This window comes from Bos grunniens, chromosome 2, assembly GCF_055505025.1.
Source record: "Bos grunniens cultivar Pamir isolate PY7600 chromosome 2, Bosgru_T2T1.0, whole genome shotgun sequence".
Taxonomy (NCBI): domain Eukaryota; kingdom Metazoa; phylum Chordata; class Mammalia; order Artiodactyla; family Bovidae; genus Bos; species Bos grunniens.
In genome coordinates, this window is record NC_141166.1 from 119125757 (window position 1) to 120045672 (window position 919916).

General features: G+C 38.8%; 2 protein-coding genes, 3 long non-coding RNA genes, 2 other non-coding genes and 2 pseudogenes across 48 annotated transcripts; 4 read left to right on the top strand and 5 right to left on the bottom strand.

Moving 5' to 3' along the window:
* Positions 1-14396: 14396 nt before the first annotated feature.
* SESTD1 (SEC14 and spectrin domain containing 1) lies at positions 14397-169462 on the bottom strand. 18 transcript variants are annotated; one of them, XM_086361001.1, is made up of 19 exons: positions 168604-168893; positions 132487-132791; positions 117946-118037; positions 113534-113642; positions 96440-96530; positions 92477-92590; positions 71006-71119; positions 69626-69723; positions 64566-64621; positions 60492-60703; positions 46406-46528; positions 39176-39370; positions 38538-38652; positions 36916-37075; positions 32054-32135; positions 31219-31341; positions 30224-30415; positions 27434-27555; positions 14397-15192 (listed from the first exon to the last, which is right to left on the bottom strand). In XM_086361001.1, exons 3-19 carry the CDS (start codon positions 117998-118000, stop codon positions 15060-15062), a joined length of 2094 nt encoding a protein of 697 aa, XP_086217127.1. In that variant the 5' UTR covers positions 118001-118037; positions 132487-132791; positions 168604-168893; the 3' UTR covers positions 14397-15059. The 18 variants fall into 18 exon arrangements, with proteins under 18 accessions (XP_086217127.1, XP_086217136.1, XP_086217107.1 ...); XM_086361010.1 differs by lacking the exon at positions 168604-168893 and adding an exon at positions 168201-168463; XM_086361020.1 differs by lacking the exon at positions 14397-15192 and adding an exon at positions 16989-24925.
* A 69289-nt stretch (positions 169463-238751) lies between these two features.
* LOC147378654 (uncharacterized) lies at positions 238752-328915 on the bottom strand. Of its 12 annotated transcripts, none has more exons than XR_015148428.1 (5): positions 327404-327651; positions 322280-322407; positions 321251-321428; positions 239634-239774; positions 238752-238898 (listed from the first exon to the last, which is right to left on the bottom strand). It is a non-coding gene; the product is annotated as an uncharacterized LOC147378654 (long non-coding RNA). The 12 variants fall into 12 exon arrangements; XR_015148426.1 differs by lacking the exons at positions 238752-238898; positions 239634-239774 and adding exons at positions 320798-321101; positions 325408-325453 and having other exon boundaries at positions 327404-327649; XR_015148429.1 differs by lacking the exons at positions 238752-238898; positions 239634-239774 and adding exons at positions 320798-321101; positions 325408-325453 and having other exon boundaries at positions 327275-327404.
* On the top strand, positions 239214-282173 carry LOC147378655 (uncharacterized). Its single transcript, XR_015148467.1, has 3 exons — positions 239214-239420; positions 273895-273998; positions 281781-282173. It is a non-coding gene; the product is annotated as an uncharacterized LOC147378655 (long non-coding RNA).
* Positions 328916-334927: 6012 nt separating the features above from the next.
* On the bottom strand, positions 334928-335389 carry LOC147378656 (uncharacterized). Its single transcript, XR_015148476.1, has 2 exons — positions 335315-335389; positions 334928-335061 (listed from the first exon to the last, which is right to left on the bottom strand). It is a non-coding gene; the product is annotated as an uncharacterized LOC147378656 (long non-coding RNA).
* An 11940-nt stretch (positions 335390-347329) lies between these two features.
* On the bottom strand, positions 347330-839142 carry ZNF385B (zinc finger protein 385B). Of its 13 annotated transcripts, XM_086361044.1 has the most exons (12): positions 839006-839142; positions 827706-827884; positions 720842-720993; positions 719825-720145; positions 452977-453119; positions 432310-432348; positions 427990-428100; positions 385700-385862; positions 352605-352850; positions 351405-351583; positions 350221-350322; positions 347330-348812 (listed from the first exon to the last, which is right to left on the bottom strand). In XM_086361044.1, exons 4-12 carry the CDS (start codon positions 720141-720143, stop codon positions 348594-348596), a joined length of 1521 nt encoding a protein of 506 aa, XP_086217170.1. In that variant the 5' UTR covers positions 720144-720145; positions 720842-720993; positions 827706-827884; positions 839006-839142; the 3' UTR covers positions 347330-348593. The 13 variants fall into 13 exon arrangements, 12 of the variants coding, with proteins under 12 accessions (XP_086217170.1, XP_086217171.1, XP_086217175.1 ...); XM_086361045.1 differs by lacking the exon at positions 432310-432348; XM_086361049.1 differs by lacking the exons at positions 719825-720145; positions 720842-720993; positions 827706-827884; positions 839006-839142 and adding exons at positions 465219-465421; positions 468891-469084.
* Positions 411797-412375, top strand: LOC147378658 (putative ANKRD40 C-terminal-like protein pseudogene; annotated as a pseudogene).
* Positions 585985-589910, top strand: LOC147378659 (phosphatidylinositol 4-kinase beta pseudogene; annotated as a pseudogene). The gene has a single exon (XR_015148549.1). The product of XR_015148549.1 is annotated as a phosphatidylinositol 4-kinase beta pseudogene (transcript).
* TRNAC-ACA (transfer RNA cysteine (anticodon ACA)) lies at positions 714352-714423 on the top strand. The gene has a single exon. It is a non-coding gene; the product is annotated as a tRNA-Cys (tRNA).
* LOC147378661 (U8 small nucleolar RNA) lies at positions 831242-831377 on the bottom strand. The gene has a single exon (XR_015153710.1). It is a non-coding gene; the product is annotated as a U8 small nucleolar RNA (small nucleolar RNA).
* Positions 839143-919916: the final 80774 nt, after the last annotated feature.

The window sequence follows — 919916 nt, forward strand, 5'->3', positions numbered from 1 at the left end:
TTGATGACATCGCCATTAAATGGGCTTCTTGAGTACCTACAGTGCATAGGCTCTGATTTTTTTTATAAGCCCCTTCCTCATTAGCTCCCTTTCGATTTGTAAAACGTATAACCAATTCATCTGGTTGGACCTCTCGACAACCTCGTGCAGTCGGCCCTCCATATCTGAAGATTTTATATAAGGGACTTAAGCATCTGTAGATTTTGGTATCCGCAGGAGGTCCAGGAAGCAATCCCCTGTGGATAAGAAAAGGATGATTGCACTACAGTCAGGGCAGGACTGTTAATTCTGCCATATGTGTTGGAGAATTGAGGCAAGAGAAGTTAAGTGGCTTATTCAAGTTCAAGAGGAGTCTAGAACTCACTTCCCTCTTACTCTCTTGCTCCAATGCCCCAGGGAGTAAGTTCTATCCTAATGTGAGATAAAAAATTATACAGAGGTCCATACAAACCCATCATTCAGCTGGTCCACAAAGGTTGAGCATTTCCTGGACAGAGTTCTCTGAGTCAGAATACCAAGCACCCTTAAAAGGCAACAGCAGAAGTACAAAATAACATCTCTATCCTCAGCTTTCTCTGTTAGAAAACTAGATAAAATACACACATGAAGCAATTTGACCAGAAAGTCATATAACACAGGAAATGCACCAAACTAAAATGTCCCGGAAACAAAGTCCCTTTTAAAGAATTTTCCAAATCAAGGTGAAAAAGCATTAGAACATTTTTCTGGACAGATGTAAATTCATGTGATAATAAAACTATTTGAGTTTCTGTCAAAGTTCTTTTTGGGTTGTTGTTGTTAAAATGTAATCACATTATTAAGGATTAATCACATAGAATAATGGAAATCAATTCTTCTAGTAACATATATTGTAAGATTGTTTAATGATTTGTATATGAATTTACATTCATATATGCCATTTATATGAATTATGCATTGATATTCATCTTTCTTGGACCTAAAACATGAAATAAAGTATCTGCTTTCCAACAGGTCTGTTTAAAATCAAAATTTGTGTATTTTCAACTTCTCAGATTCCTAATTCTATTTTATTCATTTCTCCATACTTTACACAGGTAAATGTAAATACTTAAAATAAGATGTGATTTCCTTGGATTTTCTTTTTCCATTTACTTCACTGATACGTAAGAAAAAAAATTTATGGGGAAAGGAAATAGCTGTATTTAGTATTCATTTTTAACTTTACCAGTATGCTGAATATTCAGTCTATCTTTACTTGCTATTTCCTTGGATTATGTTAGAAAGATAGAAAATTTAATACAGATTTAAAATAAAGGCATATAAGACCAAGTTTAAACGTAGGGTGACTCTCTGAATGTCTATCTGAATCCACTCACTTTGGCCTTTCCATGAATTTTTAAGAACATATTTTAATAATTTCCAACCTTCTTTAATGTACCACACTCTGGTTTAATCTGTGAAATTACTAACCCACCACTTCCTTCTTCTTGCCAATGGTATATTATGGAGTAAATTTCGTTAATAAGTTTTAAAACGTGCCTTGGAAAAAATATTTAAAATTTCTGTGGAGACGTTTAAAGATACTTTGAGTTATCACAAATTTTAGGCTTAGAGATATTACTACCCTGTGTATTTTTTCCAGGCTTACTGAGATATATTTGACATATAATACTGTGTAAATTTAAGAATTGCAATGTGTTAATGTACTTACATATTACAAAATAATTACCTTGACACCAAAAGCTAGCAACTCTTATCACATCAGTACCATTTCTCTTTTGTTTTGAGAATATTCAAGATTTACTTTTTAAGAAATTTTCAAGTATATAATATTGTTAACCATAATTACCATGTTGTACATTAGATCTCCAGAATGTATTCATGTTCTACGTGGAAGTTTGTACAATTTAACCAATTGTTGCTGTCTTTCAGTCCCTGGTAACTATCATCTGTCCTCTGTGTCTATGAATTTGGATTTTGAAGATTCCACATGTAAGTGACGTCACACAGTATCTGTCTTACTCTGGCTTATTTCACTTAACATGATACCCTCATGGTCTATCCATGTTGTTGCAAATGGAAGGATTTCCTTCTTTCTCATCATTGAATAATATTAATACACACATGCTGTGTGTGTATACACACATACGGGCTTCCTAGGTGGTGCTAGTGGTAAAGAACCTGCCCGTCAGTGCAAGAGACATAAGAGATGTGGGTTCAATACCTGGGTCAGGAAAATCCCAGGGAGGAGGGCACGGCAACCCACTCCAGTATTCTTGTCTGGAGAATCCTAAGGACAGAGGAGCCTGGCAGACTACAGTCTGTAGGGTCGCAGAGAGTCAGACACGACTGAAGTGCATATGTGTGTGTGTGTTTATATACCACGTCTTCTTTATTCCTTCATCCACTGACAGACACATAGGTTGTTCTCAGATTTTGGCTATTATTCATAGTAAGACAATAAATATGGGAGTAAAGATCTCTGTGAAATCCTGGTTTTTATTTCCTTTAGTTTTATATCCAAAGTGGGATTGCTGAGTCATTTGGTAGTTCTGTTTTTAATTTTCTGAGGAGCCTCCATACCATCTTTCATCAGCTGTATTACTTACATTTCCACCAATGGTACACACGGACTTGCTTTTCTCCAAATCCTTGCTAACACTTGCTCTCTCTTGTCTTTTTGATGATGGTTGTTCTAACAGGCGTGAGGTGATATTTCACTGTGGTTTTGTGTTGCATTTCCCTGATGATGAGAGATGCTAAGCACATTTTCATATATTTGCTGGCCATCGTATGTCTTCTTTGGAAAAATGTCTATTCAATTTCACTATTTTTTAATTGGGTTAGTTTTTGTCTTGCTATTGAATTGTATGAGTTCTTTATGTACTTTGTATATTAACCACTTATCAGATATATGCTTCGTGTATAATTTCTCCCATTTCATAGGCTTATTTTGTTGGTTGCTTGTTTTGCTGTGCAGAAACTTTTCATTTTGATGCCATCCCACTTTTTTCTTGGTGCCATATCTAAAAATCATTGCCAAGACCAATGTCAAGGAGACTTTTCCCTATGTTTTCTTAGTATTTTTATGGTTTTAGGTCTTATGTTTAACTGTTCAGTCCATTTTAACTTTTGTGAGGTGTGTATGGTAGGAGTGTAACTTCATTTTTATGCCTATAGTTATCTCAATTATCAACTATTAAGGAGACTATCTATTGATAGTCCCTTAATAGTTGTCCCCCACTGAATCTTCTTAGCTTCCTTGTCAAACATGTGTTGATCATATATGGGATAGTTTATTTCTGGGCTCTCAACTCTGTTCCATTGGTCTACTGTTTGATTACTACAGCTTTATAGTATACTTTGAAATGAGGAAATGTGATGCCTCTGGGTTTGTTCTTCTTTCTCAGGATTTCTTTGGTTATTCAGAGTCTTTTGGAGTTATACAAATTTTAGATTTGTTCTACTTCCATGAAATAAGCCATTAAAATTTTGATAGAGATTGCACTACATCTAGTGAGGGCTTTGCGTATTATGGACATTTTAACAATACTGATTCTTCCAATACATGAACACAAGATATATTTCCACTTGTTTGTATCTCAATTTCAGTCTTACAGTTTACAGTGTAACCAAAATCTTTCACATCGGTTAAATTTACTATTACTTTTGATGTAATTGTAAATGGAATTATTTTTTCATGTTCTTTGTTCATGTATAGAAATGGAATTGATTTCTGTATGCCGATTTTATATTATGCAAATTTACTAAATTCGTTGATTACTTCTAATTTTTTTTTTGGTGGAGTTATTGTAACTTTCTGTGCACAAGATCATGTCATCTGCAACAGAGACATTTTTACTTCTTCCTTTCCGATTGAAATATTTTCTCTCTTTCCATCACCTTGCCTGATTGCTGTGGTTGGACTTCCAGTACTATGTTGAATAAGAGCGGTGAGAGTTGGCACCCTGCCTTGATTTTGAATTTAACAGAGAAGTTTTCAATATTTCATCACTGAGTATCATGCTGTGTTCCCCAAGTGGTGCCAGTGGTAAAGAATCTGCTTGCCAATTACAGATTATGTTAGCCGTGGAATTGTTATATATGGTCTTTGTTAAGGTATATCCCATCGATATTCAATGTTAAAAGCTTTTATCATGAAAGGATGTTCTATTTTGTCAAATACACTTTATGCATCTATTGAGACAATCATGTGGTTTTTATATTTCATTCTATCAATGTGGTGTATTGCATTTATTGATTTGCATAAGCTGAGATGCTTGCATTCCAGAGATAAACCCTGCTTGATCATGATATATGATCCTTTTAATGTGCTCTTGAATTGTTTGCCAATATTTTATTGAGAAATTTTATACTTACATTTTTTACACTTCATGCTGGGCTGGATGAAGCACAAGCTGGAATCAAGATTGCCAGGAGAAATATCAATAACCCCAGATATGCAGATGACATCACCCTTATGGCAGACAGCAAAGAGGAACTAAAGAGCCTCTTGATGAAAGTGAGAGAGGAGAGTGAAAAAGCTGGCTTAAAATTCAACATTCAAAAAACTAAGATCATGGCATCTGGTCTCATCACTTCCTGGCAAATAGATAGGGAAACAGTGGAAACAGTGGCAGACTTTATTTTTTTGTCTCCAAAATCACTGCAGATGGTGACTGCAGCCATGAAATTGAAAGATGCTCCTTGGAAGAAAAGCTATGACAAACCTAGACAGCATATTAAAGACCTCTGCCAACAAGTTCCGTACAGTCAAAGCTATGCTTTTTCCAGTTGTTATGCACAGATGTTAGAATTGGCCCATAAAGAAAGCTGAGCACTAAAGAATTGATGCTTTCGAACTGTGGTGTTGGGAAAACTCTTTGAGAGTTCCCTGGACTGCAAGGAGATCAAACCAGTCCATCCTAAAGGAAATCAGTCCTGAATATTCATTGGAAGGACTGATGCTGAAGCTGAAGCTCCAATACTTTGGACACCTGATGAGAAGAACTGACTCATTGGAAAAGACCCTGATTTGGGGAAAGACTAAAGGCAGGAGGAGAAGGGGACGACAGAGGATTAGATGGTTGGATGGCATCACCGACTTGACAGACATGAGTTTGAGCAAGCTCCGGGAGTTGGTGATGGACAAGGAAGCCTGGCATGCTGCAGTCCATGGGGTAGCAAAGAGTTAGACACAACTGAGCAACTGAACTGAATTCAGTTTGTCAATATTTTATTGAGATTTTACACTTATATGCATACTTTGTATTATTACATAGGTTTCAGGTACGCAGCATTTTAATTATCTGTTTACATTTCAAAGCAATCACCACCACAAGTCTAAGTAGCATCTCTCAATGTGAGACCCATTTTGTCCACCCCCACAAACCTCTTCCCCTCTGATAACCACTAATCTGATTTCTGCATTTGAGTTTTATTTGCATGCTTGCCTGCTTTGTTAGACCCTACATATAAGTGAAATGATATAGTATTTGTCTTTCTTCATATGACTTACTTTACATTGCTTCATTTCATTCACGTGGTTGCAAATGGTAGGATTTAATTATTTTTATGGTTAAGTAGTATTCCATTGGGTATGTGTGTACACCTCCCATCTTCTTTATCCAGTCATCTAGCAATGAGCACTTAGATTGTTTCCATATTTTGACTATTATAATTGAGTCTTCAATGAACACAGTTCAGTTCAGTTGCTTGACTCTTTGCGACCCCATGGACTGCAGCACGCCAGGCTTCCTTGTCCATCTCCAATTCCCAGAGCCTACTCAAACTCATGTCCACTGCATCAGTGATGCCATCCAACTATCTCATCCTCTGTTGTCCCCTGCTCCTCCCACTTTTGATTATTTCCATCTCAGGGTCTTTTCCAATGAGTTGGTTCTTTGCATCAGGTGGCCAAAGTACTGGAGTTTCAGCTTCAGCATCAGTCCTTCCAATGAATATTTAGGACTGATTTCCTTTGGGATTAACTGGTTTGATCTCCTTGCAGTCCAAGGAACTCTCAAAGAGTCTTCTCCAACACCACAGTTCAAAAGCATCAGTTCTTCAGTGCTCAGCTTTCTTTATAGTCCAACCCTCACATCCATACATGACTACTGGAAAAACCATAGCTTTGACTAGACAGACCTCTGTTGGTAAAGTAATGTCTCTGCTTTTCAATATGCTATCTAGGATGGTCATAGATTTTCTTCCAAGGAGCAAGCATCTTTTAATTTCATGGCTGCACTGACCATCTGCAGTGATTTTGGAGTCCAAAAAAATAAAGTCTGTCACTGTTTCCACGTTTCCCTATCTATTTCCCATGAAGGGATGGGACCGAATGCCATGATCTCAGTTTTCTGAATTTTGAGCTTTAAGCCAACTTTTTCACTCTCCTCTTTCACTTTCAACAAGAGGCTCTTTAGTTCTTCTTCATTTTCTGCATAAGGGTGGTGTCATCTGCGTATTTGAGGTTATTGATTATCTCTCCCAGCAATCTTGATTCCAGCTTGTGCTTCTTTCAGCCCAGGACTTCACATGATGTACTCTGCATATAAGTTAAATAAACAGGGTGACAATATACAGCCTTGATGTACTCCTTTCCCTATTTGGAATCAGTCTGTTCTTCCATGTCCAGTTCTAATGGTTGCTTCCTGACCTGCACACAGGTTTCTCAAGAGGCGGGTCAGGTGGTCTGGCATGCCCATCTCTTGAAGAATTTTCCACAGTTTATTGTGACCCACACAGTCAAAGGCTTTGGCATAGTCAATAAAGCAGATGTTTTTCTGGAACTCTCTTGCTTTTTCCATGATCCAGCGGATGTTGGCAATTTGATCTCTGGTTCCTCTGCCTTTTCTAAAACCACCTGGAAGTTCATGGTTCACGTATTACTAAAGCCTGGCTTGGAGAATTTTGAGAGTTACTTTACTAATGTGTGAGATGAGTGCAATTGTGCGGTAGTTTGAGCATTCTTTGGCACTGCCTTTCTTAGGGATTGGAATGAAAACTGACCTCTTCCAGTCCTGTGGCCACTGATGAGCTTTCCAACTTTGCTAACATATTGAGTGCAGCACTTTCACAGCATCATCTTTTAGGATTTGAAATAGCTCAACTGGAATTCCATCACCTCCACTAGCTTTGTTCGTAGTGATGCTTCCTAAGGCCCACTTGACTTCACATTCCAGGATGTCTGGCTCTAGGTGAGTGATCACACCATCATGATTATCTGGGTCGTGAAGATCTTTTTTGTACAGTTCTTCCTCTGTGTATTCTTGCCACCTCTTCTTAATATCTTCTGCTTCTGTTTAGTTCAGTTCAGTCACTCAGTCATGTCCAACTCCTTGTGACCCCATGAATCACAGTACGCCAGGCTTCCCTGTCCATCACCAACTCCCGGAGTCCACCCAAACTCATGTGCCTTGAGTGAGTGATACCATCCAGCCATCTCATCCTCTGTCGTTCCCCTCTTCTCCAGCCCCCAATCTCTCCCAGCATCAGAGTCTTTTCCAATGAGTCAACTCTTCACATGAGGTGGCCAAAGTATTGGAGTTTCAGCCTCAGCATCAGTCCTTCCAGTGAACACCCAGGACTGGTCTCCTTTAGGATGGACTGGTTGGATCTCCTTGCAGTCCAAGGGACTCTCAAGAGTCTTCTCCAACACCATAGTTCAAAAGCATCAATTCTTCGGTGCTCAGCCTTCTTCACAGTGCAACTCTCACATCCATACATGACCACTGGAAAAACCATAGCCTTGACTAGACAGACCTTTGTTGGCAAAGTAATATCTCTACTTTTTAATATGCTATCTAGGTTGGTCATAACTTTCCTTCCAAGGAGTAAGTCCATACCATTTCTGTCCTTTATTGTGCCCATCTTTGCATGAAATGTTTCCTTCATAACTCTAATTTTCTTGAGATCTCTAGTATTTCCCATTCTATTGTTTTCCTCTATTTCTTTGCATTGATCACCGAGGAAGGCTTTCTTATCTCTCCTTGCTATTCTTTGGAACTCTGCATTCAAATGGGTATATCTTTCCTTTTCACTTCTCTTCTTTACACAGCTATTTGTAAGGCCTTCTCAGACAGCCATTTTGCTTTTTTATATTTTTCTTGGGGATGGTCTTGATTCCTATCTCCTATACAATGACACAAACCTCCATCTATAGTTCATCAGGCACTCTATCAGATCTAGTCCCTTAAATCTATTTCTCACTTCCACTGTATAATCATAAGGGATTTGATTTAGGTCATACCTGAATGGCCTAGTGGTTTTCCCCACTTTCTTCAATTTAAGTCTGAATTTGGCAATAAGGAGTTCATGATCTGAGCCACAGTCAGCTCCCAGTCTTGTTTTTGCTGACTGTATAGAGCGTCTCCATCTTTGGCTGCAAAGAATATAATGAATTGGAGTTTTGTGTTGACCATCTGGTGAGGTACATGTGTAAAGTCTTCTCTTGTGTTGTTGGAAGAGGGTGTTTGCTATGACCAGTGGGTTCTCTTGGCAAAACTCTATTAGCCTTTGCCTCGCTTCATTCTGTACTCCAAGGCCAAATTTCCTGTTACTCCAGGTGTTTCTCAACTTCCTACTTTTGCATTACAGTCCCCTCTAATGAAAAGGACATCTTTTTTTGGGTGTTAGTTCTAAAAGGTCTTGTAGGTCTTCACAGAACCGTTCAACTTCAGCTTCTTCAGTGTTACTGGTTGGGGCATAGACTTGGATTACCATGATATTGAATGGTTTGCCTTGGAAACGAACAGATATCATTGTGTCGTTTTTGAGATTGCATCAAGTACTGCATTTTGGACTCTTTTATTGACTGTGATGGCTACTCCATTTCTTCTAAGGGATTCCTGCCCACAGTAGTAGATATAATGGTCATCTGAGTTAAATTCACCCATTCCAGTCCATCGTAATTCCCTGATTCCTAGAATGTCGACGTTCTTGCCTAGAATGTCACTCTTGCCATCTCATGGTTGACCACTTCCAATCTACCTTGATTCATGGACCTAACATTCCACATTCCTAGGCAATATTGCTGTTTACAGCGTTGGACCTTGCTTCTATCATCAGTCACATCCACAATTGGGTGTTGTTTTTGCTTTGGCTCCATCCCTTCATTCTTTCTGGAGTTATTTATCCACTGATCTCCAGTAGCATTAATATAGTATCATTTGTTTATTTCTGTTTCCCTTGCCTTTGGAGTCGGAGCCACAAAATATCACTAAGCCTGATGTCAATGAGGTTATTGCTTATGTTTTTCTTCTAGGAATTTAATGATTTAAAGTACTACATTCAAATCTTTAATCCACTTTGAGTTAACTTTTGTATATTGTGTAAGATAGGCTTCTAGGTTTTATTCTTTTGCATGTAGCTGTCCAGTTTCCTAAAGCCATTTATTGAAAAGACCGAACTTTCTTCATTGTATGCTCTTTGCTCCTTTGTCATAAATCATCCATAATGTGTGAGTTTCTTTGGGGTTCTCAATTCTGTTCCACTGAGCTGTTTTTGTGCCAGTACCAGACTATTTTGATTACTATAGTTATATAGTAAAATTTGAAATCAGGGAGCATAATACCTAGTTTTATTCTTTCTCAGGATTGTTTTGGCCATTTGGCATCTTTTGTGGTTCCATAGAAATTTTAGATTTATTCTAGTTCTGTGAAACATGCTCTTGGAATTTTGATAGGGATTGTATTTAATTTACAGATTTACTTTGAGTAGAATGGACATTTTAATAGTATCAATTCTTCCAATCCAGGAGCATGAAATCTCTCCATTTGTTTTGGTCGTCTTCAATTTCTGTCATCAATGTTGTATTGTTTTCAGTGTACAGGTCTTTCACCTCCTTGGTTAAATGTATTCTTGGGTATTTTATTCTTTTTGATGCAACTGTAAATGTAATTGTTTCTCTTTCTGATAGTTGTAACTTCTGTTTAGTATTTTCTAAGACTCTTAAGCATCCCTTGCACTGCAAGGACTAGTCAATCCTAAAGAAAATCAACCCTGAATATTCATTGGAAGGACTGGTGTTGAAGCTGAAGCTTCAAGATTTTGACCACCTGATGTGAAGAGCCAACTCACTAGAAAAGATTCTGAAGCTGGGAAAGACTGAAGGCAAAAGGAGAAAGGGGCGGCAGAGAATGAGATGATTAGATAGCATCACCAACTCAATGGACATGAATTTGAGCAAACTCTAGGAGATAGTGGAGGACATAGGAGCATGGTGTGCTGCAGTCCATGGAGTCGCAGAGAGTCAGACACAATTAAGCAACTGAACAACAATATTCTCTATCTCTGTTGTAGTTCTGTGTTCATCCATTCTTGAGTTCAGTAAGTCTCTTTATGACCATTATTTTGAATCCTTTATCAGGTAGATTGCTTATTTCCATTTCATGTAGGTCTTTTTCTGAGGCTTTGTCTTGTTCTTTCTATTGGATAATACTCCTCTGTATTTTCATGTTACCTAAATGTGTGTTTGCTCCTTCGATTTAGGTAAATCAGCAATCTCTCCCAGTCTTGAAGGAGTGGCTTAATTTAGAAGATGTCCTCAGGGTTTAGAGGTGCAATCCTACTTACACCAGGCATCCTCTGTGGGTTCTATGTGCCTTCCTGTTGTAATGAAGACACAGCTACTGGTGTGATGCCTGGTTAGTGAGGCTGGACCTCAGACAAGCTGCAGGGTCCAGCCACTGCTACTGCACATGATGGTGGGCAAGCCTACTGTTTGGCTGGCTGTGAGGCCCAGCTGAGGTGCAGATGTGGGGGGTGCCCTCAGTGTGGCATGCCCACTGGCATTAACAGGTTAGAGAGAGAATTTTACTATTTTGCCAGCCAGTGCTGACATTACACAACCTGGGGTCACAAAAAATGGCTCCCACCCAGTGTCTCAGTCCAAAGGGAGCATCCCAACTGGTTCTTTCCTCTCTGGCAGATGCTTCTAAATTAGTAAGTGAATCCCTTTTACCTATGATCTATGTACTTTTCCACCTGATGGGTTTTTTGCTGGTTTTCAGGTTGAGTGAGTCTGCAGGTATGTCATTTAAGAGCGAGTTTTCCATTCCCTGTAGTTCTATAGCTTTCCTAAACATATTCCCTATTGATTTTCATATCCAAAGGTATTTGGGGGGCTCATTTCTCCTACACAGAATTTAGAGGTTCTGCTGCACCACCCTGCCCCCTCCATATTTTCAAGGAAATAAGAGGTTGGATGGGGCTTCCTTGGTAGTTCAGCTGGTAAAGAATCCGCCTGCAATGCAGGAGACCCCGGTTTGATTCCTGGGTCGGGAAAATCCCCTGGAAAAGGGATAGGCTACCAACTCTAGTATTCTTGGGTTTCTCTTGTGGCTCAGCTGGTAAAGAATCTGCCTGCAATGTGGGAGATCTGGGTTTGATCCCTGGGTGGGGAAGATCCCCTGGAGAATGAAAGGCTACCCACTTCAGAATTCTGGACTAGAGAATTCCACGGATTGTATAGTCCACAGGGTCATATAGAGTCAGACATGACTGACTTTCACTCACCCACTCAATGCAATGTGACACTGGCCATTAGCATCCAGAGTGGTTAGGCTTGAAGACATCCAAGTTATATAATAGTTTCCTTAATTTGAATAGTTTCCTTAATTTCCTCCTTCATGGCCAGGAAGCCTGCATAAGTAACAAAGCTGAAGCAAAGGCACATTTTAATCAAACTCAAGCCGGAATTTAAACTCATTTCTTTAAAAAAATTGTTGAGATTAAGGAATTGGAAGGAAGCTTTGTGGTTCAGAAGGTATGCTCCAGAAGAATAAGTAGGATGCATTTTATTTAGACCCTCTTCACAGAATTCCACCTCCTAAGTACATTTGGATGTGAAAATTTTGCAGAATAAAATAGATAAGAGTAGCTCATGGGGAACTGAAAGATAACAGGTTCATTTTTGTACCCTCACACTCTCTGTTCCTTTCTGATCTCCTTTGCCCACCACCTGCAATGGGCCCCTAGCCTCTGTGCCACCCACTCCTGCCCTTACTGGTTATTAGTCCACATCAGAGGGCTCTTATCCTAATGTGTTAGTTGATGCTAGCCTAAACGACAGCCCGTTCTTGATGAAGTTGCATTTAGAGGAGACTCCTGACAAGAGGAGATGGCACTTTCACATTCAGAGAGCGGGCCTGCAGAAAGCAGACCTGTGGTTGTGGCCTCTCTTCTCCTGTCATCATACTTGTATCCCTGAGGGAAAAGCCCTCTAAAGGATCAAATGTGTTCAAAACTAATATTGGCACAGCAAAACATCAGGGAAGGAGGTGGAGTATCTGCCCTCAAGGAGTTTGCAGTCAGCAAATTTACAGATAAAATTTTCAATATAGGGTGCTGCTTATATCTCAACTTACCTCTTGAAGAATTTATGATCTCATGTAACTACCAGAGAAACATTTTCAGGTATTTTCCATTACTAATCTCATTTTATTAAGGAAATTGACCTAGATACACTAAACACGCAAAATTATAAGGTTTATGAAGTTTAACTCATGTCAATCCAACACCAAAAACAAGACTGCTAACCGCCAGCTTTAAACTGTAGAGTCAAAGCTTATATAACTCCACAGCAAACTTACAAATTGAAAAATTATACAGTTAACCCATAAACAACATGGGTTTGAACTGCATGAGTCCACTTACATGTGGATTTTTCAATAAATATGTACTATAATATTACAAAATCAGCACTTAGTTGAATCCACAGAGGTGATACTATGGATATGGAGGTTTGACTGTAAAATTATATGTGGAATTTTAACTGCAGCAGAAGGCTGGTGCCCCTAACCCCCACGTTTTCCAAGGGTCAACTGTAAATTAATAATTTCAAGTATTTAAAGTATATCCAAGTAAGCTCTACACTTGCAAATTCTTTTTACCATAAATCTGATCACATGAGAGAACTGGCTCTCTAAGGACAGTCTAAGGACCTGGGTCTTCTCTCAGTCTGATTCATTTGTCATCAATGTTGATACAACATGCTCTTCCTGTACATCTCTATTTACCCCACGGGTTGGGCCTTGTTTTGTATTTTACATTTTATATAGAAATATACTATTGCAAACATACTTCATATATTTATACTATAATACTACAGCCATTATTCTCTTCTTGCAAAACTTCATCTTGTTTCTCCATTTTCTCCTACCCTTCCATTTTCACTATTTTCTGGCTGTTTTGTACTTATCTTATACTTTTTATTCTCTAAATTCTGCATCCCATTTTCTCCCTCCATTTTGCATACTGTGCCCATTCAAGTAATACACTTTTCAGCTACTGCTCTTCCCTTACCTCCTTCTTTTGTCTTAATCTATCTTTAAGCATATAGCCCTTCGTCTTCACCCCACTAAATTTGCTGACACCTACACCTATACTCAGCCAGGGATTTTATTAACTTATGTGACAAAAATATTCTTTCAGTAGGAAACAGCTAATTTTTGTAATGCTCCTACAAGGAACTTCTGGTTTTTGTTTTGTTTTGAAAGCAGTCTTAAAGACAGTGTGGGACTGGCAAAGGACAGACATACCAATCAATGGAACAGAACAGCAAGCTCAGAAGCAGACCCAGGAAACTTAAGAACTCAATATATTTTCACGGAAGTATCAGAAATCAGTGGGAGGGACAGGTTATTCAATAAGTAATGGTGACAACAGGTGATGTTTGGGAAAATCTATCATATTAGATCATTATCTCATATAGTGCATCAAAATTGCTTTTGGATTTAAAAGTGAAAAATAAAACTTTACAAGAGGAAAAAAAATTAAGCTGAAGGAGAGAATTTTTCTATGCTCTGAGGCTATGTAAGAATTCAAAAAGACTGGTTAGTAGATTTCACCATAAAAATAAACATGCTAACATCATCAAAATTCATAAAGATTTAAAAAAGTGACAAACTAGGAGCAATACTGCTCCAATATAATTATTATCCTTCCTGTATAAAAATTTTCTATGAACAAATAGAAAAAAAGGCTAAGATGCCAGAGGAAAAATACAAAAAACAAACAAACAAACAAACACAGGCAAGCCATCAAGGGGAAATACAATGAATAATACCAAATTATTAAATTATTTTAAGCATCATGGCAGTTAAAGAAATGCAAAATAAATTTTTTTTTTTAATTTGCAAAGACTTTTTATAAATAATACTTCATGCTAGAAGGAAAGCCATGAAATGTACACTTTTGATGCAAAGCATAAATTTGCTTCTGGAAAACAATTTAGTCACAGCTATCAAAAATCTTAAAATATGGATACATTCTAATCCAATATTTTTACTTTAAGGAATCAATCTCAAGGGTAGACACAATTACAATTAAGTACAAGGACGTTCACTGTAGCATTATTTATCAAAGCATTAAGAAGGAAAGAGAAAAAGGAATGAAGTAAAACATTTTACCTAATAGTAATAATAGTTATGGTATCTATTTATTATTGAATATTACACAGTTATTGACTAGCACTGAGAAAAATTAATACAGGGAAATTTTTATGTTACATTGACTATAAAGAGCAGAAAATAAAAGTTGAGTAATGATATATAATATTGTTAGGATAAGGGAGGGCATCAAATATTAACCGTATATTTTCTGCCTTATGGGCAGTTTTAGTTTTAATATTTTTCTTACTTCCTAAAATACTATTTAAAAACAATAACTATACTTTATTCTGATATTTAACAGAATTTTAAGGAATAAAGCAAAAAAGGACAGTTGACCACAATTAGTTTCCAACTAATAAATATGTTCTAAAAATCTGTTGGTAGGTCAGTTGTTCACAACTTGCAACAAATGATAAATTAATACTAACTAAATTTCTAGGTCATCGAACTGAGTAGCTTGATTAATCCACAATGTAGCTGAAGACGACCTATTGCATTTTAATCGTTCTTCTGGGAAAATGTGTCCCCAGTTCTAACAGAATACTCCAAGGAAAGCCTGGCCCTTATAGACTCCCCTGTAGACTCAACTGTGTAGACAAGTGGGTACAGCTAACAGTCCTATTCTGAGAGTGTTCTAGATAAAGAATAAAATGGGTTAGAAAGAGAGGAAAGTCTGCTATTGACTCATTCATGTTCTCTTCCAGTCTTTATTTTGACTAAGAATAGATACTTATCTTGAGGGATTTGGAGTAAGTCAGCATCCTGGGACAGAGGAACGTGACCCTTCCAATACAGGCATGGCTTCATTAGTATCAACCTGCAGCAACAGAGTTATTATTGAAATCTTCAGAGTATTTACTTTGCTTGTCCATTCTTAAAATGGAGCATTGTCCATACAAAATAACTTGCTTGAAACAGACCTGAAAAGAGGGATGTAAGCAGACTTTAATGCACATATTCTTAAGGTATTTAAATCCATGGTGTTATCTTCTACATATCTCCGATACTAAGACTTCAGTGAGATGTACTTTTTGTAGCATTTGAAAATAAAGAGAGTATACTGAGTTTAAAGATTCCATCCCCCCTGATTTTCATATCTATTTTTGCCTACTTCACCTTGTTGCAACAGATACTTCAGAATATACTTGCTAGGCATTTTATATTTAGAACATCTTTACAAATACCCATTTGAAGAGAAAAATCAGAAAAGTAACAAACATAAGAAAATTATGATGATCAATTCATTTCAAAGATAACTTATTTAAGTTCTATAGTTATTTTTATTTTTAAATGGGTTATAACATTTCTATAGTTTTAGAACTTTTTCCACTCAATAATATATCATAAATACCTTTCTAATATTTTAATTTCAAAAAATGTATTTCTGAAACAACATAGTATTCTAAACTTACAAGATAAATTTATTCAAATCTTTGGGTTGTTGTCAATTTTTTACTCTTATAAACATATTTATAATTAAATCTTTTCAAGATTAGACACTTTAAGTGGAAGTTAAACTTCCAGGTAAGTAAGTTATGCTTTGGTGCAGTACAAGACTATTTAATATGGGAGTATGGTTTGCTAACCATTATATTTTCGTTAATTATGGTCACAGACTAGCTTTTTGCTTATTGTTCACTTTCAGTTTTTCCACCTTTTTTGCTGTTGCTGTTGTTAGATACTATCTCTTCTATAGTCCCAGCAAAAACTGGGTATTTCTTACTCTCCTTTTAGCTTTCACCTAAGAGTTTGTTTATGAGAATACCTTTGTGTAGATTTTATGAACAATGTGGAACAACTCTGTGAATCCATCATGTCCAAAGGGAAATCTAGAGACGGGGTGGACACTAGTTGGGAAAATGAACTTTTTCATATATATATATATATATGTATATATGTATATATATATATAAAACTCTTGCTCGTATGTTGAACTATCACTCAAATACACTTAATTTCATCCAACAAGACTTGCCAACTTCCAAATTCTGGCAACTATGAATTCCTGGCAACTATGAATTTCTGGCAACTATGAATGGCAGCCATTCTGGAGCTGCTATTATGTACAGCATAATAAGAATGTGTCATATGAAGTACAGCTAACTTTCTTCTAACATGCATTCCCCAACCCCAAATACACTCTATCCTTCTTAGTCTTAAAAATGGACTTATTGGTAGGAACAAAGGAAATGTAACCACTACCATTGTGATGAGAACCTAACAATTTCTGACAACGTGGGACTTACAGGAAGTCCTGAGTTTTTGTGCTAAGCCTGTGGGAAGGCAGGATGGGAGTCTGACAAGGGAAAGAGGCACACAGGTAAAGTGTGTTTAGTCTCTATCTTCTAAGACCCCAGATAACTTCAGAACAAAGGAGTTGAATTTTTGTCTTAATAAAATATTTTATAGACTATTGATAGGAAAAAAAAGGTAATGTAAAAAAATCTAATTTGAATGATTAAAAAAATGCAGAATTCATCAGATTATCTTATAGAGACCAGTATGACTTAATTCTCTCTGGATGTCATGAAAAATCATTAGTAACAGAAACCAAATTTATTGTCCAAAGTGATAACATATCAAAGAAATACATATCAAATCTGTTGCCATTAATTAGTTTTTAACATCTTTATTGCATTTACAATGTGTGTGGAACATTATTAGGATTTACAGTAGAAGCCAAATATCCCAGCCCTTAAAAATCAAATAAGAAAGATTGAATGAACCATACATAAATATCTGTGAACACAAGCACTGGAAACGTACATATGATTATAATTTTACAGGCTTAGACAGGTAACTGCTGTATGTAACAGAACAGGTGGGAAGGGTAAGACAAAGTAGATAAAAGTCACTAGGGGTGCGAAATAACTGTAGCTGGGTGGTATTGAATAAAAAGACAATATTGAAAATACAATTTGATTTGTAAAGGCTAAAATGTCCTGCAAAAACATATCTACTTCCTAAGCACAATTGTGAGGTAGAATTCTCCCCACCCCGTTTTCTGGTTTCTTGACCACCGTTTGGGGGATTTTCCGTCCAGATGCTTCTCTTCACGCTGCCGTACCTGGGACTAACCAGTAGGACATGTTCTTTAATACCCCTTCCATCCCCATTGAACAGAATGAATCTTTTCTGTTCAATTATCAGTCTTATTTTGCCTACTGAAAACGGGTGGCAAAAGTTAGTAATGTAACAAACCAATGCTGTTTCTTCTAGCTAATATTATCACCATGCTTGGCTAAGTACTTTAATCATTCAAGGAGTTACACTAAAATTTCAGGGATAGGTACCATTTGGGGAGCTGTTTTGGGCAGACAGGCATTTGTGTCCTTCAACACTAACTGCCAACTGTGAAGAATGCCATTTCTATTCCAAATCCACTTCTAATACTTCAGATTATGGGTCATAAAAATAGTTTACAGTTTTCTACACACTCAAAATATATGAAAATCCAGGACACAGCACACCCACATTGAAAAAAAGATATGCAAGTTTCTTTCAAAACTACCGTATGACACAGAAACTCTAATCCTAGGTATTCACCCGAGAGAGATGAAAGCCTATGTTCACATAAGACTTATGTTAAGAATAACCATAGCAGCTTCACTTATAATCGCCAGTACTGCAAACAGCCCAGGTATTTATAAATAGGAAAATGAATAAATAAACTGTAATACAGTCATACAATGGAATACTACTCAGCAATAAAAAAGGAATTAACTATTAATACACACAACCACATGGATAAATCTCCAAACCATGGTAAGTGAAGAAGTCTTCAAGAAAGATACATGCTGTGCGGCTCTATTTACACAAAGATCTAGAACATGAGATCCGATTTAAGGTAGAACAAAGAATAGAGGCTGCCTGTGGAGGAGGATGTGGTTGTAGAGGACTGACTGGAAATGGCACCATGGGAATTGTTTTAATAGCATTTTATATTTTGACAGCACTGTATGCATTTACCAAAACCCAGCAGATACACATTTAAGACTTCCACATTCGTTGTATGCTAATTTTAAATAAAAGTACAATTGCAAGCAAATACCGAATTCTAGCTAATGACTGAAGTATTCAGCAGGAAGTGTGTAGATTTCTTCAATTTAAAATGCATCAGAAACAATCTGAATTGGTGAACTGATGGATGGATAGATATGTGACAAAGCACAGTTAATGCTAACTAGCATCCAGGTGGTGAGTATACTATAAAATTTTAACTTTTTTATATGCTTGAAAAATTTTATAATAAAATATTGGGGAAAAAATTCAGGGCACACTGCTTCCAAAATAATGCTGCTGAGAATTTCATTACTGATTTCATAATCATAAATTCTTCCCAACAGTGTCAACTTAGAAACTTAAGAGCTTGTGAAAGGATATTCCTGTGTGAGGTAAGAAATCAGTTCTTGGATCTGTGCTGACTTAAAATTGTCAAGGTGATTTTTCATCTCCTCACACTTACATGCATTGATGGTTATTTTGAGCAAATTTGTTGGTTGTGTAGACTAACAGAGTTAAGATGAAAAAAACATTCTAAAGGGAAAAATCAAGCACATTTTTTTTAACTGATTTTTAAAACTAAAAAAGAACCAGAGTAACTATAATAGAAACAATGTGTAGACCCAAAACACGATGTGAGGCTTGATCATAGTGAATAGGTCCCCACCAGTCAAGTGGAAGGACACCGGAGTCATTCTCCTGTCTCTCCAGGAATGACACATTTAGAGACACCATCTAGAGATGGCATCTGACTTGTAAATACTTCTAAGGGGACACTGAGAGGATAAGAATGGCTTCAGACTCCTATAGCCTTTTGTCAGAAATATTTAGTATTCCACAAGACTGACTTAAGATTCATAACAATGCTACTCTAATATTGAAAGCTGGTAACTATTTTTAGTTATGGTGACTCAGTGGTAAAGAATCCACCGCCAATGCAGGAGAAACAGGAGTCACGGGTTTGATCCCTGGTCAGGAAGATTCCCTGGGAAAGGAAATGGTAACCCACTCCAGTATTCTTGCCTGGGAAATTCCATGGACAGAGGAGCCTGGCAGCCTACAGTCCAAAGGGTCACAAAGAGTTGGACATGACTTTGCGACTGAGTACCCAGCACAAGAATTTCTGTATAATTACCTACGGTATTATGTGTTGCCTCCTAAAAATTTTCTAACCTTGATTCTTTTATAATTTTGCCTACTGCTTTCACAGTGTGTAGTTAACAGTTCTGGCTCTTCCTGTGATCTCTAAGTTCATGTTCTAGCACAGGCTCTGCCTTTTCCTCAAGCACATGGACTAGTTTTGTCATGTTTTCAAGTCTGCTTTAAAACATTACAGTCACGTTACTCAGCATTGTATCTATGAGCCTTTTTCAGTATTAAACATTCCCATGTACTTATGCTGTTTCATGAAGCACCCATAGCTCCATCAGCCTCTATTATAGTCTTTTTCTCTTATTATCACTGCCCAAGTTTACCAGGATTGCTCTTCTCTAACCATAACAGCACCAATGGTGGTCAGATTCATGCTCCTGTTTCTACAGGTTGGTGCTGACTCACTAAGATCATGAGCAGGACTTTTACTTACTTTCTTACTTTTCAATGGACTTGTATTCATGTCCTGTTAACCTCAAAGTAGAGGATACTCCTCCCGTGTCCTCCATCTGGCTGGCCTATCATCCTGCCACAACAGAGTTAATTTGTCAGGTTTAAAAATCTTGCTGTTTACTGCAGAGCCCACTGGCCCCACCCTCAGTATTTTCAGTACACCGAATGGAGGGGAAATGGGAGTGTTGGGAGGTGAGCAGACAAGGTTCCCTTTCTCCCAAGACCCCGTGCTTGGGACAAGAACACAATTAAAGAATGCTCCCCATTCTATTCTGGAAAAATAATCATCCTTCTATTTTGAATAATATTTTTTCAACAGACTTTTAACATAATTATACTTCATTCTTAAAATTACTTGGTATGATTTCTCTATTTTACAAGTTCAGAGAAGTTTAATGATTTTTCACCCAGGTTAGTAAATGCCAAAGCCAGATTCTAAAGTATTTAAACTCTACCTCTTTTCATTATATTCACTAGAGTTCTTATTTTAGCCTAAGTTTACAACCTTTCCTGTACTATTCTTGCCATTATTTATGTTTCTTGGCTAAACCTAGGTTTTCTGCAGCACACACATAAGTCAACTAATGTCAGGAGTTAAACCTGCACTTCCTTTTCCCTCATCAAAGTGACTGTTGCCCCTCTATATACCAGGAGCGAAAATTTCCACATCCAACTGGAGCTCTTTATTTTTTGAACTGAAAGTTAGCTCTAGCTAAGTTTTGCTGATTAGGTTAACTGGTCAGCTATATTCTAATCCACCTTCTTAATCCTAGATAATTTTTCCTTTTGAGGTTTAAAAAAATATATCCCAAACATACATCTCTTGTCACTGATATTTACCAATGTTAACTTCCTATAGCGTTTTCAATAGACTCAAGAATGGGGACGATTTTAACAACTACAGTTATGTTCAGTTTTTAGTAATCACAGTATTTTACCATGGTCCTGTGGGGGTGGGAAAAGTACATAGTAATTTCCAATCTTTCTGGCAAGGAACTTAAAATGTAGTAGAGAATTACGAAGTCTTTCTTCAAACAAAGCCAGTACAGAGACAGGTTCAACTAATCTCACCATCACGCCATTTGTCACAGTGGGCTTATGTATGATTTACTCAGCACTATCAGAAAAATAACTGCCATATTCACATTAAGGAGAATGCACTAACAATAATACGCTGGATAGCACACCCCACACATCAACTGATAGTGAAACGAGCACGTTAATACCAGGTAATGCTTTGGAGCACTGGCCAACATAAAGACCTATAAGGTGAGAGAAGTATCCAATCCTCTACAGAGCAAGGAAGCCTAGAACTGCCGACATCTTAGCTGGCAGACTACGCAATTTTATCACCCATGAGTTACCATGGTAGAATCAGGTGACCAACAATGAAGACTGGGAATACCGTCAATTTTATCTGAAAGGAAGTTATCATCTTCACATCATAATTTTGCTGGGTTAGACATGTGTGAATAGATGCCTAAACTGTCCATAAGATACTTCGCTTACACAGGAGCAAATTTATGACATGAAGACAAAAGAAAAACTCGAAGCAAAACAAAAAATTAAGCTAGCCTAATTAACATTCAATAACTCCCTGAGATGAGTTAAGATAATGTGAAAGTTGTAGCATGCGTGCTAAGTCGCTTCAATCATGTCTACCTCTTTGCGACCTATGGACTGTAGCCTGCCTGGCGTCTCTGTCCATGGGACTCTCCAGGCAAAAATACTGGAGTGGGCTGCCATGCCTCCTCCAGGCAATCTTCCTGGCCCAGGGATCAAACTCGATGTCTCCTGTGGTTCCTGCATCGCAGGCAGATTCTTTATTGCTGAGCCACAGGGGAAGCCCAAGTTGTAGCCTATATTGTACCGATTAAAAATGATGGTTCTTTATTTGCAGGCCAATGTTAATTTATTACAAAGAACTTGTCTTTTCAAACAGATTGAAGTCACTTCCTTCACAGGTATTCTAGTGAGCTATGATCCTATGAATAAAAATCACATTCGGGCATTGTTGGTTTTCATTCATAACTATGTCTATGGGTATTTGGATACACATATAGAAAGCAGGAGCAAAGTTACAAATGAAAAGCAACAATATTTACTATGTGTTAAAAGCAGAATCCATCTTCACTTGAAATACTCAAACCACAAATATTTCCAGATATGCCTTACTTCACTCTTGCTGTAGGCAGGGCAGATTAAGGCACATAAAATTAACTCATTTGACAGTAAGTAGGGGAGTTGATGGTAGAATTAGAGAGTCTCTTTACTTACAACCCAGTTCCTTTCTGGCAAAGTCTTAATAAATTCAGTATGAGAGATATTGAGTACAACTATCTCAATTACTTCAGTATCTAAAACTATCAAATGACTTCCTGATGAGAAGATTCACTCAGTCAGTTCTAACTTTAGGAAATCTGTTTAAAACATACTTCAGACTACAGTACAAGAGGAATTATTACTAACCCTTACAACAGACATACAGGGGAACTGAGCAACTATTGTTGTTCAGTTGCTACGGCATGTCTGATTCTTTGTGACCCTACAGACTGCAGCACGCCAGGCTTCCCTGTCCTTCATTATCTCCCAGAGTTTGCTCAAACTCATGTCCATTGAGTTAGCGATGCCATCCAACCATCTCATCCTCTGTCATGTTCTCCTCCTGCCCTCAATCTTTCCCAGCATCAGGAGCTTTTCCAGAGTAACTATTATGCCATGAGCAAAATGCTGGGAATAGGAGAAGTCAGGCCCACAAGTTTCCTTCCCTCCAAAGAGCTCATAGTGTAGCAGGCACAGACATAAATAGCTGCAGCATGTGGTTAGCACCGTCATGAGGACTGAAATGAAGAATCACAAACGTTCATACTCATAGAAGTTAAACCTTAAAAGACTAAGGATTAACAAATAAAGAAAAAGCCTTTCTGGATGTTCTCAGAAGCAGTGGCAGCATAAAAGGGAGCAGTTAAATGTAGCCCCCAGATTTTCTGGCATGTCCATTAAAAAAGACTGTATCTCAAACCAAAATTACTCTGAGAAAGGTGAAAAAAAATATGATAAATAACTTCACCTAAGCTGAAAATGTCAAGCAGGTAGCTGAAAATACAGGTTGAGACGTTCGGACCAGATACATAACACAGGACACTGGGATAAAATAAGATACCCTAAGGACAGGATACATCCAGAATCATTCCGAAGACAGAATCTGAGAGAGCACATTTTAGTAGATGCATTTTAAATAACAGTTATGTGACTACACTGAGTTACAACAGAAGATAACATCGTCAAGGGAGGAAACACCATAGGAGAGGCTGCTCCATGGTAGGAATGCTGCAGAGGCAGAAAAGGAGAGAGGAATGCAAAGTGGAAAAAAAAGAAACCATTCAATTCAGTAACTGGATCCCACTGCACACCTCTGCACTGCAGGGCTCTGTACAGCCAGGCTGCAAGGCGCTGAGCAGCGAGTGCTGGGGACGCAGGGGCAGGGGATATGGGATTCTGCAAGAAGTCTGGCAGTGAAGAAGGCTGGAAAAACCAGCAGGCTCAAAAGGAGCTTTTTCCACTGGAAGTATGATACATGGACATTTCAGTAGACAATGGAAAGAAAAGAGCATACTTTGCATAATTTTGTATTGATCACAGACTATAAAATTGCTTTAATCTTTCTCAAAAACATTTTCTGAAACAAAGATGAACACAAAATTATATGTATTTTACCATTTAAACTTAATATAAACTTAAAAGCATTAACATTTTATATATTTAATTTCTAAAAGATGTGTACAATTTTTGTTATTATACTACACCAGAATCTTGCATCTAGTCTATCATGACAAATTAAATGTTATTAACAATTGCTATTTTAGCTCCTGAAAGATTACTCTGATATAGAGGATGACATTTAAGTAACTATGTATGCCTTTCCCAGCCCTCCTCTCCCAAAGACAAAATATTTTCAGAACAGTAATTTGGATAACATTTTTCAAGTTGAAGAAGAGAAAAATGAGAGTGTTCCACTAACATCTAAACTTTTCTTCACAATAATTTTTTTTGATAAAACATGCTTATTTATTATATATACATGCTTACATATGAATTTCCTGGCTAAAATACATGCAACCAACATGAAAAAACAAATATTAAACCATCCTCACAAGCCTAAGAATGCCCTTTTAATTAAGGCACTCATGTTTGGAAACAGGATATAACCACCAAATTAAATAAGGTGTTTAAAAGAAGCCTTTTATTAAGCACAAACAACTTTTAATACATTATCAATACAAATAGGAAAATGTCTTTTAATGAATATGATATATCAAAAATCTGAAGGTTTTTCTTCATACGGACACAATAAAAATAATCAAATTTGAAGGAGAATTACAAAGCAAAATTTTGAGGACACCACTGTCTACTAATAACAGTTGAGCTATAGTCTAAATTTACTACATCACCTGGGGAGGAAGGGCAACCATTTTTTATAGAGAGAATTCTAAACTCTTATTAGCACCATTCAAAGCTTATTATCAGTTGTTCATCTACAAACTGACAGGTCAGGTAAAGCTTTAAAGCAAGTTTTCAGTGCAATGTTTACAGTTCCTTCTTTTACGATACTTGGAGTCTATGATCTCAAAGCATGTTAAACAATTCTGCCTTGGTAATTACAAGGTGTTAACATGTGGAGAGAAATGTGTAATGGAAAGAAATGAGGCTTATCCTGGCTGTGAAACGCATCTTAACGTATTGTAGCTAATGCTGGAGTATGCTGATGACATGCGGGACTATGAACAGCAGGTCTCTGGGAAGAAGGCAGCTATTAGCTCTCTGTAGTCATCATTTCTGGATGTCTCAGCTGCTGCCTTTTGAGACTAACTAGTTTCATCCTGTCTCTGATGTGTTCTGCAGTAGAAGCCATGTCACTTGGGCTCCCAAAATATTGTTCAGTTCTAAAAAATCAAAACAGAAAAAGCTCAATCAGATTAATACAAACCCATTGACTGTGCAGTGAATGCAAAAGGAAGCAAAAATTACCATAAAAATTACCTACGTGGTATGCCGTTAGTTCATTTGCAGACCATACTGTTTATCTTTGAGTAGCAATTCAGTAGGAGAAACATTTTTTTAAATGGCATAAAACATTTTTTAAAATGGAAAAAAATATATTAATGGTATAAATATCCTATCACGTATACTTCTGATAATCTCAATAAACCAAACAATGCAACAAATAAACAGTGCAACAGCAACAACGCTCTGCTTTCAGCTTGGGAGCCAGACCAGACACAAATATAAAGTCTGTGTGAGTACTTCGGTGCTAAGGACTGTGGTCATCAGATGTTTAATATAGCTGGCAAGTAAAATATCCATTTAATGTTAAGCCATCATTTGGGACATTAATAGGCAAAATCATTTAATTTTATCCTATTTGCAAAGACACAGTATTCAGAGTCATAGAATCTTTTAGAGCTCCAAGAGTTGTTGAAAATAATCTGGTTTAGCTTTGTCTTTTCAGATCAGAAAACTAAGACCTATAAAAACAAATGACTGAACTACAATCACACAGTGGAAAAAACAGAATCTGAATGTGGGTCTTCAAGCAGGGAATCCAGAGAGACCGCCTTATTTCTTTCGTTGTTCTAGGAGAATGGTACAAAAGGTAAGTGTGACTGAGCTCACTGTCACATTTTACACAGTATAAACAAATTACCATACAACAGGGAATGGAATAATAACTGCAAATATTAAAGTTGTGAAATCTGAAAATAGAGCACTAACTGACTCTTCCATTTTAAAAACGAAAATGACACGTGAACTATTTGTAGAACCTGGGAGAAGCAGCCCATGCGAAACAACCAGGGGGAGATGCTCCTGGGAGGACTTGAGTAGAATGAGACTGACTTTGTGACAACTGGCTGTGAAACACAGAAATGAGGTTTTGGTGGAGTGATGTCCTAAATGGACCAACCAGAAGCACCCTACTAACACTGTTACCAGCTGGATTTATAAAACTTTTAGATTTTATTCTCTTTTATACACTGGAGATACACACGACTTTAAAAGCTACTTCTGATTATTTAAGTTTAGGTATGACTAGAGATTATCTAAGCATAGACTATGAATAACATTATATCTTCTCAATATCAATTCCAAATAATCCTTTGAAGTTCATGACACATTAGCTGTGGCACTTATCACGTGTGAGATAATCGTTTTAAGTAGTTTATATACATTTAGCTCATTTAACACCCTCACACATAACCCAAGGAGGTATGGAAAATATATTCCTATTTTTAGATGAGGGAATGAGGCACAGAAAAGGTGAAGTGGCTTGCCCAAGAAGTCACAGCTAGTAAGTGGTGGAGCTGACATTTAAACCCAACAAACCAGGCTCCAGAGTCCACAATCAAACCTACTACACTATATTACAGTGTTGGCGTTTCTGTTTAGTTGCTCAGTTGTGTCCGACTCTTTGTGACCCCATGGACTAGCCCACCAGGCTCCTCTGTCCATGGGATTTCCCAGGCAAGAACACTGAAGTGGGTTGCCACTTCCTTCTCCAGGGGATCTTCCCAACCCAGGGACTGAACACACGTCTCTTGCCCTGGCAGGCGGATTCCACTGAACTACCAGGAAAGCCCTATATTACAATGTAAGGACAGTACATTCAGTGGTTTGGTTTCTCTATTGTTTGAATTAAATATCCTCTGAATTACCACCAAACTGTTTTCCTTGAGAAGATCTAGCTCCCTGGGGATAAAGCTACTATGATTCATTTACTGGACCATTTATTTGCAAGAGGTTAATTCTTATTTTTATCATCAACTATGTGAAATGGAAAGGAATGTGGAAATCATGACCCCATCATTTTACAAATGAAGAAATTAGGACTCTACATAGCACAGTGAAAAAGAGAATGGATTTGGTGCCAGACAGACCTGAAACTATGTTCTAATTTCACTTAGAAGCTGTGATATCCTGACACCTTACTTAATCTTTCTGAGCTTCAGTTTCTTCATCTGTAAATCACAATAATCGTACTGGCCTAGCACTGTTTGGTCAAAAGCCTATAGGTGAAATGTTTAGCTTTGCGCTGGGTATGTATTTTGAGCACACTGAACATTCCCCTCCCCATCCATTCCCTGAATGAAGTTCAAAGTTACCTGACTCCTTATCATCACAGTCAAGGCTAGAACCCAGTATGTCAACCTACTCAATGATCTTTCTTCTACAATAAGCTATCGAGGGCAATACATTTGATAGCAGCAAGTACCAACTGCTACCACTGTTAAAAACCCAGTAGGGATTTCTTTTCATTTTAAACTCATTTATTACAGATACTGAAGATGTCAACCAAAGCTAATTTACTAGGACTTTTTAGAAACAGATCTTCTTCTCTTGATATTACTTTAAGACCTTACTGATAAAAGCACAAATTGTAAGAACATGCAGCATACCCATCAGGATAAACTACAGGAACAGTTAGTCTATCTAAAAGTGATTTCCCAACCGCTTCAACTTCATCAAACTGCTCCTCATCATTAATAGCTTCAGGCTCTTCTGGACAGTCTTGTAAAATCTGCAACAAATAAAAGTGCAACATCAATCAAGAGACACAGAAGGAAATCAAGTTCATTAAAATTTAGTAGATTGACGGTGTTTCTGTTCTGTTCCTAGAATCTTCATGTATGTCATAGAAGACTGATGATTGACAAAGCTGACCCAAGAAATTCAAATAAAATCAAACACATAATCCACACTAATAATATTAGAATTGGAATAAGAAGAGTTCTATAGTGATTTCCAAAAAAAAAAAAATACTAGACTATTATTTGGAATTAAACTGAAACTGTGCTTAAGAAGTAGTATTCTTTCATACATTAAGTAACAATTTATTGAATACTCACTTTATGTTTATGTAGTGGCTTGGGATATGAATGAGAAACAGATTTTGACCTCAAAGAGCTTACAAACTTCACAAATGAAAAGATATATATAAATACATAACATATACCCAGAGTACAAACACATAACAAGGTGATTCCCTAGCTAGAAACTTTACAGTTATTTTAAAAACAGATCTGCTGACTTGAGTTACATGATATAAACTAAAAAACAAAATATAAATAGATATGGTTTTAATTCAAATTTGGAATTTCTATAGTCCTTGATATTATTTTTTCCTTAATTATCACTATTTAAATTTAAATGGTATGAAAGAAAGAAAAAATTGCTGTGATTTGAAATAGTTAAGGCTGTAAGTACAGACCCACAGAGTAGCCGCTAGGGACACGTGGTTAGTGAGCTCTTGAAGTGTGTCTAGTCTCAGGTGCAGACGTGCTATCAGTCCAAGATACACTTTAGATTTAAAACAGTAATACTAATTTTAAAAATTTACCTCCAAAAAAAAAATCAGCAAATTTGAGACAGAATAAAAATAATTTATTTTTGCAACTCTGTTTGCATACTTTTCTGAATCCAATTATGTTTATTTTGGCATTACTCATAAAGGATATTTTCATATAATAAAACTCCAGATTTAATTTAAATATTTTCCTAATCACTATAATTTGCTATGTAGTTTGCTTATAGTTGTGGCTTGCTGGTATGAAACAGAACCCACCCAAGAGAAAAATAACATCTAATAACAAAAGGTTTTACATAAGTTGACATAATAAAATAACCTTAAGCAGAGTTTATTATAAGCATGATAAAGGCCAAGAACCAGAAAAAATAGGAACATTAATATTTTATGAAAAAATTCTCAATCATATTCATTCTTGGGCTTCCTGGTGGCTCAGATGGTAAACAGTCCCCCTGCAATGCAGGAGACCCAGGTTTGATCCCTGGGCTGGGAAGATTCCCTAGAGAAAGGATTGGCTACCCACTCTGGTATTCTTGCCTGGATAATTCCATGGACAGAGGAGCCTGGCAGGCTCCATGGGGTCACAAAGACTTGGACACAACCAAGCAACTAATATATATTCATTATTACATAACTTCTTAAAGAGATCTAGATTTTTAAATGTCTTTGCAGATAAATTTTAAGAGTAGTATCCTAAAAAATTATCAGTGGTGTTAAGAGATTGGGCCAGTGGTCATGCTGGGATGGGCAGCAGAAGCACTGTGATTAAAAGAGGATGGGGAACAACCTCTGGGTGCTGGTAACATTCTGTTATTTGAATAGTGCGCTAATTACACAGGCGTTCTCACTCTGAAAATTCAGTGAGCAGAACATTTGAGCTGCACATTTTTCTATGTTAGTAGTATAGTTCAATAAAAAGTTTTCACTGAAACAATCAATAGATAAATAAGTCAAGCCATTTGGATACTTTAATTCATCAACAGTCGGCCCATCTTACACTAAAAAAATGACCTGTAGAGTTCAGTAACCGGCTCAGTGAGAGTTAATGTGGACATTTCCCAACAGATGTACTGCATAACACAGACAGAAACTGCTTAATCCCTGAGGCTCCTGGCAGTATCTCTTCTGTCTTATAGACCAAGGCTATCTTAGGTTTCTCATATCTTAACTTGCATTGAATATCCCCTACATATAAACTTTCATCTTTAAGAAATCAAAACAAAGTTAACTACTTAGTAAGGCTCCTCTTTGGAATGGAAATAGAAGACTTGGATGCTATCAATTTTCACTGTGGAGCTGAGAAAAAGGTTCAATTGAAAATTTGCCCAAATAAAACACCGCATATTAACTTTTTAGTTTCTGAGATTAATGAATTCATTAAATAGTAAATTCTAGAATGATTCTTTAAAGATAACACATGAGAAAAAAAGGTTTCATTTTTATCCTTACTCTTGTAATTTTAGCTGGAGAGGCTCAAAAGATTATACAAATCACAAAGTGACCTTTTAAAAAATTTATGACAATTAGTAGTATTTGAGAACACAAAGTTTCCTTTCTTGGCATAATGAAACAGTGGGAGTCACGACACTCGAAAGAACAGACAGTACATTCTGGGCACCAGGTCGGGTGAGGAGAGACATGGTGCTGAGCAAAGACTACTGGACGGTTTCAGTTCCTCTAACCACAGTACTCCAACCCTGGTATGGCTTACCAAGAATCTGATGTGAACTTTCCAAGACAATACGTTATACCTAAACAAACTTTAAACAATGGAATGCATATAAATTTTTAAAGAACAGACTAATCATAAAATTACAAGGTAAACACATTTTAAACATACATAACACACACAACTGAAACTACATTTTTAAAAAAAGCGAACCTTTTCAGCATTTGAGTGAAAGGCAATAGCCATCTCCAGCCTATGCACCCTCTCTTCAGATGCGACTGTGAACTGCTTCCACACTCTGTTCAGCCGAGGAAGCGTATCCCCAGATGACCGAGAGGTGCAGCGCAAAGACTGGCACAGCACCACTGTGGCCTGCAGCAGCTGTCTGCCGTAGTCGTAAGTGCTCTGAAGAAGAGAAGGTGAACGCAAAGTTATAACAACAGAAGTCTAAAGAGAGGGGCAGGAAAGTGAACAGGAGGACTGGAGCGGCAATTAAGTAACACTGCTAGAAGTCAATAATGAATGAGTCCACTGGCGCTTACTACTGCAAGTCGCCTGCATGCATAAATAATTAAGCGGAAGCAATACTACCAGTTAATTTTTATTAAGTTTATTTCTTGTTAGGCTTTCCTCTCTTACTCTGCTTTCCTCTCAGCCTGCTCAATTTCACCAGCCCAAAAAATTAAAAAAAAGAAAAGAAAGAAATCAATTAAAAAAAAATCTGCTCACCCATTAATTAAAACAAATGGGTGGAAAGGGGCATTTAATATTCCACATAGGAAACCACACTGTTAACAACATGAACTCAGTAATTAGGGAAAATAAGATAACTTTTCACATGAAAAAAAACCCATGTTGTTATAATGCTGACACTGTTGAGATGCAGAAACTAGGGTTTCTAATTGACTGATATTAACTTATACTTCATAGTAACTTTTACAAATGAATGGTTACTGCCTTAAAATTACCATAATATATTAATATATCATAAATCAGAGGGAGCTACAGAACCTGTATTCAGGAAAACTTAAACCCTCTCAAATTTATACAGGCTAGTTTTGATTCATCAGCTGACATTTTCTTAGTTCTATATTTCTGGATTAATATAACTAACCTTCTTGGACTTGGGGGGCTAAGTTACATTACAAACATGTAGAAAACTATTTTAACACTGAGCTTGTAGAAAAGGAAGATAACCAGTTCTGCACCTGTGCAACATCAACAAATTTTCTATGCTTCTCCAGCAGAACTTTCGTTTCCTGAGCGTCATCCCCCAATCTGGTGTGTGTCTTAAGAAGAGCATCCAGAAGTTCACTGAGCCATTCTACTGCCTGAATGAAAATAAGTCACAGTCAACCTGGAGTCGTAACTTTTTACCTTATATATCAAAACACCATATTAATAAAAAGAAAGATTACTATCATGTGATTAATTAACCCATTTGTTATAATCGTAATAGCTTATTTCAGTGCCAAGCTACATGAGTTAATAATCTCTCCTCTTCCTTAAAATTTTTAAAATCTAAAGACAAGACCTATTAAAGAGAAGTACTCATTTAAAATTAACATCACATGATTTATATTAATAAAATCCATGTGTCTATGTAATATAGATCTTATTGGAATCACATTACAGACTTAATGTTACAACTTAAAATTCTAAGTTTCTTCTATGTTAAGTTGTAACTATGTTTTTTGATATTGACTACGCAAAATAGCAAACTGTTTATCTAGCTACAAAACCCTCTTGTGGGTTAAAAGGCAGTAAACTACACCAGCCTTCATCCTGGGATGTAACTGACAACCAAATCACAATAATAAATAATTCCAATTTCTAGCTCAATAGAGCATTTCATTGAGAAGTAAGTCAAATGAGACCAGTAAGATTATTGGAAATATAAAACTTTATTACTGCAACAGGATAAATGAGAATCTGATTTAATGAATTTACTTAGGACCATGAAAAGAACACTTCTGTTTACAGTTAGGTGAAATCAATTTTCTAAGTAAAGACAAGTACATAATAGGCTTGACTTATCTTTACCTGGGCAGCATCTTCTTCACATTTAAACAACTGTACCATCTGAAGCATCTTTAATCTTCGCACATCTACCATGTCTTCACATCTAATAAACCCAAACATGAATTTAGGGAAACATTTCAGTTTTGTGGATAACTAGTATAACACCACCATCTGCACACATATTTTACAGTATATTAAAATACTTAGTCTTACACTATGGAGACTGTAACTATTTTGTATTGGTTTGCAAGAATTTTAAGGATATCTGTATCTGTGTTCCATTAAAACCTCAAAATACCTGAAAGATACTAAATCACAAACCCTCTTGAGTATTGTATGGATTGTGCAAAATACTGAAGCAAAGCACAAACACAGGAGTACACTAGAGCCTGAAGAGACAGTAACTGCCAATTAGCATTAAACGAACTTCAAAGACAAAAACATAAAGTTTCTAAAATACTAGAGAATGATGCTCCAAGGAAATTTAAAAAAAAAATTAAAGCTTTTCATTATATTACATTACCAGAGTAATATCTAATTTTGAATTAAAAAAAAAAAAGCTCCCATCTATGCTCTTAAAAAAGAAAAAAAAATTCTGTTGATCTCTGGATAGAAAGAAACACAATTCAGAGTATTTTTAGATTTTAATGTGGTCTCCCTGGATAACATACAGATCAAAAATTTAAGCTGACTTGATCAATTAAGCTCTGATCCATCCATCCCCTTCATTTCCATGCAATTCCATGTACTTCAGATGGGAAGGAGAGAATCTCATGGCAGTACTGAATACCACTAACAAGCCACCCAGGAGGCACTGGGCTCCACTAGAGTTGATATTCTTAAGGAAGCTTGATAACAATAGCTAAGTCATTGTCACAGGCTATTTTTTTTTTTTTCAAGAATGCCCTCACCACAATCTATAACATATTTTTAAAGGGCAATTTGGTTAAATAATCCTACAAGGGACTGAAGAGAAGTGATTTATTTTTCAAATCTGAAGCTAAAAGACAAGGTAAGACATGTCAATGATGAAGACAGTATCATACTTAACATATATTTTCAGGTACTGGAGACTGTGCTTGAAAATACAAGACATGGTTTCTACTTACTGGTTAGAATAAGATGGTCCCACTTGGGAAGATGGACTTTTAAAAAAACAATGTGATAAATACTGATGTGGAGCTATATGAGAATAGGCAGGAACAAGTAAAAACTTGCCCAAGAAATCTAAAAAGGCTTCCAAGGATAAGTACCCCAGAGTCTTGAATAATAAGTAGGAATACACTAGGCAGAAAATGAGGGAAGAAGTATTCTGAGTACTCTGGATGCTTGAAACGACATGATGCATTCAGGAAAGTGAAAATAAGTGTGTGGTTTTGTAGGAAAGTTAAAGGAGGTAAGATTATACAGGACTGGGTTATGAAGGGTCTCCTACACTATTGCAAGGAGACTGAACTTCATCTGAGGAAACAGGAAGTAACTGAGAGGGGTTCACACAAGAAGTTAGGTAATTGGATGAGTGCTTTACAAAGATGGTGCTCATGCACAACAGACTGTAGAGGAGCAAGGAAGGAAGCAGGTAAGAGCTAAGATCATGAAAAAAGGATTTGGAGACAGCAGAACTTGGGCATCTGATGAGGCTGTAAGAGACGATTTTGGTAAATCCTTTGGACAAATCCCAAGTTTGGTAACTGATGGTATTTTTAACTGGGACAGGAAACTAAAGGAGAAAAGCCAGGTTTGGAGGACAATGATTCCAATCCATACAAGTGAGTTTTAAGTATCGTATGGGGCACCCAGGTGGAGATGCTCAGTAGGTAAGAGGAATTACAGGTCCAAAGTATAAGGGAGGGATCTGTGTCAGAGCTGTAACTATTCAATCATGGTGATACTGAAGAAAGTCATTGAAGTGGTGAGACTGTGCGGGGAGACGACAATGAGTGAGAAGAGGATTTGGCCTCAGAACAAACCCTGAAAGCAGTGAAATTAGCTAAAAGACAAGAAATCAGTGCAGAAAACCAAGAAGAAACAGAGTGCCCAGGAGAATCATAAAGGTGTTTTTAATGTATATAAAGTTGTCAGGGAGTTTCAAACAGAAAAAAAAAAATGTCAGTTGTCCCTAATGCTATTCAGAGTGGTCAAGCAATGTCAGAACCGAAAGTATTCCCTGGATTTTGAGCAAGATGAAGGGTTTATTTAAATGTGGCAAGTACAGTCACTGATGACATCAGTAAGAGCAAGTTCAGTGAAGTGGTGAGGGGAGAGGTCAGACGAAGAAGGGTTGAAAAGTAAACTGGAGACAGTGAGGAAGTATGAATGCAGATTAGATCTTCAATGACAGCTGTCGAGGAGAGCTCAAGGCAGAGAAAGAACCGTTGGAAGAGGAGGTGGTAATTTCACACACTAGATGAGCACTAGAAAGGACAGAAACGATATGGACCTAACAGAAGCAGAGGTATTAAGAAGAGGTGGTAAGAATACACAGAGGAACTGTACAAAAAAGGTCTTTATGACCAGGTAAACACAATGGTGTGATCACTCACCTAGAGCCAGACATCCTGGAGTGAGAGGTCAAATGGGCCTTAGGAAGCATCACTATGAACAAAGCTAGCAGAAGCGATGGAATTCAGCTGAACTATTCCAAATCCTAAAAGATGATGCTATAAAAGTGCTGCACTCAATATGCCAACAAATTTGGAAAACTCAGCAGTGGCCACAGGATTAGAAGAGGTCAGTTTTCAATCAAATCCCAAAGAAGGGCAATGCCAAAGAATGTTCAAACTACCACACAACTGCACTCATTTCACATGCAAGCAAGGTCATGCTCAAAACCCTCCAAGCAAAGCTTCAATAGTACATGAACCAAGAACTTTCAGATGTACAAGCTGGATTTAGAAAAGGCAGAGGAACCAGAGATCAAACTGCCAACATCCATTGGATCATAGAAGAAGCAACAGAAAAAAAATCTACTTCTGCTTCATTGACTATGCTAAATCCTTTACTGTGCACATCACAACAAACTGTGGAAAATCCTTAAAATGAATACCAGACCACCTTACCTGTCTCCTGAGAAACCTGTATGTAGGTCAAGAAGCAACAGTTAGAGCCAGACACAGAACAATAGACTGGTTTAAAATTGGAAAAGGAGTGTGTCAAGGCTGTATACTGTCACCCTGATTATTTAACTTATATACAGAGTACATCATACAAAATGTCAGGCTGGATGAAGCACAAGCTGGAATCAAGATTGCCAGGATAAATATTAATAACCTCAGATATGCAGATGGCACCACCCTTGTGGCAGAAAGCAAAAAACAATTAAAGAGCCTCTTGATGAAGGTAAAAAAGGAGAGTGAAAAAGCTGGCTTAAAACTCAACATTCAAAAAATGAAGGTCATGGCATCTGGTCCCATCAGTTCATGGCAAAAAGATGGAGAAACAATGGAAACAGCAACAGACTTTATATTCTTGGGCTCCAAAATCACTCCAGACGGTGAGTGTAGCCATGAAATTAAAAGATAGTTGCTCCTTGGAAGAAATGTTATGACAAACCTAGACATTATATTAAAAAGCAGAGACATGATTTTGCCCACAAAGGTCCGTCTAGTCAAAGCTATGGTGTTTCCAGTAGTCATGTATGAATGTGAGAGTTGGACCATAAAGAAAGCTGAGTGCTGAAGAATTGATGCTGTTGGAGAAGACTCTTCAGAGTCCCTTGGACAAAGCAAGAAGATCAAACCAGTCAATCTTACAAGGAAATCAACCATGAATGTTCATAGGAAGGACTGATGTTGAAGCTGAAACTCCAATACTTTGGCCACCTGACTCTAAGAGCCAACTCACTGGAAAAGACCCTGATGCTGGGAAAGATGCAAGGAGAAGGGGATGACAGAGGACAAGATGGTTGGATGGCATCACCAGTTCAATGGACACGAGTCTGAGCAAGCTCTGGGAGATGATGAAGGACAGGGAGGCCTGGGGTGCTGCAGTCCATGGGGTCGCAGAGTTGGACATGACTGGGGACTGAACAATAACAAAGTATTTGAACGAAAGGCAGGGATTAAAGAGCGGGAACTGACTGAGTGAGGAGACATGGGGGTACACAGTTTTCATAAGAGCAGAGCTTTTTTCATCCTTCTGATGAAAATAATGTAATGGATAAGTTTGCAGATATGAGGATAGAAGGAATCTCTATCTAATGACTGTTTTTTCTGTGATGCAGAGGGAAGTTTCTGTGAGGTTTTGTTGATGCCCTTGAAATTTCTAAGTGCACCAAAATTTCATACAACCATGATAGTCTGTATGTACTAGCATATATTAATTTAATCCTTTATTTTGCAATATCCTGCAATTGCTATTGCAAGTTGAGTTTTCAAAGAACCCTTTAAATTTCTAGTTCTACCATATAACAAATGAAACTAAACATTACCTGACCCAGAATTTACTGTCTAACCCTTCGACAGCAAATATGAGAACAACGGATGAGTGACAATTTGTGTGAGGTTTAGATGAAGAAACAGATCAACGTATGATAAATTTAACAGCAACTCTAACCTAAATGAAAATGGAAACGCCAGATTCTCCCGAGTCTTAAAAGAGAGACGAGTCACAGGCTATACTGGGGATAAAGAATGTGATGCACTTGAATGGAAATGAAATTTTTATCACTCAGTAAAAAGGCGAAAGGTACCCATCATATGAATGAATTGCCATTATTTGTTAGTACAATTATACACAATAACCATTACATTTACCGAAAACTTACTACATGCCTACTATGTAATAGGTAAGAATTTCTACTTTGTATGGAAAATGTATCAATTTTCATTTTAATAAATATTATGTTGTCTCAGCAAAAATTAACATGAATAGTCAAACTTTGCCTTTGTTTTCTAAGCTGCATATCTTCCATCACTCCTTGTATGTGGTCCACATTTTCCTTATTCTCAATGGTTACATCCTTTCCATAGGCCCAGGATGCCTGATTGGAGATCTGATCCAGAAGACCTTGACCTTTTTCACGCAAACCTTGCAATCCTACATCTAAAACAAAAGTTACCAGATTTAATCTCTTAAACAAGAGAAGCTTTCCCTCCCTTAATTAAATCCTCTCAGCAGATACTGTACTTGGATTGCTAGGATAACAGCTTTGTACATTAAACTACTTTGGTCTGGAGCCCTCTGAATATTTCAATCAATAAAACCCATTTAAACGTGGCTCAAATTGGAGCTCCCTCTCATTCAAATTCTCCCTAATGAGAATTTCTAAAAGGTGAACTTCCGTAGACAACTAATTACTTTTCAAAATTGCAAGTAGAAAGTGTGAGAATTCCTGTCTTGATGAGTAAGATTTTCAATTCTTTCCTTTCTGTTTTTACATAGTTCAGTTTTTAGGAGAACATAGAAGGCAAATGCTTTGTTCAAAAAATATATCAGAGCCACAAGACATTAAAACAGTCAAGCACTGTGTTCTCACCATAAAAGGACACTGAACATTTTGAAAATAGGTGCTATCAGCTTATACTCAACAAGAAGCAACACTTAGGATGTATTTATAAGACTTTAAATTAGGTATGTATATTGGAATTCCTTTAGCATTTTTAAAGGAAAAACATTGCTCAAGAAAACTTGTGACATTTTTGAAATAAATTTCATTTGGCAAATTAGATACTAAACATGTAATTACACCATCCATTAAAATAACAAAGACTATAAGCAAGTAAAATGCCAATACAAACATGATTTTTCAAACCCATTCCCTCAAGTCCTTTTCAAAATTAATTAAATTGGTTCAGTCACATGCCACCATTTCCCACTAAATCGCTGCCTTAAGTTTCTGCTTCCTACTCCATTTTCCTTTGCCCGATGTCCCACTCAGTACACACACCCTCCACCCCCATTTTCACATCCACTATTCACTTCTCCCGGTCATGACCTAGGAAACCTCTCTGCATTTTCTACTTGTAGTAAAAGTCAAAAGGCTATGGTGTCAAGTAAGGGTACTAGCTTAATAAAACTGAACCACCCTCTCCTTGGAGAGTATGTAACCTTGGCAATGTTCCCAGTTTGGAGAAACAAATGCACAGAACCAAACCAACTCTTCTTTTCACAAGGTTAGGGTATAGCAACAACAAAAATCATTGCATAAAACACAATGTGGGGCATACAGGGTTTACCACAGAACACTTCACAGCTAAATACAGGTTACGCATGCACTACAGGTAACTGCTCATAGAATATGCAAGACACAGCACTTGTAGATTCGGCTGGGTAAACAGGAAAGGCTGAAGGCCTTCTGGAGGAAGGGTGACGGGCCACCAATGAAAGATAACAACTGCAGCATAAATTACACCTTTTACGGGGATAAAAACTTTTTATACTAATTTCTCCTGTGCTCCCTGTACATGATTATAATTAGATCAGTATAAGTTGACTTGTCTAACCATGGTAATGATATTTTTAAAAAAAGAACCCTTATGTTTCAGCATTTTTTAAATCTGCTTACCAACACTTTTCAGCTTCTCTTCAAGCAGTTTTAAAGTTTGCTGAATCGATGCTCCATCAGCTGGTGCTACATCTACGCACAACATCCCTAATAAGCCATCCAACTGCTGAGACAACTAAAGCAGAGGGACACCAAAGAGATAACCCTGATATAATCAGCATCTACAGTGTTTAATGATTAATGAGGTTTGTATCTAATGAAGTTACCACGATTATACTTGAAAAAACTCTGCTGTTAAAAGACAAGGACACATAATTAGAATACACGTTATCTGAAAGACAGAACACACAGATGCATGCACCAGGAAGACAGTACGTCTAGGTCGGCAGAATGCAGACAAGTGTTGAAACTTTCATTTCTATCTATGTTATAAAACATGAACATCAAAAAACTATCCAAACGAAATCTAGCAATTACATTGGGACACTCTATTTAGACAAAAAAAAAGTTTAGTTGCATGCAGAATAATGTAACATAAAATTAAAAAAAAAATCAAAAAGGTCTATCTTGTTTCCCCCACCAATAAATTTTACTGTTCCAGAAAAATAATTAAGAGACATGCAAACCTGCAAAACTGATGTGCAGATAAGTACTCAGATAATCTGAAGCAAAGAAAAGCAATCAGAGTAATCACTTACATCTTGGGCAACACCATGAAATTCAAGAGCTGCTTGTAGCAGATTCTGCCTAAATTCCAGCTGACTGGCCTGTCGATAACAAACATCACTAAGTTGTTGCTGGAGTGACTTCAGTTCCACAAGATCTTCCTCATCCCCAGCATTTAAGAGTGCTGCAATTTGCTGATTCAGTTCCACATAAACTGCAAACCATTCCTGTAATAGAGACATTGTAAATTAATGATCAAATCAGCTCCTGAAGAACACACTACATTTTACAGTATCTCCAGATATACTAAGTAACATATATGAGATTTTTTAAAATCAAAATAATTTGAGGATAAAAAGTCCCAGTGTTCAAATCCTTTCACTGAGATCCCTGGAATAACTCCTGCCAACAGCAAAATCTATTTCCTCATGGCTGGCCTCTAAACGTTCCCTTCTCTCTCCTGTTCTCTGTGGAACCCATCACCCTCAGAGAGAGCAGTGAGCCCTGCCACTCTGCTGACCGCTGCTGCTGTGTCCACAGGTGACCGACCACAAGCCCGGAGGGAGATGGCTGCCCCACTCCTATTTCCAAACCATTTCTTCCATCCTTCTCTCAAAAACCACATCTCCTGCGAAGTGCATGTTGTTGGACTCCACCCTGCCAACTCTTCCTGCCGCGTGCCCTCATCTCAGTCAGCAGACTTCTCGGCCTTCCTCTCAGCGTCAGCCTTCTTCCTGACTTTCACCATGCAGACATCCGACCAACACTGCACTCTTAGCTCCTTGACCCCCTCCCTCACTTCCACCTGTCCTGCCCCCAGCTACACCTCAGCTACCTACTCCAGCAGACACAAAATCTGTTATTAATATCCTGTACTACTGTACAGCCCACTCTCTGACCACCGGTTACTGACTGTCCCATTCACATCCTTTAGTATGCTGGCTCCTACAGCCCCATGCGGTTCACCCATCCACTGGCCTCAGCATGTTCTCAGCTCATGAGTCTAGCACTCAAGAGCCTCCTGTCCTCACTTCTACACTGTGTCAGAGGCACAGCCTATGCTCATGCCATACTCTGTTCCTCCATCAGATTCACCTGTCAAAAATGAAGACCAGATGCTGAAAAACCTTTGGATAAAACTCGGCATCCATTCATGAGAAAAAAATTTCCAGAAACTCTACTCAACACTCTATAATGGCCTACGTGGGAAAATAAACTTAAAAAGAGTAGATATATGTATATGTATAACTGATTCAATTTGCTGTACAGCAGAAACTAACACAACATTGCAAATCAAGTACAATAAAAATATTTTAAAAGACCTACTTTTGAAACAAGCGAAAAAGAAAAAACAAAAAACCCTCAACAAATTACTAGCAAGCCTAATCCAATACTTTAAGTGGATTGTACACTGTGATCAAGTGGCATTTATCCCAGGAGTGCAAGGATTTTTCAGTATCCACAAATTAATCAGTACAATTCATCACACCAACAAATTAAAAAATAAAAACCGTATGATCATCTCAATTGATGCAGAAAATTCTTTTGACAAAATTCGATATCCATTTATGTTAAAAAAAAAAAAAAAAACTTTCCAGGAAGTAGGCATAGAGGGGACAAACCTCAACATAATAAAGACCACAAAGGAAAAACCCAGAGCTAACATCATATTCAATGGTGAAAAGCTGAAAGCATTTCCTCTAAGATCAAAAGCAAGACAAGGATGCTCATTCTCACTGCTCTTATTCAACAAAGTTTTGGAAGTCCTAGCCATAGCAATCAGAGAAGAAAAAGAAATAAAAGAATCCAAATTGGAAAAGAAGTAGTAAAAGTGTCACGTTTTGTAGATGACATAATACTCTACACAGAATATCCTAAAGACACCACCAGAAAACCACTAGAGCTCATCAACGAATTTGGTAAAGTTGAAAGATATGAAACTGTTAGCAGTGGTCAACTAATTTGCAAACTATTAGCCAAAAGATGTTATTTAAAGGCATGGGACTAGATGAAATTATCCAAACACAAACAGTATTGGTTCAGAAGAAAAGAGCCTTTGGAAAGCTGAACCCTGGGTCACTCCTAAATTCAGAGGGCAAGGAGAGGAAAGAGATCGAGCACAAGAGGCCAAAAAGGAGCTGCGTGTTTCAGGAAAGAAGTAAAAAAGGAGGGAGAAGTGGTCACCTTTATTAAAATTTACTGAGAGGTCCAATAAAATAAGGACTGAAATTCTGATAAGAGTGGGAAGGACATAAATCCTGATCAGAGTGAATTAAAAAAAGAATGGGAATTGGGAAGATAGAGTATAGCCAAAGGGAAGATTTTTAAAATGTTAATTTATATTAATTTATATATTAATTATATTACTTTATATTAAAATGCACATATCTTGAGCATATATTTTGTTTTTAATGTAAAATACAATATTTGTACATCGATGGAAATAATCCAGCTGAAAACAGAGTCTTCTCCAACACCACAGTTCAAAAGCATCAATTCTTCGGTGCTCAGCTTTCTTCACAGTCCAACTCTCACATCCATACATGACCACTGGAAAAACCATAGTCCTGACTAGATGGACCTTTGTTTGCAAAGCAATGTCTCTGCGTTTGAATATGCTATCTAGGTTGGACATAACTTTCCTTCCAAGGAGTAAGCGTCTTTTAATTTCATGGCTGCAATCACCATCTGCAGTGATCTTGGAGCCCCAAAAAATAAAGTCTGACACTGTTTCCCCATCTATTTGCCAAGAAGTGATGGGACCAGATGCCATGATCTTAGTTTTATGAATGTTAAGCTTTAAGCCATCATTTTTACTCTCTTCTTTCACTTTCATCAAGAGGCTTTTTAGTTCTTCACTTTCTGCCATAAGGGTGGTGTCATCTGCATATCTGAGGTTATTGATATTCCCCCCGGCAATCTTGATTCCAGCTTGTGCTTCTTCCAGCCCAGCATTTCTCAAGACGTACTCTGTATATAAGCTAAATAAGCAGGGTGACAATATACAGCCTTGATGTGCTCCTTTTCCTATTTGGAACCAGTCTGTTGTTCCATGTCCAGTTCTAACTGTTGCTTCCTGACCTGCATACAGGTTTCTCAAGAGGCAGGTCAGGTGGTCTGGTATTCCCATCTCTTTCAGAATTTCCCACAGTTTATTGTGATCCACACAGTCAAAGGCTTTGGCATAGTCAATAAAGCAGAAACAGATGTTTTCCTGAACTCTCTTGCTTTTTCCATGATCCAGCGGATGTTGGCAATTTGATCTCTAGTTCCTCTGTCTTTTCTAAAGCCATCTTGAACATCTGGAAGTTCATGGTTCACATATTGCTGAAGCCTGGCTTGGAGAATTTTGAGCATTACTTTACTAGCATGTGAGATGAGTGCAACTGTGTGGTAGTTTGAATGTTCTTTGGCGTTGCTCTTCTTTGGGACTGGAATGAAAACTGACCTTTTCCAGTCCTGTGGCCACTGCTGAGTTTTCCAAATTTGCTGGCATATTGAGTGCAGCACTTTCACAGCATCATCTTTCAAGATTTGAAATAGCTCAACTGGAATTCCATCACCTCCACTAGCTTTGTTCGTAGTGATGCTTTCTAAGGCCTACTTGACTTCACACTCCAGGATGTCTGGCTCTAGGTGAGTGATCACACCATCGTGATTATCTGGGTCGTGAAGATCTTTTTTGTATAGTTCTTCTGTGTATTCTTGCCACCTCTTCTTAATATCTTCTGCTTCTGTTAGGTCTTATCATTTCTGTCCTTTAAGGAGCCCATCTTTGCATGAAATGTTCCCTTGGTATCTCTGATGTTCTTGAAGAGATCTCTAGTCTTTCCCATTCTGTTGTTTTCCTCTATTTCTTTGCATTGATTGCTGAGGAAGACTTTCTTATCTCTCCTTGCTATTCTTTGGAACTCTGCATTCAGATGCTTATATCTTTCCTTTGCTCCTTTGCTTTTTGCTTCTCTTCTTTTCACAGCTATTTGTAAGGCCTCCCCATCCAGCCATTTTGCTTTTTTGCATTTCTTTTCCATGGGGATGGTCTTGATCCCTGTCTCCTGTATAATGTCATAAACCTCCGTCCATAGTTTATCAGGCACTCTGTCTATCAGATCTAGTCTCTTAAATCTATTTCTCACTTCCACTGTATAATCATAACAGATTTGATTTAGGTCATACCTGAATGGTCTAGTGGTTTTTCCCTACTTTCTTCAATTTAAGTCTGCGTTTGGCAACAAGGAGTTCATGATCTGAGCCACAGTCAACTCCCAGTGTTGTTTTTGCTGACTGTATGGAGCGTCTCCATCTTTGGCTGCAAAGAAGATAATCAATCTGATTTTTGTGTTGACCATCTGGTGATGTCCATGTGTAGAGTCTTCTCTCGTGTTGTTGGAAGAGGGTGTTTGCTATGACCAGTGCATTCTCTTGGCAAAACTCTATTAGCCTTTGCCCTGCTTCATTCTGTATCCCAAGACCAAATTTGCCTGTTACTCCAGGTGTTTCTTGACTTCCTATTTTTGCATTCCAGTCCTCTATAATGAAAAGGACATCCTTTTTTGGATGTTAGTTCTAAAAGGTCTTGTAGGTCTTCATAGAACCATTCAACTTCAGCTTCTTCAGTGTTACTGGTTGGGGCATAGACTTGGATTACTGTGATATTTGCCTTGGAAATGAAGAGAGATCATTCTGTCATTTTTGAGATTGCATCCAAGTACTGCATTTCGGATTCTTTTGTTGACCATCATGGCTACTCCATTTCTTCTAAGGGATTCCTGCCCACAGTAGTAGATATAATGGTCATCTGAGTTAAATTCACCCATTCCAGGCCATTTTAGTTCACTGATTCCTAGAATGTCGATGTTCACTCTTGCGATCTCCTCTTTGACCACTTCCAATTTGCCTTGATTCATGGACCTAACATTCCAGGTTCCTATGCAATATTGCTCTTTACAGCATCAGACCTTGCTTCTATCACCAGTCACATCCACAACTGGGTATTGCTTTTGCTTTGGCTCCATCCCTTCATTCTTTCTGGAGTTGTTTCTCCACTGATCTCCAGTAGCATACTGGGCACCTACCAACATGGGGAGTTCTTCTTTCAGTATCCTATCATTTTGCCTTTTCATAGTGTTCATGGGGTTCTCAAGGCAAGAATACTGAAGTGGTTTGCCATTCCCTTATCCAGTGGACCACATTCTGTCATATTAGTAGGATTTTACTACTAATATTAGTAATTAATATTTACTACTAATAGGATTTAACTACGTATTAGTAGGATTTTAATTTTCCATATATTAGTACTGAAAATCCTTATTGATTTGGGATTGTTTTAGCTTTATTTCTAAATTATGCTTTTATAAAGAATCTAAAATTTAGTGTTTAACAGATTGCTTTAACCCAAAATGGGATATTAAAAGTTTCTCCAACTTCTACCCATATTAAGCAATCAATATACTAGAAATCTGTCAGTTTCAGAAGACCTGAACAATTCCAATATATCCTTTAAAGTGCTGACTTTTATTTACCCAAAGAAAATTTTTAATATTAGAACATCTTAAACATCATAAGCTAATCTTTGCATCTTGCATCAACCAACTAGTTCTCAAGGTGACAATGCAGTGCCACCTATTGGTTAAAACACTGCAATTCAAGTTTTGCTTTTTATAACTAAGGATTTTTTTTTTCTTAGTATTTTCGATCTCTGGTTGGTTGACTCCTCAGATGTATGTGGAACCTGTGAATATGGAAGGGAACCCCACTCCAGTACTCTTGCCTGGAGAATCCCATGGACGGAGGAGCCTGGTGGGCTGCAGTCCATGGGGTTGCTAGGAGTCAGACACGACTGAGTGACTTCACTTTCACTTTTCACTTTCATGCATTAGAGAAGGAAATGGCAACCCACTCCAGTGTTCTTGCCTGGAGAATCCCAGGGACCGGGGAACCTGGTGGGCTGCTATCTATGGGGTCACGCAGAGTCGGACACGACTAAAGCGACTTTGCAGCAGCAGTACAGTATATATCTTGTCTTTGCAATGTTCCTAATTAGTACATGAAAGTGACCTAAAAATAAAATTCTATAATTGAAAAATCTAAATATTTGCAGATGAAACCACCCTTATGGCAGAAAGTGAAGAAGAATTACAGAGCCCCTTGATGAAAGTGAAAGAGGAGAGTGAAAAAGTTGACTTAAAACTCAGAAAACTAAGATCATGGCACTGTCCTATCACTTCATGGCAAATAGATGGGGAAACACTGGAAACAGTGGCTGACTTTATTTTGCGGGGGGGAGGTCCAAAATCACTGCAGATGGTGACTGCAGCCAGTTAAAAGACACTTATTCCTTGGAAGGAAAGTTATAACCAACCTAGACAGCATATTAAAAATCAGAGATGTTACTGTGTCAACAAAGATCCGTCTAGTCAAGGCTATGGTTTTTCCAGTGGTCATTTATGGGTGTGAGAGTTGGACTGTGAAGAACAGCTGAGCGGTGAAGAATTGATGCTTTTGAACTGTAGTGTTGGAGAAGACTCTTGAGAGTCCCTTGGACTGCAAGGAGATTCAACCAGTCCATCCTAAAGGAAATCAGTCCTGAATATTCATTGGAAGGACTGATGCTGAAGCTGAAACTCTAATACTTTGGCCACCTGATGGGAAGAACTGACTCATTTGAAAAGACCCTGATGCTGGGAAAGATTGAGGACAGGAGGAGAAGGGGATGACAGAGGAACAGATAGTTGGATGGCATCACTGACTCAGTGGACATTGAGTTTGGGTAAACTCTGGCAGTTGGTGACGGACTGGGAAGCCTGGCGTGCTGCGGTTCCTGGGGTCGCAAACAGTCGGAGACGACTGCGCAACTGAACTGAATGGAACTATTTTATGCATTTCATAGGTTCCAACGTGATTTTTTTCCTTTTATGCTGAAGAAAAAATGTTCAATGATTTGTATTTAACTTACAGCTCCTGTTCCTAATACTTTTAAAATTCAAGACTACAGATGAAGGTTCTATTTATGTACTATGACTCTTTCTTCTGTTATTGTAGTCTTAAAAATTCCACATGAATTGTGTTTCTAAACTGAAAACCGAAACCAAACATCTAATGAATATGTACAGAGTGATCAAGTGCTATCAATGTACTTGATAACCATACTGTACTTTATGACCCTAAATCAAAGTATATAGCAACTTGTCACTCAGCACCACACATGCTATGAATTATCGTTGACAACAGCACTGTAACTTGCAGAGGAAAGAGCGTCTCACACTGTGCTGGCTCTCGATCTCTTCGTGCTTCTGCTGCAGGGCTTGGGAAGCTCGGATGGAGTCTCCAATTCCCCACTGGGCTCTCAGCTGCTCTGATCCAGGCCCTTCAAGCCAATTCACAACCTATGAATGGAAGTTGAGATGAAATTTTAAAATAATCAAAAACCTTTCAAGCTTTCATTCTAATTGGTTTACCCCTCCCAAAGTTCCTCAAGTATTTTTAATTTAAATTCTATTTTATTGAACATTGCATTTTATTGTATATAGTAAATGTTTCTTTTGGAACTATACAGCTATAATGTGACAACTTTCCCAAACTTAAATTTGATAAAATGTACACCAGAGCATCGTAGGCTTTCAGCTACCTGATTATCTGCCAGTTAAAAAAATCTGGGATGCTCCCATAAGATAGGATTAAAAACTAACTTATGATGATAAGAAAATCAGAGAACTACAGGATTTAAAATTGGAAGGGGCATCAAAAATGACATTTGTGAAATTTTTTATCTAATAAGAAAAGTGACTTTCAGAAAGATTAAGTGACTTGTTCAAGGTAATAGAACTCATTATTTAGTAACTAAGAGTCACATGTCTTGACTCATCATCTAGAGTTCTTTCCAAAGCATCGAAAAAACAGAATGAATTAACTGATAAAAAGATAAAATATTTTTCTCACTTTGAAAATTAAAAACAGAATTATACTACTGCAATGCACTCTAGGTGTCTGAAAGACCATCTAAAGTCCCGTTGGCACCAAGTCTACTCAGAAAGATATAGGGAGGGGACTAGTTTGCCAAAAGAGCAGCACTGGGTGTTTCTCTTTTGCTAGGTCCCTGAAGCAGTCCATCAGTTCAGGAGATGAGATCCATATGGGATAGATATGGGAGACACTCTATTAAAAACTCACACCACACAAGTGTCATGCCCATTGTAAAAGTCACTGAGATCAAAGATGTGCAAAGTTATGCCTTCCATCAAGTTATTAACAGATCTTCCAGTCCAGATCCAGAATAATTTTTATTACAAACAATATTGCTGACATAATAACACAGCTGACATTGTAATTTTCATCAAGTTTTCAAGAGAACAGAGCTAGACAGTTAAGATCAAAATCTCATGCAGAAGAAGATCAAATTCACATGCAGAAGAAAAATGGGTTTTGCTTACTCTACCCACAAACACATATACTCTAAAACCAGATAGACACAGTGAAGTAATTCTAACAGAAAAAAATATTACCCAGCTCTACCAAGCTAAATTATTATTTAGAAAGCTAAATTCAAAACAGAAATTCAACAGATACATGGTTATGTCCTAAATCTTAACTCAGCATAGCTCCCCAGAAATGAATGAGTCAAACATGCTTAAGAGACTAAGCAGGCATGCACACACACACGCATGCACACACACACAGCAAAGTAATACTAGAGACTCAGTGAGACAGGCTTATCTAATCACAGACCTATAGTGCATTCCATAGCTGCTACCAGGCTAATATGTATTTATTTTAAAATCTAAGAATTTATGTAGTTTTAATAATTATATAAAAGCACCGCATCATACCTGCCCCCTGAGAAACCTGTATGCAGGTCAAGAAGCAACAGTCAGACCAGACATGGAACAACGGACTGGTTCAAAATTGGGAAAGGAGTACGTCAGGGCTGTATATTGTCATCTTACTTATTTAACTTATATGCAGAGTACATCATGTGAAATGCCAGGCTAGATGAAGCTCAAGTTGAAATCAAGACTGCTGGGAGAAATACCAATAACCTCAGATATGCAGATGACACCATCCTTGTGGCAGAACATGAAGAGGAACTAAAGAGACTCTTGATGAAGGTGAAAGAGGAGAGTGAAAAAGCTGGCTTAAAACTCAACATTCACAAAACAAAGATCATGGCATCTTGTACCATCACTTCATGGTAAACAGATGGAGAAAAATGGAAAACAGTGACAGATTTTATTTTCTTGGGACTCCAAAATCACTGAGGATGGTGACTGAAGCCATGAAATTAAAAGACACTTGCTCCTTGCAAGAAAAGCTGTGACAATTCTAGACAGGGTATTAAAAGGCAGAGACATCACTTTGCCCAATAGGTCCATATAGTTAAAGCTATGCTTTTTCCAGTAGTCAGGTACATATGTGAGAGGTGGACGATAAAGAAGGCTGAGTGCTGAAGAGATGCTTTTGAACTGTGGTCCTAGAGAAGACTCCTGAGAGTCCCCTGGACAGCAAGGAGATTCAACCAATCCATCCTAAAGGAAATCAGTCCTGAATATTCATTGGAAGGACTGATGCTGAAGCTCCAATACTCTGGCCACCTAATGTGAAGAGGTGATTCATTGGAAAAGACCCTGATACTGGGAAAGACTAAAGGCAGGAGAAGAAGGTGAGATGGTTGGATGGCATTACCGACTCAATGGACATGAGTTTGAACAAACTCCAGGATCTAGTGAAAGACAGGGAAGCCTGGCGTGCTGCAGTCCATGGGATTGCAAAGAGTCAGACACGACTGAGCGACTGAACAATAACAACAACCCCAACCTGAGGAATAATCATGTGTATTTCCTTTCATTAACTTTTCACATGCATTTCATTTTCATGTGCTACTCCAGATTTAAGTGCTGTAGTTGATTCTCATAGAATACAAGAAATCTCTCTCTTGGGCTCTTCACTTTCATGTGGCTATAGTTGTTATAATTTTCAGTGGCTCTAAACCTCTTTCTTAAGACGGCCAACCTCCTTGTCTGTCTCACCCTCTTGGTCTCTCATTTGTCCAACCAAACCATCCAATCAACCAATACTACTAAGAGCTAAGCAGGTAATGTCCTACATCAAATAACTATTACACCTGTTTTCACAGCACCAGTTCTCTACTGTTGAGCATCTAAGTAATTTAAACATGAGTGTTATACAGCAGTTATGCAACAGAATTTTTCTCCAATCCTCTATTGTTTCCTTAGAAAATGTTTTCATTGACATCCTGGGTCCAATGATCTTGTAATGTTAACGGCTAATATACATTATAAAATTACTCTCTAAAACACTTCTGTATGAAACATTCATGTCATGAAAGCTTTAACTGAAAATAAACATTCACAACATATATATATACTATTGCTTTAATTTGTTTATAATTTTTATTTTCTGAGATTCTTAGTGCAATTTATTGAGAAACACCTACACAGGAGCTCTGGGAGAAATAGTATCTGACAACCAAAATATTTTTTGCCATTTCCAAAAATCTCTTGTAATGGGGTTCTTGCCCTCAGTTACTTCAACCTTAATGGAAGAGATGAGATGGGTAAATAGTCAAGCAAAACAATGTAGCAATGATTACATTTAATTTGAAATCATTTATGTTTATCACACAACTGGGTTAGAGATGGTAACTAAGAAAAAAACTAGTTAGAGCATAAGAATGTTGGTAAATTCCTAGGTGTATGATACTAAGTTGACTAAAATTAGGGGAAAGTTAAGTAGATGTGATTTATTTTTTGATTTTATATTTTTCTAACATAGATTGGTTTGAAAAAAAAAAAAAGAGTAAGACTTACTGTTTGTTAATAACCAGAGGGGAAAAGCAGAACAACATACTAAATAAAAATCTTTTCATGTGGACTGAATACTCATCTTTGTTGGAATCTCTCTCCCAGTGTGGCTCTGTGTAGCATTCAGGATGCAATGTGGCTGGCTGGCATGGCCTACGATGGCATACGATGTCATGGACAATGGGCCCTTGCCTATGCGTCACCATCTCCTCCTTCACCCGAGCCCAGCCTGTGCGTCCAGTGCTCCTCAAGGGTGCTGCTCTCTCACTGGTCTTGCTTTAATATGGGCTGTCCTGCTGCCTGAAATCTTTGAGCCCCTTCTCTTCCTGACCTCTTTCTCATCTTTCAAGATTCATCTCATTCTGATGATTTTGGTCTTACGTTTTCTACTGAACTGTTTATTTTTCTTTTGATCTATTTTTAAAAATGAGTTGTTTTTCATTTCCAAGGGCCTGGATGCTTCTGATTTGTCTGAACTTACACTGTTGATTTCTGGATGTCAAACAAATCCAAATAAAAACACTATTCTTGCGATTACTCTTGTTATTTCTTTTTAATTTTGAAACTTCCTACATAATAAAAATACTTTAAAAAGCATTATTATAAATTACACATTTTAAAGTTATAATGTGGAGCAATATTCTCAAGCCAAAATCCCTCAGAGTCATTTTTTGCTCCTTTTTTTCCTCTTATATCCTGTGTATCTGATACCCTTAGAATCCTGTTGTTTTGACTTTCAAAATAAAACTGCATCTAAGCCTGTTTCAGGCCTTACCGAGATCCCTGTGGCAGCCTCCCAACCAGGCTTTCTGTTTCTGGTTTTGCACTCTACGTAGCTGACTATCGCTTTTAAAATACTTCCATCAAGTTCAAAAGAAAAATCTCTTTAGGTGTGTTTCTAAATATTAGAATAAATAAATTGTGAATGTTTGCTTACTAATAATATGCCATTCTTTCAGGATTTATCTTTTGGTGCCTGTCCCCTTTTTTGTCCTAGTATCTTAAATATTAATATATTCGTAGCTTCCACCTTTTCTACAAGGTTTTAGTACTAGAGAGCAAAAACTCAAAAACAAAAAAAGTTTAAGTATTATTTTTGACTCACTGGAATAATCTTGCGGCCATGATTTTCTTTGTTAAATTCATGCTTTCAGAGTCCTAAATTCATCTACAAACCCCTAGCAGCAGAAGCTCTTTATAATACAATGTTCCTCAACATCTCCACTTTCTCTGCTTTACTCTTTTGTATGAGCTGGTTTTGAAGGGGCAGGGTACTAGGCTCCTGTTTGTGTCCACCAGCCTGTGCAAAGTATCCCTCTTTCATGAGAGACAGATAAGCAGTTCAGTCTGGAGAAAGCACTGAACATGACTCTGAAATCTGAATTCTGGCTCTGCCCCAGGAAGTGAAAGACTCTGGTCCATCACATCTAAGACGTGTCAATGCTACCTACTGTACAGGACTGTTGTCACGATTACAGTCATTATACATAAGATACTTGAGCACAGAGGATGGTATGAACAGTGTTAGTCTCTTCGCTTTTCTCACTTGTTCTGAAGGAAAAAGTTCCTTCTGTTAATCATTCTTTATAAACTTTGTCTCACATCTACATTTTTACAATAAAATCCATGTATTTCTTAAGCAAATCCCTGAATTGTTTTATTCTATGCTTTTAAAAAACGGAAAGAAGAAGAGAAAGTTTTGGGCTTCCTTGGTGGTTCAGTGGTTAAAAAGCTGCCTTGCAATGCAAGGGACACCAGTGCGATCCCTGGTCCAGGAAGAAGCCTGAGCACAACTACTAACTCCACACTCTAGAGCCGGTGAACCTGGACTACTGAGCTCGCGTGCTGCGACTGCTGAGGCATATGCACCCAGACCTTGTCTGCAACAAGAGGAGCCCCTGCAATGAGCAGCGCGCACACGACAAGGAGTAGCTGTCGCTCCCTGCAGCTAGAGGAAGACCGAGTGCGGCAATGAAGACTCCATAACATCCTCCCCCTAAATAAATAAATCTAAAAAAAAAAAAGAGAGAGAGTAAGTTTTAAGTAAGAGCATTTAAGTAAGTTTTAAGTAAGTGCATGTAAACACTTTGAAACAGGTTTCCATTCGCTTGGGGGGACTCATCTGCTTCTCATTTATTATGATGTATTATGAATATAAAAGCTATATAATAGCATTTAAGTATTTTAAACAAGTGGTAAATTATTTCACTGAAAATACCTAAATTCTAAAAAATAAGGATGGAATGAAAATAACTCAAAAATTTTAACTGTTAAAATGTACATTATTTTTAAAAACCTAAGACAATATTAAACATTTAAACTTAAAGACTCTAGAAAACATGTAAACTCTAGAAACAAAAGAAGCAGGTTAATATAAATGATGATAACTTGGGAAAAACAACTCACCAGCAGAGAACTTTCAAAGGGCCATAAATTTAAAAATAAACTTTAAGTAGAGCAAAGACATCTCTTTGGCATGCACACACACACAAACTCAGTTACACAGTCACATGTATATATAGTTTTAATGTATGCTCAAAGTAATTTCCCTTAGAATGCACCATAAGTAACAGGCACACCATAAATGTATGACTATTTCTAATAAAAATGATGCAAACTGAGGTTGATGCCCCAGTAAACAAGTGTATTTAAATCCATTAATGATGGCGGTTTGCCAAAATGGGTTTGTAAAACTTCATTTCAATCAGGACCTATTGCTCAGTTGATATGAATATTAAAGCAAGCACAGTTTCATGTACAATCCTTATCAATGTAACCTCTCAAATGGTTATGTTTATACGCAAAGTATAACCTTGGAGATGTGCTCTTAAAATCCACCATGATAAGTGTCTGAAGAGGCCAAAAATGCATGTGACTATTTAACATTTATTCCCAGCCAGGCTGACTTCCAAAAACCACATGAGAGAATTTCTAGATGTATGTGAGGTTAAAACAGGCAGAAGAGCATATCAAGCAAATGTGAAGCATCTGGCCAGAAGAAAGAATACAGAGAACTGGGATCACAGCCTCCAGTGGCATACTTATGCAACTGAGAGTGCAGCCTATTTGCATCTATGGTCCCTTTCTACAAAGGAAGAAAATCACACGGATGATTCTAGAAACATTTGCAATGCTAGTCAAAATTACTGCCGTAATCAATAATCAGAATAACGATAGCTTATTTCAGTGATATGGTATCACCTCCTATCCAGAAGCATGTGAAATCTCATTTTAAAATGTAGTGGCAGCAACACAGAATACTTCTGCATTCCATATGAAGTCTAATGCTACCAATCTGAACTGTGGAGAATAAGTGACAGATAACTGCAATGGCTACTACTTATCATACAGTTCATCTACTATAGCTTTGGTTTCTTTTTCATTATGTTCTGTTTTCAGTGATAAGTCACTAAAAAAAGAAATCTGGAAAATGTCAACTGTCATTAATTCTACATAAGCAGAGGTAGTCACCTTTATGATTATTTTTACATAAACAAGAAATTTCATTTCCCCCAAATTTGCAAGGTTGAAGATGGTAGTTTATACTGCGTGTGCTGACATGATATGTTACTAAATAGCTAAACTTAAGTAATCATTTTGGCAAGAAAAATAGATCTTTCCCTAAAATGTTACCTGTGAAAAACAAAATGTAGAAAACATCACATGATGAATATTAATTTTCTAATTTACCTGTAATGCTCATAAAAAAAACGGAATTGAAATGAGGTTGTTTTTAACAACAATCTCATTGCCATCATCACCATCATTTTAAGAATCCTCATCTCTTTTCTCTAGTTTCTTTACTCTTTATCCATTTGAGCTGGTCCATCATTTCAAAAATGCACTAACACCTTTGCCTCTGATCCCACAGAGCAAAGCACAATGCTGGAGGAATCCCATCATCCACATTCTCTGGTGCCTGCATGTTAACAGCCAGCCACGTATTCACAGGAACAGGCCAGAAAGTTTCCACCATAAAGTTAAGGCCAACACTACCTAAAAACACATCTATACTTCCATGGTAATTTCACTCTTACAATCTCCACCAAAAAAAAAAAAAAATTCTCAATCATTTCCACTCCATTTAAACCTCTAATCATCTTTAACCACTGTCCTTTCCAACCCTGCCCTGCCTCCAAACCTCTACCACAAAGCAGATCACATTTGTCTCTTACCTTAAAAAACACACTTCATCACTCAGGAACTCAGTCATCTTCTTAATGCCTGACATATACAGAGGCAACTCTGAATTCATCCCACCCACTTCCCTCCTGTTACAATGGAGTTCTCTCTCTTCCATTCTAAAGCTAATCCCTTCAGTTCTGCTTTGGAGTCCATTCACTTCCACCTTGTCACAAATTTGATAGTATTAATTATTCTTTCTCTCTTTCATATTCAACTCCTCCCTCCAAACAGAAACTCTCCTCCTCCAAACTAAGCCTCTTAGTTTTCTGTATTACAAAAACAGACAAACGAACTGCACTTGATTCCCGCTGGAGGCTGAACTGTGCCCTCAAGCCACCCCCCCCCCCAATACGGTGACGTCCTAAGCCCCAGTACTTCAGGATGTAACGAGTATTTATTTGAAGACAGGGTTCTTTAAAGAGGCAGTTAAATTAAAATAAGGTTATTAAAGTGGGCCCTAATCTGACTGGTGTTCTTAAAAGGCAACAAAGTTCAAACAGAGGCAGGTATAGAAGGAAGATGATGAGAGGAAACGGAGAAGAAGGCTACAGCATGCCAAGGAGAGGGGCCTGGCACAGATCATTCCCTCACGGTCCTCAGGTAGAATCAACACTACTAACTCCCTGATCTTGGGCTGTTAGCCTCTAGAACAAAGAGAAAACAAATTTCTCAAGTCCGCTAGTCTGTAGTATTTCAATACAGCACACCTAGCTAATTAACACACTCCCGCTTCTAGTCATTGCTCTATTTCTCATCTTTCCTCCAGAGAAAACATTCTCCATGAGTTCTCTACACTCGGCGTCTACCACATTCCACTCTCATACCTGAGTTCACTCCAATGTGCTCCTGGCCCTGCCACTGCCAGCGCTGCCATCACCAACAACCTGGATCTTACGGATTCTTAGTGGATGCGTTAAGTCTTCCTCTTATTCCGGCCTTTCAGCAGCATTTGAGAGGGATCCCAACTCCTTCCCTGACATATTTTCTTCTTTGGGCTTTCACGATACACAGCTCTTTATAATTTTCTTCTTCATCTGTGACCAATCCTTCACTGCCTTCTCTTCAGGAATATGCTCCTCTATCTTGTCATTAAATGCTGGAGTTTCTCAAAGCTCAGTTAAAAAGCCCTCCTCTCATCTACTCAGCTCTTTTCCGGGACAACTCTCACCCCATGAATGTTTTAATTACTATTCATACACAGATAACACACAAGCCGAGATTTCTCATTTCTGGACCTGTTTGGGACCAGTCGTGTCCGACTCTGTGCAACCCCATAGACGGCAGCCCACTAGGCTCCCCCATCCCTGGCATTGTCCAGGCAAGAACACTAAACATGTCTAAAATCAAACTCATGATTTTCCACACCTTTTCCCTCTGCACACAAACCCAAGCCCTGTCCAATGTTCCCTAACTAGAGGACACCACCATCCATTAAGTCCTGCAAGTCAGAAATGCTTCATCTCTGATACTGTCTTCTTTCTCAACCTTCCTCCCTTCACTGTCCTTGGGACTTGGCATGGTTGCAGTTTTACAATTATTTCTGTAATTATGTAACCATGTACCAAAAAGTGGGACCCTGTCTGTTTTTACTCACCATTACATTCCACCGGGCACAATGTCACACTACTGTATAATAGGTACTCATTTTCTTTTAATGGATGAGAAAATGCTATTATTAATAAAAACTCATCATGTGCCAAGCACTAAATACTTATTAAATCTTCTTAATCTCTGTTAACAGCCCTATTAAGTAGGTATTATTATTACTGTTGCTGTTCTCCTCAGTTTACTGAGGAGGAAGCTAGGGCGCTGAGAGTACACATCCTTCCCAAGATCACACAACTTGGATGTGGTAGAAGAAGGCAGACCCAGGTGACCAGGGCACTTTATACCGCTATGCTATTTCATCTTTATGGTTTTCAAAGCTACTCTCAAGCTACTTCGCTAAACTTTATCTGAGTTTAATAAAAGGTATCTTTAATTTATGAATATATCACATAGAAAAAGTTATATATAATTAACACACACTTCCCTGGTGGCTCAGAGGTTAAAGCGTCTGCCTGGAAAGCAGGAGACCTGGGTTCGATCCCTCGGTCGGGAAGATCCCCTGGAGAAGGAAAAGGCAACCCACTCCAGTACTCTTGCCTGGAGAATCTCATGGAGGGAGGAGCCTGGTAGACTACAGTCCATGGGGTCGCAAAGAGTCAGACATGACTGAGCAACTTCACTTTCTTTCAGAAATCTTCAGTTTGTATGTCATTATCATGAGATAAAGCCAAAATCATTTTGCCTGGAATTCAAGATCGTCCATGATCCAATTCTGTCCTTCCTTTCAAGCCTTCTTCCCTGTGATTCCCTAATGCTCTAGTCAGGGGTCAGCAAACTAGTGCCTGCAGGACAATTCTAGCCTGCCACTTCTTTTTACTTTTTAATAATCTAATCTTACTTTTTATTTATTTTTTATTTTGGCCACATCCATGATATGTAGGATCTTAGTTCCTTGCATTTTGGCCACACCCATGACATGCAGGATCTTAGTTCCTTGACCAGGGATCAAACCGGTGCCCTGGGCACTAGAAGCACAGAGTCTTAACCACTGGACTGTCAAGCAAGTCCCCACTTGTTCTTATAAATAAAGTTTTTCTAGAGCACAGCCAAACACATTTGTTTACATAATGAATATGCATTACAACAGCAGTTAAACAGCCACAGCTGCAAGAAAACTATATGAACCAAACAGCCTAAACATTTACTATTTGGCCCTTCACAGAACAAGTTTTCCAACAGCTGAACGAGAATTCTAGACTAGAATCTAGTTCACTGGGAATAAATGAAATAGATACCACTAGCTGAGTGCTGGGTTCTTTCAACAAAACTTTCAAAAGAGGTCCTGTTATCCCCGTTTTATATGTGAAAGAAAGAAGGAAGAGAAAGAGAGAGAGGAAGGGGAAAAAGAAAGAAGGAAGTGAAACAGGTTCAGGTCGTAAAAAGGTGACCAGGCTCTCACAGCAAATACATGGAGGAACGGGGATTCAACTCATGCTCACGGACCATGCTTCATGATTACGGGCCGAACAGGTCCTAGGACCTACGGCTGGCTTTTTCTTCAGCAGATCCTGGGATTTAATGCTGTTATTATTTACTAATGCGATCCTTTCTCCTCCACAGGATGTCAATGCTCCTTTAAAACTTAAAGTAGAGGTTACCCATTCTTGGGGATAAACTCACGCACTGCCTTTTTCCACTAAGTCTTACCAGATCTCCTACTACCAGAGGAATGATCCACCCTATGAATGCACTGCAGTCATTTCCTCAGGACACCTAACTCTCTCGCCCCTCTTAAACTTAGTATAGCAAAACCCAAATTTATATCCTTCAGAAAAAACACAAGGTGTTTTATATAATAAATACTTAACAAATACTTATCTAATGAATGAATCCATATTAAAAACACTGGGACACTTCTAATCTGGATTGTCAAAGTGGAAAATTTAAGATTTACTTCTTAATAATTCAGCAAATGAAAATCCAAAATGTAGCCTAAATACAGAAATATCTTCCTAAGTACTGATTTTTAGTGTTTTTAGCCTACTTATAAAAATCAATTTGAAAAAGAAATAAAACTTTCTAAGTATTAAATATAGTTCATGCTATCAGTACCATACAGTAACGAAATAATATTACAGTTAATACATCACACATCACCATTTCAGTAGGACAGAAAACCTCTTCATAACGCCCAAATTAACAACAAAAAAAAACAATGTTATTAGAAATTTAAAGTAAATTCACGGCGAACAATAAAATGTTATTTATTACAAGACTACAAAGACCACAACAGATGTTCTGAATACCTAGTTATTTTTGAAGCTCATTCTGATACAGTAACCTGAGTGCTCAACATCATCACTGTAGAAATAATATGATTTAAATGTCAATACTAATTGACCAAAGGGTCAATACTGAAATCAAATTGATTATATGCTTTTCAGCCAAAGATGGACAAGTTCTATACAGTCAGCAAAATCAAGACCAGGAGCTGACGGTGGCACAGATCATGAACTCATTGCCAAATTCAGACTTAAATTGAAGAAAGTAGGGAAAACCACTAGACCATTCAGGTATGACCTAAACCAAATCCCTTATGATTATACAGTGGAAGTGGGAAATAGATTCAAGGGATTAGATCTGACAGAGTGCCAGATGAACTATGGACAGAGGTTCATGACATTGTACAGGAGGCAGGGATCAAGACCATCCCCATGGAAAAGAAATGCAAAAAAGCAAAATGGCTGTCTGGGGAGGCCTTACAAATAGCTGTGAAGAGAAGAGAAGTGAAAGGCAAAGGAGAAAAGGAAAGATATAAGCATCTGAATGCAGAGTTCCAAAGAATAGCAAGGAGAGATAAGAAAGCCTTCCTCAGCAGTCAATGCAAAAAATAGAGGAAAACAATAGAATGGGAAAGTCTAGAGATCTCTTCAAGAAAATTAGATACAAAGGGAACATTTCATGCAAAGATGGGCTCAATAAAGGACAGAAATGGTATGGACCTAACAGAAGCAAAAGATATTCAGAAGAGGTGGCAAGAATACACAGAACTATACAAAAAAGATCTTCATGACCCAGATAATCACAATGGTGTGATCACCAACCCAGAGCCAGACATCCTGGAATGTGAAGTCAAGTGGGCCTTAGGAAGCATCACTATGAACAAAGGTAGCAGAGGTGATGGAGTTCCAGTTGAGCTAATTCAAATTCTAAAAGATGATGCTGTGAAAGTGCTGCATCCAATATGCCAGCAAATTTGGAGAACTCAGCAATGGCCACAGGACTGGAAAAGGTCAGTTTTCATTCCAATCCCAAAAAAAGGCAACGCTAAAGAATGCTCAAACTACTGGACAATTGCAGTCATCTCAAACGCTAGCAAAGTAATGCTCAAAATTCTCCAAGCCAGTCTTCAATAGTATGGAACCATGAACTTCCAGAGGTTCAAGCTGGATTTGAAAAGGAAGAGGAACCAGAGATCAAATTGCCAACATTGTTGGATCATCGAAAAAGCAAGAGAATTCTAGAAAAACATCTACTTCTGCTTTATTGACTATGCCAAAGCCTTTGACTGTGTGGATCACAAAACACTATGGAAAATTCTTAAAGAGATGGAAATACCACACCATCTGAAATGCCTCTTGAGAAATGTGTATGCAGGTCAGGAAGGAACAGTTAGAACTGGACATGGAACAACAGACTAGTTTCAAATAGGGAAAGGAGTGTGTCAAGGCTGTATATTGTCACCTTGCTTATTTAATTTCTATGCAGAGTACATCATGAGAAATGCTGGGCTGGAAGAAGCACAAGCTAGAATCAAGATTGCTGGGAGAAATATCAATAACCTCAGATAGGCAGAGGAACTCACCCTTATGGCAGAAAGTGAAGAAGAACTAAAGAGCCTCTTGATGAAAGTGAAAGAGGAGAGTGAAAAAGTTGGCTTAAAGCTCAACATTCAGAAAACTAAGATCATGGCATCTGGTCCCATCACTTCATGGGAAATAGATGGGGAAACAGTGGAAACGGTGACAGCCTTATTTTTTTTGGACTTTATTTTTTTAGTTTTTGGACTCCCAAATCACTGCAGATGGTGACTGAAGCTATGAAATTAAAAGACGCTTGCTCCTTGGAAGAAAAGCTATGACCAATCGAGACAGCATATTAAAGAGCAGAGACATTACTTTGCCAACAAAGGTCCGTCTAGTCAAAGCTATGGTTTTTCCAGTAGTCATGTATGGATGTGAGAGTTGGACTGTAAAGAAAGTTGAGTGCCGAAGAACTGATGCTTTTGAAATGTGGTGTTGGAGAAGACTCTTGAGAGTCCCTTGGACTGCAAGGAGATCCAACCAGTCCATTCTAAAGGAGATCAGCCCTGGGATTTTTTTGGAAGGAATGATGCTGAAGCTGAAACTCCAGTACTTTAGCCACCTCATGTGAAGAGTTGACTCATTGGAAAAGACCTTGATGCTGGGAGGGATTGGGGGCAGGAGGAGAAGGGGACGACAGAGGATGAGATGGCTGGACGGCATCACTGACTCGATGGACGTGAGTCCGAGTGAACTCCGGGAGTTGGTGATGGACAGGGAGGCCTGGCGTGCTGCAATTCATGGGGTCACAGAGTCGGACATGACTGAGCGACTGAACTGAATTGTAAAAACAGTTTGAATGTCTGGTTTGACATATAAAGCTCTCTATATAGTGTAAATAAGGCTTAGTATAAAATCAGGTACAGAGTAGGAATTACAAAAGAAAACAATTTAGATTTTTTAAAAAATTTAATATATTCAAAACAGACACCTACCTGCATCACCTTCTGCTGAATCTCTTCTAACTGTGTACGCTTACTTCGTTGCCTACAAACTTCCTGGTAGCGGGTATATTGCTCTCGCAGTGAATCTAATAATTTCATAACCTGTGGCTGTGCAAGCAGTTCATCATCCATAGGAGACCATGAGACCCCTCCATCTGAGCCATTAAATCGACGCTGCTGTAATTCGGATAACAATTCATGCCCTTTACAAATGAAAGATACTTACAATTAATATCCATAAAGAAATACAAATCTTATTTCTCAATCTTCTCAATTTTAGTCGCTTGTTTTTAGAATATACCTATGTTTACCTAACAGGTCTTAAGTACTAAAAAGCAATTTTTCAATTTATATAGAAATAAACAGGAAAACTGCATGTATATATACACATATGGATATACACAATGTAGTTTATCTATACACTATGTTCTGTATCATAACTGTATCATATACAGACAGTCCTTGACTTAGTGATGGTCTGACTTACAATTTTCTGACTTTACAATGTTGCATTCAGTTGAACCCATATTTCAAATTTTGAATTTTTTCTTTTTCTGGGCTAGCAACACGCAGTATGATACTTCTGTGATGCTGGGCAGTGGCAGTGAGCCACAGCTTGCAGTCAGCTACACCATCACGAGGGTAAACACCCGATACACTGACAACCATTCTGTACTCGCACAACTCTTCTGTTTCTCACTTTCAGTACACTGTTCAATAAATTACATAAGATATTAAACACTGTATTGTTTTTTTCAATGCCATTCTCCCAAATCTTCCCACCCTCTCCCTCTCCCACAGAGTCCATAAGACTGTTCTATACATCAGTGTCTCTTTTGCTGTCTCATATACAGGGTTAGTGTTACCATCTTTCTAAATTCCATATATATGCGTTAATATACTGTATTGGTGTTTTTCCTTCTGGCTTACTTCACTCTGTATAATAGGCTCCAGTTTCATCCACCTCATTAGAACTGATTCAAATGTGTTCTTTTTAATGGCTGAGTAATACTCCATTGTGTATATGTACCACAGCTTTCTTATCCATTCATCTGCTGATGGACATCTAGGTTGCTTCCATGTCCTGGCTATTATAAACAGTGCTGCGATGAACATTGGGGTACACATGTCTCTTTCCCTTCTGGTTTCCTCAGTGTGTATGCCCAGCAGTGGGATTGCTGGATCATAAGGCAGTTCTATTTCCAGTTTTTTAAGGAATCTCCACACTGTTCTCCATAGTGGCTGTACTAGTTTGCATTCCCACCAACAGTGTAAGAGGGTTCCCTTTTCTCCACACCCTCTCCAGCATTTATTGCTTGTAGACTTTTGGATCGCAGCCATTCTGACTGGTGTGAAATGGTACCTAAACATATGTACTTTTATTTTTTGGTGGTGAAATGGACTGATGATTTTCCCTTTCTTCGCTGGACTGTTGTGCCAACTGCCAGGCTGCCTCCTGCCTTGATGGCCCTGAAGTGGCTGCCTTCTTTCCATCAACTCCCTAACTGCTTCCAGTGAAGCTTAATTGTCCCTCTTCCCCCCTCCAGACCCCTCCAATCACTCCCGAGAAGCCTGACTCAGTTAAACACTGTATTATAAAATGGGCTTTGCTTTAGATGATTCCATCCAACTGTAGGGTAATGTAAGTGTTCTGAACATGTTTAAGGTAGGCCAGACTAAGCTATGACGCTTGGTACTTTAGGTGTATTAAATGCATTTCGACATGATATTTTCAACTTATGATGGGTTTATCAGGATGCAACCACGCTGCAACTCGGGGAAGACCAGTGTCATAAATACATACATACCATATACGTCATACTATATAGTAAATATATAGTATACATATAGCATATATATTTTCTAGATCTAACAATCTTTCTATCACATTCTTGTTATTATTGGATTCACTGCTCAGGATACTGTGCCATCCAACATTCTTTCCCTTCAGAGCACAATTACAATCTGGGACTTCGTGTCTGATGGTACCAATTAGCATGTTTGTCTGATGGTACTAAACAATACTAAGTAATATGTTGTAGGATTTCAGTATTAATTCATACCCTTAATCATAGCACCTTAGAGAAATGTTGGTGTGTAACAAATGAATGATTAAAGGGACTAAGTCTTCACTACTGGTACAAAATAATATTCAAATAATCTCTACATAAATCTCTACAACATATTAACTGTGAATCATGAGGGGCTATATTAGTGTAAAAATTAAATTCAAAGTTCTTTGATTATAGCAACCTCATGAAGAAAAACAACTCATGCAAAAGAAATTAAAATTATAGAATGTGCAACATCTAAAGCTATACATATAATATTAACAATTTTAAAAGTGAATAAACTATAAATTGTTTTTCTAGGATAATATAACTATAATTATTACTAAGAAGCACAAAATATAGACATTTAAATTCTTTCCTCTTCAATTTTATTAAAGAAAGTGTCCTAAATTTAAATGGCTTTAAATAATATAAACATTTTTTCTTATGATTTAGAGGTTTTTACCAATTTCTGAAAAATATCCAAGATTGTTTTAAATGTCTCCATTTTATATTTTCTGTCTTTGCTTTATGAGCCAATAACAAACAAAAAGGATTCAGTGACATATAAAGATAATTCTAAAATACAAGTGTAACAGGTGTCTTAATTCAATGGCTTAAGCAACTTTTAAAATATTAAATATAAACATATTAGGTATTTTTAATCTAAAGCAATATTTTTACTGACAGTCTATTTTACCGTCTAAACATGTAGTTACTCAGATTACAATTATTTCTTTGTTCTTTCAGGAAGTAAGACCCAAATCATAATAAAAAAACTTAGGAAAACGGAATCTATACAATAAAGATATTCAGAATTTATTTCTTTACTCTTTATCACACTTTATAATTGGAAAAACACCTGTTTTAAAGACTTACGCAAAGTCTTTCTATATATATACACACACATTCTTTACATATATATATGCATTAAAGTCATCAAGTTCAGAATACATATTATTTTTCCCATTTTGATGACTGCTACCTTTAATGTTCTCCTTGTGGATATCAATTCCATTACAGAAGCAGCACTATATAATGGTTTCAAAGACCACAGGTGGAAACCAAACTGCCTTGGTTGGAGTACCAAATTTAGCATTGTCAATTGTGCAATCTGCGTAAGTCACTAATCCTATTGCCTCAGTTTCCCCACCTTAACGCTGGGATGACAAGAGTGGTGAAGGATAAGTGAGTTAGCGCACTTCAAGTGCTTAAAACATTACCTGCTAGAGGACTAGAAGTATGCCCTATTACTAGAAAAATACGTTATAAATACAATTAAGGTATTTTCATTGGAAACAATTCCAACGCATTCCAGACTTCGTGGAACTCCTATTTGGGCTGGATACACAAATCACGCAGCTATGTGCAAGTGCACACGCACCGCGTGCAAGGCCACTGTGGTGCTGCATGCTTCTACAGACGAATGGCCAGCACGACAAGCGGCTTTGGATTTATACCTTGTTGTTAGTGTTATGCTGATAGAACTTAGTAATCATCTCATCTTGAGCAAGTTTTTTAATATCTATAAGCCCTGGCTTCCTCAAATACAAATACAGAAAATAATACTTATTTTTTCTAGGAGTTGTTACGGGAATGAAATATGAAAATGTATAAAAATACAATGTTAGTAACATAATCCATATTCAATAATCCTCATAGCAACCCAATGAAACAGTAGTTTTTATCTTCAAGTCACAGATAAATAAATTCAAATATTTCAAGATAACTGATAATTATTAATAATTTTTAATATTATAGAGTATATTAATATACTGTTAGGTTAAATCAGGGGCAGGGGAGCCTGGTGGGCTGCCATCTATGGGGTCGCACAGAGTCGGATACGACTGAAGTGACTTAGTAGTAGTAGTAGGTTAAACCAAAGAGTAGTTTGAAAAATTTCTTGAGTTTCTACAACATAATACATACTCAATTCATGTTTATCTTACTGATTAATATACGGCTGATTTAATAGATTATGATTATCAATAATGAATACATTGTCTCATCTTACCTGTCTGAAGAACAGTTTCAGGATCAACTGATGGAAGAAAGTTTAAATCCACAGACCTGGCAAGCACCAAAAGAGTAGTTTTTTAAAACTACATGTATTTCTATTTATTAATATATAACTTAAGGAAATCCTTTATATATACTTACCAAAACAGGGACATATAAGTATGAAAATCTGAAGTATATTGGCCTACCAGGCTAATTTCTCTTAACTATCAGGAAGTCCATTAGAGATAATTAAACACTAGCAAGCAAAGAAACATCTATGTGATAAATCATAAAATACAATACTTGGAAACTACAATTTATTGCTATTAACTACAGTATTATTTCAAGTATATCAGAGGAATCCATTTTGTTATTTTCTACTGGATACGTGCTTTAAACTGAAATTTGTCACTATACAGTAACCCAAGAACATTAACATTAAAAACATGCACGCAGCCATCCTCCAATCAGAAGTTTCTTAGCTACAGCAATCCCTGAGAGCTGCAAATAGCCTCTGATAATCGTATGTGTGTCCCCTAGCACACGTGCTCTCTTCCCTGTACTAATCACATTTCATTTGCAGTTGAACTATGGCCTTCATTTTTTTAAACATATACGGTCAGTGGAGATGATAAAGGAGAGATGCACGGCAAGTCAAAGCCGGGGCCTAGCTTCTGTAACAGGTCCAGCTCTAGACCTTGCACTTCTGTCAGCTGATCTAGGGCTTTCCCTCTTGTATAGACCAGGTGCTTCCTAAGGACTGAAATAAGTGATGAAAATTTCCAAGAGGGATTTTGTTATACGGAGTTTAAAAGAGACTATGTAATAACACCTGAGTTCCTTGGGAAGAGATTGGCAAATACAAGATTTCACCTGACACTTTCTGCAGTCACAAGCTATGGTTTCCTAGTGTTTTCCAAAGCACTGAAGGAGATTACTATTAGGTAGGAAAAAAACAGGGTTCCAGTGGCACGTAAGTACAGGAAAATGTAAGAAAGCAATTAAACAGGTTTCTTTACTGCAACACTTTCTCAGAACCCATGCATGCGTGCTACGTTGCTTCAGCTGTGTCCTTCAGCTTTGTGACTACCAGGCTCCTCTGTCCATGGAATTTTTCAGGCAAGAGTACTGGAGTGGGCTGCCATTCCCTTCTCCAGAGGATCTTGCCCACCCAGGGATCAAAACCGTGTCTCTCTTGTCTCCTCTACTGGCCCTTCACCACTAGCACTACCTGGGAGCCCGTATTCTGTGAATATTCACAGTGATTCCCAGAGAGGGGAACAGAGAACAGCACTAAACTCTGTGACTACCAACTCTTTTTCTACCAGTGCCCTCTTAGGATGTCTTACCTAAGAACATGTTTCCGAGAAACACCAGACTTAACTGTTAGACTATTCAGAAATAAAGAGGTTTGGCAAACTTTTGTCAAGTAACTTGCGTGATATTTTCAATTACATAGCACGTGTGTGTGATATCTATACACACATTCACATGTTTACATATATGTAAAATTTTTACATTTTTATATGGTCTCTAAGGTAGGAATGTTACTAAATGTTAGTTCTTACTTTAGACTTATATTCAAACCACTTGTTTTACTTTGTTTTAAATCAAGATTTGGCATTAAACTATGACCTTCTCATAGCTGTCCTACCTTATCTCACTTAATCGGTCTGTGACTATTTTGGATTAACAGAGTAACAATGCATTTTGTCAAAGTTTCATTATATTTATAAGGTCAGATTCAAAAGAGACAGACAAGGTAAGTGTTGATCCTTTCAAATTTCCTAATGAAAAATTACTGTCTAGTGACTACTTTATTACTGAGGATTACTTTGCTTCCTACAGTGCTTTTCACCTGGGGAAAGGAAATTGGTCTGCAAATTGTTAAGGCTGAAAAGTTCAATGGAAATCTCTTAAAATGATACATCTAGGTAGTTACATTTAGATAATACACATGAACAATTACTTCATCCAGTGTCATAAAACAGTATAAATTCCCCAAGCTGAACTCATGAATATTTTACAAGGACACAGGAGTTCTACAAGATAGGCATTTAAGTGCTAATGTATTTAAATAAGGTTATAATGATTTTATTTCAAGCTGCAAGCTTTTCTGCACTCTTTACAAGCAAAGTAAAACTCTAAAAAGGAAGGTAAGTCTTTCAGTTTGAAAATATTTCTTGCAAATTATTATACACAGAGTCTGAAAAAAGTATATTTCTATTCAACAAAAAACTCTTTTGTAAAGAAACCTGGATTCAAATCAATAAATTTTACATGTAATCAAATTCTCAAGAATTAAAAAATAAATTTAACACAACTTTTGTATGCTAAGTTTGATGGAGATGTGCTTACCTTAGTTCTCTTGGCTTGCATTAACAGAGGTTATCTTCTTTTTTTTTTTTTTCTCTAATTTTATTTTATTTTTAAACTTTACATAATTGTATTAGTTTTGCCAAATATCAAAATGAATCCGCCACAGGTATACATGTGTTCCCCATCCCGAACCCTCCTCCCTCCTCCCTCCCCATACCATCCCTCTGGGCCGTCCCAGTGCACCAGCCCCAAGCATCCAGCATCATGCATCGAACCTGGACTGGCAACTCGTTTCCTACATGATATTTTACATGTTTCATTGCCATTCTCCCAAATCTTCCCACCCTCTCCCTCTCCCACAGAGTCCATAAGACTGTTCTATACATCAGTGTCTCTTTTGCTGTCTCGTACACCGGGTTATTGTTACCATCTTTCTAAATTCCATATATATGCCAGAGGTTATCTTCTAACAGATAACTTATAGCTTTGTGAAAATAAAGTAATTGCATGAATAGATTCAAGGATTTGATCTGACAGAGTGACTGAAGAACTATGCATGGAGGTTTGTAACACTATACAGGAGGTGGTGACCAAAACCTTCCCCCAAAAAAGAAATACAAGAAGGCAAAGTGGTTGTCTGCAGAGACCTTACAGATAGCTGAGAAAAGAGAAGTGAAAGGCAAAGGAGAAAGGGAAAGATATACCGAACTGAATGCAGAGTTCCAGAGAATAGCAAGAAGAGTTAAGAAATCCTTCCTAGGGAACAATGCAAAGAAACAGAGGAAAACAGTAGAATGAGAAAGACTAGAGTTCTCTTTAAAAAAACTGGAAATATCAAGGGAACATTTCATGCAAAGATGGGCACAATAAAGGACAGAAATGGTATGTACCTAACAGAAGCAAAAGAGTTTAAGAAGAAGTGGCAAGAATACAGAGAACTATACTAAAAAGGTCTAAATGACCCAGGTAGCCATGATAGTGTGATCACTCATCTAGACCCAGACATCCTGGAGCGTGAAGTCAAGTGGACCTTAGGAGGAATCACTATAAACAAAGCTAACAGAGGTGATGGAATTCTAGCTGGGCTATTTCAAATCCTAAAAAATTATACAGTTACAGTGCTACACTCAATATGTCAGAAAATTTGTAAAAATCAGCAGTGGCTACAGGACTAGAAAAGGTCAGTTTTCATTTCAATCCCAAAGAAAGGCAATGCCAAAGAATGTTCAAACTACTGTATAATTGAGCTCATTTCACATGCTAGCAAGGTAATGCTCAAAATCCTTCAAGTTAAGCTTCAGAACCAAGAACTTCCAGATGTGCAAGCTGGATTTAGAAAAGGCAGAGAAATCAGAGATCAAATTGCCAATATCTACTGGCTTCCTGGTGGCTCAGATGGTAAAGCGTCTGCCTGCAATGCAGGAGACCCAGGTTCGATTCCCGGATCAGGAAGATCCCCTGGAGAAGGAAATGGCAATCCACTCCAGTACTCTTGCCTAGAAAATTCCATGGATGTAAGGAGCCTGGTGGGCTACAGTCCATGGGGTCGCAAAGAGTCGGACATGACTAAGCGACTTCACTTTCACTGGATCACAGAAAAAGCAAGTAATTCCAGAAAAACACTTACTTCTGCTTCCTTGACTATAACAAAGCTTTGACTGTGGATCACAATAAACTGTGAAAAATTCTTAAAGAGATGGGAATACCAGACCACCTTACCTGTCTCCTGAGAAACCTGTATACAGGACAAGAAGCAACAGTTACAACTGGACATGGAACAATGGACTGGTTCAAAGTTGAGAAGGGAATATGTCAAGGCTGTATACTGTCACCCTGTTTATTTAACTTATGTGCAGAATACATCATATGAAATGCAGACTGGATGAAGCACAAGCTGGAATTAAGACTGCCAGGAGAAATATCAATAACCTCAGATATACAGATGATACCTCTCTAACGGCAGAAAGTGAAGAGAAACTAAAGAGCCTCTTGATGAGGGTGAAAGAACAAAGTGAAAGACTCGTGTAAAATCCAACATTCAAAAAATTAAGATCATGGCATCCGGTTCCATCACTTCATGGCAAACAGATGAGTGAAAAGTGGAAACAAGTGATAGATTTTATATTCTTGGGCTCCAAAATCACTGCAGATGGTGACTGTAGCCATGAAATTAAAAGATGTTAGCTCCTTGGAAGAGAAGCTATGATAAATCTAGACAGGGTATGAAAAAGCCGAGACATCACTTTGCCAACAAAGGCCCGTATAGTCAGAGCCATGCTTTTTCCAGTAGCCAGGTACAGATTTAAGAGTTGGACCATAATGAAGGCTGAGCGCTGAAGAATGGATGCTTTTGAATAGTGGTGCTGAAGAAGACTCTTGAGAGTCCCTTGGACAGCAGAGATCAAACCAGTCAATCCTAAAGGAAATCAACCTTGAATATTCACTGGAAGGACTGATGTTGAAGCTCCAATACTTTGGCCACCTGTTGCAAAGGGCTGACTCACTAGAAAAGACCCTGATGCTGGGAAAGATTGAGGGCAGGAGGAGAAGGGGCAACAGAGGATGAGATTGTTAGATGGCATCACCAACTCAATGGACATGAATTTGAGCAAACCCCCGGAGATCCTGAAGGACAGGAAAGCCTGGCGCGCTGTAGTTCATGGGGTCACAGAGTCAGACAAGACTCAGTGACTAAAAAACAAACAAACAAACAAAAACAAAAGCTTAGTGACTGAACAACAACAAGCCACTTACCTTTCTTTCTCTTGCTGATTTCCTTTATCACTTCCATTGTTAATCAATGCAAGTTCATCTAATAATGATGTAGATTCCTTTGTAAACTTCTCAAAAACCTACAGTATGAGATTTTATTAACATATTAAGAATAACCTTAAAAGTTGATATGAACAGAAGGATTTCCAACAAAGAGCAACATAATTATCCAGGCGGGATTCTGGTTCCAGCTCTGGATATCAGAGTCCACAAGTCAATCACTAGAGCCCAGCAGTATAAAAGACAAAAACCACCTGCTTCTTACAACTAAGAAGACAAAACTGCTTCCTAAAACAGTGAATAGTTTTAATGGATAAGGAATTTTTATAATTTAAATACACTAAGAAATTATTTTGTTCCTCAATCAGATCAGTTTATATTTATTCCCGTTTCCTTAAGAAACATCTGCACCAACAATCATTTTCACTATATGAACATTATTTAGACCAGTTCTAAGCCTCTAATTTCAGTTAAAAGAATATTTCTTTATGTTATTCTATTAATCATTCTGACTGTATGTAACAGTTTAAAAGTCTTATGTACAAGCATGTAGCAGGAGAATAAATTAGTTATAATCTTAACATGATTTCTTCATTTCGATATTTGGCAAAACCAATACAATATTGTAAAGTTTAAAAATGAAATAAAATTTAAAAAAAAGTCAAATAAATAAATAAAAGTTTTATGTACAAGCATGTAGCAGGAGAATAAATTAGTTATAATCTTAACATGATTTCTTAAGATATTTCTAAAAAGGGACTTGGGCAAGTCTGTTTATAACAAAATAGACACTTATTTGTCTCATATCATTATTCAAAATACAGTGAAAAAAGAACTGGTTATCCATTCTGAAATATCCATTAACTCATCGTTCTCCAAAACATTAGCATATAGTCTAAACTGAGTTAACTTAAATTTGTTCTTTTAGTCCCCAGCTGTTCAATTAAGCAGTAATGTATTTGTGTACAGAATAGCAGATTTCCAAAGTCTGTCCTGGGAAAGAAGATATATTTTCAGAAATAAACACCTTAACCTTGCTTTTCAACTCAAATTGATGTCTAAATATTTCTCTGAAAATGGTGTATCAACTAGATTATCTCTCAGGAAATTATGCTACTATTATTCAACTCAAAAGATTTACAACTTTAATACTGCTACTAATGACACCAGTAATGGTTAACACTTGTGAGTCTGTCTCCAGAGTATCTGCTTTCAAGCATAATGCTATCACGTGGTACATGTTATATTTCTTTAGTTTTTTACAATGAAAAACAATCTGCATTTTAGTGGATTAAAATGAAATAGCTATCAAAATGTCTTATTTATATGTAATAACATGTTATCTCATTGTAATATACCAACCAGCCTCTTATTTAACCAATCCATGTGATCATAGGTGAGACTCCCACCAAAATCTTCCGTTAACTGGCATGGTTCTATATAACGAGTCAATTTATTGGCAGATACTAAAATAACCTATAAAGGTAAAAAAAAAAAAAAAAGAAAAAAAACTTAATGAGCCACTATTAATGTCAAGAAAAGTGATGAGGAGGTAATATCCAATACTGTTTCCAATATGATTAAATATTATATAAATATTTAATAATACAACAGCATTTAAAAGCAATTCAATAAACTGTCAGTATCTGTTAAGAAAAGAGCTACCATAATCCATTTCTAAAATCTCATTTTAAAAAAAGAGACTAGCAGCTCAGTTTAAATATTTTCAAAATCTGATCGATATGAGTAATTTCTTGGTGTAAAAATCAATCCCTTTATAGTTGTTGTTCAGTCACCAAGTCGTGTCCGACTCTTTGTGACCCCATGAACTGCATCACACCAGGCTTCCCTGTCCTTCACTGTCTCCCAGAGTTTGCTCAAATTCATGTCCATTGAGTCGGTGATGCCATCCAATCATCTCATCTTCTGTCACCCCTTCTCCTCCTGCCCTCAATCTTCCTTTATTTGGCACAATATTCAAACAGTGAAAACATATCTCCTGAGAAATTGGTATCATATACCCCTTATAACTTTTTAATGATATGTTTTTCATTTGTTCAACATTCACTGTTTTGTGTCTGACTCTCTGCGACCCCATGGACTGTAGCCCGCCAGGCTCCTCCGCCCATAGGATTTTCCAGGCAAGAATACTGGAGTGGATTGTCATTTCCTTCTCCACAGTGGACACTACATTTATTTATTAGAAGTATTATTTATTAGAAGTGACATACTCTAGAGCTGGGAATATAAGGATGAATAAGATGCTTCTACAAAGTAAAGCAGCTCTTTATTTTGCTTTTTTTTTAATTTATTTTTTTATTGAAGGATAATTGCTTTACAGAATTTTGTTGCTTTCTGTCAAACCTCAACAGGAATCAGCCATAGGTTATTTCTATAATATTCCAGAGAGTTTTGCACATTTTTATAAAAAGAAGTAGATTAAAGGTTTTCCATTTTGTTTCTAAAACCTTTACTGAAAATACTCTAACTAAATCTAAATGTTTTCTCTTTGGTCATGGTAGCACAGAGGGCCAAAAGCTTTACCAGGATATTCCAAATGATTTCAAATCCCTTTCCTAGGTTAAACATTATTATATGATAATTGGAAGGATACTAAGCCAGGGGCCAATTATTCCAGGTTTCTGTCCTAGCTCTGCCACAAATCACTGACTTGTAGAAAACAACCTAAACGAATTCACTCCAGGCTTATCCATGTGCCAAAGAAGGCAGCTGCATTAAATTATCTATGAAGTCTCTTTAAGCTCTAAGAGGTTATAATTCTAATGAGTTGTCATCCTATACATTTAATTTGGGTCCTTTTCTCTAATAAATAACCTATCTTGCCCAGTGAAGACAACAGTTGTCATCTTCTATCCACTCTGGTTAATCTCACTATGTACACCTAAATACACTAAGTTCATTTGCAGTTGTAGTTCCTAAATACCTTAAAGTTTACTAGCAACAGATTTCAAGTTTAATAAGCCAAAGGGAGGGACTTCCTTGGTGGCTGAGTGGTAAAGAATCTGCCTGCTAATACAGGAGATGCGGGTTCAACCCCTGGGTCAGGAAGATTCCCTGGAGAAGGAAATAGCAACCCACTCCAATATTCTTGCTTGGGAAATCCCATGGAGAGAGGAGCCTAGCGGGCTACAGTCCATGGTGTCGCAAAGAGTAGGACACGATTTAGTAATTAATAACAACAAAAGCCAAAGGGAAAATTCGCAGTTATTTTCTGCGAATTTATAAGTTCTGAATATTTCTTGTTTTTCCTAAAAATCAATTTAAATGTAATTAGTAGATTCACTTTCTTTCATGATGTAAAATATATTTGAGAATATACTATCTCTTACTAAATATAATTTTTTAAATAGTTGGCTAAGATTACTGCTATTATGATATTTTTATTTATGCAAAACAAATGTAAACAAAGGAACGTGATAATTATGGCAATTTGCATAAAACAAATTTTCTCCATCACTACAAAAATTTTTATAGTATCCATATTCTTATAAAATTCATTGGTGGCTGTTCAAAGTGAAAACAGTAGATCTGCTATGTAGATATACCAAATTGTATCAACAGCAAAGGCATCTCAAAGCTAAACAAAGTCAACAAAAAAACAACGGTTTAAACAGTCAGGTGATCTGACTCAAAACCACCATCACTTCAAATTAACAATTTAAAGAACTATCTACCATGGTGAAATATCTCTATTTCCGCTGCAATAATCTCATTTTTATTGAGATGGCGAGAGTGAGGAGAAAGTGCAGATGAGGCTGGCAAAACAGCCATAACTGTTTCTATTTTATTGCATAATATATGTTTCAAAAAGAATGAGGGAAACAACATTATAGGAGAAGCCTGCAACAGTAGGAAAGAACCTTATTGTATGAAAATGCTTGGAACTAAGAATCATCTTTTCAAGTGAGTCAGGAGTGGCATCCTAAGGAGGAAGGAGAAGCCTTCCTCTCAGCACACAGCTGGTGTTGTTTTCAATTGCCTTTGGAAAATGACACCACTTGCCAGAATGCAACATAAGAACTATACAGACAACTGCTTCTAAGAGGACAAATCACCTTTTAACAGACAGCAAAATGAACTCTAAGTGACAGCAACCATCACAGAGGAATGGGATTTCACAAACACAGTAATTTCAAATACACAAGCAAAAATATGATACTACATTTTTCAGGGCTGAGCATGGGGAAGTGAGGCTTTAGGTCTGAGATGAAATCAGAATGCTAATTCTATTCTGAAGGAGATCAGCCCTGGGATTTCCTTGGAAGGAATGATACTAAAGCTGAAACTCCAGTACTTTTGCCACCTCATGCGAAGAGTTGACTCATTGGAAAAGACTCTGATGCCGGGAGGGATTGGGGGCAAGAGGAGAAGGGGACGACAGAGGATGAGATGGCTGGATGGCATCACTGACTCGATGAACGTGAGTCTGAGTGAACTCCCAGAGTTGGTGATGGACAGGGAGGCCTGGCGTTCTGCGATTCATGGGGTCGCAAAGAGTCAGAAACGACTGAGTGACTGAACTGAACTGAACCCTAATTTTAAAAACGGAAATCGTTTAGAGAAAGATTTCTGGACACTAGTAAATTACAGAAACATATTAGAAACTAAATTTTATATATATATATATATATACATATATATATATATATAAAAGAACACATTTGGGATCAATGTGGTAAAACAAATTTGGATTCCTACGCTAGGTTATTTTCTCTAAAACCATTCACTGCAGCTTCTTAAATTACAAAAATTTATACTAGGAAAATTTCCTATATTCCCTTTTCTTACAGTTCTTAAAGAAATCACTAATATACCAAACCTGCACAAAAGTTAAAATATAAAACAATGCAAATCAGGGAGTCATTTTATCTTATGGGAGATGTTTTATTACCTGGCAAAGAGGAAAATAAGAATAATTAAACAAAAATTCAGTCCTCCAAAGCAGTGATCACCAAAATTAAAAAGAAAACTAGAAAATAAGAGTTCAAAACATATTGAGGTCACATGTATTATGTGTGACCCCTTTTTACCCTAAGATTCTAAATATGAAAACAGAGAAATAATGATACAACTGCTGAAATTTCTAATACAAAGTACAAAAGACACAAAAAGACACAGACTCTCCTAGCAGCTCAGACAGTAAAGAATCCACTTGCAATGCAGGAGACATGGGTTCAGTTCCTGAGTCAGGAAGAAGGGAAGGCTACCCACTCCAGTATTCCTGCCTGGATAATCCCATGGACAGAGAAGCCTGGCAGGTTTATAGTCCATGGGTGCCAGGAGCCAGCACGGGAGTCCCCACCCATGACAAGGTCATGCAGGAGAGCTCTGATGGGCAAGGTGAGTCAGAACTCAAGGGGCTCCCCCCAGGACCTGCCTGAGCATCTACCCCAAAACCAGAATCTGTCTTACTATTTTATGACTTAGTCACCAACTCCTTTGACATTCATGGGGGGCTATCCCCGATCACTTTTCTCTGTAAGAAAATCAACTTAGAGCTCTAGTTAATAAGTCTCCAGGGTATAATAAGGTGTGTTCCAATTCAAATCCCTCAGAAAGCTTTCTAACCCGCCTGGCAGGTTTCCAGACTCTTACAGCTACGCATGTGATTGTTCGCAGCCTCCCAACCACAAGAGGCACAGGAGGCTTTCTAACAATGCAGAGCCTCTCGGGGAGTTAGAAATTGTTAAAATAGAACTAATAGAGGAATTCTTTGTTGAGCCGATGCTTGCTGCCAAGTTTCCATATCCCTTACACATTGTGTCCCTGGGAGTGTATTGATTAATATAGTTGGTATATAGAAATATAAGTAGAAGCCTTAATGTTAACAATAACCCTAGACCCTTGAGCTACTAAATTCTTCCCTTGATTATCCCCACTGCACCTTTGCCCTATAGGAATGCAACTCTATCTAGTGCTTTCAGGGAGTGGCACCAAACTTAAGAAAAATCACCTCTGGAGAAAATAAGTTTTTCTGGTTGACTAACCTTTATCAGAAGAAAAATGTTAGCAGGTCTCCTGACCAGAAGATGATGTAAATCACCTAAAGCCTTTGTATCTGATAAGTTTGCAGAAAAAAAGCCTGGTTTCAATAAGGGTCAAGGACTGCTGACCTTGCATGACTCTGCACCCCCTATTACCTTCTATGTACAACTTAGGGTATAAAAGATCCCTTTGAAAATAAAGCTACGGGCCTTGCTCACCGAAGCTTGGTCTCCCCATGTCATTCTTTCTCTTTCCTTTTCCTTTTCAGGCTGATTCCCTGGAGCACAGAGGCCCTCTGTGTTCACTTTCCTGCCTGGGCTTCTAAGACCCACTAGAGAAGGTGCCTAAGGTGGGGCACCTTCAGCTGTTCGAGAGGGTACCTGCGGCCTACGTGAACAGAGCAAGTCCTGTGCTGGGGCTTTATTGGCTTTCTGCGTAAACCAAGGAATATCAGCCTCTTTTCTCTCCTCTATTTTCTTAACTGCAGAATTCTTTCCTTATCTCTTTCATCTATCTCTTTCAGTCGCCGACGCCATCCTCCTGAGGGAATCCCTGGATCCAACCGGGGCTGGACCCCGGTGCATGGGGTCACAAAAAAGTCAGACACGACTGAGTGATGAACACACAAAAAGACACAAGTGCATAATAGTATTAGAACATTGATTTAAACATACTATTATCAGTTCTTTATTATCTATAAAGTTTATTATCTATTATCTATAAAGTTCTTTATATTATCTAAAAAACTTCCATATCTATTGACATTTTCATGTACTCGAAAATGGTTAATTAATAAAAAGACCCATTTTGCTAGCTCAAAAGCAAATCTTCTTAAAAATCAAACAACGCCTACTTGTGGAGAAGATGTAACCATGAATTTGACATTTCATTTTTCAAAAAATACTTAATACCATTCTCAGAGGAATGGAACATTTCAGAAAATAACCCACTGAATCACTCTAAATCAGCACTTCCCAGTTACAAAAATCTTGTTATCATTCTACAGGAATTTTATTGCTTTGTCCAGAATATATTGTAGAAATAATATGCAATGAGTTTGTTTTAAGTTTAAAAAGAAAATTCACTAAACTATTACAATTATAAAATACTGCATCAAAGTGAACTTCATAATACTATCTTAACATATACCAAAGTAAAAAGACCAGTTTTGACTTTTCTCATCCACAAATGGAATTCATAATCTTTAATTTTAAAATAGTTATGTAAGACAAAGAATGAATCGTAAATCATCTTTAAAATTATCTATTTTCATGTTCGATAAAATTACATATAAATTAGGATGAAAAGTGGCATTATGCCATCACAAACAAGGGGAAAATTATTTTTATAACCTGATCTTTGAAATTTTACTTTTATACTAAAAAAAAAATTCAGCTGGTTTACTTTCATACTTTTTTATATTTCCTTTTAAGCAATTATGTGAGTACAGATTTGTAAGCCTAGCCTGGTAGACCACTCTGTGTAGAAAGTCTTTCAGTTCCCATAATGAAGATCCAAATTTGATCTAATCACATTATATACTATCTTTTTTACCATAATTTTTAGAGTACTAAAGACATTATGATAAAGAAATAATAATTTTGGTGAAATGAGTACAATTTTTTTATCAGGGTAATTGCTCTGAGTCAAATTTTTAGGATTATTACCATTCTTATGCTCCTTATTAAGTTGTTATATGTAACAACTAACAGTAAATCTTACGGTTTCTGTTATTGCCAAGTGTTTCTTTTCAGTAAAACAACCATATCATTTATAATTTCCAGCTTAGTAATAAATCTTAAATGACTGATAGATTTCCAAATGATTGACAGATTTCCACCTAACTAGTCAATTGATAATATTAGAAAGATTTTAAACTCAATTAAGCTTAAGTTAACTCAAAAGAGCTCAAAGATTTGAGCATAAGACCTGGAACCTTAAAACCCCTAGAAGAAAATACAGGCTGTAAACTACTTGACAGAGGTCTTGGCATTGATTTTTTTTAATCTTACACTAAAAGTAAAAGCAATAAAAGTAAAAATAAATAAGTAGGACTACGTCATACTAAAAAGCTTCTGCACAGCAAAAGGAACCATCAACAAAATGAAAAGGCAAACAAACTCAACGGAAGACAGTACTTGGAAATCATATATCTGGTAAGGAGCTAATATCCAAAACTGTATAAAGAACTCAGAACTCAACAGCAAAAAACAAACATCCAATTCAAAAATGGGCAGACAGCAAACACATGAAAATGTGTTCAACATCACTAATTATTAGAGAAATGCAAACCGAAACAGTGAGGTATCACCTCACACCAGTCAGATGGCCATCATCAAAAAATCTACAAACAGTAAATGCTGGAGAGGAGGTGGAGAACAGGGAACAGTCCTACACTGCTGGCGGGAATGTAAACTGATACAGCCATTATGGAGAACAGTATGGAGATTCCTTCAAAAATGAGGAATAAACCTGCCATATGACCCAGCAACTGCACTATGGGTGTATACTCTGAGAAAGCCGTAAACAAAGAAGACACATGTATTCCAATGTTCACAGCTGCGCTGTTTACAGTCATCAGGACATGGAAGCAACCTAGATGTTGATCAACTGATGAATGGATAAAGAAGATCTGGTACATATATACAGTGAAATATTACTCAACTATAAAAAAGAACGAATCTGAGTCAGTTCTAGTGAGGTGGATGAACTTAGAGCCTGTTATCATAGTGAAGTAAGTCAGAAAGAGAAAAACAAATACACTATATTAACATATATATGTAATCTAGAAAAGTTATATTGATGAACCTATTTTCAGGGAAGGAAAGGAGATGCACAGGCAGAGAACAGACTTGTGGACACAGTAGGGGAGGAAGAGAATGGGACGGATGGAGAACGTGGCATCAATATACATATACTATCGGGTGTAAGATGGACAGCTAGTGAGGAGTCGCTGTGTAGCATAGGGAGCTTAGTCTGAAGCTTTGTGATGACTTGGAGGGAGGGAAGGCGGGAGGGGAGGAGAGGAAATGGAGGGAATGTATGTATAATTATGGCTGATTTGCCTTACTGTATGGCAGAAACCAACAAAAAAATTTTTTTAAATCTAAATAAAAACAGCATGGAAGTTTCTCCAAAACCTCTTTACCTTCTGGCTAAGTCAGAAGGAGAAAGATAAATAGCATCTCATATGGGGAACCTTGAAAGTTGGCAAACAAAAACAAGCTCATAAGTACAGAGAACTACTAGGTGGGGTGGGGTGTGAAGAAATGTGTTAAGGGGATCAAAAGATATAAAGAAAAAAAAAGCTAGTGTATTATTGGGAAAGGTGTACATCAAAGCTGTATACTGTCACTCTGTTTATTTAACATATATGCAGAGTACATCATGCGAAATTCTGGGCTGGATGAAGCTCAAGCTGGAATCAAGATTGCCAGAAGAGATATTAATAACCTCAGATATACAGATGACATCACCCTTATGGCAGAAAGCAAAGAGGAACTAAAGAGTCTTTGATAAAGGTGAAAGAGAAGAGTGAAAAAGCTGGCTTAGAACTAAGTTCATGGCATCTAGTCCCATCATTTCAAGGCAAATAAACGCGGAAAAAAATACAAACAGTGACAGACTTTATTTTCTTGGGCTTTAAAATCACTGTGTATGGTAACCGCAGCCATGAAATTAAAAGATGATTGCTCCTTGGAAAAAAAGCTACGACAAACCTAGACAGTGTATTACAAAGCAGAGACGTCACTTTGCCGACAAAGGTCCGTATGGTTTTCCAGTAGTCAGGTACAGAGTTGGCCATGAAGAAGGCTGAGTGCCGCAGAACTGATGCTTTTGAACTATGGTGCTGAAGAAGACTCTTGAGAGTCTTGGACAGCAAAAGAGATCAAGCCAGTCATCCTAAAGAAAATTAAACCAGAATATTCACTGGAAGGATGGATGTTAAAGCTCAAGCTCCAATACTTTGGCCACCTGATGCAAAGAGCCGACTCATTGGAGAAGACCCTGATGCTGGGAAAGACTGAGGGCAGGAGAAGAAGGGAATGACAGAGGATGAGATGGTTGGATGGCATCACCAACTCAATGGGTGTGAGTTTGAACAAACTCAGGGAGATAAGGAAGCCTGGCATGCTGCCGTTCATGGGGTCGCAAAGAGTCATATACAACTGAGCAACTGGACAACAGCAACACTTTAAATGAAAAAGAAACTGCTTATATTTTTGAAAAGGGGAAATTTTAAAAAATGAATTCTTCCTTTAAGCATTTAATAATTTGAAAAATAATATGGGAAAACATTAAAAAAAAAAAAAAACCACTAGTCTTGGTTAGGATTACAAAGCTTAAAGAGAGATTGATACTAAAATCAGTAGTATCAAATTTCAGAAAGTAAGCTTCTATTATTCTGCAATGATTTGAATGTTCAGGAAGACTCTTGAGAGTCCCCTGGACTGCAAGGATATCCAACCAGTCCATCCTAAAGCAGATTAGTCTTGGGTGTTCACTGGAAGGACTGATGTTGAAGCTGAAACTCCAATACTTTGGCCACCTCATGCGAAGAGCTGACTCATTGGAAAAGACCCTGATGCTGGGAAAGATTGAGGGCAGGAGAAGGGGATGACAGAGGATGAGATGGTTGGATGGCATCACCAACTCAATGGACATAGGTTTGGGTAGACTCCCGCAGTTGGTGACTGACAGGGAAGCCTGGAGTGCTGTGGGTCATGGGGTCACAAAGAGTCGAACACGGCTGAGAGACTGAACTGAACTGATGTCACTAATGTTCAAATTTTACAAAATATAATTCTATTAAAAATGTACTTCACATATCAGAAACACTATCTAAATCTTAGGGAATGGACAAAAGATATTCTTGGGCATTCGTTCATGCAGAGCTAGACTCATGACTTTAACTGACTTTCTATGGACTAATCAATAGGTACTAACCTCGGTAGGGACAAGGGGTAAATTTTAGATTTTGTTCAAGAGAAATGCAAATAATGTATGATCGGTGGATTTTTAAAAATTTTATTTATGCTAAAATAATTTTATTTATGTGTGCAAGATCTAAAATGAAAATGTGTCTCTGTGTGCTTAGTACAAATTCATGTGGATACTATATGTTATACACATACTATTTCAATAGTATAAATTTCTGTTCAGTAGGGTAACAGAATCTCAAAGTTTATAATTTATGGATTAGGACATTAGCTAATATTGTGTCTACTTTGGCAATCTTATCTGTCTATAAAAATCCTAAATTCCTCAAGTGCTCTTTGAATCACACCTCACAAATTACTAATAACTTCATTAGTTAATGAGTTGCATGATGTGTTTCACTTATGGTTATTTTATGGTTACATGGGTGTCATGACTTTAGCCTTATGAAAATCACTCTTTAGCATATGCTTTATCTTATCTATTCAGGGATGTGGTGGGGATCATATCCTAATTTTTAAGATCCTCTGGAGGAGAAAATGGCAACCCACTACAGTATTCCTGCCAGGAGAATCCCATGAACAGAGGAGCCTGGAGGGCTACAGTCCATGGGTTGCAAAGAGGCAGGCATGACTGAGCAACTGCGTACGCACAGGCAATGTTAATTATCCTCAAATATTCATCTCCATGAATATCTCAGTATGTATGGATATAACTAAAATCTTAACAAAAAGGGTTATTGGTTATATTTAAAGTAGTTATCACTTTAATAAGCAGAAATTTAAACTTTAGACCCATCTCCAGGGAAATCTGATACCTGGTAACAAGTCCAGAGTGAACCGGAGTAAAATGGGAGAACCGCAAGATGGAGGGAAAAATACTACCTAAGGTTTTCAAACTTCTGCCAAGTCCTTTCAAAGGAAATAAAAACATAACATTTTAAAAATAGTGATGTCCTACATAAATAATATTTTTTCCTTTATTTTACATGTTAGAGAGAGGTTGCTGCTGCTGCTGCTGCTAAATCACTTCAGTCATGTCCGACTCAGTGCGACCCCATAGAAGGCAGCCCACCAGGCTCCCCCGTCCCTGGGATTCTCCAGGCAAGAACACTGGAGTGGGTTGCCATTTCCTTCTCCAATGCATGAAAGTGAAAAGTGAAAGTGAAGTCACTCAGTCATGTCCGACTCTTAGCGACCCCATGGACTGCAGCCCACCAGGCTCCTCCGTCCATGGGATTTTCCAGGCAAGAGTACTGGAGTGGGGTGCCATTGCCTTCTCCGTAGAGAGAGGTTAAGATAAGACAAATTAAACAACTAAACCACAATATTTTACTAACTAGTACATACCATTGTTCAACAAGTTTGAGGAAAAAGGTATTCACCATATGGTTTTTAATCAAACATTTATGAAGGTTTTCTGGAATCTAATTTACAGAAAGACCCAAAATTTATTTCTCCTTTACTCCCACTCTTCCATCTATAGCTAAAATACTTATCCTTCCCTAATAAAATATTCTCAAAGAATCTAACACTGAACCTTTCACTCTGTAGGCACTCAGATGCTTTTAAACTTTTATTCATGCTAACAATGTGTGTGCAAGATCTAAAATGAAAGTGTGTCTCTGAGTGCTTAATACAGATTCATGTGTATGTTATCTGTTATACTATTTCAATGTGTGTATTTGGTTGTATCTGTTGGCTGGGGAATATTTTTCTCACTAAAGAAAATAATTTTCTGCAAAAACCAGAAAGAAGTCAGAAGTGATGGTACCAGAGGTATTCTTGACAGAATCATGAAGGAAGTCTGGTCCTGGAGCCCAACACTGGTAAGGCCTCAAAAAGAGAAAAGGATCAGATGCAGTAATAGAAGAAATAAGACAAGAAAACAACTTAGAATGGTGGTTAACATTACTGGTGGTTAACATTACTGCTCTTACTGGTTAACATTACCAGTAAAAAGAAAAAAAATTTTTTTGACCTTCATGAATGACAATAAAGAATGAGAAAATAAGATCCTTTTGATTATTAGTTTCACAATTTAAGATCAATGCCAGCACTACTTCAATTTTACCTTGTCATTAGACAGACTATATAGCTACTATCAACTACCCAGCAAAAGGTACCAAAGTACCAGGTACAATGCTACTGAAGGTCAGAAAGCACTGGAATACCTGAGTTGCTAAAAAGGAAAACGAACAGGTAGGTACCTATTTCAGAGACAGGAAGGATATACAAAGAAATATTTAGATGACCAATGAGATGTCCTGAGATGAGGAATATTCAATGGCTGATGAAAAACACTAGGAAATTGAACAAGAGGAAGGCCATCCAGAGGGAAAAAAAAATAGAAAGCATAATAGGCAGGAAAATATGAAATCATGGGAACAGGCTGTCATTAAAATGACAACTGGATATTTATTTGATGAACATTGTGGACAGCTGGTAATAAATCTTTGTGATGAATAATCCAATAAGGTAAAACATAAACTTTTGCTTGTAGGAATACCAGTACTTCTAACAGTTATTCTTTTAAAAGTATTTAGAATATATACAAAAATATAAGCTCAATTATGACAATTCAAATGATCCAAAATAACATCAAGGAAAGTAACTGTTAATCAAACAAACATCTATAATGATATGTAGTTCTAAGTATCATTTAATGACTGGTTTTGAATTGCCTCTTAAAGCAGATTATGTTCGGTGGTATATTACCCACCATTTGAAATTACTCTCATCTCATTAGGACATTAGGCTTTTAAATAAGTGTCTAGTGCTTAGTTACTTATCCAGCTAGAAAAATAGCTGGATCTCTTCAATATCTGAAAGAAATATACTGATACAATAAGCTGCAAAACCACAGTTTTAAAACTAAGTTAAAACTAAACTATCTATGATATCAGTCCAAGGCAGATAGGAATTCTCTGTCTTCCATTTTATCCTCCAAGATGCAAGGTATTTAGCCATAGGCATACCATTTCTGAGCAGATGCCTCACTTAAGCAGGATGTGACAAGTTCCTCACGAAAGGGATCTTTGATCCTACTTGGTGTTCACAGTGTTAGCTTCTGCACTACTGGCCTCCGTCCACTTTGCAGGCCATCAGAATAACATTTCCGGCATGGCCCTGGCAAAAAAGGTAGACTTCCTTGCCTGAATGAAATCCTCGCTCACCATGGCTACATGCATTCAGCTTTTACTATCTTTCCTCAGTACACTTTTGACTCTCCCCCATGGGATGCAGTTTTCCATCTAGCAATTAGGCTAACACCTTTCCTAACATAATCCAACAGCCAGGGCTGCCTTCGCTTACAGTGCTGGCAAACAGTTTCTAGTAAGTCTACATCACAGTCAAATCAACCCATGACAAAAGTTTGCCAGATAACACTGAAAAACAAAACATCTGTCTTCTGCTTAGGATATGTAGAAAGATGGAAAGAGCATTGCTCCAATTCTAACAAGAACAACAAAGTAATGCAAATTAATCTGGAAAATGAAATTTTTTAAATACATCATAGAGTTAAGTCCACAGGAAAACCAGTAAAGACCATCCTTCAAGGACAAATGGAGCTGGAACACTTGCTTATCTGGGGAAAATACCAGGTATGATACAAGTCAGATTAAGAATTCAGCCAAATTTTCCAGTGAATTGCTAAAGGCCGAATGTGGTTTGTATAAAGGTACTGAACCTGTTGGAAACAAAGACACAAGAAGAATTCAAACGCGCCTGCAGATTCTTCTCCACAGACCTCTCAGAGACCATGAGAAAGACTGTGGGGAGGTAGGTAAGGAATTACAAAAAAGACTGGGGGAAGGGAACAGCAACCACCAAGGGAAAGGCAGGAAGCTGAAGCACAGCCCAGATTCCTCAACTCTGTCATTCCTAGGGGACAAGAACTTTCAGGTGCTGAGGGAAGCCAGTGAGACAGGATGACCTTTGCTGTTTTGTTTTTTAATCACTCAATTGTGTCAGATTCTCTGCAACCCCATAGACCATAGCCCGCCAAGGCTCCTCTGTCCATGGGATTTCCCAGGCAAGAATACCGGAGTAGGTTGCCATTTCTTTCTTCAGGGGACCTTTCCAATCCAGGGGTCAAACCCACCTCTCCTTCTTGGCAGGTAGATTCTTTAGCACTGAGCCACCTGGGAAGCCCTTAGAACACAAATAAAACCCACTGCAGCTGGAAGAAGGGGAAAGAAAGGCCTTCTATCCTAGTGGCTGCTAAGTCACATCAGTCGTGTCCGACTCTGTGCAACCCCATAGACAGCAGCCCACCAGGCTCCCCCGTCCCTGGGATTCTCCAGGCAAGAACACTGGAGTGGGTTGCCATTTCCATCTCCAATGCATGAAAGTGAAAAGTGAAAGTGAAGTCGCTCAGTCGTGTCCAACCCTAAGCGACCCCATGGACTGCAGCCTACTAGGCTCCTCCATCCCTGGGATTTTCCAGGCAAGAGTACTGGGGTGGAGTGCCATTGCCTTCTCCTATCCTAGTGGAGGCAGGGATATATTATGAACCCAGACTGCTAGTCTTCCTAAAGCTGGGAAAGCGGGTCCTAGACCCTCTAGACCCTGGGTCCCAAAGCGTTCCTAAGACCGAAGCTGAATCAGAACAAGAAAAAAATGAACCACTGACAAACGCTGAGTAACAAGTAACGGCAGTCTATTGCTGAGGGACGTGTAAAGAGAAACCTTTTCTGAGACACAGGCACAAAGGAAAGATCTACAGCTGAGGGTGAAACAAACACCAACCCTAGAGGAGTCTGAAGCCTGTCATCCCCTGAGGAAAAGAAGAGCAACAGCCGAAGCCAAAGCCAGTTCAAGTCCTGTCTAGACTAAATCAAGCCCTCCCCTGTCCCAACAAGAGCCCAGCAAAAACAAGAGTGGCTCACGTGCAAGTACAAATATGGTTTATCTCAATATTTACTGTCCTAAACAAGATGTCCAACATGCAACACACAAAAAGCAAGACTGGAAAAACAAACTGCCAAGAACAAAAACCAAATGATCTAACTAGAGGAAGAGAGACCCAGATATTGCAACTATTAGGTAAGGAACTAAGATAACTATTATTTATGCTTAAAGTTCTCATGGAAGATCTGCAAGACAACAGGCAAAACAGACAGGGATTACAGCAAAGAGACAGAGACCATCAGAAAGAATCCAGAAGAAATACTACAAACCAAAAAACATGATAAAAGAGATAAAGTCCATTTACCAATGGCTCATCAACAGACTCAACACAGCTAAGGAAGCAGGCAGTGAACTTGAAAACAGATCAACAGAAAATATCCAAACTGAAACACAAAAAGAAAAAAATAAAATAGAACACCAACCTAGAATGGTGAGAAATTTTCATATCGTCTAACATACATGCAATAGGAGTTCTAGAAAGAGTAGAAAATAAAATGAGGCAAAGGAAATATTTGAAAAGAAAATGTCTTAAATTTTCCAAAACTAATGGCAGAAGTCAAACCAGAGACCCAAAAAGTGCAGCAAACAACTAACAGAATTAACACCAAATAAAACATTACAAAATAAAACTGCTGAAAATTAAAAATGAAGCAAAAAATTTAAAGGTGGCTAAGGAGATTAAAAACAAAAAAGGTATATAACCTATAGAAGACCAAAGATACAGTAACAGCAGAGTTCTCAGAAACCAAGGAAATGAGAAGGCAATGATACAGACATGCTATATAGCAGGTGTGATATAGTTAACATGCTAAAAGAAAAAAAAAATCAAATAGTGAAAAAAAACTATACCAACTGAAAATAATTTTCAGACCTGAAACAGAAATAAACATTTTTTTTTAGGCAAACAAAATCTAAGAAACTTCAAAGCCAACAGACCTGTGATGCTAATATGTTTAAAGGAAGTTCTTTAGGCAGAAGGACTACACCAGCCAAAAAGCTGAAATGAGTAATACTGGAAATATCACAACTGAAGACATATGAAATTAATTTTTTATTTTAATTGTTATAAAGATATTATAGCAAAAATAGTAGCAGTATATTGTGTGCTTACAGTCTAGTGAAAGCAAAATGTATGAAAGCAATGGAGGAAAGTGTTAGAGAGATACTGTACTAAGGGATTACCAGTGTTAAATGCTATATTATTTGAAGATAAGACTCCATGAATTAAAGATGTATATGATAAACCCAGGGCAACCACTGGAAAAAATAAAGAGAGATAAATTACCAGCCAAGTCTATGCCCCAACCAGTGACGCTGAAGAAGCTGAAGTTAAACGGTTCTATGAAGACCTACAAGACCTTTTAGAACTAACACCCAAAAAAGATGTCCTTTTCATTATAGAGCACTGGAATGCAAAAGTAGGAAGTCAAAAAACACCTGGAGTAACAGGCAAATTTGGCCTTGGAATACGGAATGAAGTAGGGCAAAGGCTAATAGAATTTTGCCAAGAGAACCCACTGGTCATAGCAAACACCCTCTTCCAACAACAAAACAGAAGACTCTACACATCTGGACATCACCAGATGGTCAACACCAAAATCAGACTGATTATATTTTTTGCAGCCAAAGATGGAGAGGCTCTACACAGCCAGCAAAAACAAGACCGGAAGCTGACTGTGGCTCAGATCATGAGTTCCTTATTGCCAAATTCAGACTTAAATTGAAGAAAGTAGGGAAAACCACTAGACCATTCAGGTATGACCTAAATCAAATCCCTTATGATTATACAGTGGAAGTGAGAAATTGATTTAAGGGACTAGATCTGATAGACAGAGTGCCTGATGAACTATGGACTGAGGTTCGTGACACTGTACAGGAGACAGGGATCAAGACCATCCTCATGGAAAAGAAATGCAAAAAAGCAAAATGGCTGTCTGGGGAGACTTTACAAATAGCTGTGAAAAGAAGAGAAGCGAAAAGCAAAGGAGAAAAGGAATGATATAAGCATCTGAATGCAGAGTTCCAAAGAATAGTAAGAAGAGATAAACAAGCTTCCTCAGAGATCAATGCAAAGAAATAGAGGAAAACAACAGAATGGGAAAGACTAGAGATCCCTTCAAGAAAATTACAGATACCAAGGGAACATTTCATGCAAAGATGGGCTCGATAAAGGATAGAAATGGTATGGACCTAACAGAAGCAGAAGACATTAAGAAGAAGTGGCAAGAATACACAGAAGAACTGTACATAAAAGATCTTCAGGACCAAGATAATCATGATGGTATGATCACTGACCTAGAGCCAGACATCCTGGAATGTGAAGTCAAGTGGGCCTTAGAAAGCATCACTACAAACAAAGCTAGTGGAGGTGATGGAATTCCAGTTGAGCTATTCCAAATCCTGAAAGATGATGCTGTGAAAGTGCTACACTCATTATGCCAGCAAATTTGGAAAACTCAGCAGTGGCCTCAGGACTGGAAAAGGTCAGTTTTCATTCCAATCCCAAAGAAAGGCAATGCCAAAGAATGCTCAAACTACCGCACAATTGCACTCATCTCACATGCTAGTAAAGTAATGCTCAAAATTCTCCAAGCCAGGCTTCAGCAATACGTGAACCGTGAACTTCCAGATGTTCAAGTCGGTTTTAGAAAAGGCAGAGGAACCAGAGATCAAATTGCCAACATCCGCTGGATCATCGAAAAAGCAAGAGTTCCAGAAAAATATCTATTTCTGCTTTATTGACTATGCCAAAGCCTTTGACTGTATGGATCATTTGAACCAGAACTTGGTTCAGATAAAGAAAGTAATGGGATCCTAGGAGATAACACTATCCTTATGGCAGAAAGTGAAGAGGAACTAAAAAGCCTCTTGATGAAAGTGAAAGAGAAGAGTAAAAAAGTTGGCTTAAAGCTCAACATTCAGAAAACAAAGATCATGGCATCTGGTTCCATCACTTCATGGGAAACAGATGGGGAAACAGTGGAAACAGAGTCAGACTTTTATTTTTTGGGCTCCAAAATCACTGCAGATGGTAACTGCAGCCATGAAATCAAAAGATGCTTACTCCTCGGAAGAAAAGTTATGACCAACATAGATAGCATATTAAAAAGCAGAGACATTACTTTGCCAACAAAGGTCCGTCTAGTCAAGGCTATGGTTTTCCCAGTAGTCACGTATGGATGCGAGAGTTGGACTGTGAAGAAGGCTGAGCGCTGAAGAATTGATGCTTTTGAACTGTGGTGTTGGAGAAGACTCTTGAGAGTCCTTTGGACTGCAAGGAGATCCAACCAGTCCATTCTAAAGGAGATCAGCCCTGGGTGTTCTTTGGAAGGAATGATGCTGAAGCTGAAACTCCAGTACCTTGGTCACCTCATGCGAAGAGTTGACTCATTGGAAAAGACTCTGATGCTGGGAGGGATTGGGGGCAGGAGGAGAAGGGGACAACACAGGATGAGATGGCTGGATGGCATCACCGACTCGATGGACATGAGTTTGGGTGAACTCCAGGAGATGGTTATGGACAGGGAGACCTGGCGTGCTGCGATTCATGGGGTCGCAGAGTCGGACACGACTGAGCGACTGAATTGAACTGAACTGAACTGAATGAAGATAAAATGTAATTATAAAAATAATCCAAAAGAAGGCATAAAAACTACATAAAATCCAGCAAGATAGAAGATTTTAATCCAAACATATTAAGAATTAATTAAATATAAATGGTCTTACAAACCACTAAAAAGACAGAGACTGTCAGATTGGATATGAAAACAAGACCCAACTATACTAAGTCTATTAAAAAAAAAAACAACAACCACTGTAAATGTAAATGAAAAGAAGCTGGGATAGCTTCAGTAGTAACGGTAGTATCAGACAATGTGTACCTCAGAACCAGATGTATCATCATGGATAAAAAAAAGGACATGTAATAATGAAATCTTAACTAGTCACCTCAGTAAGAACTTCAAAATACAAAAAGCAAAAACCAATAGAAATGACAGGACAAATAAACACACAATTATATTTGGAGAGTGTAATATTCCTCTTTTATTAATTGGTAGAATAAGCAGACAGAACACTACAAAGCCCATGAACAACACCATGAACAATCTTGACGGTTGCAAATCACACCACCCACAGAGGCAGAATACACATGCACAGGACATGGAGAATACAGGCGCGTGAGGAAATCAGCAAAGAGAGCAGCTACTGGCTCCAAAACCAAATCTTAACAAATGTAAAATAAGTGAAGTCATTAAATATATGTCAGACAATAATTCACAAGTATTAACTCAAAACAGATCACAGATCTAAATATAAAACTTAAAATTATACAACATCTAAAACAAAACATAAAATCTTTGTGACCTTGGCTAAGGCAAAGATCTCTCAGCTATGATATCAAAAACCTGATTCATAAAAGGAAAAATTTTAAATCCAGATTTCATCAGAATTAAAAATCTTCTCTAAAAATGCTGTTGAGAATGAAAAGGCAAACAACAAACTGAGATGCAATTTTTGCATACAGCATATCTGACAAAGGACTTCTATCCAAAACACATACATAATGCTCAAAAGCCTTAATTACTTTTTAAAAAATGAGTAGAGTTGAACAGACATCATGAAAGAAAGTATATGGATGGCTAACGAGTACTTGAAAATATACTCACATCATTAACCATTAGAGAAATGCAAAGTAAAACAATACTGATAAACATCTAGACACATACTAGAGTAACTATAATTTAGAAACAAAATCTGATAATACTAAGTGCTGCTAAGATGCAACTGGAACTTCACACAATTTATGGGAATGCAAGATGATACAGCCACCTTGAAACTGCTGGTTTGGAAGTTTCTTAGAAAGTAAATAAACATACACTTACCATATGATCCAACATCCCACTCCTAGATATTTTAGCTCTTAAAAAAATTTCACACAAGACCTATACACAATATTTACAGTGACTATTTGTAATCACCAAAACCTGAACACAATCCCAAATGTCCTTCAATCAGGGAATGAATAAACAGACTGTGGTGCATCTACACAGTGGATTACTACCTACCAATAAGAAAGGAACCACCAATACACCCAACAACACAGATGAATCCCAAATGCAAGTATGTATGTGAAAGAAGTAAATTTAAAATGCTACAGACTTTGTCATTTTCCTTATATGGGATTCTGAAAAAGGCAAAAAACACAGAACATAAAACAGATGGGTGGCTGTCAGGGACTAAAGATGGAAGGAGGAGTTGACTAAAGAACATGATAGAATTTTTGGAGTTGACGTAATATTCCCTGGATTTCTTGACTGTGGTGATTACAGACCAGTTTGCGTTTATCAGAACTCTCAGAACTGTACACTAAAATGGATGAATCTCATACTTAACTTTAAAGTGCAGGAAAAATGTTACACATTTTTAAGATATTTCAGGCTACCTCATTTAAAAAAAAATTTAACTAGACTTTATTAAATCTTAGACACCTTGGAGACTTCCTCCATACCAAAAATACATTGATTTTATTGAAAATAAAAATGAGTATTGTAGTATGGCAAAGTCCACAATGTGTCTTCATTGCCTGACTCTTGGAAACATTGCAAGGCTCCAGATTTTACAGGGCTGGGTTAGGCTTTGGCACCCTTCAGTGCTTCCACACTTTAGCTAACGTAAAGGTTAACATCTATGGACTCTCCAACTAGGAAGCTGGATTAATAGGCTGTGGAGGGAAAATGTGACAGAATTGTTCAAATTTGCATTCTACCTTAAGACTTCTTTCTGACCCACAGTAATAATACGTAAGCCTTCCCTCAGTGTCCACAGGGGACTGGTTCTAGGACACTCCACTGACACCAAAATCCACGGTGCTCAAGTCCCTTTCACAAAATGGCAAAGTACAATGAATGGCCCTCTCTATCTGTGCACGTTAAACCTGAAAATACGGAGGGTCGACGTGTACTTATTAAAAAACTCCACTTGTAAACAGACCTGTGCAGTTCAAACCCATGCTGTCCATGGGTCAACTGAAGTTTCACACAAGCAAAGTAAGAGGGAGAGCGTACTGTAAACAGGGAAGGATGAAGAACTTCTTATATATCAAAACCAAACCAGATACTAAGAAATAATTATGACATCATACCAAACAGGCTCTGACTTCAATTTCTAAATGTCTAGGATTTCCTGCTGCTTCTGCTAAGTCACGTCAGTCGTGTCCAACTCTGTGCGACCCCATAGACGGCAGCCCACCAGGCTCCTCTGTCCCTGGGATTCTCCAGGCAAGAACACTGGAGTGGGTTGCCATTTCTTTCTCCAAGGCATGAAAGTGAAAAGTGAAAGTGAAGTCACTCAGTCGTGTCCGACTCAGTGACCCCATAGACGGCAGCCCACCAGGCTCCCCTGTCCCTGGGATTCTCCAGGCAAGAACACTGGAGTGGGTTGCCATTTCCTTCTCCAAGGCATGAAAGTCCGCCTCTTAGTGACCCCATGGACTGCAGCCTACCAGGCTCCTCCGCCCATGGGATTTTCCAGGCAAGAGTACTGGAGAGGGGTGCCATTGCCTTCTCCCTAGGATTTCCTAGTATTAGCTAAATGTCTTCTTGGTGATGTTATATATATATATATTTGCCATGTTGCACAGCCTATGGGATCTCAGTTCCCCAACCAGAGATCAAGGAGCACAAAGTCTTAACCACTGAAACAACAAGAAAGTCCCCCAAAAACGTTTTTAATGGAAAGGTTCTACTTATTCAAAAGAATTCACAAAGATTAATAAAAATGAAAACAAGAAAGCATTCGTGGCCTTGACAAAGAATAATTCATTCAACAAGAATGCTGACTAAATATTAATCATTACTTAGGCTGAGCGCTGTGTAAGCACTGCACAGTATCCAATGCTGAACAAACAAAATAATACCAGCAAAACGCTGTTTTTAAAGACATAGCACACTTCTGCTTTTTCATAGAGTATATTTACCTCAAAGCCAAGTCTATCCTTTTCTTTCCAAAAACAAAAATGTGTTACTTTCTTATCCCAGAATTCATCTGGCTTCACTACACAAACCAGGGACACTTCAGCTGGAACAACATTCTATAAAATACAAAAAAAGAAAAAATTATACATGTAAAGTTAGTAATTTACTGAAGTTGTAAATTATTAGGTATTCATGATTGAGCAGAGTAAGTAAGAGACCTCTGGAAAATAATTAAAGAGATAACATACAAGAAATGTTGCAAACCGCAAAACATACATGGCAATAAATAAATATTTGAAAGAATCTGATTCAGAAAACAATGTTTAAAGACAGCACATGTGAATTATTTTTGTGTTTTACTGAATCTCTAATAGGAATATATTTAAACTGCAAGATAATTTTTAGTTGAGAAATTATTAAATTTGGCTTTTCTATGCTATGAAAAAAATTTTTTCTAACACAATCATCTTAGAGAATTTCTTCCAATAATGTAAATCAATTTTCTAACAAATAAGCTTCTTATACCATTATACAAAGAAGCCAAGATTCTACATGATTATTAACTTGAAGAAGAGGACAAAGCTAAACCTCCACAAATACAATTTCACATTTGCTAGATACAGTTATTCACATCATCACCTAAAGAATGGAAATTAACATTTACTGAGCTAATATATATTCCATATATATCTTATCAGCAAGTCCCATAGAGTCTATTTTTAAAATATATCTTAATTAAACTTACCCATTTCTACCACCTACATTGCTAATATCCCCAAACAAATCAGCTTTTTGAAACCCTCTTAGCAGGCCTCCCACTTTTGCATTTTTTCATACTCAGAATAAAATTCAAACCCCTTAGCAAAGCCAAGAAGCCCGCCCAGCTCAAGGCCCCATGACCTCAGACCTCATCACACACCTCTCCCCTCTTAGCTCACTGCTCTACCACAGCCACGCTGACCTTCTTGCCGCTCCTGGAATGTGACAAATCTGTTCCCAGCTCAAGACTACGCCCTGATGTTTCCTCTGCCTGGAATGCTCTTTGCCCTATACCTAGAAGCACTTTCTCAGTTTATTTAGGATTCTACTCAAATAGTCCCTCCTCTTTAGAGACTTTCTCTGACCATCCTATATAAAGCAGCAACATTTGACTCAGTCTCCTTTCACCAATTTATTTTTCTAAATAGCATTTATCAGTATATGATGTTACATTACTTAGTAATTTGCCTAATGGCTTATAGTCTGACTCCTCAGACAGAACATAGGCTTCCCAAGGTCAGGTACCTCATCTATCATGGCACTCCTGTATCTCCAGGGCCTATGACAGTGCCTGGCATACAGAAGATACTCCATGAGTCTCTGTTGAATAAATGAATTCACATTAACAAGTGGATCTCATCCTTCCAATGTTACAGAAGCATAAACTAAGCTTGAGAGAACTAAAGGAACTTGTCTAAAGGAACAGAGTTTGAAGGAATAGTACTAGAACAAAAACCAGGTCGGTCTGACTCTCAAGTTTTACCATAACATTCCAAACATTCTAGACCAGGGGTCAGTAAATTCTTTCTCTAGGTCCAGATAAAAAATATTTTAGGTTTTTAAGCCTATACAGTCTCTGTTGCAACTATTTTTATTCTGTCCACATAGTGTGAAAGATGCCATAAACAATACGTAAACAAAACTCTGTTTACAAGCTCTAGGGGTCAACCACTGTTCTAGACCATAACACTACTGAATAATAATAATGCTATATGATAATAAGTATTATTAGTATTGATCAGGGGAAAACAGAAAACCTTTCAATTTAAATATCTCACTGGACATGCCACAAATCTAGTGCCCCCTGCAATGACTGGGTTATGAATAAAGTTAAAAAAAACCCTCAGTGCTATCAAAACTTGTATCAGAGGGGGTGGGAAATTTAGAGTAAAATGAGGTTTATTTATATAATGACTATGGAAATCAAACATTCAAAATCACTGAGTATTAAAGCTGTTAGGAACAAAAGAAAACAAGCCAGTCATGTCAGAGAATATTGTACAGGCAGAGCTCTGGGCTCCCAAACAGCTGGTTCCAGCAACTTCTGAAATAAAAGCAACATAACTTTGTATGCAGAAACTATTTGACGAGGAGTAAACAACAAGCCATCGCAATTTCTGAAAAGGTAACTATTAACAAAATCCAAAAGTTGTTAAAACACCTATCAGAATAGAAATCACAAGAGGGGATTAAATCATCCATTGATTGTTCTTCAAAACTGCCACTGATCAAAGTCCAGTTCATACAGCAAGTCCCAAACAGCTCACTGGTGAAACAGTTGAATGGAAGAACCCAAGGTCGTAATTAATGCGTTTCTAACAATTTGTACAGAGAAGAGTTTATCTCCAGGGTTTAGAATTTAAAAGCGCTGGGAATATATTTAACAGGAAGAGTTACTAATGGGACACCAATCTGCGTTCCCTTAAAAACTGACCCACTGGAGCCTATGTCCTTTCCAATCCAAAGGAGGGAGTCTAATGATGAAGGTTTAGGCCAACCAATCAAGAATAAGGTACTGGGCAGAAAATTTGGGAACCATCTCAGACACATCCCAGTGCTAAATATACACTTTTAAAGGGGCTTAGGCTGCTCCAGGTTCCAACTGTGATTTTCTCCCATGTTCACCACAAGAACATAGGTTAAGTTATTTAAAATCCTTGAAGACTTTTGAGGATAACAGAACTTGTTTCCCAAGTTTGTGAGGATGAAATTAAACGAGATCATTTATATAACAAGCTTAGTACATAGCACCTGAACCATACTAAGCACTAAAACTAAAATTATGAGTACCCATTCTTTGAGATTCTTTTTCTAAGAATTCTTTATCTTAAACAAAAAATAATCCATTAACAATCATTCTCCCTAGTTGTCATTTAAAATTTTAAATTATATTCCTTTTCACAGAACCCTAAAGTAGTTACTAATTATTTCCCAGGTCATTTAAAATTCTTGATTTTTCTTTCAATATCACTGATACTTAATTGAATGTTCACCCGCCATGTAACAGCCAACATACCTTCCCCAAACTAGCCTGCCATCAGTTCCTTTTACTGTATTCACTTAATTTTTGAGCTATCACTAAATCAGCCAGGAATTCCCTTTTCACTTTCTTTATTTTAAATTAGATAATCTCTTTAACTCACTTAACTTTAACTTTCTACATAAGCCCTTCTTAAGGAAACCCAGGTACATGAGAGCAATCTGTCCCCTTTTGCTCACTCAATTGTTGTATTTTTCTCAATATCCTCAATACTCTCATAATAAATCAACAAATAACTACTAGGAACCTACTACATGCAAGGGATTACAGAAACATTCTGTGAGGAACACAAGGAAGTATAAGCAAAAGACTAGGACCCACCCAGACCAGGGATTCTGTAGCCACAGCTGTTTATGAAATGCTTGTCTGTGAGCTGCTGAAGTCCCCAAGGACACAGCTACAGTTGAGTACATTTCTTCTAGATTAGAAACAGATATGACTATCACGAACCCTGATGATTCTTAGAGGAAAGAGGGAAACAAAGGGAGAAACCTATCAGAATTCTCAGCTTAGACTTACCCAGTCCTATTCCCTCCTTGAGGTGGGATAATGCAAATACTACAGCGTGAAGAGCGCCCAGATGAGTCTGATAGCCTCTGCCCTCACATTGTGAAACTCACTGGCTTCAATGCTTAAATTACTTAAACATGACGTAGTATTTTTGGTAATTTACTTATCTTTAGAATAGGGCTGAAATTTATTTTACTACTTAAGCAAAACCTATGAAGATCAAATCTGAACAATTCAACACTGATCTGTGCATTTCAGAACAAAGTCACTGCTTAGAAGCTTGGGCACAGTCCAATAAATGAAATGCATTTGCCACTATCATCTAATCTGTTGCTGTAAAATAAAACCATTTCCTGATAGCCAAAAATAAAATTACCTGTAGCATTAAGACTACTGTTTTCACCACATTCCACTGGGATTTTCTGCCATCCACAATCACGGTAAATCCTCTAGCCTTACACTTCTCACTGAAACAAAACAAAATTACAGAGTATATTAAAATAAGCTTCCTATTTTATTCTTCAAAATCCTAAATAAAGCTTACACTGAGTCATACATGGCACAGCATTAATTTCACTTGATTTGGTTTGCATGGTCAACACAATTCTTCAGGGTGTCCTTTCAGTTTTCTCAAGCAATTTACTTTTCTCACTTCAGGAAACATAGGCAATTTATAAGCTAATCTGGTGAGAAAATTACTCTAAAAGCATGTAAATTCAACATCTTAATATGAGAAAAAAACCGGAACCAACATTCAAATAGCCTCACTGGCCCCTCAACCTCCTCATCTGTAAAATGGGATCACAGTGATAGGTAACTGATGCCTGCCAAGTGTGGATGTACTTCTTATCTCTCCTTCCTGCCAAGAGTATAAGGTTGCAAAGTGATATTTCAAAACCAGGTAGAAAATAAAGTAAGCTATTATTAAACCTTTAAAAAGAAGAAACATTACTTTGCCAACAAAGGTCCGTCTAGTCAAAGCTATGGTTTTTCCAGGAGTCATGTATGGATGTGAGAGTTGGATCATAAGGAAAGCTGAGCGCCAAAGAACTGATGCTTTTGAACTGTGGTTTTGGAGAAGACTCTTGAGAGTCCCTTGGACTGCAAGGAGATCAAACCAGTCAATCCTAAAGGAAATCAACCCCGAATATTCATTGAAAGGACTGATGCTAAAGCTCCAATACTCTGGCCACCTGATGCGAAGAACTGACTCACTGGAAAAGACTTGATGCTGAGAAAGATTGAAGGCAGGAGGAGAAGGGGATGACAGAGGATGAGATGACTGGATGGCATCATTGACTCACTGGACACGAGTTTGAGCAAGCTCCAGGAATTGCTGAAGGACATGGAAGCCTGGCGTGCTGCAGTCCATGGAGATGCAAAGAGTCGGACATGACTGAGCTACTGAACTGAACTGATTATTAAACCATTGGAAATGAGGTTCTTGTGTTCTTTGGGAGAAACTTAAAGAGGTGAAAATTTAGTGTATATAATAATTCAAAGCTTGAATACACCATATCGGACCTACCTCTGTTCTTACTTTTGCCTCTTAGTTGTTGACCAGAAAATCTTGAGTGCTGGAAAATGTGTTATTGCTATATATCATACCGAATTATTCAAGTACCAACTAAACACCTCCCAGGAGCCTGCCCTAGTAAAATCCAACAACTACATGGAAAAACTCTATCATAAGTGGAAAACTATATAGCTTTATTATTATTACTATTTGTTTTACTATAAAATCAAATTAATGCAAGGATCTCAACTGCCCTCCCTCTAACATAGTGGAAGAAACTGCAGATTTGCCTAGCAGAACAAGGATTTGGTAGTGAAATTTCTCCCCAAAGTTATCCCAATTGCCTACATTACAGAAAAGGTTAATAGGAGGTCTCTCCTGAGATTTAAATCCAACAGTCCATGGAATTTTACTAATTCTCTTTACTTTCTCCAAGCACTCATACTAACCTCTATAGGATTACTGGAGAAGTGATATCCAATTCTACTGAGAAACAGTAAGATCACAAGAATGAGGACAATATTGCTAAAGACCCAGAAGAAGAACAGGTGCTTCAGTAAGTGGGGACAGAAGCTGAGCTTTCAAAGAGAAGAGAGAAATGTTCAAGAGGTGAGGCAAATGCAAACACATGTCCATACAAAACACTTGCCCACAGATGTTCACAGCAGTACAGTTCATAAGAGCCAAAATCCGAAACAACTCAAATCTTCAAAAACTGATGAATGGAAAAACAAAATGTTTTTGTTTACTCCATTCAATAGAGTATTATTCAATCATAAAAAGAAATGAAGTGCTGATATGTACTACAACATGGATAAACCCTGAAAACATCATGCTAAGTGAAAAGAAAGCCAGACCAAAAGTCCATATATTGGATGATTCCATTTATATGAAATTTCCAGAATGGGTAAATCCATAGAGACAGAAAGTAGATTAGTGGGTACCAAGGGCTGGGAGGAGGGGAGAACGGGATGAGGAGTGACTGCCAATGGGTACAGGTTTTCTTTTGGGGTTGATGGCAATGTTCTAGTAGTAGAGTGATGGTTATGCAATCCTGTGAAAATAACGAAAAACCACTGAAATAAACACTTTAAAAAAGTGATAGGTATGTGACTTGGATTTTGCATTATAAAATAAAAGATCCACTAACCACTCTTGAAGGGTGGGGGTGAGGGAATACAATGATCACTTTCATATTGGCAACATAAAGCCTTGCTGGGGAAGCAACTCTGATTATCTAATTGCTAGCTGTGGGACCAGGTAGGAAGAAAGACCACTGTGACTGAGGGGGGATACAAGCGTTAGAAGGACCAGCCTAACAGAGTAACTGTCAGCAAGGGGTCACCAGAGGAGTGGCAGGGACTCTACCAGTGCAGAATGGAAGTTTGCAGGAAGGGGAGCTAAAGACATGTGGAGCTTCCCAGTGAAGGGCCTTCCCTGCTTGGGACTGGAGCCAAGAAAAATGTGTCATCCTCATAATTTGGCACTTTCTTGTCACTGGCATCTGTATCTCTGAGGCACAGGTTGCACAATCAATTTGTTGAACAAGCAAGTTTTATACAAACACATTTATATTTCAAAGCACAATAAATTAATCTGTATACTAAGACAAAGTAATGAAGCTTGCAAATACCATCTGTAGGAACTTAAGGGCATAAAATACTCTATATTTATCTTTTAGAGTACTTAAAAACAGCCTTAATCATATTTTTTTCACATTTTACTAAGATAGATAAAGAAAATACACACAATGCAAAGATACTACATATGTGAAAACTGCAAGACCAACTGATACTACAAACTACTTGAAAGGAATTCTTTTAAAAATTTCAATCCTACAAGTGGACTGATAGTTTCAACTGTGTTTAATGAGAATATACGTAGATTTAGAAGTACATTATGTCCCTTACAAATGTTGTATTGGAGTAGCTGAAGTGCTACATTAGTAAATTCCTATACTACTATTAACATGTTCATAGTTTTAAGACCAATATACAAAAAAAAAAAATCTATTAAGACCCTACCTTGTTGTTCATACTCCATTAGAGCCTTTCAAGGGTCTGGTGGCTGAATTAAAACAGCTTTTAAAAGAGAAGTGGCTCCTTAACTAGTTCATTCACTTTGGCAAGAAAGAGTCTATCAGTGGATTTTCTGGGGTCAGTATTCTGTAGCTCTTTACTAATTTCTTTGATTACAACCAAGGGCTCCTTTTTTCCCACTCCAAGAGCTCTGCTTATACTTCCACCATGGCACTAATTTCACTTATGCTTTTCTTATAATTGCTTGCTTATAATTCATCTTCATTGGATAACATGCAAGGATATTACTGTCTTACTGGCATCTGGGAAGCTTCCAGCTCAATGCTTTAAATACAGAGGGCCCCTAAAAATGTCAGAAGCCACACATAGCACTCCCTGGTCAGAACATAACAACGGTTCCTTCTCATCAGGCCCTCTAAGGTCTGACTCCAGCCCCTCTGGACGTTCTCCCCAAACCAACCCTGGCCCTCTCTCAAACTGCTCCACCCACACAACCCTCCTTACTGACCCCACAACGCACTGAGCCTGCACTGCCTCAGTGTCCTTCTTTCCACTTACTGCTCCTTCTGTCTAAAACAGTCTTTCTTAAATGCTCTTTCATCAGCTATCTATATAGCCTGGCCCTCACTTCACTCATCTCTGGTAAAATGTTATCTTTTGTACAATATTGCCACACACTCCTCCCCACTCCATCCCTCCCTCAGCTCCTTTCATGCTCTGTTCCCCAGTACTTATGGACAGCCAATGCACTGTGAAGAACAGTCATTTCATCATTCGCATATAAGGCCCATACACGCAAGGACTGAGCCTTTGTTCACCCATTACCTCAGCATCTAGAAAGATGAGGAACTCATTACAGGATCTCATGTATTTACTGAGTGACTGAAGACTTATGAGCTTAATTTCTGTGTGACTCTTGACAAGTCATTCATTAAACCCTTGTATGATGAAGCTTTTTTCTGTAATATAAATGAGTTTTTCTACAATTAGGAAGAATAGACCTAAAATTCAATTTCAAAAAAAAACCAAAACAAAACTTGAGAGAAACAGAAAGGTAACTTCTATAAATGGTGACTCTACAGAATTAGATTAATCTGGGCAATTACTTGGCAGCATTTCTATAGAGAGGATTTAGGTATGGGTAAAGTGTTAGTCTAGATGATAGAAGATGTTGGTCTAGATCACTGTTAAGGTACCTTCCAATCTTGACATTCCATGATTCTATAACTGGATGACCAACAATTTCCCTGTGAGCTAGGAAAATGCTATGATTTTAAATGTACCTTGAATACATGGTTGAAAGAAAATATTAAAACAAAAAAGATCTAAAAGATTTCCATTATGTTCCACTAGGTTCACCACAGTTATCTTTATATGTCAACTCTAAGTTGTAATAGATGCAGGCTAAATGTAAATGATTTTAGAGTTTTCAATCGCAATGGCATTGTGATTATAACAGAGGTGAGTACAACAGTGACTAGAAACACAGGCTTTAGTTAGGCCACCAGGTCCAAATCCTAATGTGCTACAGGTTCTTGATCAAGATACTTAAATTCCACACACTTTCTAAGCCTCAGTTCCCTTATATGTAAGACAGGGCAAGCCAAGGAAAACAGTGATCATCTAATAGGGCTGTTACGAGAATTAAATGACTTAATGTTATCTATTATTTCTTTAAGTACAGAATATTCTTTTCACATAGGCATCCCAATCATCCATAAGTAAACTAATGCACTTTATCATCCATAAGTAAATTCTCAGGTCCATTTCAAATTTAGTGTTCTCAAAGGAAAGCAAGATGAGCCTAGACAGAGTTGTTTCCAACAAAATGGCTTCTACTGAGCTGCAACTTCTACATGATTGATTTTTCCAACAAAACGTGTGATGCTGTGAGAATGCTCAGTCAGCCTGAGTACAAAGACCTCTGAAGAAAGTGAAGTAGTCAGATAAGAGCAGAAACCCACATCCACTGGCTATGGATCACTAAGTATGAGGTACTGCACAGGGCTATGAAAAAATACGTAAGACAGTTTCTCCCATGAAGAAGCTTAAGATCATTTAGAAAGATGAAAAGGTGGGGAGCAAGTATTTTAATTAGTGTCCAATCTCTGTTCACTGACATTACCTTTTTAATGTTACAAGGGAAGCAACATACACCTTTGAAATGTTTTAAAATATAAGACAAATAAATGGAAAATTTCAAGAATTATCACCAAACACATTATGATTGATGTCTTAAGAGTCAGAAACGGCAAGTGCTATAAGTCTGAAGAAATGCTGGCAGATTCTGGGAAATACCTATATAAGCAGCTAATGAAAATTAACACAAAAGGAAACAGAGCAAGAGGAATATAAGCAAAGGAACCTCATCAATTTGGGAAAATTTCTTAATTTCTCTGCCCTCAATTTTTTCATGTATGAAATAGAAATAATATCATTTTGAAGACTGAGTTAATGCAAGTGCTATAAAAGTGTCTTGCGTGATAAATAAGCACTCAAGAAACAGGAACTGAAAGGGTGGGTTAAACCACACAAAGTCTTGGCAGAGCAGTTGAGAAGACTGAAAGACCCTCATCGAGAGTGCAGTCATAGTCTTTTTTGTCTTCACAAAGCATGGTGAACAATGTCTGCACTTTGTATCAACAAAATAAACAGACTATTGCATTAAAGTTCATTGTGTGAAAGAAGAGGTCTAGAAAACTGAGAAGGATGACAGAACTGTTGTTTTAGCGAAATTAATTTTGCTCTTGTGTACAAATGGGGGAGAGACTGGAGATAAGAGAAATTAGCCTGGATACTGCTGTACTAGCCCAGCCTGACAACTAAGCCATCCCTTGACGTGAACTTAAGCATAAGGGAACAGAAAAGACAACACATTTAAAAATTCATGGCAAAGAAAGGAAATGCTAACTTAGCTCTCACATTTTAAAATGGGACAATGTAAGTTTTCAATACATAGTCATTGAACAAATGAAATTAATCTTTAAAAAGCACTCATCAACAGCATAAAGCATGTCCGGAGCACTTAACTACAATAGGTCAACACAATTATACTTCATTTGCCGGAAATGCTTTTGCTAAGGAGGAAAGGAAGGCATTGGCTCAAACTTTCTTAGAAGCATGCCCCATAAAAAACAGAAATAGAGAAGAGCCATCCAAGGCACACTCGCAGACTATACTGAGCTTTCTAAAGTCTAAGACAAACCAATGACCAATCAGTGTTACATACATATTCAAGTCATCTTCTAAGTGCTCTGTAAGGGGCCACTGCAGTAGAAGTGGAGTCTGAGAAGGCAGGGATGAGCAGAAAAGGTTGTGAGCCTCAACTTCTAACTCTTTCGTAAATTTAGATTCTCTGTAAGATCTTCTTTGAATAAAAATGCCCAAAGATATTTTTTCATTCTGAATGCATAGAATATACAGTCCATAGAATTCTGGCAATTGTGCAACTACCTATATGGGATTCAAATTATAATTTCACTATTCTAAATAAGAACTACCCAGCTGTTATAGCTCCTTTCATGATGTATTTTAGGTAGTTTTCATGACTTCATTCTGGTTGGTTCCTTCAGTATCCACATAAGAAACACCTAAGGTATCCAAATCATTTTTATTGGCATTGTGGATATGGGGATAAAGAAAACATAACTTTGCAATCTAATAACTAACTGATTAAACAGTGAACTCTATGACATCAAGCAGACGTGAATAGGAAAAACTATTTAAAAGGGCTCCTCACAAAGACAACAGTAACAAAAAGTGGCTGAGAAACACTGATATATATGTTTTGTCACACGTTTCTAAAACACATGCATGCGTGCTCAGTGGCTCTGTCATGTCCGACTCTCTGTGACCCCATGGACTGTAGCCGTCCAGGCTCCTCTGTCTATGGAATTTTCTAGGCAAGAATACTGGGGTGGGTTGCCATTTCCTTCTCCAGGAGATCTTTCCCAGCCAGGGATTTAACCTAGGTCTCCTGTATTATAGGTGGATTGTTTATCACTAAGTCACCTGGGAAACCCTTTTAAAAAACATGCAGTCTCAATATCTATTATCATACTTTGTGTAATAGTACTGAAACAAATTTCATTTTATACTTTGAAAGTAAACATGCTTCTGATGTAAAATTTTGAAATATAAAAAGAAATAATTTCTCCTTTCATACTTGTTAGCATTTGTCTTACATATCACGGCGCTCCCGTGTTGGATGCATATATATTTATAATTGTTATATCTTCTTCTTGGATTGATCCTTTGATCATTATGTAGTGACCATCTTTGTCTCTTTTCACAGCCTTTGTTTTAAAGTCTATTTTATCTGATATAAGTATTGCTACTCCTGCTTTCTTTTGGTCCCTATTTGCATGGAAAATCTTTTTCCAGCCCTTCACTTTCAGTCTGTATGTGTCCCCTGTTTTGAGGTGGGTCTCTTGTAGACAATATATGTAGGGGTCTTGTTTTTGTATCCATTCAGCCAGTCTTTGTCTTTTGGTTGGGGCATTCAACCCATTTACGTTTAAGGTAATTACTGATAAGTATGATCCCGTTGCCATTTACTTTATTGTTTTGGGTTCCAGTTTATACACCGTTTTTGTGTTTCCTGTCTAGAGAATATCCTTTAGTATTTGTTGGAGAGCTGGTTTGGTGGTGCTGAATTCTCTCAGCTTTTGCTTGTCTGAGAAGCTTTTGATTTCTCCTTCATATTTGAATGAGATCCTTGCTGGGTACAATAATATGGGCTGTAGGTTATTTTCTTTCATCACTTTAAGTATGTCTTGCCATTCCCTCCTGGCTTGAAGAGTTTCTATTGAAAGATCAGCTGTTATCCTAATGGGAATTCCCTTGTGTGTTATTTGTTGTTTTTCCCTTGCTGCTTTTAATATTTGTTCTTTGTGTTTGATCTTTGTTAATTTGATTAATATGTGTCTTGGGGTGTTTTGCCTTGGGTTTATCCTGTTTGGGACTCTCTGGATTTCTTGGACTTGGGTGATTATTTCCTTTCCCATTTTAGGGAAGTTTTCAACTATTATCTCTTCAAGTATTTTCTCATGGTCTTTCTTTTTGTCTTCTTCTTCTGGGACCCCTATGATTCGAATGTTGTAGTGTTTAATATTGTCCTGGAGGTCTCTGAGATTGTCCTCATTTATTTTAATTCGTTTTTCTTTTATCCTCTCTGATTCATTTATTTCTACCATTCTATCTTCTAATTCATTAATCCTATCTTCTGCCTCTGTTATTCTATTTGTTGCCTCCAGAGTGTTTTTAATTTCATTTATTGCATTATTCATTATATATTGACTCTCTTTTATTTCTTCTAGGTCCTTCTTAAACCTTTCTTGCATCTTCTCAATCTTTGTCTCCAGGCTATTTATCTGTGATTCCATTTTGATTTCAAGATTTTGGATCAATTTCACTATCATTATTCGGAATTCTTTATCAGGTAGATTCCCTATCTCTTCCTCTTTTGTTTGGTTTGGTGGGCATTTATCCTGTTCTTTATCTGCTGGGTATTCCTCTGTCTCTTCATCTTATTTAAATTGCTGAGTTTGGGGTGTCCTTTCTGTATTCTGGCAGTTTGTGGAGTTCTCATTATTGTGGCGTTTCCTCACTCTGTGTGGGTTTGTATAGGTGGTTTGTCAAGGTTTCTTGGTTAGGGAAGCTTGTGTCGGTGTTCTGGTGGGTGGAGCTGTATTTCTTCTCTCTCCTTTCAAAGACTTGGGTTGCTTTTCTGGGTGCCTGATGTCCTCTGCCGGCATTCAGAAGTTGTTTTGTGGAATTTACTTGGCGTTTGGGAGACTTTAATACCCCACTCACACCTATGGATAGATCAACTAAACAGAAAATTAACAAGGAAACACAAACGTTAAATGATACAATAGACCAGTTAGACCTAATTGATATCTATAGGACATTTCATCCCAAAACAATGAATTTCACTTCTTTCTCAAGCGCACATGGAACCTTCTCCAGGATAGATCACATCCTGGGCCATAAATCTAGCCTTGGTAAATTCAAAAAAATAGAAATCATTCCAAGCATCTTTTCCGACCACAATGCAGTAAGATTAGATCTCAATTACAGGAGAAAAACTATTAAAAATTCCAACATATGGAGGCTGAACAACACGCTGCTGAATAACCAACAAATCACAGAAGAAATCAAAAAAGAAATAAAAATTTGCATAGAAACGAATGAAAATGAAAACACAACAACCCAAAACCTGTGGCACACTGTAAAAGCAGTCCTAAGGGGAAAGTTCATAGCAATACAGGCATACCTCAAGAAACAAGAAAAAAGTCAAATAAATAACCTAACCCTACACCTAAAGCAACTAGAAAAGGAAGAAATGAAGAACCCCAGGGTTAGTAGAAGGAAAGAAATCTTAAAAATTAGGGCAGAAATAAATGCAAAAGAAACAAAAGAGACCATAGCAAAAATCAACAAAGCCAAAAGCTGGTTCTTTGAAAGGATAAATAAAATGGACAAACCATTAGCCAGACTCATCAAGAAACAAAGGGAGAAAAATCAAATCAATAAAATTAGAAATGAAAATGGAGAGATCACAACAGACAACACAGAAATACAAAGGATCATAAGAGACTACTATCAACAATTATATGCCAATAAAATGGACAACGTGGAAGAAATGGACAAATTTTTAGAAAGTACAACTTTCCAAAACTTGACCAGGAAGAAATAGAAAATCTTAACAGACCCATCACAAGCATGGAAATTGAAACTGTAACCAGAAATCTTCCAGCAAACAAAAGCCCAGGTCCAGACGGCTTCACAGCTGAATTCTACCAAAAATTTAGAGAAGAGCTAACACCTATCCTGCTCAAACTCTTCCAGAAAACTGCAGAGGAAGGTAAACTTCCAAACTCATTCTATGAGTCCACCATCACCCTAATACCAAAACCTGACAAAGATGCCACAAAAAAAGAAAACTACAGGCCAATATCACTGATGAACATAGATGCAAAAATCCTTAACAAAATTCTAGCAATCAGAATCCAACAACACATTAAAAAGATCATACACCATGACCAAGTGGGCTTTATCCCAGGGATGCAAGGATTCTTCAATATCTGCAAATCAATCAATGTAATACACCACATTAACAAATTGAAAAATAAAAACCATATGATTATCTCAATAGATGCAGAGAAAGCCTTTGACAAAATTCAACATCCATTTATGATAAGAACTCTCCAGAAAGCAGGAATAGAAGGAACATACCTCAACATAATAAAAGCTATATATGACAAACCCACAGCAAACATTATCCTCAATGGTGAAAAATTGAAAGCATTTCCTCTAAAGTCAGGAACAAGACAAGGGTGCCCACTTTCACCATTACTATTCAACATAGTTTTGGAAGTTTTGGCCACAGCAGTCAGAGCAGAAAAGAAATAAAAGGAATCCAAATTGGAAAAGAAGAAGTAAAACTCTCACTATTTGCAGATGACATGATCCTCTACATAGAAAACCCTAAAGACTCCACCAAAAAATTACTAGAACTACTCAATGATTATAGTAAAGTTGCAGGATATAAAATCAACACACAGAAATCCCTTGCATTCCTATACACTAATAATGAGAAAACAGAAAGAGAAATTAAGGAAACAATTCCATTCACCATTGCAACGGAAAGAATAAAATACTTAGGAATATATCTACCTAAAGAAACTAAAGACCTATATATAGAAAACTATAAAACACTGGTGAAAGAAATCAAAGAGGACACTAATAGATGGAGAAATATACCATGTTCATGGATTGGAAGAATCAATATAGTGAAAATGAGTATACTACCCAAAGCAATTTATAGATTCAATGCAATCCCTATCAAGCTACCAACAGTATTCTTCACAGAGCTAGAACAAATAATTTCACAATTTGTATGGAAATACAAAAAACCTCGAATAGCCAAAGCTATCTTGAGAAAGAAGAATGGAACTGGAGGAATCAACCTACCTGACTTCAGGCTCTACTACAAAGCCACAGTTATCAAGACAGTATGGTACTGGCACAAAGACAAAAATATAGATCAATGGAACAAAATAGAAAGCCCAGAGATAAATCCACGCACCTATGGACACCTTATCTTTGACAAAGGAGGCAAGAATATACAATGGATTAAAAACAATCTCTTTAACAAGTGGTGCTGGGAAAACTGGTCAACCACTTGTAAAAGAATGAAACTAGAACACTTTCTAACACCATACACAAAAATAAACTCAAAATGGATTAAAGATCTCAACGTAAGACCAGAAACTATAAAACTCCTAGAGGAGAACATAGGCAAAACACTCTCCGACATACATCACAGCAGGATCCTCTATGACCCACCTCCCAGAATATTGGAAATAAAAGCAAAAATAAACAAATGGGACCTAATTAACCTTAAAAGCTTCTGCACAACAAAGGAAACTATTAGCAAGGTGAAAAGGCAGCCTTCAGAATGGGAGAAAATAATAGCAAATGAAGCAACTGACAAACAACTAATCTCAAAAATATACAAGCAACTCCTACAGCTCAATTCCAGAAAAATAAATGACCCAATCAAAAAATGGGCCAAAGAACTAAATAGACATTTCTCCAAAGAAGACATACAGATGACTAACAAACACATGAAAAGATGCTCAACATCACTCATTATAAGAGAAATGCAAATCAAAACCACTATGAGGTACCATTTCATGCCAGTCAGAATGGCTGTGATCCAAAAGTCTACAAGCAATAAATGGTGGAGAGGGTGTGGAGAAAAGGGAACTCTCTTACACTGTTGGTGGGAATGCAAACTAGTACAGCCACTATGGAGAACAGTGTGGAGATTCCTTAAAAAACTGGAAATAGAACTGCCTTATGACCCAGCAATCCCACTGCTGGGCATACACACTGAGGAAACCAGAAGGGAAAGAGACACATGTACCCCAGTGTTCATCGCAGCACTGTTTATAATAGCCAGGACATGGAAGCAACCTAGATGCCCATCAGCAGATGAATGGATAAGAAAGCTGTGGTGCATATACACAATGGAGTATTACTCAGCCATTAAAAAGAAAACATTTGAATCAGTTCTAATGAGGTGGATGAAACTGGAACCTATTATACAGAGTGAAGTAAGCCAGAAAGAAAAACATCAATACAGTATACTAACGCATATATATGGAATTTAGAAAGATGGTAACAATAACCCTGTGTACGAGACAGCAAAAGAGACACTGATGTATAGATCAGTCTTATGGACTCTGTGGGAGAGGGAGAGGGTGGGGAGATTGGGAGAATGGCATTGAAACATGTATAATATCATGTATGAAACGAGTCGCCAGTCCAGGTTCGATACACGATACTGGATGCTTGGGGCTGGTGCACTGGGACGATCCAGAGGGAGGGTATGGGGAGGGAGGAGGGAGGAGGGTTCAGGATGGGGAACACAGGTATACCTGTGGCAGATTCATTTTGATATTTGGCAAAACTAATACAATATTGTAAAGTTTAAAAATAAAATAAAATTAAAAAAAAATAAGATAAAGCTAATCTCAGTATTTACTTTTTTAATGAAAAGATTTGCAAATTAATTTATATGTCATGTCTCTACCTCCGTAAGGGAATCTTGAATTTGATTATGCTTTCTGAATCATGGATTCAATTTCTGATCATGTTGTTTATTTTTAAAATGTACAGCAATTGCTGGAAAAACAAACAAAAAACTCCATTTACCTCTCCTAAAACTTAGCACTCAGGTTGGTCCAACGGTTTCAGTCTATATTATTTTTCATTAAAAATCCTTTCTAGAAAATGGGGCAGTAATAGTCAGTCTTGAACTTCACAAAGACCTGAACATAAACTTATATTCAGGTCATGACAGTGTGCTCAGTTGCTAGGCTGTGTTCAACTCTTTGCAAGCCTGTGGACTGAAGCCTGACAGGCTCCTCTATCCATGGAATTTTCCAGGCAAGAACACTAGGGTAGGTTGCCACGGCCTCCTCCAGGGGATCTTCCCAACCCAGGGATCAATCCACATCTCCTGTGTCTCCTACACTGGCAGGTGGATTCTTTATCACTGCGCCACCTGGGAAGTCAATGATGAACCTGAACCTCTCCTTTCTTCTCAGCCCCTCTGATCAAGAGTCTGGAACAAAAAACAAGCTTTTAGGGCCAAACTGTGTGTGACAAAGAATAAGGAAATGTTCTCATTTTCAGTGGTGCTGGGTTACCCATTTGAAATAGGCAGGTATCACACCCTGCCCCTGGTCGTTAAAATAGGCATAAAATATGAATAAGGGCTTCCTTTGTGGCTCAGCTGGTAAAGAATCCACCTGCAATGCAGGAAACCTGGGTTCAGTCCCTGGCTTGGGAAGATTCCCTGGACAAGGGAAAGGGTACCCACTCCAGTATTCTGGCCTAGAGAATTCCATGGACTGTATAGTCATGGGGTCACAAGGAGTTGGACACAACTGAGCGACTTTAACTTTCATAGACAAGAAACTGAATAGTTCCTTTCCATTTTTAAATAACTTTTAGTAATATTCAAAATGCTAACATTTTCACTGCAAAGACAGACTCCTTTTGGACATCTCCTACAAAGAAGATGCCACATTAGCTAGTTACATTGCTGAAGCTGTCCGGAGACATCAGCAATCGAAAGGAGCTAAACTTTAACAGCAGGGGCTTGGAGAAACAAGCAAGTCACACACATAAAAATGCAGATATACTAAAAAAAGGAAAACCCTTCTAGCCCGAGGCTGAGCCTGATCTGATAGGGTAAACTTAAAAACAGTTCTGGGATGGAAAGAGGGATGGATCAACACATAGACACGTGATAAAGTATCACAACACAGGGTGCAGGCTTCTGAGTGATGGGCGTAATGATGTTTACTGCACAGTTCCTTCAACTTTTCTGTATATTTGAAACTTCTCATAACACAACTTAAAAGTAGTTTTGAATAGTAGGCATTCTGAAGGAGAAAAACCACTTTTTAGGATTACACCTAATAAATTATTCTTAGGGCTTGCAAAGAAGACCTCAAAAACACTTGAGCTCACTAATGAAAACACTTGAGCTCACTAATGAAATAGCAAGTACTGATTAAAGTTGCCAACGATGTTTTTAAAAGCCAAAGTTATAGGAGGTTGGTCCAGAAAAGCAGAAGGCTAAAAATTCAGAGCCATTTGCAAATACTTGAGAAGGTCAAAATTTAGAACAATTATCAAAAATAAAGTATCCAGATCTCTATTTTGTCTTGCTAAATTGAATTCTTTCACCTTATTTCAACTTATATTTTCTCTGTTAGCTGGCAGGTGTATGTATGTGTATGTATGCAGAAACTGATTCATAATTTACACTGCAATAGTATTATACATGGGCTTCTCAGGTAGAGCTAGTGGTAAAGAACCCATCTACCAATTCAAGAGACTAAGAGACACGGGTTTGATCCCTGGGTCAGAAAGATGCCCTGGAGGAGGGCAGGGCAACCCATTCCAATATTCTTGCCTGGAGAATCACATGGACAGAGAAGCCTGGCAGGCTACGATCTATAGGGTCACAAAGAGTTGGACACAACTAAAGGGCCTCAGCATGCACAGTATTATATGTATTGTTGTTTAGTTTCAACGTCATGTCCGACTCTATGTGACCCCATGAATAGTAGGCTGCCAGGCTCCTCTGTCTATGGGATTTCCCAGGCAAGAATACTGGGATGGGTTGCTATTTCCTTCTCCAGAGGATCTTCTCGACCCAGCGATCACACCTGGGTGTCTTGCACTGGCAGGTGGATTCTTGACCGCTGAGCCACCATACCTATACAAGAATGAAAGAGAGAAAGAGAATGTTTAAATAGTGTAGGCTATTTTGCCCTCTACTGTACTTCTTGTTTGCACACCCAGAGTGAACAGACAGGAGACATGAGTGAAACCGCTGGTCCCTTAGCCTCAGTTACCCAGTGCCTCGTATAGTATGAGCATCCTGGGAGGCTGAGTGTGATCTAGTATATACCAGCATGCACATTCTTATCACAGACCTAACCACAAGCCAACTGTGTCTTCTGGAACTTAGTCTCCATGACATGTTCTAATGCTGGAAGAAAACCTAGCATATTCACAAAATAACAGTTCATCTAAGTCTCTAATTCTTCCTTAGACATTTTTCAAGGGTGATTTTGACTATCAGTAATTTTTGCATTACATTCTATACTTTAGAACCTCACCTCAGGTAAGATGAAACTACACTGTATTCTATTCATTTGAAGTATGAAGATCTCTGGCTTGCTGTCAGGAACTGCGGATTCTAACCCCAGATCTACTGCTAACTGACTGTGTAATCCTGGGCAAGTAACTAACTTCTGAGTCTCAATCCCCTCAAGTGGAAAAATAAGGCAGTTGGTTCAGATGGTCTCTAAGTTCCCTCAGCACTTTTAACCACCTATGAAACCATGAATTTTTTTTTTGATAATTTGCCAGTTATATGTTTAACCAGTGTTGTTTACCTAAAAAGCAGTTCACAATCTAATGAAGAATAATATAAATTAGCAGTCAGCAGCTCAGAGAATTAGCAAGGTTATTTAGTACTAATCCATTGTGAGGTCTGATAACTTTCCTTTCCAGAAAGCAAAAACAAAAAAATTGAAAGTTTTTACCTGGAGACCTCTGTTCCTCTAATACTGAAAAAACATTCAGCAATAGAATCATTACATTATAGACCAATATTGGAAGCAGATGGGATTAAAGTCAGCTGTTCTAAAATACAATTTTAACTTTGTATTCTGCAAAGTGGTTTAAAATTAAATAATTTATTATGTCAATAATTCAAGTACAGGAAAAAGATATAAAGAATTGTCTGCTCTGACTAAAATGTTTAAAATGCATCTGAAGCTTACCAGCATTATTTAAGAGATAACTTTGTTCCTTTTACCACCTCTACATTCTACAAACACACATAAAAAATCTGGCCTCATTACTGCAATGGTTTGCAACTCTGACTGCATATAAAAATTGTCTGGGAAACTTAAAAGAATTTTTTTTTCTGATAAGCAGGATTCCCAGGAACAACTGGATCAGACTCTCTGGAGGTGGATGCTCAGGCATAAAAATTTTGAAAAAAATCTCCAGATGAGTCTAATGTGCAGTCCGACTTCAGCCCCCAAATATCACATGTGGGAAGGGAAGCTGGGGAGGGGTGTGTCTGTTGCTGCTGTAGTGACGGGTAGGCTCAAGCATATACAAAGGGTTAAGGTTTGTCTTCACCCAAGAAATATAAAAATTAAAAATCCAACCTCTCTGGATTAAAATATAAACATTTTTGCATTTTTAAAAAAACATTTTAAACTCCAAACAGCCTTCATCCAATATATTAAAAAACACAGATATATTTATATCTATATAGTTATATCTAAAGAAAGTGAAAGTGAAGTCGCTCAGTCGTGTCTGACACTTTGCAACCCCATGTCCATGGGATTCTCCAGGTAAGAATACTGGAGTGGGTTGCAATTTCCTTCTCCAGAGGATCTTCCCGACACAGGGATCAAACTCAGCTCTCCTGCACTGCAGGCAGACTCTACTGTCTGAGCCACCAGAGGCTCAGTTATATATAAATGGCTTCCTAAATACAAGATTCACTTCTCTAAGTTTTCTCAAATTACATGGTATATAGACAGATGCTCAATCTTGTATTCCTTAAAAGGTAACAGCACATACATTTTAGAAATCTGTTATCATTCAGTGCACCAGGAATATAAAATGTCTTTATTTCATCTGCTATGGCATTATATAGTATTGATTCTCGTGTTTTGACTATAACTTCACTGATAATAAAAGCAAATAAGACAACAAACTACAGTTTAACAATGGCAGGAATCATTAGTAAGTAAATGAAAACATACTGAATTTTAAGAAAAGACACCTTTAGAGTCACCTTGGAATGCTGAGTAGGTAGTCTAAGGTGACACTCAGCTCATCCATATTTGTCTGTTCTAGGCATAATGGAATTGTCAGAATGAGGCCACTTCGTCTGTCCTTTCCTCCTATTAAAGAAAAAAATATGTAAATTTAACATGTAAGAGATACTGAAGCACTAAATGAATAATATATACTTGAGTTCAAAGTTACAAAAACAATTTCAAGGTTAAGACATAAGTAAAAAACTATATAATGGCTGTTTATTTTATATGTTATAAATGCTTATAGTAGTGCAGTAAAATTGTACAAAATTTACAAAAAAAATAAGAGGAAAAAAATTCACTCGTGAAGTCTTCACCTAAACATAGCAATTACCATTTTGTTTAATTTCTTCCATTCAGTGTACTCCTGATTGTAATCAATTCATCAAACACCTATTGTGTGCCCAGCACAGTAAGCATTTACAAGTAAAACAAAATAAATTTCTAATCAATCTAGGAAGAAAAACTTTAAGTCATAAGAAATAATAGTATGAAATATGACAGCTTGCTGGGCTGTGCTGTACAAAATATAAAATATTATAAATAGGGATTTAGAAATTGGAGAACATAAGAGCCATAATAAATGTATAAAGGTACATAGAAAAGTTAAAAAACTTAAGAAAAATGTATAGAATTTATAAACCTAGCCAAAAGAGCATTCTGTGACAAGGAATGATCTGAGGTAACTCACAAAGGTCATATAGGATTCTCTGTTCATGAGGCAATAAAGGGAAAACGCTGTCCAGCTGAGAAGAGTGTACGGGACCTGCTTACAGAAGCCTGAAAGCCAGGAAGTGGAGTGTATGTGCATTTCATGGACGTTCACGTCCTCATTGATTTCCATAAACATGAAAACATAACTAGTACTTTATATACACATAGCTTCTTTCAAAGCTCCCCACGTGACTGGTTTTCACACTGAAGTCCATCTTTTAACCCAACTGACATTTATGACAATTTTAGAAATGTAAAAGCCAGTAAATACTAAAGGAAACAGTTTCATATGATCTCTTTCACTAAAAACTGAAAGAAGTGAAAAAAAAAAAAAAAAATGGTTCCTAGGAATAAAGTGTAGTGTTAGTAGCTCAGTCATGTCTGACCCCGTGTCTTTGCATGTCTTTGCGACCCCGTGGGCTCTGGTCTGCCAGGCTCCTCTGACCATGGAATTCTCCAGCAGGAATACTGGAGTGGGCTGCCATTTCCTTCTCCATCCTATGAGTAACATGGATACAACTGACGAAGTACAAAACATAAATGATCTTTTATCAGGTTAACCATATAAATTACTGATATTCAAGTACTTTGTTTAATCTCAATAAACAGCAATTTCAAATGGTTAACTTAATAGATAATCAATAGTGCCTTAGTGCAAATGTTTTTTGTTTAGAATATGTTGTTTAGTTTTTTTCTTTTTTTTTTTTTTAAAAGAACTGCACCCATAGTTTTCAAACTGTATTCCCTGAAGGACTTTGTTGGTTTGAAAAGTTTTTGTCTATTATTCAAAAAGCTTGAATATTACTGACTGAAATAATTAACAGTCAGTAGCAATGGCACCCCACTCCAGTACTCTGGCCTGGAAAATCCCATGGACGGAGGAGCCTGGTAGGCTGCAGTCCATAGGATCGCTAAGAGTCAGACAGGACTGAGCGACTTCACTTTCACTTTTCACTTTCATGCATTGGAGAAGGAAATGGCAACCCACTCCAGTGTTCTTGCTTGGAGAATCCCAGGGATGGGGGAGCCTAGCGGGCTGCCGTCTATGGGGTCGCAGGGTTGGACACGACTGAAGTGACTTAGCAGCAGCAGAGAAAGTCAGGAAAGAGGGACTGGGTTCAGAAAAGTTTCATCTGCTCCTCAAAAACCGCTAAGCTTTATCCCTGCATTAAACCAAATCTGCAAAAAGGTTCATATCTGAAGTGCAGCACTCTAAACCACTGTGAAATTGCCTGCAGACGATAGGTCTAACATTTAGCACTACATTTAACCTTATGCCCTCAGCTTTCACTAAGGGACAATAAAATAATCACCAGTGTAAACACAAAAGAAGGCAGATGCCAAGAAGAAAAATCCTTGCAAGTTGGGTATGGTAACCAGGGTCAAATGCTGCAGAGACAAGTGTAATAAGAATGCAAAAATATCACTGACAAAGATTTTTTTTTTTTTGCAACAGTATGGGCAAATAAGCATTTTTTTAATTTAAATATAGTTGATGTACAGTGTTTTAGACACACAGCCAAGTGATTTAGTTATATACATATAGATCTATTCTCTTTCAGATTATTTTCCCGTATGCTGCTGCTAAGTCGCTTCAGTTGTGTCCGACTCTGTGAGACCCCATAGACGGCAGCCCACCAGGCTCCCCCATCCCTGGGATTCTCCAGGCAAGAACACTGGAGTGGGTTGCCATTTCCTTCTCCAATGCATGAAAGTGAAAAGTGAAAGTGAAGTCGCTTTAGTCGTGTCCGACTCTGTGCGACTCCATGGACGGCAGCCCACCAGGCTCTGCCGTCCTTGGGATTCTCCAGGCAAAACACTGGAGTGGGTTGCCATTTCCTTCTCCAATGCATGAAAGTGAAAAGTGAAAGTGAAGTTGCTCAGTCGTGTCGGACTCCTAGCGACCCCATGGACTGCAGCCCACCAGGCTCCTCCGTCCATGGGATTTTCCAGGCAAGAGTACGGTTATTTTAAAATATTGAATATAGTTCCCTGGGCCACACAGTAGGAGCTTGTCTTTATGTATTTCATACATAGTAGTGTGTATCTGTTAATTCCAAATTTCAAACTTCTCCCTCCCCTTTCTCTTTTGGTAACTGCAAGTTTATTTTTTTAAATCTGTGGGTCTATTTTTATGTCTGTGGGTCTATTCTATTTTCATACACTAATGGGAGAAAAGAAATAACAATTGAAACAATATTCTTAAAGGGCAATCTGACTAGATATAACACAAATTTAAATGTAAATTCTCTTTAATACTTCCACTTGGAGGAATTTATAGTGCTGAACTTGCACAAAACTCACAAACTGTTAAGAATGCTTCCTACAACACCATTAATATCATAAAAAAAAAAAAATGTAGAAAACATCTAAGTGTCAACTGATAAGGGAGGAAGTTTATTTTTTTAAAAAAGAAACACATATTAGAGAAGCAATATTACTAATGAAATTCAGTATCTTTGTCCTTTATTTTTTTTTTTTTTTCAGTTACTTGGCACACAAAAATTTATATGAATCCTCTGTGGTACTGGGCAACTTTCTAAGGCAGCTGTCATCCACATGATGACTCAGCAATTCAGACCACTTTAATCTTTTTGTCTGTGAAGTCCATGTAAGACCTCCATGTTCTTGGATGAAAAGAGAATCTTAGCATTGTGTAGAGGTTTTTCATGGCTTCAGGCTGAAAGTGACAAATATAGCATGTCTGCTCTCATTTCACTGGCTGGAAGTTTCCATGTGGCTGTGTGTGACTGCAGGGATCTTGGAGGGACAGTCTTCCACGTGCCCAGAAAGAAGAGGACTAGATGTTGGTGAGCACTGATCATGGCTGCCATAGCCATGTTGTCCCCTCAAGCTTGCTAGACATCAACAGAATCCAAACGATGTGTGATCCAAATAACGTACACTAGAAAAACATGCCAATCACAGAGATACAATATACATTGAAAAAGGACATTGTAGTCTCAATATCAAGACAATTCTGATAGAACCTAAAGAGAATAAGACAGAAAAAACAAAATAATTTAACTAATCTTCAACAGGTGGGCCACAGTACCTATTCTACAGCATGTGCAAATTTACTCAATGATCCAAAATTCCATGAAGTTGCTACACCCAGTGTTACCACTGCCTTCACACTAGTAAAACATCTCAAAGCTTCTCTCTGTCTCTTCTTTGTTGATGCAGCCTTTGGGTTAATAACTGAAGGTAAACTCAAGCCTGTATAAACCAAGTTCAAGTAGTGAAAAGAGAAAACCATGTAACATATTTCATAACTCTTCTTCCTAGAAAGACGGAAGATAAAAGCTAGGACAGAGGATATCACAAAAATGAATTACTCTGTATTTCAGAAACGGTAAGTCAGATGCTGGCTAGTCATTATTCTCAGCCTGTATTAATTATTTCATTTTTCATATGAGAAGTGAGACATCATGGTATCTGCCTTATAGAGGTCATTTTAATCAAATTAAAGAAGAGAATAAAAACTGGCCTGCCAAGCACCGAAAGTGACAGAGCTGGCTTGCACCGCTGTCCATTCTGAGTAACAGGTATCTCAGAAACACCTTTAAAACACAACTTTCCTAGAAAAAGGAAGTGGGGTTTTGCATTATCAAAGAAACAAGATTAAGCAAGTTTATACATCAAACACTTCCAATTTTAAGAAGAAACATACCTGAAAGGAAAGCTAGTTTTTTCTTCAGAATGGGTAATATCACTGAGGCCTCCATTTTACTCCAGTAAACTTCCTCCAATAAATTTTCCTCTCTGAAAACACAGAAAGTTAAATGTCAACTGCATAGCAATAATTACTCTATGAAATATATACAGGCATACATTTTTATTATGCTTCACTTTATTGTATTTTTTTACAAATTGAATGCTTGTGGTAACCCTGTAATTAAGCAAGTCTATTGATGCCATTTTTCCACAAGATTTGCTTATTTCCTGACTGCTGTGTCACATTTTGGCAATTCCTGCAACATTTCAAAGTTTCTCACTATTACTAAATTTTCTCGCCATTACTATTATTTCTCACTATTACTAATTTATAATGGTGGTCTGTGATCAGTGATCTTTGATGTTATCACTGCAAAAAGATTACAGTTCGCTGAAGGCTCAGATGATGGTTAGCCGTTTTCAGCAATAAAATATTTTTAATTAAGGCACACAGTTTTTCTGGACATGTTACTGCACACTTAAAAGACTATAATATTGTGTAAATGTAACTTTTATAAGTACTGGAAAACCAAAACATTACTTATTTAACAAATACTTGCTATAAACCTATTCCATTTCAAGCTCTGTGCTTTCAGCTAAAGCTAAAAATTCAATTCACAGCCTTGCCCTGAAAAAAATGTAGTCTTTTGAAAAGAAATAGTATTTTACAGCTTTTGCATATACAACTAAAAAAAAAAAGTCACTACTATTGGCACCTGCCTACAAAAGAAAACATGTTGTCAAAGTAACATGATATGTTCTCTTCAAGTTTTATCCTTGAATATTTGTTTGCAATTTGGCCATTCATTTTTGTTCTACATCAGCCCAGGGTAACATACAAATAGTAGGAAGAATGAGGGAAAAGTTCATGTTTTACATTTTTAACCTAAAATAATAGCACTTCATGTTTCTAGATCAGTATCTTGATCTGATGAGGCTTTTCTTCAGCTCTACAAGAACCAGACAGCTCAGGCTCATGTCTAAGCTCCTTTCTCTTGTGACCAGCTTGTCAAAGATCAGATGTGAACATTGGATAATAATGATTATGAATGCTAACATTTAGCAAGTGGTTATTACAAGGCATACACTGTTCTAATTCACTTGTATTAACTTGATTACTCCTCACATTTCTGTAAGGTAACTACTATTATTAATCCCATTTTACAGAAAAGTAAACTGGAGTTAAGAGAAGTTAAATGTGGCCCAACATCTGAAACCTAGTTAAGTGGAGATGTTAGGACTCACACCCTGGGAATCTGGTTCCAGTAACACTGTTCTCATATCACATCATCACCTTACCAATAAAACAGGCCTGAAAATATCCAGTGACATTTGGCCAAGTGAACAAGATGGAGTCTAGCTTTTGTATCATCAGTGCAAATGTCAATGCAGTGAAAGGCCATTATTAAGACGTACTAAAAATTATTTAAAAAATAATTTTGAACACACAGACACCCTGAAACCTAGAAAAAACAGAACTGCTGATTGAGGCTGTCAGTGGGATGCCCTCACAAAGGAATTTCAAACATGAGGGAGTAATGAAGTTACAGGAGCAACTTTTGTCACAGAAGTATCAACAGAACTGGCTTCCTAACCAGACTTTCCCTATGGGATAAGCACAGACAACTTCTCAACTACCTTTGGGTCCTTCCTACTTTTCTGAGCCTCATAAATTCTGTGAGTTATACAGCATTCTCCTAATAAATCCATTTCTGCTTAAGTTATCAAAGCAGACTTCTCTTTTAGTCAATGGAGAAACTTGACCGGTACAGGAAGCAAAACTGCAGCTTACAGTCTGGTAGGTCATATATGCAATCACTCAATGCCACCGATTGCTCTTTGTGGGTTCCCCCCCAACAATCTGCTGTTATCTATTCTGAATGAACACTGACGTTTTAAGCCTTGTCACACTAAAGCTCAACAAATCAGGGCTTCCCTGGTGGCTCAGTGGTAAAGAATCTGCCTGTCAATGAAGGGGACACGGGTTCAGTCCTCGGTCCAGGAAGATCCCACATGCTGTGGGACAACTAAGCCCGTGCACCACAGCTCATGAGCCAGCACTCTAGAGCCTATGAGCCACAACTACTGAGCCCACGTGCCTAAAGCCCATTTTCCGCAACAAGAGAAACCACTGCGCCGGGAAGCCACCTGCAACAACTAGAGAATGGCCCCACTCACCCCAACTAGAGAAAGCCCACATGCAGCAACGAAGATGCAGCACAGCCAGAGATAAATACATAAAGCTTTAAAATATCAATTAATCAGTACCCAAGAAAAAAAGAATATCTGGACTTCTTAAGGCATAAGAAATAATAGCTGAAGGTGACCCTTTGAGTAAATCTGTGTTATGTGAGCTTTGCGAGTCGGGTTATCAATTTTATGCCAATAAGTGCAAAATTTTGCACCACTGTGTTCTCCACATACTTAAAGCACAAAAGGGAGATGGTTCAATCTCTGGTATAGATTTATCTTGGAAAACTGTAATATCCAGAAGCAATAGTACATTTCATCACTCTCCTGAGACATAGATGCAGTATCTACACTTTCCATGACTTCACAAAACCATCTCAGCATGGCAAAATACTGATTTTCGTTTAATCCAACAGCCTTTTTCTCTAAAGAACATCTTGAAAGTGATGAAAAAGTAATCTAAAGTAATGAGAAATGTAGGTTTTGGATGTGTGGGCCAAGATCAAACTGACGAATAAAATGTGAAGCAGTCAAAGAGATGAAAGCTGTAATGTTTACTTTTTATATATTCCTCCCTTCTAGAGTCTCCTTTCCATCAATCTTTCATTGTTAGCATAAAAGAGGTGGATAATGAAAAGTCATGATTACTGTACTACTAGTTCCAATTAAATTTAATTTTACAGAAGTCATTTAAGATTTTTCAAGTCCTTAGCACAGTCATCATAAACAAACAAACAAAAAAACTAAATCTGCCTATCTGTAGTTATCTTATATATAGTTCATAAAATAGTTAACGTATTGGGTTGGCCAAAAAGATTGTTCAGGTTATTAATGCAACACAAAACAAAATAAAGAGAAAATCCTGCAAAATATCACTGTCCACTGCTATCACCACAGTAAGTGTTAAATATGGGGTATCTGCTCCTACTTTTCTCCAGTGGGTAGATCCAGATCACTGATTTTTCACTAGAAACTTAGTGAACCTAAACATATCTGAGTGAAATATTTCTGTAACAAGGAATGAAGTCAATGACAGGCATATACCTGATATGAGTTAATGGAAAGTAGCAAGGAAAGTAAGTTTTTTTAAAAAACTTGCCAAGTGAAGCAGGCTAAAAAAAATAGCAAAAAATTCAACAATTCACAAAGTGCTTAAGACAAACATGTCATAGTTCATATATGCTATTTAAAACAATCTGGATAAATTAAGTCACAATTTATTATTCATAAAGGAAGCAGAAAGCCAGTTCATAGCAGGTGAGATGCCTTGGAGAGTGGTGAATACACAGGAAAATGTGCAACCATGACTGCATGTTGCCACCAACCAAAAGCAAGAAATATCAAAGTAAATTCTCATTCCTGAGTGCAAAATAAATCCTATCTGAAAACAGCCTGTCTACAGTTAGAAATGATGAATTCTGAGAAATTCTGAAAAATATAGAGAGACTAGGTTTCAATGGAAATTTGAATCTGTCTTCTAGTTTGAACATCTTTCTCAAGATCTTGAAGAGGTAAAAAAAAAAAAAAAAAAAAGGAAAGCTGGGGCAACTAAGTAGTTAAAGTGATATTTTGCCTCCCCAAAGGAGAGACTTGTCCTATTTATTTTCATATTTATTTATTCACTCATTCACTCATTTAACAAATCTACAATAAGCATCTACTAGAGTGAATCATGGAGAAGGCAACGGCACCCCACTCCAGTACTCTTGCCTGGAGAATCCCATGGGCGGAGGAGCCTGGTAGGCTGCAGTCCATGGGGTCGCTAAGAGTCGGGCATGACTGAGCGACTTCCCTTTCACTTTTCACTTTCATGCACTGGAGGAGGAAATGGCAACCCACTCCAGTGTTCTTGCCTGGAGAATCCCAGGGACGGTGGGGCCTGGTGGGCTGCCGTCTATAGGGTCACACAGAGTCGGACATGACTGAAGTGACTTAGCAGCAGCAGTAGAGTGAATCAAGCCAAGATGCTCTGGATATCCTTGGCATTAGTAATATATTTCATTGATGAATGGATGAATCAACAAGCAAATGAACAAACGTATGTGACTAACAGTAAAGTGAGACACACACCCTAGGAGTCCTAACATCATCACAGCTACCTGACCATCCACACCTCGTGGTGTGATCACAGATCACATGTGCACACTTTTCCTTCAAAGCAGCTCCTTCAGCTTCTTCTACTGGGACAGTTTCCCAGGGATCCAGCAGCTACATAATCACCAGATGCTGGAGAAAGGCAGGTCTATGATGCTAAGGGGGACCACGATGGGTTCTACCAATGGGCAGCCGTTAGAGGGCAGCAGAGGATGTGTTAAGCAGCAGTCAAAGAGCATTTCGGGCCTTTTAATCAAGACTGGGCAAACTACACTTCATAAGAGATTGTAACTGATGATATGAATGGGTGCACTGGAACTCCTCTTTCAATGAGTATAAATCAACCAGTTTATTTGGAAAATTTAGTTATTCTTCGAAGAGCATTTTTAACAACCAGTGAAAACCCATTAGGATAGCCGAAGGCTAACTAAATCATCTCTAATGAGTCTACATCATGTAGACACACAATGGCAATGAGCAAAATCAGAATGCAGGCTCGCTCCCTTCACCTTCTATTTCCAGAAGAAATACTACAGTTGTCCTTAAATTCAGATTACAAATACTTTCAACTAGTGTTACAGAGCAAGAGCAACCTTAGATGAAGACAAGGAAGCACACACAGAAGTACTAAGTATTGCCCAGCTGGGCACATCGCCCACATATCCATATGTAAAGTTATGCAGAAGGAAACATCCCTCAACTTTACAAAAATATATCAATAAAGCAGATCAACAGTTAAAAACGTGTGTCATTTTTGTTACTGTAGGTGCCAATGTATGATTATTAATCTGGGTTTACAATAACATTGACAATTCTGAAAGAAAACCAAGCCTTTGGGATAGACTTCAAATGAAAATGATAAAATGCTTAACTTTCACAACAGTACAGATCTATCCAAAACAGTAATTCTTCTAAATAAAATTGAAACCTGAAGTATCCTCGTTTGACACCATTTTTACAGATGGGTCAGGACCGAGTTTATTCCATGAGGGAGGGAGAAAAGAAGAAAGGGATGAAGGAAACAGAAAAAGTTCCAAGTTTTCCATGAAAACATAACCTACTTTAAAAGACAAGAAAATTCTACAGAAAAGGTCCAATGGGACATGAGAAGTCCTACACTGCATTTAAATGTCAAAAAATTTAAAGCTAATGGTAATGATATTCTGCCACTTAAAAACCCTTTTCAAAAACAATACAAGCAAGTACCCCTACATCATCACCCTTGCTGCCCCTTCTCCTCAGGAGCCAGACATGCGTATGTTCAAAAGCAAAAGGGAACTCAGTTCTTTAAGGACTTCCTCACCTCTTGAGCTAGTCTACCAAGTCCTTAGCAACTGCAAACCTTCATTTTTTGAAGGTTCAGCTTCAGAAGGTCCTTTATTGTATGACTTTTTCAAATTTTTGGCTTTTCCTATCTGTGTTAATTTATAAGTAAATCTTTCCTCGCCAAAACCAGGGCAGCAAAAGGAATACTACTTTAGAGAAGTGAATGAGGCTGATGGAATTCCAGTAAAGACATTTCTGGCATCCCCAGCTCTAGAGTACCCCATGGCTAGAGAGTCTTTACCTGATACGAGAGCTCTCTGAAGTGAACTCTCTTCATGCACAGCTTTTGCATCTGAGTATCACACTGAGCTCCAAAAAGCCTGCACCACTTCCTTCCCCAGGGCAATGGATGTGCCCACCGAGTCCACCTGCTGCGGAACAGGTCTGTCTCAATCATCAGGGGAAGCACGTGATAACAAACTCATAATCATATTTCTAGATCCCATCCTCTCTTTATCTCAAAATTTCTCTGGGTCATCATTAAATCTGTTCTCTACTGACCTTTATCCTAGAAAGAAGTGTTCCTACTCTATACTCAGCAAAGACATACATACTTTTCATTGAGATAATCTCAGGCTTTTAAATCTAATTCAGACATATAACTGTCTAACAGACTGAATAAAAGTATCATCCGGTTCCTAATTTTTGTTTATATAATGAAAATATTTGGTACATCAAACAGCACACTGGAAAAAAGTTAAAAATGTGTAATAGTACAAAACAAAAGTTTAAAAAACCTAAGTTAACTAAAGATATGGAAAACTATTCACAAAATGGAAATTATTATGGCATTACCCAAGTAGAAAGAAGCCAGTGGAACATGTGAAAGTTATTTTCCATCAGACAAAAAGTCCATTAAAAAAAAAACATAACAATGTATTTTTGAGCCAGAAACACAAAAACAATACTGACCATACTGCAAATCCCTTAACTTGTTCAGTAACTAAACAGTCACATCACAGTTATACATGCAGCCAAGTAACTCAAGACATATGGAAAACTACGTACAAGATGAGCACCTCTTTTTCCCTCAGAAGGCCTGCTAGCAATACTAGGTATCTTTCCCAAGCAGAGTCCTCCCCCACTGAACACCTTTCTGCCCTGGGACTCTGTCCCTGGGAGGTGTTCTCTCAGAAAGGCGGTCTGGTGCAGTGATAAACATCATGCCCCAGGGCAAGGGTGTGACTAGGAGGAGCCACTTACTAGCTAGGTGGTTTGGACAATTCCTTAACTTTTCTTTCATGGGCATAGTCACTGAATCTAACTCATCAGACCCAGGATTCGGTGAGCTAATACATGTGCAGTGTTTAGTATACTCTAGAATGGTAAGCACTCAATGGCATCTATTATTAACAGCTCAATTTTCCTTCCTCCACCAGCTACTGTTTAGCTTTCTACCACTGATTCTCCACAGAGGCCACAGCCAAAGCATTCCCACTGAGGTCTTCTTGGTACAACATACTAAAACGGGAACAAACATATTCCAAGTAGCTTAACACATCTTGGCATTTTTTTCAAGTTTCAAGAACATAATTTCCCCCTCAAAACAACATAATTATATGCATTGCAGGTAGATTCTTTACCGTCTGAGCCACCAGGGAAGCCATAATTACATTAATATCCCCATTTTTTCTGATGAGACTGAGGCACAGAGAAATTAAGTAATTTGCCCAAGGTCAGACAAAAACTAAAAATAGATTCAGAACCAGTGATTAGAACCATAGAGGGCATCTACTTCAACTTTTTCACCTTACTGATAAGGAAACTGTCTTAGTACACGTGGGCTGTTATAACAGAAATATCATAGATTGAATGGCTTATAAACAACAGAAATTTATTTTTCACAGTTTCATTCAGGCTGCTAAAACAAAAATACCCTAACGTGGGTGCTTATAAATAAATTTATCTCCCATGGTTCTAGAGTCTGAGAAGTCCAAGATCAAGGCACAGATAGATCCAGTGTCTGATGAGGGCCCCTTCCTGGTTCTTGGGGGGCCATCCTCTACGTCCTTACTTGGTAGGAGGGCAAGGGAGCTCCCCGGGGTTTCTCTTAGAAGTGTACTAATCACCTTCTAAAAAGTAAAGTGAAGTGAAGTCGCTCAGTCGTGTCCGACTCTTAGCAACCCCATGGACTGCAGCCAATCAGGCTCCACCGTCCATGGGATTTTCCAGGCCTACCCAAATACTATCGCACTGGCAATTAGTTTTCAACATATGAATTTGGGGAAGGATACAAAAATTCAATCTAGAGCAGAAACTGAGATCTATAAACATAGATTCACTGTTCTAACACTGAACAGCACATTGAGTAATAACATGAAACCCAGACTCCTAAAACCCTGCACAGGGCTTCTCTCCTCTATACTGTCACATAATAAAATCAAAATTAAAAATACATGAATTAACAGAGAACCATTATTTCTACATATGTGAATAATTTCTTAAAATAAATGTCCCCACAAAAACTTACTCACAAACATTCACAGCAGTATTATTCATAACACTAAAGACATGAAAACAACTCAAATGTCCATCAATTCTGAATGAATAAACAAAATAAGGCACATCCATACAACAGAACATTACTAAGCAATTAAAAAAGGACTGAAATATAGATACATGATACAACATGGATGAACCATAAAACATTATGTGAAAAAAAATTATGCTAAGTGAAAGAAGCCAGACACAAAAGGTCACAAATTGTATGATTCCATTTATATGAAATATCCAAAACAGGCAAATGCACAGACACAAAGCAAATTAATGGTTGCCTGGATCTGGGTTAGGTATGGGGAATGACTGGTGATGGGCACAAGGATTCTTTCTTGGGGTGACGGAAATGTGAAATCAAATTGCAGTGATGACTCTATAACTCTTTTAACATATTATTGATCAGAGATGTATTACTACATCTTTTGTTACCCCAACGTTATTGACCACAGACATTTCAATATTCACTTTCATAACAAATCACCAGCCACAGGCATTAGTTTCTGCAAAAATCCCCTAGTCAAAAAATGTGTTACAGAATCATTGAATTGCAGCCTTCGAATGGGTGAATTTTATGACCATAAATTTTATTTTAATAAAGCTATAAAAAAATAATTGAAAAACCAGAATTGAACATTTTATAAATCAGGAAAATCTGAATGAAAGTGATGTGCACTTCAAGTATCAAAAAATAAAAACTAAAAATACGTAAGCATTTGTTCCAGAAAGTCTATGAACTGAACTGTTTATGCTGAACAATTTATCCCCAACTTTTACTATAATTAGAATACCCTGCTATGAAAGAACTTCAGCTACAAAGACAAATTTCTTTCAACATTGTACATTCTGGATGGTGTAAAATAAGAAAAGATTAAATGGATTAAATAGAGGGGAGAAAGGAGAGCGTAAGCAATAATACTGATACCATTTTTACTTTACAGTTGCCCAAACTATCACTTTAAGGAAATTGGCACTACAAAAGGGCATTTAGATCTGCTTTTTATTTTTAAGCTACGGGGAGATTTATAAACACTGGTCTCTTGGACTTCCCTGGTGGCGCCGTGGTAAGAATCCACCTGCCAGTGCAGGGAACATAGGTTCAGTCCCTGGTCCGGGAGGATCCCTCATACTACGAAGCAACTAAGTCCCTGTGCCACGACTGAGCCTGTGCTCACCAGCCCACAAGCCACCGCTACTGAGCCACATGCTGCAAGTATTGAAGCCCGTGCGCCTAAAGCCTGTGCTCTGCAACACGAGAAGCCACAGCAATGAGAAGCCTGAGCACTGCGATGAAGAGTAGCACCTGTTCGCTGCGACTACAGAAAACAATGGAGATATAGTGTAACCAAAATAAATAAATGAACAAAATTTTAAAAATAAAAAATGGTCTCTTAGGGCATCTCAAAGCTTTCATACAAATATACATAAAAACATCCAAGATTTGAGTAAAGATTAAATACGTATTCCTTTCAACAGTATCATATGTCCTAAAACAAATCATCTGCTTTTGAGAAAAGTGTAAAATATGCCTCTGAATTAAAATAATACTAAGACTTTTCAGCATCCCATAAAAATCAGAGGCTTAGAGGATCAATGAATGCAAATCACCTTAAAACATCACCTACACTTGAAAGGTGGAATGTGAAATTAGTTATCTGTATATTTCCTTATGCACGCTCTGTCGTGTCCAACTCTCTGCAACCCCATGGACTGCAGACTGCCAGGTTCCTCTGTCCATGGGACTCTACAGGCAAAAATACTGGAGTGGGTTGCCACTTACTACTCCAGGGGATCTTCCCAACCCAGGGACTGATCCCATTAACTCCTGCGTCTCCTTCACTGGCAGGCAGATTCTTTACCACTGAGCCACCTGGGAAGCCTAGGTAGATAAGGTACATTTCCTTATATCTCCAAATAAAATAACAATGACTAGTATTATTGAAAATGTTCTATATATAATAGTAAAACAATATTCGAGTCACTTCACCTTCACTGCTTCATTTGTAACTCACAACTCTGAGACGAGGATTACTGTTATTTCCATTTAACAGCTAAGGAAACTGAGGCTAAGTGAGATGAAGAGAGCTTAACCAGCCCAAGCTCATGCAGTTAAAAAGCAGCAAAACTGGCATTTAAACCTAACGCTGCATCCAAGGCCTAAGTGCCGTTACTTCTCACGCTCTTGCTTAACACAGTGACCTATATTATGGTATGAGTAAGGAGGGCCTTCAGCATCTCTCAAATAGAACTGCTCATTTTTTTTTAGATGTAATGACAGTAAATTTATGTCTATTAAAAACAGTGCCTTATCTTTTATTGATGACACTTTAACATTTACAAACACAGTATGTCTGGGATCTGCATCAATGATGGGGAGGGGGATATGCATGGAGTAGGATTGGTCATATTGACAACTGTTGACAGTCAACAGATAACGGGTAAACAGTGGTTCATTTTACTACTCTCTCTGCTCTTGCATCTTTGAAAATGTCCAAGATACAATTAAGAAAACTAAGTCTTTAAACATACCAATACTGTAAAAGAGGAAGACACAATCTTTAACAACTTTTTTTACATTCAGCAATATTTTCCTTATTTCAAAGTCAAGAGACAGGAAACAGGCTACCCATAATTTTAAAAAATTTTCACATATTCACCATCATATCCTAAAGTTCTTCATGTAGAAAGATCTGAGTATTTGGTCTCCAGCTAAGACTGCTGAGGAGGAAGAGACCAATTCTGACACATGCAATAACCAGAAGATAAAAAGAAGACGGCAGGCAGGCAGAATGCCTACTTTCACCACTGCGTTGGAACTGCAGACTTAATTCCTGTCCCTATACATTTGTCTCACTTTGTGACTGGAGGCATTTTTTCAGAAGTCTCCCTCTCACTGTATCATACTCTTTTATAAGTAATTAAAATTATTAAGAAAAGCAAAATTTATGTCCACAATAGGCATTTGCTGTGATGGATGAACAGAATGGCTGGTCAGAAGACAGGAAGAGCTCTTTGGTGGAGACTCAATTAACTACCATATTGTTTGACTCAGAAAAGAATGAGAGTCCAAAGGTTTTGCGTATAACATATTAACACATAAGAGCATATTTCAAATTTAATAACAACTTGTTTTACCTATACAGTCAATAGAGCCAAAAAAACTTACTTCTAAAGTCTAAAGTAGGTATTAGCTAGCTCAGCCGTTTGAATGTGTCTACTTGTTTGCCCAGGACAAAGCATGGCACATGACCAACGCACAATAAATATTCGTTGAATAAACTCCCTTCTTACAGTCCTGCCAGCTTTCTCATTTAGGTGTAACTGGGCAAAATAATTAGGAAGGAGGAGAAGCAGCAAGGGAAAAACAAGCTTAATAATTTTACCTGACAAAGCACTATGAACAGAGCATGCATTTGCTCTGTAGAGAATATTAAATTACATAGTTCAGGGACCTTTACTGAAACATCTTGGGGCCTGGCCCATCGGGATCATGAATGAAGAGAGACATTTTATAAAGCCTTCTTTATGCTGAGCCAACTCTTAATTTTGGCTTTTAGAAATGGCTTGTTTAACTTTACTACATTTATAGTCCAAGTGAGTTTTCATTATCTATTTTCAACACTTGGGAAAAGTTACTATTTAACATGAACACTTTTTCATTTTCGGAAGTTGCATCTCCACTTTAATCACAGCATTCATCATCAGCCCCTCCTCCACCTTACCTTCTCCCTTTAACATCTATAAAATACTTCGCAGTTCCTAGTTCTTTCTTGCTATATTTAAATGGCTCCTGACTTGGCACCCACATCTTACCTGGCAGATCATCTGATCTGTAGAACCCACAAAACAACCACAGAAGAAACTTCAGACTCCTCTGGATAGCCAAAGAAGAAGCTTTTGACAGCAAGTATTTCTAATAATTGAAACAATATCATGTCTGCCATCAACAAATACTATATTCTGGAAGGGAGATGATGGCAACACCAATTAGAAAGAATACTATTTTTCTGTTGGGACACACAACATACAAAATTAATTTTTTTAAAGTGAGAAGCTATATCAATTATTTACTTTACAGAAAAAAGATGTAAGTTTAAAAGGGCTTTCTTGAACTGGCCGCTACTTCTAATACAAAGTTAGGTAAGGAGGCAACAAAGCAGCCACTTCCCATTTTTAATGACTTCTGCACTGTGTGTCTGGAAGCCCTGAAAACAAGCAGAGGCAGCAGGGTATCATGAGGAAGAACTACAGTCAGACTGAGCTGGGGTCAAATCCTAACTCTGCTCCTTATTAGCTGTGTGACCTTAAGCAGGTGGCTTCACCACTCACCCTGGCTTCATACCTCAAGAGGGCCCAGCTGCCATTCTGTATAAGGCGAAATCCCAGAATTCTCTCAATAAATCCCTTTTTAGCTTACAGTCAATACAATGGCTTCAATCCTTAAAATTACAGGGACTAAAACTAAGACAATCACCCTCCTGAACTCTCTCCTAAGAGCCTCCCCACTCCCAGGAATCTCCCTTGATACCCATCAACCCAACACCGAGGCAAACTGAGGGACGGACAATCCTTTCCCCTACAAGAGGAAATAAAGACAGAGGGAAAAAAGCGTGCTTTGCAACAGTAACAGAGGGAGTATTCTTAAAGTAGGATTCTCGTAAGTCCCTAAGACATCAGCCTTGCTTACAGAAATGCAGAACCATGAGCAATCATCATCTATATAAAACTACTACAAAATTAAATCAGAACAATTATGCTGATGAAAAATACCTCTCCAAATCAGTAAAAAGCAAAAAACCTTAATAAACATTCCAGGCTCAACTATATCTCCTTAAACACGAATTTGATATACAACAACAACAAAAAAACCCACTTTGGATCACAAATTTAAAGCTGAAAAACAGAATGAACAAAAGCTAACAGAAATGAAAAAAAAGGTGAAGAAGATAAAATTCTATCAGAATTGAAGATCAAATCACAAGGTGCTCAAGAATAAATACAAATAAAACCTATAAAAGGCATTGAAGAAAACAGTAAAAGAAGAGAATGAAAATGACATGATGCAGTAAAAAACAGAAAGCTTTTGAAATGAAAGATAGACAAAGAAGATATAATTATGTGTAACTTGAGTACCAACAGAAGAGAAACAGAACATTAGAATATTTAAACCTATAATCCAAATGAAAGTGTCTCAGAAACAAAAGGCGCAACAAGACATAATAAAAGAATCCAGTAGGCAGAACACTGACCTGCTACAGGGAACTCCAAGACAACAGTCACAATGAAACTATTCAGACTGTAAAAATAAAAGGGAAAATAAAACCAGGAATTTCAAACAAAAGGATCGAATGACTTGTAAGTGCAAGAAAATTAAGACTGGGATCAGATTTCTTAAAAAAACGACATAAAGAACAAGACCACATTTGTAAGCAAGGAAACAAAGTGTGAACCGAGCTGTCCTTCCAGTGTCAAGGCTACAGAAAAACAACTTTAAATATGTAAGAACAGGGAAATTGTGTTCACAAGCTCTTCTTTAAAAATCTACTAAAAATTGAGATAGATCTAACCAGTAGGTGACTGGGAAACTGCAGCCAAAGATGATAGTGAGGACTTAACAAATTTAACTGTAAACCTAAGTGCAAAAACAAATCTGCGGTTAGGTTTGAAGGCAAACTAGGTATAGTTCAACTAAAAACATGGGAGAAGAGAAAAAAAGAAAAGCACAGAATAAACTCATTGATTATTGAAACAGCAATAAGGTAAGGATCAAAGCACACCATTAAAAACTAAAATAAAGGACAGTAGAAAGTTAAACATGAAAACAAGGAAGAGGATGTTTTTAAAAGGAGTAAGCACATAAGTAGCTTCTATAACAAAAACAAAAAGTCCAAAATGTCCAAAGACATTTTTAAAACGGAAATGCAAGTAAAGCATATTGGCAGCTAAACGAATGGCTAACCGCGATGGTGGTGGGGGACAGCCCCCAGTAAAAGCACATCATAAAGAAAATACAACAATGCCCGTGAAACGCACTCAGTGGCGCATGAGTCTTCGTGACCCCATGCCAGGCTCAATGCATACGGGAGTACATAACACGCAATGACAAAACTGAGATCGAATTCAACAATCACTAACAGAAAATCATTTTTTAATACAGCTCCTAAAAAGGAACTAATGCTTTATGCAAGAGATAACCTAAGAAAGGTGGAGTAAAATAAAGGTGGAGGATTAAAAGGTACAAACTATTATGTATAAAATAAGCTACAAGGATATATTGTATAGCACAAAGACTAGACCATTATTTTTTAACAACCATAAATGGAATATAACCTTTAAAAATTGTGAATCACTGTTCTACATCTAAAATTTACATAATATTATACATCAACTATACCTCAATTAACGGAGAAGGCAATGGCAACCCACTCCGGTACTCTTGCCTGGAAAATCCCATGGACGGAGGAGTCTGGTAGGCTGCAGTCCATGGGGTCGCTAAGACTCGGACACGACTGAGTGACTTCACTTTCACTTTTCACTTTCATGCATTGGAGAAGGAAATGGCAACCCACTCCAGTGTTCTTGCCTGGAGAATCCCAGGGACAGGAGCCTGGTGGGCTGCCGTCTATGGGGTTGCACAGAGTCGGACACGACTGAAGTGACTTAGCAGCAGCATACGTCAATTAAAAAAAAAAAGATAACCTGAAACAAAGTAAATCAAAAAGACTAAAAATTAAAGAGAGGCCACGGCATATCAAAAAAAATAGAGTAAAAAAGAAAGAGAAAAAAAAAGCAAAAGTAGTAATCCTGATACTGAAGAATTCAAATCAAAAAGGCAGCTGAAACATGACAAAAAAAACCATCTAATGTTAGCAGCCATATTATACAATTAAAATATAAAATTAAGAATGCTTATGCATCAAATACCAGAGCAACCACCTTCAAATGCAAAAACTACAAGTAATGCAGTAAAACTCAGAAAAATAACTTGAGTAATATGTAAAACTAACGCTCATGAGTTTAGCTGAGAATACAAACAACTGACATAACATAAAAAGATAAATCTTATATATTACACTTTGTTATTGGTGGTGTTTAGTTGCTAAGTCATTTCTGACTCTTTGCAACTCCTTGGACTGTAGCCCTGCAGGCTCCTCTGTCCCTGGGATTTCCCAAGCCAAGAATACTGGAGTGGGTTACCATTTCCTTCTCCACGGGATGTTCCTAACCCAGGGATGGAACCCATGTCTCCTGCATTGGCAGGTAGATTCTTTACCAGTGAGCCACCAGGAAAGCCCATCAAACTTTATACCTTGATAATAAACTCATTCTCAGGTGGATCTGAATAATGACCAAAAAAAGAGGGGGAGGGAATCATATACTCTTCTCAAAGAAATGAGGAAGAAATAATGCAATGGCAGATCACAAGTCTAATAAAATCAAACATTACTAACAGAATCGAAAAACAAAAGGTCATTCCACTCTAAAAATTTTTAATTGTCTACTATTAAAACTTTTGATTGACACAGCAAAATACAAACCAAAATTATGATTTTCTAAAAAATGATACATTTAATTCACTGAAAAAAGGAAAACCTATTACATTTAAAATAAACATTCACAATAATAAAAATAAATTCCTCATTCAACAAGAACAATAAACTAAAGCAAAACACAAGGATGGAAACAGAAATTAATGAGGTAATTTCTAAATAAATCAAAACCTTAGAGTTCTTTAAGGAAACAGACAAAATACATATGGGGGAAAAAAGGAGAAAACAAATATACAAAATAACTGGGATGATACACTTTCAACACGTTTTGCAAGATTATTCATTTCAATATTACTTGTCATTAGAAAATACAGTTAGAAATAACATGAACTTCCACAGTGTAAGAACAACTAAGTAAACAGTTGGTAAAGCCATACAACCTGCTACCTGCTAAGTCTCTTCAGTCGTGTCCGACTCTGTGCGATCCTAGATACGGCCTCCTACCAGGCTCCCCCGTCCCTGGGATTCTCCAGGCAAGAACACTGGAGTGGGTTGCCATTTCCTTCTCCAATGCATGAAAGTGAAAAGTGAAAGTCAAGTCGTACAACAGTCACACTCTAAAAATGAACGGAGATCCCCATGAAATAATACAGATTCCCAGTCTAAGTGGAAGAGACAAAGTGCAAAAGAATAACTGCAGTGCGCTACTTTTTGTACAAAGAGAAAAGAAGAATATATACACGTACATGCTCATCTTGTGCAAAGACGAATTTAGACTAACTGCCTATGGGAAGGAAGAGAGAATGAGTAGAAAGGATGGGGGACTAGAAAAGGAGCAGAAGAGAATGGAGGGAAAACTAACACTCCTCTTTCTGTATAGTTCTAAATGTGTATAAGTTCTAAATTTGCATACTCAAATAACAAAATTTGGAGAAGGCAATGGCACCCCACTCCAGTACTCTTGCCTGGAAGATCCCATGGATGGAGGAGCCTGGTGGGCTGCAGTCCATGGGGTCGCTGACGGTCGGACACGACTGAGCGCCTCCGCTTTCACTTTTCACTTTCATGCATTGGAGAAGGAAATGGCAACCCACTCCAGTGTTCTTGCCTGGAGAATCCCAGGGACGGGGGAGCCTGGTGGGCTGCTGTCTATGGGGTCGCACAGAGTCGGACACGACTGAAGTGACTTAGCAGCAGCAGTAGCAGCAATAACAAAATTAATAACAATGACAGAAAAAAAAAAAAAAAACCCTAAAAGAGAAACTGAACAAAGAGATGTCTCTAATGGCATTTGAAATGATGAACATCACACTACAGAGGAAAGGGGGCAGGGAGAACTAATCCAAGTAACTTTAAGGCTAAACACTCTCAGGTTATAAAGAAAACAAACAAAACACCCAAATGAACACTGAATTCCAATACATGTTTTTTCACTGTGTTAAAGATAAGCAATTCTGGGGACTTCCCTGGTGGTCCAGTAGTAAGGATCTGCCTTGCAGTGCCAAGGATGTGGTCCACTCCCTGGTCAGAGAACTACCACATGCCTCTGAGCAACTAAGCCCTTGCACCACAACTAGAGAGTCTATGGGCGGCAACAAAACACCCCGCAAGTTGCAATGAAGATCCTGTGTGCTGCAACTGAGACCCAACAACTAACCCTAATCTTCAACCTCACACAGCCAAACGAATATTAAAAAAAAAAAGATTAACAATTCTGAATTGCTTGATGTGTATTCCAAGATGGAACAAATAAGTAAGTAAATTGTGGATAACAGGACCTACAATTTTCACTGTCAAAGAAGGGAGTTACAAATATGGAAACTAGCGAGGGAGATTCGGAGAAGGCAATGGCACCCCACTCCAGTACTCTTGCCTGGAAAATCCCATGGACGGAGGAGCCTGGTGGGCTGCAGTCCATGGGGTCGCTAGAGTTGGACACGACTGAGCGACTTCACTTTCACTTTTCACTTTCATGCATTGGAGAAGGAAATGGCAACCCACTCCAGTGTTCTTGCCTCAAGAATCCTGCAGACGGCGGAGCCTGGTGGGCTGCCGTCTATGGGGTCCCACAGAGTCGGACACGACTGAAGCGACTTAGCAGCAGTAGCAGTAGCAGCAGGGAGGGAGATTACAATGAACCTCATAATGACGGCTGGAAAAAAGTAGTATGTACTCATAGTTTTCACTTAATATAGGGGATGTCTATGTGTGTCCCCTAGCTCTACCCACTGGGAAGGCTCTGACAGTTGACTTTATGTGTCAATTGGCCCAGAGTGGCCAGATGTTTGATGAAACATTATTTTGTTTCTGCAAGGATGTTTTTAGATGTGATGAACATTTCAATCAATAATGTAAAGCAGACTGCCCTTCATATCACCAGTGGGCCTCATACAACCAGCTGAAGGCCTAAACAGAACAAAGAGACCGACTCTCTCCTAACATGAAAGAATTCTCCAATTAGACTGCCTTTGGACTTAACTTGCAACATCATTTCTTCTTGCCTAATGGCCTTGGCACATTAGTTCAATGGACCAGCAAACATTAGTTCTCCCTGGGTCTCTCAGCTGCCAGCTCACCCTACAGGTTAGATTTGCCAATTTAATCACATGAACCAATTCCTGGTGATAAATCTCCTTATACCTCTTTCCTATGAGTTCTGTTCCTCTGGAAAATCCTAACAGGGGCCTAAAATCTATGACCTCTCAGTAGCAATGAGCACAAATGTCTAGATCATGATTTCTATTTACTACTGCTACTATAAAGAATCAAGCTTCCTTGAAAAATGGCAAATTCCAAGGCAGGAATCTGCACAGAGTACAAAAGAACCCTGAAATATCTTGATTTATGAGTACACATCAGAAGGACACAGAATGATTCAGGTAAAAAATATTGTCATTTGTTAAAATTATTAAGCAAGATTTTATGAGACACAGGGTATTTACAGAGTCTCAAAGTATTTCCCCAAAAGATGCCTATTAATTACAAAGAAAAAAACTGATTTTTTAGTGGAAAAACCTGGAGGACATCACACCAGGTGACTGAAAATTACATTACCAGTAATGAAACAATAGTACGGACCTTCAGATACTGTATGCTGATACACTTGTATAGCACATGCTCAATTGCTCAGTCATGTTCGACTCTTTGCAATCCCATGGACTGTGTAGCCTCACCAGGTTCCTCTGTATATGGAATTTTCCAGGCAAGAATACTCCAGTGGGTTGCCATTTCCTACTCCAGGGGATCTTCTCAACTGGAGATCAAATCTGCATCTCATGCATTAGCAGGCGAATTCTTTACCACTGAGCCACCTGCAAAGCTCTCAATTGTGTAATATTCCAGTCAAAAATGCACAGCCTAAATCTAATCAGGAGGAGACATCAGACAAATCCAAATGGTGGGATATTTTTACAAAATAATTAAACTGTATTCTTCAAAAATTTTTTTATCAAGAAACAAAGACCAAGGAAGTGTTCTAGATTAAAGGAGATTAAAGACATATGGCAATTAAAAGCAACAAATGATCCTAGACTGAACCATTTACCCAGAAAACAAGTTTTTTTTTCTCTTTTAATCAAAAGGACATTAGGAAATTCAGAAAATTTTTAATAAAACTGACATAGTGTTATATCAATGTCAATTTCCCAATTTTGATGATGGTACTGTGATTATATAAGAAAATATCCTTGTTTTTTGTTAAGTATAAATGGAAGGATTTAGGGGCAAAGGGCCATAAAGTTAGCAAATTGCTCTCAAATGGTTCAGGAAAAAAAAAAAACTACTTATTGCTTTATGAAAAGCAACTGTGGCAAAAAGTTAACACTTGGGGAATCTATGGTGAAGAAAGAGTACATGGCAATTCTTTGGATTATTTTTGCAACTTTTCTCCAAGTTTGAAATTACCTAAATATTTTTATTTGGGTAAAAATACAGTAGTGTTTGATAACAATGCTTTTTTACATTATTCCCCAACCATATGTGTGCACCCACACACACATATTAAAGCCAAAGCCAAAAACCTGAGAGGTTTTTCTCTTCTTATAACCTCTAGCCAAATGGCCACATAATCTGCTGAATCCATCTCCTCTTCTTTTCAACAGCACTATTGATTATCATATAACCTCTAAATGATTTCCTGACTCTGCACTCTACCCTTTCACACACTTGCAAAATAAACCACCTCACTGCTGCTGCTGCTAAGTCGATTCAGTCGTGTCCAACTCTGTGCAATCCTATAGATGGCAGCCCACCAGGCTCCACTGACCCTGGGATTCTCCAGGCAAGAGTACTGGAGTGGGTTGCCATTTCCTTCTCCAATGCAGGAAAGTGAAAAGTGAAAGTGAAGTCGCTCAGTCGTGTCTGACTCTTCGCGACCCAATGTACCGCAGCCTACCAGGCTCCTCTGCTCATGGGATTTTCCAGGCAAGAGTACTGCAGTGGGGTGCCATTGCCTTCTCCGTCTCACTTCTCTACTTTAAAATCTTAAATGGTCTCCATGGCAACCCTTCTACATAGACTTAAGTTTTCTGCAGCTCATGCCCTTGCCTCTCTATTTTGTGCCCTTCTCATGTGGAAGAAAGCAAATGCAGTGCTTTGAACCTGCAATGCACTTGTACTGTTTGTGCTTTGGTATATGCTCTCTATGCTGAAATATCCTTATCTATCCAATCAAAGAAATTCCTATTTATTCTTTAAACCTTATCTTAGCTTCCCTTCCCTGTGAAACCTTCCCTGACACAATACACAGTGTGAAGATATAACCACTCTCTGGTTCCTTAGTGCTAATATTTACTCTTATACTATAATATCTCTATTACAAATAGCTCCACTAAAAATTCATTTTATTGGGTTCCAGAATCACTGTGGAGGGCGACTACAGCCATGGAATTCAAAGACATTTACTTGCTCCTTGGAAGGAAAGCTATGACAAACCTAGACAGCATATTAAAAGGCACAGACATCACTTTGCTGACAAACGTGCACACAGTCAAAACTATGATCTTTCCAGTAGTCATATATGGATGTGAGAGTTGGACCACAAAAAAGGCTGAGCACCAAAGACTTGATGCTTTTGAACTTCGGTGCTGGAGAAGACTCTTGAGAGTCCCTTGGATTGCAAGGAGATTAAACCAGTCAATCCTCAAGGAAATCAACCCTGAATATTCATCAGAAGGACTGATGCTGAAGCTGAAGTTTCAATACTTTGGCCACCTGATGCGAAGAGCTGACTCACTGGAAAAGATCCTGATGCTGGGAAAGACTGAAGGCAAAAGGAGAAGAGGGCAGCAGAGGATGAGATGATTAGACACAATCACCGACTCAATAGACATGAATTTGAGCAAACTGAGGACAGAGCAGCATGGTGTAATGAAGTCTGTGGGGTCTGCAAAGAACTGGACACTACTTATGACTGAACAACAGCAAATCTCTATTACCTTATCACACAGTATAACTCCCATTCTGAGGTGAGTGGGGATTCACTGACAGAGGGACCAAGTCATATTTATTTGCTGAACTACTTAGACTAGACTAGGTCCTCAAGAGTAGGAAATGTTAAGAAAGTCTCTATCTACATGTTGAAAAGTAAAAGCTAAAAAAAGAAAGAAAATGAAATTTTAAGACTAATATACCTTTCACAGGGAGATGACATATGTTTTTGCTTGTTATATAAGTTAGAACAAGCCCTAGACTTAACTTTTATGCAGTCATCTCTGGAAAACAAATAATCTGACACAATTTTCCAATTTTTTATTTTTTATAGTTTGATGATAAAGAACACATGTTGTTCACAGCCTTTTAAGTTATGAACTGTGACTAAAATAAAGTTATAGATATACAACAGTACAAAACCAAAAATAGTTTCACTTTATAATACTTAAGTACAAGAAATATCGTTTTGGTCAAAGTGCTTTAAATGCAGTAGTTTCTGATTTAAACTGAATTGTATAAAAAATCTAATCACTGCTTAATCTTACTTTTCCTGATATGAAACTAAGCCAATTACATAATTTTCTATCAGAAAGTTTAAAGGAAAATATTACAGAAGATTGGTTCATTCGTCCTCCTTTCCAATATAAACATTACAGGGATAAATAAAATTACTTTCTTAAGAAATGGATCCTTAATCACATAATAATACATGTGAAAGCTTCCATGAAGAAAATAGTATCATGTACAAATATGCAAAATCCTGACTGTTCCTGACGTCTTCCATACCTCATGCTCCCGGTTTTTCTAACAGCAATCACTTTGTCTTGGAGACCTAGCACGTGACCAACCCTTGACTGCCTTGCCATTCCTACATGTTTCTACCATAGCCTGCATTTCCAAATATAAAATTTAACATCTACTAAAGTATATATTCCAGAACGTCAGGGACTGAGGCACTTTAACTTTCTATTATGCAACCACCCTTTTTCTACAAGTACCAAGTACAGCATCTAGAGCACACAGGAACTCAGTAAATGGAAGACAAATGGCTGAGTTAGTCTGGAAGGATAACAAGCACTGGTAATCAGACATATATGGCAAAAATGGAAACGGGCTATAAGGAATAAATCTTCAATCTCCCCCAGGGCTTAGGAGTACAAAGATGTCCCCCAGGCCTGCTCACCAGACAAAAGTGTCCATGGGAGTTGGCATCTTTATTTCCTACCAGAAAGAATCAAGATACAACCATGGTAAATAGATTTTGAAGTGAATCTATATGTATAATGATATTAACAAGCCTCTAGAAAGCTGTTGGCATTATGATAAAGACTAGTATCTTCTCTTGATTTTCCCTTAGATATCCTAGAATCCTTCATTATTTTCCTTCAAAATTCTTAGATCCCATTAAAATATACACGAAATAAGACATTATATTTACAGAATAAACTACATTTAGAAAACAGACCTGACAGGTACTAATTTGAAAATGAACCAATAACTTCGTCACCATCATTCATTAAAATGAACTTAATAAAGTATAAGTTCTTTTGCAGTAGTGCCCTCAGTCACACCAGTTCCTATATGAAACTGCAAATTTATTACTTAATAAATTACTAACTGTAGGAGAAAAGTCAATGTTATTTTATAATTCTTTTGATATTCTTCTTATAGAGTAAGTGTAAGTAAGTTTTAGTCGCTCAGTCGTGCCCAACTCTTTGCGACCCCACAGACTGCAGCCCACCAGGCTCCTGTCCATGAGATTTTCCAGGCAAGGATCTGGAGTGGGTTGCCATTTCCTTCTCCAGGGCATCTTCCCAACCCAGGGATCAAACCCTGGTCTCCTGCACTGCAGGCAGATTCTTTACTGACTGAGCTACAAGGGAAGGCCTATATTCTTCTTATAGAGGTCATACATAATAAGCCAAACTGAGTAAGTGTCCTTAAAATAAAGAATGAACTAGAGCACCTAATTTCTTCTTCCTCAGAGAAAAGGCTTTGTTGTCACAAAAGTTAATTGAATTCTTGTCTTTGATCCTATTTTTTTTTCTCTGTATTCTCTATTAACTGACCTCTTTTTTTTTTTCCTTCCTTTGAGTTGCTTTTCTTTTCCTTAGTTGTAACCACTTTTATTATTGAAATTAAAAGCCCTGTTAACCATTTTAGTCAAGCATACTAACTACCTAAATGTCAAATGTCTACATCAATTTTAACATAGGACATTCAAGACTGCTATGCTTCCCAATCACTACGAATATCTGATTTTTCAGTTCTAGTACAAATTCCTTGTTTACAATCAGGCTAAGATACTATATTCTTTCTATGTATCTTAGTTTGACCCCCCCCCCCAAAAAAAAAAAAAAAACAACTCAAAGTCAGATTAATACTATTAATTTAATAAACAACTCTAGTTTAAATGGACTGTATAACAGGATGCTACATTATCTCACTGTTCTTAAAACAATCCTTTGTTTAAAAAAAAAGTGAACTAAATCTTCAAAAACATCTTAGACCTAGTAATTCTAAGTGCCTTAAGGAAATATTTTCACAAAGTATCATCTTCTCTTTGTAAACTAGATATTTCATATAATGTTTTATACCGTAATCACATCCATGAGTCATTTGCAGGATGTACAACATGCTTTTTAAAACTCTGCTAAGGTTAAAACACTGAAAGACAAGGTTCAAAGCTACATAACTGGAAACATCCCAGGACAAAACCTTAACAGTGACTGAAATCACTGATGTCCACTTATATTTTTTGATAATCTAATTCTAGACCAGACCAGTGGTTCTTTTTTTTTTTTTTTTTGCCTCAGAGGACTTCTTTAATGGTCATATGCACAGTTCTTTCTTTTTTTTTTTTCAATGTCATCATCTCCTTTATTTCATTTTCTTCTTTTTTTTTTTTAAATTTTATTTAATTTTTAAACTTTACATAATTGTATTAGTTTTGCCAAATATCAAACACAGCTATGTATTAGGACCACTATGGGACCTTTTAAAAAATATCCACTCCAAGCTAACTGAATCAGAATCTCTACACTTTGGAGAAGGCAATGGCACCCCACTCCAGTACTCTTGCCTGGAAAATCCAATGGACGGAGGAGCCTGGTAGTCTGCAGTCCATGGGGTCGCACAGAGTCGGACACGACTGAAGAGACTCAGCAGCAGCAGCAGACTTTGTTCATAGGAAAAAGGTTTACAAACCTCCCCAGCTGACCGTAATATGCAGTTAAGATTCAAAACCATTGGCCAGGTCTTTATAATTATTAACACAGACTAAAATATAAAGTATCATTTAGCACTAATAATATTGTATTTTAAAAGAAATATCATTCAAAATATACCAATATTTAAGTCCATTATTCAACAAAGAGTAAGTCTCTCACAATCATTTGCTGGTGTTGCAGATATTTTTAACAATTAAAATTATAACAATTACCTTACTTTAGCAGGAATACATAATTAGTATAACATAGAACATACAACGTTTTATAATCATTTCAGCTTCAAATCCTCTGAAAGAACTGATGATGCAGTCAACCACCTAGCAGAGTTTGCAAGTTACAAAGTAGCCATGAGATGAAAGATTGGGGCATTTCAGGCTGAGAACAAACTGGTGAAGACCATGGTATAAGCCATTGCTGGTGGCTCAGATGGTAAAGAATCTGCCTGCAATGTCGGAGACTGGGGTTTGATCCCTGGGTCAGGAAGATCCCCTAGAGAAGGGAATGGCTACTAACTCCAGTATTCTTGCCTGGAAAATTCCAATGACAGAGGAGCCTGGCTACAGTCCAAGGGGTCACAAAGTGTCGAGACAGGACTGAGTGACTAATACTTTCACTTTCCTGGCATAAAGACAGTAGGTGCAGAATCTGTTTATAACGGAGGGGAGAATTCAATATGATGGTGTGCTGGAGACAAACAGGAGTGGTTGGAAATGGAAAGAAAAGCTATGACTGTGTATGGACTGGAAAGGTCTCTGACCAAAGAAGAAACTTAAATATTCATCTAAAAGGCAATGGAGTCATTGGAAGTTTTTAAAAAGAAATGACAGGATGTTTCACTTCCAAGACGATGGAATAAAGTACTTTCCTCTGTTCTTCTAGGGCAATTGAAAGCCCTAGACATTACAAACATTACACATAAAACTACTATTAGAAATCTGTAAAAGGTAAAGAGAAGAAGGAAGACTGCCCAGGAACCTCAAGACCTGAGGAACAAGTCATATGGTGAGATCTCTGAGTTTTCTTTTTGCCCCATGTATCTCAGACTCGCAGCTGAAAATCTGACAATGTAGAAATACCAACAGGCAAAGACAAAAAGAAACGCAAAAAAGTTTGTTCTCTTTAGCCAAAAGACCAGGTAGGGACAGTCTAGTAAGACAGAAAACTTTTAGGCAATAACAGTACTACTCCAGCTAACCACTATGCAAAAACCCATGACCCCATCCCCACTCATGCCAGCAAAGGCTGAATGGGAAGCCCAGGCTCCCACCCTCACCAGGCTGTAATGAGGCATATTCAGCACTAGTGTCATGGAAGGTCAAGGAGGGATTCAAGACTGTCACCTCATAATGAGCCCCTGTATTCCAGCACCCCTCACCCTTGCTGTGTCACTGGAGGCCACGTGGAAAGCTGCCAGAATTATCTGACAAAGATCTTGGAGCAGCCATGAGGAAAAGGCTTCAACAAGCAACTATGCACAAAAGTACCAGAAAAACAGAAAGCCGCAGAAAAAGAAACAGAAAAGCTCAGCAAAGAAATAGAAGATATAAAGAACCGAACAGAAATTTTAGAATAGAAAAATATAATAACTGAATAAAAAAGCTAAGTATATGGACTCAAAGCAGAATGGTGGGGACAGAAGGAAGAATCAATAAAGTAGAAGAGAGTAGAAATGACCCAATCTTAACAACAGAAATAAAACAGAATGTAAAATAAATGAAGGGATCCTCAGGGATATGTGGGACTACAACAAAAGGTATTTGTGTCACTGGGATCCCAGAAGTAAAGGGGAAAAGGGGCAACGGGTGCCTGAAGTAGTACTGGGCTGCCCAAAAAGTATGTTGGGTTTTTCCATAAAGTATGGAAGTACTTTCACATAAAGTACTTTTTTTTTTTTTTTTTACATAAAGTACTTTTTCCAAAAGTATGTTTAGGTTTTTCCATAAGCTTATGGAAATCTTATGGAAGATTGGAAAGATATGGAAAAACCCAACAAAATTTTGGCCTAACCAATCTTTGAAGAAATATGGCAAGAGACAGAAACCTACAGGTTCAAGAAGTTGAGTGAACCCTAAGGTGGATAAACCTAAAGAAGTATACACCAAGTCACAAGTCCTTTAGTCATGAGGAAGAAATCAAGAGCTTTTGATATGAAAAAACTAAGCCAATTCATCCCCCACAAACGAACCCTAAGATAATAACTACAATAAGTTCTCTGAAGAGAAGAAAATAATAAAAGAAGGAACTTCCAAATATTAGGAAAGGGAAAATAGTAACCAGAACTACGGTAGTGGATTTCCCTGGCAGTCCAGTTGTTAAGACTCTATGGTTCCACTGCAGGGGGCAAAGGTTTGATCCCTTGTCAGGGAGATCCCACATGCCATGCAGCAGGGCAAAAATTAAAAAAAACACACACACATACATATATGTATATGTGGGTAGATACAATAGGCTTTCCTTATCCTCTTCAGTTTCCTAAATTATGCTTGATAGTTGAAAGAAAAGTTATAACCGTCTGATGTTGTTCTAAATGAACATACAGGAAACACTTTAAGACAATTATATAATAAAAGGGAGGGTGTACAGGGATACAAAGGAATTTAAGGTTTTAATACTTCACTGGCAAAATGATAACAGCAGAATGTAATAAGTTATGCATATATAATACCTATAACAAACACCAAACATCCAATATATAGAGATAAATCCAAAACACAACAGATAAATCAAAATGGAATTCTAAAATATGTTAACCCACAGAAAGAGAATAAAAGAAAGTAAAAATACAGAGATAAAGAGAAAACAAAAAATAAAATGGCATATTTAAGCCCTAATAAATCTAAAGATACATAAAACATAAAAGCCTAAATATATTAAGACATATTAGCAGAGTGAATTAAAAAACATGATCCAACTATATGATGTCTACAAGGAACTATGTATGTCTATAGGAAACTTACTTCAAATATAACTATAAAGGCAGACTGAGAGTAAAAGGACTGAAAAAGATAAACCATATAAACATTAATCAAAGGAAAACAGGAATTGCTATATTAGCATCAGATAAAGTAGACTTTGGAGCAAAGAAAATGATCAGAGAAGGACAAGCATGTTATTGAATGACAAAAGAGTCAATCCATCAAGAAGACACAACAATCCTAAATGTATCAACTGAAGAATTAAAAAATATGTGAAGCAAAAACTAAAAGAACTGAAAAGACAGATAACTCTACCGTCTTAGTTGGAGACTGACATCCTTCTCTCAGCAACGGGTAGAACTAGAGAGAAATCAGCAAGGCTACAGAACTCAACAGCACTACCAACCAACAGGACAGTCACGTGTACAGAACACTCCACCAAACAGTAACAGAACACATATTTCTTTCCAAAACCGCATGGAATGTGTACTAAGATAAACCGTATTAATGTAGATCCTGGGCCACAGAACACATCCCAACAAATTAAAACGTAACTGAAATCACACAAAGTATTATGTTGGTGCAAAAGTAACTGCGATTTGGCATTGTTGAATTTTGCTGTTTGATTCAAATACATTCTTAAATAAATGCGGTTATGTCATACATCATTTTAATGTGCATTTCTTGCTTTTTTTGCTAATGACTTACTACTTGATGTCTATTTTATATTTATTTTAGACTAGGGAAATGATGCTAACAAAAAGCAAATTCCAGTAATTTTCTTATTCAAGTTCAAAATGGGTTGTAAGCAGCAGAGACAACTTACAACATCAATAACACATTTGGTCCAGGAATTGCTAAAGAACATATAGTGCAGTGTTGGTTCAAGAAGTTTTGCAAAGACGATGAGAGCCTTGAAGGTAAGGAGCACAGTGGTCAGCCTTAGGAAGTTGACAATAACCCAGAGGATCATCAAAGCTGGTCCTCTTCCAACTACATGAGAAGTTGCCAAAGAACTCAACACTGACCATTCTACAGACATTCAGCATGTGAAGCAGACTGGAAAAGTGAAAAGGCTTGAAAAGTGGGTGCCTAATGAACTGACTGCAAATCAAAAAATCGTTTTGAAGAGTTGTCTTCTCTTATTCTATGCAATAACGAACTATATCTCGATCAGATTGTGACCCGAGATGAAAAGTGGATTTTATACAACAATCAGGGACAACAAGCTCGGTGGCTGGACCAAGAAGCTCCAAAGCACTTCCCAAAGCCTAACTTGCACCAAAAAGAGACCATGGTTACTGTTTGGCAGTCTGGTGCCACTCTGATCCACTACAGCTTTCTGAATCCCAGCGAAACCACAGCATCTGAGGAGTATGCCCAGCAAGTCAATGAGATGCAGCAAAAACTGCAACACCTGCAGCCAATACTGGTGAAGAGACTGGGCCTCAACAAGAACGTCTGACAGCACATCACACAACCAATGCTTCAAAATAACAAATCTAGGAAGTTCTGCATCATTTGCCATATTAACCTGACCTCTAGCTAACAGACTACCACTTCTTCAAGCATCTCAACAACTTTTGCAGGGAAAAATGCTTCCACAGCCAGCAGGAGGCAGAAAATACTTTCCAAGAGTTCCTGGAATCCTGAAGCACAGATTTTTATGCTACAAGAATAAACAAACTTATTTCTCATTGGGAACAATGTGTTGATTATAATGGCTCCTACTTCGATTAATAAAGATGTGTTTGTGCCTAATTAAAAGATTTAAAATTCACAGGTGGAAACTGTAATTACTTTTTTTAACAACCTAATATCTTCTCTGATCACAACAGACATCAAACTGGAAATAACAGATAAAAGGAAAACTCTTGACCACTTGGAAACTACACAACACATTTCTAAATAACCCTTGGGGTCAATAGGAAGTCACAAGGGAAATTAAAGAAAAAAAAATACACTGAACTAAATGAAGACAAAAATACAATGTATCAAAAACGCTGAACATCACACTAAAGAAGTGTTGCAGGGAAAATTATTAAATGCATAAATTAGAAGAGGAAAAATCTCAGATCAATAATCTAAGCTCAAAAGAAGATATCTCAAAAGAAGACCAAAAAACTTTAAAAAACAGTAAAAATGAGCAAAAACAGAAAAATCACAAATTACCTGTATCAGGAGTGAATGAGGGATATCACTATAGACTGTAGAGAGCAAAAAGAATAAGGGAATACCATGAACACATCACAGAATCATACCAATTGTTGCAAGAAACACAACTGGCAAATTTCAATATTGATACATGATCAAACTCTAAAAACAATGAAAAGAGCAGAACACACTCAACTTGATAAAGAGCTTATACAAAAAAACTTACAGCTAACATACTTATGGAGGAAGACTGAGTAAGTTCTTCCCTAAGATAAGGAAGACAGCAAGTATGCCTACTCTCACCAATCTTATTCAATACTGCACTGAAAGCTCCAATCAGTGCAAGACAAGAAAAAGAAAGATAAAGCATTCAGATCAAAAAGGAAAAAAGATTGCCCCTCTCTGCAGATGATATCTATGTAGGAAATTCCAAGGAATCTACTGAAAATTCCTAGAACTAATAAATGAGTCCAGCAAGGTTGTGGGGTACAAGATTAACACACAAAAACCAACTATATTCTATATACTAGCAGTAACATGGAACACTGAAAAACACCACCATTTATAATGACCCCCAAAATGGCATAGTGTATAGTACAGTGAAGTCGCTCAGTCGTGTCCTACTCTTTGCAACCCCATGGACTGTAGCCTACCAGGCTTCTCTGTCCATGGGATTCTCCAGGCAAGAATACTGGAATGGGTTACCATTTCCTTCTACAGGGGATCTTCCCAATCCAGGGATCAAACCCACGTGTCCTGCATTGGAGGCAGAGGCTTTAACCTCTGAGCCACCAGGGAAGCCCTCAAAATGGAATACTTAGGTATAAATCTAAAAAAACACATATAATACTTTTATGCTGAACACTCATAAGAGAAATCAAAGAAGATCTACAAAACATGGAGAAACTTATCTCTGTTCATGGACTGGACAACTCAATATAATTAAGATATCCCTTTATCCTTTCCCTTCTCCAGGGGATCTTCCCAACCCAGGGATCCAACCGTACTGCAGGCAGATTCTCTACCAGCTGAGCCACAAGGGAAGCCCAATAAAGATATCTGCTGCTCCTCCTAAGTCGCTTCAGTTGTGTCCGACTCCATGCAACCCCATAGACGGCAGTCCACCAGGCTCCGCCGTTGCTGGGATTCTCCAGGCAAGAACACTGGAGTGGGTTGCCACTTCCTTCTCCAATGCATGAAAGTGAAAGTGAAGTGGCTCATTCCGACTCTTCTCGACCCCATGGACTGCAGCCTACCAGGCTCCTCTGTCCATGGGATTTTCCAGGCAAGAGTACTGGAGTGGGGTGCCATTGCCTTCTCCGAATAAAGATATCAATTCTCCCCAAATTGATACTGTGCCTGTGCATGCTGAGTCATGTCCAACTCTTTGTGACCTCATGGACTATAGCCTGCCAGGCTCCTCTGCCCGTGGAACTTTCCAGACAAGAATACTGGAGTGGTTGCCATTTCCTTCTCCAGGGGATCTTCCCGACCCAGGGATGAAACCAGCCTCTTGTGTCTCCTGCATTGGCAGGTGGGTTCTTTACCAGTTGAGCCATGGGGGAAGCCAACTGATACTGAGTTTTCATGCACTTTCTAACAAAATCCTTCCCATTAAGATTCTTTGTAGATACAGAAATTATTCTAAAATTTATATAGAAAGGCAAACAAACTAGAATAGTTAAAATAATCTTAGAATAAAACAGAAGGAATCAATCTACCAGATTTCAAGACTTATTACACACCTATAGCAGCCACAGATGGAGAAGCACCAGACAGTCAGCAAAAACAAGACCGGAAGCTGACTGTGGCTGAGATTATGAACTCCTTATTACCAAATTCAGACTTAAATTGAAGAAAGTAGGGAAAACCACTAGGCCATTCAGGTATGACCTAAATCAAATCCCTTATGATTATACAGTGGACGTGAGAAATAGATTTAAGGGACTCTATCTGATAGATAGAGTGCCTGATGAACTAGGGACAGAGGTTCCTGACATTGTACAGGAGACAGGGATCAAGACCATCCCCATGAAAAAGAAATGCAAAAAAGGAAAATGGCTGTCAGGGGAGGCCTTACAAATAGCTGTGAAAAGAAGAGAAGCGAAAAGCAAAGGAGAAAAGGAAGGATATAAGCATCTGAATGCAGAGTTCCAAAGAATATCTAGGAGAGATAAGAAAGCCTTCCTCAGGGATCAATGCAAAGAAATAGAGGAAAACAACAGAATGGGAAAACACTAGGGATCTCTTCAAGAAAATTAGAGATACCAAGGGAACATTTCATGCAAAGATGGGCTCAATAAAGGACAGAAATGGTATGAACCTAACAGAAAGAGAAGATATTAAGAAGAGGCGGTAAGAATACACAGAAGAACTGTACAAAAATGACCTTCATGACCCAGATAATCATGATGGTGTGATCACTGACCTCCAGCCAGACATCCTGGAATGTGAAGTCAAGTGGGCCTTAGAAAGCATCACTACAAACAAAGCTAGTGGAGGTGATGGAATTCCAGTTGAGCTATTTCAAATCCTGAAAGATGATGCTGTGAAAGTACTGCACTCAATATGCCAGCAAATTTGGAAAACTCAGCAGTGGCCTCAGGACTGGAAAAGGTGGGTTTTCATTCCAATCCCAAAGAAAGGCAATGCCTAAGAATGCTCAACCTACCGCACAATTGCACTCATCTCACATGCTAGTAAAGTAATGCTCAAAATTCTCCAAGCCAGGCTTCAGCAATATGTGAACCGTAAACTTCCAGATGTTCAAGCTGGTTTTAGAAAAGGCAGAGGAACCAGAGATCAAATTGCCAACATCCGCTGGATCATGGAAAAAGCAAGAGAGTTCCAGAAAAACATCTATTTCTGCTTTATTGACTATGCCAAAACCTTTGACTATGTGGATCACAATAAACTGTGGAAAATTCTGAAAGAGATGGGAATACCAGACCACCTGACCTGCCTCTTGAGAAATCTGTATGCAGGACAGGAAGCAACAGTTAGAACTGGACATGGAACAACAGACTGGTTCCAAATAGGAAAAGGAGTACTTCAAGGCTATATATTGTCACCCTGCTTATTTAACTTATATGCAGAGTACATCATGAGAAATGCTGGGCTGGAGGAAGCACAAGCTGGAATCAAGATTGCCGGGAGAAATATCAATAACCTCAGATATGCAGATGACGCCACCCTTATGGCAGAAAGTGAAGAGGAACTCAAAAGCCTCTTGATGAAAGTGAAAGAGGAGAGTTAAAAAGTTGGCTTAAAGCTCAACATTCAGAAAACTAAGATCATGGCATCTGGTCCCATCACTTCATGGCAAATAGATCGGGAAACACTGGAAACAGTTTCAGACTTTATTTTGGGGGGCTCCAAAATCACTGCAGATGGTGATTGCAGCCACGAAATTAAAAGACACTTACTCCTTGGAAGGAAAGTTATGACCAACCTAGACAGTATATTAAAAAGCAGAGACATCACTTTGCCAACAAAGGTCTATCTAGTCAAGGCTATGGTGTTTCCAGTGGTCATGTATGGATGTGAGAGTTGGACTGTGAAGAAAGCTGAGCGCCGAAGAATTGATGCTTTTGAACTGTGGTGTTGGAGAAGACTCTTGAGAGTCCCTTGGACTGCAAGGAGATCCAACCAGTCCATTCTAAAGGAGATCAGCCCTGGGTGTTCTTTGGAAGGATTGATGCTAAAGCTGAAACTGCAATACTTTGGCCACCTCATGCGAAGAGCTGACTCATTGGAAAAGACTCTGATGCTGGGAGGGACTGGGGGCAGGAGGAGAAGGGACGACAGAGGATGAGATGGCTAGATGGCATCACTGACTCAATGGACACGAGTTTGAGTGAACTCCGGGAGTTGGTGATGGACAGGGAGGCCTGGCATGCTGCGATTCATGGGGTTGCAAAGAGTTGGACAGGACTGAGCGACTGAACTGAAGTGATAGCAGCCATTCTGTGATCTTGGCAGAGGGATAAACACATAGCTCAATGAACAGAACAGAGAACCTAGAAATACAATACAAATATGCTCAACTGTTTGTTGACAAAGGTTCAAAAACAATTCAATGAAGACTGCCTTTCCCACAAGTGATGGTGGAACAACTGGGTATGCACAGGTAAAAGTAAGAAACCTTCATCACATCTTATACAAAAATCAACAAAAAATGGATCATGGACTTACATAAGTAGAAAACTGTAACACTTCTCTCTTCAAAAAGTTTTCTAAAACTGTAGGAATCAATTTTCAAGATCTAGAGGTAGGCTAGATTTGATGCCAAAACCACATATCTGACAAAGGACTTGTATATAAAATATATGAAAGAATGCGTGAAATTCAACAGTAAAATGACAAGAACAACAGACAATCCAAACAGAAAATGAACAAAAAACATGAACATCAGATCACATCAGTCGCTCAGTCGTGTCCAACTCTTTGCCACCCCATGAATTGCAGCACGCCAGGCCTCCCTGTCCATCACCAACTCTCGGAGTTCACTGAGACTCACGTCCATCGAGTCAGTGATGCCATCCAGCCATCTCATCCTCTGTCGTCCCCTTCTCCTCCTGCCCCCAATCCCTCCCAGCATCAGAGTCTTTTCCAGTGAGTCAACTCTTCGCATGAGGTGGCCAAAGGACTGGAGTTTCAGCTTTAGCATCATTCGTTTCCCAAAAAGGACCTACAGATGATGAGTAAGTACATGCAGAATTTGTCAGTATCGTGGGCCATTAGGAAAATGCAAATTAAAACTACAATGAAGCATCACTGTAGAACAATTAAAATTCAAAAAAACAAATGCTGACAAGGATGCAAAAAAAAAAAAAAAAAAACTAGATCCCTCACTGTATTAGTCTGCTAGGGCCATGACAGTTTGGAGGCTGGAAGTCCAAAACCAAAATTTCTCTTTCTTATAAGGACATCAGTCAAACTGGACTAGGGCCTCCTCTAAAGACCTCTTACACACCTCTTTAAATGCGTACCTGCAAATACAGTCACCTTGTGATGTGTTTGGGAGTTAGGCTTTCAACCTATGAATTGAGGGGGAGACAAAATACAGCCCGTAACGCTCACGCCTTCTACTGGCAATGTAAAATAGCGCCACCACTCTGGAAAACATTCTGGAAATTTATTTTAAAAAGTAAACAAGCAACTCAGCAATTATATTTTTCTCAGAAAAAGGAAGACCTGCAGTCACAAAAAAAAAAAAAAAAAAAAAAAAACCAATCCACAGATGTTTACAGCAGCTTTAGTCAGAGCAACCTATAACTAGGAACAACCTAGACGTCCTTCAAGGGTGAATGTTTAAACAAACTGTGGCACAGCCATACGATGGAATACTACTCAGCAATTAAAAGCAAACTATTTAAATATGGAAGAATGCAAATGACTATCCACAAAATTATGCTGAATGAAAAAAAAAAAGTCAATCCCAAAAGGTTACATCTGGTAGATTCCATTTATACAACACTCTTGAGATAATAAAATTACAGAAATGGAAACTGGATTAATGGTTGCTGGGTGTTAAGGAGAAAGGGGGTAGGTGGGAAGGAAGCAGTAGGTATGGCTACAAAAGGGAACTCTTTATGTCTTGCTACAGATGGGTAAGAAACTTCACTGAACCTTTTTCCACTTTCTAATATCTGAATGATGTGCTCTAAAATAAATTAGACAACAACAATCAAATGGGCTGGATGGGGAGATATTAGTTACCATATGTGGAATGATTAAGGAGTGCCACTGCTAAGCTGCTGCTAAGTCACCAGTCGTGTCCGACTCTGTGCGACCCCATAGACAGCAGCCCACCAGGCTCCCCCGTCCCTGGGATTCTCCAGGCAAGAACACTGGAGTGGGGTGTCATTTCCTTCTCCAATGCATGAACGTGAAAGTGAAGTCGCTCAGTCGTGTCCAACTCTTAGTGACCCCATGGACTGCAGCCCACCAGGCTCCTCTATCCATGGAATTTTCCAGGCAAGAGTACTGGAATGGGTTGCCATTGCCTTCTCAAGGAATGCCAGGCTCTGTGCTAATTCAGACTTAGGCTGGCTCCAACACTGTGCTTGACTTCATCAAGCTACACTCAATTGTTAAATGTCACCCAAAGATAACAACTGCAATGTCCAGCATGATCCAGGACAAAAGATGTAAATTATAAAATTGCCTCTCCTACCAACATGGTTATTTTCTATCTGAGCTCAGTCAAGTATTAATGAGAAAAGCAATAATCATCTGCTTAAATGTTTCACACTTAAGGTATAAGCAACTGAGAGATTTAAGTATCATCAAAATGTACAAAACAAGGTTAACTCAAACGGGATTTTAACAAAAATTGTATGTTTAAGACAGAATTAAACTGTAGACCAAGTGTTGTCATCTGTTTAATTCAGATGCCCTAAAGCATCACTCCCCATCCTAATCATGGAGTTTTTAGGTATTCTGGAGGTTAAGTGGATACAAATTGTAAGTAGTAGTAATAGTTTTCATCTCACCACAATTCAAGATGCCTATCTGTTGGGTGCTTGGCCTAGAAGGAGAAAATATTTCTAACAGCTTTTTTTGTCTTTGAGTAAAGATAACCCAGGACCAATGAAACTTGTAACAATCCACGTCTGTCTTTACAGCTGCCTTTAAGTGTTCCTTTCTCCTGCCTTCCAACTTCTCTACATTCCCGGGTATCCTTCCTTCCAGAGGCCACCTCTTTCAGCTGCCCGAACACGGTGAAGGACTTCAGCAAGCACTGAGCTCAGCCTTTCAAAAGTCTTGTTTACAGTTTAAGGCAGTCAGGAGAAATGTCCACCTTTCGGTTGACCTGGGCTGACTGAGGGCTGGAGAGCTTTGTTTTTATTTTGCAGAGGCCACTAGGAAGACTGCTTGAGTCTTCCTGACTGATATCATGGAATCAAGGCTGATAACATGCCTGGGGGAACCGGGTCAAAAGAGTTAACAGGTCACTTGAGCTCTCCTTTGCCCTGCTCACTCTACTAACTTTAATTATTCAGAGTCCAAGAATCTCAAATTCCAAAGATTCAGATTCCATTTTCAAGGTGTCCACTATTTCCTTCTCCTGGTTTAATATCCCTTCTTTCTTTCAGAACAGTGGTCATTTTCTCCTGCCCTCCACCTCCCAGCAATCTGCTCTCACACCCCAGAGTTCTAGCAGCCTCCAGTGCATAAGAGGTAAAGAAATTATTAACCTGGAATGGGTAGGCTGGGCTGATGGACTCCAGAACAGGAAACTCAAACTAAGGAAAACAGCTAAGGACCATCACGGCACTACCATCCCCTATCCAGCTCATGTAAGGGCTTCTCTGGTGGCTCAGACGGTAAAGAATCCGCCTGCAACGTGGGAGACCTGGGTTCGATCCCCGGGTTGGGAAGATCCCCTGGAGGAGGGCATGGCAACCCAATCTAGTATTCTTGCCTGGACAATCCCATGGACAGAGGAGCCTGGCACGCTACACCCCATGGGGTTGCAAAGAGTCGGACGCAACTGAGCGACTAAGCACAGCACAGCGCATCCAGCTCATGTAAAGTTAAGATTTAACACTTCTGTTTTTCACACTGCAGTTGTGGGGGAAGGGGAAGCATTTTATTAACAACAACAAGAGTACACAATACATGATATTAGGAAAAAACTACCAACAAGCAATGACTACATACTGAAGAACAGACTGAGAAAGAAAAGCCTCTAAAACATGATGTTAATTACAATTATATGTGTGACCTGCTTTTAATTTCTGCCTCATCATTATACAATAAGCATGCATATCATAAAACAATGTGTCAGATTAACTTTCAATTTTATTTTAATGCAACTATAGTCTTTCTTTCCAACCTCCACCCGTGCACCTTCATTCATCGCTGGCTACAAATGTAAGATGGTGATTCCTTCCACAACAATTACCAAGACACCATGCTGTCACACCAGAAGAGAGGCCAGCAGTTTGGTATCCCACTTCACACACTGTCCATCTTTCAACAGCAGTACTTCCTCTAGTCTCTCCCAGGGCCAAAAACCTCCTTTTCTAGTTACTATATTTCCTCCAAACAACTTTTATCACTTCCTAGTCGATGGAGCACAAGTTGTTTCACAACAAAAAGATGGTCAAATGAATTCATAATATGTGCTATAAAATGGACGGGCAAAGATCAAATAATATGGTAAAAGGGAGATAGAAACAGATGTTTTCATCTATTCTGGGTGAAGGTGCAGAATGGTACAACCTCTATGGAGAGAAATTTGGCAATATCTATCAAAATTGCAAACACAAGTACTCATTTCTAGGGATTTATCTTATAGTATACTTGCCTGTCCCACCACTGCATTGAAATAACAAGTTACTCATTGCAATATTATTATAAGAACAAAAAAAAATTAATAATGATGATAGCAAAAAATTATCTAGCACTTAGTACAGTACCAAACACTGTTCCAAGCACTTAACACATATGCTCTTTAATCTTCGGAACAATCCTGAGGCAGGTGCTATTAACATTCATATTGTACAGATGGAAAAACTAAGAAGCCAAATAAAAGTAGCCCAAGACCGCATAGCTAGTGTGAGCCAAGGCTTGAACCTAGGCAGTGTAGCTCCAGAGCCTGTTCTCTTAACTATTACGATATACTAAATCATCTCAATACTGGGTTGGGTAAAAAGTTTGTTCTCATCGTCCCATAAGATGTTATGGGAAAACCCAAACTTTTTGGCCAACCTAAAACATCAATAAAGAGAAGAGCTGACTATAGGATACACCCATCTGTTGTTAGGTAGTTAGGAAAAAAGAGTAGGAAAAAAGAGTCCAAAATGGTGGTGGTTAAAAGACAAAGGGAAAATCCCAGAAAAGGGAACAAAGGAAAATTCCGTGGATCTGAGTGAGAACCTCAGGTGAAACAAGCACACCCCCTTCCTGGCTAGCCCTAATTTGCATCGGACAGGCTCAGGGGGAAGGAGACAAAACATAAAAAAAGAGGGAGCCAAGATGAGTTGGGGCCTCTCCTTTGGGGTCGGCCTGCCCTCACACCTCAAGGGTATAGTGTCCTTTGTTTACTGAATAAAACGCTGAGCTCTAACCTTGCTGTAACACTGGTCCACCGTTTCAAATCTTTGTTGCAGCGAGACAGTTCCGAGGAAATTACACACTCTCTCAACACATCCAAAGGAATATTACATTTTTTTAAAAAGTTCCTTTAATTCCCTCTTTCACTTTGAGGGTAGGCTAAAGCTTAGTAATTCACCTATAATTGAAAGGGAAAAACAGCAATTTTACAGTGCAGAAATCTGGCAAACACTATGATAACCAAAGGATCCAAGTAAAACACCACCAGTGATGTCTTGTAAATATCATGTAGTACTCCCTCACGGAGATATGAGTAAGACAACTCAACTCCGCAGTATTTCCAAAAGTCCATAGCCCCATGCTAATGAGGAAAACATCAGACAAACCCATGTTGAGAGACAGCCTATAGACCAGTACTCCCAAAAACTGTCAAGGTCATAAAAAGCTTTGAAAAGCTGTCAGAGGAGACTAAGGAGAGATGACAACTAAATGGAATTATAGTATTCTGGATGGGATCATGGAACAGAAAAAGAATGGAAAAACTGGTGATATCTAATAAACTCTGTTAACAGTAACAGACCGTCAGTTTCTTAGTTTTGACTATGTACCACGGTAAGATGACAGCATTAAAGGGAAATGAAACTGGGTGAGGTGTATATGGAAACTTTTTTGCAATTTTTCTGTAAGTCTAAAATTATTCCAAAGTAAAAAGTTTATTTAAAACAGAAAAGGAACAAAGGACTTCCCCAGCAGTGCAGTGGTTAAGACTCTGCACTTCCACAGCAGGGGGCACAAATTCCACCCCTGGGCAGACAACTAAGATCCCTCACACCATGCTGAGTAGTGGGGCCAAAACAGTAAATTTAAAAATGTTTTTAAAAGAAGGAATAAAGCTCTTTGTGCACTGCTATGAAAAAAAAAAAAAAAAACCTCTAAAAAGTGAAAGATTAAGGTAAAGAATAGAGTGTCTAGTACGGAAGGAGCAGTATACGCATAGGTATAGAAACACCATTTGTGTAAAACAGTTGGGAAAGCACATATACATACGAAAACTATTTCTGGAAGGATACATAAGAATCTAATAACAATGGTTGACTTTGTAGAGAGAGCTCAGTAGCTGAGGAACAGAAATAAAAGACTTTTTACTGTGTTCTCTTACACTTTTTAAATTTTGAAACGAGTGAATTACCTACTCAATTAACTTTTTTTTCAATTAACTTTTAAAATTACAAATGAACTCAGGCAAAGCCCTGAAAATAACATAGGGGAATAATTAGAATTTTAGAAGATTTTAAAAAATCTAATCTCATCCATCTACCAGGTAAAGCTTCCCACATCCCCGTCCTCACTTTTCCCACAGCCTCGTTTCTCCTTTATGCAAACATTTTATTCTAACCAAACCAACCCCAACAAGTCAGCTTCTTCCCCAATTTCACATCCCTCCTAGCAAAACCGTGCTATAAACTTCAAAGCCACCCACCTATGGAGCTACTCAGCACCCCGCATACTTTGTAACAGAGATGCGAACACAGGCACTCAGACCATCACTACTCCTACACCGCTGACAACACTGCTCTGCGATCACAGCAGCCTTTCCCACCCTTTTTTAAAATTTTGATTGTAAGATCATGAATGTACTTTATATTCTAAGTATTTAAATCTTTTGCTGCATTTGTAAATGCTTTGTTTGTTCGGGGCTTATTCACTTATTTTATACTGGAGTATAGTTGATTAACAACGTTATGTTAGTTTCAGGTGTACGGCAAAGTGATTCAGTTATACTTGTATCTATTTTTTTTCAAATTATTTTCCCATTTATGTTGTTACATAATATTTCAGCAGTTTCCTATGCTATACAGTACGTATAGTTGGTTATCCATTTTCAAACATAGCAATCTGAACACGTCAATCCCAAACTCCCTATCTTCCCCTCCCCCACCTCACGACCATTAAGTTGGTTCTCTGATTATTATGTGCTTAGTTGCTCAGTGGTGTCCAACTCTAGCCTGCCAGGCTCCTCTGCCTGTGGAATTTCCCAGGCAAGAATACTGGAGTCGGGGTACCATATCCTACTCCAGGGGATCTTCCGGACTCAGGAAATAAGCCTGCACCTCTTGCGTCTCCTGCACTGACAGACGGATTCTTTAGCACTGCACCATCTAGGAATCCCCAAGTCTAATTATTAAAGAAATGCAAATCAGAACTACTAGGAGTTATCATCTCACACCTTCAGGATGACTATCATCAAAAATCTGCAAACAATAAATGCTGGAAATCGTGTAGAGATAAGGCAACCCTCCTACACTGTTGGTGGGAATGTGAATTGGTACACCCACTATGGAGAACAGTACGGAGGGTCCTTAAAAGAGAAAAAAAACTAAAAATAGAGCTACCATATAGTTCTGCAATCCCTAGGTATATATCCAAAGAAAAACATCATCTGAAAGGATACATGCACCCCAATGTTCATGCAGCACTGTTTACAGTAATCCTGGAGAAGGAAATGGCACCCCACTCCAGTACTCTTGCCTGGAAAATCCCATGGATGGAGGAACCTGGTAGGCTATAGTCCATGGGGTCGAAAAGAGTCGGACACAACTGAGCAACTTCACTTTTCACTTCACAGTAATCAGGACATGGAATCAACCTAAATGACCATCAACAGATGACTGGATAAAGAATATGTGGTACACATACACAATGGGCTATTACTCAGCCATTAAAAACAATGAAATAATGCCATCTGCAGCAACACTGATGGACCCAGAGATTGTTATACTGAGTGAAGTCAGAGAAAGAGAAATATCACTGATGTGAGGAATCCAGAAAGAAATGACACAAATGCACTTATTCACAAAACAGAAACAGACCCCAGCTACTGATACTTCTCAATGCAGGGCTCCAGGCAGCCATCGTTATCAATCTCAGCAGGCCCGTGAAATAAAACCTATTTGTCATATTGATTTGTTTGCCTTGATAAGTTCCTCCATGAATTTCACATATATTTATTACATTTACTCCTACTTTGTTCTGAAAGGATTAATGAAACTTACAGGAATACATGAACTATAAAAAATTCATAGATATAAAATAATAGAAAAGAATAAGGAAAACACCAAAAATGATGCCAGGAAAAAAGTTGAAAAAATATACAGCATACAATCTATAAGGCTGCTCTGGGGTAGGCTACAAATCTGGTCTGGCTTTCTAACAGCCATCACCTAAGGGACAATCCAGTCCACAGTTCAGGAGATAAACAGAAAAGCACTCAGAAGGGGAACTATTCTTGGTACTAAGATCAAACAGTAATTTTTGCAAAGCAAAGAGAAAACTATACAGAGAAAGAACACGATATACAACTATCAGTTTTCAAGGGTTGGGGTGTTTCATTAGAATCTATGACATCTCACCAAAGCTCACTGCAGCGTAACTGATTTTACAAGGAGCAGATACAAGCTTTAAGAACTCTGTGTCCTTTTGCTTGGTTTCCTCCTTCACTGCCTCCCTGACTAAATATAAACTCTTTGAAGACAAGAACCATGTTCGGTAACTCTTACACAGCCCACAATGCTTCGTATTCTGCAAAATAGCAAGCATTCAGTAACAGTGAGATTTACCAAGCGCAATTCAAGCCCACTCTGAAAAATTCTCTAATCTAAACATAGGAATTCCCACTCCTACCAAATAGAATAAAAATGATATCTGAAGCCTTAAGAGATAATCTCTAAAACCTTCTATACTATTACTGAATCACAATTTATTTGTGATGTTCCAACATCATTTTTCTTTTGCATATCCCTGGCACAAGGCTTGCAGAAATGCCAAATCAATATCATTGAATCTATCAAATAAAATGGCAACTCCTATAAAAGGAAAGACATTACTATCTTTCAAGAATATAATCAATAGCTCTTTACAAACCAGCTGAGAAAGGCAGGTTCATATTTTAAATGACTCTGCAAGTCCTCTAGCAGACAATGAATTATAATGCAAATTCTCTCTACTTCTTTCCAAGAACCTGGAGCTTCTGTAAATGCCAAACTGCCAGGGAACTGTACTTCCCAACTCTTCCATACATGCATCCATGCATAAATACAGACACACATGCCGCTATCAAACAGCGGTTATCTTTTCCTGTTAGTAGTAGAGCTGCTAGTAGTAGAGCAACTACTCCCTACCCCCTCTTCTTTACCTGGTCAAATTGGAAATGAATGAAGCCTAATAAATTATTTAGGTAAAGCGATCATGAGCAACGCAAGTATTATAAAACTTAAATTACTATTCTTAAGCAGAGGCATTAGGACACATTAACAATTCTGTTTGTATTTTATTAATGGAAATCATTAATAAATAAGTAGTTTGATCCTACACTGGCCTAGCTTTTTAATACATCTAGTATTTCAGTTTGCAGAAAGTTCCTCATTTGGTATTCCCTGTATGCAGGGGAACACCCTACCACCCCAGAAGGAAATAGCTGTAATGAGTGAAGGAACGTGGACAGGACTGGGGGTAGGGGTTGGGGAGTCCACCAAGTGGACTTCAGAAAGTCTAATCCCTGTGCCTTTGTTTCTTCACCTATAAAACTTGAGAAATGACAGTAATCTCTATAGGATTATTGGGAGGATTAAATATTATTTGTAATCTATTTAGTAAACTGTAAGCCCTTGTGGCTCAGAGGGTCAAGAATCCGCCTGCAATGCAGGAGACCTGGGTTTGATCCCTGGGTTGGGAAGATCCCCTGGAGAAGGGAAAGGCTACCCACTCCAGTATTCTGGCCTGCAGAATTCCATGGACTCCATGGGGTTGCAAAGAGTTGGACATGACTGAGCGACTTTCACTTTAGTAAACTGTATGTAAAACAGGTCCTCAGTAAGTGTCCAGGTAAGGAAACAGAAGCTTAGCAGGTGCCTTGTCCAAGGTCAATGCCTAGTCAGTGTGATATACAGGCTAAATTTAGGGACCAAGGCTCTAATTTAGGGACTAAGGTTCTTGTCACTACATCAAGCAGTCTTAAAATAGCAGAACCCAACACTTCATGTTCATCACTGTTGGGCACTCATTACATGCAAAGAAAAAACTAACCAGTTGTACATCTATTAGATGCCAAGCACTATCTTAACCTCTTTCCTCATGACCACCCTGCAAAGTAGGTACATTCATCCAATTTCACTGAGAGAAATTAATTTATCAAAGTCACATGTGATAATACAAAATTAATCCAGGTCTATTTAGTCTACTACTTTCTCCTACTATCCTGCCTCAAAAGCATACAAGTATTTAGAAATAACTGTCTACCAAAATTAAATTCTAAATGGCCTGGAAATTTTTATAGATCTTTCCAATGTATTAGTGGAAATTGTCTCTAACACCACCATCTATTCTCCTTAAATTTATCTGTATTAGGCTAAAACAATTTATAATAACCACAGTGACAAATTTACATTTATGTAGCATGCTATAGGTTAGCATTATAAATTTTTTCATTCTTATTGGATTCAACCACTGAAATTTTTCACATATTAGCTCACATCTCATTTAATACTTCTAAGATTTCTGTGATATAGGGATTATCACCATTTTACAGATAAACAAGTTTTAAAAAGGTAAGTTGCTTAGGCTATACAATTACTAACAGCAGGACTCTGCCTTGGATCTTTCTAAGAGAAAAGCACACACTCCTGCACGCAATGATTCACGTAATCATTTGCGTGTGCTTTTGTCAATTTACTCATCAGAGGTGGGGAAGGGGTGGGTTGGGGGGAAGGACTTCTTTAACCAAAAATGGAACAGAAAATAAGGGCCAAAACCTGATAAAACAATAAAAACAGAAAAATATCACAGAAAGGTTGCCCTAGAGCTCTCTTCCCTCCCTGCAAGACTGTTAGGTGATTGTCAATAAATGTTTATAGGGCAAATATTCCAGAGCAGAGAGGAAAAAAAAGTTTCCCAATTTATGCTCAGAGACTAGCTTAATCTTGATACCAAATGAGTCAAGAAAAGCAAACTAAAACTGAAACATAAATATTATGTTTACCTTTTGTGATCGCATATGCAAAGGTCTTTAATAGGTTGAATGAAAAACTATGTGTAGTATGATCTCTTTTGTATAAGAAAAACCACTGAATATACGTGCATGTACTAAGTACGGCTGGGTACGTAAATATGTATTTGTACATACAAATACTCATCTCTCACGCTAGTAAAGTAATGCTCAAAATTCTCCAAGCCAGGCTTCAGCAATACGTGAACTTCCAGATGTTCAAGCTGGTTTTAGACAAGGCAGAGGAACCAGAGACCAAATTGCCAACATCCTCTGGATCATGGAAAAAGCAAGAGAGTTCCAGAAAAACATCTATTTCTGCTTTATTGATTATGCCAAAGCCTTTGACTGTGTGGATCACAATAAACTGTGGAAAATTCTGAAAGACATGGGAATACCAGACCACCTGACCTGCCTCTTGAGAACCTGTATGCAGGACAGGAAGCAACAGTTAGAACTGAACGTGGAACAACAGACTGATTCCAAATAGGAAAAGGAGTACGTCAAGGCTGAATATTGTCACCCTACTTATTTAACTTATATGCAGAGTACATCATGAGAAACGAAATATCAATAACCTCAGATATGCAGATGACACCATCCTTATGGCAGAAAGTGAAGAGGAACAAAAAAGCATCTTGATGAAGGTGAAAGAGGAGAGTGAAAAAGTTGGCTTAAAGCTCAACATTCAGAAAACAAAGATCATGGCATCCGGTCCCATCACTTCATGGGAAACAGATGGGAAAACAGTGGAAACAGTGTCAGACTTTATTCTTCTGGGCTCCAAAATCACTGCAGATGGTGATTGCAGCCATGAAATTTAAAGACACTTGCTTCCTGGAAGCAAAGTTATGACCAACCTAGATAGCATATTCAAAAGCAGAGACATTACTTTGCCAACAAAGGTCCATCTAGTCAAGGCTATGCTTTTTCCAGTAGTCATGTATGGATGTGAAAGCTGGACTGTGAAGAAAGCTGAGCACCGAAGAATTGATGCTTTTGAACTGTGGTGTTGGAGAAGACTCTTGAGAGTCCCTTGGCCTGCAAGGAGATCCAACCAGTCCATCCTAAAGGAGATCAGTCCTGGGTGTTCTTTGGAAGGAATGATGCTAAAGCTGAAACTCCAATACTTTGGCCACCTCATGCGAAGAGTTGACTCATTGGAAAAGACTCTGATGCTGGGAGGGATTGGGGGCAGGAGGAGAAGGGGAAGACAGAGGATGAGATGGCTGGATGGCATCACCGACTCAATGGACAAGAGTTTGGGTGAACTCCGGGAGTTGGTGATGGACAGGGAGGCCTGGCATGCTGCGATTCATGGGGTCGCAAAGAGTCGGACACGACTGAGCGACCGAACTGAACTGATACACATAAATGCAAACGTGTACATTTGGAAATATAAACCCCAAACTGCTAACAAGGTGACCTGTGACAGTAGTCGTCTTTGGGGTGAAGGAAGGGATGTGGACAAATAGTGAAGTGACATTTTTGCCTTTTACTCTACATGTGCTTAGTTGCTCAGTCATGTCCGACTCTTTGTGACCGCATGGACTGACTATAGCCCGCCAGGCTCCTCTGTCCGTGAGGATTCTCCAGGCAAGATTACTGGAGTGGGTTACCATGCCTACCTCCAGGGGATTCTCCCCATCCAGGAATTGAACCCAGGTCTCCCACACTGCAGGTGGATTCTTTACCATCTGAGCCACCAGGAAAGGCCTTTACTCTATACCCCTGTATATTATTTGAATTTTTTATAATTAACATGTATCATATTTGACAATTAAAATATACAAATGAAAAGCAGGACCTGATAGCCATTTGACGTACCTCCTCTAGCTATCACAGTCAAAACTAATTATTTTATTCACTCACTGTGCATTCATTTATCTAACACACACGCAAGGTATAACCCTATGTGTGGGCACTGAGCATTTGTGCCAGCCTCCAGATACCTGCAGCCAATTTTTTTCAACCTGCAGCATTGAACATTTACTTTCTTCCATCAGATAGTGCTGTTTTAAGTCAAGTTTTAATTATCATTTATTATTTTTCAGGTCATACGCGAGGGATAAGAAATTCTTTAGAATTTGTACTGCCTTTATTTTTATTCTAAAAATGACTTTTATTGGATTTGATTTGGGGGGGGCAAGTGGAAAAAATACATTTGTATTCATTCGTCCAACAAAGGTTAGAGTCCTTCTTACATGTCTGGGCACAATGGTAGACAATGGATAAGCAAAGACAAATAAGTAACATATGGCCTCTACCTACCCTCTAGGGAGACAAGAATTTCAGAGTACGTAACACATAAAAACTGAAGTACACACCTTAGTAATCCTACACTTCAAAGTGAATCTGGCAAACTGCCCTGTTCAAAAACAAAAATTAATTTCAGTGTAACCTAGAAATAACTTGATGTTTATGAAAACTGTGAAATTATTCAATTACTCTATGGTTAAAGGGTATAAATTAGTGGGAAAATACAGAACATGGAAGCTCCAGGGGAACAGAAAGTGCAATGTCTCAGTGAACAAGTTCTAGGTTTAGCAGTGCCACTAAGAAGCTGTTTTTAGGTTTGTTTCCCCAAAGAAAATATGGAAATGATATCTACCTTATAAGGATAGGAGAAATCAAAGAATTTATTTGAAAAAGCATAACAAAATCTGGAGAACATGAGGCAGTGTGGACGCAACACCTGCTTTTTGTTGTTTGGTTTCATTGATTTATTTATTTTACCCCTACTCCTGTCGATGATTAACCAAGCAAAGCTGCAAACACAATTTAACTTCTGTATGCCTCATAAAGTGGAAAGAATGCAGGAAGCAGAGTCAGAAGATCTGAGTATACATTCAGACCTTGACTCTTACTAACTCCATAAGATTAAAAAATGAACAAATTATTTAACCTCTTTAAACCTCAGTGTCCCAGCAGCAAAATAGGAGTAAACCTATTTAACTGGGTTATTTCAAAGACTAAACGAGAAAAATACATGTGAAAACATAAACTGAAAAATTATAAATCAAACATTTTTTCCAAAGATATATAAATGGCCAATAAGAATTTAAAGATGCTCAACATTATTAGCCATTACAGAAATGCAAACAAAAACCGTAAGATACCACCTCCACACACTGGAATAGCTATCATCAAAAAGACAACAAGGCTGGAGAAAGTGTAACACTCATACTTTAATGATGAGAATGTACAATGAAGTCACTACAGAAAATAATTTGGCAGTTCCTCAAATAGTTAGAGTTACCTTAGAACCAAGCAACTCCACATCTAACTATATACTCAAGATCACTGAAAACATAAGTCCACACAAAAACCTGTAAATGAACAGTCACAGCAGCATTACTCATAATAGCCAAAAAGTGGAAACAACCTAAATTTCCATCAACTGATGAACAGATAAACAAAACGTGGCATATCCATACAGTGGAATATTACTGAGCCATAAAAAGGAGGTATCTTAATACATGCGTAATATGCATGAACTCCGGAAACACTACACTTAGTGAAAGACACAAAAGGCCACGTATTATGTGATTCCATTTATAGGAAATGTCCTAAATCAGCAAATCCACCGAGACAGAAAGTAGACCGGTGCCTGCCAAGTGTCAATGAGGGGGAATGGGAGTGGCAGTTAATGGTATGAGGGTTTTCCTGTTAGGATGTTGAAAATGCTCGTTGATTAGTGATGATGTTTGCACTCCCTTATGAATAAACTAAAACCACTGAATTGTACATGTTAAAAGGGTGAATTCTACAGTATACGAGTTCTATTTTAATAAAACTATTGTAGAAATTTAAGTTTCTCCTACATTTTGATAGTAAAGACATTACTTTTTTCAGGAGATTATTCCTGTTGCTTGTAACAGCTATGAAAGCTCTTTGAACTTAGATGTTACACAGATAAATGGTATTTTTAGTAAAGTGAAACTACTAATTATGTCAGAAAAACTTTCTACAGATCAGATTAATTTGGCCTTAGCTTATTTCTTCAAAAGAAAATCCTTATTAGTATCATTTGTTTTTAGGGAGTAGAGACAAGTGTGAAGGAATCTTTATAGAGTACATTTTAAAAAATAGGTCAAAATGTAGTATTTTGTTTTTAAATTAGTGGACATTTAGTTTTCAGATATACCCATCAATCAACTAAAACCTAAGTAGATGGAACTTCGCAAGCTTCATCTACCTGTTTCCATGTTCTGCATTCTGCTGTCATATTTCTAGGTCCATCACCAGCTCCTTCCAACACAGAGATCAAAATGCTTGGTAAATTCTTTAAATGCAGTCAATTCATTCCCTAATGCTGGGGAATTTACAGAGTAGGCCCAATTTTTAAGGTTAAATTTAGTCTAGCTTGTTTGACTAAATATACAACAAAATGATTTCCTGGAATTTGGAATATAAAAACAATCTATAGAGCTGGGTAATGCTTTCTAAGTCCTTTGGGTATTTTTTCACGAATTTGGTCACGGGGTAAAGACAGTCACTAACTTTTGGCCACACAAAGTATTATGTATAAAAGCTTCCTGGTTCTAGAACAAAGAAGTATTTTATTGCTCAAAGCAAAAGGAAGATATTTTCCTTCCATTTAGTATTGTTATACTAAAATAGCATACCAATGAAACCAGCTAGGTAACAGCAGGACCCAAGGTATGTAAACAAAGATAAATTGTTCTTTACTTTGTATTCTTTCTTTGGGGGTAAAAAAAAAAAAAAGTTTCTCACAACTAAGAAAATAAGGTTCATCAAGCCAAAGTAAACCATACAGGTTAATATTTCCCAATATGGGGGTATTTTTGAGCGGTGATCTCAATTTGAGGGTTTGCCAACCTATGCTAGCATACACGGTGGGTTTACTTGGTACAGACAAAACGTGAAGAGACGGAAGACCTGTCAAACAGCTGTATCGAGTTACTCAACAGCATTTCCAACTTCTCAGGTGATACCTGTTTAAGAAAGATGTCAAAGCACCAAGAGGAGAACCACGGGGGAGTCGCAGCAGCTGCCATGTCCAAATGGTGCATCGCGGGGTGAAATGCCACAGAAACCCTCAAGAGCCTGCCAGACTGCGGTTCCTTTCCAATACAAGTCTACCTCACATATAAAAATAAATACCATCCAGATATCCCTGCCAACTCGCTCTCCCTTCCTTTTGTGACTCCTGCAAAGGCTGGAGGGATGTTAACGGCCAGCATACCCGGGGTAAGCCAAGCCCCCACGCCCCAAGAGAGCCGTCCAGAAGGCTCCTGCAGCCCGGGGGTCTCTGGCCGGCGTCCCGCACCCGCCGGCCAGGGCCGGTCACCGGCCACACAAAGGAGCCAGCCGCGGGCGCTGGACGCGGGGACTCGCCCCGGAGCCGGCCGCCACATCTGGTCCCCGCACGCCGGGCGGACCGGACCCGCCGGAAAATAATGATTAACGCCCGTACCTGTTGCACGTTTCGGGTCCCTTTCACCCAGAAATGAACAAGGGCGCCCGGGAGGCGAGACGCGGGCCGCCCAGGCTCGGCGGGCCGCGGCCGCACCCGGCAGGCGGCGCGGAGGCAAGGGCTGCCCGCGGGACTCCCACCTCGGGCGCTTTGTCTGCGGTGGCGGCGGGGGCTGCGGCGGGGGCGACGGGGCGGGGGCCCCCCTCCCGCAGTCGCGCGGCCGCGCGGGGGTTAGAAAGCTGGGCCCACCGCCGCCTCCACCCGCCCACGATCCCCGCCTGGCCCCGGGGCCTGCGCGGTCCTCCCGCCCAGGCAGCCCGGGCCGCGCGGCGGCCACACTCACCTGGCTGGCGCTGGGGGCCGGCGGCTCCGGGGCGGTGGGAAGGACGCGGGGACGCGAGTGAGGCGCGGGCGGAGGCGGAGGGCGAGGCGGGAGGAAGGCGGGCTGGGGGCGGAGCGGGCCCGGGCGGCGGTGGCTCCGGTCACCCGTGGCAAATGCGTCCCGGCCCCTCTGCGCGTCAGGCCAGGGGCTGCGGCGCGGGCGGCCTGGCGAGACCTCCCGGAACCCTCGGCCCGACCCGAGTCCGCGCTGCCCAGCGCGCGCCCGGGGAGCGGCGGCGCGGCGACCCCGCCCGGCACGGGAAGGGGGCGGGGCTGGCAGTCCCGCTGGGGCTGGGGCTGGGGGGGTTGGGGGCTGGGCGAGGAGTGGGCCTCCCCCGCCACCAGGCCCACCCGGTGATCCTTACCAGGCGCGGAGCTCCAGCCTCCCAAGCCCACAGGCACCGCGGGGTGGTGGAAGGAGGACTGGGCCTAGAGTCGGGAAGCCTGGGCTTAAGGAAGGACACCCCCACGACCACTTGACGCCTCGCAAGTCATTTGTTGTCTCTGCCCTCATACGGAAATATGAATATGGTATCCAAGATTTTCAAAATTCTGACACTGTCATCCTAGGTTTGTTGGGATTCCTTTAGTTCCAAGTACTCACTGCCAGGAGACGACTCTCCCACACAAGAGGTGTGTGATGTAGCTGAAGGGTAAGGCAGTTGGAGGGAATGGGTTGTAGTGAGAAAGGGCTGGATTCAAGGTATTTGGTTTCCTTTGGGGAGCTTTCCTTTGGGCAGTCCAGAATTTATCCACAAATGGCCCTCTGACAACGGCTGCTTGCCCATCTTCACCATCCCTAGTTATTTTTCTCCCAGTGTAATGACTTCAGAGTCCTTGTTCTTCCAGTTTTCTTGCGCAAATTGTTTTTATGTCATTTCCTGAATTCAGTTCAAAAGAGTCATCAGCTAATACAAGCTCAGGGCAGCCATGTGGTCCCAATCTCAGGCCTTACTTATTACTCACTGTGCCACTCACTTCAGTATCACCTAATTCCACTGGGGTGAAAAAAAGTACCATTCCAACAACTAGGCAACTAAATCTCTCTACTAATGTTCTCTGATTGAAAGTCCCAAGGATGAATATTTCCTCTTACTTCTGTGACTGATAATCTGTCTCCATGACTTTAGCCTCTTTGCCACCCTTTAGGTCAAGCCTTGTCAACTGTTTCTGCTTCTAGTCCTAAGGACCACTAGGAATGCTTCAAAAACACAGAACTTCCCGCTTTAAAGTCTTTCAGAGGCTTGTCACGTGGATAATCAGGTTCAAGCAATTACTGTGATATCCAAGGTCATTTATGATCTGATCCCCAGACCTTTTCAACTCCAGCTTTAATTCCCACCACATCTCACGTTCAGGCTCCATTTTTGTGCCTTTGTATGCTTTCCTCCATCTGAAATTCATCCCTCATTTAACCAGTGAATGTCTACTGTGCTTCAGGATAATAAAGATAGTGCGTCTTTTCCTCTTAGAGTCTTCCCTGACATCCTGTCCTTTTTCCACAACCACATCCTCACCTGACACACTTATACTGAATTACTCTTTCCTTTCTGCTTTCATGGAAATTTTGATCTATTCTCTACAATAATCCTTAGCGCTTTCTATTTTTCCTACTGCTTTGATTGGTGGTCTTTTCTTACTAGACTGGGAATTCCTTAAAAGGGTAGAGATTTTTGTCTAGTTCATTTTTGGCTCCTGGACATGGCGCAATACTCAGCACTAGGAAGGTTCTCTTTAAATATTTGTTCAAGTACTATTCATTCTGATAAATACATGTTGAGCATCTACTCAACAAGAGGGAAATACAGTGCAATCCACAGTCCCTGCCTTCCTTACTTAACCTTCCACAGTATTCTTTCCTTTACCATATGGCATTCTCTGTTTATCATTTCAAACCCTCTCCCACTACCACTAGCATTCTTTGCTTGTTTTAATAAAGCAGGATCATGCCAAACAATCTATTATAGTAAGTCACCAAACATCCCTGCCCTTCCTCTTTCCATACCCACTAGTTCCACAACAGTGAGGACCCAGTTTTTAGATAAAGGACAACTATTGCAACAGGAAACACATTGGACTATAAATGCTGGTGTTTGGGTGCTATATTTTCCAATGACAACAGATTGAACATAGTTCAATCACTTAAATCCACTAGGCCTCCCCTCTGGAGTTCCTTTGGCTCTATTCGTTTTTAGTATTTTGTTAAGGTAAACATATCCTTCTTTATATATCTATAAAGTGAAGGGACAGCCAGATCCTTGCAAAGCAGCTATGCAGCACATGCTTGAACTCTGAGTGACAGGGAACCACTCCTGCCTCACAATAGTGTTCATCCTTGAACAGCCCTGCCAGTCCCTACTTTGAAATGTGTCTCCCTGTAAACTTGGTAGGTAACAATGGAATTAGTAGAAAACACCACTGGATTTAAACTCTGAAGTAGTGTGGTCAAGTCCTAGTTCTATAACTTCCATCTGTATGACCTTGGACAAGCACAAAACAGCTCCAAGTATTAGTTTGCTTGACTTTAAAAGAGGAAAATAATAACATGTTAAATCATTAGCATTAATAGGAATACAATTGAATTAAAACATCCAGAGAATGTAAATGTAGTACTTAGATGTACTGAGTACAGAAGAGTCCAATTCCCCTTCCATACATAGCCTTTTATACCGCCTAAGTCAGCAAACAGGGTGTGCCTTCTCACACAGCCTTGACGCACATGCCCTTTGCATCTCCTCCACACACTCACCTCTAAACATACCCTAGTGCCTCTTAAAAGGTGGCATCTAGAACCAAGTCCAGCCTTCCAGGTATAAAGAGAAAAGAGAGAAATACAACTTTATACATTCTTATGATGATGTTTCAAAATTCAGCTTGATATCACATTTATATTTTTCTACCAACCCGCACTATTCATAAATATCATGTTCTTTTTTGCCAACTAAAAACAAAAACTCAAACCTTTTCTAGGACTTTAACACATACATACATATTTAAGCATACTCCTCAAAACTGAATTTGTGCAATTTGTTTTTGGAGACTGAGCGTGCACTTTTGCATGTATTCATCTTAAATATCACTTTGGAAATTATGTATCAGGATCCCCTGCCAAACAGAGAATAATGTGAAATAAGAATAACATTTGAAAGGCATTCAGGACTGGAGGGGCAGAGAGAATCCCCAAAGCACTTTAAGCAACTTGTTCCTAAATTCCTAATTTCTCCCCTACAACTTAATTATAAATTATATAACTTCTCCCCTAAAATTATATAACTTCTCACATTCATTTTGCTTCATTATAAGCTAGTATTTTATGTGCGTATGTTTCCCAAACATCATTCTCTGGAACTTCTGAAGAACTCACTGAGATAAGGTAGACCTACACTGAAGCTCAGCTGAGTCAGGTAATTGCTGAACACTCATTGCCTCAAAATAGGCTTCTTGGAGAAACTGCTCCACCCTCAGGCCCTGTTGAAGGGATGGCCCCAGGCAGTACTCTTTCCTGCCCTGTAATCCCTGAATCACTGTGGATTACCCCTGGAAGGGTACCTGACCTGTAAACAGTCAATGCACACTCATTCAAAATGACCTGGGAAAAATCTCAATCCAAAAAACCAGTCCAGTCAGACAATCAACTGGGGAAGCTGGATCCAAAAAGAGGCAGAGAGGGTGGCCACATGTGAGAAGGGCACTGACACATCTCCAGTGAACAGAAGATAACATAAGCCAATGACTACGCAGAAACCACCCATTCGCACATCCGTTCGCTCATGTGCACAAGGAATACTTATCAAGAGTTTCCTATTTTAGGACCTGGGAATACTGTATGTAGGGAGAAAATACACAAAAATTCTGCAAGGATTATGTGTTTTGGTGGATGGGACAAGCAATAAAAAAAAATTAATATACCAAACACTGTATTCCTGCTAAGCTAAGTCGCTTCAGTCATGTCCAACTCTGTGCAACCCCATAGACGCCAGCCCACCAGGCTCCCCTGTCCCTGGGATCCTCCAGGCAAGAATACTAGAGTGGGTTGCCATTTCCTTCTCCAATGCATGAAAGTGAAAAGTGAAAGTGAAGTCACTCAGTCGTGTCCGACTCTTAGGGACCCCATGGACTGCAGCCTACCAGGCTCCTCTGTCCATGGGATTTTCCAGGCAAGAGTACTGGAGTGGGTTGCCATTGCCTTTTCCAAACACTGTAATAGAAGGTGGCAAATGTTGGATAAACATTATGCAGGGGAGAGAACTAGAAAGTGCCAGAGGCTGGGGTGCAACTTTCTATCACAGTCTCAGTTGAAGGTTCAGTTCAGTTCAGTTCAGCTCAGTCGCTCATTCGTATCCGACTCTTTGCCACCCCATGAATCGCAGCACGCCAGGCCTCCCTGTCCATCACCAACTCCCGGAGTTCACTCAAACTCACGTCCATCAAGTCAGTGATGCCATCCAGCCATCTTATCCTCTGTTGTCCCCTTCTCCTCCTGCCCCCAATCCCTCCCAGCATCAGAGTCTTTTCCAATAAGTCAACTCTTTGCATGAGGTGGCCAAAGTACTGGAGTTTCAGCTTTAGCATCATTCCTTCAAAGAACACCCAGGGCTGATCTCCTTTAGAATGGACTGGTTGGATCTCCTTGCAGTCCAAGGGACTCTCAAGAGTCTTCTCCTGGAGCTAAGGCTTGAAGGAAGTGAGGCGCTGAGCCCTTAGTAAAGAAGCTGGGGGAGTCAACAGGTAGTATGCTAATCAGGAAGCAGACACCAAGTGCAGGGCAAAACTAGGCAAGCCAGAGAGCAGGGCATTCAAAATCTTCTTGTTGTTCTGTCACTAAGTCATGTTTGACTCTTTGCAACCCCATGGACTCCAACTTCCCTGTCCTTCAATAACTCCCAGAGTTTGCTCAAACTCATGTCCATTGAGTTAGTGATGTCTTCCAACCATCTTATCGTCTGTTGCCCCCTCCTCCTCCTGCTCTCAGTCTTTCTCAGCTTCATGGTCTTTTCCATTGAGTCTGCTCTTTGTATCAAGTGGTCAAAGTATTGGAGCTTCAGTATCAGACCTTACAATAAATATCAGGGTTGATTTCCTTTATGATAGACTGCTGTCCAAGGGACTCTCAAGAGTCTTCTCCAGCACCACAATCAAAAGCATTAATTCTTTGTCAGTCAGCATTCTTTATGGTTCAACTCATGTATATGACTACTGGAAAAACCATAGCTTTGACTATATGGACCTTTGTGGGCAAAGTGATGTCTCTAGGTTTGCCTAGAGACCCTAGCTAGGTTTGCCATAGCTTTCCTTTCAAGGAGCAAGAGTCTTAATTTCATGGCTGCAGTCACCATTCACAGTGATCTGGACCCCAAGAAAATACAATCTGTCACAGTTTCCACTTTTTCTCCATCTATTTGCCATGAAGTGATGGGACTGGATGCTATGATCCTAGTCTTTTGAGTGTTGAGTTTTAAGCCAGCTTTTTCACTCTCCTCTTTCACCTTCATCAAGAGGCTCTTTAGTTCCTCTTCACTTTCTCCCATTACAATGGTATCATCTGCATTTTGAGATTGTTGATATTTCTCCCGGCAATCTTGATTCCAACTTCATCTAGCCTGGCATTTCACATGATGTACTCTGCATAGAAGTTAATAAGCAGGGTGACAATATGTAGTCTTGACGTACTCCTTTCCCAATTTTGAATCGGTCCATTGTTCCATGTCCAATTCTAACTGTTTCTTCTTGACCTGCATACAATTTTCTCAGGAGACAGGTAAAGTGGTCTGGTATTCCCATCTCTAAGAATTTTCCATAGTTTGTTGTGATCCACACAGTCAAAAGCTTTAGTGTAGTCAATGAAGCAGATGTTTTTCTGCAATTCCTTTGCTTTTTCTATGTTGGCAATTTGATCTCTGGTTCCTCTGCCATTTTTAAATCCAGCTTATACATCTGGAAGTTCTTGGTTCACATTCTGCTGAAGCCTAACTTGAAGGATTTTGAGTATTACCTTGCTAGCATGTGAGATGAATGCAACTGTATAGTAGTTTGAACATTCTTTGGAGATGCCTTTCCTTGGGACTGGAATGAAAACTGACCTTGTTCCAGTCCTGTGGCCAATACTGAGTTAGTAATGCTTCCTAAGGCCCACTTGACTTCACACTCCAGGATGTCTGGCTCTACGTGAGTGGTCACACCATTGTGGTTATCCAGGTCATTAAGACCTTTCTTGCACAGTTCTTCTGTGTATTCTTGCTACCTCCTGTTAATGTCTTCTGCTTTTATTAGGTCCTTTCCTTTCCTGCCCTTTATTAGGCCCATCCTTGCATGAAATGTTTCCTTGATATTGTCAGTTTTCTTAAAGAGATCTCTAGTTTTTCCTGTTCTATTGTTTTCCTCTATTTCTTTGCACTTAGGAAGGCCTTCTTATCTCTCCTTGCTATTGTCTGGAATGATGCATTCAATTGGATATATCTTTCCTTTTCTCCTTTACTTCTCTTCCTTTCTCAGCTATTTCTAGCTGGGGTCTTTTTAAATACAAAACATTCCCAGCACTTTCCCAGGTATATTGGACCAGATCTTGGCAGAGGGGGCCTCTAAATCTGTATTTTTTAAAACAGTCCTCAGGTGATTGGGATGTTCCAGCAGGATGAGAACTCTGGCTCTTAAAATCCACAAAATTCCTACTGATACACTGGGTCCTGAATCTCCTTCAAATTCTGTGTTCCAAAAAGATCAACTCAATCTGCACCCCTCTCCTCCTAAGAGGCTTTATTGTTGAACCTTCCTGTTATTCCTAGGAAGGAAAGCTAATATCATGGCTGAGATTTCAATTTTTCTTATTAACATATGTATTCTTCACAAACCCAACAGACAAGAACCAAACCCTAGCACCCTATTCCCTGAGGTCACATGTTTGAGTTTCCATATCTTGCAAGTAGAATTGCCTAACAAACCACAGTCACAAAGCTGTGAGATGGTGCCAGAGCTGTAGCAATGAGCTCGTATTCATTCTGCAACTCTTGCCTTTGGGAGTATTTAGCATTTCAAAATCAATATTAGAAAAATTATCAAGGTATTGTATTTTTAAATCTAAAGGAATATAACATTTATTTTTAATAAAGTACATTTAATACATTAGTGAATTTTTAGGAAAGATCTTTAATAATTTTCTTTTCTTTTCTTTTAATTTAATTTTATTTTTTAACTTTACAATATTGTATTGGTTTTGCCATATATCAAAATGAATCCGCCACAGGTATACATGTGTTCCCCATCCTGAACCCTCCTCCCTCCTCCTATGAGTACTTATTTCATCAGCTTTTGGCAGTTTAATTCCAAGCGCAAGACTTCTGTCTTTCACTGAGAAAGTTAAAAAGATATGGCTTTTGAAAAATGTACTTTCATGTTTCTGAAATTATAAAAATAACACTTTAAAGAGCGGAGTTGTTTTTTGTTGTTGTTTGTTTGTTTTGGTTTGTTGCTTTGTTTTGTTTTGCCACCTATTAGTCCATCATCTAGGCCAATGTATTTCGAGTCCTTTAGACAACAGAACTTTTTCCAAGGCCAGCATAGTTTGTATTCATTTGTACCGGGTAGGACTTTTTCCCCCAATGACACTTTCATACAATGTTTTTAGTAAACAGACCAAAGGAAAGAGTAAAAAGTGATTTTTTTTTTTTTAATGAAATCAGCAGGTTTTTTCTTTCTAATAGGACTGTTTCTTCTTCTAGTGAGATCTTAGGATTTTAAAGCTGGAAGACACCCTCACCCCACCCCCGCCCCATCTGTCCCAACATCCTCATTTTCCTGTGACCTGGACAAATTAAGCAACATACCTAATACTAGACTTAGTTAACACAACGTCTAGAGTCCAGGTCTCTGGACTACTAGCTGCTATAAGCTAAAAGTGTATGAATATGTGCAATACCATCTGTACGTGTGTAAATAGACGTGGTACATAATTGAGGCATGATACAAGTTTATTTCTTGAATATCAATAGTGCTTTCAAAGTATTCTGAGTAATAGAAAATGAAATAAAATTTCAGACTAAGGAAAAGTCCCTAATTTTAGCAATCAATTTACTGTCAATCCTAATTAATATAAACTTTGTAATAGCAATTAACAGAGGAGGTCAAGTTAAAGGCAAATTGTTTTAAATGCTTCTGGCAATATACAATACATTCCATAATAGAGTACAGTAAACTGGCTATGAAATTTTTATAGTTCTGTCCAATAAATTTCCTTCCGATCAGTACCATTAAATGTCAGTACAGTATACGCTCCAATAGGTGTCAGAACTCTTTGGTTGCAAGTATGAGAGCCAATCTGAACTGGATTGGGGTGGAGGCATGATGGATTTTCTGGATATAGCTTAAGGGCACGGACAGAAGAACAGCATTTCTGAGGACTTCTGAGCCAGAACCAGAAACCAAATCAAAGTCAACATCTTTCTCAGAGCCCCTTCTCCCAATCCAGTTTCTTTCTGGCCTGTCTTCAGTCTGTACAGCTTCAAACTAGTTTGTTTTAGGTTACAAGGAGAAGAGCTACGATTGCACTGAGTGGGCATCCTTCTGATGGATTGTTCATGTAGAATAATATCAGGGGGGTGAAAATTTGGGGTCATATGAATGGTCAAACACTGAGCAGTAGAACAACCTCCTAGAGGGTGGAGGCCTGGGTATCATCACAGGCAGCTCCCATCATGGGAGGAAGTCTCCTTCAAAAAAAGATGAGGCATTACCAGTAAAAGGGGAGAATGGGGAACCAGGCTGACAAAAAAGAATAGTCACTGCAGGATGTGTGCTTCTCTAAACCTCAGACTAAAAGGGCAGTTTTTGTGAAATATCTTATTACCCACCCAAATACTAAATTATAATGTTAATCACTTCTAGTCTCATCACTGTATATTAAAAACACATATTCAAGTACCTTATTTTCTGGTTTGTTGATGCACCTTTAAAACCCTACCCTGTAATAATTCTTCAGTTTATTCATGATTCAGTTCCGTTGTTCAGTCATGTCCGACTCTTTGCAACCCCATGGACTGCAGCACGCCAGGCTTCCCTGTCCATCACCAGCTCCCGGAGCTTGCTCAAACTCATGTCCATCAAGTCAGTGATGCCATCCAACTATCTCATCCTCAGTTGTCCCCTTTTCCTTCTGCCTTCAATCTTTCCCAGCATCAGGGTCTTTTTCAATGAATCAGTTCTTCACATGGCCAAAGTATTAGCCAGGTGGCCAAAGTATTGGAGCTTCAGCATCAGTCCTTCCAATGAATATTCAGGACTGATTTCCTTTATGATTGACTGATTTAGTCCAAGGGACTCTCAAGAGTCTTCTCCACCACCACAGTTCCAAACCATCAATTCTTCGGCGCTCAGCTTTCTTTATGGTCCAACTCTCACAACCACACATGACTACTGGAAAAACCATAGCTTTGACTAGATGGACCTTTGTTGGCAAAGTAATGTCTCTGCTTTTTAATATGCTGTCTAGGTTGGTCATAGCTTTTCTTTGAAGGAGCAAGTATCTTTTAATTTCATGGCTGCAATCACCATCTGCAGTGATTTTGGAGCCCAAGAAAAGAAAGTCTGTCACTGTTTCCCCATCTATTTGCCATAAAGTGATGGGACCAGATGCCATGATCTTAGTTTTTTTAATGTTTAGGATTCATGATTATTCATGATTAGGATAGAAAAATACAATTTTGCTTGATCAGAATATTTTTACTTATTATGTGCATTATAAGGACTAAAAAATTTACATCTAAAAATATTTTATTCAAAGCTGAAGAGGTAAAAGCACTTGATTGTCAAGTTTAATCTGCATAGTGAAAGAATCAGGTCTCATTTAGATGGCATTATTATTTAAGTTATGGAGAAAGTTCTAAAGTTTGTGTTACATGGTATTTCAGTATGGGGCTAGATCCTACTTATTAGTAAGACAGAAAAGAATGCTAAAAACAAGCTTGGTCCAAGTCATAAGATTTACTTTTGTTTTTCAGTGTGTTTCAGTCATCAGCCTGACTACAAATGTCAACATTTACCTCAGCAATCAAGTAATGTGTTTTGCTCTGGACTCTCAAAATCTGAGGCCAGAGACCAAAGTGTTCCCTCTGAGCTTCAGTTCTTCCATGATCAGAAAAGGCTCTCTTGCCTGTGTGTTTGCTTCTTGTGTATGTGTGTGTTTTAATTCTGTGTTCTTGAACAAAATAGGGACAAACCACATTTAAAAATAATCTCCAGCCATCGTCCAGGATCCTTCCACTCTGTTACTGTCCAGTTGGTCTGGAGAGGTGGAGAAACTCGGCTCTGACTTTAGCAGCTGAATGGCAGCTTGGGAGAAGGCCCATTGCATAAAGTTGGAGGAGGCACTAGCAATACTAAAGCAAAGGATTGATTTGCTTGTGGGATAAAGTGGGAAATGGAAAGAATTGCCTTTTGTATCAATCCAACTTTTCCTCTCCTTCTGGCTCTCCTTCTGAATAAAACATTATTATACAACAAAGGGCCTTTAAACAATTTCTTTTTTTTTTTAATTGGCAAGTTGACAAATACAGATTGTGTCATCCTGGGTTACAGCCACTTCTTAGGGTGTGGAGTTACTTGATTCTGGCACTGTGGATCAGTGCTCAAAACATGTTACACAATCTAGGTTCATGCCTCATTAATATTGTCTTAGATTTAGAAGAAAAGAATAAAGGCATGTTTCCCTTTGGGTACTTGAAGAAAGGGAGCCACACAATTCTAGTTGACCATTTTATTCTGAAACCTTAACTTTTTATATCAGTTCAGTTCAGTCGCTCAGTTGTGTCCAACTCTTTGTGACCCCATGAATCGCAGCACGCCAGGCCTTCCTGTCCATCACCATCTCCTGGAGTTCACTCAAACTCACGTCCATCGAGTCGGTGATGCCATCCAGCCATCTCATCCTCTGTCGTCCCCTTCTCCTCCTGCCCCCAATCCCTCCCAGCATCAGAGTCTTTTCCAATGAGTCAACTCTTTGCAAGAGGTGGCCAAAGTACTGGCCAACTATTTATATAAAAATATGCAAATAAGCCAATAAATCTGATTACTGTAAGATACTGATAAGATATCTTATCACTGTTCTGAAGATGAAAACAATTCCAGTTTATACTTTTTCAATCAAAGTATGGCAGCAAATCTGGCACAGGAGCTGTTTCTGGCACTCAGCTTACGCTTCTGAGAAACAACCCTAGGTATCTGATCTGTATTGAAATTATGCTAAGATGCTTCCATGGTCATTTTAATGTCATACAAGCAACTTTCAAGCATTTTAGGTGGAAAAAAGGTGGGCATGAACAGAAATACGGGAAAAGATATTCAATGATGTTTTTTCAGGCAACCAAATCTGTAGCGCCAACCCCAGGGAAGGACAGGGAAGCCTGGTTTGCTGTAGCCCAAGGAGTCGCAAAAAGGCAGACAAGACTTAGCGATTGAACAACAGCAACAATCCTGCTTTAGAGTCCCGGAGACGAGGTTGAAAACATAAGTTTGTGTTCAGTCTCATGGGGAGACAGGAACCCAACCAAACACTCAATGCAATGCAACACATGCTAGAGTTATCATTAAATTCTACACAAACGTTATATGGATCCAGAAAAGAGCCACTGCCAAGGTGTCTAGTGAAGGCTTCTGGAGGCTTTGACACCTGAACTAAGTCTAGAAGAAAGAGCGGGCAGTGTCTAGGCTGGAAACAGAAGAAAAAGCAGAAGAAACAACAAATTCAGTGGCTCATGCTCAGTTGTGTCTGATTCTTTGCAACCCTAAAGGGTTGCAAAAGCTGACTGTAACCCGCCAGCTCCTCTGTCCATGAGATTTCCCAGGCAAGCATACTGGAGTGTGTTGCCATTTCCTTCTCCAGAGGATCTTCTGGACGCAGAGATCAAACCTGTGTCTCCTGCATTGCAGGTGGGTTCTTTACCACTGAGCCACCGAGGAAGCCCCATATACAGTGGCTGCTGCTGCTGCTGCTGCTAAGTCACTTCAGTCGTGTCCGACTCTTAGCGACCCCAAGGACTGCAGCCCACCAGGCTCCTCCGTCCATGGGATTTTCCAGGCAAGAGTACTGGAGTGGGGTGCCATTGCCTTCTCCTATACAGTGGCTAAGAGGCACTAAAGAACATGCTACTTGAAGAATTTTGACTGTTCTTACTGTGGCTACATGAGCAGAGAGAAGGTCAATTAAGGGAAGATGGAAATGAAAAACAACTGTGGGCCGAGGGGGGCGAATGCAACAACTGCACAGGCCAGGCAGGTAATGAAAATAATAGAAGCTGAGCAGGTCTAGGTGCAAATGTATTCACTGTGAGTGAACGGCTCACTGCAGAGTGGAAACCTCTAAAAATATGGCACCAAATTATACTTACCTCCTCAATGTGACAGATTGCATCTTTCCCCATACCTTTGCCAAGAATGGGTATTTACGGCAATATTTTTCATTCATTCAACAAATATTTATTGAGTGTCTCCTATTATGAGGGATGGTATTTAGAAACTGAGGATACAGCAGTGAATAAAGCAAAATTCTTATCCTTATTGAACTGATGCTCTAGTTGAAGGGCAGACAGACAAAATAAAGTAAAATGTGTAGTTGCTAGATGAATGCCACGGAGAAAAATAAAGGAAGGATGACAAATAGAGGATGGGAGATATGCTGGGTTTTACACAGATAACCAGGAAGGCGTGTCACCAAGGAAGTGGCCATGAAAGAAAGACTGGAAAAGTTGAAAGAGGGCACTGCAGAAATCTGCGGGAAAAGCGTTTCAAGCAGCAGAAACAACAAAGCACCTGCCAGCGCAGAGAGGGAAGGGAATAAGGTGAGAGGGAGAGAGATTGTGCTGGGTCTTTCAGGGAATTGATTGCAGCTCTTCCTCTGAGCAAATTGCAAAAGCTTCAGAGTTTTGAGCAGAGGAGTGATAGGTGGGGTTTGTACTTTTAAAGACTCATTCTGGCTGTTGAGTGCAGAGTGCCTTAAGGGACGGGTATAAGCCCAGAGATCAGCAGAGAGACAAGAACTACTGGGTTGGTCAAAAAGTTCCTTTGGGGGGAGCAGGGAGGAGAGGAAAGGAAAGATATAATGTATCAAGCTAGAAGGTATTCCTTTACTGTGGAGTTTTTTTGTTGTATGTTGTTAAAAAGTTGATTTTTCCCTGGTGGCCCAGTGGTTAAGAATCTACCTGCTAATGCTGGGGACATGGCTTCCATCCCCTGGTCTGGGAAGATCCCACATGCTATGGGGCAATTAAGCCTGTGTGCCACAACTTCTGAAGCCTGCACCTAGAGTCCCGGAGAAGGCAGTGGCACCCCACTCCAGTACTCTTGCCTGGAAAATCCCATGGATGGAGGAGCCTGGTAGGCTGCAGTCCATGGGGTCGCTAAGAGTCGGACACGACTGAGCGACTTCACTTTCACTTTTCACTTTCATGCATTGGAGAAGGAAATGGCAACCCACTCCATTATTCTTGCCTGGAGAATCCCAGGGACAGGGGAGCCTGGTGGGCTGCCGTCTATGGGATCGCACAGACTCGGACAGGACTGAAGCGACTTAGCAGCAGCAGCAGCACGTAGAGTCCATGCTCTGCAACAAGAGAATCACCGCAATGAGAAGCCTGCACACAGCAACCAAAAGTACCCCCTGCTCACTGAAACTACAGAAATCCCACAGCAACAAAGATCCAGCACAGCCAAAAATAAACACAAATAAATAAATCTTAAAAAACAAACAAAAAGAGTTCCTTTGGATTTTTTGGTAATATCTGATGGAAAAACCCAAGCGAGCTTTTTTGGCCTACCCCATACTTGGGACTAATGTGACTATGGCTTGTCACAGTGTGGGGAAAGCAGGTGGTAAGTAGTGGTTAGATTCTGGTTATCAGATAAAAGCAGGGCACCAGGATTCCATAACAGATTAGATGTAGGGGTTTAGGACGAAAAGAATCCAGCAATAACTCATGGGTTTGGGGCCTGAGCAATTAGAACAGTAATATTCTATATTTACTGTGTGGAAATTGTAGGGAGGAGCAGTTTGGCTTGAGGGGGATGGAAAGAGAGGATGCTTAATAATTTGGTTTTGAAAATGTTAACTTTGAGATACGTATCAGATAATAAGCATAAATTTAGAATTAGGCAGCTGGAAATATGAGTTAAGAGGTCTGGACTAGAAACATACATTTGGAATATGTTGATATATCAGTGTAAAGGTAATGTTACAACTATGAGACTTGATGAGGTTAATGAGAACAAGTGTAGAGAAGAGATCTAAAGCCTCCGCTGTCCATTCTGGAACATCCAACATTTAGAGACTGGGAAGATGAGCCAGAATCAACGAAGGAAACTTAACCACCACGAGGCTGTAAAAAAAAAAAATTTATATATATATATATATATATATATATATATATCAGGAGCATATATTAGTATGGAAATCAAGTAAAGAAATATTTTTAAAAGAGGAGAATGACCAACTCAATCTAATACTACTAATAGGGTGAGTGTATTAGTTGGGGTTTTCAGAGAATGAGAACCCATAGGTAGGATAGATGTAAGTATTGTGTTTGTTTTTTAAAAAATTGGCTTATACAATTACTGAGTTTGGCATGTCCAAAATTTGCAGAGGGAACTGGTAATTTAGAGACCCAAGCAGCATTGATGCTGCAGTTCAAGTCCCTGGGCCTTCTGCTATGGAATCCCTCTTGTTGGGGGAAATGTCAGTCTTTTGCTCTGTTCAGGGGTTCAGCTGAATGGATGAAGCCCGCCCACATTATGGAGGGCAATCTGCTTTACTCAAAGTCCACCAATTTAAATGTAAATCTTTTCCCAAAACACTTTCACCAAAACATCTAAATAAATGTGTGACCAAATACCTGGGTACTATGACCCAGATAAGGTGACACATAAAACTGTCACAGCAACAGAGATGAGGCTGAGAAATGGCAGGTGTAATGAGTAACAACCAGGCTATTGGCAACCCAAGGAAGAGCAGGTTTGATAGAATGACGGGAGAAAGCTTGACTGGAAGGAGTCTACAAGAAAACAGGAGGGGGAATATCATGTACTTCTGGGTTCATTGGACATGGGGGAAAGAAAACACAGCAGTGTTAAGCCACCAAGGCAGACTGACCTGGTGCTGGTTGCCAGCACCCAGAGGAGCAACCTAGGGACAAAACAGGGACCTAAAGGAGATCAGCTCTCTCCTGAAGCTGGAGACCTGAAAAGAAGTTCCAGTGGTCCCAGGTCAGTGGCACATGTGGTTTCACACAGAAGAGGATTTTTGGAGAAACACATCTTTTGTTTAAAACTTTGAGAATCCCACAAATTAATATCAACTAAATCAGTCAGTATAAGAAATATATAAGCAAACAAATGCATGAGAGAATCAGAAGCAGCAAACATCAGATCTAGTCTCCCAAAAGTTTCAAATATTCATGTTACCGAACAAACACAAAATTTACCATAACATGTTGAAAAATTAAAAAATGATAAATAAAGTGAGTAAGTAATAAGAGGCTTCACGTCTAAAACCAGAAACATTTGGGGGAAAAAAAACAGACAAAACTTTACGAGATAGAAATAGAACTGTAAGCAATGCTCTGCAATAACCTATGTGGGAAAAGAATCTAAAAAAAAGTACATGTATACATACAACTGATTCACTTTGCTCTACAGCAGAAACTAACACAACATTATAATCCAGCTATATTCCAATAAAAATTTTGAAAAATACAACCGTTAAAAAAGTCTCAATTGATTAGTTAAAACACATATTATGCACAGTGGAATAAAAATACTGGTAACTTTAAAGGACAGATCTGAAGAAATTTTACAGAAGATAAGCAGATGGAAAATATAAAAGGTTAACAGATATAGAAATAGTCATATGATATTGCTAGGAAGAAAGGAAGAGAAAGCTTGTTTGTTCCACATACCTAGCACCAAGTAGACAAGAAGATACATAAAACCCGCAGGGTTCATAATCACTGACTCTGAACCTGACTGGTACCATCAAATGTTAGACTGATCTGATTAGTATTTCTTCCTTTGGGGGCGGCTGGGAAAAGGGTTGGGAAAATGACAGAGCCAACAAGAGTTCCTCATCCTACTTACCAATAATAAATGTAATGCACAAACTATGGAGTCACTCACTATACTACTACTACTAAGTCACCTCAGTTGTGTCCGACTCTGTGTGACCCCATAGATGGCAGCCCACCAGGCTCCCCCGTCCCTGGGATTCTCCAGGCAAGAACACTGGAGTGGGTTGCCATTTCCTTCTCCAATGCATGAAAGTGAAAAGTGAAAGTGAAGTCGCTCAGTCGTGTCCGACTCTCATTGACCCCATGGACTGCAGCCTACCAGGCTCCTCCATCCACGGGATTTTCCAGGCAAGAGTACTGGAGTGGGGTGCCATTGCCTTCTCCGGTCACTCACTATACTCGTATTTTAATATCAGACTAATCTTGCCATGTGCCAGAACTTTCATTTGGCTGTAGTTTCTTCTTCTTTGCCTGCAAACGTACTTACATTTCTATTTATTTATAAAAAACAAAATTCAAATAATTTTTTTAAGTTATTATCTTTCTTTCCCCTTCCATTCAATAATAAGTCTCTTGGGAAAAAATGAAATCATCTAGACTTGAAATGATTATTTGTTCTCTATTCATTCACTACTTGCTGCCTCCCAGCTAATCAACTGAAACAGTTCTTTCAGAGTTAACAATGACTGCTTATCATATTCAACAAATTTTCTTCCTCTTTTCCCTCTATGTAGTATTTGATAACTCATTCCCTTCTTTTTTTAAAATCTACAAATGTTAAACTAGGTCCTGAAAATAAAAAGAGAATTCTCTGATGTCAAGTGGTTTACAGTTTACTTATCAAAGAAGACACACAACAAAATGAAATAAAGCACTAATAAGGGAGTGATCACTTCTGTCTGGTGGGGGTGGGGGGGGTTGGAAGTAGGAGAAGGGGAATCAGGAAAGACTCTACACTTGAGTTTTTGAAAGACAGTGTGTGTTGATTAGGTGACTGTGTGCAGACTCAGGCATCATTCAAGGCAGACTAAACATATGAGCATTAAACATTCAAGTGAGTTGAGGGTACTAAAAACAGGTCAGTTAGCATGAGACAGAAAACACAAGTTGACCATTAAGGCCAGAATGAAAAGCAATACAAAATCACAGAAGACTCTAAACTTTCCAAGGAGTCTGGACTGTTACCAGCATTCAACAAAGTGCTGAAGGATTCTCCTCCTTCTTTTTTCTTCTTTTTACTATGTGTATAATTTAGAAAGAACACCCTAGCAGGAAGAAGGAGGCTTAACTGGAAGGCTGTAAAACTGGAGGAAGGAGACATTGAGAATATTGACCCGCTGATGAACACTGAGATTAACTTCCGTTTTGCCATCTGATATAATGTTGTAAAATAACATTAGCATTATATCACTCTGATTATTTCCTTGGTAGAAATTCCTGGAAGTAGAAATTGCAGTATCAAATTTGTTAACAATTACAAAGTTGCTTGATACATATTGACAAACTGCTTTCCAAATAACTGTCTCAGTAGATGTTTCCATTAGCACTGAGACTTGCATTAAATTTAAGAAAAATTTTCTAAGTGTATAGTCAAACATTTCCTCTATGTTTAATTTGAATTTCCAGAATTACAAGTTAATACATTTACTGGAAATTTGTATTTTCTTGTTTTAGGAATTATCCATTCATATTCTTTGATCGTTTTTCTATTAGAATGTTGTTTTTTCTTGATCTATGTTAAGTATACTGATCTTTTCTAATACGCCATCCTTTTTTGCATATATTAATATACAAAGTATTATAGCTATTTTATAGCTAAATATATAGATCTTTTCCTTTTCAAACACTATTCTTTCATTGTCTGTGACACTGTTTTATTGTTTTCTATTTCCTAGTCCATTTTGCTATAGTGTCTAGCTGATACGTCTCCCTCCTTCAAATAGATGTTTGTCACGGCCTTTTGCTTTCTTATGTTAATGTCGTTATACTCAGAGATCTAACCTATTTCAAATCTTTCACTGGTTTTAAATATTGACCCTCTTAATCTACATTTTTTTTTTTCTGAGTAATGTACATAGTATCAAATTCAAAAGTACAAAGTAATTTTAAGTGAAAAAAAATCTATTTTTCTCCTTGACCCATACTCATCCAATTTATCTCCTAGAAGGCAACCATAATTATAGTCTCTTGCAGAACCTTCTCGGAATAGGCTGTGTGTGTCATCACCATATGGACTGTAGCCCACCAGGCTCCTCTGTCCATGGGATTCTCCAGGCAAGAATACTGGAGTGGGTTTCCATTTCCTCCTCCAGGGAATCTTCCTGACCCAGGGATCAAACCTGTGTCTCCTGCATCTCCGCATTGCAGGCAGATATTTTACTGCTGAGCCACCAGGAAAGCCTGTAATTATAATATGTATAATTATATTATATATATAATACATATAATTTCCCCCCACATGTTAATATGTTGTGTACCCTGTTCTACATGTTACTTTTTGCACTTAATAGATTTTGGAGATATTTTACCAGTACACATGAGACACATTGAATTTCATTATTTAAATATATATTTTTTAAACCAGTCTTCGAATGCTAAACATTTAGTCTGCTTTAAGTATACTACAATCTTTTATAAACATCATTTTGTACTTACAGAATAGGTACTTAGGACTAGAATTGCTAAGAGTATTGCTATTTAGTCGCTCAGTCGTGTCTAACTCTTCGGGACCCCACAGACGGCAGCATGCCAGACTTTTCTGGCTTTCACTGTCTCCCTAAGTTTGCTCAAATCCATATCCATTGTATCAATGATGCCATCCAACTATCTTATGCTCTGTCACCCGCTTCTCCTTCTGCCTTCAATCTTTCCCAGCATCAAGGTCTTTCCCAATGAGTAACCCCTTCCCCATCAGGTGGCCAAAGTATTGGAGCTGAAGTTTTAGCATAAGTCCTTTCAATGAATATTCAGGGATGATTTCCTTTAGGTCTGACTGGTTGGATCTCCTTGCAGTCCAAGGGACTCTCAAGGGTCTTCTCCAGCACCACAGTTCAAAAACATTGATTCTTAGGTGCTCAGCCTTCTTTATGGTCCAGCTCTCACATCTGTACATGACTATTAGAAAAACCAAAACTTTGAGTAGACAGACCTTTGTTGGCAAAGTAATGTCTTTGCTTTTTAATATGCTGTCTAGGTTTGTCATAGCTTTCCTTCCAAGGAGCAAACGCCTTTTAATTTCATGGCTGCAGTCACAGTCTGCAATGATTTTGGAGCCCAAGAAAATAAAATCTGTCACTGTTTCCACTTTCCCCGCTTCTTTTTGCCATGAAGTGATGGGACCAGATGCCATGATCTTAGTTTTTTGAGTGTTGAGTTTCAAACCAGATTTTTCCCTCTCCTCTCTCATCCTCATCAAGAGGCTCTTTAGTTTCTCTTCACTTTCTGCCATTACAGTGGTATCAGCTGCATTATCTGAGGTTATTGATATTTCTCCCAGCAATCTAGATTCCAGCTTGGGATTCATCCAGCCTGGCATTTTGCATGATGTGCTCTGCATATAAGTTAAAGAAACAGGATGACAATATATAGCTTTGATTTTCCCAATTTTGAACCAGTCTGTTGTTCCATGTCCAGTTCTAACAGTTGCTTCATGATCTGCATACAGATTTCTCAGGAGACAGGTAAGGTGGTCTGGTATTTCTATCTCTTTTTGAATTTTCCACAGTTTATTGTGATCTATACAGTCAAAGGCTTTAGTGTATTTAATGAAGCCAAAGTAGAGGATTTTCTGGAATTCCCTTGCTTTCTCTATGAAGAGTAAGAGAATGTGCATTTGTTATTTTAACTGACTCCTGTGAAACTGCCTTTTATTGAGGTTATTCCAATTACAACCCCTCCAGCAATGCTTGGTAACTCTATTATAATTTTTTTTTTTTTGCCAGTCTGATAAGTGAAATGTGGCTTCTAATGTAGTATATAAATGGGTGAGGATTGGTATACATTTAAGAGCAATTTGTATTTCCTTCTTAATAAACTACTTTTTCATTCCTTTCCCCCCCTTACTCCTATTTTGTATGAATAGTTGGCCTTTTTTCCTACGAATTATAGGTATTTGCTTCTAATATGTGTTGCATATATTCTCAAATTTTAGTTTGTGCTAGATATGTTGTGTTTTGTTTCCTATAAACTTTCTGATTATTATGGAAACAAATTCACCGATCATTGCTTTATGGCTTCTGTGTTTTATGTTATACTTGTAAAACCCTTCCCATGCTGATATTTAGAGCAAACTTTCCCAAGTTTTACATTTGTACTTTTATGAGTTTATTTTTATGTCTAGGTCTTTGATCTATTTGGAACTCATTTACATGCAAAGTGTAAGGTAGGAATCCAAGTTTTATTTTTTCCCAACTGCTATCCACTCACTGCAAAACCATTTGTTGAATAATTTTACTTTCCTCCTTAATTTGAAACGCTGGTTTTTTTAAAATCACTTCCTTGCATTTTTTGGCCTATTTCTGGACATTCTATTGTGTTTTACTGATGAACATGCTCCAACCTAGTTTAATTAGTGTACTTTTAAACAGGGAGTACTTTTATATAATAGGGAATCCTCTCTCATTTTCCTTATTTTCTGAAATTTTCCTCTTTATTCTTGCTCATGTATTTTTACATATAAACTTTAGAATCAGCTTGTCTAGTTCTAAAATTTAAACATTCTTATCGTTATACAGATTGGGATCAGGTTTAATTTACAGATTAATTTAGGAAGATTTGACATTTTTATTATGCTGATTATTTCCATCAAGAACATAGAATGTTTTTGATTTAAAGTCTTCTTTTGTGTCTTTCAGTAGTGTTTTTCATGGAAATGGTACACAGTTATTTTAAAGTTTATCCTTATATGTTTCATCTTTTCACTGTTACTATAACATCTATTGTTTCTATGACTTCCCTGGTGGCTCAGACGGTAAACCATCTGTCTACCATGCGGGAGACCCGGGTTCTATGCAAATGACTTTCAAATTGATATGTTTACCTTCATGTCTTTTAAAAACACCACACATACATGGCCAGCTGTTTTTTAGACTGTTTTCACTGGAAGGTTCTCCTGTTATTTCAACAAGTGTCAAATCTGGTTCATCATTCTCCAGCAGCCAAATAATCTGTGTTCTTCACTTCTGCATCAGAGCCTAATACAGGGGCACATGCCTAGCACATAGTAGGTTTATATACAGCTTCTGAGTGGACACACTTGCATATGTGCTTCCTCTCTTTATCTTTCCCTACTTCTCTTTCTCTTTGTCATACAGACACACACATAGTAAAAGCCAGCTACATAATTTGTGGGGCCTAGTGCAAAATAAAAATGAAGGATTCCTTGTTGGAAAGCAGGAAAAAAGTACTATTAAAGTTGCTAAAATAAAGTTTTTCCTTTTTTCCCTTGCTCTCTCTTTTAATTTGTGTGTTTTTGTTTGACATTTAACATCATCCAACAGAAAGAAAAATCAAAACTTTTAATAATTAGTGTGCATTTTACCATTCATCTTTATGTTGTGCAATGTCAGTTTCGAACAGAAATAGAGCATTTAATGTATGCAGAATCACAGAAAGGACACAATTTGCACATTCTATTCTTAACAGAACAGTGGAAATACTGCACAAAACTAACCCAACTGTTTTTATTTCACTTCTTGATACTCATGCATCCTTCCCCCATGGTGTACTTTGGGCATACTGATATGTAAGGAAGGAGTACAAAGGAAAGGAACTATGGATCACCCTGTCTTTGCCTTTCCTTTTACATCATCATTTTCAGCTGAAGTAGTTGGTTAATAAGGCAAGTAATGGGAATAAGAACGGTTTCCAAGTCATGCTCACATCTGTGAATACGTGTACCCAGTTCTGAGATAGATAGCAGGCATACATGCTAAGTCGCTTCAGTCGTATCTGACTCTTTGCGACCCTATGGGCTATAGACCACCAGGCTCCTCGGTCCATGGGATTCTCCAGGCAAGAATACTGGAGTGGGGAGTCATGTCCTCCTCCAGGAGATCTTCCTGACTCAGGGATAGAACCTGCATCTCTTAGGGTTCTCTCTTTAGAGATAGACAGAGTAGGAACCAGTCCTATTAAATTGATAAGGTAGCCAAGGCTCTGAAAGATTAAGGGATTTACTAGAGGGAGGAGCCTGGTAGGCTGCAGACCATGGGACTGAGCAGCTTCACTTTCACTTTTCACTTTCATGCATTGGAGAGGGAAATGGCAACCCACTCCAGTGTTTTTGCCTGGAGAATCCCAGGGACAGCAGAGCCTGGTGGGCAGCAGTCATGGGGTCACACAGAGTCAGACATGACTGAAACGACTTAGCAGCAGCAGCAGCAGTAGATCTGTTTAGTGAGCCCCAGAATCCACACTTGGGTCCCCACCACCATCTACTTTTTAAATTCAATTCATGTGGAAGAGGGGATTCCCTGGTCACTCAGTGTCAAGAGTCTGCCTGCCAATGCAGGAGACACAAGTTCAATCCCTCATCCAGGAGGCTCCCACTTGCTGCAGAGCAGCTAAGCCCCGGAGCCATAACTGATGAAACTCATGCACCCTAGAGCTCCCGCTCTGCAACAAGAGAAGCCCCATAGTGAGAAGCCCACGCAGCGCAAGAGAGTGGCCCTCGCTTGCCCAAACTAGAGGAAAGCCTGCAAAGCAATGACAATGCAGCACAGTCAAAAACAAATAAATAAATACAGTTGTTTTTTAAAAATGCATGTGAAAGATTCATTCAAAACCTGCTTGATTTTTTTAGAACCTCGTTGTGTTACAGGACCTCTCCCCTCTAAGATCTGTCACACCTAAAGCAGTTTTAGAGTCAGGAATAAATTCAGATCTACTTTCAAAGAACTGTACTTTTCACAGCTTTATAAATGTTTATCAAGCAAAACATCTTTTTTTTTTTTCACTTCTGAATCGGAATAGCTAAGACCGTACACACAGACCATAAACACAATTAACCATAGTCCATCTCTAAAAAATTTTAATCATATAGAAAATTCACACATCCTCAGGAAAAATTCATATGTCAGGGAGACTTTTACACTGAACAAGTTTGTTAAAAACAACATTTGAACTGTGGGACAAAGGGCCTCTTCATACACAAGATGAAGAATGGAGCTACCACCTACTTAATATTTTCCTAGTCATTGTTTTCCTACGTAATATGAATTTGGAGCCTATTGTTGGCCTACAGTGAAGCCTGAAATATGAAAATGCTGGACATAATAAATACACCTAATACATGTCCTGGGTAGCTGGACATTTAAGTGGCTGTGTGTAACTAGAAAGGAGATCATTGTTTTCCCATTTGATATTTCCTCGTCTCCCCAACCACTACCTACTACTGCTGGCTCCACAGGAAATTAAGGTCCTGAGGTATGCTGGAGTAAGCCATTTATTATTGAACAGTTTCAATACAGTGGATCAGAGAGAGTAGAATAAAATCCTTGAGGGCAAAGATTTCCCTTTTGCTTGTTTCACTTTGGTGTACCTACTTTATTTAAAACAGCCACCACAGTCCCAATAACACAATGGAATTCAATGTATGATGTAACTCATCTAGGAATATATGGGTTGGTCCTCCCACTGCTCACATGTCGAAACAAAGGGGGAAATGCCAACCATTCAGCAAATCTACAATTTCCACTTGGGTTATAGCCCAGTTCTCCCACCCTCTGCAATAACCACAACAAAGTTCAAAAGAATAATCTGAAATAGGCAACTAAGAAAGCTCTGTACTCTTTCATGACTAATGAGAGAGAGAGAAGAGAAACTATTTCCGCTTTCAGTTTCTTTCAAAAGCCTTCAGAGGTTTTACCTGTCTCTCAAAATCACTTTCAAGTCCTGTCTTAGCTTAGGTTTGTTTGACACAGATATTACAATGGAGACGCAGCTGGAAAGCTTACTGAGGAGTGCTCTCAGGAAACCCACCTGTAAGGAACTGAAAAGAAAAGTGAAATTGTTAGTTGTGTCCGACTCTTTGTGACCCCATGGACTGTAGCCCACCAGACTCCTCTGTCCATGGGATTCCCCAGGCAAGAATACTAGAGAGGTAGCTATTTTCCTCCCTAGGGTATCTTCCTGACTCAGGGATCGAACATGCATCTCCTGCACTGTAGGCAGATTCTTCACCATCTGAGGCACCAGGGTAAGGAACTGAGGCAAAGGGAAAAGCTGAATTGCAGTTGGTTACAGATGAGGCCTCAATCAATTTTAGGGGCAAATCTAGGCTGAGTTGAGCCAGGTTGAGGACAGGGGGCCAGGCCATTGTAGTCCCATCTTAGCCAGTTATCATTAGTCATGGGCTGCTCCCTCAAAGAAACACCAACTTGGAGGAGGCAAGTCTTTACAGCTGATGGCAAGACCCCTGAAAAGAACATGGGCAAGCCCATCAGCAGCATCTGGGGTTGAGTGCATCAAGGCTGAGGAGTGGATTCAGGCGGCATGGCATCCATGACCAGGCGCTGAACAATGAGATCCCTTCCCATGACAGAACTCATCTCTCTAGCCACACTGGCCTCCTTACTAGACGCTGAAACTGCCAGACATGCCCTCCTCTCAGGACCTTTGTCTTCTTCTTCCTCTCTCTGGAACACACCTCAGGTAGTCAATTGTCTGGTTTGCCTAGGCTGGGACGGCCCTGGTTTTAGCAACAGGATGCATCCTGGGAAACCATTAGTCCCAGACAAGTCAGGATGGTAGGTCAGCTGTACCTCCTCCAGAAGCCCACATGTCTCACTCATCTTTTCTGAACATCCTACTTATAATTGTACCCTCTAAATCTCACATACATATTCCAAGTTCCCCTTTCTGACTTTTATTATTTTCTGTACCACTTAATACCTTCTAATATATCACTTATTTCTATCATTTAGCTTAGGAAAATAAACTTGAGGACAATTTTGGCACATAATAGACATTTCAAAAGTATGCACTGAATGGGTGAAATAAGTGTTTCTAATATTTTGTAGAAAACAGTTCCTGGCTTGTACCAAGTGTATGCCATCCTTTAATGATTACTTAAAATTTAGATGGTAATCATTTATCATTGTTAATTACTTGGCAATTATGCTGATGAAAGGTCAAATTGATCACAGAATCATTTCTTCAGTAAGTGAATGGAGAAGGGATTTAAAATTAAATCATTCTACTTGGTGGTTGATGGTAATGACATGCTATTTTTAAATTATGTGAAATAATTTAACAGACTACTTATTTAGAATTTGCAACTTGAAAAAATAGACTGGAAAAAAATAGGGCAGTCTAACTGACTGACAGCTTTGCCCACTGTGAAGTTAACATATGGTAGCAGCCAAACACATCTTTATAAACAAGTGTTTAAACAAGCACACAGGATAGTTGCTGCTGCTGCTGCTCCTGCTAAGTCGCTTCAGTCATATCTGACTCTGTGCGACCCAATAGACATCAGCCCACCAGGCTCCGCCATCCCTGGGATTCTCCAGGCAAGAACACTGGAGTGGGTTGCTATTTCCTTCTCCAATGCATGAAAGTGAAAAGTGAAAGTGAAGTCACTCAGTCATGTCTGACTCTTTGCGACCCCATGGACTGCAGCCTACCAGGCTCCTCCGTCCATGGGATTTTCCAGGCAAGAGTACTGGAGTGGGGTGCCATTGCCTTCTCTGACACAGGATAGCTATGAGACTGAAATTCCAAAGTCAAAGCATCAGATTTTGCAGTGAGCCATAGGTTTCTTCAAAGAGAAGGGCAGAGGAAAATTAACAGTACCTTTTGGAGAGATAAATATTTATTTGTACTTGAAAGAAAAAATTTTAGAAAATATAATAGATACTCAAACACACATTTCTATTTCCATAAAATGTAATAAATGTTTTGACTTCTATTCCTAAGAACTTACCCCAAATTATAATTCCACAAAACTATAATGCTCCACAAAAAAGTGAAATATAATAAGAAATATGAATTGGTTTCACACAGTATTTTAAATGAGCTTTTTTTTTTTTTTTTTACTTTGGTTTTAGTAAAGAATTAAGATCCTTCCAAATTAGTTTATCAGCCTATCTTTGATATAGACATAATTATTATTCTCAACCTGTGAAGAATTTTTAAAACCAAATATGTAGAAAATTCTCTTTTAATTTTATTTCTGAAACATTTTATCTTAAGACCACGTAATAAATGAGATCTAACTGAACACACTGTATCATGATAGGAATTATTTATGCATTTAGTTTCCCATGATTTATACATGTGTTCACATATAATATTGTGGATTTAAAGTATATTCTATATCTTTGTTCTGTTTACAGAACAATCAGATCAGATCAGTTGCTCAGTTGTGTCCGACTCTTTGCGACCCCATGAATCGCAGCACGCCAGGCCTCCCTGTCCATCACCAACTCCCAGAGTTCACTCAGACTCACGTCCATCAAGTCAGTGATGCCATCCAGCCATCTCATCCTCTGTCGTCCTCTTCTCCTCCTGCCCCCAATCCCTCCCAGCATCAGTCTTTTCCAATGAGTCAACTCTTCGCATGAGGTGGCCAAAGTACTGGAGTTTCAGCTTTAGCATCATTCCTTCCAAAGAAATCCCAGGGCTGATCTCCTTCAGAATGGACTGGTTGGATCTCTTTGCAGTCCAAGGGACTCTCAAGAGTCTTCTCCAACACCACAGTTCAAAAGCATCAATTCTTCGGCACTCAGCCTTCTTCACAATCCAACTCTCACATCCATACATGACCACAGGAAAAACCATAGACTTAACTAGATGAACTTTTGTTGGCAAAGTAATGTCTCTGCTTTTGAATATGCTATCTAGGTTGGTCATAACTTTCCTTCCAAGGAGTAAACGTCTTTTAATTTCATGGCTGCAGTCACCATCTGTAGTGATTTTGGAGCTCAGAAAAATAAACTCTGACACTGTTTCCACTGTTTCCCCATCTATTTCCCATGAAGTGGTGGGACCAGATGCCATGATCTTCGTTTTCTGAATGTTGAGCTTTAAGCCAACTTTTTCACTCTCCACTTTCACTTTCATCAAGAGGCTTTTTCGTTCCTCTTCACTTTCTGCCATAAGGGTGGTGTCATCTGCATATCTGAGGTTATTGATATTTCTCCCGGCAATCTTGATTCCAGCTTGTGTTTCCTCCAGTTCAGCGTTTCTCATGATGTACTCTGCATAGAAGTTAAATAAGCAGGGTTACAGTATACAGTCTTGACGTCCTCCTTTTCCTATTTGGAACCAGTCTGTTGTTCCATGTCCAGTTCTAACTGTTGCTTCCTGACCTGCATACAAATTTCTCAAGAGGCAGATCAGGTGTTCTGGTATTCCCATCTCTTTCAGAATTTTCCACAGTTTATTGTGATCCACACAGTCAAAGGCTTTGGCATAGTCAATAAAGCAGAAATAGATGTTTTTCTGGAACTCTCTTGCTTTTTCCATGATTCAGCGGATGTTGGCAATTTGATCTCTGGTTCCTCTGCCTTTTCTAAAACCAGGTTGAACATCAGGAAGTTCACGGTTCACATATTGCTGAAGCCTGGCTTGGAGAATTTTGAGCATTACTTTACTAGCATGTGAGATGAGTGCAATTGCGCGGTAGTTTGAGCATTCTTTGGCATTGCCTTTCTTTGGGATTGGAATGAAAACTGACCTTTTCCAGTCCTGAGGCCACTGCTGAGTTTTCCAAATTTGCTGGCATATTGAGTGTAGCACTTTCACAGCATCATCTTTCAGGATTTGGAATAGCTCAACTGGAATTCCATCACCTCCACTAGCTTTGTTTGTAGTGATGCTTTCTAAGGCCCACTTGACTTCACATTCCAGGATGTCTGGCTCTAGGTCAGTGATCACCATCGTGATTATCTGGGTCATGAAGATCTTTTTTGTACAGTTCTTCTGTGTATTCTTGCCATCTCTTCTTAATATCTTCTCCTTCTGTTAGGTCCATACCATTTCTGTCCTTTATCAAGCTCATCTTTGCATGAAATGTTCCTTTGGTATCTCTGATTTTCTTGAAGAGATCCCTAGTCTTTCCCATTCTGTTGTTTTCCTCTATTTCTTTGCATTGATCACTGAGGAAGGCTTTCTTATCTCTTCTTGCTATTCTTTGGAACTCTGCATTCAGATGTTTATATCTTTCCTTTTCTCCTTTGCTTTTAGCTTCTCTTCTTTTCACAGCTATTTGTAAGGCCTCCCCAGACAGCCATTTTGCTTTTTTGCATTTCTTTTCTATGGGAATAATAGAAGGTATTAATTAACCTAAGTACTTTACTTGAAAAACCTATGGTTATAACACATGGCCTGAATCAGGCTCATTTTGCTAATCAAACTTTTGTTTCCTAGTGATGAAAAGGTAGTAAGTTCAAATAATGTTTATTGTGTATTTGTTGCAACTCTACTAAAGACTATTTTACGGTATATTTAATTAATAAGCTTTGCTGGTGTTGTTCAGTCGCTATCGTGTCCAGCCCTTAGCAACACCACGGACTGCAGCACGCTAGGCTCCTCTGTCCTTCACTATCTCCAGGAGTTTGTTCCAATTCACGTCCACTGGGTTGGTGATGTTATCTAACCATCTCATTCTCTGCATTCTTTTTAAAGTTTTAAACTCCAACATGGATTAAAGGAATATACGAAGAATTTTTTAAATATTAAATGAAATTGCATAAGTATTGTCACGGATTGAATTGTGTCTTCATAAGAAGAGGCAGTTTTGACACACAGAAGGCCACGAAAGATTCATGAGTCAAAGGAAACACCACATGAGAACCCAGTAAGACAGTCACTTGCAAGCCAAAGAGCAAAGCCCGGAAGTCAGCCTGGCCAGCATCTTGATCTTAAGACTTCCAGCCTCCAGAACTGAGAGAAAATGAATTTCTCTTTTTTAACTATATAGTCTGTGGTACTTTGTAACGGCTGTCCTAGCAAATTAATACATTATACTTTTAAAGTGTGGTAGTTGTTAACCCTGAGTGTAACAGCTACATCCCTTTCCGTTTAGTTCCTGATTAAATGCAATCTGAAGTCAGTGTTTGCTTGCTTGTTTGTGGACCCTGGCGTGAGGGCGGGATGAGTCTTGCTTGCCCATCCCCTTCACCAAACCTCCCTTGTTTCTTTCCTCCCGCCCATTCTTCCCTCCTTTTCATCTTGCCCTTTGTTTCACATCAGCGCTTCCCCTTCTCGTGCCTTAAAAATGCCCCACATGCTGCAACCAGATGTCTGGATTATGAAAAGGGGAAAGGTCAAGTCTTATTTTCATGGAATGTAGAGAAAAGGTAAGGGAAAATAGATGGAACAGAGCTCTTAAAGGAACTGGGATGGCATTCTCCACCATCTTATACACAAATTTCTTGATATTGAATAAAATAGACATTTAATTAAAAGACCTTTTTAATAACCACTTAATGATTTTCCATTTTACTATAAGTGTTTCTGTCTCTTATTTCCTTCTCTTTGAAGAAGACAATTCAGTTTTTTCTTTCATACCTCATTTTTTCCTATGAATCTTTCTAGACACATTTCTGACCATTTCTGCCCCATTGGCAGCCATGACAAATAGAAGACATTCAATGAGAGCTTGATAAATGAATTTACAAATATCAAAATGCATCCTGACATTCTCCACCATCTGTACTGCTGTACTCCTGCTCTGAGCCTCATCATCTCTCTTCTGGCTCATGGTGGAGGCTTTCAGCTGGTCACCCTTCTCCTCTTATTCCTGATGGTCTGTTTTCAACACAGCAGCTGGTGACTTGGAATATAAAGTAAATGTGTCAAACAGACATAGAGAATAGGCTTATGGACATGGGGAGAGGGGAGGAGAGGATGAGATGTATGGAAAGAGTAACATGAAAACTTACATTACCATATGTAAAATAGATAGCCAACGGGAATTTGCTGTATGACTCAGGAAACTCACACAGGGGCTCTGTATCAACCTAGAGGGGTGGGATGGGGAGGGAAATGGGAGGGAGGTTCAAAAGGGAGGGGATATATGTATACCTATGGCTGATTCATGTTGAGGTTTGACAGAAAACAACAAAATTCTGTAAAGCAATTATCCTTCAATTTAAAAATAAATTAATTAAAAAAATAAAGTACATGTGTCACTATCTCACTGAAAGTGCGGTCATGATTTTCCGTTTCACTCAGAGGAACACACAAAGATCTTAAAATGGTGTGCAATGCCCACCCAAGCTGCCTTTCCCTCACCCTCACCCATTCCACTCCATGCTTGTCCCTGCTGTCCCTCGAGGACCTCTTGTAAATCCCTACTTTAGAGCCTTTGAACTAGCTGTTTCCTTTGTGGAATATCCCTCCTATGGACTGAATTTGTGTCTCTCTCAAATTCATGTGTTAAGTTCTAAGCCCCTGTGCATGTGTGCATGCTAAGCCGCTTCAGTCATGTCTGACTCGGTGCGACCCTCTGGACTGTAGCCCTCCAGGCTCGTCTGCCCAAGGGATTCTCCAGGCAAGAATACTGGAGTGGGTTTCCATGCCCTCCTCCAGGGGATCTTCCCAACCCCGGGATTGAACCCGCCTCTCTTAGGTCTCCTGCACTGGCAAGTGGGTTCTTTACTACTAGCGCCACCTGGGAAGCCTCCTAGTCCCCTAAAGTACCTCAAAATGTGACTGGGGATAGGACCTTTAAAGATGTAATTAAGTTAAAATGAGGCAAATAAGGTGGACCCTAATCCACCGATGAGAGGACATTTGGACACAGGCATGCAGTTTGAAGGCCATGTCAGAGCGTGGGGAGAACATGGCCATCTATAAGCCGAGCAGAGAGGCCAAGAAAAAACAACTCTGCAGACACTTTGATCTTGGACTTCTAACCTCCTGAATTGTGAGAAAATAAATTTCTGTAGTTTGAGGGGCTTAGTCTGTGGTACTTTGTTTTGGCACTGCTAGCAATCTATATAATCCCCAAGGGTCACTTTCTCATGGTTTGTTTTTTTTTTTTCTTTTTAATGTTACCATTTCAATAAGACATACTCTGATTATTTAATTTTTTTAAAAGCTATATAGAGCTTAGTTTTTGGTATCTTAAAAATTGAATAAAGTGGATATTTGATATTATTTAGTTTCAGGTATACTCCATAATGATTTGATATTTGCATACAATCATTATGAAATGGAGTTTCCTAGAGGCTCAGTGGTAAAGAATCTGCCTGACAATGCAGGACCCACAGGAGACCCAGATTTGATCCCTGGGTCAGGAAGACCCCCTGGAGAAGGAAATGGCAACCCACTCCAGTATTCTTGCCTGGGAAATTCCATGGACAGAGGAGCCTTGTGGGCTACAGTCCATGCGATCGCAAAGAGTCAGACACGACTGAGGTGACTGAGAATGCATACACACTTTACGAAATGATCACTGTAGTAAGTTTAGACCATACACATTACTTATGTTTATATTACATCCCCATGAGTTATTTATTATGTAACTGGAAGTTTGTACACCTTAATCTCCTTCACCTACTTTGCCCACTCTCCAATTTCCCTCTCTTCTGGCAACCACCTATTTGTTCTCTCTATGAGTCTATTTTCATTTTGGTTTATCTGTTTTGTTTTTAGATTCCACTTATAAGTGAGATCATGCAATATTTGTCTTTCTCTATCTGACTTATTTTCCTTAACCTAGTACCCTCTAGATTCATCGGTATCGTCCCAAACAGCAAATTTCATTTTTTATAGCTGAGTAATATTCCTGTGTGTATATGTGTGTGTGTGTGTGTGTGTGTGTGCAAGCGTGCTCCACATCTTCTCTATCCATTCACCTATGGATGGACACTTGGGTTGGCTATTATAATGATGCTGCATATATGTGCTGAAGTGCAAATATCTTTCAGTATTAGTGTTTTTGGTGCTTTGGGGGTTAAATGCCCAGAAGTAAAATTGCTAGATCATATGGCAGTTCTATTTTTAATCTTTCAGGGACCCTCCACACTGTTTTCCGTATAGTGGATGCACCAACTTGCAACCCCACCAATACTGCATGAAGCTTTCCTTTTCTCCACATCCTTTCAACATATATCTCCTGTCTTTTTGATGATAGTCCTTCTGATAAGTGTGAGGCAGTATCTTACTGTGGTCTTAATTTGCATTTCCTTGATGATTAATGATGTGAGCAACTTTTCATGTCTGCTTGCTGTTTGTGTGTCTACTTTGGAAAAATATTCAGTTCCTCTGCCCATTTTTTAATCACAATGATCCTACTTGAAATCACAACTTTCCTTTGTTCCCTGTCTGTTCTCAACCTTCCAATCCCCACTCATAATCCCCTATACCCTACATTTTTTTTACTTTAATAATATTAATCACCTTCCAACACACTCTAAAATTACTCATTTACTGTGTTCATTTTTTATTTCCTATCTCTCCCTGATAGAATTTAAGCTCCATAACAACAGGGGTATTTGGGGGGTTTTTTGTTTGTTTTTGTTGTTGTTATTCTCTGATTTCTCCTCTGTGCCAAACATTTGGAATATATTTGATTCATAATAGCTAGTCAATAAATATTTGTTGAATATTGAATGACTAAATGAAACAGGATTTTTGCCTCTCATTGATAGCTGACAGTGTATTTTTTTTATAAACAATGTATGTTCTAAAATTTTATCTGTTTGAAAATGTATCTCCTATCCCATAAGAATATCTATATTGTTTAGTCCAGAAATTGGAAAAAAATTCAAAAGTTTATTCTAGCATTTATCGAGTACTTACAAAGTATCATGGGTTATCTTATTTAATTTCCATAAAACCCAATGAGATATATGCTATTTAAATTACATTTTACAGATTAGAAAACAGAATGACAAAGAAATTAAATAACTTGTTTAAGGTTCTTGTTCTAGAAATGAGAATGTGAACCCAGGCAATCTGACCCCACAGCCTGTTCTCATAACTGCTATCTTATACAGTCTTTTAGATGAATATTGATTTTCAAGCCACTGTGTTACAGCCCCATAAGCAACTGGCCGCTCATCTCAACTTTTTTAAGATCCCCAAAGTTGCAGTACATCTATATCCTACTGCAACTTTGGGTATCTTAAAAAAGTTGAGATGAGCGGCCAGTTGCAGTAGGATGTACATCTATATAGGAGAAGGCGATGGCACCCCACTCTGTACTCTTACCTGGAAAATCCCATGGACGGAGGAGCCTGGTAGGCTGCAGTCCATGGGGTTGCTAAGAGTCAGACACGACTGAGCGACTTCACTTTCACTTTTCACTTTCATGCATTGGAGAAGGAAATGGCAACCCACTCCAGTGTTCTTGCCTGGAGAATCCCAAGGACGGGGGAGCCTGGTGGGCTGCCGTCTATGGGGTCGCACAGAGTCGGACACGACTGAAGCGACTTAGCAGCAGCAGCAGCAGTACATCTATATATACATTGTTTATTTACATTAATAATAAACAATAGATTCTGATTTTAATGGGAGTGTAATTAATGCCTTATTTGAAAATTTCTTTCATTTAGTGTCAAGTTTCCCCCTTAAGTGGACTTTCTTATTCTTCATTGCTTTAATTGCCCCACAAATGTAATCATGTCTAAAAGCTTTAATACATTCTTTAATGTTTCCAGTTTATATTTTAGAGTCTAGTTACAGCTGAAAAAACGAAACAAGCCTCTTATCAGAAAATAATTTTCACATGATTAACTTTTAGGTTTATAGTATTCAACAAGGAAAGTAAAAATATCAATCAGCTGATCAGATAATGTCACAATCCAATGAAATATATTATCCTGAGATTATGACCCTTGGCTAACTTTGATCTCCAAGTTCACAGGATTTAGTCTACATACTTCCTGCTCTGCACTCAGACCACAGTTCAGGTAACAGGAGTATCAAGTAAATAGTGCTGTTTTGAGTTATGATTGCTTGCCTCTATTGTCCAGGCTTACCTGTGATGTGGGTAATTAACCCAAAGGAAGACTAGTCCAGAAGCTCATCAGTTCTCTATAAAAATGAGCTCTTTTCTTAAATGTCAATGTTTGTCTCTTATACATTTGAAAAGAATGAACCAATAAGAATCCACTTTTCAATGCAGGAGACACAGGTCCGATCCCTGGTCTGGGAAGATCCCATATGCTGTGGGGCAACTGAGCCTGTGTGCCACAACTGGAAAGAAACCCATTAGCCTCAGGGAGGATCCCATGTGCTGCAGCTAAGACCCTACAGCCAAATAAACAAATGAATAAATAAATAAAAAGAATGAATCAGTGCCCCCTTAGCGTCTTGGAGTTCCATTTTAGCTGGACCAGTAATGGTGCACGCCAGTCATTCCATGACACCACTCTGGATGACTCCCTCATTCATTCCCCACGACATTTATCTGTAACTCTTCCCTAGTCCAGTTAAATCCTCTCAAGTACAATACCCCCTCTTTGTTTCAGAAAATAAACTTGCTTCTATTTTGTAGAGAAAAAAATACAATTTTCAGGGGGAAAAATTCCTCAATTTCCTGCCCACACATAAAGTTGACACATAAAGTCAACTTTATGAGTGACCCTACCACTTTGAATCTTTCTGTATTTCCCAGCCAACTCCAGAATTGTACCTTTCTCCTGCACTTCCTAAATCTCTGTTTTCTTTACCTGCTTATACCTCAATTCCAGAGCTTTTAGTTTATACATCCACAGACCTTTCAGCTCTCATCCCACATCACTGTCATCTCTTGGCTCATTCTTAGGTCTCCTCGGTTGGCGTCTCCTATTTTTCCTGCCCTCCATATTCTGTATCTTGAACTTATCCTTTTTTCGGTGCATGTTCTCTGGAAAGAATCTCATCCATTTAATAAGCTTAAACACAGTACCTATACTATATGCTTAGGATTTCCAGATTAATATCTCTAGGCCAAACCTCTCCTCTGCATCCAACATACATATATCCAATTGTCAACTTGCCACACTCTTAAGTGTCTTACTTAACATGTCCAAACATTTCCTCCTAATCCTGCTTGTCTCCTATTTCTGTAACTCAGATCAGGGCCATTCTACTTCGATGCTTAAGCCAGCACTGTAAGTTATCTTCAGCTCCCCCTTCTCTGGGTCCAGGCCCACATCATCTAGTCCAATAGCCATCTCCAAGACAAGCTGCACCCCAATCCACTCTCCGTTTGCACTTTCGTCTCCTAGTTCCAGGCCACATTCATTCTCTTGAGAGGAGAGGCTCTCTTTCTATTCTTACTTGCATGTCATATTTCAGGCCCTCATCACTTTTTCCTTGGACCCCTGCCATAGCCTCTTGCCTTCTTTCACTCTAATCCTTTCTCTTCATTGCTGCCAGCTGGATCTTTCTAACATGTGAGATCCAGATCATTAGCATTGGATACAAGGCCTTCCATGATCTGGTGTTTCTCTGTGTGTCCAAACTTATTTCCCTGCTACACTCCTATCAGCAGACACACTACACACTTTCCCTGCTTTAGCTGTGCTGCTCTCAGAACAACCATCCATTATCTACCTTACACCTATCTGCCCTCAAAGAGATTCAGTTAAGGTTTTGTCCCTTCTAGAAAATCTCTCTTTACTTCTCACAATGCAAGAAATATGGTCCTTGAGTGTGTGCTCACTGAATGTTTACTGAATAAATTTACAGATGAACAATATACTTTTGGATAAATTAGAGAAGTACAGAAACCTGGGCACAAAATAAAAAGGCAACAAAACTATTAACTCTGGAGAGAGCTGTGGAATAAAGGACTGAGTAAAGAAAGCATCTTCGATGAAAGTGAAAGAGGAGAGTGAAAAAGCTAGTTTAAAACTTAACATTCAAAAAACTAAGATCATGGCATCTGGTCCCATCACTTCATGGCAAATAGATGGGGAAATAATGGGAACAGTGACAAATTTTATTTTCTTGAGCTCCAAAATCACTGCAGATGGTGACTGCAGCCATGAAATTAAAAGATGCTTGCTCCTTGGAAGAAAAGCTATGACCAACCTAGACAGCATATTAAAAAGCAGAGACATTACTTTGCCAACAAAGGTCTGTATAGTCAAAGTTTTTCTTTTTATAGTAGTCATGTGCAGATGTGAGAGTTGGACCATAAAGAAAGCTGAGCACTGAAGAATTGATGCTTTTGAACTGTGGTGTTGGATAAGACTCTTGAGAGTCCCTTGGACTGCAAAGGAGATCTGACCAGTCAATCCCAAAGGAAATCAATCTTGAATATTCATTGGAAGGACTGATGCTGAAGCTGAAACTCCAATACTTTGGCCACCTTATTCAAGAACTGACTCCTTGGAAAAGACCCTGATGCTGGGAAAGATTGAAGGCAGGAGAAGGGGATGATAGAGGATGAGATGGTTGGATGGCATCAATGACTCAGTGGACATGAGTTTAAGCAAGCTCTGGGAGTTGGTAATGGACAGGGAAGCCTGGTGTGCTGCAGTCCATGGGGTCACAAAGAGTCAGACATGACTGAGTGACTGAACTGACCTGAACTGAATGGAAGAATTTTAACTTTTCTCTTTATGTGTTTTAATTAAAAACAAAACAAACAAACAAAAAAAAACTGACCTGTTGTGTGGGAGTTATCAGACGAAGAGAACATGGAATGAGTGCAATTAGAACCAAGCTCTCATCCCACACTAGAGTTCTAACTAACTGAATAATCCTGGACAAACCACTTTACTGATCTGGGCCTCAATTTCCTCATCTGGAAAATCAGACAATTGGCTAAATGAGGTGTTATTTTAAGATCTTTCTGAGGTTTAAAATTCAATTTAACAAATGGAAAAAATGAACTACTTTATTATGGAAACCTGAGTTCCCTTCTTCTGTTTTAATTTTTATATGCTCTTTGGATATTATAAAGTTATTCCACAATTTCCTAGAACCAGTGTCCCAAAATTTCTGTCTGCAAGGTATCAAAGAAAGTTTTCATTTGTTCTCATGGCATGCTTGACTTTTTGGGGAAAAATGTCTGAATGACTACATGTTTCTTTTTAGATTCATTCTCCAAACCAGTGTTCCAGGAGATTGAAATAGGTCACCTCAGTAGAGATTAAGTTTGGGAAACTGTTGCCTCCTAAAACTCTTTTTGAGGTGCACAATCTATCATGGACTATTGAAGGCTCAGAGGGGTCTTGCAATATAGCTATGTGCTTAGCAATATAAATAGGCACTTAGGGCCTCCCTGGTGGCTCAGATGGTAAAGCATCTGCCTGCAATGCAGGAGACTCAGGTTTGATCCCTGGGTCGGGAAGATGCCCTGGAGAAGGAAACGGCAACCCACTCCAGTACTCTTGCCTTCCCATGGACAGAGGAGGCTGGTAGATTACAGTCCATGGCATTGCAAAGAGTCAGACATGACTGAGCAGCTTCACTTTCTTTCACTTTAGCATTTCTCTAGATACATTAGCATGAAACGCTTGTTTCATGTCACATGTGCTCATATCCTGTGGTAATTTGTTCTGATGGAACCATCTTGGGAAACTGACTTAGAGCAACCTTTCTACTGCTTATTTTTGCTTTTCTTCCCATGAAGTTCCTGTGACTTTATAATATAAGCACAGGACTAAGCAAATACAATATGTATAAATATATTGACATTAAGTATATTAAGCAGCTTGACTTAAGCTACAACTGTTTCATGGCTCAAAGAATGTCCTTGATGATTCCTTTCCAATCTGATTGTTATCCCCACGTAATCCATTTTTCTGTTTGGGGCTGCCTCAATGTAAAAGTTAATTTCTATGGAATTTCTTAAAGTTAGTTACACAACACTTCTTAAGTCTTCCATTTTACTTTCTTGCTACTGATTAGAGTGGCTATAACTTTACAACGTTTTAAAACACATTTTTATAAATGTATAGTTATGGAACATTTCCAAGCTAATCTAGTTGGCACTTAAGCTTTTCTAAAAAATACATGATCTTAGAAATTGCTTGAATTTCTTTTCTTATCACACTTGAACCATATCTTATTGGTAGTTAAAGCACTTAAAGTATGGAATATATTCTTTCCATATCTCTTTGCACATAACAGATGCTATTCTGAGAAGTCCATTGAACTCTGAGTATGGTATATCATCCAGATGTCAGCAGTACAGACTTAAAATCTTTCAAAACATCTCTCTTATGTTTTATTATTCAAACAACAGCTTTTCACTTCTTTTCTAAGCAGATCTACTAATGCTTCATCAACTTAAGATCTGATTCGAGTCCCCAAGTAGAAAAATTGCAAAACATCAATTACTTGTTCTACTTGATAGGGATTTATTTTTAAAGCAGGCGGAGAACAGCTTTTTGATGGTCTGTGCTGCTGGACCTCACATGCTCAGCATGACTGCAGACAGCTGCAACCAAAGTTAGCAAGAGGCTAACCGGCTCTGACCTGACTGCAGAACGCCATCAATAATCTGCAGCAAACTCTGTGGGCTGCAGCCGAAGGAGTGGACAGCTGTCTCCTTGGGAGCATTTCAGGAAAATTTCAGAGAGCCTTATTGTAACCTCTTTTTAAAAATCCTCTGGTTTCAAATTTTTGGAGACAGAGTAGTTGAATGTGAGTAATCTGAATAATGAATGTCATAATAGTTCTGTATAGAACTCAACTGAAACAATACATTTGAAGGAGCTGAGAAATAAATACTGTTTTAAAGCAAGGTTTCACTATTAGTAGTATTGTTTTTGAATAACAGACTCAGCTCTAAAAAGGATTTCATGGTTATAAGACACATGGGTAAAAACAGACTGACCCACCCAAGTGAAAAAAAGAAAGTCATAAGTATTTAAACATATTTGTAGTTAGGTTGCTTTATAGGTATGATAACATAGAACACTGGCCTAAGTATATATAGATTAATGGAACAATAAATAAAACAGAAATTAATGATATGAGATTTAATATCAGATACCAGCAGCAGCACAAATCTAAATGGGATGGGAAAAAAATTAAATAATTAGTATCATGGTTACTGGATAGCCATAAAGTTAATTATCCTCATCTTGTACTATATAGTAGTGTTTCTAGTACAGATGATTGAATTAAAACTAAGGAGTTTTAAGAGCTAAATATATAAATTAATTAATGCCAACTTAAACATTTAATAAGGGGGAATTGCATATATAAACTGTGGCAAATTTATGAGATGAAATTGTAAACAGCCATCAAAAATTATGATTACTGTCTTAATCTGTTCAGGCTGCTATAACAAAATACTATAGATTGAATGGTTTATAAACATCAGAAATTTATTTCTCACAATTCCAGATGCCGCCAAGGTCAATGATGGAAGTGGTGAAGGCACTCTCTGGGGTCCCTTTTATAATGGCACTAATCCCATTCATGAGAATTGCTCGTGACCTAATCACATCCCCAAAGCCCCACCTTTTAATGCATCACACTGGGGTTAGGATTTCAGCAGATGAGTTGTGGGGGACACAGCCATTCAGTCTATAGCAGTTGCAAACAATATTGGCAATAAAAATGTATGATACATTGTTAAGTGAAAAGGGTGGATTATAGCAAAATCTATGCAACTACATTACTTAAGTACAAATGTGTGTGAAGAAACTTCTAAATACCATGGGTTAGAGTAAGTAGAAGCCGATTTTTCTGTTAAATGAAAGTCTATTTGGCTGTCTAAGGCTGGTACGGTATAATATATAATATTTCAGTATATAATTTATGAGACCACACAGATGCTACTGCTGTTGTTTTGCTATACATGGACTCAACCTCAAAGCTGAAGGTGGAAATGTCTCTATCTCAGGCAGTAGGATGAAGAAAGAAATGAAGGGGAAAAAAAGGAAAGCGCACTCATGCTGTCTCTGAGGCATGATTCCCAAAAGTTGTCACATGACTCTTTCTCCTGCTTAGATCCCTCTGTCCTGAACTCTCTGTCAAATGACCCCTCCTCACTGCAAGGAGAGGTGGGAAGTGTTGTTTCTAATCTAGATGGCCATATGTGTAGCCAAAAGTCAGGGGCTCTATCACCATAGAAGAAAGAAAAGAGATTTTGGAGGACAACAAAAAGTCTACATCTTAACATCATCTTGGTGGCTCAGAGGTTAAAGCGTCTGCCTGCAATGTGGGAGACCTGGGTTCGATCCCTGGTTCGGGAAGATCCCCTGAAGAAGGAAATGGCAACCCACTCCAGTATTCTTGCCTGGAGAATCCCATGGACGGAGGAGGCTGGTGGGCTACAGTCCACGGGGTCGCAAAGAGTTGAACAGGACTGAGCGACTTCACTTTCACTTTATAAAAAAGTAAAAAAACAGAGTGAAAAGAATGGAAGGAAATGAACCCAGAGAAGAGAGTATGTCACTGACAAAAACAAGACACTCAATTCCTACTTTTGCTTTTTTTGTTTGTTGGTTTTGAAGTTCCTTCCTTGGTTGTGCTGCCAAGAAGAGTTCCTCTTTCCTGCATCCTTCTCTTCACACTGTCCTTACCTTCTCTAGTTTCCATCTTCTGGGTTTCCCTCCCTAAATACTCAAATCCTGTGTGCCTTCTCTCTTTTATTGGCACAGAAGTTAAGCTCTGCCTTGGGTTTGGCCTTCAGTAGGTATACAGGAGCTAAACAACAAAAAGAGCTGGGAGGCGGGGAGGGTAAGGGAATTCACAAGGGAATTCATGTAACTGTCTTCACAAGGCAATGGCATTTTGTTATTTCAGTCTACAGACAGTATTTTCCCTAAAAGGAAGCTTATGGCAAGTCACAGGGGTGGTATGACACCCATTACTCACTGAGCCCAGTTTACCTACAAACTCTGTTTGAGGAAACCGTCCTGCTGCTCATCTGGAGCTGAGGCAGCAGTTTATAGGTCTTGGACCCCATTTCTTCCAAGTCGCAACCAGTTGGACCAGAGATAAGCATCTGATCTAAGAACACCCTGGAGATAATAGTACAGCCCAAAGAGGTGATATTCAATGTGAGCTGGGCCAGTAGGAAAACATTGTGAAGGCAAGAAGAAAGCCCTAAGCAAGGAAGTTATGAGGTCCAGTAAAGATGCATCAATAGAAAGAGGAAGACTGGCTGATTTCATATTTCCTTCTGGAAATTCCTACCCAGCATTTCTGAGGAAATCGGTATTTTTCTTAATGCTGAATTCCAAGAAAAATCACCTGAGAAATGAGAAAACAGGGACAGGCACTACAATTATGCTGTGAGAATTAAAGCAGAGAAATCAACCTGGAAACATCATTGGATCCATACAAGCTAGTGAGGTCAAGGTGAATAAAAGGAACAGGAAATGTTGACATGAGGAAACAAAGGTTTAGGTTAGCATTAGAATAGGACAGGAACATACAGAAGTGGCCTGGTTACAATCCAGCCAGTCACTTCTGCTTGCTGCTGTGGCTATGTTGTGAGTGTATTTCTGTGACCCCATTTCTTGTTCCTGATGAGTTATTATTGCAAATAGAAAGAAATTAAGAAGTTTACGTGTATAGTACACTTAATAAAAATTCTGTGAATAGCATTCCAAAAAATAAGTTTTGGAAGAAAATGAGTCCTTAAATTGGCAATTTTCATGCACAATCCAATGAAGTGTTATGAACTTTGCTAGGAGATCTGAATGCTAAATTATTTAAATGTGCTGTTGTGCTCAGTCGCTCAGTCATATCTGACTCTTGGGACCCTTTGGACTGTAGTCCACCAGGCTCCTCTGTCCATGGGATTTTCCAGGCAAGAATACTGGAGTGGGTTGCATTTCCTCCTCCAGGGGATCTTCCCGGCCCAGCGATCAAAACTGAATCTCCCATGTCTCCTGTATTATAGGCAGATTCTTTTACCATAGAACCATCAGGAAGCCTCAAATTATTTGCTCATTGGTGTTGGAATATTTACCATAAGCTACAGGGGCTTCCCTGGTAGCTCAGTTGGTAAATAATTCACCTGCAATGCTGGAGACCTCAGTTTGATATCTGGGTTGGAAAGATCTGCTGGTGAAAGAATAGGTTACCCACTCCAGTATTCTTGGGCTACCCTGGTGGCTCAGCTGGTAAAGAATCCACCTGCAATGTGGGAGACCTGGGTTCAATCACTGGATTGGGAAGATCCCCTGGAGAAGGGAAAGGCTACCCACTCCAGTATTCTGGCCTGGAGAATTCCATGGATTATATGGTCCATGGGGTCTCAAAGAGTCAGATATGACTGAGCAACTTTCATAGATCTTTGCAAATTCTATAAGAGAAAAATACAGTGAGAAAAAGATGTATATGTTGTGGAATACTAGTATGAAATTAGAAAAAGATCTAAGATCTGAATTATCAAAAGCAATATTGATTTCAACAGCAAAGCCAAAACCAAGGCAAGAAGATAAAATATTATCATCATTAAACAAATTTTATGAAACAGAAGTACCCAATTTGAGGACACTTTTGCACACACTTTTAGCAATTTGACAACAGCAATGTAAAGTAAATGAAAGATTTCTGAGTTGAGCAGGCAATTAATTCTAGGTGCATTTTGAAGTTTTAAGAATAATAATCTCAAATATTAGATATTTATATAATTCTATTTAATTTTCAAAATTACTTTGACATTTATTTTGTTTTTGCTTTCTTTTAATGTCTTTTTTTATTATATAATCAGGTAGAGATTATTTTCACATGCTTAATATATTTGCATATTAATATATATTTATGTATATTGATATTTTATATACTTACATATTATATGTTTGCCTGTTAGTAAATATTTACATGTTATACTTATTTATATACTAGTATATTTGTTGTTTATTAGTATATTAGTTACTGTGGGTGTTCTGGTTAGCCAAGCCTCTCTTGTCTCCTTGAGGCCCTCCTGTGATGCTGCTCTTATTCCTGCAGTGAGAGTCCTGTTCTCTATTGCCATATGTTACCTTACTGTAAATTATTGAAGGTAATCTGAGTATGTCTGAAGACCAGAAAAGGTTGGTTTTCATTTCAATACCAGAGAAGGGCAGTGTCAAAGAATGTTCAAACTCCTGGACAGGTGCTCTCATTTCCCATGCTAGTGAGGTTACGCTTAAAATCCTTCAAGCTAGGTTTCAACAGTATGTATTCCAAGAACTTCCAGATGTACAGGCTGGGTTTAGAAAAGGCAGAGGAACCAGAGACCAAATTGCCGACATTTGTTGGATTATACAGAAAGCAAGGGAGTTCCAGAAAAATGTCTACTTCTGCTTCATTGACTACAAGAAAGCCTTTGACTGTGTGGATCACAGCAATCTGTGGAAAATTCTTAAAGAGACAGGAATACTAGACCACATTACCTGTCTCCTGAAAAAGCTGCATGCAGGTCAAAAAGCAACAGTTTGAACCTTACATGGGATAACAGACTGGTTCCAAATTGGGAAAGGAGTACATCAAGGCTATATACTGTCACCCTGTTTATTTAAAGTATATGAAGAGTACATCATGCACAATACTAGGCTGGATGAGTCACAAGCCCGAATCAAGATTGCCAGGAGAAATATCGACAACTTCAGATGTGCAGATGGTACCACTGTAATGGCAGAAAGCAAAGGGAAACTAAAGAGCCTCTTGATAAGGGTGAAAAAGATGAGTGAAAAGCCTGGCTTAAAACTCAACATTCAAAAAACTAAGTTCATGGCATCTGGCCCCATCACTTCATGGCATATAGAAGGGGGAAAGAGTTGAAACAGTGACAGATTTTATTTTTCTTGGGCTCCAAAATGACTGCAGATGCTGGCTGCAGCCATGAAATTAAAAGATGTTTGCTCCTTGGATGGAAACCTATGACAAATCTAGACAGCATATTAAAAAGCAGAGATATCACTTGTCTGACAAAGGTCTATATAGTCAAAGGTGTGGTTTTGCCAGTAGTCATGTATGGATGTAAGAGTTGGACCATAAACAAAGCTGAGCGTCAAAGAATTGATGCTTTTGAACTGTCCTGGAGAAGACTTTTGAGAGTCCCTTGGACTGCAAGGAAATCAAACCAGTCAATCCTAAAGGAAACCAACCCTGAATATTCATTGGAAGGACTGATGCTAAAGCTGAAGCTCCAATCCTTTGGCCACCTGATGCAAAGAGCTGACTCATTGGAAAAGACCCTGATGCTGGGAAAGACTGAAGGCAAAAGGAGAAGAGGGTGGCAGAGGATGAGACAGTTAGATAGCCTCATTGGCTCAATGGACATGAACTTGAGCCAACTCCAGGGAATAGTAGAGGACCGGGAAGCCCGGCATGACACAGTCTGCTGGGGGGCAAAGAGTCAGACACGACTTAGCTACTGAACAACAACAAAAGACCAGAACACGCACAAGACATTTAGAACGAAAGGATCCCGTTATGGTGTGACTGATGAAATGCTAACATTTATTTTCAAGCAAGTATAGTCAATGAACAAGAAGTGATCTTATTTCCCCTCCTGATTCACTAACCTTCCTTGCATTAAAATACATATAATTCTAAACTCTGTTATCTCATACTGCTCTACCTCAGAAGCCCAAGTGTGGCCTCAGCCTAATGTCAGTCTCATTAAATAGACTAAGGAATCACACCAATTATCCAGATAGCACTGTAAAATCCCTCTATACTTAGCAGGATACAAAATTATTTCTTTAGTCTGTAGTCATCAAAAAGAATGCCAACACTTCCAAAATAGAACCAAACAATGAAAAACTGTGTAGATGAATGAAATTCAGGAGGCATTTAATAACTTAACTAAATATGTTTCCTCTACTATAACTCACTAATTGGGTTTCTGATTATATTATAATTTCTCTCTCCATATTTTGGAGTTATTTCTTTACTGATTTTTTTCTGTCCTTTGCTTGATTTACAGCTAAAAGAAATTTGTATCATAAATTAAAGTGTTCCAAAATGAAAATGATGTATAGATTCAATCCACATCTATTTATAAAGTATTTTTATTTTATTAAAAGGTGAATTAACTTCATTTTAAATCACTTACTATCTCAACATGTATCTTTTCTCTTTAGACTATTAGATTTTCTATGTCTATATAATTTAAACATATTTCAATCTCAGACAACTTTATTATATTTTATATTTTATTTTAATCAAACATGAATACTGTTTTTCATTGTTGGACTATTTACTGTTGGGATGCAAATCACCTCATATATTATATATAAGGTTTCAGCAAATATTTTTGGTAAAGGGTCAGCTGGTAAATATTTTAGGTTTTACAAGTCATACAGTTTCTGTCAAAATTACTCATTTCTACTTTTGTAGCATGAAAGCAGCCATGGAAACATTATATAAACAAGGACTATGGCTCTATGCCAATAAAACATTTTTATGGACAATTAAATTTAAATTTCATAGAATTTTTTTTATGTGTGACAAAATATTACTCTTCTGTCAAATTTTCTCAAACATTAAAAAGTATATGGACACATTTGTGAGCCATACAAAAGCAAATGATGGGCTGGATTTGACTGGCAGGCCATAGTTATGACAACTCATATATTAATACTATGACATACATACATACTCTAAATATTTTCAACATAATGTTTCTATTCATTCCTATTGGGAAAGAATGAACTTTACAGTGTTAGCAGACAGAAATCTCATTTCATAGGCATGCTTTTGACAGTTTTTAATTCACCTATTTATATGTTCCAACACCGTGTATCAGGATGATAGAGAGAAAATAACTATCTTTCATTTGAGTCAAAGTGGTTTATGTTAATCACATATAGAAACAAAATTGGATTAATAATGCTTCTATCTCAACCTCAAAGGAGAACTGGACGAAGTAATTAGTGATTTTCCATCAAAGAAGTAAAATTTCTACACAAATGTGGAATTTAATAAGGCACATGGACCTAGCTTTAATCAAACTCAATTAGGAATGTCTATATTCCCACAAAGGAGACTGCAGAGTGATTGCTGACTTTACTGAAGAATACATGCTTGTATCTCTTTGTTCAACTCGCTCAGTGAGTGCATTTAAAGTATAATTTGGTTTGCACACAGTTTTCCCACAATTTATCACATAAAATGAAGAACTGTAAGATGATACAAAAGCATCTATAAAATTTTCATCCACCCACTCTCGACCCCACACACTGAAAAGCACAAGTTGAAATTAAAAGAATATTATCATCCGGTTCTTACTTCCAAACCATCAGTGGAACCCTAAAAGGCCTCTAGCTATCACCTTACAAAGATATTTCTCCAAGTGTCAGAGAAGCCATTGGTATCCATGAAGCAGAGTTGACCTTTCAACAGCATAGGGGTTAAGGGTGCAGACTTTCTGCCCACTCGAAAATCCAAGTGCAATTTATAGTCTGCCCTCCTTATCTGTGGGTTCGATCAACTGGGAATTATATAATAGTACCCATTAATGGTAAATGTAGTGCCTACTAATGGAAAAAAGAACCCTCATGTAAGTGGACCCATGCCGTCCAAACTCGTGTTGTTCAAGGCTCAGTTGTATGTTGAATTTTCAAATTTAGAAAATTTAAAAATGCTAGAAAACAACCCTTTTAGTCATTACTCTGAAGTCTGTCTTCTTGACCAGCCTTTCCTCTCTTCTGAACTCTGCTTCAGCCATTGTTTAACTCAAAAATCTCTTGAGCATGGTTTGAACTACAAACCAGGGGCTGAACTTCAAACCATGGATGGTTTATTTGCTCCCTTTACCTCTGGGAACTTAAGGTTTGCAGCAGCCTCTAGACACCACATGTGGGTGCTTGCTAAGAACTAGATGCTTTCTCAGTGGTGGCAAAATCTTGGCTCCTCTTTTATGATTTTACCATGAATTGTAAAGTGGAAACTCCTATACATATTAAGTGTGAGTATAAAGTGACTAGTTTGAATTTGGGCTGGGCTCCACATGTTCCTATGTGGTAAAGGAGCCATTAGGTGTGACTTGGTGGTTTTGGAGTCAAACTCTGCCACAAATCTTGAGTTTAATTCTAGTGGAAAAATCTCAAACATCATAAATTTCCTAGCATGCTTCCAATTAGATACTTTGTATTTGCTTTGTTGAGTCTAATTGTTTCAATTCTCTTGGTTTCTGGCTTAGCTATGACTAGGATCATGCCAATAAAAAACTGATCTAGTCTCCAGTGGGATATTAATTTCCTTTCTAAAGGAAAATTAGATTTTAAAATTCCAGATTTCCATAGTTTTCCACAAAACACTTTATCGGACACTGAAGCTTACCTTTATTAAAGTCCTTACTGGCAAATAATTTTACAGATGTGCAATGTATCACAGGAAAATAGAGTAACTTTCCTAAAAGTTGTCAGGGAAACATAGGTTCCTTGAATTTGAATATTTTGCTTATTCCTTTGAGTTTTTCCCCATTTAGATTTTAAAAATCACTTTAAATTATTGTTAAGTTAAATAGATTTTCCTTAAGGCTGAGTCTAATCTCTCTGGACATTACAGAACATTTCAAAAACACTGCTATAAATAGTAGAAATTTTTTTCCTCTTTAAAGTTTTATACTAAATTTTCATCTTTTACCTTAAAGGATATCCTCTTAAGTATAGTTTCCTCAATTGGAATTTGACTATTTTCCTCTTATCTTCTATTTAAAATGATATTTCAGATGGTTTTGGAAATGTTCAGCATCACATCAACTATTCAACAGGAGTCACTTTTCATTTTTCAGATGAAGTCAATTATACAGCATGAGCTTCAGAAACAGACTTAAAAGTCAGTTCTTATACTCAAAGCTTAGATCACTGAACCATATAGTCCTATAAAGAATATAGAAAATGATGTACATAGTAAAGTAGTTTCCTTAAATACTTCTGATGTTTCTCTAATGCCTGTATAAAAGGCAAAGTTCTCAATTTTTAATTCATAAATTAGCACTAGTGTTAATATTCAAATATATCTCCAGATTCAAAAAATGATTAGATATTAAGCCTCTTACTAGATCAAGGATAAGAGAATGTGATACACAGATACCTAACTTTACAAAACTTAGGGAAGAGAGGAAACTGTTATATAAAACTAACCAAAGAAACATGGAGATGAGCAACATGACCTAAAATATTAGTGTTAATCTGAAGACTAAACCAGTGAAAGGCAGGCAAGAACTAGATTTGTGAGTCCTAACTGCAGTGTGTTTTTCTAAGTAGCAAACTGAACAGCAACTATTCTATTCCTTCTTTCCATCAAGAAATAAGGATTTCTTGGACATCTACCCTGAGTGAGGCACTGGAATTTCAGAGTCACATGTTGCCCTTCATGGACTCATGACTAAACGAGAGCTCCTAATCTGTAAGAACAAGGCATCTCCTACCATTTGTAATGAAATACTTCTTATTGCCCAATTCAAAGTTTCAAAAGATTTCTTAACCATATTAACAAAAACATATCAAGTGTTCATAGCAGTTGCTTTGGGTGTAATATAAAATGACAACTTTCCAGTCTCAGTGGTTAAGGGTAAGATGCTTTACTGCATTCAGATGTGCCAGTTATTGCATCTAGGACTAGAAAACTGTTTAGATGTATTGAGGTAAATTCAAGGAGGAGAAATGTATGTCTTGCCTGACAATAAAAATATTGGCTATCATTTCTGGATCCATCACGGAAGCATTCTACTTGGGCTCTTGGTGCTTCAGTTTCCTCTTCTATAAACAATATAACTGGACTAAATATTTAAAATATCTAGAATTTAGTTCAAGAATTTTAAAATGGGAAGAAGTTGGTTTATTCACCTGCCTGATATGAACTGAATAACAACAAGTTCTAGGGTGAAAATAATCAAGGAACTATGATAAGCAGAAAGAAAGGAAACGACATAGAGCATTTGCTGCCAAGAATTAAAAGCCAGACAGAAGGCATAAATAGCAATCCATAGCAACTTGGCTGCACTATGCTTGAGTTGAGTTTGTAGGACATGCATTTTAACCAAACCAAACCAAACCAAAAACTCTTGACTATATAATCCATTCCTGCCTAATCTTTCATCTAGTCCTGTCCAGTTCTACCTCCAAAATATATCCCAAATTCATTGATGTTCCTTCATCTTCAGTATGACCATACTTTTAATGTTCAAGCCACCCCATCTTTCACATGGGATAAGGAATAACCCAACTGGTTTCCCTGCTTCTATACTTATCAATCCAAGTAATTGTTTTTTCATTGAAAAGTTCAAAATTTTATTAGTTTCTTGAACTGTGGGTCATACTCAACATATTTTGATTCCTCCATGTCTTATTGCCAAGAAATAAGTTATTAATATGTCAACTTAAAAATTTTATTTTGAAATACTTTATTTACAGATGAGTTGCAAAAAGAGTAGACAGAGTTCCTCTACACTTCACTCAGCATTTCCTAATGTCAGCATCTTATACATAACCCTAATACATTTATCAAAACTGAGAAATCAACCTTGATGCAAGACTATTTTACTAAACTACAGACTTTACTCAGATTTCACCAGTTTCTATTCCAGGTTCCTATCCAGAATATCACCTTGTATTTAGTCATCACATCACCTCAGTCTCCTCAAATCTTTTCTGACATATATCTGAGACATATTTTCACAGTCTTGTCTTACTTTTAATGACTTTGACACTTTTGAAGAATGTTAGTCAGGGGTTGGATCATTGGAAAAGCGAGAGAGTTCCAGAAAAACATCTATTTCTGCTTTACTGACTATGCCAAAGCCTTTGAGTGTGTGGATCACAACAAACTGTGGGAAATTCTAAAGAGATGGGAATACCAGAACATCTGACCTGCCTCTTGAGAAATCTGTGTGCAGGTCAAGAAGCAACAGTTAGAACTGGACATGGAACAACAGACTGGTTCCAAATAGGAAAAAGAGTACGTCAAGGCTGTATATTGTCACCTGATTATTTAAGTTATATGCAAATCACATCATGAGAAATGCTGGACTGGATGAAGCACAAGCTGGAATCAAGATTGCTGGGAGAAATATCAATAAATCAGATATGCAGATGATACCACCCTTATGGCAGAAAGTGAAGAACCAAAGAGCCTCTTGATGAAAGTGAAAGTGGAGAGTGAAAAAGTTGGCTTAAAACTTAAGATTCAGAAAACTAAGATCACTGCATCTGGTCCCATCATTTCATGGCAAATAGATGGGGAAACAGTAGAAACAGTGACAGACTTTATTTTGGGGGGCTCCAAAATCACTGCAGATGGTGACTGCAGACATGAAATTAAAAGGTGCTTGCTCCTTGGACTGCAAGGAGATCCAACCAGTACATCCTAAAGGAAATCAGTCCTGAATATTCATTGGAAGGACTGATGCTGAAGCTGAAACTCCAATACTTTGGCCACCTGATGTGAAGAACTGACTCATTTTAAAAGACCCTAATGCTGGGAAAGATTGAAGGTGGGAGGAGAAGGGGACGACAGAGGATGAGATGGTTGGATGGCATCACTGACTCAATGGACATGCTGCTGCTGCTGCTGCTAAGTCGCTTGTTGAGTCCGACTCTGTGCGACCCCATAGACGGCAGCCCACCAGGCTCTGCCATCCCTGGGATTCTCCAGGCAAGAACACTGGAGTGGGTTGCCATTTCCTTCTCCAATGCATGAAAGTGAAAAGTGAAAGTGAAGTCGCTCACTCGTGTCCGACTCTTTGCGACCCCATGGACTGCAGCCTACTGCAGGCTCCTCTGTCCATGGGATTTTCCAGGCAAGAGTACTACATGAGTTTGAGTAAACTCCGGGAATTGGTGAAGGACAGGGATGCCTGGTGTGTTGCAATCCATGGGGTCACAAATAGTCAGACACGACTGAGCAAGTGAACTGAGTCAGCTGTTTGGTGAAATGTCCCATGGCCCTCAATTTGAGTGTTTCATATTTCTCATGATTGGACTGGAGTTCTATGAATTTGGAGGAAGGCTATCACGGAAGTGAAGCACACTTGGTCTTCTTAATCTCCAAATATACTAAGCTCAGTTCTACTCAGGGCTTACATACTAGCTGCTTGTTCATCCTAGAGTGTTTATTTCCTTAAGTATATGTATGGCTGACTCTGGCTTGTCATTGGTATAACTGCTCAAGTGTCATTGCCTTTATAGTTTATCCCTTATTTCTCTCAGATTACCTTCCATTCACCTTGCAGTTGACAAGAACAACAGGGGTTTAAATTGTGAGTTCTTACTTACACAGAATTTTTTTCAATAGTAAATAGAACAGTACCACACAATGCCTGGTTGGTTGAATCTGCAGATGTAGAGGAACCCAGGATACAAAGGAACTATGGATCCAGAGGGCCAACTATACGTTATGTGCAGATTTTCAACTGTGAGGAGGGTCAGCACTTCTAACCTACAGGTTGTTCAAGGGTCAACTGTATTTTATTTTTCTTTTCCTTTCATCTTACCTGTTACTATTTTCAATTATATATATTTAACTTGTTTATTGTTGATTTCTCCTTCTAGAATGTAACTCAACAACTTGTTCCTTATTATAATCCATATCTTAAACAGTGTTTGGCACATATTGATAATTAATAGTTGTTAAGTAAATAAATGAATATCACAGAGACACATAGATCTCAGACTTTAGAGTTTTAAGAGACTTTAATCATTTCTACTTCTGCATATTATAGATGGGTTAAGTTCCGGAGAAGGCAATGGCACCCTACTCCAGTACTCTTGCCTGGAAAATCCCATGGACGGAGGAGCCTGGTAGGCTGCAGTCCATGGGGTTGCTAAGAGTTGGACATGACTGAGCGACTTCACTTTCACTTTTCACTTTCATGCATTGGAGAAGGAAATGGCAACCCACTCCAGTGTTCTTGCCTGGAGAATCCCAGGGATGGGGGAGCCTGGTGGGCTGCTGTCTATGGGGTCACACAGAGTCAGACACGACTGAAGTGACTTACCTTACCTTAAGTTCCAGAAAGGTGAAGGGCAGGCAAGCTAGTCACTTAACCTAGTCAGTCACAAAGCTAGTTAATGGCAGAGTCAGTGACAGAATCCAGGTTACTTGATTTATAATTTAAAGTATACTCCATACTTCTTTGATATTTTTGAATAGAATTTTAGTTTTGACTTTGGCTGTAACTGGTTTCCAATCCATTTTTTAAAAATTACTTTTTATTTGATTTGGCTGTGCTGGGTTTTTCTTGCTGCAGGAATAGGAGCTGCTCTTCAGTGCGGTGGATGGGCTTCTCTCACTGCCATGGTTTCTCTTGCTGCGGACCACGGGCTCCAGGGCACACAGGCTTCAGTAGTTGTAGTTCCTGGGCTGTAGAGCACAGGCTCTGTAGTTACAGAGCATGGGCTTAGTTGCTCCGTGGCATGTGGGATCTTCCCAGACTAGGGATTGAACCCGTGTCTCCTACACTGGCAGACAGATTCTTTACCACTGGGCCATCAGGGAAGCCCCTTCAATCCATTTTTTGAAGTCAGTGTGTTATAAGTAAGGATGAACTCATTCTGATCTTTGCCTGTTGTTGTGTGCCCCCGAGCTGTTAGAGAAACTAGTGTGGCAACATAATTGGTGCCACTGCAATTTGTCTCTAGCCTTACTTGGGTTTCAAAGCTCTCTAAAATATTTCTGCTTATTCCTACTTGTCTCTTTTTTTCCATCTGCATTGCAGCTGTCCCAAGCTTTCATAATTCACTCCAAGAATATTTATTAAATGACTTTACCTTCAATTTCTCATGAAAATGGATGCATTGCAATAAATAATTTCTCAGCTTCCCACAATTCTAACTATAAGTGTCTCTATTTTCTTTGGTACTTCCTTTCTTTATAGTCTCAATTTGAGCCTGTTATACATTTAGTTTTCTATTAAAAAGATGTTTTCATAGGGTGAGTCCCTTTCTCCTTCTTGGAACTCTTTTTCCCTTGAGTTCCCTTTCTCCGTTGCCTACTGCCTTTCTTCTTACCCCTCAGACTACGTCTCAGACTCTTTGTCTGAGCTAATCTACCGATGAAAACGTTTCACTCTGAGATGACCATGTGGCCATTTTCCAATGTTTAACATACACACACTCTTTCTCTCTTCAATCTTACTCATTCTATATCTTTGCATAATACTTATAGGTATGGTCCATATCTCCTGCAGGGATGTGAAGGTGATCAAGCTATACTTTCAGCTCTCATATTTCTATCTGAACTTCATATTTAGATTTCCAACCACATAGTTACAAGACAGGTCTGCTTATCACATGGTAATTGGCCACTCAAAGCACTATTTTGACCACATCTTACTGAGATTTACCTGGATATACATCTTTTACTTAAATAAGCTACAGGATATATTATACAACACAAGGAATGTAGTACATAAGTATACATGAAGTATAACCTTTAAAAATTGTGAATCACTATGTTGTACACTTGAAATTTATATAATATTATAAATCAACCATACCCCAATAAAAATAAGAAAGAAAGGAAGGAAACAAGGAAGAAAGGAGGAAAGAAGGGAAGAGAAAACAAAGGGAGAAAAATCAAATCAATAAAATTAGAAATGACAATGGAGAGATCACAACAGACAGCACAGAAATACAAAGGATCATAAGAGACTACTATCAGCAATTGTATGCAAATACAATGGACAACATGGAAGAAATGGACAAATTCTTAGAAAAGTACAACTTTCCAAAACTCGACCAGGAAGAAATAGAAAATCATAACAGACCCATCACAAGCAAGGAAATTGAAACTGTAATCAGAAATCTTCCAGCAAACAAAAGCCCAGGCCCAGATGGCTTCTCAGCTGAATTCTACCAAAAATTTAGAGAAGAGCTAACACCTATCCTACTCAAACTCTTCCAGAAGATTGCAGAGGAAGGTAAACTTCCAAACTCATTCTATGAGGCCACCATCACCCTAATACCAAAACCTGACAAAGATGCCACAAAAAAAGAAAACTACAGGCCAATATCACTGATGAACATAGATGCAAAAATCCTTAACAAAATTCTAGCAATCAGAATCCAACAACACATTAAAAAGATCATACACCATGACCAAGTGGGCTTTATCCCAGGGATGCAAGGATTCTTCAATATTTGCAAATCAATGTAATACACCACATTAACAAGTTGAAAAATAAAAACCATATGATTATCTCAATAGATGCAGAGAAAGCCTTTGACAAAATTCAACATCCATTTATGATAAAAACTCTCCAGAAAGCAGGAATAGAAGGAACATACCTCAACATAATAAAAGCTATATATGATAAACCCACAGCAAACATTATCCTCAATGGTGAAAAGTTGAAAGCATTTCCTCTAAAGTCAGGAACAAGACAAGGGTGCCCACTTTCACCATTACTATTCAACATAGTTTTGGAAGTTTTGGCCACAGCAATCAGAGCAGAAAAAGAAATAAAAGGAATCCAAACTGGAAAAGAAGAAGTAAAACTCTCACTGTTTGCAGATGACATGATCCTCTACGTAGAAAACCCTAAAGACTCCACAAGAAAATTACTAGAGCTAATCAATGAATATAGTAAAGTTGCAGGATATAAAATCAACACACAGAAATCCCTTGCATTCCTATACACTAATAATGAGAAAATAGAAATTAAGGAAACAATGCCATTTACCATTGCAATGAAAAGAATAAAATACTTAGGAATACATCTACCTAAAGAAACTAAAGACCTATATATAGAAAACTATAAAACACTGGTGAAAGAAATTAAAGAGGACACTAATCAGATCAGATCAGATCAGTTGCTCAGTCGTGTCCGACTCTTTGTGACCCCATGAACCGCAGCACGCCAGGCCTCCCTGTCCATCACCAATTCCCGTAGTTCACTGAGACTCACATCCATCAAGTCAGTGATGCCATCCAGCCATCTCATCCTCTGTCTTCCCCTTCTCCTCTTGCCTCCAATCCCTCCCAGCATCAGAGTCTTTTCCAAAGAGTCAACTCTTTACATGAGGTGTCCAAAGTACTGGAGTTTCAGCTTTAGCATCATTCCATCCCAAGAAATCCCAGGGCTGATCTCCTTCAGAATGGACTGGTTGGATCTCCTTGCTGTCCAAGGGACTCTCAAGAGTCTTCTCCAACACCACAGTTCAAAAGCATCAATTCTTTGGTGCTCAGCCTTCTTCACAGTCCAACTCTCATATCTGTACATGACCACAGGAAAAACTATAGCCTTGACTAGATGAACCTTGGTTGACAAAGTAAGGTCTCTGCTTTTGAATACGCTATCTAGGTTGGTCATAACTTTCCTTCCAAGGAGTAAGCGTCTTTTAATTTCATGGCGGCAGTCACCATCTGTAGTGATTTTGGAGCCGAGAAAAATAAAGTCGGACACTTTTTCCACTGTTTCCCCATCTATTTCCCAAATAGATGGAGAAATATACCATGTTCATGGATTGGAAGAATCAATATAGTAAAAATGAATATATTACCCAAAGCAATTTATATATTCAATACAATCCCTATCAAACTACCAATGGTATTCTTCACAGAGCTAGAACAAATAATTTCACAATTTGTATGGAAATACAAAAAACCTCGAATAGCCAAAGCAATCTTGAGAAAGAAGAATGGAACTGGAGGAATCAACCTGCCTGACTTCAGGCTCTACTACAAAGCCACAGTCATCAAGACAGTATGGTCCTGGCAGAAAGAAATATAGATCAATGGAACAAAATAGAAAGCCCAGAGATAAATCCACGCACCTATGGACACCTTATCTTTGACAAAGGAGGCAAGAATATACAATGGATTAAAGACAATCTCTTTAACAAGTGGTGCTGGGAAAACTGGTCAACCACTTGTAAAAGAATGAAACTAGAACACTTTCTAACACCATACACAAAAATAAACTCAAAATGGATTAAAGATCTCAACATAAGACCAGAAACTATAAAACTCCTAGAGGAGAACATAGGCAAAACACTCTCTGACATACATCACAGCAGGATCCTCTATGACCCACCTCCCAGAATATTGGAAATAAAAGCAAAAATAAACAAATGGGACCTAATTAACCTTAAAAGCTTCTGCACAACAAAGGAAATTATAAGCAAGGTGAAAAGACAGCCTTCAGAATGGGAGAAAATAATAGCAGATGAAGCAACTGACAAACAACTAATCTCAAAAATATACAAGCAACTCCTACAGCTCAATTCCAGAAAAATAAATGACCCAATCAAAAAATGGGTCAAAGAACTAAATAGACATTTCTCCAAAGAAGACATAACAGATGGCTAACAAACATGTGAAAAGATGCTTAACATCACTCATTATCAGAGAAATGCAAATCAAAACCACTTTGAGGTACCATTTCACGCCAGTCAGAATGGCTGCGATCCAAAAGTCTACAAGCAATAAATACTGGAGAGGGTGTGGAGAAAAGGGAACCCTCTTACACTGTTGGTGGGAATGCAAACTAGCACAGCCACTATGGAGAACAGTGTGGAGATTCCTTAAAAAACTGGAAATAGAACTGCCTTATGACCCAGCAATCCCACTGCTGGGCATACACACTGAGGAAACCAGAATGGAAAGAGACACGTGTACCCCAGTGTTCATTGCAGCACTGTTTATAATAGCCAGGACATGGAAGCAACCTAGATGTCCATCAGCAGATGAATGGATAAGAAAGCTGTGGTACATATACACAATGGAGTATTACTCAGCCATTAAAAAGAATACATTTGAATCAGTTCTAATGAGGTGGATGAAACTGGAGCCTATTATACAGAGTGAAGTAAGCCAGAAAGAAAAACACCAATACAGTATACTAACGCATATATATGGAATTTAGAAAGATGGTAACACTAACCCTGTATACGAGACAGCAAAAGAGACACTGATGTATAGAACAGTCTTTTGGACTCTGTGGGAGAGGGAGAGGGTGGGAAGATTTGGGAGAATGGCATTGAAACATGTATAATATCATATATGAAACGAGTCGCCAGTCCAGGTTTGATGCACGATACTGGATGCTTGGGGCTGGTGCACTGGGACGACCCAGAGGGATGGTATGGGGAGGGAGGAGGGTTCAGGATGGGGAACACATGTATACCTGTGGGGGATTCATTTTGATATATGGCAAAACCAATACAATATTGTAAATTTAAAAAATAAAATTAAATTAAAAAAAAAAAAAAAGAAGGGAAGAAAAGAATCAGCAACAATTCCAGTAGGATCTGCTGGACTTTGCCAAAATTAATAAAACTAGTTGGAACTTTGATAAAATTGATGTAAAGGAAAAGAACACATATAAAACTCCAAATTAAGTGCTGGAAATATTTGTCCTTTTCCCACCACAATTTGTTATGAGGGAAAATTGACATGGTTTGCATCGTTGCTAAATGAACTCTAAAGAAGTTTCCATATTCTGACCTGAGCAATGAGCACATTATAAGAACATCAGAGGGACAGTGATTCGATTGCTTTCAAAATGTTCTAAGAATGCATGAATCAGGTACATACAAAAGATAGAAAGATCTAAGACTGCATGTTTACCTTGTACTTCTCATTCCATGTTTTCACTTACAAAATTCTTAGATTAAACTTTTGCCCATTCCTTTTAAGGTGCAAAACAAACCACAAGATTGGAATTTCTATTGGAAATTCCATGAAGGATTGGCAAAAAGATTTATGCTGAGATTGCTTTAGTAGCAGATGCTCTTTTGTGGCATTGAATTCCAAGTTTAAAAACAGGCTGAACAGGAAGGATCAATGAGTGATGCTTGCTTTGGGTGTGGAGCTGAGGATTGATAGCACCCACCCATATATTTACCAACCTGAGTTTAAGGGCATCATCATGCTGAAAGGCAGTCTGGTGCTTGGGATGTAAACATGATTCCTGAAAATGGAAGGAAAAAGACTTATTTTACAACCCCCACAAAATGGGTAAAACATTGATTAGATAAAAGACAATGTCTGCCATGGGAAGAGATAATTAATAGCCCTTGAAGGAAATGCTACATTTTAGTAATGGCTGGGATTTGTGAACATTGATATTGTTGAAATAGCATGATATAAGAGGTAAATTATCAAATAAGGAACAGAGAATCTAGGTATCAAAACAAGGAAAATGCACATTCCTATCATCCAGAGATGCATGACCTAAACATCACTGATTCGTTCCACTAAACCTAACATAAGCCCAAAGTTTAAGCAAATACTTGATGTTCAGGTTCTTCTAGTTTGTCTTTATTTTAATGCTGATTCAAAGTAGAGCTTTTCTCCCAACTTGTCAATCAGGCTATCTCTCTACTTTTCTCTTTCAGTTTAATTAGGTTTATTTTATATACAACTCTGAGATGAAATGTAATAGAAAACAAAGAAAAGACAAAGGAAATTAAATGACTAGTCACCTATTTAAATTAAAGGCTTATCTCCTATCTCTTTCCTTCTAGTTGGCCGGCACCTTTGCAAAACAATAATGCCATAGTTAAGCTATTCCGTTTGTTTCACTGCTGGCTAAGTAGAAGCATCTAGGAAATAGATGTCTCCTACCACATTTTATGTGGCTTAATTTATGCATTTGAACTGGCTATTTTCTTAAAATGGGGAAAAGAAAATGTCTATTTTCTTAAAACTTTTCTTTTCTTAAAAAGTTTTAATGCGCCATCTTTGATAAATAAAATTTCAACTCTTTTCTAGAACTCAGACATAATCTGTTCTTTTCATTTCATGAAACTTTCTAAAAAGTCAATTTACTAAAGAGTCAAGCTTAGTAAAATTAACTCTGTGCTCAACCTTTCTCTACATCATTGATTTGTGCCTTCTCTCTTCTTTAAGGAAGAAGGTAGAAATCCAACTTTTGAGAAGGCAGGTTTGTTTCAGAAAGGGCAGGGTCTTTGCCTCTTGAAGCAAATCCTCAAGGGACAAGTGAAAACACAGCTCTGAGATGATACTTCTTACAGAAGATATGGAAAGGTCTCCCCAAATTACTTGATTAGTTCTCATAATACCAGCATGCTGTGATTAACCATTTGGGGAAAAGAAGTGTATTAACAAACGTGATTAAATAAATATTTATTGAACACCTACTTCAGTGTGTGCAAGATACTATAGAGAAATACCTGGATAAATAAAAGAAAGACTTTGTTATCAAAGAAGTCATGGCTAGTGGGAGACTTAACCATTCACATAGATTTATCCATCTCTATCAAAAATTTGATAAGGATAAACAAAATATACCCAGAGACATAAGGTCAGAGAATTATCTTCCTTAAGGTGATTTATTTGGCCCGTGGTAGAGGTGGGTGTTGACTCCAGATTTACTAATTGTAACCACACCTCTTCACAACTTAAAAAAATACTCATTAGGCATGCATGTATTGGAAAGAACCCCATTAAATGGTAGCAGGGAGATGGGAGTGGAGGTGTGGGGGAGGGAAACAATGAAATTAGATGACACTGTTATGTGATTTACTTGGAACAGTAATTAGGGGGAAAAAAATCCCAGTTTGTAAACAAGAGAATGGTAGTACATTATACACGTGTGTATATTTACTATGTGTGCTAAGAGGCTTCAGGAGTGTCTGACTCTTTGCTACCCTATGGACAGCAGCCCGCCAGGCTCCTCTGTCCAAGGGATTCTGCAGGCAAGAATACTGGAGTAGGTTGCCATGTCCTACTCCATGGATATATACATGTGTGTGTGTGTGTGTGTGTATATATGCATATATATATATATACACTCATATATATATTTGGCTTTCCTGGTGGCTCAGACAGTAAAGAATCTGCCTGCAATGTGGGAGGCCTGGGTTCTTTCCCTGAATTGGGAAGATCCCCTAGAAGAGGGCATGGCAATCCACTCCAGGATTCTTGCCTGGAGAATCCCCATGGACAGAGGAGCCTGGCGGGCTGCTGTCCATAGGGTCGCAAAGAGTCAGACACAACTGAGTGTCTAAGTACACACATATGTGTAGTATTTTCTTGGTTCTAATCTGCATGTTTTTCCAGTTTAATATTTCTGAATTCAAGATTCATCTTCCAATTATCATCTCCACTTAAGCTGTTATTAAGTTGATGTTACTTCTCATAATCAATGACATTGTCTATGAAGAAACCTTGGTTCTGCTACCCACTGAGCGTATGATCTGGGCTCCCTGAGTCTCATCTCAGCTTCCTCATCTACACAACGGGAGTGATTGTGTCTCATAGAGTTTATGGGGATTTACCAGATACTGTATATCAATCACTGAGCAGTGCCTGGCACACAATAGGCCCACAGCTGAAGTCACAGTTATTGTCATTTTTATTGTTACTGATGTATATCAATTCACAGACTGAGAATCAATCATGGTGAAGCATCTACAAAATAACTTCACTTTCTGTCAGAATGTAATCATTGTACACAAAACATGACCATACTCTAGCCACAAACCTACTTATTGAAAGAAAGGGATTATGAGAGGGGTTGTAAAGAGGAGGCAAATTAGAGAGGGAGGGTTGCCAAGTGCTGAAAGCCTTCGTTTGGAACGTGACCTCTAAGAGAGGAACTCTTTCTCTGAAAGCACACAGATGCATCATAAGAACATGTCAAATTTCTATTCTGTGGAAGGATGAGCAAATTGTGGCTTCTCATCACTGAATTCAATAGTGAGAATAACAGGATGACAGTTATCTGATGACAATGGCAGCCAGGAATGGGAAAAAAGTTTCAGAAGAAAAGCAATTATATTTTGACCACAAGAAGGAAGCGGGAAGAATGATGAAAGTAGAGGGCTACATACAAAATTGCCAAGGTTACCTAGCAACAGAGTAACATTTTGTTGTTCTTGTTAGAAAATGGCAAAATAGAATCGCAAGAATAGGATGTACCACTGATCTCAGGAGGGCTAAAATGCATGACTATTATCAATGAGTTTAGAATTACATCAGTATAAAATGGTGCTTTGTGGCACACCCTTCAGGGGATTGATTGCATGAACAGGTGTGTGCAAATGTGTGTTAAAATTTTACAGGCAAGTCTATAGGAAGGAGTGAAAGTGAAAGTTGCTCAGTCATGTCCGACTCTTTGCAACCCCATGGACTATACAGGCCATAGAATTCTCCAGGCCAGAATACTAGAGTGGGTTGCCATGCCCTCTTCCAGGGGATCTTCCCAACCCAGGGATTGAACCCAGATCTCCCATATTGCAGGGAGATTCTTTACCAGCTGAGCCACAAGAGCAGCCCATAGGAAGGAGGAGCAACTCAAATATAAAGAATTCAGATAGAATGGGGGAAAAAAAAATCTTAGGTACCACCCTCAGATGGAATGTGTAAGGCAACAAATGGAAACTCCAGACATTCTATATAAACCAGATGTGAGTTGGCTAAATATAAGAATTTTGCCAGTAATATTTGCATTTTAGAAGGCAACTCTTAGAAGTTGCCTTCATTTTCTTAAAAGAAAATTAATTCTTCTAAGCTGTGAGGTATGCTACTGCTAAGTCGTTTCACTCATGTCCAACTCTGTGCGACCCCATAGACAGCAGCCCAGCAGGCTCCCCTGTCCCTGGGATTCTCCAGGCAAGAACACTGGAGTGGGTTGCCATTTCCTTCTCCAATGCATGAAAGTGAAAAGTGAAAGTGAAGTCACTCAGTCCTGTCTGACTCTTAGCGACCCCATGGACTGCAGCCTACCAGGCTCCTCCGTCCATGGGATTTTCCAGGCAAGAGTACTGGAGTGGGGTGCCATTGCCTTCTCCGAAGCTGTGAGGAATATGGGTAGTGATTTTAGCACCTTCAAGGCAGGCATTTTTGAAGTAGAGAATCTCTGCAGCAGCTGAGATGAGTTTACAGCCCAGTCTATTCTTCTGTCAAAGGTCAGGGTGTCAGGTGAAAAACTGACTTCTTTCAGAAAAGGCTGCTGCTGCTGCTAAGTCACTTCAGTTGTGTCCGACTCTGTGCGACCCCATGGACAGCAGCCCACCAGGCTCCTCTGTCTACAGGATTTTCTAGGCAAGAATACTGGAGTGGGTTGCCATTTCCTTTTCTGTCAGAGAAGGCTAATACAGTCTAAAGCAGCAGCTACAGAATAGCATGTGCTGTAAATCTGAACCAGCATGATGAAGATTATTCAAATCAACCAATTAAAAACAAACTCACATACATAATGCATTTGCCACCCAACTTTGTCCTGTTTTTCTGGCTGAGTTCATAATCAAGGGAGTTAACATTCTTTAAAATGCAAAAACTCATGTCTTTAATCTTTGGAGACCTTGCTAAATAGACAATAAATTTCTACCAGGTGTAGTTCATGGAAGACTTTAGAAGGAGAGCATTGGCCAGACAGATTTCAGTGTAAGTCAAAAGGAGATCTTTCATGAAAGTGAAATATTCTCCATCTCCCCCTGTTATCGAGTCCAGGGTCTCCTGAGTCTTAAAAACTTCACCTTTATTATTTTTTAGTTTTCTTCACTGTGCTAAAGCAAATACAAACCAAATCCTCTCATTCACCTCTAGCAGGGCTCCAGCCACATATGTATGCTCTTTAGTCAGCAGCAATAGACAGCTACTCTATAGTCCCCATGCAAATCCCTAAGCACACTGAATCTCTACATCTGGAAAATATTGCTTGCTGCTTGAAGCATCACTCCAACTGTGCACTGCTGGGAGGCTTCCTGCTGCTCCAACTTTGCTATTTCATTGGGAGAACCCCATGTATGGGTGCAAGGATGCCCAGAGGGAGTCCTGGAGAATCCTTTGCAGCTCCCCAGCTGGGCTCCCTTTTTAGGCTGTACAGCTGGTATATGTAGGCAACGTGCCTTAGCTTCTGTCTGTGGGGATGAGAAGCCAGCCCCTGTGCTGTCCCAAGACTGTCAAACTCTTCAGCACCCACCTGCCGTCTTCATGAGAATTCTTGAGTTTACTGGTTCTCAAATGCTTTCAAATTGCTCATTAACACTTAGTTCTAAGTATAGTAGGTTTCACTAAAAAAAAAATACTATAGCTTAAATTGGTATTATTTAACTCTGAGAAAATGGAATTGTTAAATTTAAGATGATTTTATTATATACCAGCTATGGAAAGAGAATTAAAACTAAATTTTCTTGACTAGTCACTGAAATTTGAGTGGACCTAGAATTCATTCCTGAAACTCTTCCAGAAGCCAAAGTTCAGGAAGCTTGTTAGATCTTATCCTCCCTGGCTCCCTTAATACTATTCTGCCTCAGTAGGCTTGACTCCTGGGTTTCCCTGTTGGTTCAGATGGTAAAGAATCTGCCTACAATGCAAAAGACCAGGTTCAATCCCTGGGTCAGGAAGATCCCCTGGAAAAGGGGATGGCTACCCACTCCAGTATTCCTGCCTGGAGAATTCCATGGACAGAGGAATCTGGCGGGCTACAGTCCATGGGATTGCAAAGAGTCAGAAACAGTTGAGCGACTTTCACATTTCTCTTTCAGGCTTGACTCCATTTCCAGGTACAGGGCTTAGACCTGATATAGCTAAACCAGTTGGAGTAATCCTGTTCCCTTGACACCTTTATTAGTCCAGGTAACTCAGGCCTAGGTGATCAGCACATGACCTTTGTCTTGTTAAGTGGCTGGGGAAGCCTGCCTCTTCCCTTTCCTTGGGTGTGAATGAGGAACAGCAGCTGAGGCTGGCAGCCAACCTGAGGGAAGGCAGGAACTTGAAGAACCATCTCTCGAAGGTTCCTGTACCCTGAATCTTGCCTCAACCCCCACACAATCTCTGGATGAAGATTTAGCCTTTTGAGCCCCAAATTCCCGTTTACTGTTTAATTCAGTTTGGGTTGAGGTTTTTTGCTGTCTCCATCCAAAAGCATTTCAGCTGACACAATCTAGGGTGCAATCTGAGCGCATACAAACTTCTCCTACCTTCTGGAGGCATTCTTTCCTTTAATACCGTAAAGGAAATTTCCTTTAATAACGTAAAGGCCCTCATCCCGGGAGGCTGCTAGAATTGCCGTGCGGTTTCCGAATGCTCTGAGGATGGCTAGGAAATGGTTCTCTGTGGGGTGTTCTCTCGTCACTGTCTCTCTCATGGCTGGGGCCCCTCTCATTATCTAAATTTTCTCTTTCCCTCTTTAGTTTCATGATGACAACTCTGTTTCTAGGACAACTACAACCCCAGCCAGGAAGTTCCAAATTAGTTACTATAACAATCTTTACATTTGTGGAAGACAGCCTTTTATTTAATTACAGAGAGAATTACTGTCTCTCCGTAATACCTCATTACCTGAATACGCCCACGACCTCAAAAGTACCATATTAGCACCAAGTTTTGGGCCTTATCTTGAATAACCAGAGATCCATTAAAATATTTCTCTAAGGAAATGGACAATTTTCCCCAAAGAAGTTGCACTCACCCTCATTAATATAGAATACACTTCAGTTTTTTATGCTATTACATACATTAAAATTATGCAAAAAATAGTGATTATGGCAGAACGTTTTCTAATGTCTAAAACTGCTCGGGCATTTTAAATTAAACTGAATAAAATTTGCAAAAACTAATAGAGGGTATGACCTATGTCTTGTTGACTAACTTGCAGAACAGCGCAATGAAATGCAGAAATTTAATAAATATTATTTAATGTTTAGATATAAAATGAGCAAAAAAACTTATTTTACTGTCATATTCTTTTGAATGTAATTTAGTAGGTACAATTCTTTTTGTACTTTCTATTACATTATTTTTTCATTAAGAAAGGTTTTTGTTAAATCTCCCTACTCACCAAAATGCCTTTATCCAATTTTATTTTTGCATTTCATCAGCTAAGTTCTAGACAAGTAAACATCATTGAGGAAGTATTTGAGTCTGGAAGATAGTCTTATGATTAATATTATGCTTTAATTAAGTTACATTGACATTCATAATAGATCTCTATCTGGCTAACAAAAACTAATATTTTCTTGGATAAAGAGCAATGCAAATTATAGATAGACAGTGATCAACTACTTGTGTTTGATTTTAGCACTTCAGATAAAATGGATCATATTCTACAGGGAAATTATAGAACTAATTATGAAGAGTAATGATGCTCTGAAAAAATACAGATTTTCAGCAGGAGCTAATTATAACAGTTACTGATAGGTCTCAAAAATGTAATATCCAAAACTTTTCATGAGTGGGTTGGAATTTTATATTGCAGTTTTCTCTTTAAGAGCCACCATGATCGAGCAGCTTCCAAAATAACTCAGTGTGCAAAGTAACAACATAAATTGATAGGATAAGACACCAGTGCGGCTCATGATGAAGACTGTTCCAATAGGTCCACTTCTGAGCATCAACAAAACTCAAGTCAACCCAGCCCCAGTAATGCAAAGCATCTTTCTTTCCCTACAACCACTAATTAAGCACAGGAGTATGAACAAGTAGAATCACAGCAGAGCCTGGGCCTTCTGGGCTCATTACACTGTGCTATAGAGTATCTCCACATTCCCTATACCCTCCACTACACATAAATGTATCTGTTCACTGAACTTTCGTGAGTATATTTTTATACATACCACTCTTGACCTTAATCGATTTGATACAGACATACTTTGATATTCTTTTTCTTCCTCAAACATGCTGAACCAGATCTTCTTGCCTTGGGAATTTTTTGTAGCTGATCTCTACTAGAAGACTCTTCCAGCAAGGCTTGCTCTGCTAACTCCCATTCGAGTTTTGGAGCAAATGTCACATTCTCAGAGTCTTTGCCTGTTGGTTCATTCTAAGTTTGCACATGTTCCACATGTACAATCACATTACCCAGCTTTTCCTTCTTCTGTAACTAATAGAATTAATCTTTGTTTCTTTGGCTGTTGTCTCTCTCCTCTTTCGCATTCTAGATGTCAGTTTCCCCAGAGCAGAGACTTTGTCTTTTTTGTTCTATATCCCTAGCATTTAGCAGGTACTCAAAACTATTTGTTGAATGAATGAGTGGATGAATGCAACAATGAAATGAAAGAAAAATCACAGGGTTGCAGCTTTAGAAAGGAGGAAGGGGTACCACATTGCTGTTGCTACTGCTACTAAGTCACTTCAGTTGTGGCAGCCCACCAGGTTCCTCCATCCATGGGATTTTCCAGGCAAGAGTACTGGAGTGGGTGCCATTGCCTTCTCCGGTACCACATTACTTAGGCTTTAAGAGTAGGGACAGTTTTATGCACTGGTTTTATGGTTGGGGTTATGAAAACCTCCCTCTTGAGTTGCTGGCTAGTTACTCTGTAAAGTTTTAAGGATGGAGCTTGGGAGCTTCACCTCAGTCCAGGAATAACCCCATCAATTAGACTTCTCTTTCCTCTCAATATATTTCGGCACCAGAACTAATGGAGAAACCATTCAACTGTAAATTGATTTGTAGTGGGTGAATGGAAAACACACAAAGCCTATAGAGGCAAGAGGCCTTATATTTTAGACTTTTTGAATCATTCTACTGCTTTCTCAATATCCTGCACTTGTACCTATTAAAAGGGAAAATGCTGAAAGTATTCTTTTAGTATTTTACTAAAAGCTCTACTCCCCAAAGTATACAAGTCATTTTTAATATTTTTCTGGAATAACCTATTGATTTTTAGGCAAGGAAACACAAGTGGGTTTTATTCTTTTACTTCAATTTCCCTAAGGCCTAGATGGTCTAAAACCTATAACATGATCAGAATGTGAACCCTTTCTTTCAAACTCTGCTTGTCTCAAGCTGTACATGGCTTGCACACCCGGGATCTTATATTAGCAGGAGCAGATATCAGAATATGGAGGAAAGCCCTGGGAAAGCTCATCCGAATGTGCCAGAAACCTTTGAACAGATATGTGTACATGTGGGAACATTTACTTCCTATCTCGTTACAAAAAGATTTAAAGCAGTTGATACTAAAATACACAAATAAACCCTCATCTTCCATCAAACTGACAAAATAAAGGATGGCAGGAACACAGAAACTCTGTTAGGAAATATGATTTCTCTGTCTGAATGGTTTATTCATTTATCCATCCATTTGTTGAGCATCTGTTCATTAAAGAAATGTTATAAGTATTGGAAATGCAGTTTTTCACCCAAATGCTACTGTGAGAGGAGGAACTGAGATTCAAACATAAATAATCTGACAACATCATAGTAGACTCCGTGGCAAATGTACTTCTTCAAAATTATAACCAGGTCAGCCCTGTTCCACAGCAGGAAGAGTAGCCAAAAGAGACCCAAAACTCTGAGCCAAAGTCAGTACTTTTCAAACTCTAATGTGCATAAAGAAGGCTGAGTGCCAAAGAATCCATGCTTTTAAACTGTGGTGTTGGAGAAGACTCTTGAGAGTCCCTTGAACTGCAAGGAGATCAAACAAGTCAATTCTAAAGGAAATCAACCCTGAATGTTCTTTGGAAGGACTGACGTCGAAGCTGAAGCTCCAATACTTTGGCCATTTGATGCGAAGAGCTGACTCATTGGAAAAGACCCTGAGGCAGGGAAAGATTGAAGACAGAAGAGGGGGATGACAGAGGAAGAGATGGTTGGATGGCTTCACCAATTCGATGGGCATGAATGTGAACAAGCTCCAGGAGTTGGTGATGGACAGGGCAGTCTGGCGTGCTGCAGCCCATGGGGTTGCAGAGTTGGACACAACAGAGCAACTGAACTGAACTGAATGTGCATAAGAATTAAGTAGGAATCTCATTAGAATGCATATCTGATTCAGTAGTCCAGGGATGAGGCCAGAGACACTACCTTTCCAATAAGCTCTCAGGTGATGTTTATGCTGCTGGTCTGTGGACCACACTTTGAGGAACAAGGGCTTGGGTAAGGAAGACATACTGACCAAACTGGCTTTACAGCCACTGATCCACTGCCCTCTTGTGGCTCCTGAAGTAATTACCCTCTGCGCTAGCAATTTCTTTAGTCTTGAATTTAAATTATTCTTGCAGTCATTCTCTAGTTACTCCAGGTAAAAGCTTTAGTCTTCTCCAAACACTTTCATGTTTTTTCCTTCTTCATATACCACTACATATGGCCTCATAATTTTTAACATCCATGCATAATCCTTTCTCCAAACGAATTACTCTTTGGCTTGATTTTGTTTTCCTTAAATAGATTTGCTTTCGAAGGAAATTTCATATTATTTCCTAATTATCATTACCTAAAATGGAAAGACCAATTTTTAAAAAATCAATTAGTTCATTTTTGGCTGTGCTGGGTCTCCATTGCTGCACAGGCTTTTCTTCAGTTATTGAAAGCAGAGGTTACTCTCCAGTTTCAGTGAATGGGCTTCTCATTGCAGAGGCTTCTCTTGTTGCAGAGCACAGGCTTTAGGACTTCAGTGATTGCAGCACATGGGCTCAGTAGTTGCGGCTCCCAGACTTTAGAGCACAGGTTCAATAGTTGTGGCACATGGGTTTAGTTGCTTCATGGCATGTGGGATCTCGAATGAACTCCAGATCAGGAACGAACCCCTGTCTCCTGTATCGGCAGGTGGTTTCTTTACCACTGAGCCACCAGGGAAGCCCCAGGACCAATATTGTTTATCACAAATACAAAGTAACTGAAAACCTATTTGAAAGGAAGACAAAACAATGTTTAAAAGTCCAGGTGATGTCCTTCAAAGCTCTAAGCCTGTCTTTGTTAAAGGGAGATTTACACCTGTTAGAAAGTGTTGCAGACTAAGAGCATTAAACTGGCTTTTGCTCTGATAGTATCAGAAGGAGTCAGTCTTCTGTAATTCAATGTTATTTAAGGCAGTAAATGTGTACCACCTAAATCATCTTGTGGGGAACCAGCTATAGATAACGTGTTAAGGGTATTGTTTTTCGTCTGTGTCATCCGTCCTTGAGAAGTATATTTAGAGGTCTAAGTTAATCAGTGTCACAACAGAATTGATCTAAAGCAAAAATGTGTTAAAGGGCTTACTCTTACCACTCCTTTCTGCATAACCAATGGCATGAAGGCATTTTGGGCCCTGAAATCAAATAGACTTAGTTTACTTCTGTGACAATTCACCATCTCTTTTCTGGATATTACTAGAGTTTCCACCTGTACTCATAAATAAGCTTGTTCTTTCACTCACTGAGATTTACAGTATAAAACTTTGGGGAGGGGAGTGGACAAATTCTACTTCCCTTCAGGTGATGAATCAAATCAATCCTGAAAATTCACCTCCCTTTACCAGTGACTGGTTCGGCAAGGAAAGATTAGCTGATTGACGGCTGTAGAACCATAGTGAGATGGCCTTTCTTTCCTCTCAGATATAAATGAAATGTGATTACTTCTGGGTACTGTAGGCAACCATAGGCCTTTTCACCAGGGAGGGTAACAAGCCTTAGGGTGAAGCAGATTCTGTCCATCATGGAGCAGAAAGATTCCAGCTCTTTAATGACATTGTCAACTGTTGAATCAGCCACCCCTCAAGGCTGCCCTGACCATCCTCCTATGTGAGATAATTGATTTCCTTCCTGTTTAACTCAGCATAAATTTAGTTTCCAGAACATGTAATCAATAGCATGCTGACACAAGGAGGTTATAAAGGAATATGAGCCATAGATTTTTTTTTTTTTTGGTGGGGGAACTAGAACACATATAAAGAATTTTATTTTATTTTTTTAAGAATTTTAATACTGGAGCATTTTAGTGTAAGTAAAGGATGATATGGCCATATTCTTATACTTATTAAGCAATTAGTATGAGCCAGATACTGGCCCATGTTTTAAATATATTATCTCATTTAATGGTTTTAACATTAGGTAGGCATTGTTATCCATATTTTAGACCTGAGGAAATTAAAGCCTGGACAGCTATGTACCATCACTGGTTATACAGTGAATGATTAAGGAATACAGCTCCAAACTTTACACTTTTTCCATAGAATGACTGCAAGTAGGAAGTTAGACAGAGATCAGTGTAGCAGATTAGCCAGCCAAACAATGGAAATAGAGTGGCTTTGAGTTCAGCTAGGCCAGGCATCCGTTTCTACTGTCTCGTAATTTTAGACAAATTACCTGACTTTTATGAGCCTCAGTTTTCTTATTGGAAATATGAGCTAATTATACCTACCTCATATGGTTCTAACCAGGATGGGTAAGATAATATATTTATAATGAGACCATGTACTCAAATGGTAGCTGTGTGATGATTTGGATACGGGAAGGGTTTGAAACAGAGAAGGCAATGGCAACCCACTCCAGTACTCTTGCCTGGAAAATCCCATGGACGGAGGAGCCTGGTAGGCTGCAGTCCATGAGGTTGCTAAGAGTCGGACAAGACTGAGTGACTTCACTTTCACTTTTCACTTTCATGCATTGGAGAAGGAAATAGCAACCCACTCCAGTGTTCTTGCCTGGAGAATCCCAGGGACTGGGGAGCCTGGTAGGAGGCGGTGTCTGGGGTCGCACAGAGTCGGACACGACTGAAGCGACATAGCAGCAGCAGCAGCATCAGGGTTTGAAAAGGAGGCTGTGGAAATATCACACACATTACTGTATGGGAAGCCACCCTGAGTTTGGGTAGGGCTAATAATCATTTTTAAACTGTTTTTATTTTGCGATATTTTTGATTCACAAGAAATTGCCATCAGTCTCCATTTTAAAAGCTTTATAGTGTTAGAATTTTCCTGTATATCCTGCCCACTTCATTCTCAAACAGTTTAATTCAGTAGCCTTTGAGAAATACAAAATAAAAAGTTCAAATGTACCTAGACTGATTTTGAAGCAGTGGATATTTGAAGATCAACAGTCAAATTCAGGTGTCCCAAAACTCAGAACTCCCATACACTCAGTCTGTCGGTACCCTTCTCTTACAGTAGGAGCAGAGGTCATCTTCCCATTGAACTGGTGAAAAACTGAAAGGCAGAGGCCAGAAAGGAAGGCTAAGAACTCAAGAGAACTCTCTGCAATCCCAGCCCAGGGCTGATGCACTACCCCGCTGCTGCAAAATAAAGGAATTTTCCACTCGCTCCTTTTTCATTTATGAAAGATGATCTTCCACAGACTATGTGAAAAGGACTTTGTACCTTTCACCCTGAACGAACTTCTTGCCCACTTTTCGAATTTGCTCACTCTTGAAAGTACCCTTTTAAGTCCTGGGAAATGATTCTGTTTTCTCAGTTGACTACTGCTGCCCACAGAATGTCTCTTCCTCCCTTCAGTGACTCAGCACTTTAGAGAGAAAAATTGTTCTGGAGAGAATGTTAAGACAGGCCACACTGCTGTTTACAGGAAAGAAAGAGATCAAGTGCTGCCTCCAGGGGAAGGTGAAACACCTTACTTAAAGACTGAATGGAAAAAAACATCAGATGATGGAAATCCTGCGAGGACAAGGTAATGAGGAAAGCAACTGCAGAAGCTGTTTCACGTGTGAGCAGGTAAATTTATTGGTACCGGGAGCAAGAGTGCTCTGCTCAAGTGATCAGACTGTTGTTGTGGGGAAGGCAGAGCCTGCATGCCTTTGTTCTCATATGGGGCTTTGTGTTCACTTTTCTGAAGTTGAAAGTTTGTAAGTACAGGAGCTTGTGAAACAACTGGATGCAATGTAGAATTTGAGCTTGTAAAATTACAGAGGAACAAGTCACTCCTACCTGCCTTTCTGATTTGTCCACTTGAGATCAAAGCAGTTGGCCTGTTTCCTGAGAAAACAGTTCCTGTTAGGGTGCTCCCAGTGTCACAGTGGATCTTGTCAGAGCAGTACATGAACCCGGGACTTGACCTCTGTCATTTTTCTTTAAAACAAATAGTGGTGGGGAAAATCATGTCACCAACTCTTGAATCTCTGTAAATTGTTCTAGAAAAACAGATGAAGGGAGAAAACTCTCATGCTCATTGTGCTGATTTGAAATCAGCCATAAGTTCTCAACACAAATTTGCTTTTATTCATTTATCTATCCATTTATTTCTTCTCTCCCCTTCCTCATATGGTTTGAAGGAGCACATAAAAATGAAAAGAAAAAAAAAAAAAAGGAGAAAGTCAATGCCAGAAGAAAATCAGAGATCAGTTCAACAAACAAGCATCTGGACATTTGTTGGAGGAACACCATGTATCTGGCCCAGGACTTTACAGCAGCTAAGACAGAGGGTTATTTGTGGTCTGTGATTTTTAAGTTGATGATACAAATTATAGTGTCCATAAGATTAAAACAAATCTATTGCTTAGAAAGATCATGATGACTTTTGACTTGGGAAAAATTCCCTTTTATAATGTAATGATATGGTGAACAACTATTTCAACAGTTCTTCTACATTTAATGCAATAGGGCTCTTACTTATAAGATTCTTCACTGCAAGCACATGGTTTTGGGGCTAAACTCAGCTCAGCAAACGTAATTTTGTGAGGAGCTCGGCAAGGTGGTTGTAGGATACAGTTGTAAGGATCAATGATAAAATGTTAAGTCCCAGAGAAATAGACAATATGGCCATCTGGGAGTTTTATCTGAATATATAATATATATTCAGATATAATAATACACATGAATATAATATATAAACATATATAAAGTAATGAAGCTCTCTGTTTGGGACAGCAGAGTTCAAGGTTATCCTCTGTGGAGAGATGCTCGAGTATAGATAATCTATGAGGACAATGAAGGACACATGTATCAGTGTCAGCTGAGCTGGTGGTAGAATTGACATTTTCTTATGAAAATTAAGGAGTCTAATCCAGACAAAGGTCTGGATAAGAGGCCACATACCTCTGGGTACAGGTGGACATCACTGTCTCAGACAAAACAGAAATGGACTCCTTTTTCTTCAACGCTAGAAATTAGGAGAAGCGAATTTCAGACATTTTCATGCTTCACTATACCTTAATTTTTGGATATATGACCACTTCCACAGGGTTGGGAAGATCCCCCAGAGAAGGGAGCAGCTACCCACTCCAGTTTCTGGTCTGGAGAATTCCATGGACCGTATAGTCCATGGGGTTGCAAAGAGTTGGACATGACTGAGCTCGCTTACCTGATAATGGCCACTTCCAAAAATTTAGAAGATACAGAGAAGCATAAAGAAAAAACTAAAATCAGCTTTCATCCAATTTCTAGAGATAATCAACATTGGCATTCTATTATCTATTTTTCTTAAGTACAAAATTGAGATTTTACTGTGCAGCCCTTTTTCATTTAATGTTACATTTTAACATTTTCTCATACCATTGCATATTCATAAAACTATTATTTTGTTTTATTATTACCTGATATTTCATTGCATGGGTAAACCATAATTTATTCAGTCATCCTACAACTTGGAGCATTTAATTTTTTTCCCAGACATTCTGGTCAGGGGATTACACCTTACTTGACTTTTACAGAGATACAGTTTCTGCAGTTACACTGCTTGGGTTCAAGTCTCAGTTCAACCACTGTGTGACCTTGGGATAGTAACTTAATCTCTCTGATTCTGTTTAATCATCTGTATAGTAGGGCTAATATTAGTGCCTGTCTCCCAGAATTTCTGTGACAAATGATGTCTGTAAAAGAGCTACCACATAGGAAGAGCTCACCGAATGCTAGTTATTATTATGATCATCTTCCAGAGGAGTCTACCAAGAGTTGTGACATCAAAAATCTAAGTTCATGTTCCAATGTAACTACAAATTAAATTGGCTGATCTATTCTGAAAATTGGAGAAGGAAATGGCAACCCACTCCAGTGTTCTTGCCTTGAGAATCCCAGAGATGGGGGAGCCTGGTGGGCTGCTGTCTATGGGGTCCCACAGAGTCAGACACAACTGAAGAGACTTAGCAGCAGCATTCTGAAAATAGATCACATAAAGGATTCAAATGTTTCAGGAATATAAACAACTGAGGGTTGAGGGCCATGGAAGTCCAATGGATCAGCAATAACTGACAAATATCCTTGGGAGACTCAACTCTACTGAGTCTATCCTATTCGTAGTCATTCTTCTTAACTACCAAGTAATAGGGTCATGATTCAGGTTAAATCATCCACGGATTTACAGAACTGCAGAATCTAAAGGGGCATTCATTAATTGTGGAAACAGCAAACAAAGAACTACTGAAAATGCGCTCAGAGCTGAGTTCTCGCATCTTTGAAGATGGTTAGGCACTGATAGGAGTTAGGCACTCAGTCTCTAGTGTTCTTGCTTTAATTCCCAGTCTCAAAGCTCATGGACTCTGAAACAATGACAGACCTAAAAGCTGCTCCTGTGGATCAGATTCCTGACTTCACTTGCAGCAGTTGTCCACAGGCTAGTGTCTAGGATCTCCCTGGTCTGGGCAAGAATTCGGCTCGTTACAATAGTCACGGAAGCATTTTCCCTGAAACAGTGGCCAGCATTCTCCAGAAGCAGATTGAAAAACGGAAGTACTTGCAGAAAGCACAGGAAACTGGAAGCAGGACAGCACTTGAGAGCATGTTTGTCTCAGTGGCTTTTGGTGTGTTGTCAGATGTTGTGGAAATTTCCAGTTTGAGCAGTTTTAATGTTTTGTGGCCTCTTTGGTTGAAATATAGTTTCCTCCTTTTTTAAACATCAAAGGGTGAGGTCACCAGCCTTCTAAGCCATTTAGGATCAAGGCTGAGAAGTAGGTTTTCGGTAATGTTTCACCCTGAGTTTGATAGACATGGATGGCAGCAAATTGTAGTTCTTCCTGAGAAATGTTTGCTTTTGTATTTGGCTTCCAAACTGCCATCAGTTCTGATGTATGCAAACATGGAGGCTGTTGGAGAATCATATTACTTCTAAAACAAACTTCTTCTTGGTTTAGTAATAAGCCAAATACCCAGATACCATCTCTTAGCCTTTGAAATGATATTTATAAATACCTCATGATTTATCTCAAATGCAAAAAAAATTAGTAGATGGGCAATTTAAATTTCCTCACCAGAAGACTCAAATGCAGAGGGATCTACTTGAATTTTAGTTTCACGTCTGTGATAGAAACACACACAGAAGGCTATATAAACAAATGGGCATGAGTAATTCCATGCCATAAATATTTTATTCTCACATTTATATTTCTCTCTCCATCACATACACTTGTGGTATATGGCTGAAATATGTTCAGATGCATGGACACGACTTAGCAACTGAACAGCAACAAATGCATCTGAACAAACCCTTCTAGCAGGTGCTTGATCTGAGTAGTGAAAATGGCTTGCTGAGTTAGTTTAGTTTTTGTTAGTTTTTTTGGTAAGGTTATCAAAAAAAAACTAATTAAAAAATTAGTTTGAACAAAAAAGGATTCAGACTTTGATTACTGAAAAATTGGTCACTGCAGTCTTAATATATTAAAGAAAAAGTTAGCTATTGTCTCTTTCTTGAAAATCAACTTTACAATGTCTTTCCCCTAGTAATTTGTATCATCCTATGATGATGTATCATCCTAAATAGTATTTGCTATTAACAAAGAACTGACCTACTTCCTCTTTTTAACCAAGAGATAAAAAGTAACTGACTTTCCAATTACTGAGTAGTGCTCTTGCTATCAGCTTGTCTTGTTTCATAAATATGTAGAAAGAATTTACATTCTAAATCTAGGGGGAGAAACAGGTGGACTTAAAAATCCCTGGCTTTCTTATCAGGATGAGCAGGACAGTATGCCTACTACTATAACTGGCTCCTTGGCATTATAGCTCCAGAGGAAATATGTGGATGTTTTCAATTAAAACCTAACAAAAAATAAATTGCAGCATGAATGACAGAGAACATCAAATGCCAGTTTTATTAGAAGGACCCCATTAGGGAGATCCATCAAAACTAGGAACTTCTGGCAACTTGTGGTTCTAGGGAGACAGGAAGTAGGTCTATTGTCACTCAGAAAATATTTCACAGCAATATAAAATTAATTTGACAAACACAGATAATGCAATTAGACATCTCCGTTCTTTGGATTGCTAGTGAAACAAGCTGTACTGATCAGTTGTATCACACTGGGGTTCATACCTTCATTCTGTGCACTGTGAGCTCCCCAAGGGCAAGAGGTAGATTTCTGAAGTTCCAGAGGAAAGAAATATATCCTTTTTTGTGAGAATTCAAGAACAGGACAGAAAGCCTGGAAGTAAACCCACACACTCACCATCAATTAATCTATGACAAAGGAGGTGAGAATAAACAATGGAAAAAAACAGTCTCTGGTTCAGATGGTAAAGAATGCCTGCAATGAACGAGGCCTGGGTTTGATACCTGGGTCAGGAAGACCTTTGGAGAAGGGCATGGCTACCCACTCCAGTATTCTTGCTGGAGAATTCCATGGACAGAGGAGCCTGGCAGGCAATACAGTCCATAGGGTCAAAAAGAGTCGGATGTGACTGAGTGACTAACACTGAGTAAGTGGTGCTGGAAAAACTGGATAACCACATGTAACAGAATGAAATCTGAACATTCTCTGACCCCATACACAAAAATAAACTCAAAATGGATTAAAGGCCTAAATGTAAGACTTGATACTATAAAGCCATTAGAGAAAAACATGCGCAGCATACTCTTTGACATTAAGTGCAGCAATGTTTTTTGAATTCGCCTCCTAGAGTAACGAAAATAAAAGCAAAAATAAACAAATGGGACCTAATTAAACTTAGAAGCTTTTACAGGGCAAAGGAAATCATAAACAAAACAAAAGTATAACCCACAGAATGGGAAAAAATATTTGCAAATGAGGCAATTGACAAGGGATTAATCTCTAATATACACAAACAGCTCATGCCGCTCAATATTAAAAAAGCAAACAACTCAAATCAACAAATGGATACAAGAGCTAAATAAACATTTCTTCAGAGAAGACATATAGATGGCCAAAAATCACATGAAAAGATGCCTAAGACCTTAATTAATGACTGAGTTGAAAGGTGAACCCTTAGAGTGATTGGCCAAGATGTGATACCCAGAGAACAGGGAAGAACTGCTCTGTGTGAGACAAGGAGAGTTCTTTTTTCATTTAAACATTGGCAGAGGGAAGGGTGGAGAAGAAATAATCAGGGGGAAATAAATGAGGGGGAGGAGAAAGGAGACTGTGAGAATATACAAGGAGGAGTTAAGAGAGTCCACGGTGCTGAGGTACCAAGAAGCACAGAGACCAGGGTCTCTCATGGGGGCTTCATGTCATTTGTATGCAGTGGTGATGCCACCTCTTCCATGACTCCTAGTGGTATAGTAAAGATTGTTAGATCCACAGAATGCTTGGTGTGAATCAGCTTTCCTTGTGAGAACAGGTCCTGGGGCTGAGTGTCAAAGCCATGTTGAGGCTAGGCAGAGGGAGTCCAATGGCACCCCACTCCAGTACTCTTGCCTAGAAAATCCCATGGACGGAGGAGCCTGGTAGGCTGCAGTCCATGGAGTCGCAAAGAGTCAGACATGACTGAGAGACTTCACTTTCACTTTTCACTTTCATGCACTGGAGAAGGAAATGGCAACCCACTCCATTGTTCTTGCCTGGAGAATCCCAGGAATGGGGGAGCCTGGTGGGCTGCCGTCTATGGGGTCACACAGAGTCAGACACGACTGAAGCAGCTTAGCAGCAGCAGCAGAGGGAGTCCACACTAGAGGGAGCCATGAGTTGTAAGTCCCTTCTTTCCTGCCTTATCCCCTTGAATTCACAGAACCTTTGGGACAGTTTTGAAATCTACCGGACTTGACATCGAAGCTGGGTGTTGAACCATCTTTAAAGGTCAGAAAGACCCAAGATAATATCTGGATTAAAATTATTCTAATCCAAACCGTGATGGTGGGACCTCTCCCCAAGCTTCTCAGTGATGAAGAAGAATCTCCTGCAAAGACTGTTTCTCATATGTTTCTAATGGTTTTCGGTACCTAACATCTTCTAAAGAACATGTCCCTGAGGTTCTTCCCTTCTGGTCCTCTCTTCCTGTTAAACTGCCCCTCTCTGCTCTGGAGATGAAACTCACCATCTTTACTGCACAGGACATGGGAGCTCTTTGGCAGTTACCACTGTCCACTAGCATGGACACAGCCTCTCCAATAATTTTTCTTCAGCCTGCTGACCTTATAGAAGGACAGGGACAAATGGAAGGGAAGTCCGATATGAAAAATAAATTGCTGCTACAGCTCGTGTCTAGCCTTCTTTGGGTCCTCTATGGGTTGAACCACCTTCCTAAGTGAAGTGAAGTGAAGTGAAGTTGCTCAGCTGTGTCTGACTCTTTGTGATCCCATGGACTGTAGTCTATCAGGCTTCTCTGTCCATGGGATTTTCCAGGTAAGAGTACCAGAGTGGGTTGCCATTTCCTTCTCCAGGGGATCTTCCTGACCCAGGGATCGAACCCAGGTCTCCCACATTGCAGGCAGATGCTTTACCCTCTGAGGCACCAGAGAAGACACCTTCCTAACTTGTCATCAAATTGTCTCCATATGATAGAGCACAAGGGCAGGGCTCCTAGTCTGGCAATTCTCAAGCCCAGAGAAAGGAGGAAAATATTTTCCTTATCACAGTCTAATTAATTCTTGCTCACTATGTCCCCATTTTCTGTCCCTGGATGAATCAATCTCTTCCTAGTATGATTGACAGCAGAGAATATTCATTGCTTACAGGAAACCCAACTCATAGGTACAAGAGTGCGATCTGACTCCATATTTCCAAGAAGACAATCACAAAGGTGATTTTTCTATCATATAGTTTAGATAGACTTACCCTTGGTTAACTGGATGTATCATTATTTTATAAAAGAAATATATAAAACAACTATAATGCAATTTCCACTTCCATTTCTTCATTTCACTTCACAATGCATTTTGTACATCATTCCAAGTATCAACACTCTATGCAGTCAAAAATCCATGTGTAACTTATATTTGGCCCTCCATATCCAAGTTTCCTCCATATTGCCATTTCACATCCACAGATTTAACCAACCGCAGATAATGCAGTACTGCAGTATTTACTACTGAAAAAAAAAATTCATGTATAAATGGACCCTGCTGCTGCTGCTAAGTCACTTCAGTCGTGTCCGACTCTGTGTGACCCCATAGACGGCAGCCACCAGGCTCCCCCATCCTGGGATTCTCCAGGCAGGAACACTGGAGTGGGTTGCCATTTCCTTCTCCAATGCAGGGAAGTGAAAAGTGAAAGTGAAGTCGCTCAGTTGTGTCTGACTCTTCTCGACCCTATGGACTGCAGCCCACCAGGCTCCTCCATCCATGGGATTTTCCAGGCAAGAGTACTGGAGTGGGGTGCCATTGCCTTCTCCGATAAATGGACCCAGGCAATTCAAATCTGTGTTGTTCAGGGTCAAACTGTAATATATTTTATTTATCCATTCACAGATGGACACTTGGATTGTCTTTACCTTTGGCAGTTGAGAATAATGCTTGAACATGGGTGTACAAGCATCTGAGTCCCTGCTTTCATGGTTTTTTTGGGTATATGCCCAGAAGTGGAATTGCTAGATCATGTGAAATTACCATGTTATATTAAGTTACTACGTTTATTTATTTATCTTTAGGAGGACATGCCATACTTTCTTCCACAGTGGTATTTGGGTCATTTTTTAATAATATAAAGACAGCTTTATACATATATCTCTGAATATTCATGTGAAGTATTTCTGTAGAATAAAGTCCTAAAATTGTAGAAGTGAAATAACTGAGTCAGAAACATTTTAATAAATATTGCCAACTTTACCCCCCAAAATATTATATTAATTTACATTCCTACTTACAGTGCCGAAATTCACTACGTTAAACATTCTGCATTACCAACTCTTTTCATCTTTTCCAAGTTGATCAGATGAGATTTTTAAGCTTATTTAGATTTGTGTTTCTGTATTCATTAGTGAAGTGGTGCAAGATTTTTCATTGTTTTCAGTTCATTTATATTTGTTCATCTGTGGTTTTCTGATTTAAATACTTTGCCAATTTTTCTATTGGGTTTTCTTTCTCTTAGTGACAAAAGAGAGCTCTTTGTAAATTAGAAAATTAGCACTTTGTCTTCACAAACATGAATGTTTCTCCAGTTTTGGACTTCTGACTATAATTATGAAATATTTTTATGAATAAGTCCAACAATTAAATATATGCAGTAGTATATTTACAGATATTTTTCTTTATGGTCTCTGGGTTTCACATGCTCATAAATGCCTTCCTAACTCCAAGACTTACTAAAATACTAATTCTTATTTATTTCTAGTATTTTGTCTTTCAAAATTTAACTCATAGATCTAACGGGAATATATTTTGATGTGAAGAGAAAAGAAGGAAGATTTTGTAGTTTTTCTCCAAATAGTTGTTTTAATCCTTCTTTGTTCACCAATTCAAAATGTCAGTATTAGCATTTACTAAAATATCACTGTTTGTTTTTCCTATTCCACTGATACCCGTCTCTTTTAGCAGGCTCATAACATGCTTTTTTTCATTACAGCTTCATATCATATTCAAACACATTAAATCTAGTCCTTCCCTCTAGTATCCTTATTTTAATTTTGCTCTTCTTGGCTATTTTCATTTGCATATTCTTTCAGATAAACTTTAGAAACATACATAAATACTTTGGTCAAAATATACTTTGATCAAAGTATATTAACATTCTACTGGATTGTCAATTAATTTATGGATTAATCTAGGAAAATTGATATCTCAAAATACTGAGTCTTTTTTATCCAGAAACAAGACATTTTTATCTATTTATTAAAGTCATTTTAATTTATGGTTATCTCTTGATTACTCTCAGTTGCAGACAACTCTTAATTTCAAGTTTTTGTTGAGAACCACCTGTTCTGCTTGTCTCCTTTATTTTTCTTAACTGTCTTTATTCTCATCATCTATATACAAACTGTAACTGATTAGGAATTTGAAAGCAAGAAGTTTAGAAGAAAATACCTAATTAAATTTTTACCTGAGAAGAATGTAGACAGAGACATAGCAACAATCTTGGCAGATGTTCTTTCAAAATGTGTATTTATCCTCAATTTAAAAAATGTTCCCTTGTCCTTTTTGGGGTGGAGAAGGCAGAGTGGAAAAGGAAGGAGTGACAAATTCCTAGTTCCTGTAGAATCAGAAGTTCCATGGGTGGCTTCCTTATTTAATTTCAAATGTGAATTCTTAGAAAATGAGATGTACTCATGACTAAGTATGAGTAAAGAAGGACTCTAAACCAAAATATAATGACATTTTGGGATATGTAGAAGTCTATATATACTTCCTCCAGTGGTGTGAATAACTGCTTACTGACTATTCCAAATGGAAGAGAAGAATAAGACATATATTTAAAATTGGAATAAAACTGGAGTATATGAAATGTGAGGAAAATGGATCAATCTATAAACCTATTTTTGATGTATTTATAAACACTAAATGTAATGCAAATGATTTACATTTTTTGTATCTTGACAGGGGAGCCTGGTGGGCTGCTGTCTATGGGGTCGCACAGAGTCAGATATGACTGAAGTGACTTAGCAGCAGCAGCAGCAGCAGCATAGATTGATAAATTTCTTTTATACTGTACAGTTTACAGTATAAAGTCAAAGAATCATATACATATATTTTAAAGTAAATATATAGCAAGTTTATAGGAAAAGGGCAAAGAATGCAATAAAAATATTTTTAAGAATGTCACAATCACCACTAGAGGGTATAATAAGCAACCTTTCTTCCATATAGTGGAGCAGAAGCATATTACTGAGAAATAAAAGGCAATTTAGAATCTCAGTACTGGAAGCAACCTCCATAGGTCATTTGAAAGAGAAATGGCTTTTAGAAATGTTCATCAGATTTGACATCTAACCAAGGGCAAAAGGTATCAAGTGATTTTCAAGGGCAGTGTTTATCTTAGGTAAAAGTGAAGTCAGTTTATCAAGGCATACAGAACTATTTCTAAGGTAATTAAAAAGGAAAAAAAAAGGCCTTTTATATTTACATGTAACTGAGCATCCATCTCACTTGGCAAGCCTGTTGATTAAAGCTTCTTCTAGAATGATATTACCTTGAAAAAATACTCTATGAGGACTTAGAAAACAAAACAATTCTTATGGAATCTGTGGGAGAGGGAGAGGGTGGGAAGATTTGGGAGAATGGCATTGAAACATGTAAAATATCATGTATGAAACGAGATGCCAGTCCAGGTTCAATGCACAATACTGGATGCTTGGGGCTAGTGCACTGGGATGACCCAGAGGGATGGTATGGGGAGGGAGGAGGGAGGAGGGTTCAGGATGGGGAGCACATGTATACCTGTGATGGATTCATTTTGATATTTGGCAAAACTAATACAATTATGTAAAGTTTAAAAATAAAATAAAATTAAAAAAAAAAAAACAATTACACAGACTTTCAGAACCTCAGCAAGATCCACGTTGTCAATAAAAGAAAGGAGAGGCAGCATTTTCAAACCAGCTAGTGATGACTGGCATGAGCCAGATGCAGAGCATGAATTCCTTACTTCAAATAGTTCACCAGGCTAGTGGAGCCTATGTTGTGAAAGATAAACACATTCCTCCTTAGAATTCCAAGTGCAGTTTTTTAAGCTGGACCATCTCATCCAGTAAACCACCTAATCTGCTATAATGGGTCTTTGAAAAAACAATCCCTTCTTTAATATAGGATTTCCCTATCTCCCATTGTAAACATGTCCCCAACCTTAAATTTTTTACAAATTTATTTTTAATTGGAGGATAATTGTTTTACAATATTGTGTTGGCTTCTTCCATACAACAATGAGAATCAGCCATAATACATATATTTCCTCCTTCTTGAACCTCCCTTCACCTCTCACCACAACCTACCCCATCAGGCTGTTGCAAACTTCCCACCAGCTATCTATTTTGTTGTTGTTGTGTAGTTGCTAAGTCATGTACAACTCTTTGCAACTCTGTGGACTGCAGCATGCCAGGCTTCTTTGCCCTTCAATATCTCCTGGGGTTTGTTCAAATTCATGTCCATTGAATCGGTGATGCCATCCAACCATCTTATCCTCTGTTGTCCCCTTCTCCTCATGCCCTCAATCCTTCCCAGCAACAGGGTCTTTTATAATGAGTCAGCTTTTCCCATCAGGTGGCCAAAGTTTTGGAGCTTCAGCATCAGTCATTCTAATAAGTATTCAGGGCTGATTTCCTTTAGGATTGACTGTTTTGATTTCCTTGCAGTCCAAGGGACTCTCAAGTCTTTTCCAGTACCACAGTTCAAAATCATTAATTCCTCAGTGCTTAGCCTTCTTGATGGTCCAACTATCACATTTGTACATGACTACTGGAAAAACCATAGCTTTGACTACATGGACCTTTGTCAGTAAAGTGATGTCTTTGCTTTTCAATGCACTGTCGAGATTTGTCATAGTTTTCTTTCCAAGGAGCAACCGTCTTTTAATTTCATGGCTGCAGTCACCGCAGTGGTGATTTTGGAAACCAGGTAACTAAAATCTGTCTCTGTTTCTACTTTTTCCCCTTCTGCTTTTCCATGACATGATGGGACCAGATGCCATGATCTTAGGTTTTCAAATGTTGAGTTTTAAACCAGCTTTTTCACTCTCCTCTTTCACCCTCATCAAGAGGCTCTTTAGTTCCTCTTTGCTTTCTGCCACTAGAGTGGTATCATCTGCATATCTGAGGTTGTTGGTATTTTTCCTGGCAATCTTGATTCCAGCTTGTAATTCATCCAGTCTGGCCTTTCATATGATGTACTCTGCATATAAGTAAAATCAACAGGGTGATGATATACAGCCTTGTCTTACTCCTCTCCCAATTTTGAACCAGTCCTCTCTTCCATGTCTGGTTCTGTTGCTTTTTGACCCGCATACAGGTTTCTCAGTTCAGTTCAGTTCAGTCACTCATTCGTGTCCTACTCTTTGTGACCCCATGGACTGCAGCATGCCGGACTTCCCTGTCAATCACCAACTCCCGGAGCTTACTCAAACTCATGTCCATCGAGTCGGTGATGCCATCCAGCCATCTCATCCTCTATTGTCCCTTCTCCTACTGCCTTCAATCTTTCCCAGCATCAGGGTCTTTTCCAATGAGTCAGTTCTTCACATCAGGTGACCAGAGTATTGGAGTTTCAGCTTCAGCACCAGTCCTTCCAATGAATATTCAGGACTAATTTCCTTTAGGATGTTCTGGTCGCATCTCCTTGCAGTCCAAGGGACAGTCAAGAGTCTTCTCCATCACCACAGTTCAAAAGCATCAATTCTTTGGCGCTCAGCTTTAGGAGACATGTAAGGTGGTGTGGTATTCCCATCACTTTAACAATGTTCTGCAGTTTGTTATGATCTGCACAGTCAAAAGCTTTTGCCTGCTTTACATATGATAATGTATAAGTTTCCATGCTACTCTCCCAACTTTCAAATTTTGAGTGCTATTCTGTGTTCCAGAATAATTGCCCTTCTTAAAAGAAATACACCAATAGGAGACAGTAAGGCAAGTAAAGCTCATTATAAGGAAGAAAACGTAAGCCTTCTTTTAAACTATTTTTCTAAGCATAACGTTGCTTAGCAGGTAGCACATCACAATGTAAAATGGACTTTAACAATAATCTTTTGACCTAAGCATGTAGATATTTTTATTCATGGCTTCTGATACAATGAAATGGAGACTTCAGATGATGAAAGCTTTACCCAAAGACTCTCAGTAGAAGATGGAACTAGGAGAATAGAATCAGGACTGCTTCTTAATCTGGTCCTATGCCACTATACTCTGGCCCCCATGCATCTAAGCATTCAGTGTCAGAAATCCCCTTCATTGCACATTTCAGTCTGAAGGATATTCAGACATAATATGAGAAGAATATTCTATTTGGCTGAAAATGTTCCTGTGGTTTGTGTTCAGATTGTTGGTAACTAACCATTTTGGTTTCTTGGTCATTTTCGTTTTCCAGATCCATTTCATCATTTGAGTATGACACACCAGGCATATCACTGAAGGATTATTATATTTCTTTAGAAGTTGAAGCCCCTTGACCTTCGTTATAACATTACCCTGTCTTATTATTTACCTGGAAACCATTCTCAAAATGTTCAAAGTTTTTGAGTCTTTTTAATATCTGCTAAAACTTTAGAACAGTTTATAGTGTTTGCTTATATTATTACTCAAAAATTTTGATGCACTTGTATTAGATGCAGAGAAATATTGTATTTTTGTATTTTAATATCTTTAATAGCAATGACACTAGTGAAATTTAGAAAAAAATGTGACAATGCTTTTTATATATGAACCATTTCAACATAATATGGAGACAGACTTCTTGCCTAACATATTTAGTTTACATCCAAATCTGAATTTAATATGGCCACTGGATCACTTTTGAACAGATTTTCAAGATGTTTATCATTTCACAGGAACTTGATATGAACTTGATGAAAGTTTGAAATTTCAATCATCTCTTTAAGATTTTTGTCATATCTACATGCCATCTGTACTATTATTTACTATATACATGTATATATATATATATTCACTAAGATCTGATTCTAATTATTTTTCTAATATATTAAAGTAAATGTGTAACTTTATAAAATATTTCTTCATAATATATTTAAAATAATCTTGGATAGCATATATTTAATCAATGTACTGTATTTTGTGAGTCACTCGTGTCATTGAAAAAGTTTTGAACTAAGAAATAGAGATGTAGATTACATGTAAACATTAACATTTTCTAACTTGGATCATTGAACAAGCCAATGGACCTCCCTGAGTCTGAACCTTACAAAGTCGTGAGGACTAAAGAACTAATGATGTTAAGATCTTTGCACATGCAATTGTACTTAAATGGTAGTTTCCATTCCTTAAAGGGAGTTCAACTGATTAAAGACAATATTTGCTCAAGTTAAAACAGTGTGATTTGAGTTCAAATACCTTCTTCTCTGTGTAATTCTTATCCACAAGAAAAGCAAAAAATGTGGATAAAAGGCAAAGAGGACACTAATAGATGGAGAAATATACCATGTTCATGGATTGGAAGAATCAATATAGTGAAAATGAGTATACTACCCAAAGCAATCTATAGATTCAATGCAATCCCTATCAAGCTACCAACAGTATTCTTCACAGAGCTAGAACAAATAATTTCACAATTTGTATGGAAATACAAAAAACCTCGAATAGCCAAAGCGATCCTGAGAAAGAAGAATGGAACTGGAGGAATCAACCTACCTGACTTCAGGCTCTACTACAAAGCCACAGTTATCAAGACAGTATGGTACTGGCACAAAGACAGAAATATAGATCAATGGAACAAAATAGAAAGCCCAGAGATAAATCCACACACATATGGATACCTTATCTTTGACAAAGGAGGCAAAATTATACAATGGATTAAAGACAATCTCTTTAACAAGTGGTGCTGGGAAATCTGGTCAACCACTTGTAAAAGAATGAAACTAGAACACTTTCTAACACCATACACAAAAATAAACTCAAAATGGATTAAAGATCTAAACGTAAGACTAGAAACTATAAAACTGCTAGAGGAGAACATAGGCAAAACACTCTCTGACATACATCACAGCAGGATCCTCTATGACCCACCTCCCAGAATATTGGAAATAAAAGCAAAAATAAACAAATGGGACCTAATTAACCTTAAAAGCTTCTGCACAACAAAGGAAACTATTAGCAAGGTGAAAAGACAGCCTTCAGAATGGGAGAACATAATAGCAAATGAAGCAACTGACAAACAACTAACCTCAAAAATATACAAGCAACTCCTACAGCTCAACTCCAGAAAAATAAATGACCCAATCAAAAAATGGGCCAAAGAACTAAATAGACATTTCTCCAAAAAAGACATACAGATGGCTAACAAACACATGAAAAGATGCTCAACATCACTCATTATCAGAGAAATGCAAATCAAAACCACTATGAGGTGCCATTTCACACCAGTCAGAATGGCTGTGATCCAAAAGTCTACAAATAATAAATGCTGGAGAGGGTGTGGAGAAAAGGGAACCCTCTTACACTGTTGGTGGGAATGCAAACTAGCACAGCCACTATGGAGAACAGTGTGGAGATTCCTTAAAAAACTGGAAATAGAACTGCCTTATGACCCAGCAATCCCACTGCTGGGCATACACACTGAGGAAACCATAAGGGAAAGAGACACGTGTACCCCAATGTTCATCGCAGCACTGTTTATAATAGCCAGGACATGGAAGCAACCTAGATGCCCATCAGCAGATGAATGGATAAGAAAGCTGTGGTACATATACACAATGGAGTATTACTCAGCCATTAAAAAGAATGCATCTGAATCAGTTCTAATGAGGTGGATGAAACTGGAGCCTATTATACAGAGTGAAATAAGCCAGAAGGAAAAACACCAATACAGTATACTAATGCATATATATGGAATTTAGAAAGATGGTAACAATAACCCTGTGTATGAGACAGCAAAAGATGTATAGAACAGTCTTATGGACTCTGTGGGAGAGGGAGAGGGTGGGAAGATTTGGGAGAATGGCATTGAAACATGTAAAATATCATGTATGAAACAAGATGCCAGTCCAGGTTCAATGCACGATACTGGATGCTTGGGGCTGGTGCACTGGGACAACCCAGAGGGATGGTATGGGGAGGGAGGAGGGAGGAGGGTTCAGGATGGGGAACACATGTATACCTGTGGCAGATTCATTTTGATATTTGGCAAAACTAATACAATTATGTAAAATTTAAAAAAAAAAAAAAAAAAAAAAAAAAAGGCCCAGGAGATAGGTCAGAGAGGCCAGGCTGTTCATGAAGCAGAGTAAAGTGGCAGATTCCCATTGTAAATAGTTTGTAACACAATTATTCATCATATTCTGTAAGGGACCCTATTTTTCTTTTCCAGGTTGTAAGAACAGAGATCCAATAAATAGCTCACATCAAAGGAACAAAAGGGGAATAGGGCTACTCAGAGGTCTCATGGAATACAAGAACACCTACCGGCATTCAGCTGGGGCTCATGTCAACTAGAGCTAGAAAATCAACCTAAGTCTTTCAGAGGCTTTGCGGCCTCTTCTCTGTCTCTGTCTCATGTCTGCTCTCTTGGGGCTTTTTCTCATTGCAGTTTCCTCTGCACACTCATTTTTCTCGTGACCCCAAATTGGCACTAAGTACAATCTGTTCGAGCTTATTGGCTAACCAATGGATCAACACTTCCGGGAATCCACTTCAGTAACAATGAGTTTGGGAGGGAAGAGAAATCTACTTCATTTATTCAGTCATGAATATATAAATTCCTTTCACTATGCACCCCTGCTGCCCAAAGAATTAATAACATCTTGCTAGGAGTCATGGGATGTGATAAAAAGACCTATAGGGGAGCATGGCTTTTAAGATTGGTGTTTTTATATGATATCTCACATGTCTGGAAAAATATCCTGTCAGTATATCATACTTTACTCTTTTTAATGATGTTACCCCAGGTTGTTTTGGATCTCAAGTTAAATCAAGAATCCTTTCCTGGGTCAGGACACATTCCTACTTTAAAAGAAAAAAAATGTTTTCCAGAGGAACCATATTTGTGAATCAGATTTCTCTGTCTAGAGAAACACACCCCCACCAAACTCTTCTAAAGGGAACTGAAGAAATAGTATTAAAACCCACCACGATGGCTCCTGGCTTTGCCAAATTTTATAATGAAATATTTTATTTCTTAAGCAAAGAATCAGTAGTTGTTTCCCTCTGCCAAATGTTGATGTTCCATCATGTAAACATAGCTAATAACACTCAGTACTGTTACCAAAGCGAGGTCTGGTGGCTCGTTGCTCGAAAATCAATATCCGAGAGGCAAGTGCTAGTGAAAACAGAAACCACTGCTCTCAATCATAAAGCCAGCAGTTTGGAAAGAAGGTGTTCCAAAGAAGGAGGAACTCCATGTTCCTCAAAATGAACTCCAGATAATCTGCTCAGTCATGAACGTTTTTAAAGAGAAAAGAGAAGTAATCTCAGTTAATCATTGCAATAAGGGGTCAGAGTCATCACCATCCTTAACTGCGTGCAAGCTTGTCAGTCTTCTATGATGTTTCTTTAGCTGGCATCTTGTCCACACAATTTGTGAGGTAACTGAAGGGGAAGCTAGGGAAGAGATCTGATTATCTGTTAATTAGTTATTCTTCATTTCTACTTCTTTGATCAATGAAAAGTCAGGTAAGGTATTGTATGACTGAAAGATTTGGAAGGTGTGCGTGGGTTAGAGATGAGTGAAACATGGGGGTGCCTGTAACTAAGCTGAAGGTTAGTTACAATACAGCTTTGCTAAAGTCACAAAACAAATGGTTCTCCTGCAGAGAACTCTTTCCCATATAGAGTTCTTTCCTGCTAAATGCTTTCAAGGGGCTTCCCAGGTGGCGCTAGTGGTGAAGAATCTGCAAGAGACATAAGAGACAAAAGAGACTCAGGTTTGATCCCTGGATTGGGAAGATCCCCTGGAGTAGGAAATGGGAACACACTCCTCCAGTATTCTTGCCTGGAAAGTCCCATGGACAGAGGAGTCTGTCAGGCTACAGTCCATGGGGTTGCAAACACAACTGAGCACGCTCACGCACACTGCTTACAAATCCCCACTTGTCAGCACCATTCCGTTCCTATGGGGCTATGGACAAAGATTCATCTTCCATAATTTCTTCATGCTGACATATGGTGCCATACTCTTAGACTGTAAGATGCTGTGATATGGGTCTGTAGCATCTCTTTGCTGGCAGTTTTAGTTGCCCGTTTACATTTATAGGCAGAACAACTTAAGAGTTATTTTGATGCTCAACAAAGACAGAAATTATTATGGGCAATAGTGTTAATCTCATTCTGTAAAACCCAGTTCTTGGAACTGTTCTAGCTATAGATTCAGTATGGCTCAAAATGGAGCAGCTGATGTCATGGCTGCAGTCTGGTCATCATGCAGTTATTTTTCTCCCTCTGGTGGCAGTTATAATATCTGTAAAACAGCTCAGGAATGTGCATCAGACAGTGAGACTGTGACTCTATTGTCCTAATTATTAATTGCTTGAGTCTACTCTTCTGTGACTCAGGAGGCCTGGGAGACTTCAGCTTTTCTACAAACAAGAGGCAGGGGACACAAAAGGCCTTCATACGAGGGTGGGGTGGGTGGGTGGGAGCGGTGTGCTGTAGGGTTCTAACACCATTAGTTAAAGAAGCAAATATTCATTTTTTCAGTACTATTTTATATATATTGAGTGAATTCAATGCAAAATAAGTAACTTTCTTATGCAACTTTTTTCTGGACTTTTGATTAAGATATGGGTCTTAAACTTTAACATGCCTAAGAATCAACTTAAATATACCTATCCACTAGGTCTGAGACAGCACAAAAGAAACTTTTAATAAAGTCTTGCACTCAGATTTTATGAGTGCAAGTGGTCTGAGGACCAGACTTTGAGAAACATTTTTGAGGAATCTAGATGAACTCTTTGGAGCATGATCTGGTTTCTGCTTTCTGCAGAGATCATCACATCATGTACTTTGTATTTGGGACACTCAAGTACTAGTTTTATTTGCATAAGTCCCACTTACCTACTTTGAAATCATTATATAACAACTGATTTTTCAAAACCAGGGTTTCTTGGTGCCTAGGGAGAGATCCTGGATCCTACTAGTTGAGCATAACCAGGCCAACCTGGTGCAGTGGGTTTCTGGTGTTGGTTCTGTGTTAGTCCACAACCCTTTATCATATACCACTTCAGTGATATTCCATGCTTTCAGAATATGCTGTAAAGAAAGAAGCTTTGTTCCACTTTGAAACAGGTGTTTTGCCAAGGGAAATGTGTCTTTTGAAATCAAGTACATTTTCTTGGGTGTTAGAATACATCACTGCAGCAAATGATTATAAAAATGTGATGATAGTCTTTGGGCCTATTTAAAAATGTCATACCATATGATTTTTGAATCATAAAAATGTACTAGTGATACCACTTCAAATTGAATATTGTATGACTAAAGTCCTTAAGATATTCTGAAGTCCACAGGGGGTTTTTTGTGTCTCTAAAGGGAAAATGTGAGGAAATTGAAGGCATGTGATAGCATAAGAGGCTTTAGGTTGTTTATCATAAAGATCCCCTGGGTTCTAAGTGGAATTTTAAAAATGATTGTTCCAACCTGAAAAAGAATTTAACAACAACAAAGGCAAACTTATTTTCCAGAGTTAAACCTGTGCTTTTACATCTAATGCTTCCTACATGCTGGTTGCAATGTTCCTTTATTCTGTACCCTTACATTTAATGCTGATTTGGGGTCCTTAAAAAGATTTAAAGCATTTTAATGCAATGCTTTAAATCTCTTCTTAGCCATATCCTATATTGTTTTCATGCTTTTTATTTCTCTAGACCATGAATAAAGTTTGATTCTGAACTTCTTTTCCTTGATTTTCTCCTTGGAGATATATATTATCAGCCATACTTTCCCCAAACAAAATTTCAGAAGCCTGTAATGACTTTAGATATGATTTAAGTCCTAATTGTTCCATATACTATTAAAAGAAATCATAATTTATTTTCCAAAACTAATTAGTTTTGTACACCAACTATGCTTTTTCATGGTGTCCCTGCTATAAAGTCTGTTACTCTCCAGCATCCAGTCTAAAATATTTCTACTTAGCCATACAGTTTCATCCCAGAGCTCTTTTCTTTTAAATTCTCTCCTGTGACTGAATTTTAAATTCTTTGCTGACTTTGGTGTTCCTTGTCCTGTTTTCCAGTATCTAGTCCTACAATTATCCTATGGTAATGTGATTGTTGACCAGTCTATCTCCAAGTTAGACGGTAGCCCAGAGAAGGCAGTGAACTTACTCTGAAATCCCCAGTGCCTAGGCATTGCCTATTGCATATAAAATGCCAAATAAATACATGAAAAACATGCATCTTAATGAATCAGACTCAAACCCACCCATTCCAATCGACATAAACATTTAAACTTTTATTTTGTACAAGAAACATTTCTCTTCAAAGGTAAGAAGTTATATTTGCTTGAGAAATGTATTGCCAACCACTTTTTCAATGTAATCACCTGTGGTATCTTAGAACACAGTTCTTGAGCTCTGGGACTATTGATAATTTGGGCTTGAAAATTCTGTGTTACGGGGGACTGGTCCTGTGCATCTTAAGATGTTTAGTAGCATCCCTAGTCTCTACCCACTAGAAGCCAATAGCACCCCTAAGCCCAGTTGTGACAATTAAACATATCTCTAGACATGGCCAAGTGTCCTCTGGAGGGCAAAATTGCCCTTAGTTGAGATGTACCACCCTAGAATGATGAGTTTACCAACTTCAGAGACTTCAAATATTATTGGAAATGTAACCCTATAATCTTATTAACTTCGCAAAATATTCATTTTTAAGTTTTAATTGCCCCTTTAAACTTCCAACTCACAATGTAAACAATGGTTCCTTAGCTTATATGACTGGTGTATGGGCTGGTATGGAGAAGAAAATGGCAACCCACTCCAGTATCCTTGTCTGGAGAATCCCATGGACAGAAGAGCCTGGCAAGCCCCAGTCCATTGGGTTGCAAAGAGTCAGACATAACTGAGCAACTAACACTTCATGGGCTGGTATGGCTGGAAGTGGGTGGACGGCTGGGCATCTGTCTCTGCATGAGGCCAGTTTGTGCCTCTTTACAGCATGAGAATCTTGGTGTAGCCAGATGTTTTACATTTTCCCCAGAGCAGGTATTTTAAGAGACCTGAACAGAAGCTGTAACACTTATTATGACCTAGTCTTAGAAGTACTGGAATGTCACTTTTGTGGCATTTTTTTTTATATTTATTTTTTAAAACTTCTTATTTTGTATTGGGGAATAGCTGATTCCAAATAGGAAAAGGAGTACATCAAGGCTGTATATTATCACCCTGCTTATTTAACATATGCAGAGTATATCATGAGAAACGCTGGACTGGAAGAAACACAAGCTGGAATCAAGATTGCCAGGAGAAATATCAATAACCTCAGATATGCAGATGACACCACCCTTATGGCAGAAAGTGAAGAGGAACGAAAAAGCCTCTTGATGAAAGTGAAAGTGGAGAGTGAAAAAGTTGGCTTAAAGCTCAACATTCAGAAAACGAAGATCATGGCATCCTGTCCCATCACTTCATGGGAAATAGATGGGGAAACAGTGGAAACAGTGTCAGACTTTATTTTCTGGGGGCTCCAAAATCACTGCAGTTGGTGACTGCAGCCATGAAATTAAAAGAAGCTTGCTCTTTGGAAGGAAAGTTATGACCAACCTAGATACCATATTCAAAAGCAGAGACATTACTTTGCCAACAAAGGTCTGTCTAGTCAAGGCTATGGTTTTTCCTGTGGTCATGTATGGACGTGAGAGTTGGACTGTGAAGAAGGCTGAGCGCCAAAGAATTGATACTTTTGAACTGTGGTGTTGGAGAAGACTCTTGAGAGTCCCTTGGACTGCAAGGAGATCCAACCAGTCCATTCTGGAGGAGATCAGCCCTGGGATTTCTTTGGAGGGAATGATGCTAAAGCTGAAACTTCAGTACTTTGGCCACCTCATGCGAAGAGTTGACTCATTGGAAAAGACTCTGATGCTGGGAGGGATTGGGGGCAGGAGGAGAAGGGGACGACAGAGGATGAGATGGCTGGATGGCATCACTGACTCGATTGACGTGAGTCTGAGTGAAGTCCGGGAGCTGGTGATGGACAGGGAGGCCTGACGTGCTGCGATTCACGGGGTTGCGAAGAGTCGGACGCGACTGAGTGACTGAACTGAACTGATAGCTGATTCACAATGTTGTAAAATTTCAAGTGAGTAGCAAAGGGATTCAGCCACACATGCACAATTATTTATTTATTTGGCTGTGTCAGGTCTTAGGTGAAGCATTTGGGATATAGTTCCCTGACCTGGGATTAAACTTCGTCCCCCTGCTTTGGGAGTCCAGAGTCTTAGCCATTGGAAACCAGGGAGATCCCTGTTGCATTTTTCTATAAAAGAATTCAGTAAGTTCAGCTCAGACTCAAGGCGGGGGGGGGGGGGTAGAAAAAGAGGAACAGACACTACTTCCCTTGAGAGCAGTGAAACACGTATACAGGGAGGGAAGAAACTGATGGCAGCCCTCCTAGAAACAGGTTTACAAAATCTGCCCAGGTTAAAGCAAAATGCTCTCTTCTCTTCCATCCTTCCAGGATAGGTTTTTCTACTCTTCACAGGTTTGTGGCAATTCAATTTTGTGAAAAGACAAATGCTCCATTTGGATTCCTAGGATATTCCTTCACTTTGTTTTTTGTTTTTTTTTTTTTTTTTGAGGTATTCATTTTATTTTTTATTTTTATTTTTTTTATTTAATTTTTTTAATTTTTTAATTTTTTTTTTTAATTTCAGGTATACATGTGCTCCCCATCCTGAACCCTCCTCCCTCCCCCCTCCCCATACCATCCCCCTGGGCCGTCCCAGCGCACCAGCCCCAAGCATCCAGCATCGTGCACTGAACCTGGACTGGCATCTCGTTTCATACATGACATTTCACATGTTTCAATGCCATTCTCCCAAATCTTCCCACCCTCTCCCTCTCCCACAGAGTCCATAAGACTGTTCTATACATCAGTGTCTCTTTTGCTGTCTGGTACACAGGGTTATCGTTACCATCTTTCTAAATTCCATATATATGCGTTAGTATACTGTATTTATGTTTTTCCTTCTGGCTTACTTCACTCTGTATAATAGGCTCCAGTTTCATCCACCTCATTAGAACTGATTCAAATGTATTCTTTTTAATGGCTGAGTAATACTCCATTGTGTATATGTACCACAGCTTTCTTATCCATTCATCTGCTGATGGACATCTAGGTTGCTTCCATGTCCTGGCTATTATAAACAGTGCTGCGATGAACATTGGGGTACACGTGTCTCTTTCCCTTCTGGTTTCCTCAGTGTGTATGTATCCGCAAATCAATCAATGTAATACACCACATTAACAAATTGAAAAACAAAAACCATATGATTATCTCAATAGATGCAGAGAAAGCCTTTGACAAAATTCAACACCCATTTATGATAAAAACTCTGCAGAAAGCAGGAATAGAAGGAACATACCTCAACATAATAAAAGCTATATATGACAAACCCACAGCAAACATTATCCTCAATGGTGAAAAATTGAAAGCATTTCCTCTAAAGTCAGGAACAAGACAAGGGTGCCCACTTTCACCATTACTATTCAACATAGTTTTGGAAGTTTTGGCTACAGCAATCAGAGCAGAAAAAGAAATAAAAGGAATCCAAATTGGAAAAGAAGAAGTAAAACTCTCACTATTTGCAGATGACATGATACTCTACATAGAAAACCCTAAAGACTCCACCAGAAAATTACTAGAACTGATCAATGATTATAGTAAAGTTGCAGGATATAAAATCAACACACAGAAATCCCTTGCATTCCTATACACTAATAATGAGAAAACAGAAAGAGAAATTAAGGAAACAATTCCATTCACCATTGCAATGAAAAGAATAAAATACTTAGGAATATATCTACCTAAAGAAACTAAAGACCTATATATAGAAAACTATAAAACACTGGTGAAAGAAATCAAAGAGGACACTAATAGATGGAGAAATATACCATGTTCATGGATTGGAAGAATCAATATAGTGAAAATGAGTATACTACCCAAAGCAATTTATAGATTCAATGCAATCCCTATCAAGCTACCAACAGTATTCTTCACAGAGCTAGAACAAATAATTTCACAATTTGTATGGAAATACAAAAAACCTCAAATAGCCAAAGCGATCTTGAGAAAGAAAAATGGAACTGGAGGAATCAACCTACCTGACTTCAGGCTCTACTACAAAGCCACAGTTATCAAGACAGTATGGTACTGGCACAAAGACAGAAATATAGATCAATGGAACCAAATAGAAAGCCCAGAGATAAATCCACGCACATATGGACACCTTATCTTTGACAAAGGAGGCAAGAATATACAGCGGATTAAAGACAATCTCTTTAACAAGTGGTACTGAGAAATCTGGTCAACCACTTGTAAAAGAATGAAACTAGAACACTTTCTAACACCATATACAAAAATAAACTCAAAATGGATTAAAGATCTCAACGTAAGACCAGAAACTATAAAACTCCTAGAGGAGAACATAGGCAAAACACTCTCTGACATACATCACAGCAGGATCCTCTATGACCCACCTCCCAGAATATTGGAAATAAAAGCAAAAATAAACAAATGGGACCTAATTAACCTTAAAAGCTTCTGCACATCAAAGGAAACTATTAGCAAGGTGAAAAGACAGCCTTCAGAATGGGAGAAAATAATAGCAAATGAAGCAACCGACAAACAACTAATCTCAAAAATATACAAGCAACTCCTACAGCTCAACTCCAGAAAAATAAATGACCCAATCAAAAAATGGGCCAAAGATCTAAATAGACATTTCTCCAAAGAAGACATACAGATGGCTAACAAACACATGAAAAGATGCTCAACATCACTCATTATCAGAGAAATGCAAATCAAAACCACTATGAGGTACCATTTCACACCAGTCAGAATGGCTGCGATCCAAAAGTCTACAAATAATAAACGCTGGAGAGGGTGTGGAGAAAAGGGAACCCTCTTACACTGTTGGTGGGAATGCAAACTAGCACAGCCACTATGGAGAACAGTGTGGAGATTCCTTAAAAAACTGGAAATATTCCTTCACTTTGGACAACGTCTCTTTCTTTTCCCTCTGCCTTCTGATGACAAGTAAAATTTGGGGTCCTACTGTAGAGACATCTCACTTAGGGGAGGCATGCTAAATTCATTTATAAAGTTTTGGTTTAGTTCTTCTGAAGTATCTTTCAGGAAATAATGTTTGTCATCCTGGGGAACATGGTAAGCCGATAGAAATTTTCCTCTGGAAGAATTCAATCATGACTTTTGGCTTGTCATAAACATTGACCATAATCAGGCATGGATCTTGGGAGTGGTTTGATGGGCAGAAGGCATGGAAGGAGTCATGTTTAGGTATAAATTCCAACTGTACCACTGTGGGGCCTAGCATGAATTCCTTCGCTTCTTTGACCCTGACTTTAATTCTCTGGAAAGTGAGTGAAATGTGCCTATCTTGAAGGTTTGTTTTCAGTCAAGTACTGATTATTGGTCCACAGTCCGCTATGGGTTCCACATTGTTATACATCTTTGTACATCTGGGATAGTAAGACAATGTTTATCTCCTGGGTGAAGGTCAGACAGGTCCACTGTCCATTATAAAGGATTCTGGTTTTCTAAGCTTGGAAGTGCAGTCAACTACATTGCTGGAGTGAGGTGGCCATTCCTGTCACACTGTGGGCATTCAGGCTTGAGGTATTTATGCAAATACTGAAATTTTGGTTAATGCTATTGCTGTGATGAATAAGTCCTTTTCTTCTAATCTAGGAGTCTGTGAGGCAGTGAGGGTGTCAGACTTGATGCTTCTTTTGCTCCCTCTTCTTCCTACTGTCTACAGTACTTCTGATCAGCCAGGCCTAGAATGGGTTTGTTTTCTCCATCTTCCTCTCCTTGTGTTGATGGCAACTCCATTATACAAAACACCATGACTAGAATTATCAATCTCGGCTTTTTAAAGGAGGAGACAAAGCAGTGTAGAGACTGTGTGCACTAAAAAAACTTGCTGAATTTTGGTGTCAAAAACTGAATAGTAACACTATTTTTTCCTCTTTCCATTTCTGTTTTAACAATTCTAAATCTCCCCTAGGCAAATTTTTGGCAGAATGGAAGCAAGATTAGGACAAGAAAATCAAAACAGAAAATCTCATGAATATTTTTTGTAAGTTCCCATTATTACTAGCTCTCAAGAATTGCAATGGAGTGAATCCTACTTCCTAGTAACAGAGTCATTCAGTACATTGTGGTTAAATTTGGTAGCACCCCCTATACTTTTTTTTTTGGCAGTTGGCTATTTCAAATCTTACATTTCCACCCTTTAAAAAATCTCAGTGTCTTCCATGCCATATAAAGGAACTCAACTTGTAGAAACTTATTGAGCATTACAAAGGCATTCCACATAGGTGCTCTCTCCTGCTCTGAGAGCTGGAAGAGAAATCTTACCTAAATTCTCAATGCCATGGTAAGTTCCCTTAAGCACAGCTTAGACTGGTTGCAAAGCAGTTGAAAGAGAAAGGAAACTCTCTGGCAAAGTGATAAAGTACATTTTATTCCTATTTTCAGAAAGGTGCCACCTCAGATTTTCACCAGGATGAAGTTAGATTCATTCTCCCCATTTCATGTGTATCATTCAAAATAGAAGTCACATCACCTGGGACTGAAATTTCTTTCATGGGCTCGACACTGCATCCTTTCCCTAGACCTAAAGCAAATCAATTCATTTTTTCACAAGGTGAAAATAAGGGCAGCCAGTCAGTATGTCTACTGACAACACTGAATCACCTTCTCCCTTCTTTACTGAAAGTCATTTGAGTAGTTATTATTGTTCTCAATTTATCTCAGTTCAAAATATTGATCATTTACTAGCCAATTAGCATGGGTCTGAGCATGGTGTAGAATATTAAATAAATACCTGGAGCTTATAACCTTGTTGTGTCAACTTGACACTTGAATGGAAAACAATACAAATTAACAATTGTGGTGAAACATGTAGTAAAACAAAAGAAATGAAAAAAAAAATATATATCTGGAGGAGGAAAATGGCAACTTACTTCAGTATTCTTGCCCAGATAATACCGTCGACAGAGGAGCCAGGAGGGCTATAGTTTATGGGGTCGCAAAGAGTCGCACATGACTGAGCACAAGCGCACATATGTATGTATGCTGCTGCTAAGTCACTTCAGTCGTGTTCAACCCTGTGTGACCCCATAGATGGTAGCCCACCAGGCTCCGACATCCCTGGGATTCTCCAGGCAAGAACACTGGAGTGGGTTGCCATTTCCTTCTCCAATGCATGAAAGTGAAAAGTGAAAGTGAAGTCGCTCAGTCGTGTCCAACCCTCAGCGACCCCATGGACTGCAGCCTTCCAGGCTCGTCCCTCCATGGGATTTTCCAGGCAAGAGTACTGGAGTGGGGTGCCATCGCCTTCTCCACACACGCAAATGTTTCTATACAAATATTCATAGCAGCTTGACTTGCAATAGCCCCAAGGCTGAAACAACTTATATTAGTTTCCTGTTGCTATGTAACAGAGGATCTGTAATTTTAGTGACTTCAAACAACAAACATTTATTGTCTCACAGTTTCTGTGGATCAAGAATTTGGGAGCAGCTTCACCAGGTAGTTCTGGTTCTGGGTCACCTGTGAAGTTGCAGCCAAAGTGTCAAGGGGTTACAGTCATCAGAAGTCTGGGCTGAAATTGGATTAGCTTCCAACGTGGCTTACTTATGGCTGTTGTCAGGAGACTACAGTTTCCTATTACATAGGTTTCTCTATAGGGCTGCTTGAGTTGCTTCACAGAATGGCAACTGGCTTCCCCCAGAGCAGGTGATCCAAGAGAGAGGAAGGTGGAAGTCCAAAATTCTTATAAAACCCAGTTTCCAAAGCTACAGGCCATCACTTCTGCTTTATTCTATGAAATAGAAATGAGTCACTAAATCCAGTTCATGTTGGAAAGGAAAGTGAAATTAGGCTCTATGTCTTGAAGACAACAGTGTCAAAGAATTTGTGGACATATTTTAAAACCATCACACAACCTAAGTGTCCATCAACAAGAGAATCTATAAATTGTGTGTATATAACACAATGAAATATTGCACAGCAATAAAAATAAGTGAAGTTTTGATATATGCAACATGGGTAAATGTCAAAGAAGTAAGACACGAAAGAAGACATACTGTAGGATTTCATTTACATAAAATTCTAAAAGCTGCACTGAATTCTAAAAGTTGCCATATATAGAGAAAGTAAATCAGTGGTTGCCTGGGGCCTGGGTTTGGGGGGATGGAGTGATAAAGTCGGGGAGGGAGGGATTTCAATGGAATCAAAGAAACTTTTGGAGGAGATGGGTATACTCTTCTGATTTGTGGTGACAATTTTACAGATGTATAAATATCTATAAATACATCAAATTGTAGATTTTAAATTTGTGCAATTTATTGTATGTCAATTATACCTTAATAAAGCTCAAAAAATCTATTGTAAAGATAAGAAAAATTTTTCATTCATATGCCAGTTATATTTTCCATTACTTTTCAATTCTGATGCTTTAGTAACCAAATATAATAAATAAGTCTGGAACTTTTATCTACTGCAAGATAGTTCTCAGAAAGGAAGGAACTTATTAACTTCTTTTAACATACGGTAATACTATTGGGACTCTGGGTTCTTATTTGGCCAATCAACACACTTCAGGTTATTTTCATTTTTAAAATACTCCTTGAAGCATTTTTATAAAGCCAAGAGTAACTATTTTGCTTTGTGCATTTGTCCAAAATCAAACTAATTTCTTCCTCCAAAAATATGCTCCTTTAGCTCAGTTTATTAAGTCACCATTTACCCAACACCATGCCCTAGAAGTATCTGCTTCTCCTTCATTGATATCCTCCCCAACCCATTTCTCACAATTTTATTCACTCAACTAACATTCATTGAGGAACTACCACATGCCAGATATTGTACTAGTGTTAGGTGTACAGTGGTGGGTAGTTAACCCGCCTCCTCGCCTTATGCATCCTCCATATTTTAGTGGAGGATACAGTCTCTGAGTCTGGTCCTGCTATGCTGGACATGTATCTTGTGTCCCTTATGTCTTCCATTCTCATTGCTACTGGTTCAGTTTACGCAGTCATCATTTCTTGCTTAAACTGATGTTCTAATTGGTCTCTGTCCTTTTCTTTCCTCAAACTAGTTTGTTCTCCATATGGCTGCCAGAATCTCCCTTTTGAAACTCAGATCTGATTATGGTATTCTCTGACTCAAATAATTTTTGATGGATCCATAGTACCAGCTGCATAAAGTCCAGGCTTTTTCATGACTTGACTGCTGCCATCTGACAACCTCAATTTCACCAACTCAGTTCATTATAGCATACTGCAGTGCTCAAAGTTCCCCATCATGCTGCGTGTACCCACATCTGCCTGCACATTTTGCTTCTGCTTGGAAATGACCTCTGACCTCTCTTTTACCAAGTAAATTCCTGTGCATCCTTCAAGACCCTGTTCACATTAACCACTTTTTCAGGAACATCCATTTGCAAGCAGAATTTATCAGTCTTTTAACTCCCACATCTGTATATTCTTCTCGTTTAGCACTTATCGAGGCATAGTGTAAGTTAGTAATGAGAAAGAAAAAAGCAGCCTTATCCCCCAGCAGGCCATGATGTTTTCCTGCTGAACATAACTTATGCACAGAACACCCAGATCGTTTGAGGTTATTTTGTAGCGAATCCACTTAATGGGTTGAAACAAAAACAAGATCCCTCCATAAGGACATCTAAGCACAAACAAAAACAACAACACCATGTTAACCACAAAAATGGCCACATCTCTCTCTTTCCCAGCTACTGTGACTTGCTGCTGCTTCTTAACCAATTATAAGTTTAACCTCATTCCATTCCTCTCTGCTCCTAAAGAGTATGAAGATAACCAACCATAGAATTGCTCCCTTTTTTGGCAGCATGCAATCCAGAACAATCACCTGATTCCCTGAGTCTTCCCCTCAATGAACATGGCCAACATCCTATATCTAGTCTCCCTAACATCCTGTAAGACTCTCCTTTGTTACACATGGTGTGAGGTTGAGATCTCCCTTGCTGCTGTAAATAATACACCCCATTTTGTTTAAATGTAGGTATATTCCTGGTAGTGTTTTGCATGTAGAGTTGTGATTATGAAATGAAGTAGCATATAAAAATCTTTCTTGGCACATAAAATTTTAGCTCAAAAAGTATAGTTGTAAATGTAAAGATCATTTACATATTTGATCTTTATACTAGACTCTAAAGATTTAAAGATCTGATACTTTTATCTATGTCTTTCTAGGCATCCTTGTACAAAGTATAGTACCTATCTAGATACTAAGTACATGTTTACAGGCTAAACAAATGAATGTGTATTTTATGGTTGAAGGCATACATTTTAACAAACAGAAGAAGCTGCTTTAATAAAACATACTATTTTTCATCAAAGTACACTGCTAGTCTGCTACTGACTGAGTTTGCTTTTACATGTGAAGGCGCTCCTGTGGCTTTGATGTTATTGCCTTTGGTTAGTTCCCACCATCAGCAGAGCTGATGTCTTCGTTTTGAAGTGATGATGGCTTGTGTTCTACCTCCAGAGTTCCTCATGATCCTTACAATTCCCAGCATGCACTGCTACACAGCCCACTAGGTATGAGGATGCTGTTATTCCAACCGTACATTACCAGAAATAAGTCACAGTAGGAAAGCAGATTAGGATACTTTAAAGTATGGGGAAAGAGAAACTATGAAAAACTAGGAAGAAAATTGATTTCTAACTACAGTTAGCCCTCATACTCGCTTTGACTTCATGGATGATTCAAGGTACAGTATAGTCCTCTCTCTCCAGGATTTATTTCTATCTATAGATTTCCAGAACTCTCTCAACCTTAATCTTACAGATCTTTCTATTTTGTGCTTTAGTAACATATTTTTCAAAATGGAATAAAAATACTAGTTTTGTTCAAGGTGTTTACCTCATTTTTGTCCCATATAGCAGAGTGTTTAAGAACTCAGGTTTTTGCATCAGAAAGATACAGATTGGAATCCAGGGTCACCAGCTTCCTGAATATGTGACTTTCATGTCACTTAACCTTTCTCAACCTTAATTTTCTCATCTATAAAATAGAGATATCAATAATAAGTAACATGCAGAGTTGTGGTGATTATGAAATGAGATACCATATAAAAATCTTTCTGGGCACATAAAATTTTAGCTCAAAAAGTATAGCTGTAAGTATACAGCTTATGAGTAAGTAATAATGAGTAAGTAACTCATTATTCTTCATTAGCAGAGTTTACATTTATAAATCCAAGGTAGAAGTTGGATACTTAATACCATGCAAAGTTAAATTATATAATACACTATTCTTTTACATATTATTGATATGTAATATATTATGAATATTAAATAACAAACTAAAATAGAGCAGTTTGTATTTCAGGGTTTAGTCAAACTCATTATGTCAGTGAAAAAGAAAACGACTGCAAAACTGACTTGTGCATAGTATATCTTGCCTGAAATAAACTTTTAAATTTAGAAAAATAAGATAAGCTCTTTATAATACCTATCACAATGGGAATTTTAGTGATTGAATTGGATGACTTTTAAGGTTCCCTGTTGTCAGAGAGAGAACAGTGAATTTGATAAACAGCAGGACAGACTAAACCAAGTAGGAAAAAAAGTAGAAACTATACTGGCCTTTGGGAAGGATAAGCATTATCATATCTAGCTGCAAATGACAAAAGGAAGTTCAATCAAGCTGGAGGTGTTGGTGAGAATGATGACAGGTAATTGGTTGGTCTAAGTAGGCAGATAGTAGCTAATAAATCAAGAGAGTTGGAACACAGCAAAGCAACTAGGGGAAATATGTAAATAAGATATATTATGTTGTCAGGGAGGAAGAAATTTTCCTCTACCTTTCTAGGTTCTTATAGATGGATGAAGAATTAAATTGACCTGAGACAGATTAACAGGAAAAAAAACAAGTTTAATAATATGTATACATGGGAAAGACCCAGGGAAACTGAGAAATTTGTCCTTGCCAACATGGCCAAAGCCCTCACCTTAAATACCATCTTCAGCTAAAGACAAAAATGCTGGGGTAGTGGTTTAAGACTTTAAAGATGAGGAAGGTAATTCACATGGAGATGGAAATGCAAATGTTTGGTAAACAAATATTCACCATGCCATGTAGAGACAATGGGACACAGAGTGGACCTTGCCAAGTTTTTCTCCCAACCACATCTAGTCCATATCTTTTGTAGCTCTCTCTGATTATAGCTCTATTCCTAGAAGAGACTCTTCAAATTCTTTTAGGCAGTTAAGGGGGAGGTAACAAGAAAAACTTTGAGTCTTCTGTTTTTTAAAAATAATCAGTCTAAATTAATCCTCATGCCAGAGAGAAACACTTTGAGGTGGCAAATATTGCTCCCCTACACTATTATTAGTAGCTAATATTAATGAGTTATTTTTAGATGGGAAGTGTTGCTTTGAGTTACATTTATTAGCTCACTTAATTGTTAAAACAATCAATATAGTGGATATTACTAATGGGCACATTATGAGGAAATGGAGTTAATGTGGATAATGGTGGAAACTGATTCCATATAAAGGTATTATTTGTCATATTACTTTGGGTTGCAATTTCTTTCAGGTATGTTTAATCTCTGATGCTGTATTGTTTATATCTAAAAGATCAGTTTGGCTCATTGTAATATATTTCATGTTTTTCCTTAACATATTTATGTTTCTCTACATTTGTGATAGCATATTAAAAAGCAGAGACAGTACTTTGGCAACAAAGGTCTGTCTAGTCAAGGCTATGGTTTTTCCAGTACTCATGTGTGGATGTGAGAGTTGGACTGTGAAGAAAGCTGAGTGCCAAAGAATTGATGCTTTTGAACTGTGGTGTTGGAGAAGACTCTTGAGAGTCCCTTGAACTACAAGGAAATCCAACCACTCCATACTAAAGGAGATGAGTCCCAGGTGTTCATTGGTAGGACTGATGTTGAAGCTGAAACTCCAATACTTTGGCCACCTGATGCAAAGAGCTGATTCATTTGAAAAGACCCTGATGCTGGGAAAGATTGAGGGCAGGAGGAGAAGGGAATGACAGAGGATGAGATGGTTAGAGAGCATCACCAACTCAATGGACATGGGTTTGGGTGGACTCTGGGAGTTGGTGATGGACAGGGAGGCCTGGCGTGCTATGGTTCATGGGATTGCAAAGAGTCAGAGACAACTGAATGACTGAACTGAACTACGTTTGTGAACAAATGGAATATAGCGGTGATGTGCTCTGCTTAGTCATCAGTTGTGTCTGACTCTTTGTGACCCTTTGGCCTGTAGCCCACAAGGCTCCTCTGTTCGTGGGATTTTCCAGGCAAAAATACTGGCATGGAAATACTGGCCATTTCCTTCTCCAGGGTGTCTTCCCAACCCCAGAATTGAACCTGTGTCTCGTGTCCCCTGCATTGCAGGTGGATCCTTTACCCACTGAGCCATCAGGGAAGCTCATAGATGTGACAGGCATTTTCACGTTCATGTTTACTAATTCTATCATTTGTGACATTTCTGTTTCCATTTTGATTGATTTCTTGATTTTCTGTTTATTAAAGGTCCTATTCCTGCCTCTCTGCATGAAATTTTACTTTGCTGGCTGCTGAATATTCATATATATATATATAGTTAAAAGTGTTCTTGATTTTACTGGGTCAGATTAATTGTTAATAGATGAATGTTGTAACAGTGTCATCTTCGGAGGCTTGTTTTTAAACTCTATTAGGTAGAAACATTAGCATTTAATTTAGGGCTAATTTTTTCCCACTAGTGGTCAGTGTTTTTTTGAGTATTATGTCTGATGCCCCATGCGTTTTGCCATTTGTCTACTCTGACTGGAGGAGATACCAACTATTCTTGGTGCAAGGTCCTATCACTGGGTCTACTTGCTCCCTTCAGGTGTTTTTTTTTTTTTTTCAGGACATTAGGGAATTTCCTCATATACATATAATGATCAGGACTCAGGTGAAGTTTTGGTATTGGGGGGAGCTCTTTTTTAATTGCAGTTCTCCTTATTCCCAGTGCTCTGCCAAAACTCTAGCTTCCTTGGCCTCTGTGAACCTTGTTTTGTGTTTCTAACTCAGGAGAATGCTGGGTTCTTCTTCCTCTCCACAGCACATCCTGGAAACTCAATCTAGGCAGTATGCCACAGGAGTCTTACAATTTACTTCACTGAGTTTTTTTTTCTTTTGGAATTACTATCCTGTGTTGCCTGCTGTTCAATGTGTGAAAAGTATTGTTTCTTTTCTTTTTGTTCTTATTTTTCAGCTATATGAGGCAAGAGGACAATTCTAGTGTACGGTATTTCATTGTGGCCAGAAGCAGAAGTCCCAGGTATCTTTTTCACAAAGGTCCCAGAAGCTACAGCCTGGGTAAGCACATGATTTATATCCCCAAACAAAACGTACACAAGTTTAATCAACTGTTTCATGACCACATATCATTCCACCTGGACTCAGTCAACTCCTCAATTTAAGGCCTATTGCCTGCCACATTCCATTTTCATGTACAAATTTATGTATTAGCCATGGCTGTTTCAGTGACAGTAAAAGAAATTCCACTCAAACCACAGAAGGGAAAAATTCTTTTAGGTTATTTAGCTAAAAGTCCATAGAACAAGAATAATTTTAGGCATGATAAGATAGGAAATTTCAATGATATTATAAAGGTTCTATATTTCTAGTTCTTGGAAATTTTCTCTCAAATGACTCTCAAAGGCAGGCAGAATGTCTGTCAGCATTAGAAAACTTATATCCTAGCTGTTAACTACTTCACAACACATATCTTATGAGTTTAAAACCTCTCAAAGACAATATCTTTTTTTTTGGTAGCACTTATATTAATAGAAAAGCTTTCATGTTGGGTTAGATTAACCAACCTTGGGTCACTTAATCATTTTTGATCCAATCACTTTTTCCTGGGGCAAGAGTTTTTTTCATTGGCCAGGACAAGTCATGTGGCCTCCAGTTATATATAATGGGTTATCCATAGGAAAGTAGGCTCTATTTTCAGAAGAAATTGATGAGACCATGTGTAAGACAAGGATGCCCATGAGCTGGGGGATAAAGCAGCAGTTTCATTTTGGGAATGATGTAGAAACCCAATACTACATCTAGTACACAACATAGAGATTTGCCTCAAGGTGAATGTATCAATTGAACTATTGAATTAAAGCCTAAATCTCTTGGACTGAGAATAGATAGGTCAAAGAATATTGGGTGTGGTGAAGTCTACTAACTGAAGTCAGGAAATCTCATCTATGAAAACAGCAGGAATAGCATATTTTCACTTTTAATACTGAGACTCTATAATTCTGTTACAACAAAATATAGAAATACTACTTTCATTAGCAAACTAGGGCATATAAATTCTCATAGGTGAAATGTTATTACTGATTTTCAAATGAGAGAAAGACATCACTCTTGTCTTGCAATATGAGTTGACTTACATCAAATAAATAGGTTATTAAAAATAATTTTCAATATTAAAATGAGTTAGAAATCTCACTCTTAGGAATGGGGTTAATAATTGTATTCCTTATTATTCAATGGAACTTTCTGATCAAATATAGCTTTTCTTTAGAAACTCTAAGAAATTAGTAGTGAATGCCTGATGTATTGAGTAAAAGGATTCTGAGGTTGTGTTTGGATAAAGCTGGAAAGAATGACTCTTCCACTGTGACTTTTTGTTGTAGTTCTAGCTCTTGTGAGTATTAACATGACATGTTCTGAATTGAGTTTCTCTGGTAGCTCAGTGCTAAGCCTGCGATGCAGGAGACACAGGGAACACGGCTTTGATCCCTGAGTTGGGAAGATCGTCTGGAGGAGGGCATGACAACTCATTCCAGTATTCTTGCCTGGAGAATCCCCTGGACAGAGAAGCCTGAGGGACTATGGTCCATAGGGTCGCAAAGAGTTGGACATGATTGAAGCGACTGAGCACACGTGTACACATATTCTGAATCAAGAAAGAGTAACTATATTTGGCTCTGGTTTCAGTTGGTTTTCTTGGCCTTGGGTAAATCACACAGTCACCTAAGTTGATATTTCTACAAAGGAAAATGGCTTATAACACTCCCATATCCCACAGAGATCAACTAAAGATTAAATAATATGTTGTTTAGGGACATATATGTATATTATAAAACTAGTTTTTTAATCAAGGGAAAAATTAAATTTGGGATAGTAATCATCACTAGGGAGAGGGTGAGTCAGGATAATAATGGGGGGGGTCTCATAGTTATTATAGATGCAAAAATATTAATAACCATATAGTTCTTAAACTGGGTGGAGGACACATGAGTATTTATTTTCTTCATAAATTATAACATATAAATAATACAATTACATATACCTTTTGATTGAATCAAGTATTGAATAAAAGCAAAATAATAATGAAATAAATTTGGAAAAAACACTCCAGCACTTTGAATAAAGGACATTCATAAGAGAAACATGATTCCATTCAATTTCCAAACCCTATATATTTGAACTCTAAACAAGACTCTTTTCTAGTTTAGTATCTACTAAAGAGGTTGCGCAAGGTACCATTGGAGATGGCTGACACAAGCTGACTCTGACTTTCTTGTGGACACAATTTATTTAAAACACAAAATGCACATATGTCTGGATCTTCAAGTAGAGGGATATGAAAGCCAGAGCAAACAGGATTTCTATACTTACTGTTTCTGCTTTCTTACTATTCCATTCTAACTTCTTAGTCTGAATTCCCCACCACTCCACTGAGTAACTCATATCAAGATCACAATTTCCATCTTGCCAAATTCAATGGTTGTTTCTCTGATTTCATGGTATTTGATCTCTCTGTGGCTCCTACCACAGATGAACATCACTTCTTTCTGGAAATACTTTGTTTTTGGAATTTTTTTTCCACCTTAATTGTTGCTATTTCTGAATGCCTTTAGCTGGCCCAGCTTCTCCTCTTGATTTCTAAAAGTGGAGTGACTTAAGCCTTGTCCTCAGTTCTCTTCTTTTTATATAGTTTTTTCAGTAGGCAATCTCCAAATGTGCTGGTTACCCTAGATCTCTCTCTTTAACTGGGGCCTCTCTCATCAGCTCCAAACTTGCGTATCCAACTACTAAACTGATATACTCATTTGGGCATTGGGCAACCTCTAAAAGGCTGCTCATCCACCAGATTTTCCCCACTCAGAAAATGCTACCTCCATCATGCCAGTATGTCAGGCCACAAACATTTCTGAATCCTGGTTTTCTTTTATGTCTCAAAACCCATCCTTTATCAAGTACTATAAGCTCTATCTGTAAAATATATTCTAAACATGATCACTTCTCATCTATTCCAATGATACAATTGTGGTCTAGGCTTCCATCATATCTCACTTGGACCCTGCTGGTCCCACACAGCAGCCAGAGTTGATTTTTTAAAGCATAAATCTGATTATACCACATCTTTCTACTGGTTTCCTGTTGGAATGACTGTTATTTTCCAGTGCCTTGCCATGGCCAAAGAGGCCTCCTTGCTAGCTCTTAGACTCATCTCACACCACTCTTCCTCTCTTCCCCTGCCACCAATCACGTTGGCCTTTGCTATACCCCACAAATGCACATAGCTCTATCACTTCTTGGGGTTTCTGCATTTGCTCTTCTCTTTGTTTGGAATATCTCCCTTATCTCTAACCCATTCCACACTGTCACATGGTTTTTCCTTTGGTATTTCAAGTCTAAACTCAAATGCCAACTCTTCAGAGAGAACTTTCCTGAGGAGCCAGCCAAAGTAGAACTTCCTCTCGTCCCTACCACCAGTCACTTTCTGTCTCACTGCACTGTTACATCTTCTTCATGGCACTTAACACTATCTGCAGTGATCTTAGAAGGCAATGGCATCCCACTCCAGTACTCTTGCCTGGAAAATCCCATGGATGGAGGAACCTGGAACGCTGCAGTCCATGGAGTTGCTAAGAGTCGGACACGACTGAGCGACTTCACTTTCACTTTTCACTTTCATGCATTGGAGAAGGAAATGGCAACCTACTCCAGTGTTCTTGCCTGGAGAATCCCAGGGACGGGGGAGCCTGGTGGGCTGCCGTCTATGGGGTCGCACAGAGTCGGACACAAGTGAAGCAACTTGGCAGCAGCAGCAGTGATCTTATTTATTTGTTTCCCTATGTGAGTATTTTCTGCATATCTCCTCATTATTATGTCAACTACGTGAACACAAAGAATCTGACAGCCTGTTTTACTTTGCCTTATTCCCAGGACCTTGAGTAGAGCCCAGCATATGCTAGGTGATCAATAAATACTTATTGATTGAATTGTTGGTTGTTGAATGAATAAATGAGTAAATAGCTTCAAGTCACATAGGCCTTGTCTGTCACCCAGACTCAGATTATATTACATATTATGTAATTTGATAAGATAAGTCTCAGAGTATGATTATTTTAAATAAACATTGACTGAAAGTGAAAGTTGCTCAGTTGTATCTGACTCTTTGCGACCCCATAGACTATACAGTCCATGGAATTTTCCAGGCCAGAATACTGGAGTGGGTAGCCTTTCCTTTCTCCAGGGGACCTTCCCAACCCAGGAATCGAACCCAGTTCTTCCACACTGCGGGCAGATTCTTTACCAGCTGAGCCACCAGGGAAGCCCTGAGTACATGCATAATTTTTATTTCATGTAAAACAGGTAGGTTTCACCAGAAATCTACCAGTCTTTGTCCTTCACTTTTTCATGCTATTTAATCTCACTTTGATGAGATTTCCTACAAGATATTTAGTGAAGTGAAAGTCGCTCAGCCATGTCCTATTCTTTGCTACTGCATGAACTGTAGCCTGCCAGGCTCCTCTGTCCATGGGGATTTTCCAGGCAAGAATACTGGAGTGGGTTGCCATGCCCTCTTCCAGGGGCTCTTCCCAACCCAGGGATCGAACCCAGGTCTCTCGCATTGCAGGCGGAATCTTTACCGTCTGAGCCACCACGGAAGCTCAAGAATACTGGAGTGGGTAGCCTATCCCTTCCCCAGGGGATCTTCCTGACCCAGGGATCAAACCAGGGTCTCATTCATTGCAGGTGGATTCTTTACCAGCTGAGCTATCAGGAAAGCCTAAACCAAAAGAAGGAATTCTGCTTCCAGCCAGATTTATTCTCTGTTTGAAACAACTAAAAAAAAAAAAAAAAAAAAAAGGGTGGGGTCGGGGGGGGTGAGTAAAGAAGGAAGAAAGAACAAATCAAAGAAAAACAGACAAACAATTTATAAAAACCAGGTTTCAGTTTCCAAGATGTTAGAGATGAGGCACTGAAACTCAGTGATCCCTGAGACAGAAAATAAAAGTTGTCCAGCCCTTTGACCACCCAGCTTCTGCCCTGAGAATTCTAGGCTAGGGCGCAGAGAGGCAGAATCTGGCAGATTCCCTGAGAAATGCCAGATTACTCCTTAGAAATATTTTGGTTTATCTATTTAACAACTGGGTTATGCTGAAGATTTAATGGGAATAATCTACTGTTAGATAAAGTGTGTCTTTTTTTTTTTTTTTTTTAATAAGAAGATCCCTTTTTCTGACCTTGGGCGGAGAGGATGGGTACATGGAGGGTGGGAATGATTTACCCATGAGGAATGTAAAGTATACCCCATCACTAACACTAGTTAAGCAGGGGTTTATACTTCTAAACATCACTCTTCCTGAGAGCTGCTGGGTAGGAACAGTTAGAAACAGCCAAAGAGTTGAAGGTAAAAGATAAAAAGTTTCAATCTCATAACCTTTTTGGCTAAATCATTTTGGTCTGTTTTTTCTACCCAAGGCAACTGGATATTTCTGCAGAGGCTTTGGAGGAGCCTTGAAAGGGGGCAGGGTAATGGAAAGGAATCAGCAATTTTGTGTTTTCCCAGAGATATAATGTATCATAGATGGACTTGCTCTCCCCAGGAGGGTAGCATCATGGCAGGAATTTGCCAAGCTAATATACTTTTGCCATGTAATCCTCAGATTTAAATACATCACCTCTCTTCAGACCCTCCAAAGAAACCTAAAAGATTTATAGCTTTTTCTGTCTGAGGGATTTGGAGTATTTTCTGACCTAAATTCCTGGTCTATGGGAGATTACTTTGACAATTTCTTAAATTTAGGATTTGTGAGTCTAAAAACCCACAAGACTTCAAGGAGCTAACAAATTCTCAGGGCCTCGTAACTGTGGGGTACCAAGTGCTTTGCTAACAGAGCCAGCAGCTGTACAAATCTTATATTACAATCCTGTCATAGACACTCAGTAAAGAACCAGAGGAAATTAAGTGAGACATAAATAGATTATGCTGATGGAATCAACAGAAGCATCTTGTCTTTAAATACTTAGTATTTTGCTTGCTTAGCCATAAACCAAAGGAGTCCGACAACATGGCTCATCTCCAGAGCACTAGTAAACAAATGCAGCTCAAGTTAGCAAGATAGGTATCAAAAGATCTGGGCATCATTTTGCTTTAAAACCTTGTTATTTTAAAAATATTTACTGAGAAAGTCAAAATCAATAATATATGCAGTTGGTTTAAAAATTAAAAAAGTACCATTAAACTTGAAAAGTAAGACCCTGACCAACATTCATTATTTGCTACTCAAATATAATCTTTTGACTTTTTAAGCTGTTTCTTCTGTTCTTAAGTCCATATTTCTACATGACACACTTATGCTACTGTTTCTTCAAGTCATTAATTTTAGGCATCCTGTTATGACAGATGTTATACAACCTTCCTCCTACCCATCTTCTCTTACAAGCTACTATTTTAAATTAAATCAATATTTAGTGTAAAATCATTATAACCTTATAAATACCATTTACTGTAGAGCTAAAACATATGCTGTGATTCATTTTCCCTTTTTGCAGCAGTTTTTCTACCTTGTCAAATTTTTCACTTGTAGCACTTGCTACCTATGTATCTGCCCCAAACCAAAATGCTCCATAGCAAAAACTAAGCTATTGAATCGTTTTTTCCAGAAGACACCTGACTGCAGTCTCTGTTCTCTCACGCCAGTATGTGCTGCAGGGTCAGTTACCTCAGAGTCCTCTTTGATGCTTTACTGATTGTTTCCATTTCCCTGCATAGTTCATATTTTCTTCTTTTTCATTTTGTACCCCCAACCCCCCCCCCTTTTTTTTGGCTGGATATCATTCCTCAGTGACTCATTTTTGAAAGAGAGCATGGAAGGTAAAATGCCTTGTCCTCTGTATATCCGAATTTGTCTTTATTCTTATTCTCATCTTTGAATGATAATTTGAGACTAAAAATTATTTTGCTTTATCACTGAAGGTGTTGCTCCACTGTCTTTTAATTTAGGATGCTATTTATTGAAAAGTCAATGCCACTCTCGGCCCCAGTCTTTTATATGTGACTCAAAGTCTTTTCACTTTCATGCATTGGAGAAGGAAATGGCAACCCACTCCAGTGTTCTTGCCTGGAGAATCCTAGGGACAGGGGAGCCTGGTGGGCTGCCGTCTATGGGGTCGCACAGAGTTGGACACAACTGAAGTGACTTCGCAGCAAAGTTTGTACATTGAAAACTTTTACTATCTTCTCTATTCCTGGTGCATTGTTGTGAGTCATTTTCCATTTAATGTGCCATGCATTTGGTGACCTCTTTAAAATGAAGACTCATATCCTTTCATTGCAGGAAATACTCTTATATTGTTTCTTAGAGTATTTCTTTCACAGTTTCCTCTGATCTCTCAGGAATTCATCTCAGTTGGATATAGACATTTCTAGCTTGAACCTCTGTATTTACTTCTTTTTTAAATGTTTTCAGTGTTTTTGCTTGTTCAAGGTTCTGAGAGTTTTCAATTACTTTATATTTCTGTTCCTCAAATTTTGATAATTATATTTATAATTTCCAATATTTTTGTCTTTGTTTCTTTTTTCTTATGATTCTTTGTTGTTTTATGTGTGTTTTGATTTCTTATTTTTGGAAGATTCTAATTAGTTTTTTTGTTTTGTTTTGTTTTTGTTCTCTGTATACTGTTTTCTTTATACAATTTAAAAAATGTTTTATTTTAATTTAATTTTTTTTTTTTTTTTACTTTGGAGATGTCTTAACCATCTGGTTATCTTTTAGTTTACATTTCTATTTAAGAGTGAAGCATTACAAAATCTGACTAAAAGATTCTAAAATTGTGGCCATTATCTTTTGGCAGGTTTTTATCAAACAAACCAGTCAAAAGTGGGCCAAACACCTAAATGGACATGGATCCCAAAGAAGACATATAGAAGACCAAAAGTACATGAAAAGATATTCAACATCACTAATTACTAGAGAAATGCAAATCAAAACTACAATAATGGTTGCCTCATGCCAGTGAGAATGGCCATCATCAAAAATTGTACAAGCAGTAAATGCTAGAGAGGGTGTGGAGAAAAGTGAACGCTCTTATGCTGTTGATGGTAATGTAAATTGGTACAATCATAGTAGAGAATATCATGGAGTTTCCTTACAAAACTAAAAATAGAACTACCCTATGATCCAGCAGTCCTACTCTTGAGCATATATTCAGAGAAAACTATGATTCAAAAATATACATGTACCCCAATGTTTATTGCAGCATTATTTACAATAGCCAAGACATGGATGCAACCTAAACGTCCATTGACAGAGGAATGGGTAAGGAAGATGTGGCACATATATACAATGGGATATTACCCGGCCATAAAAGGAATGACATAATGCCATCTTCAGCAACATGCCTGGACCTAGAGATACCATATTAAGTGAAGTAAGTCATATGGAGAAAGACAAATATCATGTGATTGGTGGAATCTAAAGAGAACGATATGAATGAACTTATTTACAAAACAGAAAAAGACTGACAGGCTTAGGAAACAATTTATGTTTACCAAAGGGGGAAAGTGAGGAGGAGGGATAATTTAGGAATTTGGGTTAACACAGACACACTACTATATATGAAATAGATAATTACCAAGGACCTACTGTATAGAATAGTGAACTCCATTCAGTACTCTGTATTGACCTACAAGGGAAAAGACTGAAAAAGAATGGGTGTGTGTGTATATATATATAACTGAATTACTTTGCTTACACTTGAAACTAACACAGCACCATGAATCAACTATGCACGTGTGCCTGCTTAGTCGCTCAGTCGTGTCCAACTCTTTGTGACCCCATGGACTGTAGTCCACCAGGCTTCTCTCTGTCCGTGGGATTCTCCAGGCAACAATACTGGAGTGGGTTATCATGCCTTCCTCCCAGGGATCTTCCCCACCCAGGGATCGAAACTACATCTCCTGTGGCTCCTGCATTGGCAGTTGGATTCTTTTTACCCTTGGGTCACCTTGGAAGCCCTATTACAATACAAAATAAAAATTAAACAACAGCAAAAAAGAAAGTGTTTATAAAGTAGTAGAAAGAAGAAAGCAATGGCAAAAAGTAGAAATGCTGGGCCAATGGAACTTTGATGGTGAAGGAAAATGAATTTTGAGTACAGAATAAAGATAGGTCATTCTTTCTTGGATTTGTGTCTAGGCCATATTTTGAATGTAGACAATGCTTTGATTAAGGTTAATTTCTTTTATAAGATGCTTCCCTCACCTGCCAAGAAGTGAATAGTGAAGGGAATTTTTATTTGCTGGTCTCTCCAAGGGGCATACACAAGAATGATGGCTACTTGGGGAATTGATATCTAAACCACACTTTATTTGTAATAGAGAAAGGAAATATATTCTTTGAAAGAAAGGGGTAAATATTTTCAGTGCTCTGGAAATAGAGTTCTAATTAATTTATAGATTTAAAAGGCCACTCTGACTTAGCCTCATAATTTGAGCAATAAAACTCTTCTAATGGCTTTACAACAGATTTATAAAATAAAAGAGCAAATTTAATCAAGCCACAGTGCTTGGCCAGTACAAATGTTTCTTTTGTCAGCAATTTACTCTATCAATTGAGAGATTTAGCCATGAATTTGGGTGGCTACATGCCTCATGTTCTGTGAATACACTTGTTAGATCTTTATAAATGCATTCTCTATAGTAAGTTAAAAGGCATACACTTAGTAATCAGCTGAAGTTTAAAAAATTTTCTATAATATTAAATAATTTATTTGAAATTCCATATATATATATAATTATTAAAAAAAAAAACCCTAAGGGGACCTCCCTGGTGGTCCAGTGGTTAAGACTCTACACTGCCAATGCAGGGGTTTGACCCCTGGTCATTATCCATGCCACAGTGAAGATCCTGTATGCAGCAATGAAGATGCCACATGCCACAACTAAGACCTGGGGCAGCAAAAAATTAAATTAATTAGAAAAGTTCAAAAAAAATCTCCAGAATATTATATTTAAAGGAGTTAATGTTTCACCATTTATAATCATGTCAGTTGACTAGAGGAAGCATATAGAAGTGTCCATTTATTAGATACTTTATGTATCTGTGGTTTTTACCAGAAAACTGACAAAGGCAGACAAGGTTATTGATTTATAATTTACATTTAAAATTATAGAGCAGAAATATGTTTCATTTATGTTCTATAGTTGTTTATGGCCAAAAGTGAAGAGGAACTAAAAAGCCTCTTGATGAAAGTGAAAGAGGAGAGTGAAAAAGTTGGCTTAAACCTCAACATTCAGAAAACGAAGATCATGGCATCGGGTCCCATCACTTCATGGGAAATATATGGGGAGACAGTGGAAACAGTGTCAGACTTTATTTTTGGGGGCTCCAAAATCACTGCAGATGGTGATTGCAGCCATGAAATTAAAAGACGCTTACTCCTTGGAAGAAAAGTTATGACCAACCTAGATAGCATATTCAAAAGCAGAGACATTACTTTGCCAACAAAGGTTCGTCTAGTCAAGGCTATGGTTTTTCCTGTGGTCACGTATGGATGTGAGAGTTGGACTGTGAAGAAAGCTGAGCGCCGAAGAATTGATGCTTTTGAACTGTGGTGTTGGAGAAGACTCTTGAGAGTCCCTTGGACTGCAAGGAGATCCTACCAGTCCATTCTAAAGGAGATCAGCCCTGGGTGTTCTTTGGAAAGAATGATGCTAAAGCTGAAACTCCAGTACTTTGGCCACCTCATGTGAAGAGTTGACTCGTTGGAAAAGACTCTGATGCTGTGAGGGATTGGGGGCAGGAGGAAAAGGGGACGACAGAGGATGAGATGGCTGGATGGCATCACTGACGTGATGGACGTGAGTTTGAGTGGACTCCAGGAGATGGTGATGGACAGGGAGGCCTGGTGTGCTGCGATTCATGGGGCTGCAAAGAGTCGGACATGACTGAGTGACTGAACTGAACTGAACTGATAGTGTTTCCTTGAATAAATAAATGCAGACTATGCAAGGGGGCTCTACTGTGAGGGAGAGATATTAAGGAACCTTCCTGCCCATCCAGCTCCACTGGAGCTGACCTAATCCATATGCACCTGACATTTATCCCATAAGCAAAAAGTTGGTTATATGATTATTAAAGGGTCATGGAATTCTCTGAGAATCTAATGGACATCACAGACAGTCCATCTAGTATAATACACATATGGTTACTTCAGGTCACTTCAGGTCACTTCACACACCTCACACATCAGGTCACTTCAGTTGCTCAGTCATGTCTGACTCTTTGCAACCCCATGGACTGCAGCACGCCAGGCTACCCTGTCCATCACAAACTCCCAAAGCTTGCTCAAACTCATGTCCATCAAGTCAGTGATGCCATCATATATACACACATGGCATATATAATTTCTGAAAGTCAGCTAGGAGACCCAGAATTTTGGGATTAGACTAAATTTTTTCATGTGCAGAACCAAAAAATAGATATTTCCTTTAGAATATGTGTTGAAATGAACATGTAAGATAGACCAAAGAGGACACGTAGATTAATATACCTATTTTATTTGGGAAGTCACTTCTGTAAAAATTTGAATAATTTTATTCACAAGAGAATTCCCTTTAATAAAAAGAGCTAGAAAGGAGCAGCGGGGGGAGGCGGGGAAGCCACATTTATTTAGTGGTTGTGACATTTTCCACCGTAGAGTCAAGGGAAAATTGGAGGGAGCAGAGCTGACCACCTACCCCTCCTACGCTAGATGGTTCCAGCCTGGAGAAGTAGAAGACTTGGAGGATGGTGACAAGGCTGTGTGGAGACCTAGGGGTTGGGGCTCGAGAGTAGGAGAGATTATCTGGGGAAAGTCTGCAGTGCGTGTGGAAACTACTGGGAGGGAAGCAAAGGCGAGAGAGAATTGGTGTTTATTGTGCATAAAGGATGCACTACCTGTACATTTTATATAACTTTGAAAAAATTTTCAGCGTTTAATAATTCTAAAAATGTAAGGATTCTATGGATTCCCTGGTGGTTCAGCTGTAAAGAATCCACTTGCCAATGCAGAAGATGCAGGAGACATGAGTTAAGTCCCTGGGTCAGGGAGATCCCCTGGAGAGTCCAATATTCTTGCCTGGAAAATCCCATGGACAGAGGAGCCTGGTGGACTACGGTCCATGGGGTTACAGAGTCAGACAAGACTGAGCGACTGAACGACAAAGGCTCTATAGCTTAGCACAGCTAGTCCTATGGAAAGTCTTGTGAACATACACAGAAAAATGTTTAGAGCAGCATTGTCGATAGTGGCAAAAAAGTGGAAAGATAAATATCCATCAATATCGGTGAACATAAATCAAATTGTGATGGTCACAAAAAGGAACACTACATACCAGTGAAAATTAATAAAATGGAACTATATATATATATATAAACATGACACAATCTGAAAACAAAGAATTGAGCAAAAACAGCAACTTAATATACATATACACATATATTAAGCTTAAAATTCACACAACTATGTCATTAGGGATACTTATGTAAATAGTAAAGGAACAAACAATGGGGAAACAATGGAAACACTGAGAGATTTTATTTTCTTGGGCTCCAAAATCATTTCAGATTCTGACTGCTGCCATGAAATTAAAAGACACTTTCTCCTTGGAAGAAAAACTATGACCAATCTAGATAGCATATTTAAAAGCAGAGACACTACTTTGCCAACAACGGTCCATCTAGTCAAAGCTATCGTTTTTCCAGTAGTCATGTATGGATGTGAGAGTTGGACTATAAAGAAAGCCAAGCACCAAAGAATTGATGCTTTTGAACTGTGGTGTTGGAGAAGACTCTTGAGTCCCTTGGACTGCAAGGAGATCCAACCAGTTCATCCCAAAGGAAATCAGTCCTGAGTGTTCATTGGAAGGACTGATGTTGAAACTGAAACTCCAATACTTCGGCCACCTCATGTGAAGAACTGACTCATCGGAAAAGACCCCAGTGCTAGGAAAGATTGAGGGCAGGAGGAGAAGGGGACGACAGAGGATGAGATGGTTGGATGGCATCATCGACTTGATGGACATGAGTTTGAGTAAACTCTGGGAGTTGGTGATGGACAGGGAAGCCTGGTGTGCTGCAGTCCTTGAGGTCGCAAAGAGTTGGATACGACTGAGACTGAACTGTGGAAACAGTGTCAGACTTTATTTTTCTGGGCTCCAAAATCACTGCAGATGGTGACTGCAGCCATGAAATTAAAAGACGCTTACTCCTTGGAAGGAAAGTTATGACCAACCTAGATAGCATATTCAAAAGCAGAGACATTGCCAACAAAGGTTTGTCTAGTCAAGGCAATGGTTTTTCCTGTGGTCATGTATGGATGTGAGAGTTGGACTGTGAAGAAGGCTGAGTGCCAAAGAATTGATGCTTTTGAACTGTGGTGTGGGAGAAGACTCTTGAGTCCCTTGGACTGCAAGGAGATCCAACCAGTCCATTCTGAAGGCGATCAGCCCTGGGATTTCTTTGGAAGGAATGATGCTAAAGCTGAAACTCCAGTACTTTGGCCACCTCATGCGAAGAGTTGATTCATTGGAAAAGACTCTGATGCTGGGAGGGATTGGGGGCAGGAGGAGAAGGGGACAACAGAGGATGAGATGGCTGGATGGCATCACTGACTTGATGGATGTGAGTCTCAGTGAACTCCAGGAGATGGTGATGGACAGGGAGGCCTGGCGTGCTGCGATTCATGGGGTCGCAAAGAGTCGGACACGATTGAGTGACTGATCTGATCTGATCTGAGACTGAACTGAATTTAAAGGAACAAAGAAAAGCATGTGAACAGTCAGCATGAATTCATGAAAGGGGTTTCCTCTGGGAGGGAGGAAAGATATTCCATCAGTGTTAAGTGCACAGGTAGCTTCAGCTTTATTAGTATTTTTTTTTTAAGATGAAGAGTGGGTACATTTTGGTTTGTTGTATCAGTCTTTGTTCCTTTATGTATTCATTACTTATTTTGTATGGAAAATTAAAGATAAACTAGCAACACCATAAGAATGAATGAGAATTAAAAAGGAAAAAAAGAAAAAAAAATGGAATTCTCTGGTGATATTTTTAACAACTTTGTGGACTAAGTTAACATAGACAAGTCACCATAATATAACTCATAAAAAGGTACATTTTAAGAATTTGTGAGTATATAATCAAGCGCAACACAAAGAAAAGGAAGTCTTCAGGTGCCAGACATGAAGGAAAAAAAAAAAAAAAGTTAAAGCAGTGAGCAAAGGCTGGAGTGAAACTGGAGCCATCAGCTGGGCTTCTACTGACCTGTTGGAACACGAGTGGCCTCAGTCCTGAGAACATACAGAAAATGCAACTGAGACTGCGGGGTAAAGTTTGGACCTTGGATAAACGGATCCATTTGTGAAAAGAAGATCAAACTGCTGCCCACTGATTGAGGTGAAATAGTAAAGGTGTTTCTAACTGTCCAGTACCTCAAGTGGAAAAGAAAAGGCATACATGAGAAATGATTATTCTAAGCTTGTACCACACCCAGACATGGAATATAAATTATAATACTTCATGGTTCAGGAACTCACAAACAGAAATGCCATAACATTGTATTTAGGATCTTTGAAACCCGTTGGATTTCAGGAGAACCAGATATAGAACTATTTTGTAAGACACTTTCATGACAAAAGAAACTCCAAAATAACAATAAAAATTTCTCTGGAAATTAATTCACAATAAGAAATGCACATCACACAGAAAATAAGCTGAGTAAACATCAACAAATGAGAATTGCAGACAACATAGAACAATCTAAAAAAAATAAAATAGAATTATTCAAATTGTATAAAGAGATTTTAAAAAAAGGAATTGGAACTTTCATGAATACGGGTATCATGAAAAAGAGAAGAGGTTGTAATTTAAAAAAAGAACCAATTAGGACATCTAGAAATTAAAAACATAGCCATATAAATGGAAAACTCAAAACATGGAATAAAATATCAGGTTAGACACAAGTGAAGTGATAATGGTAATCTGGAGATGAAACGTAAGGAAATTTTTCAAATAGAAGCAGAAAGGGAGAAAAATATCAAATGGAAACTAAGGTAAATAGAGAATAGAATAAAGTACAACTATATTGAATTTTGGGCTTCCCTTGTGGCTCAGCTGGTAAAGAATCCACCTGCAATGTGGGATACCTGGGTCCAATCCCTGAGTTGGGAAAATCCCCTGGAGAAGGGAAAGGCTACCCACTCCGGTATTCTGGCCTGGACAATTCCATGGACTGTAAAGTCCATGGGGTTGGAAAGAGTCGGACACGACTGAGTGACTTGCATTTTCACTTTCATGTTGAATATTAAAAATTATTCTGAAGTGATAAAAAACATGATATCCCAAGATTAAATATACCCAGGTTGTGAGCAGAATAGAACAAATTCATTTAAGCACATCTTGAAACTATAGAATACAAACAGAAAATTCAGCTGAAAGAAAACAGATTATTCATAAAGAGATAAAAAGTTGACAGCAGGTTCTCATCAGCAATAAAAAATGATAGAAGATGAAACAATACTTTCAATGTTCTGAGGAGAACTGTCAGCCTAGAATTCCACACTCAGCTAAACTACCATTCAAGAGAAATAAATACATAGAAAATCTATTTCAAGAGAAAGAAATTAAACTCAAAAAGGAGTGGAATGAAGAAGCAATGGTTAGCAAATACAGTAGTAATTCTAAAACATCTTCAACTAGAAATCAACAATGAAAAGAATAATTTAAATACTAGATAACAAGAAAATGGAGGGGCAGTTATCAGTGTGACAGTATTTCTTTTCTTTGCAAGAAAGAAATTTTGAGAGAGAGAAGAAACAAACAAACAAAAAGAAACACCAAAAACCAAAAAACATGAGTAACAGAAAAAATAAGATGGCAGAAGTAAATTCAAATGTATCTGTTAATGCAGCAACTGTATAGCATAATCTTTAAGAAGCTAGAGCTCTTTATTTAGTTTTAAAATGTATGTTCTTAAAAGAGACATATCTGAGGCAAAATAAAACAGGGAAGTTGAAAGTAAATGGATGGAAAAAAATACACCAAATAAATTCAGAAGGAAAGGACGCTAATGATATCAGCATCACACTCTGTTGTTGTCGTTCAGTTGCTAAATCATGGCTGGCTCTTTGCCACCCCATGGACTGCAGCACGTCAGGCTTCCCTGTCCTTCACTGTCTCCCGGAGTTTACTCAAACTCAGGTCCATTGAGTCGGTGAGGCCATCCAACTATCTCATCCTCTGTCGTCCCCTTCTCCTCCCGCCTTCAATCTTCCCCAGCATCAGGGTCTTTTCCAATGAGTCAGCTCTTTACATCAGGTGGCCAAAGGATTGGAGCTTCAGCATCAGTCCTTCCAGTGACTATTCAGGGTTGATTTTCTTTAGGATTGCCTGGTTTGATCTCCTTGCTGTCCAAAGGACTCTCAAGAGTATTCTCCAGCACCACAGTTCAAAAGTATCAATTCTTCAGTGCTCAGCTTTCTTCATGGTCCAACTGTCACATCCGTACATGACTACTGGAAAAACCATAGCTTTGACTAGACAGACCTTTATTGGCAAAGTGATGTCTCTGCTTTTTGATTTGCTGTCTAGGTTTGTCATAGCTTTTCTTCCAAGGAGCAAGTGTCTTTTAATTCCATGTCTGCAGTCACTGTCCACAGTGATTTTGGAGCCTAAGAAAATAAAATCTGCCACCGTTTCCACTTTTTTCCCATCTCTTTGCTGTGAAGTAATGGGGTCACACTAAATAAACTAAGACCAAAACCTTTTTTTTTAGGGCCAATAGGGTTATTAGTTTAAAAAAAATAATTTTATCTATGCGTTTGGTTGTACAATATGATTTTTAAAGGTATAAAATGTGATGATTTAATATGCATATACAATGTGAAATGATTACCATGAATTAGCACATTTATCACCTCACATAGTATCATTTCGTATGTGTTTAAGATTCATAAAAGAAGGTTACTATTTTATAATAAAAGGAAGATTTTCTCAAGAAGTTATAAGATACCTAAGAAGACTGTGTGGACCTAGGAATGCCACTCCACTTTGGTATACTTTTCACGTTGGAGAAGACTCTTGAGAGTCCCAGGGACTGCAAGGAGATCCAACAGTCCATTCTAAAGGAGATCAGTCCTGGGTGTTCTTTGGAGGGACTGATGCTAAAGCTAAAACTCCAGTACTTTGGCCACCTCATGCGAAGAGTTGACTCATTGGAAAAGACTCTGATGCTGGGAGGGATTGGGGGCAGGAGGAAAAGGGGACGACAGAGGATGAGATGGCTGGATGGCATCACTGACTCGATGGACGTGAGTCTCAGTGAACTCCAGGAGATGGTGATGGACAGGGAGGCCTGGCGTGCTGCGATTCATGGGGTCGCAAAGAGTCGGACATGACTGAGTGACTGAACTGAACTGAACTGATGCTTAATTACTTTTTATTTCCTAACTATTTACTTGAATGTAACATTGCATCTTGACTGCTTTTCCTTGGGATCCTTGATTTATTTGCACTACATTTTAAAAACTCTCATCTGAGATTTTGGACCTAGGCTGCCCTTTGGATTAAAATCATTACTGAATCCCAAAGCAAGAATAAAATTTCACTGTGTCTATCTTAATTACCTTTCACATTCAAGTCTTTAATTCATTTTAATGGATTTTTGTGTGCACTGAGAGGTAGAGATAAAATTTCTTTTAAACTGGATATCCAGTCATCCCAGTACCATTTACTGAATGGTTTATTCCTTCCCCAGTCATCTGCAGTACTAACTCTGTCACATCACTTTCAAATATATGTTAGAGGTCTCTTTCTGGGCTCTTCTCGGTTACATTGTCAATTTGCCAATCATTCTTTGGCTTCCTGATAAATTTGAAATGGCAAGTCTTCTACTGCCTCCCTTTCTCCTCCTTTCCTTAGAACATCTAGGTGATCCCTGGCTTTGACTTATCCTTGGAATTTTAAGATTTGAAAACTTTCTAGAAAAATCTTTAGGGAAATTTGATTGTAATGAATGGAATCTATACATTAGTTAGATACTGTTGGGACTTTAGGATTTGAGTTTTCCTATCTACTAAGGTATCCTCTTTACTTATTTAGATGTTCTTTAATGATTTGTAATAAAGTTTTATAATTTTCTCCATAAAAGTTTTAAACATACTTTATTACATTAATTACTAGGTACTTAATTGCTTAAAGGTCTAATATGTTTGAAAGACTAATTGCTACAAAAATCAGTCTCTTCTAAAAATGCACACTTTCTAAAATTTTGGTTTTTGGTGGCATACAGAAAAACAATTGATTCTTTATCCATTCATTTTGCTATATTCTTATTAATTTGACTTAAGAACTTCTTATATTTTAATATCATCTGTGAATAAATAGGTTTCTTCTTTTGCAGTCCTTATCTTTTAATTTTTTACCTTTACTTGCTGACTGGGATAAACAAAATACATGTGGGCTAGGATGGGGTATGCCAATGTGCAAGAAAAGAAGTACCACGTTGAATGTAAGTAGTTATAGTTGTCTTTTTCCCAATGCTGATTTTTCAAGGAAAATTTCTAAAATTTCTCCATTAAGAATGACATGGCTGTAGTTTTGGGTAGATACCCTGTATCAGATAAGGGAGAACAATTTTTTAAATAGGAATTTTCTAGTATCTGGTTTATTCTAGTGGTGTAGAGGGTGGGCTTTAGTCAAAACACTTGGATATTCATTTTTTTATTACCCAAACACCACCATCTAGTTCTTAAGGGAGTCATTCGTGTAAGGGTTAAGGAGGTCAGCGACTGAACTGCTCTTGTAATTTGAAGTCTCTGGCCAGTCTCACTGCTGAGGACAGGATCCTCTAGACCCTCAGTGGTTGCTGTTGTCCCCAGTAATTGCTGCTCAGAAGTTTTTGCAAGTAGCTTGCCAGGGACTAGAGAGTTGGTCTTTCTGTGGGCAATAGAAACGTCAATAAAAAACATGGTGGTAGAAAACCCTGATGATTAAGATACATTGACAGCTAAGTGAGAGTCTAAACTGCCCAATTTACAGCAAAATACTTTACTGCTCTAGAGAGAGTATATATGTTAGGGTGGTCATTTACTGGGATTCATATATCAAATGAATATCCAAGCTCAGAGAAATACTCCACCTAGGTGTTAGCAAGGATAAACTGTTACACCGTCATCCACCAGGGGGCAATAGTGTGATGTTTGGAGTTCTGAAGTTTCTGAATGCCTATGAGGAAAACTGGAACTGGGATCCAAACAACAGTAGCACTCTGGAGCACAAATAAGGCTGGTTTTCCTTCCCTCCACTTGACATGACAGGGAAGCCTGGTGTGCTGCAGTGCATGGGGTCACAAAGAGTCGAACAGAACTGAACGACTGAAAAACAATAACCCTTGACATGAGGCTCCCAGAAAATAGTGTCAGCCTCCATCAGGCTGACAGTGGGGCAAGACAGGTCACTGGGGGATCGTAAATTTCCTCTCCACTCCTTACGAGGCATCTTTCAAACCCTCGTAAGGGTGGAACAGATTCATTAACCACTCAGGCTGCCCAGAACTTTGGAGATGGGAAAACAGTGCCAAGCTGGTTTTAACTGTGAAGAGAAACATGACCTATAAGTGAAACTGTTAGTCGCTCAGTCATGTCCTACTCTTTGTGACCCCATGATCTGTAGCCCGCCAGGCTCTTCTGTCCATGGGATTCTCCAGGCAAGAATACTGGACTGGGTAGCCATTCCATTCTCTAGGGGATCTTCCTGACCCAGGGATTGAACCCAGGTCTGCCACATTGCAGGCAGATTCTCTACAGTCTGAGCCACCAGGGAAGCACAACAACTCTAAGGAAACAACCAAATAACTTTCTAGACAGGGCTTGTAGGGCACCAGGATTGCAGCTTCATGACTGCTTCCTGGGAAGTTCCTTTTCTCCCAGCTCCAAAGTTTGTGAGTTGGTGGGGTGTACTGGAGAAGAATTCTGAAAGAATTCAAGAAACCTGAGGAAGAAAAAAGAGAGGAACAGAAACATATAGGTTGAACGTCCCTTTCTGAAAAGAACCACAATTTAACTGGGACACAGTATTTAATTCACCAGATGTTAGTTTTAGACTGAGAGTTCTGAAGGTTGTTCCTCTGTTAATCCCTGCACTAGGTGTGAGGCAGGACACGCCTGTAGATGGGGTGGGATGGCGCACCCCAAAGGGCAGAAACAGAAGCACCCCAAGTATTTTGTTTATCTTTCAAGTGTACTATGGGTACGAGATCAAAGGGTCTGTTCATATTCTTGTTAGAATAATCCTAAAATGTAAATGTGAAGGCATTTAACAAATTCATTCTTTAAAACATGTCAATTACTTTAGCATTTTGAAATTAATTTTGTGTTATAATGTCTACTCCAGTATTCTGGCCTGGAGAATTCCATGGACTCGCAAAGAGTGGGACACAACTGAGAGACTTTCATTTTCACTTGGTTATGAATATTCCTTCTATCTTTTTCAGTTCCTTGGTAACAAGTTGAAACTGGGTGATTGTAGAAGGATAAAGAACCCTGGATTAGTAAATAAATAAGGAAAAAAGGCTCAGTGCAACATGAAAATCTAGATCCTGTTGTTCATAAAGGAGGAAAAAAGTGTAAGAAAGTACTGATATAAAAGCTTTCCCTTTTAAAAAGTATTTTATTACTTATTTGACATAATAGGGATAATCATCATTCTAAGTAAAAAATAAAAATTTTTATTTATTAGCATGAATTTTATCATTAATCATTATATTGTACAGTACCAATTTTTATGTTTTAAACTCATGTGGAATCATATTTTATAGTTCATACTTAAATATGTATTTTGTTCTTTCCTGAACAATTGAAATCACAAACTACTTAATTCATTTCTTATTACCCACACATTGTATCAATACTCACTGTCTTTCGTTCACTAATTAGTAAGGAAGAATTGAAAGGAAAAGGGACTCTGGGTTATCTTAGACTTTCTTTTCTTGTATGTTGTAGCTTCTAGTTAAGTGGCATGGATAAAAAGAATGTAATAGGTCTTTTTAAAAAAATATATATTTGTGTCTCCCAGAATCCCATTACTTTCTTTCTCTGAACCAAGTTCTGGTTCAAATGAAAAGCATGAGCTGTTCGGGCTGTCAAGGTACCCACTTATTCAGTCTTGGATGTATGAAGATAAAACGAGCATACAATTCTGGTGGACTTAGGATGCATGGGAGTTGAGTGAGACCCAAAGTCAGTGCATGTTAAATCTGTTGTGTTCCACATAGTACTAATACTATGTGGAAATGGTTGGCAAAGTTCTGTGGACACATTTGCATTTATCTCCTCTGCTCCAGTGTCTCTTTGAACTTCACTCGCAAAGTACAAATTCAAAGATAAAATTGCTAAGAATTCAGAGCTTTTCAGCAAGTGCAGGGCACTTCTGAGCGTGGGGCTCTGTGTAACTGCATTTGTTGCGTGTCTGTGAACTGGCCCTGGAAGCTACAGATCCAGGCCCAATGTCGTCCTCTCCTTGTCTGATGCTTATAGATTCCATCCTGGCTGTTACTATGTATACATGCTAAGTTGTTTCAGTCGAGTCTAACTATTTGCGACTCTATAGACTATAGCCCTCCAGGCTCCTCTATCCATGAAATTCTCCAGGCAAGAGCACTGGAGTGGGTTGCCATTTCCTGTTCCAGGGCCTCTTCCCAGGTTTGAAACCCACATCTCTTACGTCTCCTGCATTGGCAGGTGGGTTCTTTACCAGTTGCACCATCTGGGAAGTTCCTACGTATACGGGCTACTAAAAGTAAGCTGCTTTCAGACCTGGCTCTTGGCACTGGTGTCCTTAGGGTGAGCACAGATGAAGAACGCCGGTAGACCAGATTCTGCCTGGAATTTGGGGGATGCTCCACTTAGGGGTGCCTTGCTTCTTTCAGCCCAGAAAAACGTCTGAAACATGGAAGAGGTCTTGTAGATGACCCATTGTCCCCTGTGGACAATTGATGTCCTCCACTTATCAGGAACTGCCTGCCAATGAGACAGAACCGAACTTTTCTGGAATATCATACAAGTCTCACCGAAGATTTGGAACTTTCGTGACCTTGACTATCATTTTTATGATGACTACTAATTCTGTATCTCAAGCCCAGGGACTTTCTGTTCGAACTTCAAACCCACAATTCTAACCACATATGTGACTCTCCAGTGGAATGCTTCACTGCCACCTCAGACTCAAAATATCCAACTCAGTTTATTGTGTATGTGTGTGTTCAGTCACTAAGTCGTGTCCGACTCTTTGTGACCCCATGGACTGTAGCCTGCCAGGCTTCTCTGTCCATGGGATTTCCCAGGAAAGAACACTGGAGTGGTTGTTATATCCTTCTCCTGAACCAGGAGGGCATCTTTCTGAACCAGGGATCCAATCCACATCTACTGCACTGGTAGGCAGATTCTTTACCACTGAGCCACTAGGGAAGTCCCAATTTATTGCACTATTCCCCAAATGTTCTCTGGCTCCTTCTTCAGAAATTCCCATTTTGGTAGCAGCTACACAATCCCATTCAATATCACAGTAATCCAAGCCTATGCCCCAACCAGTAACACTGAAGAAGCTGAAGTTGAATGGTTCTGTGAAGACCTACAAGACCTTTTAGAACTAACACCCAAAAAAGATGTCCTTTTCATAATAGGGGACTGAAATGCAAAAGTAGGAAGTCAAGAAACACCTGGAGTAACAGGCAAATTTGGCCTTGGAATACGGAATGAAGCAGGGCAAAGACTAATAGAGTTTTGCCAAGAAAATGCACTGGTCATAGCAAACACCCTCTTCCAACAACACAAGAGAAAACTCTACACATGGACATCACCAGATGGTCAACACCGAAATCAGATTGATTATATTCTTTGCAGCCAAAGATGGAGAAGCTCTATACAGTCAACAAAAACAAGACCAGGAGCTGACTGTGGCTCAGATCATGAATTCCTTATTGCCAAATTCAGACTTAAATTGAAGAAAGTAGGGAAAACCACTAGACCATTCAGGTATGACCTAAATCAAATCCCTTATGATTATACAGTGGAAGTGAGAAATAGATTTAAGGAACTAGATCTGATAGATAGAGTGCCTGATGAACTATGGATGGAGGTTCGTGACATTGTGCAGGAGACAGGGATCAAGACCATCCCCATGGAAAAGAAGTGCAAAAAAGCAAAATGGCTGTCTGAGAGGCCTTACAAATAGCTGTGAAAAGAAGAGAAGTGAAAAGCAAAGGAGAAAAGGAAAGATATAAGCATCTGTACGCAGAGTTCCAAAGAATAGCAAGAAGAGATAAGAAAGCCTTCTTCAGCAATCAATGCAAAGAAATAGAGGAAAAAAAACAGAATGGGAAACACTAGAGATCTCTTCAGGAGAATTAGAGATACCAAGGAAACATTTCATGCAAAGATGGGCTCGATAAAGGACAGAAATGGTATGGACCTAACAGAAGCAGAAGATATTAAGAAGAGGTGGCAGGAATACACCAAAGAACTGTACAAAAAAGATCTTCATGACCAAGATAATCACAATGGTGTGATCACTCACCTAGAGGCAGACATCCTGGAATGTGAAGTCAAGTGGGCCTTAGAAAGCATCACTACGAACAAAACTAGTGGAGGTGATGGAATTACAGTTGAGCTATTTCAAATCCTAAAAGATGATGCTGTGCAAGTGCTGCACTCATTATGCCAGCAAATTTGGAAAACTTTGCAGTGGCCACAGGACTGGAAAAGGTCAGTTTTCATTTCAATCCCAAAGAAAGGCAATGCCAAAGAATGCTCAAACTGATGCACAATTGCACGCATCTCACATGCTAGTAAAGTAATGCTCAAAATTCTCCAAACCAGGCTTCAGCAATACATGAACCGTGAACTTCCAGATGTTCAAGCTGGTTTTAGAAAAGGCAGAGGAACCAGAGATCAAATTGCCAACATCTGCTGGATCATCGAAAAAGCAAGAGAGTTCCAGAAAAACATCTATTTCTGCTTTATTGACTATGCCAAGCCTTTAACTGTGTGGATCACAATAAACTGTGGAAAATTCTGAGAGATGGGGATACCAGACCACCTGACCTACCTCTTGAGAAACCTGTATGTAGGTCAGGAAGCAACAGTTAGAACTGGACATGGGACAACAGACTGCTTCCAGATAGGAAAAGGAGTACGTCAAGGCTGTATATTGTCACTCTGCTTATTTAACTTATATGCAGAGTACATCATGAGAAACGCTGGACTGGAAGAAACACAAGCTGGAATCAAGATTGCCAGGAGAAATATCAAAAACCTCAGATACGCAGATGACACCACCCTTATGGCAGAAAGTGAAGAGGAACGAAAAAGCCTCTTGATGAAAGTGAAAGAGGAGAGTAAAAAAGTTGGCTTAAAGCTCAACATTCAGAAAACGAAGATAATGGCATCCGGTCCCATCACTTCATGGGAAATAGATGGGGCAACAGTGGAAACAGTGTCAGACTTTATTTTTGGGGGCTCCAAAATTACTGCAGATGGTGACTGCAGCCATGAAATTAAAAGACGCTTACTCCTTGGAAGGAAAGTTATGACCAACCTAGATAGCATATTCAAAAGCAGAGACATCACTTTGCCAACAAAGGTCCATCTAGTCAAGGCTATGGTTTTTCCTGTGGTCATGTATGGATGTGAGAGTTGGACTGTGAAGACGGCTGAGTGCCAAAGAATTGATGCTTTTGAACTGTGGTGTTGGAGAAGACTCTTGAGAGTCCCTTGGACTGCAAAGAGATCCAACCAGTCCATTCTGAAGGAGATCAGTCCTGGGTGTTCTTTGGAGGGAATGATGCTGAAGCTGAAACTCTAGTACTTTGGCCACCTCATGCGAAGAGTTGACTCATTGGAAAAGACTCTGATGCTGGGAGGGATTGGGGGCAGGAGGAGAAGGGGATGACAGAGGATGAGATGGCTGGCTGGCATCACTGACTCAATGGACATGAGTCTGAATGAACTCTGGGAGTTGGTGATGGACAGGGAGGCCTGGTGTGCTGCGATTCATGGGGTTGCAAAGAGTCGGACATGACTGAGCAACTGAACTGAACGGACACAATCCCAAGCTATGGTGGAGGTAATGAAAATAATGCTGACCTCCCTCAAAAGATCCCATGCATGTACTGCTATAGACTGTGCCCCCAACCCTGGAGCAGGTCACCACTGACCCACACCTTCACCGGAGACTCCCGGACACCTGCAGGCAAGTCTCCTGTGGGGTCACTGTTCCTTCCTCCTTGGTCCTAGTGCACAAGGTTCTGTTGAGCCCTCCAAAAATCTATTTCCCAGGCCTATGTAAGTGCTGGTGGCTCTATGGTGGGGTTAATGGTGACCTCCTCCAAGAGGACTTACGCCATACCCACACCCAGAGCCCCTGTCCCTGCGGCAGACCACTGTTGACCCGTACCAGATGGAGAAACAGTGAAAACAGTGTCAGACTTTATTTTTTTTTTAGCTCCAAAATCACTGCAGATGGTGATTGCAGCCATTAAATTAAAAGATGCTTACTCCTTGGAATAAAAGTTGTGACCAACCTAGACAGCATATTCAAAAGCAGAGACATTACTTTGCCAACAAAGGTCCATCTAGGTTATGTATGGATGTGAGAGTTGGACCGTGAAGAAAGCTGAGTGCTGAAGAATTGATACTTTTGAATTGTGGTGTTGGAGAAGACTGTTGAGAGTCCCTTGGACTGCAAGGATATCCAACCAGTCTATCCTAAAGGAAATCAGTCCTGAATGTTCATTGGAAGGACTAATGCTGAAGATGAAACTCCAATACTTTGGCCACCTGATGCTAAGAGCTGACTTATTGGAAAAGACTGTGATGCTGGGAAAGATTGAGGGCAGGAGGAGAAGGGGACGACAGAGGATGAGATGGTTGGATGGCATCACCGACTGAATGAACATGAGTTTGAGTAAACTCTGGGAGTTGGTGATGGACAGGGAAGCCTGGCATGCTGCAGTCCATGGGGTTGCAAAGAGTCAGACATGACTGAGCAAATGAACTGAACTGAACTGAATACAATCCCAGTATCCCCTCTGTCTTTACATCACTCATATTCAGTTTGTCACCAAGTATATGGTAACCAGCTTAAAAAGTTTTTTTTTTTTATTGAAGGATATTTGCTATACAAAATTTTGTTGTTTTTGTCAAACCTCAACATGAATCAATCATGTATATCCCCTCTCTTTTGAACCTCCCTCCCCATCCCACCCCTCTAGGTTGATACAGGGCCCCTGTTTGAGTTTCCTGAGCCATATAACAAGTTCCTGTTGGCTATCTATTTTAAATATGGTAATATAAGTTTCCATGTTACTCTTTCCATACATCTCACTCTCTCCTCCCCTCTCTCTGGGTCCATAAGTCTATTCTTTATGTCTGTTTCTCCACTGTTGTCTTGTCAATAAATTTTTTAGTACCATTTTTCTAAATTCCATATATATGCATTAGAATATGATATTTACCTTTCTCTTTCTGACTTCACTCTGTCTAATAGGTTCTAGGTTCATCCACCTCATTAGAACTGACTTGAACCAGTTCCTTTTTATGGCTGAGTAATACTCCATTATGTATATGTACCACAAGTTCTTTATCCATTCATCTGTTGATGGTCATCGAGGTTGCTTCCATGTTCTAGCTATTGTAAACAGGGCTGCAATGAACAATGTTGGTAAAACCAGCTTTTAATTGTCTCTTGCATCCAGGATCCACTCTCCATTTTCAATGCCCCAGCATAATTCGTTCTTCCTTAGCTTTCTTTCTGCCTCCAGACTCATCCCTTCCCAAATATCCCCTAGACTGCTGGAAGAATTTATCTTAGAAAAATATAAAATTTATGATTCAGTTCAAACATTGAAGAATTCTAAAGTAGTTTATAGTATAACCTATAGACCCATCAAGCTTTTCTAAATCTTGTCAAATTTGCTATTTTAAAAAAAGAAATAAAGCTTTGCAAATATGGTAAGTAGTCACTTGTACCGTTAGTTTTCACTTTCATTAGTGATATGACAGTTCTTGTATTCTGACCCATATTTTCTTGTGCAAATTTAAGAATTTTTCTAAAGTACAGTCCTAAAAATGGAACTAAATATTTCACTTTACCCCATGTTGCCAAATTGCTCCTTCTACCCCAGTCCTGTCCATTCCCCGCCCCCTCCGCCCTTGCCCAATGATCACTACATTTGGTGCTTATCCTTCCTGTTTTGGTTTTCATATGTTTATTGTAAATGGATTTTTTCTGTAACACACTATGGTTGTTGTTCAGTTGCTCGGTCGTGTCCACAGTCCATGGCCCCATGGACTACAGCATGCCTGACCTTCACTATCTCTTGGAGCTTGCTCACACTTATGTCCATGGAGTCGATGACCCTAGCCAACTATCTCATCCTGTCACCTCCTTCTCCTGCTGCCCTCATTCTTTCCCAGAATCAAGGTCTTTTCCAATGAGTTGACTCTTTGCATCAAGTGGCCATAACATATTAACATAAATTTAAAAAATTATACATAGATGTTATCGTACTGTACATATTCAACTTTCGTATTTCATTGACTATTGTATTTTTAAATTTAATCATATCAAAGCTTCCCTTTCAGTCATTTATTTCAGCATTTCAATTTCAATTTTTGTCACTTAGTATTTCATTATCTGAATGTACCAAAATTTGGTTATCCAGAATTTATGGTCATATTCAGGTTAGTTTTCACTTTTATTAGTGATATGACAGTTCTTGTATTCTGACCCATATTTCCTTGTGCAAATTCAAGAATTTTTCTAAAGTACAGTCCTAAAAATGGAACTAAATGTTTCACTTTACCCCATGTTGCCAAATTGCTCTCTAAAGTAATTGCACTCCAAAGTAATTGCACTGATACACATTTTTCTCTAGCACTTTTCACTCCTTTCCTTAACATTTCTGTTTATAAGTAGAACTGTCGAGTTACATTTCTTTTTGTCAAAGTGTATATTATTGTCATTTTAATTATTTTCTCTGATTATTAAATATATACCTTCTTTTCTTATGCTTATGGATCATTCAAGTGTTATTTTCTCTAAACTACCTGTTCAGTGGCATTGCTTTTTTTAAACTTATTGGTTTGTAGAAATTTGTAAGGTTTTTTTGTTAGGTGTATGCATTGCAAGTATCTTCTGTCTTTGTCTTTTCATTTTGTTTGAGGCTTTGAGTTACTCCACATCCTTGTCAATATTTGATATTGTCAGTCTTTTCAATTTTGGCCATTCTAAGGACTGTAATCAAGTGGGTTTTATATTTACTTTGTCTTATTCAGAATTTGCTGGGCTTTTTCAATCTGAAGACAAACCTTTCATCAATTGTGCAAATTTTGTCCTTAGCTCTTCAAATATTATTTCTTTCCTATCTCCCACAACTTTCCTTTGGAACCCTTAGATGTATGTTGACATTTTTCATCCTATTCCACAAGTATAAATGTTTTTTCCACATTTTCAAATTCTTTGTATCTCTATACTATGTTCTAGGAAATGTCCTGAAATCTATCTTCTAGTTAACTAGTTTTTTTATTCAACTGTATCTAATTTGTTATGTAACTTATCCATTCAGTTTTCTCTTATTTTGACTCCTTTTCTTCTGCTTTCTGTATTCAAAAAGTCTATCTTTCTGAGGGTGTCTATTTTTAAGTCTCTACCTATCCTTACATTTGTTTGCTGAATCTCACTCAGGGTCTGTTGTTACTCTGTTTATAAGTTTGGATCATGATCCATACCACAAACCTTAACTGCAAGAATTCTATATAACTTGGTTTATTTACTTTTCCTTTTATAGAGGTTTTATAACTTTTAATGCCAGATTCCTCAGGATGTTACTGGGTAGGGACCACTTTTTTTTCAAACTCCTTGTCTGGGTATCTGAACACTACAGAGAATATGTGTTTAACTCCAAATTCATATTAGGGCTGGCCTGAAGTTAAAAACCCTTGGGAGAGATTTTATTCCTTGGAAATACTAGGAAAAGACAATAAACCCACTTTGCTATCCTCTTAGAGGATGGGTATCTTCTGGTCTATCCTGAGAGTGAAGCCCTTCAGGAACCACAGCTTTCTGTGGGATCTCACTTGCAACTCCCTACCTTGATGAAACTCAAACATTATCTCCTATGTTCATGTTGTTATCAGACCCAAGCTCCATGTTGCTGGGACTGATTATTCCTTTCCCTTATGGCACTAGAATCATTACAGTACTTTTCAGTACCTTCCTTATTTTTGGCCTCTAGGGTTTCAATACTTTGTAGAGAGCTCAGATCATTATTTAATAGATGTTTCTTATATATTACTATGTATTTCTAGGTATTTCTAGTAATTAAGAGAGTTTTTTAAATGTTATTGTGGCACATAGCCTCCAAATACAGCAGGCTACAATTCCTCCCATTCTTGCATGCTCATGCTGCCTCTTACATCAATAAGCTGAGTTTATTTTCCCTCTCTTGAATCTTACCAGTAGGATGTTGTAGGAAGAATATTCTGGGACCTCTGAGCCAAGGTCTTAAGTGTTCTGGCAACTTTTACTTTCTTTTTCTTGGAGTCCGGCCACCATGTTACAAGGACATCTAGGCTAGACTAATGAATGACTAGTGACCACAGTCAGAGAAGCCCTGGGGAAGAAGAGCGCATCTCTGGATGTTCCAACTCTGGCCCAGTTCCCAGTTAAACACAGGTACATTAGTAACCCTAACTGACATCATATGAAGCAGAACAAAATAGCTACGCCATGCCAAATTCTTGACTCACAGGATCATGAAAAATAAATTCTTGCTTTAAGCCATTAAATTTTAAGGTCATTTGTTCCACAACAAGAGATAATGAGACAGAGCTACTTACCAGAAAATATGAAGGATCGTTCTAACACGCAAATCTAACATATTATGTTTTGATGCATTTCATACCCATAGTATAGTGCAAAAGACAGACATGAGCACATGTAATTTAAATATGAGTCAATAAATACTATAATAAAAGCACGCACAATACTATGAGGCTCATCCAAGCCAGCCCTGGCAGAGGGGAAAAGGGGGTCATTTATATATAGTTATTAACAATCTCATGTTAGACTAATTTTCCTGTTCTTTTTGGACAAGTTACTATGTTGCATCATTTTTGAATGTCTACAGCCTATTATAGTTTTGGTCACATAGTTGGCATATAATTGGTGAGTGAACTAATGTGGTCTAATTTGGAAAAGCATGTAAATCACATTGTTCCTAATCTCAATTTACTAAGGGTATACAATTGATACAGCATTAAAAGAAATTTTCCATGACTCAGAGCCTGACCGGCCATAACTGCATAGTGACATGGTGTGATGTCAAGTGCCTTATGAAATTAAACCCCTTGCACTCGTTCTCATCCTCTGGCTGGAAGCTCAGATTACAATGTAAGTATGTTATTCCTTTAGCTAAGTTCTTTCAGGCTAGCTGAAATCTACCCCTCTATTGCCAGGGGGAGAGTGTCACTCACATTAAGCTATGATGAGTTATCTTCCCCTAGTATGAATGGGTTTTATATCTTTCCAGAGAGGTTATTTGAATGGAAAAAAGAGGCAGAGGAAATTTTAGGATCTAAAGGAAACTACTAAAAATGATCATTGCCCACTTACCATTAAGCTGAGAAAATGGTCTGGTCCTCTTTTTAACAATAAAACAGAAAAATAATAGAAAGGCAATGTATATTGTCACACTCTGTATATATCCACACATTTGTCCAAACAAAGGACAGAATACTCATTTCTCCTAGGTGTTAAAATCTACTATTTTGTTAAAAAGTACTCCCTATACTCTTTCATAGTTCTTGGTAGGTTAATTTTTCAAAAAATTATTTTAAATGAATTAATGTTTTAAAGAAATTGTGATAAAATATATAACATAAAACTTACCATTTTAAGTGTACAGTTTGTTGGCATTAAGTACATTCACATTATTGTGCAACCATCAACACCGTTCATTTCCAGAACCTTTTTCATCTTGCAGAACTGAAACTCTGCACCCTTTATATAATGATTCCTGGTTTTCCCTCTCCAAGCCCCTTCCAACCACCATTCTAATTTCTGTCTCTGAATTTTACTACTCTAAATACCTTATGAGTAGCATCATACAGTATTTGTCCTTTTATGACAGGTTTGAAAAAGCAGGAAGTCAAGAGATACCTGGAGTTAACAGGCCAAGTTTGGCCTTGGAGTAAAAAATAAAGCAGGGCAAAGGCTAAGAGAGTTGTGCCAAGAGAACGCACTGGTCATAGCAAACATTCTTTTCCAACAAAACAAGAGATGACTGTACACATGGACATCACCAGATGGTCAATACTGAAATCAGGTTGATTATATATTTTTTGCAGACAAAGATAGAGAAGCTCTATAGAGTCAGCAAAAACAAGACTGGGAGATGACTGGCTCAGATCATGAACTCCTTATTGCTAAATTCAGACTCAAATTGAAGAAAGTAGGTAAAACCACTAGACGATTAGTTCAGTTCAGTTAGATGTGTAGTCGTGTCCAACTCTTTGTGACCCCATGAACTGCAGCACACCAGGCCTCCCTATCCATCACCAACTCCCAGAGTTTACCCAAACTCATGTCCATTGAGTTGGTGATGCCATCCAACCTCTCATCCTCTGTCATCCCCTTCTCCTCCTGCCCTCAATCTTTCCCAGGATCAGGATCTTTTCAAATGAGTCAGTTCTTTGCATCAGGTGGCCAAAGTATTGGAGTTTCAGCTTCAACATCAGTCCTTCCAATGAACACCCAGGACTGATCTCTAGGATGGACTGGTTGGATCTCCTTGCAGTCCAAGGGACTCTCAAGAGTCTTCTCCAACACCACAGTTCAAAAGCATCAATTCTTTAGCGCTCAGCTTTCTCTACAGTCCAATTGTCACATCCAAACATGACCACTTGAAAAACCATAGCCTTGACTAGATGGACCTTTGTTGGCAAAGTAATGTCTCCACTTTTTAATATGCAGTGTAGGTTGGTTATAATCTTGCTTCCAAGGAGTAAGCATCTTATAATTTCATGGCTGCAATCACCATCTGCAGTGATTTTGGAGCCCCCCAAAATAAAGTTAGCCACTGTTTCCCCATCTATTTCCCATGAAGTGATGGGACCGGATGCCATGATCTTTGTTTTCTGAATGTTGAGCTTTAAGCCAACTTTTTCACTCTCCTCTTTCACTTTCATCAAGAGGCTCTTTAGTTCTTCTCCACTTTCTGCCATAAGGGTGGTGTCATATGCATATCTGAGGTTATTGATATTTCTCCCGGCAATCTTGATTCCAGCTTGTGCTTCATCCAGCCCAGCATTTCTCATGATGTACTCTGCATAGAAGTTAAACAAGCAGGGTGACAATATATAGCCTTGACGTACTCCTTTTCCTATTTGGAACCAGTCTTGTTCCATGTGCAGTTCTAACTGTTGCTTCCTGATCTGCATACAGGTTTCTCAAGAGGCAGGTCAGGTGGTCTGGTATACCCATCTCTTTAAGAATTTTCCACAGTTTCTTGTGATCCACATAGTCAAACTCTTTGGCATAGTCAATAAAGCAGAAATATTTTTCTGAAACTCTCTTCCTTTTTCCATGATCCATCGGATGTTGGCAACTTGATCTCTGGTTCCTCTGCCTTTCTAAAACCAGCTTGAACATCTGGAAGTTCACAGTTCACATATTGCTGAAGCCAGGCTTGGAGAATTTTGAGCATTATTTTACTAACATGTGAGATGAGTGCAATTGTGTGGTAGTGTGAGCATTCTTTGGCATTGCCCTTCTTTGGGATTGGAATGAAAACTGACCTTTTTCCAGTCCTGTGGCCCCTGCCGAATTTTCCAAATTTGCTGACATATTGAGTACAGCACTTTCACAGCATCATCTTTTAGGATTTGAAATAGCTCAACTGGAATTCCATCACCTCCACTAGCTTTGTCTGTAGTGATGCTTCCTAAGGCCCACTTGACTTCAGGTATGAACCTATTCAGGTATGACCTAAATCAAATCCCTTACAATTATATAGTAGAAGTGGCAAATAGATTCAAGGGATTAGATATAATAGAGTGCCTGAAGAACTATGGATGGAGGTTCATGACATTATATAGGAGGCAGTGATCAAGACCATCCCCAAGTTAAAGAAATGCAAAAATGGCAAAATGGTTGTCTGAGGAGGCTTTGCAAATAGCTGAGAAAAGAAGAGAAGCTAAAGGCAAAGGAGAAAAGAAAAGATGTACCCATCTGAATGCAGAATTCCAAAGAACAGCAAGGAGACTTAAGAAAGCCTTCCTCAGTGATCAATGCAAAGAAATAGAGAAAAACAATAGAATGGGCAAGACTAGAGATCCCTTCAAGAAATTTAGTGATACCAAGGGAACATTTCATGCAGCGATGGGCACAATAAAGGACAGAAAACATATGGATCTAACAGAAGCAGAAGATACTAAGAAGAGGTGACATGAATACACAGAAAAGAAGAAAGAAAGAAAGTTAAGTCACTCAGTCGTGTCCAACTCTTTGCGACCCCATGGACTATAGCCTGCCAAGCTCCTCAGTCCATGGGATTTTCCAGGCAAGGATATCACTGCAAGCTGGCTCTTTACCATCAGGGAATACACAGAAGAACTATACAAAAAAGACCTTCATGAGCCAGATAACCAAGATGGTGTGATCACTCATCTAGAGCCAGACAACCTGGAATGTGAAGTCAAGTGGGCCTTAGGAAGCATCACTATGAACAAAGCTAGTGGAGGTGATGGAGTTCCAGTTGAGCTATTGCAAATCCTAAAAGATGATGCTGTGAAAGTGCTGCACTCAATATGCCAGCAAATTTGGAAAACTTAGCAGTGACCACAGGACTGGAAAAGGTCAGTTTTCATTCCAATCCCAAAGAAAGGCAATGCCAAAGAGTGCTCAAACTACCGCACAATGGCACTCATTTCACATGCTAGCAAAGTAACGCTCAAAATTCTCCAAGCCAGATTTCAACAGTCCGTGAACCAAGAACATCCAGATGTTCAAGCTGGACTTAGAAAAGGCAGAGGAACCAGAGATCAAATTTCCAATATCCATTGGATCATAGAAAAAGCAAGAGAGTTCCAGAAAAACATCTACTTCTGCTTTATTAACTACAAACTGTTTATTAACTATTAACTGTTGGTCAAGGAACAACAGTTAGAACCGGACATGCTACAACAGACTGGTTCCAAATTGAGAAAGGAGTACGTTAAGGCTGTATAGTGTCAATCTGCTTCTTTAACTTATATGCAGAGTACATCATGCAAAATGCCCAGCTGGATGAAGCACAAGCTGGAATCAAGATTGCTGGGAGAAATATCAGTAGCCTCAGATATACAGATGACACCATCCTTATGGTAGAAAGTGAAGAAGAACTAAAGAGCCTCTTGATGAAAGTGAAAAAGGAGAATGAAAAAGCTGGCTTAAAATTCAAAAAACGAAGATCATGGCATCTGGTCTCATCACTTCATGCCAAATAGATGGGCAAACAACAGAAACAGTGAGAGACTTTATTTTGTGGGGCTCCAAAATCACTGCAGATGGTGACTGCTGCCATGAAATTAAAAGACGCTTGATCCTTGGAAGAAAAGCTATGACTAATCTAGACAGCATATTAAAAAGCAGAGACATGACTTTGCCAACAAAGGTCTGTTAGTCAATTTGTGGTTTTTCCAGTAGTCATGTATAGATGTGAGAGTTGGACTATAAAGAAAGCTGATTGCTGAAGAACTGATGCTTTGAACTGTGGTTTTGGAGAAGACTCTTGAGAGACTCTTCCCTTGGACAGCAAGGAGATCCAACCAGTCAATCCTAAGGGAAGTTAGTCCTGAATATTCATTGGAAGGACTGATGCTGAAGCTGAAACTCCAATACTTTGGCCACCTGATGTGAAGAACTGACTCATTGGAAAAGACCGTGATGCTGGGAAAGATCGAAGGCAGGAGAAGTAGGGGACGATAGAGGATGAGATGGCTGGATGGTATCACCGACTTTATGGACATGAATTTGAGTAAGCTCCAGGATTTGGTGATGGACAGGGAAGCCTGGCGTGCTGCAGTCCATGCGGTCACAGAGTCAGACACAACTGTGACTGAACTGAATGACTAGTTTATTTCACTTTGCATGTCTTCAAGTTTCATCCATGCTGTAGCATGTGTCAGAATTGCCTATATTTTGGGGGAGAGAACAAGATGGTGAAGGAGCAGGTGGACGTGGAGTACATCGTTCCCCATGGATACGTCAGGAACACAGCTTCAAACAAAGAAGTGCATGCAGAACACCAGCTGAGAGCGGACAGGAGTACCTGACCAGTAGAAAAGAATATATAGCATCACTCAAAACTTGTAGGATGAAGGAACTAGGGGGAAAAACAGGAGTGTTAGGACTGGGCCTGCCCTCTGCAGGTGGGGGAACTGAATGAGGGGGTATGATCCCCACATCAGGGTGGTTGTCTGAGTCAGAGGAGAAACATTTAAGGCTGAGAGTGAAACAGCTGATCTGTGGCAGCCTAAATGGAATGAGAATCAGATAGTTGCCGCAGCCATACATACCTGGGACAGGAATGCTGGTCCCCTGGAAGGCACAGTGTCTGGGAGCTGGGGTTTAGGGATAGTGGAACAATCCCAGAGCGAGGACTGCTGTTGACTGCAGAGAGAGGGACTGAGGGGATGTGGGGAGGAGATTCTGGGGGGAAATGCCTGTGGAGGAACGCCAGGCAGCCATGGAAGCAAGGAAATACTTCTGAGTCATGCATAGGGGGTGGAACCATCACCATAGCCTCTCTCCCCACATGTCAGCATAGGCAGCTGAACAATAGAGAGGCTGGCCCATCAAACGCCTGATGCACCGAACTACAGAGCAGGACCCCACCCAGGGTTCTCCGTTAAGTGACTGACACACTGAACTACAGAGTAGGGTCCCACCCAGGGTTCTCCGTTAAGTGACTGACACACTGAACTACAGAGTAGGGTCCCACCCAGGGTTCTCCGTTAAGTGACTGACACACTGAACTACAGAGTAGGGTCCCACCCAGGGTGCCCCTTTAAATGTCTGATGTGCCAATCTACACAGTAGGACCCCAGCCAGGGGGCCCCTCTGTGTGCCTGATACACTGAACAACAGAGAAGGACCCCAGGCAAGGGAACTCTCTAAGTGCCTGAATGGACAGAGCTAAAGAGAAAGACTGGCCCAAGAGGCCTTCTGATTGCCAGGTACAAGAAGCTGGAAAAAAGACTCTGATAGGGCCATAATTCCTGCAACAGAGGCAGTCCATGTCCCTGCACACTTGGTGCCGCTAGGGTCCCCACATGCCAAGCAGCTGTGCCACCTTCATGCTCAACTGTCACTGGAGCAGAGCTGCCACAGGCAAAAAATGTCTTGTGTCTATGTGTGCAGGGTCACTTTGGTCGTGTCCAACTCTTTGTGACCCTGTAGACTGTGGCCTGCCAGGCTTCTCTGTTGGGGAGGGGGGTTCTCCAGGCAGGAATATTGGAGTGTATTGGCCAATACTGGTTGCCATATCCTTCTAGAGCACTATATTTCCTGCTTCCCCAGCTGCCAACTCCCCTGAGTACCTGGTGCTGCCAGAACCCTGTGACTCAAGCAGCTGCACCACCTCCACACCTGGCCCTCAGAGGGGCAAACCCAAGTCCTCCAGGGCAGCCCCAGGAGCAAACCCCAGTGGACGACCCATATTGTAGAGATGGAAATAAACCCACAATTGAAACCCAGGGGCAGTTTGGCTAAGGAAGAAGACCTCAAACCTTTCTACCAGCTGTATAAGTTGCAGATTAAATCCACAAGATCAACTAGGCAGACTCTGTGTCTGTGGAATATATAAAAGGTCATTGAGAGCACCCACAAAAGAGAAAGCACTAGTCATGATAGCTGTGGACACTGGAGGCAAGAACACACAGGAGTAGGACCAGATTAGAATCTGAGCTGCCCCCACAGCAGGTCCTGAGATTAGCAGAGTGTTGGAGGGCATCCTAGGGAGGTGAGGGGGACTGTGACTCCCAGAGAGGGAAAGGACTCTGACAGCAGTGACTCAAGAAAAACATTTACTATTCCTATTTTTTGACTTGTCCTGTAGAATCTTTTGGATTTTTCTTTTCCCCTCCTCTAGTTGTCAATTTTATTGGCACTATGAAATCCAATTAAGTTTTTTTTTTCCTCAGTCACATTTTTTATTTTTGTTAGAAACCTGTCTCTACATTGGGTTTTTGCAGTTATGTGGAGTTTTCCTCTTTTTTTTTTCTCTTTAATTTTTTAAAACCTACTATCTTTTTCTACATTTATTCCTTTGTTTGCTTTTCATACTGTTCTTTCCCCTTGCAGTTAATCTTTAATGTATATAAATCTTCTGCATCTACCTCGAATATTTAACTTTGCATATCTATTTTTTCTTTCTCTCCTTTCCTCTCAACATATTTGTTAGTTTTATTTTCTTTGCTTTATTTCCCAATTGACACTTTGCTTTAGTTTTGTTTTCCAGTTTGTGCTTTAGTTAGTTTTGTTCTGGTGGATATTAATTTTTGGTTTCCTTTGTTTGCCAGGTCAATCCATTGTACTTTATTTTTGTTGGACTGTTTTGATTTTGCTTATGGGTGTATATGTATATGCGTATATTCCATTATTTTAATTATTATTTGCCTGATTTTGTAACTGCCATTTGTCTGGGATTCATCTTTGGTTTCTCACTCTGGATATTTGTTTAAATCTCATTTAATGCCATAACAAACCACTTGTGGAATCTTCGTTTCTGACCAGAGATCAAGCCCCGAGGCTTTGGAGTGGGAGCACTGACTCCAAGACCCTAGACTACCAGAGAACTAACTCTAGGGAGTATCAAATAGAGAGAACTCACACAAACAAAACCACCTGAATATAAGACCAAGCCATATCCAACTACCAGTAGCACCCTGGTGCAACCGAAAAACAAAAATACAAATCCAATCACCAGCAGACAGGTTTACCACCTCATTCAGCCTTGTCCATCAGAGGAAAAACAAACAAACAAACAAAAACTCAGCACAAATCTCACCCTATATGAAGCTTACACAGAACACTGGACCAACCTTAGGAGGACAGAAACCAGAAGGAAGAAATAATTCAACCTTCTTCACAGAAAGAATTCAATCTTCCCTTGAAGGCTGGAAAAAGGAGAACTCAAACATAAGTTTAAAAAAATAATGAAAAGGCAGAGTAATACTACACAAATGAAGGAACAAACTAGAAACACAGAAGTCCAAATAAATGAAGAGGAAATATGCAAACTACCTGAAAAAGAGTTCAGAATAATGATAGTAAAGATGATTACAACAAACAAACAAACCTTGAAAACATAATGGAGAAAATGCAAGAATCAATTAAAAAAGACCTAGAAGAATTAAAGAATAAACATACAGAGACAAACAACACAGTTACTGAAGTTAAAAATACTCTAGAAGGAATCAATAGCAGAATATCTGAAGCAGATGAACAAATTAGTGAGCTGGAAGATAAAATGGTGGAAATAACTTCTGAAGAACAGAATAAAGTAAAAAGAATGAAAAGAACTCAGGACAGTTCTCTGGGACCATATCAAATGAACCAACATTCAACTTATAGGGGTCCCAGGAGAAGAAGAGAAAAGGAAAGGGTATGAAAAAATTTTTGAGGAGATTGTAGGTGAAAATTTCTCCAACATGGAAAAGGAAATAGTCAATCAAGTCCAAGAGGCACAAAGAGTCCCATACAAGATAAACCCAAGGAGAAACATGCAAGACACATACTAATCAAACTGACAAAGACTAAACACAAAGAAAGAATATTAAAAGCAGCAAGGGAGAAGCAACAAGTAACATACAAGGGAAACCCCATATGCTTAACAGCTGATCTTTCAGCAGAAACTCTGCAGGCCAGAAGGGAATGGCAGGATATATTTAAAGTACTGAAAAGGAAAAATCTACAACCAAGATTACTGTACCTGGCAAGGATCTCATTCAAAATTTATAGAAAAATAAAAAGCTTTTCAAACAAGCAAAAGTTAAGAGAATTCACTACCACCAAATCAGCTTTACAACGAATGTTAAAGGGACTTATATAGTCAAGAAATACAACAGAAAAAAAAAATCTACAAAATCAACCCCAAACAGTTACAAAAGTGGCAATAGGAACATATACATCAATAATTACTTTAAATGTAAATAGACTGAATGCTCCAAACAAAAGATAGAGAGTGGCTGAATGAATACAAAAACAAGACCCATATATATGCTGTCTGCAAGAAACCCACTTCAGACCTCAAGACACATATAGACTGAAAGTGAGAGGATCGAAAAACATATTCCATGCAAATGGGAAGCAAAAGAAAGCTGGAGTAGCAATCCTCATGTCAGACAAAAGAGACCTTAAAATTTCATGTTGATGTATGGCAAAACCAATACAATATTGTAAAGTAATTAGCCTCTAATTAAAATAAATAAATTTAAATACAAAAATTATGAGAGATAAGGAAGGACACTACATAATGATCAAGTGATCAATCCAAGAGGAAGATATAACAATTGTAAATATCTATGCACCCAACATAGGAGCACCTCAATACATAAGACAAACACTAATAGACATAAAAGAAGAAATTGACAGTCACACAATAATAGTAGGAAACTAACATCCCACTCACACCAATGGACAGATCATCAAAACAGAAAATTAATAAGGAAACACAAGTCTTAAATGATACATGAGATGAGATGGATCTTATTGATATCTTCAGGAAATTCCATCCAAATGCAGAAGAATACACCTTCTTCTCAAGCGCACATGGAACATTCTCCCAGATAGACCCAATTTTGGGTCACAAATCAAACAGTAAATTTAAGAAAATTGAAATCATATCAAGCATCTTCTTTGACCACAATGCTATGAGACTAGATATCAATTAAAAGGAAAAAACTGTAAGAAACACAAACACATGGAGATTAAATAACACATTTCTAAATAACCAACAGGTTACTGAAGAAGTCAAAAGGGAAATCAAAAAATGTCTAGAAACAAATGACAATCAAAACCTATGGGATGCAGAAAAAGCAGTTCTAAGAGGGAAGTTTATAGCAATACGATCCTACCTCACGAAACAAGAAAAACATCGAATAGACAACCTAACTTTACACCTAAAACAATTAGAAAAAGAAGAACAAAAAAAAACCAAAATTAGTAGAAGGAAAGAAATCATAATGATCCAAGCAGAAATAAATGAAAAAGAAATGAAAAAAACAATAGTAAAGATTAATAAAACTAAAAGCTGGTTCTTTGAGAAGATAAACAAAATTGACAAGCCTTTAGCCAGACTCATCAAGAAAAAAAGAAAGAAGAATGAAATCAACAAAATTAGAAATGAAAAAGGAGATGTTACAACAGACATGCAGAAATACAAAGGATTATAAGAGACTATTACGAACAACTATATGGCAATAAAATAGATAACCTGGAAGAAATGGCAGATTCTTAGAAAAGTTCAATCTTCCAAGACTGAACCAGGAAGAAATAGAAATTATGACCAACCCAATTACAAGCACTGAATGTGAAGCTGTGATTAAAAATCTCCCAAAAAACAAAAGCCCGGGACCAGATGGCTTCACAGGAGAATTCTATCAAACATTTAAAGAAGAGCTTAATGCCTATCCTTCTAAAACACTTTCAAAAAATTTCAGAGGGAGGAACAATCCAAACTCATTCTATGAGGCCACCATCACCCTGATACCAAAACCAGACAAAGACAACACACAAAAAGAAAAATACAGGTCAATACCACTGATGAATATAGATGCAAAAGTCTTCAACAAAATTTTAGCAAACAGAATTCAGCAACACATCAAAAAGCTCATACACCATGATCAAGTTGGGTTTATTCCAGGGATGCAAGGGTTCTTCAATATATGCAAATCAATCAATGTGATACTCCATATTAACAAATTGATAGATAAAAACCATATGATAATCTTATTAGATGCAGAAAAAGCCTTTGACAAAATTCAGCACCCATTTATTATTAAAACACTTTGAAAAATGGGCATATAAGGAATCTACCTCAACATAGTAAAGGCCAGGTATGATAAGCCTACAGCAAACATTATTCTCAATGGTGAAAAACTGAAAGCACTCCCTCTAAGATCAGGAACAAGACAAGGGTGTCCATTTTCACCACTATTATGCAACATAATTCTGGAAATCCTAGCTATAGCAATCAGAGAAGAAAAAGAAATAAAAGGAATCCAGATAAGAAAAGAAGTAAAGCTCTCACTGTTTGCAGACAACATGATACTGTACATATAAAACCCTAAAGATAGTCTCAAAAAATTACTAGAGTTAATCAGTGAATTTAGCAAAGTTGCAAGATACAAAATCAATACACAGAAATCACTTGCATTTCTATATACTAACAATGAAACATTAGAAAGAGAAATTAAGGAATCAATCCCATTCATCATTGCAACAAAAAGAATTAGATATCTAGGAATAAACCTACCTACAGAGACAAAAGAACTGTACACAGAAAACTATATGACACTAATGAAAGAAAGAATTGATGCTTTTGAACTGTGGTGTTGGAGAAGACCCTTGAGAGTCCCTTGAACTGCAAGGAGATCCAACCAGTCCATCCTAAACAAAATCAGTCCTGGGTGTTCTTTAGAAGGACTGATGTTGAAGCTGAAACTCCAATACGTTGGCCACCTGATGCAAAGAGCTGACTCATTTGAAATGACCCTGATGCTGGGAAGGATTGAAGGCAGGAGGAGAAGGGGATGACAAAGGGATGAGATGGTTGGATGGCATCACTGACTGAATGGACATGAGTTTGAGTAAACTCTGGGAGTTGGTGATGGACAGGAAGGCCCAGCGTGCTGTGGTCCATGGGGTCACAAAGAGTTGGACATGATTGAGCAACTGAACTGAACTGAATGAAAGAAATCAAAGGCAGCATAAACAGATGGAGAGATATTCCATATTCCTGGGTAGGAAGAATCAATATTGTAAAAATGACTATACTACTAAAGGCAATCTACAGATTCAATGTGATCCCTATCAAATTACCAATGCCATTTTTCACAGACCTAGATAAAAAATTTAACAATTCATATGGAAACACAAAAGACTGTGAATAGCTAAAGGAGTCTTGAGAAAGAAGAATGGAGCTGGAGGAATCAACCTTCCTGACTTCAGATTATACTACAAAGCTACAGTCATTAAGACAGTATGGTACTGGCACAAAAACAGAAATATAGACCAATGGAACATGATAGAAAGCCCATAAATAAACCCATGCACCTATGGGTACCTTATTTTTGACAAAGGAGGCAAGAATATACAATGGGGCAAAGATAGCCTCTTCAATAAATGGTGCTGGGAAAACTGGACAGCTACATGTAAAAGAATGAAACTATAACACTTCCTAACATTAAACACAAAGATAAATTCAAAATGGATTAAAGACCTAAATGTAAGACCAGAAACTATAAAACTTAGAGAAAAACATAGGCAGAACACTTGATGACATAAATCAAAGCAAGATCTACTATGACCCATCTCCTAGAGTAACAGAAATAAAAACAAAAGTAAACAAGTGGGACCGGATTAAACTTAAAAGCTTATGCACAGCAAAGGAATGGGAGAAAATAACAGCAAATGAAACAACTGACAAAGCATTAATTTCCAAAATATATAAGCAGCTCATACAACTCAATACCAGAGAAACAAACAACTTATTCAAAAAGTGGGAAAAAGACCTAAACAGACATTTCTCCAAATAAGACATACAGATGGCTAACAAACACATGAAAATATGCTCAACATCGCTCATTATTAGACAAATGCAAATTAAAACTACCATGAGATATCACCTCACACTGGTCAGAACGGGCATCATTGAAAAGTCTACAAACAATAAATGCTGCAGAGGGTGTGGAGAAAAGGGAACATTCTAGCACTGTTGGTGGGAATGCAAATTGATAGTCACTATGGAAGAAGGTATGGAGATTCTTTGAAAAACTAGAAATAAAACCACATCATGACCCAAGAATCCCACTCCTAGGCATATATCCTGAGAATCAAACCAAAACTGAAAGACACATGTATCCCATTGTTCATTGCAGCCCTATTGACAATAGCTAGAACATGGAAGCAACCTAGATGACCAACAATGGATGAATGGATAAAGAACTTGTGGTACATATACATAATGGAATATTACTCAGCCATAAAAAGGAACTCATTCAATTCAGTTCTAATGAGGTCGATGAACCTAGAACCTATTATACAGAGTGAAGTAAGTCAGAAAGATAAAGATAAATATTGTATTCTAACGCATATGTATGGAATCTAGAAAAATGGTACTGAAGAATTTATTTACAAGGCAACAATGGAGAAACAGACATAGAGAATAGGCTTATGGACATGGGGTGAGGGGAGGAGAGGGTGAGATGTATGGAAAAAGTAACACGGAATTTTACATTACCATATGTAAAATAGATAGCCAACGAGAATTTGCTGTATGGCTCAGGAAACTCAAACAGGGGCTCTGTATCAAACTAGAGGGCTGGGATGGGGAGGGAGATGGGAGGGAGGTTCAAAAGGGAGGGGTTATATGTATACCTATGGCTGATTCATGTTGAGGTTTGACAGAAAACAACAAAATTCTATAAAGCAATTATTATTCAATAAAAAATAAATAAATTAAAAAAAAGAATTGCCTATATTTTTAAGTTTGAATAATGTTCCCTTATATTATATACCACATTTTATTTACTGATTTACTCATTGATGGACATTTAGGTTGTTTCAACCTTTTGGCTATTGTTAATAATGCTGCTATATAAGCATGGGTGTGCAGATATTTATTCAAGTTCCTGCTTTCAGTTCCTCGGGTATATACCCAGAAGTATAATTGCTGGATCACATGATAATGCTATATGCAATTTTTTGAAGAAAAACCATTTTCCATAGCGGCTGCACCCTTTTACATTCTTACCAGCAAGGCACTAGGGTTCCAATTTCTCCATATCCTTACCAACACTAGTTATTCTGTGTTTATTTATGTTTTTTAAATATAGTAGCCATCCTAAAGGGCTTCCCCAGTAGCTCAGCTATAAAGAATCTGCCTGCAATGCAGGAGACCCCAGTTCAATTCTTGGGTCAGCAAGATTCCTGGAGAAGGGGTAGACTACCAAATCCAGAAATCTTGGGCTTCCCTGGTGGATCAGATGGTAAAGACTCTGCCTACAATGTGGGAGACCTGGGTTAGATCCCTAGGTTGAGAGGATCCCCTGGAGGAGGGTATGGCAACCCACTCCCGTATTCCTGCCTGGATAATTTCATGGACAGAGGAGCCTGGTTGGCTACAGTCCATAGAGTTGCACAAGACTTGGACATGTCTGAGTGACTAAGTATGCATTCATGCCATCCTAAAAATCTGAAGTGTTAACTTGTGATTCTGATTTGCCTTTCCCTGGTAGTTGGTTTTTATGACCTTCTTTCTAATATTTAACATTATTCTTTTAAAGGAGTCAGACATCTCAAGGCAGAGAAAGTTAATGAGCATAGAAAGATAATGCCTCTATATGAGAAAAGCAAAATGGATGTTGGTGTCTGATGGTGAACACTAGACATATATATATATATCTAATACAAGTAAGAGCGAGGCTCTGAGTTTCCCTTTATAGCCCTTCGGAGATTAAAGATCCTTGCATGAAGAGGTATGCTACTGGCAGCCTCCAGAGAACACCGGAAGGCTGTGGGTTTGATTGTCTTAGGCCCTGGTCTGCAATCCTTGGCAGTGGGTTCAGGAATAGTAGGCTATCTGGGTTCTGCTTTTGGTCCCATTGATTCTCATTACTACATAAAACTCTAAGCTGGGGAATTTGAGTTATAAAACAGTTTCAGAGAATCCTGTTAATTCTGCTAGGATGTTTGGGGGCAGCAACCAAAATTATAACTCTCTTATATTATGTGAACTCAGTTTAACCCTCAAGAAAATGACATGAAAAACTGAGGACTCTTGAATCACATCAAAGCTATCTGATTTTTCACCACAGGGCCATAGGAGAAGAAATATTTAATATGTGCTAGGCATTGGGCAGCCCCACTCCAGTACTCTTGCTTGGAAAATCCCATGGACGGAGGAGCCTGGAAGGCTGCAGTCCATGGGGTCGCTGAGGGTCATACATGACTGAGCAACTTCACTTTTGCTTTTTACTTTCATGCATTGGAGAAGGAAATGGCAACCCACTCCAGTGTTCTTGCCTGGAGAATCCCAGGGATGGGGGAGCCTGGTGGGCTGCCATATGGGGTCACACAGAGTCGGACACGACTGAAGTGACTCAGCAGCAGCAGCAGGTATTGGGCGGAGAAGGCAATGGCACCCCACTCCAGTACTCCTGCCTGGAAAATCCCATGGACGGAGGAGCCTGGTAGGCTGCAGTCCATGGGGTCGCTGAGGGTCATACATGACTGAGCGTCTTCACTTTCACTTTTCACTTTCATGCATTGGAGAAGGAAATGGCAACCCACTCCAGTGTTCTTGCCTGGAGAATCCCAGGGACAGGGGAGCCTGAAGCGACTTAGCAGCAGCAGCAGCAGGCATTGGGTTAGATTCTTTTCATATAATATCTTATAAATTGTATATTACTATATTTTACAAGCAAACAAACAAAACCCCAAAAACAGGTTAGTGATTTGCTAAGGTCACATACTTAGTGCTAAAACCAGAACTAAAATCCAGGTGTAGTTCTAAACCATGCTACCTCTGGAAATACCTATTACACATTGGACATATTATGGTTATTTTTATATTTCCTTTAGTGACTAAAGTAGGTTATCTTTGCAATTCACAGATTAGGTTTGGTATCCTTGGAAGTATTATGGAATTTTGGAAAGTGAAAGTAAAAGTGTTAGTTGCTCAGTCGTGTCTGATTCTTTGAGACTCCATGGACTTTAGCCCACCAGGCTCATCTGTCCATGGGATTTTCTAGGCAAGAATACTAGAGTGACTAGCCACTCCTTTCTCTAAAGGACCGTCACAACCCAGGGACTGAACTCAGGTCTCCTGCATTGCAGGCAGTTTCTTTACTGTCTGAGCCACCAGGGAAGCCCATGGAATTCTGAAATACTCTAAAAATGGCTCAGTTGAGAAAAGATGCTGATTCTAGCTTGATGCTTATTAAAAAGTGTATAGCTGTGAATAGATATTCTATGATTTACTTACAAATGCTTGAGCTTATCCAAGTCACAGAAAAGACTTGGCATGGCCTTGTTTATCAGAGTCAGATTCCAGAAAATGTAAACCCCAGAAAAATTAGATTTTTTATCTTTCAAACTCTTTGGGCAGTGAATTGCATATAAAGAGGTAGCACAAGCCAAGAGGTGATTATACCACTGTTTCTGAGTTTCTGTTCTAACACCACTTTGTTTACCTCACTCCTGTTGACCAAAAAACCATTTAAAATATATTAAAAATATAAAACCTGCCCTATAATAACACTCAATTGCCTGCCATGTGATAGCAATGCTCAGGGGCACCTTTTATCTAAGGACTTCACAGGGCTTTATAGACTCATCAACTCACAACCCATCTGTTTTACTTCATTTTATAGCAGAGAAACAGAGGCATCATGGAAATCACACAATATGTTGTACAGCAGCTTAATAGGGAATTCTTCAGATTCTGAGTCTTTGGCCTGTTCATTCCTGACTTAATAAGAATTCCCCAGAGATGGAGAGCAAGAAACATCATAGTTAGTATTATTGAGAGTTTATTAAGTTCTCAACTCTGTACTAAATGCTTTGTATGTATCAGTTTGAATGTATGTTTCACCTTACAAATTCTATGAGGTGGAAGCTGTTATTATCAGGTAGAACAACTGAGGACCAGAGAGGTTGTTATTGCTGTCAATTTATAGTAAATGATGGAAACAGGATTCAAACCAGCCAGAGTCCATGTGCTAGGTTCTTGCATGACATTGCCTCTCAACATAACAGAAGGTCTTGTGTTTTAAACATATTAAAGCTTAGTGGTTTCAGAGAAAGCAGCCATCTTGCTCTGAAACATACAAAAGTGTGTATCAGTGTATTAATTGATATTCTGCAGAGAAATAGAACCAACAGGATGTGCATGACTATAAATCTATAAATATTAATAAAAAACTTAAAAAATATATAAAGAGATTGGTTTTAAGGAAACTGGCTTACATGATTGTGGAGGCTTTTGGTCTTTGGTAAGTCCCATATCTTTAATCTGGCAGGCTGGAGGCCAGGAAAAAGCTGCAATCTGAGTCCAAAGGCAGTGTTTTGACAGAATTCCTTCTTGGTGAGGGAGGTCAGTCTTTGTTCTATTAAGGCCTTCAACTCACCAGATGAGGTTGACCTACTTTAGGGAGAGTAATCTGCTTTAACAAAATCCACTAATTTAAATGTTGCTGTTGTCCAAAAAACACATTCACTGAAACATCCAGAGGGTTTGATCAGGTGTCTGGGTACCATGATCTAGCCAAGTCGACATGCAAGACTAATCATGACAAACAGACAGTATCAGGGAAGTTTTTCTGATGATTAATAAGCCATTATCTGATCCTCTAGTCAGAAGGGGGACAGAGATTTCAGTTTCTGTATAAATCAGACCCTAGAACCTCCTTTTATAACCTCGTGGGCTGTGTGAGATACAGGGCAGGTGCCAGGACACACTGTCCCCTGTTGACTTTGCTATCTCGAGTGGACTGGGGGTCTGACCCTGAAGTCAGGGTCCACCCTCCCTCGACTCCTCTTCTGTCATAGCTCTGGGTTACTGAAGACCTTCATTGTGGACTATCTTCGTCATCAGAATCATGTATTGATACCTTCCTTCATCTGAACCCCCCTCTGAAACTCACCTGTCTTTGGTTTCCTGATCTCCATAGTTGGTTCTCTGTACTTTTCAAGGTAACTAACGCAGCACATCTTGAAATTCTAAATGCAATTCCTAACTTCCAAGGAAGCAAAGCTAAATTGTTAGCTTTTTTAAATTTAGGTCTTCTATTTTAAGTCCCTCTGGAGATCATACTGGTTACTTATAGGTTGCTCAGCAAATTGATGGCAAACTTTTTTAGTTTCTCTGTTTCCACCTTTGTAACACTGTGATAATACTACCATGTTCTATGTCGGGTTAGGGTGTGGGTTAGGGGTTAGGGTTAGGAGATACACATGAGAACATTTATATTAAAATGCCTTGAAAAGTAAACTTACAGTGTGTGTGCGATATTTGTAACTTCTAGAAGTAGTTCTTCTCTTATGGCTCCAAAGAGTGACTTATACCTTGTTCATCAAAACAGCCACGGTAGGTATTTCAGACCATGCAGAAGGAAACACTGACCCTGGCAAGAGGATGAGGTGGTTAGAGGTTATAGGTGGTTAGTTATTTTCAGGTAGGACTCTTAGTACCTCCTAAATGTTACTTTAAAGTGCTCAGCAATTTCATTTTCATGGAAGAGTGACTTTGTTCTATGTATATGCTGATCTATTGGCTGGATTCTATTTATGAGCAAAATAAACTACTTAAGATATTATGGACATTTGAGTGATATAAATGGGACAAAAGAACAGTTGCAAATGATATCACAATAAGTATCAGCTTCAAATTATCTCTCAGCCCTTAGCTAAAGATGCAATTAAGCTGGCTATTACAAACTCAAATTTATTAGCCATATTAAATAATTACACAAGTGATAAAATAGAGCCCTCAAGAGATGGATAATAAAACAGTAAAGGAAAGAAATAAAACTAAAAATTAAAAGGAGGCACTGACCCAGTTATGGATTAAATTTAAAAATAAATACAATTAACACTATATTCATTGAGCAGTTATTCTATACCAAACAAACATGGTTTTAAGCTTATTATATGTGACAACTCATTTAATCGTCATAGCAGTCATATGAAGAATTATCATTTCCATTTTACAGATGAGGAAAGATGCACAGAGAGGTTACTACTTTGCCCTAGGTCACACAGCTGGTAAAAGGTACAGCCAAAAGTTGAACCCAAGCAGGCAGTCTGATTCTAGAGCCTGTGTTCTTATTGATCAGGCTAGATTAAATGAGAGAAAGTGATTATCAAAGATCCATACAAAGTGACTATCAAAGATCCATATAAAATTCAAAGTATTATAGTCATGATTATGGTTAGAAGGTTCATTTAAGATAATCTATCAGAGCCCCTCTTCTTGCATCTGAGAGAACAGGCCTGGTTAACTACTCTGTTCAAGTTCACAGGTGAACTCCAGCAGAAGCTAAATTTGCTCTATTTTAGACATCGATACTGTCAGCACCCTACATCACCCTTCCCCCATTACATTGAGAGTGTGGATTCTAATAATTGGGTTGCAATTCTGGCTTTTGCCAATGCTAGCTTAAGATAGTTCAGTGCATTGAAAGAAAAAAAATGATGGCAAACTGGAGTAGGGAGTTAAATAAATTAAAATAGTAGCAAAAAGACAATAACATCTCAATTACTGACACTCTTTTAGGGGCAGATTTATTCCTAAGATTCAGCAAGTCCCCATGACTTTCTGACACTTGAATGAACGTCTGCATATTAAGTGACTGCCTCTCCAACTTTCACCACTTACACACCTATGTGTCCAATCCCACACAGAATTCTGGAGTTGAAAACATTCATCTATCTCACCACAGATCTCCTTCCTGAGAGTTGTGTTCAAAGATGTCTCCTTCAAAGATTGCCTTCAATACTTATTTTAATCATTTTGACAGTATTAAATATGCAAGTGCTAAAAATAAATTAGTTCAATAAAGTGGGGTTTTGAAAGCTTCCCCTCTTTACTCCAGAAATGTTCCTGTCTTTTAGACTCACATTTTCCAGTAACAAACCCCAAATAATAATTTAAGGAATGTAATTATTAGGTATAACTTGAAGGTTCCCAGCCTCACCAGCCTGTGGGAACAAATGAGATCACTGAAGTGTTTATACCCACTTTTCACTGGTGTGGTGCTTGAGTCCCAGCTCCTAAGGCTTTTGCCACCAGAAAAGCCTATTAACAATACTCAAGGAATAAAGATAAAGTCTAACCTTTTTTCCCTTTATGCTTAGCCTAGTTTCACTTGCTCCTAGGGTGCTGTGTGCAGAGGCCATGCACGCAGCACACTTCAGACCAGAGTTCTTAGTGGGAAATGATTGTGCCTGACACTTCAGCTTAGTGGACCGTGTGCAGAAGGGCTGCAGCAAGTCAAGATGGCGGTGGCATACTGTGTGTAGAGAGCTTAGGGGTTCCCTGGGGATGGACAGGTTTCTCTGCATCTGGATCTGTAGCTGTGATCTAATAGTTAGGTCTCTATAAGAAAAGTTGAAAGGAAAGATGATGATCCTTTTGAATAGAATTCAGAATGCAGAGGAGTCTTTTAAGAATTGAAAAAGCAATTACTTCAGGTCCCTGCCCTGGCATCCCCAGATTTAGCTAAACCCTTTGACCTTTATATTCAAGACAGAAGGGTATTAGCCTTGAGGTATATCGCCCTTGAGGTATTAGCTGAAAAACTGGGGCTGCTTACTTGAGTGGTGCTTATTTCTTTAAACACTTAGGTCAAACTGCTAAAGGATGGCCTCCTTGCCTATGGGAAGTAGCTGCTACTATAGCCCAGATAAAAGAGGCTGAAAAGTTAACATCTGGTTAGCTAGTCACTATATGGACTCCCCACCAGGTTCAGGCTTTAGTGAGTTCTAAGGGAGCAGGATGGCTATTTTCCATAATGTTGATTCAAGTTCAGGTTATGCTTTTAGACAACCTAGAGGCTACTATAAACACCTGTCACAAGATAAATCTTGCCACCCCACTGCCCACAGAAATGGGGGTCCCAAGAGTATGACTGTATAGAAACCATCGATGTGATCTATTCCAATTGCCCCAGCCTAAGAAATGAGCCTCTCCGAAATGCTGAATAGGAATGATTCACAGATGGGACCAGTTCTGTGAGAGCAAAAAAGGCTGGCAGGATATACAGTCGCCTCCCAGGCCCAAGTCGTTGAAGCACGCAACCTAATCCCAGGGACTTCTGTTCAAAAGGCCAAGCTTACAGCCCTCACCCAAGCCTTGTAGCTGATTGCAGGGAAGATCTTAAATGCTTATAAAGACTCCTGGTATGCCATTCTACATATACACAGGGCTATTTGAAAGGACAGAGGTATGCTTACTGTGAAAATAAACAGGTGAAACATGGCTTGAGCACACTGAAGTTCTTAGAAGCAGCACAGCTTCCAAAAAAGGTGGCAGTGATTAACTGTAAGGATCACCAAGGGGATGGCAGAGTTAATAAAGGGAAACAAAGCCCTAGAATGACTAACCTGGCAACTACCCCTCATACCTTGAAGGCTAGATCCATCCAGTTGTTCAAAGTCTTCAGTAGAGATCTAGGAGGTCATGTGTGGCTAGTTAGTGAACATGAGCCATGCTTCTTTCCCCAACTGTGGCTTATCAAGCCATCAGGAAAACTCATCAAGGAACTCACTAAGGGAGTGAAGCCTTACATAATTGGTTAGCTGATGTCATGGTAACTCCTGGCATTAAAAGTATCATCAGTCAGAGAGTTGACACAGTCCCCATCTACACAATGAATAACCCTAACACCAGGCCCCCAGAAGCCCCTAGACAAGGCCCAATCGTACCAGAGGGACATATACCGGGGAAGATAGGCTGATTTCACTGTCATGCCTGGATCATCAGGCAGCTTCAGGTAGAAAGATGCTGCCCCTGCATATGTTTTCAGGTTGAGTAGAAACACTCCCCCTTGAACTGAAATTGCAGCCAAAGTGGCTAAGGCCATTACTAAAAGAGATCATATCCAACTGTGGGCGCCTAGGAGCTCTGCAAAGTGATAATGGCCCAGCATTGTGTTCCAACTGACCAAGGAGATAACAAGTGCCCTGGGCATAAAATGGACCTTGCACTTAGCCTAGCGACCCCAATCCTCAGGGAAAGTAGAGAGATATGATCAGACCTTAAAATGAACCTTAGCCAAGCTATGCCAGGAGACTCAAGAAAACTGAATTAAGTTACCCGCAGTTTGCCCTACTCTGCATGTAGTTAGCTCGAAGAGATACGTTAAAGTTAAGTGTGGCGGGATGAGCTAGGAGACGGAAGGGAGGCTCAAGAGAGAGGGGACATATGTATATCTATGGCTCATCCATGTTGATGTATGGAAGAAATCAACACAATATTGTAATTATCCTTCAATTAAAAATAAATAAAAAAGTATAAAAGCTAAAAGTGTAGGGGGTAACACAGAGGCATTAGGCCCATATTTGAGCTTCTAAAAATCATATAAAATATTGCCTTGCTCAATGTGGGAATGCAGGTAATAATTTGCATAAAGTTTTGATTCCTAAAAAAAAATATATATATATATCAAAAGTAAAGTGTATATGAACTTATGTATGGTAGACTCATGCCTCAAGCATAAAATCAATAAAAGTGTGACCAGGGATATTTAAGGATGGAACTTTATTGATTATTGGATCTATCACTTCCAACCTGAAACAGGAAAGGACCATTAGATGAACTGTATTTAAGATGAACCTCAAAAACTGAAAAGAAAGCACTAAATACCACTCTCCTCCTAGCAGGCAATCCCAATATAAACCCAATCACAGCAGTGAGCCTCAGCATCAGGGCACACCAAGATACCTTCATTTTTAGGAAAAATTTGCAGGTCTTTAAAGCCACTCAACAATTGTTGCATACCCTGGTGTCAATCCTACCTGACAGGCAATGTCACCCTTACAACTGGACAGTACAACTTGCAACCTGCAAGGGAAACCATGTCCAAGTTCCAAACTGTAAATAGACTGATGTCAAAACTGGCCCCAGTTATGACACTTAGTCCAAAAGAGAAAAACACAGCTAAGTAGGATATCTAGATGTCCCAGTAAGACCCCAGATGTACCTATGTAGTTAGAATGCCAGGGTACCAGTCCTTCAAGAACTCATGTTAATGGCGTAGGGTTGGTGGGTTTATACGGAGGTTACTTGTTCTTAGGTAAGCACCCAGACTCAACAGGAGGCTGGGTATCCCAATGCTTGGACAATACCAAGGAAAGGGGCTATATCACCATTGGAACAGTGGGGCCAGGTCCGAGGCTGATTGAAGTTTACAATCAGACCATTAACAAAAAGGGGAAGCCACAATGCCCCAAAAGAGTGGCAGTACTCCTTTCAGGAGTCACTGTACTCACAGGCATGCCAGTGACCTTGGCCCAGGAAAACAAATACAACACGTGTCACCATAAAAAGGTAACAGCCCCCATGGAAACAATGGCCGATTAGTCTTGATTTCAATCCGTTATAAAAGTCTGTTGACTCACTGTTCAGGACTGTCATGGAAAACAAAATTGCCCTAGATCAGCTGACCAGATGAGGATCTATACATTAGCCAATATGAAGTGCTGTTTGTACTTCAACGAAACTGGCCTGTCTTGCTGTATCTCACTGTTGGCAGAACCCAGGATAGGCAAGGCGAGAGTGTGGAAGCTGAAGATGCGAGGAGACGTAGAAACTGCAGATATTCTTTATTCACAGCAGCAAGGCAGACATGCTTTACTCTCTAATCGCTGACAGAGCAGAAACAACAATTAGGCAACTGGACTCAAGGCCACTCGCCTAAACTTGATTACAAGAGCTTTTCAGGTGGTGCTTATATAGGTTATGCGCAGTGCTACAAATGATCTCAGCTGTTACATAATCATTATTTACAAAACGTGGGTCAAGAGCTGAGCGGATAGGGACCCAGAGAGCCTGACCACTGCCATATTGGCTAATTTGCTCTTTCCTTACGTGGCCTAATTAAATAAAGTGCAGACAGACTACTGGAAAAAGCCACTTGTCTAGCAGAAATTCAGCAGCCTAATCTGGCTGGATAAATCTGGAGCGGGGCAAAACAGGCCCTCCCTAGCGTCACTTTGTTTCTACTCTTCCTTGGCCCCTTAATGACCATTATTCTCTTGATAATATTTGGGCGATGCATGCTAAATGCTCTCCAAAAGCTTAGAATCCATAAAACTCCAAATGGTGGTTGCTCAGGGATGTGAACAGTTAGGGCTGAGGCCTGATGACAATCAAACACATCTAAAGGAAGCTGGGGAGAAGTTCTGCTCCTCCACCCGGGGGCTATTATTACCCCTAAATCAGCAAGGAGTAGTTACTGAAGAAGGACCTATGCCACTCAGCGCCCCTCAAAAACCAGGAGCAGGACAAGAAAACCAGTAAAGCAGCATTAACAATTCCCAGGGAATAAAAATAGAATCCGGGTAATAAAATAAGAGTCTAACCTTTTTTCCCTTTGTGCTTAATTTAGTTTCAGTTGCTCACGAGGTGCTGCATGCAGAGGCCTTGCCCCAAGAACTTTGGGCTAAAGTTCCCAGTGTGAAAAAGACACCCTGCTATTACTGCTGCTAAGTCGCTTCAGTCGTGTCCGACTCTGTGCGACCCCATAGACGGTAGCCCACCAGGCTCCCCGGTCCCTGGGATTCTCCAGGCAATAACACTGGAGTGGGTTGCCATTGCCTTCTCCAATGCAGGAAAGTGAAAAGTGAAAGTGAAGTCTCTCAGTTATGTCCGACTCTGTGCGACCCCATGGACTGCAGCCTACCAGACTCCTCCGTCCATGGGATTTTCCAGGCAAGAGTACTGGAGTGGGTTGCCATTGCCTTCTCCAGAAAAAGACACCCACTATACCTCAATTCAAGATGTTGTGGCGTGCCCTCTGCCGAGACCTAGACCCAACTGCACAGCTGTGCCTGTCTCTCGAGAGCTCCGTCACCTCACGAGAACTCTGCTGGCCCCGCGAGAACTCTGCTAGTCCCGCGAGAACTCTCCCAACTGCCTGCCCAGATCAGATCAGAACGTTCAGTCGTTCAGTCGTGTCGGACTCTTTGCGACCCCGTGAATTGCAGCACGCCAGGCCTCCCTGTCCATCACCAACTCCCGGAGTTCACCCAGACTCACGTCCATCGAGTCAGTGATGCCATCCAGCCATCTCATCCTCTGTCGTCTCCTTCTCCTCTTGCCCCCAAATCCCTCCCAGCATCAGAGTCTTTTCCAATGAGTCAACTCTTCGCATGAGGTGGCCAAAGTACTGGAGTTTCAGCTTTAGCATCATTCCTTCCAAAGAAATCCCAGGGCTGATCTCCTTCAGAATGGACTGGTTGGATCTCCTTGAAGTCCAAGGGACTCTCAAGAGTCTTCTACAACACCACAGTTCAAAAGCATCAATTCTTTGGCGCTCAGCCTTCTTCACAGTCCAACTCTCACATCCATGCATGACCACAGGAAAAACCATAGCCTTGACTAGACGAACCTTTGTTGGCAAAGTAATGTCTCTGCTTTTGAATATGCTATCTAGGTTGGTCATAGCTTTCCTTCCAAGGAGTAAGCGTCTTTTAATTTCATGGCTGCAATCACCATCTGCAGTGATTTTGGAGCCCAGAAAAATAAAGTCTGACACTGTTTCCACTGTTTCCCCATCTATTTCCCATGAAGTGATGGGACCGGATGCCATGATCTTCATTTTCTGAATGTTGAGCTTTAAGCCAACATTTTCACTCTCCACTTTCACTTTCATCAAGAGGCTTTTTAGTTTCTCTTCACTTTCTGCCATAAGGGTGGTGTCATCTGCGTATCTGAGGTTATTGATATTTCTCCTGGAAATCTTGATTCCAGCTTGTGTTTCTTCCAGTCCAGCGTTTCTCATGATGTACTCTGCATATAAGTTAAATAAACAGGGTGACAATATACAGCCTTGACGTACTTCTTTTCCTATTTGGAAGCAGTCTGTTGTCCCATGTCCAGTTCTAACTGTTGCTTCCTGACCTGCATATAGGTTTCTCAAGAGGCAGGTCAGGTGGTCTGGTAGTCCCATCTCTTTCAGAATTTTCCACAGTTTATTGTGATCCACTCAGTCAAAGGCTTTGGCATAGTCAATAAAGCAGAGATATATATTTTTCTGGAACTCTCTTGCTTTTTCCATGATCTAGCGGATGTTGGCCATTTGATCTCTGGTTCCTCTGCCTTTTCTAAAACCAGCTTGAACATCAGGAAGTTCACGGTTCACATATTGCTGAAGCCTGGCTTGGAGAATTTTGAGCATTACTTTACTAGCGTGTGAGGTGAGTGCAACTGTGTGGTAGTTTGAACGTTCTTTGGTGTTGCTCTTCTTTGGGACTGGAATGAAAACTGACCTTTTCCAGTCCTGTGGCCACTGATGAGTTTTCCAAATTTGCTGGCATATTGAGTTCAGCACTTTCACAGCATCATCTTTCAGGATTTGGAATAGCTCAACTGGAATTCCATTACCTCCACTAGCTTTGTTCGTGGTGATGCTTTCTAAGGCCCACTTGACTTCACATTCCAGGATGTTTGGCTCTAGGTCAGTGATCACACCATTGTGATTATCTTGGTCATGAAGATCTTTTTTGTACAGTTCTTCTGTGTATTCTTGCCATCTCTTCTTAATATCTTCTGCTTCTGTTAGATCCATACCATTTCTGTCCTTTATCGAGCCCATCTTTGCATGAAATGTTCCTTTGGTATCTCTGATTTTCTTGAAGAGATCTCTAGTCTTTCCGATTCTGTTGTTTTCCTCTATTTCTCTGCACTGATTGCTGAAGAAGGCTTTCTTATCTCTTCTTGCTATTCTTTGGAACTCTGCATTCAGATGTTTATATCTTTCCTTTTCTCCTTTGCTTTTCACTTCTCTTCTTTTCACAGCTATTTGTAAGGCCTCCTCAGATAGCCATTTTGCTTTTTTGCATTTCTTTTCCATGGGGATGGCCTTGATCCCTGTCTCCTGTACAATGTCATGAACCTCATTCCATAGTTCATCAGGCACTCTATCTATCAGATCTAGATCCTTAAATCTATTTCTCACTTCCACTGTATAATCATAAGGGATTTGATTTAGGTCATACCTGAATGGTCTAGTGGTTTTCCCTACTTTCTTCAATTTAAGTCTGAATTTGGCAATAAGGAGTTCATGGTCTGAGCCACAGTCAGCTCCTGGTCTTGTTTTTGCTGACTGTATAGAGCTTCTCCATCTTTGGCTGCAAAGAATATAATCAATCTGATTTTGGTGTTGACCATCTGGTGATGTCCATGTGTAGAGTCTTCTCTTGTGTTGTTGGAGCTGCATTTTCTTGGCAAAACTCTATTAGTCTTTGCCGTGCTTCATTCTGTATTCCAAGGCCAAATTTGCCTGTTACTCCAGGTGTTTGTTGACTTCCTACTTTTGCATTCCAGTCCCCTATAATGAAAAGGACATCTTTTTTGGGTGTTAGTTCTAAAAGGTCTTGTAGGTCTTCATAGAACCATTCAACTTCAGCTTCTTCAGTGTTACTGAAGAACGCTGTAGGGCATTGGGGCATAGACTTGGATTACTGTGATATTGAATGGTTTGCCTTGGAAACGAACAGAGATCATTCTGTCGTTTTTGAGATTGCATCCAAATACTGCATTTCGGACTCTTTTGTTGACCATGATGGCTACTCCATTTCTTCTGAGGGATTCCTGCCCGCAGTAGTAGATATAATGGTCATCTGAGTTAAATTCACCCATTCCAGATCCTTATAAAGCAGCCCTATCCGTGTCCTGTCAGTAAAGCCTTTGCTCATACCTTTCTATTCTTTGATTAATGAGTAAATCTGTCCTGTGCTTCTGAACCAAACTGCATCTGGTTCTATTGATGCAAGTGACACTGAGGAGGAGGACCCCTGTTAGGGCTGGACTTGGGAGGGCCAATAGCACTTTGGTAGGCACTCTCATGGGTGGCACTTCCATAGCATCTCTGCTGGGCACAGAGTCCAGTGCTCGTGGCTGTCCTTCAAGTGCCTAGGGTGGAGTGGGTGAAACACTTTCCCCTTGGAATGAAATACAGACACAGGAAGTCAAAGCAGGGTCACTTGGTGGCCAGCGTGTTACAGAATTGAGGATGGTTAGCCTCCTCTGCTCAAGAGCAGGCCTGCGTCCAGTGCATAGGGTATTGGGTGCAGTGCCATTCTTGGTCAATTCTCAAGAAGCAGGAATTTTAAGGAATGCCTCCCTGAGTCCATGAAATCATAGATAAGTTTTCAGGACTCTGAGAATGCCTCTGGAATGGTGTAAGAAATTGAGTGTTGTAGGGGCAAATGGAATTTTTTCTATGGAGAGGGCCCAGTACTTTCAGCAGATCCTCAAAGGGGTCCAAGAAGCTGAAAGACTAAGAACTATCTCCCTCGTCCAAACTTTGTTATGAGGTTATACTCCTTACCCCATTGCTCTGTCCTCTTTCCCAGAAGACTCTTCTTTTTTTCCTTTATTTTTTTAATTGAAGGATAATTGCTTTACATAATTTTGTGGTTTTTTGTCATACATCAACAAGAATCAGCCATAGGTACACCCATGTCCCCTCCCTCCTGAAACTTCCTCCCATCTCCCTCCCCATCCCACCCTTCTAGATTGTCATAGAGCGTCCCAGGGGATTCTTTAGGCCCCCTCCACTTGAGGCAGGCTGCAGGGAGAGAAGTCTGTTTCCTCTGCTCTGCAAATAGACTTTTCTCACGCCTCACCCCCTGCAAAACTCTCTAAACACGCTCAAATATGAGATATGACTATGTTCAAGACTATGGTTCTGAAAGACATCCTTGCTACATGAGTTTAATTAAATTTAGAAAAGGTAAGTTTGCACATCTTATTGCCAGTCCTCCTGCATTTGTAGTAGAGGTTGTATTACCATTTAAAAACAGCCTTGGGGGTGAAAAAACCTCTTAGAGAGAGTGACAACTTATTCTGGGGAAATAGTAGGAGTGGTAACGGAGAGTGTTGATTTAATTAATTTTACTGCCTATCTGCATTGCTCAGGAAGAGGTAAAATAACCAAATAAAATGGCAACATTTCATTTTCATGATCCCTGCAGTTAAGTTCAGGGGGAACTTACTAAACTGCAGAAGCTGCTGTGGAAGGCATGGTTCAAAGAATACGAATGAGATGGGGAGGTCCCAGCATTCAGAGGCAACTTGGGTCTCCTAAAACTGAGCTCAAGTGGGATTGTGGGCACTGGCTTAAAGCAAGGGAATGGCCCTCACCTAGGAGAGGGTACCCTCAGGTTAAGCATGGTGGCGGGAGGGGACTAGGGTAGCCAGTAGGGCATTTGGGAGGAGGTTTTATCTGCAGGGGAGCCTCATACTTCTTTAACATGTGTTGATTCACACTTTATTCCATACTTTTCCTTTTTTTCCCCCTTTTTACCCCTAAGTGGTTCAATTAATTAACAAGTGGCCTGTATATCTTTCCTAGAACATTCCATTTTCTTCTAAGCCTCTTTAGGGATAGCTCCCACTTACTTGTGGGATCAGCAAAACTGCAGACTTCCTTCTTCCTTTGCATCAGTTTGTTGTCATGGTTCCCCTCTGCTCCCCAGAGAAGGAAGTTAAAAACTGCGCTGCACTGGGCACACGGTGGGTCAAGGTTTTCCACTGCGCTTGCGAATGGAGCCGAGCACATCTGCAGTCTCTCCAGACTGCTCCCTTTCTGGACAGAACTGTCCTGAAGATGGGGCTGTGTAGACTGGGCAGGCTTCCCAGCCTTGGAGCCCTTGCAGCTGAAGCAGCATTTGCTCCTCAGACTTCACTTCTGGCCCCCCTAAATGCCAGATTGCTCCTGTCCTTAAGGGTTTTGACTCATTCTAAACTATCAAGTTTCCGCATTGCCTAAGAGCTTGGCTCCACTTTCTCTATTTGCTTGTAACAAGCAGCATTTTACCTACTTTCTGAGACGCTGAGAATGGGTAAGCAGGCCATGAGAATTGAACTCCAAGTGCGGAGGGCTGTGGGCCACTACTTCAGGCCTCAGGAAGTCAGTCCCAGAGCTGTAGCTCCACCCAGCTGGTCACACCCACTGACCTTATTGTGCAAACCCGGTTCACCTCCTCCACACTCACAGATGGCAGGGCTTAGCTTCCAGGTGTGCAGCAATGAAAACATGTGCAGGAGGCCTTCCATTACCTGCTGGTTTCTCTCTTCAATGGCTAATTGAGGCAGAGCTACGCAATGGGAAATTTGGTGAATATGATTGCTTTTCTGCCTGTAATGGAAGTTTTCCAGCTTTGCTCTGGTAAGTGTTGTAAAAGATGCAGAAAAGGGAGCTACGCTTTTTTTCTCTGAGGTGTTCATGGTTGGAGCACATGCTAGTATTCATCAATGGCACCCCTAAATAAGAAAGCCACACCAATTGGCTAGCAAAGTGGGGCAAAATTCAAAAGGAGGAAAGAGAAATTAGAGAGTGCCTCCCTTCTTTTCTCTCTGTCATGGAAAATATGATTCTGGTTCTGTTGCCGTCTTCAGCTGTAGCAGGAGCATTTGACTCTGTGAGGATCCCCCTCTGGCTCAGTTTACAGATTCTGATCATAATGACATATGAGATCTCAGAGGGGAAATTAGATGACATTAGCACACAGAAGAGCCTGGTGGGCTGCCCTCTATGGGTTCGATGCGACTGAAGCCATTTAGCAGCAGTAGCAGCCGCAGACGAAGGCCAGCAAAATTCAAGCTCGTAGCAGATAAAGATCATTTATAACCTTCTAAACACTGTTCAACATATGCCATGGTTCTGAAGCATCCAAGACTTTTCAAGCATTCATGTCTCTAGCTATTATTTATTGTTATTATTTATTAAGTATGTGGGATCATCTTTCCCCACCCTCATTATCTTCATGATATAGCCCAATATCCTACATGGATTTTTGGAGTCAGTCATACAGGAATTTGTGTAGATTGTGGGCAATTAAGTAATTAATATCATTTAGCATCAACAGTCTAACAGATTATTCTGTGTCACTTAAGGAATTTCTAATGTAGATAAGTAATTTTAGGAAGTTTATTTCCAGAGTTTAATTCTTTTCCATCAGAAGTTTAGCAGTAAATGATAACAGTTTTCTCCCCAAATCTCCACGAACATAGTGCCAGATGACAGCTGAAATGCTCCGTAGGTCCATACCTAAGTGGGTTAGATGATGGTTTGATTAAGAAAAAAAAATACATCACTTAACCAAATATTCTTCCATCCCCCACTTAGAAAGCTGGTTTTTTTGTTTGTTGCTCCTCAGACGTACAAAATACATTTGCCTTCAGTAGTGATCAGGACACTAAATTTCTCTCACAGTCATAGGTGTGGTCCCTCTTTAGCTTTAAATAATTAGTAATCAATTAATGTATCTAATAATAAGTAATTAATAATAATGTATCTATACCTGGCTTCTCATTCAGGTCACCTAGAGAGTTTGTTTTCCTGTCAATGCCCACGGCTCATCACCTACATTCTGCTTCAGTTGATATAAGGCTTTGCTATTTTTGAAAGCTCCTCAGGTGATTCTCCTTTCCTGGAGAATCCCAGGGACGGGTCATGAGGTCATGGCTTTGCTATTTTTTGAATGCTCCTCAGGTGATCCTCCTTGCCTGGAAAATCCCAGGGACGGGGGAGCCTGGTGGGCTGCCGTCTATGGGGTCACATAGAGTCAGACACGACTGAAGCGACTTAGCATAGCATAACATAGCAGGTGATCCTCGGCCTGATTCATTTCAGCATTATCAGAAACAAAATAAGTCAAGTTAAAACAAATAGACATATGTGAAAAGGAATCTACTACTCAATTTTTACTTTCCTTGAAGGGCTTAATAAGCTCCTTTAGGGCCTGGTGAGAGTCTCTTTATTTTAGTATTCTTAGCACTAGTGTCTGGCACCTCATGGCTTGTAGAATGAAGATGATTATTTATTCCTATTGTGCAATAGTGGTTTATATGTTTCAGAAGTTATTTCTTGACAACCTCAACTTATAAACACTATGGAACATCTGAAAGTAAAAAAAAAGAAAAATTAAAAAATGCTGCAGTTGAGCAGCTAAAGCATATGTCAAAAAACTAAAAATGGTTCTAATACACTTTATTCCTGGGAGCATCCTTCAGGCTGCTCGGTGAGCTCTGTTCTTATTTTACACACAGTTCTACTGGTCTTACTTCTCTGGTTCTTCATTCACAGAAACTTAGAGGAGTGACTAAGGACAATGACACATCACAAAAGTAAACAATGGAATTCAGAGGATATGATAGTTGGGGGACAATTTAGGATGAAGGCAAATAGCTTTACATACCCAGCAGCCCTGACCAGCCCTGACTTGGTGCCCATCATTCATGTGTTTATTGGGATTCACTAGTACGAGGTACCCTGCTGGATGTATGGGGATGACAAAGGTGAACACTTTCATTGAGTAGGAGTATTTACCTTGGCTGCAGCTTCATTATTCTTGCTCTTGAGCTGCTTAAAACACAGGAGTGTCAAGCTGCCGCTGCTTAGTTTTCACATAGCATTTTTTGCTGTCCAGAGCGTTTCATAATTTTTTATTACTGAGGCCCTAGTTCAGGTCATCCTGTGGCCGCATAACTGTCTCTCTGGTCTACATAGCCTTCTCTAACCCACACTTTATATTTCTACCAAAAAGATCTCTCTAAATGCAAATCTGATCATATGACTCCCAGTTAAAACCCTCGAATGATACCACGGGCCACACGACTTCACTGAGACTTCTGCATGAGGTTCTTCATAACTGATCCACTGACTGAGTCAGCTCATCTCCCAGCTGACTATTACCCTGTTTTTAGTAATAGTAATAGTATTACTATGACCATGTTTCCCATTTTCAGGTTCTATGACCTGCTCATGATTCCCTCCATACACTGTATTTCCCACTTCTGTGCCTTTGCTCACACCATTCCTTCTTTTTGGAAAGATTTTTCTTTTGCCTACTTTAGCTACCCTGTTCTCCAGAAAGTCTTCCTTGACATCTACTCACTCTGCATATGTGCCACCCCCACACACTGGGCTCATTGTCTTCCATGTGCTTTTATTATACACTGAAATAATGTTCACGAGTGTTGTCTTCAAAACCAACTCCTCCCTCTTCCGTCCCCAGGCTTCCCAGCATTTTAAGTAACCTAAAGTCAGGAACTGTTCTTATAATTTCACTGTCTTTCCAGAGTCTGATATCAACAATAAATGACTGCTACAGGAGATTAAACTGAAAGCTCTTTCCCATCCATTTCCCCATTTTTATTACTCGGATGTCATGTCTCAGCAGGAACTTCTGTAAATAGTTCACAAGCCCTGCGTTGCTACAAATGGTTCCCAGGATTTAGATGAGGAGTCTAAAGCTCTGAAAGTAGTGAGCAGTCTTGGAGGCTGTCTGGGATGAATGTGTGAGTTACTTCATCTCTGGAGCTTTGTTACCTCATCTGTTTCCTGGGTGTGTGCCGTGCTTATCAAGCCAACAATATATTAGCTAAAAATTCATTGAGCATTTATTATTTATTGTTTTTATCAGATCTTCACAATACATTTTGATATTTGCAGGGCAAGTAGTATCATCCTCATTTTATAGATGAAGTTATTGAGTCTCAAAGTTGCTTAAGATAAAGTGCCAGTAAGGGTAGGCTCTGGGGACTGGAATTTGGAGTTTCTGATTTTTGTCCATTTTTCTTTCCATAACTATATGACATCTTCTGCATATGTGCCACAAATGATGGCTTTAATGATGAGCTTGAATCATCAAGGAAATATTACAGACAATATATCATGTTTAAGAAGGCAGGACAATAGATTATAACTTTTAGAAAAGGTTCTATCCAAAAGTTCAAATAAAACCAAGAAAATGTGGTTCTGAAGGGACTAAGATTTGCATACGTAAAAAATAAATTTATTTGGACATCATATCCCCTGGTTTATAAGTCAAGCATTATATTAGCTAAATTTTCGTATCAAGGGATAGAGTTTCCTTGAGATGTATCCTAGAGTATTCCCCTATGTTTGCTTAAAGCCATGTTTTTCCTAGTCCACAACAATAAAGGATAAATTTTAAAGATACTTCTTTAAAAGCCACCTTAAAATATCCTCTTACTTTTCTAGAATTGCTACTGAAGATCTAGGAACAATCTTCCATAAACACCTAAAACCTCTTTTCTCTTATTTCTCTTCTTAAATCAGAAGTAACTTGGTTCCTTTATTTGTCTTGAATCGCTAGGTCTTCTTCCATATTACAGATGACTTCTGTTTTGTTTTGCTTTTTTGTTTGCAAGGAGAAAAACAAGTGAATTGATTCCTAGGGCATTTAAAATCTTTGTTTCATTAAAAGTATTTGATTGTTTGAAGATGGACCTCTTGGAGTCTTAATCTGAAGTCTGGTCTGAAAAGAAGTGGAAGTGTTAGTTAGTCATGTTCAACCCATTCCCTTCTCTAGGGTATCTACCCAACCTAGGGATCAAATCCAGGTCTCCTGTATTGCAGACAGATTCTTTACCGTCCAAGCCACCAGGGAAGCCACAGGTCTGGTCTACTCGGTGTAATCTTTGGAAATATTTATTGCTTTAATCTGGCTCAGATGGTAAAGAATCACCTGTGATGCAGGAGACCCAGGTTCAAACTCTGGGTTGAGAAGATCCCCTGGAGAAGGAAATAGCAACCTACGCCAGTATTCCTGCCTGGGAAATTCCATGGACAGAGGAGGCTGGCAGACTGAAGTCCAAGGAGTCACATAGAGTTGGACAAGACCGAGTGACTAACACTCACTTTTCTGGACTTGATATGCAACACTGCCTAGATCCATGAGTCATATATGTATCCTGAGGCCAATAATGCTTTTTTCAGTGTTATGAATCTGTCTGTCTTCTATCTTCTCCATGTTACATTGGGGGTGGGGTGGGAGTGGGTACCTGTTACGATGCAGATTACTGGGCATCACTCCTGCCCTCTGGAATAATAATCTCTAGAGGGAGGGGTGTGGTGCCCAGGAATATGCATTTTAACAAACTTTCCAGGTGATTCTTCTAATATTACTCTTTGAGCATCCATGATCCAGGTGGTCCTTTGAACCTCAGTGAAGGCTCAGCAGTCAGTTCAAATTTTTTTCCTACAGACAAAACAAAGTGGCCATGAAATTAAAAGACATTTGCTTTTTGGAAGAAAAGTTTGACAAACCTAGACAGTGTATTAAAAAGCGGAGACATCACTTTGCCGGCAAAGGTCCGTCTAGTCAAAGCTATGGTCTTTCCAGTAGTCATGTACAGATGTGAGTTGGACCATAAAGCTGAGTACCGAAGAATTGATGCTTTTGAACTGTGGTGTTGGCAAAGACTCTTGAGAGTCCCTTGGACTGCAAGAAGATCAAATAAGTCGATCCTAAAGGAAGTCAACCCTGAATATTCATTGGAAGAACTGATGCTGAAGCTCCAATACTTTGGCCACCTGATGCAAAGAGCTGACTCACTGGAAAAGACCCTGATGGTGGGAAAGATTGAAGGTAGGAGGAGAAGGGGATGACAAAGAATGAGATGGTTGGATGACATCACCGACTCAATGGACATGGGTGTGAGCAAAGGCCGGGAGATGGTGAAGGACAGGGAAGCCTGGCGAGCTGCAGTTCATGGGGTTGCGAAGAGTTGGACACGACTGAGTGATTGAACAACAACAAAAGCAAAGCAACTACCCTATTACAAAAGCACTGCTTTCTAAGGCTTGAGACCAGTGCTACTTTTCTACTCTTGCTTGGTGTTCTGTATTCAAGCCAATTTCAGTGCTTAACTGCTCAGTATATTGATTTAAAATGGGCTCAGCCATACTGTGAATTGTGAGTGAGAATTAAAGCCAGCGTTTTGTTTTAAAGAAGGTGTGAACTTGACTGCGAGCTATCAGTAATGACAATGCACCTCAGGAGAGCCTTCTGTTACCTGGAGCTACACAGAGAAGCCTACTGATCTTTATCTTAGAAAGACAGAAATCAAAGTGCAACGTGTTCCTTCACTACATGGTTTTCCTATTTATCATGCAAGCTTTGATTTTAACGTTTAGTCCCATATGTGCCATGAGTTTATGTGCAGTGGAAAGTGAAATGGTTTTGGCATCCAAATAATGAATTCTCTTAAGGGAAGTGCCTGCATGGGATTCCAACCGCCTGACAGGAAGGAGAGTTTGTGTGTTACATTATCCTTTTATCATTTGAAACTTCTGGGTTCTGTAGGTTAAATGCTGTCAGCTGCTCTTCAAGGAAATTTTACTAGCTCTCCGCTCTTAGTTCTTACGTAGTTTGCACTTTTTATGCATTTGGTTCTTCCCCTCTGCCTAAATTATAGAGGATGAAACATCAGATGATATGCCTAAAATGGCTGTCATCTCAGAGAAGGGAAAAGGAGACTGCCTTTTTTCAGTTGGTGGCCTATTGACTAGATTATGTTTTTTATAATAAAAATGCCCTTCCAGTCAACAGTGAAAGGTGAATTCATTTTGATCTTATAATAATGTCATGGAGTTGAATGAATCTGCTGCTGCTGCTGCTAAGTCGCTTCAGTCGTGTCCGACTCTGTGTGACCCCATAGACAGCAGCCCACCAGGCCCCGCCATCCCTGGGATCCTCTAGGCAAGAACACTGGAGTGGGTTGCCATTTCCTTCTCCAATGCATGAAAGTGAAAAGTGAAAGTGAAGTCACTCAGTTGTGTCTGCCTCTTAGCGACCCCATGGACTGCAGCCCACCAGGCTCCTCCGTCCATGGGATTTTCCAGGCAAGAGTACTGGAGTGGGGTGCCATGAATCTAGGCGTTATTTATGCAATTGCCATAGAATTGGTGTTTAGTAATAAAAGACAGAATTGGTTGAACAACAGAACTTAGAACATGAGATAGATGAGAAGAATCTATATGAGAGGCATTGAGAATCATAGATCTGAAGAGGCTATTTACATTATTTAAATTACTAGGTGTTTCCTTTTTTAAAGTAATCTTATTACAATTTCTCAATATGTCAGCAAAATAGTCTTTCTCAAGGCAGAAAAGAAATCTGAATGGTAAAACTCCTTTTTTGCTTTTTATCATTATTTTTATTTGACATTTATTATGCATTTATTCTCCAATTATAATTTCTTGGGGTCTTTTAAAATTGTCCCTCTGTCATTATATAGTGGAGGTCTATTTTGGTTGTAACAGGGTAACTGATTATATTTACATGATCCTGAAATAACAACATGTGTTCCTTGTAAAAAAAATGCAAAAATTTACCAAAACTTATGAATAAAATATAAATTCACATGAAAATCTACAACTCAGGGGTAACGTCTATCAGTCTGTATAACTCTTTTATCAGACATTTCTCCAAGTATATATACAAATGAACAGATAGTTTAAACTTTAATGCAAATGTGATCAAACTCAACATGTTGTTCTAACCTTTTATTTCCCCCATTAGGACACATATCATCAACATCTTTTCATAATTATAGGATTATGTCATTATGTGGTTTCCCACTCTGTAATTCCGTAATTTATTTACTCGTCTCTATAAATGAACTTTTTTCCGCTATTTTGAAACGTACTTCCAGACTCATAGCACCAATCTCTATATATCAGGTAGCTGAAAAAATAATTTCAATGCTATTAAGAACTCTGCATCAGATTAGCAAACCGAGTCTCAGAAAGGCTAAGTTACAAAAAAGGCACAGAGTAAATGGAAATGCCTATACAAAAAAAAAAAAAAAAAGAACTCTGCATCAGATTTAGATGTAAGCCTTAACCAGCAGTTACAGTAACATTAAGCACTATGACACATGCTATCTCTTCAGCTATTTTTAATAGTCTTCTACTTTCAGCCTTGATAAATAAGGTTGTAAATTTGTGTTGAACCAGACTTAAACTATCATTATCCCATTATTTTTCATCTGAGTGAAATTACTGAGGCAGATATTTTGAGGAGATGAAGAAGGCTGGTATCTTTCAGAGTGCAAAGTGTTTTTGGAATGTAAAGAATTTCCTTGAGTTGAGTTTCACTGAAGTTTGTAACTTACCCATGTTCCTGAACTATGAAACTATGAATATCTGGGCTAAGGAATAGTTTCTCTTGATAAACAAACAATTAAGAAACACTGTAGACACAAATCTTCTTAAATTTACAGGGTTAATGTCCTACAATAGAGCCTTGGATATGGAATTCCTGGCCCCAAGATTATGGGTAATTGACATAATGATACATATAATTCCAGAAAAGTCAAAGCAATATTTATTAATACAAACAGTGCACGAATGTATCTGTTTCCCCACTCTCACTGACATAAGGTTTAGAGAATTTATAATTTGTCAATATGCTAGATCAAAAAAATTTTGATGTAATTTGTATTTTTTAATGATGATAAACATCTCTTCATATTTAATAAGCATTGGTATATATTTTGCCTTTTCTGGGTTGCCTTGTTGCCTGTTTTGCTATTGGACTTCTCATCTTTCTTCTCTGAAAGAGTTTCCTCACTTCATTTTATGACCTCTCTGTATAATAAAGGTATGAAATTATATGTCACACTTATTATAAATATTTTCTTAATTTGTCTTGCATGTTTAAATCCTCCTTATAGTGTCTTTTAATTTTCTATATCAGAAAGGAACTTATTTTTGTAACAGTAGTAATTTTTTAATAACACAAAGAAGATTTTGATTTTCTACAACCTGAAATTCTGTTTTTGTTATATGGAATATAAGATTTATAAACTTCAAACAACTCTGTGATATATAAACACTTTGCATTTATTTTGGCTCTATTATTTTAGTACTATTTCTATTTGCATTATATTCTTGTGAATAAAAGCATCAACTTACAATGAATGGATTTGCTATTCTCCATTACAGATGTATTTTCCTCTGAGTCTAGGTTAACACTAAAAACTCAAAAATTGGCTAATTTGAGAAAATCTTAAAATTTAGAAATTTAAAATGAAAAATTAATTTCATTTATCTACTTACTGTGAAACCTTGTTTAGCAAACTGTAATTTACAGAAACATTTTTACATGTTTAATTTTATTTGCTTCTCAGAATTACCCTGTGAGTTGGGTATCATTGTGTCTGTTTTATATATGTGGAATACTGAGGTGTTGGGAACTTACATAAGATCATTTTCTGACATAAGGTCATAGAACTAACGAGCGTATGAAATGACCAGAGCTTCAGTTCAGGTCTTTCGAGTACAGAATATGTACTATTCTTTTTAATTCTCCTCTAGTCTAACTTTACTTTTCTACTATAATAAAAATGAAAAACAGGTGTTTAATGACAAGCTTGTCCAATCATCTGTAGATAAGTGACTTCTTTAAAATGAATAATGTGACACAAAGATATTTTCATTGCATCCACAGAGGGATTGATCTGACAACCTGAGGTTTGATATAGTCTGAGCATTTAGTGAGGAGTAGAAGAACACATTATATTTTCATTCTGGCTTTAGAAATTTTAGCCAAAGAAATCAGGGCAGTTCCTGACAGTCCCTTTTCATAGTTGCTGAAAACCTGCCTCATATCCCTGATGAATTCTCCTGGGGAGCTAATTACCTGGAGGAAGGAAGGAGGCAAAGATGAGCATCCCCTGTGGACTCTTCTCTTGCAATACTCATTTTCTCCTCAACCCACCACAGTACCAGAAACTGGCATTTTCTCATAGAGGTCATGTCACCTGTAATATTAATTGAGGGCCAACAGATTAAAGAAACAAATATCTGGTAGAAATAAAACTATCAGCAGAGACCAGAATCCACACAGCAGACCTAGAGAGGTGAAATGAAATTCTTCTGCCTGTTACCTGAAGATGCATGTGCTTATCAAGGGGGTATATTTTTATGTGAGTTTTTTTGGTTGTTTGTTTTGGGGGCATGCCATGCGCCATGCAAGATCCTAGTTCCCCAACCAGGGATCGAATCCATGTCCCTGCTTTGGAAGCTCAGAAAGTCTCAACTACCGGACCACCAGGAAGTCCCAAATGTGTATGTCTTGCTGCTGACCTATCTATCAAGGAGTTCCTGCTCATCGTCCCCCTCTTGCCATGATCCCTCTCTCTGACGGCAGCTCAGGCAGTGGGCACCCATTCCTCAAAACACCCCCCCAAACTCATTCTCCTCAGTTAATCTATTTAGACTCCCAAAAGGAGACAGCACAACAGGATTTTTACCTGATGTTCTATCAGTTCTTTCTCCTTCCCCCCCTGCCCCAATGGGAATCCCTTGGTTCTCTGTCTCAGCTACATTAACTGTAGTGTAATTTGCCTTAAAGCACTTTCTGAGAGAAAAATTTACACAACCACAACCATTTCTGCTCCAGAAAATAAGAATTCTTTTAGGGCAGAGAAGGAACAACTCAAGGGTGATATGTTTTGTGCATAATATAAAAGGATTTTTTTTTTTGCTGTCATAATACTTTAATTTTGTTAAACAGGTATCAAAACAGCTTTAAGTTAGAGGCATCTGCAGCTACATATTTCCCTGTCCTGGTCCTATCAATGTCAATATATCATTGACATTTACTTACCGCAAGTTCCTTCCTCTGTCTATTTGTGACTGCGTTTCACAGTGTGCCTTTAAGAATCTCACCATTTAGCTTTTAACACCCAGGAGGTCACTTCTCTCCTGAACGATTATGGTACTTGAGAAGAAGAGGAATACTCCTGAGACAAGTGTTGCCAGATTTAGCAAATAAAAATACAAGCTGTCCACTTAAATATGAATTTCAGATAGACAACAAATATTGTTTGGTATACATATGTTCCAGATACTTATTTATGGAACATACTAGTCTATGTGTAATGTCATAATACAAATTATAAAAATTTATGCTAAAAATTATTCATTACGTATCTGAAAATTTAATGAGGTATTTTTATATTTTATCTGGCAATCCTATGTGAGACCAGTTTTTAGATTCTATAGAGACCAGAGGTGGACCATGTCAGAGTAAGCAGCACATTTTTTGACTTTCTGAATAAGTAGGGGGTAGAATAGTAGTCTTTTCCCACTAGAAATGGCATAGGAAGGGGTACCCCTCAGGATTGATCCATTCTGCCACCTCAGAATCAGGGTGGATGATAAGATATATCTGCTTGATAGTGTTTTATAAATCATTGCTTGAAGCTATCCTTGGCTTCTTTTGCATTTAAATTAATTATTATGCTTTCATACTTCCTCCCTGAGGTGATGTTTTAAAACTTAGACTCTATAATAATCAGTAAATTCCTAGGTCTATTTGTATGTAGATACTTAAAATTTTTTGAGGATTGGTAAAATTTAGTGAGATTTAGAATGATACAAGAGAAATGAAATGTAATTGTCAATGGTGTCTATTAAAAAAAAAAAGCTTCTCTAGAGTTGAACTAAAACACAGTTTCTTCAAAATATGTCTGAGGGTCCAACCAGTGGTGAGAATTCGAAAGAGTCATATTGAAAATAGGCTTCCCTTGTGGCTCAGCGGGTAAAGAATCTGCCTGCAATGCCGGAGACCTGGGTTTGATCCCTGGGTTGGATAGATCGCCTGGAGAAGGGAAAGGCTACCCACTCCAGTATTCTGGACTGGAGAATTCCAGGGACTGTATAGTCCATGTAATAGTAAAGAGTCCGACACAACTGAGCAACTTTCATTTTCACTTTCAAATTGTGAATGTAAAACTGGAATCTTAATAGACATTAACACTGACCTGATTATAAGTCAATTTTCAAACACTGGAGTAACTCTTTGATAGAGGAAGTCTGTTGCCACATTTCAGAGCTGCACAGTCATCCACTGGCCTTAATATCTTAGAAATGAGAATTTAGCTCCTACTTCAACCCCTGTTTTTCTCAACTTAAAAAACTGATATAATCTGGACTTAAGATGGAGGAAAACAGAATCTATAATAGCCACAACGTGGCATTAGTGGTAAAGAATCCACCAATACAGAAGGCACAAGAGATGCGGTTTCAATCCCTGGGTTGGGAAGATCCCTTGGTAGGAAGTGGCAACCCATTCCAGTACTCTTGCCTGGAAAATTTCATGGACAGAGGAGCCTGGCGGGCTACAGTCCATGGGGCCGCAGAGAGTTGGACATGACTGAGCACAATAGCTATAAAGCTACTACCAGTTCAGTTCAGTTCAGTCGCTCAGTTGTGTCCGACTCTTTGTGACCCCATGAACTGCAGCATGCCAGGCCTCCCTGTCCATCACCAACTCCCTGAGTTTACCCAAACTCATGTCCATTGAGTCGGTGACGCCATCTAACCATCGCATCCTCTGTCGTCCCCTTCTCCTCCTGCCTTCAATCTTTCCCAACATCAGGGTCTTTTCAAATGAGTCAGCTCTTCGCGTCAGGTGGCCAAAGTATTGGAGTTTCAGCTTCAACATCAGTCCTTCCAATGAACACCCAGGACTGATTTCCTTTAGGAGGGACTGGTTGGATCACCATGCTACTACCACTTCCCTCAAAATTCTATAACAGATTAGTAGATTAAAGATGGCCAAAAATTCTTTTCTCAAAGTGAATAATCTCCTTCTCTTTGAATCTAGATTGATCTCAGGGACTTGCTTGATCAATAGAATACAGCATAAGTGACATGCTGGGAGTTTTGAGACAATTTTATAAGAAGTCTTTTGACTTCCACCTAGAACTTCTTCAAATGCTCTCTCTGGGAGCCCTGAATTACTAGATAACTACCTGAGACCACTTAGCTGGGAAGACCACCCAAAGGCCCTTGAACTGTTCCAGTAGAGTCTAGCTTCCCAGTCCCTCCATCTAGGCAGACATACAAGCAAAGCTGTTTTGGCCTCCTACCAGCCAAATACTATCCAGGGATCTTTTATTGAGGACTCAGGAACAGAACAGCCCAGCCGAGCCTTGATAGAATTACTGGCCCCCGAGACTGTGATACGATAAAATGGTTTTATCTTAAGCTACTATGTATTAGAGCAGCTAATTAAGCAGATAACCAGAAAAAACCAGGATGTATTGCTCTTTACACTTAAAAACGGAATGAAGTGGAAGAAAAGAGGGGTTGGCTGATTAGAGAAGGTCAAAGGGGAGAGTGGAATCAGTTCCTCTAAAAGGAGATCATTATTGTGTTGGACTTGAATAAAAGATGAGTTTGGGATTTAGAAGACTCAGGGAATGTTTAAAAACTATGTCAACATTTTTGGCAGGCTGCTACTGTGATTTTGGGTCACACTTACAACTCTGGTCCAACTTCTTAGAGATTCAGAGGGAAAACAGCAGTAAAGTCTCACTTCATGCAGATGCTGTGAACAGTAATGAATAAACATGACAAATAAATATGCTGAAAATAAGAAGTGAAAATGCTAAATACGTTAGAAGCAATCTTTACACCTACTGAAAATCCTTCATCAGATGAGTTCAAATTGGAGGTGTCTCAGGAGAAAATAACTTTGAAAATAAACAGATTTTATTTTTTGTACTTTTATTGAAAAGGTACATTTAAAAAAATACACAGACATTTTACCATTTACAGATTGCAGATATAGATGCTCTAAAAGAGTTCATTTTATTTTGCTGTCTTATACCTCTTGCCCCTGATATCACAAACATTCCAGTCTTGTTGATATCAGCTTAGAAACGGGGGCATGGGAGCATAACCTGCAACAGATTCAGTGAACAGAAAGACAGATTGTTCAATTATAAATTTTTTTTTTATCTTCTGTACATTATTGCATTAGGGAGCCACAAAATTATGTAGCATCATTACAAATGAAAACAGGTTAAAAATGAAGATAATGACATAGAAATACATAGATTTATTGTCTTCTTGCAGAGTGCACGAGAGGTGCAAAAATGTGCAATTTAGGAAGCTCTTTTTCTGTTTGTATACATTTGCTTAGCAACTCAAAACTGGTGAGGAAGCTCCAAAATAAGTTAAACAAAAATAGCGGACAGGTAGTAATCAGAGCTATGTTATATGGCTTTCTATTTTGTTTAAATATCACCAAATAAAATGTAAAACAAAGAAAATACATTATCTTTTGTTCTCTCAAAGAGAAAATTCAAAGCTACTTTGCCTCCTAACATTTACACAGCAACTAAAAGTGTTAATTCAGACAAGAAATACAGATCTAGTACTACACAGGATACAACAGCACTTGGGTCTAAAACAGTACACGATCCCTGTCAACAAGAGTACACCAGAAGGAAAACGCGGTGATCCGTTGGTAAGATGGTATCCACAAGCAAGCACTTGTGTTCATCTAGTTTTGTTCCACACTAGAATGTGCCCAGTTGGATTCCAGGATTATTTACAGACGTGTGAGGAAGACCCTAGTTTTCAAGTCTGTCAGGAAAATATTCCATATTGTTTCTAAGCCAGATCACACCCATGGAGAAATTGTCAGAGAATGATATATACGCACATATATATTTTTTTCTGACAAACACATTTGCAAGAAACTCAGTATTTCAAATACACAAATTGAATGGGTTAGGGCAAGGGGAGGAAAGAGAGAGACAAAGCTTGTGCTGCTCAGATTCCGAAATTACAGGAGCGCCCCCCAAAAAAACACTTTTGAATCTCAGTGACTTTCTCTTTGGAGTCAGATGCTGCATTCTGCAGCTGGGTGCGGCACTGCAACTCAAAATGCTCGAATTGCTGAATCCTTTTTTGGCTTTCCTGCTCTACTTCCCTACTGCCTCAACCGTCTGGGGGCTTGCGGAACATCAGTACGGGGCGAAGAGGATGGAGGCGGGGGTCGCGCGGATGGGGCCGTGGCCCGGCCTCAGCAGAGCGGGAGGGATGGCTGCAGCCTGGAAGAGCGAGGCCGACGGCCGGGGCGGCAGAGACAGCGCAGAGGACACGGCCGCCGCCGCCGCCAGGGGCGAGGACAGGAAGGCCGGGGCCAGGGGCTTCATCATATCCTTCTGGAATGCAAGTTTTGCCTAGGAGAGGGAGAAAACCAGGAGTGGGGTGGGGAGAGAGTTTTGAATGGTGGCAGCGCTGATATGTTTTCGTAAGTAAAAACCAACATTCAGAAGTCAAAATTTAAAAATCTTGACCTGTCTAGATTATTTTCACAAAGCTGGTTTCAAAGTCTCTTGGCATACCTTAACTATAATTTGTTTCCATTTCAACTCTTGTCTGGTGGTCCTTGCCCCTGGGCACTAGGTTCAGGGGAAAGCCTCTATGAATAGATACTGAAGCTATTTTATGCTGCTGCTCACAAGGAAAAACCAAATATACCCAGAAGGTTTCCTGTGTAGAGTGTGGAGGAGCTCCATTCAAAATTCTGGCTTATCTTAAGCCACAATGAGGCTTTTAAGAGAATGTGCCTTACCCTTCACCTCACATTAAAAAAGCTGCACTGGGTTGAGGTAACTGGAGTTCGGGACACTGGGGACCCATGAGGAGTCAAGAAGATATAGTCAGTTTATGCCTCTCTGGCTACTTAAAAACTATTCCCTGAAAATCTGCAGCTAACTCAGAGTTGTCATTGGTAATGATTGTAAGTGGGCTAGAAACTATCTCTATTTAAAAGGAATCCCAGGTGGACTCTTCCTGTGAAGTAAGAAATCAATCCTTAATCCCTCTCTTTTGCAATCAGGAGGAGCTTTGCAAGCTGGATTTGCTTAATGCTCGTAACACCTGCTTGCAGCATCCATGGAGCTTCGGAAAAGCTGGGGGTAATGTCAGTATCACCTCCAGCTGGCCAATCCCAGCTTTCAGCCTCAGACAGACCACCACATTGGGCTAAGTCCCAGGGAGACTAGGAAATCCTTCCATCTGGGTATTTATATGACATCTGTTGGTGGAACCCATTGATATTTTTGCAAAGAAACTAAAAATAGCACATACTGAGAGCAGGTAAGACAGGCTGACTCTCAACATGCCTGCTAGACAGGGAAAGAGAGAGGAATATACACAACCCATGTGCTTTCTGGAAAAAGAGAAAAACACCCCAGAAAGGAGGAGGATATTAAATAGATGCACTTCGTTTTTGGAAAGCAGTCCCTTTTCCCTAAAATGCTCCAAGATTCCTCCGGCATCACTGCCCTTCTTCCCAAGACTTGACTTTTCTTTATATGCTAACGAAGGGAATCTTCAGAAAAGGTCCTGTGAACAGTAAGGTACTGGCCCTTACAGAGGTTCAGTTTCTTTCTTCTAAACAATCTATCTTCAAGGTGTCCTATAGAAGGGACTGAGTTCCTTCTAAATTTCCTCTCTATGAGGGCTATTTAAAGTCAAAATGCTTTCAGAACCAATTAGTCCCTAGACCCTCCTTACCCACAGTCTCTGCCCCAGCCAGCAAGGCTGCCCCACAAGACAGGTGAGCAGGCAAGGTGAACTTACTGCTAAAATGCTTGGGCTCCGCTGGAGTTTGTTATAAGGGCTGTATTTCGGCTTTAATGGCTTCCCAGCAACTCGATCCTTATGCCTTCGGCTAGAAATGTGCTGAAAAAAGTTTGATGCGTTAGCTGAATGGATGTGTGAGTCTTATGCTATGTAAAATGTATTTCTTAGACAGAAAAATATGTCTGGTTCCTGGAAATAGGACATACTGAGATCAGGTGAAGAGCTGGTTCCTCCACTCCCAGTTCCAGGTCCCTGGTTCTGTGGTGGTGTGGGTAAGATCACCACTCTCTCTGAATTAAGATTTGCTCCGCATTATATTGCAACACCTCTCTCCCTTCCCTTTCTCTGTGGCACTCCTTGAACTTTGCCTGGTATTAACACTGTGACTAGGGGTTTCCCAGATGGCACTAGTGGTAAAGAATATGCCTGCCAATGTAGGTGATGTAAGAGACACAGGTTTGATCCCTGGGTTGGGAAGATCCCCTGGAGGAGGACATGGCAACCCACTCCAGTGTTCTTGCCTGGAGAATCCCATGGACAGAGGAGCCTGGCGGGATACAGTCCAAAGGGTAGCAAAGAGTCGGATGGGACTGAACAGGCATGCATGCACCACAGTGACTGATGAATCTGTCTCCCTAAGCAGACTTTGGGTCCTTGGAAGACAGACTGAACCTCTCCTATCTTAGAAGTCCCTGTTCAGCTGTAAGTTCCAAGTGACCGCAGTGCTCCTTGGTCTCTAACACCAAGCCTGGAATCTGACATGTGGTAATAGTAAGTGAAAAGTAAAGCATTAGTTGCTCAGTCATGTCCGACTCTTTGTGACCCCATGGACTGTAACCCACCAGGCTCCTCTGTCCACAGGATTCTCCTGGCAAGAATGCTGGAATGGGTTGCCATGCCCTCCTCCAGGGGATCTTCCCAACAGAGAGATCAAACTCAGGTCCCCCTCATTGCAGACAGATTCTTTACCATCTGAGCCACAGGGAAGCCTGTAGTATTAGTAGGCACAGATATTTAGTACTAACTTTTTCTTCCACATAGCACTTCCATGTTGTATATCATAGGCATCCTATAAGGTCAGGAAATTTAACTGTGAGCACAGTGAGAACCATTAATATAGACCAGGGATACAGTCAAAAGGATACCCAAGCAACAGTGACTACTAATTCAGGGTACGTTACCTGTTTGAGTTGAATTTCTGAATTAACGTGAACATCACAGATTTCACAATGAAATGTCTTGTTCTGTAGTCCTGACCCCTTACTGCCATTCTGCATCTTTAATCTTGATCCAGGTCTTGGATAGGACTTAATTGGACCAGCTCCATTACGAGCTTCAACCATAGTCTTGTGTTTTGATCCTAAGACAGAAAGAAACATATAGTAAATAGCTATTTAAGAACTATATGAAGCTCTTGAAAAGTTTATCTTTAGGTTGCATTTCCCAAAACTTTTTGAAATGACTTTTTTAATGCTAATCTGGTGCTTCCCAGGTGGCGCTAGTGGTAAAGAAACTGCCTGCCAATGCAGGAGCTGCAGGAGACTCAGGTTCCATCCCTGGGTTGGGAAGATCCCCTGGAGGAGGGCATGGCAACCCATTCGAGGATTCTTGCCTGGAGAATCCCATGGACAGAGAAGCCTCATGGGCTAGGTCCCCACGGTCGCAAAGAGTTGGACACAGCTGAAGCGACTTGGCATTCACATAGATTTAACATATTTTCATTGAAAAAAAAAAAGGAAACCATGAGTATATAATAAAGAGAATATGAAAATATAGAGAAGCATAAGAAAATAAACATTACCTCTATTTTCACCACCCAGAGATAACCACTGTTATAATTTTAGTGTATTTCTTTTCCGTTTCTTTTCTTAGTATACTAAAAAAATATGTTTTCAAAATTGGGATCATGCAAATTAAATATCCTAAAAATTTCACACATCAAATCATATTTTCTTGTAATTTTACTGTAATGGCTGAGTGATATATTCTATCATCCTGGGTTACTATAATTCGTTCAACATTTCCCTGCTGAGGGACTTTTAGGTTGCTTCCATTTTTTTTCTCTTAGGAGTGTGTTGCAGTGAACCTTGTGCATAGAGAGAGATTTGTCTTCATTTCTGTCATTTCATCATAATGAGTTTGGGGAAGTACTAGATGCTTTTGAGAAAATAAAGAAGAGAACAAATTTTATCTCCAAGCTGCTTCTGCCTTGCTGTTTCTAAAGTTGTTATACCATACTTTCTTAAAATCACTCCTTTGAATCAAAAAAGTAGAGAAGACCGAACAAACCTAATGTCTGAACAACAAAGGATAAGGTATTCTGATGGGAAAAGATGGATCTTGTTAAGAACATTATTTAAATTCAAACAGTAGCTGCTAACCTGTGTTGTGTGCCTCTAGCTGTGACAGGGAGTTCACAGCCACTTTGCATAGTGAACAATAAAGCAGTTTTTTGGCTTTTTCTTCTTCTGATTCTGAAACAGTACCAGGCGCTCCATTCGTGCTCTTGGAGGGAGAAGTGGCTGCTGCAGGTGGCAGGGCTGCTGTGCCAGGCTTGGGAAGAAATAAGCCACCTTCAGAGCTTGATACTTGATTGGAAATGCTGCCTTTTAACTTCCCTTTTTCTTCTAAGAGAGACACACAGAGACAATGTTAAGGCCTCATATACCATAAGGACAGACAAATTGACATAAAGGAATTAAAAATAAAAATCTGATTTATGCATGTAGTTTTTGAAAAAATTTTATTTTATATTGGAGTATAGTTGATTTACAATGTTGTTTTAGTTTCAAGTATACAGCAAGTGGCACCCCGCTCCAGTACTCTTGCCTGGAAAATCCCATGGATGGAGAAGCCTGGTGGGCCGCAGTCCATGGGGTTGCTGAGGGTCGGACATGACGGAGTGACTTCACTTTCAGTTTTCACTTTCATACATTGGAGAAGGAAATGGCAACCCACTCCAGTGTTCTTGCCTGGAGAATCCCAGGGACGGGGGAGCCTGGTGGGCTGCCATCTCTGGGGTTGCACAGAGTCGGACAAGACTGAAGTGACTTAGCAGCAGCAGCAGCATACAGCAAAGTGATTCAGTTATACATATATCCATCCTTTTTCAGGTTCTTTTCCATATAGGTTATTACAGAATACTGAGTAGAGTTTCCTGTGCCATACAGTAGATCCTTGTTGTTTATCTCTTTTATCTATGGTAGTTTGTGTATATGTTAATCCCAAACTCCTAATTTATTCTTCCCTACCCCCCACCTTTCCCTCTGGCAGGCAGAAGTTTGTTTTCTATATGTAGTTCGTGTGTGTGTGTGTGTGTGTGTGTGTGTGTGGTGCAGATTTTCGTTGAGATTGATTGAAGAAAGAACTCCATGGCTTCAGTTCCCATATCAGATCACTGCAAGGTCATGATGACTCCTGAAACATGACTTTGTTCTCCCACTTGCAGCAGGTAACTTTCTGTCTGATACCCCTGAGTTATAAATTTTGTCCCTTTAATATATAGGGAAACCAGCTACCTTCCAATCTGATTAAATGATATGATGGTAACAGGAAATAAGACATGCAATGGCAGTTTCATTTGACTACTCATGTTTTAATTATGACATGGAGAACATAAAGTTAAAATTCAATTTTTATACCAAGTTAAAATTTTAACCTTAGGGAATAGGGCAGAGGGGAGGGAAGAAACATAGTTAATTTTGGTTATGATTGGTTAAGTTTTTGCTGCTCTTTGAATAGCAATGCAGTTTACCCCAAATAAAAGATTCAAAGATTCTACTCATTATACTTATTAACTACTGCCAGTCTGAATCATAAGTTTTAAATAATGACATTAACCAGAAGCACAGTATGAGGATTAGCCAAATCATTTATAGATGTCTTGGAATTTTGATCATGTAGGTACTTAATGTTTATAATCCTCAAGGCCCATGTGCAGGCTATAAGAGGGGTCAAAGTGACTTTAACAGAGTCTAACACTTTGGGGTTCATTTGTTATTCAAGACAGACTCTATTCAGTGGCTCCTTTGAGAAAGAAGGTGGAGCTTCTAAGGCAAGTACAAAATTCGTCACAAGTTTAATCCTAGTAGAGCCTTGCTCTTAGAAAATGTCTGTAGGTATGCTGATAAACTCTCATTAAGAGAGAAAGGGAATTAAAACTGAAAATTTATGTAATTGCCCTAACCATGTACCACGGACTTGGATGACCAAGAAGGAAGGAAGGAAGGATGAAGGAATGATAAGGTTCTGGGTGTCTCTTCTGTATTTGGGGCAAACCAACACTTCCACACACATCAAAAATGAGGGGAGATGGTATTTCTGCTTAATTGATTTAGGGATCAGCAGTTGATTTCCATCTCTTTTCCCGAGTTGGATTCATCAAGGTCAAGACTAGACACAGCAGGGATACTGTAGATACATTTCAACACCTGGGTGGTGTTTGGAATAAAGGAATGCTCAGATCCCTTTTAATCCTTGGTTTCCACAATCTCTAGTCCTTTTTAGAGAGTTTATTAAAACTTCAGGATACCATGAAGTATGATGGAAAAGATCTCAGGCTTTTACTAAACTGACCTCAAATAGTATGAGTGAAGGAAGTAAATCAGTCTTCCTAAATGGTAATAGTAAGTAAGTTAGATTGAAGATTACTTCAAGTCTGGTATTCTCTTGTCTATAAGGATCCCTCAGATTGAATTTGCAATTTTCTAGAACTCACAAAGCAGATATGCAGATAATAATGGCAGAAAGCGAAGAGGAACTAAAGAGGCTCTTGATGAAAGTGAAAGAGAATGAAAAAGCTGGCTTAAAAAGCAACATTCAAAAAACTAAGATCATAGCATCCAGTCCCATCACTTCATGGCAAATGGATGGGGAAACAGTGACAGACTTTATTTTCCTGGACTCCAAAATCAATGTGGATGGTTACTGAAGCCATGAAATTAAAAGATGCTTGCTCTTTGGAAGAAAAGCTATGACAAACCTTGACAGCATATGAAAAAGCAGAGACATTACTTTGCCAACAAAGGTCCATAGAGTCAAAGCTATGCTTTTTCCAGTAGTCATGTATCAATGTGAGAGTTGGGGCATAAAGAAGGCTGAGTGCCAAAGAATCAATGCTTTTGAACTGTGGTATTGAAGAAGATTCTTGAGAGTCCCTTGGACAGCAAGGAGATCAGCCAGTCAATCCTAAAGGAAATCAGGACTAAAATATTCACTAGAAGGACTGATGCTGAAGCTCCAATACTTTGGTCACCTGATGTGAAGAGCAGAGTCATTGGAAAAGACACTGATGCTGGGAAAGATTGAAGGTAGGAGGAGAAGGGGGCAACAAAGGATGAGATGGTTGGCTGGCTTCATTAACTCAATGGACATGAGCTGGAGCAAACTCCAGGAGATAGTGAAGGACGGGGAAGCCTGGTGTGCTGCAGTCCATGGGGCTGCATAGAGTCAGACATGACTTAGTGACTGAATGATACAAAGCAGTGAAATAATTCAGTAATCTTTTAAGATTTGTTCCTACGGTATTACTCAGTTTCTTGTGATGGGAGCTTAAGTTATTGCGTGTAGCAAAATCCTTCTTGGCTTCAAGCAATTCATAAAATATTTATATAAATTCCTAAAGAATCTGACGTGTTTTAGTCATTTAGTCGTCACTCATTCTGTCTTTTATCCATATTATTTTAATTTCCCTTATGTTGACTTCCCTCCTATATTCTTACATAGAACTTTATAATTTACTAAGTACAATCACTTACATTATCTTTTAATCTCTTACAACAAACTTGTGAAAAACGTAAGGCTAAAGATTATTTCTACCTTAAAAATGTGGCAATGGGGGCTCATTAATATTCGAAAATGCCCCACAGATTAGTAGGTAGCATCAATGAGCATGATCTTTTCTGTAACTATTCACCATGTAATGTATTAATCTTCCTGCACAGAGAGGACTTCACGTGGCATTAACATTATAAGAGGCATACATTAGTCACCTGGAGATGTGAAAAAGCTGTTTCTTTGTTTTACAATTATAGGTTAGTTTTAAAGCATGTTTGCCTTAAAAATATTTATGGTATTCAACAATCATCTGATTCAAGCTACATTGAGAAGATGGACAAAACTATATCTTTTTCCTCTGTGTCCCTATTTCTTTAAGAAAAAAGTACACAGATTTCCTTTTTACATCTCCTTTTCAAAAGAGGTCATTTACTCATTAACAAGTGCGTATTTATAATATGCTAACTGCTGACAGTGTGCTAGTTACTGAAGAGCATAGTTCTGATAAATAAAGTAGGTACAGACTTTAAAAAGGGCTTCCCTGGTAGCTCAGCTGGTAAAGAATCTGCCTACAATGCAGGAGACCCTGGTTTGATTCCTGGGTCGGGAAGATCCACTGGAGAAGGGAGAGGCTACCCACTTTAGTGTTCTTGGGCTTTGCTGGTGGCTCAGATGATAAAGAATCTGCCTGCAATGCAGGAGACCTGGGTTTGATCCCTGGGTTGGGAAGATTCCCTGGAGGAGGTCATGGCAACCCACTCCAGTATTCTTGCCTGGAGAATCCCCCTGAACAGAGGAGCCTGGTGGGCTACAGTCCATGGAGTCACAAAGAGTCGGACCTGACTGAGCAACTTAACTTCAAGCATAGCACAGACTTTAAAAAAGTAATAGCTTAGCAGCGGATATAAGAAATTCACTCAGAGATCTCTAATTTATGACACAAACTGGCAAGAGGCATGGGAATCTAGAATTGAAAGTAATTATGTTTGGTTAATTGGAGAAGGAAATGGCAACCCACTCCAGTGTTCTTGCCTGAAGAATCCCGGGGACGGGGGAGCCTGGTGGGCTGCCGTCTATGGGGTCGCACAGAGTCGGACACGGCTGAAGTGACTTAACAGCAGCAGCATGTTTGGTTAGGAAGGAATTTTTCATTAAGGAAGTGACATTCTGTCTAGGTTTTGAAGATGAGTTTTGAAGATCAGATTTAGATAAGCATGGAATGGAGTGGAAAGGAGCAGGGAGTGAATGGTTAGAAGTGGAAATGTGAGGGAATGTTTAGCTGTTGGAAAGCGTGGAGTTTCCTGGTGAGTACCTGGTAGGTCAGCACAGAAAAGGGCAACAGGTGTAATGGGAGATATAAGGATGGATTGAGTCAGAAGGCAGAGAATATTTTAAAACTATTAAAGTAGATACTGCTGCTAAGTCGCGTCAGTCGTCTCCGACTCTGTGCAACCCCATAGACGGCAGCCCACCAGGCTCCCCTGTCCCTGGGATTCTCCAGGCAAGAACACTGGAGTGGGTTGCCATTTCCCTCTCCAATGCATGAAAGTGGAAAGTCAAGTCGCTCAGTCGGGTCCGACTCTTAGCGACCCCATGGACTGCAGCCCACCAGGCCCCTCCGTCCATGGGATTCTCCAGGCAAGAGTACTGGAGTGGGGTGCCATCGCCTTCTCCGAAAGTAGATACTATGAATAGCTGTTTCCCTTTTAAAAAGTTATAGAGTGTTTAAGATTTACACGGTTCACATTTAGATAATTTATGTTTTAGTTTGCATGCCCTAGATAGACTAGAGTCTTAAACTTTGAGAATATTAGGAACATATTGACTTTGGAAATGTGTAAATGGTGTCATCATATTCAGGGGATTCTGCGGCAGGAAAGTCTCTGAGCAATAGTTTAAATTCTGACTTTGTTTTTGGATATGTATACTTATAAGCATCAAAGCCTAATTTTATTATTCTCATTTTAATTGTTAGATATTTTTATCAAAGTGTGTTATTTCTCTTCCCTTACTGACATTTTTACAGCCTTCTTATTTTGTGTATTTGAAAGTTTAATTAATGAACTGTTTACTTCTGTTTCTTTTAATAAAGATGCATGTCATCTGGAACTTCTGGTTAATATGAGTTCCAGTTTCAAGTATTCCCTCACCTAATGTTAATTAGCAGGTTTTCTGACTGTCTTAATTATTTCCTGATTACTCAAACTCCTTTCTTAAGGTTTTATCCTGCAGGATTTTGAAGTAAAATTTGCTGAGCTGCATCAGAATTGCCCTTTATAACAAATATCCATAATTTATGCATCCAAATGAATTTAGTTTTTCAAAGTAGCTTTCTTGAAAGGTCCCACTCTGATTCACTTATTTTCCAAAGCTCAAAACATTTTGAAAATCTCTCTTTTTGGAATGTTTTAATCTCCAGTTGATAAACCAGGTGAAAGAAATCAGTTTTCAATACTTATGTTTCACTATTTTTTTTACTCCAAAAATTTTACTCGAATTGACCCAGCTTAACACTATTTTACTTATATACAGCCTCAGAGCACAAATACTCTGACATGGAAGATGAAAAGAACGTGTAAGAATTCTGAAATCAGTTTTCAGAAACTAATACTGTTGGTAATTAGAAGAGTCATGTCCATTTACAGGTCTTGATTTTCAAAACAAATTAATATTCTAACTATAGCATAAACCTTATTTGAAGTAGAACTTTGGAAGCTATAATCAACTTTTGGTTTACACAAGGTTTACTCTTGAGTTTAATGTTATAAATAAAAGTTTTTTTCTAATCAGGTGTCAATGGCTTCAATAACAGATAACAGATATCAATAACAGATACATGCAGTATTTTATATGATAAATGCTTGATATAGAAAATAAAGTTAGACAAACATTTAAAAAAATTAAAATCGCCCATGATTCTATTATCTAAAATAAAAGTCAACAAACTTTTTTCTGTAAAGCACCGGATAATAAACATAGTGAGCTTTTAAGCCACACAGTCTCTGTTTCAACTTGTGCTAAACTTTGCTGTAATAGCAGGAAAGTAGCCACCTGCACATGTGATTATGGCAACCCACTCCAGTGTTCTTGCCTGGAGAATCCCAGGGACAGGGGAGCCTGGTGGGCTGCCGTCTGTGGGGTCGCATAGAGTCAGACACGACTGACGTGACTTAGCGGCAGCAGCACGTGTGATTGAACAAACTCAGATAAAGAGGCAGCAGGCTAGATTTAGCCTGCAGGTAGCAGTTTGCTGATCCTTGACTTGGACGCTTATGCTTCGATATCTATTACTCCATATTATTGTATATAATAGTGTATATGAATAGACAGTGGAGAAGGCAATGGCACCCCACTCCAGTACTCTTGCCTGGAAAATCCCATGGATGGAGGAGCCTGGTAGGCTGCAGTCCATGGGGTCGCTAAGAGTCGGACACGACTGAGCGACTTCACTTTCACTTTTCACTTTCATGCATTGGAGAAGGAAATGGCAACCCACTCCAGTGTTCTTGCCTGGAGAATCCCAGGGATGAGGGAGCTTGGTGAGATGCCGTCTATGGGGTCACACAGAGTCGGACACAACTGAAGCGACTCAGCAGCAGCAGCATGAATAGACAGAAACATAATGTTCTATTATTAACATTTGTTGCTTAGCAATGTGTCAAGAATATCTTTCCATTTCAATAAATATAGATAGAATTGGATCATAATTTATAACACCAAATGATGTATACTTACATGGATATACTATATTTAACAAATCTTTTGATATTTAGGTTATTTCTGGTTTGCACTTTTACTATTGTTAAAAAGATAGAGTAGGAATTCTTTTACCTGGGAATGAAGCCCACAACCCCAAACTGAAAGCAATTGGTATCAGGTAATTCAGTACCTTAGAAAAGGTCCTCAAAGAACCCCCAGACACATACTGGTAGCATTTAAAAAAAAGATAGTAGACTTATCCTGTTACCAACACCCTATCACCTACCACTTGGACTGTATAAGGATTGGAGGACTTGCTGGCATTGTAAGTTTCTTTTCTGGTTGGAGGCTTCTGAATCCAGACAAATAAGTAAAGCTAGATATGCATGTAACAAGGGGACACTGGTATTTCATTCCCCCATCAAACGACTTTAGGCCTTGGGATCTGTCTCTCATGCCAGGTGAGGTAGAGGAAAGGAAGGCTGGACAGAGATGAAGCTGAGAAAAGGTGGCCAGGCTTGAGCCTTGCTATTGGTATAAACACAAGAGGGCTGATCATCAGGACCCTGGCAGTAAGCCTGAGGAGTAGATCTTTAGTGGTCAGGACTGAGGAAGAATTGAACCACGTGGAGACCTTACTCATGGTCTTTGAGAAGCATCTGGATACCTACCATGCAGAAGGCATCAATAGTTGTCCTTAAGTACCAAAGTATTTGCCCTCCCTTCCATTCCTTCTCCCATCCCTAAAGATTGGAAAGGGTAAGAATCAGAAATGATATAATGGGGAAGAAGGAAAGGGCAAGCTATGCCTCTTCCCGTGGTCCAATCTGAGCCAGGATGAAGGCAGTGTTCAGTTGGATAAGAGCCTAAAGTTGCAGATAAGACCAGACTTTCTTCTGATATCTGACAGTGCCTTTGAGGAATGAGAAAGGAAGATTCAACAGAGTATATAGGCAATCATGTTTGTATGCCACTGAATTCGCATATACTCAATAAACAGCACTGTGTACAGACAGCTCTGTATACTTGTATTATAGTTTCCTCAGGACCTAAACTTTGAAGAGAAATTGTTGAGACAAAAAGCTTGTGATGCACATTGCCAAATTGCCCTCCAGATGGTTATACAAATTAATACTCTTAGAGCTTTGTAAGAAATTGCTGGCTTCCCTGTACCTTTACCAGCCTAAGCATCCATTGTTTTTTGCCAATATGACAGATGTAATACAGTACCTCATTGTCAATTTGATTTTCATTTCTTTTTATACTAAACAGGTTGAATATGTTTTCATGCATTTCAAAGTAATTTTTAAAAAAATTCTTAATTCTAAAAGGGAACAAAACTCTTGAGCTAAATGCATTTTTAGGAGTTAAAATTTTTACACTAAATAAGTAAACTTTACCATAATAACAAGCCTCCTTTTATATACAACCAATATATATACATATCTGTGTGCTCAGTCGCTGATTCATGTCTAACTTTTTGCAACACTATGGACTATAGCCTGCCAGGTCCCGCTGTCCTGGAATTTTCCAGGCAAGAATACTGAAGTGGGTTGTCATTTCCTACTCCAGGGGATCTTCCTGACCCAGGGATCAAACCCAGGTCTCCTAGGTCTCCTGCACTGGCAGGCAGATTCTTTTACCTCTGGGTAGCCTATATATATATATATATATATATATATATATATATATATATATGTTAATTATATATATAATTAATATATATTTATATATATTAATTGAAGCTTGTTGATTTACAAGGTTGTGTTAGTTTCAGGTGTATAGCAAAGTGATTTAGTTATACTTACATATATATATCTATTCTTTTTCAGATTCTTTTCCCTTATAGGATATTACAAAATATTGAGCATAGTTCCCTGTGTTAGACAGTAGGTCCTTGTTGGTTGTCTATTTTACATGTAGTAGTGTGTATATGTTAATCTCAAACTCCTCACTTATCCCCCCACCTTTCTTAACACTTTGGTAGCCATTAGTTTGTTTCCTATGTCTGTATACGTAACTAATACTGTTAAGTTGGTTGGAGCAGTGTTCTTAGAAGCTGAATTCAGAGGCTCAATCCTTATTTCAAGAAGTTTACTTTTATGTAAAACAAACAAAAAGTGATCTAGTAGATGTTCCTGGCAGTTATAGCTTAGAGTGATAGCAAAAGCAGCCATAATAATCACAAATTAATAGCCAATACTAGTTGAATACTCTCTATAGACCAAGCAGTATGGTAAGAACTTATGTTCATTATCTCGTTTATTTTTCATATCCTCTAATGCAGTACTGGTAACTATCTGTACCTATTTATTTCTTTTTTATTGAGATATAACTTATATACTGTAAAGTACACAAAGTTTAATGAATTTATACCTATGTATACATTTGTGTCCCCTTCATGGATCACAGCCTTGTCGTGGTGAAGGGGCTTGCATAACTCAATGAAGCTATGAGCCATGCTGTGCAGGGCCACCTAAGACGCATGGGTCATGGTGGAGAGTTCTGACAAAACATGGTCCACTGGGGAAGGGAATGGAAAACCACTCTGGTTTTCTTGCCGTGAGAACCCCATCAACTGTATAAAAAAGCAAAAAGATATGACACAGAAAGATGAGCCCTCGGGTTGGCAGGTGTCCAATATACTATGGCGGAAGAGCAGAGGAGAGTTACTAATAGCTCCAGAAAGAGTAAAAGAAGAGGGTGGCAGAGGATGAGATGGTTGGATAGCACCACCGACTCAATGGACATGAATCTGGGCAAACCTGGGGAGTTAGTACAGGGAGGCCTGGTGTGCTGCAGTCCATGGGGTCACACTGTTGGATATGACTTAGTGACTGAACAACAAGAACAAATACATTTATGTTAACCTAAGATATACATAAGATATAAAATATTAATATATAAGATATAGAGATATAGAATGTTTCCACCACCCTGGAAAGGTCCACTGAATCCCCAATTAGTTGATACTCCCCTTCCCTTCAAAGATAACCACCATTCTCATCTCTATCAACTTAGATCTGTTTTGCCTGTTTTCGAACTTCATATAAATGGAATTGCCCAATATATATTATTTTATACTTGTCTTCTTTCATACAACATTATGTCTGAGATTCATCCATATTGTTGCACATATTATAGAAGTTTGTACTCTTCCTGATAGTTGGATAGTATTCATTGTATGACTATGCCATAGTTTATTTATCTACGTTAGTATTAATGAGTATTTGAAATGTTTCAATTTTTGGCTATTTTGAGTAATGCTACAATAAACATTCTTAGACATGTTTTTGATAGCCATAAATACTCATTTATGTTTTCTGTCTATCTCTCTACATATATATTTATCTTTGGTAGATTCTTAAGAGTTTTCCAAAATGGCAGTACTGATTTATATTTCTACCAGCAATGTATGAGAATTCCAATAGTTCTACATTCTCTCTAACAATAGTATCACTGTTTTCAGTCCTTTTGACTTTAGCTGTACTGGTGGGTGACTAATGATGTGGAACATCTTTGCATATTATAGGCTAACTGTATATCTTCTTTTGTGAATTGCTTGGTCAAATATTTCCCTCATTAAAAAAAATAGATTGTAAGCTTTTTTCTTAATGATTTATAGGAACAGGAGTCCTTTTTCAGATACATATATTATAGATTATCTCCCCAGAGAGTGGTATGCTTCCCTCTCTCTAATGTTGTGTTATAATTACAATTGTTCATAAATAAAAAATAACCAAGTCTTAGACAGACTAAATAACTTCCCACATTCATCCAGTTACTAAAATGGTAGAGCATGGATTCAACTACAGGCTTCTGAATCCTAAGCCAGTGCTTCTTATTGCTCTTCTGTTTTGAGGGAGTACAGAATAAGAATGTTCAGTCTCAGTAATACTTTTGTGAAGGCCTGACATTGTTGAATAAAGGTAAGTGAGTGGATGGAAATATCTTTGTATATCTTAGTTACATGGTGCCATATAAACATAGCACATTATAGGCAAAATTTGCTGAGAACCAGACAAATAAGTCTGTTTTAATAAAGTTTCTTTAAGGTTGCAAATTTGCATGAAACCTAGGAAACCTTCTTAAAGGCATATCTTTTGCTTCTGTGTTTTCTTCTCTGAGTTCTCACTTGACTAATTTCCCAGAAGGGTTAATGAAGGTTATGATACCCTATGGGAAGTAAAAATGTCCTTGCATTTTTGTTTTTGATAACACATGTGTTGGTTTATAAAGTTGTACAAATAACAACTAAAAATATTTTCTGCCACTGAGAAATGGCAAAGATTTAAAGCTTATCAGAGATGGAAAGATAAGATATAGTACCTGCTTGACTGAAATGTGGAGCAGCAGAACCATTCTGAGACATACGTGAAGTTCACACCACTCTACAAGTAAGTCCCACCTAAGAATACATCATAAGGAAATAACCATCTACCCATCCAACTAATTTAATAATTATTGACTACCTGTGACATTATCCTAGGCACTAAAGTTAGAGGTGAAAAGACCAGATCTTTGAATCAATAAAATTAATTATCTAGTGGTGGAGCCAGAAAAGTATATATATATATATATATTTATACAAATACACATATACTTTTATTACATGTGTATATATTTATAAAATGTATGTTAAATACATATAAGCAGGTATATAGTGTGTTTATATTATATATATATAAGCATATATAAAAATGTATATAATATATACATATATATACATGCATATATATGTATAATGTGTGTGTATATATATATATATAGTCTCATAGTATGACGTGTACTAAGAAAAATAAAGCATGGCATGGTAATAGAGTCATTTCAAGGCTGTCTAAAGAGGTAATATTGACAGACCCTTGAATAAAATAGCAGGAATTCTGGGAAGAAGAGCATTCCAGGAAGAAAGAATAGCAAGTACAAAAACCTTGAAATGAGCAAGATCAAGGTGAATGAGAAGAGTGAATGCAGGCTGTGAGGTGAAGGAGCTGATCAGAGGCCATATAGTCTGATAGAGCATGAGAGAAATTTGGATGTGATCTAAGTGTGATTTCTGAGTCTCCTGAGGGGTGATCCGAGCCATGTTTTCCTAGGATCATTCTCACTGGTATGTGGAGAAGAATTTATGAAATGATAACACAGGGAGGTGAGTTAGGAGACTACTGTAGTTGTCCAAAAGGGAGCCGACGGTTGCTTGGACCAGGGTGGTAGTAGAGAATTGAGCAGTATATTTAGGATATATTTATGGGTAGAAACAACCAGACTTACTGGCTGATTAGATGTAGGGTACCAGAGAAAGGAATCAAGGATTACTACCAAGATTTCAGCATGAACACTTGGTGAATGGTGGGTAGTATCATTCACTGAGATTAGAGATAATGGTATTTAGGAGGGTGACCAAACTTCCTGGTCTCTCAGCCAGGAAAACTTGGGTATTTTTAGTTCTGTTTACTGATGAATAAACCTAAAGCAAGTGACTTAAGTGATTGGTGCCTTAATCTGAACATGTGCAAAATACCATCATTTTCTCCTTGGGCTCTAAGAAACAATAAGATTGTAAAGGTAAGGCAAGGGCTTCAGGCGGAAGACACGATGAAAAGTTAATAGTTTTGGGGCCTATGCTCAAGTGATTCACAGTTAATGAGATCAAGGTCATGTTCTGTTTCACATTTAAAGGCTGTGGATATCTAAATCTGTGTCTTGTGTTGAGTACCGAAAAAAATGAGTACTGAAAAAAAATGTGAACCAGTCTTTAGAAGTAAATCACTGCAAGTGGACAATGCCAGCTCACACCCCAGGCCCCAAAGCAGTGAGTTTTTAGGAGCAATAATATTCATTCAGTTACATAGTATTTTTATCATTATGGCTTCAAAAGACTTAAATTTTGGATAGAATTTTAATATATGAATTTTGCTTTCAGTGAAAATGCAACAGGTTCTCTGTTTATTGTGCTGTCATTTACCATTTGTCAGAGCCTTGCTCACTCACACCTACCAATGTCTTTCCAAGCCAAGCTTTCCAGAATAGCAAAGGAGTTCCAAATTCAGAAAAGTGCTCATGAAAAGAAGACTACAATTTCAATAGAATCGTACTTTGTGCTTTCTGACGTCACTGAAGGATACTGCTTGTCAGTTTTTACAATAATTTCCCTTTTTACACTTGATTCTGCACAAAAAAGATTAGGCACCAGAAGCATGCAGTGAAAGGATGGCTGGTCATACTGTTACCTGTTTTCACAAGTGCCTTGTCCAACATCTCATTTTTATTTCAAAAAAAACACAAAAGAAATGCCCGGATTATAGCTTAACACTCATGAAAGCAAATTAGTTCACTTTGAAACAGAATTCTGAAATCATTCTCTTCATTTTATCCATTTCTCAATGATGAGAAATGAATGGGTGTCAGTCAGAGGACCTACTTTTTTCGTGTGGTCTTGTGAGGAATGAAACTGAAAAGCCCATGGGACTCTGTACCAGACAAAGAAACATGGCGGACCTGTATGTATGTCAACTCATGTGCTGCAGAAGACTTCTTAAGCCTCTGCCCCACTTGTCCACTTCTTATCTATGCTCTGACACAGTACAAATGATAGAAACCACCAACTGATGACACGTTTTAAAGTTTAAGATAGAATTCCATTAAGACAGTTAATGGATGTATGAGGGAGGGGAGGAAGCAGCAGCATATGAACTGCAAGATGAAGAAGCCAATTTGTTACCTTGGAGTTCTTTGCAAAACAAAATGTAATTAGAGATGTACAGATGCTGGAGCATCATCACTGTATCGGTAGATGCACAAAGAAATGAGGATTCATTTGTAGTCTAACAGGACTGCAGCTGTTAAAAGAGCAGGAAGAGAAGACCTACATTGTAGATAATGTTTGGATATAACAGATTGCCTCTCTTTATTTATTAGATGTTTTCTTTTTTTTTTTTAATTAGCATAATCTTTATTTTTTTTATATTTATTAAGTATTCTTGTCCATGGATACTAACTATAGATATAGTTATAAATATAGATATAAATATAGATGTTTTCTTAGAAGGTGACGTGCAAAAAGATCTTGGAAAATCTAGTAATAATTTGAATGCACTATTTAAAAGATTTTTTTTTTTGAAAGTAGAGCTCTTTTGGTAATGGAATAACCACACACACATTTTTAATTTCTGTAAACTTACATATTGCTGCTGCTGCTAAGTTGCTTCAGTCGTGTCTGACTCTGTGCAACACCATAGACGGCAGCCCACCAGGCTCCGCCATCCCTGGGATTCTCCAGGCAAGAACACTGGAGTGGGTTGCCATTTCCTTTTCCAATGCATGAAAGTGAAAAGTGAAAATGAAGTCGCTCAGTCGTGTCCGACTAGTAGTGACCCCATGGACTGCAGCCTACCAAGCTCCTCCGTCCATGAGATTTTCTAGGCTAGAGTACTGGAGTGACTTGCCATTGCCTTCTCCAAACTTACAGATTAGATTTGCTTAATTAGAAACATATATAGTAGAAAAGTTATATACCTGGAGAACATGTCAATAAATCAGACAAGTGGGAAAACAAGTGATTCTACAAAGGAAATATACACAACCAGTCAGCTTGCCCAAGGCAGCTTTAGCCTTTTTCTTAAGTCCTCTATTGATACTGCAAATCTCTCATGAGCAAATGTCTGGCTTTCCATTCCTGAGAAAAATGGCCCAGCTGGATGAATTTACCACTGATGTTACAGTTTCTTCCTTCTGCACCTATTTTGTTTGCATCTCTGAGGAAAGGTGAGTGCTTTCCACCTGGACTATCTATCTTTTAAATCTCTTCTCTCTTTCCTATAGCTCTATTTTGTTTCTATTAGGTTCTTTCTGTTTACAAAATGCTAACATTTTCATGTTCCAAAGCCATTTTCTGACTTGGTTCACTCATGGAGCTTTCCATTTATCTTTTCTTTGGCACTGAACTTGAAGTGGTCCTGTGCAGTGGCTCTTTCCCGTTCCTCTCTCCCTGTCCATCCTTCAGATCAGATCAGATCAGTTGCTCAGTCGTGTCCAACTCTTTGAGACCCCATGAATTGCAGCACGCCAGGCTTCCCTGTCCATCACCAACCCCCGGAGTTCACCGAGACTCATGTCCATCGAGTCAGCGATGCCATCCAGCCATCTCATCCTCTGTCGTCCCTTTTCCTCCTGCCCCCAATCCCTCCCAGCATCAGAGTCTTTTCCAATGAGTCAACTCTTCACATGAGGTGGCCAAAGTACTGGAGTTTCAGCTTTAGCATCAGTCCTTCCAAAGAAATCCCATCCTTACCCACCTGCAAAAGCCAATGGTCTCTCTGTAGCATTCTCTTGCAATGGGTATACAACTTCCTTCCTGAAAAGCTCTACCCACTTGATGTCAACTACCCTGCCCTTGCCTGGTTCTCCTTCAGCCTCAATAAAAGCTCATTCCAGGACTTGTTCATCAGTTCCTCTTCTTCTGCCTGCCTCTAAGTGTTGGCATCCCTCAAGGTCATTTATTGTCCTCTTTGTGCATTATGTAATCTAATTCACTCCAATGACTTCCTCTACCACACTGACAGAGATTCCTAAGGTGAAAGTTCTACAGGTTCATGAACTGCCCCCCTTCTCTTTCCCTAATAGTCTGTGGACATATATTTCTGGGTATTTCCAACTCAACATGCCAGATACTGAATGAATGAGCTGCTCCACAAAGGGACCCTTCCAAGAAGTGCCCACGTCCACTGATGACCTTACGGTTGTATATTAGAATTGTCAGCAAAGACTCCTGAATTCTTCCCTCTTTTATCCTCTACATTTAATGAATGACCAAAATTTATTGATACTACCTCCTAAATACCTCTTCTGTCAGCCTTATTCACCTTTTCATCCCATAGACATTTATTCAGCATCTACCATCTGCCACTGCCTCATTTCAGGCCCCCATTTATCCTCCTTGGATCATCATAAAACTTCTTTAGAGATATTGTTCAGATCAGATCAGATCAGTCGCTCAGTTGTGTCCGACTCTTTGCGACCCCATGAATCGCAGCACTCCAGGCCTCCCTATCCATCACCAACTCCCGAAGTTAACTCAGACTCACGTCCATCGAGTTGGTGATGCCATCCAGCCATCTCATCCTCTGTCGTCCCCTTCTCCTCCTGCCCCCAATCCCTCCCAGCATCAGAGTCTTTTCCAATGAGTCAAATCTTCACATGAGGTGGCCAAAGTACTGGAGTTTCAGCTTTAGCATCATTCCTTCCAAAGAAATCCCAGGGCTGATCTCCTTCAGAATGGACTGGTTGGATCTCCTTGCAGTCCAAGGGACTCTTAAGAGTCTTCTCCAACACCACAGTTCAAAAGCATCAATTCTTCGGCGCTCAGCCTTCTTCACAATCCAACTCTCACATCCATGCATGACCACAGGAAAAACCATAGCCTTGACTAGCCGGACCTTTGCTGGCAAAGTAATGTCTCTGCTTTTGAATATGCTATCTAGGTTGGTCAAGGAGTAAGCGTCTTTTAATTTCATGGCTGCAGTCACCATCTGTAGTGATTTTGGAGCCCAGAAAAATAAAGTCTGACACTGTTTCCCCATCTATTTCCCATGAAGTGGTGGGACCGGATGCCATGATATTGTTACTTCCAGTCTACTCTCCAAGTTTTTCCCTCTCAACCACTGCTCTATGTTCTCATAATCCTCTTCATATAATTATATTTTGATCTCACACTAACTGCAATGTTTCACACTTAAATTTATTACCGGGATAGAGATATTCTTATGCTCTAGAACAATGTTTTAATTAATCTTTGTGTCCGATATTCAGAAAACCATAGGTGGACAATAAGTTTGTTGAGGTAAGGAATATTTAACTCATTGCAGTGTTTTCTAATCTCACAAGTAAAAATACTAGAAAAATCCACTGTTAACAGCCAAATCATAACTAGTGAAATGAATATAGATAGAATGGATAAATACATTTTAGCCATTGATTATGTAAAGTACTTGAATAATTATTTCCAAAGGTTTTATATATGTATATATATATGTTTATATATGCATATCAAATATCAATGCATATATATTTTTAGGAATCCTACACAAACTTACATATAAATAATAAGCATGTACCTTTGCCAGAAAATCTAAAGTACATGTGAAAACACAAATATCACAAAAATATAGCCAGACCTCTTTGCAACTTAACTGGTGTCTGGGTCTCAGGAAGGTTTCTCATGGGCTCTTTGTGTTTGGAAACTCATCAGAGGTTTGTAGCCCAACAACCCACCTGACCAATCAGTAACCGTAAGGAGTCAGTAACAAACTACATCATACTATACTCATCTAACTCAATAGAGGAACTAAAAAGCCTCTTGATGAAAGTAAAAGTGGAGAGTGAAAAAGTTGGCTTAAAGCTCAACATTCAGAAAACGAAGATCATGGCATCTGGTCCCACCACTTCATGGGAAATAGATGGGGAAACAGTGGAAACAGTGTCAGACTTTATTTTTGGGGGCTCCAAAATCACTGCAGATTTTGATTGCAGCCATGAAATTAAAAAACACTTACTCCTTGGAAGGAAAGTTATGACCAACCTAGATAGCATATTCAAAAGCAGAGACATTACTTTGCCAACAAAGGTCCGTCTAGTCAAGGCTATGGTTTTTCCTGTGGTCATGTATGGATGTGAGAGCTGGACTGTGAAGAGAGTTGAGCACCAAAGAATTGATGCTTTTGAGCTGTGGTGTTGGAGAAGACTCTTGAGAGTTCCTGGACTGCAAGGAGATCCAACCAGTCCATTCTAAAGGAATCAGTCCTGGGTGTTCATTGGAAAGACTGATGTTGAAGCTGAAACTCCAATACTTTGGCCACCTTATGCGAACCCATTTGAAAAGATCCTGGTGCTGGGAAAGATTGAGGGCAGGAGGAGAAGGGGACGACAGAGGATGAGATGGCATCACTGACTCAATGGACATGAGTTTGGGTGGACTCCGGGAGTTGGTGATGGACAAGGAGGCCTGGCGTGCTGCGATTCATGGGTTCACAGAGTCTGACATGACTGAGTGACTGAACTGAACTGATACTCATCTGAGTTATCAACAATTACATGATTGATAAACTTACGCAACAATGCTCTTTAAGAAATTCCAAGTACTATGTCTTGTGGTATTATTTAACTTTCCTCACCCTTTTAGATATCAGATGCAGGTTTTGTATCCTAGTGAGGATACCACTCATGACCAACCCAAACCCCTAAGACACATCATCTTTAGCAGGTGGCCTGAGACTGACCCAGTATATTCTGAGTCCTATAGTCGCCCATTTAGGCCTCCTCCACCTAGGAGCCTCATTTGGACTTGATCTAATTCCAAATGTCCAGAAGGGTCACAATACCTGCCAGTTAGCTCACCTGCTTTGACAGTCACAAGACTTCTCGTTGGAAAATGTTGATCTCAGTGCCCCACTTGAGAGTGAATCGCTGGACTGCTTTGAAAGTGGAAAGAATAAGCCATATAGAATTCTCCATATGGCTTATGATATGTAAAACGAAGTAAAGGACTTGCATGACAAGCTCAGAAACACCAAAAAGCTAAGTACCAACGTGGAAATGAAAGCTAGTTTATGAAATTCTTATAGCACTAAAGTATTATACAGTGGGTCAATATGATGCTTGCGGGCCCTTTCCACCTAATGCCATGTTACCACGGCTCTAGCTAAATTCCAGAAATCCTGTCTCTTCAAGCATGGTTTATCACTGTGACGCTTGCTAATTCCTAATTAACTGTGTTTATGTCTAATTTTCATATCTTGGCCTTTAGACTAATCCTGGAAGCACGGGAAATTATCTATAAATAAAAGTGACTCTACTGAATTGGAATGTGCATGCACTTACGATTAAAAAACAAAAAAGCGTATTTAAGTAACTTAGGACCCATCAGTCAGGTGGCTAATTTTATAAATTCAAAACAGGTCCTGTGATGTAATTTTCTGCCAGGCTCAATAGTGACTGAGGACATCCCTGCCCTTTCCATTTGAAAGCCTGTGCCAATCAGGTTCTGGCCAGTGGGCTACACCCCCCTCAGTGATTTTGTGACCCAGTGAAATGATAGTCACTGCCCTCCTTGTCTGAGCACCACATGACACCTGCTCCATCGTCCCTTGTGCCACTTTGTTTGAGAGCAGAAGCTGCCAGTCTCGCACTCAGATAAAACAGTGGCATCTCCAAATACCTCCATGTTGGCAGCTGGCAGCTTACACTCTGTATCAGTGAGCTGGCACTGATGTAGTGAACTTGTCACTTCTAAGTGAGCACAAAACAGGTCTTATTTGCTAGACCTTGAATCTAATGAACAGCTTTCTCCTATTTTGTACAGTTTTCCAGTCATTTGACTTATACAATAGAGAAATCATATTTCGACTTCTTCAGGTTGAAAAATTGCCCCTTTTCTGATTTGTCACCAAGAGATGTGACACAGTTATTTCTGAGGCAGCTTTATTATGGAAAACAGAATAAGTAACTCATGTCACTCAAATCAAATCCCTCGGGGAGTAGGTCCAGTAGCGATTCAAAAGCCAGGAGTAAGATTAAAAACTAATTTTCTAGGTGGAATGAGGAACAGGTTCTTTTTCTTCTAAACTAATGGCCCTTCACAGAGGAAACATTCACAAGGTACAAGGGGGACATTTGAATTCTCCTCCCCCCACCTTCTTCCTTTCTAGACGCAGACTTTAGGCTTAGCTTTGAGGCTCCAGGCAGGGTGAGGAGCACGCCGATGATGGAAAGGTCAGCCTGAGAGGTACTGAGGAAACTGAGTCCTCACCTAAAATGTATATCTTTACCTAATAGAGAATGTATAAAACATTGTCAGCCAACAAGTTTATTGCCTTAGGCTGTTCCAAGAGATAGGTACAGGCTTTTACTCTTCATGGACTTAACTGGGTACTGCCTGCCCTAAGGAGACTGTGTAGACTTTTAGGGGCTGGACTGCCCAGGTATAACCACCAACCCCTTAAAAATACATCGCTAAAAGGCAATCATACTTCTCCATTTCAAATCTAGCATTTGTACCTAAATTCAATCTGCTGCTTTATTGCAAAGTTGTCAAAGCCAGCTTTATATTTAAGACATACAGGTTGCAGGAAGAAGTCTGTCGACCAGAGAAAGTCTCCTTTAAAAAGGTGAGATTGATTTAAGAAGCCTGATCTCTAAAGGGGTTTGTCTAGGGTGTCTCATCATGCTTAGGGGTACTGCAACATAGGGGCTTATGACTGTGACCATGATGAAATTGAGCAAGAAAGAGATACGACATTGTACTACAGACTGTGAGCTTCCCAACTATAATACAAAACAAATGGCTAAGAGTTTCTTTCTTGCCCAGCTTTGCCCCAAGGTATACAAACCTCATTAAGTCATTGGTTGTGGTGGTGGTTTAGCTCTAAGTTGCATCCTACTCTTGTGACCCCATGGACTGTAGTCCACCAGACTCCTCTGTCCATGGGATTTCCCAAGAAAGAATAGTGGAATGGATTGCCATTTCCTTCTCCAGGGGCTCTTCCCCATCCAGGGTTTGAACCAGCATCTTAAACCCGCGTCTCCTGCACTGCAGGCAGATTCTTTACTACTGAGCCACCAAGGACGCTCCATCAACTCATTAGAAGAAATTCCTTTGCAAGTAATATGGTATGTGGAGAATAGAGAGAGGAAAAAGAAAACCCACAATCGTCTTAAACACTAAACAGGAGTTTTTAACCTGGGGTCTGTGGACTTCCAAGGGGTCCATGAGTTCTCAGGATCCATGAAGTTGGATGATAAAAAGATACAGATATTTTCATTTATCTCTAACTGAAATTCACCGTATACTTCAATTATAAATGAAGGCAGTCTTGGTAATACATTTACCTTTGTCACCCATACACGTCAGATATTTTTAAATGAGATATTACAGTTGTCATAGAAAGGTTAAATACTGTTTAGCAACACTTCAAAATTATGGCAGATATGAGACCAGCTGTTAGATCTTATTTAATGCATTTTTGGTATACTACTGTATCATAACAAACATTGACAATGGTATTTTAATACAATTGGTTTCCTTTGTAAAACTATCAATTTCATTTTATGGATTTATTTTTTTTTACTTTTTAACTTTACAATACTGTATTGGTTTTGCCATATATCAAAATGAATCTGCCACAGGTATACACGTATTCCCCATCCTGAACCCTCCTCCCTCCTCCCTCCCCGTACCATCCCTCTGGGTCGTCCCAGTGCACCAGCTCCAAGCATCCAGTATCATGCATCGAACCTGGACAGGCGACTCGTTTCATATATGATATTATACATGTTTCAATGCCGTTCTCCCAAATCATCCCACCCTCTCCCTCTCCCACAGAGTCCAAAAGACTGTTGTATACATCAGTGAAACATCATTCAGAGAACAGGCTTCACTAGTCAGCCACAGGAATACAGTGGCTAAGACTCTGCACTCCCAATGCAGGGAGCCCGGGTTCAGTCCCTGATAAGGGAACTAGATCCCACAAGCTACAACTAAGAGTTTGCATACTGCAACTAAAGATCCCGCATGCCACAACTAAGCCTGAAAGCAGCCAAATAAATAAGTTAATAATAAAATAAAAAATTAAAAGATTAGAAAAAGAACCATTGTGTCTAGGCCCATCACTTCATTATGCCCATACCACCTTCATTTCTGTCCCTAGCCATCATTGCAACTACTCTCTCACCAACATCCTGAGTTCCTTCTCTTGTCCCCAGGTGTTCTTTCATTGTCTCAGATGTTTGAATAGGGCAGTCTTTCACATCTTCCATTGTACGCAGTACTGGTCATTTTTCTGAGAATCCTCTTCCCTCCACCTCTAACCAGAGCCTCTGTGTCTCTCCCAACAGACAGAGACAGCTTCAGCCTCCTGCTTAAGCTCTTCCTTCATTCCCAGACTAGGTCAGCATCCCTTTCTTTCTATCAACCTTGTCATCATCTGTTTAGTATTACCCTTCCAGCTGATATGCTCTAATGAGGGCAAAGCCCACATTGGCCTGGTTCACTATCATGTATCCAGTGTGTAGTGTCAGGCTGGGTACCTATGGAAGCTCAATAAATATGTGTAAATACATGTCCCCCAAAACCATTCTCTAACTTATGCTTTAATATATTTTATAACTTTTTGATTTAATGTATTGTACTCTTGTTTCATGTTGTTACTTTTATTTAAAGTGGCATAATATTCTATGGGGTATAAGTACTTTTTAAAAATAATTTCCCTAAAAATATTTAAAGCGGCATAATATTCTATGGGGTATAAGTACTTTTTAAAAATAATTTCCATCTTGTTTTCAGTTTTTACTAATGCTGTGATGAATGTCTTCATGTATATCATTTTATTTTTCTTGCTTTGTATGTAGGATTATTTCCTTAGTAAAAATTACAGGAAGAGGAGTTAATTCATCTATTGGAATTAACATTTTTATGGTTCTTGATTTATTCTATGACATTGCTTTCCAAAAGGATTCTCTCAATTTAAAATCCCATAAATAACATAAATAGAACATCTGCTAATGATTTTTCAAAGTACTTAAAATAACATTTGCTAGATTGTCATCATTGGATTGGTTAATAATGGGGTAAAATTTTTGTTGAAAAGGATAACATAAAAAACTTTAACTCAAAATGTAGTACACTAATTTCCACATTGAGGAAAATATTTTATTTGTTAACAGAGAAATAAGGACAAAGATATTGTGCTAGGGAAGACAAATTGTTTTACCTTAGACATGGTCATTTTGTTAGTTAAATGGGCAAAATTCATTGAAGACTCTATCTGAAGTTCAAATATTTGAAAGCAAGGAATAAAATAATCTCTATTATGTTATTTCATATTGAAAAGAAAAAGAACATAATTTCTAGAGGCTTAGTAATTAGTATATTAATAGCATACAAGAAACAAAAAATTAAATACTAAGAATTTTTTGCAAGCTGTTTGTTAGAAATAAAACGTATGGACTTACAAATTTCTCCTTATTTACGGACATACATGCCAGCAGGGACTTGTCAGGCAGGGCCGTGTTTCTCCTTCTGATTACACGTTCCCTCCTACTCCTGTCGTCTCAGTAGCCAACCTGGGCTTCAGGCTGGGCTGCTTCTTCACGAGTAGTACCCAATTTCTCCCTCAATAAATGAAGTTGTTTTGGGTTGTCCCTTGTTTTAATACCCTAGCTACACACAGAACAGACTGTTGACTTAGGAGGTGGGGCATCCGTCTTATTGAATATGAAGAGAAAGAGCTAACCAGTGTCTTGCTGCCCTGTTCATATTCTAGGGAGGGTACCAGAGCTTACCCCATTAAATTCTTCTTAATGATAGTAGTCTAATATATGCTAACTATGTGACTGCTGTGTGCAGGATGCAATGCCAGCATCTGCAGGGAACATAATGGATGATACGTTAACCAGTGGGAGACAAGTAGAAAGACATTTCCTGCATTATACAAATATGCACAGGAGAACAAGAAGGGTCCTTCCACATCTTTAAATGTCCCACTGGGAGAGTTCAGGTTCATCAGACCCTAATGTCCTGGAATGAAGACAAAAATGCAAATAATTGAACTGAGCTAATAAATCAAGTGCTTCGCTGAGGCTTAGTGGTAAAGAATCTGCCTGCAGTGAGACTCGGGTTTGATCCCTGGGTTGGGAAGATCCCCTGGAGAAGGAAATGGTAACCCACTCCAGTATTCTTGCTTGGGAAATCCCATGGACAGAGGAGCCTGGTGGGCTACAGTCCATGGGGCTGCAAAAGAGTCAGACTAAACAATAACAACAATAAAAGAAGCACATGAAGGGATGTAAGTGTAGGTCACTGTTGCATGGCGTGAAATGGTCATAAACTCAAAAGGACAGTGTCTTCAGTGAGCCAGGCACATTTATTGACTCAGTACTCCTGATGACAATCATGGGAGGTAGATATCAGCTCCCCCATTTTATAGATGGGGAAAGAGAAGGTCAATGAACATTACTTAGAGTTAAACATTCAGTGAGAGGTGGAAATGATCAAGCTTATGCTCTTTCTACTACATGCTAGGTAGGTAAAGGTACTCAACAATCATACCTTGGTTAATATATCTTTATCCAAAGCTACTCAAAAATTGATTTTTAAAAAACAGTTGTAAAATGGAATGGGGAAAGAAAGAACACACATTTCTGAGATGTCAGACCCAGTGAAAAAGGATCTCAAACAGTCTTCAAAAAGCATGTACAGTAAAGTTTATGAATCTTCATCTAAAGGCAGTGTATCATGGTAGCGAATTTGAGGGATCACCTGGGTGAGACCTTGAAACTACTTTTCATCTGAATGACTCTGAGCCATTATTTTCCCTCTCTAGGTCTCATGTTCTAGTATCCCTCAAAGGATTTTTATAATTAAATAAGATAATCTATATAAAATGTTTAGACATTGGTACTTTGTGCAGATCACAACAAACTGTGGAAAATTCTTAAAGAGATGAAAAAGTTGGCTTAAAACTCAACATTCAGAAAACTAAGATTATGGCATCTGGTCCCATCACTTCATGGCAAATAGATGGGGAAGCACTGTAGATGGTGACTGCAGCCATGAAATTAAAAGATGCTTGCTCCTTGGAAGAAAAGCTATGACCAACCTAGACAGCATATTAAAAAGCAGAGACACTACTCTGCCGACCAAGGCCCATCTAGTCAAAGCTATGGTTTTTCCAGTAATCATGTATGGATGTGAGAGTTGGACTACAAAGAAAGCTGAGCGCCGAAGAATTGATGCTTTTGAACTTTGGTGTTGAAGATTCTTGAGAGTCCCTGTACAGCAAGGAGATCCAATCAGTCAATCCTAAAGCAAGTTAGTCCTGAAGATTCATTGGAAGGACTGAAGCTAAAGCTGAAACACCAATATTTTGGCCACCTGATGTAAAGAACTGACTCATTGGAAAAGACCCTAATGCTGGGAAAGATTGAGGGCGGGAGAAGGGAACGACAAAGGATGAGATTGTTGGATGGCATCACCGAATCAATGGACATGAGTTTAGCAGGCTTTGGGAGTTGGTGATGGACAGAGAAGCCTGGTGTGCTGTAGTCCATGGGGTTGCAAAGAGTCAGACACGACTGAGCGACTGAACTGAATTGAACCAGGCATATAATGATATACTTTAATTATCAGTTGTACTGCTGTTAAAGTTATTTTTTGCATATAAGTCTAATAAGCTTGGATCTGTTTTATCTGTTTTCTAGAATATACTATATTAGGTGCAGCATAATAAAAGATAATGATAGCTGACTACCACAAGGGGCAGCTGTCTCATTGAAAGTAGCTGAGATAAGACCCCACAGGAGGACCAAAAACAAACAACCTCTCCAAAACTGTAAGAACACCAATAACAGTTGTTTTAATTATGCTTTACACTTTGCAAAGTCTTTCTGCAATCATTTCATTTGATTCAGACAACGTTACTGATTGTAGGGAGGGCACTGCTCCCACTTTACCAATGAGAAAAGAGGGTCTCAGAGAATGGAATGCCTTCTCTAGAATCAGAGCTAGTCAAAAGAGCAAAGAGTACCACAGTCTATAGATGTGCTGTGCAATAGGGTAGCCATATGTGGCTACTTAAATAAAATCAAATATGCGGCTCCTCAGGAGCACAAACCACATTCCAAGAGCTGAATAGTTCATGGCACTCATGTTGGACAACCCAGATTACAGACCATTTTCTTCACCATAGAAGGTTTTATTGAGTTATGCTGGCCTATAGAAACGAGAGCACCAAACCATTACTGCGTAATACTATGCCCAGTGTCCATGACAGTGATCCTGATTCTCAGAGAAAGATGTCAGGGAAAAGGAAAATACTTTAGAAATGTTTTTATGAAAAACACTAAACTTTTAACTCTAGAGTTAAATTTGTGTGGCACTAGGCTATAAGCAGGAGAAGGCAATGGCACCCCACTCCAGTACTTTTGCCTGGAAAATCCCGTGGATGGAGGAGCCTGGTAGGCTGTAGTCCATGGGGTCGCAAAGAGTCTGACACGACTGAGCGACTTCACTTCCCTTTTCATTTTCACGCACTGGAGAAGGAAATGGGAACCCACTCCAGTGTTCTTGCCTGGAGAATCCCAGGGATGGGGGAGCCTGGTGGGCTGCCGTCTATGGGGTCGCACAGAGTCGGACACGACTGAAGCGACTTAGCAGCAGCAGCAGCAGCAGGCTATAAGCATCATCAGAACTGCCCAGAATCCCCCAAAGTACCTAGAACCAGTGCTCTGCACACAGAATCTACAAATAGTTATTTAGTAGTTCTATTTCATGATTGACTCATTTCAGGAAAATATGTCAGTGTAAGAGAATTCTTCCCGAAGCAAATAAATTGAATGTCATAAAAATGTAATCTTTGTTAAAATCTCGAGGGAATTTATGTTTGTACATTTATAAAATTTAGTGTCCATACAAAGTCATTTTATATTTCAATATCTATTTGATGCAGAAAAGTTGTAAATAAATGTAATCAAAAGAGATGAATGCCAGTTAAAATAAATGTCTGAAGATGAGAAAAATTTTTAATAATGATATAAGCCTTAAAATAATGGTTTATAACATATCCCCAGTAAGTCATAAGTTAACAGATCCTCAGTAAATCATAAGTTGGTCTTAACTTTTGGTTCATTTTCTTAGAGCAACACTAGGAAATAACTTTCAGAAGTGGAGAGCCTGACAATAAGTGCTCAGTATTACTTCAAAGCAATATAAAATGCTCAGAAGTTTCAGAAGTTAGTTTCCAGAGGATGACAAATACTTGACTACACAAGAGTCATCGGCCTTGCCTGGCAGGATGGTGCTGTCAAATTCAAGGTGCACGGACAAAGATGGAGGCAGTTTCATTTTTTAAATCGACTTTGAACGTCTTAATGATATATGTACGTTTCATGGAAATATGAGCTTTAGTATAATGGTCTGTTCTCTTTAGACAGATGGGACTCAATTTATGTTGTACATGATTGTATCCCAGAATTTCAGCCTTAAGATGTTTGTCATAATATAGTTAATCTATTATTTTATGAGGGCTACTAAATCTTGGCCTCCTGAATTTGGGTAGATGCATGCCAAATTTATGATGGCGCTTGTCTAAAAATGACAGATGCTGCCAAAGCAGAAAACTATCATTTTCTTCTACTCAACAGCACAAGGTCTTGGTGTGAGAGACAGAAATGGGGGAAAGAGGCATTTACAAAGACCTTGCTGGCTAATCAATGGAGTCCTGCAGCAGTCTGTGGAAATGAGAAGCTGTCAGTTGGGAAACTTAGCCCCATTTGTAACAACACATAAAAATTGTGAAACACACAGGGGAACCCATAAAAACGATGAGGCGAGGGTCTCCATTTGTATCTTTGGCAGCAAAACTCTTCAGCAAAATTGAAAAATGCAGTTTCATGAGGTAATAGGATGACCATAAAAAGCTGAACTGTAGCCTTTCCAGGCAAATCGTACTGATGTACTAGTTGATAACTGCTCTGGGTTCACACGTGAGGAATTCCCACCATGCAAAAGCACATTATACTGGAAACTAAAACAGGTTTTGAGATGTCCTCACTTCTTTCCTTCCTTCTTAGGTATTTTCTGGTACTGTCATCTCTATCTCCATGTTATGGTCATGGGTATGGTTAAACAGGGCTTCCCAGGTGCTGCTGGTGGTAAGGAATCTGCCTGCCAATGCAGGAGACACAAGAGACATGGGTTCAGTCCCTGGGTTGGGAAGATCCCATGGAGGAGGGCATGGCAACCCACTCCACTATTCTTGCCTGGAGAACCCCATGGACAGAGGAGGCTGGTGGGCTATGGTCCATAGGATTGCAAAGAGTCAGACAGGACTGAAGTGACTTGCACACACGCATACACATAGGGGATAAACAAAAGAGTGTTTCTGTGCCCAGTAGAAATCTTTTAGAGGGGTGATCCAAATGCTACTGAAATTGTGGACAACATCCAGGAAAATCCCCTGGACCCCTGAGGAGGCAGCCAAGGCTCTGCCATATTGGTGATGCTCTTGCCCTCTGCTGACCTCTATCTAAAGGAGTGTGTCTGCCTCCAGTTACATAAAGTCAACATCTGTCAAGCAGGAGCTTTGAGAACACTTGTCATTTACGTGAAATGAGTGTTTCCATTCAAACTTGTCCTTGAAAAAATCTCTAACTCCTAAAGCTTTGGTCTCTTGCAGTTAAATGAAACAGACAACATATTGCACAGAAACGAAAGATTATCAATAAAACAAAGCCTTAATGGCCCTTTCACTGCCACATCTCCTACTGAAAAATACCGAGAGATAGCAAACAATTTAAAAGTAATACATAATCCTACTCAATAGTCTTTTAAAAAGTGGGTTAGTGGTTTCTGACTTTGCCCATTGGGACACTTGTATTAATTTTTCCGAGTTAGGAAAGTTTAGAAATAATGGGAACAGTGGAATCTGCATGGGACCAGAAGCCCCAAGTTCCTGCTCCGACTCTACTGGGATATGAGTGGTGCAAGCTCACAAAGCATTTCATTTCTCTAAGACCCAGGTACTTCAGTGTTGCCATATTTTGGGGAGCAGCTTGAAGGTGGCTACTGTATGTTATTTTTCTCTGTAGTCCTAAGAGACAATATAGGAAAACGAACAAAACCCCACTACTTTGGAAGCTCCTTGGGAGCAAGAAAGTGTCTTTCTGTTCATTGCTGTACCCTAGAAATGGCAAATGTTATAGATGCACTACACTACTTAGCACAGATAATAAATACTTGCTGAGTGAATAAATGGATATAGAGTTTATTGTGTGCATGTATGAAAGAGGGATACTAGTCTCAGCCTGACCAGTCACAGGGTTGTTGCGGGGGTCATACGAAAATAGTTATGTGACTGGATTTTACAAACTGAACAAACCCAAGGTATTCCTATTGTTATATTTTAAGCAGAACATGTTGGTTCCATCATCTTTTGCTCTTAATTGCATTTATAAATATATCTATAGCATTTTGAATCATTCCATCTGCTATCATCTTTTTAGACAGCAACTGATTAAAAGCTGTTTAGCTTTAAATAGCTTTATATACTTTGAGCTAGACGTGTATTTTCCCCATCTTGATACCTAATTAATTAAAAAAATCTTGTGCTAAAGACTAGACATATGGACCATTAGGTTGAATTATCACAATATTTATCTCTAGGTTGATTATCAAAATATTTCATTATTTTCTCGAAATAAGGTTTTCCAAAGGCTCTGCTATGAGTGGTTAAATGCTGTCACAAAGAGCATTCAACTTGATGTAAGGGGCATATTATCACAGGGAAGTGTACTGTCATATGGCATTATGACACTTGAACTCCAGGGAGAAATTTGGGTAGAATGTCTGGCCAATATGTTCTAGCCATCTTCCTGAAGCTGCCTAATGCTTGCTGTGTCTTGACCTCAATTTTCCCAAAGCACATTTATCCTCCCTCCTGCAAAGTTTTGAACTCCCACTGATACATCATGAAAAGTGGGGATAGATCCTAGAAGACTAGAAAGCTATTTCTTTGGATTTTATGTTTAATTCTATTCTAACTTCTAAAAAGTGAATAGGACAGCTATCCTTGCCTGAAATAAAACATATTTAGTTTTTTTCAATCATGTGGTCAAAGCTTCTTACAATAAATGAAATTCCTGTTACTGTAGTTTAAACTCATTTTCTTTACAGATTTGAAAGAAAAAAAAAAAAAAAGAGAGAGAGAGAGAGAAAGCTTCCAATAATACCCTGAACTTTTTATATCTGATAGTTTCATTATAACAAATCTCAGATCCAGACACAACATGATCAAATTATGTCTCCAAATGCATCATAAAAAATGGCTGCCCCAGTTGTTAAAATAGCAGGTAAAAAGGCTTTTCTAGCTCTTAGAAGATTGTTAGGTCACTTCTTAGAATAAATAATCTGTGTTCTCAGGGAGTAAAGTGAGATCATCTGTCAGTCCCGTACTTGTCAGATTCTTTGAAACGACATTTTTCTCTCAACTGATTTTCAGTGAATCCCCAGATGCTGTACTCCCAGAAGCTCCCTCCCTTAAAAGTTGGCTATTTCCTCTTCCTCAGGATTTGCCCTCATTGGACAATACTCTATTGCTAAGTTATTGCTGCTAAAATATGAGAAAGGAAATTGAATTACTAAATCTTTTGGATGCTCTGAATGCCCGGATTTTGAAATGATAGCTGAGACACCATGTTACTAGCATATTCCCTTTTTACTCAAATATCTCAGAATCACATAGATACTGCTTAAACTCACTTGATAGGAACTCTTCATTCAAAACAAAAAGATCAGTGCTAGTGAATTTCAGTCTTGTAAGAATTATCAGTCAACCATGACTTCTCACTGTGACTGTTACTCTACTTTTTGGCTGACTCCTTAGAGGCAGCGTTGTCTGAAATAAAACACTTCAGTTAATTAAGTACCACACTCCTTCCTATTCCCTCCCCCTTCCCTCTGTGACCCACCTAGACTGTTTATGAAGGTGTGGTCCCTGGGTCTCCTATTCTCTTAAAGTGGGGTTTTAAACAAAATCAAAACCAGTTACCAAAATGTCATGACCGTCTCTCATAATAATGTTATGACAAAAGGAACTTTTTAAGGATTTAGAAATAGGTGGTCAACAATAGGTTTTGTATTACATTATTTAGACCAGATTTCCCATCTGGGCAAACTTTCTAATTTTCTAACTTGAAAATTGTACAAAACACATGTGTAAATTATTGCTTAGAAGCCAACATTTAGTTGAAGGTGGAAAAAAAAAAAAACCATATATCTATTTAGCAAATATAACCTTTATTTTTAAATAGTGCCATTTTCCAACAGCTTTGGTATTGCTTTTATAGATATAATAGGACAAATTAAATGTTTCACTAGTATCAATATTTAAAACATGGAGAAACAAAAAAGTAATCTGAATGACCTAACCAATGACTTGCCTACTAATTTATGAAGATTTTGAGTATGAAGAACATGGAAAAGTGAGGTAACCCTCAAATACATATAGCTTCCATGATTTCTAATCCAAGTCTGGACAATGACATGGTGAGTGAGGTCAATACTGCTGGACCACAGGTATTTTGGGGGGGTACATAGGGGAGTGGCAGAAGCAGCAGAGGATGTAGGATTAAAGACAACCACATAGCTACTGGAGAAGAGACTCTGGGCTTGAGATTTGTTTTTCTCTCCCCACTGTCATCTCTTAGGGTTCTTCTAGATCTCAATTCTCTTTCCTTGTTTATACCACTACTGTGCTTGATCTTGGTGTGTTCCTATTACCCGCTAGGCAAACATGATTATTTGTAAAGTCTTAAATAAGCTGAAGGAATGGAGTGACAATAACCTCCACTGTTTTTTATCATTTGCTTATAAGGACTTCTGTGCATAAGTAGCACAAGTCAGGTAAGAAAACCTTTCTCAGAATATTATTTCATAGAGGCAACAATATCCTGTAGAAAATGAAATCAGGCAGGAAGTCAGAGATGATGGATCCTAGTCTTCCAAACACTGGGTAACATTGGGCAGATAGCGGATGCAATGTGGACCTCACCGTGGCTTGCTGATTTATAAACTGGAGATAATATTTGACTCTAATAACTGATAAGTCTGGGTTAAAGATTAACTTGCTAATATGCAGAAAAAGGTTTTGTTCTTTAGAAGGGGAGAAGTGTGATGTAATAATTTAGTATTTATTATCTGTTCATCAGGTATCACGATTTAGTGATCCTATCACACAGAGAACAAAAGTCTTTTATCACCAAATTTGAATCAGCTCATTCATTCCAGGCTTCAGAGCTTTGGGCACCAGCATCTATGGGACCTCACCAATAATGGTCACATTTTACATAGTCTCTTTGTCCGATGAGGGTTTTCTGAATCCTCCTTTTACAAATGGATTTGTTTTTCTCCCAAGCCCCTGGGCAACCACAGGAAAGCATTCTTAAGTCTCGTCCTCAAATTCTATAATGATTTGGAGAGGAGAAGAAAATCAGAAGAGCAGCGTGTGTCTGTGTGCTTCCAACAACAGAGAGGTACCTAAAGAGAGAGTCGAACAAAGGAGAAAAGGACCACTCTCTCAGTTTTCCTTCATAGATGGTCACTGCAACAGGGAGACTCCTCCATCTTGGGTGCTGACAGGTGGCTGTGAATGTGTGGAAGCCTATTAAACATCCAATTTCATGGCATACCCACTAGAAATACAATTTTTTTTTCTTCTTCCTGAGTCATTCAGTTTGAACCTACTCAGAAAAACTGCTGATTCACTGGGACTATGAAATAGAGACTCTTCTTAAGAGGCCCTTCCATGAGTAGCCCATTTCCGATTATATAAAGTTCTTTTAGTCAGCTCATAACTGTGAAAAGTTCCTTTAAAATCTTTGAGTTCATTTATAACTCTGAGGGGAAGTCTACAAAGACCTTAAAAAATCAATAGCTTTTATTATTGGACACATTTCTAGATTCACTTAATAGTGTTACTCTCTCAAAAAACTTTACTCTGTTGCCCTTCAACTCCTCTTCACTGGGGTAAGAAAATATAAAAATGTCTGTTAATAAACAAGTTTAAGAATTCCTTGACTGAAAGGTCCATTGCAAAAACCAAACATAAAAAGAATAGAGGGGAATAATAAACTCAGTATTTTAGACCCATTTCTTGATTTTTGTCTAAACACAATGTGACCAAGAAGCTTCCACTTATTTTCATGCATATATTTTATATATATATATATTTATACACACACATATATACTTAAAGGTATATATTTAACAACATGGAATGGTAACATATCAAATGCTTAGATTCCGTGCAAACACATAACCTTTCCTGTGAAGGAAATATACTCATATTATAAAAACGAATCATGGAGAGTAACATGCAACAGTGGAGGGGAAGAGAACGAGGTAGGGACAGGACCAGGAGGAACACAGAGAATGTAAAGAACAAAAAGTGTCATTGACCTGATTTGTCAGAGTTGTTGCCTGTGATTGGAGTGATGGAGCAGCTGGGATTAGCCTTTGCGCTGTCCTTGGAAGAAACCATTTTGGGTTTATTTTTCGTTGCCTCTAGTGCTTTGACCTTCTTGGCATGTTTACTTCCTTTGTAGTGGGCCTCGGCCTGGCTCTACAAAGGAGAACAAATCAGGCTCATTGTTTTGCTACTTACAAACACCACAATGGATGATCATGCAGGAAAAAATACATTCAGTCATAGGCACCACAGACATTTATAGCTCAGCACTCAACTACGTTTTTGGCATTTAATGAGTAGCAGACCAGTATCTAAGAGATTTCTGCATACTGAGACCTTTTTTTATACAACACAGAGGACCTGTGTTTTTCAAAACCAGACATTATACAAGTGGACAGAAGGGTTAGGGCAAAACTGGGATGAAGGTGAACTTTGTCATTAATGTCTTCCCACCACTGCCCATCTGGGTTACTTGTCGAATGTTTGGCCGGCAACAAGCACCTTGAGTGTCCTACCTGGGTAAGACCTTACACGACCACTTCATTTAGTTTCCTTTTAGCTACAAATCTGTCTTCCCTGCACCTATATTTCTCTTGGCTCTGCTCTGAGAGCAAGTGATGTGATAAAGCAACCAGCTAGAGAGTGGAAATGGCACTGCATTGTGGAGTCATCTCTATGTGCTTAACGCGTCATTCTGATGACTCCAATTCTAAGAACAGACAATAGAAGCCACAAAGGAAATAGGGACAATGCTTGCTTCTGATCTCAGATGTGATTCTGAAGTCAAAGCAGTTAGTACTACATTCACGTATACTCAAAGCATAGGTGAAACTGTGACTTCAATACTAGATCAAAAAAAAAAAAAAAAGAGTGATCAAGGCAAGTGATTTTTAAAAATTTTCAAAAGACAAAAAACAAGTTATGGAAAAACAAGAAAACATTTAGTCAATTTGCTGATTTTTGGAAAATTTTCCTCTACCTAAAGAACAAGGATTTTACCTTTTTGGCTTCTAGTATAATGCACATGTTAACTGAAGAATTAAGTATATTTGCTCCAATTTCAGAGAAGGCAATGGCACCCCACTCCAGTACTCTTCTTGCCTGGAAAATCCCATGGACGGAGGAGCCTGGTGGGCTGCAGTCCACAGGATTGCTAGGAGTTGGACACGACTGAGCGACTTCACTTTCCCTTTTCACTTTTATGCATTGGAGAAGGAAATGGCAACCCACTCCAATGTTCTTGCCTGGAGAATCCCAGGGACAGCGGAGCCTGGTGGGCTGCCGTCTATGGGGTCGCACAGAGTTGGATATGACTGACGCGACTTAGCAGCAGCGGCTCTAATTTCATTTAAAACAGACCCCCAAAATATAAACAAACTAAAACATATATGGTGTATTAGCTTGGTTAGAAAGGTAAAGATGCTGATAAACCTGTTATATAAAATAAGAAGCGAAAGCGAAAGTTTCTGTTCGAAGATTCCTAAAATAATAACTTTTTTAACTTCAGTTTTCCTTATATACACTTGTGTGTGTTTGAAGATGGTAATACTCATATTTTCATCCATTTTCCTCAGCAAGCAGAATATAGGTTGTGTGTGTGTGTGTGTGTGTATGTGTGTGTGTGTGTAGGTAGATGTGGCAATGGACAGGAGTCAGATTTTACTTCTACATTTCAACTAAATATATGTGATTTTCCTAGCACATAACCTGGATCCCCCAAGGTCAACAGATTTGAATTGACTATACTTAGTCCCTAACTTTCTGAATATGTTTTCATAAATATTATTTTAGACTATCATTGACTTATCATTGTTCTTAGTTGGTTTGCTCAAGGACTTCTCATGCTGTTCTCTGTCAAGTTGAAAAAAATCCAATCCTAAAGGAGGAAAAAGTGTAATATTAAGTTTTATTAACATCTGAGAATGGTTAAATCCAGCAAATACTGTTGGGTAGGCATAAATTAAGAAAATACACAAATAAAACTAAAAATTGATAACATGAAGAAATAACAACAATGACCAATATTATTGAGCCTCTGCCAAGAACATTTCTAAATGAATTATGTGTATTTGCTCATATAATTATCATAATACCCTGTAAGGTAGGTACAATTATTGGTCAACACTTTACAAATAGAACACTGGGCACGAGAAGTTAAATACTTTATCAGAAGTCACACAGGTTGGTGTAGAAGGCACTTTGTGGATCTGAAATGCGTCCACGTGTACCCCTATTTAACTATACATTATTGTTGTTGCTTCAGTCACTGAGTCTTGTTCAACTCTTTTGCCCACGAGGCTCCTCTGCCATGGGATTTGCCAGGCAAGAATACTGGAATGGGTTGCCATTTTCTTCTCCAGGGGATCTTCCTGACCCAGGGATCAAACCCACATCTCCTGGTTGGCAGGTAGATTCTTTAATGGTGAGCCACCAAAGGAGCCCAAATAACTATGTATCCTCATTTTAAACATACACATACACTAAATTAACAATATAATTTTATTAGAAGTAAAAAAATTACATACAAAGCCCACTGCTTTTAATGACTAAGTGAAGGATTATACTTTAGTAGAAGTTTCTATGAGTAGGGACTATCTTCTTAATTCATGGAAATAAATTTATTGGATTGAAAAAGTTCCAATTGAAAATTGGACTTTTATGTATGATGCTATGGAAAAACTCAAACGAACTTTCTGGCCAAACCAACACTAACATAGTATGTTAGGCCTGAACCTTCTGTTGAGTAGCTAAGAAAGGCCCGCTTGTTTGGTATATAACAATTTCTACAAGACATCAGGAGACCGCCTAGTTAATTCATCTTTCCAAGTATACTAAATAGTGAGATGTTACTTTAGTGTCCTTTGGCTAAAGAAACATCAAGTTCTCTAAATAAAACCTCCTAGCACAAGATAAGTGGAGTGTCACTTCCTCATTATTATTTCCTGGCACCCTTGCAGAAAGCTAACAGCATCAATTAGCACTTGGGATTAAAGAGCCAGCTAAGTGACACCTCACTGGATGCCAAGATAGAAAGAGCTCTCTTGAGCCGTGATTCACCTTCCTTTTGAGTTCTGGGGCCTTGAGAAAAGTGAAACAAGCTTTCTTAGCCTCTGCTCGCTGCTGTTTGTGAAAGATCCCGAGTTAAGACAGTGGCAGACCCCACTCACTCATGCTTGGCATCTTTCCAATTCCCTGTGATATTCTTGGTTAGTAGCACTTTGCTGTCCTCAGTACTGTATCTGAGGTGTCAACAGCTTCTAAATCCTGGGCAAATCTTCAAGTGAAACTGAGACATTGTTAAATAGCAACACGATTAACCTGACTTCATTATCTGGGAATCTCCTTAATTGAGGAATGAAAGCAACAAGGACAAGAGCCAGAGAACCTATGAATGAGGCAAGACGATTAAGCCTGATCAGCGATGGTTCTTGTATCCTTTCTGAGAAACTTGGCTAACCAAATGAACTTATTTTATACCTCAGCGAGTAATCAGCAACCTATTTGTCTAGCACTAATGGCTTGCTTTCTGATTCCCTTCCAAAAGTACTTCTATACACCCTAAAGTGGCAGTAATCAAATAAACCCCTTGCCAAGAATTGTCAAAATCAGAGAGTTACCCAAAGCATCATACTGACTTTCACACAGGAATTCATTGATATCTAGGCTCTTACAGAGGTCACTCCAGTAGCTACCTGACCACCCAATGGTAGAGGAATAGCTTGGACAGGAGATGACATCCTGGGATGTTTTTTTCCTTCCATTCATCTCTATCTTTATTACTAAGGCCCCTCACTTTCTGAAATCTCCACTTCTCTTAGGACCCTACTGGTCCAAAGAAAAAAGATAAATAATGAGACAATGCATTACTTTACAAATAAAAATGCTATAATGAGAAATTCGATAATTCGCTGAGCTCCCATATCTGTTTTTTACCTTATTTCTAGTTTGGACTTCAGAGAGGTAGATAGGATCTTGAAAGAAGACACTGAACTATGTTTTCTTTGGGCAGAACGAACAGCCCAAACACAAACTGGCAGGTGGCTGGAGCAAAGTAAAGTCACTGGAGGAAGTCCTCAACTATTTATTTACTAAGAAACCCAATTGTTTTGCATCTTAAAATGTAATTGGAACTGTTCCCTTAATTACAGAAAGTGTATCATTAAAACTGTTGGCACTGATTTTTCTGAGACCTTAGATTTCAATGCCTCAAGCAGTGTTAGTTGGGAAGTAGCAGAGGCCAGTTACTTTTCAGAAAAAAAATGTATATACTCTATATACGAAAATGCCAAATAAAACAGATGTCAAACAAACTACCATAAACCAGCCTAAACTAACAAGGGGAAAAAGACCCCTGATTATTCCACAGGGAATTACACCTGCCATTTGTTAGACATTGTGAAAGATTAAAAACAAAGGCCCCTTGCTCACAAGAACACCAATACAGTATACTAATGCATATATATGGAATTTAGAAAGATGGTAACAATAACCCTGTGTACGAGACAGCAAAAGAGACACTGATGTATAGAACAGTCTTATGGACTCTGTGGGAGAGGGAGAGGGTGGGAAGATTTGGGAGAATGGCATTGAAACATGTAAAATATCATGTATGAAATGAGATGCCAGTCCAGGTTCGATGCACGATACTGGATGCTTGGGGCTAGTGCACTGGGATGACCCAGAGGGATGGTATGGGGAGGGAGGAGGGAGGAGGGTTCAGGATGGGGAACACATGTATACCTGTGGCGGATTCATTTTGATATTTGGCAAAACTAATAGAATTATGTAAAGTTTAAAAAAAAAAAAAAAAGAATGGTAGTTGGAAGAAAAGACGGACGTATAAAAAACTATAACCCAAACAGAGAGTGAAACTATAAAATGGAAGATAAACTGGAACAAAGAAATCTGGGAGTCAGAGGAGAGGTAAATCTCTTTGGATTGGAGGAGGACCGTGGGGGCTTCAAGGAAAAGGAATATCAGAGCTGTGCCCTACTTCTAGGGTGGAGTTCTGAAGAGGCAGTGTGGAGGCAGAGGCATTTCAGGTAGAGGGACCAGCATGTGCTGGGCAAGTGAAGTCCTGTGAATTGTGCAGTGTTTCCCGGGCATAGCTGCTTTTCAGTATCACTAGAACACAGACATATAAAAGGAACAACAGGGAAAGGCTGCCACATCCAACATTATTATCCAGTGTAAAACAGAAAATATCTCATAGTGTTCTACAAGTAAAAAACAATGTTCTACTTGTAGGCATCTTTTATATAGATGGCTATAAGAACGTTGTTGCTTTTAAATCACAGATTTTATCCTCTGCTGCAAACTATAATCCCAAAGCACAACTAAATTATTTATATAGAAGATTTAATAATTTGAGATAAAAGCATGACACTTAAAATACCATAGTTAGATATATTAGAGTTTACTGAACAGTAGCTACATAATTCGGAGAAGGCAATAGCACCCCACTCCAGTACTTTTGCCTGGAAAATCCCATGGACGGAGGAGCCTGGTAGGCTGCAGCCCATGTGGTCGCTAAAAGTAGGACACGACTGAGAGACTTCACTTTCACGCATTGGAGAAGGAAATGGCAACCCACTCCTGTTCTTGCCTGGAGAATCCCAGGGACAGGGGAGCCTTGTGGGCTTCCGTTGGTGGGGTTGCACAGAGTCAGACACGACTGAAGCGACTTAGCAGCAGGAGCAGCTAGATAATTACTTGAATCTTTGCTTTAACATAAGGCTACATTCAACTCTAAACATGCTTTATTTTTTTGCACATTTGTTGCATTGATAAGATCACATCCTCTCAGAGACAATGCTACAACATAAGAAACATAAAATACACCCAAGAGAAAGGCTTACTTAATCCAAAGATAAGTCTTTCTGCTGATATTTGCAATTTTAAGGCCTGCAATATCAGTAATGATGTACTACTGGCTTTGATATTCACTTTGTTTAGTCCTCATCTACTGGGATCTGTTGAAAACAAAGTCCAAACACAATTATAACCGTTAGGAGATTTTCAGCTTAAAAAGATGCAATGACTTTTCTAATTCATATGTTACAGCTAAGTGAAACACTCCAGGGGGCTATAGCCTGTCCAGGGTGGCCACGCTGTGCACTGTGTGTGCTGGGGGGGTGAGGGGGACTACCGTCACACAGACTTTAATGTGAATAGGGTCCTCTGGATTCCTTCAAGGCCAGAACTCTGGCTATGGTGTTTCATATTTACTGGCTTTGTAGTATATATGTATAAAGGCCATCAACTTCAAATATTTCTATATTATTAAAGAGAAAAGTGGTTACTCCAGGAAGAAAATAATGTATGCTCTAGATTGCTGATTCCCTTTGGGCCTAATTCAGATTCTATCAAAATATCACGAAACAGAAGTAGAGATGCTGGATTACAGCTGCTTTTAAAATGCCACTATGTGAATATATGAGCATTACACATGTATGTGTTTATGTTTTCCAAACTTTTCCATGTAGGTAAATTAAGCCATTTCTTAAAAATGCTAAGATTTTTGGTGGGCTTCAAGGTAGTTTTTCAAATGTACTCTCTTAGCTAAGAGTACTGATGTTCAGGCTTCTGGTGCATAATTCACTGGTAGAATTACTTTACACATTGAAATATGGAGAAGCTATAAATGGACCTAACAGCCACAACAGAATTTACATGATGAATTAAAAAAAAAATTGCAGTTTGAGTTTAAAATTACCTAGAATATAGCGAAAAGTGGCTTTTTAAAGAAGGGGCTTTAATCTTTTAAATAAAATTGTTTATGTACAATTCCAAGTGAACAAAAATTGGCCTCATCTTTCCAGTGAGTTTTATATTTCAACTATGTGAAGGCAGATTATTACGTTTAGATGATTCCCACAATCCAAAGTTCTGCCCCTGATTATCCAACTATACTCTATATTTCCAGTTTAGAGTTGAGGAGAATGGGGCATAAAAGAGACAGTTATTGGAGACTGACTATATCAGTTGTGATCTAAGCTCCAAATCCTTTCATTTGCTGAATTCTGCTCTCCCTTCCTGTTATTTCCTTTCTTTCAAAGTAGGCCAAAATTAAAAATAATCTCCTTTTGAAAACAAATTAATCATATATATGGGTCAAGGTAAAGTTCATCCCAGAAAATTAATTTCTTAATTCTATCATGAATACTGTAAATTATAGAGACTATATTTTTTAAATGAGGCCACCATCACCCTAATACCAAAACCTGACAAAGATGCCACAAAAAAAGAAAACTATAGGCCAATATCACTGATGAACATAGATGCAAAATCCTTAACAAAATTCTAGCAATCAGAATCCAGCAACACATTAAAAAGATCATACACCATGACCAAGTGGGCTTTATCCTAGGGATGCAAGGATTCTTCAATATCTGCAAATCAATCAATGTGATACACCACATTAACAAACTGAAAAATAAAAACCATATGATTATCTCAATAGATGCAGAGAAAGCCTTTGACAAAATTCAACATCCATTTATGATTAAAACTCTCCAGAAAGCAGGAACAGAAGGAACATACCTCAACATAATAAAAGCTATATATGACAAACCCACAGCAAACATTATCCTCAATGGTGAAAAATTGAAAGCATTTCCTCTAAAGTCAGGAACAAGACAAGGGTGCCCACTTTCACCATTACTATTCAACATAGTTCTGGAAGTTTTGGCCACAGCAATCAGAGCAGAAAAAGAAATAAAAGGAATCCAAATTGGAAAAGAAGAAGTAAAACTCTCTCTGTTTGCAGATGACATGATCCTCTACATAGAAAACCCTAAAGACTCTACCAGAAAATTACTAGAACTAATCAATGATTATAGTAAAGTTGCAGAATATAAAATCAAGACACAGAAATCCCTTGTATTCCTATACACTAATAATGAGAAAATAGAAAGAGAAATTAAGGAAACAATTTCATTCACCGTTGCAATGAAAAGAATAAAATACTTAGGAATATATCTACCTAAAGAAATTAAAGACCTATATAGAGAAAACTATAAAACATTGGTGAAAGAAATCAAAGAGGAAACTAATAGATGGAGAAATATACCATGTTCATGGATTGGAAGAATCAATATAGTGAAAATGAGTATACTACCCAAAGCAATTTATAGATTCAATGCAATCCCTATCAAGCTACCAACAGTATTCTTCACAGAGCTAGAACAAATAATTTCACAATTTGTATGGAAATACAAAAAACCCCAAATAGCCAAAGCTATCTTGAGAAAGAAGAATGGAACTGGAGGAATCAACCTGCCTAACTTCAGGCTCTACTACAAAGCCACAGTTATCAAGACAGTATGGTACTGGCACAAAAACAGAAATATAGATCAATGGAATAAAATAGAAAGCCCAGAGATAAATCCACGCACATATGGACACCTTATCTTTGACAAAGGAGGCAAGAATATACAATGCATTAAAGACAATCTCTTTAAAAAGTGGTGCTGGGAAAACTGGTCAACCACTTGTAAAAGAATGAAACTAGAGCACTTTCTAACACCATACACAAAAATAAACTCAAAATGGATTAAAGATCTCAACATAAGACCAGAAACTATAAAACTCCTAGAGGAGAACATAGGCAAAACACTGTCTGACATACATCACAGCAGGATCCTCTATGACCCACCTCCCAGAATATTGGAAATAAAAGCAAAAATAAACAAATGGGACCTAATTAACCTTAAAAGCTTCTGCACATCAAAGGAAACTATTAGCAAGGTGAAAAGACAGCCTTCAGAATGGGAGAAAATAATAGCAAATGAAGCAACTGACAAACAACTAATCTCAAATACATACAAGCAACTCCTACAGCTCAATTCCAGAAAAATAAATGACCCAATCAAAAAATGGGCCAAAGAACTAGACATTTCTCCAAAGAAGACATACAGATGGCTAACAAACACATGAAAAGATGCTCAACATCACTCATTATCAGAGAAATGCAAATCAAAACCATTATGAGGTAACATTTCACGCCAGTCAGAATGGCTGCGATCCAAAAGTCTACAAATAATAAATGCTGGAGAGGGTGTGGAGAAAAGGGAACCCTCTTACACTGTTGGTGGGAATGCAAACTAGTACAGCCACTATGGAGAACAGTGTGGAGATTCCTTAAAAAACTGGAAATAGAACTGCCTTATGATCCAGCAATCCCCCTGCTGGGCATACACACTAAGGAAACCAGAAGGGAAAGAGACACGTGTACCCCAATGTTCATCGCAGCACTGTTTATAATAGCCAGGACATGGAAGCAACCTAGATGTCCATCAGCAGATGAATGGATAAGACAGCTGTGGTACATATACACAATGGAGTATTACTCAGCCATTAAAAAGAATACATGTGAATCAGTTCTAATGAGATGGATGAAACTGGAACCTATTATACAGAGTGAAGTAAGCCAGAAAGAAAAACACCAATACAGTATACTAACGCATATATATGGAATTTAGAAAGATGGTAACAATACCCCTGTATACGAGACAGCAAAAGAGACACTGATGTATAGAACAGTCTTTTGGACTCTGTGGGAGAGGGAGAGGGTGGGATGATTTGGGAGAATGGCACTGAAATATGTATAATATCATATATGAAATGAGTCACCAGTCCAGGTTCGATGCACGATACTGGATGCTTGGGGCTGGTGCACTGGGATGACCCAGAGGGATGGTATGGGGAGGGAGGAGGGAGGAGGGTTCAGGATGGGGAACACATGTACACCTGTGGCAGATTCATTTTGATATATGGCAAGACCAATATAATATTGTAAAGTTAAATAAAATAAAATTAAAAAAAACAAAAAAAAAACCAAAAAAAAATAAATTTATTTATTTAATTGGAGGCTAATTACTTTATAATATTGTGGTGGTTTTTGCCATACATTCACATGAATCGGTCATGGGTGTATATGTGTTCCCCATCCTGAACCCCCATCCTACCTCCCTCCCCATCCCATCCCTCTGGGTCATCCCAGTGCACCAGCCCTGAGCACCCTGTCTCATGCATCAAACCTGGACTGGCAATCTATTTTACATATGATAATATACATGTTTCAATGCTATTCTCTCAAATCATCCCACCCTCACCTTCTCCCACAGAGTCCAAAAGTCTGTTCTTTATATCTGTGTCTCTTTCACTGTCTCACATATAGGGTCATCATTACCATCTTTCTAAATTCCATATATATGCGTTAGTATACTGTATTGGTATATTTCTTTTTGACTTACTTCGCTCTGTATAATAGGCTCCAGTTTCATCCACTTCATTAGAATTGATTCAAATGCATTCTTTTTAACAGCTGAGTAATATTTCTGCTTTATTGACTATGCCAAAGCCTTTGACTGTGTGGGTCACAATAAACTGTGGAAAATTCTGAAAGAGATGGGAATACCAGACTACCTGACCTGCCTCTTGAGAAACCTATATGCAGGTCAGGAAGCAACAGTTAGAACTGGACATGGAAAACAGACTGGTTCCAAATAGGAAAAGGAGGACTTCAAGGCTGTATATTGTCACTCTGCTTATTTAACTTATATGCAGAGTACATCATGAGAAACTCTGGGCTAGAAGAAGCACAAGCTGGAATCAAGATTGCCAGGAGAAATATCAATAACCTCACATATGCAGATGACACCACCCTTATGGCAGAAAGTGAAGAGGAACTCAAAAGCCTCTTGATGAAAGTGAAAGAGGAGAGTGAAAAAGTTGGCTTAAAGCTCAACATTTAGAAAACGAAGGTCATGGCATCTGATCCCATCACTTCATGGGAAATAGATGGGGAAACAGTGGAAACAGTGTCAGATTTTATTTTTGGGGGGCTCCAAAATCACTGCAGATGGTGACTGCAGCCATGAAATTAAAATACGCTTATTCCTTGGAAGGAAAGTTATGACCAACCTAGACAGCATATTCAAAAGCAGAGACATTACTTTGCCAACAAAGGTCCATCTGGTCAAGCCTATGGTTTTTCCAGTGGTCATGTATGGATGTGAAACTTGGACTATGAAGAAAGCTGAGTGCTGAAGAATTGATGCTTTTGAACTGTGGTGTTAGAGAAGACTCTTGAGAGTCCCTTGGACTGCAAGGAGATCCAACCAGTCCCTCCTAAAGGAGATCAGTCCTGGGTGTTCTTTGGAAGGACTGATGCTAAAGCTGAAACTGCAATCCTTTGGCCACCTCATGTGAAGAGCTGACTCATTGGAAAAGACTCTGATGCTGGTAGGGATTGGGGGCAGGAGGAGAAGGGGACGACAGAGGATGAGATGTTTGGATGGCATTGTCGACTCGATGGACATGAGTTTGGATGAACTCCAGGAGCTGGTGATGGATAGGGAGGCCTGGCGTGCTGCAGTTCATGGGGTCGCAAAGAATCGGACACGACTGTGCTACTCAACTGAACTGAACTGAATACTCCATTGTGTATATGCACCACAGCTTTCTTATCCATTTGTCTTATGATGGATGAATCAGGTTGCTTCCTGTCCTGGCTATTGTAAACAGTGCTGCAGTGAACACTGGGGTACACTTGTAGAGACTGTATTTTGAAAAAGATTTTTTTCCCTCCATCAACCTAATGGAAATAGGTTTTAAATGAAAATGAAAGTGTTAGTTGCTCAGTTGTGTCTGACTCTTTGTGACCCCAATGGACTGTAGTCTGCCAGGCTCCTCTGTCCATGGGATTCTCCAGGCAATAATACTGGACTGGGTTGCCGTTTCCTTCTCATGGGATCTTCCGAACCTAGGGATTGAACCCAGGTCTCCTGCATTGCAGGTGGATTTTTTACTGTCTGAGATACCAGGAAGCCCTGGAAATAGGTTTAGGTAATTTTTTTCAATATAGATAATGGATAATAAAATGAGTCTTATTTAATGTCACGATTTCTTTAACATCATCACAATTCAGTTAAGAATTAAGCAAAAAGTATCTGAGATGCTTACCCTAAGAAAATAAGGCTGCTTACCTCTCTGATTCATTTACAATTTTTGAAAGGTTTATTTACTTTGTATTTTGGGCTGGGGGTCAACATTTGAGTCAATTTAATGATAAGGTGTGTGCCAACTCCTAGTATCCACTAGGGTTTAACTAAGGCAAGATGGAAGTAAATGAACACAGGGAAAATATGCCTTTAACCTCTCTTCTAAATCATAAGGGGAGTAAATCATGAACTTCACACAGAATACTGATGAAGCATATTCTATAAGTTATTATACTCAAATGAGAAAATTAGCTCTCTGTATATGAACATAATCTTGAATATGTAATAACGGGAACATTTATAATTTATGAAAATACCTAATTGTCTCAGACTTTTGCATAGAGGACCTCATCTGTTAGAACTTCTAAATCTTAGAATTTTTATGAAATACATGGATATCATCTTCTATCTTTATAATATGATATAAAACATTAAGGATTTACTAATAATTACTTACTATTCTTGAGTATCTTATTTTGTGATTTACCCCAAAGCTCTCAAAATTATCCACTTCTCTCAAACTAATTTCAAATTCTATATTAAACTGACACATTTTAGTTAATAATTTTCTACTACCTTGAAATATAAAGAAGAGTTTACAGTGATTTCAGAGTTACATCCCAAGTTCCTAAAGGGTTTGAGAGTGCTGCTATCTTTCAGTGGAGAAATGGATTGCCATTGTGTGCTTTCTAAGAGTGATTTTTGTTACTCAGTGATAAGTAATGCAATATAATTCAAGTCTCCGCATTAAAGCTGTGACTCTACAGCTAACTAATTCAAGTCTTCTGATGGTCCTTTAAATTAGGCTCCCAGGCTTCCATACATTAATTTTTAATCAGTCTAGAAGGTATTACATTTACTTCCATTTACATATTAAAGAAATTTACATAAATGATACAAAATAAATCTAAAATTTGGATTTGCAATGTGTTTCCTTATATTTGGTATATAATATCCTTAATGTAGACAAAAGTGGGAAAATAAGTTTGAAAGTGCTATGCTTGGAAAATTGGCTGAAGAATGGCTTTAGTGATGTTTTATAATATGTTTCATATATTATTTATTTAGCAAGCATTAGTCATTGAAAACCTCTTTTACAAAATAGGTTTTTGTAAAACCCCTACCCCAAAGCATTAAACCAATTTTTAAAGCCCAGTAGACATTTTATAATTTAAAATTAAGTAAAATATGTAAATATTAAGATTAATACCATACCATTTTCAAAACATACAAATACAAGTAAGAGAAAATAATAAAACTGTACATCTTTAGTAGTCACTTAGCTAACCTGAGTCATGTTAATGCTATTTTTACATTAAAGTATCAGATTGAGCTAGAAGTTGCTACTCCAGATTAAGCTGGTCAACCTTCCTCACATATAAGAAACTAGTTTGCCAGAGCAAAAACTAAAATAAAAATGCCCATACTTTTGATTCATTGATAAATACCAAAATATTTCAATATAATCAATGAATGCTAAGTGGCCTTTCATTTTTGATGTCATGCAATATTGTTTTAAAAGTTCTGCTCACCAATAAGAATCACAACAAAAGTCGTTCATATATGATAAGATCAACGTGAACCATGTCTTACTCATCTTTGAATCTTCTGAAGCACCTATTACATGATATCAGTTCAGTTCAGTTCAGTCACTCAGTCGTATCCAACTCTTTGCGACCCCATGAACCACAGCACACCAGGCCTCCCTGTCTATCACCAACTCTCGGAGTCCACCCAAACCCATGTCCATTGAGTTGGTGATGCCATCCAACCATCTCATCCTCTGTCATCCCCTTCTCCTCCTGCCCTCAATCTTTCCCTGCATCAGGGTCTTTTCAAATGAGTCAGCTCTTTGCATCAGGTGGCCAAAATATTGGAGTTTCAGCTTCAACATCAGTCCTTCCAATGAACACCAAGGACTGATTTCCCTTACGATGGACTGGTTGGATCTCCTTGCAGTCCAAGGGACTCTCAAGAGTCTTCTCCAACACCACAGTTCAAAAGTATCAATTCTTCTGCTCTCAGCCCTCTTTATAGTCCAACTCTCACATCCATACATAACCACTGGAAAAACAATAGCCTTGACTAGATGGACTTTTGTTGACAAAGTAATGTCTCTGCTTTTGAATATGCTGTCTACATAGTATAGACTCAATAAAAAGTTCTGAATTGAATATTATATATATATATAGTATCAGAAAGGCTTTAAAAGGATGATTTTCTATTCTTTTCAATCAATAGTTACAATATTTTGGAATATCTGCATTCTTTGAACTTGAATCAGCCATGATTTCTACTGAATTTCATTTTTGTCCAATTAGCTATTACTTTATTTTTTTAAATTTAAATTGTATCTATTTTTTATCCAAGTAGTATAATCACACAGTTTCAAAGTATAAAACAAAAGAACCTACACAGTGAAAAGTCTACCTTTCAGACTTAGCAATTAATTGCTGTCACTTTGTGTATCCTGCCAGAGATAACTGACATGCCTATCAAGAAAATATATATGTATGTATTTTTCCTTTCTTCTATTTCTAGACAAATGCCTACACACCACATATGTTGTTTTGCATTTTGTTTTTTCTATTTAGCAATATATCTTAGAGATTTTTTAAAAAGTCATTAATTAGAAAGTTTTCTAATTTTTAAAATAAGTGTGTATATTTACCCCATTATATGAATGAACCATAATATATCTCAACTGATATTTGGCCTTCCCTTTCTTTGGGATTGGGAGGAAAACTGACCTTTCCCAGTCCTATGGCCACTGTTGAGTTTTCTAAATTTGCTGGTATATTGAGTGCAGCACTTTCACAGCATCGTCTTCTAGGATTTGACATAGCTCAGCTGGAATTCCATCACCTCCACTAGCTTTGTCCGTAGTGATGCTTCCTAAGCCCCACTTGACTTCTCATTCCAGGATGTCTGTCTCTAAGGGAGTTATCACACCACTGTGGTTATCTGGGTCATGAAGATCTTTTTTGTATAGTTCTTCTGTTTATTCTTGCCACCTCTTCTTAATAACCCTGCTTCTGGTAGGTCCATACCATTTCTGTCCTTCATTGTGCCCATCTTTGCATGAAATGTTCCCTTGGAATCATTAATTTTCTTGAAGAGATCTCTAGTCTATCTCATTCTATTGTTTTCCTCTATTTCTTTGCATTGATCACTGAGGAAGTCTTTCTTATCTCTCCTGGCTATTCTTTGGAACTCTGCATTCAGATGGGTATATCTTTCCTTTTTTCCTTTGCCTTTCGCTTCTCTTTTTTCCACAGCTATTTGTAAGGCCTCCTCAGACAACCATTTTGCCTTTTTGCATTTCTTTATCTTGGGGATGGTCTTGATCACTTCCTCTTGAGCAAAGTCAAGAATCTCTGTCCATAATTCTTCAGTCATTCTATCAGATCTAATCCCTTGAATCTACTTGTCACTTCCACTGTACAATTGTAGGGGATTTGATTTAGGTCATACAAGAATGGTCTTGTGGTTTTCCCCACTTTCTTCAATTTAAGTCTGAATTTGGCAATAAGAAGTTCATGATCTGAGCCACAGTCAGCTCCTGGTCTTGTTTTTGCTGACTGTATAGAGCTTCTCCATCTTTGGCTGCAAAGAATATAATCAATCTGATTTCAGTGTTGACCATCTGGTGATGTCCATGTGTAGAGTCTTCGCTTGTGTTGTTGCAACAGGGTGTTTGCTACGACCAGTGCATTCTCTTGGCAAAACTCTGTTAGGCTTTGCCATGCTTCATTTTGTACTCCAAGGCAAAATTTGCCTGTTACTCCAGGTATCTCTTGATTTCCTACTTTTGAATTCTGGTCCCCTATAATGAAAAGGACATCTTTTTTGGGTATTAGTTCTAGAAGGTCTGTAGGTCTTCAAGAATTGTTCAGCTTCTTTGGCATTAGTCGTTGGGGAATAGACTTGGATTAGGGGATGACAAGAGGATGAGATGGCTGGATGGCATCACCGACTTGATGGACATGAGTTTGAGTAAACTCCGGGAGTTGGTGACAGACAGGGAGGCCTGGAATGCCGTGATTCATAGGGTCACAAAGAGTCGGACACGACTGAGTGACTGAACGGAACTGAACTGAACTGTGATACTGAATGGCTTGCTTTGGAAATGAACAAAGATCATTCTGTTGTTTTTGCGACTGCACGCAAGTATTGCATTTTGGACTCTCTTGTTGACTATGAGGGCTACTCCATTTCTTCTAAGGGATTCCTGCCACAGTAGTAGACATAATGGTCATCTGAGTTAAATTCACCCATGCCAGTTCATTTTAGTTTACAATTCCCAAAGAAAGGCAATGCCAAAGAATGTTCAAACTACCGCACAATTGCATTCATCTCACATGCTAGCAAAGTAATACTCAAAATTCTCCAAGCCAGGCTTCAACAGTACATGAATCATGAACTTCCAGATGTTCAAGCTGGATTTAGAAAAGGCAGAGGAACCAGAGAGCAAATTGCCAACATGGGTTGGATCATCAAAAAAGCAAGAGAGTTCCAAAAAAACATCTACTTCTGCTTTATTGACTACACCAAGGCCTTTGACTGTGTAGATCACAACAAACTGTGGGAAGTGATAGGAATACCAGACCACCTTACCTGCCTCCTGAGAAATCTGTATGTGGGTCAAGAAGCAACAGTTAGAACTGGACATAGAACAACAGACTGGTTCCAAATCAGGAAAGGAGTACGTCAAGCCTGTATATTGTCACCCTACTTATTTAACTTATATGCAGAGTATATCATGTGAAATGTTGGGCTGGATGAAGCACAAGCTGGAATCAAGACTGCCAGGAGAAATATCAGTAACCTCAGATATGCAGATGACCCCACCCTTTTGACAGAAAGTGAAGAGAGACTAAAGAGCCTCTTGATGAAAGTGAAAGAAGAGAGTGAAAAAGCTGGCTAAAGCTCAACATTCAGAAAACTAAAATCATGGCATCTGGTCCTGTCACTTTATGGCAAATATATGGGGACACAATGGAAACAGTGACAAACTTTATGTTTTGGGGTTCCAAAATCACTGCAGATGGTGACTGTAGCCATGAAATTAAAAGACACTTGCTCCTTGGAAGAAAAGTTATGATCAACCTAGACAGTATATTAAAAAGCAGAGACATTACTTTGCTGACAAAGGTCCATCTAGTCAAGGCTATGGTTTTTCCAGTAGTCATGTATGGATGTGACAGTTGGACTATAAAGAAAGCTGAGCACTGAAGAATTGATGCTTTTGAACTGTGGTGTTGGACAAGACTCTTGAGAGTACCTTGGACTGCAAGGAGATCCAGCCAGTCCATTCTAAAGGAAACCAGTCCTGAATATTCATTGGAAGGACTGATGCTGAAGCTGAAACTCCAATACTTTGGCCAGGTGCTGCAAAGAACTGACTCACTGGAAAAGACCCCAATGCTCAGAAAGATTGAGGGCAGGAGGGGAAGGGGACGATAGAGGATGAGATGGCTAGATGGCATCACTGACTTGATGGACGAGTTTGAGCAAGTTTCATGAGTTGGTGATGGACAGAGAAGCCTGGGTTGCTGCAGTCCACAGGTCTCAAAGAGTCGGACACCACTGAGTGAGTGTACTGAATTGATATCTCAACTGTACCTTATTTACAGATATATAGGTTGCTTTTCAAAGTTGTCCTGTCACTCATGATGCAAAAATAGGCATTAGATGCTTCAAAAGATTATTTTTCTTCTTTTTATAACTAGAAATGATTTTAAAATGCTTTAATTGAATCAAACCAGACATTTAAAAATTTCCTAATTATTTTCCATACCCTAATTTGTCATTATGGATATATTATAATTATCTGTTTTCCTAAACCTATTTCTGGGAATCAGGCAACAAAATGTGTACATACCTTTTCCTGGGGCTTAATAAAATGGTATGAAAATTTGCAAAAAGAAAGAGTTTTGAAATGGGCCTTCAATAATGGAAAGAATTCCCAAGACAAGAGATATATACTACTACTAATAAAGCTATAAGGAAAGAAATATATGGAAAAATCAATTTTTGTTTAGGGAAATGTGAATAATTCAGTTTGAGTGCAATGTGTGTGGAACAGGAATGGAAAATTATTAGAAGGACAAGTGCCTTATTATTTGGGTGTTAAATACTAGATAGTAGGAAGGTAGCTAACAAATACCATACTTAATTAGGTAGCTAATGAGAAGCCATTGAGGACTTTTGTTCTAGCACAATCTGATCCAGCTAAGACCTAGGAAAAGAAAAAAAAAAAAAAAGACAGTAGAGTAACTAGAAGGTTCTTATCACAGCAAGTCAAAGACAAATGGGGTTCCTAAACACACAGATTTCAAATCTCAGGAGGTTCTATAAACCAACAGTCAGAGCTTTAATAGAGAAGGAGCTATTCCTCCTATCAAGGCAAGTCTCTGTCTATATATTCTGTTTCCTTTTGCCTTCCTCAATGTCTATCACCCCTTCTCCTTTTTAACATTTATACTGGACTCCCCCTTCCCAAACCAAATCTTTATTTTTAAACAAGGCCTGATCTCTCCAACCCAGAAGAGACTGTCCCTCAACCGACTTTCAACATGAGCTTTTCAAACTTTTGGCTTCCTTTTGCAGACAAATCTGTTCAATTAATTGTAGGTGCATCTCCAATTTCTCTTCTCTAATCTAGTCCACCTCAATCCACTGAAACAGACATCACGAAGACACCAGTGCCCTGAGTCCTAAACCAAGAACATTGTTTATTCCTCATCTGGCTTGATCAACCAGTGATCCATGACCCTCCTGATCTCTCACTTCTGGAAGGCACTTTTGACTTAGCTCTTTCTTTGTTTGGTGTTCCCTCATCTACATTTCAGAACGATTTGCAGGCTCATCTTCCCCTGTCCAGTCATTCAATTGTTATTATACCCCAAAGCTCAGTTTTAAGCCTTCTTGTCTTCTCATTCCAAACTTTACTGTCTAATTCCATTCAGTTTTACCCACACAACTTTCCCAGGCACCTAGATCTACACCAATAATTTCCTGGTTTCTACCTTTCTGGTCCAGATTGCTCTCCTGAGCTCTAGATTCATCATATCCACCTGGATATCTCAAAGCACCTTAGACATAAGTTCAAAATCAAACTCCTTGTATCATTTGTTTCTGCTTTATTGCCAAAATCACCTACTCCTTCTAGCATTCCTTTTCTGCTAATGGCACCACTCTACATGTTTTGTAGGAGCCAAACCTAGGGTTCATTCTCATTGTCACACTCTATCTCCACTCCATGTTTAATCACTAAGTCCTATAGATTTTACCTCTTCAATACTTGTCTAATCAAGACAATTCTTAATATGTCAAATACAATCACGCCACAACTTGGTAGAAAAGCAATGACAAGCCTATGAAGTATATTAAAAACCAGAGACATTACTTTGCCTACAAAAGTCCATATAATCAAAGCTATGGTTTTTCCAGTAGTCATGTATGGATGTAAGAGTTGGACAATAACAAAGGCTGAGCACCAAAGAACTGATGCTTTTGAACTGTGGTGTTGGAGAAGACTCTTGAGAGTCCCTTGGACTGCAAGGAGATCAAACCAGTCCATTCTAAAGGAAATCAGTCCTGAATATTCATTGGAAGGACTGATGCTGAAGCTGAAGTTGCAATACTTTGGCTACCTGATGCAAAGAGCAAACTCATAGAAAAAGACCCTGAAGCTGGAAAAGGCTGAAGGCAAGAGGAGAAGGGGGCAACAGAGGATGAGATGGTTGGATGGCATCACCTACCCAATGGACATGAGATTGAGCAAATTCCGAGAGATGTGAAGGACAGGGAAGCCTGGCATGCTGCAGTCCATGGGGTCGCAAAGAGTTAGACATGACTGAGTGACTGAACAAGGACAACCACCTTGGTCCCAACTGCCATTATCTTTTATCTGGACTACTGCAACGGCCTCTTTAGTGATCGCCCAAAGGCCCCTTCCTGCTCACTTATGATCTATTCTCCACATAGTGGCCAAAGTGATATTTTAAAAATGCAAATTAGGGTCGCCAGTCCAGGTTCGATGCACGATACTGGATGCTTGGGGCTGGTGCACTGGGACAACCCAGAGGGATGGTATGGGGAGGGAGGAGGGAGGAGGGTTCAGGATGGGGAACACATGTATACCTGTGGCAGATTCATTTCAATATTTGGCAAAACTAATACAATATTTTAAAGTTTAAAAATAAAATAAAATAATTACGAATAAAAAAATAAATAAAAAGGGTATTATGCAAACATCAAAAAAATGCAAATCTTAACATATCATTCCTCTGTTTAAAATTCTTGACATCTTTTCACTGTTCTTGGTTTAAAATCTAAAATCATCACATTCAAGACCTCTATGTCTTACTCCCTACCTACCTCTAGTTTCATTTGGTAGCTGGCTCTTTGTTTTTCTCGGAGGGACTGAAAGAGAGTGTGGCTGGAGTAGAAGCATAGTGCTGTCTTTTTGCACATGCCTATAATCCTATCTCTTTTCCTAGTTAATCCCTATTTACCTTGAAGAACACAGCCCAAATACTATATTCTTAAGGAGCCTTCCATGATCCCCCAGATTAGGTCACATCTTAACTTTCTGGATGCTTTTCTCTATAGTACTGCTCACAACTTAAACATTATTAAATTTTATAATAATTGTTTTCCACAACTAGACAATAACTTTCATTAATGTTAGGCCAAAAGGAAGGGTGAAGAAGTAGCTTTGCAGCTTTATCAAAATGAAAGAAAGCCATTGTGGCTGAAGGCTGGCCAACAATGGGGTGAGTAATAAAAGCTGGACTAAAGAGGTGAATACTGGTTAGAAACCTGAATTCTGAGAATGTTAAGTGACTAAGAGAGTAAAGATTTTTGGTATCAGGAGTGGTCATAATCAAATAAGTATCTCCTACATACTTCAGTTAAAACTGAACATTCAGAAAATTAAGATCATGGCATCTGGTCCCACCACTTCATGGCAAATAGATGAGGAAACAATGGAACCAGTGACAGACTTTATTTTTTTGAACTCCAAAATCACTGCAGATGGTGACTGCAGCCATGAAATTAAAAGACGCTTGCTTCTTAGAAGAAAAGCTATGACCAACCTAGATAGCATATTAAAAAGCAGAGACATTACTTTGCCATAAAAGGTCCGTCTAGTCAAGGCTATGGTTTTTTCCAGTGGTCATGTATGGATGCGAGAGTTGGACTATAAAGAAAGCTGAACGCCGAAGAGTTGATGCTTTTGAACTGTGGTGTTGAAGAAGACTCTTGAGAGTCCCTTGGACTGCAAGGAGATCCAGCCAGTTCAAGCTAAAGGAAATCAGTCCTGAATATTCATTGGAAGGACTGATGCTGAAGCTGAAACTACAATCCTTTGGCCACCTGATGTGAAGAACTGACTCATTGGTAAAGACCCTGATGCTGGGAAAGATTGAAGGCGGGAGGAGAAGGGGACAACAGAGGATGAGATGGTTGGATGGCATCACCGAATCAATGGACATGAGTTTAGCAGGCTCTGGGAGTTGGTGTTGGACAGGGAGGCCTGGTGTGCTGCCGTATATGGGGTTGCAAAGAGTTGGACACGACTGAGTGGCTGAACTGAACCGAACTTATTTCAAATTCCTGACTGACTTCTGCCTATGGTGAGAAACCGTGGACTGAAGCAGGGGTTACCAGTTGGTATGATTTTTGGGATCTGGCTGCTTGATCCACCTCATTGTGGGATGAACAGATTCCAAACAGACTAATTCCACAATTATTGGAAAGACAATTCTTATATACAGTGGCTCTCTCACTTGTCTATCAAGATTGCCCCAGGTCAGAACACAAAATCAGTGACTTATGGATCATTCATTCAATTTGATCAGTGCAGGTAACTAAATTGGATAAGTCATCCTTCAAAACAATGCTTGTTTGGTCTGAACTATAAAACCTAGATACCCTGTAAGTTCAAACACTTGACTCAAAAGAGTTCCTGGGAAAATACTAACCAAGTCATAGAAATATCATTTGCTTTTAAAAAAAGAGAATGGGATTAGGTATTACTAGATGATTATAATTTTGGAAAAACCTCAACAATGTGGAATAATCTGGGTAAAGGGCATAATGAATGGTAAAAAAAAATTGAAAAGTTGAACATTTTGGAAGAAATGCTGTTAGCTATCAGAGATTCTTAGGTGATGTGTTAAAGTATATAAGAATTATTTTAAATTATATCATTGTTTGCATTTTAATCAGTGCCCTTAAAGTGCTTACATAATCACAGAAGAATTGGTTCTATTGGTATTCTAAATCTCTATGCTTCATCCTTCTTTGTAATACTCATTTGCATTATCTTTGAAGAACAAATTTAGACCAAACAAAAGTACAATTTAGCCCGTACCTGAATTATCACAAATCCCTAATTAGTGTTGTCCAAATTAATAAGAATTTACTGCATTTATAAAAATGGAAATTTATGCAAAAAACAATTATTCAATGTCTAGATCTTCAGAAAACTACCTTGAAAAGAATGCCTTTCAGATATTCAAATTTTGTATTTTTTAATCTATATCTGCACATTCAGTAATTCTTTTTGACATTGTACAAATAGAGACATCCATCATTTCCCAAACATTTACAGATGTTAGTGAATACCCCTTTCTATGACCATCTGTGTAAATGTATAAATTAGATCTTTAAAAGAGATTGTTGGTATTTTTAGTTTAAAAGTGCATATAGGGTATTTTTTTGGCATACATGATTTAATTTACAAAACTAATGAATAACCTAAGTCTCCTTTAATAAATCTATTCTTTCCCATTCCTCTCAAATGGTATAAAAAAAAAGCCAAAAATTCATGATATGAACAAATAAATCATCACAAAAAAAGGATTCCATACGTGTCTCTCAAATAATATAGAATGTTATTTCTTTCCAGAGCAAAAACCAGGTCACCTCAAGTTCACAGGTCAGAGATAATGAAAGCTACATTTCAGAGAATATGCAGTGGGCACTGTTAAAGATAAAAAAGGAAACTATTTGGAGATTACAAGTATAAATTAGCACAACTTTATCTCCAGGCTAAGTTTAACTAGAGTCTGTGCTTCCCAGGTGGCGCTAGCGGTAAAGAATCCGCCTGCCAATGCAGGAGACATAAAAGACACTGGTTTGATCCCTGGGTTGGGCATGGCAACCCGCTCCATATTCTTGCCTGGAGAATCCCATGGACAGAGGAGCCTGGTGGCTATGGTCCTAGGGTGCAAAAAGTCAGACATGACTGAAACAACTTAGCACACATGCCATACATGGTATACTGGAGGGGAGAGGGGAGATGTCCACTTCAGCACAGGAAACAAGGAGTTGCACTGCGTGTAGATAATTTGAAAACAGTAATAAAACTAACTGAAAACAGGTCTGCTTTTTATTATCATTACAGGTGGTAATTCTAAACAGTAATAGAATACTCTACCCTGAAAAATAAAAAAGTGTTGGTCTGTTTTAAACAATTGTGATTATAGCTGAATTATAGTAATATGTATGTAAACTTAAAAGTAGCACTACATGGAGTTAATATACAGAACTTGTAGTTATATTATCAAATACCCAATTCACAATGGCTCTGCTATACTTACTCATTTTGAAAGTAAATTCCTAATGCTTAGGAATTAAGTTTGCAAGCTCTGTGCCACTCATATTTTAGCATTTCAATAACTGATTTTGAAGTAAACAATGATAGCACAGTGATTACTAAAGATAAAGAAAACATAACTTGAAATTCTTCAATTCTCTCATTTTCCATGACTGATTAGCATTTTTATTTGTGTTTAAACTTTAAGGATGAGACAGTGCTAACTATGACATGTACTACTGTTGTTTGGTAAATAAAAATTTTTGCTTATATGTGATGGATTTTACTGACTTTTGTTAATATCTTTGAAATAAAAATTTATGCTTCTTTTTAGGTTCTTCTGTGCTTTAAAACTAAGGAATGAAGAAGAAAATATCAGTGGTACAAGTCAGTGGGTACATAAATTGTACTTTTTATATAATTTTTATTTTATTAAAATTTACTTGTTACTGTAATGTTATGATCATTTCTGTGATAGAATAATATATAGGCTTATGTTTCTCTCATTTAAAAACACATGAATATACTTAAAAAGGATCAATCCTTTACTTTTCTTCCCTTTTTATACTGTTATATTTGTGGTATAATAATATATTGAAACTTTAATAAAAAGCCTCTGCGTTTCTTTCCTGGTTTTTCTTACTATTCATGTAATTTCACAATTATTTCTGAAAATGACTTTGTCCTACAGAGGAGATGTTAAAAATGATCTGCTCTTGGTGTCAGAAATATTAGGTATGCCACTGATAAGAGCTGAAATACATTATACCTGAAGGAAATACACATAAATAAAAGCTGAATCATATTCTCAGTCCCCCCAAATCAGAACCTAAACAGAAAGAAGAATTATTGGGAGCTCTTGTTCATGAGATCTATTTTCTGAGTAGTGAATACCACATTTGTTTCCCATGCGCCCTAGAAGACAGAACGAAAGTGAGGGGGGAAAAAGACCACGGTTCTTTTTCTCTTTCTTTTTTTTTTTTTTTTTAAATAAAGATTTAGGTAAGACGAAATACTAAAAATGATTAAATACTAGAACATGTTGCCAAAGGAAGCTGTGGAACATTTCTCTCAGGAAATGGAAGATTCAATCACTTCAACATCTTTCTAAGTGATTACGGTTTCAGATACACAGACAGACAAAATTGTGCATAATTTTACACAGTTCATGGACCCCCTGCAGCCTATCCGTAGACCACATCCTCAAGAAGCCCTATTTGTTTCAGCTCTACTACTTAATAATTCTTCAATTCTCTCCTTGTCAAATGCTGACCATCTCTCAAGCCTTTCACAGTTTCATTTCCTCCTTGAACCTCACTCAGTACAAATACAGAAATAATATATGTGGAAAGAATCTAATATAGAGCCTGGTGGAAGAAGAGGCATCTGTCAAATGCTAGCTTTCTGCCCATGATACTTCTAGCCTATGTGCTGTCTGCTTTCCCAAATTTATATTAATATCACCTTACAGCAGTTAACACCACACAGTTCAACAAGGTTTCTATGTATATTTGTTTTGTTTCCCTAGCTAATCAGGTCTATGAGGGTAGGGAACCTGTCTTATATTTCTTGAATTTTCCTTTTTAGGCATGAACTATTTTGACCCTCTTCTTCTGTCTCTGGCTAATTTGACAGCTTCTTTACTCTCCTTGAAGAACTAAATTGAGCAGCAACACTATTTTTTCAACAAAAATTCCTAGCTTGAAATCTTAGACATTGGCTAGAGCAATATTTCTTCATATGCTATCTTCTCCCCAGCGACTAGCCATACCTCATAAAGCTCCTTATAGCTGGTCAGGCACTCCTGCCTACCCCACCCCCCACCCTCCAAAAAATTATCTTAATGCTGACCTATCATATCTAAAGGGCTTCCCTTGTGACTCAGCTGGTAAAGAACCCGCCTGTGATGCGGAACACCTGGGTTTGATCCTTGGTCGCGAAGATACCCTGGAGAAGGGAAAGGCTACCCACTCCAGTATTCTGGCCTGGAGAATTCCATGGACTGTACATCTATGGGGTCACAGAGTTGGACACGACTAAGCGACTTTCACTTTCACCATATCTAAAATTCTCTAGCCTTCAGGGCAAATGTTGTCACTTTATTTAAAAAGTTGCTTGAGAAGTAAAAGTGGTTAAAAGTTATCCCTTTCGTACAATGTTTTGAATTGTATTAATTCATCCACTTGCTTGAAAGCAATAGAGTAGGCAAGATTATTTCTTGTTGCATCCAGCTTTTCTGCTTCTGTCTTACATAAGTAATGCTTTTTTTCCTTGTTGTAAAGACTGTGAAAATTATAGCCAATTGCCCACTCAAGCATACAAATGATAAGCTATGGGAAATCAAACACATACTAAATAACACCTGAATATAAACTTTAAACCAGGAACTAAATCATTCAGGAACCCTACAGGTATTCAGCCAAGAAATTCTATCTGATTTCCAATTGTATGCTGCATGTATTTTTTAGCTTAAGAATCTAAACAACAGAGACTACAGAACTTACTCATGGCTGAACTCCAACTGGATGTGAAGAAGCCCTCAGGTGAACATAAACAAGGAGACTCAAATCAACAGTTGCCAACTGACCCAGGTGATAACGCCAAACCTGCTGACACCTGCCCAGAGCTGGTACTTAAAGTCAGAATTCAGAGCCACAAAGAAAATGACTTCATTGAAGTTGAACTGGATAGACAAGAGTTGAGTTACCAAAATCTACTACAAGTAAGCTGCTATGAACTGGGGATTAACCCAGAGCAAGTGGAGAAGATCAGAAAGCTACCAAACACATTGCTCAGAAAGGACAAAGACATTCTAAGACTACAGGACTTTCAGGAAGTAGAACTCATTTTAATGAAAAATGGAAGCTCTGAACTGACAGAATATACAGAACATACACCATCTCTGTTAGAGAAGCCCTGCTACAACAGCAATGCGACAAAAATGACGTATTAGATCGCAGAAATGAAAAACTGGAATCAAAATTTTGTAAATAATGAAGTCTGGATGCATCCAACAGTTTGCTAATTTCATATATGTACTTATTTCCTTGTTGTGCAACTTCTCTAGGCTTGGGAGTAGAGTACGTTTAAAGTACTTTAAAAATTTAAGTATACTTATGAACACAAGTTTAGTTTGTAAAGTTGTACCCCAATCCTGATCAGGCACGGGTATGTACTCCTGATACTCACGACAAATGTTCACAACAACTGTTCACAACAACTCCATTAAGGGCAGGGTGAGCTAACTGGAGCTAGGAAAGCCAGGACCCACTTGACACTCTGGTTTAAAGATCCTAGCTTCTAAAACCATCTCTTACCATCATTTCCATTTTACAACTTTGAAATCTACAAAATGGTGACAGGGTAACAGGCAGGAAGGCTAGGGGTCCCCAAGCGTCAGACTTTTTTTCCTCTCTTAAACGACAGGAGGAAACAACTGTCAGATATAATTTTTTCCCTTCTCTATACAAAATTAAAAGGTTTCTTTAAAAATTCTATGTTGTCATGACACCTGGTTCCACCTGAACTTTTCTCAAACCTTGAGCTAACCAATGTGTTTTTCTTACGGAAATGCTTAAGCTATGTTAATGAACCATGTATTTACCTAAACTCTTTCTTCAGGTCAGTTCCACCTAAGACTCAGAAACAATAATGGCTCAACAAACCAGTTTTACTCATGGAAATGTTCTCTTAAGCTATGTAAATAAAACTATGTATTTGTTCAGAAAAAAAAAAAAAAAGAATCTAAACAACAAAAATTGAGTGAAACATTATCTTATTGTTAAGGATTCCACACCCAATCTTAACTAAAGAAATCTGTACCAAAAAAAGAGAAAAATACACAAGCCTTCAAAGTTTTCCCCAACCCCAAAGTGGGAAGATTGGACAAAAACCAGCAATAAAATGCTTTGGAAATTGTTTCAGAAATCTTTTACTTTTGTCAAAATAGTTATTAACACAGGAATTTTACACAGGGAAGAAAGAAGACCCATAATATTTTTTAAAAGGTGTTATCAATGTTTGATCAGCTAAGCAACATTTAATGAATCCCTTAGAAGAAATGGAGTAGCCCTCAAACTCAACAAAAGAGTCCAAAATGGAGCACTGGGTACAATTTCTAAAATGGCAGAATGATCTCTGTTCGTTTCCAAGGCAAGCCATTCAGTATCACAGTAATACAAGTCTATGCCCTAACCACTAATGCCAAAGAAGGTAAAGTTGAACACTTCCAAGAAGACCTACAGGATCTTCTAGAACTAATGCCAAAAAAAGATGTCCTTTTCATCACAGGGGACTGGAATGCAAAAGTAGGAAATCAAGAGATACCTGGAGTCCAGGAAAGTCTGGCCTTGGAGTACAAAATGAAGCAGGGCAAAGACTCACAGAGTTTTGCCAAGAGAACGCACTGGTCATAGCAAACACCCTCTTCCAACAATGCAAGAGAAGACTCTACACATGGACATCACCAGATGGTCAATACCATCTGAAATCAGATCGATTATATTCTTTGCAGCCAAAGATGGAGAAACTCCACATAGTCAGCAAAAACAAGACCGGGAGCTGACTGTGGCTTAGATCATGAACTTATTGCAAAGTTCAGACTTAAATTGAAGAAAGTAGGGAAAATGACTAGGCCATTCAGGTATAACCTGAATTAAATCCCTTAAAATTATACAGTAGAAGTAATAAATAAATTCAAGGGATTAGATCTGATAGAGTGCTTGAAGAACTATAACAGAGGTTTGTAATATTGTACAGGAGGTGGTGATCAAAACCATCCCCAAGAAAAAAAATGCAAAAAGGCAAAATGGTTATCTGAGGAGGGCTAAGAACAGAAGTGAAAGGCAAAGGAGAAAAGGAAAGATATACACATCTGAATGCATATTTCCAAAGAATAGCAAAGAGCTAAGAAAGCCTTCCTAAATGATCAATGCAAAGAAATAGAGGAAAACAATAAAATGGGAAAGACAAGAGATCTCTTCAATAAAATCAGAGATACCAAGGGAACATTTCATGCAAAGACAGGCACAATAAAGGATAGAAATGGTATAGACCTAACAGAAGCAGGGTTATTAAGAAGAGGTGGCAAGAATACACAGAAGAACTATACAAAAAAGATCTTCATGACCCAGATAACCATGATGGTGTGATCACTCACCTAGAGACAGACATCCTGGAATGCAAAGTCAAGTGGGCCTTAGGAAGCATCACTATGAACAAAGCTAGTGGAGGTGTGGAGGTGATGGAATTCCAGCTGAGCTATGTCAAATCCTAAAAGATGATGCTGTGAAAGTGCTGCACTCAATATGCCAGAAAATTTGGAAAACTCAGCAATGGCCACAGGACTGGAAAACGTCAGTTTTCATTCCAATCCCAAAGAAGGGAAACGCTAAAAAATGTGCAAACTACTGTACAATTGCACTCATTTCACATGCTAGCAAAGTAATGCTCAAAATTCTCTAAGCTAGGCTTCAGTAGTACGTGAACCGAGAATTTGCAGATGTTCAAACTGGATTTAGAAAAGGCAGAGGAACCAGAGATCAAATTGCCAACATCCATTGGATCATAGAAAAAGAAAGAGAATTCCAGAAAAACTTCTACTTCTGCTTCATTGACTACATTAAAGCCTTTGGCTGTGTGGATCACAACAAACTGTGGAAAATTCTTAAAGAGATGAGAATACCAGACTACTTTATCTGCCTCCTGAGAAACCCATATGCTGGTCAAGAAGCAACAGTTAGAACCAGACATGGAACAATGAACTGGTTCCAAATTGGGAAAGGAGTATGTCAAGGCTGTATATTGTCACTCTGCTCATTTAACTTATATGCAAAATACATCATGCAAAATGCCAGGCTGGATGAAGCACAAGCTGGAATCAAGATTGTCAGGAGAAATATTAATAACCTCAGATATGCAGATAATTAACTTATATGCAGAGTACATCATGAGAAACACTGGACTGGAAGAAACACAAACTGGAATCAAGATTGCCGGGAGAAATATCAATAACCTCAGATATGCAGATGACACCACCCTTATGGCAGAAAGTGAAGACGAACTAAAGAGCCTCTTGATGAAAGTGAAAGTGGATAGTGAAAAAGTTGGCTTAAAACTCAACATTCAGAAAACGAAGATCATGGCATCCGGTCCAGTCACTTCATGGGAAATAGATGGGGAAACAGTGGAAACAGTGGCAGACTTTATTTTGGGGGGCTCCATAATCACTGCAGATGGTGACTACAGCCATGAAATTAAAAAGACGCTTACTCCTTGGAAGGAAAGTTAGGACCAACCTAGACAGCATATTCAAAAGCAGAGACATTACTTTGCCAACAAAGGTTCATCTAGTCAAGGCTTTTCCTGTGGTCATGTATGGATGTGAGAGTTGGACTGTGAAGAAGGCTGAGCACTGAAGAATTGATGCTTTTGAACTGTGGGGTTGGAGAAGACTCTTGAGAGTCCCTTGGACTGCAAAGAGATCCAACCAGTCCATTCTGAAGGAGATCAGCCCTGGGATTTCTTTGGAGGAAATGATGCTAAAGCTGAAATTCCAATACTTTGGCCACCTCATGTGAAGAGTTGACTCATTGGAAAAGACCCTGATGCTGGGAGGGATTGGGGGCAGGAGGGGAAGGGGATGACAGAGGATGAGATGGCTGGATGGCATCACTGACTCGATGGACGTGAGTCTGAGTGAAGTCCGGGAGTTGGTGATGGACAGGGAGGCCTGGTGTGCTGCAATTCATGGGGTCGCAAAGAGTCGGACATGACTGAGTGACTGATCTGATCTGATGGCAGAAAATGAAGAGGAACTAAAGAGCCTCTTGATGAAAGTGAAAGAGGAGAGTGAAAAAGCTGGCTTAAAATTCAGCATTCAGAAGACTAAGATCATGACATCTGGTCTCATCACTTCATGGCAAATAGACGGGGAAACAATGGAAACAGTGACAGATTTTACTTTCTTGTTTTCCAAAATCACTGCAGATGGTGACTGTAGCCATGAAATTAAAAGATGCTTGCTCCCTGGAAGAAAAGCTATGATAAACCTAGACAGTATTCAAAAAATAGAGACATACTTTTCCGGCAAAGGTCCATACAGTCAAAACTGGTTTTTCCAGTAGTCATGTATGGATGTGAGAGTTGGACCATGAAAAAGGCTGAGTGCTGAAGAATTGAAGATTTTGAGCTTTGATGCTGGAGAAGACTCTTGAGAGTTCCTTGGACAGCATGAGATTAAACTAGTCAGTCCTAAAGGAAATCAACCCTGATTTTTCACTGGAAGGTATAATGCTGAAACTGAAGCTCCAATACTTTGGTCCATCTGATGTGAAGAGCCGACTCATGGGAAAAGACCCTGATTCTGGGAAAGATTGAAGGCAGGATAAGGGGATGACAGAGGATGAGATGATTGCATGGCATCACCGACTCAATGGACATGAGTTTGAGCAATCTCCAGGAGATGGTGAAGGACAGGGAAGCCTGGCATGTTGCAGTCCATGGGGTTGCAAAGAGTTGGACACAATGGAGAGACTGAACAACACAACCAAAGCTTGAAGGAATTAAGAACAGAAGCTTAATGTTTTTCTGTTGAAAACTTATTCTTATATGGGACAGTGAGTTTTGGTACTTTCCTTGTCCAAACTTTCATATTTTCTGTTCTTCATATCATATTAAGTAGGTCATCAGAACTTTGAATATTATTAAACACATACAAATCTCTAAAGTAACATGTCATACAAGGCACCTATGTGTTCTTAGAGCACCCCAAATGATTGAATTATTTGTTGTATAATTTCCCCATTAGTTAAATATATGTTTTGATGAGTCTTTATAAGTCATAATGCTCACTTAATGGAGTATTACTCAGCCATTAAAAAGAATACATTTCAATCAGTTCTAATGAGGTGGATGAAACTGGAGCCTATTATACAGAGTGAAGTAAGCCAGAAAGAAAAACACCAATACAGTATACTAACACATATATATGGAATTTAGAAAGATGATAATGAAAACCCTGTATGCAAGATAGCAAAAGAGACACAGATGTATAGAACAGTCTTTTGGACTCTGTGGGAGAGGGAGAGGGTGGGATGATTTGGGAGAATGGCATTGAAACATGTATAATATCATATAGGAAATGCATCACCAGTCCAGGTTTGATGCACGATACAGGATGCTTGGGGCTGGTACACTGAGATGACCCAGAGGGATGGTACGGGGAGGGAGGTGGGAGGGGGGTTCAGGATGGGGAACATGTGTATACCCGTGGTGGATTCATGTTGATGTATGGCAAAACCAATACAATATTGTAAAGTAATTAGCCTCCAATTAAAATAAATAAATTTATAATAATAAAAAAAAAAACAGAAAAAAAAATAAAAGATTCTCTTTATCCTGATCTTCCTTTTATTTTCAGTGATGAATTTAAAATCAATTCTAAATGATCAAATGCCCATTTATAATAAGGTAGTTCTGAGAAAGGCTATAACATTTGGTAATGTTACAGGGCTAATTTAAGGCAATTAAAAAAATGCATAAGTAACTACTATATGCCTCCAAAAGGCTGACTAAATTTCTTAAAGAGCTTTCTTAAGCAGCAGCTATTGAAGCAAACTTTTAGTTCACTATGTTCCTTCTCCCTGTAACCACACTATATTTCTGTCATGTTGAAGCAAAAAATGTTCATCATTTTGGCAGCTCTGCCTGCAAAGCGAGAATTACCTTCCCAAGCTCCTGAGATTTATGCTTTTAATTACCTACTATCTGCTTCACTACCCTCCACACCTTAGAATCAATAATAAATAGTCTTATTTATGGGAAAAATGTAAAATGTTTGACAAAAGCAGGCTATCATTTTCTAGACTTCCATTTGATGCTATCGATTCTTTGCATCGTCAGTACCTTCTTTCTTGACAGAATCACTTGGTTTTTCAAACTTATACAATTATTCATTTATCTAATAATTTGTACTGTTTAGCAGCAGATGTAAACTTTACAACTAGCTTTCACTTTCCAACCCAGTAATGAGATTATCATTTCTTTATTTAATGACCAACTGCAGAGTTTAGTTTGAGTGTGACTTTCTCCAAATCCCTTCATCATAAACTCACTTTTTATGAGGACCAACTTCCATGGCTTATTTAATTTCTGAAGGGAAGGCCATTATTAGCATAGGTGAAACTTAGCAGGCTAAGTTCCAGTATTCTTAAAACTCTGCTGCTCACATTTTATCAGCATTGATTCTTAAAAGCACAATTAATGCCAAATGTATAGGAGTAAAGAGGGAGTTAGGAAGTCATCCAAAAAGCATTTTGAGGCAGAACAAGGATCACATTGGCTCTCCGTTCCACAAGCCAAAGTTATAGTGCACATAGCTCAGTAATGTTTTAAAAGAAAAATAAAACAAAACAAAACAAGAAAAGCTATACAGTCCTCACGTTTCTTCCTTTAGAGAGAAGCCAATTTCTCTTAATATTTGGGACAATTCTATAATCGATGAACTTTATGTTGAATTTATGTCTTTTGGCATTTGACATCTTGAATTGTAATAGTAATAACTTCAAATAAAGTTGCTTCAAACAGCAAAAAAAAAAAAATGCAACAAGTTACACATATATACTTATATATAATTGTGTATACTCAGTTTATATGTGACTATATAAATATAGTATAAATTAATAGACTAAAGGAGCTGTTGTCCATCTCAAGGGCTTCAAGAGCGATGGAGTAGGTGTGCATGGGGAGCAGGCAGTGACCGTATACGTATGTCTGAGAGCGGGGAAGAGTTCAGTTGATCTGTGGACCTAACATATGCAGATATTTGTTGGACATGTCTGATGGTGGTGATGTGTATGCTACTTGCTCAGTTGTGTCTGACTCTGTGACCTCATGGACTGTAGCCTGCCAGGCTACTCTGTCCATGAAATTCTCCAGGCAAGAATACTGGAGTGGGTAGTCATTCCCTTCTCCAGGGGATCTTTCCAACCCAGGGATTGAACCCAGGTCTCCTGTACTGTAGGCGGATTCTTTACTGTCTGAGCTATCGAGGAAGGCCAGTGGTGATAAAGAGGGCCAAATATTAGAAAATGACTGTTCAAGGTTTTCCTTGACATATCAGTTATCAAAGGGCCTGAAAGTTCAGGAAATATAGGAAAAATTGTTTTAAACACTACACTGGTTGGAATTTAAATACTATGTTCAATACACTTTAAACAAAACTATCTTCTAGGCAGAAATGAACACAATTCTGTAAAGCAATTATCCTTTAATTAAAAAATAAATTAAAAAATATCTTTTAGGGGCTTTCCAAGTGAAAAGTGCCTCAGAATTTAAAGCAGTGAATCCAGTTATTAAACTTGAAAAAGCTTAATAAAGACATTATGTCCAGGAGAGAAGGAAAGAAGAGTGCACTTGTACCTTTGTGCCAGAGAAGAGCTAGAGGAGAGGGAGAAAGGAAGAGAAGAGAGAATCCAGGAAGGAGGGACATGATGCAAAGAGAACACGTTGTGATGAGGAAAGACAAACACGAATGACTGCGGACAGAATTTCTAGAGTTAAAACCAGAGCTAGGCAGCCAAGAGTGAAATGCAAGTTCCCTAGAAGAGCATTTTTCAAACAAAAAGCTTGATCCTTCAGAAAATTTAAGCAGGTGCCCTTGCAGTTGGGTGCTTATTCCGCTGTTGCTTCAAGAAAGGTCTTCCAAGAAGGTGTGTAAGGGGTTCCTATCTCCCTGCTGCTCTGACCTCCCAGGGAAGGAACCACAGCTGCTGTAGGGACTTGCTGCCTCCTGGCAGCTGGTGGAGAGATGCAGTAAGGCCTGGGGGCCAAAGGAGATGGAGGGTCAGCTAAGAGCACATGGAAAGGGCATTTATATGGGACCCAAAATTGTTGTTTTCTCCCTAATCTCATGACTGCTGAGATCCCTGCTGGATGACAGGGAATGCCAGGGCCTCCAGCAGAAAACACACTAAAGCCTCTTGAGTGGCAGATGGTGGATGGGGGCTGTTTGTTTATACAAGACAGAGAATTTGTACTGTATTATATAAACTGCTAAAGAAATCAGGAAGTGGGCATAAGATTAAAATTTCAAAAAGAGATACAGGCAGAAAGGCCCAGGAGAGCATATTTAAATAACCTTGTCCAAATGAAAACTGCAAAATTGACAAAGATGCAAAATGCAGAGCAAAGAAGCATTACAGATGTATCAATTACACATGAACCAAGGGTGATTGTTGGATGATTGCATTTCCTGAAACCTCAGAGATATTTATAGTAAAGAATAAGAGAGTCAGGTCACTTACAGAAATGTTCACACGAACAGTTGGTCACCTTGCCATTTTAACTTTTGAGCAAATCCTTAACTTTCTGTCCATTTGTACCGTATCAGTCTAATGTAAATTAATGAAATGGCATAAGGTCATCTATCTCCTTATGACTTAAGACATGAGGAAAAAGAACGTAGCAAGGGAAAAGAGCCGTGGGCTAGAATGAGAGAGAGGAGATACTAGGTAATCAAAATCCGAAACAAAGACAAAAGCAACACAAGTAAAAAATTAGAGGAGCCACAGGTAAAATTTGTATAAAAGTGCATGATAGATGATTTGATTTAGAATTCTATTCAAAAAGTAATGCTGTAAATTTAAAAAGTCAAATAGTTTGCTTCAAATGAGTGGGGTTAGCAGTTAGGGACCCTGCATCTCATGCTTAATCAATTGTGATGTTAATGCTGAGTACCAAAATTTCAGGGTCAGTTCCTGAATAAAACTTGATTAAAAAGACCATTATGCTCTCATTTTGATTTGCCCATGAAGTATAAAGGGCTCAGTCACATGTTTAGGGTATTTATGATTAACTCTGCTCTGAGATAACAACAATAAAAGAAGATCATCTCTATTTTTAAGCATTCAAGAGTATTAAGTTGCCTTGATTTTATGTAAAAATCTCTTTAAGGGTCAGTTTTCTTTATCCTTCTGCTACTATTCTCTAAGAAGTTAAAATTAATATGAAAATTAGAAATTATTTGGGATCTGCCAGCTTTCAACCTAGCCAAAATAGAAATGTCGGCCTCAAAAATATTTTAAAAGCTTTTGTTGAAAGTTCTAGTTTCTTGCTTTTCGTATGAAAACCGAAAATCCAATAATTTTGAGAGTCTTTTTAAAAACTGACTATGGAACATATGGAAGACCTATTTCCCTGGCAAGACTTAACTCTAGAAACATATTTCCCAGCTAATGGGAATGATTCAGATTTAAGCTTATCAATTTATAGCCACACTAGAGTTGCAGTGTACTTGTTCACCGGAGAAGAAGGGAGCATTCAAGCCCAGGACGATTTCATTCAGTGCTCAGCCTAAACCATGTTACACAGGGAAAAGGTGGTCAAGAAGAAACAGGGATGTGGGTGACGTACACATTTGAGCCAACGTCTAGGACTCAGTTGGAAAGACATATTATTCCTGGACTGCAACACCTGCCCCTTGGCAAAGTTAATGGCGTCAATTTGCAAAGGTTCACTTGGGAAATGTTTGTGATTAATGCTTGTTCATCTGCATAATGCTGTATCGTGTCAATAAAGCTGTAGCACTTTGTTTTCCAACAGTGGAGTTCTACCGAGATGATAAAAGCTGAACAAAGGGGGTTACTGGACACTTAAACTAGGTCACATTGAATTTTTATGCATGAAGTCTGCCCTGCTACAGTTTATATGGGTAACGGAGAATGGCAGAATGCAGTCTGTTTAACTGTGCAAATCTGCCTTCCAGATTTTTCAATAAACATATTTTCTACACTGAAGAGGAAAGCCAATTCAGTCTTAGGCTGATTTAGAAATGTTATTAAAGAAAATAAGGACGAGCATCTTCTTAATTCTTACATTAAAATGTAAATAGGGTAATTATAAAATAATAAACTCTCCCCCAAATAAAGAACGCTCAGTTTCAGAGCTCAGTTATGCAGATTATAGCACCATTACTAAACACTGAGAACATGTATATGTCACACTTGTGAATTTGCCATCCAGACTTTGTGGCTTTCCTGCCCAGAGTCTAAGCATGACTCAGAAATTTACTTTCATTCTCCATTATCAACAGAGCTTTAGTGATGACAAGAAAGCCAGTGGTCACGTGCTCATGAGTACATCTGTCCATGTCTCTGTTAGTAAATACAAAGAAAATTACTGACATTGAGTGAAGGTCATGTCAAAGACGAATCTGCTCCCAGAGCAATTCTAGGCTGTAGAAAGAAGACTGACATACCTCCCCTCACTCAACCCATGACACAAATAACAAATAAAGTGCATAGTCATTCTTTCTAGGTCTTAGCCATTCCACCTGTAAGATGGAAGTGTTTAAATCCCATCCTTCTAAAGAAATACCATGAAATGATTTTCAATCATTGTGCTGGAATGATCCTCTCAAAGACCATGTAGTCCATTTTAGGTTATGTTACAGAGGAGGAAACTGAGGCACACAGTGGTGAAATGGTTTATCAAAGTTCAAAGTTAGGGGTTAAATCACATTCAAAGACTCTTAATTCCATGTTTTACACTGTGCAGCCTTTCTATGTATAGAATAATGAACATATAGAGCTGAAAACTCAGAACATGTTCTGAGAGGATCCAATAAGGTTAATCCTTGAAAGCTTTCATGCACCCTGTTTACTAGTAAAAGTTGCTGTTGGATTCTGGAGTCTAGTATGTATGCTGTGCTGTGCTTAGTCACGTCTGACTCTTTGCGACCCCACTGACTGGCCCACCAGGCTCCTCTGTCCATGGGGATTCTCCAGGTAAGAATACTGGAGTGGATAGCCGTATCCTCCTCCAGGGATTCTTCCCAACCCAGGGATCGAACCCAGGTCTCCCGCATTGCAGGCAATTCTTTACCATCTGAGTCACCAGGGAAGCCCAAGAATACTGTATGGGGTAGCCTATCCCTTATCCAGGGGATCTTCCCAACCCAGGAGTCAAACTGGGATCTCCTGAATCACAGCCGGATTCTTTACCAGCTGAGCTACGAGGGAAGCCCCTAGTATGTATAGTGTTTGGCGTAAAATAAAATAGGAGCACAGTAAGTGCTAAGAAAATGAGTTAATTTTTAAGGCAACATAAGATAATGGGAGAGTTGTGGACTTATAGGCAAGATACCCAAATTTGTATACTAGCATGCTACGCTAAATCGCTTCAGTTGTGTCCAACTCTTTGTGTCCCCATGGACAGTAGTCTGCCAGGCTCCTCTGTCCATGAGATTCTCCAGGCAAGAAAACTGGACTGTGTTGCCATTTTCTTCTTCAGGGTATCTTCCTGACCCAGGGATCGAACCCACGTCTCTTTTGAAGATCTGCCATTTATTGGTTATGAAAATCTATGTTAACTCCAAAGATAAGAAAAAACCTAAGTGTCCACCAGGAAGGGACTAGTTAAAGAAACCATGGAACATCTACACATAGACTACTGTGTCAGTATTCTGTCGCTCTTATAGAGAATTACCACAAACTCAGTGACTTAAACAACACACATTTATTATCTTACAGTTCTTGAGGTTGGAAGTCCAACATGGGTTTCATTGGGCTGAAACCAAGGTGTCAGCAGGACTGCATTCTCTTTTGGAGGCTCTGAGTCAATTTCCTTGACTTTTCACTTCTAGAAACTTTCCACATTCCTTGGCATGTGGTCCCTTTTTTCACCTTCAAACAAACAATGGCCACTCAATTTGTTCTTATATCGTGTCACTCTAACCTTTTATTTTGCCTCCCTCTTCTACCTTTAAGGGCCTTTGGGCCTGTGGGATAATCCAGGACAGTTATTTTCAGGTCAGCTGATTAGTGCTCTTAATTCCATTTACTACCTCAATTCCCCTTTGCCTTACAAAGTAATATAGTAAGAGAGTCCAGAGACTAGGATGTGGACATCTTTGCCTATCACACCTACGAAAAAACAGTGAGGGGGCTTGCTAGGTTCTGATAGGGAAAATTCTCTAGGATATATTGTTATGTTAAAAAAAATGCAAGGTAAAAGTAAAGCATAAATAGTATACTATCTTGTATGTATAAAAGGAAGGAGATTGAGTATATATTCATATTTGGTTATATCTGCATAAACAAACCCAGGAAAGATAGGCAAGAAATATTAATGTAGTTATGATAGACAGAGAGAGAAAGGCATGGAGAGTGGGAGGATGGGAATAGGATGAAACAATATTCTTCAATGATTCTTTTAAAATTTCTTTTCTTTTTGGACCACATAAATAAATGTTTTCTTTTTTTTAATTCAAGGGATTCATAATTGCAAAAGTTTTTACTATTCGCTTGATAGTTAAAACATTTTACTTTGAGCAGCCTATCATCAACCTTTTAATTTTTCTCTTGTTAAATTAATACTTCTAACAGGCAGATCCTCATTTGTCAGTGACTTTGTATCAAACAGTTCTCCAACATGACAATCATGAGTTCATGAAAATCTGAATCTTTTGCAAGATTTTTGCAATTTTACTTTACAATCTCTTTGCTTTGTATTATGAGATGCTTCAACATCTGGCATCACTGCAGTGGGAATGCTAGAATTAAATATGGAGCATGTCTTCACCTGGGCATTCATTTTGTCAGTGGCCAGTTAAGTAGTGAACATTTTCATTTTATATTTGTAAAGTTACAAAGATGTTAATTTCCCTACATGGCTACATAAATTTGGATAATAACTGGGCAAAAATGTTAAATATACTTGGATCTATTTTCAGTATTTCTTATTCCATCTTTTCTTTAAAAAATTCTTTTAATTATTATACCTTAAATCTAGTAGCAATATTGTAGTTTAATATATCTAGTAGGTATGTTTCTATAGTTAGTCTTCAATTTACAAAATATTTCATGACTCCTATCACATTGATTTTGTTCTCCTAGTCAGGTTTGCTGAGGTATACTTTACATACAGTAAAATTCTTTTTAGGTATTGAGTTCTATGAGTTTTGAAGAAAAAAACAAAACAAAACAAAACAGTTTTGTAATGACCACAGCAACGAAGATTTAGAGTATTTCCATCACCCAAAAAAATTCTCTCATGCCCCTTGGTGATGAATTTCTCAACCCCAACTTCAGTCCCTATTAATTATGGGTCGGATTTCTGTCCCCACAGTTTTGTCTTTTGCAAAAGTTATATAAGTGTAACCATACAGTGTATCGTTTTTGTGTGTAACTTATTTTATTTAGCATACTGCCTTTGAAATTCATCCACACTGTGGGAGGCATTGGTATATAACTTCTTTCACTGCTGAGTCCATTGTAGGGCTATATTTTAGTTTATTTCATCATCAGTTGATAGACATTAGGATCAATTTCAGTTTGGGGCAATTATGAATAAAGCTCCTATGAAGTGAAGTCGCTCAGTCGTGTCCAACTCTTTGCGACCCCATGGACTGTAGCCTACCAGGCTCCATCCCTGAGATTTTCCAGGCAAGAATACTGGAGCCTGGAGTTGCCATTTCCTTCTCCAGAGGATCTTTCCGACCCAGGGATCGAACCCGGGTCTCCCACATTGCAGGCAGACTTACCATCTGAGCCACCTGTTTTCATTTCTCTTGGATAAATTCCTCGAAGTGGGATTGATGGGCTGTATGAGAAATGTATCTATCACTTTATAAAAATTCTTATAAATAGCCATCAAACTGTTTTCTAAAGGATCTGCACTATCTTTTATTTCCAACAACAGTTAATGAGAGTTCCAGTTGGTCCTCATTTTTGCATTTGGTAATATCAATTGGTTTAATTTTTATCATTTTAATAAGTATAGTGGTATCTGATTGTGGTCTGCTTCCCTAACAGCTAATGATGTTGAGAATTGTTTTGCATATTTATCTGTCATGGTAAAGTGCTTATTTAAATCTTTTGCCCATTTATTATTTATTATTGAATTGTAAGTTATTTAAATATCTGCATACAAGACATGTGTCTTACAAATATTGTCTCTCAGTCTGTAGTTTTTCTTTTCAATTTCTTAACAGTTTAATAGTGTCATTTGAAGAGGAGACATTTTTAATTTTGATGAAGTCCAATAATGAGCATTTTTATAATTCACATTTTTTATTTCATATTTTTTTAGACAAAGAAATCTTTGTCTAACTCAAGGTCACATAAGTTTTCTCATTTTTTTTCTAGAAGTTTTATAGTTTTAAGTTTATAGTTATGCATATGATCTATTTGAATTAATTTTTGTATTTTGTGGGAAATAGCACACAAGGTTCTTTTTTAAAAATTTACATGTAGATATCCAATTGCACTATTTGTTGCAAAGACTGACCTTTCTCCATTGAACTATCTTTGCAACTTTGTTGAAGATCAACTGTACAGGTGTGGGTCTATTTTGTTCTATTGATCAATGTGTCTACTACTCTTTCACCAATAATATGATCTTGATTACTATAGATTTTATGGTAAGTATTAAAATCAAAAAGTATAAGTACTCAAACTTTGCTCTTTCCTAAAAAACATTTTGACTATCATAGGCCTTTTCTGTTACATTTAAGAAATGTCTTCGTATTTTCTACGAAAAAAGCCTTCTAGGATTTTTATCGAAGTTGTGTTAGGTGTATGGATCAATAGGGGAAGACATGACATCTTAACAATACCGAGATTTTCTAGTGAATTGGTACTATATATCTCTCAATTTATTTGGGAACATTTTAATTCTTGAATATGGAATTTGAGAAAGATTTTATCAGGTGCCAAAAAAATTCATTGGATTTTTGGTTGAAATTTCATTAAATATACTTTTATAAGTCATGATAGGCATATCTCCTCTTTTCCAATGACTATAATTTTCATTATGTTTCCTAAATAGAATTATGAAAATATCATTTACTGGTACATGCAAAGAAAGGTATTTACTACTTTAGTATTTTTGAAACTCATGAATCTGATAACATACTCTTTGCAAAATAACTTTGATGGTAAAATATCTTGGGAAAAACCACATATAATATATAGTTGCCAGATTCAGATTTGCATTGGTCATTGGCTTACTTGATAATTGAATATTATAAACATTCTAATATTATTTATTGTGATATTGTTATTTTATTTCTACATTCTAAAATTGACTTTCAAAAAATATTAATGTGTATCTTTTTATCATCTTTTTTTTAAACAGGATGGTTATGCTTGCCAGATAAGATAATTTACAAAGCTCTCCCTGTATTTCTATCTTCCCAGAAAATATAAACTGTGCAATAAATTATTCTTTCCGGTGTTTAATATGATTTGGCACACACACTTAAATGTGATACTTGCTATCAAGAATAATAACAATGGTTTTCTTCAACATTCATTGCAGTTTTTCATATTTTCATTGCATTTTAAACTTTTAAAAAATATTTTCTGCTACTCAAGTATTTCTGAAAAGTAAATATAACTGGTAGAATTAAGTATAAAATGATACAGATGAGACTGATTGCATAGAGAAATCCTTGATTTTTGATATTAGCCACTCTGTGGTTCAAGTTTCTAATGTTGAATCTGAATCCCTTTAAAATCGAGCACACTGAAATAAATGGGCCACCGACAGCCCACAATAAATGTGCTTCTAGAGAATACATAATATGAAGAGATGTACATGTTCAGAACAATCAGACTCCAAGCTGACAGACTACAGAGAGCAATGAAAAGGTGATACTCACATCCGAGTTAAAGCGAAGCTGACAGACATTACAAGAAATAACTTGTTTCTTCTTTGGGGGAATGGACACTCCAAATGTGTGGTTAATGACTGCTTTTTGCACAGGATCCATCTGAGGAGCAAATGACAAAACAGTCAATTTATAGCTTCAAAGGACAGACAATAGTGTGTACAAGTAAAAGTAGCTGTATTATTCCTTGAGGTTTTTATCTTTTAGTTCCCAAACAAGGATCATAAAGAATCTCATTCATTAGTAATATGCTTATTTCCAAGAATTAAAAGCAAAAAAAATTTTTTTTTTCAAATAAAAACACACATAAAACAATCACAGGAGAATCACATTTCAAGATATCTTATATTTATATAAGAAACCTTGAAAAATCTTAAAAGATTAATAGAACGAGAAAACTTAAGATCCAAATATCAGGGTTAAAATTAACTTGTTAATGTTTTCTCTATGTGAGGTAATAATACTTAAGATGGTCTGAAATGACCTCAGTGATGACTGTTACAGATATATTTAAATTTCTTAATTTTCTATCTGTGGTAAAGTCATAAATGATAGACATATTACAGACAATTAGACAAATGGAATTTTAAAATAATTTATTATTGTTTATGGACTCTAGATATTCATTTTACTGGAAATGCATGCTACTCAAATGTCCATAACAGAATGGTTAAGATGCAACACTTGTTTAAATATTCAAGGAAAGTTTTGACTTACAGCTTGTGACTTTGCTCTCTTTGGCTTGCATGTACCATACACAGATAGAGAAATATGCAATGATAGTGTAGAAAAAGCATGGCACAAAGCCATGAAAATACTTGGAAAAAGAAAGAACACTATCTGCAGAGCCTATAAAAAGAAATGCAGCAGTGATTCTCCTGTGTACTCCAGATAATAATCCAGCATTAACGTCAGACAACTGGCAGTTCAAAAAACAATGCGGATGATGAACAAAGCATAACTTATCAACAGATGTAATGTGAACAAAGACAGATCTACTGATACCATCGTCTAGGAAATCTCCAGAGGTTAGAGCTTAGGCCTGGATTAGTTGATGATATTTGGTAGAAAGGAAAAATGAATGCTATCCCTGATGAGGACCATAAATCAACCAAGTGTACAATTAGCAATTAGAAGAACTTAAATTCATTAGAAAGGAGAGTGGAACACAGATTTATTGAACAGTACAGCAAAGTAGGTTTTTTTTTTTTTTTTTGCTACAAGTTTAGGATAATATATTCCTACTATAAAGATAAGTTATATGGTTTGAAACACTTACAAATTCAAAGAAGAGAGTAATAGAATTATTTTATACCTTGACTGAAGTGATGGTTACACAAACTTATACATGTATGGAAATTTACAGGACTGTGGGCATTCTCCAAAAGTCAATTTTATTTATGATAACTTAAAAAGTGAAAGAGGAAAAAAAAACTGTTAAGAGTATTACATTTAACTATTTAATGTAAAATATCATTACTGGAAAATCTGGAGATTTGTTTCGCTCAAGGTTGTAGCAAAATTGATTGTATTAAAATTCATTTAACAAGAATTAAAAAAAAAACCTTCTATAGGCAAAAATCTCAAAATATCAGAAAACTAAACCCTAGTCCACTTCCTTAGTATACTCACAGTATAAATACTTAAGTCTCATCAATTTGCAAAACATGAACCTGTAACTTTCTGATTATTACTGCTGCCGCTGCTAAGTCGCTGCAGTTGTGTCTGACTCTGTGAGACTCCATAGAGGGCCTCCTACCAGGCTCCTCTGTCCCTGGGATTCTCCAGGCAAGAACACTGGACTGGGTTGCCATTTCCTTCTCCAATGCATGAAAGTGGAAAGTGAAAGGGAAGTCGCTCAGTCGTGTTGGACTTCTCGCAACCACATGGACTGCAGCCTATCAGGCTCCTCCGTCCATGGGATTTTCCAGGCAAGAGTACTGGAGTGGGGTGCCATTGCCTTTTCTGGGCAAAACAGTTTTAGACAGGCTTAAAAATAAAACAGCCGATCTTTATTGGCAGGATGGAAAACTTTGCACTATTTTGCAAAGCTAAAACAATAAGATAATTTTATTGAGATATTTTCTGTTCTAAGGTTCTAAAAAATACATCTAGTGACATGTAAACTATCTAGAATAAAACAATATGAATATTTCCTAAACACATTTTCCTTTCATCATTTTGTAATATGCCTATACTATTATATATATTATTATTCTAACATTTTTCTTTAAATCATATTAAAATAGACTTTTTAAGAATGCAGCAATGATACTTATGAAATCATAGTTTCACTTCAAAAAATATATTGAAAGTTAAAAATTAAAACTTCCATCATCTAAAATAAATCTGCACATCCTAGTGGTTCCCATACTTCAATATAGAAACATAGACAAAAGATACATCTACAAAAACCTAGTTTCAAATTTTTAGTAAAACAAGATATCTGTTGAGATTTCCAATACAACCTTGGATATAAACATTCCCTTTCAATTTTTGAAACTGTTAGCTGCCTACATAATTTTTCAAGTAACTCCTAATACAAGTGCATTCTACTCAAATTTCATATTTATACCCTAAACCTGAAAATACCGTTTATGTTCCCAAGGCTGAGTGCTCTCTTCCTGAAAGGTGAGTTGTGGCTAAGCATCCCCATATAAAGGCAGGTGAGCTTCCACCCATCTGTTTCATGAGAAGCAAACTAAAGAGGTTCCTTCAAGAAATTCTTAGCTAGAATCGACTTCTCTACTTTATACATGGAATTTGCTCGATTCCTTTGCATCTGTCATTAACTCTGGCTTTCTTGTCATCCTTTGAATGGCTTAACTGCTAATCACATGAAAATTTTAACTTTCATATTTCTCACTTGGAACAAATTTTCTCTATTTTCCACTTGATTCTCTATTTTGTTATAGGTATTTCAAGAAAAGGTCCACTTTTTTTTTTTCTGTCTCAATCTTGTTTCTTTCCCCCTGTTTATCACAGAATTCTATAATTATATTTCTTATTCATATGTCACTTGGGAGGACACAATTTAGTTGAAAGAAGACTTTAAACCGTATAAGAAAGAAGCTTGCCAATTCATCCGATATTTTGAAACAGACACTGCTTATCTGATATTTTCAGTATTTGCCATTTGAAGGGCTATCGGTTGTGCTAGTAGTAAAGAATCTGTCTGCCAATGCAGGAGATGTAAGAGATTCAGGTTTGATCCCTGAGTAGAGAAGATCCCCTGGAGAAGGAAATGGCAACCCACTCCAGCATTCTTGCCTGTAAAATCCCAGAGAGGAGTGTGGCGGGCTACAGTCCATGGGGTTGCAAAGAGTCAGACACAGCTGAAGTGACTTAGCACGCAGTAACTACAAATATCTGGGTCATTTCAGCAGGATCCAGACTTAGCAACAACATAGAAAACGCTTTTACAACTTTCTCTTTCTTTAAAGTATAGAGTAGTAAAATCCTGAATTTTTTCTTGTAGTATTCCTAAAATACTTTAAAATTTAGGTAAAAATAATAACTATAATGTTAATTTATATCAACTTAAATGTTTTCTTCCCCTAATGCAAATTCATTTCTCTCTAATCATAGTGATTTGTCCTTAGTCTCAGTCATGTTCGACTCTTTGTGACCCCATGGACCGTAGCCCAACAGGCTCCTCTGTCCTCGGGGATTCTCCAGGCAAGAATACTGGAGTGGGTTGCCATGCCCTCCTCCAGGGGATCTTCCCAACCCAGGGATACAACCCAGATCTCCCGCATTGCAGGTGGATTCTTAACTGTCTTAGCCACCAGAGATATTTCATATTTCATAAAGAGATATGTATAACTAAATCAATGGCAAGTCTTTTATCCAATCAATTTTCAAGATGAATAAAACAATCAGGCTGAATAAAAACATTCTCATAAATCATAAAATATGATAAATGAAAATGATTCAATTTAGTATAGTCAATACCATATATCTATATCATAATCATTTCATATGTAGAGTACTCAAGAAAATTATTTAAGGTACTGAAATTATAAAACAAACTCTTATTTTTAAAGATTCAATTGGATTTCATACACATTTGATTATTAAAAATGCACAAATGTTTTCAAACACCTTTATTAAAATGTTTACATCACTTTTAAATGAACAAATGCCTTGTTAAATACTCATTAAATTAGCTCATGTTAGTTCACTTTGCACAAGAAAACTGTCTGTGAATTGAGAAGACTGATTCACTGGTAAACAGTACTAAAAAGAGCTTTTCTAGAGAAAAAAAACAACAACAACTACCACATAGCTCTAGCTCCCAATATTCCTTACCTGGCAGAATTTATTGGTCCCAAATAAGCCTCTTCTTTTCTAAAAGAGTAAAAGTCAGAAGTAGTCATCTGGAATTTTGAGGCTAGCAAGCATATTCACATGAAATTTAAAAAAAAATCCATTTGCTTTGCTCATCTCTGATTAAAAAGTCTGAAATATGTACTAACTAAAAAGCAGCAAGAGTTAACACTTGCCACTTTTTATAATGAAAGTCATGCAGAAATGAAAAGTAAAACCTATTAGTGCAATTAACTGGTAGGCAATAAAAATGAAAAATTGGGTTGTGGCTGTTGCCAGGAATTGAGGAGATAACTGGAGGGTATGTATGGACAAATTAACCATTTTATTACAGTACTTATAAAAGGAATTCATGAAGCTAGTCTTATCATACCATCTATTATATTTTCAATATCAAAATAAGAATAAACAGGCATCTTTGGGGGTATTCACAAAGTTTATGGAACTACAAATCTGTATTTGTATGAGTTCTTTTTTAAAAGATCATTACTTTCACTGATTATTCCAAAAAGTAATTTATATCCACACAGTGTAAGCAATCATATAAAAACACATGCAGTTGCAAATAAAACCTAGCCAAGGGGAAAAAAACACACCACAGCACTTCACTAAAGGCAGGATGAAGTCTAGGGGAGGGCAAAGAAGCCAGGGTAGGGAAGACATGAACAAATAACTTAGTACTAAGATGACATTTACATTCGAGATAATTTTCCTGGGTGGAATTTTAGGCAAATAAAATAAAATTACAAACCTTTCACCTATCTCAATAATTTTCAAGGGGATGAAGTTCAAATTGTATGAACTTACAATGAGTCTTACAATGACTTCACCGGCCATCACATGGGGCTGGGTAGGGAAGCAAACCAAGCACTACTTAATTAAATAGCAAAAAAGACTGCTCAAGAATTATACCAGGGTTTCTCATATGTGGCTGGGTATCCATACTATTCTTGAAGATGAGGACATTTCATCTTAAACGTAGCTAACTGCTTTAACCTATGTTCTATGAAGCATTTGGTAACCATTTATACAGTCTAGCAGGTAGTACTAGCTTTCCTACTAAACAGGAGCAGAAATCAGGTTTTTGACTTTAAAAAGTTAAAGATCAGTCATTCAACAAACATTCTGGAGGTCTAATATGTTCCAGATGTTGTCCCAAATTAGATGGGGTAGGATGAGTCAAACCCAAGAAAGGACATTGTAAAAATGAAAAAGGGTGATGATTAAGCAAATCAACGAGGCAAGAGAAGGCCCATGAAGGTCTGTCCCCTCTTGCTCCACCCTGACTTTGAACTTTTTCCCCCTTTTCTGATTTTCTCACACTTTAAGCATCCAGGATCCTCCCTTTAACAGTGACATAAATGTGTTTATACTCCTGCTCTATTTGCCTTTTAATTTTTTTCTCTAAGCTGTTATCCTGGAGAAGGGAATGGCAGCCCACTTCAATATTCTTGCCTGTAGAATCCCATGGATAGAGGAGCCTGGCGGGCTTCAGTCCATGAGGTCACAAAGAGTCGGACACGACTGCATGACTAATACTTTAAGCTGTAATAATAATAATAAACATCTTAATAAGAGCAGGTTAGATTTACAGAACTCTTAGCATGTGCCAGGAACTCTACTGAGGGATTATCTCGTGCAGTCACCACCATCATGTGAGACAGATATCACTGTTACCCTCCTTTTACAAATGAGGAATCTGAAGCTTTGAGAAGCTTAATAACTGGTCGCCCTTGAGTTTGTAGGTCTGAAGTCAGGATTCAAACTCAGGCAGGAGTCTCTCCCGCTACTCTTCCCCGCTAACGGACCACCAAGCAGGGTTATGGATATCGTGTGTAGCACTGCTCTAGGAGGTAAGATTTGCGAAGAAAGGAGGAGTGTTTCTAGAATTCCCTGCAGCCCAGACAAGCTACACAGAAGGCCTGCTTGGTGTTCAAGTAAGTTTCCTGGAGAAGTGAGTCTCAGTCTTTTTCTTTCTGACCAATATATGCCTTTCTAAGGATGAGCCCATTTCTTCTTGGGCTACTTCAGGAAATCCATAAATGAAAATTGGGGCTGCCCTGTTCTCTTTCCCCATTGTAACTGTTGGGCTTGCATACAGAAAAAAAAAAATAAAGTTCCAGAAATACTTAGAGATTACACAGAGCAGGTGATGGCCATCCTTTGCACCTGTCCTTGATTTACTACAAAGCAGACCTCAGCTACTAAATCCTTGTGAGTTACAGCTTTCCAGAAGTTTGGCAAAGATCAGTTTTTTCATCGCAATATTGTCAAATTACAGGAGCACAAAAAGAATGACTATTTTTCATCCTTTCCCTTTCCATTATTGGATTTATGGAAAAGAATGAGACAATAGGGTCTCATTAGAGCTTCAAATATTCAGGAACTGACACTTCTAAAAGAAATAGCTTATGTCACTGAAGAGCAATTTATTTCTATGAAGTTACTACAAAAAAGGTTTTGCCTTTTATATTTAAATACTCTGACCATATGCCTTTATTATTACTGTTTTACTTGTTTCAAATCCTTAAAAACTTAAATAGAAACAAAGCAGACACAACTACTGCAAGACAAATTCCTTTTCTCAAAGATCAGGAAATACAAACACATCATTGGCAGCCTTGTTTCAACCCCACAACTCAGTACTGCTTTGGATTTCAAATCAGAAGTCTCAGTAAAAATAAGCCCCATGGCACGGCATGCTGTGAGACCTGCATTTTTGCCTGGGGGATGTGTAACAGTTGAGACTTGCCGTCCTGTCACTGCTTCTCCTGCCCAGAGCATCCTGACGGGTCCACCTGAATGCCATCAGTGTCACTGGGAGGAACACAAATAGCACACCGCACTCTCCCCAGACTGTTGATTCAACCCAGTGCCATATTTAGCTCTTTGCTAAAACCACACACTGTGACTGGCAAACAAAATCAGCTGTGCTCTTGTACCACAGGCATACCATTACTCCACCAGAAAGTCAGCCAGAATTGGTATAAAGGCTAACATAACACACTTACGAAAATAATAGGTCACACTGATCTAAGTCTCAGACCCACTAAAGCTATTACTATGACTACTAGTACTACTACTACTATTTTTATCAAAACGTTGTAGACCTTTGCAGTTTTTGAGACTGGTTGACAATTAGCAGTATTTTGATAGCTGCAGAAATTAAGGGCCCTTTCCACAGCCTTCCTAGTGGTGGTCAACATTCCTTGTAGAAAATGTGGAGCCAGTCCAGAGACTGGAAGCAACCAAACAGAGTATAGACCAGAATACATTTTTTTTTCTTTCCTTTCCTTTTCCCCTTAAAATGAATTTAGACAGTCTGACATCTTTCACTTGAATTCCATATTGTTAGGCCCTCTTTGAAAAGCTCTGGAATTCATCAAATAAGAATTATCTATTCCATAACACAGTTTGCTTTTGAACTATGGTGCTGGAGAAGACTCTTGAGGGTGCCTTGGACCACAAGGAGATCAAACCAGTCAATCCTAAAGGAAATCAGTCCTGAATATTCATTAGGACTGATGCTGAAGCTCCAATACTTTGGCCACCTGATGCAAAGAGTTGACTCATTAGAAAAGACTCTGATGCTGGGAAAGACTGAGGGCAAGAGGAGAAGGAGGCGCAGAAGATAAGATGGTTGGATGGCATCACTGACTCAATGGACATGAGTTTGAGCAAACTCAGGGAGACAGTGACCCCCAGACAGTTCATGGGGTCACAAAGAGTCAGTCACGACTGAGTGATTGAACAACAACATTCCATGACAAAAAGGATGGCTAGAGTAAGGAAAAAACACCCTGGGATCTATTTTGAAAGTAAACTAAACTGCATTTTAAGAGTAGTGTTTTTTTTTTTGTTTTTTTTTTTTGAGAAATTCCACCTTGGTTTCATTTCTAAAAGAACAAAAAAAGAAACATATATAGAATGTTAGAGATGTCTATTTCTGCCATAAAATAATGTCCTCTTTCTAGAGCACTCTGATAACAAAAAAATGCAAACTTTTCAGATATTAAGTGTTTCACATCAACGTAGACATTTCTGTCCTTGGGAATTTTTGCTCCTTTCCAACACATCACACTTTTAAAAATGTATAATTTTTAGTTTGCACACACACACTGTATTTTCTTGAAAATTGATTCATTTAACAATAGTTTATTAAATGACCGTCATGCACTGTTTTGGGAGCTGGACATACAGCAGAGAAAGCCTTCAAAAATACAACATTCTAGCTAGGGAGGCCTATACAGGTACTCCCTGTTTTTGAAAGTTTGCTTTGCACCACTTGGTTTTAAGAAAGACCTGTATTAGTACCTGTTTTCACTAACTGAAAGAAATCCCAACAGGATTTTTGCTTTTATGATAAAATCTGAAAATTGAAAATAGTGTTTAGCATTTCTTTTGAAATGCTTTTATAGAGAGAGGCAGTGGGCATCTCAAGCAGGGACAGTAGCACCACTAAGCTCCTTCCCCAGGAACTACACTCAGCATCTCAGCGCTCAGCTGCCCAAGCTTTGACTTGTGTCTGGGCTTCTGTGCTTTATCTGGATTTATTTTGTGCATCCATTAACAAGATGTGTCCCTAAGGAAACTGCTTCTTCGCTTTACATTTCAACTTAGGGAAGATTTTATAGTAATTCTCTACTTTCAGATAGGGGAACAAGTATTTCTAAAGTTATAATTATGGTACTTTCAGAGTGTTTTACTATGAAAAAAATAAAACAGGAGAATGGGAAAGAAACACAATTTTACCATGGATAATTCCTAAATACATTTTCACTGCCTTGATACAACCGTGATTCTGATAATTTCACATGTAAAATCATACCAAATACGTAAGGATAAGGACATTATCCCATGATTTAGGGAAGTTCATATAGAATTCAGAATCATACAACTGGTGAAAATGGCAAAGCACATGTTCTTTGGCTTTCCCAGCCATCTGTGAGATCTCCACAGAGAATTTTCTTCAGCTCCCAAGTCCCAAGACAACAGTTGGATCTCAGAGCCACCACTGTCATCGTACCCTCAAAGAGAAAGGGAAACTACAGTGATCTGCTTTCAGAAGTTCTCTAAGGATGAGAGCTAAGTGATGGATGCATCTCACCTGGAAACCTTCCTCATGGGTTTCTGGTACAGTGTGGTTGGCTTGGTACTTTCCAGTGAATAACAAAATGACCACAAGTTACTCCTCATCACTGCAGATGGTGACTGCAGCCAGGAAATTAAAAGATGCCTGCTCCTTGGAAGAAAAGCTATGTCAAACCTAGACAGCATATTGAAAAGCAGAGACGTTACTTTGCCAACAAAGGTCCATCGAGTCCAGTAGTCATGTACAGATGTGAGAGATGGACCATAAAGAAAGTTGAATACCAAAGAATTGATGCTTTCAAACTGTAGTGTTGGAGAAGACTCTTGAGAGTTCCTTACAGCAAGGAGATCAAACCAGTCAATCCTAAAGGAAATTAGTCCTGAATATTCATTAGAAGGACTGATGCTGAAGCTGAAGCTCCAATTCTATAGCCACCTGATGGGAAGAACTGACTCCTTGGAAAAGACCCTGATGCTGGGAAGGATTGAAGGCAGGAGGAGAAGGGGATGAAAAACAGTGAGATGGTTGGATGGCATCACCGACTCAGTGGACATGAGTTTGAGCAATCTCTGGGAGATGGTGAAGGACAGGGAAGCCTGATGTGCTACAGTTGATGAGGTTGCAGAGTCGGACACAACTGAGTGACTGAACAACAACACATATTTTGGCTAAACTCTAACAGTTTTTTGTGAAGGTATTACAAAAAAATAATGTTTTACATTGTTAACACTTCTAGAACTTTGGAGTTTCCAAATGGTACAAGTGAAAAAGCTAAAAAGAAAGGAATGGGTGTTTTTACCATCTCCTTCTCTTTAGTGGTAAACCAGTTTAACACTCTGGTGGATAAGTTTTAAATGGTTCTAGGTTGAAGGAATAAATTTTGAGTTCTTTTCCAGACAGTAGTTATTTTGTTAATGGGAGATGCCCTAAGGCATCTCTGCACCTTACTGAAGCTGAATGTCTAACTCTGACAGTAGATCTTTGTATGCAATCATATGGTCAGTGCAAATGTAAAATGTTCCATTTTCCTGGCTGGCTCCACAGGCCTGGTGATTTTCCACACTGCCAGGGATCAAGAGAGTTGCAGCAAAGCTGTAGTTATGCTGCTGGGTAATTTAAGAAGCCTCTTCAAAGAGCATTTCAAAAGTTCAGTTTAACAAATAAGACTTTCAATTTACATCTGCAATGGGTATGAGATTTAATTGAAGGTTTACTCATACCTCATTGCATGGACACATACATGCCCAGCAATGCTTCAGGTGCTGACGTTTCTATTCAAACATTAGATGAGTAAACTTAAGAACTGAAATTCAATGGCGTATGTACCCATATTCAGATTAAAAATGCATTTTGGAAAGTCTAATTGGCTGATATGATGTATTAAGGAAGCCTGGACCATGCTCAATTCCAATTCAGCTGCTCCTTTCAATGTAGGGAAAAGGCATTTAGGTAATGATCTAAATTATGTCTCTTAAGGAAATCCAGTGTTTTTCTTTGTTTTCATTCTTGAACAAATGAATGGTTAGACATGACTGGAAACCATGAGAAGAGAGAGGTGTTTTTCCATCAAGACACAAAGAAAGTTCTTGAAAGGCTTTCATTTTATCCTTATTATCTCATGTTCCTATAACTAAAATAATTTTTGGCCAATGCATGCATACAGATTTGAAAGTTCAGTAACAACTGTCAAAGACAAGGTAACAAACAGTTTCCGTGAAATTATTAGATGCACTGTTGAGAGAACTTATGAGAAAAGTTATAAAATATTTAAGAAAAAGGAAAAACTACCACGTAGGGTATGAATAAGAATTTAGCTCTATTCTGAATTTTATAATAGCACAGAAGAAGAAATGAAATGATGACAAATGCCATTAATATTTTCTGTGGAAAAGTTACTACCTTCAAAGTATTATACTTTATATTTCTCAATAAGGTATATTCATATTTCAAACAATAACCACAAAAAGCCCAAGGTATACATAGTTGACAATGAACAATCTTATCCAAAGAAACACACTATTCAGAGTGATGGGAAGAGCAACTGGATTCACCAAGAGAAACTAAAAAATAAGTCACCTGTTAGCTATGTTTTATTTACTATTTTGTCTCCTCAGGGTGAAATACAACAAGAAATAAACCATTTCAGGAATCTGGGCTGAAGAATAGGTTTTCAATAGATGTTAAAGTACTAAACAAGATAGGGGTTCACTTGAGGATAGCTTATGAGAAGTGATTATTCTACAGGATATTGAAAGAAGCTACCCAGCTTTGTTTGGAAGAACAGGTTGGTATCCGAGATAGAAGATGGTCACCTGCCTTCCGGCCTTTCCCGCTTTTCTTTTTAAAAGAGTGGCTTGAGAACACTCCAAACTTGGCTCTAGGATTTAAGCTTCTATAACATAAAATTCCACAGAAGGCAATGGCACCCCACTCCAGTACTCTTGCCTGGAAAATCCCATGGACGGAGGAGCCTGGTAGGCTGCAGTCCATGGGGTCGCTAAGAGTCGGACATGACTGAGCGACTTCACTTTCACTTTTCACTTTCATGCATTGGAGATGGAAATGGCAACCCACTCCAGTGTTATTGCCTGGAGAATCCCAGGGACGGGGGAGCCTGGTGGGCTGCCATCTCTAGGATGGCACAGTCGGACACAACTGAAGCGACTTAGCAGCAGCAGCAACATAAAATTCAGAGCCAAAAATAAGTCTGAGAAATATCTTTTTTTTTTAATAGAACTTAAAAAAAACAAAGCAGAACTTTTTATTCTTATTAAAAAAAAGGCATACAAATAACTACACAATACTTGCTCATGATTATAAATGCAATTAAAAAAATTATTGGTGCTAAGTCGCTGAATCTAAATAATAGTGATATATTTGCCTATTTTTCTGGTAAATGGCCTAAAAAAACATCACAAGGCCTTTCTCAGTGACTAGTGATGTAATGAGCTTTCTTGATTTAAAAACCAATATCCCTCCTCAACAGCCAAACGCACTGACTGACATCCTTTCAAAACCTTTCTGTCAAAGCTAAGCTTGAAACGATATTCAGTAACTATCAGATACCTCCTGACACGGAGGCAAAACAGGTCCATGACACAAATTAAAAAGGCTTAAGATGAAAAGAAAACCCCACCAGGCTGGAAGAATTGCAAAATCAGAAATCTGGACCTGTCTGAATGTATTCTTCATTCTGTAAAGGAAAGTGGAAATGAAGTGCTTTTTCCCCCAAGTAGAGGACAACACATTCCTTACTCTTGCACTCAGAAGGAGCCTGACAGGCGAGGACTGCAAGGCTCAATGCAAGGCAGCATATCTGGAATGTTCCAATCCTAAGCATCATTGTGGGCTGTTCCATGTCACATTCTCACAGGACAGCAGTAAAATGTCAGGGAGCATCTATACTTTCAAACTTTTAATTTGCTTTGAGTTTCAGAACCTTCCCCCCACTTTACCCGCAAACAGAATCCTAACTGGAAACACAGTATAATAGAACATGGAAAACAGGTCTGGTTAAAGCATGTAGGTGAGGTCCCAGTCTCACCACTATTATTTTACTCCAACTTTCTCACTTGAAAATGAGAAAAGATTTGCAGAATTTTAGTAACTTGCTTGAACCTCTACAGCTAAGACCAGAACCCAGATCTCCTGCTCTGGTTACCAAGCTTGAAATAAAAATCCTTTTTTTAAAAATATAAATGATGTGCCAAATATTACATAGGATATTCTTATGTTAAAAATACTTCATTGTTTACCTGGAAATCAACTTTAACTGGGTATCTTGCATTTTATCCGTTCCCTTCTCGCATTCCCTTCCAAGGATGTCATGGCTATACCAATGTTGATTCTACTGGTCCTTCTTCATGCAGGCTTACCTGTCACACTTAACATTTTAGGACTTTAGTTAGGAAAGTGGTCCCTGAGTGGTTTTGTGGATGGGTGACATAAAAACTATTATATATTATATGGTCATCTTGCTAGTACCTTTTTGTATGAATGGATATGTATATACATATTTACTCTTCTCAGCAAAAAAAATTTTTGATTCAACTCTGCATTTATATAATACAAAATACACCATACCTGCAAACTAAAATAAATAATTTTAATAAAGTGCCTTCCTCTGCTCTCTGGGGTGATAATCACTTTATTAAATAAGGCTTTATTAAATAAGTACAGCTTGACATTAATATTTATTCATTTGATTTATAATTATTTTTATGAGATGCAAGGAGGCTACATTTCACACCAAAAGTAGTTTAAACTGAACTGCCTTCCTTTCTTTTGAATTTGTAAGGAAATGTAGTGTTTTGAATTTGTAACAAAGGAACATTTACTTCTACATAAAACTATTTTATCCACCAAATTTATTTCAAATATAAAGAAAGTTCTTTCTGTCCCCATGTGTTCAGAGTAAGAGCATCATATGTAAGAGAAAAATGAATATGCAAATAAAATAAAATCATCAGTTAAAAACGTGTCAGTTTCCTTACATTTTGACCATGGACATGGCATCAAGATTTCCTAATCAAGCAAAGGAGAAAGACCTATATGAATTACATAGCAAGTTGTCATGAATCACAAAATCCCTTAGTAATGTTCATGAAGAATCCTAATATGAAGCAAAAATCACTGGTTTTTTAATCTATCTCTGAAGACTTTCACAAACATTTCTGAATTATTCTGTTTTCCATTCTGAAATTCGGTCTTTCAGGATGCTGGCTTCAAAATCTTCACAATAGTAATTTGAAAATTTTTATTTACCCTTCTGTCTCCCTCAACTTCTAACACTTATTAAAATGGAAAAAAATAATGATATCCAATAGCATGAGAAGTTGATATGTCACTTTATTTAAAAGGATTCTTATAATTAGTCAGGAATCACTGAATCTCTGCCTCACATCAGAACCATATCACAGAAACAACCGTTGGCGGTTATCAAACCATTGCAGCCTGAGTGGCCTCCTGAAGCTGGGGTTAAAAGCTGGCCTCTGGAAATCAATTGTTCTCAGCAGAGAAGAATATTTCAGTGATATGGAAGCCGAAATGGAGACTATAATCTTGTGTTATTACCCTTGAGGCCGAAGCAAATACAAAAAGGAAAGTCTATGAATTGCTGATAATTTCCTGTGATGACTGATTCCCAGGAAATTCTGATATTACTCTTGCTTGTAACCAAAATGATGGTTCCCCAGAAAGTGTAGCTTCAAAGAACTCCACATCTGGCTGTCACAATTCTTCTTCAGAGGCTACTCATCCATTTAAGGGGCTGGTCTTGTGAAGTGGCAGCTCTCTCAGAAGACAATGGAGGGTCTGATTGCACAAGAAGTGATGAGCTATGTGCCACAGGCTCTTTCTAGAAAGTTCTTTTAGGAAGGAACTGATTTAAAATGTATCTGTTTTAATCCCTCCCTTCCTGCCCCAGAAGTCTACAGATTGATACATTTCTCTGCTATTCCTGATAGCTATGGAGCTAGAATATCTTGGCTTGTATACTTTTAAAGTTTTATTTAGGCTAATGTTTATATTCTAAGAAAGAACAGTTTTCATACATATGTACATATCTTTAAGGGCTATATAATATTTGGGAATAGAGTATAAACCTACTGGTCGTATTTGAGGAAGCTTTGAGTTTACAGGTAGATGTCACACTGAATTTACAATTAGGTATTACTGCACAGGTTGCATGGGTTCTTCTCGTATGACTGGCAAATTAAATTCAAATTAAATTGGCAAATTAAATAAAAAAAGAAGGCAGTATGGTGAAGAGAGTTCTGTAACGGTCAAAGATCCAAAGAATGTTTAGAATATACTTCCTTTATCAATACAAGAAGGATAAATGAACATGTGGACTATTTTGAGTTTAAAATATGTTTAATTTCCATTTTAACTAACACCAGTTTGATTAATAAATAATGTGAGAATAAAGGTTCTCTATTTGGAAGTCAACAGCAGTGTGAAAATATAACAGAAAACATCTTTGTGTCTTTGGTGTCAATGACCATGTGTCACGGTGCAAAGTTTTTGGGCTCAAAATATCTTTATGCGTGGCCTTTAAAATCTAAATATTATTGAAGATAAATGGAGAAAAAAGGAATCCAGCCAAACTAGTTGTGGTTATTCCCAACCTCCACTTAATATACCTTCTCCCCAGCACTGCTCAAAATTCATTATTCCTCTTCCTTGTTTTCAGGCCGTCAGATGATTCTGGTCTTTAAGTATGCACTACTTTTATAGCATTCGAGCTAACATAAATTGAGCACCTGCTTAGTGCCAGACATGACTTCTTCAAGATGACTGTAAATTTAAAACTCACAAATGAGGTCTTAGCCATATTCTTAGCATTGACCTTAGTTAGGATTGCTCTAACGCACAATTCTAGCCCCAGGGATAAACGTATCTTGATTTATTTAAGGTAACTGGCTAAGAAGATGAGATCAAAGAGATAGAAATATTAATAAAAATATTTATATTATTTATAAGAATACAGCTTTTCTGTTTGGGAATCACCTCATAAACATCTCATTTGAAATTGATGGGTATTTTAAATTACTAAAAATAGGATGGTGGTATGTTATATTGCTTCAGTTTTTTCACATCCACTAAATTCCAGAAATTTTCTCAATCGTCAGTCATATCCTCAATACTCCATAAATATAATAACTCAAATTTTCGTGATGTCATGATATAGACTAGGGAGGTATTAATCATCCCCTAGTTTTAGATTGAGGGAAAGTAGAACCAAGTTGCTTTTTTCAAGATCAAAGAAAACAAGTCCATTGCGGTGTTCTGACTCTTGTCAAGTGCTGCTTCCCTATGTAATGAAATAGCCCGCTCTTCCTTTTTCTCCCCTCCACTCTGGTTCCTGCTCCCCAGGGTGGCACAAAGTAGAGTCCAAGGCCAGGCAGGACTGTTAGAAGACTCACTTTGGAACATGTCAAGAAGCCTTATTTCTCAGATCAGAGGGGATGTTCCAAGTGGTTTTGGGGAGGAAGTGGGATATCAATGCTGACTGACTGACTGACTAAATGAATGAATGCCACTGTCTCCTTTACAAGGTAAGTACTTCAAAGTTGAAACTTAAGTATGTATCATGCGATAATGGCTCTTAGTAATCATTTTAGCATCTAATAGCTTCAGCTCATTTTGGAAATGGACATTTTGTGGATTTGATTATCATGACAATTAACCCTTTTACATACTATGGAAACTTGATGTCTACATAAGGAAAACAAAGAAATTAGACCCACATACAAGTTTTGAATTGTTGGAGACTTTCTGTATATATCTAATTATCTGTAAATCACAAGCCTGTGAAAGAGAACACATATATTTCCTGCTCTACCTCTCAGATCTTCACTTGGCTCTAGAAACTGTCCCTAATAAGAGAAAACAAGTATGAGACTGACAAGACAAATTCATCTTCTGAATAGAATATCCTGCAAAGCCCGATGTTAGGAGCCATGAGGATTTACTGGATACTTTAAATAGTATGCCCCATATGAACAACCTGTGAGAAATACACACATTTAAATTCAGGATACCGTAGGGTGGAAAACCAGCTCTTGCCTGTCTGATAGTTTTTACTTGCCCTCTTTTCATTGGCAGAGCTGTCTATAGGAAGAAATAAGAAGACTAGATTATATTCTACAACCTTCTGCTCTGCAAAAAGGGTACCACAAAGACACACGTAGTCTATTTTAAATATAGGTGTGTTAAAAAAATTTCATTCAATATTGTAAAGTTAAAAAAAAAATTCATTGTAGAATGCCTTTAAAATACACTAAAGCCCTCTGATACTAGAATTCCATGAAAATAAGGTATCATTCACATAATTTATGTTCTTTCATGTTGTCTCAAGCATCAGAATGTACAAAGGAAGGTAAGAAAACTTAAATTGACAGCTAAACCTGTGAAAAAAAAGTATTTTTCCAAGATCCCTACTGATCTCCGCAAAGATGTTGAAACTTCACAGATTGCTAAATAGCACTCCAATTCATCTTTAGTACCCTCAAAAGCCACTATAAAAAATACAGGGATTAGAATATTCTAAAACATGTTTTTCCCTTCCCCAAAGAGATTTGAGATCTAATTCTGAATATAAGAATCTAGAGAGAAGAAAAAAAAAGTCTGTGCTATTGGTGGGTCCCCAAGCTTTTGATAAAGGTTTCTCAAGGAACACCATCATCAATGATTGTTTAGAGAGTAACTGATTTAGAAATACTGCTTGTGGGCTGGAAGCAATGTTTTGTACAATAATATTCTGCCACATTTTGTATTTATTAAGCTCTCCTACTTTACCACAGGTATTAAAAAGGCTTGGTCACTGCAAGAACCTAGGAACAAGGTTGTTGTTGGTTTCTTCTTTTATTTAGCTGGAGATTAGTTAAGAATAAGACACATTTTTTAAAAAGAGGGCCTGACACAGACACTTTTGCCAAGTTGACTCTACTCTAAAAAATGCTGACCTGGGACAGCTCCAAGACTGAAGATCTGTCTTGCCAGAAAATCTGATGTGCCCTCCAAGTACACATAATCCTTGAAACTCTAGCACTGAAGATGAGGCTCCAGAGCCATGTGAGGTTGAGGCTAGGATAATGAAAGGGACACGAAAGAGGACACAGCATGGTGGAACTATGGGTCCCTCTTTTCACATGCTCCTGAAACCTTGTGATTCCTGACCCTGTAAAGGTCCATCAAGGTCTTAACCTGATGTTTCTGGCAGCTTTTATCAACTGACTTCACTATTCATTATAAGCAGAATCCTCTGTTATCTGATGACAAATTAAACAAGAGGAAGAAGTAGTATCTACCAGACAGTGAAAGCAGCTTCTGTCTTATTCACTATTACTCCTCCTTAGCACAAAGACTGGCACATGTAGACATTCTACAACTGGTTGTGAATGCATGTTTTTTTCCTTGGATGCCTTGGACAAGTAATTTCATTAAGGACAGAGCACATATATGGCCACACATTATGTAAGCATACATGGATATACACATACCATATCAATAATATCTATATATTCTAAAAGGATTCCAAGAGTGAAAAGAGAAATGGGATATTTGAACACAATCTAAGGACTTCATTAAATTGATATAGATTTTAAAGGCAGGTTAAAAATGGAATGTTCTAGCTTACTTCAGGTTTCCTTACAGTAACATCTCATGAGAAGCATGGCATGAATTCACAGCAAAGTGAATGTGAGTTTGATTCCTGATTTATTTTGGACCTCCTTGATAAATATATGATTATTTCTACTAAAAGAAATAAAAATTTTAAATAGTCATTGAAATCACAAACTATGAATGATCCAGAATCTCAAAGAATTTAGAACGATAAAATAAATGGTAAACACATTTCTCATTCCACAACTTGTTATGGATGGTTCAAAGAATCATATAGCAATTTGGGACTTTATATAATAGAAATAATCTTTATTCTTCTCCGCATGTTTGTTCATGAGTCAGGAAAAAAATAAATTCAAGGTAGGTAATAAAAATCCATTTTTTTTTCACAAAAATAAGATCACTGAGCCTCTTGCAATAAAGTATCAGTGACCCTCATTGTGCATATCCTTTCCTGGAGGAGATGCAAAAACATGGCAGGACTCACAAAGACATTTGAAATAAACAGGCATGGAAAACATTGCCAATCAGCAGAGAAACTGACAGACGACTCTGGTCTTACGGGGGCTCTTGATTATAGCTATAGCTCTGGAGCATCACACAAATATATCTGTGCATATATCTAATATGTGACTGTCAAAAAGAAACTTGAAAAAGTTGGACATGATTTAGCAAATGAATAACAACAAAAACAAAAACAATATATAGACTGCATATGTGTCTTAGTCTGCTTGAGCTGCCATAACAAAATACCATGGACTGGGTGGCTGAAACAACAGAAATAAATTTCTCAAAATCTTGGAGGCTAAAAGCCCAAGATCAAGGCCACCAGCGAGCTGTCTTTCTGCTTGCAGATGGCTTCCTTTTCACCATGTTCTCACATGGTAGATAAAGGAATAGCTTTCTGGTGTCTCTACTTAAAAGGGCATTAATCACATTATGAGGGCACCACCCTCAAGACCTCATCTAACTAATCATCTCTCAAAGGCCCAATTTCTAAGTATTATCAGGTGTTAGAGCTTCAGTATGTGAATTTGGGGAGGAGGACATATTCAGTCGATAACAGCATGTATATAGGTATGCCTACAAAATGGACCTATTTTATCATATTAAGTTGACATGATCCATCATGGTAAGTATGCAACTTATTTAAAATTTGAAGATGTCTCTTATTAAGGATAACCATGTATTATCCAGATATAGAATACCAAGTATTAAATACCAAGTATTAATCCAGGTAAGAGGAAGATTAAAATGGAATCCACAATAAATAATTGGGAGATTCTGATTCTAATAGGAAGAAATAATTATATACATTTGGCAGCTAAAAAAAATCATGCTCAAAAATTAAAGGATGGCCATGAAGTACTTTGCAAATTGAAGTAAAGTGAATAACAAAGAAAATAGTTCTATTAGGATGCAAAAATTCATTCTTTCTGGCCTTTCTTGAACAATATAAAGTTCAGTAACTATTTTAACTTTATCTATTTTGGGGGGGTTATTATATTATCTTGGAGAAGGCAACGGCACCCCACTCCAGTACTCTTGCCTGGAAAATCCCATGGATGGAGGAACCTGGTGGGCTATAGTCCATGGGGTCGCTAAGAGTCAGACATGACTGAGCGACTTCACTTTCACTTTTCCCTTTCATGCATTGGAGAAGGAAATGGCAACCAACTCCAGTGTTCTTGCCTGGAGAATCCCAGGGACGGGGGAGCCTCGTGGGCTGCTGTCTATGGGGTCGCACAGAGTTGGACACAACTGAAGTGACTTAGCAGCAGCAGCAGCATTATATTTTCTTGCCTTTTCTTACTTATTAATTCTATTTCTTATAAGTTTCTTGGGCACTATGGTACTCTTGTTTTAATTTTTTGTTTATCTCCTTCCCCAAACCCAGTACTCTTTAGTTCATATATTATGTTTTAATATGGAATGTTAATTCTATAACTAATGATCTTGATTTTAAACTAAATGCTCCTAAGACTAGGACCTAGGACAAAGAATGCAGTTGATATTTGTAGAGTTTCCATAACATCCACACAGAGAAAGCCAGAACTATAGCTAGAGAAAAGTTTATATCCAATTACTCCTTTTCAACTAAAAAAGGATGAAAATTCTCAGGAAAATAAAAGTAAACACCTACTCTTATCACCTTGTCTTTAAGGCTCAGAAATGCTGAAATTGCCTTTGCTAGATGGGGTACCAGGGACACTGAAAACTGAGAAACTAGAGCCCTTTCCTCTATCCTTCCTTCAAAAAGTTTTATTGAGCAGCTGTGCCAGACACCAAGCATACAAAGATAAACAAAATATAGCCCCTGTTCTCAAGAGTCTGACATTCCAGTGAAGATTGATGGTTAATCAGGGAGAAGATGGTGCAATTGGGAGTTCCTTTGGGAATACAGAGGATGGGCACTTAAGTCAGACTGGAAGAGTCATAGAAAGTCTCCCGTGAAGGAGGTGCTATCTGTGTTGGCCCCCGAATGACAAATAAACGAAGGCTGGGTAGCATGGCGGAAGTGAGCCTCAGTGACTTGCCTGGCAGGAAAGCCTATCAAGCTTTAGATAAAAAGGTCAAGACCTTTAAAAATTTACATTTTGGTTTGCTCAGTCTTTCACCCGTCAGAGGCTCAAACAGTCCCTCTGTGAAGTCCAACTCCTGAAGAGCAGAGTTAACGTCCTTATTCTCCAGACACGTACCTTTGACATACAGTCCACCACAAAACATCAGTGAGCCAAACCCCATTTTCCCTAGCATGTCTCCTCAGAACTCCCCTTCAAAAGTGTTCTTGAATTTTTTTGCTTATTCTCACCAATAAACACTGAGAGAGATTTTGTCAGTTGTAAGGGAAGATGGCCACTAAACGAATCCTGTGAAGCATGTATCTCCTTTGCATACAATTTAGCATAGAATAGCCACCTATTCTGCTTTCAGATATGACAGAATCCCATTTCATTCTTGCTGTGTTTATTGTGTAACAGTATCATACTCCACTATAAAAACAGGAGGAAATCATTACTTCACATATGTATTTTAAATCCACTTAGAGAAAATAGCAAAACTTGGAATTTAAAAAGCTTTCAGCCATGGTCTCAGAGTACAGTGTTCATTCTTCTGATAATAGTTATGGGTTAAAATATATTTCTTATATTTACTAATATTATTCTTGATTTAAAAATGAAGTGATTATGGTAGCATTCATGTTGGTTCTCAAAGAGCGCATAGACTACTGAGTAGAATATACTTTTAAAATTTGCTAATAAGAAATTATAACTTTTTAAAATACATCCCGCTTCATAGATATTGTTTGCAGAGGTCTATTTTACACATTCAAAAAAAATCCTTTCCTCTTTCTGCTGAAAATTGTCTACCAAGATGCCAAAAAGAGCACAGAAGATTTCTGATTGAGCATTGTTCACACTGAATGAGGTGGGAGGTGACGTGGACCAAAAGAATCCAGGACACTGAAGAGCCAGAACATCAATTTTGAAGTTAGAAGATTGTAATTCAACACTCAGTTCTTCCTTCACTAATGCCTTTGCCTCATGTAGACAATAGGAATAATAATCATGGTCGATTAAAATGTTCTAAGGTCTGAGTCCTTTGAAGAATGTAAAACACCTCAAAATACAATAATCCAGTATAATTATTAGTAGTGATGTAAAACTATTTTCCTAGGAAAGTGTGGACAGTGACTTCTGTGAAATTGCCCTGGGAAGTCTGTTGGGTGAATTAGACATTGGAATGGAAGAGACGATTGGAAAAGGATTAGAGTAATTGAAACTTCAAATCAGTGAAAAATCATAGGTAACCCAATGATCCCATAAATTCAATTTTTTTTGCAAGATGATAGAGGGTCTCAATTAAAAATTAAATGACTTAATTTTTAATACATTACCAGAAGAACTCTCTATCCAATAAATGCCTTGGATATAATATAGAGAGAATAAAATGATCATATCAGGCAGTTCTTTGCTATATTCTTCACTTTCGGGAAAAAATATTTTCATTTGAAAGTTGGAGAAGGAAATGGCAACCCACTCCAGTGTGATTGCCTTGAGAATCCCAGGGACGGGGGACCATGGTGGGCTGCCATCTATGGGGTTGCACAGAGTCAGACACGACTGAAGCGACTTAGCAGCAGTAGCGGCAGCAAGAAGAAAAAACAATGAAATTCTACTAGTACAATTATTCCTTGGATTTTCTCAAATATTAATATGCTGCTGCTAAGTCACTTCAGTCGTGTCCGACTCTGTGCGACCCATGGACTGCAGCCTACCAGGCTCCTTCGTCCATGGGATTTTGCAGGCAATAGTACTGGAGTGGGGTGCCATTGCCTCCTCCCAAATATTAACATATCATATGGTTAATTGCTGTGGTGGCTCAGACAGTAAAGAATCTGCCTGCAATGCAGGAGACCTGGATTCGATCCCTGGGTCAGGAAGATTCTCCTGTATTCTTGCCTGGAGAATCCCATGGACAGAGAAGCCTGGTGGGATCTATGGGGCTGCAAAGAGCTGGGCATGACTGTGACTAACATCAGTGCATCTGTAAGCCCTACACAACATTAACAAGCCACTATAAGGCTGTTTTTTTTTTTTAACTTATAAAATATTCTTTCCACTGTTGCTTTACAGCCATTAAAAACAGAGAAGTATATGTAAGACATTTAGAAGTTCTCTAAAAGTGACTTAGAGAACAGCACTAATCAGATGGTAGGTTCCTGTTATATATGTACATAACATACTTCTAGAAGGGGCTGGAAGAATGCATGCCAGCCGCAGAGAGCACTTTTCTCTAGTGAAGGGAGTGTGTCTACAGCAATAAGGAATGGTGACTTTGACATTTTGCTTTGAACGTTAATGTTTTATTTGAATTTTTGAAATAATTACTACTTGTGTTAAAAAAAAAAAATACAGAGAGGTAAACCACCGTAGGAGACATTTATGCTTACTCACATTTTCAATTCTGCTTTCTGACAGTGACTGGACTTCTGCAGTGGTTATAAATGCTGTCTTTCAAAAATACAGTAATCAAAACATGAATATCTAATAAACGTTTTCAGAAGTACAGCTTAATTCAATTATGCCTGGAATGCATCACCCATGTTTAGACAGAGGATAGAACAGGCGTGCTTCAGTTCATTCGCTGAAATGGCACAACATGTTGCTTTGGCATGGTCACTCCTGATGGATTAATGTGAGCAGGCCAGGTGTGATTTATCTTACTGAGCTGCTCCACTTCACCAGAAACAGTGTTCACCATTTTAGGCCTTTAAAAAAAATTGTGTGACTTGTGTCTGAAAAACCCCAAGAAGATGAAAACATTCAACCATTTACTTGCTAAGTCAAGGCCGGTGCTCTTTAAAAAGCTGGCTGACTAATGACCCTTTAATTACGTTAGCAGGCCTAAGTTACGACAGAAGGCCTGTCAGCAGATTTTATTTACAATCCTTGAGGAAAAGTCCTGTTGCTGTTTTCACTTCATACAGAAGATAAATCTGCAGAAGGAAATATTTGGCAGTGCTTCAGATGTCCCCTGTCTGGTGATACTGATAATGCAGTTCTTTTTCTTGATGATGGTAGCTTCTATTCTATAATGCTGGATCATTCATGTAGACCATCATGCCCCAACCCACTGTATTCATTGACTGAACAGACATAATTTATGCAATTATCTGAATTGGTTAACCTTTTCTTTTACTGTAAGCTTAGAAGTTGGCTATGGGCAGATTTTGGGCAGAATTCTATTGTTGAAGGGTGTCATGCTCCACGTGGCATATCTATAAAAACTGTCTTTCATTCAGATAAAAGGCTAGCTGCCCTGAATAAAGAACATTGGCAATTACAGGTAATTCACTAATATTTATCATGTTTTAAAAGGAATGTTAAAGTATCATGTGGACAACTAACATGTAGATATAAAGTGAATTTTTTCTTTTTACTAATAGCATCAGATTCACATAATCTTTGATAGCTTCCAAATAAAATTTTTGTTTGTGTAAGAGTCTTTATCTAAAAAAATCTTCCAAATAAAAATGTCCCCAGAGAGCTGAAACATACACTTTTTTTTCCCTTCTACTAGCAAGGAAAAATCAATATGACTTGAGATCTCTAAATTGTGCTCCTGAGCATGGGAACAGCATCCCCAAAATAACATAGGTTCTGAAGTCCCTGAAAAGTCTATCAAAATTGCCCAAAGCAACAGGTGAAAGTTGCCTGAATAAATATTTGTAAAGTAAATATGCTGGCTTTGTTTGGACTAATTCTCATGGGTGAAGCATTATCTTGCATAATACAGCTGAGTTGTATAACCAATATATGGTATAAAATTATACACTTGGGCACAGGTCCCATCTACTGCTTATTCACAACTGTAATGAAAGAGATTGAGGAGAAGATTAATAAAATAAAAATGCATGTACTCACTGTGTTAAAATTTGGAAAGAGCCCAACAGCAGAATTACTGTCCACTGGAAATGACATAAACGGTTTGATATCCAGTGAAGGCTGCATCATCAGGGTAGGTGTGCGCACAAGAGCAGGAAGGGTAGTAGTATGGCATGTACTGCCTGCCAAGAACAAAACAAAAATGAATGTAACCTCTTGCTCACATCCATCTCCCTCCCCAACTTAAAGCACAAAAAGAAGACCGCTGAGCTGCAACCTGCAAGCAAGAGCTATGCTAAGTCACTGGACATGACTTAGCAACTAAACCACCACAGAGTTATGCTGGCAGTCAGCAAATGGCACAGGAGGAGAAAATACTGTTAAAAAGGGTCTTCTTGCTCAATGTCTAAGACAGTGATACACGATGCTTCCCTATGGTAAAGGCCAGGGCTGCTAAGACTCTGCTGAAATACACAGTACACAGACCCTGCTGGCATGTGAGGCAGAATATCATCCTCTTGTTCAACTCTTGCCTCCAACTGGCCAAAAAATGTAGGCGAGAGGAGGGGAGGAGCCTCCTGAAGCCAGATGCTCTTTATTGTTCATAATTATTGACTGGCCAGTGGGAGCATTTTATGCAAATCAGAGATAGGCATAGGGTTTTCACCCAAGGAAGAAACCCTGGACTCATAGTTATGGTCTACTTCCAAGAAAGTTATCACTTGGACAATTTGTTCTCTAAAAACACAATTAGAAGGTTGTCCTTAGTCTAGACACTGGAGAGTTAGAGAATCCAAACAGGGTGATGATGTGGCAAGGTTTTGGAGGGACACAGAGGAGTTGGAACCAAATTTTTTATTTCACCTTTTATTTCTAATAAGCCTTGTATTATTTTAGTAACTATCCCTTTAACAATTCTATTAGTTGTCTTTATATAGCTGGTATAACCTGTCTGTAGGAGACTTAAAACACTCCTTTCCACCATTAACACATGTTTTTCTTTAGTCTGTAGTCTCTACATACTGTAGATCAGTAACTGCTGGTGCAGGTGGCTCTCTGGGAGACAGGCTCTGATATGCCCTTTTTAAACAAAATATGACAGGCATGTGAAGATAAAATTCACACACTTAGAGTGCACAATTTAATGATTTTCAGATATTCAGAGTCCTGTGCAACCAGGACCATAATCAATATTAGATTTTCATGATCCCTAAAAGAAACTCCATATTTATCAGCAGTCACTCTCACTTTCTCCCAATGCCTCCAGCTCTTGGTAGCCACTGATCTACTTTCTGTCTCTACAGATCTGTCTTTTCTGGACATTTCACATAAATGAAATCATATGATATGAGGTTTTTTGTGACTGTTTTCTTTTACTTGGCATGCTTTTAAGATGCATTCATGTTGTAGCATGTATCAGAATGTCATTCCTTTTTAATGATTAATAATATTCTATTGTAGATGTACCATTTTTTATTATTTAGTCATCAGTTGATGGATATTTGGGCTGTTTCCACTTTGGGGCCATTATGAATAATGCTGATATGAACGTTTGTTTATAAATTTTTGTGTGACAATGTTTTTAGTTCACTTAGATACACACCTAAGAGTGGAACCGGAGATTGTTGGGTCATATGATAGTCAAATGGTTTAACCTTTGGAGAACTTTCAGGCTGTCTTGCAAAATGGCCAAACCATTTTATACTACCACTAGCAGTGTATGGGAGAAGGCGATGGCACCCCACTCCAGTACTCTTGCCTGGAAAATCCCATGGACGGAGGAGCCTGGTAGGCTGCAGTCCATGGGGTCACCAGGAGTCGGACACGACTGAGTGACTTCACTTTCACTTTTCACTTTCATGCATTGGAGAAGGAAATAGCAACCCACTCCAGTGTTCTTGCCTGGAGAATCCCAGGGACGGGGGAGCCTGGTGGGCTACTGTCTATGGGGTCGCACAGAGTCGGACACGACTGAAGCAACTTAGCAGCAGCAGCAGCAGTGTATGAAGGTTCCAGTTTTCTCTGACATGCTGATAATGTGCTGTGCTTAGTCACTCAGTCATGTCTGACTCTTTGGAACTCCATGGACTGTAGCCTACCAGGCTCCTCTGTCCATGGAGATTCTCCAGGCAAGAACACTGGGTGGGTTGCCATGCCCTCTTTCAGGGACTCTTCCCAACCCAGGGATTGAACCTAGGTATCTCGCATTGTGGGCAGATTCTTTACCATCTGAGCCACCAGGGAAGCCCAAGAATACTGGTCTGGATAGCCTATTCCTTCTCCAGGGCATATTCCCAACCCAGGAATTGAACTGGTGTCTCCTGCATTGCAGGCAGATTCTTTATCAGCTGAGCTACCAGGGAAGTCCTGCTGCTGCTGCTGCTGCTAAGTTGCTTCAGTCGTGTCCGACTCTGTGCGACCCCATAGACAGTAGCCCACCAGGCTCCCCCATTACTGGGATTCTCCAGGCAAGAACACTGGAGTAGGTTGCCATTTCCTTCTCCAATGCATGAAAGTGAAAAGTGAAAGGGAAGTCGCTCAGTCGTGTCCGACTCTTAGAGACCCCATGGACTGTAGCCCACCAGACTTCCCCATCCATGGGATTTTCCAGGCAAGAGTACTGGAGTGGGGTGCCATTGCCTTCTCCGAGGGAAGTCCTATAGGACCACAAATAATTACATGCCTAAAATTGCCCGTTGACTTCAAGGAGAAATGAACAACATGGGAAAATGCTCTGACTATTAAAATTTCCATCAGTCTTTTTTCATAGTGTCTCAGAATAGCTAAAATTTTTATTTCAGTGATTTTTTTTTTTTGGTAATGAATTTCCTTAATAAACTCTGCATCATTTTTCAAATCATTCCAGAACACTATTGGCAATAGTGTTAAAAGACTGTCATTCCTTATTTACATTGATCCTAAAAACAGGAAAAATGAGAAGGGCGTCTAAAGCATTTATCCCTAATGGCAAGTCTTTAGGTCAATCCATGCATTAGGGAATATAGAGTAGGACTCAGCAAACAGAGAATCAGCTAAAAGTATAGATCAAACAGAGATGTTCTTTTTTTCCCTAACGTCAAAGTAAATACTCTATATATTTTTTTCACTTAAAAAAGTTCCTTCTTTATTTGATATATCTTTGACTGTCTGTGATGTGCAAGGCCCTACAAAGTAAATACTTCGATCTCAACCGGGCATTCACATAACCACCTGCATTTAATTACACATCATTCTTCTGATTAGGTAATGTTACATTCCTTGCTAACTTCAGAGCTTGTAGATCCAAGATGATGTATTATATCAATGTGTCAAATGCAACAGAGGCATTTACTAAAATATTTATCTTAAAAGCTTTGCTTCAAAATCTTAGCTAAGTTGAAAGACAGATATTTCTTATATTAGATCAATGGCCTTTTACAATTTATAGCTATTATAGTTGTCAAAAGCCTAAAGTATAAAAGTATACAGTGTACTTATAGCTGCCTGTTAAAAAAGAAAAGACCTAAAATGGAGTCACTTGTGCTAGTACCTAACCTAACTGCAGTTACAACCTAGGAATGTAAACCTACCCAAGAATGTAATCCTAACCAGTTACGGTGGGATCTTCTGGTGAGCACCAGTGAGGCAACTGGTCACATGGGCCCTCTCCATCAACTAAAGGAAGATGCGGTAATCTTTCACACAGACCCCTTCTGTCCCCCATAGATAGGTTATTTAGGTTTGAAATAATCCCTTTTGTTTATGCTTTTCTTGCCATGCCTTTAAAAATCATCAACTACAAATTGTCATTTGCCGTTGGCACTTGCCATCCTCCTCTACAAGGATTAAATCAGGTGCTGGCTGTCGGTGCTAACTTGCAGCATCCCCCTGAAAGAAGCTCAGAGTAGAGAGTAGAAGTGACGTGCTCTGTGCTCTGAGAAAATCTGCCAGAACAGGTCTTCAGACAGACATTTTCAGGACCTGATTTTCTATAAGGCCAATTCTTGCATCTCCTCATAACTAGAAAAGCACTAAAATCCTTCATGGTGATGTTGATTCCTCATGACTAGCAGAAACCTTCTGCAAAAAATATTTATGTGACTGCATGCACTCCCCCTTCACCAAAAGGACATATGCACTGACTTTCCCCCATACCTCTTGGAAGTAGTTTCTCAGAGCTATCTGAATTGCTGTCTCCGGGGCTATAGTCTTCATTTTGCCCCAAATAAAAGTTAACTCACAACTCTCACATTGTGTGTTATTTTTAGGTTAGCAAAATCTTCCCGTTCTTTTGCCTGTTCACTGCGGGGATGCTGTCTGATGCATGAATCGTTCAATAAAACCAATTAGATCTTCAACATTTACTCAGTCGACTTCTGTCTTTTAACATGCCCAATGAACAAATGTATAATTATTTTGCCACTGTGGGTCTCACAAAGGGAAGCAAAATTCTTTCTCTAAGCCCACAATGGTGGCTCTGATAACACAGTAATACATGGCCCCCGAGAGCCTGCAAGAGTCACTTTGTACTAACAAACTCAAATCAAATAGACTGCAGCATGGAACTTGACAAACAGATTGCTGCATCAACAAAGGTCAGAATGCACAATGATCCCCCTTATCCAATCAAATCTCTCTGCTAATAAAGACAGGGCTTGAGAACTACTTAGCTGCCACCATTCATTAGCATAAAAAACTTAGCAGTTGTTTACCATTTCATTAGCATTTTAATGACAGACAATTTGCCATGTTAAACACAGATTGTTTTAAAGTACTGGTAGATCTTCGGAATAAATATTAACTATGCTTTCATCAATTCCCTCACCTCAACCTTGCTGTATTCACTTTTAAAACCTGCTCTTCAATATCACTTTACCAAAATTGATTGCTTCAAAGGATGTTTCTGCAAATGCAAAATGAGTAGAATAAACTGTACATTTTACACAAGTTAGTTTGAGTTTTGACCCCTCTGTCATCTTATTCCAGATTTTGCTGCTGCTGCTGTTGCTGGGAAACATTTCTCCTCACCTCAGGATGTCCAAAAGTCAGTGGGAGACACAAGCGGCAATTGGACCAAAATGCATTGCACCCTGCAAGAAAGTGCTTAATTTTTCTAAAACTCAAGAACTCACTGAGGAACAAAAAGATTGAAAATATAATGAGCAGGTATTTCAACACAAAGGGTGGTATAAAATGTTCCTATTATGATGCTATTCTCATGGGACAGAGCCAATACTGTCTTTTATACCAACAATTTGGCATTTATGTAAAATACTTCCTATGTGTATTTCTGTATCAAAGCTTAGTATATAATCTTACATACATCATAATAAATCGAGTCATAATAGGGATCCACCTTATTTGAAAATAAGGCTTTTTATATCACACTATAAATATACATTTATTTATATCAAATTCCTTTGAACACCTCAAAGATCTAACAGTCACCACTCTCACTGTAGAAATTACACACATCCATATATTCTCCCATAAGAATGCAGTTAGCTCTCTCTCAAAAATTTCATTTTGATGGTAAAAGCCAAGTTGTATTCATTGTACTGTGAAACCAATAATATGTGAAAATCAACTCACTACTGCCTCTGTAACATAATAGGTGCCTTATTATGTCAATGGATTATGCTATAATCCAGCACAATAAAACCTCAGTTGAGGACCTGGTAATACTGGAAATATCTGCTGTAGTCTTTGACCTTTAGAAACAGACCTCTGAAGGTCTATTCAGGTTTTAGCTAGAGGTTCTTCTTTATAGAACAAAATACAAACAAACCAAACACCTAATTTTTAGAGGGTATGCCAGAGACAAAGAAAATCTGCTTGGAGAAGCATTCACAGAATGAAATAAAATCTACGTCTGTAACCTGTAGCAGGAGTTCCCTCTGATGCCATTATTACAATATGTATGCTTGCTTTAGTGAGTACTGAAATAAAAGAGTTCACGTACTATAAAAATCTATTAGGTGGAGACAATGTGGATTATAGAATTCACAAAGATTTCTTTAAAGAAATTAAAAGGAGCGGCATTTCAGATTTTCCACTAAACTCAGATTTTTGTTTCATCTCCTTTCTAGCTTTGGTGCCCCTTATGTTGAGTAATTTTCCCTTTTGCCAGGACAATCACCAATCAACAGCTCCTCCTCTCCTTTCCTCATCATTTCCATTGTTTTATCATTCTGCCGTGTAAGAAAAACAAGAAACAAAGGGTGGAGGAGGGAACAACGTGAATAGTGTATGTGACTGATAAATGATTATGCTTCTGAAAAGGCCACACGGCGTAGTAACAGGGATCACATTTTTATAGTGTCTGTACTAGGCACTATCCTTAGCACATTACATATGTGTTTTACATATAAGTGTATACCATATCCATATATACTCATTTACATATAAAATTATGTATTTATATCATATCACATATCACTCATATATTATTATTAAATATATACTTAATGCATATTAAATGAATATATGCACAATTATGTTCACAAAGGTACTTACAATAATCCCATGAACAAACTACTGTTACTAAGCCCTATTTTATAGATGGGAAACTGAGGTACAAAGAGGTTAAGACCAATCACACATAGTTTGTACAAAAAGGAGCCAGGATTCAGACCCAGGAAAGTTGACTACTTAATTCTGTTTTTACTACTATGCTATGGTAACAGAATTGAATATCTGAGGATATCTCAGTTGTATAGACACTATCTCTAGTTGTAGATAGAAACATCAGCAAACTATGAGATTTAAAATCTAGGATTTCCTTTGCATCTAGGAACTATTTAAAACTTTTATTTGAGCTCAATGTAGTATTAATACTGAAATAACTAAAATATGTAAGATTTTTTAATGCTCTATCAGTTCACTTCAGTCACTAAATCGTGTCCAATTCTTTGCAACCCCATGGATTGCAGCATGCTAGGCTTCCCTGTCCATCACACATTTATCTAAAAATAACCTTCCCCAAATAACAGCATTATTTAATTCAGTAAATACTTATAGAAGATCAACTGTACAGGCATAATGCTGATAGGAAGTATAAATTGAGCCAGAATTTAATTGCAAAGAGATAATAAAAAAAATAATAACTACCATTTAATGAGATTCTACTCTATGCTGGGTACTGTGCTAGTGATTTGTGGTCCTTATTTTATGAAATTATAACACAACTCTATGAGGTTGGCATTATTATCTCCATTATACAGTTGAGAAAGGTAAGGCTTAGAGTGATTAAGATCATTAAATATGTGGTAGGGCCAGAGTCCAAACTCTTGTTTGTTTAACTCTAAAGCCCATGCCATTATTCCAAAGAGTAGGCTATTTATAAAGTTATGTGGAAAAGATTCTTGTCATCAAATACATAGAGAAGATGCTGGTTTCAACAAAATCTGAAATGGTTCTTTGCTAGAAAACATTTTGGAGTTTTTAATACACCAATAGGTACTATGAATGTCTAGGGAGATATAGCTTCTCCCCTCAATTTGAGAATGAATCAACCCTTTTTATTTTCACAGGGGTCTGGGATAACCACGATACTATGGCAAATCCTTTAGGCAACGCTGTTTTGCATACACTAAAAGCACCTATTCAGGAGAACACTGATGACTTTCAGGACTACCATTTTCTTGCTATATGACCTTAGACAAGTGATTTTACTTCTGTAGACCCCTATACCTGCATTGAAGGACTAGTAGGAGAACTAATGGAGATCCTTCTATACAAGGGACTTAACCCTGTGCCTAACACCTATCAAGTGTTCATTAAGCTTCAGTTACTGTAGTTAGGAACCATTCCTATCCCTCTGACACTATGCCATATCTCTGGAGAGCATAAACAGTTAAATCCATCAATACTTATAAAAGGTGAGATATGTCAGTGGTCATATATTATTAACAAAATTTTAAGGAGGCTCCAGTGAGAAAGAAATTAGATCTGGTTAGGAGCTGGGTTCATAAATATTTCCATAGATGAACTATCTCATAAGATAAACCTGAGGAATGGTTAATATTTTGAGAGGTGGGTATGGGAGAATGGTGAAAGGGACCGCATAAACAAAAAGCATAGAAATATGTGTTAAAATTTAAAACTTGCTTAGGCACTCAGGAATTCTTACTGTTTCTGGATCAGAAGGTCAACAGTAAAGAGAAAAGCAGAACATCTTTGTGACCTTGGAGTAAGCAAAAGTTTCTTAAACAGTAAACAAAAAAGTGATAATTATGAATGAAAAACATAAGTATAGTTTATTAAGAATAAGAATGTAAGGATAAGACACAATCAAGGGAATGGGAAGACCATTCAGAGAGTGTGAGATAATATTGACAATATACACATTTTGACAAAAGACTTGAATCTAGAATAAAGAACTCCTACAGATCAGTAAGAAAAAGAACACAGTTGGAAAGCTGGGCATAAGACTTGAATGGACAGTTCACAAAAGTAGACACTAAAACAGCCTATAAACATATAAAAAGCACCTGACTTTATTAGTCATTCAGTTCAGTTCACTTCAGTCGCTCAGTCGTGTCCAACTCTTTGCAACCCCATGAATCACAGCACGCCAGGCCTCCCTGTCCATCACCAACTCCCAGAGTTCATTCAGACTCACGTTCATCGAGTCAGTGATGCCATCCAGCCATCTCATCTTCTGTCATCCCCTTCTCCTCCTGCCCCTAATCCCTCCCAGCATCAGAGTCTTTTCCAATGAGTCAACTCTTTGCATGAGGTGGCCAAAGTACTGGAGTTTCAGCTTTAGCATCATTCCTTCCAAAGAACACCCAGGGCTGATTCCTTTAGAATGGACTGGTTGGATCTCCTTGCAGTCCGAGGGACTCTCAAGAGTCTTCTCCAACACCACAGTTCAAAAGCATCAATTCTTCGGTGATCATCTTTCTTCACAGTCCAACTCTCATATCCATACCTGACCACTGGAAAAACCATAGCCTTGACTAGACAAACCTTTGTTGGCAAAGTAATGTCTCTGCTTTTTAATATGCTCTCTAGGTTGGTCATAACTTTCCTTCCAAGGAGTAAGCGTCTTTTAATTTCATGGCTGCAATCACCATCTGCAGTGATTTTGGAGCCCCCAAAAATAAAGTCTGACACTGTTTCCACTGTTTCCCCATCTATTTCCCATGAAGTGATGGGACCAGATGCCATGATCTTCGTTTTCGGAATGTTGAGCTTTAAGCCAACTTTTTCACTGTCCTCTTTCACTTTCATCAAGAGGCTTTTGAGTTTCTCTTCACTTTCTGCCATAAGGGTGGTGTCATCTGCATATCTGAGGTTATTGATATTTCTCCCAGCAATCTTAATTCCAGCTTGTGCTTCTTCCAGCTCAGCGTTTCTCATGATGTACTCTGCATAGAAGTTAAATAAGCAGGGTGACAATATACAGCCTTGACGTCCTCCTTTTCCTATTTGGAACCAGTCTGTTGTTCCATGTTCAGTTCTAACTGTTGCTTCCTGACCTTAGGGATATTCATTAAACTATGAGATATTTATTCATACCTCATTGTAACCATTGTTACAATGTTTGTTGTAACCATTGTTTCAATGGTTACAATGAAGAAAGAAGATTATCAAGTTCTGAGGAGGATATGGTACAACTAGAACTCTTATTTGTTGTGTAAATTTTTATAATTATGTTGAAAAATGATTTAGCAATGTCTACTAAAACTGAATACACGCTTACGCTATGACTCAGCAATTCTAAGTATATACCTAATAGAAATGATCTGTATAAGAATATTCATAGCAATACTGTATATAATAGTCCCAAACTGAAAATTCACAATTAACCCATTAACAATAAAAAGAATGATTCTGGTATCTTCACATAACCTAACATTCACATAATGGAATATAGCAATAAGAAAAAATGGTACATGGTGATATGAAACAACAAATAAACCTTGTAAATGTCATGCTGAGAAAAAGAACTAAAATAAAGAAGCATATCAACATGCTGTATGGTAGTGTTTATTTAAAGTACACAATCAGGCAACACTAGCCTATGCTGTTTGTTAGAGTCCTGGGTATTCTTGTAGGAAGAGTAGGACGAGGTTAGGGTGTGGTGACTGGACAGGAGTATGAAAGGGTCTTCCGGGATGCTGGGGATGTTCCGTTTAGTTCTGTTTCCCAGGCGTGCATGTCTGTGTACATTCATTCAACTGTACATTTACAGTATGTGCACTTTTCTATATGTTACATTTCAATAGACATTTTAAAAAAGTAATGTGTTCGATGTTATTAATTTTAGTAAACTACTTTGATACATACAGGAAAAATTCCTCCATAAGAACATCTTCAAATACTGTCAAGTCTGCATACTTTTAGGATAAATAAGTTTTTTTAAGTTATTTTTTTCTACCACCAGCTTGATTTTGCTCAAAATAATTTGTGAGAAAATAAAAGTTCCCTTTAATATTGATGCTTCCTTGATGAATTTCATAAGTGGATAGAGGAGACTGACATAGAATCCAGTGATGCCAAAGAGAAAAAACGTGTATCTTAGAACGCTGGGTCTTTAAAATCCTGACAGTTGGCAGTTTTCTGCCTGAATCTCCCCTGGGGCCGCTCAGGCTTCCCTCCAAAGTGCTTCAATAGTAGCAGCATCCTGGCAGAACGGTGAGTTTAAAAATAAATCCTTCTGAGTACCACCTTGAAGTTTATAAGCAATAATGAAGTGCTGCATCACAGAACAGCAGTGAAGCCACATCATGATAGATTTTAAGCCACAGTGTCCTCTGGGTTTAGCAGTAATATGCCAGCTTCTACACAAGATGATGAATCTTGTACTAAGATGCAACGGATGACTTTTTGGATGTGTAGCAAAACAGTACGTACAGCTCAGGGGTGGTTCATTTATATCTGAGTATTTTGTCCATGCACTGAACATCTTATATTTAAACACTGAAAAAATATCAGGAAGATTTATGTACTACAGAGTACAAAATATAATTTGATTAAACGCGTGACATACTTCATTAGCTGCAATCCTTTTTCAAAGCAGCATCAAAAAATCTGAGAATTACAGAATTTAAGTAAAGAAGACAACTAATTCACAAAAAAGTCTTAAAAAGCAATTGTCTTCTTAAGCTAATTTAAATAAGTTTTTCCTGGGTTACAGTGCTCTTCCAATGTAACCCACTATGATTAGCCTGACCACACTAAAAAGGAAACACAAAGGAAAACAGAGCTCTGACAGGTGCTTTGTCAAGGTTTTTGAAATAGTTTTTAATACACCTGACTTATCAAAAGGGAATGTCATATGCTTCATTCCTAAATTACTAAGTCTTTAGAGAGGCCAAAATTATCTCCAGACAGGGCTTTACTAAAATTGTCTGAGGTCGAGACTGGATTGGGAGGTCAGTAGCCTGACGAAATTTTCTGGCAAAAAAAGACGTAGAGAGATGGTCCTGAGCTCCGTTTGCCCAGTGACTCCTGTCTATGGCGTCAAGATGCTTTCATGAGGTCTGACGCCTTTTTCGGTTACAGGATACCAAGGAACTCCTTGCTCTCCCTTTATGGCATGCTAGGGACCTACTGGCAATATGACTTATTTTAGAAACTTTCCTAAAAATACAGACTTTCCTAGGAAAGACAACTTATGTTTCTCAAACTGCTGAATATTTCTAGAGGAACTATATTCCATAAATTCTTAGCAGGAAACAATTTAGGAGTCTATCCTTCATCTTATATGAGGAAAATGGGATTAGGAGAAATTAATCCAGCATGGTAACTGTTTAATGGTAGAATTTAGAGCTCATTGCCCAGAGACACTGTTTTGAATATTTGTCTGTACAAAGATGTACAGGAATCATATACTGAAGTCTTTACATTTTTTACAAATTAGAATAGATTAGTATTCAGGCTGTTTTGTTTTTGTATATAGACTGAAATGTAGAAGCACTCATTTTTCAATGAGATTTTAATTTTAATGGCTTTATTAGTATGAATAATGGAAGAAATTAAGTAAAAGAGAAAAGCCAGTGTGGCCAAGAGCCAACATTTCTTCCCCTTTTAAAGAGCAGCAGAAGATTGGTTACAACACCTAATTTTAAATAATTATTTTAATATTCCCAATGAGTGGGAAAGAAGCGAACAACAAAACCCATTCAAACTATGCTTTAAATCATATTGCTTGGATCAATATAACTAATTAAAATAGCTGCATATAGGAGGTACACACATTTCTGCTGGTAGTTTTTATACTGCATTTCTAGCAGAATTGCTACAAAAATTCTATCTGAAAAGACACATTTTTCCAAAGAGTGGCAACTAACCTTCTATTGGAACAGATCAAAGCAGCGGGGCCTTGCGGCCTCTGGCTCTATCGTTAGGCCTCTCCTCTGCAGCTCACAGGATGGGCCCGCCTGAAGGGGCTGCAAACAGCAACTCAGGAGGTCCACACGCCGAGCTGCTGGTACAAATTCTATAGCTCCAGGACACAAAATGTTTTGCCCTCCAGTTTCAGAGAATTTCAGTCCTTGCATTCAGTGTTTAGGCCAAAGAGGGGAAAAGAAAAGAATAATGATTTACTTAATTGCCCTTTTTAAAAGATATTTTTCTCCCAGAAGCTTGCTTGATTTAAAGAAACAGAGTTAATATTTGTTCTGCCAGTGTTCTCTACTTCCACCTTGGTAGGAAAAAAAAAAAAGGTTTCCTTAGCTTAACTATTAACCAAACATTTCAAAGCTATTCAAAACCCGGTGCCCATACTAAAAAAAAAAGTTAACAGGCCCCTAGAAAACACAATTTGGGAATAAAGAGAACAGTAAAAACTGCACTAAAATCTTGTTCCCTTTTTGCATGCATATGTCATGGCTGCCATAATTATAATACACTGAAGAGAATTCAGAAAAAAAATTCTAGCGGAGGATTATAATCATGGTGACCATCATGGACGAGGCCCCTCTTGGTCCTCTATCAGCCGGAAGCCATTTTTATCCAGGCGCAGAAGAGATGGCTTCTACCTGGCGGTATAAGTATTCCACCTGTGTAAGCAGTTATGAAAGCCACCGTTCTATCCCTGTGGAAACCGGTACGGGGTGACTAAACCTGGCCGTGCAAGGGATAGGGTGAGCAGAAACAGGGCAATGTGGCAACAATGAGGTTAGCATAGGGAAAAGGATGAGGGGGATTTGGACCGGGAAGGAAGAGTGGTAAGTCTGGCTGAATTTTGCCAAGTGGACTAGAATTGGCACCAATGCCCTATTTGGAATTTCCCAACATCTCACTCCTAAAATGATTTACTTCTTTGTCATCTTCAATTATTTGGCAGAAATCTGTATAGAATGAAGGAGATCGAGGCCAAAACTGAGTGAGCAGGAACAACCTAGTTAAGCAGGGCATCTAAGTCCTTCAAACAAAGGAGCTGGGCAACTGGGAGACACCCTTATCCCGAGAAACACAGGGAATCCTCTGACCCAGGGGACGCTCGCTCTCCAAAGCATCTCTAGTACTGAGCAGAATGGCAAACCCCTGGCCTGATTTCTTGGAACTGTGCCACTGTCCGGACATCCTAGAGATTGATGCTACTTGCTTCAGTCATGCAGGCAGCTTCTGGGGCACAAGTGATATGCAAAACAGCATCAGATAAGGTCCTCTGGTGAGAGCCCAAGGAGTTTCTGCACTGGCAGTGATGCACTGTAAATGACTCTGACTGTCCCTGGGTATTATGTTTATCCTGTACCTTTATACTGCTTTCATTCTTTGGAATTTCTTTCTGGCTTCCCAAAGGACTCCTTCTCACTCCCCCAGTGAACACCGGAAGTCAAAGACATAACGCTCTTTTAATAAGGGGCCACACGGAAAGTAGGGAATTTAATTACAGCACTCATCACTTTCCTTTTCAATGATTTGCTTTCTAAGGCAACAAAGGAATGGAAATATTTTCTTTTAGAAGAATATTTGTTTTGACTCTTGGTCGCTTCTGAACTTCAAACAGCCTTTTAAAGCTCCCTTTGCTTTAAAGGACACAAATGGAAAGTAAACATTCCTAAAAATGGATCTGGTGCTCCATGCATTCAATATGACAAAGCATGTTGAAGTTTTAGTTAAAGAAAATGCAAAAGAATCCAAAGTTCCCAAATTGCACAATCTCTATTTCCAAACCTTGACTGACTTGAGTCTCTTTTTTTCCCTAACACCCACTTCCTCTGTTGTTCTCTTCTCTGACTTTGCTCTGTCTCTCTAGTCACCCCCATCCCATCTGTTTATCTTTTCTGCCTCTCACATCATCTCTCTTAGCTCTCTAATGTCTCTGAAATTTTCTGTCTCTGTCTCTGTGTATGTATGTGCCTCTCTCTCTCTTTCATATCTGTCTCTCTCTCTCTCTCTCACTGCAATACTGCCAGAAAACTAGAAACTACTGTCATTTGCCTTATTTTGCAGCTGAAGCACATTTATTTCATTTTCAATATTTGCTTCTATAAATCAAAAGATTAATAGCAAGATGTTGCCAATATCAGGATGAATTTGTCCCCATAACAAGACAAAACAATTAAGGCTGTATCTCCAACTATGTCAAAAGCCGTCGTGTCCGTTGCAACAACTGAGGATCTTTTTACATGTGCTCACACGATATTATCTGCCACCCACATGACAGAATGGCGCAAGTTGAGAACTTAAATCTAACACAGAATTTAACGATACATTTTTACAGAAATTCACCATGTGCCTTGGGTTATACAAATACTATAACTTTTCATTGAGAGGGACAAAGTACTTTTAAGTATATCAAGTAGACTTATAAACTGTTACATGGATTACAATTATCCCATGTTTTCCTGATGAAAAAATGATCCTCAGGGATAAATGATTCCATGACAAAGCAAATATACAAAACAAAGCCAATTATGGACCGAGAGCTAGAAAAAATTTTCTTGCCAAATCAGGTACTAACATAATAGCAAAAGGGACACTGAGCAATAGTATCTACTAAGAGTTCCCATAACACTGGGTCTCTAGGACCTTGGAAAGATTAATACATGTTGGTCTTAATCCACTCATTTTTTAGCAAGAGTCTATCGAACCCTCAGTGTTTATACCCCTAATCTACCAGTGAGGTAGAATAAAAGAAGCTGACGCTCTTTTACTTCCCAAACCACTTGAAATCCCGCTGGGGACAATGAGATAAAAACACCTTCCTCCCACCAAGAGGTTCTAAGCTCTTTCCTAATAGTAGTATTAATTCATGTTTAAAACATGACAAAACTGAAAGAAAAAGGATTTTTTAGGTGAGGCGGACTGAAGTGGTAATACTAAAACAAAAAGGAGAATTTCACAAATGTCTATTGTATCCATACAAAATACATTTATTCTCATGACAGACAACAGTGCCTCTTGAGGAGTTAAACTTACCTGGTTTCCAGAGAGATTGCTATGCTCAATGGTCTAAATAAGCATGAAGCCATTGAGTTTATATTTAAACGAGATGGAACATTAAAAGTTTGAAATGTGCCTATCATAAAAATCTTGTGACAACATACAAATCACCCACGTTACTCAATTTTATTACAGGCTACCAGACACTATTCTATCAATCTCAATGTGAATTCTTGAGCATGTACAATCATCTGCTTAAATATACTTCTTGAAGATAATAGGAAAGAGAGAGAGAAAGGGTTCTAACATAATATGGATCATATTTTTACCTAGTAAAAATGTGAAACCAACATCAAAAGAAAAAGAAAGCATAGTTCATCAGCATAAAGGAAGTGTGGGAAGTCCGTCACATCTTCATTTTACTTATCAAAGTGACCCCGTACAACAATGTAAATAAAACAAGTTAGATATGCCAGGGTGATGTTGGTTGGGGGAGTCACAAATTAGCACATTACTCTGATACATTTTTCCTTTTCTAAACTTGGTTTTAACTGTTTTACATTTTTTGGTCATATTTTTCATGAAAAAGTTCCCAAAGGTGTAAAGGCAGATCAGTCGGCAATGCTTACCTTGGTTTTTAAGATTACAATTCACGTTCACTTCTGCACTCGAGCACTGTACGAGGTAGTAGACTGAGAGATAAATAATTTCATCATTTCAACCTGTGCTCCCATGAAATATGGTGCTAGGAAACAGCCAACACAGTGCGTCTGGACAAATCATACGTCCTGCAATTGCCGCTTAGCTCTAATTACTATTGAGGTTTGCAACTTGATTCCAGGGAGAGGGCAGACTATCTTCTGACGACACTGAACCAAATATATCCTAAAAGACTGACACTTACTTTCTTTCCTGTAATTTTTCTGAGTATCTCCCAGCTACTCAGTAACTACCACTCTGCTATGCTAAAAATTAAACCAAATCATCTGACACCCACCTATCCTTTCCAACAAAGCAATTTAATTCTCTTAGAATATGTACTTATTGCAACAATTTGGAATTTTTAGTATCACTCTGACTTGAAAGGACTGTTTTTGTTTTTTTTTTCTTTTCTAGGTGGGCAACTAGATCTTTATTTTGAAATTGCTTTTTATTTAAAAAAGGAAAATGTTCTCAAAATATGAACTTGACTTATATTCTGCCAGTCCTGAATAATTTATTTGCATATCATTAGATCCAGAAAATTTGTTTTCTTTTCTGTGGAATTTTAGGTTTAAACTAAATATTCACAATGTATAATTTAAAAAGACTAAAGCAGATAATTTGATGTGGATGCCATTAATAGGGATATTTATGCATTTCAACTCAAAAATCTAATTTCACTTATATGGGAGAATTATCATAATGAAACTAACAGTTGTGTAGGCTTGAAACTAAAATGATATATTTATTCATATATCTAACTAATTCTACTCTCCCTCTAGTGACCTCTAACCATACGATCAGAAGAATAAGGCTTCTGATATGTCAGGTTACCCAGTGTGGCTATGACCAAATGGTTATTTTGCTTTGGCACCCTACTCCAGTACTCTTGCCTGGAAAATCCCATGGACAGTGGAGCCTGGTAGGCTGCAGTCCATGGGGTCGCTAAGAGTTGGACACGACTGAGCAACTTCACTTTGACTTTTCACTTCTATGCATTGGAGAAGGAAATGGCAACCCACTCCAGTATTCTTGCCTAGAGAATCCCAGGGATGGGGTCACACAGAGTCGGACACGACTGAAGCGACTTAGCAGCAGCAGCAAGGTGATGGTCACTGATACTGTTTCATTAGCTTAGTGAGTGTTTGGCTGAATGAAAGAAACTAAAAATGACTGATGTTTGCAAACGTCAGGAAGGATTTTGCACCTTTCATTGTGCAACTTGTAGCACATTTGCCAACCATGGCGAATACTTTAGTAATGATGTACAGGACAAATTACACCTACCCAAATTCAGAGATTTGGTGTATCTACTTAAGTCAGATCTGCACGGTAACGATCAGGGACAGGTAAACCCAAGGGAATAATTAGACGCAGCAATCAAGTTGGTATAAAACCAGCTCTTGGAAATGGCACATATCTCTTGGCCTCAGTTGTTATGAATAACAACAACATAGGACTCTAAATGGAACACAGTATGTTAGCCCTATACTTACTTTCCCCTAAATAATAATTGTGGACTTCTTACTCAGATAATACTTAGTTCTTTAGGATTAAAATAAAATTATAGTCACTGCTGTGGTTTTCACTTTATTTTTTATTTTATGATATACCTCTCCTAAGAAAACTCTTTACTTGTAGCAATTATGTTATTTTTCTTTCATGAAGCTAGACAAAACATTTCATTCTTTTTCTGCCTAATCTTAAATCATGCCTGACAGTGTATTCAAAAGCAGAGACAATCGCTTTGCCAACAAAGGCCCCTATAGCCAAAGCTAGGGTTTTTCCAGCAGTCAGGTACGGATGTGAGAGTTGGACCATGAAGAAGGCTGAGCATTGAAGAATTGATACTTTTCAACTGTGGTGCTGGAGAAGACTCTTGAGAGTCCCTTGGACTGCAAGGAGATCAAACCAGTCAATCCTAAAGGAAGTCAACCCTGAATATTCACTGGAAGGACTGACGCTGAAGCTGAAGCTCCAATACTTTGATGGAATAAAGTATTGGGGCATTCCATAAAAAATTGATGGAAGCTCCAATACCTGATGCAAAGAGCTGACCCACTGGAAAAGACTCTGATGCTGGGGAATATTGAGGGCAGAAGGAGAAGGGGGTGACAGAGGATGAAATAGTTGAATAGTATTATTGACTCAATGGACATGAGTTTGAGCAAACTCCAGGAGATAGTGAAGAACAAGGAAGCCTGTCATGCTACAGTCCATGGGGGTCACAAAGAGTTACACACGACTGAGTGACTGAACAACAACAACCAATCATACCTGAAGAGTATTTTTCTAGAACATTTCCAGATCTTGCACACTAGTCCACTGTAAGGTTCCCCAAATTCTTTATTTGTACCTCTCATAGGTCCTTAATTTAGTTCAGTAGTAGTAATATAAAATGTGGTCCCTAGATCAGCAACATCAGTATCATCTGAGAATTTGTAAACAGAGCAAATCCTGACTTCATCCCAGATCTGCAGAGTCACAAATGCTTGGGGTGGGATCCAGCAATCTGTGTTCTAACTGGCCCTCCAAGAGATCTGGAAGCACTCTGATGTTTGAGATCCACTGATCCATGCACGTAGGTACCAAAGGCAACAGGAGAAAGAGATAAGGAACATCTAAGCCTCTGTAGGGAAAACTATAGGAGAGATTGTTGTTTAGTCACTGAGTAGTGTCCAACTCTTTTGTGACCCCTTGGACTGTAGCCTGCCAGGCTCCTCTGTCCATGGAAATCTCCCAGGTGAGAATACTTTGAGAGGCTGCCGTTTCCTTTTCCAGGGGATTGTCTCAGCCCAGGGATCAAACACATATCTCGTGCTTGGCAGGCGGATTCTTTACCACCAAGCCACCAGGAAAGCCCATGGGAGACATACAGACTTATTTATTAACACAGAGATAGTGTTTCAGTGGTGATCTAAAGGATTGGAAGAGTCTGGATGAATCTGAAGGAGGCACCAAGGATCCCTCATCTGCTAACCCATTGTTTGTGCCCTTGAGTTAATGCAGCTGCAGCGATTCCAAGATCTTAGTTCATCAGTCACCATTTTTCTTTAGTCATTCCATTCTTTAGGAAAACAAAGACGTTCCTCATTCTTGTTAGCTGCTTAGTCTACTAACTACTCTCTTTCCCCTTAATTTTTAACTTCTTTTAGAGCAGCCTACACTTCCATTTTCACTTTTTCTTTTTCTTACTATTCCTTCACTTCGCAAATCCCCACTACTTCCCCAAGAGACTTCTCTCCTTTGGTGGTCTTTATTTCACTGCCTGGCACCATGAGTCTTCCAGATACCACAGATGCTAAAACTTGAGGCTCTATTTGACTGTTTCCTCTTCACTGCTCCTGAATTAAGTAGTTACTTTTATGAGCTCTCTCACTTCCTTCCCCTTTTTATACCCATTACTTAATACCTCCATTTAGGTTCTCATAAGCTATTCACTACAATCCTTTAATCATTGTGGTCCCACTGAGTCAACTGAATTCTTAAGAAGGGTAGTTCAAATCAATCATTTTTCTATTCAAATATCTTCCATGACTCAATTCAGTGAGTTATGGGCTTTGAAATCCAATACACCTGTTCAAATCCCTACTCTGATACTTACCAGCTGGCAACATTAAAGGAATTAACTGGCTAAGCCCCAGTTTTCTCAGCTGACAAGTAGGAATAAAAGAGTAATCATATCTCATGAGGAGACCAGAAGGAAATAATGCATGTAAATTCTTAAAGTGCAAAGAACCCTGAAGGACTTAGTGAATAATAAGCATTATTATCATCATCCCCAAAGCCATTGCTGCAGAATACAACCCCAGCACCTCAGTTCAGCATTCAGCGGCATCCTCAAGCTTAACTGAAAACCAATTCCTTACTCACACTTTTAATGTTAAACTGAATTATTCTTTAAGGACAAACACTAAGTCTCAGTTTTCTGTCTCTGGCTCCTCAGGCAGTGTCTTATACCTGGTAATCGCTCCAGAAGTGTCCACTGCATGAAGCACGGGCCTTGTACAAACACACTTTCTTAGTTCCGTTGCTTTGTTTATGCTGCCATGCTTCCCCGGATGCCCTTTCTTCACTGTCCCCTTTCAAATCCTCTCCATTTTCAAGTGGCATTTTAAATACTCTCTTTCAGGAAGTCTTCCCACTTCCATACGAAGGAAATATCTTGCTCTCCTCTGAACCTGCAATACGTTTCATCTACACTTTCCTAATGGTATTTAAGACATTCTACATTCTACATTTAAGATGCATTGTACATGCGTCTTCTTCCCCAAGGAGCTATAAGCTCTTCTTGGTTAGAGAGCAGACTTGACTCACTGCTGTTTGCCTATAGTTCCTTGTCCACAGAAGCACTCAATAAATGTGTTAAATGAATGAATGAGGTATAAGAAATATCTACATTCTCATTATAAGAACTGTGCTACTATATACCACCTGATTAAGTTTTCTTTCTCATTGATAATTATGATGGTCTCCAAAGAGTAAATGGATTATGAAAATTACAGAAATAAGAGGACTCCTAATAACTGGGGTGTGTTCCTGACCTTGGGTTTAAAGTTAGTATTCTAGAACTCAGAAGCATTTTTCACAGAAACAAAGTGATAGATGGTCACTGGATTCCTGGGATAGTTCTCAAAAGGTTGATTAACCCACAAAGGTGTTAGAATATTACCCCAGCAATAGCAACTCAATGCCATCAATATTATAAGGAGTCTTGAAAAACAGTCATTATCCTGTGTTTATGAAAATGCTCATTCTTCCATACAAAACAGAAAACCATGAATTTTGTTTCATTCTTACACTCAGAAAGCTGTAACCAAAAGCCTGTTTTCTTGTGTATTCAAATGATTAACCTTCATTGCTAGAATGAATGTGATCTGGTTAGAGACAAATTTTAACTGTCAATTATAAACTGTAAATTTAGAAAATGGAAGTCCTCTCTATAAATCCGTCTATACGCTTGAATTTTTAGAAATCATAACTTATTTTCTTTTTTACTTACAGCTCTAAATTTCAGCTCCTTTGTCTTCATTTCACATAATTTAAAATTGACTATGGCCCCTGATACTCTAGCTTCAGTTCCTTTACCACATCTCCTAACAAATACATAATGACCTGTTAACAAACTTTTAATTACATTCATTACGGGAAGTCAGTTATTTTAAATTAACTCTTGAGTGAGTAAATAATTCCTTTTTAATGGAAAAATGATTGCATTTCCAATTATCTGAATGGCAATTTTGGATTCCCACAAATTTATTTAAAGTAGGCAGCTTATAAACAAGAAGTTGCCTATGAAAAAAGACATTTTCACTCTTCCTTTTTGCTGCCTCCAGCACTGAGCTAGACGTTCTTGGGGCCCCTGGTTCTTAAGAAGTTGACCATCTATTTGGAAAGCAAAAATAATGTATCTGAAATAATTAGACTAATGCAAAGACACAAAACATTTTGTGTTAATTACAAGCGCTGATAGAGAAGTACAGAAGAGATACAGGGCACGGGTCTTTGTTCTGTTTACAAGGAGATCAAACTGGTCAATCCTAAAGGAAGTCAACCCTGAATATTCATTGGAACGACTGATGGTGAAGGTGAAGTTCCAATATTTTGGTCACCTGATGTGAAGAGCTGACTCACTGGGAAGGACAATGATGCTGGGAAAGACTGAAGGTAAAAGGAGAAGGGGCAGCAGAAGAAGAAATGGTTAGATAGCATCACCGACTCAATAGACAGGAGTTTGAGCAAACTCCAGGAGATAGTGAAGGACAGGGAAGACGTGTGTGCTGCGGTCCATGGGATCGCAAAGAGTTGGACAGGACTTAGTGACTGAACAACAATGTATCCTAAGCACCTGGAGCTGATTATGAGCTCAAAAAAACAACTGTGATACAGAAAGGAGAGACAAACAGGGGTTAGAATGGCTGCAGACAGTTCATTGTGAAGACAGGACATTAGCAAGACCTTAAAATATAGCTGTCTCTTGGTACCTGCTCTGCTTGATACCAAAATCCATGGGTACTCTTTATAATGCTGTACTATTTTCATATAACCTGCGTGTACACCCTCCTGTAAACTTTGAATCATCTCTGCTGCTGCTCCTGCTAAGTTGCTTTAGTCGTGTGTGACTCTGTGCGACCCCATGGACAGCAGCCCACCAGGCTCCCCTGTCCCTGGGATTCTCCAGGCAAAAATACTGGAGTGGGTTGCCATTTCCTTCTCCAATGCATGAAAGTGAAAAGTCAAAGTGAAGTCACTCAGTCGTGTCTGACTCTTAGTGACCCCATGGACTGCAGCCTACCAGACCCCTCCGTCCAAGGGGTTTTCCAGGCAAGAGTACTGGAGTGGGGTGCCATTGCCTTCTCCGTTGAATCATCTCTAGATTACTTATAAAATCTAAAACAATGTAAATGCTATGTAAATAGTTGACAGCCCACAACAAATCCAAATTCTGCTTTTTGGAACTTACTGTAATTTTTTTTTTTTAAGAATATTTCTGATCAGTGGTTGGTTGAATCCACAGATGTGGAACCCAGGGATATGGAGGGCTGACTGCATTTGATTTCTTGGTTCTTCCTTTCACTCAATAACTACATCCAAACTATTAACAAGTTTTGTTACTCCTACCTCCAGCATGTACTGCAAGTCTTTCTACATGTTGCTGCCTCATTCTCGTCCAAGTCATCAACATTTATCTGGACTACAACTAAGGGCTCTTAACAGATCTTTCTGAGACAACTGAGGTACACCGATACTTGGTTCTCTACGCAACAGCCAAACAAATATTTAAAACTACAAATTGTGTTACCTAGTGCATAATGGTTCCTCACTGCACTTTGAATAAAATAAACACCTTACCATGGCCTGTAGTTACTGTACGATTAAGCCCCTGTTTATTTCTAAAACCAACCTGTATCACCTCTCTTTACCACCCCTCTCCCCCATCTCTAAACTTCCGTTCTCTTTCCCAGATGTGGCAAACTCATTCTTATCTCAAAGCTTCTACCTCTTCTGTTCTCTCAGTGTGGAGCTCTCTTCTCCCAACTCAGTTGTGTCTCAGTGCAGCAGAGACACGACTGAGGACTTCAGCAAGGACTTCCCTCAGTTACGCTGTTCTGTTCTATTTACTCCATTCACATATGTCTCTAAGATAATCTCATCCTATTTGGGTTCTGGTTCAGTGTCTCCTTTCACTAGAATATGGGCTCCGTGAGAGCAACAACTGTATTCTAGGTGCTCTATTCCCAGCTTCTAGAGCAGTGCCAGGCCTGTGGTAGGCATTCAAAACATATCTTAAATGAATGAATGGCTATATTTCTCCAGCCTTTTTAAACATGATCACACTTTTCAAGAACCAAATGGTTTGAAGAACTCCTCACATATCATTACCACATTTTCCCCTTAGTATTCATTGATTATATGCAATACTATCATGAAGTCAGTAACATTCGAATAAAGGCACAGACGTTCTTCAGAGATACAGCAGGTTGAGCTCCAGGCTACCACAATAAAGCAAATTTCTCAATAAAGTGAGTCACATGATTTTTTTTTGGTTCCCCAATGCATATACAAGTTATGTTCACACTATATTTAGTCTATTAAGTGTGAAAGTCTTATGTCTAAAGAAACAATGTATATACCTTAATTAAAAATACTTTATTCCTAAAAAATGCAAACCATCACCTGGGTCTTCAGTGAGTCGTGGTGACATCAAAGATCACTGATCACAGGTCATCATAATAAATCATAATAATAATTTAAGAAGATTGAAATATTGTGCAAGTACCAACATGTGGCACAGAGACACAAAGTAAGCAAATGCTATTGGGAAAATGGCCTGGACAGACTTGCTTGACACAGGGTTGCCACAAACCTTCAATTTGTGAAAACAATATTATGTTTTAAGCACAATAAAGCCAAGTGCAATAGAACAAGGTCTGCCCATATTTCATTATCACCACAGGGCTGATATATATTTGGCAAGAGTATGTTGGATATGCACGAGCCATGGCATTTATTTAATCTACCAAATACTTGGTACACCTTCCATTTATTGGGACACAAGGATCTTCAGTCCACAAAAATTAGGGGACCCACTGATTGATATGGAGATGATGTTGAGAGAGAAGAATGGTAGCCATCCTAGTTAAAGTGTCTCGCTTAAGGTCACAAAGCAGGTGAGCAGCATAGCTGGGACTCAGACCCTCTGAGTCTGGTTCCAGAGTTGCTATTTTAACCACTAAGCTATGCTGCCTCACTGATGTAAAGAGGAGGTACCTTCTTTACACTAGTAGAAAACCTCTTGTACCATACATACCAAGTCAGAAAAATAACATATTAGATGTCAGCTACTTCTAACTATGCCCATTTCACTCCCAAACATTTTAAAGTATAGTTTTTTTTTTTTCTCATTACTACCAAATAAAGTTCTGAAATGCTTAGCAGCAAGTGATTTCATGAAGCAATTCCATATCATGTGGAAAATCATAAGGAAAATCTAAATCAAATACCAAATCTCATTGTGCTTCTAGTATCACTATGAAAACAGCGTGATTTTCTAGGACATACTGTGAAGTCAGAGGTGATAAGACAGCCTATCTTAAAATGACTTGAAACCAAAAATGGATTTGCCAGTGTGCTTTTCACCTTACCAAGAATGTTCCATTTTGACAGGTTAGAAATGAGGATACAGATCTCACCCTGATACATAAAGATTTTAAGTGTACAAATCTCAGTGATTTCTGTACAGTGTAGGGTCAGGCTGTTTATGAAGAAAGTTCAACACCAGGTTATAGAACCAAGGCAGGATTCCAATAAGCCTCAGGTTGTTTTGGCATTCATATAAGGCCTTTCATTTATTCTGCCATCTAGTCCCTCTGCTTTAAAGAGATTAATTAGCTATCTTGTGAAATGTGAATGAATCAAGGAGTTGAGTCTCCTGAGCACAGCACATGTTTTGCAACATGACCCTTATGTAATAAATCTCTTGGAAAGCAGCTCTTCTTTTCCAAATGGGGCCTGTCTTCACTTTTCTCATGTGAGACTTGGCAAGTGGGACATTTTGAGTCTGACAGGCCACTTCTCTGCTCTTGGGCTGACAACTCTTTTACAGGATGTCAGCTGAAACCTTTGCTGGGGCACGTAGGGGATCAGAACTTTTGAGTCACATCCAGTCAAGAGAATGCTCAGCTCTTCACAGGCCCCACCTCTTCTCAATAGCAGCTCAGCACTCCTGCAAGTCAGGCCAGCTCCAGTGAGCCAGCACAGAAGCATGGGAGAGGGAAGAATTGGCTGTCAACATGGAGCTGTTTTAGGGCATTCCCTTCTAACAAGTTCACCAAGGAAGACAAATCTCTGCATTTTTGTGATTTTCTCTTTCACAAAGATTTAGGAGCTTGGGGAGAGATGTGAAGGAATTTAGGGCCTTTATCATGGTGCTGGGCTTCCCTGATAGCTCAGTGGGTCAAGAATCCACGTGCAATGCACTGACACAGGAGAAACAGGTTCGATCTCTGGGCTGGGATGATCCCCTGGAGGACAGCATAGCAACCCACTCCAGTATTCTTGTCAGGAAAATCCCATGGACAGCGGAGCCTGGCAGGCTACAGTCCATGGAGTTGCAAAGAGTCAGACACGACTGAAGCGAATGAGCATGCACAGTAGCTTTAGAGTCAGACTCCAGTTTAGATTTTGCTTCTGCTACTTACTAGCAACGTGACTTTGGAGAACTGCATACTATCTGAACCTCAGTTTTCTCATCAGAAATAATACCTATCTTTTTTACACCTGGAAAGGGAAGAACAACACAACACACATAAAATTCTTAGCACAGTGTCTGTCATGGAGGATGCCTTCATAAATGTTAGTCCTCTCTTGCTCTCATCCTGGAAAGGGCCAGGTGTCTTTAGGTCCAATTTCAAAAATGCCTCCAATGTCCTTAGCACATTCCATTTTGTTCTTATTTTGGCTTTATGCCAGAGATTCTTAAATTAGGATCCATGGACCACCCCCCCCCCAAAAATTATATGCAAATATTTGCAACCATGCTCCTTTTTGGGAGAATTGAATCAGAGCTAATCAATTCTCAAAGGCTTATGTGATTCAAAGAGATTTAAAATATCTGCATATGTTCCTGAAAAGTTGCAGGCAAACTCAATGTCTTTTGTAAATCAAATGTGATTTTTAATGTACTAGAAGAGCCAGTGAATAAAGGAATGCTACAATGAATCACAAGTACTTGTTTCATAAACTATACACTGAATCCAGGGTTTTGCAGATTTTACAAAAGATTCACATTTTCAATATCAGACTATTTAAAATAGCTTATATCGTGATATTATATGCAGAGTAGATAGCATCTGTTAACAATTTACAATGTAGCCTGGAGGTCAAGTTCAGGTTTAATGTAAACTGAAGAAGAAAGAACTCCAAAACGTCCCTTGTCTTAACTAGACAGAACCTTAGGTATCCTCCGCTCCAAAGACCTCATTTTATGTATGAAGAAATTGAGGTTCTGAGGTTACATGACTTGCCCAAGGTCATCTCAATAGTTATACACTGTAAGAAATAACAGCTGTAAAAATAATGACAGTGATTATGACGATGATGACAGCACTGTGATCTATTGAGCACTTACTTGATCTAGGCCTTTTAAAGACTTTAACCTCATGTACTTTCACTACGATCCTAGAGGAAGATTTTATTACCTCTACTCAGCAGATGAAGCATTCTGCCCAGGGCTCCACACCAGGAAAGGGACAACACAGGATTCAAACCAAGGCACAACTCAGAGCCTTGTTTTAGCTTGAAAGACTATGCTCTTAGGCACTAAACTGCTTCCCAGAATATAACAGAACAGAGAGTCACGTGGTCTTGTATAGACAATTACAAGGTTACGTAGGAAATATATATCTATGACCTTTAAAGTATGTTTATATACTTGAACGGAGTTTTAAGAATACAGTATTAGATACTTTGCCAATGCTACCCCTCACAGATGTATACAGCAGGAGTATACGTACTGGAATAAATCCAGGTCATCCCCTGCTTACGTCAGCTTCAGACACAACCTCCCCGGCCATGCTTCTCCCAAGCCTGTGGGGCAAGGAGATGAGCCCAGATGGAGCCTACACTCTCCCACTGCCTCTTCTAGGCCACACGGTGGGCACCTGGGATTCCTTATGTCCACGCTCTGGCCTCGGAGTGACTTGCCACCATGTCTCTCTCTGTCATGGACAACAATATCCGGGCCCCATGAGGTGGCCTCTGGATGGCTGCTTTCAGGACATGTAGATTCATTTTCAGGAAATGTAGATGGAGCTTGGCCATGGGGACTGTGGCGTGAACACTCCAGATCCACTTTGTGCTCCCATGTTCTGGTACAGAACTTTGACACGTCGGAAATTCTAAAATAATACCTGGTCTTCTCAGGTTTTTATGCATTTACATTTGTAAAGGCAGGAGGACAGAATATACTTCATTTAGCAGCACAGTGGCTTGATCTTTAACTTTATGATAGATATAGGTGGGCTTCAATCTATATTTTTGTCCGAGGCCTCATGAATGGTAGGCCAGGGCAGGCTTGCCTGATCCCCTCCTTGCCGCTGCTGCTCTCTCTCAGCTTTCCTGGTCCTTCTTTCCCCTTTTCCTGTCTTTACTGGTGATCTGGTATGACCTATCTGAACATCGTCTGGTATCCAATTATGGCATGAAAAAGGAGATTCTTGAATGAGGCTCTCATTTATATTTCCTCTGTCAAAGATAATCATTTGTTTAAAATAGTCAGCCATCATAAAAGTTCCCAGGACAACTCAGTAATGACAATGTGTCTGAATTTCTATAATTATATTTGATTTGGGGTTGTCTCAAATATCACGGCAAGGATTTAGATTTAGTCAATATTTCAAGGTTTTGCCCTCAAACATTGATGTTAACCCAGTAAGTGTTGATCCTCTATAGACAAAGAAAATGAGACAATGACTAATTCATATCCTTTCCTAATATATCTTCTCAGACTTTACACATGCAACTTATAGTATATCTACACCAGAAATTAATCCTTATCACTATATTTGAGTTAAAGTCTTTTCTCAATCTTCAAGTTTTTAATGGGCTATCAATACCAGAAGTAAACATTTTAAGCAATAGCACTCAGATAAAAAATGTAATTTTTATTTTTATTTTTTGCAAGGATAAATGTCAAGTTGATATGCCAACCTTTGTCAAGGTAGCAGCTATCAGGAGAAATATAAACAAAACTAAACAACCTCTAAATGATGGGTTCAGTTCTTAAAAAAAAAAAAAGAAAACTTAAAAGTAAATTATATCAGTTTTCTCAGTACTAATGGATATTACTCTTCATTACTCATTAGCTATATCATATGCCATATAGCTGGGTCTTTTTTAAAAATCTAAAATTTAGGTTTAAAGTCAAATTTAAGAAAGCTAATTTTGAACTTTTTAACAACTGTGCTGTGTGAATTTTTGAAGTTACAAAAATAGAACTCAATACTATGTAAGGGAAAAAAGAAAAACAAATGAGAAAGCGTTCAAGGGCTCCATCAATATTTTAAATAAGCTTGGAGGAAAACCAAGTTGTGGCAGCAGTACCAAGGTCACTCAGAGCTAATGTCTATATAACTTTGGATAAAATATTTAATTTCTTTATGTTTCAGTTTCTTCAGACAGAAAAGAAACAATCAAAACAAACTCACCAAACGCCATAGAAAAGGAAGTTTATAGTGAAATCTAACATTCACTTGATAAAAAGTATAGCATTCTTATCAGATCCATCTTACTTACTTTTTACTCCTATCTGTGTCCTTGTAAACCAAAAGGAATGATTTTAAAAATCACTTCTTTACTTTAATGATCTTTAAGATTGATCACAAAGCCTTTCCCCAGGATATATGTACAAATTTGTTGTTTAGCTGCTCAGTTGTGTCTGACTCTTTTGTGACCTCAAGGACTGAGCCCACCAGGCTCCTCTGTCCATGGGATTCTCCCTTCAAGAATACTGAAGTGGGTTGCCATTTTCTTCTCCAGGGGATCTTCCTGACCCAGGGATTGAACCTGCCTCTCCTGCACTGGTAGGGCTTCCCTGGTGGCTCAGACGGCAAAGCGTCTGTCTACAATGCAGGAAACCCGGGTTCGATCCCTGGGTTAAGAAGATCTGCTGGAGAAGGAAATGGCAGCCCACTCCAGTATTCTTGCCTGGAAAATCCCATGGATGGAGGAGCTTGGTTGGCTACTGTCCATGAGGTCGCAAAGAGTCGGACACGACTGAGTGACTCACTATCACTATCTCCTGCACTGGCAGGCAGATTCTTTACCACTGCACCACCAGGGGAGCCCCAAAGGCACAAATACAAATTAATAAAACGAAGGTCCTTTATAGAAATACTACCCTTGCCTAGGTTAAGGGGTTTGAATCCTACATATAAACTGTATTAGGCAGTGGATGGAACATAGCTACACCACAATCTACTCAGGGAAAAACCACTGCACCTTTTTGTGGATAAAATAAAGACCAAAACTGATGCAAATTGGACATGCAGCATTGTCCTTGTTCAGAATGCAGTACAATAAAATGAACTTCTGTTTATCTTTCTCAAAATTGTTAGGAGTTCTCTTAGTGCAAACAACAAAGCAGAAAGTTCATAGAAGCAGAATCTAAACTGTTTCTATTTGGCTCTGAGCAATGTATTTATCTGTTTCATCCTGCACAAGGAGCAGAGTGGACTGAAAAATATCCCTTAGTAAACAAGGGTAAAATCTGCTGGATAACCACAAAAATAAGAACCATTGCAACACTCGCATTAGAGTTAAATTAATTATATAGCTAACTTACAGGAAAATACCATTAAAAGCCACAAAACCTATAAACAAAATAGATGGAAGTGATACTAAAAGGAGCTAATATAGAGTTATACTTGCACATGGTGGAAATTTTCTTTTCACATGGCAGAAATCATTAACACATATGCACAGCAACAAAGAACCATCATCTCCTCTTATGGTGCAGAAGAGCTGGGTAAGAATGGAGGATGGTGCAGGAAGCAGGTTAAGGAGGCAGGTTGATAAGAGAGAGAAATGCCTTTTGCCCAGAGCTCTTTGCTTCTCTTGCTCTCTCCCTCTTTCCTTCTTTAACTTCTCTTTAGCTCTGCTTTCTGGGACATGACTCTCCTGGCCTCCTCTGGTCTCTCTATTCAAGTTGCCCTTTCTCTGAGGCTTCCTCTTCCTCTTCTGATTCTGTGGATGTGGATGTTTGTGTTCTACCATTGGTTTTCTGCTGGTGGCCCTCTACACCCTCTTACTGGGTCATCCTCGCCTCTCAGGGCACTGTCTCTGCCAGTAACTGCTACTCAGAGCCCCTCTGCCCAAGCCTCAGCTCTTTATATCCAGATATCCATTGGCTATTGCCAACTGGATGCCCCTTAGCCATGTCTAGAACCAAACTTATTTGGGCTGAGAGAGATTACTCTGAAATGGGAGAGGATGAAGTTACTCATCCTAAAGGAATGTGCACGTGTATGCTCAGTCTGGTCCGACTCTTGGCGACCCCGTGGACTGCAGCTCACCAGGCTCCTCTGTCCATGGGATTTTCCAGGCAAGAATACTGGAGTGGATTGCCATTTCTTCCTCCAGGGGATCTTCCCGACCCAGGGATTGAACCCGCGTCTCTTATGCCTTCTGCATTCGCAGGCAGGTTCTTTAACACTAGCGCCACCTGGGAAGCCCCCTGAAGGAATATCCTGAGATAATAAAAGACCTGTTTAGAAGAGGAAGAGAGCTAGTGCCAAAGAGTAAGAAAAAAAACCATGAATATTTCTTACAAACCTTCACTGAACAAGAATTATATATTTTAAGAATACCTTTAACCATCTGAGTACAAGTTAAACTTAACGTTATTTGAACTTTAAGTTCAAATGAAGGATGATTCTTTGTTCTGGTGAGTTTGTTTCACTCCTCATCAAATGTTAAAATCCGACTGAGAGACAGAAATAGAAATGGTGTTCATTTGGAATTTTCCCTGGCCTCCAAGCATTGCTCCTTTTCTATGCAAAGTGGAGAAGTTTTCAAAGGCCACTTGTCTGGGAGCGAGGCTCCAAGGTGGCAGCTGATTCCGCCCCCATCTCCTATGGGGTCAACCCAGGGGAATAATGCCAAACAAAAACAGCAGAAAAAAAGAGGACAGAATTAACACATTTCTCTACCAGAATTTCTGTGTGGAAAATAAGTAGCAATTAGTTATATAAAAATGTTTTGGTGTCATTAAAATAAAAAAGAAAATTTTAAAGGTGAAGTGTTCATGTTTTCAGATTATGTTCTCCATCTAATGCTAATGTAATGTCCACAGGATATTTAAAAATGTTTAAGTGCTACAAGATTTTCATTGAAAACATGTAAGAATTTCATCTTGGGTTCATTTTTAAAGTAAAAGTTGAAACTGAATTATGATAGGTTTTCAGAAGAACTTGAACTTGATTCTTCCCCTAGACAACTCCTCTCCTTATATTCTTCAAGTTAAATGATGGCATCTCTATGGTAACACTTGCCTCTTATCTCTCTTTTTCTTCTCACAGCCACACAACCACCAGCTCCTAGGTGTTCAGCCCTCCAATACGAATCCACCAAATTCATCTCTGACTCTAGTTCAGACTCTCACCTCTTCCCATCATTACTAGTCACCTTCATTCCACTTTTATTCTTCTTAGATCCGTCTCCCAGGCTGCTGCCAGAACAATATAAATTGAAACACACAACTCTTCTGCTTAAAATCTTTATAAGTTCATCTATTTAAGAAATACTTGCTGAGGACCAGGACCTGTGTGTCAGAACAATGAACAATGTTGGGACTGCGGCATGAACAATACCAACGGGTCTCTAAGCCCATAGACCTTTGCCTTCACATGTGATTTACACTAATAGGGCTTAAATGGTCCTCCATGGTGAGACTTCTATCATCTGAGCTTCATCTTGTACCATGCCTGTCTCAAACATTACATCAACAATACACGTCTGTTTCTCATCCTTTGTATCCATCATGCTAAATATTTCTCACCTGTGTGATTGTCTCCCGCTGACCCTTTGCTCTCTTTCTCCGCTTTAATCTGCGTATTTCTATCCATTTTTAGAAAGGGAATCCCTCTTTGAACAGGAAAGGCTGGATGAAGTATCCTTCCACTGTGTTCCTGTAACACTTCATTCCACATCACCGTACCTACCTCTATCTGTCCTCTAACATGCCTCTATCTATCTGTCCATCCACAATCGTGGTAGGTACAACCTAGCTCTGTACAAATATTTATTTAACAACCACCAAACTCAAATATAATGATTTCATAGACAATCAGTGACAAAGAAATGTTAGTAATAGAGAGTTATAATTTGGAGAAGAGGACAGGAGGCAGAAGGTGTTTGGATCTCAGCTCCAATCCTGTATCCATGATGGGTTAAAAAACTCTGGCAGTTCAACAAATACAGATTAAATCCAACTGACTGGATCCAGTAATCTCCTCTATACTAGCATGTTTGCCTTCCTGATGGAGGTATTAAGACTTAAGCTTGTGGTAATAAAGACTTGTCCTTTTGCCAGAGAAAAAGAAATTGAGGAAGAACTCTTTAACAGATGACTTCAAGCATTCTTCATATGGGATATAAGAAGTCCATATGAAAATATATTGAGGCAGTAGAAACTAATCATTACCTATAAATGCACAAATATGACATGCAGAAGTCTTATACCATTGGGCTACTAAAATAAAATTAAGATTTTGAGGCCTTCAGAACACTCCATGAGACAATGAGCAAGCTATTCACTCCCTGTTGGATTAAAGGGATTCTGTTTTTTAAGGTCAGGATTAGTAAGCCAAAGCTCTCTCTTCAGATGAGATATTAGAATATTTTTTTTTCCATTTAAGCTACTTCTAGTTCTAATTTGAGTAGATAATATAAAGTTAATTCTATATAAGACACACAATTTCACAGTGAAACATAGAGTTTCTCTAATAATATACCACAAAGTATACATGAATATAGCTCTTTTTCCATCTGTAAGACCTACAACTGTGAATGTCTAATTACACAGAGCTGGTGTCTACTTTAAATAGTCTCTCTGCCCATGCTATGTCAGTATATTTCTAGTATAAAATGTGGCAACTAGACCTGTATTCATTTATAATACTAATCTTGAGGGATGGGAATCAGGCTAATTTAAGAGTTTATTAAATCCTTATAAGTTTTATAACTTCATATCAGAAAAAAGCCATAATTGATTTTTAACAAATGTGTGGATAATTAGATTTCACTATTTCTCATAAATTACTAAAATGAATAGTATTTCTGTCCACAGTAAGGGAAACAGTAAACAAAATAATTCCTTTGTGGTTTGAACTAAGTCTGTCTTTGTTCCAAAAACACCCTCAAAACTTGTGCCATGAATAAATATGTCAGTGGGCTTGAATTTCTGTCAACGTTCTTGGGATGATATATTTAACACTCATAATGTTTTTCAATTGACATATGTCTATTGCTATCACATTAAGAAACTAGCAAGTTCAAATTTTTTTCCTGCTTCATTATTTAATTACATATTGATAGGTTGTAATTGCTGGCTAAACACCTTAGATATTAATTGCTTAACTAGTGATAATTCTTTGAATATGGTATAAGTTTGTGCATGTATACACATCCATACACACTGATATATTCTTCATTTTATGTTTTTATTTATGTATGTTGCAAATTTAAGGACCACAACTTCCATTCACAAGCTCAAAGCCATTTATACATCTACTATGAAACAGGCTGTGTGTTCATCCTGAGTAAGACATGGTCTCTGCTCTCAAGAAGCTAGTAGGGAAAGTACAATGAGCATATGTTACAAGGGCAATGAGTGAGTTACATACATCCTTTCTGGGTACATACCACAGATTAAACCATATCTTAAAACTGTGACAATTGAACACACAAACAAGCTGATGTCATAGGTTTATCTATCTTGCTTTCTCAAATCAAAACCATGGGGGAATGTGTGGCTGTCTGTGTGTGTACAGTCACTCTGAGGTCATCTATGAGGCAAAGAAAGAAAATAATTTCATGCTCTCATCCACCTTACTCATCCATGTATTCATAGTTGCCCTGACCAGAACTGAGACCCATTTAGGAACAACTCAAGCATCAGGATTATTAATTCTCAATCAAGATGATTCAGAACTGACTAACCTTTGTACCCAAGGCGAAGCAGTTCTTTTACATTTCAAAGTCATTTATTCTGTTCCTGAAGCCTGAAAGTCACACTGGCCCTTCACTGTTTGTTCAGCTGATCACAAATCAGAGGTAATGACATTTACATTGTTAATTGACTTTGCCCCAACTGTTAACTGTGTTAACTCCTGGTTTGGTGTACTTTCTTCTACTTGAGAAAAGCTTATTTGACCTTCTGCATGAAACTTTAACTAGAACTAATTATCTGAACAAGAACATTCCCATACTCATACAACCACAAACATGCATACATATTAAATAGAGAAATGTAGGAAATTCTCTAATTACCTATTCTGTATTCCTAATCCATGAGAAACAGAACTAATGGGCAAAACAAATTAAAGTTTGTGTTATTAATTTACCCATATATAGACATTAAATTACTTGAAAAATCGGGGCATATTAGAGGAGTACCTTTCAGGCAATATGGTTGACCTAAGTCGATGTGATGATGACCTCTTACCTTAGGCTTGTAGAATCAAGACAAATAGAAAAAAGTATACATTTCAATGGATGAAATCCTGAATAATGTGGAGAATAGTCACAAATAATCTGACTTTCCTGTACAGCAAATTTCAAGCAACTAAATCTTTGCTTCTTGAATGTTTCTCTGATCACAGTTATTAGACTATATTGACTATTACTGGTGTGAAATGAAAAATGAGAATTCCAAACTCAGTTTCCTTTATTAATGAGCACTAAATGACCTGAAACCAAAGTCAGATAACTAAAAACATCCCACTGGTTTGCTTAAAGTATAACTGGTAGAGTTTAAAATATCTGCTAATTGTTAACTGTTTTAATCTGTTGCTTGACCAGTCAAGAATAAGTATCAGTTCAGGTCAGTTGCTCAGTCGTGTCCGACCCTTTGTGACCCCATGGACCGCAGCATGCCAGGTTTCCCTGTCCATCACCAGCTCCTGGAGCTTGCTCAAACTCATGTCCATCCAGCTGGTGATGCCACCCACCCATCTCCTCCCCTGTCGTCCCCTTACACACAGATATTGAGGTCACAATTCAGATGCTCACATCTCAATAAAATCCTTACTATGAATTTTAACACTTATAAGTTTGTAAAGTGTTTCGAGATTAGTCAATAGCCTACATAGTTTGAATAACATTTTATTCTAAAGTCTAGTAAAATGTATAAATCGGGTTTGAGTTAAATTCAATGCAATAGGATTTAATGTGTGCTTAAAAATAATAATCAACAATTTGGAATAATTTTCTATGCAGCAGGTGCTGTGCTAAGTGATTTCTGGGCATTATATAATTTAATTTTCATTAGAACCCTATGAGGTGGACTCTCTTATTTCCATGTCACAGAGAAGATTGAGGTATTCTAGTGAGTTAAGTAACTTGCCAACTTAATGTTATTAAGTGACAAATCTTGGATTGAAACCAAATCTAAGTGACTCTAGAGCCAAATTCAAACTTTTATTTGGCCTACTGTGGACTATAAATGAGAAGGCCTGGAATAAAGTCTCAGTGTCAATTAATTATTAGCTCTGAGACCTTAGGAAAAATCACTGAACTTCCCCAAACTTCTGTTTTCTAGTACATAAGACAGAGTCAATAAAATGTTCCAACCATTCTCACAGAGTTACTATGACGATTAAAGAACTAATGTAAGCAAGAAATTTGTGCCTTGTAGAGTGCTTTGTAAATATTTTATTACATTGCAATATCTTAACATTTTATAACTCCTAAAGCATTTTGTGGTGCCAGTCTGATATTAAAATGGTTATCTCATTAGAGAGAGAGACTTAAGGAAGCCACTGGAATAATCTTTATTCTGCCATAGGAAATTTTAGGTAGATAACTTAGGATGACACAAGACAAGTATTTGAAAAAACATTCACCCTTTGTATGTGTCATGATAAATGAAAGAGAGATCTGTGTTATGGACTGATACTTGTATTCTCCCAAAATTCATATGTTGAAGCTTTATTTCTCAGTGTGACTATAGTTGGAGACAGGGCCTATGGAGAGGTGATAGTTAAATGAGGGCATAAAGGTGGGGCCATAATCCAATAGGGCTCATGCCCTTATGCGTGCTGTGCTAAGTTGCTTCAGTTGTGTCCGACTCTTTGTGACCCCATGGACTGTAGCCCACCAGGCTCCTCTGTCCATGGGGATTCTCCAGGCAAGAATACTGGAGGGGGTTGCCACACCCTCCTCCAGAGGATCCTCCCGAGCAGGGATTGAACCCAAGTGTCTCCGTGTCTCCTGCACTGGCAGGCAGGTTCTTTCCCACTAGTGCCATAGGAAGCCCCGATCCCCTTTTAACAAAGGGTAAACACCAGAGCACTATCTATCTGCCTTGGAAGGACACACAGAGAAGGCAACTACTCACAAGCCAGGAAGAGAGTTCTCACCAGAAACAGAATCTGTGGGAACCTTGACCTTGGACTTTCTAGTCTGCAAAACCGTGGGAAATAAATGGCTGTTGTTTAAGTGGCTATAGCATCTTCTCATAGCAACCCAAGCTCATTAACACCATCAGTATCATGCTCATCCTTCATACTGCTGATGTCAACTCAAGGGCAGGGCCAACCAAGCTGTGTCCAGCTACCAAGTGGAGAGCAGTGTGGTCTGAGAGATCACATGAGGGTCTGACAACATGCACTTTGAACTCATGAATGTAAGAATGTCCTAGGTAAGCTTAGCATGAATGGGGCTCTGTATAAACTGCTTTGCCTGGAACCAAACTGTCCAAGTTCAGCATGTTAAAGTAAATATCCTTAGGAAACCAATCAAACTAAATCAATAGAAAAATGGAAAAAAAGTTCCTAAAGATGCAGTCCCACATCTGTAAGTATAAATTATTGTTAAAAGTTTAAAAGTGAACCCATGCTAAAAGTAGAATGTAGAATTCCAATTAACAAAATTACAACTGAACAAATAAAATAATTTCTATATAAAAACAAGTAACATAATTCTACTTTGTATCTTTCTTTTTCCACCGGGACACTGTTCCTAAATTAATCTATCAGTTTCCTGAGCTAGAGGAAAAGCTAGCTGAGACCATTGCATATAAAACAAGTACACTTTGAAATAATTCTGCCACTTATTTTCCTTAGGATGAATATAAATCATTTCTTGGGAGCTGTGTCTTAATTTGAAGAAGATAAACAAATTTTCAAATGCAAACATAGCTTCCCAGAAAGGTCCATCCTAAATCCTGACTAATGGCAAAAGTCATAGTTGATAAAATGTTGCCACCTACCTTATCTTTTTACTCTCCTCCTCTTTCAGATGAGTTAAAGAGAATGTCATTTAGAGAGCATTCATTCCATGCAAGGCACTACTCCAAGTGCTTATGGCAGGCCCTGCTAATTTTCTTGTCAGTCTCCACAATACCAAAATACTAGTTTGGCCAAATTGCTTCCCAGCTAAAAGAAAACATTTCCCAGCTTCCATTACAGTTAGCTGGGGCCACATAACTAGGTTCTACCCAATGAGACGTAAGTGGAAGTGATAACTTCCGGGTCACACCCTTGGAAGGAAAGATGTGTTTCCTTCAGTTTCTCCTTCCTGTGACCTGGAATGTGGAAGTGAGGGCGAGTTGAACACGTGGGGAGAAAAAAAATGGAATGCAGATCAGAGGTGGCTAAGCAACAAGATGGGGTAGCCTGAGTTTCCGAAAAGCTGTTATTCCATTCATGGGTTGTTAGGTAAGAAGAAATAAGCCTCTGGTTTGTGAGAGTCACTGTATTCTTGAGCATTTGTTATAGTAATCTATCTTGTATTTTCATTAGTAAAGGATTGTACATATACTTTGTGAGGTACATTACCTCACTTTTACTAGAGATTGAGGGTTAGAGAGATTTTAAAACTTTCTTATAATCACATATGTAGGAAGTGGTGAGACCAGGATTTTAATCATGTGCCTTACCCATTAGACATTTTTTTATAGTAATAGAGATAAAATGATGAATCTATAGAAGATTAGTACTGGCCACTTTCTAACACCTGATCTATTAATCTCATAGGATTATAAAAAGGCTTCAGTTTTCTTGAATTAGAATCTGTGGCACAAATCTCTATTTTTCTAATAAAGAACCTGACAGTTACCAATCCCTCCAGGATCTTTCTCTCTTATTTTCCTAATGGAACAAACTATTCCTGGACTGTGCAGTGGAGGGCTAATCAGAATGCCCTAATAATTTACAAAATAATACATTGGGAAATCACAATGACTCAGAAACAGATGAGAGGGATTTTTGATGTGCATTTTCTTCCCTAGTGTTATCCTTAGGTTAACACATAAATTTGTTCTCAGAAGGTAATATGCTTGTATTCATTCAACATTTAACAAGCATTTATTGAGTGCCTACTCTATGTCAGGTATTTTAGATATTGGGGAGACATCAGAAAACAAACTAGACAAAGTCTATGCAAGCTTGGAAAATATACTCGATCAAATATACTGGGAACAATGTCCTATACATGTGAGTATGACAGCCTTTCAATATGTGTCAGAAATTTGTATTTTTAAAATAAACTATATTTTGGAATAAATTTGACTTTATAAAAAAATTATGAAGTTAATACAGAGAGTTCCTGTATATTCCTCACCCAACTTCCTCTAATATGAACACCTTATTACATGGTACATTTGTCAAAACTGAGAAATAAATATTGGTACATTTCTATTAACAGAAGTCCAGACTTCATTTATATTTCACTAATATTCTTTCTGCATCCAGAATACAATCCCCAAATACCACGTTACCTTTACTTATCAAGCTTCCTTAGTCTCCTCTAGTCCCTGACAGTTTTCTTAGTTCTTTTTTATCTTGAACTTGAAAAGTTTGAGAAGTACTGGTATTTTGTACATTTCCCTCAATTTGGGTTTGTTCACATGTTTTTTTCATGGTTGATCTGGAGTTATGAGTTTCTTGAAAGAATACCACAGAGGTAAAGTGTCCTTTTCATCACTTCATATCAACGAATAGATGACAGTGATGACTTATTCCTGGTGATGTTAACGCTGATCTCCAAGGACGCCTACTTCTGTTTCCTAGAGAAGGTATTTAGAAATTCAGCTCTGGACACTAGGTGTGCTCAGTGCTACTAAGGTATCACTGTTTCTACCCTTTTCTTAGTAAACAATATGATTATAAAAAATTAAATACATTTTGAATGTCAGAACTAATGATCTCCATTTCTAAATGTCTGCATCAAAACTAGTAAACTTATTTGGGAATACATTCATATGTATGTACACATACTAATTTGGAAGTGGTAAAATAATGTTATAGAATGATAAATTAACTCTTTAAATGCTACATTTCTGTCCTTTAAATTCTAAGATACTAGGTCTTAAGGGAATTTACACAAGAACACACTTACTGTTAGCAGAAATGTGTTTTGGAAGGCTCCTTAAAAGAAAGAGGGCATGACTTTCTTCACCCTACCCTCTAGACTGCTGCCTGGAGAACAGAAGTGGTGAGTGGAGCTCTAGCAGACATTCTAAGTACCAGGGCCATATTTAGGACTGGCAAAATGTTGAGCTAAAAGAGCTGGGTTTCCTTAATGAATTTTTGGAGGCATAATACAAATATTGGATTGTAGACCTCCAGACTTCTTTTGTGTGGGAGAAAAATAAACTACCTTCATAAGCCATTACTATCAGAGTCAAGTGCAATTCATAACTAATACAGGTAGTTTTTAGAAGAGGCAGAAGGAAATGTTTTCCATAACAAGGACTTTAGTCCATGAGATTATCAAAACAACACTATGCTTATAACTGAGAAAATGACACTATTACACTTGCTTAGGTATATAAAACTCAGTATTGAAACTAAGCCAGAATTTAAACCAAGCCCTATTCGCCCATCACAACATGCTAAAACATCTTGCTTACAGTAGGTACCTAGAACTATATCAGTTGCTAGTAATGGGTACAAACATATACATTTTTATATCTCACTCAACTAGTAGTATAGCACAATATTTAAATAAGTAAAATCAAATCTATTTAAATATGCAACAAGACAGAAACATGAATCCATAGTTTGAGCCCTCCTACTGCTCTCCATGATCAGACTTCAAACAGTAGAAGTGGCATCAAGGCTATTTTAGAAGTATAACCTCAGAACCTATTGCCCTCTGTCCACATATGTAGTTTTTCTCTCTGGGTCTGAATGTGACACCATTCAAACCATCCATCAATCTTTCCCACCTGCTTATGCACTTACGTTTACTGAGCATTTACCATTTGCCAAGCAGCTTTTACTTCCTGCATATAGCTGTTAGCTATTGTATGTACAATGTCAGATAAAACACAATTCCTCTTCTCCAAACCTTATAGTTTAGTGAGAGAAATAGAAAAAGAAATAGTATGCAATTACAATACAATGGGTTTTCTCATCCTCAGCTAGTGACATTTAGTACTGAATGATTCTTTGTTGTAGGGGCTTTACATTGTAGGCTATTTAGCAGCATCCTGGCTTCTACTCACCAGGTGCTGGGAGCACCCCAATGCTTTATTACAACCAAGTATCTCTAGACATTGTCAAATGTCCCCAAAGGACAAAAATTACCCTCCTACCTCCCACTCCCACCCTTCTCCCTCCCACCCTAACTGAGAACTGCTATAATAGAGTATAATCCACCATAAAACTACAAAAGATGGGTATTTAATAATGGAGGCCTGAGGTCAAAAATTTTTCTGGAGGAAGTCAGTCTTGCACAGAGGTTTGAATGTTCAGTAAAACTCAGACAGGTAAAGTAAATGATTGCATGTATATATTTATTCTTATGTGTAACAAGAAGGTCTTCTAAGCACGTGCAAAGACTCAGAATTTATAGAGTACAATATATCTGTGAGAAAAAATGAGATTTAACCTGCTTAGCGTGGCAAGCAGGTTAAACGCAAGCAGATGAATGCAGAGATGTAGTCATGACAAGATGAGAGATTGTAATCAGAAAAAGCAAACATTTGAGGAAGGAGGAGTTCACTTTGGGATGTGTTAAATTTGAGTTGCCTGAGGGACAGACAGGTGAAGATGTTTAGTATACAGTTAGATTTTTGTTTCTGGAACATAAGGACATGACCAGGCCCTAGAAGAGACACTAGCTAACACACAGAGGTTGTATGTGTGGATGAATGGCCCAGGGAGAGTAGAGTTCCAGGAAGGAGGAGCCCATGACCCGACAGTGGCAAAGTGGACAGAGGTGAGGGACAACAAGGGTGATCATGATGTCACAGAGGGAAAATGAGAGCATTTCATAATCACGACATAAAGATCAAGTAGGCTGAGGAGGGAGACACTCGACTGGAGCTGGCAACGGAGAAGACACGGTAGCCTTTGTGAGAACCAAGGTGTGTTCTTACAGTGGGCTGGAGTGAATGGGGTGGAATCAAGGAGAGATACCCTCAAGACATTTGCTAAGTGACAAACAGTGAAAAACAAAAGCAAATGGAAGGTGGGTGGGGATGGGTAGGAGGAATTTTCAGCATGAATTCTGACTTCAGGTCAGCTGTGGCTGCTGCTTACAGGCTCTGCTCTTGTTTCTGGCTTTCTGAGTCTCCTGGGTATTCATATTAAGCTATCTCATAGAATTTCTGAATGTGAGCACTTAACCGGACTGTTTTTGCCTCTTCACAATATGCTACATGATTCAGGGTGACTTAACAGTGCCCATTTACTTGTCTATGGTATGTCTTCCGAATAAAGAATCAATTTTTTATACCCTACTCATTCGGCACCAATATTATTAAGTTCCCTTCAAAAACACAGTGATTCTAATAGTTTAAAAGCAAGACAATAAGCCATTTTATCAAGCTCTAAAATATATTTACATTAAGTATGTTTATGAAAATCTTCTTTTGAATTAAGAGGTTTTGACCTAGCAGTCTTGAATAACTGACTCATAGGAGGCAAAAGCTAACAGGATTATAGAGACCTTCATCTTCTTTATTCATCCTTCATCCATTCAGTGATTTTAGACAAATCCCTTTCCTCATGTCTTAGTTTTTTCTCTTCCACTCCATAGCCACTACTCTCTTTCATCACCTCTCCCTGTGCCTCTGTCATAACCTTCTAAGTGGATTTCTTGCATCTAATCTTTTTCATATTTGAATAGAGTGGTCTTCCTAGAACACATTTATGAACAGCTGACAAACTCTACTTGAAACTATCATGGCTTCTCATAAAAATCCAAACTTTTGTGTCAAGTAAAGCCTTTTCCACTTGTTCTAGCTATTTCTTGCATGTTTTATCTCATGCTTGCATTCTACCCACACAGGCTCTCTGTAGGTTTTGAGGCTTTATGCTGACTTAGTCCTATAGTCCTGTGCTCTTATACCTTCTATATCTTGTTCATTTGGTGAATAACATCCAAATTCAGTTCAAATTTATATTATTTATTATTCAGGCCAAATAATATTCAAATTTAAGTTCAGTTCCGTTCTTCTCTGTAGAGTCTTTGTCAATCTCCTTTCTTTCCCCTAAACCCAGACAGAACTAACTATTCTTCTTTTGGTAACCCACCCCAAGACCAAAAACTTGTACCTTACATAAATATCTGTTATTACTATCAAAACCACTTTACTGCAAGATACAGAAAAAGTATTTGGTAAAATTCAACATCCATTCATGATAAAAGTTCTTACCAAAGTAGGCATAGTGGGAACATATTTCAACTTTATGACAAACCTCTAGCCTACATAATACTCAATGATAAAAAGCTGTAAGCCTCCCCACTAAAATCTGGAATAAGACAAGGATATTCATTCTCACCGCGTCTATCAATATAGTATTGGAAATCCTAGCCACAGCAGTCAGACAAGAAACAGAAATAAAGGGTATTCAAATTGGAAGAGAAGAGGTGGAACTTCTACCATATAGAGATGACATGATACTACATAGAGAAAACCTTAAAGACTTCAACAAAAGCTGCTAAAACTGATAAACTAATCCAGCAAGTTAGCAGGATACAAGATTAATGTGCAGAAATCTGTTGCATTTCTTTACTTTAAAAGTGAAATATATGTTCATGGATTGGAAGAATCAATATAGTGAAAATGAGTATACTACCCAAAGCAATTTATAGATTCAATGCAATCCCTATCAAGCTACCAACAGTATTCTTCACAGAGCTAGAACAAATAATTTCACAATTTGTATGGAAATACAAAAAACCTCGAATAGCCAAAGCGATCTTGAGAAAGAAGAATGGAACTGGAGGAATCAACCTACCTGACTTCAGGCTCTACTACAAAGCCACAGTTATCAAGACAGTATGGTACTGGCACAAAGACAGAAATATTGATCAATGGAATAAAATAGAAAGCCCAGAGATAAATCCACGCACATATGGACACCTTATCTTTGACAAAGGAGGTAAGAATATACAATGCATTAAAGACAATCTCTTTAAAAAGTGGTGCTGGGAAAACTGGTCAACCACTTGTAAAAGAATGAAACTAGAGCACTTTCTAACACCATACACAAAAATAAACTCAAAATGGATTAAAGATCTAAACGTAAGACCAGAAACTATAAAACTCCTAGAGGAGAACATAGGCAAAACACTCTCCGACATAGATCACAGCAGGATCCTCTATGATCCACCTCCCAGAATATTGGTAATAAAAGCAAAAATAAACAAGTGGGACCTAATTAACCTTAAAAGCTTCTCCATATCAAAGGAAACTATTAGCAAGGTGAAAAGACAGCCTTCAGAATGGGAGAAAATAATAGCAAATGAAGCAACTGACAAACAACTAATCTCAAAAATATACAAGCAACTCCTACAGCTCAACTCCAGAAAAATAAACGACCCAATCAAAAAATGGGTCAAAGAACTAAATAGACATTTCTCCAAAGAAGACATACAGATGGCTAACAAACACATGAAAAGATGCTCAACATCACTCATTATCAGAGAAATGCAAATCAAAACCACTATGAGGTACCATTTCACACCAGTCAGAATGGCTGCGATCCAAAAGTCTACAAATAATAAATGCTGGAGAGGGTGTGGAGAAAAGGGAACCCTCTTACACTGTTGGTGGGAATGCAAACTAGTACAGCCACTATGGAGAACAGTGTGGAGATTCCTTAAAAAACTGGAAATAGAACTGCCTTATGATCCAGCAATCCCACTGCTGGGCATACACACTGAGGAAACCAGAAGGGAAAGAGACACGTGTACCCCAATGTTCATCACAGCACTGTTTATAATAGCCAGGACATGGAAGCAACCTAGATGTCCATCAGCAGATGAATGGATAAGAAAGCTGTGGTACATATACACAATGGAGTATTACTCAGCCATTAAAAAGAATACATTTGAATCAGTTCTAATGAGGTGGATGAAACTGGAGCCTATTATACAGAGTGAAGTAAGCCAGAAGGAAAAACATCAATACAGTATACTAACGCATATATATGGAATTTAGAAAGATGGTAACAATAACCCAGTGTACGAGACAGCAAAAGAGACACTGATGTATAGAATAGTCTTATGGACTCTGTGGGAGAGGGAGAGGGTGGGAAGATTTGGGAGAATGGCATTGAAACATGTAAAATATCATGTAAGAAACGAGTTGCCAATCCAGGTTCGATGCACGATACTGGATGCTTGGGGCTAGTGCACTGGGACGACCCAGAGGGATGGTATGGGGAGGGAGGAGGGAGGAGGGTTCAGGATGGGGAACACATGTATACCTGTGGCGGATTCATTTTGATATTTGGCAAAACTAATACAATTATGTAAAGTTTAAAAATAAAAGAAAAGAAAAGAAAAAAAAAAGTGAAATATAAAGAAGGAACGTAAAAAAAAAAAAAATCCCTTAAAAATTACATAAAAATACTTAGGAATAAATCTAACCAAGGAGGTGAAAGACTTCTATGCTGAGAACTATGAAACACTAATAAAGGAAATTGAAAATGATCAAAGATATCCCATGCTCTTGGATCGGAAGAATCAATGTTATTAAAATGGCCATACTAAGCAAAGCACTTCCAGATGTACAAGCTGGATTTAGAAAAGGCATAGGAGCCAGAGATCAAATTGCCAACATCCTCTGGATCATAGAAAAAGCAATAGAATTCCAGAAAAACATTTACTTCTTCATTGACTACGCTAAAGCCTTTGACTGTGTGGATCAGAGCAAACTGTGGAAAATTCTTAAAGAAATAGGAATTCCAGACCATCTTACCTGCCCCCTGAGAAATCTGTATGCAGGTCAAGAAGCAAGTTAGAACAGGACATGGAACAACAGACTGGTTCCAAATCGGGAAAGGGGTAGGTCAAGGCTGTATATTGTCACTCTGCTTATTTAACCTATATGCAGAGCACATCATGCAAAATGCCAGGCTGGATGAAGCACAAGCTGAAATAAAGACTGCCAGGAGAAATATCAATGTATACCTGTGGTGGATTCATTTTGATATTTGGCAAAACTAATACAATTATGTAAAGTTAAAAATAAAATAAAATAAAAAAAAATATCAATAACTTCAGCTATGCAGATGATGCCACCCTTATGGTAGAAAGCAAAGAAGAATTAAAGAGCCTCTTGATGAAGGTGAAAGAGGAGAGTGAAAAGTTGGCCTAAAACTCAACATTCAAAAAATGAAGATCATGGCATCTGGTCCCATCACTTCATGGCAAATAGATGGGGAAGCAATGGAAAGAGTGACAGACTTCCTTTGGCTCCAAAATCACTGTGGACAGTGACTGCAGCCATGAAATTAAAAGGCACTCACTCCTTGGAAGAAAAGCAACGTCAAATCTTGACAGCATATTAAAAAGCAGAGATATTACTTTGCCAACGAAGCTCCATCTAGTCAAAACTATGGTTTTTCCAGTAGTCATGTATGGATGTGAGAGCTCGACAATAAAAAAGGCTGAGCACCAAAGAATTGATGCCTTCAAACTCTGGTGCTGGAGAAGACACTTGAGAGTTCCTTGGACAGCAAGGAGATCAAACCAGTCAATCATAAAGGAAATCAACCCTGAATATTCACTGGAAGGACTGATGCTGAGGCTGAAACGCCAATACTTTGGCCACCTCATGTGAAGAGTTGACTCATTGGAAAAGACCCTGATGCTGGGAGGGATTGGGGGCCGGAGGAGAAGGGGACGACAGAGGATGAGATGGCTGGATGGCATCACCGATTCAATGCACATGAGTTTGGGTGAACTCAGGGAGTTGGTGATGGACAGGGAGGCCTGGCATTCTGTGATTCATAGGGTCGCAGAGTCGGACACGACTGAGCGAGTGAACTGAACTGAACTGAAACTAGAGCTCTCAGCATTATACTGGGACACCATCTCATCTGTTTAAAAAGTAGGTACCCAGGGCCCAACTTTATAGGTTTCTACCTTTACTGAACCATGTTTTAATACCAAATATTTGAGTAATTATTTGATGAGAAAATGGTACTTTCAGATTGAGGGAGGAAAGTGAGACAATTTAAAAGTGATGTATTCTTTCTCATTTTCTTTCCTACTCTCTGCCCCTTCTACCTGGTTGATCAGTTAACATCATTTACGTATTTTTAAAGCGTTCAGAATCCCTAAGTACATACCAGCTGAATAAAAATTAAGGATTACCCTCATTCTTCTTATTGACAGAAGAAGAATTTGTCTTAGATTAAGAATTTTCTGTAAGTACTTCATACTAAAATAATCGAGTAGTTTGAAATTGTTTTGTTTGTATTCACTAAATAAATTCTAGACTTCCTTGGAATTATATGATTACATTTCCTTATATGAGGAAACTAAGTTTGTATTAGATGACAACTTTTTTCTAAGTGGCCATGAAAATAACTAGCTTGTCCTTTTCATTCATGATCACAAACAAAACAGAACATTTAACTGGTGAATATGTTTTATTTGGAATGCTTTAATAGTTTCTTAGTATGTAACATTAATATGTAAAGGCCCTAAAGAGCCCATTAAAACTCTGCACAACAAGCTGCATTTTAATAATGCAGAGATGATGTGAGATGAAAGCCAATTTCTGCCATTTAGGTAACATTAGCAAAAAACAATTTCCTGAAAGAGCTGAAGCTTATAAGTAAGACACTTAAAATGAACATGTTCTACAGATGGCAGAACTTAACATTGGCCCCAAAAGCACAGGAAAAAGAGAAGATTAAAAAAGATTCCTTCCAAACCCAGCTTTTCTTTCAAGTCTTCTGCTCAGAAGAGGATCAAGGGTACTAATGAATATTCAATGTCTAGTTTCTTCTAATAATAAATTCCATTTCTAAATCTATTAATATGAAGTAAAGCAAACTTGCCCTATATTTAGTTTCTCTCAAAAGATAAAGTGGTCTTGCATATCCCTTTGGGAGCTGGTAGGGCTTGAACACGATAAGACTTGACTTTCTGGTGGTGGTGGTTTAGTTGCTAAGCTGTGTCCAAGTCTTGCTACCCCATGGACAGTAGCCTGCCAGGCTCCTCTGTCCATGGGATTCTCCAGGCAAGAATACTGGAGTAGGTTGCCATTTCCTTCTCTAGGGGATCTTCCTGAACCAAGAATCGAAACTGGGTCTCCTGCATTGCAGGCAGATTCTTCACCAACTGAGCTGTGAGGGAAGCCCTGACTTTCTGGGGTGAGGTCAAAAGCTGGGTGCCATTTTCTCAATGCCCATCTCTAACCACCATTGGAAAGGTGAGCACTTTGCAGCCCCTTTTCTTTGGATCCACAATGCTTCTGATTTAAATCAGAAATCTTGTTCTGTTTGAGCAAATTTTCATTTCAAAGAGGCAGAATGAATAAGGAAGATGGTTTTTCTCATCTCTGTATTGAACATCCCACAAGTTGAGACCCAGTCCTGCCATCATTCCTCATGCATGTAGAGATAAGAGGTGGGATCTGAGTTCTGTCAGACTTACCCACCATGATTCCTAAAATCATCTTCCAATTTAGTCTCTCTCTCTTGGGAAGGAGCCTGAGGGCATGAAAACCACTCATTCATCACCTGCCACACCAGTGAGTCTTTGAGCAGACATCCTGGGCTGGCATAATTTGCTTGACAGCTCTGAGTTCAACATGCCTAGTGCCTGAAGCCTCTTTTCTTTTCCATATAAATGTTATAGCGCACTGTCCTTTCTGTACATGGATGATGTTCCTGACCCACCATCAATGGTGGTGAATCTGAACAGCAAAATGTGATGATACAGTAGGGCTGAGCTTGAGGGGTAGACAAAGAAGGAAAACGTCACAAAATGACAGAAACTCTTGAAAAACCCTACCTAGCATCTCAGAGAAAGCTCTGCATTAGTCTGCACTTCAGGATTTTAGAACTCCCCACTTTCAGCCACTCTGGTATATTTTTCGTATTTTGGATTAGCTTTCAGGCAAACTCCTATTATCTAAAACAATTTCATATGTTGACTGGCACACCCTATATTTAAGGGACAAAGTAGCATTAAATAATAATCATACTCAAACACTTTGGGGAAAATTAAGGAAGACATGTCAGCTCTAATTTTGAATTTTCTTGTTACTTGTTAGTTTGCTCTTCAGTCTTAATGCCAGGAGGGAATAAAAAACTATCATTACTCTCGAATTGCTCAATGGCTTACACGAAGTGAACAGTGGGCTTGAGTCTGCTCTAACTGTGTTAATTTCTACTTGTATTAGCAGACAGCCCAGCACTGAATGACCCAGCTTCCAGTTCATTCTTCCATCAAATCCAAAGAAGTCAGAGTTGCCCAAATACACACATTCCACAGGGAAAAGAGACCAGTAAAGAAGAGAAGATGAAAGAGAGAGAGAGCATGTGTACATTTCTAAAGTGGGCTAAATGGGAGGCGGTATTGGCACTTCTTTAATCCATAGCAATTTCCTGCACTCCAGAAAAGGGGAGAGAAATAGCAGTTCTCTTCCACCCCAATTAAAGTCCAGATTACATGTCTATTTCCTATCTGTTTATTTCCACTGAAACTGAATCTGATACATGAAGAATGTTTTCTATAGGGTCCAAGAATTTAGAAATAATTGACCAAGCCTTACTCTACCTTACTAGCTCCATGAACACACAGGAAAATGTCACTGAGACATCATCAGTTTAATCACTGGAATACAAGCAAGTTTAGAAGTGTGAGACTGTCCTATGTCAGTGATAGGAATTGATTCCTATGGAAACCTATGTAACAGGCCAATTTGGGAAAAAACAACAAAAAAATAGATGTTACTGTGATATAAATATTTATTGCTAGTGTTGATCTGCTGATTTTTCTTTTGGGAGGCAGATAAAATATAGTCAGATATCGAATTCAAGATTCATTAAACTTTCACCATAAGGACAAAAGTTCTAAAAAGGGGAAATGTAGACTAGTATAGCAGAAAGCACCTGTTTAAAAAGGGCTGGGTTAACTTCCTTGCTATAGAATCTGTGTGTGACCCTAGAGAAGTCACCTAAACTTCCTCTAAACAGGGAAACTAATATCTACATCAGTAGTTGATGCCATATTCCAGGGTTGTCAGAACTGAGTGAGAGAGGGAACAGACTCTGAGGACAGACAGCTGGGGTTTGAACACAAGCTTCACAGCCTCAGGAGAGTCTGGCAAATGAATGAATCTGTGTTTCAGGTCTCTCATTTGTAAGATGGGGATTATGTTAGGATTTATTAATATTTCATGATATAATATGAGACAATGTATCCATGGGTGTTTAGCGCAAAGCCTGGCATCTGAGACTTCTACCTGCATCCATTTACTTGTTTTATCTGTGACTGTTGTTGCTATTATTATCACAATTATTTTTCCATCCAGAATGTGGTAGTGCTCAATAAATAGTAGCTTTATTTCTCCTTTTAAAATCCTCTTTCTGGCCCCTTTGAAGAATTTTACATGGTTACCACTACATAAATATCATTTGATGGTTTCAGCTTTCACTTTAGACACATGCTTTACCAGACACACACACTTGTGATGACTGATGGTAACCACAAACCTAGAAAGTAAAGGTTTACTGAGACTTTGGAGAGTTTCTAATTATCCAGCTACTTATTGCAAAGATAAAACATCTCAGTCCCAAAGTGGCTCATTCCTCACAAGAAACAATCTATGAATATATACTTTATATATTTAATATTTCAATATAAATTATACCTATATATACAAACACATATATATCTATATATATTCAAGCTCTTAGAAACTCTTTTTGTAATCATATGAATTTTTTATGCTAGTATTTTTTTATTCTTTTCACTGTATATTTCCTATTTGTTCCATATAATTAAAACTGCTCACTCAGTCCTTTCTGTATTATCTGTATAGTGTAGCTCTAAAATGAAATTTCTTCAGCTTCCCTGTGGTTCTTGGATTAAGGAAAAATGAGAACATTTCTATTAGAAGATGTTTTACTTTGAGTAGAACATACTTTTGTTGTCTAGGAAAATACAGACTACAATTAAAGTGCTTAGAGGGACATGGCTCTCAAGCAAGCAAATAGAACCCGGTGGGATTCAGGGGATTGGGCTGGCTAATGCTTTTCCTACAAACCTTCTTAAAAGACTTTGTATAATGATCATCCCTAGAAAGTTGCTCCCCTAGTGAACCTTTAACTTAATCCCTTCTAAGCTGGGTTAATTTCTTAGAAGCACCTCAAGACTGTTCCACCCAATGGTGACCTCAGCACCTGCTATGGCTTCAGAGTAGAGAATAAAAGCAACTGGCCCTTCTCCTTCTGCTGTGACTTGTCCGTTGTTCTGTATACTTTACACTAGGAACGTGTTCTCCTTGGGGTTAACATAGATTCTCTCTTGTCCTCGTAAATTGGACATGATGGAATGCGTTGATTGTCCTTAATAGATAAACTGAGGCACAGGCAAAGCCTTTCAGTGATTTATCAAGCATCAGAGCTGTTCGGCTGAAGCTGAGGGTCTTCCTCCAAGTCTATTCCATAAGGCCACTTGGACCCCAAGGTCCCTTCCGCTCCAGCGACTCTAAGTGTCATACAGCTTCTTTTCTTTATCCTCAGTGGAAAACAAGTCCAAGAGCCTATCTCATGCTTCATAATGAGAAAATGTAGTCATGTTAGCAGTAGTGTGGTTAGTTATTTTGAGATCACAAATTGTGTAGGAACAGTATCTTTTCAAAAATTAAATCACTGAAATCTGAGCACACTCCATTTATGAAGAATAAACAGTTATGAATGCTCTCAAAAATGAGGCAAATCTGAGGCTGGCAGATCTCTCTTTCTTTACCTGCTCTTCCCCCCTTTTTCATTTTTTTTTTTTTTTCTGGAAAACACATAGACCTTCCAGCAGTGATGTAGTTAAGAGCGCTCTACATTCTCTAGTTGTTCACACAGGCAAACATAATGTCTACTTAGAAAAAAAAAAAAAACAACCTGTTTCCTTAAATAACTGCCACTTTATTAACTCATAAGTATAGTACTGGACACTGTAATTTAATAGTCTCAGTAAGTTGGACGGCTAAAATACACAATTCAATCATAACAATCATTACACCATCTCCACATTTTTATAGGACGCTTTATTTTGGCAATAAGTATACCTCATTAAAAAAGTGAGCATGGAAGTATGACATTGCGATTAACTCCCTGTTACGCTTACAGCAGCAGCAGAACCCCACAGCAAGTTTCATCCTGGAAAAGTGCTACTATTTGGTAACTGGGGAAAAAAATACTGAATGAAAGTACACTGTAAGATTGTTGGATACTTTTTTCACATACAAAATATAAAATTCTTTGGAATTATGTTTTATTATTTCATGGTCCAGATGGGGTTGTTGCATGACATTAACAAGGTAACAAAATGTTAAACTGAAAGTATGTTGGCTCTAACTGAAAGCTGTATGTCTAAACAGCTTATGGAAGGGTTTTGGCAGTCTAATCACCAGATATTTTACTCTGCTATGTCTTCATTTTTGTTGGTAGCAGACTCTACTGCCATCTCAAAACTCCCTAAAACCTTATACTAAGTATATTGTAAGTAAACATTGTGAATCTTCAAATGGGAATACTGTCTGTTGCAACTTACATGGGGATCCTAAAATCAATTCTTTGCAGTAAGCTTTATTTATTCAACTCACCATAAATAGTTATAATTAGATGGAAAGACAAAGGAAATAACTTGTCTGGGTTCAATTAAATTTCTCCAAAATGTTACTATAAATTATGATAAAAAATGAGTTATTTGCTATTAGTAGGAATGAAAGCCCTGTCTGGGATAAGAAACATTTTCTTTAAACTATAATAAACACTGAAACATAACAAAAATAGCCTTCAAATATTATATATGACAAAGAATATTAAACTACCTGAAAAAGACACCACTCTATTAATTTTATTCTATTTGCTGTAGCATTTTAAATATTTTGCATTTAAACACTTTTTCTTCACTCCAAATTATCAGCAACAATAGTGTCCTCTAAATTTTTTTCAAATCCATGATTTCATTTTATTAAAATTCCATTTATATTTCTAAAATATAATTTCAATAAGAATTTTTGTTAGGAATATTTTTTAAAATTATTGAAAGGAAAAATATCCTCTCATTTATTATAATTCTATAAGAACCTGGGTAGTTCAATTTTCTTGCATATAAACAAGAAAAAAGTGCTTAAATACTTGAAAACACTCCTAAAAGATGACAAAGTTCTGTAGAGTACACAGAGACCCCAGTGCCAAGGAAGGCAACTCCGTCCTTGCTGTTATTAATAACTTGGTTCTACCAAAATTTCAACTATTAAGTTCATACATTTTTATATACCATCATTTAGCCCAGCTTAGTTACAGCTAGGGTGACTATGTAATTTACCATTTAAACCAGGAGAGTTTTGAGAATGAAAGGAGAGGCTATTAATAGGCATAGACTGGGACTGTCCTAAGCGAACTGGGATAAATGATCACCTTAGTTATAGCAATCTTCCTTCAAAATCTTTCTAATATTATTAAGTTAAAGAGCACATGTGTAGTTGTCATATTCTCCAAATATAATTTCCACTACCAGGTCATATAAGTGATGATGGGAAAGGGAGGGGTGGAAGTAAAACAACCAGATGTATTTCAACTTTGAAAAGAAAAAGCTGGCAAAAAGGGACAAAAAGACCAAAGAAAATAAGACCATTTACTAGAAGAAAGTAAAGGTTAAAAAAAGTCACTTTGTTGCTTGAGAGACTTACTTATTTTCTTTTGAGCCCTTTGCCTACTAGTATAGGTTAGTAATTTGTTTAATTTATTATTGTTATTAAGCAATTCTAATTTCAACTTCGTTTGGCAGTAGCACAGATAAATCTGAATAAATATTAGACTAAGAGGTGGTTAATTGTCAGGTTTAATTAATGAACAGAGCTCAAAGCTATTGTAAAGGGTCCGCCACTCTCCAATGGCAGCTCTGCTCACTTAGTCATTGTTATCTCATCAACATACACGTTATCATACCTACTTTTTTTGTATATGGTACAGCAGGGAAGAGATTGTTCACCACCACTGGCTTCTAAGTCTTCTTTGTGACTGCCCACATCTAAGCCCCAATGTTCTGAGTGTAAGTCACAGAAGATAATATCCTAAAATATGACTTGAGCCAGCTACTGGCACTTGGCCTACGGTTGATTCAGTTACTAAAACTACCATCATTGCTGCAAGCCCATTGTAAGCTGATGTTATTTTTGACATTAGTATTTTTTGATGTTATTTTTGACATTACTATTTTTGACATTACTATTTTTGACATTATTTTGAGCTAGTTCAGATAAAGAGGAGGTGCGATGCCAAAACATGCTTGTTAAGTAGCACTCTCATCTCAGGACAACAATATTTTATTCAAACCGTGAATCAAAGCCCTTGTCTGAAGTGATAAAGGTGAACTCTTACTATAAGTTAGAAATGACTCACAGACTGCAGATTTATGATATCACAATAAAACAAATTTTATACAAGCATAAAATAAATGTCAATGAAAAATAATAACCTGATTTTTACCTTCATTTAGCGTTAATCACTAAACAGAGAACTTATACTGTAAAAGTAAAAACTATCATTTAAAAAAATTTAAATCTGAAATTAGGACAGTTCAAAGGAAAAATCATCCTTTAACTATCTGATCTATGTTACTACTTTCAATCTGAAATTAGGACAGTTCAAAGGAAAAATCATCCTTTAACTATCTGATCTATGTTACTACTTTCAAAACAAAGAATTTGGCTTTTTTAAGTAAAAAAGCTTTCCTCGGCCTTTTTAGTTTAAATAGTTAAGCCTCTGTGTGGGAAACTGTGGGCTGTGTAAACTTCCTTTATTCCGTCCTAGAAAGCTTAAAAACTGCATTTCTATAGAAACCATATAGATAGTACAGCATTTAAAAGACATTTCCAGAGCAAATCTTTTGTAAACAGTTTAGGAGTATACATAAAATCTCTAGGAACCATTTTTCCTCTCTTTTGAACTATATGAGCTAAACTCTTTAGAATTTTTTAGAGAATCTAGTGATTAATATCTGTATTAGTTTCTATTGCTACATACCAAATTATCAACAAACTTATGGGCTTAGAACAACACTTATTTATTATCTCATGGTTCCACAGGTAAGAAGTTTGCATGAGCTTGACTGGATTCTGTGCTTGGGATCTGACAAGGCCAGAATCAAGATGTAGTTTCTTATCTAGAAGCTCTTATCTAGAAGCTCTCAGTTCTGGTACCTGGATTACTGGTTCTGCCCTCTGAGTCATCCTGCCTTTTTCATGAACAGTAGCATATGTGTGCAACTGTAGTCTAATGAACCTACTTCCTATAGGTAGAAATTTGGAGTCCAATAGCCTCTTTTCATTTTGTACTCTCTTGTTTCTTTCCATGCAAATTGGTAGTGTCTCTGCTGATATAATTTTCTTAAGAAAGTTGTGGATTTCTTGTGGATGGCACAGCAATACTCTCCATTAGAAAGAAGCTACATTCACAACATTTTTTTGAGATAATCCTTTCTCTATCTTTGGCTCTTGTTGAGATGACTGAGGGCCAAAGAGATTTCTAGAAGATCTCTAATTTAACTGATATATAATGTTAATCTCTTATGACTGAACACTCTGATCTCTTAATCTTTCAAAGGTTACAGCAAAGATGGTTGTATATGGTGGTAGAGCCATACCTTTGGCCTTTTTTTTTTTTAAATATGCCATACTTTCAGAGGTAATCTCTTAATTTTAGTATTTTTTTTTTTCATCTGAATAGGATGAGAAGATCCCAAATTATCATACCCTGGTTCCTTTTTAAGTTCTTCTTTCAACTTATATCTCTCTTCTTGCATTTTGCTTTAATCAGCAAGAAGCAGGGCACATCTTCAACATTTTGCTCAGAATTCTCCTTAATAAGATATACCTACTCACCTTTTACAAGTTTTTAATATAACTGAAGGGCACAATTCCATTGAGCTTTGCCATTATATATCAAAGGTCTCCTGTCTTCTAGTTTCCAATAATATGTTCTCACTTCCTACTGTACCCCCACTAGCAACATGTTCAAAGTCCGTATTTCTAAGAGTCTGTTCAAGGCAATCTAAGATTTTTCTACCATGTTCCTCAAAATTCTTCCAACCTCCAGCCACTTCCTTATTCCAATTCCATTTCTACATTTTCATTTAATTGTAATGGCAGTACCCCATTTCCAGGTATCTAATCTATCCCTTTGTACTAAGTCGCTTCAGTCGTGTCTGACTCTTTGCAACCCTATGGACTGTAGCCTGCCAGGTTCCTCTGTCCATGGGATTCTCCAGGCAAGAACACTGGAGTGGATTTTTATACCCTCTTCCAGGGGATATTCCTGACCCAGGAATTGAACTCACATCTCTTAGGTCTCCTGCATTGGCAGGCAGGTTCTTTATCACTAGAGCCACCCAGGAAAACCTAATCTATCCTTTCAGAAAGATCCTATTTCCCTTGGTTTTTGTTCTTGACTTTTCTTGGTTCTTGTGTTTTTAACCACATCTGGTACTTAGTATTTTTATTGTGGGTTCAGTGCATCATCTTATCTTAAACACACAGCAACACTAACATGGTTCAGTAGTAGTATCTATAAAGTATGTACTACTATGCTTGTATTTTACAGATAAAATGTATACATTAGCACCTATGTTGGATATGGGCATGGCTTAATATGATGCTGATGACAGAAAATGCAACATCGATCTGTATCCTTCACAGTTATCTCGCAAAAGTCAGTACAATACTCTTGAAAATAAGCTTCTATTAGCCTTTCATGTTCCCTCCATTACTTTTCCTTTGGCCACATCATCTCAGCTTATCACACAACTAATATAAAGCTATTTTTGTGCCAGTCTTTCATGGGTCCTCTTGATAAAATCTAAATTTCAACAGCTTGGGCACACTGAAATTTTTCATTAAAAAAATCTTTGTTTTTTTTTTAAATAAATTTTTAAAAATATTATGTTTGTGTCTTACAGTTAGGGGAAAAACTAGATAACATTATTGCTTCATAAGCCTTTTAAAATATTTATGCATTTATTTGGCGTGCTAGGTGTTAGTTGCGGCACTAAGGATCTTCATTGCAGCCTGTGGGAGCTGCAGTTGTGGCATGCGAACCCCAAGTTGCAGCATGTACAACCCAGTTCCTGGACCAGGGATTGAACCTGAGCCTCCTGCATTGGGAGCCTGGAATCTTAGCCACTAGACTATCAGGGAAGTCCCCCATGAGCCTTTGTTTCTTGATTTGACCAGCAAGTTCTAAATTTAAGTATCCTGATACAAAGAATTCAACAAGTACAAAACCCTTTGAAAAAATTAATTCAACTTTTCACAGTGTGAAAAGGTAAAAATCATCTTCACTAGAGCTCAAGCACTGAAAATGTCAGTACGAAGAGAGAATCTTAAAAAAAGATCCAAGTTAGTAAAAGAAAGAGTTCTAATGTAGTTGCCATGGTAACTGCAGTATTACCCTGTTGCAAACTAGTATGTGGTTAGTAAAGTGCTTCTGTATTAGACTGTATTAGATTCTTTGGGATGGAAGGTATTCTATAAATCTAAATTATAAGAACTCAAAATAATATCAGTAAATCTTAAAATGTTTTCAAGAAGATATCTTAAAAATATAACAAAATCTAAAATCCATTACCATGAGCTTGTTTTCTTGACATGCCTGCAACTAACTCAACTGCCTCCTCTGCCATGACTGACTCACCTGTTCCTGGTGATGCCACCCTGGGTACAGTACTGGCTGATTTTTTTCATGAGAGATGCCAACAGTTGTTATACTATGGAGCGCATGATATTACACATTACCATAGTTTTGAATTTGGTTTGTAAAAATAGCTTCAAGTTGTAATAAACGCCATAATGAATTCCATGTACTTAAGGCTCTGTCTGCATAATAACTGGTATCTTCTAATATTGAGCTGTTTGGCACTTTGAAAAACTAGGCTTAGAATTAGTGTTCATCCTTCTAAAAAGAGTTTATTAATTCTTATGGTTCACAATGTTTATTTTGAAAAAAAAAAAAAGACATAGATATAAGCAGGGCTTCCCTGATGGCTTAGCAATAAAGAATCTGCTGGCGATGCAGGAGATAGAAGATACACAGGTTTGATCCCTGGGTAGTAATGATCCCCTGGAGGAGGAAATGGCAACTCCTCCGATATTCTTGCCTGGAAAATTCCATGGATAGAGAAACTTGGAGGGCTATAGTCCAAAGGGTTGCAAAGAGACAAGAATCAGTGAGTGAGCACACATTGCTATAAGGAACAGATTTTTATGTTAAATGCCTTTAGTATTTAGAATGTAAAGAAGGAAATGATTCCTGAGGATACTGTTGTGAAGAATTCTAAAAGATATGAGGAATCATTGTTTATCTGGATTATGGGGAAGCACATTATTTGACAAAAGGTAGAAAGTAAATGAGTAAAAGAATGTTTTAATAATTGTATTAGCAACTACTGTGCATGTGTGTGTTGACAGATAACAAAACACCTCCAAAGGAATGAACAGGTATTTAGACCTTTTGAGTAACAGATGGTATTTGACTTTTCCAACCAACCGCCTAGCTATTACATGTCTATCTTCTATAGAATCTCTTGAGTGATCTAATTACTGGTAAACTGGTTTGTGGTTCAAAAATACTCACTTTATAAATTGAGAAACTGAGCTCCAGAAAGGTTAAGGGATTCGCTCAAAACTATGCTATTTCAAAGCTGAGACTAAACTCAGATTTTCTGATTTAAAAAAACCTAAGGTATTCACTCCTTCATATATCTTAGTGCCAAGTACATGTGGATGGAAAGTATTTAAAATAACAAAAATTAATAGCAATGAAATGAGAATTCCTGATAAGCTTATATTACATGCTGTCATATCAAAGACAGAACATCCAGATGTTTGATTTCAACTAATAGGTAAAATTTCTTAGTCGCAGCTAAACAAATGGGCAGAACTCAGAGCAATTCTTTTTAAACTTCTCTACCTAGTATTTTCCCCAAATAATTAAAAAATAGGAATACTTTTTATAGTTTTGTATGGAACTGTTTCCTACCTAAACTTTCTTTTCTGTTAAAATACCTCCATTAAAGGAGATTCTATATTATTTAAATATTATGGCATTACATGTCAGTATAGTATTTTCTCCAAACTGGGTATCCAATAACTACTTTGGATGATAAAATCAACTCCGTTATTAAACCACAAACTACTATCCAGGTAGTGATTAAATCAACCACAGGATTCAGCAAAGTGGCCTCTTTGGAAATTTAAATACCATTCTGAAGACTGATAGCAGCTGTTTGATGACTCAGTAAAAAAAAAAGAGTAAATGATGGTGATTCAGGAAGAAATTCCTGCTATCATCACAGATAAACACCCTTCTCCTAGCCTCACAGCCTGTGAGAGAAGTTCTGACCTGGTCTGTCTAAGCAGATTCCTCATGGTATGTGGACTGCCTGACCTCTTTGAATAATGGGAAGCATCAGAAAATGTCTCCGCTGACCTGTATCTCAGTCTCACGTTTGTTGTGCTGTTTGCTGGTTCATTAGAAACCTTAAGTGAAAACAATTCTAAACAGAATCTGTCTTCATTTGTGCCAATCTTCCAGCCTAGAGCAGATTTATTGCAAGACCCAGCCACTGTCACTAATGAATGCCTTCCAACCTAAGGGTCAAGAAATAACAGATCCAGTCTGAACTCTAATACTGATCTCAAGAAAGAAACTAACTCCACATCTCAGAAACCAAACACAGCACTTGAAAACTAAGTGGCATTTCTTTAAAATACTATTTTAATATGAAATTAAAGAAAAGTCAATCAGAGGACATTTTAAAATGTTCTAATCAAAGAAGTACTGCATAGCTTCCTTAGGTAGCTACTCCGAATGAGAAAAATATTTATCTGAATATGGGAGTCTGGTGAATTATGTATCTATTTCTATATCTTTTAGATCAAACATTTCCTCTCTCAAATCTTTGCCCAGGAATACTCCTTTAAATTGAAAGCATCAGTAACATAATTTTTTATGTTGGTTCTACAAAGGGGCTACTGCTGCTGCTGCTAAGTCGCTTCAGTCGTGTCCGACTCTGTGCGACCCCATAGATGGCAGCCCACCAGGCTCCCCCGTCCCTGGGATTCTCCAGGCGAGAACACTGGAGTGGGTTGCCATTTCCTTCTCCAATGCATGAAAGTGAAAAGTGAAAGGGAAGTCACTCAGTTGTGTCCGACTGTTCTCGACCCCATGGACTGTGGCCCACCAGGCTCCTCCGTCCATGGGATTTTCCAGGCAAGAGTGCTGGAGTGGGGTGCCATCGCCTTCTCCTACAAAGGGGCAGAGCCATTTAAATTGCTTAACTAAAGTGACTATCTTGCATTTCTTGTTTTGTAGGATGCTGCTTGTTTTTATAGCAATCTTGACGACTACACCAGGAGATACTTTAAGGCAAGAACCAATCTTGTATTATTTCTTTTTCTTCCTCCATCACTGAAACCAGCATGTGGAGAATGCCCAACAAAAGTTTTCAGAATTATACCACTCTCATAGAAAAGACCCATATTCCATTTAGGGAAAATGTTTCCAACTTTCACTTTCCCTACATAATAACAGCAGTTAAACTCCCATTGGAGAAGGAAATGGTGAAGTGCAGCTAAGTTTCTCAAAAGATTCATGACGGTATGTGGATAGAAAGAAAAAAAAATAAATGACAAGGTGAAGGTAAATTATAAACATAGCCATTCTTGGATGAACGAAGGCATATAACCCACTTGGGTATTCCAGTCAGCACCATTTTCTTTGAATACACAAGATAAAATGGCACAGTGTTACGGTCCTTTGAGAGCATTAGAGATTCTGGGCATAATCCTTTGGCAACATTTAGAAACTACATTTAAGTTTGGGGATGCTGCCAGCTCATTTGATAACTGTGTGCTGAGGAAGGGTTAGGTTTCAGTCTGGATAAAGCAAGAAAAAGATTTTGAAGTTCACTAAGTAAATTCTGAAACTATCCCAAAGCAATAATAAAATATTCATTTCATGTATAAAATTCTTGGTTATTATCTAGGATGGCCATTTTTAAGCCTTTATGAAACTAGATAACAGGTATGGAATAAACAATTTTCTGACTTCTAACATAAGTTGTACACAAAGTTTCTAAATCTATGTATGACAACAGTTTTATATTGTTGATTCTGTTTTTTTAAAAGCTCTGGCATTATGTAAAAAAAAGAATCTGATGTAGAAATGTAATTTTGCCTTGTGTCTAAGTGAGTTGAAGAATCTTCTTTCAAACTCACATTCACCATTTGAATTTATGACATAGTTATGACAGATGTGCATAATTCTGAGTTACTTGAAATGTTGTATTAATTGAAATACATCCATTACGAATGTTTCTTGGGATCAGTTGCTACAAGGTCCCTTAGAATCAACAGAGCCATCAATATTGTTATACTAAAATGTCAAAATCAAAAGAAAAAAGTTTTAAAATATCTTTTCTCCCAAATATGCTATTAGGACAATTTGCTTTTTCATTATCTATTTCTCCATTTAAAGCTGTGAACTGCTATATCTGTTATGATGACAAGATCCAAGGAGTCAATAAGAAACAGATTGCTGGGCAGGATCAAAATGATTCCCATTTTTACCACTTTCTTTTTTACCTACAATTCTCATCACATTGATGAGAGGTATACATAAAGTCTATAGCAACAAATAAAACTAAATGTCTCTTTACAGTAAGTTCTAAAACAAAGAAGAAATATAACACAAATATTGTATATAAGGATTTATAGGATTACTGACCACTGACATACTGCCTAGGCTCACTTTAGTAGTACTTATTTTATTTTGTAAACTGTCTGAAACTTCATTAGGAAACATCCTGAGAAGATATTTATGCAATACTTAAAAGTGTCCACTAATAAAATGAGCAATTAGGATCACGCCATTTTTATGTGTTTATTTTTAAGACATTGAAGAATTATGTATTCAGTCTCATTAGCCAAAATAAAACATGCAAGCTTTTTAATATTTTTTAAAAGTGTTACAATAATTATAAATATTCTACTTAGCAAATCACCTGGCTACCAACTTGGACTTGCAATTTTAAATGTTAGAATACATTTCTCTTTTAGCCCACCTAGTTGTAAATTAAATTTTTTGCCTTCTCTATAATGGTAACTACTCTGCAATTTTTCAAGAGAAAATATCATACATATTGCCAATATATGAGAGTCTGGAAAACCAGAATTATTTTTCAACTGGAGTATCATTATTTTCTTAATGGAAGTTATCATAATTCAAATGTTATATTAGAGAACAAAATCTTGATATTATGACATAAATTACATATTTGGAAAATTCATGTATTGCTAATAGGAATGTCTTAAGCAATAACTCATTAAATAAGTTTATTTTGCTATTTAATTTTCCTCATTATTTTTAAAATTCTTTATTTTAAAGATGCCAAAATTTTCCTTAACTACCTCTAAAGATCCATGTGATTCCTTCAGTTCAGTTCAGTCGCTCAGTCGTGTCCAACTCTTTGCGACCCCATGAATCGCAGCACGCCAGGCCTCCCTGTCCATCACCAACTCCCGGAGTTCATTGAGACTCACGTCCATCGAGTCCATGATGCCATCCAGCCATCTCATCCTCTGTCGTCCCCTTCTCCTCCTGCCCCCAATCCTTCCCAGCATCAGAGTCTTTTCCAATGAGTCAACTCTTTGCATGAGGTGGCCAAAGGACTGGAGTTTCAGCTTTAGCATCATTCCTTCCAAAGAAATCCCAGGGCTGATCTTCAGAATTCCTTAGGTATCTTCAAATTAATTTGATATTAAATAATATAATTCTTACTATTTAATTTACTTCCTCATGGATTTGGATTGCTAGAAAATTGATTGGGCTTTAGCTAATAGCATTGCCAGGCCAAAAAAGAACAAATGAGCATTGGTTCAGGAGTAAAACAATTGTGGATTCAGGTTTGGTTCTGCACCTTTTGATCTGTATAGCCTTAGACACATGAGTCTATCTAAGCTACAATTTCCTCACCTACACATTGAATTCAATAATACTGCCCACCTTTATCGGGCGGTATTGAGGATTAAATGAGACAATGTGCCCTAAACTGTCAACCCAGGGCTTAAGAGAGTGCTCTTAAGCACATACTCTGTATGTGTTAGCTGATGTTAGTACAATCTTCCAAAGCAACCTCCTAAAACAATCTGGGTATGCTGCAGTCTAGTTCAAAGTTTGTTGTTGTTTAGTAGCTAAGTCGGAGAAGGCAATGGCAACCCACTCCAGTATTCTTGCCTGGAGAATCCTGTGGACAGAGGAGCCTGGTGGGCTGCTGTCCATGGGGTCACACAGAGTCAGACACAACTGAAGCGACTTAGCATGCATGCATGCATGCATTGGAGAAGGAAATGGCAACCCACTCCAGTATTCTTGCCTGGAGAATCCTGTGGACAGAGGAGCCTGGTGGGCTGCTGTCCATGGGGTCACACAGAGTCAGACACAACTGAAGCGACTTAGCATGCATGCATGCATGCATTGGAGAAGGAAATGGCAACCCACTCCAGTATTCTTGCTTGGAGAATCCTAGGGACAGAGGAGCCTGGCGGGCTGCTGTCTATGGGGTTGCACAGAGTCGGACATGACTGAAGTGACGCAGCAGCAGCAGCAGCAGCAGTAGCTAAGTCGTGTCCAGCTCTTTTGCAACCCCATGGACTACAGCTCACCAGGCTCCTCTGTCCACGGGATTTTCCAGGCAAGAATACTGGAGTGGGGTGCCTTTTTCTTCTTCAAGGGATCTTCCTGACCCAAGGATCAAACCTGTGTCTCCTACATTGGCAGGTGAATTCTTTACCACTGAGCCACCAGGGAAGCCCACAGATCAAAGTATAAGCATTGGTAAATCCTATATCTTTTATTTAAAAAAAATTTTTTCTAGGGTCTCAATTTTTCTAAAGAAAAAGATTTTTTCCATTCCAACATAATGCAATGGCCAAGGACCTTAGAACAACAATATTATTTTATAATGTTCAGTGTGCCATGGTTAAGACATAGTGTAATAATACTGCCTATTTTTATGGCACTTTTTAGTACTCAACGTGTTATCTCATACATTATCTCATGTGACTGTAAGCAACAATCCCATGAAGGAGGCCAAGTAAAGGCGGGGTGACAGCAATTGGTTACTTGGGAAAGCACACAGGACTATTTTCTGATGGAGCCTACTGGAGTTCAGTTCTTCTTAGTCTGGTACTTCTTCCTTACTCCCTCCCTACCTGAACTACAACAACTCTCTTTTAAAAATTCTACAATATACACCAATATTTATCAGAAGTTAAATGCAAGTCTTTCTTTAGAAAATACCTCTTTGGTAATTTGTGATCCATTTTAAAGCTGAGTCCATTCAGAACTCTTTTATTGAAAGCTTTCTCTAAGGACTGGCACTGTGGGAGATATCAATGTGAACTCACAGAGACTTTTAAGTTTAAAAATTAAAAAAAAAAATCCTAAAGGTGTAGGGCAGATTATAAAAATATAAATTAAAAAAGTGGATTTCTAAGAAGGGGTTAATTATGACTAGGAAAAAGATGTAATCTAAATAAATGGTAGAACTGAAAGAAATAATAAAAGTAATTCTATCCCAATAAAAGAACTGCCGTATTAGCTAGAAATTTTTAATTAATTGACAAGAAATAACTAGTTAGAATCCACTTCCATCAACTCTTCCTATAACTAAAAAGTATTTATGTTGGTAATAATTTTTGAATTCTGTTCATCATATAAATTCAAATGCAAATAATAAACCAGCTGTTGTTGTTGTTCAGTCACTCAGTTGTGTCCACCTCTTTGTGACCCCAGGGACGGCAGTACACCAGGCTTCCTTGTCTTTAACTATCTCCCAGAGTTTGCTCAAACTCATGTCCACTGAGTCAGTGATGACATCCAACCATCTAATCCTCTGTTGCCTGCTTCTCCTACAGTAAGTCATAGTATCCAGAGAGTTTTTACAAAGCAAACATTATTATATGTGGTAACAATTTATTACTACAACTATTCTATATGAATATGAATTTTCTATATGAAAAATATATAACTATACTATAGGGTTTATTCTATACATACTTTAATTTGTTGCAAAGTAAAACAGCAAGATTGTTTTTGAGGAAACTTTTGTCTGCTCTCCTTGTCAAAGTGGTTACTGGAGGGAATGTCTCAAAATTTCCAAAGAGTATTCTAACATTTAAAATTGTAAAATGTCACTGAGCCTGTACACATTTTAAAACTCAATTCAAAACAGTTTATACTCTGCAGCAAAAGGGAAATAATATTTTCTTCTTGGACAAGGTACATAATTGTGAAGTGATTTGTTTTCTACATTGCATATTTTAAGAAGTAATCATATTCTGTTTCCAGCTCCATGTCTGTTGAAACAGTGCTCTTTATATCTTTTACATAACAAAGTCCCTTCCCCGTGGCAAGTGCCTGATAGAAGTATGTTTAAAGCACACAGTATGATTTTTTAAAAAATACAATCTATTTTGACATGTTCAGTTCAGTTTGACATGTTAGACATAGTTATTTCAAATATGTAAATCTTTTAATTCCAGCACATACTATTTTATTTACCACTCTTAGGCAGGCTAGAAATACTTTATGATTCTTAATTCTTCAGTGTCCACTTTCCTTTTATTTTTCCTTTTAATTCTGGTTAAAATAGGACATCAAGACAGACTCTGCCTGTGCTTTTTCATCTGTCATAGTGCTTTGGTTTATAAAACAATTTAAGTTAACTACCTATTGAAGAGATATTTTCTAAACATGAAACAACTGAAAATGTCATTAGAATCACCAATTGTTAGTGCTGTGCAGTTGCTAAGTAGTGTCTGACTTTTTATGAGCTCATGGACTGCAGTGTACCAGGCTTCCCTGTCCTTCAGCATCTCCTAGAGCTTGCTCAAACTCATGTCCATTGAGTCAGTGATGCCAACCAACCATCTCATCTTCTGTCATCCCCTTCTCCTGCCTTCAATCTTTCCCAGTATCAGGGTCTTTTCCAATGAGTCGGCTCTTTGCATCAACTGGCAAGAGTATTGGAGCTTCAGCTTCAGCATCAGTCCTTCCAATGAATATTCAGGGTTGATTTCCTTTAGGATTAACTGATCTAATTTTCTTGCATTTCAAGGGACTCTCAAGAGTCTTCTCCAGCACAACAGTTCAAAAGAATCAATTCTTTGGCTCTCAACCATCTTTATGATCCAAATTTCACATCCATACATGACTATTGGAAAAACCATAGCACTAACTAGATGGACCTCAGTTGGCAAAAAATGTCTCTGCTTTTTAATATGCTGTCTAGGTTTGACATTCCTTTTCTTCCAAGGAGCAAGCATCTTTTAATTTCATGGCTGCAGTCACCAACTGCAGTGATTTTGGAGCCCAAGAAAATAAAATCTGTCACTGTTTCCATTGTTTCCCCATCTATTTGCCATGAAGTGATGGGACTGGATGCCATGATCTAAGTTTTCTGAATGTTGAATTTTAAGCCAACTTTTTCACTCTCCACTTTCACCTTCATCAAGAGGCTCTTTAGCTTTTTAGTTCCTCTTCACTTTCTCCCATTAGGGTGGTATCATCTGCATATCTGAAGTTATTGATATTTCCCCCAGCACTCTTTATTCCAGCTTGAGCTTCATCCAGCCTGGCATTTCATATGATGTAGTCTGCATATAAGTTAAATAAGCAGGGTGACAATATACAGCCTTGATGTACTCCTTTACCAATTTGGAACCAGTCTGTTGTTCTATGTCCGGTTCTAACTACTGCTTCTTGACCTGCATACAGATTTCTCAGGAGGCAGGTCAGGTGGTCTGGTATTCTCATCTCTCAGAATTTTCCACAGTTTGTTGTGATCCACACAGTCAAAGGCTTTTGCATAGTCAATGAAGCAGATGTTTTTCTGGAATTCTATTGCTTTTTCTATGATCCAGAGGATGTTGGCAATTTGATCTCTGGTTCCTCTGACTTTTCTAAGTCCAGCTTGTACATTGGAAGTTCTTGGTTCATGTATTGTTAAAGCCTACCTTGAAGAATTTTGAGCATTTCCTTGCTAGTATGTGAAATGAGTGCAATCGCTTGGTAGTTTGAATATTCTTTGGCATTGCCTTTCTTTGGAATTGGAATGAAAACTGACCTTTTCCAGTCCTGTGACCAGTGCTGAGTTTTCCAAATGTGTTGGCATATTGAGTGCAGCACTTTTCACAGCATCATCTTTCAGGATTTGAAATAGCTCAGTTAGAATCCCATCTTCTCCACTAGCCTGGTTCGTAGTGATCCTTCTTAAGGCCCACTTGACTTCAGATTCCAGAATGTCTGGCACTAGGTAAGTGATCACACCATTGTGGTTATCCAGGTCATTAGGATCTTTTTTGCATAGATCTTCTGTGTATTCTTGCCCCCTCTTCTTAACATCTTCTGCTACTGTTAGGTCCCTACCATTTCTGTCCTTTATTGAGCCCATCTTTGCATGAAATGTCCCCTTCGTGCCTCTAATTTTCTTGAAGAGATCTCTAGTCCTTCCCATTCTATTGTTTTCCTGTTTCTTTGCATTGTTCACTTAGGAAGATCTCTCCTTGCTATTCTTTGGAACTCTGCCTTCAGATGAGTATATCTCTCCTTTTCTCCTTTGTCTTCACTTTTCAGCTATTTATAAGGCCTCCTCAACCAATTGTTAGTAAGTAGCTTCTTTTTCCCCCCCAAATGGAAGAGACCAAGAAATGGTCTTGGATTTGAAGTGTATTTATGGGCAGTCAGGCATGAGGGTGGGATATCATACTCCATTTTTTAACCAGGGTGACAGCTGGTCCCAATGCTTAAAAAATCTGTGCACTGGCAAGTACCTGTATAAATACTTATTGAGTGATTTGGTTCAATGTGAAAAATCAGGAATCTACTCCTTATCCCTTAAGATGCATTTATTTTCATACATTATTAAATAAGCTTAATTATTATAGGGAGTACAAGTGGCCGTTACAAATTTATGTCCTTAAGTATAGTATTCTCAAGAGGAATAACTGTTTATACCTAGTAAACATCAACAGTATTAGAGGCCCTAAGCCTCTAGTGTCCCAGTGAACAAGGGCAGCAAAACAGTGAGAAAGCCAACTTTTCCTTCTTCACAGGAATTTCAGCTCAAGATCTGTGAAATCTTCTAAAGAGAACATTGATATTTGGGTCAGGAGGCTTTTTAGTACCAATGAATTTTGAACTGATTTGTAAATCCCCTTTACAAAATAAGGATCTATTATTTTGTAAGTCTGAGTAGAGATGATAGTTTTTTTGTAATAGCATAAGAAGTATAAATAGTAGCTGGGAGTCAATAAATTCTTAGAAATAAACTAATATATCTGTTAAGGGCTTTGCTGATGACATAGTTGGTAAAGAATCTGCCTGCATTGTGGGAGACATGGGTTTGATCCTCAGATTGGGAAGAGCCCCTGGAGAAGGAAATGGCAACTCCCTCCAGTAGACTTGCCTGGAAAATCCCATGGACAGGGGAGCCTGGTGCATTGCAGTCCATGGGGTTGCAAAGAGTTGGATACTACTGAGTAATTAAGCACAATCATATTTGTTTACATTTATACAAAATTACTTCTGATGTGATCAAAACTGATCCAGTGTTCAACTAGTAGAAAGCATACTTCAGCTAATTGTGGAGCCTATAAGTTGAAGTTAAAGTGTGAAGCAGAAATTTGATAAGGACTCTTCTTGCTCAAAAAGAAACACAAAAAACAAAAAACAAATAAAACGGTTAAGAGTATCCTGTGACACTGGGCACCTCCTTAAAAGGTGTTTGGACTTTAGTGCTGCCCACCATCACACCCTGACTCTTTTTTAAGGCTCTTCTCCTTACTGTAGGACTGGGCGGTATTTTCACCAGTACATGAGAGTCACAGACATTTAAGAAATGCTCCATTAGTTCAGTATTGCCTTTAGAAAGGACAATTTCTGCTCTCTGAGTCTTCATCTATTTCTTCTTTTTTGTGGTGAGAAAAAGACATTCCTCCTTTGGATTTTGAGAGCTGTGGAATCTAGATTGCTTTAAACTCTAGACTGGACTTTAGGAGATTTACTGAATGTCTATAAAATATGCAAATAATTTAAAATTTAATGGCTGCTGTGTCATTCTGGTTTTTTGTTAATCTGTTCTTAGAAGAGTTGCCTTGACAAAACAGATTAATTTATAAAAATAATTGAAGAGTTTCTTTCTTATTATAACAGCAATACAACTTTATCAGAGAAAATTTGAAAAGCATAAGAAATGATAAAAATGAAAACTTATATTTCCATTATTTGGGGATAACTACCTATGGCATTTAGGTACTGGCCACGTTTTCACAGTCTCTATAGGTTGCAGACGGAGTAGAATCCGGTTGACCTGGATGAAAGCTTCCCATACTGGGAGCACTCATGGAAGGCACACACCTATCAGAGCATGTACACCAGGCACCTGGGTGTCTCATGGGTCTTGGGCCTGTCTTACTCTGGGGTCTGTGGTTTCTCCTTTGATACCTATTCTAGATTTACTGGCCCAGATTATTTGGTTCTATTTAGACTTGGTTTATAGCTTGTTCAAGGATGAGGATATGGGCACAATGATATCAAACAGACATATATGTGGTGTGGGCCAATATGCCAGATGAGAAGTAATAGACCTGAATATTTGAGACCCAGAAGGTATTGATAAACAAACCACAAGGATCAATAAAAGTGAAGAAGAGTGACCAAAAATCCAGGGAGAGGAAGGAACTAATAAAATAATAGGTATGTGGAGATCCTGAGTGCTGCCAGAGCAATAGAAGGCCATAAAACATGGAAGCAGAGAGTGACTAGGAAACATTAAAAAAGACTTCAGTAACTGTTACTCATGATGACAAAATCTGACATTCAAACTTCCAACATTCAAGTTTCTGTGTTTCTCCTGACTGACAATGTCACTTCTATTCTCTTCTATTACTGAATTTTCTAAATGCATTGTCTTAAGACACGAACTTCATGTCTTATTAAAACTCAACCGCTCCTTTCTTTTTTCTCTTTCTTGGTCTGTGCCCATGCCTCCACTTTCAGGCTTGTACACTGTAACCAAGAAGTACCTGCCAGGGGTGCATGCACGCTAAATCACTTCAGTCATGTCTGAATCTTTGGGACCCTATGGACCATAGCCCACCAGACTCCTCTGTCCATGGGATTCTCCAGGCAAGAACACTGGAGTGGGTTGTGATGCCCTCCTTTAGGGGATCTTCCCGTTGCGGGAAGGTGGGTCCCTTACCACTAGCACCACCTGGGAAGCCCAGTAGCCTGAACCTCAATCAGAAGTGAGCAAGAGTCAGGAGGGATCCTGGTGTGAATCTTTCTGGAGAAGAAGTTCCATGTGCACATGCCAAGTAAGCCTATAATACCTGCTGACCGGGCTGATGTGCCCCTTCCAGACTCAGCAGCCAGCCCAGCACCCCACAGCTTTGCAGCCACCCTTGCCTGTCTTCCCTTTCCCCTTACTTGTGCTCCCCTGGGCTTGAACTCTCAAATGAAATCAGAACTTTAATCCTTGCCTCAGGCTCTGTTTTCTAAAGCAGTGATTCTCAAATTTTAACGTGGATACAAATCACCTGGGGATCTTGTAAAATAAAATACAGATTCTGTGTTGGGAGATTTGGGGTGTAGACTGGGAAGCAGGGTTTCTCAGCACTTCTCAAGTGCCACCTGCACTGCTAGTCCTTGACACAGCAAGTCTTCTAGAAGACACGCTGCTGCTGCTGCTAAGTCGCTTCAGTCGTGTCCGACTCTGTGCGACCCCATAGATGGTAGCCCACCAGGCTCCCCCGTCCCTGGGGTTCTCCAGGCAAGAACACTGGAGTGGGTTGCTATTTCCTTCTCCCATGCATGAAAGTGAAAAGTGAAAGGGAAGTCGCTCAGTCGTGTCTGACTCCTAGCGACCCCATGGACTGCAGCCTACCACACTCCTCCGTCCATGGGATTTTCCAGGCAAGAGTACTGGAGTGGGGTGCCATCGCCTTCTCCGCTAGAAGACATAGAGTAAGACAAAACTCATCACAACTGTAAAGGACACTCCTTGATGGTCAAAGCTGTGTCTCTCTGTCTCTCTCTTTTCATTGTTTTATCCCCTGAACCTATGACAATGCCTGGGATATCGGAAGTGCTCAATAGGTATCTATTGACTGAGTAATAAATGAATGAATTCTCCCAGGTGACTTTAGTAATTCCCAGTTATGGTAAAAATTTCTAATTTTAACATGCAAAATTCTAGGGTAGATTACATTGTCTGGTTGTGGTTTTCTGTATTTCTTGTTACTGACAAATGAATTTTTATATACCCTGGAATGCAGGTAATAGTGTTAGGAGATGGGGCCTTTGGGAGGTGACTAGGTCATGAGGGTAAAGCCCTCATGAATGGAATTAGTACCCTTATCAAAGGGACCCCAGGGACATTCCTTGCTCCTTCAACCATGTGAGATTATAGCAAAAAGACAGCCACGTAGGATACGGCTCTTACCAGACACCAAATCTGCAAGCACCTTGATCCTGAACTTCCTGGCTTCTAGAACTGTGAGAAATAAATTTGTCTTACTGCTAAAAGTTACATGGTGTTCTGTGGTATTTTAACAGCTCAAATGGACCAAGACAATGTTGAATGCCAAATACAGATATACACTTATACTGTCCCAGCATCAAGGAGTTACAGCTAAAAGCCATGAAATCTACAAGGTATGTGTCAGAAACTGGTTGCTGATTTGGAAGCCTGGATAGACCGTGCTGAGGTATCCAGTTCAGGAAAGCTGCTATTGGGTTCCCAAAGGCCAGCCTTCCTTTTAAAGCCTGATTGTCTTCTCTCAGGTGCTAGAGTGCAAAGAGAAGTGTGCTTAAGATCCATTATATTGGCTGCTTCTCATGGTTACTCACCCAGCACTTCACTTTTCATACAATGCCTTCTATTAGAGAGGGTAAATGGCAGTTTTCCACCGAATTTTAAAATGGTGCATCATGTATAATTCATAAAAAGTGCCAGTAGCATCAACATCCTCCTCTGGTATTTGTCCTACTTAAGAAATGTCAGACATTAGCCTTCAGTGATAGGTGCGATGCCTATTATTGGATGTAACTGTCCTTGTCCGACTGTTCCTTCTGTGGCTACCAACGGTCATTTAGACATTTGAGATTTTTTAGCTGACGACCTCAGCAATTATTATTTTCATGTTACAGTTTTACTGTTGTCATAGAGGCACAGAAACAGCTGAATAGTTTTCATATATGGAATTCCTGATAGGGTGATACTAAGCAGGCTACTATATGTCACTGAATTTATTTCTAAACAGGCAAGGTTAGATGTTTGCCCTTGAATTTTAAGGAATTTCTAGAGGCCACGAGAGTTTGTTTTTTTTTAACCAGGAACTCTTGTTTGGAAGTACTCTCTATTACAGTAGTTCTCAAAGTGTGGTCCTGAACCAGTGGCATTTGCATCACGCTTGAATTTGTTAGAAAATTCTGGAGCCCTGTAATGTTTCACCAGCCCAGTCAGCTGGCAAAACATTATTTTGAGGTGTATCTGTGAGCGTGTTTCCGCAAGAGATTAGCATTTGAATCAGCAGACTGAGTAAAGAAAATCTGCCTTCACCAATATGGGCAGGCATCATCCAATCTGCTGAGAGCCTGCACAGAACAAAAGCTGGAGGAAGGGAGCATTCTCTCTCTCTTCCTGAGCCGGGACATTCATCCTCTCCTACCCTCGGACACTAGAGCTCCTGGTTCTCAGGTTCTCAGACTTGGACTGAATTATATCACCAGCTGTCCTGGTTTTCTAGCTTGAAGATGGCAGACTGTGGGACTTCTTAGTCTCCATAACTCTGTGAGCCAATTCCTATAATAAATCTCCTCAAATAGATTCATATATATCCTATTGGTTTTATTTTTGGGGGAGAACCCTGAGTAATAGAAGCCCCATCCCAGGACCATTACATCAGAAACTCTGTGTTTTAACAAATACTTCAGGTGTTTACAATGCATGCTGAAGTTTGAGAACCATTTCTCTACTAGCTATCTTCCTGTCTCTAAAAGATAGTTTTGATGAGAAATACAAAAGCACTCAAGAATTCAGAGGTAAACAGAATGAATGATGTTCTACTTAGGGGTATTTTAAAATCAAAGGTATAGAATAGTATTTTTAGAAGTGAGATTATATTATATACAATACCATGGGAGAGGATTTCTTAAAAATAGGCAAGTCTTAACCCTACCCAGATCTAGTGAATCAGAGTGTCTGGGTCAGAGCTCACTGCCTTTTACAGGGCCCTCCAGCTAGTTCTTTGGCTCCAGGCATGATAAACACAAGAATCAAGTGTAGCTTATGCTAACATCAGTAATCTCTAGGTGATGGGACCAACACTAATATATATTTTCAAATACTTTTTAAAGTTTTTGAGTTGGATGCAATGATTATATTTTACTTTTATAATCATAAAATTGCAAGACAATTATTTAAAAAGGATGGACGCAAACAGGCTAGCACCGAGTCATCTTGAAGACCCAAGAACGTGGGGAATGTATGCATTTTCCTTGTATTACACATATCAGAGTAGTAAAGAGCTCAGATTCTGAATTAGAACTTTCCGAGTTCAAATCCTAGAGGCTTAGTTATTAGCCGTGCAACTTTGGCCCAAAGCCTTAGCTTCCTCACCTCTTGTGATGAGATAGTAATAGCAGTGTCTCTTTCCTAGGATTGTTGTGAAAATCAAATGAGAATACTTAGTACAGTGCTTAGCACATAATGAAAGCTCCAACCGTTAGCTATTAGTAATGCAAGGATGTCTATGTTTCATAGTTACTCTTAGCTCTATTTTCCCTTTTTTTTGATATTTTATTTTATTTTTTTTTCTTTTTATTATTTTTTTTACTTTACAATATTGTATTGGTTTTGCTCTGAGTCACATGTTAATCAATCAATTAATCCGTTTTTATTATAATGCTTAAATTAAAAAACTGACCATGACTTCAAGTGGAAGATGCTCTCTTCATGGATAGTAACTCCTCTGCCTCACCCTGGCCTCCCCCTCCTCTCATCTGACTCTTGTCACTGCCATGACTCTCATCTCTCACGCTCCATCCTCTTGACAAAAAGCTGTATCTTAGCTCTTCTCCCATCCAGTGCCAAACATCTTCATGTTTTTATTTTTCCCTTTTCAGCACGGTGTCTGTTACCTTTACCATCAAATTTATTTGACCCTTAAAGGTTGTAATTGCCAGTTATCTCTATGCATTTAATAAATGTTTACTAAATTTTATTAAAGTTCTGCATCACTAGTTTTTTTTTTTTTTTTCATTCTGTACATAACGATTTGGGTGTCTGAAATTCTGTCAGATAGAACGTTTCTGAGCCTTGGATTAAGAATTGATTTTTAAAAAATCATTCCTGAGTGTGTACGTCCAGGGCAGGGGCTGATGTGGTGCCGATGCAGCCCAGCTGGGTGCTCCTGCGGCTGCCATTCTGTAAGGTCAAAGCCACACTTCTCTTTTTCAAACACAGATTTGAATGTGTCAAAGGCATAGCACCTGTTGGGACAGTTTCTCCCAGAGCTCATCAGAGAATTGTAAATCATTGAGAAAGGGGGTTTAGGAGAGAAATCCACCAACCTTCTCCTTCCTGGAGTTCTTTTCATATTCAAAACAAATACTTTAAGGCAGTAGTTTCCAAACTTTGGAGAATCACCTGCTGCTGCTGCTGCTGCTGCTCAGTCGCTTCAGTCGTGTCCGACTCTGTGCGACCCCAGAGATGGCAGCCCACCAGGCTCTGCCGTCCCTGGGATTCTCCAGGCAAGAACACTGGAGTGGGTTGCCATTTCCTTCTCCAATGCATGAAAGTGAAAAGTGAAAGTGAAGTCGCTCAGTTGTGCCCAACCCTCAGCGACCCCATGGACTGCAGCCTACCAGGCTCCTCCATCCATGGGATTTTCCAGAGAAGAGTACTGGAGTGAGGTGCCATTGCCTTCTCCGGGAGAATCATCTGGAGGTTTGCTATATATGAGATGGTGTGTCCTCCCTTGCCCCAAATTCATACTTTGAAATCTTAGCCTCTAAGGTGAGGGTGTAAGGAGGTAGGGCCTTTGGGCGGTTAGGTCATGAAGACAGAGCCCTCCTAACTGGGATCAGTGCCCTTATAAGAGAGACCCCCACTCCCGAAGCTCCCCAGTCCTTTCTGCTTTGTGAGGCTCCAGTCTGTGAGGAAGTGAACCCTCCCCAGTCACTGAGTCCACCAGGGATCCTGGACTTCTCAGCCTCCAGAATTATGAGAAATAAATTCCTCTTGTTTAAAAGCCACCTAACTAATGGTGCTTTTGTTATAGAGGACCTAATGGACTGAGACAAGGACTTAATAAAACATTTTTCTCTTTCTCTTTTTCTTTTCTTCCTCCCATTGTGCATGTCAGCCACTCAGCCATGTCCAACTCTTTGTGATCCCATGGACTGTAGCCTGCCAGGCTCCTCTGTCTATGGGATTCTCCAGGCAAGAATACTGGAGTGGATTGCCATTCCCTTCTCCAGGGGATCTTCCTGACCCAAGGATCAAACCCAGGTCTCCTGCATAGCAGGCAGATTCTTTATTGTCTGAGCCACCAGGAATAGCCACCGTATTTCTTCCTCTTGCTTACTGAATATTCCTCAGATTTAGCCACTCCAACCTGCAAAAGTGAGCAGTCCTATCGATACTCAGTAAATTCCAGAGAACCTTATCAAAGAAAAATCATAGAAATTTTTAACCTTTGCCTTAGAAAGCTGATACCAGTTTCAGTAAGTATAAATGTTAGTCGCTCAGTCAAGTCCAACTCTTTGCCACACCATGCACTGTAGCCTCTGTGCATGGAATTCTCCAGGTAAGGATACTGGAGTGGGTAGCCATTTCTGTCGCCAGGGGATCTTTCTGACCCAGGGATCAAACCCAGTTCTGCTGCACTGAAGTTGGATTCTTTATTGTCTGAGCCACTGGGGAAGCAAAGTGACTTTTTGTTTCAGGTGTGCGCATGCTTACTTATGTCTGATTTTTTTGTGATCCTTTGGACTGTAACCCACCAAGCTCCTCTGTCTGTGGGATTTTTCAGGCAAGAATACCAGAGTGGGTTGCTCTTTTCCTCCTCCAGAGGATCTTCCCAACCCAGAGATCAAACCTGAATCTCCTGTGTCTCCTGCATCGCACATAAATTCTTTACCCGCTGAGCCATCTGGGAAGCCTGATACCAGCTTACCAACGATTATAATTTTAATAGCAAAATTTAAAATTTAGCTCTCCTGATTCCAACTTCTGTACCTTTTCCTACATATTTATCATCTGAGCATACCTTTCTATAGTCAATATCTGTGGTTCATTCCTACCTTAAGCTTTTGTACATGGAGCTTCCACTGACCTGAGTGTCACGTCATTTCCTGTCTCTCCATGTCCACAACTTCTTTTAAACCAGTTCCCTAAGATTCAATGCCACCAAAATACCTTTCTTTAGAAATTTTGACTCACGCAAATAATTCACTTGCTTTCCAGGGGATAAATACAGTTCATAGCTCCTATATGTATTTTCTATTATTTTCCAGTATCTTCTGGCCAATTTGTCTCCTTATTTTTTATTTTGCTATCTTCCTCTGACCATGGCACTCTTCCCCTAAACCCAGGAGATGACATGGAATCAAAACTAATGATAGTATCTCCTTTCATTGCCTGAGCTGCTCTACAAATGGCTCAGGGGGCAGGGGACGCCCAGGTTATGCTGGAATGGGAGAGGGGTGGGTGGGGCACAGGAAAGCTCTGGACTTGGGTTTCTTGCCTCTAAGTCACAATGTCCACACTCCCACTGCCAGCCATGACAAGGCCCCTAAATATGTTGGCTTCATTGGTCCCCAGACCCTAAAAGTAACCTGCTCATTCTTCGCTCCCACTCAGAGCAGTCACAATAACCATGCTCATGAAGGCCGGGCAGCCAGAAGGGCGACGGCTTTTGTTTTATGCTTAATTTGTACTTCACTGTTCAGAGAATATATCATGCAGCTACTGTGAAACAGCACCTGGTCTGTTTATCAACAAGATATTCTGAAAGTAAAACATCATTTAAAAAAGAAAAAAAAAGAAGAACTGAATGGCTGGGCCCCAGGACAAAACTCAACCACAAATTATCACATCACACTCGTAATTACCACAATGATCTGAGCGTGGAATAGATGCCAAATGATTCAGGCCGGCTAGGTTAGGTTCCCCTGCTTCGCCAGCAACGTATCAGGTACATCTTAACAGTGCATTGCTGTGAGTCTGAAAAGCACAGCGAGGGGCCCAGGAAGCCGGCAACAGCCAGTAAACTCAGAGACCCATAGGTTTCCAGGAGCAGCATATATTTAGCGTTTGTTTTAGAGAAGCAATTTATTCTATTAGGTCAGTTGGTTTTCACATTTTAACTATGTTCTTTAGTGACCTTTACTCTGATGTTCAATGTGTGTAACCCAAAGGGAACTCTGGCAGAAGCTGGGTAACCAAGCTTTACCTCATTTCTGTCCTGACCGTCAATCCAGCCAAGAACTCTGTGAGGCTCTTGAAGCACCTCCTTCAAACTGTTATGGCCCGACAAAGCAGAAGTGAAGAAACAACAGTGATAACCTCATTGATTCACAGCAAGTGAAAGTGTCAGTCACTCAGTCATATCTGACTCTTTGAGACCCCATGGACTATAGTCCACCAGGCTCCTCTGTCCATGGGATTTTCCAGGCAAGAATCATTGAGTAGGTTGCCATTCCCTTCTCCAGGGGATCTTTCCAACCCAGGGATCAAAACTGGGTCTCCCGCACTGCAGGCAGATTTTTTACCATCTGAGCCACCAGACATAATCTCAAATTTTTCTCTACTCATTCACTTGAAAGGTAGATTTATTTATAGGGAAGGAGGCACACTCTTATTATGAATCACTTTGAACAGATTTTTATCAATTCTAAACATTTAGACCTGGTTCTTTGAAGGCTATTCTCTACAGATTTTAAATAGTATGAATGAAAATATAGAAAAAAGTGAAAGTTCCATTAACCTTAGAAATTACTATTAAAGCATTTATTGAGCACAATGTGTATTGCAGCATAATAAAAGGAAAGTCAAAAGAAAGCTATGGAATGAAGTTCTGGTTCTTTATTTACCAGATATGTAGCCTTGGCAAGTCACTCAATCTCTCTGAATGTCAGTTTTGATTTTTTAAAAAGAATTTAAAAAATGCTGATAATAGTGTATTTCAGGGTAGTAAACTATGAGGTTTTGGCTAGTCAATTTCTTGTTCTACATCTTATGAATGATTAGCTAAGATTAGAGTTGCTTTCCCCTAGACTCTGGCTAGACACAGAGAAAAACATTTCCCATTCCTCTAAGATTCTGAGATTTTCCCTGGCTGCAGATCCCAATGGTCTGTCCCCTCATCTCTAACTAGTCTATTCCTTCCTATAAAGACTAAGTGAAAACCCCTCTGCAGAGACATATTCTGATCTGGAGTCCTCTCCATACTGCAGTAGCCTGAATAAAATCAGTTTTCTTACTTTTCTGGTTTTTGTCTTTGATGATATCATACATGTTAAAGTGCCAGACATGTAACTGGTCCTCAGTAATTGGCAGTTTTTACTAAGGACCTTCTATAAACAGCGCTCTGCATATAACCTATGGAGGGCACACAGATAACCAGAATGCATCTTCTGCGTTGGCATCTGCTAAATCTAGTAACAATTCCATACATCTATGTCACTAAAATCTTATTTTTAAGTTTTCCTGACTCCCATGACAGTAAGCTAATTTTGGCAGATCGGTAAACAAAATGAACTAACTTACAAATTACTTTGGTGTGAATGTTATAGTCATCTGCTCATAAAAGCTATAAATAGAGCTGAGATTTAAAATGCATATCAGTTCTTCAAGACATGGTTAAAAAAGTCTCTGTCTCCATGAAGCCTTCTCTAATTTCTGTAGTCAGAAATAATCTGTAGTCTCTGTGGTCTGGCTTGCATTTTTCTTTGCTTTTTCTAATATCATCTTTAACATTATTCTCTACATTAGTCTCAACTGTGTGTGTGTGTGTGTATACATACACACACATATATATATATATCTGATTTTCTTCCTAGATTTTATATGTTTGAATCTAGGTACTGTGCCTTATTTTCTCTGACAATGTCTAAGACATCTGTGATGTCTTAGGCAAAGGAGATATTCAATTAGTGATTGTTAATTGAGTCTATAATACTCTTTGCTTGGATCATACTAACTAGGCACTGTGCATCTGAATACTTCATTACATTTCTATGCTGAGAAGACTAAATAATCAAGGCAGGATAATAGAAAATAGAGTAAAAAAAGATGAGTAGGTGTGAAGAGATAACTTACAATGCATTGAGAAATTCAATGAGGTAAAAACATAGGAAACAGATCCATCCTAACTAATTTTAAATGGAACACTTTATTCCAGTCCTACGTATCTCTAGTGCACAGAGGTCTGGGTAAGACAGACTATAGTCAAGGTTGTTAGAAATATCAGGTACACAGACAAGTCAGAATCAGGAAGTGATCATAATAGTAAGGTTGAGATGAATAATGTTCCCTTCAACAGCAGGTCACCAGAGGAAAGCTAGCAAATGTTAACAAGCTATTCTTGGGGGAGACAGAGCCCTGATTGGTAGCATTGCCAGTTTCTCGGGTTTAAATATCCCCACCATGGCTGATTTTAAGCTATCAACATATTACTTTAATGTAAGTGTGGGAAGAGATGCACACAATTGGCTCTTCCAAGCGAGTGAGAGCTGGTGCCGTCACACTACTGCCAGCTCCCTTTCTCTTCCCCTTCCTTCTTTTACTTCCTTCTAATGATGAGGAAAAGAAGTTACAACAGATGTAGTGGGAAGGACAGCCAAGGAACAGAGCTCCACATGGAGTTTAGCTCCTTGGTTTCCTCTTTGGGATTCTGTTTTGTATCACCTCCAATTCATACCCTCCATCTCACTTTTCAGTGGAACCTGGAATTCCAAGAATCTCTTCAGAAATAAAATGAAAACCTACCATCTTATTTTAGGCCATAGATGAAAATGTTAGAAAGACTTGCTTCATGACAAATGTTACTCTCAATTTGACAAAATGTGTATTTAGTTTCTCTTACAGAAGCTATAAAATTATACATGAAAAAGATTTAAATCACTGAATTATCCGTTTTTTTGCTTCTCCACTTACACTAAGCTGTAACTTTCTAGCTACAAGCTACAGCTCATCAGTTGAGCCAACATTTGCTTATCAAAAATCTATGTGCTTGTTTTCTCTTAACACACACACACACAAAATGCTGAAATAAAATTAGCATGGTTCTGAGCACATATGCAAATAAGTAGAAGCTCAAAGACCCACGGATAGGAATGAATCAGATCTCAAGATGTGCAACTACTAATGAAAATGTAATATAAAACCCTTCGTGGAACTTATTCAGGGTCATCACTATCAGATGTATCATCACCCGGACATCTTTCAGCCTAGCTTGGGCTGATGGAAACAATAAGCCCACAGAGTTTCCTGGATTTATCTTCAAGGATATGCAGAGGAAATCCAGCTTTTTGCAGCATATACTTTGTGGCATTAATGATGCTGAAACATCCCTTAAAAAAAAAAAAATCCTGGAATAACTGAGAGGCACCAAAGTCAAATATAAGTCTTACTTTCTAAAGTTAGGCTAGAAAGACTTGGGAGGGCATGCTCCTAAGAAGGAATAAAGAAGTTATTTTGGCCCCAACCCCATATTATAGAATTTTACAGGAGTTATTTATGTTCTTATTCTGCATTTTCAGAACCTTGTATCACTTTAAACTTATACAGGACTTATACAGGACATTTTAAACTTATATGTACAGTTTATACATATAAAATGTATAAACGTATACATTTTAAACATATACAGGAATAAGAATTTTTGAAAACAACTGGTTGGATAATCTTTCCATGTCCTTGCTTGTGCAACTGTCATACCAGAGTGTGGCCTGGCATGATTGTCTGTAACTAGCATGTCAACTAACAGGAGACAGAAGGAAGACTGGTCTAGAAGAGCAGCAGTACAAAGGACTGGGTGGCTGGCAGAGCACCCATGAAGAGCCATCTGCCTATGTAGTTGGCACCTACAAGGGCCATTTTACATGCTAGCGTCACTGTCGAGGCTTCCCTGGGAGTCCGCAGATGGGCATACACATGGGAAACCCCCAAACATCTAGATTTATTTTCAACTATTCCATTTAAAATACAGTCACCAGCAACAGAAGGAATTTGATGTCAAAATTTAAAACATTGGCACTCAACACCAAGAAGTTGTGATGCATGAGGCTTAACTAGATCCTCAAATTGGCAATGTTCTGGGAAGGTCTGAATCTCATCTTTTAAATTGGACCACAAAATCAAGACTCATTGGGTTGCCTTTTCTAGAGTGACCTGAAGAATTTAGCTTTAAAAACCATTCCAGAACTCAAGAATATATGAGGGTTTGAAAGATTTAGTACAGTTGTCTTCTCTAGGGGAATAAGGGAGCCCAGAATCTAAACCTTATGTCTCTTTGAGGAGTTCACACCTTACTAGTCTTGGCTGGAAGCAAAGTTTGCTCTTCCCTATAAGCACTTGCTATGGATTGAATGTTTATGTCACTCCAAAAGTCATATGTTGAAACTGTACCATTTAATGCAATGGTATCAATAGGTATCATATCATCAAATGTCCGTATAGTCAAAGCTATAGTTTTTCTAGTAGTCACATATGGATGTGAGAGCTGGACCATAAAGAAAGCTGAGCACTAAAGAATTGATGCTTTTGAACTGTGGTGTTGGAGAAGACTTTTGAGAGTCCCTTGGACTGCGAGATCAAACCAGTCGATCCTAAAGGAAATCAGTCCTGAATATTCATTGGAAGGACTGATGTTGAAGCTGAAACTCCAATACTTTGGCCACCTGATGCAAGGAACTGACTCATTGGAAAAGACCCTGATGCTGGGAAAGATTGAAGGCAGGAGGAGAAGGGGACGATAGAGGAGAGATGGTTGGATGCATCACCAACTTGATGAACATGAGTTTGAGCAAGCTCTAAGAATTGCTGATGGACTTGGAAGCCTGGTGTGCTGCAGTCCATGGGGTCGCAAAGAGTCAGACAGGATGAGCAACTGAACTGAACTGAACTGATCATTAGGTAAGATCTTTGGGAAATAATTAGGATTAGATGAAGTCATGGCAGTAGTTCATGGCAGTAGTCCTCATGAACAGGTCTGGAGGTTTTATAAGAGTCACAGGAAAGCTTGCTTCCTCTCTCTGGTCTCTGCCATGTGAAGATACAAGGAGAAATCTGCAGTCTGCAGCCCAGAAGAGGTCTCTCACCAGAGTCTTACTATGCTTGTACTCTGATCTCAGACTTCCAGCCTATAGAACTTTGAGAAAGGAGTGTCTGCAGTATTTCTGTTATGGTAGCCCAAATGGACTAAGAGCCCAAAAGGCCAGATTTTCATTTTCTTAGCCTTCCTTGAGGCTAAGACCAGGTAGATTCCACGGCATGAAACTAAGCTGTTTCTGCTGCTTCCATTTGTCCTGAACCTGGTTCTGCAGACTGTGGCAAGCCTGTGAGCTCCACGATGCTTTTCCAATAGGTTTCTTTTCTGCTGTAAACAGTCAGTTTCATGACGAGCAACTAAGCCCCCTGATTATTATAAAACAAATTAGAGTCAAAAACTTAATTTTTCAAAACAGTTGTCTGTTAGACTTCTCCTCCCCCATACACAATTAAACAACTTTTATTTCCTTCCAAATGATTCACATGCAGCCATATTTAAAAAATAAAATGGCAGTCTGGTAGCTGTTTCATGTTTTCCTGAAAATGACCTTTCCTTAGGTTCAGTAGAACTAGCCCAAAGATATTCTATTTCATCGTCTCTTCCTTACTCTTCCCACCTCTCATTTTTAAGAGCCTACTTTCCCTCCAAGTAAATGAGGAGTAACATTTACCTGATCATTCCTAGACAACTTCTTTCATTCATATTTGCCATTCTTTTGCTTTCCCAAACTGCTCGGAAGCCCTAGTCTAACTCCCTCTATTCCATCCTCTGTGTTTAATCACAGGTTTCATATGAGTCCTCCCAGAGCTGCCTGAACTCTTCCTTGTTACTCCCATGTTTGCAGCCCACCTGCACTTAAGATAATGTTTATTATGGACTTTAAGTTGTAGAAATGATTCTTCTACCACTGTATGAAGTAGATGATTCATAAATATCTGAACATTCTAACAATCCTATTTGGTGCCCCCAAACACTAGGTCCTTGGTGTTTCAAATTCATTTCCAGATTTCTTGTCCACTTTAGTATGAAAACTAACAGGACTCTGTGACATACACAAAGCTTAACAAAATAATATTACTACTAGATTGAACAAAAGCTGGTGATTAGCAGTGCCATAAAGAAAAAACAAGCAAAGCATAGACAAAAACTATTCCCACATATTTTGAAACTGCTTTGGAATGATACTGTGGATTTCAGCCTTGAAAACATTGCACAGAACAGCCCATTATTGTGTGGAGATGAAGTGCCTGACTTGAGATAAGAACCTTGGTAAAGTTACCAATTTCCATCAGGGAATATTGATTTGATCTCTTAATCATAACTTTTTCTAAAGCAGATGGATTTTTTCCAGCCAACAACCCTAATTGCCTATGAGCTCCATGTTTGCCAGAAAATGTAATTGTACACTCTCTACAATCCCATCTAGTTAAAAAAATCTGTCTGGGGTAAATGCTACTCAGGGAGACTGCTTAAATAATCTTCTTATAAATAAATATTCTAAGTATCTTTAGAACAGAAAAAAGATTAACTTATTGGACCACACTTTCCCATCTTTTTACAGATTTAACTTTTGCTGGGTTTTATCACTGAGCCCTTCATCTTTATGGTGGAGCAGAAGTAACAGAAATAAAGTCTATTACCACAGTTTCTTTAGGAGTGGTGGTGCGGATATTTTCTCCTATATGAAACTTCATGTGAGAAATGCCTTTTAGTCATGTTCTTGTGTATACAAAGAAACCTTTGTCTCCTCTGAGGGTGTCTCTTTTTCTTTAGCAATAAAAATTAAGTAACTGACATGGTGCTTCCCGGGTTGCACAGAGGTAAAGAATCTGCCTGACAATGCAGGTTTGATACCTGGGTTGAGAAGATGCCCTGGAGGGGGAAATGGCAACCTACTCCAGTATCCTCACCTGGAGAATCCCATGGACAGAGGAGCCTGGCAGGCTACAGTCCATGAGGTCACAGAGTCAGACACAACTGAGCATGCCTGCAACTGACATACATTCTTTTTCACTTCACCAACCGGGTAGTTCAGATGCAAGAATGAGGCTCAAAGAGAAAATTATGAAGGAACCCAGAGAGTCTGATTATTTACATTTTTCTTCTGACTTTATTTTTATTTATGATAATAAGAATGCATATGTATGTGTGTGTATAAATATGTATTTACAAATGTGTATATGGTATATGATTTTTAATTTATAATTCAGCCACTATTTTTCTGTTCATGCCATAAATTACAGTACATTTTGTGGAAGATACAACATGAATAAATATATAAACATATAAATAAATATGGTCAAATACCATGTTAGGATGTACTTTAGCCATTTAGTCGTGTCTGACTCTGTGTGACCCCATAGATGGCAGCCCACCAGGCTCCCCCATCCCTGGGATTCTCCAGGCAAGAACACTGGAGGGTGTTGCCATTTCCTTCTCCAATGCATGAAAGTGAAAAGTGAAAGGGAAGTTGCTCAGTCGTGTCCGACCCTCAGCGACTCTATGGACTGCAGCCTTCCAGGCTCCTCCATCCATGGGATTTTCCAGGCAAGAGTACTGGAGTGGGGTGCCATTGCCTTCTCCGTCCACTATTAACAGTAATTACTTAAGAAGCATCTGCTACTGTGTGTGCAAGACACATGCTGGGTGAGAAGATAAAGAAAGCTTAAGGCAAAACTCCTTACCTCATAAGTCTTGAAATCTAATTGAGATAATAGGTCTGGTACACAAGACTATAATATAATAAATGCACTCTACTCTAGTAAATTACATATACATATATACATGTGTGTGTGTGCATATATGGACAGGCCAAGTAATAGTATCCTTCCTGCTTAAGAGAGAAAGAAATGAAAGCGGACAGAAGGTTCATCTCCATAAGCACTCCCCCACAAGAGCGCAACTCCCCTCTCCTTACTGACCTGTGTTGTTACCAGTAAGACCCAGGCAGAACCGGGAGACTCACAACTGCTCCAGACCCCACCAAGTCCAGGGTGATTCTATTTAAAGCAACAATAACATTCCAAAAAGATCTGTTAATCTAGATAAATTTTGATATATACTATAAGAGGAAGAGTTATTTTATTTTCAGGATTTTTTTATTGTACATTTTAAAACATTTAAAAATGTTCTCTTTTTGAGGACACTAATAGATGGAGAAATATACCATGTTCATGGATTGGAAGAATCAATATAGTGAAAATGAGTATACTACCCAAAGCAATCTATAGATTCAATGCAATCCCTATCAAGCTACCAACAGTATTCTTCACAGAGCTAGAATAAATAATTTCACAATTTGCATGGAAATACAAAAAACCTCGAATAGCCAAAGCGATCTTGAGAAAGAAGAATGGAACTGGAGGAATCAACCTACCTGACTTCAGGCTCTACTACAAAGCCACAGTTATCAAGACAGTATGGTACTGGCACAAAGACAGAAATATAGATCAATGGAACAAAATAGAAAGCCCAGAGATAAATCCATGCACATATGGACACCTTATCTTTGACAAAGGAGGCAAGAATATACAATGGATTAAAGACAATCTCTTTAACAAGTGGTGCTGGGAAATCTGGTCAACCACTTGTAAAAGAATGAAACTAGAGCACTTTCTAACACCATACACAAAAATAAACTCAAAATGGATTAAAGATCTCAACATAAGACCAGAAACTATAAAAATCCTAGAGGAGAACATAGGCAAAACACTCTCTGACATACATCACAGCAGGATCCTCTATGACCCACCTCCCAGAATATTGGAAATAAAAGCAAAAATAAACAAATGGGACCTAATTAACCTTAAAAGCTTCTGCACATCAAAGGAAACTATTAGCAAGGTGAAAAGGCAGCCTTCAGAATGGGAGAAAATAATAGCAAATGAAGCAACTGACAAACAACTAATCTCAAAAATATACAAGCAACTCCTACAGCTCAACTCCAGAAAAATAAATGACCCAATCAAAAAATGGGCCAAAGATCTAAATAGACATTTCTCCAAAGAAGACATACAGATGGCTAACAAACACATGAAAAGCTGCTCAACATCACTCATTATCAGAGAAATGCAAATCAAAACCACTATGAGGTACCATTTCACGCCAGTCAGAATGGCTGCGATCCAAAAGTCTACAAATAATAAATGCTGGAGAGGGTGTGGAGAAAAGGGAACCCTCTTACACTGTTGGTGGGAATGCAAACTAGTACAGCCACTATGGAAAACAGTGTGGAGATTCCTTAAAAAACTGGAAATAGAACTGCCTTATGATCCAGCAATCCCACTGCTGGTCATACACACCAAGGAAACCAGAAGGGAAAGAGACACGTGCACCCCAATGTTCATCGCAGCACTGTTTACAATAGCCAGGACATGGAAGCAACCTAGATGTCCATCAGCAGATGAATGGATAAGAAAGCTGTGGTACATATACACAATGGAGTATTACTCAGCCATTAAAAAGAATACATTTGAATCAGTTCTAATGAGGTGGATGAAACCGGTGCCTATTATACAGAGTGAAGTAAGCCAGAAAGAAAAACACCAATACAGTATACTAACGCATATATATGGAATTTAGAAAGATGGTAACAATAACCCGGTGTACGAGACAGCAAAAGAGACACTGATGTATAGAATAGTCTTACGGACTCTGTGGGAGAGGGAGAGGGTGGGAAGATTTGGGAGAATGGCATTGAAACATGTAAAATATCATGTAAGAAACGAGTTGCCAATCCAGGTTCGATGCACAATACTGGATGCTTGGGGCTAGTGCACTGGGATGACCCAGAGGGATGGTATGGGGAGGGAGGAGGGAGGAGGGTTCAGGATGGGGAACACATGTATACCTGTGGGGGATTCATATTGATATTTGGCAAAACTAATACAATTATGTAAAGTTTAAAAATAAAATAAAATAAAATGTTTTCTTTTTTACCGCAGCTCACTGAAAAAGAAATTTTACTTCATGACTTAGAATTTAAGAACACATACATATACAATGGAATCCTCAGTTTCAGAAAACACTATTCACACACTATTTTCTACTCTATTTTGTTTCATTTTATTTCTAAAAGCATTCTTATTATGATCTATTAAATTAAATTTAGTATAAATAGCGTTATTTTAAACAAAGAGAAGTTCAAATTTCCAAGGGGCAAAGGTTTTAATTTACTAGAAGAAAACTATTCTTTTAAAGATCAAAGGAGATTGAGTTCATTTCAGATGGATAATACAGCATACTGCTTCTTATCTCATAAGTATTTGCTCAGAAATCTGAAAAATGCAAAGTTATGATTCATGCAACTCTCCTTCAGAGGGAAAAACATACCCCCAAGTTGTATTTCCATTAGAAACACATCACTCTACCCACATAAATCTCATTTCAAACGCCTTTGGTATTCTTGTCTCCACATTCTAAATATGGGCTTGATTCATAATTCAGTTTCTCTCTAGCCTTTGTTATAATGAACTCAAAAAAGATTTTTATATATGCATATAATTCACTAGTTCTGAAAACTGCATCATTACTGTCTAATGAGTGATGACCTTAACTTTAGGTCTCTACACACAAAAAATTAGGATTTCAGGAAACAATGGAAAAATTCCTCTTTCAGTAACTGATACCATGGTTAATCACCAATTTAAATGAAGATTTTGGAAAGTAAAATGCTACTATTATTAATAACAAACAGTCATCAAAATTGTGAATGGAAACATTTCCAATTTGCCAACATAACCCTTATGCTTATTCATGCCAAAGCATCTCAGGATGTCTTAACATTCCCTAAGAGAAGATTAAGCAGGTTATAGACCTTTTACCATGCCAGTTCTAAGATAATACTTAATTCTTCCCATGGATCTGCAGTGCCAGATTACAGTGGACAGAACTACCTGTAACAGATAGTTCTATTCTAGTCACGATTGTGTCACATCAACTTGCCAGCCTACCTAATAATATTCAACCAAATTAGAGCTTGGTGAACTTCTGGCAGTTTTGTGACACTGCACCTGAAATCTGCAATTTTAACTAATTATAGAAATTCTGGGCAGGAAGCCCTCTGAAAAGATGATCCGCTTCATTCCTTTCTTTGGAAACTGTGAAACTACCCCATGTCAGGAGTCCTCTGTTCTATTTTAGCTTGAAGAGAAGAAAGGATAATAACACGAAGGATGTCTCACTGTGTAACTGGAACCACACCAGATTCATTACATGTGTGATCTCTTTTCTGAATGCAGCAGGAATTACCACCTTCATTTAACAAAGGGGAAACCAAGGCTCCAATAGACTAGTAAGATGACCACAGACAGTGCATGTTCGTGTTGGCACCTGACCGAGAGTCTGACTCCAGAAACTAATGCTTTTCTGGCATCTATCCTAGTAGTGGGAGGCACGCAGCTGGCCATAGAGACAACTTATCTCTTTCAAAGTCCACATTCAATGATGTTACACAATAGCTTGAAATCAGCCACGATGGGCAGATTTACACTGTGCAAACTGGCAAACACTACAAATCAGGGTTTTCTTCTTTAGAAGAAAGCCATTTACCAGCACACCACTACCTGTATGTAACACATTTCATACTTCACAAATGTCATTCTATTGGTCAGTTTTTTCATTTTCTGAAACAGTTAATAAGAGTATAGGTATAATATCTTCCATTATGTATTTCCCACATTTATTTCCTGTGTACATTTTCCTACCATTAAGGAAAAACTTCAGGGAAAGGTTTAAAAAATGTCCACATCCAGATTTAACAACAATCAACATATACCAACTTTATCTCATTTATACTCTCCACTTTTTCCTCCCCAGCTATATTATTTTTAAATAAATCTAAGATATTATATACTTTTAAAATTTATTTATTTTAATTGAAGGGTAATTGCTTTACAATATTGTAGTGGTTTTTGCCATACATTGACATGAGTCAGCCATGGGTGTACATGTGTTCTGCATCCTGACCCTCCCCCCCACCTCCCTCACCATCCCATGCCTCTGGGTCATCCCAGTGCATCAGCCCTTAGCACCCAGTCTCATGCATCAAACCTAGATGGGTGATCTATTTCACATATGATAATATACATGTTTCAATGTTATTCTCTCAAATCATCCCACTCTCACTTTCTTCCAGAGTCTAAAAGTCTGTTCTTTACATCTGTGTCTCTTTTGCTGTCTCATATATAGGGCCATCATTACCATTTTTCTAAATTCCATATATATGCGTTAATATACTGTATTAACTGTGTTTTTCTTTCTGACTTATTTCACTCTGTATAATAGGCTTCAGTGTCATCCACCTCATTATAACTGATTCAAATGCATTCTTTTTAATAGCTGGGAAATATTCCATTGTGTATATGTACCACAGCTTTCTTATCCAATCGTCTGCCGATGGACATCTAGGTTGCTTCTATGTCCTGGCTATTGTAAACAGTGCTGTAATGAACACTGGGGTACATGTGTCTCTTTCAATTCTGCTTTCCTCGGTGTATATGCCCAGCAGTGGGATTGCTGGGCCATATATTTATAAACACATCATTTGTATCTCTGAGAAATAAGTTCATTTTAATAATACCATGCTCATACATTAAAATTGTCCATAATTCCTTACTATCATCTAATACTCTTGTCTACATTCAAGTTTCTCCAATTGCCTCAAAGCTGTATTTTACAAAGTTGCTTTGTTCAAATCAAGAACCGAAGTTGACATATTACATATGGATGAAATGTCTCCCAAATATTAAGTCATCACCATATGTTTAATTTTTATAGTTTTACCTGCCTTTTTTCTCTTGATGTTTGTTTATAATAAAAATTGAGTCATGTGTTCTATAGAATATCTTACATTTTGGAATTTGCTCATTGATTCCATGGTTTCATACAACATGTTCCTCTTCTATATTTCTTAAAAATTGGTAGTTAGGTTTAAAGGCTTGAACAGATCAATTTTCTACATTTTGGCAAGTATATTTCATGGGTAGGATAGTGCACTTCCTATGTACCATTAGAAGGTACATAATATCCACTATCTCTATTTTTATAATCAGTGGCTTTTGGTGTTCCCAGTCTAATCCATCTCAGAGGAACCAGAGAACAAATTGCCAACATCTGCTGGATCATGGAAAAAGCAAGAGAGTTCCAGAAAAACATCTATTTCTGCTTTATTGACTATACCAAAGCCTCTGACTATGTGGATCACAATAAACTGTGGAAAATTCTGAAAGAGATAGGAATACCAGACCACCTGACCTGCCTCTGGAGAAATCTTTATGCAGGTCAGGAAGCAACATTAGAACCGGACATGGAACAACAGACTGGCTCCAAATAGGAAAAGGAGTACGTCAAGGCTGTATATTGTCACCCTGCTTATTTAACTTATACGCAGAGTACATCATGAGAAATGCTGGGCTGGAAGAAGCAAGCTGGAATCAAGATTGCCGGGAGAAATCTCAATAACCTCAGATATGCAGATGACACCACCCTTATGGCAGAAAGTAAAGAGGAACTAAAAAGCCTGTTGATGAAAGTGAAAGTGGAGAGTGAAAAAGTTGGCTTAAAGCTCAACATTCAGAAAACGAAGATCATGGCATCCGGTCCCATCACTTCATGGGAAATAGATGTGGAAACAGTGTCAGACTTTATTTTTCTGGGCTCCAAAATCACTGCAGATGATGACTGCAGCCATGGAATTAAAAGATGCTTACTCCTTGGAAGGAAAGTTATGACCAACCTAGACAGCATATTGAAAATCAGAGACATTACTTTGCCAACAAAGGTCTGTCTAGTCAAGGCTATGGTTTTTCCAGTGGTCATGTATGGATGTGAGAGTGGACTGTGAAGAAGGCTGAGAGCTGAAGAATTAATGCTTTTGAACTGTGGTGTTGGATAAGACTCTTGAGATTCCCTTGGACTGCAAGGAGATCCAACCAGTCCATTCTGAAGGAGATCAGCCCTGGGATTTCTTTGGAAGGAATGATGTTAAAGCTGAAACTCCAGTACTTTGGCCACCTCATGCGAAGAGTTGACTCATTGGAAAAGACTCTGATGCTGGGAGGGATTGGGGGCAGGAGGAGAAGGGGACGACAGAGGATGAGATGGCTGGAGGGCATCACTGACTCAATGGACATGAGTCTGAATGAACTCCAGGAGTTGATGATGGACAGGGAGGCCTGGCATGATGTGATTCATGGGGTCTCAAAGAGTTGGACACAACTGAGCGACTGATCTGATCTGATCCAATCTGTTTTTAACTGTTCTGTATACAGCTACTCTAAACATACTCTTAACATTTTCTAAATTGAAGTATGATTGATTTATAATGTTCTGATTCTCTGACATTTTTGATGTAAATATAAACTAGTTATGTGGGGAATACAACTTGAAGTGGAACTGCTTGCTCAAAAAGATGTAAAACATAGTTAGACATAGTTAAAAACGTTTCCTGATGGGGCTGTACTCAGTACCTGAGCACCCCCAAGTGCCCCACAATTTTGCCAACACTTAGTGTTGTCAATGTATTTCATTTTAGTTATTCTAATGACTTTGTACTGGCAATCCTTTCTAGTTTGAATTTTCATCTTCCTAATGAATAATAATTTGAGCACATATTCATTCATACCATTAGAGGTTTATTTTAATGAGCTGTTTTTTTCTCTATTGATTGCAGCATTTTGTTCTCAGATATATGCATTGTGAATATTTTCTTCATCTGTGAATTTCCTTTTCACTTTTATCTTTTTCAGTAAGTAAATTGGTTTTTGTTTTGATGAAGTTTTGTTTTGTTTTGTTTTGGAATTCACTTGTGTGCTGAGAAATTTTTTCCTTTCCTCAAGTTCATGACAATGTTATCCCATATAATTTTTTTTTAGAATCTTTATAGTTTCAGCTTTCAAATTTAGGTTTATATTATATTGCAAATAAAGATATTTTACACTGTGGTAAGAAAAAAAAAAAAAAAAAAAAAAGAAAGATCCTCTATCAACCCTTCACCAAATGTTTTAGGCAGTGTTGATGATCATTCCCTAGATTCATTATTTCAGTAGGGGTTGTAAAACAGTGATGGCTTACTTCTTTATTTCCTTCTGCATTTATTGACTGAAATGCATCTATAAAGCAGACATTTTTCTCATCAACTATTCAGTTCAGCTCAGTTCAGTCAATCGTGTACAACTGTTTGTGACCCCATTAACTGCAGCAAGCCAGGCCTCCCTGTCCATCACCAATTCCCGGAGTTCACCCAAACCCATGTCCATTGAGTTGGTGATGCCATCCACCCATCTCATCCTCTGTCGTCCCCTTCTCCTCCTGCCCTCAGTCTTTCCCAGAATCAGGGTCTTTTCAAATGAGTCAGCTCTTCACATCAGGTGGCCAAAGTATTGGAGTTTCAGCTTCAGCATCAGTCCTTCCAATGAACACCCAGGACTGATCTCCTTTAGGATGGACTGGTTGGATCTCCTTGCAGTTCAAGGGACTCTCAAGAGTCTTCTCCAACACCACAGTTCAAAAGCATCAATTCTTCGGCACTCAGCTTTCTTTATATTCCAACTCTCACATCCATACATGACCACTGGAAAAACCATAGCCTTGACTAGATGGACCTTTGTTGCCAAAGTAACATCTCTGATTTTTAATATGCTGTCTAGGTTGGTCATAACTTTCCTTCCAAGGAGTAAGCGTCTTTTAATTTCATGGCTGCAGTCACCATCTGCAGTGATTTTGGAGCCCCCCAAAATAAAGTCAGCCACTGTTTCCACTCTTTACCCATCTATTTCCCATGAAGTGATGGGACCGGATGCCATGATCTTCGTTTTCTGAATGTTGAGCTTTAAGCCTACTTTTTCACTCTCCTCTTTCACTTTCATCAAGAGGCTCTTTAGTCCTTCTTCACTTTCTGCCATAAGGGTGGTGTCATCTGCATATCTGAGGTTACTGATATTTCTCCCAGCAATCTTGATTCCAGCTTGTGCTTCTTCCAGCCCAGCGTTTCTCATGATGTACTCTGCATATAAGTTAAATAAGCAGGGTGACAACATACAGCCTTGACGAACTCCTTTTCCTATTTGGAACAGTCTGTTGTTCCATGTCCAGTTCTAACTGTTGCTTCCTGACCTGCATACAGATTTCTCAAGAGGCAGGTCAGGTGGTCTGGTATTCCCATCTCTTTCAGAATTTTCCACAGGTTATTGTGATCCACACAGTCAAAGGCTTTGATAGTCAATAAAGCAGAAATAGATATTTTTCTGGAACTCTCTTGCTTTTTCCATGATCCAGCTGATGTTGGCAATTTGATCTCTGGTTCCTCTGCCTTTTCTAAAACCAGCTTGAACATCTGGAAATTCACGGGTCACATATTGCTAAAGCCTGGCTTGGAGAATTTTGAGCATTACTGACATGTGAGATGACTGCAATTGTGAGGTAGTTTGAGCATTCTTGGCATTGCCTTTCTTTGGGATTGGAATGAAACCTGACCTCTTCCAGTCCTGTGGCCACTGCTGAGTTTTCCAAATTTGCTGGCATATTGAGTACAGCACTTTCACAGCATCATCTTTCAGGATTTGAAATAGCTTAACTGGAAATCCATCACTACTACTACTACTACTGCTATTCCTACTAAGTCGCTTCAGTCGTGTCCGACTCTGTGTGACCCCACAGACCGCAGCCCACCAGGCTCCACCGTCCCTGGGATTCTCCAGGCAAGAACACTGGAGTGGGTTGCCATTTCCTTCTCCAATGCATGAAAGTGAAAAGTGAAAGTGAAGTCACTCAGTCATGTCCAACTCTTCGCGACCCCATGGACTGCAGCCTACCAGGCTCCTCTGTCCATGGGATTTTCCAGGCAAAAGTACTGGAGTGGGGTGCCATTGCCTTCTCCAAATCCATCACTATGGATTTCCTAAGTCTGCTAGCTTTGTTCATAGTGATGCTAGTCTGAATTACAGTTTGTCAGGAAAGGTAGGATAGTTTGTTTCTTTCTCTTTATCAACCAATGTTTAGAATGAGTTTGTGCCCTCACACCCTTCAAAAGTGATCACACTTTTTGGATTTTACTTTTTCCTATCGTTAATGTACTCACGGATTTTAATATATTTTACGTGTTATAATAATTTCAGTCAACTTTAAAAAATCCGTCCAAATTAGCTATTAAATCTTTTTTTAAATATAACCCCATAGATTTTTGATTGCTTCCTTGCTTTCTGGTATATTCCAGGCTCTTGTACATTTCCTGCACCAGTCGTAGAAACAGACGTTTTTCTGAGGGGCTTGATTATTTATTGTGGGAAATGGTTCTGCCTGCCGTATAAACTGATTATGTCTCATTCAAGAGAAATTCTCAATCAGAATACTCTGAGTACTCATGGGATACAGAAGAAGTACCAAAACTGGCAGACATCATAAAAAATTTTACTTCTTAGAGAAAAAGTTGCCACATTATTATAGGATCTATTAGGTAAATGTATACAATTTTATCTTTACTGTAACCTAATCATTGATTGAATAATGAGTTAAGAATGTGAATGAGAATATTTATAAGATTGCACTTTATTTAGGGCTTCCCTGGTGGCTCAGTAGGTAAAGAATCTGCTTTCAGTGCAGGAGACTCGAGTTCAATTCCTGGGTTGAGAAGATCTCTTGGAGAAGGGAATGGCAACCCACTCTAGTATTCTTGCCTGGAGAATTTCATGGACAGAGGAGCCTGGCGAGCTACAGTTCATGGAATCACAAGAGTCAGACATCACTTAGTAACTAAACCACCACCATCACACTATATATTAGTAGAGAAATGGGCAGATCAGCTTTTGTAGAACCTGAAGTCTAAACAATCAGGAGGGATCTCTCTTTTAGAAAATGAGTATGAAATTACAGAAACAAAATTAGATGAGAACGTGAACATTTATCATTTTTGTCTTATCCAAACTCTTCACTGGTGGAATCAGTAGTTTATACAAATCTTTAGTTTATAAGAAGCTGTTTGCAGATTAAAAATACAGGTCATTTACAGAAATATATCTAGCCCCTGTTGGCAGTAACCAAGAGTACTACAAGTGAAATGTAAGAAGTCATAACAAATGATTTCTAGTTATTATTTTGGTTCCTACTACAGTGTACCTACTAGCAAGAGTAGAAATGATGCACTTGCTTTAGTTACAGTATGCGGCACTTCTCAAGCCAGGGAGTTGCCTGCAGGCATTTCATAAAAATTTCCAGAGCTATTATTAGATATTATACAGAAGACTTTCCTCCTAGTTTTCAGCCCTGAGTTCTCTGGCAGATGCCTTGGTGATTATAGTGACAGTAATGCTTGGCATCCCGACAGACATTCTGCCCCAGGACTAGCAGCAGCAACTGACCAGGGTTTTGCAGGAGGAATTTTTATTTTTATTTTTCAGATACTTCAAAACAAGGACAAGGTCATTCCCAATGCCAGAACTTCTAGCTAAGTCATAACTTCTCCTTGTGTGTCAAAACTACTGAGAGAAAGGAATAAAATACCAAAAAAAAAAAAAGAAAAGAAAACCCATTACCAAGAACATAAGCCTTTAAATATAGTATTAGGAACTCTGGATATCCAGAATACACTGTTTCAAACTGAACACCAGCATCACCATCAGCACCAGAAAAATCATAGGTAATATTCATTTTTGCACTGTTCATCAGGCTCTGAGCTAAGTGCCTTGTATTACACTTGGCAGAATCCTGATTTTATACAAGACAGGGAAAGAACCTGGTTGTAAGTGTGGGGTGGGGACCAAGATTTGTCCATAGACAATCTAATTCCGGAGACAATTTCTTAATCCTGCTCAATACTGCCTTGCAGTTTCCTCTACTTGAAAAACACTTTTCTTGATCCTGAACTTTTAGACGTAATAAAAATTTAAATCTTATTATTACAAAAAAGAAGAATATTAATGCTTTTCCTCTTTTAGTTTCTAAACTGATCTTATATATGATGACCGAATTTTGCATATCGTTAGTAACATTTGGATTTAGTGTTTAAAACACCAGCTTCTGTATAGTCAAAAATGCATTAACAACACTGGAAAATAAATTCTTAAATCTATTATATTAACAAAAAGAAGTAAACCTAAACTTCTATTGACTTTTAAAAGTTTTATCAACTTTTATCAAATTGATAAGAGAAGAAAAAATAAAACTAATTTACATAAAAGCTGATTTGTAAAAATACTCTGACTATATAGAGAGACATATATTATAAGAACAAAAAGAGCTGTAGGGAATTTTGAACATGCCACAGGAAGTTTGTTGTTGGTTAGAGGTACTGATGCAGCAGATCTGAAACAATTTTGTGCATTGTGAGGCTGAAGAAAGAAGTACATAAATACACTGGTATTGTGGGGTGTGAGGATTCTCACTTGGGAAAAGAGAAACAGAAAAATACAATGGGGGAAGGAGAGGAAGACCCCAATGATGTTGGAATGGAATTAATGGTAGTAGTAGTGGAGAAGGAAATGGCAACCCACTCCAGTGTTCTTGCCTGGAGAATCCCAGGGACACTGGAGCCTGGTGGGCTGCCGTCTATGGGGTCGCACAGAGTCGGACACGACTGGGGCGACTTAGCAGCAGCAGCAGTAGTAGTATAGCAGTATTATACTGCATAGCTCTGGCAGTACCCTATACATATAAGGGTGTGTGTGTGTGTGTGTGTGTGTGAACATGAGCATGGATGTGAAAGTTGGTAAACATTCTAGCATCTACTGAAAAGGCCTAGAAGTAGGGATACTCCTGCACTGATGAGGAAACCTAATGTCCAGATCTAGGGTTTCGAGCTAGATCTAGTTCTAAAAAGAAATAAGACTCTCAGAACAGGAAAATACAATCCTGAAGCATCTGGATGTGCCACTGAGAATGAGTTCATAGTGATGAGGACACATCAAAAAGAAACAGCACCCAACTCTGAAGAGCTCCCATTAGTCAAATTTGGAACAATCTGAGTATCAAAGGAATGATAAGAAGAATAGATTATAATAATACTGAACTGAAAGAATATGTTCATAAGTACATAGTGATGCCTAAAATTTTTTTAATGCAAAGGAGGAGAAGAAAAAGAAAATCAACTTATAAATGTAAAAGTATTGATAGAAATGGAAAACCAGAATTTCACAACCATATAGCAATAATGAATTCAGGTAACAATCATCAGTGGATACGAAAACCAGTAGGTTCAAAAGTCGGTAGTGAACTATTCATGCAATCTCAAAGTATCCCTGTGCAGACTATATTTGGATTAAAAAGGGGAAAAGTTGCTTTATAATAGAAAAATCATGCAGACACTACCTTTACCTTAACATAGGCAGTAATAGAGTACATTGAGATCCTAGTTCTTCTGGGGACACTGGGAAGGACACCTAGGAAGATAGTCTTCCAAAACTCTTAATCTGAATCTAATCACAAGGAAACAATCAAATCCAAAATGTAGGGCATTCTGTAAAACATCTAGACTGACTGAACTTTTCCAAAACATCAACACAATGTAGAACAGCAAACGCCACCAAATAAAGCTGGATATCTGTTTTGTTTAAAGAAGAAAAAGGAGATAGGAACACTAACACAGTGTATAATCCTGGATTGGAACTTAGATTGAAAAACAAAGAAAATGACTATAAATGATACTAGCAGGACAACTGAGGAAATGTGAATGGACTGTGTGTGATATAATACTGCTCTGCTAGCCCTGCCAGGTATTTTGCAGGGAATGTTCTGGTTCTTCGCAGTTGGTGAGCCAAATGAAGGCCAAGACTTTCATCCCAGGAGCCACAGGTAGAATGGATAGTGATCAGAGGCCATCCTTGCCTTAGATGCTTTTAACATAGGTGAGAAAAGGCCTAACTGTCAATGACTACTGGCCTCCATTCATCCTGGGCATAAGCATGAGCAACATCTGGCTCGCTTAGCAGCACTGACAGTCTTAAAGAATTTGATTCGATTCTAACCTGCAAGTTACTAAGAACAGCATCTTGCAAAAAGCTCTCTAAGAAACCACACAAAACTGAAGACTGATTTAGAATGAAATTGAGTTTTCAGAGGTATGAAAAACTTTAGTCTGAAAAAAGCTACACATTCTTTGGGACCACGAAATCATAACATTTAATTTGGAGGAACATCAAGAAATCATTTGATCTGGCCATCCACCTTCAGATATGTGAAATCAGAGAAGTTGTAAGAGAGAAAATAGGATTGTGTTCTGAAGATCTCTAGGGCATGAGACCCATTATCCTCCCTTCCAAAGGTCAGTAAGTTTCTTCCCTTTCACCCATGTCTTTTTGTGCCTAAGCCAATCCTATCCCTCTTTTTTTCTCCTCACAGAAACTGTATTCCATAATGACCTCAGTTATTCTTCTTTGAACCAGTATGAAGTATAATTTAACTGGCAACTCTCTAAGCGTGGTCTATAGACACTATGGGTCCCAAAATACATTTGGGGGTCTGTAAGGTCAGAACTGTTTTCATAATAACATTAAGAGTTTTTTTTCCCTGCCTTTTTCACTTCACTGACGTTTGTACTGATGGTACTTCAGCAAATAGTGTGTAAATTTGCCGATGAGTAAAGACAGTGACACCAAACTCTACCAGGGGTGCTTATCTTCATGAGCATACATTCAAAGTTTAAAAAATGAAAGAAAGAAAAAGAAAAAAATTATCTTGAGAATGTCTTTGATAAAGCAGTAAAAATTAGTTAATTTTATTAGATCTCAACCCTTTGGTTAAGATTTTGAATAGCTTGTGTGACAAAATGAAAAGTATGCATAGAATCACCTCTGGGTGATTGAGTTGCAAGCTGAACTGGCCACTTTTTTCATTTGAAAGAGTGACTGGCAGATAAACTATAGTTATTCACACTTGGCCATCTAGCAGACATTTTCTTAATAACAAATGAAGTGAACTTATTACTTCAAGGAAAATTGATAGAATTTTTTTGCCAATTATAAAATTCACGATTTCAAGTAAAAAAGTAAGATTTTTTTGAAAACTAGTATTTACTAGTGTGAGCTTGACAGCTTTCTAATACTTAGACTTCTGATGGAATTTATAATGATATTAACAAATGTGATTTTTGAAGTATTATATAAAGACATGTATCTACATTTGAAGGATCTACACATCTCAGGAAACCAATATTCTTCAAATGACTAATGCAGATGTTACCAAAACCATTCATAGTTAAAAGACCCACTGAAATTACAGACGAATCAATGTATTTCTCACAACAGCATGAAAATCAAAACTACAATTGTACAGTTTATTAGAGAAATGCAAATCAAAAATACAATGATGTGGTTTTGATTTGCATTTCTCTAATAATTGGCAATGAGCTTCTCTTCATGTGCCTATTGACCTTCTGTATGTCTTCTTGGGAAAATTATCTATGTAGGTCTTCTGCCCATTTTTTGATTGGGTTGTTTGGAATTTTTATTACTGAGTTGTATGAGCTGTTTGCATATTTTGGAAATTAAATCCTTGTTAGTCTCATCATTTGCATATTTTCTCCCAGTCTTTGTTTTGTTTATGGTTTTCTCTACTGTACAGAAACTTGTAGGTGATAATTAGGGAGTCTGAGGTGGACAAGTACACGCTGCTATGTTTAAAACGGATAACCAACAAGGAACGACCGTGTAATGCAGGGAACGCTGCTCAGTGTTACGTGACAGCCTGGAGGGGTGGGCAGAATGGAGAGATATATGTATGGCTAAGCCCCTTTGCTGGTCACCTGAAACTGTCACATCATTGTTAATCGGCTATACCCCAATACAAAATAAAAAGTAAAAAAAACTACAATGAGGAATGACCTCACACTTGTCAGAATGGCCATCATTAAACAGTCTATACACAATGAGTGTTGGAGAGGGTATGGAGAAAAGGGAACTCTCTTACACTGTTGATGGGAATGTAAATTGGTACAGCCATTATGAAAAACAGTATGGAGTGTCTTCAAAAATCTAAAAATAGAGTTGCCATATGATCTATCAATCCTACTCTTGGGCATATATAACAAACTATAATTTGAAAAGATACACGCACCCCTATGTTCAGCGCAGCACTATTTACATGAGCCAAGACATGGAAACAACCTAAATGTCCTTGACAGGTGAACAGATAAAGATGTGGTTTGGAATCACAATGGAGTATTACCCATAAAAAGAATAAAATAATTCCATTTGCAGCAACATGGATGGGCCTAGAGGTTATCATACTAAACGAAGGAAGTCAGAAAGAGAAAGACAAATACCGTATGATATCACTTATACATGGAATCTAAACTACAACACAAATAAACATATCTAAAAAATAGAAACAGACCCACAGACACAGAGAACATTCCTGTGACTGCCAAGGGGAAAAGGGGATGGAAAAAGAAAGAATTGGGAGTTTGGATTAACATATCCAAATCAGTATACATAGGATGAATAAACAGTATCCTACTGTATAGCACAGGGGACTATATTCAATATTATATGATAAGCCATAGTGGAAAAGAATATGAAAAATAACATTATATGTATAACAATGTTGCTTTTCTATATAGCAGAAATTAAACATTATAAATCAACTCTACCTAAATAAAAGAAAACAGTGCAATACTCAAAAAAACGGAAGAAAAAATCTTACGGCACAAGCAATGTTAGTTCACAGAACACAATAAATGTTAGCCTTATATATTTATAAAACTCAAAATCCTGAAACACTTTCAATCTGCTTATATAATTTGATTCTTTGAAAAGATTCTACACCCCCAAATATTTCTCCTGACGATACTCATGCTCTTATGAAAATAACATGAAAGCCAAAATCCTGGAGCTTGCTCCCAGTTCTCCTTCTAATTATAGATCTTCCTTGACTTATAATGAAGTTATGTCCCAATAAAACCTTTATAAGTTGAATTTATTGTATGTTGAAATGCATTTAATTCACCTCACCTACTGAATATCATAGCTTGGCCTAGCCTAACTTAAACGTGTTCAGAACACTTATACTAGCCCAAGGTTGGGCAAAATCATCTAACACAAAGCCTGTTTTATAGTAAAGAATTGAATAGCTCATGTAATTTGTGGACTGATGAACTGAAAGTGAAGAACAGAATGGCTGTATGGGTACAGAGTGGCAGTAAGTGAATTGCTAGTGTGCCCTTGGGACTGTGTAGCTGATGGGGAGCTGGGGCTTGCTGCTGCTGCCTGGCATCACAAGAGAACACTGTGTCACATATCACTGGCCTGGGAAAAGATCAAAATTCAAAGTACAGTTTCTACTGAATGTCTACTGCTTTTGCACCCTCATAAAGTCAAAATCATAAATTGAACCATAGTAAGTCAGGGACCATCTGTATAGGAAAGGAGACACAATCCGTTCTTTTACCACTGCCCTAGATACTATGAAGCTCTATTTGCTAGTGTTGCCAACATTGGATTAAGGTAACAATAACTGTTAACTTTTATTGAGTGATTGCTATCTTCAGGACCTGTGTAGAGATTTATACTCAGTTCTCTCACTTAAATCTCAGAACAGTCTTACTAGTTAGGCAGTATCGTTGCATGATCATGGAGCTCACAGTCAGATCACAAAATGCAGACGTGGCTGCTGTGCAGAGGAAACTCTACATCTAAGTTATCAAGGCCCAATATTTACCAAATAGGCATGTAACAGGAAAGCTGCCATTTTCCCTATATCCTAAAAGCCATAAATGTTTCAAAACTTAAGAGAGATTTCTATTCCAAATAATTTCTGGAGAAAGATTTACTTCCATTATGAAAATTCAAATCAAGATGCCAAATTATCCAAAGACGTTTTGGCAACTTTGTATGCCTATCATTTCCTGGATTATGAGTGACAGGGTTGGAAAACTGGACTAAAATAAAACATGAAGAAAGCCCAAGCCCATCATATGATCAAACAAATTCACTCATTACTAATGGACTCCACCATCCTCTACATTTCTTGTCTTATTTTCCTAAAAGTTATCCCTTTTGGCATCTTTCTCATAATGTATTTGAAATGGTAATTTAGAACCTCACTATCTAAACTTACTGACTTAAAGTCTCAATTTGTATCAACTTTTACAGCTTATATAGACCACAGATTTTTTAATGCAATTAAAAAAAAATGTAATAGATATAGTATGATTTCCCATCATTATTTACTGTCAAGAGAATGGTTTCATCTGAAACAGTGTCATCTTTCTGTATAACTACTATCAGAGAATAAGATGTCATAATTTTAATGGTTGAGAAGTTTGTGAAAAATTTTACAACACTATGGGATGCATTCCACATTATTACTTTATTAAATCTACAAAAAGCAAAGGAGAAAAGGAAAGATATATGCATTTGAATGCAGAGTTCCAAAGAATAGCAAGGAGAGATAAGAAAGCTTTCCTCAGTGATCAAAGCAAAGAAATAGAGGAAAACAATAGAATGGGAAAGACTAGAGATCTTGTCAAGAAAATTAGAGATACCAAAGGAACAGTTCATGCAAAGATAGGCTCAATAAAGGACAGAAATGGTAGGGACCTAACAGAAGCAGAAGATATTCAGAAGAGGTGGCAAGAATACACAGAAGAGCTATACAAAAACGATCTTCACAAGCCAGATAATCATGACGGTATAATCACCCACCTAGAGCCAAACATCCTGGAATGTGAAGTCAAGTGGGCCTTAGGAAGTATCACTACGAACAAAGTTAGTAGAGGTGATGGAATTCCAGTTGAGCTATTTCAAATCCTGAAAGATGATGCTGTGAAAGTGCTGCACTCAATATGCCAGCAGATTTGGAAAACTCAGCACTGGCCACGGGACTGGAAAAGGTCAGTTTTCATTCCAACCCCAAAGGCAATGCCAAAGAATGTTCAACCTACCACACAATTGCACTCATCTCACACGCTAGTAAAGTAATGATCAAAATTCTCCAAGACGGGTTTCAGCAATACATGAACTGTGAGCTTCCATATATTTAAGCTGGTTTTAGAAAATACAGAGGAACCAGAGATCAAATTGCCAACACCTGTTGGATCATCGAAAAAGCAAGAGAGTTCCAGGAAAACATCTACTTCTGCTTTCTTGACTATGCCAAAGCCTTTGACTCTGTGTATCACCACAAACTGTGGAAAATTCTGAAAGAGATGGGAATACCAGACCACCTGACCTGCCTCCTGAGAAATCTGTATACAGGTCAGGAAGCAACAGTTAGAACTGGACATGGAACAACATATTGGTTCCAATTTGGGAAAAGACGTCAAGGCTGTAGATTGTCACCCTGCTTATTTAACTTATATGCAGAGTACATTGTGAGAAACACTGGGCTGGATGAAGCACAAGCTGGAATCAATAATGTCAGATATGCAGATGACCTCATCCTATGGCAGAAAGTGAAAAACAACTAAAGAGCCTCTTGATGAAAGTGAAAGGAGTGTTTAAAAGTTGGCTTAAAGCTCAACATTCAGAAAACTAAGATTATGGCATCTGGTCCCATCACTTCATGGCAAATAGATGGAGAAACAGTGGAAACTGGCTGACTTTATTTTGGGGGGCTCCATAATCACTGCAGATGGTGACTGCAGACACGAAATTAAAAGATGCTTACTTCTTGGAAGAAAAGTTATGACCAAACTAGACAGCATATTAAAAAGCAGAGATATTACTTTGCCAACAAAGGTCCATCTAGTCAAAGCTATGGTTTTTCCAGTAGTCATGTATGGATATGAGAGTTGGACTATAAAGAAAGCTGAGTGCCAAAGAATTGATTCTTTCAAACTGTGGTGTTGGAGAAGACTCTTGAGAGTCCCTTGAACTGCAAGGAGATCCAACCAGCCCATCCTAAAGGAGATCATTCCTGAATATTCATTGGAATGACTGATGCTGAAGCCAAAACTCCAATATTTTGAACACCTGATGCAAAGAACTGGCTCATTCGAAAAGACCCTGATGCTGGGAAAGATTGATGGTGGGAGAAGAAGGGGAAGACAGAGGATAAGACGGTTGAATGGCATCACCAACTCAATGGGCATGAGTCTGAGTAAACTCCGGGAGTTGGTGATGGACAGGGAGGCCTGGCGTGCTGCAGTCCATGGGGTCGCAAAGAATCGGACACGACTGTGTGACTGAACTGAACAGAACTAAAATCTACAAAATAAATGGGAGGATTCTCCAATTTTAATGTGGCTCAGCATGGCAGCTCTAATGACTTCTGCTTCTAGGAGATGTGTACTGTGACATCTAATCTTTCTATGGAAAAACTGACAGCGTGAGAAATGCTACTTTTTAAAGGTGGCTCTTAAACAGATTTTAGTTCTAAATCTTACACTGGTGATACCAGTGAGCTATCCTACCAAATGACCCTCTAACAATCTGGGGAAACCTTAACACATCTCATTGTCTTTTATGTATTCTGTTGTACTTAATAATAGTTAACAACTTATATTGACTGAGGTCTATGTATCAAACAGGCAAAATGCTAAGGGTTTCATAAGCATCATCTGTTGTGTATTTGTTTACTGTGATTTCAAATCCACTTCTTTTTTTTCATTTTGACCTAAGAATGACACTGTTTTGTTCTAAGAGTGAAGTTGTTTACCTTGAGGAAGCTGTGTCAGAATGTTGTTATTAGCATCTATTGTTGTAGACAAGCAATCAGAGGCTCAAGAGAGAGGGGATAGATAAATATATATATATATATAATTATGGTTGATCTGAGTTGCTGTACAGCAGAAACCAACACAACATTGTAAAGCAATTGCTCTCCAATTAAAAATAAATTTATAAAAAGCTCAGCTATTGGCAAGTACTGCTGGGGGCTTATCGATAAGAATGGGTGATGGAAGGACCCTCCTCGGGGGTCAGGGGACTTTTAAGCTTTCAACACCAAGAGGTTTGACCTGCACCTCAAGAGTGTTTGGTCTGGGCAAGGTGGCTCTTAGCCCAGCAGTTGTAGAAACCATAGTAGCTCCAAGAAGGAAATACTTTGCCTGCCAGTGTCTTTGTTCCCCAGTAATGTGCTGTAGCAACCACAGACTTTCATTTTCTTGCTAGGCTGCTGGACATTAGCTCAGGGTTAGCTAAGCCCACTCTTCTGAAAATGAACTTGTAGAAATATCTACTTCCAGTAAATTTGGATTTTATTCTGTTAAAAAGAAAAACCACAGGCCCAAAATGGTGTCACTTGTGCTAAAGCCCATGACACCAAACCTAGATTTAATACCTAACCTACTTGCAGTTTTGACCTTCACTAGAAATGCAATCTTAATCAACCAGTCTGAAATTTTCTGGTCAGCACCAATGAGGGTCCTCTCCATCCCCCAGGAAGAAGAGGCTGTCTGCATGATAAAACCCTTGCTGCACCCAGTCCTCCCAAGAGAAAATGTCCTGACCTAAAAGTAATCCTTTCTTTTCTTGGATAATAGTTCGTTCGCCCAGTTCTTCTTCCTACAAAACCCTCCCATCTTGTACAACCCCTCAAAGCATAATTCTAGTTGCTAGATGGATATGGCCCAATTCATGAATCAGCTGTTATAGGGAATTAGATCTTTACATTCACTTGACTAAATTTTGTTTTTCTCACTATTCCTTTCATCTTCCCCTTGCCTGGAACAATAATGTGATTAATCTCTTACTGTTTTGGAGTATGTTAATTCTTTATTGATTTCTTCAGAGACATTATCCTGCATGTTATTGGCTTGTGAAATTACAATTCCCACAGTGAACCTGTGCTAAATAAATTATTGGCAAAGACAATCTGAGTCTCTGAGCATAATTTGCCCCCAAACAGAACATCATGACATAAGAGGAAGAGTTTTAAGATAGCTCCTGAGTACTAGTCACTCTTGAGACTCAAGTCTTAATAGTTACCCAAACACAGTTCATGAAGACCCATTAAATGCTAAAAGCCTGGAGACTGTTTATGCCATCTGCTTATTCCCCACCCTCACCTGTTGAAACTCCCTCTTCCTTTCAGATCATAACAAATCACAATATTATGTGACTATATTGATCATCCAGATGACCAAAATATATTTCTCACATATTAGGTTGGCCAAAAAGTTTGATCATTTTTTTCCATAACATTCTACAAACTTTTTGGCAAACCCATATTTGGTCTTTATCCACTGTTTGATTCACAGCTCTCAAATTGCACAGAATTTCCTGAGCTATGAGAACAAGAGGAACATCTTTGCATAACAATGATTTGGGAGAATGGCATTGAAACATGTATATTATCATATGTGAAATGAATTGCCAGTCTAGGTTCAATGCATGAGACAGGATGCTCAGGGCTGGTACACTGGGATGAACCTGAGGGATGGGATGGGGAGGGAGGTGGGAGGGGGGTTCAGGATGGGGAACACATGTATACCCGTGGCGGATCCATGTCAATGTGTGGCTCGATTGCATGCAGTACCAACGGCATTATATGTCCACTTATCTATTGGGAAGAGCAAACCTGTATTGGACATCATGCATGAATTGATACCATCAAATTAATAAAGCTCTGTAAATTAAAAAAAAAAAATTGCTCTCGTGTCCTTTGAAAATACTTCAGAGCCCATAAAGGTGAAATGGGTGTCTGTGATTAATTCCTAATAAGCTCGTTTCCAGTGTAACTGGGTTGTTGTTAAGAAGGTGATCTTTGATAGCACCAATAGGTGGGGGCCAGGTGCCAGGGGAATCAGTCACGTAGTTCAGTTCAGTTGCTCAGTCGTGTCTGACTCTTTGTGACCCCATGGACTGCAGCACACCAGGCCTCCCTGTACATCAGCAACTCCCAGAGTTTACTCAAACTCATTAAGTCAGTGATGCCATCCAACCATCTCATCCTCAGGCATCCCCTTCTCTTCCCACCTTCAATCTTTCCCAGCATCAGTTCAGTTCAGTTCAGTTGAGTCACTCAGTCGTGTCCAACTCTTTGCGACCCCATGAATCATAGCATGCCAGGCCTCCCTGTCCATCACCAACTCCCAGGGTTCACTGAGACTCACGTCCATTGAGTCAGTGATGCCATCAAGCCATCTCATCCTCTGTCGTCCCCTTCTCCTCCTGCCCCCAATCCCTCCCTGCATCAGAGTCTTTTCCAATGAGTCAACTATTCACATGAGGTGCCCAAAGTACTGGAGTTTCAGCTTTAGCATCATTCCTTCCAAAGAAATCCCAGGGCTGATCTCCTTCAGAATGGACTGGTTGGATTTCCTTGCATTCCAAGGGACTCTCAAGAGTCTTCTCCAACACCACAGTTCAAAAGCATCAATTCTTCGGCGCTCAGCCTTCTTCACAGTCCAACTCTCACATCCATACATGACCACTGGAAAAACCATAGCCTTGACTAGATGGACCTTTGTTGGCAAAGTAATGTCTGTGCTTTTGAATATGCTATCTAGGTTGGTCATAACTTTCCTTCCAAGGAGTAAGCGTCTTTTAATTTCATGGCTGCAGTCACCATCTGCAGTGATTTTTGAGCCCCCCAAAATAAAGTCTGATACTGTTTCCACTGTTTCCCCATCTATTTCCCATGAAGTGATGGGACTGGATGCCATGATCTTCGTTTTCTGAATGTTGAGCTTTAAGCCAACTTTTTCACTCTTCACTTTCACTTTCATCAAGAGGCTTTTTCATTCCTCTTCACTTTCTGCCATAAGGGTGGTGTCATCTGCATATCTGAGGTTATTGATATTTCTCCCAGCAATCTTGATTCCAGCTTGTGTTTCTTCCAGTCCAGCATTTCTCATGATGTTTTTCAAATGAGTCAGTTCTTCACATCACGTGGCCAAAGTATTGGAGTTTCAGCTTCAGCATCAGTCATTCCAACGAATATTCAGGACTGATTTCCTTTAGGATTGATTGGTTTGATCTCCTTGCAGTCCAAGGGACTCTCAAGAGTCTTCTCCAACACCACAATTCAAAGAATCAATTCTTTGGTGCTCAGCTTTCTTTATAGTCCAACTCTCACATCCATACATAACTAATGGAAAAACCATAGCCTTGACTAGACAGACATTTGTTTTCAAAGCAATGTCTCTGCTTTTTAATGTGCCATCTAAGTTGGTCATAACTTTTCTTCCAAGGAGCAAGTGTCTTTTAATTTCATGGTTACAGTCACTATCTGCAGTGATTTTGGAGCCCCCAAAATAAATTCTGTCACCGTTTTCATTTTTTCCCCATCTATTTGCCATGAACTAATGGGACCAGATGCCATGATCTTAGTTTTCTGAATGTTGAGTTTTAAGCCAACTTTTTTACTCTCCTCTTTCACTTTCATCCAGAGCGTCTTTAGTTCTTCTTTGCTTTCTGCCATAAGGGTGGTGTCATCGGTATATCTGGTTTTTGATATTTCTCCTGGCAATCTTGATTCCAGCTTGTGCTTCATCCAGTCCAGCGTTTCTCATGATGTACTCTGCATATAAGTTAAATAAGCAGGGTGACAATATACAGCTTTGATGTCCTCCTTTCCTGATTTGAAATCAGTCTGTTGTTCCATGTCCAGTTCTAACTGTTGCTTCCTGGCCTACATACAGATTTCTCAAGAGGTAGGTCAGGTTGTCTGGTATTCCCATTTTTTAAAGAATTTTCCACAGTTTGTGGTGATACCCAAAGTCAAAGGCTTTGGCATAGTCAGTTAAGCAGAAGTAGATGCTTTTTTGGACCTCTCTTGCTTTTTCGATGATCCAGCGGATGTTGGCTATTTGATCTCTGGTTCCTCTGTATTTTCTAAAACCAGCTTGAACACATGGAAGTTCACAGTTCACATACTGTTAAAGCCTGGCCTGGAGAATTTTGAGCATTACTTTACTAGCGTGTGAGATGAGTGCGATTGTGCGGTAGTTTGACCATTCTTTGGCATTGCTTTTCTTTGGGATTGGAATGAAAAATGCCTTTTTCCAGTCCTGTGGCCAGTGCTGAGTTTTCCAAATTTGCTGGCCTATTGAGTGCAGCACTTTCGCAGCATCATCTTTCAGGATTTGAAATAGCTCAACTGGAATTCCGTCACCTCCACTAGCTTTGTTCATAGTGATGCTTCCTAAGGCCCACTTGACTTCACATTCCAGGATGTCTGGCTCTAGGTGAGTGATCATACCATCGTGATTATCTGGGTCATGAAGATCTTTTTTGGATAGCTCTTCTGGGTATTCTTGCCACCTTTTCTTAATATCTTCTGCTTCTGTTAGGTCCCTACCATTTCTGTCCTTTATTGAGCCTATCTTTGCATGAACTGTTCCCTTGGTATCTCTAATTTTTCTTGAAGAGATCTCTAGTTTTTCCCATTCTGTTGTTTTCCTCTATTTCTTTACACTGATCACTGAGGAAAGCTGTCTTATCTCTCCTTGGTATTCTTTGGAACTCTGCATTCAGATGCTTATATCTTTCCTTTTCTCCTTTGCTTTCTGCTTCTCTTCTATTCACAGCTATTTGTAAGTCCTCCTCAGACAGACATTTTACTTTTTGCATTTCTCATGTACAAGGTCATGAACCTCTGCCCATAGTTCTTCAGGCACTCTGTCTATCAAATCTAATCCCTCAAATCTATTTCTGACTTCCACTTTATAATCTTATGGGTTTGACTTAGGCCATACCTGAATTGTCTAGTAGTTTTCCCTACTTTCTTCAATCATGTGGTTAGAGGTTTGGAACTTTCAGTCCCACCCCTTGATTTTTGGAGAAGGGAAAGCGTCTAGAGGTTGAATCTATCACCAGTGGCCAATGAGTTAATCTTTTTTTTTTTTAATTTAATTTTATTTTAAATTTTACAATATTGTATTGGTTTTGCCAAATATCGAAATGAATCTGCCACAGGTATACGTGTTCCCCATCCTGAACCCTCCTCCCTCCTAAAAGATCATACACCATGACCAAGCGGGCTTTATCCCAGGGATGCAAGGATTCTTCAATATCCACAAAGCAATCAATGTAATACACCACATTAACAAATTGAAAAATAAAAACCATATGATTATCTCAATAGATGCAGAGAAAGCCTTTGACAAAATTCAACACCCATTTATGATAAAAACTCTCCAGAAAGCAGGAATAGAAGGAACATACCTCAACATAATAAAAGCTATATATGACAAACCCACAGCAAACATTATCCTCAATGGTGAAAAATTGAAAGCATTTCCTCTAAAGTCAGGAACAAGACAAGGGTGCCCACTTTCACCATTACTGTTCAACATAGTTTTGGAAGTTTTGGCCACAGCAATCAGAGCAGAAAAAGAAATAAAAGGAATCCAAATTGGAAAAGAAGAAGTAAAACTCTCTCTGTTTGCAGAGACATGATCCTCTACATAGAAAACCCTGAAGACTCCACCAGAAAATGACTAGAACTAATCAATGATTATAGTAAAGTTGCAGGATATAAAATCAACACACAGAAATCCCTTGCATTCCTATACACTAATAATGAGAAAACAGAAAGAGAAATTAAGGAAACAATTCCATTCACCATTGCAATGGAAAGAATAAAATACTTAGGAATATATCTATCTAAAGAAACTAAAGACCTATATATAGAAAACCAATGAGTTAATCTTGCCTGTGTTATGAAACCTCCATGAAAATCCAAAAGGAGGAGCTTCTAGGTTGGGGAACCAGAATGCTTCCACATGCCAAACTCCACAAGCTCCTTGAGCACGCAACCACTTTGTTTGGGACCTTGTCCTATATCTCAGTCTGTGGGGTCTGGGTCCTGGTGCGTACAAGCTTTGTTTGAGCCTGCTAAGCCTCTCTGGAGGGTATGGGGTTTGATTCTAAATCAATTTCACCTGTCCTACTGTCTTGCCGGGGCTTCTCCTTTGCCCTTGGACGTGGGGTATCTCCTCAAAGTCACTCCAGCACAACACAGCCGCTGCTCCAGCAAATCTGGAAAACTTAGCAGTGGCCACAGGACTGGAAAAGGTCAGTTTTCATTCCAATCCCAAAGAAAGGCAATGTCAAAGAATGCTCAAACTACCGCATAATTGCTCAAAATTCTCCAAGCCAGGCTTCAACAGTATGTGAACTGTAAACTTCCAGATGTTCAAGCTGGTTTTAGAAAAGGCAGAGGAACCAGAGATCAAATCGCCAACATCCGCTGGATCATCGAAAAAGCAAGAGATTGCGAGAAAAGCATCTACTTCTGTTTAACTGACTATGCCAAAGCCTTTGACTTTGGGTATCACCATAAACTGTGAAAAATTCTTTAAAAGATTCTTTTTAAGACTTAAAAAGAATATCAGACAACCTGACCTACCTCTTGAGAAATCTGTATGCAGGCCAGGAAGCAACAGTTAGAACTGGACATGGAACAACTGACTGGTTCCAAATCAGGAAAGGAGGACTTGAAGGCTGCATATTGTCATCATGCTTATTTAACTTATATGCAGAGTACATCACGAGAAACACTGGGCTGGATGAAGCACAAGCTGGAATCAAGATTGCAGGGAGAAATATCAAAAACCAGATATACCGATGACACCACCCTTATGGCAGAAAGCAAAGAAGAACTAAAGACGCTCTGGATGAAAGTGAAAGAGGAGAGTGAAAAAGTTGGCTTAAAACTCAACATTCAGAAAACTAAGATCATGGCATCTGGACTCATCAGTTCATGGCAAATAGATGGGGAAAAAGTGAAAACAATGACAGAATTTATTTTGGGGGCTCCAAAGTCATTGCAGATGGTGACTGTAGTCATGAAATTAAAAGACACTTGCTCCTTGGAAGAAAAGTTATGACCAACCTCAACAGCATATTGAAAAGCAGAGACGTTACTTTGCCAACAAATGTCTGTCTAGTCAAAGCTATGGTTTTCCAGTAGTCATGTATAGATGTGAGCATTGGAATATAGAGAAAGCTGAGTGCCAAAGAATTGATTCCTCTGAACTGTGGCATTGGAGAAGACTTTGAGATTCTCTTGGACTGCAAGGAGATCAAACTAGTCCATCCTAAAGGAAATCAGTCCTGAATATTCATTGGAAGGACTGATGCTGAAGCTGAAACTCCGATACTTTGGCCACCTGATGTGAAGAACTGACTCATTTGAAAAGACCCTGATCCTGGGAAAGATTGAAGGTGTGAGGAGAAGGGGATGACAGAGGATGAGATGGATGGATGGATGGCATCACAGACATGAGTTTGAATCAGCTCCGGGAGTTGGTGATGGCTAGGGAGGCCTGGCATGCTGCAGTCCATGGAGTTGCAAAGAGTCAGTCACCACTGAGCGACTGAACTGAACAGAACTGAACTTGTCCTATGTGTCTCTTCACCTGGATTTTGATTTACATCCTTTAATATTTTTTTGTAATACATTGGTAATCTAGTGAATAAACGAGTTTTCTGAGTTATGTCAGCCATTCTACCATATTAATCATACCCAAAGAGGGGACTGTGGGAACCTCCAGTTTATAGTGAGCTGGTCAGAAGTACAGGTAACAACCTAGGTTTGTGATTAGTATCTGAAGTGGAGGGTGGTCTTGTGGGACTGAGCCCTTAACCAGTGGGATCTGATGCTATCTCTGGGTAGACAGTGTCAGAATGAGGTGTCCTGAATTAAGTTACAGGACATTCTGCTAGTGTCTTTGAATTGTTTGTGAGGCACGCCTCCATGCACACACTTTGGAATTGGGTTCAGGAGCCCAAATTGGGTTCAGCCCCTTGCTGAAGATCCTTAGAGCAGGAGTGTTGCACAAGTATCTCCTGAGAACTCTAAGGCCCCAGGCCTGCAGCCCGCCTTCCTGAAGACCACGTGACAGACCTTGTGAAACTGTATTCACGCCCACGTACATTCCTCTCTATGAAGAACAGCAAAGGTTTTCATTTATTGATAAAGGGATCCCAGTTCTGAGACGTTTAAGAACTACATTGGGTCTCATCCCTCCCTCTTTCCACCGCACTGCCTCCACCTCATGTCAGCACCTTCCCACTGGTTACTTGTGGTTTTCTCTGGTCTGCTTTCCTGCCTTGTTCTTCCTGTCCTGTATTCCATCTCCCACAAAGCTGCCAGCAATCTTAAAACATAAACCTGTGATGTATAGATCAGTCTTATGGACTCTGTGGGAGAGGAAGAGGGTGGGGAGATTTGGGAGAATGGCACTGAAACGTGTATAATATCATGTATGAAACGAGTCGCCAGTCCAGGTTGGATGCACGATACTGGATGCTTGGGGCTGGTGCACTGAGACGACCCAGAGGGAGGGTATGGGGAGGGAGGAGGGAGGGTTCAGGATGGGGAACACAGGTATACCTGTGGTGGATTCATTTCGATATTTGGCAAAACTAATACAATATTGTAAAGTTTAAAAATAAAATAAAATTAAAAAAAATAAAAATAAATTAAAAAACAAAAACATAAACCTGATGTCATATTCAACTTTGTATCTGTTGGGGAAACACACTGACTGAAACTGCCTGCTCTGGCTAGGCACCATAGTAACTATTTGCAGGACTAATTTTACAACAGGAGGTCATAGTAAGGAACATAGAACTAACAAGCCACCAACAACCAGAAGAATTTGGGAAAGGTCAAAAAGAGATACTATGTGTCCTAGTACCTCCCAGAATCCTTCTGACTGGCTTCCATCTTGGCTGAGCAATGCATGAGCCACCAGGAAGGACTCTGAGTCAGAATGATTGGCCAAAGACAGCCTGGACTCCCATCACTATAAAATCTGAGACTGCGAGCCATGTGGCAGAACAGTTCTCCTGGGTTCCCTTACCCTACTGCTCTCCGCCCGGGTGCCCCTTCCCAGTAAAGGCTCTTGCTTTGTCAGCTCATGCGTCTCCTCACACAATTCATTTCCAAGTGTTAGACAAAAGCCCAGACCCTGGAAAAGGGGTTCCACTTCCTGTAACATATCCTTTTAAATACACTTAACAGTAGGTTGAATACAGGAGGTGTTCAATAAATATCCATTAAATAAATGCATTGATAAATGAGCTCCTGCTGACAGCCCACATCCTCATCCTAGGACCCCAAAATAAACCCCGACTTGCTTCATGCAACACCCTAGGACCTTTGAGCCTAAGGGTCTGGCACTGTATTAGGTATAATAAAACATACTCTAACATGCGAAATTAAAATCACAATCTCCAATTTGTGAAATGAGTACATTACAAAAATATGCTCTTGACTCACAGTCATGTGAATAGATATGTGTAGGTGTATGAGCTCTAAATCAACAAGAGGTGATCAAAGAGGACTATAATCTACTTTAGTGGCTGTGGTACTGAAGTGAGGTTTTCTTTCAATATACCAGAGACAAGAAAGAACATGTGATTGAGGAGATGCCAGGGATGGAGGAAACCAGAAGAAGATATTCAGGTATATGAATGTTTGTATCAAGCTTGTAAGTTAAGGACTACCTACATTAAAGAGACAAAATATGGGATAAGAGCATCAGTAATCACAGATGTGGTGGGGAGGAGCAAGGATAGCCTCGGAGAAGAGAGGTGACATAGTCTATAATATTAACCAAAATATTTAGTGCTCACATCTTTTATTCCTCCTTTATAGTTATTTAAGTTTAAATATTGGCAGATAATTTTTTAAAAATTTACTCTTCCACCTTCTTGAATAATTTTTTTTGAACTTTATTAGATGGGGCAGGGCAAGGTAGATGCTGCATCAGAGTGGGACTGGGGGAAATTTGCAACTCAGAACAGGGTGTCAGAACAGAACAGGTGAGCAAGGCTCCTGCGGCTGGGGATTATCCAGTATGGGAAGTCAAGCCCCAGTAGGGTAATGAAGGTTCCCACATGGCAGCATCCCAGGACCAAGTGTGGTAGCCTGAGTGGGCGAGGATGGTATCTACACTGGTGCATGAACCCAGCCTGCTGGGGGTAGAGGTCGGGTCACGGGGAGTGACGGGGGTGAGGAGGACTTTCACATGGGCAGGAAGCGTAGGGGTGGGATGATTGGCAGCCCCCTGTGGTAGGTCAGAGCCCAGGTGGGTTGAGGAAGGCATCTGCATGAGGGAAAGGTGGACGCAGCAACGAGAGAGGGATTACACACAGAGGAAGTGATCAGATATGTAAATAGAGCAAGAACGATGAGAGCCAATTTCTCACTGGAGACGTGAGCTACAAATAGGAAAGGGGAGAGATAAACATAAATGGAAATGTATGTGTGTGTACATTTATATGGTCCTTAGAACTGTCCGCTGAGAGGGCTTGATAGAAGAAACATCCCCAAAGGCAGTGCTCATTTAGTACCCAGATCTGGGTTTCTAATACCAATCTCCACTGGAAAGGAACAGAACTCCTTGAGAAAAGACTAACATAAGGGATAGAGTAAGGAATATAAGATGAGCCCAAAATATTTTACTATACCAGGGAGCAAGGAGGTGTTAAAAAAATGACAAATCTCCTAAGTCAAAAGGACACAGGAGTCAGCTTGAAAGAGCACCTCTGGCCTGATTTGGGATAATCTGAGCATCAAAATAAATGATTGTAAGGGCTGTAACTCACTAGATAAAATAGGAAACCATGACCTATATGGATACCTAAGAGTACATGGAGAATCTGATAAGAAATGAACTTTTTATGGTTTTTAAGCACCTGCCCACAAAAGGCTTGTTAGTTGGAAAAGGTAAAAGAGTACTTTATGGTAGGAAAGCCTGGACAGAACCAATTTTATCAAGAACATCATCACTGATGCAAGAAATTAAAATTATCTGAGACTTGACGGGACATGATTAGAGGAAGACAGCATTGATTTCATGATATTCCTTTACAAGACCTAGAACCTGAAGTTAATCAAGAGGAAGCATCAGAAAATCCAAAGTGGCCAATAATCTTCAAAAGAATCAGATCTTGAAAATTAAAAATAAAATAAAATAAAATAAAACACTGAGCAACTATTTCAGAAAGTGAAAGTAAGGTTGCTCAGTCACGCTTGACTCTGCGACCCCATGGACTGTAGCCCACCAGGTTCCTTTGTCCATGGGATTCTCCAGGCAAGAATACTGGCGTGGTTTGCCATTTCCTTCTCCAGGGAATCTTCCCGACCCAGGGATTGAACCCAGGTCTCCCGCATTGCAGGCAGACACTTTAACCTCTGAGCCACCAGGGAAGCCCTCCAACTATTTCAGACAGGAGACCAAATCTTCATGGCAACTAAATTAAGTGAAAAAGGTTGAAACAGAGCACAATATTAGGACAACTGCCAAAACCTGAATGGTATATGAAGAGTAGACACAGGAGTACATCTATTTGAGTTTCCCAGTCACTCAGTCATGCCTGACTATTTGTGATGCTATGGACTGTATGTGGCTTGCCAAGTTTCTCTGTCCACGAAATTCTCTAGGCAAGAATACTGGAGTCGGTAGTCATTCCCTTCTCCAGGGGATCTTCCAAAACCAGCGTTTGAACCTGGTTTCAATCCACCTCCTGCATTGCAGGTGGATTCTTTACCATCTGAGCCACCAGAGAAGCCAATATAGTAGTAGTATTTTACAGTAAATAAACAGTAAGATATTCTAGGGAAATCAGATAAAAAAATGTTCTTGGTACTATATTGTAAATTTTTGTAAATTTGATTTTGTTTAAAAATTTAAAAACTGTCTTTAAAGAAAGAAAGAGGTAAATATATAAATTCTTCTATGGAAAAACCACAAGACATACTAGATATAACACTAAGTAAAAGTATTAAGGTATAGAATGTGTCATATGATACTATTTGTGTTCATGCAGACATATATGTATACATAAACGTATATATGTTTGTGTGTGTGCATGTTTTGTTTTAGTTTTTTGCTTTGTTTTACTCTGAAACAAAGCACAAAATCCCTTAGCAAAGTTTGTTTGAAGGAACAGGATTAGGGGTTTGGGGAATTTTTTTTTTTTCAACTTTTTATTGCATACTTTTCTATATTCTTGTTTTGCCATGTAATGTTTTACTTTAAAAAATCTCAGTGTTCAGCTTAATTAAGTAAAATCAGTACCAAATAAATTTAAAAACATAATTCTAATCATAATACCTGTTTGCATTTCCAGATACCAGTATCCTTTCTTTCCATTTTGCAAGGCTAAGAGAAAAGAAATGGCACCACTGGAGACTTGGTATGTAGCACAAATCCTGGTCCCTAGCAGACAATTATTAGCATGTGTGTGTGTGTCAGTCACTCGGTCATGTCTGACTCTGTGACCCCATGAACTGTATGTAGTCCACCAGGCTCCTCTGTCCAAGGGATTCTCCTTGGACAAGAGTACTGGAGTCAAGAGTAACTGGAGTGGGTTGCCATTTCCTTCTCCAAATTATTAGCATATTGCTGAATAAATGCATGAGGCAGAAACTCAAATACATAGGCATTTCACTAATAGATGATTTCATCATTTTTTGAGGTATAGAAGGTCTGCGTTTACTGTTATGTCTGTAATATGTAGACTACGCTTAGAGTAACAAAGTTCCTCTTTATGAAGACTCAGAAAACTAAAGAAGCCGCAGAGAAATCTTACTCAGAGAGATTATGTGTATGTAATATGTTTTGGAAAAAAGGAGTATATTTTAAGTATTAGAAAAGAGATAAATTCTGATTCATATTTTGCTCCATTAATCCAAAGTTCCAAGTTCAGGACACTTGTCTTTAGAGAAGTTTTGCTTGACAAAGAGCAAAACATACTCAGGGGCACTCACAAAGAATAACATATATGAGAGAAGGTGACATACGTTATTCAAAATAAGGGATGCTTGAAGACGAATGAAAGCCCAACTACTAGATACTGCTAAATGCTGAAAGCATAACATGCTATCCTTCCTGCTTGAGCTTGGTGCAAAGGCTTTGGGGTTTTGTTGTTGAAAGAGGAATCCTGTAACAAGCTGTCATTTTGAGAGTGACATTGTGCTTCTTTCAGTCTTTTGGCTCTATCAGTAACTCACATTTATTCCACACACGATAGCTATTTCACTGCCTTTATCAGAAGTAGAAGAAAAACAAATCAATAAAGTAGAGAGGTGAGAAATCAAGACACAAAAAACTCTGTGGTTATCTATATAACATTACGAATTTTCTTTGACTTAATCTGTCATCACAGCACAAGACTTGCCTGACTGATAGTTAAACCTTTCCCTGTCTTACTAGAGAGTTAAGAGGCATTAAATCCACTGGACAACTGATAAAGTCATACCTAGAAACAAGAATTGATTAAAGCAAAATAGCAGCATAACAGTGATCTTCAGCATCAAAATGGCAAACATTTGGAAACAATGCCTACTGATTACCCTTTGCCACTGACATTACTCAAGGATGAAAACACAATATACACACAGTGATTTAGCTGCATAATATCCAACAAAGACACAGACTTGCTTAAATTACTTTGACTTTAGTATCTTCAGAGTACATGTTTTATCATAAGATTTTTTTTTACCATTTCAGGAAAATCTGGCAAAAGGGTCAAATTATACAGTTTTTCTGCAAAGTTAGGTAACTAACACAGGATACAATTATTAACTATTATTATTAATTTTATTGCAATATAATTGACATATATCATTTTAGTTTTCAGTATACAACATAATGATTTAATATTTTTAAGTATCAACTTTTAAAAAATATTATGTAAGTTATATTTTGAAACACTATGTTCATTAATGTGTTTTTTGGTGAAGGACCTCCATCTGTTAATAAATGTAAAGCAATGCAATGGTTAATCTTTAAAAAATAAAAAAGCTACTCAACAAACACACTAACAAAAGTCCAAAAAAGTTTATAAACATAGAGAAAATAAAATATTTGTACTTTTTTAGATGAATAATTGGGCATATTGCTTTCCATTATAGGTACATTGCCTTAAATGTGGCTGAAGAGAAGTGCACAGAGTGTAATATTTTTAAAGGTAGCTAATGTATACTATAAAATTAAGTTTATACTCTTTCCTAAACTCATGGACACACTATATTATACAGTCCACATAAACCATGATCTTTAAATCTATAGGCTAATAAAGGAAGATGTGAATGCTGCTCTGTAGGGGCCACCGAGGTCTTTAAGTGAGAAAGCATCAGCAGGGTCCCACACAGGCTGCTGTTAGAGGAGGAACTGAGACATGAACCCACCCTGTGAATACTGTGGGGAACCTGAAGACTGTCCTCCTCGTGGGAAGTGGCTAACACTGGTTTCTCTTCTCTTTATCGGGGACATTTTAAAAAAATGTGGGAAAAGAGAGTTAGGAAACAACAAAAAACGTTTCATAGGAGTGTTCCTTTCAATCATTTAGAAAAAAAGGAAGAGCCTCATTGGGCATGCCAAAACTGTACTGCCAGGAAAAAGTTTCAGTCTTAGATTAAAACTAGAATTCTGAGCTTCTATTTTTCAGCATGTTAGAGGATCAGCTAACCTTGGCTTAGACCGAGCATTTTAAGGTATAGATTTGGAAACATGACAAAGGCTATGACCAATATTGCTAGAGAGTCCAAGGTTAAACTGGTAAAATAGAAAAATAAAGCCAACCATTATTAGGGCATTTTTTAAAAATTATGTGGTTTCATTTTTCAATTTCAATGAGTATTTTTCCAGAGTACAGGTATAAGCTATTCATATAAAATACATGTTCAGTGATCTCTAAAACTGTACTTTCTACCAAGCCTCCTAATTCAGAGTCACGTGGTTTATCCTAAAACAGTGTTAACACTGTGCCTGGACCTGTTTCATGTGTGTTTCAAAGAGTTGAACAGTTTGTGCCCATGGATTCTGGGAAATGCTGCTTTTACAAGTCAGTGCTATGGGACTTCTATAAATAAAAACACAAGTTACTAACAGAGAGGCTTTAAAGGACTTGCCTGAGCAGCCAGGAAACTAGACGTTATGGTTATTATGGCAACTCTCATAGACACTCTCATCCAAAACAGTGGAATTGTTTGCTAGGCCCACAGCCCTTGACACGGTGCCATTTGCAGGTATTTGCATATTTGCTTCCCACTAGATGAGCAGTACTCTGAACACTGAGATATTTTCTTAATTTCTCAATTGCTACATATACTAGCATATAGTAGATACGCAGATTTATTCTTTAAATGTATGAACACCACCACTAAATAGTGTACCATAAACACCTCACTTATTTACTTGGTAAACTCAACAGTTCAGAGTTCAGCAAAGCACCAGAAACTGTCTCCCATTACCACCTCCAAAAGCATCAGAAGATTAACAATTCTTAAGAGAATTCCTAAGGTCTCAAATAGTTAGTTTAGAAAAATAACCGAGGCATACACTCCTTAAGGGCAGGAACCTTTTTTCCTTTGCTTATCCTGATATTCTCAGGGCCTTTAAGGAGCATAATAAATGCTCAATAAAAATGTATTGGGTGAATGGCTACAGTAATGGTTATCTCTTTCCTAAATGCACAGAAGAATGAAAATAATAGAATTCAGAACAAGGATCTGGAGCTGCTATGAACGTGCACTGCTGTGATACATGCCTCCTGACACTATAGAATACCAGTAGGCCATAAAAAAGCATGATTAGGAATGCAAAAGCATGACAAGTTGGCATTATTTCTTTTTAGGGGCAAACAGATCTCAGTCCCTCCCTAGCCCTGTGCACCACTGCTGCACAGCACAATAATTTACATGTGCATTAAGGATCCCAAGTTAACATAAAAATTCAAAAGCCAATCAATGTCTAGAACATTAAAGAAAGCACAGAGGAATATGATACAGTAAAGGAAAATTCCCATAAATTGCTGTTTAAATTAAATACTGGGTGGGGAAGATGTTCTGAAATGAGTTCAGAAGACCATGTGTACCGCTTGTTCTGTGCTTGCAGATCTTTTCTCTATTTGTTGCCCATTCTGTGTGGGAAAAACAGAGTCAGACATTGGAGACACTGGAGTATTCCTTCCTTGCGTGCTTTCTAGCAGCAGCTTCCTTCTATGCTAACCACTCTCACTGAACAGTCTCCCTTTCTGTCTCCAACTTGGCCCACCAAATTTAGATACCTCCATTACCTCCCCTTCCTCTTCAAGAATGCAGACACTTACAGCTGGTCAGCAGGAACCCTGACATCTATTGTTGACTCCTTAAACCTTTACCACTCCTGTTCAAACAGGTCCCTTGCTCAATTCTTTTTGAAAATACCAACTGATTACACTTTCAGTGTTCAATCAGAATTTCTTGATTGATACACTATAGTCCATCTTCCTTTGCATGAGACTTAGATCAAATATATTAGGCACAAGTCAATTATCAAAGCAAATTGTCCCTATTTCCACCTACCCCATTAAAGTACCCCAAAAGGCTCAAAACACAGCATGTGATCAGCAAGGCAAGCATTATCTAATTTCAACAATATCCCTGCTAGTGAACAAATCCAGACTGGCCTGTGTGACTTCCTCACATTGGCCAAGGCCACTTTAACCTTCCTGAAGGGATGGAAAATAATTGATGATGATTCTCCAAGTTATTTTGAAATATTTCCATGGAAAGAAACAGAGAAATGAACATGAGTAAGAAGAAACAAGACAGTTTTAACAGAGAAATATAATGGATCTGGTTCAGCTAAATTTCAAGCAGATTACAGAGGAAGACCTTGTTCTTTTCTTTTCCTCTTCATTTTTTTTCATAATTAAAAAGAATAAAAGCTACAACAAATAACCATATTTGACTTCAGTTCAGTTCAGTCGCTCAGTCGTGTCTGACTTTTTGCGACCCCATGAATCACAGCACGCCAGGCCTCCCTGTCCATCACCAACACCCGGAGTTCACTCAGACTCATGTCCATCGAGTCAGTGATGCCATCCAGCCATCTCATCCTCTGTCGTCCCCTTCTTCTCCTGCCCCCAATCCCTCCCAGCATCAGAGTTTTTTCCAAGGAGTCAACTCTTCGCATGAAGTGGCCAAAGTACTGGAGTTTCAGCTTTAGTATCATTCCTTCCAAAGAAATCCCAGGGCTGATCTCCTTCAGAATGGACTGGTTGGATCTTCTTGCAGTCCAAGGGACTCTCAAGAGTCTTCTCCAACACCACCATTCAAAAGCATCAATTCTTCAGCACTCAGCCTTCTTCACAGTCCAACTCTCACATCCATACATGACCGCTGGAAAAACCATAGCCTTGACTAGATGGACCTTTGTTGGCAAAGTAATGTCTCTGCTTTTGAATATACTATCTAGGTTGGTCATAACTTTCCTTCCAAGGAGTAAGTGTCTTTTCATTTCATGGCTGCAGTCACCACTGCAGTGATTTTGGAGCCCAGAAAAATAAAGTCTGACATTGTTTCCACTGTTTCCCCATCTATTTCCAATGAAGTGATGGGACCAGATGCCATGATGTTCGTCTTCTGAATGTTGAGTTTTAAGCCAACTTTTTTACTCTCCTCTTTCACCTTCATCAAGAGGCTCTTTAGCTCCTCTTCACTCTCTGCCATAAGGGTGGTGTCATCTGCATATCTGAAGTTATTGAGATTTCTCCCGGCAATCTTGATTCCAGCTTGTGCTTCTTCCAGCCCAGCGTTTCTCATGATGTACTCTGCATATAAGTTAAATAAGCAGGGTGACAATATACAGCCTTGACATACTCCTTTTCCTGTTTGGAACCAGTCTGTTGTTCCATGTCCAGTTCTAACTGTTGCTTCCTGACCTGCATACAAATTTCTCAAGAGGCAGGTCAGGTGGTCTTGTATTTCCATCTCTTTCAGAATTTTCCACAGTTTATTGTGATCCACACAGTCAAAGGCTTTGGCGTACTCAATAAAGCAGAAATAGATGTTTTTCTGGAACTCTCATATTTGACTTACTAGAACATAAATACTAGTTTCAAATATAAGTACTAAGCCAGACTTTGCCGACAAAGGTCTGTATAGTCAAAGCTATGATTTTTCTACTAGTCATGTACGGGTGTGAGAGCTGGACCATAAAGAAGCTGGTCATTGAAGAATTGACGCTTTTGAACTGTGGTGTTGGAAAAGACTCTTGAGAGTCCCTTGAACTGCAAGGAGATCCAACCAGTTAATCCTAAAGAAAATCAATCCTGAATATTCATTGGAAGGCCTGAGGCTGAAGCTGAAGCTCCAATACTTTGACCACTTGACACAAAAAGCTGAGTCATTAGAAAAGACTCTGATGCTGGACAAGATTGAAGGCGGGAAGAGAAGGGGACGACAGAGGATGAGATGACTGGATGGCATCACCGACTCCATGGGCATGAGTTTGAGCAAGCTCTGAGAGTTGGTGTTGGACAGGGAAGCCTGGAGTGCTGTAGTCCATGGGGTTGCAAAGAGTGGAATACGACTGAGCAACTAAACTGAACTAAGCCAGACATAAGTTACACTATACTAAAAAAAAAAAAAAGAAAAAAGAAAAAAAACAATACAGTAAAATTCACACTCTACAGGCTTATGGAGTCCTTTGAGATCTTCACCTAGAGCACTGTTTTTCAAGACTTTTTTTTTTTTTTCCATTTTGCCCTTGTTTAATGAGTTTTCTTTACAATGTTATCTTTAATGGGGTGCTCCATGAAATTTTAATGCCACAGATATACTGCATGTCTGTTTATGTACTATATTAATACTTCATAAAAGTAGTACAATTTTTTTTTTTTTTTTTTACTTTTTTGCTTCTGAGAATGAATTTTTGCCCCTTGGCGAGCAGTGAGAATGGCTAATCTAGAGGTTATATCTGTTTATCCCAAACCTTTCAACCCACTAGTTATTACTTAGCATTGCATGGGGTTAGGGTTTAAAATTTTTAGCTTGAAGTTTTTCAGTGAGTTAAAATACAAACTCATAGACTATGTTGAGCCATTTATACCTTAATGTGAGTAGAAGAACAGAAAGCCAAAATATACAATGGAGAAAAGACAATCCCTTTAACAAGTGTTGTTGGGAAAACTGGTCAACCATCTGGAAAAGAATGAAACTAGAAAACTTTCTAATACCATACACAAAAACAAACTCAAAATGGATTAAAGGTCTAAATGTTAAGACCAGAAACTATAAAACTTAGAGGAAAACATACGCAAAATACTCTCTGATATAAATAACAGCAAGATTCTCTATGACCCACCTCCCAGAATAATGTTGAACTAAACACAAAAATATACAAACGGGACCTAATTAAACTTAAAACCTTTTGCACAATGCAGGAAGGTATAAAGCAAGGTGTAAAGGCAGCCTTCAGAATGGGAGAAAATAATAGCAAATGAAACAACTGACAAAGAATTAATCTCCAAAATACACAAGCAGCAGCTCAATACAAGAAAAATAAATGACCCAATCAAAGAAATGGGCTGAAGAACTAAACAGACATTTCTCCAAAGAAGACATACAGATGGCCAACAAACATGAAAAGATGCTCAACATTGTTCATTAACAAAGAAATGCAAATCAAAACCACAATGAGGTACCATCTCACGCAGGTCAGAATGGCCACCATCAAAAAGTCTACAAACAATAAATGCTGGAGAGGGTGTGAAGAAAAGGGAACCCTCCTACACTGCTGGTGGGAATGCAAACTAGTACAGCCACTATGGAGAACAGTGTGGAGATTCCTTAAAAAACCTGAAATATTTCTCCATCTATTAGTGTCCTCTTTGATTTCTTTCACCAGTGTTTTATAGTTTTCTATATATAGGTCTTTAGTTTCTTTAGGTAGATATATTCCTAAGTATTTTATTCTTTTCGTTGCAATGGTGAATGGAATTGTTTCCTTAATTTCTCTTTCTGTTTTCTCATTATTAGTGTATAGGAATGCAAGGGATTTCTGTGTGTTGATTTTATATCCTGCAACTTTACTATAATCATTGATTAGTTCTAGTCATTTTCTGGTGCAGTCTTTAGGGTTTTCTATGTAGAGGATCATGTCATCTGCAAACAGAGAGAGTTTTACTTCTTCTTTTCCAATTTGGATTCCTTTTATTTCTTTTTCTGCTCTGATTGCTGTGGCCAAAACTTCCAAAACTATGTTGAATAGTAATGGTGAAAGTGGGCACCCTTGTCTTGTTCCTGACTTTAGAGGAAATGCTTTCAATTTTTCACCATTGAGGATAATGTTTGCTGTGGGTTTGTCATATATAGCTTTTATTATGTTGAGGTATGTTCCTTCTATTCCTGCTTTCTGGAGAGTTTTTATCATAAATGGGTGTTGAATTTTGTCAAAGGCTTTCTCTGCATCTATTGAGATAATCATATGGTTTTTATTTTTCAATTTGTTAATGTGGTGTATTACATTGATTGCTTTGCGGATATTGAAGAATCCTTGCATCCCTGGGATAAAGCCCACTTGGTCATGGTGTATGATCTTTTTAATGTGTTGTTGGATTCTGATTGCTAGAATTTTGTTTAGGATTTTTGCATCTATGTTCATCAGTGATATTGGCCTGTAGTTTTCTTTTTTTGTGGGATCTTTGTCAGGTTTTGGTATTAGGGTGATGGTGGCCTCATAGAATGAGTTTGGAAGTTTACCTTCCTCTGCAATTTTCTGGAAGAGTTTGAGCAGGATAGGTGTTAGCTCTTCTCTAAATTTTTGGTAGAATTCAGCTGTGAAGCCGTCTGGACCTGGGCTTTTGTTTGATGGAAGATTTTTTATTACAGTTTCAATTTCCGTGCTTGTGATGGGTCTGTTAAGGTTTTCTATTTCTTCCTGGTCGAGTTTTGGAAAGTTGTACTTTTCTAAGAATAGATGGAGAAATATACCATGTTCATGGATTGGAAGAATCAATATAGTGAAAATGAGTATACTACCCAAAGCAATTTATAGATTCAATGCAATCCCTATCAAGCTACCAACAGTATTCTTCACAGAGCTAGAACAAATAATTTCACAATTTGTATGGAAATACAAAAAACCTCGAATAGCCAAAGCGATCTTGAGAAAGAAAAATGGAACTGGAGGAATCAACCTACCTGACTTCAGGCTCTACTACAAAGCCACAGTTATCAAGACAGTATGGTACTGGCACAAAGACAGAAATATTGATCAATGGAACAAAATAGAAAGCCCAGAGATAAATCCACACACATATGGACACCTTATCTTTGACAAAGGAGGCAAGAATATACAATGGATTAAAGACAATCTCTTTAACAAGTGGTGCTGGGAAATCTGGTCAACCACTTGTAAAAGAATGAAACTAGAACACTTTCTAACACCATATACAAAAATAAACTCAAAATGGATTAAAGATCTCAACGTAAGACCAGAAACTATAAAACTCCTACAGGAGAACATAGGCAAAACACTCTCTGACATACATCACAGCAGGATCCTCTATGACCCACCTCCCAGAATATTGGAAATAAAAGCAAAAATAAACAAATGGGACCTAATTAAACTTAAAAGCTTCTGCACATCAAAGGAAACTATTAGCAAGGTGAAAAGACAGCCTTCAGAATGGGAGAAAATAATAGCAAATGAAGCAACCAACAAACAGCTAATCTCAAAAATATACAAGCAAATCCTACAGCTCAACTCTAGAAAAATAAATGACCCAATCAAAAAATGGGCCAAAGATCTAAATAGACATTTCTCCAAAGAAGACATACAGATGGCTAACAAACACATGAAAAGATGCTCAACATCACTCATTATCAGAGAAATGCAAATCAAAACCACTATGAGATACCATTTCACACCAGTCAGAATGGCTGCGATCCAAAAGTCTACAAATAATAAATGCTGGAGAGGGTGTGGAGAAAAGGGAACCCTCTTACACTGTTGGTGGGAATGCAAACTAGTACAGCCACTATGGAGAACAGTGTGGAGATTCCTTAAAAAACTGGAAATAGAACTGCCTTATGATCCAGCAATCCCACTGCTGGGCATACACACTGAGGAAACCAGAAGGGAAAGAGACACGTGTACCCCAATGTTCATCGCAGCACTGTTTATAATAGCCAGGACATGGAAACAACCTAGATGTCCATCAGCAGATGAATGGATAAGAAAGCAGTGGTACATATACACAATGGAGTATTACTCAGCCATTAAAAAGAATACATTTGAATCAGTTCTAATGAGGTGGATGAAACTGGAGCCTATTATACAGAGTGAAGTAAGCCAGAAGGACAAACACCAATACAGTATACTAACGCATATATATGGAATTTAGAAAGATGGTAACGATAACCCTGTATACGAGACAGCAAAAGAGACACTGATGTATAGAACAGTCTTATGGACTCTGTGGGAGAGGGAGAGGGTGGGAAGATTTGGGAGAATGGCATTGAAACATGTGAAATGTCATGTATGAAACGAGATGCCAGTCCAGGTTCAATGCACGATACTGGATGCTTGGGGCTGGTGCACTGGTCCGACCCAGAGGGATGGTATGGGGAGGGAGGAGGAAGGAGGGTAAGAAAAAATAAAATAAAATAAAATAAAATAAAGAAGTTGACGGGGTTGGAGACTGGATGGATGACTAAGAGTCTAGACAGGAGTCTAGCCAAGGATAGCGAGTGAGAAGTGGGCAGTGGGGGTGTGGGGTGCGTGTCCTGGAGTTCCTTTTTCAGGTATCCCCATGCACATTCCCAGGACAGCATGGGGACCTTGGAACAGGAGATCGTGAACAACTGTTGTCTGTCTTCAACAGTCCCATTGACTGAGGGCAGAAATTTTTTGAAAAATGTTAGATGAAGGGATGATTCCCTGGAGATAAATCCTGAAAAGAAGGGGGCTGAATTCTCTGTGGGCATGGGGGTGGAATCCAAGGCTTTCAAAGCAAAAGCTAATGTTCAGGTACAAAATGTTTCTGAAGAAACAGATCATAACAGTTGCTTCTATGGAGGGGAAGTTGGTGGCCGGGAATGGGAAGTGAACAAGTCTTGTCTTAGAATAACTTTTTGTACATTATGAATTTTGAATAAAGTGAACTTAGCATCTGTTCAAAATAAAAATTTTTTAAAAAGAAAAAAAAATAAACAAGGGATCTAATGATATCCAGTTTATTTTATGACCATGTAATTGAGGGACACCTATTTCTTATGCAACAACAAAGACAATGAATTTTGAGATTTAAAAAGCACTTTATGCTATTAAATGATTACTTTTTGAAAAAAAAAAAAAAAAACCTGAAATAGACTGCCATACAACCCAGTAATCCCACTTCTGGGCATACACACTGAGGAAACCGGAATTGAAAGAGACACGTGTACCCCCATGTTCGCTGCAGCACGGTTTACAATAGCCAGGACATGGAAGCAACCTAGATGTCCACCAGCAGATGAATGGATAAGGAAGTTGTGGTAAATACACACAATGGAATATTACTCAACTATTAAAAAGAACACATTTGAGTCAGTTCTAATGAGGTAGATGAAACTGAAGCCTATTATATAGAGAGGAGTAAGCCAGAAAGAGAAACACCAATGCAGTGTATCAACACATATATATGGAATTTAGAAAGACGGTAATGATGACCTTACATGCAAGACAACAAAAGAGACACAGATGTAAAGAACAGACTTTTGGACTATGTGGGAAAAGGCAAGAGTGGGACGATATGAGAGAATAGCATTGAAACATGTATATTACTGTATGTAAAATGGATGACCCGTGCAGGTTCGATGCATGAAGCAGGCCACTCAAAGCTGATGGCTCTGGGACAACCCAGAGGGATGGGCTAGGGAGGGTTGTGGGTGGGGTGTTCAGTATTGGGGGACACCTGTACACCCGTGGCTGATTCATGTCAATGCATGGTGAAAACCAACACCATATTATAAAGTAATTAGCCTTCAACTAAAAAAAAACTGAAAAAAAAAAAGAAAAGCAGAAAGCCAGTCTGATAGGTGAATGTAAGGGTCCTCCCTTACTGGAGCAGGGGGGCAGGGGTGTGGAGTCGGGGAGAGGAGGGGAGATAGAGAGCCTCTGGTGCCAGAATGCCTGTGTCACCACTGAGCTTCAGTGCAGTCCTGTTGAACATGTTGATGTGAAATAAGGACTGTAAGAAGAGATGCGAGCTTCCATTCATGATGAACAAGAAATCTTAGTCATAGCCACCTTAGTGACTGTCACCTTATTGATTAATGTGTAAACATTAGGTTTCCTGCCTGACAAGAATTTTCTCTTTGGTCCCATTCAGGCCTGTTTGCATATTTCCCAACTGCTACGTGGCCAGGAACAAGAAAGTTTGTGTAACGTTCCAAGGAAACCTCTTGACACCATGGCTCATTTTAACCCAGGTATGAATAGCAGACAGAGATGAATTCACAAATACTTCTTTCAGATGCACTGTCAAATATAACTTTTCACTCCCAGAGGCCAAAATGGTCTTAACCATTGAAGTAATTATAGCTCACAACTATAATTTAGAGTGAGGTCTGGTTGACTCTACATTCACACAGGAAAATAATTCACTCGTCTTGTTGGAGCACTGCAGTAAATAACTATATAAAACCTATATAGTTTCAGCAACCCTAGACAGTATGGTGAATCTAAATAGAAATCAATGGTTGATAGTTTAATAAGACAACAATAATAATTATCTACCATCTACTGGTTGCCAACTTCAATGCTAAAATGCTATACTCAATCCTTTATAAACACTACTGATTTAATTCCTCCAGCAATCCTATGAGATAAACATTTGTATTGTCATTTTCAGAGGAAATGAGTTCAGAAAGGATGGATGATTTTCCTTGAACCATTTACCAAGTGAGGGAAGAAGTCAAACTTCTGCCATCTGAAGCTCATGTTTTGCTACTTTAGTCACAGTGAAATTATCTCAGTGAAATGACAGAAAGATTCATGTCTGCAAACTTAATATCCAATCAAATGGAGGAATCTTGGGCAAGTGAAGAGGTAATAAATATGCTGTATAGTATGTTTTGAGATTTTGCATGTGAGAAGCTACTCGTGCAGATGATTTCAAATGAAGTATCATTTTTAAAAAAATAAATGTCTTTAAGACAGGTATTGGTTAGAATTTTCTGACTTTGAGGGTTGTAAAACATATACTTGTGTATATGTTTACCCTTGTAAATGACAAACAAAACGGCGGCTATTTCACAGGAGCACAGGTACACTTCCCAGAGGCTGGGACTATTGTCCTAAATTGTCTGTATCACCCATTCCCTATTCATGGCATGGGACCTTATGATTTGAAAGGACTGGCCATGTGAAAGGATGGTCCTTGTTTAAAATTTCCAGCATACTTTACATTTTGTATTAGAGTCTCTGACAAGACAGGATAATGAAAACTAGAAAGGCAGAAGTGGAATTGCAAAAAAACAGTCAGGCTCTAAGAAATCATTTTATGAAGGAGGATACACAGTGGTTAGGAGCCATGTTAATGAGCCAGAACTCAAACTTAGGTCTCCTAATTCCTAGACCAGTAATTTTTCATAACAGTACAATGTTACCAAGTAGAATAATAAATAGGCTTGAAATTATAGCAAAAATTGACCTAAATATACACCATCAATTATAAGCTTCTCCATGCAGACTGACCTAATTAAATATTTTAAACAAATGAACAACAAAGGAGAAATATAATTTATCTTTTAAACTACTAACATGATTATGCTTACTATGTACCAAATGGATAATCAAACATCCCTATATAGTGATAGTATGAGTAGCTCCAAAATAAAGGCTGAAATTGTTCTCACATGTGAAGTAATGTGTGCAACTGGTCAAAGTATAACCACTGCAATAAAAGATGTTTTCACTTAATTTCCTGGAGATTTCAGATGTTTGTTTAGCCTTTATTAACTGGAAAATTCCTCTACTCATTGTACACTTACTGACATATTCTATTAGGAAAATGTTTGTTTTCCAAAGAAATAATCCAAGCCACAAAATTCAGCCAGTATTTCACAATATTAACTTGACAATAAAGTATTTTATCAATAAAACATTTTTTAAATGTTTATGTAGCCACCAATGAAATTCTTACTAATTTAGAGTTTAGAAATTCTTACTAACTTAATTATGCTCCTCTGAGAAAGCTTCCTATATCAGATCTTTGAAAGATTTTACTAGATTTCCCTTAAGACTAATGCATGCAAATGTTATATTTTAAAATATACTGTATAAGATATAATTATGAACATTACTAAACAGATGCAGCATACAAACTTTACCTTTTCAATGTTCTATTACTTAAAACTAATTTTATAGCTGAGAATCTAGGCATTTTCTATATATTTTAAACATTAATAAAATAATCATGTAGAATCATCCCTTTCTAGAAGACTCATCATAGCATTTTAACAACATATGGAAGTCCAGTATATTTTTAAACCAGAAGTCATGTTAGCACTTAGTTCATGAAGATTCTGTTGTCTATAACAACTACTGATTAAACCCCCAAATGTTGTGCTTATCTTAATAGAAGGAAAAACATACAGTTACGTGAGTCGTGAGTGCCTCCTTAACTTAGACACACATTTACAACACTATTCTAAATTGCCAAACCTCATCATCCCAAATCCTAGGATGACAGATAATACTATCATGGCATTGCTCAGCACTGTATGAAATCTGTACCAATCTGGAAAATTACAGCTAAAACCAAGTATACTTCCATACGTATTGCCTATCACTTTCAAACAAAAACACCATTTGTAAGTCTTGTTACTTACCTAGAAGCATGTTTCTCAGCAGTAGTCAATTCAGCCAGTCTGCAAACTCTGTATAATAAAGGTATCAAGAGCTGAGCAGTATGTTAATCTGCCACAGGTTTTATTACAGTGAGAGTGGGAGCCCTCACAAACTCTTCCTTGTATCCTAAGCCTGCTGGAGTACTGGACTGACTCCACTCACTCGCCGTGGACCTTGGTGGAAACTTAACAAACAATGCAGAGACTGTCAGTAGATGCTGCGTCCTCAGCCCACAGAGCCAAAAAAAATTATGGAAAAGTAGGTTATTTCACTGGAGTTGGAGATATAAATTTTGAATTGATCATGCTGTTTCTTTAAAATTCTGAGGAGCATTTTCTACTAAATTAACAAAACAAGTGAAACTCATGCAAACAAGCTTATAAAATCATATTTAAAAAATCGAACTACCCAATTTTCCCCCGATGCTTTTTTTTAATTTAAAATACATTTAACTCTAAACTAAAAAGAAATTCAGAAGGCAAAATAAGCTCTGTATAATATACATGTTTTTAGGGAAGACTGTGTATTCACTCATCAAGAATCAGAGAATGCAAATATTTTTATTATTTGGTGTTATGAGCTTGAGCCTCCAATGAGATTTCAGTTTCACAAAGGATTGTTTGTTTGATTCCAATACAAAGATAATTATTTCTGAAATAGGTTTCTCTTGAGAGAACAAATCTTACAGTTTTAAAGCAATAAGGATATTGCAGTGCATATTTAACAAAGGAATATCTTATTTCTTTGCATGTTTCTACTGGCTGTGAATTAACAATTTAAAAGGAGAAAAATCTATGTGACCTCAAAGGAAGAATACATTGCACTCCAGCTAACACTAAAGCCAGTAAGTTGAATGTGATTTCTGAGACTATGCTTTTTGAAGTAGAAAATAAAATGATACATCCAAATATTACACATTTTAGCAATTATTTTTAAATTATCCTGCAGCAGATATTTCTTTTTACATATTATAATGACAGTGGACAGAAATTAAATTATGTATACCTTCCTGGGATCCAGATCCTTGAGCAGTAAAGTTTTCCTGGTATTCATTCATGTTTCTGTATTTCCCTATTAAAGATAATTTTGGGATTCAACTTTTACATGATCAGCTACTTTTATTTTGATTAAAATAGGCTGAAAAGTTTAAGAAAAATGAGCGTCAGATAAAGAGATAAATAGGAAACAAATCTAGGAACAAAGAGAACAAAAGGAGAGGTGGTCAAGGATGATGATGACACAACAGACCAACATCTGGGGTTCTTCGGTCATTGTAGAATGTAGGCCTTGCATATATCAAATATATATATTTGGATGTAGTGACCTGAAGGATTATGCATAGAAATTCTCATATGGGGTAAACCAAGTTTCAAAAGGGACATGTGTACGCATGTGTGTATGTTTATACTAATAAATGTTTTTCTGTAAATGTGGAAGGAAGCCTCTCTCCCTGCCCTTGACACCCCATTCACTTTTACCGAGTGGCTGTCACGCTTGAGCGACATCAGAATCCCCTGAAGGGCTTGTTAAAACAGACTGCTTGGCCCAAGCCCTAGAATTTCTGATTCAGTCTGTCTAGGGTGGGGCCTGAGAATTTATATTATAGCACATTCTCAGGCGATGCTGAAGTTTCTGGTCCTGGGACCACACTTTGAGAACCATTGCTTTAGCTCATTATGTTATCCTATAATCTAGCATGAAGACATTTCCAGTGTGAATTGCTTATTACTATATTACATAGATTCCAAGGGCTTCTTCACCCGCACATTTTCACAGCTCTGAATCAGGATGTGTCTATAATTAATCACAACTTACAGAAGCTATGCAGAGGGCAGCACCCACAACACGCAGTGTCAGTGTCTGCACGGACTTGGTCACAGCTGTTCATACTGTCTCTTCAGTTGAGTGATATCATTTTTGAATGATATCAAATGTTGAGTTTGCCATTTAAAAATAATTTTTTAAACCAATGCTTTAAAAAGCACACTGTAATTTTAAAAATAAGTCACTGCATACAAAGATGAAATACAAACAGGTGTGGTGTGTGTATTTGTTGTTGGTGAAGCAGATGTTAATTACTGGAGAAATGACAGCAACTTCAGACTTTCTTGGAAAGTAGCATTTATTCCATTAGAGGATATAAGAATGGTAATCACTAGTGGAAGAAACTATGGTACATGTGAAGTTTTGCCTATCACAGGCCCAGAAATGCAGCTGAAGCTAGACGGAATCACCAAATCCCTCTGAACAGAAATTTAAATGTGATTTGCTAGTGTGAATAATTCACAGGTCCAGAGGGAATCTCTTTAAAGCTCTGCATCATAGTTTATTGACAGGTGCTGTTGCTGGGGGCTCCCATGGGACCAAGCTATGGAAGCTGATCCTCTCAGATGAGCTGAAGCCCGCTCACCAAAAGAGGGAGTGGCCCTCCTTGAGCCCAGTCTCTGACACAGGGCTGTCTCCCTCTAAAAGGACCCACCAGCGCTCTAAGTCAGATGCCACCACCAGCATAAATCTCAGCAGCAACCTGAAACGAACAGCCAGCCACCCTAAAGTGGAGAATGAGGATGAGGAGCTCTCCTCCAGCATCGAGAGTATTGATAATTCATTCAGTTCCCCCATCAGACTGGCTCCTGAGCGAGAATTCATCAAGTCCCTGATGGTGATTGGCAAGTGGAGGGCCACGCTCCCCACCAAGGAGCAGAAGACACAGCAGAGGATCTCAGAGCTCTCCCTGCTCAACCACAAGCTCCCCGCCCGAGTCTGGCTGCCCACTGCTGGCTTTGACCACCACATGGTCTGCGTGCCCCACACCCAGGCTGTCGTCCTCAACTCTAAGGACAAGGCTCCCCTCCTGATCTATGTGGAGGTCCTCGAATGTGAAAACTTCGACACCACAGATCTAGGGTCCCCGCCCAGATCCCCGAGAACCGAATTCGAAGCACCCAATCTGTAGAGAACCTGCCCAAATGAGGCATCACCCACGAGCAGTGGGCAGGCAGCTTCAGCACTGTGCCCAACTATGACAACGATGACGAGGTCTGGCCGGTGGATGACATAGGTGAGCTTCAGGTGGAGCTCCCTGAAGTGCACACCAACAGCTGTGACATCTCCCAGTTCTCCGTGGACAGCATCACCAGCCAGGAAAGCAAGGAGTCTGTGTTCATTGCAGCAGGTAAAATCCGACGGCGCCTGTGGGAGCAGCTGGCTCACACCCCCACAGCCTTCAAACGAGACCCAGAAGACCGTTCTGCAGTTGCTCTCAAAGAGCCCTGGCAGGAGAAAGTGTGGTGCATTAGAGAGGGTTCCCCCTATGGCCTTCTCCCCAACTGGAGGCTCCTGTCAGTCATTGTCAAGTGTGGGGATGACCTTCGGCAGGAGCTGTTGGCCTTCCAGGTGTTAAAAGCAACTGCAGTCCATTTGGGAACAGGAGCGAGTAGCCCTGTGGATCAAGCCATATAAGATTCTTGTGATTTTGGCCGACAGCAGCATGACTGAACCAGTGGGTCAAGGCTGCATCCATACACCAGGTGAGGAAGCAGTCACAGCTCTCCCTGACTGATTACTTCTTCCAGGAGCATGGCAGTTACACCACAGAGGCATTCCTCAGATCCCAGCACAATTCTGTGCAGAGTTGGACTGGCTACTGTTTGGTCTGCTACCTGCTACAGGTCAAGGACAGACAAAATGGGAACATCCTGTTGGATGCAGAAGGCCACATCATCCACGTCGACTTTGGCTTCATCCTATCCAGCTCACTCTGAAACCTGGGCTTTGAGACATCGGCCTTTAAGCTGACCACAGGGTTTGTGGATGTGATGGGCGGCCTGGATGGCAACATGTTCAACCATTACAAGATGTTGATGCTGCAGGGGCTGATCGCAGCTCGGAAACACAGGGCTAAGGTGGTGCAGATCGTAGAGATCATGCAGCAAGGTTCTCAGCTTCCTTGCTTCCATGGTTTCAGCACCATCCGCAACCTCAAGGAGAGGTTCCACGTGAGCATGACTGAGGAGCAGCTCCAGCTGCTGGTGGAGCAGATGCTGGACGGCGGCATGCGGTCTATTACCACCAAACTCTATGACAGCTTCCAGTGCCTCATCAATGGCATCATGTGACATCCTCCTCCTCAGGCTCCAGCGTGAATAGGGGTGGGGGGTTCAGGGGACCCTCCCTGGGAAGGCCCTTGGAGAAACCCTAAGCCAGGAAGGCCCACCCACCTGGCCATCCACCAAGGGAAATGGAAGGCAAGACATACAAAGGCTCATGTGGTAACAGTAGAGCTTGCCGGGGCGGGTGGGGAGAGCCAGCTGTGGGGTCCAGACTGACTGGGGCTTCCTTGCCACCACCCAAGCTGTGTCAGTATTACCACCTGATGGACTCCAGGACTCACTGCCCTCGAGAGGACAGAAGTGATAAATGTGGGGGACGCTGGGGCCTCGCTTCTCCCCACCAGGGTCCGAGAGGATCTTTCCACAGGCCATCTCTGCATGTAATCTGGGTCCCAGGAAGGAGAAGAGAGTAGGTTCTTGGTACTTAGGACTTGATCCTGTGGCTGGCCTTTGGCCATGCTGCTGCCTGACTGTCCCCTCCAAGGGACTGAGCCCTAGCCCGAGTTCTCCTGGGTAGGTGGGCTTTGGCATAGGGTCCTGCACTTGCTGAGGTCCCCAGCAAGTGAGGAAGGGAATGATTATGGCCCCTCTAGTCTGAGAGTACTGGCCTAGCCTCGGGGAATCCCTTGTCCTGATCCCTTCCCCACAACCAGGGAGATAGCTCTCAATTTTTTATTTTTAATTCTTGTTTGAAATAAAGTCCTTAGTTATTAAAAAAATTTTTTTTCTTTCCTAGTGATGTGTAAAGTAATGATGTGAATGGACAATCTGGACTTGCGTGGTGGTCCAGTGGGTAAGACTCCATGCTTCCACTGCAGGAGACACGGGTTCCATTTGCAGTTGGGGCAATTCCACAGGCCAAGGAGTACAGTCAAAAAAAATTAAGAAAATCTGAGGTTTGATAACATGTGATATTATTTGGAAATAAAACAATTACTCTTGGGAGAAGCTATGTACAAATTAATGACAAATAAGTTGATTTAAAGCAGGTTTTTGTTGTTGTTATTCAAAATGTGGTGTGGAAAAACCTAAAGAACCACCCAGGATGTCTGCTAAAAACACATATATCTGGGACTACCAGAGATCCACTGACTCAAATATCTTTGGTCTGAAGACTGACCATTTCACCTCTAAGTAAACAGCAATTTAATAAGAATAGCAATACTGGAGGACTCTTAAATGTTTGTGGTAATAATGTATTTCTGAAAAGCAAGCAAGCTACCTTTGATTCTAAATCAATTACAATAAACCTTGGGTATTGCCTAAATGAGTAAAGCTACGTATGGATGCCTCTGTGACAGTTTATCCCCACAGGAACTTTTAAAAACTGAAACACTAAACTGCATACGTATCTCAATGGTCCTTTGTGAAGGCAGAAGAGAAAAAGCCAGAAGCAAAGGTGCATGCTCATCTGACCAGACACAAAGCAAGTAATGCTTGATAGGAGGGCAAGATACCAAGAAGGATGAATATGCAGCAGTAGCACATCCCCAATAAGACTCCAACCTCTGGCCCAGTACTGAGTGGGGTATCTCTATAAGCCTCCAGTGGTGTGAAGCATTTGAAAGAAATGATAAAATAACCAGGATGAAAATGACCAGCTGTTGCATTGCCAGTTTTAAAGCTGGTCACTAGTTGTAAAACTAGTCACTGTAAAGTGACCAGTTGTAAAGATAGTGGAGGTGATGGAATCACAGTTGAGCTATATCAAATTCTCATGCTGTGAAAGTGCTGCACTCAATATGCCAGCAAATTTGGAAAACTCAGCAATGGTCTCAGGACTGGAAAAGGTCAGTTTTCATTCCAATCTCAAAAAAAGGCAATGCCAAAGAATGTTCAAACTACTGTACAATTGCACTAATCTCACATGCTAATAAAGTAAAGCTCAAAATTCTCCAAGTCAGGCTTCAGTAGTTCATGAACAGAGAACCTCCAGATGTTTAAGCTGGATTAAGAGAAGGCAGAGGAGCCAGAGATCAATTTGCCAACATCTGATGGATCATTGAAAAAGCAAGAGAGTTCAGAAAAATGTCTATTTCTTATTTATTGATTAGGCCAAAGCCTTTGTGTGGATCACAAAAAACTGGAAAATTCTTAAAGAGATGGGAATACCAGACCACCTTACCCGCCTCCTAAGAAATCTGTATGCAGGTCAAGAAGCAACAGTTAGAGCCTGACATGGAACAACAGACTGGTTCCAAATTGGGAAGGATACATCAAGGATGTATGTTGTCACCCTGCTTATTTAACTTATATGCAGAGTACATCATGAGAAATGCCAGGCTAGATGAAGCAAAAGCTGGAATCAAGATTGCTGGGAGAAATATTAATAACCTCAGATATGCAGATGACACCACTTTTACAGCAGAAAGCAAAGAGGAACTAAAGAGCCTCTTGATGGTGAAACAGGAGAGTGAAAAAGTTGGCTTAAAACTCAACATTCAGAAAACCAAGGTCATGGCATCTGGTCCCATCACTTCATGGCAAATAGATGGGGAAACAATGGAAATGGTGAGAGACTTTATTTTGGGGGGCTCCAAAATCACTGCAGATGGTGACTATAGTCATGAAATTAAAAGACGCTTGCTCTTTGGAAGAAAAGCTAGGACCAACCTAGACAGCATATTAAAAAGCAGAGACATTACTTTGCTGACAAAGGTCCATCTAGTCAAAGCTATGGTTTTTTCAGTAGTCATGTATGGATGTGAGAGTTTGACTATAAAGAAAGCTGAGCACTAAAGAAAAGATGTTTTTGAACTGTGTTGTTGGAGAAGACTCTTGAGAGGCCCTTGGACTGCAAGAAGATCCAACCAGTCCATCCTAAAGGAAATCAGTCCTGAATATTCACTGGAAGGACTGATGCTGAGGCTGAAAGTCCAATATTTTGGCCACCTTATACAAAGAACTGACTCATTGCAGAAGACCCTGATGCTGGGAAAGATTTAAGACAGGAGGAGAAGGGGACGACAGAGGATGAGATGGTTGGATGGCATCACCGACTCGATGGATGTGAGTTTGAGCAAGCTCCAGGAGTTGGTGATGGACAGGGCAGCCTGTCATGCTGCAGTCCATGCAGTCACAATGAGCTGGACATGACTGAGCAACTGAACTGAACTGAACTGAAAGTTGCCCAATATCAGTGAGTCTGTTTCCTTAATAAAAGAATAAAGGTAAGGTTAGAATAGATTTCTATGGTCCATCCTAGCTCTAAAATTACATAACATTCAAAAGCATTTAAAAGGGTGTGGCTCTTTCATAGTTTTATTAGGAAAAAACCTTATAAAAGTGAATGACTGATGAACCCAAGATAAAAGACATTGTGATGGTTTGAATTATGTCTCTTCCCAGTCCTCCATTCATATTTGAAGATACTAATGCCCAATTTCTCAAAATGTGATCTTATTTGAAGGTAGATTCTTTCCAGAGGTAATCAAATTAAGATGAGGTTGCTAGGGTGGGTGTTCATCCAATATGTCAGGTGTATTTATAAAAACTGAGAAATTTGGATGCAGACTGGTACGGAGGGAGACTTTGTAGAGACACAGGGAAAAGACAGCCGTCTGCCAGGCAAGGAGAGGCGCCTGAAACAGATACTTTCCTCTGAGCTCTCAGAAGGGAACCCACCCTTCTGACACCTTGAATTCAGAATTCTAGCCTCCAAGACTGTGACAGGATAAATTTTTGTTGTTTAAGCCATCTGGTTTGTAGTACTTTATTACAGCAGGTTTAGCAAAACAAATTGGCACTGTTACTAGGTCCTTGTTACTAGGTACTTAGCATGTTACCTGTTACTAGGTACTTAGCATGTTACCTGTTACTAGGTACTTAGCATGCTAAGTACATGCTAACTTTTCAGAAGTCTGAGTAGTAGTTGGGGTGCTATTTTTTGAAAGTTAGAACTCAGATGTTTTATATTTGTTCTTGTTTAATGTTTCTTTAATCAGGTTGGTTGTGCATTTGTCTATTTAAGTAGATTTTAAGTGGCTGTTTTGTCTTTTTTAATATATACTTGCTTTACTCTATTCCACCAATATTTGCTTCTGTTTTTATTAATGTCTGCTTCCTAACATCTTTTGACTAATTTTGATACATGTTTTCTAGGTTTTAAGATGTATACATGCCTCATTTATTTTCAATTTTTGTTTTTTAATATGAAGTCCCATTTAGGAGTGCGATTTTTAATATTTTCCCTTCCATTAACTTTTAGATAATCTATCACGTTTAGTTTAGATTTTTCTCTTCTCTCTTTACTTGATGGTTAATAGGACCGAGAGATAGAAATAACATGTTATCTTTTATTCTAGCTTTATTATTAATTAATTTAGCTTGGCCTTGGGCCAGTCACTCACCTTCCATGGGCTTCTGTGATATTGCCTGTGTGAGAATCAAACTAACTAAATATGATAATATTTGAAACCATAAATTGCTATACAAATTTAAGTCATTTAAGTCCATGTTTTAATTATTTTTTACCAACTCACTATTCACAAATAAATTAGGATAACCCTGGGGATATCAGAATTGCTTAACTTTATAGTTTTAACTTCATTTCTGTTTGTTGTATTAGTAATCATCTCTCAAATTGCCTGTAAGTTTATAATTTTATGGAAAAATAGCAAGAATTCACCTACTAGCTCAGTTTTATTTATTTTTTTATATATTAGTTGATGAAGTTATTTGAAGGAGAGAAACCATTTTAAAAACTCACCTTCTGAAATAATCTGTCATTATCATTTAAGAGTGGGAACAAAACGAACTAGCATTATCTAAATTCAGTAATGTGTCAAGCACTTTTTTAGGTGTTTTGCATTCAATTCTTTAAACAACCATTGCACAGATGAAGATACTAGGAAAGCATAAGCAAACTGCCCAAAGTTATAAATCTTCTGATCCAGCCCTTCCCAGCTCCCTCCCTATAAAATGAGTCAATAAAGATAGCAGGGTTAAAGTTTTTATCTAACAATTTTCAGAGAATGTAAACTAGTTCTTTTTTTAAAATTGAAAATATAAATCATGATTAACTAAAAGTAAATGTGATTTTAAAAGGCAGTGGTCCTTTTGTTTCTCTTTGAATCTCTTTTCTTCAGAAGAGACTTTTATTTTTCCTTTTTGTTTCCTTTAGGGGAGAATGAAAGTATCTGAGAGCAATCATTTACTTTGAACTACACCATTACTTCAGAATTTTCTATCATGCTAAATATTAAGTTCATCTTATGTATTAATTCAAGAGTTCTTATATGTAGTATCTAAAATACATGTAAAATTCTTCAGTAGCATTCATTTGTAATATTTAGTTTTTTGCTTAAAACTACCTAAAGGCATTAACTACTATTATTTCTGATGAAATTATACATAACTGAGGAAAAATTGTAGCCTAATCAGCTTTGCAATTTTCTACAAGTACAGTTCTCTGTAGATAAAAGATCATTACTACTAACTAGACTGGCACTGATTTGAAAAGAGGAAACATTTACAGAATTATATGAGTTCTGAGTATCAGAACCCAGAATGTTCCCAGAAAAGAGAAATAGAGAATAAGAAGAAATGATTAAAATTGCTGTATTAATGAAGATGTTCATTACATTATATATAAGCACAAACATATAGAAACAGTCTTAAAGCTCAATAGCAGAGGAGTGGTTGTGTTGATAGTGGGAAATATTACAAAATATATTCAGTGACATAGGAAAATGTTCACTATATAACAAGTGGGAGAAAATATGTAGAACTGGATGTACAGTAGATGTCACACATGTAAATAAAAAAGCATATTGCACATGCATATGAATGTATATGTGCATATCTACAGAAACACGTCTAGAAGAAAATACCCCAAAATATGTTAAATACTGCAGGTTTATTGAAAATTTTACTTTTTTTTTTCTGTATTGTTACATTTTTGTACTAAACTGAAAGAAAAAAAAAAAAAAACCCTTCATCTTAAACATTACAGTGGGAGGGATTTCACTACAAAAAAGAAAATGTATATAATTTCTAAAAATAGGGAGGCAGAACTAGCTAATTTAGATAATCTCTCTTTAAAAATTTATAGTAAGTTAATGTCAAGAACTAGTTACGTTCTCAAGTTCCTTTTGGGTCTTAATGATCCTCTGATTCAACTGGAGTAAGGGCAAGCACAGGACTAAACACAGGCAGGAGGCTCTCCTTGATCACTGTAACAGTGCAAATGCATAGTAATTGGAGTGAAATAAGCAAGAGAAAAGGGAATGAGGGTAATGGTAATACAATATTTATAAGAGGCTTGAGCCATCAATTCCCAGAACTCCCCAGTGATTTAATCTCTTGGTCTGTAGTATCTGCATCCATATAGATGAGTGTCAAGAGCCTGCAGAGAGGTGATGGCAGGAATCCAGCCCACGGATAGTATGTAAGAATCACTTACGTACATGATTTCTTCCAAGGCATTAAATCTTTTTAACTACTATAGTAGCATTGCTATTTTTACTCCAGTGTTTAACTTATATGAAGGGAATGATTTATATGCCCTTAGATAACATGGCTCTCATTAAACTATTTATTCTCTATCAATGTCAACAGAAGACTTCCATGACAATATAGTGACATATAATAGTTAACATGGTTCAGACATATCAGATCTCTGCACAACTGGAAACATCAAAAGAACTATGATATCATCAATGATGCTACCAGATAGAGCACCTGCTCCCCTCTCACATTAGACAGCAGATGTTCAAATAATACCACATAGATTTTCTTAAGCTGTATCCTGAGATCTGTCAAGGTTTTCACCATGGTTAAATCAGAAATGTCACAACTTTTTCTTTTCATTAAAAAAAATTCTCTACCTACCTAATAGGTGCCTAATAGGTAAAGGCAGCTTGTCCTCTTAGAGGTGGGGTTTGCCTGCTGCTGCTGCTGCTGCTAAGTCGCTTCAGTTGTGTCCAACTCTATGTGACCCCACAGATGGCAGCCCACCAGGCTCTGCCATCCCTGGGATTCTCCAGGCAAGAACACTGGAGTGGGTTGCCATTTCCTTCTCCAATGCATGAAAGTGAAAAGTGAAAGTGAAGACGCTCAAGTGAAAAGTGAAAGTGAAGACGCTCAGTTGTATCCGACTCTTCGCGACCCCATGGACTTCAGCCTACCAAGCTCCTCCATCCAGGGGGTTTGCCTAGGGCAACAAAATGCTCTGTGACTGTTGAGCCCATGTGAGTGATCACTAGCTGGGAACAATGCACTTTTTCTAGTGTACCTACAGCATATATTTGGAAAGAGATGGACAAGACCATAAAACTTTGGACAAGTTGGACAATTTTGAAATGAGACGACTGTTCAGCAAACAAAAAATGTTTGGGTACATCTAACTTCAGGAGATGAAACCCAAAGGGATTTTAAGGTCTGTTCTCCATAAACATAGAATATAAATACATAAATATCACCAATGTGCTTTGCTCTCTTTCAAGAGTTGCTTACAGTTAGTGTTTGGAAGAAAGTGAAGTCGCTCAGTGAAAGAAAGTGAAGTCGCTCAGTTGTGTCTGACTCTTTGCGACCCCATGGACTGTAGCCTACGAGGCTCCTCAGTCCATGGAATTTTCCAGGCAAGAGTACTGGAGTGGGTTGCCATTTCCTTCTCCAGGGGATCTTCCCAACCCAGGGATCAAACCCGGGTCTCCCGTGCTGCAGGCAGACGTAAATTACCGTCTGAGCCTCCAGGGAAGCCCTTGGAAACAAGATTGAAAACCACTTAGAACATTCTATAAAAGGTGAATTCACTGAAATCAAAATGGCTAAAATATAGTTCTAGAGACAAATGAGTATGGCTTCCCCACATCTGATCTGTTATTAAATTAGCTGTAGAAATATTTTTATCAGTAATATACTTTTCCAATATCATTTACATATATAGACTCTAAACCATTTTAATGAGGAAAAGATAAAGGATTCTGCTTTGTCCAAGGGCTGAGTCCACTTGCTTTAAAATAGAAAACAGTATGGAGGTTCCTCAGATCAATTACCATATGATCCAGTAATCTCATTCCTGAGCATATACCCAGACAAAACTATAATTCAAAAACATACATGCACCTCTGTGTTCAAAGCAGCACTAGGTCACAATAGCCAAGACAGGGAGACAACCTAAACGTCCATCAGCAGATGAACTGATAAAGAAGAGGTGATGCATACATACACTGGAATACTACTCAGCAATGAAAAAGAATGAGATACTGCCATTTACAGCAACATGGATGAAACTAGATATTATCATCCTGAATGAATTAAGTCAAAAAGAGAAAGACAAACGTTACATCATATCTCTTACATGTGGAATCTGAAATATGACACAAACAAATCTATCTATGAGGCAAAAACAGACTCAAAGACACAGAAAAGAGGCTTGTGATTGTCAAAGGGGAAGGAGGATGAGAGAGGGAATGGACTGGGAATTTGGGGTTAGTAGATGCAAACTATTACATATAGAATGGATGGACAATAAGGTCCTATTGCATAGCACAGGGAATTATATTCAGTGTCCTGGGATAAACCATAATGGAAAAGAATATAAAAAAGAATGTATACATGTGTATAACCGAGTCACTTTGCTATACAATAGAAATCAACACAACATGTAAATCAACTATACTTTGATTTTGAAAAGTAAAAAAATATAAAAGCAGTTTTAGGAGGAAAAATAAAATGCAGTTTTAAGGAAAGATTTAACAAATGTCTAGAAATTTTGAATACAGGTCAGATAGCTTGTGGAGAGAAAATCATAAGAATATTTATTCATCCTCCAAACCTTTGTTGAGTACCGTTCTGCCCAAAGCACTGTTCTGAGTGCAGAGGCTATAGGAGCCCTGCTCTCAGGGAACTTACGTTAGACTAATGTTCCTGATCCTGATCTCAAAGCTCTTTTTCATTTGATCACATATTTCTCTCACCAAACAGGCTAATCTATACAATTTACAAAGAGACTCCCATGTCTGATAAAAATGTCTGGTTTTTTTCCCCACCTAGATTCATCTATCATATATAATCTTTCTTAAAGATTTATCCACATTAAACCTTTATTCATATTACAAAGAAAACCAGCAGATCTTTTTGTGTCTTTCAGTGGGCAACTTGCATAATAAGATTTGTTTTATGTTTTTTTATTGTATAAATATAACATATTTGAGATATAATTGCATAATATAACTGGCAGTATTTCAATTTTTTTCCTTGGGTCCTCCAGAAAGAGAAAAATTCTGAGATTCAGAGATGATACACTATTTCTTTTTCAATTTAATTTTAGGCATTTCTATTAACATTCAGCATTTATCATATTATGATTCAAGTGAATGATTTAGAAAAATACCTATATAATTTCAAACAATCTTGTATTAGTCTACAACTACAGGGTAAATCAGGAAGAATTCTAACTTCTCATTTTATCCAGTAGGAGTCTGCAGAAATCATGTTCTGCACATGTACTACAACCTTTAGCAGGAAAAGCCTTAGGTAACCCATTTCGTAATTAAGGCCGAATACAAAACATGTTTCCATGTTTCCAAAGCATGCTTGCCAGAGTCCAGCCTCTTCTGCCTAATACGAACCCCCTTAGTGTCACATGACTGTATCCTATTCCAGCCACAGCTGGACAAACCAGGACCAGATAACTGATTTAGGGGCAGCTAATCATCAAAGACATTCTTGGAGGTCTGGTTCAAAACATGACAAGCCATCATCAGGAGTTGGGAAGATGAGAGGTGACGTAAGTGTGGAGACCAGGTTCGCTGGGGTCATACTCAAGCCTAAGTTTGTGATGAAGGACGGAGCACTAAAGAGAAAAAAAAAGACAGCATAAAGGGCTGAAAAGGCAGAGCCAGTGGGACGTAGAGATTGCCTCTGAGAGAAAAGATGGTTCCCCATCTTTTCCAGTTGACACCAGTTTCCATGAGCTCCAGCTTGTTCCAATGATTGGCTTTGTGTTTCCTGAGACTGGCTGTTGTACCCTCACAACAAATCTCCTCTTTCTTAAGTTAGCTTGAGTCTTGCTTGCAACCAAATAAATCCTGGCCGAGAGAAATAGCCTTTCATGGATCTGCACTGAGTTTTTACCACAACAGGAAAAGAGCACAAGTCAGTCACAGGTGACAGATTCAATTCCACTTAGATCTCTGAAGGATCATCTAACTGTAAGTCAATTTGGGGCACTGGTTCCTATGTCATTAATTTTTAATGACATGGTGGTATTTAATAATTTCTACAACCTTCTAAATATAAAATCATATGAGGGTTAACATAGTACTGAACTGATCTTTTCCAATTTTCAACTTCCAGATAGTTTTTGATGATGCTCATAGTGTCTACTTACGTCACCTCTTCCCTGTTCTCTATCAAAGACATTGGAAAAAAACACCCAAGGAAACCACAGTAAGAATAGTCTGGTTTGCCATGGTTCTGATACTCTTCTGTATCAAAATGTTGCTTTCTGGCTGTTTTTCCTAATGCATTTTGCTCCTAAAGTAGCATATTCAGGAGGACTTTTTCCTTTATTCTCCATCTAATTAGTCATTGATTCTCCTTAAACTGAATGGATGAGAAAACATATTTTGTCCTGTGTTTTACTTTTAAAGATTTGATCAAAGTATTTTTCACTACTTGTTCATCTTTATCACACAGTTCCTATAGCAAATACAAGTCTTTTCTTCTGTATTTGTTCTGTTCTTGTTGGGAATGGGGTCTATAAAAATTATTGTTACCACCTCAAAGCTTTATTCTTTATAATGTAAAGAAAACATCATTTTCAGCCAACACAAATGCTTTAATTCAAAAGATTTATTAACATGACAAAGCAGCTATTGTTCAGCTATGGCTTTGAGCCATCTAAAGGACTTTACTTTGTCTGAGATTTGCCAATCTCAGGAAAAATGAAAAATTTTGGACAGTTAGAAGGGGAAATATTAATATGATTAAAAGCTAGAGAAGAATAGAAAAAAGTATAGAAGAAAGAAAATCAAAATACAGCCTTCAAGTATTCGGTTGGTCAATAAGTTCATTTGGGTTTTTCCATAGGCTGTAACTTCCCAGGTGGCTCAGAATGCAACCTTCCCAGTGGGTAAAGAATCCACTTGCAATGCAGGAGACATAGGTGATATGGGCTTAATCCCTGGGTCAGGAAGACCCCTGGAGGAGGAAATGGCAACCCACTCCAGTATTCTTGCCTGGAGAATCCCATGGACAGAGGAGCCTGCCCGGCTAGGGCCTGCTGCTGCTAAGTCACTTCAGTCGTGTCCGACTCTGTGCGACACGATAGATGGCAGCCCACCAGGCTTCCCCGTCCCTGGGATTCTCCAGGCAAGAGCACTGGAGTGGGTTGCCATTTCCTTCTCCAATGCATGAAAGTGAAAAGTGAAAGTGAAGTCGCTCAGTCATGTCCTACTCTAGCGACCCCATGGACTGCAGCCTGCCAGGCTCCTCCATCCGGGCCAATGGGGTCGCAAAGAGTTGGACACAGCTGAAGCAACTGAGCAAGCATGCATGTAATGGAAAAACCCAAATAAGCTTTTTGGTCAACCCAATATATAAAAGGCTATACATTACCAAGCATGGAAATGACCAATAGAACTACTAAGAAAGTGTTCTTTGTAGGAACAATACCAGCCACAAACATTTCAGTGCCACATCCTTTTCTAAATGTTTACCTGCATTTACTAATATAATATTACTCTAATTTTATACAAGATGGAATTGAGGCATGGAGACAGAAAGTCACTTATCTGAGGTTACACAGCTGGGACATTGAAGAGAGGGAATTTGAAAGTGGCTCTGGCCCTGCAGCCAGAACCCATGATCACAGGCAGTTTGCTCTCTCTGTAAATATTCTGACCAGGTTTTAAATTTGTTGTACGTTACAACCATCTCAAGAACATCTCAAAGCATAGCAACACCTAGGCTCTACCCCTGGAGATTCTCACATGATAGTTCTGTGTGGTAGACATTTTTAAAATGTATTTAAAGTGCCTAGGTGATTTCAGATGCAGAGAGGCAAGATCACTAAGCCCCGGTCACCTTTTTAGTGGTTGAGACAGGAGCGGAATCCAAGTGTCTTGACTTTTTCCTGTATGTTACAGTAGCTCCTATCTACAGCAAATTGAGGGAGAAAATCGGTTTTTACTCTGGAGTGACAAATTTGAATTTGATAAACCAAAAACCATTGGTTCAGTGGAGATCATGAAACACAAGGATGGTATTTCTTTTAGTGGTTATTAAAATGAAGATGGATTCTCAAATTTCTGAAATAATAAATATGTTAATGAGAAACTGATGAACATTTTCAAAGTCCCTTTATTAGGTATTGCAGCACTAACATAATTTAGACACCAGAGATCTTTGCTATACAATTTAAACTCTAAATATAATACAGAGTCTTCCTCAAAATCAACTCAAGGTAAAAATGTTTTTAAAGAAATGATAAAGGGGATGGTGTAGTAAATGCTAAATAACTAGATCTCTGGGGAAGAAAGCTTTATTTGTAGTGTTTACCAAATCATGATGCCAACAACCCACCATTGCTACTTTCAAGCTGCCAATGTGATGGGCATTACTGAATGTAGAACTGGGAAGAATACTCAGCAGCACACCATTATATAGCACTTCCTTCATATACACACACAGATGTAAAAACCCTCAAGAGCACAGGTAATAGGAAAATGTAGTTTAAAAATTATAAAGTAGTGTGAGTTTTGAGTATTTATTACCTTTGTCTTAAATAGAATTCATTTGGTGTATGTTTCTATGATTTAAATGTTAACAATGCTGTATTTAATAACTGGCTTGCCAAATACCTGAAAATGTAATAACCACCTCTTGCAAGCATATCACCGAAAAGGCATCCATTCACTCACACATTTTTCTTGGAGAAAGGCAATATTTAATTTGATAAATTGAATAAAGGGAAGAAAACACACATTCTTAATTTATTCAGCTTTCTTAGGAATGAAAACTTCTGATCACTCCTCCAGCATAAATCTGACCTTCATTTTGAGCAACAGAACACAGGGGTTAAGAATGTGGGCCCTCCTGGAGAAGGGAATGGCAACCTATGCCAGTATTCTCACCTCAGAAATCCCAAGGAGAGAAGGAGCCAGTCCATGGGGACTGTAATTAGTTGCTATACTCATTGAAAAATTCAAAGTTTAGGAAAAGAATAGCCTTGGTGTCTGCTGTTAGTTGAATATCATTTGTATAATAAAGGAAGCTACGTGACTATAAAGACTCTTTTTCTTCTAAGAGTAGATGTGGAATTTTATTTAAATTATCAATTATCTTATATAGGCAAGTGGAATGATGAAGGAAGAAACGAAGAAAGAAAGGGACAGAGGGAGTGCAGAAGAGAAAAGGAAAAAAGGAAAGGAGGGAGGGCTGGGAAATTCTTTTCTTTTTTTGAGGAACCATATCTTTAAATATAGAATTATAATTGACATTGGTCTTAGCTCTGTTTTTGTGGATGTGCCCCAAAGGCAAGGGAAACAAAAGGAAAAGTAAACAAATGAACGTATACCAAACTAATACAACAAAGGAAAACATCATCAGAAGAAAAAAGCAACCTGCTGAATGAGAGACCATATTTGCAAATCGTATATCCAATAAGGCGTTAATATCCAAAAAGTACAAAGCACTCATACAAATCAACAACAACAAAAACAACCCAATTAGAAAATAAGCAGAGGACTTTCTAGCAGTGAAGGAGATGAAGAGCAGTGGTCCTCAGCTGGGCATGATTTTGCTCCTCAGCGGCTATTTAGCAATGTCTAGACATTTTTAGATGTTCAAACTGGTTTTTGAAAAGGCAGAGGAACCAGAGATCAAATTGCCAACATCAGCTAGATCATCGAAAAAGCAAGAGAGTTCCAGAAAAACATCTATTTCTGCTTTATTGACTATGCCAAAGCCTTTGACTGTGTGGATCACAATAAACTGGAAAATTCTTCGAGATGGGAATACCAGAGTACCTAACCTGCCTCTTAAGAAACCTATATGCAGGTCAGGAAGCAACAGTTAGAACTGGACATGGAACAACAGACTGGCTCCAAATAGGAAAAGGAGTACGTCAAGGCTGTATATTGTCACCCTGCTTATTTAACTTAGATGCAGAGTACATCATGAGAAACGCTGGGCTGGAAGAAGCACAAGCTAGAATCAAGATTGCCAGGAGAAATCTCAATAACCTCACATAGGCAGATGACACCACCCTTATGGAAGAAAGTGAAGAGGAACTAAAAAACCTCTTGATGAAAGGGGAAGAGGAGAGTGAAAAAGTTGGCTTAAAGCTCAACATTCAGAAAACCAAGATCATGGCATCTGGTCCCATCACTTCATGGGAAATAGATGGGGAAACAGTGGAAACAGTGTCAGCCTTTATTTTGGGGGGCTCCAAAATCACTGCAGATGGTGACTGCAGCCATGAAATTAAAAGACGCTTACTCCTTGGAAGGAAAGTTATGACCAACCTAGATAGCATATTCAAAAGTAGAGACATTACTTTGCCAACAAAGGTTCGTCTAGTCAAGGCTATGGTTTTTCCAGTGGTCATGTATGGATGTGAGAGTTCGACTGTGAAGAAAGCTGAGTGCCGAAGAATTGATGCTTTTGAACTGCCGTGTTGGAGAAGACTCTTGAGAGTCCCTTGGACTGCAAGGAGATCCAACCAGTCCATCCCAAAGGAGATCAGTCCTGGGTGTTCTTTGGAAGGAATGATGCTAAAGCTGAAACTCCAGTACTTTGGCCACCTCATGCGAAGAGCTGACTCATTGGAAAAGACTCTGATGCTGGGAGGGATTGGGGGCAGGAGGAAAAGGGGACGACAGAGGATGAGATGGCTGGATGGCATCATCGACTCGATGGACGTGAGTTTGGGTGAATTCTGGGAGTTGGTGATAGACAGGGAGGCCTGGCGTGCTGCAGTTCATGGGGTCACAAAGAGTCAGACACGACTGAGCGACTGAACTGAACTGAGACATTTTTAGTTGTCACAGCTGGGATGGAGGAAAGAACTACCAGCATGTAATGTGTACAGGTCAGAGACGCTGCTGAACATCCTAGGATGTACAGGATAGCCCCCCATAAGAGAATTATCTGACTCAAAATTCTAATGGTGTCCAGGCTGAGAAACTATAGACTACAGAAATATTTAGGGAGCAACATGGACTTCACTTTAGATATTAACTTTAAGGTCAATGCCAGATTTATTCAAATAAAATGACATGCCCACCAGAAAAGCAACATAACTGCTTTAGAGATCACAAAATTGAAATAAACAGGTGCAAATCAAAGCAGTCTTTAAATATTTATGTATATTTACTAAAGTGTTTAGAAGGGATGAGAGCTGTAAACTACATTCCCAGCTTGACAGAAATACACGGTGACTAAATCTAGCATTGTCTGCAAAAGAGGTATGCACTTCACTTCGGTAATAGTCAGCAGGATCTAAATTTAGGTTATACTCTTAGTGTATTAAAATAGCATCAAGAAGCTCAGGAAGTCTAAAACCATCACACTCCAAGTTTCTGTCTATACGGTTAATAGCTACTTGCCAGAGATCCCTGTTGCCTGTTTGATTACAGTCTATTAAAAACATATTCTTTGCAAACTTCTCCCATAAACCAGGAAATGGAGTTAAAAGACTGATTCTACATAAAATAATTAGAACACAAATATCATGATGTAAAGCATTCATAGAGAATATACCTTAACTTCCATAGTTTTGTGAGAAACTTTATGAGGCTTTTATACTGGTTACCATGAAAGTAAAAATGCTTTCTTTCAGAGTTCCAGTGTCACAATGGTAAATGAGTGAAGCAAACGAACATTTTTAGTTGAACAGAAGATCTATAATATTAACTGCCTGTAATCTGACTTGGATAAAAGTTGAACTGGGGAAAGGCTGAGACAAGCCTACTATTAAGTGATTAAGATTGTGTCTTGGTACCTTAATTTATCTGTTTACTCTCTCTTCTATTGAAACAAACAAAAACCAGATGGACTAACTCAAGGATATTTCTTTTTTTTTCACTCCACTTTAGAGGCCCTTCTAAAATGTAGTTTGCTATTTTTAAAAAATTGCTTCATTTTCTAAAATTGTAGCTCAAAATATATTCCTTGTAGTAAAGCACTCTCAACTGTTGCAATCTAGAATCACCTAAGCAGATGCATACCAGGAGAAGAACAAACCTAGAAAGTGTTCAGAATTAATGTCCTACAGCAAGGATGATGAAGGCTTTTTTTCTTCTAAGGGGCTATGACTCAAGAATAAAAAGAAATCAGCTGTTTCACAAAGTAAAATTAAATAATGCTAGATTTCTCTGTTAAGCAACGTATATATAATGCCCCCTCTTGTGGCAGGTTCTTTTCCTGTGTTAGATACATGAGATACAAAACATATCTGCTTGAATCACTCTCCTCACACTATGCTACCCTCTTCATGCTTACGCACTCATCCCTATGACTATATAAACTTTTTAAGCTAAGTACATGGCTACCTGGAAAAAAAGTCTACCTTCCCTAGCCTCTCTTGCAGCTAGGTGTGGCCATGGGACAAAAAGCCAGACCAAGTGAGATTTCTGGGTATTTCCATAATGGGAGAGGAAGTCACTCTGCTCCTCTCTTCCGCTGTCTGGGACATAAGATATATTGACTGATGCCCCAGTGGTCACAGAGGACATCAAGGTGAAAGCTGTGTGTTGGGATGTCAGCATAAAAGAAAGGAGGAGCCCAGTTCCTTGACACCACGGATACTGTACCAGACATGGATGACCTACAAGCTATATTTAAGTTATCAAGAAATATATTTCTATTTTTCTTTAACCACTGCTATTTTGTCTAAAACATGATTTTAATTCAAACTAATACAGTATTTTCAAAACCCTTCTTTTCTGACCAGCTGTATTCTCTCTCTTAAAGTAGTTTAGGGTATGTGTTTTTAAGGAACACTTTCAATTGCACATTCTTATAGAAACTACTCTCTACATTAAACTAAGACTTGTCCACACATTTCCATGTGATCTTGAGCTTTAATAATATTGCATATAAAAAGTTACTAATTTGAATATACCCTACACCCCCACAACTATATGATAAATTATTTAAGATTAGAAATTGTTCTTTTTATTCTCAAAACTTTGAAAGATTTAATAGATGCTAACATATCGATCTTCTGTAGTTAAATATATAGAACATGGAAGAAATGGAACAAAAAGACAGGAAAGGAAGCAGACAGAAAAGGAGAAAGGGAGAGCGAGGACCAAAAACAGAGAAGGTATTTTCTTTCACCAAAACCATACGAAACTAGAAATCAATCACAGAAAGAAAAACAGGAAAAGAACAAACACATGGAGACCGAGCAACACTCTACTGAAAACCCAACAAGTAACAATGAAATCAAATAAAGATATCAGAGAATAACTTGAGACAAATTAAAATGAAAGGACAACCTTTCAAAATCTATGGTATGCAGCAAAAATGATTCTAAAAGGGAAATTCACAGTGATGAAGTCCTTCTACAAGAAACAAGAAAATCTCACAGAATCTAAACTACCATCTAAAAGAATTAGAAAAAAGAAGAAGGATGGAAACAATAAAGACCAGAGAGGAGATAATTGAAATAGAGATAGAAAACAATAGAAAAGATCAATAAAACCAAGAGCTGCTTTTTTGAAAAGATAAACAAAACTGGGCCAAGCCTCACCAAGAAATTTAGAGAAGGGCCCAAATAAACAAAATAAGAAATGAAAGAGGAGAAATAACCACTGATATCACAGAAATACAAAAAATTACAAGAGAATACTATGAACAGATATACGCCAACAAACTGGACAACCTAGAAGATATGGACAAGTTTCTAGAAGCATTCAGGCTGCCAAAACTGAATCAAGAAGAAACAGAACATTTGAACAGACTGATGACTGGAAGTGAAATAGAATCTGTAAAAAACCTCCCTGCAAACAAAAGTTCATGACTGACTAACAGCTTCACTGGTGAATTCTTTCAAACATACAAATAACATATTTATTCCAAAAACCTGAAGAGGAGGGAACTCTCAAATTTATTCTATGAAGCTACCATCACCTTGATACCAAAATCAAAGACACAACCAAAATAAATTATAGGTCAAGATCTTTGATAAATGTAGATGCAAAAATCCTCAACAAAACCTTAGTGAACTGAATCCAACAATACATAAAAAGGATCATATACCATGATCAAGTTGGGAGTCATTCCAGGGTCACACAAGGATGGTTCAACATACGTAAATCAATCATTGTGATACATCACATTAACAAAAGGAAAGACAAAACCGCATGGACATCTCAGGAGATGCAGAAAAGTACATTTGACAAAATTCAATGTCCATTCATGATAAAAACTCTCATCAAAGTGGATATAGAGGGAACATATCTCAACATAATAAAAGTCATGTACAATAAATCTATAGCCAATATAATATTCATATAAGGATTTGAAAAAATAAAACATCCATTCTTGACAAGAAATCTTAGTAAACTATAGATAGATGAAAGTTCCTTAACTTGAAAAAAGATTATAATTAAAACAGTATGGTACTAGCATAAAAAGACACACACAGACCAATAAACCATAGTAGAAAGACCAGAAATAAAACCACACATATAAAGGTAAAGAATCTATGACAAAGGCACCAAGAATACACAATGCGAAAAGAATAGCCTCTTTAATAAACAGTATTAAGAAAACAAAATATCCACATGTGCAAAAAATTAAGCTGGACCTTTACACTGTATATAAAAATCAACTCAAAAAGAATTAAAGATTTAAACATAAGACTTAAAACCACAAAACTCCAAGAAGAAAATGAAAAGTTACTTGACATAGGCCTTGACAATGATTTTTCTGGATGACATCAAGAGCATCGGCACCAAAAGTTAAAATAAGTAAGTGGGACTATATCAAAATGAAAAGCTACTTACTGCACAGCAAAGAAAATAATCAACAAAATAGAAAAGGGAACCTACAGAATGGAAGAAAATATTTGCAAACCATATATCCAATAAGAGGTTAATATTAAAAATATTTAGGGAACTTCTATGACTCAATAGCCAAGAAACAAATAACCTGAATTAAACATAAGTAAAGAGTTGAATAGATATTAAAAAAAAAACATACAAATGGCCAACAGGTACATGAAAAGGAGCTCAACAGCATCAACCATCAGGGAAATGCAAATTAAAACCACAACGATATTAGCTAATATGTTAGGATGGTTATTTTCAAAAAGATAAGAAGTAAATATTGGTGAGGATGTGGAGAAACAGGAACCCTGGTACGCTGGTGGTGGGAAGGTAAGCTGGTATAACCATTATGGAAATTAACTTAGAGATTTCTCAAAAAGTTAAAACATGATTCAGCACTCCCATTTCTGGGTGTATAACCAAAGGAAATTAAACCAGTAAAGTGAGTATCTTAAAGAGACATTTGTACTCTCATTTTATTTCAGCATTATTCACAAAAGCCAAGATATAGAAACTACTTAAGTGCCCATCAATGGCTGGATGGATAAAGAAAAGTATGTGTGTGTGCTAAGTCGCTTCAGTCATGTCTGACTCTTTGCGACCTGATGGACTGTAGCCTACCATGCTCCCTTGTCCATGGGATTCTCCAGGCAATAATACTGGAGTGGGTTGCCATGCCCTCCTCCAGGGGATCTTCCTGACCCAGGGATCGAACCCACATTTCTTAAGTCTCCTGCATTAGCAGGTGGGTTCTTTACCACTAGTACCACCTAGGAAACCCCATATGTATATATATACATATACCCAATGGAAAATCATTCAACAACAACAAAAAAAGGAAATGTGACAACATGGATGAACCTGGAGGACATGTTGCTAAGTGAAATCAACAGAGAATGCAAATACAGCATGATTTCATTTATACATGGAATCTAAAAAAGTCTATCTTATAGAACCAGAGAATAGAATCATGATTATCAAGGGTTGGGGAGTGGGAAAAATAGGGATACATTGGTCAAAATATATAAACTTTCAGTAATAAGATGAATAAGTTCTGGCAATCTAATATATAATGTGGTGACCAGCATGCTATATAAAAGTCTAGCAGTACCAACTGTTGGTAAGGATGTAGAAAAACTAGGATTCTCAAACACTAAATTGTTTGATTTGGAAAAACTTCTGAGGAAATCTTGTATTGCTGAACACATGCATACCTTTTGATCAAGTAATTCTACTCTGAGGGTACATGCATGTATTAAGGTATTAGTCTGTGTGTACATATGCATGTGTATATATCAGTCTAACAGAGACTTTTTTTCTTTATAGTAGTATTATTTGTAATAGTTTCAAACTGGAAACAACTCAAACATTTCTCAATAGATAAATTTTGGTATATATGGAATGTGGAATACTCTTTCAGAAACAAAGATGACTCAATTATAACTATATACAACATCTCAAAAAAGTCTGATATTAAAAATATGATTCTATTTATAAAATTTAAAAACAGGCATCACTGAGCTATATTATTAGAAGTCAAATGACAGTTATCTTTGGGAAGGAGGGGGTGGTTATTGTTTCAAGATGAGCACAAGGAAACCTTCTGGGTGCTGATAACCTTCTATTTCTTGGTCTGGGGAGCAGTTACTTAAGTGTATTAGCTGTTGTAATTCATTAAGATAAACACTTTTTGAACTCTTCTGAGCTATGTGATACCTCAATAATTTTTCTTGAAATATTCATCTTTTGTTAATATTCTTCCTTTGTTTCCCTTCATCTATCCTGCTTTTTACTTTAGAGTGTTAAAACGTTAGGTCTTGAGGTCCTGAGAGAAGACAAACTGCTATAATTATTAAAAGTAGTAAGTAATGTTACAAGTATGTAGCAGTACACACATTTTCATATCTAGTATCTCAACAATCATCACAACCCTATGAGAGATAAGAAGCAATAAATGTTTTTTTTTTTTAATTGATAGATAAACTGTGACTCAGAGGTGGTTAAATTTTGTTCCCTAGTTCATATATTTAGAAGGTGGCAGAGTTCAGTGTAAGACTTTGGTTCTTAATCACAAGATTGTTGCTCTTTCTACTCCACATGTAGTCATTTAAAATAATATATAACATGAATAAATAATTATGATTCAAATAACTGTATTTTTTATTTGAATCTCACTAGACTCATTTTAAGTATTCAAAACTACCATTGCTATTCTCTCCCATACCTCTTTTTTTGTTTTTTTTTTTTTAAATGCATTTTTTGAGGTCAATAACAGAAGGATAACATCTTCTACTTATTTATATTTTTCCACATCAATTAATGTACATGAAATATGTCATACCTTCTTAAATATAGAAATTTCAAATGTGGATAGGATTGTTTTAGATACTCTTTTAAAACTAACCTGTAGTAATATGCCTGATCTGTTCAGGGGCTCCATGTTCTAAAGTTCTCTACTTGATTTTTCTAGTCTTCAGGAAAGGAAGAACTACTAGCCTCCTATCTAGTGGTTATACAATTAGAAGAATGAAAGACAAAGAAATATTTTAGATATGGTTAGAGAAGTAGATTAGAATATTTTACTAACACAACAATGAGTATGATCACTCTGTATAGTTTAAATATTCTTTGATCACCACATAATACTGCTCTAACTTCTAGCAGGTATTTTAAAATTGCATACCTTTGATCAAAATGAGAATCAGGGAAACAAGTTCATACGACTTAATTGAATTCATATACACTATTGGAAAACACATAATCAGGAGGTTTATAAAACTGATGATGTGTTAAGAGTCGCACCCTTGAATATGGGAAATGGTTGCAGTTCCACTTTTGTTGGTAGTGTACATTGCTACAAACTTTATGGAAGAAAGTTTGGCAAGTGGTATTAACAGCCTAACATGGACATTCCCTAAGGCCTTAACTCAATTTACAGTAGTTATACAAGGAAAGTAACTAGTGACACTCAAAGCTTTACCTATGAGGATATTTGCTGTAGCATAATTTATAATGGTGAAAAATTTGCTGTAACATAAATGTCAAATAATAACAGAATATTAAATCACTCATAGTATATTAACAAAATGGCACACTCTGGAGCCATTAAAAATAACACTGTAAATGAAGAACTGTTGTGAAATGATACTTGGCTGGGCAAATTAGTAATATTCAAATGCTGACCTCAACCAGTCACCTTTTACCTGTGATGCTATCAAAGGACATAGATGCATATAAGGTCAAACAAAGGCATCATGGTAAAGTTCCTGGAACTGTTAGTACTTCAATGACAGCAGAAAAGGCTCTGACATATTTTTCCTGCACTAGCAGGAGCTGACTTGACCCCCCTCTCTTCCCTCTTGTGACCCCAACTCCCTATAAGCAGATTCAGAACAGAATTTCTCAATGTCTGCCCCACTTTATTGGATGATTTTTTCCCTCTATTTCCACGTACAAGGCTAATATGATTTGTTAGATCTTTGTGTCCTTCTCCTGGTTTCTTTCTATTTCCTACTATTCTTGTAACTACAAAGAAAACATCCTTTATTTTTTAAAAACGGATCTCTTTTATCCCTTACTTCTGAATCCTTGTGTTCTGATTCCAAATCAAGCAATAGTTTTCATGTTCCTTTACCACATTCTGAAGCATTCCTGCTTTCTCACTGTCGTTTAACTCTATGTCTGAACAAGCCTATTTACTGGAATTTAGATGGATTACAGAACAGATCTGTACAGTCTCTTTTTTAGTCCTTAAGATTTGTGATAATTTCAGAGTTTTTATTCCTCCTCAACTCAAGAAGAAAATATACCCACATTTGGAAGAGGTCCCCAATCCTATTACCTATTTTTTTTTATATCATTAACTCTACTGCCCCCATGAGGTTGAATCAATGCTTTGGGTCTCTGAAGTTCATAGCCAAGGTCAGAGCTCATGTGCTGGAGGCTATGGGCCCGTGATCAGGAAGGAAAAGTCCTCCCTACAGTGGTAGAGAGTAACCAGCTGCTGGAGAAGCAGGCTTCAGTGCAGCATCTCAGCTGCCTTCTCGCTCATTCTCTCTTTTTCAATGTCTTTCAATGACTTAAAATGTAAAACAAAAAATGACAAATAATTGAGACTAAAAGTACCTTCCAAATAGTAAGTACAAAAATATCCCATTTTCATCTTAAAAAAAAAAATGTCACCCACAGCCACACACAGAATGAGATGGGAAGCACCAGAGGCTAATGGCAGCCACCTGTGAGCGGTGGAAGCCACATGGCTGGAGTACTTGCTTCAGTTTAATTTTTCTTATCTTTTCATTGCTCTATTTCTCACATGATTTGTAAAAAAAAAAACAAAAACAAAAACAAAAAAAACCACACAAATAGTTATTACTTTACCATTAAAGAATAGTAATGTTCATTTCTTTTTTTAATGTGGCTACCTTATCCTGAATGCCCTGAATAAACCATGTTAAGGGTCTAAGTGCTTTATCGGTTTCCGGTTTTCCCTGATTCCCCAACTTCTTCATCTTCTACTGTCATTCTCATATGACATTTCTTATTTTTAATTTAAAAACAAGAAATGTTATAGATTTTAGAGTAGCATTGATATATATATATCATATATATATATATGAGTGATATATATATATATATATATATATATATATATATATATATATATGAGTGAGTGAGTGAAGTCACTCAGTCGTGTCCGACTCTTTGTGACCCCATGGACTATAGCCTAACCAGGTTCCTCCGTCCATGGGATTTTCTAGGCAAGAATACTGGAGTGGGTTGCCATTTCCTTCTCCAGGAGGTCTTCCCGACTCAGGGATAGAACCCAGGTCTCCTGCATTGTAGGCAGACGCTTTACCATCTGAGCCACCAGGGAAGATCATATATATATACATACACACACACACACACGCTACTGTGTGTGAAATAGCTAGCTAGCAGAAGCTGCTGTATAGCACAGGGAACTCATGTCGGGGCTCTGTGGTGACCTAGAAGGGTGGGATGGGGGGTTTGGGGGGGGAGCCTCAAGAGGGAGGGGATATACGTATACTTATAGCTGGGTCACATTGTTGTACAGCAGAAACCAACACAATATTGTAAAGCAGTTATCCACCAATTACAAATAGAAAATAAATAAATGTTCGAGATTTTAGAAAGAATAGTTTTTCATGTTTCATGAGGCAGGACCTTATGACCGTCTAACAATAATGATAAGGCACGTATACTCTGGTTTTCAAGCCATTCACTTTCACTGTCTGCTAACAGAAGTCCCCATTAGGGTCAGGAGCCGCGTTAGGCATTACTGACAAAATGGAGGCACGGCCCCTGCCCCCTCCCCTCATTCCGCAGGCACGGACCCAGGATGAAGGAGTTAGGCCTTCTAATTCTTACTTGTCTTTTCCTCTCCTCGGCTGAGTTGACTGAAAAGGAATATTAAGGTGCTTATTGTTCTTGAGAGGAACATGAGAAGGCACAAAGCCTTCTGCAGCTGTGCTCAGAAAATAATTCATAAAGTATATCACTGACATTTGTTCAAGGACTTTTACAAAAGAGTGTTCCAGGATGAGCACATAGGCCGTAGCTAGAGGCCATGGGAGGGATTGCTATCTGAAGCCTATTTGTAAGGAGAATGTTTATGGCAAAGGAATTTATGGAATTTAGGGCTTAGAAATAATTAAAACAGAAGTTAAAGATGTAAGGAATGTTGTAAAGTTAGCATATTTTACTATAGCTTAAAGAAGTTAGGAATTTTTAGAGACACTATAGCTAGAAGCCTTTTTAAGAGATAGTGAGCGCGGGCGGCTGCGACGGCACGCAGTGCACGACCAAGAAGAGCTACCCCACTTCCGAGGTCAGGGGTGGCGGCCTAGAGTGCCAGGCTGCAATAGTGCATGAATGGCCAAGAGGAGCTACTCCCGCCTGAGGCCAGGGGCAGCGGCCGGGAGGAGCAACCCCATGTTCAAGGAGCCGTGGCTGCGCAGGCGCAGGAGGGCCTAGAGGAGTTATTCCATGTTCAAGGTCGGGAGGGGCGGTGGTGAAGAGACAGCCCTCTCCATGGTAAGGAGCAGTGGCTGCGCTTTACTGGAGCAACCGTGAAGAGACACCCCACGTCCAAGGTAAGAGAAACCCAAGTAAGATGGTAGGTGTTGCAAGAGGGCATCAGAGGGCAGACACACTGAAACCATAATCACAGAAAACTAGTCAATCTAATCACACGGACCACAGCCTTGTCTAACTCAATGAAACTAAACCATGCCATGTGGGGCCACCCAAGACAGGCGGGTCATGGTGGAGAGGTCTGACAGAAAGTGGTCCACTGGAGAAGGGAATGGCAAACCACTTCAGTATTCTTGCCTTGAGAACCACATGAACAGTATGAAAAGGCAAAATGATAGGATACTGAAAGAGGAACTCCCCAGGTCAGTAGGTGCCCAATATGCTACTGGAGATCAGTGGAGAAATAACTCCAGAAAGTAGAAGGGATGGAGCCAAAGCAAAAACAATACCCAGTTGTGGATGTGACTGGTGATACAAGCAAGGTCCGATGCTGTAAGAAACCTGGAATGTCAGGTCCATGAATCAAGGTAAATTGGAAGTGGTCAAACAGGAGATGGCAAGAGTGAATGTTGACATTCTAGGAATCAGTGAACTGAAATGGACTGGAATGGGTGAATTTAACTCAGATGACCATTATATCTATTACTGTGGGCAGGAATCCCTCAGAAGAAATGGAGTAGCCATCATGGTCAACAAGAGAGTCTGAAATGCAGTACTTGGATGCAATCTCAAAAACGACAGAATGATCTCTGTTCGTTTCCAAGGCAAACCATTCAATATCACAGTAATCGAAGTCTATGCCCCAACCAGTAATGCTGAAGAAGCTGAAGTTGAATGGTTCTATGAAGACCTACAAGACCTTTTAGAACTAACATCCAAAAAAGATGTCCTTTTCATTATAGGGGACTGGAATGCAAAAGTAGGAAGTCAAGAAACACCTGGAGTAACAGGCAAATTTGGCCTTGGAATACGGAATGAAGCAGGGTAAAGACTAATAGAGTTTTGCCAAGAAAATGCACTGGTCATAGGAAACACCCTCTTCCAACAACACAAGAGAAGACTCTACACATGGACATCACCAGATGGTCAACACCGAAATCAGATTGATTATATTCTTTGCAGCCAAAGATGGAGAAGCTCTATACAGTCAATAAAAACAAGACCGGGAGCTGACTGTGGCTCAGATCATGAACTCCTTATTGCCAAATTCAGACTTAAATTGAAGAAAGTAGGGAAAACCACTAGACCATTCAGGTATGACCTAATTCAAATCCCTTATGATTCTACAGTGGAAGTGAGAAATAGATTTAAGGGACTAGATCTGATAGACAGAGTGCCTGATGAACTATGGAATGAGGTTCTGACACTGTTCAGGAGACAGGGATCAAGACCATTCCCATGGAAAAGAAATGCAAAAAAGCAAAATGGCTGTCTGGGGAGGCCTTACAAATAGCTGTGAAAAGAAGAGAAGCGAAAAGCAAAGGAGAAAAGGAAAGATATAAGCATCTGAATGCAGAGTTCCAAAGAATAGTAAGAAGAGATAAGAAAGCCTTCCTCAGCAATCAATGCAAAGAAATAGAGGAAAACTATAGAATGGGAAAAACTAGAGATCTCTTCAAGAAAATTAGAGGCATGAAGGGGACATTTCATGCAAAGATGGGCTCAATAAAGGACAGAAATGGTAGGGACCTAGCAGAAGCAGAAAATATTAAAAAGAGGTGGTAAGAATACACAGAAGAACTGTACAAAAAAGATCTTCTTGACCAAGATAATCACGATGGTGTGATCACTGACCTAGAGCCAGACATCCTGGAATGTGAAGTCAAGTGGGCCTTAGAAAGCATCACTAAGAACAAAGCTAGTGGAGGTAATGGAATTCCAGTGGAGCTTTTCCAAATCCTGAAAGATGATGCTGTGAAAGTGCTGAACTCAATATGCCAGCAAATTTGGAAAATGCAGCAGTGGCCACAGGACTGGAAAAGGTCAGTTTTCATTCCAATCCCAAAGAAATGCAATGCCAAAGAATGCTCAAACTACTGCACAATTGCACTTTTCTCACACGCTAGTAAAGTAATGCTCAAAATTCTCCAAGCCAGGCTTCAGCAATATGTGAACCGTGAACTTCCTGACATTCAAGCTGGTTTTAGAAAAGGCAGAGGAACCAGAAATCAAATTGCCAACATCCGATGGATCATCAAAATATCAAGAGAGTTCCAGAAAAACATCTATTTCTGCTTTATGGACTATGCCAAAGCCTTTGACTGTGTGGATCACAATAAACTGTTGAAAATTCTGAAAGAGATGGAAATACCAGACCACCTGACCTGCCTCTTGAGAAATCTTTATGCAGTTCAGGAAGCAACATTAGGACCGGACATGGAACAACAGACTGGTTCCAAATAGGAAAAGGAGTACGTCAAGGCTGTATATTGTCACCCTGCTTATTTAACTTAGATGCAGAGTACATCATGAGAAATGCTGGGCTGGAAGAAGCACAAGCTGGAATCAAGATTGCTGGGAGAAATATCAGTAACCTCAGATATGCAGATGACACCACCCTTATGGCAGAAAGTGAAGAGGAACTCAAAAGCCTCTTGATAAAAGTGAAAGTGGAGAGTGAAAAAGTTGGCTTAAAGCTCAACATTCAGAAAACTAAGATCATGGCATCTGGTCCCATCACTTCATGGGAAATAGATGGGGAAACAGTGGAAACAGTGTCAGACTTTATTTTTCTGGGCTCCAAAATCACTGCAGATGGTGACTGCAGCCATGAAATTAAAAGACACTTACTCCTTGGAAGGAATGTTATGACCAACCTAGATGGCATATTCAAAAGCAGAGACATTATTTTGCCAACAAGGGTCTGTCTAGTCAAGGCTATGGTTTTTCCTGTGGTCATGTATGGATGTGAGAGTTGGACCATGAAGAAAGCTGAGCACCGAAGAATTGATGGTTTTGAACTGTGGTGTTGGAGAAGACTCTTGAGAGTCCCATGGACTGCAAGGAGATCCAACCAGTCCATTCTTAAGGAAATCAGCCCTGGGATTTCTTTGGAAGGAATGATGCTAAAGCTGAAACTCCAGTACTTTGGCTACCTCATGCAAAAAGTTGACTCATTGGAAAAGACTCTTGATGCTGGGAGGGATTGGGGGCAGGAGGAGAAGGGGACGACAGAGGATGAGATGGCTGGATGGCATCACTGACTTGATGGACGAGAGTCTGAGTGAACTCTGGGAATTGGTGATGGACAGGGAGGCCTGGCGTGCTGCAATTTATGGGGTCGCAAAGAGTCAGACACGTCTTAGCAGCTGAATTGAACTGAACTGAGTCAGGATGTTAGGGGCAAACAGGATTTAGGAATATAAGTAGTAAACTGAGGAATGTAGCATGAGTTACAATGTCATCACAAACTATAGGACACATTAGAGGAGGTAGATAATAGATGATAAGGCTGATTTGGTGAGAATCACTGAAGCAGGAACTCTGTTTGAAGAGCAACAATGATTTGTGGAGATAATAAATCTGGGAGAGGGGGAACTGAAAATGTCAAACCTCTGGACTAATGTTTTGGTAAAAGTATAAAAGAGAATCTTAAACTTGAAATAAACAGGCAGTCCAAGAAAACTGAGACACTGTCTCATTGGCCGACACCGTTCACCTCTTCAGGCTGAATCCCTGGCTGCTGGAGCTGGACTCCGGCACATTAGCAGATTGAAACCATACACAGGGCCAGGGACTATTTCTAACCATCCCAACTGCTCTGTATCACCTTTGTGCTCAGACTAGAGATAAGTCCTGGACAGATACGTACTCAGAGTTCAGCAAGTTGGTGGACTATGGTTGAAGAGCTGCTTCCATTTACCCTGTTGAGGTAAACAGTTACATCTTCACTCTCTGCTTAGCAGAAAATCACAAGAAACACTAGGCCACAAACAAATGGGAGTCTGAGGTCACTTCAATTCACCTTCTAAGCTTCTCCCACTTTAAAATGGTAAAATAAAATATTCATGTGTTACCATTATGTGGTTGAACAAAGAAGGAGGCATTTCCTCTTACTTAAATTAATCCATGACTGCCTACAGGCTATACCAAGTCAATCGTTTATACTTACATCTACCCCATATATGAATGAGGAAGGCAGAAAAAAATAACGGCCATGCAAACAATGCTTGTCAAATCACATTAGAATCAACAAGTGAGACAACTAATCGATCTTCCTAACAGCATGGACAAATAGACTGAATCACATTTCAAAGATTCAATGGCGATTTGAACAAAAAACACACTACCTACTTCAACACAGAATGATCTATTTTTCCAAAGGATGTCCAAGGATGCCCAGGGCAACCTATCCTATCCTCCCTGAGAATTCAGAAAACATAAATGAATACTGGATGCAAGTTTATTTTCTGAATTAAAATTTCAAGCACTGTAAATGGAATGGTAATACTGGAAGTAATTTAAAATCTTTTAAGACAATTCAAAGTGCTTAACTCATTTAATATGATTATCTCTTAACATTGTGATATAGTCTCTATTTTCCCAGTGCTCTTTAGAAAGGACAAAATATTCTTCCTTTTACCATAATTTCCTCCTTGTCTATATCTAATTGAAGAGCTTTCTATCAGAAAACTTGAAAAATGGATAATTACTGCTCTGGGGCCTCTCATCAACTATGAACTTGGGAATTAGAGTTTTTGGCCTTGCTTAATGAAAAGTGGCTGAATTAAATTTTCCTCATCTAACAAGTATCTTTCTTTTTCCTTTTGGTAAAAAGTTTCCCAGAGAATCTCTCTTAATAGCTACTGGCCAAGCCCATAATTCTACAATTGAAACAATGAGATCTATTTTCCAGATCATCAATCTTCATTCTCCAGACAGATACAATTGTTTGAAGAGTTGCAATTACATTATCCCTTGGTGCTTCTTCAGCCTCCACATTTGACTGATTCCACAGTTAACAATTAAAAGGCCAAAGGAATTCAGGATTAATTTTTATCTCTAATAATAAAAAGTTCATTGCATTGAATTTCTTGGTATCAGCATCATTGCCTTCCTAATTAAAAGTGCAATGGTTATATAATCCTGCAAAAGGAGAAATGGAAGTCAATACCCATTCATTGACGATATACTTCAAGTGAAGTAACTGCAATCATCCTGACTGTGTGGACAGCACAATCTTTCACTACCTACAAATGAGTCAATTTAAAGCGCTAGGCTTAGCCTATATTGCTTACATTTCATCTATCATCTGATGTTAAACATAACACGTTTTTGAGTAGCAGTCTGTATTTATCAAGAAATAGATCTGGTAGATAACAAACCAAAAGTAGATAACCAGTAGGACCTGCACACAGCATCATCGTGTGTATTGCTAAGCTATTTGTCATCAGAGGTCAACAGGATGCAGCGCCTAGTTGCCTTCTAGTAATCGGAAAGGGAGCAGAGCGTTCTTCCTCCTCACATTCCCTTCTCCTCCTCTTCAGCACTACTGTTTCCACCTCTCACTGTGTTACCATCGGTTCTGCTCATGTTGGCGTTTCCTTCAGTGGCTCCAGTGAGAGACGCCTCTCCTCCCCTGCCAGACTCAGAGGTTTCCGATCCCACAGGCCCCCTCTGGGACCAAGGAAGCTGAACTTTTCACCCGTAGCCAGAGCACCAATAAGGTATGGTCTTAGGGTGAAACACTGCCCCACACTGTGAGCTTCTAGGGTACTTCATGGTCTCTGGGTTCTGAGTGGTTGACATGGAACCTCAGATGTGATAAAAATTCATGATAACACTGAAGAAATGTTAGCCTGGAAAAAGCAGGGTTTATATTAGAAACTAACTTGGGGAAAGGCTCAAGATTTGGTTCCTGTTAAGTTCCCTTTTACACACTTCTATCCCTGAGTCTCAACTTTTTCACCTGTAGAGTCTGGCTGTAGGAGAAGAGGCGGTTGGTACGCAGGACAATATTTTGAATGTATAATGTAGGACAACTTTCTTTGATCTCAAAAGCACAATCTCCCCAATTTGCCCTCCCCTAAAAACAGGAAAGAAAAAAATATTCCACTAAATCATATCAGAATTCACCCAACAGATAGAACATCTATATTTTAACATTAAAACTCATCTTAATTTGCTAAAAACTGGATGGCTTTCACCCAACACAATTGATATTTTGTTTGAAAACATATGACACAAAAAATTACCTGAAGCCTGTAGAACAGTTATTCTGTGGGCTTCTGAGAATTACTTCACAACTGTTTATTGCCGATTTTCGTGAGACAACTAGTCATGCCAAAATTTGTATAATTTTATCAAAACATCTCCACATTTTTATTCATTTCAGATGAATCAACACAAAAACTATCCAAGCCCTATTTTAAACTAGTTCCAGTACACTTCCTTCATTTCCCATTCCAATATAATTTGGCATAATTAAGAGCTATCAAGAATATCCATTATTGCTTGAGTCCTACAATAAGTGGGAACCAATCACAGAGGAGACAGTCCAAACCACTGGGACTCCCTTCAGGAAAGATGACTATTACAGGATTACCTTTTAAGGGCTAACTAATACACATCAATTTAAGACATCTGAGTACTGCAATCTGTCCCTTGGTTCCTGTTTCATAGGATCAGTCGCTATTTGTATTCTCGAGACTCACCTCATGAACTCCAGATTTCTCTATTTCAAGCTGACTGGCATGCACTGCACTGCTGCACCCCAGCATTCAGTGACTGCCCTGCACTGCTTCAGGCCATATCCCAGCAGGTCCTGCCAAGTTGATTCTTTCTCCCCTCTTAGAAATATCATCCCCTCTTTCCACCTAACTCTCCAGAAATTTGCTAAGAAGCTATTATATTAATATAGAAGATGTTCCTGTCATACAATGTTATAAAACGGGCATCATGGGACTATAGACCAGTGATAAAAAGAACACATCTGGAGTCTGATGCACCTGGATTCAAATCGTGACTCTGATGAATACTAGCTGTGACAACAATAAGGTGCCTTAGCCTCTCTGACCCTCATTCATTGCTTTCGTTTACTCACTAAGTTGTGTCCGACTCTTTTGTGACTCCACGGACTGTAGCCTGCTGGGCTCCTCTGTCCATGCGATTTCCCAGGTGAGGATACGGGAGCAGGTTGCCATTTCCTTCTCCAGGGGATCTTCCCAACACAGGGATCAAACCCATGTCTCCTGCATTGCAGGTGGATTCTTCACCACTGAGCTAGCGGGGAAGCCTGTCCTCATCCATAGAGCAGCACTAACAACACTACTACTCACCAGGTGTATGTGAAGATTGAAAACGCTGCGTGTATCATAGTACAGGACTGGCGGAAGTAGCTGTCCAACGGCTGGGTGCTTAGCACGATTATTAATGAAAAGGATACATGCTTTAGAGTCATTAGTTCAGATCACAGCTCTGCATTTCAGCTTCATTTGTAAAGTGGGGCTGATACCGACTCGCTTACAGATTTGGTATGAACATTACAGATAAATATATTAAAATCCTTGGTAAAATGCCTGGTGAAGAGCAAGTGTTCCATGGATGGCAGCCACTGCAAAAACTACACGTAGAAAGTGACTTTGGTTGTGAGACATATGCCGCAAGTATCAAGTTGTTAAAAGTTTAAAAGACTTTTGACACCTTTCAGTGCCGCTGTTCTCACTCCAACACGATCTGAGAGCTGCGGAAGAGAATTTAGTCAAGAGTGCATGCAGCCTCTCTCATCCTCTATCTTCTAACAAGGCTCTGCCTCTATCAGCTCAGTTCTCTTTCCTTCTCTGTCTCAGAGCAGGGTTCTGTTGCCAGGCAAGTTCTCGGGGACTTTTGTAGTCTCGAAATGAAAGAAGGAAGATGCGTGAGTTAGAGTTGGGGGAGGGGTCTGGGGAAGACTTTGAGAAAACATACTGGAGGAGCTGAGGGATGGTGGGGAAGGAGATGAAGTGGGGAGAGAATTTCCTGAAATAATGTTTTATGTATCATCTTCTGAATACTCAAGGAAAGTAACCACCTAATTTAAAAAAGAAGAAGAATGGGAAGAATAAGAAGGAGAAAAGAAGACTCTCCCATCATTGGATCATGCCCTTTGAGGACCAGTGCTCTGAGGCTGGGCCAAATGAGTTGTGGCTTCTGTGTGCATGCAGGCTAGGCCCCTTCAGTCGTGTCTGACTCTTTGTGTCCCCCTGGACTGTAGCCCACCAGGCTCCTCTGTCCATGGGATTCTCCACTCTCTGGAGTGGGCTGCCATGCTCTCCTCCATGGGATCTTCCAAACCCAGGGATGGAACCCGTGTCTCCTGTGGCTCCTGCACGGCAGCCAAATTCTTTACTGCTGAGTCATGGGCTTCTACTGGGCAATAAATACTAGGGACTGAAAACTTCCCCTGCTCCTAAGGGCAGAAATGCCAGAGGAAATCAAGCTCAGCATAGAGACAGGGGCTACTTGATCTCCTAAGTGGGTGGCCATTTGAAGAAAATAACTTTAGAACTCAACACTCGAGAGCAACCAGAGGCAGACAACTAGTTTACCAATGGGTGTGACAAGGAAGAAAGGCCTCCCAAGTAAAATCAGAAAACCAAAGAATCAGGTAACCAGGAAGGGACCTTTTAGTGGGTTGGGCCTCAGAATACATGTCCCTTGGTGCACCTGGAGACAGACTTGGGGAGCACCGGGAGCTTCATGGCTACTGGACCCAGTGCCAGGATAACATGAGCTGAGTACAGGAAGTACAGGAAGTAACTAGCTGCCCCACTGCAGAGCAGTGCACGGAGTGGGTGACTGCAGGAGACAGAACTTGGGAGAGCAAAGGAAGCGATGTGGAAAACAAGAGTGCAGGAGAAGGGAAGTTAGCTTACTGAGCTGTGTCACCAAGGCAGGAAAGGGCTGTGCAATGGATATTTTCCATCTGCCCTTCCAGAGCCAACATGCTCCATTCTCCACCCTGCTCTGTGTCCTGGGAGTCTGTGGGCTACATCGGTGGCTCTCTTGTCCTCAGGCTTCTGGTTGAGTTGAGTTAATGCTGGCAACCAGCAAGAGCTTGGGCTGCAAGAAGAGAGGGAGAGTGGCGTTTTGCTCCTTTGTCTATTCTGACCTTAGACTATGTTTGGTTTTGCTCCCCTCTGGTGGCAACAGGTTGGCTGTGTCCTTCCTGGAAGACAGCAGCACCTTACCTGTTGGCTGTCCCCTTCCTGCAGCTGCTTCTGGTACCTGCTGCCTTCCCTGCTGCTTCAGGGCCCAGGGACAGAAAGTGACTCTAGTTGTTGCTGTTTCCTGGTCCTTCATGCTCTCCCGTTTGTTTTCTTAAGCCTGCCCATACATTTGAAGATACACCCTTAATTAAACCCTCTTCAATTATTTGGCTAGAGTATACCATCTGCTCCCTTCCCAGACTCCATCTGACAGATGCAGGTAAGATAATAACTGCACAGTGAGAAAATGCAGAGGGAGTGTATCAACCTCCTGCAGAAGGCAGAGCAGGAGAGAAAAATATGAAAGCAGAAGTGAAACACTGGACCAGTGACCTTGGGTTAGAGGGTGTTTATTAACTTCATGTTAATACAATTAGATCAGATCAGATCAGTCATTCAGCCATGTCCAACTCTTTGTGAGCCCATGAATCGCAGCACGCCAGGCCTCCCTGTCCATCACCAACTCCCAGAGTTCACTCAGACTCACATCCATCGAGTCAGTGATGCCATCCAGCCATCTCATCCTCTGTCGTCTCCTTCTCCTCCTGCCCCCAATCCCTTCCAGCATCAGAGTCTTTTCCAATGAGTCAACTCTTCGCATGAGGTGGCCAAAGTACTGGAGTTTCAGCTTTAGCATCATTCCTTCCAAAGAAATGCCACGGCTGATCTCCTTCAGAATGGACTGGTTGGATCTCCTTGCAGTCCAAGGGACTCTCAAGAGTCTTCTCCAACACCACAGTTCAAAACCATCAATTCTTCGGCACTCAGCTTTCTTTACAGTCCAACTCTCACATCCATACATGACCACTGGAAAAACCATAGCCTTGACTAGACGGACCTTTGTTGGCAAAGTAATGTCTCTGCTTTTTAATATGCTCTCTAGGTTGGTCATAACTTTCCTTCCAAGGAGTAAGCGTCTTTTAATTTCATGGCTGCAGTCACCATCTGCAGTGATTTTGGAGCCCCCCAAAATAAAGTCTGACACTGTTTCCACTGTTTCCCCATCTATTTCCCATGAAGTGGTGGGACCGGATGCCATGATCTTCGTTTTCTGAATGTTGAGCTTTAAGCCAACTTTTTCACTCTTCACTTTCACTTTCATCAAGAGGCTTTTTCATTCCTCTTCACTTTCTGCCATAAGGGTGGTGTCATCTGCATATCTGAGGTTATTGATATTTCTCCTGGCAATCTTGATTCCAGCTTGTGTTTCTTCCAGTCCAGCGTTTCTCATGATGTACTCTGCATATAAGTTAAATAAACAGGGTGACAATATACAGCCTTGACGAACTCCTTTTCCTATTTGGAACCAGTCTGTTGTTCCATGTCCAGTTCTAACTGTTGGTTCCTGACCTGCATACAAATTTGTCAAGAGGCAGATCAGGTGGTCTGGTATTCCCATCTCTTTCAGAATTTTCCACAATTTATTGTGATCCACACAATCAAAGGCTTTAGCATAGTCAATAAAGCAGAAATAGATGTTTTTCTGGAACTCTCTTGCTTTTTCTATGATCCAGCGGATGTTGGCAATTTGATCTCTGGTTCCTCTGCCTTTTCTAAAACCAGCTTGAACATCAGGAAGTTCACAGTTCACATATTGCTGAAGCCTGGCTTGGAGAATTTTGAGCATTACTTTACTGTTAATTCAGATGTGAATGTTAATACAATTAGAGTCATGATAATAAGATCTATTTGTAATTATTGTCAGTGATGAATTTTTCTTTTGTAAAATAAGCCAGTATAATAGTTCACAAGAATCTTCATTCTTCGAATGAGTTGATATGCATGATCACATCAAAGAGAGAGACTTAGGTTCAAACCCCTTTCACCACTTATTATGCTAAGTTACTTTACTTTTCTATGCCTCAATTTTCACATCTGAAAAATGGGGGTCATAATATCTTCTTCATAGTAAATTATTTTTATTTTTAGATTAATTAATTTTAATTGGAGAAAAACTACTTTACAATAGTTTGATGGTTTTGCCATACATCAACATGAATCGACCGCAGGTATACATGTGCCCCCCCCATCCTGAACCCTCCTAACACTCTCCCCACCCTCTCTCTCTGGGTTGTCACAGAGCACCAGCTTTGGGTCCCCAGTGTCATGCATTGAACTTGCACTGGTCATATTTTAGATATGGTAATGTACATGTTTCAGGGGTGTTCTCTCAAATCATCCCACCCTCGCCTTCTCCTGCTGAGTCCAAAGTCTGTTCTTTACATCTGTGTCTCCTTTGCTGCCCTGCATGTAGGATGATCACCAGCATCTTTCTAAATTCTATATATATATGTATTAATATATAGTATCTGTCTTTCTAACTTCACTCTGAATAATAGGTTCCAACAAATGACAGTTGTTCTTCTTACTGTTATACTTCATCATTTCCTTTTCTACTTCAAGTCTCAGTTGAAGAAATCTAACAAGATTGTGGTTTGATCAAAGGTGCTTAAATCTGGGCAAACCTGATCAGTCCCTTCCGCTCTGATTTAGACCTAGATGAAGATGATTCTGCTCAACTCCACCTGCACCCACACTGCTGGCACAGATGCTGTGGCTGAGATCCAGCAATCAGTGCCTCCGTCACACTTCTCTTTGGAGAAAAATGCTCTTCAAAGTATTTATTTTTTTCAGAAATACATTCCAAATCAGATCCATTTATGTCACACCCCACACTTTAAATTTTTAAATTAATCAAAGTCCTGGGAATTACTCTCGAAAATTCTAATAAACTAGTGATACAGAACTTTCAAACCCTAATATGACTCAAAAATTGTTTCACAATCTTATCTTTCTTTCGTACCATGTTTTCCATAGTGAACATTCTTGAGACATTTGCTCAAGATCTGCTCTGCTGGAAAAGTGAAATGTTGGCCACAGAGAATATCTTAATCTGAGTTATGTTCTTTTGTGAAACATCCTACAAGCCACAATATTTGGAACATTCCCATACTTCTATTCACTCATTCAATAAATACTTGCTGAGTGCTATGCACTGACCTAGTCTCTGGGGAATCTCCAGGAAATAAAACACACAGAAACTCACACTCTGATGAAGTGTATACTCTAAACACAAGACTGATATAATTTCCTCATCTTTCCTATATCTCTGTTTACCAAAATGTACTGAATTTTCAATGAATCTTGTGTTTCCAGATAAAATATAGGATATCCACTTAACTTTGGATATCAGATCAACAACAATTTTTTTTTTTGTAAGAATGTCACAAATATTACACCTGACCTAAGGTACTCTTTGGACATATTTATACGAAAAATTATTTTGTTGATCTGAAATCTAAATTTAGCTGAGTCTGGCAGCCCCCAAAGGGCCTCTGCTCTGCTTACTAAGTGACTTTTGTGCACTTCTGTTTCTAGACCTAGGTTTGCTCATATATTAAATGAAGGAGCTGATCCAAGGGACATTTAAGGTCCCCTTCAACTCCCTGACTCCAGTTCTTCTCTAAGCAAGAGATATTGTTATCACATACAACCACCCCCTCTCCTCCATTCATCCACTTTAAAATTGCTGTCCATTCTCTGGTGCTACCACAACAATGTCTTCTTTCCTCAGTACCCCTTGAAATCCCCAGCTCCATGCTGGTTGACTCAACTAAGAATTAATGCCAAATGCCCTAACATTTCACATTGCACAAAGTATTTTCACACATAGTACTGTATTTTTGATAAACCAATTTCTCTCCTACATCCCATCCAAAAAGTTTTGCTAAAGTTGTCTTTCATGCCGCTGTATATATAATCTTTCTTATCCACCTCTGCAGGCATTAGCAACCTTCTGAGGGACTTTCTCTCAAATAAGTCTGCTTCACCTTTGAAGATCTTTCCAGGGCTCCTGGCTGTATCAGCGCTGTATGCTCAGTGCCTCTCCCTTGGCGGTCACTGGAGCTTCCTCTCTAGCTCTTTCTGTTCACAGGAGGGACTTCTTGCCTCCTCCCATGACAGGCCCTGTTCTTTCTCCTTCAACTCCAGTCCCCTGAGGGGCCACTGTAAGCCTGGACCACCGAGGCCCTGGCCACTCAGAGGGGTTCCTGCATCAGCAGCATCCCGATTCCTGTGAGCTTGTTAGCAAACACACCCTTGGACCCTGCCTGAGAGTACTGAAGCGGAATTTGCCTTTTTAGGTTTGAGAAGCACTGAATCAGAACACCTCTAGTCAGGCGTGATCTTTCCATATCTTCCGGGGAGATCTGAAGAAGATAATTTGGTCTCTATTTATTAGACTGAACCAAGAGAAATAGTTCCTAACCTTGTTTCTGCCAAGGTATATCCACAGAATGTCACAAACTGCCAGAAAGAAGAGAGGCTCACCTATGCAGTGATTCTCATCCTGCCCACCCCACACATGTCTTTTGCAAGTCACGCTTTAGCATCAGCTACTATGTACACAGAATGACTGCTGTGGGGTGGCAGGAAGAAACAACCCCTCCAGTCTCAGTAACTATAACACTGTCGCCTATGTACACGCACAATAGGAACAGATGAATTATGATCTTCCATCCTTTACAGGCTGCAGATATGACCAAATAAATTGACTCATTTTGAAAATGGGGAGAGTAATGCAGTAATGAATTATTTCTGATACAGAGATGCTTAATGAATAATTTAAAAGCACTTTACAACTTCAGAGTCCTCAGAGCTTGATAACTAATAAAAATGATCCAGAGTTCCAATGGCTTTTTTTTTTACAGTCGTGTTCTGCTCTGCAGAGCTATTCTTGGAACTGATAAACATATAATGTGATTCCAAATACTTTTTATGAAATAATCACAAGGTACAGAAAGATAGACAGGACCAACACAGCAGTAACTGCCCGTCTTGGTAAACAGACATTTGGTCATTACAGCTTCTTCTACTACAAGGAACAAAGCCAACCAAATGTAGAGAAACCAGGTTTTTATCTGACTATAGTATTAGTCTTGGAGTGAAGAGGAACTAAAAAGCCTCTTGATGAAGGTGAAAGAGGAGAGTGAAAAAGTTGGCTTAAAGCTCAACATTCAGAAAACGAAGATCATGGCATCCGGTCGCATCACTTCATGGGAAATAGATGGGGAAACAGTGGAAACAGTGTCAGACTTTATTTTTCTGGGCTCCAAAATCACTGCAGATGGTGACTGCAGCCATGAAATTAAAAGACGCTTACTCCTTGGAAGGAAAGTTATGACTAACCTAGAGAGCATATTAAAAAGCAGAGACATTACTTTGCCAGCAAAGGTCCGTCTAGTCAAGGCTATGGTTTTTCCTGTGGTCATGTATGGATGTGAGAGTTGGACTGTGAAGAAGGCTGAGTGCCGAAGAATTGATGCTTTTGAACTGTGGTGTTGGAGAAGACTCTTGAGAGTCCCTTGGACTGCAAGGAGATCCAACCAGTCCATTCTGAAGGAGATCAGCCTGGAATTTCTTTGGAAGGAATGATGCTAAAGCTGAAACTCTAGTACTTTGGCCACCTCATGCGAAGAGTTGACTCATTGGAAAAGACTCTGATGCTGGGAGGGATTGAGGGCAAGAGGAGAAGGGGACAACAGAGAATGAGGTGGCTGGATGGCATCACTGATTCCATGGACATGAGTCTGAGTGAACTCTGGGAGTTGGTGATGGACAGGGAGGCCTGGCGTGCTGCGATTCATGGGGTCACAAAGAGTCGGACACGACTGAGTGACTGATCTGATCTGATCTGAATAAGATACTAAAAGGCAGAAAAAGAATTCTTCCACATGCTGAATTCTCAAATAACTCAATTTTATGGAATCAGAAGTTAAAATACATTAGGTTTTTTCCCTATAAGAGCAATGTCAAGAAAAGAAATATCAGTGGCCCAAGTATATATGGGAGCTAAAAAATCAAGATAATGATTAATAGACACATTTACATTAAAATATAGAAGTTGAGTGTTACACTCAAGGATTGAAACTCAAAGAAATAGCCAATTGTTAAGAGAGATACAAGAGAAAATAATTTCTTAAGGTTCAAATTCAGTATTATTATTATTAAATTTTACAGAAGAGTTTACTATGAATCTTTGTGAACTCATAGCCATGCAGATCTTTTATCAGGTTTAAAGCGCATTACTCTCAGGATGATTAAAGTGGTATCCTTAAAATGACAAACCTATGACAAACCTAGACAGCATATTAAAAAGCAAAGACATCACTTTGCTAACAGAGGTGCATCTAGTCAAAGCTATGGCCTTTCCAGGAGTCATGTATGGATGTGCCCATTGGACCATAAAGAAGGCAGAGCACTGAAGAATCGATGCTTTCAAGCTGTAGTGCTGGAGAAGACTCTTGAGAGTCCCTTGGACAGCAAGGAGATCAAATCAGTCCATCCTAAAGGAAATCAACCCTGAATACTCAATGGAAGGAGTGATGCTGAAGATGAAGCACCAATAGTTTGGCCACCTGATGCTAAGAGCCGGCTCACTGAAAAAGACCCTGATGCTGGGCAAGATTGAAGGTAAAAGTAGAAGAGGGCGAAAGAGCAAGAGATGGTTGGATGGTATCACCGATTCAATGAACATAAACTTGGGCAGATTCCAGGAGATAGTGAGGGACAGGGAGGCCTGGCATGCTGCAGTCCTTGGAGTTGCAAAGAGTCAGACATGACTTAGCCACTGAACAACAACAAACTGGTAAAGGGATGACAGATTCATTGCTGGACTATAAAGAAAGTGGAACAGCCCTCAGCTTAGTTTCAGTAACGCTTTTTTTAAAACCCTGGATTTATATCACTGAAGTCGCTGTGCAAATACTAGTCACCAATTCCAGTAAGTTATAAAATTCACTTGTAAAATATGTATTTAATTTAAGAGAAAATACAAAATTGCCCATGAATTGATATTTTAAAGTTAAGAGACACCCTACTGAGCATGTTGGCATATAGCCACAGTGTTTCCACAGCAGGAATTGAATAAAATATTTTAGGAATGGAAAAGAGATTGGAGTTCAGAGTTTTTAAAGTACAGTAGTTATAGACTTTTGAAAGAAGACATTTGTGAGCTTTAGCTTATCTTCTTACCCCTTGACTCATTCTATCTTTTTTAAAAAATTGCATTTTTTCTGTATTTTTTGAAGGCCATATGATTCTTGCTTTTGTATGTGGACAATCTGGGTTGGCTGACTGTGCTAGGGAATGATGAGATCACAGCTAGAGTGACAATATTCTCATAGGACAGGGAGCTTTACTCTGTTTCACTGACTACACCTCTGACTAGGGTGATCATATAATTTACCATCCAACTAGGGACATTTTGGCGTGCTGCGATTCATGGGGTCACAAAGAGTTGGACATGACTGAGCGACTGATCTGATCTGATCTGAGGGACATTTTGAGAGTGGAAGGAAGTGCAATTAATAGTTGAATTGGCAAAACTTTTTAAAAAAAAAACTATTAAAAGAAAACATAAGAGTAAGTCTTCATGATTTTGAGTTTGGTCACCTACCTCTCATCTCACCAACTTATCTGACCAACTCACTTTCCAGCAAAGGACTGGTAAAATAATATGATCAGTTTCACACTTACACTGACACTGTTTGAAAATACAAGTCAAAAATTATATCCTAATAATAAAGTGGTTGCTGCTGCTACTGCTAAGTAGCTTCAGTCATGTCCGACCCTGTGTGATCCCATAGACGGCAGCCCAGTAGGCTCCTCTGTCCCTGGGATTCTCCAGGCAAGAACACTGGAGTGGGTTGCCATTTCCCTTTCCAGTGCATGAAAGTGAAAAGTGAAAGTGAAGTTGCTCAGTCGCGTCCGACTCTTAGCGACCCCATGGACTACAGTCTACCAGGCTCCTCCATCCATGGGATTGTCCAGGCAAGAGTACTGGAGTGGGGTGCCATTGCTTCTACCCATTTCCCTTGTTCTTTACAGAACTGGTCTAGTTGTAGAACAGTATTATACTTAAGAGACCCTCCAACTGGCCACCGTTCACCATCCTCCAATGGATACTGTGGCCATGCAGCATCACACAAGACCAGGTGTGTCTCCTTTAAGCCCTGGGGATCAAATCTATCCCAGATTTTCAGGATACAGTTCAAAGGAGTGAGGCTGGAATTGTTAGCTCCCATCTGAAAGAGAGAAAAAAAGCAACCAGCGCCATTTTTCTACCGGAGGCGTCCCTCCCTGCTCTAGATGGGGGTGTAGACAGACGTTACACCAAAAGCTTTTCCTTCCTGGTCGGACTTAGTGTGTCCCTTACTGACGCAGGCGCCGTACTCGTCCCTCCCGGTTCTACCACCGAGATGGGGTGGGGATGTACCAGGGGTAGACTTGATAGCATCCCTACTTGACGTCCAGCTCTTCACCCTTAACCTTGCTTGCCTCTGAAGCCACCCGGGGTGCAATCAGAGTAACCTTCTGGAATGCCTCCCAAGCTAAGGCCACTGGGGAAAACATTTGTCACCTGAGTGCCTGTAAACCCATTGCAGTCCCAATCTGAGTAACCTTTAACCTCAGAGATGTTCTTGGAGCTAGAGCTCCATCTAGCTTCTGAACTTTCAATTCCTAGCGAGGCTAGGCGCTTTCTTGACTACCAATCCAAGTTTGGGACCTAAACCACAGTACACAGTAACAGTCTAGATCACAAGTCCCTTGAAAGTCTATGAAGTGGTTAGGAAAGAATTTCCAGACAATTAGAAAAAAAATTGACTCATTTAGAAATATTATGCATAATGGTTTCTGTACTTTTCAATAAGCCTGAATCATCAATACTGTGTTTTATAGCAGGTTAAGCATACGCTTAGGGCACACACAAATCCAGGGCCCTCCCTTTAAATAAGTTCAGCTATAGTGAAACTTTCAAGAACTTTCAATTTAGAAAATATAGAAAGAAGCTATTTTCATTACAACACACAAACTATGCATATAAAGCCTGAAATCCAATGGAATTCAATATCTACATACAGGCTTTGAAAGTTCAGTGTGACTTTTATTAGGAATGATAATATTCTCAGTGCTGGAACTATCTACAGGTCCTAATATAACCTCAGAGAGACAAAACTGTGGCCAGCAATAGTCAAAGAACAATGTAAAGTTCCATTGATCTACATACAGATAACCAAGAGGCACATGAAAAGATGCTCATCATTAATTATTCAGTTCAGTTCAGTCGCTCAGTCATGTCTGACTCTTTGCGACCTCATGAATTGCACCATGCCAGGCCTCCCTGTCCATCACCGACTCCCGGAGTTCACCCAAACTCATATCCATTGAGTCGGTGATGCCATCCAGCCATCTCATGCTCTGTCATCCCTTTCTCCTGCCCCCAATCCCTCCCAGCAATAGAGTCTTTTCCAAGGAGTCAACTCTTCGCATGAGGTGGCCAAAGTATACTGGAGTTACTTCCAAAGAAATCCCAGGGCTGATCTCCTTCAGAATGGACTGGTTGGATCTCCTTGCAGTCCAAGGGACTCCCAAGAGTCTTCTCCAATACCACAGTTCAAAAGCATCAATTCTTCGGCACTCAGCTTTCTTCACAGTCCAACTCTCACATCCATACATGACCACTGGAAAAGCCATAGCCTTGACTAGGTGGACCTTTGTTGGCAAAGTAATGTCTCTGCTTTTGAATATGCTATCTAGGTTGGTCATAACTTTCCTTCCAAGGAGTAAGTGTCTTTTCATTTCATGGCTGCAATCACCATCTGCAGTGATTTTGGAGCCCCCCCAAAATAAATTCTGACACTGTTTCCCCATCTATTTCCCATGAAGTGATGGGACTAGATGTCATGATCTTCGTTTTCTGAATGTTGAGCTTTAAGCCAACTTTTTCACTCTCCACTTTCACTTTCATCAAGAGGCTTTTTAGTTCCTCTTCACTTTCTGCCATAAGGGTGGTATCATCTGCATATCTGAGGTTATTGATATTTCTCCCGGCAATCTTGATTCCAGCTTGTGCTTCTTCCAGCCCAGCGTTTCTCATGATGTACTCTGCATCTAAGTTAAATAAGCAGGGTGACAATATACAGCCTTGGCATACTCCTTTTCCTATTTGGAACCAGTCTGCTGTTCCATGTCCAGTTCTAACTGTTGCTTCCTGACCTGCATATAGATTTCTCAAGAGGTAGGTCAGGTGGTCTGGTATTCCCATCTCTTTCAGAATTTTCCAACTATTAAATGAGTAGTTTAATGTAAAACTCTTAGGACAGCTCCTAGCATATTTATTTTATTTAACTTTACAATATTGTATTGGTTTTGCCATATATCAAAATGAATCTGCCACAGGTATACATGTGTTCCCCATCCTGAGCCCTCCTCCCTCCCCATACCATCCCTCTGGGTCGTCCCATTGCACCAGCCCCAAGCATCCAGTATCGTGCATCAAACCTGGACTGGCAACTCGTTTCATATATGATATTATACATATTTCAATGCCATAAACTTTAAAAAAATGTTAACTGTTATTATTTCTAAGCATGTAATGGAACTCTTGAGTTTACATATAAATTGCATATGAAGAGATGAAAAAAATAATTCCAGGGGAATCTTTACTCTGGCTCTTATTCAGTTCAGTTCAGTCGCTCAGTCGTGTCCGACTCTGCGACCCCATGAATCGCAGCACGCCAGGCCTCCCTGTCCATCACCATCACCCGGAGTTTACTCAAACTCATATCCATCAAGTCGGTGATGCCATCCAGCCATCTCATCCTCTGTCATCCCCTTCTCCTCCAGCCCCCAATCCCTCCCAGCGTCAGAGTCTTTTTCAATGAGCCAACTCTTTGCATGAGGTGGCCAAAGTACTGGAGTTTCAGCTTCAGCATCATTCCTTCCAAAGAACACCCAGGGCTGATCTCCTTTAGGATGGACTGGTTGGATCTCTTTTCAGTCCAAGGGACTCTCAAGAGTCTTCTCCAACACCACAGTACTGTTATTTTCATCAATGAGTGAGTAAAATTCTTGTCAGAAGTCAAATGGGGAGAATTTCTAAACTGCATGTGAGATTTTCAAAGGGTTTGAGCCATACAATCTTGTCAGTATTAGTAACATATTCAAAAGGGAAGAAAGTGGCCAGTGTTGCAATTATTTTTAGTTATGATAAATGAGAAACATAACACACTATCAGATGATGACAAGAGAAACAATTCATGATGACCATGAAAACCCACCCGGGCCACACTGTCTGCTTTCCCAGCCCCACCATCCTTCACAAGGATGAATTTATTTAGCATCCCATGAAAACTGATTGCTATTTACCATTATCACTGAGAGTTTCTGAATTTTATAGGCACTGTTATATAAATATAACCTGAAGGTCAAGAGCTCACACTAGAAAAGAGCAGAATTTGCATGGGGACAGGGAGTTTGTGGCCTGCGGCATATTGATGTGGCAGTTTGAATTTGAAAGTAAAGATGAAAAAGCCAGGGTGAATGAGTATAGTAACCTCAGGCATAAAAATGTTTTGGTGGAAAGGGATCTATAACATGCCAGCAATGGAATGTGGATTGGGTGGAACAAATATGGCCTGTAAGGATGCAGTCAGCAAGTATCTGTTTATTATACAAAGCTACATTTTATAGACATGGGCTGTAGAACTTGAAGAGTAAGTGAAAACAGAGAAGGGTCGCTTACAGCAGACAGTTATATGCTTCCTTCCAGTTTGGTCAGGTCATCAGAATCAGGGGCCTTTTCAAAGTTTCTTTGCATAAAATGGTAACTTTTTGTGTATGTGAGATCTAGTTTATTTTCTACTTATTGACTTTTTTCTTTCATTTTTAAAAATTAAATTTATTTATTTTTTAACTGACGCATAATCGCTTTACAGAATGTTGTTGTTTTCTGTCAAACCTCAACATGAATCAGCTATATGAAGTGAAGTGAAGTCGCTCAGTCGTGTCCGACTCTTTGCAACCCCATGGACTGTAGTCTACCACACTCCTCCATCCATGGGATTTTCCAGGCAAGGGTACTGGAGTGGGTTGCCATTTCCTTCTCCAGAGGATCTTTCCAACCCAGGGATCGAACCCATGTTCAAACCTCAACATGAATCAGCTATAGGTATACATATATCCCCTTCCTTCTGAACTTCCCTCTCCCTCCCCATGCCACCCTTCTAGGTTGATTCAGAGCCCCTGTTTGGGTTTCCTGAGACATACAGCAAATTCCCATTGGCTGTCTATTCCCATTGGCTATCTATTTTACATATGGTAATGTAAGTTTCCATGTTGCTTTCTCCATACATCTCACCGTCTACTCCCCTCTCCCCATGTCCATAAGTCTGTTGTCTATGTTTCTCCATTGCTGCCCTGGAAATAAATTCTTCAGTACCATTTTTCTAGATTCTGTATATATGCGTAAGAATACAATATTTATCTTTCTCTTTCTGACTTACTTCACTCTGTATAATAGGCTCTAGGTTCATCCACCTCATTAGAACTGACTCAAATGCATTCCTTTTTATGGCTGAGTAATATTCCATTGTGTATATGCACCACACTTCTTTATCCATTCATCTGTCGATGGACATCTAGGTTGCTTCCATGTTCTAACTATTGGAAATAGTGCTGCAATGAGCAATGGGATACATGTGTCTTTTTCAATTTTGGTTTCCTCAGGATATAGGCCTAGGACTCATTGACTTTTAAAAGCAATTCTTTCTACCTTATTTATTTTTAAGTTAATTTCAATGCTAATTCTAGAATTTCTCAACTTACACACCATTTTATGTATCTCCCTGTTCACAAAAGTGTGTCATCACCTGCCCATAGAGGATATAGTATATGAAAGCACTGAAGGATCCTTATAAATCCATAGCCATCCTTAGGACAATTCACAAAACACTTCCCTGTTAAGTAGATCAGGGTTATCATGTGGGTATATAAATGCAACATGCTGTTTGATATTCGTGTTTCCTGTATGTATTCTGAATCTTTTAAAAGCAGGAATTATTCAATCATGTAAGAACTTACTATTCTATAACATTTGTAGTCTTTCCACTGATGTTTTAAAATAATTGCATAGCCCAAGTCCAAAATATATGACTCTTATATAACATCAACCAATGTGTCTGTAATAGCATAGGTACTAATGCCAGCCATATTCCAACAGATGACAGTGTTCAGTTGTTTCTAAAGAGTGGGACATAATCTCAGTCAGTTCAGTTCAGCTGAGTCGCTCAGTCATGTCCGACTCTTTGCAACCCCATGAATTGCAGCACACCAGGCCTCCCTGTCCATCACCATCTCCCGGAGTTCACTCAGACTCACGTCCATCAAGTCAGTGATGCCATCCAGCCATCTCATCCTCTGTTGTCCCCTTCTCCTCCCGCCCCCAACCCCTCCCAACATCAGAGTCTTTTCCAATGAGTCAACTCTTCTCCAAATTTGCTGGCATATTGAGTGCAACACTTTCATAGCATCATCTTTCAGGATTTGAAATAGCTCAACTGGAATTCCATCACCTCCACTAGCTTTGTTCGTAGTGATTCTTTCTAAGGCCCACTTGACTTCACATTCCAGGATGTCTGGTTCTAGGTGAGTGAACACACCATCGTTATTATCTTGGTCGTGAAGATATTTTTTGTACAGTTCTTCTGTGTATTCTTGCCACCTCTTCTTAATATCTTCTGCTTCTGTTAGGTCCATACCATTTCTGTTCTTTATCGTGCTCATCTTTGCGTGAAATGTTCCCTTGGTATCTCTAATTTTCTTAAAGAGATCTCTAGTCTTTCCCATTCTATTGTTTTCCTCTATTTCTTTGCATTGATCGCTGAAGGCGGCTTTCTTATCTCTTCTTGCTATTCTTTGGAACTCTGCATTCAGATGCTTGACATAATCTAGAGCTTTTTAATTGAAGTCTCTGCTTAAGAGTGTAAGTCCAACTTGAAAATGTATGTTTTTGAAAAACATATTATTTAAAATTGTTTGCTCCATAGAGGGGTAAGGGAAATAGAAGTTTAATGGATACTGAGTTTCAGTTTGGGAAGATAAACAACTTCTAAAGAGTGATGGTAGTGATGATTGTACAACAGTGTGAATGTACTCAATGCCACTGAACTATACATTTTAAAATGGTAACTTTTATGTTTACTTACCACATTAAAAGTTTTTAAAGGTGTCTTTTCCAAAACTAAAGGGCTTTCCAGCATATTTATAATGTTGCTTGATAACATTATTTTCCTTAAAATAACTCTAAAATGAATATGAACATGCAAGTAAAAATGCATGAACATGAGACATTTATCAACTTCAATATGGTAAAATTATTTAAATCAACTGGTTTTGGGGTGGAGAAGAAGAACATTAAAGCATTAGCTTGCAGACAGCATAAGGATGATCTTGATTTTATTCTAATCTTTATGACCTTGTAGTTTAGTGGAATGGTTTCTAGCTTCAATGAAAAGTTTAAAGATGACTTTTTATTGACTTTAGTCAAAGGAAAAGAAGATTATTCAGTGAAGACCATAAACATTAAACTTCTGGTATTTGGAAATTGTAGTAGATTGAATTTCAGGTATTATGTGCAGAATAAAGTGTGTTTATTATGATCACTCCTCTTTTCAACTCTATTTCCAGTTTAATGGCATAATAATAGTGTGACTGGGATTTACCAGCCAGAGTTATAAATATGTAACATTCATTTCTAGATAATATATGACACTATTATTTTATGAAGAGGTAGTTGCCCTTGATGTAAAAATGGATATTTGATTTGAATAAATGATCCTGGAATTTATGTGTTACTCTAAGTTATCCTGTCCTCTCAGATGGGGAATTGCTTTTCTGCAATGCCAAAGTTGGATAAATAATAATTGCCTTCAAGAATTTTTAATATATATTATGGCTATTTTAATATCCAGTTTAAAATCTTTGTGACATAAATAATTTTTACCATATCTATCGCCATAGCCATGATTTATTAAAAGATATCTATGTCTCCTAATAACTATGTTTCCTTATTAAAATATTAACAGAAAGCTCTCTTCACATATATAAATTGTTTCTAGTTAGCAAGTTCTTTTTAATGATTTAATTTCTTACAGAATTCAGCTGTACAAGTCACACACAAATATTGTTTCAATTTACTGAAAAAGGAAAAGAGCACATAAATTTTTGTGATTAGCATCATCTTAAAACCTTAGCACTGGTAGAGATCTTGCATTGTAATCACCAGCTGGACTGTAGAGAAGCCAAAGGCTTAACTCACAGTTGTTAACGGACACAGGTAGTGAAGTGAGTTTGACATTTACCCTACAAAATCAGTTGTGCAAAAAAAAAAAAAAAGTGGCATATATGTTTATTTTTGTAAGCAAAATTAAATCTCATTCCAAGATAGTGGCACATTTAATCTCAGTTAATTGGGCACCCCCCACCCCAAGGGTCATCTCACAATATGAAGCTCTTTCATGACCGGAACGGTGAGGGATGGGGGTGCTGCTTTGGTCTTTGTTTCCACTGGTCCTTGCTGTAGCCCTCCTGTCTGTGGCTATGTTAAGCTTGGATGTTGTTCTTTAAAAAAATTTTTTTTTATATTGGAGCATAGTTGATTAACAATGTTACATTAGTTTCAAGTGGATAGCGAAGTGATTCATTTATACATATGTCTATTCTTTTTCCAAATTCTTTTCCCATTTAGGTTATTACAGAATATTGAGCAGAGGTCCCTGCATTATACAGTAGGTCCTTGTTGGTTATTTATTTTAAATATAGCAGTGTATGCATGTCAACCCCAAACTCCCTCTGTATCCTTCCCTCTCCCTCTTTCCCTCTGGTAACTTTATGGTTGATTCTCTAAGACTATGAGCCTTATTCTGGTTTGTAAATAAGTTCATCTGTTTCATTTCTTTTAGATTCCCCATGTAAGCAATATCATATGATATTTGTCTCTCTCTGTCTGACTTACTTCACTTATTATGATAATATCCAGGTCCATCCATGGTGCTACAAATGGCATTATTTCATTCTTTTTAATGGCTGAGTCATAGTCCCTTATACATGTACCACATTTTCTTTATCCATTCATCTGTTGATGGACATTTAGGTTGATCCATGTCTTAGCTATTGTAAATATTGCTGTAATGAGCACTGGGATGTATGTATCCTTTTGAACTAAGTTTTCTCCAGATACATGCCCAAGTGTGGAATTGCTGGATCATATGGTAACTCTGTTCTTAGTTTTTAAATTAACCTTTATATTGTTATCCATAGTGGTTTTACCAATTTGCATTCCTAGGTTCCCTTTTCTCTACACCTTCTCCAGCATCTATTGTAGACTTTTTAATGATGGCAGTTCTGATTGGTGTTTGGTGATGTCTCATTGTAGTTTTGATTTGCATTTCTCTAAAAAAAAAAAAATTCTGAAAGACATGGGAATACCAGATTACCTGACCTGCCTCTTGAGAAAGCTATATGCAGGTCAGGAAGCAACAGTTAGAACTGGACATGGAACAACAGACTGGCTCCAAATAGGAAAAGGAGGACATCAAGGCTGTATATCGTCACCTTGCTTATTTAACTTACATGCAGAGTACATCATGAGAAACGCTGGGCTGGAAGAAGCACAAGCTGGAATCAAGACTGCTGGGAGAAATATCAATAACCTCAGATATGCAGATGACACCACCCTTACGGCAGAAAGTGAAGAAGAACTAAAAAGCCTCTTGATGAAAGTGAAAGGGGAGAGTGAAAAAGTTGGCTTAAAGCTCAACATTCAGAAAACTAAGATCATGGCCTCCAGTCCCATCACTTCATGGGAAATAGATGGGGAAACAGTGGAAACAGTGTCAGACTTTACCTTTGGGGGCTCCAAAATCACTGCAGATGGTGATTGCAGCCATGAAATTAAAAGACGCTTACTCCTTGGAAGAAAAGTTATGACCAACCTAGATAGCATATTCAAAAGCAGAGACATTACTTTGCCAACAAAGATCTGTCTAGTCAAGGCTATGGTTTTTCCAGTAGTCATGTATGGATGTGAGAGTTGGACTGTGAAGAAGGCTGAGTGCCGAAGAATTGATGCTTTTGAACTGTGGTGTTGGAGAAGACTCTTGAGAATCCCTTGGACTGCAAGGAGATCCAACCAGTCCATTCTAAAGGAGATCAGTCCTGGGTGGTCTTTGGAAGGAATGATGCTAAAGCTGAAGCTCCAGTACTTTGGCCACCTTATGCGAAGAGTTGACTCATTGGAAAAGTCTCTGATGCTGGGAGGGACTGGGGCAGGAGGAAAAGGGGACGACAGAGGATGAGATGGCTGGATGGCATCACCGACTTGATGGACGTGGGTTTGGGTGAACTCCGGGAGTTGGTGATGGATAGGAAGGCCTGGAGTGCTGCGATTCATGGGGTTGCAAAGAGTCAGATATGACTGAGCGACTAAACTGAACTGAACTGATTCATTTAATCCTCATAGCAATTGTATCAGGTAGCAACAAATTATTATCCCCATTTGATACACTGTGCAAAGAAAGTAAAACAGTGATTAAGAAATTTGGCCAAAGCCACTCCGATCTCACGCAAGTTCACTGGAGATGCCAGATCATACTTAACCACCAGTTTTAGATGCCAATATTGTTTTTCCACATGTAACTTATCTTCATTTTCTAGTTTTATCTATTCATAAAAAGATTTTAGAGGTAAAAGGCAGTGCACAGTGCTTCTGTCCAAGCTCTGGCATTTGTTAGACATGTCTGAGATTTCTGCCATCTTAGGGCAATGGCCTCTGCTGGGCACTGTGGACATTTCCATTGAGTAACTAGCAACTTAATAATTTTTTAGCATACATTTTTATAAGAAATTCACTACTGAATTTCATATAAGGGTTTCTTAACTTGTATAGTTGCTAAGTCACAGTCCTACCTAAATGACTTCTCAAGGTTGAAACCCAAAACTGAGAACAACTGGAAAAATACAAGGTAGGTATTCTATCACCTAGAAAATGGGTGTATGTTTTACTCCTCCATGTATTGTTATAAAAGTATCCCACGGAAAGGAACAGGCACTGCTCCAAATACAAACAGATTCTTTCGACAACTAGTTCTTGTACATCCATTGACAGGAGGATGTCGGAACCTACCAAAAAAAGGTACCCCATGTCCAAAGACAAAGAACAAGCTACAGCAAGACAGCAGGAAGCGCATAATCATGATAAAATCAAATCCCATACCCACTGGGTGGGTGACCCACAGGCTGGAGAATAATACCAAAGAAGTCTCGCACTGTTGCGAAGGCTCTGAATCCCTCATCAGGCTTCCCAGACTGGGGATCTGACAAAGGGAATAGGAATCCTCAGGGAATCTGACCTTGAAGGCCAGTGGGATTTGATGATAAGACTTCCAAAAGACTAGGGGAAACAGAGACTCCAGTCTTGGAGGGCACAAACAAAACTTTGCATGCACCAAGACTCAGAGGAAAGGTGCAGTGACTCCACAGGAAACTGAACCAAAACTACCTGCTAGTCTTGGAGGGTTTCCTGTAGAGGCATGGGTCAGCAGGGGTCACCACAGGGACAGGGGGACTGGCAGGAGCTGTCTGGGAAGGTCCCCTTCAGGTAAACCCTCTTGGAGGTCGCCCTTAACCAGACCACAGACCCCAGGGCTGGGTCGCCTCAGGCCAAAAAACTGCCAGGGAGTGCAACCCCACCCATCAGCAGTTAATTAAAGCTTTACTGAGCAAGGCCCTACCCACCATAGTAAGACCCAGGTTTTCCCATTACTAGTGCCTCCCATCAGGAAGCTTATACAAGCCTCTTAGCTTCCTCCATCAGAGGGCAGACAGAAGAAGCAAGAAGAACCACAACCCCACAGCAAGTAAAACAAAACTTTCATTACAGAAAGTTAATTGGCATGAAAAAGCAGAAAGTTACATCCCAGATGAAGGGATAAGATAAAACCCCAGGAAAACAACTAAATGAAGTGGAGATAGGCAATCTCCAGAAAAAGAATTCAGAATAATGATAGTGAAGATGATTCAGGAAAAAGAATGGAGACAAGGACTGAGAAGATGCAGGAAATGTTTACAAAAGACCTACAAGGACTAAAGAACAAACAGAGATGAATAATACACTAGGAGGAATCCGTAGCAGAATAACTGAAGCAGAAGCATTGATAAATGACCTGAAGGACAGAATGTTGGAAATGATTGTCACAGAAAAGAATATAGAAAAAAGAAAATATATATGAAATATATAATATTTAATGAATATAGAAATTTAAAATATAGAAATATAAATATATAATGAATATAGAAAAAAGAAATATATATGAAGAGAAATGACAGCCTAAGAGACCTCTGTGACAACATTAAATGCATGACCATTCACATTATAGGGGTCCCAGAAGGAGAAGATAGAGAGAAAGGACCTGAGAAAACATTTGAAGAGATAATAAATGAAAACTTCCCTAACATGGGAAAGGAAATAATCAACCAAGTCCAGGAAGCACATAGTCCCAGGCAGGATAAATTCAAGGAGAAACACACTCAGACACATAGTAATCAAACAGACAAAAATTAAAGACAGATAAAATATTAAAAGCAACAAAGGAAAAATGACAAATAACATACAAGGAAACTCCCATCAGGTTATCAGCTGATTTCTCAAGAGAACCTCTACAAGCCAGAAGGGAATGGCATGGTATATTTAAAGTGATGAAAGGGAAGAACCCATAACGAAGAATACTCTACCCAGCAAGACTCTCCTTGAGATTTGATGGAGAAAGCAAAAGCTTTCCAGACAAGCAAAAGTTAAGAGAATTCAGCACCGCCAAATCAGCCTTACAACAAATGCAAAAGGAACTTCTGAAGGCAACAAACACAAAAGGAAAAGAACTACACAAAGTAAACTCAAAACAATTAAGAAAACAGTAATAGTATCATGTGCTGTGTTTAGTCAGTCGTGTCCGACTCTTTGCGACCCCATAGGCTGTAGCCAGCCAGGCTCCTCAGTCCATGGGGATTCTCCAGGCAACAATACTGGAGTGGGTTGCCATACCCTTCTCCAGGGGATCTTCCCAACCCAGGAATTAAGCTCAGGTCTCTGCACTGCAGGCAGATTCTTTACCATCTGAGCCACCAAGGAAGCCCAATAGGATCATCAGTTCAGTTCAGTGGCTCAGTCATGTCCGACTCTTTGGGACCCCATGAATTGCAGGACGCCAGGCCTCCCTGTCCATCACCAAATTCCAGAGTTCACTCAAACTCATGTCCATCATGTTGGTGATGCCATCCAGCCATCTCATCCTCTGCCGTCCCCTTCTCCTCCTGCCTTCAATCCCTCCCAGCATCAGTCTTTTCCAAAGAGTCAATTCTTCACATGAGGTGGCCAAAGTACTGGACTTTCAGCTTTAGCATCAATCCTTCCAAAGAACACCCAGGACTGATCTCCTTTAGGATGGACTGGTTGGATCTCCTTGCAGTCCAAGGGACTCTCAAGAGTCTTCTCCAACACCACAGTTCAAAAGCATCAACTCTTCGGTGCTCAGCTTTCTTTATAGTCCAACTCTCACATCCATACATGACCACTGGAAAAGCCATAGCCTTGACTAGACGGACCTTTGTTGGCAAAGTAATGTCTCTGCTTTTGAATATGCTATCTAGATTGGTCATAACTTTCCCTCCAAGGAGTAAGTGTCTTTTCATTTCATGGCTGCAATCACCATCTGCAGTGATTTTGGAGCCCCCCAAAATAAATTCTGACACTGTTTACACTGTTTCCCCATCTATTTCTCATGAAGTGATGGGACCAGATGCCATGATCTTAGTTTTCTGAGTGTCGAGCTTTAAGCCAACTTTTTCACTCTCCTCTTTCACCTTCATCAAGAGGCTTTTGAGTTCCTCTTCACTTTCTGCCATAAGGGTGGTGTCATCTGCATATCTGAGGTTATTGATATTTCTCCTGGCAATCTTGATTCCAGCTTGTGCTTCTTCCAGCCCAGCGTTTCTCATGATGTACTCTGCATCTAAGTTAAATAAGCAGGGTGACAATATACAGCCTTGACGTCCTCCTTTTCCTATTTGGAACCAGTCTGTTGTTCCATGTCCAGTTCTAACTGTTGCTTCCTGACCTAGGTTTCTCAAGAGGCAGGTCAGGTGCTGTGGTATTCCTATCTCTTTCAGAATTTTCCACAGTTATTTGTGATCCACACAGTCAAAGGCTTTGGCATAGTCAATAAAGCAGAAATAGATGTTTTTCTGGAACTCTCTTCCTTTTTCCATGATCCAGCGGATGTTGGCAATTTGATCTCTGGTTCCTCTGCCTTTTCTAAAACCAGCTTGAACATCTGGAAGTTCACGGTTCACGTATTGCTGAAGCCTGGCATGGAGAATTTTGATCATCACTTTACTAACATATGAGATGAGTGCAATTGTGCGGTAGTTTGAGCATTCTTTGGCATTGCCTTTCTTTGGGATTGGAATGAAAACTGACCTTTTCCAGTCCTGTGGCCACTGCTGAGTTTTCCAAATTTGCTGGCATATTGAGTGCAGCACTTCCACAGCATCATCTTCCAGGATTTGAAACAGTGCAGCAGAAGCATGCCAGCTGCGATGGATCGTGCAGCAGAAGTGTGGCCGAGAGGAGCTACCCCATGTCCGAGGTCAGGGGCGGCGGCCGGGAGGAGGTACCCCACGTCCGAGGTCAGGAGTGGCGGCTGGGAGGAGCTACCCCACGCCCAAGGTCAAGGGCGGTGGCCCGGAGGAGCAAACCCACGTCTAAGGAGCAGTGGCTGCGCGGGCGCAGGAGGGCCTAGAGGAGCTACTCCATGTTCAAGGTCAGGAGGGGTGGCGGTGAGGAGATACTCCTCGTCCAAGGTAAGGAGCAGTGGCTGCGCTTTGCTGGAGCAGCCATGAAGAGATACCCCACGTCCAAGGTAAGAGAAACCCAAGTAAAAGGGTAGGTGTTGGGAGAGGCATCAGAGGGCAGACACACAAACCATAATCACAGAAAACTAGTCAATCTAATCACACGGACCACAGCCTTGTCTAACTCAATGAAACTAAGCCATGCCATGTGGGGCCACCCAAGATGGGCGGGTCATGGTGGAGAGGTCTGACAGAATGTGGTCCAGTGGAGAAGGGAATGGCAAACCACTTCAGTATTCTTGCCTTGAGAACCACATGAACAGTATGAAAAGGCAAAATGATAGGATACTGAAAGAGGAACTCCCCAGGCGGGAGGTGCCCAATATGCTACTGGAGATCAGTGGAGAAATAACTCCAGAAAGAATGAAGGGATGGAGCCAAAGCAAAAACCATAGGATCATACATACTGATTTAATTACCATAAATGCAATGGATTAAATGCACCAACCCAAAGACAACTGGCTGAGCAGATGAAAGCATGTGCATGTATACACTTCCACTTACCACATCAGTCTGCTTGACCCCCCAAATTGTATGTAATTATTTTAAATTCTTAGGTTAATCATATTCCCATTATTGCTTGTAATTGTAATTATCATTTTCTGTGGTCTGGCTATTGATTGTGAACAGTGATCAACATCTTTCACTACTGTGATGATGTAATTATTACTCAATACCACTGTATAAGGATTGGTCAACAGAAAAATTATAGAATTCTGTATCACCAAAACTACCATTTAATAGAAAAATCTGTAATCATTTTTTAAATCCATTAAGCATATCAAAATTATCTTGGAATTTTTAAAAAATACAAATGTCTTGGTATTGCTTTTTTTTTTTTTTTTTGCCAGAGCTCCAGATATATTTCTTGGAGAAGGAAATGACAACCCACTCCAGTATTCTTGTCTGGAGAATCCCATGGACAGAGGAGCCTGTCAGGCCTCAGTACAGGGGGTCGCAAAAGAGTCGGACATGACTAAGCGACTAACACACACACCAGATATATTTCTAGTGAGCAAGCTATGTTTAAAAACAACTGGACTATATGAGGATCTTTTACTATTATCTAGTTTGTTTCATTTTTTCTATTTCATATTCAGTGCTCCCATCTCATTTAATTTATGCTTTCCAATTTCTCCATCTCTTTTTTTTCTATTTGATGTTCTTTCTCAAGCCTTTATTAAGCATAGAAAAGCTTTTGTATACATATGTATACATAGTATATATATTTTAGAAAACTTATGAATTTTTACCTAACTAAAAAATTCATGACAGTTTGATTCCACTTGTTTGACTTAGTATGAATAGAATGCTAGATTTTTAATTTAAAAAATAGATATGCAATAAGAAACAAAGGTTTACTGTATAGCACAGGGAATGATAGTCAATATCTTATAATAACCTATAATGGAAAATAATTTTAAAAATAATATGTGTATTTGTATAAATCAATCACACATACAAAAAAGAATTCTACTTTTTGAAATTTAGTAATGTTTATCTTTTTGTCAGTTTTTCTAAATGTCCTATGGACATCTACTAACAATGTATGGATACAAAATTTTAAAAATATCTGTGTAGGATATGATTAATGAATTAAAATAAAATCTATTATAAATTATTAATGACATCATTCAAGATGCTCCTATCCTTATTTTTTCTGCACTTGATAAAATATTCTCAGAGAAATATTAACATGTCTCACTGTGATTATATATTTTTTCTTTTCTATTTCTTCTGATTTTTGCTTTATTAATCTTTGCTTCTTTGTTGTTAATGTGTCTAATGGTTTATGATGTTTATCTTCTTTGTGAATTGTACCTTTTATCATTAAAAATATTCATCTTTGTTTCATTTAAAATAAATAAATAAAAAGAAGTTAGGCAGATTAAAAAAAAATAGATTCTTTCATCAGCCTCCTAGAGATGCATTCTTAGCTTATAAACGAGAGCAGAAAGGATCAAATTCCAGGTGTATCTAACAGTCTCAAAGAGACCAGTCTTCTGCTTCAAGAGACTTTTTACATTTTTTACATTTTTATGAAAAAAGTGATGCTCCCTGTATTAATAGACTTTTGTCATTATTTTGTACATATATCATATTCAAATATTTAAAAATTCATGCTAGTGCAAATCAACTGATAATAATATATTAAGATTTGTAACTCTGTGACTGCTTTGAATAATTAAATCAAAATAGAAAACAATTGATTTATTGTAAGTACTTTACTGCCATTTATAGCTATTAACAAGGTCACTAGAAAATCTGTGAGTAAAAGGCAGGATTGCTTTATTTATTAATTCATTTAGAGTCATCTGGACTCATTTACCGAAGAGTGATCCAGGTGCTAAGAAAATGCATTTGCAAAATTCAGGGAAATTTTATTACTAGAGCACCATGCTCCAAGAAATTTTATGATCAATATTACAACTGGATTTGGGTATTGTATGTGATGTGCTTATTAAATTATGAGACTGGTTCCTGTAAACACACATATACAAATGAGTCTCCTTAATTTATAGTGACACCATGTAAATAAACACAAAAATGTTCACATACAGAGAACTCTCTGAGACAATTTCAGTTAAACATAGCTAGGATGAGTTAAGTGTGAGTCTGAAATTAGGCCAATGGGACAAAATCAAATTTGCTGGGTCAATAGAATAGAATTTTTGTTGGTTTCATGTTTTGAGAGATTGAAAATCTTGGTGTTATCTGTGATCGTGCTCTTTCTCGCACATTCCATATCTTGTCCATGAGCAAACCACATTCAAAAGAAATCCACAATTTCATCACTTACTGTTAAATGCTCACTGCCACCATTCTATCTAAACAACAATTTGTCTGAATTATTGCAGGAGCCACCTAATGTCCCCCTTCAGCCTGTTTTCAACACAGGAGGCAGAAAGCAAAACAAATCGTATTACAAAGCCCTCCCACTCCCCCCACCCCATGGCTGCTTCTCTTTTCATTCAGGGCAAATTCCGAAGTTGAGACAATGCCATGACCATCTGCTTTGCTATTCCCACTCTTACCTCATCTATTTCCCTCTAGTTCTTCCTGACAGAATCACTGGCCTCCTTGCTCTTCCTCAGATATGTCTGGTGGGTTCTTGCCTCAGAGCCTTTGCACTTGCTCCTTCCTTAGCTTAGAAGGCTCCTTCCCCCAGTAACAGTGTTGACTAGCTCCCTCCCTTCTTAAGGAGACAGGTTCTCCCTCCCATCTAACCAATATCAATACTCATCCTCACCATCCACAACATCCACACACTTCAAAAACCCCTCCCCTAGGTTATTTTTTCTTCTTAGCACTTACCACTCTAACACAGCATAGAATTGACTTATTTACCCTATTTTTTGTGTGTTTCCTCATTGTAATGTAAATGCCAGGAGGTTTTGTTTACTACTTCCCATCACCTATAAGAGTAACTGGCATACAGCAGGCATTCAGTCAGCTTTTGTGAAATGGAATGGATGAATCAATGTTTTTCAAGATCAATAGAAATACAAACTTTAACAAAGAAAAGAGAATACTCATGAAAATACTTACAGTGAAGAGGAATGAAAAGGAAGAAAGGAAATACACAAGCATGCTAGTCATTTAGTCTTTCAGGCAAACAAACAAGTATTGACTGCATACATTAACTCTACCCAGAGGGCAAAGCACACAGTGCCTCATGGAGTTTACGCAACTGGGAAGATGAACAAGTCAATAACACATTAATAATACACTGTGATGGAGATATTTTGTGGGCACTCAGGCCGGGCTGTATTGAAAAATCAGGATGGAGGGCAAGTTGGCTTAAACCAGATTAAAAATGACCCTCTTTTGTCATGCTAAACATTTGGATTTAATCCTAAAGGTCATAGGATGGAGAACTTCCAGCACAAAATTATGACATGATAAGATTTTTGTTTTATGAAAGCCACTCATGTAAGGATGTTCATTACATTGTTATACATAGTAACAAACAAATAGAAACCCTATCCAACAATATGGAATTGGATAATAAATCAGAGAAAATCCATATAACAGAATACTAAGTCTGCACTAAAAAATGACTTAGATAAGAATTTGATAGAAAAGTTCCAAGATATATTGTTAGAAAGTAATATATTTTAAGAGAACACATATTACATGGCCTCACTAAATTAAAAGTGTATCTGTGTAGAGAAAGTCTGTGAAGACATATAGCAATATGTTAATAGTAGTAATCTTTTAGGTTGTAGATTTAAGATAATTTTACATTCTTTATTATGCCTTCTATGTTATCTGAATTAATGTTACAGTGAGTATGTATGGCTTTTTTATGAGAAAAAAGAAAAAACTTTAAAACATTTTGAAGGAATGAAAAAAGGAGACAACTCTGGGGGACCAGATTGAAGGAGAGAGCCTACCAGACTAGACGGCAAACATCCAGGGGAATGCGAGAAAGGAATGGAGAGAAGTACAGAAGATAGAATGCAGATGACCTCCAGGTTCTAGCTTCTTGAGCACCAAGAAGCCTTGACTTGGTACAGTCATTGACTAATAAGCAGATGCCAGGGTCCAAAGGTACTCTGAGGAAGCCTGAAATCTCTTATCCACCAGGGCCTGTAGTCAATTTGTAACACTTGGTTGGAATACTGGGCATTAACTAAAACCATGGCCTGTGAGCTCATCTGGCTGGAATTTCAACATGGGGCCATCATTCCCGGTATTATTGAATACGGTATTTTCAGAGGAGCATTCTGTTCCTCTCTATCCACCAGATGACACTTGGTGCCAATTATTTAAAATACTGATGGCCACCTAAGCCCTGTTTACTCTACAAAGGAAACGCCTCCTGCCACCTGTTCTTTCCTTCACTCTCATTCCTGTACTACTGCTTTCCCCTTTTCTCTGACCTGAATCTATAGAGTTTATTTGCCTCGCTCTTCAATCATTCTATTATTCTATTTTTCCTTCCAGAATTTTCATTCCATAGTTAGGAAGGGGGAGAGAGAGAGAGAGAGAGAGAGAGAAGGGGAGGGAGGGAGGAAAGAAGGAAGTTTGCTGACCCCTGAAATGGATCATCATTCTCTTGTCTTTCTCATTTCCTTTTCTTCCTGTTTTTTTGTTGGTGCCTAATCCTCCTTTTAGTCCCTAATTTCACCATTCTTTCATTAGGGCTTCCCTGATAGCTCAGTTGGTAAAGAATATGCCTGCAATGCAGGAGACCCTAGTTTGATTCCTGGGTCGGGAAGATCTGCTGGAGAAGGAATAGGCTACCCACTCCAGTATTCTTGGCTTCCCTGTGGCTCAGCTGGTAAAGAATCCTCCCACAATGCGGGAGACCTGGGTTCAATCCCTGGGTTGAAAAGATCCCCTGGAGAAGGGAAACATTACCCACTTCAATATTCTGGCCTGGAGAATTCCATGGACTCTATAGTCCATGGGGTCGCAAAGTATTGAACACGACTGAGTGACCTTAACTTCACTTCATTAACATTGACACTTCCATTGATATACTGTTTCAGTTGTCTTTGCCAGAAAAACTCTAATCTTAGATTAATTCAACTATCTGCATTCCCTACTCCTGGGTTGCTAAATGATTACAGAGAAAATCATTCTTCCTCCCGCTGATAATTAAAACCATAATTCTAAGTCTTCAATCCCCAACTTTCACACTTCCTAGTAAACTTTTACATTTGCTTAATAAGTTTTCTCTTTTATTCTCTCCATTAGCAACTTTAAGACTATTTTACTCTTCTCAAGAAATCTACCCCACTAGCATCCTAGTTTCTGGCATATATCATTTATTTTAACTCATAAAGAAAAGAGAACATGTCAAAAGAAAACTCAGACATTTCCCTCTCCCACCTGCAAATGTTCAGTTCAGTTCAGTTGCTTGGTCGTGTCCGACTCTTTGCGACACTGTGGTCTGCAGGATGCGAGGCTTCCCTGTCCATCAGCAACTCCTGGAGCTTGCTCAAACTCATGTCCATCAAGCTGGTGATGTCATCCAACAATCTCATCCGCTGCCATCCTCTTCGCCTCCTGCCTTCAATCTTGCCGAGCATCAGGGTCTGTTCCAATGAGTCAGTTCTTCACATCAGGTGGCCAGAGTATTGGAGTTTCAACATCAGTCTTTCCAATGAATATTCAGGGTTGATTTCCTTTAGGATTGACTGCTTTGATCTCCTTACAGTCCTAGGGATTTTCAAGAGTCTTCTCCAACACCACAGTTCAAGCATCAATTCTTCAGTGCTCAACTTTCTTTACGGCCTAACTCTCACATCCATACATGACTACTGAAAAAACCAAAGCTCTGACAAGAAAGACTTTTCTTGGCAAAGTAATGTCTCTGCTTTTTAATATGCTCTCTAGGATGGTCATAGCTTTTCTTCCAAGGAGCAAGCATCTTTTAATTTCATGGCTACAGTCACCATCTGCAGTGATTTTGGAGCCCAGAAAAATAAAGTCTGTTACTATTTCCATTATTTCCCTATCTATTTGCCATGAAGCGATGGGACCAGATACCATGATCTTAGTTTTCTGAATGTTGAGTTTTAAGGCAGGTTTTTCATTCTCCTCTTTCACTTTTATCAAGAGGCTCTTCAGTTCCTCTTCACTTTCTGCTGTAAGGGTGGTATCATCTACACATCTGAGGTTATTGATATTTCTCCCAGCAATCTTGATTCCAATTTGTGCTTCATCTAGCCCAGCATTTTGCATGGTGTAATCTGCATATAAGTAAAATAATCAACGTGACAATATACAGCCTTGATGCACTTCTTTTCCAATTTGGAACCAGTCTGTTGTTCCATGTCCAATTTTAACTGTTGTATGCTTCTTGACCTGCATACAGGTTTCTCAGCAGGCAGGTAACGTGTCTGGTATTCCCATCTCTTTAAGAATTTTCCACAGATTGTTGTGATTCACACATTCAAAGGCTTTAGCCTAGTCAATGAAGCAAAACTAGATGTTTTTCTGGAACTCTCTTGCTGTTTTCTGTGATCCATTGGATGTTGGCAATTTGATCTCTGGCTCCTCTGCCTTTTCTAAACCCAGCTTGAACATCTGTAAGTTCATGGTTCACATACTGTTTAAGCCTGGCTTGGAGAATTTTGAGCATTTCTTTGCTGGTGTATGAGATGAGCAATTGTGCAGTAGTTTGAACATTCTTTGGCATTGCCTTTCTTTGGGATTGGAATGAAAACTGACCTTTTCCAGTCCTGAGGCCACTGCTGAGTTTTCCAAATTTTCTGGCATCTTGAGTGCAGCATTTTCACAGCATCATGTTTTCGGATTTGAAATAGCTCAACTGGAATTCTATCACCTCCACTAGCTTTGCTCGTAGTGATACTTCCTAAGGCCCACTTGACTTCACATTCCAGGATGTCTGGCTCTAGGTGAGTGACCACACCATTGTGGTTATCTGGGTCATTAAGATATTTTTGTACAGTTCTTCTGTGTATTCTTGCCACCTCTTAATATCTTATTATCTTCCATATCATTTCTGTCCTTTATTGTGCCATCTTTGCATGAAATATTCCCTTGGTATCTCTAATTTTCTTGAAGAGGTCTCTAGTCTTTCCCATTTTATTGTCTTCTCTATGTCTTTGCATTGATCACTGAGGAAGGCTTTCTTATCTCTCCTGCTATTTTTTTCGAACTCTGCGTTCCAATGGGTATATCTTTCCTTTTCCCCTTTGCCTTTAGCCTCTCTTCTTTTCTCAGCTATTTGTAAGGCCTCCTCAGACAAACATTTTCTCTTTTTGCATTTCTTTTCCTTGGGGATGGTCTTGATCACTGTCTCCTGTACAAGGTCATGAACCTCTGTCCATAGTTCTTCAGGCACTCTATCAGATCTCATTCCTTGAATTTATTCGTCACTTCCACTGTATAATTGTAAGGGATTTGACTTAGGTCACACCTGTATGGTCTAGTGGTTTTCCCTACTTTCTTCAATTTAAGTACAAATGTACTGTCATCCAAACCTATATTTCCTTCCTTCCTGTCTTACTGGAAGTTGTTTGTTTCCTTCTACTTCCACCTCCAGCTCCCTCCCATGCATCTGCTTTCTTCTTTGTCTTTTTGGCTACTTCCACCAGCATTTTAATGCTTAATGTTAATCAGATTTCTCAGAAAAGATCAGATCTTGATAGGTGGGTGAACCAAAGTTTTATGAAACAGGATTATATCACATTAATACATGTATTATACTTAATATCACCTATTCTATTTCATTTTTTTCCTATATGTTGGCCAAGACTCCCTCTATTGATTTCACACTTAATTAACGCATCTACCTGAAAAAACAAAGTTCATATGGGCAAAAGGAGACATGCATAAGAATTCATATTGCCAGATTCGCTGCAGTAGCAAAAAGGAGAATAATTTAAATTGTCATCAACACAAGAATGGATATATAAATTATTGTGTGCACCTCATATGAAATACTACATAGCAAATAATAACTGCTGTTACCTGTACAAGCGTGGTTACACCTCAAAGACAAAATACTGGTTGATTAAAAAAAAATTACAGAAGTAAAACTATAATATTGTGTTAATACCTCCCAAAGGCCCTACTTCCAAATACCATTACATTAGGAGTTAAGGGCTTCAGTATATGAATTTTGAGGGTACACATTCAATCTATAACATTTTTCCCTGGTCTCCTTCAGATACATGTCCTTCTTTCATGTGAAATACAGTCATTCCACCCCAATAGAACCAAGAGTTTTAACTAGTTTCAGCATCAATGCTGAAGCCTAAGTCCAAAGTCTCATCTAAATACCACTGAAATCAGATATGGGTGAGACTGGAGGGATGATTCACCCCCTTGGAAATTTCCTCTCCAGCTCTGAACCTGTGAAACTAGACAAGTAAAGTGTTTCCTAAATACAGTGATGGGACAGGCCTATAATAGGCATTCACATTCCAAGTGTGAGAAACAGGAAAGAAAGAAGTGGTGATAGACCACAAGTAAGTCTAAAACTGTTCAAGGTAAATGCCATCAGATCTTAATGCTCAAGAATAAACCTCTTTGGTTTGATGTTCTGCCTTTTAGACTTAATGGGGCAGCAGCTCTGCCTTCAGGACCCACTACAGTGGGATCTGCACTGCACTCATGGCTCCTGCTGGCAGGGACTGTGCTCCCTGGGGGCTTGGCCAAGTGGCCCCTGCCTGGCCTGTTGTAACCAACGTGACAGCTTCTGTTTTGAAACTGAAGAGGGAGCTCTGATGATCTCTAAATTGCCTTTGGCATCATTTTCCCCTTGTCTTGAAGACTAGTGAATGTTCACAACCAAGAGTTCCGTGATTTGGTCCTATAGGATCTAAATTGACAGGCTTCCTTATGTTCATCGTGCTTTCTCTGCCCCTTTTAGTTCAAACTGGCAGTGTCTTTGCTGATAATTTATTTTCTATTCCTGGTCATGGTGGAAATGACTGATTAGGCCATATTTCACACCCATGCTAATATCCTTATAAAAGGGTCACTCAGCCACAGCCTTGGTGTTCTCTTCCAAACACACTTTCTCATTTTTTGCAATATGCGCAGGGTAAGAATTTTCCAGATCTTTAAATTCTGATTCCTTTTTGCGTAGCAATTTCTTCTTCTGTACATTTCTCTCTTCCCCCAGCAGTTAGGAGGAATCAAGCTGCTCCTTCAATACTTTTCTCAGGAATCTTCTCAGCTAAATAACCAATTTCATCACTTGCCTGTTCTCTGTACACAAACATGTGTACACCTGCACGTTCTCTGTAGACTACTAACATGATTCAGACAAGTTCTTTGCCAGTTTATAGCAAGTATCACCTTTTTTCCACTGTCCAATAACATGTTTCTGGTTTCCATCTGAGACTTCAACAGAAGAAGTCAGACTTCATCACTGAATTTTCTAACAACATTCTGTTCATGGTTATGTAGGTATTTTCTAAGAAGATGTCTTCAGTTCTTTCTTTCTGAACTCTTTATTCTGAGCTCTTACCAGAATTGCCTTTTGCAGTCCCTTCATGGCAACTTCTGTTTTTCCTAGCATGCACCTGAAAAGTCTTCCAGCCTCTATCCATTACCCAGTTTCAAAGCTGTTTCCACATTTTTTGGAATTTGTTACAGCAGCACCTCAAGTGTCTCAGACAGCTCAGGCTGACTATACATAATACCATAGAGTGGGAGGCTTAAACAACATTTATGTCTCACAATTCTGGAGGCAAGGAAGACCAAGATCAAGGTACTACAGATTGAATTCTTGATGACTGTCCCATTCCTGGCTTGTAGCTGGCTGCCATCTTGCTGTGTGCATGCCCTCTTCTTTGCATTCTCTCAGTCTTCTTTTAAGGATACTAATTCCATTATAGCAGCTCTGCCCTCATGATCTCATCTAAAAATAAATGCCTTCCCCAAAGCCCCACCTCCTGTTACTATCACATTAGGGGTTAGAGCTTCAACATAAATTTGGGGTGGGAGGTGGGGGGCATACAAATATTCAATCCATGATGAATAACATTTATAAAATTTGACAACATGCAAAGCAATGCTATATATTTCATGGTTGCATGGACAGATGGAGATACACGCATATCTCAAGTATAAAAATATACATAAAAGTAACAAATAACAAATTCAAGATAGTGTCTGCCTCCAGGGTGAGGTCTACCAGTGGTGTCTTATTTCTTGAATATATGAATAAATATGGTGAATATTAATACACAGAAAAGCTGTGTGGTAGGTACATGGTGTTATTACATTATTCTATGTTATTTTAAACATTTAAACTATTTCATGAAGAATATGCTAATGGTGTAGGAGATAAATATATTAAACTACTTAGTAAATGTTCATGCTCTTAAAAGCTCACATCCATGGCCCCTAATTTTTTTCACTCTATATCCCCTTCCTAGGAGATCTTCATACAGGGTTTAATTTGTCATCTATGTGTTGGTGACTCAAGTTTGTATTTCCAGTCCAGATCTCTTCACTGAGCTATAGAGTCACTTCTAGGTGACTTTTCCATGTGGAAGTTTCTAAAGCGCCTGAGCTTCAAAGTGCCAAAGCAAAACTCCAGCTTGATACTCCTCCAAGGTCTTTGTAGTTATTAACTAAATGGCTATCCACTCCAGTACTCCAGTATTCCTGCCTGGAGAATCCCATGGACAGAGGAGCCTGGCAGGCTACAGTCCATGGGGTCACAAAGAGTTGGACACAACTGAAGCAACTTAGCATGCAAGCATATATATATGTGTGTGTGTGTGTGTATATATATATGCAGTGATTAGCAATATATGTACATATATATATATATAGATAGATAGATTAAAATACACACACACACACACACACACACATATGTATATATATTTTTTATCTAGGTCCTTACTACTCAAAGATTTCTGAACAAGAAGCACCAGCATCCCTGGGAGTGTATTAGAAACGCATTCTCAACCCCAACCGGAAATAATGCATCAGATTGCATTTTAACAAGACCTCTCCAGGGGTTTACATGAACGTTAACATTTGGGAAACATTGTATTCCTAATGATCTCCCTATAAACTCTTATTGCCCTCCTAATCCATTATATTTTCGGAAGTGGGAAACAGAACGACAGGGTTGGAAGGAAGAGAACTAGCTCTTCAACTTTATCTACCTCTTCAACATGCTTTCTAATTCCTGTGACACCTCCTCTTGGCTCTAGCATCAGTGGGCTTCTTTTAGCTCTTCAAATGCATCATTACACTCTCTGCCTTTGTTTAAAATGCTCATTTCCTTCTTTAACCAGTTAACTCCTATTTAATTTTCCATCTCAGCCAGCTTCTTCTCTGATCACCATAACTGCTCCCCCACCCCCAATTAGAACCATCCTTCCTGCCATTTACTCTTATTTTTCCTTAAGCATTTCCTCCACAGTGAAAAAGTAAATGTTACTATTTAACTAATACTGATCTTACCCATTTCACTGTAAGCTCTATGAGGACAGAGTCCAAATTTGCTTATCAGGTAATTCAGTGCCTAACACAGAGAGCTTGACACAGAATAGGTGCTTGGTAAATATTAAATTACTGTCTAACTGAATAAATAAATATTATAAAAGGAATGCCCCCATTTGGGTGAGGGATGGGACTAGATGAGCTCTGTTGCTGCTGCTGCTTAGTTGCTTCAGTCGTGTCCAACTCTGTGTGACTCTGTGGACTGCAGCCCACCAGGCTCCTCTGTCCTTGGGATTCTCTAAGCAAGAATACTGGAGAGGGTTGCCATGCCCTCTCTAAGGGTTACTAAAATCCTGAGCTGTGTGGTTCTGTTTCTTATTTGATTCATAAATGTTCACATTGGCCCACTCAACATATAAGAATCTTTTAAAATTCTAGTCGTTCCTATGTTAGGTAAGATTAAAACGTATTAATTTTCTTGACAATCTAGCCTCCAGAATAGACATTATAAAAACAACACACTTTGAGAAATATTTGTAATGTCAGGAAAGGTTCTAAGTCACAGGAACAGAGTGATAAATACATTGGTTGGTTGGTTGGTTGGGTTTAGTCGCTAAGTCGTGTCTGACTCTTGCGACCCCATGGACTGTTTCTGCCAAGTTCCTCTGTCCATGGGATTTTCCAGACAAGAATACTGAAGTGCGTTGCCATTTTCTTCTCCAGGGGATCTTCCCAACCTAGGAATTGAACCTGGGTCTCCTACATTGCAGGCAGATGATTTACTGAATGAGCTAAACATGGAAAATCAAGTGAAATGGCAAGTCAGTTTACTCTGGCCTGCATGGAGCCATGGCTAGTCAAGCAAACCTGATGAGGATTAAACTTAGAAAGAATAAGGCAAAGGAGAGGCTGGAGGCATCAGGGAGGAAGTGAGTGGCTAAAGTAACAATAATAACAGTGATCATAATTAACATTTATTAAGCACATGTGCCAATGCGTGTTACTTTAGTAACAGTATCTCAGCTGATTCCATGACAAGGTCATAAAGTAAAGACTATTTTACATTTTCCATATTAGCTACATATAAAAAGTGTTCTAATTTTATGTATAAGGAAACTGAAGCAAAGACCTTTTATGTCACTTACTCAAGGATGTCCAATAAGTAGATGATGGATCAGGGCTTTGAACACAGCAATTTATTTTATTCTCAACCATGCAATAATGCCTCTTTAACAAGGAGGTAAAGTGTTTGCAGAGGGACTGTAGATGGCTCTAAACAGAGGGAATTTCTAAGAACACATTAGGACCAAAATCACATTTATAGCTGGTTCCTTGAGTTAAGAATGAAAACTAATGTATTCCTGGCACCTAGAACTCTCTGAAATAATTTAGTTCAGAGTCTTTCACAGTTGCACATCATAAAAGCTAGAACACAGAAACAAAATTTCTCTGTTCTGCATGATAATGCACTAAATTGATGTTGATATATGCAAAATCTCCTTTTAGTTTATGATGGGTAAATAATGAGTTAATTATTACTGTTCCGCTTTTGTCTTGGCTTCACTAAAAATGTTGCAGTGGTGTGCACATTTAAATAATTTATGCCCATATTTTGTCTGGGTTTCCCAGGTGGTGCTAGTGGTAAAGAACCCATCTGCCAGTGCAGGTAGATATAAGAGTCTTAGGTTCGATCCCTAGGTGGGGAAGATCCCCTGGAGGAGGGCACGACAACCCACTCTGGTATTCTTACCTGGAGAATCCCATGGACAGAGAAGCCTGGTAGGCTGCAGTCCATATGGTTGCACAGAGTCGACACAACTGAGCGACTGGCACACACACATTATGTCTGCTTTTCAATATTGTTGAATTCTGTGCCCTATACTTTATGATGCAATGCAAGGCCTAAGAATCAACTCAGATACTTTGTCTGACACACTGCTCCATCAATCCTAATTACCCATGATTTTGCTAAGTTCAGTGGGTAATGTTTGTGATGTATAGTTTAGTTCAGTTCAGTTGCTCAGGCGTATCCAACTGTTTGTGACCCCATGGACTGCAGTACGCCAGGCTTTCCTGTCCATCACCAACTCCCAGAGCTTACTCAAATTCATGTCCATTGAGTTGGTGATGCCATCCAACCATTTCATCCTCTGTCATCCCCTTCTCCTTCCGTCTTCAATCTTTCCCAGCATCAGGGTCTTTTCCAGTGAGTCAGTTCTTCGCATCAGGTGGCCAAAGTATTGGAGTTTCAGCTTCAGCACCAGTCCTTCCAATGAATATTTAGGACTGATCTCCTTTAAGATGGACTGGTTGAATCTCCCTGCAGTTCAAGGGACTATCAAGAGTCTTCTCCAACACCACAGTTTAAAAGCATCAATTCTTTGATGCTCAGCTTTCTTTATAGTCATTTGGGAAGAAAAGTCACAATTTTATCTCTACAGAATTAATATAAAGAACTGCCCAGTCAGTGTTCCAGTGACAACATACAAATAGGGAAGGTTTAGGTTTGGGGACAGGCGTTCTGAAAGTATCATTTGGGCTTGAATAATGGTCTTAATAATTAAATAGGTCATATTTTTCCATTTGTAAAATCTCAGTTATGAAGAAATATGTCTTCAATAAATCTCACATGCTTATAAAGCTACATGTAATCCTTGATTGTTTTTCCATTTTATGTCATAATATAGTTCTATTGCAAGGTCATCTGGACAGTCTCCATATTTTGTCGAGAAAATGGGAGCATTAAAAATCCTTGAGTTAGACTATGCTTAAAATACTGCCTACAAATTATATATCTGATTTATATAAAAATGCATAGCAAATCACGTATTCCAAAGATGTCTTTACTTCCATATGCTCTTCTAGGAACTTCCCATTCCCCCATCAAAAGCTAGAGCCTAATTCCCTTCCTTCCGATTCTGGGTGAGTTTGTGACTTGCTTTTAACCAACAGAACATAACAAGTGACAATGAATGCCTAGGTCATAAAAGGTGATACAGCTGAGATAAAAACTAAAACACTTAGACTTGGCCCCCTAAACCACAGCATAAACAATGAGATTCCCCTAAGGCTGCCATGCAGTGAGGAAGCCCAAACTAGTCCTCCTGAAGAGACCACGCCGAGAATCCTTGAGACTACACTGATGGACACATAAAGATGCTCAGCCCATGTCCAGTTGCTCCAGTTCCAGTTACTGCCTAACTGCAACCACATGAGAGTCTATGAGGCCAAACTGCCCAGCCAAGCTTTTCCCAAATTACTGAACCATAAAAATTCTGTGAAGTGAAAGTTGCTCAGTCGTGTCCAACTCTTTGCGACCCCATGGACTATACAGCCAGAATACTGGAGTGGGTAGGCTTTCCCTTCTCCAGGGGATCTTCCCAACCCAGGGATTGAACCAACATTTCCCACATTGCAGGCGGATTGTTTACCACCTGAGCCACAAGGGAAGCCCAAGAATACTGGAGTGGGTAGCCTGCCCCTTCTCCAGCGGATCTTCCCGACTCAGGAATCGAAATGGGGTCTCCTGAGTTGCAGGCAGACTCTTTACCAACTGAGCTATAAGGGAAGCCCTTAAAAACTCTGAGACAGAACTAAAATGACTACTGTATATTAAGCTACTAAGTTTTGGGGTGATTTGTTATGCAACACAGTAATAGGTACAAACTGTTAAAAATTTTTAGGCTCTCAATATTAAAAAAATAGACAAAGCATTAATATTTATATACAATTAGAAAAGATTACTTCCAAGTGATCTTTCACCTATTTCCTCAAAGCAGTTTCCATTTTTGTCTCCATGAAAGTGAATGGAATTAAAGAAATATTTACAAAATTTAAAACTTTTGAGGGGATAATTACCAATTTTCTTTAGATTTTCCTTAAATATTATCCTTTGCCTAAGAACATCACTTTTATCTTATTCTGCCAAGACAAAGAAATAGATGGATTAGATGATGGGAAGGGGTGGGTATTGAGAGAAGTGGGGAGAATAGGTAGGGAAATGACATAACTGATACAAATTTGAAAGGAATTGCATTATCTACCATGTCATGAAAAGGTTGTCTGCTTCACTTTTACTGAATCATTTCCTAATTCTCATTATGCTTACAAAAATAATTTTGAGAGTAGGAAAGAGACAAGCATGGGACATTATGTATCTGTTGTGTTTTTTAATGCTTTATAATTTCAAATCATACCCTCTATGGTGGAGTGCTGTAGCTATGATTGCAATCCAAGTTTTATGGAGACAGAAACTTACACAAAGTTGGAGATTCTCTTTAAGAAAAGGAATATAAAATTAAAAATATAAAATTAACTATGGAAATAAGTATTAGACTGAGAAGAGAAATTACAACAAAAACCAAATTTTGAAAAGCTAACAAATTCTACCATCACCAATATTCACACAAAAAATGTATTTATATTAATTAACCACCTGACACATATCTGTAATACTTCTAAACTATATTTGGGGGTTGTATTTATTCACTGATTACTTCAAATGACAATGATTACATTTTACAAATTAAAAAAAAAAGTCATTCCTCTAGCATGATTTGTTGAAATGAATATTTTAATTATCAATAGCTTATAAGTTGTATGATACAGTTAAAATCATATAGGCTGTATTATTGAATATATACATATATGTTATGTGTGTGTATGTATGTATACACTAAGAACCAAATTCTCCATTTGAAAGCTGCACTTCAGATGACTGAAGATTGTTCTACCAACCAGCTTCTACCTTTATACATTTAAAACTTAACCTTCTATTCTACATACAACATGTTGCTTTAAGAGATATTCATAGTGTAATACTGCTCCACCAAACAATTTGGCCCAGTATGCAATATGAGTATTTTTAGAAGTCATTGCTATACCACAATAGCTAATTTATTTAAATCAATAATTTAGTTATGCAAGGAGGTGACTAAGAAACACATAAATATATCCCCCTAAACTATAACGTATCCCCAACTCAACTTCTCCTTACCTAGATCCCAAACATGCTGTGTGGCCACTCCTGGGCCACCTATCATAAGGGAAGATGGAAGGGAAGTTAAGAGATGAAGAAAACAGTGTTCTTAACTGACTGTGGTTAAAATATCCATAAAATATATGCTCATGTGACCATACTGAAAGGCTGTCCCAGAGTTTTGGAAGGAGTCCATGCACATAAAAGGCTTTAAAGCTGAGGCTTCACTGGGTTCATAGCAAATCTACCTTACCTATGAGTCTATATATTTTTCCACCTCCACTGGAGTATCTTAAGGTCCCTTAGGGGATTTCCCCATTCTAGGCCAAGTCACAAGGGCTGTCATTCATGCCTGGCTATCCCTAAGAGAAGATCTAATCAATGTTACTACTCAGAGTTACTGATGCTCAGATCTTATGTAACCCATGAAAGGCCAATGGAACCCAGAAAAGATCACATAATTCAAGAGGGGCCAATGAGAATTTCCTAGGATTTATATATGGCTGTTAAGGGAAAGAAATCTTCTTTCTACTGGGGCTGCTAAACAGAAAAGGAGTTTGAGGCTGCTGCGATCAGCTTTTTCCTACATGAAAAGACCTTGTTTGAGAATCAAACCAGCATTTAAAAACATTCCTGGGAGATAGAGGCTAAAAACATTATTTGATCCTCTTGAGCCAGCTGTGCACCCTGCCTAACTCCTCCCTGTTGTTAGATAATAAATTCCCTTCTTACTTACTGAATTGAATCTTAGCATTTAGGGACCCAAACAGACTTGAGTGATACATTCTTTCTTTTGCTACATTAGAGTGTTTGCTTCAGATTTTATGTAGCAACTATACAAAATGTAAATTTTAATAACAATGAATTCATAAACATCTCTATCATTTTGACAATTTCTCAGATCTGATAACATAATCAATATGAAAATACCCTGCACTCAGGAGAGGGGGAAAACACACACACAAAAAAAACTAGTAATTGTGTTAAACTAATAAGTTTTAAATAAGACAAAATACAAAGAATAATTCATACTAAAATAGGCCTGGCAGAATAAAATACAAATCTTATTAACTGCAAATCATTTCTATAGGGTATCTGTATTCTCTAATCCAACAAAAAATATCATAATTTTTGTGATATGTGAAATTATGTGAAATATCATATGTGACTATCATATGTGAATTATGTGAAAATATCATAATTTTCAAATGCATAATACCAGCTATCAGACAAAATATCAAAGAAAAATAGTTGGAAGTTCCCCAAATAGAATCAAAAATATAAAATTATATGGTAGAGGAAGTATTTAAGATCAATGAGAAAACCAAAGATTACTTGAACAATTGTGCTGAAAAGAGAAACCAAACTCATAGCCAAAGTAAAATTAAATTCCTTGTGATTTAAAGCTTTACATGTAAAAAATAATGACTAGAAGAAAATATAGAGAGATATTTATGTGGTCATTGAGTGGTTAAATATAACACCAGATATAGAATTTCATAAATGAAAAAATAGAATTCAATTTCATATATCTTATATGAATTTTGAATCATATATCAAAGCATAAATTTAAAATAAAATATATAAGACAGAAATATAAAATCAGAATGCAAATGACAAGCTGAAAGGTTATATTTTATATATGATTGACAGAGTAAAGATAATATATAAAGAACTCTTGCAAATCAATAAGGAAAAAAAGTCAGTCCTCAAGTACAGAAGTAGATAAAAAGTTTGAGACCCCTGCTCCAATACTAGAGAAGACACATGACATGCATCAGCATGTTGACAACAGCTAGATCTGAACAGTAGAATTACAGGAAATTTTTATTTACTATTTTGTGTTTTTCAAGATGGAGCATGTGTTCCTTCTGTAATTAGAAAAAGTAAGCAATGGCTATGTAACCTAAAACATTAAACTTTAGAGGAAAAATAATCTATAGAAAATTTACTGCAGAGGGTAAGGCCCAATCCTAACCAGGATGTCACTTTCCATGAAACCATTTGTTTCTAGCTCACATTGTGCTTTAGAAACAAAACTGAATGGATAAGACAGCTGTGGTACATATACACAATGGAGTATTACTCAGCCATTCAAAAGAATACATTTGAATCAGTTCTAATGAGGTGGATGAAACTGGAGCCTATTATACAGAGTGAAGTAAGCCAGAAAGAAAAACACCAATACAGTATACTAATGCATATATATGGAATTTAGAAAGATGGTAACAATAACCCTGTATACGAGACAGCAAAAGAGACACTGATGTATAGAACAGTCTTTTGGACTCTGTGGGAGAGGGAGAGGGTGGGATGATTTGGGAGAGTGGCATTGAAACATGTATAATATCATATATGAAACGAGTCGCCAGTCCAGGTTCGATGAATGATACTGGATGCTTGGGGCTGGTGCACTGGGACGACCCAGAGGGATGGTATGGGGAGGGAGGAGGGAGGAGGGTTCAGGATGGGGAACACGTGTATACCTGTGGTGGATGCATGCTGATACATGGCAAAACCAATACAATATTGTAAAGTTAAAAATAAAATAAAATATTAAAAAAAAGAAACAAAACTAATCAATCATAAAACCCTTTATAATCTAAGTACTTTATTACATGCACCTAAGTCCTTTATCTGTGGTGTCACGGACTCCAGTCTGGACCATCATCTTAGCACTCCACACTGGGTTCAGATTATCAGTGTTGCCAACTATCATTTCCCCCTATGAAGGTCGGTTGGTGCCTCAAAAGGGCATATTTTATCTCTATAGGCCCAGGCCCTAGATCGGGGCCCAATCACAGAAGTGCTCAATAGTTTATTAGTCCAACAGAATTAAACTATGCTGCTCTGACTGTGAACCCTGATCCAGCAAGAGATGGTAAATCAGAGTCAATTAGTCACTGTGTGGCCCTTTACATGGTTAAGTATTTCATGAAAGTTCATTTATTAATTTACTTTGAGTCACTTATGTTTCCCCATTAATTTTCATTTGGTTCACATACCCAAAAAAGAAACAAGCAAACTGTGAGATTTTAGTCATTTAATGGATGACTGCAGCCCACCAGGCTCCTCTGTCTATGGGATTCTCCAGGCAAGAATACTGGAGTGGGTTGCCATTTCCTACTCCAGGGGATCTTCCTGATCTAGGGATCAAACCCTCATTTCTTATGTCTCCTGCACTGGCAGGCTGGTTCTTTACCACTAGTGCCACCTGGGAAGCCCAATGTATGGAAACATATGATGTTTATGAAAAAAATTAGAAATTTTCTCAGATAGTTAATATAAAACCATGGTCAAGACTAATTTGTGCATGCTAAGTCGCTTTAGTCATGTCCGACTCTGCAATCCCATGGACTGTAGCCCTCTAGGCTCCTCTGTCCATGGACTTCTCCAGGCAAGAATACTAGGGTGGGTTGCCATTTCCATGACTGATTCAGACTAAAGGAATGTCCAAGTGAAACCAGTACTATCAAGAGAAGTTTGCATGCATGCTCGGTCATGTCCAACTCATTGCAACTCCACAGACTGTAGCCCACCAGGCTCCTCTGTCCATGGGACTCTCCAAAGCAAGAACATCGGAGTAGGTTGCCATTTTCTACTCCAGAGGATCTTCCTGACCCAGGAATCGAACCCACGTCTTTTGTGTCTCCTGCATTGGCAGGCAGATTCTTTTTCACTGAGCCTGGGAAGCAGTACTACCAAATCTTTGATTATATTAAATTAGAAACTTTCACAACTATTCATAACTTCCAGTTAAAGCACTGTTCCTAAAAGGACATTTACTGAATATGCTTTTAAATGTCTAATTTATCACGAGTTATTTGCATACATGTATCAAAATCCTTGAAAGCAACTTTTCATCACACAGATTAATACTGTCATCTGAAGACTTATTTTTGCTATTAAATTACTTGGCAAATAGGTTTCTTGATAGGTAGCCTAATGTTTATGCTAGGCTAAGCCAGTGACATTCATAATGTCTTAATTAGTAAAGGCTGAATTAATGAGACTTCATTATTATAGCAATATTTTAAGTATAACATGATAGGAAGTGCAAGCATTTCTAAAGAACAATCTTTACTAACACAAAAGGTATTGTTTTTTAATGCAGAATGCATCTATCTAAATTTTTATTTATGCACAGCATGTTAACTCTGAAATAATAAGACTTTTAGCTTCACTTGTTTTGAACAGTAGATTTTAAAAGTGTGTCCCTGACTTTATGATCAAAAAATATATATTTCTTCTGTTATAGAACAATTTCAACATCTGTACTTTTGAGTTATACTTAAGTGTACTTTTGCATTTCATTACACACTAAATCATCAAAATAAACACTGAGGATTATGAATTTCTAACTCTTAAATAACTGTTTTGGTATGTTGTTTCTTTATAAATCACTGTTTTCATTTTAAAGATAATCAATCATAGAATCATATAGTAACAGAACCAGGAGATGATTCTGTTACAAATTTAGGAAGGTTACAAATTTACTTACACTTTGCAACTCAATGTGTTTTAAAAACTGTACCTTTTTAAAAACTGGTCTAATATTCTTCAAGCATCTTCTTCACTGAGCAGCTTACCATGAACTTCCAGGAACTCCTGGCTGCATGGCTCTCACACGTAACCACTTCTACTTTCTTGGGCTTCTACATGTTGCCTACATACAGTGTAGTCAAGTGGGTCTCCTCTTCCTGTTTCCATCCATGATCTGACCCCATGTTTCAAAGGAAATCAAAGATAAAGGACCCTTGTTTTGACTTTGCCATTTACATATTTGAACACTATGACTCTGATTCCATGAGTCAACCAAGATGAGAAAGAGGCAACCATTATGTTCACAAACCTCTGACCTCCTCTAACTCTGCCTGTCTCTTCCAGTCCTTGTGTGCATGTGCTACTCTTTGGATTGTAGCTCACCAGGCTCTTTAGTTCATGGGATTCTCCAGGCAAGAATACTGGAGTGGGTTACCATGCCATTCTCCAGGGGATCTTCCCAATCCAGGAACTGAACCCATGTCTCTGTCTTCTGTATTGCAGGCAGATTCTTTAACCCACTGAGCCATCAGGGAAGCCTCTTGCCAACCCTTACTGTACCCAAATAAAAGAGGCAGGCTTTCCTCCTCCTTTTTCATTATATATCCATTATAAATATTTCACATCCTTTTCCTTAAGGTGTCATGTTGTACTGCCTTTTCTCCAGAGGTCATAATGGTGGATGAAATACAATGTTATCTTACTGCCGTCTGAGCATCAAGAAGAAGGGATGAGCCAAGCTACTGATAAATGGGTTGCAATGCCAACTCTGTATGATCAGCTTGGGTTTAGACTGATGTTCACACTTACAGGACATAAAAGTCTTTAATACCACCAGGTTTACTTAGAAAGATACAGCAGAGGAAATACAGCATGTCCACATGATAGCATCAAATACATCTCCAGCAGAAGTTCTTAAAGCTGACCAGGCACTCCCTCCCAGATCCCATTAAGATTATGCTTAACAGTTGTACAGAAGGCCAAATGGCCAAGACAGATATAATTCCTGAAGAAGAAAAGTAAGGAGGGATTTTTGGCAGCTGTAAATACATTTTAGAAGTCTGTAGATTTTAAGATAGTGCAGGATAGGGGTAAGGACAGACAAACTAACTTGATTTTTTAACACAATCGATATTAAAAACTAGTGGGGAAAAGAAAATATTCACTGAGAACTCTGAAACAATTGGTCCTCTATATAGAAGAAAGAAAACTGCATAAAGTTGATTGTGTAAAAGCAATTCCAGGTAGATAAATGATTTAAAGCTAAATGTACATTTGCAGAAGATTAATATGTTTACAACCTATATGACCTTGGGGTAGGGAAAAATTTTAAAAGCACAAATCATAAAAGCAAAGAAACATATGATTATATTAAACTTAAGGATTTTTTCAAGAGATAAAACCAGTGAAAACTCAAGCTATAAACTGAAACGATATCTGCAACATATAAAACTGAAAAGGAATTAGTATCTGTGTGTGTATGTTAGTCGCTCAGTTGTGTCTGACTCTTTGTGACCCCACAGACTGTAGCCCACCAGACTTCTCTGTCCATGGAATTCTCCAGGCAAGAATACTTGAGTGGATTGCCATTCCCTTCTCCAGAAGAACTTCCCAACCCAGGGATTGAACCCTGGTCTCCTGCATCGCAGGCAGATTCTTTACTGTTGAGCTACAGGGAGTCCTAGTATCTATACCACATGAATAACTATAACAAATGAGTATTTAAATAACTCAAATGGTCATTGAATATTAATAGGTATTTCACAAAAGAGTCAACATAAATGGTCAATAAACATGAATAGATGTTCAACCTCATTAGTTATGAGGGATATGCAAATTAAATCCCCAATGAGACAGCATTTCATAACCACCAGATTGTAAACAATTTTAAAAAGTCAGTCTCAAGTGTTGCCAAGGATGCGATGCAATAGAATGCTCATTTTCTCTTGACTAGAGTATAAATTGATATCTCAACTTAGGGAATTACTTTGGCATTCATTCATTCATTTAATGTATGGTAATTGACTACTATGCATGTGGTACTATTATTGTGCTTCAGCATGAAAAAAAAAAAACATAGAAATGATCATTTTAAGTTGAGCATGCAAACCTCATATAACCTAAATTCCACTTCCTGGAGAGAACATACCGTACAGAAGATAAATATATAACCTAGACAAATCTGTATATTTGTATATATGTAAATGTTCAAAACAGTACTGCTTTCTAAGTGAACTGAGAAAGATGGTAACCAAACGTGCATCGTCAGTTGAATGGATAAACAAATTGGAGTGCTGAATATAAAAGAAGACAAAAAAAAAGCACTGAAGGTGAATTAACTATGGATACATATCAAAACAATATGAAATTCAGAAACTATGTTAGTGGAAGATTACGTAACAATAGATAAAAAATAAGCATCTTCTGAAGTCATATACATATTTAGTAGTAAATTATAAAGAAAAGCAAGGTAACAGTTAATACACAGTTCCAGAGAAGAATTACCTCTGGGAAGTAAGAAAAAAGTAGGGGGCTTCTGAGGTAGGGCTTTACTTTTGAAATAGGTGATAGGTATATGGGAGTATTTTTTTAAAACTACATCTATGTTTTACATATATTTTGAAGATATTTTATATTTATAAATACTCTATGTCCTTAATTTATTAATTAAGCTAAGTTTCTTTGCTTAGTTATCAATTTAGACCAAAACAATAAAGTAGTAAAATCAAGGACTCACAAATGTCACTGCTTATACATTATGTGAAAAATAAGTATACTCTATGACCATTAGTTGGAGAAGGAAATGGCCACCCACTCCAGTGTTCTTGCCTGGAGAATCCCAGGGACGGGGGAGCCTGGTGGGCTGCTGTCTATGGGGTCGCACAGAGTCGGACACGACTGAAGCGACTTAGCAGCAGCAGCAGCAGCAGCATGACCATTAGTTGGAGAAGGCAATGGCACCCCACTCCAGTACTCTTGCCTGGAAAATTCCATGGACAGAGGAGCCTTTTAGGCTTTAGCCCATGGGGTCGCTAAGAGTTGGGCACGACTCAGCGACTTCACTTTCACTTTTCACTTCTCTGCATTGGAGAAGGAAATGGCAACCCACTCCACTATTCTTGCCTGGAGAATCCCAGGGACAGAGGAACCTAGTGGGCTGCCGTCTATGGGGTTGCACAGAGTTGGACACGACTGAAGTGACTTAGCAGCAGCATGACTATTAGTATAATCTTGTCTCAGTGAAAGTTAAAAATGCAACTTTAAGTCATGAGAAAACTGAACAAATATATATATTAATTTAGTTATCATGAGATAAATTATATAATATTATAAAGTTTTTTGAAGGCTCAATTGAATTAGCACTCAAAAATATTTATATATCTAAATTACTTCATAGAAATACCTACCACAGTAGAATCACTCTATAATTTTCTCCATTAAGCAATAAGCCTTGAAAATAGTTAACAAATATAGAAAATAATGTGTAAGACTTTATAAAATAGAAACGCATTCATATAAATTGACTCATCATAATATTTATAATATTAGAGATCATACTTAATGAACATTATTCAAACATATTTCAGCTTAAGACTAGCAGATGAGGCTAAGGCAATGCTTTTCCAAACAGAAATATCAAAGTGAAGGCTGTTTCTTAAAGGCCAATAATTATTTTGACCCTTTAAGCCAAATTCTAATAAATAACTCTTCTTAGACACAACTGGGATGTTAAGGGAGGAAGGGACGGTATCTATTGTCCTTAACACACAGAACAGTGCTTGTGCATAAAAATGTATTATTTTTACAGAAAATTCTTAACCTGAGATTTTTGTACTCTAAATCATTAAAAAATTTAATATCTTTAACAGTCAACATATGTCTTAAAAATGAATTCAAAATTTATGTCACTATTTGTAGGCATATATACATATATGAGGAAATTTTTACAATATATGTAAGTAAATGAATATTACAATGAATTAATATTGTTTTTAATAATGTTAAATTTTAATAATTAATGATATTAATATTAATGAATTCATATCACTACTGTATACAGTAAACTATGCAACATTAATCAAACTTAAAGAATGAGTATTTAATTTTACCTATCATCACAAACTATACAAACATATTTTTCAAAATTTCGGTATGGTAAGGAAAAAAGGTTTCTGTGACTAAAGGTTCAGTGCATACTGTTCACTCAAATAATCTAATTTCTAAACACCTAAGTATTTAGAAATGTCAAATGAAATTACTCTAGAGTTGTCAATTTTCAGTGAAAAGGTTACTCATAAATGAAAGACTGCTTTAACTACATTTTCCTAGGACATACTTTAGGTAGTCCATATCAAAAGATTCAGTTACCTTAAAATTACCCACCATATACGTGAATGTCTGTGTGTATGTGTGTTTATGTATATGTGTACATATATGTATGTAAGCATATATACGTTTCCATTTTCCTTTGAGATACACATACATAAGAAGATGATTTTAAACATTTTTCCTCCCCTGGTTGCTGTAAATTAGGGTGTTGGCTTTTTACACAATGTATTTTTGGTATGTAGTCATAATGTTCTCCATTTCTTTAGCTCTGTCAGTTTCACACTGCTCTACAGTGTGAAATTGACAAGAAATGGTGCAAAACAGACAACCGGGAGCACAGAAATTTAACACGAAATTACTGTGAACATTCTTTGAAAAAGGCTAAAACAAAATTTGATAGCAAGAGCTATAATATGTTTCAACTTAACCAGATGTTTCAGATAAAGAACTCTAGATTTTTCTAAATGTATAAGTTTTTATATACATACAAATGTTTGAAAATGAACGAATAATCTAGACAATAGCATACTACCTATAGGCAAAGATGTATCATGTTCTTAAAATGAAATCTGATAGTCATAATGCCTGCTTGTCTCCCTAGAATTAAATTGTAATTCCCACTTTTGTATTCTTGTGGATAAGGCTATGGTCATTTCAAACTCTCTCTCCACAGCAATCTTTTCAACATTTTTTTACAACAAGCATGAAATAAGTTAAAGAAATGGTATTGAAAGTCAGCTTAAAATAATGTTCTATATCTTTCCTTTATTAAAATATTTTGTCTGTTCATTGCCCCAGTGTTAGTTACCATCATTTGGGTTCTAAGACGTAGAATACTATCTCTTTTCACTTCTTAAAAGATGCATTACACTCCTGCATATCAGAAAATTATGGGCTACATTTCTATTTAATAATTGACTTGCAATTATGATTAGAAGGAAGAACAAATAATATTAGTAAAATATTGTTTTGTGCTTTATAAATGTCTTTCACAGACATCATTTTATGTAATAAACATAGCATCTCTGGGAGCTTTGTAAAGCAGATGTCATTTTTATCACTTGAAGGGTGAAAAATTAAACCACAGAGAGGTTGAATAAGTCAACTGAACATTGAACACTGAGACAGTCAATACAAAATAAAGACCAGAACATGCCCATGTATCCCACAATGTGTGATTTAAACAAGCATGCCATTCTACTTTGAAATATTAATCTTCTGGTGGCCATAAAGTTTCATGTGTATGTTTCATGGAACACTCAGGCTATAGTGATCAGTGCAAGTGAAATGAACAAATGTTCAACATTAAAAACAGATCACAGCTGTAAGATGGTGAGTATAGAACAAAAGAAATTTTTCAGGTAATCCTTCAATTTCTATGACTTTACTTTTATAAATTCAAAATATATTAAACTCTAACTTGAATTATCCTACTTAATATATTCACCCCTATTATCCTTCCAAAATTAACATTCCAAACAATGTAAAACACAAATGATTTATTTTCTGGTCCACAGAACTTTCAAGGAAAGTTGTGTTAGCTAAGCAATATTAGGATCCTATGGAATGAACCATTTTATAATAAAACTCTTGGGAAAGGTCCTATATAATTGGGAAAATAATATCTGAAAATATATGACTGCTACAGTTTTAAATAATTACTTCTGGCCTTTTAAGGATTAATCATTTGTTGTTCAGTCACTCAGTTGGTTCCAACTCTTTGCAGCCCCATGGACTGCAGCATGCCAGGCTTCCACGTCCTTTACCATCTCCCGGAGTTTGCTCAAATTCATGTCCACTGAGTGATGTCATCCAACCATCTCATCCTCTGCCATACCCTTCTGCTCCTGCCTTCAATCTTCCCCAACATCAGGGACTTTTCTAATGAGTCAGCTTTTTGCATCAGGTGGCCAAAGGATTGGAGTTTCAGCTTCAGCATCAGTCCTTCCAATGAATATTCAGGACTGATCTCCTTTAGGATGGACTGGTTGGATCTCCTTGCAGTCCAAGGGACTTTCAAGAGCCTTCCCCAGCACCACAATTTAAAAGCATCAATTCTTCGATGCTCAGCTTTCTTTATAGTCCAACTCTCACATCCATTCATGACTACTGGAAAAACCATAGCTTTGACTAGATGGACGTTTGTCAGCAGAGTAATGCTAACTAATGATCTCAGTTTGTTTCCAAGGCAAACCATTCAATATCACGGTAATCCAAGTCTAAGCCCCAATACTAAGGCTGAAGAAGCTGAAGTTGAATGCTTCTATGATGACCTACAAGACCTTCTAGAACTAACACCAAAAATAGATGTCTTTTTCATCATAGGGGACTGAAATGCAAAAACAGGAAGTCAAGAGATATCTGAAGTAACAAGCAAGTTTGGCCTTACAGTACAAAATGAAGCAGGGCAAAGGCTAACAAAGTTTTGCCAAGAGAACACACTGGTCATAGCAAGCACCCTCTTCCAACAACACAAGAGATGACTCTACACAAGGACATTACCAAATGGTCAATAACGAAATTAGACTGATTATATTCTTTGTAGATGAAGATGGAGAAGCTCTATACAGTCAACAAAAACAAGACTGGGAGCTGACTGTGGCTCAGATCAAGAACTTTTTATTGCAAAATTCAGACTTAAATTAAAGAAAGTAGGGAAAACCACTTCGCCATTCAGGTATGACCCAAATCAAATCACTTACGATTTTACAGTGGAAGTGACAGATAGATTCAAGGGATTAGATCTGATAGACAGAGTGCCTGAAGAACTATGGACAGAGGTTCATAACATTGTACAGGAGGTGGTGGTCAGAACCATCCCCAAGAGAAAGAAATGGGAAAAGGGAAAATGGTTGTCTGAGGAGGCCTTACAAATAGCTGAGAAAAGAAGAAAAGCAAGAGGTCAAGGAGAAAAGGAAAGATATACTCATCTGAAAGTGGAGTTCCAAAGAATAACAAGGAGAGATAAGAAAGCCTTTATAAGGGAACAATACAAAGAAATAAAGGAAAACAATAGAATGGGGAAGACTAGAGATCTCAAGAAAATTAGTGATACCAAGGGAACATTTCATGCAAAGATGGGCACAATAAAGGACAGAAACAATATGGACCTAACAGAGGCAGAAGGATTAATCATACTCACCACTCAAAAATATTTATACTCTACCTAAGTAGGGGGGTCGCAAAGAGTCAGACACAACTGAGCGACTGATCTAATCTGATCTGATCTGAAGTAGACTATCATCATGTAGTCTTTCTGCATAGATATATTGTTTACATAAATTTATAATTACATGCAGAACAAGGATAAATTGGGAATTATATGATTAAAAATGTAACCAATGAACACATCTAAATAAAAATTTCTTTGAATAACCACCATGGAAAAACATCATGTCACACCTAAATGAACGTATTTAAGCCATATGGAACATATCAGAGCTACCATAAAGTGACTAAAAAGATTTATTTTGAACACTGAGGAAATCTTACTTGTGAGCAGATGCTTAGTCTAGCTTAGAGGCAGCAGGTTTTCACTGGGTGACTGATCACATCACTGGGACATTTTTTATGAAGTCTAGAATAGGATATTTAGTAGTAAGATGCCTGCATATTGATGACAACATACAATACAGGCACTTCCAGATACTTCTGAAGGACATCGCAATCACAATAAATGCTCTAGGTCTTAAAACAAAGACTGTTTATCCCCATTTCTCAGAGAGCAAATGTTCTTTTGTCATGCTTAACTCTTTCAGAAAAAAATCAGTGAGATATTTGCCTGAACAAAATGCACATGATTAAACTCTTGCAACTTAGTTCCCTAATAATCTTTCACTTAATTATTCATATTTTTAGAGCAGCTAGACATATTGTGAGGAGAAGGCAATGGCAACCCACTCCAGTAGGACACGACTGAGTGACTTCACTTTCACTTTTCACTTTCATGCATTGAAGGAATGGCAACCCACTCCAGTGTTCTTGTCTGGAGAATCCCAGGGACAGTGGAGCCTAGTGGGCTGCCATCTATGGGGTCGCACAAAATTGGACACGACTGATGCAACTTAGCAGCAGCAGCAGCAGCAGCAGCAGACATACTGTGTGTATGTGTGTGAGTCATTCAGTCATGTCAGACTCTTTGTGATCCCACAGACTATAGCTCGCCAGACTCCTCTGTCCATGGAATTCTCCAGGCAAGAATACTGGAGTGGGTCATCATTTCCTTCTCCAGGGAATCTTCCCAACAAAGGGATTGAATCCTGGTCTCCTGCATTGCAGGCGGATGCTTTACCATCTGAGCTATTAGGGCAGCCCATTAGAGAAACTGACAACACATTACACATTTTCTTCTCTTTTTTAAAACTACGAATGCAGTCAATCTTTAGAAATCTATGTGAAGCGTAAAAAAAATGGCAATGAAATGTTACATGAAACATATCCTTAGGCTTTTCCAGCTTAAGTTCTTGTGTGTGTGTGTGTGTGTGTGTGTGTGTGTGTGTGTGCTCCATCACGTCTGACTCTTTGACACCCCATGGATTATAGTACACCAGGCTCCCCTGTCCACGGAATTTTCCAGGCAAGAATACTGGAGTGGGTTGTCATTTCCTCCTGCAGGGGATCTTATCAAACCAGGGATCAAACCCACATCTCCTCTATCTCCCGCGTTGGCAGGAGGATTCTTTATCACTGAGCCAAAGGATATTAAAAATGTAGCCTGAACTTCTCATTGTTGAGAGAAGAACTTAGGAGCCCAGAGAGTTATACGACTTACCCAAGGTCTCACAGACAAGTGGTAGCAGCCTCGAGATAAGGTTCCAAAAAACTCAACACTCATCTGTTTTTTTCTCAGCACATGATGACCTCTTTCATACAGAAGGGAGCAGTCAGTGTGAAAGAGCCACATTTATAAATTTTTCTTAAGACTAAAAATTTATCTTTATTACAGTCAATCATTTTTTTTTGCCCAAAACAAAATAGCATTATTGCATGTATAAATACTTTTTAAAATAATTTTGTTTTAAGTCTACTGTTACCTGGTCTCAAAATGTCATACTTTCTTCTCCCAAAACTGATGTCATCAGAAATCCTTATTACTGGTTAGCAAATTGCAAAAGACAACATCTGTAAACTCAATTGGAAAGACTTTGGGGCAACAACAACAAAAAAATCAACGATAATTTATTGCAAGACTGAAAGAAATCAATTGATATATACTCTTCAAAAATGGGCTTCCCCCATGGCTCAGCAAGCAAAGAATTCGCCTCCAATGCAGAAGACACAGGAGATGTGGGTTAGAGCCCTGAGTCAGGAAGATGCTTTGGAGAAGGAAATGGCAACCCACTCTAGTATTCTTGCCTGGAAAATTCCATGGACAAAGGAGCCTGGTAGTCTACAGTCCATGGGGTCGCAAAGAGTCAGACACACTGAGTGACTAAACATGCATGCTTCAAAAACAGTCATATCATTTATGTATTTATATCTTTAAAACCCACTTACAAATTCCTGATAAAAGATCAAGTTAGAAAATTATTGAAGATCATTAAAACAAGGGTAGCACAAATAGTTTTCAAATTTTTCTTAAATCTAACCCTCAATGTCTTCTGAAAAGATTCAGGTAGTTAACACTTTCAAGTATCAGACAGAGAATAGACTAAATCCTAAAAAACACTGTGGAGTTAAAACATGTCTTCAAAAAGTGTAGTTCATTTAAATATATACACTGCGGTCAAAATTAGATTCAAGAAAACTAATGAGAATATTCTTCTCTACTAAAAAAAAAAAAAAAAAAAAAAGGAAAATAACCTTCTTTTCAGTTCAAATTCACTGAAAACCCCAAAGGAAACATTTAATTTTCTAGGACATGCTGAAAGACATAGGTAAAAAGGCAACACAGCTAGAACTGAATTAATCAAGCAAACATCATTGACAATCAATAGAACTTTCCTGGTGATTAAACTCAGTTTGAGATAGCTGGAGGTAGACCAAATCTAGTTGGAAATTCCATGGGAAAAACATCTTAAAAGTGAAAAATGGTCTCAAAAAATGAAATATGTCAACAGTTGTAAACCTTTCAGCATTTTTCAAGACTATAGGGACAACATTTGAATAAAAACCAAGAGGATAAGCCTTGTGTTTTCAAGTTAAGAGATATTAACCAGTACATATCCTTACCCAACTTCATTCTTATTTTTCAAGTTGCATTGTGTTTATATGAAAACTTGTCTTCTCTAATCTCCCAAATTATTCTCCTAAAGGGTCACATAACTATTAGCAATCAGGAAGGCAGGAGATTGAATACTGAAGTGTTTCAAGGTTAAGACTGCTTAAATTGTTAATTCTAAATTGTTAAATCTAACTACATCTGGATTCTTGTTTCATCTATTGAAAATTGTACTGGGAAAATTCTAAGTTTGGCCACACTCTTATGAGAATGACCACACATCCCAGTATGAGGCAACCCAAGTTTATGCCTGGGTTCTGGCTTAATCATTAATAACTCTTAAAAGGGTTCTGTTTTGATGATATATCATATAAATATCACCTATAAAAATTTTAAACAGCTTCTTCTCTTAGTTTCCTAGGCTCCAAGAGGACTTTCTTCCGTGCAAACTCAAGGTTAGAAAAGCAGTTAAATACTGATCTTGCTATAACAGAAACCTTAAAGTATACACCTTGACTTTTGGGACCCTACCTTCTGTCCCTCTTCCTTACTACTTTCTATTCCTAGTTTAAATTTCACTTCTTCCTATGCACATCATGTGTTATTCTTCTGATAATCTCCTCTCCCCTCTCACCCACTTAGTGCTTAGCTGACTTGCAAGCATAGACCTAATTTGAAATATTAAATCTAATAAAAAATACTTCAAAGCTACTAATTAACTTACAAATCAATTATTGCAACCCAGTTCATTTGTCAGTTGGATACACCCCTTTTGCTGATAAAAGAATTTAGGTCAAAATTTATGCTTAAAAAATTCTATTGAATAAACACTTGAATGAGTAAATGAATGTTTAAGAAAGTCATTTATAGACAAGATGTTTGGTATGAAGTAATAGAAACAATTTTATGCTACAAAAAGAAAGAGGATGATAACAAGATAAAAGGGAAGCAAATAAATTCAAATGTGTAATTATGTTTGAAAGAATCCCTGCCACCCCATGGTTTCCCACAACAATCAGCATGTCCTAAGGCACCAATATTTATAACTCAGTCTACTGGATCATTTCTCTTCTTTTTACTGTAAAAATGTAACTGGGACTTTAGGATGGAAGTCATTACTATTTAAAATAAATTTTTAGAAATACATTTAGGAAATCAAAATACATCCATTTCTTCAAGAAAACATGCATCCATTTGCTTTCAACCTGTAACGTTCGGACCTGGCTAACGCTGTTCCCATTTTGTACAAAAGAGGTAGTCAAGAGTGAAAACTTAGAAAGGTATAGCCCTGCTTTTATTTGTTCCACAATTACCACGTTTTCAAGCATTGTGCCAGGCTCTGAAGCATTAGTGACTTCATTTGACCATTAACTCCTGCCCGATGAGGTACACTTTATAGATACAAAAACTGACTTTATACAGGTTATAGAACATTCCCACATAACTAATGAGAGTCAAGACTCGAGGTTTGAACCTATGACAGCTTGATGCCAAATCACAAACTCTAAATATTCCCTTCACATTTAACTCATTTGTGGTCGTTGTTTAAAGACTGCATTACCTGCACAGTCAAGCACAAACCCCATTAACGACTGATTCTCACAGCTTTAGAAAAACAAACTGAAGAGCTTTTAAAAACACCCCCATGCCAGTGATTCTGATTTAATCAAGGCAGAGCCTGGGGATTGGTACTATTTAAAAGCTCCCCAACTGATTCTTAGGGATGCATGGAAACCTGGACACCTGGCCCTCTGCAAATAGCTTGCTTGATTTCCAAAATGCTATTTCCTGAAAGTTATTCACAGCCACCCTAACCTCCAGACACCACAAGCAGGCCACCATTAGGCACTAATATTTACATAAGGAGATAATGCGGAGATAATGCCTATTGAGGAATGAAACTTACTTATTTGGATTAAGATCTCTCTTTCCTTGTAAAAATCCTCAGCTTTTGTGGTTTGGGTATTCTCATCCCCGTGCTGATTCTTGGATATGTCTTTAAATTTCTTAAAACTGTCTAATGTGGAGTTTGGAACTCATCTTTCCTTTCTCTGTATCTGCTGTAATTTTTATGAGACAGAGAAAGATGAAAATTCATAGAATATTAGCATAGGTCAACTAGGATTGTGTCTAGCTACTTCAGCCAATTAGAGCATGGACTAATGAGACAAATATCATGGCCTTCCTGTTGTCTAATTGGCTCTAATATAGATTCACAAACACAAACTTTACCCTTAATCTTGGGTAGGCAATGCATAAATGCCAGTCATTATCTGTGGATCATTATATATATATATGATCAACATATTACAGCTCTGTGAAAATCCTGTAGTATCATCTTCAAATGAAAACAAGAGTATATTTTATTTTTTTAAGAGTATATTTTAGCAAGTAGCAGTACAGCCAAATTTAGGCCAACTAGAAGACAGAAGGAAAAATGTCTAATCAATAGTCAGCTGATCACAATATTAATCAAGTCATGCCACATTTCTGCAAGCTGATAGTGAATATAAGATAAAATCACTCCCACTTTAGCTCAGCTGGGATTTTGAAAATGTGTTAAATTAACATTCAAATTCAGCATTAAACCCCTAGAAGCAAGGGAATTCATAATAAACTGCCTATCATTTTATCATGACTTTGTACTCAATGCCAAAGGTAAGATCACCCAGAGTTGTGAGTTTCTCAGAGAACAAAACGTATGACATTTAAAAACCAACCCATTACAAAACAGAGTTAGCTCAGTGCAGCACTGAATACTGTTATTTGGGGATTTAAGGCATGCCTTACTAATATTTTAAAGTAGTCTTTCTCTCTCTTCCATTCCTTTTAATATGGTAGTGTGACTTGCATTGAGATATTTTTGAAGTTTTCATTTCACAAAGCTGAAATCCCCTAAGGCCCTGGTGTTGTAAATGAACACTCGGAAGTAAGATGTGTGGAAGGATCTTATGAGAGGGACACTCAAGTGATTTGTGTTCAAAGAATGAATCCTTGAGAAGTGTATTCTAGCAAGTTATGGAAGGAAAAACAAACCGTCAGGCAGGCACTAGGAATAATCATAGAGTCAATGCAATACCTGCTCAGAACTTGACCAAACACCAATTTTTCACCTTGACTGGGGGTTAAGGGGAAGGGCAACATACTGGATCATCATCCAATTACTTGGTGAAATGGCTCCTGTTTTACATCTTTTCCCACACAATAACTGTAGCTAGAAACCATGAAGTCATCATCTTGCAGCCCTATAAGCTTCTACTGTGATAATTTCTGATCATATCATATCCCTTCCATTTCCCCTTCACTTCTACCATCTTTTATTTTTATATGAATAGATCTCTTATTCTCAAAAGTAAACTATATATATGTTAAACAGTTCAAATGTACAAAAGGGTATAATAAAGTCTACTTCAAACCATACAAAAGGGACTATTGTTAAAAGTAATTCCACTTTGAATTCAGTCTGCAGTCTCTCTATGCAATCATTTATCTCATGAAATCATTTATCTCATCTTTCTTTTCTCTCTTCCTCTTTTTCCTCCTTTCCTCCTCCTTGCTCTATCCTCCCACTCTCTGTAAGTATATGTATGTATGTGTGTGCTCAGTCATTCAGTCATGCCTGACTCTTCTTTGTGATCCCATGAAAAATAGCCCACCAGACTCCTCTCTCCATGGAATTTTCCAGGCAAGGATACTGGAGTGGGTCTGCCATTTCATTCTTCTCTTCCTGACTCAGGGATCAAACTGGTGCCTTTTGCATCTCCTTCCCTGGCAGGCAGAGTCTTTACCACTAGTGTCATCTGGGAAGCACACATATATCTTTCACACATATTGTTTGTTTTACTTATAATTGTACACTGCTGCTGCCGCTAAGTTGCTTCAGTCGTGTCCAACTCTGTGCGACCCCATAGACGGTGGCCCACCAGGCTCCCCCGTCCCTGGGATTCTCCAGGCAAGAACACTGGAGTGGGTTGCCATTTCCTTCTCCACTGTATGAAAGGGAAAAGTGAAAGTGAAGTCACTCAGTCATGTCTGACTCTTCGCGACCCCATGGTCTGCAGCCTACCAGGCTCCTCTGTCCATGGGATTTTCCAGGCAAGAGTACTGGAGTGGGGTGCCACTGTCGTCTCCAATATTTGTACACTATTCAATATCAATAATTATTTTACTATGTACTTTATTCTATTCATTTAATTTTTAAAAATTGAAGTGCAGTTGATTTACAAATGCTAATTTCTGCTGTATAGAAAAGTGACTCTGTTATGCACACATACACATTCTTTTCCATTATGTTTTATCCCAGGAGATTAGATATAGTTCCCTATGCTATACAGTAGGTAGAGGTGCCTTATTTTAAATTACTACACAATATCTGCTAAGCTTTGAATGTTTGTGTGATTCCAAAATTCATATGCTGAAATCCTAACACCTAGTGTGATGGTATTCAAAGGTGAAACCTTTGGGAGGTGCTTAGGTCATGAGGGTAGAGTCCTCATGAATGGGATTCATGTTCTTATAAAAGAATCGGGGATCTCACCTTTTTGCCATGTGAAGACACAATGAGAAATCTGGGATCTGGAAGAGGGCCCTCACTCAATCTTGTTGGCACCCTCTTCTCAGACTTTGGGACTCTAAAACTGTGAGAAATAAATTTCTGTTTTTTATAAGCTAGCCAGTCTATATGGTACCCAGGCTAAGACAATATCAAACAACATGGATGAACCATAATTATCATCACCTACCACTGTTTTTTTTTTTTTTTTCTGGATTTTCTTATTATAAATAATGTTACAACAAAATCTTGTATTTGTATACAGATACATGCAAAAAAATATATTGCTGTATGTATCTCTGTATGCATATGCAAGCATATATGCTGAACAGATCTGGGTAGTAGAACTGATAGGTCAAAGATACGTATATTTTAAGTTTCAGCAGTTATGGCCACATGGCCCTGCAAATACAGGGCCACAGGCCCTGCAAATCACCAATGCATGAGAATGCTCCCATGTCCTCATACTTGCTAATTCACTGTGATATTATAAGGTTTGATTTTGCCCATCTGAGAGGTAAGAAAAATAGTATCTCACTGTAATTTTAATTCAAGAATGAATATTTTTATGAGCAGCAATATCAAGTAATTTATAGAGTTCACCACAAGAATTCACCGATTCCGTATTCAATTATCCTATCCTTTAATCAGTGTTGAAAGGATATTATTTACTATGTGCCAATTGTTGCTCTGAGAGTCATTACTTAAATTAGGACAGTTCCTATCCCCAAGGCAGTCCAGCAGAGGAGGAAGACATTAAAATAATAATTAATATACACTGTGGTAAGTACAACAGTAGAACATGTATACTGTTTGGATTAAAATAATAATATACATTGTGGTAAGTACAACAATAGAACACGTTTACTGTTTGGATTAAAATAATAATTAATACACATTGTAGTAAGAACATTAATAGAACATGTATATTGTTTGGATATAGAAATGCTTAACTCTGGGTAAAGAGCTTGTTTCTGAAATGTACCTTAACTATTTTTGCATTTTATAAACATATTCAATTGTGCTAAGAATAATAAACATAACACCTTAGTCAGCAAGAAGCATAACTGTGGCAATTACAGCTAATAATTAAAGGTTCTGATTAGTTAAAAAATTATTTTAACTGGCACATCTATGCTTATAATCTACATACTGAAATAAGAGTATGCAGAATAATTTATAAAATTTTGTCTTGCTTGATACAACAATGTTTTGGGGACTTACAACGTTGTCTAAAAAATAAGTCAGCATATTTTCTCTCTGTCCATTTTGCAGACATTGTTTAGCTCTTTTGAAATCAAAGCACAAACTTTAGTCTGCTACCTTTTCTCCTCTCTCAACTCATTGAACTATTAAACGTTTAATACATGGTGATTTCTATTAACTGTTGGATTTGTTATACCATGCTAAAGATGCTCACCTTTTAGTATGAGGTGTGTTAAGGATAGTTAATTATATTACACAGAAAGTCCTTTAAGTATTCAGTTCCCATAAAATGTGATAATAATGTTAACATCATTGACTGGTAAAGCTACTACTTGAGTTTTTAATTATCATTCTAACCTTTAGAAGCTGTCTTCCAATCAACAGAAAAGCTTTAAAACTTTATCTCTGGACTAAATTCAACTCACTGATCACATTCCCTTAATTTCCAAACCTCAACACATTGGTTATAGTCAACTGGTAAGTTCTCACTGAAATGCAAACCTTCAGGCTGGGCTGCACACAGAACTAGATAGAAGGAGTTGGTGTGGTGCACAGAAGCTGTGGAGTGAAGGTCTATGTCTGACTTTCAATTCTGTTCTCTTATCAAGCTATTTATCCTTTTGTTGATTCTGATTTATTATTAGTACGATGAGCAAATACTACTTCTACTATCTACTTCCCAGAGTTACAGTAATGATCAAATGAAACAATGGATGGAAACAGATGAGGAGTCATCAACAATAAGGTTCTCTGATTCCCTTTAAAAATAACCCTTTCTTTCACACTCAATCTCAATTCTTCATGTAGCATCTACCTACCCAAAACCTTCTATGTTGTGCTACTCCATCTGGATCTCTCTACTCTCATCACTGTCTCCCACCAATATTCACCTTCTTTAGGTTTTATCTCTCAGACCCTAATTTTTACTAGAAGACAGCTATAACACAGGAAAGAATAATTGGTAAATAATAATGTACATTTATTAAAGTACTTGCCACATGCCAATCATAAAGTCATCACTAGGCAACCTTTCAGCTTTTCCTACAATAACTTCGGATTATCTCATATTTCTCCTATTTTCCTTCAACTTGTCATGCAAAGACCTCTATATACATTATTCTCACTCAATCTGTACTACAAATCCATGTAGTGGAGTTTATCATTATTCTTGTTTTAAAGATCAGGAAACCGAGGCTTGGAAAGTGAAGTAATTTACCCACAGTCATGCAGCTAAGCTGTGGTGAAACTGGGCTTTGAACCTCACAGGAATTCCTTCCATTATCACTGGGCTCTGCCGCTCTTCTTAGATGCAGAACTAATGCAATCAACCAATGGTCACTCATATATATTAATTTAAACATGGTCATTGAACTATACAGCCTGAATTTGGAAGCTCATCTAAATTAACCATCCATCCAATCCTTATCCTCATTTATCACACACCTGAGTCACATTCTGTGTTTTTTGCTTCAATATCACCAATGAGGAATGTATTCTATATACCCAAAAGGAATCCCTTCATATTCAGACAGCTCTATTGTAAAGTCCTTTATATCAAGTGAAAATCTTCCTTCCTGAAAAGTCCATTTGTGAAAATCTTCCTTCCTGAAAAGTCCATTTCACTGATCTTAATTTTACCTGAAAGCTTCACTTAAAAACTATAATTCATATGTTGTAATACAGTAAATCCTCTAATGATCTCTTCTCCCTGATAAAGTATTCAGTGCACCTTGGCCATGGTGGGCCCTCTCAAATGAAAGCACCTAAACTCTTTGCATTGCTCTCAAACTCCAGGCATGCTCTGGCCAGGTGAGTAAACTTCATGGTTATAGATACTCTAGTTCCTCTAGTCCCCCCCAAGACACCCTTAAGATTGGGTGGGGGTAATCCTATCATGGTTTTGACTTTTGTATGAGTTTACATCTCCTACATCTTTTTTCACTCCCTTTTCCATGTACTGTAGTTGAAACTGATCATGCTGGAGTTGGTTCATCTTTCTAAAACAATGGTTCTAAGTAGGTCTGCACATTGTTATAGAGTCACCTTAGGAGCTTTAAAAATACTGATTTCTGGGTTGCGGTCAGAGATTCTAATGTATATAGTATGGGACATGGCCTCCATATCAAGATTTATATTAACTGCATTTTCCTATGTTTTTATTATTATCAGTTTTATATCATCCATAAATTTAAAGACATGGTAACCAATGTTCTCACCAAGTCATTGCAGAGTCCTGGAGCTTTACTTTAAGTTAATATTGGCCAGGTTCACAGACAGAGTTGCCTGACAGGCTACAGTCCATAGGGTCTCAAAGAGTCAGACATGACTGAGCGACTAAGCACAGCACACTTGGGTACAGGCATTCAAGCAGTTATAAATCCACTAAAGTACACTATCATTCAGACAACAGCTTTCTATTTTGTTCACAAAATGACATCAAGAAAGATTTTGTTAAATATCTTATAGAAAAGCTAGTCTAGGACATGGTTAAAAGCATGGATTCTAGAGTCCAGCTTCCTGGGTTCAAATTCCAGCTGAGTTATTTCCATGACTTTGGGCAGATAACCTAACCTCTCCATACTTCAGTTTCTGTAGTTGTAAATAGGTATAATAGTACTTACTTAGAGGGTTGCTATACAGATTAAAAGAGTATAAACATGTAAAGGTTCTGAAGCAAGAAATAGGTGTTAGAGATAATTTTCAAGCCATTCATGTTTCTCCTTACCCCAATTAAAGCATGATTCACAACCCAATACAAGGTTTCTAACTATTGGGTACACATGACATCCACTGCTTGTTCTCCTTATTTGCATAAAGATGACTGTGTACCTCATACCAGTTCATCGCTCAGTCGTGTCCGACTCTTTGAGACCCCATGAATCGCAGCACGCCAAGCCTCCCTGTCCATCACCAACTCCTGGAGTTCACTGAGACTCACGTCCATCGAGTCAATGATGCCACCCAGCCATCTCATCCTCTGTCGTCCCCTTCTCCTCCTGTCCCCAATCCCTCCCAGCATCAGTCTTTTCCAATGAGTCAGCTCTTGGCATGAGGTGGCCAAAGTACTAGAGTTTCAGCTTTAGCATCCTTCCTTCCAACCTCATACCAAGGAAATAATTTTAATGAGCCCTGACTCTCCCATCTTCCCATACATAGAAAAGCACTAAATTCCTTGAGATGCTTCCTCCTAGGTTTGAGGTCCAATATTTCTAAGTCTACAGATGTAAAGTAGACACTTTCCAAATAGGAACAAAGGAAAAGAAATCTCAACATTTGGAACACTGCCACCAACAGAAGGCACTCCCAGAAAGAGTCATCCGATGAAGCAGTTAGATGAACCAGTTGTCACCACAAGATTGTGACTTAGACACTGACAGCAGGAATTGTTGCATCATTGTTGCGCATGCGTGCTCTGTCCTGTGTGACTCTCTTGTACTCCATGGGCTTCTCCAGAGGATCTTCCTGACCCTGACTGAACTTGGGTCTACTGAATTGGTGGTGGGCTCTTTACACACTGAGCCACCAGGGAAGCCCAAGTGAAAAACATTAGCTTGCAAATATCTCCTGGAATGACCAACCTCAGGGAGGGAATGTGTTAATCTCTTCAGGCAGAGGGGCAAGGTTCCCTGAGGCAGGTCACCATGCATCACTATAATAACAAAAGTGAAGTGAAGTGAAGTGTCTCAGTCATATCCGACTCTTTGCGACCCCATGGACTGTAGCCTCTGTCCATGGGATTTTCCAGGCAAGAATACTGGAGTGGGTTGACATTTCCTTCTCCAGGGGAAAACAAAGGTTAAAGTCAAAGAAACAGATCTATGAGTCAGAATTGGCTCATGCCTGCAACAATTCCCCAACAGTGGTGCTGGTGGTGCAATGGTAAAGAATCTGCCTGCCAATGCAGGAGACACAGAGATGCACTTTGTATCCCTGTGTTGGGAGGATCCCCTGGAATAAGAAATGGCACCTCACTCTAGTATTCTTGCCTAGATAATTTCATGGACAAAAGGAGCCTGGTGGGCTACAGCCAATAGGGTCACAAGAGTCAGACACCAGACACGATACTTCCTCAACTCTTCTCCTTCTCTATAAAAGAACTTGACATCCTGACCCCAATAAGATGGGTTTTTTTGACATATTAGTCTACCATCTTCTTGGCCAATTGGATTTCTGAATAAAGTAATATTCCTTGCCTCAAAAAAAAAAAAAAGTGTACCTAAAGTGTACAAAATCCAAAAGCTCCAGTTAAGCAAGAGTTAACTAATTTATTATGGATGCAGTATTATCCATTGTACAATAATAGAAGTACATAAAATGCACACAGCTATCGGAAAAAGAAGCCCCCATGGATTCATTTCTGAATTTGCTACCTCTTGAATATTTTGAAATTACTCAAAACTCAGGCTCCCTTTCCCAGTATCTCCCGCACCAAAAAAAAAAAAAAAAACAACTTGAGTGAAGAAACACCACTTTAACTTACTGAAATAAACACAACATTTCTAGATATAAAGTCATTTCCTCTATCATCTTGTAAAAAACCAACACTACCAAAGAATGAATCAGAGAAAAAAATAGAACTAGAATTACCATAGAGCTCCAAGTGAAATTCACACGCCAGTTCTGAAATGTCAGCAAAATGATGTTCAGCTAAATGCCCCAGTGGTATTGCAGACTCCCTGGATGAAATAAGACAGAAGTCTCCTCACTCTGACAGAATAGGCATTCCCTGTGGGAGGCATGTATTTATTATTCAACTGCCCTGTGCCAAGAAAATATAGCTATTGGATAATATCATCTTTTAGGAAATTAATAGATATGGAGTCTGCCAAACTACTGGCAACTTTTACTTAACCACCAGTGCCTTTTCTAATAATTTGAGAACAATTGCATAGGAAAAAAAAAGTTTTTTGATGGTATTTAGTGATAGGAATTTAGATTACTGATTCACATTGGCATCTGGTCAACAAAAGCACCACACAGCCAAACAGGACTGACGTAAGTAGGAGGACACTGGAGCTGATATGGAGCCGAGAACAGAATGATATTTAAGGTGAGGAGGAATCAGAATCTTTTCCCAAATGGTACAGTTTAGATGCCAGAAAAGGCCACCAATATTATTCTAAACAATTAGAAGTAATGTGTAACATTGCAGTAACATTTGCAACTAGGCAAAAGTAGAAAAGAGATCGATGACGGGAGGCCAAAAATACTATCTTCTGATATCCAAAATAACAAAATTGAAATAGTCGTATACCATTAATAGGCATGAAAAATTGGAAGTCAAATATAATTTGTCCTAGGACAACAGACATTGAGAAATTAACTAGATCATGGGGGTGAGGGGGTTACCATTGAACTGAAAGAAGATATGATTTACTGAGCAGTTCCTTATTGGGCTGGTAGTGTTAATCCATTTCTAAACCTGCGTTAATTGCTCTCAGACTCAACTGATCCATCTGGGCTCAAAACAGGCTTCCTGGTCTGACATGTCACATGACTATAGAACTGAGGTGGCAGCTTAGACTGGGTATAAAAAGTGTAGCTTGAAGAAATTACTCTGAACATTTGCCTCTACATTACTGACTAAGCAACTGGAAGATATTCTAACACAAAATTCTGTTACAGTATATAGGACTCAGTTCTCCATATATTTTCTCTCATTTTGAGAATCAAATTAGATACTGATGTCTAGTCACTCCTGTTGGGGATATTTACAAAAATAGTGGTAGGGGAAGGGAGATATTAAGAAGTGAAAAGAGAGAAGAAACGTAATGGAAAAGGCTAAGTGAACAAAGAGAATTTTGCAATACAGTCTTAGGTGAGATCTAGCAAGATGAGCCTTTATTCTCCTCTAGGGAGGTTGCCCAGCTATATAAGAGTGACATTCAGAGCTGAGATAGAGTAACTCTAGGCTGGGAGTAGGATTTTTGATAAATAATTCAGCATCTGTACAATGGATAGTGCACTAATATAAAGTTGTAATAAGAATTCAATAAAACCTGCCTATAAATATTTTGATATTGTACAAGGCATATAGTAGGTACACAATAAATATTATGTTTATTCTATTTTACTCAGCTTTGGTACATTGAATAATCCAAGGATCCTTCTAAGTCAAGTTTTCAAGATACACTGCTTCCCTGAGAAACCTAGGAAATAGCAGTCCAAAATATGAGCCTTAAAATCAAAAGGACAATTAATACAGAAAAAAAATTCAGATTGAGGGTGGAAGGGCCTTGAAGGGGGGACCTCTCATTATGCAACAAAATAAAATTAATTTATAAGTATCTCAAACCTGTTGAGTGAGAAAAATCCTGAAAACGTCCTAGTTGGCAAAGGATTTCAACAATCAGAAATTAATTGTACAATTCTCGTGATTTATTTAAAATCTTACTGACAGCTATTATTCAATGTGCTATCTTTATTATTTTATCTCAGTAATGACAAGCTTTCATAGCCTTACTCATGATTTTTGCTCCAACAATCCTATTTTTTATACCATTTGAAGTTTCTCAAACAGAAACTTTATTATAGGAGTTTCCTGGCATAAACTCTAACTGTAGAAACTGATTGCTTTTACAGAAAAGAGAAACCTCCACTTGAGCTTTGGTAGACCCAGTTTTCCAGGTAATAATTAGAAACTCAACTTCTTATATAGAACCAGGTAGGGTTCCCACATTAAATACAGGGCTGCTGCTGCTAAGTCGCTTCAGTCGCGTCCAACTCCGTGCAACCCCATAGACGGCAGCCCGCCAGGCTCCTCTGTCCCTGAGATTCTCCAGGCAAGAATACTGGAGTGGGTTGCCATTTCCTTCTCCAATGAATGCATGCATGCAATGTCGCTTCAGTCGTGTCTGACTCTGTGTGACCCTAAGGACAGCAGCCCACCAGGATCCTCCGTCCACAGGATTCTCTAGACAAGAATACTGGAGTGGGTTGCCATTTCCTTCTCCAATAAATACAGGGCAGTAACTCAAATTTGCATTTCAGCTAAACAACAAATAATTTGTAGCACATGTATGTCCTAAATATTTTATGGGACATACTTATATTAAAAATTATTCATCACCACAGCAACATACCTCAAAATAAACAACAGAGTATATAGATTTGTTGTTTAGTTGCTAAGTCATGTCTAACTCTTTTGTGACCCCATGGACTGTGGCCCACCCGGCTCCTCCTCCATCTATGGGATTTCCCAAACAAGAATACTGGGGTAGGTTGCCATTTCCTCCTCCAGGGGCTCTTCCCTGACCCAGGGATTGAACCCACATCTCCTGCATTGGCAGGTGGATTCTTTACCACTGAGCCACCAGGGAAATCAGAGTATATAGATAGTCCAAACTAATTACTGAATGTATACAACAGGAAAACTCAATGAACTTGAAGAGCACTTTGATTCTGTTTCTCAACTAACACAGGCTGACTTCATCTGCTGTATTTCATAACTAATCATTTTTAAAACCTGCTAAAGGAAATCCCAGATTGCTATCTCTTGATAGAAAAGTGAAAAGATGCAGGTACATCACTGAGATTCATCATAACTCATCATAACTTTCTAAATCCTTCTTGTGAAGAGAAATTGCTACTAAGACTCCAGGCAGATATGCTAAATTATCCTTCACTTCCTCTAATGAATTTTCCATGATCTGTGTAATATGACAAATTTCACTATTCTAAGAGAATTCTGACGTTCTAAAACTTCTTTAAAGGTTTCGTGTACTAAACACATTACATCATCAGGAATTTCAGAGAAAAAAATCTCAATGCCCTTTTAACCTTCCAATTCTCAACTCACAAACCCAATTTGTTTCATGGGCTTTGGGGAAGTGAGAAATATAAGACTTATTTGTAAGTCAAAATCTAAAATAAAATACCCTTGACTATCTGATGATGACTTGTGACATGACATTCCCAAAAGGACAGAAGAAAAACAGTTTAAAATTAGGCTTCATCTAAAAACAGAAAATCTAATTGTAATGGCACATAATACATCCCTGCATTTCAATAAATAACATTTTATCTTGAATCCTTAATCATGTGAGATCGCTTAACCTAGGCAATGATCCAAGGATTAACAAAAGAAAATCAGGAAGTGCAAGATTTTAAAAGCATTTGCAGTTCCATGGTCAAAATCAAATGAAAGAAAAAGTATAATAGCTCCATTTCAATGTATCCAAATTTACCTGTTTAGCTTTATTTCTACCATGCAAAGAATAAACCCAAGAATAAACATTTTATTAAATGTCTTAGTAGTTAATTTTGATCACCTCTGTTTCTAAATGCATTATTACCAGCAAAACTTTCAACAAGGGTTATTTTCTGATGGAAAGAAAATGCTAAGGAAATCATTCTCACAATATTTGCTTATACATTTCATCTTTTATCACTCTGTGAGAACAAAAACTATTTTTAATATTTCTATAATTTTACCATCTGAGAACTTTTGCTGTTTAAGATGAGGCAGTTGTATGAAAGAAGATATATTTTTTTAACATTTTAATGTATCTTCAGACAATGTAATTTTGTTCCTTAACTAAACCTCTTCATAGCACATATATGTATAATGAAGTATGGGTAGTTTATATCAACTATAAAATATATAAAAGCCTTACCCTCTCCCACAGTGCTCTAGCATGTGTTAACAAAGAAGCAGATAAGCCTAATGATGAATGACACGATATAGTCAACACTAATAGAGTGGTTTTCTACAAATGCATTGAGAAAAGATGAACAAATACTTTACATTTCGGAACATGGCCATTTTGATGTCACATGTCAAGTAAGGTACAAAGTGGTAAATGTTAGCAACTTTAAATCTGTAGGTCCTGGATCAAACAGCATAAAGGAACTTTGGAGGAATGACAATGCATTCTAGAAGGTAGACTGGGTTGAAGGTAAGAGTCTCTTCTTGAGAGTCTAATGAGGTCTTCCCCTCCCTCTGCTTCACAAAAATTTATCTCCTAGAGACACCTTAGCAGAAGCTATCAGCTTTGACAGAACACCGAAATCCTGGCAGTGAACCATAAATTGACCATTACCATAAAAAGAGCTGCTAAATGAGAAACCATGTGCTCAGTATAAAACTAATTTCATGCTTTCAAAAGCACACAGTGGCTTCAAGCAAGATAGTGGCCCTGGGACTTGCTGAGACAGATTGGCGAACACAAACAGTTTGCTCCTGATGTGTGTGCTTAGCCAAGCTTTACATGTACTGGCAGTAAATGGGGTTCTCGAATCTTCCGTCAAACAAATACACACTTATCTATAACTTTAGAGCTGAAAGCTATAAAACAGCTGCCTTGAATAAATTTAGCAGGAACACACACACACACATACATATACATACCCCATGGGCCATGCTAGCTTCCAATCAAATAAAAATAGATTTCTCTGCAGACCTAACATACTAAACAGGCACTTAATAAGCATACTGCTATTGAATACATCATAACTGTCACAGTCCTTTCTTCTTTAGAAACAGCTTCTCATCATGTAGGAATTAGAGTTTAGAAGAGCCTAAGCAAGAGGACTCCATTTACTTGGAAGCTAACTTTGAGTTTGCCCTTATCAGGCTGGTGTTCAAATACTCTATACTGATAAAGCCACATCAGACCTGTCTCGGCGTGATTATCTACTCATTTAACTCCTCACATGAGTGTCAGTCCTTTATTTACATTTAAATGATAAAATCTGCTACATTTAAAATGTCACATCTAATTAAAACATGCTTTATGAAGAAATGCTGCTAATTTTCTCCTCTCATTGAATATAACATCCCTGAAAATCAATTACTTTAGATTGTCCAGTGCATGACAGGTCATAACTTTTAATTATTAATAATGTCAAGCTTAACAAGGTGTCAACTCCAGCATGCAATCTATTTCACTTACTTTCTTAGTTATCTCATAAATATCCAGTGTTTCCTGCTATACATTTTTCACATCAAAGATTCTACAAAGTACATTTAGTTCATAGCCTTATTATATACACCTGAAGTACATAATAACACTGCTAATTGCCTACTTTTAGTAATGACAGCAAATAACATAATATCACTGACTTGTTCCGAACGTTTAAAATGCAAAGGAAGTCACCTACGGGTAAGATGTCCTCGGCAAACAGCTAGCACAGAATAAAAAGAACACTGTTACATCCATTTAAGGAGTTACTCCCCCCAAAATTATAGAATCATATATACGGCTCTTCACTGCTACCCCTTCAGATCTGTCAGCACGACATGATAAACAATTGGCAACTCCACAGGATTCAACACAGCATTCAAAAGAATCTGCTACTGACACCCCAGAGCCCCACGTCCAAGTTTTAGAATAAAAATGCTCACCTCTGCTAGGAAGTCCACTCCACATCTTGGCAGGGCTTTCACCAGCTTCAAGAACCACCAAGCTGGATAAACAAAACTTCCAGGATGTGCCCAGTGTAACACGGGGCTACGGAGACTTGGCTCCAGCTCTGATGATCTGTGTGACAGCACCGCGCTATATCAGTGCAGCTCCAAACCTTCCCAGATGCTGGCTTATTGCACTGCTCATTGAAAATCCTTTACACGCTGGCAACATTTTAGGGAAGGACAAGCACACTCTGAGTCATTTGTAAAGAAAACAGAGCAATTTCAATTCTATATCTCCATGCGTGCTGAAACCAGAAGCACTGTCAACCTACAAGTCTGAGGTGGGTTTATGCCGAGAAACAGGCAACCTAAGCCTTCATTATCAATGCATGAAATCAGCCACTGTGATCAAATTCAAGCAAACCACGAAAAGGATATGATTATGAAAGGCTCCACAGATTTAGCACCAAACCTTGTGGAATGAAGAAATCGTCTATTGAAATTGTGTAAATGTTAAAAATAGCTCCGGCTTTTCAACAATGAGCAAAATACAGAGAAGAAATCAGTAGTCTATAGTATAAGGACCTATCATAAAAGCTACAAAAAAACAAAATAGCTGTAGATCCCTGGGACTTTTCTACAGACAAATGAAATCACTAGAGGCTATTACAACTGTAACAAAAAAATTTTTTTAATATATTTGACACAGATGTCGTTAAAAAGCAAGTTAAATATCCATTAACCCCCGAGTGCCTGTCCTTAAATTAAAATAATAATAGTAAAAATGTGTAGGGTTATGCCAGGGCAAAATACTATCAATTTTACTCCAAGATGAATTTTTAAACAATAAACATTTAAATATATTTAGTCTGTGTAATGAGAAAATATACGTACAAGGTAGAGAATATTTTTAACCCCATAGTCTCTCATTGCTTATTACATTTTTTAAATCTACAGCTCATTAAATCCATACATCCCCAATCCAGCCACCCTCAAATTTATACCTTTACCTTTCACAAGCCTTCCTCTTTTATTAGTAAAATATAAGATGCAAGAGCCAGTTGACATAGTTTTAAAAAGGCACAAGGTGGCTAAATCCCAGAAAATAGCAGCAATGATTTGCAATAACAAAATATAGAGCTTTGACACGTGCATTCAAAGTGCAAAGTAAAAGGACATAAAACATCTATCAAAAAAATCATAAAAATGACTGGGAGAAATTCCTAGTAGCAGCATTGACAAAGCACATATTTAAGGTTCTATTCAAATTTTTAAAAATGAATTTTAGGTTCTCATTGAGACTCTAAGGCAGAGCAAATCAGGATTTAGTAAGTGCAATTCCTGATTTGCAGATCTTCTATAGATAACTGTATTTAATTGTTATAATACTCACAGCTCTTAGGTATAGATATATTTAGTAGTATCTAATCTAAAACATCTGTATAAAAATAAAAACTACGCCACAGCACATATTTACAGAACACAACTACTGGAGCAACATTAAACATTAAACTCCCATGAGTAGCCTCATGTCCCTAGTGTGGAATTGACTCCTGACAGGACACCAGCTGCATGTTCTTCCTTGAAGATAGTTACAGACATATATGAGTGGAGATGCACGTGTGTGTTGAAGGGGGAGAGAATGTACTAAATCTTTATGATCACTTTTGCCGCTTGAATTCCATTCATTTTGTGCCTCATGAATCCCCTAGGACAACAACTGAATGGACTATGAGAAATGGCATCAGATATCACTGATTCAGAAATTATTTCATGTCATCTCTCTCTGGTCTTCTGTACTTTTCTTGTCTTAGAAGATAGTCTATGAGATATTGTGTCCCTAGAACTCATATTATTATTATAATACATGCAACTCCCTGGTAATAAGAAAATAGCTTAAAATAAAAACCAAAATATTTAATTATAGGTCCTCAATCCCTTATCTAAAACCCCTAGTGCCAGATGCATTTCAGAATTCAAATGCTTTCAGATTTTATAAAGATAACACGCTGCTTTACTGTGAATTATATAATACTTCCAGTAGAGTAGAGGGCAACAGTCTATAATCAGACATAATAACAATTCTGCAGCACAATATGTGCATATTAATACTAGACAGGATAAATAAAGACTACTGTTAACCTCACATCAGTTCAGGTCAGGATTTGCCATCAGTATAAATTACAAAACCTTCTAATTTTCAGAGTTTCTTAGTTTTGGGGAACTGCAGGTAAGAGATTATGGATGTGTACAAATGTTCACCTAAAGTACTAGAAGGTTATGGGTTGGAAAGTGGTACCTCAGCAGTGTTCTCTGGCTCAGGCAAGAGATTTGGAGATGAGGACTGCTTTAACAGGATAAGGAAAAAATACGAGAAGGTGCTATTAAGACTGAGACACAAAGGGGAGCAAAGATGTCGCTATAATGCAAGACAACAAAACTAGAACGTGGGAACAGAAGGCAAGAAGAAGCCATTCAGAATTACTGTGCCAAGAAATTATGAACTAAAACGATGATAACCAACCACTCATTGATTACCTACTCTAACTCAGTAATGTGAAAGGGACTTGACATAATACTTTATAATTTTCAAAAGGAAATTTTAAAAGGAAAATGTGTTTTCAGAATGAAGCATAAAATGTTGGTTTATCTCACCCTTTTCTCAGTGTACCCCAAAACAAAACATCCACAATATTAAACATCACATGTGAGAATGTCAGAAAAAACAAACAAAAAAATAAGCTTTATCTTCTGAAGTAAAGGTCCATATTTTATTTTATACACTATTTGGGATAGGAGTTCCTTAAAATCACTTACAGAAAAAAAGTAACACTCTACAATCTATACTCAAAGTGCATAACATTAAAGCCCATTTAAAAAATATATTCCTAAGACACATGAATATTATGTTGTGTTTACTTGGAGTTTTCCTATGAGTCTATTTCTCAAATAGATACTTTTTTATACTAAGTAAACTGAAGAGTATTAACACAGCAAAGCATTGACACTGGACTTAAGACTTTAGACCTACAGAATATTCACCATCTTCTATGAGACCTCTTCAAAAAATAAAAAGTTGCAGTTATAACACATAGGAAGGACAAGTCTAGAGCTCTAATGTACAGCATGATGATGAAAACAATACTGTATTGAACACAACTGATCCTTGAACATTGCCAGGGAGAGGGGTCTGACCCTCCTCATAGTGGAAAACCCGAATATAATTTATATAGTCAGTCTTCCTTATCCGAAGCTCCTCCATATTTGAGGCTCCTCATATTCAGTTTCTCTGTATCCACAGACTCAACTAATTGCAGATTGTCTAGTTCTGTAGGGTTTACTAGCAAAAAGAACCTGCGTATAAGTGGACTGCAAGGAGATCAAACCAGTCAATCCTAAAGGAAATCAATCCTGAATATTCATTGGAAGGCCTAATGCTGAAGCTGAAGCTCCAATAATTTGGCCACCTGATGTGAAGAGCTGACTCACTGGAAAAGACCCTGATGCTAAGATCGAAAGCAGGAGGAGAAGGGGACGACAGAGGTTGAGATGGATGGATGGCATCACCGACTCAATGGTCATGAGTTTGAGCAAGCTCTGGGAGTTGGTGATGGACAGGGAAGCCTGGGGTGCTGCAGTCCATGGGGTCACAAAGTCAGACATGACTGAGCAACTGAACAACATCAGTGGGCCTATGCAGTTCAGACCTATAGTGTTCAAGGGTCAAATGAACTGGAAATTTGCTGAAAGCTAGATTTCAGGTGCTGCCGCTACACACAAAAGAAGCGATATACGAAGAGACAAATATATTTAATTAGCTTGACTGTAGTAATTACTTCACTATGTGTTTATCCAATCATTATGTTGAACACCTTAAATATATACAACTTTTATTTTAAAAAAATTTACAACTATAGGTGTGTGCCGCTAAGTCGCTTCAGTTGTGTCTTGACTCTTTGTGACCATTTGGACTGTAGCCCTCCAGGCTCCTCTGTCCATAGGAGTCTCAAGGCAAGAATAATGGAGTGGGTCACCATACCCTCCTCCAGGGGATCTTCCTGACCCAGGGATCAAGCCCATGTCTCTTATGTCTCCTGTACTGGTAGGCAGGTTTTTTACCACTAGCACCATCTGGGAAGTCCTCCAAAACTATAGTTACCCCCTCAAATAAAGGCTTTTCCTGAGTGCCTTTTTGGGAACCAGACTTGCAGTGGGGAGGAATCCTAAGGGTTTTTGGGAGAAAAATGGTCTTCCTATTCACTGTACGAAGTATAATGGAATATGTGGCTCTAATGTTAGTATCTAGAATACAATCCCAAGTCATGTTCCTGTAAAGAAAGGCAATAGCATTTATTCATTTCTGACAGTACCACATAATTTGGCCAAATCTTTCTTTAGCAACCAAAACAGTGCCCTGGTGGTATGATGAAATCCTTGCAATTTCTAAAAGTAACTGATTATTTGGAGCCAGTAACTGCCCAGGAATAAAATCAACATCTCTTTACATCATGTCCACATAAGAAAAGGAAAACTTTAAGAATCTGTGGGCCAACATCTCTGAGCGTGCAGGACAGGCTCACCAGAGACAATCTCTTGAAATGAAGGGGGCCAACGTGATGGAAAATGCCATCATATGCAGCCCCTAGAAAATACTATACCCAGACCACCCAGTTCCTCCAGACTCCTCATGTGATCAGGAAAAGTGCAAACATGTTTCTCAACTTGCCTTAAGAACTGGATCTAGAAAGCCTGTGATGACCGAGGAGGAACAGCACCCCCATGGTCAGTGGTACCATTGTACAAGGTTGTCTAACTTGGAACAATGTCCAACAGCCTCCTTGGCTGTGATGCCAACAAGCTATGAAAGGAGAACATCTGTGTGAAGAAAGGCGGTCAGTCAGGGTGACTATACACTCATCCCCCGGTGAGAATCTGAACTCAATAATTTTATTTCCTATTGAGCCAGCTACTGAAAGCCTTTCTCCTCAGATAAGCTAAAATAGATCATAAATGTATTCTATTGTGAGATACCCATATTTAGGGTGCCTTTGATGATTCAGATCACTCAGCCACCCAGACTTAGCATGACAGTCTTTAAATTTCAAAATCTAAAAATTTTAAATCTTAATTATTTAAAGACTGAAACCCAAGATAATGTAAAACAAGTTGTCTGTTAATAAATATGATACATGTAAAAGTTCATAGTCCAAAGTATTCTTAAAGCAAAAGACTGTCCTTCACTAAAATAGGGCCAATCACTCCTATTAATTCTTTTTTTAAAAAAGTTCCACTCAAACTCCTTTACATATCAATTCCTTAGGGCTCTGTACTTATATAATTGACATCCTTCTTTAACATTTTTTATACCACATGTACAGAATATAGAACTGTTTTATAAGGACTTTTAAAGGTAACCTGAGGTATAGTTCTAGATTTCTGACACAATCTATAATGGCTAGGCTCTATCTCAAAACATTTTGGAGGTCTGGAATTATACCTTGAGCCTTCATCCTATTCCAAATTGCTGTACTCTCACTCATAAGCAATTTCTACCTCAATAAGCCCTGCAATATAAAACTCAATTGAATTTACCTGGGGGAGTACAGATATGGGCCACTAACTCTATTCTTGTTTGGAAGAATTACAATTTTGCAAAATGCTTAGAAACTTATACTGATCAATACTGGATAAGACAAAGAGTTAGAAAAATAGATAAATATTCTCTGATAAATGTCATCATTGGGTCTGAATTACTCTAAGAGATAATTCCTGTACTCTCTCATAAGGATCTGGGATTTATACCAAAGAAATCATATGCTCTATTTTTAATGATCTCATTTGTGATATTTTGACCAAGACTTTTTCCCCTTCCAAGTCTGTCCCTTCCTGCAAAACTACAGAAATTACATGGGCTCTATTTAATAAATGAGTTACACAGTAATTCCTCCATGAAAAGATTTTATGGACTTATAACTAAGAGGTCTAAGGAAATAGGTGCATTGAAAATAATTAGCCCACCTACCTACATACCAAAATGCTTTATCTGCCTAGTGCATTTACCGACAGAAACTCACTGATACTCACGGACACACTGATAATTTGATATACATTCACTACGGCACTTACATTTTGCAAAAGATTTCATAGTTAAGTTATAAATGGCACACTGATTCATCAAAAATGAAGAAAAGGAACGTATTCAAAACCATATGTTTCTACTGCAAAAGTAAAAGATATTATCATATTGATGAATCTAATCCTATCTCTGCATCTATCACACAACACTTTGTTTGTAGTTAATATCTTTTAAAATAGACTGCAATTTTTTACAGACAAAGAGATTAAGATACTTAAGTAGTCTGTTTAATTTCTGAAAATTGGATAAAAATCTCCCCTACCCCTTCCTCCATTTTTCTCTCTCTCACACACACACACCCTGATTCCTCCTACAGATTCTACCTAAAGCACAGAAGATGCTCAAAAAAAAAAAATGTCTGTCCAATGAGCATGTCCCGACCCACGTACACCCTCATCTCTTTGTACTTCGCTTTCCATATTCATTGATAAGTTCCAGCAAATATGCTGGGATGAGGAATAAGGCAAATATCTTATTTTCAGTATACTTGTGGCACCATCTTGTGGTAATTCTAGAGTGTTACAGATTAGAGTTTAATTTCCAAAGTTGAACAACGTCTGAGAAAATGCTTTTGAGGATAAATTTTATATTTTAAATATGTATCCGCTTCAGTGTAAGAAATGTGACTTATGTACTTTAAAAGCCCACACACACATAGCAACAGTCATGATACCTATCCCAGTGCACTGACCCTAGAAGCTGTTTCTTGAATGTAGACAGGAATGAGAGTAAGGGATCATCAATAACAAGCACACAGGGCCTACGTTTTACACATTCTTTGTTTAGTCATTCTTATATTTTATGGCTAAAATAACTTCCTCTTAGATTAAAAATAAATTCTCTTTGGAAAAAAAGAAGGAAAGAAAAAAAAAAAAAAAAAACCCAATCAAAGCTCCTGGAGGCATCAAAGAGAAGCACAGAATATGGCAGCAAAGAAAAGAACACAGTACAAAATGCTCCAGCTGGCAACCCATTTTCAGATCTTGCCCTCCATTTCCACCTCCAAACCATTACCTCCACGTCCTGTTATAAAATCCATCCTGACTTTCTCCCCTCGGCCCCCACAGCGTCCTCAACTTAAAATCTACTCAGTTCAGCCAGACGAAAGATGCCACCTCTCAGACCAAGAGGCAGAGTCTCCTTTCTACCAGTTGAATCTGCTGTGGCCTTGTGACTGGTTTTGACCAAAAGAACCGTGTGGTTGCAGCTTCCACTCTAGCTATCCGGCAGTGTGACTCTGAGACCCACGTGTGATGAAGCCTAGCCTAACCTCCAAGAGAAGGGTCGCTGATGAGAGGGACCCAGCCTGCAGCCAGCATCAACTGCTAGACATGTGCTGAGGCCATTTGAGACCACCAAACCCAGGTGGTGTGTCAGCTCTTGCAGCCTCCAGTGAGTCCCGGATGAGAACCACCGAGCCAAACCAGCCCCGGTCTCTGGCCCACAGAATCATGATTAAAGTTTTTAAATGTAAAAATAATAATAATAATAATAATGATAAAGCCTTCTTCCATCTTCCCCAAATCTCTGACCTTTCTTTCTAATCCTAACACTCAATTTCAGGAACATCTCAGCTTTTTATACATGTCAAGCTTTTTCTCAATTTATGATTCTAAACATTCTCTTTACTCCCTTTGAATCACTTCTCCCCACTCTCTTTGCTTGACTAACTCCTGTCTAGTCTTTAAAGCTTAACCTTAAATGAGAGTAGAACTTCTTTGGGACTTAACTGAAGGTGGGAGAGAAAATGGGCATTTTAGTTAGTAAACAACAGGCGGAAAGTAAACACTGATGATAAGAAAATAGTGCTGAATTCTTTTCATTTTTAGTTTCTGAAAAATTTGCTGTAAAAAAATTATGAGAGGTAATGTAGAGAGAGAGACAGATCTTAGAGTTTGAATCTTTTTGTGTGGCCTTAGGAAAAGGCTCCAGATCTCTCTCCCTCTGGATTTACTTATGTGTAACATGAGGATGTGGTCTGACAGAATGTGGTCCACTGGAGAAGGAAATGGCCACTTCAGTATTCTTGCCTTGAGAACCCCATGAACAGTATGAAAAGGCAAAATGATAGGATACTGAAAGAGGAACTCCCCAGGTTGGTAGGTGCCCAATATGCTACTGGAGATCAGTGGAGAAATAACTCCAGAAAGAATGAAGGGATGGAGCCAAAGCAAAAATAATACCCAGTTGTGGATGTGACTGGTGATAGAAGCAAGGTCTAATGCTGTAAAGAGCAATATTGCATAGGAAACTGTAATGTTAGGTCCATGAATCAAGGCAAATTAGAAGTTCTCAAACATGAGATGGCAAGAGTGAACGTCAACATTCTAGGAATCAGCAAACTAAAATGGACTGAAATGGGTGAATTTAACATAGATGACCATTATATCTACTACTGTGGGCAGGAATCCCTTAGAAGAAATGGAGTAGTCATCATAGTCAACAAAAGAGTCCGAAATGCAGTACTTGGATGCGATCTCAAAAACGGCAGAATGATCTCTGTTCGTTTCCAAGGCAAACCATTCTATATCACAGTAATCCAAGCCTTTGCCCCAACCATTAATGCTGAAGAAGCTGAAATTGAATGGTTCTATGAAGACTTACAAGACCTTTTAGAACTAACATTCAAAAAGATGTCCTTTTTATTATAGGGGACTGGAATGCAAAAGTAGAAGTCAAGAAACACCTGGAGTAACAGGCAAATTTGACCGTGGAGTACAGAATGAAGCGGGGCAAAGGCTAATAGAGTTTTGCCAAGAGAATGCACTGGTCGTAGCAAACACCCTCTTCCAACAACACAAGAGAAGACTCTACACATGGACATCACCAGATGGCCAACACTGAAATCAGATGATTATATTCTTTGCAGCCAAAGATGGAGAAGCTCTATACAGTCAGCAAAAACAAGACTGGGAGCTGACTGTGGCTCAGATCATGAACCCCTTATTGCCAAATGCAGACTTAAATTGAAGAAAGTAGGGAAAACCAGTAGACCATTCAGGTAAGACCTAAATCAAATCCCTTATGACCATACAGTAGAAGCGAGAAACAGATTTAAGGGACTAGATCTGATAGACAGAGTGCAAGATGAACTATGGATGGAGGTTAGTGACATTGTACAGGAGACAGGGATCAAGACCATCCCCATGGAAAAGAAACACAAAAAAGCAAAATGGCTGTCTGAGCAGGCCTTACAAATAGCTGTGAAAAGAAGGGAAGTAAAAATCAAAGGACAAAAGGAAAGATATAAGCATCCGAATGCAGAGTTCCAAAGAATAGCAAGGAGAGATAAGAAAGTCTTCCTCAGCAATCAATGCAAAGAAATAGAGGAAAACAACAGAATGGGAAAGACTAGAGATCTCTTCAAGAAAATTAGAGATACCAAGGGAATATTTCATGCAACGATGGGCTCGATGAAGGATAGAAATGGTATGGACCTAACAGAAGCAGAAGATATTAAGAAGAGGTGGCAAGAATACACAGAACTGTACAAAAAAGATCTTCATGACCCACTCACCTAGAGCCAGATATCCTGGAATGTGAAGTCAAGTAGGCCTTGGAAATCATCACTACGAACAAAGCTAGTAGAGGTGATGGAATTCCAGTTGAGCTATTTCACATCCTGAAAGATGATGCTGTGAAAATGCTGCACTTAATGTGCCAGCAAGTGTGGAAAACTCAGCAGTGGCTACAGGACTGGAAAAGGTCAGTTTTCATTCCAACCCCAAAGAAAGGCAATGCCAAAGAATGCTCAAACTACCACACAGTTGCACTCATCTCACACACTAGTAAAGTATGGCTTAAAATTCTCCAAGCCAGGCTTCAGCAATACATGAACTGTGAACTTCCAGATGTTCAAGCTGGTTTTAGAAAAGGCAGAGGAACCAGAGATCAAATTGCCAACATCCACTGGGTCACCGAAAAAGCAACAGAGTTCCAGAAAAGCATCTATTTCTGCTTTATTGACTATGCCAAAGCCTTTGACTGTGTGGATCACAATAAACTGTGGAAAATTCTGAAAGAGATGGGAATACAAGACCACCTGACCTGCCTCTTGAGAAACCTATATGCAGGTCAGGCAGCAACAGTTAGAACTGGACATGGAACAACAGACTGGTTCCAAATAGGAAAAGGAGTACATCAAGGCTGTATATTGTCATCCTGCTTATTTAACTTATATGCAGAGTACATCATGAGAAATGCTGGGCTGGAAGAAGCACAAGCTGGAATTAAGATTTCCAGGACAAATATCAATAACCTCAGATATGCAGATGGCACCACCCTTATGGCAGAAAATGAAGAGGAACTAAAATGTCTCTTGATAATAGTGAAAGAGGAGAGTAAAAAAATTGGCTCTAAGCTCAACATTCAGAAAACGAAGATCATGGCATCTGGTCCCATCACTTCATGGGAAACAGGTGGGGAAACAGTGTCAGACTTTATTTTTGGGGGCTCCAAAATCACTGCCAATGGTGATTGCAGCCATGAAATTAAAAGACACTTGCTTCTTGGAAGGAAAGTTATGACCAACCTAGATAGCATATTAAAAAGCAGAGACATTACTTTGCCAACAAAGGTCCATCTAGTCAAGGCTATGGTTTTTCCAGTCGTCATATGGATGCAAGAGTTGGACAATAAAGAAAGCTGAGCGCCGAAGAATTGATGCATTTGAACTGTGGTGCTGGAGAAGACTCTTGAGAGTCCCTTGGACTGCAGGGAGACCCAACCAGTCCATCCTAAAGGAGATTAGTCCTGGGTGTTCATTGGAAGGACTGATGCTGAACCTGAAACTCCAATACTTTAGCCACCTCATGCGAAGAGGAGACTCATTTGAAAAGACCCTGACGCTCGGAGGGATTGGGGCAGGAGGAGAAGGGGACAACAGAAGATAAGATGGTTGGATGGCATCACTGACTTGATGGACATGAGTTTGGGTAAACTCTGGTAGTTGGTGATGGACTGGGAGGCCTGGCGTGCTGTGGTTCATGGGGTCGCAAAGAGGCAGACATGATTGAGTGACTGAACTGACTGAACATGAGGATGTTCATATTTGTCTTGTTGGTTGTGAGGCCTAAAGCCATTATTTCAATCTTCTCATGATAACTCTATCTCCAGTGCACCTCAGATCTAGTACTGGTGTGTCTCTCTTCCCACAATTCAGCAGAACCTCCGTGTTCTTGGCCTGATCTCACAGGTACCATCCATTGTCAAAGGTAGGATCACAGGTCACCCCCTAAGAGAGAATCCCTTGCCATTCTGAGGAAATATGGATCCTTAAAGCCCCAGAATGAAATCAATCCTCCCCAACATAATCTTTGGGGCAACTGGATTCTCCATGACAGACACATACCCTCCCCACGGACACAAGGAGAACAGAATGTGAAGTTAACATTTATTACTCTATCTGGTGATTTACTTGCTTCTAATTTGCAAATGGAGATGAGATTATTGGATGGTATCACCAACTCAGTGGACATGAAATTGCGGAAACTCCGGGAGATGGTGAAGGAAAGCCAGGCATGCTGCAGTCCATGAGGTCACCATGAGTCGGACACAACTTAGTGACCAAACAACAACTGGAAAGGGGAGAGTGTCAGAGTCTCATGTATCAGTGAATGAGAAGTGGGGGAAGTCCTCTGAACAGTGAAACCCAGCCTTACCACACAGACAGGATGCAGCCAGAGAGAACATAGGGCCCCTATTTTCTGACTGAACTTGCACATCAGGTAAATTCTCTGAGCAGGAGTAACCTATAAGCACATGCTAGGCTAATTCTGCCCAGTTCAGCTGGAGAAGGCAATGGCACCCCACTCCAGTACTCTTGCCTGGAAAATCCCATGGATGGAGGAGCCTGGTGGGCTGCAGTCCATGGGGTCGCTAAGAGTCGGACACGACTGAGCGACTTCACTTTCACTTTTCACTTTCATGCATTGGAGAAGGAAATGGCAACCCACTCCAGTGTTCTTGCCTGGAGAATCCCAGGGACGGGGGAGCCTGGTGGGCTGTCATCTATGGGGTCGCACAGAGTTGGACACGACTGAAGCGACTTAGCAGCAGCAGCGGCAGCAGCTGATCTCCATAGATGAGAGGCAGTAACACCATGGTGAAGAATCAGGCTGCAGAATCAGGCTGTCTTGTTCCAAGTTCCAGCCTTGCCTCTTTTGGCTACTACCCAACCTCTTTATTCCTCGTTTGCATTGTCCATTATAATAAGTGTCTTCCTTGAAAATCTGTTGAGAGGCTTCAACTGACATAACCTCCTTAGCACAGTATCTGGCATAAGTATCTGACATAGCTGCATTCGCCCACCTAACTGCAGTCTTTCAGGCTGCCATCACTGTTTTTATGATACTGGAGGAGGCACAGAGTTACTCAGACAACTCCCAGTGAAGGGTGGAGATTGGTTGAGGGGTTGGTGGGGTACGTCACTCTATTTCCATGACATCATCCCTCTTTTTCCCATGGGTGAGTGGATGCCCCAGAGAAAGACAAGGAACAAAGAGGCCACCTTTCTCTTTCCTGACCATTTCCCAATTACAAATTTATTTAAAGTAAGAAGCTGCGTTTCTGGGTGTAAATCCTCCTTGTTGGGTTAGTGTTCTCAGAATGTGATTTTGGACAAGTAGCTTCTGTATCATCTGGGAACTTGTTAGAAATGCAAGTTCTCAGGCTCCATCCCCAGCCTACTGAATCAGGAACTCTACAGATGGAGCCCAGCATCTCGCATTAGAACACACTGTCCAGGTGATTCTGATGCATGCTAAAATTCGAGAATCACTGGGTTAAACGATCAGCTATCAATGCATCAACATACTTATATTTCTTAAGTTCAGATTCACCTCAGAGGATGAGAATGGTGACTGGAATAGAGATGGTAGAGGAAATATTACAGCGATGGGCATTCAGGATGAAGAACAGGTCTCAGTCTTTGACAGCAGAGGGCAGGATGAGGGTCACTAGCCACTCTGGACAGGAAACAAAGGTGGTCAATTTTGTCTGACATTGGGAAGGTGTCTGTGCATTCAGCAGGTCCTGGGGAAATGACACCTAAGCTAGGATATCTGAACTTGTTGGGAAAGCTTCCGGTTGATGTAAACCAGAGTGGGATAAAAAGAGAACTCAGAAAAGCTCTGAATTCCACCAGTTGTCCCTGATTTCTTTACGTGTGTGTTTGGGCAACTATGTTTTTCCTATGCCTCTGACCCACGCGACAAGGATGACTCTTCTCCCTGTTTCAACTCTTTTATATTTTGCCAGATGGATGTTCCTTCCTTCCCCCTACACATACTTCATTCCAATAATAAAAAACTATTTATAGCTCACCCAATATGCACTCACATTGCTGCCCTCTCTACCTGGAATGCTGTTTTTCCTTGAATAAACTGAAACTCATTTTATAAAATTTACTGCAAATATCACATCTTCTAGGAAGCCTTCTCTCATTGTTACAAAGTTGACCATTCCTTTCTCTGTGCCACATTTACATTATCTGTAGATCGTCATTGTTCTCAGCATATCACATTGTCATTCCCTTATCTGACCTCTCTTGACACTTAAGGGATTGTATTTTATTAATCTCTGTAGCTACTTGATAATTTTTAAAAATAAAAACCCCAAAATCTGTGTTCATTATTATATCTGATGATACTACTAGAATTGTAATATCTTTATTACAATTTTTAACTGAAATTTTTATTGAGATAATTAAAGATTCATAGGCAGTTATATGAAATAATACAGGGAGTTCCTTTGAGCACTTTGTCTCACTACCACTGAATGTAAAATTTTATAAAACTATAGAATAACATCACAATCAGGATGCTGACATGGATACAATCTACCAATCCTATGCAGATTTCCCCAGTTTTACTTCAAGTAAAAATAGTTCAAAATTTGGAAAGGCTATATATTGTCACTCTGCTTATTTAACTTACATGCAGAGTACATCATGTGAAAGGCCAAGCTGGATGAAGCAGAAGCTGGAATCAAGATTGCTGGGAGAAATATCAATAACTTCAGATATGCAGAAGACACCACCCTCACGGCAGAAAGCAAAGAGGAACTAAATAGCCTCTTGATGAAAGTGAAAGAGGAGAATGAATAAGCCAGCTTAAAACTCAACATTCAAAAAATGAAGATCATGGCATCCAGTCCCATCACTTCATGGCAAATAGATGGGGAAACAATGGAAAGAGTGAGAAACTTTATTTTGGGGGTCTCCAAAATCACTGCACATGGTGACTAGAGCCATGAAATTAAAAGACGCTTGCTCCTTGGAAGAAAAGCTATGACCAACCTAGACAGAATATTAAAAAGAAGAGACATTACTTTGCCAACAAAGGTCTGTCTAATCAAAGCTATTATTTTTCCAGTAGTCATGTATGGATATGAGAATTGGACCATTAAGAAGGCTGAGTGCTGAAGAATTAATGCTTTCGAAGTGTGGTGTTGGAGAAGACTCTTGAGAGTCCCTTGGACTGCAAGGAGATCCAATCAGTCCATTCTAAAGGAGATCAGTCCTGGGTGTTCATTGGAAGGACTGATGCTAAAGCTGAAACTCTAATACTTTGACCACCTGATGCAAAGACTGACTCATTGGAAAAGACCCTGATGCTGGGAAATATGGAAGGCAGGAGAAGGGGACAACAGAGGATGAGATAGTTGGGTGTCATCACCAACTCAATGGACATGAGTTTGAGCAAGCTCCAGGAGATGATAAAGGACAAGGAAGCCAGGCGTGCTGCAGTCCTTGGTGTCTCAAAGAGTCAGACATGACTGAGGGACTGAGCAACAACAATTTGTATTCATGTGTATGTGTGTATGTATATGTGTGTGTTTATCACCTGTGTAGATTCCTGAATCCACCACCACAGGATCCCTCACGTTGACCTTTTATAATCATATCCATTTCCCTCCATCAGGGAAGGGAAGCCATAACACTCAGGAAGCACTAATTATCCTTTAAACTTTTGTCATGTCAAGAATGTTATACAAATAAATGCATTTATAGTATGTACTGATAAATTTGTGCGATTGATTTTTTTCACTAGCGTAATTCCCTAGAGATTCATCCAAGTTGTTGCAAGTATCAATAGTTTATTTTTCATCTAGAGTTTTATTTTCACACTTCCATTGATGACTAATGCTGTTGAACAGCTTTTCACGCACTTATTTCTATCTATTAATCTTCAGTGGACTTTGTCTTCCTATCTTTTGCCCATTTTCTTATTGAATTGCCTCCCCCCCGCCCCCCTCCCACTGTTGTGTTTTGAGAGTTCTTCATGTGACTAGATCCTTTGTTGGATGTGCAGTTTGTGAATATTTTCTACCATCTGTAGCTTATATTTTCACTATCTTCCCATGGGATTTTACCAAGCAGAAGTTCTTAATTCTGAATGAAGTCTAATTTATCAATTTCCCTTTTTTGGATCATGCTTTTGGTGTCAAGTCACAACTCTTTGACTAACCCTAGGTCCCAGAGAACTTCTTCCATTTTATCTGTAAAAGTTTTGATATTTTTATGCTTTACTTTAAATCTATGACCCATTTTGGTTAATTTTTATATATGGTGTAAATGTTTGTCTTAGGGGTTGTTTTTGTTTTGTTTATAGATGTGCTATTGCTCCAGCATCATTTGTTGAAAAGACTATTTTTCCTTCACTGAATTGACTTTGAATTGTCAAGAGTCAGTCAAGCACATCTGTGTTGATCTACAGTTCTGGGTTCTGTACTTTTGTTTTTTCCATTGATCTACGTGTCTATAACTCCACAGTATGTGTATGTGTTAGTCACTCCGTCATATCCGACTCTCTGCAACCCCCTGGACTGTAGTCCACCAGGCTCCTCTGTCCTGGGAATTCTCCAAGCAAGTATACTGGAGTGCTCTGTCATTTACTTCTCCAGGGGAACTTCCTGACCCAGGGATCGAACCTGGGTCTCCTGCATCATAGGCATATTCTTTACCATTTGAGCCACTAGGAAAGACCCTATTCCTCCACAAAACAAAGCAAACAACCAAAAAAAACCCCACCACTCTTTTGATTACTTCAGCTATACAGTAAGCCTTGATATTGGACAGAGGTTTTTTCCTACTTTATTTCTTTGTCAAGATTGTTTTAGCTGTACAGCTGTGCTTTGCTATATTATTTTAGGTAAACTCTCCTGTGTCTACAATAAATCCTGCTGGGTTCTGATAGAAATTGCATGAAACATATAGATCAACTTAGGGAGAACTGCCATTTTAACTATGGTGAGTTTTCCAATCCATGAACATGGTATATTTCTCTACTCATTTAGGTCTTTGATTTCTTTTCCTAATATTTTGTGATTTTCAGCACATGGATTCTGTACATGTTTTTTTTTTTTTAAAGTATATATCTAAGTACTTTATTTGGGGGTGATTATAAATGATACTGTACTTTTAAGTTTTTATATGTTCATTTTAAGTGATATACAAAGACATGCAACTGGTTTTTATTAGTTGTCTATCATGTAAACTTTCATAGATTCTTTGGGATTTATATATAGACCATCATGTCATCTGCAAAGAGAAAATTTTATTTCTTCCTTTCCAATCTGTATGCCTTTTATTTATTTTTTTCTTGCCTTACTATGGTGCCCAGAATTTCAGGTACTAAGGTGAATAAAAGAAAGGTAAGTGGACATCATTACCTTGCTCTTGATCTCAGGAAAAAAACCATCTTTCACAATAAAAATGATGTTAGCTGAGACTTTTTGTAAATGTTTATTATTAAATTGAGGCAATTCCCCTCTGTTCTTAACTTGCTGAGAGTTTTTATCAAAAATGAGTTGGGTTTTCTCAAATGCTTTTACTGCAACAATCAATATAACCACATGATTTTCTTATTTAGCTGTTGATATGGTATTTCATATTTGTTGAGTTTCAAATGTTGAACCAGTCATGCACATGTAGAATAATCTCACTTGGTCATGGTAAACAATTATATTTATGCATTGATGGATTCAGTTTGTTTATATTTTGTTGAGAATTTTTCAGTCTAAGTTCATCAGAGATACTAGTCTGTAGTTTTCTTTTTCTATATTTTATTTGTCTGGTTTTGATATCAGGGTAATTCTGCTCATAAAATAAATTGGGAAGTGTTTATTCCTCTTCTATTTTCTGAAAGAAACTGTGCATAATTGGTGTTCTTTTATTTAAAGGTAGGATTTTAGTATGATTTTCCAGTAAAACCATGCGGATCTAGAACTTTCCTTTGGGGAGCTTTGTAATTATGAATCCTACAGCTGCAGATTCTGTAGTAATATCATCTATTCTGTGTTTTCTTTCATTTTCATCTTTGTCAGTCTTATTGCTGCTGCTGCTAAGTCGCTTCAGTCGTGTCCAACTCTGTGAGACCCCATAGAGGGCAGACCATCAGGCTCCCCCGTCCCTGGGATTCTCCAGGCAAGAACACTGGAGTGGGTTGCCATTTCCTTCTCCAATGCATGAAAGTGAAAAGTGAAAGTGAAGTCGCTCAGTCGTGTCTGACTCTTAGCGACCCCATGGACTGCAGCCCACCAGGCTCCTCCGTCCGTGGGATTTTCCAAGCAAGAGCGCTGGAGTGGGGTACCATCGCCTTCTCCCGTCAGTCTTATTAGAGGCTTGTAAACTTCACTGATCTTTTTCAAAGAGCCAATTTTTTGTTTTATTGATTTTTCTCTGACGCTCTCTTATTTTCACTTCAGAGGTTTCTGCTCTTGATTTTTATCATTTCTTTCTACTTGCTTTGGGATATATTTTCTCTTCTTTTCTTCCTTACAATAGGGGCTTACTTATTGGAGCCCTTCTCTCATTTTCTAAAATAAGCATTGAGCACTATAAATTTCCCTCTCAATGCTACTTTATTAACATTCTAATATTTTTGATATTTAAAAATGTTTTTCATTTTCAAAAAATTTTATTAAATATTTTTAAATTATTTTAAATAATTTTATTTCCTTTGGGTCTTATTCTTTCACTCATGAATTACTTAAGAAATATGTTGTTTAATTTTCCTGTTGGTTTTCTATTATAGATTTCCAGTTTAATTTCATTATGGTCAGGGAACATACTGTGGATGATTACAATTCTTTTCAATATGTTAAGGTTTGTCTTATGGCCCAGAATATGGTGTCTCTTGGTGAATATTCCATGGGAATTTGAGATTTAAAAAATGTATTCTATTATTGTTGGGAACTGAACTGAGAGTGCTATATAGAGTTAGATGCTGTTGGTTGGTCGAGTTGTTCAGATCTTGTATACCCTTGATGATTTTCTCTCTAGTAATTCTATCAGTTGTTGTGAGAGAGGTGTTGAAGTCTTCAATTGAGGATTTATGCATTTCTTCTTTCAGCTCTATAAGTTTTTGTTTCAAGTATTTTTAAAACTTGTGTTTGGTATATGAACATTTAGAATCATTATGTCTTCCTAGCAGATTGAACCTTTTATCACAATGTAATATCAACCTTTGTGGCTAGTAATTTTCTTTGCTCTAAAGTCTACCTTATCACATATTAATATAGGTAATTCTGCCTTTTAAAAATTACTGTTTGCATGGCATATTCTTTTCCATTATTTTACTTTCAGCCTACTTACATCATTGGCTGTAAAGTGAGTTTCTTGTAGCAGCATATAGCTGGGTTTAAAGTAATTATTCATGTTGATGTATGGCAAAACCAATACAATATTGTAAAGTAATTAGCCTCTAATTAAAATAAATAAATTAAAAAAAATAATAAAGTAATTATTCATATGTTAGTGCGAAGTCTGACATCTTATTATTTATTTTCTATTCATGTCCTCTGGTTCTCATTTATGTTCCTTGTTTTTTTTTTTTTTTTTGGTTATCCTGTGGGTTATTTGAACATTTTTTAGGACTCCACCTTAATTTATTTATATTCTCTCTGACTGCTGACTGTATTGCTTTCTAAAATTTTCATAGTGGTTGATTATATTACAACCCATCATAAGTATGGGTATTTTAATACCTGTAATTATGACAATCTATCAATATCACCATTTAACTACTTCAAATGAAAGTATAGAAACTTTACTTCCATTAGGCTCCTTTAATTTACCCACTTTTAATTATTAATTTATTGAGCATCATCAGTTTTGTTTCAGTCATCAAACATGATTTAAGAAGCTTATGAGAAAAACAATAATGTGAGGATTAATTTTATGTGACTGGGTCACAGTATGCCCAGATATTGGGTCAAACGTTATTCTGGGTGTTTCTGTGAGTTTGTCTTTGGATGAATTTCACATTGTGTGTTAGGTAAGATGTAGATTTCATTCTGGAAGCAATGAAGAACACTGAAGCATTCTGAACCAGAACTATATGAATGAACTTGCATAACAGACTGTACTTCCTTGCATTGTGCAGTTAGTGTTTACCACGATGACAGAGGACTCACAGTTAGAGTAATAAAGAGGGCTCATGAAGTATGTTGGAAAAAGCTAGCAAATAAGAAATTTCCATTATAGGAATGTCTTTAGTTAGGATGAACATATATACACTCATATGTGTATGCATATGTAACTGTATAAATTCTTATTGATTTGTTATATAAATGATTTAATAATACTATATCTACCCAATTCCATCATGATTTCAAACCTTCAGTAAAATATACTACCCACAAATCTGTTGATTGATGAATTTTGAAGGATTATTAAACAAGTCCACATTTGCATTAATTTTAAGCAGAGAAAAGAGAACATAGGGAGTAGCTTAGAAAAAAAATAATTCCCCAAATTAAAAAAAACAACAACATGGAATTAGACTGAGATTTATCCAATGGATTCCCTTCGGGAACTTATGGAAAGACCTAGAATTATGAAAAAAATTTGAAAGTATTCTCCATGACTTCTTTTTGTCTAAAAAAGTTAAGGTGATCTCAAAATGTTGGAGAAATAAACACAAGAAACTTGAGGCCAGCCATATTTTTTTAAAAGAATCAATTACTTTAAAATTAAGGCTTTACTGAATATAATTTAAAAAATTTTTTATTACAGTATAGCTGATTCCAATATCATGTAAATTTCAGGTGTCATGTAACAGCACAATTACCTGAAACTTTTAGATTGCCTCCATGCCTTGGCTGCTATAAACAAGGCTGCAATGAACACTGAGGTGCATGTATCTTTTCAAATTATGGTTTTCTCCAGATATATGTCCATGAGTGAGACTGCAGTATCACATGGTAGCTTTGTTTTTAGTTTTTTAAGGAACCTCCATAATGTTCTCCATCATGGTTGTACTAATTCGCATTTCCACCAACAGTATAGGAGGGTTCCTTTCTCTCCACGTCTTCTCTGATATTTATTATTTGCAAACTTTTTGATGATGGCCATCCTGACTGGTGTGAGGTAGCTTTGATTTACATTTCTCTAATAATCAGTGAGGTTTAGCATCTCTTCATGTGTCTTTTGGTCATCTGTATGTTTTCTTTAAGAAATGTCTATTTAGGTCTTCTGCCCATGTTTTGATTGGGTTATTTGTTTTAATTGAGCTGTATGAGCTATTTATATATTTTGGAAATTAATCCCTTAACAGTCACATCATTTGCAACCCATTCTGTAGGTTGTCTTTTCATTTTATTTATGGTTTTCTTTGCTATGCAAAAGCTTTTAAGTTTAATTAGGTCCCATTTATTTTTGTTTTTATTTCCACTACTCTAGGAGATAGATCTAAAATGATATTACTACAATTCACGTTGAATTTCACATTTGAATCTACAGACTGAGTAAAACAAATTCCTCCTTCTTTATGGATGCGTCTCATCCAGTCAGTTGTAGGCCTGAATAGGACAAAAGGCTGACCTTCCCCTGAGTAAGAGGGAATTCCTCCTACCTGACTGCCTTCAAGCTAGGCTATCAATTTTTTCTTGCCTTCCAACTTAAACTGAAACAGCAGTTTTTCCTGATCTCAAGCCTGCCAGTTTTTGGACTGAAACTACACCATCAGACCTATTGGGTCTCTTGCTTTTTGATTGCGGATCTTGGGACTTGTCAGCCTCCATGATCACTTGAGCCATGAAACTAGCCTCAAGTTTCTTGTGTTTATTTCTCCAACATTTTGAGATCATCTTAACTTTTTTAGACAAAAAGAAGTCATGGAGAACTACTTTCACATTTTTTTCATAATTCTAGAATAATTAAAGAATATTTAATAAATATTCTTATATATGTATGTGTGCACATGTGCACGTGCGCACGCGCACACACACACACACACCCTATTGATGCTGCTTCTCTGGAGAACCCTTACTGATACAGTTATTGTATGCACCTATATTTTTGCTTTTTCTCTGTTTAATTTTTATTGAAGTATAATTGCTTTACGATGTTTATTTCTGCTTTTTCAGTCGTTTCTTCCTTCCTGAAGCTCTAAGGTTTATTCTTTTATCATGTCCTTTCTATTTTAAAAACTTCCTTTGGTCAACCTTTAAAGGTAAACCTGCTAATGATAAATTCCCTGGTGGCTCAGATGGTAAAGCATCTGCTTACAATGCAGGAGACCCAGGTTCGATCCCTGGGTTGGGAAGATCTTCTGGAGAAGGAAATGGCAACCCACTCCAGTACTCTTGGCTGGAAAATCCCACGGATAGAGGAGCCTGGTAGGCTACCGTCCATGGGGTTTTTACTTTCTTACAAAACTTATCACATGTGGTAACAGAAACTGGCTCTCAGGCAGTATGGGGTACCTCTTTCCCGGAAGTTACATCTCGATTTGGAGTCAGGAACAGAGGGTGCTTACAGGATTACATAGTGCCAAGGCTCAGACAGGAGAGGTTATGGCCTGGTTGTCACTTCTGCACACAGGCATCTGCTGAGAGATTTTGCTTTCTGTCTGGTATTTATCTTCTGGCCCTGTGAGGGTGTTCCCTTGTTAACAACTATGAGGGACCTTCAGGTAGGCCTGCACTTTGCTCATGGTACGTGGGAAACATTCCATTGCCACTGCTCCAATCCCAGACGCTGGAAAAGCTGCTTCCTTGCTCCTCTCAGGAGCTCCTCTGTGGTTCCCAGGCTCATCCAGCAGCCTCTGGGCTCACTAGGCTCACAGGCAGTCAGAAGACTGCTTCTGGTCCACCTGCCCACCTTGCTAGGGACCAGGAACACCAGTCTTTGTGGACCGTTCGAGGGATAGAAGCCTGCAACTCTTTTGTCCAAAACCAAGAGTTATCTGTGGTTCTCTGTTATTTCCACCTCTCCTTGGTTCTGGAAGGGGAAAGGCATAGGGATCCTTCTCACACAAAGTTATTTAAGCTCTTTTGCTTCCCCTCTAATTCTTCCTTCTGTAGCCCAGAGTATTCTAAAATAGTTTTAGGTACACTCTAGGCATCTTCTGTTCTTCCAAAAGGAACAGACTAAATTCTATATTTAGTGAGAGAACTGCCAGTGGTTGAGGGTCAGTCACCTCTTATTCAGAAAAATGGCTCAAGTCCCAGCTAGCCACCCTGTGCACCCCACACATAACCTGCCAACCCCCAAACCATAACAAGACCAACAGAGAGAAGAGGAAGCTCCCTCTGAAGTTAACAGTTGTTGGAAGGCTATGTCTACAACTCTCCTCTAGGGAGGAGACATGCTTCTATTTTCCTCCCTGTGTTAATCTGCTTGGGCTGTTTTAACAAAGTACCACAGACTGGGTGGCTTAACAATACAGATTTATCATCTCACAGTTCTGGAGGCCAGGAATCTAAAATGAAGGTACTGCAGGATGGGTTCTTGTTGACGGAAGGGCCAGTTCCAGGCCCCTCAGTGTGAAGATGATTCCCTTCTCCCTGTGTTTTCACATCATCTTCCCTATGTATGCACCTGTCTCTCAACCCAGATTTCCCCTTTTTATAAGGACATCAGTCATACTGGATTAGAGTCAACACTAATGACCTTGTTTTAATTTAATTTTCTTTGTAAAGATTTCTATCTCCAAATAAGGTCACATCCTGAAGTACTAGGGATTAGGACTCCAGTGTATCTTTTGCTTTTGAGGTATAAGTGTAAGTCCCTAAAGCCAAGAGACAAGGACAAAGGGGAGCTTGGCATTTTGTTCCCTGATGAAGTACCTGATTTGTCAGTGGAATTGCCAGCCTCCCCTGTGCTACCTGAGCAGGTAAGAGAAATGTGGAGGGAAGCCCCCACCTTCAGCTACTCCACCTCTACCTGCCTGGGCCCCAGTAGCTCTAGGTTTTCAAGAAGAATGTTAGTTGTCAGGTAGATTCTGCACACGACCTCAAGCCCCAAGAACTGGCACACAGATGAGAGAGGAGGATACAACCTTGCCAGGGATAACTCAGTGTGGGAGAAAGAGGCACACACAGAGGGGGAATAGTCTTTTGCTACCAACTTAGGGTAAGCTGGAAGATAACAGCTAAATCTCAGGGACTGCCCATGTCTATGGGACCGAAGGGAGCTCTTCACCCACAGGTTCTGCTAGGAGCATCTGTGACCCACAACCAGAATAGCAATTACCTAAATGAGTAGCCTGGAGGGCTGCAGTCCATGTGGTCGCAAAGAGTCAGACACGACTGAGCAACTATGCATGCACGCATGCGTGCACCAGGAATAGCCCACAACTTTGTCAAGGCTGTAGGGCAAGGCCACGTGCCCCACACCTCCATAATTCCAGTGGGAAATAGATAGTCAACTGGTCAAAGCTGAGGAAAGGGCCTATAAATCAAACCATGCCAGGCTTGCTCTTCATTGAGTTGAGACTCTAAACAATAATGTGCACACACAGCAGCACTAAGGTATATTCCACCCTAGGGCCTGTTGTTTCACTTGGCAGGAGACCATGGGCAGTTTCCCCTTCCACTGCTGCTAAGTCACTTCAGTCGTGTCCGACTCTGTGCGACCCCATAGACGTCAGCCCACCAGGCTCCCCCGTCCCTGGGATTCTCCAGGCAAGAACATTGGAGTGGGTTGCCATTTCCTTCTCCGATGCAGGAAAGTGGAAAGTGAAAAGTGAAAGTGAAGTCGCTCAGTCGTGTCTCTTAGCGACCCCATGGACTGCAGCCCACCAGGCTCCTCCATACATGGGATTCTCCAGGCAAGAGTACCGGAGTGGGGTGCCATTGCCTTCTCCTCCCCTTTCACTGGGTTACATTAAATATGACTTTTAGTGACTATGGCCTGTATCAATCATCTTGTAATAATATGTATTTAACTTTTCTATTGGACATTCAGGATACAGTTTATATTTTTAAATTATAGATCATCATAATCATCTTTGTACATACATCTATGTCCAATTTCTATTTCAAAGAGGAGACATTATTATCCTCACTTTTTTTCAGATGGGAGGATTAATACTAACCAATTTCAGATGTTAAAGTGACTTGCCTTCATCACATGCTAAACCCAAATCTTCTGAATAAATGACTATATTATCAGTAAATGAAAACACTCCTTTCTGCCTAATATAAAACTTGAAAAGCTATCTCATTTTCTCACCCATTTTACTATATATTAATATACTGTGTTATACTAGATAATGAGCTATGTTTTATTTATAGAATGTTATCCATAATCTGTATACGTCTTAACTAAATGTATTTTATATCAGCTGGATAATTTCATTAGCATGAGAGAAAGATGGAAAAATTCATGAATTGGAGCTTTAAATATCTGTTTTCAAAACCCATTAGAGAGGTAGTTTACCATCATAGTAACCATTTGTGACCACAAATATATTACAGCACATGGGTCTGAATTTAATCTGAGTTTATCACATGGTAGAAGACAGCAGCAAAGTAGTGATGAAGAATTATGGCCTCACTATGCCTTAAATATGGTTGGAACTCTAATCTACCATTTCCATGCTGTAAAACCCTGAATACATTTTATCTCTGCACCTCTGTTCCTATTCTATAAGTTAGGAATCATCTTAGTACCTACCTCAGGGTTCATGAGAAGATTAAATGAGAAAATTCCTATAAGGTTCTTAGGGACAAAATATACTCCACAGAAAATGTTCCATGAATGTTATCTACTAATATTACTTCTTTTAGAAACCACAGGTTAATCTCCATTCAAACATAGATATTGGATTCAGGGTTATTTACCCTCTGATTTAGATACAAGAGAGTCATCAGTTTTTACCCTCAGTTCAGTTCAGTTCAGTCGCTCAGTCATGTCCAACTCTTTGCCCCATGAACCGCAGCACGCCAGGCCTCCCTGTCCAACACCAACTCCTGGAGTTTACTCAAACTCACGTCCGTTGAGTCAGTGATGCCATCTAACCTTCTCATCCTCTGTTGTCCCCTTCTCCTCCTGCCCTCAATCTTTTCTAGCATCAGGGTCTTTTCCAATGAGTCAGCTCTTCGCTTCAGGTGGCCAAAGTATTGGAGTTTCAGCTTCAACAATACCAACTATGTTTTTAATACGTAAATACAGATACATTAATGCATCTGCAAATATTTATAAAAATTATCATCATAATAAGTAAATAGAAAACAGAAAAGTAATCTTTCCCAATTATAATAAGGGGCTTCCCTGGTGGCTCAGATGGTAAAGGTTCCACCTGCAGTATGGGAGACCTGGATTTGATCCCTGGGTTGGGAAGATCCCCGGGAGGAGGGCATGGCAACCCACTCTAATATTCTTGCCTGGAGAATCCCCATGGACAGAGGAGCCTGGTGGGCTACAGTTCATGGGGTCACAAAGAGTCAGACACGACTGAGCAACTAAGCACAGCACATTATAATAACTGTGTAATCCTGTAAGTTCCTTAAGTTCTTTCCCAATATGATAAATATTGACTGAGGAAAATAATGAAATTAAATCATATACTGGGTAAACAGCAGTTAGGTTTAGCTCGAAATACAAAACTGATTACTTTACAGCAAACACACACAAGCCATTTTTGCTGGAGCTCAATGTGGATCATGATATAACTTCATGAAATCAAACACTATATAACGGCACCAAGTGAAATTTCAACAAAGGGCAGTACCCCAGCACCTCTCTTCAAGTTGAAGCCTCATGACCAAAGCAAACACTTGCTAGAGAGGAATTTGGAGCTTTCTCCCACTTTTAGGAGGAGGATTATTCTGGCCTCCCAGGTAATCCTGTGGAGGGTACCTACTTTCTGTAGAAATCTTCACCATGGAAAACAGTACACTTCACATTTTCTTTAGCTGTGTCACACATGAGGCTACCCAAAGACCAGCAATGGGGAGGAGGCAGCCTTGTCTGAGGACAAAGGATTTGTAAGACTGTGAAGAAATCTGGGCAGATTCAGGAATGAGAAAATCCCTAAGCCTCCACCTCTGCCCAGCCCACAGGAAAGGGTGAGAGGCAAGAGGAGGGAAAGAGCTTGCCATGGCACTGGGCCTCAGAGGTAAGCCTTGTTGGTTTTGGCAATGCCTGTTCCCATTGTTAGAACACAGCCAGCATGCTGCTGCCAACTCCCAAAAAGAATATAAGGCTTGTAGCACACAAGATGAATGTTCCTTTCCTGCATCGCAGGGTGTTATAAATAAAGCTGGAGCTTTTTATATACAATCTAATAGTATGCTACTCAATGGAAAGCAGAGGAAGGAGACGAAAGAAAGCCTCATTTTGCAGAGAGGAGAAAAAATGGACATCACCATCCATTTGAAACACATTTCAAAATATGTCAAGGAACGTTTTCATACTATGGAGATATAGAATTAAGCCTACAATCCAACATACAAATTGAGTGTGTGTGTGTATATATTTGTGTGTATGTGTGTGTATATATATATTATATATTTGTGCCTAGTATAATATAGATTAATAGCAATTTTAAAATGTATTCTGAGAAGTAACAAACAGCTCTTGGATTTTACCTGTAGGAAGAAGAATATACATTGTGGCAGTAGTTTTAAGGTGAAAGATAAGCCATGCTCTTAATCCTTCATTTTCTAGAGTGGAAGCATTTCTCCCAGCAGGAAATGGGGCCCCAAGCCCCTACCTACCTGTGCTGGTGTGGGTACTGGGGCTGGCTGGGGGTGGCGGCCCGGAGCCCTGGGCTGGGGATGAGGGCTGTCCATCACTCAGCTGCTTGACTCGCTTGCGGTGAGATTTGCCATTGTAATGGACCTGGGCCTGGGCTGCAGAGTTTAGCTGGATGTTGCACACCTCACAGAAGGAGAAGAGAATTTTCTTTTTCTCTTTACTCAGCTGGTCCTCAGGCCTATCGTTCTTTATCCCTTTTTCTTCAAAGCCCCTTAGAAAAGTTGCCATATTCATAATTCCATCTTCAGAGTAGTTGTCAGGGCTTAAGGAATACTTCATACCTTAAAAAAAAGTACAAATGCTTGTAAAATATATGCCTTCTTATTTTCTAGCATGATTATGATTAGTTTTCATGGTATGGTTTAAGCTAAAGTCTCCCAGCTACTCATTAGTCATCCTTGGAAAAAATCACCCAAAGTAGTTAACTGAGCAGACATGATCTTTGCACATGTGCTCCCTCTGTCTGGAGCATTCTCCTCTCCATCCTTGTCTCCTTCTCCCATCACCTCTCAATTCTTTTGCCCTTTTAACTCCTGCCTACCCAGAGACCTTAGCTGATGCATTACTCTCTCGGGAAAGTTATCTGACCCCGGAAATAAGCAGATTCCTGTCTACATGTGCTATGTGAGCTCCCTGCAGAATACCTCTCACCCTGTGCACTTCATATATATGTGTGCACTTATTTGGTTTAAGTTTGTTTCCCCAACAGAGTGTGAACTCTGGGGGCAGCGGGGCATAAACCTCATTTCTGGATATCCCTTGGGCCTAGAACTGCACCTTTCATATAACAGACATTCAAATACCTGTTTAAGGAAAGGATAAAGGATGCTATGAATCCATACTGTCAGAAAGGATATGTGTAGACACAGAGGCATATATAGTACACGCACACCCCCCACACCTGCCAACAAATCCATGCTCTAACTTGGGGAGGAGGGGAACAACAGAGACTAACACACATTATGTCTGAAACTTACATTGGGTTGTATTCCAAAAGCCCCTTTATAAGTCAGCCAGTGAGAAGTTGAACATATTTTCTTATAGATGAAGTGAAACAAATTGTTTTTAGGTGTCCAGATTAGCCCATAAACATCAATTTAGTCTTTGATGAGGCTGAAATGCAGAACATCTGAAATACAAAATAATAGAAATATGATATATGGTAATCCAATAATTGAAAAACAGAAAAAAGTAAAACAGACTAAGATAAAATTTGGTTTAAGTGCTGATTTTCATTTATCTAGATAAGGATAAAATGATAAATTATAATCTAAGTAAAGATTTTAAAGGAGCCTTTCCCATACCTGAAGAACCTTGGGTAATGAAGATAGCCTTTGCTTTTTATTTTGTTCAGTTCCACTTTAACATATGCAATTTTTTCATTTTAGTTAATACCAATATTACTCGTGTTTTGTACATATCAGTGTGACTATTACAATGTTTTCGGTTCTCAACTAAAATAAAGAAAAAGATACTCTCATAGAGGAAAGAGAAGAATGATATTCAAGAATATTTGGGCAAAAACTAAGGGAAAGGGGTATCCATGAAAAAGAAATGGCTGAGGTGGACCTTAGCATGCTATGAGGGATGAAGTGTTCAGACAAAGGGAGGATCGTAGCTCGTGAGGGAGTCTGCCTGTGAGAAAAACTCCCAAGATACTGGTCTAAGCAGCTGATGGATCCAATTTGGCTTGCAGCTCTAGGGAGAAGCAACTAAAAATTAGTCCATGTTTCGCCAGTTAAATGTTTAAAATTCAGAAAATAAATTATAGTTCAAAGTATGACCATAGAGATATTGATTTCATGTATACAGTATGCCAAGAACTTCTTTACACTCACACACCTTTCAGATACGACTGAGCGACTTCACTTTGACTTTTCACTTTCATGCATTGGAGAAGGAAATGGCAACCCACTCCAGTGTTCTTGCCTGGAGAATCCCAGGGACGGGGGAGCCTGGTGGGCTGCCATCTCTGGGGTCACACAGAGTCAGACACGACTGAGCGACTTCACTTTCGCTTTTCACTTTCATGCATTGGAGAAGGAAATGGCAACCCACTCCAGTGTTCTTGCCTGGAGAATCCCAGGGACGGGGGAGCCTGGTGGGCTGCCGTCTCTGGGGTCGCACAGAGTCGGACACGACTGAAGTGACTTAGCAGCATATGCATTATACCATGTGCCAAACCATAACCTTCAGAGAACTGTTAGAATGTTACTAATTTTGATGTGTCAAACCTCTTTGGTTCATAAATACTTTACCCTGATGCCACCAATTTAAGGAACTCTATTTCACAGAACTTTCCAAATGAATCTATTCCTTTCAGCTCTCCAAATAGACCATTTTCTTCCTTAAAATCTATTCAGACTACACAAAAATCAGGTTTAAGCAATTCCTATAACTGAGTTACAAAAAATAATTCCGTTATAATTGAAATGTGATTTGAATTGCCCATATATCAATATTTTTTGCTTTAGTCCTTAAATCAAAAATGCTATGGTGTCACAAAGCCGTTTTCCACATAAAACTTTAGAAAATATTAGTGCCATATAAAAGTTATGTTCAAACATATTACTTTGTACCCTATCCTATAATATTAAAATTTATCATAAGAATTACTGAACTAAATGATAAAAAAAATAATTTTGAAAATACACTTGTCATTAAAATATTATGCCTTGCTTAGAAAACTAATCTATTGTAAAACATAAGGAAAACCAATAACTTTTTAACTTTGCAAAGTGAGGTCAGGCATCATTTCATTGAATCATTGAAATCTAAATGTTAAATTTTACCTCAAGCAATGAATATATTTGAGTCAGCTGGGGAATGATGACACTTACATCTGAAAGTTTAACTTATCTGGAGGTCGGTGGACTTGCCCATGTTCCTAATTAATGCATGGTATTTCACAGAAACAGGACATACATCATATGCTCCCTTTTAAATCTGAAATCTAAAAAATGACTTCTTTGTATTATAAAAGATACCAATGCTTTCTGATTGTCATTTGTCCAAGAAATAAGTTGTGCTTTAGATTTATTTACATATGTTTTAAGTGGCAAGAAAGGTACCTTTAAAATGAAATAAATGGCTGTTCTAGAATTCCCTTGTAACCTCTGCATAATGCCAGAACACTGTATAACTTTGATCCCTACTTTACTTTCTCATTTACAGACCATCTCCCCAGCCTCCAACACTGTGTCTGTGGACCGCTCTAGGGAGGACACAATGCCTGGGGGTAGGGTGTGCATTCTGTCCATCAAGTCCCAGTTGATCAGTCCTGTGCTGGCTTCACCACACTTCTTCCCTCTTAGGAGAAAAATAAGTTCAGCCCCTGTTAACAGCCACTTGCAACCAGAATATATTTAATTCCAGAGGTTTGGGGAAAAGGACCTAGAGGGAGTATTGAAGCAAGATATCAGAGTCTCAGCATCTACTTTTGGTCTGAGATGATATAATTTCTAAGCTACGTGTGGTGAAAACACTTATAATGTCATCTTTTGGACTAAGGGGAAGGTAATAGTTTAAGTAAAAGAAAAGAAAAAAAAAAACCCACTTTCTATTTTAAAGTGTTTTTATCAGACTATCTTAAATTACATGCTTCACTTGCATAGGGGAGAAGGACCTTGAGAGCTATCCAATTTTAAACAGCTGTGGGCAGTGCTCTGCTCTGGATAGTCTGGCGGGCTTACTCGGAAGGTGAGAGAGGTCAAGACAATCAGACCAAGTATTCTATGTCTTTTTTGTACTATTTTATCAGGTTAGATGGCCAAGCATTTAACATTCATGACAGAGTAAGATATTTTGGTACAGGAGAAGGAATAAGAAAGTTGTTCTTGAGTTACTGCTTTGGGGGAAAAGACAGGATGGGATAGTCACGTGTGCATGATCAGTCGCTTTGGTCGTGTCCGACTCTTTGCAACTTTATGGACTGTAGCCCACCAGGCTCCTCTGTCCATGGAATTTCCAAGCAAGAATACTGGAGTGGGTTGTCATTTCTTCCTCCAGGGGATCTTCTCAACCCAGGGATCAAACCCATGCCGCATCCTGCATCTCCTCCACTGCAGGCAGATTCTTTGCTGCTGAGCCATCGTGGAAGCCCTGATGGGATAGTCAGTGACTATCTAAAAGTGAAGTTAAGTCGCTCAGTCGTGTCCGACTCTTTGCGAGCCCATGGACTGTAGCCTACCAGGCTCCTCTGTCCATGGGATTTTCCAGGCAATAGTACTGGAGTGGGTTGCAATTAAAGAGTGATTTTTAAATAACCAAGATGCAGCATGTCAGGAAATTTTATACTTAACAACTTTCTCTAAAACTGGCCCTAACCTGTGTAGCTATCCAATTGTCTTTTGTAATACATTTAAACAAAAAGCAGCTGATTCGGAGGTAAAGACTGGAGGCCACAGGAAGAATGTAAATACATCTTACCTTAGAAACGAGAATGGCCTGAGATCGCTGAATTTCAAATTGTACTATACTGTTACACTATACCAAACTGGGGATCATCTCAGGTTCATAAACTCATCTTTAGGGAAAGTACTGCTTACTGCTCTTGTCATGAATATTTTATGGAGAGACCACACTTCTTTGAAGGGTAGGATTACCACAAAAGGGAAATATTGTTCCACTGTGAGTCTTACTACAAGATTGCTGGGAGCAGGAAGTAGATACAGCCTGTGACTGCCTCTGGGCCTGGGGAACAGGGGACCTGTATGCAGGGATGAGAAACTTGTTCCAGATATTCCATTTGTGGGGAGGTAAACTGATTCCTGAGACAGAGACAAGCCTGAGACTAGGCAGAGAATGCGGAACAAGAGAGAATGCCTATGGAGGGCTTTGGTCTGTGAACTCAGAGAATTTTAATATCCAGGAACAACTGTCAAATTCTCTGTGTTGCCTTTTTTTAAAAAAATTCTGAAGTCATCAGTGAAATCATGCAAACATCACAGCTGATGAGGAAATTGTGTGAGAGTCTGAAATGACACCTGAGGTTAAAGACATCCATGGGAGAACAGCAGCAAGGGGCTTAAGGATGTCAGTGACCGGCAAAAGAATGATGCATGGTCTAGAACCAGACAGCTAGTTAAGATGTCAATTAACCACTAGCTTGGGATATCTCAGGAATTCAAAAAAAATCATGCAAGAAGGGCAAGCTGGTAAAATACTGGAATTCTTACCCCAAGTAGAGTAGAGATTTGAACTATTTTGGATAAGCTAATGTGAAGGGTAAATAGACTGGGGCATTTGAGTTACCTAAAGATAAGTAAAACAAGGTTAGTTTATGCTCATTCATTATTGCTGTATCTTAAACCAGCTAGAAGCCTAGCACTTAGAAGATGCTCCATAAACCTTTAGTAAAATGAAAGAGTTGCTATGATTAATTCAGCTGAAGTACAGCTTCAAACAAGACCTGCTAGTTAAACTGGTCTTGGCTTTTAGAAGACCCAATAGTTGTATGTCTATGTAGATCAATATCTTTGCTGACATCACTAATCTTCTGAGATGTTCAAGTTACCATTATGCACAAGTAGTATCACAATGTCAATAATGAGAACAAGGATTGTGTTTTACTCTTAGTGCCAGAAGATCAATTCCAAATATATATATTTGCATTTCAAATGAAACTAGAATTGAAAATATCCTTATATGCTTAATACACTGAGATTCTATCAGAAGTAAAAAATGCATGTTTCTTATTGCAAGAATAAAAAGTTACAATAATTAGTGTTAATAATGAAACTGTTAATTTTGTACAAAAATAATTACTGAAATATTTCAATCAGTTAAATAGAGAAATTGACAACTAAATCCAGCACTAGTTCTATAAAAATATAGAATATGTACAATAAGAATATGAACAATAAGAACAATATGAACAATAAGAATATGTACTTATTTGGAGGTATAAATATTTATTATCTGATAAATCAAATAATGATAGAAATTAGATTATATCATGATTCTAAACTTTGTAGATATGTGCTGTATTTGCTTTCATGATGTAAAACTAATCATCTTTAAGCACAATATTTAGCTTTTATTTATTTAATTCCATTAGGGAATGAATCATTTTGGGGAAAAAATCCTACTTTGGATTCTTCTCACTTTCTGAGAATAAAGCAAAAGGCCAGCATTGTTACCTCAAAACTATTACCTCAAGGAGATAATAATTAAATAATATTTAAATTTATTATATGATGGGCTTCCCTGATAGCTCAGCTGGGAAAGAATTTACCCGCAATGCAGAAGAATCTGGTTCAACTCCTGGGTTGGGAAGATCTGCTGGAGAAGGGATAGGCTACCCACTCCAGTATTCTTGGGCTTCCCTTGTGGCTCAGCTGGCAAAGACCTGCCTGCAATGCAGGAGACGTGAGTTCAAACTCTAGGTTGGAGAGATCAAAATTATTACCTCAAAGAGATAGTAGTTCAATAATACTTAAATTTATTATGTGATACAATTTTCTGCTTCCATATCTCAAAAGTCATTTTGAATGACGGTATTGGGCTTTAACCTTAGGGAAAGACTGACATTTTAACATTTGGTTTTTGGTGATGCACCAACACAAGAGGAGACTCTACAAATGGACATCACCAGATGGCCAACACTAAAATCAGATTGATTACGTTCTTTGCAGCCAAAGATGGAGAAGCTCTATACAGTCAGCAAAAACAAGACCGGGAGCTGACTATGGCTCAGATCATGAACTCCTTATTGCCAAATTCAGACTTAATTGAATAAAGTGGGGAAAACCACTAGACCATTCAGGAATGACCTAAATCAAATCCCTTATGATTATACAGTGGAAGTGAGAAATAGATTTAAGGGACTAGATCTGATAGAGTGCCTGATGAACTATGGATGGAGGTTCATGACACTGTACAGGAGACAGGGATCAAGAACATCCCCCAAAAAAAAGAAATGAAAAAAGGCAAAATGGCTATCTGAGGAGGCCTTACAAATACCTGTGAAAAGAAGAGAAGCAAAAAGCAAAGGAGAAAAGGAAAGATATAACCATCTGAATGCAGAGTTCCAAAGAATAGCAAGGAGAGATAAAAAGCCTTCCTCAGAGATCAATGCAAAGAAATAGAGGAAAACAATAGAATGGGAAAGACTAGAGATCTCTTCAAGAAAATTAGAGATACCAAGGGAATATTTCATGCAAAGATGGGCTCGATAAAGGACAGAAATGGTATGGACCTAACAGAAGCAGAAGATATTAAGAAGAGGTGGCAAGAATACACAGAACTGTATAAAAAAGATCTTCACAACCCAGATAATCATGATGGTGTGATCACTGACCTAGAGCCAGACATCCTGGAATGTGAAGTCAAGTGGGCCTTAGAAGGCATCACTACGAACAAAGCTAGTGGAGGTGATGGAATTCCAGTTGAGCTATTTCAAATCCTGAAAGATGATGCTATGAAAGTGCTGCACTCAGTATATCAGCAAAATTAGAAAACTCAGCAGGGGCCAGACGACTGGAAAAGGTAAGTTTTCATTCCAATCCCAAAGAAAGGCAATGCCAAAGAATGCTCAAGCTACCACACAATTGCACTCATCTCAGACACTAGTAGAGTAATGCTCAAAATTCTCCAAGCCAGGCTTCAGCAATACATGAACTATGAACTTCCAGATGTTCAAGCTGGTTTTAGAAAACGCAGAGGAACCAGAGATCAAATAGTCAAAATCCGCTGGATCGTCGAAAAAGCAGAAGAGTTCCAGAAAAACATCTATTTCTGCTTTACTGACTATGCCAAAGCCTTTGACTGTGTGGATCACAATAAACTGTGGAAAATTCTGAAAGAGATGGGAATACCAGACCACCTGACATGCCTCTTGAGAAATCTGTATGCAGCTCAAGAAGCAACAGTTAGAACTAGACATGGAACAACAGACTGTTCCAAATAGGGAAAGCAGTTCGTCAAGGCTGTATATTGTCACCCTGCTTATTTAACTTATTTGCAGAGTACATCATTAGAAACACTGGGCTGGAGGAAGCACAAGATGCAATCAAGATTGCCAGGAGAAATATCAATAATCTCAGATATGCAGATGACACCACCCTTATGGTGCAAAGTGAAGAACTAAAGAGGCTCTGGATGAAAGTGAAAGAGGATAGTGAGAAAGTTGGCTTAAAGCTCAAGAAAACTAAGTTTAAAGTTCAGAAAACTAAGATCATGGCATCTGGTCCCATCACTTCATGGCAAATAGATGGGGAAACAGTGGCTGACTTTATTTTCCTGGGCTCCAAAATCACTGGAGATGGTGATTGCAGCCATTAAATTAAAAGATGCTTACTCCTTGGAAGGAAAGTTATGACCAACCTAGACAGTATATTAAAAAGAAGAGACATTGCTTTGCCAACAAACGTCCGTCTAGTCAAGGCTATGGTTTTTCCAGTAGTCATATATGGATATGAGAGCTGGACTATAAAGAAAGCTGAGTGCTGAAGAATTGATGCTTTTGAACTGTGGTGTTGGAGAAGACTCTTGAGAGTCCCTTGGACTGCAAGGAGATCCAACCAGTCCATCCTAAAGGAGATCAACCCTGGGTGTTCATTGGAAGGACTGATGTTGAAGCTGAAACTCCAATACTTTGGCCACCTCATGCGAAGCGTTGACTCATTGGAAAAGACCCTGATGCTGGGAGGGATTGGGGGCAGGAGGAGAAGGGCACGACAGAGGATGAGATGGTTGGATGGCATCACCAACTCAATGGACATGGGTTTGGGTGAACTCCGGTAGTTGGTGATGGACAGGGAGGCCTAGCGTGCTGCGGTTCACGGGGTCGCAAAGAGTCGAACCCGACTGAGTGACTGAACTGAACTGAACTGAACTGATGCACGAAAAGGTATACATTTCAAGCTCTAGAGAGAGAAGTACTTATTGACTTGGCTACACAGTCTTTATAGTGAGAAAGCCTGGATTGCATTCTCCTTCTGCCTGGCTTGAGACAGCAACAGAACTCAGGAGAGGGAACTTCAAATCACAATGACCTGGGCAAAAGCAGACATTGCAGCCCCATTCCTCCCCTGGCATTGCCAGGGCAGGAATGCTACCTTAAACATTTTCCTGAGCAGTCCTTGGAATCATTCCAGCAGCTCAACATCTGAGTCTGTGCATGAAGCTGGAAGCAGCTCTCCTGGCTCCTCGAGATTCTTGCCAACACACCATCCAGAAATGGAAGGGAATGCAAGCAATTCAAGAGATGACCCCGCATGAGTCAGACCTGCCCATCATGAAAGAAATATCTCCATTCATTGAACTCTCAGGTCATCTTAAAAAGCTTACAAGCTAGAATGGTGTAAGGGTTGGGAGGGTGTAGAGTAACACTAAAGGGACCACATAACACACGGCAGTTCCTTTCCAGTCATAATCTCTATACGTACTATCTAGACAGTTTTAAACTTACTGCACTTTTCACCCATTAAAAGTAAGTTACATCAGTTCTAAAAATTTTGGAAAAAACAAAGATCAGAAAAGACTGGGAGAAAATCTTCCACATTCCTATCATTCAAGGTGAACTACCTTTGTTGTTTATTTCTAGCCTTTTAAAATGCATATATTGGTTTCAAAGAGCTATGGTTGGATAACAGACACTTATTCAAATATGTAAATATGTTAAAAGCTGAGCTCTTAGATTGACTATATTTACATACATATTGATTAACAAAGAGTTGAATTTCCCCCCTCTGGTACAGAGAAGAGAAACAGTGCAGTTAACATCTTTAATAGGGAACTGCCCTGGTCCATGCAGTCTCAGAGGAGGTAACGTCTGAGGTAAGAACTAAAAGACGAACAGGAATAAATGGAAGAACATTCCAGATAAAGGAGATCGCAAGTGCAAAGGTCCAGAAGAAGGAGGAAATATGGCAGGTGTGACAAACTGAAGCGGCTCAGTCCATCTAGAGCAGAAAGAGCCAGGGGGGATGAAATGAGCTAAGCTCGGGCCAGGTAATGAGAATCCTTGCACAGCAAACAGAGGTGCTGGTCTAGGGAAGGGGCAGAGCATTTTAAACTAGAGGACTGGGATGAACAGATTTGCCTTGTGAAAAGATCACTTGGCCTTTAGAGCGGATAAAAGATGTGGTGCAAAGTAAGGAGGTGGTCACATGAATATGGTTACATTGAGAAATCATTCAAGCAAGAGAAAATGGTTGGTGGATACTGATGGTGACCCCAGAAGGGAAAAGTGGATAGATTCAAAAACCTTGAGGAAAAAAATCAAGACGACCTGGTGATTGCTTGAATGGGACTGGGGAACGAGAGACTGATTGGTGCCAAGGATAACTCCATGGTTCTAAACCCTGATCTGTATTAAAAATATCTGGTTCAAAATCACCTTCAGTTTACTTCAGTCACTCAGTTGTGTCCAACTCTTTGATACCCCATGGATTACAGCACACTGGCTTCCCTGTCCATCACCAACTCCCAGAGCTTGCTCAGACTCATGTCCATCAAGTCAGTGATGCCATCCCAACATCTCATCCTCTGTTGTCCCCTTCTCCTCCTGCCTTCAATCTTTCCCAGCATCAGGGTCTTTTCCAATGAGTCAGTACTTTGCATCAGGAGGCCAAAGTATTAGTTTCAGCTTCAGCATCAGTACTTCTAATGAATATTCAAGACTTATTTCCTTTAGAATTGACTGGTTGGATGTCCAAGGGACTCTCAAGAGTCTTCTCCAACACCACAGTTCAAAAGCATCAATTCTTCAGCGCTCAGCTTTCTTTATAGTCCAACTCTCACATCCATACATGACTACTGGAAAGACCATAGCTTCGACTAGATGGACCTTTGTTGGCAAAGTAATGTCTCTGCTTTTTAATATGCTGTGTAGGTTGGTCATAACTTTTCTTCCAAGGAGCAAGTGTCTTTTAATTTCAGGGCTGCAGTCATCATCTGCAGTGATTTTGGAGCCCTAGAAAATAAAGTTTCTCACTGTTTCTGTTATTTCCCCATCTATTTGTCATGAAGTGATGGGACCAGATGCCATTATGTTAGTTTTCTGAATGTTGAATTTTAAGCCAACATTTTTCACTCTCTTTCACTTTCACCAAGAGGATCTTTAGTTCTTCTTCACTTTCTCCCATACAGGTGGTGTCATCTGCATATCTAAAGTTATTGATATTTCTCCTGGCAATGTTGATTCCAACTTGTGCTTCATCCAGCCCATCATTCTGCATGATGTACTCTGCACATAAGTTAAATAAGCAGGATGACAATATACAGCCTTGACGAACTCCTTTCCCTATTTGGAACCAGTCCATTGTTCCATGTCCAGTTCTAACTGTTGCTTCTTGACCTGCATACAGATTTCTCAGGAGGCAGGTCAGGTGGTCTGGTATTCACACCTCTTGAAGAATTTTCCACAGTTTTTGTGATCCACACAGTCAAAGGCTTTGGCGTAGTCAATAAAGCAGAAGTAGATATTTTTTTAGAACACTCCTGCTTTTTCTATGATCCAACAGATGTTGACAATTTGATATCTGGTTCCTCTGCCTTTTCTAAATACAGCTTGACCATCTGGAAGTTCACGGTTCATGTACTGTTGAAGCCTGGCTTGGAGAATTTTGAGCATTACTTTGCTATTGCTAGCATGTGAGACGAGTGCAATTGTGTGGTAGTTTGAACATTCTTTGGCATTGCCTTTCTTTGGGATTGGAATGAAAATTGACTTTTTCCAGTCCTGTGGCCACTGCTGAGTCTTCCAAAATTGCTGGCATATTGAGTGCAGCACTTAATAACATCATCTTTTAGGAAGATCCTTAACTTACTTCTCCTATGGACAAACTGCATCTATAGCTACATATGGGACAATTCCCTCTGAAAATAATCTCATCAGCAGAGCAACCCCTTCACATGGGGCAAACAAGATGAAAAGGACAACAAATCGAGTAGAAATGGTAGAGACTCAATCTCGTCACAGGCAGGTACAGCAACGTATGATGAAGAGTGAACTCAAAACACAGAGCTCGGAGTTAAAGATTCATACCCCATATCAGGCACTCCAACTTTTAAGATCACCATTTGGTAGACAAGCCTCCAAAGCATCTGGCTTTGAAGACCAATGGGGCTCACACCCAAGAGACCTGAGGAGCTATGGCAAACTGAGGAACTTCTCCTAAAGGGCTCCCACACAGGCTAGTACAACTACTTTGGAAAACTGCTAGTATCTACTAAAGCTGGGCATAAGCATAGTCTGCTGCTGCTGCTAAGTCGCTTCAGTCGTGTCCGACTCTGTGCGATCCCATAGACGGCCTCTTACCAGGCTCCCCTGTCCCTGGGATTCTCCAGGCAAGAACACTGGAGTGGGTTGCCATTTCCTTCTCCAACGCATGAAAGTGAAAAGTGAAAGTCAAGTCGCTCAGTTGTGTCCGACTCTTAGCGACCCCTAAGATCCAGCAATTCTACTTGTAGGTATATATGCAAAAGAAATATACAGATATGTTCACCAAATGTACAATATTCATTAAAATGTTCCTAGAACCACTATTTATAATAGGTCCAAACTTAAAAAGTATACAAATGCTCATCAAGAGTAAAATGAGTAAATACACTGTATTACATTAATTCCCATGAAGGAATGTGCTGCGCTTAGTCACTCAGTCATGTCTGACTCTTTGCAACCCCATGGACTGTAGCCCACCAGCCTCCTCCACCCGTGGGAATTCTCCAGGCAAGAATACTGGAGTGGGTTTCCATGCCCTCCTCCTCCAAGAGATCTTCCCAACCCAGGGATGGGACCCATGTCTCCCTCATTGCAGGTGGATTCTTTATCATCTGAGCCACCAGGGAAGCTTGGAGAACATATTAATTCCCACAAAGGAATAACATATGGCAATGAGAATTAATGATTTGCAACTACATGCAACAAGAAGGATGTATCTCAATATGATAATGAGCAAAGGAAGCCAGATCAAAAGTCTAACTAGTATGATTTCATCTCTCTATACGAAGTACAAAACCACGTAGAACTAATCCATGCTGTTAGAAGTCAAGGTAGTCATCACTTTGGAGGTGTTAGTGGTGGTGAGGAAAGAGGTGAAGGCCTTAAAGTGAATACAAAATGGACCAACGGTGTTCTATGTCTTTAGCTCAGTACTGGTTACACAGGTGTGTAACCAGTTGTATATATAAATTCATCAAGCTGTACATTTATAATATGTTCTGAGTTGTATATCTATTTCAATTAATGTTTTTAAAGGTAATGTGATCAACACAGAATTTTTGAGAAATATCATAAGAAGAAGAAAAATTAAAGTTCCCTCACACCCACCACCAGAGATTTGCATTTTAGAGTACACTAGATTTTTTTAAATGTATCTAAATATTTAGAAAAACGTGATTACTGTACACAATTTATAACTTGCTTCTCCATTTAATAGATCATGAACATTTTTCTCTGCATTAAACATTTTTCTTTAATATCAGGCCTAATGACAGCAAAATATTCCCCCTACAGAGATAATTTAGCCAAACTGGAGTCTCATTCCTGGGATATAAGGACAAGAGTATGACCAGGGAATCTAAAGAACCCCTAAGGCCTTTGTAGCCATTTCTTGCAAACACTTTCAAATTCTAGGGAATTAAGGATCACTGGAACCATTTCATTTCCCCTGGAACCTATGGATGGTGGTATGACAGTGTTTTTTTCACTTTTTTTTTAAACTATGTTAAACGTGCCTTTTAAAAATCTGTGTCTTTATGCATATCCATGGTTATTTCCTTAGGATAAATTCTAGGAAGCAGAGTTCCCAAGTCCATTTTTTATTCAGTTCAGTTCAGTTCAGTTCAGTCACTCAGTCGTGTCCGACTGTTTGTGACCCCATGAATTGCAGCACGCCAGGCCTCCCTATCCATCACCAACAATCAGAGTTCACTCAAACTCATGTCCATTGAGTCGGTGATGCCATCCAGCCATCTCATCTTCTGTCGTCCCCTTCTCCTCCTGCCTCTAATCCCTCCCAGCATCAGGGTCTTTTCCAATGAGTCAACCCTTCACATCAGTTGGCCAAAGTATTGGAGTTTCAGCTTTAGCATCAGTCCTTCCAAAGAACACCCAGGACTGATCTCCTTTAGAATGGACTGGTTGGATCTCCTCGCGGTCCAAGGGACTCTCAAGAGTCTTCTCCAACACCACAGTTCAAAAGCATCAATTATTCAGCGCTCAGCTTTCTTCACAGTCCAACTCTCACATCCATACATGACCACAGGAAAAACCATACCTTGACTAGACGGACCTTTGTTGGCAAAGTAATGCCTAAGCTTTTGAATTTGCTATCTAGGTTGGTCATAACTTTCCTTCCAAGGAGTAAGCGTCTTTTAATTTCATTGCTGCAGTCACCATCTGCTGTGAATTTGGAGCCCCCAAAATTAGTCTGCCACTGTTTCCACTGTTTCCCCATCTATTTCCCATGAAATGATGGGACTAGATCCCATGATCTTAGTTTTCTGAATGTTGAGCTTTAAGCCAACTTTTTCACTCTCCTCTTTCACTTTCATCAAGAGGCTTTTGAGTTCCTCTTCACTTTCTGCCATAAGGGTGGTGTCATCTGCATATCTGAGGTTATTGATATTTCTCCCGGCAATCTTGATTCCAGCTTGTGCTTCTTCCAGTCCAGAGTTTCTCATGATGTCCTCTGCATAGAAATTAAATAAGCAGGGTGACAATATACATCCTTGACATACTCCTTTTCCTATTTGGAACCAGTCTGTTGTTCCACGTCCAGTTCTAACTGTTGCTTTCTGACCTGCATACAAGTTTCTCAAGAGGCAGGTCAGGTGGTCTGGTATTCCCATTTCTTTCAGAGTTTTCCACAGTTTATTGTGATCCACACTGTCAAAGGCTTTGGCACAGTCAATAAAGCAGAAATAGATGATTTTCTGGAACTCTCTTGCTTTTTTGAGGATCCAACAGATGTTAGCAATTTGATCTCTGGTTCCTCTGCCTTTTCTAAAACCAGCTTGAACATCTGGAAGTTCATGGTTCATGTATTCCTGAAGCCTGGCTTGGAGAATTTTGAGCATTACTTTACTAGTGTCTGAGATGAGTGCAATTGTGTGGTAGCTTGAGCATTCTTTGGCATTGCCTTTCTTTGGGATTGGAATGAAACTGAACTTTTCCAGTCCTGTGGCCACTGCTGAGTTTTCCAAATTTGCTGGAATATTGAGTGCAGCACTTTCACAGCATCATCTTTTAGGATTTGAAATAGCTCAACTGGAATTCCATCACCTCCACTAGCTTTGTTTGTGGTGATGCTTTCTAGGGCCCACTTGCCTTCACATTCTAGGATATCTGGCTCAAGGTGAGCGATCACACCATCGTGACTATCTTGGTCATGATGATCTTTTTTGTACAGTTCTTCTGTGTATTCTTGCCACCTCTTCTTAATACCTTCTGCTTCTGTTAGGTCCATACCATTTCTGTCCTTTATTGTGCCCATCTTTGCATGAAATGTTCCCTTCGTATCTCTAATTTTCTTGAAGAGATCGCTAGTCTTTCCCATTCTGTTGTTTTCCTCTATTTCTTTGCATTGATCTCTGAGGAAGGCTTTCTTATCTCTTCTTGCTATTCTTTGGAACTCTGCATTCAGATGGTTATATCTTTCCTTTTCTCCTTTGCTTTTTGCTTCTCTTCTTTTCACGGCTATTTGTAAGGCCTCCCCAGACCGCCATTTCGCTTTTTTGCATTTCTTTTCCATGGGGATGGTCTTGATCCCTGTCTCCTGTACAATGTCATGAACCTCAGTCCATAGTTCATCAGGCACTCTATCAGATCTAGTCCCTTAAATCTATTTATCATTTCCACTGTATAATCATAAGGGATTTGATTTAGGTCATTCCTGAATGGTCTACTGGTTTTCCCTACTTTCTTCAATTTAAGTTTGAATTTGGCAATAAGGAGTTCATGATCTGAGCCACAGTCAGCTCCAGGTCTTGTTTTTACTGACTGTATAGAGCTTCTCCATCTTTGGCTGCAAAGAATATAATCAATCTGACTTCAGTGTTGACCATCTGGTGATGTCCATGTGTAGAGTCTTCTCTTGTGTTGTTGGAAGAGGGTGTTTGCTATGACCAGTGCATTCTCTTGGCAAAACTCTATTAGCCTTTGCCCTGCTTCATTCCATATTCCAAATTTGCCTGTTACCCCAGATGTTTCTTGACTTCCTACTTTTGCATTCCAGTTCCCTATAATGAAAAGGACATTTTTTGGGGGGTGTTAGTTCTAAAAGGTCTTGTAGATCTTCATTAGAACCGTTCAATTTCAGCTTCTTCAGCATTACTGGTTGGGGCATAGACTTGGATTACTGTGATATTGAATGGTTTTCCTTGGAAACGAACAGAGATCATTTTGTCATTTTTGAGATTGCATCCAAGTACTGCATTTTGGATTCTTTTGTTGACCATGATGGCTATTCCATTTCTTCTGAGGGATTCCTGCCCGCAGTAGTAGATATAATGGTCAACTGAGTTAAATTCACTCATTCCAGTCCATTTTAGTTTGCTGATTCCTAGAATGTTGACGTTCACTCTTGCTGTCTCCTGTTTGATCACTTCCAATTTGCCTTGATTTAGGAACCTAACATTCCAGGTTCCTATGCAATATTGCTCTTTACAGCATCAGACCTTGTTTCTATCACCAGTCACATCCACAACTGGGTATTGTTTTTGCTTTGGCTCCATCCTTTCATTCTTTCTGGAATTATTTCTCCACTGATCTCCAGTAGCATACTGGGCACCTCCCGACCTGGGGAGTTCCTCTTTCAGTATCCTATCATTTTGCCTTTTCATACTGTTCATGGTGTTCTCAAGTGAAGAATACTGAAGTGGTTTGCCATTCCCTTCTCCAGTGGACCACATTCTGTCAGACCTCTCCACCATGACCCACCCATCTTGGGTGGCCCCACAGGGCATGGCTTAGTTTCATTGAGTTAGACAAGGCTGTGGTCCTAGTGTGATTAGATTGACTAGTTTTCTGTGATTATGGTTTCAGTGTGTCTTCCCTCTGATGCCCTCTTGCAACACCTACTGTCTTACTTGGGTTTCTCTTACCTTGGACGTAGGGTATCTCTTCACGGCTGCTCCAGCAAAGCGCAGCCACTGCTCCTTACTTTGGACGAGGGGGTATCTCCTCGCTGGCCGCCCCTCCTGACCTCGAAAGTGGAGTAGCTCCTCTCGGCCCTCCTGCGCCCACGCAGCCACCGCTCCTTGGACATGGGGCTGCTTCTCTTGGCCGCCGCCCCTGACCTCGGACACGGGGTAGCTTCTCTTGGCAGCTCCTGCACCGTCACAGCCTGGCACTCTTGGCCACCGCCCCTGACCTCGGACGTGGGGTAACTCCTCCCGGCCGCCACCCCGACTTTGGACGAGGGGTAGCTCCTCTCAGCCATGCTTCTGCGCGGTCCGTCGCAGCTGGTGCGCTTCTATGTATTGCCAATTTGACTTCTAAATAAGCTTTACCAATTCAAACTTCTCTCAGTAGTGCATGACAATGTCTATTTCCCTGCACCCTTAACAGCACTGAGAAAGCTGTTTAAACAACTCTTAGTCCATTTGATAAGCACAGCATGTTCTCAAATGCACTTATGTGATTACTAGCATAATTGGGCAGTATTTCATACACATATTAACCATGTATTATAGCTTTTATTTGTAAATTTCCTTTACAGTGACCTTTCCTTTTTTCTTTTTCAATGGAAGTTCACTGATTTTAAAAGATATTCTTGTATATTAAACAAACTAACTGAAAGGTTGTTGTTGAATCACACGAAAACACCGGGATTCTTGGCCCCCAGAGGAGAAGAATTCAATCCAGGGCCAGAGATGAGGCTTGATCGCTCAGAGCTTTTGTGTAATAAAGTTTTATTAAAGTATAAAGGAGATAGAGAAAGCTTCTGACATAGGCATCAGAAGGGGGCAGAAAGAGTACCCGCTTGCTAGTGTTAACAATGAAGTTATATACTCTCCAATGAATCCAAAGAATGTCTGGAGGTTGTAAAGACCTCACCAGACCTACTCCCATAATTTGCATTTTAAGACAACAGAATTAGCTAGAAGGTTTAATCCAGAGACTGTCCTCAGGCAGGATACATCCTTGTAAAGACCAGGTCTACTCCCATAATTTACATTTTAAGATAACAGAAGGTTTAATCCAGAGACTGTCCTCAGGCAGGATACATTATTGTTATATAATCCTAAGGAATGTAGAGAAGGAAAAAAAAAGTTTGTCCTTTCTTCCTCCTTGAGAATTCCAGACCCCTCTCTCCTTGGGGATCCCTAGACTCCCTATCAACCTGCCTAGGAAATGACTCTCTCATAACCCTCTCTCTCATATATTGCAAATACTTTTCCATTTACCTTATCTTTTCATTGGGTCTATGATGATTTTCAAATGTGCTTAAGCTTTTATTTCTCATGTCATCAAATCTACTCATCTTTTCATTTATGATCATTGTCTTTTGCTTAGAAAAATCCTTCCCAGGCCAACATTACAGAAGATTTTAATTTTTAAAAATGATTTTGTAGGTGTCATCATTTTAAGCAGGATACATAAAAGAAGAAAGAACAAAAGCAGCCTAAAAACCAGTACAATTTCTCTTAATATAGGTAAGGGCATATGTGACAATTGTGTCAATGGCTGTGGCCGCTATTAGGTGGTTACATTGAAAGTCAAGGAAGAGGAGGAGGTAAAGCAAGAAAGGTTCTTTCTAAACATCAGTAAAACATTTGTTCTAAAGACCTTGGTGATGAACCATCCTTCTCTTCAACTTGTTGAGAGGGACTGGGCTGTGTTTTGGAGGCCACTCCAGTGTAATCTTGCCAGAGACAGGAGGACAGAGCTGCCCAGCTTCCCTTTCTTTCTCTAGAGAAGTAGAACACACATCCAGTAAACAACCTCCATCGAGCTTTACCAAACAATTCTCTTTTCAACTACAAAATCTGGATACTAGAGATGTGTTCCAATGACTGTTCTGAAAGCCAAAAGATGAACTGCTGTGAAACCCTGAACAACTGTCAGATAAAGGAATGCTGCTATAATTAATGCACTGAGCAAAGCTTAGGTATCATTTTTAATTTCAAAAAGTCAAAGAAGTTGTATTAATTGTGTAGCAGATGCAGCTTTCACATCTGTGAGTACTCAAAATTAGAGACAATATAAACTTTAAGATTCCGACCCTGATGATTGCTTTTCAACATCAGAAAATATAACTTGTGACAATAATGTGATTTTAATTTTTATCTTCTGATATAATATTTTAAAATTCAGTCTGGAATATTTGAAAATTCAATTCTCTATGTGTGTATATACATACACACATACACACATTAGTAATAATTAATATGGAGACACTGGTGAGTTTAAAGCTAGTACTTTCCCTGAGTAATTGTATCTGGTCTTTTGACAGGTTCTTATCTTGCCCTTGTAGCTAACCTATTACAAGCTACCGCCACTAATAGGGAACAAAGATAGATTTAGACAAGGGATTGTGTTGTATCAGGACAAAGCACACAGCAAACATAACAGACTTAAGAGCAACATGAAAAGAAAATAGCAATCCCAAAGCTCCATTAAGAACTTAGAACACCAGATCAAGATCCAAAGCTGATGGCTTCGGTGGGTGTGATATGGCTGCCAGGAAATGACCTTGCATGCCCTGCTGGAGAAATTAATCCCAAAGGTACCATAGGAAGAAGATGACCCAATTACTGAGAAGAAAGTCAGGTTTATAAAAGACCATGATGAGAAGAACAGACCACAAAGACTCAAATATCAGAGCAATCAAGATTGTCAGATTTTGATTGTGAGAGTCAAAGCCAGAAACTACTCATAAGTGAAAAGGAAAAAATGTCCTGTTGAAAAATCAGTGTCCTGATGTTGCTGGGAGCAAGACCAACTCTTCAGGTTTTAAATGGAGTAGGAATGTCCAGGTTCATAATGTTATCACCCCATTGCTAGTTGGAATTGATATAAAACAGAGAAGGCAGGTAAAGATGACCTAGAAAAGAAATGTGCAGAATAACATTCTGATGGCAAGAAAGTTGATTTTGCTTGAACTTTTAATCTATTGTTACTTCTGACTACCTGTTCTTTCCATATTGATTTTCTTTTAAATGGTCTTTTGCCCTTTTAAAATTGATTTTTTACAGTGTTTCTTTGCCAAATATCTCCACTGCTTCTTATGTTACATTTGATGACATTTAAAATCTTTATATTCTCCCTTTCCCCCTGAAATAAAGGGTAGCTTTGACTTAATTCTATTCTAAGGAAAAACTAGAAAAATAGTGAAAACCAAATTTATTAGTTGCCCCCAAGAGTAATTGCTAATTTTACTCTATAAAATGTTCATGCAGTACATTCCCCAAACTATTTTTAGATGGAGTTTTTAAATTGAAGGATAATTGCTTTACAATATTGTGTTGGTTTCCACCATACATCAACATGAATCAGGCAAGAGTATACACATGCCCCTCCTCTTGAACCTCCCTCCCATCTCCCACCCCATCCCACCCCTCTAGGTTGTCACAGAGTACTGGCTTCAGCTTCCTAAGTCATGTAACAAATTCCCACTGAGTATCTATTTTACATATGGTAGTGTGTATGTTTCCAGGCTACTCTCTCCACTCACCCCACTCTCTTCTTCCCCTTTTCGTGTCCACAAGCCTGTTCTCTATGTCTGTGTCTCCATTGCTGCTGTTGCTGCTGCTAAGTCGCTCCAGTCGTGTCTGACTTTGTGCGACCCCGGAGACAGCAGCCCACCAGGCTCCCCCGTCCCTGGGATTCTCCAGGCAAGAACACTGGAGTGGGGTGCCATTTCCTTCTCCAATGCGTGAAAGGGAAAAGTGAAAGTGAAGTCGCTCAGTCGTGTCCGACTCCCAGCGACCCCATGGACTGCAGACCACCAGGCTCCTCCACCCATGGGATGCTCCAGGTGAGAGTACTGGAGTGGGTTGCCATTGCTTTCTCCATGTGTCTCCATTGCTATCCTCCAAACAGGCTCATTAGTACCATCTTTCTAGATTATGTACATATGTTTCAAATATGATGATTGTTTTTCTTTTTCTGACTTACTTCACTCTGTATAATAGGTTCTAGGTTCATCCACCTCATCAAGTGCATTGCTTTTTACGGTTGAGTAATATTCCATTGTATACATATACCAAAGCTTCTTTTTCCATTCATCTGTCAATGGACATCTAGGTGGCTTCCATGTCCTAGCTATTGTAAATAGTTCTGCAGTGGACAGTGGGGTACATGTGTCTTTTTCAATTACAGTTTCCCTCAGGGTATATGCCCAATAGTGGGAATGTGGGGTCACATGGTAGATTTATTCCTAGTTTTTAAGGACTCTCCATACAGTTCTCCATAGTGGCTGTATCAATTTACATTCCCACCAACAGTGCAAGAGGGTTCTCTTTTCTCCACACCCTCTCCAGCATTTATTGTTTGTAGGTTTTGGATGATGGTCATCCTGACTGGTGTGAGGTGGTATCTCATTGTAGTTTGGATTTACATTTCTCTAATAATGAGCGATGTTAAATCATCTTTTCATGTGTTTGTTAGCCATCTGTATGTCTTCTTTGGAGAAATGTCTGTTTAGGTCTTCTGTCCACTTTTTTTTTTTTTTATCTTCTTTGAGAATTGTCTACTCTCTTCTCCTTTTTCTATTTTTATTTTTTTTTTTTAGGTTATGAATATACTTTCTTTTTATTTTTTTAATTTATTTTATTTTTAAACTTTACAATATTGTATTAGTTTTGCCAAATATCAAAATGAATCCGCCACAGGTAAACCCGCGTTCCCCATCCTGAACCCTCCTCCCTCCTCCCTCCACTACCTTCCCTCTTGGTCGTCCCAGTGCACCAGCCCCAAGCATCCAGTACCGTGCATCGAACCTGGACTGGCGACTCGTTTCATACATGATATTATACATGTTTCAATGCCATTCTCCCAAATCTCCCCACCCTCTCCCTCTCCCACAGAGTCCATAAGACTGATCTATACATCGGTGTCTCTTTTGCTGTCTCGTACACAGGGTTATTGTTATCATCTTTCTAAATTCCATATATATGCGTTAGTATACTGTATTGGTGTTTTTCTTTCTGGCTTACTTCACTCTGTATAATAGGTTCCAGTTTCATCCATCTCATTAGAACTGATTCAAATGTATTCTTTTGAATGGCTGAGTAATACTCCATTGTGTATATGTACCACAGCTTTCTTATCCATTCATCTGCTGATGGGCTTCTAGGTTGCTTCCATGTCCTGGCTATTATAAACAGTGCTGCGATGAACATTGGGGTACACATGTCTCTTTCCCTTCTGGTATTGAGTCGCATGAGCTGCTTACGTATTTTGGAAATTATTCCTTTGTCAGTTGTTCCATTTGATATTATTTTCTCTCATTCTAAGGATTGTCTTTTCACCTTGTTTATAGTTTCCTTTGCTGTGCAAAACTTTTAAATTTAATTAGGTCCCACTTGTTTATTTTTGTTTTCATCTCCATTATTCTAGAAGGTGGGTCATAGAGGATCTTCCTGTGATTCATGTCATGAAGTGTTCTGCTTATGTTTTCCTCTAAGAGTTCTATAGTTCTGGTCTATAGTTCCTACATTTAGGTCTTTAATCCATTTTGAGTTTATCTTTGTGCATGGTGTTAAGAAGTGTTCTAATTTTATTCTTTCACATGTAGCTGTCTAGTTTTCCCAGCACCCCTTATTTAAGAGAATATCTTTTCTTTATTGTATATTCTTGCCTCCTTTGTCAAAGATATGATGCCCATAGGTGCGTGGATTTATCTCTGAGCTTTATGTCTTGTTTCATTGATCTATAGTTTTTTTTCTGTGCCAGTATGACACTGTCTTGATGATTGTTGCAGGATGGATTCTTAATTTCAAAGTTATGAACTTGTTAAAATCACTCTGATTGACAACCATGAAAGACTCAAAAAAGAACAGCCAGCATACAATTTGTATAGCCACTCAAATACACTTTTATTTACTGGTGACTACATCAGGATGTAGACCAACTTCATGTTTTCAAACTACATACATGAGTACTAGGTATTTTTGATTCATAAGTATCTGGCAATCTGGGGCAATGCAGGGGAGGAACCAACCACCTAGGCTAGATGAGAACTGCTCATGTGAATTCTTGGAGCACTATGTTCGCATCAAAAGTGAAACTCATATGGTATTACACACAGAAGTCATATTAAGGGAGGGTATAAATATTTTGAAAGGCAGCATCCAATAATCCTCATAAATGTCTGTCTGTTGAAAGATTTATTGGAGCATCTAATAAGCTCTTCTTTCTTTCTTTATTCTCTCACCTCAATGGCCCAGTTGAGGAATGTAAGATATACTAAAACAGAAAGCTATATATTCATAGTATGGTGGAACAGTTTTAAAAGGACTCAGGCCAAACACAGAAGAATGTATGCCTTTTTGGTGACAGGAAGAGGGGAAATGGAAACAAAAGAAATAAATACAAGAAAGGAGCCTCTCAGGATCCAGAAATAAATATTATATGCTGTGACTTGAGGGTGATTAATTCAACTCTCTACATCTGAGTTTGGAATAAAGATAAAAACTAATTTTTTTTCTTGAAACCACTCCATGACAATAAATAAAGTAGTATTATGCTTCATGACAATAAGATCATATAAATAAGATTCTCAAGTAGCTCGAAGTGGGGCATTCAGAAGCTTAGTCTGATTATGAACAGAGAAAGAAAATTCCTTGTAGGACTGCTAATAATGGATCTAAGCTCCTCCCATTCTTACACTGACTGAACAAAATTGAAAAGTCAATATTTGCTTTTGAAGAATTCCCCTCTTTTGCCTTTTACAAACTGTTTTCTAGGACTCTTATGCTTCATTTTGCATCCTCATTAAGCCTTCCCTTGAATTAATTCTAAGTTGCTATTGGATGATAAAGATATATTTGTCAAAAAGAAATGAATCTCTAATACCACTATGTTTAATGCAGCCTAACATCAAAAACACCTGGGGAGTGTGTTTCAAAATCCTTGTGTCCAAGCTCTACCCCTATAGATTCTAATTCAATAAATTTGGCATTTGTATAATTGGAAGAATGGGGAATAAAGAAATAAAGTATTTCTTGGAATACTAAGAAACTTACATGTTCAGCTGGTCCTGAGCATTTATACAAGGATGTCTCCCCCACTTCAGAGTCCCATGACATCAGGTGTAAAGCCCTGTTTTTTTAATAACTGTCTTTTATTTTGGTGGGGGGTTGGCTTTTTCCTTTTTCTAATTTATTTTTTTTTAGATTTTTTAAATTTTAATTGGAGGCTAATTACTTTACAATATTGTATTGGTTTTGCCATACATCAACATGAACCTGCCTTGGGTGTATACATGTTCCCAGTCCTGAACCCGCCTCCTACCTCCCTCCCCATACCATCTTTCTGGGTCATCCCAGTGCACCAGCCCCAAGCATTCTGTATCCTGCATTGAACCTGGACTGGCAATTCATTTCTTATATGATATTATACATGTTTCAATGCCATTCTCCCAAATCATCCCCCCCACACAGAGTCCAAAAGACTGTTCTATACATCTGTGTCTCTTTTGCTGTCTCGCATACAGGGTTATTGTTACCATCTTTCTAAATTCCATATATATGTGTTAGTATACTGTATTGGTGTTTTTCTTTCTGGATTACTTAATTGGAGTATAACTGCTTTACAAGGTTGTGTTAATTTCTGCTGTACAGTAATGTGAATCAGCTATCAGTTCAGTTCAGTCGCTCAGTCGTGTCCAACTATTTGCGACCCCATGAACCACAGCACGCCAGGCCTCCCTGTCCATCACCAACTCCCAGAGTTTACCCAAACTCATGTTCATCGAGTCAGTGATGCCATCCAACCATCTCATTCTCTGTCGTCCCCTTCTCCTCCTGCCCCCAATCCCTCCCAGCATCAGGGTCTTTTCCAATGAGTCAACTCTTCACATGAGGTAGCCAAAGTACTGGAGTTTCAGCTTCAGCATCAGTCCTTCCAAAGAACACCCAGGACTGATCTCCTTTAGGATGGACTGGTTGGATCTCCTTGAAGTCCAACCACTCTCAAGAGTCTTCTCAACACCACAGTTCAAAAGCATCATTTCTTCAGTGCTCAGCTTTCTTCACAGTCCAACTCTCACATCCATACATGACCACTGGAAAAACCATAGCCTTGACTAGATGGACCTTTCTTGGCAAAGTAATGTCTCTGCTTTTGAATATGCTATCTAGGTTGGTCATAACTTTCCTTCCAAAGAGTAAGCATCTTAATTTCACGGCTGCAATCACCATCGGCAGTGATTTTGGAGCCCAAAAAAATAAAGTCTGACACTGTTTCCACTGTTTCCCATCTATTTCCCATGAAGTGATGGGACCAGATGCCATAATCTTAGTTTTCTGAATGTTGAGCTTTAAGCCAACTTTTTCACTCTCCTCTTTCACTTTCATCAAGAGGCTTTTGAGTTCCTCTTCACTTTCTGCCATAAGGGTGGTGTCATCTGCATATCTGAGGTTGTTGATAGTTCTCCCAGCAATCTTGATTCCAGCTTGTGCTTCTTCCAGTCCAGCGTTTCTCGTGATGTACTCTGCATGTAAGTTAAATAAGCAGCATACAGTATATAGCTTTGACGTACTCCTTTTCCTATTTGGAACCAGTCTGTTGTTCCATGTCCAGTTCTAACTGTTGCTTCCTGACCTGCTATAAGTATACATGTATCCCCTCCCTCTTGAGCCTTGCTCCCACTCCACCCCACATCCTACCCCTGTAGGTCATCACAGAACATGGAGTTGAACTCCCTGTGTGACAGCAGCTTCCCACTATCTATTTTGCACATGGTAGTGTTACTCTGTTAATTCGTCACTCTCTCTCCTTCCACTCTTCCCCTATCAATTTCTAAGCCACTAATGTACAAGGAACAGGAGACCAGTACCACTTTCTGTTGCACCATTCCCCTGCTTCTCAACCTAACAATTGCTCCAGCATCGTGTGGAAGAAAGTGACAGCTCCATCAGTCACTTGATAGTTGAGTAACCTTGAGAAGCCACTCATCTGCCTGGGCATCAGATTCCTCTTCTGTAAAGGGAGGAGAATGAACTCGATGACCTCTAAAATTTCTCCCTCTTCTAAAATCCAGAACTTTACACAACTTCATCTTGGCTACTGCTATTTATTCTTCTTAAAATGGGAAATTATAATGTCCAACTGAATTTACTGGCAATACTGTACTGCCTTGGGAAAAATGATGTGCTCTGACCCTTCCAACCTGCAGCTCACCCTTCATAGAGAAGCCAAGTGCGGCTCTCAGTTCTGGGTTTCACAGACTATTCCCACTCTTCTCACTTGGTGATTGAGTGGGAGGCAGCCGGCAATATTTCAAAATGCAAACTGACATTTAATTATACAAAAATCCCCTTTCACAATCCCTTGTTTTGCCAGGCCAACTCTGATGTATTTGAACGTTTTTCCCTTTTTGTTGACTCCTAGTTTTCTAGTGTTCATGTGAAGAACAAATGAGCCTCAAACACTAGATTTATAGTCTTGTTAATTCTTCTTCTACCTCTTAGAATCTTTAGGTGACACTGTTATTTACAAAATGAAGTTTCTTTCTGAGACTTACCTGAATCCCTGACACCTATAATGACATTTTCAAAATCTGGACATTTCCCAATATTTGTATCAACAATAGAGTATTTGTAAAAATGTCACTTAAAAGTTTAAATGGAGATTCTTGCAGAAAGTAGATAAAAATGGACTTTTCTGTTTTAATTAATTAAACATTGAAACGGCTCAGCTTAGAGATAAGCCAGGGCCAGGACCACAGTGAGGTGGAATGAGGCACTTGCCTCAGATGTTGAATTTAAGAAGGCATAAAAAAACTGAGTAATCAACATAAACAATGTTTTAATGCAATATTTTAGGTCAGTAACATTGCCATGGCAAGCCATATAGACCCAAATGCAAAAGGAAATATCATGATACTGATCTTTATTTAAAATTTTGGTATTTTGTTAACTGTGTATTTTTTAATTACTTTGATTTTTTTGAAATGTTGAAATAAAATATTTATCTTGACTGCTGAACTTCTGGGTCCCCTTAAAACTTAAAGTCTGCATCCAAGGCAAGTGTCTTCACTTTACCTTAGTCCTGCCCTAGAATAACTTACCTTCTGTTATAAGCCATACACCAACATTACTGCATCTGGTTCTTAATAAAGAGGGAGTTCTGCAACTCTAATTATTTCTATCATAGTTACTATTTGTGTGTCTGTCTTTACCAAGTGGTTAATGCCATTTTGATAATTTATTCTAAGCAGTGAATGGAGAAGTAGGCAACTTTCTTTTTACGTAAGAGAAAAATGAAACCCTGAAAGGTGCAAATAACCTGAAAAGGGATATAATGCAATTAATAGCTGAAAAATTTTACACCATATGCACACTGTCTTGTTAAATGAGATGGTGGGGGGAGGGGAGTAAAATAATAAAAGAGGAAGAAATATAGGAAAGAAGATAGGAAGATGAAAACATATCCCAGAAAGTTTCAAATTTCAGTTTCTGTAAGACTCATCTGGCATATTTGCTTAAAATGTAGATTCTCCGGCTGATTCTCATTGACATAAATCAAATAAGGCCTGGGGCATGTCCCAGAATCTGCATTTTTAAGTGATTCTGATGCAGGTGTTCTAAGGACTGCGTGTTGAGAAACACTGATTGGGAGCTCCCGTTTTAGCAGAAACTAGGTTTGTATCCAGAGAAGGCAATGGCACCCCACTCCAGTACTCTTGCCTGGAAAATCCCATGGATGGAGGAGCCTGGTAGGCTGCAGTCCATGGGGTTGCAAAGAGTCAGACATGACTGAGCGACTTCCCTTTCACTTTTCACTTTCATGCATTGGAGAAGGAAATGGCAACCCACTCCAGGATTCTTGCCTGGAGAATCCCAGGGACGGGGGAGCCTGGTGGGCTGCCGTCTATGGGGTCGCACAGAGGCAGACACAACTGAAGCGACTTAGCAGCAGCAGCAGGCTATGTATCTGAAACACATTTTCTCAACTCCAACCCTCCTCCTCCACCAATAACGAACAACCCAGGGACACTGAACTGTACCAAGGAATCCAGCTACAGCATAAGAGTTGGTGGTCAATAGCCACAATGGCAGCCAACTGGGGTGGATGATAAGGTGAAAAGAAAGGGTGGTGGAAATGTTGGGGGTGGGGAGTGAGGGAGAACAATTCAGAAAATAGGAAGAAAGTAGTGTTTTGCACATGTGATGGTTTTACTTTCCATTTTAAAACTCAAAATGAGAAGTGTAACCATTATGTCAATGCTAGCTATCATACAAGCAAATCACATAATATATTTATAGATACAACAATAACTTAGTTTGATGAGGGAAGAACCAAATCTTGGATTGAACCTGTTTCCTAGTTTAAACCTACATCTCTGGATTTATCTCCACTCTGCCTTTCTGCGCCTTCTGTCTCTGATCCTGAACTCAAGCTGTTCTTACTGGGCCAGTCTTCAGTTTGTGTAATTGTAAGTCAGAAGAAACTTGAAATCGTCTCCCCAGAGAAATCACTCTGGTTAACTCAATCATTGTTGTCAGTCGCTGAGTTGTGTCTGACTCTTTGTCACCCCATGGACAGCAGCAAGCCAGGCTTCCCTGATCTTCATCATTTTCTGGAGCTTGCTCAACTCAATGCCATCCTGTAAGTGACATCTCACCATCATGCCCACCCAATCTTCACTTGTGTTTATACAGTTAACTAGACAATACTTACTATTTATGCATCCATGCCTGTGTTGTTTAGGTCTAAAAATGTATCTAGGCCATGGCTCAATTTGTAAACAGATTTTCAATTTCTGGAGGTGTCTAAAATTTATAAAACCTTATTACAAAAACTGTATTACCTAATAAAATGCTGTATACCATGAAAAGGGTCAATGAGCATATAATGAAGAGATTGCTAATAAAATAGTTGCATATTCGTAGGTCAATAGCTCTGAAATGCTGTCATTCACTTGCCACTGAAGTGAGTTTTCCTCCCCTAAAGAATACACCTCTAATTTTTAATATCTATTAGACTCTCAGTATTTCTCTAGATCTGTTGGGAGTAGGGGTGGAGGAGAGAAGTATAAGCCATAGTCTTAAGAAATTTAAAATTGTATGGAGGTGAAAATCCAATACACTTTGTCTACAATTTTAGGCCAAGATATTAATATTTTGAATCTGAAACCAGAATAGAGGAAAGAAGGATCAAGCTGACTTGGAGTTTTCTTGGATGACATGGAAATGCTACTAGTCAGGATCCGATCAGAGGTAAAGGAGAAAAAAATGGCATAAAACACAGAGAGAAGTGAAGGGTAAAGATACAGCCAAGGTAAGAGTCATGAAAGCATGTAATGGAAAGATTACATGTGGAGAGGGCTTTTAAAAAGAAAACGAATGAGAGAATAAAGAATAAGAGGGAATAGTTTTACATCTCACATCAAAAGATTCTGAGAGAGGAGGAGGCCATTAGGGGCAATTGAAATCTGTTTTGTAGAAAGAAGAAACTTGAATGACTTTTAAGATAGAATACAACGAACCTATAGTTTAAAAAGAGAAAGGTAACTATGGCAGTGAGTTCCTAGGAGGAGGAGGTAGAGATGGGATGTAGAATACAGTGGATGAGAAAGGTACGCTTGCCTGCTCAGTTGCGCAGTCATGTCTGACTCTTTGTGACCCCATGGACTGTAGGTTGCCAAGCTCCTCTGTCCATGGGATTCTCAGGCAAGAGTACTGGAGTGGGTTGCCATGCCCTTCTCCAGAGAAAGCTATAGAGGGAAGAAAAGCCCTTTGAAGGAAGATGTGGATACAGAGAACTTCTGGAAAATGTCGGAGGCACAGGAGGGACTTCACCCTGGATGGTTTCCATCATTTTTCAATATGTGGAAGGTAAGATCCAGTTCCTACAGGCAAAAATGGAGTTGGGGTAGATAAGAACGTTGTGATTAACTGTGGTGGTGAGTTTTATAAGGTGTTGGTGTATTTTCACTCTCTATGGTTGCACAATGGTGTGTGTGCTAAACCTTATGTAGAGTATTCACATATAGAGAAAGTATAAATCTTGTATAAAGCTACAGCTTCTCTCTCAAGATTATAAAGTGCAACTAATTTTACAAGTTGAGATATGTTTAAATATCTAGAAGAAAATTTCAGTTTTTCTTCTTTTATCATTTTTTATATCCTATGAGTCAACCAATTTCAATTTGTTTCTAATTTGGATTGTTATTACATAATGTTTTGAAATGAAAGAGCAGTGGTGATAGCAACTTGGATTGACAGAGTAAGTGACACACAAATTTTGTAAATAATATCAAAAGAGCTAACATTAACTTCCAGTTAAAAATAACTATAAAATGTGGGGCAATTCCTAATTTAACTGAAAATATCTATCTATGACCTTCCATATATGAGGAAGCTATTCAACAACTATATAGTAAAGTCAGAAGTGTCTCCAGGGGTAAAAGTAAATTTTAAATTTGAATCAAATAACAGACTACTATAGACCATGCTGACTTATTTCCCTGTTTTCCCCATGAAACCGAAGCTAGGAAGGGTCTAACTTAGCTATCCTTCCTGGTCGTATAAGGTCATCCACTCACAAAAAAGCAGGGGGGACTAATTTTAAGTTTTGAAGGGCATGTACTCTTATACCAATCTTAAGGTAATTTGTAGTAAATTTCTAAATATTTATTGGTCAACTAGGAATCGAATTTCCTAGTATCTTTTTACCATCCTTAAAGGATTGCTTTACTACATATTTCCTATGTATTATGAGCTTCAGGAATAACGTCTAAGCTGCCTCTATTTCAGTGAAGTGAGAGATAAAAGCTGCCTTGCTCATTATGTTTGGAATTAGTCATTGATCTGCTTGAAGCATAAAAACTTATTTTGTCATTTTATAATTGCTCCAAGAAATGGAGAGGATTTTACTCACTTGAGGTTTTTAATTTACTCATCAATAGATGACTTATGCAAAACCTTCTGACAGTCTAGAGATGACCTGAGCATTCACCTTTTAAAAAGATTTTAAAAGCTCCCCTGGATCCTAGATGAGGGAGCCATTGCCCTGGTGAAATCAGAGTTTTATCCAGGGGCTATTTTCATTTCTTAGTACTGAAAATGCCATGTTTTCTCTGCCGTTGGTCCCCTCTCCTTTGCATACATGCATGATAATGAGGTCTCACCTTTGGGCACACTGCACCATCCTTCCCTTTCCTAACAGCAGCATACCGTTCATACCCCCACACCAGGGAAAACTGCCTTGGAGCAACTAAGAATATTAAGCCAAAATTGTGCTTATTCCCATCTTGTGGGGAAGGGGAACAGCTTGCCTCAATAATTGAATTAATTGAAGATTCATTTATTAATTAAAGATCCAAATTGTGGCTAGGACTGCCTTTGAGCAGGCTGACTAGCTTTTGAGTCTCTTATTTAGCCAAAATGCAAAAGATTTGAAATTGGGCTTAAAAAAAAAAAAATGCTGATCTAGAAAATGGAAAAAAAGATAACAGCAGACACAGTCATTCAAAATCTCCATTCCTGTTATCTGCTCAGACTGAACAGAGTAGGGGGAGCATGCTGATATAGAAAGCCAAAAGGGATGCATTGCAAGTCTGGCTCTTTCCTCTACCAGCTGTGTCTTGGCTTAAAATATTTGATCTCTTAGCATGATCTGAAAAATGAAGACAGCAGAATTTCCTCATAAAATTCTGGTAAATATGGAGCAAAAAAAAAAAAAAAATACATACAAACTGACTGGAACAGCTGTCTGTCACATAACTTGGTATTTAGGTTCATGGGGTCGCAAAGAGTCAGACACAACTGAAGCAACTTAGCACAGCACCGCCTAAGTACATCCTATCATGTGAATGTATGTACCTTTTGGAGAATGGGGTAAAAAAATATCCCTAATCTGAGGCCCTTCTTACTAATCATTTCACAGGAATGAGCACTTATTACAACAATATGATCTCTGAGATTGATCGTAAGTGACATTCCTTTTTTATCTTATTGTTAAAAAAATTTTAAGCATACACAAAAGTAGAGAGAATGTTATAGTTCACCCTCAGTTTTGACAATTATCATCTTGCATTTCATCTGTACTCACTGCCATTTCTCCCCCTCCCAGATTATTTTGAAGCAAATCTCTAAAATAATATTTCATCCATAAATATTTCAGTATGTCTCTAAAAAATGTGGATTAGAAAATATAACCACAATACTGTTATCACACTTTTAAAATTAATAATTCTGTAATATCATCAAATATCCAGCCAACATTCAGAGTTCCCCAATTGCCATATGCATGTTTTTTTTTCCCCAACAGGTTTTTGCTGTTGTTGTTGAATCTGTATCTGAATAAGATACATACACTGCAATGGATTCTGAATTAAATTTCCCCATTCCAGTCCATTTTAGTTCATTAAGTCTAGTTCACTGATTCCTAAAATGTCGATGTTCACTCTCTCCATCTCCTGTTTGACCACTTCCAATTTACCTTGAATCATGGACCTAACACTCCTGGTTCCTATGAAATATTCTTTACAGCACCAAACTTTAATTCCATCACCACTCATATCCACAACTGGTAATTGTTTTTGCTTTGGCTCTGTCTCTTCATTCTTTCTGGAGTTATTTCTCCACTCTCCTCCAGTAGCATATTGGGAACCTACCAAACTGGGGAGTTCATCTTTCAGTGTCATATCTTTTTGCCTTTTGATAATGTTCATGAGGTTCTCAAGGCAAGAATGCTGAAGTGCTTTGCCATTTCCTTCTCCAGTGGACCACGTTCTGTCAGAACTCTCCACCATGACCCGTCTGTCTTAGGTGGCACTACACGGCATGGCTCATAGTTTCATTGAGTTAGACAAGGCTGTGGTCCATGTGATTAGTTTGAGTCATTTTTTGTGACTGTGGTTTTCATTCTGTCTGCCCTCTGCTGAATAAGGATAAGAGGCTTATGGAAGCTTCCAGATAGAAGACATTGACTGTGGGGCAAACTGGGTCTTGTTCTGATGGGCAGGGCTGTGCTCAGTAAATCTTTAATCCAATTTTCTGTTGATGGGAAGGGCTGTGCTCCCTCCCTATTGTTTGACCTGAGATCAAACTATGGTGGAGCTAATGAAGATAATGGCGACCTCCTTCAAAAGGGCCTGTGTACTCACTGCTACACTCAGTGCCCCCGACCCTGCAGCAGGCCATTGCCAACCCACACCTCTGCAGGAGACTCCTGAACACTCACAGGCAAGTCTGGGCCAGTCTCTCATGGGGTCACTGCTCCTTTCTCCTGGGTCCTTGTGTGCACAAAGTTTTGTTTGCGCCCTCCAAGAGTCTGTTTCACTAGTCCTGTGTAAGTTCTATAATCAAAACCCACTGGCCTCCAAAGTTAAATTCCCTGGGGGTTCTCAGTGCTCTTGCCAGATCTCCAGGTTGGGAAATCTGTTTTGGGTCCTAGAACTTTCTTAACAGTGCAAGAATTTATTTATTATAATTGTTCTGCAGTTTGTGGGCCATGTGTTCAGTGGATCTATGGTAGGGTTAATGGTGACCTCCTCCAAGAGGGCTTATGCCACATGCTGTGTAACCCAGGTCTGCTGAATGCAGAGTTCCTGCCCCTGTGGAAGGCCACTGCTGACCTGTACCTCCACAGGAGACACTCAAACACTCAAAGGCAGGTATTGCTCAGTCTCTGTGGGGTCTCTGGGTCCTGGTGAGCACAAGCTTTGTTTGAGGGCTCTGAGCGTCTCTGGCAGGCATAGGGTTTGATTCTACATGTGATTTCACCCCTTCTAAATCAGAAAAACATCTATTTCTGCTTGATTGACTATGTCAAAGCCTTTGACTGTGTGGATCACAATAAACTGTGGAAAATTCTGAAAGAGATGGGAATACCAGGCCACCTGACCTGCCTCTTGAGAAACCTATATGCAAGTCAGGAGGCAACAGTTAGAACTGGACATGGAACAACAGACTGGTTCCAAATAGGAAAAGGAGTAGCTCAAAGCCATATATTGTCACCCTGCTTCTTTAACTTCTATGCAGAGTACATCATGAGAAACGCTGGGCTGGAAGAAGCACAAGCTGGAATCAAGATTGCCAGGAGAAATATCAATAACCTCAGATATGCAGATGACACCACCCTTATAGCAGAAAATGAAGAGGAACTAAAGAGCCTCTTGATGAAAATGAAAGAGAAGAGTGAAAAAGTTGGCTTAAAGCTCAACATTCAGAAAACGAAGATTATGGCATCTGGTCCCATCACTTCATGGGAAACAGATGGGGAAACACTGGAAACAGTGTCAGACTATTTTTTTGGGCTCCCAAATCACTGCAGATGGTGATTGCAGCCATGAAATTAAAAGATGCTTACTCCTTGGAAGGAAAGTTATGACCAACCTAGATAGCATACTAAAAAGCAGAGACATTACTTTGCCAACAAAGGTCCGTCTAGTCAAGGCTATGGTTTTACCAGTGGTCATGTATGGATGTGAGAGTTGGACTGTGAAGAAAGCTGAGTGCCAAAGAATTGATGCTTTTGAACTGTGGTGTTGGAGAAGACTCTTGAGAGTCCCTTGGACTTCAAGGAGATCCAACCAGTCCATTCTAAAGGAGATCAGTTCTGGGTGTTCATTGGAGGGACTGATGCTGAAGCTGAAACTCCAATACTTTGGCCACCTCATGCAAAGAGTTGACTCATTGGAAAAGACCCTGATGCTGGGAGGGATTGGGGGCAGGAGGAGAAGGGGACGACAGAGATGGCTGGATGGCATCACCAATTCAATGGACATGAATTTAAGTAAACTCTGGGAGATGGTGATGGACAGGGAGGCCTGGCGTGCTGCGGTTCATGGGGTCACAAAGAGTTGGACATGACTGAGCGACTGAACTGACCTGAACTGAAATCAGTAAACTAAAATGGACTGGAATGGGCTAATTTAATTAAGATGATCATTATATATACTACTCTGGGCAAGAATCCCTTAGAGGTAATGGAGTAGCCTTCATAGTCAACAAAAGAGTCTGAAATGCAGTACTTGGGTGCAATCTCAAAAATGACAAAATGATCTCTGTTCGTTTCCAAGGCAAACCATTCAGTTTCACAGTAATCCAAGTCAATTCCCCAGCTACTAATGCTTAAGAAGCTGACATTGAACGGTTCTATGAAGACCTACAAGACCTTCTAGAACTAACACCAAAAAAAAGATGTCTTTTTCATCATAGGGGACTGGAATGCAAAAGTCGGAATTCAAGAGACACCTGGAGTGATAGGCAAATTTGGCCTTGGAGTACAAAATGAAGCAGGGCAAAAGATAACAGAGTTTTGCCAAGAGAATGCACTGGTCATAGCAAATACCCTCTTCCAACAACACAAGAGATGACTCTACACATGGACATCACCAGATGGTCAATACCAAAATCAGACTGATTATATACTTTGCAGCTAAAGATGGAGAAGCTCTACACAGTCAGTAAAAACAAGACTGGGAGTCCACTGTGGCTCAGATCATGAACTCCTGATTGCCAAATTCAGACTTAAATTGAATAAAGTAGAGAAATCCACTAGACCATTCAGGTATGACCTAAATCAAATCCCTTACAATTATACAGTGGAAGTGACAAATATAGTCAAGGGATTAGATCTGATAGACAGTGCCTGAAGAACTATGGATGGAGGTTTGTGACACTGTACAGGAAGCAGGGATCAAGAGCATCCCCAAGAAAAAGAAATGCAAAAAGGCAAAATGGTTGGCAAGGAGGCCTTACAAATATCTGAGAAAAGAAGAGAAGCAAAAGGCAAAGGAGAAAAGGAAAGATGTACCCATTAGAATGCAAGTTCCAATGTACAGCATGAAGAGATAAGAAAGCCTTTCTCAGTGATCAATGCAAAGAAATAGAGGAAAACAACAGAATGTGAAAGACTAGAGATCTCATCAAAAAAATTAGGCATACCAAGGGAACATTTCATGCAAAGATGGGCACAATAAAGGACAGAAACGGTATGGATTTAACAGAAGTAGAAGATATTAAGAAGAGCTGGCAAAAATACACAGAAGAACTATACAAAAAAGATCATCATGACCCAGATAACCATGATGGTGTGATCACTCATCTAGAACCAGACATCCTGGAATGCGAAGTCAAGTGGGCCTTAGGAAGCATCACTACAAATAAAGATACTGGAGGTAATGGAATTCCAGTTGAACTATTTCAAATCCTAAAAGACAATGCTATTAAAATGCTGTACCCAATAAGCCAGCAATTTTGGAAAACTCAGCAGTGGCCACAGGACTGGAAGAGGTCAGTTTTCATTCCAATCCCAAAGAAAGACAATGCCAAAGAATGCTCAAATTACCACACAATTGCACTCATCTCACACACTAGCAAACTAATGCTCAAAATTCTCCCAGCCAGGCTTCAACAGTATGTGAGCTATAAACTTCCAGATGTTCAAGCTGGATTTAGAAAAGGCAGAGGAACCAGAAATCAAATTGCCAACATCCGCTGGATCATTGAAAAAGCAAGAGCGTTCCAGAAAAACATCTGCTTCTGCTTTATTGACTATGCGAAAGCCTTTGACGGTGTGCATCACAATAAACTGTGGAAAATTCTTCAAGAGATGTGAATACCAGACCACCTGACCTGCCTCCTGAGAAATCTGTATGCAGGTCAAGAAGCACCAGTTAGAACTGGACATGGAACAACAGACTGGTTTCAAATTGGGAAAGGAGTATGTTAAGGGTGTATACTATCACCCTGCTTATTTAACTTATATGCGGAGTACATCATGCGAAATGTTGGGGTGGATGAAGCACAAGATGGAATTAAGACTGCCGAGAGAAAGATCAATAACCTCAGATATGCAGATGACACCAACCTTATGGCAGAAAGCAAAGAAGAACTGAAGGTTCTCTTGATGAAAGTGAAAGAGAGTGAAAAAGTTGGCTTAAAACTCAACATACAGAAAAGTAAAATTATGGCATTTGTTCCTATCACTTCATAGTATATAGATAGGGAAACAATGGAAACAGTGAGATACATTTTTGACCTCCAAAATCACTGCAGATGGTGACTGCAGCCATGAAATTAAAAGATGCTTCCTCCTTGGAAGAAAAGCTATGACCAACCTAGACAGCGTGTTAAAAAGCAGAGACATCACTTTGCCAACAAAGGTCCATCTAGTCAAAGCTATGGTTTTTCCAGTGGTCATGTATGGATGTGAGTTTTGGACTATAAAGAAAGCTGAGCACCGAAGAACTGATGCTTTTGAACTGTGGTTGTTGGAGAAGACTCTTCGAGAGTCTCTTGGACTGCAAGGAGATCTAACCAGTCCATCCTAAAGGAGATCAGTCCTGGGTGTTCATTGGAAGGACTGATGAAGCTGAAACTCCAATAGTTTGGCCACCTGATGTGAAGAACTGACTCATTTGAAAAGACCCTGTGGAAAAAGATTGAGGCAGGAGGAGAAGGGGACAACAGAGGATGATAATGTTGGATGGCATCACTGACTCGATGAACATGAGTTTGATCAGACTTTGGGAGTTGGCAATGAACAGGGAAGCCTGGCATGCTGCAGTTCATGGACTTGCAAAGAGTCGGACACAACTGAGCAATTGAACTGAACTGAGCAATATATTCACAATAAATAATTTCTGCATGTATTTTGTTATTAAAATATGTATCTATAGGTATATATAGTAAAATTACTGTGGTTTAAAGTTTTAGGAAGTTCTTCTATGTGGCTATGCCACAAATGTGTTACAATTAGGGTATTTCACTTTGCTTTTGACTTCTAGGGATTATTTCTTACATTTAATTGTGTTTTATAATTATTGAAAATACTTATATCGTTCCAAGATCATATCTATAAAAAATGTATATTCAGGAAATTTTAACCTATATACTTGTCCCCTTCTTCCTTTACAGTAATATTTTATATTTAATAATGTCTCCATTCTATTTTTAATATAAGCAAATATGTTAGTCACACATAGTGTCCAACTCTCTGTGACCCCATGGACTGCAAACTGCCAGGCGGTCCTGTCCACGGAATTCTCCAGGCAAGAATACTGGAGTGGGTTGTCATTTCCTTCTCCAATAAGCAAATATATCTCTCTCTTAGAAGAATGATAATGGTGCTATACTCTGTGTGCGTGTACTCCATCGTGTCCAACTTTTTGTGACCGCCATGGACTGCAGCCCACCAGACTCCTCTCTCCATGAAATTTTCCAGGCAAGAATACTGGAGTGGGTTGTCATTTCCTACTCCAGACACTGTGTATACATCTACCATCTTTATTTCACTCAACAGCTCCTACTACTACTGCTAAGTCACGTCAGTCGTGTTCGACTCTGTCGACCCCATAGATGGCAGCCCATCAGGCTCCCCTGTCTCTGGGATTCTCCAGGCAAGAACACTGGAGTGGGTTGCCATTTCCTTCTCCAATGCATGAAAGTGAAAAGTGAAACTGAAGTCACTCAGTCTGTCTGACTCTTAGCGACCCCATGGACTGCAGCCTACCAGGCTCCTCTGTCCATGGGATTTTCCAGGCAAGAGTACTGGAGTGGGGTGCCATTGCCTTCTTCGACAGCTCCTGCATCTTATCATTTTCCTAACTTATGAGATTTAAACAACTGCATATGCTGCCTAAAAATAATGTTTATCAGATGTTACTGTCACACACAAGATTCAGCATGGTAGTCTAGTGAAAAGACATCCTGTTTCATGTTTAAAAGTAAGATCAGTCTTATAAGCATACCTTATATCCTCACTTAAGGTGTCAATATTAAAAAGGAATAATTATAAAGCTATTTCTCTTAAAAGCTGGCTGTTACTGTTTGAGCCAGTGTTGTATTTCTTCGTATAAAAATCTGCTAAAAATTAGTACATCAATTTGCTTCACTCCTCTTGGCATTTGTAAAAAGACATATCCCATTAATAAAATCTTGAAGTATTTATAAGGAGCTCTAGAATCCATGTAAGTTATTTTTTTAACCAGATTCTTGTTTGTAGACATTTAGAACAGGGATTTTATAATGGAAAAATTTGGAACCAGAAAAAAATGCATAGAAGTTTTATTTAAGCTGTTAACTAGCTGGATGACTTAGGACAAGTCACTTCACCACTTAGAATTTCAATAGTATTATCAGTCAAGCGGAAATAGTAGCATCAGTGTGGTAATGTTGTTGTGTGAAAGAAATAATTATTTCAATGCAATATATAAACCACACAGCACTCTGCAAATGTAAAAGCATAATAAAACAGGAAATTAAATGCCTGGTTTACTAAAATTCAATCTTAAAGCTTTAATTTGTTTGTTTAAAATGATCACAACATCCAATTGTGAATAAGAGCTTTATAAGCATCCATGTTGCAGCCTGAAAACTGACTTTTTGCCTGAACAGAACGCTGTTATAAATATCTGTCTTTGGATTTGACATTCAATTCTGAGAGGAATCAAACATGATTCAGAATTTTAATCTGACACCCAAGAGCTGAAACTCTGAAAGCAGATAAAATATTTTTTAAAAAGGCAATCTGTTAATCTCAAGTGACTGTTAATTCCAACTCTGATTATTCAATATAGGAAATACATCTTCAGATAGAAATTTATTTCTGAAAATTCATCTTCAAAGCTTTTACATTATCTAAGTTGGAAAGGAAATATATGTACATTTTGTGTTAAGGGAAAATAAAACACTAAAATGAATCAGTTTTTCTCTTAAACTTGTAAAACTTTTCTCATTAAATAGAGAAAATTATATGGTTTAACCTTTTGAATGTTATTCAGCAAATGATAAAGCAACAGGAATAAATAGGAGATTGTGATACTATATTAAAAATCAGCTATGTTTGCAGTTGCCTTTTTTGGTCATTACAAATCATACTCACTGAAATCATTCATTCCTGTCAATGAACTCTGAGGATGGTTCCTATTTATAATTGAAGTGGAAGAAATCTGCCTCTCTCCTTTCAAACAGCAATCTACCTTATGGGGTGCTCATTGAAGGGTTATGCCTAAGTTAATATGTTAACATTTTTAAAAACAATATTGTATATAATTTTTTTTAGCTCTAAACTTCCAGGTTAGACATTATTTTCCTCCTTTCACTTAAATCCTGCATGCTGCCAATCATGTCTAAACAATGAAGAGCTGATTGGGGGAAAGAGGACAGTGGAATTAGTTATGAAATTTCCAAACATACACCAAAGCAGTGGTAGTAGGTCAATGAGCCTCCACATTTCCATCAACCAGATTTAACAACATCAAGAACCTGCTATATTTATCGACTTCCCTGGTAGCTCAGATGGTAAAGCGTCTACCTACAACGCGGGAGACTCGGGTTCAATCCCTGAGTCAGGAAGATCCTCTGGAGAAGGAAATGGCAACCCATTCCAGTACTCTTGCCTGGAAAATCCCATGGATGGAGGAGTGTAGTAGGCTACAGTCCATGGGGTCACTATATTTATAGCACTCCCCCTTCAGTTCTTTGTGGAATCTATTTAAAGCAAATCTCACTTCAGCATACATCTCTAAAAAGGATGGACATCTCACATAACCACAGTAGCACTTTCACCCCAGCAAAACTGCCAGGAAGCATTTTGATTTTATATGCTACCTGGTTCTTAATCAACATTTTTCCTATTGCTTCATAATATTATCTTAGAGTTGCTATGTTTAAATTAGGATCAAGTAAAATCTACAGATTACATCTGGTTGTTACATCTCCAAAGCCTGTATTAATTGAGAAATGTGCTCCCTCTACTTTTCCCCCATACCACTGAAAATGGGTTTCTCTTATTGAAGAAACTCATTAAATATACATTTCTTAAGTGCCTAGTTTTGCTAGATGCTTTTGCATTTATCACCTAATTTAATCTCAAAATATCTTCGGGAAGTAAAGCAACAGACACAGGTACTAGTCTCCCCAAATTTGGACTTTCTCCCGCATGGTTAATACCTAGGAAGCAGCTGCCAACAGAGGAGTGATCACTTATCAAAGGAGTGGCCATTTGATCCCTGCAGATCAGGGCTGGTCTGTCAATTTCCCAGTGACACACGCCCCAGTAACTTCCCCTCAAGATTCTCCCTGCAATGTGCCTTACAGGTATATCTGTTGATAGACACATCTTCCCAAGGCAGAGCTCTTAACTCCTTTCTCTGTGTCAAGTTTCTGTTATGTCACTTCTTGAATTTTAATTGGAGTTATGTCTGTCTTCAACCCCCTACACAGTAAATCCCAACAGGATAGAAATTATGCCTCAATCAACTTTGAACCTCCAGGATTCATACATAACAATTTGTGGAATAAAAAAAAAAATGAGCATTGGTTACACATCCCACTTTCAGAAGGTATTTAGGAGGTAGGTATATCATTTATTCGAGAGGAAGCCATCTAACGCAGTCACAACAAAATCACAGCACTGAATAGAAACTAAGGCATGGAAATGGTGATACACAAAATTATAGAGCATGTGAAAAATACAAAAGGTAAGAGTGGTGGGGGAAAAGAGTCCAAGAGAAGATTGCATGCTTGAAGCAAGAAACTTCTCTGAAAGGCTAAAACACAAAGCAAACAATGTTGCAGCTAATAAGAAGTCCTGGATCCACACTTTGTCTTTGCACGGGAACATCTCTGCATGATTAGCAGTTAAGCCATTTTTCAGTATTACCAGCGTTGAGATAACACAATTCAGGTCAACATTTAACAATCGTTAGAAAACGTTGTTTAGAAAGTCAAACCAAAATCCCTTACATTTCAGCTTAAGCACATTTCTCCTTTCCTTTCATGAGAGGTGAGCAGCTGGCTGCCATGCTAAGCAGATCTCTTTATATACTCCAAGACCCTCCAAATATGTACTGCTTATTCCAGTCTCTAAAATATGCAGCTCTCTTCACACCCTTCCTTATGCATCCTGTTGGGAATGTTTCTTTATGTAATTCATCCTTTTAAATCATCCATTTTTTCTTTCATGCTACATTCCATAACTTCACCTCTCCCTAAGCCCTTCTGTTAATGTCTCTAGTTCAATTTACTACATTAATTCCTTCCCCTCTCAAATTGGCATTCTGCTTTCTACATCTTAACAGAAGGACTTATTTTAGTTTATTTACCTTACATTTCTCTCCTCCTTTTGAAGTGGCCAATGATAAAATTAAAACAGTCCCAATCAGAATCATGAAACCAATCTTAAAACAGTCTCCATATGTCTTGGGAGGATTTGCCTTCCTGGAGATGTGTTGATGAATTTTTAGCACAAATTAAACCTCACAAAATCAGTCCTCAAGTATTTCCACAACTCTTCCCTAGCGTGTTTTGCCATCATGTCACCTCTGACACTTTGGAAAGTAGAGCCGTTGTGAAGCTGAATCATATGGATTCAAACTACCCTGCTTACAACTTGCAAATCTGACAAATGACTGGTCCCAGGCAAAGAGGCCAGAAATAGTGTTCTCTACTATACAACACTGCTTATTAGGAGGTTTGTGATTCTGCTTTTATTACTGCCACCCAAAAGTTCTGACAGATCAACCTACTATAAAAGAGAGCTAAAATGAAAAAGCCTTTTTTAGCCTTAAAAACTAAGAGTGAATAACAAAACAACAACACAGTATCTAAGTCTTATGATCATGTGCTGGTACTGATATAAGTACCTCACATGTATTAACTTATTCAATTTTAGGAATATTCTTGTGAGGGAGATACTTTTATCATCCTCATTTTAAGATGAAGAAATTGTGGTCACAAGAGTTTAAGTGACTTTCCCAAAGCCATGCATGATTTTCCTAGGATTTAAATTCAGGGTATCTGGACCCAGAGTTTGTGTTGTTAATCAGGATCTATGATGTTCAGAATATCCATCTTTGTGACACAGGACATTGTCAGCTGAGGTAATACATACTTAGTAAGAATGAACATTTTTGAAATAATGTTTTATCTTACTTAACAAAAAATAGAAAAAATAATCAACATGCTATTAATGTAGTTTCAAAGTGGCTAGTCTTTCCACCCACAGTGGTGATAGGCTGTCAAGAACATTCCACCAGTACATGAATGTGTCTGCCTGATACTTAAAGATCTCCCTAAATATAAAAAAAGATAAAACATCAGCTGTTTATATGATATTCTTTTTAAAACTCAAATTGTGTTAGAACAAATGCTTTGTTCTAATGAATGGAGCAGTTCAGAGAGGGAAGCATAAATCTCACAAGTTTTATAAACTGTATATGATAATTTAGAGATCATCATGACCCCATGAACAACAAACATATTCAAAACCCCAATGGACAGAAAAAAGGAACAAGTATCAACTTTTTAGCATTTAATGAGTGCAAAGCTTTGGGCTAGATACTGTATAAAGGACAGTCCTGATGTAAATAGAGTCAGTCTCTATCCTCAAAAAAATAACCAGTAACAGGGCATCTGATAAAAACTAAATACTCATGTTCAGATCAGATCAGATCAGATCAGTCGCTCAGTCGTGTCTGACTCTTTGCGACCCCGTGAATCGCAGCACACCAGGCCTCCCTGACCATCACCAACTCCCGGAGTTCACTGAGACTCACGTCCAACGAGTCAGTGATGCCATCCAGCCATCTCATCCTCTGTCGTTCCCTTCTCCTCTTGCCCCCAATCCCTCCCAGCATCAGAGTCTTTTCCAATGAGTCAACTCTTCACATGAGGTGGCCAAAGTACTGCAATTTCAGCTTTAGCATCATTCCTTCCAAAGAAATCCCAGGGCTGATGTCCTTCATAATGGACTGGTTGGATCTCCTTGCAGTCCAAGGGACTCTCAAGAGTCTTCTCCAACACCACAGTTCAAAAGCATCAATTCTTCAGCGCTCAGCCTTCTTCACAGTCCAACTCTCACATCCATACATGACCACAGGAAAAACCATAGCCTTGACTAGACAAACCTTTGTTGGCAAAGTAATGTCTCTGCTTTTGAATATACTATCTAAGTTGGTCATAACTTTTCTTCCAAGGAGTAAGCGTCTTTTAATTTCATGGCTGCAGTCATCATCTGCAGTGATTTTGGAGCCCCCCCAAAAATAAAGTCTGACACTGTTTCCACTGTTTCCCCATCTATTTTCCATGAAGTGATGGGACTGGATGCCATGATCTTCGTTTTCTGAATGTTGAGCTTTAAGCCAAGGTTTTCACTCTCCTCTTTCACTTTCATCAAGAGGCTTTTGAGTTCTTCTTCACTTTCTGCTATAAGGGTGGTGTCATCTGCATATCTGAGGTTATTGATATTTCTCCCGGCAATCTTGATTCCAGCTTGTGCTTCTTCCAGCCCAGCGTTTCTCACGATGTACTCTGCATATAAGTTAAATAAACAGGGTGACAATATACAGCCTTGACGAACTCCTTTTCCTATTTGGAACCAGTCTGTTGTTCCATGTCCAGTTCTAACTGTTGCTTTCTGACCTGCATACAAATTTCTCAAGAGGCAGATCAGGTGGTCTGGTATTCCCATCTCTTTCAGAATTTTCCACAGTTCCTTGTGATCCACACAGTCAAAGGCTTTGGCATAGTCAATAAAGCAGAAATAGATGTTTTTCTGGAACTCTCTTGCTTTTTCCATGATCCAGCAGATGTTGGCAATTTGATCTGTGGTTTCTCTGCCTTTTCTAAAACCAGCTTGAACATCAGGAAGTTCACGGTTCACATATTGCTGAAGCCTGGCTTGGAGAATTTTGAGCATTACTTTACTAGCATGTGAGATGAGTGCAATTGTGCAGTAGTTTGACCATTCTTTGGCATTGCCTTTCTTTGGGATTGGAATGAAAACTGACCTTTTCCAGTCCTGTGGCCACTGCTGCGTTTTCCAAATTTGCTGGCATATTGAGTGCAGCACTTTCACAGCATCATCTTTCAGGATTTGGAATAGCTCAACTGGAATTCCATCACCTCCACTAGCTTTGTTCGTAGTGATGCTTTCTAAGGCCCACTTGCCTTCACATTCCAGGATGTCTGGCTCTAGGTCAGTGATCACACCATCGTGATTATCTGGGTCGTGAAGATCTTTTTTGTACAGTTCTTCTGTGTATTCTTGCCATCTCTTCTTAATATCTTCTGTTTCTGTTAGGTCCATACCATTTCTGTCCTTTATCAAGCCCATCTTTGCATGAAATTTTCCTTTGGTATCTCTGATTTTCTTGAAGAGATCCCTAGTCTTTCCCATTCTGTTGTTTTCCTCTATTTCTTTGCATTGATCACTGAAGAAGGCTTTCTTATCTCTTCTTGCTATTTTTTGGAACTCTGCATTCAGATGTTTATATCTTTCCTTTTCTCCTTTGCTTTTCGCTTCTCTTCTTTACACAGCTATTTGTAAGGCCTCCCCAGACAGCCATTTTGCTTTTTTGCATTTCTTTTCCATGGGGATGGTCTTGATCCCCGTCTCCTGTACAATGTCATGAACCTCATTCCATAGTTCATCAGGCACTCTATCTATCAGATCTAGGCCCTTAAATCTATTTCTCACTTCCACTGTATAATCATAAGGGATTTGATTTAGGTCATACCTGAATGGTCTAGTGGTGTTAGTTGGGCTCTTTTGATTATAAGAATAGAGGTTCACTTGGGTTATGTCACGTAATAGGGATTGATTATAAGCTGTATTCAGAAATTAGGAAGATAGGTGTTTTCCCACCATTCAGTTGAACGGTACAGAAACCTAGGAACCATTCAGCTCAAGCTTCATTTCAGTTTAGTCACTCAGTCATGTCCAACTCTTTGTGACCCCCATGGACTACAGCACACCAGGCCTCCCTGTCCATCACCAATTCCCGGAGCCTTCCCAAACTCATGTCCATTGAGTCAGTGATGCCATCCAGCCATTACATCCTCTGTCATCCCCTTCTCCTCCTGCCTTCAGTCTTTCCCAGCATCAGGGTCTTTTCCAATGAGTCAGTTCTTCATGTTCAGGTGGTCAAAGTATTGGAGTTTCACTTCAGCATCAGTCCTTCCAATGAATATTCAGGAATGATGTCCACGCTCAAGCTTGGAGGGACAAAAATTATTTCAAAACTGGAAAGTCATCTGGGATTCAAAAGAGCAATGAAAACAAGATAATCACCCTGAGTCTGCTAATCCTTACTCCACTTATTGCCATCTCTGTTTCTCTCTGCCATTGGGTCTCTTTCTGTTTCCAACTTCTTCCTTCTGTCTGTGAATTTCATTCAAAGACTTCAAGGCTCTGACCATCGAGCGTGTCACCACTGCTTCGCTGGGCTCAGCTTTCCCACCAAGACCACCTTTGGTATTACCAAAAGATACACCTGAGATGAGAGAAGGCCTCTCTGCTTGACCTAGAACTCCTGAAACCATGAAGCCACTATCAACATCTGAGGGACTCCTAGACTCAACTGCTTCTGAGACATCTGGACCAGTGTTAGAAATACAGCAATTTAAATACCAGTGGGATCACACTCAGGTTTCTTACTTATAACCCAATTCTCTTAATATGATATATACAATCTATGGGAAACAACATATAATACGTCACACACATTTTAAAAAGTAATTTACAGGTATGGTGGTTGAGAGGGTAATCTCTAATGACACCACCTGTGTTTAAATTTAGCTCTAACATTTACAGGATATATGACAATGTGCAAGCTATCTTAAAATTAAGGTAGTAGTACTCCTGACTTCATAGGGTTGTCATGAGGATAAATAAGTCATTCAAAGATCCTTGAGATGTGCCTGGCATACCATAACCTCTTCATGAATTTTAGTTATTATTTTCTTATTTCTAACACACCTTACCAATTTTATCCCTTATAACTCCACAGCACAAAAATTCTATCCATACATACTCTTTCATGTCTCTACTCTTACCTTCTGTTGATTTTCTTCCTCTAATTCTCCCTGGTAAAGGCTCCCTCCTCCCTAAAAATTCAGCATAAATTTCCTTTTCTGAGCAAGGCCTCTCTGGTTGATAGTCTCCAGAGGGGGCCTCTGACAATTCCTCTAGCTGTGTATGCTTATGCAACTTCCCACATTAAGGGTGGCTGATTCAATGCCCTACTTTTGAGTCTGCGTTTACCCTAGGACTGGCTTGGAATCTAGAATATGGTAGAAGAACATACTGGAGCTCTCAAACCCAGGCCTTTTCCTCCTGCTCTGGGAACGCTGCCACCATGCTATGAGAAGCCCATGCCACACGGAGATGTTGCAGAGGGGGACCAAGACACGCTGTTTAGTATCCCAGCTTAGCTCCCAGCTGATGCCAGGTGAACCCTCAGCTATGAATGAGCCATGTTAGGTGGTCCAGCCCATTCAAGCCCCAGAAAACTGAAGGCCTAGGCCTCACCATGTTCCCAGCTGAGCTTAGTAAGCCCAGGGAAACATAAGAAATCATAAAATAACAAATTGTAGTGGCTTGAAAGGATAATAAAGTGGTTTCAAGCCCCTGTGTTTTTGTTTTATTATACCAATAATACAGGTTGTGTATTACAGAAACATCAAAACATCATTCACTAAACTCCTAGACAGCTATTTCTTGGGTTAAGCTCTCATAATTCTATTCTGTAATTTGACAAATTTTCAAATTGTATTGTAATCATTTATTTTTATGTTGGTTTCCTCTATTGAGAGTCTCAAGACTAGTAACTATGGCCTTAAGGAAAAATCTTTTTTTTTTTTTTTTCAGAAAAAATTCCAAGAAAAGTAACAATTTACAATCGCTAAAACAAAGGTGTAAATTCAAAAGTCAACCCCAGCCTGTCATCTTGGCTATCTCTAACTCTTTGTGATTTGAAGTAAGTTATAGAAAGGTAGCTTTATAATTTTGGTACCCTCAAAATAATGATCAGATGATTTACTATTATAATTTCTACCTAGAACCCTGTGTATATACCATATTCTTCTGATAATTGAAAGAAAAAGAAAATAAAAACAAAGGAAACAGAGAGAGTGGCCAAAGTCAGCCAAGACTTCGCTTGTTTATTTTTTAAGAACAAGGAGGAGAGGGAACTTGTTTTATCAGCCAACATGGTGCTTTGGAAGCTGGGCAAGAAGGTGGTTATAAATATGGAGTCAGAAGCAGGTGGCCTGGGTTTTAATTTCAGCTTCAGTGGGTTTGAATTCCACCTACACATTTTTGTGGCAAGTCACTTAACTTGTCTGTGCCTCAGTTTCCTTAAAGATAAAATGGAGATCATGACATGCAAAGCACATAGAATGGTAAGACTGGTTAACTGAGGCCACTGTTCCTCCTGCTCTTCTTCCTGCTCCTCCTCCTCTTATTTCCACTATTATAAATACATAGTAACCAAGAGACTATCATTTTAGGTCATGGCCAGACAAAGAGACCACTGAAACTAGACATAAACAGTGACTGATGATTAGCTTTCCAACTTTTACTAGACACAAAAATAAGTTGCAGAGAGAATTTTGTTATGAAGGACAAAACCTTCATAACAGAAGAAAATACAGGAGAATGTCCTTAACAACTGTTTATGGAGGGAAAAACCTCAAACTAGCTATAAAAGTGAAAGTGAAGTCGCTCAGTCGTGTCCAACTCTTTGCGACACCATGGACTGTAGCCTGTCAGGCTCCTCCGTCCATAGGATTTTCCAGGCAAGAGTGCTGGAGTGGATTGCCATTTCCTTCTCCAGGGGATCTTCCAGACCCAGGAATCGAACCCGGGTCTCCTGCATTGCAGGCAGACACTTTACCGTCTGAGAAAAATATAAATCATTATGGAAATAATTGCTCCATTTAATCACACCAAATCTTTAAAAATCTGTGTAAACAAATAAAAAATATAAAGTTGACAGACAAATCAGAGATTGGGAAAAGAAATTTGTCAGAATTAGTGTTCAAAATATAAAGAACTACTAATTAATCAGAAAAAGCAAATAACTCAATACAACATGGGAAAGATAATAAAGCAGCCTGCATAAGGGAAACACAAATGGTCAACTACATAATCCAATAAAACTCCAAGATAACGCATCCATCACTTTTTTAAAAAATTGGATGTTACATGCTTGGTAATTGGCTCCTTATCCTCCATCTGGATTCTGAGCTAATGTTATCTCCTGAAGAGGAAGAGGATAGTGTGAGTGAATCAAGAAGATGAAGAGAAGGGGATGTCCCCCAAACTCCAGAATTTTTCCATTCCAATCTTTCCATAATCAGGCTGATTAGAGCCATTAACCTTTCAATTATGCAATCTGACATTTAATGTAATCAAATTCTTTCAAATTACACTTATCACGTCTCCATGATGTTTTATTTCAACATCATCATCCTTATTTAGGCTGGACACAGCTGTGAGAGATTCTCACGTATCAATTCAGAACAACCCCATGATATGGATATGATTATTATCCCAATTGTACCAATAAGACACAAAATGGTAATGAGCCCAAGGTCACCCAGAAGAGTTAGGACCCAAATCCAAGTCATCTGGACCTAACTTCCAGCTCTTAACCATGTTATTATTGCCCCTAAATATATGACATATGAAAAGGTGCTCAATCCATCTTGCTGGTCATCAGGGCCATACAAACTTGCAACATACCATTTCACACTATATGCAGAATAGCAACTATTTAAAAGTCTGACAACAATAAGCACTATGAGAATATGGAGCAGTAGTGACTTAATCTTCTAGAGGGCTTACAAATTGCTGCAAACACTTTCAGGGCATTTGCCAATATCTACTAAAATGGAAGATGTGTATTTTCTATGATATAGCAGTTTCACTTCTAGATATGTATGGTAGAGAAAATATTTGCCAAGGAAGTAAGTAGGGAAATGTCCATTTCAATCATGTTTGTAATAGCAAATATATACACAGATAGATTTATCTCCATCCATAAAATTTGGGATAGTCATAAAATGAAATACTGTTCAGCACTTGAGAGGAATAAATTAGAAGTACTAGCTTCATAAGAGAAAATCTGAAGATAATATTAAATTTAAAACGAAGCTAAAGAATGATGTGGTGAACTGCTTTCATATAAATCATGGTGGAGAGTTCTGGCAAAATGTGGTCCACTGTAGAAGGGCAAGGCAAACCAGTTCAGTATTCTTGCCTTGAGAACCCCATGAACTATATGAAAAAGCAAAAAGATAGGACACTGAAAGATGAATTCCCCAGGTCAGTAGGTGCCCAATATGATACTGGAGAAGAGTGGAGAAACAGCTCCAGAAAGTATGAAGAGGCTAAGCCAAAGTGAAAACAACATCCAATTGTGGATGTGACTGGTGACAGAAGTAAAGCTCGATGCTGTAAAGAGCAATATTGCCTAGGAACCTGGAATGTTAGGTCCGTGAATAAAGGTAAAATCAAAGTGGTCAGATAGGAGATGGCAAGAGTGAACACTGACATTCTAGGAATCAGCAAACTAAAATGGACCGGAATGGGTGAATTTAACTCAGATGACCATTATATCTACTACTGTGGGCAAGAATCTCTTACAAGAAATGGAGTAGCCCCCAGAGTCAACAAAAGAGTCCGAAATGTAGTACTTGGGTGCAATCCCCAAAATGACAGAATGATCTCTGTTCGTTTCCAAGGAAAACCATTCAATATCACAGTAATCCAAGTCATTGCCCCAACCACTAATACTGATGAAGCTTAAGTTGAATGGTTCTATGAAGACCTACAAACCTTCTAAAGCTAACACCAAAAAAGATATCCTTTTCATCATAGGGAACTGAAATGCAAAAGTAGGTAGTTAAGAGATACCTGGAGTATCAAGCAAGTTTGACCTTGGAGTACAAAATGAAGCAGGGCAAAGGCTTAACAGAGTTTTCCCAGAATGCACTGGTCATAGCAAACATCCTCTTCCACAACACAAGAGATGACTCTACACATGGACATGACCAGATGATCAATAGTGAAATCAGATTGATTATATGGTTTGCAGCTGAAGATGGAGAAGCTCTATATGGTCAACAAAAACAAGACCAGGAGCTGACCATGACTCAAATCATGAACTACTTATTGCATAATTCAGACTTAAATTGAAGAAAGTAGGGAAAACCATTAGACCAGTCAGGTATGACCTAAATCAAATTGGAAAATTCAGCAATGGCCACAGGACTGGAAGAGGTCAGTTTTCATTCCAATCCCAAAGAAAGGCAATGCCAAAGAATGCTCAAACTACCACACAATTGCATTCATCTCACATGCTAGCAAAGTAATGCTCAAAATTCTCCCAGCAATGATTCAACAGTATGTGAACCAAGAACTTCCAGATGTTCAAGCTGGATTTCGAAAAGGCAGAAGAACCAGAGGACAAATTGCAAACATCCACTGGATCACAGAAAAAGCAAAGGAATTCCAGAAAAACATCTGCTTCACTGACTACACTAAAGCCTTTGACTGTGTGGATCACAACAAACTGTGGAAAATTCTTCAAGAGATGGGAATACTAGACCACCTTACCTGCCTCCTGAGAAACCTGAATGCAGGTCAAGAAGCAACAGTTAAAATACCAGACGTGGAACAACGGACTGGTTCCAAATTGGGAAAGGAGTGCATCAAGGCTGTATATTGTCACCCAGCTTATTTAACTTATATGCAGAGTACATCATGAGAAATGCCAGACTGGATGAAGCAGAAGGTGGAATCAAGATTGCTGGGAGAAACATCAATAACCTTAGATATGCATATGACACCACCCTTATGGCAGAAAGCAAAGAGGAACTAAAGAGCCTCTTGATGAAAGTGAGAGGAGAGTGAAAAAGTTGGTTTAAAACTCAACATTCAGAAAACTAAGATCATGGCATCCGGTCCCATCCTTCATGGCAAATAGATGGGGAAACAATGGAAACAGTGGCAGACTTTATCTTCTTGGGCTCCAAAATCGCTGCATATGGTGACTGCAGCCATGAAATTAAAAGACGCTTGCTCCTTGAAGAAAAGGTATAGCAAATCTAGACAGCGTATTAAAAAGCAGAGACATTACTTTGCCAACAAAGGTCCGTCTAGTCAAAGCTATGGTTTTTCCAGTAGTCATGTGTGGATGTGAAAGTTGGACCATAAAGAAAGCTGAGCACTGAAGAATTGATGCTTTTGAACTGTGGTGTTGGAGAAGACTCTTGAGAGTCCCTTGGACTGCAAGGAGATGAAACCAGTCAATCCTAAAGGAAATCAATCCTGAATATTCATTGGAAGGACTGATGCTAAAGCTGAAGCTCCAATACTTTTGGCTACCTTGTGGGAAGAACTGACTCATTGGAAAAGACCCTGATGCTGGGAAAGATTGAAGGCAGGTGGAGAAGGGGTTGACAGTGGATGAGATGGTTGAATGGCATCACTGACTCAATGCACGTGAGTTTGAGCAAGTTCTGGGAGTTGGTGATGAACAGGAAATCCTGGCATGGTGCAGTCCATGGGGTCACAAGGAGTCAGACACAACCAAGAGACTGAACTGAACTGAACATGAAGAATATCATATATGTTCTTGAATGAGGTATGAGTATTTAGTAAAGTACACAATGATGAATGGAGATGACCAATGCTAAATTCCAAGGCATGGTTACCTCTGGGGAGAAAGGGATGAGTCAAGGGCACACAGTAATTTCAACTGTATCTGTAATGTAATGCTGGCTTTAAAAAAACTAAGGCAAATGTGTTTAGATTTAATAAAATTGGTGGCAGGTGCAGGGTGGTAAACTAGTTTGTATACTTGTTTCTACATTTAAAGTATCACATAATAAAAATACACAGACAAATGAAATGTGGCATAACAGAGACCATTCCAAAAGTAAATAACAAAACAGGTGATTCACATATATTCCATCAAAGTCCTTTTTTGAGAAATGCGTTGCTTAACAGGAGCAACTGTGGATCTGAGTCTAGGTCCTTAAACTTTCCTGGGTCCTGCCTCCCTTTAGACATTTAACAAAATAAAGTGTTTCTACTATAGAAATAACATAGTTTTACACAAAACAACAAAGTAAGATATGTATTATAATTAACAAGAAAATAAAATGAGTGGCAAAATGCTTATGAAAATATTAGCAATGTCTTTGTCCTCACCGGGCAAAATATGACAGGACAGATAATAGCAGGTGAAATACTTACAAGAATAAAATATGTTTCACCATCTTTTTATGGTGTTGGTAGCTTTTCTTCCACACAGAAGAGAAAACATTTAGGGTTAATAATTTGAATCAAATAGATCAACTGTCAAACTATGTATTAAGGCCTCTGGAACACCAAAAGCTAAACAGCTCGGGGATTAAAAAAAAAAAAAAAAAGAAGGCACTTGTGTTTAGCTATGAGTTTACTGGCCTGTTACTCTGCGCATTTCGTTCCTATCATCTAAATTCTAGAATACACAGCGATCTAGTTACAAATTCTGAGATCAACAGATTTAAAAATATGACACACAAGCAGATTTGTCTCAGGAAGATAACTCAAGATTTCAGAAAAACTCTTTTCTATCTTTGTATTTCTTGTCTCTGAGGTATCCCCATGCAAACACTGTAACACCACACTTACCAGCCATTAAAATCTCATGAAAACATGGTCAAGGAAGGAAACATACATTAAAAAGTCCAAGAGTAAGAAAATACAAAGCAAAGAGGTCATTTAGTCTTATTATCCTCAAGAGTGCCAAAAAAAATTAATCATATGAAATCCCAAACTGCTACAGATGGGAGCTGTTTAAAAAGGCATAGATAAAACATCTGGAAGTTTTATTAAAATGTGGGGGGAAAATAAAAATTTGTCATAGAAATTTTAGAAAACCTAATAATCAAGAGCTACTTACAACATGAGCAAAGACTCAATCATGAAGGCTACAGTATTTATGATGATTCAGAGTCATGGCTTTGAATTTTCAAAAAGTCATTTATTAAGTATACATTTGATTAAAAAGCATGTGGAAATGAATTTTAGGCTCCTAGTATGTAGAGAATAAGCTTATAGTTACTAAGGGAGGGAGTGGAACATGGCATGCATGGGGTGGGAGATTGGGATTGTAATATACTATTGATACCATGTATAAAATAGATAACTAATGAGAATCTACTGTAGAGCACAGGGAACTCTACTCAGTGCTCTGTGGTGACCTAAATGGGAAGGAAACCTAAAAAAGAGTGGATTGATGTATATTTATAACTGATTCACTTTGCTGTACAGCAGAAAACTAACAACATTGGAAAGCAACTATACTTCAATAAAAATTTTTTTAAGATATAAAATACTAAGGGAAAAGAAAACAAAATAAAATAATCTGGTAAAACACGTATGTAAGAATGTTCTAGACAAAAGTAGCAAGATGTGTCCTATCTGTATTAAGACACAGTGAATGTAACAAAATAATAATTAAAAGAGTGAGATAATATCACAAGAACAGACAGTCAGATTAATGGATCAGAACTATCTCCAAATAGATAACATGGAATAGAAGTTAGTGATCTTTGATTAGGGGAGCATCAGCAAAATCAATAATTACCTAATACACGGTACTAAAACAGTTACTCAGCTATTTAGAATACTGGCTACTTAGAAGGATTTATAGTGTCACTCCAATATATTAAATAAATTTCAGACAGCAAAAGTTAAAAAAAATACTTCAAAGAAAGGTCACTATTTATTTAAATTAAAAACAAAGTATAGAGAAAAATGACGAAAAACAGAAGGGCAGATTTTTTCCAAAATGTAAATATCTTTATTTTATAATCATAAAAGTAATATGTGGGAAATTCAGAAATACAAAAATACATGAAAAAGATAAACAAGAAAGCTTGTTGATTCTCCTCATTATCCAGGGAAAATGCTGCTACATTTTAGAGAATGTTTTTTATATTTTTAGTGAGATTCTATATTTTTATGTGAGACTTTCTTTTTTACTACTGTACAAGTGGGATCACAGCTGTTTTGTAATTTAAAGTTTTTCATTTTTGTATTGAACAGAACTTTCTGTGCCAATATTGATGCTTATTGTCATCCATTTGAAATGGTTTTAATATATCTCATTCCATTAAAAGGAAACTTTTTGGAATTAAAAACAAACAAAATGTTCCTCTTTCAACTATCTGGCTTCAAACACATGTATACCTGTGGCGAATTCATTTTGATATATGGTAAAACCAATACAATATTGTAAAGTTAAAAAATAAAATAAAAAAAAAGAAAACAACAAAAAAAGCCAACTTTGGAAATCTTTTTTTCTTCTACTGTTTTTAATGATGTAAAAATTCTTTTGATTAATAGATGACTCTGGCTCAGAGGGTAACTCATATTCTGGAAGTATTAGAAAGCAAACTAAATTTATATATTTTCAAATAGTATATCTATGCATTTATTTTACTTTCCTTGAAAATTAGTGAAGTTGAATTTTTTTTTAATGTATCAGTCATGGTTTATCAGTATTTCTTCTTTTCTAAGTTATCCCTTTATGTTCTTTGATCAAGGTCCTACCTGAAATATTTCTATTGATTTGTTAACGGAGCACTCCAAAAATATTTTAAAAATTAATAGTTTCAATATATGTTATATATAATTTTGCCTGTTTGTCATTTGTATTTTATCTTTGTTAATTTTTTTTTTGCCAAGTGCCAGACCCATCACAAGCATGGAAATTGAAACTGTAATCAAAAATCTTCCAGCAAACAAAAGCCCAGGACCAGACAGCTTCACAGCTGAATTCTACCAAAAATTTAGAGAAGAGCTAACACCTATCCTGCTCAAACTCTTCCAGAAAATTGCAGAGGAAGGTAAACTTCCAAACTCATTCTATGAGGCCACCATCACCCTAATACCAAAACCTGACAAAGATGCCACAAAAAAAGAAAACTATAGGCCAATATCACTGATGAACATAGATGCAAAAATCCTAAACAAAATTCTAGCAATCAGAATCCAACAACACATTAAAAAGATCATACACCATGACCAAGTGGGCTTTATCCCAGGGATGCAAGGATTCTTCAATATCCGCAAATCAATCAATGTTATACACCACATTAACAAATTGAAAAACAAAAACCATATGATTATCTCAATAGATGCAGAGAAAGCCTTTGACAAAATTCAACATCCATTTATGATAAGAACTCTCCAGAAAGCAGGAATAGAAGGAACATACCTCAACATAATAAAAGCTATATATGACAAACCCACAGCAAACATTATCCTCAATGGTGAAAAATTGAAAGCATTTCCTCTAAAGTCAGGAACAAGACAAGGGTGCCCACTTTCACCATTACTATTCAACGTAGTTTTGGAAGTTTTGGCCACAGCAATCAGAGCAGAAAAAGAAATAAAAGGAATCCAAATTGGAAAAGAAGAAGTAAAACTCTCACTGTTTGCAGATGACATGATCCTTTACATAGAAAACCCTAAAGACTCCACCAGAAAATTACTAGAGCTAATCAAATTAGTCACATTTTAAAATATTTACCCTACTGGTTTCTACCTTTATTGTCATGCTTACATGGATCATCACTACTTCATGATTATATAAATTTCAACTTTCACATGATCCTATGTCTTTTTTGCATGTTTTTAATTTTTGAATCTGTAGGTTACATGAAATTTATGAAGTACGAGAAAAATTCCAACAATGTTTACCACCAAATTTAGATGTTTATTCCCTATGAATTAAATACCTTGAACATAAACCAAATTCTTAAATCTACTTGGGTCTGTTTGGCTCTTATCTTCTGCCATTTATTTAACTAAATTAATTATGTAATTTAATTAAATGATTTAATTATACATTTATTTTGCATAAATTATGATTTAATCTATGCACTTGAATAAAAGCATACAAGTAAAAGGCAACAAATTAGAAAAAAATACTGCAGCAAATATGATAGATAATTTATAGCATCAGTATGATAAGTCATAAGATTCAACAAAAAACTGCCAAAATTCCAAGGTTGGGAATGGAAATTAAGCAAAGAATATGAAAGAAAATGTCATAGAAGAAAAAAAAATCACTAATGTAAACATTAAAAAGTGATTTTCACCTCACTAGTATTCAAAGTTTAAGAAATGAGATAACATTTATTAAGTTACTCAATTAGCAAAGACTGTTTCACAAATAAGTTGTTCAAATGTCCTGAAAGTTGAAAAGAATCTAAGGACACAGGCACTTAAACTTCCCAGTAGGCATATAAATGGACAGAATCATTTTTTAAAAACAATTTGGCAATATCAAACAAGAGTCATAAAACCGAGTATATCCTTTGATGCCCCAGTTTCTTTTACACTCCAGCCTAGAATATAATTTGAAATGCAGTACAAAATTTATGCACAAAGATATTCACCTTTTATTTATATCAAAAATAGAAACTAGGTTAAAAAATCCAAGAAAATAATGAATATATAAATCACAACATAAACATAGTATTGAATAGTCTAGCTACTTAAAGTAGTTATCTCTCAAACTGGCTTAATGGCATGTAGAAAGTCTTAGAATACATCATTGGGCAAATAAAAAGGAAGATTTTATATATTTTTTTGGATTCTAATCAGCAAAAACACATATAGAAAAACAGAATGTAAACACACATGATGATCTCCTCTGAGAAGTCAGATTACCAGTGATTATTATTTTCTTCATTTCCTTATTTCCAAAATACTTTATAACACATCTCCTGTTTTTATCAAGCTAGGTGAAACCATAAACTTGACAATGCCCAGTATTTTTGAGATGGAAAAACTATGAACAAAGATTTATGAGCTGTAAGAAGTAGTAGAGAGAAGGAGAGAATGAAGGTCTAAAAGAAGGGGATGGATGCTATAAGGATCCATATAGGGAGGGACCTATCCCTGGGTTGGAAGATCTCCTGGAGAAGGAAATGGCAACCCACTCCAGTACTCTTGCCTGGAGAATCCCATGGACAGAAGAGCCTGGCGGGCTACAGTCCACAGGGTCGCAAATAGTCGGACATGACTGAGCGACTTCACTATAGATGAAGAGAATTATCTAAGAGGAGCATCTTTGTACTGATGCTTGTCAGGAAGAATTACCCGACTGGAGCAAAGACAAAAGGACTTACAAGCAGGGAACAGGGTAAGAACATTCAGGAACTGTGACCACATAAGTCAAGCACAAGGCAAGCTCATAAACTGAAACTGAAATGGATGGAAGGTGGTTAGGGAACTTGAGATGAATGATGCATGCATGCATGCATGCTAAGTCACTTCAGTCATGTCCAATTCTTTTCAACCCAATGGACCAGGCTTCTCTGTCCATGGGATTCTCCAGGCAAGAATACTGCCATGGGTTGCCATGCCTCCTTGAGAAGAATGATAAGGGTTATGAAAGCACAAGGGGAGAGAGAGCTAATTAAAAATAGTGAAAAGAACTGCCCTGGTATTTCTGTGAATACCTAAAAACATGCTGTGATCATCAAATTATTTAGTTCTATTTGTTCATCAGAGTAAAAGATCTATTAACGGAGGAGCCTGGTAGGCTGCAGTCCATGGGGTCGCTAAGAGTCAGACACGACTGAGCTACTTCACTTTCACTTTTCACTTCCATGCGTTGGAGAAGGAAATGGCAACCCACTCCAGTGTTCTTGCCTGGAGAATCCCAGGGACGGGGGATCCCGCCTGGTGGGCTGCCATCTCTGGGGTCGCACAGCGTCGGACATGACTGAAGCGACTTAGCAGCAGCACCAGCAGCATGCTATGTCTTCACTGATTAATTCTGATTTTGTTACCCATTTAATATCACTCAAAACTTAACATTCAAAAAACTAAGATTATGGCATCTGGTCCCATCACTTCATGGCAAACAGAGGGGAAGAAGTAGAAACAGTGATAGATTTTCTTTTCTTGGGCTCCAAAATCACTGCAGACAGTGACTGCAGTCATGAAATTAAAAGACACTTGCTCCTTGGAAGGAAAGCTGTGAAAAACCTAGACTGAGTATTAAAAAGCAGAGACATCACTTTTCCAACAAAGGTCCATATAGTCAAAGTAATCATTTTTCCAGTAGTCATGTACAGATGTGAGAGCTTGACCATAAAGAAGGCTGAGCACCGAAGAAGTGATGCTTTTGAACTGTGGTGCTGGAGAAGACTCGAAAGTCCCTTGAACAGTAAGGAAATCAGCCCTGAATATTCGCGGAAGGACTGATGCTGAAGCTGAAGTTCCAGTACTTTGGCCACCTGATGTGAGCAAAGATGGAGGGCAGGAAGAGAAGAGGGCAACAGAAGATGAGATGGTTAGGTAGCATCACCGACTCAACGGACAGAAGTTTGAGCAAACTCCAGGAAATAGTGAAGGACAGAGAAGCCCGGCGTGCTGCAGTCCATAGGGTCATAAAGAGTCAGACGCGACTGAGCAACTGAACAACAATAAGCCCTTAACCAAGCAAATCACGAATGCCCTGCACGTTTGCAAATTCAGTCATCAATTCACAGTCCTCAGGTTGTTTGACATTTTATCAGTTTATGACACATTCAGGGCTTCCCTGGTAGCTCAGCTGGTAAAGAGCCCACCTGTAATGCAGGAGACCCCAGTTTGATTCCTGGGTCAGGAAGATCTGCTGGAGAAGGGATAGGCTACCCACTCCAGTATTCTTGGGCTTTCCAGGTAGCTCAGACCTTAAAGAATCCACCTGTAATGTAGGAGACCTGGGTTCAATCCCTGGGTTGGAAAGATCCCCTGAAGAAGGGAACAGCTACTGACTCCAGTATTCTGGCCTGGAGAATTGCATGGACAGAGGACCCTGGGAGGCTACAGTCCATGGGGTTGCAAAGTGTTAGTCAGTCGTGTTTGACTCTTTGTGATGCTATGAACTATATAGCCCACTAGGCTCCTCTGTCCAAGCAATTCTCCAGGCAAAAATACTGGCGTGGGTAGCCATTCTCTTCTCCAGGGGATCTTCCCGACCCAGGGATTATCACTGACTCGATGGACGTGAGTCTGAGTGAACTCCGGGAGTTGGTGATGGACAGGGAGGCCTGGCGTGCTGCGATTCATGGGGTTGCAAAGAGTCGGACGTGACTGTGTGACTGAACTGAACTGAACTGAACAATAAAAATGAAAGGAATATGAAAAGAAACCGACTGTGAAGAATGAAGGACTTAAGAATTAGAATTCTGACAAACCGCAACCCTTCAACTTTTCAGTTTACACGTTTTCCTATTGTTCAATAATATTAAATAATGACTTTATGATTCAAGACACTGATTTTTTAAATTTTAATACAGTTATATTTAGCTTAAACACCTTATTAAAAGTTAATGGCTTTCAAAATAATAAATGGTGAGTGAAGATTTTAAAATCTCAAAAAAAAAAAAAATAAAAATAAAACCAGGTCTCCCGCATTGCAGGCAGATTCTTTACTATCTGAGCACCAGGGAAGCCTATGACACATTTAGGAAATCCTCATTCTTAAAAATTATAATTCATTGGCTTGTAGGACACCACATTCCCTTATTTCTATTGTAAGGGTTAACCTTTCATAGACTTCTTTGAAAATATTCAAGTGCTCCAAGGCTCAAACTTTGTGCCTCTTCCCTTTATGCACTCATTTGCAGGATGATCCCATGCATGTTCTTAGCTTTAAGTACTTTTCATACACCAACAACTTACCTATATATTAAATTACACACACACACAAGCAGTTTCAATCATTTACCTGAACTTCAAACTCATGCAGAACTGCTTATACTACATAAACCTCTAACAAGTTGTCCACAAGCAAATTCCAAATTACTCTTTATCCCCAATTACTTGCCTATTTAACTAAATGTAAATTCCATTCATCTAGTTGTTCAAGCTAAAAACTTACGAGTCATCATTAGGGTCTCCATTTCTTTTTGCCTTCTACTAATAGACCTACAAATCCTACTTACTCTATTTTCAAATCATTCCAGGATCTGGTCATCTCACCACCTTCATTCTAGTTCAAGCAGGTCTCTCACCTGGAATGCCTTGGTTTCCCAAGGAACATTCTCTCTCATCTCCTAATCCCCTCAGTCTGTTCTCCCCATAGTAACCAGAGTGATTCTTTAAAACACGAAAATCAGATCATACCTCTCCTCTGCTCACAATTCTCTGATGATTCCCCGTTTCTTTCAAAGTAAAAACTAAAATCCTTATGACTAAGGCCATAAAGTCCAAGGTCTACCAAACCCCTGCAATGTCTACAGACCTTCAATCTTCCACATTTCTCTCCTTCACTCAACATGCCAAGCATCTTTCTGCTATTCAGCCTCTGAGTATTTGCATCTGCTATTCATTCTATTTGGAGTCCTCTTTTCCCAGGTCCTCCCAGGAGTTCCCACATCAGCCTCTGAGAAGGAAGGCCTCCTCAGAGAGGTCTTCCATGACTGCCCTATAGAAAAGCCTAGCAACCCATCCCTCATCCTGCTTTATTTACTTTAATGTATTTTTTCCATAGCACACATACCCACCTAATATGCATTTGAGTATTTGTCCATTTTCACACCCAAATAAAAGCCTCAGAGCCAAATATATTTGTTTTATTTACTATGATAATCTCAAGGCCTATTATGTAGTAGGTGTTACAAATATCTGAATATTTAGATGAAGCAGTGAATAAAGTATTTTTTAATACCAACTATGTGCCAGGTTACTGTACTGGGTGCTGAAATAGGAAATTAAGTATTTCACTCTGAAATTTTCTATGTAACTCAGGGTTCTTAGTTGTAAATAACAGGAATCAAACTGCTGTATCTTTTTTTGCTAAGTCACTTTAGTCATGTCCGACTCTGTGCGACCCCATAGACGGCAGCCCACCAGGCTCCCCCGTCCCTGGGATTCTCCAGGCAAGAACACTGGAGTGGGTTGAAAGGAAGTTATTGGCATGGTCAAGGAGAGTTTGCCAGTCTGAATGGGGAAAGAGAGGCAGAGAGCAAGAGGTACTTCCCTCTGCTTAGGTTTCTATATGGGAGATGAATAATTTCTCAAAAGACCATACTAAGTAAGAGCGTCCCCAAATACAAGTTCAATGTCTGTCCAAGGCACATTTTCCCAAATGTCTTATCTAACTAGCAATACCAAGAAAGTGACCAAACAAAATATTAATACATATCTAAATAAAAGTTCATACTTTTTAAATATGAAATTTCAGAAATACTGATACCTTCCAGATATATGTGCTGTGCAGTGCTTAGTCACTTAGTCATGTCCAGCTCTTTGTGACCCCATGGATTGCAGCCTGCTAGGCTCCTCTGTCCATGAGGATTCTCCAGGCCAGAATACTGGAGTGGGTTGCCATGCCTTCCTCCAGGGGATCTTCCAAACCCAGGGATGAACCCAGGTCTCCTGCACTGCAGGCAGATTCTTTACCACCTTAGCCACCAGGGAAGCCCACATATAATATATTATACTCTATATGTCATTCTCTCATTTCCATTTTTACAAGAAATGGACCAGGTATAATTTATGGAAGATTTTCTTTTCCTTTCTCTTCTTCATTAGTAACAAAATCTCAGAAGTATAATTTCCAGATTCTCTTGGAGAAACATGAACATATGATGTGTCCCAGATGGCACTTTCCAATCTTTTACGCACAAAAATGAAGCCTTCGCTGTGAAGAACAGTGGGCATTTCCAACTCTGTTGAAAGCAGAATGACACATATCTGTCCTTCTAGATTCACAAACAGAAAGCTCTCAATGTCAAAATGACAAGTCAACTGCCCACCTTTCCATTCAGTTTTCCATCAAAATACTAATTTTTTTTCCTATTTGGTTGTACAATATTTCATAATTGGTCAACTTACACAATCGCTAAAAGTAATAAAAAGCAGCACAAAGTGCACAGAACATTTCCCTTCAACACAGCAAAATAAAAAGCTGTTTCTTGAATTTCATGATATATTCTTTACCAACTTCTCATCTGACCCTGTCGACTCAAGAAATATGTATGAAAAAAAAGAAATATGTATGAAAGGCAATTTTCTCATCTACTTACATAATCTCAATATTCACTTTTGCATGTGAAATCACAGTAAGTTCATCAAGTGCCTTCTCTTAAACTTACATGCAAATAATAAAAATGAGCCCATATCAAAATCATCAGTCTCACTCCAAATGCAATTATGTGAAGTAATTGGTCTGAGTCACCCACATCTAAGTCAAAGATCAAGAGAATATAAAGTGAAGACAGAAAAGTTAGACATTAGCAGTGGAGAAAAAGAGAATGAGAGCTTAACTATATATACACACAAGCCTTACCCTGTATTTGTGTATGCATATATGTGCATGTGAATTTGAATGGGTCCATATGTCAGATGGTGACTGCAGCCATGAAATTAAAAGATGCTTACTCCTTGTAAGGAAAGTTATGACCAACCTAGACAGCATACTGAAAAGCAGAGACATTACTGTGTCAACAAAGGTCCATCTAGTTAAAGCTATGGTTTTTCCAGTGGTCATGTATGGATGTGAGAGTTGGACTATAAAGAAAGCTGAGTACCAAAGAAATGATGCTTTTGAACTGTGGTGTTGGAGAAGACTCTTGAGAGTCACTTGGACTGCAAGGAGATCCAACCAGTCCATCCTAAAGGAGATCAGTCCTGGGTGTTCTTTGGAAGGACTGATGTTGAAGCTGAAACTCCAATACTTTGGCCTCCTGATGCGAAGAGCTGACTCATTGGAAATGATCCTGATGCTGGGAAAAATTGAGGGCAGGAGGAGAAGGGGACAACAGAGGATGAGATGGTTGGATGGCATCACCGACTCAATGGACATGAGCTTGGGTAAACTCCGGGAGTTGGTGATGGACAGGGAGGCCTGGCGTGCTGTGGTTCATGGGGTCACAAGGAGTCAGACACGACTGAGTGACTGAACTGAACTGATATGTCTGTGTGTCTTTTGGCCTGAGCGAAAAAAGGAGACTATGTATACATGTGTCCACCAAGCAAGAGAAAGAAAAGGTATGTGTTTATCTACCTGAACATGAATGTCTGTTTGTGCCCGAGGAAGCAAATGTATATGGGAGGCAGGGAGAGAATGGTATACATGTGTGGCAGAATAAATGAGTATGTATGAGTATGTGAGTGTGTGTGATAGGCAGGAAGAACTAGAATCTTTTCATTTCCTTATATACTGTGTAATAGAAATGTTTTCCAAAAATCATGAAAGCACAGATAGTTTTATTAAAACTTTTTTACATAAGGGCAGGTACCTTCAAATGTCTAAATTAAACTCAATAGAAATTAGATGTGAAAAATATCCTAAAACAATCTAGTGGAAAGACATGAAAAATTCAGTCATTTTAAACATTACCACTTTATAAGCTAACAGAGTGCTATTTTTCTTTCAGTTTAAAATAACCCGATATAATGAACTAATTTTTCCTTCACTTAATGGCTCTTTAAATCCATATTACAATTGATTAATGTCTCTTGATTAAACATCACTTTATTTTAAATTAGGGTTTAACAGATAAATTATTTCTGAATGGTCACAATTAAATCCCTTGGTAGTATGTTAGCGTTTTATACATAAATATAAAATACACCCTTGCCAGAAATATTCCAACGTTTGAAACTGGGTACATGTAGCACTGACACAGTACGCTGGATTATAGCTGAATTTTGATTAGCACAGCATGCTTCAGGTCAGTTCACTCTGCCTTGCTCCCCAGGGCTGACTAGAAGGGGACATACACACACAGGCCAATGGAAAAGATGGAAATGAAGGACAGGCTGTGGCTTTCATTTTATGTGCACACTATTGAGATGCTGGTGTCTAAACTATAGACTTTCCTGTAGCTCTGTAGGTAAAGAATCTGCCTGCAATGCAGGAGACCACGGTTCTATCCCTGGGTTGGGAAGTTCCTCTGGAGAAGGGAATGGCAACCCACTCTAGTATTCTTGCCTAGAGAATTCCATGGACAGAGAAGCCTAGTGGGCTTCAGTCCATGGGGTTGCAAAGAGTTGGCCACAACTGAGTGACTAACACACGCACATAAATCTCAAAGACAAAGGTAGGTGAGCTGCACTCCCTCCATGCCAGTGTAGATCCTGGCATCTCTAAGTGCCTAAAACACAATGGCCTCCCTCGTGATACCACTTCCCCCTCCACCACATCATCTAGCCATCACCCAGAGAGGTCTTATCACCTCCGAGGATTTCCCCCCTGGGAGCAAGAGTGGACCCCTGTCACTTTCCTTTCTGCTTTATAACCCATAACTCTAAGGTGGGACCCTTCAGATTCTTTCAAGTCTCAAAACCTCATTCTCTCTTGGGCAACCTAACTTAATGCTCTATCTGAGGGTAAAATCCAAAGGTTCTTTAGTAGTCCCCCTGGAAAGGAGAAATATGAGATGCTCAGACGCTTTTCAAAAAATAATTTTGGCCTCTCCTTCCTGGGAAAAAATGGAAAATAGGAATGTTTTGTCAACAGCAGCCCAAATTTCTGAGATTCTATTAATATACTATTTTTGCCTGTGTTTACAGATGTATGGATAGTAGTATACTATCTGTAGTATACTAATTGTACTGTTTTCAAATTAACAATTAGACATGTTGCTTCAGGTACTTACCCTGAAAATGTATCTAGAGGTTAAGGAAAAACGTACTGAAAATATTTTTTTTAAGTGTAACTAGCATATTGTTGAAAACAAGTTTACTTCATGTCTCTAGACTTTTCAAACATCCTGGGAGAATAAATACCTATATATGTATGTGAATTATATGTATGTGAATGTGTGTAAGTATGTTTATATATCACTCAAAATTTTCCACTAATGTGTTTTCCTGAGGTGCAAGAGCTATGTTATAAAAACTTTGATATTTTTCTATAATATTTACTTAAAGTATCTTTTCCATTTTACTATGTAGCTTTGATTTTGTTAATGAGAATTAACATGCAGAAAGCTTCACCAAGATTTTCAAGTATATCTGTATAAAGTTATACAGGGTATTGGCATAACTCTTAATCTCTTTGGACTGTAGTCACTGTCTTTTCATTATTCTTAAATGTATTTATTTGTGTTTTTCTCACTCACTCCTTTTTAGTCCATTGACTAAACATTTATTTCTTTATTTGATTTTAAGTCTTAGATTCACCAATGCTACTATTTCCCTGTTTTCTAACATTAAATTCTATGTTTGTCTTTATTAGTAATTTATTTTTATTTAATAATTTCAGTTTATTGTTGTCTCTGCTTCAGGACATTTTTCCCTCCCAAATATCTATAGTTTCACTCATTTATTTTCAAAATCTCTTAGGTTTTATGAAATTATCTATAAATATGTTTTTGACTCACAGCATAACTGATGCACAATTTTCTTTTTTAATTACTTTCTTAGAAGTCTGTAGTTGTGTTTTTTTTTTTTTTTTTTTTGATATAGGGGAATGTTTTCTTATTCTGTGAATATTTTAAGTTTGGAAAAGAGTTTTGTGAATTGAGGGGGGGGGTCTCCATCTAAAATATTAAAACCTTAGTGATATGATTAGCCATTGATAAGTCTCAATTTATTACCCCATGTCTCTTTTCCATATTTCTAACCTAGAAATTGGGCTTCCCACATGGTGTTAGTGGTAAAGAACCTCCTGTCAATGCAGGAGATATGAGAGACTTGGGTTTGATCACTGGGTCGGGAAGATTCCCCTGGAGGAGGGAATGGCAACCCACTCCACCAGGCTCCTCTGGGTGGCAAAGAGTCAGACACGACTGAAGCAACTTAGCAGGCACGCAACCTAGAAATAAATACAAAATTTCCTATTTGTGCACTTCAGTCCAATCTATCAAAACAAATAGATTTTAAACAGAACTTTTAGCACAAGATTTCTACATTTTTTTTTTCTTTTTCACTCAAAGTACTTATTGAATGAAAGACTGTTCATCTTTGCTGGATGCTCCTGCATGGTGCCATAACTGGCGAGTAGATCCAACTCCAGCTCGTCAGAGCATAGCATTCTCTCTCCCTCTGGAACACCCTCCTTCTCTTTTCATCTATCGTTTAAAGCAATGACCACAAGCTGAGTCATTTGGGGTAACTAATAAGATCCTCATGGGATAATTGGGGTAATTAATAAGACTAATAAAATTTGGGATAATTTAATGCCATTTAATATGAGAAATCTTCATGTTAATCATTTAAAATATCCTGTTAGGTTTTTGGGTTTCCTCCACCAAAGAAGAATGGGAAGTTTAGGGGGGTGAACAGGGTCAGGACCGCTGAGAAAATAAGCAGAAGTCTCCAATTCAGTGGCCAGTTATTGTTACATCTTATACCCCTTGACTTAAAAACCACTCTAAAAACAATACTCTTGTCAAATGACTTCTACTTTTTGTGAGAACATGTCACAGCTTCAGACATGATTCTTCAGTCCCCTGACAGAGATAGAAGTAAAGAGCAATTTTAAGATGTCATTCCTTAACCAGGAATTTTATTAAGATATACTTTAGCTGAGATAGACTAAATGACAACTTGTTTTCCCCCTGGGTATGTGTCAGATAAGCTAGCCTTCTCAGTTCAGCCATAACTACAGTTCTTATAGGATATGATTAATGATATATTCCAAGCAGAAGTCCCCAAGGAAAACATCTTCTCTTAATTCTTACTATCCTAATGAAATGGCATAGTTCGTAATTCATTAGTCTGACGGGAGTGACAAAACAGACTGCAAGGAAAAAACAGTGCCTCTATTGTGTCCAAAGAGATGAAGCTGAGATAATTCATCACTGATAACATATGCTCAAAATTCACTACGTTCTGCTGAATAATCCAGGTTTCCTGTAGAAGAATAACAGCAGTACACACATTAAATTCCTCTTTTTGAGGAAAATGGTCACCTCCAAAGAAGCCTATATGATTCTATTAAGTAATTAATAGTCTGGGTTGCCATGAAAGAAAATTTCCTAAACAATGGATTTATGAAATGCATATTATATGCTTTCCCAATGACTAAGCAGTAAAGAACCCACCGGCAATGCAGGAAATGTGGGCTCCATCCTTGAGTCGAGAAGATCCCCTGTAAAAAGGAAGTGGCAACCCACTCCAATACTCTTGCCTGGATAATCCCATGGACAGAGGAGCCTGAGGGCTATAATCCATGGGGTCACAAAAGAGCTGGAGATGACTGAGTAAACAACAACAAATGAGTTAAATAAAAATTGACCGAGCACAGTGATTCACTAAGGACAGTGTAGGACGGTGGGTCAATATGATTTTGTCCTTCTCCATCTTTCTTATGTCCCTTCTTGAAAGAGGATTGCCTGTCACTCCTATTAATCATGTATCTTCCAAGTGTGAGGCCATTGCATGATTTATAGTTATTAAATTAATGGAGATTTGGATACCAGTTTATTCAAAACTAGCTTTTTAATAAAGGCAACAGACTACCATGTAAAACCACTTTCTTTTGGCACTGTACTTTAAAGTCCAAAAACAGCATAAAGATATTGATGGAAATCAAAATATTCTGTCTCATTCAGGCAGACATATAGAACAGACTGACAGACATGGTGGGGAGCAGGGAGGAAGGAGAGGGAGGAATAAATGGATAGAGTGGCATGGAAACATATTCTGTCTCATTAGTGTAATCCTAATTAGCAGCAGCAGCAACACAGACATTGGTGGAGTCCTGTACTCATGGAAGGTACCATTGTTAAGTCACAAAGGATATTTGTGTTCTGAATGTCATTTCTACCTACTGAACCCAACTTTCGTAGATTTTTTAACTTTAATCAATAACTGAAGCTCACAAGTGAATACCACATGGCTATTAAAATAGAACAGAGTGCTAGACACCTCCTGAAGTAAGAGCCCAAAGATCCCAAATCATTAATCCTTAAAAAGATCAGGTCATTGGAATACATTTTCCATTCTAAATAATTATTCTCTTGCACACAAAAATGAACACATCAAAACAGGAAGTCTAGACTTCTAGGAGCAAATCATCTATTATCTATAAAGCATGACACCAATCTTAGACTTTTGGTAAAAAGTTTCTGAGAAAAGGACTGTGAAGTTTTGTGGTTACATAATGTTAGAAGTTGCAAGAGGAAAAAGCAAGTTCTAGCCTGTTTATGGAAAATTTCCTCTACAGATGGGTTCTCTCCATTTGGGAAGGGGAAAAAAAAAAAAGACAATAAAAATAATCTAGTGTTCAAGAGCTCAAAATTCACAGTGAACCAAAAGATAACTGTGCACTGGTCATAAAGCCCTAGCCAAAGAAGTATTTCAATTTACTAACCTTGACTTCATAAGAGAGATAAAGTAGTTGAGGTAATGAGAGTAAAACCCATTCTTCTGCCTGGATCTTGTCCCCACAAATCAAATTATTCAGTTACCATAGAATACTGGATGCAACTGCAATGCTCCATTGCACAGCTGCAGGGCAAGCCTCACAAATAGGTGAATTTTAATTACAGATAAAAAGGGGCTTCTCTGGTAGCTCCGTCTGTAAAGAATCTGCCTGCAGTGCAGGAGACCCAGGTTTGATCCCTTGGTTGGGAGGATCCCCTGGAGAAGGAAATGGCAAACCATTCCAGTATCCTTGCATGGAAAATCCCATGAACAGAGGATCCTGGTGGGCTGCAGTCCATGGGGTCCCAAAGAGTCGGGCATGACTGAGCAACTAACACTTCACAATTACAGATAAAAAGATGAGGGTACTTGCTATGACTAGACCTTTTATATCTGGCTATCTTGTCTAGGCCACCCAAAGCCGCAAAGGTGAGTTCAATTTTTAACTTCTTAGCTTTTTGTCAAAATTGGTTCACTATCAAGTATGTCTGTAACATTTTTCTTAACACTCCTTTCTCCTTGTAACATGCCTTTCTCTTTGTTCCCATTGTTTCTCTTCGTACTGAATTATCCTGACTAGGGAAATTTTTCTTGCAGTTTTCACTGTTCATCTTGTCTCTTCTTCCCGAAACCAATATGCAGACTCAAAGACCTTCCTATATCAATCACAAAAATAGCCTGCCAGTCCTCTTCTCAAATAATGGTTCCAAATATTTGCAAATTAAATGGTTTTCAATTATTTTTAAATCTAGTATTAGTTAAGAAGCCTTTGGTTGCAAGTAACTGAAACTCCAACTCCAACTTCTTAAGCAACGGAAGTTATTAATAAAAGTTACTGCAGCAAGAATTATTTTCTACAAAGAAAAGTTATTGCTTTCTGGAACCAAAAACCCCAGGGACAGAATTTGGCTTTATCCAGAAGCTGAACAATATCACCAATACTGTGTTTACACCAGCACTTTAGGGTGTTGTACTCACTCTAAGGCTTGATCTGATATTCAGAGGATCTGCAGTACCTCCTAAAGCTACAGCTTCAATTACTTCCAGTAGGAAAGTCAGAGTCTGTTTCCAGTAGCTCAGTTAAAATGCCAGTACCCAATCTAGTTGTTCATGCCTGCACCATGAGAGGATCACTAATAAAAATAATGTTAACAATGTGGCTAATGGGATGGGAAACACTGATTGTTTAAGCTAATCAAGGCCCTTTGGAATCTGAAGTAGAGCTCTACTTTGGTCTATGTTAATCAAACTTTATGGTTAGGGAACTAGGGGAACTGTGTTTGGAAGACAGAAGAGTCAACCAACAAATTTTGACTCTAAAATTAAATCTTTCATAGTTATCAAGCTCTTATTATCCTACACAGAACAGCATGACATTCTCTGTCAGTTCAGTTCAATTCAGTTGCTCAGTCATGTCCGACTCTGCGACCCTATGGACTGCAGCACATCAGGCCTCCCTGTCCATTACCAATTCCCGGAGCTTACTCAAACTCATGTCCATTGAGTCGGTGATACCATCCAACCATCTCATCCTCTGTCATCCCCTTCTCCTCCTGTCTTCAATCTTTCCCAGTATCAAGGTCTTTTCAAATGAGTCAGCTCTTTGCATCAGGTGGCCAAAGAATTGGAGTTTCAGCTTCAGCATCAGTCCTTCCAATGAATATTCAGGACTGATTTCCTTTAGGATGGACTGGTTGTATCTCCTCACAGTCCAAGGGACTCTCAAAGTCTTTTCCAACATCACAGTCCAAAAGCATCAATTCTTCAGCACTCAGATTTCTTTATAGTCCAATTCTCACATCTATACATGACTACTGGAAAAACCATAGCCTTGACTAGACGGACTTTTGTTGGCAAAGTAATGTCTCTGCTTTTTAATATGCTGTCTAGGTTGGTCATAACTTTCCTTCCAAGGGACAAGCATCTTTTAATTTCATGGCTGCAGTCACTATCTGCAGCGATTTTGGAGCCCCCAAAAATAAAGTCTGTCACTGTTTCCCCATCTATTTCCCATGAAGTGATGGGACCGGATGCCATGATCTTCATTTTCTGAATGCTGAGCTTTAAGCCAACATTTTCACTCTCCTCTTCCACTTTCATCTTTAGTTCTTCTTCACTTTCTGCCATAAGGGTGGTGTCATCTGCATATCTAAGGTTATTGATAGTTCTCCTTGATTCCAGTTTGTGCTTCATCCAGCCCAGCATTTCTCATGATGTAGTCTGCATATAAGTTAAATAAGCAGGGTGACAATATACAGCCTTGACGTACTCCTTTCCCTATTTGGAACCAGTCTGTTGTACCATAGACAGTCTCTGTACCATAGGTGAAATATGAATAGTAATATCAGTGAAACACAAACATACAGAGTATAAATGATGAGTACGTGCTTGCTAAACAATACACTTGAGAATCACAAGGTGAGAAGAAAATACAGTTTATGCATCAGATTTAAGCAAGTTTCACATTTAGAGAACTGATTGTGACCACAGACCCATATTTTGCTTTCTGTTATTGTTTTTATATTCTTTTTTTTCACTACTAAAGAACCATACATTTTGAATGACATTTGGAAAGGACATTTGGTTCTCTAATACCCTAATTGTGATTTTACAATTTTATTGGAGGATATAAAATAAAAGTTAAAAATATGACTTTTAAGTAGGGTGGTCATCCATGCTGGTTTACCCAGAAGAATCCTGGTTTATGCCTTTTCCCTGGGTAACTATTAATAATACCCACTTTTATCCTCCGTATGTCCTGCTCTGGATAATAAATTATATAGTCAGTTGAATTTTAAATAAAAGTCAAACATCTATATTATATTCTAAAGAAATCTGGGACAAGAAAACTACCTAATTAAATAACAGTAAAGTTAAATAGGCATTCTTTGTGGGAGTTAAAAAAAAAAAAAGACTTCAATTTATCATGTTGTTAGAAATACAGCATCACGTCTAAAGTCTGAAAGGAAACTCATTTTCAGCCACAACTGCTGTGCTTTAGGGATCTGGATTAAAACTCATCATTATCTTTCTATTAATACCCTTCCCCAGACCAATCAGTGGTCATATGGTATTTACAGACGCTGGACACTGAGCTGTCTTGAATGGCCTTTGTATTGCAATACAATCAGATTATGCTTAATCTAAATGCTGTGTGTCCTTTATAGGACAGACAAATCCTAATCCCCCATTTACAAAAGCAAAGCCAGTCCAGTCTCTGATGGTTAGCTATTCATTTTTTCCTCTTTAAAAAAAAAAAAACTTGAAGTGATGAAAGTTAAAATAAATTTTAAATTCACTAGTTTAAATTAGTCTAAAAATAAGTATTTGGAAGTTTTGAGAATTAGTTCAAGCGCTGTTTTGCTAGCCTAACATATGTTATTTCAAAAATACAATTCTTTTCCTTCTAAAGAATGTAGATTAAAAAAATAAACTACTCCTACTATTCTAAAACAATAAAGAAAGCTTAAAAAGCATCTTATTTCCTCTTCTAAATCACATGAGAGTTAATCTTGAAGCTCAGATTAGTTAGCCATACTTTATCAGTTAAGGGGTAATGATATTTTAAAGCAGAAGTGCCCATAAGATGACTCACCAAACCATTCTGAAATGAGCCCTTTGCCATTTTATTACACTCTAGTCAAGTTCTGCCTTCCCATGAGCCTTTTGAGATTTGCTGTCATTTTCAAGGAAGTGCAGGGGAGTGGGGGATAAAGTGCAATTGAAGGCAACATTCCGTCCCTTCCTTAACGCATGGCTTTCACCATCTGCCAGCCCAACTTTCTTTTTTTTCACTGTCATCCCCTTCCTCCCAGGATCCCAGAATTCACTGTCAAAATCCTGATGCCATCTCCTCTCACAGCTTTGTGAGACTTCAGTGAGACTAAATTTGGGGGAATGTTCCTTTCTAAATTTTACCTTGTCTCTGTGAGTCAGTCACATGACCTGGAAATGAGAGCCTAAAGTTAGTAAAGGATAGGTAGATAAAGAAGTAACTGAAGTACAAAAACCAGCTATCCAAATGGTAGCTACCACCCTCACATATGACAGAATTTGGAGTTTGGAATTGTCTCACAGGAATAGAGTTCAATGTTTAAATTAATATGGAATAATTTTTTCTAAAGGCATTAGGAAGGGAAAGAGTGTTTCCATCAAGGCTGATAGCACACTATCTCTTAATGCAATTCTGTGAAGCCACAAATATAACAACAAAACAGGCAAGGGCTTTGATGTACTCATGGGTTTTCTTCAGGGTTGGATGTGAAAGACAGGCTTGCTAACAACAACAAAAAGATGGCATTTCAACTCTAACTTGATGACTGATTTCACTCCTGCTAAAATACTCAGACATCCATTCCCCAGCCCCATCCATCTCTACGAGGCAAAGGTTCTATGGAGAGCTCTGCTGAAAAGCAAAAACACTCTTGCAAGGTGCCTTTAGAATATGCAGCACCCTTTCTTAAAACAGGGGATCAGCTGCAAAATATTTCTCCAATGCAAACAAGAGATCCGTATCTAAAATAAGCTGATGGTTAGTTTTTTGTTTTAATCCACTTTAAAAATTATTGAGAATAAAATCTCTGCCTTGATTCCTCTCACTGCCTAGCACCTACTCAAAAATTGTATACTAAAAAAAATATCAACTGCTCTTGTATCTATAAATAATGCAATAAGAAAGGTAAATTTTGAAGTTAGAAATTCATCAGATATACATCAAAGAAAATTTTAGTTGACTTCTGGTTTATGGATCAATTCAAAACGTTCAAATCCTTCAACTATTCAACACTTATTATGTTCCCCTCATGTTCTAAGCACTACAGCGGACAAGACAAATTGGAAACTCACTCTACCTTTATTGATATTAAAACCTAATAGAGAGACATCTAATTAAGGTGATAAAATGATACAGTATACTGTAAGTGGGGCTTCCCAGGTGGCTCAGTGATAAAGAACCCGCCGGCCAATGCAGGAAATGCAGTCTGACTCTAGTGTTGGGAAGATCCCCTGGGAAGGAAATGGCAACCTATTCCAGGATTCTTGCCTGGAGAACTCCAAAGATAGAGGCGTCTAGAGGACTAGAGTCCATGGGGTTGCAGAGTTGAACACAGCCAAGCAGGCATGCATACTCTGAGAGCCTGATAAATGCTTTAAGCCACCCTTAATTTATTAACAGCCTGTTAGATGTGCCTGTTTTTAAGCTTCCTAAAAGTGAAATTATGCAGTATTTATTCTTTTCTGAGTTTTGTTGATTTTGTTGTGTGTATGTATAAATCATTCATTTCTATTGATCTATGGTATTCTATGAATACCTCACAGCTTATTTATCTAGTCTACTATAAATTGAAATTTGAGTACTTTTCAGTTCACTCTACTACAAATGATGCTACAATGAACACCCTATGTACTGGAGACAAAGGTACATATACTTGTGGAATTGCCAGGTCTGACTTATATACTTATTGTTTGTAACACAGATGCTTTCAAACAAAGCAGATTTAAGATAGGACTAGGTAGGAAATCACAAAAGAACAGAGTAAAAATACATCCTATAAGGAACAGCTGGACCAAATGCAAACATTATTTATTAAATTGATTATTAATTCTTTCACTGTGAGTACATCATACCATCATACCACATACCATTTAGCAACAAAGGCCTTCTCACTAAAAACTCTTTATTAAAAGAAATAAACCTATTTCTACTTTGCAGTTTAAGTAAAATTTTAAAAAGAATAAACTCTTTATTTAATTTTATCTTTCAGATGATTTGCTTTAACATTAAGCAAACCATCATACTGTGAGTGGCTACAGTAATGCTAAAAAGAAGGTAGAAAAGAACCTAAGAGGAAACGTTTGGAGAAGAAATGGCTCTTAGTTTTCATGAAGTCTGAGAGTTTTAAAAACACATCAAGTACTTGAAAACCTGTCCTTTAAATGGGCCTACATAACCAAATCACTGGCAACTGTATTTCTGAAAATGTTTCACAAAGCTTGCATGATTTGAAATATATGGGTTTTGTGGATTGTCTGGACTCTGTGCCTGGAGTTTTTCCCAGTGATCATCTCACGTTTTTATTCCTAGGATCAATAATGTCAGATGATGTTAAGGCGTGTTAGCCGAGTGCAGTGACTTAGAAGGAAAGAAAGAGAAAAGAGGGGGAAGAGGGAGAAAGGGAAGGTGAGAGCAGGAAGGAAAGAAGAAAAGGGAGGGAGGGAGGCATTTCAACAATCCCCAAAACCAGTAACTCAAAGGATAAACAGATTAAAAAAAGAAGAAATTGCAAAAGAGTGAAAGCACTTAAACAATAACTATACAAAACATTCTATTGAATAACTAGGTTTTAGTTAAGAAATACAACCAGCTTTAAATCATATGCACCATTCCACTGTCCTTCCAAAGCATCCTAAAATATAATAAAAGACCAAATACCAAAACACTTCGCTGATAAACAATTCTATATTGTTGATAATATTGCTCCAGATAGGTTAAGAGACTGTTTGCTGAAAAGGAATAAAATATTCTTCCTGGTTTTCAGTGATTAAAGTATCTTTCTTAGGAATAATGGTAATTTACTTACTAGAGAAAAATTAAATGAACTAGCAACTGGAAATCCACATTAAAAAAATAAATCTAGATAATACCTTTCACAAAAATTAACTCAAAAGGTATCATATATGTAACTGTAAATCACAGAACAATGAGACTTCTAGAAGATAAGAGAAAATCTCAGTGATCACGGATTTGACGGTAGTTTTTAGATGCGGCCCCAGAAGCATGATCCATGAGGAAAAAACCTGATAAGTGGAACTTCACTGAGCTGAAAAAAAAGTCTTCTCTGTGAAAATACTGTTAAGGGAATAAAAAACAAGTCACGGATTGGGGGGAAATATTTGCAATACACTTATCTAATAAAGATTTGGAAGTTTTGGCCACAGCAATCAGAGCAGAAAAAGAAATAAAAGGAATCCAAATTGGAAAAGAAGAAGTAAAACTCTCACTATTTGCAGATGACATGATCCTCTACATAGAAAACCCTAAAGAGTCCACCAGAAAATTACTAGAACTAATCAATGACTATAGTAAAGTTGCAGGATATAAAATCAACACACAGAAATCCCTTGCATTCCTATACACTAATAATGAGAAAACAGAAAGAGAAATTAAGGAAACAATTCCATTCACCATTGCAACGGAAAGAATAAAATACTTAGGAATATATCTACCTAAAGAAACTAAAGACCTATATATAGAAAACTATAAAACACTGGTGAAAGAAATCAAAGAGGACACTAATAGATGGAGAAATATACCATGTTCATGGATTGGAAGAATCAATATAGTGAAAATGAGTATACTACCCAAAGCAATTTATAGATTCAATGCAATCCCTATCAAGCTACCAACGGTATTCTTCACAGAGCTAGAACAAATAATTTCACAATTTGTATGGAAATACAAAAAACCTCGAATAGCCAAAGCAATCTTGAGAAAGAAGAATGGAACTGGAGGAATCAACCTACCTGACTTCAGGCTCTACTACAAAGCCACAGTTATCAAGACAGTATGGTACTGGCACAAAGACAGAAATATAGATCAATGGAACAAAATAGAAAGCCCAGAGATAAATCCACGCACATATGGACACCTTATCTTTGACAAAGGAGGCAAGAATATGCAATGGATTAAAGACAATCTCTTTAACAAGTGGTGCTGGGAAAGCTGGTCAACCACTTGTAAAAGAATGAAACTAGAACACTTTCTAACACCATACACAAAAATAAACTCAAAATGGATTAAAGATCTAAACATAAGACCAGAAACTATAAAACTCCTAGAGGAGAACATAGGCAAAACACTCTCTGACATACATCATAGCAGGATCCTCTATGACCCACCTCCCAGAATATTGGAAATAAAAGCAAAAATAAACAAATGGGACCTAATTAACCTTAAAAGCTTCTGCACATCAAAGGAAACTATTAGCAAGGTGAAAAGACAGCCTTCAGAATGGGAGAAAATAATAGCAAATGAAGCAACTGACAAACAACTAATCTCAAAAATATACAAGCAACTCCTACAGCTCAATTCCAGAAAAATAAATGACCCAATCAAAAAATGGGCCAAAGAACTAAATAGACATCTCTCCAAAGAAGACATATAGATGGCTAACAAACACATGAAAAGATGTTCAACATCACTCATTATCAGAGAAATGCAAATCAAAACCACTATGAGGTACCATTTCACACCAGTCAGAATGGCTGCGATCCAAAAGTCTACAAATAATAAATGCTGGAGAGGGTGTGGAGAAAAGGGAACCCTCTTACACTCTTGGTGGGAATGCAAACTAGTACAGCCACTATGGAGAACAGTGTGGAGATTCCTTAAAAAACTGGAAATAGAACTGCCTTATGATCCAGCAATCCCACTGCTGGGCATACACACTGAGGAAACTAGGAGGGAAAGAGACACATGTACCCCAATGTTCATCGCAGCACTGTTTATAATAGCCAGGACATGGAAGCAACCTAGATGTCCATCAGCAGATGAATGGATAAGAAAGCTGGGGTACATATACACAATGGAGTATTACTCAGCCATTAAAAAGAATACATTTGAATCAGTTCTAATGAGGTGGATGAAACTGGAGCCTATTATACAGAGTGAAGTAAGCCAGAAGGAAAAACACCAATACAGTATATTAACACATATATATGGAATTTAGAAAGATGGTAACAATAACCCTGTGTACGAGACAGCAAAAGAGACACTGATGTATAGAACAGTCTTATGGACTCTGTGGGAGAGGGAGAGGGTGGGAAGATTTGGGAGAATGACATTGAAACATGTGAAATATCATGTAAGAAACGAGTTGCCAGTCCAGGTTCGATGCATGATACTGGATGCTTGGGGCTGGTGCACTGGGACGACCCAGAGGGATGGTATGGGGAGGGAGGAGGGTTCAGGATGGGGAACACATGTATACCTGTGATGGATTCATTTTGATATTTGGCAAAATTAATACAATTATGTAAAGTTTAAAAATAAAATTAAATTTAAAAAATAATAAAAAATAAATAAATAATATAAAAATGATATATAAAAAAAAAAGAATTTGTATCTAAAATGTACTAAAAACTCTCTTAAAACTCAACAATAAGAAACAACACAATTTAAAAAAGGGCAAAAGATCTGAATAGACACTCTCAACCAAGAAGATATACGGATGGCAAATACGAATATGAAATGATGCTCCACAGCATATGTAACCAGGGAATTGCAAATTAAAACTACAAGATACCTATTAGAATGGCCAAATCTGGAACACTGACAATACCAAATGCTGGTGAGGATGCGGAACGATAGCAACTCTCATTCATTGCCAGTGGGCATATAAAATGGTAAGCTACTGAAAAACACAGACAGTTCTCACACAGTTAAACACAGTCTCACCATATGATGCAGTATTTGTGCTTCTGGGTATTGGCCCAAATAAGTTGAAAACTTATGTTCACCCCCAAAACCTGTATATAGATGATTATAGCAGCTTTATGCATAATTGCCAAAACTTGGAAGCAACTAAGATGTCTTTCAATTAGTGAATGGATAAAGAAACTGGGGCATAGCCACACAATGGAGTATTATTTGGCAACAAAAAGAAATGCGCTACTAAGCCACAAAAAGACATGCAGGAATTTTAAATGAATATTGTTAAATGAAAAAAAAAAAAACAGTCTGAAAAGGCCACATACTCTATGACTCCAACTATAAGATATTCTAGAAAAGGCAAAACTATGGAAACAGTAAAAAAAAAAATCAGTGGTTTTCAGTGGTTGGGAAGGGGAGAGAGAGATGAATTGGTAGAGCACAGAAGATTTTTAGGTCAGTGTAACTATTATATTTGATATTGCAAAGGTGGATAACAATATGCATTTGGCAAAACCCATAGAACAGTACAGTACAAACTGTCAACCCTAATGTATACTATGAACCTTAGTTAATAGTAATGTTGGCTTATCAATTGTAAGAAATATACCATACAAATGCAAGGTGTTAAGAATGGGGAAACTGAGGAGTGCAAGTATATTTAGGGAACTCTAATTTCTCCTTGATTTTTCTATAAGCCTAAAACTTTATAAAAATAGTCTGTTGATAGAAGAAAATTAAATAAACTGATTTAAGCTTTAATGCAGTTAAAATATCTGAAAATATAGTATGACATGATGAAATGGAAAACAAGAGAATAGCACTTGAGTCCTGAATTTAAGAGGCCTGGTCTGTATAGACTTTCTTTTCCAGACACTGTCAATAATAATAATAATAATGACAATGATGACGATGATGGTGGCGGTAGTGAATAACAGTTATTTTACATTTACAAAGTGCCAGGCATTATGCTATACATTTTACGCATTTTCTAATGTAATCCTCACATAACCTGATGAGATATGTACTGTTACCCTGGTTTTTCAAATAAGGAAACAGGAGCTTTTCCAGTTCACACAGCTAGTAAACGGTGAGCAGGTACACACCCCACTGCGCACTCTTAACCACAGTGCTACTTCACATTTTACTGCAAAGGGAAGATGCAATGAAATTATATGAACATGCACCCAAGTTTCCAAATTTATCAGATTAGGTCATGTGAAAAAACACAGGGTAAAATAATGGGCTTATCATCTAAATTGTATTTTTTTTAAAAAAACCTGTGACCTACATATACTTAACCATACTTGCATAAAATGAAACTATGATCTCTAATTTTCTACAAGTAGTCTTTCTTGAAAGCAGATACCAATGCTTTCATGGCCCAGAAATTTGCTCAACTGTTCAAGAGAAAAAGAGAGGTCAGTTCAGTTACAGTAAATCACAGGTGTGTGGGCAAGGGAGTAAGCCCTGGGCTGAGAGGGGAGAGACCTGAATTGTGGTCCAAGCCCTGTCATTCCTGTGCCAAACATGTCTGTCTCCTGGGAACTGGACTTAAAGAGACTAATAATTAAAATCTCTGGGTACCTTCTAGTGCTCTGATTCATGTACAAGTGACCTTGAAGATTATTAATTCTTCTGATAGAAAAACTCAGTCATAAGGCATGAAGAAATTATGGTAGACCGGGGAGCCTGGTGGGCTGCCGTCTACGGGGTCGCACAGAGTTGGACACGACTGAAGTGACTTAGCAGTTAGCATAGAGTTTCACCTCAATTTAGGCAAGCCTGCCTTAGTGTTGCAGCATCCAGAGGTGGATCTGAGGTTCAGTGGAATAGCCTCTTTCCATAGGCAAATCTCAAAGGAGCAGAATAGTCAGATTAATAACACTGTGTCAGTAGTAGGAAGATCAGTTCCTGCTGGATTCTGGATAACCAGGGCCCTGTGCAAAACTGAAAAATAGAAAAAAAAATTCTGGCCTGTGCTATGTTTACAAAGGACTCTCCCTCCTCGTAACAATGCACTCTACCCCTCCACTGCCAAATCCCTGCCCCTCTTCACTTCCACACCTCACGGGGCCTTCCTCCCAGGATGGTCCTTGAAGTTCCCTAGGTGCTACAAGATATTCACCTCTTCTTCTAGAACTGCAGTCTTGCTGCAGCTCCTCTAGGATTTAGAAGGAAAATAAACAGATTAAAATGAATCAGACTACAGTATAAATGGCTGAAAGGAGCTTAACCCTTCCAGAGTCAGTATTCGAATCTTTTAATATACATAAACCTTTCAAAAGTGAAATTTGGATAAGAGGAAGTTTTGTGGGCTTTTAAAATTGATTAATTTTTAGGAGAGGAAATCATGCTATGCTGGGACCTCCTGTCTTTATCACCAATTTGACTTTAGATTAGCAAATTAGAAAAACAAAAGGAGACCCCAAGCAACCCAGCACTCCACTTCTGAAAGACTGCTAATTCAAACCCAATCCACTCCACAAGATGCCAGGAAGTACATGTTCTGTGGGCTAACACTGAAATTGCTCACCTAAATTGTCAAATATACATTTTATGATAACCATCTCACTCAACACTAATAATCAAAGCATCCAAGAATTACAGATATGCTGAGAGAAAATATTCAAGACATAATTGCAATTAATTTTGGTTTCATGAGTAAACAAACCATGCCAAGAGAAGTGATTTTGCTGCCATTACCTTCAACAAGAAACTTTTTATTCATTTGAAGTTTCTCTGGCTTGGGCCCCAAATAACGATGTTATATAAAAAGTTTTTTGAAGTTACTATATGGCTTCTCTAAAGTCTGTACAATCCATTATTTCACATTTCTCTAAGTATATCACGCTGGACAAAAAACTGAAATATACATGTATATTTACATATATGTACAAAATATTAAACAACCAGACACTTTGTGTAATTTTAACTAATTTAGACCCAATTGAACATACCCTTTTCACTTTTTCACCCTTTTGTTTCCCCAAATGTGCTCATATTTTAACTATTTCAGGAGAACACAAAGGAGAATCATATAAATAAAATGATCTTTTTCTTTCTCTTTGAAACTATTTTAGACCTCACAAATAAGACACACGAAAACCACTGCTCTATAGAAGATGACTACCAAAAAAAATCAATGAAAACACACACATCAATATTCTCTCTCTCTCTCTCATACACACACACAGACACACACACGGTATCCTGATAAAAATATATACATAAAATTCTCAGCTATAAAGGTAGAAGATTAACAAGAGGGGAAAGTACTAATGCTAGAATCAAAGCAAGAAGAATTCTTATTGCATGGTCCTTTAGAGTTCTATGAGTGTATCGACACCCATTATGTCACATTGATGAAGCTGCCCTATTTACTACTGGTAAGTACCTACCCTGCTGTCTCATTAGAGCTTAAAGTTAAAGATGACTAATGGTGTTTTTAAAGCTTGGAAGTACTGAATACGTCTTTCTATACAGTTTTGACTTTTAAACCATGTTAATGCTTTATATATTAATAATTTAAATTTAAATAAGGATGGAAGAAACTGAATTTGGTTTGAAACACAAATAAATCTAATTGTATGTCAGACAGACAAGATAACCATATGGAAGAATGGAGGTAACTTCTGAATGCAGTATATGACTTACATCCTCAATGAAATATTTTCTATGGGCAAAAAGAAGAGTGGCATGATCTTGGACTTAATGAATTTATTGCTGGTACTGGGATTGATATCACAATTTTAAAATTTGGGGGAAGGGGTTAATGTAACTACAAATTAGTAAATATTAATATATTGATATTGTTGGGAACCAGGAATTTCTCTGTGGGAGAAAGAAGATACAGAAACAGAATGGGAGAAGGAGAAAATATGCTATCATGTTGGATTGGAATTCAAGGTATTAGTAAGAACTTACGATTCTCTGCATGTATCTACTAGCTCTGTCCACTGAATGCTTCCAGAAGGAAAAACACCCTCCCTCTGAAAACAATGATACGCTGGTAGCAATAAACACGTCTAGTTCCAAGATACTGGTTTCTAAATATCATTCTCCACTAAAATAAACCAGGACATTTGGGAGAAATCACTGATTCTTAGTCTAGGGAAGAAAAAGCACAAAGTATTGCCTAAAATCTGTTTCTATACTGGAGAAAAAAGAAAGTACTCAAAAATGGATCAAAATTGTTAGCTTGAAGGGGTGATCACTAGTTAAATTTGGGACAATTATAGCATCAAGATGTCTAATGACATGACTGGATTATAATGTGATTTAAAAAATAAAAATCCTGGAATCCATACTGATTTTTTTTTTTAAGTGGGGATAGGAGGAGGAAAAGTTTTCTTTACAGAAGCCAACTAATGACTATAGAATGAACAAGAGAAAGTCATCATTTTCACAATCACCATAGTAACAACCAGTTCGAGAAAGATGCATCTTAAGATGCTAATATCATTAAGTGAAAAGCAATTAGGAAACAAGATAGTCATGGAGTCTCAAAGTATCTTGCCACAGATTACTTATTGATTGCAAAGGGAAAAGATACCCTTACAGTGCAGAAATCTGGCAGAGACACCTTTACCAGTGATTGAGTTTAATGTCATCAACATTAGGACAAACCACCATCATGAGCCACTTGATACACACCTATGGAGCATTCTTGACAAATATATTTAACCTGAATCTAATCATGAGGAAACACCAGACAAATCCAATTGAGAGAGATTCTGAAGAACTGGCTTATACTCTTCAAAAATATCGATACTGTTCTAAAAATCAGCTACAAAGGCCATGATTGGAACAATCTGAAAATTTTCAATATAGGCTACATAGTAGGTAAAAGTATTATACTGTTAAATTTCTTGGACATCATCAGATAGATGCTGAAGTATTTAAGTTCATGGGAAAAGTTATAATGTCTGCAACAAACATTGAAATGCTTCAGCAAAACCAAACAAAACCCAAGTGTGCACACAAAGAGAAAGGGATAAAGTGAAAGTGACAAATTACTGCCAACTGGTGACCCTACATGAGTGGTTTTGCAACTTTTCTGCATATTGCAATTTTTCAAAATAAAAAATTGTTGGGAGAGGGTGGGAATCCTTAATGTATTTAATGGGACACTTTCCTACATGCTTTGACCCCAGAAGTCTATACTCTGTTATTCAAGTAGGACCACGTCTTCTTGGGGTATGCAGAAATAACAGGGGCACGACAGTGCCTGTGGGGTGCTGGTGAGCACAGAGGCTGGGAGAACCTCAGGAAAGCCTTCGGAGTGTGACACTTGCTGGAACACAGGGCCTTCCTTACTGTGCCCTGCCGGGCCCTGCACCACCTGCCCCCTTCAGTTCTCAGCTCCTACCTCTCCTGCTCGTGTACATATTCCTCATCCCTACTTCCCTTTTTCTATTCCTCATGACCACCGAGCTCCCTCCTCCTTGGACTTGTGTTCTCCGTGCCCCCTGCTCAGGAGCGCTGCCTCCAGACCCTCATGCGCTGTAAACGTCGTATCATGCAGGTCTTGGCCGGAGCATCCTTCCCGCCATCACCAGCTCTAGTGTGACCCTGCACTCCCTGCATGCACCCTGAGAGCATCTTTTTCAAGTTGCTCTGCATTCACTCACCCCATGGCACAAGTTAGAAATGACCATACTTCTGCATTTATTTATTGGTTTGCTAGCCATCCTCCCATGAAGCAGCCTCATCTCTCCTGGCCACTGCTGTAACCCAGGGCCTCGATCAGTACCTAGTGTACTCCACAAACACTTAGGGACTTAATGGACCGGTGGTGCTAACACACTGCACAACCCTGTGGATTAAACACTGTATTGCCTTCCCCACAGTATCTGCATTTAGAGCAATAAAATAAAAATGCAAAATCAGAATTTGAGTCGATAGCCTCTCTCATATTTCTCTTAAGACTAATTCAAGATACCTGAATCAATGCTCTTGTTTTCTAATGAAACATAAAAATATTTGCAAACAATCACGTATCATAGCAGAAATGAATCTTCCAGTCCTTGCAAGGATAAATGAATAAGGGGATGTAACTGCTGCTTCATCTGTCCACAGCACTCTAGTCACCAGCCAGAGGAGATCATTAAACAATTGAAGGTGGGAATCTATTCTGCCTTTTCACTTCATTAAATCATACATCATTTTTATATGTGAGCCACCAGGCTATAAATCATGTAAGACAGAATGAGAGCTAATTAAAGGGTCAGCTGAGCATATAGTTTTGCATTCCTAGGTACCCAAAAACTGAGATTGACAATAAATATAATGAAACCCTGCACCATTTGCTAAGTAATAAAGCAAGGATTTTCAAGCTGCCAACTTCCTATAACAAATTTTCATATTTAAAAAACTCCACATTGAATGTAAGTCTTATATAGTAATGAACTTTCATTTATCTGGAGTATTTCATTAAAATATACTTAGATTTATTTTATTTTTATTTTTTTGGTAAGGATTACAAGGTCAAAAAATATCAGTGAATTGCATTCTCATTTCAGATTGAAGTTCACTCGAGATAAGCAATATTATTGTTAATTGGTATTTATACAACATCTTTCCTCCAAAGTATGTTCAGGGAAAGCAGGTTAGTATAAAGAAATTCCATGTGTCAAGGGGGAAAATGAAAATGGAGTTAGACCACGATGGCCAAGGTCACTAAACAAGTCAGAAGCCATTCTGAGAGTAGAACCTGAAGAGACACGTGGCTTACAGTGGTTTTCCCTCCTCCAAATACACTGCTTCACCTAAACGGTGAGGGTGTTCAAGTTTTATGCATTTTACATTTGCATTCCTTACAACAGAGAAGTTTCACATTAGAAAAAATCTCACTATCTTACTTAACCACTGTGATAAACATCAAGATTATTTTCCTACTTTTAAAGATCTTCATGGTTATAAAATAGAGCTTGAGCTCTAACACACTGAGACAGCACAGTCAGGTATAAATAGTAGGCGACAGGTTTTAAAAGAAGAAAGGTACTAACCTTCTATCAGTACTGTAATTTAAAACCTAAAAAAATAGGGTACTTTTTGACTGTCTTGCATTATGATTAGGACTTTGCCAGCTTTTAAGTCTACTTCAGAATCACAGCTAAAAGAAACTAAAATGTTAAATAGACCAACAGTTTATTTACTAATTCTTTAAAAATATAAATCTCCAATATTTCCTATTCAAGTCCCAGAGTAGAAAAAAAGTTTCCCTCTGTGAAACAAAAGGCAAATAAGGTGGGAACTGATGAGGTATACAGTTCGAGGTTTCACAGCTGTACCTGTTTTTCAATCCTCTTTCCAAATAACATGATACACATTTCTCTCTGTGATCAAATAAGCACCAAAAAGGAAGAAAGAAAAATGTAGCTTGGACAACATATTTAAAAGATTACTTGGATCTTTTCTAATCTTATGCTCCACCATGAACCACTAATTACAACAACATTGGTATTTCAGTATGTACAAAACAAGAAAAACTTCACAGCAAACCCTGCTTGCACAATAGTGCATTTTTTTTACCTCAGTCTTCAAGTATATGGAGTACCTCACTCCTGATCCCATGGAAAGTGTGGCAAGTATTCTTTGCTACACCTCACCCCAGCATCACTGTTATAATTCAAAAGGTCCCATCCCCTCCGCAACTACAAAGGAAATGCTTATTGCTCTGCTGTTTCCAAAAGAAGATTCCTCAGGAAAAGAAAAGCACATGCCTCCATGGGATGTAAAGCTATATATAGATAGATGTATAAATATCTATATGGCTAGATCTACAAGCAAAAAATAGCAAACAAGAATACTGGGAGCTTCAAGATATCTCCAGTCTATCACATTTGAGCACTATTCACTCTTTCCTAACAAAGAATCAGTAATTTGATTTTTTTTTTCATGGCTAAATTATGGAAAGTAAAATTAACTTATATAAACCTACCTTTAAAGTATATATATACATATATAAACACACACATATTTATGTATACATGTTTTTGTTTCAAAGAATATTAACCAAAAAGAAACAGACTGAGCTAAATATCAGTTATTATTGTAAATAGAAAAAATAGCATTTTGCTGTTCTTTGCAAATTTCACATTGAAGTCCTTTTTAGCTTCAGTGCAACATATTCTTTCCTAATTTAAAGAACACAGTGTACTATAAACCAACTGGAGGAGGAAGGCTATCTAGAAATGACATTTCTACCTGCATTCTTCATGGAGAATTCCTCTCCTAGAGAAGATTCTCCCCTGACTCTAGAAGAGAACTGCTTACCTTGCAGTCAGTTAAAAGATTGTTTTACTTGAAAATTTGGGGGGTGTGGGTGGGCTCATTAAAGACCAGCTGCAAAAGCTATAGTCACTGAGCCATCTAAAGATTCTTACCTCTGTTGCCATCATTAACCTTTCAACACACCTAACCCCATGGACCTCACCAGAGAGAACTGTGTGTAGATGGAGTTTTTCCCACCACCCAAACCAACTCAAAGCTCTTGTCCATTAACTTTCATGGAAAATCATTAGCCAATGAAATGGAATTTTTTTCCAGACAATAAGTCACAAAAGAAATGGCCTTTCTTGAGGAAGTCTGAAGATGGGAGGTTCAAAAAGGAATGAAACAATAATAGCTTCAGAAAAATCGCTGTCTTTGAGGAGAGCAGGGAATGAGGCAGGAAAAGTCTTCAACTAGATCAAGCCCTGAGCCTTTGGAGTGGGAGCACTGACTCCAAGAGCTTAGACTACCAGAGAACTAACCCCAGGGAGTATCAAATATGAGAACTCACACAAAAGAAACCACTTGAATACAAGACCCAGAAAAACAAACAAACAAACGAAAACTCAGCACAAATCTCACCCTATAGGAAGCTCACACAAACCACTGGACCAACCTGAGGAGGGCAGAAACCAAAAGGAAGAAAGATTTCAACCTTCTTCAAGGAAAGAATTCAACTTTCCTTGAAGCCTGGGAAAAGGAGACTTCAAATAATAAGCTAAAAAAAAAATGAAAAGGCAGAGAAATACTGCACAAATGAAGGAACAAATGAGAAACACAGAAGTCCAAATAAATGAAGAGGAAATAGGCAAACTACCTGCAAAAGAGTTCACCATAATGACAGTAAAGATGATCAAAAACATTGAAAACAAAATGGAGGAAATGCAAGAATCAATTAACAAAGATCACGAAGAGTTAAAGAATAAACATATAGAAGCAAAAAACACAATTACTGAAATTAAAAATACTCTAGAAGGAATCAATAGCAGAATATCTGAAGCAGAAGAAAGAATCAGTGAGCAGGAAGATAAAATGTTAGAAATAACTTCTGAAGAGCAGAAGTACTTTTTACTTTTTGTAAAAAGAATGAAAAGAACTGAGGACAGTCTCAGGGACCTCTGGGACCATATCAAACACACCAACATTCGAATTATAGGGGTCCCAGAAGAATAAGAGAAAAAGAAAGGGTATGAGAAAATTTTTGAAGAGATTATAGGTGAAAATTTCCCCAACGTGGAAAAGGAAATAGTCAATCAAGTCCAAGAGGCACAGAGTCCCATACAGGATAAACCCAAGGAGAAACACACCAAGACATATACTAATCAAACTAACAAAGACTAAACCAGTCCATCCTAAAGAAAATCAGTTCTGAATATTCACTGGAAGGACTGATGCTGAAGCTGAAACTCCAATACTTTGGCCACCTGATGTGAAGACTGGACTCACTTGAAAAGACCCTTATGCAGGGAAAGATTGAAGGCAGGAGGAGAAGGGGACGACAGGGAACGAGATGGTTGGATGGCATCACCGACTCAATGGACATGAGTTTGAGTAAACTCTAGGAGTTGTTGATGGACAGGGAAGCCTGGCGTGCTGCAGTCTATGCGGTCACAAAGAGTCAGACACGACTGAGCAACTGAACTGAAATGAACTGAAACACTAAGAAAGATTGTTAAAAGCAGCAAGGGAGAAACAACAAGTGACATACAAGGAAAACCTCACACACTTAACAGCTGATCTTTCAGCAGAAACTCTGCAGGCCAGAAGGGAATGGCAGGATATATTTAAAGTATGGAAAGCGAAAAATCGACAACCAAGATTACTGTACCCTGGAAGGATCTCATTCAACACAAAGCAAAAGTTAAGAGAATTCAGTACCACCAAATCAGCTTTACAACAAATGTTAAAGGGACTTATATAGTCAAGAAATACAAGAGAATAAAACAGATCTACAAAATCAATCCCAAACAATTAAGAAAATGGCAATAGGAACACATATATCAATAATTACTTTAAATGTAAATAGATTAAATGCTCCAACCAAAAGACACAGACTGGCTGAATGGCTACAAAAACAAGACCCATATATATGCTGTCTACAAGAAACCCACTTCAGACCTCAAGACACATACAAACTGAAAGTGAGAGGATGGAAAAATATATTCCATGCAAATGGGAAGCAAAAGAAAGCTGGAGTAGCAATCCTCATGTCAGACAAGAGAGACCTTAAAGAAGTTAGAAGAGATAAGAAGGACACTCCACAATGATCAAGGGATCAACCCAAGAGGAAGACATAACAATTGTAAATATCTATCCACCCAACATAGGAGCACATCAATACATAAGACAAACACTAACAGACATAAAAGGAGAAATTGACAGAAAAACAATAATAAGAGGAGACTTTAACACCCCACTCACGCCAATGGACAGATCATCAAAACAGAAAAGTAATAAGGAAACACAAGTCTTAAATGATACATGAGATGAGATGGATCTCATTGATATCTTCAGAACATTCCATCCAAATGCAGAAGAATACACCTTCTTCTCAAGTGCACATGGAACATTCTCCAGGACAGACCACATCTTGGGTCACAAATCAAACCTCAGTAAACTTAAGAAAACTGAAATCATATCAAGCATCTTCTCTGACCATAATGCTATGAAACTAGATATCAATTATAAGAAAAAAAGTGTAAGAAACACAAATACATGGAGACTGAACAACACGTTTCTAAATAACAGGTCACTGAAGAAATCAAAAGGGAAATCAAAAAATTTCTAGAGACAAATGACAATGAAAAAAAATGAAAACTCAAAACCTATGGGATGCAGCAAAAGCAGTTCTAAGATGGAAGTTTATAGAAATACAATCCTACCTCAAGAAACAAGAAAAACATTGAATAGACAACCTAATTTTACACCTAAAACAACTGGAAAAAGAAGAACAGAAAAACCCCAAAATCAGTAGAAGGAAAGAAATCATAAAGATCTGAGCAGAAATAAATGAAAAAGAAATGAAAGAAACAATAGTAAAGATTAAAAAACTAAAAGCTGGTTCTTGGAGAAGATAAACAAAATTGACAAACCTTTAGCCAGACTCATCAAGAAAAAGAGAGAGAAGAATCAAATCAACAAAATTAGAAATGAAAAAGGGGAGGTTACAACAGACAATGCAGAAATACAAAGGATTATGAGACTATTATGAACAACTATATGGCAATAAAATGGATAGCCTGGAAGAAATGGACAGATTCTTAGAAAAGTTCACTCTTCAAAACTTAACCAGGAAGAAATAAAAATTATGAACAACCCAATTACAAGCACTGAAATTGAAGCTGTGATAAAAAATCTCCGAAAAAAAGAAAAGCCCTGGACCAGATGGCTTCACAGAAGAATTCTATCAAACATTTAGAGAAGAGCTAAGTCCTATCCTTCTAAAATGTTTTCAAAAGATTTCAGAGGAAGGAACACTTCAAAACTCATTCTATGAGGCCACCATCACCTTGTCGCCAAAACCAGACAGAGACAACACAAAAAAAGAAAACTACAGGCCAATATCACTGATGAACATAGATGCAAAAATCCTCAACAAAATTTTAGCAAACAGAATTCAACAACATATCAAAAAGCACATACACCATGATCAAGTGGGTTTATTCCACAGATGCAAGGATTCTTCAATATACAGAAATCAATCAATGTGATACACCATATTAACAAATCAAAAGATTTAAAACCATATAATAATCTCAATAGATGCAGAAAAAGCCTTTGACAAAATTCAGCACCCATTTATGATTAAAACTTCAAAAAATGGGCATAGAAGGAACCTACCTCAAAATAGTAAAGGCCATATATGATAAGCCTACAGCAAACATTTGGAGAAGGAAATGGCAACCCACTCTAGTATTCTTGCCTGGAGAATTCCATGGACAGAGGAGCCTAGCAGGCTATATAGTCCATGGGGTCACAAAGAGTCGAACATGACCGAGAGACTATCACACACACACACACACAGCAAACATTCTTCTCAATGGTGAAAAACTGAAAGCATTCCCTCTAAGATCAGAAATAAGATGAGGGTGTCCATTTTCACCACTATTATTCAACATAGTTCTGGAAGTCCTAGCTGCAGCAATCAGAGAAGAAAAAGAAATAAAAGGAATCTAGATTGGAAAAGAAGAAGTAAAGCTCTCACTGTTTACATATGACATGATACTGTACATAGAAAACCCTAAAGATAGTATCAGAAAATTACTAGAACTAATCAGTGAATTTCACAAAGTTGCAGGATACAAAATCAATAGGCAGAAATCACTTGCATTTCTATATACTAACAATGAAAAATTAGAAAGGGAAATTAAGGAATCAATCCCATTCAACATTGCAACAAAAAAGAATTAAATATCTAGGAATTAACTTACCTAAGGAGACAAAAGAACTGTATACTGAAAAGTATAAGACTCTAATGAAAGAAATCAAAGATGTAAACAGATGGAGAGATATTCCATGTTCCTGGGTAGGAAGAATCAATATTGTGAAAATGACTATACTACCAAATGCAATCTACGGATTCAGTGTGATCCCTATCAAATTACCCATGGCCTTTTTCACAGAACTAGAACAAAAAATTTCACAATTCATACACAAAAGACCCCAAATAGCCAAAGCAGTCTTGAAAAAGAAGAATGGAGCTGGAGGAATCAACCTTCCTGACTTCAGATTATACTACAAAGCTACAGTCATCAAGACAGTATGGTACTGGCACAAAAACAGAAATATAGACCAATGGAACAAGATAGAAAGCCCAGAAATAAACCCATGCACCTGAGTACCTTATTTTTGAGAAAGGAGGCAAGAATATACAATGGGGCAAAGACAGCCTCTTCAATAAATGGTGCTGGGAAAACTGGACAGCTACATGTAAAAGAATGAAATTAGAACAGCTCCTAACCCCATACACAAAGATAAACTCAAAATCAATTAAAGACCTAACTGGAAGACCAGAAACTATAAAACTCTTAGAGGGAAACACAGGCAGAACACTCGATGACATAAATCAAAGCAAGATCCTGTATAACCCACCTCCTAGAGTAACGGAAATAAAAACAAAAGTAAATTTCAAGTGGGACCTGATTAAACTTAAAGCTTTTGCACAGCAAAGAAAACTATAAGCAAGGTAAAAAGACAACCCTCAGGATGGGAGAAAATAATAGCAAATGAAACAACTGACAAAGCATTAATTTCCAAAATATACAAGCAGCATATACAACTCAATACCAGAAAAACAAACAACCCAATCAAAAAGTGGGAAAAAGACCTAAACAGACATTTCTCCAAAGAAGACATACAGATGGCTAACAAACACATGAAAGATGCTCAACATCATTCATTATCAGAGAAATGCAAAGCAAAACCACAATGAGATATCACCTCACACTGGTCAGAATGGTCAAAAAGTCTACAAACAATAAATGCTGGGGATGGTGTGGAGAAAAGGGAATGCTCTTGCACTGTCAGTGGGAACATAAATTGATACAGCCACTATGGAAGATAGTCTGGAGATTTCTTAAAAAACTAAGAATAAAACTACCATATGACCCAGCAATCCCACTCCTAGGCATATACCCTGAGGAAACCAAAATTGAAAATGACACATGGATCCCATTGTTCATTGCAGCTCTCTTTACAATAGCTAGAACATGGAAGCAACCTAGATGTCCATTGACAGATGAATAGATAAAGAAGATGTATACATATACACAATGGAATATTACTCAGCCACAAAAAGGAATGCATTTGAGTCAGAGGTGGATGAATCTAGAACCTATTATACAGAGTGAAGTGAGTCAGAAAGAGAAAGATAAACACTGTATTCTAATGCATATATACAGAATCTAGAAAAATGGAACTGAAGAATTTATTTACAGGGCAATAACGGAGAAACAGACATAGAAAGTAGACTCATGGACGTGGGGAGAGGGTAAGATGTATGGAAAAAGTAACACGGAAACTTACATTACCATGTGTAAAATAGATAGCCAATGGGAATTTGCTGTATGGCTCAGGAAACTCAAACAGGGGCTTTGTATCAACCTAGAGGGGTGGGATGGGGAGGGAGTTGGGAGAGAATTTCAAAGGGAGGGGATATATGTATACCTATGGCTGATTCATGTTGAGGTTTGACAGAAAACAGCAAAATTCTGTAAAGCAATTATCCTTCAATAAAAAAATAAATTAATTAAAAAAAGAAATGGCCTTTCTTGACCAGAAAATGAATATTATCCTTATTCAAAGTTACTTTTAAATTTAATATTCCATTTTATAATTATGGTACCATTTGAAATGATGAGGTAAAATACAAAAAATGGACACTTTATGATGTGTCTTTGTGTAATTCGTTACCATGTAAATCTTTACCATTCACAGACACTCAAAAATCTAAGTGTTTCAGATGGTCAACTGCACCAGTTAGGGTCCCAGTGGGAAAGAAATGCACCTTTCAGTTTGGGAAAATATTTGAAGAAGATTCACTTTTAATGGACTACTTATAAGTATATAATCTGGGCATAGTGGAACCTTAAGGAGGATATGCAGGAAGCAGGAGTTAAAGCAGAAGGGATGTTACCCCCACCAGGGAGAGAGCAGTTACCCCAGCCTGGAGAGGAAGACCATGGGGGAGACCGCCTGGAGAGAAGCACTGGCCAGCACAGCACACAGCCAGACTGTGGGGCCCTTGAGAGAGGGATCCAGGGGATGTGCACTCTGACATCACTCTACTCCCTCTCTCCTGTCTCCTGTTGGGATTTTCCACTAACCAAGCCCAACTGTAAGACAGAGGCTGAGGGATACCATAGATTCAGTCCACTCAGGTCAGCCTCCCAGTGTAGAGAAACAAGTGAATAAGGGCAAAAGTGGATCTGGAGGGACGAAGAGAAGACCCCTACATGGGCAGAGACGGGAACACACATGCTCCCACTCTAAGATTAAATTATGATACATTTATAGGGCTTCCCTGATACCTCAGTTGGTAAAGAATCCACCTGCAATGCAGGAAACCTGGGTGCGATCTCTGGGTTGGGACGATCCCCTGGAAAAGGAAAGGCTACCCACTCCAGTATTCTGGCCTGGAGAATTCCATGGACTGTAGAGTCCATGGGGTCGCAAAGAGTCAGACACGACTGAACGACTTTCACTTTTCATGATAGATGTATAAAACATACAGAAGTGAGGCATCCACATGAGGCAGGAGCAGATGCAAGGGCCCCAGGACAGCTTGCCTTGTCCCCCAGACAGAGTCCCCAAAAGCACACGGCACATAGGTACTGGCTGTGCAAGGCAAGATCTGTTTAATCAGAGCTGCTGCTCATTTCTCACCACCCCATGGTAAATCCATATTCAAGAAGATTTTAACAAGGGCCTCTGAACACTATGAAAAGGAATCTGGGTTGTCTCTGTGCAAAACTGAGTCATAGAGGTTTTTTGATCAGAGCAATGCCATGATTACATCTGTGTTTAGAAAGGCTCCTTTGGTCACTTTGTGATGTTGAGATTAGAAGATGCACTGAAGGAAATGTAGGGGACCATTTAGAAAGCCATTACAGTAATTCAGGAGGGAGATAAGTCCAGGACTGTCATTTTGTGATTTGCACTTTTTAAAATCTCTGGTGCCTAGTACTTGGCGATATATAAAGAATGATACAAAATTTGTTCCTTCAATCTTGAAATTTCTATCATTCTCTCAATGATTTCTCCTGCTTCTTTACCTCCAAGGACCATTCATTTATCAAGCCTTGCTGAGTCTAACTTCTAACATCTCTAGGACTGTCCTCTCTTCTCCATCAATGCTTTGAGATAAAGGTCACACTTAACACACAGACTAGCATTTCTCAAAATTATGTACAAGCCGTTCTTAGGGACTTCATAAAAAAGAAAAGCTTTCTGGTCAAATGCTTTGTGGAAGTTGTGGAATAAACAAATGTAAATGGTTTGTTTATACCCACGTATGGATTCTTAGAGAGGAGGGAATACATGCATTAGTTCTTCCTTTTCATAAAACATCTAGTGACTTCTCCAGGCACAGTGGGATACCTCAGAATATAGACTGCAAAATGCTGACATGGACAAACGAAGGTTTTCCTTGCGTTTCTGTAAAATTTCGTTCAGCCTGCTGACTTTTCTGTATTTATTGCCCCCAGGACAGAGATCATACAGCATAAAGCAGAGGAAAAGGTAATCAATTCTTACAGTTTGTTTCAAATGTTAGGGGAACTCATGGGCAACAGATTTGGAAAAATATGATGAATAAAAGCAAAACTTCTTACATTCAGACTAGATAAAAGGAAGGGAGAGGGAAACAGCCAAAAGGTAAGCAGAGTGTTTCAACTTAAGTGGGTACCTGAAAAGGGGGCCACGTCCCAGCCCACTTAACAGCCCCAAACTGAGCCATGGTGGAGGGGAAAGTCACAACACACACAGAAGGTTTGGAGGACCTAAGAACCAAGGGAGTCTATGCCTTCCTGGGAAGATGGAGGGCTGGGAATAAAGCATGACTTTAAATGAAATGGCTGAAATGTAATTTCACGTCTATGCTGCAGTTTCCCAACCTTGGCACTGTGAACATTTTGTCCCCACTAATTCTTTGTTGTGGGGACTGTCCTGTGTATGGTGGGATGTTTATTGGCATCCCTGGCCTCTACCCACTAGATTCCAGGAATGTAATCCCCACCCTCAGTGTGGGCAACCAACAACATTTCCAGGCCCTGCCAAATGTCCCTGGGGGCAAAACTGCAGTTGAGACCTCTGCTCTCGGTGGATGCAGTCCTAGACAGCCTCAGAGAGTTTCTTACAAGTGTGGTACAGATTGTGAATAGCTGAATGAATCCTTCCGGAAGATCCAGAGCAACGTGCATGAATGATGTCCGAGAACCAGATGGGATGAAGGAAAAAAATGCAACGGCAAGAGTTGCCAGAGAGGACTGATCATACTCAAGGACAAAATGGCACCCTCCCCATGGATGCTTCCACATCATAACTTCACTGGTTAAGAACAAAGATACTGGCACATACTAGGAGGCAGGCTGTCTAGGTTCCCATCCTAGCTCTAATCATTAAGAGCTATTTGACTCTGGCAAAGTGCTCAATTTTACAGACCTAATACATAAGATAGAGATAATAATGGTACAGGTTATACAGGATTACTACAGTAATTAAATGCGTGAAATGATTAAAAGTCCTGCTCTCTCCATAATTAAGCATTGAGTAAGAAGTCGTTTTTATTATGTATAAAAACACTCCCCTGAAATTTGATCTAATTCAGAGTAGGAGAGTAACCATGAATTAAAACTAAATTTCAACCATCAAACCAAATAAGGTGCACAATAAAAGCTGAAATTCATAGGTAAATGAACCTATTTTTACATTTCCAATTTGTTTTTTTTTTTTTAATTTATTTGTTTGGCTGTGCCAGGTCTCAGTTGCAGCATGTGGGATGTAATTCCCTGACAAAGGATCAAACCCTGGCCCCCTGCTTCAGGAGCACAGAGTCTTAACCACTGGACCTACCGATTTGTATTCACAAATTTCTTCTCACTACCTTGGTCTCTTTGCATCCAGTCTGACATTCTCCATCTCTACCGCTCAATGCATATTCATACCACCATTATGGTCATCATTTTAAATCCCAAATGTGATCAGATACTGGGTTCCCAATTATCCATAGTCACGGTCACACAGAGACACCTCAAGAGTTCAAGGCTATGTAGGGGAGGGCATGGCATGAGAGTTCATGGTTTCTGTGCAAGATTTGTATTATTTTAAAAATTATGTATGCTCCTAAGAAAACATTTGAAAACACTGGCCTATGGAGACTCCACCAGATGGCAGTCAAGACCATCCCTGAAGGCCCTCGCCCATCCCTCCAGCTGCTCAACAACCTTGCTATCCAGATGAAGAAAGTCACCTGTGCAGAGTACATGTGTCATCAACCTCATAGTTTTACACAGGCAATTTTGACTGCCTGGAATACTTTTCTGCATCTCTTACAGACAGGAAGTCACTGAAGGAACTTTTTTCTGGAAACGTACTTATATTTGCATTTTTGAAAGAAGTCTCATGGACTCTGGTGCTGGGGGACCTGCTTCACATACTGCAGGATTCCTTATAAGGCTGGTAAGGAAAATACCTTGGGCTTCCCTGGTGGCTCAGGCAGTAAAGAATTTGCCTGCAATGCAAAAGACCTGGGTTTGATCCCCGGGTTGGGAAGATCCCTTGGAGGAGAGCATGGCAACCCACTTCAGTATTCTTGCCTGGAGAATCCCCATGGACAGAGAGGCCTGGCAGGCTACAGTCTAAGGGGTCTCAAAGAGTTGGACATGAGTGAGCAACTAAATACAGCACACAGCAAGGAAAATACTTAGCTTCCCTATGATCAAATTCCACTACAAAGTCATGGAGTGCTCAAAAAAAAAAAACAAAAAAAAACAGAGCATTGAATCCACTAACCTTAGAAGTCAACCTCTCTTTTTCTGTTCTTTTACATTGTCCTGCTTATCCTTTCCCAAGGTCCCTACACTCTTCCCTTAGAGGATCTAGTCCCTTCTAAGAGCTTTTAAAACACTGGAGCCAGTCTCTCCTCTAGTTTGGGCAACTTCTGCTTTCATCTCTACTGTACAACTGTGCCCTGAGGCAAAGACAGCACAGAGGTCTGGAAAGGGAAGGGAAATGTATGTTTAGAGTAAAACAAGTGATCCACCAAGGGATCAAGTGAACCACCATTCCATCTAGATGTGCGTCTCAGTGAATCGTAACTTCTTTCCTCATACTTTTCTTGAATCAGTTTCGTTTTGTGGTCAGAAAAATATACTGTTAAAAACAAGTCCAACTGGGACACACATCTATGCTGAAGACCCTTCTACAAGTTAAATCATGATCTAGAAAGCAATACCTTACCCAGTAGCTATCTTTTCCCTTTTCCAAACCTTCAAGATGGTTCCTTCAGTAGTGAAAAATATCACTCTTTCCTCAGGAGGGTCACCATTCATTGCCTTCATTTGTGCATCAATGTTCTACACTTTCAGTTTAATGCCACAACCCATCAGATCACTGCCTCCTCTGTCCCATTTGGCAGCCAGTCTCAGGACTGCTGCTGGTTTTCCATCTGTCAAACTCAATCTACCTTCAACCTAGAGGCAGGGCATGGAGAGTGGACTGAGCAAAGAACAACGAAGGCATACTGGTTTGCTCCTGGATTTGCTCTGCTTTGAATGGAGAAGCGCACGCTAAGTCGTGTCAGTCATGTCCGACTGCTCGAGACCCCATGGACGGTAACCTGCCAGGCTCCTCTGTCCATGGGATTCTCCAGGCATGAATTCTAGAGTGGGTTGCCATTTCCTCCTCCAGGGGATCTTTCCAACCCAGGGATCAAATTGGCGTCCCATTATGTCTCCTGTATTGGCAGGAAGGTTCGTTAGCACTAGCACCACCTAGGAAGCCCAGAATGGAGAAGCGGGGTTCCTAATAACATAGAATATTCCTTAGTGGGGACTTGCTTCCTGACTTTGAGGGAATCTGGCTAGAAAGAGGCTTACAGCCTAGAAGACAACATAAACAGTGATACTATTTATGTATCTTCCCAGCTATAAGGACTCCTCTTAACCCGCAGCAAGAGGAGCATGAGGGAGCAGCCACATTGAACCATTCTGATCAAGGAGAATCATACTCCTTGCTACCATGCATTGGTCCAGAGAGGACGTGGTCCAAGCTATCCTATCAGATAGAGTGGAATATGCTTACATAGCCTTCTTGAAAATGGACACCAACTGAAGCTGCCTCTTTCACTTGCTAGCTGTATGACCTAGTGTGGGGCATGTAACCTCTCTTGACCTATTTCTTCATCTGTGAAAAGAATAATTTGAACTAGATGATGTTTCGATTTCCTTTCTGCTCTTGCATTATGGTTGTCATAAAGAAGGTAGATTCTAGAGTCATTGAGGCCTGGATTCAAGACCATGTTCTATCAGTCATGAGCCGTATGACCTAGAAAAGTTCCTGGAATTCTAAGCATGAGTTTCATCATCTGTAAAATGGGGATGATGCTAGTGCCTTTCTTGGTGTTAAGCAAAATAGTGCATGTAAAGTGCTTAAACGCTATCACACAAAGTAAAGCAGACTACAGCCTCTGGTTACTATAGCTATTGTTATTTCTACATGGAATCATAAAGTGAATTTCTTTTATAAAAAAAAAAGGAGGGAAAGAAGAAAAAGGAAGCAAACCAATGTGAAAATATCATAATTATTCAGTTAAAGGAATGGTTTGAATAAGAAGATCAAACTATATGGCTTAATATCAGTGCAAAGAGGAGAAGGAAACAGCAACCCACTCCAGTATTCATGCCTGGAGAATCCCATGGACAGAGGATCCTGGTAGGCTATAGTCCATGGGGGTCACAAAGAGTCGGACACGACTAAAGTGACTTAGCAGCAGCAGTGCAAAGAAGTGAGGGGAGAAAGGACAAAGAATCAATATGACTTCACAGGCATGTAAACATGTACAGCCCTGGAGGAGGGCATGGCAACCCACTCCAGTAATTTTGCCTGGAGAATCCCATGGACAGAAGAGCCTGGCAGGCTAAGGTCCATAGGGTTGCAAAGAGTCAGACACGACTGAAGCGACTTAGCATGCAAACATGTACAGGATGTTCAATTATGGTCTTAAAGAATGTAACACTATTTATGCCAAGCCTTATCACTCTCAGAATTTAAATAAAAATGTGATAACAAAGAATACTCCAAATACAAACAGCATTGGGTAAAATTATAACTCTCACGAATGACAGAGTCTGTAAACTATTCAACTTGAAGAACCGTATTGAAGACATATATTCCACAGTCTTTCTTTATAACCTTCTTTTAGTGACATGTACAATATCTATACACCTGAGATATTCCTTTTTTATGTCAAAAGTATACTAACTACTCCAACACCACACATGATTAATTATCTCCACTCTGATTATCTCAATCTAGAAACCACCCTAACACCCTTAAAGGTGGTAATATTTTGAAACTCTCAAGGAATAAACTAGGATGTCTATTATAGAATATTTTTGTCTACGTGAACGGTATGATCTGGCGGCCACTGACTGACATAGAGTCTATTTCTTTGGGGAGTCACATTATCTGACTGGGTACCATGCAATCTAAAGAACGATGAGAGAGAATATAAGACAGGTAAGAGAGAAAAACAAAAATAATAAAGGAACCAGGGCTGCATACTGTGGCATAATATAATGCCAGCCTCAAGAGATAGGAAATCTCAGCAGGGGAGGGGCTGCAGTCAGCGAAGGCTGTCAACCCAGCATACTCCAGCCAAAACAACAATGTCATTCTACCTGTAAAGCTGAGAGCAAGTGCCACAAAAAATGACAGGGACAGGAATCAAAGATAAAGCCATCACACAAAGGGCATGTCACATCTGCCTCTCACATAAAAGAACTATATGGATCACACACACTATATCTTTCACATTAGATTTGTAAAGATTTACAGCCCTGTTCCATTTCCTAGGCTTCCATGAATGATGTAACATGTGCACAAGTGACCCTTTCAGATGGTCACACTAGGGAACTGGCAAGAGTTTCCCTGGGGGGGGGGATCCTAGAGACCTCCTGAGGAACGCAAGAACTGAAGCATCCATTATCCCATATTTATGACGGTGCCCCAGAATTCAAAAAATGTTAAGGTGGTTGGTCCTGGATATCTCAGAACAAATGACTCACTCTCATCTGTCCCATTCAATTATCTTGGCACTACCAAGAGTTGTCATGTCGTGTGCCTGGCAGGACATTTTCAAAGTCAGCGGTTCTTTTGCAAGATGGTGAAAGACAAAGAGAACAGCTCAAAGATTTTCCTCTTAGATAGTATCTTCTCCATTCACCACACCTGCACTCAGTTGAAACTAAATACATTTTTTTATTTGACTGTGGAAAGTCATCTTCTTGGATGAGTTAATGCCTTGCTGACTACCAAAACAGTAATGAGAACATGTTTATTTCCCAGATTTGGTGTTAATCGGTTACTCTGATGATTGCACTTTAAAGCCATATTCTTGTAAAACATCTAGAATGGCTATTTCCAGAATTTGGAAACTAGGCAGTCTAACAGCTTTAGAATCCTATAGTCATTTTAGAGACAGAGATACAAGATTTAACTTAAATCACTCTAATCACTCAGATGTCTAAGCAGATATGCTGCTTACTTGTCCTGTTATATTTACATACTTTCACATGGGCCTCTGCAGATATAAGGTATTAGAAGGGAGTTTGCTCAGGGACCAACTTAGAAAGCCTTAAACTGAAATATAAGTATTTCATATCCTGCTTATCTATTTATATTTGTCTAAATAAGCCCTCAAAATGACGGTGAGGGCTAAATACCTCTATTTTACTTCACATATAAAATCCAGGAAGCTGTCCCATGGCACCTTGGGCATGCTTCTCCCTTTATCGATTGGCTTCTCCATGAACCCAGAGGGCCTGCGCCGGGTTCAGAAGCGTGGAGCTAAAAAAGAACTTTCGGTAGACGGGAAGATTACACTTCATGACTATCCTTCTCCGACTTTAATGTGCAAATGCAGCGAACCAGAGGTTTAAGACGGAGATTCAGGTTCAGCAGATCTGAGTAACACTGCTGGTCCACAGCCCAACCTGAAGCTGCTGGGAGCCCTGTCCTTGCTGACTGTCCTATGCTGCTCCTCCTCTACAGGGCGGGACCACTCTGGGTTTTTCTCAGGGCTTCAGCTTCCTCCCCTATGAAGCTAGACAAGGAGAGGGAGAGGGTGGGATGATTTGGGACAATGGCATTGAAACATGTATAATATCATATATGAAACTAGTCGCCAGTCCAGGTTCAATGCACCATACTGGATGCTTGGGGCTGGTGCACTGGGATGACCCAGAGGGATGGTATGGGGAGGGAGGAGGGAGGAGGGTTCAGGATGGGGAATACGTGTATACCTGTGGCGGATTCATTTTGATATATGGCAAACCCAATACAATATTGTAAAGTTAAAAAATAAAAAAAACAAAAAGAAATAGATAAACAACAGAATTTACTGTATAACACAAGGAACAGTGTTCAATATCTTATAATAACCTATAATGGAAAATAACCTGGATATATATATATATATATGTATATATATATGTTTGTAACTGAAAAAAAGAAAGAAATAGAGGCTATTAGCAAATTCAAGAGTTGAAGAGAAGGTGAATGAATACATTCAGGTTGAAAGCATTCTGAAAAAAAAGTTTAAGGAGCTCCTTAATGAACTATCTTTAAAAATCACTGAAGGACATGAAGATAACTCTTCCCCTAAAACTAACAAACTGGATGCCATTGACGTCGCCAGTTTCCTGTCCCGCAGAGCATTCGCTTTTTGTATTCTGCATCAAACTGCTACTCTAGATCCCTGCTCCTTGTCCAGGCTGTTACAACTGTTAACCAGCCTTCTATACAACCTCACTTATGAGTGACGCTCAACTTACATCCTGCGGGGAGGCATAACACCCTTGATAACTCTTCTCCCAAAGCCCCAGGTCCGTTAACATAATCTTGTGACAGTAAGTTGTTAAATTGTAGGGAGGAAGAGAAGACAATTTTCCATGTCTGTATAATTTATAATTCATAGGATTTTCTCTCCTAAAAGGTGCCATTGCTACTGCTTGTTTTATACATGACAAAAGTGAGGGCCAATGAAAATAAATCCCTTGGTCAGTATCACAAAAATAATTAAGAGTGGAATCAGGACTGGAAATGATGTGTTTAATTCCCAGTTCAATCTGATGACTTCAACTCCACCTTGGAGGAAATTTTCCAACACATTTTTTTTTTTTCCCAAGCTCCTTAAAAGTTATCTGCAGCCATTCTTGGTTTTGCAGCAGCATTCGATGGTGGTGCCACTGAACCAATACAATGCTGAGGTGAAGGAAAGAGAGACAGCCTGGGAGTGATGGAGAGGCATTCCTCATAGATGAGGTGGAAGGGACCGGAATAAAGAAACCAGCTGTGTTAGTGGCGGCTCCTCCGTCCCCTCGGAGAAGACTCAGGAAAGCCCAACTCAAATACTCACTGAACCTATCTCTGAGGTGTCCTCAGAGATGCTGTTATCTATTTTAATCTATTTTAAACAGAATATCTTTTTGAAAGTATATTGCAGCAGGGCTTCCCTGGTGGCTCAGTGGTAAAGAATCTGGCTAACAATGCAGGAGACACAGGTTTGATCCCTGATCTGGGAAGAGCCCACACACTACGGAGCAACTAAGCCCATGTGCCTGAGCTGACCAACTACTGAGCCTGTAGGACCCAGGAGTCACAATTACTGAACCCATGTGCCACAGCTACTGAAGCCCTCGCACCCTAGAGCTCATGCTTTGCAACAAGAGAAGTCGCTCTACTGAGAAGCCCACATAAAGCAACTAGACGGTAGCCCTTGCTTGCTACAACTAGAGAAAAGTCCAACAGCGATGAAGACCCAGCACAGCCAAAAACACTAGAAGAATAAAATAAAAAAGTATACTGTAAACAAATATGCCACCTTATAGCCAGAGCATGATTAGGAACATGGAGAGCACACGGTTCTCGAAAAACACCCAGAAGTGGTACAGCATGCCGAGAGAGAGATGCAGTCTGGATCGAGAAGGAGATACTGGACTTGAGGTGGCGCTAGTGGTACAGAACCCACCTCCAGTTCAGGAGATGTAAGAGATAGTCGGAAAGATCCCCTGGAGGAGGACATGGCAACCCGCTCCAGTATTCTTGCCTGGAGAATCCCAGGGACAGAGGAGCCTGGGGAGCTACAGTTCGTGGAGTCACAAAGAATCGGACACAACTGAGCGGCAGCATGCACGCACCTTGCACTTGAGAGAAGCCAGCCTGAATACAGACTGATTAGCCGTGAAAAAGTGGTCATGGGTACCAAGCAGAGAATGAATTATGGGGCTGTGTGGAGAGAAATGGGCTCAGGGCAGATTTATTGCACTCCATTTCCACTCTGCTAGCAGGCTGCACAGAGCCTCTGAGGTACAGATTTACTCAGGATTGAAATTTTACATCCTGGGACACTATCTCAAATAATCTAATTTGGTGAGATGAGAAAATCATATCTCATAAAACTATCATCCCTTTTCAAAAGCCCATATAAAAGTTTACAGGCTGTTGAGGTATCTAGCCATGGCACAAGCTTCTATTATAGGCAACATGAAGACAACAAACTTAAAATTATTTTAATAAGAAATGCTACTGCTTGCTGTGCGTGGTTTGTTTTTTACGACCTGAACTTCATACATTTTCATAAGGTGTCTTTATTGTCAGACTTGGGGAGCTGCCGTGTCACTGTTGCTCAGTCAAAGCTTTTTAAAATAAAAGAGTCTCAACCTGAGTGTGATATTATACCTGATATTATGATAGCTGACCCCACACCTACTTCCAGCAACATTCTTGTCTTCTATGCAAATGTCAAAATAAATATATCCCCCTTCACTGTGAAATGGGTTATCTGTTTGGCCATTATACATGTAGGAGCAGGCTGCCCCAGTAGGAAGGGACCTTGACTGTCCTCTACTAATTCTAGATGGAAGAGAAATGATGCTCAGGACTACACACACACACAAAGAAAACCTATGCCCAGTAACTTCTTTAGGACTTGTGTGTGGGTATCTTTCAGGGGTTGGACAGAAGAGGAAGAAAGAGAGGTGGCTACTTCCGAATAAGAACTACTATCATCTTCTAAGAGCTCATTATGTTTGTGGTATAGAATCAGCACTTCATATTCATTATTTCACTGAGTCCTGCAATCCTAGGAAATGTAGAATAGCATGCCTATTTTACAGGACATGAATCTTCAGCTTGGAGATGATTATCATTTGCCCAAAGTCATACAGCAGGGACTCAATTTAGATGTGTCAGATCACAAACACAGCTTTATTCCAATGTCACCTCTCAATATTGTTTCTCATCAATATCATTCAGTATTCTTGATTATTCAGGAGAATACTATGAAGAGGAAAAGAACTTCAGAAAACCTTGGAAGGGAAAAGACATTTTACAGTGTATTGGAGCGGAATAGGGGCTTCCCAGGTGGCAGTAGTGGTCGAGAACCCGCCTGCAATGCAGGAGACAGGGGTTCGATTCCTGGGTCGGGAAGATCCCCTGGAGGACAGCATGGCAGCCCACTCCAGCATTCTTGCCTGGAGAATCCCACGGACAGTGGAGCCTGGCGGGCTACAGGCCACTGGGTCTCAGAGAGTCAGACCACAACTGAAGCAACTTTGTATGCACGCATGGACCAGAATGAGCCCCTGAAAACTGCCTGGGCAAACTCTTCATTTTACTGAGAAAAAATGGCAAGGTGGTCACAGGACTAGTGCTGGGTCACACAGCTGGTTAACATCAGGAGCAGGATTTTCTCCTCATCATACCTACCACCAGTGCTGCTGAAGGCAACACACATAGCTGAGTTGATAAAGGAGTTACACAAAAAGGGACTTTCCCCGTCTCTAATACTGGGCACTTTTTTCTACCTCATCCTCTTTAGCACCTTCTGCTCTTCCCCTGGAATAGAATGAATATGATAGGTACTTAGGATGTGATTAGAACCGGAAAGGCAAGGCCAGGAGAATAAAGAGTATTCCAGTATTTTTCCTCTTAGGTCCTTAACTTGAGGATAAAATTCCTCCTAGATATTTCTCTTGGGAACAGGATGAAATAAGAGGAGTAATCAAATACTCAGTCAACAGATACTGCTGCTGCTGCTGCTAAGTCGCTTCAGTCGTGTCCGACTCTGTGCGACCCCACAGACAGCAGCTCACCAGGCTCCTCTGTCCCTGGGATTCTCCAGGCAAGAACACTGGAGTGGGTTGCCATTTCCTTCTCCAATGCATGAAAGTGAAAAGTGAAAGTGAAGTTGCTCAGTCGTGTCTGACTCTTAGCGACCCCATGGACTGCAGCCTTACCAGGCTCCTCTGTCACGGGATTTTCCAGGCAGGTGTACTGGAGTGGGTCGCCATTGCCTTGTCCGCAACAGATACTAGAATTCACTATTTCTAGATAATCAGTCATTAATTGGATGACTAAGGATCTGCTTTCAAAGAGCTTATGTCTAGTGAGGAAAAAATCAACACAATCAGTACAAACTAACTGTTAAAATCTAATGTTGCAAGCACCATGAGAGACACAAAAAATACGATATGAGAACATGAAAAGATCATCAAGGAGTTTAGTTCAGATATGATGAGTACTCAGGAAAGCCTATGGGAAGTCACTGAGGATGAGCACAGGGCTTGACCTTCATGTGAGGGGCAGAAAAACAACTGCAGAATTCTGGCTAAGAGGGGACACACAGGGATCTTGGGCCTTTTGGCTCTTAAATGATATAGTGTTCTGGCACATAGTGAGAGTGAAAGTCTCTCAGTCGAGTCGGACTCTTTGTGACCCCATGGACTACACAGCCCATGGAATTCTCCAAGCCAGACTACTGAAGCACGTAGCTGTTCCCTTCTCCAGAGGATCTTCCCAACCCAGGGGTCGAATGAAGGTCTCCAGCATTGCAGGTGGATTCTTTACCAGCTGAGCCACCAGGGAAGCCCTGGCACATAGCAGATGCTCAATACAAGTAATGTGCTTAATAATCTGGGGCAAAAAGACATCGTAACTATCCTTTCACATCTCTTCTACCTTTTTTCTTATATGTCCCCCTCCACTGCCTATAGTTAAATGGTTTATCAATAGTGCCAAGAAGGGCACTGATGGCAGTGATCAACCCATTCCAGTTTCCGTGCAGTGCCAGATCTCCTTTACTGCTGTTTCTTTCTTTTTTAAAATGCTACTTGCAGCTACCCTTAGGTATGTTTTTTATTTACTTATTTGGCTGTGCTGGGTCTTAGCCGCAGCACATGAAATCTTCAATGTTCATAATGGCAACTGGGGTCCTTAGCTGCAGCACGTGGGATCTTTTTACTTGTAACATATGAACTCTTAGTTGAGACATGTGAGACCTAGTTCCTTGACTAGGAATCGAACCCATGCCCCCTGCACCGGGAGCACAGAGTCTTAGCCACTGGACCACCAAAGACGTTCCCATTTTTTTGTTGTTGTTGTTTCTGGTGGCTGGTCTTCTCACCCACTGCACACTGACAGCTGGAGCGAGCATGACACTTCAAGGCCATTACGGGACAGTTGGAATCCTTAGAAAGTTCTTCCCGTGTTGATTTCAAACCTGCCTCCTTACCATCCTGCCCACTGAATCTGGTCGTGGCTGCTGGAACTTTGGAAAAATGAATCTACTCTGTGCACGTCATCCCTTCAAGTGTTTGCAGACAGCCGCCACCTCTGTTAAAAGCCGCCTATTCTGGCGCCAGCCGGCACTAAAGGAGGTTGGGAAACAGCCGTCATGGGGGTGGGGCGAGGGGCTCACAGAGATTCTGCTCCGTGCCTTTCTTCATGCTGGGCTGCTGCGAGTGGCTTCACCAGTGCTGAAATCGTGCTCCTAGTGTCATCATAAGAACCTGACAGAAAGAACTGGGCTAGTCTGAGAGGCCTCCGGTGCGGCACCACCTTCCCAACTAAGCACGCGCCCCAGAGACAGTTAAAACTCCATCCTGCGGAGGGAGGGCCTCTCCAACAACCACCCCGATTAGCCAGACAGAACAGTTCAGAGGTTGCCTTTTAATTTTTTCCCCTAGTGTTAGAAAATAAACTGCCACAAGACCAATAATTACCTCTGGAGAAGACCTATAACACTGCCATCTCCCATATGCATAATTCCCTTTCTCATCTAATTTGGTGATATCATTTTCCAGGTAGGTATATCTTTTCGCCACTCACTCACCTTCAACAAACCTTGCTGCCTTAAGTTACCAGTGAGCTTTTCTTATCGTTGAGGAAGGAAGTGGTCATCTAGGAGGGCTGCGTCAGGCTGGATGCAGGGCTCCACCATAACACGATCTTGCAATAAGATGTTAAACCTAACCCTCAATCACTCCCTGGGGTTCTATAGATTTTGTTTTTCTAAAAAAAAAAAAAAAACAGGTTATTTGGGACTTCCCTGGTGGTCCAGCGATTAAGAATATGCCTGCCAGTGCAGAGGAGGTGGTTTGATCCAGGTAGATCCCACAGGCTGAGGAGCAACGAAGCCTGTGTGCTGCAGCTACAGAGCCCATGTGCCACAACCACTGAAGCCCCAGAGCCCAGAGCTCACGTCCCACAGTAAGAGAACTTGTTGTGGAACTACAATGAGGACCCCAAACTGCACAAGGAGTAGCCCCTGCTCGCTGCAAATAGAGAAAGTCTGAAGTAACGAAGACCCAGCACAGCCAAAAATTACATAAATAAAATTAAAATTCAAAAGCTATTTAGCAAGACAGAACACTATTGGTGGCTTTTAAAATAATCAGCAATAGAGTTGTTCATCATCTTTAATGTCACTTTCTAAAAATTTATTTATTTTTAATTAGAGGATAGTTGCTTTGCAATATGGTGCTGGTTTCTGTCATACAGCAATATGAATTAGCCATACATATGCCCCCTCCCTCTTTTCACTATTTTATACAGTTTCTTTATTATTTTATACAGCAACATTAAAACATTCTATAATTTGCATTTTTAAATGGGTCTATTAAAGTACACACACTGAAGACTCAAAACTACTACCCAAGCACAGTAAACATTTTTCTGGCTTTAATTCTTGATAATTCAGAAACATTTCAAGAAATCAGGTATTTCTAAAGACCAGATTGCCTATTCCCCTGCCAGCCAAGGGTACATTATACTGTTCCTTTGCCAATGCAGTGTAAGAAGACAGTAGATCCGAGAGCCTGTGAACTTCTCAACAAATTCAAACCTTGCTTAGGCAAGGAGGCAAGAAAGACTTCAAGGGTATGAAGGGCTTACAGGGGTCCTTCTGCCAGGACAGTGGTAGTTTGAACATGTGCCATCACGTCTGCATACTTGGCATAGTCATCTGGCCTCTACCTGGCAGTTGTGGAAGAGGGTGGTGGACAAGAAGAGACCAGAGAGAAGGAGCCTGTGTTTCCCACCAGAAAACCACAAGGACAGGGGAAGCGGCATTCCCAGGAGGCAAAGAAGGGAGAGGGCTGGAGCTGTGCAAGGGGAGAGACACTGCTGACATTCAGCAGTCGTGGTGGTCTCTGTATCGACCACACGGTCACCACACTCCAGGTGGTTACCACAGCCCCTGGGGTTGTCTGGAGCACCATAGAGACCTGGCTAGAGAACTCCGCCAAAGCACGACTGTCATCTGGGGAACAGGGGAGAAATTCTGGCTCCAACACCTTACCTCCCATCATTTCTTTTTGGACTTTGGAGGGTTACGTTTGGACCCTGGAATCTGAGTATTACAAGTGAGCTCACAGGGATACTGAGGTGGTGGCCAGTGGTCCATATCACCATGGAGAATCACAGTGGATGAAAACCTGTGGGTAAAGGCCAGTGGGTAGCCAATGAGAGAACACAGCCTGGTTCTCTAGAATTCACACATGACAGACTCCACACGGATGGCTCACAGCAGTGGTTAATGCAGCGTGGAGGGACAGAGCTGAGCATATTTCACTGGACTTCACTTAGAGCCACAGTAATTCTGATATGCATCCCAGGTTGAAACTAGTGCTCCTCTAGAAAATTAGTACTGATTTCCAAGTGTGGTCTGTGAATCAACTGTGATTCTTATAAAATATTTGGATAAAAAGTTTAGATTCCAGAGTTTGGGATTAATATATACACACTATTGTATATAAAACAGGTAAACAATAAGGATCTACTGTATAGCATAGGGAACTATATTCAATATCTTATATAAGAATCTGAAAAAAATATATATGTGTGTGTGTATATATATATATAAACTGAATTGCTTTGATATATACTTGAAATTAATATAACATTATAAATTAACTGCACTTCAATTTAAAAAAAAATATTTGTATTCCTGGATCCTACCCTCAGACTTCTGAGTCAGAAACTTCAAGGATGAATTCCAGGAATCTGCATTTTTTGCAAGCTCTCCAGGCTTTCTCTCATGCTAAAAGTCCAAGAGTCACTGCAATAGAGAGGTCTTAGGACCAGCCTGGTGACTACATGTTGGGGACACAAGAAGAAGGCTACACAAAAGAGAAACAAGACTAAGATTTTACCTTCCACACTCTGAGTCTTGACACTTATTTCTGTGGAAGTGAGACTGAGCATGAAGAATCATACATGTAGTAATTAGATATATACAGACTTAAACTCTTTGGTAAGTTCACCAATTGTAGTTCACCAATTATGTTTTTTTCTTGCTAATTATTTTGTTGTCTAAATTCCAATACAGAAAATCCAATTCAGGTCTTAAAATAAATGTCTGTGAACCCAGGAGGATCCAGGTGACTATTCAACTACAACTTGGGTGCCTGAGAAGAGACTGTCCTTGAATGAGTCCGCCCTGGTTACACAGACACTGGTTATATAACCTGGCTCCTGTACCTGGATCTCGCTCTGATTTGGGTCACTTCCAAACATTCCAGGTTTACACATGCATACAGGGTTCACAAAGCACATTCATGCAGAAGCAACGTTTTAAGTCACTTGGTCTTTCCAAAAATCTAAAACCCAAGTTATATATTTTGTTGTTAAAAAATCTGCCTGCATTTCACACGGTTACATGTTTTCAAGAGTTCCTGTAGTGCTTACAATTCCACCTCTGTTCTCCCTTCCATTTCATTGTTCTCCTAAAGTCAACAAGGAAAAATAGACAAGTGAACAAAGGCATATTTAATTTTAAAAATAAGAAGTCAGTTTCAAACCAAAGGCTCAAAAATCAGAGTTGCAGAAATTCTCTTGGCAAAGAAATTAGTGTATCTATGAAGTAGTTGATATTAGTTATTAAACTGTATAATTTATAATAATGGCTAGCTTTGTGAGTGCTGTAGAACTTCATGTAGTTCTGTAGCAAAGAACTTTGCTAAGTGTGTTATGTGTATTATCTCATTTTTACCTGACAACAATCCCTTTAAAGTTTCCTTTATTGTCTCCTAGACTTGGGAAACTAAAGCACAGATACGTTGATTAACTTGGTCAAAAATCACACAGCTAATGACTGGAGAAGCTGGAATTTGTGTTCACAAAGTCTGACTACAGAAGCTGAACTTAACCATTAGGCTATACTACTTCCCACCTTCAATAGTGTAACAAGTGTGGGAAGTTTTGTTTAATCATCAGCATCTCCAAATATTATTAAAGACCATGCATAACAACCAACTGATTAAGGTAAAATCATCTCATATATAAATAATCAAAATATACTGCTGCTTATATACAGGTATGTTTAGGTATACACAACCAATAGCATTTTATGCTATTCCTATTCTTAGTATCATAATTTTCATGACATACAAGGTAATACCTCTCCCTAAGACTGCAAGGGAGCTTTCCCACCTCTAAAGTATCAAATAACATTCTATTCTGCCCTCCAAGAGGAGGAACAGGTAAGGATTATCCTACCTGACGCTTATTTAACTTATATTCTACCTGATGCTTATTTAACTTATATGCAGAGTACATCATGAGAAATGCTGGGCTGGATGAAGCACAGGCTGGAATCAAGATTGCTGGGAGAAATATCAATAACCTCAGATATGCAGATGATACCACCTTTATGGCAGAAAGTGAAGAACAAAAGAGCCTCTTGATGAAAGTGAAAGAGGAGAGTGAACAAGTTGGCTTAAAGCTCAACGTTCAGAAAACTAAGATCATGGCGTCTGGTCCCTTCACTTCATGCCAAATAGATAGGGAAACAATGGAAACAGTGAGAGACTTTCTTTTTTTGGGCTCCAAAATTACTGCAGCTGGTGACTGCAGCCCTGAAATTAAAAGACACTTGCTCCTTGGAAGAAAAGCTATGACCAACCTAGACAGCATATTAAAAAGCAGAGACATTACTTTGCCAACAAAGGTCTGTCTAGTCAAAGCTATGGTTTTTCCAGTAGTCGTGCATGGATGTGAGAGTTGGACTAGAAAGAAACCTGAGTGCCAAATAATTGATGCTTTTGAACTGTGGTGTTGGAGAAGACTCTTGAGAGTCCCTTGGACTGCAAGGAGATCCAACCACTCCATCCTAAAGGAAATCCTGAATATTCATTGGAAGGACTGATGCTAAAGCTGAAACTCCAATACTTTGGCCACCTGATGTGAAGAACTGACTCATTAGAAAAGACCCTGATTCTGGGAAAGATTGAAGGCAGGAAGAGAAGGGGATGACAAAGGATGAGATGGTTGGATGGCATCACTGACTCGATGGACATGAGTTTAAGTAGGCACCAGGAGTTGGTGATGGACAGAGAAGCCTGGTGTGCTGCAGTCCATGGGGTCGCTCAGGGTTGGACACGACTAAGCAACTGAACTGAAAGTATCAAATGGAAGGACATCATAGAGTCCACACAATTTCTGGGTGAAATTTAAATTCCAGTGTTAATATCAGCAGAAGTTTTCTACCTTTATTTGTAACCTTTATCTTTCCTAGGCTCAGATTTGAAATTTCCTAGATTCTATACAGGTCTCACTTCTCTAATTTATCAAGGATAAATATTGCAAAAAAAAAATTCCTTTTAACCCAAGACACACAATAATTTTCTCTGACTAAATAGTAGTCATTTCCACATCCCTAACTAATATTTCACAGAACTAGCAATGTATTGAGCCTGAGATGAATTAGAATCTGAACTCTAATGATTAGTGAACAGTTTAAGTTGACTGAGTCCAGGTCCATAGATTCTGAATACCATATGTAATAGACCAAATACTTTAACACACATCAAAAATCACAACTCTATGTAGAATTTTATACAATTTTAACATGAGTATATTGAAACAAACATTTAAAAGAATTAGCTAATCATTTCTCACAATGGTCCTTTCCCTAGAGGGACTCAAAAGTTCTTTTAAAAATTTCATAGTATCTTCTAACTTGTGTTATTTTCTAAAGTACAACGACAATATGGAGAATAAACATTAGTGAAGATTTCATTGAAAAATACTCTTACTGATCAAAAAGCAAAAAATGCAGAGATAAAACATTCTATTCCAAGAGAAAAAGATGAAAAATAGTACCCATCTGCATCTCTTTCAAACCCAAAGTCCATTAGCCTAACCACTCCTGATATTCATGACTGAGTCCCTATGCCAGGCCCACTGGAACTAGTGAATACCCCCATTTATTTTCAGATGTGTCCAGGAAAAAAGGGGGATATAGGTTCTCAATTAATATTGGTTATGTCCAATTTTGATTGGCTGATGATGTTAACAGTATATTCTGGCTATTTCAGAATCTCAGCCAAAAAGAGAAGAAAAAGTTGACTAGCTTTAGCTTGCATAAGACAGGCTCTCTCTGTGTGTGCTTTTATTTTTAAATTTCATTTTGCATTATAAACTTAGACATGTAAATGTTTAACACATTCATATTTATTTCTAAAATAAAATGCTCTCTAAGACTCATGATATTCAATCCTTTCTATTTGTTGATGATAGAACTGTCTTTATTAAAGGGCTAAGTCATTTTTCAGGAAGTATGTATGAAAGCCTGGTCATCTTTTTGTATCAGTTTGTATGTATTTTAATTCATCTCTACTATTTATGAGATCATACAGTTGATGTGGCATACCAAATGCATCAAATATAAAAAAGTGGTTGGTTTTATTAATATGTACGCCTTCTGCTATATTTTTTCCACTTCTGAAAAATATGCTCATAAATTTCCTTTCAAAGTGACTATACTGTGCTGAATATCTTAAAGTTGAGCAGAGGGTGAGAGTATTAACTGTTAAGGCAAGATGACTGACCCTTAGTGATTCAACAGATATAAAATGCAATAGAATAATTGTCATGATAAGCTACCACAATGCACACAGTACTGCACCTCTGGCTCTCACATATTCCTCACAACAACCAAGTCAACCCACTTCACAGATCAAGCAATCAAGGACCTGAGTTTAAGTAACATTCCCAAGCTCTCAAAGCTGTGAGGAACAAAGCCAGGGTTTGACTCAGCACGAGGCTATGTTCTTGCGCGCCACTCCTCACTTGCCCTCAGATCCTGTAGTTCTCCACCCAGGCTGCAGATTAGAATCACTTGGGGAGACTTAAAAAAAATACTGATAAATTAAATCATTCCCTTGAGGTAGGCTAAGAATGCCAGTATTTTTTTTTTTTCAAGGACTCCTCAGTTTAGCATGAAGCCACAGTTGAAAACAACTGGATTAGCAAAGGCCAAAGAATAGTTATTTTCTTAATATGAGTCTTTCTCTGAGTAGTGAGAGAACAACACAAGTTCACATTGTTTATCTGGAACAGAAACACTGGCTGGGAGCAGGCACCAGCACCAGCATCACCAGAATATCCTTATTTCCTCCCTCAACCTGCACTTCTGCCCCACGTGAGGATCCCACATGGCATCGGGTGCTGAAGCAGACCTAGGAAGCCGTGTAACCCACACAGTCCATCCACAGGGAGGAGTCCAGAAAGAAACCGCTTTGCCAACGTCTCGTGTGAGCAGTAAAGGCAGACGGAGAGCTGGAATCTGCCCCTCTTGTCAGTGCTCCTTTCATAGAAAAAAAAAAAAAAAAAATTGGAAGCAGTTGGAAAACAGTTGGGGCAGGGAGTCAGCCAAGGCATCCAAAGAGAATTTCAAGAACCAGGGAGAGCAAAGGAACAACAACAATAAAAAGCATAGCGGAATGAGAAAGGAGAACAGGCATAATCTGAAAACAATGGGATGAGAAGAAATATATAACAAAGCAAAGGAACTGGCCAGAAAAAATAAAATAGGGAGAACTAGCCACCGTGACATTTTATCAACACAATAAGGGGGAAATACAAGGGAATAGTGGCACCTTCCATTCAGCTATGAGAAGCATGGCGAGACCTAAAGTATTTTCAAAATCACCTAATATCAAAGCAAACAGTAGCTGTAGCAAAATCACTTGGCAGGGAGGGAGGGCCAGAAACCCCCAAACTCAGGAAGCATGAACTACTACCTTGCTACTCAAAGTGTGGTTTGAGGATCAGCTCTTTCAATATCATCTCAGAAATGTGTCGATATGCAGCCTCTCAGCCCTGCCAGATCTGCTGAACCAAAAGCTGCATTTTAATTAGATCCCCTCATGATTTAGACGCATATTCAAGTTTGCAAAGCACTGGCTCTAGTGTAAAAAACAAACAAGTGTTACAGGCAGAAGGTGGACTAAAGAACTAAGTAGCCAAGTAGACATCAATCTGACTAAATTATTTGTTGCAGCCCCATGAGAAGCCAGGCCCTGAGCTGGGTTTTTCTGGAAATGAAGGATTGAGGCCAGGTATGGTTAGCCTGATGCCCTTAGGGCAGAAAACAAAAAGGCTTGCGCCTAAGGAAGACTAGGACTTGTGCTCCAAGGGGAGACCAAGCAAAGTGTAACCAGGTTTGGAAGAGCAGAAGCTGAAGTTTAGAGGGAGATCAGGAACCATGTAAGCAATTGCACGGACTCTCTGACAGATGGAAATGGTAATGGGGAAGCGGAAAGGTTTGTTCCAGGCAGAAAAACAGCACAAGCAAAGATGCAGAACTCACAAGACTGCTGTGTACTGAGGGAACACTGCCTTCATCTAGACAGGGATTCTCCAATTACTTCACAGAGACTCACGAGTCTGTGATGATGCCTCAGAGACTAAGGGAAGGGAGGCCAGTGGGATTACCGGGGTCCCTTATCAACCACGTAAGATATTCTTACAGTGGACCCCACCAGTGAAAAATAAAATCTGAAGCATATCACTGAGCAATATACAAGGTATACTGTATTGCTTCTAAAATTATTACCTATAGCTCTGCCTGGCATGTAGTCAGTACTCAAATATCTACTGAATAAATTAAATAATGAATGAATCTATGAGATCAAAGTAAAAAATGTGGAGCTACTCTGGGGCTAGACTGCAAATGACCTGAAATGTCAGACAAGAGAGAGGTTTATATATCACTTGGTAGAGCACCGAGAAGAAGTTTATTAGCCAGTGACTGAGCTTGGCTCTGCTTTAAGGAGCTTATTCTGTAAAACGAGTGTAAAATGGATTGAAAATGAGAGAGGCTGGAGACGGGAAACTAGTCAGGAAGACATCCTGGTAGTCTCTAGAAGGAGATAAGTGGAGTCTGAACAAAGACAGTCACAATGGCAATAAAAAGGTAGAGAAGTTGGCATTGCGAGGCATCGTGGAGACAGCATTTGTCTGTGAATTATGTGTGGGAAGAAAATAAATTGGAAAGGTTCTAGGTGACTGAGAAGTATAGAAATTGACAGAGTCACCCTTGTTCATGTAAGGAGAACCATGTTCATTAGAGCTACACCTGTTAGATGTGAAGCACCTGAGAATAATATAAAGGCCCCTCCTGGGTGGTTCAAATGTCAATATGAAATTTAGGAGAGAAAGTGGAAATAACCTAGCACTAATAAGAGGACACCACTGAATAAAAAGTCACATGCAAAAGAGTAAAAAGAGGTCATCTATATGGAAAAGAAGATCCAGAAAAATCTGCAGAAGAAAAAAACAGAAAAAGGAGGATAAAAAGTCTGTATGAGACGCTCAGGAACAGAGATGGAGTCGGGAAGGTGGTAAGATATAGTGAAATGGTGGGGTGGTGGGGTCCCAATAAAAACTCAGAAGCAAATAAAAATCAGTGGGACAAACTCTCCTCGCTCTTTAGCTCTTCGAAGACATGGGATTTTATAGGCACAGCAGAAAGCCAATTTTGCTCTTTGTTTCTGTGAACAAAGATTTTCACAAATAAAGCAGTCACTCCAGTGAGAAGTAAACTCATTGCTCGTTTTTTTTAAACATAAATTGTTCCTATTTAAAACTGAGCAATGATATCTTCAAACTCAGCTGGAAGAAAAAAAAAATCTAAAGCTGGGGAGGTAGTCCATGGATTTTATATTCTTCCATGGTGGGAGGTCCACAAAGCGTTATCTATGTAGACATTTCACCTTTTGGAATTGTGTTTGTTTTGGAGGATTTTTTTTTGGTTTTCTTGTCTCTGAGCCAGGTCACCAGAATGAGAAAAAAAAAGTGCTGAGAACACCTGATATACTTTAATGAATCCTCACATAATAGTTGCACTTTATAAAGTTACCCTCCAACTGCTGACAGGTCTCACTAATTGGCCATGTTTGGGTGACAAGTACTAACGACAGTTCCTTCTCTGGTTTGACTGTAGAGGAGACACCTCCCTTGATTGCCTCAATTCAAGAGGACACATAAAATTCACTGTTTTTTTTGTTTTTTGTTTTTGCTATGTGAATCTATATATTGGTAAAATACTGCAAAATATCAACATTATTTAAATATAGATGCTACTTAATGGTTATTAAATTTCTTTAAAGAGATCACTTACATAATGTAAAACAATACAATGCAAATGGAATACATAAGGAATTATACTGCAAAACATTTATATTATGAGGATGACTCCAGAGAGAACAGTAATTTTTCCTTTATTAGGAGAATTCACCTTCTCAAACGTGTTTTTACTACAAATGTACCCAAGGGAGGTCAAGCAGATCTATAAGAACAGCTTTTTGACTTGTGGTTTTCATTCCAAGCTTCCTCAAATCACTTCTGGAAACGAGTAGGAGTGTAAATTATAAATCTACAAATACGTGATTTATAAGAATATAAAATTTGAACTACAGCCAACACTTTAGTCAAATATTTTTTATACCTTAAGAACCTAAGGTAACAACGTAACTTTCAATGCCTATTTGCATGCTAAGGGCATTTATCTGTTACAGGGAAGAGAAGAGGTCGCACATACACTCACTGCACATATGGCATCAAAATAAGATGAAAGGACTCTGAAAACCCGAGAAATTGGGCCCTGAAATACTCAAGGGAGTTCTTTCCAGCCAAATCCTTTATCTAACACATAGTTTACTTTGTGAAAAACCCTTCTTTTTAATTTGACAAATGCATTTTTTTTTTTTTTTTTTTTACAGCTTCTTGCACTATTCTGTAGCTGCCAGTTTCTAAGCTTTAAGCTGGGCCCTGCAACACAAATGTTTTATTTCTTCTGTTTGAGCATCTTTTGCCACATCTTAACTAAGTTTGCATTCACCTTGGTGAGATGCTCTTGAGCAAAGCCAAACCAAAGAGAACTGCAAACCACATTTCTGCATGAAAATGAAGAAAATGAAGACGCGTTCCCTAATCCAGGAACTTTTGAGGGCATTCCAAAACTGTTTATTTTGCACTTATGCGCGTAGGGGCTTGAAGGCAATTTATTTTCCTTGAAGGACCACAGCATCCCCGCCCCCACCTCCCCCCCCCCCCCCCCCGCCACCCACCAGGTTCATCATAAAAACTGTGTGTCCTCCAGAGCTTGTGGAAGAAGTCAGGGAATCAGCGTCCTGCCAGCTCTCCTTCTCCCCACGGGCCCCCGCAAACAACCGTGGCAAAGCAGATGGTCCTCCCCCTCCCCTTCTCCTTGTCCCTTCCGCAGTCCCATCCCGTGCTGACACCTTCACCTACAGCTTGGTAACCGAACCTCCCCACCCCCACCCTTCCTAGGGCTCCCAGCAAGTACAAACTTTGGAGACCTTCTGCTTCGCCGCCCCCATTTCACCTTCATTCATCTGGAGAACTCTTTCTGGATCCCAAGCTTCAATTGCTATCTTCCTCCCACACCTCTGTCCCCAAACTACCCATTTCCCTGTACTAAAGGGAGAGGCGTCCAGCCCAGGTGGCGGAGGCACTGCGGCTAACCACAGAGGGGTGCTCTCCTCTGCCCTGCTCCATCCTCCTTCCGTCTGGGTGCACTGGAGCCCAAGATCCCACACTGGGGACGCCTCCACTCCTCTGGCTTCCACGACCCAGTCCTAACTCCAGAAGCTCACTGGAGCCTCAGCCTACAGCCCGGGCAGGCGGCGGCTGGGCATCCTCCTCTACAAGTGGGACCGCGGGACAAAGTGCAAACTCCATCGGGAGGGGGGCTCCCGGCGGCCCTTCCCTCGGGCGGCGCGCCCAGGTGCCGGCTCGCCCAGTGGAGGCGGGCGGGGGCCCGTGGGAAGGCGGCGCGCGTTCGGGGGGCGCCCGGCCCGGCTGGGCTGGGCGCCCGGAGCTTACCTTCGCGCGCGGGCCGCTGGTGCGTGGGGGCAGTGGCTCTTCCAGCCCAGAAGCTGTTGCTCGCTCTCGGGCGGCGGCGGCGGTCCCGCCGGGGCTGCGCTGGGGCTTCGCGCAGACGCTCTCCCGCGGTCTGCGGCAGCCCAGGCGGCGGCGGCGACAGCTCGGCCGGGTGCGGCCCCGGAACTGTCCAACTCGGGCGGGCGCGGGGCTGAGGCTCCCGCCGCGGCCCCCGCGCTGAGCGCCTGCGCGCCCTGCCTCGCCCAGGTGAGGGGCGTGTGCCCGGAGCCCGCGGGACGCGCCGGGCCGGGGCTGGGCTCGGGCCTGGCTCGGCAGACGCCCGGCGTCCGGCCTGGCCGCGGACCCCCGGGGTCGGACCCGCCAACGCCTCTCCCGCGCACCGGAGCTCGCGACGGCTCACCAGGCGGGGACTTGCGAGGCACACACCCTGGGGCGAATAAGGCGGGACCATTCGGGGGTTCGTTGACACTGCAGAGTCTCCCGCAGCATCGCCGCCTTTAAATCCCGCCTTTCCAGGCGTGCGCGCACCGCGAGGGAGAGGAGTCTTGGTCCCGATGAGGGGGGTCCTCGCGGTCTTCGACCTCGGGGCCCTGGTCCCTGAAAAAAATTTCTTGACAACTGCAGAGGTCCCAAAACCGGGGCATCCAGCGGCGCGGGGGGAGTGGGGGGGCGGGATCTTTCAAATACTACCAGAGTGAAACTCTTCTTGGAGATCATCAGAACAACTATTTGTTTTTCCTCTTTGACCTGCTCTCGGCTGTAAGACACACCGAGCAGCCTCCGCGTTTTTGGCGGAGCCGAGAAGGCCCGCAGCGCTAAAGGCATCGCAGGCTCGCCGCGGATCTAAAGGGCTCTTTTCTTAAAAGGGGGGCTCTTGCTCCTCTGTATTTCTCTTCCGTGCTAGAGTTATCAAAACTATACCGTATCATCGGTTCCCCTGATGTAGGGCATCTTGCGAAAATAATGCGAACATAGCAAGTGCTGGGTTTTGAAAGGGAGAGCGCTCGGACAGAAAACGTTTAAGGGGATAGGAAAAATAATTTTAGAAGAGCGGTTTTCTGAGATTAATCCTTTGGCTGGAGAAGTTCAAGAGGAATAAATGACAAGAGAGTTGTGTTTTACAACAGATTTTTTTTTTCTTTTTTGGACCAGATGATTTTAAAATATTATTCTTTAATTCTCTTCTCAGATGATTGACACTAACTCCATCAATAATTAAGCCAGCAGCTGTTAATGCCCTGGCGTAACAGCACAGGGTAAATATGTGAACGTCCAGTCAAACCAGTGCTATTCTCCAGGGTGGGTTTGGGATTTGACAAGCACACATGCGCATCATCTTCGAGCTTTAAAGGAGCGGTTTATTCCTGCCTCGGAATTAAGGGTTATTGCAGGCACCTGAGGTACCAGTGCGAGAAGGAGCATGATCTGACAGAAGTTTTTCTATTTTTAGAATTCTAAATATCTTCACGTCCAGGTAGGCATTCTCACTTCCTCATTACTAAGAGCAGGCACTTATTTGGTATGTTTATTCTGAAAATTTTACCCTATTTGAAATTGCAACCGGAAGCCAGCACCAAAATTAAACCATTGTAACCCAGAAGTCGGTGAGCTATGCTAATTCCTTAAACTGATTCTTACAAAATCATGGTTGTAAGGTCTCTCCTTGTGTGAAGGATATATAGAAAACGAGTCTTTCATGAGTCCCTGAAGGTCGGTAAGGTGGGGTTCTGGCAAACTGGGACTGGCAGGAAATTCCAGAGGCAAAAGCCTTCCATGAGGAAAACACCCAGTTTCCAACGCCCTGCACTTGAGAGCCGGGAACAGTGTGGTTTCTACTGAGCCTAGATAAGTATTGGTTTCTCCAGGGACCTCAAGCATAGGGCAAGGGGGAGGGGGCCTTTGAAACCTTAAGCCAACACCTGAGATTGCACTTGGAGGCAAATGAGTAACCTCTGCAGAGTGGAACACCTGTGAGAAGTGTTCCCTGCGGTTTGTGCAATTTAGCAGCATGTGCCTTTTTTATGTCCTGCAAACTGCAAGGATATCCTTCTCTTCTCCCTGTCTATTTTTAATCACCTAGAGCAAAGACTTATGGTGGAGAACAGTTTGAGGACTGCATTTCCTAACAACAGCTGAAAGAAGCATAAAATATGTGCAGATAACTCTCCATTTTTCACCTGTGACATAACTAAAAGCTGTGCCTTAATGTCCTTAGCCAGAGCAGGATTTAGGCCTCTGGCCTAAATAATTGCAATGCCTCCTTTCGAAATGTACTTCAACTGGAAACAACAGTAAACTAAAAAAACACAAGATTTAAATACATAAAAACAGCAGCTCTCTAGAGATTTTCTGACTGCTTGTTTGTGCCTACTGCATATCTTGGCATTGCCTATGCCTTTCCAGTGAGATCTGATGTAGGGCGTCCTGCTATCCTCAAACTCTCTCACCATCATTTTCCTAGAACCGTTATTGCTCATTCCTGGCAGCAGTGAAGTAAACCAACTCAGAGAGTGTTAGCCCTAGGATAGCTGCAACACAGAGGGATTGTGCAGCAAGAAGTGGTCCCTAAACCTTGAGAAGAAACATAGCAGAAAGGGATTAATTTGAACCTGTTTCTACTGTTTGTGTCAATGAGGTGTGTGATGCATTGCTTCCTATACATTGATGAACTTATGCAGACAAACTCCTTTTAACTGTTTATAAACCTATACTTTCCAGTGGATACAGAACTTGGTATTAGCAAGAAAAGTATCAACACATTTGAAGACTTCATCAATCACATAGTTTTACTTTCTAAGAAATGAATAGAGCCTATACATAAGAAATGGATAAATAAGATGTTATAAAACAAGGACCTATAGACATTTTATTTAGATTGCTTTGCAGCCATCAGCAATTTTCTGGTCTCAGAACTGGGGACCATATTTTGAAAACCACATGATGGACACACAAGAAAACTGAAGGAAGAGTGTGTGTGTCTGCTAGTCGCTCAGTCATGTCCGACTCTTTGCGACCCCATGGACTATAGCCCCCCAGGCTCCTCTGTCCATGGAATTCTCCAGGCAAGAATACTGGAGTGGGTTGCCATTCCCTTTTCCAAGAGATCTTCCCAACCCAGGGATTGAAGCCGGGTCTCCCATATCATGGGCAGATTTTTTACCATCTGAGCCACCAGGGAAGCCCAGAAGTTTCAAATTCCAAATTCAGCTCTCACTTTCAAACCTAGAAACCTTAGTTTCTTCATCCATAAGACAGGGCTTCCCAGGTGGTGCTAGTGGTAAAAAAGCTACCTGCCAATGCAGGAGATGTGGGTCTAATCCCTGGGTCAGGAAGACACCCTGGAGTAGGAGATGGCAATCTGCTCCAATATTCTTTTTTTCTTCTTTAATAATGTTAGCTCTTTATTTTGGCTGTGCTGGGTCTTCCCTGCTGCTCGGACCTTTCTCTGGTGCAGGGAGTAGGGGCTCCTCTTTCTTGCAGCGCCTTTCCTGTTGCAGAGCATAGGCTACAGCTGTGTGGGCTTCAGGAGCTGGAGCACATGGGCTCGGTAGTTGTGGCTTTCAGGCTTTAGAGCATAGGCTCAGTAGATGTGGCACCTGGGCTTAGTTGTTCTGTGGCATGTAGGACCTTCCTGGATCAGGATCGAACCCGTAGGTCCTGCATCAACAGGCAGATTCTTTACCACTGACCACCAGGGAAGCCTCTGCTCCAGGATTCTTGCCTGGAAAATTCCATGAATAGAGGAGCCTGGTGAGCTACCATCCATGGGGCTGCAAAGAGTCAGACATGATTGAGCACACAGGACAGGGCTAGTTATAACAGCCTTGTCTCAATGGGTTGCTGCAAAGATGTAATGTATACGAAACACTCTGAAAACTACACGGGTACCATTGGTTGAGAACTGTCTTCTTCATAGTTTGCTTTTCCTCTACTGCTTTTGAGGTGTTCTGCAAACTTTCCTTCAAAGTGCCTAATAACTCCTGTTGAGCTCTTCACTAATCTCCACTATGAATCTTTCCTGATAACTCTACTTGAAGGTGGCTCCAGGGTCATATAACGGAGATAGCGCAAGTTCTAGTGCTAAATGAGTATGACTTAAGCTCTGGCTTAGTACTGACCCACTAGCTGCCTGATGTTCTTCATTCCTTCTAACCTTCCATTTCCTCATCTGTAACGTGGGAAAATAAATATATCTTCATCATAGGAGTTATCCTGAGGATCAAAGCAAACAGGAAGGTATTTTTCAAACTATAAAAACACCTGACAAATGTTCATTGTGATTTATTTTAACCGCTATTTGGGAAGTAAATAGATTTATCTCCATATTAGGCAATAAGATCTAAAATGTCTTAGAAATACCAGAAAAATTGTATATTTTTTTGTGTATATATATATATATATATGGGATTTTCAGAGCAACTTACAACTAGATTGAAGATTATGCAATGTTTTTAAAAAAATAGGCTGCTAAATAATATTTATATACAAAGATACATGAATATTGCAAAAACCATAAAATCTTTCCACTTCCACATATTATCAGAAATTAATGGAATGAATGTGACATTTGTTCTTAAAAGCTCCAACTCAAGTTCAACAAAAAATTCTGTTTTTGTTCAAAACCACTGATGTTACTTATCTTAAGATGTCTGCCTACTCAAGATAGATAACAGTGAGTTGAAACACAAAATGTTGAGTTTTTTTTTTATCAGATAATTTTCATTCTCATTTTCTCAAACGTTTGATGAAACATATGAGATGGGACAGATAGCTCTTTAAGGCTAATGAATTGGTTTCATGCAGAAATTCCAAATTTGACCCAGACATTTATATCTTAAAAAATGAGTATAAAAAAGTGGAGGAAGTTGTTTTAAATGAAAATCTTAAGGCTATTTCTGAATTGTCAATTTGTGTTTTACATTTATCCCATTTCTAAACCTAACTGTATTATCTTTTAAATCTAATTGAAGTATCTGCCTTTAGAGGAAGGGATATAAAACTCATTGCTAAATCTCAGACATCCTTGAGGAGATATGCTAGCCTTTTTTTCTCCCTTTTCTAGGGAATTGTTTTATGTTCTATTTCTAGTGTTCTATTCTGTGAGAAAGAATTGTCTTTTTAGCCTACAATTATTTTTTAATTAAAGATTGAGTTCCCTTTCATCTTTCTTTTCTACCTGAATATTCTTAGCAGTGAATAGCCATGTATTGAAATTCCTTTCTCACTAATATGCATCCTCCCTTTTCACATTGAGCACATTATGATTTATCTTGATATTTTAAAATTAATTATTTTTCCTATGTGTGACCAAGATCTGTTTTTACCTTTTCCTCATAAAAGCTTATTTTCTTGAAATCTAGTGGGATTGGTGCTTTGCTGTGGCACTGTGCCCCCTTCTCTGAGGAAATACCATTTTTATGTCCAGAAGTGATCGATACTGTAAAAGTGTTCCTCCTGCACCCTAACCCCAGATTTGAGGAAGTAACTGTGACTCTTCTTATGCATCTGTCCCTCTGAAACTTAATCCAGCACTGCCCTGGGACCCGAGATAAAGGTTGCATGACTTCACGTTACTCCCAAATCCTTCCCTGATGACGTTGCAAGATTATTACCTCAGTTAGCACGTATTCCCCTTTGACTCTTTTCTCAGAAATGGATATAAAATAATTCATCTTCTTTGGACTGCATTTGCAATTATAATTTCCCTCCACTTTTTGTAAATTTGAAGATGTGATACTCCTTTCAAAAACGTTGATCTATTTCTTAGTTTTAGCTTTTCATCCGTGCCCTTGTGCGTTTAACTCATAACCACCTGATAACTGGGGAAGCTCCCTGATGATTACAACTTTTTGATTTAAAGTTGAATGGTTTCACAAGTTTCTCACTTTAACCTATGTCATAATTTTAGATAAATTATGAGTGTTGAACTTACTGTGTAGAATAATTTTCAAAAGCCTTCAGTGTCTAAATAGCCAACACAGAGCTTACTGAGGAATACTGTGTCCCATGTACTATAAATGCATTGTCCCATTTATTGTAGTAAGAATTCCATAAGGGGGAAATATTGATGTCATTTTACAGATGGGAAAAGCAATAAACCATACATTTGCAATATACACAAGGTCACACATTGGCAGAGCTAAAGTTCTAGTTCAAGTTCTTCTTATCTTTAAAAAGCTCTTTATATGCTGCTTCTTGAGGTTAATCAAAAGTATTGATTAGACTGTAAGCTCCACTGGGAGTAGAAATCATATCCTCCTTGCTCTATAGTCCTGTATAAGACCTAACATATAGTTCCTTACAAAGAGAAGCTCAAAATCTGTGTGCAGAGTAAACGGTTTCTCATTTCTGCTTTTCACTGACTACAACTGCCATCTCTCCATCTTCTGAAGCAATTTTCAGCTTAGGAAACTTAAGGCAGAAAAATTTTCAGGAAAGGAATTGAGAGAGCTGAGGAGAAATACCCTATTTCTTCCCAAATTCCAAACACATTGTAGTCTTTGAGCTCTCAATATCCTTCTGGTTTGGACAACCATCTGAACCTCTCTAAACAAACTCCTTGCAAATGGTTGCTGTCTCTTATCTTTTCAATACTATTGTCTGATTCTTAGAGCCCAAAACTGTTTCTGATATTTTGCATTCACCCCTCCCCCACCCCAACCTGCAGTGCCTAGGACTGAATCAAACCAGTTGTAGGCACTCTGTGCAAGCTTGAATGCAGCCAGTGATTTTCCATTCTTATTCTCACATTCACAGTGCAAAGAGCAAGACCTGACTCTCTGCTGCACAGAGGAAGTGATGCTCAAGAAGCCAGATTAACACTTTCACTCAATCATTTCAGTAAGTGAAGGTGAAAGTCACTCAGTCGTGTCGGACTCTTTGTGACCCCATGGACTGTACAGCCCATGGAATTCTCCTGGCCAGAATACTGGAGTGGGTAGCCTTTCCCTTCTCCAGGGGATCTTCCCAACACAGGAGTCAAACCCAGGTCTCCCACATTGCAGGCAGATTCAGGGGGCGGGGGGTGGGGCGTGGACATTATGAGTAGGAGTGGAAAGATTCGAATTCTTTCAAGTACCTCAACTATGCTTTAGCTTGAAAAAAAAAAAAGACTTGAACTCTATTAAAGTCCCAGTTACTTGGAAAGCAAGCTTGGGCAGTTGAATCAAATTCCCTGAGCTGCTTCTGTTTCCCTATCTGTTCTGCTTTAGCACTACCTTGAAATCTTCTAAATTGACCTCCATGAGCCTATTAACACTTTGCTCTCTAGCCTGAACTCATTGCACTTACTTCATATTTTTGAGTGAAGGTTTCTCACTTTAGATACAAACATCTGAACTTCCAAAACAGATCAACTAAATAGGCAGTTTACTACATTATTGAACATTTATTTGCTAAAAATAAGATTCTTCAGAAGGTTTGATTTTTTCCCAGTTGTATGATTCACAGTGTCTGGAGACATTTTTCGTTGTTATGAGTTAGAGGGTTGCGGGCATCTAGTATGTAGAGGACAGGAATGTTGCTAGTGTGTGCTTAGTCGCTCAGTCGTGTCTGACTCTTTGCAGCCCAACAGACTGTAGCCTGCCAGGCTCCTCTGTCCATAGAATTTCCCAGATAAGAATACTGAAACAGATTGTCATTTCCTATTTCAGGGAATGTTCCCAACCCAGGGATCGGACACATGTCTCTTGCATCTCCTGCATTGACAGAAAGTGGGTTCTTTATCACTAATGCCACCTGGGAGTCCTGGAATGCTGCTGAATAATCTGTAATTCACAGGTCATAGCTCACAGCAAAGGTTTATCCAACAATAACCAAGTTTGGTAAATTAAGGGACAATTTTTGTGTGGACAAAGGGCAGGGATATGCAACGTTCATGCTCACTAAAAATTAAAAACATTTATTTAAAACAGCATCCCATAACATCAGATTACTTGTTTTTCAGAGGTTATACAAAGGTAAAGCAATATGGCAAAGGTATGTTGAAATGGATGTCTTATTCATTGGTGCAACTTTTTCTACAAGCAGTGTTTTGTCATATTTATCAAACTCTTAAAATGATTATTCCTGTTGGTTTGGTAATTTTAATCTAGAACTATAGTTTAATGAAATAATGCTAAATGTGGAGAAAATGAGCCACAAAAAAAAAAAAAAATGTTTATCAGGGCCTTACTAATGATAAGAAGAACTGAAGACAACCTAAAGGGAGTAGTTAAACATATCCCATTAAAGGAATATTATGCAGTTATTTTTAATGATATTTGTTAGGACTTTGTGTTAGTAACGTGAGAAATTATTGATTGTGATATAAAGAGGAAAGGAGAAAATAAATGTAACATAGCATGATCACAACTAAGCAAGATAAGTCAATGCATGGCAAGATTGAAGGAAAAGCAAAACCCATCCGTATCAATTGATTTACAAAAGTTATGGTTGATGCAACAGGTCAAGCACATTATATGTCACACAATATATACTTGGATATATCATCATCATTGTATTTTGCGGTTTGTACCATCTGATTTTCCTTTCAATGTGTTAAGTTTTCCTTGTTTAGAAGCCTGAGACGAAGAGTTTGCTTTTGATTCTCTACATCATACTAAAGATGTGGTTACATGTTATATGAGACTATCAAACAGCCATGCTTGCTCTCATGCACTATTGATGGTACTGTAAGTTGATATAACCTCTCAGGAAGTTACCTGATTCATGTGCTCATCCTTCAACACAGAGGTCCCTCATTATCCTAGAGGCATATCCAAGCAAAGCAGCATGTACAAAGATGTTTGTTACATTGTACTTTGAATAAGAAAAAATTGGAAATGGCAACCCACTCCAGTATTCTTGCCTGGGAAATCCCATGGATGGAGGAGCCTGGCAGGCTGCAGTGCATGGAGTCACAAAGAATCAGACATGACTGAGTAATCAAAACTAATAACAGAGGAATCTAAAATAAATTGCCTTATTATACATTAGCTAAACATTTTATAAACATAAAGTATTCACATATTAACTCTTACTATAAAAGTAATAAATGCTTTTCAAAAATTAGTTGGCTGGGCATGAAGTAGCATACATTCATTTTTAGCAGTGATAATGCTCAAGAATGCCATCCAAGCTTATCCCAAGAATCATGAAGTTAAATTTCATTTGTTTTAATCCAATCACTGCATCCTTTGACCTAGATGAGCTTCTGTACTGCTGGGAACTCGTTCTCAAAACAACCCTGCCACCTCTAGAGGTCCAATTATGAAATATTTCTTCTTCAGCACAATTCTAAATTTATGTATACATTTTCCTCATTTCTATTTCAAAAGCTTACTTCTAAGCAAGTTTTAAGTTGCATACAGGTTTCCTGCTTATCTTCTTCCATTGAAAGAAAAAAAATAATGTTCGGGTTGGTCATCCAAGGTGAAAATTGGGCAAGGCACCAGCATACCGCTCTTGCCCTGCATATACACCAATAATAACAACTAAATATCCAGTCACTAAGCCCTCCCGGTCCATTTTTGCTAACCTGTAATTCACACTCAGTCTTCCTTTTCATCACTCCTGATATACTGATACCCTTACACCAGGTCCTTTTCAACTATCCATTACTTATCTCATACTAAATTCTTACGGAACATTCAACCATTTCAAAACCCACTCTCTTATCCAGAAGGAGAAGCTTAACTCTTGCATTCCTGGATGGGAGAAACCCTCCGACTTGAGCGTGTCAACTTTCTTCCTCACCACAAGGAACACTTCAGAATTTCTCTAAATTTATCTCTCTGGGGTAAGGCCTCCTCTATGCACACTTGATGCCAATTTCTCTTCCTTTCTTCAGTGCGATCCCCTCTAGAGTCTTCATCTCATTTCCTTTCGCCTGTCTCCATCACTGGAGATAATATTTGATCTTTCCTACTTTATTCACACTGCCCTCTTAAAATTAATGTATTCATGGGGTTCCTGTTTTCAAAATAAAAAGAACTAAAAAACAGAAAGGTTACTTTTCTTGACTTTGTTTCACCTAAAGCTATTGTCTTCTTTCATTTTTACTTTTTCATCAGCATATATTTAATAATTTAAGTGACTATGTGTACAAGATCCCCTGCTACTTAGCTCTGTTTAGAGTTGCTATTGCTAAGTCACTTCAGTCGTGTCCGACTCTGTGTGACCCCATCCCTGGGATTCTCCAGGCAAGAACACTGGAGTGGGTTGCCATTTCCTTCTCCAATGCATGAAAGTGAAAAGTGAAAGTGAAGTCACTCAGTCATGTCTGACTCTTAGCGACCCCATGGATTGCAGCCCACCTGGCTCCTCCGCCCATGGGATTTTCCAGGCAAGAGTACTGGAGTGGGGTGCCATTGCCTTCTCCACTGTTTAGAGTTAGGGATATAGAAGTAAATAAGATACAAATCTCTGATTTCAAAGTCTAATCTATTTCAGGAGGCAAATACCCAAAAACCTCCTTGGAAAACATAGAGTCCAGTTGCTGTTTAAACTTTCTTACCTTCTCCTCAGTCAGATCCATTATCTCCTCAAAGTTCCACTTCCAATAAAATCAGTGGTTTATCGATTCCCAGATCTCAAGGATTTCCAGTTCTCATGCACTTCAATTTTTCTCATTTAAGATGATGCTAATGATTGCAAACATATTTTCACAGGCATGTTCAAAGTTAATTCTCACAATAACCCTATAAGAGAGATATTCCATCACAACCCCAAACTCCCACCCTCATTCATCAGATGAGGCTCAGGAAGAGAAAGCCACCAGTCCAGGATCACCCAGCAAGTACATGACAGAGCCTGGACTTGACCCCATATTGTTAGATTCTAAAGCTGGCATGCTTCTTTAACCCCGTACCTTCTGTGGATGACTAAATGGTTGACTGGAAGCATCTATATTAATCAACTGTGTGCCGTAGAGAATGCAGAATGTTTGAAAACCTTTTTCTTTCTCTGTCTTAACTTGACAGCTTGTCATGCAGCTCTAGGCATAGAATTACTGCCCAGTAATTGTTGCTGTCTAGGTTTCAACACAAAATACATGCTGACCTTAGGTACCTGGATGGGAAAGACGTTGCCTAGTTTTACTGAAGTGCTGTCCTCAGGATTCCTGTCACGGAAGTGCCTTATACGTGAACCAGTTTGGCAATAAGATCTTTTGGTGCCTAACTCAACAGCCCTAGGCTTAAGAGCAGATGAACTCCCCTTTTATTATATTTCACTACTAAAAGATAATGCTTTAGTAAAGTTTCAATTTACAAATAATCACCTTCATTCAAATATTTTCAAGTAATCAAAGAAATTGGAACATCTTAAACTAATTTCATTGTTGATTTCTCAACCTATAAAGTGTTAGTTAGTCATGTCACTCTTCTCAACTTCATGGACTGTAAACTTCCAAGCTCCTCTGTCCATGGAATTCTTCCCCAGGCAAGAATACTAGAGTGGGTTGCCATTTCCTTCTCCAGGGGATCTTCCTGACCCAGGGATCGAACCCCATTCTCTTGCGTTGCAGGCAGATACTTTACCGCCTGCCACCAGGGAAGCCCCCTTCTCAACCTATATGATCTTTAATTAATGGATTCATTCCCACATTGTTATATTCTAATCATTCTGAAACTGTTATGATCCTGGTACCGCCTAAAAATATCTAAATGAATGATTCGTCACTTTCTTCTTTTCTTATAAAAAATTATGAACACAGCTGAACACAGCCTATCTAGAATTGCTGTCTCATCTAATTTGTTTGCAGGTAACTTTTTTTAAACTGCCTACATCTGTTGTCCCAGGGGAAAAAAGTGTTGTCTGATAAAGGTAGCTCTCCACCTGCTTTTTCTAAAGTAAGAGATATAAACACATCTGGGTTTTTATCTTCTGAACAATCACTTGCTTATAGTCCTAATTAGCCTAGTCATTTACTTTTATCTGTTGCTATCCTATTTGAATGTTTATTTGCTATTCGAAGTGTTTTCTGAAACTTGCTGCTTATTTTCTTTCTCTACTCCAATATGTAATTTTTCCTTAATTTGGCTTGCTTACATTGTTTTATTCCTCCTTCACAATTTTTTCGTAAATGGGTATTTTAAGATCTCTTCCATATGTCTCTATAACTGGTTTAAGATCCCTGTTAGGCTTTTATTTGTGTGAACTGCTGTCTTTTCTTTTTATTTCCTTGGATAAAACCACCTTTTGTTCTTTTTTTGGAAGGACTTATGATGAAATTGAGTAAAATCTTTATGTTTTCAATCAGCCAGCCACTTGCTGGGTACCCATCACGTGCACAGCACTGTGCTAAGCTGTGGGATGGAAAAGCCAGGCAGAAGGAAGGCCATGAAGGGTGGAAGACAAGAGTTCTTAAATTCAGGGAAAGTATAAAGGTATAAACTTTAACAGGATGAAAGGACCTCAAAAAATCAGGATCCAAAAAGATACATTTAAGTATGGCAACCAAGTATCAATGGACTCTATGAATTCTGAAGGAATAAGCGATGGTGAGCTGGAATCATCAAGGAAGGTTCTTGGGAATGATGGACTTTGCTCAGGGAAGTGTATTGGCTGTCAGTGGTCCAGCTGGTGGCGGCCACATTCCAGCTGAAGGAAATGGCACTGTGGTAGAAATGAATAACTCATTCAGACCACATCTAGTTGTTGCTGGCTGGATGAGGGAATCAGAGTCAGGGGAAAATGAGATATCAGTGGAAAGCTGGAAAGACTAGAAGGAAAGGGGCATGTTTATCAATTTTAATTAGAAGGACTGCTTCACATGATTTTGATTTTGATCTTTGTCAGTTATGTGAGCTGCAAATATCTCCACCCCGTTCCCTAGCTTGTCTTCTGTCTTTTTTAAAGATGATCTGATGAGCACATGTTCTTAATTTTAGAGTAGTCAAATTTATCAGTCTCCTCCTTTATGGTTATTACATCTATATCTTGTTTAAATATACTTTTGTACCTGAGGTTAGAAAAATACCCACCTATGTTTTCTTCAAAAAGTTTTAAGTTGGCTTTTAATATTTAAGTTCTTAATCCATGTGCAGTTAATACTGGTGATGCATATTTTTTCCTAGCTCAATTGATTCAACTGTCTTTCCTTTCCCCAGTGATCCACCATATCCTTTCTGACATACACAAAAAGTTGTGCTAGTCTATTTCAGTTTTTCTGCTCTATTCCTCTGATCAGTTAACAAGTAATTTCCCTTACCATAGACATTTTAAAATGCTGCCTCAATTACAATAACTTTGCAATTGATGTTTTATATTTGGTACAAATATTCAGTCTATAGTTCAACTGGGATATGGTAAGTAGATAGATGGATGAATCTTCAATGGGCCAATGATGACAGTTTTCATGAACCCAGAATTATGATTAACTCTATGCACTTGAGGTCCAAAGGTTGCCTTTGGTGGGGAGTAAATGAGATGCCACTAATTGCATTTTTGGTTTTGTTTTTTTTTTAAGTTAAGGAGGAACTAAAAAGCCTCTTGATGAAAGTGAAAGTAGAGAGTGAAAAAGTTGGCTTAAAGGTCAACATTCAGAAAAAGAAGATCATGGCATCCGGTCCCATCACTTCATGGAAAATAGATGGGGAAACAGTGGAAACAGTGTCAGACTTTATTTTTCTGGGCTCCAAAATCACTACAAATGGTGACTGCAGCCATGAAATTAAAAGATGCTTACTCCTTGGAAGGAAAGTTATGACCAACCTAGACAGCATATTCAAAAGCAGAGACATTACTTTGCCAACAAAGGTTTGTCTAGTCAAGGCTATGGTTTTTCCAGTGGTCATGTATGGATGTGAGAGTTGGACTGTGAAGAAGGCTGAGTGCTGAAGAATTGATGCTTTTGAACTGTGGTGTTGGAGAAGACTCTTGAGAGTCCCTCGGACTGCAAGGAGATCCAACCAGTCCATTCTGAAGGAGATCAGCCCTGGGATTTCTTTGGAAGGAATGACGCTAAAGCTGAAACTCCAGTACTTTGGCCACCTCATGCGAAGAGTTGACTCATTGGAGGGGACTCTGATGCTGGGAGGGATTGGGGGCAGGAGGAGAAGGGGATGACAGAGGATGAGATGGCAGGATGGCATCACTGACTCGATGGACGTGAGTCTGAGTGAACTCTGGGAGTTGGTGATGGACAGGGAGGCCTGGCATGCTGCGATTCATGGGGTCGCAAAGAGTTGGACACAACTGAGCGACTGATCTGATCTGATCTGATAGATTGTATGATGAATGACACTGAAGAAAACAAAGTATACCTAAGAACTCTGGATCAGTCAAATCAAAATTACACAATTTGACTATTGGTTTAGAGAAATCCATTATCTTTCTTATGTGTGTGAGCGTGCATACGCGTGTGTGTGCTCACTCAGTCATGTCAGACTCTTGGCGATCCCATGGACTGTAGTCTGCCAGACTCCTCTGTCCGTGGGATTCTCCAGGCAAGAATACTGGAGGGGGTTGTTAGTCCCAATCCAGGAAATCTTCCTGACCCAGGAATCAAACCCGCATTTCCTGTGTCTTCTGCATTGGCCAAGTGGATTCTTTACCACTCAGCTAGCTGGGAAGCCCTATCTTTCTTATAGCCCACATTTTTTGAGGGCATGGACTATGTACATCCAGAACCTAAAATAATGTCTTACAAATAGTAGCCAGTTGATAAATGTTTGAGGCATGGATGGATAAACAAATGAATAGTGGAGAGTGTCATAAAGTTTATACATTTTTCATTCCAAATTTTATTGAGATATAATTGAAATACTGTGTAAGTTTAAGGTATACAGCATTATTTGACTGACATCCAAGAAATGAATTGCACACACAAAGTGAATACCACAATTACCACAATAAATTTAGTGAACATCCATCATATAGATACAAATTCAGAGAAAAAAAAAACATATTTTTCCTTGTGATGAAAACTAGCATTTATCCTCTTAATCTTCCTATATAACATACAACAATGTTAATTATATTTTTAATTTGAATCTTTAGTTCAACCAGTTTTATAGAGTATAACTCTTCAGTTAGGAACAAAAGCCTACATTTACAATTCCATGCAGCTAATCAAATTCTATCCCTCCTCCATTGTCCTGCCATTGTATTAACAGTCAGCAACATTCCAGCCAGTGAAATGGACACACCAGACTAGATATTGGCACGAGCTGTGGAAGGAGATGCATGAGTCAAGCTGTTACGGCCCCTGTTGTATGAGTTTTTATTCAAGCTGAGAATACAAAATGAACCAAAGAGAAAAAGTCAGAATGCTTAGAGTAATATGTGTAAATTAACTCTGTGCAAACTGTGTGCATTGGTGTTGAGAGAATGCAGGCAAAGCAGCGAGTGCCCCTCTGGAAGGTGAGAGACACTGGAGCTCACATGAGCTCTTTCTCCTATTACAGAAGGATTAAATGTCACTGTGGCCACAGACTCCCAGTGAGTTATGATTCACATTTATTTAAACAGAAAACAGACATATCTGTATTTATCTCTACATAGATAGATAATACATACCTTTGATTTATTTATAGTTTATAGATAGATTTCTTTATTACCTCTGGACAAATAGAAGAGAATAATTTCATAAAGCTATACTTTCAAAAAGAATAATTTCAAGTAGAGTACGTCCATGGCATATGCTGAAAATAGAAAATAAGTGTCAGCTTATTAAACTTCTATTTCAATGACCCTTATGGTTTTATATGTGTAGGTGAGTGTGTGTTTGTGTATGTGTGTGCAAGTGCTCAGTTGCTTCAGTTGTGTCCTATCCTTTGGGACCGTATAGACTGTAGCCTGCCAGGATCCTCAGTCCATGGGATTTTTCAGGCAAGAATACTGGAGTGGGCTGCCATTCCCTTCTCTAGAGGATCTTCCCAACCCAGGGATCAAACCCACATCTCCCATATCTGCTGCACTGAAGGTAGATTCTTTTACTGCTGAGCCACCAGGGAAGCCCATGTAGGTGAGTGCTGGGTCATAATTTTTTACCCAGAAAATGGATCAGCAAAAGTGTCTGTGCAGCCAGCTGAAAAGCCAGTTTAAGAAAAACCACTGGCTTTTGTCCTGTCCACACACAGTAATGACTCTTCAAGGCCAGGCACTAGTCACTCATTCTATGATAGGCATAAATTTTGTTACGTTGTCTTCTCAGATTTGCAGCCAGGCAGCAATCTTTGTTTAAAAGAACTTACCCCATTTCTTACAGTTACTTGCAAGGCTGGGAATCCTGGTAGTGCTTCCCTGATATTTATAGCTTTGCCATCAGTTTAGAGAGTCTTCCCAGTGGCTCAGAGGTAAAGAATTGCCTGCCAATGCAAGAGGCATAGGAGACATGTGTTTGATCCCTGGATTGGGAAAATCGCCTGGAGGAGGAACTGGCAATCTACTCCAGTATTCTTGCCTGGAGGATCCCATGGACAGAGGAGCCTGTGGGCTACAGTCCATGCGGTTGCAAACAGCTGGACACAACTTAGTAACTGAGCACACGTGCATTGGTTTAGAAGTTGTCACATCTTCCAAATCTTTATCTACCTAGGCAACAGGGCAATGCTCTTCAGCAGTAATGTGGGGATCCTATTGCTCCAGCCAGTTCATTTATCCCCAGTCTAGCAGAGCAGTGTCACGATGAGCCTACAGACAAGTGAATCTCACACTGTAAGTTCCAAACAGCATATGGTTTGCCTTAACTATATTATATAGAAGGAGTTAATATTCATTTAATGTAATGCACGGGCAATTTGCTATCCTTTTTCTAAGAGTAAATCTGTAATCATGTAATTATTCTGTAACAACTGCCTTGCATCATTTATTTTCCAGATAAGCTCTATAAGTTTTTGAAACTGAGAAAATAACATTTGAACTAATAAAGTTGAAATCGTCAGCACTTTTCCTCTAGCACTCATTTGTCAGAAGTTCTTGAAACAATGAAAACTACATCTTGAAAGCAACAGGATAAATGGATTCTATCTATGGAGACCAATTGTGTGAGCTTTTTGTTTTGTTTTTTTAGTGTCATTTTTTTTTCGAGACAATCCAGGAATGAAGAAAAGGTCAGTTTTACAGCTCAATTCTGAATACATCAAATGAGCACATAACAGGAACCTACCGAGTGAAGAATAGCCTAGAAAAGAATCAGAGTTAGAAAACAGCCAACAAAAAGTAGGAGGCCAATAGGTTAGAGACTGAGTACCCAATTTTTGCTATTGTTGAATGTCTTCTAACTTCACTGTGAATTTTAAGTACCAACAGATTTCATGTGCTCCCATACGAGAGAAAAACTGTGCCTGTAGGTGATAAGCACAACTTGAAGCTGCAGCATGTCACTTATCTGCTATAGTAACAATGCCAGAAGTAAACAGAACAAAAGATAATGGCTCTTAACTAAGGCTAATATTCCTGAGTAGCAAAAATGTGCTTTTCAATTTGACTTGTTTTTCATAGAAAGAAACGGAAAAAACCAGGAGGCTCTGAAAATATTATATTTATTTTAGCCAAGCCAAATGGATTCACTGCATCGAAAGGTAACATTTTGAAGTTCAAAACAGAGACTGCTTCTTTCTAAACATACATTTCATCCATGGAGGTTGGGTCCTGTCCTTTCCTTCGGTGGGTGAAGCTTATGAACATTCACGACAGAAGGTATTTCATAATTCTTTTTTATTGTTTTCCATGCTCATCAGACATTTCATCATACTGTGATTTTCAAAGAGAGGTGCCCCTGGAAGTCCTCCAAATTGCCTTGGGATGGTCTCAAAATACCAATATTTGTAACTACATTTACACTTTCATTTCTGGAGAAATTTAACTTGTCAGCAATCTCTCAAAGGACATACCCCCTGAGCCTTTTATTATGTTAAGACACACTGTGGCCCATCTGAATTTGAGAAGTGTGGGATGCCTAGCAAAAACGCAAATTCAGTTCTCCACAAAATGAAGTAGGTTTGGTAAATTTGTTATTGGCACTAAATGTATAATGGCTTAAAGAAAGGACAACCTTCCCTATATGTGCTTTGTTGGTTTTGCAGAGTATCTTCTCTTATTATGTAGAGATTATTGTATAGTTAAGAATTAAAATTATGTGATGTTATAAAATATGCCTTATCTCCTTCAGTCTACCTTATACCCTTTTCTCTGAAGCTTTTGAATTCCATGATGATGTTTCAGAGGAAACACAAGCTGTCCTAATTTGGGATTTACCATATTAAGTACATAAAGATGTAAAGAAATGTTAATACCTGGCATGAAAAAATTGGTCTGGTGTTGCTATTAGTGCTGGAGAGTGTCATGACCTCTGCGCTCCGAATCCAAAGGCGAAAGGAGCAGTGCCTACCAGGGCAGTTTTAGAAATAAACTGGCAACTAACAGGCAGGTTAGCTTCTCGTTAATTAAGAGCCACTCAAGAACGGGTCCTTCACTTTCTGTAGAGTGTTGTAAATCTTCCTTATTTAGAGTGCAGGGTTGTTATTTTTAAAGAAAACACACATCTGTGTTTATACCAGATGGCACGTAGACATTTCCTATTATTATTCACTCTTCTGTCCATTGCTACAGATGTTACAAGTATCTTTTACATGTCTCCCTTAAGGCTAAAAATGGAAACTAGCATTAAACATAACAGTAAATAAAGAGGCAAAGAAAAGCTGAAACGAAAACCAGGTGCATAATTAGATTTATTTTGTTCTCGGTCACCTCAACTTCCATAAATTAGACTTTATATGATAATGTATGCATACAGAATTGCCCTTGGGTTAAAAATACTAGTTGTAGACATCAAACCTCTTTGTCTAGTTCTAACTTAATTCTTTTTACAGCTTAACACCTGTACTAACCTTGTAATGAACAAACATTTGACATATTTCTGAAGCCACAACATACAATCTTTACTTAAATTACATTATTTGGAGTCAAGTCAAAGGGTGCATATGCTGTTACCAGAGAATACACTGATGATATGCTATACAGAAATAAGCTTTAACAAACTACCCTGTGTTAATCTAGCCACACAATGGTTCTAATCAGGACATATTGTGGCCTTACCTGAGTATCCCCTGCCCCTTAACCATCCTCTTCTTTCTGGGGATAGGATGAGGACAGAGAGCGTGTCCCATCCTCAACTCCACCGATTCACCAAACAGTATTTATGGAAGGTCTACCATATACATAGTTTCTCCTAAGAACTTTAATATCTTGAGGACTTTATTGTAAGCATCCCTTTCTTTAGATAGCCTTAAGATTCTGAAGAACTTAAAAAAAATTTTTTTCATCACCAAAAAATTCGAGTAACCTAGATATGAGAATATGTCTTAATCCATTCTCAAGAAAATCCTTTACAATAAAAAGGGACTTCTGTTTCTCTCTAGTCAGTAGGCCAAACCTAGAGATTCCTGAGGAACATAGGAGCCAAGTTGACTTTTGTTGAGCTGAGCTTTCATCTGCTTGGCCAGTGGAAAAGTAAAGATTAATTTTAAAATGATTTTATGTAACTAACATTTTCCGAGTTTACTCTAAGAGGAGGAAAGGCAAATGACAGCACGTCAGATCACAGAATAAAGGACTTGTGTCATTGAGGGACTGTTCTTGGGAAATTAATAGGTTCCAAAAATCAAGCAAGATGATTAATACTGGCTTTCATTTGATCTATAAACCCACAATGACAAGCACAGCATGACCCTGACTTAGCCTGGCATTGTGATTTAATGAAAAGAGAAAGCTTAGAAGAAGACTATGAAGGAAAAAATAAAGCCTTCTGCACTGGGTCAGAAACTTCTTGATTGATATACCCATCTTCTGATTTCTAAATTTTGATCATAGGGTTTCTGTATATGTTAGATACTTTCTTTATCAAGAGAGCCAGGTAAAAAGTACTAGCTTCTTAAACACAAATAACAATTTTATAGAAAGAAAGTGATACAGCCTCATACTTTCATAAAGGAAATGCCATTTGCAAAGCTATAGTGCAGAGGAAAGTCAGGGCAAGTAAATGTGCTAATTGTGGCTGTGCTTTTATAATAAAATCGTCATGAAATTTTGGTTAGATAAAATCAGTTTTGGAGGACTGCAAAACTGAATTAGAAGATGGTCGAGGCCACAGAGTAAACTGGTTGGAGAGAATGTGCCAACCAGGCTCTATCGGGTCACAGTGATTTCAACTGGGGTTGAAGAACACCTGTGTAGCTGAGAAAGACGGCATATCCAAAGCCCCATGCAAAAGCCGGAAGCCACTGTGAACCTGGGGCTGTCAGAACACCAACCTGGAGCCACTCTCACTGTTTTTCCTAAGACTCTGACCCTAGATGTTGCTTCCCATAACTCAGCACTCTGCTTCAAGATGGTCTGTGTTCGCCACATCCCTGAACTTTCATCCCCTGTCACTCTGGCTCCTGTAATGACCCTGCCCCGCTCTGTTACCTGGGCACGTCTGTCTGCACTTGATCCGAAGCAGCTTACATTCTTCATGTAATTAAGCAGCTTCATGACTGCTTAATTTTGCTTCCAGAGATATCTTTAGAGACTTCTTTCCTACCCTGCTCATCACTCTCCGGAGGATTTCTTAAATAAAATTTCTTGAATAATAACAAATACATCTTCACAGAGAAATTCTTTATTCTGTGATTGGCTATTCACATCTGCCTTACTAAGCTGGTCTTAGTGTTTTTGTATTTCCTTTCATTCACTCGTTGTTCTCCACATTTATTGAGCATCTGCTATATGCCCCAGGCCTCATCTCTGAGTTAAAGACATAATCCTCATTCCCCCTGCAGAGTTTAACCTGGTGAAGAGAACAGTCAATTTATAAATAGATTATGGTACACAGATGACAAGTGTTTTGATAGATGTAAACACAAGGGCTACTGGGCCACTTAAACCAGCTTGCCTGACTGGTTTGGCTGCTTGATCTTTGGGAAGTGTCTGGGGTGTCTAAAAACAGTAAGGAAGCCCTTGTGGCTTGAGATTAGAGAATGGATTAGTGAGGAATGCCTCTCCCTTTAAAGAAGAGAAGATGAACCCGCTCCCCAGCCCAGTTTCAGGACTTCATGAAAAGACGCAGCACTTGGAGGAGTAAACTGATTCTCAAGGACATCCGTGTGGGACATCAGAGTCCTGTTTCCCAGGCCTGGAGTCACCCTTGTGATCTTCAGTCCTCATCACGCCTTGCTCTCACTAGAGCATTTGATGTCACATTTCTTCCAGGGAAGATAAATGCGGGCAGTAATCTTAATGGACAAGAATGAACTCAATCACCTCAGGTATATTTAAGGAAAGGTGCAAAAGTCATGGTGCAGCCCGAGTATTTAGTTTTCTTCCTCCCCATGTGGATCTGCCCCCACTCCACACGGCCACCTCCCGCCAAGGACCTTTCTCAACCTGACATCATCTGACACAGACAGTCACTGTTAAATTCTAATGGAAAAACTTTCTATAAGACCTAAATAAATTACAGTTAAGAGTTGGATCTCCAGAGATCTTTCAACCCCAAATTGGCTCACCATCTAGGAAAACATCATAGAAACTATCTGGCCTCAGAAAATTCAATATCAAAACACCCACACACCCAGCAAAAGACAAGTCAAAATTCTAGACAAAACAAAGAAATAATACCTTCATGACCGCCTCTGAAACAGTGCTTCTTAACCTTTCATCAATTATGGATTTTGTAGAATTGGATGAAAGATATAGTCTGTCTCAGGAAAATGGATACACATTCAATGGTAAGGGGGGAAAGCCTATCCATGGATGACTCTATAAAGTTGGGATTCAGAATATCTGCTTTGAAAGGAAAAATTCTTTCTTTCTCGAAAAACATTTCGCATCTTTAGATTCATTAACATTCCTTAAAACTTGAGAGTTCCGGCTCCACCATCTCCATTTACTATGAACGCACTGTAGTTTGCATGTCAGTAATCAGAATCTAATCTCCCTCTTGACAAGAGAGCAGACATAAGACTGGAGCTGGGAAACACAGCTAGCAACAGAATTCAGTATTAGGGAGAGGGTTCATTCCGTTCAACCATCTGCCTTTGGAGATGCCACAAGCAGCTGCAGGGGGCATCCTCTGGGCACGGGCTCCATGACCCCACGGCAGCCTCTCTGTGACCCAGCAATGCGCTCTAGCTCCCGGAGAAGCACTGAGTTATACAAACAGATTTAGCAATGTTGGAAAGAAGGGTTTTTTCCGCCCCACCTTTGTATCAGTGGGTGTTCCTCTGTTCTACCATTTATTCACTGCACTCACCTGGAATGGCCTCTCAAATCTCTTTGTAAGCACGAAGGTCTGTTCCAGCATATAAAGAAGGATATTAAGGAGAGAGGAGGAGAAATATTCTGCTTGCTGATATTTTTCTCATCTGTATACCTGCGAACCTACCAACAGCCCTATGAATTTGAGCATAATCACTGAGGTTAAAGAAAAACAAAACTATGAAATGATGCATCTTTGCTGCTAGGAAATGGTCCAGAAGAAGGAAGAGTTTAAGCAGGCATATATGCATTGCTTTTTGTTTTTGTATGAAAAAAAGAGGTGCTGAGATCTTTATTTTAATAAAGTGTAAAATGCTTCTCCCACTCTTTTCCTGTTCCCACACACTCCTCTCTAACTCGATTGGTTTGTGAACTTGTTGTTCTCACCCAAGGAGTTAGCTCAGAAAGAACTGGATAATTTGTGGAGGATGACTGAAATCAACACCGCTTTAAGAAAGCCACATCCCTAACCCTAACTCATTCAGCATGAGACACGTTTGTAACCCATGGCACCGGGGGCGTGGGGACACTGTGCCTTCTTGGAGGGAAGTGTCATCAGCAGCAGCCCCTGCAAATCAGAGGCAGCCCCTGCGAATCAGAGGCTAGGCTCTTAGGCAAAAAGAAGTCTACCTCTCCTTTAATTGGGAGCCAGGGCTCAGCCTTGGAGAAAAGTGCTCGCCAGTGGCGAGAGAGCAGGGGATCCTCTGAGAAGGGCAACCAGGGCTCCAGTCTTCCCTACTCCCCAGCTCTGTGGAGAATCTTCTTGTATTTAATAAGGGCATCTTCATTCAGAGAAATTCTAAGCACACTACAAGAAAATGCAGCAGCCAAGCGACCAGGATAGGAACTTGTTAAGTTCTGTACTGTGCATACGGAGAGGGCCTGGCCTTGCTGCAGACCTCTGTAAGGTGCAGCCCAGGTACTGTGCCTGAGGATGGGATAAGAGCAGACACTATAGATTGTACAGTCAGCCCCTGCCCTCAGAATGATCACACTAGAGCAGTGGGTCTGGAGTGGGGGCCATGTGTGGAGCCAGTTTGCATTAGTATGACTCCGATAGGGGGTGCATCTAGAGGTAGAGGCCAGGAATGCCACTAAACATCCTCTAACGCTCAGGACAGCCCCACCCCCCACCTCACCCCCAACAGAGACTGACTTGGCCCGAGGCGTCGGTCCACAGTGCCGAGGCTGAGAAACACTGCTAGTGAGAATGAGGGTGGGCTGCTTTGGGAGACAGGAGAGGTGAACGCAGCAGAGGGCCCTATAGGTAGCAGAAACTTGGACTTCTCAAGCGAACCTCAAAGGCTTTCAAAACTTCAAAATAGGATGGAATGTTTTTGGCTGGATATTTCACTTCGGAGTCAGACAAGAGTATCAAATAGGAGTATTCTTCTGCTTGAAGTTAACAACCTCACCCTCCTGGTGAAGCCTTCCTTTTCTGTGTGTATGCATGTGTGTAAGGAGCAGGACAATACAGACGCAGACACGCACACCTAGAAGGAGGCAGGAGGCGTGAATGCCACCTAGGTCCTTTGTGCTTCTCTTCTTTGCATCTGATACATTATTGACAACCGTGGGCTTCAGATAAATGAGCTGTCTCCTGTCCCTCAAGACTGAAAACACTGGACCTGAAAAAATGCCTCAAGGATTTCTCAGGAGTGACTTTTCAAAGATGGGTGCAGGTCCATGTAAAGCTCTCTCACCTCTATGAACACACACTTACGTTGTGGTCATACTGTGGCTGTTGTAAATAATGCTGCAATGAGCATGACAATGCAGATATCTCTCCAAGTGATTTTATTTCTTTTGTATGTATACCCAAAGGTTGGATTGCTGGATCATATGGTAGTTATATTTTTAACTTTTTGAGGAACCTCCATACTATTTTCCACAATGACTGTACCAATTTACATCTCTACTAACAGTCTATAAGGTTTTCCTTTTCTCTACATCCTTACCAAAAATAATATTCTCTGGTACATATATACAGAGAAGATTATTGATGCTTTTGAACTATGGTGATGGAGAAGACTTTTGAGAGTCCCTTGGATTGCAAGCAGATTAAACCAATCAATCCTAAAGGAAATCAATCCTGAATGTTCATTGGAAGGATGGATGCTGAAGCTGAAGCTCCAATACTTTGGCCACCTGATACGAAGAGCTGGCTCATTAGAAAAGATCCAGTGGGTCTGATCCTGGAAAAAATTGAAGATAGGAGAAGGGGATGACAGAGGAGGAGATGGCTGGATGGCTAGGAGATGGTGAAGGGCAGGGAAACCTGGTGTGCTGTAGTCCATAGGGTTGCAAAGAGTCAGACATGACTGAGCTACAGAACAATAACAACAACATATATACAAGAAAAAATTATCTACCCTTAAGAAAGAAGGAAATCATGTCATTTGGTGACAACATGGATGAACCTGGAGGACATTATACTAACTGAAATATGCTTAACAAAAATAGACAAATATTTTGTGATCTCACTTATATGTGAAATATAGACAAATCAAACTTAGAGAGTAGAGGAGTGGTTAATTGGGGGGGGGTGAAGAAATGAAAAATTGCCCCCAGTCAAAGGATATAGACTTTCAGTTATAGGATGAATAAGGTCTACAGACCTAATGGACAGGGTAGTGACTGTGGTTAATAATACAGTGAGTACTTGAAACTTGCTGAGAGAATACACCTTTAGTATTCCCATCATACACACACAGAAAAGTAATTACGTGAGCTAACGGACATGTTAAGTAGCTTGACTGTAATCATTTCACAACATATCCATATATCAAAACATCATGTTGTACACCTGAAACATATATACAATTTTTGTTAATCAGACTTTGATGAAGCTGGGAAAAAATAAGATAAAATACAAATATAAAGAGAAGAGCTCCCTCTTCTCCTGACGAGACTATCACCCTGGGAAAATTTACTGGGGACAGAGGGCCAGCAGTGTGTGAGCATGTGGGTGAGTGAGTGTGTGTGTGTGTGTGTGCACGCCTTTGAATCAGTACTGAGCGTGTCACCTCCCCTTTGGACCTCAGCTTCCTTACAAAGAGAGTTGGATTCAGTGATCTCTAAGGCCCGTTTCCAGCTCTAACATTTCTGGATTCTGTGTCAACATTCATTCCATGCCTGCAGAAGGCTGCCAAATGCCTGCATCCTCTGCTGTCTTCAGCGGCCTTGTGCGAACTCATTACCACAGCAGGCTGCTCTGTGGGTGGCGAGCCCTGAGTGCCCTGGACATTCATTCCTCACCTCGCGTTCTTGCTCTCAAGAAACGCTTTATATTCTTCCTCGAGATTATGTGAGAGGGACTTTAATGGGGCTGATTTTATGTGAGGATCCAATGATAGAAAAACAGATTCTAGTCAGTGCTGTACTCAGAGGATCATTCCACAGAAGCTGAGCTGTTTCTAAAATAGTCCCCAAAGTAGCTTAAAAAATAATAGCAATTCTAAAACCAGATCGTTTCCTGATGAAAACTCTAGGCCTGTTCAATTTTTAATCCTTTCTGAAATCAGCATGGTTTTTCTTTTTCTCAGAAAGGTGTTTGGAATGAAGTTCTTGAATCTGCCCCTTGGACACATTTACATGCTGTGTCTAATTTCTTAATTCTTTTTTTTTTTAATTTCTTAATTCTTTTAATCAAGGCTTTCCTAGTTTTAAATTGTAGCTAAGTGTTTTGGGGGGAATTGGAGTGCTTACTCCTATTTGCCTGACAAATATACAGCATCAAATATTCATCATTTAAATGCAATTAAAATACAGAATCACAAAAACGTCAGTGCAATGATTTAAATTGCTCCAGTTTTAATTACAGGATTAAGGCAATTTGGGATTAGAAACGTAATACAATACACAATCAAGAGGTCATATTCCTATAGGTTTTAAATAATTTAAAACTCTTATGACTTTAAAGAGGAGAAGTATGTGGATGTATTTGCCAACAGTGAGTAATAATGACACTGGAGAAGAATAGGAAGATGTGCGTTAAAAATAAGAAAACTCAGCTGTGCTGAGAAATTTTAAAATCTGCCTGGTAAAATGTTCAACAGTCCTGAATTCTTCCAGGTTAAAAGCAGTAAGTCCAAATAAAACTTCATGTGTAAGTAGAACGTGTAATTCAGTAAAGTTCTTAGGAACCATATCTTCATTAAAAGAAATTCTTACATTTTATATTCCTATTTCAGTAGGATCATCTTAATTTCTTTATTGCTGTGGGACTTGTGGGACCATCTTAATCTGAATTCTTGGAATTGATCTAAAATGCGGTCTATGGATGATAAAACCTAGACACGTGGTTGAAAACTTTAAAATTAATTGACATTCTCATTATTCAGCTGGCCTCCAAAATGACTCCATATAAATTATATTGCCATATATAAATCGTTTGAACTTTAGCTGCCACATTTTCCTTATAAACCAACAGCAGCTATAAACAGTGTGAACTGAAGCGAGAAGTGGTTTCCCTATGGAGGCAGGAAATGTGAAGCCTCTCATGATTTTTAGCCTCGTATGCTTTCATAATCAACATTTTGTCACGTTTTTAATTAAAGTGGTATCAGTGTTTAATGCAATACCCAAGCTTGTTGGCTACCGAGGCATAGACACAGACCTCACATTCCAAGGCAGTAAGCTTTTTAGTTCCCACTTGGACAGACCTCAAATTGCTGATGGGACTTGAGCATCCATGTACTGGTTCCAATGGGCACTTGGACCTTTGGAAATTTTATGAACAAAAACACTTGGAAAAGCACTTGGTCCAACATCTGACTTCAGGCAGAAAAGTAATGAAGCTATCTGTGTAAGATAGTGATCTGGATCCCTATAGCCCAATAAAAATATAATAAAAGGCATCCATGGAACTTAAATTTTTCTAATAGCCACATTTTTAAAAGTAAAAGAAGGCAAAATTAATTCTAATAGTGTATTTCATTCAGTCAAAATCATATTTCAACAAGTAATATAAAATTATTGAAATATTGTAAATTATTTTTTCATGCCAAATCTTTGAAATTTCATATGTATTTTACACATACAGCACGTCTCAATTTGTCAGTCAGTTCAGTCACTCAGTCGTGTCTGACACTTTGCGACCCCAAGGACTGCAACATGCCAGGCTTCCCTGTCCATCACCAACTTCCAGAGTTTGCTTAAACTCATGTCCATTGAGTCAGTGATGCCATCCAACCATCTCATCCTCTGTCACCCCTTTCTCCTCCTGCCTTCACTCTTTCCCAGCATCAGGGTCTTTTTCAATGAGTCAGTTCTTCACACCAGGTGGCCAAAGTATTGGAGCTTTTCCAATATTCAGGACTGATTTCCTTTAGGATTGACTGGTTTGATCTCCGTGTAGTCCAAGGGACTCTCAAGAGTCTTCTCTAACACCACAGTTCAAAAGCATCAATTCTTTGGCACTCAGCTTTCTTTACGGTCCAACTTGACTACTGGAAAAAACATGACTACTGGAAAAAACCATAGCTTTGACTAGATAGAATTTTGTCAGCAAAGTAATGTCTCTGCTTTTTAATATGTTGTCTAGGTTGGTCATAGCTTTTCTTCCAAGGAGCAAGCATCTTTTAATTTCATGACTGCAGTCACCATCTGCAGTAATTTGGGAGCCCAAGAAAATAAAGTTAGCCACTGTTTCCATTGTTTCTCCATCTATTTGCCATGATGTGATGGGACTGGATGTCATGATCTTAGTTTTTGAATGTTGATATTTAAGCCAGCTTTTTCACTCTCCTCTTTCACTTTCATCAAGAGGCTCTTTAGTTCTTCTTCACTTTCTGCCATAAGGGTGGTGTCATCTGCATATCTGAGGTTATTGATATTTCTTCCAGCAATTTTGATTCTAGCTTGTGCTTCTTCCAACCCAACATTTCATATGATGGACTGTGCATATATGTTAAATAAGCAGGGTGACAGTGTACAGCCTTGACATACTCCTTTCCCAATTAGTTCCATGTCCAGTTCTAAATGTTGCTTCTTGACCTGCATACAGATTTCTTAGGAGGCAGGTAAGGGGGTCTGGTATTCCCATCTCTTTCAGAATTTCCTACGATTTGTTGTGATCCACACAGACAAAGGCTTTAGCATAGTCAATGAAGGACAAGTAGATGTTTTTCTCAATTTGTACCAGCTACATTTCAAATATTCAGTAGTCACATGTCCGCTAGGAGCTACTGTGTTAACAGCATAGCTCTGTGCTATCAAAGTGGGCCAGGATGGCTTTTTGGCATTGAAGGGATGCAAAGCCTGGGAAAAGGTAGCCTCTCCCTTCAGAAAGCACTGTTTGGCCCCAGTTTTTGTTGTTGTGCAGTTGCTAAGTCCTGTATCACTCTTTGTGACCCCATGGACTGCAACTTGTCAGGCTCCTCTGTTCTCCCTGCTTCTCCTTTTCCCTTCAATCTTTCCCAGCATCAGAGTCTTTTCTAATGAGTTGGCTCTTTGCATCAGGTGGCCAAAGTACTGGACCTTCAGCATCAGTCCTTCCAAAGAACATTCAGGGTTGATTTCCTTTGGGACTGACTAGCTTGATCTCCTTGCTGTCCAAGGGACTCTCAAGAGTGTTCTCCAGCACCATAGTTTGAAAGCATCAGTTCTTTGGCACTCAGTCTTCTTTATGGTCCAGCTCTCACATCCGTACATAACTACTGGCCCTAGAGATTCAGACAAAGCAATGGAAGTTAGATTTTTACCAGTTATAGTAACAGTGCTTCCAAAAGAATTATGCGCAAGTTGTGAAATATTCATACGATGGAATGCTATGCAATAAGAATGAAAGGCTTACAAATACATGCAACAGTAAGGAAGAATCATACAAATAAAACATATAGTAAAAGAAACCAGATACAAAAGTTATAGAGCTATGCATCCAGTTACATATACTACAAAAAAGCAGGAAAACCCAAGGAGTACAAAGTTAAGAAATGAGGATCCTTGATAGACAGCAGTGACTGGAAAAGGAGGCAGAGGAATCTTCTGAGCACTGGCTTTGTTCTGTTTCTTTACCTGCTTGTGTTCCACTTTATCAAAACTCTGTAAAGTGTGGTGCCTGGAGTAGGCCAAAGGGGGAGAAATGAAATGAACAACATCTGACTCCTCTTTAGAGGAATAGTGGAAAGGAAGGCTGGGAACAAGCATATGTTGGCAATTTGTCAACACAGTGTTGATATCAGATTAGCCTCATCTTAGACTGGATTCCTGGAGAAAGAGACTCTAAGGCAGAGATGTGACTGGAAGAGGTTTACTGAGGAGAGCTCTTTGGAAGAACCCCTGTTAGAGAAGAAGGAAAGCAGGGTAACAGAACAGTGAGAAGCAATGTGAATGGAGGCCCCCTGTTGTCCTCCAATGGAGCTTTGAAAGTGTGATGGTCCTTCAGAGTTGTCCTGAGTCGGGACCAGGAGCCCAGGCCTTTGTACCCACTAACCGACAGTCAGTAGATAGAGGTTGCTCCAGGAAGGGAGCATGACCTGGAGAAAGACAGCTTTCTTAGCAGAAGGTTAGGTAATCAGCTATAAGCTAACAGCAGCCAGTGTCCCACACAGCTGAGGAGAACACCTCAGCCCTGAAGAGGGCATCAAGGTGGCAAATAGTAGTATCCACTGCAAGTATGGTATGAAAAGCATTGTATGAAAGTTTTTATATCAGGTAACAGGAAATATCTGTCTTCCTGTGGCTTTCTATGATCATCATTCTTTTCATTATGATCTTTGGGACATCTTGTTCCTAATTATTGTTTTGGAAGGCCTCATATGAAATGAGTTTCTTTAGTCTGTTGTTTCAAACCAGGTAATGGCAATCCCTTACATGGAAATCATTCTGTCAAATGTCTTTGGGAAGTTCTTTATGCTCAAAGCCTCCTCCTATAAATGTTTCCCTTTAGCTTTTTGCACAGCAGTTCAGATATCTTTTTGCCATTTACCCTCTCCACATTTTCAAGCCAAAAACAGTTCATTTTCAGCAGTAAAACTGCAGTGTCATTATGCAAGTTTGATGTTGGTGATGGTAAGTAGCTGGCACAAATGAAACAGCTCTAGAATTTAACTGCTCAATACTATATGCCAAAGTCTCCAGGGCCTTTAGAAAATTTGGTTTTTAGCACATCTCCAATCTGGCTTGAATTTCCCTGGTTATGTTGATGCCAATCCTGTTTCCAAGCCATAGATTTGTTTGATTCTATTTTCTCCTTCCCAATCTATTTAGCATGTAGTTTGACTGGGATAGCAAAAATGTATTTTAGTTTCAGTTGAAATACTTATTTTACTTGTCCATGGTACATACCACGGACTATAACCCCAATTTCCTTCAGCCTGATATTCATTTAGCAGTGAGTCCATGCTTGTCCTAATATGTATTAACTTCCAGCATATAGGTATGAACATAAAGGAGTCCTAAATTGCTTCCCAGCTAATGATTGAAAGAACCATGAATGCTAACTTAGATCTTCTCACTGAATGTCTGGAACTTTATTTAGCAACCCTGACATGACAACCCACATTATCTTATCATATTTTAAAGGGCCTGTTTGAAATTTTCTGGTGAACAAACCTATTTTAGTAGCTGTTAGAATTACCTGAATGCCACTGGATAACCTCTCTGGTCAACCATAACACTAGGCATTGCCTGTGGTCAGTGGGTATTGCATCATGGCAAGTTCTTTTCTTACTGTGCAGGCACATTCTAGTCAGTGGGAGGGATGTCAAAGTGTGAAACTCCAGGCCCATTGATTGCAGTGGGTCACTGAGTCAGGCTGAACAGCTAGAACTGAGAGAAACGACGCAGTTAGGTCCTGGCACAAGAATAAGTAGGATCAGAAGTTCAAACCCAACCATGAATTTGAGGCTTAGAGGAATGAGAGGTCAGGGAATAGGGAGTTTCTGGGGGTCAAATCAAGCTGAGGGAGGAAGTGGAAGCAAGGAGACTTTTTGGCACGTCGTAAACTCCTTTTCAGTGTCTCAACGTCATTGGCTCATTTAAGTTTGACTTCTACAACCAACCTTATTCCAAATCCCTCCAGTGGTTTACCTTTTGTATAAGGAGTTACAAAGAACAGTCACTCTGTACAATTCAAGGATATAAGAACTAATCTTTTTTTTCTTTTTGCCATCACAGAGAGCTTTTAAAACTGACTAATTAAGCTTCACAGTATCTGTCAGTTAAGTAATAGCTTAAAAGAAAGTACAGCCCCCTACTGAAATAAAGTCCCATTTGGAACAGCAGCTTTTTTGTTTTTTGAACTATAACTAGACAGCAGGTTCAGACAGAGTGCCGAGGACAACATATGGGACAGAAATCCAAATGGATGGAAGTGTGAAAATCGGCCAGGAAGCTAAAACAGATGCGTACCCTATTTCTTTAGTATAAATAGCCTTGTCTGTAGTCTCAGGTGTATGATTCACAATTGTTAATGAAGTCATTTCCGGTATTGCAAATGGAAATATCATTTGCAGCAGGTCCATGGATTCTTTTATAAAAGTGGGGAGGGTCTCGAAAAGATTTGAAAACGCTTGAAACAAATTCTAGTTTTTTTTTTTATTTGTTTACAATTATTGTAAACAAATAAAGAAAATTTCCATTTGTTTACAATTAGCGTCCAAAATCTTCTAAAGTAAATAAACTTCTACCCACCTAGACAGTACGCTTTTTGATTGCTGACGGAAGACAATCTCAGTAAGGGTGGGTACAAAATACCACAAACCTCTTGGCCTCATTACAAGCTCATGACCGCCACACTCACCAGGGCACCCATAGGTCTGCCCGTGGTCTACTCCTGCAGGATAAATCCTGTTCCCACTTACAGTGAAACTTCTCCCCTTCTTTAGCCCTCAGCCCCCTCATTCTCAACATGATACCTCACTATCTAACTTGAATTGGTCCCATTTCCTTCCCATTCATGTCAAACTTTAATTTTACCCATCCTTTCCTCAACTCTTTCTACCTCAAAAAAGCAATGTCTTCCTTCACTTCCAAGATCAATTCTTCCACTTGATCCTGTCTCCTTTCATCTTCTTTAGGGCCTTATTCCATCTCTCAAACCTCTCTAACATTAAGGGGGAAAAAAAAGCCACCTGTTCCAGTCATCTATTGTTGCATAATAATCACTCACAAACTTTAGTGGCTTAAAATAGCCAGTCATTTACTTACGCACAAGTCTAGTTTGAGCAGAGCAGGGGTGCTCAGTGATCCTTGTGGCGTCTTCCGGGGCAGGAAATCCCCACATGGCTTCTACACTTACGTCTGGTGCCTCAGCTGGCTGGACATCTCTCTCTGCCCTTTTGACATTTTCATGTGGATAGTGTGAGCTTCCCGCCCAGCAGGATGGTTTCAGGTTCAGACCTCTTACACAGCAGGCTGGCTTCTCCAGTGTCTAAAAGCAGAAGCTGCCAGGTCTCCTTAATTCCTGGACTTGGAAGCCTGTCCAAGGACATTACATTCTGTTGGTCATGAGGCCATCCCAGATTTGAGGAGAAGAGACCACACAAGGACATGAATGCTGAGAGACATAGCTCACTGGGGCTCACCGATTCTCCTTAGAATCAGCTTTCCTTATTCTAATACAATTTCCTTTCCAATCTTATTCTCCTCAAAGAGATACTCCTCTCCCCTTTACACTTCATCACCTCTTCTCAAAAAATAATTCTCTAATCTTGTTTCCTCCAAGGTAACAACTCTCCTTTATTGGTTTCCAATTTCATCACCTTAATAAAAACTAACAGCAAATTTCTGATTGTTAAATCAACATACTTCTTCATCTCAGCCTTAACTGTATTTCCCTGAATCATTTGTTTCTGTTGCCCTCCTTCTTGAAATCCTCTCCTCATCTGGTTTCTGAGATACTGTGGAGCTTTCCTCCAAACTTGCTTCTTATCGTTTTTCTTTCTCTTCCTCTGCATAAATGTGGGAGGTTTCTGCATCACCCCTACTTCCCTGCTACCCCGTCTGTCACTAGGTTATCACAATCCTACCCTGGTAAAATCTAGAAACCACCCTCTCTTTCCATTCCCATTGCTCCTACACAATTCAGAGCCTCATTTGCTTCTCATTAGGCAAGTGCAAGAGTCTTCTGTTTGATCTCCAACACTCCAGTTTCTGTCCCTTCTAATCCCACAAATTGGTCTAAGAGTTACCTTCCTTAAACAGAACCATCTACGTTCAAAACCTTTCCCCAGCTATCACAGCCAATTAGGAAGGTTCAGTTTGTCTTATGTTGCCAAACCCTATAATTCTGGTCCCAGATCATATTTCCAAATACCATATTCCCATAGCCTAGGTTTTAGTCCCACAGGACATTTCACAATTCTCCAAGGACGTCTTGTGTTTTCCTCTCTCTGTATTCTTTCTTCAGAAAATTAACCCCCAACATTTTTGCCTATTGAAAAACCTCCTCATCCTTTAAGGCTAGCCTTAAAAGCTACATTTTCTACAGAGACTTCTCAGAGCAAATCACTCTACTTGCTTTATACCCATGGAATTTTGTTTAGACATTACTTTTAGAGTATATCACATTATAAGTTATATTATTTCAGTGTTCCTCACTAGATCATAAACTCCATGAAACTAGAGACTCAGTAATCTCTGTATCTAGCAGAGATGCTAAGAACTCAATATTTTTGAGTTGAATTGAATAAGCATTATGAAGTAGTTACTGGCTTTCAACCTTTAGCCAAAGAATCGTGTAAAATAAGAGAGGCTTCCTTCTTGTGGTCGTGTATGGATGTGACAGTTGGACTGTAAAGAAGGCTGAGCGCCGAAGAATTGATGCTTTTGAACTGTGGTATTGGGGAAGACTCTTGAGAGTCCCTTGGACTGCAAGGAGATCCAACCAGTCCATTCTGAAGGAGATCAGCCCTGGGATTTCTTTGGAAGGAATAATGCTGAAGCTGAAACTCCAGTCCTTGGCCACCTCATGCGAAGAGTTGACTCATTGGAAAAGACTCTGATGCTGGGAGGGATTGGGGGCAGGAGGAGAAGGCGACGACAGAGGATGAGATGGCTGGATGGCATCACTGACTCAATGGACGTGAGTCTCAGTGAACTCCGGGAGTTGGTGACGGACAGGGAAGCCTGGCGTGCTGCGATTCACGGGGTCGCAAAGAGTCGGACACAACTGAGCGACTGATCTGATCTGATCCTTCAATACATGTGATTTAATTGCCAGTTTAGAACAAAAGCAGTCATGGATAGGGTTGCTAAAATTCAGCCTCACTCCAATTACTCAGTGGTATAAATCTTAAATTAAATTCTAGAGGGACATTTAAAAAATATCTAGAAGCATTAAGTGAAGTAAGTCTGTGCATTTTCCCAAACTACCTAGATAATTGCCTTACTTCACCATCATATTTTATGTTATGGCTATAAGATTTATCATTAACTGAAGCTCATTAAAGTTTAAAAACTCTCTGGGATATATATGACAGTGACACTGCATTTTCATAAGCAACGTGCAGATGTATAAACATTTCAATTAAGTATGTCAAATAGTATGCAGATAAATCCATAGACTGGAATAAGGAAACAATGGTAAGTATTTCCATTGTTGGAAGGAGGACACACTTGATTACCCCCTGTAACAACACAACAAAATTATACTATGTGCGTGGTGAGGAGCAGTTAAGGCTCTATCTCACTTTCATAAATAGACTTATTCCTACAATGTATAGATCAATAAATCAATTCTGTTTTCCTATCTCCCTATAATTTATTTAACATTCATTTCTCATCTATCTTTGTCTAACGATTTCCAACTTTTGTACATTAGGCTGCTTAACCCACCCATAGATTCTCTGTCAAGTAGTTAATGGTCTGGAAACAAACAGTAAAAAAGTTCCTATTTTAAAGGAATCCTAGAGTAAATGCTTCTGCAAACTGAGTCACTGGATGCTAATTTGTACTTTGAAAAACAGCTCATGAGATAGTTGATAGTTTGAAAGGCAGTGTGAAAATTAATAAAAAATTAGAATAAAATCTTATCCTCTAATCATTTTAGTTAAATTCTCCAAAACCATACTTTTGAACTCTGATGCTGGTGACCTGTAGCACATTAGCACCATTCATAAGTAGTTCAATTTCAGGATTCTGGTGCCAGAGAGCACAGAATGTCACAGAAAGAAAGAGAACGAACAGTTTCTTCTTTCACTCCTAGTTCAAAGCACTATTTCAAACCTGCAAACTTTGTTATGAGTACTCTTTCACATCTAATTTTCTTTTTTTTTCTTATCTATTTCTATCCTCAGGGTCTTGCTCTAAGGTTTTCTTTTTGTAGTCTCTTGCTTGAATGGCATTAAAATGCATATTTCAGGTTTCAACATGACAGACTCATCATATCTCTTCCAAATTGCTCCCAATCCAGGTGAACCAAAAATGTAGGAAGAAGGCATGATGGTGGGGAGAAGAGAGAGAGTGGCAGTCTCATGAGGCCCATTTATACCAGGCCTAAAGGTGACAGAAGTGATTTGCATTTAAAAAAACAGTATCCGGACATTCCTTGACAGCTTCCTTTAAAACATAGTGAGACAAACATGAGAAGGAAATGGGGAGAAGAGATCATGTCACAGCCCTTGCAGAGAAAGGAATGGCGTAGATCTACCAGCAGCCATGAGTAAGAAGGAAAAGCAGGCGTCATGGGAGGACTCTTTAGTCAAGTCAGACAGATAGAAGAGCTATTTGTATGCCAGAGACAGTCACTGGTGAAAACTTTGTGACTTTTAAGAGATCCTCCTATTGGCAGCAAAAGCAAAGAAACCACCAGATCAATATTTTTCAATTTTTCAAATATATTAGGGGTAAATATTATAAATACCCAGCTTGGAAATTAAGAGAAAAATATTGAGGAACAAACAATTTTAAAACTTTGAGAGTTAAGTATTTTTCTTTAGAGTTTGAAATAATTGTTAACAATCTATGGAATATCCCCAAAGTTTAGTGTATTGCTAGTCAAATATCTTGTGATTTCTTGATTGTGGAAGTAATTTATAGAAAAACAAAAGTGTTCAACATATTTGTTGATCAAGGAAATGACTAACTGAATTTTATACCTTTGAGTGTAGAATTTATAAGTGCGAAATGTGGCACTTAACCCAGAATCGTGAAGGCAGAGTTTTATTTTCTAATCATCCATATGGCTCCTACATTTTCACAGAATTTGCTTTGCCTAATGCACCATCACAATGAATTACGTGTTCCACTCAAAAACCAACCTTTCCACCTACCCCATCCCTTCTTACCTACTCAGTGATCGTGCTTCTACAGTTGTCTCCTCTAATCTGCATTATTCCCATTCATGTACAAATGAACTTCAATATGTCAAATTTAAAATAAAAATTCTTCCCTTTGAAGAAATGGCTGATTCCAATGTAAGTTAGGAACTGTACAAGATGAGCCTAGAATACCACGTTATACCAGGAAATAGGGAACTGTAAGACAAGGAACAGATAAAACCAGCGGGGTGAGGCAGAAGGACTCCAGGGACAACGGAAGAACCTCCCCTTGGGCACAAATGGCAATGATCTGAGCATCAATAGGGATAAAAAGTACAACGTATTGAAATGCATTAAATATATTTAAATCCATGAGTTCATATTATTAAAAAATTTTTCACTGTTAGAGGTTACTAGATAAATAACTTATTTTTAAAAACTATTAAACAGAAAGAATCAAACATATATTCTTTCTTTCCTAGACAAATTGTAACAGTAGGTAACCAAATAAGGAATGAGGAATGCATTCCATCCAATAAATGTAGAAACAAGGATAGAAGCAGAATGCTACCATTTTTGCAATCTGTGAGTTAAAAATTCTAGGTAGAGAGTGCCAATTGATGTTAACATCACAAAAAGAGGCAACAAAGGATTATATTCTTCTTTATGGATCACCACACTATGAAATAATCTTGCCAAAAAATTTAAACCTGAATCTGATAAATCTTTTGGATCTAACTCTCAGTTTTTACAAAATACAAAAGAAGAACATGTTCAACAAAACTACAGAAGTTCAGTCGAACTGTAGGAAACTCTACAGGACAAACAACCCAGTTTCTTTGAAAATAAATAACAAGAGGGATAAAAGATGGAGAGGGAATGTTTATTTTTTGTAATGGTATTTTTTTAATTGCACATAATTGCTTTATAATGTTGTGTTAAGTTTCTGCTCTACAACAAAGTGAATGAGCTATATGTATACATTTATCCCCTCCCTCTTGGAGAGAATTAAAGATATAAAAATGCTGAACCAAAAGAAATTGTAAAGTGTGAATATTGTTTGTAAATTAATTCAAACAAATTATTCAAAAATATGTCACTCATGACATAATTAGAACTTTGGACACTGGATATTTGATATTAAGGGATAAGGACCAGTTTTTTTAGGTTTCATAAAGATATTTTGATTATATTTCTTTGCAAACAGTCCTTATCTTTTAGAGCTACACTCTCAAATATTATAGATGAAATAATGATATCTAGAATTTGCTTACAAACAATACGGGATAGATAAGTACATAGCAGTACATATGAACAAGATTTAGTTCAGTTCAGTTCAGTCGCTCAGTCATGTCCGACTCTTTGCAACCCCATGAATTGCAGCACGCCAGGCCTCCCTGTCCATTGCCAACTCCTGGAGTTTACCCAAACTCATGTCCATCGAGTCGGTGATGCCATCCAGCCATCTCATCCTCTGTCATCCCCTTCTCCTCCTGCCCCCAATCCCTCCCAGCATCAGAGTCTTTTCCAATGAGGCAACTCTTCGCATGAGATGGCCAAAGTATTGGAATTTCAGCTTCAGCATCAGTCCTTTCAATGAACACCCAGGACTGATCTCCTTTAGGATGGACTGGTTGGATCTCCTTGCAGTCCAACCACTCTTCTCCAACACCACAGTTCAAAAGCATCAATTCTTCGGTGCTCAGCTTTCTTCACAGTCCAACTCTCACATCCATACATGACCACTGGCAAAACCATAGCCTTGACTAGATGGCATTCATTAGTAAAGTAATGTCTGCTTTTTAATATGCTGTCTAGGTTGGTCATAACTTTCCTTCCAAGGAGTAAGTGTCTTTTAATTTCATGGCTGCAATCACCATCTGTATTGATTTTGGAGCCCCCCAAAATAAAGTCTGACACTGTTTCCACTGTTTCCCCATCTATTTCCCATGAAGTGATGGGACCAGATGCCATGATGTTAGTTTTCCGAATGTTGAGCTTTAATCCAACTTTTTCCCTCTCCTTGTTCACTTTCATCAAGAGGCTCTTTAGTTCTTCACTTTCTGCCATAAAGGTGGTGTCATTTGCATATCTGAGGTTATTGATATTTCTCCTGGCAATCTTGATTCCAGCTTGTGCTTCATCCAGCCCAGCGTTTCTCATGATGTACTCTGCATAGAAGTTAAATAACAAGATTGCTAATTCTTAAAGCAGTTGATGGGTACTGGAAGTCTATCATACTGTTGGGTCTACCATTTTATGTTTTAAAAATCATAAAAATATTTTTAAAAGTTGTCTCTTGAGGTTGCCAGGGGGAAGGGATAGCTAGGGAGTTTGGGATTGACTTGTATGCACTGCTATATTCAAAATAGATAACCAATAAGATATAGCACATAGAACTCTGCTCAATGTTATGTGACCTGGATGGGGGGGAGGGTGGAGTCTGGAGGAGAATGGATACACATATATGTATAGCTGAGTCCCTTCACTGTTCACTTGAAACTATCACAACATTGTTAACTGGCTATACCCCAATACAAAATAAAAAGTTAAAAAAAAAGTCTCTGAGCCTGCATCTCTCTGTAAGTCCATACTCATTCTTCTGCTCCTAATTCGAGCAAAATTCCACATAAGACTCATCTTTACTTTTTTACCTCTCATTCTCTTCTTTAGCCTTTTATCTTTTTACTTTCTACTACTTTACTGAAACTCCTGTCATCTAGATGCCCTATGACCTCCATCCACTGATCCAACCTTCAACCTCTGTTTTCATCTCACTTAACCTTTTGGCAGCACTTGGCAGTAACCTGACCATTCCAGAAGGTGCTCTCCTTGTCAGTTTCTCTGTCTTTGATTCTTCTCAGACTGTTGCAATGCATCCAGGCTCCCACCAACAGATTTTGCTACATCATCTCACTCCATTCCACAGCTTTCAACCCAATATAAATGCTGGTGACATCCAACTTAGCATTTCCATCCCTGGGCCCCAACTTGGATGTCCAACTCTATCGCAATGTCTAACAGGCAGAAATCTTAAAATGAGTAAGTATACAGTGAAATCCTGATCCTTCTTCCTCCGTCTCATGTACTTTCCTGACCCCACTCTTCTTCTCAGCTTACGTAATATATCACCATTCTCCCAGTCACTCAGGCAAAGAGCTTCAGTGTTATCTTTGATCTTTTTCCCTCTACTCTGTACATTCAACTTCTCAGGAAGTCCTGTATGCTCCAATTTAAACTGATCTTAAACCTGATCATAGTCAGCTTGGGATGCCATAACAAAATACTATAGACTAAGTGACTTAAATGACAGAAATTTATCTTTTCATAAACCTGGAGGCTGGAAAGATCAAGGTGCTGCCCAGTTTGGTTTCTGATGAGAACTCTTTTCCCAGATTATGGAAAACCACCTTCTCACATAGCTGGGAAAGAGACAGAACACATTAGGACACTAATCCCAGCCTACTGGGGCCTCCCCGTATGAGTTCACTTAAACCTAACTACCTCTTTGTAGGCATTGTCCCCAAATTTAGACACATGGAGGGTTCAGTTCAGTTCAGCTGCTCAGTCATGTCTGACTCTTTGCGACCCCATGAATTGCAGCACGCTAGGCCTCCCTGTCTATCACCAACTCCCGGAGTTCACTCAAACTCATGTCCATCGAGTCGGTGATGACATCCTGCCATCTCATCCTCTGTCGTCCCCTTCTCCTCCTGCCCCCAATCCCTCCCAGCATCAGAGTCTTTTCAAATGAGTCAACTCTTTGCATGAGGTGGCCATAGTACTGGAGTTTCAGCTTTAGCATCAGCCCTTCCAATGAACACCTGGGGCTGATCTCCTTTAGAATAGACTGGTTGGATCTCTTGCAGTCCAAGGGACTCTCAAGAGTCTTTTCCAGCACCACAGTTCAAAAGCATCAATTCTTCAGCACTCAGCTTTCTTTATAGTCCAACTCTCACATCCATACATGACCACTGGAAAAACCACAGCCTTGACTAGACGGACCTTTGTGACAAAGTAATGTCTCTGCTTTTTAATAAGCTATCTAGGTTAGGGCTACAAATATGAATTGAGGGGAGGGAGGGAATACAATTCTGTCCACATCATCTGACCACACAATTTGGGGGCTCTTACATTTTTCCTTCTGCCTAGAATGTTCTTCTCTCCAGTCTTCTCAGGGCTAGCACTTTCCAAGAAGTCCTTCTCTCCCTAAAATACTCATTTTTCCCTCCCTTTCTTAATGACTGTATAACTTTCAGCTTTCCAGATCTCAATGATTCTAAAGATGATTTTTAAAGTAAGTAAACTTATATTAAAAGAAAACATACATCCCAGGGATGGCGGAGCCTGGTGGGCTGCTGTCTATGGGGTCGCACAGAGTCGGACATGACTGAAGCGACTTAGCAGCAGCAGCAGCAGCAGCATTCTAATAATCACTATATCAAGTTAAGCCATATCCTCTGAATTATTTCTATTTCTCTATTTAAAAAGTGTAAGTTTAACAAAATAAAAATTGCGGGGAGTTTCACTATCCAAATCTTATACTGCTTTTCATCTTTATACTTATACTCTTACACACACACACACACACACACATATACTTACACCCATATATATATAAACACCCACTTTTTCCCAATAAAAACGGGATTATTCTATATACATATTGCTTCATAACTAATTTTGTCACATAGAAATATACCCTGACCATCCTCTGGGCTATGTAGATCTAGTTTGTTCTTTTTAAAAGTTGCATTATATGCCATTGTCTGAACCACAGTTTCCTTATTCATGCTTCTACAGATGGCATTGAGATTGTTTAAAATTATTCATTAATACAAAGTTCTTTGTGCAAGTGTACTTACAGATTTGTGCAATCATTTTTGTAGGCTGCTGCTGCTAAGTCACTTCAGTTGTGTCCGACTCTGTGCGACCCCACAGACGGCAGCCATCAGGCTCCGCCGTCCCAGGGATTCTCCAGGCAAGAACACAGGAGTGGGCTGCCATTACCTTCTCCAATGCATGAAAGAGAAAAATGAAAGTGAAATCGCTCAGTCATGTCTGACTCTTCGTGACCCCATGGACCACAGCCCACCAGGCTCCTCCATCCATGGGATTTTCCAGGCAAGAGTACTGGAGTGGGGTGCCAGGGCCTTCTCTGATTTTTGTAGGCTAGATTCCCAATATTGAGATGACTCTCTTAAGTGAAATGAACATTTTAATTCTTGAATTCATATGCCTATTTCGATTCTCATCAACAATGTATGCCATTGCTCTCATCAGCTCAAAATGCTCAAAATGTTATCAGACTTTTACATGTATGCCAAACAGACAAAATTATCTTACAGTTTTAATTTGCATTTATTTAATCATCAATGAGATAGAACATCTTTACATGTATCTATTGGCCTTTTGTACACTACAACTTTTATATTCATGTGGTTTTGTGTGTATATAACACAAATACCCTACTAAGGTTTGAGAATGCTTACAATAAAACACAAACAGAACTATTAGAAATGGATAAAATGAAATTTTGGGGGAGATTAAACTTATGTGTTAAAATAAATAAATAAATAAATAAACTTATGTGTTGCATATAAGGGACAAACCCACTTTGCATATGTCCATTTCAATAAACGGTTGTGGGATACTTACTATGAAGCAGGCACTCCTCTAAGCACTTGGAAGCAAAGATTAATATGATCTTCCCCTGAACTTGTACTACTTCTGTATAATTAACCAAACATCCTAACAGGTGAAACTAAAATTAAACATGACCAGTTTAGACATTTCAATTACAAAATTGTAAATTTACAAATCCTTTAGGATACAGACCCACAAATTAGATCATCAATAGATATGCTAAGGGAAAACTTCTAAAGAGGAAAAAATATATACTGCAAAGTTTTCATCACCATGGGTAAACTGACTGCAGATTAGCATTAAACACATATTAGGTCTATATTATAAACATGTGCTGAGGTTTCAGGAGCAAAGAAATTTAATTTCCTTGGCAGTCAGAGAATATGCATGAAGAGTTGATGAAATGCTTCTCTCACTTCTTAAAACCTCCGCCTGTAGAATCCCTGACAGTTTTACAAATGGCTGCGTCCACTGGGAGCCTGCGTTTGGATTCTCAGATGTATTCACTCATAAAGGAGTCTTAGCTTGTAATAAAATCATTCCAGTCATTAAAAGAAAATGAGTGAGAACAATGAGTACAATTCTCTGTAAAGCTGAGAAACAAAATGCTCTCTCTTAAGACACCTTATCAAAGGAGTCAAAACTGAAGATAATTCAGCTCAGGGTTTTACACTCAGCATACCAGATGCCCATGCAGTTGAAAAAGCGGGGCTGCCCTGATTCTGGCATGTTGTAGAGGTATTTATGAGTCGAAATGTAAATTCCTTCCCCCCAAACTGCTGAAAGATTATACAGGGTCTGGAGGGATGGACCTTTAGGGATCAATCTTTCTGATCCAAACAGGACAGTAAATTAGCTGAAGAGTGAGACAGTCTGGTAAGGAGCCCTCCCATCTTACCACAGGCCCCAGCCTGTTCTATGAGAAGGAGGTTTATTTTGTTATTGTCATTTCCTTTCCAAGAAGAGTCAAAATCATCATGGGGGCAGTGTGGACACCAAAGATTTGATGAGGCAAGTTTGAGTAAGGAGACAGGAAGAGATCCAAGGAGACTTGGATCTCTAACTGGGAGGCAGTAAATGCTATCAGTACAGCTGCTCCCAGGGACTGGTGCTTTCTGCCCCAGACACTTCCATCCTAGAGCAGCCTCAATGCCTTATTGCTCTGGAAGGTTCTTTTATCATGGGAGAGAAAATGGGCATGTGCTCTACTCTGGACGTTCCTGTGGTATCTTGCAGGGTCTTGGCACTATTTCATTAGCATCTGAAAGTGAAAGTGAAAGTTAGTCACACAGTCGTGTCCAACTCTTTGCGATCCCATGGACTGTAGCCCACCAGGCTCCTCTGTTCATGAAATCTCCAGACAAGAGTACTGGAGTAGGTTGCCATTTCTAGGCAGCCTCAAATCTACCTTAAGGACTACACTTTGTTCCAGAGACCCTTCAGTTCAGTTCAGTTCAGTCGCTCAGTCATGTCTGACTCTTTGCGACTCCATGAATTGCAGCACGCCAGGCATCCCTGTCCATCACCAACTCCTGGATTTCACCCAAACTCATGTCCATCGAGTCAGTGATGCCATCCAGCCATCTCATCCTCTGTCGTCCCTTTTTCCTCCTGCCCCCAGTCCCTCCCAGCATCAGGGTCCTTTCCAATGAATCAACTTTTCACATGAGGTGGCCAAAGTATTGGAGTTTCAGCCTCAGCATCAGTCCTTTCAATGAACACCCAGGACTGGTCTCCTTTAGGATGGACTGGTTGGATCTCCTTGCAGTCCAAGGGACTCACAAGAGTCTTCTCCAACACCACAGTTCAAAAGCATCAATTCTTTGGCACTCAGCTTTCTTCACAGTCCAACTCTCACATCCATACATGACCACTGGAAAAACCATAGCCTTGACTAGACGGACCTTTGTTGGCAAAGTAATATCTCTGCTTTTTAATATTCTGTTTAGGTTGGTCATAGCTTTCCTTCCAAGGAGTAAGCATCTTTTAATTTCATGGCTGCAATCACCATCTGCAGTGATTTTGGAGCCCAAAAAATAAAGTCTGACACTGTTTCCACTGTTTCACCATCTATTTCCCATGAAGTGATGGATTTTTTCACCAGAGACCCTTACAGACAGATTATAAAGTCAGGCAGCCTCCTTGGCCTGAGGCAAGGATTAGGTGGCCACACTGGTAATCTGATTCCAGTTCTAGCCTTGATCCTAACAGATTGAGTTTTGGCATATGCTGAACTTATTTAACTTTTATGCAGAGTATATCATGAGAAATGCTGGGCTGGAGGAAGCATAAGCTGGAATCAAGATTGCCGGGAGAAATATCAATAACCTCAGATATGCAGATGACACCACCCTTATGGCAGAAAGTAAAGAAGAAATAAAGAGCCTCTTGATGAAAGTGAAAGAGGAGAGTGAAAAAGTTGGCTTAAGGCTCAACATTCAGAAAACTAAGATCATGGAAACCGGTCCCATCACTTCATGGCAAATAGATGGGGAAACAGTGGAAACAGTGGCTGACTTTATTTTTCTGGGCTCCAAAATCACTGCGGATGGTGAATACAGCCATGAAACTAAAAGACACTTGCTCCTTGGAAGGAAAGTTATGACCAACCTACACAGCATATTAAAAAGCAGAGACATTACTTTGCCAACAAAGGTCTGTCTAGTCAAGGCTATGGTTTTTCCAGTGGTCATATATGGATGTGAGAGTTGGACTATAAAGAAAGCTGAGCACCAAAAAACTGATGCTTTTGAACTGTGGTGTTAGACAAGACTCTTGAGAGTCCCTTGGACTGCAAGGAGATCCAACCAGTCCATCCTAAAGGAGATCAGTCCTGGGTGTTCATTGGAAGGACTGATGTTGAAGTTGAAACTCCAATACTTTGGCCACCTGATGTGAAGAGCTGACTCATTTGAAAATATCCTGATGTTGGGAAAGACTGGGGGCAGGAGGAGAGTGGGACGACAGAGGATGAGATGGTTGGATGGAATCACCGACTCAATGGACGTGGGTTTGGGTGAACTCCAGGAGTTGGTGATGGACAGGGAGGCCTGGCGTGCTGTGGTTCATGGGGTTGCAAACAGCTGGACACAACTGAGCGACTGAACTGAACTGAACTGAACTGAACTCTTGACTCAATGGAATTGATTACAATTAGAAGAGAAACAGAAAACTCCTTGTAATGTGATATCTGTGCCTCTGCCTGCCTTCCCATGCATGCTGTGTCGCTTTAGTTGTGTCCAACTCTTTGTGACCCTATGGGCTATAGCCTGGCAGGCTCCTCTGTCCATGGCATTTTCCAGGCAAGAATACTGGAGTGGATTGCTGTGCCCTCCTCCAGGAGATCTTTCCAACCCAGGGATCAAAACTGCATCTCCTGTGTCTCCTACATTGGCAGGCAGGTTCTTTACCACTGGCACCACTTAAGAAGCCCGGCTACCTTCACAACCCCTGCCAAATATGTCCAACTCCTAACTCTAGGTAGCTGTGACTGTGACCTTATTTGAAAAAAGCATATTTGCAGTTATAAAAAAGTTATTCTCAAGTTAAAATTATCCTGGATTCTGGGCAGGCCTGAAATCAAATGACCAGTATACTTATAGGAGACAGAAGAGAAGACACAAAGACCAGAGGGAAAAGCCAGGTGAAGATGGATGCAGAGACTGGAGCGATGAGCCAAGGAATGCCAAGTGTTGCCAGCTGCCACCAGAAACGAAAAGAGGGCCATGGAAGGAGTTCTCAGAGTCTCCCGGACGAGCCAACTCTGCAAATGCCTTGATTTTAGATCTCTGTCCTCTAGAAATGTGAGAAACTAAATTTCTATTGTTTTAAGCCATACAGTATGGTAATTTGTTATGGTAGCCCTGGAAACTAATATATCACACACTCCACATCCAGTGAGTTAGTGTGATCTGTTCTGGCAGACTGCATTGGGAATCCTGTGTCATCCTTTAGGGCACAGTTGGGATACAGTGGACAGAACACAGGGTTTGGAGTTGGACAGACCTTTGTTAATTACCACTGTGTGTACTTGGCAAGTCCCTCTAGGCTTTTGTATCTTCATGTGAGATCAGGAAGGCAGCCTGGGAATATGAGACAGAAGTCAGGTAGCATAAGCCAAGAACATATTGGAGGTTATCAACACTGACTGCATGCTAATATCGCCTGGGGAAGTTCTAAAAAATATTGTTTACAAGGCCTCACCTCACTTAAATCAGAGTCTCTAGGACTGACCCATAGGATAAATTTTTAAAACTCCCTGCTGCTGCTACTGCTAAGTTGCTTCAGTCGTGTCCAACTCTGTGTGACCCCATAGACGGCAGCCCACCAGGCTCCCCTGTCCCTGGGATTCTCCAGGCAAGAACACTGGAGTGGGTTGCCATTTCCTTCTCCAATGTGTGAAAGTGAAGTCGCTCAGTCGTGTCTGACTCTCTGCGACCCCATGGACTGCAGCCCACTAGGCTCCTCCGTCCATGGGATTTTTCCAAGCAAGAGCACTGGAATGGGTTGCCATTGCCTTCTCCAAAACTCCCTGGGCACCACTTTATATCCGCTACCATAACTATTGTCAAAAAAAAACCCAGAAAATAACATACGTTGGCAAGGATAAGGAGAAACTGGAACCCTTGTGCATTGCTGGTGGCAATGTAAAATGATGCAGCTGCTGTGTGAGAGAGTATGGCACTTCTTAAATCTACAACACAGAATTACCACATGACCCAGTGATTCTACTTCTAGCTACGGACACAAAGGATCGAAAGCAGGAACTCAGAAAGATATCTGCACAGCCACATACACAGCCACGTCATTTACAACAGCCAAAAAGTGCAAACAAGGCAAATGTCCCTCAGTGGGTAAGTGGATAAGCAAAGTGTGATGTATACATAGAATGGAATATTTGCTTTGCTTTGCTTTGCTTAGTCACTTCAGTTGTGTCCAACCCTTTGTGACCCCATGGACCATAGCCCGCCAGGCCCCTCTGTTCCTGGGATTCTCCAGGCAAGAATACTGGAGTGGGTTGCCATTTCCTTCTCTAATGATAAAGAAAGAAGTGAGTGAAGTGAAGTCGCTCAGTTGTATCCAACTCTATTATTCAGCCTAAAAAAAGGAGATGCTGACACATGCTACAACATGGACAGAACCTGAAGACATTATGCTAAGTAACAGAACACCAGGCACAAAAGGGCGAATATCCTATGACTCCACTTCTATGAAGCACCTACAGTAATCACATACATAGAGACAGAAAAGAGAGTGGTTTCCAGGGGCTGGGGAGAGGAGAGAAGGAAGAGTCTGTGTTTAGTGGGCACAGAATTTCAGTTTAGGAAGATGAAAAAGCTCTGGAGATAGATGCTAGTGGTGGTCACACAACACTGTATTTGATGCCACTGAATTGTACACTTAAAAGTGGTTAAAATGGTAAATCTTACATTATGTATACTGTCATCATAAAAAAAACAAACAAAAAGAATGTTAATTACACCTACTGTGGTAAGTCATTTCACAATGTATGTAAATCAAGCCACCCATGCTGCACACCTTAAATTTATACAGTGATATACGTCAATTCTTTCTCAATAAAACGGGGAAAAGTATAAAAAGAACAAAAGCAAAAGCCCTTCCTGGGCAATGTTGATGAGCAACAGAGCTGAGAAACAGGATAAGCAACGCCCAAGTTCAAGAGGCTGAGGCAGGTGGGCAAGTCTCAGAAGAGATCACCTGGTCAGCGGCCAGGTAGGAGAACTGGGACAGAGCCTACAGCACAGAATCCCCTGGGCTCTAACTCCAGGAGACCTGGGACAGAGACTCGCAGCTAGGACTGAGATGCTGAGACTCCGTGGCAGGATCGCAGTCACTGCAAGCCTGGCTCACCAAACTCAGCTAAGGACCAACAGCCTCGGGGCTTCCCTTGTGGCTCAGCGGTAAAGAACCTGACTGCCGATGCAGGAGTCACGGGTTCAGCCCCTGTTCTGGGAAGATCCCGTATGCCGTGGCGCAACCAAGTCTGTGCGCCACACTGCTGAGCCCATGCTCTAGAGTCTGTGCTCTACGACAGGAGAGGCCAGCGCAATGGGAAGCCCGCACCCTGCAACGAAGAGCAGCCCCCGCTCACCACAGCACGGCAACAAAGATGCAGCACGGCCAAAAAATAATAAAGAAATACAATGTTTTTGGAAAGGACCAACAGCGTCAGAGACGTGGTACTGAATCAGCATTATTTAAACGGGGTTCCTCCCCAACATTCTATATAGGACAAAAGGGGATTCACCTGTGGGACAAAGCTTGTGGGGGGCTGGGGGGGGGGGCTGGGGGGGCTGGGGGGGCTGGGGCGGGGAACAGACCTCACCGGGAACTCAGGAAACGGAAAACCCAAAGGCTGTTACAGACCCAAACCTGCTTTGTTTTGTTAAGACCTCAACCCCACACATTTTCTTCGTGCATAGAGAAACCCTGTGAAACCTCAACTCTTAACCCCTTGGGCAAACTCCCACTCTGCACATCAGTCTGAGAGCGGTTTGAGCGCCTGTCAGCCTTGCCTAAGCCTGACAGAGCAGTCTATCGATCTATTTCCAGCACAGAGTGGGCTGCAGGTAAGAGTTGAGCAAGGGTGCGTGGGTGCGGGGTGAGGGCGTGTGTGAATAGATGTTGATTCTATTCAGTTCAGTCTCAGAGGCAGCCGCTTCTGACCGGGTCTCTAGGTCTGGGCACGTGCTGTCTTAGCACTGCTTCGGGGCACTCTTCTTTCAAAAAGTGATAATAATACTGTCAAAACCAAATTTCAGCCCTTTCATTGGAAACATGTTCCAGTCTTGTTAGCACTGAAAGAAAACCCAGAGCTTTGGTTTTAGCTGTTGTACCATTAACTGTAACCTGGGCCCGCTTCTTGCCAGCATAATGGCTGCGTTTGTGTTCTCTCTGGCTTTGTCTCTGCTCAGCTGTGCTGCCTCTGTGAGGAGATGTAGCCCTTAGCACACCTCAGGAAGAAAGTGTATGAGTGGGAAGTGGGGTTTCACCTGTCAAATGCCATCCCTGCAAGCTGCTAACAGTAGCTCCTGTGTAGAAGGAAAGTACTCCACCTCTTCTCTATTTTAATGGAGTTATGCAGCACAACTCTAAACACTTTCTTCAAATAAGAGAAAACAAAAGGATAATATGTAGCCTTCCATGTTTCCAAGAACCTTTATAGTTCTGTTTGAACATCAGTTCAGTTCAGTTGCTCAGTCGTGTCCGACTCTTTGTGACCCCATGAATCACAGCACGCCAGGCCTCCCTGTCCGTCACCAACTCCCAGAGTTCACTCAGACTCACGTCCATCAAGTCAGTGATGCCATCAAGCCATCTCATCCTCTGTCGTCCCCTTCTCCTCCTGCCCCCAATCCCTCCCAGCATCAGAGTCTTTTCCAGTGAGTCAACTCTTCTCATAAGGTAGCCAAAGTATTGGAGTTTCAGCTTTAGCATCAGTCCTTCCAATAAACACCCAGGACTGATCTCCTTTAGAATGAACTGGTTGGATCTCCTTGCAGTCCAACCACTCTCAAGAGTCTTCTCCAACACCACAGTTTAAAAGCATCAATTCTTTGGCACTCAGCTTTCTTCACAGTCCAACTCTTACATCCATACATGACCACTGGAAAAACCATAGCCTTGACTAGATGGAATTTTGTTGGCAAAGTAATGTCTCTGCTTTTCAATATGCTATCTAGGTTGGTCATAACTTTTCTTCCAAGGAGTAAGTGTCTTTTAATTTCATGGCTGCAGTCACCATCTGCAGTGATTTTGGAGCCCAAAAAATGAAGTCTGACACTGTTTCCATTGTTTCCCCATCTATTTCCCATGAAGTGATGGGACCAGATGCCATGATGTTAGTTTTCTGAATGTTGAGCTTTAAGCCAACTTTTTCACTCTCCTCTTTCACTTTCATCAAGAGGCTTTTTAATTCTTCACTTTCTGCCATAAGGGTGGTGTCATCAGCATATATGAGGTTATTGATATTTAAATGGGTTTAATTTAGCTAGTGCTGTGCTCAGGGGTGGGGGGAGGGCAGGCCTCAACAGCTGGTGCAGGATCGAGGGCCGGGGGAAGGCTGACTCAGGCCCCAGTAAGACTGCTTTCCCCTTGTTCTAATAAGCAAACAGAATGGGCATGATGAAGGATACACAATGGTGTGAGTAGATTTGGCTCCCACGGCTCCTTTGTTTACATGTTCCCAAAATTTGGAGTCCTGGCAGTCACTCAGAGAGAAATCCACCAGGTCCGAAGATCCCATAGGTGTGCTCACTGCCTTTTATACTTTTATAAAAGGGGATGGCTGTGTGGGCGCTGCAGGGCCTAGCAGCCTTCAGCACTCAGGCCTCCAATCCAGGCTCCAGGTTCAGGATTTCCAGATGTGCTGCAACTGCCTTATGGCAGTTATGCCACAACTTTGCTTCTTTGCTTCTTGTTGAACCATAGGGTTACTTGGGACTTCAGTACAACTGGCCTGGCCACGGGCTAAGCTTGTGAAGAACAAATGATATGATAAATAACTGACTCCAAATTCTTTGCCATTTCCACCAAAGACATTCTAAGGTGAAGAATAGCAATATGTCACAGGAAACATGCTGTGTCCCCCGTGACAACATTCAGAGGCAAGACTTGTTTGGTGAATTCAGAGATGGAATTCAGAGATCTGATTTGATCATCTAAACTCTCTGGGTGTTCTGCAGTTTATTTCATCTACCCACTCCCTCATTTATAGCACAAGGTGGATTTTGTGAGTGACTGGAATAATCATGTCTGCCAGGGGGAGCCTGGGCTAGCCTGGATGACACCTACAATTCTAACTATCCACCTTACCTTCTTTTCTAGATTCAGTGCAGAACCTAGCTCACTTCTGTAGCTTCTCACATTCTCCTGAATCAAGACTTCACCCTGTGGTTTTGATATTTTAAATTTATCTTTTGGATCATATTCATTCAAATATTCACTAATTCACTTCTTCAAGAAACACATATGAAATGTTTATAATTTTCCAAGCAGTGATCTAGGTATTGAAGAAAACAACACAGGAAGAAAAGACACCATTTTTACCCTACAGGTATCCACATTAACTAGTTGGGAAGGTAGACAAAGAAATCCCTGATAGATAACTACAAATGAGTCCAAAACCAACTATGCTGAACATAATTTTTATTTTAAAATTATTTTTTGAATCTCATATCTGTGTATCACCTGATTTTTCAGATTGTTATATATTATTTTAAAATCATCCTCATTGTGGGTAGTCTTGTCTCAGTCTCCAAGATGATTTCCAATGTCCTCACCTCCCGATCTCTATCCTCTTATAAGGCTCCTTCCCACATTAAATGAGTGCCAGAATTGAAAGAGACACATGTACCCCAATGTTCATCGCAGCACTGTTTATAATAGCCAGGACATGGAAGCAACCTAGCTGTCCATCAGCAGATGAACGGATAAGAAAGCTGTGGTACATATACACAATGGAGTATTACTCAGCCATTAAAAAGAATACATTTGAATCAGTTCTAATGAGATGGATGAAACTGGAGCCTATTATACAGAGTGAAGTAAGCCAGAAAGAAAAACACCAATATAGTATACTAATGCATATATATGGAATTTAGAAAGATGGTAACAATAACCCTGTATACGAGACAGCAAAAGAGACACTGATGTATAGAACAGTCTTTTGGACTCTGTGGGAGAAGGAGAGGGTGGGATGATTTGGGAGAATGGCATTGAAACATGTATAATATCATATATGAAATGAGTCACCAGTCCAGGTTCGATGTGCGATACTGGATGCTTGGGGCTGCTGCACTGGGACGACCCAGAGGGATGGTATGGGGAGGGAGGAGGGAGGAAGGTTCAGGATGGGGAACACATGTATACCTGTGGTGGATTCATTTTGATATATGGCAAAACCAATACAATATTGTAAAGTTAAAAAATAAAATAAAAAAAATAAATATTAAAAAAAAATTTGCTTTGCAAGCCAAAAAAATAAATAAATAAATGAGTGCTAGTCTGTGTGGCCAATAAAATACAGCAGAGTGACTTCTGAGGTTAGAAACGTTATTACTGCTTCCACTTTGGTCTCTTGGATTTCTCACTAAATAGCCACACAGTACGAGGACACTCAAGTGGCCCATGGAAAGACTACTTGATATATGAAAACCTTAGTCAAACCTTCAGGTGAGTGCAACCCTGGTCAGGATGTGAATACAACCTTACGAGAGATCCCAAAGCAGAACCAGCCAGCCGAGCCAGTCCCAATTTCTTCATCCATAAATACCATGAGATATAACAAATGATTTCAATAGTTTTAAGCAAGTAAATTATGGGGAGATTTGTTACACAGCGTTAGATGACTAACACAGACAGGCTATACTTGTGTCTTTTGTTCTGAGCTTTCCTTCTCTGTGGATTCGCTTTGTACATGTTCTCCCATTGCAGCTTCCTTACCTTTTAAGGCACAACACAAATATCACTTATTCTAATGCTTTTCTTAGTTGTATCCATCTCAGTCTGTCCAGTTACTTTGTACATTGCAAGCATTATGACTACTTGTCTACTTTTCATAATTACTCCTAGGTTATGAGCAATGTAAGGCCAGGCTGTGGTATATTCAAAGCTTACAACATCATAGCACTATCCTAGGGTCTTATGTATCTATTGTACCACAGCTATTTGTTAAATGAATGATGGAGTGTGGTACATACACAAAATGTGCTACATTAATTTTTACATTTTAATGTTTCATTTCAAGAGTTCTTTTGTCTTTTACATTTATTTTTCCTGTATTGAAATTAGACCAGGGAATGAACCTCATCTATTATATCTTTTCTGCCTGTCTACAACATCTAATATAGTGCTGGATACTCAATGTGTGCTCAATAAAGGTTGACTGACTAAGCATTTAATACCTTAAAACAGAAATTCAATAAATGTAGTCGCAGTGACCTGAAAGAGTAATGTTTCTCCTTGTGTGTCTAATGGATTACCAAGGAGTATCTTAGAGCTATGATTTTAGAAACAATTGTCAATGCCAAACTCAAGGATACAACTATTACTGGAAAGGACCTGCCTCAGAGATAGATAATTCCCAAAGAATAATAAAAAGTTAAGAAATCAGCCTGTACTTGGTCCATAGAAACTGTTTCCTTAGATGTAAAAGATTTCCTCTGACTTTTACACCCGCACAGAAATCAAAGATTTCCTTTTAGGAGAGTGAATATCCCATCCTGTGTGCTGTGCTAAGTCGCTTCAGTCCTGTCTGACTCTCTGTGACCCTATGGACTGTAGCCCGCAAGGCTTCTCTGCCTATGGGATTCTCTAGGCAAGAATGCTGGAGTGGGTTGCCATGCCTCCTCCATGGTCAGCCTAAAAGTCAGCATTAATGATGAGGCTACCTAAGAAATATCTGGACTGCCACAGTGAAAGGGGAGATCTCCACTGTGAATTCCTGTCAAAGCAGCACCTACAGGGCCCAGTTATGGTGGCCAGTGTGGACTCTGCTCACTAAGACGGCTCCTTGCATTCTGCTCCTTGTCTGCACGATGTCCTGAAGAGTCACCTTTACTCTCTAGCACACAAAGCTCTTAGCTCCAGTCCTGCCCACGACTGACTTAATTTTCTTCATTTTCCTTTACCTATGCTGTGTCTTAACCCTGACTGATTGGTTTCTGTCTCCTGGATGAATTTCCTTTCATTCACATAAGTACCACTAATGAACTTGTGATTAATTAATTACTTCTCAGTTTCCCAAGTTTTATTAGTAGGAAAGTAAACACTGATGTTATCCAAACTTTTAAAAGAGTAATCCAGACTTTTTTTTTTTTTAAAGAAAGGAGCTAAAGTTCTGATGATAAAATTATTCTTTAAAATGGCTTCTTTATGATATTAGGTACAGCCGGGGTTATGGAAATGATAATATTTTTTCTCAAATGAGAGAAAAATCCCAAAGTGGAAGGAATATAATGAATATTCAAGCCTTATATTATACTAATATTTACCATTGGATTTTCACTAATTTAATAGAACACCAATGAAGGTTTTATTATTCAACATATTTGCCTATGGATTATCCATCAGAGATGTAAATACCTCTAATTCAATCATGTTTATCTTGTAGGCATATTAATAACTGCATGTTGATGGCTTTTGTGTTTTGTATTCAACTGTGTAGGTGTTATTATGAGAACAATAAATATAATTTTAGAAAAAAGACAAAATTATATAAAGTAGAATTATATCTAAAGGGAAAGGAATAAAGTAAAAACTATTAATAGAAACAGAGCTTTAGGAAATACATTGATTTAAAAATTAACACTATGGTACAGAAGGTTTTTAAAAATTTGTGTACCCTACAAAGAATGAAAATGATTCATGGATGGCTTTTGGTTCTGAAACTTATTTAAAAATTCAATCATTTAGCCCTAAAAACCATTGGCATTCTATTAAAAAGTTCAAAAAGAATAACAAAGTATGATCATCACAATCTTTATTAAACTCCCGTTTTCTTCTTTGAAAATCACACTGAGTACATAAATAACAAAATAGGGGCTCCTTAAAGATTGACCTTTCTGGAGCTGCTACGTTCATTCTCTTTAACGGTTTTCATTTACAACATTTTCTATATCACCACCACATGCATAAAGCACCCAGCACAGGCCAAGAACTGCACTCATCATTCTAATGCACAGTCTTGCTACACATTCCAGACAGCTCTATGGCTACTCCTCCTCATGGCACAGACTGGGGAACTGAGGAATGAAGAAGCTAAATAATTTGTTAGATGTGGCAGAGCCAGAATTCAAATCATTCCTATTTGACACTAAAGCCTCAGCTCTTCTCATTAACAGTAACAGTTGAGTTATTAAGAGTGTTAAATCTCCTTCAAAAGACCTGCCTACTTCTCCAGCCCACACAAATTTCACTCCCTTTTCTAAATCAGAGCTTTTCCCACGTATATCATGTTTAATTATATACTGCTTTATATTGTCAAGTACATGCTTAAAGTGTGTAAAACTTGTTCTTCAACTAGACTGTAAACTTCACGAAGGTAGGCTTATGACTAGTATCTCTCATATTAGAATCAAAAAACAAAAGATAACAAGTTACCAGTGAGGATATATAGAGAAGAGAACTCTTATACAGTGTTGGTGGGGATAAAAATGGGGGAAGCTTTTAAGGAAAAAGTATGGAAGTTCTCTAAGAAACTAAATATAGATCGGTCAAAAGATTCAGCAATCCTTTCTCTGGGTATACAGGAAATGAAATCAAATAAAGGAAATGAAATCAATGCCTCAAAGAGATATCTGCACTCCCATGTTCATTGCAGCATAAGTCACATAGGCAAGATATGGAAACAACTCAAGTGTCCAGCAGTGAATGAATGGATAAAAAATTTGAGATTATCTGTGTATCTCCTACCTACTTAATGAATAGTACCCAGCTTAAAAAAAGAGAGCGAGCCTGCCATTCGCAACGAACCTGGAAAATTTTATGCTAAGTGAAATAAGCCAGACATTTACTAATATGCACTCTTAAAAAGTCAAATATACAGAAGCAGCAAATAGGATGGTGTTTATAGGGACTGTGGAATGGAGAAATAGGGGGATGCTAGTCTGTGAGTACAGAGTTGTAGTTATTTAGAATAGACATGTTTAGAGCTCTAATGTACAACTTGATGAGGATAGTTAATAATAATATACTGAGCAACGGCAATTTGCTAAGACAGTAGATTTCAGGTACTCTCATGACACACACACAAAAGAATAACTATGTGAGGAAAATGCATGTTAATTAGCTTGACTATAGTAATCATTTCACTATATATATATATGTATATCATCCTGTTGTAAATCTTAAGTGTATACAACTTTTATTAAAAATAAATATATTAAAAATGTGCCCTATACTCTTCTAGTTTACCAAACCACTATCTCATAACTAAGCACTCAGTAAGTACTAGGTAAATTCAGTTGAGTGTGACCATTTAAAATAGACGCTGATGGTTAATAAGGTATTTAGCACATTTATCTTAGTATTGTACTAGGTACTTTACATATGTTATCTCATTTAATCCTGAAGGTAACCTGGAAAGTAGAGTTCATCATGTCCATCTTACAAACAAAGAAATGGAAGAAATAATCAAATAATTTGGCCAAGGTCACAAAGATATCTAGTGACAGTGTAGTATTCAAATCTAAATCATCTTAAGAAAAATCTACGTTCTTATCATCTACCGCAATGTTACATCAGGACTTGGCTAGTGAGAGTGATATTAACAAATTATTTTTGCTTTTGGATAAAGGGTGAACAAGAATTGACTGAATAGACTATATATATCACTTACATATTATGGGAGAAGGCAATGGCACCCCACTCCAGTACTCTTGCCTAGAGAATCCCATGGACGGAGAAGCCTGGTAGGCTGCAGTCCATGGGGTCGCTAAGAGTCAGGCACAACTGAGTGACTTCACTTTCACTTTTCACTTTCATGCATTGGAGAAGGAAATGGCAACCCACTCCAGTATCCTTGCCTGGAGAATCCCAGGGACAGAGGAGCCTGGTGGACTGCTGTCAATGGGGTCGCACAGAGTTGGACACGACTGAAGTGACTTAGCAGCAGCAGCATATATATTATGTGTCTGAGTACACAGGGTTGAATATCAGCAATATGACTGACTAATATTTAATACTTACTATGGAATAGGGGAGAAAGAGTTGGGTAGAAGAAAGCTTTTCTAGGTATCTCATTCACTTTGGAGAATGGAAAACTGAATTTAGTCAAAAACATTATCTGCAATCCTTCTAGAACTAAAGTATGACATTTAATAGCTTCTGATTTTATATGAGATTGCTAACTATGTCTATCAGAGAAGTGAGGCTGCTTTTGTTTTCACAACTTGATTTTTTAGATGAATTAGCTTTAATACCCCAACTCCAGTACTCTTGCCTGGAAAATCCCATGGACAGAGGAGCCTGGTAGGCTGAAGTCCATGGGGTCGCTAAGAGTCAGACACGACTGAGCGACTTCACTTTCACTTTTCACTTTTCACTTTCATGCATTGGAGGAGGAAATGGCAACCCACTCCAGTGTTCTTGCCTGGAGAATCCCATGGACAGAGGAGCCTGGTGGGCTGCCATCTATGGGGTCGCACAGAGTCGGACACGACTGAAGTGACTTAGCAGCAGCAGCAGCAGCTTTAATACAAAATATATTCCAAAATCCATTATTATTGAGTTATTAAAAATAACAGTCTCGAATGTCCTTTTGACCACAGATCTCTTGGGAAATACGACCTACTCTTCCTACTTCAAGTTTGTGTTATATTAACTATTTTGTTTTCTTTCCAGGGGTCAATATGGAATCATTCCTTCACTTCCTCCTGCTTTGTCCTTTCCTGGTAGGTGATTTACCCCAAAAGAGAATCAGTGAAAACAAGTATCAGGGCAGCAGGAGAAATGAAGAGTGTTTAGTAAACAAGGACTGACCTGCATTGTAATTTCTCATAAAGGGATGACTCACCTCTTTTGTGGACACTGGCATCACTGGCTGCTTCTGCTCTGCTGTCTCTGTACCTTTGCCAAACTGGCCACAATAGGCTGGCGATAGTTTTATTTGCTGAGAAGGAATACTTTTGATAGTTTACAAGGTGGCCATATCAATAGTTAATAGCACCATCAATATCCAGGAGCAAAACTGATTTTAGTGAACATAGAAATGGAAAAGATTTAGCAGATTTTTCCTTCAGCCTTCTAAAAAACTGCATTTAACTATATATTCCTTCATGGTACCATTTTTTTTAATGGTTAATATGTTTGGCTGACAAAGCAAAAATACAGATCTATAAGGAATTATTAATGATGAAGAATTAGAGATACAGCAGGAAAAAGTGAGCTGCTGCAGAATGAGGCGAGGCTGAGGAAGGCAGAAATAAGAAAAGAGAAAAATGGTCTAATATGACAGAGGAAGAATGTCTCAATTCCAAGATGGAAAAAAAATGCATTGCCTAGTGGAAAATGGAACTGACCAAAAGCACACTTCTTACTTTCCCTTCAGTGGTATTTATACTGGTAAAGACTTAGAAACAACATAAATCACCTGCCATTATGGTTCGCTCTCATGTGAGAGAACACTATGCAGTCATAAAAATGGGTTGCAGAGATATATTTAATGACACAAAATTCATTAAGTATTATAAAGAAATAAAAATGAGCTTATAAAATGGTAGATACAGCATGATGGAAATTAGACAGAAATAAACAGAGGTATGCACATGTACATTCATCATACAGGGACAGGAAAGATAAGTACCAAAAAGTACTTAGCTCTGGATGATGAACATGTGGATGGTTTTAATATTTTTTTCCACACTTTTGCTTACTATTCAAATTCTCGATAATTAACATGTATTATCTTTACAATTTCAGAATAAAAACAATACATCATATTTTTAAAACGGAATTAAACAGAATTTTATTTTTGGCAATAAAGCTGAACATGTACCCTAAATATCCCTTTTATTGAAAAGAAATTATGGGCTAAAATAAAAATAAAACCTCTCCTTTTAAAACACACTGCCAAACATGGAACTCTGCTCAATGTTTTGTGGCAGCCTGGATGGGAGGGGAGTCTGGAGGGAATGGGTACATGTATATTTATGGCTGAGTGCATTTACTATTCACCTGAAAGTATCACAACCTTGTTAATCAGCTATATTCCAACACAAAATAAACAGTTATATAAACAAAACATATTGCCAAGCTGGTAGAGACACACAGAAGCCTAAAACAAATTCAAAGAACTCCAAGGAGGTAAGTAATTACTCAAATGTCTTCCACTTTGAGGGATATGCCAAACACTGGTGAACGGAGCTTGTTTTCAGAGCCATGTAGCAGTGGAGTGATGCCGCTGGCTACTATGCAACTTCAATAATTCCAACTTGGTAACTTGAAATCAGCTGTGAGAGTATTTATAATACAGAAACCAGGAAATGCTACAAATCAAGGAACTCTTTCTCAGAGAGCCAGTTCCTAGGAAGTTCCCAACACATTGCTGCTGCTGCTGCTGCTAAGTCACTTCTCTTGTGTCCGACTCTGTGCGACCCCATAGACGTCAGCCCACCAGGCTCCCCCATCCCTGGGATTCTCCAGGCAAGAACACTGGAGTGGGTTGCCATTTCCTTCTCCAATGCATGAAAGTGAAAAGTGAAAGTGAAGTGGCTCAGTCGTGTCTGACTCTTAGCGACCTCATGGACTGCAGCCCACCAGGCTCCTCCATCCATGGGATTTTCCAGGCAAGAGTACTGGAGTGGGGTGCCATTGCCTTCTCCATCCCAACACATTACTGAGCATAAAGTTTAGGAGACAAATCCTAGTGTCTATAGGACATAGGGAGTCTAATTTTAGACCCTCTGTAAAGCTGAGTTCCAGAGAACAGCATATTTAGTGTAAAAGAGAAGCAGAAATAAGCCTATTCCACAGGAGGAATCATCAAGAAAACAAACTGGGGACTTCTCTGGTGGACATGTGGTTAGGAATTCACCTGCCAGTGCAGGAGATACAGGTTCAATCCCTGGTCCAGAAGATTCCACTGTTGCTGGGCCACTAAGCCCAAATGCCACAACTACTGAAGCCCGCACGACTTAAGAGCTGGTGCTCCAACAAGAGCAGCCACCGTAATGAGCCCTCCACTCGCTGAAACTAGAGAAAGCCATCACACAGCAACGAAGACCCAGTGAAACCAAAAACAAACAAGATATGTAAAATTCTTTAAAAAAGACAGAAAACAAACTTGATGCTAGGTGGGGGATAAAATATCTTCCCTGAAAATTTAACTGCAAGCTTACCCTCATGAAAATGTTAGGACCTGAAACTCATACTACCTATTTTGAACTGAAATTCAAAAGTGGCCCCAGTTGGTAGTATTCCCAGACTTTTGGTTGATTCAAATACAAACCCTTTCTGTAGAAATACACTTACAACTAAGACTCAAAAATTAGCACAAGGAAAAAAAAATATTAGCCTACATTTTAAACATCCAAGAAAATGAGACAGTAAATAACAACAGCAAAAAAAACAGATTTGCAAAAATTTCAAATATATAAATTGGGCACAAAATAGAAAACTAATTTAATATATTTAAAGACATTAAATGGGGAACTATAAATATGAGAACAGAGTGAAGGTCTATTAAAATAGAAGAAAGAAGCAGATTTGAGGAAAACAAATAGTATTTCTATAAATTAAAAAATCAAGTAATGGAAATGAAAAACCCATTGAACAAGTTAAATAGAATATTAGACAGCTGAAGAAAGCATTAGAAAAATCAAAAGGCAGATCTAAAGAAAGTATCAAGTTTGCAGCAAGAAGTGTCAGAAGGAGTGGCAAATATGTGAGAGAGGTTGAGTAGTATGGTAGAATGTTGGGGAGGGGGAGACACACACGTGGTGAATCCATAAATAAAAACAGGGGAATAAGAAATATTAAATTCAGAATAATGGTTATCGGAGGGATGGAGAGGAGCACTGGCTCATGTGGGGCACTTAGGTCTTCATTTTGATGTTTGGCAAAACTAATACAATTACGTAAAGTTTAAAAATAAAATAAAATTAAAATTAAAATAAAAATACAGTTGATCCTTGAACAATGGGAGCTTAATCCATAGTAGTCTACCCTCCATATCCAGAGTTCCTTTGCATCCAGAGATACGACCAACCACCAACTTGTGTATAAGTGGATTCCATGCAGTTTAAACCCATGTTGTTCATGGGATAATTGTACTAGTAACATTCTATTTCTTAATGTTGGCAGTGGATACACAGGTATTCCTTTCTATTGTTATTCTTTATGCCTTAAAATACATTTTAAGTGTTCCTTTTTATATTGTCAATATTTAATAAAATATTTTATTAATCTATTTTTAAAGTAGCCTAAAAAGAAATACTGCATAGTGTTAACTATAGTTGCATTTGGATCATGCAACTATAAGTATTTTTATTTTCCCATATTTTCTGACACTTTCACTTTTTTTCTTGAAACTATATTAAATTTATAGTAAAACTATAATGATGAACATACTTAATACAGGAAAAGAAGCATATGGTTTCACAACATGATGAATCTCTTTGCATACAATACCAAACTCAGAGAATCCTATTACCTAGAATTTTCTCTCTTATTTATAGATAAATAGACAAAGTTCTAAAATATTACAGAGTGGGAAGACTCCTTTGAGTTCTGTTTTTTCTTTGGTGAATAAAAATATAATATCAAATTTCCAATGGATTAAGGAAGCTTTTAAATTACTCTTTGGAACTTATGAAGATTCTTAAACTGAATTACTTCAGTTTTTAATTATATTTAATGAAAAATTAACTAGAGATCTGGGACTGATAAAATTATAAGACTGCTGAGAATTAAACTTGCTGCAAACAGAGTCTGTGGCAGAAATAAGATTGATTTAACTTTGAATTAATGTGTTTATAGAAAGAAAAGATTAGAATATGGCTCATTGGTAAGAGAAACACTGACAGTGGTATGTTTTTAGATAGAGAATTTTTAATAACTAGTTGAATAATCAAATCCTAAAGAGAAGGGAAAAAGACTTCTTTAATGTGCTGAATTCAACTTACTATAAAAATTGGTCTTCCCTTGTGGCTCAGCTGGTAAAGAATCTGCTTGCAATGTGGAAGACCTAGGTTTGATCCCTGGCTTGGGAAGATCCTCTGGAGAAGGGAAAGGCTATCCACTCCAGCATTCTAACCTGGAGAATTCCATGGACTGTACAGTCCATGGGGTCGCAAAGAGTCAGACACCAATGAATGACTTTTCACTTCATAAAAATTACAGTTTGCAAAATCATGCAAGGAGACAATGAGATTTTAAAAATCTCTTTGAAAGGTGCTTCAGTTTTTCTAACATTAAAACAATAAGCTAACTTATCCTTAAGGGTGAATACTGTTTCCTATTTGAAGATTTTAATTTAGCTTGCAATTTTTAGGTGGCCTAAATTGCTTCTAAGTTTTCTTTTAATTTGCAGTCATATTTATTAAAGTATAATCATATACAATGAAATGCACAGATATTGAATATACACTTCAATCCAATCTAACAAATGAATATGCCTGAGTAACCCAAACACCTATAAAGCTATAGACTACTATCATTAGCTGAGAACTTTCCTTTGTGCCCAGACCTTCTCAACTTGTAACCTCATGCAACCACTGCCCTGATTTCTATTATCATTGATTGGATTTTAATTTTCAAGAGTCATTCTTTTGTGTCTGGCTTCTCTTGTTCAGCAAAATTAAAAACTGGTTCATGCTTTTTGTTCTATTGAATACCACGGACTGTTCATCCATATTCTTATTGGCCACCTGAGCTGTTTCCAGACTTTAGTTATTACTGTTCAAATAAAGCTGCTATGAATACTTTTGTATAAGGTATTGGTGAACAACATGTTTTAATTTCTTTTAGATTAAACACTTAGATGTGGGACAACTAGATTACAAAGTAAATGTATATTTTTTGTTTTTAACTGCCAAAGAGTTCTTCAAAGTACCATTTTATACTCCCACCATGAATGTAAGAGAATTTTGTTTGATCTACTCTTTAACAACATTGGTGTGGTCAGTCACTTTCATTTTAGCCATTTTAGTGAGTGTGGACTGGAATAGTCTTGTCTGGTCTTGATTGATATTAGAGATATCTGGCCTTATAAAACAAGATGGGAAGTGTTTCCTCTTTCTGTATTTTCTGAAACTTTGGGAATTTTCATACAGAGGTTTTGAGTTCTTTAACAGAAGTAAGCTTATCAAGATTTTCTACATATTGTTATGTTAGTTTTTGTAATTTGTATCTATATTGAATTTGCTTGTTTTATCTAAGTTTTAACTTACTGGCATAAGGTTGTTTGTAATATCCCTTTTCATCTTTAATATATGCAGAATTTGTAATGCTATCCCCTCCATCATTCCTAGTATTGGCTATTTGCGCTTTCTCTCTTTTCTTGATCAGTTTTGTTAGATATTTAACAGTTTTTATTAATCTTTTCAAAGAACCAAATTCTGAAATCATCCTTTTTTTTTTTGTTTTTGTCCATTTCTATTTCACTGATTTCAACTCCTATTAGATCTTTTACTTACACTGGGCTAAATTTGCTCTGATTTTTCAAGTTCCTTATTAAGTTAAAAACATAGGTCACTTAATCTACATTGCACAATTGCACTCATCTCACACGCTAGTAAAGTAATGCTTAAAATTCTCCAAGCCAGGCTTCAGCAGTACGTGAACCGTGAACTTCCAGATGTTCAAGCTGGTTTTAGAAAAGGCAGAGGAACCAGAGATCAAATTGTCAACATCCCCTGGATCATGGAAAAAGCAAGAGAGTTCCAGAAAAACATCTATTTCTGCTTTATTAACTATGCCAAAGCCTTTGACTGTGGATCACAATAAACTGTGGAAAATTCTTCAAGAGATGGGAATACCAGACCATCTGACCTGCCTCCTGAGAAATCTGTATACAGGAAGAAACAGTTAGAACTGGACATGGAACAACAGACTGGTTCCAAATAGGAAAAGGAGTACGTCAAGGCTGTATATTGTCACCCTGCTTATTTAACTTATATGCAGAGTACATCATGAGAAACTCTGGGCTGGAGGAAGCACAAGCGGGAATCAAGATTGTCGGGAGAAATATCAATAACCTCCGATATGCAGATGACACCACCCTTATGGCAGAAAGTGAAGAGGAACTAAAGAGCCTCTTGATGAAAGTGAAAGAGGAGAGGGGAAAAGTTGGATTAAAGCTCCACATTCAGAAAACTAAGATCATGGCATCTGGTCCCATCACTTCATGGGAAATAGATGGGCAAACAGTGGAAACAGTGTCAGACTTTATTTTGGGGGGCTCCAAAATCACTGCAGATGGTGATTGCAGCCATGAAATTAAAAGACGCTTACTCTTGGAAGGAAAGTTATGACCAACCTAGACAGCATTATTAAAAAGCAGAGACACTACTTTGCCAAACAAAGGTCCATCTAGTCAAGGCTATGGTTTTTCCAGTGGTCATGTATGGATGTAGGAGTTGGACTGTGAAGAAAGCTGAGCGCAGAAGAACTGATGCTTTTGAACTGTGATGTTGGAGAAGACTCTTGAGAGTCCCTTGGAATGCGAGGAGATCCAACCAGTCCATCCTAAAGGAGATCAGTCCTGGGTGTTCATTGGAAGGACGAATGTTGAAGCTGAAACTCCAATACTTTGGCCACCTGATTCAAAGAACTGACTCATTTGAAAAGACCCTGATGTTGGGAAAGATTGGGGGCAGGAGGAGAAGGGGACAACAGAGGATGAGATGGTTGGATGGCATCACCAACTCAATGGACACAGGTTTGGGTGGACTCCAGGAGTTGGTGATGGACAGCGAGGCCTGGCATGCTGTGGTTCATGGGGTTGCAAAGAGTCGGACACGACTGAGCGACTGAACTGAACTGAAATCTACATCTTTTTTCCCTAATATAACTTTTAGTGAAGCTTATATTATCAGAGAAGGCAATGGCACCCCACTCCAGTACTCTTGCTTGGAAAATCCCATGGACGGAGGAGCCTGGTAGGCTGCAGTCCTTGAGGTTGCTAAGAATCGGACATGACTGAGCGACTTCACTATCACTTTTCACTTTCATGCACTGGAGAAGGAAATGGCAACCCACTACTAAAATATAAAAAGTATTCTTTTTAATGGCTGAGTAATACTCCATTGTGTATATGTACCACTGCTTTCTTATCCATTCATCTGCTGATGGACATCTAGGTTGCTTCCATGTCCTGGCTATTATAAACAGTGCTGCGATGAACATTGGGGTACACGTGTCTCTTTCCCTTCTGGTTTCCTCAGTGTGTATGCCCAGCAGTGGGATTGCTGGATCATAAGGCAGTTCTATTTCCAGTTTTTTAAGGAATCTCCACACTGTTCTCCATAGTGGCTGTACTAGTTTGCATTCCCACCAACAGTGTAAAAGGGTTCCCTTTTCTCCACACCCTCTCCAGCATTTACTATTTGTAGACTTTTGGATCGCAGCCATTCTGACTGGTGTGAAATGGTACCTCATAGTGGTTTTGATTTGCATTTCTCTGATAATGAGTGATGTTGAGCATCTTTTCATGTGTTTGTTAGCCATCTGTATGTCTTCTTTGGAGAAATGTCTATTTAGTTCTTTGGCCCATTTTTTGATTGGGTCATTTATTTTTCTGGAGTTGAGCTGTAGGAGTTGCTTGTATATTTTTGAGATTAGTTGTTTGTCGGTTGCTTCATTTGCTATTATTTTCTCCCATTCTGAAGGCTGTCTTTTCACCTTGCTAATAGTTTCCTTTGATGTGCAGAAGCTTTTAAGTTTAATTAGGTCCCATTTGTTTATTTTTGCTTTTATTTCCAATATTCTGGGAGGTGGGTCATAGAGGATCCTGCTGTGATGTATGTCAGAGAGTGTTTTGCCTATGTTCTCCTCTAGGAGTTTTATAGTTTCTGGTCTTACGTTGAGATCTTTAATCCATTTTGAGTTTATTTTTGTATATGGTGTTAGAAAGTGTTCTAGTTTCATTCTTTTACAAGTGGTTGACCAGATTTCCCAGCACCACTTGTTAAAGAGATTGTCTTTAATCCATTGTATATTCTTGCCTCCTTTGTCAAAGATAAGGTGTCCATATGTGCGTGGATTTGTCTCTGGGCTTTCTATTTTGTTCCATTGATCTATATTTCTGTCTTTGTGCCGGTACCATACTGTCTTGATAACTGTGGCTTTGTAGTAGAGCCTGAAGTCAGGTAGGTTGATTCCTCCAGTTCCATTTTTCTTTCTCAAGATCGCTTTGGCTATTCGAGGTTTTTTGTATTTCCATACAAATTGTGAAATTATTTGTTCTAGCTCTGTGAAGAATACTGTTGGTAGCTTGATAGGGATTGCATTGAATCTATAAATTGCTTTGGGTAGTATACTCATTTTCACTGAAATGAAACGAGATGCCAGTCCAGGTTCAATGCACGATGCTGGATGCTTGGGGCTGGTGCACTGGGACGACCCAGAGGGATGGTATGGGGAGGGAGGAGGGAGGAGGGTTCAGGATGGGGAACACATGAGAAATAAAGGAATAAAAAATTAAAAAAAAATAATTAGTGAACTATACAGCAAAACTTTTTCTAGTTCTACTTCTTTGCAAATTCTCTTAAAAATATTTTCTTTAGGTTTCGTATTAGTATCTATTACCATCATAGTATTGCATAGTAAATACCAAAGAAACTCAGTGGAAAAAAAAATATAAAAAGTAAAGAAATAAAATGCAAGCTTATAATATAAATAAGGTTTTTTATAAATTATTTTTTCCAGTATAAACATTTCTATTTGAAATAGAAATTGACCTCTAGGCATAGCTTTAGCTGCATGCCACATATTTTATTTTTTTACTTCACTTGTGATTTCTTCCTTGGTCCATAAGTTACTTAGAAATAAGTTGTTTATTTTCCAAACATTTAAGGATTTTCTAGACATCTTAATGTTAATAATTTCTAATTTAATTCTATTGTGAAATAATAAATGTTAGCAAGAATATAAAGAAAAGGGAACCCTTGAAATGTTGATGGAAATGTAAATTGGCACAGCTACTGTGGAAAACAGTATGGAGGTTCCTTAAAAAGCTAAAAATAGAGCTACCAAAAATTCTACTCCTCAGTATATATCTGAAAAAAAAAAAACATTAATTCAAAAAAATACATGAACCCCTATTTTCATAGCAACATTATTTATAATAGCCAGGTTATGGAAGCAAACTAGGCGTCCAACAAGATATGAGTGGATATAGAATATGTGGTGTATATACACAATGGAATACTACTCAGCCATAAAAAATGATATTCTGCCATTTGCAACAACACGGATGCACCTAGAGGGTATTATATTAAGTAAACTACGTCAGACAGAGAAAGTCAAATATTCTGTCATCACTCCTATGTGGAATCTAAAAAAAAAATAAAACATATTAAAAAAAGATAAACAGACAGACATAGAGAGTGATTATCAGTGGGGAAAATGGAGAGGGGCAAGATGGCACAAACTACTATGTATAAAATAAATAAGCAAAGAAGACATATTACACAGCACTGGGAAATATAGGTATTATTTTATAATAATTTTAAATGGAATATATTATCTATAAAAATATTAAATCACTATATTCTACACCTGAAACTAATACAATATTGTAAATCAACTATACTTTAATAATAAAAAAAAATACTATTGTGGTCAGAAAATATACTCCAAAGATTTCAATCTTTGGAATTATTGAGACTTGCCTTAGAGTATATATACAGTCTCTCTTGACAAATTTCCCATATGCAATTGAAAAGAATTTGCATTCTCTTGTTTTCGGTGGTAATATTTTGAAAGGGATGTGTAAATCCATTTAGTTGATACCATTTTTTCCAATCTTCTATATCTTTACTGATCTTTTCTTCTACTTGCTCTGTCATTTAGTAAGGTGCTAAAATCTCTCACTAAATTTGTCTCCTATCATACTAATAACTTCAAGCACTTAAGAGCTTAATTAGGTGCCTACGTATTGTTTATTGGTTTATTATTATTAAATGTCCCACTTCCGTCTATAAATACTCTTTATCCTGAAGAATTGGATATTTTAAACAGTCTCACTCTGATGGGTGAGAGCAAATTGTCTTTGTGTATGAAATCTCAGGGTTTTTGAATCATCACACTGGGCTTTACTCAGACTTTTAAGATGTGTTAAAAAACTCAACCATCCTCTTCTTACACACTTTTGTATCAGCTTCCTCCTCCTCCAGCTATTCCACCAAGAATGGGGCATCTGTGGATCTCCTCTCTCATTGTAGTTTATTAGGTTCTTTGCATCCTCAGGTCTCTTCTTTGCCCTCCAAACAAAAAAACTATGAATCTGTACATTATCCAGATTGTTCTTGTTCTATAGGACTTTCTATTGCCTACATCATAACTAGATGTGAAAGGCCAGCACCAGTCTTTAAATAAGACTCGTAAATCCTGGGCTTCCCAGGTGGCACTAGCAGTAAAGAACCTGCCTGCCAAAGCAGGAGACATAAGAGACTCAGGTTGGATCCCTGGGTTGGGAAGATTCCCTGGAGGAGGGCATGGTAACCCACTCAAGTCTTATCATTAATTTTTTTAGATTTGCAATTAAGGGTTTATTATAAATAACACACATAGGTGAGGACTGAGGGGAGGGGGGAGGCAGAGCTCCCATGCATTTTCCCCATGGTGTCAGGGAGCTTCACCTTTCTGGGATGTCAATGTACTCACCAACCAGGAGGCCCTTGGTGGGTACTCACTAACACCAAGCCTCATGTCCAGAGTTTTTACTAGGGTTTCATTACCTAGATATGATTCATGAAGTCACTGGCCACATGACTGAACTCAATCTCCAGCTCCCTCCCCTGTACCAACGTTGGGCTTGGTAATTTTAATTAATTTATTTTAATTGGAGAATAATTCAGTTCAGTTGCTCAGTCGTGTCTGACTCTTTGCCACCCCATGGACTGCAGCACGCCAGTCTCCCCTGTCCATCATCAACTCCCGGAGCTTACTCAAACTCATGTCCATAGACTCGGTGATGCCATCCAACCATCTCATCCTCTGTTGTTCCCTTCTCCTGCCTTCAATCTTTCCCAGCATCAGGGTCTTTTCCAATGAGTCAGTTCTTCGCATCAGGTGGCCAAAGTATTGGAGTTTCAGCTTCAGCATCAGTCCTTCCAATGAATATTCAGGACTTATTTCCTTTAGGATGGACTGGTTGGATCTCCTCGCAGTCCAAGAGACTCTTAAGAGTCTTCTCCAACACCACAGTTCAAAAGCATCGATTCTTTGGCACTCAGCTTTCTTTATAGTCCAACTTCCACCTCCAACACATGACTATGGAAAAGCCATAGCTTTGACTAGACAGACCTTTGTTGGCAAAATAATGTCTCTGTTTTTTAATATGCTGTCTAGGTTGGTCATAAATTTACAATAATTATTGTACAATATTGTGATGGTTTTTGCCATATGTCAACATGAATCGGCCACAGGTGTACATGTGTCCTCCTATGCTGAACCGCCCTCTCACCTCCCTCCCCACCCCATCCCCCAGGGTTGTCCCAGAGCACCAGATTTGGGTGCCTTGCTTCCTGCGTTGAACTTGCACTGGTCAGTTATTTTACATATGGTAATGTACTTGCTTCAGTGGTGTTCTCTCAAACCATCCCACCCTTGCCTTCTCCTGCTGAGTACAAAGTCTGTTCTTTACATGTGACTCCTTTGCTGCCCTGCATGTTGGATCATTGGTATTGTCTTTCTAAATTCCACATATATGTGTTAATATACAGTATTTGTCTTTCTCTTTCTGACTTACTTCACTGTGTATAATAGGCTCCAGGTTCATCCACCTCATTAGAACTGATTCAAATGCATTTCTTTCTAAAACTGAGTAATATCCCTTTGTGTGCATGTACCACAACTCCCTTATCCATTCATCTGCCAATGAACATCTAGGTTGCTTTCATGTCCTACAATGAACATTGGGGTACATGTGTCTCTTTCAATTCTGGTTTCCTCAGGGTGTATGTTCAGCAGTGGGTTTGCTGGGTCATACGGTAGTTCTATATTCCAGTTTTTAAAGGAATCTCCACACTGTTCTCCATAGCCACTCCAGGATTCTTGCCTGGAGAAGCCCATGGACAGAGGAGCCTGGTGGGCTACAGTTCATAGGGTTGCAAAGAGTCAGACATGACTGAAGTGACTTAGCACTAGCACCCTCTTAAATCTTATACAATATTAAGTTATTGGAATAAGTTTTTACTTCCCCTTTCCCCAGGCAGGACCATGATCACATTAACTTAGACTTTAACCCAGAGGCCCTCAATCTTTTCTTGTATGACGTTACTTTCACTATAATTGAAGTTTCATGTACCATCATGGAGATTATATCTAATACAAGTGAACCTTTCCCTAATCAAGTCTCTCAACAATGGAGTCTCCTCTTCTGGTGCCTCTCCACCATCCTACTTGGTCACCAAAGCTCATTCCTCTAATCTTGCTTGTTCTCCAGGGCACTGTGTGCACTGCTGAGAGATAATTCCTAAAACACAAGAGCTGATTCTGTAGCCAACTTTGAAGCTCTTCAATGGCTCCCACAGCACAGATGACAATGCTCCTTATGATCTGGTGCTGCATGATACCTACGGCCTCATTTCACATCACAAGATGTGCAGTTTTATTCTCATCTAACAACCCTCAGTTTTGAACTCTATTTTATTTAGTGACAGAAAAGTTAACATAGCCAATTTAGGGTAAATCCAATGAAGTCATGGTTTTCTTGCTCCCCATTTTCTCCCCTGGATTGAGTCTCTTATTCTTTATGGATCCATCTTGGAACACTGTAGTGACCACCACTCTTCTACACTGGCAAATCTTGTGATGTCTCAGTGCTCATATACCTTCTACTGCAAATTTCACACTAAATATGCTGCTCTGCCTTCTCCCTCTTATGAGGCCCCAAATGACAAGTCCACAGGTTCTCAGTGTCATATTCACAGAAAAATACAGTAAAGAATATGCCTGCAATGCAAGAGACCCGGGTTCGATCCCTGGGTCAGGAAGATCCCCTGGAAAAGGAAATGGCTACACACTCCAGTATTCTTGACTGGAAAACTCCATGAACAGAGGAGCCTCGAGGGGTACAGTCCATTCCACAGAGTCTCAGAGTCGGACACAACTGAGCAACTAACACTTCACTTTCACTTCACTTTGCAGGTTGAGTTTCATGAGGAATCTGTAAGGCTTCCTAAGATTCTTTTGTCTCTTCATTGTATTTAGATATTTCTAATGTATTCTCCAGTGCTATGATGATACAAAGAATTCTTCAGGGTTTGTGACCTTCCCAGGAAACCCAAAAGGGCAGCAGGTTACAGGACTCTTTCACTCAGAATTTCAAATTTACATGGTGTTGTCTATTCTCCCTTCAAATTCAGAGAATCTTTATCTTAGAAGGGAGTGATAAAAAGTTAAGTCTTCCTCATCTTCCTCTTCCTCATCATGAATTCTTCCAAATGTCTTGGCTTTTCTCTTTTGAAACTCAAAAGCCAAGACCTGACATCTTTGTTCTCTGATTCTACTGTGGCAACTCCCATTGAGGACAATAGGTCACCTGCCTAATGATTTAAACGCTGAAAAGGATAAACTGGGTAACAGAAAGTGATGGGAGGGAGATGAGAGCGAAAACATACCAGTTAATATTTCAAAACATCTGCCACATAGACTTGTTAGAAACATCAAGAATAGAGATAGAATTCTCTGCAATACTCCCTAATAGCTGTTTAATGATGGTGCTATTGAGCCTCTCTCAGTAGAACATATACTTGGGTGAGTTTCTTATCGTAGCCATACAATCGTGTTATTCACCAGAGTCTCCCTCATCCCGCACCTCTGAGTAGCAATACACATCAGAAAGATAGCAGCTAAGAGATAGGGACTACCACACACAGCTAAGAGAAATCATTTATTATATAGAAGTCTCCTAGTACCCAAATTATAAGCAACAAGTCTCAGAGTTAGGACCATTATAAAAATTATTGGCAGTCCCACTACATTGCAGAGATACAAGCCAACTTTCCTGGGCTTGCTTCTTTATGTTGCATTTGTGGCGTAAACTAAAATCAGGAGGTTAGAAAGGATCAAAAGATTACCTTTAGATACATCCCAAAAGGAGAGAAGTCTTTCCTTCAAAAGTCTACGGTAGATCCCACAACCCTCCATAGAAAATTTGTCCAACATTTCTCTGACAGGAAATACACTCCTTAAAAAAAAAGTCATCCAGTTGCTGAAAAATAGCTTTGATTATTATTTTCTAAACAGATAGAAAACAGTGATTAGCATGGTTTGGGGAAAAAAACCTTACCATATATGAAGATCATTCCTGGAGATTTCAAGAAGGCTGGTCTAGTAAAACAAAACAAAATAATGATAAAAACAATGCAATAGGCATTTAAAATATTTTAACATTTCTAAAGCTAAACATTGGGAGGTTTATGTTGTAAAACCGACCACTTAGGAGAAAGGCTAGAAGAACAAGAGGAAACTGTCCTCATTACTAGAACATCTGTTGAGTATGTAATAGTATGTGAAATGTATTTATTATACTAGTTGCTGAGCAAAAAGTTCAGATCATTGTTGTATGTATCTGTTTGCTTTTGTTGCAAAGCAAAATACTCTGAAACCAGTGTTTAAAAGAACAAACATTTATTAGTTCTTAAAGTTCTGAGGGGTTGCTGGGTGGTTCTGGTCTGTGACAGCCAGGGCAGGGCTCACTGGAGGCTAGGGGTGTGGTCATGGCCTCTCATTACCCAGCAAACTAGCCTGGACTCATGTACTTGGTGGAAAAAGGATTTCCAGCATCATGAGACTCTAAGCCCCAGTGATAAGACTTTTCATGACTCCCATTCACTTGCCAAAGCAAATCACATCCCTAGATTCAAACCTCTTGCAGAAGGGTAAATTATATAATCTTGTTGTAAAAAGGCTGAAATTCTAACTAGGGTTCAGACAAACACACAGGTTCAGTATCGGGTATCTCCTTGGACCCAACAATGGAGTAATAGAGTATAATGCAGTGATAAAGGGTGTGAAAAGAGATTAGACAAATTTGTGGCCGTGATCTACTCTCCTACCTCATGCATCTTTGCTTATAGTAAATATGAGGTAATAATTCAAGTTGTATTTGAGTTGGAAGGAAGGTCAAAAGCAGCTGTAGGAGATTTTACACATCTGTATATGTTTTCTTTTTGCTTTTGCTACTGAACAGAAAGTATAAAAATAATTATTATTTTCAGCATACAAGTATTGTGCATATTTTGTCATATGTATCCCTATTTCTTACATTTTGATGTGTTATAAATGGAACTTCTTTAAAGTTTCAATTTCGAATTTTTTTGGTTTTTTTTTTTTATTATTTTATTTTTTTTTCCTTTTTTTTTTCTTTTCTCTCTTTTTCTTTTTTTTGTTTTTGTTTTTTTTTATTTTTTTACATGTGTTCCCCATCCTGACCCTCCTCCCTCCTCCCTCCCCATACCATCCCTCTGGGTCATATTGCTGAGAGAAATTAAAGATTGAAATAAATACAAAAAAAAAAAAAAAAAAGTATAAAAATACTAAGCCTGTTCAAGTCAATGCCTTAGCACAAATGAAGACACTTTTGTAACACCGATGTCTAGAAATAAAACTATACCAGTACCCCAATAGTCCCATTTCTCTCTTCTCCCCACATTGTCCTACTCTCCTCCCCAAAGGTAACCACTATTCTGTTATTGAACATAGCTGCGGTTTTATCATTTTCATTTCTGTATAGCATTCCACTGTATGAATAAACCACACATTTGTTTATCCATTCTACTGTTGATGAATGTTCGGATTGTTTCCAATTTTTGGCTATTATGAATGTGGATATTCTGAATATTCTTGTACATGTCGTTTGGTGTACATACATTTCTGCTAAGAAAGGAGACTGAAATGTTTGAGTGTTCTTACTGTTCAAGTACCTAAGTACTTAGCAGGCAGTGTTTGTTTTTTTTTTAATTCTCCTGCAGTTTTGAGATATAATTGATAAATAAAATTGTAAGATATTTAAAGTGTACAGTGTACACTGTGAAAAAATACCACTCCTCCCCCACCCCGATGAGTTAATTAACACAACTCTCATGTCACACACAATCTTTTTTTGTTGTTGTTTGGTTTTTGATGAGAATACTTAAGTTCTATACTCTTAGCAAATTTTATTTATACAATAGTGTTATCAGCTACAGTCACCATGTTATACATTATATCCTCAGACCTTATTTATCTTATAACTGAAAGGCTGTACCCTTTTACCAACCACCCCCGATTCAACATGCAGTGCTCCACTCTCCTATTAAGTACATAGGAGTAAAACTGCTGGCTTACAGAGAACATGTATGCTCAAATTTAGCTGATACTATCAAACAATTTTCTAAACTGATTTTACTCATTTACACTCCCACTACTTTTATATATACATTTTAGGGTTTTAAGCTAATGCATTCTTACCTTCTACTTTCTCTTGCTCTACCAAATGAAATACTTACATTTGGACTCCAATTAGGTTAACAGTAGCTGATCTTGCATTTAAAATTTCTTAAAAACCTAAGAATCCCAAAGTATATCAAATCATTCTGCCAAGCAGTAAGTCAAAATAATCTGCCCATTCACTCATCAAATGCCTATTGATAAGAGATAGATTTGATATATATATAATATAGTTATAATACATAGAGAGACCGGGGGTTACAAAGGAATGTAAAAGTGAACTTCTGACCTCCAAGAAGTGTCTACACTAGTAGAAGACTCTCATTCATTAGTTCTTGTTCTTCTCCAGCGCCTCCCACCTCTCCTACAGACTCTCCAATACTTGTCTCCAGCCCAGGTGAGCAATACAGCACCTTTCATTAACCACAAACCCCTCCTCTCTTTCCCCTCTTTGGACAACTATCCTTAAGAATTTCACTTCCTCATTTTTGGACAGAAAATAATATTAAGGACATAAGCAAAATTGTTCTCAAACTTGAGGAATGGAAATCTTTATTTTCTACATTTTTTCCTGTATTTTGAGGAAGTGTATCTGCATGTACTTGTGTATAATGGGATTCTCAGGCTGCATTTATATTGTGTGAGAAGACTGCAAACCTTTGAAGTCTTTACTATTTTGAAAAGTATTTCATTTTGTAAAATGATCGGGAGAATACATTAGTTGTAAAGGTGATATGCTCAAGTATCTTTGTGGTTTAAAGGAGGCATTACAGCTCCCAAAATAGCTGCAGTTAGTCCTTTTCACTAGTAATATGAAACCAATTTTCATTTGTGAATTGAGTTGTTACATCTGTGCAATACATTTCAAAGCCCAAGATGAGTGCCATAGCAAAAGTGAGGTTGTGTTATAAAAATAGAGCACTAGTAATAAAATTAATGTCATTTAAAATTAACCTCATTTAAAATCACTCATTTAGATATTTCCGTAAAGGTCCTTTGTTATATTTTTTCCACAGGTTATCTTTATTGAGTGTATATTTATTTCCATCTATACTCAGAAGGAGAGGATATGAAGCAGAAGTATGTAAGCAAAAGTATAGCGGGAAGAGCTGTCCTTATTAAGCCTGCCCATCAACAGCAGTCAACCTGAATTAATACAGATGCTTTTAGTGCAGGTGGAGCTAGTGGTAAAGAACCCACCTGCAATGCAGGAGACGTAAGAGACAAAGGTTCAATCCCTGGTTCGGAAAGATGCCCTGGAGGAGAGCACAGCAATCCACTCCAGTATTCTCGCCTGGAGAATCCCTAGGCCAGAGGAGCCTGGCAGGTCCACAGGGTCGCAGAGAGTCGGACACGACCGAAGTGACTTGGCACACTTTTAATGCAAGTGGTACAATTCTAAATCAGAGTAGCTAAAGTAGAAAGGGGAATTTCTTGGCTCATGTAACTGGGAGGTCTTGTGCCAGCCACAGTTACATTTAAGGACTCAAACTTGTTCGGACTCCTCTTCCGTCTGTGCACTGCTTGTTTTGAGCTGTACTCGTCCTCTATTGCAGGGTGGCTTTTTCCATAGAGCAGTGGATGCTCTAGCTTCAATAAACACCTTCCTTGCTGTGTGCCCTTCCAAGTTGAAAAACCACTGGAGAAGGCTCTGAGTGGCCCAGCTTATGTGACATATTCACTTGTGAACCAGTGGTGTTGCCCAGGGGTTCAGGTATTCTGTATGACCGGGCCAGGGAGTTCTTTCATTGGCAGTTCACCAGAACGATCTGATCAGAGAGAAGGAATAACCCTTGTACAGCAGCAAATGTTCAGCAGAGCCCTCAAAGGGGCTTTTCACGTATCGGCCATGAAGAGTGTTTGAGAAGGGCGCATCTCTGACTGAGCAAACAGGCTGCTGTGTAAATTATGGGACTCAAAAGGACTAATTCATAGCAAGTTTCCTCATTGCAGGATTTTTTCTAGGAAGGAAGCTAATGCACAGGAGATTCAACCCCAACTTGCCCAATATTTTAGGTCTTATACTGCATGAAATGACTGATTAAATTACTTGTTAATTCACTTTAAACACATTTGACTGTCACTGAAATGTCTGATCAAAAATTAAGGTGTTTGGATATTGGATAAGCTTCCCAGGTTGTGCTAGTGGTAAAGAACCCACCTGCCAAAGCAGGAGGCGTAAGAGTCGCAGGTTTGATCCCCGGGTCAGGAAGATCCCCTGGAGGAAGTCACAGCAATCGACTCCAGTATTGCCTAGAGAATCCCAAGGACTTGGGAGCTTGGCGGGCTATGGTCCAAAGGGTCACAAAGAGTCAGACACAACTGAAGCAACTTAGCATGCACGATTCTCTAATATGGGATAAGAAATAATACAATAATAACAGCTGATTGCTTTCCATTCCTAAAATGTGTTGGTTAATAATAAATAGCTACAGTGAGATGTAAGAATCTATATGAGATAATTATATTAACAGGCTAATCATGCTTCCATTTGCAGAAAATCTACCTTTTAAAATGTCAACCAGAATGTGTTCTCTAGAATGAGATATCAGAATATTTTGCCAAACAAAAACAGGATATTGCTGCCTACCACTTTATTAAAGTGGTGAGTTCCCCATTTAAAACAAATCTTGCCCTCATAAAAATAAGAGGGCAGTATAAGTACACACAGCTTTGTATAAGAGGAAGATAGTCAGGTTCCCAGAATACGGACTAATATTATGATCCACTGAAGACTGGGTGGATCACAATAAACTGTGGAAAATTCTTCAAGAGATGGGAATACCAGACCACCTGACCTGCCTCTTGAGAAACCCATATGCAGGTCAAGAAGCAACAGTTAAAACATGGAACAACAGACTGGTTCCAGATAGGAAAAGGAGTACGTCAAGGCTGTATATTGTCACCCTGCTTATTTAACTCATATGCAGAGTACATCATGAGAAACGCTGGGCTGGAGGAAGCACAAGCTGGAATCAAGATTGCCCGGAGAAATATCAATAACCTCAGATATGCAGATGACACCACCCTTATGGCAGAAAGTGAAGAAGAACTAAAGAGCCTCTTGATGAAAGTGAAAGAGGAGAGTAAAAAAGTTGGCTTAAAGCTCAACATTCAAAAAACTAAGATCATGGCATCCAGTCCCATCACTTCATGGCAAATAGATGGGGAAACAGTGGCTGACTCTATTTTTCTGGGCTCCAAAATCACTGCAGATGGTTATTGCAGCCATGAAATTAAAAGACACTTGCTCCTTGGAAGCAAAGTTATGACCAACCTAAACAGCATATTAAAAAGCAGAGACATTACTTTGTCAACAAAGGTCCATCTAGTCAAGGCTATGGTTTTTCCAGTGGTCATGTATGGATGTGAGAGTTGGACTGTGAAGAAAGCTGAGAGCTGAAGAATTGATGCTTTTGAACTGTGGTGTTGGAGAAGACTCTTTTTAGACTGCAAGATCTAACCAGACCATCCTAAAGGAGATCAGTCCTGGGTGTTTATTGGAAGGACTGATGTTGAAGCTGAAACTTCAATACTTGGGCCACCTGATGTGAAGAACTGACTCATTTGAAAAGACCCTGATGTTGGGAAATATTGAAGGCAGAAGAAGGGGATGACAGAGGATGAGATAGTTGGATGGCATCACCGACTCAATGGACACAGGTTTCGGTGGACTCCGGGAGTTGGTGACGGACAGGGAGGCCTGGCGTGCTGCAGTTCATGGGGTTACAAAGAGTCGAACACAACTGAGTGACTGAATTGAACTGAACTGAAGAGTATTTTCTTAAGTGATATGTCTATGGCAGTGTAGTCAGCTAGAGATGATCTTGCCTCCAAGGGCTTATTTGGCAATGTCTGAAAATATTTTTCACTGTCAGGGCTGGGAGTTTGTGTTTCTGGAATCTAACAGATAAGGCCAGGATGAGGCTAAATGCTTTACAATGTACCAGACAGGCCCCCACAACAAAGAATTAACTAACCCAAAATGCCAATAGTACTGAGGTTAAGAAACACTGGTCTATAGCAATGTTCAGGCAAAAAGGCAATGCTTAAGACAAAATTTCTGTCACTGACAAATGTACAATCTACTTAGGTGGGATAAGACAAAAAATAAAAATGATCTCATTCTGTAATACATAAATGCTAATTATAAGACCTTTACCATGTGTGCCTGAATTGCATCAGGCTGTCCAGAAGGAAAAGCCATTGTTGGGTTCTCTATCAGAGCAACCTTCGTGTTAGTAGCGAGGTAGATGTACGTTGAATCTTGAAAAATTTGAATGGGCTAACAGGGATAATTTAGGTGGAGGGTAGGAGGGAGGCAGAAGTCTAGAGAGGAGAAAGGGTAGTATTTTTAAATAACCAGCTTGGCTACAGCAGGGTTTTTGTGGGTGGGTAACCTTAAGGAAATAATTATTTCACCTGGTGTGTGTGATCACGTGGTGGATGGAGTCCTGGCTTTGTGATGTCTTAGCCGAGTGTGTGAACTCTAAAACTGCCATAGCCTTACCTTATGGTTGTCAAAATTAGGCCTGCCACATGGTAGTGCTCAAACGATGGTCAGCTCCTAAAGCGAACGTTGAGGAAGACTGATCTGTTCCGAAATACTAGAAGAGTCATTGGACTTTAGGGTCTAAGGGGAGGACAGGACAAAAATAATGCTTTAGATTAATCTGAATCTAGGTGGTGGTATATAAGTGGTCACTGTATTATTCTTCTGACTTTTCTTAATAGCTAACAGTTTTCTAAGCACAAGTCTCTACTTTTAAACTTTATCTTTGGTTTCTGTTGCAAGAATTTAGGCTCAATTGAAAACAGCTCCCGTTTGTTTGCTTTTCACTATATCCTCAGGACAGAGGAGTCTGTAGGTTACCATCCATGGGGGTAGAGTTGGATATGACCTAGAGACCAAACAAAAACAAATATCCTCAGAATAGTACCTGGCACACAGTAGATGATCAGTAAACTATTTTCCAAGTTCAGCCACAAAGTTAAAAGGGCCAGGACTAGAGTGGTGGCAGTTTGGCTGGGATATTGGCAAAGATTTCCAAAAGCAATATTGATAAATTTTTGGTGATTTGAGGATAGGAGAACAGCTTTGAAAATGTAAAGGTGATGGGAGATGGGTGGAATCATTTGCAGTTAAGTTAGAAAAGATATAGATCTGAGGAAAAATGAATTGTATTTTGGATCCATGACATTATGGGCAATAGGCCAGTGATGCGCAGAACTGAAACTTAACAAAAATTTTAGAGTAATTTATCTAGAGGGGATTGCTAGCAAAGTAGATGAGGTTTCTCAAGAAAGATGAAGGGCCTATTCTCCCAACATTATTGAGAGCAAAAACTGAAACAATGATCTTTTTTGTACAGTAAGTAGTGTCTTTCCAAAATTAAGTAACAGATTGTTATTGAGGGACTACAGTGGAATCACAAACCAGATACTCAAAAGCTTTGTTTGGACTTTCAAAACTCTGGGCTATTTTAAATTTACATGAGGTCATCATCAACATTTAACAGTCAAAAGCTACATACAAAATTCTTATTCTCTTCAAAACCAGGGAGATGTGTCAATCTTGGTCTTCTTTTCCATTGGCACAGTGAAGCTAAGCACCTGCTGTGCCTTTAAATGACTCGTTTCCCACATTTGATTGTGACCCACCTGGCCCTGTAGGTACTTGATTTTGCAGTTTCTGGTCAACTGCTACCATGTCAGCTTTAGTGACAATAACAATACAAACAGTAACAATTAGCACTTAGTTCCAGGTCCTATTCTAAGTATGCCACAGAGATCATTCACTGTTTGAGGGAGTTACTCTTACGAATCCATTTTACAGATGAGAAAACTGAGACACAGAGGTTAAAGGATTTGTCTGAAAGTCAACAACCAGCAAGTGGCAGAGGTGAATTAAAAGTCAGATTTAAATTCGCCAAAGAGGACTTAATTTAAATGGTAATAAATTACTCTTTATGAACCGGAATCTTTTCCTAAAGCAAGCCTGTGCTCTTCTGTACATACACAACAGACAGGCACACCCTGTATGACTTTGGGCAGCTATTTCCTTTCTTCTTCTACCTGTGTAAAGCTGGCCAAAGGTGAACTAAGTTTCATCTCACACCACAAAGCGCGGTAAGGAGGGTAAGTCATAGTGGTAGAGAGAGGTCCTCACATTTATCTCTAGAAAACACACAATGCGCAGGTAGGACTATCTTCAAGAAATCATGTTCTAAATGGAGATATGCAATGTACTCAAAAGTTTTAAAGGACATTTAAACAGAAACATGAGGGTGGGTATAAATGGAAGTTGTAGAGCATATCCAGGGACAAGAGGCTGGGATAGGGGACACAAGAGATGAGAATAAGGAGAGCCAGGAAAACCATTTGAAGTATTTCAGTGAATCGACAGTGGTTTCCTAAAGGTCTCACAGGCACTCTGGGTTCTCTCCTAAAATATCATCCAACATTAAAGTTTGCCTGACTTAAGAAACATTCAGTGGAATAAATACGGAACAGAATGAAACAATCTGAAAGATGAGAAAGAACATCTGATGATTCCACTTGAAAAAGTGAGAAAAGGATTAGAAAAAAAAACAGGATTCTTAAAGATCTTGGTGCATGAAAGCATACAATTATAAGGTAGACATGAATTAGGGGAAAAATACATTAGTTGAGTAAAAATGACAAAGTGACAATGGCATAAA

What these genes read in the sequence shown, in the direction of transcription:
- SESTD1 (XM_086360981.1), bottom strand. Translation starts at nt 169,360, where the DNA reads ATGGAGACAGATTATCAGTCACAGAA. An exon ending in TTCACTCAAATGCTGAAAAG is followed by an intron (nt 27,556 to 30,223) that starts GTTCGCTTTTTT and finishes TATTTGTTGCAG; the next exon opens with ATTTTACAAGACTGTCCAGA. An exon ending in CCTGTAGTTTATCCTGATGG is followed by an intron (nt 15,193 to 27,433) that starts GTATGCTGCATG and finishes CTGTTGCTGCAG; the next exon opens with GTTGATACTAATGAAGCCAT.
- ZNF385B (XM_086361044.1), bottom strand. Translation starts at nt 720,143, where the DNA reads ATGAAGTATTCCTTAAGCCCTGACAACTACTCTGAAGATGGAATTATG. An exon ending in GCTAGAGGCACACAACACAG is followed by an intron (nt 351,584 to 352,604) that starts GTTAGCAGCTAC and finishes TTTCTGTCTTAG; the next exon opens with GATCAAAACACAAGACTATG. An exon ending in GGAGCCCAAGCATTTTAGCA is followed by an intron (nt 348,813 to 350,220) that starts GTAAGTTCACCT and finishes TCCCTCTCCTAG; the next exon opens with GCAAAACTTGCATTCCAGAA.